At 44.0% G+C, this 1,057,908-nt stretch overlaps 13 protein-coding genes and 2 long non-coding RNA genes across 39 annotated transcripts; 8 read left to right on the top strand and 7 right to left on the bottom strand.

The window, feature by feature from the left end:
- Positions 1–2,960: 2,960 nt before the first annotated feature.
- On the bottom strand, positions 2,961–58,892 carry LIMS2 (LIM zinc finger domain containing 2). Of its 6 annotated transcripts, none has more exons than XM_084638315.1 (10): positions 58,712–58,892; positions 33,796–33,955; positions 31,074–31,140; positions 30,629–30,749; positions 14,408–14,557; positions 13,633–13,783; positions 11,787–11,879; positions 10,541–10,589; positions 10,293–10,368; positions 2,961–7,189 (listed from the first exon to the last, which is right to left on the bottom strand). In XM_084638315.1, exons 1-10 carry the CDS (start codon positions 58,720–58,722, stop codon positions 7,042–7,044), a joined length of 1,026 nt encoding a protein of 341 aa, XP_084494441.1. In that variant the 5' UTR covers positions 58,723–58,892; the 3' UTR covers positions 2,961–7,041. The 6 variants fall into 6 exon arrangements, with proteins under 6 accessions (XP_084494441.1, XP_084494443.1, XP_084494440.1 ...); XM_084638317.1 differs by lacking the exon at positions 58,712–58,892 and adding an exon at positions 48,620–48,680; XM_084638314.1 differs by lacking the exon at positions 58,712–58,892 and adding an exon at positions 47,829–48,508.
- On the top strand, positions 16,585–30,184 carry GPR17 (G protein-coupled receptor 17). 3 transcript variants are annotated; one of them, XM_084639627.1, is made up of 3 exons: positions 16,585–16,903; positions 20,541–20,669; positions 27,262–30,184. In XM_084639627.1, exon 3 carries the CDS (start codon positions 27,296–27,298, stop codon positions 28,310–28,312), a length of 1,017 nt encoding a protein of 338 aa, XP_084495753.1. In that variant the 5' UTR covers positions 16,585–16,903; positions 20,541–20,669; positions 27,262–27,295; the 3' UTR covers positions 28,313–30,184. The 3 variants fall into 3 exon arrangements, with proteins under 3 accessions (XP_084495753.1, XP_084495754.1, XP_084495755.1); XM_084639628.1 differs by lacking the exon at positions 20,541–20,669; XM_084639629.1 differs by lacking the exons at positions 16,585–16,903; positions 20,541–20,669 and adding an exon at positions 23,172–23,400.
- Positions 58,893–67,943: 9,051 nt separating the features above from the next.
- SFT2D3 (SFT2 domain containing 3) lies at positions 67,944–71,392 on the top strand. Its single transcript, XM_084639906.1, has one exon. The coding sequence runs from the start codon at positions 68,649–68,651 to the stop codon at positions 69,291–69,293; it is 645 nt and encodes a 214-aa protein (XP_084496032.1). The 5' UTR covers positions 67,944–68,648; the 3' UTR covers positions 69,294–71,392.
- A 5,738-nt stretch (positions 71,393–77,130) lies between these two features.
- WDR33 (WD repeat domain 33) lies at positions 77,131–181,307 on the bottom strand. Of its 4 annotated transcripts, XM_084639483.1 has the most exons (22): positions 181,171–181,307; positions 149,468–149,692; positions 144,298–144,366; positions 143,708–143,812; positions 142,891–142,986; positions 142,232–142,383; positions 140,312–140,409; positions 97,663–97,789; positions 97,023–97,177; positions 96,814–96,892; positions 96,120–96,230; positions 95,227–95,321; positions 94,295–94,381; positions 93,850–93,989; positions 93,457–93,609; positions 91,735–92,793; positions 88,832–88,934; positions 88,124–88,574; positions 84,040–84,206; positions 83,831–83,923; positions 79,565–79,750; positions 77,134–78,466 (listed from the first exon to the last, which is right to left on the bottom strand). In XM_084639483.1, exons 2-22 carry the CDS (start codon positions 149,669–149,671, stop codon positions 78,237–78,239), a joined length of 3,960 nt encoding a protein of 1,319 aa, XP_084495609.1. In that variant the 5' UTR covers positions 149,672–149,692; positions 181,171–181,307; the 3' UTR covers positions 77,134–78,236. The 4 variants fall into 4 exon arrangements, with proteins under 4 accessions (XP_084495610.1, XP_084495609.1, XP_084495611.1 ...); XM_084639484.1 differs by lacking the exon at positions 88,124–88,574 and having other exon boundaries at positions 77,131–78,466; XM_084639485.1 differs by lacking the exons at positions 77,134–78,466; positions 79,565–79,750; positions 83,831–83,923; positions 84,040–84,206 and adding an exon at positions 85,721–88,029.
- A 1,054-nt stretch (positions 181,308–182,361) lies between these two features.
- Positions 182,362–184,189, top strand: LOC311526444 (uncharacterized protein; the record flags this gene model as incomplete). 2 transcript variants are annotated; one of them, XM_084639488.1, is made up of 2 exons in its annotated part: positions 182,362–182,881; positions 183,540–184,189. In XM_084639488.1, 2 exons carry the CDS (start codon positions 182,362–182,364, stop codon positions 183,602–183,604), a joined length of 585 nt encoding a protein of 194 aa, XP_084495614.1. The 2 variants fall into 2 exon arrangements, with proteins under 2 accessions (XP_084495614.1, XP_084495613.1); XM_084639487.1 differs by lacking the exon at positions 183,540–184,189 and adding an exon at positions 183,003–183,184.
- Positions 183,083–193,111, bottom strand: POLR2D (RNA polymerase II subunit D). 2 transcript variants are annotated; one of them, XM_084639490.1, is made up of 4 exons: positions 192,948–193,111; positions 190,866–191,046; positions 189,315–189,410; positions 183,083–183,249 (listed from the first exon to the last, which is right to left on the bottom strand). In XM_084639490.1, exons 1-4 carry the CDS (start codon positions 193,018–193,020, stop codon positions 183,219–183,221), a joined length of 381 nt encoding a protein of 126 aa, XP_084495616.1. In that variant the 5' UTR covers positions 193,021–193,111; the 3' UTR covers positions 183,083–183,218. The 2 variants fall into 2 exon arrangements, with proteins under 2 accessions (XP_084495616.1, XP_084495615.1); XM_084639489.1 differs by lacking the exon at positions 183,083–183,249 and adding an exon at positions 184,325–188,827 and having other exon boundaries at positions 192,948–193,103.
- An 11,444-nt stretch (positions 193,112–204,555) lies between these two features.
- On the bottom strand, positions 204,556–222,819 carry AMMECR1L (AMMECR1 like). Its single transcript, XM_084639795.1, has 8 exons — positions 222,553–222,819; positions 220,938–221,044; positions 217,493–217,937; positions 212,451–212,561; positions 211,741–211,855; positions 210,902–210,992; positions 209,785–209,881; positions 204,556–208,070 (listed from the first exon to the last, which is right to left on the bottom strand). Exons 3-8 carry the CDS (start codon positions 217,897–217,899, stop codon positions 207,959–207,961), a joined length of 933 nt encoding a protein of 310 aa, XP_084495921.1. The 5' UTR covers positions 217,900–217,937; positions 220,938–221,044; positions 222,553–222,819; the 3' UTR covers positions 204,556–207,958.
- A 397-nt stretch (positions 222,820–223,216) lies between these two features.
- LOC311526442 (uncharacterized protein) lies at positions 223,217–228,446 on the top strand. The gene is made up of 2 exons (XM_084639482.1): positions 223,217–223,977; positions 226,779–228,446. The coding sequence occupies exons 1-2, from the start codon at positions 223,879–223,881 to the stop codon at positions 228,015–228,017; spliced, it is 1,338 nt and encodes a 445-aa protein (XP_084495608.1). The 5' UTR covers positions 223,217–223,878; the 3' UTR covers positions 228,018–228,446.
- Positions 228,447–234,133: 5,687 nt separating this feature from the next.
- Positions 234,134–267,767, bottom strand: SAP130 (Sin3A associated protein 130). 8 transcript variants are annotated; one of them, XM_084638306.1, is made up of 21 exons: positions 267,651–267,767; positions 266,470–266,587; positions 264,711–264,949; positions 263,549–263,707; positions 260,780–260,891; positions 252,519–252,643; positions 251,516–251,640; positions 250,551–250,701; positions 250,038–250,128; positions 249,659–249,763; positions 248,881–249,022; positions 248,488–248,609; positions 246,600–246,902; positions 245,319–245,496; positions 242,440–242,544; positions 240,411–240,772; positions 239,351–239,599; positions 238,861–238,986; positions 236,184–236,287; positions 235,251–235,364; positions 234,134–235,052 (listed from the first exon to the last, which is right to left on the bottom strand). In XM_084638306.1, exons 2-21 carry the CDS (start codon positions 266,579–266,581, stop codon positions 234,894–234,896), a joined length of 3,183 nt encoding a protein of 1,060 aa, XP_084494432.1. In that variant the 5' UTR covers positions 266,582–266,587; positions 267,651–267,767; the 3' UTR covers positions 234,134–234,893. The 8 variants fall into 8 exon arrangements, with proteins under 8 accessions (XP_084494432.1, XP_084494436.1, XP_084494435.1 ...); XM_084638310.1 differs by having other exon boundaries at positions 239,351–239,596; XM_084638309.1 differs by having other exon boundaries at positions 245,319–245,493.
- A 2,404-nt stretch (positions 267,768–270,171) lies between these two features.
- Positions 270,172–365,958, top strand: UGGT1 (UDP-glucose glycoprotein glucosyltransferase 1). 3 transcript variants are annotated; one of them, XM_084638479.1, is made up of 41 exons: positions 270,172–270,247; positions 277,037–277,175; positions 285,269–285,351; positions 285,752–285,882; positions 289,331–289,443; positions 292,998–293,172; positions 294,739–294,835; positions 301,980–302,058; positions 302,316–302,416; positions 304,208–304,307; positions 305,350–305,410; positions 309,023–309,114; positions 310,134–310,284; positions 314,046–314,165; positions 315,023–315,108; positions 315,531–315,666; positions 316,605–316,736; positions 319,302–319,466; positions 319,698–319,818; positions 320,791–320,889; positions 324,188–324,211; positions 324,747–324,841; positions 326,700–326,906; positions 327,929–328,060; positions 329,186–329,316; positions 332,046–332,141; positions 335,275–335,377; positions 337,899–337,978; positions 338,850–339,039; positions 341,691–341,849; positions 347,125–347,210; positions 347,597–347,681; positions 349,524–349,612; positions 350,171–350,275; positions 351,185–351,269; positions 353,410–353,592; positions 354,751–354,911; positions 355,433–355,547; positions 358,207–358,323; positions 360,511–360,679; positions 361,717–365,958. In XM_084638479.1, the coding sequence occupies exons 2-41, from the start codon at positions 277,051–277,053 to the stop codon at positions 361,740–361,742; spliced, it is 4,605 nt and encodes a 1,534-aa protein (XP_084494605.1). In that variant the 5' UTR covers positions 270,172–270,247; positions 277,037–277,050; the 3' UTR covers positions 361,743–365,958. The 3 variants fall into 3 exon arrangements, with proteins under 3 accessions (XP_084494605.1, XP_084494604.1, XP_084494606.1); XM_084638478.1 differs by having other exon boundaries at positions 270,187–270,294; XM_084638480.1 differs by lacking the exon at positions 324,188–324,211 and having other exon boundaries at positions 270,187–270,294.
- A 61,185-nt stretch (positions 365,959–427,143) lies between these two features.
- HS6ST1 (heparan sulfate 6-O-sulfotransferase 1) lies at positions 427,144–699,453 on the bottom strand. Its single transcript, XM_084638304.1, has 2 exons — positions 698,597–699,453; positions 427,144–434,101 (listed from the first exon to the last, which is right to left on the bottom strand). Exons 1-2 carry the CDS (start codon positions 699,112–699,114, stop codon positions 433,393–433,395), a joined length of 1,227 nt encoding a protein of 408 aa, XP_084494430.1. The 5' UTR covers positions 699,115–699,453; the 3' UTR covers positions 427,144–433,392.
- On the top strand, positions 473,623–482,898 carry LOC311525889. Its single transcript, XR_014712886.1, has 2 exons — positions 473,623–474,540; positions 480,407–482,898. It is a non-coding gene; the product is annotated as an uncharacterized lncRNA (long non-coding RNA).
- Positions 621,652–626,671, bottom strand: LOC311525890. The gene is made up of 3 exons (XR_014712887.1): positions 626,585–626,671; positions 623,413–623,462; positions 621,652–621,696 (listed from the first exon to the last, which is right to left on the bottom strand). It is a non-coding gene; the product is annotated as an uncharacterized lncRNA (long non-coding RNA).
- Positions 699,454–699,593: 140 nt separating the features above from the next.
- Positions 699,594–953,227, top strand: LOC311525888 (uncharacterized protein). Of its 4 annotated transcripts, none has more exons than XR_014712883.1 (7): positions 699,594–699,843; positions 714,354–714,438; positions 745,934–745,973; positions 803,584–803,754; positions 816,306–816,389; positions 819,221–819,290; positions 953,131–953,227. XR_014712883.1 is itself a non-coding variant. In XM_084638305.1 (7 exons), the coding sequence occupies exons 4-7, from the start codon at positions 803,620–803,622 to the stop codon at positions 911,693–911,695; spliced, it is 306 nt and encodes a 101-aa protein (XP_084494431.1). In that variant the 5' UTR covers positions 699,599–699,843; positions 714,354–714,438; positions 745,934–745,973; positions 803,584–803,619; the 3' UTR covers positions 911,696–911,930. The 4 variants fall into 4 exon arrangements, 1 of the variants encoding a protein (XP_084494431.1); XR_014712885.1 differs by lacking the exon at positions 953,131–953,227 and adding an exon at positions 830,124–831,705 and having other exon boundaries at positions 699,599–699,843; XM_084638305.1 differs by lacking the exon at positions 953,131–953,227 and adding an exon at positions 911,679–911,930 and having other exon boundaries at positions 699,599–699,843.
- Positions 953,228–984,562: 31,335 nt separating this feature from the next.
- LOC311525754 (uncharacterized protein) lies at positions 984,563–986,535 on the top strand (the record flags this gene model as incomplete). Its single annotated transcript, XM_084638094.1, has 2 exons — positions 984,563–985,427; positions 986,015–986,535. The coding sequence occupies exons 1-2, from the start codon at positions 984,845–984,847 to the stop codon at positions 986,533–986,535; spliced, it is 1,104 nt and encodes a 367-aa protein (XP_084494220.1). The 5' UTR covers positions 984,563–984,844.
- Positions 986,536–1,057,908: the final 71,373 nt, after the last annotated feature.

Below are 1,057,908 nucleotides of genomic sequence, written 5' to 3'. Positions count from 1 at the left end.
TTGGTATTCATGCGCTTCAGGGCAGGGGAAAGCAAGTCACAAAGTTCCATGAAAGTGCCCCTACGCATGCGAAAGTTTCGCAGCCACTGGGAATCGTCCCAGACCTGCAACACTATGCGGTCCCACCAGTCTGTGCTTGTTTCCCAAGCCCAGAATCGGCGTTCCACAGCATGAACCTGCCCCATTAGCACCATGATGCATGCATTGGCAGGGCCCATGCTTTCAGAGAAATCTGTGTCCATGTCCTGATCACTCACGGGACCGCGCTGACGTCGCCTCCTCGCCCGGTATCGCGTTGCCATGTTCTGGTGCTGCATGTACTGCTGGATAATGCATGTGGTGGTTAATGTGCTCCTAATTGCCAAAGTGAGCTGAGCGGCCTCCATGCTTGCCTTGGGATGGCGTCCGCACAGAAAAAAGGCGCGGAACGATTGTCTGCCGTTGCTCTGACGGAGGGAGGGGCGACTGACAACACGGCTTACAGGGTTGGCTTCAGGGAGCTAAAATCAACAAAGGGGGTGTCTTTACATCAAGGAGTATTTCAGGCAGGACTTCACGGAGGGTTCCAATAAGAAATGGTGCACCTAAGTTATTGTTCTTATTGGAACAAGAAGGTTAGCCTGGCCTCTGATTGATACATGGCTAGATTTACCTCGCCGCACCTTCTCTGTGAGTGACTGCAGTGTGATCTAGACAGGGGAGGAGGCAAATGAGTACAAAACAAATCTGGTCTATTTCTTGTTCTGACCCACTCCATCTATCTTTTACATCTTTGGCTGGCAGCAGACGGTGCAGAAGGACTGCATGCCATCCACATCTCATGGCTGCTTGGCAGAAGATGGTACAATACGACTGCTAGCAATCCTCATCTCTTGCCTGCCTGGCAGAAGATGGTACAGTACGACTGCTAGCAGTCCGTATCGCCTACCCGCTCACCATAAGACGGTTCAATAGGACTGACTGCAGGACTATAGAGAATGACCTGGTCAAGTCACTCCAAATTTAGTCCCTGTGCCCATGTCTGCCCAGGCGCTCCCAGCCGACGTGGCTAGGAGCACCTCGGACACGACGAGGACGACTACCAATCGTATTGCACCGTCTGCTGCCAGAAGGCAATGGGTTGCTGCTACTGTGCAGCAAAACCGTACCACGTCTGCCAGCACCCAGGAGACATAGGGTGACGGTTACCTGAGCTGGCTCCATGCTTGCCATGGTATGGCGTCTGCACAGGTAACTCAGGAAAAAAGGTGCGAAATGATTGTCTGCCCTTGCTTTCACGGAGGGAGGGAGGGAACAGGGGCCTGACGACACGTACCCAGAACCACCCGCGACAATGTTTTAGCCCCATCAGAGTGCTCCATTGTGACTGCTCTGGACAGCACTCTCAGATGCCCAATTGTTTGCCATTGCTCTGACGCTGGGAGGGGTGCTTACAGGGTTGGCTTCAGGGAGCTAAAATCAAGAAAGGGGGTGGCTTTACATCAAGGAGTATTTCAGGCAGGACTTCACAGAGGGTTCCAATAAGAAATGGTGCACCTAAGTTATTGTCCTTATTGGAACAAGAAGGTTAGCCTGGCCTCTGATTGATACATGGCTAGATTTACCTCGCTGCACCTTCTCTGTAAGTGACTGCAGTGTGATCTAGAAGAATGAGTCCCCTAGACAGGGGAGGGGGGGAAGCAAATGAGTACAAAACAAATCTGGTCTATTGCTTGTTTTGATCCACTCCATCTATCTTTTACATCTTTGGCTGGCAGCAGACGGTGCAGAAGGACTGCATGCCATCCACATCTCATGGCTGCTCGGCAGAAGATGGTACAGTACGACTGCTAGCAGTCCGTATCGCCTGCCCGCTCACTATAAGACGGTTCAATAGGACTGACTGCAGGACTAAAGAGAATGACCTCTCAAGTCACTCCAAATTTAGTCCCTGCGCCCATGTCTGCCCAGGCGCTCCTGATCGACCTCACAGAGGTGACCAGGAGCACCTCAGACATGACGATGACGGCTACCAGTTGTACCCGTCTGCTGCCACAAGGCAAGGGGTTGCTGCTACTGTGTAGCAATGCCGTACCGCGTCTGCCAGCACCCAGGAGACATAGGGTGACGGTTACCTGAGCGGGCTCCATGCTTGCCGTGGTATGGCGTCTGCACAGGTAACTTAGGAAAAAAGGCGCGAAATGATTGTCTGCCCTTGCTTTCACGGGGGGAGGGAGGGAACGGGGGCCTGACGATATGTACCCAGAACCACCCACGACAATGTTTTAGCCCCATCAGGCATTGGGATCTCAACCCAGAATTCCAATGGGCAGCGGAGACTGCGGGAACTGTGGGATAGCTACCCACAGTGCAACGCTCCAGAAGTCGACGCTTGCCTCGGTACTGTGGAAGCGCTCCACCGAGTTAATGCACTTAATGCACTTAGAGCATTTTCTGTGGGGACACACACACTCGAATATATAAAACCGATTTCTAAAAAACCGACTTCTATAAATTCGACCTAATTTCATAGTGTAGACATACCCTCAGGGCTTTTTCCCTGGAGTCTCTCTCTGCTCCCAGACCTGCTGTAGGAGTCTTCTTCTCTCCAACTGCCCTCTCCCTTCAGGGTCAATCCCAGGCTAGATACCTCCTGGAGGTCCCTCTGTAGTTCCTTTCCCAGAGAGGAAGTTCCAAACTCCTCCCTTCTGGATCTCCTCCCCCTATTGCTCTGCACTCCGTTCTTTATAGGAACCACCCAGCCTGGTTCTCCCCCGCCTGGTCTAATCCTTAATTACCTGTCTCCCCTTCAGGTGCCACAGAACAGGCTAACTGTCCTTGCCAAAGTGGGGTTTATAATATCATCACAATTCTGAAATAGGAATGTGTCCGATCCTTGGAGTTATTGAGTGATTCACCCTGGGTCACATCAGAGGTGTAGATCCAAAGGACTCAGGTTTTACTGTACAGTACGCATATACAACAGTTTTTATATTTTAATCTTTAGTGTGATGATTTAAAATGTATTGCAGTTAACTTTATTACAAGAACATACATAACAGGTGCAGATTATAATATTTTAGTCCAGCAGTCACAGATTTTGGTTAGATATCACAAAGTCAGAAGTACAAAAGTACAAAACAAGAAATCCGCAGTCTGCAGAATACATGCCATGTAATAGGGAGTGGGCTTGTCCCTTTAGTATTAATACATTTCTTCATTCATTCTATAGAATCCTTAGCACTAAGAGTGCTTTACAAACTAAGAACTGAACACCTCTTAGAACAACTGCTTTAGTCACAGATTTATCTGCGAACCAATGCCTCCTCTGATATACGTTTCAAATGGACACTTAACCTCTTCAGTCCCAGCAGTCCGCATCATCCAATACAAAACATTTGGCATTGGAAACTCCGAGCATGGAAGGTTAAACAATTTTTGCTAATGCTGTGTGGATCACTGTGAGGGTAAGCACCAGGACCCAAATCCTAGAGAAAATATATAGCAGTTTGTTTTGTAATAAGGAAAGATATTAGGGAAGTGATTAATATTCCCCTTGAATAGGAGTAAGCTGCACATATCGCAGTTTCTAAAAGCATTTCCGTCTTCAAGTGTAGTCAGTGAGCATTAGTGATTTATTTTAAATATGTATATAAATATAGGTTTAAAACTGTGAAAGTATACAATGGACAGCAGCTTTCGGTAAGTAATACAAGGTTAGTCTTTTGAACCAAATTCATCATTGATATAACTGATATGCATTGAGGATAATGGAGTGACAGCAAGAATGAATTTGACTTTCTGAATTTAGAGCAAAGGAAAACGCACATATCTTAGTCTTAACATAGCTTTCTATGAAGGAGAGTCTCTCCTGACTCCAGCATTATGAAGAACACACAGGTATTAGCAAATCCATCATACCAAAAGACTCTACCCTAAAGAAGTCCACAGATCCTATCACATCTACTTTACATCCTATGCCATTTACTTTTTCAAAGGTGGAATCTGGGGGAAGATGAATGTTTCCAAGCTGTTGTGTAGTTATTTCCCAGAACTCTCTTGATTGCTCAGTCTCTCAAATCTGATATCGTAACTCTGTAGACAACCATGTGCTCTACAAAGCAGAACTCTAGTGAAAGATCTGTCAGATTAACAGTTTGAAAGAGACACTTTAAGACATTTGATTATCCATATATTATAAAGCTCAGGGTCAATGGGTGTCTTTTCCTTTAAGTAAAAGTACGAGCAAGCCCTGGCCTAATCTACTGAATTTCAAATATTAGGAAATAAGAGTCCTCACTGTATCTCTTCTCATAGTACAAAGATATTCACATTCGTCTTTACATGCACATGTTTAACCATGTATTTGCATTTTCCATTGCTAAACTCAAGAGTGGCCTCTGCAGGAAACACAGCTGACAAGATTTGAGCTGGTCTGGAAGACAACTACTGTCCATGAAGGACTCAATTTTTGCATATTAACAAGAACATATAATGCCATCTTCCCCGGAAATTCTTTTGAACTAGGACTGGTGAATCAGCTGAAAATACCCAGCTGCCCAGATTCAGCACTGGGCTCCTTCCTGTGACCAAGGGCATGGTGAAAGGAGCTGCATGCTCCAGGCTAGGAAGAATCAGCATAATGAATTGTGACTGCTCATTGGCCTGAGGTGCCTGTGCTTTAGTTCTTCAACCAAACTCTAGAGAGACTAAGCGACATAGTGGACTGGTCCCAGCAGTGGCCACTTAAGATTGCCTTCAGTTGAGCAGTTCCTTGTGCCCCTCCCTGAAGGATAGGCCAAGGGCTACAGAAGAACAAGAGCTGTCCTCAAGTGCTATTAAACTGTGACAAAAATAATACTGTCTAGGTTATTGTGCAGATTGATAGTCACGGTGGAAGACAGACAAGCTCTCTCATTAGATCAGAGAGTCCATCCCTTCGTAAGTGCTATAGCGGAAGCGGTGCACAGAAGGTGTTAAAATAGTTATGATAGCTTACTACAGCAGAAAGTAAAGCAGCCAAAGGCAGTTGGTATTAGGAAAGCAGCTAACTAACCAGGAGTCTTGCACAGGGAGTCCTTTCTGCACTAGCCTTTTCCCCTAACATTTCTCACCATTGCTATCTCTGGTACAGCTTCACTCGTGGCAGCAACAGCAAGTGCTCTAGTGTAGAGCAGCCACCAGTATTTTAGCCACTAGGTTGTGTGAGTTTGCTCTAAGCAGCATTAGACAACAGGGGATCTGTGTGGTGTTGCTTTACACCCGGGCTCATTGGCCCAGCTGTGGGTATAGCCTAAAGCTTATTGAGCTGGTAACCTATCCACTCTGCAGCAAGGGGACAGGCTAAATCACTCAAGTGTTCACAGTCCTCCAATGCTTTCCCACAATTCCTCTCCTGCACCCAGGACAGACAAGTTCTCCCATTATACACTGGGAAAGAATCAGAGAGTGGTTCAGCTTACTGCAGTGCTAGGAACCATGGGGTATCATGTGCCTCCGGAAATCCTAACATCTCAGACAGATGACTGCAGCACCACTGAGTTAATAGTAACTTGGGTAGGGCTCTGCAGCGTGGCCTCTTACACGTGAGCTAGGCTAAGCTGGGCATCAATCACCCAAGTTAATGCTGCAGTGAAGACATGCCCAAGGAGGTTAAAACACCAGAAGCTGTTTAGTGCCCTGTCTACATAACAGCACCCACTGGTGCTACCACCAAAGAAGTTGCATCAGTAATAGCAAAGGTGCAAAATGGTACCATGGACACAGCTAGCGTCTTACTACAGAATTCCCAGATGTGAGTCTGAAGGCTCCTTTGGTTCACTCGAACGGTCCTAGAGCCCAGGCTCCAGCCGAACCCCAGAAGTCTACACTGTAATTAAACAGCCCCAAAGCCCAGGCCCCATTAACCCAAGTCAGCTGGTACAGGCCAGCCATGGGTTTCTAATTGCAGTGTAGACATACACTGAGAGTCACGGAAACTGAGCTGAGAAGGTAGTCTTTCCATTCAAACAAAGGGAAAAGGCTTGGCTCAGACTGAAGTTTTTAACAGTTACCAGATCTGCCAACTGGGTTTTGTTATGCCAAACAGTAACCACACCTCTAGTCATATTGCAGGTACTGTAGAGGGTAATGGCAGGTGTGTCAGTGGGTAGGGTATAATGTCACACTGGGCAATTTCAAGCCCTGGGAATCAGTGATCTAATGGAGAACTGGCAAGTAAACATTGAATATTAGTTCCTGGCATCCCCTGCCTTCACCCTCACATTACATATCCCCCTTCAATTGTAAGGGAATTGAATACTTTTGAGAAGTATCAAACTGACAGCCTCAGAGAGTGAAACTTCTGTGCACTGCCCAGACACTATACTCCCACTCTGGCATAGAGTGAGGTGAGTAGGTAGCATAGATTCTGTGCCCATTCACTCCTTCCCTTGCCTAGAGAAAATGGCAACAAGGGTGTCAAGAAGGGCGATTGCTGCGGCAGTTTTGTGATGTGGATATTTGTTCACCGGGAATCTAGACACAGACCAGCTCATTTTGGACATACCAAACATTTATCAGATGGTGGTAGTTTTGGGCCACATTCAGAACAATGTCCTATAGGTGAAAAGCTCTGTGTACAAGGCATTTAAGGAATCCTTGATACTTATAACTGGTGTTGAACAATCTGCACGTTTCACCATCTGATATTTAAACTACTGTTCTTTCCAAATTCCTCAGGCTACAGAAGAGAGAACTTCAGCTCCACGTAGAAACGATGAAGGACAGAAAAACAATGGTGTACATCTGATCAATGGCAGAATAATGCCAGTTAACTACCATACCCATTGCTCTGCCCCACCCCCTCAGCAGAGGCCAAACTCCCCATGCAGTCAATGTTAATTTGCAACTGCCTGAGTAAAGCGACATTCAGGGTGAAAGCTGCAGTGACAAAAGCTGGAGGAGGTACTATTTGTCTGTGGTTTGTTTCAGACATTCTTAACAGCTCCCTTTGTGATTAGTAGCTGCTGCAAGTTGCAGTCTGTGAGGATAAGAGTGCAGTCAGCAGAATGACAGACCCGTTTAAGCAGAGTTTAAATCCACAGCTTTGGGATGCGATTTCTTGGAGGCCAGCTCAGACAGCTTTTTCAGACGTTTCTTCAGCTCCAGAGGGAATTTCTCATAGCATTTCTTGCACACAGGCTTCATGTCAAACTCCACAAACTTGTTCCTTTCAAAGAAACACTGAGCTATTAAAAACAGCACTTGCAAAACTACATTCATGGCTTAATGTTCAGTAATCGAGAGAGAGAGAGAGAGAGTGTGTGTGTGTGCGCGCGCGCGCGCTTGCTTTCTACTGAACGTATAAAACCCCTCATTTCAACACACAGGTGCCAATCTTGCCAGTATGTTCACATATCAGAATTTAATGCACACATGTGGCAGTGTTCATACCAAGTTAGGTGCCCAGCTGTGTGAACACAGATACATATGGACTGATGACTGGAGATCAGGTCCACATGTTTACCAATAATGAAATGTCCATGGAACACATTGTGATTGGTTCTTAGCAACACTTCTGCGTGGCTGCTTTCCAAAACTTGGGGGCAGCAGCTTTGCATTGGCAACAGGAAAACATTTTGATTCTTCACACTCCTCCCCTCTGTGCTGCCAAGTGCACCTCAGCCTGCTATGAATGCCCCTTACTAGCTAGTACCAGGGTGGAAGCACAATCCACAGTGCTTTTCTTCTGTTGCAGCTCAATGGCTTTCCTATGCTTGCTACTTCATAGAAATCATAGAATCGTAGAACTAGAAGGGATCTCGAGAGGTCATATAGTCCAGTCCCCTGCACTCAAGGCAGGACTAAGTATTATCTAGACCATCCCTGACAGATATTTGTCCAACCTGCTCTTAAAAATCCCCAATGATGGAGATTCCACAACCTCCCTAGGCAATTTATTCCAGTGCTTAACCACTCTGACAGTTAGGAATTTTTTCCTAATGTCCAACCTAAACCGCCCTTGCTGCAATTTAAGCCCATTGCTTCTTATCCTATCCTCAGAAGTTAAGAACCATTTTTCTCCCTCCTCCTTGTAACAACCTTTTATGTACTTGAAAACTGTCATCATGTTCCCCCTCAGTCTTCTCTTCTTCAGACTAAACAAACCCAATTTTTTCAATCTTCCCTCATAGGTCATGTTTTCTGGACCTTTAATCATTTTTGTTGCTCTTCTCTGGACTTTCTCCAATTTGCCCACATCTTTCCTGAAATGTGGCACCCAGAACTGGGCACAATACTCCAGTTGAGGCCTAATCAGCGCGGAGTAGAGCGGAAGAATTACTTCTTGTGTCTTGCTTCCAATACTCCTGCTAATACATCCCAGAAGGATGTTCACTTTTTTTTGCAACAGTGTTATAATGTTGACTCATATTTAACTTGTGATCCGCTATGACCCCCAGATCCCTTTCCGCAGTACTCCTTCCTAGGCAGTCATTTCCCATTTTGTATGTGTGCAAGTGATTGTCCCTTCCTAAGTGGAGTAGTTTGCATTTGTCCTTATTGAATTTCATCCTATTTACTTCAGACCATTTCTCCAGTTTGTCCAGATCATTTTGAATTTTAATCCTATCCTCCAAAGCACTTGCAACCCCTCCCAGCTTGGTATCGTCCGCAAACTTTATGAGTGTACTCTCTATGCCATTATCTAAATCATTGATGAAGATATTGAACAGAACTGGACCCTGAACCAATCACTGTGGGACCCCACTCATTATGCCCTTCCAGCATGACTGTGAACCACTGATAACCACTCTCTGGGAACGATTTTCCAACCAGTTATGCACCCACCTTATAGTAGCTCCATCTAGGTTGTATTTCCCTAGTTTGTTCATGAGAAGGTCATGAGAGACAGTATCAAAAGCCTTACTAAAGTCAAGATATACCACATCTACTGCTTCCCCCCTATTCATAAGGCTTGTTACACTGTCAAAGAAAGCTATCAGGTTTATTCTTGACAAATCCATGCTGACTGTTATTTATCACCTTATTATCTTTCAAATTCTCAACCAGTTCTTCCCTATTTGTCAAAATCAAATCTAGAACAGCCTCCCCCCAGTAGCTTTCTCTTTCTCCAAAACATTCCAAGAACTTGTTGGATAATCTGTTGGATAATCTGTGCCCTGCTGTGTTATTTGGCTCCTTTACTACCCCACTCAGTTGCACAAGTGTCTCTCACAAGGCAGATAAGGACTCAAGCAGCCATGAACTTCAGTGGGTCACAATCAGACAGCGATCTAGCTATCACAAATGGTGACTGCAGCAGAATCAGGCTACTGCATTCATTTGGTTGGCAAAAATCAAGAAGTGCAATTTCACTAGCAGAGTCAGTGTCCCAGACACTCGAGTCACAATTAGTCTAGAACCAACTCAGTCTGAGACTTGCCATTCCTTATCCCCCAATAGCCTCATATTCCCAGACTTCCTGCCATTCAGCTTCCACCAAGTTTACTGTGGTTAATGTTGCTCCTTTAAGCAGCAGCAAGGGGAGTTCACTGCAAGGTGGCCCACTCCCAGGAATGTGCCCACCCTCCATTAATCCAGGAAAGGGAAAAGAAGGGAAGGCTGTCTCTGAGATAAGCACAGACAAACTAATTTTCTAGATGCTTGAACTAACTTTGCCACTGTGTTTCCTAAGTCCCAGTTCTTACAAGTGACCTATAATATTATCTTAAAGCATGCCCTATATGTAGTATGCTTTTAATGCCTCGAACATTAAACACTATGCTGAGTGGGTACCTCTGGAATCACGCTGGCTGGTGTGACAGCCCTGGGATGTCCAATGCTGCATGTCAGTTACCAAACAGCCCAGTTGGAGCATGGAACTGGGGGCTCAGAGCAGTGTCATTTTATTATGGAGTGAGACTTTGCTAAGCGTTTTTAATCAGTATAAAAGAATAAAGAATTTAAAAACACTTTCCAAAACCCACATTCTATAATGAAAACACCATTTCCTTGAGCCCTAAGGGTCAGTTCCTTGATAACTGAGGCATGTTGGGCCATCAAAGCAGAGCTGGGGTGATATCAGAGGCCCTGAAACTAGGAAAGGGGCATTTAAAGTTAGTTTGTATTCATTGTCCCTGTGCCACTTACTATTTGGGGCATTTAGCACACAACTCTTTGAAAATGGGCTCAGTTACCTTTCAACAGGCTACCTTTCTAGGGGAAAGCTGTACGTACTGCAGGAGAGGATGCTACTCTACAGCTGCAGGGTGCCAGCACCATTCCCCCAGGCTGATGAAAGAGTTATCCTAGGTCTGCAAGTGTCTACTTACTTCAGTGTGAGCTTGATGTTGCAGGTGGAGCAGGAGAAGCAGTTCACACACCAAGCCTTGTTGAGAGCTGATACCACTGCGCAAAATAAGAGAAAACAACCAGATTATCTAGTCTCAGAGTCCTATCCCAATTCAGTGAGCCAAGATGTAAAAAGAAACATTGGAACCTTGCAACTGCAGGACTGCAGCAGCTGCACTGAGAAACAGAATGGGAGAGTGACCCAAAATAAGGAGAGAACAAATCTTACCGTCCCCCTCGATCACGTGGCTGCAGTTGTAGCAGACATCTCCGAAGAGCTGCATGCAGAAGGAATAAAATGGGAACTTATTTTACTGACTATGAAGGAGTCTGCCCATGCTCCCCAAATTAGACAGCTGGTGCAAACATCAAACTCCTGATGGATGCAGCAGCACCCTAAAATTCATTTACATCTCCTGAATAGCTTCTCATACACTTGCCCATTGGTCTATGGTCATTCAGAACTTGTATCCTCAAATCTTAGAAGTTTTTTTGTTGATGCCTCATACTCTTGGTACCATTATAACATGATCTCTGAGCCTGTATGCCTGGGAATTTGGGAGACAATGTCAATAGATCACAACACTGATCAAAGATAAATATCTCCTGATCATAGGCCATAAACATCGAGCAAAGAGTGCTATTTTAAAAGCAATTGATATTTAGCCTTTAACAACTCTACAAGGGAAATGCAGTATTTTGTCTGATGGAAATTGGTGTAGAGTCATGGCTGCTCATTGTATCTTTATGATAATGTTACCTTTGTGTCAGCTTACAGGACAGATCTTTTCTGTGCTTTAGCCAACCAGATGCCATGGCATTTATTTTAAACAATTACAAATAGGCTGGCTTCACATGGGTTATAGAATGTTTTCGATTCTTAACAAAAGGTTAGCCAAGCAGCCATCTGACTGGTTAACACTAATTTTATTTGGTATAATTACAGAAATTTTAATTTGTTTGCTGTGTTGTTATAGCTGTGTTGCTCCCAGGATACAAGACACAAGGTTTGTGAGGTAATACCTTGTATTGGACCAGCTGCTGTCGATGAAAGCTCTGTAGCGCTCGAAAGCTTGTCTCACCAACAGAAGTTGGTCCAATAGAAGATATCACCTCATGCACCTTGTGTCTCAGAAGTTTTAAGGGCAATCCAGGGACAGCAATTTTTTCTTTCAACAGGGAAGATCCCTGTCCCCATTACATTTTCATTCTCTAATCACTGCCACTTTCCTAGAATTATATGTCAACACATCTTCCACAGAAAACATTTTTCCTTTTTCAATTAGATTCCCCACCACCAGAGGTTATTGATATTTCTTAACAACTCACTCCAGATAACAATGCATTTCTGGTTATATGGTGCATGGGGAAAATGCTGTGCTTATTTCCCAAATTTCTCTAGGGGACATTCTTTCTCCTCAGCCCCTCAGCCGAGAGAGGTGCCTGCTGAACGGGTGTAGGACAGCAGTGCTTACCTGGTTGTAGTGAGTCTCGCAGTAAGCCAGTCCTTTTTTCTCATAGTGGCGATGCCCCAGAAATGGCTTCTCACATTTGGCACAAACAAAATGCTGCAAAAGTAAAAAGGCATTCAGTGTCGGTGGAAGGGCCTCCACAGCTAGAAGACATGCCCGGACGCGGCCCCGGAAATAAGCCAGTGGTTTGCACAAGAGTTTCAGATCTTTATACAAACACAGACAAGAAAACCCTGAAAGAACCTTGTGGGATGGTGATAGTGGGATGCTATGACAATGTAAATGACAGTCGAAGGAACAACGACACATCAGGGTTAGAAGACACACCTGCATTCTGGCTACACAACAGATTCTACCACTATCATCATCTGTTGAGCTGCACTGTACAAAAAAAATTGCTTGCAAGATTTGGAAGGTGAGATGTGTGACTCAAGAACCTCTTAATGCCAACTGGCAAAGGGATGCAGAGGAGTTACAGGAATCTCCTGATTTTGGTATGTACATTCTGGTTCAAAGAATGTCTCGTGAGGTCTCAAATGATAGCTGGTGCCCCACTGGTTATCAATATTGTTGTGAAATGTATGTACAGATACTATGTAAGGAGTTAAACACACACACACACAAAATATGTTCTTAAAGTCTCTGTGGGAGAGCTGGACACCATCAAAGGTGAAAAACAAGTTTTCTGTCAGATAAAAGATGTTTATTCATCTCTTTGTTTACATCTAAATTGAATATTGTCTCATTCACTACTGGTCACTTATCGCCAGTCAAAACTAAATGCAATGAAGGATTGTGCAGAATTTGGAGAAAGTCTAACAGGAAGAGAAAAGCAGTGGTGCTTAGGGGAGATGGGGGGAAGGAACCCTATCTAGAGATATACATCAAAGGTTTGCTCTACTATATTTGGGAGGCAAAGACGACATCCTGGCACCCTTCACTAAGGAGTAAAAGGACAGTGCTTCTGCTTCATAAAGAAGAGTTTTGGTTGAATATGCTGAAGAGAATTTTGGGTGAGAGAAGCTTCTTTAGACAAGACAGTAACTTGTTAATTAAGGTTAGTCTCTAGAAAGCAGGTTATGATTTTGTTTTACACATAACCATTTGTTTCCAATATTCTCTATTTCTTTGATAATATATTTATAGTGAAAACAAGAATATGTTTTCTAAGTGCTGTGGTATTAAGCAAAGTGCTGGCTCGGAGTTGAATCTTACATGCTGGTGTGTATTGTTCCTTTGGGAAAAGCAGATCTGCTAATTCTGTGAGTGTCCCATGGATAAGGGACTGGATACTACAGGGACTCAGGAATCGGTGTGTGCCTATGGCTACCTGTACAGTGAGAAGGAGGACTGGAAGGTAGTGCTTGTGCTACCAGAGGCTGGTGGTTTCAGGGAGCTGATCCACCACAGGCAGACTCAAGCATGCTTCATGCTAAGGGCAGGTGGTGGTGAGGTACCTCACAACCTGGGTACCCCGGGAAGTGTCACAGCGATGTTACAGTTTGTTACTTGGAGCTGAAGGTAAGGACATAGAGAGGATGTACAGAACTTCAGTGGTAAATGCTATTTTGCAGACCCCAGAATCTTTGCAATGTAATGCAGAAATTTTAAAATAATTTTCCTGAGAGTAAATTAAACAATGGTATTGTTACTGTGCAAAAGATGAAGTGCAGCATTCACAACTCTAGTGCATGTGACTTAGCCAGATAAAGCTCACCTCAGGTGAATACAGTCTGAATTTGGCCTAAACAGGAATTGTGGGAATTTCTAATGTTCACCATAACAGCCTCCAACTTGCATTAGGCCTCTGGCAGTATGCATTCCACAGGCAGTTTCACACTGATCTCACCTCAACATGCCATTGCTTCCCCAGAGCATTGACCACTCGTCCTTCGATAGGCCTGCGACAGGCTCCACAGATTGGGATACCCATCTTGTCATGGCAGGGCAGGCAATAGAGTTCCCCTTTCAGCTCCCTGGCCTCAGCAGTCAGCTCCTTCCTGAAAACAACACAAACAAGTGTTCTTGAAGCAACACCACTGACCCAAGCCCCAGCCAACAGCTGTTTCACGATTAAACCTGACACTTACATGACCTTCCCTCCAGACGTGAATATCTAAGATGAAGCTGTGGAAGAATGAACTTCAAAGCCAGCTTCCATGCTTTGGCCCCCAGCTACGCTATAAACACAGGCATCCTGAATTATGCTTGTGAAACATGGCTGTGGTCAAACCCTGGTGGTTATCTAATAGGTCTTTCTGTCCACAAATGCAAGGCTAAATCACGTTTGGCCACAATGTTTAAACAAGGTTATTTTTGTAATGTAAACAGGACCTTTGAGAGTGGCTCATTTCCAGGAACTGTTCTCAAGCCCAGTAGACAATGGTGCCCAGTAAGCAATGCATGAAGGAAGGAGAACCCTATATAGCTGAACAGAAGAACTACAATTCTATCATTTTGATTCCAACTCTTTTGATCTTTCACATACAGAACTTCTTGTCTGCCAGATAACTTAAACGCTGCAAAGTGTAGCTGATGATTACAGAGTCCAGAAAGAGACTGCACTGTTGTCCATATAGTACATTCCCTGGTTTGTTGATGGAAGCTGGGAGAGGAGAACATACCCACAGTGGGTGCAGTTGAAGTGATCTGGATGGTAGGAGTCATTCCTGAACATCAGAGGCTGCTCATCGATTATCAGGTGGCACTTCTGACAGATATACTTGCCTAGCCCCTTGGCTTTCTCCCGGTTATGGCAAGGCCTGCACAGGTGCCTGGGTGAGAATTGGAAAGAAAGGGCAGCATCAGTAGAGTCTTTCTCCCAAAGACAGCAGCCACTGTTCTAGAGGATGGGAGTTAAACATCATCTAATGGTGCTAGTGCTAACCAAACCCTGAGGTAGCCTTTCAGAGTAGCAGCCGTGTTAGTCTGTATTTGCAAAAAGAAAAGGAGTACTTGTGGCACCTTAGAGACTAACCAGGTAGCCTTGTAACTCCAACTGCCCCACTCGGATACAGTTAGGTATTTCCTAAGCCTCCTTATGTGGCATTTCTTCTCTTCACTACAGGCGTCAACTGCAGTAAAAACAGTAGACAGTTTAGCTGTCTGTAATTGCAACTCAGCTTACAAACATAATGGGAGACGGCATGTGGGCCCAAATCACTATGCATGAAGCGTCTGCTTTTGTATGTAGCAATAAGACACTCATAGGTGTGCATATCAGAGTAGTTAATAAGTGTCTTATCAGCACAGCAGAGAGCTTGTGTGCACATATGTACGTAAGTATGTCCCTACAAATCTATAAATGTGTTTGTGTTTACATAAATCTATGCACACAATCCTCTGACTGCTCTGTCGAAGGGAGTTCACTCTCAGTGCTCCTCTTGAAGGCATATTGCTAAATTACCTCCACCATGGCTGGATCCATTAGTCCTCACTAACCAGACAAACCAGAAAGCCTTTGAATCGTAGCCCTTCTACCCAAAAGCTCCCTATTAAGTTTAAGAAACAAGGGAGTCTGTACTCTGTGGTGCAAACTCTTAATATTTTTCAAACTGCAACAGAAGCACGAGTCCTGATCGGGCCTGCAGCTGACATTGCTGGGAGTGAAGTCTGTGACAAAAGGGATAAGAGATAAACAGCTGTAAAGGTCAGAGCTCCTGTTTACACAGAGCCAATCAAAAGATGAGGAGCTGAATCAGTCAGTTTTGTGCCCAGTATTTAAAAGCTCTCATGGGGTGGTCTTTAGTTTAGTTCACCCATCAGCTGTCCTCCCAGCATTAGTGTTGTTTGCTGGGTGCGGAGGTTTGGCTAAATTGAACACATAGCAGGCAAATGGGGGAATAATCAATGCCTGTTTTCTCACTATTGTCCAACCTGACGAAAACATGCTTAGTTCCCCCTCACTACAGTCACATGTACATCCCTGGTTAAGATTTAACGGTATTCTCCCAAAGAGCCCATCAACTACAGTGAAAAACAGTAAAGGAAAGGTGGTGTCATGGCTAATGCAACAAACTGACTAGGAGTCAGAAGATCTGGGTTCTATTCCTGGCACTCTCTGGGATTGCCTGTGGGACTTTGTGTAAGTCACTTAACCTCAGGTGTCCCATCTGTAAAATGGGGCTAAGAATACTTCCCTGTAGCACAGGGGTGTTGTGTGGCCTCAAACATCTATGATCCTCAGATGGAAAGCACCTGCATAAGCTGAAAGTATCATTATTATTTTCTCACTTTTTAAGTCCTCTCTTCTGAAATAGTTTCTTTCCAGGGCTGGAACCACTGTCTTCCCAGATGGAGCCACAGTCCCCACCAAAAGCAGACAGCGCCCCATTATAAGAGAGCATGCAGCTGTGCTCATCCCTGGATAAAGGCATCAGTTTTATTCAGCACTGTCAAATGGGGACTAATTATACAGGGCAGGACACTGGGACCCCTGCAGCAAGTGTCCTGAAAAAGACCCCTCTCATTCAGCTGAATAAGGGGCCTTCAACCCTTTGCACTGATAAACCATTATCAGCCCCTCCCCATTCACAAACCCTCTCTGCTGTCCCATAGACCCTCCTCTATTGCAAGCAAAGTGAAGTCTTGGAATCGCAGAGCTGTTGCCATAGCAGCCGCCCCTCTCACCCCAACTCCCACCATTATGGAATTATCCCATTCTCAAGCGTCCTGTTGTGTCTATTAATACCAGACTCCCCCCCTTCACAATACCCCTTTCCACCCCTCCAAAATAATCACAGAACTCCAAAGAGTCAGTGTAAAAGACTAGGGGGTTCAGAGAGACTTTAATAAGCAGAACAAACACTGAAATATTCAAAAATATAACAGCAGCAGCAGCCGTGGTTCCCCCCTTCCAAGGCTTCAGCTGGAATGAAAACTGCCTTTCATTGCAAGTTTGCCATCTCCTCTCCTCTGTTGTGTGAGCTGATAATGCACTATCAGAGCTAGCAGGACTCTATATAGAGGGGCTCTCTCTTCCACCCTCACTAAGTCTGAAACGGTCTGCTCCTTCTGAATCATATGACGCTTCCCCTTGATTCGCTGGCGTCAGAAGGAGCTCCCAGAGATTTACTCTAGAAGGACTTTACCCTCCACCTGCAGGACTGCGCCGTCAAGAGGTAAGAGAACTGGCTTTGGCAAGTAAAATAACGGAGGCACTTTCCTGGTGGCTTTACGCTGTCGTAGCTGAGTCAGTGAGGGTGGTGGGAGATGTACAGAGCGGCTAATACACATAGCGTACGAGCTGTTAAACAAATAGAGTCTACAAAGAATTTCATTATAATCACTCTTGTCCCCTAAATTAGATTAGCTTTCCAAATGTCTCCATTTTCAGCCATTAGTACAGACAGGCATACACCACAAACATCACCCCATTACATTATTAATTTCCCAAGGGCAACAGAGTATTCTCAGATAGAGGGGAGTCAGCTCTGGAGGGAGTTTCATTCAGTGTTAAAAGATTTTCTGGGAAAGATGAAAGACCTTCCTGCTTGACAAAGTATTTCCACCATCATAAGCACTGATCATTTAAAACAAAACAGCTCATTCCCCAGGCAGAACCACCTTTAATCAAAAGAATGAGAGAAGAGCAGAAAACTGAAGTCCACCAGAGACCTCATCATGCACTTCTAGCTGGGAAGCACTTAGATTGTAGCAAAAACCAAGCTAGCTTGATTTCTTATTTAGGATGAGCTAGAAAGTTTTGCTTATTCTTCATCAAGCCTTTTATTAACAAATAGGTAGAGCACCTGTTGAAACAGTAATATGGTTGTATAAACTATTATAACTATCCAAGAGAGTATCAATGTAGTGTGAGTGTGGGAGAGGGGGAGGGCCATAAAATATGGTTATATGCACACATTCTAAATGACTAACTACATCCCTACTTACAAATCAGCTATGGGAAGCTTGGAATAATGGCTAACCCCAGAATAGAGCTCTATTCAGAAATCTGTAAATCACTAAATACTCACACTACCCCAGCAGCGCAAGTCAAATGGAATTCTGGGCTTGGGAACCAAACAATTAAAGAATTATTCTGCCTACAGATTCAGAACCTCTTGCATTGTAGAACAAACCCCGGATACTAAATCATTTTAAAAAGGAGATATGATTTCTAATTAGCTTCAAGCAAAAGCATTTGTACATGCTACAGTGACAAGTTTACTAGAGATTACAGAGTTATTCGACTGTGTACCACAATAGAGCAAAAATAAACAAAAAGCCTAATGCAAAATTTTGCACATTTATTTTGAATCAGTTTTAAAATAATAAAATAAAATAATAATAATAATGTGCTAAACCTTCTTCATGTGTTATTACCAAAGGCACAGAGTAAAGCCATCACTGGGTTTTCCACAGCTCTAGTGTTATTGTTCTATGAACACTTAAAACCACACATTTTTGAAAGTAGCATTTCAATTCTCAAAGCCAGCACAGCAATTAATTCTCCTGAGCTACTCAGATGCCAAGGACACCTTCATTTTCATGTCAACAATCAACACTAATGGCTACAAAAATTAAAGTATGTTAAAATAGCACAAGTTAAAACTCTTGGAGGATCATTTGAGTTTAGAGGCTAACTGAAAGAGTTTTGTAAAAAGAGCCATTTATTTTCTCCACACCTTCTGACAAATTAAAAAAAGAAAGAAAGAGACCCTCACAGGTAACATATGTAACAGCAGCTTCCCCCCACAACGATACTGACTTTTGACAGACAAATACATATGTGAGCTAGATCCATCAACATTTAATCAACTCCTGCAGCCCCAATCCCCAAGATGTTTCTCCTCCCTGTGACAGCCCTACTGGACTTCTTGATATTCCTCACTCAACCCCCTGCAGTCCTGTGGTGCAATCCTGTCCCCACTGAAGTCAAAATAAGTTTTGCCATTGACTTCCACAGGGCTGGGATTTCATCATTGGTATCTTTGCTATTCTGTGTCAGATACTGACAGAAAACTGAAATCAAACCCCAAAGATCATAGCTCAATGCACCACAGGAAGTCAGTTCTAACAGAATCTGATCACCACAGAGAATTTTAAGAACATGATAAAATGCATGTCACTCCAAGCCCCTTAATGTTGGGGCTGCAGATGGGGAGCAAACTGTTGCCCGGAGGAAGATTCCACCAAAGAGCTGGCTTACGGCAAATAAAATCCTTGTCTGGACTGTAGGATGACCCGATGCCAGTCTTTTAGACTCACATCCCCCTGCTGTTTCATTTTTAACAGGGTGTTATAACTGAATATAAAACTAATGGCTAACCACAGTCTAATCTAATTCTTGCTATGAAGGATCATGCCTCCTTACACATTGTTTGTGGATGGAATTATTTAAATAAATGGAGTGGCAGAACAAGAAGTGTAAATTCAAAGAGTCACACAATGAGTATTAATGTGGATGTGCCCTGTCTTTCTATCAGCCATTAAATGGGTAGGTTTCCTCCTCCTTTAGTGTAAAATAGAAAAAATAAGAAAAATTCCTTCCGATAAGGATAACACATCTTTTAGCTTCCAATACCACTTTCATTTAGGGACTAAACTCACAAGGTTTTTTCCAAAGACACTAAGACCCAGAGTTTCAAAGAGACAAGTAACAGCAGCAAAGATGCGCACACTCCACAAACACTGTCTTTGCATGTGCACACCTAGGAAGCATGTACACAAAAAGAGGCAAGTCTCATAAGGATGGTCATACTGGGTCAGACCAAAGCTCCATCTAGCCCAGTATCCGGTCTTCCGACAGTGGCCAATGCCAGGTGCCCCAGAGGGAACAAACAGAACAGGTAACCATCAAGTGATCCATCCCTGTAGCCCATTCCCAGCTTCTGGCAAACAGAGGCTAGGACACCATCCCTGCCCATCCTGGCTAATCGCCATTGATGGACCTGTCCTCCATGAATTTATCTAGTTCTTTTTTGAACTCTGTTATAGTCTTGGCCTTCACAACATCCTCTAGCAAAAAGAGTTCCACAGGTTGACTGTGTGTTGTGTGAAGAAATACTTCCTTTTGTTTTAAACCTGCTGCCTATTAATTTCATTTGGTGACCCCTAGTTCTTGTGTTATGAGAAGGAGTAAATAATGCTTCCTTATTTATTTTCTCTACACCAGTCATGATTTTATAGATCTCAATCATATCCCCCCGCAGTTGTCTCTTTTCCAAGCTGAAAAGTCCCAGTCTTATTAATCTCTCCTCATACGAAAGCTGTTCCATACCCCTGATAATTTTTGTTGCCCTTTTCTGAACCTTTTCCAATTCCAATACATCTTTTTTAAGATGGGGCGACCACATCTGCATGCAGTATTCAAGATATGGGTGTACCATTGATTTATATAGAGGCAATATGATATTTTCTGTCTTATTATCTATCCCTTTCTTAATGATGCCCAACATTCTGTTCCCTTTTTTGACTGCCACTGCACATTGAGTGGATGTTTTCAGAGAACTATCCACAATGACTCCAAGATCCCTTTCTTGAGTGGTAACAGCTAAGACCTCCTGAGATTCCTTCCAACCCTGGTATTCTATGATTCTATGAAGTTTAGATCCCATCATTTTATATGTATAGTTGGGATTATATTTTCCAATGTGCATTACTTTGCATTTATAAAAAGTCTCCATTTTGCACATGTAAATGTGCATGCCTACTGTTACAGAATGTGCTGTGCTTTGAAAAACGTGGCCCATGGAACAGTGTTCTGCTCAAGCACTGATGCAGGCTGCCCTCATACTCTCATTTTTATTCTTTCAGTAATAAACAGGAACAAGCACACAGCTGGTTGGAACACAAAGGACACTGCATTCCTACATCTCCAAGCTTCACAGCTCAGCTACACAGCATTTCAACACAGAGAAAGAGGGACCCACTGTGGCCAGATAGGTGAATTTCTATTTCTTAATTCTATCCCTTCTCACTTCTGTTGATCTTCATCCTTCTTATCTGTCAACCAGCTTGGCAGTGGAAGGTTTCGGAGTGGAAGTCGTGTTAGTCTGTATGAGCAAAAAGAACGAGGAGTACTTGTGGCACCTTAGAGACTAACAAATGTATTTGAGCATAAGCTTTTGTGGGCTAAAGCCCACTTCATCAGATGCATGTAGTGGAAAATACAGTAGGAACACACACACACAGAGAACATGAAAAAATGGGGGTTGCCATACCAACTCTAATGAGATGAATCAATTAAGGTGGGCTATTATCAGCAGGAGAAAAAAAACTTTTGTAGTGATAATCAGGATGGCCCATTTCAAACAGTTGACAAGAAGGTGTGAGTAACAGTAGAGGGAAAATTACCACGGGGAAATAGTTTTTAGTTTCTGTAATGACTCATCCACTCCCAGTCTTTATTCAAGCCTAATTTAATGGTGTCCAGTTTGCAAATTAATTCCAGTTCTGCAGTTTCTCATTGGAGTCTGTTTTTGAACTTTATTTGTTGAATAATTGCGACTTTTAGGTCTCTAATTGAGTGTCCAGGGAGGCTGAAGTGTTCTCCGACAGGTTTTTGAATGTTATAATTCTTGATGTCTGATTTGTGTCCATTTATTCTTTTGCGTAGAGACTGTCTGGTCTGGCCAATGTACATGGCAGAGGGGCATTGCTAGCGCATGATGGCATATATCACATTGGTAGATGTGCAGGTGAATGAGCCCCTGATAGTGTGGCTGATGTGATTAGGTCTGATGATGGTGTCCCTTGAATAGACATGTGGACAGAGTTGGCAACGGGCTTTGTTGCAAGGATAGGTTCCTGGGTTAGTGTTTTTGTTGTGTGGTTGCTGGTGAGTATTTGCTTCAGGTTGGAGGGCTGTTGATTAGTCTCAGAGTTGGTATGGCAACCCCCATTTTTTCATGTTCTCTGTGTAGGTGTGTATATATCTCTTCCTACTGTATTTTCCACTGCATGCATCTGATGAAGCGAGCTTTAACCCACAAAAGCTTATGCTCAAATAAACTTGTTAGTCTCTAAGGTGCCACAAGTACTCCTCGTTCTCTTGGAAGTGGAAGAAGTCTGGTTCAGAGTACACCCACTTCTAGCCACCTATCTGAAAGACAGGTGTTTTCTTGGGATTCTGTTTCCAGTGTCTGTGTTACTGGAATTATTCCTCACCAGAAATTTCATCTCTTAAATGTTTCTGAGCAATAATCATAGTTCTGAGGGAAGATAGGGCATTACCCTCTGCTGCAGTCACTCGACTACTGCTGTATAATTTCAGGATGCAGCGAGGTTTTTGCCAGAGGCATCTTTGATAATATCAGCAACCATCTGAATGGTTTGTTAACTAGGGAAAGGGGGAACTGGCTGATCAGAAAGGAGGAAGCATCTATTTTCATATCTTCATTAACAGCAATGATGTGAAAGTCAAGAGCGTGAAAGTTTCGCACAGATAGGGGTTGGCTGGACAAAAGCCAGACTTCTACACCAAAAAGACATTCTCCTTTACTTGTGTGATCATTACTTAAGGAAAACACTCTTCTTTTCCAGATACTTTTCAGACCCAGTTCCACTTCACACTGCCTCTCTAGTCTCCAATACATCCAAGATCACTCCTGCTCCCCTTGTGGGCTTCCTTCCCTGACTAGTATTTCCTCCATCTATCCCAGCACCCTCTCCCTCCTATTTCTTCAGCTTCCTTTACTGCTTCCCCTTATACAAATATACTGTAGCATCCTGTACTACTCATAGGTGCCGACTTCTGCTCAGGCCGGTGAGTGCTCAATGCCCCTCTGCCCCCAGCCCTGTTCTGACTCCACCCCTGCCCCGCCCCCATTCCAACCCCTTCCCCAAAGTCCCCGCCCCAACTCTGCCTCCTCCCTGCCCCTATTCTGACTCCTTCCCCAAATCCCGGCCCCAGCCCCGCTTCTTCCCCGCCTCTTCCCCTGAGCGCGCCACGTTTCCGCTCCTCCCCCCTCTGTCCTGCAGCTTGCTACGCCACCAAACAGCTGGAGATAGGAGGTAGGCGGAGGAGCGGGGACGCGGTGCGTTCACGCGAGGAGGCAGAGCGGAGGTGAGGTGGAGTGGGGGTGGGGAGGAGAGTTTGGCTGCTGGTGGATGCAGAGCACCCACTAATTTTTCCCCGTGGGTGCTCCAGCCCCGGAGTACCCATGGAGTCAGCTCCTATGGTACTACTGGTCAAATACCACAACAGTATCAATGCAATGGCATTAAACACTCCCAGAATCTGGACAGTTATGACAGAATACTAGAGCCTTTTATTTTTAAATAAAAGGAAGAAAACCAGATACTTGATCCCCATTTTAAGCAAACAAGTAGGAATAATCAAGTTTTGCATAAGTCTTCAACTAGCTAAGTACAAGAGTTTAATGTGGTTTTGGTAAAAATGTGGCAGGTGCAAATAGGTTCCCCTATCAAAGAAAAACCTACAGGGGTTGATGCCATGATCCCTGGGATTGGTGGGGAGGAAGAAAAGTCCCAAAAGTTTTCTCTCAGTTTCCAACAGATCATTTGATTGCGCACGTGGGTTAGCATGCAGGTGGTTTGAACACAGATTTTTGGGATCTTTCAGACTCCAAGGCTGTCTACACAGAGCTGTACTTCCATGGTGCCCCTTAGTCTCAAGTGAATCTCCCCCATAACCCAGTTAATACAGCAGCAGGTGAGTCATGCTGACATTCACTTTGTCCCTTTGCTGGCTGCTGCCCTGTATGTCCCAAATTACATTAGCCTACATTTTCAAGAGTAACTAGTGATCTTTGAGGTGTCAACTTGGGCTCACAAGGAGTTTCGATGTAGGGGATCAGGGCATCAACCCCTGCAGGTTTTCCTTTGGTAGGGGAACCCTTCCACTGCCTTCGCTGTGTCCCAGTGAAGCACACTCAGAGGGCCCCATGGACAAGGGGATGGTGCTGCAGACACATCTGACGACCCAACCCTGCCCACATCCCTCTGACAGTGGGAGATGTACAACAGACTCAACTCCATGCACAGATGTAGTTGAGGGAGGGATCCAGCTCACGGGTTTTGTCATATTTTCATTTTATAGACTGGGGACAGGTGAGGGGAATAATACAAAAGACTCAAAGCCAGAGTAAGAGTTACAGATTTGAATTCAAGATCTGTTGCATATCATAGAAAAGCTCTGGCTAAATGTCCACGAAAGTCTGGTCATTTTGCACTGCTGCTGTGGGCAACAGTGAGAGTGACAAGAATAAGGTCAATTTCACTATGGTGCTGGTTAAGAGAGCTACAGGGTCAGTTGCAGCAGATATAGTTACTGGAGCTTTCAAGGAAGAGGAACATGCAGCGACTGAAAAAGGAGCAGAGTAGCAGAGAAATTCCCCTGGTAATAGCCAGGCAGCTGGGGAAGTCCAGTGCTTCTTCCTAAAGCAACTCAATAGTGTCTCACTGTCTGAATCACTTGAAGCAGAAGCCACTGCACTGTTTGGAAAAACTTTCTTCTGAATCCCAACTCAGTAACAAAACCAACTCTGAATTTTCTGGTTAAAAAAATAACTAAAATAAATAAATAAAATAATTTCTGGCACCTGTTCCCAGACCTAGAGACATTTCTACCAGAGATGGATATATGAACTCTCCTCTCCCCATTCTCTCCAGCAATAAGCCAGATACTCTCAGAGGGGTTTTTTTAAAAACAGAGGATACCTGTGTCTCCAGTGAAGTTTCTGTATAAGGAGCTGTGACTGTGGTCCCAGGGCTGCCATTCTGAGATTGCTCAATTAGGGTAAATTGCAAAGAAGGGCGGACAATCTCCAAAACTGGTGGTCACTCCAATACTTAGATCCACCAAGCCAACAACAAAACAGCTTCTATAATACCTTACTGGTTACCCAGAAGCCAAAAAACACAGTTCCCTTAAAGCAACCCAGCCTTGGGCTCTCTCTCAGACAGCCAAGTCAAATACGATGAGGATTACTGAAAATCTTGTTCATCATATAAAAAGTTCTACAAGTCCCAAAGGATCGGACACATTACCTCCAAGGTCAATGAATATTTCAGATCTTACCCAAATACACGCTTACAGCCAATTATTATTAAGTAAACTAAGATTTATTAAAAAAAAGAAAAGAGAGAGTATTGGTTAAAAGATCATTATTCATACAGGTATGAATAGAGTTCTTAGGTCAGTTTTATAGTACAGATGGTGAGTTTAGAGTTGCAAAGCATCCTTTCCAGAATCACTTCATTAGGTTATAGTCCAATATCCACATCCAATAACAGGGCTATCCAGAATGGCACTGGAGACCACAGTCTTGCGATTCAAACTTCCCAACTAAGCTTAAGCAGATCTGAGGTCCCAAAAGTTTTTATAGAGATTTTTGCAACCTCTTGACAGCACACAGTCCTTGGGTGAACAATAGGCTTTTGAAGTAACTTTCTATTTCCTAAGCAAATAAAATCATCCTACTGTATTTTCCACTGCATGGATCTGATGAAGTGGGCTGTAGCCCATGAACGCTTATGCTCAAATAAATTTGTTAGTCTCTAAGGTGCCACAAGTACTCCTGTTCTTTTTACGGATACAGACTAACACGGCTGCTACTCTGAAACCTAAGCATTACCAGTAATTAATTATTAATTAATCTAATAAGCAGTTCATAGACAATTTACTACAAACTTCAAAGACAAGTATAGGTTTCAGAGTAGCAGCCATGTTAGTCTGTACCCAGAAAAAGAAAAGGAGTAGTTGTGGCACCTTAGAGAGACTAACAAATTTATTTGAGCATAAGCTTTCGTGAGCTACAGTTCACTTCATTGGATGCATGCAGCAGAAAACAGAGTGGGGAGATTCTATATACACAGAGAACATGAAACAATGGGTGTTACCACACACACTGTAAAGAGAGTGATCAGGTAAGGTGAGCTATTACCGAGGGGCGGGGGGGGGGGGGGGGGGGGGGACAAGGGAAGGGAAAAAAACCAAAAAACAAAAACCTTTTGTAGTGATAATCAAGGTGGGCCATTTCCAGCAGTTGACAAGAACGTGTGAGGAACCGTAGTGGGGGGGAATAAACATGGCAAAATAGTTTTACTTTGTGTAATGACACATCCACTCCCAATCTTTATTCAAGCCTAAGTTAATTGTGTCCAGTTTGCAAACTAATTCCAATCAGCAGTCTCTCGTTAGAGTCTGTTTTTGAAGTTTTTTTGTTGAAGAATTGCCACTTTTAGGTCTGGTTTCAGAGTAACAGCCGTGTTAGTCTGTATTTGCAAAAAGAAAAGGAGTACTTGTGGCACCTTAGAGACTAACCAATTTATTAGAGCATAAACCTGGATTTGTGCTGGAAATGGCCCACCTGATGATCACTTTAGATAAGCTATTACCAGCAGGACAGTGGGGTGGGAGGAGGTATTGGTTCATATTCTCTGTGTATATATAAAGCCTGCTGCAGTTTCCACGATATGCATCTGATGAAGTGAGCTGTAGCTCACGAAAGCTTATGCTCTAATAAATTGGTTAGTCTCTAAGGTGCCACAAGTACTCCTTTTCTTTTTGCACTTTTAGGTCTGTAATCGAGTGACCAAAGAGACTGAAGTGTTCTCCGAAAGGTTTTTGAATGTTATAATTCTTGACGTCTGATTTGTGTCCATTTATTCTTGTGTGTAGAGACTGTCCGGTTTGGCCAATGTACATGGCAGAGGGGCATTGCTGGCGCATGATGGCATATATCACATTGGTAGATGTGCAGGTGAACGAGCCTCTGATAGTGTGGCTGATGTGATTAGGCCCTGTGATGGTGTCCCCTGAATAGATATGTGGATAGGGTTGGAAACGGGCTTTGTTGCCAACTGAAGTATAGACAATGAAATTACTACACCCAAGTTTCATTTAAATGTTAATATTCCCTTTTGATCTCTGAATCAAAAGACAGGATTCATCTGTTTACATGGTTAACATCTAACAAGGTATAAGTAAACACATACAACTAGTATACTACCTCTAATTCTCTAACAATACAGATTTGCATTTCAAAGCTCTATGTTAGCTATTGCTAAGGAACAGCCCTAATTACCATTTATATACTTCTCTAATATGTCTTTAAAGGTTCAATTTGGATAATTTAGTCTGCAAGATGCTTAACCCTTTCTGGCCCTATGTCACAGGAGCTCTTTAAAACCTAGGACAAATATTACCAATATTTTGGCACCAGGCCAAAAAATCAGTCACTCTTGAGTGTGTAGTGCCTATTTCCATTTTTCTGTTAACCTGGGATGTGGGTATTTATCACTTACTAAGTCTCAGAACATCTTGGAGATAAATTTACAGCTAGCTGATTGCATTACAATAATTTTCTTCAACAGACAGGAAAGGTCTGGAAAACTCAACTGAGAGGGAGGGGTTTATAATTTTAAAGTAGGTCAGACTCTGAGTTTATAAAAATTGGGCAGTGTCCTTTTAAGTACTTCTCTCGGCAAGCAAGAGACATGTTGACTGATTTCTAGACTGCCTCACCATTACCAAGGTTCTTTGTAAGATCGGTTTTCTTAATTTTTTTAGGTCCCTGGTTGGTGCCCCAGAGCTGTAGTGAGGAATGAATGGTCCAGCAGATCCCTCAAGCCTACTCCTCAACTCCTCCCTGGAAACTTCAGAACAATGTGGCAAAGAGACCCATACAGAGAACATCCTTTTTGCCACATTTTATCTCCTGGATTTCATCCTGGCTTTCGTTGGCAATACCCTGGCTCTTTGGCTCTTCATCCGGGACCAAAAGTCAGGCACTCCAGCCAATATTTTCCTGATGCATCTTGCTGTGGCCGACCTGTTTTTTGTTCTGGTTCTACCCACCCGGCTGGTATATCACTTTTCTGGCAATCACTGGCCATTTGGCGAGATCCCATGCAGACTCATTGGCTTCCTTTTCTATCTCAACATGTATGCCAGTATCTACTTCCTTATGTGCATCAGCGTTGACCGCTTCCTAGCCATCGTGCACCCTGTGAAGTCCATCAAACTCCGCAGGTCACTCTACGCCCACTTGGCATGTGCCTTTCTTTGGGTTATAGTTGCTGTCGCAATGGCACCTCTGTTGGTCAGTGTGCAGACAGCCGAGATGAACAACACGACTGTCTGCCTACAGCTCTACAGAGAGAAGGCATCACGCCATGCTCTCGTGTCGTTGGCAGTGGCATTCACCTTTCCATTTGTTACTACAGTGACCTGCTACTTATTGATTATCCGTAGCCTGAGGAGTGGCAACAGAATTGAGAAGCACCTGAAGGAAAAAGCCATCAAGATGATCATCGTTGTCCTAATGATCTTTCTGGTCTGCTTTGTACCCTATCACATCAATCGCTACATTTACATTCTCCATTATGATGGCACCAAGACTTCCTGTGAAACCCAGCGAGTCCTGGCACTCAGTAACCGCATCACTTCCTGCCTCACCAGCCTGAATGGCGCCCTTGACCCAGTGATGTATTTCTTTGTGGCTGAGAAGTTCCGTGAGGCCTTGTGCAGCTTGTTTTGTGGCAAAAGAGCTGCAATGATGCCTCCAAGTTATGAAGGGAAGACAAATGAGAGCTCACTAAGTGCTAAATCTGAATTGTGAGCAAGTGATCATATTTGCTGTCACTTCTGGGCACTACACAGCCAAGAGACTCTCTAGAGAGTAAAGGCAAGTGACCCCAAAGACAAAGATGTTATTCCCAGAGTCAGTATCATTCTTGCAATATCAAGGAGGAGAGTTCAGTTATTCTATGCAGCTACAACCAGCAAGAGCTCATCTCTGCCAGCAGACAGATTCTAATCTCAGTAAATCACAAGACATCTGAACATGAATGCAACAGCAGCAGTATCTGTTGCCCAATCCTGAAGCTGGGGCCTGAATATTTAGGGATGGAGGAAGGAAACAAGAATTTAATTAAATCATGATTTCTTCTTCTAAGAGTTTTATACTCAAGGCTTGTTCAAGCAAATGTTGGCCACCCTGAGAAACAGAACAAATGGAATTCAAGGACTAAGATTCAATGGGTGATTGCTCCCTGCCCAAAACACACACCGTTCCCTGAAATCCTATGTTGTGCCAGCCCAAGAGATTCAGTCCTGGAGTATCAGAGGAGAATAGTAGTGTCTCTAGATCTATTGTGAATGTTTGTAGAGAGTTGGGGAGATACAGTATGTGTGCTAAAGAGGGGAAAGGGGAAACCTGTGGCTGGAATAAATGGGAGACATCCTGATTCTCCAGAGATGTCAAGTTATTGTTGCCACAGACCTCTTGTCTATGCCCAGGATGTGGGCATGAGCAGTAAACATAATGCTAATATTTCAACCTGTCCTTGGGTTTGTGGGCCAAGGCCCCAGCAGCTGTCTTCAGTTACAGGCAGCATTTTCTGAACTAGCCTTGGGGTGTAGTCCTGTTTGAATGATCAGTCACCTTAATAATCTCAGGCTAAAATAAAAGGGAATGGAAAGAAGTTTCATGAAAATCAGTAAAGGGAATATCTTCCATTGGTTTATAAATGGTGAACCCTAAAACTCTGAATCCCTGTAAATATATTAGCCAAAAAGATGAAAAGTAGATGTGCTGAAAGTGTGAAACCCAGCCTGCTTGGGAAAAGCTCTTTAGAGTGTTTTATAATTATTTACATTCTGTCTCATGTGTTTTATTTGGTCTGAAAAACATTTCATTTGCTACATAGGATCACTAACCTAGTTTAGCTAAACTACCCTCACTGATAAATGCTGCACCCAATGGAACACATCTGGGTATCAAGACAAGAAGGGGAGGTAGGAGAAATCCCATGGTATAAAAGGAGAAGAGCAGAAGATTCCATTATGTCCACTAGGAACCTTGCTAAGCCAATCATATTTGCCTCTGAAGTGCTTAGATACGGCAGTGATGAGCACTATACAAAGCCATATGATAGATCAATCTTATTTACATATTCTACCCATGTCACTGGGAAGGAGCTCTCTATGTCTCCAAGAGTTTAGATCCTAAATTATGAAATCAACAGCTTTTTATCTTGGTTAAGTTCTGGAATCCTGACTGCTTTCCCAGCCGGTACCCAGCACTGCTCAAAGGCACTGGACAATCAGAGACACAAGCCAAGAAGCCAAAAGGAAAATCCATTAACCATAATTTTGGAAGCCTAGAGACTGGTGTTATATGGAGGATTACTTGAAAGGGAACTAATTATGGGAGGTTCCCTGGTGGACAGGGTGAAGCAAATAACCCTCTTTCCTTTTTCCATGTTGATCATGTCAGCGGGTAGGAACATCAACTCAATGACTCTCCCAACCCCTGCTGGACAGAGGTATAACAGTCTGAAGTTAATCCACTATGCTTCAGAATTCAAAACTATCTGCCAAACTGTCTGTCTCTCTTTTTACTGGGATGTGCTTTTGTACAAGTTTCCTGTCCTGTTTGTATTAGTTTTGCCATTCGTTTTTTTAAAACAAAAAACTTTTTGGACTTGTTTATACCTGTTATACATATATAAAATAAATAGTTTCAAAGGACCAGTGAAGAGATGGTCTTTATATTAACAGAGGCTCCCCCTCAGTCTCTCATTATGCCCAGGGTTCTCATTCAATCAGCGAATAGCCTGCGCAGAGAAATCCCCCTTCATCTCTCACACGCAGGCCAGCATCACGACTGGAATCCTTTCCCTCTCCAGCCAGCCTCCTGCCCATTCACCCAACTCTATCCACAGTCTATTGGCATTCTGCCTTCAGGCCCCTCCTCTACCCATATTTTGTTGGATAGTCAGTGTCCTGTCTATTGCCCTTTCTCTACTCATCTCTCACTTTCCAACCACTCAGTCCTACTCCGGCCACTTCGTTTTGTTTTACTGTGCTGAACCTTCTGCTCCCACATCCACAATATACCGGGCAAAGCCCCTGTGGCTCTGCTCTCTCTTACCTGCCAGCATTTTTTACGAAGCCTAGGTCGGCAAGTGCCACATCACAGAGCTCACAACGGAAGCATTCTGGGTGCCAATTATTATTCATTGCCTTGATCACACGTCCAATAATGAACTCACCTTGGAAAGAAAAACACAACTCTTAGATGCAAACAGAACCAAATTTCAGCAAAAATCTCTCCCGCACATCCACCACCATTCCTTTTCAATGCCACAAGGCTCAGTATATTCTGACTTGCTGAAAATACCACTTCCTCCCAGAAGAGTACCAGAAGCACACCTTCATTCCTAACCACTGCCAGAGTAATTCTCTATTCCTGTCCAGAGAGCCTGATGCTTAGAATGACCCCAGGGTTAAAATTTTCATCCCCAGTGATCCTTTGCCCCATGACTTCTACTCAGGGAAGAGAAGAGACTAAATAGTTTTGCACATGGAGATCTTACCACATTGCCCACAGCAGGGTGCAAACAGCATCTGGAAATCATGCTCACAATACTTTCGACCCTCAAACTGTTAACGAAACAAAGGAGAGAAAATCCTTAGTGAATCACAAACTGTTCACTGTAAAAATACAGACTCTATTATTAGAGTTTGCAGTGGCAAACTTGTAAAGGTTGAGCAAGTGTTTCCATTTCCAACCCATTCTTCAGTTGCTTGTCATTGCCTTGAAAAAAAATCTTTCACTTTCCATACTTTTTCTCAACCCTATGGAGAATTTTCTTGGACAATGTAGCCAAATTAATGTGGGCAAAGATGCAGGGGAAAACCAAAACCCACACAAAACTCCACTGTTCCTGTAATTAGCTTTTCTTGTCATTTTCTTCTGGGTTTTCATACCTCAAAAGAGCTCAAATTTTACATGATTGTTTTCCACACAGAAAATGAAAAAGAGCTTAGCATTTTAAAAATTAGATAGTTTACAAATTACATTTGTACATGTGCTGTATAAAATTTTACAGACAAGTTCACTAATTTTGGTTATCCAACTTGAGAAGCTTTGTGCCAAATTTTCCGAAGACCCAAGGACCCACTCATGCCCTTTTCCCATATGCAATGCTGAGCACTTTTTTTTTCTTTTCTCCCCTTCTCCCACCCCCCACTTTTCTTTAAAGAAAGAAAGAAAGAAACCGTGAAATTAAATACAGAAAATTAAGTTAGTGCAGTATTAGGGGTGAGAAACTGAACACACAAAAATCAGGAATTCAGAAGTGAAGATTCTGACAGAAACATTAAGCCCCAGCTTTTATTCTACCATTTAGGTATTTAAGTACCTGTCCTAATTTGTGCTTGCAAGTTAGGTACTTATCCAGCTCTATGCTAGTATTTATGCCTACAACTTTATATGAACAAAACACAGGGACAATTTTAATATGTGTGAAACTGAGATCCATCTGAAAACTGGGCCCTAAAAGGATGCTTTCAGTCAAATGTGGCCAAAAATTTAGACTTTAAAAAACGTGCTTTTTAAATAAACAGGATGTGCATGCAATGTGGTCAAGTTAACATGGATATAGGAATCTTGTGTTATGAATTTCCCAACTTCTGCATGTATGGTTTTTAATTTAGTTTTATTTTCGAAATATGTATTTTTCTGTTCCACTGCATCCTAATTTTGCTTTATTTATGTTTAACCGGGATGAGGGGAAAATGACTTTCTAACACAACTCTGGATTTGTCAGTCAAGTCGATGATAAAGCTTAGGATCAAAAGAAATGAAAAACAACAAGATTAGAGAACTGAAATTCGCATCCCCACAAAGTCTCCCCATTACTGGTCAACTGGCCAGGCAGATATCCCAAGGAAGAAGACAGCAGTACATTTAAATTTAAGGCTAGTTTCGAGTATGATCATTTCAAGGTTAAGAGACACAGAAGCCTACGGGGAGGGAAAAGGCTGAGGGGGCTGCTGACAGCACAGGGCCAATCTGAGCTAATATGGAGACGGTGAAGCAATCTGACTGAGCCCCTCACTGGAAAGATAAGATTCTGCGGACAATCTCCCGCATCATCTGCCCCACCAACTTGGAGGAAAGAGCCAGGGGAAGAAGGTGGAAGAGGAATGAGTAATAAGTGTTTGTGCAGAACTGAAGGAATAATTGACAGTGATTTCCTGACAACATGAGGATGTGCAAACCTGAAATGTATCTTAGCCGTCACATGGCAATGGTAAAGATCACAGCGTCACTTTTCTCTCAACCTGAACAAGCAGCTATATTAAAATAAGGAAAATGGTAATATCCTACAGCTACAATGCTTCTTCCTATCCCAGACCCTCCTGCCTGGCTTCCTGCTATAGTTTTAAAGAAAAAGTTCCTGTATGCTCACATCAGCCAAGGTCACGAAATAGAAGAAGATTGAAGGGGAACGTTGAAAAAGAGAAGATTGAACAAATTGGGTTTGTTTAGTCTGGAGAAGAGAAGACTCAGGGGGGACATAACAGTTTTCAAGTACATAAAAGTTTGTTGCAAGGAGGAGGGAGAAAAACTGTTCTTCTTAACCTCTGAGGATAGGACAAGAAGCAATGGGCTTCAATTGCAGCAAGGGCAGTTTAGGTTGGACATTAGGAAAAACTTCCTGTCAGAGTGGTTAAGCACTGGAATAAATTGCCTAGGGAGGTTGTGGAATCTCCATCATTGGGGATTTTTAAGAGCTGTTTGGACAAACACCTGTCAGGGATGGTCTAGATAATACTTAGTCCTGCCTTGAGTGCAGGGGACTGGACTAGATGACCTCTCAAGGTCCCTTCCAGTTCTATGATCTCATATCTGCAGGGAATTACAGTTATCTCCACTGATCTCCCAGTCCGCACACAGCATCTCACACTCTCATGTCATGTGGCACTGGACCATGAGCATTTCACCTTGACCTGACAAGGTAGCCCCTCAGTCCCCTCACTCCGGTGACAGAGGCCCCTGCTGCTTCAGATTTAGCAGTAATGTCTGACTCAGCCCTCTGAGAGGGCTAGTTACACTGGGAAGGAAAAGGCAGACAGAAACACTGATAGCAGGCAAAGAATGACACGAAGCTTTATCCTGTCAGATGTTGAGTGCTCTCAGTTTTCACAGAGTTCAGTGAGAGCCACAGATACTCAGCATCTCCCAGGATCAGGTTTTTAAAAGGGGAAGTCAAGAAACTTTCTATAGCTTCACATAGGCAGTAATCTCACCTCATAGAAGAGTCCATCTGGGAACTGTCTGAAACACTGAGCACAGACAAAGCAGTTCTCATGATAGAGCTCCCCATTGCTATTCACAATCCTCTCCGAGGGATCAAAGCGAGCCTGGCAGCGCTCACACACTGCATTTGCGAGGGCATCAGACATATTACTGAGAAGGAAATAAAGGTCAGTGTCAGAACATGGGCAATGTCACAGCTATCAAATGAATATGCATAAATCACACAAGTAACATTAGTGTCACCATCAGGGAGTTTCTTCTTGTTTTTCATCCCTTTTTGCACGAATAAGTATGATGAAAATAATGCAGCATGCAGGGGAATGGAATCAACAAGTTATTCAGAATCAACATCCAATATTTGTTTACATCCGACACAGGCGGAGGTGACAGCCACACAGTAATTTGCAGAACTATATGATGGATTCATTTATTTTACACTTTTGACCACCTTGCCTGCCCTTTGTTCACAAATCCCCCTCTTACCTACTTATTCCAGACATCCTCCATTAAAACACAAAATAAATTAAAACCCCTGCAGAGAAATGTTTTCTCCTTTTCTCCTCGTATGCATAACTGCCCCACCCCCTTTCAACAAACACCACACTTGCCTGAGGCCTAGGATGGGAAAGCATGAGGCCAGGTGTTCTATGTATTAAAATGTCATAGCTTTAAAGTCCTATCTCTCATGTCCCTGCAGGGTTAGGAATGGCAACTTCAAAAAATGGGGAAGATTCCCAGTTTCCAAATGGGATCAGTTTTCTTTTAAAATCTCAAGTATCCACAGAGTATCTGAATTTAGAATGGTAACATTTTTAGGTATAGTAAAGCTATTTTATATTTTTTTAGATGTTTTTGTTGTTCCCTCTGAGCTCTGCATGATTGGAGTGATGGTAGCATTACAGGTTGATGCATATGAAAACCAAACCCAATTAATATTTTTAAGACACTCAAATATTTATAAAATAGCCTTCCTGTAGCATATGTGGTATATACAGAATACTTGAGGGGGTGGTATAAAAGGTTTAATCAACACTTGCATATGGCCTGCATACATTTCTTCTTCCTTTTCTTTCACTTTGTTTGTAATGCTAGTTCATCTTTTATTTTATGCATAGCATGAAGTAAAGACCACAGTGGTGGCTGTTCTATCTTTCCCTAAAGCAAGGGGTCAATCTCTGTGCTGCAGTAGACAGCTAGATTTCTTTTGTTAACATTATTCTGGGTCATCTTGTTTTCTGCAAATATTTATTGAAAACAAGAAATCAATACATGTACTCTAGTAGTGGCAGCTTCTCTTTCCTCTGACCAGTCAGAGGTGCCAGCAGAAAAACCAGACATGGAAGACAGAAGCCTGATTCTCCAATGCCTTACGTCTTGTATAGTCATTTACAGTCCTGCAAAGTGAATATAAAATGGTTGTAAAATGTATCAAACTAGAATTCCCCACTCTCATTGGTGGAAACACTTTACATCCATTTTGCACAGGTATAAGCCAAAGGAGAACCAGGCCCAATGATTAGATTAGAATCAATAGTACTAATTTACAGACATTAAAATGGATTTTCTTTCCTCCCTGCAGTACAAATTGGCCTTTACACTTAGAATCTCACCAAAATTATGAATAGACAGGAAATCCTGTAACCTTGTGGCCCACAACTCATGGTTTACAGAAACGCCAGACATTTGCCTGAGCTCTGCTGGGGCAGCACAGGAACAGTCAATGTCAGTGTTTGTAGCAAAACCCAGAGGCCATCCTTGGGATCTGATCAATTCTGTTTCCAATCACAGCTTTGCTTCAGCTAAATCACAGGCCAGGAAGGTTCATAATGGCAGGATTTTATACAATAATTCCACCATCGATCACTCAAATCAACCTGGAAAAAATTTTAAAAAACCACTTGGTCCCTGGGTTCAAAAGCTTAATCTTTCTAGACTACATGGGGAGGGGGGGTGGGAGGGAACAGCAAGGAGGAAGATAAACAATAAAAAAGGCAGAGAGTATTCTAAGTGTGAAGCTGTAATTACCGCTCCTCTCATTCATCTTCTGTATTATGGAAAGAGACTAGAGGGGTTGGGGGAAATGACAGCTTCTATGACTAGAGAGATAAGGTGGCTGAGATAATATCAAATCTCAAGAAGAGGTCTGTGTAGCTCGAAAGTTCTCTCTTTTACCAACAGAAGTTGGCCCAATAAAAGATATTACTTTATCTCACCCACCTTGTCTCTCTAATATCCTGGGACCAACACGGCTAACACTCTAAGCTTTATGACTACAGTGACCAGATAGCAAGTAGGAAAAATCAGGACAGAGTGTGGGGAGTAATAGGTGGCTATATAAGACAAAGCTCCAAATATCGGGACTGTCCCTATAAAATTGGAACATCTGGTCACCCTATTTATGACTGTCAGAGTTCCACGTATGATATGATACTCCCTATGTGCCCAACACTAAGCACAATGAAGCATGTTTCTGTTTTTTCTTGGTTACTAACTTTAAGTTATTAAAAAAATCTGCTACTTACATTTCCGTTTTGAATGTATTCTAGTTGCTCTCTCAGAAAGAGCATGGCTCCCCACCACCTTCCACTGACATTATACTGGGTCCTATTGCCCCAATACTGCAAGAATGGAACTGGCTGGCATTAGACAACTGTGTTCTGAGCCCTCAGCTTGCAATATGCACAGTTGTATTCCTGCGATGAGTAAAATGCAGATGATTTGGTCAGGTCTAGAGGGATAATTCCTACTAAGAACTATTTGTCACGAGAGGTTTTAGGAAAAAAAAGTCACATGGGAGCGTCAGCAAAAAAAAAAAAAAAAGATCATGGAAATTTAGGGTTTAATCTTTGAACCCCGTCATTCATGAAAGCAGGATTGTAAAGGCCCTTATTCAGGCAAGTAGGTTTGAGGACTGTAGAATTACGAACTGCCTTCAGTAAAAAAGCCTTATAACCCTGTAGGACAGTGTTTCCCAAACTTGGGACGCTGCTTGTTCAGGAAAAGCCCATGGCGGGCCGGGCCGGTTTGTTTACCTGCCGCGTCCGCAGGTTCGGCCGACTGTGGCTCCCACTGGCCACAGTTCTCTGTGCCCGGCCAATGGGGGCTGCGGGAAGTGGTGCGGGCCAAGGGACTTACCGGCTGCGGCTTCTCGCAGCTCCCATTGGCCTGGAGCGGCGAACCGCGGCCAGTGGGAGCCGCAATCAGCTGAACCTGCAGATGCAGCGGATAAACAAACCAGCCCGGCGCGCCAGGGGCTTTCCCTGAACAAGCAGTGTCCCAAGTTTGGGAAACACTGCTGTAGGAAATTAGAGCTCCCACTGAGAGTCAAATGATCTGTTCTTTTGTGTGGCCACATTATTGTCCCCAACCTCTTTATACAGCCTGAAATGCAAGCTTGAAATGCAGCTCAGGATTTAACTTACAGCTGTCAAAGAAATTCATTCAGCTCACCCACTCACAAAAATGAGAAAATGTCACAAGTTATGGGATTTATTTTTATACACAACAACACCCATGACGCTTACTGCAAAAGAGAAACTGTAGATACCATCAAACCCCGAACCCTATAAGACCATTCCAATGTCCCAACATCTCTGTTATTGCATTAGATTGTGAGGAGCAGCAAAGAGGGTGATTAGACTATATTACCTAGTTTAGCTGTTAAACACTTCTGGGATTTGGAAGAGAAAAAAAAGTTAACTGATAAAAGTACTTAAGTTTAAAGAAACTGGCAACTGCAAACAAGATTTCCTTGAAAATTATAAGCACGAGGACTGTGCAGATGTCATCATACTGGCCCAAGAGGTGCAAATATACAATTGATCTGTTCCTTAAAGATTAAGCACAATAGAACCTAGTAATCTAGGGGGGGAAAAGTAAGTAAATGTCTGTATACAAAATTACATACTACATACACACCAAAATATATACCACACAAATATACCGTATGTCCAGCCCAGTGGCCTATTGGTAGTGCTCCCATGCAGGGAGTCTATGCTTAGTTGTTAGTCCCAAACTCTTACTCATCGGGTGGGAGTACCATAAAACCAGTGTATTCTACGCACGCGCACACACCCCAGAGGGAAGAAAAGAGAAGAAATATCTTGCAATCTTTCCAATGCAACTCCTCCAGCCATCTAGAACCAATACTAATGGAAGTCTCTCTTCCAGTCCTAGCTGGCTAGGACATTGGCTACGATTAGGTTTGACAGAGTTTGATATTATAATTTCAAAAGATAATGTCAATGTTTATTTTTAAATATTTTTATTGATTTAAATGTTCACCACTGTGCAAAATTATGGGGTTTAAGTCCTTTTTTCAATTTTTATCAATTTAAATTTTCACAGTTATGGGAAATTGTGGGGAGGGGTCAATAGTTATTTAAATTACAGTAGATGCTCAGATTCAAAAAGTTAAAGCTTTGTAACTATTAAAACACAAATTATTAACATCACATGGAAAACTATACACAGTAAATATCCGTGAATCAAATTCTACTAAATTCTCATGTAGCATTTTTACTTTATCTATTGATAAATTTCTATTATTATTGATGGACTTTTTTGTCCATTTGTGTGTACAGTGAAATTTACATTTACTGATATTTACCAATAAAAATCAAATCCTTCCAAGCCTAGATATGATACAGGTCTCAGAACTGGGAGGGAGACAAAGTAGAGAAAATGTAAGGGGTGAAGATGTAAAAATCCTTATAATCCCTGCAGAGAGAGAGAAAAAGGACAATCACTGTGCCAATGAGAGACAAAAACAAAAGTATGTAACCAGGAAAATAAAACTACTACAAAAAGTACAAAGAACTATACATAGTTTTACATAAGGTCAAACAAATATTCCCTACAGATTTCAGAGTAGCAGCCGTGTTAGTCTGTATCCGCAAAAAGAAAAGGAGTACTTGTGGCACCTTAGAGACTAACAAATTTATTTGAGCATAAGCTTTCGTGAGCTACAGCTCACTTCATTGGATGCATTCAGTGGAAAATACAGTGGGGAGATTTATATACACAGAGAACAGGATGTATTCTGTATTTTCCACTGAATGCATCCGATGAAGTGAGCTATAGCTCACGAAAGCTTATGCTCAAATAAATTTGTTAGTCTCTAAGGTGCCACAAGTACTCCTTTTCTTATTCCCTACAGAGATCATCTGAAAATTTATCGGTTTTAAAGAATGCTAAACTATGTTTAAGTTCCACATGTTACAGAAAAACTTTCAGCCGATTCCACATATTACGGACCTCTGTTCCATTTTGGGCAGTCATGCCAGGGAATAAATGAATGAGTAACATGGCAGATGGAAATCCAGAGATCAGTTCCTAGAGCCATCCTGCAGTCCAAGAATAATTTTCCTAATACAGAGAAGAGCTCAGCTGGTCAAGCACATACAGTCTAAAGCCTACTCCTCTTCTCTTCCCTGCCTCACTCCACCCCTCTGGGAGACAATGAATTTGCAGATGCTTGGTGAACTTTCTTAGCCATTGAGGCCCCACCTACACTACATTTACAATGAGGGGTGCCTATGGATAACATGATTGTTCCCTGCCTCAGTTACAACACAGCTGAAATCTGTAGGGAACACATGCTCCTGTGTACATTATACATCACAGCTGTGCTGCAACCAGGTCAGAGGACAATTGTATCATAAATGGGTTCCCTGATTTGTATCTGTAAGATAGAGAGGGCTTAATAACAATGGATCTTGCATAACCATGGGTTGAGTTCTATACTCTCTTTAGTTCTTCACTCCTGACACTTCTTTCAGTTTTACTTAACACATTTATTCCTTTGATCTCAAAAGAAAAAGAAAAAAAAGGATTTAGTCTCACTTTTAACTTTAAAGCAATCTCATAACAGCCACAAGATGCTAAAGTACAACTCTTTTTCACTGAGTATACCCTCAAATAAGAAAAGCTACAATTATTCCAAGCAATTCAGTAATTTACTCTGTTGTACTCAGATATCAAACACAGATGTCCCCACTGTTTAAATAATAAGCTTGTAACACAAAGACAGGAAAGACTATTAAAACAAAATAAATGGCAAAACATCCTGAACTTCCAGCACTGTGACCGAACGTGGCACGACAATGAGAGAGCAGAGCAGCACCTCAGCAGTGAATTATCCAGTCTTTCACCAGTTTGCGTAGTTTTCTCAGATAAATACACTAATACTCAAACTTTCTTAGAAGCATGTCCTACTGGACACTAGCACTGCTCTAAACTCTAGTAAAACCTTCTGAACATATTTTATGTGAAGTGAAAATTACAGGCAGGAGCTCCAGGTGACATACAAGCTAAATCACTATCAGATTTAGCAATATTTTAGAGAGTCAGCAAATTGGGCTTCTCTCCCTCCAGAAGACGTGTCTGGGACTTCACACTATGAGAAGACGGTTAAAAAAAAAAAAACCAACAGTTGCGAGACTTTTCTGCTGCTCCTTCCTCTTTTCAAACATCTCCACCAAAAACCTCAGCAATGATGCAGAGTTGGTGACCCTGAATCGAGAAAGGGAGCAAGGTAAATAGCTGGCACTGCAAAGAAAGTACAAAGGACAACCTCAAATGAATGGATTAGTGGGAGACAGTATGCAGAATATGGATGCAAAAACAAGGAGGATAAGGCTAGTGAAAGATCTGTTGCAACATTTCTGATAAGACTACCAGTTTTATTCCCCTACTTTTGAAAACTCCTGCAATGGAATGAGTGTTATTATAGCATCACTCTCATGGTACTAGGGTACATAAGAGACATGGCTCAGCTGCAAATCCAAGAGGGATTTCTGTCACAAAACAGCACATGGCAGAAACTGAGTTTTGAAATAATGACTAGAGGTTTGGGGGGGGGGCAACAACAGTCCTGATGTATTGTTATGGGCCAAAACATTTTGCTTCACATCAGTCATTTCCCACCACTAGGTGGAGGCATTTGCTTCAGTGGTAAAGAAGGTTAATCTTCACCCTCTCTGCACTTGTCTGAAGAGTTTTAACTTGCTGATGGGCTGAATATTCAACAAGTGTTGAAAAAAGAGTGTGAGAAAGAAATGCTAAGATACCAGAGTGATGGATGCTACAAGAATCTGGAGAGAGAGGCACCACCCATACATTACAGAATTTTACAAAAAAAATTCCCCATAGGTTCTGCTCCACCAGTGGGAGCCGTTGGGTAGACAAGGCTCTGGAAGGTTCCATAGTTACACCACCATGTCAGTTCAAGTTGTAAGGCAATAAAAAGGCAGAAAAATAGGAAGCCATCTTTTCTTCACTAAAATTCCCACTGGCTCATCTGAATCAGTGGTAGAACTGATAGGGAAGATTTTTTTATGGAATTCCTTAGTGTAGACAAGGACACAGAAATTTGTACTGGGATACTCCTAGACTATGACTCACGTTAACAGAACAACACAAAGAAAATAAGAGGAAATATCTCACTACTAAAAATCTCCCAACTCCCCTTAACATTTTTCCCCAAATCCTTATTGTCCAAAGTGATTTTTATCTGAAATGAAGCCAACGTGGTAACCAACAAAAGGTACTCTTTCTTTGAAAGGTACACTACCAGCTTGTGCAATTTTTGTAACAAGTAACTGTGACAGGTTCAATCACAGAGACCCTCTTGGGACTGTCACCTGATGTGCTGAGCCTACCTTGGAGCCCGTTTTCTCTGCCAGTTTGGGCCTCCAGAACCCTGCCTTGTTGAGCCAGACATGCCAGTCTGCTGCAACACAGACCCAGGGTCTGAACCATGCGCCGCAAAGCTGCAGACTTAACTGAAAACAGCTTAAGAAGTGCTCCTGTCTCCAGCACCCAGACCCCCAGCTACCAATGGGATCCAAACCCCAAATGGGATCCAAACCCCAAATGAATCCATTTTACTCTGTATAAAGCTTACCATTTTACTCTGTATAAAGCTTAGCAAACTATCCACCCTTTATAACACTTATAGAGAGTTATGCACAGCTGTTTGCTCCCCCAGGTATTAATTACTTACTCTGGGTTAATTAATAAGCAAAAGTGATTTCATTAAATATAAAAAGTAGGATTTAAGTGGTTCCAAGAAATAACAGACAGAACAAAGTAAGTTACCAAGCAAAATAAAACAAAACACGCAAGTCTAAGCCTAATACAGTAAGAAACTGATTACAGAGGAAGTCTCACCCCCAGAGATGTTCCAGTAAGCTTCTTTCACAGCCTGGACTCCTTCCTAGTCTGGGTCCAGCAATCACTCACATCCCTGTAGTTACTGTCCTTTGTTCCAGTTTTTTTCAGGCATCTCTTGGGGATGAAAAGGCCATCTCTTGAGCCAGCTGAAGACAAAATGGACTAGCTTCCAGGGCCTTTTATATTCTCTCTCTTGTTAGCAGCAATCCCTTTGTTCTTCTGTGCAAAATCACAGCAATAAGATGGAGTTTGTAGCCACCTGGGCAAGTCACATGTTCATGAATGATTCAGCTTTTTGCAGGCCCATGCCACTGTTTACATGTTAGTTTGAACGTTCCCAGGAAAGCTCAGATGTGGATCGGCATCTCCCAAAGTCCATTGTCAGTAAAGTTTTTCTTGATTGGGCACTTACTGAAAATAGTCCTTTCTCAAGAAGCTGACCAAATGCTTCATTGAGGCTACTTAGAATCAAACACATTGAGATACAACTACATAGCCAATATTCATAACTTCAAATAGAAAACTGATAAACACATACAGACTGCATAATCATAACCAGCAAACTACAACCTTTCCATAGAAACCCCACTTGACCTCCTCTGTACAAGATCTGGTGCAACCATAGGACCCTGGTTGCAAAAATGATCTATAACAACACAGTAACATTTAAGATTACTGGAATTGAGAGTAGAGAAAAATATTTCTTTGTTCAACATGTATACTAGACACACATTTGACAGCCCTGTATGTGTAGTTTTATTTTCCCCCAGCATAGTTAGTTTCCTCTTTTGCTTGAGCAGGAGTTTCACACAGCAACTGGAGAGAACAAACAAATTTAAACTCTCTTTTTTTGTATTTTTAAAACACTACTAGGTTTCAAGTTGACTGTGCTTCTTTTAGCATACCTGGCTCTCTCCCCTCCCTTCTGGCCTAACACCCAAATGGAACTGCACACATATTCTTATTCCTTCCCCTTAACCAGTGATCCATGCTCAGTCTGTCACTCCATCACCTCTCATCCACACTCAGATGGATAAAAATGAAGCAAGGTGTTCAGTGCAGTTCACAGCCATAACATGACAAATTAACAAGGGAGTCCAGGGTCTCTGGTTATCCCTTTGTCTGGCTGCTACAGTTATTAGTTATGTGAGGGGGCCAAAGCTTCAATAAAGCAAAAATAAAGGTTCAACTCCTCCTTTACACATTTCAGCAAGCTACAGGGAACACACTATCTGCATGGTTATCCCAAAGGAGAACTGCCACCACACACAGCTGTTTAAGACACATTGCAGCTATGGATGTGTCTTGGATTTCACACAGGAGTATCCTAGGCACATATAGCAGGTACTCCGGTTCCTCTTCCACCCCTTTCTCAACACAGCAATATGCTTGGTGAATTTTCTGAAACGGCTTTAATTTACAGTATTCCCCTTAAACCAAGGAAGTGCCTTTTCAGTCTTCTTAAATAAATTTAATTTAACAGATTATATTTCTCATCTTCACAAAGGTATAACTAAAATACCCTCTTTATATTTAAAATTCTTGTTTTTCCTGTTTCCATTTGGTAAATACTAATTCCTCCAACACACATACATTCCCTCTCCCCACTCAAATCTTTTGAAAGGACCTAAAATGGCCATAGCTATGTTAGTTTAGTAGATTCTATAACATATATTTTAAAAAGTCATGCCCAAATATGCCTGTCATTCACCATCAACTGATATCAGCACAGCCTTGGGATTGTCATCATTTGCCTGAAGGAGCACTAAATATTGGGGCTTTTTATATTTTGGGGAAGGAAACCACACAAAGTATCCTTCAAAAAAGAATTCTCAGCAAGCAAACTGTAGACTTAAAAACAAAGCCATTTACAGCCCAGAAAGCAATTTCCCCCACAGATTATAATTAAGGCTGCATGTCTGTCATGGAATCTGTGACTTTCTGTGACCTCCATGACTTCTGCAGTAGCCACAGCAGCAGTTTGGGTGTGTGGGAGGGAGCTCAGGGCTGGGGCAAGGGGTTGGGGTGCGGGACGGCACTTACCTTTGGGGGGCTCCCCAGAAGTGGCCGGCATGTCCCTGCAGCTCCTAGGCAGAGGGGCCAGGGGGCTCAGCGTGCTGTCTGTGCCCACAGGCGTCGCCCCCGCAGCTCCCATTGGCTGCAGTTCTGCGGAGCCGGCACTTGTGGTGGGAGCAGCGCGTGGAGCACCCCTGGCCACCCTTCCCCTAGGAGCTGCAGGGACATGTTGTTTGGAGCTGGGTAGGGAGCCTGCCAGCCCCGTCAACCCTCCCCCCAACCCCCAGCAGCACCTACCCCCCTCCAGCACCCGTGGTGCCCCCAGGCCGCCCCTCCAGTGCACCCACGCCCCCCCACCCCAAGTTTTAGTTACGAGTCTCTAATAAAAGTCATGGACAGGTCACGGGCTGTGAATTTTTCTTCGCTGCCCGTGACCTGTCCATGACTTTTACTAAAAATACTTGTGACTAAAATGTAGCCTTAACTATAATCTAGAACAGTGGTTCTCAAGCTTTCCAGACTACTGTATCACTTTCAGGAGTCTGATTTGTCTTCCATACCCCAAGTTTCACCTAACTTAAAAACTACTATCTTACAAAATCAGATATAAAAATACAAAACTGTCAGAGCACACTTGTACTGAAAGATTGCTTACTTTCTTGTTTTTACCATATAATTATAAAATAAATGAACTGGAATATAAATGTTGTATTTACATTTCAGTGTATAGTATATAGAGCAGTATAAACAAACCACTGTATGAAATTTTAGTTTAGTTTGTACTGACTTTGCTAGTGCTTTTTATGTAGCCTGCTGTAAAACTAGATAAATATCTAGATTATTTTATGTACTCCTTGGAAGACCTCAGCGTACCCCTGATTGAGAACCACTGCTCTTGAGTACCCCACTGATAAGAGGAAGTAAAGTCCTAAACCATAAATAGCTTTAGAGATCAAAAAGAGCACTGTGAATTGCACTTGGAAGGCAACTGGAAACTAGTACAGACTATATGTCATAGGTATAATATGACCCCTGTGTGAGCTACCACTCAGTCAGCAAACATTCACATTGAAGACTATTCAGGTAGAATAGTGCACAAGGATAATCACATACAGAAAGCACTGCAGTAATCTAGTCTAGCATTGACAAAATTATAGATACTTATAGTGAATTCTGCATTGTAAAGTATATGGGACTCAATCTCATTGTCAAACAAAGTCTTTTGAGGGAGGGAGCACTCTTGGCCACTGCTGCTATCTGGGCATCCAAAACAAGTCAATGAAATCAAAGTTCCTCAATTATAAACCTTACTTACAAATGGTAAACATACTTCACCCCCTTCAACCTAATGAGATATCAGCCCCAACACTTGCCATGTATGGTGTTTTTTCCTATCCACCAACATCACTGCAGTTATGTCTGTACGGAGCTTCAGAGACCAAGCTCCTAGGCCTTATCTACACTAAAGGGAAAAGTCGATCTAAGCTACACAATTTGAGTTACATGAATAGCATAACTCAAATTGACATCGCTTAGATCTACTTACTGTGGGCTCCACACTACGCAATGTCGACAGGAGACACTCTCCCGTCAACTCCCCTTACTCTTCTCGATCAGGTGGAGTACAGGAGTCGATTGGCGGTCGATTTAGCGGGTCTTCACTAGACCTGCTAAATCAACCGCCGATGCATCGATTGCCACAGCATTGATCCTTTGGTAAGTGTAGACAAGCCCTTAGTCAAGCTCCATTCTTGACAGACAATGGGAAAGACAAGTGACGAAAGCATCTGGGTCTAGGTGTTATCAGCATGCCAATGGTACTGCAGCCCAAACCATCTCGCTATCTCCAGTAGTGGCCTCACATATACATTTTACAGGCACAATGACGACAAAACCCAGCAATACTTCAAATGAGAAAGTTCTCATGCAGATAAGCAATATCCAAATACCAACCTCTTAACAAAATTATCAGTTGTATTTTGATTTAATGACATACAAGAATAAAATCTATATTGTTCTCCTATATCTGTATTAGCTTTGTACTGCTGACACTTGTTACAATTTTTGCCTCTTGTGAAAGCTGTATTAATATGGGGAAAGATATAGAGTAAAAATGATACTATTTTAAAGTTTTGGGTTTTTTTAAACCATAAAAGTCAGGGCTTGAAAAATGTATTATTGCACACCTACTTGTTCAAAGACCAAGCCTATTAGCCCCAGTGAAAAATACCTAGGCCTTCATCTAAACCACTCTAGCCATAACCCATGCAATTTACAGGAATAACACTGTGCACACTGTATTTATCTGTAACTTGTTACATTATGAAAATATATTAATTAGCAAAACGACTATCTTCTTACCCTTTCTGGCTTCAATTCACATTCTCTTTTATTTTCTATCATAGACCATGGCGTATTTTTTCTGCATCGTTTCAGTGTCTGTTTCCTTTTCACCTTCTTCCCAACCAACCCCTTACATCCTTTCCCCTCTCCTTTTCTGTACACTGTAATCTCTATCTCCTACATTGTTCCCCCACCATCTCTCTCTTTCAGTACCCTACTTCTCTTTTCTAACTTATCCTATCAGCCTCTCTCTCCGTCTTACTTGCACACTCACCCCATCCACATCCTAATCACAGATACACACACTTACTCACCCCCACCCCTTTGAATATAAAGCTTGAAAAATTTGCCAGATACTTAACAGCCAGAGGGCTAAAAGGGGGCGGGACTAAACCAAGATGAAGGACCCAGCTTTCCAAGATGAGAAGCCAGGCCACTAACGAACAACTGGGAAACAGAAGGTACTAATATTGCTAGCAGGGTGCTGTAACTGGATTCTACTTGCGGCTCCAATTTATTCTTCACCACTTAGTAAGTGTCTGATAAATTTGAAGACTCAAACCACCTCTGGCTGCTGAAGCAGAGCATTCTCTCTCTTGCATACCACTGCCCTCTTCCCCAACCCAATAGCTCCTGTGTCCACCTCTGCTGCTCCTCAGAGCTCTCCCAAGCGGAATCAAAATAAAATTGACCTAATTCTTGTCAGTTTGACTAATACCACAGGGTTCTCATTAACATCTGTGAAAACTGACACAGCTGTCCTCAGTTTTTACTCTGCGGAATAGGAAATCTCTGGGTGGAAGCACAAGTACTGGAGCCATCTGGCTACAGTCCACAGAGCCTTGCATCCGACGAAGTGAGCTGTAGCTCACGAAAGTTTATGCTCAAATAAATTTGTTAGTCTCTAAAAGTGCCACAAGTCCTCCTTTTCTTTTCACAGAGCCTTAGTTTACCCTTCTTCAGTTTTCTTTACAAACAGGCAACCTAGAAGATTAACTCTCTCTTTGAATGAAAGCTTAGATTCAGCAGAAGTCAAAGAGCTCACCCAGGAAAGCTGGAAAACTTCTAAGTTATTTACAATATGTAAAATCAACTGCCTTGTTCTTAACAATATACGTGGAGAAATGTGCCTGAAATCAGACAATGCTAAAACCTTTTCAGCATTTAAAACAACTAGAAAATTTTACACTAGGTCCTTGTTCTAGCACAGTGCCTAAAACCCTCACACTATTAGCAAGACCAGAAGCATTGTTGGGTCTGAAGATCCCTGTATGTTGCTTCAAATGAGAAAGGTTCGCCATTGTTGCTTTCCTGTTATTGTTACAAACTGAAAGCCTCCGTGCTAGGGAAACCTTTTCCTTCATAAACTATCCGGAAATAAAAATACACTAATCTGAGCCTGTCGACAGACACCGCCTGCTTCAAAAGAAATGTATGGAGCCTTAAGAAACATTCCAACAATCCCATTCCCTTTGTCTCAGAGACCTACCCAGGTATCCCAGCTGTTGCCCGTGTCTCGTCTTTCAGCAGTGACCCTGTGCCACTCAGCCGATCCTGCCGGCGTTGATAAAGCTTAGAGGACGCCAGCCCCCGAAGTCTCATGCCAGCCATAGCACCAAATACCACTGTGAAGGGGAGTGCAGAAAGACAACTGGAGAGAACAGAAGCACTGAAATTTCAGTGAGTCACCTTCCTTCTGGGAGTTTTGCTTAGTTCTCAGAAGTGCTAAATCAGGACAGACAGAATCCTGCCCAAGTGCTGCTTCTTACAAATTATCTGCCATTCTGTTACAATTCTAACAAACCAGATTTTTTCTTTCCGGTATGGCCCACTGAAGCCAGTGGGTAGGATCAGCACCAGAGATTAATTCTGTGTCAGATTTGCACACTGAATCTACACATGCTCCATTTTCCAAGAGATGAATTTAAAAATCTCATTCTTCAAGTAACTCATCCACTTAAACCAATAAAGCTCCTCAGTCAAACCAGAACAGAACAACAGTAGAAATGCAAAAGAGGTCAGTGATCTCCGAGCAAAGCACTCAGTCCTTTTCTGCAGACTAATATCAGATCCTGGCTACACTAAGTTTTGTCCCCTGAAAGATGGTGCATCATACAATATGAGATATGTACGATGTCGCAATCAGCAGAACCCTTCACTCCATGTTGATAAAGCATACCCCCAACAGCAAAAGCATGAAGATTCTTGCTCTCCAGATATACTGCAGTCTGCAAGAATTGCATTCCATGCAAGATCAGGAAGCTGAGAAAAAGAACATACTTTACATTCCAGCCTCCAGAGCACTCACTTTGCTGAGAACTGAGCAGGGTTTCAGTCAGGCGCCCACCCTTTACACCACTCCTGCCTCCCACCCTCTAGAGGAAGAGAGGATCACATTACACAAATGGCTCTAAAAAAAAAAAAAACAAGCAAAAAAAAATTCTGAGACTACAAAAGTCGATTCCTTAAAGGAACAAAAAAACAGAGTAGAGGATGACAGGAACATCCAGGCTAGAATATCATCACATCAGAAGAAGCACAGTCCAAGAAAACCAATCCAAGGGCCATTATAATCTATGGTTTATTTATTTTACAACAAATGATGAAGAGAAAAAACAGGGGATTTTCAAGTCAGTAATGAAATATTACATATATCATATCTACAGTCTGAAAAGCTCTTGAAAAAATATGAGAGGATTCAGAGTAGCAGCCGTGTTAGTCTGTATTCGCAAAAAGAAAAGGAGTACTTGTGACACCTTAGAGACTAACAAATTTATCTGAGCATAAGCTTTCGTGAGCTACAGCTCACTTCATCGGATGCATTCAGTGGAAAATACAGTGGAGAGATTTATATACATAGAGAACATGAAACAATGGGTGTTACCATACACACTGTAACCAGAGTGATCACTTAAGGTGAGCTATTACCAGCAGGAGAGTGGGGGTTGGGGTGGGGGGGAACCTTTTGCAGTGATAATCAAGGTGGGCCATTTCCAGCAGTTGACAAGAACTGCTAGAAATGGCCCACCTTGATTATCACTACAAAAGGTCCCCCCACCCCCGCTCTCCTGCTGGTAATAGCTCACCTTAAGTGATCACTCTGGCTACAGTGTGTATGGTAACACCCATTATTTCATGTTCTCTATGTATATAAATCTCCCCACTGTATTTTCCACTGAATGCATCCGATGAAGTGAGCTGTAGCTCACGAAAACTTATGCTCAAATAAATTTGTCAGTCTCTAAGGTGCTACAAGTACTCCTTTTCTTTTTATAACGAGGGGAACGATTTTCATAACTGTTTAACAGGGAGTGACCAACAGTGGTCCCTTCTGACATTAAAATTTATGACAGAAATAGTTTATACTGTAATTGAAAAAAAAACAACAAAAAACAGGCAGAGATGAAGAACATCATTGTTTCAAAGAGAAGAAAGCAGCAGCATCCTCACCTTCAGTTCCTCTTACCTTCCCTCAAGTGTTTCAGTCTGCCTGCAAAGAATTTTTTTTTAAATTGCACTTGTGTTTTTTTTATATTATTTTACTTCTTTATGGTGTATAATGAGGACCTGATTTTTTTAAATTTTCAAAATGGTGTTTCCTGCTTGCTTTTAACTTTAGAAATAGCAGGTATGCCAGCTCTAATCTTCCCTGGTATTGCTGAGGGATCTCCTAGGAATGTCTTGGAGGATCTATGTAGTTACAGCTGTTACCTTTAATTGAGGGTGAAAATGTGAAATAATTAACAAATGTGTTCTTTTTTCAAAATGTTAAAACCCACTTAGATTTAAGACTAATCAACATGTTTTAGAACAGTCTGAGTAAAAATCCCTTTCACACTATCACTATTTCTCTGGCACACCAGTCATCACAGTCTTTCACACTAGACAGGATCTGAACATCTAATGTAAAAAACAAATGTTGGTGGGGGAGAGAAGCTTTCAAAATGAACTAAACTGTTATTTAAATAATGTTTTTTAAAAAAGCTTTTGGGCTCTCTTTATACCTCACAGGCTAAAAAGAGCCCCAGCCCAGTTCTCCACCACCCCACATCTGCAGGTCACCGTCAAGTGACAGGACTGATGTCAAAACCTTATTAACAAATCACTGTCTGAGACTAAACTAAAAAGAAGGCTGCCACACTTCTCTTAGGCATAGATGAGTAGCTCCCAAGAGAAGCAGCTCAATGATGTCTGATAAATCTCTAAGGACTTTCCAGTGAGTTGAAATTTACTCAGCTAGCCTCAGAGGGCATGTTTAGATAGAAAGATAAAAATAAGATTTATTTAAAAATGCATTTTTCAACCCAAAAGACTAAGAGTGGTTGTTCGTAATTCAGACAGACAAGCTCTGCATTAGCGCTCTTGTTTGTGGTCAGAACTCTTCTTGTAATTAATGAGGCTTGCAATACACTACTAATTTATGCCAGTATAACTGTGTCGCTCAGGGGTGTGGAAAATCCATATCCCTGACCAATGTAGTTAAATTGATATAACCCCAGTGTAGACAGTGCTATGTCAAGGTGAGAGCTTCTCCCTTCGACATAGCTTCCACCTCTCAGGTAGGTGGAGTACCTACACCAATGGGAGCAGCTCTTCCATCTGCATAGGTAACATCTTCACTGCTGCTGCAGCTCTATAAGTATAGTCAAGCCCTGACATTTGTACTCCATCTTCCCGATCACACTCCAACTCATTTTACTTGCAATTATATCATAAAGAGAATCACCATGAAGAAAATCACATGCACAGTAATATCTCCCTTTCCTTGTTAATTAAAAAGAGTGTGGACAGATGCTGGCCTACCGAAATACTTTCATAGAAAGTAATATACTCCCTGCTTCTTATCTTAACTGGATTAGGGAGAATCAATGAGCATATCTGTAAATGCAGCTGCTCTTTTTCTTTTTTTTTTTTTTGTTGACTGCAGGAAGTACAGAGGAGTATCCAAATCCCAATGGGGCTCAAGTAAAATGATGACAAAGATAATGTACTAATACTTATTATACTAATAACACACTAAGGACCTTTTCTTAGCACTAAGGACCTTTTCTTAGACCTTTCAGAGTAACAGCCGTGTTAGTCTGTATTCGCAAAAAGAAAAGGAGTACTTGTGGCACCTTAGAGACTAACCAATTTATTTGAGCATGAGCTTTCGTGAGCTACAGCTCACTTCATCGGATGCATCCGATGAAGTGAGCTGTAGCTCACGAAAGCTCATGCTCAAATAAATTGGTTAGTCTCTAAGGTGCCACAAGTACTCCTTTTCTTTCTTAGACCTTGTCTGCAGTTGGAAATATGTGTACATATTTTTCTGTATTGATGTAGTTTCAATAACAAAAGCTATACTATAAAGAGAACACAGAAAACATACAGGTAAAAATGCCTAACGTAAAACCACAGTACTAAAAACAAGAGACAAACCTATTTTCCAGTCTATTTACTTCGTGCATTTGACAGCACTTTGCTTATTGTCAGTTTCACTGTTTCTCCTTTTGTTGGAGTGTTTCATTGTTTCTCTTTCATACAGCATCCAGGGAGGAAAAAAGAATTAATAAAAGAGGGGAAAGTGATTGAGAAACCATAAAAATTATAAGGGAATACAGGGGTAAGAAGAGTACCTGAAACCATTTAACTTTTTTTTTTTTTTTTTTGAAAACTGACCAGATTTCTTGTATATGGTGTCCCTTTAAAGACAACCTTCATCAGGCAAATGGTATTCTTTGCTTTTGCTAGCCCTTTCAGAGGTTGCTTAAAACACACTTCATTATACTTTATACGTACATAGCGTTTTTCACCCGAGATTCTCAAACAACTTTACAAGTTTTAATTATGAGATTTCATGTTGCTTTAAACAAACTAAACTATAAAGAAAACAGGTTTCTCCGGTCTCTCTCTGTTCTAGTATATTAGGATGTTACTTGTAACAGTAGCTTGTATTTTCAGCCAGAAGCGATTTTTAAATTGACCATATCCTTTTAAACTTCACACTGTTCACAGATCGGAATTTGTGAACAAATCTGACTGCCACTGGTTAACTAAATGACTCCACTTCTCAATGCTGTGGTTTAGTAATCTATAAAATGATATAGCAACTAATTAGGATTATATTCATTTTACAGATTAGTAAACCAAGGCAATGAGAAGTGGAGTCATTTAGTTATCAGTGGCAGTCAAGATTATTAGTCACATATTCCAATTTACCCACCCCATTATCTTTTTTCCTCTCATGATCCCAAATCCCAAAAATCTTTTGCATTCTCTGTTTCAGCCCAGACCCTCCCACACTGTAATAAATAATAAGTGTAATACTTAAAAATGCATTGTTCAATATACAACCAAAGCAGTCATTTACATTTGATACTTTCACATTAAAAACCACACTTATTTATATTATTGAAACATGTCGGAGGTCCTATTATAAACCAGGACTCTACTGTGCTAGGCACTGTACAAACAGACTGTCCCTGACCCAAAGAGATTACAGTTTAAAAAGTAAAAGTACCATGTATACGTTCTTATTGTAATTTTAATTAATTGGACATCCCCCCTACTCAAGGGCATGGGGTAATTAAATAAACCTTATTATTGCAGCTAATTACATTCAGAAAGTTATCTTCACCACTAGAAGGGCTAGAACCATTTTTAACATGAAAATTCAGTTACTGGTTTTTTCCCTCTGCAATGCTTTCTTTTCTATCTGTCTTAGGTATTGATATAGCACCGATAATTATAGAACCTAGACAGCAAGTTCTTTTGTACCCTCTTATTTGTGTTCTTTCTCCCTTTCTTTCCACTGTGTCAGCACTATCTCTTTCTCAGTCTGTTTAATTTCCTCTTTCTTCCAGTGCCACAGAACAAAATCATCCAATTTTTAAACCAAAAAGCCATTTATGGTATTTTCTTAGCTCCAGGTGTGTCCACACTGATCAGTACTATGTAGAAACTCAATTTTGGACCAGTTCATCCTGTTCTACAGTACTTGAATCCCAACAGCTCCAGAACTGAAAAAGATTGTAACTTGCCAGTACTGTATATTCCAAAGAGACTAACTACTATTTTGCAAATGTCATACAACACCTTGCCTTCAGCAGTAATGCAGTGTAGAGCAGAGGTTCTCAAACTGGGGGCAGAGCATGGAATGTATTCTGGGGGTGTATGAGAAACTTTGGGATAAAAAACCAAAAAACTTACTGTACACATTCAGAGCTGGGCAGCTGGATCTCTGAAGGCAGCCACCCAGTTCTGAAGGCAGCACCGCCACCAGCAGCAGAGAAATAGCGGGACAATACAATACCATGCCACCCTTAGTTCTGCGCTGCGGCTGGTGGCAGCATTGCCTTCAGAGGTGAGCACCAGGCCAGCTGTTGCCGCTCTGTACTCTGCCTTCAGAGCTGGGCAGCCAGAGAGCAGTAGCTGCTGGCTGGGCACCAGGGGCGGGGGAACTACTACAGACACAAAGAAGTGGAGGCATGATCAAATAAGTTTGAAAACCACTACTCTAGAGCCAGGGCTGTGAAGTTGTTTGCTGGGGGTTGGAAATCTTTCCTGTGTTCACCCAGGACTCAATAATGCAAGGAGATGAGCAGACCTACTGACCTCTCACATGTTTAAAATTAAGCTTATTCACTTTGCTGGACTGGAGCCGGAGTGCTCAGCACATTGAAGGATCAAGTCCCAACTTCATTATTCTTTTACTGAGAAAAAACCCCAGTTAACACTGGACCATAATAAATATTTGTCTTTGAGAAATTGTTCTATGGCAGAGGGAGCAATGGAAGCCATGAAGTTATACATTTTCACAACTGACAAGTTTTCCAGGTTAATTTTTTTTCAAAACATTAAACAATAGGACACCCACATGTCTGCGCGCTTCACTATTTGGAGGTTCCTGCCAAAACCCACTCTATATAAGAAATCCAAGAAATTAGCCATTTGTATGATCTTTGAGAGGGGAAGAAGTTAAAAATCCTACATTATTTTAGGGAACTACACACATTACAGTAGCTTGTGTACTCTGGAATGTTCCACAAAGCCTTATGGTATAGGTCACATCATGGCACTGAAAACAATGTTGATGCCTTAAAAGGCAGGGCTCTGAATATGCACAAGACAATAGCACAAAAGTGTTTAATTAATGTATTACCATGATCACTGGATTTGGCAAACTGGATTGGATGGGCCAGGCCACCCAGAGAACCCTTGCTCTAGACAAATTTTTTGGTGGCCTCAGAGCGTGGCCACCAATTTTTGCTCTCACACTTTTCCCTACAATACTTAATTAGCTTTAGGAAAAACAAATAAATATACATATATACACATGTCCAAATCATAGTAATTTATTTATTGCTAGTTAGTAAGTCTGTTATGAAAAAAGAAAAGGAGTACTTGTGGCACCTTAGAGACTAACCAATTTATTTGAGCATAAGCTTTCGTGAGCTACCGCTCACTTCATCGGATGCATAAAGTGGAAAGTACAGTGAGGAGATTTTATATATACACACAGACCATGATAAAAAAGATTTTTGCTGGAAATGGCCCACCTTGATTATCATACACATTGTAAGGAGAGTGATCACTTAAGATGAGCTATTACCAGCAGGAGAGTGGGGTGGGGGGAGAGAAAACCTTTTGAAGTGATAATCAAGATGGGCCATTTCCAGCACATTTCCAGGAGTTAACAAGAATGTCTGAGGAACAGTGGGGGCGGAGGAATAAACAAGGGGAAATAGTTTTACTTAGTACAATGACTCAACCACTCCCAGTCTCTATTCAAGCCTAAATTAATTGTATCCAATTTGCAAATTAATTCCAATTCAGCAGTCTCTTGTTGGAGTCTGTTTTCGAAGTTTTTTTGTTGAAGGTCTGTGTGTATATATAAAATCTCCTCACTGTACTTTCCACTTTATGCATCCGATGAAGTGAGTGGTAGCTCACGAAAGCTTATGCTCAAATAAATTGGTTAGTCTCTAACGTGCCACAAGTACTCCTTTTCTTTTGGCGAATACAGACTAACCTGGCTGCTACTCTGAAATCTGTTATGAAAAGTGATATTAACAAAGTATCACTTTTCACAGCAGACTTACTCAGCCCCGCCAAGCCTGGGGACAAATTAAGCCCTAGATGTGGGGGGCAGGGTGTCAGGGGAGGCAGTGGGAACATGGGGGTTGGTGGGTGGGGAGCTGGGAGAAGCAGCTGTGGGGGGGCGGGGGGTTGGAACCTGAAACCCCATGGCCAGAGCCTGGAGCCTGCCGCCACACAGCCAGAGTCCAGAGTTGGAGCCTGAAGTCCCTCGGCCAGAACCTGCTTCCCCACCACCCCAGAGCTGAGGTCCAAAGCCTGAGCCCCACTGCCCCGGGAAGGTGGGGAATTTACTGGCTGCCTGCTCCTCCAGCTGCCCCAGAACCTGCTGCCCAGGCATCTCCAGAGGGGGGCAGAGCCCAATCCCTGCCGGCAGTCCCAGCAATCAACATCAAGACAGTGCATTCAGGAGGAATGGGAGGGGAAGGGGCCACTATTTTGCCACCCACCCCATCACAGCCCAGGAGGCTGTGGCTGCAAGAAAAGCCCCTGGTGGCCAATGTTCCCTCTAATTTTTGACAGGCCGTGTGTGCAAAAAATTTCTTCTGTGCAAATTTTTGTGCACGCGGTGTTTCGCCGTGTGCTCAGGATTTAGGATCTGTGTGTGTGCACACACGTGCACAGCTTAGAGGGAACAGTGCTGGTGGCTGCATTTGAGAAACACTGAAGAGTATCAGAGTAACAGCCATGTTAGTCTGTATTCGCAAAAAGAAAAGGAGTACTTGTGGCACCTTAGAGACTAACCAATTTATTTGAGCATAAGCTTTCGTGAGCTACAGCTCACTTCATCGGATGCATCCAGGTTTTCTCCCCCCGACACCCCCAAAAAAACCCACTCTCCTGTTGGTAATAGCTTATCTAAAGTGATCACTCTCCTTACAATGTGTATGATAATCAAGGTGGGCCATTTCCAGCACAAATCCAGGATTTAACAAGAACGTCTGAGGGTGGGGGGGTAGGAAAAAACAAGGGGAAATAGGTTACCTTGCATAATGACTTAGCCACTCCCAGTCTCTATTCAAGCCTAAGTCATTATGCAAGGTAACCTATTTCCCCTTGTTTTTTCCTACCTCCCCCCCCCAGACGTTCTTGTTAAACCCTGGATTTGTGCTGGAAATGGCCCAACTTGATTATCATACACATTGTAAGGAGAGCGATCATTTTAGATAAGCTATTACCAGCAGGAGAGTGGGGTGGGAGGAGATATTTTTTCATGCTTTGTGTGTATATAAAAAGATCTTCTACACTTTCCACAGTATGCATCCGGTGAAGTGAGCTGTAGCTCATGAAAGCTTATGCTCAAATAAATTGGTTAGTCTCTAAGGTGCCACAAGTACTCCTTTTCTTTTTACTGAAGAGTATGGCACTCCCCAGGTAACCCAAAAAAGAAACCCACAGAGTTTTTTCAAATAGCACAAAGTAACTTCCCTTTCCCCTAAACTTGAATGATCCTTGCCTCATGTGGAACATATCATTTTAAACATTATCACACACTGTACCTAAATGACACAATCAGCTTGGCTCATAGTCTAAATTCTTCCCAGATTTACCTCCTCTCTCCCCAATCCCATTCAAGAGCTGGACAGATGCTCACCAACAGTGACAGAATTTCTAACACTTTGAGCTTAATCCTCTCCTAAGGAAGTGGAATATATACACAACATGTCTGTGGTATATTCACATGTTACAAGAGCCAACACTGAGCCCACGAAGTAGCAGCAGCTGAGGTTCTGATAAAAAAAAAAATCCCATTCTGTAACAGACTGGAGCAGCTAATATATATATACACCAAATACACCCACATAGCCACATCAGTCTATCATCATCCATTGGGTAAATGTTCATAGTTTGGATATGAGCATGTGATAATTATTCACGATATTATTCTTTCCAGTATCTCCACAATGGGATAGGTACTCTACAAATCACAGAAGACACAGTCCAAGTTTACACTCATGGCTTTCTCTATTCTTTGTACTTAAAAAATAAATTTATCCAGACTCTCTTAACAGTTCTTAGCTGTGAAAAGAAGTGATGGTTAAAAACCACTGCAATATAGTAGGGCTAAGGACACGAGGATTCAGTAAGAAATAATTCCCACAATGCACCATTTTAGAAGTTCATACTCATATTTAATGCTTTTCACCTTCAAAACACTTTGCGAAATAAGTAAGTTTTTCATTTTACAGAGGAGAAAATGCGGAAGACCGGCTACATAACTTGCCTAAATCCTCCCCAAATGTTAGAGCTAGGATTAGAACTACCAAGGGCTCAGGTTCTCATCTCATTTACACTAGTACAAATTTGCAGTAACTCTACTGACTGGTGACAGTGAGAGGGGTACTGGGCTCAAGATGTTCATCTGTCAGTTCTGTGCTCAGAACACCTACCGCCAAGACTCAGGGCCAACTGGGCAGAGCCAGCTGCCCAGACCCAGAGCAGAAAGGATCGCAGATGACAGCATTTTATTGGAGGAAAGAGAACTGTATGTATAAATAAGTAACAACTGTGAATTACATAACTGCAATTCAGTCTCAAGCTTCATAAACTGTGAGAGTAAAGCTCCAGTCACCGGAACCCCACCCTGGAATTAAAGCTAGCGCCAGTTTAGACACTGGGGCGGTAGTGCACACTTTACAAATATAAACACAAACCTTCAGCTCCCTCTCCTGCCCAGCTCTCCCGAATCCTGCACTTCTGATCCTCGCCTCATTCCTCTCCCCGTACCCTGCCCTCTTTCCCCACCCGCAGGGCATAGTGAAGATCTGTGGTCCCATGAGCACACAGTACAGGGCGCATGTATCGTCTTCTCCCGTTTCTGAAGAAGGCTCTCACCGACTGACACTCGCAATACTCCAAACGGGCCAGCCGTTTGCCAGAGGGCAGAAAGGCACTGGGCTCCTCCACCCCTGAGTTTGGCCCCTCACCACCAAGCGCAGGCTGCGCTGCCTGGGTCCTGCCTGCGGGGCCGCCAGAGCCCCCCAGGAACGCAAGCGACCTCCCCCTGGCCGCCCCCGGGAAACAGCCCAGCTCCCAGCGGGGCCAGGCGTTTACACAGGTGTAGCGCCGCTGACTTCCGCGCAGCTATTTCGGAGTGACCCTGAGGGCAGGCGGGAAATCGGGGCCCGCTGGGCAGCTGGAGGGGGCGGCGAGCCAGGGCGCCCTCTGGCCCCTTCCCAGGCCCGGTCGCAGAGCCCCAGCCAGGCCGAGCCCCGCACACGCTTCCCCTGCCGCCCTCGGGTCCGCCCGGGGCGAGCGACCCCATTCCGGGGGGAGCGTCCCGCTCTCCATTACCTGCCCGTCATGGCGCCTCCTGGCCCGGCCGGGGCTCCCAGGGGCTCTGACGGGACCCAGCGCCTGACACCGGCCGAAGAACGAGAGAGAGCCGGCGGCCAGCCCTGGAGAGAAACCCCGCCCTGGCCGGCAGCGGCCTCCCTCTGCCTCTCCTGTAGTCCCCTGTGGGCGGGAGCCGCCGAGCCGCTGGCTCCGGGGAGCGCCTCCAGCCCCGCACATACATTTCCTATAAAGGGAATGAAACGAGAGATGATGAAACGGCAGGGGCTGGACTCGCCTCCGCCACGGGAGAAACCGTCCAGGAATCAAACCAGGGGTCAACACCCCCCCATGATCACCCCCCTCCAGGAGAAGAGGTGACACCGCCCAGGAACCAACCCACCCCCTAGGCTCCCCTCCGCTCTGGAGAAAAGAGGAGACGCACCCCAGGAACCAGCCCACCTCCCGGGATCAAACCTTCCCCAGGGAGCAGGGGAGACACCCTTTAGGAACCACACCACCCCCAGGGATCAACTCCACCCCCCCCAGGAAACATCCCCAGGAACCAGCCCACCCCCTGGGAACAACACCCCCCCCAGGAGACACCTCCCTTGGAACCAAATGACCCTCCCAGATCAAACCCCTCCCCACCAGGGAGACACCTCCAGGAAACAAACCACCCCCAGGGATCAACTCCACACCCTGCCCCCCAGCCCGGGAGACATCCCCAGGAACCAGCCCACCTGCTGGGAACAACACCTCCTCCCCCCGAGACACCCTCCAGGAACCAAACCACCCTCAGGAACCAGCTTCCCCCCTGCCCCCCAGGGTGGAATCCCCAGGAACCTGCCCACACCCCGGGAACAATACCTCCCTGGGAGACACCTTCCAGGAACCAAACCATCTTCAGGGATCAATGCCCACCCTCAGGGAGATACCCCCAGGAACCAGCTCACCTCCAGACAGAAGGGGACACCCCCCAGGAACCAGGCCCCTCCCAGGATCGACACCCCCCAGGAACCAGCCCACCCCCAGGGATTGATATCCCCAGGAACCAGCCCTCCCTCCAGGGATCAACTGCCCTGGGGAGACACGCCCCAGGAACCAGCCCACCCCAGGGATCAACCCCCACCTAGGGGAGAAGGGGGGGTACACACCAAAGATCAACCCACCCGCAGGGATAAACCCCCTTGGGGGGAGACATTCCTCTAGGGGAGAAGTGAGATAAACCCAGGAATCAAACTCCACTCCTGTGAGAGGAGAAACTGGGAACACAAAAATACAGCCAGCCCCAGGGATCAAACCAGTCCCCTGGCCCCCCTCAGTGAGGGGAGATGTGAGGAGAGTTCTCTCACCAGTCCCTGGGGAAACAGCAGCTCCCAGATCCAATTCCATGCAGCCTGATCAGATCTCTCTGCCCAGGCAAATATAGGCCACATCTCTGGGGGTCTTCCCACATGCACCCCAGGGTGCTAAGCACAGAATCACAGTTCCCAAACTGTGCTTCATGCCCATCATCTCCACTTAGTGGCTGAAGATCTCTTCCTGTGGTCCATGCACAGAAGGGGTTTGAGAACCTAGCAGTAGGAGGTTGACGTGTGAATCTGTGAGGGGATTTTGCCCTTCCAGAACTAAAAAGTTGGAAAACAGGCGGAGTCCATCAGCTGCCATAATCCTGGCTTCTCTCCTCCAAGAAGTAACCTGTTTCCCAAAGTCAACTGATTCTGTACAAAGAGAATTGCTGTGCTGACATGGGTAATGACAGAGGCTCCCCTCCAAAGTTGCAAGTTACTTGCAGGTCTCCTGACTCCATCTCGCAACTTTGAGAATCTGTGTGGAGAATGCTGATTTGATAGCATTTTACATCCACTTTCCATAGATGTAAGTGACTCCACACACTGTTTTCCCCAGGAATTGAAATTAGAGGGGGTGTTCGAATTTACAGGGAGGATTGGAAAATTACGAAACTGTCAACACAGCATGTAACTAGCTGACCACTGAGAGGAGGGATGTGGGAGTTCAGATGGGTGTAAGGAAATCAAGTCCACAGGATAAAGAGGAGACTGAGGGCATGTCTACACTACAAAATTATGTCGACCTAAGTATGTTGGCATACAGCTGATGCAGTAATTAAATCACTTTTACATGTCCACACTACGCTCCTTGTGCCGTCAGTGCACGTCCTCATTAGCAGTGGTTGCATCGATGGAGAGAACAGTGCACCGTAGATACCTATTTCACTGTGCAACTCACCATCATCTATTGCAGGGTGTTTTGGGAAGGTTTTGCAATGCCCCATGGGGCTGAAATGAGTCTCAAAGGGGTGACTAGGAACATGATTTCAACGTCCCATAATGCAGTGTTCTCCATCCATAATTTTATCTGCATTCCATAACATTTTGCACCTCTTTTCCAAATACCTGCAAACCCGTGCGGCCCTCCTCACTGTCCACCATCTGTGTCAGAAGCATGGATCCTGCACAGCTCTGCGCTGTTGTGATGAGCGTTGCGAGAACAGGGCACCTGATCCTGCAGTATTTTTGTGGTGCCCCGGGAACATGACAATTCCTTAGAGACTAGATTGCTGTGGGACATAAAAAGAAACAATTCAGTTTTTGCCATTCATGGAGCAGCTGGAGATGGTGGAGCACTGGTTCTGGACCCAAGAAACAAGCATTGACTGGTGGGATCACACTATTATGCAGGTATGGGATGACGAGCAGTGGCTTTAGAACTTTCGGATGTACAAGGCCACATTCCTGGATGTGTGTGCGGAGCTCACCCAGCCCTCCAGTGCAGTGACACCAAAATGACAGCTGCACTGACAGCGAAGAAGTGAGTGTTAATCGCGCTGTGGAAACTTGCAATGCCAGATTCCCAAGTCATCAGTCAGAAATCAATTTGGAGTTGGGAAATCCACATGGAGGTTGTTGTGATGCAAGTGTGGAGTGCCATTAATCACGACCTGTTATGAAGGACTGTGACTCTGGGCAATGTGCAGGACATAGTGGATGTTTTGCAGCAATGGTGTTCCCAAACTGCAGTGGGGCAATAGCTGGCACGCATATCCCTATTTTAGCACCAAACCACCTTCCCACCGAGTACATCAACAGAAAGGGCTACTTTGCTATGGTCATACAAGCATTGGTGCATCACCGGGGGGACACTTTACTGACATCAATGTGGGCTGGTCAGAAAAGGCACATGACAAGCATATCTTTATATGTTCAGAAAGCTGCAAGCAGGGATTTTCTTTCTAGGCTGGTGGATTACCACTGAGGACATTAAAATGTCAATAGTGATCCTGGGAGACCCAGCCTACCCAGAGGCCAATTTACAGTAAATCACAGGGTGCCCTGGCATGGGGCCCCCCAATGACAGGGGGCCTCAGGGCCAGGCAGCTGCAGGGGCAGAAGCTTGATCCTGCCAGCTGCTGGGGTCCTTCTGCAGGCTCCGCACGCACTGGCAACCAAGCTCCTCCCCACCTCCTCACCCTGAGCGTGCAGTGTTCCCACCACTCCCCCTCCCAGCGCTTCCCCCACCGCCAAACAACTGTTTGTTGGCACTCAGGTAGTTCCAGGAGGGAGGGGAAGGGCGGGGCTGCAGTGCGCTGAGGGAAGAGGCAGAGAAGCAGGGGCAGGGCCTTGGGGAAGTGAGTGGAATTGGGGCAGGGCGGAGCAAAGGTGGGGCCCCCGCATTCCCCCTACACATACCCCCCCAGTTCCCTGCTGTGAGCTACTCAGGGCTGGGAGCAACCCCACAACTGCAGAGCACGGCCCTGACTCCTGCACCCCCCACACACACCCTTAGCCCCCTGCCCTCCCTGACTCCTCCATCCTTCCACATCCCCACCCCCCATGCCCTGACTCCTGCATCCCCCACACATCCCCACCCTCAGCACCAAACGGGAGCTCCTGCACCTCCCCCCACCACATTCCCACCTGCACCCCTTACACCAAATGGGAGCTGCCTCAGATAAGTGCTCCACACCCCAACCCTGAGCCCCCTCCTGCATTCTAACTCCTAGCCAGACCCTGCACCCCAACCCGCTCCTGCACCCTAACTGCCTCCCAGACCCTGCATCCCCAGCTCTGACTCCTGCACCCCCTCACACACACACACAGCTCCCTGCCCTCCCTGACTCCTGCACTCCCTCACACCCCCCCAGCCCTAACTCCTGCACCCCCTCCCCCACACACAGCCCCCTGCCCTCCCTGACTCCTGCAGCCCCCTCACACACCCCCAGCACTGACACCTGCACCCCCTCCCACACACACAGTCCCCTGCCCTCCCTGACTCCTGCACCCTGTCACACACACCCCAGCCCTGACTCCTGCACCCCATCATACACACCCCAGCCCTGACTCCTGTGCCCCTTCACACACACCCAGCCCTAACTCCTGCACCCCCTCCCACACACACAGCCCCCTGCCCTCTCTGCCTCCTGCAGCCCCCTCACACACCCCCAGCCTCCCTGCCTCCTGCAGCCCCCTCACACACCCCCAGCCCTGACTCCTGCACCCCCTCTCACCCCCCCAACCCCTACCCTCCCTGACTCTTGCCCCACCCCCAGTTCCCCACCTGCACTCTTCACACCAAACGGAAGCCGCCCCAGGTGAGCACTCCACACCCCAACCCCCTGCCCCAGCCCTGAGCCCCCTCCCGCACCTTAACACCTGGCCAGACCCTGCACCCCAACCCCCAGCCTGGTCCTGCACCCTAACTTCCTCCCATAGCCTGCACCCTCATCCCTGAGCCCCCTCCCGCACCCTAAGTCCTGGCCAGACCCCGCACCCCAATTTTTTTTACATTTTTTTTTTAATAAAGCGCTCTTATCCAAATCACTTTACAATAGTTAGCTAAAGGTACAAACAATATTTGGAAAGATCATTAAGTGGTCCGCCGAGACCCTCAAGTGATTTTCAAGTGGTCTGTGGAAAAATAAGTTAGACTACAAAAACAACCAACGTACCTCACTTTATTTTCATTTACTTTCTATTACTTATAGGAGGAGGATGAAGAACAAAAGAATGAAAAACGGGTGGGGGAGATAAGAGAAAATGTTCTTTTTCTTGGCTGGGGCCCAAGGAGGGGCCCCAAAAATAAATCTGAGCACAGGGCCCCACTAACTCTAAATCCGCCACTGAGCCTACCCTTTACTCCCTTTATCCACACAAGTTGTAAGCACTACATTCTCACTTCTCCTTGGGATTCATTGAGCATGGTGATAGTGCAGCCATGGTGACCATGGGCCTTGGTGGCTGGGGTGTTGGGGAAATAAGGGGGATACCTCACAGGCATGAGTATATGCAGACAGGGCAACTGAACTGAATACTGGCACCATTTTCTACAGACACTGGTGATTTTAGCTGATATCTCACTCCTAAAGGTAATGGAGGCTGAAAGGAAACAGCTCCAGCTCCCGACTGGGGCCATATGCTGCTAGCCTGTGTGCTGCAATGGTGCGTGTTGAAATAATTTCTGGATGGAGCAGGAAAATATCATACCACAGTGGAAGAAACAAGGCAGCCCTCCACAGAAACCTTCGACAGATGATTGCAGGCTACTTCCATGAAAGTTTCCTCGAGATCTCGATGGAGGATTCATGGGACATCCCAGTGCACATAAACAAACTGTTCCACAGGGCCCCCTCTGCCTAGCTGAACAGGTGAATGAGAAGCAGACAGCAACTCTGCCTCTCTTGGTTATTTCACCTCTTCTAGCATAAGTAAAAAAGAGTAAATCAACAGATGTGTCCTGCTACTTTGGGGGTTCCACCCCTGCAATTTCAAAGCAAACTGCACATTTACTACAGGTTCCTTCCCCTGCATAATGCTCGCCTATGCTGGATTGTCTGGACTGCCCAGAACTCAAAAACAGGTCGTGGCTCACTGAACCCTGGATCCCCCGGTGACCTATTCCCCATACTCCGCCCCCTCTTCCCCCTCCTCACTGTTCACGGCAGAGGCCTGTGACTTGGGCACCTCCAAAGTATCCACAGGACTCTTGGGAGTGGTGGTGGGGTCTCATCCGAGGATGGCATGCAGTTCTCTGTAAAAGCAGCAGGTCTGAGGCTCCACAACAGAGTGATTGTTAGCCTCCCTTGCCTTCTGGTACCTCTGCTGCAGCTCCTTGGCTTTCACACAGCACTGGTGTTGGTCCCTTTTGTAGCCCTTCTCCTCCATTCCCTAAGCGATCTGCTTGTAGATGTCAACGTTTCTACGGCTGGATCAGAGCTGTGCCTGCACAGCCTCTTCTCCACACAAACCCAGAAGATCCAACTCCTCCTGTGTACTCCAGGCAGGAGCGCGTCTACAACATGGAGCCGGCGTGGTCAGCTTGGCAGTTGCTAGGCATGCTCTAGAGTTGTTAGATGAGCTCTCCAAGCCTGGCAAACAGGAAATGCAATTTCAAAATGTTGTGGGGCTTTAAAGGGGAGGCTTGGCTTCCTGGGTACCTGGCCGCTGGGCAGTGGAGATCAAAATGGTGACCAGAGAGGTCAAGATGGGACAGTTTGGGACAATTTCTAGAGGCCACTAACAGATGATGTAAGTAACAGAATGTCTACACTGACACTGCATAGATCTTACTATATCAATCTAAACGCTGTGCTTAAGACCTAAGCTGTCTCGTGTCAACCTAACTACGTGTCTACACTAAAATTTCGCTCCCGCTGATGTAATTGCCTCACTACGTCGACTTAATAACTCCACCTCCACGAGAGGCATAAAGTCAATATCAATGTAGTTAGGTTGATGCAGTGTCAGTATAGACAGTGCATTGCTTACATTGACTGTTACTGGCTCTTAGAAGCCATCCCACAATGCCTCTTACTGGCAGTACAATCGGTACAACTGCTCCTGGTGAGGCTGCACCCCCCCCCCCCCCGATACAAGGAGTGGACACACAAAAGCGATTTAAGTACTGCGGCAGCTGTGTGCCAACCTAATTTAGGTCAACATAATTTTGTAGCAGAAACATGCCCTCAGATTCATAGCATGCTGCTACTGAGGATGGAGGAAAACACTTACAGAAGACTCTTTTGCATGATGATTAGATTGTGTCTCAGTCTGTCAAGCTACCAAATAGGTGTTATCACTTAAGACAGCTCAAACCACCCTTATTCTCTTGTACTAATGTTAGAGCTTTGCTTAGTGAGATAGAAATGTATTGCACCATGTTGTATCACGATGTGGTAATGCAATATCACAATGATCTGGCCAGGGGGAGGAGTTCCTGTCCAAATCCAATTTCTATTTTTTACTAATTCCCTGCAAGCTAATCAGGCAGGATTTGACACAGACATCAAAATAGGATTTTTCTGAAAAATTTCAGGCAGGTGATGGCAACTCTATGCTTGCTGAATTTCATGTTATGTAGACCTGTCTTGTTCCAATCATTTGGCAAAAACCTAGACTTCCACTGGTTAAACTAGGCTTTGATTGTTTCACCTGAATAATTATATGGGTGCAAAATGTGTCAGAACTTCCTTACTTCTGTTTAGCTTTAAGTTGATTCAGAATAGTTTTAAGTAGGTTTCATTATTAACTGCAATATGCCACTCTGACTGAAATAAGAATGTTCAGACTGATTTAATAGAACCAATTTAACTAAACAAGTGTAAGTCTGTGTATAGAAAAGCCCTTACACACTCAACCTATCTATTTTACGTACTTATATGGCCCGTTACCATAGTGTCTGAATATTGTGCAATATTTAATGTTTTAGCCTCACAATTTCCCTGTGAGATATGGATTACCCCATTATACAGATGGGGCCTGTGATGTTGTCTGATTAAAATATAATTATGCCAACCATTGTTGCTACCACTGTAATATAATTGCAACGAATCTGGTACGTAGTGTAATGTATGGCCAGAAAAGGTTAAGAAGTTTGCAGGCTAATTAACCCAGAGCCAACCTGTAGAGTCATGTTAGAAATGGTAATTAGGGTCATTCAATGCTAGATAGACAAGAACTTTGAAATGCAAACCCGGCAGGTAATGTGTCTGATCCTTTGGAACTGGCAGAACTTTTTTACATGATGAATAAGATTTTCATTAATAAAAAGAAAAGGAGTACTTGTGGCACCTTAGAGACTAACCAATTTATTTGAGCATGAGCTTTCGTGAGCTACAGCTCACTTAATCGGATGCATACTGTGGAAACTGCAGAAGACATTATATATACACAGAGACCATGAAACAATACCTCCTCCCACCCCACTTTCCTGCTGGTAATAGCTTATCTAAAGTGATCATCAAGTTGGGCCATTTCCAGCACAAACCCAGGTTTTCTCACCCTCCGCCCCCCACACACGTTTAACATATCTGTCATGTAAATATCTTGCAATACTGGCTACAAAAGTGCCATGTGAACGCCTCTTCTTACTTTCAGGTGACACTGTAAATAAGAAGCAGGCAGTAGTATCTCCCATCAATGTAAACAAACTTGTTTGTCTGAGTGAGTGGATGACGAAGAAGTAGGACTGAGTGGACCTGTAGACTCTAAAGTTTTACATTGTTTTATTTGTAAATGCAGTTTGTTTGTACATAATTCTAAATTTGTAAGTTAAACTTTCACGATAAAGAGATTGCACTACAGTATTTGTATTAGGTGAACTGAAAAATATTTTTTTTTGCTTTTATAATGCAAATATTTGCAATCACCAATAAATATAAAGTAAGCACTGTGCACTTGTATTCTGTGTTGTAATTGAAATCAATATTGAAAATGTAGAAAAACCATCCAAAAATATTTATTAAATTTTGATTAGTATTCTATTGTTATAAGTGCAATTAATCATGATTAATTTTTGAGTTAATCATGTGAGTTAACTGCAATTAATTGACAGCCCTAAAATTAAGATATCGTAACAAGTGACTGAAATTTGATTACTTGAGCAGGGAAGAGATTTTCAGATGGTTTAAGTCTCTTTTTGTCTTCTTTGCTAACACTTCTTTAAGTCCAAGACCTAATGAACATTTGAGGAAAAGGATAACTTCATTAAAGGTTCAGGTTTCAGAGTAACAGCCGTGTTAGTCTGTATTCGCAAAAAGAAAAGGAGGACTTGTGGCACCTTAGAGACTAACCAATTTATTAGAGCATAAGCTTTCGTGAGCTACAGCTCACTTCCTCAGATGCATATCGTGGAAACTGCAGCAGGCTCTGTGTATATATAAAGCCTGCTGCAGTTTCCACGATATGCATCTGAGGAAGTGAGCTGTAGCTCACGAAAGCTTATGCTCTAATAAATTGGTTAGTCTCTAAGGTGCCACAAGTCCTCCTTTTTATTAAAGGTTCAATACATCATCCCTTCAGTTAAGTTGTTAGAGCTCACAATAAACATCCCTGAGATTCCCAAGAAACCTTACAGCAAAATCCCTTAAGAGCAGACATACCAAACACAACACAAGCATAAATAATATTAAAAGAAAACAAAAACTCTTACAGGCCTCCTTGATCAATCCAAAATATATTGAAAAGACGACAAACTTAATATAAAACTTTGCAGGTCATAATTAAAATCCCCCTTCATTCTGCCTTTTTCACGTGGCTAATGGACATCTCAGCTGTCCCAGTGGCAGCCCCTGATCCCTGAGCTGTTGAACCAGCTCAATTTCTACAACCTTCTTAAAGCTTGTAGCAGACACATTGATTCAGGTGTGGGGGAACGGGGCAGGGTGGGGTGGCGGGCGGCTGGGCGCCGACCGCAGGACTCAGCTCTGAGAACTACGGCCCTCCCCTAGTTCTACGCCCTTTCGTGACGCTAGGAAAAGTCACGTGACTGGTCGTCTCATGTGACGACGTAATCTCCCCGCCGGTCGAGCTCTGTGGAGACGCCCAGTAACCCGGATGTGGCTGCGCTTCCTTGAGGGCAGCGAAGAGCGACGGGTCCCATTGGCGCTGCCGTTCAGATCCGGGTCTTTCCCCGCCTGTTGCTACCCTCCCCCTCCGAGATGGCGGAGCTGAACCGGCAGTTGCAGGAGTACCTCGCTCAGTCGAAGGCCGGCCCCGGCCCAGCAGTCCCGAGCGCCTCGCGGCCGACGCCGGACGCAGCTGACGCCGGAGGGGGGACGTGGCTGGGCCGGCTGAGCCCCTTCTTCGCAGGCCGCTCCTCCTCCTCGCCGGCTGCCGGCTCGTGGCCCTGGGCGGCCGAGCCGGACCCCTGGCTGCCGGGGCTGTCGCGCTGGCAGCGGCTGGTGGGGAGCGGCCTGTGCCTGTTGCTGGCCGCGCTCTGCTTCGGCCTGGCCGCGCTCTACGCGCCGCTGCTGCTGCTCCGCGCCCGCAAGTTCGCGCTGCTCTGGTCGCTGGGCTCGGCCTTCGCTCTGGGCGCCGCCGGCTTCCTGCGGGGGCCGAGCCGCCTCCTGAGGGAGCCCAGCCGCGGCTCCGTGCTCTACCTCGGCGCCCTGGCCGGCACCCTCTACGCCGCGCTCGGCTTGCGCAGCACCCTGCTCACCGCGCTCGGGGCCGCCGCCCAACTCGCCGCCATCGCCGGCTGCCTGCTCGCCCTGCTGCCCGGGGGCCCCGCCGGCCTGCGCTACCTCGGCGGCCTCCTGGGCGGCTTCGTGCGCCGCCGCGTCTCCAAAAGCCTGCCCGTGTGAGGGCGCGGGGCGGCGTGCGCCGAGCAGACCCCGATGCGGGGTGAGCGCTGCGGACCCCGCCCCATCCCCGGGCTGGATCTTCGCTGCTGTCCCATGGGGCCGGTCGCCCGTCTCGGCTGCCCAGCGGGGCAGACGCGGCTCTCTGGCTGGGCAACGGCCTTTCTGAATACAGGGCCTTGGGCCAGCAGCAGCGCGGCCCCGGCTCGCACGGCTGCCTCCGAGGGACATGCGGCTCCGAGTCCCTAGCGGGGCGTGGGTGTCCTGTTGCTTGGGGGGGGCAGGGGGTTACTGAGCGACAAAGCCGGGGCGGTTCTCTCCCCCCCCCAGGTCCTGGTCCTATTGAAGGCAAGTTTTTCCTGCACAGCCGGTGCGCTGTGGTGAGGGAGGAGGTACCTGGGAGCTGCGCTCCGTGCATCCGCCTCCTGAGGACGCGGACCTGTGCAAAGACACTTGGCTGTAAGGCGCAGAAGCTACTTGGGAAAGTTCAGGAAAAACGACTCGAACTTGACAGTTAATGTGGACAACAGACAAGAAACGGACCAAAGGAGGGAAGATTTTTGCTTCTCCAAGGACCAGTGTTAATGGAGCTGTGGAACAATTTTTCTCCCTACCTATGAACAGTGCAACTAAAATCCTAAAGCTGCAACTGTGACTATATGTTCTTGTTGTTTTGTTTTGTTCTTTTACTGTATTCACGTGTAACATTTTTTTGTGCCATCATTCCCAGTCCTATCTCAGTATAGGCTTTGCCTTATCAGTGCAAAATGAACTTTGTAGCAGTATCCTGGAGTCTGTGTCCTGTTATGGGTGATAGGATGATCAGATTCCTACATAAAGTGTAGGACCACAGGGCTGATATTCACACTTTGAAGTGGCCTGTAAGAATACAGAGCCAAGCATATTGTCTATACTAAACTCTACCCATAGTATAATGCTTTTGTTATACTCCAGAGCCTTGCAGGATTCACTCCAGCTTGGGATGTACTGATGCCGGGTGCCTCCTAAAAACATCTGTTGTGTATAGATGGGTGTATCTATAGAGCTCCTGTTTTCGGAGCTTATTTACGGATGTTTGTTTTTAGCAATTTGAATTCTATGTAGATGTCGAATAATTTGGGGTGGGAGTTGGACTTTTTTTTAATATATACTGTAATGAGTAATCTCTTTATTTTTCCCTATTGTGTTTTAATGTAATACTACTTCAGATAGCACTACTCAGAGTGCACTAAGGAACCTTTTATGTACCTTAGCAGGGTCTGTGAGACCTGTTTAATACACAGCATATGTACTTTAGAAATCACACACCTGTAGTCCGCATTACTGCTGTGTTGACTAGCCCTTGAACACAAGTTAACCATATCCTGTATTGATTGGATAAATACTGACCTTTTTTTGTAGCAGGGTTTTATTAGTTAAAACCTAAAATCAGAAGCTGTAGGTATATTACCACAAATGTTGTTTTGTGACATCTTTGCAATTGTAATCTGATATAAAGAGTCAAAATGTAGTGATCAGATGTAATTGCAGTAATCTTGGACTGGCTTATGATAGTCCAGTGAATGTTGAGATACCCATTCTATTTAACTGTCTTTTAAAAAAAAAAAAATCAACTGGTAACCTTTAAAATATTGAAAACAACATCCTTTAATAAGTAGCATTCATCGAGGTTGTGGATCACAGTCATATCCTTTGGCAAGCAAGGGTATACCTCTTATGTAGGGAATCATGAAAAGAGTGAAAGCATATCATAAGAAATTTCAGTCAAATCATAGAGATCATTTTAGTTCTTTGCAGAATGGTGCTACACTAGCTTTTGCCTCCAGAGCTACAGGGTCAGTTCCTGAAGTCCTTGCTCAAGCAAACTCCCTAGCCCCTTGGTTCTAGGAGTTGGGCAGTTAGTGCTTATTTAGCAGTGATGTTTGTAGCCTGACCTTGAGAAATAGATTGGCTAGTAGAGGCTGGGCATATTGCAGAAAACATGCTTGAGTATTATTGGATGCTACTTAGGAAGAGATTATCTTAATCTATTTAATATTTGCACAGAACTAAAGTAAATGAATGCTTAATTTAGCAAATTTTGTACAATATTTATAATTTTAATAAAATACATTTTTATACCAAAAGTGTTAATCTAGACATAAGCAGGTCTAGTTTTTTTTTTTTTTTTTTTTTAACAGCAGTGAATCTGTCTTCCTGTTTACTTTCACAGCAATATTTGGATTTAGGTCAGTGTAATATCAGATCGGTGTGAGACTGCTTCTAAACTAAACCTAGGTTAAAGTTCTTGGCTGAGATTAATTTTTTTAAAAAGTAGGCTAAAACATTTAGGGCAAAAGCTTAGTAAATCTCTCATACAGCTCTGTTAAAGGGTCTTATATAGAAGATGACAGAATCCTCCCACTACCAAAGGCTGGCCACAAGAATCTCCAACCACTAATCTTCTGAGGCTACAGGGTCACAGCAGAGCATAGTTCTATAACTAGCTATGGTTGGCCTAGTTCTGCCTCTTGGACATTTTCTTCCCCTCAAAAGCAGCAGAGCTCTTGTGGCTCTTCTGCATTATGGATTAAAGATATTACCCTAAAGTTAACAAGAGTTTGTGTACCAATTGTGATCATATCAACATGGCTTGTCTTAAGGGAGCTCAAAGTTTTACTTTAGAATATAGGTTTTGGTCCTCTTAATTATATAAAGAAGGCTTGAATTTTTTAACATTTCTTATGTGTTTTCCCATTGTTGGGCTCAGATGTATGGAGGGAGCTTTCCAGACCTTAACTAATGAGAGAGGGGCTTCTGAGGGCATGGCTACGCTTGCAGATGTAGAGCGCTTTGAGTTAAACCTGGCTTCGGAGAGCGCAGTAGGGAAAGCGCTTCAGTCTGTCCACACTGACAGCTGCAAGCGCACTGGTGTGGCCACATTTGCAGCGGCATTGGGAGCAGTGCATCATGGGCAGCTATCCCACAGCACACCTCTTCCCATTCTGGCGCTGGGGCTTGTGGGAAGGGGGCAGGGGGTACAGGGCATTGTGGGTCCTCTCCCAACACCCTGTGATGCATCGGTTCGCATCCCAGTAATCCCTGTACTTTTGTCCACATTTGGTGCTCTCTTTCAACATTTTTTGTACTGGGTCCTCTGTCTTCCCTTTCAGTCTGTGGGAATGGAGCCCGAACTGCTGAGGAGTATGCTGATGAGTCTTGCCAGCATGTCACGTTTGGCAGTCAAGTTATTCCGTATGATCTAAAGTGACAGTGAGGGCTCAGATGATACTGACTCAAGTAACACACATGACACTAGTTTCCTTGTGGCATTCACGGACATGCTCACCATCTGTGGAACGCTGCTTTTGGGCTCACAAAACAAGCACGGAGTGGTGGGATCACATCGTCATCCAAGTCTGGGATGACGAGCAGTGGCTGCAGAACTTTTGGATGAGAAAAGCTACTTTCATAGGACTGTGTGATGAACTTGCCCCCACCCTGTGGCACCAGGACACGAGATTGAGAGCTGCCCTGACGGTGGAGAAGTGGGTGGCTATTGCAGTCTGGACGCTGGCAACTCCAGGCAGCTATTGGTCAGTCACTAAGCAGTTTAGAATGGGAAAGTCACCCACTGGAATCATGTTGATGCAAGTTTGTGGGGCCGTTAATTGCATCCTGCTCAGAAAACCCGTGACTCTGGATAGTGTTCATGACATTGTGGCTGGCTTTGCACAAATGGGTTTCCCTAACTGCAGAGGGGCGATAGATGGCACTCATATTCCAATTGCGGCACCAGCACACCTAGCCTCCAAGTACGTTAATCGGAAGGGGTATTTCTCTATGGTTCTTCAGGCGCTTGTGGATCACTGTGGGTGTTTCATTGACATTAATGCAGGCTGGCCCAGAAAGGTGCATGATGCACGCATCTTTCAGAACACTGAGCCGTTCAGGAAGCTGCAAGCCGGGACTTTTTTCCCAGATCAGAAGATCACCATAGGGGATGTCAAAATGCCCATTGTGATCCTTGGAGACACCGTTTACCCTTTAATGCTGGGGATCATGAAACCCTACAGAGGGAGCCTTGACAGCAGCAAGGAGTGGTTCAACAACAGGCTGAGCTGGTGCAGAATGACACTGGAGTGTGCTTTTGGCCATTTAAAGGGTTGCTGGCGCTCTCTGTATGGGAAGCTGGACCTGGCCGATGACAGCATCTCTGCAGTTATATCAGCATCCTGTACCCTCCATAACATCTGTGAAGGGAAGGGTGAACAATTCACGCAGACATGGAACTCTGAGGGTCAACACCACCTGGAGGCTGAATTTGAACAGCCAGAGAGCAGGGCTATTACAGGGGCCCAGCGTGGGGCTGCAAGGAATAGGTATGCCTTGAGGGAGCAATTTGAGGCTGAAAGCAACCAGTAATGGCTGGTGCCCTGAATGGGAGTAAAGTGCAGGGGTTCCAAGGTTAGTAGGAATCTCTGGTTGCTACGCTGACGTGCAGTGCCTGTTTCTTTCCTGGGCTAAAGTATCTTTTACTTTATTATTGCATAAAGAATGTTTTCAAAGCCAAAAAATCCGTTTATTGAAAAGAAACACAACTGCTTGGGAAACAGAAAGGGCAAGGGGATAGGGTGGGGAATGGTACAATCACAGATTTGCCTATGTCCTGTTATCATCCTCGGCCTCCCTGTCTGGAGGGCCGTGCAATGAGTGCTGCGCTTCAGGATGGCTATACTGCATGGTGATGGGGGTTGAGTGCAGTGTGTAAGGGTCGTAGTTTTCAGGGCTGGGTGGTGAAGCTACAGGTGTTGGAGACAGCTGATGGTGATAAGAACCCGGATGTTGGGGAAAGTGGGTTGGAGGTGACATAGGGGCACAAGGGAAAGAGTTTTGGGAAAAGGGCTACAGGGGCAGGGGGGAATGGTAGTGCTCTGCCTGCATGGCTATGAGCGCCTGGATAGAGTCCGCTTGGCGCTCCATTATGCTTATCAGCCGATCTGTGCTTTGCTGCCGGAGCACTGCGTTTTTGTGCGGGCGCTCTTCATTCTGCTGGTGGACCCTTCTTTCGCTGTCCCGCCGCTCCTGCACTGTTTGATTTTCATTATTTGAATGCTGCATTACTTCATGCAATATGTCTTCCTTGCTTCTATGTGGCCTCTTTCTGATTCTTTGGAGTCTTTCGGTCGGTGATAACACAGACGGCTGAGATCTCAAGGTTGCATCTGTAAAGGCAAAATGCAACACTTAACAGAGGCAGCATTGCTCATACCAGGCAGAGCAATGATTCCCCCATATTTAAGGACAAGTACAGTCTACACAATAGCATAATTTGCCCGTCCCAAAGCGAACGCACATAACCCACGGGAGCCCCGAAATGGTGAGTAAGCACAGGGTCAGGCGTGACTGATTGTTTCACGGCTGTACTGTCTTCTGGGTTTCTGTGTCTTAGGGAGAGCCAACAGCAGCAGGGGGCCCCTATACTGAACGCTGTCCCCACATTTTCCACAGGAGTTCGTCCTGGAAGATATCTTGCTGCTGAGGGTGACCTGGGAAGCAAGGGAGGGTCTTCTACTGCAATGCAGCTTCCACCCTGGCCCATATGCAGCTTACCTGTGTCCAGAAATAGTCTCCCTGCCCCTCACGTCACAGTGGCACAGTCAAGTTGTCCCAGTAAGGCTAAGGACCACAGTGGCTCTCCCGAGAAACCAGCGCAAGCGCATTGTCTAAGTTCTGGATGAGACCTTTGAAGAGATCACTGGGGCCGATTACCACAATGTGAGAGCGCACATCAACACCCTATTCTGCATCTAGGCATGCATGCTGCCCTAACCCTCCATGCCCCAAGAGCCCACACCGAATAACTTCTTCCCAAAATAAAAGCTGCTTACCGGGAACCTCCTCTGGTATTTGTCCTTCCCCAAGCACTGGCTGCCGCAACTGGCTACCTTCCTCCTGGCTTGAGAACAGCTACTGGCTGCATGCATCTAGGGATTCCACGGTGTCTTCCTCTGCCTCAGTATCCTTGCTCCCACTTTGCTTCTCCTCCTCCTGCCTGGGCTCTGAAGTGTCCATGGTGGTCCTCGGAATGGAGGTGGGGTCGCCCCCAAGTATCGTGTCCAGCTCTTTGTAGAAACGGCAGGTTGCAGGGGCAGCACAGGAATGGCTGCCTCCTGGGCTTTGTGGTAGGCATTCAGCAGCTCCTTCACTTTAATCCTGCACTGCAGTGCGTCCCGGTCATGGCCCCTTTCCATCATGTCCCTTGATATCTGCCCAAAGGTATCGTAATTCCTACACCTGGTGTGCAGCTGGGACTGGACAGCTTCCTCCCCCCAAACACTGATGAGGTCCAGCACCTTGCCACTGCTTCATACTGGGGATTGCCTGGCATGTGGAGACATGGTCACCTGGAAGATTTGCTGAGAGCACTCCATGCCTGGCTGACCAAACAGGAAGGGGATTTTCAAAATTCCCAGAAAATTTTAAGGGTGGGTCTGATGGTTGGTCACCTGAGGGCAGGGCAGTAGAGTTCAAAGTGATGACCAGAGCAGCTAGAACAGGCACTGTGGGACACTTCTGGAGGCTGATTAGAGCGCACTAACAGACCCAGGGCGTCCACCCTGGCACCACAGCGCTCCAGCGGGGGCACACAAAACTTATTCCACACGCTGAGGTGGAGTACCAGGAGCACTCTAGCCGCGGAGTCGGAGAGCTCTACGTGCCTGGGTAATGTGGACAGGTAGTGAGCTAGTGCACCCAGGGCTCCTTTTATGCGCTCTAACTCGCAAGTGTAGCCACGCCCTGAGTTTCTCTTTTCTTCTAGCTGTTTGAATTCCAATATTTATCTTCCGCATTATTACATCCTAACACAACTAGGATCTGCTTTGAGCTACAGAAATTAATTTACACAGATAAGCTAGAACCTTCATCAGAAGTCCCCATATAAAAATTTAACCTTTTCTTTCAAGCAAGAAGCCACTAGCCTGTATCAAGTGTGTCTCGGAAGAGTCTGCTAAACTGTTCTGTGCATGTCATTTCCTTAGGGCCACTTCTCTCTTCGGCCATAGTATAATAAACTTTATAAGCTTACTACTTTAAACATTCTGGAGCATTTCTTATGTCACTGTATTTGCAATAAAACAATTAGGCAGTGTTCCTATTCACTACCATGTGACTCAGTCCAAACCATTCTGTACAATAGAAGCATATATCTGAAGACTACAGCTGCTGAGAGCAGGAATGTGAAGATCATAGCAATTCTCCATTATCCATGCTTTGGTCTGTTTAAATAGAGTTCCTACAAATATCTCAAACCTTTCTTATACATAACCCAATTAGACCATGGTAGATGGCTTGGCAAAATGAGTGGGTGAAGGAGTGGCTGCCACAGCCCACACTCACATAGCAAGGATCAATTTACTCTTTCCTAAGATTCCTTAAACAAGCTCCCTCCACGCTACACTTGCTTTTCCTTAATGTACTATTTACCCTAGATGGAACTGTTGATGAAGAGGCTTGTAAAAAAAAATTACTAATGGTATTTTGATCATCTTTTTCATATTTGCACTATCAGCCACCTCCCACACTTGATCTTGTTTCTTAATGCTATGGGTGGGAAGCTTGATCCCAGGAAGAGGCTAGCTCTAGGTAATACTAATTTCTTAAATGAGGTTTAGGGTTTACTTAGGTAGCTATCTTAGAAATACTTTAGACAGACATCCTGGTGGATGAAGCCAGATAATCTCATATGTTATGGTGATAACTGAAACACCATAATTTGTAAACAACTTTATTATGAAATGCAAATAATTCAATGGAATAAACAATTAATTGTAATGTTGCAGTGGCACTAAACAAAATCCTGTGGAGAATACTAAAAAAAAAAAAAATTCTCTAAAATCAGGGTGGCTCAATGGTTTGCCCTTTATAAATGTTCAGAATGCACCAGCTTGTAGTTTAGTGGCCATTCCTCATTTCTCTGCAGCATGTTGTGTACTACAGTTCTGTAAAAAATTAAATACATCCCTGTTAATCAAGCTGCTGAATTTCTATCGCTTATGGTATAAAATTAATGCCATGGAGAACAAAGGACAGATCCCTTTGCAAGGCTTGAATCAATGAGGGTTAGCAGGAGCAGATGAAGACTGAATGTGCAAACTGTATTAGGACTCTTGCTCATATGATCTATAGTTCAAAAGAAGCTTTTCACAGCATTCCACATATGTCCTTTAAGGAAGGTAGGAGAGGGAGCATTGGTGTGGTTTGGGGTTTTTTGTGTGTGTATGTATGTAGGCACTGGACTCAACTTCATCACAACAGATAACATTATTTAATAGCACATGAATGTTGCTAAAGGTGTAAAAATAAAAATTCTCAAAACATGATAAACCCCAAACTGATTGTATTAAGGCATTAGGAACTGAACTGTAGAGACTTCTAGAGCTAGTCCTATGGTGCCATGTACTTGACACATGGACATTCTATGGAAGATGGGGGGTTTTGTAGTTTCGTTGAGAGTAAAGATAAAGAATCACACACTGCACTGATTTTTTTTGTTAATTTTTGCGCAAATTACATTCTGTATTCATACAAAAACAACTTTTTTTCTGACAAACTGTACATATAGAAACAAGTTTCCATCTGGATGTGAACTGAAATCTGTGGAGGTGCTCCATGTCTCACAACACTAAAAAAAATTCCAGCTTTTATCTTTACAAAACAATGCAGGTAAAAGGTGAGGAGAAAGAGGTGGAGAGGATGAAATAGAAAGCCAGCTACCATGTTGCTGCTAGCAGCAGTCGCTTGATCTTAGGAGAAGATCCTTGTTAGGAACTAATGCACATTCAGTTATCCCAGTTAAGAGTCCAGATTTGCGGAGTTGCAGCAGTACTTTCTCTTGAGTCCACAATAGGTGTCTATTTAAATACTGTCCAATAAGGAGTGGGAATCATCCAGTCATAGCCTCTTCTATCGGCCCCTTCCACCACCCCTGGATGCTCCTCGCCTTGACTGGCCAGAGTTCATGTTACTTCCTCTTCCCCAATTACTTCCACTCCTCCCTCCTCTGGAAGGGTTACTGCCTCCTGCAGGGCCTCCAAAACCTTCATCTCTGTGGAATCCATCATGATGGTCTCCCTCCAAAGAGCTAGACCTCCCAGACTTTGGCACTCTCTGTGAAGGTCCTGAGTTTCCTCGTCCTAAAATGGGAGAACATTTAGTTTTAGATTTTATCGTTTACCCATCCCTCTCAGGCTTTTGAGGGTTGCCCCAGGCTTAGACAAGTGTTTGGGCTCAATTCCCCTATGATACAATCCCTCAGATTATACAGAATGTGAAATTTGACATACTGGTCTCCAATTTTACATCTCTTCCCTCAGCACATAATTTTTCCTACCACATACAGATTTCATATCAATATGACAGTCCTTGAGAGGGGCAGCTAACAAGGCAATTCCTCTGGAGCTAAAGTACTGCCACACCTCATTGATCAGCAAGGACCTTGTTAAATAAGAGAACACTGGGAAATGGAGTGCACAGGCTCATAAACACTTGAGAGACCCTGAATAAAAGTATTCAAATCCAGATTCTCTCACTTGGCAGCAGTCCTATTTTGATCCGGTTTTGCACACTTCTCATTCTAAATAGGGTGTTGCCTAAACCCAGTAACAGCATCTGTTCAACCATTCGGGGTGGTAATGAAGGGAATTAGAGTAGTGTCCCTGAAAGAGGTTTATCCTTCTTTAGCCAGTTCTGAGAGGGTGCAGTTGAGAGATACTATAGTCTACTGTGGGACGTAAGCATGACCTGCATCTTCTCCTGTTCCCAGGAGAGAGGACTGTCTGTTCCTCACAGCTCACTTTAGATATGACACCAAAGGCAAGAGAAAAACAGGACTCTTTCCCAAAACAGCAGGGGTAGTAATTTGAGGAAAAAATGCTTTGCCCACCTATCCCCCTATGCCACCTAAGGCATAACTAAATATTTTTATTCCACTTTAACAAAAACTTTTGAGAGGCACAGCATGGTTGGTTCTGTACAAAACAGGAAAACATGATTCCTGTCTCAAAGCATTTACAACAGTGTTAGATAAATTCATCTTCAAATGACCTGCCCACCACAAGACTAATGGCAGCAGGGCCTGCATTTGAAAAGGCACTACTCAAATTTTCTTTATCAAACTAAACCTTAGTTCTGCTTTAGCACCTTGGCCTGCATGAGGAATTCTGCAGAAGTGCACTCTGTGAAAATAGTATAAAGCTATGTGAAGTTCTCAGTACCAGTTAGTTACCCCTTACCTTTGCCTCTCTCCTCTGGAGGTGCACCTGGAGCTTCCATTTCTCTGTGATCAGATGTCCCTGGTCCATCGTGCCAGGGACGTTTGCGTGGTGGCAGTGAGGCCATGTCCATACCCTGAAGTGAGGAAGAACGCTCTCGGCTGGCAGGAGACTGTCCATCATGAGGAGGGTGATCCTGACGGGAACCTGACCAGGAGGAGAAAAGACAAAGTCATGAGTAACATGCAGCTGATGGGCACAAGGAATCTAACATTCTTCCTCTGTGTAAAAAGAGACCAAAATAAATGTATATGCTTTCTACATTCTTTAGCAATTTCACACATGGCAAGGACATCTCTCTTACTGCCCTTGTTCAGAAAACACATGAACCAGTTCTTAACTTTTCAGAGTATCTGCTCTTTAAGGTGCACATATATACCTCTGTTCAATATTTCTAAAGATACCCCAAGAAAAAAAAATATAATTAACAGACAAATAACTGCATCTTTATAGATGAATGAATGTATGAGCAGAAGGAAAGATAAACGTGTGCTGTCATAGAACACCAGATTAGTTGCAATTTCATATTTGTGGCAGAAAGACCAGGTGGTAGGAAACATGTGATGTGAAGTGAGCACATAAACTGAATTTAAACAAATGAGGGAATCAGGTTGAAAAGGAAGATTCTAAGGGCATATCTTCGCTCCCAACGTTAAAGCACTGCTGTACAGTTGTGGCACAGTGCTAGGAGAAAGCGCTCCCAGCGCTTTAAAAAAACCCACCTTCACGAGGGAGTTAAGTACCCGTGCTGGGAGCACGGCTCCCAGCGCTGGTGCATTGTCTACACTGGCACCTTACAGCGCTGAAACTTGCAGCGCTGTAAAGTGCCAGTGTAGATAAGGCCTAAGGCAGAAGGGGCAGTGGACAGGCTTAAAAATATTCCTTTCAAAAGAAAACATCCTCAAATTTTAAAGAGGCAAAAATCAAGCACTGCTCAAGTCAGGACAGAATGCTCCAGAATGCCATTCTGGCACTTTTTTAGGGAGCTGGAATGATGTTCTGGTACTTCAGATAGTTGTAAAGTAAACCAATAATTATTCATGCTAAAAATATTGGAAAATGACCGCTAAAGCATGTGATGTTGTGGCTTGTCAAAATCATGTGTTCTGGCACTTCTTTTTTTAGGATTTGAGCACTGAAATCCAGGTGTGCAACTTTTCCTTCACTTGAGATTTGTATCATGATTTTTCCATTAGTTTTCTATGAAGTTCCAGTTACAAGTTTCAACCTCATCATGAATCCCCATTCATATTGTTTTGTTTAATCAACACTACCACCAATTCTGAAGCCAATAAACTGTCTACCATCATTGCAGCTGATAAACATTATCCAGTGGATAGGGAAGGTACCCCCAGTGATCCAGCTTCAGAAAAAGATTATCCTAGTATTAATACATGCCCAAAACATATGATCTGTCAAAAAGACAAATGCACCAGCCATTCTATAACTGAATGAGGTCTAAAAGAATGATTGTGACAGGCAATATGGAATGGGCTCTATTGTAATGACTGGAAGATAGTTAATGTAACACCAATATTTAAGAAGGGCTCTAGAGGTGATTCTGGCAATTACAGACTGGTAAGTCTAACGTCAGTACCGGGCAAATTAGTTGAAACAATTTTATTCTTTACTGTCAGACACAAAGAAGAGCATAAATTGTTGCGCAAAAGTCAACATGGTTTCTGTAAAGGGAGATCATGTCTTACTAATCTAACAGAGTTCTTTGAGGGGGTCAACAAACATGTGGACAAGGGGGATCCAGTGGACACAGTGTACTTGGATTTCCAGAAAGTCTTTGACACCCTCACCAAAGGTTCTTATGTAAATTAAGTTGTCATGGGATAAGAGGGAAGATCCTTTCATGGATTGAGAACTGGTTAAAAGACAGGGAACAAAGGGTAGGAATAAATGGTAAATTTTCGGAATGGAGAGGGGTAACTAGTGGTGTTCCCCAAGGGTCAGTCCTAGGACCAATCCTATTCAACTTATTCATAAATGATCTGGAGAAAGGGGTAAACAGTGAGGTGGCAAAGTTTGCAGACGATACTAAACTGCTCAAAATAGTTAAGACCAAAGCAGACTGTGAAGAACTTCAAAAAGATCTCATAAAACTAAGTGATTGGGCAACAAAATGGCAAATGAAATTTAATGTGGATAAATGTAAAGTAATGCACATTGGGAAAAATAACCCCAACTATATATACAGTATGATGGGAGCTAATTTAGCTACAAGAAAAGGAGTACTTGTGGCACCTTAGAGACTAACCAATTTATTTGAGCATGAGCTTTCGTGAGCTACAGCTCACTTCATCGGATGCATACCGTGGAAACCGCAGTAGACATTATATACACACAGAGACCATGAAACAATACCCCCTCCCACCACACTGTCCTGCTGGTAATAGCTTATCTAAAGTGATCATCAAGTTGGGCCATTTCCAGCACAAATCCAGGTTTTCTCACCCTCCGCCCCCCCCCCCCCCAACTCACTCTCCTGCTGGTAATAGCCCATCCAAAGTGACCACTCTCTTCACAATGTGTATGATAATCAAGGTGGGTCATTTCCAGCACAAATCCAGGTTCTCTCACTCCCTCACCCCCCTCCAAAAACCACACACACAAACTCACTCTCCTGCTGGTAATAGCTTATCAAAAGTGACCACTCTCCCTACAATGTGCATGATAATCAAGGTGGGCCATTTCCAGCACAAATCCAGGTTTTCTCACCCCCCCACCCCCATACACACACAAACTCACTCTCCTGCTGGTAATAGCTTATCTAAAGTGATCATTAAGTTGGGCCATTTCCAGCACAAATCCAGGTTTTCTCACCCTCCGCCCCCCCCACAAACTCACTCTCCTGCTGGTAATAGCCCATGCAAAGTGACCACTCTCTTCACAATGTGTATGATAATCAAGGTGGGCCATTTCCTGCACAGATCCAGGTTCTCTCACCCCCTCACCCCCCTCCAAAAACTACACACACAAACTCATTCTGAAACCTGTCAATTTAGCTACAACTAATCAGGAGAAAGATCTTGGAGTCACCGTGGATAGTTCTGTGAAGATGTCCACGCAGTGTGCAGTGGCAGTCAAAAAAGCAAATGGGATGTTAGGAATCATTAAAAAAGGGAGAGAGAATAAGATGGAGAATATCTTATTGCCCTTATATAAATCCATGGTATGCCCACATCTTGAATACTGCGTACAGATGTGGTCCCCTCATCTCAAAAAAGACATACTGGCATTAGAAAAGGTTCAGAAAAGGGCAACTAAAATGATTAGGGGTTTGGAACGGGTCCCATATGAGGAAAGATTAAAGAGGCTAGGACTTTTCAGCTTGGAAAAGAGGAGACTAAGAGGGGGGATATGATAGAGGTATATAAAATCATGAGTGGTATGAAGAAAGTGAATAAGGAAAAGTTATTTACTTGTTCCCATAATGTAAGAACTAGGGGCCACCAAATGAAATTAATGGGTAGCAGGTTTAAAACAAATAAAAGGAAGTTCTTCTTCACTCAGCGCACAGTCAACCTGTGGAACTCCTTGCCTGAGGAGGTTGTGAAGGCTAGGACTATCATAGGGTTTAAAAGAGAACTGGATAAATTCATGGGGATTAAAAGTCCATTAATGGGTATTAGCCAGGAAGGGTAAGGAATGGTGTCCCTAGCCTCTGTTTGTCAGAGGGTGGAGATGGATGGCAGGGGAGAGATCACTTGATCATTACCTGTTAGGTTCACTCCCTCTGGGGCACCTGGCATTGGCCACTGTCGGTAGACAGGATACGGGGCTGGATGGACCTTTGGTCTGACCCAGTATGGCCATTATGATGTTCTTATGTACTTCAAACTAAACTCAGAACTCAAGGGACAGAGGGAGGCCAAGTTCAGTCTTTGATGGGACAGCTGCATATAGAGTCCATTACATGTTGAATAACTTTGGAAAACAGAAAAAGTAGCATCGTGTTGCTAATGGGGAAGGACTGAAGGAGAATGATCAGCAGAATGAGAGATGATAGAACTGCTCTGTAAATTCCTGCTTTAAGTAACAGCTACATAAGAGTAGTTACCAGCCATTTTCTAAAGACAGTGTCTAAAGATTTCCATCACTGGAAATGATGATTGGATATTTTTCCAGTTCGAACAAATTAATTAAAGATAGTTCTACAGCCTGTGTTATACAGGAGGTCAGACTAGACAATCACAATGGTAATACCCCAGTTTTCACCTGGTTCTCTGTTTCCATCCCAGGATTCTGGTTTCCGCCCTCCTTCAAAGCGGGGAAACTCATCTGGAGTGGGAAGTAGACCCTTTCGGCCTCCTGCAAAGTAAGAAACATAGGACATGAGACACTGTACTCATTAACTATATGAACAACTTCTGCGCTATCATCACTGACTTTCACATGGGTTTCAGTTTGGAAGAATGTTCACTTACCTCTTGGAGTACCTCGACCTCGCCCCCGACCACCATGATCTCTTCCTCTTGAGTTCTCATCTGACGAGTTAAAATTATCTTCTGGCCCAAAGTCTTCCGGACCAGGAAAACTATCCCTTCCCCTGGGTCCCCGCCCCTCATGTCTTGAGGGTGCTCCTCTTCTAAAGCTGCAAGAAAGAACACGGTACAAACGTGGTTTTTATGCAGAATTTAATCACGAATGAACTAAAGGGTCATTTTCAATTTAATAATTAAACTTGTGTCTGAAATGTTTACCTACTATTGTTACAACACCTATAATTATTAACACTGGAAGAGATTAGTTGGGAAAAAAAACTTGTTTACTTTGTGCTTATTCATTTTCATCGTTTCCCCTCTTCAATTTCCTCCTGTTGTTTGTTCAGACTTTCACATAGGAACAAGGGAGAGAAAAACACTGGACTAGACTTCAGGTAGACATTGTCCATTTAATGAAAAATGAAAGGTTAGGGAGGGATGGTGGGTGTGGGTAAGGAGCGTTTCAAGTTCAGGCCCCCCCCCCCTTTTTTTTCCTAACTGGGATAAGTGAAATTCCTAAAAATGTGATGTGCTGGCACTTGTATTTTTTTAAAAAGCCATTTCCTTAGTAATGAAACCACAAGTAAAAATACAAGTAACAAGAGAGAGTCATTCCATGGCTAGACAGAAGAATTTTAATTCCTGAATTTTACTCAATTTGGTTTCTTCGGCTGGCATAAAATTATCTTAAATTTATACAGCACCTTTTATCCCAAAGGGTCTCTGTAAGATTTACAAATTTAGCAACTGATTCTGGAGTGCAGCCATCTCTGTGGTGATGGCAACTGTTTAACAGTGCATAGCAATATACTGCAACATGAAGAACAGTTTATTCAGTTGAAATACTGGGGGATTTAGCCTGGCAGAATATAGTTATCCAAAATCATTTTGGTCAGGGCAGTGAAGTAACACTTCCTTGTAAGACGTACCAGGGGATCTTTAATGACCTGATGTGATCAGGACTTTGGTTTACATCTTATCTTAAAGAAGCACAATCACCATGCTGAGATATTAATTCAGAATTTCTTCAGAGAGAAGAGTGTCTCCTACTGCACCACTTCTTGTGGAATCTAGAGAGTCTTATCTAGACACTAGATAATTTTGCAAAAACAACGAGGAGTCCTTGTGGCACCTTAGAGACTAACAAATTTATTTGAGCATAAGTTTTCGTGGGCTACAGCTCACTTCATCAGACGCATGGAGCGGAAATTTTGGTATTTACAACTCCTGGAATGTATGTAAAACACTGTGTCCTTGCACAAAGGTGTTTGTAATGTTTCGCACGTCTAAGTCCAATTCCAACAGAGTGCACCAGCTCAGTTTGTTGTAACTGTTTCAGTGCACACCAGCTCAGAATAGCTTCTGTACCAGCATAAATGAAAAGTTTAGGTGGTGCAGCTACTCTAGGTTCAATTAGTGCTCACACTGCAGTTCCACAATACTCCTGGCCACCCTACTGTGACTGCTCTGACAACTCAGAGCATTGTCTCTGTCCACTGGTTCACACCCTTCCACCCCATCCCAATTCCATACCAGCCAAACTGCAGCAGAGGTGGTACTCAGACTGTCTTGGCTTTGTGCAACATCCCCTTCCCCCATCTCATTAAAGACACAGTGCATCCTATTACAAGCAAAGCTTTAAATACTTTTATTTAGGATTTTAACAACAGTAACCTTATAATTACAAATTTAAATATTTGTAACAGTAGTCATAACACAATACAATATTTTTGAACTTGGTGATACATTTTTTTTAAATTAACACAATAGATCTCCACCTGCTGGAAAAGACAAACACAATACAGAGATGAGGAAGCTGTGCCTGGATAGGTACAGCAGTGGTTGAAGGGAGTGCTGCGCATGGACAATGAACTATTTTACAGTAATTTAGATTATTAGGGCAGACAAACTGAACAGTTTCAGGAACAAATGGTTCCATAACATTTAGCAATACTATTTAACCTTGGAACAGCACAGTTCTCTAATGTAGACCAATCCTAAGTGTTCTTTAGAGGGTCTCCCATTTAAATACTGACTAGGTTGTCTGAAGCTGTTTAGCTTGTGAGTTCTTGTGATCACAAGACAAGGTCCTATGACAGCCAGGATCAATGCCTTACTTCCTGTTTTTCAAGCAATTTAATGGCCAAAGAATTCAGTTTGGAGTTCTATCATCACTATGCTGGACACAGTCATAGCCCTTAATTTGGGCTCAAACACCCTTTTTCAAATCACAGTCACATATGAAACCCTGACTGGTGTAAGGCTCAGTTTCTGTTTGACAAGTCTCAAATCTTCTTTCATGAGACACAGGAACTTAATTTACAGAACTACACACTGTGCAAAATAACAGGAAAAAAATAGGCAAGTCTCTGCAGCAGAAGCATCATGTTGATGTGCACAAGTGGAGTAGGAACAGGACACGGATGAAAGGACAGAAAATCAGAGAGAGAAAGAAAGAGAGAAACACATACATACCACTCATACATAATCAAACCAATTATGGTGTTTAAACTCAAAACTAAGTGGAATGAGTGGTTTGGAATTCTTGGGATCACCCCATAAAATCTCCAGTATTTAATGTCTATTTCATCCCTTCACTTGCTCAAATAATTTAAGTTTGCTAATCATAATACTTCTTACAGTTCTATGATGATTGTCTCTAACCAATCTACCTGTAAAACTGCTCTCCTATTTTGATCCCTGGTACTGTGACAATAGAACCTTTCCCACTTCAAAGGTCAAACTTACAGGTCTGCAGTTTCCTGGACTCTTCTCTTGAGGCCTTTTTAAAATCAGAATGACACATTAGCTTCTTCCCAGTTCCCCGACCTTACTTCCAACAAAGGGTTAAAAAACCTCAGCTACAACTATAGTTTAATTTAGTCTGCTGTCTCTTTCAGAATTCTGTGATTTAGACCATTCAGCTCTGGAGTTCTCTGTTTTTAGTTACTCTAATTTATCTTTAAAGGTGTTCAGAGGTTACCTTTGTTTAATTATTGTTCATTTCTTTTCATACTCCTCACACAATAGGAAGGTACATCTTACAAGTTAGGTAGCAAGTAGCTAAAGGGAGAGATGTATAGATGTAAAGTAAAAGGAATCTAAGAAAATTATTTAAAAAGCCAACTAAAAGAGAGAATTGTACATTATGTGAAGAAAATAATAAGTTTTTACAAATATATATATGTGTATATATACATACGCAGTAGGTTAATGAGAGGTTTAAATCCTGGAAGCCAAATTCTGCTCTCAATTACACTAATGTAAATGTGGAGTAACTTCAATGTCAGTGAACTTCACAGACGTTTAAGGAGTTACTCCATATTTAGTGATTAACTAGAAGCAAAACTTTTCCCTTTGAGGTTTACTCAGGGCAACTTGGTGAGTGATGAGATGACTATTGCTAGGAAACTGGATTATTTCTGTTTGTGTTTTTCAACTGGTAGTGACAAAGAAATATGTCAGAAAGCGAAATAAGACTTCTAAGAGCAAAAACATGAGAAAATAGTCTTGATAGTCCAACAGAGGGCGTATCCATGCCCCTTGTACTTGATAGTAGGCTCACTGTTCCTGCTCCCTAACTGTATATTACATCTCACTCAGATATACTCTGTACTCATGCTGTAGTTTGTGATTGGAGGCAAAGTATCAGTCTCCGTATCTAGTGTTCAAAAGTTTGTCGCTTTAATATGGAAATCTCTGACTTTCCAGTTTCCTGTTCACTCTTGTCAATATGATCTCAAATCTTCGGCCTGCATCACCCGATCTTCTCTACAGATTTCCTCCCTTCTCTTTACTTACTGTATACAGGCACTGAAGCTGTTGTGTGCAATGACCTTTTTCAAGTTCTCTTCTATTACTGAATGATTTTATGGACTCTATACTCAGGTACATTAGAGTTTTCATTTCCTTATTGGTTTCCAGTTTATAAATCTGAAATAGATAGACTCCTTATGAAAAGGAAACCAGGCAGGAAGATCCCCTCCAGTTACCTTTACCCAAAAGCACCGAATGAACTTGTTCTTACCTTTCATCCCGTCTTCCCCGGAATCTTGCATCCTCAGGTTCTCGTGGATATCTCTCATCAGAGGGTCTCCGTCCTTCCCAAGGCCCAGGAGGGCCACGATTTGGACCCCCTCCCTCAAAGTCCCTGTGATCAGGGGGAAAGGGGGGCCCTGGGCCACCTCGTCTCCATTTCTCATCTTGTAGCAGTGGGCCACCTCGCCCCTCAAATTCACGCAACCGGTGGCCAAATCGCTTGTCTGGATGAAAATCATCTGGTCGATCAAAATCATCATGAAAATCTGGGTGAGGTCCTCGTCTATCAGGCAGGCCCCTGTTGTCCCTACCATCACCCCACTCCTGGCCACCTCGGAATGGCCCTCTCTCAGGACCATGATCTGGACCACCACTGTTTTGGTCATGCCTTCTTTCTGAGAGAGGGCCCATGTGATGGTTTGGTGGGCCACGGTTGTCACCTGAAGTGAAAGACACAGCAGATTTCTGTAATGTTTTCTAAAAACAGTCCAGGGAACTTTCTGGTTTTTACAATTCTATGAAAACATACATTGAAACACTAAGTAATTTGTTGGGAGGTTTTCCACCATATTCTTGCCAGTCCTGAGCATAACCCCCATGTGTATCTATCCCACATGCTGTGTTAGGGCCTCATACATCTAGAGGCACCTCACTAGATGTCACTCTCTTTGGAGGGTTACTTAAGATGTTTAGTTACCTTTATTAGGACCAGGTCCTTGGTTGTGAGGGGCGAGACGGCCTTGTCCTCCCTGCTGCCCCAGTCCTGGTATCAATGGTGGGGGACCTGGGTTCTGTCCTTCCTGTAAAACACAAGAGGCCATGTGGTTTCCATGTATCATACACAATATTAACTCTCAAAATTACAGCAAGAAGGCAGTAACAAATTTGATAAATGTTACATACACAGTGGACATCTTCATATATCTCCAAATGCTAAATACAGAAACATTCATAGATCTTGTAACCATTTGATTCTAATATCCAATATCTTCAAGTAATCAAATGGAGCTACTTGTAAAGTAAAGTGTGCTACTCAATGTGAATACCGGAGGGCGGGGGGGAGGGGGGAGGGATAATGAGTTGGGATACCAACTCAAAGAGGCACCAGACCCCGCCAGAACAGATACAAAACCTATAGATATATTTCTGCTGCTACAGTGATCAATACCCTCCACAACACACCTTTCGAGATCCCTGGGTCCTACACATGCCTATCACAACATGTGATATACCTCATCCAGTACATCAAATGCCTAACACCAAATATGTGGATGAAACCAGACAATCACTATGCTCTCGAATAAACTTACACAGAAAAATGATAAAAGACAAAAACACCAGACAAACACTACCAGAGGGTGAACACTTTTCACAAAGCGATCACCTCATAACTGATGCCTCAGTCTTCATAATTAAAGAAAATCCACACAATACCTTCAAAAGACGAGCCTAGGGACTTAAATTCATAACTCTGCTAGACACTGAAAATCATGCACTGAACAGATACACAGGTTTTATGGCTCATTAAAACAATCTGTAACTGACTAACCCTCCTTTGTCCTATGACTGCAAAGGTATTAATTGCCCACTTTATGTTAACTGGTCCTCTGAAATGTGTTAAGCTTAATTTATCTCACCTCATATTGAGCTGTGATACTCTGGTTACCTTTTCCAGACCTGAAAAAGAGCTCTGGGAAGCTTGAAAGATTCTCTTCCACTCACAGAAGTTGGTTCAATAAAAGCTACTACCTCACCCACACTGTGTCTCTCATATCCTGGGACCAACACGGCTACATCAACAACGCAAACAATGTCTAACATTAACATTTCTGAACTTCTCAGTGCTTAACTATGTAATGTTAACTGTTTTTGGTATTTATTCATACTGAAACACACATGCACACATGACTCCGCTTATTAGCAACCCCTTGGAGGACAGCAAAAGATTGCCATTATTAGACAGTTGCTAATAAGCGAAAGTCAGGTTTGTGAGGTTGCATCCAGAGATGGAAGTGCTGGGACATGCTGATACTGGGCCCCAGGATATTCTACGGGCAGGGCTGCAGTGGGGAGGGGGCTTCTGCCCAGACACTGGAGCTTTCCATGGAGAGTGGGGATGCTGGGGGGTCATGGGGCTGTATAGTACCTCTTCCTATGCTCTCCAGGCTGCATCCTGGTATGACATCTGGGGCATGGGCTTGACTTGCCCCAGCACCCCTGCTCCACATGGAAAGCAGGCAGCTTTGCGGGGCTGCCAGCTAGGGAAGCTGGGACACAGCTACAGCCTGCAACCCCCCATGCCCAAATATATATGACACAGATGTACATACACTTTTTTTTTTTTTTTTTTTTAATTAACACAAATATATTTACACACTCTGGGTTTGATCCAGCACCCACTGAAGTTAGTGGAAAAACTCACATTAGTTTCAATGGGAATTGGATCAGGCCCTCTGCTTGCATTTTTTCTCCTGCAAACCAGCAAAGCTTCAAAGCCCTGGAGGCTCTGGCTCCTTTATTGGTTTTACCTCCACTCCCACATATACATAAAGAAGTACATGTGACCTGTCTGTGGCAATAAAAAAATCACGTCACAGACTGTGAAATCGGGTGAGAGTGGCAGCTGCTGACCAGGTGCCCAGCTCCGAAAGCAGCACCGCCGCCAGCAGCAGCACAGAAGTAAGGGTGGCAATACCATGCAGCCACTGCTCTCCTGTTTCCCAGCTTTAGACAGTGCTGCCCCCAGCAGCAGCGGAGAAGTAAGGGTGGCAATAACGCTACCCCTAATAGGCCTGTGACCGCCTTTTGGGTCAGGGCCCACAGTTTGAGAAACGCTGTGGAGAAAGCACACATTTTTCATGGGTTGATCACAGCATAAATGGCAAATTTCACAGATGTGTTACACATCTGCAAAATTTGCTATATATGATCAACCTGTGAAAAATGTGTGCTTTCTCTGCAATTTAACTAGACCTCCCCCCAACAATAATTCATAGGGGGATTCAGGAACAGGCACAGTGTTTCAGACGAGTTAATTTTTTTTAACTGAGCAGTAAATCCATGCCAGTTTAACATTTAAAAAGAAGCTGTTTACTCATATGAAGACAAATAAAAATCTACAAAAAAGGTTTGTGAAAAATACCACACTCATTTCTCAGAAATGGCTAGATGGAAGTTTACAAAACTTTTCCTCAAAAAATGCACCTGTACATCTGAGAATAAGCATCAGAAATTTGCTTAATTCAACATTTCTGAATTCTTTTCTCGGAGGCTACCTGTTTTCAAGAGTTCAGAAGTTAAGACTCTTCTGTCTTAATTAGATAACGGATTTATTTTGAGATTAAATATTTTCTTGCCAGAAATTTAATTCTACATCAGTATTAGTAATCCTTCCTTCTCTATACATTTATTATTGCTGTTTCAAGCTATGTAACTGGTTTTCATTAACTCATAGGTACTGGTGCTTCATTATTTTTCAACGGCACTTACCCTTTGGAACCCCACCTCTTGCTACTTAGGGTTCATACTGTGTAACTGTAATACTCAGCATATCATTCGTACATTCCTAACACTTTCAGCATTATGCTGCCTCAGACATACCTGACTGAATGGGACACGAGGCCCATCACCAAGCAGAGGGGTTTTCTGCTGCTGGAAAGGTAGAGGGCCTTGGGGAGGATGTGACCCCCTTGAAGGATTCTGCTGTCCCGGAGGTCCCGACGGTCCTTGCATACTTCCTTGAGGCCCAACTAAAGAGTTCTTTGGAGGCCCCTGCTGGCCTTGTGCACCTGGCGGCCCACGTAATTCCTGTGGAGGTCCTAACATTGAACCTTGAGGTGGGGGTCCCTGTAGGCCCCTCATCTCCTGGGGACCATGTCCGAGTAAACCACCCTGCATGTGAGGTCCTCTCATTTCTTGCGGATGACCCATCAGCATCCCTTGTGGAGCAGGTCCCTGATTATCACGGGGCCCTGGTGGACCCTGCATCCCTCTTGGATTAAGTCCCATCAAAGGCCCTTGAGATATAGGGCCCTGCATCCCTTGAGATCCTGGGCCTCCTTGCATTCCATGAGGAAGAGGCGGCCCTTGCATTCCTCTTGGACCAGGTGGCCCCTGCATTCCTTGACCACCAGGGGGACCTTGAGGACCTAAGTGACCTTGCGGCCCTAAATGAGTCTGAGACCCAGGTGGACCTTGTGGTCCTAAGTGACCCTGTGGGCCAGAATTACCCGGTGGACCTGGTGGCCCTTGAGGCCCCATGGGCCCATGAGGTCCAGGATGTCTCTGCATTCCTTGATGCCCATGTAGATCCTGAGGCCTTGGTAGTCCTTGTGGAGGTCCCTGGGGACCCGCAGGTCCTTGTGGTCCCATGAAGCCTTGTGGACCTCCAGATCCTTGATGTAATGGAGGACCTTGGGGTCCCATTTGTCCCTGGGGTCCTCCAGGTCTGAACTGTCCCTGTGGACCAGGGGGTCCCATTTGAGGCATATTCATTGGCATCTGCTGAGGTGGAATGGGCTGCTGAAATCCTTGAGGCATCTGCGACATTGGGCCTTGTCCTGGGAAAGGCTGGGGTCCATGCAGAGGGCCTCCTGGAGGTGGTGCCTGCTGCTGGACTTGCTCAGCTTGCTTTTGTGCAAGTCTCTCAATCTTCAGTTGCTGTCGGAAAACAAATACACATGTAAACAGGCTGCACATGCATGTATGTAGAACTACTGGAAAGCAGACAATCATTTCACTCTTGGGAACAAGGGAACTCTGAAAAAAGCTTTAACACATTTAACCTGACTGATATATAGAGATCCAGTTAAAAAGAATAGGAGTACATGTGGCACCTTAGAGACTAACCAATTTATCTGAGCATGAGCTTTCGTGAGCTACAGCAGCTCACGAAAGCTCATGCTCAAATAAATTGGTTAGTCTCTAAGGTGCCACAAGTACTCCTTTTCTTTTTGCGAATACAGACTAACACGGCTGTTACTCTGAAACCAGTTAAAAAGAATGAGAACTCAACAGGATAAAGTTAACTGAAATGCTGCCAACTCATCATCAGTGTCACAATAAGCCAACCTCATAGTTTGGTGGTCAGGTTCAGTATTTACTTGACCTTATTTAATTTTCAATTTATTCCAGCAATGCTTTTAAGTATACTCACCACTGCTACTTTAACAATTTTTAATGAAGTGCACCATATATTTCACCTAACTTCTGCTTTATTCTCTACAGTGATTAATTCTGCTTTTCACCACTTCCTCTTTTTGTCTTTTACCCAAGCACACTCACTTGGTTGGTACTTGCTACAATTTCACTTTCCTTACATACCTCCAAGAGCTGAGGGTTGGTGTACTGAAGTGCTGCCATTTCCTGCTCGATCTCGGCTTGTGTTTTCTTTTTCTCCTCCAGTTTAATATCCTCCTTTCTGTCATTCATCAGCTCAGGTGGAGCAGGGATAGGGACCTTATTCTGCATCCAAGCCTATAAGGGAAGTGAAGATATAAAATCAAAATACCTACTATCTTAGATAGTAACCTGGGATTGGAGGGATTCAGTCAAATATTTTATTCTCAAGTGTTCATGAACTGGACTGGTGTATTATTCTACACTGGATACTGATCTATAGAAGTTAGAATTTGGAGTGTTGTATCAGGTACAGGCTATTGATTGTTGGGCTAAAATCAATTTAGTCTGATGTATCATTGTGTATCATGTTCTTACCTGTTGAAATTGTGCTGGGATTGGTTTCGCATAGGGCACTTTTTTCTGTGGCACTTTCTTTTGGTCCTTTTGCATCACCTCCTCCATTCCCCAGTCCAGCCCTGGGATTGTCATCTCAATTTCATTTGACTCATCTTTCCCTTGAACGCGAGGAGAAACAGCACAGTCAGCATATAAAGGAGGATGAAGAAATCTTGTTAGTTTTCTGAGTCTCTACTTAAACCAGGGGACCAGGAAACCCTGTTCATTTCCCTCTTAACATTGAAAACATGCTAGTACACAGAATGTCAGAGAAGTTCAGTGTGAAAGAAATACATAGCTGTTTAGTGCATTTCACTTTCTCTCCCCTCAGGCCCCCATGACAGATGAGAAGTATGAAAAATAGCCAACCAGTAGCTGAATAGCTTACGAAAATGAGCCTGCATGCATCATTTCTCCCTCTTACCCATCTGCTCTTGTTCCATGGCTAGTTTCAGTTGCTCAGGTATTCCCATCCCAGGAATCACTGCAAGGCTGTTGGGTTCAAGGTCATCTAGAGGTGGAAAACAAACAGACTGATTTCAGCAAGGATTTTAGATCAGTAATGTCTTTCCTGGAAGTTTGATTCCTACATATTTCACAGATGCTGGGGCACACTTTATCTCACTCATGAACTGCAAGATATTAAAATATGACCTAGAAATTCAGAGATGGAAAACCACCCAAAAGACTACAACAAACATCCGTTCAGCAAAGCTGCATCTGTGAAAGAGACTGGGGAAAGAAACATGTTTTCAAATACAATTCCCTGTTGTACTTTAATAAATATAGATAAAAGGAAAAATTCATGGGAAATTTTGATCTAAAAAAATTCTGGGACACAGTGTAATCAATTATCTGAATGAAAAAGACAAACCCATGGGACAGGAGGGGAGATGGGAACCCTGAAAGACTTGACATTGCCAAGAAAAAGCCTTAAAAGAGGGAAAAGACTTAAGGTAAAGGCATTTTGAGTCCAGTTCAATAATTTAAAAGGTTTTCCTGTGCTCTGTAGCTCAGGATTGTGGGAGATCTTGAAGTCACATGCTGAAGTTTTCAGGAGGCAGAACAAACTGGGGAGTTTCCCAGAGGGGGAGCCAAACCTCCTTCCTGTGATTGACAGAGCTGGTCTTACCTCTTGGAGCTGCAGAACAAAAAAACCTCATTGTTGGAATGGGGACCTAGATATAATGAAGAATGAGAGAGCATCCCACTAAAAAAATCCTCATCTACCCAGTCACCAATGCTATTATATTTCATCATGTCACCCAGAAACTGGATTAGAGCTGTAGCTAAGGGCTCTGGGCTTGCTCCTAACACCAACCCTCCATTCTTCTGAATTCATGGCAATAGCCTTACCATATTCCACGCCATCCTCTGACATTCCTGGCAGCAGGTTCAGGTTGTAACGATCTCTCATTTTATCTCCAGGCCGATTTCGAGTCCAGAATTTGCTGTCAAAATAAAATCAGAGTGTGATATTAACTTGCTGAAAGTGTTGGGAGATTCATTATTTTTAGTTGCCATATTCTCTCTTCCTACTTTTGCATTTTATCACAATATCTTGATTTAGATTTCCAAGGCCTTATTCATCAGGCTCCTATTTGGACCTAAACATCAGGTATGATTAATTCTCACATTCCAATATGTTCAAAAACACTTAACAGATAGTGGCTGTGAGAACTTAAGAACTCTCTGTATTGACAGACTGGACACAAGACTGCCCATTCCTCTTCAATAGCCCTTGCTATTCTTAGCAGGTACTGATGGGCTATCGTTCTTGTGACATGCCCTTCTGTGCAGATTCACTCCGCTTATAAAATATAACTGTTGCACCATTTCCAGTGTTTCCATCCTAGAAGGTGAGCACCCCTGTGGGGTGGAGGGTGACATCTGATTAGCACAAGACAAGTGGATGGGGCAAGTGTTGAGGAAGCCTTAAGAAGAAATATTTTCTGTCAAAGACAACAGAAAAACCTCTCAAAAGTTCCATATGATATTTTTGTGACCATGGAGATCTGGTAGGACCTCAAATTTTAAAGTTTGCTCCAAGAGGAATGAGAGGCTAGACTTTAATTCCACCCTATGCTGTAAAAAATCAGTGCTTTTCCAAACAGAACACCTTAGTTTCTCTGCATCTTTGCTTTCTTAGCTGGTTCAATAGAAAGAACAACCCCAATCTATCTCAGACTTTTCCCCAGTTTTTAAACTATGTGTGCCCCTGAAATCTTTGTTTAAATACTTGAAAATACCTAGTATGATCATTTGAGCCGGAGCAGAGAATGTGTCCAAGAGGATGCCAAGCCAGACTCCAGATCATTCCCTCATGGGCCATTTCCATTCCGCCAACCTCTTTCTCCACCCTGAAACATCACACGGTTATCACACAGAAGAATATCCTACTACAAACCCAGTATGAGGGTTTTTTTTAAAAAAAAAAAAAAAATTATTTTGCTACTCAGTTGCTCATGGCTTTCTATACTATGCTCATTTTAGGCCTCAGTTATTTTTCACTCATTTAGATTTGCTGTTCTGGGACACTCAGTGGAGCAATGTCCAATTCTTAAAAAAAAACAAAAAACAAAACCATAGTTACAGCATCATCAGCAGATGCTTTAGGATAGGCTCGGAATTTCATCCCTTTCATTACCACCTTCATTAGACTGAAATGGAAACTCTTCTATAAGGATTAGAATCCATACAACTAATTACATCTTCACAAACAGATTTTCATATAAATGTATCTCTGAGGAAAAATTAAAAGTAGAAATATATCCCCAAACTACCATGTTCAGGCACTCAAAGATATACACGAGGCAAGGCTGTATTATATATGCACATATAACAACAGAGATTCAAGTGGTGACAATATAAGTTATGTTTACCATAATGATATCTAACACTGCGTGAACTAAATTTCTCCATGTTGATGAAAAAGGTACTTACCCAACATGCCAGAACAACAAAGAACCATCAGACCCTCCACTGGCAAAAAGCCCTTCATGAACAGGGTGCCAGGCCACAGCTGAAATGCAAAAATTCACAATCAGGAATCGCTAGTGAATGTTAAACTGTACCTCAAAGCCTTGAAAATGTGTGCCTTTAATCCCAATTCACTCATAATGACGGTAGTATGAAATGGAGTTCATTCTGACCTGTGGCCTCTTTCTTGTGACCCCTGAAAACTTGGAGCTCTTCTTTCAGGTTTCGGATGTCAAAGAGCTTGCAGAGATGGTCACGAGATGCTGTAAGCAGCCAATTCCCATTCAGGTTCAACTTTACCTCCATCACTGTGTTTTTATGAGCATGTCTGGAAGTAGAGGTAGAACAAGACTAACTGGCTAGAAGTCAGACATCCTCAATAGAATAACTTATGTGCTTCTATACAGAGGGCCTGGGTCTAAGTTTTAAGGTTGGCCTTTTGCTCCCTGTATGTATAGGACCTAGAAGTACACACAGAGACATGTTTCTTATTATGATGATAGTAACTTCTGCTGGTTTATCAGGCATAAGTTTAACTAGGTACCAGCAGTATCTCAAGAGAACTTGGGTGACGTGAGACTTGTGAACAAGTGGAAAGACAACTTACACTAGGAAGGGATAAACAAGGTCTTCAGATCAAATTATGTCTACCCTCTAGATTTCCTGACCCGTCTAGACGGCCTGCCCCTATCGCAACTGTTACGTATGGTTGAAGAGACCTGGTCCTAGAGGGGGGCAACTGAAAACAGAATAAAATAATCAAGAGTCCAAGCAGTTTTGCCCCTTCTGACCTAACCTCAGGTCATAACTTACAGCGTGGCAAGACTCTGGCCAGTTTTTGGATCCCAAAACTTGATAGGCTGTTGGCTGTCTTTGCTTCCTGACACAACCAATCCCTTTGTTGGATGCCAGTCAACACACTTCACATCTGCCCCATGCCCTGTTGGGAATACAAAGTTGCTCATTTAGGGATTTCAGAGAAAACTAAAAATTTCATGAAATCGCTTATGTAATTTGTGAACTAAAATCCTGTCTAGCCCAAAATATATATAATGGGATGAAAAAAACATTACAGAGCATGGCGTGACCTTAAAGTCCATAATGCTATTTAATGACAGTGCTATTTTTAGTTTTCTGTATTGCATTACATTTCTTCTTACAAATCACTTGAAATAGGTTCCTTCTCAGCTTTCACGGTCTTTATTAGAAAACACAAAGCAGATTCCATCTATTTAATAACTGAAGTTTCAACTGGGCATATTTTTAGCCTTTGGTCCTAAACCATTGTGTAATGTTATGTTAAACATCTCAGAAGTGTCTGCCTTGTAGTGGTAACGCAAAGTACATGGTTACATATTACTTTGCTTTTGCAACTTTTTTAGGAATAAAGGCTCTATATGAATGTAAGCTATTAACACCCACTCCTGAAGTAGTGTTCCAGCCCCCACAGGAAATGATAATAGGCAAAAGAAATTAGACCAGACTGACTGACTAGGATTTTTTTTTTTTTAACGTGTTAATTTGGTTTGTCAAAGTCTCTTACACCAGCCCATATAACAACTCCACATTTTCCTAGCACCAAATGAAGATAGGAAAAAAGAAAAACATATGCCATCACTTCCCTATCATTAGATTGGCTGACCTTGCTCATTTAGATAATCTGTATTGCTTAGGAAATATATTAACTCTTAAATCAGACAAGAAAATGTTCTCAACTGTTATTCACAGCAATATGGTGAGGTGTCTGGGTTGGAATATAGGAATTTGGAGGAAAAAATAAAAAGGAAAGAATTATACTTTCTACAATATCTCTCTCTGCCAGCCCACTTAGTGGACATGCCAACAGTAATGTTCAGTACCAGAAGAGAGAGCATCTGGGTAGTTAGGGGAAAAGTGAGCATGTGCTTTCTGAAGGCAGATAGCAACTTACTTTCTAAGCTTTACAATTATTCTAAGATATGTAAACCATTCTCACATCAGATGTATGAACTTTCTGATTTTTGTGGAACTGGACAGAATGAGCAGAGAAAATTTTCTTGACTCAAGAGGAATGGAGAAAGCACCCTGGGGAGGAAATCGGGAACAGCTTTAATCACTATCTTGTCCAGACAAGGAACACTGCAGGAAAGAGCCTGACCCTCCCCCCTCACTCTCCCAGCAGACTGAATTGACCTTACAATTTATAGGGCCACAAGCAAGAGCACTGTCCTCAAGCTGCCAGAGCTGAGAATCTGGTCACAAGTTGCCCCTACTACCAGAGGGGAGTCTTGTGGTGATGGTTTCCTCCCCACCGGATTCTGCTGGGAGAGGCAAATGAGGCAACATCTCTTTGAATATTTTATGTCTAGATCTTAGGTCCCAGGTGAACTGCATTCTAAACAAGGGTTTAACTGGAACAGTCCACTCTGTCAGAACCCAGAAGGCCCATACTATATTGTAGCCAAAAGGGGCCATGCCACCCAGAGATGTGTGCCCTGGGTAATTGAGGCAACTCAGGGTGACCCTTGGTGGATAGTCTCATTCTTTAACCATCAGAATAAAAGAGGACTTCAGCTCCAGAGGCAAGGATAGGCTGGACACAGAGGACTTGGACCGAGGTAATGACTGCTGAATAGTTAATGCTGGGGAGATCATGTATTGTATGAAAACATGCTCACAGCAATGAGTTCAAATACACCATCACAGAACGCAGAAAATGCAGAAACATGCAGGCCAGCTCCAAATTTGCTTAGAGTTGGGTTGGCCTCTCTTGTTCCTAAAATAACCAGACTGAGGGGAGGTCTTCACTACCCACCGGATTGGTGAGTAGTGATCAATCTATCGGGGATCGATTTATCACGTCTCATCTAGACGCGATAAATTGATCCCTGAATGTGCTCCTTGTCGACTCTGGAACTGCGAGAGGCGGAGTTGACAGGGGAGAGGCAGCAGTCGACTCACTGCCCTCCTCATGGCCAGGTAAGTCGACCTAAGATACGCCAACTTCAGCTACGCTATTCGACCCCCACAACCAAGTGTAGACTAGGGCTGAGTGAAGTAGGAATACTAAAATGAGACAAAGGGCTATTTTCTCTTTGGTCAGTAGGGCTTGGGATCCGACTAATAAATTCACGCTTTTCTTTGAAGATTTCATATGCGTTAAGCCATTTTCAAAAAAAAATTTCCCTCAAAAGACACACAGACAAAGGCAGCTTTAGATGCAAGATCATCAGCTCAAGTTCATAGTCACAACCCCTGGAAGGTGATAACATATGGCCATACTGTGGGAAAAAGCTTGGATAATACCACAAATAAGTCTTTAAAAAGAGGCTATATGACAGAAGGAACAAGCCTCAATATCTTCCTTAGATGCCAATTTCTGTAATCATCTTACTAAGGTCCTGGCCATATAAGCCATGTACCACAGAGAACCCAAAACACTAATATGCTACTCTAATATGAGTAGCTTGTCCTGCCAATTCAACAGGCACTGGCCCTCAAGAAGAGATGGTTTTGGAGTATCACAGGAAAGTCAGAATCTTAGGGATGAAGAGAACCACATCAGCCTTATCCCTTGAGAGGGCATAAAGCCACCTGTAGGATCTAAGGGATTGCAGTTTCTTGTTGGAAGCAGTCCAATCCATGCCCAACATGTCCTGGACCAGAGGAATAACTGGGAAAAACTTTTAATGGCTAGTCAAAATAGCCCCAACCTCACTACCTTCAGGAGCATAATCTTTTAGACTCTCAGTGCAGGTTACTTGCTTGGTTAGCAAAGTCAGACTTTTTAGGAAGCTGTTGGAAGGGATCCCCCCATTTGCCCTTAGCTACAACTTTCCCAGGATTGGCACCAATGAATGTGAGGAGAAAAAATAAACTCTTTGCTATGACAGCCATATATTTGCAACTAGCTAATCTTGAGAGATGAGGAGGATTTGGGGAGAGGTGGGGGGAAAGTTTTTAAAAGAAAAATGTAAAAGCTAAAAATCTAGCTTAAATCACTCAGAAGAGTAGCATGCAAACAGTAAAACAACTGATCAGGGTCACTGAGACAGACTCCTTTACAGGGAATAAGGGCATACCTTGCTGTTTTCCTCAGTCTGCTGCTAGGGAGATTTATGTCCTATTGCCTGTGCTAACAGAGGGTTGTGGAACAAAACTGTGTTTTTAATTTAAACACTGAAAGACAGTCCAGTGGTTAGGGTACTGGCCTAGGACTGGGGGAGACCTGGGTTCACGTTCCTGCTCTGCCACAGACTGCCTAGGTGATCTTGGGTAAGTCACTTATCCTCTCTGTGTCTCAGTCCCCCATCTGTAAAAAAAATGTGAAGGAAAGCACTATAATCCCCAACACCTCTGTGAGGCACAGTTTTACATTAGAGTGTGAAGCACAAAGATATTATAGGTACCTAAGATAGACAGACAGACCTTGTGAAGGATTTTAGACTTGGTTAGCCTGTTCAAATCCTTGCATGGTGAGGTTCAATGTGTTAATATATTGTGCTTTTATGGAAAAGATGGATACTTTCAGACTTTAATTGCCCCCCTTCCCCAAAAAATGTTGACACATATAATAGGGAATATTAACAAACATACCCTCCTTCAAAAAGAAAAATACATAATTAATGTGGTAGAAGTGTTATGAAATTTAATATTCATATTCTTACACAAATTTACATAATAAAAGGAGAAAATATATGCCAAAATGATCTGAAAATTGCTAAAGGGAGAATAAAAAAACTTTGTATAATCTAAACACACTTAAAATTACGAATTAGTGTGGGAACATAAAATAGTCTAAAACCTGTTTTTACAAGGGCAAAAATCTGATACAGCTTGTTCAAATTTTATATTTTTTATGTGTGAAAAATATTAAGCATTAGCCAATCCCTAAAGAAGCCTAGATGCAAAGCAGTTATTTCTATAAGAATTCTTTCTACAAGTGGAATAAAGGCCTGATCCATAACTCATAGCTGATTGAAGTAAAGGCCTTAGATGACCAGTTAAAACATTGGATTATTAAATATTCTTCCACCCACTACACTTTCAGGATTGTTTTTAAAAGGTGAAAACTGCAACAAACTATAACTAGATAGGCTTAACTGAAGTAGTGTCTGATTGGTCAAATGCAGCATGTCACCAATGTGATTATTGAAAATTTAATGATTTCTCCTACCCCCTTTTGACTTTTTTTTGCAGATATGACTTATTGGACATTATACCAACATATGGCGTATTACCCATCTTTTATAACTATTTATAATGTGCCTATATATTTTGTATTACTTTATATATCTAAGTTATAAATGTGAAATATATGTATATTGCCTTCAGTTTATTACTGTGACCAATTGTTTGCTATTTCTCCCTCTCCCACACAAATTACAAACTTTAAAAAATGCATTTAAAAATGTTTTACACTTAAGGAGAGCTTTATACATATGACTTTTGCACATATTTCTATTTCTCCCCTCCCCCCCACACTTTAGTTCAATTTTTAAAAAATTATGTATATACGAGTGAATGTTTTCCTGAAGCATCTTATTTTATTGCTTATAACTAATGATCATAATCAAAATACATGCAATAGTGCATATATATTGTAAATACTGAACACTCAATTTCACAACATTTCAGTACTGTCATAACTGAAGAAATTTGTCACAAGGCAGTACAATTTATTTTCCACTTTAAAAGGAAGTTTCGGATTTTGTTTTTTCTTTAAATGGTAACTCTGCAAAAGCTCCATCTTGCAAGGTACCAAGTGTCCTCCATTCCCATTGAAATTAGTGATAGTTGAGGCCTCTCGGTCAGCACCTTGCAGCAGATATCCCCAAAAATACTAATTCCAAGAGAACTAAATCTCTTAGAAGAAAATGAACACACACAGTATGATTTCATTGCCTCACACTTAATTTATGAATAGTCTCCAGAGTGTTAGAAACACCATAATGCTGGAGGAGCTGAATTCTAAGATGATTTACTGTACCAACACCACACTTGTTAGAGGTTTTCGGGATACTATCCTTTGTAACCTGGAGATTACTCCTTAATTTATTAGCTCAGCACTGTCAAGTAAGATTATGGGTTTTGTTACCAAGAGAATGCACCTCATATCTATCAAAAACCCTCTATTCTGAACAGACATCTATTGTTTGGTAACATTGATTGATGGTATCAAATCAGTGAGGGGTGAGAATCTTTTAATTCCAGGAATTAAAAAAAGTCGTGCTCTCGCTCACTCTATTGCACCCATCATGTTCTATGAATGACCCTCCTCTTGGGAAGTGTGTCTGTGCTTCCCTCCAATCAAAGGCTCCAAATTGCAGAAATCTTCCTTCTGCAGCCATTCAGCACAGTTTCTTTTAAAGTCTGGAAGGAGGTGCATAGAGAGCAACAGGAAATACCCCTTTTCCATCTTGAATGGGTAAAAAATATTGCCTCCAAAGCATCTCCAGATCTTGCCGACCTGATAAAGGATTATTTTATTTTATTTTTTTTTTAATTTGTCCATGGCATCCTTCCCTGGATGTGAGCTCTATACACTTGTGCACACAAATCCTGACATCCAGGCAGTTTGCTAGAGGATTTATTTGTCAATGGTAAATGTTTCTGTATCATCGCTATTTTAACATATCAATGTCACTTTCCTGATGCTAGCTTTGGTCTACACTTCTACTACAAATACCATTTTTCAGGTATTTATAATTGTGGTAAGTTTTCTTTCCAGGTTGAAAGCTGTTACACAGGAACGGATTTTTTCCCATAAATTGTGTATTTTTGAGCTATGAAATATTAATAAAAAATGTTAATGAACATTAGTGAAACATGTCTATCTTGATAGAAGGGATGTTGCCCTGACCCCAGACTACTGGAGAGGATGATCTAATCATCACAAAGGTGAGAAATAAAACATCTTAAAAATTCAGTGTTTCTGTAATTCAGTTTAGAATTTGCATATCCTATTCCCAACTGCTGATGCCCTGTACAAAAATCCTAAGCGGCATACAGCATTCTATTGTCATGGAATTTGCACTGGCCTTTTGGTCATCATAAGAAACTCTCTGGTTCTATTACAGGAGCTAAACAGTCCTGCAAATCTTTTTAATATTCTGTACATCTCAGAGATGGCTTCCCCTTCAGCAGCACAGAAATTAAAGTTTATGGCTGTGCAGATGTGAGATTTAAGATTTGTGAAGACTATGATGAGAGTCTTTGTATATCATATATAGTTATTAGCAATGGAACAGTCATTGGGACGCTTTTTTCAAACTGGAATAATAAACCAAATATTTGGCAAAGTTTTCTATAAAACGTTCTATACATATATGACTGGAGTGAAAAAAGAAAATCCAGATATAGTCATGGAACAATGAGTCACTTAGTAACTGGCAGAATTGAGCTCTATGTAGGGTTCAACCCTGCCAATTGCTGTCCAGTCTCTAACAAAACACTTAAACGTGTTCTTAACCATAATGGGACTGCTAACATATTTAATGTTAAGTGAGTACGTAAGTACTTTACAAGATTGTAGCCTCTACAGAGGTACATAATTCAATGCCAGTGCTATCCTGCTTTGAACAGGGACAAAGAAGTTACCAGAGATTTAAAATATCTATCATTTCAGATATGTGCCATCATCCACAGAAACTCAGTTTTCTAAAGTGATGCTCTAGAGCAGTGCTTCAGTGGAGGTGAATACTCTTTTTCCAGTAAGAGGAAAAGTTAACAGAAAGAAATGAATGTGTTAAGCATTGAATATTTTAGAAGCTTGATGAAAATTCTTCTGTTCAACTTTAGCACCTGCCATAGAAGATAAAGGCACACTTATCATTTCACTTTAGACATAGGTACTTTTCCATCTATCCATAGCTTATCCTTGATGCTCATTACTCCCACTGGCCTAATATGGGGGGACAGATCAGAATGTGGTGAGATTCTGATGCTCTAGGATGGCGGTTCTCAGGACAAATTTTTTGGTGGCCTTACAGTGCAGCCACCAATTCTTGCTGGTGGCTGCTCTCACACTTTTCCCTAAAATACTTAATTAGCCTTAGGAAAAACTAATAAATATGCACATAGACACATCCAAATCATTGTAATTTATTTATTCCTAGTTAGTAAGTCTGTTGTGAAAAGTGATATTAACAAACATACAAGTATAACTTTTTACAGCTGACTTACTCAGCCCTGCCAAGCCTGGGGACAAATTAAACCCTGGATGAGGGCGTTAGGGGAGGCAGCAGGGGCCAGGAGCAATGGGGGTTGGTGGGAGGCAGCCGGGGCCTGGCGCCTGAAGCCCCATGGCTAGAGCCTGGGGCCTGCCGTCACACAGCCAGAGTCCAGAGCTAGAGCCCAAAGTCCCTCGGCCAGAACCTGCTGCCCACCACCCCAGAACTGAGGCACAAAGCCTGAGCCCCACTTCCCTGGGAAGGTGGGGAATTCACTGGCTGCTTGCTCCTCTAGTGTTGTGCCCCAGGTGTCTCCAGAGGGGGGCAGAGCCCAACCCTTGCTGGCAGTCCCAGCAATCAACATCAAGGCAGTGCATCCAGGAGCAAGGGGGGGAGGGGGGCACTATTTTGTCACCCACCCCTACCCCATAACAGCCCAGAAGGCTGTGGCTGCAAGAAAAGCCCCCTGGTGGCCACATTTTGAGAAACTCTGAGTCTAGAATATATATTGTAAAACCACATCTGTGAATAAATAGTTAAGCTGGACAACAGACAGTGCAACAGAAGTAGAGAAGTAATGGAAATTTCATTAGTAAGACATGGAATAATTGTTCTCAAAGTAATGAGAATGGTACATCAATAATGTGATATGTATGTTTCAGTATTTCTAATTAAAAAATATAATTAAGTCATACATTCAGAATGATCACCAGTACTCATAACTCAGTGTGTCAGTAGTATCAATTTATGACCATAAATACATTTCCATTTATGTCTATTGTCCTTTTACAGTGTAGAATTTCCTGATATCCTACTGTAATTTAACCACTTCTTAATCAAAATTGATGCACTAATGTCCTACTGCACAATTCAGTTAGATTACCATGTCTTGTAAAGAATAGTATGGTACAGGGTACACAAGATGACACAGCAGAGGCAGTCAATTCCTATAATGGAATTGTGCACAGTATTTCCTATTCATAACCATCAAACAAAAAGGAAGCTCAGCTCCAGTTCCAATGAAATGCCACTGAAGTAGAGCAGCCAGACTGTACAGAGGGAAAAAGATATAGTTTAAAAGTGTTTATGAAAATGGCATCTTCTTATTTAACCTATCTGCTTGTTGGGTGTTTTCCAGAAATGCCTGCTTGCTTTAACGTTAATGCTACAGAGTCAATATATTCATGGAAGAGCAAGATGGATTCTATTCTGCCCTATCGCAATTATCTTCTAAAATTCTGATTGCAGAATCTGTTACTATTTATCAGTACTAATTAGGTCCTGACAAAAAGGAAGTTAACCTCACATTTTGTGGTCCCCAATAGCTGTTTAAGTACTCATGGCTAAGCACACTTCCCTGATACAGGTTACTGTTAGCCAATGTACCTTTAAAGCAGCAACACGCTCACTGTTTATTGAAGAGAAAATGTTTATTTACAACAGTAATTTACATGAAAAGGTAAAATAAGAATTAAACATTATACAAGAAACATATTAAATAAACAACAGATATAAGGTATATAAATCCTCACGCAGCAGGACATAAGCCAGACACCACCTGACAGAAGTTAAGAAGCAGCTTTCCCTATAGGGAAATTATTCCATAATTGTCTATTATGAGTCTGCTTACAGCTTCCTCGGAAACATCTGATACTGGCCACTGTCATAGGACCTAATCTAGCATGCACTGACATCAACTGTTGACATTCATCAACTGTTCTTAGTGGGTGCTGGATCAGGCCTACAGACAGAACATTACACAAGATGGACCACTGGTCTGATCAGGTATACAACTTCTATGTTCTTCCATAACTCATTTCCAAGAAATTATATAACAAAGGATAAGATGTCTTTTTAAGATAGAAGGATATATAATTTGAAAGACATAGAAAGAATAGTAACTTTGTCAATCAACAGTAGGGCCTTATGATGATTTCCACGGTTTTGTGGTTTCATAATAAGGTGCAGAATCAAGCTATGCAGCAGGATTTGGCTAATTTTTAAAAAAGTGAACATTCAAAACCTCTATATTACAAAAAACTGAAGGTTGCCAGTCTTTGTGGTCGCAAAGCAAACCTTCCAAATGTAAATCAAATGTAAAATAAATTAATGCCCATTCTGAGTCTGCACAAAGCCTGAAAAAACAGCTCTCACAGACATTAACTGATTCCACTAATCTCAATGGAATGTCAAAATGAAATCTATATTTTATAACCAATATTTCACTTCTGTTCCCCAACATAGCAGGAGCACCCCTTTTACACATTACAAATCAAAAATCAGTAAATGGCCAAAATGTTAAAAAATGTTTAAAAAGTTAAAAAACCTAAAGTTAAGCTCCTATACCCATATTTAAGCACTTATATGAGTGACTTGATTATAAAAAAGGACTGATTATCCAGCAACTCTCATCAAATAGGTGCCTACATATGAATCTAGGATCTTAAGTTTAGGCACCTATTTTTAAAAATGTTGGTCAATGTCCTCATCTATCACCACTGGTTACCAAAACTTCCTGCTTTCTGATCCAACAGCTTCAGCAAAGCAGTTGTGCATGATTACAAAATTGTGTGGCAATGAAAAACATGCAGAAATTGTGATTTGCATTCAATGTAATACGAAAAATAAATAATGTAATGCATATTGCAAACTGTACTATGTAGGTTTAAAACAAAACAAAACTTTTTGAATTTACTTGAAACTGCCATAGAATTTAGTGTGACTCGACCAGAGAAATGAAGGGGGGAGAAGTGTGAAGAGGAGAGAAATCAGAGGGCTTGCTGTAGAATTTAGGACCAGCTTGCCAGAGAGCACAAGAATTTAGGATGGACTCCTTTAGACCAATGATATTAGCTATGAAGTGGTGATCCTTCCTCGTGGCAGTGGACTAAAGAACACATATCCATCCATGAAAACCACAGAAGTCAGATTCACCAAACATGGTCATTTTCAATAATTCCCTTCCCTTTACCCTCCGCAATAATATTCATTAAAGGTTATGGTGATGGTTGGTGGCAGTTTTGAAGGATCTGTGAACTCTAATTACCTGTATTATTCACTAATCAATGTGCTGAATAAGCAGCTATTATCACTCTGACCAGGCTGAATTTAGCTATCAACCCAGAGAACAGCTTTCTTGAGCCACAGCAGAAGATAACACATAAGAATAGTGTTTGACTCATGGATTGCACAAGATACTCTCTCTCCCAAGTCAACCCAGAATATTAAACAGGACCATCCTCTATGAAGGACTATCCAGACAGCTTGATTTTCTCTCACTAGGGCTAATAAGTTTCAAACAAATTCTCTGATTCAGAATGCACTATAGACCTCTACTTTTCTCACTTATCTTTCACTGGGACAAAAGGAGGCATCATCTTGATCACCCAGTCCACTTACCCAGAAACAAAAGCAAACCTTGTAGATTAGGGAGGACCAATTTGTAAAAAGTATCCCAGAGTGGAGAACCACCACAAGTTAGATCAGATGAGTAGTCAGAATGTGATCCAATGCAATTCACAGTAAATGGAGCCGTTGTGATTGTAAAGATAACTTACAAAATATTAAGCAAATGTAAATAAATGTGCTGACATCTGCCTGAATCTGCAGACAGCATGAAACAACTGTTGTCTTTTATTGTTCTCAATGGGGTATCAACATTGAAGCATAGATAATTTAAACTTTGTTAACTATTTCACTACTGATCAAACCACATTAGAAATAAGAGGTTAATCATATTATGAGGATCTATAGAATCAACCGAGAGTGGTATATGAGCCCCATCAAATGGGAATCAAGCTGAGAGAGCCTAGTGGATCTCTGCTGGGAATATCAACCTTACCTGAGGAACTCAGCAAAGCACAAAAGGACATATTCTGAACATCTGTGCAACCTACTGGAAGAGGCAACTCAAGTGGGCAGCTTGCCTCCCCAAACTCAACCCAGTTGGGGCTAACAAAAATCTAGTGTTCAGCACTCCCAAATATTAGCTATCAGCAGGAGAAGCCATTTAGGGATTGGTAGGATGTTTTCATCTAGAACTAGTTTTATGATTTCCAGATACTGGAACCCCAAAGCCCACATACAGAAAGCTAGTCTGCTCCTCTCACAGATCCTCAAATTTATCTTAAAGACTCTTTACTTCCTCCTGACTGAGACTCCTTTAGACATTCAGTCCTTTAAGATGGCTGGCCTTCCTGGTAGTTACTGCATTTGCTAGGACTGGAGAACTTTGATCCCTGCTTGATAGTCACCTTTCATCATCCAGAAGATCAAGGCACTCCTCTAGACAATTCCCCGATTCTCCCAAAAAGAAATCTTCCACTTCTGTAACATCCAAGGAATTTATCCTCCCTCCATCATCATCCTCAGTTAAGCTTAAGTTAAGCTCTCCACAGGCTAGATGTTCTTAGGTGTTATAGAGAATACAACCTAACAGTGCAGAGGGGCAGGCTTCTAGTTCTCCCATTGCTCAGTGGATCCAGGCTAACCCCTTCAGGTCTGAAGACACATACAGTACCATAGCTACTGGGCCAGACGGGAAATAGCTACTGTAGCAGACATCTGCTACACTGCAACATGGAGGTGATTATATAATTTTCTAAGAACTACAGCTTATACATAACAGCTGCAGCGGCCTTTGGACATTAACTCCTTAGCACAGTTGTCCAGTAGTTCAAGTATTCCCTTTTTTTCGTCCATATTTGTCATGAGTGCTGATCCATGTAGGCCACAGGTCTAGAATGAAGGACCCAAAAAGGGTATGTACCCCTAATCACATAGAGTTTGTGCTCATCACATTGACAATCTGTAGTCCTCCTTGACCTAATATTGCTGGACCCTTCGTCCTTTGGGTTTCACATAGTCAAATGTATATAATTCTTATTCTTTGATTTTTTTTTCTCACTAAATTTTTAGTAAAATAATTCAGATAGATAAGTAAGAATTAGACTGGAACATTCACACTAAAAAGCACGTGGGATCTTCTCTCATCAGGGAAGAAAAGTTTTGAAATGAATGGCCTGTCTACCTGTTCAAAGTGGAAAGAGGAATCAGTCCCATCAGTCTAGTTTGTCATTACTGACTAAGATGAAGCCAATTGTTATTCAGACACAGATTCCCTTCTTCCCGACCAAGAAACTGCAAAAAACATTTTCTTTGACAGCCAATATACATTGTGCTTTCTGTCTAAACAATTCCATTGAAATGGTAAGTTCAAAAAGATGAGTTTAAGGAGGGAAAAATCACAACAGTCGTTTCTTTTAGAATAAACATTGCATGAACATTCATCCTTCACAGTAAGGTAAGGGGAAGAAGCAAAAATCAAAGTAATGCAGTTTGGCTATCACAGACTGCAGAAAAGGACCCATGTCCACTATCAACCTCAGCCATAATGACTCAGACAACAAGTGGCTCATTAAAAAGCACTGGAGATCTGAGCCAAAATATAAAGGAAATTATTGTTGAGATTACCTAATCATGATAGTTTGCCTTCAGTGTTTACCAAATTAAATAAGAAACAGAATCATGGAGATAAGCAGATGGTTGAAAAAGGTGGCACATTATTCTCACTATCCAATGTGGCTAGAATAAGTAGTATTGGCTTAAAATGCCTCAGGGGCAATACTCATTCTCCTAAGAAAAATTAAGCAGTGGAATAAGTTATAAAGAACAGAGTTTGGGGCAACCATTGCAACGGATATTGAAGATTATTATATGTATTTATCTGCCAGAGATGGTGTAAAAATAATTAAATACGTTGTACAACAGCATAATGGGGAGGGATATATTGAATGTTTATAACAAAATTATTCTATGTTTAACAGAAGGTGGTGGTGTGGAGTGTTGGGTGGGTTTGTGTGTGTGTTTGGTTTGGTTTATTGATTTAAAGACATTAAAATGGCAAAATGTAGGACATAAAGGGTATGTCTTCACTACCCATCAGATCAGCGGGTAGTGATCGATCTATCGGGGACTGATTTATCACGTCTCATCTAGACGCGATAAATCAATCCCCAAATCAACGCCTGTACTCCACCTCAGCAGGAGGAGTAAGCGGAGTCGATGGGAGAGCCACCACAGTCAACTCATTGCCATGAGGACAGCCAGGTAAGTCGAACTAAGATACTCCGACTTCAGCTACGCAAATAGCTGAAGTTCAAATCTTAGTTCAAAACCACCACCCCCCGACCCCCCAGCGTAGCCCAGGCCCAAGTATTTTGGAACAGAAATATTGAAATGTATAGTTTCTCTCCATGACTCAGTCTGTACTTGAACACAGACGCTTTTTTGAACGTATATTGGTATAGTTACTGCACGCTATGGTATCACATGATTGTGTAGTATGTAGTGATTTTTGGAGAGCTGATAGCATGGAGGTTTTCATGAAAGTATCCTGAGAGTCCATTCCAGTTCTGGCTCTGCATCTGCTGCTTGTTTGCAGGGATCAGAATTAGAATTTAAATTACAACATGTATGAAAGATTTATGCCTAGAGGTAGAAAATGGGTTTTAATCACATTGTCATATAGGAAATGCCTGGCAAAAATCCTGGATGTCATTACATATGCCTAGATATATCACCAGAATGATACCTTCTAACATTTGAAAGAGAAGTTGCTGCAGTTAAAGTCTGTTGAGAGAGTAAACTTCTGTTGTGGAGTCATAGGAATATGTTCCCACCAAAAACGTTTAGTTATTATACTCAAAAGCAGATTCCTGAATCTAGAAAGCATATTTAAAAAATTTAGAAAAACAAAACAAAAAAACACCTTCAGAGAATCTGGTACTCTTAATGAAGTGCATTAGTACCAGACATACAAAACGGATAGAGCTAAGGTCATGGAGAAGAGGAGACACTCCCCGGTAAGGTACATTGAACTACTCAAAAAATGTGTGAAAAATCAGAAGAGGGCCCTCAGCACGTTGACAATGCTCCTAACACTTGCCAACCAAGGAGCAGAAATCCCCAGGTTGCACTCAAACTCTGATTTTACCCCTGGTACTAAGACACAAGAGCATGTGAACCATTAGGCCAATACAAAAACCCAAACCAACCAAAAAAACTATAGCTATCACAGGAAATTACAGCTTTTTTTGGGGTGGGAATGGGGGGCTGGAGCAGTTTATTATTGTCTTTGATTGTGGTGTTCTGTTACATACCCTGGAGCCTAATCCTTCCCTTGTTAACCAAAAAAGAGTCAACGGCAGCTTTGAGTGTATAATGCTGGCTTAGGCCCCTGAAAGAGAATTCTACCATGCCTGTAACTACTCAGGGTCCTCATTTCTCCTATCAGTTCTTCTTAGAGAACCATTTTCCTCCTATATAACCACTTCTCTGAAGACCACGATTACAAGAACTTTTTCCTGCAAGAGGAACTGATGTTTTATGTCATTTCATTCATAAACCAAACGAACTACCCTACTATGCTAACCCTTTAATGCCCTTTTAAAATATAGATCCTTACAATTTTTTATAATGTAAAAGAACATGATGTGTTCCATGCCACCCACCAACACTATAACTTAACATGTAGTCCTACATCTCTGTTGCCTGTTACCTCCCGCAACATCCCACTGTCATATTTAATCTAGTTTTGAAACAGTGGCCTCATGCACCAGTGCACCACCTTCAAGATCTGAGGATAGTTAGTTTAATTTAAAACAGTAATCCAGGTGAGCCTATCAGGCAAGTTAAGTTCCTTGGACAGTATACCACTTAAGTAGAGCAGCATAGTGTGAACGTATTAGTAACTTCTCCAATGTGTAGATTACTGAACATCTGCTTAAGCTTATCCCACCCTACAGTTGTTACATAATTAATTTCATCACAAATTTTCTCAAGATAAAAGACTGAATAAGGAAAAACTAACGAACTACAAAAATACCTAGCTGACCTGAGGCAGCTTTGTAACAAACTTGCTTGGTATGGCAAACTTGTATTCATTGAATTCTGTATTTTACTTCTTTGTAATCATGAATCGCTATATAAATTAGCATGATCACATAAAAAATATGACAAAGCACTAACATTCACTGTGCTGAGGTGATGCAGCAAGAAGTTACTTGAGGGACATGGGGGAATATTCAATTTTTTCTCCACTGTGAAAAGTATTAGTCGTGCATCAAGAACATAAAAATAGATTTAAAAAGGATTCCCAGCTCAGAAATCCATAGTCATGACAATGTGCTGACAATGAACTGAAACTGTGCTGAAATTTTTTTAAGGGAATTAGATAGAGTAGCTAAAAAAGACAATCCCTAATATTTGAGGGATTGTATATCCACAAATAGGAAAATAAGTAACTAAAATAAGGATGCAGGGGTACATAAATAAAAATTGACTGGGGAAAAAGTCCTGTCTTGAAACTAAAGCTGCAGACCTGAAATCTGCTTCAGATGAAAACACTTTACAGATACAGGTCATCTAAAGATTGCAGAAAAGATGCACTAACTCTAGGCAGAGAAAATTGTTATGTTTTTCTCTTGTAGGAATCTGTCCTTCAGTGTTATTCTGAAAAATCAAAAAGCTAATGTATGATTCTATGAACGGAGGAAAAGGCCACTGAGCATCATTCCCACTTCTGAAGACTAATATAATTATGGATGCTCATTCTAACCCAAATTAAAGTATGACCAGAAAAAGATTGACTCATGGAAGAAAGTAACAGCACCTGTGTTTAGCAAGATGGTAGCAGGAAAATCATAAATATGTGCCTCTGTTCCTCGGGCAAATCACGAGAGGAGCTGAAAAATCATTTGCCACCCAACTCAAAAATATTACAATATTAATATTAATATATAAATATTATAGCTTCAAGTTTACATTTTAATTTTCTAAATATTTTGATTCACAGAGGCTATCCTGTAACTGGGGTATTGTAACCTTTAAAAAAATAAACCCCAAAACCTTGATATTTATAGACCCCTTTCAAAATCTTTTATTTTAAAGTGTCAGTTAAAATAGTTATTGCTTTCATACACAAAATACACCTTCATGAGATTATTCCATGCCCATGGACTACTTATGGAATTCCCATTACATAATAATTATTTATCTGATGTGAGTGGGCTGTGCTACAAATGGCACTGACTTGTGTCATAGAGAATATCAATACACACAAGACCAAGGTTTAAGGTTATATAATAAGGCTGAGAAATATTTAATTTTCAAAGTAACAGTCCCTCTCTATAGGCGACTGGGCAGCATGGTCATGTATATGCTCCATCAATACCCTAGTTTCTCCAGAGATAGTACATCCTAAAGCCTGACTGTGCCTCTACATTAGCAAGACTGTGCAAGAGAACACAACGGATTTTAAGTGTTACTACACAGTTTCTGCAGTATTGTGCATCATGGATAACGGCTATGCACCTTGCAAGCACAGGCAACACACTGGAATTTACTCCTGCTTTATCCCATGCAGAATCAAGGTTATGCAGTGTATGCAAACATTAAAAATGTAGAGAATTTTTTTTTTTTTTAAGATAAAGTGAATTATCTAACATACAGTTTTATTATGGTGAATGGCTCCTGGAAAAGAGATAAGCAAGAAAAAAAATTGCAAGAGGGGTGGTCTGTTTAAGAGACTGGTAATGAGATATACATGGCCTTTCATCACTAGAGGCCACTGGTTCAGATTGGTGGTGACCAGAAGTAGTTACTATCGGATATCTGCTCATTTAAAAATATGTGAATTGGTTGTCCCAGCAGAGTCACTAGCATGTAGTTTGCTGCAAGAACTGGCGCCACTGCTGGGATTATCAACAAAGCACCATGGACTACCTTGGCATGAAGCCTGAACTATCTTTTCATTCCTATGTATGTTCCCTTCCCCTTCTAGGTCAGCACTGAAGAGCATAGTCACGGTGGTGAAAGAAAATTTGTATTGATTATGTTGCTTCTCCCCAATAAAGCATTTCCATTTCTAAGGCTAACAATCTGGCACTATACACATTAAATTCTCTTGATAAAATTTAAAAATCAAGGAAAAATTGCTTATTTTCAAATCAGTTACCTTACCATTTTTGTTTAAAAATATGCAAGAAGTCTCCTCTCTGCAAAGTGTGTATGTAACAAATATTACTGTTAATAGCAATTCTCTGCACCCTGACAGTACAAAAAAAAATCTTACAGCAAGAAGGCATTGTATATATAAGTTATTCATTACAAATACTGCTGTTTGTATTCTATTGGGAGGACAAAATTATTCATTTGGCCAATAAAACTTATTTCAAAACAGGGGTTAAAAAACCCTTATGATTTTATGATGAACAAACAGTTTAGACAACCCTCAGCCCAAAATAATTAAGTGTTATAACTTGTTGGACGTTCCACTGATCTTCAAGTGAGAGGGGACAGAGTTCTGTAGAGACTTTACAGCTAGTGCAAAGCCAGCCTCAAGGGCCACAAAGAAACTCAATTAGTTCTGTCCCAGCCTCCCCATCTAAAGTCATAAGGAATCAACATCTTCAAGATGAAGCTGCATTCTGCACCCTAACTATTGTTGGTAGGCTTTTACTATTCTTTGAAGTAAGGAGCCAGGCCCATTAGGTAAGGAAAATAGAATGAAAGTTGGGAAGGAAGTATATAACAGAAGAAAAAAGGTTTGGTATGTCCCCCACCCTTGCCAAGAAGGCTAATGGCATTTTGGGCTGTATAAGTAGGGGCACTGGCAGCAGATTGAGGGACGTGATCATTCCCCTCTGTTCAGCACTGGTGAGCCCTCATCTAGTGTACTGTGTCCAGTTTGAGGCACCACACTACAAGAAGGATGTGGAAAAATTGGAAAGGGTCCAGCGGAGGGCAACAAAAATTATTAGTGGGCTGGAGCACATGACTTATGAGGAAAGGCTGAGGGAACTGGGATTATTTAGTCTGCAGAAAAGAAGAATGAGGGGGGATTTGATAGCTGTTTTCAACTACCTGAAAGGGGGTTCCAAAGAGAATGGATCTAGGCTGTTCTCAGTGGTAGCAGATGACAGAACAAGGAATAATGGTCTCAAGTTGCAGTGGGTGAGGTTTAGTTTGCATATTAGGAAAACCTTTTTCACTAGGAGGGTGGTGAAGCACTGGAGCGGGTTACCTAGAGAGGTGGTGGAATCTCCTTAAAAACCTCTAAGGAAGGTCAGGCTTGACCAAGCCCTGGCTGGGATGATTCATTTGGGGATTGGTACTGCTTTAGCAGGGGGTTGGACTAGATGACCTCCTGAGGTCCCTTCCAACTCTGATATTCTATGATTCTGTCTAGCCATAAAGAAAGTGAGGGTGTTAGCTCTGGACCTGCTTGTCACACCTCTGGGAGTTGTGTGTCACACAAGTTGAGAACCCATGATCTAGGAGTACATGTTCAATAACAGTATAAACCAGCTGGGCAAAGCCAGACTGGTCCATCTAAACTTAGAAGGAAATAAGGATAGGGAGGAAGGGGACTACCCAGTGTATGGGGAGGATTGTTTGTATGAACACGTAACTATGTCACATTCTATTCAAATTGTGCATGCTCTGGGGCATTGCCACAGCATGCAATTTCAGGATTCTACAATTTGAAAGTAGGTGGGGGGAGAGGGGTCAATAAGATGACCATCAAATCTGCTGGGTGTTTCCAATGCCAATATAAAGGCTCAATGGCTAACACACATCCTTCTATTGTTATGGTGCTCTCAGAGGGAGCTTAGCAGATATGGTAGTCTTTCCACTAGACCTTCCCATCCTGTTTATGTAAAATTTTGCATGTTCTGAGGAGTACAAGAGACTCTTCCACACTTCAGATCAGTGGTTCTCAACTCTGGTCCACCGCTTGTTCAGGGAAAGCCCCTGGTGGGCCGGGCCGGTTTGTTTCCCTGCTGCGTCTGCAGGTTTGGCCGATCATGGCTCCCACTGGCTGCAGTTCGCCACTCCAGGCCAATGGGGGCTGCAGAAAGTGACGCAGGCCGAGAGATGTGCTAGCCGCCCTTCCCGCAGCCCCCAGTGTCCTGGAGCAGCGAACCGCAGCCAGTGGAGCCGCGATCGGCTGAACTTGCAGACGCAGCAGGTAAACAAACCGGCCCAGCGTGCCAGGGGCTTTCCCTGAACAAGCGGTGGACCAGAGTTGAGAACCACTGCTTTAGATGCATGCTTTGATTAGATCATATTCAAATCAAATGATTGTATGTTAAAATAATCCACGAGTGCATTACCCCTCTACCAAGAACTCCATCAAGATCTTCCCAATCTCTTACCCAAGCACCCCCTGATCTCCAGGGTCTGGCGGAAGTGTGTATTTCCTTCAGACATTGATATGGTTAGCATAAAAAGAATCAAAACACAAGTTCCTGCTGTGATCATTTGAATGTTTGCTCCTTAGGTTGCATGTTCAAATGTACCTTTGTAAGTAATTAGAGTAGTTAAATGCACTAGCACATTTCTTTGCTCCTAAAATAAAATGCAAGAACAAAGTTAAAGGAACAGTGATGTTAATTTAAACACAAAGGTCAGAAAATTCAAATGTTAAAGGTTCCCACAACAATATCAACCTTTGGAAATAGACCATTTAAAATCAGGTAAGGGCTTCTACACATTTTAGAGTATCCGTGGTATAATGCATGAGGGGAAGCAAGAATGACAACTCTTTATGGGCTTTTTTTAGTTCCCCAGTATGCATGTTGTTTTGAAGGTATCCAATGACTTAGAAATCTTCTGTTTTCACTAGTCCGGAGGAGAAGACTTGCTCTCTGTCTATCAGGACCCATTACTCCATTTTAATATATGTCTTCATAGGTGAAGACATACCTGGGAACCTTTTAGTCTCCAACTGTGGGGATCTCCTATAAAGACTTACATTTAAACATGAAGTTACTTTGTCATTTACGGAAGGAAAAACAGCTTATAATATGAAAAAAAGTATAGCTAAGTATAGATCAGGACTTTAATTATAAAGTCCTATTTTCAGATGCTTACAAACTCCCTGAGAAATTCACCCATGGACTGAAATTCCTTTGTTTGGCCTCAGCCAAAAGACAGATATTTCCCCTGCAGAAAGTTTGAGGGAAAATCCCTTCAGCTGTTTTCTGGAGTGAAAAAACATCCAGAATGTTGAGGGTTTTTTTACACCAATAATTCAAAGAGCAAGAAAAGCCTTCTAAACTGGGCATAAAAACGATCCTTATTTGGTTTAAAAAAAAGCTATAGAGAATTGAAAAAATTTATGAGCATGCTAAGGTTTTAGCAGATTGTTGTCCTCTTTATATCCTCATGATGTGGTATCCCAGAGAGACGACTACTGCCACTGATGGGAAAACATGAAGGACAAAGATTGTGAACGTCTTGTATATGGGTTCTCAACACAAAAGGTCACAAACAAGCGTAAGGGGGCTATGATCCTTCCATACTCTTAAATGGGAGGTTCTATTACCTCAGCAGAGGGGGTCTTGGTATGAAAACATTTGAAAGCCACCGTCTTAGCCAAACACATAGGACAATCCAAACTGTGCAACATTTTAAACAAATCTGTGAGCCATCTACAGCTCCTTACAATGTATAAAGATAGCTTTAAACTTTTAAAGCATTTTTCACTTTAGCAAAAATCAGGGAACTCAAGACTTAATATTTACAATAACTTTTGGTGGGTTGATCAGAGATAGGAGACAGCAAAAACACTGAACCCTTAGTGCATTTTTCTCACCTTTTCCTCACCTCTCAGTTGAGCTTTGGAAAAGCTGCATTAAGTTATAGCCTATTTGGATGTCATCACCCCACTCCAGTCTTCTAAAGCAATGGGTTTCAAACTTTCCAGACTATTGTACCCCTTGGGGGGGGGGGGAGGAATAGCTCAGTGGTTTGAGCATTGGCCTGCTAAACCCAGAGTTGTGAGTTCAATCCTTGAGGGGGCCATTTAGGGATCTGGGGCAAAAATTGGTCCTGCTTTGAGCAGGGGGTTGGACTAGATGACCTCCTGAGGTCCCTTCCAACCTTGATATTCTATGATTCAGAATTCCGATTTGCCTTGCATACCAAAGTTTCACCTCACTTAAAAACTCTCCAGCTGCCCAGCTCTGAAGGCAACGCTGCTCTCAGCAGCACCACAGAAGAAAGGGTGGCGATACCATAATGTGCCATCCTTACTTCTGTGCTGCCTTCAGAGCTGGAGAGCAGTGGCTTTTGGCGGGGGCATTCATGTTGTTTGTGGCACAGGAAGACTATTTTAAAAATCCTGTTTCCCCGCCCCTCCCCAATATCCACTCTCACCTGCTCTAGCATGGTTTGTTGAATTTTTATCCCTCTCCCGCTGTTGTGGCAGTGGGTCCTGTAGGACCCACAGGATCCCAGTCCTGCTGCAGGGCTCTAGAGCCTGTTGTAAAACTAGGGAAATGGGATGAGTTGACAGACCCCCTAGAAGACCTATGCGTATCCCCAGGGGTACACATACCCCTGGTTGAAAACCACTGTTCAAAACAGATCTAATGTAGAAGACAAAGCTGGTTTTTAAGCTACAGAAATTAAATGTAAAAAAACACAGTTAAATACTTAGCACTCAAAAGACAGGGTTCACAGTGTAAAAGTCATATGTCCATTACACACAAGAGAAAGTTACTTATCTATCATTCTTTTTTGAAACTATTACACAGAAAAGCAATTCTCCTGTCTGAAGCTGACAGAGTAACAGAGGCCAAGAATGCCTCTTGCTTTAAGGTTTATTGGCATTATGAGGCACTGGCAGTCAAGAGGGCTTTGGCACCCTCATACTGACCAATCACCAGTGCCTCAGCTTCTTCTAGAACCTTCCAGTCAGGTCCTGAATTACATCAGGAACAAAAGCTCCATTAAAAGGCAGATTATAAAAACAGGGAAAAAGTTAACATTTTCCAGATATGTAATATACAAGCATCTCAAAATAATAATTAAAAACATACCCCCAAATTGTAAGGGAAATGGGTCGATGAGTATTAATCCTGTATGATTAATTACTGGAAAAAGTGATTCTTCATAGGTATGAAGAATCACAACAAGTAATTTCCTCATCACTGAAGAGAACATATAGGATTCCCAACACCCCTGAAGGCCTTGTCTACACTAGAAAGTTGTACTACTTTAACTACGCAGATGTAGTTAAAGCTGTACAACCCTCTAGAGTTGATGCAGTTATGCAAGCACAGCTATTCCCATATTGGCAGGAGAATAATTATATGGTCGTAAGTCACCTTTACATTGGAATAGCTGTGTCCACACTCGGGCTTTTTAGCGGTATAACTATTTTGGTTTAAAAAAACAACACAAAAACCAAACACCCACCACCGCACCCCTAACTGAAACAGTTATACTAGTAAAACGTTCAAGTGTAGACTAAAGACTTCTGCTGGCACAGCTGTCAGTCAAGGGCATGAAACAGGCATGATCTCTAACCTGCCAGCACAGCTATGTTGAAGTCCCTAGACACAGTTATACCAGCAAAACTGCACTTTTGCCAGTATAAGCTTTAATTGCACAAGGCATGCTTTACCAGTATAGTATACTGGAATAGGTATACCAGCAGAGGAATCCTAGCACAGACCTGGCCTAGGCCTTAGTGTGGATGCAGTTATATCAATATAAAGGTTCTTTATACTTACAAAGCTATTCCCATATAGGAAGGCAGAAGACCTAAGTCACTTTTATATCAGTATAACTGCATCCACACTTGGGGTTGTACAATTATTTTAGATAAAAACAAACACACCCCAACTGAATCAGTTACAATAAAACGTTCAAGCATAGGCCAGGCCTCAAAAGTTGGAGGAACATATCAAAATAAGGTCCTACAGGAGTAGAAACGGTAGGTTTATATACTTGCTAAGGGAGGAATACCCCCCTCTCCAACAGGAATCCAGCACTTTCTTCTAGCTATGGAGAGGATATTACACTTTATATTTGTGACAATTTAATACAGAAAAAAACCCATTACAGTCCATTTTGGAGGTTTTTATGGCTCTCTCTAGAGTCTTGTACAGAAGAACTCATGGTGACTAAGATACCAAGGCTTTACAGGTGGAGACACAAAATAATAGCCCCAATAAACTTTTAAAATCTCTCAAACATTGGTTTAAAAATTTTTTTCCACCTGTAACATATAATATACACAAAATATATTATTTGACAGTAAAGTTTTATCAACACTTATTTTGGATGGTCTTCTTAACTCACTCATAGCTTTACTAACTAGTCATGAGTGAGCCATGCAGCCAACTCAAACTCATGCAAATAAAACCTCAGATATAATTATGTATGTCACATTATATATAATACACATACACAAAATAGATCATGCTTCCAGAAATAAGATACAAGGTTATTCTATCTCGACCTCATAAAGGTGTGTCCTCCAGCAAAAAGCAATTTTTAAAAGAACTGGCAAAATTATATGAGATATTCTAAACAAGAATAAAACTTGATATCTGGAAAAGTTCTGGAACTCCCTACTTTGGAAATGGGTTTCTACTAATAGGCTAAGTAATCATGCTTTGTAAAGATATGCAGTGATAACTATGGGGTTGCCAAGTGTACATCTTGAGCTGAAAAAGACCCAAAGTTGGCTATTAGATCAGAGCAGCCAGAGATGCAATAAGCAACTATTTACTTTAGCAACTCTGGATTTTCTTATTACAAAATGTTCAATTGTTAAAAGGTTTCAGAGTAGCAGCTGTGTTAGTCTGGGTTCTTGGCTTCAGCAATATCTAATGGCAATGACTTCAAGTCTAATTATGTTCTGTGTTGTGGAAAAAGAATTTCTCTTCTTTAGTTTTTATTTTTTCCCTTCAACTGAACCAAGTTTATTCTTGTTTTGTGACACAAAACAAGGAGATAAGAAGCTCTGACTCCAACTTTTCTATACTTTTAACATGGTCCCTCTTATTTGTCTCTTCTCTAAAGAGAACAATTCCAATTTCTCTTCAAATGAGAGCTATTCTATGCCCAATAATTCTTGTTACTTGTTTCAGAACTCCCTCTACCTAATCCTACAACTTCCGTTTGAGATAGAGTGATCCAGTACTGCATTCAGTGTGGGCAAACCATGGATATATATATGGCATTTGCTGAGTTATTCTCCATCCCATTCCTTATGCATTTTGTGTGTATTCGTTTTTTTTTTTTAAATTGCAGCTGTGCATTGAGCAGAGCTCTTCATCAAGCTGGTCACAAAGTGATGCCAAGGTCCTTCTCCCGACCTGATATAGTTAATATAGAAAGATTGTCTTCAGTGTATTGTAGATATACAAGAATTAACCAGATCAGAACAGTGACTGATCTAGTCCAGTATTCTGTTTCTTACAACGGCAAATACCAGATGCTTCAGAGGAAGGTGCACGAAAGCCCCAAAAGGGGACAATTACTGAATAATCTCTACATAGGGAAAGTTTCTTTGTACTCCCTACTGTTAAAGGTTGGGTCATGTACTGAAGCATTAGGGTTTTATTCCCTTCCGAACTTGGTAGATTTTTTTAAAATCCTGCTGAATTCTTAGCCCCAATGACAGACTGTGGAACCCACTGACTCAAATAAATTATGAGTATTCCTGTAAGTTTTAAATTTTCTGTCTTTCAATTTCACTTCATGTCCCCTTGCTCTTGTATTACGGAAAAATTTAATTAGAGGTGCCCAATCTAACTCCTTTACACTATTTGTTACTTTGTTTATTTATCATGCTCCCTTTTTTATCTCCTCTAGTCTACACTAAACACTTGTAATCTTTTCATTCTTTGTACAGAAGTTTTTCCATATCTTTGATCATTACCACCACTTATTTCTGAATTCCATCCTTTTCTGCTTTATTTATTTTTAGATATGGTCACCAGAATTGAACACAGTATTCCAGGTGAGAGCTACCACTGATATATAGTTACAAATTTATGCTGTACTTCCATATGAGCCAAATGCCTACAGCCACCATGTTTACCTCTAGACATCTGTGTCAAGGGCACTGGACTCGCAACTGTGGGTGCCCTCTATTAGAAGCCACCTAGATCAGATGCTGGGCCTGTTCAATGCCTTCATGTATGATCTTTCATATCTCCTGGCATTTTCTGAAGAGTCTTCCATGGTGTTCCTTTTCTCCACAGCTCTACCCCATCTTTACTCATGGAAGCCTGGAAGTTCACAGCTAGAGCTGTTTGGAGGGTTTTTGACTAAAATACTTTTTCCTATTAAAAGCAGTTACCTACCTCTTGTAACTGTTGTTTGAGCTGTGTTGCACACGTTCATTCCAACATAGGTGTGCAACCACCCTGAGCTCAGTCATGGGACATTTTCCCCCTATGGGTATCTGACGGCTCTGGTGTTGCACACTCATAACGCTGGTATAAGGGGCCCTATTGAGTCTCTACTCCTCAGTTTCTCCTTACCAACCACTCAGAGTGAGGCCGGTGGGTGGGTTTTGGAATGGACATGCACAATACATCCCAAAGAACAGTTAAGAGAAGTAAGTAACTGTTTTTCTTCTTCGAGTGCTTGCACATGTCCATTCCAACTCAGGTGACTCGCAAGCAGTAATAACGGAGGTGGGCTCAAAGTTCAAGGACAAGCCGCCTGTAAAACTGCTCAGCCAAAGCAGGCATCATCTCTAGCCTACTGCGTGATAATATAGTGTGTGGACAATGTGTGCACTGATGACCAGGTCACTGCTCCACATATGTCCTGTACTGGAACTTGAGCAACGAAGGCCACTGAAGAGGCTTGGGCACTTGTAGAGTGGACAGTAAGTTTTGTTGGAAGGGGAACGGCCACTATGTCGTAGCATGCTCGTATGCAGGAAGTGATCCAGGACGAAATCTCCTGGGCAGAAATGGGAAGCCCTTTCATTCTGCCTGCTGTTGCTACAAAGAGCTGTGGTGATCTATGGAATGGTCTGGTCCTTTCAATATAAAAGGCCAGAGCCCATTGGATGTTCAAGGAATGTAGGTGCTGCTCCTCCCTAGTTGCATAAGGTTTAGGGTAAAAGACTGGCAGAAAGATTGGTTGATTGCAGTGGAATACAACCTTTGAAGGAATTTAGGGTGTGGATGAAGCTGTACTTTGTCCTTAAAGAAAACTGTATAGGGTGGCTCTGTCATAAGGACTCAGAGTTTAGAAACCCTTCAAGCCAAAGTAATTGCCATCAGAAAGGCTGTTTTCCACGAACGGTGCAGGAATGACCACATTGCCACTGGTTCAAATAGCAGTCCCATCAGTTTTGAGAGGACAAGGTTCAAATTCCATGGGGGAAGCGGTTCCCTCACTTCAGGGAATGTCCTCTCCAGACCTTTGAGGAACAAACTACCATTTCATGTGAGAACACTGACCTATTATCGACCTTATGGTGGAATGCTAAGATGGCTGCCAGGTGGACCTAAATGGTTGAAATGGCTAGGCCCTGTTCTTTCAAAGATAGGAGGTAGTCCAAGAAGAGTTGAATCGAAGACTGCATTGACAGAACCCCACAACCAGATGACCAGAGAGAAAAATGTTTCCACTTTGCACTGACCTCGTGGAAGCCTTCCTGCTGCACAAGAGAATTTTCCGGACCTGCTGTGAACAAAGCATGCTCATCGGGATTCAGCAACGAAGATACCATGCCATCAGATGGAGAGAGCTGAGATTCGGGTGGAGCAACCAACCGTGGTCCTGCGAGATTAGGTCTGGGTACAGCAGAAGCTCAGTTGGGGTCTCACAAGAGAGGCGAACGAGTGAGGTGTACCAATGTTGCCTGGGCCATGCTGGTGCTATCAGGATGACTCAAGCTCGGTTCTGCTTGATCTTTTTGTCAACACCTTGTGCACTAGCAGAATGGGTGGAAAGGTGTAGAGCAGGCGACAACAGCTCAGCAGAAGCGCGTCTGTCATTGAGCCTGGGCTGTGGTCCCTCAGAGAGCAGAACTGCTGGCTCTTTCTGTTGGAACATGTGACAAAGAGATCTATGTGGGGAAAGCCCCACCTGTGGAAGACGCTTATTATGACATCCAGATGCAGGGATCACTCATGATGAGTGCAGAAGGATCTGCTGAGGTGGTCCGCGAGCTGATTCTGCACCCCTAGTAGAAATGAAGCCTTGATTGTAATCAAATTTGTGATGCAGAACTCCCATAGGTGAACCGCTTCCTGACACAGAGGGGAAGAACAGTCTCCACCCTATCTGTTGATACAGTATATGGCTGATGTGTTATCCGTGAGGACTGATGTTGTTGTGTTTGCAATATGGGGCAGAAATGCTTGGCATGCAAGGAATGCTCTGAGCTCTCTGACATTGATGGGAAGAGCTAGTTCCTCCAAGAATCAGGGCCTGTGAGTCTTGAGCGCCCCCAGGTGGGCTTCCCAACCCAGCACTCAAGCATGAGAGACCACGTGGGCAAATGGTTGAGGTTTTGTGAAAGGAATCCCTTCACAGACCACCTAACGGTCTAGGCACCATGATAGGGAGCAGAGGACAATGTAACTACCTGTATAGGAGGTGCCTGGAGGGAGAGTACGTCGTGGCCAACCAGACCTAGAAAGGTCCACATCTCAGCCTCGTGAGACACACTACATATGTGTATGACGCCCTGTGGCTGAAAAGACTCAAGCAGGTCCTGACCGTCGTGATGGAATGAGCCTGCCCTAGCAAAGTAGCTCCTAGATTACTCAGAAGCAATCATCTGGGAGGAGGACTTTTGCCAGCTGGGAATCTAGGACCACCCCGATGAATTCTATCCTCTGATTGGGGACTAATGTTGAGTTCTGCCTGTTGATAAGAAGACCCAATGACTGGAAGGTTGGTTGGATGAGAGCAATGTCCGATCTTACTTGCTCTCGAGACGTGCCCTTGATTAGCCAGTCATTGAGATACAGGAATACATGGACGACTCTTCTTAGAAAGGCCGCTACCACTGACATACATTCGGTAAAGACTCTTGGGGCTGTCAAAAGGCCAAACGGCAGGGCCTTAAATCGACAGTGCCCTTTGTTCACCAAGAATCTCAAACATTTTCTGTTGCCATGGAAAATTGATATATGAAAGTATGCATCCTTTAAATCGAGGGCGGCATACCAATCCCCTGGATCCAGAAACAGGATAATGGACCCCAAGGAGACTATGTGAAACTTAACTTCTTGAGAAATCAGTTGAGGCGGTGCAGGTCTAGGATGGGCCTGAGACTGCCCTTGGCCTTGGATATTAGAAAATAACGGAAGTAGAACCCTCTTCCCTTTAGATATTGTGGAACCTCGTCCACAGCGCCCATACTGAAATGGGACTGAACTTCCTGCTGTAGCAGAAGCTTGTGGGGAGGGTCCCTGAAGAGGAACGGGGAAAGGGGGTGGGAGGGAGGGGTGGAGGTGAACTGAAGAGTGAATCTGACCACTGAGTTTAAGACCCAGTGGTCAGAGGTGACCTGTTCCCAGGTCTCAAGCAAGTGGCAAAGAGAATTAGAAAAAACAGTGGTAAACTGGATCACGTGAGAGTGGAATTGGTATGCTGTCCTCAACAAACCCATCAAAATGAATGCTTTGAGTCACCTGAATGACAAGGGGCCTGTTGAGAGGGCCCCACCGAGGAGGAAGGTGGATGTGGCCTGTGCCCAGAGCCTCTATTCCTTTGTCTCCTCTGGTTGCATCTCTGGTGAGAATAGAAACGGCCAAACTGCTGAGGCCTATATGGTCTCCTGGGCTGAGACTGGGACTGCAACACCAGGAATTTCAGAGTTGCTTTGGTGTCCTTAACACCGAGGAGCCTAGCATCTGTTTGTCCCGAAAAAAAGCCAGGGCCCTTTGAATAGTAGGTCTTGCACTGCTTGCTGGACCTCTTGTGGGAACCCTGACACTTGCAGCCACAAGCTCCTGTGCACAGTGATTGCTGTGGCCATAGACCTGGCTGCTCAGTCCATGGCGTCAAGTGCTGCCTGTAAGGAGGCTCTGGTAATTGTCTTGCCCTCCTCCACCAGGCCTGAGAACTCCTGCTGGTTCTCCTGGGGAAGCCTATCCTTAAACTTGGCCATCTCTTCCCACATGTTATAGTCATAGTGACCCAGCAATGCCTGCTGGCTCGCTATGCACAGTTGGAGTCTTCCTGTAGCATAAGTTTTCCTCCCCATAAGGTCCATCTTTATTGGCTCCTTTAGCTTTGGAGTTGACCCTGTGTTGCTTTGACAGTCCTCCTTGTTAGCAGCCGCTTTGACGACAGACCCAGGCAGGGGATGGAAAAATAAAAACTCTCATCCTTGACCAGCACAAAATACTTTCTCTCTGTTCTCTTAGCCATGGGAGGGATGGATACTGGGTTTTGCCAGAGGATCTTTATTGGGCCCACAATGGAGCTGTGCAGGGGATGGCCACCCTTACTGGAGCTGTGACTGTCAGAATGTCCAGGAAGCCATCAGATGGTTCCCTAACGACCTCTGCCTGGAGACCCAAGTTAGATGCCACCCGCTTAGGTAAGTCCTGATGGGCTCTCAGGTCATCCTGGGGAGAAGATCCTGTAAGCATTACTTTGTCCTCTGGTGAGGTGGAGGAGGCGGCGGTATGAGCTGTTGTCTCAGCATCCAGGGGAATCTCCTCCTGGCTAGCTTGCAACTGCTGACCCCAGTACCCGCTTCAGTCCCGTGACGTGTTGCGGATTCAGTACCAGTACCGGGTCCAGCGTCAACAGCAGGGTTTGGCTCAGGAATCTCTTGGTGCTTCCCTGGCATTGCCCTTGTCTCCAACATTGCCGACTAGGAGCTCCTCGAACTAGTGCCATGGCCCAGGGGAAACCCCCATGGGTTCCAAAAGGGCCATTGGAATGATGCTGGTCCCCCCCAATGTCAGAGATGGGTGCAGGGAGTGATCATGGTGCTAATGCCTTGAGATGTCAGACCCCAAATCTGAACCCAAAGATGAGGAAGAGCTATATGATTAAGGTGACCACGGCCTTGCTGATCCTCCTGGTGCCGGGAAACGGTGCCGCGGGGACATCTCCAGTGAGGTAATAAGTGGAGGCTTTCCCCTAGAAGACAGTCTTGAGAATGGCCTGAAAGTGGTGGGTTTGGACCTGCTCGGTGGCGCAGGCAGTGCCGCTTCAGGTGTCTTAGGGGGCCTCGGTACCAGCAGTCATCAAGTCTTTAACGGCAGCATGTGCCTCTGGGTCGATGATATCAGTCTTCTGTTCGGTGCTGGACAAGGGGGGTAATGCCTCACCCCTGTGTGTTTGCGGTGCTGATGGCCAATGCTGGAGGCTGCTGCGGCGCTGGTGAGGGAGAGCGGCCCTGCATGGGTCTCGCTCTGTTCCTATCTGCCCGCTTGTCCATCCTCGGTGCTGGGGAACTAGTCGTCTTCCAATGTCTTCTCTGCCTCTTCCTGGGCACGAGGGAGGAAGAGCGGTGCTGCAAACTCTTAGGGGCGGGCGGTGCGGTATGTACAGATGCGGATGTACTCAGTGCTGAGTCAGACCTCGGCTCCAAGGCAGGCCTCGGTGCTGCCTCCATGAGGACGACTTTTAGCCTTGCTGCCTGGTAGTTTTGTGACTGTGGCTTGAAATTGCGGCAGAACTGGCAGGAATCTTTCCTGTGCCCCTCACTTAAGGCAACTTAAGTGCGGGTCACTGGTTGGCATAGGCTTTGCACAGGAAGAGCATTGCTTAAACCCCGGCGACCAAGGCATGCCCCAGTACCAAGGAGATATGGACCCCCATTCCTGACACAGAGAGGAGTCCTAGTTACTACTCTAAACTATCTAAACTTAACACACTACGTAAACTCATAAAAACTATTTACAGAATTCTCAATTAGGAAACCACAAACACACTTTGCCAAGACAAAGTGGGGAGGGGTGGGGTGGGAGCTCCAACAGCTGCCACAGGCGGTAAGTAGGAAATGAGGAGCAGAGACTTGGCGGGGGCCCTTTATACCAGCGCTGTGAGCGTGCGACACGAGGGGATGCCAGAGCTGACGGATACCACTAGGGGAAATATCTCCGAATGCTGTGCTCAGCGTGCTCGCACACATAAGTTGGAATGAACATGTGCAAGCACTCGAAGAAGAATATGCTGTTTCATACATACATTTCAGGGAGATTTCAATGTTTTTAACAGGAAGATTTCCGGAATGCAGGGTGGGCTCTCCAGCCATTTAGAGAGAGAGAGAGAAAGATAGAGACCGACCTAAACTGAAAGCATGATCTTTTCAACCCAAAAACCATTTTGCAAAAACATTTGTAAGGTTTTCATTTCATTTCACACTGGAAAGAAAAAAGTCAGAACTTTGAAAGTTGTCGCAAACCAGAATTGTCATCCTTTAGCCAACTCTATTCACAACATAAAATACTGTCTGCATAAATTCTGTCCAAATGAACATTAATAGAGTAGCTCAGAACGGAAAGTGCATATTTCCTCTGGCCACAGCCACCTAAATCAAGACGCTCTTACTGGGCAGCAGAAGATGTAACTAGCTATGTCCTTGAGCAAAGTGCAGTCTTTTTTTTGCTCAAGAAAGAGCAGAGTTGTTAGGCATTTTCCCCACCTTCTATATCAGCCCATCCAGAAAAGGGTTCATGCACACAGTGCCTCTATTCATAGAGAATGAATGATCCAGGTACTTGTCAGCTTTGTCCCTTGAAGATACATGAACAAAATCAAAACCAGTAGTGTTAGCCAAACCTTGGAGAAACTGAAACAAAAGGCTAGAATATCTAAGGCAGGGCCACTTATCTCCTGCAGAAATACACTTGGTCTGATGAGTTTCCACACTCATATGTGGAAACTAATGCACATCAAAATGTCAACCCCCTTGATCCCACACAAGCTTTGAGAGGTGCACTGGTGGGGGAGATCCAGAAGTCAATGCTGTCACAGTAACTGACACTGACTGCATTGAAACCACAGGCATGGGTAGGTTCAATGCCAACATCAAATATCAAGATTGGCACCAAGTACGAAATAGATTAAGACACTCAGATTCTTCCATCAGCACCAAAAGATCTGACCTAAGTGACAAGGACAATACCAGTATCTTTGAACAAAGACAGTTGAACTTGAAATGATTCAAGCACTGATGCAAATATACACTGTTGCCATCTAGGGTCATCCAGATCACTTCCTGTTACTGAGCACAAGTGGACTATGTGAAAGCTTTGATGCAAAGCTGCCTGAAGTGAAGTAGTGCGTCAAAAGATTGCTGGTTTTAACTTATCACCTCCTGCACATGGCACTCTGGTAGCTTCATTCAACAAGAAGTTGGAGACCAGGAACATGACTTAAGATATTTAAACCCTGACACAATGAGGCAAGTTCAAGCTGTTGAATATCACAGCCCACTTCACAGCAGCCAGGTTAGTGGGGCTGATGGATCCGAACAGTCGCTGGGTCTATATAGATGGTAGAGGCCAACACTAAGTACCATTTCTTTCTCACCTTAGGATATCTCCTCAAAGTGAAAGCCTAAGCACTCTGGACCATCTTCAAGGACTGCTCTAGTGGACACTTATAGGAGACACTTTAGATGTTTCTGCCATTGTTTAACAAACAGCTCTAGGTGAGGTGCCCATACAAGCATCTCACTCAGGAAATAATGCTCTTCTAAGAACACAATGCAGCACTTATGCCTGTCCATGATGGACACTTTATGCTACATGCGCATTTCCCAAATTTGCTGAGCTTCCTTCCTTCCTAGAGACAAAGACGGCAACAAACTTGAAAGAGAAAGAGCTATAAAAGTAAAATAAAATGCTGCAGCAATGAAGAAAGCTTTGACCCAAGTAGTCAATGAAGTAATTCATATGTCACGTCACATAATGAGATATGGAATGCTAAAAGTTTGAAAAGCAAGACTCATACTGTTCCAACTGCTAAAGCATTCAAAGCATCTCAGAGAAGTTTAGCGCAAACCTCAAAAGGGGAATGTCCTGCAAAGCTAAAATGAAGGATCAAATGTATGTAAATAAAAACCACTGTGCATAGGCCATTAAAAACTGGTTCAACTGACCACATAAACATATGATTACCAAATTGATAGTCCAAACAAAAGGCAGGAAACAAATACCATGGAACCAGTGTGACAGGGCCAACTAGACCAAACACCACAAACAATTTTTTTTAAATATTAAATTTTATTGGGGCTGAGGATACACTTCTGTTCAAACCAAGCAAAATCTGCAGAGATGGAGCATGAATGGTGATCTGATGCATAGCTCTGACAAAGAGCTCTTTAGCGGACCTACGTCAAGAAAAATCTAATAAGGAAAGTTCTAGAAGGACCTGAGTCAACCCCAATTCTTCAGCAAGTTAGAGGGTGGGGCGGGGGTGAAAATGGATATTTGCTCAGTTATCAGCGACTCAGAAGGATAAAAATCATAGAGCTCAAATTCCCAGCCTGTCTCATGCTGGAAACACAAGAGCCAAAAGTAGAATTCCTTTAAAGTTGGCATTTTTGAAGAAATATATACAAATATTATTTAAACACCTCTGCAGAATACTGTGTGGGTAAATTTTAAATGTTACCATGAGAATCTTAACTTTCCATTTCTAACCCTGTTTAAATATGTAACCTTCATGTGATTTTTATAGTTAATTTATACCAAAAGCTATATTTATTCACCTACTTTTCCCAACAGGATTGGGGATCATGTCATCATCAGTAGTATCTTTATACTACTGGGGGTGGGAGGAAAGGGTGTCCTGGAGGTTTCTTGTACTTCTCAAAAAGGAACGAACTGCTTATGAATATTTTATGCTATAAAGTAGCCTGGATGTATCACACAGAAGCTAAAGATCCAAAAGTGAATATATATTATAAATTCAACAAGAACAATTACAGCATATAGTTTTCATACTGAAAGACTCTGGGAATTTTAGTTCTTAAATTTTAAAATAAAAAAGTACTTTCCCTCCTATGAATTACCAAACTAATGCTGAATAATTAAAACAAAACATTTATTAAAAAGGATAGCCATGTCTTCCAAACAGGGTCAATCATAATACTTAAGTGACATGTGTAATAACTTTTTTGTACACAGATCCAATTAGGGTTGCCAACCCCCCAGGAATTAAAGATTAATCTTTAATTAAAGATGGTCATGTGATGAAACCTCCAGGAATACGTCCAACCAAAACTGGCAATCCTAGATCCAAATGTAAGCCACATTTGGCCTAAAGATCAACACTTTGGCCCAGCACAGGATTGAAAGGATGTTGCCTTTAGGCAAAGAGGGTTGCATGAAGTTCCCTCTCATTTTCAAACACCCCCATATTTAGAAATGCTCTGGGAAAGATATCTGCAGAGCAATGCAGGGACTTTCTCCATCCACAAAGCAAGAGCATGCAGATGCCACAGAATTCCTAGTCCAAGATCGAAGAATCAGGCTCTACTGTAACTATGCTCCAATGAGTTGTGCATTAAACATCTGCTGGAACACTGGGCAAGCCCATCATTATATAGCTTAAATGACAATTGGATAATACTTTTGTGTGGGTTTTTTGTTTGTTTTTAAACTAAGTGTAAATAAACAAAGTAGATACTATTTAAATTTTACATAGTGCAGCATAATAAGGATACATGGAATGATAGAATTGAAGGCTTTTCAGCTATTCAGTTCCTGTACTACATAATCTACCATTGTCAATCCCTGAGCCTGTGAAAATCTATATAGCAGCCATCTGAACAGTGTCTATAGAAACAGAGCAATTCTAGAGAAAATGTTTATAGAATGTTTCCAGAAAAGACTCCCCCGGAACTAGGTCAATCCTCCAAAAAAATTCCAGACACTTTAAAATTGAATTATATAGAAAGTTTCCAAAAGGTGTAAGATTAAAAACAAACTCATTCCTGAAAATCTGTTTGAATGATGAATTTGATCTTCAGCTGGAACAGTAATCTGGAAGCAAAAGCCACATCATTATCACAACAGCTATCAGTATTTGGGAGCAGAATTTACATACAGGATATAGGGTAACATACTTTCCAGTCCCCTCACTGTGTTTCCCTCTTGTGTGTTGCTGAAAGAGGATTAAAGGACTGTTTCAAATAAAAATATTTTTGAAAGGAAAAAAATATAAGACTTTGGGGTAGCTTACACAGTAGTTTCTACAAAAATGAGCAATTAAAAAAACAAAACAAAAGCATTTAAGAACTAAGAGAATCTTGTTCTGTATTGGTAGGTGAACTGGGTGTTGAGAGGAGACACTGTGAGCAAGAGTCGGAATGTATCGTTTTAAAATCAAATCAGTCTCCCTAAAATATAATTTAAGTTTAGAAGCTCCTTCACTGGAGGTTTTCAAAAGGAGGCCATACAGACATCTGTCTTGGATGGTTTAGACAAAACAAATCCTACATCTTGGCAGAGAGGTAGTCTAGATGACCCTTGCAGTCCTCTTCTAACCCTATGGTTCTATGATTCTAAGTTGATCCTTATTTTTGTGATAATTAGCAGAATATTTGTATTGGCTAGCAATTCAACAGGGCTGGACTGATTATTTTATTAAAACTACAGGAGTGTTCTCTGGCTTACCTTCTGAACCAAAATGCTACAAAGATGGGTCACAAGAGCAGTGGAAATATATTTTTATAGAGCAAGCCAGTAAAGCCTCCAGAACTTCAAGATCCTAGCTCAGTACCAAAACCAGCTGAGGCTGTAAACAAACAGCCGCACAAGAACACCTGCACTCTAGAGCAGAGGTCCTCAAACTGTGGGGTGCACCTCAGTAGGGGGGCGCAAAGAACATTCAGGGAGGGCACAGCTGGGGCCTACGCCATCTCCCATGGGAGGTGGAGAGGGAGCATCACCCAGTTCTGCTCCTGGCCCCAGCTGCTGTCCCATGTCTGGGACCCTGGCTACTGCCCCTGCACTTGGCCTCTAGCTATGGCCCCAGTCTCAGCTCCCTTACCCCATCCCCACCTCCCAGAGCCATGGCTCCGCTTCCCAGTTCAAAATTTCCATTTAACTGTAGGAGTTGAACCACCAATTAAATTCAAATTTAATTTCAAATTAGGGCATTCCAAAATTCCAAAAAATTCTAAAATTCCAAAAAAGGGCATACTGTGCGCTTAGTGAAGACACTACCTATGCCAATAGGAGAGTTTCCATCAGCGTAGATATCCCACTGCCCCAAGAGGCATTAGCTATGTTGATGGGAGAAGCCCGCCCGTTGACATAGCACTGTCTACACGGGGGTTAGGTTGATATAACTAGGTCACTCAGGGCTGTGGATTTTCCAACACTCCTAAGATAGATAAGTACTTTTATTATGTAGCAGAATCACAGAGGAGTAAACAAGCACACAGATGTTAGGAGGTTTGTCCAAAGCTATATAGCAAGTCAGTGTAGAACTGGGAACAAAACTCAAGAATCATTGTTCCCAACCCCATCTCAATATCTAGACTGCATTTCCTCCAAAAGCCAATAAGGAATGCTGCTGCCCTGTCGGGGAAATAAACCCAACCACATAAATGAAAGTCTTTCAGAAATTAAACTAAAAAGGATCAAAAACTTAGAATTAAGCTTCAAGAGATTTTACAACCCAAAGCAGATCCAGAAGCAGAATATATTGACTGGAAAAAGCTGAGTTCTTCAGAGTTGTTTCAGTAGGACTACTTATGGAATGAGGTGTTATGCAACAAAAGGGCAGCACACCCAGCCCCTTACTGTTTCCAAACTTGTGAGCATATGAAAACATTACTAAATTTTATCACTATTGCACTAAGTTCCAGTACACACATGTGCCAATGTTTTTTTGGTACGGGATGGGAACTCCCGGATTACTTTCTTATGCTCGACTGGGAAATTCAACTTCTCTCCCAGTCAAAGCAAAGGCATTAAAGATATGAGCAAAAGGCATTTCCTTATAGTAATTTATATAATTGGAAGAAACCATTGGCATGTGTGTGTACTGGAACTCAGTGCAATAGTTTATAAACTCTGAATAATCATACTAGAACAGAGTTTAAAAGAAACTATGGTGGCTTATAATCATTTACTATATGAAAAAGCCTTTGGCTAATACCTTGCCTTGGCAGGGAGAAAAATTGAATTTATCGTTCTATTTCGTAGATGGATATAGGAGAGAAATCCAAGAATACCCTTTTCAACTTTCCCTATCAATCTCTACATAACTGGCCTTCTGCACACTCAGGGGAAATGGGAGACTAAATTTACCCAAAATGATAATCAGAAGCTCTTGCTCTAAGACAATTAGACAGTATTAACACAGAAGGTTAGGTGCACCAGGAGTCTCTGAAAGCAGACGAGGATTTGAGGAATTTGTCACTGCAAGTTTTATGGAGATATGAATACAAGATTCACCAAGACCTGGCATAACAAAACACTATGAAAGCTTTTTTTAAAAAAAAAATTAGGAAAGCACAACATAGTAAGTCTGCATTTCTGCTATGTACACAATGCTCTTGAATCTTTGTAAAGTTCATCTTATTACAGTGCTTTTTCATGACTCTCACTCTCATTTCAGGAAGGGTGCCTGACAGATTTGCAACTTTAGGAGGAGCTGGATATTTCCTACACATTACAGTACTGCATTGCAACTGCTACCAAAAAGTTAAATATGAAAAAGGAGTTAAGTGTAGTGAACATGATTAAAAGTAAATTTAAAAAAACTAAGTTTGAAATGAGAATTGCTGTTTTATTGGATGGTGAATTCTGATGAACCTTGTTACTAAGATAAGCTTTGGAATACATTTGCAGAGTACGTATGAAGTGCATATATACATTTCTCAGGCCAACACTAATGGGACTACTTACATCAAAAGTAGTGAGACCCAAGCAGAACACAACCCAGAATCAAACACAGCAAGGTGGCTCAATTTTTAATATAGTACAAAGGCAAAAGTGCTCAATCTATTGCCTTTCATTCTGGATATGGATTATAGCTCTGAAAGCTTTAGACCAGTGGAAAAGCTTTATTTTTCTTGTCTGCTTATGGCTTTAAGGGTAAAAAGACTAGCGTTCAAAATAAATGACTGCATCCCCCAGTGCACAATTCTGAAGCAGTCTTTAAGCATTCCTGATAGGTTTTAGGTCAATTGCATTTTAGGCATCTTTCTCAAGAGTCCCTGTAACTGTATAATCTTGCTTAAAGAGAACTAGAATAAGAAGTTGACGAAAGTACTCAAAGCTACTGCTTGTATTCATTATTTGCAATACTATGGTATGTTCTGGCAATGTAAGTGCAAAGCCCAGCAATAGCCATCCAGAATATTCCGAGTCTTCTTTGTATCAAAGACCAATAATTTAACTGGCCAACATATTTAGTAACAGAGTTGGACTTAAGCTCTTTCCAATGTTTGCAACTTAATTTCTTCCTGTTATATTACATAACTAATAACTGTATGTATTTTGTCTACTAGATACAATGGGACAAATCTCTCTAAAGTACACAAGCACAATCCCACTGATTTCAATTGGTAGAAAAAGCAAGAAAATTTGGCCCAATATGAAATTTAATATTACTATCAATTGTGTTATATACAATGGCTCTCTATTTCAGGTAGACCATTATATTATAACTAGTATATTTAAGAAAAATGGTGTATCCTAACCTATGATTTCTGTTCATCCTGTTATGTGCAATTTAGAATGGCATGTTTACTACAAATGGGATTTAAAGACCTTCCTTGCCCCATTAGCTTGAGCCCAACATCCTGGGATTCAAGACCTCTCAGTAAAGTCAATGGCTAGCAACCTTAGTCTCCTAGAAAATAAAATGACACCAGAAGTTGATTACATATAATTTTTGCACACCCATTTCAGATGGAACAAGTGTTCCTACAAAAATGTGAACATGTAAGCTGATACAGAGAAAAGAGGTGTTACAAGCACAAATCCTTGATTTGTGAGTCTTATAACAAAACCTTTAAACCAAAGACTTATTTTTGTGTCACCTGCCCTAACAGAAATGCCTTTAGAAAGGCCTAAAAAAAATACTCATGCAAGACTTAATTGACTTTCCATACAATTTTCTTTCCTCACTTGATAATTATCAAAAACTGCATAAAGCTGTTTATGTATAAACAAGGGCTTGACTCCAATCCAGTCTATTTTAACTTCCTACTCGATCCTGTCATGTTTTCGTATTGACAAATTTGTAACAACTATTACTGAGATGAAATGCTGTTTGTACCACTGTTCTTATTTCAAGTTTTCCAATGTGAAAGTCTCCTTCTTATCAGTGACCTACAAAGCAAAAAGCGCTTTTGTCCTTTTTTACTTCTTTATGATGTAGATTAGAATATAAGCTTGAAACTTTTTTTAGAAACCAAATGAGTTTCGAATGTTAAAAAATAAGTTGTCTCGTCTGCCCTGAAAGACTACAATAATTGAAAAAATGGCACGACAATGGCATCAAAAGAATGAAAGCTGAGCAACTGAGAGGCTAAAAGGATTTAAAAGGAGTCAGGCTTTTTTCTTTTAATTCAGTCCTTTTTACAACTTAAAGCAAAATAAGGCACAAACAGGTCACCCTAACTTCTATATCTGTGTTATTCCATTTGGCAAATGCTAATTGCCCCCCATGTTCCTAATAAAACCAAAATAATAATGATTCTTTGACTACCTTCAGTGATGACAACATCTTTCTCTAGAATTCCTCAAACCCCCGTCTCCTCACCTCTTTCTCTCCTCCCCTACCGCAACTGAAGGTCAGTCCACCAGCACCACTCCCAACCTGGCTAGAATTAGTCCCAAAGAGCAACATCAAGCATTTCCTCCCCTAATGGAGATAAACAAACTTGGCCACTTCTACAGTAAGCAAAAGCATTAAGTCAATGGAGTATCAACATCTTATACCAAAGATGAGCCTGATTTTGCTGCACTCTCTGTACCTGCTAATCTAGAAGCAAACTAGAAACGAGCTACAGCATCATGGTAGTGTATTGTGCAAGATCCTCAGGCTGGTTTTGAAATAGTTTGATTAGCTTGCTGCGGCAGAAAAGCAGGAAGAACTTGTTATTGACATTTGAGGTCTCAGAGAATGGATTTTTTATGTACACTCTGACAATGAAGTGTTGGGAGTCTTCTATTTTTTATAAACAGATATTCAAAAGCTGGAGGATAGTGTAAAATATTAAGAATAAATTTTTTGGCCTTAACTACATCAGAGCATTCCCTTAATTGTGCTGAACTTCAGTGGCATGAGTATTAACCAGAGTACTTGAAGAATGGTTTGTGAGAGAACAGGAAGTATATCATTATTCTTGATCAAATAGTATATACACAGACATAACTGGACAGGTCAAAAAGTGTGAGAGGTGTGTTGATATCAGTTAGTCGTAATGAAATCCTTTTAGGATTCTAATTTGCATACAGCCCACTGCAACTTTACTTGCTGAAAACCTTTAAGTAAATACAAATCTTTTAAGACAACCATCATGGTAGGGGGATGTGTATGTTCTAAAATCTGTACTTCATTGACAATTTTCCAGGCAATCATTCTAAATAATATTTTAAAACTTCAATATGTGGGCAGAAGATAAAGGAAAGTTTGGAGCAAGAAAGCCCATATTACATCTCTCTCTACTGAGAACATGTAACAGACTCTCATTGAGTTCCTTTAATCAGTTTTACAGCACAGGGCACCAAAAAATCCAGCTTGCACTCCTGAATGAAGAGATCGTATTTTCCACCACCTTTAGAAAGGTTTTGTTCCGCAAGCGAAAGTAAAGGTTCTCAAAAAAATCCATTTGCTCTATTATGTCAGGTGGTGAAGATCTGGCAATACTGCTGATTTACATAAAGTCAGTAAAAAAGGGGTGTATTGTACATACACTATATGGACAGTGACGGTACAAGCCCTATTCTCTTTATACAACTATTTTGCTATATATAAATATGATGGATTTCACACTGACAATTTTATAGTATATTTAAAAATTAAACTATACATAGAATGTATACACAATCCCAATCTTTGAGAAAATGAAACAGAAGGAAATACAGTACAAGTATCATTATATACTGGCCTGAAATTCTTAAGTAATTTGTTCCCTTGGCCTAAGAGACCTCCATGCAGAAGAACATAGATAAGGAAAGAGTAATGAAGTTAATGCAAGACCTACACAGTGGACTGAACTCTGCACTGATGCAATCACTCCTCTCTTATACAATCCAACTGAATAGTTAATGTGATTGCATGGAATATACATCAGCACAGAATTTGATCCTTTGTACAGCAGACAGCACAATGATCCCCAACATGATTGGTGCCACTAGGGATAACTGTAATACCAACAATATGCCCTAGAAATCCGTTTGTCAACTCCTGAAAGGAACAGAAACTCCTGTAGTGATGTTTCTGATGGAAAAATCATGAAAGCAAGGCTATATCAAAATGCTAGGCTTCAACAGTAGTAAGGTTCAAAGGAAGAATATAACAGTAAAAATCAGAATAGAGAGTCCAAGAGAAGCAGGGAATATTCTCTTTTGTAAAAATGGTGCAAGTCCAAGCGTGATATACCAGGCTTTTAAAACCTCTGCATTGGCAAATGAGTTCAGGCACCTAGGCCAAGAGGTCCAGTGTTTTGTTAAAGTCATCTTCCTTGCAGACTGTCTGCATGCCAACATATCTCGTGACATGACAGCAGTGTTAATACAGCCCTTAATGATAATTCATCCTGTTACATCTACTATATCGTACTGGTCCAATATATGAATATTAGCAGATGAACTCAGAAAATTAAGTGGCATCTTCAGAAAGAAAGGAATAGTTTATATAGGCTATTGCTACTAAACAAGGTTGCAGAAAAAAGGTAGAAAGCTCCTGAACTCTATCTAGTGGAAAAGATTCAGAAGTGTCCTCTCATAGACACTACTACTGAACTGAGAAGCCAAGACATTTAATATGTGCAGTGTGTGGTGTGATCAAAACGTAGCGTTTTTTGTTCACCTAAATGTTATGTTCCACACAGCTAAATAGTAACTGACTTGCCTTAGAATAAATTAGAGTCAAATGAGTGTTTTCAAAGTTACGTCCCTGAAAAACATCACATTCTCCATCACAATGTGTGTACAGTGGAGCAAATGTTGTCACAGTTACTAAGCACTGATGAAAAATTGGGAATATATTTGCCTTCCTAACAGCTGCTTCTGCCAACAGCAGGATTAGGAAAGCATCTTTATATCCAGCTCCAAAATCTAAAGAGTTTAAACAGGCAGTAAACATGGGTAATGTAAATCTGAAAAGCTGTCTGGACACTGGGAGATATCAGAAACAGTGGCCAACTGAAATATCTGTTTTCCTGGAGGTATTATCTGTTTGGAGGATTTAAGGTAGGGATGTCATAGGAAAAATGGAGACAAGCTGTTATTTCTGTATTGTGAACACTTAATTACAAAAAGGTTTTCCCCCTCTTGAAATATCCCAATCAGTACTATTTGCACACATACCTCGAAGAATTCTCTCCTCATGGCAACGTAGAAAGTCCCAGATTCTAACAGTGCCGTCGTCAGAGCATGTAGCAAATTTATTATCCGTGGGTGAGAAACTGTTACATGAAGACACACAGCAGGGGAAAGAAGTCAGCATTTAACAGAATATCTATGCTTCTCAGACAGGGCAAAATTAAACTGTAAGGTGTAATACATTGAAAGAGGCATTTTAACATAAGGGCCACTAATTAAACATAGTGTCTGCCATTTGACACATTTCCATCAGAAGACTTTGAATTTAAGTTTAGGATTTACTTCTGCTTTTCAATCCCCAGTCAAGTGGGAAAATCCAGAATTTATATTTAGCACTATCCTACCTATGACTGTACACAGCAGCACCTTCTCTGGGAGACCAGCAGCAACATGAAACTGACTTAATAGCAGCTGCAGCCCTAGACTTTCACACTGTTGATAGTGGTAAAGCGACACTGCAGAAGTACGGAGGGAGAGCACTAAGAGTAAATTTCCTCTTCAGCCACAGGTGCCTTGCAGCAAGACAAGCAAAATTAAGGAAAGGTGGGGAATAGGAAGAGGCTACTGCTACTAGCAATTGGACTGGTTGCTGAAAAATTCTTATATAAAACACATTCCACACATATGAAAAGGAACAGAGGGAAGTTTTTCCCTTCTGTGAAAAGAAGTTAGAATTCTACAGCCATGGAAGATGCTTCCAAATTTATCAATATTGCTAGATGAAAGCCATTGGGAAAAAGTGTGGGGTTATTTAGCCATGTGATTAAGGTCAGACCATCTCCAGCAACTGACAGGCAGCCACTTCCTTTCTGGTGCAGCAAAAGACCAAGGAAGAGTCTCTGTTCAGTTAATTCAACAGCAATCCCCTTGAAATCCTGGATCTTTATGATCGGGAAGGGGCCTACTGTTGGAGAAATTCAGTGTATGGACATGATACACTAAACCAATAACTGCATCCAATGTACGCATGTCTTGTAAATCAAACTCTGTCAAGAAATCCTGAATCTTATCAGAGGGGAAAGCGGTGACCTCAATAGAAAGTGTTTCTGTGGCAGTGAACCTCTTATCACCAAGGGGCAGCACCCCAATCTGAAAAAACACTGCTTTAGATTTATTTTGGGTCTGCAGCTCCTCTTCAGGTTTACTTTAAACATTTCTTCTCTTTACACACCTTACTAAAAGATTCATTCATATTTACTTTAGAAACATCTTTCATATACAACTTACTGAGAAAATATCACTTAAAACTCCATTTTTATATAAAATATACATTTGCACAACTGAGGCATCAACACTGAATCAGGAAAATGTCCTACAATCTTCTTTTCAATGGTCTGCTTACAGCTTCAAAGCTTAAGAACCCATTCAATGTTAACCTTAGACTTCTGGATGTGGCAATCTGTGTGGGTCTTCAGTATTAGTGGAAACCTTGGCCTCACCAAGCCAAGCAGTTCTTCACTTTATTTAGCTTGTTTTATTATTATTATTATTTTGTGAGAACTATGCAGGTGTTTTGTTTCTGAAGGTTTTATATTTTATTCAGTTAGATTATTAAAGACTGAATTCTTTATTTGGAATGAAATTGTTGTCTTACACAGTCCGTATAAAAAGGAATAACTGATACACATCGTCACCATATATAAATGAAAAGAATACCAGTGCAAAATGCGGCAGAAAAATACATCTCTAACATATTGCAGAGGCAGATACTGGGACAATACTATTTCAGAAAGTAGCCAGCAAAACGGTGAGAATGTGGTAACAAAAGAAAATACTGTGTTTACTTGGTGCATGAAGTTTCCCAGAATCTGACAGAACCCATGCATCTCTGCACCCAGAATACACTCAGAGAACAGTCTAATTATGGAAATAGGTACTACAGAAAATGGTATATTGTGTATAAACCTGGCCTCTCTAATCGCCTCCTTATGTGCCTGGAACATCTTGACGTTGTTCATGTTGGACTGCCAGTATTTCACATATCCCCCGTGGTCTGCTGTCAGCATCCACATATCATTGTGCGACCAAGTCATGGCCCTTACAGGGCTGTCGTGAGCCTGAGGAGTCAAAAATAAAACTTCTAACAAATACGTTCAAATGTTACCTAACCCACATGAATGCAAAAGTCAGTGAGAACATGGACATTTAACATTTATGACAAGGGAATAAAAGAAATGGAGAGTATTTAGATCTGCAAGCTCCTCAGGGAGAGACTATTTTATGTATCTTGCACAGTGCAGTGCAAAATTTACTTGTGCAGAGCTAAATACTTGCACTTTGTCTCCAATACTTAAAACATAATAAATCCTCATCATATTCCCTTGAAAACAAGTCAGAAATATTATCTCTATAATTCAGACAGGGAGATGCAGCTGAAACCATTAAACAAATTGCCCAAGATCACAACAGGAGTCAGGGACTGTGCAGGATAAGTACTCAGGTATTCCCTAGTTCTCAGGGCTGAACTCAGTCCACTAGCCCATGATTAGCATGTGGAGATGCATGACTACAATATTCTTTACAATCTCTGAGAAAGATGCAGACAGCTTGCTGGATGTAGTTACCTGTAATATTGTTTCAAAATTGAAAGTCAATCCATTCCACAAGGTGAACTCTCCACTAGAAGCCCCAGTGACCAAGCGCCTCCCTTCAGGAGTCCACTGCAAGAGAAAAACTGAATTAGACTGTATAGGCAGTGCCCAGCCACCTCTCCTGTATCCTTCAGCATTGTTAAAATAGAAATCCCTGCATGAGATTCTAAAGCATTTGGATTTATAAAGTGACTCTATACTGGAAGGTAGGAAGGAGGGGGTGGAAATCAGATATAGGATAAAGGGCTTTTCATCTCTAGCTCACCAGTTCAAATCCAGCCCAAAACATTAGTGACCAAGAGTTATCAGAAGGTGGCTGTCCAGTCACCTATGTGAAATGAGTTTGATGGCTTCAATTTAATTCTAGTGAACAGGTGTCTTCATCAAACATGCCACTACTACTAGAATCCTGCCACCCTTGCAAGCAGGCTAGTAGATTGCAAGGATTGAACGTGCATGGTGACTGAACTACTCTCTTCGTTTACAAAAAAAATTTTGAGAAAATTAGACTGAAGGTGAAATACATACAAACCAAACAATGAATAAATTGATTAATTGTCCCAGAATCATTCCTAGGATCCTCTGTGAAAAAGGTGAGACATGTCCATCCAGATTTTGAAAAAGCCTTGGGGCACCCAAGACCTGGAATCCTGCATGATGGTTTTACTTAGAAACATTTCTAGTTGTATTATCTTGCCATTCTAATTTTATTAGAGACAAATATTTCTCTGTTAACTAATCAAGCCTGGGAACAAATCTTCTAGCCCATAATAATAGACATAATACTCACCCTGACAACAAACACCGGACATTTTACTTTATTGGTAGATGTCCTAACAAATTTTGTTGTTACAGCATTCATAGGGTTATTCAGCATTCCTATAGGAGGGACCAGCTGTAAGTGAGGAAAGAAAAGAATTTTAGCAACAATGTTTCAAACTGCATCTTGGGAAAGAAACAAAAAAAGTAGAGGCTCAGAAGGTTCATTTCTGGAAAAACAAGCGTTTGATTGTAGGAATGAATCAATTAAATATGTTGACAGTTTGAGATCAGCGGATACTATTTTCACCATCTCAGGAACGAACACACACACATATATCATCTCAAATGCAACTAACCTTTCAACATCTGAACTTTAGCAATTTCACTACACTAGAACAGGACTGAAAGAATCCATTAACATTCAGGCTCTCTTCTTGGGACAAAAAGGGTCCGTTAGTGCAGGGGAACATATCATGAAGATGCCCTCTAAGTCTTAGTCAACTCTCAAGGGCAAATAGAGAACTTTGGTATACAGAGGCAGAGTCTTACTTTCCAGGTAGAAGAGTTTTAGTGTCTACAATAAGAGCTTCAGAAGCATATATAAAGATTTGTACTTACATCATTATAATATCCTGCATCAGGCTGGATTGCCCGCATATCTCGCTGGTCTCTCTGCCATACTCTATTCTGGAAAGAAGAAAATAGCTCCTGGTTATTATTATTGCTGTATTCCAGTGTTATTGAACAAAAAGTAGGAAAAATTATACAGATTGCATGTTTGGAAGTTTCATTATTCACTGCGTAAGTTTCAGAACAAATCCAGTACAAAATTTTGGGCTTCAGGAAACTAGTATATTTTACATTACATAAGATGAAGGAGGATAGAGGTAGATTATAAGAAACATGTAAAGCCAAAAGAATGGATTAATTTATAACACAACAGTGTCCAAAAGTGTGATTGGGGCGGTCATAAAAGTAAAGGGAAGGGTAACCACCTTTCTATATACAGTGCTATAAAATCCCTCCTGGCCAGAGGCAGAACCCTTTCACCTGTAAAGGGTTAAGAAGCTAAGATAACCTTGTTGGCACCTAACCAAAATGACCAATGAAGAGACAAAATGCTTTCAAAGCTGGAGGGGGGGGAACAAAGGGTATCTGTCTGTGTGATGCTTTTGGCGGGAACAGATCAGGAATGCAGTCTCAGAACTTCTATTAGTTCAATCTAGCTAGAAATGAGTTAGATTTCCTTTTGTTTAATGGCTGGTAAAATAGCTGTGCTGGATGGAATGTATATTCCTGTTTTTGTGTCTTTTTGTAACTTAAGGTTTTGCTTAGATACATAGATATTTAGGTCAGAAGGGACCATTATATGATCATCTAGTCCGACCTCCTGCACAACGCAGGCCACAGAATTTCACCCACCACTCCTGCGAAAAACCTCTCACCTATGTCTGAGCTACTGAAGTCCTCAAATCGTGGTTTAAAGACTTCAAGGAGCAGAGAATCCTCCAGCAAGTGACCCATGCCCCATGCTACAGAGGAAGGCGAAAAACCTCCGGGTCTCTTCCAATCTGCCCTGGAGGAAAATTCCTTCCTGACCACAAATATGGCGATCAGCTAAATTCTGAGCATATGGGCAAGATTCATCAGCCAGACACTACAGAAAATTCTTTCCTGGGTAACTCAGATCCCACCCCATCTAATATCCCATCACAGGCCATTGGGCCTATTTACCATGAATATTTAATTACCAAAACCATGTTATCCCATCATACCATCTCCTCCATAAACTTATCGAGTTTAATCTTAAAGCCAGATAGATCTTTTGCCCACTGCTTCCCTTGGAAGGCTATTCCAAAACTTCACTCCTCTGATGGTTAGAAACCTTCGTCTAATTTCAAGTCTAAACTTCCTGGTGGCCAGTTTATATCCATTTGTTCTTGTGTCCACATTGGTACTGAGCTTAAATAATTCCTCTCCCTCTCCGGTATTTATCCCTCTGATATATTTAGAGAGAGCAATCATATTTCCCCTCAACCTTCTTTTAGTTAGGCTAAACAAGCCAAGCTCCTTGAGTCTCCTTTCATAAGGCAAGTTTTCCATTCCTCGGATCATCCTAGTAGCCCTTCTCTGTACCTGTTCCAGTTTGAATTCATCCTTCTTAAACATGGGAGATCAGAACAGTACACAGTATTCCAGGTGAGGTCTCACCAGTGCCTTGTATAACAGTACTAAAACCTCCTTATCCCTACTGGAAATACCTCTCCTGATGCATCCCAAGACCGCATTAGCTTTTTTCACACCCATATCACATTCATCATCACATTCATGACGGCTCACAGTCATCCTATGATCAACCAATACTCCAAGGTCCTTCTCATCCATTACCTAGAGGGATTCTCTATGTTTTGAATCTGATTACCCTGTAAGGTATTTACCATCCTGATTTTACCGAGGTGATTCTTTTACCTTTTCTTTAATTAAAATTCTTCTTTTAAGAACCTGATTGATTTTTCATTGTTCTTAAGATCCAAGGGTTTGTGTTCACCTGTACAAATTGGTGAGGATTGCTATCAAGCCTTCCCCAGGAAAGGGGGTGTAGGGCTTGGGGGGATATTTTGGGGGAAGACGTCTCCAAGTGGGCTCTTTCCCTGTTCTTTGTTTAACATGCTTGCTGGTGGCAGCATAGGGTTCAAAGGACAAGGCAAGGTTTGTACCTTGGGGAAGTTTTTAACTTAAGCTGGTAAGAATAAGCTTGGGGGGGTCTTTCATGCAGGTCCCCACATCTGTACCCTAGAGTTCAGAGTGGGGAAGGAACCTTGACAGGGGCCCATTGAATTTCATGTATTTATTCACTGAAAGTAAATGTTTTACTTAAAAATATTAGGAAGGCAGCGGTCCTGTGTTTAATGATGTTCTGCATTACTACAAGAGACACATAAGCCTGGTCTCTTGGTTTCTAGCCCAGAAAGAAATGTATACTCCTGCTCAGCCTCTTTAAGAGTTTTGGCTCTGCAGTGACCCCTCTACCTAATATGAGAGATGTGTTGATGGTCTCTAAAGTAAAGCGAGTTCCATCCAGTAGTACTTGCATAGAAAGGACATTTCTGTGGTCAGAGCACCAACAGCAGACAGTGTAGTCAAAGGGATGGGGTTTGAAAGGCCAAAAGACAATAAAATTCACTTCCAGTATATATGGTATTCTATATTGCCAATCATAACAGTCTTCAATTATTAGACATGACAGGATTCACAGGTTGGCAAATTTAAGACTAGCACCCTACTTTAACTTGATATGGTGGGATCAATCAAGTTTTGACTGTGAATCAAAGTTTAAGCTAGAATTTTAGATAAATATTTTTGGCATGTAATTTCCTGACTGGGTGACTATGATGTGATAAAAACATGAAAGCCCATGCCACATCAGTTAAAATATCAGATCAGTTAAATATGGAGATCGGTTTTGAATCCCATGCCATCAAAAGTTAAGGTTCCAGGCTCAAACTGGCTCTAAATGTCACTAGGTGGGCACAGGAACCTGTTTTTCAACATATATACTTGTACATTTTAAAACATGTACCAACATTGCTATATAAGCAAGGGGTGTGAAAAACACACAAGCCCTACTTATACAGCTATGCTGACAAAACTCCTAGCATAGACGCAGCTATGCTGACAAATGATGGCTTCTGTCAGCGTAGCTAACATCATTTTGGGAGGTGGTTTCCTATACCAGCAGAAAAATTCCTTATATTGGTGTATGCTGCATCTATATGAAACCATTATGCCAGTATAAGCTCTGTTGTGTATACAGTGCCACAGTTACCTCTAAGACGATTTTAAAAAAATACTTAAATACAAATTTGAACTAAACACAAGTGTGTGCAAAGTTTCAGGTAAAAATCCTTAATTTCCCAGAAGTAAAAAGTGATACTGGACTACCAATGCGATGATTTTCTGTTTACCTCAGAGTCAGTTCTTATTAATTATGTGAGCTTTCAAAAGCAGCCCACTAGAACACGGCTATAAACTCATTTGTTCATTCTTAGATATTTTAAATATTACACCCTTAGCATATCTTGAAATTACTAGCAGCCGCATCTATTTCCTTTTTGTTGTCAAACTATTACAACTGTGGGTTGGCTACAATGGAATGGACGCATACAATTCATTATAATACTGTCTTTACAATTTGGCAGTTGAGGTTCTGCCAGCATTCCCATTATATATTTGGGGATTCACATTTTTCTCATATTTCCTCCGAATTAATACTTGAACATGGCACACAAGGTCTCACCCTGGAAAAAAACACTTATAAAGAAACTTAAGAGACCAAGGGCGTGTCTACACTGGCAAGTTTCTGCGCAATAAAGCAGCTTTTTGCGCTCAAACTGCAGATGTGTACACACTGCCAAGCCACTTTGTGCACAAAAACTCCTCAGTTGCAGCGATGCAAAAAAAAAAAAAAAGAGTCGGAAGGCTATTTGCACAGAGGCTCCAGTGCTCTACTGCCAGTGTAGAAACTTGACTGCTTTCTGCACTGTAAATGGCCTCCAGAGCTGTCCCATAATGCCTTAAGTGACCGCTCTGCTCATTGCTTTGAACTCAGCTTCCCTGGAGACATGCACCCCTCCCCTTTCAAAGCACCGTTTCTGACAGCCGTTGTGTGCTGTGCTGATCTGCTCTGGGTCACAGCTCAGGGAAGGAGCCAGGGGCCGATGTCAGGGTTTTCCCGTCCCCCAGGAATGGTTGCTTCCTGCCACTATCTGAACTTACAAGACAGCATACTGACACACACACTGTACCCCCAAAAAACTGACACACACTGTACCCCAAAAAAACACTGTCTCTTTCTCCTTCCCCTCTCCATACACACACACTCCCTGTTACACACTCTTTCCCACCCCCGACCCTTTTAGTTGAAAAGCAGCTGGCAATGTAGTAGGATGCCCATGGAACAATGGGATTGGGAAACCTGGATCATATGACACTGTGCCTGCCCCATGAGGCATTGTAAACCCTTCCCAAAGCATCCTGTGGCCAGTTGCACAGTGGGATAGCTAACACAATGCACTGCTGTCTTTGCCATTGCAAGAGCTGCTAATGTGGGGGTTTATTTCCAGCATTTTAATAGAAGTGGTATAACTTGTGGTGCAGAAACTTGACAGCATAGACATACCCCAAGTAATTTGGAAAGCCAAGTGGGTATTTTTTCTTGGAAAGATATCTTCCACAGTATTTGGTTCAAAGTAGCCTCAGCAATTAGGACTGCACAAGGTGGTTCACAGACTTGTGGTATGAGTAGCATATATTAGTTTTCTTCATTCAAGGAGGCAGCTGAATAGAAAATGACAACTACTTTTCAGGTGCCCAATATGAACACTCAAGCTTTTTTTATTTATTATTTCTCCCCACAAAGAAAAAGCCACAAATTGACAAAGAATGATCATATGAATCTTAACATAATTAACGTACAATTTAGGTCAGCTTGAATGTCAAAACAAAGTAATAAGATATGCAATTCTTGTCCCAAATCAGAATTCACAGAAAAGCTTTATATAACAGCAAATCTTCCACTTCAAATATGCACTAAAGGTTTATTGTTTTATTCAGAAGGAGCAACATCTATCCACACTTCACTGAATCTGTACATTTCTGAAAGAACACTGTCAATTATACATAATCCCCAATTACCCAAACTACTCTGTGAACATACCTGAAATTTGAATAATCAGAGTTTCAGAAAACACTATTCAGACTTCAAACACAGTAGACTAGCTAGACTTACCTCCAAATATTTAATTACAGAGGGATTATAGTCTATGGTTTTCCGGTTCACAGCTTTTCTCATCCGTTTCCCATCAAAGGTGAGCTGCTGCATTGCCTGCTGCTGTGCAAAATCAGGTCTCTTGTAGAACAGCTGCCGAGGTGCCTGATGCTGGAACCTCGGCATATGGAAAAACCGGGGTGGGGAGCCAATTTCTGTGGCCATGGCGATCTTGTTTCTAAAACACTAAAAGAGGTAAAATATTAGAGAAATGCTGCAATTAAGATATGTTTCTGCTCAAAGTGTTAAAAAAATAAGGAGTCTATCTGGAAATCATTTTACTTGCTCATATAAACATGGTATATGAAAGTTTGCAAATCTATTCTCTGAAAAGAGACAAATAGGCACTTCCTATTCTTGCTTTGTCTCTCAGCAAGTACCTAAGTCAAATCTGTAAATTACAACTTTCAACTTCATTCAGTAAAGTATGGTTTGCATCTAAGGCAGAGAGGAATTTTCTGCCAAGACCAGTCACTGCACCAACCGTTTGTCCATGTAGCAGCTCGAAGCATGTTTCCCAGTGCAGACAGACATACATATGCTAGCTCAAGCAGAGCTAGCACATCTGTCTACCTATGCTCCTAAACAATCAAGACCAGAATAACTTGCTGAGACCAAGTCTTATATTTGCTTTTAAAGAGAAAATACAAGCCAAATTGTTGTACGTTTAGAGTCTTGAAATTGCCTAGCTGGAGAAAGTCAGTTTTAATTTCCTGATATTTCTAAGCAGTCTTAAAAGAAATACACTTTAAAAAAAATTAAACATTACAGAAGTCCTTTGAAACAGGAAGAAAATCTTGTTTTTAAAACACAAGTATTGTGGATCCATTCCACAGTGAACTTTTTTTTTTTAAGTCCTGTAAAGATCGAGATATTTAATGTTTAAGATTTGAGACACAGCTGGGAAGAGACATTTAGATACAGAAATAGGATTATGCCACTATTAAGTCTGCTACAGGCCTAGTAAAAGCACAACAACTCACTTTTGAAAACACACTACAATGCCACCACCTCAAATTCTCAGTTCAGAAGGGAGATTTTTCAATTGCGAGCCCTAACAATTTACCCTGGGTTCTGAAAAACCAATCTAGATTTCATACAAGAGTAGAAAACATGCTACAAGATCAAATTCTGCTTTCAACTACACAAATTATGCAAATACAGTTGCACAATTGAGGGTATAATCTTAAAACAGGATTTTATGCAGATATAACAGACATCAGAGTTTGGCTTACACTATCTTTTATCACCACTGATGATGCCTGTGTAGGAAAAACAGCTTGTCCTCAAGCTGCAAGGAAGACAGATTAACAGTGAAAAATAAATAAGGTTTTTAAAATCCTCAGTTTTAATAATTTGTTTATAAAACAGAAATTTTACAGTATGATTTAAAGTGTTCCCATAAAGTCTAAAGAGAAATCTGCCACAGGAGTACAGAAAGAAATAACATTTCAACTGCCAGATTTAATTTCACATGGTAAGTTTTGAACTCCACTAAATGAAAAAAAAAAAAAATCTTCACATTTTACAAACAAACCTTAAGTTGGATAAGATTTACGCTTAATGTGTATAGGAAGACATCAAGATGTTGACAGTTTAAGTTTTTAAAATTTCTAGTTCTTAACCACTGGGATTCTTGAAACTTAAAACCATTTCTTTATGAAGTCTCCCTGGCACATACATTTTCCATTATGGTATGAACATACTACATTATGATGTTAGGATTGCTCCCAGGTAAAGGATGACCGCTAACACTGATCTTGCATCTTCAAAGAAAACCAAACAAGTTTTGGGGAAAGAAGGACTGTCAAGTAGCCAAATATCCAAGAACTTTATTTTAAAAAGGTAAATTTGGGACCTACCAACCTTTACTGTGTCCAACAAGTTTTAAGATACCTCAGGGACAATGTGTTGAAAACTAAATCCCTGCAAACACATAACTGATTTATAGTTAGACGACAATTCTATTGAGGATATATAAGAATATTTTAAAATATTCATATGGAATAGAATCTAACTTAGTCTTTGCAAATTTAAGTAGCAAAAAGTAGCATATGCTTATTTCTACAATTAGATTAAGCAAACATGACTGAATATATACTGGGACCAAAGGCATTGAATAAGAATGTGCATTTTTAGAATTCATATCAGAAGAAAACTGCATTTTGTGTTACAACTGAAAGCAAAAGAACACCTGCAGCATTGGGTACGTAGGTTCACTTGGGAATCGGTGGGAAATCAAATAAAAGCTTCTGCAGCATAACAAAATAGAGGACTCTTCAAAATCCAGGCATCTTATCTAAGGTAGCTCTAATAGGCAGTCTATGGGATACCACTAACAGCATGGATGTACATGGAAAAGTCCAAATCCTAAGTAATATGCTCAAAACCCACCTTTAACTATTTGGAAAAAAGAGAAAGGAGATGCTAGAACTTCCTCATCCTATCCCCCAAATATTGCCTTAACTTCTCCTGACAACACAGAAGGGAACAGAATAAACTGACTTAAGGTGGATCAGCTCACTCTTTCAGATTTTACATCTCTTAAACTGAGTTAACAGTACAAATTTCAAAGATCAGCTTTTTATTAGTATCTCCAAGTACACCACCACCACACCACAAGTTTAGAAAATTTATGGCAATTCATGTGCATATTTAAAAACAAGTTGTTAATTTTTTAAAAAGCAGGCAGATTTAATAAAAGTTGTCATTTTCTATACAGCTCTGAAGATAGTTGAATAGATGTCGCAGTACAGAAATGGAAAAAGTGAAAGAATTTCAGAGTAATATAAAATATTTTCCAGATCTCTTCTAAAATACTCACCATAATGAACAAAATTCAAATATAAAGAAGTCATATACTTTTACTCCCCAGTAGTCAATGCAAAATCAAACTCCCAAGCTACAATCGCAAGAAAGTGGAAAAGAGGTCCACACACCTTCTGGGACTGCCCAAATATTTTTGTCAGAACTTTGCGGCGGGGCGGGAGGGGGAGACGGGGACACACGACTGCAATGTATACTTTGATAAAACCCAGCTTGTTTTCAGAAACACTCCCAATTTTATTCAGAATAAACAAACAACAGCAATGAGAAAGCAGTTACAAATGTGACTAAACATAAAATATGAGATATGAAATGGATCACAGCTTGCATTAGACATTCCTAAAACCAGCATGAGGAGTGTATGGCTTTTATCTATGTTGCTGTAACACACAAACATCAAGTTAAGACTAAACTGTAGGTACATCTAGAAAGATGTAATTTTGGTATATACCTAATTCCCTCCTTGCCTCCACCATCCTTCTCATATCTTGGGAGCCTAATCTCAGTGTTATCGTCAACTTTTTACTACTACATCTAGTCTTTTACTAATCCTATATCTTCTTCCTTTTTTATATTCCAAAAGCTGTTTCTTCACTCTCCTAATTATTAAAAACATTATCCATATCCTTGTTATCTCTCACCTTAATTACGTGAGCCTTTCCACCTGTATAGCTACACATGCTTTACAGGTTTGCAAAAATATTTCACTACTTATTTTGTATAAAACTAGCTATTCATAAACCTATTCATCTACAATATACCAAATACATTGTTTTTACCCATTTAATACCATATTGAAAGTTTCTCTACATGTATAGGTATTTTACAGATAAATACAAAAACATTTCAGAAAAGGAACGGACAGTTTCTTTTTCTCAGTTCAGCGGTCAGATCATGAAACAATAGTCCCTCAGGAGAATCCAGTTCAAAGTGATCTAGAACATTACCTCTTTTAGGCATAAATACTGGTCACCTAATTTTCAAGCAGTCAGTATTTTACTAATCTTTTGCTAGGAGATGGGAATCCCTTGGCATCAAAGAGTAGTTCAGACAGAATATCCTAAACTTTAATAGTGTTGTTTGCACTTGCTGTAAATGCATAACAAAACTCTCACCTGTTGCCACCAGGACAGCTAGAAAAGAAGTAGAACTTTGTTTTGCCCTTGTTAAAATATTCTGTCAACCTTTTCTTTAATACTTCTAGCAGCCCATGCTTCAGAGCAGGGACATGAAATATGGCAGGGGGTAGCCCTTCCATCAGGATGTGTTTTTTGCTGTCTTTATGAAAAAACATCCTAATTTGAACTTAAGCCTTTGAAAAGCTGTAGTTCACATGCACAGTTGAGATTTTAGCACCTAAAAAATCTTCAAAGATTCTGCCTTCACCAAGCAAGATCAAGCTTTTCACAACTCCTAACGTAGACCACACTACACATGAGCTATCTCCACAAAGCTACTGACTGCGCTCCAGCCAAGGGGAACAGGGTCAAAGCTGGCTTTTCACCCTGTAATGAGTGCTCCAGAACAGGGCAGGAGGCTGGTCTCTCCTGGGCTCTTGATGTCTCTTCACCACCACCACACCCAAAGCAGTGACACCCAGGCAGCAGAAAAGAGGAAGCTGTCAGATTTGAAGGCAGAGGGGAGGAGTAGTAGTATATTGGTACAAGGAGTTTGGTGATGCAGGAATTGGGAGGGGGCAGGAAGAGAAATTTTGGCTAGGAGACTGGGAACTGGGTGGGAGGGTAGGAGTGGATGAGCAAGACGACTGGGAGCCAGTTAGGGAAACATGAGGGGACTGGGAGTCAGTTGGCTGGGGGAAGGAAAAAACACATATCAGACAAGGAGACTGGGACTAGGAGCCAGGGGAAGGAGAACAGACACAGATCAGACAAAGACCTGGAGTGCAGGGGGAGAACTGGGACTGATTGGGCAAAGCAACTAGGACAATCAGCCAAGGAGAGGGTAGTGGGGAAGATGGAAGTTAGAGGAGAAGCCCAAGGAGGGAGCTAGCAGGGAAAGACACACTGGATGAGGAACCCAGAGGGAAAGACTAGGACTGGCTGGGCAAGGAGATTAGGACTGACTAGGTGAGACTGGGACTAGCACAAGAGCCAGGGGTGAGAAGAGACATGTCTGGGACAGGTTGGAAAGGATGGAGTCAAGCTTGGAGGAAAGGGCAGAATAGTCTGTGTCTGCAAGAGAGCACTCCCTGAGAGCCTGAACCCAAGATGCCCAACCATCATCATCCCTCTGCTATCAGCAAATATCTGTGAAGCCCATTTGCAAAATGTGCCTCTCATCCACTCTCTAGCGCTGGCCCAAGGAGGACGACACTACCACCACCACCAGTTACTCCACTGGCTCATCTGGCAGACTTCTGTGCAGGGAATCTAAAAGTTCCAACCCTGCTGTGCTGACCTGTGTAGGTGTCAATATGATGCCACAAAGGAATGCTTGTGTTTGCTTTTTAAAAAAGTTGGAAACTTAATGTAGCTTTCATGTAAGGTAAAGAATATTATCAAAAAACAGCATGCCATTACATAATTGAAGACTGTATCATAATGCACACACACGAAGGGATCAAATTAAGGTTGCACTATTTTGGCCAAAACTACTAATCCTAATTAATTAATAAACTAAACTAAACCAAAATAAACCACTCAAACAGATCTAAGAGTGTTCACACAGCCTCTTTTTGCAACAAATTGGCTAAATTTTTTTAAAATCACACCTTACATTGAATTGTTTGAACTGTCTCATGCAGACAAACCCTAACTCTTGAAAAGGAGACATCCCTGTTTATGCTTGATCTTATTACATTTTTTGAAATGGCTCCTGCAAAATTTAAAAAATCGGTTACCTACCTCTTTAACTGTTGTTCTCCGAGATATGTTGCCCATGTACATTCCAATTAGGTGTGTGCGTGCCACATGCATAGCAGCCGGAAAGATTTTCCCTTAGCAATACCTGTCGGTTCGGTTTGGCACCCCTTGGAGTCGTGCCTCCATGGCGCTGAATAGAGGGCCCTGCTGACTTGCCGGCACTTCAGTTCCTTCTTGATGGTTGCTCTGACAAAGGGATAGGCAGGTGGGTATTGGAATGGACATGAGCAACATCTCGAAGAGGAACCATTATGAGAAGTAGGTAACCGTTTTTTCTTCGAGAGATTGCTCATGTCAATTCCAATTAGGTGATCACCAAGCCTAAATTTTGGAGGCGGGTTCAGAGTTCAAAAGGTTTGATGACTGTAGCACCACTCTGCCAAAGGCTGCATCATCTCTAGCCTGCTGAGTAATGGCATAATGCGAGGTCCAAGTGTAGATTGAGGACCGTGTTGCAGCTCTGCAGATTTCCTGGGTCGGAACCTGGGCCAGGAATGCCACTGACGATGCCTGTGCCCTCGTGGAGTGTTCTGTAAGGGGAGGGGCAGGTATTTTCGCCAGATCGTAGCATGACCGGATACAGGACATAATCCATGATGAAATTCTTTGGGAGGAGACTGGAAGCCCCTTCATTCTGTCTGCTACTGCGACAAACAGCTGAATAGTGGCACCGTCCATTCGGTATAGAAGGCTAACGCCCGGCGAACATACAACAAATGAAGTTTTTGCTCCCTGCTGCTTGCGTGTGGCTTGGGATAGAAAATTGAAAGAAAGACATCCTGGTTAACATGAAACTGAGACAACCATAGGAAGAAAAGCCGGATGCAGTCTAAGCTGAACCTTGTCCTGATAGAACACCGTATAAGGAGGCTCAGATGTTAGAGCCTTGAGCTCAGACACTCTCCTGGCCGAAGTTATCGCTACCAGGAATGCCCCTTTATATGATAGGTAAAGCAGAGAACACGTTCCAAGTGGTTCAAAGGGCGTCCCCATTAGCCTGGAAAGGACCAGGTTAAGGTTCCAGGCTGGGATCAGTTGTCATATGTGAGGGTATAGTCTGTCAAGACCTTTAAGAAAACTACCTACTATCAGGGTGGCAAAGACCGACTAGCCCTCCATGCCTGGATGGAAGACGGAAATGGCAGCCAAGTGGACCTTTACTGAAGACACAGAAAGCCTTTACCACTTTAGGTGGAGGAGGCAGTCCAATATCATGGGTATGGACAAGAGTGTTGGAGACAGGAGATATTGTGAAGACCAAATTGTGAATCTTTTCCATTTGGCTAGGTAGGTAGCCCTAGTGGACGGTTTCCTACTGCCAAGGAGGACTTCCCTGGCTGGACCCTAACAAGCCAGCTCCATGGGTGTAGCCATGGAGCTTCCACGCCATGAGGTGAAGTGAGTCGAGGTTCGGGTGCTGGAGTTGGCCGTAATCCTGAGTTATCAAGTCCAGGAGCAGCAGCAAGGTGACTGGGTTTTCCATGGACATTTGCAGGAGAGACGTGTATCAGTGCTGACGGGGCCAGGCAGGCTGTGGCTCCCAGTATCTCCAGAGCTTCCTCTCTCCGAACTCTGAATAACACCTTGTGGGACAAGTGGTAAGGAACGCGGCCGTGATGGAGCCTGGGCTGTGATTCCAGAAAGAGCAGAACTGCAGGCACTTCCTGTTGTGTCACATGGCAAACAAGTCTATCTAGGGAATTCCCCATGGTTGGAAGATGTTGTTCACCATCCAGGCAGATGGACCACTCCCGGCTGTGAAAAGACCTGCTGAGATGGTCCGACAACTCGTTCTGAACTCCAGGGAGATAAGAAGCCTCCAGGTGTATTGAGTGAGCTATGCAAAAGTCCCACAGTTTGAGGACTTCCTGGCACAGGGAAGAGGAGCACGCTCCCCCGTCTGTTTTATATAAACATTGCTGTTGTATTATCCGACATGACCGAGACACACCTCCTTTCCAAGTGAGCTTGGAATATCTGGCATGCCAGATGGACTGCCCTCAACTCTCCAACGTTGATGTAAAGTGAGAGCTCCGCTTGGGACCTGAGGCCCCAAGTCCTGTGCTCCCAAAGGTATGCAGATCCAAGGAAGGGATAATGAAGGCCAAAGAGACCATGCAGAACTTCAGCTTCTTTATGAACTTGTTGAGGGTCTCGCTGATCTCGGATGGGCCTGAGACCCACCTTTGGCTTTCAGTATTAGGAAATACTGGGAATAGAACCCCTGGCCCTTCAGCTCCTGAGGGACCTCTTCTACTACCCCCACCATTAGAAGTGTGTGCACCTCCTGCATGATCATAGATGTTGTGATCATAGAATATCGGGGTTGGAAGGGACCTCAGGAGATCATCTAGTCCAACCCCCTGCTCAAAGCAGGACCAATCTCCAATTTTTGGCCCAGATCCCTAAATGGCCCCCTCAAGGATTGAACTCACAACCCTGGGTTTAGCAGGCCACTGCTCAAACCACTGAGCTACCCCTTGTGAAAAAGATCCCTGAAGAGGGATACAGAAGGGGGAAGAAGGTGAACTGGAAAGAGTATCTCCTTTCTACCATACGAAGTACCGAGTGATCTGATGTGATTCGGGCCCACACAGGGTAGAAATGGGGTAGTTGGCACGAGAAGGTAAGGAAGGATGGATCCAGAGTCCGGACTGATGCATCGCCCCCAGGCACACCTTCAAAAGTTCTGCTTTTGGCCTGAGGACTGCGTCATCTACCCAGAGCCCTGAGCTGACGAGGGGGGGAGGCCTCCTTCTATTGTTCCTATAACGCCTCCTGGAAAACTCCTGCTTGTTCTGCTGGTGGTAGAAACGAGGCGGGGGTTACAGCTTAAAATGCTTCCACTGCATAACCGGAGTATGCAGGCCAAGGGACTTCTCTGCCTCCCATTTTTTAGGGTATAGGCCCCTGTGTGCTTGGTGCTCCCAGTCATTCGCCGCCACTACAGCTAGGGAGTCTGGTGGGGGTGGGGAGTATAAAAATGTTCAAGCCCCTTAGAGGAAACAAAACATTTTTGTTCAGTCCTCTTCACTGTTGGTGATAAGGAAGCCGGGGTTGGGGGGGGCGGTCTGCCACAGCATCTTGGTGGTCTCCTGAATAGTTTTTATAAGTGGTAGGGCAATGCCAGAGAGACCAGAGTCTCAGTGACTTCTTCAACCTGGATCCTCAGGTTCTGGGCCACTCTGCCCAGTGGCTGCTGGAGTACCCTACTGTCCTCCAGCACAGGGGCTGTCGAAGTTCCTGCTACCGCCTCATCAGGCGAGGATGAGGACGAGACCCTAGCCAGGAGCGGGTCCTGCTCTCTGCCCTTGGGGGTGACGCGGTGCTGGGTCTTCATGTGCTACAAGTGGTGGGGCAGCCAGTGCAACTGGTCCTGCACAGAGGTGCCATACGTACACAGGATGCCAAAGCCACTAACCTCTGTGAATAGGACCCTTGGCTTTGGCCCTGGCTCTGAAGGAATGTCCAGGGAGTGCAGAAAGGCCTGGGCTGGAGCCAGCCACAGCCCAGGCCTTAGAACCAGATGGAACTGCTGTCTGCCTCTATTTGACCAGGACCGTCAACTGTACCTGCTTCACCTCGAATGCCAGTATTCTGCCTCCGACTCTGAGGACTCACTGTAGGATGACCATGGGGGGCAACGCTCACTGGTGCGGCTCCCCTGTCTGTTGGCGGAGGGTACTGGCGACTAGTGCCGAGGGAATGTCCATCAGCGCAGTACCATTGCCAACTTGCCTCTGGATGGCACCAAAGGTCTCGCAGGCGCCACTGAGACAGAGCTCGGTGTCCTGTCACGCCAAGGAGGGAAAGGTGGTGCCATGAAGGCGATGAGCTCTCTGGCTGCCTCAAACATTTCCAGTGAGGAAGGCAACTCCAACTGCTCATGACCTCCCCAGAGAGGAGAGTGTTGGAGGCCCGGACTCAACTGGTCCTGTGGCGGAGCAGGAATTCAGTGGAGCCTTAGCAGGCAGTGCTGTGCTTACATGGCCTGACATGAGTCTCATGGTGCCGGATTCCTTCTGTCCTGGTCTGGGTGTGGAGGAGCACCCCCATGAGGTCTTTTCTTCTTGTGGGCACCAGGGACTGGGAATGGTGCCGCCCATTGCCCAGCACGGAGTCCCTATGTGGGGAACTTCGCCGGTGCCAAGGGTCTCTGTCAGAGTCCTTCCTTGGTGCAAACCCATTCCTGAGAGCTGGAGCACTACGCACCAATGCCGAGGTGCTCAGCATTGGCTCGGCTGACCCCGGGGACAGAGGCTAGCTTCTATGAGAAGGATCTTGAGGCAAGGATCCTTCTCCTTCTGAGTCGTAGGGCGAAATCCTCAGCAGATCTTGTAGGGGTCCTTTCAGTAAGCTTCCCCCAAACAGGATATGGGGAGAGAGGGGGAGGTCACTCCTGCGCACAGACCTGCCACACTTCAATTATAAATACTTGGGATTTAAACCCCGGGGACCAAGGCATGCCCCAGTACCAGGGGAGAAGAGGGGGAGGGGAGTACCCCCAGATTAAATTCTCTATAGATCTAATCAAATTAGATTACTAAACTACTACTACTAACACTATTAACTATTTACAGAAGTTGTCTGCCAAGGGATAGAGAAGGCTTGCCAAAGCAAGCCAAAAACCCAAGATTTCCGGATATCCGTCACAGGCGGTAAGAAGGAACTCAGATGGCGGTGGGTCGGCCCTATATTTAGCGTCATGGAGGCAAGGCTCCAGGGGTGCCTGAACTGACCCAACAGCTACTGCTAAGAGAAAATCTTTCTGGCTGCTGTGCATGCGGTGCTCGCATACCTAATTGGAATTTACATGAGCAATCTCTCAAAGAAGAAATCTTATTCCCCATGAAGTGTCATCACTGACAGATTAAACTGCCTTGTTTGCCTACTAGTCACCCATTTAAATTTCACTTCAGTTATGAATACTTGGGATAGTACTCTGCTTTTGCCAAATAGAAAGTTATGGTAGAGCAAGAGGCTGCACTGCAGGAGCACAACAGCCCAGTTACTCAGCTGAGCCCTAAACTCCCTGCTTTCTTCCACTGCTGCAGCACTTGTAGTGACCTAGACATATGCCCTTTTCAGTTGCTCTTTTATCTGTCATTGGGAGGGAAGGGAGAAGACAGGATTTAAAAAAGATCCCCCACAACCTTGCTGGGCTGTGTACTGTTTCTTTAAATCTGTCGCAGGAAACCAGACAGTAGAGGCTGGAGAAGGTTCTAGGCAGAAGCTCTAAAGCACAGAAAGTGGAATTACTAAACTATCTGTATTGCAGTAACGCCTAAAAGCCTCAAGTCATGGACCAGGACACAACTGTGCTAGGCACTGTTCATACAGAACAAGACAACCATCTCGGCCCCAAAGAGGTTGCACTCAAAGTATAAGAGGACAATACTCGTAAGGATACTATTTTCTTTATGCTAAAAAAAGTTTTTAGAATCCTCAGTTTTAATAATTTGTTTATAAAACAAATTGCACACCTTTTAAAAAAAAACCCTTTCTGTGATTCTTCACATGTCAAGACAGACAGTTGTCCTTGAAACTGAAAACAGTTTACACTTCTACTGTGTAACTACATTCTAGATGGAGGATCTATTTCCAGCTTATAAGGAGGAGTCCCTTTTAAATGTTTCCCTCGCCCCGTCCTTGCTTCTATAGCCAGGTCTACTCTAGAAACTTTTGCTAGTACAATAATGTCTGTTACAAGTGTGATTTTTGTTACACCATTTACATTATTACAAGTGAACACTAGAGTACTTAAGAAACTAGCTGAAACAATCTTGGAACCGCTAACAATTATCTTTGAGAACTCATGGAAGACAGGGGAGATCCCAGAGGGCTGGACAAGGGCGAAGTACATATCTTTAAAAAGGGCACAAAGAGGACCCAAGGAATTATAGCACAGTCAGCCTAATTTCAATATCTGGAAAGATACTGGAACAAATTGTTAAACAATAAAGTTGTAATCACCTAGAAGATTATATGGTTAAAAGTAATAGCCAATATGAATTTGTCAAGAACAAGTCACACTGAACCAGCATAACTTCCTTCATTGACAGGATTAGTGGTCTAGTCAGTGGATAGTAGGGAAGCTGTAGACCTGATATATCTTGATTTTAACAAAACTTCCGACAAAGTCCCACACATTATCATAAGCAAACGAGGGAAATGTAGTTTAGATGAAGTTAGTATATGATGGGTGCACAACTGGTTGAAAAAAAAAAAACACACTCAGAGTAGCTATCAGTGGTTTGCTGTCAAACAAGGAAGATATATTGGGTGGGGAGAGTACATGCTGTTCAATATTTTCATTAATGACAGATAATAGAATGGAGAGTATGCTAATAAAATTTGCAGATGACACTAAATTGGGAGGAGTTACAAGCACTTTGGAGGACAGGATCAAAATTCAAAACAACCTTAAAAAACTTAATCGGTCTGAATTCAACAAGATGAAATTCAATAAACCAACTGCAAAGTACTAAACTTAGGAAGGAAAAAAATCAAAAGGCACAACTGTGTAGGCAGTAATACTGCTGAAAAGAATCTGGATCACAAATTGAATATGAGTTAACAATGTGATGCAGTTGTGAAAAAGGTTAACATTCTGGGATGTATTAACAGGAATATTGTATGTAAGACTCCCAGCACTGGTGAGGCCTCACCTGGGTACTGGTATCCAGTTCTGGATACCACTTTAAGAAAGATGTGGAAAAACTGGAGAGAGAATCAAGAGGAAAGCAACAAAAATGATTAAAAGGTTTAGAAAACCTGATCTATAAGGAAAGGTTAAGAGACTGGGCATGTTTAGTTTTGAGAAAAACAAGTGTGTGTGGGGGGGAACCTTATAACAGTCTTAATGTAAGTTAAGAAGAGTTGTTATAAAGGGGATTGTGATCAATTGTTCTCCATGTTCATGGAAGGTATGACAAAAGACAGTTACCTTTTCCGTAATTGGTGTTCTTTGAGATGTTGCTCATGTCCATTCAACTTAGGTGTATGCGCTCGCCACATGCACCGATGCCAGAAGTTTTTCCCTCAGCAGTATCCGTAGGGGACTGGCTCCAGTGCCCCCTGGAATATTGCGCACATGCCGCAGTATATAGGGTGTCACTGGTTCCCCCTACCCTCAGTTCCTTCTTGCTGGAAACTCCAACAGTGGAGGCCGGAGCTGGACATTGTCCTTATGTACGGCAGTTCTGAGGTCAGGGTTTGCAGTTCGGAGACTTGCCTCGCTGACACAATCGCCACCAAGAAAGCTACCTTCCATGATAGGTGAGCTTGAGGCCAAAGGCTCAAAGGGCGGGCCTGTGAGCCTGGACAGAACTAAGTTGAGATCTCATTGAGGGGCCAGGGTCTGGAATTGATGAAAGTCTCTCTTGAGGCCTCTGAGGAACCTAAATGTCACGGGACAACACTGTCTGCCCCTGGATTGGCAGATGAAAGGTCAAAATGGCCACCAGATGTACCTTGATAGAGGATTGTGCCAGGCCCTGGTTCCTCAAATCAAGCAGGTGGTTTAAGATTGACTGCACCGAACAATACAAAGGGGAGATGCCCTGTTCAGCAGCCCAATGGGAGAACCTCGTCCACTTTGCCAGGTAGGTGTGCCTAGTCAAGGGCTTTCTACTCTCGAGGAGAACCTTCTGGACCCCTTCTGAACAGGCCCATCCACCTGGGTTCAGCCACACAACATCTATGCCATGAGGTGGAGGGACACGAGGTTGGGGTGCAAGTGTCGACCATGATCCTGAGACAGCAAGTCCAGTTGGTTCGGCAGGGGCCAGGAAGGGATCATTGACAAGCTTGATAGCGTCCCGAACCAGTGCTGGCAAGGCCACGCAGGGGCCATCATGATAACCTGCACAATGTCTCTCTTGATTTTTGCTAGGACCTTGATGATGAGTGGAATTGGAGGGAAACGCATACATCATGCTTCCTGCCCACAGCAGGAGGAAGGCGTCTGAGAGGGAGCCCTTGCCCAGGCCCCATCTGACGCAAAACCTGTAGCACCTCCTGTTCTGCCTGGTGGCAAACAAATCCCACTTGGGGAGTTCCCCACCTATGGAAAATTATGCCAGCTACCTTCGGGTGGAGCACCCACTCGTGGTAAGAGGAGAAGTCCCTGCTTAGGTGATCTGATAGCGTGTTCTTGGCACCCGGAAGGTGACACTTCTAAACAGATTGTGCAGTTGATGCAGAAGTCCCAGAGATGGAGTGCCTCTTGGAAGAGGGCCAAGGATCGTGCTCCCCCTTGTCTGTTGATACAGAACATCACGGTTGTGTTATCCGTCAGGACTCGGACCACTCTGCCTGACAGGTGAGGTAGGAGGACCATGAATGCTCTGCACACTGCCCTAAGCTCTTTGACATTTACGTGTAGCGTCAATTTCTCTAGGGACCACATACCTTGGGTCTGGAGGGAGCTGAGGTGCGACCCAAGCCTAGGTCCGAGGCATCCGAAACCAACTCAACTGAGTGAGGAATGCTGATGAAGGGAACTCCTTCCAGGACTTTCCTGGAGTCGGTCCACCATCGCAGCAAGGTAAGCACCATCACAGGGATGGTGAAGACCTTTCAGGATTAAAAAGTAGTGGGAACAGAACCCCTTGCTCCTGTACTCTGGAGGAATGATCTCCACCGCACCTAGCTGCAGTAACCCCTCGAGACTCTTGTGAGAAGGGTCCCTAAAGATGGATGGGACATGGGAGTGGGAATGGGAATGAGGGGCAGAAAGTAACTGGAGGGTGTAACCCCACACCACCATACTGAGGATGTTATAGATGCCCACGCAGAGAGGAAAGGAGAAAGGCGGTTGGCAAAAATGAGGGAGGGAGAATCCTGGGAAGAATCCAGTATGTCACCCTTGGACGTACCCTCAAAACGAGCACTTGCCCGCCAGCTTATCACAGGTCGAGCTCGACTGAGAGGCCTGTGAAGGCTGTTGGCTAGGACGCTGGATTTCTTATGAGGAGGCTCCTGGTAGGGGTAGCTCCCCTGGCCCTGAGGCTGCTGCAGCTTAAACCACTTGCAGGCAGGGCCGGACAGATACAGGCCCAGCGATTTAAGGGTCTATAGTCCATGGAGCTTATTGCATCAACTGATGAGCCTCTGTGGACAAGCCAGAGAGAAGCAGCCAGGATGCCCAGCGCATGGCGACAGCAGAGGCCATGGTTTGGGCGGCAGTGTCCACTGCATCTGACACTGCCTGGAGCATTGCCCAGGCTGCAGTCGTGCCCTCCTCCATAATAGCCTGGAACGCCTTCCTAGAAGCCTCAGGAAGAGAGCCCTCAAACTTGGCCATGGCTTGCCACATGTTAAAATCATAGCATCCTAGGAGGGCCTGATGGTTGGCCACTCATAACCGGAGGCTAGAGGATGAATAAACGTTACGCCCAAACAAGTTTAACTTCTTGGGGTCTTTTTTCTTAGGGGTAGCCCGGGGTTGACCTTGTCGCTCCTTGTGGTTAACCGCTTCTATTAGAAGGGTTGGGAGAACTTTGACCTAGTAGAGCCCCATAACTAATGGGTGACTTTTGAAATTGCACAGAAATTTTTAATGGTGTGGTTTCTTCTGGTTTTGTTTTCTCTGTAATGCTTTTACTTTAGGAATAAATGTTCTTGCTGAGCAAGAGCTATGTGGTAACTTGTGACTGCTGGCAATACACTGTTCATAACCCTCAGGGAGAAACCAACACACAAGAGCTCACCTTTAGGAAGACTGGCTTGCTCGGGTATTATAATGTAAGGCATTGAGCTGTGCAGCCTTAAATCCCCAGTCACTGAATGGAACAAGGGTCCCTGCAGAGACAGGTGACAACTAAAGATCTGAGACCTGGCTGGGAACTCCTGGAAAGGACCACTGAAGGTACTCCTCCTCTGTTAATCTGAAACTGTGACAAGTGAAAAGGAAATGGATAAGCTAAAATGGCAGTAGAACTGGACAGTGCCCAGATGCGAACTGTGCCTAATTAAAAACAAAAACAAAAAAAGCAGAACCACCAGTCTGAGCAGGGCAAATGAATGTTGACTGGGTAGTTCAACAGAGTTTTCTAAATAAAACGACCAACAATTCAAGGGGACAATGAGTACTTTATAGATTCAGAACATGTATGGTTAATGAAGAGTGCAAGGGTCAAAACCACTTTCCATGAGACAAACACAGCCAGAGGCTTCTAAACTCTAAGGGTATGGCTAAGACAGCAAAGAAAAACCCACGGCTGGCCTGTGCCAGCCAACTTGGGCTCATGGGGCTCTGGCTGCGGGGCTGTTTCACTGCTGTGTACACATCCGGGCTCATGCCTGAACTCTGGGACCCTCCAACCCTGCAGGGTCTTAGAGCCTGGGCTCCAATCTGAGCTCAGATGTCTACACAGGAGTGAAACAGCCATGCAGCCTGAGCCACACAGGCCAGCCATGGGTTCTTCTTTGCTGTGTAGACATATCCTAAAAGGCTATAACAAAGTTCCTGCAGTTTTGCGCCTATGAAACTTAGGATAGCTCAACTCTGCCAGAGTTCAGGTGCTCTGCAGGAGCATAGCTTCAGTCCTCCTACAAGGTGGTGAAATTCCTGGCCCTCAATCCAAGCCTCTCTTCTGTACTTCTGCATACCTCCACGAGCAACCCAGCACTTGTTAAATGTTCTGCAGTCATCATTAGCTATTTTTAAACAAAGAAATAGCAAGACAAATAAATAAATTTAGAATTGAGAAACAAACAGTAACAAAATAAAGATTTATGCAGTTTTTAAAACTCAAGTTAGAAAGTTATTATGAAGAACATGGAAGATAGCTATTACTTTTATGAATAATATGATTTGATTAAATTTTTTTTTTACCTGAGGTCCAAGGCTTAACTCCTGCAGGAGCTCATTGCTCCTCTGCAGGAAGGCAGACAACTGTTTTAGATAACTCAAATCACCACTACTTCACTGACAGTACAGATGTCAAAACCTTTAAAGTTTTGCTCTTAACTATGCTGGACCTAATACCCCTACCTTGGGACAGGGAGTGAGTCAACAGGCCTTAAAACCTGCAACAAAGAACTCTAGATGAGATGAAAACTGAGCTTGAGCTCATTAGAGGACATGCGATGTCAGGGAACTGTTAAAGAATGGAAGACTGACAGAGAGAGACAAACCCTGATGGATGGGTCTTAAAACAGCTAAGCCTCCCTAAGGTTTGGGGAAGCCATACGTGTGTAGTTTTGTTGTTTTGACACTTAACTCTGAATGTTACAGTCATATAGACTAATTTTGTTTTGAAAATACTGTTGAGTCATTGCATTTATCTACAGATCATGGCTCTCAAAGGGAAGTCTTTTGCAGGTGCCAAACCCAGGTGGACCAACTGAGGCATCGTGATTTGTAAAGAGGGGTGCTGTAGCCTGGAGTCCTGGTCCTTAAGCAGGAAAATTGGAGGATTCCACCCTGAGGAGTAAAGAATCAGGGCCTTTCACTTCAAAGGGTCCACTCAGGTGAGACAGAAGGCGGGTCAAAAGTGAAGCTAATCCTGTAACCATGAATTATAAATTTAGGCTCCAATTTGTTTTTTTAAAAATCCAGAATACAGAAATCCACAGTTAAGGTGCTTCAAACAAACTTAACTCTACCCCTATGGCCCCATGTAACTCATGCTGTACAGACAAGAGTAGTCACTGGAGATATGTGCAACCCACATCAATATAGACTCAGGTCCAGGGGAACACAGGACCCACCATATGGTCTCACCCTGCCCTGCAGCAGCTGCCGTAGGTCCACCAGGAATAGGCAAATGATACTGCTCCCATAAGCTGACTCCCATCTGGGAGTTTTTGTTGCCTCCCCCAAACCACAGGACCCAGAAGTGGCCCCATTCTGAGCCTCTGGAAGGTAAGGCAGATTTAGAGATGGTTTGCTGGCTTCCCTCCAAAGCAACTAATTGTGATATTAAGATGCTTGCCAGATTCTAGTTACACCTTCCCACAAGATGGCCAGAGCAGTGGACAAATAAGACGTAGAACTAAGGCTGATCTTAATTGTGTTTTCATGCTTTCAAATGTGTTTTTTTAAGTTAGGCAAAGTTAAATTTGTTTAACATTTCAGCTGTTAAAATTACAAAGTTCTTTAAGGTATTCCTCTCCATTACTAATACTTTCCCCTCAATCTTGACTTTTGCTTGGGGTTTGTCAAAGATTGTATTTCACTTGTACCGAAATCCTGTTTTACCTATGAGGGCAGGTTGCAATGCCACGACAATCCAAACTGGAAGAAATAATATCCATGTTTCCATAGCAGGCTGGGTTACTGTGACACCCCACCCTGGGACCATCTCGGTCTTCAAAACAATCTTTAGGGCTGACCTTGGAACCACCTTATTGAGAGTGGAGAATCAAAAGGCAAGGTGCTTGATGGAAGAGGCCACACAAGCTTGCTAACCCTCCAAATAGATATGACCAAAAGTAATAAAGATTTTACAGTTAGAAAATTCAGGAACAATTACTTCTCTTAGTAGTTCAAAAAGGAATTAGTAAGAGTTTGCAATACTAGAGTGAGGTGCCATTCGTCCAATGAATATCAGATTAGGGCCTCTGAAATAACGCTGATTTCAGAAAAAGGGATGTCATAGTTGAAGCAGCAGTCTAGAACCAGAAGGGAAAGGATCCAAGTACTGAAACTTGTACTTTCAAGAAGGACAAGTTTAAACTTATGAAAACCCATCTAGTCGGAAAGTACATAATGTCTTTTGTGCACAGACAGCCATGGTTTTGTCATTATCCTCTCACAGCACAAACATCAAAGTCCACCAAAGCCTCTTTAAACGTTTGACTGGTGGGAAGTTACCTGGATTTGAGAAAAAAAATCAACCAGCACAAAAGTAATCATGATTTAGGGTCCATGAGAAACTAACTTAATGAAATGGATATACTGACAGTTGAAATAATTCCCATTCATCCGAATCCTGACTGTGGAAATAAGAGCCCTTCCATATAAACATATGAGCTCTACTGCAATGCTGAAGTGCTGGGGATCTGCTTAAGCTAGACCAGAGGTGGGCAAATTATGGCCTGCCTGGCCCGGGAGGCTAGCCCCAGCCCCTCCCCTGCAGCCACGTGGGCAGCACTCTGGGTGACGGGGCTGCGTGCTCATGCAGTGCAGCGCAACAGCATGTCTGGCTCCGGCCGGGCAGTGCAGCTCCCAGACATGCTGCTCTGAGCAGCATGGTAAGGGGACCAGGGGTTGGATAAGGGGCAGGGAGTCCTGGGGGGCAGTCAGAAAGCAGGGGGCAGTTGGATAGCAGGTGGGATCCTGGGACGGGGAACAGGGGGCAGTTGGATAGGGCAGAGGTTTGGGGGCGGGCAGTCAGGGGATGGGGAGGGTTAGATAGGGGGTGGAGTCCCGGGGAGGTGGTTAGGGATGGAGGGTCCCGGGGAAGGGGGGCGGATAGGGGGCAGGGAGCCAGGCTGTTTGGGGAGGCACAGCCTTCCCTACCTGGCCCTCCATACAATTTCACACCCCGATGTGGCCCTCGAGCCCAAATAGTTTGCCCACCACTGAGCTAACTGTATCCCCATTCTCCTGCTCTGACAGACACCAAACTGCAGGGAGAGGGTGAAAATGGCCAGAAGAACTTGGAAAAGGAGTCCTCAGAGCAAATTTGATGAAGAAAATCTCTACCTGAGCACAGAGGCAGAAGCCTGGGGAGACACATCAGTGCAGTTCACCAGGCCTGCCTGTGAAAAATGCTGTCAAAGCAGTCTACTCTACAAAGAAAATCCACAAGAGAAACCTGTTGCCTGAAGCAGACCAAATGCAGGAAAAAAAAAATAGTACAGATGATTCACACAATAGAGAAGGAACCAGAATCATGCATTCAAACCTGTTTGGTTGTCCAAGACTTCAGCATGATTCAGACACACTTAGGATCCCACCCACGCTATGAAACAGAATCATGTTTAACTATATCATGGTACAACAGTGTTGAAATAAAGTCCTTCAACAGAGCTATTATGGCAGTGTTGACTGGGAGACATTCAAGACTTAACACAATGTTTTGGGGCTATTCCGGGGGGGGGGGGGGGGGAGACCACATCTACAATTCTAATCATTCATTTTTTACTACTTCAGTTTAAGATGTCTCTTTGGGGGGGGGGGGGGTTGAGGGAGAGGGGAGTATTCCAGACACTCTTCCAAGTTCATCAACCGCCAGATGGTGGGAATTTTACACATTTTGCTTTAGACATAAAAAGGCAAAGTCTGAAGTAAACCTTTGAAATCAAATTGCAGTATGCTACTTTTCACATTTAAAAAAAATGCTACCCTTACAATAATTTATAAAAGGCCATACCATATCCATTTTGCCATACCAGCTTCAGTAATATTTAGCCCCACAGCAATATTTTAAAAGCATGTCGTCTTAAATCTCTGCATTACTAGTTTGCAGCATTGTGGAAAAAAGGTGTTTAAAAATAGAAGTTCAACGACTACATGAAGGTCTCAAAAACACAACCTTTACAAGACTCTTGACTTTGTTAAGCAGTCATTAATGTCTAAAGAGGGTTTTTTCTATAATGCCATCTTTAAGGAAAGTTTAATGCTAATATTACAAACAAAATCCATGATTCTGTAAGTTACTTCATGCAGACAGACCTCTGCCCACATGCAGAGCCCTAATGACTTCAAGGTGGTCTCCTCTATGGAGTTAACTGAAGGCCAAAATCATTTCTACAGTGCATGCATTAAGCACAACACAGGTGCTACACTTCGGTGAAATGCTTGTCAAACACACTGTATCTATTACCTCCCTTCAGGTGTTTCTATAGCAATTTCCAAATATGTTTTTCCTTACAGAAGACTCCAGCAGCAGAAGTCTGCAGAGAAAGACTTCACATTGTAGTGAAAAAAATCCATCCATCAAATTTATAAATTGATTACGATCCAGGGAGTAACGCAGCTACTCAACCTGTATACAGACAGCTGAACTCTTAGTTTTCACATCGCTGTCAAAATTAACAGGCAATTTCCCCCCAAAACAGAAGTCAAGCCTTATGAGTAGTGAAGTTAGCAAGTACGCCCACAGAACAGTTTCACAGTTTCACATTAATATTAGCAGTCTTTATTAAAAAGATAAAACCACCACACAGACCTCCAAAAAGATACCCTCATCCTCCCACAGAACATACGCAGTAACCTGCGGTGCAATCTCAGTAAATACTAAGGAGAAGTAGTCTATTTACATAGGGAGGGCAGCTGATCAGAAGACCAAATTCACTGTACCAACTCAGAAAAATAACCTGTTTCACTTACAAGCAGCATATTTGTCGTCCACCCCACCCCCCCCCGTAAAATACTCTACACTACATTTTAATATTTGTCTGGGATCTTAGGACCCAGTTTTGCTAACCACAATGTGGTGCCATGGCACCAGGTAAAAGTAGCTGAAATTGACACATTTTTCTCCATAAGCTTTGGCAGGAAGTGAATAAACTTAACCAAGAAAAATACTCCCAAACATAAATTCTTGATAGACACAATGGACTAGCTAAAACATATTACAGTTTGAATTCTCTCGAACAGCTCCATATTTGACCAGCAACTGCCTAATGTACAGACATCCATGGATCTCTCTCATCAGCTTTCTCGTGAGTAGTGTTTGGTTGGTTAATCCTAGGGATCTATTTGCTTTATACACCCATAAGATGTCTTAAATAGATTGTGTTTCCATTTTGAAGTGGTACATTGATTGATCCCAAATGTTTGTTTCATTCAAAGCGGGTGGTGTAGACTGCCTAATTTCTTATTTTTATTTAATACTAGAAATCAGGACAAGGATGTAACCTGTAATGGAGAATGTGATATTTCCAACATTGCAGTTTAGACACACTTCATGTTAGGAGCAATGGATGTTACAGTCCTTCTCAAAGGAAAGATTCAACTTCTGGGTTATATCTGGGTAGCAGGTTTTTGGTTTTTTTCTGCTGAGAATAAAAGCAATAGCTTTAATTAAATAGTTCAGAAATCTTCTGAAATCAAAGTTAAATTAAGTAGTTCTATAGCTGTAGCCACAGAAATTCTCAAACTGGCCAAAGCTCCAGGTCATGCCCTCTCTGCCAATGACTAAAAGGTCTGGTTCTGCCTCCTGAGCTGGATACAGGCTGAAAATCCACTTTAAAGAATCTTTATACTTACCTGCTCAGAAACATTTGTCATGTGGTTTTAATGGCCTTGGGAAATCTAGAGTACAATTTACGATGATGTGGTCTCAAGTCTGATTTTCCTAAGAGAAGTAACAACCTTCACGAATCCCAAGATGTTTCTCCATATGCTAAGTATTACTGATCCAAAAATGGACAAACACCCCAGACTTCAAAATCAATACTGAGGCTTGTTTTGTGTGTGTCTGTGGACGCATCTACACTAGTATTTTCTTTGGAAATTTCCCTTGCACTATTACTGGTGCAGCTCATCAAAAGGTAGGAGAACTAGTGTAGGCAGGCTCACATTTTCTACTCCTACGTCATCTAATGCTGTTCTAATAAATTCTAGAAGACAACAGTAAAAAAAACATTTGAGCCCACTTAGTATGCTAGAAGTGCTACCACCATTCCTACTACTGACACAGCTGCAGTACTGGTAGTGCAAAAAAATGTTAGTGTGTGGACCAGGTTTTGTGGGATAATCACTAGTAAGATTAGTGTTTCACACTGTTTTTGATCCTTTGACACTCTCTAGCTCCAATATGCAGGGAATGTTGTAGAGGAGGAAATTAATCACAGCACATTGGTGAACTTATTAAAGCTCTGACATATGTTGGTTAATCATAAAGCAATACTGGTTAACTCCAAGACCAAATACATTGTCTTCATCGTCAAAAGATATTGCAGGAATATGTGGTCAGGGTGCCCATACTGAAGGACCAGAATTAAGATCTTCAATCATCATTCATGTCTAGTGAGTAAGGAGGTAAAAGAGTACACTAATCACCTCATTTTCAAGGCACAAGGTATATTCTAATCATATAATTACAAATTATGGTTTTTAAATTAAAGATACTATACATCTTTGAATGTCATTCAACATGCATTTAGATAGTGAACTAACTATCCCATGTGTCCTAAGCTAGTCAGACTGGACTTCCTAGGGGTAATATATGGTACCTTTTAGAGAAAGCAGCACAAGTTAAGTTATAGACATAGTGAAATAGTGTCAGACATGACTAAGAACTATTTTGAAGATGTAATCTATTCTTAATTTATGAATATTTAGTTAAAGATAAAACTCAGTTTTTTGATTTGTATTCTGGCTCAAGTTATTTCTAGAGTTTAGCCCATAGTTGGGCTAAACTAGATTTCCTTTGGCACAACTTGAGGAGAAAGATGTAGATAATCTTCCTCCACTAGAACTGGGTGCTGCATTAATCCAGGAAAGAATGAACTACTGCTGAGGTCCAAGAAACGTGTGTTGACAAATGAGTTTCCAAGCTCCAAGCAATTACGTTTCTAAACAGCACAGCTTCCGGCAATTCTGGGCCTGAAGTTTGTTCTAATGGCATTGCTGGCACCTTTGGATAAAACATTTGCTTTTTAAACACCCAACCTAGACACTGTCAATGCTTCTCAAAGGAGGAGTATTGTAATGCTTACATAAAATAAGTTCACTGGTCCATACTATGGTTGCCACACTAAATCCTTGTGTACAGCAGTACTGGAATTTAAACACCTTACAAAATTTAGATGGATACATAAAAGGATATTTCTGGGAAAGCATGATTTCTGTGAGCATCTGACAGTACATAAGAATTCTTCAAGATCACTTCTTGTTGTTCAAAGTCACAATTTACTGGTAGGCAAGTAATTATTGGTGTAACGACAAAAAGAAAAAAAAGGGAGACAGACCAAGATAAACTCACAGAAAATGAAAGAAAAGCTTACTTGTCACACCGGAAAACTTGAACAATTATTTTGTGCAATTGTAAGACTGAAGCAAAGGAAATAGAAAGAATGCATTGCTGTTTTATTGAATGCTAAATTCAAAACCCAAAATTTTATTTATAAACATGTTCCATAAATACACTCATGAACAACCACCGTATCTCTGAGGGTTCTAGAATCAAAAGCTGCTTCTTCTAGACTTCCCATAGGGATAAGAAGCTATACTGTTGTTAAATTATAAGTAACATTAATAAGAATACATACATTTTGTATACTCCATACCACTCAGTGACTAGATTTAAACTTTATTAAACGGCATCAAATGATACAAAATGTATGAGGGTAATAAGGTAGGTAGGTAGGTGGCAGAAACACTTAAGTAACACCTTATAGTTCACGGAAATCATATAGTGGAAGCGCAAGTTCACAAATGTCTTGTGTAATCAACCCCCTCCCAAACCTTTGTAAGATCAGGAGTTCAACAGAGGATTTTCCCCAAATAGAGGAAGACAGTTTCCCTAAGGAATGACAGGTTTAGTTGTAGAAGGGAGGTAACCACCAGCAGGGAGCTTCAATCCTGACAACTTCAAGATCTCTCCAGGCCTGAAGTCCTATAACATCTTTCTTTCCTACCTTCAATCAGCCTGCCTTGGAGATGTCAGCAAGCCATGTCTCTGAAAGCTCTGCTTCTGTCAGTAACCCTAAGGGACAGAGTTTGCCACCAGTTAAGTAGGCGTTTCTTATCTGCAAGCTCAGTAAATCAGGGACAGACTGTACTAATATTTCACAACATGCATGCTGTGATGCAGCATATTTACAGGCCTGATTCTTTAAATCAGACCCTTAAAAGAATAATACAGACTCCACACCTATTCAATCTTTGTTCTTACTTTTCAAGCCTCTACGAGGATCTCTTCTTTCTGTATCATTTGTCGTCCTCATTTAAGACATTTTGGGAAACAACTTGCAAGAAAAGTCTCGTACAAATTAGGTGTCCAATCCCAAGGGATTCAGACCACTGAATTTCCCACTATTGGGACTTCCAGGGTATTTCTCAAGATCCGATCACACAGCTCAGTGTTTAGCACGGATGCTTCTTCATTCCTCACCTTTATAACTATGACCACTTCTGTTTAATGAAGTAATAATTTTGAAAGCAAGGCAAGGGCAGTCAATGTTTAGAGAGAACTGGAACCAGACTGGGTCCGTGAAGAGCACAAAAAGCTATTCATAAATATTTAAATAAGATTTAACTTAATCACCTTAAAAAAATTGCAACAATTACTTTTAACTTGGTTAAATATGTACTAAAATAGTGGTTCTCAACCAGGGATTCAGGGCCCCCTGGGCGGCTGTGAGCAGGTTTCGGGGAGGTGGGGTGTCACCAAGCAGGGCCAGCATTACACTTGCTGGGCCCCAGAGTAGAAAGCTGAACCCCACCACCCAGAATGGAAGCCAAAGCCTGAGCAATATACCTTTGCAGGAGCTCAGGCAATTGCCCTTCTTGCTACCTCCTAACACCAGCCCTGGCTTTTATATGCAGAAAACCAGTTATTGTGGCACAAGTAGGCCCTGGAGTTTAACAGTATGTTGGGGAGGGGGCCCTCAGAAAGAAAAAGGTTGAGAATCCCTGTAGTAAAATATACTAAAAGACATGTTATATGTTAACTAAGTCCACAATTAACTGTATCACAGCTATTATACTGATACTTCCCTGCAGATGCTCCAGTCTGATTTGTTTAAGCAAAAATTCTATTGTTTTTTAAATTTAGTTCACAAACATGGGAAAGAAGTGTTTAAAAAGTCAGTAATGTATTCCTTATAGTGAAATGTACTAATGAGAACATTACATTTAGTTTTCCTTTAGAGAACCACCATGAGACCATGACAAAATACTGACAAGCTCTTACAAACACATTATGGGTGAAGTAATACCTTTTATTGGACCAATTTCTGTTGGTGAAAGAGACTTTCTTCAAGTCTGGAAAAGGTACTCCCATTTCACAGCCATGCAAGGTACCACAGATTGTTTAGTATAAGTACTTAGCACATATTACAGGCATGGCGAAACTGTGGCTCCTAAGCTACATGCAGCTCTTTTACTGTTGAAGTGCACCTCCTGGAGCCCCCCACGTACTCTCCCCTCCATTCTCCACCTACAACACTGGGCAGGGGGGGAGCTAGGGGCTTTAGCCCAGCAGGGGGACATCAGAGAAGAAGCCCCTCACCCTGGTAGACGCCACCCCATGGGGTAGGTTGTGCATGTCTTGCGGCTCTTGAACTTCTGAAGATCATTGTATGCGGCTCGGAGGGTCTGTAAATTTGGCCATTCCTGACATATTGTAAGGGACCATTCAAGGTATCCGATGGAGTGAGCTGTAGCTCATGAAAGCTTATGCTCAAACAAATTTGTTAGTCTCTAAGGTGCCACAAGTCCTCCTTTTCTTTTTGTGCATTCAAGGTAAAATGGCCCTTGCACACCTTTGCACACATAGGACAAAAAGGGGGGGTAAGTGGGTTACAGTTCCTTTTTGCATTTTGATGTGACAAAAGTTGGTACAATAAAATTCATCTCACCCACCTTGTCTCTCTAATATCCTGGGACCAACAAGGCTACAACTGCACTGCATACTAATGTATTATTAAATTTTGGAGCACACTTCTCCAAAACAAACTGAATGAAAAAAATATGTTCAGATTTAGTAACAGTACTGTATGGAAGGTTTATATCTGGATTAGAAAATGAAATGGAAGAAGATAAGAAAAGGAAATTCTCCTTCTGTATTGGGAAAAATATAGATAGAGGTGGCTTGTTACAGTATAAACAAAACAGACACGAATGGGAAGATATAATTTTATTTGTGGGTGGAAAAAACAAGAAAACTACTACTATTTTATATATCTGTGAATAAAATATTTTTATAAAATTATTTGACTCAAGTCCTGTGTGTACTACAGTTGAAACCATTTCAGGGATAACATTTCTCTTTGTAGCTAACAGCATAGTTTAGTCACATCTAAAAAACCTCTTGCCCACACGCTATTTAAAGAAACTGTGGTAGAACTACCTGCCCAGCTACAAAACTGCTTAGAACTGCTGAAACATTCCCAAAGTCTCCCCTGTATCTTTCTTTTGCGATCTCAATAAGATTCCATGAGAACATTCAGTCTTCAAATTTGCATTGATAAAGTTTGAGAAGTTCTTTAAACAAAGTATATTTAAGAGGTTTCTCAACATTAACATACTAGAGTTGAGATTTATTTTGTTTTATTTAATGACAGGTTTAGAGTAGCAGCCGTGTTAGTCTGTATCCGCAAAAAGAACAGGAGTACTTGTGGCACCTTAGAGACCAACAAATTTATTAGAGCAGAAGCTTTTGTGGGCTATAGCCACTTCATCGGATGCCTAGAATGGAACATATAGTAAGAAGATTGTGTGTGTATATATACACATACATACACACACACATGGTGGAAGTTGCCATACAAACTGTAAGAGGCTAATTCATTAAGAAAAGGAGTACCTGTGGCACCTTAGAGACTAACTCCTTTTCTTTTTGCGGATACAGACTAACATGGCTGCTACTCTGAAAATAATTCATTAAGATGAGCTATTATCAGCAGGAGAAAAAAAACTTTAGTGACAATCAAGATGGCCCATTTAGACAGTTGACAAGAAGGTGTGAGGATCTTAACATAGGGAAATAGATTCAGTATGTGTAATGACCCAGCCACTCCCAGTCTCTATTCAAACCCAAGTTAATGGTATCTAGTTTGCATATTAATTCAAGCTCAGCAGTCTCTCGTTGGAGTCTGTTTTTGAAGCGTTTCTGTTGCAAAATTGCCTCCCTTAAATCTTTTACAGGGTGGCCAGAGAGGTTGAAGTGTTCTCCTACCAGTTTTTGAATGTTATGATTCCTCATGTCAGATTTGTGTCCATTTCTTCTTTTGTGTAGAGACTGCCCGGTTTGGCCAATGTACATGGCAGAGGGGCATTGCTGGCACATATCACATTGGTAGATGTGCAGGTGAACGAGCCTCTGATAGTGTGACTAATGTGATTAGGTCCTATGATGGTGTCACTTGAATAAATATGTGGACAGAGTTGGCATCAGCCTTTGTTGCAAGGATAGGTTCCTGGGTTAGTGTTCCAAAAACTACCTGGGCAGGTAGTTCTTTCACAGTTTCTTTAAATAGTCTGTGGACAAGAGGTTTTTCCACGATATGCATCTGAGGAAGTGAGCTGTAGCTCACGAAAGCTTATGCTCTAATAAATTGGTTAGTCTCTAAGGTGCCACAAGTCCTCCTTTTCTTTTTAATAAATTTGTTAGTCTCTAAAGTGCCACAAGTATGCCTGTTTTTTGTTTTATTCAAATTATTACTGTATTACCCCCATTTTCCCCACTTGGCAGATTACAAGACATCTTTTAATGGACAAGCGTCTGAAACAGTGAAATTTGGTTTTATTTTTAAGTTACGTGTTTTTTCCAACACCAAGATATACAGCCTTTAATTAAAATACTGGGCTTTTCAAAGGAGCCTAAGAATTAGGAAAAGGTGGGCACCCTGCTCTCTTAGGTTCCTTTGAAAATCCCAGTGTGAGTGTAAGGTCTATATCCAAAACTTAGGTTGATCTAGCTATGTCACTCAGCAATGTGAAAAATTCTCACACCAGAGACACATAATTGAGCTGTCCTGATCTCAGGAATAGACACCACTAGATCGACAGAAGAATTATTATTCTGTTAACCTAGCTACAGCCTCTCAAGGGGGTGGATTAACTACAGCAACAGAAAAACCCCTTCTGTTGCGGTAGCAAGTATCTATGCTATGGTGCTACAGCAGCTCATCTGCAGCGCTGTAGCATCAGTAGTGTAGACATACACAGAGTCACTAGATCTACATCATTTCCTATATAGGGCAGAGTGTATTTGTAGTCAGTTTCCATTGTGGATGTGTAGACTTGCTTCAGATCTGTACTGCTCCTATTTAAGTAGTTGCTACACAGAAACAATATAGGGAAAGCAGGTAAACTGACTGGCTTATAACAGCCAGGATAAAATTCCACCCGGCAAGGGGTGGAGGCAGCGCAGAAGCACACCCCTAATTACATGGGTTCATCCAGTCTGTTCTGATGTTGGACTCTCAGGCTGTCAAACCCTTGCAGCTGCACAGGAACAGACCAAATTGCGAAAGATTGCTATGGCCGACTGTTCGACTAAGCGTTGAAGTAGTAGTTAACTGACCAATTGTTAGTTTTAAAGCATAAAATGAGTCTTTTGTAAGCTGTAGTACCACTTTGCATTTACACAGGGCTTTAAAAATGTTAATCATAACCATCTGAGCTAGATATGGTATTATACCCATCTGAGAAAAGGGACAGTTGCTCAGGGACATACAGTAAGTCAATAGTAGCAAACCCAGGATTGAAACATAGGGATCCCAGATGTGCTTGAAAATGAACAAAGATTTTCAAATCAGTAGGTCACAGGTGGCATTCAAAGAACAAAAATATTAGGCTGGTGACAGGTTTTGCTTCTCATACCTGTATAGACCTGAAATATTTGTCCCATTCCTTGCTTTCCCTCCTTCCCCAAAAGGTGCACGTTTCTGCTATAACATTAGACATTCAGGTTTCATCTCATCCCACCACAACCCTCAATCTACCAATATGCACCTCTGTGCTGTAATTTCATGTCACAAATGCAAAAATGCTGCATACAGCAATTTATGTTAAAGAACGTCTGATATTAGCAATGGTAAAGTTAAACAACAGATGAGAATCTAGTCAGCAGGAAAGGAGCATGTGTGTGCAGCATATCTCCTATGTCCTCATGTAATACACTACACGTTTCACAACTGGACTACAACTGCAAACAGATTAGGATGTGGAATGTAGGTTGAATCAGAATTGGCATTCAAATAAATTTTGAATAGTTTTATAAACCCAGGAGTAAGAAGAGCATAATGTTGGGTTTCACACTACTCTGAATCCTTGTCAACACTAGGTGACTCTTCATATATAATGAATACATATCAAAAATACATAAAGCACACAAAAAGTTTTCAGGATAGTAAAATAAACCAATTTTGTTTGTGATCCAACCCTTAAGCACTCGTTAGGGTAGGGAAGAGAGGAAAAACTAAATCAAGTCATGTTAAAACTTTGCTAAAGTCTTACCTGCTCTACCAATCAGTTTGATTAAAACTGAACATTGTTAAAGTCCAATTTCATTGCTGGTGTTTACTTTTTGCACTAACCTTGGACAATGAAAATAAACTAGCAGGTTTCACTTGCCAGTTTTCATGTACTAGCACAATACTTCAGTATCTGAACTCAAACAACTGCAAGGGAGATTTTAAATCTCAACAAAACCTGATTTTTGTATATTTCATGAACATATTCAATATTTCTAACATTACTTAGCTTTGTAAAAAAACTCTTATAACTTGCAAGTATAAATTTTAAATTCCTGCACTAAAAAGTGACTGACCCACATAATTAAAACTTTAAAGATACACTGTAAGTATTCTATTGTCCAATTTTTTTTTTAGCTTCCAGCATTCAAAAACAGAGTTTGGAAAATTTACCAGCTATACAAAAGACAGCTAAACCAAACCACTGTAAGTGAGTGAACTCAAATTAACACTCAGTATACCATTAGCTTACAGTGGTATTTATTAGAAAATCAACAAAAGTGTATATATTTGAATACAAGATCAATTACTAAAATGCAGGATTAATCTTGCAACTGTTTTTTTTTTAGTAAAAAACGTTGTGAAATGATAAATAGCAAGAATTAACTTTAATTAGTTGTGACTCATTCTCATACAAGCATGTCTTTAATTTGTTTGACAGTATCTAACAAGTTGTTGTTCAGTAAACTCACTTAAAGATGACATGCGGTCCACAGATTAATAAGGCTCAGTGTTCATATGCCAGAGATTCAGAAATTATTTGTCAGAAGGGTTAAAATACTCTTATATTTTTAATATAATCTGTCCAATAAAGAAATACAATCTAGTAGGACTGGAGATGAAACACTGTTCACACTCTTGAATCTCTCCCTTCAAAGAGTTATTTAGTCAGAAAGTATTTTCCAGCATCAAAACTTCAGCTTTAGAAAGCAGGAATGGTAGACAGTGATCTGCTTCAGCTCTCCCCATTGTTAGAAAAATACCCTCCAGGATCATACTTTTGATTAGGAAATTAATTCAGGGTTCGGTTAAATACAAAAAAAGTAGGGTGTAGGACTACTTACCTACATTAGACTTTGTAATACAGTTAATATGGTCAGATAAGACATAGTATACAAATACAGAATAGTATCACTTACAAGGAATGTAGGGCTACTTAATGCTAGCAAAAAGGAGTATATCAAGCCATAAGTTACATATCAAAAGAGAAATACCATCTAATTCCTGAAGAAACAAAAATTTAAGGTTTTCTCTCTGTCTAAAATGTTGAGTTCTGATTTTAGTGGGTTAAGTTTTTTTGCTATGCAAAGAATAAGTTTGCATCTGTAAAACCACAGGGATGGATCATATTGCAATTAAGTCTAATGTACTCTGCAAAATAAACTTATAACAATCGCCAGCCGTACATGGTTCCATTTATGCCATATGGCCGAGGCCAAACAGCACAGACAACACTCAACAGGCATGGGGTCTCCTAACCCACAGGCAGCAGGAGGAAAAGCAAGATGAAGCAGAAACTTCTGTCCAGGGGCGATGGGGCCACCCGCCCTCCTCCCCCCACGAGCTCTCGTGCTACTACCAGGCCCCCATCACAGCCTCCAGCTGGCTCTCCAGGAGCCCGCTCCAGGCCCTGGGGTTCCCGTACCCTACGGGCCTCAAACCCAAGCCCCCACTGACCTCTCAAGGCTCCGCGCTCTCTTTCCCCATCTCCGGAGCTCCTCCCTCCCCTCCCCGACCCAGGCGCTAGGCCCCCTTCTCCCCGGCCTCACGGCCTGAAAATGGCGGAGGAGCCACACCGCCTGGCCACACTGCACCGCCCCAGGCGGCCCATCACTTAGCTGCACTCACCGTCCGACTGTTCTCTTATCCCCGCCACCGGACCCCGCTGCCGCGCCGCTCTCTACACTCCCCCTAGCCCGGAAGCCGCTGCCTCACGAGCCCCCACCGCGACCGCCCGCCATCTTTTCCCCTCCAACGACCGGGGCGGTGCACGCGCTCTACGTCAGTACGCTCCAAGGCGCCGTGGAGGACCTGGCCGAGGATAGGGACGCAGCGGCAGCCAAGACCGCCTCTGCGCAAGCGCAAGGGGAGCCCAGTTGTAAATGGTGCGGGTCCGTGCAGTTGATACAGGGGCGACCCGACATGGACAGAGCTGCAAGTGGGCGCGCATGCGTACAGAGAAGTAACATGGACTACGCTCTACTCCTAGGGTTCTTAAACGCCGGTGCACTGAGATCCCCTTCTGACAACAAAAAGTACTATAGGACCCCAGGAGGCGGGACGAAGCCTGAGCCTGCGCCAACCCCACCACCCCAGGTGGGGTCGGGGGGGACAAAACCAAAGCTTTAGGGCAGGGCTTCAGTCCCAAGCCGGGGGCACGTAACCTGAGGGCCTCAGGTTTCAGCTTCGGCCCCAGGCTGTGAATAAGTCTAAGATAGCCCTGGTGACCTCTTTAAAATAGGGTTGCCACTCACTTTTTTTTTGGGGGGGGGGTGTCACAATCCACAGTTTGAGGACTGCTGAAATCTGTTCCTGCACTTAGGAGTCCTGGCTCAGAAGGAAGGAACTACTCCTCCCACCCCCATACCTGCCAGTGTTCTCTGACTGGTGTGAGGAGGGGGGAATCACCTGAATCTGAGGGCTTGGCTACACTTGCAAGTTAGAGCGCATTAAAGGAGCCCTGGGCGCACTAGCTCACTACCCCTCCATATTACCCAGGCACGTAGAGCGCTCTGACTCCGCAGCTAGAGCACTCCTGGTACTCCACCTCGGCGAGTGGAATAACATTTTGTGCGCCCCTGCTGGAACGCCAAGGTGCCAGTGTGGATGCCCTGGTCTGTTAGTGCGCTCTGATCGGCCTCCAGAAGCGTCCCACAATGCCTGTTCTAGCCACGCTGGTCATCACTTTGAACTCTACTGCCCTGCCCTCAGTGACCAACCATCAGACCCACCCTTAAAATTTTCTGGGAATTTTGAAAATCCCCTTCCTGTTTGCTCAGCCAGGCATGGAGTGCTCTCAGCAAATCTTTCCAGGTGACCATGCCTCCACGCGCCAGGCAATCCCCAGTATGGAGCAATGGCAAGGTGCTGGACCTCATCAGTGTTTGGAGGGAGGAAGCTGTCCAGTCCCAGCTGCGCTCCAGCCGTAGGAATTATGATACCTTCGGGCAGATATCAAGGGACATGATGGAAAGGAGCCATGACTGGGACGCACTGCAGTGCAGGATTAATGTGAAGGAACTGCAGAATGCATACCGCAAAGCCCGCAAGACAAACAGCCGCTCCAGTGCTGCCCCTGCAACCTGCCGTTTCTACAAAGAGCTGAATGCAATACTTGGGGGCGACCCCACCTCTATTCCGAGGATCACCATGGACACTTCAGAGCCCAGTGCAACAAGGCAGGAAGAAGAGCAAAGCAGGAGCAAGGGTGCCGTGGCGGAGAAAGACACCCCGGAATCCCTAGATGCATGCAACCAGGAGCTATTCTTTAGCCAGGAGGAAGGTAGCCAGTCATGGCGGCTGGTGCTTGCGGAAGGACAAACACCAGATCAAGTGCCCGGTAAGCGGCTTTTATTTTGGGAAGGAAGTTATTTGGTGCGGGCTCTTGGGGCAAGGAGGGTTAGGGCTACATGCATGCCTAGATGCAGAATAGGGCGTTGATGTGCTCTCTCACATTGCAGTAATTGGCTCCAGTGATCTCTTCAGAGGTCTCATCCAGAACTTGCCCAGGTTTCTCAGGAGAGCCACTGTGGTCCTTGTCCAAGTAAGGCTAACTTGTCTGTGCCACTGTGCCATGAGGGGCAGGGGGACCATTGCTGCACACAGGCAAGCTGCATATGGGCCAGGATGGAAGTCGCATTGAAGTAGAAGACCCTCCCTTGCTTCCCAGGTCACCATCAGCAGCGAGATATCTTCCAGGATGAACTCCTGTGGAAAGTGTGGGGACAGCATTCAGTATAGTGGCCCCTGCAGCTGTTGGCGTGCCCCAAGTTACAGAAACCCAGAGGACAGTACAGCCATGAAACAATCAGTCACGCTTGACCCTGTGCACCATTTTGGGGCTCCCGTGGGTTGTGCATGCTCGCTTTGGGATGGGCAAATTATGCTATTGTGTAGACTGTGCTTGCCCTTAAGTACAGGGGAATCATTGCTCTGTCTGATGTGAACAATGCTGCCTCTGTTAAGTGTTGCATTTTGCCTTTACGGATGCAACCTAGAGATCTCAGCCGTCCGTGTTATCACTGGCCGAAAGACTCCAAAGAATCAGAAAGAGGCCACGTAGAAGCAAGGAAGACATGTTGCATGAAGTAATGCAGCATTCAAGTAATGAAAATCAAAAAGTGCAGGAGTGCGGGACAGTGAAAGGAGGATCTGCCAGAAGAATGTGAAGCGCGGGCACAAAAGCACGGTGCTCTGGCAGCAAAGCACGGATTGGCTGATAAGCATAATGGAGCGCCAAGTGGACTCTATTCAGGCGCTCGTAGCCATGCAGGCAGAGCACTACTGTGCTCCCCCCCCGCAACCCTTGTCCCAAAACTCTTTCCCTTGTGCCCCCATGTCACCTCCAACCCACTTTCCCCAACATCCGGGTTCTTACCACCACCAGCTGCATCCAACACCTGTAGCTTCACCACCCAGCCCTGAAAACTACGACCCTTACCCACTTCACTCAACCCCCATCACCATGCAGTATAGCCATCCTGAAGTGCAGCACTCATTGCACAGCACTCTAGACAGGAAGGCTGAGTATGATAAGAGGACATACGCAAATCTGTGATTGTACTGTTCCCCACCCTATCCCCTTGCCCTTTCTGTTTCCCAAGCAGTTGTGTTTCTTTTCAATAAATGGATTTTTTGGCTTTGAAAACATTCTTTATTATTGCATAAAGTAAAAGATACCTTAGCCCAGGAAAGAAACAGACACTGCAAGTCAGCGTAGCAACCAGAGATTCCTACTAACATTGGAACCACTGCACTTCACTCTCATGCAGGGCACCAGACATTACTGGTGGCTTTCAGTCTCAAATTGCTCCCTCAAGGCATCTCTAATCCTTGCAGCCCCGCGCTGGGCCCCTCTAATAGCCCTGCTCTCTGGCTGTTCAAATTCAGCCTCCAGGTGTTGAACCTCCGAGTTCCATGTCTGAGTGAATCGTACACCTTTCCCTTCACAAATGTTATGGAGGGGATATAACTGCAGGGATGCTGTCATCGGCCAGGTCCAGCTTCCCATACAAAGAGCGCCAGCGGTCCTTTAAAGGGCCAAAAGCACACTGCACAGTAATTCTGTACCTGCTCAGCTTTTTGTTGAACCACTCCTTGCTGTCAAGGCTCCCTGTGTAGGGTCTCATGAGCCACAGCATTAAAGGATAAGCGGGGTCTCCAAGGATCACAATGGGCATTTCAGCTTCCCCTACTGTGATCTTCTGGTCTGGGAAAAAAGTCCCGGCTTACAGCTTCCTGAACAGGCCAATGTTCTGAAAGATGTGTGCATCATGCACCTTTCTGGGCCAGCCTGCGTTAATGTCAAACGCACAAGGGATCCACAAGTGCCTGGAGAACCATAGAGAAATATCCCTTCTGATTAACATACTCGGAGGCTAGGTGGGCTGGTGCCAGAATTGGAATATGCGTGCCATCTATCGCCCCTCCGCAGTTAGGGAAACCCATTAGTGTAAAGCCAGCCACAATGTCATACACATTACCCAGAGTCACAGTTCTTCTGAGCAGGATGCGATTAATGGCCCTGCAAACTTGCATCAACACGATTCCAACGGTCGACTTTCCCACTCCGAACTGCTTAGCAGATGATCAATAGCTGTCTGGAATTGCCACCTTCCAAATTGCAATAGCCACCTGCTTCTCCACCGTCAGGGCAGCTCTCAATCTTGTGTCCTTGCGCTGCAGGGTGAGGGCGAGCTCATCACACACTCCCATGAAAGTGGCTTTTCTCATCCAAAAGTTCTGCAGCCACTGCTCATCATCCCAGACTTGCAAGACAATGTGATCCCACCACTCAGTGCTTGTTTCCCAAGCCCAAAAGCAGCGTCCCACGGTGGTGAGCATGTCCGTGAATGCCACAAGCAAACTCATGTGCGTACTCAAGTCTATATCATCATCGGAGCCCTCACTGTCAATTTGGATCATTTGGATCATAAGGAATAACTCAACTGCCAAACATGATGTGCTGGTGAGACTCGTCAGCATACTCCTCAACAGTTTGGGCTCCATTCCTGCAGACCGAAAGGGAAGACAGAGTGCGCAGGACAAAAAACGTTGAAAGATGGCGCCAGATGTGGACGGAAGCACAGGGATTGCTAGGATACGAACCGATGCATAACGTGGAGTTGAGACAGGACCCAGAATGCCCTGCCCCCCCACCCCTTTCCCACAAGCCACAGTGCCAGAATGGAACGAGGTGCTCTGTGGGATAGCTGCCCACAATGCACCGCTCCCAATGCCGCTGCAAGTGCTGCAAATGCGGCCACGCCAGTGTGCTTGCAGCTGTCAGTGTAGACAGACTGCAGCGCTTTCCCTACTGTGCTCTTTGAAGGTGAGTTTAACTCAAAGCGCTCTACATCTGCAAGTGTAGCCATGCCCTGAAAATACTACTGAGCAGCTAGGACAGAGCTGACTAAATGGGGAAGGGTAGTAACCAGCAGCTTGAGATCATACCAAGAGAATTCCACAGCCATGGGACATAAATCCTAAATTAACATCCCTCTCCCCCATCTACCAGTGCATGCAACCCAAACATTTCAGCCTTCAGGGAATGAAAATTATCATAATGAACGAACTTGACTTCACATTGATTTCCATTGTCCCAGCCAAGGCAGATGCTAAAAGTAAAAAAGGCCAAAAGATAAAATATAAACTGTAGTTTTAGAATTGCCAGTTTTAATATCTAAGGCATTATTAGTAACAGCTAAGAATGCACTACTTTAAAATAAGGGGATTTTTAAAGTATTCATTTTAAGATGTAAGCAGCTATGGGAAGCAGTAATATATAGCTTTGAGGACCAGCAGAGAGAATCCCCTTCCACATCCTGGGATTTTTGGCATCTTAACCTGTTTTTTGTTTCTATTTTTACTTTCCCTACTGCATGGTTGCTTTGGTTGTTTAAGTTAAACTGTATTGAGCAATTTTTTAAACTCCTGATAAATGCAGAACAACTTATCTGCCAAATAGATTGGCAGGAGCGTAGAATAGCAGCTCAGTGAGCAACCCTGCCCTGGGAGGTAAAAATATTACACAGAAATTAACAAATCAGAAGTCCATCTCTAGTCCAGTATTTGGTGCCTCATACTGTCCAGAAATGCATAAGACTATTCATTATTCATATAGATGTATAATTATTTTAGATATGTTACTAAGCTCCTGACTGGCTACAGGATCTTGTGGAAACAAGCTCTACAGCTTGTATATAAAAAGCTATTCACTTTATCATTTTCTTCTGCATAGTAAAGTTTTAAAACTGTATTAAGTCAATGTTCAGTTGTAAACTTTTGAAAGAACAACCATAACATTTTGTTCAGAGTTACGAACAACTTCCATTCCCAAGGTGTTTGTAACTCTGAGGTTTTACTATACTATATTTTCCCTTCTTGACCATCAACTCCACACTGAACAGACATTTTTAATGAGCTGTCCACATAAGTAGCCCAGTCTTTTTCTCGAGCAGTTACAGATTATTTAGGAACTAGTAATACATTTGAGTAATTCAAATTATTCTTTCCAAGGTGCAATGAATGCATCTTTTCATCTCGCTAATTTAAGGGGTCACAAACCTTCTACAATAAAATAGCCCTGAATAATGTTCATATTTTGAGAACACCCTTACTATACAGTATTAGCAACCCCTTTATTACATGTTTAGTAGTTCAGTTCTATCATACAATAGCAGTTCACGGAGGTTTCTAAGAGGCCTTCTTCCCACCATCTTGTCTGTTTTATTGCTTCCGATCTTCTTTGAAAAGTGGTAGCTGTAATTTATTATGGATTTCAATGTTTGGTAGTTATCTGTCTATTAGCAGAGGACGATGTAAGCCTTGTGGGATCAGATTCAGCTCATTAAAGCGGTTAGATTTATTCTCTAAAGCCTGCCATCTTATTTTTAAATATCAACAAGAGACAACTATCACACCTAATCATACAAATTTAAAAGAAAACAAGTCAAAGAAGCCAAATAATCTAGCTAGGGCTTCCTTACCACCAAAAGTAATGAGGCTAGGAGGTAAGGGTTCTGATATGAAGTTCTTATTAAAACACCTCAATTTGTTTTTTAAAGATCAGTATTTTCATGTAGTTGAGGCAGTCACAGAAATCTCCTGTGAGGCAGAGTATAAAAGACTTGTTTGATGACAGCTGCAGCTAGAGATTGAATCTAAGATTTAAACGAGGTGGATGTAGCTAATAAAATACAGGACCTCACCCCGTGTTACCTTTTCTTATAATTCTGACCCAATTAAAGTTACTGTGGTTAATCAGAAAGGTATGTTTGGTTTATTAGATTCCAGGAGACATAATGATATTAAAAGGAATAAGTTATGTTACTGCTGCTGAGTCAATAGGTGTCACTCAAGGTAACTCAGGCAGCTATTATAAAGCAGCATGATCTTTCAACACTATGGATTTGGATGTCAAGTTTCCAATCATAGCCTAATAAGAGTATCATATTTCTCTCCCTCCCAAAATATGTGTATACAATTCTGCTCATTTATATTCATTTGTATTAATAATCACAACTGATGTTTGGATCAAGAATACTATCTTCCTTCCTCTCTCCCCAGAGACTGTTCCCTCCTTCCAGGTCAAAGTGTTTCTCAATAGGACTTAAATAATTAAAGTTGGAGTGAATCAGATAATATTTACAAAGTATAGGAACATAATAAGAAACATCACATTTTAATTCAAACTGAACAATTATACACTCTTGAAGGAGGAAAAAAATATTTTCTTAAAAAAAAACCATTTCAAAAGACACTCAGAATCTTATTAGCCCTGATTCTACAAACTATTAGGATTTCCAACAACCAGTGGGAACAAAATTTCTCCACCTTAGGTAACTGGAGTTCATAAGAAAGAAGAATCACACCACGCTTATCCTAGACCCTGTAATGTACAACACTTTGAAGATTCCCCTGGCAGGGACAGAGAGTTGGGGGAAACAGGTACCGAAACCACCGAGACAGGAGTTTACAAGATTCCATGGCTCTCACTGCAAATGAGTCTTTGTCAAGTTTACAGTTTCCAACAAGTCAAAGAGTGGTCCCCAGTTTAAACATGTCTGTGCGGGACCCAAGGCTGAAGTACTGTGCATCAAGAACTCTCTTTACTCTGTCCTGGAGCTAGCTAGATTGGACTGGTGTGCACAGAAACATTTGAAATTCTCTGATCTTTCTTTTCATAATAAGGGCTAGTAATTAGCCCTAGTACTGGAAGCTTCGTTTGGTCTGAATGTCATCAAGAATCTGCTGTAGCTCCTCATCTTCAAACCGGCCCTCTAGGCTGCAAGATAAGAACAGTAATGATAGAAACAAGCCTCTTCCCTGTGCTTTCATTTTTAATATCCAGAATTTCCTCATGTTTCTACACCAGTGCCTCAGACATTTTTGGTACCATCTGGCATTGCATGATTTATCCAAAATCTCCACCTCCTCCTGTGTTATAATACACAGACAACTCTGAAGCCCCATGTTATAGCTCTCATGTGCCTCCACACTGAATTATGCAAATCAGGTATCTTTCTCCCTCCACCTTTTCACTGATCAGTTTCAGGACATGACATTAAAAGGGTACAACACTCAGGAATGGGCAGGGCCAGGCATAAACACAGTTATCTGATTGGCATCATGTAGAATTGTACCTTTTAGGCCAGCCCACTGTGGCTGTGAAATACTGGATACAAAGAGGAAACAATAGGTCAGCTCAGTTTTCCCCTTATTCCTGCATCACAGAACCCATAAATCATAAAACACAGGACATAAATTCTCACCTGGGAATCAAAGCCTTGGCCTCCTCAGCTGTCTCAGGACACAAATTAGCCAAACACGCCAATTCAAATTTATGGAGCTTTTTCTGGAGCAACAAACTGCAGAAAGAGAAGATGGTGAGAATATAGGAAAAATGGAATAAAAAAAGCAGAGGAAAGGAAAAGAATGTAAAAGAAACTGAACTGATGACATGGCGCTGACAGATCTGTGAACAAGGAATGAGGATGAGAAAAAGGGCAGCATAAGTTGTATTTATTTTATTATTAATACAACCCCATTACTGCTAGTAAGAACAAAAAAATTACACACAATAACCCCAGAAGCCCCTCCCCCCCCAAAGAAAAAAGGGCTAGAAAAGTCCCTTGCATCTACCACAATCTGCTGTCATATAAATATTTGTACCAAAACAGCTCTGGAGGCCCTACCTCGGGCCTCTTGTTACCCACTCTACTACAGGGGTTCTCAACCTGGGTGTCATGACCCTTCAGGGGGTCACAAGGTTATTACATGGGGGTTCATGAGCTGTCAGCTTCCACCCCCAAACCCTGCTTCGCCTCTGGCATTTAAAATAGTGTTAAATATAAAAAAGTGTTTTTAATTTAGAAGGGGGGCGAGTCGCGCTCAGAGGCTTGCTTTGTGAAAGAGGTCACCAAAGCAAAAAAGTTTGAGAACCACTGCTCTAACAGAATCTCACCAAGTCTCTCACTTCCCCAGAAAAACATGACTGAGATCTCTAGAGCAGCGGTTCTCAACCTGTGGACTGCATGCAGCCCAACTAGGACACAGCTGCAGCCCAGCTGTGTGCTAAAAATAATTTCAAAATTTGCCACACTGGTCAGGCAGGGGGTGGGGTTGGCTGAGGGGGAGAAAGAGTAAGGCAGCCTGCAGGAGCGCTCCTGCCAGCAGGGGCCTGGTGAGTGCTGCAGGGAGGCAGGGGGCAGGAAAATGGATCTGTAGCTAGGTTTGGGGTGGGGGGCCTCTGGGTAGTGTGGGGTGCTCAGATCTAGAGTTTTGCTGGGGTGCTACAGCACCCACAGGCTTTACGTGGGGCTCCGCTGCAAGGGTCAGGTCTGGCTGCCTGGTCCCATGCAGGGGTCCAGGTCCAGCTGTAGGCCAGCTGGCCCCGCACAGAAGGGGTCCCAGGTTCCGGCTGCCTGGTCCCGCACAGCAGGGTCCGGGTCCGGCCGCCTGTCCCCATGCAGTGGGGTTTCAGGGTCAGGCTTCGGCTGCGAAGGGGGGTGTCCCGCGTTCCAATCGCCTGCGTGGGGGTCCGGCATCTGGCCCTGCTGCAGGATCCAGCTGCCCAGTCCCATGCAGGGGTCCGGGCTACCTGGCCCAGCACCCAGGACTCTGCTTCTGGCCCCGCTTTGAGCAGGGGTGCCAGGTATAGGGGATTGTTGGGAGTTCTCAGCCTGTGGTTGAGAACCACTGCTCTACAGCAACCCTGCTCCTGGGAATAACAATAACTACCATGTTTCAACTTCATAATACAGCACACACATTACATACTAAATTTCCCAATAAAATCATCTTTCCTTGACTCTCCCACTCACCTGCGGACGCTGGCAATGGTCTCCCGGTTTTTGAAGCGGCTGAAGCGAGCCGTGTAGTTCAGAGTTTTCATGAAGACTTCCGAAAGCTCCTGCTCATCCTCAGCACTCTCATTCTGTTGTTTACGATGCTCAAGAAGCATGTGCACTTCTGAATTTAGAAGCGTCTCAGCAGTTTCAAATTCTGTATGCGAGTATCAGTGTGAGAGAAAGATAAGTACAACAACAAAGAAGCCAATTTCTATATGCTTTGTTTCGTGCTTGGATATAGCTTTGGGGAGAAGAAAAATGAACCACAGGTTCAGCTTTGACTGTGAAAATCCTGTACTCCATGACCTGGAAGCCATTCCTAATGAGACTGTAACTATAATTCCTCCAAGGCCACACAACTGGATTTACAATAGTGAATAGCACTCCAGTTATTTTTAACTTTCTGATCATACACACTTAAATTACCAGCCCTATCTTTTGAGCTAATCATAGTTTTGTAATTAATATTACTCACTTGACACAAAGGTCCAAAATAAAAGCAAATATTAAAGGGGTAAAACTGAAAAGGCTTTTTAAAAATTGGATTTGTAACTTGCTTTAAAATAAGCTTGTTTTACTACTTGTTTTTTATCTCAGAAAAATCAGGAATGGCAAGTGTGATCTTCTGCGGTTTTGCTGGAGAGCTTCTGGGAGGTCTTAGGGATGTTTACTTCTAGCACCTTAATTAAAGGAGGAGGATGCAGAATCCTCCTTAACAAAGCCTTAACAAAGGCTTCCTTTATTAGAAATGTTATTTAGTCATTGAAATTAAATAGCCATTAATAAAAACAAAGTTTTAAACAGTCTGACTAAAAATTCTTTCCCCTCTCCATAGATCAACTTCTCTCTCTCAGCTCTTGGTCTGTAACCACTTCACCAGTTTGCTTGTCATCAAGAGTGACTACCAGAATAGACAGGACATGAATTTCTAATGCTAAAAAGCAAGTAGATTGCAAATATTTTGGGTCTCCATTTACATCAGAAAAGCAAAAAAGAGAATAAACCCAATTTTTTTCCCTTTTCAGGACACCTTTAAGGAACAAATATAGCTATTCAAATATTAGTATCTTTTTCAGATTCAGAATATTTTCAGCAGAACCCACTGGGCAGTTGTAATCCCTGTTTCAAACCTTAACAGTTGGTTTCCAAAACAAAAAAATAATAATAATTTGAAAATATTCTCACAGGCAGCAATACCTTTGTGTCATGGACCACAGAGAAGAAAAAATAAGAGTTCCTCACATCAAACCCAGGGATCATTTAATTGTGCCAGCTTGATACATATCAGGGTTTTTTACATAAAGCTCTTTGTGGTAGAGACTGCCTCTTTGTCCTGTATTTGCACAGCATGGTACAATCAATACTAATAATACTCCTTTATACACTGAAAAGCGTTATATAATGTCATTTAAAGAACACTTCAAAGATGTACTGGTTCTGCTGGAATCAGATGGCCGGCTACAACAATGATGATTGAGCAATTGTCACAGCTATCAGAGATTCCATAATTTTTTCTTTTTGAAATTACCCTGATTTTTGATATATGGGGATTTATAATGATCAACAGCTCGGGAAATGTGACTGAGCTCCCAAGTTAAACTCTGGGTCAGACAAGGGCCAGGAGGCCAAAACTCTGCAGCCAGATAAAGAATTACACCAGGAGCTTCATGTTTGGAGCTTTAATTCCCCAGAAGGCCAGGCACAGCACAGGTTCAAACCCCAATTTGCAGCCGGATTGTATTGATACGGTTGGGTGCAGTCAAGTGGCCCCCGATTTCCAGACTCTTCTTTCCCCTGGGAACTGTTCCTTTTATTTACAGGGAAACAGATACAGGAATGGGGGGAGGTAACTTGGGGTTCAACAAGTTGGAGAAGGCCATGTTTTCCCCTTGCGCCCCATCCCCCCGCTCGGTGGAGTCTCCCCCTCCTACTCCCCGGACCCCCCCCAGCTCCGGAGGGGCAGAATCTCCCTCTCCTGATCTCCACTCGTCCCCGCCAGCTCCCGGGGGAATCTCCCTCTCCTGCTTCCCGGGCTCCGCCCCCGGCCCCGCGCACCTTTGGGGAAGACGAGCTGCGAGGCGTCCTCCTCCACGTCCGCGACCCGGGCCTCACTGCCTCCGGCCGCCATCGCTTCAGCCGGCACCGGCTTCCCCGCCGGAAGCGAAGGCAGCCGCGAGCCCCCGCCCTCCTCCTGCCTCGCGGCTGCGCGCCCAGAGCCCGGAGTTCCGAGGCTCCCGCCGGGGGGCGGAGCGGGCGCAGCCTGCTGGGAGAGCCGGCGTCTCCCTCCCACCCTTCCCCCAGACCGGGCTGAGCGGGGCCAGGCCGCAGTTTGGGTCCAGGGCAAAAAGGTCCCTCAGCGTGTGTGGTGCGGCCTAGCCCCGGCCGCCATCTGCTGGGTGTTAGGCCCGGGCCCCTCAGGGCTGGGCTGGTCCAGAGGCAGGACAGAACTAACTCATTGCCAGTAGGGATGGCATGGGCAGGCCGAGTAGGGCCAGCTCCCCTGCCGCTGGACACTACAGGGTAAACCCAATTTGGAACCAGGCCTTGGTGCAACCCCATCTGCAAGACATCAAGTTCTCGCCCCCCTCCAGCTCACCGCAGAGAGGACATTTCATGTTATTGGGCTCAAAACTCAGCATGGAGCCTGTGTGATCTTGTGTGGAAACTGCAAAGGAATCTTTCTCCTCCCTCGGCCAGAGCAATGACTAGTAGCTCTCTCAGCCCGTATGACTACTCCATATAAGCAACTAACTAACCCAGACACAGATCCACACAACTGTTGCTTCTTTTGGCAGTCACTTACATCCTACGGGGCAGAAATAACTGAGTGCACCAAAGACAACCTCTCAAAAAAAGCAAATCCCCACTACTTTTCTTGACATAGTTTGGTTCAGTTGCATAGGAAAAGGTCTTGTAATGCATTTGCTGGACCCACCACCCTTCTTGGTTGGTAAAAGCCACCAGTGAATCTATTAATCCACTTTTGACTAAGGTGAGAGGCAATGCTCTCAGTTACCGATATGTGCATTTGTCTGACCCTCTGGCTCAGGATCATGTTGATAATCTAACCACCTCTTGCTTATTTCTAATATCTCCTTCCAGGGCAAGATTATTGAAAAGATGCTAAGGAGCCAGTTGTAGCATCGTTTGGTATCTACCAGTATTTTAGACTATTTCCAGTTATGGCAGAGCTGGATATAGTATGCAGATACTAATGGTTATATTGATGATCTAACATCCATACCCATAGACCACATTGCATGTATCAATAGTCTCTGGCAGTTGGTTGGGAGATGCTGCCTGCGTGTCCTAGGGTTGTCAATCCTCCGGGGTTGTCCTGGAGGCTCCAGGAATTAAAGATTGTCCTGTGATGAAATCTCCAGGAATACATCCAACCAAAACTGGCAACTGTAGCCTGTCCCTCCATTTGATGGTGAAATTCTCAGGGACTAGAAGGCAAGGTATTCTCAATGGTGGGTCTTAGGTTTTGGGACTCTCTAACATCAGAAATCAGGTTGACACAGAGACTGGGTACTAGTAAATTGTATTGCAAGACAGTCTTACCACAAGTCTTCCTCCAATAGCAGAGCTAGAGAGTGGACCAGCTACATTCTACAGGAAAGCAAACATCCTAAGAAAGCCCACTATGAACAGCAGGTTTAATAGGGGAGTAGAAAAGAATTTAAGATTTTTTCATGGATAGAATTTTCATTTACATCGGTAGGGCCTAGACCCTACAGTGATAGGTGTATTAGAGATAGAGCTAGCTATCTTACTGACAAATACTTAATAGTGGTAGAAAGATGGAAAAGGTTAGACAAAGGTGTCAGGGATGGTCTGGACATACTTAATCCTGCCTCTGTGTGGCAGAATGAACAAAATGACCTGTTGAGGTCTCTTCTAGCTCTACATTTCTATGACAGCAAACAGAATGGCTTTTCACCAAGCATAATCCCACCAAGAATGTTTCTAAACTGATTTACACATTATATCAGAGGTGGGCAAGCTACGGCCCGCAGGACTGACCTGCCCAGCCTCTGAGCTCCTGGCCAGGGAGGCTAGCCCCTGGCCCCTTCCCCACTGTCCCCCTTCCTCCGCAGCCTCAGCACGACGCATTGCCAATGCTCTGGCCCACCACTCCTGCAGGGCAGTGTGGCAGTGGCGTGGCTGGGTAGCAGGGCGTTGCTGCTCTGAGCAGTATGGGGGGGGAGGTTGGATAAGGGGCAAGAGTTGTCGGGGGGCAATCAGGGAACAGGGGGTGTTGGATAGGCATGGGAATTCCGACAGGGCTGTCGGGGTGGGGGTGTGGATAAGGGTCAGGGCAGTCGGGGGGGGGGGTTGGATAGTTGTGGAAGTCCCGGGGGTGGGCTGTCTGGGGGCAGGGGGTGTTGGATAGAGGGTGGGGTCCCGGGGGGCAGTTAGGGACGGGAGTGTGGATAGGTGTCGAGGCACTCAGGGGACAGGGAGAAAGGGGGGTTGGATAAGGGGTGGGGGGAGGCGGTTAGGGCACAAGGAGCACTGGATGGGTTGGGGATTCCGAGGGGGGCAGAAAGTGGGAGAGGGTGGATAGGGGGCAGGGGCCAGGCTGTTGGGGAGGCACAGCCTTCCCTACCTGGCCCTCCATACAGTTTCTCAATGCCGATGTGGCTCTCAGGCCAAAAATTTTGCCCACCCCTGCATTATATGCTCTATAAAGGATCTTACTCCTGGGGGAATTCTGCACCACTGCGCATGCTCAGAATTTATGTCCCCCGCCCATTTCTTTGCTTCCCTGCAGAAAAATGACTTTCTGAGAGGGAAGCAAAGGGAAGCCACAAGAGAGGTTATGAGTAGGCGACAGAACATGAGGAATTTCGTATCCAAGTAAAGCTAGAGAAACATTTTACCTTCTTAAAATTCTAAACTACCCAAGTTGGAGTTTAACTAGTTCACTGTGATTAATACCCCAAATTTTGTGGGGGAAATGCCTTGTGATGTTAAATTACCAGTAGTCAGGACCTTGATTTTAAGCTTCCTCAAAAAACGGAATCTCTTTACACAATGTCCCCTATTCCATGCCATGCCAGTTCAATGCCACAATGGTGACAGAAGAGTGCCACCAAAAGATACCTAACAACTTTCTGGCACAGTTTTGTCTTTCCTGGAGCCCTTCCATTTAAATACCTACCCAACCTAATCCTGTTTAGTTTGCAAGATCTGATGAGATTGCTGCCCATGCTGTTATGACTTCATATGATTGAAACACAACCTTTAAAAAAAAAATAAAAGAATGGGTTGCTGTAATTTCTAAAGAATCAGAAGATTTAACTGTTCACCTGTATAAAAATGCGCTGCTTCCTACAGAATAGTAAGAGCAAAGTATTTAAAACTTGAAAAAGGGTAGGCTGTAAAGTTATGAATGGACCAACTCTAAATGTTTAAAGCATTCCATCTGGATAAATGGATGAGGTGGAGAAACTGATTGGAAACTAGTTCAGATTGCTAAACAGTACAGGTAGGAAGACTGAATTAAAACACTGAAGGGAACATCTGGCAAATTAGACAATCTCTATTAAGTTTATAATGAAACAAGAAAAGATTCAATGCCAGTTTGATCAGCGAAGCTTTTAGAACGCACTTGGAATCACGGCGACTTCTCAGATAACCTATCTGCCAAGAGCACCAATCTTCTCAGAATAGTAGGTAGCTCATGTAGTTATGAATTTTGAATGGTTCTTGTCTGTGTGTCCTCTCCACTGAGCTATGTGGAAAAACAATTAACAGAAAGCCAGACACTTGTAAAGGTGTCTAGCTACAGCTGAAGAGGCTATAATGATAGGACCAAAGTGATAAGAATATTCTCAAGAGGAGCTTGCCTTTTTATTCTTGTAGGCTCCAATAAATATATTTCAAAATTAAATCAGTAAGTGTTGTACATCCTGTGAAGCAAATCAAAACTGATTCAACAAAAGAGGGCAGGTGGCTCATCTTTAACATGTGCTATTTAGGGGAAAAAATACCAGTTACTGTAACAGTGGGTCTTAAGAATGGATTTAAAAATATTTGTAGCAAAGAGATGATGGTTAGAAAGAATGTCAGATAAAAGTGAGATTTCATATTCATTTGGAGGTCATATGCTAAAACAGAAACATATTCAAGGAAGTTAAAGAACTTACCAAATATAATTTACCAGTGAACTCACTGTTCCTATTGTTGGGACTTTGAGTGGAAAAAAACCCAGCTGATACGGACTGCTTTCAGAGACAGGATATTGAACTATATGGACCACTGGTCTGATCCAATATGGGCAATTCCTAGCTTCCTAATGTTTGAAACAAATTAGTAACCCACTTAGTAGCAACTAGCTGTGCTACCACATCTCACTGGAAGAAAAAAGGATCATCCAGTAGTATCCTGGCTTAATACAATTTGGGAAGTGTTGGTGACAGGAAAACTCCCTTATCAAAATAAACCAAAATACAGAAATTATTTTGAAAAGTGGTTTCCTTTTGTTGAATTCACAGGTAAAAATCTCACCACTCTAGAAGTCAAGCCCAAAGTTACTTGGTTTTTGTTCAGTAATTAGTGACAAATAGCAATTATTATGATCTTGTTTAATAAATGCCATTTGGTATTGTTATTGTTATGAAAACATTACCTTCTTAAAAGCAAAAACAACAGAGAGGGAAAAATAAGACGATTACAATATCTAATTCTTACAGATCTCTTTTTATCAGGTCAGCAACATATTAGTAAGGCTTTTGATGACAACACATGACAGTCTCATAAGCAAACTAGGGAAAGATGGTCTAGATTAAATTATTATAAAGTAGGTATGCAACTGGTTGAAAACACATACTCAGAATAGTTATCAATGGTTAGCTGTCAAACTGAGAGGACGTATCTAGTGAGGTCCCAAGGGGTCTTTTCTGGGTCTAGTGCGGTTTAATATTTTAATTAATGACTTAAATAATGGAGTGGAGAATGCCTATAAAATTTCTGGATGATGTCAAGCTGGATGGGGTTGCAAGCACTTTGGAGGACAGGATTAGAATTTAAAATCACCTTGATAAATTGGAGAATTGGTCAACAAGATAAAATTCAGTAAAGACAAGTGTAAAGTACTAAACTTGAGAGAAAAATCAAATATTCAGTTACAAATCAGGGAATTACTGGCTAGATGGTAGTATTACTGAAAAGGATCTGGAGGTTATAGTGAATATTGATTACGAGTCAAACATGATACAGTTGCTGAAAAGGCTAATATTCTGGGGTGTATTAACAGAAGTGTTGTATGAAAGACACAGGAGGTAATTGTCCCACTCTACTCAGTACAGGTGAGGCCTCAGCTAGAGTACTATCTCCAGTGCTGGACACCACACTGTAGGAAAGATATAGACCATTTGGAGAGTTTAGAGGAAAGCAACACAAATGATAAAAGATTTAGAAAACCTGAAACTAAAAAAACTGGCATGTTTAGTCTTGGGAAAAGGAGACTGAGGGGGCTTCAATAACTAATAACAGGCTTCAAATATGGTAAGAATTATTTTAAAGAGAATGGTGATCACTTTTTCTCCAGAAAGACCAGAAAATTAGAGAGAAAAAGGGAGCAAGGAAGCACCAGATAGCCACAGAACCACTTATAGCATAGCCCTAAGAAAAAGCTAATAGCTTTGAGTTCACTTACTGACTTGAAAGACGACTTGGAGCTGCAAGCAAAAACTGTTTGATTCCTCCTGCGTTCAAGGAAACAGGACTGTGTACATTCTTTGTAAATAAGGATTGCCTCAAAGAAATACTTGAGTGATAAATTTCTCCTTTTAACAGAAACAACCCACAGGGCCCCACATTTTGGGTAACAGCTCATATATATATATATATAAACAAACAGTTTTTCTGGATACTAACACCTAGCTCATTTTCATTTTCATATTTCACAGCATTTTATAAGAGTTAACTACGACCACTACGCTCTCACTTGACTGGTCTCCACCATTAGGATGGGTGAGCCCTTAACCTGCTGGTAAATTAATGCTGCTAGTTTGAGGGTTCATTACACTTGCCCCAGTTTCTCAGATAGTTGCATAGCTGGGTAGCTTCACAAACTAGACTGTCCAAGCCCTGCCTGGCTGTTCCACTGGAGCCTGTGCCTGGTACTAAGATCAGAGCTGGGAGAGAGCAGGAAAATAGATTCGACTGTAAGGGCTTGCTCGGATTGCATCTGGGGATCAGAGGCTTATTTCACAATATTCAGCAGCACTGAAGGAAAGTGGAGAGAAATGTTCCATGTATGCCACTAGCTTCACACCTTGGGGGAAAAGCTGGAAAAAGTGATTCTTATGTCAACTTGATACTGGATGTGGAACAAAGGATCAGATTGTAGGCTTGGCTGACATGAGTAATTAGACATGGGTGAGGCCTTATTTCTTAGAAGACACGATGAGAGAGGTAACTGGATTAGCAGGCTGGAAACAGAATGTCTGTACTAGCTAAAATTAGGGGGAACACTTAGGGAGCCATTTACAATGGGCAGGATAATGTATATAACAAGTCCAGAACGTAAAGATAAAGAATAAGTCATACATGGACAGTGTGTGGACAGAGTGTGCTGTACAGGGATTGATTCTTACAAAGTAAACAAGCCAATCCCAAAACACATAATGTATAGTAAATGCAATGTAATATGTGAATGTATATAAAAGGAAGCTTGCTATGTAACTTTGGATATGTGGTTTGCCTTATACCACCCTCTACACTTGAGCCTAATCAACTTAAATGTAGGTTAATTGTATTCCAACAAATAAACCGCAGGGACAAGTTTGAAGCTGAGCTGAATTTTTGGGAACCAAGTGAATAAAGTCTGAGGCTACCGAGTGGATAAGGTCTCAAAAGCCACCCAACATACTGGTGCTGTGACTTGCTGCTCATCTGGAGCAGATAAAGGGCACATCCCTTAGTGTGAACACTGCAGCCATTGAGGGAAATGACATTGGATGGGATTATGGGTTTAAATATGAAGAAATTAACACCATGCAGGAGAAGAAGGTTAAATCTAAGAGTGGACTCTGTGGACTCCCCAGAGAAGTATTAGGGGGAGACTGGAATCGGATGAAAAAGGAACTCCAGAGCGTAGAACTAGACAGGCAAAAAAGAATGCTTGGCAGAGCACAGCAGAGGGCTGTTGAATGCCTTTGACATTTAAAAAAAATGTAGGACCCATTGGCAGCCATGAAAAAAAATAGTATCTACGTTTTTTTTACCCTACGCAAAGAAAGCTCAAATCAAGGCACTAGAGTCACAATGATTATTTCAGGTGGCTAAAACTTTACAAACAAAATGTGCCTCCTTAAGAAATAAATGTAAAAAGCATAAAAATCAAATAAAAAAAGCTAAAGAAAACATGTCAAAAGCAACCATCCTTCATGGACTGTATTTAACGTAGGACAGCTTTGCAGGTGAAGTGTACGGAGTTAAAAAATAAGTGCAAAAACCATAAATAAGCTTAATGCCACCAAAAAGATTTGCCTGACAAACGTGTCACTTTAAAACAAAAAGTTAAAAAAAGCATTTGCACAAATGAACATTGCAGCGTTTGGAGGTAAACAGTTGGGGGGGTTGTGGAAATGTTAAAATTAAGGCATTCAAGAAGAGGAATGCTCAGTTTAATAATGGAACTCACTTATGGCAGTATAATAAAACCCTTAATAATAAAACAAATGATGCAAAGGGAAGGTCTGGTGGTGACAACTTCCACCATTATGTGCTTCATCTCCAGAGAAGCCATTAAAGACCTTTTGAGAAAAATGGCCTTTCCCGAGAAATGTGTCTGTAAATAATCAATTGTGCTGGCTGCTGCAGGCAAAATGACAATCTAATTTAAATTACTGGACTATAAACAATTTAATCAAAATCACTAAAAATTACATAGGGATTTCTATATGACTTAATTGCTTCCGAGTATACTAGTAAAAACAACCTGGGTACACTTGTATAAAAAAATAATTAAAAACAACACAATGGGCATTGATCAGCTCAAACAACAAATTGTAAAAAAAGGAAAACACGCCTAGTAAGTTACAAAGGAAATACTGCCTGTCCAAAACAGAAAAAAATTAGTGTAAACAATCAGCTTCCTAAAGCCTGAAATAGCTGAAACACAAAAGGAAAGCAAGGCAGTGAAAACAGCAGTAAAACAAGACGTGGTTAGAACACAGCGCTTATTATAGCCCAAGCCAAAAAAAATTCTCGCCTGTAAAAAAGCTTATTCAAAGTTTAAATATACAAATAAAAATTTGAGTTTAAAATGTAAACAACTTAAGTATCATCTGCTCATAACTTACAATTTACAGAAGGAAAACTTCAGAAATGTAAAATCATTTTAGGAAAGGAAGATTAACAGGCTCAGCTGGCAAGGCTAAGCCAAACAAGTTTAAAATATTTATTTGGTCTCTTAATTAGGATGACAAGATGTCCCATTTTTATAGGGGCAGTCCCTTTTTGGGACTTTCTTATATAGGCACCTATTATCCCCCACCCCATCCTGTTTTTCCACAGTTGCTATCTGGTCACCCTACTCTTAATAAACCGTTTACAACATAGCAAGGGACTGCAGAATGTAAAAAACACACTTATTTTAAAAGAAATGTTTAAAAGGAGGTGCAAAATCAATTAGCTTTTAAAAAAGTCCACTAAAAATCTATCTGAATCTTTCATTCAAAGCTGACAGACACTTTGGGCAGCAGCCAACACCTCCTGACACTCTTAACTTTATTAGTTAACCCTTCAGGTGCTTCAATGCTTTTCAAAATTTAACCATTTTTTGTAAATTAAGTAATAATGTTAAAGTTAAATTAATAAATAAAAATAAGGTGGCCAAAACGAAAATAGTGGAAAAAACCCCCAAATCCCTTTTTTGAATAATAAAACAGCAGCTGAAAAAGCTGAAACCCCCCCAAACAAAAAAAAACCCCACAAAACCAAAACCCACAACAACAGCGCACCTCCAGAGCTACACCAAAAATATGGCCACAAAAAAAGCAATGTTATAAACACTAAGCTTTACGATGGCTCCAGGCAATCATACAGTCACTTTGATGGGGATATATAGAAATTAAGTACAAAACACACAATTCCAATAGCTAATATAACAAATTAAAAGTAAAAGTTAAGTTGTAAAAGAAGTGTGTATTCCTATGGAACGTGCTGTGTGTACAGTTTAAAAATGTAACACAAATGTAAATAAAACATACTACTTAATTAAAATTCTATTAGGACTCCAAAGAAAAGCCACAATAAGTGGTTTTCTTTTTCAAATAGCTGTGTGCTTTAAAAGCAAATGCCAACCCAGCACAAATAAATATATCAGTAAATATTAGAAGTAAAAGCTATTAATCCTATTAAAAATCCTATTAAAAAGTGCCATCCAAACTCTGTTTTAATAAGTTCTTAATTGTGAACAATAAAGCTAATTTAAATGGTCCAATGGCCATTAAAAAAACCTGACAAAACTGTCAGGCATTAAAATCCTATCCAAAAGTTCAGTTTAATTGTAGGTGTAAAATAAATGTTACTAAGAAAACAAAAACTATAGAGTAAAATTTTGTAAATACATTAAAAAAGATTAAAAAGTCCTAAAACTAAAAACAAGTCCAAATAGTTTTGGATTAAAATGTATTTAAAACATTGTAAACAAATATTCAATTGATTGTGCCAGTGTTATGAAGTTTTACCAGTCTGCAGTTACCTAAAAAATTGTGTCCACTAAAATTTGGTAAAGTTATAAACTGTTTTAAAGAAACTTTTAGACAAAAATGCTACTTTAAAATGCACAAAACTGCTAAGATAAGGGGCAACTAAATTGAAAAAAGTGTATAGAATTAGCACAAAAAATGCAACAGTTTAAAATCAGTATGTTACTCTAAAACCAAGCTGATATAAAAATGCTCTTGAAACATACCCAAGCATTTCAGTAAAAAAATAGCAAAAGTACAGCATCCATTAAATAAGTAAAACCAAAACATAATTAATAGAACTTTAACAGTATATAATACACATAGTTGTAATTGCTTTTTAATGTAGTGTATAGCATTAAGTCAGTGCAGTCTAATAATATCATGTATCGTATGTAAATGATACATGCTGTATAATGTAAAAGCAGCCTTAAGAAAACGTGCTCTCTTATCACCAAAGAAAAGATTGCATCTGGAGATGACAGGTTTATTTCACAATATCCAGCAGCTATGAAGGAAAATGGAGAGAAATGCTGCATGCATGCCACTTATCACACTGGGAAGAGCCTTAGGTGAAAAGATGGACAAAGTGATTCTTACATCAACTTCATACTTGACATGGTACAAAGGATCCAATAAGGATGCAGAGCACATAAAATACATGATGAATAAGTCAACCTATTCCAACTCCTTTGTAAACAGGAAGGATATTGAGCTAATCTTAATGTATTCTTAGCTTATTTTTTCTTTATACTATTTAAGTTGGCCTCAGAAGGTGACTTTACCCAAACACACATAATAATATAACCAAGGCCTCATGAATACCATAATTTTATGGCTGCAGAATTTACCCTTAGAGGCAGCTAGAAATTTTGGCCACAGAAATTTCACCCCCTGAAAATTCACCTGCTAGCTTTTCTGTCTTTAGCACCCAGTCGGAACATTTTGCTAAAAAACAATATTTTCCCTGGTTGCATTTCCTCCTCCACAAGGAGGAGTCCAGTTTTCAGTGTACATGCTCCTGGCAAGTGCCAACCCTGAATCTTGAAGAGCAGGAGCTTCTCAGGCAGTTTTCTTTGATTAGGATAAAACAGCTTGGAGGTCCTTCTCCTTCCCTCAAAGAAATAAATCACTAACCATTCAATAACCATTCCCACCTAGACCTCTCTCCTTTCACCTACTCTCACTCTTCTTACACTTCTCCTCACTGCTACCCCCTAGAACAAAGAAAATGGAAATATATAATTAATACTATTATGTAGTCACTGGATCCTGTCTTGAGCAACCACTTGAGTGACTGTTCAACAGAAAAGCTCTAATAAAGGTGGAGAATATTTATTTTCAGTCTCAATGGGGATTTTGAGGGTCATCTGAAGACGGGATGTTGAATAGAAGTAGGTTTCAGAGTAGCAGTTGTGTTAGTCTGTATTCGCAAAAAGAAAAGGAGTACTTGTGGCACCTTAGAGTATTCCATTTTTAAAACACTTGCAGCAGCTTGAGCTGCATACACAAATTCAGAATTTCCAAGATGCCAAAAAATTCAGCATTTGTGTACTGGTGAAGTCATGAAGCCTTTGCACAGAATACACAGGAATTTAAGAATAAGCCTTTGTACTCTCAGAGATATCTACTTAACTATAATTCCATAAATTAGTTCTGCTGCCAACTACAGGAATGTGGCCTTTTCTCTGTAATGTAGTTGTATGTCATTCTTAATGTGATAAACATTCATGTGACTTTTTTTTAAACTTCCTCACACATCTCGAGTTGCTTTCTTCCTTCACAGCTGGCTGTTTGATAATCTATTACCCTCCTCCAAAAACCAGACTGGAAATTCAAGTTCATTAACAGACCTTATATTCATCTTTCAAGGTGAGATAGCATCTTATTCTACCTCAAGATTCAGAGAGCGAAAGAAAGAGAGAGAAAAGATGAGACAGAACAAAAGCATCTTGATCCATTATGATTTATTCTCTACAATACTTCATTAGAGGAAAGAGTTCAATGATTTACACTCAGAAGTTATATAGCTAGGAGGCAACCAAGTGTAATACAAATAATTGGTCTGACATCTCTGCACTGAATGTCAAAAGAAGTCTCCTTGCTTTAAGAAAAGAAAAGAAAATTAAACCAAAAAATGAAACATGTAGGTTCCAGAATACAAACAGAAAACAGCACTAAATCTGTGAAGACTGCAGATGTTAACGTATTATGAAAAACAGGTAATCCTGTGCCAAAGTTAAAATGAACTTTCAGGATTTCTTAGACGTTTTTGTTCTTATAAACTGTAGCTATGTGTGATATTTTGACCATAAAACTTTTCAGACTGAAATGGCCTCTATAGAGATTGGATGTTTAACATTATGAAAAAGAAAAGTTTAAGAACCTCACAGTGAAAACATTCCAACACTGACAACTCCAGTGATCAAAGACATTCTCCGGTGATTACTGTAAAACAAGAAAATGCATAACCGCAGCAAGGTAACTTCCCAGGAATGGTTATCATGAGAATAAACCCTTCTGGACCAAAAGGCACTCAGCTAAGGATGAGCCAAATCCAAACCAGCTGACTATTGCTGGGACCCTCCAAAGAGCAGATTTTACCTGCTATACAGCTGAGGGCTACAGCAACTGAAGGGAACCCTGCAGAGACAATCTTTAATCCTAGTGGTCACCATTTATTTTGGTTGCCCACTTCTTGTCAGGCAACTGAAAAGCCGTATGTTTCATTTCAGACTTGTCTCATCCTTATGCATACCTGCCATCTAATGATTCAGAAATAGGATTATTTCCTGAGAACCACTGTCCCTGCCAGAGATTTTTCTGAGATGATGTGACTACTGGCATGCTTTTCAATTGATTTCTAACTGGACCCCACTTGGAACTGATTCTGAGAGTGCCCAGTTCTCAGACAGCAGACTGGTGTTTCTTGGGTCTGCTTGCTCTTCCACTCACAGCGCCAAGACAAGAACACAGTCCATCTTTAACAGAGACATTTTTATTTATAGACTGGGGGGGGGGGGGGTTGGAAGTGGGAGGGGTAAGGCTTCCCCACTCCAGAGCCATTCAGCCCACTTCCATCTAATGCAACCAGGTCACTCAGTCCTAAAGTTCTGTTCTTAAAATGGCAGCTAACCCACCCCCTCCGCTATTAAAATCCAATCCAATCCAGAGAACACAATACACTTTCAAAGACACAGATCAGAGCAAACATTTGAAAAATAAACTATAGAGTTGTGTAGCCTGGCACTATATGCCTGCATGACCTGTCTCGCTAGTGTGCCCAGGGGTGAACAGCCTGGCACTATATACCTGCATGATCAGTCTCACTGAGCATGCTCAGGGGTGAAGTTTTAGCACCAATTGTTTCGCTTTTTTAAATCTTTAAAAATCAAATTCTAACATAGAACACTTGAACAGTAACGAGTGTAGCCCTATGTATCAGTACTGATTGACGGCGGAGGTGAATGGTATGTCCAGACCGGACCCTGCCCCCTCCCACATCAGTTCACGGCACCTAGGAGAGTAATTACAAATCACTCTAGTTTGTAACAAGACTGATTTATTCTCAGCAGCAGGAAATTGTGAAACAATCCCTTAATCTTCAAACTTGTTTCATCTACATCACAAGGGAAATGTGGTAATTCATAAGAATGACCCAGTACAGAAGCAAGGCTGGGACAATATTGCACAGATATCCAAAATAGGACCCCCTCCTTTTCCTCACATCTACATTCCCCCAAGAGCAGCACAACATGACACTGACAAGCAAAACTGCAAGGTTTTGTTCACTTCTTCAGAAGAATTAGAAGGAACAGCATGCTCAGTTTTGAGGTTTCTTACAGACCCACTTTCCACACAAGGAGAGAACTTGTGTAAATTTCTGGCTGGGAATATCAGACTGTTTAAAAAGCCAGCATTACCACACATATTTTAGAGGATATATGCAATCAAATATCCATTAGACCATTATGCTCTTAATCTGTGTTTTCTTTGACCATCCTTGCCTATTACCAAGATATTTGTAAGAAGCTTGTATAATCATTTTATAGCCCCTGCTGATTAATTTAGAGGTGCCATAATCCAGTATTCAGGACATCATTCAGGGACTAGGGTAGGAGGAGTATGCAGACTGGATAAGAAGATGCTTCCATTTAGTAGCAAAATATCTTGTGTAATCAGCAATGATGGGTGAGGAAATACAAAATGCACAGGAGTTTAATAGGGTTTGGGTAAAACTGATATTTAAAAAAAATTACTTGGTGTGGCAATGACTAAATTGTGTTAGACAGTGATTTACAAGGTAACCTACATAACTTTACTCTGTGGACCTGCCTTGAACTGGAACATCAACAACTCTCATATCAGATCAATAGTCACCCTAGAGAAAGTGGCTGTCCTGTTGAAAGGAATGTCTCGGAGAGTGCTTGCTTGACTTAAACAACTTTCAGGCACTAAATTCATTTGTATGACTGCAATCAATGCCCTGCAAGAGCCCCCTCCCATTCCCCAATCCGTCGTAGGCTCTACCACCAGTGTCTAAAGCAGTAAGGAAGCCTAGTTGTAATTGAGAGGAGATCTTCCAAGCAGACTCAAGTACCTCACCATTTCTGTTCAATAGCAGGCTACATCATAAAACACTGTTTAAACCAGCAAACTGAATATGAACCAGAAGAGGAGGGCTGGAGAATTCAACTGAGAGTGGAATCTGAGAATTAAAGCCTTCTGGGGTTTGTTTAAGCAATGGTTTCATTTGTAATACCATCCAAAGGGTGTTCACATCTTTAAAAGGTTTCCATCCAGCAGGAGGGGGTGCTATCCAGATGTTCAACCCTCCCCTTAACATGATGTCCACCTGTGATGTTTGGGGACTGTAATCAGATCTTGATACACAACAAATACCAGATTAAAAAAAGAATTTAAAATAACCTAAAAATGTTTTGTTGAACTCCGTTGCCCAGACTGCCAGAGGAACGCTCCTACTTGATCTGGGGGGCTTTCAAAATTAACAATTCAAGTTTCCAGAGTGTAGGACATACAAGGATACAGCAATATGAAAGTGGCACTTGCACTCCCAGAGGTCTTCTGCACCTCACTGCAATTCCTAGTTATGGAGCCCCAATCCAACTAAACCCCCATTTTGAGGGAAGGCTGAGATAAGGCTTGGGCCCCTGAAGTTCTGTCACACTCATATCATTCCCCCCAGGTCAGCTGGAAGGCAGACTTGGCAACGGAAGCTAGCATCATAAAATGGTGCAGTAATAGAAGTAACTGGACCAAGAAGAGGAGGCATCTGCCCCAATGATGTCATAGCCGTTGGTGGCAACTGGGGGGCGAGACTGGTCATGCAGCCTTGTGTCAGGAGTAATGATTGTAGAGGGGCGGGGCATGAAGAGTGCCATTCTGGAAACAATGCTGACGGGAAGCCATATATTCTGCATAACTGATTGTCACCTTCTCACTGCGGTACCTGGGAGGAAACAGGAAATAACAGGTTGTAACTACAACACAATATTCATCAGCAAAAATATCAAGTGTGTACTTATTATCTTAATTTATATAGCATCACAACGGTTGAGCAACCTCACAGAGCAAGATGGGCTCTGTGCCTGAAAAAATGTGAATTGTGAGATTGGAGTGAAAGGCTGAAGAAGGGCTTTGTGTCTCTATCCATCCATCCTATAAGCAATGCCCAACATTTTTCAAAGTTGGGTGCCTAAAAGCAGGTACCTAAACAAATATTTAAACACGTGATCAACATGACCAGATTTCCAACATGAGACCTCTCAGATGTCAATGAGTATTCAGCACCTTTGAGAATCAGGCCACTTTGATGCAGTTGCCTAAATATGAATTTAGGTACCTAACTTAAGGCATCCAAGCTTGTAAGATTTGGCCCATGATTCAAGAGAGGACACAAGTGACCTGCGCTAGCTCAGCACGAAAGACTGACAAAGGTATTTGTTGCTATAAACAGAACACTGTTTATGTCAGATCATGCGAGTCCTTCTACATAGCTCACTTTTCCACACACATTAGGTGTGTTTTAGCATCACATATTTCAACATTGGAGCCTGACTTGAGACAATCATAGTTACAGTGTTTCAGGAAGTGGTAATCTGGAACACTGGCAACAAGCTGCCAGTTTACATTCGTTACGCATGTCCACTTTGAGAAAAGGTGTGAGTTGTTTGCCATAAGCAGAGGAGTTAAACTTTTAGGGAAACAGTAGAATATTATTTTCAAGTGTTATTAATCCCTGATGTGAATTTAATTTTTAATATACTTGAAACATTTATGAAATGACTAATGAAGCTTCAAAGTAAAGGAGGGTTTCCTGAAGAGTGTACATAGCTACTCTGTGTTCTACCATCAGAATCCAAAAAATCTGAAGGTCCATTTTTTGGAAACTTGTGAATTTCTACAACAGATCAGGGTTTGCTTCCATGGACAGCATTTTACATATGTACACAACAGCTGAAGGCAAGTCCATATTATCCCTGGTTTTAATGAATCTTCACCCCATCCCTTCCTCTGTTACTATACCACATTTCCACTTCCTTGCTTAGGATGAGAGCTGACATGATAAATGATGCTGTTACAAGACAAGAAGCAGAAGTCCCCATTTTTACCCTACACACCCATATCCTGCAGATACTGCTTCCTCCTAGCAGACACAAAGGGAATAGAACCAACAGTGCAGTTGGGAGCATGGATAGGTGGGCAATTCTGAAAACCAGCCAACTTTAAGGCTGGTTCCACTTTAAAAGAGCTTTACCTTCCCTCACAGATATGCCATCTAACTGAGTAATATATGGACTAGGAGGGATCCATTGAGAAGAAACATCTACCTTATGTTATCTTAGTGAGATCTATTTCTTTTAATCTTTCACCTTGAAAAAAGTCAAGTAAATTTAGAGGTGGTAAAGTTTCGTTTGGAATTTGCTTACTTGGAGGTGCCCAGCTCCATAACTTCTGGATGAAGTGAACATATTACACTGTGTTGCAATATAAGCTCTCTACCTCATGGATAACATTTGCAATGCTGGCCTTCACCCTACACCTCTCATCTGAATATGGCATATCAATACTGGTATCAAAGGCAAGCAGAAGATGGAGTAATTGTTTTTGAAACCAATAATATACTATCCGATTAAGTTACAACTACAAAGCTGTCAGCTTACCTGGTGAGTTTAATTGTTTTCCTAAAGTCATTGGTAATCGGGGCCTTAAATCCACCTTTCCTGAGCAAGGAGTCTATGGTCTGGATCTGATCCCAGTCTGTTGAGAAGTAACAGCAAGGGGGATTATTACTTTAGTATACAGCCACATTGCAAAGAAAAGTGAGAGACAAACAGGGCTGTAGAAAACCAGAAAAACCAGTGCTGACAAAAAACGGAACATACAGCAGGTTACAGACTGAGCCTTATAAACACACTGAGTGAGTTGGACATGCATGGTCTCATACTTGCACACTTATCTACACACACTCCAACCCTTCTAAAATCCTAGGGGAACTGTAACTCTTGAAATATAGCAGCTTAGTGTTCTTCTGGGAAGGTCTCCGCCCTGCTACTGCTGCATGGACCGCTGACCCATTTCTCCATGTACCGCTCAAGTTAGTTGTCTAAATCTTAAAATAATACCTAGCTCTTACAGAGTCGAATTTGGACCAGCCTGATGGTCTGGTGACAGCACAGTGCACTAGTGTGTGAGAGATCAGAATTAAAATTCCTACCTTGGTCTTTTGCCCCAGGGCCAGCAGGATGTGACAACTCAACTCTGCAATGTGGAGGAAAGGAGGCAATATTTTGTGCAGTTACAATAGTGGCCATTGCTAGTTGAGTGGGAATTGTGCTCAAAGGGTGCCTGGCTCCTGCCCTCATCTAGAGGAAGCTACATTAGCAAGAACGAGGAGGAAAGGGTCTCTCCTATTGGAATGCTGGTGCTGTGTGGCCTGCAGATATCCTTGGTGGTGGGAGAAACACCAAAGAGGAAACATGCAACACCGAATAAAGCTGAAAGGTCCAAACTTCAAGATCTTCCACCGTTTAAGTCCAGGATCCTTTCCACCCTAAAGGACTCAATTGTGTGTGTACATGGGAGGGGGAAGAAGGGCCAGATGAAAGCTAGACAGCAGTGGTGTGGAGTGTCTATTAGCCACATAATGTGTGGTGTGTTTGTGGCTCTAATGGAACGCCTTTCACAGCTATTGCAATCTAGACCCACAATCCTTAACTTTAAATATGCCAGTTCTGTGACAAGATAAACTGCCATACATGGCAGCCATCTGAAACCCACCTTGTTCCTTAGCAACCTCAGGTAAGTACGTGGCTGTACGTTTGACACCTTTCTCATTGATGAACTCTATTCTGATCCCATGGATCCCAACCTACAAATGGAAATGAAAAGCCAAGTGAGAAGTATTTGCTGGGATTGAATCCCTGACTGACTTATCTTCATCAAAGCACAATGCATCACTGCGCCAGTCTGGCCACATTCCTGCCACGGTAAAGGACCGTCTCTCTCTCCCAGACCAGCCTAACCAAAGGCTTCCCCAGATGGGCAAATGGCCCCCTGCCTTTTCTTCCAGGCCAGCACAACCAGTCTTCCTGCCTCCTCTCCTGGGCCAAACTAGGCCACAGACTTCTAACAGGGCAAAGAGCTTCCCATCTCCTCTCCTGGGCCAGCCAGGCCATGAGTTCCTGTAGAGGAAGAGTCACACCAGCAGACTACACCCACAAGCCAAAAACTTTGGCAAGTTCCCCTTCTTTATTTATCCTTATAAAATGAATGCCTTTCCATGTACTGTATCCCTAGCGTTCTGGCACCAATTGGCTCCTTAGGACCTAAACTATATCCTCATATTCCACCAAATTGTCTCTAGATTCCCATAAAACCAGCCACATCCTCACTCCTTTAACCCTCCAATCAGATCCCTTCCCAACCACAACAGGACTATTCGTCCATCACTTAACTGGTCTCTTTCCTGTCTCCTCTTGTTTTCCATCCCCAGTTCCTCTGAGCCCAGTTATAACATCCATACACCCTTGTAATGAAGGAGACACATTACCATGTACTAACCCGAACCCGAATGGAACGAGAGAGTGATGCAGAGTTCCAAATGCACCTGTTCTCACCTCCCAGTCCAGGTAGTCACTGGCATCCTCAAAGTTAGTGAGGAGGGAGACAGAGCAGAAAAGTTTAGGTAGCTCCTCACGGGTCAGGGGGGGAAATCGGCTGTCCTTAAGTGCACTACAGAGGGACAGAAACACATGGCCTAAAACCAGACACTGCATCAACATTTCAGACGCACACAGAGTCATTACATTTAAAACCTGCCTGAGATTACAGAAAACAATTTCTCCAGTCACAAAAGGCGAAGGACGTTGTAAGTAATCCTACCCTGTTATCTTCATATTATGTATCCAGAGACCTCAACATGGTTCACTAGAAGATACAACAGAGCTTCTCTGGATTTGTAAAGAAATAATCGCTTTGGCAAGAGAATTGAAACTGAATTAACCACCAAAACGTGCAGGCTGCGGGCACATTCAGCATGTAAATAAGTTTGAAATTACCTTTAAAAAAATTAAGAGGTCAAGCAAAATCCAGATGTCACAGATAACAGAAGACTCAGCTGTTGCAGAGATGGTCCATAAGGTCCCTGGTATGTCACGTTTTTCAACTATCGTGCAGTTCTGAATGTTTCTTTTATTATGAAATGTATAAAATTATACAGATTTATAAATCTAATAAAGTTTCTCTGATGCGTTGAATCCTCTTTAAAAACAGAGGTCTTTAGCAAGTTAGGCTGGTCTCAGAATAACTTCATTTTCAGTGTTATTACCTGGTTAATGTGTATTCCCTGAGTCCTGAATGAAGATTCATGGCTGAGAAGGTTCCAATGCAGCCACGAAGCCGCTTGTCTCGCCCCGTCTTCCACGTCACAAAAAGGGGACTGAAAAGGCAAAACACACACACACTAGCCTCAAAGAATCCCGGCCTTGGGGGAGACCAGCAAAGTGTGAAAAAGCAAGTGTGTGCTAACTCTGATAAGCATCAGTGTGCCATCTGTTACCCAGTAATTTTTTGTTAAAGGCATTCCCCTCCCACCCCCACTTTTCACACTACAGCTCAGTATCTATTACCTTTTCCCATGAGCAGCAGAGTTGCTTAACCCCATAGGTTGCCTCTCTGTGCAAGTCTCTGAATTCTTGGTATTGTCCACTAGTTTATACACAAATCCACAACAAATTAACACAGGTGAAACAAACACCTATATATTTATAGCATGCCTTTAAAACTGAAGGACGCCGAAGTGCTGTACAAAAAGTACACATTTAGGGTTGTGAAAAAAAGCTTTTCTTCAGGAAAAAAACAAACCTAGATTTTTCTGGGTTATGTCCATGTTCTGACATCTGGGTCAATTCTCCAGGGCTAGGAAAGTTTTTTTCCTTACTCCTTTTGCCTACGTTTAATTTGATTAATATTTATGTCTCCTGCTGAACAGACATTCTTGACTGAGCAGGAACAAAATACTACATCATCCCACCCTCTTACACAGTTTTACTGCAATTTTTCACACCCTTCTCTCCCAAGAATTTACATGAACATATTTGCAGGGTTTTTGGTTTTTTTGGGGTGGGGGTGGGTTGGTATGAGAAACCATAGGCTCTAATTTCAATCTGTGAATTGAATTAACTCCTAACTTTTTTAGAACAGGAAAGTGATGAGATTGTCAAGGTTTTCATTAGGCCCAGATGGGAAGCCTGGAGGGGGGAGTGGAACAGGAATGGGTGGAGTCATTGGTGGCTGGAGAGGAGGTTGTGATCAGTGGGTGGAATAGTCTCATTAGCTGCTGGAAAAGGGAAAGAGTTTGTGAAGGGCTGAGAGGAGGTATAAGGTCGTGAACCATTATGGGGTTTGCTAGAATCTATAAACGTCTAGAAAGTTGGGCAGGGCATCTGACAATGTGGAGATGCACATAAAGCTAGGTAGCTAACCTTATTTTTCCAGGCTTCACAGTACTGAATTCAATTGTTGGTCACTTTTAATTCTAACCAGAATAAATGAGAAAGGTGTTAAATTAATGCTTCAAAACAAGTGATTAGTTGATACCAAACATCAGTGTACAAATTTCTCAGATTGAGTATGTCTAAAGATGAAAAGTGGTAGAAGAGAAGCAAGAGTATGGATGGAAGTAATGAAAGCAATTTTTCTAAAGAAAAATCTAAACACTGTCAAGAGTTGTGAATGAATAAAGTTAAAAAGGATTCATTCTCATCTCAAAAAAATGCAGAAAATTGGCTTTTTTTAAATTTTCAAAAGGTGCCATTGGAAGAAACTTTGTCTACTGAAGTGGAAGAGCAGACTCCTGATGAATTTATTGAACCTCTACGTGAGACATTTTCAATTACCAAAACCACTACGATATTTTGCTTGGGGCACAAAAATAAATGAAAATGTGAGCACTTCTCAAGTGCAGTCAGGTAAACTTCTGATGTATGGGTGTTTACAACACTACTTAAAATCCAGTGAGGAAAGCGACACCCAATAACATCCCTGAGCAAAAATGGAATTGCCATATTGGATCAGAGAAGTCACCATTAGTTCAGTTTCCTACCACTGACAGTGGCCAGTACCAGATACAGTCCCAGAAGAAGGAGCAAGAAAGACTCAAGTGGCAATTATGGAATTATCTGCCCAAATAGGAAGTTGAAAAATTCTTCCACAACCATTAGCAATATGATGGTTGTTTGAATGCAAAGAAACACAGGATTAATGGTTTGAGCAATGCTTGGTGGAACTCTCAGGAGAGTGCATCTCTACATTTTCATCCAGCTCCTGCATACTGAAACTGGCAATGGGCATGTGGAAAAACATAATACACATTTCACATAACAGACATAACTAAACTCACAAAAAGAGGTTTTCGAGGAACTTAGACTCCCGAGGAATCTTACTACCATAGAGTCGGTGGAAATTTGGCTTGATCTAGTAAATACTGGAACCACACAAGGACAAATTAAAAAAAATAAATCAGAAACGCTCTGGAACTCTTCCTTTACTTAGGTAACATGACACTGATCCCAAACAGAAAGGTCACAGGCTGAGCCCAGAAAAAGAGGGAGAGCCTGAAACATGGCTGATGGAACATAATCCTGAGTTAGTTCCTTCTTTTCTAGGATTGAAATTGAAGATGCATATTTCTACCCAAAATCTATGTTGTCAATGAACTGCGTTGCCACTTTTTTGCATCAATATGATGGAAATATAATCACAGAGGGCAGGATAGTTGAATTCAGAATGGTGTCAATTTTCAGAAGACCAGCATACCTGATGCTGTACAGCCAGCATCCATTGTGCTGGTTTTTAGCACATTCACATTGTTTTGTTCAAAACTTCTTAAAATAATTGTTGATGTTGAAAAAGGATATAATCTGTAAAAGTATCCTGGTACCAGAGGACAAACAAAATATTGCTAGGTTTCGCTAATTAGCAAACTAGGAACTTGATCATGGTATTTTTGTTGTTTTCCTACTTCTAGGATTATAAGCTTTTTCATTTTATAACAAGTGCATCTACTTTACCATTTGTCTAGCATACCTGTCTGTCCACCTGACCTGGTCACCATTAGTGCATAACTTTGTCTCCCTTGTCTATACCTCTTAATTATAAGTTAACAGAGAGAAAAGGACACCATTGCAAATTACTTCTGTATTTTGGTCTAATTGCTTTGAGCACTTGACACCACTTAGTTTTATATAGTCTATTACACTTCTGTCTCATGCCCCAGCATGACAACATCATATGCCCATGCTCTTCCTAAGGGCCTGAGAGAGAGAGTTTGCTAGTAGCAGCAAAGCTAAAGAAGGAACAGCAAGCACTTGCACTGAGTAAAGGGAAGGAAGAGATAGGCCCACAGATGTGATGTTCTGCTCTCTTAGGACCTTTATAAGTATCACCTTAGGAACAGAAAAATCCTTATTGAAAAAGAGCAATTTTAAAAACTCGAGATGTACTATCAAAATCTTGAATTATTTAAAAGTGTTCTGTGATAGTGTGTGTGAAAGAGGTTACACAAAATAAAGTTGCATTATTGACTTGGGAATAGACAAAACAATACAGCTCATCTTCCTGTTCCAAGCAGCAAGCAACAAACAGTGAGCAGATGAATATATCCTTTTCTAAAAGAAACCCTGTGATCCCAGGGAATGACAAGGACCCATTCAGCTGGAAATATTTAGATTTGGATTTTACTGGCAACTATTTTATAGTCTAGCCTAGACCATTTCTCTGCTCAAATGTATTTATAATACTAGATAACACAGCCTACAGTAGTGTACAGCATGCGGCCAGAATCCTCATGTGATGACAACTGTACAGATACACAACCTATGTCATGTGGATGCCACATATTGATAACTAAATGGGGGTGGAAGCATCCAGTCTATTTAATAAGTCTATAACAAGCTTAGCTATTGACAAAGGTGGATGTACTTTTACCTAAATTTTACATTAATGTAAATTAATTAAAAAATTAAAAATTAAAGCGATTTATTTTTATCCACTTTTGGTGGTGGCTCATCTGTGCCACAACCCCTCTTCAAGGAGTCCCACAGGGTTCAATTCTCAGCCCACTGTTCTTTTCTATCTCCTTCTTTGTCATCTTTGACACCTGTAATGTCTTGTCATCCATGCTCTCTGCTTGTCTTGACTAAGTAAACTTGGGGGTTCCTCTCAACTTCCTCAGCTAAACCTCACTGTTTTTGATACAATATCAGACAGCGCTTCTCCTTAGTTCAACTCTGTGAGGAAATGCTTGAGGAGTATCCTCACAGAACTAATCCATCTCCTTTTTCTCCTAGACACCTTCTTTGTTCATAGCCTTGGCATCATCCTTGAACCAGGACTCTCCATCTCTTCTATAGCTGCATATCTGCCTAACGCCATCTCCACAACACTGCCCATTTACACCATTGCTTTCATTCCTCCAAATCTTCATTATCTCACTTTGACTATTGCAACTCTCTGCATGTGTGAGAGGATTGGCAAAAGAATCAGCATTTGTCTCACCCACATCCTCAACCAACTTCAGCTGGCTCATCCTTTATTTCAGGATGGATCCCTTGTTTTCAATAACCTTACACTGATTTGCTTCAACCTACCGCTGACATAACTGATTGTCCTACCACTCACCAAGCAGTAGCCTCATCCCTTCACAAAATCAGCACGATAGGCATGAAGGTTGGTTTCACTGCAGTACCTGCCACATGATGTTGGCTCCCTATCCCATCCTCAAATTCACCATCTTATTTTAAATGTCTTCTGAAAAGCTCCATATCACTTCTGTTTCTCTTACTCTACTTTAACCCTTTTGCATGAAAGGCATTATACAAGTTAAAGCTGCATTGTGTTATAATGAGGGTGATTACTATATAATTAAGTTATTTCAGCAAGGAATCAAATCACAGTAGAGGGAAGTTAGGGATGCTTTATCATAAACTGGGATTGTACATCTTGGTAAGGGATATATTGCATTACCTAGCCCATTAGATAGGGAGCTGAAGCTTCTGGGTAAGCCTATTGCTCTTCCCACAAAGAGTTTCCAAGCTTAACATTTGCCCTCTATTAGCATGACAAATAGAAATGTTATTCTCTAAATGCCTACTCATGTCCAACAACAAATCAGATGAGAGTTTTACTCCCTGCTTATGGTCAGTCTTTTTGTTTTTGATTTTAGATCATCCTACAAGCCACACAATACCCCCCTTGTGTTCCTGAACACTAGTTTGCCTGTTTTCCAAAAATCCCTTCTCCCGCCCCAACAAGTCAGAGCCCTGGGTGCTGGACTGTCAGGTTTCTTCCTGCACATATGGGTTTACTCACTAGGGATCATTGGTAAATCGAGGAAGTCGTGGCTGAGGGAAACCATAGAGATGACAGTAGAGTACGTCAAAGCAGTAGCAGCACATCTCCGCTGTCACTACAAGGTTCTTGGTACTGTTGGCAGTTCCATTAGGCCGAGAAAGTGGGCTCAGAGCTCCTGAAGTGGGATTCATTCGAGTAATTGGGGAATTTGCAGGGCCCAAAGTTAAGTCAGATATGTTCTCCCGTCCATTGCTCCCATCTGCATGCTGGTGGTTCTGAAGATGACCTGAACTTGAGCCTGGCACAGTTGTAGCCTGATTCCCGTGACTGTGTGTTCCACTCCCAGACAATTTGGGTTTCTTTACCCCACAACAGCCTGCTGCCAACTTGGGCTCAAGTGGAGGAACACAGCGTCTTTTTCCCATCCTGATTCAGCACTTGCTGCCTGGAGCACTGCAGAACCCTGGCAAAAAAAGCAATATAAAAGATTGTTACACTTGGTAAAAAAAGCAAGAGAGTCTTCCTCTCCCCTATTAAGATATCAGACAGGTTCATTTTGGGAGGAGAAATGGCAGAGCAACACACTGACAGATACAAAACAACACCCAATGCACTGTATGGAGAGCGATTGTTTCATTGCAGAGTGAAAATGTATAAGCGCCACTGTCTCCACCTGATCACACTAATAACGTGATTGGTGGGGCTTACTGTATATTTTAGAAATAGAAGTAGGAAAATCAATACAAGAAAAATCATTTGGCCTTCAAGCAGGAAGTGAAATAGAAAAAAAAGTGCTGGGACTCTAGTCACATCCCACTTGGCACTCTTCACTCCCTTGGGGCTCATTCTTTCACCTACTGGCTACTGCCTCTCCCTTAATGGCTGTTAGCCCTTCATGTGGTGGGTTCCCCCTCCCCCACTCTCCTAAAGGATGTGGTCCACAGATCTTTTCTTGCAAGTTTCTTGAGAGCAAGGCTGTTGGCTCTCCTCCCCTTGATTCAACTCAGGCCTGGTCAATATATGTCAAGAAGAAAAGGAAGCTGCCACCATAAACTGCTGTTTTATAAAAAGAAGCCACTACTGCAGACTCCAGCACACCAGGACTAGAACCACCAGCTGAAGGAAGCTGATAGTGTTTGCACACATCAAGTGCCAGCAATACAAACTCAAACCAGAGCTCATGGACAGGAAGGACTGTAGGTGGATATGTACCAGGGTAGGGAGTAGCTTTAAGCACAGCGTATACCCAGCATAAGAGAAGGAAACAGACTACCAGCCATGGGGGAGGGAGTACAATTTACCATGGTCACAAGATGTAGGGAGGAAAAACAGAGTGCAGACTCATGCACCCTGGGAAGGGGCAGACTGAATGTAGGCACAGAGATTTGGGCACCCGTGCAAGAGGGTCAGGAAATGATTGAGGGTCAGCATGCACAATGGGTAAGAATCTATGTAGATAAGTACATGGTCCCAACACCATAATATCCAAGCATATCAAATTTGAATGTGTTTGTCCTCACAACAACCCTGTGAGGTAGGGCAGTATCAGCCCCAGTTTTCATAATGGAGAACTAAGGCATGGAGAGTCTAAGTGATTTACCCAAGGTCACAAAGGAAGCGTAGCAGAGCCAGAATCAAACCCAGGTCTCTATTTGGCAGGCCAATGTTTTGACCACTGGACCATTCTTCCAACTTCCAAATGTTCAAGTGGTCAGTGAAATGAGTGCACACACAGGCTGGGAGGAAAAGAACCAATTTTGTACATAGCTGGTTAGACTGTTTTTGCAAGTAAATTCCCTTTCCTACAACTAAGAGCAATTTGAGCTCTAAGGAGTTACTTTAGCTGCCACAGGACTGTTGTGCAATCCCAAAACGGATCATGATTGGTTCGGGATGTTTGTCAGTTGCTCTCTCTCGCTCTGGACTACTTCCATTTAAAGTGTTTAGGAACATCAGGACATTTAAAACAGAAGGGACATAGAACAGGAAACTATAGCATAAGGAACAATTCTTCAGTGGCTTCAGGGGACAGATAGATGACTTAATTCTTTCCTCTCTTCCTTCATGCCCAAATACAAATGAAAAATATTAGATGGAAATTTGACAAAATGATCTCTGAAACAATTAAGTGTTTAAGTTTCATATACTTAGACTTCAGTGTTAACAGCTGTTGAGATGAACCCCTCTGCAATATTGCTGTATTGCCTTCATGAAAACAGTGCATTTGTTCACTGTTTTTGCAAATAATTTTTTTTTTTAAATAAAAATTTAAGCTCTGAGCATGTATCGTTACACAGAGAGAGAAATAGCATGGAAAGGAGGTCTTCCATGTTCTCATCTCTTCAGAGGCTCTGTATTAGGTAGAACCATCCTGCTAGCAACAGAGAGCTGCACACATCAAATGACTGACTCCTGCATCAGCCAAAGTGCATCACTTATGAGCTACTAATGACTCCTTCCACTCATCCTATACCCCAACCCTCACAACAGCCAACCTTCAGTTCAATCAAGGTGTTACTACCACAAAGATCAAACGTCAGCTCTTCATTTTTGTTACCATAGGACTATAATTCATTATATGGCAATAGAAACAACGGCTCCAATCAGCAAAGATGGTCATTTTTGTAGTAACATTCTTGGGTCTTATGAACAAGCGCTGTGATTTATTTTCCATTTTGATATGGATAGGGCAAGAGATATGGTTCTACATGCTTTAAACAAAGTCAAGTGAATGAGTTTAATGCTCATGAAACTAAGGGACTAAATTGCACAGGTATGTGATGTGCCATCTTTCCCATACAACTATGCCAATACACCTCCATCCTGACCTGCAACAGCCCAATATTGCAGTCCAAGTTTGGTTTTCAGCAGTGACCACTCATCCTCCCCAATTGCTTTGTGAACAAATGACGACTAGAGTGACACCAAGATTATTTTCACTTGTGACCTAATCTAGGATTTGACTGAGTAGAGATGAAAGCACTAGCTTTCTTCAAAGCAAGAGCTGCCTTGTAATGTGTTTGTAAGGCACACGGGAGCCTCAAACTGGACACGAATGTAACACAAATGAACCAAGTCACACCACACAGCTCTCACTTTATCACTCTTAAATTCACCACATACATATCCATTTACATATTAGACTACATCTTTTGAGAGGAGCAGAAAGACTAACAGTGCATGCTCAAGAAACACTTGTTTCAGAGATTGGGCACAAGAATCTTGAGGTTTCCAGCCATTTAAACAACATATCCCTTAAAAGCATGACACTTGGTCATCCTGCCACAATGTTAATTTATGATGGAGAGTTGACAAAACATGAAAACCCTTTCAGTTTATCCAGCAAGGTAACTTTAGCACCCTGGGGGGCTGGCAGATGGTAGCCCAGAGAGAAACAATTATAGTAAAGTGCAAAGAAATAGGAGCTTACTATGTTGTTGTATTAGCATGAGGTCATACTTACCGAAAACAGAAAGCTTGTATTGCCAAGAGAGCAGCAGCCTGTGGGGGAAGCTACTTTATATCAGGAATGAATTCTCTTTTCTCAGGTCCCATTCCTATTCCCCAAATCTGAAAGGGAGGATTTCAGGGATTGTGTTATAGATGAGGCTGAAGTTATAAAATGGTCATTACATGAAGACAAGAATTGTACAAAAAGATTCATGGAAGCTAGTGACTGGAGAGGAGACCACTCCTAACCACCAGGCCTAGGCGACATATGGGAAGAGGTGGATCAAGTGAAGCAGCTAACAAAGGCTGGGTATCTATCAATCATCACATTCCCTGGACCACTTACATATGCTGCTCTCTGGGTATAATATAAACTCATTCAGAAGTCAGCATACAATGACCAGATACTTTAGTGGAGGCACTGTTTTTGATACAATATCAGACAGCGCTTCACCTTAATTAAACTCTGCCCTGGACGAGGAACTGCCTTCCCATCCTTCAGGAAAGGGCAAGACACCCACACAGCAACCAGGTGCTTTCAATAAACTCCAATTACTCTAAATTCCCCACATTTTATGTCTTGGGGTATCTGCAAGGACTGGCAGGGGTGGGGTGGAGATGGGGCAGGTGACTGGGTGCACGTGCAGTGAGACACGCAGGGGAGGGCAGGAGGAACTGGCAGGGGAGAAGCTGGCCTGAGAGGCAATATAGCACATGTGGGGGAGGGAAAGAGACGACTGGACAAGTGAGGAGGAAGCAGGTGGTGTGAGGGGTTTAGGTGGCTAGAGATGACCAGGCAAGCGGGGAGGGAGGTGACCAGGTGGGGGATGATGGGGCAGCAGGTGATCAGTTAGGAGGGCAAGAAGTGGCCACTGGGGCCTAAGGGGATAGGATGACCAGATGTCCCAATTTTATAGGGACAATCCCGATATTTGAGGCTTTTTTTTTATATAGGGGGTATTAACCCACACACCCTGTCCCGATTTTTCACACTTGCTATCTGGTCACCCTATAAGGGGAGGAAGGTGATTGGGCAGGTGATGGGGCAAAAGATGACCAGACGGGGGAAGAGAGCAAGAGGTGAGTGGGCGGGAGCAGGAGATGTAAGGACAGGGGAAAAGAAGGCGACAGGGCAGGAGGTGACCAGGAGGGGGGAAAGGAGGAGCCAGAGCAAGAGGTGACCAGGCAGGGGCAGGAGATGTAAGGGCAGGGGGAAAGGAGAGGATAGGACAAGTGACTAGGAGGATGGTGGAAGGAGGTGATAGGGCAGCAAGTAACGTGGCGGGGGGGGGGAAGGCGGAGGAGACAGGGCAGGGGCTGGTGGGTCAGCAGTAGGAGACCAGCGGGGGTTGGGGGAGAAGGTGACTGGGGAGGTGATGAGGCAGGAGATGAGCGGAGCGGGGCGGGGGCAGCGAGGCTGCTTCTTGCCAACAGGCGGCACCCGAGGCCGCTAAACTTTCCGGGACGGGGGCGAGCGGGGCTGCCCAGTCACCGCCCCCCCGTCTCCGCCGTCCCGGTTCAGGGCGGGGATTTAACCTCCACCGCCCCGCGCGCAAGGAGGGGGCCCGGCTCCCCCGAGCACAGAGACCGCTGTGGGTGGATGGGGGCCTGGCCGGGGACTTGCCCACCTTCTGCTCCAGCGCCGGAGGCTGCTTCTCTGCCGTCTCAGCCCAGCCGCCGCCGCCTCCCCTCCGCCGCCTCCTCCCGCTTCATGGAGCCATGGGCTGGGCAGGGGCTCCCCGGAGAAGCGGGTCCGGCGGGGCGGGGGGGCCGCACAGCGAAGCCGGGACGAGGAATCCCACAAGCCGCCGTGCAGAGGGGCTGGAGGACTGGAAGGGAGCGAGGCAGCACCTAGGTCCTCCCCTATCCCAGAAGCCTCCTCCCTGACAGTGAGGTAATAGGGGAAGAATGTGCACAGTCCGCCAGCCTCCCATCGGCCCCGCGGCCGTGGCCGGACCATAGAGAAGAAGGGATAGTCTTCCACAAAGAAACCATAGATGCCGAATACTTCCGCTTCATATCATGTGACCCCAACCACAGGTCGCGCCTTTCTTATCATGTGAGAAATCGCACGTGACTCTTTCAACACGAATGGGTTAAAATGGCTCTTCCTCTCCCCCTCCCTTCCCGATTGCGTCAGAACCGTTGGCTTGGGCCATTGGCTGATGGAAGGGCCTGACTCACGCGGTGTAAATTCTGCTCTCTCATTGGATAATGGACACGGTCAGAGGGGCGCCCGCGGCTGGGGGCGGAGAAGGGCATGCGCACCAGAACTGTGGGGTGGGCGGAGGTGTCTGCTTCGTGATGTGTAAGCGAGCGGCTCAGAGTCCGCTGTGTGGGAGGGGGCTGGGACAGGCTCCGCGCCACAGTCCCGACTCTCCTGTAGACGAGGCTATTCCGCAAAGCGGCGCCCTCAGCTAAATGGCTCGTGTCTCTGGCGGGGGTCGGGAGCCGGCTCGTGCCGGGGCTCCTCTACACGAACCGCTTCTGACTGGCTGAAGCCAGCGCCAGCCATATGGGGGGGGCCGGTACCCCAGAGCGGGCATCTCGGGGCGAGCTGTGGCCGCGCGTCCTGGGGGGTGGTGGTGGTGCCGGTGCCTTCTCAACGGCGGCTCGCAGAGGCACAGCAGGGACTGGTGACTGTGCAGCCGTCCTGGGACTCCTTTATTCCTGCTGGTCTTAGCACTTGGGCATGGCCATTGGCCACACTATACAATTATGTTGGCCTCGCTTTTGTGGCTGCACCCTGTGTTCTTAAGACTGGCCCTACTAGGTCAGAGCAAAGGTCCATCGAGCCCAGCAGCCTGTCTTCCGACAGCGGCCAATGCCAGGTGCCCCAGAGGGAATGAACAAAACACCTAATCATCAAGTGATCCAGCCTGTTGCCTATTCCTAGCTTCTGGCAAACAGGGGCTAGGGACACCAGCCTTGCCCATCCTGGCTAATAGCCATTGATGGACCTATCCTCCATGAATTTATCTAGTTCTTTTTTGAACCCTGGTATAGTCTTGACCTTGACGACATCCTCAGGCAAGGAGTTCCACTGGTTGACGGTATGTTGTGTGAAAAAATACTTCCTTTTGTTTGTTGTAAACCTGCTGCCTATTAATTTCATTTGGTGACCTCAAGTTCTTGTGTTCTGAAAAGGAGTAAATAACACTTCCTTATTTCCTTTCTCCATCCCGGTCACGATTTTATAGACCTCTATCATATCCCCATTAGTCATTTCTTTTCCAAGCTAAAAAGTCCTACTCTTACTAACCACTCATATGGAAGCTGTGCCATACATCTTATTATTTTTGTTGCCCTTTTCTGAACCTTTTCCAATTCCACTTAAGTGCAATTAATCGACAACCCTAGTTTTGAGTTTTTTTTAATGAAACAGCTAACTCATATGATTAACTGCTAAAAAATCGTGATTAAAAAAATCAATCACGATTAATCGTACTGTTAATAGATTACCAACTGACATTTATTAAATATTTTTGGATGTTTTTCTGCATTTTCAAATATATCAATTTCAATTACAACACAATACAAAGGGTACAGTGCTTACTTTATATTGTTGCAAATATTTGCACTGTAAAAATTATAGCATTTTTCATCTCATACAAGTACTGTAGTGCAATCTCTATTATGAAAGTGCAACTTACAAATTAGGGGTTTTTTTGTTACATAACTGCACTCAAAAACAAAACAATGTAAAACATTAGAGCCTACACCTCTACTCAGTCCTACTTCTTGTTCAGGCAATCGCTAAGGGTATGTCTACACTACGGAATAAGGTCGAATTTATAGAAGTCGGTTTTTTAGAAATCGGTTTTATATATTCGAGTGTGTGTGTCCCCACAGAAAATGCTCGAAGTGCATTAACTCGGCGGAGCGCTTCCACAGTACCGAGGCTAGAGTCGACTTCCGGAGCATTGCACTGTGGGTAGCTATCCCACAATTCCCGCAGTCTCCGCTGCCCATTGGAATTCTGGGTTGAGATCCCAATGCCTGATGGGGCTAAAACATTGTCGCGGGTGGTTCTGGGTACATATCGTCAGGCCCCCATTCCCTCCCTCCCTCCGTGAAAGCAAGGGCAGACAATCGTTTCGCGCCTTTTTTCCTGAGTTACCTGTGCAGACGCCATACCACGGCAAGCATGGAGCCCGCTCAGGTAACCGTCACCCTATGTCTCCTGGGTGCTGGCAGATGCGGTACGGCATTGCTACACAGTAGCAGCAACCCCTTGCCTTGTGGCAGCAGACGGTACAGTACGACTGGTAGCTGTCATCGTCATGTCCGAGGTGTTCCTGGCCACATCGGCTGGGAGCGCCTGGGCAGACATGGGCGCAGGGACTAAATTTGGAGTGACTTGACCAGGTCATTCTCTTTAGTCCTGCAGTCAGTCCTATTGAACCGTCTTATGGTGAGCGGGCAGGCGATACGGACTGCTAGCAGTCGTACTGTACCATCTTCTGCCGAGCAGCCATGAGATGTGGATGGCATGCAGTCCTTCTGCACCGTCTGCTGCCAGCCAAAGATGTAAAAGATAGATGGAGTGGATCAAAACAAGAAATAGACCAGATTTGTTTTGTACTCATTTGCTTTCCCCCATCCCCTGTCTAGGGGACTCATTCTTCTAGGTCACACTGCAGTCACTCACAGAGAAGGTGCAGCGAGGTAAATCTAGCCATGTATCAATCAGAGGCCAGGCTAACCTTCTTGTTCCAATAAGAACGATAACTTAGGTGCACCATTTCTTATTGGAACCCTCCGTGAAGTCCTGCCTGAAATACTCCTAGATGTAAAGCCACCCCCTTTGTTGATTTTAGCTCCCTGAAGCCAACCCTGTAAGCCATGTCCTCAGTCGCCCCTCCCGGTGTCAGAGCAACGGCAAACAATCGGGCATCTGAGAGTGCTGTCCAGAGCAGTCACAATGGAGCACTCTGATGGGGCTAAAACATTGTCGAGGGTGGTTCTGGGTACGTATCGTCAGGCCCCCGTTCCCTCCCTCCCTCCATGAAAGCAAGGGCAGACAATCATTTCGCGCCTTTTTTCCTGAGTTACCTGTGCAGACGCCATACCACGGCAAGCATGGAGCCCGCTCAGGTAACCGTCACCCTATGTCTCCTGGGTGCTGGCAGATGTGGTACGGCTTTGCTGCACAGTAGCAGCAACCCATTGCTTTCTGGCAGCAGACGGTGCAATACGATTGGTAGTCGTCCTCGTCGTGTCTGAGGTGTTCCTGGCCACGTCGGCTGGGAGCGCCTGGGCAGACATGGGCGCAGGGACTAAATTTGGAGTGACTTGACCAGGTCATTGTCTTTAGTCCTGCAGTCAGTCCTATTGAACCGTCTTATGGTGAGCGGGCAGGCGATACAGACTGCTAGCAGTCGTACTGTACCATCTTCTGCCAGGCAGGCAAGAGATGAGGATTGCTAGTAGTCGTATTGTACCATCTTCTGCCAGGCAGGCAAGAGATGAGGATGGCTAGCAGTCGTATTATACCATCTTCTGCCGAGCAGCCATGAGATGTGGATGGCATGCAGTCCTTCTGCACCGTCTGCTGCCAGCCAAAGATGTAAAAGATAGATGGAGTGGGTCAAAACAAGAAATAGACCAGATTTGTTTTGTACTCATTTGCCTCCTCCCCTGTCTAGGGGACTCATTCTTCTAGGTCACACTGCAGTCACTCACAGAGAAGGTGCAGCGAGGTAAATCTAGCCATGTATCAATCAGAGGCCAGGCTAACCTCCTTGTTCCAATAAGAACGATAACTTAGGTGCACCATTTCTTATTGGAACCCTCCGTGAAGTCCTGCCTGAAATACTCCTTGATGTAAAGACACCCACTTTGTTGATTTTAGCTCCCTGAAGCCAACCCTGTAAGCCGTGTCGTCAGTCGCCCCTCCCTCCGTCAGAGCAACGGCAGACAATCGTTCCGCGCCTTTTTTCTGTGCGGACGCCATACCAAGGCAAGCATGGAGGCCGCTCAGCTCACTTTGGCAATTAGGAGCACATTAAACACAACACGCATTATCCAGCAGTATATGCAGCACCGGAACCTGGCAAAGCGATACCGGGCGAGGAGACGACGTCAGCGCGGTCACGTGAGTGATCAGGACATGGACACAGATTTCTCTGAAAGCATGGGCCCTGCCAATGCATGCATCATGGTGCTAATGGGGCAGGTTCATGCTGTGGAACGCCGATTCTGGGCTCGGGAAACAAGCACAGACTGGTGGGACCGCATAGTGTTGCAGGTCTGGGACGATTCCCAGTGGCTGCAAAACTTTCGCATGCGTAAGGGCACTTTCATGGAACTTTGTGACTTGCTTTCCCCTGCCCTGAGGCGCATGAATACCAAGATGAGAGCAGCCCTCACAGTTGAGAAGCGAGTGGCGATAGCCCTGTGGAAGCTTGCAACGCCAGACAGCTACCGGTCAGTTGGGAATCAATTTGGAGTGGGCAAATCTATTGTGGGGGCTGCTGTGATGCAAGTAGCACACGCAATCAAAGATCTGCTGATATCAAGGGTAGTGACCCTGGGAAATGTGCAGGTCATAGTGGATGGCTTTGCTGCAATGGGATTCCCTAACTGTGGTGGGGCTATAGATGGAACCCATATCCCTATCTTGGCACCGGAGCACCAAGGCACCGAGTACATAAACCGCAAGGGGCACTTTTCGATAGTGCTGCAAGCTCTGGTGGATCACAAGGGACGTTTCACCAACATCAACGTGGGATGGCCGGGAAAGGTGCATGACGCTCGCATCTTCAGGAACTCTGGTCTGTTTCAAAAGCTGCAGGAAGGGACTTTATTCCCAGACCAGAAAATAACTGTTGGGGATGTTGAAATGCCTATATGTATCCTTGGGGACCCAGCCTACCCCTTAATGCCATGGCTCATGAAGCCGTACACAGGCAGCCTGGACAGTAGTCAGGAGCTGTTCAACTACAAGGCTGAGCAAGTGCAGAATGGTGGTAGAATGTGCATTTGGACGTTTAAAGGCGCGTTGGCGCAGTTTACTGACTCGCTTAGACCTCAGCGAAACCAATATTCCCACTGTTATTACTGCTTGCTGTGTGCTCCACAATCTCTGTGAGAGTAAGGGGGAGACGTTTATGGCGGGGTGGGAGGTTGAGGCAAATCGCCTGGCTGCTGGTTACGCGCAGCCAGACACCAGGGTGGTTAGAAGAGCACAGGAGGGCGCGGTACGCATCAGAGAAGCTTTGAAAACCGGTTTCATGACTGGCCAGGCTACGGTGTGAAAGTTCTGTTTGTTTCTCCTTGATGAAACCCCCCGCCCCTTGGTTCACTCTACTTCCCTGTAAGCTAACCACCCGCCCCTCCTCCCTTCAATCACCGCTTGCAGAGGCAATAAAGTCATTGTTGCTTCACATTCATGCATTCTTTATTCATTCATCACACAAATAGGGGGATGACTACCAAGGTAGCCTAGGAGGGGTGGTGGAGGAGGGAAGGAAAATGCCACACAACACTTTAAAAGTTTACAACTTTAAAATTTATTGAATGACAGCCTTCTTTTTTTTGGGCAATCCTCTGTGGTGGAGTGGCTGGTTGGCCGGAGGCCCCCCCACCGCATTCTTGGGCGTCTGGGTGTGGAGGCTATGGAACTTGGGGAGGAGGGCGGTTGGTTACAGAGGGGCTGCAGTGGCAGTCTGTGCTCCAGCTGCCTTTGCTGCAGCTCAACCATACACTGGAGCATACTGGTTTGGTCCTGCAGCAGCCTCAGCATTGAATCCTGCCTCCTCTCATCACGCTGCCGCCACATTTGAGCTTCAGCCCTGTCTTCAGCCCGCCACTTACTCTCTTCAGCCCGCCACCTCTCCTCCCGGTCATTTTGTGCTTTCCTGCACTCTGACATTATTTGCCTCCACACATTCATCTGTGCTCTGTCAGTGTGGGAGGACAGCATGAGCTCAGAGAACATTTCATCACGAGTGCGTTTTTTTTTCTTTCTAAGCTTCACTAGCCTCTGGGAAGGAGAAGATCCTGTGATCATTGAAACACATGCAGCTGGTGGAGAAAAAAAAAGGGACAGCGGTATTTAAAAAGACACATTTTATAAAACAGTGGCTACACTCTTTCAGGGTAAACCTTGCTGTTAAGGTTACATACATAGCACATGTGCTTTCGTTACAAGGTCGCATTTTGCCTCCTCCCACTGCATGACTACCCCCTCAACCTTCCCCCCTCCCTGTGGCTAACAGCGGGGAACATTTCTGTTTAGCCACAGGCAAACAGCCCAGCAGGAATGGGCTCCTCTGAGTGTCCCCTGAAGAAAAGCACTCTATTTCAACCAGGTGACCATGAATTATATCTCACTCTTCTGAGGATAACACAGAGAGATAAAGAACAGATGTTGTTTGAATGCCAGCAAACATACACTGCAATGCTTTGTTCTACAATGATTCCCGAGTACGTGTTACTGGCCTGGAGTGGTAGTGTCCTACCATGAAGGACGCAATAAGGCTGCCCTCCCCAGAGACCTTTTGCAAAGGCTTTAGGACTACATCTAGGAGAACCGCAAATGCCAGGGCAAAGTAATCCTTTCACATGCTTGCTTTTAAACCATGTATAGTATTTTAAAAGGTACACTCACCAGAGGTCCCTTCTCCGCCTGCTGGGTCCAGGAGGCAACCTTGGGTGGGTTCGGGGGGTACTGGCTCCAGGTCTAGGGTGAAAAACAGTTCCTGGCTGTCGGGAAAACCGGTTTCTCCGCTTGCTTGCTGTGAGCTATCTACAACCTCCTCCTCTTCCTCATCTTCATCCCCAAAACCTGCTTCCGTATTGCCTCCATCTCCATTGAAGGAGTCAAACAACACGGCTGGGGTAGTGGTGGCTGAACCCCCTAAAATGGCATGCAGCTCATCATAGAAGCGGCATGTTTGGGGCTCTGACCCAGAGCAGCTGTTCGCCTCTCTGGTTTTCTGGTAGGCTTGCCTCAGCTCCTTCAGTTTCACACGGCACTGCTTCGGGTCCCTGTTATGGCCTCTGTCCTTCATGCCCTGGGAGATTTTGACAAAGGTTTTGGCATTTCGAAAACTGGAACGGAGTTCTGATAGCACGGATTCCTCTCCCCAAACAGCGATCAGATCCCATACCTCCCGTTCGGTCCATGCTGGAGCTCTTTTGCGATTCTGGGACTCCATCATGGTCACCTGTGCTGATGAGCTCTGCATGGTCACCTGCAGCTTGCCACGCTGGCCAAACAGGAAATGAGATTCAAAAGTTCGCAGTTCTTTTCCTGTCTACCTGGCCAGTGCATCTGAGTTGAGTGCTGTCCAGAGCGGTCATAATGGAGCACTCTGGGATAGCTCCCGGAGGCCAATACCATCGAATTGTGTCCACAGTACCCCAAATTCGAGCCGGCAACGTCGATTTAAGCGCTAATCCACTTGTCAGGGGTGGAGTAAGGAAATCGATTTTAAGAGCCCTTTAAGTCGAAATAAAGGGCTTCATTGTGTGGACGGGTGCAGGTTTACATCGATTTAACGCTGCTAAATTGGACCTAAAGTCCTAGTGTAGACCAGGGCTAAGAGAAACAAGTTTGTTTACATTTACAGGAGATAATGCTGCCTGCTTCTTGTTTACAATGTCACCAGAAAGTGAGACCAGGCATTTGTATGGTCCTGTTGTAGCTGGCATCGCAAGATATTTACATGCCAGATGTGTTAAAGATTCATATGTCTCTTCATACTTTTGCCATCATTCCAGAGGACATGCTTCCATGCTGATGATGCTAATTAAAAAAATGCATTAATTAAATCTGTGACTGAACTCCTTAGGGGAGAACTGTATTTCTCCTGTTCTGTTTTACGCACATTCTGCCATATATTTCATGTTATAGCAGTCTTGGATGATGACCCAGCACATGGTGTTCATTTTAAGAACACTAACTGCAAATTTGACAAAAATGCAAAAATGGTAGTAATGTGAGATTTCTATTGACAGCTAGAGCACTCGACCCAAGGTTTAAGAATCTGAAGTGCCTTCCAAAATCTGTTAAGATGGGGTGTGGAGCATGCTTTCAGAAGTCTTAAAAGAACAAACACTGATGCAGACACTACAGAATCCAAGCTACCAAAAAAGAAAATCAGCCTTCTGCTGGTGGTATCTGACTCAGGTGATGAAAATGAACATGCATCTGTCTGCTCTGCTTTGGATAGTTATCGAGCAGAACCCATCATCAGCATGGACACACATCCTCTGGAATGGTGGTTGAAGCATTAAGGGACATATGAATCTTTAGCACATCTAGCATCTAAATATCTTGCAACACCAGCTACAACAGTGCCATGCGAATGCCTGTTCTCACTTTCAGGTGACATTGTAAACAAGAAGCAGGAAGCATTATTTTCTGCAAATGTAAACAAACTTGTTTGTCTGAGCAATTGGCTGAACAAGAAGTAGGACTGATTGGACTTGTAAGCTCTGAAGTTTTACACTGTTATTTTTGAATGCAGGTTTTTTGTACATAATTCTACATTTGTAAGTTCAACTTTCATGATAAATTGCACTACATTTATTAGGTGAATTGAAAAATACTGTTTTTTTGTTTTTTACAATGCAAATATTTGTAATAAAAAATAAAGTGAGCACTGTACACTTTGTATTCTGTGTTGTAATTGAAATCAGTGTACTTGAAAATGTAGAAAACATCCAAAAATATTCAAATAAATGGTATTCTATTGATTAACAGCATGATTAATAGAGATTGTTTTTTAATCGCTTGACTGCTCTACTCAAAATATCAATTATTTAGGAAACTGAATAAAAATAGGAGCTTAATAGCACAGATACACTGACTGACCCTCTCACCTCTGAAGATTGGTTAATGTGGGAAGTGTGTGGTTAGATGTTGATAAGTGGGGTGCATCACACTTACAGGTAGAGGCTGTAGGGCATGAAAGCTAGAATACTTTGAATATAAGGGACTTCCTATGATGTATAATGGTGGCAAACACTAGGTATTGCTACCGGAGAGATGGGAGCATAAAATGACAAGTCAAAAACTAAATCCTTGTTCTAGTTAGTGATGTTAGGAAAAATCTGTTAATCTCTGCATTCTTTCACCTCACAGCAGTGTTGTGAAGAATGAGCGTCAGATGTAGAAGATTTGGAACTGTATGGTAGAAATAAAGAATGCATTGGCCTTGCCCTTTCACTGAGAGAGTTTGACAATATGCAATCCAGAAGCATTTTGGAATTAAAAAGTAGTAACACTGAAACACACCCAAAACCAAATTTAATTTAGGAACTCCCAAGCATTTGGAGGAGAAATGGGGCTGTTGGTTTCACAGTAATTTGTTAGCTGCCTCAAGCTACAGGAGCTGCAAGTCAGGCAAGATGAATTGATAAAGCTGTGTAGGGAAATTTTGCACAAGAATTACTGGCTCTGCCAGCATTGTATTACACTTTCCAGCACTTCAGACCTTGCCCAAAATGTTAAATCTACTTACATTTCTTCAGGTTACCAGAAGGGGTAATTTATCCAAAGAGGAGGCAAAATGCTGTGAGGAGGAATGCTTCTGTTTCAAGCAACAACAAAAAAATGGTCTGAGCCCAGGCTTTATCCCCAGTACAACATCCCACATGCCCAAATTCAAAGAGCTGAGTCCAGATGCATCCTCCAAGTGTGCAAATCAGTGGGTGGTACAAATTGGCATAGCTCTTTTGAAGACAATGGAGTGCCATCATTTTGCAGTAGCTGAAGGACTGGGCCAAGATTGATGCAGAGAAAAGTTAGAGATACATTTGTCAAGTTACAGGCAAACAAAATTTCAGAACTCTTTTTAAAAATCATTTGAGCACAAATGACCCTTATCTGCTCTATGTTACTACCTAAAACCAGTCGTTTCCTCAGCACTAAATGGACTCTGAAGTTGCCTGTATTTCATTTCAGCGTTTAAGGAATTTCAGCCTTCCATCCAAAAAATGAAGGTATTGTATATCAATCCCAATTATTACAGAAACCATTTAGGCTTAGATGATGTCCTAGTTGAAAGGATTACATGAAGAATAGCTTTTTGGAATAAAACAGCAAAGCATTTAAGAGCAAGACCTATAAAACCATACATAATGTTCATGTAAAAATCATTTCTGATCATGACAAATGATTTGGTCAGAAAACCATTTACTGCTGCAGGCTGGCAGTTATCAGCCTGAAAGGGGAATTTAAGCTTGCTCTTGTGGGAGATAAAATTGAGTATTTCTAACCTTCTGTAACACCTGTGCTCAGCTGAGCAGATTCATTCTTCATGGAGTCTATATTACTTTATGCCAAACAGTGTTTTGACAACATTATGTGCATTTCCCAGCATTCAAGATAGCCCTTTCCTGAACCACAAGCAATAAAACGGATAAGTGAAAGTGATTTGATCCCACAGCTTGCCTTCCACATTTTGTAGTATGAAAAATTAGTTCCTTTTATTTCTTTGCAGAATTAAATTTTTACAAGCCTTTAAGTACATATTTTAGAAGTTTTTCAATGGCATTTTACTGACATTTCCACTCTCCCCCTGGCAGTCCCCCGAAAGTTAAGTTCCCACACCACAATTTAAGTTGTTCCATATTAGCCAAAATTACTGTAACATTATCGGAAAAACATTATGGAGATGTATATTTATTTTCTAAATAAAACTAGAGTCAGATCAGAATGAGATTGTTGTCTTGGCAGATGGGTCTGAAATATGGTGCATATGAAAGAAGCAGCATGCTCACCTTGTTATAATGAATTTTATTCATATTCAGTGCTTCCAATCTCTTTATGCTACGGAATGAAATATCAGCTTTTTTGGATTAATTTCAGATGGTCAGAAAAGTACATTGAGTTTCCAGTGACCATTAGCCACCTGAAGATTAGAACTCCAAATGAAAACTAAATTACTTCCTAAAGGAAGCTGGTGTCATGAAAGTTTGTGTGTATTGTTCATAGTTACTCAGAATTAATAACTCTTCATTAGTGGACTAGTTTGGCAACCCTTATGGAAACTTAGGATAAAACAGAAAACCACACTTGCACCTATATAGGCTGAAACCCCAATGAACTATCTTTTCTGACAGCAGCAGAAGAGGTAGATTTCTTTTTCCAAAATCCAGGTTCTCCTTCCTGCAACGTCTTTCAGGAGATGAGTTTCTTTTAGGGCTTATGGGTTGTGTATTTTCTATAGCATAAAAATATACAAACAGCTTGGGTACAAAAGTCTCCAAGTCCTTTATTCAGGTTTACAGGATGTATGTGGTACATACAATTAACAGCATCACACCAGCTACAAGAAGTACTGTGTTGGAAGAGAAGTACTTCAAAACAAGTATCTGAGAGCACCAACATGAACACACACAGAACAGATACTACAAAATCACTTTGAAATGGTTCTTTAAAAAAAAAAATTGACAGCTAGGACTTCAGAACCAGGAGATTCTAAATGGGGCAGATCTAGTGCAATGGCACTGGTTTAAGAAGGCTACTACAGACACTGGAAAGTCAGCAAAACTGGAAGGGTGGGGAGGTAACTGGAAATGGTGTCATTTTTAATGGTTTGAAAAGGTCCTGGCAGTCTGAGCCAATACTTTCAGATCAAATTCTTGAGGTCTCCTGCAGGAATCCATGGAGAAACCTGTAAGTTACCTCTAAACTCTAAAATGAAAAGGAGACTGTTCATGACACTCTGCATTATGAGTACCAATTAGTGGGCACTGACATGTCAGGAGGGTTAAACAAATGTGACTTCAAAGAGTTTAAAAGGGATGAGCCTGACAGAAAAATATTTGTTCATTATGACAGATCCAGGCCAATCCCTCCAGGTCACTGGGCTCCACACATCCATCTGTGTTCTCTAGAACTCATCCTTTTTAGTCAGATGCTCTACTTAAAAATAAACCTAAAATAAAAAAAAGACTGAACAACTCCATTCTGTACACATTCTCCATTTCCACAGTCCTTATTCTTCTGGCTCTAGACCTTCTCTTTTCGCTTTAATTTAGACACTTTCTTGACAGTTCCATTCTTGTTTAAGAGCTTCAGAACACGTTCCTTGTGATCCAAGACCTTCAGCATAGAGTCTCGGGCCTCACTGATCTGATCCATCACAAGTTTACACCTCTGCATATTCCCCTGAAATACACACACCACTGTCATTAAGAGCAGAACTCTCAGTCATTTCCAAGTCTGTAAGTCACCTTGGAATAATCACACTTGAAATACACTAACATTTTTTCCCCCTTGGTAGTTCTTACGAACTGCACCATAGGCAGCAATAGAGTGAGTGTGTAATTAAGGGTAAAGTAGATATACTGAGCCATCAACTTTTACCTGTATCAGTTCATTTATTCGATGTAAGTCATCATCAGTTGCTGCCTTTTTCTTGGGGATTATCCCTTCCTGCAGAGAGGTGAGGCGCTCATACACGTCATGCTCCAGGTTAGTCTAGAAGACATGAGACCATAGTGAGAATGCCCATCACTAGAATGCACAACATTCCTCCATATTAAGAAAATTATACACAAACAAGTGAGGCTATTCTGCTCCTCCCTCAGCTACGCATGTTGCTTATTCATGAGATGGAGCCTTTGAAGTAGAGTGGTGTTATTCTTCGTACTAACATCCTATAAAAGAATTGCTCCACTTCTGAAAGAGCATGGATCCTAACCAGTGCTGTCTAGAATGCGGAGATGCACTCTGACCCTTGCCCCTGAAACAGATACTTTGAAGAATTCAGAGAAGTACAAATTGCATCCCCACATCTGAATCCAGAGCAGCCCTGAACCTTCTGAAATGCAGAGCTGCTTCCCTTATTTCCCTCAATACTATTCTGGGAATGCAGAGGTTTGGGGGAGTTTGATGCTAGAATGCAGAGCACCTACCTCACCCCAACCCCAAAAGAGAAACATCCAAGAATGCAGAGCAGTGCTGCCTCGTATCAGCAGCACCATCCTAAACAGACACGTCTTCAGACCTGTGCATCAGAGAGAGGGAGTTGCCAGTTTTGAGCATCTGAACAGAATGCATCAGCTCTTATGTCTGAATCCAAACCTCCACTTCCTTGAAGTTCAGAACCACATGCAACACATTCCTGATAACTGGAGAGCATATGGCCAGCTCCCTACAGACCAAACGGTGAGATACTCCAGTGACTGATGTGTTTTTCTAATTCGTGATGCTTTCAAAAGAGCTAATGTTCATCTAGGAGTACTCCTACTTTCCCCATGTTGTAGGACGCTCAACTGGTAAGCCCCATTCACTTACCAACTGCAGTAACTGTGCTGCGCAGAGATGGACTTTCCAACCTTGCGCACGGCAGGATACTCCTTTCTGATTGGCAATCTCCTGCAGCATAGCCTTCTTCTCTTCTAAAACCAAAGAACACAAACTTGATGTGTCTAACGTAGAAACAAAGGACAGTTATGATACTGTAAGATTTTTTTCCCTTCACATGCTCCAGTAAGAACTGAACACAGGTCAGTTGGTCAGGACAGCAATATTCACTCATGTAGCAGATATCTCAAGATCTCACACATACGTAGAGGTAGGGGCAGCAGAACCGGGTGGGGGGGGGGGTGACAGGACAATAGTAAGGGTTAGTGCTCCCACTATGGACACAGTGTGGAGGCTGGTCTATGTTTCTGCCTCTACAACATTTCCTCTGTACCTGCAGAGGAGAAGACAGAGCAGCCCAGCCCTGCTCCTCCTCTGGTCCAACTCCCTCAGCGCTTGGGAGAGGAGGCAGCTGGAGTGGGGAAGGGGCAGAATCATAATTCTGGGGCTGGGGGAAGACTGCTTTCTCTTCAGGGCAGGAGCCAGTTGTGTAAAAGCAGCAGCCAGGGGAGGGAGCTGGACAGACAACTGCTCTGGGTGCCTGCCCAGACTGTGCTGCTTCCTCAGCCTGCCATCTCCCAGGCCAAGATGAGTGCCTACCCCACCACCTTTCCTCACTCCCGCCGCTCTCTGAGTCCCTCTGTGCCCCAGGCTCCTCAGCACACACCCCGAGGCCCAAACCTCAGTCCACCCATTCAATGCAAACTTCTCCTGCCTCCCTGTGGAGGGGCTGCACGTCTGGACAGACATACAGAGAGAGAGGAAAAAATTCAGTGTTGATTTTTCCTGTCTTGAAACTGCAGACCTCAAAGACCTGTGTGGAGACTGAAGATTTGTCTCACACCTGTCCACAGGTACAAGTCTGCTCCTCTTATGGACGTGCTTATACAGCAGCTACAAACATAATCAGATATACACTGGCCTCAAAATCCCTTGGATAGTCAGTCTCTAGTTCCCTAAGGTTAGAGATAGATGCTAAAAACGGAAACATTGGTCAGTTGACAAATCTAGTTATTCTGAAACCAGGAGTACGGTAGTTTTCCTTTAACTCTGCATGTTTATTTGCTGATCAGCAAAGCATGCATGTCAGAATGCTGCAGTGTACATCTACTTTTAGCAGATTTTCAGTAGTAGGTTTCTCCTGTTGCTGACAGAACATATTGTTCAACAGACACATGCCAAAACAGTTTTTTATCATTTGTAATATTACTCCTAAGGGCATTCTGCGCCAAAAAATATTTTAAGATTCTGCAAATTTTATTTGTCAAATAAATGTGGAGGCTCCAGCATGGCATTGGGGAGCACAGGCCACTGGCTGCACAGAGGTGGGAGATCACTGTGTAGCTCCCCCCAGGACACGGACTCAGTGGTGAGGCTGCATCCAACCCTGACACAGCGCAAGGACCAGGCCTGCCCCAGAAACACCCTAGGGTCCTGCCCCTCTGTGCCAGGTGCACCAGCTGTGGGCAGGCAGGCTCAGCAAGGCAGGATCCAAGCGTGGAAGGGCTTAGTGTGGGGAGATCCAGGTGTGGGTTGAAAGGGTTCTGTGTGGGGCAATCTGGGTGCAGGTGGCTCAATGGGCGATCCAGGCACGGGGGGATCTAAATGCACAGGGGCTTGTTGGGGGGTTCTGGGTGCAATGGTAATAGGACTCTGCAGGGGAAACCAGGTGAAGGTGGTTGGGGCTCAGCAACAGGGGGTGTGGATGTGGGGGGCTCAATGGGGTGGGGATCCAGGTGCAGCAGGTTGGGGATCGGAAGGGTGGGGATCTTGGTGCGGGTGGCTCGTTGGGGTGGTCCAGGTGCAGGGGGAGTGAGGTTTGTCAGGGAGGTTCTGGGTGCAGGGGTGTGGTGAGGCTCAGCAGGAGGGTCTGGATGCATGGGGATTGGGCAGATGGGGGAGCAGCTCCCTGTACAGTGATCCCTCCCCCTTCAGCTGAGGTGCAATGGGTGCAGGAAGTGGGGGGAGGAGAGTTTGAAAAGCTTCCTATAGCCAAGGGAGAACTCTGGAGTGGGTCTGACATGGCCCTAGATGCCATGCAGGGAAAGAGGAAGTCCCATCCTCCCCAGCCCAGCTGGGACTAGGAGCTGAGCCAGGTGCAGGGTAGGAGCCACCAGCTGGGTCTTCCCCAGTCCCTCCCCCTGCCCCACAGTGATTTACCTCTCTGCTAGCTGGGTAGGGTCGTATGACTGCCCTTGTGGATTCCCTTTGCTTCCCTGTCAGAAAGCTATTGCTCTGCAGGGAAGCAAAGAAATCTGTGGGGACATATATTCTGCGCATGCGCAGTGGCACAGAATTTCCCCAGAAGTATAATATGCTGGTTACTCTTGGTGTGTATTACTTCCCTCTGGTGGGTGGAAGGTCAGGCCTGTTTAAGTGTGACTGCCTCCCTCTACTGTCAGGAGGTCTGACAAGAGATAGCATCATTGCTAGCTAGTAGAAGTTTTCCTTTAGTTCACAAGATGAACATATCTGAACAAGAAACAAGTTCTATTTGCCACACTACAGTTACTTAACTCCTTTGTCTATATGACTACAACCACTCAAAAGACAACTGTTCCCAGCATTATGCATGGGCAACAGGAAATTCCATAAAAAGTAAACTGACCTTTCACTCTGACATCACTGTATCTCTGAAAGTGGTGATAGGCAGCTTTCCAGGGGTTGCGATAGTGACGGAGCAGTGTGATAGGGGGTCTTGGACGCACAGGGACGTACCTGACACCTTCTTCATCTAAGAAAGAGCCAAGAGAAACAATCGTGACCTGTTAAAGAATGTCTGCAGTTTCAACTAGAAGAGACTGGCATAATCCAGTGATTTAAGCAGAAGACCAGGAAGCAGCTCAGGTGCCAATTCCCCCTGGGATTGAATGAGTCACTTAACATTTTACAGGTGGTGAAACTGAGATGGAGCCTGTGAGAAACAGACATTTTGAAAACCACAATGGAAGGGCTAACTATTGATTCATAGCTCAGGTTTCTTGTTTAACAGAAGTCTCATTATTGTAGAGGCAGGGAACAAAGGACTCTAATTTGGTGGAAAAGAGAAGAGCAGATATTTGAGCAGAGAAAGCAGTTACCATCAGAGACGCCATTACCTATGTACTCTTTTGGAGGAGACTTGCGCTTCTCTGCTTTCACCAGCAGACTTTTGGCAGTGGATTTCTCATCATCAGTGCTATTAGTCTCCATCATGTCGCCTTCCTCTGTGGAGATTACATGCTGCTGCTTCCGGGGTTTTTTCCTTGGGGAGGCACCAGGTGGCAAGTCGTTCGGGGGCATGGAAAGGTTGTTGGCCAGCAATGCAAGAGATGGAGACATGGTATTTGTAGTCAACGGAGGAACTGCTAAGATAGAAACAGGAAGAGAAATGTTTAAGAGCCTGACAGCCACAAAGAGAGAGCAACTTTATGTCAGCTAGTGTGAAAGTGACAAGCTAATACTATCTAAGTGCCGTCACGGTGATACCTATCCTGAAAACAATTTCATGTCACTGGGGGAAAGAAGAGGTAATAGAACAGAACGTACTAGCTGTCCAAGGAAAAGGAACTTTAATGTTATTTGCATGGTGAAGGAAGAAATCTATGTTTAAGGGTTTTTATATCAGTTTTGTATGATTGAAGTCGGATTTTACTGCTCTGCTGCTACCTCAGTCTCACATCCTCCCCAGACATATGGGGTAGCCAAACAATTGTACAAGAAAATCCAAGGAACTAGGCTCAACTTTTAAATGGAAGGGTTCAGTGGCCGCTCTGCAAACTCTTACATTTAAGATGGACAGTTCATAGTCACTGGCATTACAATGCTCTCCCCTGCTATAACTAAAACTGATCTCAAACCCATTTATCTAGAAAGATTCCTTGCTTAGGGATCAACAGGACTCATTTTCCATTCCAGTTGTCACTGGGACATCAGAACTTCATACCCATTCATGTCACTGAAAATAAGATTCAAACAAGTTTGTAGACTCTGGACTTACACTGAAATAAAAACAGGAACAAGATAATCTTTAGGAATTACTTAAAATTACTCTGACAGCAACCATATGATTGGCATGCTGTACCACTGTCCAAGGGAGTTTCAGGTTGGCTTTGGTGAAGCCCTTACCATCACTCCCCAAAAAAGGAGTGACTGCAGTTACTTTAATCAGAAGCCTACCTGAGACTGGTCGCATTATGTCCATAGGTTCCACTTCCTCTTTGATTTTTATCTCTGGTGCTGGGGGTCCCAATACTGTGGAGAGGGCCCCACTCATAGTGGATGGAGGTGGAGGAGCAGCTATAATTGTGTTCGAAGTGGCTGGAGCAGCTGAAACTGCTCCTGGAATGGTTGACAGAGGTGCTGTCGGCTGAGAAGGTGGACTAGCTGCTGCAATAATTGTTGGAATGGCAGATGGAGGCTGCTGAGAGGTAGGTGGGACTGCAATGGTGGGCTGCTCGCTGGTTTGATTGGACACTGCCTCCACAGACACAGTGACTGGAGTAGCCATAGAGACATGGATTTCTGGTTTAGGCTTGGCACTAAAACATAAAAACTAGTATTAGTTTAATCCACTCAACATCTTAAGTGCTGCTGCCATGACTTTCTACCGCAGACAAGGCCTGTAAAGTTAATGAACTGGGCTTTGGAGCTAGCTCCTTCAGAAAACCCATTTTTTTTCTGCCCCAGTACATGATGTTTACCTCAGTAATGTGGAATACTTTGTGGAATGTTTACCTCACAATGTTCATCCCTAACTCAGTGACAGCCAGATAGTTTACACTGATCTCACAAGTGATCAGAAGATTGATTTCTTGTGCTCTTTCTTAGAAGTAAGATAGGTTTTGGTATCATTCTCCTTCCCATAATATAAGAACATAAGAATGGCTATACTGGGTCAGACCAAAGGTCCATATAGCTCAGTATCCTGTCTTCTGACAGTGGCCAATGCCAGGTGCCCCGGAGGGAATGTACAGAAGAGGTAATCATGAAGTGATCCATCCCCTGTCGCCCATTCCCAGCTTCTGACAAACAGAGGCTAGGGATACCATCCCTGCTAATAGCCATTGATATATATTTAGCAAACTCATGACTAGGTCTAAATTAAAAAAAAAAAAATCTATGGCAGGGGAGGTGATGGAAAGAGGTGATACACGTTCTTCTCTGATCTGGATCATGAAATTGGCAAGGCGGTTCTCTCTGAACCCTCTGCAGCATTCATTTCCAGGCATTGTGAACTACGAGCTCTCAGACCTTTGCTTTACTTTTAGACAGAATGCCAGGAATTTTTTTCGTTGTGCATTATCAGTGGTGATTGCTGAGCCTGTCTTCTATAAGCATAATGATACCAACACTAGTCAGCTCCCTTCAGCAGGGAGCTAACAGATACTTATCTGGCTAGCCAAATGGAAAACACTTTAGTATCTGTGAAGAATGAATTTTCTATTCATCAAACCCAAACAGAAATATTATGAAGCCCTTCCTTTTAAATAAACATTTGATGAAACAATCCATCTTAAAATAATTAACTCGCAGTGCTCTAAAAGGGTAAATGCAATAAGATACTGATCTGATAATGAGATCTTTTAAGGCAGGGGTGGCCAACCTGAGCCTGAGAAGGACCCAGAATTTACCAATGTACACTGCAAAGAGCCACAGTAATATGTCAGCAGCCCCGCCAATCAGCACCTCCCCCTCCCTCCCTGCACCTCCTGATCAGCTGTTTCAGGTGCATGAGGCTCTGGGGGCGGGAGGAGGAGGAGCGAGGGCATGGCAGGCTCAGGGGAGGGGGCAGGAAGGGGTGGAGTGGGGGCAGGGCCTGTGACAGAGCCAGGGGTTGAGCAGTGAGCACCACCTGGCCCATTGGAAAGTTGACGCCTGTGGCTCCAGCCCCAGAGTCGCTGCCTATACAAGGAGCCGCATATTAACTTCTGAAGAGCTGCATGTGGCTCTGGAGCCACAGGTTGGTCACCCCTGTTTTAAGGGATTAGGATCTTGTGCCAATTACAGAACAATTACAGTAGTTAAAAATACAACTCTGGTGTAATACAATCATTCCTTTATGTTTCTATTTTACTTCACATTGAATTTGTGTCATGTTTACATGACATCTTTGACACACCCTTCTCTCCTTAACCTAAATTCAGTTGGCTTTGATCCATTATACAGGACGTGCTGTCATGTAGAATTTGCTGTCTGAAATCCTTACCCAGCAGGTCTGGGTGATCCAGATGTGCTTCGCATAGAGCTCTCCACACGGGTGCTAGCTACTTCAGAAGGCTGAGGGGGGATCAGACTTTTCCGGACTGCCAGTCTGGAAGACACAGATAAGCTTGGAACTGCTGCCGCTCAGGTACGTTGCCCTTAGAAACCTGAACGCCAATGAAGGCAGAAGAAAGACTGTATCTCTTGCTGCCACAAGTGGAATAGGTTTTGTCTTCCTGTGCTAGTTGCATTGCACTCCTAAGGTGGTGATGGATTAATAAACTTGTGAGCAGATAAACAGGATTCGCTTCTAGTATTTCTTCAAACAAGGCTTCATATTTTATTTCCCTGAAAGGGTAAGTCCAAGCTATCAGTCTGCTCTCACCCAATTTGAGGACTTCTCCACAGAGCGCCAAGGATCCTTAACAATTTTACTTTCAGCTTGCCCACCATGACTGTGTTGAGACCACCAGCCTCCAACTATGTAGAATGGGCTATCTACCAGCACTGGGTGGTGCCAGCCATTCTTCCATTACTGTCCCAAGGCTCAGCAACCACCCTGACCTGAGAGGGCTCTCAGCTATGAGCTTACGAAGCAGAATTCTGCAGGCTGAATGTGCATTTATCACAGGGCAGCATAATGCTATATTGGTCAACTAGTGAGTCTGGCAAACACAAGAGTCTATCACTATAAAATACTTGAATATTCCCATAAGGTTTAATTCTGAGACTATCCAACCCCACACAAAAAAAACCCACAGACCATTCTAGGAAACAACAGATCTTTAAATGTGACCTACATAGAAAGAGAAAATTGGGCTACTGACCCCCTTTTTTTTGTTTGATTTATATTTTAAAAAAGCATGACATTTCTCTGTTTTATAAAAACATTAAGAACGGCCATATTGGGTCAGACCAATGGTCCACCTAGCCCCGTATCCTGTCTTCCAACCGTGGCCAATGCCAGGTGCTTCAGAGGGAATGAACAGAACAGGTAATCATCAAGTCGCCCATTCCCAGCTTCTGGCAAAAGTTGAAGGCTAGGGACACTTCAAGAGCATGGTTTTTCATCCCTGCCCATCCTGGCTGATAACAATTGATGGACCTATGCTAAGACTTACGAACTGATGAGTGAATCACACACCTCATTTGGAACCAGAAGTATGCAACCCCCCACCCCCAAAAGGAAAAAAAAAAAAAGGGCAAATATGTTAAACGTAAACTACAACAAAATAAAGAGAGAGCAGCCTTTTTCTTCATAGTAAAGTTTCAAAGCTGTATTAAGTCAATGTTCAGTTGTAAATTTTGGAAAGAACAACCATAATGTTTTGTCCAGAGTTACGAACAACCTCCATTCCCAAGCTGTTTACAACTTTGAGGTTCTACTGTACTTCCTTTTGTTTGTTTTAAACCTGCTGTCTATTAATTTCATTTGGTGACCCTTAGTTTTTGTGTTATGAGGAGTAAATAACACTTCCTTATTTACTTTCTCCACACTAGTATGATTTTATAGACCTCGATCATATCTCCCTTTAGTCATCTCTTTTCCAAGCTGAAAAGTCCCAATATTAATAATCTCTCCTCATGTGGAAGCTGTTCCATAGCCCTAATAAATTTTGTTGTCCTTTTCTGTACCTATTCCAATTCCAATATATTTTTTTGAGATGGGGCGACTAGATCCACACGCAGTATTCAAGATGTGGGTGTACCATGGATTTATATAGAGATAATATGATCTTTTTCTGTCTTATTATCTATCCCTTTCCTAATGATTCTCAACATTCTGGTTTTTTTGACTGCTGCTGCACATTGAGTGGATGGTTTCAGAGAACTATCCACAATGACTCCCAAGATCTCTTTCTTGAATGGTAACAGCTAATCTAAACCCCATCATTTTATATGTATAGTTAGGATTAAGTTTTCCAATGTGCATTACTTTGCATTTGACCTTAAATATCAAGTATGTCAAGTCTAGTGTTGGAGGACTCATTGGAAGTCTCAAAAGTTGAAGGCAAAATGTTCAGCCCTCAATGAGTTATTGAATCTAAGAGTTCTTCCCTTACCTATTTATTCAAGCATTTGAATTAAGCAGGAGTTTTAAACAGTCTAAGTTAAAGCTATGTTCCTCTCTTTGCTAATCAGGTTTCACTTTCATGTCATTTGTGTGTTACAATCTTAGTAACATTCGTCCATAAAGTGTTCCAGTAAGAACAGGGCAGACAAAACCTGAATTTTAAAAAACTTTTTTTTAAAACATGAAGCAGAAAGAAAGTGCTCAAATATTTAGTTTCCCCTTGCAGGTCACATTTCAAGCTGGAGTCAAATTGTCCTATCTATCCCATTAGTGACAACATGTATGACTCAGTCATCTGCTCTAAAACAGGATAGACAAAAATGTAGCCTGGATGAAGTGTGTATTTCAAAGAGATGGGCATCTTACTTGCATCCTGCACTGGTTAAATTTTCCACCCTCACTGAAGCACAGATGTTTCCTCTATTTGGGCTAGATGACTGGTGCCTAACACTATTACACAGGAGGGCCCCATCAACCTAAGCACAACTGTGTGTGGGCCAAACAGATTCTACATATTTTAATAGGATTTAAAGTCACCTGTATTGATTTATATTTTAAGTTCAGCTTGTTTTGTATTTATTTAGATAGGTTGTTTCTATGTACAGTATTGTCTATTTACACGCTGTGTAAACTACAATGATGTGAACATGATGACCAAACGCTAAGGACTTGGTCATTAGCATATTGCACGGGAGCAGGCCGCAGGTCTTACGAAATGCTCTGGTGGGCCGTCTACAGCCTGCAGGTTGGGCACCCCTGGACTAGCCCAAGCAGAAGAGCCATTACATGCCAAATCAAGTCCTACTCACCCATCTGTGGCGGGTTTCTTCCGGAGGATGCTTGGGCGTGGGGATGAGCCCTGGGCTGGTGCACTGGCGCTGGCGCTCTGGCTGTGAGTTTGTACCACTGTGGTTGCTGCTGGAGCTGCACTGAATGTGTTGCTAATAGGATTGGCCACAATGGTGGCTCCGTCTGCCAAGACCACTGCTGGGAAGGACAAAAGGGACACGAAAGTAAAGGAGGAAGAGACAGAACAGAACAAAGAGAAAATGGGAAAAGCAGCAGTTATTAAAAGAAACACTTGATGGGAAAGTAGGTATTCATATACTTGCTCCCCAAGCTCTCTCCTAGTTTTGAAGCGTAGTGCTGTACAAAGCAATTTAATAACATCCTTCTCTAGGGGAGATGGAAGGCATCACCTGCCTAACCACTGTTGATAGGTAAGACTAGCATTCCAAGAGAAATGGAAGGGGCAGAGCTTGCCAGGGAAGAATGTATCACTATATGCATAAGAATTGCATGTCTGTGGCAATGCCTATTATTTGTAAATAAGGCACTGTCTCATAGTGCCGTGTCCTAATTTTCTGCTAGGTGTGTTTGGCCATCTCAGCTCACCATTGATTCATGACATTTAGACAGGTGAGAAGTAGACACTGGACAACATTTGCTTGCCAGCCAGCTCTGGGAGAGGCTAGAGTGATCTCTGAGATGCTAGATGCCTTTTCCTCAGAAAGTCTTCAGGATAGCTGGACTGACGTTTTTCCTCGCATAAGGGATTTTCCTGCGGTAGTCCAGGTGGTGAAAGTATTTTGCAGTCACTTTTCAAAGTGTGACTGTAACGGGTTTCATGTCTTGGGCAATTTATAGGCAACGTATCCTACCTGTGAGAACAGCTAGCCATTCCTGAGAAGAGTCATCCACGTGCAGAGAAGGTCTGTTAAGTTCTTCAGCTGCAGTGGCATTTCCAGCTTTAGTCATAACATCGTCAGACCAATACTAACTTAAAAAAACAAATCACTAAAATCTACTTGCAACCTGATCATGTAGTCTTGGCTCGTAAATAATGGAACAAAAACAAATCTATGGAGAGAGTGCATATTAGTGTATACAATGTCTGCTATTGTATTACCACTGTAGCTTTATAAAGGTTTGTACTATATAAATACTATTTCTCATCAGGGTGTGGCTTTCCAGAGAGTTAGACTAGCTAAAATACTTCAGTTGATCAAGAAGCTGGAGGTGAATTCAAGGCTCAGTTGCTCCCTTGAACTGAGCCCATACACAGCATGGACCTAGTTGGCTGAAGTTACCTGAAGTCTTTGTTTCTGTTTGTGGCTGCTGAGCATTGATTGGTGCAGGCTGGAGTCCCTGTGCGCCGATAGGTGCAGCTGGGTGGATCCCCTGTGCACCGATAGGTGCTGGCTGGATCCCCTGTGCACCGATAGGTGCTGGCTGGATCCCCTGTGCACCGATAGGTGCTGGCTGGATCCCCTGGATGTGACGGGCATGAGATGCATCTACAGTCATCAGCTGCATGGGATTGAGGTGCACAGTGGAGGCCACTCCTACGCCAGTCTGAGCTGTGATGGCAGAGTTGGGGGCCTGAGCTGAAACTGAGAACAGTAACATGAACATTGATTATTTCCACCCCAATAGACTACTTCATTTTCCTATGGTGCATAAAGAGGGGTTCTACACACTATTTGGATTTTTATTTAAGATGAAGCAATTTGCTTAACAGTCTGCAATCCCCTTGCTACTGCTGAAGATAACAGAATTTGAATAAGATTTTTCCTGTCACAAACTAACTCTCCAGACTGCTGAGAGCCATAAATTCAGATGCCTTAATTTTGCATTTACAATGTCTGTCTGTTGCTACAAGATACTATAACTTAATTGCAACACCAATTAGAAGGTGGGATACAACAGGAAGAAGGGAGCAAAGCCTGTGTTTTTGAAAGAATACTGTCAAGTTGTTCTTTAACTCACAAGTTTAAAAATTAGCTGTTGGAATCCTGCAACTGAAATCTGTATACTACCCCTGACAGTTTGGTCTCTACTTTTGCCACTGACATGTCACTGAAGAGTCCTTTGAGTGTCAAGACACAAAATGTTTTCATTTTTTGAAAAAAGAAAAGAATAGCACAGAAGCATTTATTTTAAAAACACAGGCTTGCAAACTGGTAACAGTAGATCAAGTTTTGAGCCTACTAATATAAATTAAAAAAGAAAAATATCTGTGATAGTTTACAAAAGAAGAGAGAGGAATAGAATCCAAGTGTGGAAAGCTTTTAAAATATAGCCTAATTTAAATTTTCTCTAATCCTAAATCCTTTACACTACAACTGGGTGAACTGGTTTGTTCTTAAGCCGAACCCATTATCCAACACCCGCAATGCAGTGGAATTTAACCATTATGCAGAATGGTGCTCCAAAATATAAGCTTTCTTTTTAAAGAGAGATATATTTGTAGCCCTCATGATTGCGATGTTAACCATGATGACAAGAACTGACCTAATGTTGTATTTTTGAGTCTGCACCTGCTTGAATCAATAGTCAGACAGATGTGAACTGCCCCATTCTCCTGAATGAAATGTTAACTCTGAAGCCTGAACCCTAATTTATACAGTTAACTTTCACTACTGATCATTTCATGAAAAAGAGCCCACTAATGTACTTATCTCACCATTCTAAAATGCCTCCTCAAGGTGTCAAACACCCCTGCTGTAAAAGGGCTCCAGATTCTCACATTGCATCTCACCTTCCATGATGCATTTATATATTGTTAACAATACATAAATGTAACAGCACACTGAAAACTGGAAGTGGGGGACAGTGAACAGCATATTGAAGTAATATCACAATAAATAACCCAGGGGCTACTGTACTGAGTTTAGTGACATCTTAGGCCAGAACAACTCCCAGTTATGGGGACCCACAACTTCATCAGCAAAACTGTGTATGTTTGTAAGGTAAAAGCAGTGGGAATATTACAAAATTAAATTGGCTTATCAGAACATGGAGGATGGGAGACCCGTCAAAGAGATTTGGGTCTGCATAAACACCCAAACTCGTTTAGCAGAATCTCTGTGAACCAGTACCCTGAACTGCACTGAACACTTGTACCAGTCAGGCCTAGCATACACTTATTGCTACTCCAAGACTGCTCTAAAAGTCACTTGCATGGCAACTCCTTACCAGGGTATTGGCGGATGGTGGACACAGAGCTGGTGATGGGGGTATAAGTGTGTGCAGCCAAAGGGTAGGCAGAAGGCGGGTACGTTGGTAAGAAGTACTGGAATTGGACTGGCATCGACTGCCTACAGATAAGATACAGCAAGTGTCAGACAAATCATTACAACTTGCATCCACCTCTTCAACCCAAGTGCTCAGACCACTCTCTAATCTTTGCAACCTCCCTCAGCAAGAGTATCAACTAGCCTCGACTATTCTAGAGATCCTTTTCAGCTAGCTAAATTCAGAAACCTCAGACACCCTTAAGTGTTAGCTATCATGTCAATTCATGCATATGATAAACCTCTAGCAGAGAAGCAGCCAGGAGCTCTACTTAAAGAATTCTTTCCCACCTACCGGTTGTCACTTCTTGTTTCCATGGCAACTGGGTTTGGAGATGCTCGGTGTCCAGGTATGGGAATGAGATTACTCCTCTCTGATGTATAATCAGACTGGATTCGAGGAGAAGTATGCGTGATTTGCTGAGGAACCACTTTAGCTGCATAATGAAAAACAAGTAGCCAACTAACAGCCAAAACGAAGAAGAGAGCAGATGCAGAAAAGGAGAGTTTGAAATCCAGATGATTAAACTTTCTTCTCCTCAGTGAAAACGAACAAGTCTTTTTATTTCACTAACAGGGCAGAATCAGAGAAGAAATGGAAACTCTTATTCATTTGTAATGTGTGCCCCTTGGGCTCTAAGTGGACATATAAAATACACAATATCAAATTAAGTGACCTCAATCCCTGAATAATCTTAACTCTCCATGATCAATTTACTCCTTCATTGAGGAAGACACATTTATATTCCTTAGTAGGTATATCCTCAATACATCATACTACATGGTATGGAGTTCCAGGAGGCTCAAGTTTGTTTGGAATAAAGACTCATGTGAGGAGGCCAATAGTTAACTAGACTAACCAAGTGCTTCCAGAACTCTCCCTGCATCATTTAAAAATATATTAGGGCTCATTAAATCTACTTGTTTGTTTCTCCCAACTTGGATTGATTTTTTTGTTATTTCTCTTGTTTAATGTGCTAGTAATATATAGCTGCCCCAGACCATCCTGGATGAATGAGTAAAGAGATGTCAGCTGAATTACACCCATTCCATCAGAAGCTGTAATCACTCACCAACTGGGATGTTTGAGGTGGTCACAGCAGTGGCATGGGAAGAGTGAGAGGGCATTGTCATGGTGACAATTGTACTTGTAGGAGCTTGGGTATGAGACACAGAACCTGAAAGACAGAGAGTGACACTAGAGATTTCTATACAGCTGCATCACCCTAATATCCATATCCTAAACACAGAGAGAGAACTAGAGAACAAGCACCAGGAACTTTCTATCTAAGCATTTCCTCCCCCACGGACTTGCCAACAAAAACGGTTCACATCCTAACTAGGGACAGGATCTCTGATGACTGTTTGCAGATCGAAGATGTTCTGCCACCCCTTGTACCTCTCATCATCGTGGAGAAGGGATGCTCTCACTACTGAGCTGTGAATACTCACCAGCTGTGGTTGCTGAGGCAATAGTATTGGTTGCCAAAATGGGTGCCACGGTTGCTGCCGCCACCGGAGTACCAGTACTAAAAATGGTTTTCTAGAGAAAAGAAAGTTTCACAGCAAGAGAAATGTACAGATACATTTTACATTTTATTTGTTTTAAAATCATATTGTAGCTATTCCTCAGAGAACAGGACACCAGGTTTCTATCCTAACTTTGAACCCTGTTCATCACTTACTCTGGGTCATCAAGATGTGGTTCAAAGAAAGAAAAAAAACATGGGATAAGGCTGTAAAAACCAATTGTGGGCCACGATTTTCTCCCGACACACACCCTTTCCCCCCACAGCTGACTGCCCACACATACACCTGCCCCTTGTCCATACACCACTTGCACTGATCACACCAAAACCAAAGGTGAACAACTGTGGCCATAACTTTTGAACCAAAAAAAATCACAACTTTCTCACACCCTGAACTGTGGAAGAAACTACACTGATCTCATCTCATGGGATTTACCTGAGTCATGGTGTGGAGCTGCTGTTTTGGTGTACCTATGGCTGGGTGAGATGGCAGTGTGATCCGAGTTGCTGTGTCCCGTGGCTGCGCAGGACGCGGAATACTAATAGCTGCAGAAGGTGGGTGCTGCTGGAGAGACAGAGCGTGCCGACTGGGAAAAGAAAGAAAGGATGTTCAGAGAAGCAACCTTTATTTAATATCCAGACAGTTAAACAAGGCATACTGGCTCCCCCCATACTGGCAAGTAGGGACATCAGACTCCACTTGTCTTTTCTTTGAGGGCTACACTACTATCGAATCCACGTTAACACAATTTGCAGAAGTGACTGCTGTATAATTCTTATTCTGCATCTTCCATAGGTGGGAACACACAGATTCCTCAGTATCTAGAGATACCAACATGAGCAAAACAAGCTAATTGCAATTTCTAACCCTCCTCCCCACGAGATATTTTGAATAGTCCAACACTAATATGCCATTTTCTACAGCAACTTCTGCTAGAAGAGGATGGGACTGAATTAGCCAGGTGCTGCCCTGGCAGACCAGTAAACCCAATTCCTTGGGAAACAAATTGGTCAATGAGCTCCTGTTTAGCTGTTTATCTCTCTTGGAACAGAAAACAATATTTAGCATTTACAGTGTTTTTCCTTCACAGAGCTGCAAGCATTTCACAAAGATGGGTAAGCATTATTTTCCTTGTCTTACAGATGAACCCACTCAGACAAAGGTTAAGTGATGTGCCTAAAGTCACACAGCAAGTCACTGGCAGACCAGAGGAAAGAACCCATGTCTCCTGACTCACTCATGTGCTGTATCAATTGGACCTCAGCAGAGAAATCTCTTCAACTCCTATACAGTATTTCTGACATTCACAGGGGTATCAGCCTCCTCTACTCCCCTTCCTGCGGTCTATATGAATGTCAGGAATCTTGGGGTTCCCCAAGACACTTTCCTTATGTGTTTACCTCAGGATTGATTCCGTAGCATGTGCTGCTGTTGTAGTAATAACTGGAGACTGAGCTCTTGTGGTGGAACCTGGTGCTATTACATTAGGAGGGATGGTGCTCGATGTCGTCACAGGAGGACGAGACTGTAAAGACAACAGAATAATAAAAGTAAGTCACAATGGTGCAAATGAGAAAGTATCTGGGAAATATTTTGATAAAGCCAAATTTCCTAGATCTCAGTATAAAATACTGGCACTTGGAGATGTTCCCAGTCTATAAAACTCTTTTGTGAACTCCTAAGAAGCTCTGGGCTGGTTTTCAGAGCAGAAGCATCAGAGGTAGTTGATGATCAAAAGCAGTTAATAGACCAGATATTATGGAAACTGTTCCAATGATTCAGCGCTTCCATATGCTATTAGAAAATATGTTTTTTATTTTGATGCTTTCCATTCATGACTACCAAACGTTATCTATACTATACACAGTTATGCAAATGTGGTTACATTTGAACATAACTATAAAAATATGCACAACATTATATGGAATCAGACATCCACATGAGCACGCACCCCTTCACCATCTCATTTTAAATATATATATTTCCTGGTCCAGTATTTAGCTTCTATCACCCTGATCAAACTGATTTAAAAGTCTGAGCATAAAGTAACAGCACAAACTCAAGCCAGGCCTTTTTGGACTTAAATAAAGTTTTCACGCACATCCAAAATTAGGACTCCTCCAGAATCTAATCAGTTTGTAGACAGTTTAAAGGTCTAATCTCCAGCTCATAGTTAGCCTACAAAAAAAGGCCTGTAAAGCTTTCTGAATGATGCTGCCAATGCCAGCTTCATAAGGCTGGGGTGTCTAAGTAACAAAAACAGAAGGGATGGTTGCCAATGGCAACAGCCCAGTAAATAAAGGCTGCTAATCTTACATTCTGGGTGGATTCCCCCTACAAGTCAGAAAGATCTCTGAATGAACAGTAATAGAGTGTCTGCAATACAGCATGATTGCCGCTTGCCTGGATTGGTTGATGAATGATGTGCTGAACAGCTGGCTGAGCTGTTGCTGCATTTGGCAACTGTGAAGCTGGCCTCAGAACTGTGGTTACTTTAGAGCTGGACATCACAGCAGCTGCTGCCGCACCTGAGGAACAAATCACGTGTGTTATTGCAAAACATATCAAAATGACTGAATTACCAATATACAGAGAGGCATGTAAAATTAAAAAGGTCATAAAGGAGTTTTTAAACTAAGGGCTGGGAGAAAGCCGATGGGTGCAGAGGAGCACGTGGTTCAAGCAGACACATCCCTTAGTGGATTTATTAAAGGGGATTCTCTATATCCTAGTAAAGAGGAGAGGACAGAAGTGGATAAACTACAAATGGGAATTGAAGAGAAACAGTCAAATGAAAAAGAGTCCCATTGATTTACATCACTTGAAGGCAGACAACTAAATACTGACAAATTTTGTAATTGCCTGTATACAGATACTAGAAGTCTAAATACTAAGATGTGTGTACTTGAGTGACTGGTATTAAATGAGGCTATTGATATAACAGGCATCACAGAAACTTGGTGAAATAATGATAATCAATTGGACACAGTAATACCCAGGGTACAAAATATACAGGAAAGACAGAGTAGGTTGTGCTGCTGGGGGAGGGCATTACATGTGAAAGAAAGTATACAGTCAAATATAGTAAAAATGTTAAACGAATCACACTGTAGAAATCTCTATGGACAGAAATTGCATGCTTGAATAGTTAAGAGCATAGCACTAAGAATACACTACTGACCACCTGAACAAGATGACGACAGTGATTGTGAAATGCTCAGGGAGATGAGAGAGGCTACAAAAACAGAAAACTCAAAAATAATGGGGGATTTCAACTATCTCCAAACTGACTGGGTACATGTCTCCTCATGACAAGATACAGAGATACAATTTCTAGACACAATTAATGACTGCTTCTTGGAACAGCTAGTTCTGGAACCCACAAGGGGAGAGGCAATGCTTGATTTTGTCCCAAGTGGCAAGAGGTGATTATAATTGAACCGCTCCGAGCGACCATAATATAAATTTAATTTAATATCCTGGGGCGGGGGGAAGGGGGCACACACACCAAAGAACCCTACCTCAGTAGCATTTAATTTCAAAAAGGGGAACTACACAAAAATGAGAAAGCTAGTTAAACAGAAATAAAAGGAACAGTCACAAACAAACAAACAGTCATGCCTGTAAGCTGCATGGAAACTTAAAAAACACCACACACCACAGAGGCTCAAACTATGTGTATACCCCAAATAAAAAAAAACAGTAAGAGAAGAGGGAAAAAAGTCACCATGGCTAAACAGAGTAAAAGAAGCGGTTAAAGACAAAAAGAGTCCCTTTAAAAATCTGATGTCAAATCCTACTGAAGAAAATAGAAAGCAGCATGAACTCTGGCAAGTAAAATTAAAACGTCTAGTTAGGCAGGCTGAAAAGGAATTTGAAGAGCAACTAGCAGACTAGAAGACACAAAAACTTTATTTCAAGTACACCAGAAGCAGGAAACCTGCCAAACAATCAGTGGGGCCACTGGACAATTGAAGCACTAAAAAAGGACACAAGGAAGACAAGGCCATTGAGGAGAAGCTAAATGAATTCCTTGCATTGGTTTTCACTGCAGATAGGAATAAATGGTCAGTTTTCACAGTGGAGAGAGGTAAACAGCAGAATTCCCCAAGGATTTGTATTGGGACCTGTGCTGTTCAACATATTCATAAATGATCTGGAAAAAGGGGTAAACAGGGAGGTGGCAAAGTTTGTAGACGATATAAAATTACTCAAGATAGTAAAAGTCCACAGCTGATTTCTAAGAGTTACAAAGGGATCTCACAAAACTGGATGACCGGGCAACAAAATGGCAGATGAAATTCACTGCAGATAAATGCACAATAACGCACACTGGAAAACATAATCCCAACTATACACACAAAACGATGGGGTCTAAATTAGCTGTTACAACTCAAGAAAGAGATCATGGACTCATTGTGGATAGTTCTCTGAAAACATTTGCTCAATATACAGCAGCAGTCAAAAAAGCTAACAATGTTAGGAACATTAGGAAACAGAGATGTTGAGACAGAAAATATCATAATACCAATATATAAACCCATAGTACGCTCACACCTTGAATACTGTATGCAGTTCTGGTTGCCCGATCTCAAAAAACGATATATTAGAATTGGAAAAAGTACAGAGAAGGGCAACAAAAATGATCAGAGGCATGGAATAGCTTGCATATGAGGAGAGATTAAAAACTCTAGGACTGTTCAGTTAGAAAAGAGACGACTAGGGAAGGATATGATAGAGGTCAATAAAATCATGAATTGTGTGGAGAAAGTAAAAAAGAAAGTGTTTTTACTTCTTCATATAACATGAGAACCAAGGGTGACACGATTAAATTAATAGGCAGCAGGTTTAAACAAACATAAGGAAGTACTTCTTCACATAATGCACAGTCAATCTGTGCAACTCATTGCTGGGGATGCTGTGAAGGCCCAAACGAAAACTGATTTAAAAAAAGAATTAGGTAAGTTCATGGAGAATAAGTCCACCAATGGCAATTAGCCAAGATGGTCAGGGATGCAACACCATGCTTTGGGTGTGCCCAAGCCTCTGACTGCCAGAAACTGGGTCTAGATGACAGGGAGTGGATCACTTGATAACTGCCCTGTTCTGGAGCATCTGGCACCAGCCACTGTCGGAGAACAGGATACTGGGCTAGACAGACCACTGGTCTGAGCCACTATGGCCATTATGATGTTCTTATTTTATATTTCTCGTTTTCATTCTAGTGATGCAACTTTAAAATTAGGGCTAAAAATGATGATACTCAAGAGATACAGAAAGGATTTTTTGGCCTTTATTGCTAATTCCAAAAAAAACCAATCTGCTTTGTTGGATCTTTTTCTGCGCTGTTACGGAGGATGAAAGGCCCAGAGAAGGAGAGCAGTCAACAGGAACAGAAGGAAACCTTCCCATAGTTGGGACTCTCCTTCCAGATGATATTGGGGTATCCCCTCGAACTGGGGTTACCTCTCAGGGGGAGGGAACTCCAGTCATTAGGAAAAGGCAGGTGTTAGTAATGGGAGATTTGATCATTAGAAACATAGATAGCTGGGTTTGTGATGACCCGGAGAACCGTATGGTGACTTGCCTGCCTGGTGTGAAGGTTGCGGATCTCTCGAGGCATCTAGATAGACTTATGTGTAGTGCTGGGGAGGAGCCGGTGGTCATGGTACATGTAGGTATCAATGACATAGGAAAGGGTAGGAAAGACGTCCTGGAGGCCAAATTTAGGCTGCTAGGAGAGAGACTGAAATCCAGGACCTCTATGGTGGCATTCTTAGAAATGCTTCCAGTGCCATACGCAGGGCCAGGTAGGCAGGCAGAGCTTCAGAGTCTCAATGTGTGGATGAGATGATGGTGTAGAGAGGAGGGGTTTAGATTTATTACGAACTGGGGACACTTTTGCGATAGGGAGAGCCGATACAGGAAGGATGGGCTCCACCTAAACCAAAGTGGATCCAGACTGCTGGCACTTAACATTAAAAAGGTTGCAAAGCAGTTTTTAAACTAAGAGATGGGGGAAAGCCGACTGCTGCAGAGGCGCACGTGGATCGGACAGAGAATTCTTTTAGAGGAGAGTCTATTGCTAGAGATTCTCTAGGTTCTAGTCAGGAGGAGGGGATGGAAGAGGATAAAGTATGGGCCAATCAGAGGAGAAACATTCACATAAAGAATCCGACACATCAGAAAAGTGCAGACAAATAAACAGTGACAAGTTTTTAAAGTGCTTGAACACAAATGCTAGAAGTCTAAATAGTAAGATGGGTGAACTAGAGTGTCTCGTGTTAAAGGAGGATATTGATATAATAGGCACCACAGAAACCTGGCAGAGTGAGAACAATCAGTGGGACACAATCATTCCGGGGTACAAAATATATTGGAAGGACAGAACAGGTCATGCCGGGGGGAGTGGCACTACCTGTGAAAGAAAATGTAGAATCAAATGAAATAAAAATCTTAAATGAATCCACATGTTCCATAGAATCTCTATGGATAGTAATTCCATGCTCTAATAAGAATATAACAGTAGGGATCTATTATCGACCACCTGACCAGGACAGTGATAGTGACGATGAAATGCTAAGGGAGATTAGAGAGGCTATCAAAATAAAAAACTCAATAATAGTGGGGGATTTCAATTATCCCCATATTGACTGGATACAAGTCACCTCAGGACGATATGCAGAGACAAAATTTCTCAATACTTTGAATGACTGCTTGGAGCAGCTGGTACAGGAACCCACAACGGGAGAGGCAACTCTCGATTTAGTCCTGAGTGGAGCGCAGGATCTGGTCCAAGAGGTAACTATAACAGGACCGCTTGGAAACAGTGACCATAATATAATAACATTTAACATTCCTGGGGAATGATGGGAAGAACACCTCAACAGCCCAACACTGTGGCATTTAATTTCAGAAAAATGAGGAGGTTAGTTAAACAGAAATTAAAAGGTACAGTGACTAGAGTCAAATCCCTGCAAGCTGCATGGACACTTTTCAAAGACACCATAATAGAGGCTCAACTTAAATGTATACTCCAAATTAAAAAACACAGTAAAAGAACTAAAAAAGAGCCACCGTGGCTTAACAACCACGTAAAAGAAGCAGTGAGAGATAAAAAGGCATCTTTTAACAAGTGGAAGTCAAATCCTAGTGAGGTAAATAGAAAGGAGCATAAACACTGCCAAATTAAATGTAAAAATGTAATAAGGAAAGCCAAAAAGGAGTTTGAAGAACAGCTAGCCAAAAACTCAAAAGGTAATAACAAAATGTTTTTTAAATACATCACAAGCAGGAAACCTGCCAAACAACCAGTGGGGCCCCTGGACGATCGAGATACAAAAGGAGCACTTAAAGATGATCAAGTCATCACAGAGAAACTAAATGAATTCTTTGCTTCAGTCTTCATGGCTGAGGATGTTAGGGAGATTCCCAAACCTGAGCCGTCTTTTGTAGGTGACAAATCGGAGGAATTGTCACAGATTGAAGTGTCACTAGAGGAGGTTTTGGAATTAATTGAGCAACTTAATAGTAACAAGTCACCGGGACCAGATGGCATTCACCCAAGAGTTCTGAAAGAACTCAAATGTGAAACTGCGGAACTATTAACTATGGTTTGTAACCTGTCCTTTAAATCAGCTACTGTTCCCAGTGACTGGAAGACAGCTAATATAACGCCAATATTTAAGAAGGGCTCTAGAAGTGATCCTGGCAATTACAGACCGGTAAGTCAGTACTGGGCAAATTAGTTAAAACAATAGTAAAGAACATAAATTGTTGTGCAAAAGTCAACATGGTTTCTGTAAAGGGAGATCATGTCTTACTAATCTATTAGAGTTCTTTGAGGGGGTCAACAAACATGTGGACAAGGGGGATCCAGCGGACATAGTGTACTTAGATTTTCAAGAAAGCCTTTGACAAGGTCCCTCCCCAAAGGCTCTTATGTAAATTAAGTTGTCATGGGATAAGAGGGAAGATCCTTTCATGGATTGAGAACTGGTTAAAAGACAGGGAACAAAGGGTAGGAATAAATGGTAAACTTTCAGAATGGAGAGGGGTAACTAGTGGTGTTCCCCAAGGGTCAGTCCTAGGACCAATCCTGTTCAACTTATTCATAAATGATCTGGAGAAAGGGGTAAACAGTGAGGTGGCAAAGTTTGCAGATGATACTAAATTGCTCAAGATAGTTAAGACCAAAGCAGATTGTGAAGAACTTCAAAAAGATCTCTCAAAACTAAGTGATTGGGCAACAAAATGGCAAATTAAATTTAATGTGGATAAATGTAAAGTAATGCACATTGGAAAAAATAACCGCAACTATACATACAATATGACGGGGACTAATTTAGTTACAACTGATCAGGAGAAAGATGTTGGAGTCATCGTGGATAGTTCTCTGAAGACATCCATGCAGTGTGCAGCGGCAGTCAAAAAAGCAAATGGGATGTTAGGAATTGTTAAAAAAAGGGATAGAGAATAAGACAAGAGAATATCTTATTGCCCTTATATAAATCCATGGTACGCCCACATCTTGAATACTGCGTACAGATGTGATTCCCTCATCTCAAAAAAGATATACTGGCATTAGAAAACGTTCAGAAAAGGGCAACTAAAATGATGAGGGGTGTGGAATGGGTCCCATATGAGGAGAGATTAAAGAGGCTAGGACTTTTCAACTTGGAAAAGAGGAGACTAAGGGGGGATATGATAGAGGTATATAAAATCATGAGTTGGTGGAAAAAGTGAATAAGGAAAAGTTATTTACTTGTTCCCATAATATAGAAACTAAAGGCCACCAAATGAAATCAGTGGGTAGCAGGTTTAAAACAAATAACCAGAAGTTCTTCTTCACACAGAGCACAGTCAACCTGTGGAACCCCTTGCCTGAGGAGGTTGTGAAGGCTAGGACTATAACAGGGTTTAAAAGAGAACTGGATAAATTCATGGGGATTAAAAGTTAATGGCTATTAGCCAGAATGGGTAAGGAATGGTGTCCCTAGCCTCTGTTTGTCAGAGGGTGGAGATGGATGGCAGGAGAGGGATCACTCGATCATTACCTGTTAGGTTCACTCCCTCTGGGGCACCTGGCATTGGCCACAGGATACTGGGCTGGATGGACCTTTGGTCTGACCCAGTATGACTATTCTTATGTTCCAATTTCTTACATTTAATAATGTTATTTCATAAATCTGATCTTTTTCAATTCCAAACTATTGAAATAAGTGAGTAGGAGTAACTGAAATACCCTGCATATTAGATGAATGTGTAAAAAGTGGTCTAGCAATTGTAGTAATCTATCTGCATCTGCTGAAGTACAGAGGAAAGATGGATGCACAATAAATGGAATTTATCTTTTAAAACACCACAGCAAAATGCCTGGTATCAGTTCAGTAATCTGTCTACTGTTTGCTGTGCCAAAATGATCAGACATCTACAGTGTGAAAAAATTGCTTTTCCGAATCTAGTTATCACCCAAAACATCAAGCATTTCAACAGCAATTTTAGCTCATCGAAAAATCAACTGTTTGTGTTTACAAGAGGATCACAAACATAATGATTCACTCCAAATATTATGCAGTCAAATAATTTGATGGAAAACATACCATTTCTACAGATTTTGCTCAATATTATCTAGAATGAGTAATTTAACAGGAAGAAAATACGAACAAGTCATTGCAAACAGACAGACTAAAAATAAAATAAGTATTAAATGAAAATACAAAGAGCAATTGATGTTAAAGTGGGTTCCCCACAAGGCACAAATAGACACAAATTAAACGCTCAAAAAACGATGACAAAAATGGGTACATGCAATTTCTTCCATATGGGCTGTAAAAGACTGCAAATACAGCTACACACTCTTTCCCAAATACTTTGGTGAAATACAGTTTTTCTCATGCAAAATATTGCATGCACAAATATAGGATCACTGAAAGTGCAGCATGCCCAGAGTGCATGTTCTTTAGAGCTGTATACCTGTTTGTGAATGAAAATCACTATTAAGAGTATAGAGCAGTATTTTTTAAAAATGAGCTTAAAGTAAGTTTTAGATTTCTTTCTTGAGCAACTGCATAATATTGTGATCTAAACATACCGATGTTCCATGCAAGTACAGAGGACAAGGAGATGGAAAAAAAACTTTGGTAGGTGTTTTTTTGTATCAATCTGATTTTACCTAAGAACAGTTATCTCAGACACAAGTCTGAATGTGGGCCACTCAATACAGTAATACACTTTACTGCAGAATAGGAATGATATTGTGGCGGATGGGTAGGAAAGGAGACAGACTGCAAGGCATAGTAAGCAACCAGGAGCGAGCAGTGAATAAGCCATGACATTTTGCACAATAGACCTACCTAAACTAGGCCATGTTTTCTAAAGTACCCCACTGTTTTTCCAGCAGCGTTCAAACAGAAGAGGTGCTGGTGGCTGCCAGCATATTAAGCACCATCATGTACACCTGCACTAGGCAGTTTTAGAAAATATAACACTTAAAATGCCAGCAGCTATCTGGAATCCTATTTACATTAGCATTCTTACCCCTGGAGTGATACCCGCATTAACAATAGTGGGAAATTTTAAGGGAAAAAAGAAACTAGTGTAGATGCAGCCTTCCTGAGCAGGTGTGAAAAACGAGTCATTTTTACAGGCCATGTTGACTTCACCTCGGGGTAAGTGAGAAGCTCCAATGTGTAAAGGGGGACCAGGAGCACTACTTCGGATGATAGACATCTGAAGATTTGTTGCCATGATATGCTGCACGTTACTGGAATGTCCCTGCAGGGAAAAAAAGAGGATTCCATGAGAAATGTTGCCCAGAGAAAAAGATCACATTTGCAGGTAATTGCCCATGTTAAAAGGTTAAAGGCAGCAACAAACCACATTTAACAGTTTTGTGGAAAAACACCAGTATGCAGAGACATTATAAATGAGGGGGGGGTACAGACAAACATTTCTGCAGGATGAAGCTGCAGCCTCCTTCCATTTTCAATGAAAACTCTCCAACACACATCTACTCAGGCAAGTATGTGTCAGTTACCAATTTCTCTTTCTCTCCAAGTCACTGTCCCATTTCAATTGGGCAGGTGGCATTTCTGCATCTATTGATCTCTTTAGACAGTTCATATCACTCCATTCAGCAGAAATGAATAGAAAGATGGGAGACTGGGAAGAACTGCAACATATTAAATTAACTCCCCATATTTCACTTGTAACTGCCTTTCCAGGCATATTTAGGAACATCACTTAAAAGGCAATACTTGGTGTGAATCCCTAGTAGGTAGAAACACCTACCCTAAAAATTCGTGAACAATACTTGCTAACCAGTTACAAATAAAGTTTAGTAGGTATCACACTTATGTTACATTAAACACTTTATGTTAACCTAATGGTATTTCACTTGCTAGAGCTGAAAACTGGTTTTGGCAAATGAGCTTTGAAACGCAAGTTTCAGGAGCGTGCTTTTGCTAACTCCTTGACAGGTTTCAGAGTAGCAGCCATATTAATCTGTATCCGCAAAAAGGAGTACTTGTGGCACCTTAGAGACTAACAAATTTATTTGCGCATAAGCTTGGGAGACAGGCCAGTCCTTCCTTACAGACAGCCCCCCAACCTGAAATACTCACCAGCAACCACACACCACATGACAAAAACACTAACCCAGGAACCTGTCCTTGCAACAAAGCCCGTTGCCAACTGTGTCCACATATCTATTTAGGGGACAACATCATAGGGTCTAATCACATCAGCCACACTATCAGAGGCTCGTTCACCTGCGCGTCTACCAATGTGATATATGCCAACAATGCCCCTCTGCCATGTACATTGGCCAGACTGGACAGTCTCTACGTAAAAGAATAAATGGACACAAATCAGACGTCACGAATTATAACATTCAAAAACCAGTCGGAGAACACTTCAATCTCTTTGGTCACTCAATTACAGACCTAAAAGTGGCAATTCTTCAACAAAAAAACCTTCAAAAACAGACTCCAACGAGAGACTGCTGAATTGGAGTTAATTTGCAAACTGGATACAATTAACTTAGGCTTGAATAAAGACTGGGAGTGGATGTGTCATTACACAAAGCAAAACTATTTCCCTTTGTTTATTCCCCTCCTACTGTTCTTGTCAACTGCTGGAAATGGCCCACCTTGATTATCACTACAAAAGGTTCCCCCACCCCACACTCTCCTGCTGGTAATAGCTCACCTTTCCTGACCACTCTTGTTACAGTCTGTATGGTAACACCCATTGTTTCGTGTTCTCTGTATATATAAAATCTCCCCACTGTATTTTTCACTGTATGCATCCAATGAAGTGAGCTGTAGCTCATGAAAGCTTATGCTCAAATAAATTTGTTAGTCTCTAAAGTGCCACATCAACTCTTTGACAAGCATTCACACCAAAGCCTCGCCTACGCTCAGAGCTTTCAGAAGTTCTCCTCTACTGGTCTGGTGTGGGACAGCACTGGTGGGGCTACAAAAAGCAGAACTAGTGTAAACCAGTTGCTTACCAATACAACTGGACTTGCTTTGAGTAGAGTTAGACAACAAGGTGATTTAAAATAAAATCAAACAAACAGCATCCATTTATACTAGCATGTCCGTTGGTTGAGCAGCAACAGTGGGAGAGTTTAAGAAAATGCTTATTATTTCAGTCTGCTTGCAGGTCAGTATGCTACCACCTTGTATGTTCTGTCAAATGGAGTCTCAAAACTAAAACTAGTAGCTTTCTAAAAGAGTAAAATGATAGCTTCACCTTTGCAGAAGGGATTGTGCTTTGTTCTGACGAATGAGCCTAAATCAGCAGATTTCTACAGATTTATTTGGCCCCAGCTTATCAGATGGACCAAAGGAGATGCAACTGTCACCTGCCTAGGGCAGTGGTGGGCAATCTGCACGCATCAGGGTAATCTGCTGGCAGGCCGCCAGACAATTTGTTTACATTTGCATGGCTGCCCGCAGCTCCCAGTGGCCACAGTTCACCATTCCCAGTCAATGGGAGCTGTGGGAAGTGGCAAGGGCCACAGGGACGTGCTGGCCGCTGCTTCTCGCAGCTCCCATTGGCCAGAAACAGAGAACCACGGCCACAGGGTGCTGCGTGTGGCCGTGCAAATGTAAACAAACTGGCAGCCCGCCAGCGGATTACCCTGATGGGCCACAGGTTGCCCACCACTGGCCTCGGGTTTTAATGGGGTGGGGCCCTACGGCCTTTGCTTCATCTCCCTACTCAGCTGCATTTTTCTTATACATTGCTGGGGATGTCTGCTCTCAACTCCATACACTCTTGGTGGTTACTAATACTTTGGGGAGCAATGATGGAATAGTTCATCCCCCTCTCAAGGTTTCCCTGCTCTACTGATGGTTTCTGGACAGAGGAACTTCCAGCCAACATCCCATTTTAGTAAATAACAAGGGAGGGAAAAAGGAAACCTGTTGTCCACTGATTGTTGCCACAGGAATAGCTGAGGCTTGTGGGATACTGTTTTCCATGGTAACAGTAACCTGCCCAGGAACCTTGGTGGGAGCTGACATTGTAGAGGGTGGAGCAGGAGCAATGGGCCGGCTGGGCATGGTGGGCTTCACAGGAGGCTGCAAGAAACAAAAAAATAGTGACAATTCAATCCAAGGAAGTAGAGATCTCTCCTAAAAAAATCACAGCCTGGTGAGGTTTGCATCAATAGCGCTAGCAGGATGTGTGTGTTTTGAGGGGAAGGGAAGAAGCATGGGTCCCTTTCAGGTGAGAGAAACTGGAAGGAAGCAACTCTTCATAATGTCTCCTTGTGGACATTACTTAGCACAGCAGAACCCCAATCACACCTAGACACTCTGGGAGATACCACAGAACAAACAAACATCACAAATACAGCCAAAAAGCCAAACAAGACATCAGTATCCTGATTTACTTTTTAAAAAAACCTTTCATCTCCCTTTTCTCTTCCCTTCTTAACCTTTAGATTTTCTGCACGATACTTCTTCTGCCAATTAGATCTTAGATCATGTTTAGTTAAGGCTTAGATGGAAAAAGAGAAAATGGCTGTAATCAACCCTTTGCTCAAGTTACAACCATCCCTTACAAAGGTCCCCTTTTTGTGTCTTCTTAACCCCATCCTCACAAAAAGGATTCTGCCCAGCTATAGGAATTGCCTAGTTTGTGCATGATTCTTCATAACTTCGTTTTAATGCTCTATTTATATGTACAAGTGAGTATCTCACTGACATTCTTTCCTCCCTCTTCCAGGAAGGAATAGGGGGTTGTAAAATTGATTTAGATCATCCTTAATCTAAGAAATAAAGTAAGCGGAAAGGCCACAAAATGCTACCTAGGGGCTGCAAGGTTCCCAATCTGCCATCTGGAGTAGGGGCATCACACCAAAGAGGCACATATTCACAGAAAAAGAGCACAGAAAAAGAGCACAGAAAAAGAGCTGAATAAATAAATTAGGTAATTTATAGAAAAGAACATTTTAAGTCAAGAGAAGGTAAATGAAACACAACTGAAATTAGCCTAGAGCTGTTTGACTGCACTGGGAAAGTATTAACTCCGCTGGTGGCTTATTTTCACTATCAACTCAGTCATGAGCCACCTCTTTACCTTCATAAGTCCCTCTGAAAAGGAAAGTGGCACTGCTGGAGTCAGATGTGCCGGCGGAGCGGTCACTGTAACTGCAGCACCAGATTGGACCGTATGGTGCTGTGCCAACATCTGAACCTGTGGGTATGGCCGAACAACCACTGGTTCCTGTTTCTCTTCACGAGACTGTAGAGAGCCACCAGGGCCCATGTGCTCTCTGGGAGCAACTTCTGACTCTCGATTAGATTCATCACTCACTGCTGAGGAAAGAAAAAAGAAAAGAAGAGGATAAAAATGGGTAAGAAGTATGCACTCTTGCCCACAAGCCTAGAAATGGAGTGCAAAATGCATACATACAAAGGCAGTTTGTTTAAAACCTCCTGAACAAGAGACATTCACTACTCCTGGTATGAAAAACCTGCTCGAAAAACAAAAGTCTCCAGAATGTCATCAATCCTCCTGCAAAGCGTGCTCTGCATTCCTCTTAGAGCCGTAAGGATTATCCCCACACATCCTGGTCTAACCCAAGTCACAATCGTCTTTCTTAAAATAAACCTCTAATTGTAGCCTCTCTTTAAAGTGAATAATTAAATTTAAATGAATAAAATAAGCTGATCAAGACCATCACGCAAATGACTAAGGCCTCATGACATGGATTCAATTTAATTTTTTATTAAAGACTTCACTAAATGCAAGATTGTCCAACCACTTCATCTAATTAAAAATAAGAATAAAGCATCAAAGCAAAAAACTATAACAATCAAAACACAAAGCTGCCACAATGACAATGACAATTAGACTAAAATTGGAATCTCTGTTTTATTTCCATCTCATAAATTCATATGAGCACAAGAAGCTCAGCTGTAAACTGTATTTAAACACTAGTTATTATTAGGCAATCAAAACCTATGTAGAATTTGTTTTATACTTACTGTACAACTCTCAGAATCTCCTACCATAATTATGCATTTGATTACTAAAAACATACTTCCTTCCATCTTACTCTGTAAGATCAGATTGACTTACTGCTGGAGGCATCAGTAATGTGGCAATTCTCACTACTCAGGCCCTGATCCTGCAATGAGCTCCAGGTCGGGGCAGGCATCTGGTAGCACAGACCTCATTGCAGAATTGGGACCTAAGACATCAAACACCAGTCAAGAGTTATGGAGATAATGAAACAGTAACAAGTATTTCTAAAGTGGGTTTGAAAACTATTGGACATATAGTCTTATTTAGCAAATAATTAAAGGAACATTGACAAATCAATTGTTTTTTTAAAATCCACTTTCTGACAGTGTCCCTTTAATACATCAGCTAATCATACAGTTCTATTTATAGGTGATCATGGTCCATGTTTACTTCTGTGTGGTTTGCTCTGAAGCCGCTCCCTATAGTTCCCACCTACCTGTGATTTCTTTGCATTCTCCCCTCCCCAACTAGAATGTCCTACACCAACTATAATTTACTTTTTAGATAATTTCTAAACAGGGGCTTGTGGTCAAAATGTTTTTGCTAACGTTGTTTTCCTAAGGCAACTTGCACATTCCCAGCCCACACTGATCCAGTACGACATGTGGGGAGTGGAAGAAGAGCTTCTTACAATTCTTCAAATTAATATACCTAATTATATCAGAGTTTGAGTCATGTCTGTCCTTGATGTGTTTAAATATCCACAATCATTTCAATAAAATTCTGCAGAGCATGCAGAAAATTGTCTCAAAATTCCTCAGAATGAAGCTGTTTGGCAGGAAGAATGAAACTCCAATAGCTGTCTTACCTGTGGTTGTTGGGTTTATCAGCCCTGTAGATCCACTGGTGGAAATTGGGGGTGGAGCTTGTCCTAGTCCTGCAGGAAGGGCTCCAGAACGGGGAAACTGCTGAGAACTCATTCCCACCTGCACAAGATAAGGAATATTTTAAAGCAACATAATCCTAGCAATATGTTCAACTAACTATGCTAGAGCTGACCCGGATGAGATTTGATCCCTCCCATGTCATCCAGGGTCTGAGGTGACAATTTGTTACACGGGACAATTGGAGAATGACTATGAATTTTAATGGGGAAAAAAAAAATCTGGTTTGAAAGCAGACACGTTCTCGCTTGGGAATGGAAGCCGGAGAGCGGTACACACCGGTGCCCGACGTTTCCACAGTCTGATCCCCCGCAGCGCGGAGTTCAGCTGGCCTTTGGATGAGAGAGACCAGATTTGGGAGGGCGAGGGGATGTTTCTCAGAGGGGCACTACCCGGGAAACGTGAGCAATGCTCTATACACAGCACAGCAAGCGTGACCCCGGGGCTGCGCGGCAGCAGCTCGGAACATCTGCTTTACCCAGCCCCCAGCTCCGAGAGAGGGAGACCCCGGGCACCCCCCGGCCTGCAGTGGGGACCAGCCCTGCGCAACGGGCCAGAGGGGCTGTTACAGCAGGGACCCGCATAAACCGGCTACTCGCGCCTCCGCTGATTGGATGGAGTAGCGCAGACGGCATCACTAGTCCTGCGCCAATCCAGGATCACGCTGGGCCATGAGCCAATTAAACGCAGATTAAGGCTAGTACTCTCAACCAATCGGAAGCCCGTCCTATTGATGACCTCACGAGAGAACTAGCCAATGGGATAAGAACCTACGGGCCAATAGGGAGCAATTCTCCACGGCAGATTCCGCCCCCTATTGCTGTGAGGGACGCGCAGAGCCCGGATGTTCACAAGCAATAAAGCGCAGCGGCCAGCAACAAACCATTTGTACCCGCAGGGCAGCTTGAAACAAACGCGGGTAGCCCCCGCTAACGCCCGCGGGGGAAGCAGCTCTTGGCCCCCGAGAAACCGCAGCCGGGTCCCCTTTCCTCCTTTCAGCCTCCCGCGATCCTCTCCCGCCGGGTCCGCTCCAGTCGCCCGGACTCCGGCTCCGAAACCCCTTTTCGGCCGCACCGCGCGCGGAGGTGTCCCTGAGCTGGCCTACCTGCTGCCCCGCGCGCGATGCGGCCTCGCGCAGCTGCTTGCAGACTTGTTTCACCCGCTGACACCGATGCTCTCTTTCCACCGCCGCAGCCACCCTCCGCCTGATTGGCTCCGGTTGGTCCCGCCCACAGCGGCGTTGTCCCGCCTAGTCTGCGCAGGGATAGGCTAAAACGGCTTCGCGAAGGGCTTTCTGGGAAACGTAGTTCAAACCGAGGGGGCCACAGATACAATCCTGCTAGAATACGGAAGAAGGCGGGGCCTGATTTTGCGCAATGATTGGCCAGGACAGTGGCGACGCTGGGCCCTGACGGAAATATAATTTGCATCCAGGGTAGTAATAAGGTAGTCTCGCGAGATGTGCTTTGCGTGGAGGTGTAGAGAGCCTAGAACTAGGTTCCCTGTATCGCTGAGCCTTCTTGCGGGTTGCAGCCCTGTGCCCGGCGGTGGGGCTTTGGCTTCCGTTCGAGCCTGGGCAGTGGTTCACCCGGGTTCCCATAGCTGCACGAGACCGCCTTGGCAGGCACAGCGGACATAGCTTCATACCTGAAGCGAGCTCTTATTTTGCCCGGCAGATACCAAGCTGTAAGCAGCTGCTCAAACAGTTATTTTTTCATAATCTTATTAACGTTTTTAAAAGTTCATATAAACAAAATAGCATTTCAATAAAACAATCACCTCTGCATAATCCCTAATTTTACCATACAAACCCTTTAGGACTCAACAGAGAAATGTGAACTACTTTGGAATAAGGAGTACAGCCTGTATAGGGGAAGGCTGTGGGAATGGGAGCTTGTTAGGTTGGGTTTGGAGGAGAGAGGAATGTAGATAATAATAGGACCTTAGCTCTTTTCATCAGTAGACTTGAAAGTGATCAGTGTCCTTATGCCCATTTTACAGATGAGGAAATTGAGGTACAGAGATGAAGTGACTTGCCCAAGGTCACTCAGGCTAGGGGTAGAGCTAGAAATGGAACCAAGGTCTCCTAAGTCTCAGCCCTGTAATTTGGGAGTAGTGGTCAGGAGTGTCTGGAAGGTTGGGGGGCACTTTGAAGAGGCTTAAATGGTTTGTTTTTCTCAGAGATTGGGATGGGAACCAGGCAGGGGTTCTGAGGGGCAGAGGTGGTTGCTCCAGTGGTGGGAAGGTTGGCAGCATTTTCTCTGGGGCCCTGCAGTGTGGCGGTTACTTAGAATATATTTTAGTGATAACACAGGCACTTCTACCACCAATTCTGTGGTGCCATTGAGGATGTTGATGGTTGGGTTTGGATTTTTTTCCCTAAGCTGCTAAGCCTCTATCAGGCTGGGTGGATTTTGGGTCCTTGACCACTATTTGCTGGACAGCTACTGAGTCCTCAGCAATAGCAGCCTGGGCAGTAACATAGGCAGCGGGACCCAGTATATCCTGTGCGGTTGCTATTCAGTTCTTCTGTTACTCTGATGTATTTGATCTTAGTGTGGGCAAGTTCAGCTTTAGCCTGTGCAGTTACAAAGACCGCTTGGGTGGCTGTTTAGCCTTGCTGGTATTGGCTTTTACCTGCATACAGTCCTGCTCACTTCCATCTGGGCCTGCATAATATCCCCTCTAGCCTCATGTTTCTACTAATGCATCTGAAAAACACTAAAAGGCTCTTCAATTTCTGGGATCTAGCATCTCCCTCCTCTTTGTCTGAAAATCTCCCCATTTATTATTAATGAATAAACAGGATATACAGGAGTTGCACAGTTCATTTGTATTTGATTTTTAAAGGTGCAGTTCTGATTTCCTTGGCTTGGTGCAAAACATCCTCCACTCCAGATACCAATAAGCTATTTTTTTTCCATTACCTGCAACAGGTAGTTTATAGGAATATATAGTAACACAGATCTTAAGAGCTCTATAATCTCACACCTAGCTCTGCTGTTACACAAACAGCCTGCTGCCGTTAGCCCGCCCCCCGAGCTCTGAGGCTTTGCAGTTATGTGGGTGTCAATTCCCACCTAAGAGCAAACTTTCAGAAAGTATTAACTTCAGTGCCCATCTTTAGACACCTATTGCCTGATATACAGAAATGCTAAGCAACCGGGGCTCCCATACTTCATGCAGTTGTGGGGGGCACACCTCAGCAAAGCAGGCTGTGCTGTACTGTAGGGGTCTAAAACTGGGCACCCAAACTAGACAGGTCCACAGGGCAGATCAGAGGGCAGCAGCACTGAGGGGCTGCGGCTGGCCACACGCTGAGCTGACTTATATGGGGGGGAGGTGGAGGCATTTCCACGCAGAGTGTAACGTGTCTCTCCCCAAGGGAGCAGTTTTCCTGAACATTCCTAGGCTCCTTCCCTCCCTCATGGTCTGGACTCCTGTGCCGTCGCTGGCTGTCAGGCTGGGAGGACCAGCGGTAAAATACCCACCATAAAACAACCGCCTCCCCTGCGCCACGCGCAAGATGGGTGTCGGGCGACGCTCTAGCCACTTCCTGTCGCTGCTTGCTTCCTCTCTATGGGAGTCGGTCCTCCATGTGTCCGGCCTCAGGGCGGAAGCGGAAGCAGGCTGCCCGGAAGGAACCTAGCCGGAGGAGCGGAGGCGGCTGGAGCCGGAAGGGAGCGTGGCGGCCGCTCACAGGTGGAATAACCGCAGGAGCTCGTGGCCTCGGGACGTTCGCACAGCAGGTGTCTTAGGCAGTGCGTGCCCCCTCCTTTGGAGTGCGGGTCACGCGCTGGGTCGAGCGGCCCCTCGGCGCCAACAGAGCCGGCCGGTCCGTGTCCCTCACGCGGGGGCTGGGCTAGGCTGTCCCTGCCCGTATGGGGCAGCTCCTTCTCTGTGGGGGCTGGGGTGAGGAACAGGGGGAGCCTGCCGTTTCCGTGCGGGGTGGAGAGGGGATCCAGCTTTGTCGCGGGGAGGCAGACCCCAGGCAGTGTCTGTGGCCGGGCAGGTCTCTGGCGCAGCGTGATGTTTGGCAGGTCACAGCTCGTGTGTCCCTGCAGCCCTTCTGCATGGACGGAGTTTTGGGGCCGGGCTTCGCCCTGGTTCACACCTCGCGGGTTCCCGCTGACTATCTTCTGTGTCACTTGCCATCTGCTGTGCTTGCCGTTGTTCAGCTTGGCATCCGTGGGGCTGGCCAGCACAGAGTCTGGGACAAGGACTGTGCTGTAATGGGAGAGCGTTACCTGTGCAAGCCGTGTCTGTTTGCACATTCAGGATGTAAAGTGCTACCTGATATTAGCGTGGCTTGGAACTCAGGGGGTTACAGTGAGTCATGCATTGCATCGCAGTTCATTTCTGTTTGAACAAATTACCAATAGTGCAGAAAACACCTTATGGGATGGAGCAACTCTGCACCACAACAGTCCTTGACACTCCTGTTATGATACATGGACTAAAGAGCATGGTTTCCTGTATTGAGCATCTTGTACAGTCTTGTACATTGTGTTAATGTGGTCACAGGCTTTTAGCTTCAGTGGAAATATATTTAGTTTCCAAACCATGCTAATGCTGTCCTGTTTTTTATTCACACATCTGAAACCATTTGGGGGAGATTTTCAAAGGCACACTGGGGAGTTGAGCAATCTAACTCCAACTGAAAGTCAATTGGAGTTAGGCATCTCCCTCCTCTTTCTGTCTGAAAATCTCCCCCTTTATTATTAATGAAGAAATACGATTTACAGGTTCATTTATATTTGATTTTAAAATGCACTATGTGGAAACAAATTTGGATACTAGACTAGGAGTCGGAACATCTGGCCCCAAATTCCAACACTGTCTGTGGCTCATAGTGTGACTTTGCACAAGTACTTAACCTCGGTTTCAATATCTATAAAATGGAGATATTATACTTATTTTTGTAAAGTTCTTTAGGGTCTAGAACTCAAAAGAGCTAGGTTGTTTGTTAGAAGGGATCTCCATCCTGTTAAAGCAAATAATTTGTTTTCAAAGTAGTGGTTCTAGTCAGACACCTTATTTATTAGGTTTGTGGTCTCACCAGTGCCTTTGGAACATACACAAATACAGTCACTGAAGTGAATATCCAGATCTCCATTTCTACTGGACTTAATGAGGGGCTGTGATGGTGGATGTCCAATGCAGAAAAGAAACCTGGGTTTGTCCTGACTTAACTGTGAAGGCTTAGTAGCAGTTATGAGGGAGTCTGATGGTTCCTAGCCTGTTATTCCCATCAGCTGTGCCTCAGGATACATGGAATTTAGCTACAAGTTACAGAGAAAGTATACAGTACCAAATACATGATATCTAATTAAACAGTATTTATTAGTGATTGTGACACACCTGTATGTGGATACCCTTATTTTGCAACTTCTGTTATGTGTCAGTGTCTGTCAATTTCTCCTGGTTCCTTTTTATAGGATGCCTCTTGGCGCTATCTCCCAGCCTTTGCTATTCTTGCAGAGTGTTTAGGAGTAGGTCATAACACGTATGGCATATCTGTTATCACCCCAATGTGTTCTATCTGAGCTCCAGAATGAGGGGTTTGAGAGGAATCTGTTCACCTGCTGACATCCTGCCAGATCCATGCTTAAGAACATGGACTTCACAGGGGCAAACTCTCTTGTGCCAGGTTCTGCTTCAGACACAGTTCATATTTGACCTGTATATATTGCTTTTCATTCCCACAGATTCTAAAACAGGCTACAAATAACAGCCCGTTTTACCAATGTGCTTATTCACATTAATAAATGTTTCCCAAACTGGGTCCTATATAGATGTATAACATCAATGATCCTTGGTCTAAAATAGTTGGAATTTGGAGACCTTCGGGCCATGCTGCACAAGACAGCTGTTTGATGTGTTTTTGGAGAAGATTGAGGTTGTGCTTCCTATGTGAACACGTAGAAAGGAGATTTTCGAAGGGGCAGGTTGAGCTCTTGCTGAATTGATTTAAATGCTGCAGGGACTTAATTTGTATTGTCAATGTTTGAGAGTTCCCAGAGCCTTGAATAGGTCTCTTATTAGTTATTAATTCTAAATAAATATCTGTGTCCCTTCTTTTGGTCTTTGAGTTGCTGCCCAAGGGTGGGGCCTTTCCCTGGAGTGTAATCCTGTGAGTGTCTGATTTCTAGACAGATTCCAGAGTATAGTGTAAAGGTTCACAGACCTCTGTAACTTACCCCATACCCAAGGGTCTTGCCATCTGCTTGCTTCTTTCTCTGAGGAAATTGCATTTCCAGTACAGTTCAGCAGCTTTATTAAAAACAAAGTAAGACTATTTTAAAATGAAACAAACACCTACTTTATAGTGTCTGAGGTCAGCCTATTCTCCTTTCAGTTGTCTCACAGAGACCATGGCAAGTTCTGTGTGTCTCAGTCATTCATGCTATTACCATATTCAGGGAGCTCAACCCCTTCATCATTCTCAGGCCAGCCCCCATGTTTCTGACCAGGTTGGTTGGTTTCCTAGGAGTTCTGCTGTCCACCATTGACCAGAATAGTTCATGCATTGTCTTATTATTATTAACAACCATGTACGGCATCTCCACAGCAGGGGTGGTTTTGTCCATGACAGATTGTCTGCTGCTGTGCCAGCATACTCACTAGACAGGACAGAGTTCATTTTTCTGTTACATATCAAAACTATAATAAGAGATCTGCCCCATCTTTATGAAGGATAGGAAGGTTTATTTCAAGAACATGAGGGCATGCCTTTACCTGACCAAAAAACAAATGGCATGAGATCTTTAATTGTACATGTGCAGTAGATGAAACCTTAAAAGACAAGGTTCTACTCAAAAGATTCCCCCACAATAAACTCCACAGAACTAAAATTGACTTTGGAAGGAGGAGTTGACCTGAGTGAGATTTTAAGTTTTGTTTCCACAGAGTCATCACTGGAATGAGATTTGTTTAACCGTACACTGCAACGATATGCAATAGTTTGGGATAGGAAGGGCCCATCATGTGAGCTTCTGTTAAAGTCCATGGAAGTAGGGGGTTAGACGACAATGTTGACTGTTTACAGTGTGGGAGGAGAAAGCCCAAAGTGAAGTGCTGCAGCAATCTCACATGCTGCCAACTCGGCTACTTCCCAAGGGCAAACATATACCGTGATTATGCAGTTGTGGAGGACACATTTATTCTAAGGGTTTATTTCTTTTAACTTAATCAAAGTCAAGGATCACATAATGAAGTAAGAGCAGAGGGAGGGTTGTTACTGGTGGAATGTTAGCTGAAAAAAAGTGACTTTAAAGGATCAGAGTGAGCTGGTTTGGCATAGTGGAAAAGGAAAGCTGTTACTGGCAGACAGCAGCATGAAAAAGATGCAGAAATCACATTCTAAGAGGTGGGTGGAGTGTAATGTGCCCAGAGTTATGGGTGGATACATTTTAATTAAACCAAAATTAAATTTTGCAAAAGGAGGAGAGGAGTGAGAGCCATGATGTAAGCAGAGTGGGGGTGGCCCCATGTAGCATTTAGTAAATGAGGCTAAGGAGTTTGAACTTTGGAGGAATGAGACAGAAAGCTAATGGAAGAATTTGAGACTTGGGGTGAGGCTCAGTCATCATGGGAAAGTTAACATTAGCTGCAACATGGTGAATGGATGGGGCAGAAGAGAGGATATAATGGCATCATTTCCATGGCACGTGTCTTGTAAACTATAGCGTGGCCTTCCATTAGGGTCCCCAGTTTATTTGTCCGTAGGGCCCTCATCCTTAAGTCAGCCTCCAGAGAGAATTGAGGGCCCTTGACTCCTTGGAAAGAGTATCCCTGAGTGAAGGGACCCACTGAATCTAACTGGGCCTTCTATGTAATCTTATCTGGCTCCCATCACCCTAGAATCTGACTTTGGTCAGGACACTAGCAATAAATCTCTACAGTTATGAAATGGGTGTAGGATTTTTAATAACCATAAAGAGTCAAAAGAAAAGGAGTACTTGTGGCACCTTAGAGACTAACCAATTTATTTGAGCATGAGCTTTCGTGAGCTACAGCTCACTTCATCGGATGCATACCGTGGAAACTGCAGCAGACTTTATATACACGCAGAGAATATGAAACAATACCTCCTCCCACCCCACTGTCCTGCTGGTAATAGCTTCTCTAAAGTGATCATCAGGTTGGGCCATTTCCAGCACAAATCCAGGTTTTCTCACCCTCCACCCCCCCACACAAATTCACTCTCCTGCTGGTGATCCACAAACCTGGATTTGTGCTGGAAATGGCCCAACCTGATGATCACTTTAGAGAAGCTATTACCAGCAGGACAGTGGGGTGGGAGGAGGTATTGTTTCATATTCTCTGCGTGTATATAAAGTCTGCTGCAGTTTCCACGGTATGCATCCGATGAAGTGAGCTGTAGCTCACGAAAGCTCATGCTCAAATAAATTGGTTAGTCTCTAAGGTGCCACAAGTACTCCTTTTCTTTTTGCGAATACAGACTAACACGGCTGTTACTCTGAAACCTGTCATAAAGAGTCAGAAACTTAGTCTTACACCTGATTTAAATTTGACCAGTTTGTAGAATGCCTTTTTAGGGCACACTGTATGTGAGGAGGGGTCTCTGGCAGTAAAAATGTAGAACTGATACAGGACACACAGAATTAGAGGGTGAGTAATATAATTAATGCCAATCAGCATGGGTTTATGGGAGGTAGATCCTGTCAAACTATTTTTTGTGCTTTTGATGAGATTTCAACTGGTTGATAAAGGTAATCTGTTTGTAATATACCTAGACTCCCATAGGGCATTTTAGTTGGCATACAAAACAATATGGTACACAGTAAATGGATTAAAAACTGGCTGATAGGTCTCCAAATGTAATTGTAAATGGGAATCATCATGAAGCAGGTGTGTTTCTAGTGGGGGCCTGCAGGGATCGTTACTTAGCCCTATGCTATTTGACATTTCTTCCAGCTCATGGAGAACAAACATATCACTGCAGTTTAGTAGATTACATAAATGTGGGAATAGCAAATAATGAAGAGGACAGGTCTGAAAGCATTCTGGATCTCTTGGTATTCTGGATGCAAACAATCAATGTATTTTAATATGGCCAAATATAAATGTATACAGCTAGGAACAAAGAATGTAGCTCTTACTTACAGGATGGGGGACTCTATCCTGGGAAGTAGAGACTCTGAAAAAGACTTGGAGTCCATGTCCAGGTGAATATCCACCACGATAACCCAGTGAGACACTATGGCCAGAAGGGCTAATGCAGTACTTGGATGCATAAACGGGAATCTTGAGTAGGGTGGGGAGGGTAACTTGAGTTGGTATTTGGCACTGGTGTGACAACTACTGGAATACTGTGTCCAGTTGTGCTGTCCACAGTTAAAGAAGGATTTTAAATTGGAGAGGGCTCAAAGAAGAGCCACAAGAAAGATTAAAGGATTGGAAAACATATCTTATGGTGACAGTCTCAAGCTAAACAGACTGAGCTTCTTAACAAAGAAGGTTAAAGGGTGAACTGATCAGTGTATAAGTATCTACATGGGGAAAGAAATTTGATAATTGGCTCTTTAATCTAGCAGACAGTAGTCTAACAAAATGCACTGGCTTGAAGTTGGAGTTAGACAAAATTTACATTGGAAATAAAGCATAAGTTTCTAACAGTGAGGATAATTAGCCATTGGATCAATTTACCAAGAGTTGTGGTAGATTTTCCATCACTGACAATTTTTAAATCAAGATTGGAAGTTTTTCTAAAACATATGCTGTAGTTCAGCAGTTCTCAACCAGGGGTCTGAGGCCTCCTGGGGGGCTGTGAGCAGGTTTCAGGGGGTTCACTAAGCAAGGCCAGCAATAGACTCACTGGGGCCCAGGGGCAGAAAGCCAAAGCCCCACTGCCCTGAGCTCTGCCAACCGGGCCTCAAGCTGAAGCCTGAGCAGCTTAGCTTCGAGGGCCCCCCTATGGTGTGGGGCCCTGGGAGTTGCCCTGCTTGCTACCACCTAATGTCAGCCTGGCTTTTCATGCAGATAAACCGTTGTTGTCACATGTGGGCCATGGAGTCTTTATAGCATGTTTGGGGGGCCTCAGAAAGAAAAAGATTGAGAACCCTTGCTGTAATTCAAACAGCAATTATTTTGGTGAAGTTCAGTGGCCTATATTATGTAGGAGGTCAGAGTAGATGATCACAGTGGTCTCTTCTGACCTTCAAATCTAGGAATAAATGTGCAAAAAAGCTGGTTATCATGCCCTTGTGTTCCCATGATTTTAGTCCTGGCTGTAGCTGAGGCGTCTAATCTTATAATCCTTGTCTCCTAATATTCTTAGGTTCTTGGATTTTAAGCCCAGGAAGGACTATTATGATCTAGCCTGACTTCCTGCATAACACAGGCCATTCAATTTCAAATAGAACCTGGACTTACATTTTAGGTGGACTAGGACTCTGTACAACGCCCCCTAGACATTATAAATGGAATGTTTCAGAGACAAACTTTATTTCTTTATTTCCCCTCTAGGCATTTTCTATAAAATGGGAATTTTTATTGCACTTCTTGGAATCTGGTTCAGCTCTTCTCTAGCAAAGGCAGATTCTAAAGCAGTGACAACGTCCCTGACTACAAAGTGGTTGTCAACCCCTTTGTTACTGGAAGCAAGGTAAGCATACAGGCTGTTAGTTTTCATTCACAAATCTGAAATGTAGAAGAATAAAAATGCTAGCTTGTGGGCTAAATCTCACACACACACAGTATAGTAAATCCTAGAAGAGTATTAAATGGTATTTGTCAGCATACCTTAGTAACTAGATGTAAGCACTAATGTGCTGTGTCTAAATCTGTTTACTCAGTCCCCCCCCCCCCCCCAGTATTGTGGACTTGATGAATAGTTCTGCTCTCATGTCCCATTTTTCCTGTGCCTATGTTAACAGGCTGGTATATGGTAGAGGGGAGCAACATTAGTACCCCGACCCCATCACTCCCACTGCTGTTCTTCTAGCTAGATTATCAGTGCACTGTTTCCCGCTTCATCATTAGAGAACTCCAGCCAGTTGAGGCAGCCTGCTTGTCAGCACCTCTGACTTCTGGGCTCTTGCCAACCGTAGCATTCAGCCTCATAAATGTGTCCAGAGAGCACCTGCCTCCCCATCTGAGCAGTGAAGCTATGCCATGTATTCTCATGTAGTTCTGATTTGAAAATATGCTGGTATACCCATACAGTCTTTGCTGAAAATGAATTAAAGGTGTCATACATTATGTGCTGAATGATTGACAACAGGTTGGGTTTAATTCAAATGCATTTTGATATCAAAAAGATGAAGGAAACAGTGCAGGGATGTTAATTTAGAAGAATTTGTGAAGGGAAGAGAGACACCCACCCATTCACTGACCATAAGCACCACAAACAACTAGCACGATCTTGGGTTAAGTTATCAGTGCTGTTTAAGGTCCTTATAACCAAACTTGAACATAAGAATGGCCATATTGGGTCAGACCAAAGGTCCATCCAGCCCAGTATCCTATCTACCGACAGTGGCCAATGCCAGGTGCCCAAGAGGGACTGAACCTAACAGGTAGTGATCAAATTGATCTCTCTGCTGCCATCCATCTCCACCCTCTGACAAAGAGAGGCTAGGGACACAATTCCTTACCCATCCTGGCTAATAGCCATTAATGGACTTAACCTCCATGAATTTATCCAGTTCTCTTTTAAACCCTTTTATAATCCTAGCCTTCACAACCTCCTCAGGCAAGGAGTTCCACAGGTTGACTGTGCGCTGAGTGAAGAAGAACTTCCTTTTATTTGTTTTAAACCTGCTGCCCATTAATTTCATTTGGTGGCCCCTAGATCTTGTATTATGGGAACAAGTAAATAACTTTCCCTTATTCACTTTCTCCACACCACTCGTGACTTTATATACCTCTATCATATCCCCCCTTAGTTCCAAGCTGAAAAGTCCTAGCATCTTCTCATATGGGACCCATTCCAAACCCCTCATCATTTTAGTTGCCCTTTTTTGAACGTTTTCTAACGCCAGTATATCTTTTTTGAGATGAGGGGATCACATCTGTACGCAGTATTCAAGATGTGGGCGTACCATGGATTTATATAAGGGCAATAAGATATTCTCTTGTCTTATTCTCTATCCCTTTTTTAACAATTCCTAACATCCCGTTTGCTTTTTTTGACTGCCGCTGCACCCTGCCTGGACGTTTTCACAGAACTATCCACGATGACGCCAAGATCTTTCTCCTGATTAGTTGTAGCTAAATTAGTCCCCATTGTATTGTATGTATAGTTGGGGTTATTTTTTCCAATGTGCATTACTTTACATTTATCCTCATTAAATTTCATTTGCCATTTTGTTGCCCAATCACTTAGTTTTGAGAGATCTTTTTGAAGTTCTTCACAATCTGCTTTGGTCTTAACTATCTTGAGCAGTTTAGTATCATCTGCAAACTTTGCCACCTCACTGTTTACCCCTTTCTTCAGATCATTTATGAATAAGTTGAAGAGGATTGGTCCTAGGACTGACCCTTGGGGAACACCACTAGTTACCCCTCTCCATTCTGAAAATTTACCATTTATTCCTACCCTTTGTTCCCTGTCTTTTAACCAGTTCTCAATCCATGAAAGGATCTTCCCTCTTATCCCATGACAACTTAATTTACATAAGAGCCTTTGGGGACGGACCTTGTCAAAGGCTTTCTGGAAATCTAAGTACACTATGTCCACTGGATCCCCCTTGTCCACATGTTTGTTGACCCTCTCAAAGAGCTCTAATAGATTAGTAAGACATGATCTCCCTTTACAGAAACCATGTTGACTTTTGCACAACAATTTATGTTCTTTACTATTGTTTTAACTAATTTGCCCAGTACTGACTTACCGGTCTGTAATTGCCAGGATCACCTCTAGAGCCCTTCTTAAATATTGGCGTTACATTAGCTGTCTTCCAGTCATTGGGTACAGAAGCTGATTTAAAGGACAGGTTACAAACCATAGTTAATAGTTCCACAATTTCACATTTGAGTTCTTTCAGAACTCTTGGGTGAATGCCGTCTGGTCCCGGTGACTTGTTACTATTAAGTTGCTCAATTAATTCCAAAACCTCCTCTAGTGACACTTCAATCTGTGACAATTCCTCCGATTTGTCACCTACAAAAGACGGCTCAGGTTTGGGAATCTCCCTAACATCCTCAGCCATGAAGACTGAAGCAAAGAATTCATTTAGTTTCTCTGTGATGACTTGATCATCTTTAAGTGCTCCTTTTGTATCTCGATCGTCCAGGGGCCCCACTGGTTGTTTGGCAGGCTTCCTGCTTGTGATGTATTTAAAAAACATTTTGTTGTTACCTTTTGAGTTTTTGGCTAGCTGTTCTTCAAACTCCTTTTTGGCTTTCCTTATTACATTTTTACATTTAATTTGGCAGTGTTTATGCTCCTTTCTATTTACCTCACTAGGATTTGACTTCCACTTGTTAAAAGATGCCTTTTTATCTCTCACTGCTTCTTTTACGTGGTTGTTAAGCCACGGTGGCTCTTTTTTAGTTCTTTTACTGTGTTTTTTAATTTGGAGTATACATTTAAGTTGAGCCTCTATTATGGTGTCTTTGAAAAGTGTCCATGCAGCTTGCAGGGATTTGACTCTAGTCACTGTACCTTTTAATTTCTGTTTAACTAACCTCCTCATTTTTCTGAAATTAAATGCCACAGTGTTGGGCTGTTGAGGTGTTCTTCCCACCACAGGAATGTTAAATGTTGTTATATTATGGTCACTATTTCCAAGCGGTCCTGTTATAATTACCTCTTGGACCAGATCCTGTGCTGCACTCAGGACTAGATCGAGAATTGCCTCTCCCGTTGTGGGGTTCCTGTACAAGCTGCTCCAAGAAGCAGTCATTTAAAGTATCGAAAAATTTTGTGTTTGCATTTCATCCTGAGGTGATGTATCCAGTCAATATGGGGATAATTGAAATCCCACACTATCATTGTTTTCTTTATTTGGTAGCCTCTCTAATCTCCCTTAGCATTTCATTGCCACTATCACTGTCTTGGTCAGGTGGTCGATAATAGATCCCTGCTGTTATATTCTTATTAGGAGCATGGAATTACTATCCATACTGTGACGGGGCAAGGCCAGATGGCTACAGAAAAAGTAGTGGGAGATAGATATATTAGCTGCAGGCTAAACAAATCCCTGGTGCCAGGATAAGTTAATTGACCTAGAGCAGCTGCCATTTAAGACACCTGGGGCCAATTAAGAACTTTCCAGAATGCAGGGAGAATGGCTTCAGGTGTTCCTATCAACCTGGCAATCAGGGACAGGCTGAAACTAGTTAAAAGCCTCCCAGTCAGTCAGGTGGGTGTGCATGTCAGGAGCTGTGGGAGGAAGTTGCGCTGTTGGAGAGACTGAACAGTACACACCATATCAGGCACAAGAAGGAGGCCCTGAGGCAAGGGTGAAGTGGAGCCTCAGGAAGCGAGGGCTGCTGTGGGGAAGTAGCCCAGGGAATTGCACATGTCAGGTTTCTAAAAGGTCAGCTACCATAGCTGATACTATTAGGGTCCCTGGGCTGGAGCCCGGAGTAGAGGGCGGGCCCGGGCTTCCCCCTTCCCCCCCAATTAATCATAGAGACTGGGAGACAGAGACTGTGCAAGGGAGGATAGCTTCTCCTCACCTCCCTCGCTGGCATATGATAATGGCTCAGTAGACTGTGACCCTTGTCTCTAGAGAGAGACGGGTTACGTGGAGGGTCACAGTGAGCCTCTGAGGCTTGCGAAATCCACCAGGAATCGCGGGACCCACGGAGACAAGGACAGAGCTTTTGTCACAATAGAGATTCTGTGGAACATGTGGATTCCTTTAAGATTTCTATTTCATTTGATTCTACATTTTCTTTCACTTATAGTGCCATCTCCCCCCCCCCCCCAAACACACAACCTGTTCTGTCCTTCCGATATATTTTGTACCCCGGAATGATTGTGTCCCATTGATTGTCCTCACTTCACCAGGTTTCTGTGATGCCTATTATATCAATAGCCTCCTTTAACACGAGGCGCTCTAGTTCAACCATCTTATTATTAGACTTCTAGCATTTGTGTACAAGCACTTTTAAAAAACTTGTCACTGTTTATTTGTCTGCCCTTTTCTGATGTGTCGGATTCTTTATGTGAATGTTTCTTGTCTGATCTGGCCCATACTTAATCCTCTTCTATCCTCTCCTCCTGACTAAAACCTAGAGAATTTCTATCAATAGACTCTCCTCTTAAGAGAAGTTTCTGTCCGATCCACGTGCACCTCTGCAGCAGTCGGCTTTCCCCCATCTCTTAGTTTAAAAACTGCTCTGCAACCTTTTTAATGTTAAGTGCCAGCAGTCTGGATCCACTTTGGTTTAGGTGGAGCCCATCCTTCTTGTATCAGCTCCCCCTACCCCAAAAGTTTCCCCAGTTCGTAATAAATCTAAACCCCTCCTCTCTACACCATCGTCTCATCCACGCATTGAGACTCTGAAGCTCTGCCTGCCTACCTGGACCTGTGTATGGAACTGGAAGCATTTCTGAGAATGCCACCATAGAGGTCCTGGATTTAAGTCTCTTTCCTAACTTTGCAAATTAAACATGATCACTGCGCTTTTTGTAGGTGAGGGGAGGGGGGAAATATTCCCACACACTTGATAGACATTCCTTTGGATAAGTTCTGTGTCATGAATCAACACTTGGTCAGAGTATTACACACCTGTGTTAATATATTTCCTCCCCCCACCCCCAAGGGTTTTATTTATATTTATTTATTTTTTTATTTAAAGAATATTTTGAATAAGAACTTTAAAGAAACATTTACAGGAAAATGATACAGGTCTATAGGCCCAAAATCTAACCACCTTTCTCTTATGTAATGTCAGTTTTTAATACATATTTATCACCAGGGTCTGTGGACATGAAAGTCCTTATAACATTTAGGAATGCCTAACTGTTTAAGAAGAAATATGCCAGGAGTATAGTGCTCCTGAGAAATTCTCCAATAAAAAAATCAATTTGCCCATCAAAACAGGAAAACATTTTTAAGCAAGGAAACAAGTTATTAATTTAAAGCTTTTAAAGAGCTGTTAAAAACACTGGGGGTGGAGAGGGCCTTGAAATTAAGAGAAATACCGTGACAAAGGCATTTTAAGAAACAAGATTAAGTGTAGTTGACACAAAGGATGGTACAGTATGTTCCTACCTCAGTGCATATAAAGCTGAGACTAAGCCCTTCAAAGTCTAAACAAAATGAGGTTATGGAGAAAGTCCCAATGGTAAAGTAGGTATTAAATATTCTTGATAGTAAAAAATCTGAGTTCTATCGGTGGGAGATAGTAAAGTTAGGATCTTCATTACCTCACTTTAAGATTTAATGGAATCATCAGAATTGGAACCTTGATAGATTATTCTACAGCTTAATAGGTCTCTTGTCAGAAAGCTGTTCCTGATTTTCTGGCCAAGATTTTCTTTTAAAAAAGGGACCTGAAGTTAGATTCCTAAATAAGTATTTAAGAGTTTGCTTTAGACACAGTTTGCTATTCGGGTTGCTAAAAATAGGATGGAAAATTATCCCTGCTGGCATTGATTTAGTAAGTTTTGAAGAAGCGGTCTGGTGTCCATGCATTTTTATACTGATCATAGCTCCTGAAGGAAAGTCTTCGGCTGACATCAAAACCAGTTTGGCCTGGTTGGTAAACAGGGTGCCATAACCAGGAGCCCATCTAAAGTAGGGGGGAGGGGAGAAAGGTGAATTGAGATTCCACTCTAAGAGCAGGTGCTGGGCCTGTCACTAGGGCTATGTCTACACTACGCACCTTTTAGCGACACAGCTGTACCGCTACAGTCGTGCCACTAAAAGGCGCGCAGTGTAGCCGCTGTTTGGCCACAGGTGAGAGAGAGAACTCTTCTGCTAACAAAACTTCCATCCTCAACAAGTGGCGGTAGCTTTGTCTGCAGGAGAGAGCTCTGTTCACATTGGCGCTTTTCATTGGCAAAAGTTTTGTCGTTCACAGGTAGGGGTGGGTGGGTGTGTTTTGTTTTTTTTTCTCCACACCCCTGAAGAAGAGTTTCATCATTCAGGTTCCAGTGTAGACAAAGCCTTAGAAAGCATGCCCACGGAGAGAGACAGATATCTCGAAAGGTACAGATGAGCCTGAACCATGTGATGTGTCTGCATAACAACACTTATACAAAAGACCACATTTACACCACATCTACAGTAGGAAATTAAGTCAGTATAACTAGGTTGGAAAAATCCACACCCCTGAGTGACACAGTTAAACTGACCTACCCCTGGGTGTAGACAGTGCTATGTAGACGGGAGGACTTCTCCCGTTGACATAGGTACTCCATCTCTGCAAGAGGCAGGAACAGGAGAAGCCCTCCTTGAGATAGGAGATTAAGTGGGAAACAGACGGAACCAAAAATAAATATTTCAAACACTAATGAACACCTTCAGGATAAGTGATCATTATATTTTAAGTGTTTGATGAGCAGGCTTCTGCACTGAGCTATGGAGTGATGTGAATGTGGGTGAAACTATAGTGCTGAATCCTCCCTCCAGTTTGATTTACTGAAACTGGTATAGTAATTTGCTGCACAATTGTTCTCAAGAAGTTCAAATCAGGATTAGCTCAAAATAGATTGAAACTTAGACACAAATTGCTATCCTGGTTAACTTGCTCTTTATCTTATCCTGTTGCTACTTAATTTCATAGTCAAAATAAATAAACCCCTGGTGTTTGGAGCGCACAAAACTTTTCATATTAGAAAAATCTAGCTACTTTATTGATCATGACTGTTAGGAATGGTTACAGGGCTATTGAAATAGGGGAGATTTAAAAAAAAAAACCCCACGAAACATTCACATAAATATGTCCTGTTATTCACTGTATAAATGGTTTTTCCCACAAATATTGCTAGCTCAGACATAAAAGGGATAGATTGAAACCTCAAGTTATGTACACTTGTGCATTTTAGTACTTGTGATTGTGAGGGAATTATAAGTGCTTTACAAGCATCCTCTCCACCAGTGGTTCTCAACTTTTTCAGACTACTGTTCCCCTTTCAAAAATCTGATTTGTCTTGCATACCCCAAGTTTCACCTCACTTAAAAACTACTTGCTTAGAAAATCAGACATAAAAATATGAAGTGTCACAGGACAGTATTTCTGAAAAATTTCTGACTCTCACTTTCATCATAATTATAAAAAATCAATTGGAATATAAATATTTACATTTCAGTGTGATACTTGAGCCTGTTTTTCACTTGTGAGCCTTGTCTGAAGCCCAAGCCGGCGAGCTGAAGAGTAACTTAGCTTCACGGGGGCCCTGGGCATTTGCCCTGCTTGCCACCTCCTAATGCCGACTCCTAATGCAGTCCCCCTAAACCCCCGCCCCTCCCCCAGGGGCTGCAGCCCTGAGGTTGAGAAACACTGATCTAGATGAGTTGAGTACCTACCCCCTGGAAGACCTCTGCATATCCTCAGAGGTATGCATACCCCTAGTTGAGAACCACTGCTCTACACAATTCTATCAATCAGCCTTACTTGCAGCAATCCTGCTATTTCTAGCTTCCTTCCTAGTAATGATGTTTGTTTTTCTTTTATGGGCAGACATATGCCAGGGATTAAATGTGCTGTAAAAGCTAACAATTTCATAAAGCACTGTAATTTAAGGTAAACTTCATAAAACAAGTTCTACTGAAGATTTTCCCCCTCTCTGTGCAGTGAATTTTTAGCAGAAGAAGGTCAAGAGAAATTCTGGACTTTTGCCGAGGCCAGTCAAGAAATTAGATCATCAGATCATGGTGGTAAGATTCTGTAAACCCTTTTCCTTGCTTGATATTAATCAGCATAGATGATTAATTTTCCTTTTGTGTTTTTTGGAAAAAGTAATTTTGTAATTAGTAAGTAGCTGGCAACTTAACTATATTCCCATACTCCTCATGTTTAGGTTCTGATCCTGCAGTTGCATCTAAAGTTACATGAACTCAGTGCAGATCCAGCTGTAGAACTGGGTTCTAAAAAAGACAGGAGTAATACTTCATATTGTTTAGTGAGATTGGCCCTTATTTCAGGTTTTAACTACATAATGGTCCCATGCACTTTTCACAGTATAGGTTATTGTGAAAACCCATGATTTACAGTTAAATGGCCCTCTTCTGTAGTAGTCTCACATGGAGGTTAATTGCTTGTGCTCTGGCTTTGCAGGTACTAATTATTCCTCTTACCATGCAATGCTGAAAGCAGCTTGCCAGAATCTGTCACCACTGCAGCAGAACTTGTTGAAGTTTTCCCTATCTTTACGTTCCTACTCTGCTACGATTCAAGCCTTTCAGCAGGTTAGTACAAAGCAATGGAAGCCATCCAATGACTGTGTTTCATAGGATCCAGGAAGGAAGTAGCTACTTCAGCTACCTACAGACATTAAGTTTGTGGCTCAGATAATAAAAATGATGAAGTAGTTTGACACTTGTTTTCAAACTAGTAAAGGCCTCCATTCCATGTCATAGTCAAACCCTAGCTTGTTTTGGAAAAACAAAAAGTACTTTTATACTTCAAAAGTAATTAAACCACTTTAAATATTTTGATGTGAAATGAATGGAGATCTGAAGAGGCGAAAAGGGGTTTGTACCTTGTTTAGCTTCTTTCAGATGGCTTAACATTTTTAAAATTTGTTGCTTACTTTTACTTTAGAAATATTAATGTAAATCTTCACTGTTTTGCCAGAAGTCTCCCTGCAAGGCCTCAAAGATACATTTTACAATACTCATATAATTAATATTCTCATGTGTATAGAAATATTTTTATCACAGCACAAACTTAACTGTGACCCAGGGTTTTTTTCCTTTTGATTTTGGCATCTAATTCCTTTTTAAATATTTGGGCTTTGTAAGTAAAGGGGTAGATAAGTGTATAGTTGCCTCTAAGGGTATGTCTACACTATGAAATTAGGTCGATTTTATATAAGTAGATTTTTAGAAACCGATTTTATGCAGTTGATTGCGTATGTCCACGCTAAGCGCATTAAGCTGGCGGAGTGCATCCTCACTACCGTGGCTAGCATCGACTTAGAACGGTGCACTGTGGGTAGCTATCCCGCAGTCTCTGCTGCCCATTGGACTTCTGGGTTAAGCTCCCAATGCCCGATGGGGCAAAAACACTGTCGCGGGTGGTTTTGAGTACATGTCATCAGGCCTCCATCCCTCCGTGAAAGCAACAGCAGACAATTGTTTTCTGCCTTTTTTTCCTGGGTTACCTGTGCAGATGCCATGCCACGGCAAGCATGAAGCCCACTCAGCTCACAATCACCATACGTCTCCTGGGTGCTGCTGGCAGATGCGGTACTGCATTGCTACACAGCAATAGCTCCTTGCCTTCGCAGCAGACGGTGCAGTAGGACTGATGGCCGTCTTACGTCTCCTGGGTGCTCTTGGCAGACCTCGGTGAGGTCGATCAGGGGCGCCTGGACAGACATGGCTATTCTCCTCTTCGAGCACCGAATGGGAGCCAGAGACTCCAGGTCATTCTCTTCTTTAAGTTTCGTCTCATGGAGATTCAGTCCTGCCTGGAATATCATGTGAGCTGGAGGCTTCTGCCTCAGGCTGCTCTCCCAGTCGGCAGCGCCGTGCAGTCGCACCTACCCCAGCCTACCCCTTGCTTCCATGGCTCAAAGCCTGGACAGTAGTAAGGAGCAGTTCAGCTATAGGCTGAGCAAGTGCAGAATGGTGGTAGAATGTGCCTTTGGGCTTTTAAAAGCTTGCTGGCGCTGTTTGCGGACTAGGTCAGACCTCAGCGCAACCAACATTCCCATTGTTATTGCTGCTTGCTGCGTGCTCCATAATATCTGTGAGAGTAAGGGGCAGATGTTTATGGCGGGGTGGGAGGTTGAGGCAAATTGCCTGGCATCCGATTTTGATCAGCCACACACCAGGGCAATTAGAAGAGCACAGCAAGGCACCCTGCGCATCAGAGAGGCTTTGAAAACCAGTTTCATGACTGGCCAGGCTTCCATGTGACAGTTGTGTGTTTCTCCTTGATGCAAACCCACCCCATTCACTGATTAATTCTCTGTAAGCCAACCACCCTCTTCCCTTCGAAATAAAGTAACTATTTGTTTTGAAACCATGCATTCTTTCTTTCTTAATTAAAAACAAAAAAACAAAAAACGGACAAGGTAGCCCGGGTGGGGTGGGGGAAGAGGGAAGGACAAGGCCACATTGCTTATTGTAGCTACACTAAAAATCAAACTGTTTGAATGACAGCCTTCTGTTGCTTGGGCCATCCTCTGGAGTGGAGTGGTTGGTTGTCCGGAGCCTCCCCCACCGCGTTCTTGGGTGCCTGGGTGAGGAGGCTATGAAACATTGGGAGGAGGGGAGGCGGTTATACAGTGGATGCAGCGGGGGTCTGTGCTCTTGTTGGCTTTCCTGCAGCTCCAACAGATGGTTAATCACATCAGTTTGCTCCCGCATTAGCCTCAGCATCGTGTCCTGCTTCCGCTCTTTGAGCTCACTTAATTCTTTTCTGGCCTCTGCCACTGAATGCTTCCATGCATTAAGCTGTGCCCTATCAGTGTGGGAGGACTGCCTGAGCTTGGAAAACGTCATTGCGAGTGTGTTTTTTTTTTTTTCCACCTTCTAATCTGAGATAACCTCAGGGACGGAGATGATAGGAGGAGCGTAGACACATTCTACGCTCTACGATTCTTGGGGGACTGCATGGTCACCTGTGCTGCTGAGCTCGCCACACTGACCAAACGGAATGAAATTCAAAAGTTCCCAGGGCTTTTCGTGTGTACCTGGCTCGTGCATCGGAGTTCAAAGCGCTGTCCAGAGCGGTCACAATGGAGCATTCTGGGATAGCTCCTGGAGGCCAATATGGTCTATTTGCGTCTGCACTACCCCAAATTCGACTCAGCAAGGTCAATTTTTAGCGCTACTCCCCTCGTTGGGGAGGAGTACAGAAGTTGATTTTAAGAGCCCTTTAGGCCGACGGAACGGGGTTGGTTGTGTGGACGCAGTCATTTTTAGATCAGTCTAATGCGGCTAAATTCGACCTAATCCCATAGTTTAGACCAGGCCTTAGCAACCTTAATCAAAGAGTTGTTCTATTTGTATATTTAATTTGGTTTCATTTCCATGGCAACTGTGACATCATAAACTTACTAGTTATTCAGTAGTTCTGTTGTGGGATTCTAAAGATATTAGCCCATGCCCGTGGAACTGGAGTCAACAGAATCCTTAAATGGAAATTGTATTCTTTGACCTTTATTTACAGATCTAGTACATTTTATAGTTTGTTAAATAATATGCACCATTCTGTAAAGTACTTTATTTTAGTAAAGGCAGACTTGTGTTCCTTTCTGAGGAGGTTTTCCTTTTCATCTTGAATGATCTGATCATGTTTAGAGAGATTGACTTTTTGGTGCTTAATTATAAGGAATTTTGTGGTATACATAGAGTGTTCTGTGTAGTTACATAAGTAAAATAAAACAATTTTGAAGTTGGGGGGTGAAAAGCCCTATCATTGTAAATACCCTCTGCAAACCAAATCATTCGTGAAATTTAAGTGTTCAATGTTCTTGCTTTATTTTTTGTTTGTTTGTTTAGCAGGTAACTTTTAATTACATTAGTACTGGGAGTTGTACATCACCTTGCGCTCCTTGATTAGGAGCCCAATATTATTATCGCCTAAAAGTCCTATTTTCAGTTTCATTTTGTAATGTGATTTGTTATCTTTGTTCGAAGAAAATTTTACAAACTATATTGTAACACAGATATTTTAATACAGATAGCAGCAGACGAACCTCCACCAGTGGGTTGTAACTCATTTTTTGCTGTGCATGGGAAGAAGACTTGTGAATTTGACACCCTTGAAATCCTTTTACAAACAGCTTCAGAAAGGTAGTCTTTTTATATAAGATCTAGCCCAAACTGTAACTTTGTTAGACTTAAGTGGGGAAATTTCATTGAATTCCTACTTTCTGCATACTCTGTTTCCAGATTATATTTGACCTTTCTTAGGCAGAGTAGTAAACACATTTGCAATTTATTCTTTGGTGTTAAACCAGTCAGGAATAATTGTCTCTCATCCTTCTCATTCTCAAAAATTGTACCATAAAGTAATGATATTCTAAAAGGAAATGGCAGAAGTGGAAAAGGTCTGTAGAAGAGCAGCAGTAATTCTTAGAAATGTGGAAAAATGTCCATGTAAAGAGTTTAAAAAAGATCAGGGCAACTTAAAGAGATGAGGAAGAGCTGACATAATAACGATATAAAAGTTAATGAAAGGTTAAGAAGAGGTTAGTCAGATGCTCCTGTGTCTCTTTTCTTAAAATAAGAGAGCAAAGGGAAACCCATCAAAAATAAAAGGCCACACTTCTAAAACTGGTAGTTCCTGTCCCCACTCCTCCAAAATGCATTTGTCACTAAGCTATTTCTGGTGGGCCAGGATGATGTGACCGTCACAGAAAAAGGGGAGTAGCGGGAGGAGGTATGTAACGGGGGGGAGGGGATATAGAGCCAGAGAAAGTGTACTAGTAATACACTGTTTTATAAGTATTAGTTTATCCTCATTTACACTGAAAGCTTTTAGTGCTTTCTCCCCATAGTTCTCTTACCTTTGGAGCAAGTCCAAAGCTTTCTAGGGAGGTAGGCCGCAGTTGGTGCCTCGTTCTCCCTAAACATAGAATTGTTATCCCAAGGCGTTTGCCCCTTTTCTGGAGCTGTTTCCCCCATTAGGTATTCTTCCTTTCTCCTCCCCTGCATCTTCTGGAGAGCTGCTTCATTCATCTTTCTCCTTGGAATGAGCTGGGCCTGGTTTATATAGGGCAAGGCCCCTCCCACTCCCAGCAGCCTCTGAAAGGACTGCTTAATTGGAGTCAGCTGCTTGCTCACCCCCATGTGACAGTTCACTGTTTCACAACATTATTAATCTTTGGAATTTGCTGCTGCTGGATATTATTGACGGCAAACATTTTAGGATTAAAAACAGTAATTAGTCATTTAATATGAATAATCAGAAGAGCCACAGTTAAATTAGTGAGAATAAAAGTTGTAGTGTCCCTCATGAGAGAAGGAACAGAATTTGGGTGTAATAAACAGAGAGGATTCTTTATTTGGATTGCTGGACAGAAGTTGTCTTAAGAGGAACATGGTTGGACTGCACAATGTTACTACACAGGATCTGCCTGAATGTTTCTCGAAATTAATCAGTTGTGGAGTAGATTGCTGACAGTACAAAAATGTATGAGATAATGTTTTGGACAAAACCTGCCTGAGGTTAGGCAGAAACTTCCCCCAAGTAATCCCGACTGCATAACTGTCCATTATGAGGGTTTATGTCTTCCTCTGCACTATGGTGCTGACCCCTGTTGGAGGAAGGATAGTGGAGGATAGTGAACTTTTTATATACACCAATGGTCGTATCTGTGTAGTATGAGGACAAACACAGAGCCATGCTTTAAGCAGCAACTAGAGAACTCCCTTAACAAAGTTCTCACGTTTATTAAGCCCTCCACTGCAACCTGTGTCTAACTGTGGAGGACTATGAACTCTCTGACAACTCCAAAATCTGGATGTGGTTCCTGTGTTCCTAGGACATTGATGTGTTTGTATAGTACAGAGGTCTCAAACTCAAATGACCACGAGGGCTACATGAGGACTAGTACGTTGGCCCGAGGTCTGCACCACTGACCAGCCCCCCCCACCCACTGCCCCAGTCCCGCGCTGCCCCCACTCCATCCCTTCCATGAGGCCCCTCCCTGCCCTGCCTCTTCCCACCCCTTCCCTGCCTCCAGGGGGTGCAGGAGGAGTGCAGCGTGCATTAGGGGGCTCAGGGCAGGGGTTGGGGAGCCAGAGGGGTGTGGCAGGGGGCTTAGCGCAGGGGGTCGGGGTGCAGGCTGCAGCAGGGGGCTCAGGGCAGGGGGTTCGGCTGCAGGAAGGGTTCGGGGGGTGGGTCCAGCCCGGCGTGCACCAGGGGCAGGGCAGGCTCTGTGCCTGCCTTCTCTGTCCCCTTGCTGCTCCGGGAAGCGGCTGGGACCTGGGGGGTGTGGGGGGGACAATGGGGTCTGTGTGTTGCCCTGGCCGATCCTCTAGGTACCTCCCCCAAAGCTCCAATTGGCCACGGTTCCCTGTTCCCAGCCAATGGGAGCTTTGGGGGAGGTACCAGGAGGCGCGGCCAGGGCAACATACAGACGCCTGTGCCCCCCACCCCTCTCCCCGCAGGTCCTGGCCGCTTCCTGGAGCGGCGCGGGGGCAGGGCAGGCAGGGAGGGAGCCTGCCCTGCCCCCGGTGTGCGCTGGGCCAGAGCTGCTCTAGGTAAACGCTAGGGGGGCTGCGGGGAGCTGGCGGGCTGCAGAAAATAACCCCATGGGCCACGTGTTTCAGACCTCTGGTATAGTAAGACATTAATCCTTTGAACATGTAAAATACTTTAGTATTTATAGTACAGATATCTAAATTTAGAGTCAGTGGTACCGTATTGTCATTTTCCGTGAACAGTAAAATTCTGGACAGCAGAATGCTTACGAACTATTTCTGAGAGTGGTTCTGCTGTAAGTGTTCCACATTTTTAAGACTAGGACGACAACAAACTCAGAGCTTATGCTGACAAATACATGAGTCTCAGCTTTATTTTATTTTCATTCAGATGTTATTTTAAAATGACACACGATAGTAATCTTAAATTTATTTTCCATCATAACTAACAGGATTATGCGAGGAAATAATTGAGTTGAAATTGGCAGTAAATCTTGGTAACAAAACTAAAAAGTGAGGGACTTTACAAAAAGCAATTATTAACATATTAGAAACTTAAACTACAATCTGTCCTCGTGTTCCTCTTTCTCTGTTTTGCAGCTTGATCTTTTGTAAACATAAAGGTTGGCATATTTTACTTCTGGTTCATGTGTAGGTGCATAGCATCATCTTGCTCATTCGCTGCACTGCCGATGCATTCTGTTGGTAAATCCCATTTGGGAATATTTTGAACTTTATATTGGGGGCAAGATTTGAAAAGGAGAAGAAAATACACACACAAGAATACAGAACAGGAAAACTAAACCTATAGGAGGCTGGAAATGTCTCTTTAATGTCTGTTGTGTTTAGCTTATTTTATTTTTGAGATAGGACTCATGCCCCAATAAATAGTTTATTGAAAACATTGTTGCTCATTTATATAAGGATCATCGTTGGGTGCTTTCCAACCCCCACCATCCAGTTTTACAGTTTAACCTTTGGAGCCCTGTTTTTTTTCATTCTATCCAAGTTTTGCCATCGCACACGAATGACTGACACGCTTAATAATCAATTGAGAATAGTCTGAGACCTTGTCCTTTGTGAAAAGACACCTGATGGTTACACAGGGAGGGAAAAGAGATTTTGATGCGTCTTGCTTAGTTTCCTCTTTCAAGTGCATGTTAAAACCACCACATTTTATTCTTGATGTTTGTTCTTAGGCTGAAGCCTTTTTTGTTCAAAGGAGATCACAGATACCCCCTCTCAAACCCAGAAAGTCCTGTTGTCATACTCTATGCTGAGATTGGCACTGAGGAGTTTTCCAAATTCCACAACCTGCTTGTTTCGAAAGCCAGTGCAGGAGAAATCACTTACATCCTCAGACACTATGTTGCTGTAAGTACTGATACTATTTTGAACCAATTTCTTTGGAATTAGAAAGAACCTCTCTTGCTAAGACTTTAAAAAATGGGTGCCTAAGGTGAGGCTCTGACATTCACGCTCAGATACTTAAATAAGTGGCCTAACTTTTGAGAGTTGTGAATCTGGACATAGGATGCTGATTTTAGGCACTTGTTTTGAAAATCTAGGCCCATATTTCCTGTTACAGGAATATTTTATTTGCATTAAACTGAATATTCAGACTGCATTTCTGGATTCTGATATATCTATTCAATCAAATTATGAAAATTACTTTATCATTTAAATGTCTAAGAAAAAGAGTTCCTTTTATTATCCAATATTTGCATGGGTGTGGTGAAGCACAAAACATTTGTAGCATAAGCTGGGTGGGTAAAGCGTGAGAGGTATTTTCCAAACGGAGGCCATTCCTTTTATTTGGAATAGGATTGAATTTCATTGCTGAACCATTCACCAGTCCTACTGTGATCTGCTCTTGTTTCTCCTGCCATCCCATCAATCCGGAGGGGGGACGACCCCAAATTTACTTTCTATACTGGATCTCAAAAGGAATAATTGTAGAATGGATGTTTAATTGTACATTTTTAGTGGCTTACAAGAGTTTTGATCTGTTTAGTTTCTCTTCCTGATAGTGTGATAGTGTTGATAAAAGCCATAAATGTAGTACTTGGACTGACAACCAAATATGCTATATGTGAAAAGGCATCAACTGGCTCAGCTTTAGTGATATTTGTACTTTCGGTGAGACACAGCAAAAAGAATAAGGCTATATACCACCCTTTTCTTTTTAAAAAAACACGATTCCATGTGACAGAATTCCCATTCTTTGCATAAAATGCTTAATTCTGGGCCTTGGTTATAAAGCCATTGATTATAATATGGTGTTAAGACTTTTTGTGAAGTGCTCAGAGGTGTCATCTTAAAATCATGAAACATAAATATATGATCTCCTGTCCTGAAGTGTTAATAGGTTTGATCATTTCTGTGGTATTCCTTATATACCATTCAGTGAATGCTGGAGGCTGAGGTATTTTCATTCCCTTGCTTCTCAGCAAAAAAGAACCACTTTTTTCTTCCCTGCTGTTCATTTTGATTAAATAAATGTATCCATCTAAAGTTGGCTCAAATATTGGCTTATGCAGCATCATTTTTTTGTTTGGTTCTATTCGGTATTCACAAGCTTTATTTTGGACGCAGCAAGGGATTCTATCACAGGACCATTCACCAGCCCTAGTGTGATCTGCTCTTTCCTATGATTCTTTGTCATCCTCTTCTGCAAAGAGCCTTGTAGGAATATAATAAGACATTAAACGATTGTTGTACTCCTGCAAAATAGCTCATTCTGGGGCTGCTACTTATGTATTTTATACTGTACAAGTTGTGTTTGAATCCTAAAATGACAGACATTCATGTTCTGGCACTCCAATCCCTTTAAATACATGGCAATACGAGCTATTTTGCTATGGTAAACACTAGCTTAGTGTGTTATACATCCATACAAAGACGTGCTATGTGCTGCTGTTTTTTTACCTTTTCTTCTAGAATCCAAGTAAAGAAAAAGTCTACCTGTCTGGCTATGGTGTGGAACTGGCTATTAAAAGCACAGAATATAAGGCCAAGGATGATACCCAGGTGAAAGGTGAATTCCTACTTAAAATAAGAATTTTATATACAAATAATTTGAGTTATAATAAAATGGTTTCATATTTTTTTTTCACATGAATAGTTTTTCTCCCAGAGGGCAGGAGATGGTGCTCTTCTTACCTGTCTGAGCTCTGAAGAGCCACAGTCTCTTCCTTCCTACTCTCCGTGTTGTCGTTGTCGTCCTCCTCTAATTTTGGGAGCAGGTTTACTCTTCAGAGCCATTCTTTGATTAGACAGATTACTGTTGTGCACCACCAAGACATTACTTCTTACTTACCCCTGTCCCGAGCATAGTATGGTTCCTCCTTCAGCTTTCCAAGTCATCAAGGGAGATGGAGACTAAAATATTTGAAATTAGTTTTGCCCCTCCTACCATCTCTGGAGCAAGAATAGGGGCAATCCCCATTTCTGGAAATCTGACACAGATGGGCTAAACTGCATATTAGTTAAGTTCATATGTATATATGTATTTTATAGCATTGCATTTAATAATTTTATTTTTGTGTCCATTTAGCAGACATCCGATACTTCTGGATTTTTAAAAAGAAATAGCTACTATCAAAAGCAAGTCCTACTCTCCTAATCTGTTTTAAAATATTAGCATTGACTCGATCACATATATACTTTGAAATTAATTTTGTTACTGTTTCAGCCTATATGGTAGTAAACTCAGTAGAAAGATAGCAGTAGTCATACTGTATTTAAATAAATTTCCTTTCACCCAGAGTAAATATAGATAATTGTTGAGTAGAACAAAACTTACACTTCATGCAAGATGTTTTAGGGTTTGCAGTGTGACCTTTTTCTAAATACAGTAGAACCCTAAACTTAAACACCTCAGGAATGGAGGTTGTCCTTAACTCTGAAATATTCGTAACCATGAACAAAAAATTATGGTTGTTCTTTCAAACGTTTACAACTGAACATTAACATAATACAACTTTGAAACTTCACCATGCAGAAGAAAAATGCTATTTTTAACCATCTTAATTTAAATGAAACACAGAAACAGTTTCCCTACCTTGTCAAATCTTCTTTTAAGCTTTCCCTTTACTTTTTTAATAATTTACATTTAACACAGTACTTTACTATATTTGCCCTTTTTTGGGGGGGGGGGTGTCTCTGCTGCTTGTGTACTTTGTCAATATTCTCTCTGAAATTCTTAAAATAAAATGCTTTGCAGTGTAAAAAATTATCCCTCAAATTATTCTAGATTGAGCAGATTTAATTCAAATGCCTCTTTTTAGCCTAAATTATTAGTTAATTATCATTTTGAGAATAACTGGCACACTGGAGCATCTGATTAATTTCAATTTAGGAAGCTTTTATTCTTGTTGCATTAGTGTGAGAGCAATTTCATTAATGTATCATTACAACTTCAGCAAGACTTTTGTGTATTGGTTTATGGAACAGAAGCTGTTTTCACAACCCCAAGGGAGGGAACCCCCCCCCTTTTTTTTTTCAGACAGAAAACACGCTCATTCTAGATAAAACTGAATCTGTGGGAAGATGCTTTTGTGTTAGTCAATATATACATTATTTTCATTAATAATAAATAATAGAGTATTTTGTAACACTGAAAAATCCTGCTACCCTAGTGAATTCCACTGCTCCTCTATTTTTCTTTGTCTGATCCAACCCCCTTTTCTTCCTACTATTGCTGAGTCATCTCTACAGTTAACACACAGGCTGTGCTCTCCTTTGGAGCTCTTAACATCCCTTGAGCAGAGGAGCGCAATTTCCAGATTCACTTCTGACCCTCTGTTTCTTGTATTTGGCGGCTAATACAGCATCCTGTTTTTAGCTGGTTTACTTTTTTAATGAACTTTTTGCTAGATACTCATGACAGCTGTGGTCTAGTGGACTGATCACAGGGCTGGATGTCACAAGAACTGGCTTCTATTTCCAGTTTTCACAATGACTTGCCATATGACCATGGACTGTCACTCCTCAGTTCTTCTTCGAGTGCTTGCTCATATCGATTCCAATTAGGTGTGTGTGCGCCAAGTGCACAATCGTCGGAAGATTTTTACCCCAGCAACACTCGGTGGGTCGGCTGAGGCGCCCCCTGGAGTGGTGCCTTCATGGCACTGGATATATGCCCTAGCCGACCCAGCGCCCCCTCAGTTCCTTCTTATCACCCGTGACGGTGGACCCCCTGGGCATACCATCAGGCCCAAGGGGTTCCTTCGGGGGCTTCCCGTTCCGCCCCTTCGGAGCCCCGAGTACCGGAGGCCACTGTGTCTCACCCCCCACCCCCCGGGGGGTTCTGAGGGGACTGCTCCAGTGCCAACACAGGCCCATGCCCCTAGCGTGGTGGACCTTGGGCAACAAGTTCCTCCACGTGAGGACACCACACAGGATCCCTTAGTCCCAGGGGTATCTTCCTCGTCCTCGCCTGATGAGGCAGTGGCAGGGACTACAGTTTCGGGCCCTATGGACCTCCGCACCCACCAGGAGCTGCTCCGCAGGGTGGTGCGCAATATGAATCTCCAGGTAGAGAAGGTGGTGGAGGTAGAGGACCCTGTGGTCGACATTCTGTCTGCGGAGGCACCATCCAGGGTGGCCCTCCCAGTCATATGGACTGTACAGGCCAATGCCAAGACAATCTGACAATCGCCAGCCTCTAGTCCACCTACGGCCAAGGGGGTGGAAAGGAAGTACTTTGTCCCCTCAGAGGAGTACGAGTACCTCTACAAGCACCCCCAACTGTGCTCCCTTGTCGTGGCTTCGGTCAACGAGAAGGAACGGCATGGTCAGCAGGCCCTGGTGCCCAAATCAAAGGACACTAGATGCCAAGACTTTTTTGGGCGCAAGGTGTACTTGGCTGGATGCTTGCAGCTCAGGGTGGCCAACCAGCAGGCACTCCTGAGCAGATACGATAATTCATGGCGCTCTATGGAGAAATTCAAAGAGTTGGTTCCACAGGAGTCCAGAGAGGAATTTGGGGCTCTAGTGGAGGAGGGCAAGAAGGTGGCCAGAACCTCCCTGCAAGCCTCTCTGGACTCGGTGGCTAGGACCCTGGCCTCAGGCATAGCCATGCGCTGCATCTCGCGGCTACAGGTCTCTGGCTTACCACCAGAGTTGCAGCAGACCCTCCAGGACCTACCCTTTGATGGCCAGGACCTATTCTCAGACAAAACAGACTCAAGGCTGCAGAGTCTGAAGGACTCGAACTATTATGTGCTCTCTGGGAATGCATACCCCAGTAACGCAGAGAAGGCCCTTTAGACTGCAGCCTCAGAGGTCCTACCCTCCCCCTCAGCCAAGACAGGACTTCTTTAGAAGATGCGGCCGAGGTGGTAGAAGAAGACAAACTGGCCACCAAGCCAGCCAAGGCCAGGGCCCTCCCAAGCCATCGACTGGGCCTAAGCAGAACATCTGAAGGTGCGCCCGAGGATGGAGAACCAGTCTCCATTCAGGATCCTTCCCCGCCTTTCCAAGATCGTGTCTCCCATTTCCTCCATGCGTGGTCTCACATAAAATCAGACCATTGGGTTCTTCACACGGTGGAAAGGGGTTACTCCCTTCAATTTGCTTTTTTCCCCACCCTCCTACCCTGTCCCTCTTCAGGGACCCTTCTCACGATCACCTCCTTCTACAAGGAGGTCCAATCACTCCTAGCTGTGGGGGCGATAGAGGAGGTTCCAAGAGAGTCACGGGGCAGGGGTTTTTACTCCCTCTACTTCCTAATCTCCCAAGGGCGGGCTTCAGCCCATCCTGGACCTACGTGGATTCAACAAATTCATGGTAAAGTTGAAGTTCCGCATGGTCTCTCTAGGGACCATTTTTCCTTCCTTAGATCCTGGAGACTGGTATGCCGCCCTCGACCTGAAGGACGCGTACTTCCACATTGCGATCTACCCAGTGCACAGACGCTTCCTTCGCTTTGTGGTCAATCAACAGCACTTTCAATTCACCGTCCTTCCTTTTGGCCTATCTACGGCCCCCAGGGTGTTTACCAAGTGCATGGCTGTTGTGGCTGCCTCCCTTCATCGACAACAGATCCAAGTGTTCCCATACCTCGACGACTGGCTTATTTGGGGCCGCTCCAGGGATCAGGTGCAGTCTCATGTCCAGCTTACCATGAACATGTTCAGTCGACTGGGCCTCCTGCTCAATGTCGCAAAATCTACTCTGGTATCAACCCAGAGGACAGAATTCATAGGAGAGTCTTAGACTCAGGTCTAGCCCGAGCACTTCTGCCAGAAGCACGCTTCCAATCCCTGGTGAACATCGTCCACAGCCTGCAAAACTTCCCAATCTCGACCGTGAAAACATGCCTATGCCTCCTGGGACATATGGCCTCTTGCACATACGTGACCACGCACGCCAGGCTGTGGCTATGTCCACTCCAAGCCTGGCTATCAACAGTATACCGCCCAGGTCGGGACAGCTTGAGCATGGTGGTTACTGTCCTGCCAGGAACATTAGCCTCTCTAGACTGGTGGCTGGACCCCAAATCAGTGTGCGAAGGGGTGCCATTTCACGCCCTGCAGCCCTCCGTGTCCCTAGTTACGGATGCGTCATCCCTGGGATGGGGAGCCCACCTCACGGTTCTCCGTACATAGGGGCTATGGTCGGCAGGAGAGTTATCCCTGCAGATCAACGTACGGGAACTCAGAGCTGTGCGCCTGGCATGTCAGGCATTCCAAGAGCGTATTCAAGGCCATTGTGTTGCAGTCCTCACAGACAACACAACGGCCATATTTTACATCAATAAGCAAGGGGGAGCCCAGTCGTCCCCCCTCTGCCAGGAGGCCACTTGTCTGTGGGAATTCTGTATAGCCCACTTGATCCATCTGGTGGCGTCATTTCTCCCAGGAGTCCAGAACATCTTAGCCAACCACCTCAGCAGATGATTTCAGACTCACGAGTGGTTGGTTCACCCGGATGTCATCCACCCTATCTTCCTGAAGTGGGGCTTTCCCTTGATAGACCTATTTGACTCTCGCAAGAATCGCAAATGCCAAGTGTTTTGCTCTCCACAAGGACGCTCTCCGGGTTCCCTGTCAAACGCCTTCCGCGTACAGTGGAAGGATTACCTGTGCTACGCCTTCCCTCCATTCCCACTAGTCCACAGGGTCCAGCTCAAGTTGCGCAGGGACAGAGCCCATCTGATTTTGGTCACCCCAGCATGGCCCAGGCAGCACTGGTATACCACTCTCCTAGAGCTGTCCATGGACGCTCCAATTCCAGTCCCACTGTGGCCAGACCTGATCACTCAGGACCACAGACGACTCTGTCATCCCGACCTGCAATCTCTCCATCTCACAGCATGGATGCTGTATGGCTAACTCCATCTGAGCTGTGCTGCTCTCGCTTGGTACAGCAGGTCCTTTTGGGTAGCAGGAAGCCCTCTACCAGGTCCATGTACTTAGCCAAGTGGAAGCGTTTTTTCCTGCTGCTGCGCTCAGAGTCATGGCCCCGCTACAGGCGTCAGTACCTATCATCTTGGACTACCTCCTGTCCTTAAAACAGCAGGGCTTGGCAATATCATTCATCAGAGTGCACCTGACAGTTATTTCGGCTTTCCACCCAGGCAAAAACAGGCGTTCAGTCTTCTCCAATCCCATGGTCAGCAGATTTCTCAAGGGGTTGGAGCACTTGTTCCCACAAATTCAACAACTGGTCCCTACGTGGGATCTTAACCTGGTCCTCCCCAAACTCATGGCTGCTCCGTTTGAGCCGATGGCCACCTGCTCGCTCCTGTACCTTTCCTGGAAGACAGCCTTCCTCATAGCTATCACTTCTGCGAGGAGTGTGTCTGAGCTCAGGGCACTCACATCGGAACCGCCGTATATGGTGTTCCATAAGGACAAGGTACAGCTGCGACCCCACCCTGCCTTCCTCCCTAAGGTGGTGTCTGCCTTCCATCTCAACCAGGACATCTTCCTCCCCGTCTTCTACCCGAAGCCACACACCTCTCAATGTGAACAACAGCTGCACTCCCTGGACGTTCGCACGGCCCTCACTTTCTACATCGAGCGAATGAAACCTTTTAGGAAAACATTGCAGCTGTTGGTTGCTGTGGCAGACCAGATGAAGGGCCTCCCGGTCTCCTCCCAGCGCATCTCGTCCTGGATCACATCATGCATCCGTGCGTGCTATGATTTGGCTGGTGTCCCAACTACGCACCTTACCGCCCACTCCACACGGGCTCAGGCTTCATCTTCTGTTTTCCTGGCACATGTACCCATACAGGAGATATGTAGGGCAGCGACTTGGTCATGGGTACATACCGTCGCCGCCCACAATGCGATAATTCAGCAGTCCAGGGGTGATGCTGCATTTGGTTCAGCGGTCCTTCACTCCGCGACATCTCACTCCAACCCCACCGCCTAGGTAAGGCTTGGGAGTCACCTAATTGGAATCAATATGAGCAAGCACTCGAAGAAGAAAAGATGGTTACTCACCTTTGTAACTGTTGTTCTTTGAGATGTGTTGCTCATATCCATTCCAATTAGGTGTGTGCGTGCCGCGTGCCCAATCGTCGGAAGATTTTTACCCCAGCAACACTCGGTGGGTTGGCCGAGGCACCCCTTGGAGTGGTGCCTTCATGGCACCGGATATATGCCCCAGCCGACCCAGCGCCCCCTTAGTTCCTTCTTGCCGGCTACTCCGACAGAGGGGAAGGAGGGCGGGTTTGGCATGGATATGAGCAACACTCCTTCAAGGTATCCATGCCAAACCCGCCCTCCTTCCCCTCTGTCGGAGTAGCCGGCAAGAAGGAACTAAGGGGGCGCTGGGTCGGCTGGGGCATATATCCGGTGCCATGAAGGCACCACTCCAAGGGGTGCCTCGGCCAACCCACCGAGTGTTGCTGGGGTAAAAATCTTCCGACGATTGGGCACGCGGCACGCACACACCTAATTGGAATGGATATGAGCAATACATCTCAAAGAACAACAGTTACAAAGGTGAGTAACTGTCTTTTGTCCTCGTTTGCCCCATCTGTAAAATATGGAGACGACGCTGCTTACCCATTTTTTGTAAAGTACACATCACTCATTTGTAGATCTCAAAGTAAGTATTCATCATTACTGCTTACTGCTATTATGTAAAACTAACCAAAGAGTATATGTAAGAAACTACCTTCTGAATAGTGCTGTAATTGTAGTGTTGCCTTGTATTTATAGGTACAGAGGTGAATGCTACAATGATAGGTGAAAATGATCCTATTGATGAAGTGCAAGGATTTCTCTTTGGAAAGCTAAGGTAAGACATTCTTTTGGTAAAAATCTATTTCTTTTTGCAAAAATAACCAAACAAACCCCAAAACAATGTAGGCAGGCAGTTAGAGTTGAAGAGTTTTAGCAATGCACTCAAATAGCCTAAAGGTCATAAGAGAGCAGAAACTATGTGTAATGGCAGATGCAGACATTTTTGGTGTGCTAATTTCTTTGGATTAGCTACAGTTTCACTGATCTGGCTCTAAGGAAGGTCTGTTTTGTTTTGTTTTTTTTTCCTTTCAGGCAGTTGTATCCTGACTTGAAGGAAGAACTGAAGGAGCTTAGAAAGCATCTAATTGAAAGCACCAATGAAATGGCACCTTTAAAAGTATGGCAGTTACAAGGTAATTTGTATGTGGAAAAGCTTCTTCCTAGTTGTACTGAAATTTAATTTATGTAAAAATATGTCTCTTGCATGGTCTCTCCATGCAAGTGATATTTGCTTATAGGAGGGTATTCTCGAGGGAGACCTTAACGAAATTCTTAGAATGTCCAGCAGCTTTCAATCTAAACCTTCTTGGGAAGTAGTAATAGAAGTAGTTTTAGTAAGTTTCCATACCAACTGAGGGATCCATAAAGTTTTCCTTCTACACAATGACTACATTGTTGGTACTCAAACACTCTTGATGTTCAGCACCCTGGCATATCTTCTGGAAGTATAGGGTGCAAGCTTATAGTATCTGCAAAGTATAGAAAAGAGAGTGAGGAAAATTGAATAACATCTTTTGTCATGGCCCCACCCTACCTCAGAAGGTTCTGTTTTCTCCAAGCCAGTGAAGGACTAAACTCAAGATGATGATGATCCTGTGGCAGGGGTGCTGGAACAATTTTTATAGTAGGGGTGCTGAGATCCAAACTGTAAACCCTGTATATGATGGAAACCCCTTCAAGCCGGAGGGCATGGCAGCACCTCTAGTTCCAACACCTATGTTCTGAGGTCAAAGTTTTCTTTGCCCTCACCTTGGACTACTTTACTCTTTAATGCCCTGATGCTGCCACTGCTTAGTGTTCACTTATGTTTGGGCTCATTCCTATGTGATGTGAATGAAGTACCCTCAATTCCCATTATAGACTCTTTTCTAGGGAGGAATATAGATAACTCATAGGAAGGAAGGAATGTAGGATTCCAATCCTGCAAGTTTCTTAGCACTGCTCTCAGTTTTCATTGTGGTCAGCAGAAAAATCCCTGTATATTTATGGTGCTGTCATATTGTACAAAATACCATGTCAATAGTTTTAAGTTTAAAAAAGAGAAAAATAAATAAAAATACCACCAATGCAGCCAAATGCAAACACCTAGTTATTGTAGCATAAATGTTTCCTGGGCTTTTCAACTCAACTTTTTTTTTTTTAATATTCACCATTTTCCCTTCCTTCTGCTGCCGCAAAATGTAAACTAATTTAGAGTTCCTGCAAAAGACATCAAGTGAACTTTTCATTTTCCCTTCCCTGTTTGATCCATATTTCAGAAGCTTTTCCATATTCTGCTCTGTGCTTCAGTCCCAAGAATAGTTGTAGTTTGTTAAACAGGCCTGTGAGAGGGATGCTGAGGGCCCCTGAAAAAGAAATAGCTAAGGCTATTGCATGTACAATATTCTAGTTGCACAGAACGTGCTATACCAATGCTCCTGGAAAAGAACTGAAATCATTAACTGTTTCAGAAAGTTACAGCAAAATGATAATGATAAATATGCAATGAAATATCTACTTAAATCATGTCATTGTAAGGCCCCTTTTGTAGGGTTCCTAGATCCATGAAGCAAGCATCCAGACCCCACCCCAAAGTAGATTTATTCAGCCAGAGCCAGCCAAGGCTCCTCATTTCTGTGGTGAACTAGAATTCTTGGCTCTGTCTGCAGAGACCATAGTGGGTTTCAGTTTCAGGAAGCCATTTACACAAGGTTGGCTACTAAAGGCTATAAATCAGAAAGAAGACTAAAGTGAGCACCTAATAGGGACAGACAGAAAATTAAGCTTTCAGGATTTCCAAATGCAACAGATCATCCTCTGAAATGTTTGTGTCCCAAGCCTTTGTGTGATGTGAAAATGGCAATTGTATCAATTAAGTTGGATTTACACAAAATGCATTGCTATGTTTAGTTTACAATCCTTGACTTAACTGTTCTCATTTTTAGATCTAAGTTTTCAAACTGCTGCTCGGATCCTGGCTGCTCCCACTGTGGATGCTTTGACAGTCATGAAAGACCTCAGTCAGAACTTTCCTACAAAAGCCAGGTAATTCAGTGCAGAACATCAGGGAGTGTTCCCATTTAATAACTTTCCTAACCATATTTTCTCCTCTCTTCAGCATAATTAAAAGCTGAAGTAGGCTTGTTAAATATTTCTTGAGTATCATGTAGCTGAAAGTAAACAAGTACAAGTCTTGCATGTGAGAGCATCTCCCTAGTAAAGATCTTTAGCATGAGGTTAGATGAGTGTATGAAGTTGTCCTTCAGTGGAAGCTGGAGTTGACCACTGGAACGCTAACACTGTTACCTGCATGATTTCACAGGTTCTTGGAGTCTGTTGATGAAATCATTGCTGTTCTGCTGAAAGCAGGGGAGCTGGAACAATTTTTATAGTGGGGTGCTGAGAGCCATTGAACCAAACTATAAACCCTGTGTGTGATGGAAACTATTTCAAGCGAGTGGGTGCTGCAGCACACCCCAGTCCCCCTCCCCGTTCCAGCACCTATGGCTGAAAGCACTGAAATTGGATGTATAGTGGCTTAGAATGCTTAAAATATGGTTCTGGCAGGGATCAGGTGTGCAGTGTTCTGACTCTTAATTACCACACTATGAAGCTTAAAGTTGTTACACTAAAATAGTCCTTAATTGCCCCTTACAAGTTCTTCTTGTGTACAAGAGAAGGTCCCTATTCACCAATTAAAATTTAAAGTGCTGGAGTAGAGAAATGGTGGTAGCATTCACTTTACTATGACTTCTTGTGTTGAATTTAAGGCTTGGTACATTCCAGAGTTGAAGTTTAGTCTTTTAAGTGGTAGTTGCTGCCTGGGGTAGGGGTGTCAGGATAGCAATCTACAGAAGAGTAAGTTTTGAAAGCCGTTACTTGGCGTATCCTCTTATTACTATTTTAATAGTGCCCAAATATGTGTTAAGTGCTTCCTGTTGCAGATAATACCAGATTCCTGCTCTGAGGAGCTTACAGATATATTTCAGACTAAGAATGCAAGGTGGGGTCACAGGACAGCAGATGTAGGGGGATGTGGGAAAGAGGACTGGCAGCGTCCATCACATCTGATGTTTTGCTTCCTTAGAGCAATAACGAAAACAGTTGTTTCCTCGGAACTCAGGACAGAAATTGAAGAGAACCAAAAGGTAATGCTTACAGAAAATTATTCAGTCCATTCGTACACTTCACATAGCTTTAAGCTTTGAAAATAACCTTTAAAAAATGTCAACTCGTTTTTGGGGGGCTGGAAAGTAGACGCCAACATTTTTGCACTTGAGTACATAGGCTCCTAAATCTATATTAGGGTACAGAATAAAAGTGTCTGGCATTTCAAATATGAATGAAGGAGCCTAACTTTGCTCACTCACATATGAAAATGTTGGCCAGGATGCCTTAAAATAAAGACAGAGCGAGAATGTGGGATATCATTGTGGAGTGATGGTATCAGGCTCTTTTCTTCACAGATCCATAACAGGTGTTCCCAATGGTCAAGAGTGTCTACTTGTCATTTAATCCTCACGTACATGAAGGATATTAAATGTGTGATTTAAGAATACAATAATATGAACTTAGGAGATCTTCTAACCGTACTCATTTGTCTTTATAAAATTAATTTAAGTTTGATGGAGATGCTGAATTGACAGCTCTGGAGAAAGAAATGCTCTATTCATTCCTGGATATAGCACAAGCAGCAGCTCAAAGTTTCCTACAGTTCCCCAGTGAAGTGTCTCAATGTTATTCTATAAAGTAGGGATTACATCCATGGGGGTAGTGATAACTTGGTTTTCATGCCAGTTCAGTCCTTAACTTCTCTACTAAGACTGCCAACAAGTGTCAAATTTGGTGGTGACTTTTGAGGTGACTGTTTGTCCACCAGGGACTGGACTGAAACAATTAACTAACTGATGTAGACCCTTGAACACATATACTGCTTTCTGTCACCATTGACCTGAAGTGGATTTGACCAAAGTGAAAGTGGGGTAAAGCTCTGTATCCCCTTGTCAGTGCCCATAGTCAACAAGTCATCCTGGTTAATTGTTAGATTTATTTATTTATTTTTAAGGAAACAGGCGTCATTTGAATGGAAGTTGAGGCTGAGTTTATGGCTTTGTATGTTTTGGTAACCATCTGAGTTTCTCCCAAGATGTAAAGAACAGTTGGAGACAAGCCCTCAGAAGTTTAGACACAAAAATTGCTTAGGCATATTTCTGGATTATATTCAAAAGATGTTTGTGGTGTCGGGGAAGTGTGGCCTTTAGGAAAGATAGGGTTTGGGGAGTAGAAAATAGGGAGCCTGTAACAGAGCTTTGTCGGGAAATGACATAAAAGGCAGCAAGAACTCTGCCTGATTATCAAATCCCCAGGTTGAACTGGCAATTAGGAACATCATTTCTGGATAGGGAAATACCTCCTGATCTCATTTATGCAGAAGCACTTTTTATTTATATATAATATATATATAAAAATTATAATCAGTAAAACTGCACTTTAAACATAGGGCCTGACTCTTCTTTTACACAGCATTTCTATGCCTGTGAAACTCTTGACTTCCGCTTTTGTTACTGAGTGGAGAAGGAGATTGTGGGCCTCAGTGCAGTAAATGATTGCTTGATTATTGATATAATTATTTTGAGAGTGAACAGAAGAAGTTTGCAGTTCTTGTTCCTTTGCCAGTTGTTTAATAGCTATTTATCAAATATATGGTCTTGTGTATGTGTTTTGTCATCTGTAATTCTAAATAGGCTCCAGTGTGCCAGTGTTTGATGTAAGAAAATAATAAAGTGGCTCTGATGTAGTGCATTGGGAATTAGGCAAACCACGCCAATTAACAGTGGCAGGAGTCGTACAATACACTGAAAATGTACCCATTATGACTGTTCAGATAGCAGAGTAGAAAATACAGGTTTGAAACAGTAATCAAATAAAAACAAAGCAATAGTATCTTTCTGTGTAAGATCTGAATTTCACACTAGCTCCATGTTTATAGGAAGAATATAGGCTTGTACATGGCTATTTCTAGCATTAAAATATGAGCAGCAACTGCTCAGATTTATAGACCCATATACTCAGTACATTCCAGCTGCTTTGAGCCACTCTGGCAGTATAGAGCAGCCAGGAAGCTTATTTAAGCTGCCTGCAGATTCCCATTATGCTATGTAACATCACTTAAATCAGCCTTTGTACCAGATGCTGGAGGATAGCTAATGAGATGCCAATTTTAAAAAAAGTCTCCAGAGGTGATTCTGACAATTATAGGCTGGTAAGCCGAACTTCAGTACCAGGCAAATTAGTGGAAACTTTACTAAAAAACAGAATTATCAGATACGTAGATGATGTGATATGTTGGGGAAGAGTCAACACAGCTTTTGTAAAGGGAAATCATGCCTCACCAATCCATTAGAATTTTTTAAGGGGTCAACTAGCATGTGGACAAGTATGAACCAGTGGATAGTGTACGTGAACTTTCAGAAGGCCTTTCACAAGGTTCCTCACCAAAGGCTTTTAAGCAAAGTAAGCAGTCCTGGGATAGGAGGGAAAGTCCTCTCATAGATCAGTAACTGGCTAAAAAATAGGAAACAAAGGGTAGGAATAAATAGTCAGTTTTCACAGTGGAAAGAGGTAAATAGCAGGGTTCCCCAAGGATCTGTACTGGGACCAGTGTTTTTCAACATATTCATAAATGAACTGGAAAAGGAGGTGGCAAAGTTTGCAGATGATACAAACTTACTCAAGATAGTTTTCAGAGTAGCAGCCGTGTTAGTCTGTTTCCCCAACAAGAAAAGGAGTACTTGTGACACCTTAGAGACCAACAAATTTATTTGAGCATAAGCTTTCGTGAGCTACAGCTCACTTCATCGGATGCTTATGCTCAAATAAATTTGTTTCTGAGGTGCCACAAGTACTCCTTTTCTTTTTACTCAAGATAGTAAAGTCCACAACTGGCTGCAAAGAGTTACAAAGGGATCTCACAAAACTGAGTGACTGGGCGGCAACAATGGCAGATGAAATTCAGTGTTGATAAATGCAAAGTAATGCACATTGGAATACATAAGCCCAACTATATTTACAAAGTGATGGGGTCTAAACTAGCTGTTACCGCTCAAGAAAGGTCTTGGCATTATTGTGGATAGCTCTCTGAAAACATCAGCTCAATGTGCAGCACCAGTCAAAAAAGCAAACAATGTTTGGAATCACTTAGGAAAGGGATAGATAAAAAGACAGAAAATATCATAATGCCACTATATAAATCCCTGGTACGCCCACACCTTGAATACTACATGCAGTTCTGGTTGCCCCATCTGAAAAAAAGATCTATTAGAATTGAAAAATGGGCAGAGAAGGGCAACAAAAATGATTAGGGGTATGGAGCAGCTTCCATATGAGGAGAGATTTCTTTCATTTTAGAAGAGACAACTAAGTGGGGATATGATGAAGTGAATGAGGAAGTGTTGTTTACCCCTTTACATAACACATTCCCACCTGTCAAAAATACTTGTAGGTGGCTGCCATGTCCTCCCATAACTATTTCTCTTCCAAGCTATATGTAGTTGATTGTTTTGTTTTAAACCATGTGTGCTATATTCAAAGTCACCCGAAGGTAATATGGTGCATTTAGTGGAGTTAATTTATAAATGCAGGGACATTAATAGATTTGAAACACTACAGAATAAATGCTACGGAAGTTTTTTTACGTTTAACATTGATTTTTTACTTAGTTTGTAGCATTTATCTAATGACTTTGTTACACTTTCCTTTAGTACTTCAAAGGAACATTAGGATTACAATCTGGTGATTCTGCCTTGTTCATCAATGGACTGCACATTGATCTAGACACACAGGACATATTTAGGTATGAACTTGTATACTTTCTTCAAAAAAACTGTTCTGGCTTACAATCTTGAAAGCGTTACTGCATGTGTATATAGATATTAAGCTTGTTTATGGAGAAGTGTGTATTTTTTGTAAATTCAGCAAAGTGAAAGACTAAATGTAAATTAAGTCATACTTATCCCCTCAACAAGTGAAATATGGAGTTAAAGTTGTCGTGGCATCACTGGTGCACCCTGCTGAAAATATGCTGAAGTTTTCCAAGATTTTTCCATTTTCCCAAGATTTCTAGTTGAATCCCATGTATATTGCAATACTTGACACAAGGGGTTGAGCAAAAGACAAATTATTCTCTAAGCACAATTCCTTTTGTATCTAGTTGAGACCTAGTCACGAGTTTTCTAGTTAATTTATTATTTCTTTTATTAGCCATTAGCTAGTATTTTAAAGCTGGTGCAAGTCAGTGGTGACAAAGTATTCCTTTCTGATAGCTGGTTGTTAGTCAATTATGGTCATAGTTCATTTCCTAAAGTCCACATTATAATTGACATCCTTGTTGGTAGTTTCAGCAGAAAGGCTAAGCTATGGAGACAAAATTTATCTTAACCAATGCAAAGGCAACCCTTCCTTGCTGCTGCCCACTGCTTTAGCCTGTTCTGTGAAACAATTTTGAGCTACAGTGCTGTCAGTCAGGCATCTGTCAAACACACACACACGCTCTCATTTTAAGAGAAGAGCAAAATATTAGTTAACCCCCTGAAAAAATGTCCATCTGAAAACTGCCATATTGGGGCAGTCTGGGTTCGTGTGTGTTCCTGGTGCTATTTAACACTGAATTTAAATATTTTTTTCTGGGAGAAAATCCTCTTGAGGCAATTTGAAATTACTGAGATGCTGAAAATGAGACTGTATACTGTAAATATTTATAGACTCTCTTATAATGTTTGCACCTTAATATAATCTGGTAATGTTTAGGCTAGAGCAAATCAGTAGTTGTATCTTAATATGTGTGTGATATTGAATGATTTGTATTCCTTCTAGCGTGTTTGATGTGTTGCGCAATGAAGCTCGTGTTATGGAGGGACTTCACAGTTTAGGAATTGAGGGCCTTTCTTTGCATAATGTTCTAAAGCTAAACATCCAGCCATCAGATTCAGACTATGCTGTGGATATCAGAAGCCCTGCTATTTCAGTGAGTACATTTTCTTCTAAGAGCCAGGCTGTCCAGCAAAAATCTTACTTGAGCCTGGGGCTTTTAGTTGCACTTAAATAGACCTTTTCAGCATATCATACAAGTGCAATGTGTCTTATTTATATGAATAGCTATAACTTCATAGAATGCAGAATAAGAGTCTGCACTGCAAAGAACTCTTTGGGATACAGACTGTAGATGTGCAGCAGGTGCTGCCTCGTAATGGAGTGGAGATAGGTGAGACAGTATAATTGGTAAGGAAGTTAATACGGGAAGGATTCATGTGTTCAAGAATTGGGTTTAAAGGAAGAGAGAATGTGGGCAGACAAGTGGTATGTGGTTCTTTAACTTGTAGAGCCCAAAATGAAGGAAAATATGTTAGTGGGGAGAGGGGAAAATGAGATTAAGGGAGCAATAAAGAGAGGAAGGAGATTAGAGAGGAAGTAATGGGGTGGGTGGAGGCAGAAAGAGGGGGCTAATGTCAGGGTGTCCCCCTGCTCCTGCCCCCCGCTTACCCCATCTCCATAGAACGGGGGACAACGAAGATGACACGACAGGACTCAGGACGTAGGGAGTTCGCTGGCAGCAGCTGCTGTCTCAACTTGCAGATCTACTTAAAAAGGCAATGTACTTCAAGTGGTGTCAGCTGCGCATCTCTCTCTCACACACACAGACACAGACACACACGGTGTGTGTCTCTGTCTGCCATGCTGTCTCCCCTCCCTCCATTTGTGCAGCCTTGTAGAGTGTGAGGCTACATTAACAACCATGTGTTAACCCTTGAGGGCTTAGCCCAGTGCTAGTTCATCATTTAGCAGTAAGGTATTCCCTGGGAAATATCCAACCCTCTGACTTCACCACCTCAACCAAGCTTCACAATCATCATTGCTGTATACGGTATTAAAAACACACACACACACACAGTATAAGTTTAAACAAACAATTTAATACTGTATACAGCAATGGGGTGTGTGTGTGTGTGTGTATATATATATATATGTATATGTCATTCTTGTCTGATGAAAAAAATTTCCCTAGAACATAACCCCCCTATTTACATTAATTCTTATGGGGAAATTGGATTAGCTTAACATCATTTCACTTAGTCGCATTTTTCAGGAACATAACTACAATGTCAAGCGAGGAGTTACTGTACTGGGGATAGGGCAGGACGAGATGATGAAATGGTGCAGGATTAGCTGTAGACAGAGGCTTCAAGATTGTGCCTTGTGAAAGAAATTATAACTACAAAATATAAGGTATCCAGTGGAGCATAGCAAGTGAGGGAAAATAAACCCAAATAATCCAGTGCAATACTTTCATGCCTGAAAAACAGCCAGTTTCTGACCAGACTTGCTTACAGCAGCACAACTGAAAGCAGAACTGTCTTTGACATCTTTGTTGGAGGATATAAATAGAGATTATACGATACCCCTTTTTATGTGCAGTTATATAACTGTTATATAACAACAGTTCTCCAACTTGTTGTTGTTTCTCTGGACAGTAAATTCAACTGAATAAAAATCTAATTCATGAATCCGGACAAACAAACAAGCGCATGAGAAGGTTGGACCAGTCGGACTTGTGCAAAGTTGAAAAAGCAAAATAGAGATTAGATCCACCATGTGGATCCATCTACGACTTTTAATTTAAAATAATTTGCTTTCTAATTAGATGTTCAAATTAGGAACACTGTGTGTACTTGGCCTTCAAGACAAAGGAGCAGAAGAAAATGTTATGACTCTTTTTGGAAAAAATGTTTACCTGTTACATTGCAAAGCATCTACTTTGGAAAGAGCATCTAGATTGCCAGCAAGATACAGTAATACAATTAAATTAAAGTATAAGGACAAAGTTAGAGTCCCAGGCTTACCTCTTCAATCTAAAAGGTGAACTTCAGTATCTTTAAAGACAATATTTGAGAAACATGACAGTGAGATGGTACTTCTCTTGCTCACCAAGTTAGAATCCACAGTGACAAAGAACAGAAGGGTCATGGAGGAGCAGAGTTTTCTTTCTGCTATAAACAACCAGACTGATTTCCCACTGTCTTCAGGGTTAGGACAGACTATATGTATGGCTTCTAGAGGAATCCCCTTGATTGGAAGCTGGCTTCTTTCAGCATGGCTGTGCAGTTCTCCAGCTGCTCCAAACAGGGCCATCCTTCGGGGGTGCAGGGCCTGGGGTGGAAGTGACAGATTAGTCTCTTCCAGGACCGATCGCACCGGCCAGTCGCACTGGCCAAGGAGGCCATCCAACCAGAGTGGTTGCCCCGGTTCGCCCTACCCAAGGGATGGCTCTTGTTCCAAGGAGCCAGTTCCTGATTTCCTCTCCTCTTATGTTCTAGGATGTTTTCCTGGGAGTCTTATAATTCCAGATGGCTCTTATCCCTACCCTTAACTCTTACCTCCTAGCTCAGAACTTTGGGGTTTCCTGACCTCTACCTCAGGGTTGTCCCTGTATAAGTATGTAATTTTAATTTTTTTTGCTGAGTATGTGGATTAGCCTGAAGCAGGCTCTCTGCATTGTTTAAAAAAATACTCTTGGGCAGAAATGAGATGATGAAATAGTAAGCCTGGCTCTTCTTCCTGTTGACAACTGTCTGATGTTAATATTTTTTTTCATTTCTGAGGATTACCTCAGGTTGTAAGAAATTTAGATGAGAATGTTTTTAGACAGCTTCCCTCTCCTTCAGGGTAGATAGTGTCATTGCTGGTTGGATTCATTGTGATTTAACATAAATTTCAGTTTACTGCTCTAAAGATCTGTAACCCTTTCAAGCCCCTGAATAAATTAAGTGTTCTAAACTGCATGTAATTACTCTGATCTGTAACATCTTGAACATGTTCAGCAATAAAAGAGCAAACTTCCTGGAAACAAAAAATGTTTGGAATTCCTTTGAGAGTACTGTGCTTAGCTTCTTCACGTTACTGGATTGTCTAAGAAAATATAAATTTGGTGGAGGTAGACTGGCCAGCTAAGAAATGCTGTATAACTCCTAAGGTGGTGCTCCTGTTACTGTATAGAGACATAAGAAACAAGTGAAGGGAAATATTAGAGGCACTGTATATTTAGTAAGATTTTTGTTGCAGGAACTTAAATGGGAGACTAACCCAAGCTACAAAAACTAGCAAAGAGACAGATTGTGCATCACAAAGTGATGTGATGAAAAATGGATCGTCCAAAAACCCACCTCCCAAAAATCAGAGGGTTGATACAGCCTCATTTTAATACCTGAGAAATGAGTTATACGCCATCATGTAGTAAAGACTTTCCGGCCTTTGATTAGGTAGTCTCTAGAATCAGAAATCATTAATATACTATTCACAGCTTTGTGCAGCACTGTGGAGCAATATTAATTATATTTAACTTTTGTTTTAAAAGATCAAAAACATCAAATACTTCTCTGCTGTTACTTTCCTTCAGGCTGGACCTTTATTGCTTTTTCTTTCACATTTGTGTTCCTCCCATTGTCGTGTCTTTTGGTGAGGCCTTGCAGCACTGTATAGGAAAAAAATGGAAATGCTAAGAGGAGTGAAAATCTGAAATTGTGCATGGTAGAAGACATGGTAACAGTGGGGAAAACAGATTCATAATTTTACTTCTAACAGATCAAATTCAATTGGTGTTTTTCAGGCCTAATCAGATTTTATTAAACTAGAGTGCTTAAATGCAATGTTTGTTTTACGTTATTTCAAATGTCTCACATTAACTAATTGCAGGTTATATTAGTTTACCGAGCAATTATTTATTTTTCTTAGTGGATCAACAACCTTGAAATTGACAGCAGGTACAATTCCTGGCCTTCCAGTGTGCAGGAATTGCTGCGCCCTACCTTTCCTGGAGTAATCCGACAAATCAGAAAAAACTTCCACAACTTTGTAAGTAATAACCTGATTAGAAATAAGGTACACATTTTTAATAGTGAGGGAAATTTAAGCATTGGAACTACTTTCATACAAGTGTGGTGAATTCTCCATCACTTGAACATTTTAAACTGAGGCTGGGTGTTTTTCTAAGAGAAAAGCTCAAACTCAACCAAAAATTATGGGTTAGATGCAAGAATCACTGGGTGAATTCCCTGTGTGTAAATTATGCATGAGGTTAGACTAGATGATCATAATGATCCCTTTGGATCTGAAAATCTATTAATTATTGTAACAATGCTTTTCTATGAATGGGGTGAGTATGCAGTTGTGTGCATGCCCGTTTCATGACCTGATAATATCTGAGGATGGGCTAATGAGGTTTCTTGAACTTATCATTGGAATATCACTTTGCCACATGTAGAAAGTTAAACTCACCTGGAACACCTTGCAGAATGACACTGGGCTGACACTCAGGAAAATCATGTTCAGTTCCCTGTTCTATCATAAACTTCATTTGAGACCCTAGGGAAATGGAGAGGGATAGCTCAGTGGTTTGAGCATTGGCCTGCTAAACCCAGGGTTGTGAGTTCAGTCCTTGAGGGGGCCATTTAGGGATCTGGGGAAAAAAAAAATTGGGGATTGGCCCTCCTTTGAGCAGGGGGTTGGACTAGATGACCTCCTGAGGTCCCTTCCAACCCTGAAATTCTATGAAATCACTTCGTCTGTTTGTGCCACAGTGGGTAAAATGTCAATAATAATACCTCTGCAGTGAAACATGAATAAACCTGTTCTCTTAACCATGACCCACTGTTTTGGCCTTCTAATGTAACAAACTCATGTAAATACTTTTATTTTGTAATTACCCAAAGGTTCTTATAGTGGATCCTTCCCATGAGAGTACAGCAGAATTGCTTAATGTGGCGGAGATGTTCTTCAGCAACCACATCCCATTGAGGTAATGCTACATTTTTATGGGAGGGCATTAGTTTAGCTTTTGTTGCTTTCATGATTATTACAAAGTGTTCATCATTAGCCACCTGGGATGTTGTACAAACTTTCAACAGTTAAAAGTGGCTCAGGAAAGCCAATCCCTCCAACAAAACAAAAGAAAACAGAGAAAGCAAGAAACAGTAGGAAAAAGGAGGGCAAAATGATGAAGACATGAAGGGATTTGAGTGGGTGAACCTTGGGGAATGTTCTGTAGGGTCCCTGAACCAGAGTTATTCAAGTCTGCTTATTAACATACCTAGCAAGAACCCTTGCTTAAGATCTTTATAATCATTGGCTATTCTGCATTATTTGTTATGCAACTAAAATCTTCACTAAGATTTTATTTGCATTACAGGCTCATGTTCTTTGGGCTTGTTTTCTTTACAGAATTGGTCTGGTCTTTGTGGCTAATGACTTAGAAGACGTTGATGGGCTACAAGATGCTGGGGTTGCCCTTCTTAGAGCATTTAATTACGTTGCGCAAGAAGTGGATAATAATTATGCCTTCCAGACTGTTATATCTGTAAGTGTTCATAAATACATGTTTAATATCTGATGTATGAGAGAGACTGTCTATGTTCATGGGATAATAGGTAATAAGAGAAATCTGTGTTGTTTGCAACTCTGAATCTCTAGTATCTGATGAAGTGCACTTCAAACGCTTTTTCTCTTTTAAAATTTTGTGGGTAAAATTTTTGATAATGAAAACAAGGATCAAATAGAATTGACAGCACTGTGCAAGTTTTCTGTGTCACCCTACCTCCCATTCCCTAGTTCTGCCCACGCACCTCAGTTCTAGCCTGCTATGTCACTTAGTATTGTAGTTCTTGGCTTGTCTTTAGTAGAGACTGCCAATCCTGCCAGATAATTTTGTGATGAGTACTAGGATGAGAAAAGCAAACTCATTTTCACTTGCAGCTTACAGTGTTCAATCATGTTATCTTAAAATGGTTACAAGATGCACAATTTTTTAATTCAGTTAAATTGCTAGTGGCTTGAAAACTTTGCTTTGTTCTTCCTCCAATTTGTTTTGATATACTAATGATTAGCTGCAAATCAAAGAAGTAATATCTAGCATGCTAAAAAAGGTAAAACGAAGATGTTTTCTAATTTACAAGGGGAATGTCAACCTCCTAGATCATGGCTGTAAGCAAAAATCCTGGGACTATTCTGCAGAAAAACATGCGGCCCTTTTGATTTGGGCAATATCGAGGTTAGGGAATACAGCAATAGTCTTCTCAGCATAAGAACTCTTATATTGAGGCATGGCATAGGCTAATTTTCAAGACTAGCATGTTTATCATTTGGCTTGTATTTGTATATAGTCTATTATCATACACAATAACTAAGTTGCCATATATGTTCTATATTAGAAGCTGGAATATAGCAGATACGTTATGTTTGGGAAAGAGGGAAAAATCAGTCATGGCTATAAATCTGCATTTGTATCCCCCTCCACAGATATATAACAAAGTAAAAACTGGCGATCAGCTGCAGGTTGAACATGTGGTTAGTGTTCTCGAGAAGCAGTATCCTTATGTAGAAGTGAACAGTATTCTGGGGATTGATTCTGTTTATGATCAAAACAGGAAGGTAAGAATTTTGTGAGATAAAGCATTGTTATCCTGGTAGTTCACTGTTTAATACACCATTTACCGAATATGATTTCAGCCAGTATACTGAGAGGGCAAATCCCACCCCTCCTTGTGCTGAGGCAGAGAGCCCTTCGGCAATCAAACTGGTGCTATTTCACTGTAGAGGGGCAAGATTTGAGGAGGAACCTAGCATGCTGAGGAACCCAGGTCTGGTGGGGCCTCCCTGTGTGCAGTAACTCTAGAAATTGGGGTAAGACTGAGAGGCTCTGCTGATATGTAGATCCTCTAGGCTTCCTTCCTCTACCCGAACAAGGAACACTAGGACCATGGAGGCTGCTTCAACCCATATTCTGGGATGTGGGTAGATTTCTTCCCCTATCCCATCCTGTAACGTGCTCTGATGGCTTATCCCGAGTAATTCATGCTGCATGCTGGGAAGATTGCCCTAAAACTAGTACATGGTATCAGCCAATCTCCATATTTGGGATGCCTCTTTGGGCAGGTTGGAATGGTGCTTTGAAAGTTCTTAGGCTTAAAGTAGAAGCATTGGGGAGGAAGGTGATAAAGGAAAGGAAGCCCATACCCAGTTCCTATCTGAAACTTGAGTGCAGAGATGATGATGATGATGATGATAAATCAGGCTAGGGCATGAAACTGGGCTGCTCTTGTATCCCTATTGAACTTTGTGCTCCTGACCCATTGAACTTTTTCCCCCCTCCCATAAAATACTTAATTACTTGACTTGGATGTTCAAACAAAGCCCTTTTATGTACAAAAGGGTTAATCCCTGAAAGGTTTGGAGAGACAGAGAGAGAAAACCGCTGAAGGGATCATTACGAGTGGTTTTACCTGATACCAGAGACTGTGGCCAAATGTTAAAAGTTGTGAGATCGTCTGCTCAAAGGATACAATGTCCTAACTTTTAACCTTAATAAGCCTGTTATAAAGGGATGAAACACTAAGATGGTTTTGGTAAATATCTGCTCTGTCTGGCAATGCTGAGGGTATTGCATAGAGAAGATCCTATTTTGGGGAGTGACAGTGACATTTCGTGACAGTTCTCAGCGTACCCAGGCTTGAGTGTCACCTTGTTACTCACTTTGCTCCAGTGAGAGAGACGCTTGCTTGTGCCTAACTGGGTGTCCGCTCCCTAACACCACCAGCCTGTTAGCCACCCAAACAATCTCCTTTGGGCCTTACTTTGCCTTACAGGCTAACAAAATAGGTAAATCCCATGCCCCTTAGAGCTATTCCCCTGAAGTGTCTAGCGTCTTCTTCACTGGACACTCACAGTAATATTGGGTCTGCTGTCCTTAAGGGAACAGTGTACACACCAACTTGAATGATTCAGCTCAGCACTGAGATATATTTATAGTGAAAATCACATACATTTATTATCAAAGGTTCAGGATACCAGAGAAAGGATAATGGAAACAAAAGGGTTACATATAAAATAAAACAGTAACATGATTTCTAGAGACTAACTTTAACAGGTTAACTTTCTGTCTAAAGAAGTTTATCTCACCCCAAGTTTCAGCCAGGACAGCTTGTGATCCTGCTTTAATTAATGTAATCACACTTCTGATTACTACTTAGGTGCAGGATAAAGGTGTATCTTCCTTGCCTTCACCTTATACCCTCCAAAGTTTATCTGTAACCCAGTGTCACGGTAACCCCTTCTAGCTTATTGTCCACTGTGCTGCCTCCCTGTTGATTTCACATTCTCCCCCCCGCCCTTGACTTTGTATGTAAATTGGGCTTCTATTGTGTTGTCGTACAATGCTTAGTTTACATGTTGATAGAGACGTGAGTATACTGCCCCCATATTTCTGGCAAAAAACCTGTTTGTCATCTCTGCCTTTATACAGACTTTAGGCACACATTTTCAGTGTATACACACAGCTCCTTACATAGTATCTGTACTTACATTACAATAATATTAATGCCCAGCATGACCCTGGCTTTCATTTAAGACCACACGTGATATTCATTTGTGAACCAGAATGTACATATCAGGATCAGGATATTCTTGGAACCCCCTTGCCAGTTGGTATTGAGGGGTTCTAAGGTCACAGTACTGAATTAGCTTTTAGATTACTGAATATAATAAAAATGAACCATAAGATGGTTACATGCAATGGAGAGACTTGTTGTCTTAACAATAAATACCTGCTAATTTGTTTTCATAGAATTGCGAAGAACTGTGTTTTTAAAAGGCTTTGCTCTGTCACATCTGCCATCACTGTTGAACTGATTTATACATGGACTTCGTAGTGTGCGTCTCTTCTTGTCATTAGTTCTACATGAGATTTTGGCTCAAATGCACATATGTAACCATTTATATGTAGCTTTTAAAATTCTGCCTTTTCTACCCTCATGCACAATAAATAATAAATTCCTGGTACTGGTTTAAGGAACAAGTGGTTGGCAAGTTGTTTTATTATTTGATGATATAAAGAAATAAAGATTTCAGCGGAGTTAGAGTATGTTACAGTGAAGGCCATAATTCTTCTATGCAGTAATGAGATAATGTACTTATGTTTGTTCTTTCCTTTTATATCAGGAAGGCAGAGGGTACTATGAGCAGACAGGAGTGGGCCCTCTACCTATTGTGCTGTTTAATGGAATGCCTTTTCAAAAAGAGCAGCTGGATCCTGATGATCTAGAAACTGTAACAATGCAAAAAATCCTGGAAACCACCAGCCTCTTCCAGAGAGCTGTGTACTTGGTATGTGATGATTCTAAACTGGGATTTCAAGGGGAGACCTAGCTTTCTGAAAGCTGAGCAAGCAAGCGCCTTTAAAAAAAAAAAATAATAATAATAATAAAAAATCAATCTTAAAGCAAGATCACCAGCCATCTTAAGTGACATGATTACTTTGTTTTCAAGCTTTTTAATAAAAATGTGTTTGTAAAAACAGTAGCTTATGCAGCAGCTTTTCTTCCTTCTTTCCTTCAGGGTGAATTGTCCAGTGATCAAGATGTGGTTGAATATACCATGAACCAGCCTAATGTTGTTCCAAGAATCAACTCAAGGATCTTGATGTCTGACAGAGAGTACCTAGATCTAACTGCCATGAGTAAGGGACACTTTCAACTGCAATAAACCCAATCTGTACAAATATTTATTTACAAGAATTGGAATTTCCCAGTGGAATGCACAGTTTCAAAATGTATTATTAATAGTATAAGAGGAGAGATTCCAGCCCACTTGGTGCTAAGGGAGTCAGGCTGTGCCCAGTAACAGCATAAACATTTATATCTATGTCAGATTTTTCATAGTAGTTATGCATTTTCTATTTTTTTCCTTCTACCTTTTTTAGGGGAATTTAGTGACTCATAAAATTGAGACATTAACAACACTAGCAAAAGCCAAGACTGATAGTCCTGTACTATGTGAAACAAATCAGTCAGTTCCGCTCTATCCTAAACCCCACTTGAACAGAAACTGATGAAGTCTCCTTGAAATACTTAGGATTTGCTATAGCACACATTTCGGTGAAACTTCGCATTGTTAAAATATTAAACAGTTATACTCCATGCAGATTTCAGAGTAACAGCCGTGTTAGTCTGTATTCGCAAAAAGAAAAGGAGTACATGTGGCACCTTAGAGACTAACCAATTTATTAGAGCATAAGCTTTCGTGAGCTACAGCTCACTTCCTCAGATGCACTCCATGCAGAAAGATTATGTAGAATAATAATACAGTTACAGATGCACATGTGTGATCTATCTTGAATGGTTTGGAGAGTAGTAACACAATGGATTTTAAATACATATTTCTTTACACAGAGATGCAGTTGAATTGAATGGGACATTGCACTACTGATTTCAGTTGAACTTTGCATCGTGAGAATGATATGTTGGTTTTGGTGTGTCTTGTAACAGTAACATTCATTGATATATTAGCCATAAACAGCAGAAATCAAATGCAAAAACAGCGTCAAGATATTAGGGTAATGTGTGGCTTAAATATCAGTGAATGTTATAGATTTATTTCTTCTAATGGTATTGTCAGTTTCTGCACCTAATATTTTATCTTTTTCCTGCAGATAACTTTTTTGTGGATGATTATGCTAGATTTACTGTCTTGAATTCCAAAGATAAAACAGCTGCTGTAGCCAATAGTATGACCTACTTAACAAAGAAAGGTAATAATCATGATAAATTATAAACTGAAATCTACTTCTGTATTTGTGAAGCTCCTAATACAACTAAGTCTTGATCCTGATTGGGACCTCTGGGGCAGTTCAGCGATGTAAATTTTAATAACACAATCTACTTAGCCAGAGCTTTACAAACAGACTGTAAACACTTAAGGGCAGAAAAGCAATCTTATTTGAAGAGAGGATCTTTTCAGGGAAGGAAGAATAAGGAGAACACTGGTGAGGAGAACATCAAAGGAAAGCCTTTTGTCAGAACTGCTTTGAAGGCAGGAAGAGGTTGAGGCTTGGCAGGAAATGGGACTGTCAGGCATGGGTAACAGCATAGTAGGTGCAAGCCAAGAGACTGTAAAAGATGAAGTGGGAGTAGTAAGGCAGAGAGCAGATTCAGAGACTAGGCAGTGAGTTGGTGGATTCTCTTAGAGGCCATCAGTTTCTCAAGGTTCCTGTATGGCCTTGCCACCATAGTAACGGAGCTCTTTGGTAAAGAGAATCAGTCACTAACATCCTTCTCAGATATATAGAATTACTTGCCCTCCTTTTTCCCTGGGTCTTCCTCTCCTGTCCCTCCTGAACCACCTGTAACCTTCTATGATTAAGGCTGCAAGTTTGTCACGGAAGACAGTGCCTTTCTGTGACCTCCATGACTTCTGCAGTGGCTGGTGCGCCTGGCCTGGGGTCCACTTGAGCAGCTCGAGCAGCCCCTGAGCCAGTCGCACCAGCTGCTGCTGGGGCAGTCTTGGGCCACCGCACCTCCTCCTCCTCCCCACCCCCCCACAGCAGCAGGAGTTTGGGTGTGGGGGTGGGAGGAGGTTGGGGAACGGGACGCGGGGAGGGTTCTGGACAGCGCTTACCTTGAGGGGACTCCCCAGAAGTGGCAACATCCCACTCCCTCAGCTCCTAGGTGGAGGTGTGGCCAGGCAGCTCTGCGTGCTGCCTCTGCCTTGAGTGCCAGCTCCGCAGCTCCCATTGGTTGGCAACCATGGCCAATGGGAGCTACGGGGGCAGTGCCTGCAGGCAGAGACAGTGCGCAGAGCTGCCTGGCCACGCCTTCACCTAGGAGCTGAGGGAGGGGAATGTTGCCGCTTCCGGGGAGACGTGGAGCCAGGTAGGGAGTCTGCCAGTACCACCAACACCCCCTCTACTCCTCCCCTCCCCCTCCCCAGCACCTGCAGGGGTCCCAGGCTGTGTGCTGCCTCCTGCCCCCTCTCCAGCACCCGCAGGGGTTCCGGGCTGCCCCCCAGCACCCGCGGTGCCCCCGGGCCAGCACCTGGGCCACCCCTCCCCCAGCGCCCATGGCACTCGCAGGCTGCCCCCACCCAAGATTTAGTCAGGGGTATATAGTACAAGTCATGGACAGGTCACAGGCCGTGAATTTTTGTTCACTGCCCATGACCTGTCCATGTGTTTTACTAAAAATACCCATGACTAAAATGTAGCCAGCAGCACTGTATTTCTGGTGTACTTATGCTAACATAGGCCCAATCCTGCGAAGTGCTGAGCACTCTCATCTCTACTAAAGTCAGATTTTGAAGATGTGCTGACCAGAACTGAACACAGTATTCCAAGTGAAAACGTGCAACTCATTAGAAGGGCAATTAACCAATGGATCTAACTGCCATGTGAGATTCTTGAGTCAAACAGCCTAGATGTATATAGAACAGGATTAGCTGTCCTTATGAAAAAATATAATCTGCAGTTACATTGCCTAAAATAAAAATGAACAAGGGATCAGGAGCCTCTGCTTTGTGACCTAAACTAAAGGATAGTTGCCTGAGCTTCAGAAGTTTGCGTAATTGTCCAGTAATCAGACTGACCATTTATCTGGTCTGATCTTGCAATTCTTGCGCTTCGTCCATGAACTGCGTCGTCAAATATTGTATTATATTACAGTTGTAGTCAAAAACCCCTGTTAAGATTAGGACCTCATTGTACTACATGATGTACAAACACACACAAACAGATATGGTCCCTGACATGAAAAGTTCATAATCAGCCCTTCGTATGTTCCCATCTTGGTTATTTAAACTTCCTGACTCACCAATACTTGATTTTTTTATTTTATTTCCCCCCCCCCCCCTTCGTATCTTTGGGACTACTCATGTTGTTCTTTAAGTGACTCTTTTTCTAGTTTCTCCTGACATTGTCCCCAGGCATTGCCTCTTTCCTGTAGTGCTGTAAATGTTTCCCTCACTCCCTGTCCTCTGTTCTTTGTTCATGTGCAGCCAATTAGAGCTGTTCCTTATTTTTCTTTGTAGCACTTAAAATAGACAATACATCTCCAAACTCTCATTTGAAAGTACCTTTTCTATTGTAGATCAGCACAGAAGCAGACATTTCTGTGGAAAGTGGATGACAGCATGAATATTTACTAACAAGCTGGAGGACCAGTTGCCCCTTCACAGCTAGAATTTCTTCAGATCTGTTTAGCTTCACATAGTATCCACTTCCTGTTGTCTGCTGATCTCAGCCCCTAACTGAACTCCTTCTTATGGAGGCATGTTTTTTTTGAGCTGCCTCTGCTTAATTTACAGCTTTTGGCTGTAATGTGGCATGTTTCTTTTTCTAAATAGTGGAAAAGCCTAGGTTTTGCTGAATCACCAGTTAGTATTCTTCCCTCTGCAATGGTACTGAACTCATACTAAGGGTATCTACACAGCAGCTACGAAGGTGATTCCCAGCTCAGGTAGACATGAAAGTGCTAGCTCTGCTTGAGTTAGCATGTTAAAAACATCAGCATAGCCGTGGGGGCATGGGTGGCAGCTCAGGCTAGTCACTTGAGTACAATCCCACCTGACCTCCTGGATGCATGCTCAGGCGGTTAGACTGAGCTGCCTCTCATTTTCATACTGCTATTTTTAGCACTCTAACTTGAGCGGAGCTAGAATGTGTATGTCCAGCTGAGCTGGGAATTACCCTCACATCTGCTGTGTAGACGTTCCCTAAGTGAGACATAAAAGCAATAGCTGGCCACATCTAGATCATAATATGCTGCAACTTGCAAAAACAGGAGTTTTGGCTCCAGTGCCTTCCTCAAATTCTGTAGTAAGGTCACTATTGGATATAATATTTTGCACTAATTTAAACAAAACAAAACCCAAGTCTTTATGTAGTGTTGCTGGCAAACAATGCTTGCTCATTTACTCTCAATTTTAGCAGCTGAGTAACATGATCCCTGCGTATACTATGCTATACAGCTAGCTCCTTGATACTCGTGGCGGTTGTTATAGAAATTAGTAATGACATTTACCTTTTATTCCATTCTTTCCTTTTTATTTGTGTCCAGGAATGTCCTCCAAGGAGATCTATGGTAACTCAAACTTTAGCACTTTCTCTTTCTTGGGTTATTACTTCAATATGTTTAGGTTCTTTGGGGACTTTCTGATATTTGTATAATGCTGGCCTAGAACCTGCAGGTAATCGAAAAATTGTCTGATGCATGTGTTTGATTTTTTTATAATATCTCTTAGTACAAAACTGATTCTGTAAGCTACCACTTAAAGAAGGGTGAAAAAAGCATGTTTTTACCCTAGTGAGAAAGTATAGGTTACTTGCAGGTTCTTAGGTTCCTTTATAATTTTTAAATTTACCAAGTAGTCAAATAATAATTCAGTTTAGAAGCATAATGATGCATGTCCCTTCAATCTGTTAAGTAAGAAAATCAATAATAATACCACTTTTCATGATACATATAAGTCTCACTGCTTAACTTATCTGCATCTTTCTTTATGGCCCTTTACTTTTGTCAAACCTCTGCACGTGTGCATTTCGCAGTATAATGCCAATGTGATAATATTCAGAAGCTGCCTTTTTTCCCCAAGTGTTGCATTTTTATTCTTCTACAGATGATTCTTTTGTTAGACCAGTTACTTTTTGGATTGTTGGAGATTTTGATAAACCTTCTGGGAGACAATTGTTATATGATGCTATCAAACATCAGGTAGGTGGTAGCATTTCAACTTAAAAGGTGAGGCAGTGTGGTTCAGTGGCTAGAGCACTGGACTGGGACTCCCTTCTCCTCTCTCTTCCAACATTTCCCCTTCCACCGTCTGTCTGTCTTTTCTGTCTATATTGTGAGCTTTTTGGTGGTAGGGACTCTTTCTTACCATATGTTTTGTATGGGGCCTAGCACAATCGGGCATCCAATCTCAGTTGAGGCCTGTAGGCACTTACCCTAATGCAAATAATAATGGACAGAGTTCAGGCTGACAGACCTAATATTAGAGTGACACTGCTGTGTTTTGACTTGAGCATGCATGTGAGCATTGTACCATAACCTCTGCTTTTTGTCTCTCATTTGCACGGATTGTAACAGAGGAATTTTTCTCTTCCAGTGTTTTGGACAAAATAATTCTTATGTATTTCAATGCAGTACCTGCTCACAAAATAAATTACACATTCAAATAAATATCAGAATTGTATAATTACTTTTTTTTTTCTCTTTTTTTCTTTGTCCCTTTCAATCTCTGGACATTAACCTGTACACTCCACAATAAAACACACTTGAGAAATACGAATTTTGCTCAGAGTGCTACTTTAATGTCTCTCTCCAATTCCCTCCTCAGGCAAAAGCCTGAGTAAACAGATAAGCCTTACACCTTGTCCTGCAAGTGGCTGAATTTTCTTTTTCAAGAGTGAGAAAAAAAATCAGTTCCTGCATTGTGACAATTGAGCGCTTTAACATATTAAGAAACTTACCATTTTAACTAACTCAGACATGTTGCCAATACTCAGTAAGGGTTCTAGTTATGACTACATAATAATTCAATACAAACCGGGAATCAGGGAGGGGAGGTTTGTTATAGTTGTGGTGGGAATCGTGCCTTTGAATTTCTTGACTACTGTTCACTTATTCTCTTGATACCGTTTCTGTATTAACTTAGATTTTGTATTTAATACTACATAGTTGTGGGTCATGTAATAAAACAGCATGACCAATTTTCTTTCTTTAGCCATTTAAATTTTTCTGGCTTCTAAATAAGTTGCAAGTGTCTGGCAAGTACTTTGAATTTCTGCAGCCATGCCACCTAAAGCTGGGATTTTGTCAGGTCTTGTCATGCTCAGGCTGGATCATTACTCTCTAAAAGAAAACAGATGCTGTGGGAAATGATGTTGATGATGTTGTTGTATAGGGGGTGCTGTTCCCTCTCAGTATTTGAACCAGTGCCATACAAGGGTGTCAGGTGGGCAGGCGTGGTGCCACCTGACATGCCAGCTTTAAGGTCTTGACCCCTTGGGCTCATTAATACCCTACAGTGCTTGTTGTAAAAGTAGAGTGTTAACTCCTGTTTGTCCTGGCTAAATTTCAGCTTTAGTAACTACATTCTACCTACCTAAATTATCCTTTAAGAGTGGAAAATATATTTTTCATGTTTTTGTCCAAAATAGTCACGTAGTATTGCCAGGTTTCATTCCTGCCGTGGCTATACTTCAGTATAAAGCAAGGCAATAGTACAAAGCAGACACACAATGTGTGGCAATTGGTTTGCACTGTGCTTTGGGATCTATTTAGTATTTGGATTGTAAGCTCTTTGTGGCAGGAACCTTGGCTTCATACTTCTCTAATATTCTAAGCATGCTGGTGCTATGCAAATAATAAATAAGTTAGCTTAAAGTCGTTCATTATCATTAGTCTTGTTAGCTTTGAGCCGCTGACTTCCTGATTTGGATTCAATATTTCCCATTAGGCAATACAGAACAGTTTTCTTTTGCTTTTTATTATAACGGATTTATCCCACTTATCTAAAAACAGACTAGAATTCTAAATGCGTTCTAACTAGCACTTTATTAAAACACAGAAATCCAGTAATCATGTCCGAATTAGCATGATTAATAACCCTAGTGAAGATCCAACCAACAAGAACACAATCATCACCAGGGCCATATGGGCAGCTTTACAGACACAAACGTCAAACAGTGCCAAGAACTTCATCACTAAAATGGCTAAAGAAGAGACAGCAAAGGCACTGGAAGCAGGAGCTGACATCACAGAATTTGCGGTTGGTGTAAGTACTTGTGATGGCTTTTACCGGTGGTGGGATGCTTTGCTAGCTCTTGTGATGAACTTCTTAGCGTAAATGCAGATTGTAACTCTTGATGCAGTATGCTCACACAAAAATTCAAATTCTTGTCCTTAATGGGTTAATTTCACCAAACTCAGCATGGTTTCACAATTGAGAGAGGATTATTTACTTTATTTTTATGGCTTTGAAACCCAGTGGGGTCTTGATTTTTAAAAAAATACTGTGCAAGTATTTTTCTGTGCAAGTCTAGTAAAAACATTGTTTAGATTTTCTTTTTTAAAAATTGCATCCCAAAAATGCTTTAGATCATTACATACAAGACAGAAAGCAATAGTTAAAATTAAACCCTCCTATTATAAGGTCAGAAAGGACTGAGGAATGACAGTCCCACTGTTTTTCAATTTAATTACTTTGTGCATTTGTTAACCTATTTTGCATATTCAGTTTCCATTTTCAGTGCATATGAATTCTTCAAACAACAGAAGGGAAGAGAAAATATTAGAAGAATAAGAAAATATGATTTTTAGAACTGCAAAAATTAGCAATGGGGCTTCCAGGCAGGGTAGTACCTGAAACTATTGCTGAATCACTTTCTGAAATTAGCTACATTTCAGTTTGATGGTGTCACTTTAATAAGTACAGGAAAAGGAGAAAATGTTTTCAAATTAAACTTGAAAAAGTGATACCAAGTCATTAAGGATAAAGAAATTCATTACGACTATTCCAAGTAGCAGGAATGGCAGACGACAAGGCTTTCACGTCAAAAGTGGTGAGACTGATTGTTTGAAAAGGACATAAAGAGGCCAGGGCTCAAACAGAGAACAGGAGAAAGGGAATAAAGAGAGAAAGGGTTTGTGGGCTAGGTTGTAGCAAACTATGAAGAGGTTTGTAAAAACTTGATAAGACAGTTTAACAAGTAGTGTCTATCTATCACAGGGCATTTATGCAGAGTCTCTATTACGGTTCCCATTTCAGTGAGAATATGTTTTCTTTTTTTCTTTCAGGGCATGGATGTCAATACTTTTAAAGAGGCCTTTGAATCCCCCAAAGTGGATTTTATACTGTCTCATGCCATGTACTGCAGGGATGTTCTTAAGTTGCAGAAAGGACAGAGGGCAGTGATCAGCAATGGAAGGGTGAGCTCACTTCCCAGACTGGGAGACAGACATATTCAATATGTAGCAAATAAGGAAAACTTAAGTGACAATGGGGATCTAGGAATGCGATGTTGACTGTAGCCAAAGGTTGTTACCATCTGATGGCTCTTTACGTGTGAAATTAGTGGCTGCTCTCAATACAGTTTCAACTGGACAAATGTCCAAGTAACAAAAATGTCAGTTTTGACTAGCACAACTTGAAGCACAAAGGCCTCTTACCCCAGAGAGGCTAACTCCAATTCAAGGCTGCGGCAGATGCATTGGGCAGCGTGACAAAGTTGTGTTGCTGCTGTCAGTGCCCAGAGCTCCGCATCCAGCACCTTCCACTATTCAACTTTTTAAATAAATCATTTCACTGTAAAATTCCACTCCAAACAATGAAACCCTTTTGTCCAAAGCAATTAATTTTTTTTTTCTCCTAACTTCAAACAACTATAACAACAAACCAAAACAGGTGCCGCTGAGCATTGGTTTTTTTTCAGTGCTAACTACATTTCCTGTCATGTGGTCATACACTGTAAGTGTTTTATTCCTGTCATTGAGAATTCACTGGGCAACTCTAATAGATCTCAGAGTAGCAGCTGTGTTAGTCTGTATCCGCAAAAAGAAAAGGAGTACTTGTGGCACCTTAGAGACTAAAAAATTTATTAGAGCATAAGCTTTCGCGAGCTACAGCTCACTTGACGAAAGCTTATGCTCAAATAAATTCGTTAGTCTCTAAGGGGCCCCAAGTACACCTTTTCTTTTCTCTAATAGATCTGACGCTTGAGAAATATGATTTGATAGTATTTGCTGAACAGCGGGATTCTGGTCTGGAATTCCATTGCACCCTCGAGTTTGATCTACATAACACAATGCATCTCAGTCTCCAAGTACTCAGAGGATGCTGTGAAAGTATATATTTTACATAATGACAGGTCTGATCTTCACACTGCTGAACACCCTTTGAGAGGTGATAACTACCCTCAACTCCCATTGATATTAATATGACTCGGGCACTTGGCACCTGCAGGATTGGGCCCAGAGTTTGTATCTTTGAAATGTCTTTGAATTTTGTTTCAGTACAGCACTTGCCTAATAAGTCTGACTCCATTTTCTTTATAGATTATTGGCCCATTAGAAGACAATGAGCTGTTCAATCAGGATGATTTCCACCTCCTAGAGAATATTATACTAAAGACATCCGGACAGAAAATCAAATCCCATATTCAGCAGTTGGGAGTAGAGGAAGATCTGTAAGTACATATGAACAGGAACTAAGTGGACTGGTTGAAAGCAGGGCTCAAGTCAGTAACATGGCCTTCTGCAATGGGAAGAGGGAAGAGCAAGTAGACTTGCCACGGTTTGTAGAAAGTGCACACTAGACTATAAATAAATAGTCATGTATTCATCTTGCCAATAATAAAATATTTAGAGGCGATAAGGGGAAAAAGGCATTTTAAGTTGCTGTATTGAGTTGAATCCGCTTTGATGGCCTTCTGCAGCCCACACACTCTCCTTCAGAAATAAATTATTGAAGTGATTGGAAAACCAAGAAACACGCTATCTGTATCCGTGGTTTTCAACTTGTGGTCCGGGGAACCCTGGGGGTCTGCAGACTAGGTCTAAGATTTTCAAAGTGGTACATACCTTCATTTATAACGTTTTTTATAAGCTCTGCAAATGAAAAGGGTTGAAAACCACTGATCTGTATCATTAAAATAAGCCTCTGAACAGCAAGCTTAATGGCACGGATGCAGAACATTGCTCTGTTAGTTATGGGGTTCAGGTTGTGGTCTCTTGGCTGGAGGAAGAGGGCTAGTATGGTAACTGTCATGCAGAATGGGAAGAAATATGAAGAGGAATAAGGGTGGCACCCCAAAAAAGAAAACATGGAGGTGCTCTCTGCACTCACTCTTCTTTCAAGCCAGGTACAGTTAAAACCCAGCTTTAGCTCACTCTGACTACAGAACAGCTCCATGTGCTAAGTGGAGAAAACTTTTTAAATTGGAAGAAAATATGGTTGCTACTCCCTACTGTGGCCTATGATTAGAATGAAATCTCTTACATTTCTACACGCAACTCAACATATTGCTAAGGGCCTGGCAATGCTCTTTTTTTTGGGAGGGGGGGGCATATAAGATTAGATTTGAAAGTGTTTTAACCCATCTGCTCTTGGGTGCTTGGGTTTAACAGTATATGCAGATGTTGGATCACTACAATATTTACTTACAAACAGAGAAGGAGGAAGAAAATGGGAAAGAGAACATGCTATCAGGATGCCACAAAAAATACCTTTTGAGGACATACTGGGGTTCAGCTTATGTTTGCTGATTAGCCTTTAATATTTATTTGAGTATTGTAGATCCAAAATCCATTTCCGTATCAATAACAGTGACTAAGCACATAAGCTTCTTTTAAAACTTCATTCTTAATTTATTAGCATTTCATGGTGAGACACAGGTGGAAAAAATGAATGGAGGAGGAAAAAAAGGGGTGGAGAGACACAGAGATCCTTATTATGGGTTTAACAAAATGTATTTTAAAAATCTAGTCATGTTCAAGTTCAAAGTAACCGATACAAGTTTCCAAAAGACACTGATTCCTGTACACTGCCATCTATTTACAGTTTGAGTTTGTAGGATCTCTTGAGTATCCTGTCCATTTAGCTTATACAGCCTGCAAAACTCCCCCCTGCTTTCCTGTGATGACCTGCTACCTTTTAAAAGCCAGCAGCATGCATTTTTTTAACATAGTCAAACAGATTTTTAAATGTAAAGACATTCGCTATTGTGGTGAGACCTTGCACACCACAATTCTATCAGAGTGAGTATTAACAGTGCCATAGATCCCTTTATACCCATAGCCAGTAGAAGGAAAGGGAGAAGACTTAAGGTCTGCTCCAGGAAAGGGGCTGGGGGAAGGGAAGGAGGATATGGTTTGAATTTGTGCTGAATTTTGGGCACAGCAGAGCCAAGGTCCTAGCAGATGTAGGCCCAGCTTTGGACTGAGCTCTGGATTAGAAAACATGCCAGGATTTAGCAGATTTGATAAGGTATATAGTTTTGTTACAAATGGCTTGCACAATTTGCTATAAACCCATGAGACTAGTAGTTAATTATGGGAAAAGCTGACAGATCCTTAACTACGGCATCAGTAGCTAGCACTGCTATACCATGCAACCCAATTTTTATTGTTCAGTGTTTCATTCTTGAGATTTGTTATGTTGTCAGAGAATTGGATTGTACAAAAGGTGTTTTTCTTTAATCTGGAAAATGTAAATGATATTTAAAATACTAGATTAAATATTCAGGGAATAATAAAAGGGAAGTAATTGTCAACAGTGAATTTATTTGTTTTGAATGCAACATGGTGCCATAATTATTTGCTTGATGCACGGGATTGCTTTCCAGTGCTCTAAAGAGAACTGTAGTTTAAAAAAAAAAAAAAAAACTTCTGGAACTGCCCAGAAGAGTGCTCTGCAAAGTTATGAGAGCTGGGTTCAATTAATCTCTTACTGGTCTGGCAGAGGCAGGAAGAGCTCTGGAGGCAGCATGTTCAGTCACTACAAATGCAATCTGATTTGCATTGCTCAGCAATTAACCCCTTTCGTACATAATGGAGTGATATTTTTTCCAGAGAGAGTCCACTGGTGATCATGCCTTAGATCTTCAGAAAAATCTTCAGAGTTACCTCAGAGAAATTGTGGGACCTCAGGGTGATGGGAAAAAGGAGGATAATAGCTCCTATAATCTGGGTTAGATTTTAATTTCAGAAGTTTGCACCATTTTCATGCTGTTGTCTCAAAAATTGCACTACTGCACGTATACATTAACAATAAAGGGGCTGTTCTTGAGAGGAGTAAAACATATAGTCCATGCATCTGAGATTAGAATCTGGGCCTCTTATTTTGTATATAATCTTCAGTAATAGTGGGGGAAATACATAAATATTTCAGAGTATTTGAAACCCTTCTCTCTTCCAGTGCAAGTGACTTGGTAATGAAGGTGGATGCTCTTCTGTCTGCTCAGCCAAAAGGAGAGGCAAGGATTGAATATCAATTTTTTGAAGACAGATACAGGTATCGGGCTAATGTTAAATTCAGAGTACATTTGTTGACCTATGTATTTCTTCTTCCTTGTCGTTGATGTATATTAGCTCTATATCTTGTTAAACTTTGAATCGTCATTATCAACATCATGGCAAATCGCACATAGCCTCCTTGCAGGTTTATTTTTCTGTTGCTACACAGATGTAGCAATAGAATAGTCTCAAGACACAGTTATGTTTCAGAGAAGTTTTGTGTTTCACAAAACTTAATAAAATAAAACATTTAATGAGAAATTGTTTGAGTGCAAGAGCAAATGGGTAGTGCGCTTATCTACTTTGTCACTATTGTAATAATTGGGCTTACAAATTTTCCCTAATTGTAAGCTCAGTTATACAAAGTGAATAGAAGTTCATAAAATGTCACAATCTGTAACAATAAATGTTGATGAGAAAAGGTGCATGTGGGTGACAGACTGAATTAGTACAAACAAAAGGACTTGTGGATGTAACTCAAGGACTGTTTTAAGATCATGCTTCGTAAACAAGAAAAGAGTGGGACCAGAAATCAATGGACCTAAATTGTTGTGTCAGAAACTAGGTCTAATTGGTGGAAAAATGAGTGTTTGGGCCATTCTGCTCATCACTCCCTTTTGGGGCACTTAAAAGAGAAGATTTAAAAAAAAAAAAAAAAAAAAAAAAGGAGAAGCTTCTCTGACAACTGCTGGCTGGGAGATGGGTGGACTGGGAGGAGCAAGCATTAGCAACATGGCTGCATCCCCATTGTGTCATTGGACCTGGGGTCCACTATAACACCATTGGGCCTTTGTCATCCTGATCCTGAGAGATGTCCTGGCCAGACCAGGCCAAAGAAAGGTACCCAGATGACATTGTCACCTCCACCAGCTCTGAGACTTTGGTTCCTGCTTTCTCCCCTTCACTCCCCCACCCCTCCAAAAAAACCACAAACCCATCCTCGTGTCCTTTTCTTCCTCACAAGACCATATACTTTATAACACTGCCGTAAACCTGTATGGCCAAAAAGGCAGTTTTAAAGCAATGCCCTGAACAGCCCAATACAGGTACAAGTTTGCCCAGTCTCGGAGTGGCTAATAAGACCATATGCTTTTCCAGCAGTGCAGTTGCAAGTGAAAGTCAACACCAGCAATAGAGTCTGCATTTTCTGTCGTTCCCTCTCATGTATGTTTGTTTTGTCATGTAGGAAAAGGGATCAGACTTCTTCATAGATTCTAAGGCCAGAAAGGAGCATTGTGATAACCTAATCTGACCTTCTGTATAACACAGGCCAGAGAGCATCCCCAAAATTATTCTTAGAGCAGATCTTTTTAGAAAAAACATTTAGTCTTTATTTGAAAATTGTCAGTGATGGAGAATCCACCACAACCCTTGGTAGATTGTTCCAGGACTTCAATAGCAATATCAAAAACAACAGCTCTACCCTATTTTAGCTAACTTTTTCCATTTCCCCCCCAAAAGGGACACTTACTACCATCTAAGACAGGGGTCTCCAAACTTTATGAGACCAGGGCCATATTAGATTTTTGAAGGGGCTTTGCGGGCCGAAGCGACTGTGAAAGAAATTATATATGCAAAATCATTAAAAAAACAACACTGCTGTGTCAGTATTGCATTCAATTCTAAATCAGGCTCCCCTTTTTGGGTCTGCTCTGCCCAGTGCCTGCTAGGCATGCCTGCTCTGCTGCAGAAAATGACAAAGGATTGAAAGTTTGGCTGTACTTGGGTAAGAGAAGCTCCAGGTTCCCATTGTTGGTTGGGGCTGTTTGGTTCTATTAGTGCTGAAGTAAAATTTTAACCATTATGAAATTAATTTCCATCTTCTTTACTTCATTTATTGGCGATGTAATTAAGCATCTGGCTTGTATTTTTACTCTAAGGCAGGGGTCCGTGCCTGCTCGGCTGCAGCAGCAACTCTCCCCTAAGTTGGCTCCCCTTTTGAGGGGACACTGGCTCCCGGGGGCACTCACCCCTCCACGCTGCTCAGCTGAGCTATTCCCTTCCCCCCCACAACCCATGTGACCTGCTTCCAGCAGCCCCTCCCCCTGCCTGCTCTGCGTGCCTACTCAGCTGCAGCCTGCCTGTTTGCTTCTCCCGGTACCTGCTCGGCTGCAGCAACGACTCTCCCCTAAGTTGGCTCCCCTTTTGGGGGGGACACTGGCTCCCAAAGGCACTCACCCCTCCACACAACTCAGCTGGGCTGCCACCCCGTGTGAGCTGCTGTCAGCGGCCCTTCCCCCTGCCTGCTCGCTTGCCTACTCAGCTGTTCGCTTCTCCCCTGTTGGTTGGAGGGCCAGAAAAATGGAAGCCCCGGGCCGGATCCGGCCCACGGGCCGTAGTTTGGAGACCCCTGATCTAAGAAATGGTCAAACAAAGGCTTTTCCTTCTGAAGACCCTCTACAACTAGAGGGAAAGGGAAGAAGGGATATTGTTAAGACAAAAGGCTCACTTAAAAGCATTTGAAATGTAGACTATTAACTGTTTTTTCCTTCTCTTCTGTATCTTTAATAAAAGGTTAAACTTTTAAAAAACTTTTAATGGTGTATTTGCCATGGGACTAAGCAGGGTCAGGTCTCTGTATACCAAACCTTATTTAAAATTGTTTAGTGTTGGACCATGACAGTCATGTTAACACCTTTGATTCTTTGGGCCAATTTAGTCCATCAAAGTTAATACATCAGCACCCAACCTACAGATCCTTAGGCTATTTGGCCCCAGTTCAGGAATGTACTTAAGTACATGCATAACTATACTTAAGTATGTGTGAGTAGTCCCATTAAGCACCTTCCTGAATTACAGGTTTCAGAGTAACAGCCATGTTAGTCTGTATTCGCAAAAAGAAAAGGAGTACTTGTGGCACCTTAGAGACTAACCAATTTATTTGAGCATAAGCTTTTGTGAGCTACAGCTCACCTGTAGCTCACAAAAGCTTATGCTCAAATAAGTTGGTTAGTCTCTAAGGTGCCACAAGTACTCCTTTTCTTCTTCCTGAATTAGGAATTTGCTGGGGTTTTCACCCACATTATTTGGGATTCTAAGAGCAAAGGGGTTTGTTGTTTATCCATAAATCTGTTTGTTTAAAATGGCTTTTTTAATTCTTGATTTTTTTGTCTTCTTCTCTTTTAATTTAGTGCAGTTAAACTGAGACCAAAGGAGGGAGAGACCTACTTTGATGTGGTAGCTATTGTTGATCCGGCTACCAGAGATGCTCAAAGACTTGCTCCATTACTTATGGTATATATAAAGCATTGTAATGCATTAATTAGCAGTTAAAAGACTGTAAAATAGTTTAAAACTTTTATAATATAGTTTGTTCTGTAGTTATGGATTGTTTCTCTTTCCCCTTAAATGGATGGTGGATAGGAATCGTATAATGGCCTGTTGAAGCCTACAGCACAGTAAAAAAGCGTTTGAGAAATTTACGGGTATCATGAGAGAGAGACAAGATTAGGTTGTTGGTATGAGAAAAACTTCAATTATGTGAAGTGCAGAGCGTTTGTTAGTCATGTTGGCATGTAATGTTTGATGCTCCTTGACATCTCTTGTTAGTAAAATTATTACTTATTTGAAATCTCATCTTGCGTTTGAAAAAATAGAATAAACAGAGTTGAAAATCATGGTAGTGGGATTATTAATTAAACTGGAGATAAAGTAATGATCAATTTCTCAGAAGGGCTGTGGGCTTTACAAAATTAAAGTGCTTTGAATTCATGGATTGGAAGGCTCTCTAGAAATACAAAGCATTGAATTGTTAAAATAAAATACTTCATCTCTAATAATTAGATCATGAGGCTATTTCTTTAATGTTTTAAAACCAATCTTCATATGAAAGTCTAACATCAAAAATTTAGAGCATGTCCATATTACAGAGCCTATGCTGGCACAGCCCCCTAGTGGCCATGTTGCATAGGAGTTCTTCTAGCAGAGTAAACCACTTGCCCAAACAACTCTAAGCTGATAGAGGCACTCTTCTATTGTCACAGTTTCGTCTACACTGAGGTTTTTGTCAGTATAGCTGTGTCAGCTAGAGGCTGTGACTCTCACGCCTAGCCAACATAGCAATGCTGGCAAAACTTGTAGCGTAGACCAGGCCTTAGGCTATGTCTACACTACTAATATAGCAATACTGGTATACAAAGCGCTCCTAGTGTGGACTGGCAAAGCTGAGCTTTGTATTGGTACAGTAAAACTATTCCCATGAGCAAAACAAACTATACTAGTTAAAGTGAAGCTTTGCCTGAATAGCTGTGTCTACACTACAGTCTTCTGCTGGCACAGCTATGTCACTCAGGGATTACCCGTCTTTACGCCCCTGACTAACATAGCTATGCCAGCGGAAGACTAGTGTAGACGTAGTCCTAGATGACTCCATATTTTACAGTGTTTTTCTGTATTGACATGGATAAAATTAGACTCACATCTCACATATTTGTGAGATTCATTTGGATAAATACATCAGATAACTAACTTCAGCATGTCAGTGAAATGCTAATTACAGTATACTATGTAATAAATAATTAAAAAGGTAAGAACAGGGCCAGATTAACACAGGGGCTTTAGGGGCTGCAGCCCAGGGTCTGGGGCTAAGGGGGGCCCTGCAAAAATAAATCCATAATTATATAGAATTCACCAACCCGTTGATTGCAATCGACTGGTCGATCCTCTGCCAGTCGATTGCGATCTCTGGGTTGCTAAAAGTCCAGTGGCGCAGCATGGCTCAGGCAGGCTGCATGCATGCCATGGCCCCACACCGCTCCCGGAAGCTGCCAGCTGCTGGGCACATCTCTGCGGCACCTGGCGGGGCAGGAGGCAGCTCCACACGCTGCTCCCACCCCCAGCACTGTCCCCGCAGCTGGCCAATGTGAGTTGAGGGGGTGACACTTGCGGGGATGGGTAGCGCATGGAGACACACCATTCCCCTCCCCACAGGGGCATGCAGAGACATGCCAGCAGCCGGCCACTTCCGGGAGCAGTGTGGGGCCACGGCATGCAGGCAGGCAGCCTGCCTGAGCCCGCCGGCCAGGAGCCGCCTGTGATAAGCACCTCCTGGCCGGAGCCTACACCTCACACCCTCTCCTGCACCCCCAACCGCCTCCCCCAGGTCAGAATCCCCTCCTGCACCAAACTCCCTCCCAGAGTCCACACCCCTCATCTGCACCCCAACATGCTGCTCCAGCCTGGAGCCCTCTCCTGCACCCAAACTCCCTCCCAGAAAGAAACTAATATAACAGCTGTTCTAAGGTAAGAAGTAGGCTATTTTGAATTAACTTAACTATATTCTACATGTTTTAAGACTGAAATGTAACCACAGAATGACTTTGTTAATTAAAAGGCAAGTTTAGTATAGTGTTAATAGCCTCAATGCCATAATTGTGATCATTTTGTTTTAAATTAGGAAAAAGACTTGTATACAGGGGCCACACAAAATCTAATAGCCCCAGGCCCACAGGAGAGTTAATCCGGCCCTGGGTAAGGCCACACTCAAATGATTTTTCATTGGATCATTTTATACAAGTTCAGTTCCACAGACAATACTGTTGAGGGAGAATCTGTCTGCATCTTGTCTACTACTTAGAATATCCCCAAAGTCCTATTTAAAATCATGGTACAGCAAGTAACTAATTCACTTCACCAATTCAATCAAATAAAATGTGTGGTAGGCAGATTGTTAATGCTCATTAAGGCCTAATCTGCAAAAACAGTACTCATCTCTCTAGTAGGAATTTTAGGGTATATGTGTCTCTCATATTTTTAGGTTTTGAACCAACTGATAAACATGAATCTAAGAGTTTTTATGAACTGCCAGTCCAAACTTTCTGACATGCCTCTGAAAAGGTAAGGAATACTATGTTGGGGGAAAACACCTTAGTGTAAGCAGCAGTGTTAAAAACATTTGAGGATCATTTACAGGAGATAAACATGCAATTCTGAAGTAAGAAAAGGCCCCTGAGGGCAACAGTTCTGTTCATGGCAACTTTGGAGGTTTCAAAATTCATTTTCGTTCCACAATGGAATAAAAAGTAACTCTTCTGAATGTTTTCGCAAAACCAGAGTTGTGCTTAAATGTTCTCTTTGGGATCGAAACATGAGTTTTTCAGTTCAGGAAGGGGGTGTGTGTCTGTCTGTCTGTGTCTAGAAACTGGTGGGTACGGCACTGGCATGGGATTTGGGAGATCCAGCTTCAGTTCCCTGCTCTGCCTGATTCAGAGCAGAGTTTTGACCGTTCTGAACTGGGAAGAGCAGGGACCTGAACATGGATTTCTCGCATCCCACTGTCCTAACCACTAGCCTATAGAATCAGAGTATCTCTCCTGTCTCATCCCCTCCCCTCCCCCATGAAAACTTTATCAAAATCAGTATGTCTCGGCATATTTGCCCACTTCAGTCTCTGGCATCTCTGTTGTGACTTTAACTACAGCGATTCAAATGCAATATTAAGATATTATAGCTACTCCATAAGACACTTCAGAATTTAATTTGAGTCTAGATCCTTCTGGTAAAGTAAAATATTTAATTAGTCAAGATGAAATTTGATCTGTGTTAAGTGTGATTTCTTAAGCAAAGAGCCTATACATAGAAGGGAACACAAGTCCAGTAATGGGCTTTCAGAGGCTCTGAGACTATCCGTTGGAAAGATGACTGTCAGTGAGAGTTAAAAGGCATGAAACATGGCAGCCAGATATTCTATTTCCTTTTGCAATTTCAGCTTTTATCGCTACGTTTTGGAGCCTGAGATTTCTTTCACAGCAGACGACAACTTTGCTCCTGGTCCAATTGCCAAATTCTTGGATATGCCTCAGACTCCACTGTTCACTCTGAACCTAAACACCCCTGAGAGCTGGATGGTGGAGTCTGTCAGAACTCCATATGACCTTGATAACATTTATTTAGAGGAGGTAAGAGACTTCAGCATTTCCTATTTGTTTAGTGTGCTTGTATATGATTTTTCTGGGGCTCATCTTTGGAATTTGGAAGCTCAAAACAATGCAGTGCTCTAGACAGATAAGGGGAATGCCACATTTACACATTCTAGGCTTACTGCAGGTTCCACAGAAAAAACTGCATCACATTTATACAGCATTTCATAGAAATGGTCCTGAACTAGAAAAGAAGAAAAATTATTATGGGGCTCCAAACTTTTTATTTTTTAATTTTTTAAATAAAGGAGTTTTTCTGATGCTCCATATAGCGTCTTAAATTTTTAAAAAAATCATTTGTTCAAAATTTAAGAGTTTTTCAACTCCGGTTTGTTCAAGGGATGTTTTGTGTAGGCCTGAGAATATCACCTCAAATGTTCAGGCCCACCCACCTCCTCCCTCCCCTTTCTCTCTGAACACACACTTGTCTGCTGTCTGCTCCCTGTTCATTTTCAGTTCTGCTGTTACTGGTAGATACCCACTTTCAGGGGCTGGGGTTGAGCATGCACCACCACTAAATAGATAAACAGACAACATACAAAAGAAACTGGAAAATAAATGTTCTCTTATCTTTCCTTTATCGTAACCTTAGGAGTGAGTTGTCATAATAATAGGTCCACCATTTTCAGATGGAAATGAGATTTTTCAATTTGATGGTGATCCTTTAAAACTTTATATGCTATCAGAGAAATCTGGAAGGGGGGGGCGTTATAAAAAGAAACAAGGAAAGAAGTGAAATCAAAAGAGGACTCCACATTTAATCCAAGAACACTGATAGTAAAATAAAGGAAGTATATCTGTCTGTACAGTCACTGGTTGGCATTTAGAAAAGCTTTATGGCATGGAGGAGTTAAACCAATTACTGTTGGCAGACACGACTTTCCGGCTTGCTAGTCTAAACTGACATTAGCTAATTAGGTCCTAGATACTAGTGCTGGGGTCTCCATTACCTGCATTATAAGGTATACCACATTCACTTACACTAAGCTTAGGAAATTGTGAAGTGATGTAAAGTGAACAACTCTTTCTTGCTTCAGAGAGCAAGCTAATAACCCTAAGTAGGTGTGAAAGTATCATTTTTCCCCCCTTGGATTAAGCCATTGCACTGTTGACGAGAAACAATTAGATTTTATTTTTAAAAAAAAATTGTTTGTGTATCTAGTGTACGTGCAAGATGCCAGATTGAATGCCCTGGAGGCTGAAGTCCTCTATTTATCCACAGAACAGGTTTGGCATGGGCAGTGGCAGTGCAAGCTTCCCCACCAATGTGCCTCAACCCTGACCTGGAGGAACCACCTCTAGAGGTGAGAGGGTAGTTCAGTCTCCAGAACCATTGAGTCCTTGGCTTTGTCTGCTGAGGTTGTCAACAGTAGTGCCAACTTAGAGGGTGGCTCTTGTGATATGGACTTCTGTCCACTGCAAAGTGGAGCAAGACTGCCAAAATCACTTCAGATAGGGACATCAAAAGCCAACAGTTGGTAATAACTTTTGGCCACTGCCAACCTGGATTACATTTAGACTGAAAATCTTTATAACCTATTACCAATTCACCTTTATTTTTGCCTCCCTCTAAAATATCTGGTAACATCCAGTGCCAGATGCAGTACAATGCATTAGATAGACCAATGGTTGGCTCTATCATCAATGATCCTGTACTAATTGTAAAGCAAATTGTATTTGTATCACTGTTAATTTATTGTCTTAAACAATTAAATTATAAATGGGCAACTAAAGGGACAATACTAATAATTTTAGACCTCTAAATTTATTTTACCAATTGTATTTTCCTTTTCTGTGCCTGAACACATGGAAAGATTCTGAACGTATCGGAGACTTTTCTAATCTAATCACCATCCCAAATCACTAAACAATACTGGCAGTGTTTTTGTATGTGAGATCTCCGAGATGCAGATCACTGAAGCTAACAATTAAACTGAGCATTCTGGAGCAGTAGGGAGGTTGGACCATCTCACAAAATATCATAACATTCTTCACAATTGATAGTTTCCTCAGGAGAAGGTCCAAGCCCAAAATAGCAGAGGATTAGGATTGAGGTGCATTGAGAACTCTGGGTGGGTAATTTTGCTCTGCAGATTTGTCCTGAATTATTTGCAGACAATTACATCATTTAGCATGCTGTGGGCATTGTGAAAATCTGTCTATGTATATAAAGATTAAATTATTGTTTGTTTTTAAATTAATTGGTAATGAAGGATGGTCTTGGACTGGACAGAACTCAACAAATCTGGGTTCAGTTTCCAGCTCTGTCACAGACTCTGTGTGTGACATCAGGCAAGTCACTTGAACTCTGCCTAAATTCTACATTTCTATATGCTTCTCTTCTCCCACCCTTTCTCTTGTCTGTAAACTCTTCAGGGCAGGGACTGTCTCATACTATGTATAAATACAGTGCCCAGCTCAGTGGGGTCCTGATCTCCTTTGGGGCCTCTAGGACTACTTTAATACCAATGAATAATAATCCACCTGAACCAAAATACACAAGTGCTTTTATTTAAAAACTAAAATTGAATTTTAGAGCATAATCCAGCCACTAGGCAATGTAGTCAGAATAACTGGTTTGAGTTATTTCTAAATGCAGCAATGGCTCTTCTTTTTTTTGGTGGTGGCAGGTTGATAATAGAGTAGCTGCAGAATATGAATTGGAGTATCTGCTTCTGGAAGGACACTGCTATGACATCAGTACAGGACAGCCACCTCGAGGACTCCAGTTCACGCTGGGAACTTCAGCCAATCCTGTCATTGTTGATACCATTGTGATGGCCAACTTAGTAAGTGACTGGTTTTATACAGGCAACAAACTACATTCCTCAAGGTTCTATCCTCTATGTTGCTCATGATATATGCAAAGTCTATTGGCAAGAACATTAAGAAGTACGGGTTGCCTTTTAATATGTTGAAAATACACATGTGACTATTGCTTGCACCCCAATGGATCTTGCAAGTTTGGTTTCAGTTGTGGAAGAATGGTTGGATTAGGTTGCTGGTGAGATATGTCAGAGCACTTTATTCCAAACACTGTCAAGGCAGAAGTCTTGCTTTTGGAGCGGGCTGTCAGTTGTTGTTACCAAAATACTCTTGGTCCCTCCATATCCCAGCTTACTGAGAGGACTCTTGCAGGTAGTAGTGTGCCCTCTTAAGAATATTGGCATCACATTGAACAAGCTCTTCCCATGGAAAACCAATCAGTTGTGTAATTTGTGTAGGCTGGCCCTTGTCTCCAAAATAACCTTGTAATAGCAATTTGTGTCCTCACACCCACGAGGCTGTCATTTTAATTGTTTCCTAGCATGGCTTCTTCACATCTTGTTCAGAATACAGTAGCACAATTGCTCACTGGTTTTATTATTTCCATTGTCTACCTGGAGAGTGTGAGCTGATCTGAAATTGACCTTGTTGATAGTTAATCATGCTGCCCTGGCTGTGTTCAACACCAACTTGAGCCTTGTCCAAAGAGGTCTTTGAAACCACCCATTTTTCAGGATTCCCTCATAATGTCTTAGGTCAGCAGACCTCCATAGCTTTGCTAAAGTGGGTCCTAGGAGTGGAAGTCATTCCTTCTTGACACTTGTCTCAGTTTATTCTCCCATTTTAAAAACAAGAAATATAGTACACTCCTTTATAGTCTGGGAGTCCAAGGTAGTAAAATCTTATTCTGCAGGCAAGTGAGTGATGGAAAGGGAAGAGATGTCATTTGTTCTGTAAAAATCTATAGAATCATAATTTCAATGGTATCACCCTCTGCAGAGTGGGTGTGTGTGTGTGTGTGTGTGTGTCTCGCGCGCGCTCGTGCTCTCTCTCTCTGCCACCCCACTTCCAGGTCCTCTGGCTGGTGGAAATTTTGGTAATACGATATCACTGGAAATGGGTCAAGCTGGGAGAAAGAACTCCTGCCTGATACCCATGAACACGATGTATCAAAGAGGACAAACCTAGAACAATTATGTAGCTATAATGCCTTGCTTACATTAAAAAAGACATTCTATGGATGTTACCCTTGACATGTAGGACTGAGAACTTATTCATCAAAGTCATCAGTGTCATCTCTGTCTAGGGCAACACTGCTAGACATGTTATCACACTGATTCTCATCTGTGCCGCACTTGCACTTCTCCGTACAAGGCAGGCTGCTGGCCAAACGTTTGCAGGCTGGTGAGCATCTGATCTTTGCATACAAGCATTTGATTAACTGCAGGATTGATTTGGGAGTGTGTGGTATTTCATATATCACTGGTGTGATAAGTCCATCTCCCAAGACCCATCCATGCCCAGTAGGGGAGGGTAGTTTTGGATGTGCTTGATCATTCCAGAGCCATTCCATTGCTTGATGATTTCCTCTGTTGATAGCACGTATAAATGTACCCCTTGTTGGTGGCAGTTTTTCTCCATTTGTCTGCTTCTTGGAAAACATCCATGAACATAGCTCTGTAAGTGTCATAATGTTGGTCTTCAAATGGTAAACTCAACATATGAATGCTTCCAGTGCATTTATGACCTCACCAGAGACTATCTCAGCTGTTCCAAGCACCTTTAGAGCAAGGAGAGTGGTTGTCAGAGACTAAATCCAGTGCCTTCCAGAAAGACAATTTGGTCTTTCCAGCCAATTTTCCAGTAGTGTCAAACCCTGAGAGGGCATGGAAACCTGGAAGTGTGGTGGCTTTTAATGATCCTAGAGGTAGGAACACATCTCTGAAGGATATACAGCAATTCTGTTCCCCAGCAGCAGGCACAAAAACAGAATCTTGCAAAAAAGTCTGGAATAGCATCTCAGAGGGAGCCCTAGAACATTAGTGTCCTGCATAAAAATCAAGACGTTACTAGCACTTATCTCTGGGGTACAGATAGTATGCAAGATAATTTTAGTGTCCGCCTCCTCTTGGGAACTACAAAGAAATTCCATTGAACAGTGCAAGGCAGCAGCTTCATTATGAAGTCTCACGTGTTGAAACTGTTTGATGGATACCTTCGGGCTTACTGCAGAAGGAGCAGGTGTTCTTCCTGAAACGCACACCATGGGACCTAGTGTAAGGTGAGCCTTGCCCACAGTTGTCACTTGTTCCAGCTTCTTCAACTTTTTTTTCCTGATGCTTGAAGTACTTCCTTTCCAACCTTGCCAAATACAGTTTATGGGTGCACTTCCTCTAGTATTTAAGGTGCCATCCACCATTGTGTTTAACCAGGTCTTCCATAGTGACGCTCTCCTAAAATTCAGCTACTAGTCACTAATCTTTGTTTCCCCACTGATGCCTAAAAATGATCAAGACAAAAGTAAACACAAGGATTTTGTAATTAATTACTGCGGGATTGTACTTAATTATGTTATGTAGCTATGTGCATCCCATTTGGACGTGGATTCCAGTACCTTCTGGCTGGATGCTGAAATCCTAACCGGTGTCTCATCACAATTCTTTTGGCATAACAAAGCTGATACTCAATACCACTGAACTGCTTTTTTGCCCCACACCTTCCAATTAATTGGGTAGCATGTTCTGAGCATTAAGTGACAAGACAGTATGGTCAGTTGAGGGCCACAATTTAAATTTGTGAGAGCTGAATGTTTGACATTGCTGTGTTAAAATATAATTTAAAGAAATTGATTAAAAAAAAAACATTTTCTCAAAAACGTATCTACATAATTGTTTCATTTGTCATGTTTGGTACCACTGTGTTTGTGGGAGAAATAAACCCAGCTTGATAGGATACCCAAATGATACTCAACTTGACCCATTTCCGCTGACATTGTATTACCAAAATATTCACCAACTGGAGGACCTGGAGCTGAGGGGGAGTGAGTTTCCCCCGCTACCACGCCGCAGAGGGTGACACCGTTGAAATTAGGATTTATTTATTTAATTTTAAACAAATCAGCTGACATTCCCTTTCAGGGCCCTGGGGAGGAACAGGGGGGGCAAGTGGTGTAATTTGCCCTAGGCCTCAGAGGGGCCCCCATGAGAGTTTTCGGCAGGGGGGTCCTTCAGTGCCATCAAACACACCCAGAGTGAAGGACTCGCTGCTGTTTCTTCCACTCCGGGTCTTCGGCGGCAATTCGGAGTGCCCCGAAGACCCCAGGCGTCCTGAATCCCCTGGGTGGCCCTGCTCCCTTTGCTTCCCATCATTAACTTGCCCATGGCATTACACATGTTCCCAGACTGTAAGTCTTTTCTGTAATTACCTGAGGCTATGGCTACACTCAAGAGCTTACAGTGGTGCAGCTGCAAGCTCTGTAGTTTCAGAGTAACAGCCGTGTTAGTCTGTATTCGCAAAAAGAAAAGGAGGACTTGTGGCACCTTAGAGACTAACCAGTTTATTTGAGCATGAGCTTTCGTGAGCTACAGCTCACTTCATCGGATGCATACCGTGGAAGCTGCAGCAGACTTTATATACACACAGAGAATATGAAACAATACCTCCTCCCACCCCACTGTCCTGCTGGTAATAGCTTATCTAAAGTGATCATCAAGTTGGGCCATTGGGAACTTGATGATCACTTTAGATAAGCTATTACCAGCAGGACAGTGGGGTGGGAGGAGGTATTGTTTCATGATCTCTGTGTGTATATAATGTCTGTTGCAGTTTCCACGGCATGCATCCGATAAAGTGAGCTGTAGCTCACGAAAGCTCATGCTCAAATAAATTGGTTAGTCTCTAAGGTGCCACAAGCTCTGTAGTGTAGCCACTCTAAAGGGACAGGGGGAAAGCTCTCCTGTTGGCTTAATTAATCCATCCCCAACCAGCGGTGGTTGCTGTGTTGTCAGGAGAAGCTCTCCCGCTGACATAGCACTGTCCACACCAGCACTTAGGTTGGTGTAATTTATGTCGCTCACAGGGGTGGCTTATTCATACCCCTGAGCAACATAAATTATATCGACATATGTGGTAGTGTAGAAATAGCCTCAGTGTCTACTAAGGTGAATATAGGCCTAATGGAAGAACAAAAAAGGAGCCAGATTTTCACAGTTGATTTTTCTATATTGCACACTTCCCACCTCTTTAGCTGACAACTTCCATAATTTTGCTGTAAGATGAGCAGTGGGTATTGTGACTGTGCACACCCACAGGTGGGGAGTGGCTCAGATTTTTGTAAAACTGTTTTTAATTAGCCACTTTGTGGGGAAAACTACATGCTGCATTTGTTTGTTTTTTTAATGGGTATATACTTCTCTGTTTAACTTTTCCTTCTTATAAGTTTGGTCTCTGAACAACTGAATCTGAAGAGATTTGGAAATAGCCTACTAAGCATGCACACTGCATCATTTTCCTGAAGTTCAGAAACTTGGACTGTTGTGCTTTTTCTCCAAATGTTTGCACATGCATCTCTGATTGTGCAATCATAATTACACATTTGGTGGCAGAATGAAAGAACATGAGCCTATAGGATGCATTAGCACAAATATTTAGACCCTCATCAGATTTTGTCACCTTAAAAATGAATTTTCTGATTCTTCTGCAATTAAAATCTAAAAATTGATGTTGCAATAACATACTTTTGTGTATGTGTTCTGCATAGTAATTTTTTAAAAGTTGTACCAGCGTGGTGTGGTGCACTAAGTGTAGGATGTTAAATCAAGTTGAAGTCCCAATCAGAATGAACCAAACATTATGTACTGAAGCTGGATCTTTTATGGATCATTACAGTGGTTATCTGGTGGTGACTTGAAATATATATTTTTTTCTGCCATTGAGGGAAGCCCACAAGTTAGACATTCTGGGTCATCTTTGCAGAAAAACAGACTGAAAGTCTGTGTTTGGTTTCTGCTCCGACAGTAACTACTTGAAAAAACTCCATCTGTTTGAAAGATTCTACCCGTTCCATGAGTATTCCTTACTTTGAAATGGGAAATTTCATTGGAACTGGTAGAACCTTTCCTGTTCTTATCTGGGTTTTGAAGTTTAAAGATGTTTTAATCAGTTGATTTATGAGCAAATATATACAAATCTAAAATGGCTGATAAGGAAAAATGTTCAAACTGTATACTGCTAGGAAACCACAGCAAAAGCAGTCTTGATTTTCAGCTAAAACAGTGTGTCGCTTTTTTTCCTTTACAGGGCTACTTCCAATTAAAAGCCAATCCTGGGGCTTGGGTTTTGAGACTCAGAAAGGGGAGGTCTGAGGACATCTATAGAATCTACAGGTGAGACTATATGGTATCTTTTTGTTTTTCTTCTTGTGAACATTTTGAACTGGACACACATAATATTGGTATCTATGGATCTAACAGTTCCTTTACAAATTGCAACTAATTGTTAAATGAAAATTGCATGCCATGCCAGACACACTATTTGTTCCATAAGATTAAATCAAATAAATTCCCTTTGTGATTGTGTATGAGTATGTTCACTTTTGCATTTATTGGATAGGTTTGTATGTTTTATGGTGTTACAGTTTAGTCAGGGAGGGAACTAGGCTGTTATGAAAAAGATCTTTCTGACAAGTGCTCATGAAGAAGAAATAGGAAACAAAATGGCCCCAGTTCTGTGGTGATGGTTACAAAACTAAATATTTTTTTTTTATTTCTAGCCATGATGGTACAGATTCTCCACCTGACGCCAGTGAAGTTATTGTTGTTCTCAACAACTTCAAGAGCAAAATTATTAAAGTGAAGGTGAGTTTGAAAACTGTACTGCAAGAGCTCCTCTTGAAGTAGGATGGTTGGTTTGAGGTCTTGGACAATGGCAGTGGGAACAAGGTTGTTTTTTTTTTTTTATTAAGAACTAATCATCCCTCCTATAAACTTACACCAGAGGCAGTGTGTGCAAAATAAAGCAGAAGCCTCAAGATACTTAGATTATGCATGCACTTTTTGGGAAAAGGGATGGCACTATACTGTTACTAAGCTGTTTATAACAACAGTTAGGTCTTATATGGCCTGATCCAAAAGCCTATTGAAATCAGTGGGAAAAACTCACTGAAGTAAATAGGACTCCCCCCATTGATTTCACTGGGCTGTGGATCAGGTCCCTAACAATGCATTTCATCCATAGACCTTAAAGCACTTTACAAAGAAATATAAATATCATTATCCCAGTTTTACAGAGGGGAAACAGAAGCACAGAGTGGTGAAGTGATTGTGTAAATTGAAGGGCAGGTCAATGGCAGAGTTTAGATTAAAATCCAAGACTCCAGACACCCAGTCTATAGTCTGTCTCTTGGAACATATTACCTATTTGATATTTGCATTGTTGGTATGAAGGTCCATCTCAAGTCCTATGTCAACAGTACATTTAGTGGAGGGTTGGGGGAGGGTGTGTAACCTCATTCGTGGGGTCCATTTATCCTAGCGTTATAAATCCATCCATCCTAGGGTTATAAATAGTAATAATAAATAGTTTAATTATTTATAAAACACTGTTCACTTCTAGCACACAGTGGAATAATATTAATATACAAGAGCACCTTATCAATTATATAAGAAAAGTGAGCTGAATTATAAAACTGAAAAGGAAGCAATCGTGTGAATGTAAATTGGAAGAGAATTTTATCAATGAGGTGCTAAGTTTGGAAGAGTATCTGTGTGGTGCTAGCAGTATTATAGTAGCACTTACACTAAATACATTTAAGCCCTTTTTTATTGTCATGCATATAATTAGTGATTGTATGTGCAGAATGAGGGATTTGACATACGGTTGCTCTAACTTGCATGCAAATTAGCAACACAATTGTGCTCACTTTTTACAGGCTCAACTGAGTGCAAAATCTTAAAAATATATCCCTTAATCATGTTCAATATGCTTCCTCCTAGTAATGATTATATAACAAATAAATAGCCAGCCAGTAGTGTAACTACCATTATGGATATGTTTTTAACAACTGGTTATCATATACATTATTAAAGACCTGTGCTTATCTACCTTCTATCATCAGCTCTGTGGTTATCTGATGCTGTCTCTCCCTCAGAGACCACACAGCAGATGGAAGTGTAGCTACAAAATGAAACCAGATTAATCCATTGGTGGTGATGGTTGCAGCATAGCCTTCTCCTCTCTTCCTCCCAAAATTTCTGTTTTGCATTTCTATTTGGCTCTGGTTTTTGGATGTGGCCTTCTCACCTATTAAATCTACCGTGATTAAGTTGCTTAGCTCTGGTGCTGCACTCCTAATGTCTCAGTGGACTCTTTTAGGCCAATATGGAGAGTAGTGTTAAATTTTTCTCCAGTTTCCATCATCGAAGATGACGACAAAAATGCATTTTGATAAGTTTTAGCCTTCTAAAGTCAAAGGTCTTAAAGCCTCTGGAACTAGTTTGAATTTTGTGTTAAAATTCACTAGTAAAAAACACTAGTGGGTTATTGTCCCTTCTGATAAGTATCTTAATGTGGCCTAAGTTGTGTGCAGATGGACATTATTCAAATAAAAACATGGTGTGGTGATGACTGCTTAGTATTTTATAGCTATTTTCTCAGCTATTAATAAAATTTGTTGGCTAACGCAGTGTTTACATTTCCAGGTTCAGAAGAAACTAGACATGATGAATGAAGATTTACTAAGTGATGGAACCAGTGAGAATGAGTCTGGATTTTGGGAGTCTCTTAAGTGGTAAAAATAGTTGTCTGTTCACTGACATCATGCAGTCTAGAGACTGAAAGATTGTCTGGTATTTTAATGATGGACCTAAAGAACCAATAATCTATAGCAATTCTGTTTATAAATGGTACTGGGTTTGAGGGTGTAATTTTTAAAACTACGCTATCAGTAATTCCTGGGAGTCCATTTTATTCAGCTATGCAGAACAAGATGGGCATTGCTTTGTAACTATGTTTTCCTTCTCCCTTCTGTAAAAGGTTACGGTGTGCCTTTCTTCGTGCCCTGGATCATTGTACATCTTCTAAAGGCCCCACATCACAGGCAGTCCCTTTAGGGCTGAAGAGGTCTCATTAACAGGACTCTTTTCAGAGCCCATCAATAATATAAATCAACTGGCAACACCAAGCATGCCTTCCCTCCCAGGTCTGAGCACATTGTGTCTGCAGCACACTCGACCCCTGCCAGACTGGGAAGTGAGAGATTTGGCCTGGGGGAAAAGCCCAGTTTTCTACATGACATTGTAGACAGGTATAAGTATTCTAATGAGGACTATATTTTTCCTGATTTTAGGGGATTTACAGGTGGGCAGAAGAATGATGAAGTGAAACAAGATAAAGATGACGTGATTAATATATTCTCTGTGGCTTCAGGACACCTGTATGAAAGATTCCTCCGGTTAGTCTAGAGACTGTAATTTTTGTTTCTCAGTTGGTAGATGTATTGCTATTGCTATCTACTTAAAAAAGTAGTTGGAAGCTTCAGATCTCCTTTTAAATAATGATCTGACCATTTCTGTTACATATGAATAGTTTGGGGCAGAGTTGTTAAACACTGGCTATTTCACTTGGCATATGTCTTCTTACTTAATAAGGGTAATATTGAAAAAAATGAAATCCAGTGGTAAAACTCCCATTAGATTCAAAGCAGTTGGAAGCTTTAGTGTATTTTATAAACGTTTCTGTTTATGCAGTTTATAGGAAGTGAACTGTTAAGGCAAGCTTTGTTTAGTAGTTCTCACTGAGCTGCAATATCATTGTAGGTTTTGCTCTGATACACATCAATATTCATAGAACAAACCTTAAGGCAAAGATGAAAAAGTTGATTTTAAAAGCACAAGATATTTATTCTATGACTTTTATTTGTATTCTTATGCTATTTTGCTCTTTACAAATACCTAAATTAGATTTAAGCTGTTTATCTAATAGATAATAGGGCAGCTGATCACTGTCCTATTATTTGATTTACTGTATATTGGATTAGAGAACGACTCACTTTTTATATCCATGCATAAATTATTCAGTATTTTAAAAAATATATTTTGTACTTAGGTGTTTAAGCTGATTTTAATAGGCTGCAGCTGTATATTTTCTTTTTGGTGCATAATGGTCAGTAATCTGGCACAAATTGCATTCACTAGAATAATGTAGGAAAATAGCCATCTGTAATCTAACCATTACACTGAGCTTTCTGCAGAGCTGGGCTGTACGAACTTTGTCTTAGCAATAACGGTAGTGGTCTTTACAATTGGAGTTTTTCCTGTTGATTAAATGTACAAAAACGTTGTTCTTTTTTTGCTTTTGACAGTATAATGATGTTATCTGTGCTGAAACACACTGAGACTCCAGTGAAATTCTGGTTCTTGAAGAACTATTTGTCACCTACGTTCAAGGTCTGTTACTAAATCTTTTACTAGGGGCACAAGTAAAAGTAAAAAACTTTTCTAAGGGTTATTTCATTTGTCATCTTACCTCATTTTTTTAAATATCTGTTCTTTGAACAGGTAGATGAGTCCCATACTAATCAACATGAAAAGCTATGTATAATCTATTGATATCTCTTTATTTTGACAAACAAGAAGCGTAGTTGCAGTCTTATTCTTCTGATTAAGAAGTTTTTGTCAGTGAAGATCAGTTTGACAGTGGGTTAACTTTGTAAAGGGGTATATAAGGAGGGAGTTGCACACAGTAGGAAATTGGAGTAAGAGAATTCTTCATATCTTTGTTTAGATTCCTTTGCTTCTATTGTTTGAACTGCTTTTCCTTGTGGTTTGCATGGCAGTGTTCATGATAAAGGTGTGACTGTTAAATAGAGGCTTCTTTTTAAATTGCATGAGGAAGGTGTGCCTGACCTGTGAGGTTGGGGGAAGGAGAGTGTTAATGACCGAGCAGAAAGAGACAAAGCCCAGAGACAGGCAATGCCAAGGATTAGAGGCATGGAAAAAGTTTCATATGAAGGAACACTAAAAAATATTAGGACCTTTAATTTTTGAGAGGAGAATAATAGGTGGTATGAAAGATATTTATAAAATCAACAGGGCTATAAAGGAGGCCAGTTGTGCACACATACTAAACCAAGAACAAGGGGAATCAGAAGGCAGAAAATAAAAAACTAACGTATGGATATACTTTTTTATGTAACACAATTAACCTGTGGCAACCATTTATAGAGGCAGAGTGCTTAGTAGGATTCAAAAAAGGATTACACATGTATATGAATAAGATGGGGAATACACATATATGACATATCAACCCTGATGCTTCAGGAGATGAGACAACCTTAAATGCCTAGGAAAAAACATTCTCCATGGGCATGTTAATGCATGACTCTATTAAAGTGATTTTACGCTTTCCTCTGATTTATCTGGCATTGGCTACTGTCAGAGATGTAACACTGGCCTTGGTGGGCCACAGGTCTGATCTGGTTTGGTAGTTCATTCTAAATGAAGAGTCTGTTTATACAGAAAGAAATCAACTAAGGGCTAGATTCTGTGACTTTACAGTCTGTGCTGCCTCTCAGCCCTCCTTGTTCCAGTGGGGAAGTAATGTGCTACCTTTGGCCAGCAGTACATTATTTCCCGCTCAGTGCAGACTCCACATCATGGATTTGTTGGACAAGTAACAATCTTGGCTGAACCAGCATCTTTTTCCGAAATTAGGATTGTTTTAGTATCATTAAGACATCTGGTTACTTTTTCTTTTCTAATACACGTTTTCAGAGGGTGCATTGTGACATCTTGGGAGCAATACAAAGTCAGTCAGCAAAATCATTTGTTAGCCTTTAATGGTATTAAAAACTAGGCATGAATGTGTGCCATTATATTGTTTGAGTACTAGGTTTATATTAAAATACAGCAGTCGCCGAAGTATTCAATTGCAATTATCAAATGAGTTAGAGGGGGATAGCAGGAGAAGATTTCTTAGGTTCTCTAGTCCCCATTCTCTGCTGATCCAGGATTATTCTCTAATGTACACTTATTAGAATTTTTTCAGGGCTTATATTCATTGTTCAAGAGTTGGGGCTTCTCCCACTTCACTTGGGGAAACTTGCACAGCCAAGTGGATCTTGTTGTTGGGAATCTTTTCCTGATGTTTATCTTACCTTTTTCCCTTTTAGGTTTATTCCAGTATTTCATATTGAACTCAAGTAATCTCTTCTTGTAAATCAAACCCTTCACCCCTGGATCTGTTATAAAATAGATCAGTGTCATAACTGTGGGGATTGAAGGGATCCTAAGATGTTTAGATGGATTTCAAAGACTACATTCTGACAGTTACACTTCTGATGTGTGACTGTCACACGAAGTTGGGACCGCTTTATTTTTTATTTTTTTATTATTGTTTGCGATTACATTTACATTTGCTTAAAACAAAAAAACCTATTTAGAAAAAAAAATTGTGCTTTACCCAAAGGCTGCAAAGTCTCTTGGGCCTTTTCTTCTTTTTAAAAATTGTCTTTTCTTCTACCTGGTTTTGCTATAATGGGACAAACCCAGAAATGCAGTCGAGATAAAATAATTTTTCCCTCCCCAGGAGTTCATTCCATACATGGCAGAGAAATATAATTTCCAGTATGAGCTTGTCCAATACAAATGGCCCCGATGGCTTCACCAGCAAACAGAGAAACAGCGCATTATCTGGGGTTACAAGATCCTTTTTCTGGATGTGCTGTTCCCACTGGTGGTTGATAAATTCCTTTTTGTGGATGCTGATCAGGTAAGCTATCTGATGGCTTTGGGGTCACTGGCAGGAATTACAAGGTCAGCGTACGTGTAGTAAATGGAGTGAAATACAAAAACACCTATGTTAAAAGAACATTATGAAGGTTGCAAAGTAAAGCACTCAAAAGTTAGAAAATGTGGATATAACAAATAGAAAAGGATAGCACAAATCCTATCAGCAAGATAAGCAGCCATCACAGCACCCCAGGGGCCTACTTTTGTCAAGAGACAAAGTGGGCGAAATAATATCTTTTATTGGACTAACTTCTGTTGGTGGAAGGGACAAGCTTTCAGGCTTCACAGAGCGCTTCCTCATGTCTGGAGAAGGTAACGGGAGTGCCCAAACTAGATACAAGGTGGGACAGATTAAGCATAAGGGGTTCGCATCACTTAAAATGAAGTGGGCAATTAAGAGTTAATAGGCGGCAGGATGTGGTACAAATTGTTGTAATGAGCCACAAACCCAGTGTCTTTGTTAAGTCAATGGTTTTTAGCAAACTTATGATTTTAAATTCCCAGACTCATCTGTTGAAAACGTTGTACAGGTTTCATTTGAGGATGAGGACTGAGAGGTGAGATATAGAGTGATGGCTATGGGTATGTGTACACTGCAATTAGACACCTGCGGCTGGCCTGGGCCAGCTGACTTGGGCTTGGACTTAAGAGGCAGTTTAATCGTGGTGTAGATGTTTGGACTCAGGCTGGCGCTCGCGCGCTCGTACCGTCCCATCTCTCAGGGTCTGACAGCCTAGGCTCCAGCCTGAGCCTGAGCCAGCTGCCATGGGTCAGACACAGGTTTTTAATTGCAGTGTAGACATACCCTCAGTCAAGTTATTTGTAGGTACCATGACCTAGATACCAGATTCTCCTTTTATAGCTTTTATTCTAATTACCGAGTCTATTTTGGATTCTTTATATCTTTGTTACTTGAATGATGATGTGCATTATCCTATTCTGATTTGTGTGGGGCAGGGACTTTATCTTCATCCACTAATACAATGTAGAATGCACCGATAATAAGTAACCTTTCTCTAAATGCTTATTCAGCTTTGACTATAGAGTCTTCACCCACACCTCAAAAATAACTCCCCACGCCAGCTTTCCGAAGTCTGTGTCCATGCTAAACAAAATAATTTCCATTTCCCTTTGCTAGATTGTCCGCACAGACCTCAAAGAGTTAAGAGACTTCAATTTGGATGGTGCACCATATGGCTATACTCCATTCTGTGAAAGCCGTAAAGAGATGGATGGCTACAGGTTCTGGAAGTCAGGATACTGGGCAAGTCACTTGGCTGGAAGAAAATATCACATCAGGTATTGAAGAATTCAGTTTTACCAGATAGACTTTAGGGCTCGTTTGGTTTTTAAAGGAAAAAAAAAAAAAAAAAAGCAACTTGTGAAAAACTTGAAACAATACTTGCCATTGTTGCTAGCAAACTTTGGTTGAAGTGTATGTGTATACAATGAAATCAATGTCTGCTATGTGTTTGGAGGGTTTGCTCAATGCTTTCTTTTTCTGGGCTCCATCATGTAAGCTTGGGCAGCCTCTGAATTTCCACTTGACATATTAGGCTAGAGCATTTGCTGTAGCTTTTACAGATTAACTGAACGGATGTTAGTTGCCAGTAGATATATCTGGGTTAAATTTTGAAGGTAATGGGAAAAAATGGATAATGAGACAGCAATACGAGGATATTGTTTTTGAAGAATCCTTGAATTTATACATCACAACCTAGTTTTGTCTGGGAGGGTCCAAGATTACATTCTTTTTTAATTTTGTAAATGAATACATCAATCAGGCTTCATGTTATTAACAACCTGTTATTTGTGTTTAGTGCTCTATATGTTGTTGATCTGAAAAAGTTTAGGAAGATAGCTGCTGGAGACCGGCTCAGAGGACAATATCAAGGGCTGAGTCAAGATCCTAACAGTCTTTCCAACCTTGATCAGGTGTGTGTACTTTGGTTTTTAGTTTTTGCAGTTAGATGCTAGCTTTCAGATACTTAAGACTCTCTTGTCTTTAAATTCCTATCAAGGTCTATACCTTTTCTTCTTAAGGCAGCTCTGTTTAAAGATTGCACTTTAATCTGATGCTTAATTCAGAGATTTCTTCATTGGCTTAAAACTACCATGTGTTAGGCAATGTTGTTCTGAAGCCTTGAACCAGTCCCATGCCTCTACTTGGCTTCATCAGACACAGTGACAACTTTCTAGAGCAATAATGAGTGTTACCATTAATGCTGCAGCATATACAGTACATTGGATTCTCAGTTCTATAGAAGTTAGATGTGAGGTGAGTTCAAGGCAGAATACTATTTTAGCTTTACATGCGTTTTTCTTCTGGTCCGTTGTGTTTAATCTTTAACATTATTTTCATTGACTATTAGCTTTTCAGTATTTGGTAGAGATTTTAGTAAGGTTTCAAAAAAATGAAACCAAGCCTCATGAAATGGCATTGTGGAAGGTTCCCCAATAGGAACACTGTAGTCATTCTGTATTGAGTGTTTTAGATCTTCAGAGACTGCGTTGATTCTTAAAACTTTGGTTTCCCACTGAAGTCCTACATTACAAAAAAAAACACCAAACAATCACGCAATCATGAAATTCAAGTTTCCTTACTGCCTTGCAGATGGCTCTCAGTACAAGTTTAAGACACATCTCTGGGTGCGACAATTATCTCAGTGTCTGTTCACTCCTTGGCCTCTCAGTTGATACAGTCAACAAAACAATACCAAGTGTTATGGAGGCTTCTTTGGTATGGACGTCTTTCTCTTAGGAAGTGTCCTGAGACCACCATTCAATTCATTTTATATGATAATGAGAAGTTTTTAGATCTTAATGTTTGGTTACTACTAGCATTGACCAGATTGGAATTAGGGTTGTGGAGGTGAAAGTCTCTCTAACCCATTACCAATTTCTTGAGCTTTCCAGTCTGCCCTGGGTTTTCCTAGTTATAGGCCAAAGAAAGCTTTATGTATATTCAAATACTCATCTTTATTTATAATGTGCCATGTGCTAAACTGCATGTATGTTAGTGCATTGACTTTATGTATCTGAACTTTATACAATACAGTAACTCCTCACTTAGTCGTCCGAGTTAAAGTTGTTGCGTTATTATGTTGCTGATCAATTAGGGAACATACTCGTTTAAAGTTGAGCAATGCTCCCTTAAGATTGTTTGGCAGCTGCCTGCTTTATCCACTGCCTGCAGAAAGAGCAGCCCGTTGGAGCTAGCTGGTGGGAGCTTGGAACCAGGGTGGACCAGCAGCCCCCCATCAGCTCCCCGCTCTCCTAAGTTCCCTGTGTGGGCTGTCAATTGCCAGGCAGTTCAGCTGTCCCTCCCCCCCTGCCTTGGAGCTGCTCTGGGGAACCTCCCACTTCCTGTGTGGGTGGGGAGGGAGAATAAGGGTGCTAATGTCAGGGTGCCCCCTTTCCCCCACTCCTGTCCCCCGCTACTTTACCCTATTTCCACAGAGCAGGGGGTGGACGTGAAAGGGCTCATGATGGAGGGAGCTTGCTGGCAGCAGCTGCTGTCTCAACTTGCTGATCTACTTAAAAAGGCAATGTGATTCGAGTGGGGTCACCATACTTAAAAGGGCAATGTTTGTGTCTCTCTCTCTCTCTCTCTCACACATGGTGTGTCTCTGTCTCTCTCTTCCATGCTGTCTCCCCTCCCTCCATTACTGCTGCCTTGTAGAGTGTGAGGCTACATTAACAACAATGTGTTAACTCTTGAGGGCTCAGCTCAGTGCTAATTCATCATTTAGCAGTAAAGCATTCTCTGGGAAATATCTCACCTTCTGACATCACCACCTCAACCAAGCTTCACAATTATCATTGTTGTGTATAGTATTATTATATATAAAATATAGTCTTTTTATCTGGCAAAAAGTTTTCCCCTAGCACCTAATCCCTCCCTATTTACATTAATTCTTATGGGGAAATTAAGCGAAACAATGTTAAGTGAAATTAAGTGAAACAATGAAAAGTAGCATTTTTCAGGAACATAACTACAATGTTAGGCGAGGAGTTACTGTATTAGAATAATCTTGTGTGTAAGTTACCAATGTTTCCATTAGTGTTACTAGTCAGTGGGACTGTTGGACAGAGTATTTGTGCTGTTCTAGTGCCATGGGACCATTGCTCTGTCTTCTAAACAACTGTACAAGCACCAAGAGGCATCTATTGTTAATATCTCTTAAGAAAATAGCCATTTGAGCTAGTCCAGTGCACCAATGAGCATTTAATAGTTGAATTTATATCCCGTTATCAGATGGAGTTAAAACCTCACATATGCTGACTTCACAAAACAATAAGTGAATTGAAATTTAATTTTGAATACTGAACTCTAAAATTGGTAACTGTTTGTTGAAACAGTCTGGGGTTCTGGTGTTCTCCAGAGAATCTAACTTTTTTAGATTTTGTTTAGGCAATGTTATCATTCATCTTTCACTCACTGGAAAACCCCTGTTTTTTTTCTTGGGTGTAAAGTACATTCTGCTCTACAGGTTAGGATTTCTCAGAGGGCATCCCTTGGTAATTCTAAAGGTAAATGATTTTTTCCTCTCGCTGTTGTAGATACCACTAATACATTTTGTCCTTCAAACAGGATTTGCCCAACAACATGATCCATCAGGTACCCATTAAATCACTACCCCAGGAGTGGCTTTGGTGTGAAACATGGTGTGATGATTCTTCAAAGAAGAGAGCAAAAACTATTGATCTGGTAAGCTCATAAGTAGATTTAAATTGGTTTACACATTAGCGTATTGTTGTGTAATAGAGCTATTAGCATTACCCTTTGGTAACTGATCAAAAAGTAGAAATCGCTTGGGCTGATGTATTCACCTTTCACAAAAATGTATTGGTTGCATCCCTGAGTCACACACAGCAGGGAGAGAGGCCTTTCCGCAGTTGAACTGAGTACGTGCCCCCTCTCTTCCCACCTTCTTTCCATAGACCTGTTGGGCCAGGCTAAATTTAACCTGAGGATTGTGGGCGGAGGCGGTGAATCAAAGTTTTCCTTCTCCTAGGTAGGCTTCCCTCCCAGACGGAAGAGTCCCATCTCCCCTGAGCTGTCTGGTTATTTTTAAAGGGTGCCAGATACCCACTTGTCAAGGCTGATTCCCCACTCCGGCACTTCAAGTGCAGAAGGTGGGGGCCCGCAAGGATTTTTAAAAATTAATATTTGCCATTCCAGGCTTGTATTAAACTCCCAAGGTTACAGCTTTTTTCTGACCTTGGCTTGGTAAACGCTGCCACCACCCAAATGCAAAATCCCTTTTTGAAACCAGAAAGGCGCACTTGGGAATTCCTTCCTGTAGGGTACCCACAAGCCCTTTCAACCCCCATCTGGGGAAGAGCTGAGAAAAAAACTCAAAGGAAATCTGCTGTTGCCACCAGCTAATTTAACAACATATGCACGAACCTCTTAGGACACCAAAAATCCAATCCTGTTCTTAAAACAAAAAAGAGAGAAAGAAAATACATCTGGAACTTAGGCTTTTGCTAGATTTTCAAAGAGCAATTCCAAAAATTAAGCACCCAAAATAGCTTTCTTGGGAGTTCAGATTAAAGGTTACAAGCAAACAAAAGCATCTGGTGTTAGTACAGAGGAGTCCACTAGCCATAAGAAATAAACAGAAATAAACCTAATTGCGTCTTTCTAAACATTCCTGATCTACTTACACATTTGGGGGTTCCAAATAAGTAGTTCTAGGTATGATCTGATGATCTATGATCATACCTGGCTTAAAGCTTCTCATAGCATGATTGCTCTCTATTCCCCTCTTTCCCGGAGAGCCACAACACAGAGACAAAGGGAAGTTTTTTCCCAATTTTAAAAAGTTCTAACCCTCCCATTGGTACTTTTGGTCAGGTGCCTACTCCTTTCCTTTTACCTGTGGGCTTGTTAACCCTTTACAGGTAAAGCAAAGTAGAGAACAGCCACCAAGAGGGACTTTGTAGCTGGCTGGGTGTCCATAAAAGGGTGCGATCTCCCCCCCCCTCCCCATTTATCACACCATCTTTTGGTAAAAACACCTCTGCCACGTGAAGGCAAGTGATGGGAAGTTTGACTGCCAGAGGCTATCAGATAGTGGCCATTTCTAGACATTTTATAGGTGTTGGGAGCTCATCCCTGGCCATAACAGCCTTTTAGGGAGGTCCTATGGGTATCTGAGCACTAAAAAGAGTTACACAAAAGAACAGATTTTGAAATGAAACCATTAGGATGGAAGTCAGTTGTGATGTGACTGACAAAATCCAAGAAGCGCTACTTCAGACACAGGTAGAAGATTAATGAAGCTATGGTGGGAGAAGCCAGTAAGAAAGAGACCCCAAGGAAAACCGAGGAAGTGATGGATTGCATTATAGAGGGCAAATAGGTGGATTATAGTGCTGTCTTGAACAGGTGAAGATGAACAGAGAGCTTGCATGACGAACTGACCCCAGAAGATGGAGATGATAGCACTTCCCAACCTCCCAGGGGTGTTGTGTGAGGCTGGCAAATACTATGGCGATGAGGGCCATATATGTACCTTACATAGATTCTCCATGTCTTCCGAACCAGCAGTTTTGTCTTTTTGCATTTTGCAAGCATTCATTTGCTTCTTCCTCCTGTATTGGCTAACCACAGCAGCAATTTTAGCATGAGTTGGGAATAGACTTTAACCTGTACTCCCTCCAGCAACTATGAGAGATGCTGCAGTAAGAAGGGCTTTCCTTTCAGTTGGTCATTGATGATAGTGAAATTAAAACTACTCTAATTCAGTAGAAAGTGTTCCCCATATTCAGTTTTCTTTTAAGGTCAGGCAAATTTGAAGCTTGAAAATACTTACGTGAACACAGACTTATCTTTTCTGCATGTATGCAAAGGTCATCTGTCTCAAAAATGAACTGGTTTCATTTGCAGTGTAATAATCCAATGACCAAAGAGCCCAAGCTTCAAGCAGCTGTGCGCATTGTCCCAGAGTGGCAGGACTATGATCAAGAAATTAAACAGCTACACAGTGGTTTCCAGAAAGAGAAAGAATCAGGAACCCTTACTACAACAGATGGGATGAAACAGCAAAACAGAAAAGGTAAATTATATAGTCTCCCATTTAGAAAAATGGCTTTATTGAAACTAAAAGTTTGCTGCCCTCACAGTGCATATACATAGTGTGTAATGGTATTCTGGTGAATTTCTTTCCAGCTGTTGGAAAATAGTTCATGCTTGACCATTTTAATGCAAGTGTATGTCCTCATACCATGCAAAAGATAACTGTCACTGTATGCTGGCGTGACTGTCTTTTTATTTGGGTTTAGTGGAAGAGTCCACTGTAGATGAGAAGAGTTGTTTATTGGCCCATTCCTTGACAAATGCCTTAACAGAATCCAGGCTAAACAAAGTGCCTCGCAGTTCTGTGAATTGAACAGAATGGGAATTTTTCAGAAGTTGAATATCATCCTTACTACGGGGAAATGTTTGGCTGAACGCAGACTTCAGTGTACCATTGCATAGTCTCAGTTTTCAGCAGTTGGTGCACTTGCACCAGTGTAGACAATGGCTTAAGCGCTCATGTAGGCAGAACTAAACCGTTTTCAACACTGTCAAGAAGGCCTTCATCACTCTCCATTTTAACTAAATTATTTGTGAAGCCTATCTGCAATACATGCCTCTACATGCTTTGGAATGTATTTTGAATAGTGGTAATATATAGTTTATATAGTACATTTCTAGTCATCATTAGCACTTTGCAAATATTAGTTAAGAAATGTACTTGAGAGCAGATTTAAAATTTGGGCATCATTTTGACCACAAAAACAAGAGCATATATGAAGAGAATGGTTTGGTGGGGATTCATGAACAGAAGGACAGATCTTAAGGCTGGGTGAAGGTTCATAAATTTGGGCCTGCCTCTTAATTTTTCAACAATTGAAGAAAAATGTAATTCAAACAAAGGTCAAGAGGATTACTGTGTACAGACTGTCCTTTCAATTCACAAGGGATTCATGTCTGTAATTCTGTTCTGAGAGAACAATCCAGGGGCTTGTAAAGCCAGTTTCACACAAACACACACAGTTCAAACCCAACCTGGAAATGTGATTTTCATCCTATTTTTTTTCTTTTCCACAGATCTAGGTGCACACGTGGAATTATGATCCTTGGGGGAAAATGAAGTTAGACTGATTCCATAGACCATTTTTATATCAAATGCTAGTTTTTTTTCCAGTACGTCTGCAAAACTGCTGAATAATTGAATGGGATGATGATGTATGCGTGTTTTACTTGCCTTTGGGTTGATTTCTGCATATGAAATAGGATCAAGGTTACTGTTTTTGCACCTGTGTGGGGAGATGAAAGTGCTCACTCAGAGTGTAGAATTTCAGTAACAGAAGTTCGAAGTACATTGAAAAGCAGCAGGTCTGTTCATCTAGCTGTTGCCACATACAACCAATGCTGGCCATGATTCTATTAGCCACAGATATCTTACTCAGTGAGCGGTGGGACAGCAATAGCATGAGTCCTTACCTCAAATGAGTGTTTTGAGATGGAGCTAGTTTTTCCAGGCTACGCTATCCTTGGAACCATGCCTTGAACTGGTCTAATGTTGGAACTGCAATTTTCAGATGGTCCATCTTCTACAAGGCTCTGTTCATTATGCCACTGATTCTGTTACAGAACAGCAGTTTCATTATTTAAATTGAGACAGCATCTGTTTCCTCACTTTTGAAGAGTTCGTTCAGTGCAAAGCTACCCACACCACTTAAAAGCAAACATTCACTTGTAGCTGTATATGCTAACAAGGTTAACAATACTTTGCAACTGATAAAAAATCAAGATTTTTTTTTCTGACTTGCCCTTTCCTCCTAAATTTATTTAAAAGTGCCCTGTTTCTCCTTCTACACTCTTCAAAGTTTTTAAACAAATCTGTAGGGCATTAATACTGCTGTGGTTCATTGTTTTATAAATGTTTTTGCTGTTTATGAAAATCTGTGGAAGTTTTTGATCATGTAAATTTCATTTTTCTTCCAACACAAGATGTCACATCAATAAAACCTTAGAGTTCTTAGGGCTTTGTGTTAGTCCTCACATTCAACCCTCTCTTTCCTTTGATCTTCTTGGTCCTCCTTACTGTGGAACACAATAATGGTTTCCTTGTTTGCACACATTTTTTAGTTGCTTTGATGCAATAAGTTTAATTTAAGTGCGCAGAACAGAAAACATTTTTCTCCGAGTAACTGCATCTTTTGAGGATTAGTGTCCTTAGTTTCTTCAGCTGTAAATTTTCTAATATCTCTTTCAGGTATTAATTTTAAAACAAGCCATGGCAGTAGTTCTGCCGCAAGAGCACACTTATAAAGTCAATTACTGTCTACTCAGGTACAGTGTGTGTACATTTTACCACTGCAGGTAATTGTGAAATATATTATCAAAACAGAAGTTCCTTTAAGAGAATGTTGGTAAGATAAGTTGAGCAATTTGGTTTGTAATGAGATAGCACTATACCTTTGTCCAGAACACCGTGGAGATGGAAATCCAAGCCCTTCATCCAAGATGAAGAAAAGTCTCCATATTTTATATTTCAACAGCATTGAAAGAGCTAGGTCTCCCTTTTCAAAAATATGCCTTTTGTGAGCGCCTGTAGATACAGCAATTGTCTATGGTGTGTGTTTTTGGTTTTGTTTTATTTTTTTAAGAAACAGGCCTCTAGCAATTCTGGCCAAGATGATGGGTTTCTGTGTTAGTCTTAGTTTAGCTTTCAGTGTTTTCTTTTTAAAGGTGTATATAATATAAGCCTACTCCAAATGTCAATATTTGAGGTAGGTAATTCTCTGAAATCTGCTTTGAAGTAGAAAGTGGCTCAAATAACCCTAAATTTGTGTATAGAACTCAATGTATCTTGTGACTGAAGGGACAGATTTATTTTTGGAGGGAAGAGGTTTTTAGTTTTGCTTACTTTTAAAAAAAAGTATCCATTTTTCCCCACCACTGATTCATTTTGAACACCACCTCCTGCATCCTATCCAGCTTTAGAACCAGGGAAGTTGTTCATAGCATTCTCCTGAGTGCTGGACAGAAGGGAAAATGGCTCCCTATGTCCCCTTTCCATCTGCACACAGCAGGATTCAGCCCTAAGGGCTGTTGCATTGTACAAGTGGGATTGAGTTTTATATACATTAAATTTAAGGATGTAAAAATTAGTGTAACTCCCTTGAGCCCTTTGTATCCCAGTACTTACACATACCCAGAGTGCCTCAGCCTACTACTAATTGATACAATGTGTGTTGCTTACATGGCAGACAGTTATATTGCACAGGCACTTTTAGGAGATCTCAATCCCCAAAGTGGCAGTTTAGCACTAGTACAATAGAGGCAACGCCTCTCTCGTGATCAAAGCCATGCTCTGCAGGTGAGTGGGAGAGGGTTTCATCAACCAGAGATTCAGTTCAAATTCCATCATGTCTGCATAACACAGCATATGTTCATATTGTCTATCCAGCAGCTCTTAATGCACTACTCAGATACTTAAATTATCATTGTCAGAGCTATAGTAATCAAGGCTGGAAAATGAGATGGTTTTTAAACTCATTCCAGTGTAAATTTAATCTAGTTTTATACATTATGACTTTCTTTCTTCCAATAAAAAGATCAGAAGCCCAAGTACCACAGGTGCTAATAGGACCCTCCAGCAACTTAAAACTAAGATTCTTTCCCAGGATTCTGAACAGAATGCAACCATGTATGCGAACTTCAAATTTTTGCTTGTGAAAGCCTTCAACATTTACTACAAAATCTAATAGCCTGACTCTTACAAGGATTACCCAGTTTCAGCTACTGACACTTCATGACACTAAATATACACAGTGACTGGGACCAAAGAAGAGAGATTTAGTCCACTGTTTTAAAAATATATATATATATCCATCCAAGCTTCCAAGGAGGGAAATAAGAGAGCACACATTCTGTAAATGACTGTTGTCCATGCTGCACAAATTCTATGAATGTAATCAGAGGCTTGAGGGTAAATGATAAAAGAAATGTAGTCCAGTATGTGGGTCTGTTTGTGAACAAGACTTCATTACCAGTACCTGCACACAGTCAAGCTGGGTATTTATTTTTGAACCACTCACTCTTCAGTTACAGACTTGGGCTGTCTGTTATTTTTTGAAGTGAGTGCCCTAGGAGGAGCATGATTTGAAGACAAAAACAGTAAATTCTTGAAATACTTATAGTTAATGAGGTGTGAAGTATAAAATTGCTATATAAATCAACTTGAATTTAGTAACTTGGAAAGCTATTAAATTGGCCAAAGTTATTGAGATAGTTTTACATTCCTTCTGCTTGATAAAGATTATTCTCTTCCATGCAACTAAATCTGGGTCTGATTTAGAGGAAAAACTTTGTCAGTCACCTGGAAGCAAGTCATAATCAGGAATGAGCTGACTGAGAAACTACTCTTACTAAGAGAGTCTGCAATTCTTTTGCAGTACATTTCAAAAGTTCTGTACCTATTCTGATAGTCACAATACATGAAGTATGTGTGCCAGCCACAGTCTGAATATGAAATTCTCCAGCTATATTTAGAATACAACCCTGCCTCTTTCTGTAACTATAGTTGTTGCAGGTGAGACAAAGTAGAGCAAAGTATTCACCTTCTCTCAGAACTACAAGAAGCAGTCCCATCAGAGAATATTGTTATTTTGCAAAAAGTTGGATCCAGGGAACAAGTCTTACCCTCTGAACTCCTACAACAGAATCTTAATTTTACTTAAGTAGAGCTGTTTCTGAGCCAATTGGCTGGGACTGTACTCCAGGGATAATTGTGACATGTTGCTAAAATGTGATTGAAGCTGGTATCAAATTCTGGGTCCCCGTGCTGCGAAGGGCACAAAAAAGCCACTATGCCGTTCCAAATCCTTTAAGTAAAGCAAGCCTCTAAAACACAATTGTGATGTTTATTTCTATGACCATTGCCCTATGGACATCAGTGAGAAATGGGTTACAGTTTTCTTTCAAAGGAAGCTTCGACTACCCTTCTATTCCAAAATAAAAAAATAGAAATGGTGGAGAAGTGTAAAATAAATTCTTGACGAGCTTTGTACTCAGCTACTGGGACTTGGGGGAAGCGTGAGAAAGGACATTGACAAAGGAAAGAATCCATCAAAGATTTTAAGAAACCTAGATACCTTTTCCCATATTCAATTCCCTGTAATCCTGTTCAACACCATGCAGAGTAAAGATGCTGATACTTATTGATGTGAGTGTGGGAGTTTTAAATGTCACCTGAACTGAAATTACAATGACTTTCCCAGTACTGTGATTAAAAAAAAATCTGTTCAACACAATAAATGTTTTTCCTCTCTTCTGTAATAACTGGTCTGTTATGTCAGATCTCCCTGTTTCTTGAGTTCATTAATAGGGCTACTGAAATACATATATGTACTGCTTGTTTAAGTCACTTATTTTGGTTTTCATATTTGTGTTGTGGAAAATATTTGGTAATTTTTAGAGGCTTCTAAACTGTAATGGCTATAACTGCCGGCTCATCCAAGCCTAAGCAGTTGAAGTCAAGGAGCCTGGCTTTACACGTTTTTATATCTATTTAGTTGCTTAAAGTTAGACACCTATATAAGTAGTCTGACGTTATTCCTCCAGAAGATGCTGAGCATCCACAACTGTCATTAACTTCCAAAGGATTGCTCGGTGCTCATCTTTGAAAAATTAGACCATTTATTTAGATGCCTACAAACAGATTTGGAAGACTAACTTTAGGCACCTCAGTTTGAAAATTTTGGCCATATATTATATACACCATGATTGATTGTGTATGCACAACAGAGCTCTGTGCACTACTTTATATTAACACACCAAACATTCAGAATTTATTTTATTGTCTAAGGTAACTGGCAGGCAGATCTTGATTACAAGTGACCTCTCTCTCTATATATATTTTAAAGGTCATATATGTGTGATTTAAACCAGCAGACAGCTGTTTAATAGAACAGTGAGTGCGGCACCTACATGGGTATGAGTAACTGAATGCATTCAGTGCCAGAAAGTGCACAATTGCAAAAGGAATTTCCAGCAAGGCCTCCCGCTCCCATCAATAATCAGAGCCAACCCTTCCATTAGAGGGTTTCTCTGTGTACTTCATATTAATATGGGAGTGTCCACATTAATCATGGGCAGGGAAGCAGTGAAAGGTGTAATGGACCATCACCTGGAGTCATGTTTTGATGTCTCATGGCACGAAATAAATACAACTGCAGCACAAGCCTGTCATAGACTCAAAAGGTCAGTTTGACAATGCAGCTCATACTACATCTTGATACCTCTTGGCTGAAATTCTGGTCAGTTACACTGGTGTAAGCTTGGAGTAACACCAGAGGATTTGGATTACTCACATTTCTCTGTAACATCTCTCACTCTTGAGGTCAGTTGCCATGAATTCAGTCTACAGTCCTGCGGATCTTTCTGGGGTGCTGGAACAATTTGTATAGTTGGGATGCTGAGAGCCATTGAACCAAACTGTAAACCCTGTTATGTAATGGAATCCACTTCCAGCCAAGGGGTGCAGCAGCCTCTGTGGGTTCTTTTGAACTCTGCAATGCTATTAGATGGAAAAATAGATCACCTTCCATCCACACCTGCCTATAACATTGCATCCTTTGCTAGCCACAGTATTCACAACTTGTAAGTTTTGGAATTTATAAACACAGTTATATTTAGGAACAAAGCCACACATTCTGAAAAAGCTACAACTAGTACCGAAATCTGACTAGTTATTCATAACACAGGTTGCCATGAACATATCATTTCTCTGCTCCTCATAATTAGCCCAGGTTAAGCACTTTCTTCGGATATTCCAGGCCCTCCATAGCATTAGGCCTTTGATATGAGAGAAGTTCCATCTATCTCCATGATTATGACTTCCCTTGATAGTTATGTACAATATGAAAGTAACATTAAAACAAAAACAACGAGCTGGCATCTTAAAGACTAACAGATTTGTTTGGGCATAAGCTTTTGTGGGTAAAAAACCCACTTCTTCAGATGCATAGAGTGAAAATTACAGATACAGGCATAAATATACTGACACATGAAGAGAAGGGAGTTACTTTACAAGTGGAGAACAGGGCAAATTCAATGTTAAAAAAAATTCCCACCATTACTAACAGTGCTGAAAAAACTGATGGAACCAGAGAACCCTTTGTTCTAGGAGGCACAAGAGTGGCGATTGTTTTTGTTAAACCCCTTTATGTAGATGTTGCCTTTGTTTCTTGATCCTATCAAGTCTCCCTAGAATGTGCCTTTATCCTATTTACCATTAGTGCATCATTAACAAGACAGAATGAATAATCAGTCAATTAATTAACCATATTATGAGAATCCCTGAAGGGTTAAAATGAACTAATCCCAAATATAGACAAATGACAATACTCAGGGTGCCCTTGAAAGCAGGACTCACCAAACTGGAGATGGAGAGATCCCTTGTGAGTCAATCTTCTCAGACAAATTTTAAGAAATTTCATGACAGTCATCATCTTGGACTGAGTCTCCAGCAGGGATAGACACTGCTGTGAATCCATACCGGCATTTAAGAATCTGGAAACAAAACAGAATATGTATAAATCCTCACTGTGATTTCTGGATGGTGCAAGTTTCCTGTCGTGTTAGCATACAGCTAGCCAGGATAACCTGTCCTAAATCTACCATGATAGAATGCTGCCAGCTGCCAGGCCACATTGATACCATCTGATGGCTGTTTGGTGTCTTATGTTGCAGGAGTTAGTGCTTTCAGTCCTGTTCCTAGCCCACAGGTAGTGTCAACCATTGGCACGAATAATAATCCATAGCACTTCCTACGGGAGAGCTTCACTGGGCTTTGCAAAATGAGGACTGATTCATTCCTCACCACACCTCTGAGAGATAGGTAACTATTTTCCCTGTTTTTCAGGCAGGGAAGCAGAGAGAGAGAATGGGGGACTTGGCAACAGTCAAAAAGGACTCAACACTCCTGACTCCCAGTCCTAGGTCTTCAGCATGAGACCCCCCACAGCTGGCACCTTAGCTTTAGTATCATCAGTTAGATGAAGGGTAGAATGGGAGAGCAGATCCAGCTATGCTCTCACCCCAGAGGTTGTCGCTGCAGCATAGGGTTAGGGCACATTACTTCCCCATCCTCTGAATTAAAGCCCATTGCGACTGCTATGCACTAGCCTTTAAAACAGTGTGACTGTGAACACCTCACATTTTCAAACTCCCATCCTAGGTACAGCATGTTCCATTTGATTCCCCAAACCGGCTTGCCCAGTTTCCCCATACCAAGTTTGTACCTCTGCCCTCCTGCCCCACACTGTAGAAAAGTATGTTTACTGAATTTGGAATTACACACGGGAAAGAAGCAGGTCTCAGAACTGCACCTTCTGGGTTCCAGAGATAGTTCTGCCACTGGCTCATTCACATCCTTAGGCAAGTCTTTTAACCTGTACACCTCAAGTTAACCAGCTGCAAAAATGGCTGCAGTAACAGCTGCCTCAGGGAAGGGTATTGTGAGAAGTTGTGCTTGTAAGAGATTTTCAGATATTAGGGTGAAAGTTGCTATGTAAGTGCACAGTAATAAAAATGTCATCTCAGGTAAAAATTGCTAGTGTCATTTGGCTGAGTTATTTCTCACTCCACAGTAAGGTGAACAAGGATTGATGCCATTGACAGCAGCTGCAGAAGAGCCATGCCTGTACGCCTTAGTGATGGAACAGAAACGAAGATCTAGAAGAAGCAGTAACACTATCTTCTCCCCAACCCTATCATCCAAAAGAACCTTGCAGTTACCCATACATTTGTCACCTCCCACAATTAATACACAGCACCACAGTATCTCTCCTCAGCAACACAGCCTACTGCAAGCACATCATGCCTGCCCTCCACCTTTTACACTGGCTTTCCATAGAATATGAAGCCAAGGTTCTCAGTGGCCTGGGCTCAGGCGCTCTAAAAGTTAGTGGTCAACAACTCTGCTCCGCTGGCACAATGGAACTCTTTACAATAAGGATAAATCTCATCTGTGCAGGAAACGGAGCTCTCAGAAGTTGGTCTGAGGCTGTGGAATTAACTCCCCCAGGAACTAAAGGTACGTCTACACCAATGGTTCTCAGAGATACATGTACCCCTGGGGGTACGCAGAGGTCTTCCAGGGGGTACATCAAGTCATCTAGATATTTGCTTAGTTTTACAACAGACTACATTAAAAAAACTAGCAAAGTCAGTACAAACTAAAATTCCATAGACAATGACTGGTTTATACTGCTCTATATACTATACACTGAAATGTAAGCACAATATTTATATTCCAATTGATTTATTTTATAATTGTATGGTAAAAATGAGAAAGTCAGAAATTTCTCAGTAATAGCGTGGCTGACACTTCTGTATTTTTGTCTGATTTTGTAAGCAAGTAGTTTTGAAATGAAACTTGGGGGTACGTAAGACAAATCAGACTCCTGAAAGGAGTAGAGTAGTCAGGAAAGGTTGAGAGTGACTCGTCCACACTACAAGTGCTAAAGCTGCAGTCTAGACACTTGATACAGCGCCAGAAGGGGTTTTTCTATCACTACAGTAAATCCACACACTCAAGAGGCGGTAGCTAGGTCAATGGAATAATTCTTCTGTCAACCTAGCGCTGTCTACACCTGGGCTTAGGTAAGTTTAACTACATCTCTCCGTTAATTTTGCACACTCCTGAGCAACATAGCTAGGTCGACCTTAGTTTTAGGTGTAGACCAAGCCTACGTACCATCACAAACCTCATCACTTTTTGCTCTAAGCACGAGATGCACTTTTTCAACTTGCCTCCTGCCACGGAGCAGAGTGTACATAATTTAAAAAAACCCCAAAAGCAAAATCTTACCAAAATAAAAAATTATACTTCACACACAACCCTCTGTGGGAAGAGGATGAGGGTGAAAGAACAACCCACACATAACAGATGTTAGTCTTGTTGCTTGATACACTACTAGGAGCCTGTAGAAGAACCTATGCAGAATATATAAGTATATCAAATAGACACAGCAACTGAAATGAGCTGCAGAAGCAGAAATCCTCTTTGCTGGTTAAGAGCATTAGAATTCATCTGAGTGTGTTATTTACCTATTGCATATGCTATAACATCCATTACCACAGCATTTAAGGCTCTAGTCTTGCACCCTGATCTACTGGGAGCAGACCTGTGCTTATGTAAAGCCCCATTATTTCAATGGGACTTCATGTGTGCATACCGATTCATCCCCACCAATCAGTTTGCAAGATTGGGGCTGTAGGCCTGAACAGGTAAATTAGAGCTACATGACCAGATCATAGCCAACTTCACAGCTGATTCCACTCTTCACCCTTTCTAAGTTCTTACTTCTTTTAACATCTCAAAACCAAAACTTATCCATTGCTCAACTTGTTCATTCTGGCCTGAATTCCTGCTCAGATTTCCTTCTTTTGTGGCATTGCCTAACCTCTCTAGAGTGATTTGGATTCATGGTAGTGGGGTTCCAAGTGTAATACAATGCCCTACGATGGGTAGAGGGAATCAAACCCAGGACCTCTAGATCTGAATTAGAGTTAGAAGGCTATACAGACCCAATCCTCTTTGTGATCCAGCCACTAGAGGTGGATAGAGAGCAACACTGTAAATAAGGCAGCGTTACACAAGAACTAGCCCCTCAACCTATAGCTGCTATGGTAGTCTGACAGTTAAGAGACAAAGGGTGACTGATCACTTACTCTAAATTTAATTTTCCCATTTCCATTTTTTAGCTAGCAGCTACAGTATAACTATTCCAGTGTCTACATGGCCAGCCCATAGGAAAATTCCCTCTTCTATTAGCATTTGTTTTGCTCTCGTGTTCTCAGCCACATAGCTGTATTTATCCAATCACAAGTATTACTGGCAGATTATGCACTCAGGGCTGGATTACCCAATAGGCAGACTAAGCACGTGCTTAGGGCACCAGCAAAGCAGGGAGCACCAAAAAAAAGAGATTTTTTTTGAAAAAATTTGATATTTGATATTTCAAAAAAAGCATCGAAGTAGTCATCATGGGAAAAATCAGAACTTTGTTAGACTTCCTTACATTCTACTACACACTCTTTCCCGTTTTTCTGTTCTCTTTTTATTACTTATCCTCACCTAAACCAGGGGGACGCCTACTAACGTAGACCGAAATAATGCGAGGAAATCAGATCCTGTCATGTATTGCAATAAATTTATGTTTTATTATCGATATATTCTTCTGAGTTATACGTACTTGATTTGTTTTTTTTTCCTTTCACACACACACACACACACACACACACATATATGAATGAAAGGAAAAAAACATATATATATACACACACACATATATACACACACCCACATACATAAAATAGTGTACGTTGTATAATTTGTTTGTTTTTTTTAAGTTCAGATAACTGAGATAAGGGGCAGGATGAAACGTAACCAACTGAGTGGAGCACAGAAACGTAAACTGACAGAAGAAAAGAAACAAAACACTAGCGAAATTTTCCTAAATCTTCCAAAGCTGACATCATTTTTCAAAGTGAATCCATCACAAGCAGCATCTTCTCTCAGTAGCACAGACATTGTTCCAAAACCTGTAGGTGTTTCAGAGACTGACCCTTCTTCTATTGGTGAAACAAACACCATTCCAGAACATGTGGATGTGTTAGAGACTGTAACTGATCATCCTACTCCTGGTGGTAAAACGGACATTGTTCTAGAAGGTGTGGATGTGTCAGAGACTGAACCTGCTCATGCTGTAAATAATAGGAGAAAAGATCCTGGTATGTGGGTTGATTTCAGTACTGATGATGTCGCTTACTGGATAGATCGTGGACCAAATGACTGTCAACACCACACTGGGCCATTTGAGAAATCACGTTGGACTTTTACCAATGGCAAACAAACGAGATATTGTCCACAAAAAGCAGCTTTTAGAACAGAACAAATATGCCATATTCATACCATGTGCTGCATTCTCTCTCAGTCTTGTTGGTCGCGGTGCTGTTGATTGTTGTCTGGTGGCAGTAAGTTTTTTCTCAACAGTCCAGTTACTTTATACATTTTTCTCTGCCTCAACACACCGATGGGCAGTTCTTAAAACATATTTGCGCAATGATCGTGTGTCGAAATCTCTTTCTAATACTCGCTGGGAGGTACATGCAGTGGCAAAAAGTGCAATTCTGGAGTCCTATTCAACGTAGAAAGTATAGCTGAAGACCAATCACAAAGGGAGAAACTATACGAGAGGCAGAAAACATTGCAAACAAGATGCAAGGACTAGAGTTTGTATTCATGTTGACCATGTGGAATGAAATTTTACAACACATTTACCACACAAGTCAAGCTCTCCAAGAAAAAAATTGGATTTGAAAACATGTGCAGACCTCTGTCAATCATTAGCAGACCACTTACAGACTTTGAGGAATGATTTTGAAAGATTTTAAGACATATCAAAAGATATCTTGCCTGAAACTAACTACAAAGAAGCCCAGTCCCTCAAGTGAATCAGGAAAAAACAAACAAGTGATAGCAGTGCAATAGAAATAGCATTGAATCCAAGAGACAAATTTCACGTATCTACTTACTACGCTATAATTGATACACTTGAAGCTCATATGAAGAGGAGAGGTGAAGTGTACAAAGAAGTATCAAGTAGATTTTCTTTTCTAAATGATAGGGACTTATCTGACAAACAATATTCACAAGGTTCCCAAAAGCTAGTTGACTCATACCCTGTTGACTGGAACATGAATCTCTGTGGAGAAGTACAGCAGTTCCACTGTTATATGCGCACAAAGTTTAATGAAACAGGAACAATGAAATTCAGACATATTGATCTTCATGACACAACACTGAAAGACGGAATACAATGTGTATTTCCAAATGTAGAGATCACACTAAGTAATCATCAATGTTAGAAAAATACGAACTGCTCCGCAGAACGCTCTTTTTCTCAGCTGAAAAGAATAAAAAGAACAACAATGTGTCAAGACAGACTTGATTCATTTTCCCTGTTGGGTACGGAAGTGGACATGCTTCGTCAAGTCAGCTTCGAAGAACTTATCCAGAATTTTGCAATCAGAAAATCTAGAAAGAAGTTATTTTAATTTCAGCATAAATGTAAGTTTTGTGTAATTTCGAAAAATAAAATTTTATTTTATGGTATAATATTGTTTTTATTTTAAATTACATATGGGGGGGCACCATAATGTTTTCAGTGTTTAGGGCCTCTTAAGGTCTTAATCCGGCCCTGTATGCACTCCATCTGTTTTGATCTTTGAAGATAATTAAAGTCCCCCTCTCCCCCCCACTTCTGTCTGCTACATGTGTGCCAGCTGCTCATTGACAAATTCCTTTGAATTATCCAGATTCCAATCAGGAAACTCAAGCAAAATTGTTTCTGACTACTGGGGTTTATTGTTGACTGGACTTTATTAGGATCATTGCTCAGGCATATTGCTCTGTGCTTTGAACACAGTGAAGTTGTTCCCTATTAACCTAACTTTGGGAGCGTGGGGAAATGAAAAATATTTCCTCTGTGTAAGGGCTAGTAATAAATAATCTCAGGTATATTTTATAAATGGCAGTTAGGGCCAGCCAGCCATCTCACCTGGGGGCAGCCCCAGAGGCAGATGGTAACCAAACAGCCTTCCAAAAAATAAGCACAAGCACAGAGATGTCTGGTATCTTTTGAAACTAGTGCGTGGTCTTCCCATTTCATTATCCAGTGCTCTCATTACAACTCTTTTAAAAACCAAACAATTTTTGACTGAAAATAGTGACCAGTTCAGTGCAATACTCTGTGCTCAGTCAACAAGTGTCCACCATCTAGGAAGCTACCATTAGTTACGACTGGCAATAGGACCCTAATAATGATCCGGGCATAACTAGCTTTAAACTGTTTCGTCTAAACCCCCATCTATCGATTTAAACCCAGGTTTTGAAATATTATGTTCCAGGTTTTCGAAGATTCATAAAGTTTAAGGCCAGACGGAACCATTAGATCATCTAGTGCAGTGGTTCTCAAGCTATTTACCAGTGTGGGCTGCACGCGCAGATCTGTATCTGTTATGTGGGCCGCATCCACACAAGATTATATACTACCTCTACAGCTACCAAAAAAATAAGGTTTAGTATTTGTTATATGGCAGCAATACACTTAAAATCGATGGAGTACGTTTCAGTTCAACACTGGCAAATGTCTACAAGAGCGTTTTAAATTAGCAAAACAACTGTTCAGGCTAATTCATTTATTGTAGGAGTGACATGGCAGGATGTATCGCCACCCTCACTTCCACGCTGCTGCTAGCAACGCGGCTTGACTGAGAACCCGGAGAGCACAGCTGCGGAGTCTGCCTGTAAAGATGGGGAGCCCTGCCCGGTGCGGGGCACCTCCCCAGCCAGGGACTTCCCACAGCGCTCCCATCCAGGGACTGCCCCCCATTACCCAACCCCCCTGGGACTGTCCCCCCCAGCATCTAGACCCTCCCCCACAACACTGGGCTGGCAGAGACAGGGTGCCTTGTCCAGGGCAGAATGGCTGCCCCAGGGACTGTCCCCTCCAGCATCCAGCCGCCCTCCCCCCCGCCCCTCCCAAGAACTGATGCCAGCGCTCAACCCCCCTCATCCTGGGACTGTGCCCCAGTATCTAGACCCCCATCCAGGGATTTCCCCCAACCACCAGTCCCTCCATCTACAATATGTCCCCCATGTACCAGCTGCATCCCCTCCCCATGGCCCTAGCCTCCTGCACCCCTCTCCCCATGCCCACTGGTTTCCTACCTCAGCTGCAGGTAGCTCAGCCGTGCAGCCCACCCTGCCCACCTGCTGCTGCAGTCCTAGTGCCAGGGAGTCTGCTCAAGCCAGGGTCACCAGACCCGTGATCCTGGGGAGTGGGGGGACACAGAGTACCCTGGCCTCCTGCCAATGCTTCTCGGCCCAATCCTACTGTGGGTGGGCTGATGATGAACCTGATCTTGTTCCGCCCCATTTTTGCACACACTCCTCCTGCCAGCTCTGCACCTGGGGCATGTGCCACTCCTACTCTGCCCTGCCCTAGTTATGGCCCTCCCTGTGTGCTGATTGGGCTGCAAGTGGCCCCGGGCTGAGAACCACTGATCTAGTCTGACCTTCTATATGTCACAGGCCATTAAATTTCACCCAGTTACCCCTGTATTGAGCCCAGTAACTTGTTTATCTACTAAAGCATATCTTCCAGAAAGGCATCCAGTCTTGATTTGAAAACATCAACAGATGGAGAATCCACCACTTCCCTTAGTAGTTTGTTCTAATCAATCTGTCTCATTGTTAAAAAAAAATTATGCCTTATTTCCAATTTGAATTTGTCTGCCTTTAGCTTCCAATCACTGGGTCTGGTTCTGCCTTTCTCTGTTCAACTAAAGAGCCTTTTATTTCCTGGTATTTTCTCCCCTTCAAGGTATCAAGTGACTTCTTAATCTTTTGCATAAGCTAGTTCCAGGGGTTCTCAAACATCACTGCACTGAAACCCCCTTCTGACAACAAAAATTACTGTATGACCGCAGGAGAGAGGACTGAAGCCTGAGCCTTCCTGAGCCCCACCACCCCAGGGCTCTTACTATAAGGCATTTTGTCCAGCCCTCTAATCATTTTTGTGGCTTTTTTTCTGCTGTCTTTTCAATTTTTCAACATCGTTTTATAAAATGTGGATATCACAACTTTACCTCCCTGCTCTTACTCATTAATCCCTTTTAGTCAGCAAGGATGCTGTCAGGATTCCCTCCCCACTCTGAACTGTAGGGTACAGATGTGGGGACCCGCATGAAAGACCCCCCTAAGCTTATTTCTACCAGCTTAGGGTAAAACTTCCCCAAGGCACAAACTCTTTGTTCTTGGAGGGTACGCTGCCACCACCAAGTGATTTAACAAAGAATCAGGGAAAGGGCCACTTGGAGTTCCTATTCCCGCAAAATATCCCCCGAAGCCCTTACACCCCCTTTCCTGGGGAGGCTTGAGAATAGTATCCTAACCAATTGGTTACAAAGTGAACACAGACCCAAACCTCTGGGTCTTAGGACAATAGAGAAACCAGTCAGGCTCTTAAAAGAAACAGAACTTTATTAGAAAGAAAAAAAGGTAAAAGAAGCACTTCTGTAAAATTAGAAGGGAAGCTAATCTCACAGGGCAATCAGATTTAAAACACAGAGGATTTCCCTCTGGGCAAAAACTTTAAAGTTACAAAAAGAAAACCAGGAATACACCTTGCTCTCAGCACAGAGAAAATCACAAGCCAAAACAAAAGTAAACTAACACATTTCCTTGCTAGTACTTACTAATTCTAATGGAGTTGGATTGCTTGCTTTCTTGGTCTCTCTCCGGCAAGCACACAGAACAGACAGACCAAAGCCTTCCCCCTTGCAAGATCTGAAAGTATCTTGTCCCCTTATTGGTCCTTTTGGTCAGGTGCCAGCCAGGTTACCTGAGCTTCTTAACCCTTTACAGATAAAAGGATATTGTGCCTCTGGGGGAGGGATAGTTCAGTGGTTTGATCATTGGCCTGTACTCCCACATCTGTGTGTATCCATCTGTTGTCTCTTGCCTTAGACTGTAAGCTCCCTGAGCCACGGACCGTTTTTTGTTCTGTGTTTGTACAGTGCCTAGCACAATGGGGTCCTGGTCTGAGACTGGGTATCGGAGGCACTATGCTAATACAAACAAACAATAAGAATAAGAACAACAAACTCTTCTAGTCTCCTGAGATTTCCCTGGTATTACAAGACTAAATATTAACATCAGCAGGCCAGAGATCTCCCCCTACTAACTCTTTTAGGATTCTTGGGAGCAACTTATCCAGGCCTGCTAATTTAAACATGACTGTCCCTAGCAGATGTTGTTTAACATCCTCCTTAGTTACTAATGGACTGGAAGGTGCTTAGTCATCCCCATGAGATACAAGCACATCATCCTGCTTCTTTCCAACTACATATTTATAATAATACATATTTAGAGAACACTTCTGCCTGTTCTGCATCAGCATTAACAATTTTATCAACTCTAGCTCCTTATTGTTCTTAGCCCTGAATTGCATTTAAAACCAGTTCAAACATTTAATTTTTTCCCCAAGGTAATCAAGGCCTTATTGGCTCCAACCTTGACAGAGGCCTTTTAATAGATGGACAGAGACTGAACTTCTTCCTCATCCCAAAGGGGTCTTTCCAGCTCTGTGCTGAGGCACGTTGGTGGGGTTGCATGGGAAGAATTTGCATTGCTGTTGACTATTTTTTTTATCTGCGGATGAAAACAAAAATATTCTGTTTAAGGGCCTGTCAATCTGGCTCCTTTCACAAGCACTATATTCGCTTCAAAACCAAAATAAGACTGTACACCTTTGTCCTTTTAAGCTTTAGGATACGAGACAGGGCAAGAGTTTGCATCAACAGTTATCTGAGAAGTTGCCTATTTGCCATCTAGCACAGGTCCTGATCCTGAGCTCTGCCAGCTTTCAAAGTTGCATGGGGCTTTTGGAAGCCATGAAATCAAATTAAACATGATTGAATGTGCAAAAATTAAAATCTAACACACAAAGGGAAAGGCCGTGGTTTTCTACCTGAAACAACTTACTTCCATTTAGATCGGCTGAACATTTGAGCTAGCTTAGAACCACAAAAAGAAAAGGAGTACTTGTGATACCCTTAGAGACTAACCAATTTATTTGAGCATAAGCTTTCGTGAGCTACAGCTCAGAAGTGAGCTGTAGCTCACGAAAGCTTATGCTCAAATAAACTGGTTAGTCTGTAAGGTGCCACAAGTACTCCTTTTCTTTTTGCGAATACAGACTAACACAGCTGCTATTTAGAACCACAGCATCTCCTATCAGCATAAGCATTGCTAGGGCATATTTAGTGCATATGGTTGCCAATCCTCCAGGATTGGCCTGGAGTCTCCAGGAATTAAAGATTATGTAATGGGATGAAATCTCCAGGAATACATCCAACCAAAATTGGCAACCCTACAGTGCACACTGACTTGGTTATCCGTGGGCATTGTTTTACTAGGTTTTCTGACCTGTAGATGGAGCAGTTGCACTGTTGAAAGTCACTGTGCGCTTATTCCTAAGCTTCCTTTTGCACTGTAATTCCCAGCAATGTTTAAACGGGGAAACGTATTTGTTCCATGTGGTCTGATGTGATATTCAGCTAAAAACCCCCATTAAAAAACAAACAAACAAAAAAGCAATTGGAACGTAGCAATCTTTTTCCAAATCAGCCTAGAACTGGAAGCACACGTTCTCAGCCCTGTCGCTGTACCACTCCCGTTGCAGCGAAGTATCACCTCCATCAAAGTTCACTGCACCCTATAGATCTGCAGTTAAATATTAAAGGAAGATTAAAGGCCAGCCAATTAGGTTTAAAAGCAGCTGCCCAGAGAGTTCTTATTTCTGCTCTCTGGGAAAGAGAGGGGGCAAATATCAGACCCATGTAAAACCAGCGCAGCATTTTTTTAATCAGTGGTCTTGGACCCCATTCTACTCTTACTCTTGACTCTCCAGAGTTACGTCATTGCCTTCAGTGGGGGAACTGAATACATCCTAGTGTAACAGCAGAATTTGGCCCTTTTTTACCAAAATTGACTGATTTTGTGCAAAGTACTTAACTATTGGACAGGAACTGAGGCATGGGCGGTGGATACAATAGGTTAGGGGAGGCTAAGCCTCCCCTAAACCAAGCCCTGAGCCCACCCATGCTCTGCCCTTTACCCCAAGCTGGCAGGAGCTCCGCCGCAGGATGGAGGTCAGTGGGCCAGTGCTGAGGCTGGGCAGCTGCCTGGCGTTGGGGCCGGGTGGTGGCTAGGGGTGCCAACCCTCCAGGATTGGCCTGGAGTCTCCCAGATTCGGCATCAATCTTCCGGTGACTATTGAAAGCAATCTGGGAGATTTTAATAGGCTATTTTAAGAAAATGACATTATGTCATGTTGGGGGGGAAAAAATCTCCCAGAATAGCTTCAGTCAGAGTTGGGAACCCTAGCAGCAGCCTGGCACTGGGGCCCAGTGCTGAGGCTGTGTGGTGGCCCAGCCAGGGCTCCTCTGGCCACAGGTGCAGGTAGGGCGCTCAGGGCTCCCGCAGATGGGGGTAGGGGTGGGGCCTGGGCAGAAGAGGCACAGCTGCGTGGCTAGCCTCCCTGAAGGGGGGCTCATGTGCCACCCATGAACTCAGGAATTGCTATACCAAAGGCCCCCTTTACTACCCTGTCTCTGACGGTAAGTACGACAAGCTCTTTTGGAGGAAGATGCAAGAAACAAAGTAGAGGACAATTTAGAGGACAATAAGAACCAGCCCAAAGAGGATATTTCTTTCTGACCTCGGCCACTGAGAGACTGAATTATGCCCTTAAGCATGAGCTTTACATCCCTTCCGTTTACAGGATAAAGCTGCCATCTAAAGTAGCATTTCTCATTACCTTCCACTTGGTGAAGCACAATTGTCTGGCTAATATTAACAGAAACAGGCTCCTAAAAAGTGTTTCTTTGAACCACCCACATTTATTTTAAAGACTAATTCCATTCACTGATTTGGAGGAAGCTTTTGCTTTCTTTTTTGTTTGGCTAACACCAAAAGTTTCATGAAGTCCCCACCCCCAGCACAGATTGATTTTGGTTTAATTTTTTTTTTTTTATAAATCTAGTCCTAATTTATATTACTGCAGCATGTCTGGGGAGCTTTCTTGAGCTAAAACTATGCTCCCTGTTTGCCTTCAGAGGCTCTCTTACAGTGTGTCTTTAAGTCTCTTTCTGCTTAGTTCCATCGTTGGATACACTGGGGACAAAAAAGCCTCAGAGAGAAGGGAATTTGGAAAGGGAAAAACATTAAGCAAAGCTAAGATGCTATCTTTCCCTGCCCCTGATCTCTGAAGTTCTTGCCTTGCCTGCTTTCACTCTGTATTTGCTGGAGAACTGATGCATGAGGAGCCCTTTGCCAGCTCATATCTGTGGAATAATAAATGCCCCTGATCACTTTGTGTTGCTGATCAAAGCAAGAACTGTGTTCTAAAAGCGGAAAAGTGATTTCAAAACAGCTTCAGCCCCATCAAGCACGAGCCGAATATTGTAATCTTTGGGGTTTTTTTAAAGCTGTCTCAGCAAACCACATGTATTTTGGGAAGCAGGGGATGGGGAAGGAGATATTAGACAGCTTCACTTCACTTTTTCAAAGTCTCATTGCAGAAGGGCCTGACCTTGCAACAACTTAAAAGCTGTCCAGTGTGTTCATTCACTCGTTCATTTATTTTAAGGTTGTAAAGTTTAATGCCCATGCAGCAAAAAACTAGACAGGGCGGCTCTCTTGCAGACGTTTCAAATCAGAATGGTTGCATGGCACATTAACCAAAATAGTGGCCCTGCACACGTGTTCCCATGTGGCTCAGAGGCATGACTGTAACAGTGGCCCACCTTTTAAAACAGTCAGTTCTGGTGGGTGTCAGATCTGCTTGGGGGGAGGGGAGAAAAGGGGTGATGGCTTTTCATCATGATGTCCTGAGACAGCTACCACCATATTCAGCTAAACTCAATGTAAAAGTCTCTTTTTTCCTTTCTAAGCATCTCAGCCTTGCCTATACAGGAGAAATTTAGCAAAAAATCCCCCTGCTGGTGCTCAGCACCTGGCAGAGACAAGGCTCCTTCAGCTTCTGGTGTTACCATCAGAGCTGGTGTGGTAATGAGCATGCTGGAAGCAGCCAGGAGCAATAGACAAGTGAGGTGCTAAACTGGAGAATGAGAGAACCAGGCAAGGCAGGGTGGAAGGGAGTCTGTCACTCAGGCCCGGCCTAGATTAAGGGAACAAGGCCTACCTGTGTAACCAAACCACATGCCACTGGAGTTAAAAAGAAGCATCTGGAGAAATGTTCCTAGTTTTTAAAGCCTGTGGACTGGACCGGAGATAAAATTCACAGAAGGGAGCCAAGAAGGACGAAGACTTTGAGACGATGCACCCCTTGGAAAGTTTCTTCTGGATTATTCTACTGTCCCACAAAACAATGAGCCATGTGGCCCATCCCAAACCCAGGACATCCTCAGGGTTTTTCACCATGGGTCCAGTGGTTAGGGCACTAATCTGGAAATTGGGAGACCTGGGTTCAGCTCCCTGCTCTGCCACAGACATCCTGTGCAATCTTGGACAAGTCACTTTGCCTCTCTGTGCCTCAGTTTCCCATCTGTACAATAGGGATAACAGCACTGCCTTGCCTCACAGGGGTGTTGTGTCAGAGTAACCACATCAAAGATTGTGAGGCACTTGGACAGTACAGTAATGGCAGCCATGTAAGGACCCAAGACAGATAGGCTGATGTGTGATGCCTTATCTATACACAAACTTACATCTGTTTAGTTAAATTGGTTCAGTTAAACCAATGTAAATACGCTTTTTTCAGTCTGAGTAGCTTATTTCAGTTAACAAAACCTACCTGTTCCTAACTGAATGAAAGCTATACCAGAAATAGGAATATCCACATAATTTTTCACACCAGTTTCACTACACTGGCTTAAACACCAAATCTTAAGTTTAACCAAGTTTAACCAACTCTACATGTAGACAAGCCAAATGGTCTTGTGCCAAATGTTTGAATTGTGACAGGTCTCACACCATGAAATGCAGCGAGCCCAGGAGTTCCACCAGTGGTAATGAGGGTCACAGAAGAAGCTTAGATAGATCCAAGCAGATATCCATCGGCTGCACAGAGGTCCTATGTACACGCACCAGCGTTGTGCCCCTGGCAGCTTGTCTCCAATGGAACTTGGAGGCCAGTGTCTCCCTCTGGTTGCAGTCACCTCCGGCACCCCTTGTGAGAAGCAGCCAATACAGCACCCAGCCTTTTTCACAACCCACTCATACCCAGTACCGGGTTTACCATGGCGCCAGTCAGAAGGGGCCCTGTCCAACCCGATCCCCTGGCCGGCTGAGCCTGCTAGGAAATCTGCCCCTGCCCTGCCTCTTCCCACCCCTGCTCCGCCCCACCTACACCCCCACCCCGCCCCTTCCCCTGAGTTATGCATCCTGGGGGACTGCAGTGGTGGTCGGGCATGCCCTGTACTCATTGGGCGGTGGGAAGTGGAGCGACCCAGCTCCAGCCCACTCTGCTCCGCCAGCTCCCAGCTGTGCTGCCAGTGAATGCTGGGGGGCGGTTCCCCCCTGCCACCCAAGTCCCAAGGCTGGGAGCCAGGGGAGCAGAGCAGAGCGGAGCAGGCTGGGGCTGGGTCACTCCACTTCCCGCTGTCCCGTGAGTGCGGGGCCGGGCCTGCCCTGCAATCACGGGGCGGCAGGAAGTGGAGCAACCTGGCCCCAACCCACTCCACTCTGCCGGCTTGTGCTGGGGGACGGTTTCCCCCGTGCCCCCCAAGCCTGGGGAGGAGATGGAGTGGTGGGGAAGAGGGATGGGGGGGAAGAGAAGGGGGTAGGGAAGGGGATGAGGGAAACGGGGGCAGAGGGGACACTGGAGCCCAGCATGCTGCATCCCCTTGGCAGAAGCTGGGGCTCCCCTGTTAAGCAGGCCCATCGAACCCTCACCCTGACAAGCCCCACCTCCCCTGCATCTGTAACACCCAGATGAGCCCTGCCCCCAGACACCCTCCCCACTGAGCCCCACCCACCTGCACCTGGACCCCCACCCAAATGAACCCCACTCCCCTGCACCTAGACCCCCCTGCTGAGCCCCAAACACCTTCACCTGGATCCCCTGCAGAGTCCCATTGCCCCTGCACCTGGAACCCCACAATGAGCTTCTGTGCATCCAGATCTCCCACTGAGCCACTGCACCCAGACTGCCGCACAGAGAACTCTCTTACCCTCACCTGGATCCCCCCACACTAAGTCCCTCTGTACTTGGATCCTGCTGCCTGGCTGAGCCTGTTCACCCACACCTGGTGCGCCTGGCACAGGGGGGCAGGGCTCCAGGGCGTTTCTGGGGCAGGCCTGGCCCTTGCACCATGTAAGGGCTGGGTGCAGCCTCATTGCCGAGTCCCTGTCCTAGGGTTGGGTGCGGGGAGGCTGCAGGGTAATCTCCCATCTCCATGCAACTAGTGGCCTGTGCTCCCCACTGCCATGTTGGATCCTCCACATTTTTTTTATTGACAAATAAAATTTGCAGAATTTTAAAATATTGTGGGCAGAATTTTTAATTTTTTGGTGCAGAATCCTCTCAGGAATATGGGGTGCTGTGCAGCTGTGATGGTGAGACTGTGAGGAAGGCAGTGGGCGCTGGGCGAGCTGTGTGGTGTGCAGGGTGCTGTGCAGCTGTGGTGGAAAGTCAGCGGGGGCAGTCTCTGGGAGGGGTGGGGGCTGGGCATAGAGATCTGTGGTGGAGGTCTCTGGGTGAGGAGGCACTGGGCATAAGGGTGGGGCACTGGGCAGGGGGGCGGTGTGGTGCGGGCTTGCCTTCCAGGGGAAGGGGCATGCTGGCAGCACAAAGGTGGGCAGGCCAGTGTGCGTCTGGCAGCTGCAGGTTTATAAACAGTGCCCCCCTGCCAGCTGCGCGGAGCGGGGATGCTCCCGCCACACTGTGCCTCATTGCCCGTAGCCTGCCCTTCACTCTGGAGACTGACCATCCCACGCCCCTGCACCTTGCCCCATGGGGGCCCACAAACATGTTTGGTGTGAGGCCCACAAAAAGTTGATCTGGCCCTGATCACACCCAATCCAGTGCTGCCCAGTGCCCACCCTCACTCACATCCTGTCTCCCTGGAGATGCCTTCTGGGGGTCACAGGAAGAAGGGTTGGTGCTGCGTGTGGAGCGAGATCGCTCAGCAGATATCCTCCTCGGTAGGTGGCTTTTGGGGCACCACCTAGCCCATTTCCTCCCCTACTCTTGTTTAACAAAATATGTAACACCTTCTCCACTTCTCCCTGGAAGCATTACAATCTAGAGGATGCAGCTTCCATAAATGAAATGACCACTGTGACTCCCAATGCAGAGGATTATGGGTTTTGTGTCAGAAATCTCATAATCCTATGTGGAAGATGGAAGGGAGGACCCTGCAAAATTACAGTCTTTAGTGCAAACAGTTGCTGCTGGGACCCTATGGGAGTTGCCCAGCATATCCCACAATACGCTCCTAAAGACACAGTTAGACTGGATACTAAGTGAACACATAAAACATGTCTGTGGTGGCAGAAATGCAGCGACACAAACAAAATCATAGGACTTCTAACTGGTTTAACCGACTGAGCCCCTAAGTAGTTACAGACTCGTGGTCCCAGGAGTGTGGCAGGAATGTAAGAGGGGTTGTTGATTTTGATAGTAATTACAAGCACCAATTTTGCTCACAAAAGAACAGGACTCCAGGCACTCACTTTTCCGGCAAAAGTCAGAGCACAGACAGCAAAAGTCACTGTACATGTGGAAGCTGGAAAGAACCAAAGCCAAGTCCTGAAAACACTTCTCGATTCTTTCCTTTCCTTTTTTAATAGCATGATACCGAAAAAACCCAAACTGGAACCTTTTATGGAATCCCAACCTGGACATTAGGGATATGGATATCAGGCAGATGAGATCTGCATCCAAACCCCACTCGCTTGGGTTCATGGTTTTGCAAAACAAAACCCCATTATGCATCAATCACAGAGGGGCCAGAAACAGATCCAAGCTTCCAAATCTTTCCTTCAACACATATTCTGGGGTCTTGGGGAAATATAGTCTGGATCTGGAGCAATTTACAGAAGGTGGTTTTACAAACTGAAACAATCCCACTCCACCGCCTTTTCTCTCCAGTAAAAGTTTGTGTCTAAAGTCATAAATATGAATCCAATCTCCAAAACTAATCTGTTGTATATTCTCAGTCTATACATGACATGAAAACAATAATCAAATAAACAAAGCCTTGTTAAAATCAGTAGCTGTTCCTATCTGATAATATAGATCTATAGCAGAATGGAAAGGACAGGAAAGAATTAATGCACCATCTAATTACAGAACATATTTCAGAACCTGCTGCAACTAATCAAGCGGCAGGATGCAGAGTGACCAATTAAGGGTGGGAATCCCTGAAATAGGAAGGGGGAAGCAAAGAAAAACGCTATAGTTTAAACAAAATAAGCATGGCCTGATGGGGGGATACATTCATTTTGACTCTTTATTTATGTCCTTTCATAATTCACTTGTGGCTCTGATTTGCTGTGTCACTGGTGAATTACAAGGTCATTAATAACTCATGGTAATGAATAATGTATCCACAGTCAGCCCAATGAAATTCTATATCTGTATCCATCTGTCTGCATGCTGTGGTGGGTAATTATAATGAGTAAGGCATTTGTGAATGGTATACAACAGAGCAATGTATACAACATCTAATAATATATTTGGAAATTAATACAATGTTGCAGCTCAGCATTTCTGGAGAAGTACCAAACAAGAAAAGTAGTCAATAGCCAATTTAAATTCTGACTACTCCCATTTAATGTGGAACAAAGGACATAGAATCTCTCTGCTGGAAATTCCATAAAGAATACATTATCTGTAACTATAACAACCAGTCACTGGATGACCAAGTAAGTTCAACTGAAGAACACTTACCTAACGGGTTAAAAAAAAAAAAAGTCAAACAATTTTCCCTACCCCTTATCAATACCTCTCCAAGAAGCAACTTAAAGGCCTGACCATGCAAGCCTTGTTCCGGTGAATAGACGCTACTGATTGACATGAGGATATTCACATATTGACTACTCCTGTCATGAAGAGTTTGCAGCACTAGGCTTTTATATTGTGCAATCTGAAGTAATATAGCATATTTCTATCTGTGAATCTTATTGTTACATTCTTTGAAATGGCATTCCATGGTGTGGATTTACAGCTCAGGGTGCACAGGGATTTGCACAGCTGAGGGCTTACTCTAGTCTGCGGAATAGATTTTATTTAGGGAAGTGTGAGAAGTAAAGAATAACCCCTGCTGGTTGTCCCATCTCAATTAGAGTCTACCAGCCTGGGCAATTAGTTAAAGCCATAATTTTATTTGTAAAACGACCATGTGGTTGTTATTGGGAAAATAACCATACAACCCCAAGATGCCGAAGCCGAATCATGGATCGGAGCTGAACCACACTTTAAGTCATTAGTTCCATTAAAGTCAGGAATAAGTAATTTAAAACAGTTCCCTGCACATTCCTAGCGCTCATTAAAATATATTCTTAACCTGAGTATTTACTGAGCATTCACTGTCTATTATCTAAGCACCTTTAAATACACTACAGTGAAATGTAAGGATATTCCATAACCGCATCATCCTTTTGCAACGTAATGCAAAGACTGGAAGGCTCCTAAGGTACTTGTTGAATTGTGAGCTAATTAATGAAGAGCACAGCAAATGGCAAGATTAAGCAGAGTGTTGTCAGCCAATTTTGAAAGACAAAGGATTACGACAAACCGTTGCATGCGCACATGGCCACTGTTTGAGCTGAGTCCAACTTTCAATATCTACAGTTAAGAATTCAGGTGCAAAGGAGAATCCTAAAGAGGACTTCAGGGTCCTGCCATCTGTCAAAGGTCAACAAAGGAGCAATTTGTGGTTGAGCTAAATGTTTTGCACGAGAACACAGAGGAACTACATGGACAGACATTGCTATTGGCATTAACAGGCATCCGTTTTCAGGCATTATCGAGGAACTGATCCAAAAAAAGATCTTGGTTTGCATGGTTTTCTTCATTAGCAAAATGGCTGTCACAAAGGATGGAGTGTAGTCTCACCAAGAACTGCAAAGTAATGATCCAGATCAACCAACTGAAGCAGCTCTTGATAAATTTATGCAGGGGATGGTATGATGAGACCAGCTACAGTGGTATGTAGCCAATCTGCAACTGCTAGCAGCAAACATCTCCAATGGCCGGTGATGGGACATTAGATGGGGAGGCCTCTGAGTTACTACAGATAATTCTCTCTCAGGTGTCTGGCTGGGGAGTCTTGCCCACATGCTCAGGGTCTAACTGATCGCCATAATTGGGGTTGGGAAGGAATTTCCCCCTGGGTCAGATTGGCAGAAACTCAGGGGTTGTGTTGTTGTTTTTTTGCTTTCCTCTGCAGCATGGGGCACAGATCACTTGCAGGTTTAAACTAGAGTAGATGGTGGATTCTCTGTAACTTGAAGTCTTTAAATCATGGTTTGAGGACTTCAGTAACTCAGCCAGAGATTATGGGTCTATTGCAGGAGTAAGTGGGTGTGGCTCTGTGGCCTGCAATGTGCAGGAGATCAGACTAGATAATCACGGTGGTAGATGATCCTTCTCAATTTAAAAAGTCTATGAGTTAATCAGATAAAGAATGAAAACATGATTTCTTCCCTGAGGGTGAGTTTCTCCCCCACTGTGTAGGATGCTAGCACAGGCCCATACACTACTTTTCAGTCCTATTTTGAGGGCTTGACTGGTGTACAGGTCTTGTGTGGTCTCGCTGCACAGAGGAATTTCACCATAAAACTAAACAACACTGAAGACGAGTCCTTAAGAAGTTTCATTTTCATTAATTGTGGATTATGTGCTAAAAATGTCATCTGATACTGAGATTATATTACCATAATGTAGCAAAATAAATAATATATACTCGCAGTGCCATAGGTGTTCATGGCTCTTCACAGATGAATAAAAATGACAGATTCATGCAACAAGGAGCATACAATCTAAATTAGCCATAACAGAACAAGTGGTGACAACAGACACTGGGTTTATGGGGTCATGAGAAAGAGGTATAATAATATAGGGCCCAGTCCTGCCAGGTGCTGAGTACTCTGGCCCCAACTCAGCAAAGCCTGTAAGCATATACTTGAAGCACATGAATAATCCCAATGATGTCATATCCTCCTCCCCCTCTTACTCATCTTACTTTAAATTCATTGATGTTGTGGTGCTATTAGTACCTCCATGTTCTAGACACTTCCCCAGCACGAGAAGAGACGAGACCTCACCTTGAAGCGCTTACAGTCTGAAAGAACTGGACATTTATTTACTAATCAATACACAGGGAGAGGAAACAAACACCTCAGGTAAACTCCCCTGAATGCAAGAGGTGAACCTCCAGCTTGTCACCTTAATACTGTCCAGGTATTACTATTTAACTGAACCATATGTAATAAATCAGAGGCCATATATATACATGGCTTGAGCCAGCTCCCACTGAGATCAGTGGGAACTGGCTCAAACCCCCAGATACCAACTTTACTGGTGAGGATGGAAGTCAGGATCTTTGGCACCATAAGCAGAATCCCCCGGCACTCAAGGTAAAGGAGCAGCTCCCATTGCTGCTGTGGAATCTTGTTCTCTACATGAACCAGCCACTAAAGACATCTCACACAAGTGCTACGATCTCCATAGCAAGGTGTGGGATTTGCCTTGAGAGGTGGGGAAAGGGAGGTGCTTACAAGAGAATCCTAACTTCAAAAAGTTGTCAACATTATTAAAAAGCTTGAGAACCAGTGATGGGAATTACACCCACTGTTGGGCTGAAGTTGTGCCAGCTGCCTCTTGGAATTCTACAAAGTCTGATGGATTACATTTGTATCTGTTTTATTGCCTCAAGCAATTATGGATGGACATTTTTTAGGCCTCAATCCACAGCTCTTTTGAAGTCAATGAAATGACTCCCATTAACTTAGATGGCCTTTGGTTCGGACCCTTAGGCCATGTCTACACTACCACTTCTGTTGGCAAAATTTGTTGCTCAGGGGTGTGAAAAACATACCCCCCTGAAAGGGGCAGTGGAACCTTCCCAAAAGTGGGGGGGCCAAGGCCCCCTGAACCTGCCCCAAGGCCCCTCCTCTGGCCATGCTGGAAGCTGGAGCAGGACTGGGGAGACCTCCTGGGGCCCCCCAAGAGCAGCCCCCAGCCCATGCACTGCCTCACAGGCCTCTTGCCCAGGGCAGGTGGAGGGTCTGCAGCTCCCCACAGATGCCCCGGCTCCCCAGTTGGGCTTTACCAGCTGCTGGCCTGGCCAGGGGTGGGGCCTTCGGGGGGGAGAGGAGGGGTCCATGGCAAAAAGTGGAAGGGCCATGGCTCCCTGACCCCTCTGTTCCGGCACCCCTGCCCCTGAGCAACATAAATTTCACTGGCATAAGCACTTGTGTGCACAGCGCTATATCAGCAGGAGAGTTTCTCCCGCCAGCATAGCTACCGCTGCTTGTTTAAATGATTTTATTATGTCAACGGGAGAGCTCTCTCCCGTCGGCACAGAGCAGCTACATGAGCGATCCTAGAGTGGTGCATCTGCAGCGGTACAGCTGTGCCGCTGTAAGCTCGGTAGTGTAGACATGGCCTTAGTGTCCAGACCAAATGTATACACACAGCTGATGCTGCCTCTTCAAGAAAATGGCACCCAGTTAAAAGGGGAACCAGATGAGGGATCTAAACTTTCCCAGTGCTCTAGCTCAGTCTAAGAACTTACACAATATATCAAGAACATTTCCAAATGGGTGACAGAGAAAGTGAAAAGATACAACGACCCTAACCTGGCACACACTATGCATTTAAGGCTCTATTCTGCCTTGCTGAGTGGCACCTTATTACGTGGCACATACAATCCCGGGCCTACTTAGGCACTTACTTAGAGTCAGCTTTATAGGCAGGTTGAGGTTCTTAGTTCCTGTATTTGACTCCACTACTCTTTTCCCTTGTTCTTGGGCCAGGTTATAAGGTTGTCTAAGTTAGAGTGAGAAGGGAATCATACCACAGTTATATGGCAGTCTGTGAGTACACAGACAGCCATAAAGTAGTAAGCTATTAAGGTACTGAGGTTGCCTTTCCTCCCACCCCCTTCAACAAACCTGCTTTTTTCCCTTTCAGACTGAAGGGCAAGGGGAATTCATGCATGCAAACATCTAGCAACTAACTGCATCATTACGTGGCAGCTCTGTCAAGGACTGACCATTTTTATGTATGAGATGTCACGCCTGGGAGGATCTGGATACCTATACTGAGTCCCTTTGAAATAGAAAAACAAGGAATATTCATCACCAATTGAAACCCTTTCTTGATTTTTTACCCCTTGCTCCTGCTGTTTTCTGATAACAGGCCAAGATGAAAGCCAGTTCATTTTCCCGGAGATCATATGTAGATTCTCCATCAGACTTTTGAGGAGACATTCTGGATCAAAGCCCGTCATCGGTGACTTACCTAAGGGAGGTCACTGCTTAACAGTGAGCCCTCTCCAGCATCACCTCATCAGCAGTCAACAAATTCACTGCCACTCGATAGAGGTGTTTCTAGCAAAAACATCAAAGTAGCTTTTTCCTGGAGCTCCGAATGAAGAGTCTCCCTTCCTTCCTGCCCCACGAGTTGAATGCACTCAGACATGATCAGTTTGCAAGCTCCAGTTTCCCTTTTTAATTTAGTTATTTATGTCCCAGTTATGCCAGTAGGGCCAAAATGATCAGAAGTGATTTTAGGTGCCCCAATTTTTGCGTCTTGAGTCGCCTGAAAGGGCCCTGGTTCTCAGACAGGCAGGTGCTCAGCACTTGTTGAAAATCAGGTTCCTCTAAGGTCTTCAACTAGACAACCAAAATCACTAGTTACTTTTGAAAATCTTGACCTAAGATCTTGTTTCTGCTGAAGTAAATAGCACAGGTGTCAGAAATGCTTCCCAGCGTTCCCTCGGTGCATCCTTGCTCCTATACCATTTATTTACATAACACCCCTGCACACCAGACACGCTCCATGGGCCAACACAGTGAGGAGGAGTGGAGGGACAAGGCCATGTCTCTGCTAGTTTAGGGGGTGCTGTGCACCCCCAGGGTATACAGATGGAGTGGTCCGTGCACTCCACTGATTACAAGGACTGCAACTGTGCCTGATCCTTACACAGTCTTTCCTCCCTCTTCCCCCGCTGCTCGGGGGCAGGGGAGGTCTGGCCTTTAGGGAGTTTATTGTTCATTAAAGTGAGATTCTAATAGCATCACCTCGAGCTAGTCACATGCAGGTGTTGCTCAAACTTCTCCTGACCCCACAGAGCTGTGTTTATGAACCTCAAATCTGACCAGCAGCACTTTTGGGAGTCTGGAGGAGCCTGCCAGTCATGATAAATGGTGGGATAATTCTGAGACATGCATAGAAACTAGGGCAGTAGACAACCAAACCCAGGATTCTGAAGGTGTAAAGAAATGAGCATTAGAGATACCCCCTCACATGCTATTTGGTGAGAAGGAATTGAAAATTAATGATGTCAGCATGGTACATCAACAAGCTATAGGACTGGCTACCTTTGAAAGGCTCACAGATCTCTCAGAGTCAAGTTAAAAAGGTGCACATACACCACACCTATATTCTCCCTGTTAGGTGTCATCCTTTGCAAACCAAACCTAAAAGCAGAGCTATCCTGAGCCTTTAGCAGTTGTCACTAGTGAACAGTCATGTGTTGAATGCCAATTAGTCTGTGTTTACAAAAGAAATAGAGGGTGACTTAACATATCTTCTCCTTCTACCTCCTTTCCAAGATCCATCCACTCCTCTCTAGCCCCTCAGCTAAAACACTTGATGTTCAGGCCCAAGTCACCTCCCAGCTTGACTAGCAAAATCACCTCTTCCTCCTCTCCAAGGCTGCTGCAAAGATCAACTTTCTCAATCAATCAACCCCCTTCAATCTCCCAGCTCTCTCTCTCCCTTCTCCAATGTACCAAATTCAGGCTACTTCTTGTTCTTGCCTTTAAGGCCAAGCATAATTCTGACTCCTTGCTTAGTGACCTTTGCCTCTTTTCATGTCACACCGTATCCTCTGCTCTGCTAACGATCTGCTCCTTTCACAAGCTTCTCAGTGCCATTGTCCACAATGCTAAAATTATCCACGGCATGCTTCTTCCTGAGCTGGTCCATATTCAAATGTCTCCTGAAGACCTACTACTACCACCAAGATGTCTACGAGGGAGGATCTTATGGATTGTGGCGAAGAATCTAACTACCATGCACTCAAGCAGTATTTACAACCCCCCAAGTGTTCAAACATCATTCAGATTTTTTTTCAATGATAAATTTGGGGCTCTTTTTATTTGCCTTCTAGTCTTCAAGCCTTTAGGGTTCAGATTTCTCTGCAAACTTAGGAGCTAAAAACTGAACTTAAAAAAAAAAAAAAAAGACTTTCATGGAATCACACAACTCCAGGTATTGGGGCTTTAAGAAACAACACCAAATATTGCAGGACTTTTGATAAAATCACAGGAGTTGGCAACACTGCAAACAGACACCACCACCACCCCAACCAGTCATTACATTGTTATAAAACTGTCTACCATGATCAGGCTCCCAACCAGTCCCAGGTCTAGACCTCCTGGAAAAGAGATTTTAAGAGTGCACCATGGGAGGCTGCCAAAGATAATGTTGAGAGGGTCAGTATTATCTATTGGGGGAAATCCCTATGCACTTGGAGGGGGATTATGCTGTGAAAAGCCACCCTCCTCCCCAGCTACACCTCATTAAAATCTACAGAGTGCGAAACACACAAAGGTCCTGAATAGGGACTTCCATTGGATCTGAGGGAAGGAAGGGGGTGGGATTTTGGCTTTGGCTCAACTCTCTCCACAAAACTCTGACATAATCAGGGCCATTTTCCCAGCTTTCCATGCCTAATAGCAGAGAGCATGACTCAGACTCTGAAACTGACATCCAATGATGGCCATTGGACACCCTACAAATACATTCCAGACAGCCAAATTGAGCCCCAAATACCATGCAGCGGCCATACTACATACATAGGCAACAGACATACAGAGAACGTCTGAACACTGATCAGCTGCCTACAAAGAATTTGTCATTTTTAAGTCAGTAATTCTAATATTTAGTCAGGGTTATCTCTGTAATATCCTCTGGCCATATTAATTAATAGCTTCTTGTCAGACTATAAATCACAGCCCATCATTTTCAAATTAGAGAATTTCACCTTTTTTTCTTTTTTAAAAATAAGTGAAATGTAATCCTGGGAAATTTGCTAATCAAAGTAAAGCAGCCAATAGTTTATATACTCACAAAATCCACCTTATAACATGATAAGAAAACTCTGGAGAAAAAACAGACCATCTGGAGATATAATAAATCTGAAAACCGGCAGCAATCTCAGAATCAAAGACAGAACTTCATTACATTAGGAAAAATGACTTTCTAATTAACTCATGAGGAAAACCTTGTGATTCATTCACCCTAATGGAGTTTGAGAGTTCAGTCTTCTTCATCAGTGTCATGAAATCATTGTCCCTCACAAATTATAACTCATTCTCTGCTTTGTAGTTTAGGAGAGCATGATAGATTAATTAGGTATTTATGCAGACTAAAGATCATTTTAATGAAGTCTACATTTGACATTCACAAATGTAACCAGTTTTTAAAAAGTGCCTAAGAAAACTCTTTTGAGGTAATTAACACTAGCTTTTTGGGGATCTGCTTCCTTTAGCCTGGATTTACATTCAACTTCATTTGTAAAGAGGAAAATTTGCCAGTCTTTGAAATGTTATAAGCCAGAAACTCTTAGCTTTACCCTTAATGATAATGGTCTATAATGTAGCCTTGTGGTGGGGCAGAATCAACTCCCACTGCTACATGTGAGGATATGTGTACTGTTTCTTTAAATATGTATCAAGTTGCCAGGCAGCATGGCTCTTGAGAGGTCCTCGGCAGAAACTCTACAGAGCAAAACCACAAGGGACAAAGTAGTTCTAAGGATAACACTGTTTTCCTTATTCAAAGCAAGTTCCTTGTTCAGTGTTAGAAGAAAGCATCTTTCTGTGACTCTTTACCGCTACCACAGGACAACACCTGAGCAGGTTTAAAGTACCATAAGAGGGAAGTAAACAGGAACAAAGGTTTGGCTTACACTCACTCTTTCTCCCACATGCTTTTTAAAATGTCAGTTGTTTGAAATGTCTCAGAAATTCGGAATGTTAGAAATAGTCCCAGGGGACAGAGAGATCAATGGTTAAAGTGCAGGTGAGATGGTGAAAAGCGCATAAAAGTACAATTAATTAAAAAGCTCTCCAATTCATCATAGGGATATCACCTCCACATGTGATACATATAAGAGTCTGCTTCTTAATATCTCCAAATTAGCAACAGATGTGTCCAACTACCCTCCTTTATGGCACTTTATACAACTAGTTTTATAGGCAGCATGGTTTGGATCATAGCAACTATGAATATCATTTGGTTTCAGTCCTCTCCCCAGCAGTGTGTGTTCATAATCCATATTGGGTTATATATAGATGTTAGCATGTTCACACAGCATAATCATATACTAAGGAATCTGCAGAAGAAAATCATAGGAAAAGAAGTAGAGGATTAAGATCATAGAATCTCAGGGTTGGAAGGGACCTCAAGAGGTCATCTAGTCCAACCCCCTGCTCAAAGCAGGACCAATCCCCAATTTTTGCCCCAGATCCCTAAATGGCCCCCTCAAGGATTGATTAAGGTGTATGACAGATCCTCTTATATAACTATGACTGGATAACATGCTATTTTTCTCACATTCTTGTTGTACTCAGTACTAGGATCGTAACGGGAGTATATAATGCAAATATAACTTTCCCTTTCACTTAGATGGAGCAAAGGAAAGTCCATTGAAAGGCATAAGTGGGCACTTGTGATGGTATTCTTTTATCCTGAACTTTCTCTTCACAAGATACTAGTGCAGCCTCTGATGCAGGTACAAGATTCGGAGGTATTAGTGTACTTCTCTGCATGGGCATATGGAAAGAGGAGGTTAAAGACTAGAGCGCCTGTCCTGCTAACTGCTCCATATCAGTCCCATTGACTTCAGGTGGAGTAGCTTGAAGGACTGGGGTGTACGATGGTTCCTGGAGATAGTATTTAGATGAAGGATGGGTAAGGTCAAAGTATTTAGGAGACAGGGATAGCAGATAGGAAGCCACAGTATGGTATAGGGCACCATAGCCAGAACTCATTGGTACACCATAGTTTAAGAGAGTCTTACTCATAGGTAGTATGAGAAGTCTTGGCCACCAGCCATGTGTCTGGGCAAGAGCAGGCAGTTTGCAGTGTAGAAGAGAAACTGGAACTTCTCATACTTAGTATTCAATGTGTCATTCAGGCCACAGATGCCCTTTTCAGAGGCAGTTTTTTCTGCCATTAGGATGTATCAGTCTCTTACTAGTTATGATTTCATGTCACTCACTATCATCAATCACAATAAGTGAAGTGGATTTGGTATGCTTCTAAGTTGGCTCTGATCTTACATTCATTAACTATAAGTTCACTGAATACACACTCCTTGGAGAATGTAAGTCCCCACAAATACTTCTATGAGCAAAATATTAAGGCTCCTACAAAGCATATTCCAGTTCACAGACATCAAAAATATGAGCTAGGATGGTGTGACCAAGGGACCTCTTGGTGCCAAATAACAGAGGGCACAGGAGGTGCATAGGGTTTTACACAGGGGTCAGGTATATAGATAACAGTTCACCAAAGGGGGACACGGGAGGTCTTTACTGAGAGCCAGTAGCCTGCTGGTTGTCATAATCATTGCAAAATGTATGTACAGATACTATTTAAGGACTTGTGTATCTATACTAAAATGTATTGGCTTGGAATTAAGGTGGGTCACCAGGAGGTGACATACATCAGAAATCTTCCTTTCAGGAAGGTGGTAGCAGACACCTATCACCTTGTCTGGTCATCTGTGTATTGTATGCCTCACAGTGTAGGCCTACTATTTGCGCACTGAGCCATAGGAAAAAGAAGAGATTGCAAAATCTACACGAGAGGAAATACAGAAGATGAAACAAACAGCATATTCATCCTGCTTATGAATAAAGACAAAGGATGGGATTGATAGAATTTGGAAGGCAAAGAAACACACAGAATCCCTCACCTGGGAAGCAAGATGACAGAATGTACCTGTCTCATGAAAGGGGGGTCCCAGCCAACCTGGCTGTAAATCGCTACAAGATGTTGGGGGAACAATACTTGGTTAGACATGAGACTATCTTGTTAATTAAGTCGAGGCTCTAAAATGAATGTTATGACTTTAGTACATACTTAACTACTTGTTTCCAATATTTCTACCTGCTATTACTCAAATTGCTCTGCTTTGTTAAATAAAATTACACTTGATTTCACTATGAACACATCTAAGTGCTGTGAGTTAAGCAGAGCCGTGATCCGAGGTGGAACTGGTAAACTGGGCTTTGCTGTTTCTTTGGAAACAGCCACATCTGTGAATACCGTGTGTGTCCAGTGGGCCAGGGGCTGGATGTTCTAGGGAGATGCTCGGAGGGTTCAGGGGCTGGAGGGTGCCTATCACTAACCTGCAAAGCTACAGTGAGGCCTAGCAGGGCGTGCTCGTGTGGCTGGTGGAGTTGCGGAGCTGACCTCTGCCAGACACAGACAAGGCTTCCTCATGCTACAGGTAGAGGGTATGAAGTGCCTCACATCTTTGGATATCCCCAGAAAGTGTCACTGATGGTCCATGGGTAGGGTTGCCAACTTTCTAACTGCACAAAACTGAGCACCCTTGCCCTGCCTCTGCCCCGCCTCCAAAGCCTCACCCCCACTCATTCCACTCCCCCTCCCCCCCACTCACTCACTCATTTTCACTGGGCTGGGGTACAGGTGCGGGAGGAGGTGAGGCTCCAGCTGGGGGTGTGGGCTCCTGGGTGGGGCCAGAAATGAGGGGTTCAGGGTGTGGGAAGGGGTACGGGCTCTGGGCTGGGGTTGCGGGTTCCAGGATGGGGCCAAAAATGAGGGGTTCAGGGTTCACGAGGGGGCTCCGGGCTGGGGCAGGGATGTGGGACGGGGGGAGGGGGAGAGGGTGCAGGCTCCAGGAGGGAGTTTGGGTGTGGGAAGGGGCTCAGGACTGGGGCAGGGGTTGGGATGTGGGAGGGAGTGCGGGGTCCAGGAGGGAGTTTGGGTGTGGGAGCGGGATCAGTTCTGGGGCAGGCATGCAGGACAGGGTGCAGGATGCAGGCTCTGAGAGGGAGTTTGGGTGCGGAAGGGGGCTCAGGGCTGAGGCAGGGGGTTGGGATGTGGGAGGGGGTGCGGGGAGCAGGCTCCGGGCGGCGCTTACCTTGGGGGGCTCCCCGGAAGCGGCAACACGGCCAGGAAGCATAGGGATGGCCAGTGTGGGGCTCAGAATGGACACAATACTTTAGTGCCAAGTAGAGATGGACAATTAACTCTTGCATACAACACTCCTATGTACATCAGAAACCTCAAGATATTAGCCTTTTATGCAAATGCATCACATTATTAACTCATATTCAATTTGTGATCCACTATAAGCCTGTAACGATGCTGGTTCTGGTGGGACTCAACTGAGAGGGCCAATTTAGGACAAATTGCTTAAAGCAGGGCAGTTACAGCCCAAGGCTGGGATTTCTATACACACCAAGGCAAACCAAACCAGCCAGATGGCGAGAACTTTGGTCTCACCCCACTGGCTTACCACAAGTCACACAAGTAATTCCCTTAGACACTCCAGTTTCCCAGTATCACCACCAATGCCACTCGTTGTGGGGACAAATGGTTATGAAAACCAATACCCCAGTAAAAGAAAAAAGGTTCTCTCGATCCCTAAGGACCAAACCCCAGACCCAGGTCAATATACAAATCAGATCTTACCCACAAATCACACTGTTGCCAATCCTTTAGAATCTAAAATCTAAAGGTTTATTCATAAAAGGAAAAGATATAGATGAGAGCTAGAATTGGTTAAATGGAATCAATTACATACAGTAATGGCAACGTTCTTGGTTCAGGCTTGTAGCAGTGATAGAATAAACTGCAGGTTCAAATCAAGTCTCTGGAGTACATCCACAGCTGGGATGGGTCATCAGTCCTCTGTGTAGAGCTTCCATTTGTAGCAAAGTTCCTCCAGAGGTATGAAGCAGGATTGAAGACAAGATGGAGATGAGCCATCAGCCTTTTATAGTCTTTTCCAGGTGTAAGAACACCTCTTTGTTCTTACTGTGGAAAATTACAGCAAAATGGAGTTTGGAGTCACATGGGCAAGTCCCTGCATACTTTGCTGAGTCACAAGGAGTGTCTGCCTTCTCTCAATGGGTCAACTGTATAGCTGATGGTCCTTAATGGGCCATCAAGCAGGCTAGGCAGAGCTGACACCAACTGGTCTGGGGTGTCACCCAGAAGCATAGCACAAGTTTGAAATACAGACAGTATAGAGCCAATATTCATAACTTTAACTACAAAAATGCTACACACATATAGACAGCATAATCATAACCAGCAAACCATAACCTTGTCTTCGACACCTTATTTGACCCCCTTTATACAAGATTTGGTGCCACTACAGGACCTTGGTTGCAACAATGATCTATATGGTCCCAGATTATGTCAATAACGTCACAACGCCTCAGATCCTTTTCAGCAGTACAGCCACCTAGACAGCTATTTTGTAGTGTGCACTGGATTTTTCCTTCTTAGGTGTAGTATTTTGCACTTGTCTTTACTGAATGTCATCTTATTAACTTCAGATCAATTGTCCAATTTGTCAAGGCAAGCTCACAGGATTAGGCCCAGAGATGGATAAAAGGAGGAGTGCCCACTACTTTGAAATATAAAAGGCAGTTACTCTACAATTTACCACGATCACGAGCATGGGATCGTCCTCAAATAGACAGAACATTAGGTGATTGCCTAATGTACCTTTCATGATTTTTCCTGAGCATAAGGCTTAGATTCGTAACAGTTCTTAGGGGTCACCCAGCACTTTTCATCCACAGATCTCAAATACTTTTGGAGAATTCGGTTAAAAACCAGCTTCCGCATTTTACAGAGGGGGAAACCAAGGCCCAGAGAAGCGAAGTGAAGTCACACAAGTTAATGCAGAACAAGGAATAAAAAAAATCTTGACATTTTAAATTTTAAGTGACTAGTTCTTTCAGGTACCTCAGTTTTGGACACCCAACTTGAGAACTCTTCAGGGGATCAATTTTCAGTGCTGAGCACCCACCCTCTGTCAATCAGGCCCCTAAGGAGTCTGAAATTGGACACAAAAATTGAAGCATGAGTCATTTTTTAAAATCTTGGCCCAGCTCCCCTTATTCCCAGTACGCTTCATTCGGCCAGGATACAGACTATTAGAGGCAATAGTAGATATTTTTCTATTCTCCAAATTTTAAAATACATCAGTGAATCCTATTTGTTGAAACTCAAGAGAAATTTAAAAACAAAATCACTGATTTCCTGGGAAACATTTTTTAATTGTTTTCTTACCTCATACCTGGCAGTTATCTATAAATTGAGACATCTGGCAATTTATTTATTGCTACATGCTATTCCTCCTTGTGGTAACACCCCTTCATCTCACAGAGGCATTGTAAAAATAAATTCATTATTGTTCGTGAAGCACTCATACTATACTGATGAGCAGCATAGAACAGCGCATGAGAAAGCAATCATTCTGTACTCAGATTAGGGTTTGAACAGTGTGCAGTAAATAAGGCATGGGGGCCACACATTGAGCATAGTGGCATTTCCTAAAGTTTGAGTGATTGACTTTGCAGCCTTAGCAATCTTGATAGTATTTCCACGGACCACCACTTTGAGTAGCACTGCTCTAGGGCACTGGTTTTCAACCTTTTTTCATTTATGGACCCCTTAAAAATGTCAAATGGAGGTGCAGACCCCTTTAGAAATCTTAGGACACAGTCTGCGGACCTCCAGGGGTCCAAGGACCACAGATTGAAAACAACTACTCTAGGGAGCACAGAATCTTCTGCTCTTGCTCCCTCCCCCATTTTGCCCATCTGCTCCAGTGTGTCCCAGTCTCTTTTCCCTGTAGTCCTGGGTTGGAGCTTTCTCCATACAGAGAGAATCTTCAGAGAATTTAGCTGCCAAATCCTAACAAGCATCTACTGATAATATGCAAACAGATTTTGTTTAAAAGTTTTATAACTTGGCCAAATTAGGGCTAATTTTCACAGGGGTGGCAAAAGGTGCATCTCTGATACAAAGGTTATCCTTCCTCCTCCCCCCGCCAAATTTCAGTGCTATGTTCCAGAGCATGGGGGTTCTACAGCTTTTCAATTAAATGGTTCTAAGAATTTTTTTTTTACATGGACAAAGCAATGCTTTCCCCCCAACCTCATTCTCAGAAGTCCCTGAACCATTTCAGCCGAAACTTTCAAAAAAAATCAGCACGAGGCAGACACAGAATGGGAAATTTTATTCTGAGCAGTTGGAGTTTGGCAAAACTATGAGCAATGTAAAAACAGGGTCTTACACTGAGAAGTTTCAGGCAACCTTAAGCATAGGCAGTGCTAGCAGCTCCTCCTATAATATGTCTACGTTTTTAATAAATAGGAATACTATTGTATGCAGTGTTGTTGTAGCTGTGTATTGGTCCCAGAATATTAGAGAGACAAGGTGAGTGAGGTAATGTCTTTTATTGGACCAACTTCTGTTAGAGAGAGAAACAAGCTTCCGAGTTTACACAGAGCTCTGAAGAAGAGGAGCTTTGTTTAAGCATGAAAGTTTGCCTCTCTCAGCAACAGAAGTTGGTCCAATAAAAGATATTACCTCACCCACCCTGCCTCAGGAATACTACTGGCATTTGAAGAAAGAAAGCCTTTTAAAATATTGTTTCTGGCACAGAGAAGACTGTAATTCACAAAAGTTTTCAAGAGATGCTATAGGGGATGGGGGAAGATGCATTTCCTACCCACTCCCCAACCTGCAGTGAGAACACTGCAAACCATCTCTTTGGACTCATGTTGCAGTAACTAATGTTCAGCTAACTGAGTATGTCTACAGTGCATTGTAAGCCCAGGGCTGATAGAACTTTGCAGACCCTGGGTTTGTTAATCAAGGGTTTGAGCATCTACACCCATTTGCAATTCCAGGTTAGGAATTGTTGAACCCTGGGGCTCCAGCGTCTACACTGCATTATGTGGGCCTGAGCCAACCACTCATATCTCAGACTTCAAAGCACCCTCCCAAAATGTGGTTGCTCTAATCCTTTGTTCATGGTGCAGTATGGGAGAACCTGACGGTCCACCAAAGCTGACTGTCCAGAGGACAAGGAAAGTCAGCCCATAGGATTATGGGATACTTTTGGCAGACTCCCAGAGCACGAGTCCAGTGGGGCTGTGCCTATAGCGCAAAGAAATAGGGCTTGAACCCTGGATCCCAGCTTGATTCAGGTTCAGACCTTCCACTCTCATGGGGTCCAGGGACCCTGCATCTGAGCCCTGGGTTAGCGTGATTTGAGTGTAAACGGAAGAGAGTTAGGCTTGAGCCTGAGTTTGAAACCTGGGCTTACATTATACTGTAGACATACTCTTAGACTCCCTATATAGAGAAGGAGGAAGAATCACATGGAACTAGTAGAGAAACACATAGCCACCAATTAACCTTTATAAAGAAGCCACTGAAAACAACATACCTCAGCTAAGGAGATTCCCAAATGGGGGCTGGGGAAAGGGAAAAAATAACCAGTAAAATATGCTGATTTCGCTTCTAGTTCTGATCCTCCAACAGATGTTACTGACATTATGAATTAAAGTGCTTATATCGAATATAGTTCTTCTCCCACCCTGAGAGAGACTAGAATATCTGCATACACAAAAACAAGTAGGAGCCCAAAGGAGACAGACTCTAACAAGCAACTGTTAACTAGTGAAATAACATTTGATGAGGTGATGGTAAGGGCCACTAGTTGGCATGCATGCAGAGAGCTTTATTTATCAAAATAATTGTTTTTCTCAATAAACTGTCCCGGAAGATTTATGGCTTCTGATTTTCTTGCAGAAGCCCTTAAATGTGCAAATAAAAAGTTAAAGTCTATGCTCTGTGTAAACCATAAAAGAGTAAAAAATCTTTGCATGGGTCTAGTACGTACACCAAGGCTGCAAGATTAACTCTAAAGCATTATTTTCTATTCCACCCATCAGGATGGATGGAATATGAAATACATAGCCACCTTCATACTACAAGTCTCAGACAGGGGAATCCTCTTTGGACTTACTATGGGATCGCATGCGTGACTTCTGCAAAACTGACTGATCACTGTGCCAATCAGCCGAGACCTTTGCTGGGGGCGATCTGTGATGTAGTCAGCAATCCATTCCAGGAGTGCTTAATCTATGCCAGGATTTAGCACTTGTCTGTTAGGGATTTTTGCCCATTGGTACAAGTCCCCAGTCTAGCTGCACTGCACTGCACAAACCCACTGGGCAGATACACTGCACCACCATGATCTATCGCTGTTTAGCCATGTTGTGCAGGTCCTGTTTTTACCATAATGCAGTGCATCTACGTCAGGGGTTTGCACTGATACAGCAGTCTCTAACATAGGCAAGCCTTTAGGCAGAGCCTATGTGGCAATGCGTCAGTACAAATTGTGTTAATCTGCAAAGTAAGGAGCCAAGAAGCTACAAGGCTCTGAGAGTCCCGCATCGTGGGTACTGGCACAATCCTCTTTTTGTTTATTCGCAAAAAGAAAAGGAGGACTTGTGGCACCTTAGAGACTAACCAATTTATTTGAGCATAAGCTTTCGTGAGCTACAGCTCACTTCATCAGACACATACTGTGGAAAGTGTAGAAGATCTTTTTATACACACAAAGCATGAAAAGCATAAAAAGATCTTCTACACTTTCCAGAGTATGTGTCTGATGAAGTGAGCTGTAGCTCACGGAAGCTTATGCTCAAATAAATTGGTTAGTCTCTAAGGTGCCACAAGTACTCCTTTTCTTTTTGCGAATAGAGACTAACACGGCTGTTACTCTGAAACCTGTCTTTTTGTTTATTGTACCCAAATCCCCTGTTCTCTACCATAAGCAACACTACACTAGCAACAAGGCCACATAGATGCAGCAGCAACAAACACAGAAAACAACCTCAGAGCCAGCACAACAGTTGTCAGAGGAAAATAAAAATGGTAAACCAGAATACTGAGACCCAAGAAGCTGTACATAAACACATTCTATAACAGGCCTAGCTGAGAGGGGAAGGGGATTTAAAATCTTCCTATCGCAGTCGTTTGGGTTCAAAGCAGAAATGCTGGTGAAAAACATGCGTACAAACCAGCTCAGCCCGGTGGCATTCCCAGTGCTTCACTTGTCCTGCACAGGCGGGGTGTTTGCTTTTCCCAGGCTAACCACATCTTCTGTGTTTGCTTGCTCTCCACAGATGGAACCTTGAGTCTCACAACAGGAAAAGAGTCATGTCATGAACCTTTTGCAACGAAAGGCAAGGCCATTCTCCCACCCAAGCCACCCTTGGGTAAGTGGCAGGGACCTCTACACCAGCACAGGAAGTCAGCTATCGGCCATCTTGAAACTGTCAGAGCACTGCAAACAAGGCAGGACTCCTCCAGCAGCCCTGCTGAGTGTGGAGTTGGCCTTAAAGGGCTATAGCCCCTTAAATCGAACATTGCCACCATTAAACCCAAACAGAGAGGAAAAGTGTCAGACAGAGAAAGTAGCTCTTTCGTTGTCCGAAGCTGTGAACACTGCCTTTTATAACTATACTGAGCATCACTCACCATAATCATAGACCACAAACTTCTTGGACATCCACTCAACAACTCCCAATGTAAGCTGCCAGCACACATGAAATGGCGGGCACTTCCACTCCACCCATCCAAGTTCCATATGGCCCACAAAGATGATGAAAACAACCCTGCAGACTGTTTTGCCACCCCACTGCAGATACAACCACTCGAGAGTCCTCTCTGATGACATGACACAGATGTGCATTTTGCTGCTATACATCCCTCAGCACGTGGAACGTACCTAGCATGAATTTACAATCAAACAGCATGAGCCCTCCCTGTCCTTCACAGAGGAGGATGAAGTGATCTTTTTCAGCTACCAAAGTAGATAGACAAGCCATAACATTTGCCAAAAACTGACTGCTACACACGAGAACAACAGGTTCCAGCCTCGCCTCTTGCAAAGAGGCAGGATGGTTCAGTGTTTAGGGCACTAGCCTGGGACTTAGGAGACCTGGGTTCCACCACAGACTTCGGCAAGTCACTTAAACGCTCTGTGCCTCGGTTTCCCATTTATACAATGGGGATAATACCACTGCCCTACCTCACTGCAGTGTTTTGATGAAAAATACACTAAAGATTGTGAGAGAATCAAATACTACGGTGACAGCGGCCATACAAGTACCTAAGACAGACAGAGACTTCAGCAAGTGTGATAACGCTGGCCTGGGAATGACTCTAGGCTCCTATTAAGACTACACAATTTCTTCATTGAAATATCAGGTTTTTAGGCACTGACCAACTTGCTGACTCCTTAATTTTCACGACTCCCATAGTCAGAGGCAGTTTCTCAAAGTTAGATATGCCTCAAGGAGCCTACTAGGCAGACAGCTTTGATTTCTGTGGTTTATTTCCCTCTGGTGGCTATTTCCTAGTCATTCTCAATTAAAACTCACTCCCCCACCAGTGGCAGAATTTACTATACGGAAACTTGTTTCTCTCCAAAACACATTCTTTTCTGCAATCACAGAGGGCCAAATTCTGTAATTTTAACTGGAGGTTGGATGATAGAGGTCTATCTTGAAATATTTAATAGCCTGCAAGAAGACATGCCAATTGGAATCAGTTTATAAACAACTCCTATTTAGTGTCAAAATATTTCAGATTAAGAAATCACAAGAACATATGTTCGGTGGTAACATGTATTAATGGGGACTGTTCTGTTATGCAATATGTCTGACCATTCATTAATTTGGCTGCAAGTTGTTGTTTCTGAAAACAATGGCTGGTGGTAATTACGTGCCCCCAACCTTGAGAACTCCAGGGGAAGTCATTCATGCTCTTGCAAAGGGCATAAAATTTACACATGCCAGAAAATTTATGACTGGTTACCATTTACTCATTTCAGGTATCAGGTAGCATGAATTAACTAGCGTAGGCCACATGGAATTTCTTTACTGTTTATGGTACCACTAAGTATACTATTTGGATTAGGTTGCTAGAAAGAGGGATATTTTAATTGGGATCCAGTAATAACTAGGACATTTAAAGCAGCATGAGTTGCATGTCAATTTTTTAACATTAATATTCAGTTGCTAACCAAACATCTGGATTCCATAACCACAGGCTGAGGGAAGAATGCTGTTGGTGAGAAGAACGAAGAGGAAAAATTTTGCTTGTTAAACATTTTGGAAGCATTTGCTATCACTCATCTCTTCTTGGCCGCAGGACGATAGATACTCATCTTTTCTCTATAGTAGCCAGTTGGGTTATTGCTTTAGCAGTTTTTGGTACAGTGCCAAGATAACTTTGTGGGCCATCGAAAGAATACAGTGAGGTCACTTTTGGCAACATGATAGTCCCTCTCAATGATTGGTACTGTGCCTCTGAATAACATGACCAGTAACATGAGCTAGATTCAGGCGCGGGGATATCAGAAGTCATTCTCGACAGAGTATAGAATCACAGGACTGGAAGGGACCTTGAGAGGTCATCTAGTCCAGTCCCGTGAACTCATGGCAAGAGTGCCATGGTATGAAGGCTTTCAAAAACAGCACTCTCAAAAACAGACATTATCAAAAGCACATGCAGAAAAATCACAGACTTAAGCAACAATACTACAGAGCTAAACACTCAAATCTTTACATAGAGAATGGTTTAAATATTATTAGGGACAGTTTATTTCCCCCATTTTCTGTGTAGATAATACATGTACACTAGAAACCCATTTAGTATTTATTGATTAATCCCAAAACTCATTCTTTACAAGATCTGTCACTGAGTGGAAAGTGCTGCCTGAAACTCTGGTTTACCCCAGACACCGGCCAACTTTGCAGAGCCTTTGGCTGCTTTAACCCATGCAAATAATATTCTATTTGATGCAATTCATGATTGTTCTCTCACTGTGTGTGCTCGCCTGTCTATGAAATTTCATGAAATATTAATTACCACAACCCCAAATGACTCTGTGATTAGGGTTGCAATGTATTTCTCACTTCAGTGTATGCATTAATGTGTTTGAGTTTTCCTCTGTTGTAGCTAGAGATGGGCCCGAGCTGTTATGTTTGGATCCGATGTGAATATCCCCAAGGCTCAGTTGCGTTCAGATCCAAAGATTCTGATGTGGGCGCATCTCTAACTAAACCACTGAAGTAAAGAGTGGTGTGGTACAATGAAACAGAATGCCAAGCTCTCTCCTCCAAATGCCTCTTGTTCCTTTTTCAAATTCCATAGGGATAATTCTGTCACCCTGACTCACACTGGTAAGTATCTAACTACACCTGTAGCCTCATTGGAGTCAGTGGGTCTATTAACAGAGCAAGGTGTGATTTAGGTCCATATCTAACTCCCTGACTGGGTACTTGCCTCACTTGTATCTTAGGGGAAGGGGGGACTGCACTGTTCATAGAGAGTCAGTTTATAATAGAGCAACACTGGTGTCAGGGTGTTGGAACAGACTTGCTCAGTCTGATCACAGATACAAAGGGGAAAGGTCTGCTAGAAAGGGACTGGAAAGTAAAGACAGGGTTAAAGCAGCCCATGACAGAGACAGAACCAAACCCTTGACAGCAGCTCATCAGCACCTCTTCTGAGATGGTGTGGTCAGGGTCAGCTTTTCCACACAGGAAGAGCAGTCTGTCACCTGGGACACCACAGTCAGGGATTGTTTATTGTTAGAATAATGGCAGGATGTGGAAAGCGGGGGCGGGGGGCAGGGGAAGGGCACTTTCCAATTAACCTGAGGCAGCAAATTCCCCAGAGCAGGCACTGGATAGCGTAATCGAACAAAGTATTATAGGACCAGGATATCTGCTAACATTCTGGCCTGAAGGATAAGGACACATATGGGTATTGAATAATCTTGAGTGGAACCAAGGGTCCCAAAACAGAAAAACCCCTCAAGAAGCCCATCCCTCTCTTACCTTGGTAACTACTTTCCCTACTTCTTTTATCCTGATCTTATTCTCTAAGCCACCTTTCTGTTCCCTTCCCCAACCCCTTTCTTCCTTAGCTCTGCTTGATTTTTATACCTGTCTTGCTTTCTCCTTCAGAGAGGACTTTCCCTTCCCAGCTCCATGCGTTAAAGCCTGCATTCTGCATGTGAGCCAGAACCACACTGGAGATGGTTACAAGAAGTGAGATTGGACAAATGACCAGGGAGGAGTATAAAAATATTGCTCGGGCATGCAGGAGTGAAATCAGGAAGGCCAAATCACACTTGGAGTTGCAGCTAGCAAGAGATGTTAAGAGTAACAAGAAGGGTTTCTTCAGGTATGTTAGCAACAAGAAGAAAGTCAAGAAAAGTGTGGGCCCCTTACTGAATGAGGGAGGCAACCTAGTGACAGAGGATGTGGAAAAAGCTAATGTACTCAATGCTTTTTTTACCTCTGTCTTCACGAACAAGGTCAGCTCCCAGACTACTGCACTGGGCAGCACAACATGGGGAGGAGGTGGCCAGCCCTCTGTGGAGAAAGAAGTGGTTCGGGACTATTTAGAAAAGCTGGACGAGCACAAGTCCATGGGGCCAGATGCGCTGCAACCGAGAGCGCTAAAGGAATTGGTGGATGCGATTGCAGAGCCATTGGCCATTATCTTTGAAAACTCGAGGCAATCGGGGGAGGTCTCGGACGACTGGAAAAAGGCTAATATAGTGCCCATCTTTAAAAAAGGGAAGAAGGAGGATCCTGGGAACTACAGGCCAGTCAGCCTCACCTCAGTCCCTGGAAAAATCATGGAGCAGGTCCTCAAGGAATCAATTCTGAAGCACTTAGAGGAGAGGAAAGTGATCAGGAACAGTAAGCATGGATTCACAAAGGGCAAGTCATGCCTGACTAATCTAATTGACTTCTATGATGAGATAACTGGCTCTGTGGATGAGGGGAAAGCAGTGGACGTGTTGTTCCTCGACTTTAGGAAAGCTTTTGACACAGTCTCCCACAGTATTCTTGCCAGCAAGTTAAAGTAGTATGGGCTGGATGAATGGACTATAAGGTAGACAGAAAGCTGGCTAGATTGTCAGGCTCAACAGGTAGCCATCAATGGCTCCATGTCTAGCTGGCAGCCGGTATCATGTGGAGTGCCCCAAGGGTTGGTCCTCAGGGCGGTTTTGTTCAATGTCTTCATTAATGATCTGGAGGATGGCGTGGATTGTACCCTCAGCAAGTTTGCAGATGACACTAAACTGGGAGGAGAGGTAAATACGCTGGAAGGTAGGGATAGGATACAGAGGGACCTAGACAAATTAGAGGATTGGGCCAAAAGAAATCTGATGAGGTTCAACAAGGACAAGTGCAGAGTCCTGCACTTAGGACGGAAGAATCCCATGCACCGCTACAGACTAGGGACCGAATGGCTAGGCAGTAGTTCCGCAGAAAAGGACCTAGGGGTTACGGTGGACAAGAAGCTGGATATGAGTCAACAGTGTGCCGTTGTTGCCAAGAAGGCCAATGGCATTTTGGGATGTGTAAGTAGGGGCATTGCCAGCAGATCGAGGGACGTGATCGTTTCCCTCTATTCAACATTGGTGAGGCCTCATCTGGAGTACTGTGTCCAGTTTTGGGCCCCACACTACAAGAAGGATGTGGAAAATTTGGAAAACATCCAGTGGAGGGCAACAAAAATGATTAGGGGACTGGAACACATGACTTATGAGGAGAGGCTGAGGGAACTGGGATTGTTTGGTCTGCGGAAGAGAAGAATGAGGGGGGATTTGATATTACCTGCTATCAACTACCTGAGAGGTGGTTCCAAAGAGGATGGATCTAGACTGTTCTCAGTGGTAGCAGATGACATAATAAGGAGCAATGGTCTCAAGTTGCAGTGGGGGAGGTTTAGTTTGGATATTAGGAAAACCTTTTTCACTAGGAGGGTGGTGAAGCACTGGAGCGGGTTACCTAGGGAGGTGGTGGAATCTCCTTCCTTAGAGGTTTTTAAGGTCAGGCTTGACAAAGCCCTGGCTGGGATGATTCATTTGGGGATTGGTACTACTTTGAGCGGGGGGTTGGACTAGATGACCTCCTGAGGTCCCATCCAACCCTGATATTGTGGTGCAGAAGCACAGTGTGTAAGTAACAGCAGCCTGCAGAGAGGAATGGGAGGGATAGTGCCTCAGGGGTGCAAAGTGGAGCATGTCCACAGGTGGCAGATGTTATGACTAAGGCTAAGATTTTGTCATGGATATTTTTAGTAAAAGTCACGGACAGGTCACTGGCAATAAACAAAAATTCATGGAAGCTGAGAACTGTCTGTGACTTTTGCTGCTGCGGCTTCAGGGTTTCCCCCACCACTGTGGTGGCTGGGAGCTGTGGGGTTCCCTCTCCGCCCAGGGTGACTGGGAGCTGCAGGGTAACCATATTTCCTGAACAGAATACGGGACACTCCCAGCCGCTTGCCTGAGGCATTCCCGCCCCCGCCCCCCGGTGTGAGGCTGTCACCCATCGCTGGAACCCTGAGAAGGGCCCCCTCAGGAGTCTGTCACCTCTCGCTGGAACCTTGCAGGGGACCCCCGTCCCTGGAACCCTGCCAGGGCCCGGCTGGCTGCCAGCTCCAGAGACCCACAGCCCTGGGGCTGAAGCAGAGAATGTCACAGAGGTCTATTCTGTGACTTCCATGACCCCTGTGACATAAACGTAGCCTTAGTTATGACATTAAAAAAGTGAAGCATGTGCACCTTACTGCATCCAAGAGCTGGTGGTTCTACAGCAGACAGGACTGTGGCCATAACCCCAACCTAGTCAGTCATGCCACCTTAGCATTGTGAAGTACCATGCGAGCCATTCCTGCTTGTATACAGGCAGCACAGCTCCTGCATGGGTGGGCAGCCAGAGTATACCCCTTAGGTTTCAAATACCCCTCAGCCCCTCTCTTCCACTAGTTAGTTCCCTAAGGGAAAACGGGATACCCCAGCCACTCACCTGAGCCACCCCTTGCGAGGCTGTTGCTGGAACACTGCTGCCCCCCCATGAGGCTGTTGCTGGTTGCGGGAACTCTGCCGTCTGGCATCTCTGCTCGCTTCCCTGCATGTTCTTCTGCACTGCACCCCACTTTTTTGACAAAACTGGGCATTTGTCCTGTTTGCTCTTGCCAACTTGCCAGGGCAAATGGGACAAATGCCCACTTTTGCAAAAAAAAAAGAAAAGAAAAGAAAAGTTGGGACAGTTGGGTCAGGGCTTAAAAAAGGGACTGTCCCTGCCAAAACGGGATATCTGGTCACCCTAACTACGGGCCTTAGAAGTACTCTGATAAGAGTCTTCTAATAAGGAGGGGAATGCAGTTGTTAAAGAAGTGTGATTTTCCTGCAGCAAATTCCCTAAGCCATATTTTAGAGCAAAGTGGGCAGAGTTGTAAGTTTACTAAGATTTTATTTTAGTTGCTCGAGAAATCAGTGAAACAAAGATGGCGGACACCAGCCTTTGTGGGCTTTGTCTGAAGCTCCCAGATGTAGACCCTATGGATCTATGCAACAGGCTATGGAACTACTTCGAGTCAGCACTGTGGGTCGCTGAGTGATTTACAACTCAGCCATAGCAAAGGCAGCAAACGCAGCAGGAGTGACAATGGATATGCCAAGAATCAGCACAACGGCTGCCTCTCTTATCCTAGCCTCGGCAAGCCTGTCTCTTCTCCGCTAAGTATTCTTCTTACTGAACAAGGAACATTTGTGGAAAAATATTCCTTGCTGAGGGGGCGGGAGGAGAGAAAAGAACCCAGCCTCCATCCCAAACACTTTTGTAACAGCAGGAGACCACAGCTCCGCTGCCTTGTGCCCAATGACACAATCAATACCTCTGAGGAACCGTGTATGCAGAATCCAATATACAACATATATAAAGTAACTTTCAAAGGCATTGGGAAGCCTTTTGTTAAATCAACACCATGTGAAGGGTTCTCGAACCCAAACCTGATGGTCTTACACAAAACAGTGCAGCCAAACATAACCCCTTTCAAATGGGTAGCCCCCATTCTGATTATGCACCAATCTATGAAGGAAATGGCTGATACATTCCTTCACACCAGCTTTCCCCAGCACCACAGAAGAACCCACAAACAATTCAGCCCCCTCCATTGTCCATACAAATGATAAACAGTCCAAGTCTTGTTACCAGATTTGCCTGTTACTTTAGGGAACGCTCATTTATTAGGGTTACTCTTGGGGGGGGAGGGATTCTGTAATTCTATCCATGTACTGCTCATGTCACTTGTGTTCTTATACGGAGCTCTACTTCTCCCTTCTGCAAGTCCCCTCCCAATGAAGCTATCCTGCAGGACCTAGGTTCCCCAGGGCTGGGTTCCTCCAGCCCCAGAATCAGATGAACACACACACACACACACACAATTAACAGAGTGTGTCTGAGGGGACCGGGTAAATCAGCACTCCCAAACTGACCCCTTATAGGTCCCTGAACTCAGCAGGCTGGGTCGAGCAGCACCTCCAAGCTGTCACCCTCCTATGCCATGGGCACCGCACTGGAATAGAGTACACCTGAATAGGCTGGGCCAAGCAGCACTTTCAATCTGCCACCTTATATGCCCCTGGACTCAGCAGACTGGGTCGAGCAGCACTTCCAAACTGCCACCCTCCTATGTCCCACGTTCAGTACGTCCCTATCCCCACTTTCACATTACAATTGTTCTGGTAGTCACCCACTTGATGAGCAAACCCCACAGGATTTTTGGGCGCTGCAGGGATCTTTAGTTTAGGTATGAAAAGCATTGCTACAGAGCGCATGAGGAAGCCAAAAAACACCCACTGGCCGGGGAAGGTGCAAGAGAGAGAAAGAGACGCAACCAGCTTAACGATGAAAGTTATTGCCAGATAATGACACCACTATAATAACCATACAAAGGAAGCCAAACAAACAGAACACTTATAATATTAAATCTATCTTCAATTTGATTACAAAATTCAGATTTAGAAAACTATAACTGATCACACAAGTCAGGGTCAGAAGGCTAGAGAGAGAGAGAGAGCTGGATTCTCACCACTCTGTGAAGCTTGAATCAATCGGGGTTCCCAGGTGGTGGTGGTAGCCGAGGGTCCGGAGTGCTGGAGACAGGCAGAGCCCCCACATGATCAGTCAGGAGAAGATGAAGTCTCAATGGAACAGATGCAGATGTTGGATACAGGCCTCAGAAAAGACAGTTACCTTTTCCCTAACTGGTGTTCTTTGAGATGTGTTGCTCACGTCTATTCCACAATAGATGTGCGTGGTTGCCACATGCACCGGTACGGGAAGATTTTCCCCTAGCAGTACCCATAGGGGAGCGCTCCTAGGAACTGCTGGAGTGGTGCTTCCATGGTGCGGTATAAGGGGCACTGTGCACTCCCCCCACCCTCAGTTCCTTCTTGCCAGACAACTCCGACAGAGCGGAAGGAGGACGGGATGTGGAATAGACATGAGCAACTCATCTCAAAGAACACCAGTTACGGAAAAGGTAACTGTCTTTTCTTCTTGGCGTGATTGCTCACATGTATTCCACAACAGGTGATTCCAAGCTCTATCTGCTGGAGGTGAGTAGGAGCTCACAAACTCTCAGGACGGAGTACCGCCCTGCTGAACCCAGCGTCTTCCCTGGTCTGGGAGACGATCACATAACGAGAGGTGAATGTGTGAACTGAAGACCATGTGGCAGCCCTACAAATGTCCTGAATGGGGACATGGGCCAAAAAGGCAGCCGACGAGGCCTGCGCCCTAGTCAAGTGCACCCTCACAATCGACGGCAGAGGGATTCCCACCAGGTCATAACTGGTACGGACGCACGAGGTGATCCAGTTGGAGAGCCGCTGAGTGGAGATTGGCCGACCTTTCATGCACTCGGCCAAGGCGATGAACAGCTGCGAGGACTTCCTGAATGGCTTAGTCCACTCCAGGTAAAAAGCCAGAGCCATCTCACATCCAGTGTGTGGAGGTGGCGCTCCTCACTGGCCACATGGGACTTGGGGCAGAGGACAGGCAGGAAAATATCCTGACCCATGTGGTAGGCAGAGACCACCTTCGGGATGAACGAAGGGTGTGGGCGGAGGTGGACCTTATCCTTATGGAACACCATGTACGGGGGCTCAGAGGTCAGGGCCTTGAGTTCCAAGACCTGCCTAGCTGACGTGATCGCTACCAGGAAGGCCACCTTCCACAAGAGGTGCAACCAGGAGCACGTAGCTAGCGGCTCAAGCAGGGAGCCCATGAGGAGGGCCAACACCAGGTTCAGGTCCCACTGCGGGACTGGGGTCCTAACATATGGGAAGAGACGATCCAACCCCTTAAGGAATTGGCCAGTCATAGCTTGGGAGAATACCGTGTGGCCCTGCACCGGCACATGCAAGGCTGATATGGCCGGCAGGTGCACCTTGACTGATGAGGGCGCTAGGCCCTGGGCTCTAAGGTGAAGGAGGTAGTCCAGGACGAGCTGGATCGGGGAGGCCACCGGGGAAACTCCCCCCTTGTCCACCCATCTGGAAATCCGAGACCACTTTGCCAAGTAGGCTCAGTGACTGGAGAGCCGCCTGCTTTCCAGGAGGACGCACGGAACCCCTTCCGAGCACATCCTTTCTTCCCTACCTAACCATTGAGCAGCCATGTCGTGAGGTGGAGAGCCACTAGGTTGGGGTGGAGGAGGCGGCCCTGGTCCTGGGAGAGCAGGTCCGGGCAGGACAGCAACAGCCATGGTGGGGCGACCACCAGGCCTGTGAGGGTCCCGTACTAATGCTGCCTGGGCCATGCCGGGACAATCAGAAGGACCTGGGCCTTGTCCGTTGTTATCTTTTCTAGGACCCGGCCGATCAGTGGGAACAGGGGAAAGGCATAGAGAAACTGGCTTGACCAGGACAAGAGGAAGGCATCGGAGATAGTGCCCCGTCCCAGCCCCACCCCCAGAGCAGAACTGGGGACAGTGACGGCTCTGCTGAGTTGCAAACAGGTCCACCTGAGGAATTCCCCACATTTGGAAAAATCTTTGCACCACCTCTAGGTGAAGAGACCACTTGTGCTGAGAGGAGAAGTCCCTGCTAAAGCGATCGGCCCGCGTGTTCCGGGCGCTCAGCAGATAGAAGGCTTGTAAGAAGATATTGTTGGCTATACAAAAGTCCCACAGCCTGAGGCCTTCGTGGCAGAGGGCAGAGGATCGTGCCCTGCCTTGCCTGTTGATGTAGAACATCAAGACCATTTTGTCCATGAGGACTCTGACCACCCAGCCCTCCAAGTGTGAGCGGAAGGCCAGGCATGCCAGCCATACCACCCTGAGCTCCTTCACATTTATGTGTAGGGTCAAATCTCGAGCCAACCACAGACCTTGGATCTGAACGCTTCCCATGTGGGCCCCCACATCCCAGGTCCGACGCGTCAGACACCAGTTCCAGCGACAGGGCTCTGTCCCTGAATGGGACCCCCTGGAGCATATTTCTCGGGGAGAACCACCACCTTAGGGAGGTGATCACTGGCTCGGGCATTGTGAGGACTTGTCCATCCTGTCCCTGGCCTGGGAGAACGCCGAGGCCAACCAGAGCTGGCGAGGCCTCATCCTGAGTCTGGCGTGGCGGACCACATACGTACACGCTGACATGTGACCCAAGAGCTGGAGGCAGGCTCTGGCCATTGTCACTGGAAATCTTGTGACCGTGTCGATGAGCCCCTTCAGGATCTCAAACCTCTCCGGTGGGAGGGAGGCTCTGGCCGACGAGGCATCCAGGACCGCCCTGATAAACTCTATGAGTGGTACCGGGATTAAGGTGGACTTGGTGTTGTTTACCAACAGGCCCAAAGCGGTGCACGTGGACAGAAGGAGCACCACATGATCCCGCACTTGTAACCGGGAGCTGCCCTTGACCAACCAGTTGTCCAGATATGGGAAGATCTGGACGCCCCTAGCGTCTGAGGTAGGCCGCCACCACCAACATACATTTCGAGAATACCCTGGGGGCAGTGGACAGGCCAAATGGGAGGACTGTAAATTGGTACTGTTCCTACCCCACCATGAAACGGAGGAAGCGTCTGTGCCCCTCAAATATACGAATATGGAAGTATGCGTCCCGCAGATCGAGGGCAGCGTATCAGTCCCCGGGATCTAGGGGGGGGATGATGGAGCTAGGGAGACCATGCGGAACTTGAGCTTCACCATGTATTGGTTCAGGCCTCACAGGTCCAAGATGGGTCTGAGCTCCCCTTTGGCCTTAGGGATAAGGAAATAGTGGGAGTAGTACACCTTTCCTTTGAACTCCCCTGGTACCGCTTCCACCGCTCCTAGGCCCAGGAGCCGCCCCACGGCCCAGGAGCCACCCCACCTCCTGCTCAAGCAGAGCTTCATGCGAGGGGTCCCACAGTGTTGTACCAATAAAATAAAAACCAGCAGGATCTTATTAAAGGGAAAAAGGCAAAATACCACATTTATTGTGAATACAGAAAGAATCATAGTAAGCAGTTAGTTATAGTTATAACATTCCATTCAATCTCAAATTTATTCTCACATTCATTCATTCATTCATTCATACACACACACACACACACACAGGTTCTGCAAGGTTGTTATCATAGTTACCAGCCTTAGAGTTGCTCATGCCAAGTCACTGGCCAGGTGGCCTGGACATGAGGAGGGAGCAGGGCCTTGTCAGATGCTCATCTGATGCTCCTGGAAGTTGGTTTGCAGAATCAGACCCCAAAATTCTCACTTTTTAGAGTCTATTTTTATAGGAATTTCTTCCTATGCCAGTCTATGGGAATTGCTTCATCATGCTGTTGCTGAATCAATCAGCAGATAGCACATTCCTGACGGCTCCAAGATGTTATCTTGTTCTTTGGTTCTCCCATTCTTGAGGCTGTTGGGTGGATTCCAGTCTGCCCTCCGGGTGGGGTCCTCTGGTTATTTCCACTTGACGCCTTCTTCAGCCGATGGACACTGGATTCTTAGGCTGGCACCTCCCTGATCATTCAGTTATTATCCACACCAAGCATCCATCCACATACATCCTCTATCTCTATTTTAATCACAATGGTTAATACAACAAAAGGGCGGGGAGTCTCTGGGTGCTGTTTCTGTTGTTAGAGTATTGCTTTGAGTCTCTCTCTCTTGTGAATTGCTTTGAGAACAGACTCTGTCTTAGAATGTACTAACACAATTAGCAGCTTGCAAGTTTCACACATAGAGGGAGAGAAAGTACCAAAAACCAAGAGACCTCTTAATTAGTAATACCCTGGAATTTAAACTATGGGGAATCAAACTCATTTGTGATTTTAATACAGAACTTCTTTAATATGATCCAACAACAGGAGGAACGGGGGTGAGGTGGGGAGGAAGTAAACTGGAGGGTGTAGGCAGCCCCGGGAGATGGTGTTGAGGACCCATCGGTCCGAGGTCAGCCATGACCAAGCTGGGAGGAAAGCACACAACCGATTGGAAAAGGAAAACTTTATTGAGGGTGGATCCCTGATGAGAAATGGCAGGGTGCCCCGACCGTCCCATCAAAACCGCTTTTTCCCCTGCCTATTTGCCCTTGGAGGACCCAGGCTGAGGGGCAGGCTGAGACTGTCTCTGCGGGCGCCTCTTATAGTCCCGCGACTTCTTATAAGCAGTCTTGTATTTGGAATGTGTGGCTGGAGTGGAGTCTGCTGCGGCTTGAACTTAGGTTTGGCCAGAGCTGGAACATAGAGACCCAGAGTTTGGAGGGTCATGCGGGAATCTTTCAGGCCACGCAGCTTTGTATCTGTTTGTCCGCAAACAGAGCTTTGTTGTCAAATGGGAGGTCCTGAAGGAAGGTCTGTGCCTCGCTGGACAGCCCAGAGAGCAGGAGCCATGACGCCCATCTCATGGATACCGCAGAGGCCATATCTGCTGCATTCGAAGCTGCCTGCAGGGTTGCCCTGGCAGCCGCTATGCCCTCCTCCACCAGTGCTTTGAACTCCTTCCTGTTGCGCTCCTGGAGGGAGCCCTCAAACTTGGGCAGGGAGCCCCACAGACTGAACTCATACCGGCCCAGGAGAGCCTGGTGGTTTGCCACCCGTAACTGGAAGCTCAAGGATGAATACATTTTCCTTCCTTCCAGCCTCCTTGAATCTTTATTTTTCAGGGTAGGGGCTGGTTGACCCTGCCGTTCCCTGTGGTTGACCGACTCGACCATCAGGGAGTTAGGAGCAGAGTAGGTGTATAAGTATTCATGCCCCTTGGAGGTTACAAAATACTTGCATTCCACTCTCTTAGAGATGGGGGCTGTCATAAACATACAGCTAAAGGTATCATAAAATCCCTCCTTACGTATAAAGGGTTAAGAAGCTCAGGTAACCTGGCTGGCATCTGACCAAAAGGACCAATAAGGGGAGAAGATACTTTCAAATCTGTGGGGGAAGGTTTTTGCTTTGTTCTCTTTGTTGGTTCTCCCCGGGTCAGCGAGGAATCAGGACAGAGAAAATACATCTCCCAAAGCCCTACTTGAACTAAGCATCTAAATTACAAAAATTGTAAGTAAAGCAAGGAAATGTATTAGTTTATCTTTTGTTTTAGTTTGTGAATTTTCCCTGTGCTAGAGGGAGGTTTATCCCGGGTTTTTTGTAACTTTTAAGTTTTGCCTAAAGGAAAATCCTCTGTGTTTTAAATCTGATTATCCTGTAAAATTATCGTTCATCCTGATTTTACAAAGGTGCTTCTTTTACTTTTTTTTTCCTCTTTATAATAAAGTTCTGTTTTTTAAGAATCTAATTGGGTTTTTAGTGTCCCAGAAACGCAAGGGTCTGGTTTGTGCTCACCTTGTTTATTTTTCAAGCCTCCCCAGGGGGTATAGGTTTGGGGGCATATTTTGTGGGAATAGAAACTCCAAGTGGTCCTTTCCCTAATTGTTTGTCTAAATCACTTGGTGGTGGCAGCATTCCTCAGTCCAAGGACAAATAAAAATTTGTGCCTTGGGGAAGTTTTTAACCTAAGCTGGTAAAAATAAGCTTAGGGGGTCTTTCATGCGGGTCCCCACATCCGTACCCTACAGTTCAGAGTCGGGAGGGAACCTTGACAGGGGCCAATGAGGCTGGGGTTTGCCACAGGGCATTTGAAATTTTTGCTACCCCTTTGTGGAGAGGCAAGACCACTGCCCAGTGCTGAGGATGACAGCACATTAAACAGGGAGTCCGAGGGCTCCTCCATCTCCTCTGCTTGGAAGTGGAAGCTCGATGCCACCCTTTTTAAGAGTTCTTGGTGGGCCCTAAAGTCCTCCTGTGGGATGGAGGGAGGAGGAGCCATCATCGCTTCATCCGGGGAGGGTGAGGAGGCCGGCGCGGTACTTTGCATGTCCACTGGCACCGGAGAGTCCACCACCTGGTCGGTCTCCGGGCTTGGTGCCGAGGATGTATGTCCCACCGACTCCTTCCTCAGGGGTCTGGAGAGGGAGGCCGATGGTCCTTTTGAGGCTCCGGCCACTGAGCGAGCCCCCACGAGGGGCTGCGCTGGGGGCCACGGTGCCCAATAGTACCATTGGGCCAGCCACGGGGCCCAGTGCCACTGCACCCGCTGCAGCACCGGGGGAACTGGCTGTTCGGCCTGGCCCATCGATGGACGACTACGAAGGGAGGCCAGGTTGACACACGACCCACCACTGTCCCTGAACGGGAGGAGCGGTGGTGCCGAAAGTGGTGCCGACTACGGGACTGCGAACCCGATGTGGAGTACCAGTACTGTAGGTAACAGCTGCTCTGCGATCAGCTCCGACGGGCGGACCCGCGCCGGTGATATGCCAGCGATCGACACCTGGTGCTGCGGAGGTGGTGCTGAGGCAGGGTGCTGGAGCGGGCGACAAATGGGAAGGACGTTGACGTCCGTGCCGTGACCGGCTGTGATAGCCCCTCCTAGGCGAGGACCTTTGGCATCGTCTGCCTCGGTCCCACCAGTATTCGCTCCTTGGGGCGGAGCAGTGCTGAGAGTCCTGATCGGACAGAACCCAGCCAGACAGCCTGGTGGGCGTCAAGGGCGATCTGCGTGGACTTTGTCCTGAACGGTTGCTGGGTGGCGAACAACGTCGGGAACGTTCCCTCGACCGAGACCGGTACCGAGCTGGGAGTGACTGCGGAGATCCCAGCGGCGGCTTGCCTCTGGAGCGCAGGGCCGACATCAGCAGTGCTCCTGGTACCGGCATGGACGTGACATCCCAGGCCGCCTGCAGGGCCTCCAGTGTGGAGGGCATCTGGACATCTGGGGAGGCCTGCTCCGAATGGGTTGGACTACTTCGCTCGACTTGAGTCGGAGGCCTAGGGGCCAGTGGGGATCGAGGACTGCCCTACATGGGTCTAGCCTCTGTCCCAGGTTTACTCTGGTGCCGCAGCAAAGAAGGCCCCTTCCTAGACTTCTTGGCACGTCCCGCGGACGGGGAGCGGTGTCAACTAGCTGAAGGCACTGAAGGGTCGCCACGCACTGACACTGTGGTGCCCGGTGCCAACTTGGAGCGATGTGCCGGAGTCAGGGTCAGCACCGACTCCATCAGAATAGCCCGGAGCCTAATGTCCCTTTCTCTCTTGGTCCGATGCTTAAACGACTTGCAAATCTTGCAGCAATCGCTGAGATGGGATTCCCCCAAACAGCGTAAACAGTCCATGTGCGGATCACTCACTGGCATAGATCGCCTACAAATGTTGCACGATTTAAAACCCAGGGCACGGGGCATGTTCCGGCCCTGGTGCTTTAGCTAAACTAAACTAAACAACTAACTAACTACAGATACCAACACTGAACGAACAAGCAGTTCTGGGGACGAGCTACAGCAAAGCTGGAGCAGAGCAGTTCTGACGCACCTTCACTGGTGGCAAGAAGGAACTGGGGGCAGCGCAGCCTTATACCGCACCATGGGGGCGCCACTCCAGGGGTTGCTAGGGGCACTCCCCTACAGGTACTGCTAGGGGGAAAATGTCTGGCACCCGTGCATGTGGCGAGCATGCACGCCTGTTGTGGAATACATGAGCAATCACTTGGAGAAGAACACTTACTTGAGCATGGGTAGGGGTTTTTGTAGGGAAAGAACAATGATTCCAGGGAGAACACTAGATTTGTTTATGGGTAAACTCATGGCCCAAGGGAGTACACCAAAGTTGTTTTGTTCAGGCTAGACAATAGGAACTGATCATTCCTGGCTATGGGCGGTGTTCCTTCAGAGAGCTCAAAATGCAATTAGGCAGCTTCAGTATTTTGGATACCAATAAAGGATTTATTACTAGAATTGGTCTGAAAACAACTGAGCTGGGTATGTGCAGGCATGGGTTCATTAATATCTGGAGTAGAGATTCCCCATAATGCAGTGCTTCCCTGCTTTTCTGGTCCCAGAGTTCCATGCGGTTCTTGGTTGGAATCTCTGTTCTCCATTCTGAATGCTAATGGGGATGCCTCCCTGTCCCATCTCCAATGCAAATGAGGCTAGGGGAGTTTCCTGAATCCGGTCACCCTGGTCCAGAGAGGTTTAGGTGGGTCTGTCCCTGCCTTTTCATTGCTTTTTGTAAGTCTTTCTTCTGATTGGTTTTAGTTCAAGCAGAGGCAGGGGAGAGGTCTTTTGTGAGTCAGACAGTCTGGGTACTGCATCCTGGTTCCCCAAGAACACAGAGCTAATAGGTAACAGTCTCTATAGTAACTATTATGTGTATTACTGTAGTGCCCAGGAGCTTCATTCACAGACCAGGATACCATTCTGCACAAACCCAGAACAAAAACAGCCCCTGCCCCAGATAGCATTCCTGGGTCCCTTCTGATCAGAACCTGTGAAATAGCAGTTCCTATTTTGCCCTTTGGGTTCTGTGGCACCCTGTAAACCAAAGCCCAGCCAAACTCATTTCTTAGGGGCCTGCACCTGGATTTATGCCAGTGAAAGCAACTGGCCTCCTCCCATTTGCTTCCTTTGCACCATTGCTTCCTAGAGGGAAGGCAGGTTTCTTTCCCCTCCTGCCCTTGCACCCTACTCTGGAGTAGCTAAAAAAAGTTGCAGGAAAGAGTGGGTGAACCTGAGATGGAGCAATTGGCCACAGGCAATGCAGACAGCCACAGGGCAGCTTTGGGGAGTCCATCTAACTAGGAATTACTTGCACTAATTGCCCTCTACTGAATTATAGTTTCCAAGGAGGGCAGCCACCAGGGTACACATTGTAAACTGGCTTCTTCCAGCGGGGAGAATAGCCACATGGCCATTCTTATCTGGGGGCAGCTCTATTGCCACCATTTTCTCTGGAACCAGGGAATCCACAATGTTTGCTGCTGAGAGCTGGACTCCATTTTGGATCAAACCAAAGTGAGTGAGAATGGGCTAGCAGCTGTGTGCAGGCTGCTATTTATACCCTCACACAGCACCACCTGCTGTTAGGAATGCAGTACTGAAGGGAGAAAGCACTGCTGCTTCCCAGTGAGTGGAAAGCCTAAGCCAGGGGTGACCAACCTGAGCTTGAGGAGCCAGAATTTACCACTGTACATTGCCAAAGAGCCACAGTAATACATCAGCAGCCCCCCATCAGCTCCCCCACCCCTGCTCCCAGCGCCTCCCACCCACTGGCAGCCCCACCGATCAGCGCCTCCCTCTCCCTCCCCCACCTCTCGATCAGCTGTTCCGTGACATGCAGGAGGCGGGGGTGGGGGGGAGAGCGAGGGCATGGCAGGTTCAGGGGAGGGTGCAGGAAGGGGTGGAGTGGGGGCAAGGCCTGTGGCAGAGCCAGGGGTTGAGCAGTGAGCCTCCCCCCCAGCGCATTGGAAAGTTGGCATCTGTGGCTCCAGTCCCAGAGTCGGTGCCTATACAAGGAGCTGCACAGTAACTTCTGAAAAGCCACATGCAGCTGGCCTGGCCTAAGCCATAGGTTTGGCAATTCTCATAATTTTATTGAGAGTCCTATTTTTTTTATTGTATTCTTGAAGCCCTAGACCCTGGAGGCAGGTGAATACAATAGTATCTCAACTTTCTAGCTATCATGGGTGTGGAGAAATGCTTCAATATGAGACACCCTCCCCTAACCTCTCCAGGTGCAAAAGCCAGAAGGCAAATAAAAAGAAAGGCAAATTGATTGTTTCTAAAATTTCATGATTTTTAAGCCAATCTCATGACTGTGCTGGGCCTAATGCAGGATTTATGATGGCTTGGGGTTGACACCACTATAAAGAAGAGCTTTATCGGTTTTGCTTGGTTTGTTTATAGTGGTGGTTTGTTGTTGGTATCCCTTTTCTGCCCAGAAGGAAGTAGAAAAAGCTGATTTGAAGGTATATATTGTCCCCAAATGTGAAATAGTTATGGGTGAGGACAAAGTCACAAAGTTCAGCCACCAGGTTTGCCGTGACATTATCGGGGATACTGTTCCTGGTGGCTTGTAGTCCATCTTTGTGTGGAACGTTGGTGTAGAGGGCTGCTACATCCATAGTGGCCAGGATGGTGTTTTCAGAAAGATCACCGATGGGTTGTAGTTTCCTCAGGCAGTCAGTGGTGTCTCGAGGATAGCTGGAAGTGCTGGTAGCGTAGGACCTGAGGAGGGAGTCTACATAGCCAGACAATCCTGCTGACAGGGTGCCAATGCCTGAGATGATGGGGCGTCCAGGATTTCCAGGTTTATGGATCAGCGACACTGCTATAGGTACCCGCATGGCCCCACAGTATGCCAATATTTTTATGGCTGACTTAGAACAACGCTTCCTCAGCTCTCGTCCCCTAATGCCCCTACTCTACTTGCGCTATATTGATGACATCTTCATCATCTGGACCCATGGAAAAGAAGCCCTTGAGGAATTCCACCATGATTTCAACAATTTCCATCCCACCATCAACCTCAGCCTGGACCAGTCCATGCAAGAGATCCACTTCCTGGACCCTACGATGCTAATAAGCGATGGTCACATAAACACCACCCTATACCAGAAACCTACTGACTGCTATGCCTACCTATATGCCTCCAGCTTTCATCCAGACCACACCACACGATCCATTGTCTACAGCCAAGCTCTACAATACAACCGCATTTGCTCCAACCCCTCAGAGAGAGACAAACACCTACAAGATCTCTATCAAGCATTCTTACAACTACAATACCCACCTGCGGAAGTGAAGAAACAGACTGACAGAGCCAGAAGAGTACCCAGAAGTTACCTACTACAGGACAGGCCCAACAAAGAAAATAACAGAACGCCAATAGCCATCACCTTCAGCCCCCAACTAAAACCTCTCCAATGCATCATCAAGGATCTACAACCTATCCTGAAGGATGACCCATCACTCTCACAGATCTTGGGAGACAGCCCACCTCGATTATCACTACAAAAGGTCCCCCCCCCGCTCTCCTGCTGGTAATAGCTCACCTTACCTGATCACTCTCGTAACAGTGTGTATGGTAACACCCATTGTTTCATGTTCTCTATGTATATAAATCTCCCCACTGTATTTTCCACTGAATGCATCTGATGAAGTGAGCTGTAGCTCACGAAAACTTATGCTCAAATAAATTTGTTAGTCTCTAAGGTGCCACAAGTCCTCCTTTTCTTTTTATAAAGCTAAGGGGTTCACTCCAGGTCAGGGGCCCAGCAGAGATGGGAATTCAATGTTGGTTAGAGTCAACCTTTTAGGGGGTTTTGCCACATGCCTTTTTGCCCCCAAAGGTAGATTTTATTTCATTTGAAAGCTACTGTTGGAACTCTAAGTCAAAGTGTAATTTTATGGGATTTCAAATCGTCTTTTTTTATATCCTTACACTCTACTCCTGATTACACCTGCCTTCCCTCTCCTCGCTGTATTTGTGAATCCATGACCCATACTAAACTGTAGCATGACAGACCACTTCTCCTCCCCCCCAGTTGTCTCTTTCCAGCATTTCTAAGGGAGGCACTGATATGCCACATACAATTAACACAGATTTGTACTTGTGCCCCAATGGAGCTCTCTCTCGTCATTCCTCCCTTTTCAAACAAAAGCTGTGGAGCAAGAGCAATCCAATCTCTTGGGCTTCTCTTCAGCCTGGTTGAGTGGAAGACAATACCAACATATCCAGAACACTTGGTGCATGGACGCAGCTATTCACTGTTAAGGTTGAAAGCCCAGCCACATCAATACATGACCAGTTCCCTATATGTAGAACCCCAGAGTTACAAACTGACCAGTCAATCAGACTCCTCATTTGGAACTGGAAGTAGACCATCAGGCAGCAGACACAACAGAAAAACAAAACAAAAAACCCAAAACTGTACAGTACTGTGTTAAACAAACCACTCAAAATAAAGGGAATATTAAAAAAAGACTTGACAAGGTAAGGAAAAGGTTTCTGTGCTTGTTTCATTTAAATTAAGAGGGTTAAAAACAGCATTTTTCTTCAGCAGTAAAGTTTCAAAGCTGTAGTACGTCAATTTTCAGTTGTAAACTTTTGAAAGAACAACCATAAAGTTTTGTTCAGAGTTACGAACATTTCAGAGTTATGAACCACCTCTATTCCCAAGGTGTCTGCAACTCTGAGGTTCTACTCTACCTACTTCAAGTTTGCTCGGCCAGTCAACCAACATGATAGCAGCCAGCAAAATCTTCCCATCTATATAAAGCAGCAGAGCTATTCCTCAGGTTGAGTGAGCATTGTATCAGCTGGATTGTACTTTTCCTTTTGGCTCAGTAGAAACAGAATAATGATCTCAGATACCAGGGATACTTCTGCAGCCACTTGCAGTATGTATGTATAGCCCATTCCTCCTGTTACTCGTTATGCTACTTGCATCCCAGTATCAATGAAGGAGCTTCAGGCAAACTTCTGTGCAATGAGCTATGACCATACATTGGGAGTGTGTGTGGGGGGAAGGGGGGGTGCGGACAGAAGCCAATTGGTACTTTCATACTGATGAGGTTTGACTCCTATGGGAGACTAGATCGCAAACTCTGAAATATTGTAGTTACTGCCTTTCAAAACGATTTGATGGTCAAAACACTAAGGACGGTGCTTATTTAACTTTTTCTCTGTACCATAAAAATTTGCTTAGATGATACATCAGTGGATCGTTTTCTTACTGACATGAACAGATAAATAGACTTTATTGCTTAACATCTTTTGGCTACAGATGGCACCTGTAACACTTATAAGACTTGCATCATTCCCACTTGTAATATTGGCTTTAATCTGCAGGAATGGTGTGGACGTTGCTGATTTTTTCAACCATTTATTAACGCAATGGGAAAAAAAGAGGTGAAGGATTAAACCTAATCATCTCCAGTCAGGGAGCAGTATGGGGTTGTGGTTAGAGCATGGGACAGAGTCGGGAGTGCTGGGCTCTAACCCTAGATGTGCAGTAGATTCTCTGCATGACTGTGAGTAAATTATTAATTCTCGGTTTACTTCAGCCTCCCCAGACAGCAGACTGAGGATGGTACTTCTGTATTACCACTTATCTGGTAACTCCATCAGTGTCTGCAGAACATAACTTGAAATCTAGCTTTTTTGGGGGAGGGGTAAATCCTTCTGAACAGGAACTGGTGCAATACTGTTGTCCTGACTCTACAAAAATAAATTAAGGACTGATTTTCCACTCACTCCCATCAGTTTTGAAGTCTTGATTTACCTATGGTGTGAAAGGAAAATCAGACATTATAGTTCTTAAGGTACAAAGCTACAGTGCTTTGTATGTGATGTTAACTCTTAAGTCTAGTGATGCTTGTATAAATGCCAGGATTATTAATTATTGCACCAGTGGCAATTTGAGCAGAAACATCTGACCACTCTCTGATTGTAACTGGAGTTTGGGATTGTGGAAGGAGCTTGTGCAGAATATCATTTCCCCCCTTACTCCTAAACCTTACAACTGGTTTCCCAATAAATAAATATTTTTAAATGGTTGCTGTGCTATTAACACAGTATAGTTTTATTTCCTGCTTGGAAAAGTAACTCTCAGAATAGTTTGTTGGGAATATTTTTTAATATAAGACAATTTCCTGTGAATGTTCAATACTTGCATAACATTCACTGTTTTGCTGAACATTCCTGCCTATAAATTTGTACTCCAGAATGTGTGTGAAAAGCAAACAGGAGGGTAGGAGGGGGGCATGAATTTTCAGAGTTAAAGTAAACTCATTTAGTAAGTTGAATGACCAGTGGTAGGATTTTCTTGCTACATTTTGTGTCACACTAAGAATAAATGGGCTGTATTGCTTCTGTTTCCTTGGTTGGAGTGTAAGTTTTCTGTGCTGAAAATCTGAAACCAAGGCCCCTCTATCAGGCCCACTGGCAGCTTTATCACCATGTAATACAGCGGAGTGAGACACAGGGCCGTCCCTAGCTATTCTGGGGCCCTATGCAGCCCCCCCACATGGGGGGGGGGGAGTGTGGGGCCTTGGGGCAGAGAGGGGAGGTTGACTCCAGGCCTCCGAGAGGGAGGGAGGGGCTGGCTAGGGGGGCATGGGGAAACTGCCCCCAAGCACACAAATTTGGGTGCCCCAAATTTCCTGGTGCCCTACGCAGCTGCGTACTTTGCATATGGGTAGGGGCAGCCCTGGTGAGACATATCACACTGTCAAAATAACAGCCAAATCACTGGAGAATACAGGTTCCAAAAGGCCAATGGCAAGAACACCACACACAACAGAGGCTTGGTTTTAGGGTTTATTTCATCTGCTAACATTCATTCTTGATCTAGACAAAAACAATTAGATTATTATTTTGAATCAATTTTTGTTGTTGTGGAAAGAAAAGAAAACAAACCTTAACACTTCTTTTTGTAGGATGCTATAAATAAATATATAAAGCTTTAAGTAGTACTTGGCTTAAGTTAAACAGTTTTTTTAGTTCCTGAAATAAAAGTGAAAACCATACAGATTCAGCCCAATGGAAACACTTTTTTAAAAGAAGCTGAATCTATTTGATCTACAAATGGGGGGGAGGGGTGAACAGGAGTGAAGAGTTTTATTCTAATTCTAGTTTTTACCCTCAGTCACACAACTCCTAGAGATAAGAACGGAGTTCCTTGGTAGATAAAACACACAAGAAAGGGGAAGGAAATGAATGCTCTGCCTGCATTGTCTATTACCACCTCTGCTGTACTCCTTGTACAGCAGAGTGGAAATTAAAGAGAACACAAGTGAAACCTCAGACAAAAGCAAATGACATCAACACAAAATCAGATCAGTTACCAATAAAACTGGTGGTAAATCCTGTGGCTGCTGTTCATGTGCCTGGCAGACTACACATACATAGAAACTTCACATTTGAGGTGTTTTTTTTAAGCAATTAAAATGAATGAAAAGGGGCAATAAAAATAAGTTAAAAACATATTCCAATATGTACAAAACAAATCATGCTCAGAAACCATTTTAATATAAAATTATTCATTATAGTACAGCTCTCTCACTCCAGTATGTAGAAGGGACACCTGGGAGGGCTGAGAAAGTGGGGACTTGGGGGAAGAAAAAGGCTTGATTGCAAATCATGCTTTTCATCTTGGATGGCTAAGAATTGTACTGAAAACCACCAGCCTTAGGGTGGGCAAAGCAAGCTTTGATACCCACGTGCTTATAAGGACCACATTCCCCTTGCCAGAGTTCCTGTAGATAGGACAAACAGGCAGCCACAGATAACTCTGATTGTGTGTGAAGGACACGCTGATCATGGCTTTAACAGGAACTACTGCTAATTGAGCTGTGCTTTAAAGGCCTGGCTCTCCTAGCATTCAGCCAGCAAATCTCATGTTCATTTCTGCTACTGGAACATGATAGGCTAATATTAACAAAATGAGAACAAAAGCTAACCCAGTAGCACTGTGATTTGAATGAAGCAAATTATGCGGACTGCATGCCGAAACATATCCTTTGAAAGACTACATTTAGTAAGCCTGTGTGCAGATTACTGCAGTGCTACCTATTTGTTACCTTCAAAAAATTCCGGCGGGGGAGGCTGGCTCAAAGAATTGGTAATAAAGGGCAATGGAGCCTTTTAACTCTGTCACAACTAAAAGTCATACCTTGCTCAGTAAGAACACCGTCAATACCATCCGATAGCTGTTCAGTGGTCAAGTGAGCGGGTGGTCGCTATGCCTCAATTTAGTTTCTAATGGGCAAGTGTCTGCATCGCTGTCGACAGCCGGACTTCTTTCTTGCTTGTGACGCCAGCAGAGGAACAAAGCTAAGAAGCGAATGACCATGGAGTCGGAACTGTAAGAAAGGTTCAAAAAGCACACTGGAGGCGTTTGATGCTACTACCTATGCCGTCCTTGTGTGGCTAGACACGGGACCATAGGTGCTGGAACTAGGGGTACCGGAGGTGCGGGCTTGAAGTGGTTTCCATCATATACACGGTTTACAGTTTGGTTCAGTGACTCTCAGCACCCCACTACACAAATTGTTCCAGCACCCCTGCATGGGACTGCAGCTTGCAAGAGTGACACAGTCTGAATCACATTAAATTCACTCCAAAATTTGCTTTCCAAGTGTTCTAACAAAAACTCAGGCAGGGATGCTATGGAAGAGAGACCAGCCTGAGAAGAAAGGAAATAAAAACCAGAAAAATGACCTGTGCTTAATGGTATTTCATTCACAAAGAATCCTCTGTCCTGAGCTGTTTTGCCTGCCTCTGCCGCAATGTAAGATACGACTGACTGGGCAAAAAGTTACAGGACACAGCATCCTTTCCAGTCAATACTGCACATTGTTCAATGGGCATGACAAAAGGTGGCATCTAATTGGCTAGCTAGTGTTTGTGTGGGCAGGTATCTCATTCAGTATAACCATTCAGATTCAGGCTCATCAGCAACAACACATTTCAAGCAGCGACGTTTCTCTTTTCAGGAGTCTAAAAGCACACGGGGGCCTGGTTCTTGCACTTATAGCTGTGCAAAGGGCAAGCAACGTGCTACTGGATCAGAATTCTCTGCACACTAGTGGGAGCATGTCACACCTCTTTTTGCACAGGTGTAATGACGACACAAACTCTAAGAAAGTGGAGAGTCAGGCCATGGTCTTTCACTAGTGCCAACAATGCAGCTCTCCAATGTAACCACTCACACTATACATTACTGCTTGGATAAATTCCCATAAACACTTCATAAAGATCCCAACAGCAGTGAAGACTTTCCCTGGAAGCTCCCTGCAATCATAGCAGGAAAACAATGTAACAGCTAGGGTTATATTGACTTGGGACCCGATTCAACTCCCATTGAATTCAATGGGAGTCTTTGTCAGAATCTCGCAATTGTCTTCACTACACCTACCGCCATTATGAAATATTTCCTCGCTTAATGAAGAAGGATTGTACATAAGCAGCTCTAAATGTATAGAAAGTTCAGGGAGCAGGAGGGGAGATGTATTGGAGGAGAGGGGCACATACTTAACAACAACAAAATATCTGGCCAATAATTCCACTGGAATTTCGTAAAGCAGATGGTGTCTATTAATTTAAAACTACACATACATTTTTCATGTTATTGTAGCATCAAATAATCTGCTCCTAAAAACTGGTACCACTCCAAATTGTAGTACATATAAATCACAATAAACTACATTCACATTATGTCAAAGAAGCTCCTTTAAGCCCACTAAAGCAAGAAAATTCTGTGTCAGACAAGTGATGTATCCTACAGCTTACTGCCTGGCACCCAGCCCTTAAGAGTAAATTAGTGTAAGGTTTGGCCAAACAGCTGGGCATAGCGGGCTGGGTATCCTTTGTTTCCTTTAATCACACTTAGAATTTATCTTTGCACCACTTTGCACTAGTTAACTCCCACAACACCTCTTTGTGGTAAGTATTATTAACAAAGAGCAGATGGGGAAACTGAAGCAGAGCTGAAGGGATGTGGCTGAGCCAGGATTTGAATATGGAAATTTCTGACTCTCTGGACTGAGCTTAGACCACTAGAAATCATCATACCTCTCTCTTCTTCCTTTTGTGGGTTTAAGTGAACTGTTAACAATACTCTGTAGTTTAATTTCATTTGTTGGTTACTGTAATATATTACAAAGCAAATGTTGAAAAAAAGTCTACTACTGACACGCTCTTGAGGTCAGAGGTTCCTTCTAATTTTGAACCATGTAGACAGATCCACTAAAATTCAGCCAGTTATTTAGAGCACATAATGCAGAAATAACCTAGACAGACTGGGCCAAATTCTACTGTCAACCTTGCTCGGGCAGCTTCATTCATTGTCAACCTTTGTGTAAATGAAGGCAGAATTTGGCCCTCAGTATAATAATTGTTCTCAGAACTCAGTACTGTACCAGTTTTTATAGTACTTTATGGGCAAGCACAGTATGCTTTCTTGTGGAGCTGTTTGGATGCGTACTTTGAATATGGATTAGTTTAGTAACCATTTGTGCATTATGGATCCATAACACTGAATGCAGTGAGAAGCCTTTGGGTAAAGTTTGATAGTGTGCACATAAAACAGTTGCTTTTTATAGCTCATGTATAGTTTTGTGGATAAACAGCCTGTAAAATTGCATTTGTAAAAATCAATGTTTTCTTTAGTTACAGCAAAACACACGAGCGCTGGGAACTAGCAAACACTGTTATTCCTAATCCTGGAATTTAGAGGTGAAGGAATGGGTTGTAACACCCTCTGCCCCCAAACCAAATTGCTTTGAGGGGGAAGTTTTTCTTCCACATTTCAGCCTGGAGCAAATATTTATGGCCATGTTATACATCTCTGAAAACCGGGAGTGGCTCTTAATGGAAATACTGACAGACCCTGAAAGAGAACAACACTAGCAGGTGTTGACTGATAAGCCTGATCTAATATAGCACTTTAGCATGTCTCAATATGGTTAAAGTTAAGATGTGCTGGCCCAGGCTGTGAGGGCCTAATCCAAAGCCCACTGAAATCAAACGAAAGACTCTCACTGACTTCAATGGGCTTTGGATCAGAGCCATAATAGGGTTATGTTTTAACCCCAAGTGTTGCTCAGGATTTCTGTCCAGATACTCTGTCATCTTTCCTCTCTTTTAGGGAAGAGCACCTACAAAAGCAAGCTGTGTTGCTCGGAGTTTATGTCATGGAAATCAGGCAGCTCCTGCAACGGGCACTCACCTCCCCTGCAAAACTCAATTTGAATTCTACAGTGTTGGTAGCAGTGTGCAAAGGCAGAGAGAGAATTAAAATACAAAGCGAGCAACACTTCAGTGAATTCCTGTAAAGGGAAAGACAACTCTGTAGAAAGGACATGCTGGAACTGAATATATCATCTCTCTGCCTCTCCTCCTGTGATTTCACTGTCATATTAGATCTGCAGTTAACACAGCCTCTGAAAATCAAGGTGTCTCCCATTTTATTCATACCTCACTCAAAACAGTAGCCAGTTCAGATCCTAGGGGCCAAGTAACAATGGGTGATGCATGGAGCAGACAAAACCTGCATTCTTTTCCATGTCTCAGACCAATGCAGAAGTGCTTAGAATAGCAACAGCAATGACAAAAAATAGACGGATTTAAACAGAGTGTAGGGGAAACGTGACAATCCACTGCTGTTCTCTGAATCAATGTGAGTAGGCAGATGCTGGTTAGACTGCCACCGGACTGCGGAATGAAAGTTACCAGACTCTCTAAAAATGAGAAGGGTGCTGGTCTGATCAGGGCCTGAGACTAAAAACCATAACCATTGATTTCCCTTTCCAGGTTTATGAGTGCACCTTGTTTAAAATATGATCTACAGAAAGGGCCATTCTGCCAAAATACAGCATGCACTGTCACCAGATTAATTCAGACCAATAGCAAGAAATCTTAGTGCCCTGGAGCAAGGTCCCAGACTGCTCCCTTTGGAATCAGTGGAAATTTTGCTATTGACTTTGGTGGGAGCAGGATTGGGAACATAATTTATCTTAAAAAAATAGCATTTTTGAAATTTAGGTATGTGTAAGTACATGTGTTCTCTGTAATTAAGATCTCATTTCACACTCCCCCCCCCCCAGCAAAATAAACACGTCTTCATTGATAACTGAGTACTCATGGGGTATTACTGGAACTCTACCTGATGCATGCGGGTGTGATGCTATTCTCTCTCTCTGCTTGGCTTGTCTCATGTACAGAAAAGGATTTTCATGTGCTGTTTACAGGTGACATTGATTAAAGAATGTACTGCACACGGGAAGGGGTGACAAGATTCCATCTGTGTGTACGTGAGTGATTCTACATGGAATTTGGTTGGCGTTTATTTGGCTTTTGGAACTTCTTTGTGAAGCAGAAGCTGAAGATGTTTGTGCATGAATTCACTAACTATTGTTACTATGGTAAAGTGGTGTAGGTGTGTGACACCAGTGCAATGTATCAAAACCATTGTGCTAAGTATATGTTCTAGGCCACAGTCAATTTGCTTTAATGTTTCTCATCCTCTGCTGTCTTTCTTCTTTTATTTTTATTCTGCTCCATTTTCTCAACAGTGGTTGCCATTTGCGTCTGAGCAGCTGCCCCTGTGGCTAGATCATACCCTAATAGCTGAGCATGCAATCAACCTTGCCACTACTATCCTTAGTTTAGCAAAACAAAAATAACCCCTCATTACCCTTCCCCCACAAAAAAGAAGGGAAACAAAGGGAAACCTTGATTTTAAAAAATTATCTATATACATGTGTGTGTTTGTATATCTGTCTTTATACTCGGGAAAAAAAGATTAATAAAAGATCCTACCTCTGCCGTCTGTTTCTGAATTTGGGAGGATAAGAAACATTACATTGTATTTGGCCTCATAAGTGGGTGGCTGAATTTGTGCATTTTTAAATCTGAGTTATAATGTTGCCCCTTTTTTGTTTTTTAGGTATTTATTTATTTTTTTAAGAATCTCATTGGTCTTGTAAGAAACAGTAAAAAGACCCCATTGTTTAAAGAAGAATTCTACCTTCTGTTTTACAGACTTGCTTTTAAATAAAAGATTTGTTGGTGGTGGTTTTGTATTTTTATTTCCACGATCTTTTAACAGGAAACCCTAGAATCCCATTCAGTATAAAAGTCTGCCTAGGCTACCACTTCTCTATAATATGGCTCATGTAGTCCTCAGTGGGCAAGCGTCCTTGCTCTTCTGTCTCTTCCTTGGGAAGTGCCTCGTTGGACCGGTGAAGAAGCCTCTCTTCCCGATTCTTTATCCTTTGCTCCATCCTCTCCAGCTGCCGCTTGTACTGGTAGCGCTGTTGGAAAAGGTCCTTTGCATAGTCATAGAGTTGCATGTCCAAGTCATTGAGCTCCTCAATCCTCCGTATGGTGTTGTTATCCACCTCCACTCCGCCTGCCCTTGTACTGTTGTACTGCATGAAGGGCCTGATGAATTTCAGATTAAAAGTTCTCTCAAACAGGTATTGAGTCTTCCTCTGGAACTCTGTCAAGCCAAAAAAGGCCATGTCTCTAAGGTTCTTCTTTGCACTCTCTAACAGGATCTGTGCTCGCTTGTTCTCGGGGATAAAAGACATGTTGTAGCAGCCCACCAAGCTCAAGTCAGCCAACATCCTCACTTGGCGGTTGTTTGCCAAGTTATACGGGCAATCCATGAACTCTTGCAGTGTGCATCCTGACCAGTCTGTGCCTTCATAGCATGATGGCAGCTCTTCAGGGGTTGGTGTCCGACCATCACACATATGTAAGGAAGTTTTCCAGGTAGCTCCTCGTTGGACGTGCCTCCATTCACTGAGGTAACGGGACACAGGGTCTCTCAGCAGCGTGATGTAGTAAAATTTTCTACAAGAAGAAGAAAAAAATATTCAGCATGTGACAAACTGTAATGTGGCAAGCTGGGATCTATGGCACAGAACAGCAACAGTCGGTGTCTCAACATTCATTTAATTTACCTCTCACAGATTCTTTTCTTCCTAGAATCTGTACTGCTAAGCAAACTGAGTGACACCAGGACTATGTTCTCCTCATAACTCATCTTTTCCATTTTAGTCACACCAACTCAGAACTCTCTCTCTGGGATATCGCTTTCCAGTAACAGACAGCAATGTCAGAACAAATCATCAGGATTCAACTGATCTACCAGCCTCATAGACCAACTTTGGCTTTAGGGTCTGACTGGCCTTTCACACGAACATGCCTTTCCGGAGTTAGCCAAGACTCACGCGATAGCACTGGCCAATAACTGATTTATTTATAAACTGACCCAATCCTGATCACCGCACCGACCTATTGAGTGGGCCACCTAGCACTTCGGTTATCTCGCTGCCGCACTGAACTCAGAAGTCTGCACTGAGGAACGGAGCAGCAGCAGCAGGATATATTTTTTTTAAATGGGAAATCAGGAAGAAAACACACTCTTTGTGGAAACAGATAAGCCGGGGGGGGGGGGGGGGGGAGTCTACCCCCAGCACCTGCTAGCTCCCATTTCAATTGACCCACAAAGATGCAAACGAAACAGGAGAAAAATTCTGATATCCAAGTGGGATGGGTACAAAGGCAAGGCAGTCAAGAACAACATACATAGTGATAGAATATATTTTCATAGCTCCGAGTATAGTGGAGTGTATTAAAATGCAAATGGCACCTTAAACTGTATGTCTGATACCCTGTGGTGTGCAAAGAGTCACTGCAGCCTCAGTTCATGGTGCGTGTGGCTACCCAAATGTTCTGCGTCTCTCATAATAAGAGTAGCCAATTACCAGTTCTAACTGGAGCCTGACTGCAAGGCCCACTAGAGTTCTTTCATTGAATTCATTGGGCACTCGATCAGATCCTTGGTGTGAAAGGCTTCTAGCTGCTAAAGAAGGCAGGGTATTAGATCCACTGAGGTGCCCCAGGCTTATCTGGCTGTGTGATGTCATCTCCAGGTAGGAGCACAAGGGGCTTTACTGGAGTAACAGGACACATGGGATACTCTGTATCTTGTCCTTCAAGAAGGATGTAGTCTGAGGAGAGGAGCAGAATTCTTTTCTTGCTAAACAAGTGTCTGTGGAATGCTGCTACAGCTTGCTGCATTACTGGGACAGCTAAATAGATATAAACGTGACAGACATTAGCGCAGGTTATATGGGGCACTGCACTGTTTTTAGAGAAAATAAAAATGCAAAGTAAAAATTCTGTCTTGGCTAAAGTTAGTGCATGCTCATATGTTCCCAACACTTTCAGTATTATGCTTCCTAATGGTCATGCACGTTGCTGAATGAGATGGAACAAGTTAATTTAAAGAAAATGCATCACAGACCTTGCCCAGGAAATCTAATTGTAAAGAATGTTTTCTTTCCCACTTTCCTATTAGTTCTCTAAAGCCCACAACAGTGAGTCAGAGTCTATCAACTTCAGTGGCTGTTGGATCACACCCCAATTACTCTTTCACTTTCTGTTTTTGTGACCACAGCTGGTAAGCATGTTGGCTATTCACGGGAGGTTTTCAACCTCACCCCGTGCCAGAAACATTTGTACAATGGGGGTCGGGAGGGAAGGAACCTCCCTTAAGTTTCTTTCTCTTCCTTTTACATTGCAACCCATAATAATGATTCATCTCCCCTGACTGGGATGCAGCTCTGGTTTATATAAGCAGTGCTAAGAAACCTCTAACAGAGGGGGATAAAATATGACAGTGGAAAGACCAAGAAAGCCACAATGGATGCCAGATGTTCAAGTAACAGACCCTGACACTAAACACAGCTCACATTTTTTGACTTGTGAACTATAGTGGACTTTTTATTTATTTTTTTAATTTACTGCCATGGAATCCAAAGGGCATTTTTCATGAAGTAGTTATAAAACTGTATCTTATGCGGATAACGGTAGCACTTGGAAGCTTCAATCAAGTTCTGGTCTCATTGTGCTAGGTACCATACAAAGTCATAGGAAGAGATAGTCTCTGCCCTGAAGAGCTTATAATCTAAGTAAGCAAGGGTGGGGAAAAAGAAAGCATTAGTATGGCCATTTTACATATGGAGAAGCGAGGCCCAGAGAGATTAAGTGACTTGGGCAATGTCACACAGGAAGTCTGTGGCAGAGCTAGGAACTCAATCTGAATATCCTGAGCCACAGTGCTGTGCCTTTACCACAAGACCATCTACTGGTCAACTTCTTAACTGCAGAGATAAAATGTACCTAGTATATGAAGAAAAACTAACATTCCAGATGCTGCCCCATCTAATGCCTTGAAATGCCAACATTCCACTAAAACCGAGAAAACTAGCACTTCAGCATTACTGTGCTACATCCTGGTACCGTGCAAAAGCTGCAGTTGGGCACAGCAGTGAAAGGATTAAAAAGCAATATCCCCTTCTCCCCAGTGTTACTGCAAAAGCTATTTTAATGGAGGAGGAGTACTAGCAAATAATTTACAATGTGTGGTCTCTCGCTAAGATTCCAGCAATGGGTGGCATCGTGGGTATGGTGGGCACAGGAGACCGATGATACTGGAAGACTTGGAGGGCTCACTTTCCAGCACAACGGAAGATTGAAGTAGCAACCACTTCTCCTCAAAAGATGGAAGCTGATCTGCTGGTGAGGAAGGAGGATGCACCTTTGGGGACTGGAATACCAGCAGCAGGACTAGGTAAATGGTGATGCATTCAGAAACTATGCTGAGCTGAGGAAAAAGTCCTAGAAGCAGCAAGGCCACCAAAGGGAGCTCGAAAAAAAGCCACACAAAGGGTACAGAGAGACAAAGAGAATTATAAAGCGGGCCACCGCTTCCTGCAGCTCCCATTGGCTGTGAATGGTGAACCCCGGCCACTGAGAGCTGTGTGCGGCCATACTTGTGGACGCTCAGGTAAACAAAGCGTCTCGTGGCCCGCTAGGGGCTTACCCTGAACAAGCCACGAACCAAGTTTGGGAACCCCTGATCTAGGTGAATAATGATGGATTTAGGAGCCTAACTTTAGGCACCCAAGTATGAACATTTTAACCCAAGATTTTCAAATTCTCCAAACAGACGTTTTAGAGTTACACTTAACTTCAAAGAAAAGTTAGCCATACAGCACGCCCCATCTTTTAGCAACAGTTGGCAGAGGTATTATTATTACCATAGCAACAATGTATAAGAAAGTCTGAAGCCTAGAATTTTTCTTCCGTGTGGTTAAAAACACAGGCATTGCCACTTGTCAGCAGCAGTTTGAAATTTATGAACACTTGATTAGTGAACTTCTCTTTTGTCATCAGAGATAAAATAAACCCATACCATACATGCACCTGTGAGTGCCCCTTCCTTTCTGCTGGGTGCCCTATGCAGCGACTTAATTCAAATATGCCTAAAGACTGCACTGCTCACTTCAGAACTGTGGTCTTCTTCTAACCCAGATAGGCCTTTTCAACACTGCCTCATAAAAAAACCTATCTCATTTTGGTGATGCCATGCCAGGCCTCGCTGACCTTCTTGGAGTTAACAGCTCCAGCAAAAAAATGGAAGCCGTATTTGGTAAGGTACTTTGGGTTTTTTTGCCCATGTCACAGGCAGACAAGGCAAAATCACAGTCCCTATTCTTGGGGGCTCCTCTTCTATGCACCTCCTTGGGAAAGAGGTTTGAAAAAAATGAAAACAATCTGAATTTTCATGGTTTTGGTAAAACAACCAAGTTTTATAACTGCAATTTGAGAAAAAGAACCATTATTACACCAGAGGAAGGATGGTCCTGTGGTAAACTCACTGTACTGAGCTCAGAAAACCTGAGTTCAATTCTTGGCTCTGCTGCAGGCTTCCGAACTGCCCTCAGGCAAGTCAGTCTCTCTGTGCCTCAGTTTGCCATCTGGAAAGGGGGAACAATGCTTCCTTTGTCCATCTTGTCTATTTATCTTGTGGGCTAGGATTGTCTCTGACCACGGGTATGTGCAGCCTCCTAGCACAAAGGGGCCCTGATCTTGGATGGGGCCTCTACGTGCCAATATAGCACAAATAATAGTTAAATAATTCCTTGGGCCAATCTTGTCAAGAAACCCTTTGTGCCATTAATGGGAAGTGAAAACCTTCATCTTATAAACGACACTTTCCTGCCTCGCTCTTGCTATCTAGCAGCCAACATGACTTAGCAACTGAGCAATAGCTTCTATGTATGAACACTTGTTCTCTCCATTTTATTTACATTTATTCCCCACCCACTTTGATACAGACCTCTTGCTTCTCACTGCTGGTCATTAAAATGTGCTGGAAGTTTCTAATCTTATTTCAGTGAAGCATTTATGTTGACCTTCTTCAGTACAATCCCCTCTTTGCTGTTAAGATTAACCATTTCCCCCATCTAGCTGAAAAGGGCACATTATTATTTTTTTCTGCTGGTTCTCACTTAACATTCAAGAGTCCTCACAGGAAAATGGTCTTGTGCTAAACCCACAAAACTACTGCAAGCCCTTCTTGTTTCCTTTGGTGGCTCTCAGCCAGATAAACACCAGGCCTAGCTGCTTCCACTCATAAGTGCTTCATCTTGCCTGCCAGAGAAGGGGGAGGAAAAGGAAGCTGCAGGGGTCTACTTCAGCTGTATAACCTCAATCTGTCAGGGCAACATGCCTTAGGGCTACAATTTCTCCCTTAAAGCAAAACAAAACAGGCTCCAACCCCCCTGTGTTCTTGATGAACTAACTGAACTGAACAGGGAGCCTGCTGGCTTAGAAGACTGAGAATGCTTTGCTTGGTTTAAACGAAATGCTAGTACAGTGTGGGACATGTGGTGGGGGAGAAGGCTTCTACGTAAGTGAAGCCCATGTGTACCCTCACTGTAGTTAAAAGACTTTTGTGGTGGTTCCTCAATCCATAATGTGTGTCAGTTCTTGCTGTAAACGGCCTATGTGAGCCTGCCTCCCATCTGTCAAACGAAAAGGAGACTGGGCTTGGAGTGTACAGAACAAATTCGTTTGTACTGCTGTTTAGCCTGCAAAAAGAAGTAAGTGTTTGTTTATAAAAAAGTAAGAAAAACTCTTGTTCCATACAGCAACCGTTTAAACTCTCACCTCACAGAGGCAATTACGGGAATTACTGTGTAAGTATTACTTTTCGTTTGCCAAGGTTGCCTCCCTTGAAAACAGAATGGCTCCTAATGAGCAGTTCAGGCAATGAGGTTACTGGACTGAATGGTGGTTCCCTGGTGATTCCTGAGCCGTAAATGAGGTAGCAAGCATTTTAAATGAAGTTGAATATCTAAGTGCTTTATACATTTATTATGAAGTGATACCAGAGGTAACTTAAAAAACAATGATTTAAGCTGTATTCTGCTCCTACCCCTAGAGCCATAATGGAACTGTCTCTTGTTGTGGAAAGCATTTAACTGGAGAACGCTCTCTGTTTAGCCAATTAAAGCACTTGATTCAATGAAAGTTCCTAAGTGCTTTACAATTTATTTAATGTCAAGAAATGGAATCTCTACCCATCTCTTTTAGAGTTCTCTCCAGCTCCATATTGTTCAATTTCTATTTTTCTTCTACAATCAGACCTCTTCCATAACAACATGCTCTCTCTGGTAGAAATTGTAATTTAATACATATATAATGATCACTTCCTTTGGTAGCAAATAGGTCTAATTTTCCTCAGTCTATTTCCTCCCATATGGTGTTCATTTAGACTTCCTTCATTTCACACACAATAACCTCCTGGAGCCCTTTTAAAGTCATAGACAAAAAGAAAAACAAACAAACAACCCCTCCTATGTTTAAATAAAAATTGTGACACATCAACCAAAGCCAGGAAATTCAGTATTAAGGTCAATACTCTGTCCTCAACACATGTAAATACATACTTAGAGCTTTATTATTTTTTCAGTAGACCACCACATCTACATATCAAGCCAATGCATGCTTTGATACCTGCATTTATTTTGCAGAGCTGGATTTCTTTTGCCTGATGGCCTGTGCTCTTGAGACCTTTATTTTTTAAAAAGGTAGAATTCTTTATTATGTGACCTACTCAGTACCATCATATACACTCTTCTGAGCTCACAGGTCACTGACTCAATGATGCTTGCAAGCATCCCATTACATACTGGACAATAATCCAGCAGATACACTGGTCCATTGATTTGGTGCTTATAGGTGCACCAGATCTAATGCTCTTAGGAACATTTCAGTCTTGGGGAAGCTGGAATGGGGAAAATAATGCTCTCATAATACAGTAATTAAAAAAAAATTCCTGACAAAATAACAAGAAATTGGACTATTATGGAATAATCACCTGAGTAAAATCAGGTTCACAGGTATGCTTTTCAAAATTAGAGACATTTCATAGTTTTATAAATACAAAATGGTGACATAAAGCAGGTAGAATCCACCCCCCTAGTTTCAAACTAACTTCCCACTCGTAAAGAGTCGAAAAATCACCTCCTTCTGGAGCTGGGTTTTACCATCAAAAGGGGTGACTCAAAAAGAATCACAAACTCCAGCCTTGGCTTGGCTGCTCCAAAAACTCCTTTCCTTAGGACCTGTCAATCCCAGATCATAGCTGCTCCTTCCATAAAACTTCTCTTACCTCTGGTCCATTCAGAGCCATCTAATTAGCCAGACCTGCCCCAATGAGTCAGTAGTAATTAACCTGCTAACAGAGAGGGACAATAGAAGGGTTCTATCACAGTGACTTTTTTCCCCGTATAATGGCTAAAAAGAATTTAAAAACAAACTGATTTTTTTAAAACGTTTTAAAAAGTGAATTTTAGAGTCTGTGAATGGCCCAGATCTGCCAGCCCTGGAGACAGAGGTTCTATTTAGCCACAGAAGAGATTTAGCATAGACAGCTGCATCAGGTCCCTTGTCTGGATTTGTATTAATCTAGAAGGCAACAGGCTGAGCAATGTAGTTCCTCAAAATGGATCGGCTGTACAGTTGGCAGAGTATACATATATCTGGATGCTGGGGTTGTGACCTTGCATAGATGCCACCCCTCAGAGCACATTTTAATTGCTATGGACATGTAAAAACTGAACGAAGGAACAGAGTTAAAAATGGAAGAGCTGACTCAACAGCTGTAGTTGCTTGTTACAGTGAGTATCCATGGTTTGTATTTCCTTATTTTACAACCAATTAAAATCTGTTATCTAAATACCACAGATGTTTCAGTTACCCATGACTCTATAATAACCAGAAATATCTAACATGGGGCTGAATGAGAATTTATCTCTGGCTAACCACAAAAGGAAGGGCATACACCTTCAGCTGTTTTTTTCACAAAATCTGAGGTCTGATCAATGCATTGTGGGCCTTACTGACACAGGCCTTCATTGTAACATGAGAAGTAACTTTGGAATGAGAGAGAGAGAGAGAGAGAGAGAGTGTGCGTGTGCGCGTGTGTGCGTGCGTGTGTGTGTGTGTGTTTTGAACACAAGGCTTCCTCCTCGCAAACATTGCAGAAAGGATAGCAGATGCTGAGACCATGAGGAAAGAGGCAAAAAAGCAGCCACAATTTAGTGTTAAAAAAAAAAAAAGGAAGGAAAGAAGGAAAAAGGAAGGAATAAATTATTTTTTTAAAAGCATTTTTTTCATCCGTCTCAGCCACCAATGAAGCTACACAAAGTGCTCCAAATTGACTCCCCCTGTGATGTCCGCATGAGAAAGAATACATAGGCACCTCGCCACAGTTTAAAATAGGTCAGGCTGGTTCAAAGAAGACTGTAATGGCTATGGTGAGAACTCTACACAAACCAAACCAACAGAAAGAAACCTCCATGTGACTTTGTACAGATCTAGAGAGGGCCAACTGCCATAAGTATTCTGTTCCAACCAAAGTGAGGGAGAGGGTCGCAGTAACTTGGAATACTCAAATGTTGAATTTTGAATCTGACAGTAGGAAAAAACGTGCATCTATGCATGATACATTCCTTGTATCTGCATACACAGTTGTTACATGATAACAACTGCTCAGAGTGAGTGATCCCTATTGCAAGCTGACCTGCAAAGGAAAAAACGTTGGGCTGTGCCTCTTTTTGCTGGTCTAACATGTATAATAAAGAAAGCCTGGAATTTTGCCTTTGCTCATGTGTCTGTCCCCACTTCGCTCTCTGCCTCCTCCTCACTCCTGTCTTTCACATGCTCTCCCCCGATAGGTCCCTATCCAGGGGCATGCACAAGGGGGGGACAAGCAGGGGCACTGTGCCCCCCAGTATTAATCTAAAAATATGTATTTCTGGTCCAGCCCCGGCCCCAGCGGCTGCTCCAGCCCTTGGCAGCTGCTCTAATGTGCCCCCACCCCCAAAACAGTCAAATTTAAATTCCCACGCACGCCCCGGTCCCTACCTCACCCTCTGCAGTATTAAGTGTGTCAGTGTGTGTGTGTGTGTGTGAGAGATGGGGAGGCTGACAGTGCTGCAGGCCAACAGTCTCTACTCCTCTTTCCAATTAAACTGCGAGTGCCCAATTCTACAACACTTCTCCCTTCCTGTTCAGCAGAACTCTTAAGGGCTGAAGAATTGGAGTGCAGGAGCCGGAGTGAGCCCGGAAGAGGTGGCTGGAACATGGGCTTCTACTGGAGGGGAGGGAGAAAATATCTAGCCAGTCTTGACATTCAGGAGGCATTGCACCCTTCAGGGTTGTGGGGCAAAAGTGAGACTCCTTCAAAAGGCAGAACATCTGGCAACACTGGCAGAATGTTACTCTAGTTGGGGCATCCTGAATACAGGAATGGCTGGATATTAATTCCTCCTAAGCTATCAGGAATGGAAGCCTGAAAAGTAATTTCCACCATATATGAAGTAAGGATACAGCTTTACCTAAGATCTCAATGCTATGGAGTATTAATGAGCTCTTGTAGGTAATATACTGTCCTACATACATCTCTAGTTTAGATTTGCTAAGAGTATACTATTATCTATATCTATATCTATCTATCTAGGTATTTGATGTTCTCACTATCCTAGCATTGTATGACTATTTTATAACTCAGTTAGTACAATTCAATTAATTTATCTACACCAAATGGACATGGATAGGTGGTTAAAAACAAAAACAAGGATATTTTGAAAATGTGAATTCAGTTGCTATGAAAGCACAGGAGTTCCTTTTGCATGATCTTTCTAAAAGGAGTTCATTTCAACAACACGAGTTGTTATGAACCTTAGGAGTGAATTGCAAGTTCATTTGTCAAAGTGACAGATGTGAATAGAATTGGCAAAATACAAGTGCGTGCGCACGTGCAAACACACACACACAAAAGAGGGAGGGGGAGAGCATTTCAAAATCCTCTGGAGCTTCAGAACCCACTAAAAGCTAATGTTACCTGTAATGTTTCTGAGCAAGTGCTGTCCTTTATTATCATAACCCCTCACAGCTCACACACTTCGGAAATGGTGTCTTCTACTCAAGCCAGGCACCAAAGATGATGGCAAGTTACAAATCAAATACCCAACTGCATTCTCTTTATTACATTTCTGAGGTCTCAAGAAGCTTGATGTGATCTCTGAATGACTTTCGTAAACTGGCTGATCAATAGCACATCTGAATGCTGACAGATTGCAAGAGAAAGTTTCACCACCAGAAGAGTCTCATCTATTTTGGCACAGGACAGATTGTGGGAATGTGGGAATTCTTTTTCCACTCTTCGCATTTTTCAGCTTTTATTATACCTTCCCTATCATATAATGGGAAATTTCAGGCGGAAAAATGTTTACATTCGCTGTAAAAATATTTTCACTGCCTTCACTTAAGTGGCTGTATAACAGAGGCTTTCATTTCTGTTAATTTTAGCGCTACACAAAGTGACGGTATTAACATTTTTACAAACCAATTACAGCCCTGCTAGTTCTAAACCAGTGTGACCAGCGGTTTACCAGGCTTTTGTATACATATTTTTTCTATATTAGACTTATTTAAAAAATAAATTAATCCCCGAGGAACACTGTATGGCTTGGATGACTGGTAATGAGCCACAGAGCTTTTCAACCTCTGTGACAGCAATTTGAATTCACACTAGATTGGCAGTGGATGGAAGTAGTTACCGTCTGTACAGTGACCTCCTGTATATGGAATGAGTGGAGGATCTCATTTCTAGTGCCTCGGGAGGCAAGTGTCCACATCACAGAACATGCCATCACAAGCTTTAGTCTCTGCAGAAAGGCTGAACTACTCTCTTCTCCTCTCCATCAGGACAGAGCCACACTGGGAGGGTACTGCAGGGAAATCTGCACTGTAAACCATGCTATAGCAGTTTTAAAGAACAACAACTTTAGGGCTCCAGCTTTCTGGGCTATCAAGCCAGATCTAGATACATTTCAACCGATAAATACACATTAGACAAATAAAATTAACCCTCTGTGTGCTGAAACAGTGTTTTGCATTTAATACTGGCACATTTCAGAAAGAAGAGTTGCAAACAGAAGAACAGAAACAAGAGAGTTTTGGAGGACGTGTGAGAGGCTTTCCTTCCAAGTTCAGCTCTACACGTGATTTTAAGATGGCCTGAGATGGAACAGTGCCTACAAAGATGTGCCATGTTTCCTTTCCTGCCTGAGACCAGGTGGGATTTTCTGTGCACGAAGAGCAAGTTGGTGGCTGTGCTGGAGGAAAAGATTCTTGGATTGGAGGGCTAAGTAGAGACATTACTGAGAATCAGAGAATCTCCCAGACTGCCGGATTCAGGAAACACCAATACCCCTGACTCAAGAAAGAAAAGAGCTGGCCACCAAGGAGTCAGAGAGAGAGAGAGAGAGAGAGATCAGAATGGAGGCCTGGCAGTTTGAAACTACCAGAAAGAAGAGGTCACAGTGGCATTCTTCACAGCTGAAGACACATGAGGACGGGCAGGCTGTGACCATCAAAGAGAAGAGGACCAGGATGAATTCTAGACAGCTATAAGTTTCCAAATGATCCCAGGTCCTCAATGTGGAAACTGTGGAATATACCTCTCAAGATCCAGCTAGTTCAAGGGAATGGAGAGATGTACAGGCATGGATGGCAGCTTGGCTAAACTTGTAAGGAAAGCAAGCTTGCCCACAAAGAGTGTTCCTACTGTCCAAGGAGGACAGATGATCCTTACTGGGGATTCAATACTCAGAAGACTAGAAAGAACATTCAGCAAGGAACAAGTGGACAGTAGGATGGTCTGCTGTCTTTCTGGATCCAAGACACAAGATTGGATAGGCTTCTGAAGTCAGTGGGCAGGGATCCATAGGTGATCCTAAGTATCAGCACTGCATTGTGGCGTATCTCACAGATGATGTAGTCTCATCATAGGATAACAACACTCTTTCCATTCCACTAGTATCACAGAAGGATAATAATCAGCAGCTACTAGAGTTAAAAACCTTTAAATCAGCAGGTCCAGATAACTTACATCTAAGAGTTTTAAAAGAGTTGGCTGAGGATCTGGGCAGACCATTAATATTGATTTTCACGAAATCTTGGAACACTGGGATATTCCAAAGATTGACGAAAGCTAATGTTGTGCTGATATTTAAAGAGTGCAAACAGGATGACCCGGGTAATTATAGGCCTATCAGTTTGACATTGATTACTGGCAAGAAAATGGCACAGCTGATACAGGACTCTTTAATAACGAATTAAAGGAGAGTAATGCAATTAATGTCAATCAATATGGGTTTATTGAAAATAAAATTAATAAAGTTCTCAAATTAACTTGAAATATTTTTGATGAGATTACAAGTTTGGGTGATAAAAGTAATATCACTTAAGACTTCTGTATGGCTTTTGATTTGGTACCATACAACATTTTGATTAAAAATCTAGAAAGATATAAAATGAGCATGGGAAACTTTAAATGGATTAAAAGCTGGCTAAATGGTAGGTCTCAAAATGTAACTGTAGATGGGGAATTATCACTGAACAGATATGTTTCATGTGGACTGCCACATGGATCTGTTCTTGGCCCCACACTATTTAACATTATTTTAATGACCTGGAATAAAACAAAATCATCACAGATAAAGTTTGCAGATTACACAAAAATTGGGGGAGTGGCAAATAACGAAGAGGACAGGTCACTGATACAAAGCAATGTAGTTTGCTTGGTGTGCAAGCAAACAATATGTGTTTTAATATGGCTAAATGTAAATGCAAACATCTAGGAACAAAGAACATAGGCCATACTTATACAATGGGGGAATCTATCCTGGGAAGGAGTGACTGAAAAAGATTTGTGGGTCATGGATGACTGCTGGCTGAACATAACTCCCTGTGTGACACAGGAGAATCTCAATTAGGCGTAGAGAGTTTATTTTGTCTCTGTATTTGGCACTGGTGCGACCATTTCTGGAATATTGCATCCAATTCTGATGTCCACAATTCAAAAAGGATTTTGAAAAATTGGAGAGGGTTCAGAGAAGAACCATGAGAATGATTAAAGGGTTAGAAAACTCATCTTATAGTGATAGATTCAAGGAGCTCAGTCTATTTAGTTTAACAAAAATAACGTTAAGGGGTGAGGATTGATCACAGTCTGTAACCATCTATTTGGGGAACAAATATTTAATAATAGGCTATTCAATATAGCAGAGAAAGATTAATACAGTCCAATGGCTGGAACCTGAGGCTAGATAAATTCAGACTGGATATAAGATGTACATTTTTAACAGTGAGAGTAATTAACCATTGGAACAATTTACCAAAGGTTGTGGTTGATTTTCCATCACTGGCAATTTTAAAATAAAGATTGGATGTTTATGTAAAAAATCTGCTCTAGGAATTATTTTGGGCAAGTTCTATGGCCTGTGTTACACAGCAGGTCAGACTAAATGATAGACGATCACAATGGTCCCTTCTGGCCTATGAATCTATGAGAGGGATGCACATTCTAGAGTCTGCCACAGAGAAGGCACATTGGCAGCAAGCTGAAATAATGCAAAAATGAAGAGGAAGCAGAAGTCATGCAATATGCAAAGGTACCTTGTCTAGATCAGTGACAAACAAAGCTGCTACACTGGAAATTCCATTCTCCTTTGAGCTGCAAGTTAGCCTTCTCTCTGAGTGACTCATGGATCACAGGCAGAGACACTCCAGGAACATTTCTAGAGCAACAGTGCAATGGGTAAGAAAAGTTTCTGCATGAAGTGTTATGGATAAACCATGATGAACTATTTGGGAGGGAGGGAGAAAAAGGAAAGGGGGTAGTAAGATAGGCTGGAAGATTAGGCAATGTAAAGCAACCACTTAGATAGGATAATTGTACAGCAGTCTGCCTGTCAGAACCTGAAGGGATTCAGTTTTTGTATCAGGAGGCTTCAATGCAAATGCCTCAAATTTTTGCATTTTCTTAGAGGTGTTTGGGGACTGTTTCAATTCCCCTCAAAGTAAATGGGAGACCGTCTTTTGATTTCAGCGAAAGCTGAATCAAGCTCTTAATCTCAGAGGGAAAGGGACAATCAAGGAAGTTAGTACCATATAAGAAAGAGCTCTAAGTAGGAAGAAAAATGCAAGGTGCTTTAAATCCAAACCCCATTCTCCCAGGTGACAGTGCTGGAGAAGACTCAAGAAACAGACTCAAAATGCTGACACAGCTTTGAAAAATAAGAATGAAAAGCCCCAAGCATCCACCGCCCTCAATGGATTCCAACTCCCAGCCAGCCAGAGTAACACAAAACCAATGTATTCTCAATACAGAGATCACAATGAGCAGTGCAACCCATTCAGAGACCACATACAGTGCAATCTACTAGGAGAACCCAAACCCAAAGAGCTCAGCTGCACGACACCTGCTAGCAGCATTGGGCTGCTAGTGAGACAGAACAACCCCAGATCGGCAATACAATTTACAGTTGAACTAACATCCCAAATGGTGCAAATTAAAGGCACTTATTAACAACAAGCAAGACGCCTGGCCCTTCCTTCCCTCACACAGATCCCTTGTCTAAATCAGCGCAGTTAGAGGTGCCTGCAATGTTGTTCACTTTTCTTGTGCAAAATGATGGTGTGGCCTAGGGAGAGGATCAGAGCACCTTCTTCTCAATTCATTAATGCTTTCCAGCTTGGGAGCAGCTGATGCCGACAAACAGCCACCACATAATCCCAAAGGAAGCAGAGCCACTAATCAATCACTTTTACCGTTAAGATCACTTTGAGCTGCCACTGTCTAATACTGTTCCTCTACTTAATTACACAGGAAAGCACTTAAACACCAGATCAAAATAATCAACTATACAGCTTGAATTATATCCTGTCTGTGCAGCTAAAACCTTTAACTGGATTGCTTGTTAGGTGTGCAAAATCCTGGATATCAGTGGTGGTACTGTGTGGTCCTTTCAATGGAGTGGGTTGCTGAAGTCTCTGGAACGGAATATAGGTAAAAAACCTGTTTACGCAAAGACCTTTCACCTATGAAGACAAGGGAAGCCAGCACCTGGTGCTTTTGTGAAAGGTCCTGACTGAGGGAAAGTCAGCCATGGCTGGGAAGAAAAATGACTGGTGAGAGATAATATCTTGAACAACCTGGATCTTGCGAGATTAAGTTTTAGACTTTTGAGTGTAACCCTTTTTAACTTTGTTCCTTTTCCTTAGCATCACTTAACCTATGTCCTGTTGTTACTACATTTATTTAATTTTTACCACAAACCAACACAGTGCTAAGTTTAAAGGGAAGGTCTGTTTATTCCCAGTTAAGTTAATAAGCTGTGATGTGTTCTGTGTCTTCAGAGGAACAAACTTACCATATTATTTCTCTGAGCTGTCCAGGAGAGGGCAGAACAGCACAGAGTACACCGTTTGGGGGAAATTCGGGAATGGGGGTGTGTGGGAAGCACCCTGCAAGTGGCAGACAGAGTGGGGCTGTGGGCAGGCCGTTGGGGTCAGAGCTGCTGACCCAGGGCTGTCCAGCACATTCAGGGTGTGACCTGCATGCTGGTAGGCCCAGGTTGTGAGCTACAACACCAAAGCTTTGTGAAGCACCCTAGGTTACGAGGCAGGCAGTGACATAACCACTCACTGGTCTGAATTGCACCCCAGAACATCAGTGTCACTATTCACAGCAACAAAAAATGATCTTTACATCAATTTTTTTTAAATTTATTTTTATGTAGGGTTCAAATCTTTTCAAAATAACAATAAAGAAAAATGACTGGGGATAGAGAGGTCACCAGTTGGTTCAGCCAATCACTGTCTGTTTCTGTTTCACCTCTCATGGTTTAGGATATTGTCAGCGTGCAGTTGATTGATTTACAATTTAGTAATCCAGTCGTCATCATCCATAATTCTACAATAAACCACACCACTTAATGTAGCTGTTACAGATGTTCAGAAGTTCCTTCCCTGCTTTTTAGGGAGTGATAGCTAGACAGCAGCTGTAGGCACCAGGATTAGTTGGGGAAAAAAATCTGTCTCCAGCACAATAAAATATCCCTATGTTGCCGTAAGAATACCCTGTCTTCAAGACTGAAAGACATGCTACCAGCTATAATGTGCCCCTGTCCAAGTCTTTAATAGTAAGAAAATAATTTTCCTTGCAGTGGCAGGAGTAAGAAAATGGACAGCTTCTGTCTAAAAGGTACTATTTCCTAGGATGAAGGAACACTCCCCTCTTCCCCACCCCCAGGCCTTATATAAACGATCCACCAGTGGACATGTACTGTACAACATCTGATCCTACATCAGGACAGTACTCTGTATGAGGCACAACATTTACAGAGATGGTGAAAGCGTGGTTAACGATTTGTTCTTAAAACTGTAAATGGGATTGCTAGGCCCACAGGAAGGACTGCAGATTGATTGTGGCCACGCTATTCATTATTCTATTAGAGAAATGAATACCCATTGCTTTCTGAAAACCCGACTGGAGACTTTATGGGCATCGTTACTTATTTTTCACAAATTGCTGATCTGGAAACAGTAGGTCAATTCCTGGTTTCAACTTCTTTTGCTTTAGCCTGAAAACACCAAAGCATGATTTGAGATGGAAATTAACGTTTTAATTATTAAAAAAAAAAAAAAAAGAAGAAGAATATGGAGCATGAGGTATAATTACTTTACAGCAAATAGCATTATTTCTGTCTGCCAACTTGGGTTGCCACAGTCCATTTCAAGCAGGCCAGCAGAAACTATCACAGTAACTAACTAGGTAACAAAAACAATCATTCCAGTGAGTGAATCACCACATTGAGGGAACTGTCTAAACATGACTGCTAAATTCATTAGCTACACAATTCTAGGAAGAACAGAATAACCATCCTAAATCAGACAAGTGATCCATCTATCCCAGCACCTGACAGGGGCCAGAACTCAATGCTTCAAAAGAAGGTGAAAGAAACCCTGCAGTAAGCACTTACAGGATACCAGCCCTTAGGAAGTTTCTTCCTCATCTCACCTGAGGCAATCAACAATCAAATTTGCACTGGATTTGTATTCCTCCACAGGACTTCTTGAAGAAGCTGTGCTGGGTTGGATTCTGATCTTGTTTCATTGTTGAAGAATTCTCTGAACCCATTCAGGATCCCTATATCACTCGCCCATTTATGAACACCCTGCATTTCTGCCACCATTTTTCCATGTGAAGATTGCATGGGATTGTCTTCCAAGATTGTTAATACTGCTCCAGGAGGACTAGATTGAGGCTTAAAGCATTGAGTGTGGGGTGGAGTGTATTTGTGGTGCTCTGTGAGGAAACCCAGGGATGGACTGTGAATGAAGGAGTCACAATTCTTCCCCTGTTCCCCATTGCTCCTGGAGTTGAAGGGGAAAATACTTTGCTACAGGTTTTTCATCATATGTAGACTATTGCCCCCTCATTGTGTCTCAGCTCCGCTGGCCAGCACATTTTGGAGAGGTGGAGCCTTGGCTCTGCCCACTCCTCACCACTACTCTTCCTCCTGCACCTGTGACACGATGTGAGGAGAGGCTGCATGTGTGTGAGTGTGTGTGTGTGGTGGATAAACTGATTCCCCTGTGCAGACACATTAGTGTTAGTCACAATCCAGCCTACAGGATTCCTGTAGAGTAACACAAGCCCGGTTTCCCCTTCCCCCACACATGCCCAAAAGGTATCTGGGAGACGGGAACTTTTACCTGAAAATGAGCCTCCCAGAAAACAATATGAAGCACTAAATGCTAGAACGCACATTTCTGAAGGGGTGGGTGGAAAATAATTTGTTTGCTTCTTTGTGAATTTATATTTGATTCCCAGGCTGGCCAAACTGAACTCTCCTGCTCCACATCTGAAACCTTACAATCTTTCATATTAAGACTATAGGCTTTGCCCAGATCTCACCCATTTCAGCTGCATGAAGAAATGTACAAGACCAGGAAATACTGACTGCTGTTTAATATTACTCCACAATAGAGTTCTACAGAAAATCACCCAGCATCAGGTCTAACAACCTTTCAAATTTCTTCTAAGGCCTTGTATTAAGGTGAAGGCCCCTTTACATAACTCTGCCAGCATAAAGGTTAAAATGGGAGTATGTCACATTTAAATCCATATCAAGGTCCTTTCGCATTGCCAGAGTGGTGCAAAGGGACCTGAATATAAATAAAACTCAGGCCCAATAAAATTTAATAGATGATCATCTCTTTTCTGCTGCAGTTTAGAACCACCTTACAGGATTCCATAGCAGGGATATATTATATGTGTGTGAGTAATGCTGCTTATTTTCAGGGTTGCCCAACACTTTCCATTATAAGACCCTGTTTTCAGTTGTGTATAACTTTGCCAAAACTTAACTCTTTCAGGTTGCAATTTTCCATGCTGGGTTTTTGCTTCAAGCTCATCAACTTCTAACCCCTGACCTGATCTTGGAAGGGGTATATCTCTAATAAGTGTATAAGTGCCACACCCAAAGGGTACGTTTCTGACTAACCTATCATCTCTATGCTACAAATGCTTAAGAATGCTTATAGAAGGTCTAATACAAGTAGAAGAAACTAAAGACTAAGCATATTAGGCTTTGCTATAGGTATTAAGGTTTAAGAATTAGCATAAGGCCGAGCGAGGCCTGGTTGTTAGCTTAAGTTGGCATAAGCGCTTGGCCTAAATTAATGAAATGTAGAAATATGTGCTTTGGAATAAACAAATAAACCACAAAAGAATAAGTACATTGCAGAATTGCATAAGTAAGTTGAAAATAACAGATTTTAGGTATGTTTTGCAGTAAGGTAACCATGGAGCTAACCTTATTGATGTGTCAAAACTACTAGGAAAATGATTGATGCAAAGGATTTGCTTGTATCATCGGTGGGAAATCTAATTATGGTAAACCAAAATACACACATGGGCAAAGGGCTCAAACTTAGTCAGATATGGTCACAGACAAGGGTGGGTGGAATAAGAAAAGGTATATAAAAGATGTGGTTATCTCACCGTTAGTTGGGACATTAGGGTGACAAGAAGGCAGAAGCCTGTATTGTCACATCCCTCTTAAGATGCTCTCCGCTTACTTTCTTTCTATCTTCACTTCTGATAATCTCCGTAAATTAGTCAGCACAAATATATTATGCAATTGTATTTATCTGTATGTTTCTTTTAATTTTAAGTAAGGTTTTAATTTCTTTATATGTGTGTTGCCAATGCCCTTCGTAGCCACCTGGGTAAAGGACCTATGTTGTGTTAGTAATTTTGTGCAATTTGCACTTTAACTGAACAAAATCTAACGGCTGGATTTTTTTTGGGCAAGTTTCAGCAAAAATGGTTCAGCCATTTCTGAGATTGGCTGAAACATTGCTTTGCCCCGGTTAAAAAAAATCTTCCAATTGTTTCATTGAGAAGCTCCATGCTTTGGAGAAGAGACTTGAAATTTGGCAAGGGTATTCCCCTGGTACCAGTGATGTGCTTTTTGCTGTTTCTGTGACAAACTGCCCAAATTTGGCCAAGTTGTAAACCTTTGAGATATCTCAGTTTTTACATGCTGAATAGAGACTTTAGCAGCTAAATTCTTCAGAGACTCCACCTGCATGGAACATGCTCCAAACCTCAGCAGCTGCGACTGACCATGATTTCTTCTGTCTCTCTGTAGCCTGTCTCTCCTGCATGCTCAATGTTCACCTTGCTGACACCCAGGTAGCATTTCCACAAACCTCCCTATGCACTATTACCATCTTCAGGAAGCCCTCTCACTTTCTCCAATGTCCTAGTGGTCTCCTCATCTCTGTCCTATTGGAATGATGCTGGCTAGTGGCTCATCTGATTTATCATAATCATTAGGTAGCTGCCAAACAGGGCCACTGCACCCTATCCAATGCCAGTTTCCTGACAGGTGGGAACTAGGAGGCAGCATACTCCCCACTACCTGCTGCAAGAGTTGCAGGGGCAGGCCAGCACATCATTAGGCCTGGAACTTACTAGATGTTTTAGAGGCTCCCTATGAACTATGTGCTAGGCAGTGAAGCCCCACAATGCCTTGCATATAGGTGGCATGGAAGCTGTGAGGTACCTTAGCTCCCTGTCTAAGATTTCTGGGGAGTTCCCTGATCCTGTGCAGATTACTCAGAACTGTTGTAGGAGAGGAGGGCCACTACCACTGCCCTTTGGTGGGCAGGTCATTCTGCTTTCTGGTACTGTAGTAATTCTTGGGACTGGGAGATAAAGACTCAGGAAGGGACCAAATAGCCTCCATGGAGCTAACCTTATTGATGTGTCGAAACTACTAGGAAAATGATTGATGCAAAGGATTTGCTTGTGTCATCGGTGGGAAATCTAATTATGGTAAACCAAAATACACACATGGGCAAAGGGCTCAAACTTAGTCAGATATGGTCACAGACAAGGGTGGGTGGAATAAGAAAAGGTATATATATATTGGGCCTCAAGAGTGCCAGGGCTCAGGAGCAACGTTGCCATCCCCATGTGTTCAAGTGTCATGAGATTATTGAAAAATTATACTTGGTGGGTGTTTTTTCTTTGCCTTCTGGTTTCGGAGCCATTTCCCAAACTTCTCTCTCCAGCCTCGTGGGCTAGAAACTCACTTAAAAAAAAAAAAAAAAGACAGCTAAGATTCTCATGTTCTCACTTGCCTCCAGGAGCTGAGGCTTTAAGAAAAACACCATCAAACTTGAGACTTGTGATAAAATCATGGGAACTGGCAACACACTGTAGGAGGCTGCAAGAGTGGGGAAGAGTTGTTTGCTGGACAACCACTGATGAGAGGAAAAGAGGCACCAGTCAGCAAGGAGCCCAGAACCGGCTAGTGGTCAGCAATTCGGCAGGGAGAGCAGACTGGCTAGTTGGACAGCAGGGAGGAGATATTCCCATAGAATTTCCCTGCTGAGTGAACGAACACCTCTCTCCAGGTTCAGAACAAACATGGGTCCTGGAAGTCAGACTCAGCTTGATGGAGTTCAAGATTCAGTATTGCTGTGAATGTTTCACTGTGATTACCACAGAAAGCAGCTACATCCTTTAGGATAATGCGTTGGAGGGGTTTTAGTTGGGGGCTGAAGGTGACGGCTAGTGGTGTTCTGTTATTTTCTTTGTTAGGCCTGTCCTGTAGTAGGTAACTTCTGGGAACTCTTCTGGCTCTATCAATCTGTTTCTTTACTTCAGCAGGTGGGTATTATTAAGGATCTACAACCTATCCTAAAGGATGACCCAACACTCTCACAAATCTTGGGAGACAGGCCAGTCCTTGCCTACAGACAGCCCCGCAACCTGAAGCAAATACTCACCAACAACCACATACCACACAACAGAACCACTAACCCAGGAACTTATCCTTGCAACAAAGCCCGTTGCCAATTGTGCCCACATATCTATTCAGGGGACACCATCACAGGGCCTAATAACATCAGCCACACTATCAGAGGCTCGTATACCTGCACATCCACCAATGTGATATATGCCATCATGTGCCAGCAATGCCCCTCTGCCATGTACATTGGTCAAACTGGACAGTCTCTACGTAAAAGAATAAATGGACACAAATCAGATGTCAAGAATTATAACATTCATAAACCAGTCGGAGAACACTTCAATCTCTCTGGTCACGCAATCACAGACATGAAGGTCGCTATCTTAAAACAAAAAAACTTCAAATCCAGACTCCAGCGAGAAACTGCTGAATTGGAATTCATTTGCAAATTGGATACTATTAATTTAGGCTTAAATAGAGACTGGGAGTGGCTAAGTCATTATGCAAGGTAGCCTATTTCCTCTTGTTTTTTCCTACCTCCCCCCCCCCCAGATGTTCTGGTTTAACTTGGATTTAAACTTGGAGAGTGGTCAGTTTGGATGAGCTATTACCAGCAGGAGAGTGAGTTTGTGTGTGTATGGGGGTGGGGGGGATGTGAGAAAACCTGGATTTGTGCTGGAAATGACCCACCTTAATTATGCCCATTGTAGGGAGAATGGTCACTTTGGATGAGCTATTACCAGCAGGATAGTGAGTTTGTGTGTGTGGATTTTGGGAGGGGGGTGAGAGAACCTGGATTTGTGCAGGAAATGGCCCAACTATATTATCATGCACATTGTGTGTCACTTTGGATGGGCTATCACCAGCAGGAGAGTGAATTTGTGTGGGGGGGTGGAGGGTGAGAAAACCTGGATTTGTGCTGGAAATGGCCCACCCGATGATCACTTTAGATAAGCTATTACCAGCAGGACAGTGGGGTGGGAGGAGGTATTTTTTCATATTCTCTGTGTATAAATAAAGTCTGCTGCAGTTTCCACGGCATGCATCCGATGAAGTGAGCTGTAGCTCACGAAAGCTCATGCTCAAATAAATTGGTTAGTCTCTAAGGTGCCACAAGTACTCCTTTTCTTTTTGCGAATACAGACTAACACGGCTGTTACTCTGAAATTTGTAATCAATAAATGTCCTGGAAACAGATTTAATAAAACAAAACACACATTACAGTTTAACCTGCTGTTCAGATGGGAACTGCTTTGATACTCTGACTGAAAGATCATCTAGCTCCCCTGGATCTCCATTAAGTGCCTCTGAATCCTGTGCTTAAAAGTTAATTTTCCAATTCCACAAAGCAATTCCACTCTGTGATTCACCGCAGACAGCGCTCTGCCTCCTCCGGAAAAAGTGCACAAGGAACTATTTTTCCTGCTTCTACAATGGTAGAAGCACACCAGTGTTACAGCGTAAATTGAAAACCTAGCTCTCACAGATACAATGAACAGCGCATGTAAAGTACAGATCTAAAATTCAAGCATTGGTCAGCGACGATATTATTTCACCAGACATCCACTAGAGGGCACTTTGTTTCTTTGAATTCTTGAAGCTGACAACACTGTAGCACTCAATACAGAGCAAGAGAGAGTAGAATCTCTCCTTATTACAATACATTTATTTCACTTCTCATGGGATTTGCTATGTGTCTTACATATTAAGGTCACAAGTGGGATTTAATTTAATTGGATACAGGAAAAAAAAACAATTTTGAATGTCTCCGTTTCCTCTCTTGGTCTCAGCTGCAGGATAGCAATGCCAGAGTGCCATCCGACAGAGATCAGCATGCAGGCTCATCCGAGTCACAGCACAGCTGGGTACCAACAGCACGCTTCGCTGACAAGGCTAGGCACTGCAATCAAGACAAGAGCATCCTCCTAGGGTGATTCTCTGCACAAAGTCTCCTTTCCAGTATAACTACTAGTACATGCCACTGTGATTCAAATTATGTTAACATTTCCGATTTAATAGGACACAGTCGGTGCTTGCTGACACATGACATGCAAAATGCCTATTGTCCTGGAGTAAATATAGTATATAAATAATTAGAACATGCTGATCTGAGAGTTCAGAGAGCTGGGTTCTATTTCTACAGTGTCTTGTACCTTAGTCTTCTGGCTCAACCCTGACCTGGAAAGATCACCTCCAGAAGTGACAGAGTACAGGCTTCATTCTTAGTCTCTCTGCTGAAACCATTAACAAAGGCAACAACTATTCCTCCCTGAATTGGTGTTTTGTGTCCTAATATAATGGTTTACATCCATAGCCCTTTCTGTGATGTGAATACATGCCCACTGGGTCCTAGTGGGCTAAGATCATCAGTCCTTTCACAGATATCACCAAATTGCTGAGACTGTAAAGGATTTCAGTCCCTACCAGCCTGGGCTGGCTATGAGCTGATGATCTTGTTATAAGAAGCTCTACAGGTGCCATGTCACTAATTCCCCAAGTCATCCAATCCCCTAATTGTCTGTTCTGTATAGGAATTTGTCTTTGAGTTTTAGACCAATGGAAGCTGAGGGATAGCAGGATCATTAAGATCCATTTCTCTGAATATTTGTATAGGCTTTTAGACCCCCACATCTAAAATTTTTTAATCTCAAACAAGGAATATGTAATAAAGGAGGGAACCTGGAAAATGTTCACCATCACAGAATATGTAGGCGACACTCCCTTGGTTTGCTTAATTTAGTCTGATGATGTTTCCCCTTTGCAGCAATTAACTCAAGCAGAGAGAAGTGCCATCTGACTAGTCAATTGCAGGATTTGGGAGTGATGGAATTCCCCTTACTAGTGCTTCCTTCTGTCAGTGAAAAGCTGGGTTGGATGCCTCCTGCTATTCCAGTTAGCCTACAGACAAGCACCAGTGCTGGCATGAAATGCATGTGTCTGAGCCGGAGATGAAAACAAAGGTAAATATCTCCCAATCAGTGCTTGGAGCTGGGCGTGCCGGTCACTGCATGTATATTCTCAGCCCAGAGGTAACAAAGAGAGAAGTACAAGCAGAGATTGGGAGAGATGGAAATGGGGCAGTTAATATAGAAATTAGTATTAACAGAATCAGTACAGCAGAGATTCACAATGCACAATTCATGAGAACAAGGTCCTCATGCTAGAGGACTCCCTGCAGGAAGAAGCGGCATCACCACATTACAAAAAAAATCCAATCACAGACTCTATATTTAAAAATTAAAAAGACTACCAGTTGAAATTACATTCATGATTAAAAGATCTAACAGAAGCATACTTAAATTCATTAATTTGGTCCACACTTACTACCTTGGGAGACCAGCTGCTTCTGGAATATGGGGCAGCAAAATACAAACTATATCTTACTCGTATTTGATCAAAACCTTTTGGAAGTTTCAATGATCGGGCTGTTAACGTCTTTTAGGTGATAATTAGACTCTAGGGGCAGCAAACATTGTTTGGGAGAGAAAATGCTCAGTGGAAACAAACATTGGAGCCTTTTGCTTTGGAAACAGTTTGTTATTTCCATATTATGTGAAAGACAGAGGAGTAAGCATGGCTGTTTTCAAACAGAAACACATCTTGCCTGTGCATTTCATAAATTAGCTGAGGCCCATCTGTGTGTAAACGATTCATCTTGGATTTTCCTCACTGGGATAACCTCCTGCAATACACATCTCATCTGGAAGATTCAATCCAGCTCATACTGCTGCTCATTAGTATGATTCTTCTCTGGAAACTGATGCCTACTTGGCTTTCAGCAATGTACAGTAGCTCATTTGTGGAATTAGAGCACCAAGGGTTAGAGAATGAACTGGTGCCTTTCCCATCCCCCTTCCCCTCCAACACCCCACTCCTGAGCAGAGTCCAAACATACACCCCTCCTGCACTCTTCACTTGGCATGGCTTCTCAGCTTTATTTCAGGACCACTCAGGTCCTCTCACTTGCCAGATTCCTTCTTTTTCTTATATCTAGGTGGAGTTAACGAGGCACCTGCAACGGTGAATCAGCAGAACCCAGAATCTCCCAGCAGGCTCAACACCGTCTCACATGGTGGATACACAGGAACAGTGCAGCAGAAGCTGGGACTCCCTGCGTTCACTTCCTTTGCATGAGATCATGGGTCCTATTTTCCTTTGTCAGGGCAGGAAAAGGGTTAATTAACGATAGAGAATAACTGGTTTTTTGCTGGGTCTGACACAGATCTCTCTGGACATATATGCTAGGCCTGTCAGCATAGCATATATGTATCTCTCTCTGGACATATATGCTATGCCTGCCAGTCTCCCCTGTGTTTCACAGGGCAGATTTTCAAAGCCCACCTCCCCTAGGTAGACACCTCTACCTCAAGTAGATCATTAAAATATTTTGGTAGCTGTATGTGTGTGTTTGATGATGGCCCGGGGGAACCCATCTCTTCAGTTGTAAATGCTGCTCAGATATGGAGACGTCTTTCAAGTTCCAAAGCTTCCCAGGAAGTCCATTGGGTATGCTCCCATTAGGGACTGTATCAGAAATTTAGCCGACTGCACATTAAGCCTCTCACTCTGAAGACTTACTTTAATGTTCTCTTTTCTTCAGGGAAAGAGTAGATCTAAAAACTCCTTAAACATTCCCTGTTTCTCTCCTGTGATTCCCCTGTTCAAAAGCATGGAGAGTTGAAGGACCACAGCCCTTGTAGAGTGATGGTTCCAAATGCCCCCGGGTTCCAGAACAGACAGACTGAGAGGTTTACAAGAGACATGTCAGAATTTTTTTTCCCTAGGTGTGGAACCACCCCAATCTCCCAGCATCCATTTGGTATCCTATAACACCATTATGCAGGACTTTAACTTGGCTAGAATAATAAACGAACCATTCCTTCGGATCTGCATGCTGTCTGGCCTGTGTCAAACGGACACTGCATTGCAGTGACATAAAGGTTTTATTTATTCTGCATTAAAGTGTCTAAAAATGGCAACTTCAGCTTCCCACTATCTAGCCCCAAACAAAGTAACGCCGCTTCACTGCTATTTCCTACGTGTCTGTTCCCTCCCATATAAATATGCAACTCCTGCTTGTATTACTAGACTCTGTGCAAACATCAAGAAGAGACCCCTTGATGCCTACGTTTCGTAATCAGGCCTTCATCCAAATGAAGTCAATGGAGATTTGGATCCATCTGTGGTGGAGGAGACCCTTTAAACTCTGATTTTCCTTAGTAACTGAAATACTGGAATGATTTAATATATTTTAGTTTATGTTAAAAGCAACATAAGGCAGCTGGCTCCCTTTCAAAAAACCAAAAGCCAAGAACAATTCACATATCAAAATTATTGCTTCAGAATGTTCTCCACATTTGAGTCCTACCCACTCAGTCCCCACAGCTGGGAGTACTGTGGCAATGGCTCCTGCTGAGACTGGAGGACAGAACTGTTATGAGACTCCTCAGCAATCCCTCTGGCGAATAAAGACATGCTGACAAACTTAGTTAGAAAGGTATTGCAACACTTGGCAGGAAGAAATTAGGAGGGGAAAAGTCGGGGGGGGGGGAGAAAAAATGGGGAATCTTTGAGGTCACTTATGAAACCCTAACCCCAAACACGCAGCTATGAAAATAAAGATTTTCTAGTCATCTACCTGACTTAAAAAAAGTTTTCTCTGTGATCAGAATAAAGGGAAACCGCAGCTTCCCATTCTGGCAGCTACTAACACCACTGTTCGCAGCTGCAGCAGGGAAAGTTCCCTCTTATCCCCAAATCTGTGGGACAGACCAAAAAAATGGTTACTTACTTTCTCGTAACTGTTGTTCTTCGAGATGTGTGATTCTGTGTGTTCACGTCCATTCCACATTAGGCGCGTGCTGTGTGCACGAGAATTGGAAACTTTTTTCCTTAGCGCCTCCCGTCGGGTCAGTGGGGGCCCCCCCGAGTGGCACCACTGCGCCGTGCATATATACCCCTGCCGCCCAACCCCCTCCAGTTCCTTCTTGCCGGCAACTCCGACAGAGGGGTAGGAGGGTGGGTGGTGGAACGGACGTGAACAACACATCTTGAAGAACAACAGTTATGAGAAAGTAAGTAACCATTTTTTCTTCTTCGAGTGCTTGTTCACGTCCATTCCACATTAGGTGAATCACAAGCTTACCTCTGGAGGAGGGTAGGAGTCATGGAACAACTGCTCGGAGGACCGCTCTGCCAACTGCCGCATCCTCTCTGGCCTGCTGGTTGACCACGTAGTGGGTCATGAAGGTGTGCACAGAGGACCAGGTGGCTGCTCTGCAGATCTCCTGGATCGGGACCTTTGCCAGGAACGCTGTGGAAGTCGTTTGCGCCCTGGTTGAGCGGGCCGTGACCGCTGGGGCTGGAACACCTGTGAGCTCATAGCATGCCCAGATGCAGCTTGTAATCCAAGACGAAATCCACTGCGCCCACACTGGGAGGCCTTTCATCCTCTTGGCTATGGCCACGGACAGCTGTGCGGATTTACGAAAGGGCTTGGTGTGCTCCAAATAGAACGCCAGCGCTCGACGCACATCCAGGGTGTGCAAGCTGCAGTGACTCGGGTCCGTATGGGGTTTCAGGAAGAACACTGGCAGACAAATGTCCTGGCCCAAATGGAATTGGAAGACCACCTTAGGGAGGAACTTGGGGTGCAGCCGGAGCTGCACCTTGTCCTTGTGAAATACTGTATACGGTGGCTCAGAGGTAAGGGCCCTCAGTTCGGACACCCTTTTGGCCAAGGTGATGGCAACCAGAAATGCCACCTTCCTGGAAAGGTGGAGGAGAGAACAGGTAGCGAGGGGCTCGAAAGGGGGTCCCATGAGTTTAGAGAGGACCAGGTTAAGGTTCCATGGAGGGACTGGGGGGGCGGGAGTATGGGAACACCCGCTCCAACCCTTCAAGGAACCGTCCCACCATTGGGTGGGAACCCAGGATGGAAGGCGAAGATGGCCACCAGGTACACTCTAAGTGAGGACGGGACTAGCCCTTGCTGCTTGAGGTGCAGGAGGTACTTCAGGATGGCCTGCACTGGGGCCTGGCCCAGCCGCACCTGTCGGGGTTCATACCAACACGAGAACCTTTTTCACTTGGCCATATAGGCCACCCTGGTAAAGGGCATTCTACTGCCAAGCAGAATCTGCTGCACGGGAAGGGAGCAATGGCTCTCTAGGGCATTTAGCCACAGAGCCTCCAAGCCGTCGGGTGCAGTGACTGTAGGTCGGGGTGGAGAAGCCACCCGCTGTCCTGTGTAATGAGATCCTGGTGTAGGGGCAGGACTACTGGGACCTCCACTGACAGCTCTAGGAGCGATGTGTACCAGTGCTGGCGGGCCCAGGCTGGGGCGATGACGATCATCGCCGCCCTGTCCCTGCACACCTTGAGCATGACCTTGTGCACCAAGGGGAGTCGGGGGAAGACATACATCAAGCCCCCTCTCCACAGGATCACAAACGCGTCCGCGAGCGAGCCTGGGCTGCAGCCCTGGAACGAGCAGAACTGCGAGCACTGGGCATTGGCCCTGGTGGCAAACAGGTCTACCTGGGGAAACCCCCACCTGCGGAAGAGCGAAAGAACGACGTCCGCCCTGAGCGTCCACTCATGTATGCTATACGACCTGCTGAGGGAGTCTGCCAACTCGTTCCATACCCCTAGGAGATGGGACGCCTCGAGGTGAATTGCATGGGCTATGCAAAGGTCCCACAGGAGGAGAGCCTCGCGACAGAATGGCGAGGAACGAGCCCCGCCCTGCTTGTTTATATAAAACATGGCAGTAGTGTTGTCTGTCAGAACTGTCACGCTGTGACCACTCAGAGTGGCATGAAAGGTCTGCCAGGTGAGATGAACCGCCCTGAGTTCCTTCACTTTGATATGGAGCAACTGCTCTGCTCCGGACCACAACCCCTGCGTCATGAGGTTCCCCCAGGTGAGCCCCCCATCTGTGGTCTGATACATCCATCACCAGCGTCAGGTCTGGTTGTGGGGCGGCAAAGGGGATGCCTTTGCAAGCCACAGGCTAGGACTGCCACCACAGCAGGGAGTCCAGCACATCCCTTGGGGCTGTCACTACCAAGTCCAAGGGGTCCCTGCCTGGGCGGTACACCCGAGTGAGCCATGCCTGCAGAGTCCTGAGTCTCAGTCTGGCATGCCTGACCACGTGCGTGCATGCTGCTATGTGGCCCAGCAGCCGCAGGCAGCACCTGGCCATTGTAGTTGGAAACTGGCGCAGGGAAGCCACCGCTTGCTGGATAGCTCGGAATCGGGATACTGGAAGGCTTGTCCTGGCCTGCACCGTGTCCACGACCGCCCCCATGAATTCCACTCTCTGCGTGGGTACGAGCGTGGACTTAGGGATGTTGACCAGGAGCCCTAGCTTGCGGAACAATCTCCAGGCCACCTCCACATGGCCCTGCACTTCCGCCTCAGATTGGCCCACGAGGAGCCAGTCATCGAGGTACGGGTACACCCGGAATCTCTGCCTCTGCAAGAAGGCCTCCACCACCGCCATGCACTTCGTAAACACCCTTGGGGCCGAGGCTAGACCGAACAGGAGAACTGCAAACTAGTAATGTTCTTGGCCCATGGTGAAGCATAGGAACCACCGATGTGCTGGGTGGATGGCGATATGAAAGTACGTGTCCTTCATGTCGAGGGCAGCGTACCAGTCCCCCGGATCCAGGGAAGAGATGATGGTGCTCAGAGAGACCATGCGGAACCGGGCCTTGACGAGCCCACGCAGGTCTAGGATGGGGCGAAGGCCCCCTTTGGCCTTGGGGATGAGGAAGTACCGGGAGTAGAACCCTTTTCCCTTTAGGCCGTGAGGCACCGCCTCTACCGCCCCCGCCTCTAGCAGCGAGCGGACTTCCTCCTCTAGGAGATGCTCGTGAGAGGGGTCCCTGAAGAGGGACAGGGAAGGGAGGTGGGGGGGGGGAGGGGAGGGAGGCGAACTGCAACGAGTACCTGTTCCGTACTGTGCGTAAGACCCATCGGTCTGACGTAATGGCAGACCACGCACGGGAGAAACGGGACAGGCGGTTCAGGAAACAAAGGGATGGATCCAGTGACTGCTCTGGTACGGTGTCCTCGAGCGCACCTTCAAAAGTGCTCAGCTGGGGTTTATGCTGGGCTTGGTTCTGGCCCGGCGCGTTATTGTTACTATTGTTGTTGCACCGTCATCTGTTATCCCTGCCTTGCCTTCGGTAAGGCTCATGCCTATGGTGAGGCTGGTACTGGCGCTGAGGGGGAAGCTGCGGCTTAAAGGGCTTCCTCTGGGTCACCGGGGTGTGCATACCCAGTGACTTAAGCGTAGCTCGCGAGTCCTTGAGGCTGTGCAGCCTCGTGTCTGTCTGGTCCGAGAAGAGCCCGGACCCTTTGAAGGGGAGGTCCTGGAGTGTATTCTGGACTTCGGGCGGGAGGCCTGACTCCTGGAGCCACGCCGAGCACCTCATGACCACCCCTGATGCAATTGTTCTAGCCACCATGTCTGCCGAATCCAGGGAGGCCTGGAGAGAGGTCTTGGCGACTGCCTTGCCCTCATCCAAAAAGGTCCAGGCGTTTCGCCTCCCTGGCCTTAGGGGCTGGGGCCTGCTGTCCATGGCGCTCCCTTTCGTTTATCGCTGAGACTACTAGGGAGCACGGACTCGGGTGGCAGAACAGGAACTCATAGCCCTTAGAAAGGGCAAAGTATTTACGCTCCACTCCCTTGGCCATTGGAGCGCTGGAGGAGGGGGTCTGCCATATAGTGTTATAGTTGGACTGAATGGTCTTAATGAGTGCGAGCGCTATTCTGGATGGACCTTTGGGGCTCAAAATGTCCACCATGGGGTCCTCCTGCTCAACTGTCTCCTTGGCCTGCAACCCCAAGTTCTGGGCGACCCTGCGCAGCAATTTCTGGTGGGCTCCATGATCTATCTGTGGAGGGCCGGACACCTCTGTACCCGCCACAGCCTCATCTGGGGAAGACGAGGAGGTTAGCTGCTGCTCGACCCCCTCCGGTTGGTCCTCCTGCTTCCCTTCTCCCGTGGGAGGGGCCTCTGGCTCAGGCCGGGGCGGGAGTCCAGGGGAGAGACCGGCACCGAGTCCGGTGCCATCCCGTTTATCCTGGGGGGATGTTGGAGGCCTGGATACTGTAGCCTCCGGCACCGTCTGGAATCAGTGCAGGGACCAGGACCGCTGCACCGAGTAACTTGCCCTGGACGGAGTCCTTGGTGCTCCTGATAGGCCCAGGGGGTCCAGAAGGGCCAATGGCCTGGCGGCCCCCATTGGGGTTGCCAGCCTACCTGAGGGTCCCTGCTGTCCGGGGCCTGGTGCGGGTAGCTATAGCGGCCGGAGTCAGTGCCAGACTGCAGCATGCTGATTGCGAAGGCCATGGCGGTGCCAATAATCTGCGCTGGCGGAAGAATGAGCGGCTCCTGGCTGAGCAGGAGCGGTATCCCTGGGACTGGGATCTGGACCGGGACCAGTGCTGGCATTCCCTGGACTGGGACTGTCTGCAGGAGTTCTCTGGTGAGGGCCGTCTCAACTCCTCCCAGTGCCAGTCTCTGGATGGTGCCGGAGAGCGGCGTGTCCTTTCCGGTGCTTCCTCGCGCTGACCCACTGCCAGTGCCGCAAACTCCTTCTGGGCTGCTGGCAACTGTGAGTCTGCGGAGTCGGAGCTCGACCAGGACCAACTCTGGGAGCGGTGCCGGGACAGTGTCCTCAAGCAGCACAACATTGCCGGCTTACCCCTCGACAGCACCCGAGGCATGGGTGCCGGAGGGTTCTCCCCATACGGGAGGGGGCTCGCTGCCGACAGGTCGATGAGGTCCTTTGCAGCCTCAAAGGTGCCAGGCGTAGAGGGCTGATCCGTTAGGCCCTCGAGCCCATCGTCCGCACTGAGTCAACTTAGGTCTGGACTCGGTGGGGCTTGTGCTGCTGGGACCGCTGATGTCAGCGCTGGTAGCGCGGCCTTCCCGCTATTATTGGCGCTCGGTGCCTTGGGAGGTGCCGGTCTCCTGTGCAGGGAACGACCGCGCCTTCCTTTTGGCTGCACCAGGGAGGACGAGCAGTGCTGGGGCCTAGTCTGGCGCTCTGGGGCCAACAGTTTGCGGTGCTTAGCCAGTGCCGGGTCTCTCGATAGCTCCGGGGCACTACGCACTGAGGAAGCCTGAGCTGGCGTCAGGCACTCCGGGCCCGGCGGCTGCAATGCGGCCTCCATCAACAGCTGCTTTAGATATAAGTCTCTTTCTTTCCTTGTTCTTGGCTTAAACGCCTTGCAAATCCTACACCGTTCAGTTTGATGTCCACCCCCCCGGCAACGTAGACACGAGCCGCGGGGGTCACTAACTGGCACAGGTTTTCAGCACGTGGCGCAAGCCTTGAAGCCGTGGGCCTGCGGCATGTTCCGTGGCGGGTGCTGGAAGCCTCCAAGAACCTAATGACTGAAGTGTCCACAATAGGTATGTTAGCGAACTGATAAAAGCTACTCTAAAGGCTAAGGGACTGCTCTTCTACGAGAGAGAGAGGTTGTTCCAATGCCACCACGGACGGTAAGAAGGAAGTGGAGGGGGTCGGCCTGGCAGGGGTATATATGCACGGCACAGTGGTGCCACTCGGGAGCCGCTAAGGGAAAACGTTTCCGACGCTTGTGCATGCGGCGTGTGCACCGCTAATGTGGAATGGGCGTGAACAAGCACTCAAAGAAGAATCTTGCCCTCATATGGGAAAGGACTTAAGTATGTTTACATGTTTTTCTGCATAGGGATGCTTTCTTGACAGGGACCTGAACTGGGTCTGTTCCAAACTGATTTACACTATCCCAAATATTTTTACTGCTACACTGAAAGTGATGGATCATGATGGAATGTCACACTGCGATGATATTGTGCACTCCTCTTGCAATGACACTATTTTCCAGTCACTGTGCTGCATCAGTAAGTGGTGGTGGTGGCCTCAAGACACAGTGATGTGAGATCATTATGCACTGGTACAAAAGGACTGTCCAAAGGTGCAGAATGAATGTAAATAGATGGCAGGATCTTCCTTCCTCATTGCTACTGCAGCAGCCATCACTATGTACACATGCGCACACACTGGCTAGGGACAGAAGGTCCAGTGCAACCTCTTCTCACTGCAAATACTGTACTGTACCATCAGTCTCAAAAAACTAGCTATCTACTGGTACCTTTACCAAGCAGATGTCCCCTGCTTGGTAATCAGCCTGCTCTCCTCCATCTGCGGGGAGGGACTGGTAAGTTAAACCCACACATACTTTCTGAAGACTAGACACATCAGTTTGGGGAAAAGGTAGTTATAGGTCCAAGGTCTGTGTTTCTTTTGACATGAAAAACCAAGACTTTTCAAATTACCACGATTCATATGGCTGAATTTTGAACACTCCACTTTATTCTGATCTAAAGACTGAACACGTCACTAGTCATCATCACCTCTAATACACTGCACAAACGTACACCATATGTGGCAATGCAATAATTGTGAATATTTTCCCTAGAAGTGATATTGACCCCCCCCCCCACACTCTTTTCCAGTCTTCATTGCTCAGCCTCTTGCACTGATCTTAGAACTGATCACATGACACATGAGCATTTTCCAGCCCTTTCTGTTTTTCTGCTATAAGCCTGTCTGATTCCCAAGTCACACCCACTATATCACATTGTTTTGCCAATTTTTTTTCTCTTTCTGGGCATGATCCAAAGCTCAATGAAGTCAACAAAAAAGACTCCCACTGACATCAACGGGTTTTGGATCAGGCCCTGTCTCCCCATCTACCAACTGCTTTCCCTGAAGCCAAAGCAAATGCCACATCTAGACTTTCAAGATGCTTATGCATCACACGTTGCAATATCATTTTTTCCACAGTTGGCTATTGCCATCTCAGATCACAGTTTGCCATAAGAAATGGAAAAAGCGTACATCCATGCTACACACCGGGAATTTACTATCTCTTGTTCCTATCTCTCTTTCAGAAAGTGTCCGTAGGCTGGCATGGACCAGACCAAAGAGTGATCCAAATTACTTTCCAAATCTATACACCAGACTAGGTGGAATCAAGTCATAACTGGTATTGAGGGACTTGTGTTTGACTCATTTTTAAACAGGGATTATGCTCAAAGGTATGACTCAGTCAGCAAGATTATCCAGACCTGCCCGCTAGTGTGCCTCAACCCTAACCTGGAGGGACCACAGAATCATAGAATCTCAGGGTTGGAAGGGACCTCAGGAGGTCATCTAGTCCAACCCCCTGCTCAAAGCAGGACCAATCCCCAATTTTTGCCCCAGATCCCTAAATGGCCCCCTCAAGGATTGAACTCACAACCCTGGGTTTAGCAGGCCAATGCTCAAACCACTGAGCTATCCCTCCTCCCCTGGATTTAGACCATCTTTACGGGGGAAGAGTATTAGTCTCCATGATGTTTCAGTGCCAGGCATTTCTGCCAACACTGAGAAGCCCAATTGTGATGGTGCTTTTTTGCGAAGTGCAGGTGTGTTTGCTGAGAACTCACAGCTTCATCTCACCCTCTAAGCCTATGATAGTGACTTTTGAAAATTACCTATCTGAGCTGGATTCGAACAGTAATCTAGTGACAAAATGCTTTTATGGTGCCACCAATTCTCTGAGTGACCCAAATCCCTTGAAAGGACAACTTTTTGGAAAAAAAAAACACCCTCAAAATCTGGTTAGGGAACAAAATACTGTGTCCTCTCTGTAGTAATGTCTTATGTGCCTATGTCAACCTTCTGTAACCAGTTTGCCTACTGGGACTCTGACAGATGATCTCATCCCAAACAGTATATAAATGCAGTTGGGGGCTCCCAGTGACTCAGCAGCCAGGCAAGCGAGTTAAATAATTCTCGCTGGTTATTTACCAAAAAACAAAATGTAGAAAATAAAAATCTTAGTATGCAGCTGAGCTTCCTTATTTCAGTCTCTTCCCTCTCATGACGGCACCAGAGCCTCTTAGTCTGCCCTCCAATATGTGTTACCTTTTGACCTTAATTTCCCTCAATTCCACACACCCTGGTGTTGGTTTCATATCTTTGTGGCTGGAGTTTATGAAAGCCAAATAGCTCTGTAGCATTCAAAACCAACCCTGAGCATTCAAAAACTATGAGTCAGCCCCTTGAAAATCATGAGCACAGCTAAAAAAATCACATCCCATGAAATGGATCTTAGGCCACTCAATTCTCTCTGAGCATACAGGCCTTAGAACTTGGGGTCCTCCTGGCTCCAAGTCACTTTTTCTAACCACTTGCCTACTGCATTTCAAACTGGAAGCTGCTTCCGTCACAGTGGTGAAACGTGTGTCCATTACCAAGCAATCATGTGTCCTGTTGGTTGGATCCCAGTCCAGGACTACTGGAGGGTTTCTAGAGGTATTTTAAAAGTAATTCCAACCCCCTACTTCACCCGAGAATCCCAATCTCTCAGCTCCATGCACAGTTGCATCGTCTCTCTCTTGTCTGACTGTTTCTTTGATGTGATCAATTTTTGGATGACCCAGAGGGTCTGCAAACACACAGGGTGATAGAACCAAACTATTAAATAACTTGGAGGGATTCAAGTAATTGGGACTCCTATAAAGAAGGAGGTTTGCTACTAAAACAGAGTCCTAGGCCTAGGGAGAGGAATCAAACAACAGAGACCTTAAAATGAGGGGACAACCATGCAGCAGCACTCATAGCATTAAAACAAGCTTAGTGTGATCTAGACTCCTTAGACTGCAGTTATTTTCTGTAAAAGCAGCAATTTATTACTCAACAGATTTGCTCTCTGAATGCATTTAGTGTCACGTCTGCTGACTTTAACATAAGCTATTTAAGTACTTTTACTCCTGTTTTAGCACTGGAGAGCCACCACTACTATGAGAACGTGAGCTGGATTCTACCCTGACTTGTGTATCATCAACAGAATTGTTAATTAAGTTCCAAATTAAGAGCCAAATTTTGTCCCTAATTGCATCTGTGTGGCCACAGTAAGGTTGCACAGGTCTAAGTGAGGGCCTTATTTAAAGACAATGGGTTTGAACAGGTGAAACTGGGGCATAATTTGGCCTGCAGAATCTTTATGACCGGCAATGATACACAAGCCGGAAGGAACCTGGCTTGATTTTCAGACCCCAGGCTGTATTTGCAGGACACACAAAAGGTTCTACCCGTAATCTGAGTAGAACCACACTTTACTACTAACCTAACATTATTTTCTAATGTAAGGCCTGGTCTACACTGGGAGGAGGGGGGAAATCGATCTAAGTTACGCAACTTCAGCTACATGAATAACGTAGAGGAAGTCGACGTACTTAGATCTACTCACCACGGTGTCTTCACTGCGGTGAGTTGACGGATGACGCTCCCCCGTCGGTGCCTCTCGCTCCAGTGGAGTACCGGAGTCGATGGGAGAGTCGGCGGTCCATTTATTACATCTCGACTAGACGCAATAAATCAACCACCACTGGATTGATCGCTGCCCATCAATCCTGTGGGTAATGTAGACAAGCCCTAAGTGTGGAACTGAGAATGGGTACTTGGAAAGGGAGGTATCCATGGGGGGACCTCTGTTTTAGGAAGTAAAAACATTTCGGAACCAATGGACTATTATCACATGGCTTATAAAGTCAACCAATGCCACTGACCACCCGCACATGAACAGCTCATACTCCAAAAAATAGACTGTCGTGTGTGTGTCTGATGGGGAGAGTAGAGACTCTTACTGGCATCCAAAGCTCAATATAAGCACTAATGAAGTACAACTAAACCTCTCTCAGACAGTTTACAGGGTTTACATCTTGCAGCTGGTACCAATCTTGACCCATTTATAAACTTCTGGTTCACAAAGTCCAGGAAGGCAATTGCCAATAGGTCTGCAATTTAATGTAATTTGGACAGTGCCTGGCACAATGGGGCACCAGCTTCATTCACCTCTAGGAACCATAGTGAGATAAATGTGTAATAATAGTATCTGCTGCTATGGCCAAAGAGTGCACAGCACAGTTCAGGGTGGGCTGAGGTGCAGACAAAGATGGCCCTTGAGCTCCCCCTATCCCGAGCCTGCTCTAAACCAGTCCGGTTGCCTGGGCAGTATGAAAGCTGAAAGTTACATTCCCTGTCAGTAGCCCCAAGGAGTCAGTACAACAGTCAGCGATCTGTGGGATATGAGGAAACCCAACCGCACTCCACACCCAGGAAGGGGAATGGCACAGGAGCCACTATGTAGATTCTGTGATGCCAGAGGATTCCCCCTACACTACGAAAACAGTCTTGTGGCCAATTATGCCAGCTTTAAGTCCACAATCTGCCATTGGTGCAGTGCAAAGTGATTGCACCACACAAGAGGATCCACGTCGGTGTGCAAACAAGGTAGAAGGTTGGAACAGAATGCACTGCCCATCTGGTGCTGAAATACCATGCAATATCTATCATTCTCATGATAACACTTAACATCCCTGAGCTTCATGTTTACTGCATGCTCTACTGTTTTGCTTTTGAACGGATATTCCCCTTTTTTACAAACACACACACACACACACGACAACAACCGAATTTCCCTGTTTTTCCATCTCCTTACTGAAATCTCTCTCTCAGCTCACTAATCTGTAATACCAGCACTCTCAACAGTAGCTTTCCAAAAGCAAACAAGCAAATTAGTGGAAGCTTAGCAAAAGGAAAATACCCAGAACAGTCCATGGACTTTTCTTTCCACCAAGTTGTTTGTTTACTAAATAATAAGAAAAAGAATATTCGGATCATGGTCAGGATTTATGGTGATTCATGGGGATAAATTTTAAGACAGTCGCTTTCACTTCTTTTTTTGCTTAAAAATGTTGTATGTTGTAAAGAAAAAAGACATACCCACAATGTAATACTGAGGGATAACACTAATAAAAACAGAAAGACGTAATTAATGTCAAGCACAGTCTGTCACTGTTACTCTAAGGTCCTAAAATGAAAATCAGAAATTCTGACTCTGAGGCAGGGAAAAAAAAAAATGTTTCTGATTTGGCAGCTTCATGGGCAGCATGATCTGTTCACCAAATCAAGCCAGTGTGCACAAACTGGTTTCTAGTTTAGGACAGATTATTTTTACTTCATGTTTGAAATGGTTTAGCTGGGTTATCTCATTACAGAAAGAATGAAGTTGGGAGAAAGGTTTAAGAGGGAGGAGCTTCTGAATTGCGGGTTCTTGGCTAAAGTGGAAAGGAAATGATTTCTAGTGAAATGGGCTCTCCCCCACACCCAATTAATAGATAAATCATATAAGAAATATGTCTCTATCCCAAGAGCCAATTATGTTTTGCATTAACTGAAACATATGGGAACACCCCGCTGGGGTGGCCCCGGGGCCAGCCGCACTGGCCGCTGCTCAGGCGGCCCCAGGCAGCTGGTCCTAGGCACTGCCATGGAGCAGCAGCGGTGGGGTCCTGGGCCAATCGGCCCCCTTTTCCCCAGAGCAGCAGTGGTGTCTGCCAGAGGGCCCTCCCCCCAGAGCAGCAGCAGCGTCCGTCAGAGCGCCCAAGTTTTAGTCAGGGGTATTTATATAGTACAAGTCATGGACAGGTCATGGGCCATGACTTTTTGTTTATTGCCTGTGACCTGTCCATGACTTTTACTAAAAATACCCATGACTGAATCATAGCCTTAATCATGAGTCCGGCTCACCAAAAATCATGAGATTGGCTTTAAAATAATGAGATTTTGTAAAAATAATAGATTTGATATTATTTTTATTTGCCATCTGCTTCCGGAGCCTTTAGGGTGCACTGAGGTCACATTTTGAAGCTTTCTCCACAGCCATAAGGGCTAGAAACTTACTTTTTCTTTACAAATGAAGGCTGAAATCATCACATATCCACTTGACTCCAGGAGCTGGGGCTTTAAGGAAAACAATAATTATCAAACTCATGACAAAATCATGAGAGTTGGGAACACCGATACTGGTTTCCGCTCTCTGACACTGGGACCCCACATTATTAGTGTTAAAACTGTCACTTCAGCAAGAAGGCCATCTTTGAAAGAAGCTCTGGAACGTCAAGTCAAAACTTTAAAATCAGACAACCCTGGGGAACAGAATGGCTTACAGGACAGACAATGAGAGACAGCGACTTTCACATTTAGGTCAAGTGTTTAAATTTGTACTGGATGAGTCGTGACTGAAAGCAGTTACTGACTTGTTTAGCAGGCTGTGCAGAAGTAGGTCATTGCCTCAGTCCAGGTTAGGGAAGCTTACACGGCAACTGCCAATGCTGTATCTGCTGTGTGGACAGAGTTCAGTCTCCCTTTGGACTTAGTGAGTCCCTGGACAGGGCCGTACTTAGGCATATGCAGCTGCCTGGGGCATCTGAAAATTTGGGGCACCACCCTCACTGGCTGTGACGTGAACTCCTCTCCGGCCCCTCCGACCCGCCCCCATGGCCCCTCCCCTCCACCCACTCACTCCTCAGCTGGCTGGCTGAGGGCTCTGGCTTGGGTGGGGCCCCATGGCGCCGGGAGCAAAAATTTGCATGTGAGTGAGCAGGCAGAGCCGGGCTAGGCTGGGGGTGTGTGGGTAGGCCAGGCTGGGAACAGAGCGGGGGGGCAGAGGGGGGAATACCCGGAGGCTGGGAGGAGAGGGGGGAGCTGAGCTCGGGGGGGTAGAGACAGGCACAGGACTCCAGGGAGTGGGGGGGGGGGGCGTGGAGGAGGAACCGGGCTGGGGATGGCTTGGGGGAGCCGGGCTGGGAAGGGAAAAGAGCAGGGGGGTTCTTTGTCTTGCTCAGTGAGCGAGCAGCGAACAAGCTAGGGCCTCCTGAGGTGCAGGCTGGTGGCCCCAGGGGAGAGGAGCTGTTCCAAGCAGCCTCACACTGTGCCTGCACCTCTCCCCTCTTCTGCCCACAATCCCTGCCCCACCAGCAACTCCCCGCAATCTCTCTCCTAGTCTCCTTTTCACTCCGCCTCCCTCTTCTCTGAAATTTAAGCCCTGATGGTCCCCTTTGGATCATCACCTTTCCTCTCTTCCCTTCCCCAGCAGGGATCAGCAGCAGACAAGGGCTGGGAGAAGGGAGAGGCGCACACACAACCTAGCTGGGGAGGAGGGAAAGTTGAAGGAAAATAAAAGAAGGTGGCGTTTGCTTTTCCTGCCCATTCACAATATTCCAGTGTCAACAGGAGGAAACCGACACTAAAACAAAAGGAGGAGGGGGATGTACCTGGAGCAGAAAAGCAGCAAACAGCTCTACAGAATGCAAGAGTGGGAGTGACCGCTTAGCTGGGCAGGAAGATGGACTCACACTTAACAAGGCTGGAGTAGCTGAAAACTTTTATTTAAGGAAAAGGGACCTGATTTTTTTTGTGTATCTCCAGGGCTGTCTCTCAAGCTAGTAGCATGTTGAAGGAGGGAGAGTTCTAAACAATGCAGAGTTGAGTGGGATTTTAAAGGTCCCTTCAAGAATGCAGCACCTTCTTCCTCACACATGGGAAAGACCTTTAAAAACCGCCTTAAATAATCCAAAACAAGAGCCACTGTTCAAATGAGACTTGGCTGGTTATGGCTCCAGCCTCACTGTTGAAGCATTGTTGAAACTACGTGCCAAGTTATACCCAGTCAGGGCCACCTCTACCCATACGCAAAGTACACAGCTGCGTACTGCACTGTGCAGCTGCGTGCTGCTCCAGCCCCTGGTCCACCCCAGCCCCCACTTTTCTGAGGACTGCAGCAGGGACAGGCCTGAACTCCTCGGCAGCGGGAAGTGCAGCGACCTGGCCACAGCTGCACCGCTGGTGAGTGCTGCGGGGGCGTTCTCCTCTGCCGCCCCCCCCCCCCCGGTAGAGGCCTGGGGACAGCCCTCCTCACGGTGCTGGGCAGTTGGGGGAGGAGGGGGGCTGTGAGAGGGGCAAGGGGTGCGGGGGGGTCCTGTGGGTGGGAGATCACTGGGCATAGGGATCTGTGGTGGAGATCTCTAGGTGAGGGGCCACCAGGCATGGGGCGGTGTGTTGGGGCATGCTGGCAGTGCAGGGCTGGAGTTGGGGGCACAGGTGGGAGGGAAGTGCAGGGGCTAGGGGTGAAGAGGTTAGGGGTGAAGGTGGCATAATTAAACTGTTTTTAAGAAAGTGCATGTGGCAAGTTTTCCAATACTGTAAGCTTATGTTTGTGTTGCTAAGAGCAAGTTGGGCATAGGGGCACCAGTTTAATAATACTGTGTAGGGCCCCATAAATCCTAAGGATGGCCCTGCTCCTGGAATTCAGAGCTCTGCAAATGTCAACTTTTTTTGGTGTGTGTGTGGGGGGGAGAGGGGCCGACTCTTCTTTTTGCATGGGAGTGGGGAACACGACATGCGGAGTCCCCTCCCTGTACTATTCTTGAGGGGATAATCCCTCTGTGCAATTTTTTTAAAAGGGAGATATAATTTAATAAATTAAAAACATTTTTCAAACCAAAGGGAAGTCTGAGGTAGGAATGAGACTCAATCCCCTCAAAAGCTTGGCTTGCATGTGGTAATGCCCTACATAAGGTGTAAGAGTGTGTACTCTCCCTCTCTATTCAGTTTTTTCACCCAGCGTGTTTGCTCTCCCCACTGCAGTATCTGTTTGCCAGCTAGGTTTTCACCCTACTTTTCACTGGCATTTTCCCACTTTTCTCCTTATTCCTCTCCTAAGTAGAGCACAAGCCCAATAACGTTCAAGTACAAGACAACTCTCAAACCCACAATGTCCAAGCTGGCTAAAAGTTTGATAAAATGATCTTGCTCATCCCTAATCTCTAGTGCTGTCAGATCTGATACTTTTCACAAACTCAAGACTCATTTCGAAAATATGTATCTTGGCTCAGCCAGCCCCTCCCCCCCAGTCTTTGGCCTCTGAAGTACACTTGGTGACCTTGAAATCCACATGCCACAGACCAGATGTGTTCTGGAAGAAATACTGTACTTGGTTTGTGGGAAGAAGGGCAAGTCGCTCCCCCATATTACAAGCTCTGGCATATGATTAATGATGGAAGGGATTGCACATTCCACAGCTGCCTGTTGGCAGCAGTGGTAAACCAGGAGAGTGGGGTCAGGACAATTCTCAGGCAGAAAAGCCCCAGGAAGGAAGCGTGTGGGTGAGATTTGTTTGTGGACAGGAAAGCACTGTGACAGGATGCATGCAATGGAAACTGAAGCCAGGGTACAGAAAAGTCCACAGTCTGCATAATTCTGGTGGGGCACAGGAATTAATTGAAGAAGAAGCAGGCTGTCACATGGCAATAAGTAGGCAGCGTATGCACCCTCTATTGCCCCCATCCTGGCAGAAGGTACAACTTGCAGGGAGCAGTCCTACTTGGTTTAACTTTCACTGATGTCATTCTTCACTCCTCCTGAGTTATAATGCAAGTTACATTGCAGTATGATTCCATGCAGCTCTGAATGAGCCAGGCTGTCTTGCTGCAAGCCATGCTCATTCCCTAGGTAACTGAAGACTTTAAGAAGCTAAATCCCTCAAACTATTGTTGCAAACAGCAGCACTTGACATGGTGACCTGAGATTGGAATAATCCTGACCTCGATCTAGTTAAATATCTCTGACCTGTAACTGCCTCAGCTTTCACACAGACAACAAAAAATGTGAAAATAAAGCAATATTCCAACCAAAAAAAAAAAAAAAAATCATATACATGTGACATTTCTGTGTCGGAATCCTCTCCAGCATGGAGATGATGGGACATATAGATGGGTAGGGAGAGACGTAATGAATGGATAAACCATTCAGACTAAGGGGTAGACTGGATGATACCAAAAGAGAAGAGGCAATTTATGGTCTGTCTACACTGAAAAGTTAGGTCAACCCTGCTACGTCACACTCAGGGATAAAAAATCTACACCTCTGAGGATGCACGTTAGCCAACCTAACCCCCGGAGTAGACAGTGCTAGGTCAATGGAAGAATTCTTCCCTTGACCTAGCTATTGCCTCTTGGGGAGGCGGAACCCCTCCCATCACTGTAGTGGGTGTGAAGTACTGCAGCTGTGCCACTGTTAAAGCGCACTGCTTAAAGTGTAGACATAGCCACAGACAGGAAGGGGACATTGGTAACAGATTTAAGAAATGGGCTTTCAGTCACACAGCTTCCATTTCTTGGTTTCCTTTGTACATGCTGCCCTCCTGACTCCTTGCTCAATTTTACCTCATGAGACTGGGGGAATGCAGTAGAAATGTTTCTTGACATTTTGACAAGTTCTATCCCCAAATTAAAGAGCAAAAGAGGACATATTCCCTCACCACCTTCTTAACAACCTAGGGTTGGATACTCCAGTCAGCAAAGAATACTTAGGACTGCGCCTAATGTCTAATCTGGCCCTAGCTTCACAGCGTACAGTGTCACCTTAGAAAAGCCAGCTGTCAGCCACCGAACAGGGGAATCTCAGACTTTTCTCTGGCCCTGCCTCTTCAAAGGACTTTCTGGGGAATGTGTGGGTGTAATATTGTGCAGCTGCCTCCCGAGCACTCCCTCATGGCCAGAGGTCACTGTGCCATGTCCTGCCTCTGTTTCCCCTCTCTTCAGGGCCTTTTAATAACTCTCTGTTCAAAGATGGCTCACACAATCCCCACAAATCCCATTTATTTACTCCTCTGATACATATTGGACTTCTAGGCCCCAAGCAGTTCAGGGGCTCTCTCCCGCTTAACCCAAAAAAACCCACAAAACACAAACTCAGACAGCCTTTGCCCGGGCTGGTCTTTACAGTCTCTCTCCTCCTTGTATGCTGGGGCGTGTGTTTGCGTGTGTGTGCACGCGCGCTCTTCCAGGACTCCCTCCCTGGAGAGCTTTCTTACACTCTCTCCTGCTTCTCCCCCTCCTCTGACTCAGGGCCCTGCAGGAGCCTTCTTGCTTCCTTCACTGTCTACAGACCGAGCTGCAGTTTCCTGAGCTTTTCCCCCCTTCACTGCAACTTTCTGATCTTTTTAGCCTGGGAGCACCTGATTCACCCTAGGCAATCACGGCTCAGGCTCTCGCGGGGCACGCCACCTTCTCACAGTGGGTGGACCCTGCACAGTCATGTTCAAACAGGGCTAAGGAAAGACAGTTTCTGCAGGCCCCAGACCATATTGCCCTGTTTGGAAGCAGGCTGTTGAGGCATGTTCTAGTACAGAATCACAGCACAAGTGTGAGTCACCAAGAAGAACTAACTATGTTACACGCAAAAGCAATCCCCAGACAACACAAGGAAGTCCTGGCTTAATAGAAGCAGCTCTTGAATGAATAATAATAAAAAAATAATAAATCTGGAATCCATCAGTAAACAAACTAAAGCCATAGACAAAGTAGGAAAAAATAAATGACAGCGGAATGTGTTTCCTTTAAATCAAGGCAGCCTGTCCTGTCTTCCTATTTCCTTCACTGCTGGAACATTTCTCTTTTAAATTCTATTTCAGCTGATTAGCCCATTTGACATTCCCTATCAGTCCTCTGTGCTGCCAGACCTTGTTAACCTCTTCACTGCTATCACAAACATATTTACGGACAACAGTTTTATCCATGCAAACAGAAAGAAACGCTGTGCAGGTATGTCCCAGCCCCCCTCAACTGGGGTGCCATTCATCTTGAGCTGGAGGCACTATTGCTGATTACATTCAAGTGCCATGATGACCACAGGGATACAAGTCTTTCAGGTTCACTTACCACATCACAGATGTAATACTCAGAGCTGTTAGAGACGCTTCTCTTGCTCTTCAACAGAGGCAACAATTAAAAAAGACTCTTAAAAATTCTTTGTGCGTACCGCTATACATCCATTTCTGGATAGGGTCCAGAAGGGTTAAGTCCCTTCCCTTCCCATTGAAAATAATAGTCTAAAGCTCATTGTGAGACTCTTTGTCACACACACTGCACAATGAGGCTGAATGAGACCCCAGGGCATCCCACAGCGATAATCTACCATCATGTAATTTGCCTGAGGGTTTGTAGATTAACATTTTCAGTAACTGGGTAGGTAAACTTTCCCCACAGCCATTTTTGGCACTGTAAAGCACATCAGAGGGTGGCAAATTCCAGTGGTTACTACACACTGTGCAATGTTTATTATAACCTTTTACTCTGTACATGCACTTTGGTACAACTCCAATCTGCCTCCTTGCATGTTTCCTTAGGCTTCTATCAATTAACTTTCTTATATGTACAGTACACATCTTGCTTAAAAGGGCAGTTTTCTATGGGAAAATCAATGTTTGTAACAGGGCTCTACTCTATAATGTGGTGTGAAAAAACCGAATAAATGTAGCGTATTTGGATGAATTTCTTGTAACACACTTACAATTGCTGTAATTCTGCCTATAACACTGGCATCCTGCATGTCAGTGCGTCCCTGACTATTCCATTTCAAGGGTTAAATTTACATGTTTTACATAATGAGTACACACATTTTTCGTTCCTACTAATTATATTCATCACGTCTTCTGTGACTCCACTGTCACTGTGTAAATGCATGAAACAGCCTTCTGTTGTTGACAGAAGCACAAGGCTATAGTACCAATCCATTCAGTCACCCTCTGGAATACACCCAAACTTTAACAGGACTGACGAGGGGGCCCGTGTCCTATCATAAATAGTGTTGCAACCCAAGGTTGGGAGACAAAGTGCAGGAAAATAACAGGATCTTCAGGGCTCTGGCAGGGACCCAAAGGATCTCAGGGAAGGGCAGCGAGAGACAGAACTACACCACATGTATCCCTTATTTGTTCACATAATAGGTGTTTATTTTAATAAAGTCCCATTTTATTTTTTTTTATAATTATTTTCAGCAAAGCTTTGTACATTTCAGACTCTAAAGTAACCCTGGAAATGGTCTGAAATACATGAGGGCTTAGACCCTACCTAAAACATCTCCACCCACCAGTGCTTCTGAATTCTGGCTGGGAAAGATGGGACAGAACTGGCTCCTCTATGAAAACGCCTTGATTTCTGAATAAGAAATCAATGGCAAAAAAGCATTTAAAAGATCCTAGAAAGCATGCGCTCCGGTAAAGAGCATCTGGAACAATTCTGCCTCGGACTTGGGAGTGCCCGGAGAGAGGCAAAGAAGTGCAGTCTATTTGTAGCTGTGTGTTAGAGTGAAAATGTGGTAAGATCTTTAGGGTAGCGATAATGTCTTTGTTTGTTCAGTGCCTAGCAGAATGGGGTCTTGATCTTGACTGGAATCTCTAGGCACTAACGTAATTTAAATCTATAAATAATTATAGCAGCTTAATTCATTGAATCATGTGTAAGCAGAGACAATATACTCCCAGAGCCCTACCACAATCTGAGGTGGGTGGTTACCAAGTTATTTGGGCACCTTCAAACCTTCTAGAGCTTGTTTTGCTTACTGGTCCTGAACTGGCTGCTGGATTGCCCCATCTCAATTCTTGCTTGCCACTCTGTTGTATACAGAGATGGACAGGAGATGGGGAGTGGCAGGAGAGAGACTTGGCACAACCTGGCAAAACTGAGAATGGATTCAAAGGGGGCTGCCCAAGAAAACACTTTCCAAAGGGTGTAAGATTCTTCTCTTTTGGGTGCATCCGCTCACACAGTCAGTGGTTAGTGAAGTCACAGAATATAACTAATATAAAACTGGCTACCTCATCTGAATGCTTACATGTCAACTGGCCACTAATCATTTTGCCTCCCTACAGACCTCTTCTTCAACGTGGCTTTCAGGTGATATTTCCACAACACGAGAAAGACCTGAGACATCGTATCATATTGACTAGGAAAATAACGATCTTACCTTTAATCCAGAGGAGAATAAAGGCATGCACAAGGAGATCAAAGTCATCGGAAAGACAAAAGCAGGTCAGATGAAGGGAGGAAAAAGAAAAAAAATATAATTAGTTTTATATTTCATTATGAGCATGCCAACTAAACAGGAAACAAAGAAGTATAAATCAGATTTATTTTGCTTTCTTCAATCAAATAAAACAGTGAAACAATAGCACAAATGAAAGAGAGTGATATACAGAGCTTTTGTGAGTAGATAAAAATTTCAAAAAATTTCTCTAGGAATTTTTCATTAACATTCTTTTGCAACATTTGCCTGCTGTCATCAAAGGAAAAACAGAAAGAAATGGGAAGAAATGAGTGCAGATACACACAACAGGAATGCCATGTATCAATATATTTCTCTACACACACTTAAACAATATTTCCCTTTGGCAAAACTTCAATGGTGCAAGCCCAGGCCATTGATGAAGTTGGCATGTTTTCTCAGAATCCAAAGTGTCGTTTTAATATTCAGTAACTATTCTTTACCATTACCATTACTTCTTACCCTCAAACCAAAGACAAAGCCTGTTAAAACTAAAACAAACATCTGTTAACACCAAAAGCATCATTGAAATGAATGGGTGAGGATTTAATGATTACTTAAGAGAAAAGAAAGCCAGACTTGATTCGGAAAACTCTTAAGATCTGCCCAGGGAACCCATTAGAGAAACTGAAAGATTTCTATTGCTACTGAAGGTTGGGCAGTGAATTTGATTCCTTTAGGGTTCTTTTCACAGGTGTCATCATACTGTGGTGAAGACTGCTAAAGAAATTATTATAAATAAGAAAAAAAGTAAATAAACTGGAAACTTACATACACACACACAAATAGCTTTCAGGGATTTGCTATTGTTGGAAGAAGGTTAAAATTGTTCTGTGAATTTTACCAGTGTTTCACAATAATTTCCCTTTTTGTTGATGATAAACAGAAAAAAAAAATCACAAAAATATCTCCTCTCCCTTCCCCTAGTCTTTTTTAACAAGAATCATAACTCATCAGTCTGGCATTGTGTGAACCACTGCAATAAATTCGTAAGCAATCAGAACAAGAATATTATATGATTCTTTATTGTTTATACATATTTGTATTGCTATAGTGTCAGTAGGCCCTATTGTGTACCACTACTCAACCCCACCACACACGGAGAGAAATGCTATTTACCCCAGAGAATTTACAATCTAAACAGAAGATGAAAGATGGAAACAACAAATGGAGGGAGCAACTACAAGGTGGCTGAGAATCCTAACAATGAATGACAGTGTGAAACTCTTCTCCTGTCCTAATCTAGTGTGGCTTTAGCGCTGAGAAACTCATATTTAAGACATAAAAAGTTTGCAGACCCTCAACATCACAGATGAAGCATGCCTTGCTTCTTGTTTGGTGTGAGGCAGCGAAGAAACAGGACCTAGACCTTTCCAGTGATGCATTTGTGAAAGCAAACCTCACACTGAGGTTCCTCCATCTACTCTTTCTGCTAATACTACGGCACATGCTGAAACAGGGGAGGGAGAGAAAATCTTGGATAAAGTTGGTCTCAAAGTAGCCAAAAGAGTGGAGTGCACACAGTCATTAAATAAACTCCAGTTACGATCTCATTCTAGCAGAACTATTTAGAAAAACTGATGAGTGAGATATGAGAAAAAGGGGCTGTAATGAAATACACATTTTGTTGGGTTCTCAGGGTCACCAGAGTAAAAAGGACCATAAATTACCCCATGACTCTCCCCAGATAACACATGAACCTGTTAATAGGGTGCCTGCTAACCTCTTGTCTTTGTCTGACATATCAGATTCACTAGTACGGAGTAACTCATGAATTGCCCACTGAGAGGGAAAGAGGGTGAGACTGAAAGAGAAAACAACAACTGTTGTAAATGGAAATAACAGCTTTGTAAGGTGGGAGAACCCAAGAGGATATGGGTATTTGTGCACAGGATTAATTTCCTCAATTCTGTCTGAAGTCAAATCCTGGAAACCAATTTTCTTTGGGATAGAGGAAAGGGGGTTGGGCCATTGGAAACCATAAGGTTTCGCAACAGCTGCTGCAAGATTTCCCTATGTTATTGTCTCCTAAGTAGACATTTGGAGTTGCATTTCAAACTGAGGGCTGATAGGAACTACAAAGCATGCATCTCATTGCTGTTAATGACGGTCAGCACACACAACACCATGTGCAAAAATAAGGAAATCTGTACCCTGTGAGTTTCCAAGATGCTCTGATTGAGACCCAATACTAACGCTGATGTATACAATCAATTGGCAAATAAAGCCCAACACAATGGATAAAAATGAGTACTGTTACCTGGAATGCTTACAAACAATGTTGGTTGTATGGAATTAAACTTCATCGGTTTGATCTGAGATTTTGTCCTTCAATATCAAAGCATATCTCCAGTGACTAACCTGCTGAGCACGTGCTAGATTCCAAAACCAGGTGCAGATTTGAGGAGTTTGTCTGAGATACAAATGTATCAAAAACCAGATTTCCTTTTAGTTTATTTCCTTTTAGTGTGTACATATGTGTGTGCTGAACTCCTGCCAGCACTAATATGAGCTACTCCAGCAAATCCTCTTCCAGTGGGTCAGGATGAGACTACGGTCCAATTGTCTAAGGAGAACAGGATTGCCTGTTAATTCAAAACCACTTATTTCTCATTAGCTGGCAGGAGAAGAGGGAGGGAGGGGAAAATGAATAAAAATAATAACTTTTAATAATAATCACACTGGGAGAAATTGAAACTAAGTAAAATAAATGAAGTTTACTAATTATTTTTAATGGCAAGGGCTTTCATTTCAGTTTTCAAATGCATCTTACAGCTGCCCTCTGAAACCTCCCTGTGTTTATGCAATAATGAATAATTCAACACAGCTGCAGTTAATACTTAATACACCGCTGATGGTAACAGTGCTGTGATCAATCTATGGGCTGCATTGCTTTAAAATTCCTACATCTGGCTGTTAATACAGAGTTCTGGTCCACAACTCCCTTTGCATTTTCTAATCAGGAGGAGTTGTGCATGTGCAACATTAGGCTATTCCCATTCGTCCCTGTCTTTCACGCTAGTGCGCAAAGGGCAGACTGACCCACACAACAGGCCATATTGGGGTGGTGGGGGGGATGGTGAAAGGATGGTCAGGGATGTTTTATCACTAGGATAGCATTCTAGATTCCAGCCTTGGGCACAGAGAGGAGGAGAACGCTAGATGTATGTGCCTGTGGGAAATATGCCCAGATATGCCCCAGAATGCAAGATGAACAAGTGAGGGGTTTGTCTTTCTTAAACACAGCAATTTTTGGAATCCTAACAATGGCAAATTGATCTTTGTACCTGAGAAGGAGGTGAAAAGCAAGAGAGGTTGCCCATTACCCCACCTCCCACTTCCAGTACATCCCTTCACCATTAGTACACTGATGTTTTGTTTGTTTGCATTCAATGAGGAGAAAGCTATGTGGCTCTGAAGAGAGTCTTCATTCAGTCCTTCTGAGCCAAAAACAGTGATGGGCCTTTAAGTTTAGAGGTATCTCTAGGGCAGTGGTTCTCAACCAGAAGTACACGTACCCCTGGGGTTACGCAGAGGTCTTCTAGAGGATATGTCAACTCATCTAGATCAGTGTTTCTCAGCCTGGGTTTAGGGGGGGTCACAAGTGCAGGGCTGGTGTTAGGGGGTGGCAAGCAGGGCAACTGACTGGGGCCCCATGCCACAGGGGGCCCCCACATAAAGCTAAGTTACATGCCTCAGTCCTAGATGGCAGGGCTCGGGCTTCAGACTCCTGTAGTACAGTACTACAGTAGTCTGGAAAGGTTGAGAACCACTGCTCTAGGGAGACATCAGAGACACACAGAGTCCCCAGGTTAAGAGGAAGGAAAGAAAGGATGCCATTAAAATATATATCCAAACTTCTTTAAGGGGACAGTTCTGCTCTATGATAGACCTGTGTTGCTTCCATTGAGTCCAATGGGACAGAATTTGGTGCTGAAGTTTTGACTTAAAGCAGGAAAATGATATCAAGACATTTGCAACTCATCCTTCAATCCTTAGGGTACCACAGTCTGAGGTGTCTTATATTATGCACTATGAGCCAGTTTTTCCAAACACTGGTCTTCAGTTTCTAAAATGTGGTCACAGACTCAACTGAGCGGGCAATTTAGATCACTCAGGTGTCTAAATCCCAGATTTGTAGGCACTGTCAGAGACTCAAATGTACACATGACAAGGAGTCTGGTCCTGCAAACAGTTATGCAGGTGAGTAACTTTATTCACACAAATGTATTCAGTGGGACTATGATTATGAGTAAAATTACTTACTTGCACAAGTGTTTGTAGGCATGGGGCCCTAAACTGTAGTGTAGATGATGATGACAGGCTAAAATTACTGCAATTACTTGTGCTCACAAGACTGCAAACAGCCCATAATGAAATCTAACATTTTCTTATGAGTGAGTGGCATTGTCATATGGCACGTAGGGTTGCAACACTGTTCATATTTGACCCAGCTGTCCCTCCATCATGACCTAGAATGGGTAGAGGCGGACAAGGAGGACGATGGGTCTGGGCTCCTTTGGGGTCTTGTCCCACTCACTGCCCTGGGTCCATGCTGCTACCTGAATTCGGCCTTGCCAGTGCTGGCCTTCATGCCGATGCAGTTTCACCTCCCCTGAGTGATCCGGGCTGGGCCCGCTGAGCAACAGTGATTTCTGCATAGCCCCAGGACTTTACTTTTTACAGCTGCCTGGTTGCGCTGAGGACCGGGTTTGGGGACGCCCCAGTGACTGAGGCCAGGGAGACAGGGGTTGCTGGGGCTTGTCTCCCCTGCAGGGCATGGCGCTGAGATGGGGAACCCTGGCAGTGCCAGCCCCCACAGGGCCTCAAGGGGTCTCTGAGCTGAGGCTGGCTCTAGTATACAGGGGATCAGGCCCCACCCCGCCCCGGGAATTGAAGGAATGTAGTGGGGCGCCATATCCAGCCCCTGTTGGAGGATAAAGGACCCTGCTGCCATCTTGATGTCTAGTCAGTTAAAAAACAAGAGTTGAGTTTATACCCACCCTCAGCCTCCCCACGCACACCTGCCCTCCATGCCAAGAGGGGCCCCCACACTTCTGTCCCGAAGGCCTCCTGCCTGCTACCTCACCACACTTCTGCCTCGAGGGCACTTCTCTCTACATACACCTGCCCATCATGGCGGAGGGGTGGCCGAGCCAAATTTGAGTAGCTTTGCTAACCTGTGTGCCAGGCAGTATCCTTCTTGCTATTGGGGCGGGGGCGAGGGCCTAGTTAAAAAAAAAGAAAAGTTTGAGAACTTCTGGTCTACATGGGATATTTTGGGGACAATGGCCACATCTTCCCGTTTGGACAGTGCATAGCACAACAGGACCTTGATCAGGGTCTTCTAGAGGTACTTTAATACAACTCACAATAGCACATCCCCCAAACTTTTCTGTAGACCTGAAATGTGGCTGGCTTGACTCACTGATAACACATCTGTGATGCAAACAAATGTGCTTGACCCAGTACAATTGCTTGATATAGACTTTGCTGTACAAAAGGATTACTTTTTACAACTGATACGCATTCCTCCCCCTATAAGTACCCAGCTCTAGCATGGAACCCATTCTGGTCTGAAGCCTTTCCTCTTTAACATTCAAGCCTTTTCCAGCTAGAGAGCAGGAGACAAAATATCACATTAGCCTCTTCTCTTAAAGCCCTAATTTATGTCATGGCTGATAACAAGTTTTTGCCATTTCAATCTCATCTAGTGGGGATATCTGCCTGCCACACAATTCACAGAAGCTTAGATTCTGAAGTTCTTGTTGACTTTATTGAGAGTTCCCCAAGTAAGAATGACCCAACCACTGGTAGGATGGGGGGCCCAAGGACTGGAACAACAGGAATGGTGTACTTCAATTGTGCACTGAGACTGACATGTTGGGGCCGAAGGTGGGAACAGCAAGGGGCATAAAGATGAGAATGGAGACGTTCTGACAGAGGAGAGGAAGGAGAGGAGGAATTCTGGATCATTTGTCACGTTCAACATCTGACTCAGGCTAGGTTTATAGATCCCCCACTTTTAGAAGCACTGGGGAAAAAAATCACTCATAAAATTAAAAAATAAATAAATAAAAGGGAAAGGAAAGGAACAGCCCATATAAAAATCACCCCCGCTAAACAAACACACACACACTTTTCATTGTGGCTGCTAACTTAAAACAAAATAAAGAGCTGGACACTTTTTGCTGTAAACCAGATTTCAACCCCAGATGGATGATGGGGGAAAAAAAGCCCAACAATGACAGACTTTTAACCGTGATGGCTCTGACAAGAGCTGCCATTGTAGTAACCTTTGCCTTGCTGAGGAGTGCCAAGAAAAGCTAAATAAAAAAAAGAATAAATAAAAAGGCACCAACAGGAATCTGAAGCTGGACTCAGTGCTATGTGATTTCATTTGGCTTTGTCCACATAGACGGGAGTTAGAGGCAAGAGGATATCATTTAGAAAAAGAAAAATAAAGATTAAGGGACATATTCAGCTCAATCATATGTTAGGCATAACTAGAGTTGCCAAGTCTGATGGAAATTATTCCGGTAAATTTTTTTTTCCCCCCAACATGACCACGTCATTTTCTTAAAATATCCTATCAAAATGTCCTGGATTGCTTTCAATGGTCACCAAGAGATGGATGCCGATTCCGGGAGACTCCAGGCCAATCTTGGAATGTTGGCAACCCTAGGCAAACCACACAGAAAGCAATGGGCTAAATCCTGGAGTCAGGTCAAGCTGCCTTCAGCCCAAGACCTGAGGGTAGGGAGGCAAAAGTGGCTGTGACCCACCTTTATGACCCTCCAATCCTAGGGCTAGTTTGGCCCTGGTGCATGTTAGAGCAATTGGGTTCCTCTAACAACCCCCACCATAAAGGGCAGTTTCTGGCAGCCAGAAATCACTAGTGTGCAGCAGTATTCCAGCTACACATCTTCCCCACCTGGACACCCTATGCTGCGTGCTGGGGCAGCAGCATTGTCCTGGCTCATGCCTCTCTTTAGATGGCAGGCTTTCTGAGGCAGGGACCATGTATTCCACATGCTCTGTTAAGTACTTAGCCCATCTTGGGTGCTATCTAAATAAAAATAACCACGTCTCACATGACTTGGTCCTCCCTTGGGAGGGTGAGGGAGAGAACATGGAAAGGAGAAAAACAGAGAATGTTTATATCCTACTATGTTCAAAGTCCTTGTGCCTACATTTGGTGCCTTCTCTCTGGTTGCCTTCCAACCTTCACTTATACAACAGACTTGCTTCTGGAATCCCAGTCAGATGTGGCAAGTCCCGCAGAAACAAGGAAGTGGTCCATTGCCAAAGGAAGACCAAGAGGGTACTGGTGGATGTTTTGTAGGTTAGGATTCCACCTCCTGCTGAGTTTGTTGTTTCACTGTTCCTTTCACTGCTGTTGATCTCCTCTCAGAAGCCTGTAAGGCTGAGTTTGCAGTAGATAATAGTGCTAACAATAATGCTGCACTAATACATTGTGCGTTAAGGAGCTTTGTCACTTTAACCCTCCAAACCTCTTAATTTTTCAAAGCAGGGGACAAGATACAAATACGATAGGCTGGTTTTGTGCTACTGTACATGATCTGGTACAGTGGCATTATAAGCACTGGGTCAAATTTTGCCTTCAGTTATATCATACATTCCCAATGACTTCAATGAGAATTTAGGCTGATTAGACCCCTATCTCTCACAGACCAACAGTATTACCAACCACAAGTGTTTAAAACTAAACGAGTCACACCCCTTCCTCAAATCACAAGGTTTTAACAATGATAATTGTTGGGTTCTTGTTATATGCCTTCCTTTGTGGGAGCCCTCTCTAGGGGTCACATTTTCAAGCTTTTCTTTGTAACCACGACGGTTAGAAACGTGCTTTTATTTTATTACATGAAAACTGAGATTTACAGGTAATAAAATGATGCTGGCAGCTGGGGCTATAAGAAACAAAACAGCAAATATTGCAACACTCATGATCAAATTACAAGAATAAGCAATGCACTCTGTAGTTCTTGCTTTTTCTATGTTTCAACTACTCTGGCTTAATGTTTACTGAAATCCAGCACCATAAAAATTACTGTGTGTACAAAACTCCAACATACAAAATACAAACACTACCCCTTGAAAATGGGCTATCTATGGTGAACAATTTAACTAATGAATTTCACCTCTTTTTCTGTTTGCAAATTATACATGAACAGAATTGGATGTTTATTAATTTGTTCATTATTTGAAATTATTCAACAGGTGCTTCATGCAAAGACATTTTAAAATAGATTGCTCACATACTGTTTACTGTGCATGTCTGTAATTGCTGATGTAGGATTACTCACCTTAGTCACATGATATTATTTCTCCTCCCTGATTGGATGCTAAACTGTAACAAAGAGGGGGAGGGCATGAGCAAGCCAATATCTAGCTAGGTTCTCACACCATGCCCACCACTGTGGTATCTGAGTCCTCTTCTGGGATCTGAATGCTTTTGATTCTTAGCTTTTGTTTCCCATAGAGAGAGGGTAGGAGCTGTTTTTCCAGCGAGGAGAAGATATACTAGCAGGATTAGGGCATTAAAAGCTGTTCCATACAGAGGAGGTGCAGCTCCGCACTTCTGCACATTTAGGCCCCATTCTTCTCCCCTCTGCAACAGATAGTCATGGAGAGATGGAGGGAGAATGTGGCACTCTGTTGTTTTTTTCTTTCAGGGAGGATTCAGGGGTTAATTAATAATTATATTGCAGAAAATGTGTGAAGAGGATTTATTTATGTGGAAATTGGATTTTTTTAAAGTTATAATAAAATTAATGAGAAATACATGCATGCACATGGATAATATACAGTGGGGCTGGTCTCTGGGTGAAATCATATCCAAATACATTGTGCCAGAAGCTCCCTAGGCTATAGAATTATCTCCCTCTGGAAGTCAATCCTTCAATCCCGGAGGCAATTATGTTTCCCTTTTAAAAATCCAGACAATCGTTCCACATTTTTAAACATGTACTTAAACTTTATTTCATAAAAGAAAAGGAAAAAAAAAAAAAGGAGCCCAGTTTTCTACGTCAATATATTCAAATAACCCCCATAGGGCTGGAAAGGAAAAGAGCAATGCTTCCAGGTATTAGGTGTGCTCCATCATTGTCAAAAGTCGTGCTAGGCCCATTCCATTCTGCTACAATACTTACCCCAAACTGAGTGGACTTCCAATCAGTGAAGGATGCACTCTAACGGAATTCTCCTGGACCCCAGTTCAGCAAAGCATTTAAGCATGTGCTGAAGCTCATCCCTTTCCAGCATGTAAGCATATGCTTAAATTTAGGCACAGGTTTAAGCCATGGCACCAGTGAACAGCTGCTACAGATAGAATGAGAAAGTACTGTCCAGTATAAAGGAGACACTTGCTTGGTAACAATGAAGATGAAGTTAGTAAGAACCAGTCTGCTATTTTGTTGACTGTAGAATGGAAAAGGATGAGGGAAGGAAGGTGGTTCTGAGGATTTACTTTTAGACTGCTGGTAAACTGACTATGAACTGATTTGGGAACAATGGCACAAACTACTTCTGGTCATAGAACCCAAAAAAAAATGAAGTTCAAAGGTTTACTTGCTTATTCTACACATGTATGCATGAATAGGAACACACTTCTGGGTCTGAGAATGACTCATGTTTCCTTATAATGAGAAAGCCATGGAGCAAAGTTGAGCGCATTCAGGCTACCGAGGATGTAAAAACACACCCCGAACACATAAGAATGATTGCTTCTGTGCCAATAAATGTGCATTTGTAATTTCAATTCTGCTTTAAGTTTAGAATTTTGTTAGTCTGTTCTGTGTACAAGGGACTCTTGCCAGGACATGTACAGTGCACAAAAATCAGACATGCAGATTTTACATCTACTTTCTGAAACGTATTCATTTGCTAGACACACATTACAGAGCTAAAATATGTGGTGATTCTAACCCATTTTACTAAGCAACGTGGTGTATAGACTATGTTCAGAGATTGCCAGGGAAGAGGTTAAACTGCCCTTCTAGCAAGAGTGTGGATTATAGAGGTCTGCTCACAGAAGAGGGATGTGCAAGATAGCAGGGTGTACCAGCTGTGAGAAATTACCTCCAACAGACCATGAGAAGGACATGCTGTGGGGAACTGAGGACTAACAGCGAGAGTCAGGATCTGTAGACAGAGAGCTAGAGGTGAGAGGACAAAGGAAGGTCTGCATCTCTTCACTGTGGAAGAACCTGGTCTAAGTAAACCAAACTGGAGACTTTGGCAGAGGGAAATCCTTGAGTGGGATTTTCAGAAGCGATAAGCATCGGCGTAATTCAGCTGTTACTGAAGAGAATGGAAGTTTTACCGCTGAATTCAATGGAAAAAAGAGAGATTCAGGCCAACGCTGAGTGCTTCTGAAAACCATACTGCTAGTATTTGTCATTGTGCCATGGGGACAGGTCATTCTTTACACTTACTTCTCCATATTACATTAAAAAGCGCATCACAAAGGCACTCAATCTTCACCTAGGCCAGCGAAATTCTTTCCTGCTCTGACTGGCCTGTCACAAGCACATTGTATTTGAAACCTAAATGGCAGTGATTCTTCCCAGGAAATATGCGTATATGTCAAAGAGGTGATGTGTTCAGACCCGGCAGATAAGAAAGATGGGGAGCTGCAGCAATCTCGCTTATCTATGACTTACTATGTTCACAGTCCAAGAGAAATGATAACTGTATCACTGAGAAACAGGCTCCACTCCTCTCAGGACTGCAGCAACTATCTTCACATGGAAAATAGCTAACATCCTCCTACATATAAAAGAGCTTGCCACAACTGATCTTCAATTGTTCCACTTGAAGACTATTAATCTAATTTCTTTATGATGATCTCCTTAGAAATTGGATCCAGCTGTTCAACAATCTTCAGGGGGAAGTTAATGAATATTGCTGAGCTTGCAGGACAAAAGGCTGAGCTTCAAACAACTTTTGGAATGATTTTTAATGAGATATTTTAAATTCTTTGCTTTTTTATCTCTTTTGAAAGCTTCAGGGTTAACCATAACGCTCTTTTAAGTTGCTTCCTCAGTTTTATTCATACAGAGAAATTCAAACTCATTAAAATGAATCATATTGTTGCCTCTTTTAGCCTGAACAGTTAGCCAGTATTCAGGGCCTTGCTAGATTGTTTCCGTTAGGAGAAGAAATTGATTATATGAATCACGTAATTCTTCAGTATAATCCTGTTTATTTACAAAAAAATGTACACAAAGTCCTGTTTCCCTGAGCGTAGTGCAAACAAACACTAGGAGGCAGTTTCTTCATTCAGAAATCAAGTCTGTCTTTTCAGCAAGTACTCTGTCCACAAGAAGCTATGTCTCTTGCCTTCCTCCCAGGGCCATATTGCACTGCTTCTCCTGCTGTCTTTCTTGCTTTCTGGTTGTTTTCTCGCACACACAGGCACAAACAGCTTCAACCAAACAATATCTCATCTCCTACATTTGCAATCAGTCTCCAAGGAAACCACATGGCTTAGCTTCTACTCAGGCCTAGTAATCACCTTGGGTGACAGCTTATATTGTTTCAGTCATCACGAAACAAAGGGGAATTTAACTGCTTCCTCATTTAGCCTGAATAAAAGGTGCTTAGTACATCCACTGAGTTTTACCAGGTCTGTGATTGATGGCCACCATTAACCCCTCCTAGCACAATGTATTAGACTGTTACCACAGGGATCGAAGATGATGGTATTAATACTTTTTTCAGCATATGAATCTTTGCTTCCTGTACAATAGTGCATTCTTTTTATTTATATTACAGCAGCACTTAAGCCCTGTACAAACACATAATTAAGACATTCCCTAGCCCAAACAGCTTACCAACTAACACAAGACAGATCATAATAAATTGAGGTAAACAAACAATTGGCAGGAATGAGGGAGGAAGGATGACAGTGTCAGTAATAAGAAACACTTGGTTAGATGGACTAGTTCTGTACACAGTAAGAGGGTTTTTAGTAAATTGAAGTTTATAAAAAATATTTTGTTGGTTTTTGCTCCCACTATTCACCTCCTCATATCATGGTAGTGTAGACATACTCATAGACAAGGTCTCTGAAAGCCCCCAGCAGCTAATGTGGTTTACTTCACTTCTCATTTTATGGGTAGCCTCTAATTCATGTGCCCTGTCCTAAGTACAGTCAAACCAAACCTTTCCTGAAACTGCTAAGTAGTTATCACTGGTGTCCAGTTGCATATATATAGCTGCTGCTATTGTACGCAATTCATTTCTTCTAGGTCAGATAGGATGGGAGAGCTATTGTACATGCCTGACAGAGCTTTGTTTTAATCTCTTCCTCCACTCCCCTTCACCTCCATGCACCACTCAAGAAGGTGAACACTATTGCACCATTCTAAAGATGGAGTTAGAGACTTTCTTTTGCAGTCCAATGTTCCTCTTGGCCCTTGCAGGCCTTAGGGAGCAACTCCAGGAATGACGTTTGGATCACCAATAAGGCAGTGTAGTGTCACAGAGCACCATACTGTCCTTTCCTCCCAGGCAATCTTTTAAAGCAGCTGTTCTGCAAAACTATTTGACAAGAAGTAGTCAAACACAGATGTAAGCTACACTGATGTAAATACTTAATCACTTTTGTACTTCCCAGCATTTAAGTTAGGCAAGTTATGTGTAGACCTCTAGGGCAAGTTCAAGTTTACCCCTTTATACATTTAGTCCCTAACTAAATGTTGACAAGTGATATATATATAATCTGTGCTTAACTATTTCTAGCCAAGCAGTTTTGAGGGTCACAATGCCTGCAGGGCAGTTGCATAAACTTCTATGTCATGCTGACTCCTTCGCATGTTTACCCCTTAACGAAACATTGGCAAGCATAAAAGTGAGAGACCACTTTTTTCTGGGAAGGAATAAACTGACCGCTTGTCTAGCTTTGCCCTTTGTTGTTTAAAATAATAAAACAATAATAAATAAATAATATAAAGTAACTTGCTTGGTATGCAGTTCCAGTAACCAGCCGCAACTGTGCCCATCTGCTGTGGACGAGCAGATACAGTTTATTACAACCCCAGCATTTTACATCAATTTACTATCAACAGGAAGCAAGCTGCTTGAAAAATGCCAGACAAATGGCTTTATGAAATCTTCCAGCCTTGCAAAGTAATGCTTTTAAGCAGATAAACTGGGGAAATCGTTCAAATGAAACTAAGTAGTAGCTTTCCACCAGATACACTGACAGACAGAGCAGTGTTTCAACTGGGAGAAAATCCTCCCCACTGTCAAGTTAAAAGCTGCACTACACTAATTATTAACCTGGGATAATAATCATATGAGAGAGAGAGACTTTGCTCCTTACAAGCTGTGAAACACATTTATTCCATAAAGAAACTCTCCTGCTTCAGCGCTGTCGAGAAACACATGGGGTTTAGAAGCTATAATTAAATGGATTGCCTTAGCAATATATAACATGCATAACAATTAGGCTACCCATTTTATAACGTTGTCTGAAAGGAGTTATATAGCACCATGGAGATATCATATGTGTATATGCTACTTTTACTTCCTTGACTATGGAAATCAGTTTTTCTTAACTTCTTACCCCAATCTAAGAATGAGAAATAAAAAATGTGTAAAAAATGATAACTTTAACATATTTCTTCAATTTACCAGGGGAAGGTTAGGTGCACCCAGTTTACCAAGCGACCCAGTTCATTCTGAATCAGTGACTTGTCCTTGTCCCCTTCATTATTTACCACTCCCCCAATTTTTGTGTAATCTGAAAACTTTATCAGTGATGGTTTTGTTTTCCTCTAGGTAACTGATAAAAATGTTAAATAGTGCAGGGCCAAGAACCAATCCCTGCAGGGCTCAACTGTAAATACACCTACTTGATGATGATTCTCCATTTACAGTTACAATTTAAGACCAATCAGTCAGGTAACTCAATAACTTGTACGTTATTCGGGCAAATGGGAGAAGTCAGTTTAAAAATGTCTGTATTCATATTTCCTCCTCCCTTGTGTCATTTAGAATATGAGTCTCTACAAGTTAATTTGTTAATTGTGGTATAACAAAAGGTATGGTCTGGGAATGGATGATGACTGTATGGTTGGACTCCACTGGTTCCATGTCATTGTTGATATTGTGTTATTTTAAATTCTGGAGGGGACACCATGAGTAGTGGATAGGGGCTCCTAGTATGTAGGTTTTAAAAGTCTAACTATAAAATGACATTTACCGACTTCAGTAATTAAATAATGTTGGTAACGAACCGCATAATGGCAAAGTATTTTAAGGCAAGCTCAAACATAGAATACTGTACACACACATTTAGAGATACAATTATACACGACTTCGAGTGCATATAATGTCTACAGCATAAAAGAACTGAGTCATGTGCTATGTAAATATTTGTGAAGTAACTTCAAAGGCTGACTGGAATCTCTTCTATGGAAAAAATGGGAACTCTAGCATTACACACATGGGGAAGGCTATGTAGCTCAGGGTCTAGGTAATGAGATACAACGTCTTTCACCCCAAGGTCATGGCCTTACATCAAACCCTGAAAGATCTTTCCACCTAACAGCTGTTCAGTGCCCTATATAAAATGAGGCCACCTTAATCCAGGTCCTAGTTAACAGGTGCCCACGTTAAAAAAAAACACAACCGTATACAGTAATTGGCAGAGCCAGCAGAGACGCTAAGAACTGAAGAGGCATGTGACTGAATTACTCTCTTGGCCTGGAGAGGCCCCTTTTTAGGGCATTCGCTCAGCTACCACTTCGGGTGCATACAGTTCAAGGCACAACGGCAGGATTGTATGTGTGCGTGTGCGCACGCGTGTATAAACATTACTCTTCCACTCACAGTGCTGTACCTATTCTTTAGCTAAACAGAGATGTTTAACCTCAAGTGTTCTCAATCCAGGACCTCCCAACAGCGCTATATGATATTTACTTCTCCTCCACCCCCAACAGACCTGCTCTGGTATTTATTTACACAGCAGAAACTGAGAAGATAACTGAAGTGTCAAAGGCACTAAGCAATTCTGTGTCAGAGACAGGATTAGAACTCAGCCCTCCTGAATTCTAGCTGCATGCCTGAGCTGCTAGGATACAACACCTTGCAAGAAAGTCACATGCCCTCTCTTTGCCTGGTTTCCTACCTGTACAACTGGATCAATTATATTTCACATTCATGCAATCTCCAAATAGACAGGGGCAAATTTCACATTCTGGAGCATGGGTGAAACAGAGGGGGGGGGGGGCGCAAGGGAGTTTGACCTTCAGACACCTGATCCCAGCGTAAATTAAAGCTGCTGGGCAACTCTGATTTACACCGCTGACTTATCAGCGGCCAATTGGGCATAGCACAGCTCTGCTCCACTGTGCCCCCTCTCCATACTGCCCATATCGGCCACTCCACAATGCCCTTGAGATGCGCTCTCCTTCCTTTTCTGCCTGGCGTGGGACAGTTGGCACAGGAGCTGCCTCTGTCAGTTTTCTGCCAGCAGAGCATTCTTCTGCACAGGAAAACTCTCCACTGGGCTCTTTAAGCCCACTGTTTGTTGTTTAAATGGAAGCAAGTGGCCTCAGAAGACTGGAGAATCCCACCTACAGTATTTAAAGACATCCCCTGCAGTAGGTAGGTGTGTGTGAATGGGTGGAATTCACAGCTAGCTCCACCAAACTATATGTTGCAAGTGAAAAAAAAATCTTTTCTGGGGTCTGATTTATTAACCACAAGGTCTTCCAAAAGAATACCACATGAAACCTCAGTTTAAAACTTCTCCCTAGGCTGGGCTGCTCCTAGGTTTCCTGCCCCCAGAAACTGTGTGTCCCAAATCCCAGCCCTCTCTTTCAAATGGCTATTCCCACCTCTCTTATACCTGGGTGACCCAATAACTCAGCTGCACAAGTCAGCCAGTAACCCCTCATAACAACACGTGTTCAGCAAGATAAACATCTGCTAAGAGAGTGGGATGTTTCATGCAAACGCTACCAGCTTGTCACAGTATTATGCCCCTTTTCCAGATTCATATACTGAGGCTCAGAAATGTTAAGTGGCTGCCCAGGACGCATTCTGGTCAAGCAGACAAGATACACAAATGGAAGTGTCACAATATATGGTATCACAGTTCCTCTTAGGAGAAGTTTATTAAAGAAAACAGCCACAAACATGGGCACAAACAACAGATTTCCATAGAGTTTGAGTTCCCGCTTTGTCTCTTGGCTCCTAGGGACCTTGTATGGAATTCTATACACAGAAGAGACATGTAGTGACCGAACAATACACTGTGAGTAAACATATCATAGGAGGGTTCTAATCCTGGCTCTGACACTGACTTGTTATTTGTCCCTGAGCAATTTGTTTAGTCTTTCAGACAGCTTTTCTTTCTGTAGCATGGTGATTAAGGTATTTACCTAATTCATAACTATTTGTAAAGAGCCTATATAAATAACAAATTATTCATATTATGTACATAGGTACTCATAGTACATATGTCTATCTACTAGCGTGGTACAAAGCTATGATGAAAAAGTAGATGAAAATAAAAATTTAAAAACTGCATTAAGGCTTAAGCTACAATTTTTTTTGCGAATACAGACTAACATGGCTGTTACTCTGAAATCTGTCATTATGCTTAAGATACAGTAATGATAGCAGCTCCACAGTTGCTAGCCATTGCAAAGCAGGGATAGTGCTGCATATTACTCTAGTCAAAATCTTTCCTATACACAACACAAATGAGTGATTACACCTCATGAAACCAAAACCACATCACGAGAGAGTGTGGTACAGTGTAGCATTCCAAAATAGTATGCTCTTTCCTGGCCATTTTAGGTTATTAATGTACATTCTAAGTGCTTAACTGTTCACAGGTCCCTCTCATAACTAATGTGGTCCATGTAAACTCAAAAATAAATGAATATTACATATATCTTGCCATATCATGAGTGTGTTTGAGAGAGAGATCTATACACCAAAACCTCAATTACCCAGCCACATATGAGATGGAGGAAAAAAAAGGTTGCCTCTTAGAAGATGGTCTTTAACATAAAGACTGAACAGTTTTGTACTGGAAGCCTTGGACACTCTCTGAAGTAGTTGTTTTAAGACAGAAAGATGCTAACTGACACTGTTTCTCCATTCAGGTTTCACTACAGCATGCACCACATTAATACATAACTATATTACACACACACACAGAATCTCAACCTGTAATATATAATAGTATATACACTTCCTGTGTATCTTATAGCTAAAATCTATTTTTAGAAACATGAAATTTACATATGAATATATAAAAATAAATACAGTATGGCTCAAATTTTCAACCAGCCTCAATTAAGACGTCTGCAAAATTCAAGGGAGCAAATCTCACATTTGCTTGTTGAATCAGGCTTGTGGATTTTTGCTCCTGGAAACGGATGTATCCACAAATACAAGAGGACACTCATCAAGGCCAGTTGAAAAGTTTGGTCTCCTGTGTTCATCTACATAAATTATCTGTGACTGTGAAATATCTAAATATGTAACGACATACGTTTTTAAAACTGCAACACCTACCACACATACACACTTTGGACAGCAGCTGGAGAGATTAGGCTTTTGTTCCTCAGAAATGATAGGAAATTATGCGTGGGGGGAGGGGGAATTATGAAAACTGAAGTAATTGCCATGCAAATCACCAAAGTGGGTTTGAGATGCAAAGGGATTTAAGTCATCAATTTGCACAGATTAGGCAAAACTGAAATTCATTGTATTAAGAGCTCCTATTTATTTCTTGAAACCCTTCTTGGCTGGGAGCCATGAGGCACTTGTAAGAGATTAGAATTATTTGTGTTTGATGGCTTCTCGTGAAAGGAATATGAAGGGAAAAGTGGCAAATTTAAGTCATTAGGATCATTTTCTGTTAACTCCTGTATTTTACAAAAATATACTTTTGAAAGCACAAACAGACTACAGATTGCCTAACAAGTCCCTAGAATGATTTCAGGACATTTTCACTTTTACTAAATTTGCTCTCAAGCTGCACCCCTCCAATTTATTGGTGTTCCTTTTAATTACACTAACATACATGCTGAAGGTCTCATTTCATAGACAGTCTTGTTTGTCCTGCCACATGAACAGTCAACATCTAGTTATTGGTGGGAAAACAGCAATTATGTAACACTAGGCAAGCTCCTTCTCCTTTGCAAGTATTGTAATTGGACTGAGGCTAGGTCTACACTATCACTTACTTCCATATAACATACATCACTCAGGGGTGTGAATAAGCCACCCCGCAATTGATGCAAGTTACACCAACCTAAGTGCCGGTGTGAGCGACGCTATGTTGGCGGGAGAGCTTCTCCCACCTCTCGCGGAGGTGAATTTATTATGCTGATGGTAGAGCTCTCTCCACCAGATGGACTACAGCCAATGTAGCTGTGCCAATGTAGCGCTTCTAGTGTAGACTAGCCTTGAGTTTACATGAGGTAAGGACTAAGATCACTGGCTTGAAAACATCACACAGACAATTGGTTTTGAGCAAACTTTCCTCATGCAACACCTGCCAACATACCTCAGTCTCAACCTGCAAGACCCTTTGCTATTCTTACTCTGGGCCCTCATTGAGTTGAGGGTGCCTAATTATGCCAAAATGACTGGAAGGTTGTGCCAGGTGGATAACTATCCAATGGGAACCAAGATCTATCCGGTCAATCTGACTTGTGAGCTACGGATTTTAGCCCCTGTTTTTAGTGGGGAAGAGACTAGTACCTAGGGTGACCAGACAGCAAGTGTGAAAAATCGGGATGGGAATGGGGGATAATAGGAGCCTATATAAGAAAAAGCCCCAAGTTTTTTCAAAAGCGACCACTGCTCCCAAGAGAAGGAGGCGGGTGGTGGTGGCCGGGGACTCCCTCCTCAGCAGGACTGAGTCATCTATCTGCCGCCCTGACCAGGAAAACCAAGAACTCTGCTGCCTGCCAGGAGCTAGGATTCATGATGTGACGGAGAGACTGCCGAGACTCATCAAGCCCTCGGATCGCTACCCCTTCCTGCTTCTCCACATGGGCACCAATAATACTGCCAAGAATGACCTCGGATCACTGCAGACTACGTGGCTCTGGGAAGAAGGATAAAGGAGTTTGAGGCGCAAGGGGTGTTCTCATCCATCCTCCCTGTGGAAGGAAAAGGGCTGGGTAGAGACTGTCGAATCGTGGAAGTCAATGAATGGCTACGCAGGTGGTGTCGGAGAGAAGGCTTTGGATTCTTTGACCATGGGATGGTGTTCGAAGGAGGAGGAGTGCTGGGCAGAGAAGGGCTCCACCTAACGAAGAGAGGAAAGAGCACCTTTGCAAGCAGGCTGGCTAACCTAGTGAGGAGGGCTTTAAACTAGGTTCACCGGGGGAATGAGAGCAAAGTCCTGAGTTAATGGGGAAGTGGGATACCGGGAGGAAGCATGAGCAGGAGAGCACGAGAGGGGAGGGCTCCTGCCTCATACTGAAAAAGAGGGACGATCAGCGAGTTATCTTAAGTGCCTATACACAAATGCAAGAAGCCTGGGAAACAAGCAGGGAGAACTGGAAATCCTGGCAGTGTCAAGGAATTATGATGTGATTGGAATAACAGAGACTTGGTGGGATAACTCACATGACTGGAGTACTGTCATGGATGGATATGAACTGTTCAGGAAGGACAGGCAGGGCAGAAAAGGTGGGGGAGTTGCACTGTATGTAAGAGAGCAGTACGACTGCTCAGAGCTCCAGTATGAAACTGCAGAAAAACCTGAGAATCTCTGGATTAAGTTTTGAAGTGTGAGCAACAAGGGTGATGTCGTAGTGGGAGTCTGCTATAGACCACCGGACCAGGGGGATGAGGTGGATGAGGCTTTCTTCCAGCAACTAACGGAAGTTACTAGATTGCAGGCCCTGGTTCTCATGGGAGACTTCAATCACCCTGATATCCGCTGGGAGAGCAATACAGAGGTGCACAGATAATCCAGGAAGTTTTTGGAAACTGTAGGGGACAATTTCCTGGTGCAAGTGCTGGAGGAACCAACTAGGGGCAGAGCTCTTCTTGACCTGCTGCTCACAAACCAGGAAGAATTAGTAGGGGAAGCAAAAGTGGATGGGAACCTGGGAGGCAGTGACCATGAGATGGTCAAGTTCAGGATCCTGACACAAGGAAGAAACGAGAGCAGCAGAATACAGACCCTGGACTTCAGAAAAGCAGACTTTGACTCCCTCAGGGAACTGACGGACAGGATCCCCTGGGAGAATAACATGAGGGGGAAAGGAGCCCAAGACAGCTGGCTGTATTTTAAAGAATCCTTATTGAGGTTACAAGGACAAACCATCCTGATGTGCAGAAGGAATAGTAAATATGGCAGGCGACCAGCTTGGCTTAACAGTGAAATCCTTGCTGATCTTAAACACAAAAAAGAAGCTTACAAGAAGTGGAAGATTGGACAAATGACCAGGGAGGAGTGGAGGACCAGAGAAGGACCTAGGGGTGACAGTGGACGAGAAGCTGGATATGAGTCAACAGTGTGCCGCTGTTGCCAAGAAGGCCAATGGCATTTTGGGATGTATAAGTAGGGGCATTGCCAGCAGATTGAGGGATGTGATCGTTCCCCTCTATTTGACATTGGTGATGCCTCATCTGGAGTACTGTGTCCAGTTTTGGGCCCCACACTACAGGAAGGATGTGGACAAATTGGAAAGCATCCAGCGGAGGGCAACACAAATGATTAGGGGACTGGAACACATGACTTATGAGGAGAGGCTGAGGGAACTGGGATTGTTTAGTCTGCGGAAGAGAAGAATGAGGGGGGATTTGATAGCTGCTTTCAACTACCTGAAAGGGGATTCCAAAGAGGATGGATCTGGACTGTTCTCAGTTGTAGCAGACAATGGAACAAGGAGTAAGGTCTCAAGTTGCAGTGGGGGAGGTTTAGGTTGGATATTAGGAAAAACTTTTTCACTAGGAGAGTGGTGAAGCAGTGAAATGCGTTACTTAGGGAGGTGGTGGAATCTCCTTCCTTTGAGGTTTTTAAGGTCAGGCTTGACAAAGCCCTGGCTGGGATGATTTATTTGGAAATTGGACCTGCTTTGAGCAGGGGCTTGGACTAGATGACCACCTGAGGTCCCTTTCAACCCTAATATTCTATGATATTCTAAGTGTTTGCAAGATGAGGGCATTTTATAAAGTATTTACATACATTAGGGCATTATTTACGTGATTTTTAAAAAACAATACCTGTGATTCCCTTCACTGTCTCATTTGCGTGTGAATGCAATTCAAGGTGTCGGTGGTGATTTTTAAAAGCCCTGTGTGGCTTCGGACTTAGTAATCCGAGCAAGGCTGTCTCCAGGGCGGTGCAGGGCCCTGGACAAATAAACCTGTATGGGCCCCCCTTAACATTTTTTATACAGGTGAAATCTGGTTGCAGTGAACTTCAAGGGCAGCTGCAGGCTGCAGGTTAAATATCGACAGCGTCCAGTTTTATAATTATAATGTAGTTATATTATGTTGTAGTTCTTATGTATAATTATAATGAAGTTCATATAACTAAAAAAAACCTCACCGTGAGGCAGTTCCATCCCAGAACTGAGCTGAGCATGGACCCTCTAACTGGGGGCCAGTGTCCCAGCTGCTCTGCACCCCTATGGGGAGCTCATGGGCCAGAGCCAGGGCCCGGCACGCCAGCCCAGCCCTCTGCCCCGCACAGAAGAGGTCTCTCACAGGCTCCCAGAGCCAGGGCCTTCCCGCGACTCTACTGCCAGCGAGCTGGGCCAGGGATGCTGGGAGGGCAGCACTGACCGCCGCAAGATGTGGCTGGGAGGTCCCAGCCCATGGGTCGCCCCCGCCTGGCTGTGTTCCCTCCTGCACTCAGCTCCTGCCCTCCTCCGCGCCGCCTCCTGCCTCTGATCTCACCACCGCCGCAGCCCGGCCACGGGGCCCATGCAGGGACAATCGCTGCTGCCTCTGGCACTGCGGGGTAACCTGAGAACCACCTCCAGGATCCCCCCATAGATTGCCAGCAGTCCCCATGTTGTTTAACTCAATATATTAATAAAATGACACTAGTTCAAGAGCTGTTATTTCCTTCTCTGCTCCAGGTTTATTATTAAAAGGGTGACGGTGAGGGAGAAATCCAATTTGTGATATTGGGGGTTTGGGGGAGGTAGTTTTTCTTCACGTAAACTATTTGCATTCTGGGGTTTGCCTCTATAAACTATCAGAGCAGATAACTTAAGAGGATGAGGCGGAAAGACCTAAAGCAGTTTAAAGCCCTTAATTAGTAGATTAAATTGAAGAGGAAGGTACACTGTTTGTTAGTCTCTTAGTCGATCTGTTGTATTAAAATTAATTTCCATCATTAGGTAACAGAAAAAGAGAATAAAAGGGGTTGGTCTAAATTTCCTCTCCTTTTTATTACATGAAGGATTAAGAGACTTCCTTAACCATTTCCATATTTTCCCAGTAACGTATCCGTTCTATCCTGTATTCTGATGTTACAGGCTAAAGTTTCTGCCACTTCACTTTCCTATTTTCTCATCAGCACGCCAGAATGAAATGCTTACCAAGAAGTAATTCCTGAAGCCTACAAGCACTAAACAATCTTTCTGAATGTTCTGTACTCGCAGTCTGATCAGGATACACTGTATAGTAGGTTCCCAAGTAAGTACTATTGCAGTGGGTGTTTAAAAATTGGCACCATAAAGCTTCCCTTCCTCACAGGGTATTTTGTATATAAATGAACTAAGGTAGCCAAAGTGCTTTGAGCTCCTCTGATGAAAGTGTTTTAAGGGCAAAGCATTATAATTACTAAACATAACATCAATGAATGGGAATAAATCAATATATAATTAATTATATATATATTAATATATTATAATTAATTCCCTCTAGTACTGATGCAGGCTTGGCCTGTAACCAAAGCAGCTGTCTTGGGGGATTCTCTGCATGGTATTCCCACTTAACTACACTAGAAGACGACACATATCCACTTTTAGGCCTTTTATAATGTTTGCATGGACAAAAATAGTGGAAGAGGCGAAGACAGGGGAGGAAGATGTGGGGGGGAGAGAAGAATAAAAACCAAAAAAAAGAAAGCAGCCTAGGCAGCCTGGAAGTCAGAAAAAGCGAGCTTCCTGCAGCATAGCTCCGGGGGGTGCTTTCTAAATCTCTCAATAGTGATTCAAAGAGCCAGCGCTCACTGGAGGAAACCAGGCTAAAGAGATTATCTGAGTTTGCAATTGTATATTGGTTTGGTTATTCTACGTGCTGCTTCTGCTGTCCATTTCTATTCTAGAGACGAGCCAAGAAGCTCCACTTTGTTTGCTACAGCTCTGGGAAGGGAAGCGGCTGGCTTTTATCAATACCATAATGCAAAGAAGTCCAAGCTCTCTCCAATTTAAGTTCAGTGCTACATTCCCCCCCACGGCCACTCCTGTGGAAGCATGCATCTTTCAAAACAGTTCCCAATGTTCGGTATAACAGGCATTGCAATGTATTCCGCAGCGACCCACTTGGGACCATACTCCTTGGATTAACAAAGAGACTGGTTCTTTGCTGCTGCCTGCTCACATGTACAGCTCAGTTTTCCACTGATCATTCATTCCAGTGAATGGCCAGAACATTATCAAATATGTCAGACAGCACGACTGGAGCAATGGATTCATGCTACATCTGGCATGTTGTTTGACATAAACAAGTTAAACAAAACATCAGCATTCTGCAAGTCCGACCTTTCTTAGAGCTTGTCTATGTGGTGAGATAGTGCGCAGCAAGCGTAGTGTAAATCTACAATGCTCTAAGGCAAGGGTGGGCAAACTTTTTGGCCCGAGGGCCACATCGGGGTTGCGAAACGGTATGGAGGGCTGGGTAGGGAAGGCTGTACCTCCTCAAACAGCCTGGCCCCTGCCCCCTCCCACTTCCCGCCCCCTGACTGCCCCCCACAGAACCTCCAACCCATCCAACCCCCCCTGCTCCTTGTCCCATGACCGCCCCCTCCCGGAACCCCCGCCCCAAACCTCACCCCCTATTGACCGCCCCCGCTCCTTGTCCCCGACCACCCCCTCCCAGGACCCCCGCCCCCTAACCCACCCCCATCCAACGCCCTCTGCTCCCTGTATCCTGACCCCCCCCAAACTCCGCCCCATCCAACCGCCCCCTGGGCCCTCCTGCCCCTTATCCAACTCCCCTCCCCCCCGCCCCATTACCATGCCACTCAGAGCGGCAGGGCAGGCTTACTGGAAAGCCTGAGAGGTGGGCAGGTGCAAGCCGTGCTCCAGGGGAGAGGGGGCAGCAGGGGAGGGGCCGGGGACTAGCCTCCCCGGCCGGGAGCTCAGGGGCCGGGCAGGATGGTCCCGCAGGCCGGATGTGGCCCGTTGGCCGTAGTTTGCCCACCTCTGGTCTAAGGTGCTGCACACTAACTGGCCATGTGGACCCTGCTGCTGTGCACTAAAAGTTCCCTAGAGCTCTTTGTCCTATTGCTGTGTGCAGCACCCTGGAGCACTGTAGATGTACACCTCAGCTTGCTGTGCACTCTGTCACCACACACGCCATTAATGTGGTATGTGGCCATCTCAGCCCGAAAGACAAGTTAAAGCCTTAACAGAGAGCACCCCGTAAGATTCAGAGAGTTCAATAAAAAGAACAGAAGTACTTGTGGCACCCTAGAGCCTAACAAATTTATTTGAGCATAAGCTTTCATGGGCTACAACCCACTTCACTGGATGCATAGAATGGAACATATAGTAAGAAGATATATATATACACATACAGAGAAGGTGGAAGTTGCCATACAAACCGTAAGAGGCTAATTCATTAAGATGAGCTATTATCAGCAGGAGAAAAAAACGTTTGTAGTAATAATCAAGATGGCCTATTTAGACAGTTGACAAGAAGCTGGGAGGATACTTAACATGGGGAAATAGATTCAATATGTGTAATGACCCAGCCACTCCCAGTCTCTATTCAAACCCAAGATAATGGTATCTAGTTTGCATGTTAATTAAAGCTCAGCAGTTTCTCATTGGAGTCTGTTTTTGAAGCTTTTCTGTTGCAAAATTGCCACCCTTGAGTCTTTTACTCAGTGGCCAGAGAGGTTGGTGTTCTCCTGCCAGCTTTTGAATGTTATGATTCCTCATGTCAGATTTGTGTGCATTTATTCTTTTGCGTAGAGACTGTCTGGTTTGGCCAATGTACATGGCAGAGGGGCATTGCTGGCACAAGATGGCGTATATCACATTGGTAGATGTGCAGGTGAACGAGCCCCTGATGGCATGGCTAATGTAATTAGGTCCTATGATGGTGTCACTTGAATAAATATGTGGACAGAGTTGGCATCGGGCTTTGTTGCAAGGATAAGTTCCTGGGTTAGTGTTTTTGTTGTGTGGTGTGTGGTTGCTGGAGAATATTTGCTTCAAGTTGGGGGGCTGTCTGTAAGAGAGGACTGGTCTATCTTCCAAGATCTGTGAGAGTGAGTGATCATTTTTCAGGACAGGTTGTAGATCTCTGATGATGTGCTGGAGAGGTTTTAGTTGGGGGCTGAAGGTGACAGCTAGTGGCGTTCTGTTATTTTCTTTGTTGGGCCTGTCCTGTAGTAGGTGACTTCTGGGTACTCTTCTGGCTCTGTTAATCTGTTTTTTTCACTTCAGCAGGTGGGTATTGTAGTTGTAAGAAAGCTTAATAGGGATCTTGTAGGTGTTTGTCTCTGTCTGAGGGATTGAAGCAAATGCGGTTGTATCTTAGAGTTTGCTTATAGACAATGGATCATGTGGTGTGTCCTGGTTGGAAGCTGCAGGTATATAGGTAAGTATAGCAGTCAGCAGGTTTCCGGTATAGGGTGGTGTTTATGTGACCATCGCTTATTAGCACAGTAGTGTCCAGATAGTTCAACGTTGCTGAGTGATTGTGATGCATGGCTAGAAAGGGTTAAACATCCTGCAAAATAAATAACCCTCAAAAAACTCCTGGGCAGATTATGTTTGTGTTTTTGTGTATTTACATAGGTATGAGTAGGGTAGACAATGTAATCAACAGTCACTGTCTATGCTGTATTCTGATAATTCAGAGGTCAAAAGATCATTTAAATGAATTGTAAACACAGGATATCTTGGTATTCATCTCTCTTTGAAATGTACTGTGAATGGTGGAGAAACAAGCAAATGGCCTTATGTTAATTTGTATAGTTAAGTACCGGTGATGGACCTCCTTCAAAGTCATCCTAATTACCTTTTGTTCCCCAAGGAAATCCCAACTTGTCAAAGAGGACATGATATTGTATAAAAGATCAGTGAGTCCTGATTCTGTTATCTCAGATTTGCTTAGACTTCATCGGGGAAGTTTGAGTCACAAGACTGAGGTCCCAGTTATGCTGGTATGCCCTGAATATGAGATTTGGACATTGGACTATGACTTATGAACTCAAGTCTAAAGGAACTCTTTGCAACTACAAAGCTTTATGGGGATTGTCTGCCCCATTCTTTGCAGTTGAATGACTACAGCTGGCTCCCCATTGGGACCCCGGTCACAGTGATACAGGCATCTCACTAAACCCTCTCTTGGTCTTAATAACTAAGCCCTGGTCTACACTAGGACTTTAGGTCAAATTTAGCAGCGTTAAATCGATGTAAACCTGCACCCGTCCACACAATGAAGCCCTTTATTTCGACTTAAAGGGCTCTTAAAATCGATTTCCTTACTCCACCCCTGACAAGTGGATTAGCGCTTAAATCGACCTTGCTGGCTCGAATTTGGGGTACTGTGGACACAATTCGATGGTATTGGCCTCCGGGAGCTATCCCAGAGTGCTCCATTGTGACCGCTCTGGACAGCACTCTCAACTCAGATGCACTAGCCAGGTAGACAGGAAAAGAACCGCAAACTTTTGAATCTCATTTCCTGTTTGGCCAGCGTGGCAAGCTGCAGGTGACCATGCAGAGCTCATCAGCACAGGTGACCATGATGGAGTCCCAGAATCGCAAAAGAGCTCCAGCATGGACCGAACGGCAGGTATGGGATCTGATCGCTGTTTGGGGAGAGGAATCCGTGCTATCAGAACTCCGTTCCAGTTTTCGAAATGCCAAAACCTTTCTCAAAATCTCCCAGGGCATGAAGGACAGAGGCCATAACAGAGACCCGAAGCAGTGCCGCGTGAAACTGAAGGAGCTGAGGCAAGCCTACCAGAAAACCAGAGAGGCGAACGGCCGCTCTGGATCAGAGCCCCAAACATGCCGCTTCTATGATGAGCTGCATGCCATTTTAGGGGGTTCAGCCACCACTACCCCAGCCGTGTTGTTTGACTCCTTCAATGGAGATGGAGGCAATACGGAAGCAGGTTTTGGGGACGAAGAAGATGATGATGATGATGATGAGGCTGTAGATAGCTCACAGCAAGCAAGCGGAGAAACCGGTTTTCCCGACAGCCAGGAAATGTTTCACACCCTGGACCTGGAGCTAGTACCCCCCGAACCCACCCAAGGCTGCCTCCTGGACCCAGCAGGCGGAGAAGGGACCTCTGGTGAGTGTACCTTTTAAAATACTATACATGGTTTAAAAGCAAGCATGTGAAAGGATTAATTTGCCCTGGCATTCGCGGTTCTCCTAGATGTACTCCTAAAGCCTTTGCAAAAGGTTTCTGGGGAGGGCAGCCTTATTGTGTCCTTCATGGTAGGACACTTTACCACTCCAGGCCAGTAACACGTACTCGGGAATCATTGTAGAACAAAGCATTGCAGTGTATGTTTGCTGGCATTCAAACAACATCCGTTCTTTATCTCTCTGTGTTATCCTCAGGAGAGTGAGATATAATTCATGGTCACCTGGTTGAAATAGAGTGCTTTTCTTTAGGGGACACTCAGAGGAGCCCATTCCTGCTGGGCTGTTTGCCTGTGGCTAAAAAGAAATGTTCCCCGCTGTTAGCCACAGGGAGGGGGGAAGGTTGAGGGGGTAGCCATGCGGTGGGGGGAGGCAAAATGCGACCTTGTAACGAAAGCACATGTGCTATGTATGTAATGTTAACAGCAAGGATTACCCTGAAAGAGTGTAGCCACTGTTCTATAAAATGTGTCTTTTTAAATACCGCTGTCCCTTTTTTTTTCTCCACCAGCTGCATGTGTTTCAATGATCACAGGATCTTCTCCTTCCCAGAGGCTAGTGAAGCTTAGAAAGAAAAAAAAAAAAACGCACTCGCGATGAAATGTTCTCCGAGCTCATGCTGTCCTCCCACACTGACAGAGCACAGACGAATGCGTGGAGGCAAATAATGTCAGAGTGCAGGAAAGCACAAAATGACCGGGAGGAGAGGTGGCGGGCTGAAGAGAGGGCTGAAGCTCAAATGTGGCGGCAGCGTGACGAGAGGAGGCAGGATTCAATGCTGAGGCTGCTGCAGGACCAAACCAGTATGCTCCAGTGTATGGCTGAGCTGCAGCAAAGGCAGCTGGAGCACAGACTGCCACTGCAGCCCCTCTGTAACCAACCGCCCTCCTCCCCAAGTTCCATAGCCTCCACACCCAGACACCCAAGAACACGGTGGGGGGGCCTCCGGCCAACCAGCCACTCCACCACAGAGGATTGCCCAAAAAAAAGAAGGCTGTCATTCAATAAATTTTAAAGTTGTAAACTTTTAAAGTGCTGTGCTTAAAGTGCTGTGTGGCATTTTCCTTCCCTCCTCCACCACCTCTCCTGGGCTACCTTGGTAGTCATCCCCCTATTTGTGTGATGAATGAATAAAGAATGCATGAATGTGAAGCAACAATGACTTTATTGCCTCTGCAAGCGGTGATCGAGTGGGGAGGGGAGGGTGCTTAGCTTACAGGAAAGTAGAGTGAACCAAGGGCCGGGGGGTTTCATCAAGGAGAAACAAACAGAACTTTCACACCGTAGCCTGGCCAGTCATGAAACTGGTTTTCAAACCTTCTCTGATGCGTACTGCGCCCTCCTGTGCTCTTCTAACCGCCCTGGTGTCTGGCTGCGCGTAACCAGCAGCCAGGCGATTTGCCTCAACCTCCCACCCCGCCATAAACGTCTCCCCCTTACTCTCACAGATATTGTGGAGCACACAGCAAGCAGTAATAACAGTGGGAATATTGGTTTCGCTGAGGTCTAAGCGAGTCAATAAACTGCGCCAGCGCGCCTTTAAACGTCCAAATGCACATTCTACCACCATTCTGCACTTGCTCAGCCTGTAGTTGAACAGCTCCTGACTACTGTCCAGGGTGCCTGTGTACGGCTTCATGAGCCATGGCATTAAGGGGTAGGCTGGGTCCCCAAGGATAACTATAGGCATTTCAACATCCCCAACAGTTATTTTCTGGTCTGGGAATAAAGTCCCTTCCTAGTGCAGCTTTTGAAACAGACCAGAGTTCCTGAAGATGCGAGCGTCATGCACCTTTCCCGGCCATCCCATGTTGATGTTGGTGAAACGTCCCTTGTGATCCACCAGAGCTTGCAGCACTATCGAAAAGTACCCCTTGCGGTTTATGTACTTGGTGGCTTGGTGCTCCGGTGCCAAGATAGGGATATGGGTTCCGTCTATGGCCCCACCACAGTTAGGGAATCCCATTGCAGCAAAGCCATCCACTGTGACCTGCACATTTCCCAGGGTCACTACCCTTGATATCAGCAGATCTTTGATTGCGTGGGCTACTTGCATCACAGCAGCCCCCACAGTAGATTTGCCCACTCCAAATTGATTCGCAACTGACCGGTAGCTGTCTGGCGTTGCAAGCTTCCACAGGGCTATCGCCACTCGCTTCTCAACTGTGACGGCTGCTCTCATCTTGGTATTCATGCGCCTCAGGGCAGGGGAAAGCAAGTCACAAAGTTCCATGAAAGTGCCCTTACGCATGCGAAAGTTTCACAGCCACTGGGAATCGTCCCAGACCTGCAACACTATGTGGTCCCACCAGTCTGTGCTTGTTTCCCGAGCCCAGAATCGGCGTTCCACAGCATGAGCCTGCCCCATTAGCACCATGATGCATGTATTGGCAGGGCCCATGCTTTCAGAGAAATCTGTGTCCATGTCCTGATCACTCACGTGACCGCGCTGACGTCGCCTCCTCGCCCGGTATCGCTTTGCCGGGTTCCGGTGCTGCATATACTGCTGGATAATGCGTGTGGTGTTTAATGTGCTCCTAATTGCCAAAGTGAGCTGAGCGGCCTCCATGCTTACCTTGGTATGGCGTCCGCACAGAAAAAAGGCGCGGAACGATTGTCTACCGTTGCTCTGACGGAGGGAGGGGCGACTGACGACACGGCTTACAGGGTTGGCTTCAGGGAGCTAAAATCAACAAAGGGGGTGTCTTTACATCAAGGAGTATTTCAGGCAGGACTTCACGTAGGGTTCCAATAAGAAATGGTGCACCTAAGTTATCGTTCTTATTGGAACAAGAAGGTTAGCCTGGCCTCTGATTGATACATGGCTAGATTTACCTCGCTGTACCTTCTCTGTGAGTGACTGCAGTGTGACCTAGAGGAATGAGTCCCCTAGACAGGGGAGGGGGGGAAGCAAATGAGTACAAAACAAATCTGGTCTATTGCTTGTTTTGATCCACTCCATCTATCTTTTACATCTTTGGCTGGCAGCAGACGGTGCAGAAGGACTGCATGCCATCCACATCTCATGGCTGCTCGGCAGAAGATGGTACAGTACGACTGCTAGCCATCCTCATCTCTTGCCTGCCTGGCAGAAGACGGTTCAATAGGACTGACTGCAGGACTAAAGAGAATGACCTGGTCAAGTCACTCTAAATTAAGTCCCTGCGCCCATGTCTGTCCAGGCGCTCCCAGCCGACGTGGCCAGGAGCACCTCGGACATGACGATGACGGCTACCAGTCGTACTGTACCATCTGCTGCCAGAAGGCAAGGGGTTGCTGCTACTGTGTAGCAAAGCCGTACCGTGTCTGCCAGCACCCAGGAAACATAGGGTGACGGTTACCTGAGCGGGCTCCATGCTTGCCGTGGTATGGCGTCTGCACAGGTAACTCAGGAAAAAAGGCACGAAACGATTGTCTGCCCTTGCTTTCACGGAGGGAGGGAGGGAACGGGGGCCCGACGATATGTACCCAGAACCATCCGCGACAATGTTTTAGCCCCATCAGGCATTGGGATCTCAACCCAGAATTCCAATGGGCAGCGGAGACTGCGGGAACTGTGGGATAGCTATCCACAGTGCAACGCTCCGGAAGTCGACTCTAGCCTCGGTACTGTGGAAGCACTCCGCCGAGTTAATGCACTTAAAGCATTTTCTGTGGGGACACACACACTCGAATATATAAAACCGATTTCTAAAAAAACGACTTCTATAAATTCGACCTTATTCCGTAGTGTAGACATACCCTAAGCCTGGAGAGATGGGACATCCCAAAGTGACGTAGCAATCCAAAAGCCTCCTTGGTCCACCCTAATCCAGGTACAGACCTAGATATAGTGCAGAGAATGTCCTGGTGATATTAAAGGACAATCTCCTAGCTATAGGTGAAGATCAGATGTCCATACAGATACTGATAGATCTATCAACTGCCTTCATTACCAGTGATCCTGAGGTGTTAATGAAGCTTCTGGAGGGCTGTAGTGGGACATGAGAGGGTCATTCCTGGGTGGCTCTGTTCCTTCCTTGCTGAGCCTTCCCAGGGGTTGGTTTTGGATGGTGCTATAAGGAGCGTTAATGAAGAGGTATGGCCTGCAATATGTTGATGACACAGCTTTCTCTCTCATCTAATCCAGCCAGTGCTGTTGAATGCTTTATCCAGTGGCTGGGTGAAATTGGGGCATGAATGAGAACTAGCTGGTTGAAGCTTAATCCTGGGTAGGACTGAGGTATTAGTAGTAATTTTGGGAAAGCAAATGGAAGATATAGCCAAAATACCACCTCCTCCTCTTCCTGAGGGTGTGTGCCCATCATTGCTTACTAGAACTTTCAATCTGGCATCCTCAGATACTATTGGATAATAGGTAATAGTAGAAGTGACCTGGAAGACGTTTTTTTTTTTTCATCTTCGTCTTGTCCGGAGAGCGTAACCTCCTTCTTTGGATGCAGATCCTCACTACCATTAAATCCAGCCATGCCTTTGTTGTTTTTATAATGAAATGGACACAGATTGCACAGCCTCACTTAGTAAACTGTACATCTCACTAGCAGCGCATAACGCTAGTGCAGCATAGTCAGCACTGGCTGATTATTGGTTTTCAAGTGGAATTGAAGGCCCTGGTTTTGTTCGATAAAACCCCCGAAGACTTGGAACTTTCCAGAGCAGTGGCCAGCACAGGCATTGAAGCTAACGCTCCCTCAGCATAACAGAAAGAGGGCTGCCAGTAGGTCAGCTTCCATGAATGGCCCTCAACTTTGGAGTTTACTCCCCACCTGCATCTGAAATAATCCAGATTTTTGCCTACAGAATATGCCTTGCAGCATAACTATTTACTTGTGGAGGAAGGAGCATAAGGACTGGTGATTGTTAACATGGCTGTAGTATTGCTCAGGTCTGATTTCATCACTGATTTTTTTGTTTGGGACACTAATCTTATCTTTTTTGCTGCTTTATTTTTAATTTATGACAAAAGGATATATCTGTTGGGAATGGACCTTTTTTTATATACAACACAACATCTTCTAATGATGATACCCAGGGATTCTTCTGAATAGAACAATGTTTCAGTGCACCTTTGTGACAAAGAAAGAAAATGAAATGAATGTACCTTTGCTGCAGCATCTACTCCTTGGAGCTGAACTTCACAAAAATGGTGCAACTGCTCTGCCTAACATTGCACTTTAAAAATATAAACTTTAAACTATAACAACATACCGCAATATTTTGTTTTGACACACAGCATAATTCTTTCTGCATCACTGTTCTTTTTTATACCTGCAACACCAAATATCTTTACCAGAGCCTTCCCTTTTCTTTTCCACTTTCAGGAGACCCTACCGTATTTGCTTTGCTTTTGTCAGGAAATTTCCAGTCTTACATCTGCTAAGGTTAATAAATCTCACTGTGTCTCTTCTGCTCTTTATTTCTCTCTCTCTCTCTCTGCTCATGCATGTTCTCAGAGCAGTGTCATTATTATTTATGACATTACTAACACTCTTGCCTGTTCAGACATTTTATGACTTGTGGCCACATTCCAAAGCCCAATGTTAAGGGTTTAATGGCTCTGGCTGAAAACATTAGAGAAATGACCCACGCCTCAGCCTAAAATTTTAATCATTTTCTGCTTTATGTGCGAGGGCTTTCGCCCCAGGGTTTGCCAGGTTACAGTTCACTGCTAAGCGCTGGGATCTTCAGCAACCCTTCGCCCAAGGGAGGCCTCACCAAAATGCCTAGCAGGGCACTCCACGGCCCAAAGGTGCACTCTGAACAATAACAACCTGGATTTCAGCCAATTCTCCCTTATTTTGGCTAGCTCCTTCAGCACCGAAAGAGTTAAAATACCTGACTCATGTCACCAGGAAAAACAAAGACTTGGCAGATAAATCTATTAAGGTAGAAAGGGAGTAGCTGACTGGAGGGTTGCGAACCTGCTTTTCTCATTCCCTGTGCCTCCTTACTGAAGTGAATTTGCTAATCTGCTTGCAACCAGTTTTCCTTAGATGATATAAACACCCCATAAACCTTTGTGTCCATTTCCTTGGGTCCTCTTATGAAGTGCTGGGGGTGGGGTGGGGTGGGGTGGAGGAGATTGGTGTCTTCTTTGAAGTGCCAGAGGAACTGGCACAAAGGATTCTGAGGTGAATCTGCATGTGTGTGTTAGTTACTTACATTTTCAAAACTGGTTACTAGATAATCAAAAATACAAACAGCTTAAATGGGGAACACAAGGAAACTGCAGAAAAGGTCCCCAATTTCACACTTTCAATGCCACATGGCCATTTAAATGTATAGTCTGGAGCCACAGTCAGCATCAGTGTTTTCAACCACAGTTTTTTAAAAAACGGGCACTGAATATCTGCAGACTTCTGTGTTGTGTCCATCCATAGGCGGCACCCCCAACTATCATCCCCAGAAAAATTTCAAGGGACTGCTCAAATTATATTAAGGAGCCTATGGATGCGGGGAACCCAGGCAACCCCAGAACATGTCAATTTAAACAGAGGCCCCTTTTTTTGCCTGTAAATAATTACTTGTACCCCTCTTCAAAAAGGCTGGCCCTGACCGCACAGAAGTGAGGCATGAAAAGGATTACGTCCCCAACTGAAAAAGCTTTGTAGTAGGGCTCATCCAAGGTCACTCAAACACACATCTCTCTTCCCCACAATGCCCAACGGATAAGACCTCCTGAGGTCCTTTCCAACCCTGGTATTCTATGATTCTATAAGACCTAGCTGAGGGTGAACAGAAGCAGCAGATAGAACTGATTAATCAATAAAAGAAATCCCTCAAAACAAAACTTGCATTAAAAATGCATGCAAAACAGATGTACCCCTGGAGCATTGGCAATCTGCTGATCATGTGCTTCAAACATGAAAAGAAAGACCAGGACCATCAAGAAGCTTAATTTACCCTTATTAAAAGAAGACAAACAAGTAGAAACAGGTCCTGCTTGGTGAAGACATTTCTGAAAATAAATGCCTTTGGCTTCATTTTTAAAAAAAATATTTATCTTTAAAACTTAAAAAACCTCTCACACGAATAATTTTTTTTTGCCTGAAGACACAAACACGCCTACGGACAAGCTGCTATGCAGATCTCCCCGGCCTGTCAAGAGGCTCACACCTTCAGCCTGTTTGATCCATCGTGAATTCATATTTTAAAAGATTCTTTTTAAAATATCCCACAGAAGCCAAGAATTCAGCAGGCCACTTGTTTCAAAAATAAAAGTAATAAAAAAATGAATGTGGCCCATTGCAATCACAGTGCAAGTCTAAAAGGGCATTTTTAGAGTATCACAGAAGCAGGAAGGTCTGTTTTAATTTCATTCTGTTCGCAACTCAGGCCCCATATCAGGAGTTAATGCAATTTGTGGCTATCATAATAACCAATATTGTCTCCTTGGGCTCCCCTGTTTGCTGGTAGCAACCTTTTGTCTTATATTTACACTGTAAGCTCTTTAGGGCAGGGAGCATCTTTCTGTTGTGTTTGTACAGCACCTAGCCCAATGGGGTCCTGGTACATGACTGGGGTTCCTAGACACTGTGATAGTACAAATAATAAATAAGGAAAACATCCTTATTCAGCAAAGCACTTAAGTAAATGTTGCTAAATAGGAATGGACTTAAGCACATACTCAAGTGACCCCCTGACTCAGGACCTCAGTTGGTATGCAAACTAACTATGGCAAACATAAAATCAAAGACTCAAGTCCTGGGCCACTTTATAACCTCTGCACTTGCTATGCGGGAGACCCACATTCAGCTCTCAGGCCTGATTCCTCAGTCTCCCTGCCGAAGAGGGGCCGGGAATCAGAATGCTAGTCAGGCTATGCTCATGTCCCTGAGGAAGAAGGGAAGGTATCTTGAATTGCTCAATAGCTGATTGCTAGTACCATTCTGAAATGGGAGACTTAATAGAGAAGGAATGTCAGGGCTCCCAACAGGAATACAGAGGACTCTCCTCCCTCTCCCAGGCTTCAGGAAAAACAAACACAAAAACAAAAGATTCAGGCCTCCAAACATGTCAGACATGATCCATCCAACATAACTCCTTGTTACAAGGGGTATCTGGCAAGGGACTTGCTCAGAGACCTTATGAAGAAGAACAAAGTGAAAACATAACAGGGAAGACTGGATACGATGGCACACTACAGATGCCTTGAGAATGCAGCGTGCCGCACACGTTTGCAAACCTGCTTCCACCACAGTCAGTCCCACTCCCTCTGAGGCCAGGTGCTGCCACAGACACTCGGATTGCCACCGCTTCGATGCAGAGGAACCATCTCTGCCAACAAACTGACAGAGAATTTCAGTCTTAATAATCATCCTGCCCTGCACTTCACCTTGATCCACAGTCCCAGAAGGAAGATTAATCTACTAAGCTGCTCAGCTTCCAGAAATGATACTCAGAAGCAAACGCCCATCCTCAGTCATTCTCCTACTCAAACGATACTTGCAAAAATGCCTGTACCTGGCTCACTCTGACAAGCTGATTTTAAACCTCGGATGGAGCACAAGCTTTGCTGGCTCCATGGATAACTGCTGCCAGCCCCACTGCTTTCAAATGTCATCACTAAGGGAAAAAAAACACGGCAGGGCCTACACAGAGGGGAAAACATACACGGCTCAAAGGAGCAAATCCTGAGCACCTCCCACACAATATTCGGGCTCCACTGGCACCTGCAGACTTCATGAGGGGCCCCTGAGCCAGCCATATAAGGACCTTACATGCTCACTCAGGCCTAGATCCTTAAAGGTATTTTGATGCTTGGGAGTTAGGAACCTAAATACCTTTGAGGGTCTGGCCCTCAGCTCCTTTCCCTCCCTGGGGAATCACATGTGCTGTCCAACACCACTTCAGTATGTCAATTATTAATTTCTTTATTTTATCTGTAAAGCTGCACACAGTTGGCCATCCTATGCTCTGGGTGCCTTGTACCCTCTCCACCGTTAAGTCTGAAGCTAGTTTCCTTATTACACCGGTTGAATGTCATCAATGAAGACTTTTAAATTCCCCTACACCCCCACCATTTTTTAGTGGCTCATCTCTCCAAACTCAGTCTTGGCTTACAAACTTCATTTTTGTATTCATTTTCTTTATTTAGGCTGTAAACTCTTTGGGGCAGAGACTATCTTCTTGTTATGTATCTATACAATGCCTACCACAATGGGACCCTTAGCCACTACACACAATGTCAATCATATTTTGTCATTGCTGAGGAAGAGTGCCTTTCTGTGTGTTTTTACTCCTAATGTCAGAAGGGAAGGGATACAAAGACACAGAATACGAACAGCTTGTAATAAATTGTGACTGTTCCACATTAGGGTAGGCAGGTTAACTAGGGCAACAATATAAAGAGGTGGTGGCAGAAAACAGGGAGAAGCAACCAGGATGGAAAAGGCATAGCTTGTCTAGCCCAGCTATAGAATGCGGGTCAGGAAGCAAGGAGTAACAAGTAAACTGAAGGGCTATATCGCTTATGTCACACTGTCTAGGCTTAAAACTTCCTATTGCTTAGTAAACCCTCCTCTAAATTTGGCTATGAATGCATAAGATGTCAGGACAAAGCAAACACTGTACTTAGCTAGGCGTGTCGGGAAAAGGGGATGCGGCAGCCAACGGGTCCAAAGCTGGTTTAGGTCTCCAGTGAAATTCATTTGGTCTTCCCAGCCTTGGGCCAAATTCAGCCCTGGCCTAAGTCATTCCAGAATTAACAAATCAAATCCCTATTTATCCACCACTGGAGGTCAATAATACAAAGGCAGAAGCTAAAATTTCCCAAAGGTTTTCTAATGCACATATTTACATTTATTTAGCTGGGGAGTTGGAGGCAGACATGAGCCCCTGATGGGATGTAGGGGAAGTCCTAGGGACTGCATGCATATCACTGCAGCAAACTGAAAATGAAATGAAAGAAGGTGGGAGAAAGAAGAGATGTTAAGGGGTGGAAGCAGAATTTGTTGTTGGTTTTTAATTATTTGGAGCTAAGTTAGGTGGGAAAAATGCTCAGAGGTAATTCATCAAAATATTTCTGTAAAATAAACAGATGCAATCAGAAGCTTGTGTAAAGCTCCTCCTCCTGCATTTCTCCTTCCTTCCCTTACTCCGTAGGGCAGAAGGGTTTAAAAATGGTTAAGGATGGAATACTATGTAAAGCCCCTGAAGTGCATAACTCAAGCAGGTCACAGGGGGGGGAAGTGTGAGCTCACCACTTGCTCTAATTAATTCATTTCTCTATAAAACACTCCAAATAGCCTTCATTATTTCAGCACCTTCCTAATACCGCTGGAAGGCAGCTTTCGCAAACTCACACCCACATTTGGTTTTCTGAACAATCATTCATCTCACAGAGAACCAGCTAATCTCCAACACATCCTCCCACTCAAATATGGCTTTAAAAAATATTAAAGGGTTGCACTGTAACGTGTCCATTCACCCTTAAAAAAATCTCAGCAAGTGTCACAAAATTAACAGTAGTAACTGTACGTCTGGAAACAGAGTGAAACAGAAGATTTTAAAACAAACACTAAACTGTCCCATGTTCAAATTTAACATCACTGGAGGGCTCCTTTTCTCCCTCATGTGCCATCCCCCTTTTTCTAGAGACTTTCTTGATACAGTTTTGTCACAGAACAAATTGTGTGTAACCAAAGTGCACTAACTGAAATGTAAGCTGGTCATTCCCTTCCAGGTGATTTCTTCTTAATTTCAGTTCTGAATCAGGGTTTTGGTACTAAGATGTACCCATTGGAGGGGTGGGGGAGAAAAGATTAGTTGGAACAGAGATGATGAAAAGTGAAGAAATAAAAGAGAAGGGAGTAGCAGAGACAGAAGGCTTCCCCTCTTTAGTCAAGGCAATTGTATATTCCACATGACTCTGCAAAGCTGGGCCAGCATAGACAAGTTGGCACTTGGTGCCCTGAAGGAATAGGCTGGCATTTTGGCATGAGGATTTGAAATAGAAACTGAATCTGGATCTGGATCCAATGTGTGCTCTCCAGCTGACACCTGACTTTGGACAGAGCTCAACAGGAAGCAAGACATCTGCAAAAAGCCTGTGACTCCCTATCTGGGGAACAATGAGAAGCTAATACAGCAGCCTAAATGAGACATGACTCAGTTAATGAGAGCTGATGGGGCTAATGACTAAACAGATGGTATTCCTAGAAAAGGAGGGGGGAGGGGGAAATATAGCTGTGGTAATCAACCTGCTGCAGCTTACATGACAACTGTGAGGCTGTCCCCTGGAGCCCCTCCATGCCACTGGTACAAGAGAATTTTGGTGGCTTCAATTATTATAGAGATTGAATTAAAAAAAAAGTTAAGACTATAAACTCAGAGCTAAGGGACCTCCATCCCCTGTCCATGTAGACAGGAAAACTGTTTATTAAAAAAATTCTCATGAATATAACCACCATTCAGTTAAAACAGTGGGAGTCCCATGCAGGCAAAGCTTGCAGGGTCTAGACCAGTTATCGCATCTTCCTAGAATTTCGCCAGGAAACTCTTGCAAAAAAGTGCCACAGAAACATTAATGACCACAAGTGGTCAGGAACTCTATCTCAAGACTGGATCTGAAAAAACAATACCTCGAATAGCTCAGTACCACATTGCACTGTGCTGATGTATTGATTTAATACTTACTCAGAAAGACTGCCCCCTACAGAATCATCAACACCACATTCTTGGAGCAGTCTGGTTTCTTGGCAGATCTGATAATGGGTTGACTTTGCTTAAACTTGTAAAATCTGATGAGACTACAACCCAAAATGGCATGGCCCACTGGACGGTCAAGGCAAGTCAATATTAGGAAGAAGGGAAAGCTCTTTTCTTTACATGATAGGTCAACTATATTCAATTATATTTGTAACGTTTTGTAAATGCATCCAGCAAATAGGATTGGCAAATGTTCTAGAAATCTAAATAAAACAAAATATTTCTAGGTCTTCTTAGGCAGTCTCTCTTTACTGTTACCAGCACATTCATTCATAATTATTCCTCTATTAAGCTGGTGTGATCAATACATACAGTGTTGTTAAAGCTTCCTGTGGATTAAGTACGTCTTTGCAGCATGTCTGTTCTGATAACAGGTTTTGTAACAATGAACCCCACTACGATGTTTGCCAGCAGGAGGAGGGGGGGTTTCATCTTGCTCACTGATGCGTTATGATTGACGGCAGTGTCCGCTCTATGATGAACTTCTGATTTTTTCCCCATATCTACTGGAGTAATACACAGATGTCAACCCCTCCCAATTAGCCCAATGCAGCAAGCCAAAGAGAAGCATTTGCATCTTTCCTGGATGCTGCTGTTGGGAAATACACTAAAAAGAAAAATAAATAGAGCTGTCGATTAATTGCAGTTAACGCATGTGATTAACTAAAAAAAAGTAATTGTGATAAAAAAATTAATCACGGTTAATCTCAGTGTTAAACAATAGAATACCAATTGAAATTTATTAAATATTTTTGGATGTTTTTCTACCTTTTCAAATATATTGACTTCTATTACAACACAGAATACAAAGGGTACAGTGCTCACTTTATAATATTATTTTTGATTACAAATATTTACACTGTAAAAATGATAAAGGAAATAGTATTTTTCAATTCACCTCACACAAGTACTGTAGTACAATCTCTTTATCGTGAAAGTGTGACTTACAAATGTAGATTTTTTTGTTACATAACTGCACTCAAAAATAAAACAATGTAAAACTTTAGAGCCTACAAGTCCACTCTGACCTACTTCTTGTTCAGCCAATCGCTAAGATAAACAAGTTTGTTTACATTCACAGGAGATAATGTTGCCTGCTTCTTATTTACAGTGTCACCTGAAATTGAGAACAGGAGTTTACACGGCACTTTTGTAGCCGGCATTGCAAAGTATTTATATGCCAGATATGCTAAACATTCATATGCCTCTTCATGTTTCAGCCACCATTCTAAAGGACATGCTTCCATGCTGATGATGTGCATTAAAAAAATAATGTGTTAATTAAATTTGTGACTGAACTCCTTGGGGGAAAACGGTATATCTCCTGTTCTGTTTTACCCGAATTCTGCCATATATCTCATGTTATAGCAGTCTTGGATGATGACCTAGCACATGTTCATTTAAGAACACTTTCACCGCAAATTTGTCAAAAAACAAATAAGGTACCAATGTGAGATTTCTAAAGACAGCTACAGCACTTGGTCCAAGGTTTAAGAATCTGAAGTGCCATCCAAAATCTGAGAGGGATGAGGTGTGGAGCATGCTTTCAGAAGTCTTAAAAGAGCAACACTCAGATACGGAAACCACATAATCCACGCTACCAAAAAAGAAAATCAACCTTCTGCTGGTGGTATCTGACTCAGATAATGAAAATGAACATGCGTTGCTCCGCTCTGCTTTGGATCATTATCGAGCAGAACCCATCATCAGCATGGACGCATGTTTTCTGGAATGGTGGTTGAAGCATGAAGGGATATATGAATCTTTAGCGCATCTGGCACGTAAATATCTTGTGACGCCGGCTACAACCGTGCCATGTGAATATCTATTTTTACTTTCAGGTGACATTGTAAACAAGAAGCAGGCAGCAATATCTCCTGCAAATGTAAACAAACTTGTTTGTCTGAGTGACTGGCTGAAGTAGGACTGAGTGGACTTGTAGGCTTTAAAGTTTTACATTGTTTTATTTTTGAATGAAGTTATTCAGTGTACATAATTCTACATTTGTAAGTTCAACTTTCATGATAAAGAGATTGCACTACAGTACTTGTATTAGGTTAACTGAAAAATACTATTTCTTTTGCTTTTTACAGTGCAAATATTTGTAATAAAATAAATATAAAGTGAGCACTGTACACTTTGTATTCTGTTTTGTAATTGAAATCAATATATTCGCAAATGTAGAAAACATCCAAAAATATTTAAACAAACAGCATTCTATTATTGTTTAACAGTGCAATTAATTGCGATTGATCTTTTTAATCGCTTGATAGCCCTAAAAATAAACAAAGGAAAAAAAATTCTCTTCTCCCTCCTCACACCAGTTAAAAGAAATGGAACATGCCTTCCAATATCTGTAATTCATTAGGGTTCCCCCTCTTCTTATTTTCTGGCACCCCTGGCTTTGGTGCCCGCAGTGTCATTTGTCAGATATGGCTGGACCCTAGCAGCAGCAGGCATATTTCTGCTTTCCACTGAGCACCCCTTAACAGCATTTCACACAGAGGGAATGCCAACAACCCCATCCCCCGTCTCCCCACATTCCTGCTGTTGCATTATTGTTGTTTTCTCCCAAAAAACATATTTGAACTGTTTGTCTTTTACATTCAAAACAAGAAGTGCAACTGGTTTCTCTCTGTGTAAGTAGGGCCTTTCAGGATCAGCGTGTTGATGAGATTTACGGCTGCTCTGCACAATAACATTTACTCAAGGGATATTTGAACTGCTGCCATCCATCCTAATTTTTAAATGTAATCACTTTTATGTGCCTCATGGTTAGAGACAGCCTGTGACATGAATCTACTTTGAGTGCGAATAGCTGCGGCATCTGCCAGTAACATTTCTGACACTGTTGTGAGTAATTTTACTCTTAAAAACGGATGTGTGAGGGTCTCAAACTGTCTTTGGGGTTGTGGTTTGTGTACTCGGAGCATGGGATGCTGAGGAGGAAGGGATGTTAACAATGGCTCTTTCAAGACTTTGCCTTTTTAGTACTCTTCACTCTGACCTTCAGGGGTGAGGCTAATGGGAGATTTAGAGTGGGACCTTTGGGATTCTGCCCTATTAGTGTTGTTCAATGCTGACCTTCAGGCTCTTCCTTCTGCTGCAGGGGAAAACAAAAAGGAGCATTAGTAATCAAACCCTGGCTCCTTTCTGACAAAAGGAACGTGAGAAAGGGGCTTCATAAATCCAGAGAGAGAGAGAGAGTTAGGTTTTGGTGAAAAAGCACCTGAAGCAAGAAAAAACAAATAAAAAAGACCTACCTCTGCTCATTTATGTATGTCTGTTACTGTATGTGTGCTACTTATCCTTCCAGGGACTAATCCAAAACCCACTGAAGTTAATGGGAGCCTTTCTACTGACTAGAGTGAGCACTTGATCAGACCCCAAATGACCGCCCCGGAGAAATGGGGGGGTGGGGGGGGAGAGGGAGATGGGGAAGAGAGGATGATCAGACAGATGTACAGTATGACATTCCAGGTTCTATAATTCAGTGATTTGTTACTATTTGCAACAGCTAACCCAGAAACAATTAGATCAAACCTGATTTCTCAAATGATGGAAGTCAGATCTTTTCCTTGTGTTACTTTATCCCGTTCAACCTGTACCATGTTCGTTTCTCTTTACCTCCATTCCCACAAGACCATCTGATGGGCAGTGGGGCAGGGGAGACGGACACACTTAGACTAGGCTTTGGGTTCACACAGAGTTTATGATCAAGAAATAAGTTGACTCACAAGTTGGGTGCACCATTTCCCCAAATCAAGTTGCTGAGCTCCGCTAAGCATTTCTCAAATGCGGCCACCATGGCCACATCCTCCTGGGCTGTTATAGGGGCAAGGAGGGGGAGCAAAGCAGCAGCCCTTTTCCCACCCTGGTGCTTCTGGATACACTGCCTTGGTGTTGGTTGCTGGGGCCACCAATAGGAGGTTGGGCCCGGCCCTGTCCTGCCCCCCCTCCCGAGAGACACCTGGGGCATGACAGTGGAGGAGCAGGCAGCCGGCGAATTCCCCACCTTAGAATCATAGAATCATAGAATATCAGGGTTGGAAGGGACCCCAGAAGGTCATCTAGTCCAACCCCCTGCTCGAAGCAGGACCAATTCCCAGTTAAATCATCCCAGCCAGGGCTTTGTCAAGCCTGACCTTAAAAACCTCTAAGGAAGGAGATTCTACCACCTCCCTAGGTAACGCATTCCAGTGTTTCACCACCCTCTTAGTGAAAAAGTTTTTCCTAATATCCAATCTAAACCTCCCCCACTGCAACTTGAGACCATTACTCCTCGTTCTGTCGTCTGCTACCATTGAGAACAGTCTAGAGCCATCCTCTTTGGAACCCCCTTTCAGGTAGTTGAAAGCAGCTATCAAATCCCCCCTCATTCTTCTCTTCTGCAGGCTAAACAATCCCAGCTCCCTCAGCCTCTCCTCATAACTCATGTGTTCCAGTCCCCTAATCATTTTTGTTGCCCTTCGCTGGACTCTCTCCAATTTATCCACATCCTTCTTGAAGTGTGGGGCCCAAAACTGGACACAGTACTCCAGATGAGGCCTCACCAATGTCGAATAGAGGGGAACGATCATGTCCCTCGATCTGCTCGCTATGCCCCTAATTATACATCCCAAAATGCCATTGGCCTTCTTGGCAACAAGGGCACACTGCTGACTCATATCCAGCTTCTCGTCCACTGTCACCCCTACGTCCTTTTCCGCAGAATTGCTGCCTAGCCATTCGGTCCCTAGTCTGTAGCTGTGCATTGGGTTCTTCCGTCCTAAGTGCAGGACCCTGCACTTATCCTTATTGAACCTCATCAGATTTCTTTTGGCCCAATCCTCCAATTTGTCTAGGTCCTTCTGTATCCTATCCCTCCCCTCCAGCGTATCTACCACTCCTCCCAGTTTAGTATCATCCGCAAATTTGCTGAGAGTGCAATCCACACCATCCTCCAGATCATTTATGAAGATATTGAACAAAACCGGCCCCAGGACCGACCCTTGGGGCACTCCACTTGATACCGGCTGCCAACTAGACATGGAGCCATTGATCACTACCCGTTGAGCCCGACAATCTAGCCAGCTTTCTACCCACCTTATAGTGCATTCATCCAGCCCATACTTCCTTAACTTGCTGACAAGAATACTGTGGGAGACCGTGTCAAAAGCTTTGCTAAAGTCTAGAAACAATACATCCACTGCTTTCCCTTCATCCACAGAACCAGTAATCTCATCATAAAAGGCGATTAGATTAGTCAGGCATGACCTTCCCTTGGTGAATCCATGCTGGCTGTTCCTGATCACTTTCCTCTCATGCAAGTGCTTCAGGATTGATTCTTTGAGGACCTGCTCCATGATTTTTCCAGGGACTGAGGTGAGGCTGACTGGCCTGTAGTTCCCAGAATCCTCCTTCTTCCCTTTTTTAAAGATTGGCACTACATTAGCCTTTTTCCAGTCATCCGGGACTTCCCCGGTTCGCCACGAGTTTTCAAAGATAATGGCCAATGGCTCTGCAATCACAGCCGCCAATTCCTTCAGCACTCTCGGATGCAACTCGTCCGGCCCCATGGACTTGTGCACGTCCAGCTTTTCTAAATAGTCCCTAACCACCTCTATCTCCACAGAGGGCTGGCCATCTCTTCCCCATTTTGTGATGCCCAGCGCAGCAGTCTGGGAGCTGACCTTGTTAGTGAAAACAGAGGCAAAAAAAGCATTGAGTACATTAGCTTTTTCCACATCCTCTGTCACTAGGTTGCCTCCCTCATTCAGTAAGGGGCCCACACATTCCTTGGCTTTCTTCTTGTTGCCAACATACCTGAAGAAACCCTTCTTGTTACTCTTGACATCTCTGGCTAGCTGCAGCTCCAGGTGCGATTTGGCCCTCCCGATATCATTCCTACATGCCCAAGCAATATTTTTATACTCTTCCCTGGTCATATGTCCAACCTTCCACTTCTTGTAAGCTTCTTTTTTATGTTTAAGATCCGCTAGGATTTCACCATTAAGCCAAGCTGGTCGCCTGCCATATTTACTATTCTTTCGACTCATCGGGATGGTTTGTCCCTGTAACCTCAACAGGGATTCCTTGAAATACAGCCAGCTCTCCTGGACTCCTTTCCCCTTCAAGTTAGTCCCGCAGGGGATCCTGGCCATCCGTTCCCTGAGGGAGTCGAAGTCTGCTTTCCTGAAGTCCAGGGTCCGTATCCTGCTGCTTACCTTTCTTCCCTGCGTCAGGATCCTGAACTCAACCAACTCATGGTCACTGCCTCCCAGATTCCCATCCACTTTTGCTTCCCCCACTAATTCTATCCGGTTTGTGAGCAGCAGGTCAAGAAAAGCGCCCCCCCCAGTTGGCTCCTCTAGCACTTGCGCCAGGAAATTGTCCCCTACGCTTTCCAAAAACTTCCTGGATTGTCTATGCACCGCTGTATTGCTCTCCCAGCAGATATCAGGAAAATTAAAGTCACCCATGAGAATCAGGGCATGCGATCTAGTAGCTTCCGTGAGCTGCCGGAAGAAAGCCTCATCCACCTCATCCCCCTGGTCCGGTGGTCTATAGCAGACTCCCACCACTACATCACTCTTGTTGCACACACTTCTAAACTTAATCCAGAGACACTCAGGTTTTTCTGCAGCTTCCCAAGGGCGGTGGGGCTCAGGCTTTGGACTTCAGCCCTAGGGTAGTGAAGTGGCAGGCTCTGGCCACAGGGCTTTGGGCTCTAGATGTGGAGCTTCGGACTCCATCCTCCGTCCATGGAGCTTCAAGCTGCAGCCCCCTGCCACCTCCTTCAGCCCTTCTCTGCCCCCTGCCCCCAATCCAGGTCTTAATTTGTCCCCAGGCTTGCCTGGGTCTGAGTAAGTCTGCTGTGAAGTGATACTTGTATGTTTGTTAATATCATTTTTCACAACAGGCTTATTAGCTAGCAATAAATAAATTACAATGATTTGGATGTGTATATGTGCATATTTATTTTTTCCTAAAGCTAATTAAGTATTTTAGGAAAAAGCGTGAGAGCGGCCACCAGCAAGAGTCGGTGCCCACACTCTGAAGCCACCAAAAAATTTGTCCTGAGAACGCCTGCGCGGCTAGAGAATACCCGGCATTCTCTGTATTGAAACGCAAAGGATGATTTATGAATATAGGAAGCCTTAGGCAAAAAGGACTTGCAGAAGCATGACAGAATTAAACTGAACATATTGGCACAGCCTCAACTCGTCTTTCAGAGAAAGGCCGACAGTCTTGAAAAATAAATCTACTACCTCTTTGTTAGGGGACTCTGCTCAAACACTCTCTGCTAAAAGCATTGCGACAGCTAAGCCCTACTTGTAGCTACTTTCATAATAACTCCCCTACCTTGCCCCCTTTTCAACCAATCAATCTGATTAGCTCCCTTGGATAGCATAACAGTGCTGCTTCAGGGCTTGTCTACACATACAGCGCTGCAGCTGTACCCATGCAGCGGCGCCGTTGCAGCGGATCTAGTGAAGACGCTCTGTGCTGATGGGAGAGAACTTTCTCCTGTTGGCATAATAAAACCACCTCTGTGAGAGGCGGTAGCTATGTAAGCAGGAGAACCTCTCCTGCCAAGACAGCGCTGCCCACATCGGCACTTATGTCGGTGTAACTTATGTTGCTCAGCGGGATGGTTTATTCACAGCCCGGAGTGACATTTATAAGCTGTACTTCAGACATAGCCTGAGTCTGTAAATTATAATACATAGTGTGTACAAGTTAAAATTTAGAAGAGCTTAAAAAAAGTTATCAAAATAATGATGCTTAACTTTCAGTAGTGAGACTTTTTTTTTTTTTTTTTTTTGGTAAACCACACACACTCACTCACTCTCTCACTAACCTTTCTGGAGAAGGTCCAGACATAGGGCTGCTTATCAAACTCCAGGGAGAGCATGAGAGAGGGGAAACCACATCTTGTCTTTTTAAAATTCAGTTTAGTGCTTGTAAAAAATCCCAGACTGATGCATCCGATGAAGTGAGCTGTAGCTCACGAAAGCTTGTGCTCAAATAAATTGGTTAGTCTCTAAGGTGCCACTAGTACTCCTTTTCTTTTTGCGAATACAGACTAACACGGCTGCTACTCTGAAACCTGTCATTAAAGAGCCTGTGTGTTGAAAGGCTGTCAGAGACCTAGTCACCAAAACCAACTCTCTCAGTGCAGGAGCAATACATCTGGCAAGACAAAGTGCATTCGAAAAGGCTTTTGCCTTTGGAAGAGTAGGTAGCAAGGGATGTCAAGGTACCTAAATGACCAGTGAAGGAGAGGATACCTGAGTAGCTACAGGATCATAGAATCATAGAATATCAGGGTTGGAAGGGACCCCAGAAGGTCATCTAGTCCAACCCCCTGCTCAAAGCAGGACCAATTCCCAGTTAAATAATCCCAGCCAGGGCTTTGTCAAGCCTGACCTTAAAAACCTCTAAGGAAGGAGATTCTACCACCTCCCTAGGTAACGCATTCCAGTGTTTCACCACCCTCTTAGTGAAAAAGTTTTTCCTAATATCCAATCTAAACCTCCCCCACTGCAACTTGAGACCATTACTCCTCGTTCTGTCATCTGCTACCATTGAGAACAGTCTAGAGCCATCCTCTTTGGAACCCCCTTTCAGGTAGTTGAAAGCAGCTATCAAATCCCCCCTCATTCTTCTCTTCTGCAGGCTAAACAATCCCAGCTCCCTCAGCCTCTCCTCATAACTCATATGTTCCAGTCCCCTAATCATTTTTGTTGCCCTTCGCTGGACTCTCTCCAATTTATCCACATCCTTCTTGAAGTGTGGGGCCCAAAACTGGACACAGTACTCCAGATGAGGCCTCACCAATGTCGAATAGAGGGGAACGATCACGTCCCTCGATCTGCTCGCTATGCCCCTACTTATACATCCCAAAATGCCATTGGCCTTCTTGGCAACAAGGGCACACTGCTGACTCATATATGCTGACTCAGGGGTTGCTGACTTCTGCTAATCCCATTTCAGCTATTTTATTTCAATCAATTTAGCTTATTTCTTTATCACTTTTGCCATAAAATTAAAATGTAAATACCTCCGTTTACCAAAATAAATAAATAAACCCCACCACAAAACATGTTGCAATAAGTAAGAGAACAGATGGACCCAAAGTAAACAGAAGATTGTAACTTGCTCAGTTGTGTCTGATGATAGCACAAAACAGTTTTTATTTAAATATACACTCTCAAGTATTAATCTTTTCATGTTTTAATTTAAATTGACTAATTTAAAATAGTGAACTATTTAACTTTCATCTCATCACTACTAATAACCTGGTATTCAATTTCTCACTGGGACTGACTAATGAGTATTAGTTTATTCTTAGATGCAGATTACAGAGAAATAAACTGGTAGGCACAGTACATACTAAGTTACAAAAACAGCCCGAGAGAAAGAATTGACTTCTTCACAATACCCCTTTTCATTCATCTTTAACTTTTCTTAACCCTTAATTCCATAAACTTTCCAAAACATTTTGAGGTCTTGTGATTTTTACTGCAATTTAAATCTTCAAAATACACACATGGCAATTCAAAACAATTCCTAATGCCTTCTAGGGTCTGAGGAGTTTGCCTCAGCGGATCACTGGATGTGTTTATGCACACAGTTTATTTTGGTTTACAGAGAAAGTGAATAAAGATGAGTGCTGAGTTTCTTGTTGGTATCACAGTGAGCTTTTACCATCATATGTGATTGTAGCCCAGTATTGATTAGGCACAAAAATCATGATTTTGCAGTTGAACACTGAGGTTTTGAATTTAAATGAGAAATTATTTGAGAGCAGTGATCTTTCTGGCCAGTTCCTTCTATACGCACTTTGAGATCATTGACTCTTCTTAAAGGCCAATCACAATGTTGAATTCCACTTGCCCACTTTGTAAACATTTGGCATACATTATGTTCAGTATACTGGATGCAGATTACAGAATATGAAATACAACTGGTTCCACCTACCTCTGCTCCTGTGGAAAGGTACTTCTTGCTTCTCCATTTCACTAAAACTTGGTATAAATTCACTTGTAACGGATACAAAAGCCTTTATAGCTCAGAATTTTTCTGTTATAAGATTTCACTTAAAGCTCCAAATTTAATCAGCACAGATTTGAAAACAGAATCTCAGCAAATGAAGGTGTGTATCCAGGACAATGCAACACAGGGACTAATGAGCATGAAAAATGTTTCTAGCCAAATGGACCAATTTCTGCTGGGACAGGACAGGTGAAAATAGGAGCCGATTTTAGCCCTATCATTCATTCCAGACCTTTCCTTTTTTATCCAAATTCTCAGAAAGTCTGTGTTTTAAGTCAAAGTAGTATACATTACAGATACACACATCATACATCCCAGGCTGACTGTGCAAGTGACGAAACAGCTGCCAAATTTGGCAACAAGAAACATATATGTAGATGAGTAACCTACCAGCAGGCATCTCCCTTACAATGTCAGGTACCGCAGGGCTCTATGTGCTGGTTCCTATATGAAATGAAATAAACAGAACTGGAGGGAGGGGGGTGAAGCCCGCTGAAACATTTATTAAAAATATATGGATATATTTCGGCCTTTACATTACTTCAAAGCCTGAAAAAAAAAATCTGAAGTCTGAGATAGTAAAACCCTTTAAGATAATGAAGGATTAGGATCAGGAATACATCGTGGCTGCCTGCAGCTACGGACACAGAACCCGATGAGTTGCGTTCAAATGCCCCATCTCAAAGGGGTAGCAGATGTGAAAACTAGCAGCTTTAGTGATGAGACAAAATGCTAACTTGGCTCCCCAGCCCTCCCAAAAATGTAATATTCTAACATGGAAGGCAGACCTTTCATGTTTAATCTCTATTGATTTTATTTCCTGGAAAGCCCCTTTGAGGGAAGCCAATAAGAAAGGTACTATAGAAATAAAGAATACAGTCTATTGCATATGCAAATATATGTGCGAATTTGCTGGGGGGCGGGGAGGATTTGCAGCTGAGCAGGTTAATGATAAAAGCTATTGCATTATTTTTCTCCCAAGCCACGCAGCTGAACATGAATGGATCTAGGGTACGGCTGGTCAGGGGAGGGAGAGATTAAAAAATACAAAGACATTTTGGCTTCTTAAAGTATCTCTGGCTGGCCTGATAGCATTGGTGGCAGCAGAGCTAAGTAATACCATGTGGGAGATTTGCCTTGAGACATGACTCAGACTCTTTCCCCCTCCAAGCCTCCACTCCATGCTGTTTGGAAATTAGACAAAAGGGGTAGGGATGGCAGCGCAGCCACAAAAGGGAGGAGAGGGGTCACTCCACTCACTTGGGTTGTGGCTCCAACTAAAAGGGCTCCCTGAATTGTTTGCAGGAGAGAAAAGAATGAGAGCTGTATAAACAAACAGACAAATAAAAAGATGTAGGAGACTAAACCCCACAGAAACAGTAAGGCCTCCCTTCTTTTATTCCCCCCCCCATGATATCTTTAGAAGCTACTAAAGCACATCAAAAAAGGTTTGTTAGAAACCCTTCTGCTGATGTCTTCTGATCCCATTCAGAGGCATTTCAGTTCCTAATACAGCTGTCACTTGCACTCTGTCGCTCCAACAAAAAGGGGGAAAATATAATACTAATAAATTTTTGCCTAACTGACCGAACTTCCACTGACAGCCACCCACTGGGGACTTTGGCCTGCAAGGGACACCCTGCTGGCTCAGAGAGAGGCCTGGGGCTTTAAACGGCTTTCACGCCACATTAACACCCTGCCTGGCAAAGGCAGAATAGAAGAATGCAGTACAGGCTGATCCCCACAGCTACTGGTCCCGGCTGTTCTCTTATTTCCCCCCCTTCCCCCACCACTTACTTCTCCTGTGGAAGTGGAAATGAACAATAGTTTTCTCTCACTGCAAATGGGGAGGGGGAGGAAAAGCACCTTAAACTCCCCCCTTTGTGATTCCAAGCAGATAATAGTGAAAGCCATGGCCCATCTGTGGCTGCTGAGCAGACTTTGTCCCAGTTACTTAGGCTCATCTTTAAGCCTACTTTAGAATCCCTGCAGTTTAATGCATCTTTAAGGGCTGTCATAACCTCACTTGTGTTCTCACTCCCTTTCTCTCACACCTCCTCACTCTCTGGGCTGCTTCACTCTGGTGTTTTCTGAAAGGCGAGCTGTTCAAGTCCCTCCCCCCACAATTAAAAATTCTTCACATTTGAATGAACGTATTTTCATGACCATTTCACGCTGAAACGGGCCCTTTTTTCTCTGCTCCTGCTGCATAAAAATTGGGTTAAAAAAAACCTTTTTTACATATTTAAAACTCTCCCCTGCATTTCACACAGTGCATTCAATCTGTCATTCTGCCTGACAGGTATATCTTGATGCCCGCTAGCCTGTCTTGTTACAATTCTCAATGTACTTGATCATGTTTAGGGTTTTCAACTCTCTTGACCATGTGCCCTCCCCTTGAGCTGTGCTGAAGGGAGAGGATAAGAAAGCAGGGCCCTTTTTATAAAGAGACCTATAATTTTGAGGACCTAATTTTTTGGCGCCCAACTGGAGACACCTTAGACCTGATTTTCAGGAGTCCTGAGCAGCTGCAACTCCAAATGAAATCACTGGGAGCGGCTGGTAGAATTCAGAGCCCCTCACTACTAAGTTCATGCTGGGCATTCATTTATTATTATTACTTATTTGTAGTATACCAGCACCTCCAAGTCCCACACAAGATCAAGGCCACAATGTTATGGGCACCGTACAGACAGAGTAAAAGACAGTCCCTGCCCTGAAGAACTTCCAGTCTGAAGAGACAAGACAGACAGATTTCAGAGTAACAGCTGTGTTAGTCTGTATTCGCAAAAAGAAAAGGAGTACTTGTGGCACCTTAGAGACTAAACAATTTATTTGAGCATAAGCTTTCATGAGAAAAAGATCTTCTACACTTTCCACAGTATGCATCCAATGAAGTGAGCTGTAGCTCATGAAAGCTTATGCTCAAATAAATTGGTTAGTCTCTAAGACAGACAGAGAATGGGAGGGGAAACATCAGCACAGGGAGGTGGAATGATCTACCCAAGGGTCCCAGCAAGCAAGTCAATGGCAGAGCTGCAAACAGAAGCTGGGTGGCCGGGTCTCTGAGTCTCAGCCTTGCACCCTTATTCCTGGATCACACTGTGTCTATCTACAGCGATCCTGTTAATATCACCGGAACTTGTTATGGAGTATGAATGGTAGTGCTTGCGTCCAAAGGCATTGCCTCCTCAAAGGGCAGTAGCACAGCAGCATGTGGAAGTGCCTCATTTCTTCAAGCACTGTAAGACTACGTAAGACTGTGCAAGGAAAGGACATTCTTTGGTGCTCTGAAAATCTTTTTATCACTGCAAGGAAGGCAGAGTACTTATTCTGGAAGCTGGGGACCACTAACCATTTCTTAACTCCCACCCTCAAATAAAATGAGTCCTTCCCTTTCATGCTCAGGCAAGCAAGAGAGCGACCCCTCAATCACTGAATCTGACTCAGAATTTTAACAGCAGTAGCTGAGTTTTTCTGACTCTGACACAGGAGGTGGCAGAGTCCATTCTGGAGGTGGGTTGCGAGTGGAAGGGAAATGGTGGAGAAAGTGGGACCAGGACAAAAAAAAATCATCTTGGGTTTTACTGCTGAGTTCAAATGTTCGCTAATACGTTAGTCCAAGTGGAAGAGACTTAGGGTATGTCTTCACTAGCAACGTTAAAGCACTGCCGTAGTCGCGGCACCAGCGCTGGGAGAGAGGTCTCCTAGCGCTGTGAAAAAACCACTCCCACGAGGGGAGTAGCTGCTCCCAGCGCTGGTGCACGGTCTACACTGTCACTTTACAGCACTGAGGGGGGTGTTTGTTACACCCCTGAGCGAGAAAGTTGCAGCACTGTAAAGTGGCAGTGTAGACAAGGCCTTAAGTCATCCACCCAGCCCCAGCACCTGTCTGACATTTATGCAAAGTATCATTGTCTCCGTCAAATCCCAGATAAATCCCAGGCTGGATTTCTCTACTTTCTTAAGATTATGATTTTGACAAGTTTCCCATGACAATAGCAAGATGTGACATTTGCAGAGACCTCAGCAGAGCATATTCCTCCACCTAGTCTAAAAATGTAATACACACATCAGAGACAAGGACTCAGCGCTGGCATGGAATAGTACAGCTTTCTGCAGACAGTGTGACAAAGTGTTTGCTATGCACGGAAGAGGTCCTGCTGGAAATGCTCTGATTATATTGGTCGACCTGATGCTAAAGTCTAAGACAAGGTAGAATATCCTCTTTGCATTCAGAACAGATGTCAGCACAAAGATATTATTTTTAAACGAAAGTCCTTTCTAAGATTCTGTGCCCACAGGATGCTGAAAAAAGTGGGAAAAAATACATAACTGATTCGAGTGAGTTGGGCAAATTAATCTTGTGCTGCTATTGAGATGGGAGGGGGATATTTCAAGGCTAGAGTCTGCATCTTCCCTCTCAAAGTAGAAGAGACATCTATTCCTGTGGGTGATTGAAAAGTATGCAAGTCAGTCCCCACTTTCTGTTGTTTGTAATTCAAATGCAGCTATGTCTTCATGTATGCATCTGAATTACAAACAGCACCATGGCACACATCTGTATATATATGTGTGTGCACCATGGTGTTGTTTGTAATACATATTTGTTACATATATAAAGAAACTTGTGCAGAATGAAGGAAGCTTCCTGGGGCTGTCTGTGCTATACATAAAATGGGACATAACCCCACAGGCACAGACCTTCTAAACAGGGTCCTTCTTGATACACAGGGGCATATATATATATAATATATATATATATATATATATATATATATATATATATATATATATATATATATATATATATATAATAAAACCTGGAACTCTCCCCCACCCCAAATTTCCTTATTCATCATTCCACTCCTACAGCGTCAAATCCTCCACTGAAGTCAATGGGGCCATGCTGATTTTCATCAGGTGAGGAGCCGTCCTCACAGTATTTTCAAGGAAAGCAATGAGGATTCTTTATCATTACATACGTATTGCTCAGTTCTACAGGTAAAAGTACTAGACTGTAGAATTTCAAAACAACCACTAGTAGTTACAATGGGTTCGATTTTCAAAAGTGCCCAAGTGAGTTAGGTTCCAAAGTGACTTAGGGACTTTTGAAAATTTTGCCTGCTGAGCTCAACTCCTGCTTTGGCTCTAACATTATGCAACACAAAACAAGGTGGAAAGTGTATTAAAAGGGAGAGTTTAATTGGTTTAAAAAGGATTAATAGACAGGGTGACACAGAGCTTGGGCTTTCCGTGACCAGCTCTGCACTGTACTCACCAGCACAAGAGCTAACAGAGAGGGATGAGTAAACAAGCATAGATAAAATAACTGATCCCAACACTGTCACCCAACATTCAGAGCTAGAATTTTTCTTTAAGGTTTGACTAAGTTTGTTAAACAAAAACAAAACAAACATTTCCCATTTGAGTTGCATTTTAAATCTTTGAAATGCTTTACAAATATTGACTAATTAATCCTCTACTGCCATGTGATGTTTTATTGCCACCATGCTACAGGTGAGAAACTGCAGATGAAAGCAACTTAAATCCAAAATATAAACTTCCTTGCACTTCCTGTTGGATGTGGAAATACCAAGATTCCATGAATGAGGCAGGAAACCACTCAAGATGCATTGGATATCACAAAAGAAAGGCTGCTGTCAAGATTACCAGCTCAATTTGCCGATCAGAGAGATTTGGGTAGGCATCGAACCCAACCAGCAGACCTCTTGTCCACAGCTAATTACAGTCATGTTTCTGTCTTCTTCCCCCCGTCGCCCCCACCCCCCAGCAACTACCTTATTGTTTTTAAAGCCAGGGAATAAATTAAAACCTTTGCTGAAATTTAATACTTTTCCATTTGGACCCCAATCCTCTTGTAAATACAATTACAGGAACTCTGAATAATGTGTTTCAGCTGCTGGGCCTTTGAAATTTGGGTGTGAGCCTCAATCTAGCCTCATGATAGAGCATGAGTGAAAACATTTTCTAAAGGGTATCTAGGTCTACTGAAGCCCACTAACACAGATTCTCTCCCACCCCCGACTCTAGGATGCAACACAAGCAGTAATCAATGAACAGGCAAATTCAATGGAGGTCAGACAGCAGCTCAGTGCTCACTCTCTGAGCTGGGGGTATGATTCCCAGCTCAAGGAGACATCCCCCGCTAGCTCCGATTGAGCTAGTACACTAAAAACAGCGTAGCTGAGGCAGCTTCAGCAGTGGGAGGGGATAGCTGCTCCAATTACACACCTGTCTGAGGCTACAGGAACATACTTGAGGCACACAGCGTATAGCACAGGAGAGGCTCTCTCTACAGCAGGCTAGCTAGATCAAAGTTAGTGCAGGTATGTTTCCTTGAAATGAGAATCACACCCCAACCCCGCAGCACAGACATATCTCCAGTTTTACCCAGCCTCGCTACCTGTGAGCAGAGTGCTTCAGTTTCACAGAAGTTTGTTTTATGTTTGCCAACTTTCAAATACCATGGTCTTTCTTCTATTACATTCCACTGTAAGCAAACAATTGTATAGGCCAGCAATTACATACATTTTCAGTGCTGTAAGAACTTTAGCTGAACACTGAGAATAAGCACACGAAACATTGAGAACAGGCAGAATGGTCTAGTGGTTTGACGACTGACGGGGAGTCAGGAGACCTGGGCTCTATTCCCAACTCTGCTCCTGACTTACTGTATTACCTTGTGGAAATCACTTCACCTCTTTGTTTCCCTTCCAACTTATCTGTCGTCTCTCTATTTACACTGGAAATTGGTTTGGACTTCTAGGCACTACCATAATATAAGCAATTATATGCACCAGTTTTTAATGTTGTTATACACAGAAATCCATGGCAAATGAAATAGTGGCCTAGTAGTTACACAGTTATCTAATAAACAGATATGTAAAAAGTAATTTTTTTTAAAAACAAAACATCCTAAAGCAATATTTGTAAAGGATTTAGAAATGCGTACGTAAAAATACACCTAAAACTGTGATACTGTTAAGGGACCCTCCATACTGCATGTTTTGCTGCCCTCAAAACAGCTGTTCCTGTCTGCTATTGTTAGCATTATTACTACCTTGATCTTGTTCCAGTGCACAGTTTACAGGCAGATCAATACAAATTTTCCCCTCCCACTAGAGTACCGTTCCATTCTCTGTGATGTACCTATCTGGCTGCCTTTGTTATAGGTCAGACAGGAAACAGCACTAGAGTCTGCTGGATGAAAATCACCTGATTATCTGTTACTACAAGTCCAGTACAAATTATTCACTGAGGCAAATAGTGGGTAAAAAGTTGGAATGCCTCATTTAGAAACAGATACTGCATCTGAACTAAGCCATATTGTGTTAACAAATAATCAAAACCACCACCAAACAGGAAAAAAAATCCACTGAGAAAAGGAAAGGGCAAATAACCCATTTGTAGATCTGGTGCTAGCCTCTGCCTACACAAGATCAAGGGACTTGCCTAAATTAACAAGTTAAAGTACCCAATTTGCAGTCTCTTAGGGCCACACCCAAACATTAAACATTGGTGTGGGGCTGCAATTTCTACTCCATTTGACTGAAGTCCGGCACAGCTGTCAGGCTCTTGGAAAGCTACCAGCAGGATTGAACAAAGTTTGAATACCCCTGCTCTAAGCGTTAGCCCATATGGCGTCCAACTCATCAGTATTCCAATTTACACAATGTACCAACCCTTCAGGCTTACAGCTCTCACAGAGTGAAACCCCATTGTGTGCCCCAAAATGTGTCTTCTTTCTTCTTTGTGTATCCAGCACAAAGCTGGTGAAGGTCTAGTTTTAAGCTATGCAGTGAATTCTTCCTATGTCCACTTGTAAAAGGAGTTTGTTCATCTGCAGAACACAGTGGCTTATTTGGAAGATCCTATTAATGTAACATTAATGTAACATTAGTGGACACCATCTTGCAGCCTTAGATTATTGCTTCTTCTTGCTACAAGCTTGATATTTTAGGATCTCCTAACCCCTGGTTGTTTTAAAAACACAGTTTATTTGGTTTTTAAAAAGTCATTTGAAATCCTCACAGAGGGTGACCCAGTTTCTCTCCACTTCTAGCAACAAGAACTCACCCGGCAGAGATTAGCTGTTCTCTTGAAAACTGAGCCTGAAGCAATCCCAGGATGAAATACCTGGTTTGAAGTGCAACCTGAAGTTCTTTGCTGCAGACAAATTCCGCACCTTTGTACAAAGCAGCAGATTTGGAGTGTGATCACGCTGGCAGGGGGATAGGCTTTTCTGTCCGATAAAAGCAGCAGTGCACTTTGGAGGAAAGGAAAGTAGCTCCAACTGACCATACATGACCATACATATGCTGCCTAGAATCCCAAGAGTTAGTAATTACTCTAATAACCGAGGTAAAAAAAAGTTCTTCCACCTTTCCCCTCAGTTTGCAGTCTTACCAAAAACTTTACTCAGCAGCTGTTCTCATGCTCCTCAAAATCTTTTCAGAGTCTGAATATGGGAACAGTGCTGATGCCACAGAATCTTCCATTAATGAATCCTGTAACTAAAAGGTCTACAGCATATTTTGGGTCTATTGCTAGTTCTAACATAGTCTCTTAGCAAATGTGTGTGTTCGCTTTCCCTTCCCTCCACCACAGCACCTGTGGAACCTAAACCTTCTTTAGTATGCCTGATTAAAACTAAATTGGAATAGCTAACAAGCAAAGCCTGTCAGAACACTGCAGTTTCTACCTGAGTATTGAATGACCAGATGTAGCTAACTTACACAGCGTTCCGGAAAGAAAATTTCATGGCAAATTCTCTCACAATGCAGAGCCCAATTCACCACTGGGATAATAACAGTGGAGTTACACCAGGGATATGTGTGTTCTGTAGTTCCAACAAAATACTAAGTCCAGTACCCATCAGGTGGAAAAACAGTACTTTTGAAAGAAAAAATGCTGTATGTTCTTTTAAATAAAATAGATTTTCCTCAGAGTTTATTTTAATCATTGACCTCTGTCCTTGCTCCATTCAGAACATTTTCTCTGGTGGCTTTTCAGAACCAGATGCAAAAAAAAAATACAGACTCTGACAATATTTCCGACACTATTCGAACAACGGTAAGGAAATTACAGAAAATGTGTGTCCCTTGTAAATGTTACCCTATGCTGAACAGAATGGCCCAAAGCCCCATGAGTGAGATTCTCTCTCTCCTTCTCTCTCTCAAGTAGACATTGTGATTTCCATGATAATTGTACTTTATTTCACTGGCAGTTGAATCTAATAGGAAGAGCCAGTTGAAACTGTGTCTTTCACCTTTATCCTCCACCATTCCCCCAACTTAGTCCAATCACCTAGCAATTAAAAGAGAAAATGTGCTATTCTTTAAATACCAATTCAAGAGACATTCAGGAAGAAATATTTTTTCTTATTTGTTACCTTCTAAGTTTCATCTGTAAAGTTGATTAAGTTTGTTTAGGAAATAAAAATGCACGGTGACTTGATTTTTAAAACGGGGATCCTCCCAAACATAAGTTTTGTCTATTTCAGGTTTTCATTCCCTTTAGAATCATAGAATAACAGAGTTGGAAGGGACCTCTGGAGGCCATCTAGTCCAACCCCCTGTCCAGAGCAGGACCAATCCCAACTAAATCATCCCAGCCAGGGCTTTGTCAAGCCTGACCTTAAAAACTTCTAAGGAAGGGGATTCCACCACCTCCCTAGGTAACGCATTCCAGTGTTTCACCACCCTCCTAGTGAAAAAGTTTTTCCTAATATCCAACCTAAACCTCCCCCCCACTGCAACTTGAGACCATTACTCCTTGTCCTGTCATCTGCTATCACTGAGAATAGTCTAGATCCATCCTCTTTGGATCCACCTTTCAGGTAGTTAAAAGCAGCTATGAAATCCCCCCTCATTCTTCTCCTCTGTAGACTAAACAATCCCAGTTCCCTCAGCCTCTCCTCATAAGTCATGTGTTCCAGTCCCCTAATCATTTTTGTTGCCCTTCGCGGGACTCTCTCCAATTTCTCCACATCCTTCTTGTAGTGTGGGGCCCAAAACTGGACACAGTACTCCAGATGAGGCCTTTATTCCTTCCCATGTCACTTCTCAGCCCTTACTGGCTAAAACTATGGGAAGAGACTTGATTTGGAATCCTGAAGGAAGCACTGACCCGATTGTAAGCTTCTGTCACCTAATCGTGACAACCCAAGTCTCACAGTAATGCTGTAGAGCAATCAACATTTGTGATTTTGAAAAGAGATGAGGCAAACTCTGATTGGAGTTATCCTGGTTTTGCTATAGAAAGTACCAGTGCAACAGTTTTGCAACTCAGAGAACAGAAAGCAATTTCAGCACAAAGTGGAGAATCTTTCACCCAATCAGCCATAGGAATTAAGTTTCATAATTCTCTCTTTTTGTCAGATAAGATTTGGTCCTCACTGATTTGTAATTTTTAAAGAGGAAATGCTCATGCTTTCAGTGGGCATGCAGCTATTCTCTTAAGGCCAAAATAGTGACCTGAACAAAATACAGCTCAGCTTTAGACTCATTGTAAATGTAGCGTGATTTAAACTCTCAAGCCAGACCCCTGACAAATATGCTGTGAGCTGACTGTTATTGCCTTCTAGTAAATAAGTGCTGAAATAGGCTTATACCTGGTTAGATCATCTATGAAATATGCTTAAATTAGGAGTTGCCCAGGAGAACAGAACAGATTGGATGCAAGACACTATTTGACCTTATCATAAAAAAAGTCAAGGTTCAATAAAAGGATATAAAAATTGCAGACATAAGTGCTGCAGGCAAGGCAGTTTGCACCCAGATTCAACAGTGTCTTAACTAAGTCATTAAATAGAAATTCTCTGCAAAACAGGAACTGATGGCAACACTGCCAAACTCTACTTCTGCCAAACATGTAGAAAGGTCTTTGTAGTTTTAGCTAACCAGGTTTTCCCTCCTTTAAAACACAACAACAACAAAGCCCACAATTTATTTTAATATCAGTCAATTGTACTAGTCTATGAAGAGTGGTAACAGCTACCAGAACAATTTCAGGCCACATAGTAAATCTCCCTCTGCACTGAATGGACTTCTGTATCTTCCAGATTATCTTTATCCCTGCCCGTTTCACCCAGGGAAGCTTATAATTACCAGCCTCCATTGAACTGCAACACACACAGTAAAATACAATAGAGTAACTCACTGGATGGTTTTACTCATTTTCAAACTTTCAGTCTTTACTGATGGACCTAACCACTGCAGAATACAGCTAAATAGAACCATAAAGACTCACTGTCATGTCAGCCATGTTTGCTTTTAAGGACCCTGGTCAGAGTTGGTAAGTTATAACACTCCTCTTTTCATTAATTCGCATTAGCCCTGGAAGACAAGCCAGAAAACACTTCAGGAAAGAGGATGGAGAGAAGAGAGGAGGTGATCCTGGGTCTCTGGAGCAAGGAGAACCAGGTCAAATTACGATCTTCTTTCCATACGGGGCTATGAAAATTGCAGAAACATGGCTTGGTTTTATTTGCCTGATTATGATGGCCGCAATAGGAAGAGAAAAGGAGGCTTTACAAGAGACTAGAGGATCATATGATTGAAAAAGTGTATGTTGTTAGAATCTGATCAGTGTGAGAACTGTAATAATGCATTGGTGCTCAGAGCAGCGGCGCTCAACATTTCCTAAACAGCTAGGCATCTCCTTTCATTTAGCAGTATGGAAAGGGTAGGGTGAGTGACTTCCGGACATCCGCTTGGAATCCCCTAGGAGTCACAATCCCCAGAGGGAGAATGCATGTGCTAGAAACATAAAATATCAGACCAATATAAGCCTTCCTGAATTAAAAGTAACGGGTGTGATTCTCCACTGCGTTACAACAGCTTTACACCAGCGTAACTCAGTTGAACTCAATGGAGTTAAACTGGTGTAATGAGCAGAGAATCAGGCCCATTGATTTTAATGTGAATGGTTTATATTGATCATAGAATCATAGAATATCAGGGTTGGAAGGAACCTCAGGAGGTCATCTAGTCCAACCCCCTGCTCAAAGCAGGACCAAACCCCAATTTTTGGCCCAGATCCCTAAATGGCCCCCTCAAGGATTGAACTCACAACCCTGGGTTTAGCAAGCCAATGCTCAAACCACTGAGCTATTCCTCCTCCTGTTCTGGACATTTTTTGAGTTGCCAACAAGTCTGGCAGAAACTCCAGACTCTGTGTTATATGTTTTTTGAGCAAGAGAAAGTGACAGGGGAAAGATTGGCCACTACTTGGCTGCGCCGTGGGATCAAACATTTGCAATTTTGGGAGACTGCACATCTGTGTGTAATAATTTTGCTTGTGCTCTTGGTGAGACTGTAGAATCCTAAATCTGAAGAGGATGCTTACCAGTCATTAGCGTGTTAGAAAAATGCTATAAACAGCTGAACGAAGTACTGAATCTGTTGCATGAAAATACACCCATTTGATTGCCCTAATTTAGGCTTGGAACATCAATTTGTGCAAAAAAAATTCCAGAAGTAACAGGAATAGTTTAAATATGACCAGATGCGGATTTTCTCTTCTAGCCACTTCGCCGCCAGGGGCTTCCTGATCTCAGTCACCACCTTCAGGACCACAAAAACATAGAATGGGGATGACGCCAAATTTAAATTGGAAACGAGATTCTGGTTCTGCAAGTTTCTCTCTGGGAAATAAATGTAAGCCAGAGTCATTTCGGCCCATTGCTCTTTCATATGTCGTTAACGACTAGCAAATTCATTGATGGAAGTTTGAAGCGTTTCCATTTTGTATTTTTGACCATGGATACATTTAATTTCTCTGACCTAAGGTGAGCCTCAAGCCTCCTTTTGTTGAGTTTGGGATAGGACGAGAAATGAGGAGGAAGAAAACAGGATGAACTACATCCTTTGCCTTCTTCTTTACCCAGGGCAATGTCTTTAAGTACTGAAAAATAACACAGCATGGTAACCCCAGTGCTGTGTGTTGTCCAATCCTGCATCCACTGAGGCTTAACCTGGCTTGTGGGCAGCACTTTTGGTTCACAAAATAAATATTTCCAAAGACAAAGTTACCTTAGCATTGGGGATATCCTGGGGTTTTGGCTGATGGGCCACTGCTTTATTTTTAAACTGGGCCTTCTGAGACAGTATGAAACCCTGCAGGGGTTGAACTTTCCAGGCTTGGCATGACATTATCTTCACCAAGAAGTGCTCGGGGAGGAAATGCAGAACCACATCATTGATCTATAACTAGGCAGCTTTACTCAGCTTGCACTTTCTCTGGTTTTAAAACTTTCCAAAATGAGGTTTGTGGAAACAGAACAGCTTCATTTTGGAGAAGCAAAAAGATAACCCAGGACACAGAGCACATGGTTCTCCCCTTTTATACTACTGTGTGGGCATGCACTGGTCTCCAGCAAGAGGGACAAAGTGCTACTCTATGCAAGGGTTACAAGCACTGAATTTAAAATTAGGGCAGCCAGGAAAAAAACCCAGAAGCTAGAGTTGTCTAGCAGTAACTACTACACTAGCAGGACACTACTTTGTAGTGTCACAATTTTCATTTGACCTAATAAAGCATTTGTGTTATGTAATTACAAAGCAAAAAACACCATGCTGTTTTTACACGGTATATTTCAAACATATGCCAAAACGTTCAGAGGGGATGCAACACTTCCTACTTCCCTCCCACTACTACATTATTAGGATGAAAGGACCGAAGTCCTCCAGCTAAACACCTTGTCTGCTGGCAAAATTGGAGGGGTGATTTGCCCTATGTCTCTGGAGCCATATTGAGCCACTCAGCTCCTAAGGGAAATAGGCTTATAAAGAAAGCTTATTCTGTTTATTTAAGCATCTGTTCAACAGATTTAATCATCTCCCTCTCCCCCCACTTCTCAAGCAACACAAACTGTGAGGCTGTTTGCTCCTGTGTGTGTTATCTCTGCAGCTTGTAGCCACAGCAAACACTGGAAGAAAGGAGTAAGAAATGGAGAGAGTAAGTTCCCCGTCTCTCTAATGCAGAACAGCCATTCTCCATTCTACGGCCCCAGCATCCCTCACACATTTTCCCCAGTGTTACATTTTATTTCAAAAAGGGCTACAATTTATTTACCATGGATAAAAAAAAAAAACTAAGCTAGGAGGAAGTGTCTCACCTACAGTCATTTGGGGCCTGATCCAAAGCACAAGGAAATCAATGGAAAGACTCCGAGATTTCCCTACGGGGAAGGGGGCAAGGAAGGAGATAATGTGAAAGAGAAATAGAAACCAGTCCTCCAATTCCTTTATCATTTGAATTCATGGAACAGCTGCAGAGAAACTAAAGATATCCTGCCTCAGCTTTCCAGCAAGTACTGTATATGGATCATCATTTTACTGTTTTTTTTTCTCTTTTTATTTCCTGATTGTTCCAATGGGTGCAAGTTGCCTGAAAATAATAGGAACCATTAATTTAAAGGGTTTCCTTTATTTATGGTTAGATAACCTCCCAAATGACGCTGACCCAAATGTATCTTTCAGTCTTAAGCAGGCATGAGGCTTATGACCCATTCATCTTCTTTAAAAACAAAAAGAGGAAGAAAGTTTACTTCTACATAAGTTTGTTTTATAAGGAGCCAAATACTGGCAATTTTATTTTCATTCAAGTGACTAAAAGCAGAACCCTTCAGTTGCTTGTCACAAGAATGCTATATAGAACCAAGACATCAGGAAGAAGCCCATTACTTCTGACATGGAGATGACTGACATCTTCAAGTAAAAATATGCCAGATCAGTTAGCTGGTGCACAAAGCAATATTCTGCTGCACTGAAACTTAGAATGTAACCATTCCAGAAACATATTTCTCTCCTGCAGACCACTCACCACATACATTTCAGCACTCTGAATTTAGTATATATAATCAGCAGATAAGGACACTGGACTAAGCTCAGAAGAAAACCTATTATTAAATGATATATTGTCATCTCAAACTTATAAGGAATTAGACACAAATCCTGAGGCACTGAGACAGAGTATAGTTGAACCCACTTATAGTAAACTCCTCTGATACAGCGACATGTGGTTTCTAGTGAAGCAAAATTAAAACTCCAAATGGTTGTATGCAGAGATTTTCAAAGACTCAAACAGTCAGTTTGCATTAATTTAATGGGAACTGTGTGTTTAAAACCCTTTGGCATTTTTGAAAAGCTCAGCCTTGATTACTGAACATGGAAACTGTAATTCCAATCACAGTGAAAAAAATAAGTTAGAAAGCGTAAAGATAGCATGACTGGTCATCCCCCAAATCAGTATGGAATGTTGTATGCGGAACTTTATATATAGCTTTTGAGTAAAGGGGAGGGGAAGGGGGAAGCAAAAAAAAGAAACCAGGAATTGAAGAGAATCTGATGTTTCTCTTTAATTGTCATACTTTTTCCCCTTACTACCTTACATCTACCCAAAACTTAAACCAGCTATGCTAAAATAACTTGACAACCCACAGAATATTCAGTTTATCTTTCAAGTTTATCATCAACCAGGTTTAACATCAGACATATACAAGGGAATATAAAGAAAACTGTAACTCTTAATAAATTTTCATGTGAAAAGTTATAAACTAATTTTTTTGAGGTACTTAACACACACAGACACACATAGTTTAGCATCTGAGCTGGCAAGTCAAGTATTTCACTTCAAAGAGATGTCAGTACCTTTTGATATGCCTTGAAACCAAGACAGATGATACTGTGCTCCTGTATTACTGTAGCAAATGCACTCTAAATCTCAATAAAGTAAGATGCTAGAGGGGGGAGACTAGAACTGTTTAGAACAAAAGAAGAAAAATGAAAAGTTAAATAAAGCAGGGAGTAAACATCTTTGATCTACTTTATCCCTGTCTTTTATGCTAAATTTAACTCAGAACCACAGGATTCAGAAAGGCCTTGCTCAGCTCATCTTGCTAAATCTGACTTAATTCCTCCCTACCACCCACCTTCCCCACCCCATCCCATCCCAGTGTGTGTCAGCATCTGTGGCTTTTACACATCTGAAGGACCACAGGCCCTCTATTGCATAAGGTACTACCTTACAGAGGCACAGGAAAGTTTGCTTCAATTAAATTTGGCTTCATGTGCATTGGGTGCCAGCTACTGAAGAGGGACAAATGAAGAAGACAGAGAGGGGAGACACCTTTAAAATCCTTAAAAATATGGAGAAGCAAATGGATTTTTGGTGAGGCAGAACGGGGAAAACTGAACATTTTTTGCTAAAAATGTGGACTTTCCATTCCAAAAAGGACAATTATTGTATATGACAGGGGGTGAATACTAAGATCCCAAAGGCACAGTTTGCCAAAAATGGCCCACAGAATTCTGGAAGCCCTGTGAGCGGTACATTAGGCCAGGCTGGACAATAAAGAGTTCATATCTCATTATAGAACTTGACATAATAAATTTGAATTAAAATGTCAACTAGAATTTGGCTTTTCCTTTCTAAAGGATTACCTCCCTGGGTTTCAATGTGTGCATGTTTTTTGAAAGGGGAAGTATGGTACCATCAACATTACGTCACTTCTCCCACACCCAAAGAATTCATTTGAGTTTCTCTCTTCTTCTTCCCAGAGGGAGCCTTCCCAAACTCATAATTAAGTGAACCCTGCCTGTACAAGAGTCTCTAAACGACTCCATTTGAAACAGTCCTTTTCAAGCAGAATTAAATTGAAAGAAAAAATATCTGCTTTTCAGGAAGTGCTATGTAAATCAGCAATCTCCACTGTGACCTGTCAGAGGGAAGACAAAGCCCATGTGAGATAAGACTCCTATAGAGGAGGAGAGGGTGAGATAGATTTCTGACTTTACTTGCCTGATTCTTCCACTCTCTCTGAAGTCCTTATACTAGAATTTCCATGCTACCTTTGAGACTTACTGAACATCTGCCTTTAACCACGTTTTGCAATGCTGCGATTTGTAACAAGAGGGGATGTGGTTCATAAAGTGTCAGGGCAATAGGGTCAGTCTGAAATTAGTTATTTCAAAATTATTACTGTCTTTTTTTTTTAATAAGAAAAAGCAATGGCATGGTTGGCATAGCAGCTAAAGACAGCTGTTTACATGGGCTATGTGTTTGCTAACTACTGGCATGGTATGACCAAACTAGGGCTTACAACACCTCTGCTGCATGGGAAAGGACCTCCGGGGGACATTCCAATGAGATTCACTTTTGATGTCACATGAGTAATTTGTTGCCACCAAGACTTTGATATAGATAGAAAATTAACTGTTCCATATAACCTTGGGGAAAAAAGGATACAGATCTCATTGACCTTCAAAAGGTACTGCAAGAGGTAGGTTAGAAATATCACATTTGACAACCAACAGAAAGGGGAAGCAGCGACCTTACAGCAAGAGCCCTCGGATAGCTCTATGAGGCACAACTCAACCTAAATGAGGAGAAGTCTTCTAAATTTGGTGGGGGCAGAGCTGCTCTGAATTATGCAGCAATGATTACAAATTATTTCGATAACCTTTGGTGTCATGGAAATAATTCTAAATGTACTCCATAAAGTGAACCTATATAACCAATGCATGTTTATTTGCACTCTAGCCCAGGAGTACTGCTGCCAAGAGGCTAGGAAATGTGCAGAAAGGGAGCCTTTATGAACCACATGGCTGGATGAAGCAGCTGGGGAATGAAGCAATTAGAGGTGATCAGTAGAAGGCAGAGCTATGGTTACTTAAGTGCCTTAGCTCTGCATCTTCAGATCATAACATGTCTACATTTCTTTTAAGTTTAACCTTAGCCTGTATAATGCTTTTTTCTGGGAGCGTTACAACATCCCTGTACCTTTATGTTGCTGATATGTACTCAACAGCAACACCAATTTAATGCAGATTTTAATTTAAGACTACGCGCCTCCCCCCTGTGGAGCAGTACAAATCCTGCCATTATAGGATCCCAACACAGTGTATAGGAATACTTCAGGGTTATAGCTGGGATAGTTGGACCTGTAACATGCTTTCTATGATGCATTGATTGTATTTTGTTAACCTTTGTGCTTTTAAAAACGGTAACACGCAAAATGTAACGAGAGTTTACATAAATGCATTTTACACGTGTATTTAACCTTTGCACAGCTCCTCACTTAAGTGGCTAAAGAGCTGTTAAAATCAGAATTTTTCAATGTTCGGGCTACTGTTCGGTTTTACAGCATTTTGTTAACCACATATTTTAACTCAAACAAGATAAAAGGAGACAGAATTCACCTTTTAAGTAATTGTGACTAATAGAAACAGTGATACTGAGAGCAGCGATAACAAAGGCAGCAGTGAGACTGCCTTTGGAGCACCATCCCAGTGGTGGGAGAACAAAATGGATGTTTAAGCTGTTGTGAATGCTGTGTGGAACTGGGATGAAAACAACTTTCAGTGTCGCTAGAGCATCCATCGTCCAAAGGAAAGAACCATGTGTAACACCTGCTGCATTTCCCCAAATGGCACTCATTTTAAACACTGGATAAAACCACTGTAGGGAATATCTGTACTAGAAGCCCCACTTCCCCCATTCCACTTCAACATAACTCCGGAAAAATGTCTACATGATGAAAGCATCCTCCTTAACGGAGCACTGTCTCGCTGAGGCTGAGTTTTAGTCCCCCACATCCTGTAAACAAAAAGAAGCCATTAGAAGCCTGAGGGGTAGGGGAAAAGCAGTGACAGGGTCCTTTTAATTAGGTTGAAAACTAACTTGGTAAGAATAGCTTGTCTGTATCAATAGCCCTAATTGACTGCTCTGAAGACAGACAGAGCGAATAAAGCAGGGGGTAATTATTGTCTGTGACAATGCGACTGACAAGCTTGTCCCCTTGAGGAGAGTGCAGAAAGCCTATTGTCCATCTGAGCCCCAAATAGAAAGAATTCACTTTCTGAGAACTCCATTAAAAAGCCCACTGGAGGGCTAGGGGATTTGGCAGTGGTGGTGATGGGGTTATAGTCATTTCATACAGTGAGTCTGAACAAACAGCTTAGCTGTATTAGCTGGGGAAGGGAGGAGAGAAAGGTCGAGGAACAGAGAGGTGTGGTTTTGCCCTGGGGAAGAGAAGAAAAATGAGAACGGACAACGAAGGGGCTGCCCTGCTCTTGTTGCAACATACCAAATGATTATGGGCTAGCAGATTTTCAATTCAGCATCACGGCCTGTCTTAAAAGAGAGAGTTGCTCTAGGTCAACTAGAAATAAACAGAATGTGACTGAAAGGGACGCTGTTGTGCAATCTAGCTTCTCACATACAGAACGGTTACACCTTGCAATGTTGCTCGCTACAACGCCAATCATAGGCTTGAAAGCATGCCCAATTTTTTATATTATGTTTTACAATTATTGTGATTTCAGTAGAACCTCCAGTTCTTCAGTAGAACCTTCAGTAGAAGCTCCAACTGAAATCAGGGCCCCACTGTGCTAGCCACTGTACAGAGTAAGAGACGGTCCCTCTCCCATAGAGCTTTCATTCTAATTAGACAAGACAGACAAAGGGTGGGAAGGGAAACTGAGGCACAGAGCGGTGAAGTGACTTTCCCAAGGTCACCCAGAAGGTCAGTGGCAGAGCAAGGAATAGGACTCCTATCTCTTGAGTGCCAGTCCTTCGCCCTATCCACAGATCATACCACCTCCCCTGAATTTATCTTTATTTTACAGATAAAGTAGGACTATAAAGAATATGTATACACATAAAGAAGGGCAAATTCTCCATCAGTCAATGCCCATGCTTACTTTTTCCCTCCCTTTAAAGCCTGTCAATAGTTGTGTGTTTAGGGAGGTAATTTAGATAATGCTGAAAATTAAAAGTCAATGTTACCAGAGGCGCTAATTTCATTTTAAATCATTTAATTATTTAATCAATCATTTCCACTCTTTCCAGCTCCCTTCCCTGTGAGCATCCCAGAGTGCTTCCTCCAACAAAAATATCACAGACAGAATCAAATGCAATGCCAAACAAGGCCTTGCTATGCATTACAAACTTACAAGAATGATTCAGCCAGCAGAGTATGGGGTCGTCCAGTTACCAGATGGCTCTATCAGTAGCAGACCAGTGTAGGCTCACCTCAGGTACATAGGGCTGCCCCATACACACCACTGCTGGAAAGCAGTACTAGGTGAGCACTGCCTTGTGCTGCAAATTTCAGGGGGACTGAAAATCTAGATTCATCCTCTACAGGGAGAGGGACATTAACAGCTAGAGGCCTGCGACCTAAAGAAGCATCCTTGAGCAGACCATGGAGGGCAAAGAAGTGCAGTTAAACCTGGAACTGTGACAACTACTTTTCTGACCAACACCAGGGATTAAACCAGGGACCTCGAGAGCAGAAAGCAGGAATCTGTCTCCAGCTTGAGATGAAGAGCTAGGCTCTGGAGGCAGGGGTTGTAAAAGACTCCTATTTTCTGTGGATCAGACACAGGAGGGGATGAACAGAACACACTGCGCAGGGGGTGACACTGGCAGTTGCGCTGAAAGATGGATGGGCTAAAAGAGAACAGAGGGTGTGTACAGTTGCCATGGCTTCTCACTGGGTGCAGAACTAGAAGGCTGGGCCGATGACAAACCTCGTGACTACAAGTATGGGGAAATTCAATGATTTTTTTTCAGCATGAACAAGGCAAAATTTGATGCAGAAAACCTATGGTGTAGGGTTTGTTGGGGTTTTTTTTGCCCAAAGCTTGTGGTTTCTGAGCATTTCAATGCAAAGATTTTTATTATTATTATTTTGAGAAGTATGGATAATTAATGGAACTGGGATTGAAATAACCTGCCCACACCAGAACTTCTGTGCAACCTGGACAGAAAGCATTTCAAATATGAAAGCCAGACTAATTGGACCCATACTGCCATAGGCAAAGCACTCCAGCTCTTCCTCTTGCCCCCAAAGGCACCGGGAACCCCTTCTCCCCCGCCCCGCCCATGACCATTCCTGGAAGGCATGGCTGTTAATCTGGCTCAATAGGCAGCTCCCTAAACTGGGGACATACAGACTCTGCCCGTAATGGGGATCCAATTATTCCTCAAAACTATATGTTGGGATTTTGAGATGTGGCGTGATGACTCTAACCCCATAATGAAGAGTCACCACTGTCTTGCATGTACTTCATGCTTTGAATCTATTTGCGTTTTTTAGCTGCTAGCACCATTAAGAGGGATGCTGTTCTCAATTAAAACCAGCCCACTGCTTCCCTAAGTTTAATTAGGAGCAGGTTTGTTCATTCTGGCACCAGCAGTATTCTGTTTTCAATTAATTGGCTTACCAGACAACAGATGCCAGTGTCTTCTTTTCTCCTCTCCTCATTCTCCTGAGCATCCTATCACCACCTTCAAAACCTCTGACAAGAGAGCACTTTCAGTAGCTGTTAGAACGGTAAACAAAACTGCCCTTTAAGAATCTGTGTTGCAATGCAGACAGAACCCACAGAAAATTTCTGTCCTCTCTATTAAAAGAAAAGGAGTACTTGTGGCACCTTAGAGACTAACAAATTTATTTGAGCATAAGCTTTCGTGAGCTAGGGCAGGATGAAAAGTGAATGAAATAACAGTTTGAAGAAGCATGGGCTGGTATCTCTATTTTAATCTTGCCTTGAAATACAAGAGGAAAGGGTGGGGAGGAATAGGGGGAAAAAAAGAAAGGGCTGCTAGTTACTTTTCTTAATGAAAAATCATGCATCATATTTCAGACCTTCCTACAATCATTCCATGAATCCAAGGTGCTGTCCCCCCAGGTCCCTGATTTCAGATGACCCTGGACGCTGTATGTGTGGGGACTTCTAATAAGGATTTTTGGGGAGAGGGGGGTTGGATGCATGCCTCCTGGTCAGCTGGCAAAACACATAGATCACCCACAGTTGTACTGTTCTATCAGCAGAATTTTGTCAGACTGCTGCCTTTGGATTCACTCTCCCCTTTACAGCTGTCTCCTACTGCTAGTTCAAGCATTCCCAGTCAGACAGCCTCAGCCCCTTCTACATTGCAAAGCCTCCATGATACCCTGCTCACTGACGCAAGTGTCTTCTCCATACTTCAGTGCAGGCTATCCAGAGTGCTCTATTCCTTCTAGGAGCTCTCTTCTCTTTGCAGCAGCTTCCCCTCCTCTTGCCTTCAGGAATCCCACTGCCACTGTGAAGTGAAAGCCTCCCTTGTTTAGCAACTGTGAAGTGTGACATGGCTTCCAGGCTGAATGCAGAGGTGTTAACTGCTGAAGCTTAAAAACAAGAGACTGACACTTATTTTGCCCCATAAAGTAGCACTCAGTCCTAACCCTTACGTGGTATTGGCAGATGAAAACAACCTTGCATGAAATACCCTATTCTATTAGGTTGAGCAAGCAGTCGGTGTGAGGGGGAATGAGATCAGTTTGATTTGTTGAAGTTTAATCCTTTGTTCTGACTACTTTACCAACCGGGATGCTTCCTCTTCTACCTTTCAGTCCTCACACAGCTTACCTTCACTCCCTACTTAGAACACTTGCTCTAGCCAGGAGACCTATACAGACAGATTCCTGACTTCAAAGAAGTGTTAAAAACAGAAGACAAGAAAAATAAGAGGGGGCAGCTGGGAGGAAACATCGTGTACTAATTTCCACTAGTCAAATCCTTGCTTATGGCTGCATCCTACCCCCTTCCCGCTCTGGTCCCTTTGCTTCATGATCTGTTTTCATATACTTGCCCATTGCAAAGGAATCTGAACATTGCCTATATAGAATGACTAGGGCCCTACCAAATTCATAGTCCATTTTGGTCAATTTCACAGTCATAGGCTTTTAAAAATAGTAAATTTCATGGAATCATAGATTAGGGTTGGAAGAGACCTCAGGAGGTCGTCTAGTCCAATCCCCTGCTCAAAGCAGGACCAACACCCACTAAATCATCCCAGCCAGGGCTTTGTTAAGCTGGGCCTTAAAAACCTCTAAGGATGAAGATTCCACCACTTCCCTAGGTAACCCATTCCAGTGCTTCACCACCCTGCTAGTAAATAGTGTTTCCTAATATCCAACCTAGACCTCCCCCACTGCAACTTGAGACCATTGCTTCTTGTTCTGTCATCTGCCACCACTGAGAACAGCTGAGCTCCATCCTCTTTGGAACCCCCCCTTCAGGTAGTCGAAGGCTGCTATCAAATCCCCCCTCACTCTTCTCTTCTGCAGACTAAATAAACCCAGTTCTCTCAGCCTCTCCTCGTAAGTCATGTGCCCCAACCCCCTAACCATTTTCATTGCCCTCTTTTGGACTCTCTCCAATTTGTCCACATCCTTTCTGTAGTGGGGGGGCCCATATTTGGACGCAATACTCCAGGTGTGGCCTCGCCAGTGTCAAGTAGAGGGGAATAATCACTTCCCTTGATCTGCTGGCAATGCTCCCACTAATACAGCCCAATATGCCATTGGCCTTCTTGGCAACGAAGGCACGCTGCTGACTCATATCCAGCTTCTTGTCCCCCAGGTCCTTTTCTGCTGAACTGCTGTTTAGCCAGTCGGTCCCCAGCCTGTAGCAGTGCATGGGATTCTTCCTTCCTAAGTGCACAACTCTGCACTGCTTGTTGATCATCATCAGATTTCTTTTGGCCCAATCCTCCAATTTGTCTAGGTCACTCTGGACCCTCCAGCATATCTACCTCTCCCCACAGCTTAGTGTCATCTGCGAACTTGCTGAGGGTGCAATCCACGCCATCCTCCAGATGATTAAAGAAGATATTGAACGAAACCGACCCTGGGGGCACTCCACTTGATACCGGCTGCCAACTAGATATAGAGCCATTGATCACTACCCATTGAGCCAGACAATCTAGCCAGCTTTCTATGCACCTTATAGTCCATTCATCCTGCCCATACTTCTTTAACTTGCTGGCAAGAATACTGTGGGAGACCGTATCAAAAGCTGTGCTAAAGTCAAGATATATCACATTCACTGCTTTCCCCATATCCACAGAGCCAGTTATCTCATCATAGAAGGCAATCAGATTCGTCAGGCATGGTGAATCCTTGGTGAATCCATGCTGACTGTTCCTGATCACCTTCCTCTCCCCCAACTGCTTCAAAATGGATTCCTTGAGGACCTGCTCTATGATTTTGCCGGGGACTGAAGTGAGGCTGACCTGTCTGTAGTTCCCTGGGTTCTCTTTCATGATTTCAGATATTTAAATTGGAAATTTCATGGTGTTGGTAACTGTAGGGCTCCTGACCCAACTCTGAAGGCAGCAGCACAGAAGTAAGGGTGGCATAGTATGCTACTGCCACCCTTACTTCTACACTTCTGCTGGTGGGGCACTGCCTTCAGAACGGGGTGCACCCACCACTCTCCAACCACCCAGCTCTGAAGGCAGCAGCGCAGAAGTAAGGACGCTGTCAGGGTTCCCTCCCAACCCTGAACTCTAGGGTACAGATGTGGGGACCTGCATGAAAGACCCCCAAAACTTATTCTTACCAGCTTAGGTTAAACTTCCCCAAGGCACAGATTTCTTTCTTGCTTAGGAGGTTAAAACCTGGTACGCTGCCACCACCAAGCGATTTAACAAAGAATCAGGGAAGAGACCACTTGGAGACATCTTCCCCCAAAATATCCCCCCCAAGCCCTTATGCCCCCTTTCCTGGGGAGGCTTGAGAACAAACAAGATGAGCACAAACTCCTTGGATTTTTAAGACCCAAAAACCCCAATCAGATTCTTAAAAATCAGAACTTTATTAGAACAACAAAAAAAAAGATAAGAGAACAACTCTGTAAGATCAGAATGGAAGATAATCTTACATGCAATCAGATTCAAAACATAGAGACTCCCTCTAGGCAAAACCTTAAGTTACAAAAAGACACAAAAACAGGAATACACATTTCCTCCAGTACAGCAAATTTACAAGCCAAAACAAAGAAAACCTAATGCATTTTCTAGCTAGATTATTTACTAACTTTACAGGAGTTGGACGCCTTGCATCCTTGATCTGTTCCCGGCAAAGGTATCACACAGACAGACAAAAGCCTCCCCCCCCCCCCCCCCCGGCTCCAGATTTGAAAGGATCTTGTCCCCTCATTGGCCATTTTGGGTCAGATGCCAGCGAGGTTACCTTAGTTTCTTAACCCTTTACAGGTGAAAGGATGTTGCCTCTGGCCAGGAGGGATTTTATAGCACTGTATACAGAAAGGTGGTTACCCTTCCCTTTATATTTATCCTGTCTACATATTCATCTGTAAAACATCTAGCCGAGTAATATTTTCTTAATACACAACTAGCAGACCATTTATAAAAGACTCCTCCTGCTGCCCCTTAGTGGATCCCTGGTGTGCCCAATGAATTTTAAAGGGATTCTGTCTCTATGTCACACCACGCCCTGTCTCCCACAATCATGGCAGATTATCTCCACAGCACTGACACCCTGACAGCCTCGGGAGAGCTTCCAAAGCCACCATGCTTCAAAGAGATTTCAATAATACTGAGACATACTGATGTACGTGGATCAATTGGTCTGATAAATGCAATAATTCTTACATGGGAGAATAAGCTACTCTTGCAGCACCCAAAGTATAATTTTATTTATGATTTTCTTTTAACAACCTTAACATTTTTATAGGAAGTCACTTTTAAACCTTAAATTCAAGTGGGGTGGTTATGAAAGGTACTCGAATGATAGCTCTGTAGACTGAAGTCCCCTGTTCATCCACAGGACAGATTCAGTAAAGACTACAGCAGCAGCAGACGTCTTCAAAATGCCCCAAAGTGCTTTGATGCCATCTACCAGGGGCCACCATTCAAATGAGATTACCACAGTCACCATGTTCAGTTGAGGCTCAGTTGTTGGCCTCTTTACAGAGATTAAAGCCCTGCTACAGGGGGAGCACCTAAACGCCTCAGAGCCCCTGTCAAGGTTCCTTCCCCACTCTGAACTCTAGGGTACAGATGTGGGGACCTGCATGAAAGACCCCCCTAAGCTTATTCTTACCAGCTTAGGTTAAACGCTGCCACCACCAAAGTGTTACACAAAGAACAGGGGAAGTGCCCACTTGGAAACGTCTCCCCCCCCGCCCCCCAAATATCCTCCCAAGTACTATACCCCCTTTGCTGGGGAAGGCTTGATAAAAAATCCTCACCAATTTGCATAGGTGAACACAGACCCAAACCCTTGGATCTTAAGAACAATGAAAAAGCGATCAGGTTCTTAAACAAAGAATTTTAATAGAAGAAAAAGTAAAAGAATCACCTCTGTAAAATCAGGATGGTAATTACCTTACAGGGTAATCAGATTCAAAACATAGAGAATCCCTCTAGGCAAAACCTTAAGTTACAAAAAGACACAAAAACAGAAACATACATTCCATTCAGCACAGCTTATTTTATCAGCCATTTAAACAAAACAGAATCTAACGCATATCTAGCTAGATTACTTACTAAGTTCTAAGACTACATTCCTTTTCTGTTCCCAGCAAGAACAACACACAGACAGAGAGAACCTTTGTTTCTCCCCCCCTCCAGCTTTTAAAGTATCTTGTCTCCTCATTGATCATTTTGGTCAGGTGCCAGTGAGGTTATCCTAGCTTCTTAACCCTTTACAGGTGAAAGGGTTTTTCCTCTGGCCAGGAGGGATTTAAAGGTGTTTACCCTTCCCTTTTTATTTATGACAGCCCCTCATTGTTAAGCACTGCACAGACGTAACAAAAGACTGCTGCTGCCACACAGAGCTTCAAGTCTCCATAACTGCATTTAAACAGAGTTTGTGAAGCAGGGGACTTAACTACACCTTAAAAAAACCTGTGCTGGGGGAGCTGGTTACCGCACACCTTTCCCCAACATGATTAAAGCAGCGCTGTGTCTTATGAAGTATAGACTAGAACTATTACCACTCTTCAGACCTGCCCCAGAACCATGCTGCAGCCTTGGACAGACCAGAGCTGAAGCATATTTCAGAGACATGATTAAACCCCAGTTAGGGATCCAATTCTAGGCTGTGAGATGTAACTGCATTTTAGCGATCTCAGAGGACAACAGTGACTTGAGAGTCATGAAGTCAAAGGCTGTTTTTACAACATGGACAGACTGACAGTCGGACTAATCAAGTTTTTTTTCCCTTGTCCACGTGTGGGCAGGAAGAAAATACGTTATAACCATATTAAAGAACCATGGGTAAAAATGCAGTGCCCTAAAAAAACCCACTCACCATCACATTTCAAAACTGTGTTTAAACTTCCCCATTTTTTGCAATGCAACTGAGGCCTGAGGAGGTCATTAATCCCAAATATGGTGGTGGACTTTAGGATGCGGACACCTATCTCTTATGAACTGGCTTGAAATCACTCACCAAATTTCAGTCATGCTACGAAACAGCTGTCAGATGATGACTCTCAGTTATTTCCCACTCCAGTCAGCTTTAACTGGTGACAGGGACGAGAATGGCCCCATAGCCTACTACCCATTATCATAGGGTTGCCGGGGTCCAGTTTTCAACTGGAATGTCTGGTCAAAAAGGGATCCTGGTGGCTCCGCAATTAAAAGTCTGGTTGGCAGGGCTGGCAGGCTCCCTACCTGGCTCCGTGCAGCTCCCGGAAGCAACGACATGTCCCTCTGCATCTTAGGCACAGGGGTGGCCAGAGGGGCTCTGTGTGCTGCCCCCACCCCATGTGCCAGCTCCACAGCTCTCATTGGCCAGGAACATGTCGCTGCTTCCAGGGAGCCCCCCCGAGGTAAGCGCTGCCCAAAGCCTGCTCCCTGCACCCCCTCCCGTACTCCAACCCTCTGCCCCAGCCTGGAGACCCATCCTGCACCCAAACTCCCTCCCAGAATCCACCCCCCCCACATACCCTAACCCCCTGCCCCAGCCCAGAGCCCCCTCCCATACACTGAACCCCTCATTTCTGGCCCCACCCCAGAACCTGCAACCCCAGCCCAGAGCCCATACCCCTTCCCACACCCCAACCCCCTGCCTCAGCCTGGAGCCCCCTCCCACACTCCGAAACCCTCGGTCCCAGCCCAGAGCCCTCGCCTGCACCCCAAACTCTTCATCCCCGGCCCCACCCCAGAGTCGGTACCTCAACCCCTACCCCAACCCAGAGCCCCCTCCTACACCCTGAATCCCTCATTTCTGGCTGCACCCTGGAGCCTGCAACCTCACCCCCCCGCCCCGGTACCCCAATCTCCTGCCCCAGCCCAGTGAAAATGAGCGAATGAGGTTGGTGGAGAGTGAGCAATGGGGGGTGGGAAATGGAGTGAGCATGGGGGGGGACGCTCGGGGAAGGGGTGGGGCAGGGTGTTTGGTTGGTTTTGTGTGATTAGAAAGTTGGCAACCTTACATTGCCATCTGGCTGATCCTCTCTGTTCAACTCCCCTCCACAATTTTTACCTTATGGACTTCATTTCTGAACACTATACTACAGAGGGACTTGAACTGCCCCCTCATACCAGCACCACCCAAATCATTAACCTCTGCACTCATTGCTTTTTTGCTTTTTGGTATAACAATAGTAACTTGCCTTTCCATTAAGCAGCTGGATCAGCTCAGGCTTAGGAGAGACTGTCCTTAATTAATCTGATATAATTCAATTTATTTTAGAAAAACATAAGTAGCCCAAGGGAAAATCCCTCTACTGTGCCTATAACTAAAAGTTGTTCCAGTTCAATTTAATCTTTCATGGAAACTGTGAATGTGAAAGAGTCATATAAAGAGCTAGCTGACAACAGTAAACCAAGAATGGGAGTGAAGGGTGGGGAGGAGATGAACAGCGAGACAATTGGCAAGATTCATCCCTCGTTTTAGAGAGAGATGAATTCCCAACATCAAGATCTAGCCTTTGGAAAATAAAGGGAAACTGGGACAGTTAAGCTTGGAAGGTAATGTTAGTATCAGAACTAAGCCCTTTGCCTGTTCAACTGTATTAAAGTACATAAAGAAAAGTACATGGTGGGATACAACAACTAGCCAGGGAGAGAAAAACACCTCTCTGTGCAGAGTGAGACAAGAAAGTGACAGAACCAGAAGCCATGAGAACAGAACCACATTATAATTGGATTCAAAAGCAATTTCCTAGGGCAGTTCTTCAAGATAACTCGGTTCTGCTGCCTATTGTGGGCAGGGAAATTATTATTTTTGAAACAACAAAGCTAGCATACTCTAAATTCCCCTCCTAGCATGTCTACAAGTTTCAGAACATGGCTGTAACTCTGAAATTATGTTAAGTGTGGAACACAAACCATGTTACAACTGTACGTGGTAGTAACTGTATTTGAAAAGTGTTTCAAACATAATTACAAGCAATAGTGCGGAAAGGGCCAAAGAGACCTCAATGCATTCTAAGTAGGCATCTGCTGAGGTTAAAGACAAATTCTCATTGGCTTATAGAGCATTACTTTTGCTTTATGAGACCGAGAAATCATGAAAACTATAGGGGAAAGCTGTTGTTTTGCACCCTCATTAGCACCACAGATTGGGGAAATGCTGGAAATTTTGTCCAACCACCATTTTTCACAGAGGTTGGGCCTGTTGGGCTCTCCGGTTGGTGAGCAATCCTTTCCCTGCCAGTCATATTAGCTAAAATCCAGTGACATGAGAAGGGGACCCCTTCCCTCCCTTTTCTCTATCCCACCATCCACAGATCACATGGATCACGCAAATACAAGAAGTTAATTTATTTTTCAGGATGAAATAGCAGTGCTGGTAGTTTTTAGTTTATTCTCTAGGGGGTAATGGATATCCTAACAACAAAGCAACTCCATGGCAAATTGCATGCAGATTTAAAAAGGACATCAGCTAAAAATACCACAACTTCTTTTCTTATAACCTACAGTTTCAATAAATTGCTTGGAATTGCTGTAAGTGAAAGAGCAGAGGGAAACAAAGATTTTTTCCTGTATTTTCTCTGGTTTGTTTATTTTGGGTGAAATTCACCAGTGTGCTGAGGCCCAGCAGCACAAGGCCAATCCATTAATGAAGTCCCACTTACACCCTAATGAGAGGGTTAGACAAACAAGGTGTGTGAGGTAATATTTTTTATTGGGCCAACTTGGTGAGAGAGACAAGCTTTCAAGCTACACAGAGCTCTTCTTCAGGTCTGGAAAAGGCACTCAGCCCAGGTCTACACTACAGACATATTAGTATAATTACAGTTGCTCAGGCTGTGGATTTCTCACACCCCTGAACAACTTAGTTATACCGACCTAACCCCTGGTGTAGACAGCACTGTGTCAGCGGAAGAGCATCTCCTGTCAACAGAGCTACCACCTCTTGAGGAGGTGAATTAACTACGCCGACAGAAGCAGCTCTCCCTTCACTATGGGAGTGTCTTCACTTAAGCACTGCAGCTGCGCAGATGCAGTGCTTTAAGTATAGACCTGCTCTCAGAGTGTCACAGCTAAGTACAAGACTGAACAGAGAGTTTAGTATAAGTAGTTAGTGCACATTTTAACAGAACTTTCAAGGTGAAGTGGCCGTTAACAATTCTGCAGTCGTAGGACAAAAAGGGGGATCAATGGGTTATAGATTATCATAATAAACCATAAATCCAGGGTCTTTATTAAGACCATGATTTTTACTGTCTAGCAAAGTTATGAATTTAAGCTCCCAGGCTCGTCTTTTGAAAGTGTTATGCAGGTTTCTATTGAGGATGAGGACTGATAGGTTAGACACAAAGTGATCACTTTGTGAAAAGTGTTCACCCACAGGTGATGTGGTGTTTTTGTCTTATTTTCCTGTGTGAGTTCATTCGAAAGTGCAATGATTGTCTGGTTTCACCCACATAGCTGTTACTGGGGCATTCAGTGCACTGGATGAGGTACACCACATGTTGTGATGGGCATGTGGAGAACTCATGGATCTTGAAAGGTGTATTGTGGGGTGGGTTGATCATTGTAGCAGCAGAGATATGTCTGCAGGTTTTGCATCTGTTGTTCTGGCAGGGCCTGGTGCTGCTTTGTGTTGGTGCGTCCTGGTCTGTGGGGAACTTACTTCTGATGAAATTTCTTTCAGGACAGGGTCCCCATTCAGTATGGGTTGTTGTTGTTTGATGATACTCTGTTATAGGCTCCAGTGTGGGGTGGTTGGTGACAAATAGTGGTGTGCAGCCGGAGGAGGCTTTATTTCTGTACTGAAGCAAGTTCTCTCTGGGTATTTGGATGGCCCGCTCCATGATGCCATCTATTTCTCTGGTGGAGTGTCCTTGTTTGGTGAAGGTGGTTTTGAACGTGTTATGGTGTATTTCCCAGACTGCTTGGTGTTTTGGGGGGTGGTTACTGGACCTATGATGGTGATCCAGCTGTGACATTAAGAGTACCTTTCCCAGACCTGAAAAATAGCTCTGTCTGGCTTGAAAACTTGTGTCTCTCACCAGCAGAAGTTGGTCCAATAAAAGATATCACCTCACCCATCTTGTCCCGCTCATACCTTGGGACCAACAAGGCTATACCTACACTGCATAGTACTGAGAGAATGTAAGTGGAAGTTAAGGGGTGCACAGACCTTTTGCTGAACCTCTGCACAGGACTGATTTTCAACCTGTCTCCCCTGGGCAGCTCTTTGTGCACGGTCAGTTTTATTGTTTGCACAGTACACAGTCAGTTTCCTTTGTTTGTGCAGGTCTGTCACACAACAACAGGTAAGAGCAAAAACTTGGTTTAAAATAAGAAATGGACTGCAAACACTGGCAGAGAGAGAAAGGTAGTATTTGAAACCTGTTTTTAAAACACAGGTTTTGAAACTAACTAAATTCCACATTGGTGGTGTCCCTTTAAGATTTTAAGGTGAAGAGTGAGAAGCTTAGGGATTTCGATGAGCTCAAAATGGCCCACTTCAATTTAATAAAAATCACTTTCCCTATTGTCATTCTAATCTTAATGACAACAGGTCAACACAATTTCCAAGTTAAAGGACCTTCTGGGATTGAATACTTATATGTTGCACAAATGTGGAAATCTAAAACAAGGCCCTTGTATTCAGTGAAACATCCTCTCATGATACTGGGCTGTTTATTTAGGGGAAAAAACCCACAAAAAACAAGGTATCTCAAATTTTCTATTTAGGACTAACTACATTTGAGGAGAGGAAAAAGTACCACCTGTATATTCTAAGTTGTTACTAGTCATGCCATTGTTTGTCAGACGCTAAACATTCTTCCCTGAGAGACTTTGCCTCTCTCTTGCCACAGACTCAACAGCAGGAGCCCTTGTAATAACCCAGAAATACAGCCAAGTAAATTCCCTAGCCAGGAGCACACTATGCATCCTGTCATCACATTCGGGAAATGCATTTGGCAGCTGACTCATGCAACATACTGCATGATAGTAAGGGACAGGCCAAACATAGGAGGGCGTTGTGGGGAATCTATGGCTGGGGAGGGCAATTGCTTGCCTATATATAAAATACCATGTTCCTGGTGGGTCTATCCATCAATTTCAAATGTTCACAGCCAGGATTCAAATGTCCAGATCCAGGCTCCAGGAGGATCGGAAAATTCCAAAGAGGTTCTGAACCCCTACTCAGACAACAATGAGCATAATGGTGAGTGATCACAGGAGCAGCCTTTCAAATCCGTCTCCCAGATGCAATGAACAAGTCTAGGATAATGCTCACCAACTTTTCTTGTGGCAAGAGCACTGATGAATCATCACTCTCATTTGCCACTTTAAAAATATTCTAACAGAGGTATTTAAGAGCTCCTGACGCCTCACAGAAAACATGGAAAGATATGATCTATACACTGTATAGATGAAGTAAGTTCTAAAGAGAATGTGCTTCAATGTATTGTTTCAGAGTAACAGCCGTGTTAGTCTGTATTCGCAAAAAGAAAAGGAGTACTTGTGGCACCTTAGAGACTAACCAATTTATTAGAGCATAAGCTTTCGTGAGCTACAGCTCACTTCCTCAGATGCATATCGTGGAAACTGCAGCAGGCTTTATATATACACAGAGAATATGAAACAATACCTCCTCCCACCCCACTGTCCTGCTGGTAATAGCTTATCTAAAGTGATCATCAGGTGGGCCATTTCCAGCACAAATCCAGGTTTTCTCACCCTCCACCCCCCCACACAAATTCACTCTCCTGCTGGTGATAGCCCATCCAAAGTGACAACTCTTTACACAATGTGCATGACAATCAAGTTGGGCTATTTCCTGCACAAATCCAGGTTTTCTCACATCCCCCCCACCCCCATACACACACAAACTCACTCTCCTGCTGGTAATAGCTCATCCAAACTGACCACTCTTCAAGTTTAAATCCAAGTTAAACCAGAACATCTGGGGGGGGGGGTAGGAAAAAACAAGAGGAAACAGGCTACCTTGCATAATGACTTAGCCACTCCCAGTCTCTATTTAAGCCTAAATTAATAGTATCCAATTTGCAAATGAATTCCAATTCAGCAGTTTCTCGCTGGAGTCTGGATTTGAAGTTTTTTTGTTTTAAGATAGCGACCTTCATGTCTGTGATTGCGTGACCAGAGAGATTGAAGTGTTCTCCGACTGGTTTATGAATGTTATAATTCTTGACATCTGATTTGTGTCCATTTATTCTTTTACGCAGAGACTGTCCAGTTTGACCAATGTATATGGCAGAGAGGCATTGCTGGCACATGATGGCATATATCACATTGGTGGATGTGCAGGTGAACGAGCCTCTGATAGTGTGGCTGATGTTGTTAGGCCCTGTGATGGTGTCCCCTGAATAGATATGTGGGCACAATTGGCAACGGGCTTTGTTGCAAGGATAAGTTCCTGGGTTAGTGGTTCTGTTGTGTGGTATGTGGTTGTTGGTGAGTATTTGCTTCAGGTTGCGGGGCTGTCTGTAGGCAAGGACTGGCCTGTCTCCCAAGATTTGTGAGAGTGTTGGGTCATCCTTTAGGATACAAAGGATCCTAAAGTGTGTGGGGGGGTGGAGGGTGAGAAAACCTGGATTTGTGCTGGAAATCACTTTAGATAAGCTATTACCAGCAGGACAGTGGGGTGGGAGGAGGTATTGTTTCCTACTCTCTGTGTATATATAAAGCCTGCTGCAGTTTCCACGATATGCATCTGAGGAAGTGAGCTGTAGCTCACGAAAGCTTATGCTCTAATAAATTGGTTAGTCTCTAAGGTGCCACAAGTACTCCTTTTCTTCAATGTATTGTCTTCCTGTTGTACAATGAATGACTTCAGCATGAACCCACAATAACTGAAAAGCTCATCTGCTTATTCCTCCGCTGCAGTCAGAATTCTCCATGATATCAGAATACTTTTCTGTGTCAGCCAACTGTGATGTCAAACAGATTATGTCATCATGTAGGAAATAAGCATCCAAGGCTAATGAACTTTAGAGAAATTATAAATCTGCTCTTAATGTATGTGCCTATGTAGTACAAAAACTACCACCCAAAAGAGAAATGCATGTGCCCCTACATGATAAAAAACACAGTAAATCTGACATATCATCATGTGAATTAATTTAGAGAGGACCAAATTTACAAAGACAAAACTATGGGAGCTCTTCGGTGCCAAGAGCTTTTGAAAATCTGACCCAGGTTTAAAAATATTACTCCTTCAGAGGTGTGTATGTCTTTAAGGATCATACATTTACACACTTAAATATTGCTCAAACTACTCGTAAAAAAAAATCATACTGCCCAATTAATAATACAGATGTATCCTTCTAACAGTGCACCAGGGGAAGAATGAAATATGGACTCATACTTATCAGAGCCCTTACAGTCACACATTTATGCTGTAACACAGGGGTGGCCAACCTGAGCCTGAGAAGGAGCCAGAAATTACCACTGTACATTGCCAAAGAGCCACAGTAATACGTCAGCAGCCCCCACCTGCTCCCCAGCCGCCCCCCCCCCCGCCGGCAGCCCCCACCAATCAGCACCTACTCCCCCCTCCCCCCGCAATCAGTTGTTTCACATGTGCAGGAGGCTACGTGGGGAGGGCGGAGGAGTGAGGGCATGCAAGGCTCAGGGGAAGGGGCAGGGGCCTTGGGGCAAAGGGCGGAGTGGGGGCAGGGCGTGGGGCAGAGCAGGGGGTTGAGCAGCGAGCACCCCCCAGCACACTGGAAAATTAGCATCTCTAGCTCCAGCCCCGGAGTCAGCGCCTAGGCAAGGAGCCGCATATTAACCTCTGAAGAGCCGCATGTGGCTCCGGCACAGGTTGGGCACCCCAGCTGTAACAGGCTGATGCACACCCCAGGTATATTAGTAATGCCTCTGGCTGCAGTTTGGGAGATTGCAAGGTTTGAACTTGTCAGGTTCTAAGCCAGACCAGGCAGCTGTCAACCTGCGTTTCCTCATGTGAACTTTATAGCGGTTTCCTCTCAGCATTTTGCAAGACTGCTAGTGTGCTCTGTTTATTATAGCAATACCACCTTGGATTAAAAACATAACACTCCCCCCACCCCCCATTTTACACTGCTTTTAAAAGTGGACAGTACTAAGACACACACTCAGCTAATCCAGCAACATAGGAATGCAATAATTCTAGAGAGGTATCTGTGTGAACATCAACCTTACCCCTTCAAGTTACAGATGCTTGATTTGGCAAGATGAAAGCTACAAGTCATAATAATCAGAAGGAAAAGTAGATAACATTCGTTAACTCCATAACTGGACTCTCGCAGCCTTAAAAGATGGCCTGCAAATGTGTTTGGAAAATTAGCCTCTATTTTTCAGTGATTAACTACAGATGAAACAGGCCTGTTAGGTCATTTTGTCCATCTCTCTGCCACTGTAGGACTGTTCTTTACAGTGCACTCACTATGATTTGTACAGTCTTGCCTTAAAGTCCCAATTTAAGTCTCCCACTTCTCTTAGGAGACTGACTGCTCCACAGCTGAAACCATCTCATCACCAGGATATTTTTCCTGATATTCTATCAGAATTTTTCTTTTCTTAGTTTCATTTCATTAGCCCCTGGCTCCACTCTAAATAATTATTCTCCCATTTTACACCCTCACATTTAACTGCATTTTCCTCACCCACTGATTTGTAATTCTAGCAAACAAAGCAATAGGATTGGTCTGGCAAGGTTTATTCTACGTGAACTCCTGCTGTTGGCTGCTCATGGTTCCCGCTGCTCTCTAGGGGTATTGGGAGCCCCACAAGGAGCAGCGGGGGACAGCAGAGCAGCAAACAGCAGGAGTTTGCCTGGGATCTGTGTTGGTGAGTATCTGGGTATCTGAGTGTGTATTTGGTGAGAGGATCGGAGTGTTTGTAGTGAGGGCAGCTTGAAAATTTGAGCAACTGCTTGATTGGTTGGCTGAAAAGGGCGGGAGTTTGGGAGTGTTTTGTTTCAGGTGAGCCTGGCTGTTTAAAAAAGCCGGCGCTCCACGAACCGGCTGAGCGGCGGGGAACTAGCTGAGCAGCGGGGGACAGCAGAGCAGCAAACAGCAGGAGTTTGCCTGGGAGTTCGCCTGGGGTGAGCCCACTGAGGCTTACACCCTAACAACTTCTCTGAGTAATTACTGCATCTCCTGAGGAAGCTCATAGTAGGAAGGTAATATGGATGGGGAGTGTTCAGCTGTTGTGACCTGCACTGGATGTGCTGGAAATGGCCCACCTTGATTATCATACACATTGTAAGGAGAGTGATCACTTTAGATAAGCTATTACCAGCAGGAGAGTGGGGTGGGGGGAGAGAAAACCTTTTGTAGTGGTAAACACCCATTTTTTCATGCTTTGTGTGTGTCAAGGTTCCTCCCCCACTCTGAACTCTAGGGTACAGATGTGGGGACCTGCATGAAAAACCTCCTAAGCTTATCTTTACCAACTTAGGTCAAAACTTCCCCAAGGTACAAAATATTCCACCCGTTGTGCTTGGACTGGCCGCTACCACCACCAAACTAATACTGGTTACTGGGGAAGAGCTGTTTGGACGCGTCCTTCCCCCAAAATACTTCCCAAAACCTTGCACCCCACTTCCTGGACAAGGTTTGGTAAAAAGCCTCACCAATTTGCCTAGGTGACTACAGACCCAGACCCTTGGATCTTAAGAACAATGAACAATCCTCCCAACACTTGCACCCCCCCTTTCCTGGGAAATGTTGGATAAAAAGCCTCACCAATTTGCATAGGTGACCACAGACCCAAACCCTTGGATCTGAGAACAATGAAAAAGCATTCAGTTTCTTACAAGAAGACTTTTAATAAAAATAGAAGTAAATAGAAATGAAGAAATCCCCCCTATAAAATCAGGATGGTAGATATCTTACAGGATAATTAGATTCAAAAACATAGAGAACCTCTAGGCAAAACCTTAAGTTACAAAAAAGATACACAGACAGAAATAGTTATTCTATTCAGCACAATTCTTTTCTCAGCCATTTAAAGAAATCATAATCTAACACATACCTAGCTAGATTACTTACTAAAAGTTCTAAGACTCCATTCCTGGTCTATCCCCGGCAGAAACCAGCATATAGACAGACACAGACCCCTTTGTTTCTCTCCCTCCTCCCAGCTTTTGAAAGTATCTTGTCTCCTCATTGGTCATTTTGGTCAGGTGCCAGCGAGGTTACCTTTAGCTTCTTAACCCTTTACAGGTGAGAGCAGCTTTCCCCTGGCCAGGAGGGATTTCAAAGGGGTTTACCCTTCCCTTTATATTTATGACAGTGTGTATAAAAAGATCTTCCATACTTTCCACAGTATGCATCCGATGAAGTGAGCTGAAGCTCACGAAAGCTTATGCTCAAATAAATTGGTTAGTCTCTAAGGTGCCACAAGTACTCCTTTTCTTTTTTTGAAAAAGTTTTGAGTCATTCTTGAAAATTGGGAAATTTAATTGTAGAAAAAAACCGTATAGTTCAAAAGGTAATTTTCTCCAAAACAGTAGACATTTCTTTTGGTTATCCCTACTTCAACATATGTGCAATCTAACTAAGTTAACACTACATGCAGCAACACAACATACAACATGCTCAAGGAAGCCTGGTAATAGTAAGGGTAATATAGAAACCACCTCTTTAAATATCCTGCCTTTAATGCATTTAAATTCTCCATCATGATATTGTTTTACATTATGTTTTGCAACTGCAGAGTTGCTATGTAGTGTTCTTGAGGGAAATGAATGTTCCACGGATTTTCAAAACTTCTGTATTTAGCCTCAGATTTATAAATTGTTGACAAGACAACAGAATCCAAATGTTTGGTTTAAAGATACCCCAAGAATTTTCCCTTATAATGCAAGTACCCAGGAGGTTTGTGTAAAGACAGTCATAATAGCTAGTGTTGCGCCATGAATCACGCTTTCATCAGGGTAATTCAGTACAAGCTGGCTCACAAGGCGCATTGGTATGCCGCCTTTATGCATTATCTGCATAGATATTGGAGATGTACAGTAGATATGCAATAATCCTGCATAAGATTTAAGACTAGCCTTTTGGAGTGCAAAGGTAAGAAATTGCTTTGCCACTGGAGACCACCAACTTATCTCCATTCTTATCTCTATATTCTCTGAGCCAGTAATAAAAATAATTGATTCTTGATGGTTACAACTGCTGCCAAAAGAATAATCCTGAGGAACTAGAAACATAAATCTATCCCATGTGAGGAAATGTGGATATACGCTTTACCGGACATTGCACAATGTGCGGAAGTTCCCTTTGTACGTTAGGACAAAATTGACAGATCTAATATGGAGGTTAGAAGTGGGTTTTATTCTACTGATCTTGTCACTTCCGTACTTGTGATGGAATTGAAATAGTGTCCAGAGACAAAACTCTTCCTCTGCTTTCCTCTCTATTCACTGATGGTATCAGAGCACCAAATTGGTACCTCTATAAATCACTAATAGCAAGTGAGAGTTCTTGGATAATAATTTGTTATGAACTGTCTCTGTGTAATACTCTGCTTGTATTTTCAGTTGCAATATGTGAGTATTCTCTGTGTATATTTATACTACAGTATTTTTGTATACCCAACAATAGATGAAGAGCCACCAGAGACTATAATTTTATTTGCACTTTCAGAAGTGTCTTCATAAAGTACCATCACAAAAGGCTATAAAGGGAACCAAGAGTAAGAGGTAATGTTTTGTCAAGGATTAAAGAATGGTTAATAAACTGGAAGCCAAGCATTACATGTTAATTTCCCAGTGTCAGAAGAGGTTAATAATGTGATGTCTGAGAGATCAGTACTGTTGAACAGGACTAGTACTGTTGAATATATTTATTGTAGTAGTGCATTCTTTGAAGTAGAAGTCATTGGGAGCTTTGCTATTTATGATATAGCATCAGACCTTTAAGGATTTGAAAGGAAGAGTGAATAGTGAGATAGTTTGCTGATGCTCAAGTTATTTAGGTGGTCTCCCAAACTTTTGAGGAACTCCAGAAGAACCTAACAAAAATAGGTCATTAGACAACACGCTAGTAGATGAAATTCAGCATAGACAAGTACAAGATAATACAAATGGGAAGGAATTGAGATTCTCTTATGATCTGATGGGTTCTTTCTTGTAATCTCTCAGAAAAAAGATCCAGGCATCATTATGGGCAGCTTACTGGCCAGCGTGCAGAGACAGGCAAAATGCAATTAAAGTATCCGCTTGTACTAAGAAGTGGATAAAGAATAATATAGAATGTATTATATTTTTATTGAGTAAATTGATGATATTTCCGCTACATGAATACTGCCATCTAGTTTGGTCTCCTCATCTAAAAAAGCATAGCAGAAAAGATCCAGGAGAAAAGCAAAAAAAAAAAATAAATAAATAAAATTATTAGAGGCATGTGAGTAAGTGTAGTCAAAAATCCATTCCATGGTTACTGGATCCATCCCATGATTTAGGCAGGCCCTGTGGTGACAAGTGTGCAAAAAGGCTGTGCTTCTTAATAGGCAAGCCAGAGATCCAGGGAGAGTTACAAGTCTGAGAGTGCCACGTGTTTCAAGAATGAATATAGTTCACCACCCCTGACTCCTGTCTCTTCTCTAGTGTAAGGGACACTAGAGAGGGGCTTCCATATGAGGAGATATTAATAAAAAGACTAATTAATTTGGAAGAGAAGAGTAAAAGGAGACTCGATAGTTACATAAATTAATGAATGGTGTAGAAAAGACTAACTGGACCCTTTACCATCTCAAAAGAAAAGGACAAAGAGGGCATCTGATTAAATTAAAAGGCAACAAGTTTACAAAAAGGGTAAATATTTTCTTATGCAATATATAATTAACTTGTGGAACTCATTGCCATGGGGATATTATTGAGGGACTTCTCTTAGATGAATTAATATTTGGTGCTGTTCTAGCAAGAATCCAATTATAGGGGCTATCAATCTGCTTGGTTCAGAGCACGCATGACCTGTACCTGCCCACGGGGGCAGGGCAAAGCGAGGGCAGTGGTTTCAGCAGATGTTACTGCGCATGCTCAGTACAAGCCAAGCAGCAAATTGGGGGGAGGGAGGTGACCCCACGTGCCCCCCCTCCCCACGCATCGCCTCTGGTTCAGAGCATGAACTCATGACTGTTGTGGGTCATAAATATCTCCCACTCCAAAGCACTGCACAAGTAAGTGCATAATGTGGGTTTAATCCTTCATCTGAAACATTCAGCATTTTCCACAGTTTGAGACAGGATACATGAGTAAAGGAGCACTGGTCTGTGCCTACATGGCAATACCTATATTCATAGAAACTGCTCCATGAAAGAACATACTGTGACAGGGTCAGGCCAGATGGCTATAGGAGAGTAACAGAAGCCAGATATATTAGCCCCAGGCTAAGTAGGTCCCTTTTCCCTGGGTAAGGTAACAGGTAAGGTTCCAGGACAACCAGGAACCTTCTGGAGACAATTAAGACAGGTTGATTAGAACACCTGCAGCCAATCAAGAAGCTACTAGAATCAATTAAGGCAGGCTAATCAGGGCACCTGGGTTTTAAAAAGGAGCTCACTTCAGTTTGTGGTGTGCATGTGAGGAGCTGGAAGCAAGAGGCACTATGAACTGAGAGTGAGAATGCGGACTGTTGGAGCACTGAGGTGTACAAGCATTATCAGATACAGGAGTCGTCGACCTGGACTGAGAATTCAGAAAAACGGCCAAGCTGAGGGCTGCCGTGAAGCTCCAAGGCGAGCAAATCCGCCAATAAGCGCAAGACCCACCAAGATAGAGCAGGAACTTTTTCACAATAAGAATGGCCATACTGTGTCAGACCAAAGGTCCATCCAGCCCAGTATCCTGTCTGCTGACAGTGGTCAATGCCAGGTGCCCCAGAGGGTGTGAACCTAACAGGTAATGATCTAGTGATCTCTCTCCTGCCATCCAGCTCCACCCTCTGACAGACAGAGGCTAGGGACACCATTCCTTACCCATCCTGGCTAATAGCCATTAATGGACTTAACCTCCATTAATTTATCCAGTTCTCTTTTAAACGCTGTTATAGTCCTAGCCTTCACAACCTCCTCAGGCAAGGAGTTCCACAGGTTGACTGTGCACTGTGTGAAGAAGAGCCTCCTTTTATTTGTTTTAAACCTGCTGTCCATTAATTTCATTTGGTGGCCCTTAGTTCTTATATTATGGGAACAAATAAATAACTTTTCTTTATTCACTTTCTCCACACCACTGATGACTTTATATACCTGTATCATATCCCCCCTTAGTCTCCTCTTTTCCAAGCTGAAAAGTCCTAGCCTCTTTAATCTCTCCTCATATGGGACCAGTTCCAAACCCCTCATCATTTTAGTTGCCCTTCTCTGAATCTTTTCTAATGCCAGTATAAAAGGCAATTGCTAGCCTCAGAGATGAAAGAGGCTCTCCTACATACGATGTGACCACCTTTTATTGTTAAAACATTTACCGTACGCCCTGCTCTGTCAAAAATACATTTTGATATTTATTTCTAGAAAAAATAATGTTGACCCCCTGACAGAAGGGGCTTCTGTTCCCCAATCCCTCTGATTTGTGAGTTTCCAGTCAGTCATGATGCAATAAGACATGGTCACACATTGTGGGCAGCCTGTCCCAGATACAGATTCAATCACCTCCCAAGTACTTATGGAACTGTATCTCCCTTAGAAGTCTACAGACAATATAACTAAAAAGACCAGAGCCCCATGACCTAATGGAACAAAACAATCACTTGCAATCAAGACCCCCTGCAGCTTCTGCATTAATCACACTTGCTCACTGAATTACATCCAATGAACTGTAAAGGTGGCAGAACAGTGAGGGCCTCATCCCCTACAGGAGCAGCACAACAGAGAATACAGAAATAGGCTAGAGCAGTGAAGGAAGCCAAGAGAGCCCTCTGCTCCTCCATTAAGAGCTCTACTAAGTCATGACTAGTTGTACTATCCTGAATAGTCAGCTGATTAACAAACCCAAACTGTATTATCCAAATCTCAGAGACAACCACCATTCATTGCAAAGAACTGATTACTTTGCCAAACACATTAGCCCACTACAAGCAAGTCTCTCAAGGAGAAAGAATTCTAAGCTAGAGGAAAGATCAAGAACAAACTTGCCTTCCCTGACAGAGTTTAGACCAACTACAAAAGCAGAAGGTCTGACGGCCATCTTGGCCAAGATCTACAATTCAGAGTTCTGCCAAATATGCTTGGTGAAAAAACCAGAATCCATAAATATTTCCTTTGAAGAAGGCAACCTACCTATATCTTTAAAGCCTGCAAAAGTCTGAAGATTTCAAGAAACGAACACCAGGTGGCAAGATTTCAAGAAACGAACACCCCATCTCTGATTCCATCATGGTTACAGCATTCATCTCTGCATCTACACCATGATGATGCAACTACACCCATCGCCTGCGAAAGATGGGTACTAATATGAAAAAGTTGGCTGAAGTTCAACCCAGGGAAGACAGAAGTTGTTCTGGCAGGAAGCAGGAAACATTTCAAGAAGTTAACTAAGAGCCTGAAGCTGCACTGAAGGCATTTACTGCTGTTTGTCAAAAGAGTATAGACTGTATAGCCTAGGGATATTAAGGTCACCACTATTCCTTGATAATCAAGCAGTGATCATACGAACACCTTTTTCTACTTCTGGATTGTCTGATGACCAGGTCGGTTTCAGGGAGATGGAATAGATAACTAGGGCTCCGTGTCTGAGGTGGCAGAAGTCACGGAGTCCGTGACTTTCTGTGACCTCCGTGACTTCTGCAGCAGCGGGTGTGGCTGACACCAGGGCCAACCAAGTATTTAGCCCTGGGGGCCAGCTGCTCAGGCAATCCCAGGGCCAGCCACACCTGCCGCTGCTGGAGTGGCTGCACAGCCAGGCGCTTGGCTGGCCCCAAGGACCGCCTGGACAGCGGTGGGTGGGCAGCCCTTGGGCGGCTGGAGCAGCCGCTGGTCTCGGTGGCCCCTGGCAGCTGGTGCCGCTGGCCTCAGTGGCCCGCAGCCACCCGTGTCGCTGGTCCCTGGTCCCCCACACACCCTTAGAGCAGCACCCCCTTCCCCAACCTTTCAGCTAAGATTTAGTCAGGGGTATATGGTACAAGTCACGGGCCGTGAATTTTTGTTTATTGCCCATGACCTGTCCATGACTTTTACTAAAGATATCCATGACAAAAACATAGCCTTATAGATAACCAGTGAAATACTCTCCATCATTAAACTGCTATTACTATAGGTAAACATTCCACTTGCAGCCAAAGAGTGGCTGATGGATATTTTAACAAAGTCCTCTGTAAACCCAGCGTGATATGGTATCAACAACAATGTTAAAGTGAAAAAAAATATAGCCAAGGGTCATTAGACAAAGTCAGTTTCATGGAGGCACAGAACAGAAATCCAAGTCATGGATCATCTCCTTTTTATTTCAAGTAGGCTAAAGGTAGGTCTACACTGCATTACCTGGGTGTTTACACTGCAATACCTGGGTGTTTGCTTGCAGGCACTGTTTCCTAGCCTGCACTTGAGCAGCCACACTGCACTGTAAATCTGGGCTTACAATTGCTGTACTCGGGTCTCACCGCCATTCTAGTGTGTCCATACTGCACTGTAGACCTTCTGACTCAGGTCTGTGGCTTGATCTGCATCTATACTGCAAAATGACGGGGACTGGACTTGAGTTACAGTGGGACTTGGGCTCCTAGCAGGGTCTTAGGAGTACTTGCTGACCAGAGTCAGAGTGATTGTGTGTGGATGGAAGGGGGACTTGGGCTCACACCTAAGTCAGAGCCTGGGCTTCATATGTTGTGTAGAATGTGGATATGTCTACACTGGAAAAAAAACAACCACCACCACCAACAGAGCAAAGAGTCTCCGAGCTTGGGTTAGCTGACTTGGGCACACGTTATGGGACTAAAATAGTAGTGCAGATGTTCTCGCTCAGGCTGGAGGCAGCACTCTGAAACCCAATGCCTGGGGCCAGGATCTCAGAGACCAGGCTCCAGCCCAAGTGGGAACATCTACACTGCTATTTTTAGCCCCGTAGTGCGAGCCCTTGTCAGTCGGTTTTCTTTTAGCACAGATGTACCCACACTCTCTATGTTGCACACTAAGCCCAGACTCTCACTCAGGTTTCAGCCCAAGCCCTCTTTCCATTCACACACAAATCAGCTTGACTTGGGTCAGCTAGGCGCTCAGGATCCTGGTCCTAGAACCCTGTGAGTGGGGTGGGTCAGAGCCTGATCATGGCATGGACCCACAGACGTGGTTTACAATGCAGTGTAGACATACCCTAAGGGGCTGACAAAGCTGTCTGACATTAGTACAGACTTAGTTAGCAAACACTAGTCACTCGTGACCATCACAGGTAAAATCTTGCCTTGGATTTTAATACCCATCTGGCTACATCTATGAGTGTAGTAAATTCACAGGCGTCACCAGTTGACCTCAAGGGGAATATAGTGCATACTTTGTGTGTGTGTTTGCAAGGCTGCAGCCCTAAATTAAAAGGTCCATAAGCAATTATTTTTCCTTACTGCTTGTACAGCAGAAAAACATCCCAGCAGTATGAATGGTAGCCTAGTTCAGCCTTGAACTCAAAAGGACCTTCCTACAGATAAAGGAAGTGATCTGTTTAAGTGGATCAGCCCAGCCACCTTCAACTCTAAGATTTCCTCTCATTAGCAGTTGTGATTTCCTGCTTCCATTAGTTATCTATTTCCCACAGACAACAGAGTGTTTTTGAGATCAGTGTTATTATCAAACATCCTTTGTTTTTTTTATTGTTATTTCTAACAGTAACAAAGCTCATTTCAAAGCATTAGTATATGCTGTCTTTTATAGCACAAAGACAACAGATGTTCACGTTTTAAATATAAACCTTAACTCTATGCTTTCGTATCACACTAGAGCGTGTGGTGGATTTTTTTCTATTTAATTGAGGTTACAGTATTTATGGAAGAAATAAACTAGGATAAGTAGGGTTTTTCATGTGGCCAGGAACAAAGCTGGGTCATTGTGCCGCTTCAGCACACTCAGCAGTTGGAGGAGTTGTCATCACTTCTTTTCATACTCTATATAAATCATGTCTGGATATGCTTTTGAGCTAGGAATGCTTGAGGAGTAATGTATTAGTGACTCACTGAAGAGGGAGCTAGACAAACATCTGCCAAGTGAATTGAAATCTCAGAAATTCAAATGTGAAAGTGAAACGATAGTAAAAGAGTCGCCTGTTCTCAAGAGTGAGTACATCAGCGTGTACAGAAAGCTTGCCTATGTGTTCGGAAAGAGGTGACAAGTAATGCAGTAGGCTCAAAGTGGCAGATAATATGCTGTTTTACCCCTTGTGATATCTGGCGGGGCAGCAGGATATCATACAACACAATGCTGCAGACAACATGAGCCAAGTGCTTCTATCTTTGCTGTTACAAAAACGCCTCCCACCTGGGAGTGCCACCTTTGAAAGAATTGCAAGACATGCCACATACAACAACCTATCAACATACTTCTGGGGCTCAAGATGGTCTAACTTAAGAATATAGGTTCTAATAAGGCCCTTTCAGAGTGTTTTATTGAAGACAATCACTCAGTTAGGTCTGGCAAGGCGGAGGCTGGAATGCTGCTATCTATGGGTTAGATTCTGGCCAGTCCCTGCACTGGTGTGGAAGGGGACAGGGAAAGTGCAAGATTCTCCCTTGCTTCCCTGTAGTCTCTGGCCAAAAACCCAGCAGGGAGCATAGTCTCTGCTCCCTCTTAGTCGTCCCAGTGGTGCTAGGTGCCTGTAAAGGGTTACGCTAAGGGCAGGGTCATGGCTCCTGCCCATTCCACTTTGCCATGAGCAGTCTGGCTGCGGGCACAAGATGGAGTACGCTGTACTTTTTCCAAAAGGCATACGGCAAGTATGGCAGTGTGGACTTCTTGGGAGCTCAGTGAAAGACAGTTGGCTGAGTCAGAGAGAATCCCTCCCAGAATCTAGTCCTAGATGTAGGACATGTCCTCCTCTACCCCAACAATACATGCACATGACCTCAGTTGTGTCAATGGAGATGGACTCAGGAGGCTTCTCTTGTGCATGAAGGGCTAAATGAATGTGTACTGGAAAGATGAAGGCTGACCTGGCATCTGCCATACTGGTCTCATTTGGTAGTTGGCAGGTATGACAGTACATCCTACCCTCAAGCACAGAGAACAGTGGGAGAAAGGCCATTTATCCAGATTCACAGTTCACCTCCGGATAAGTGAATAAAGCAGGGTCAACCCACCCAGTGGTGCTCCGGGGGGACTGCTCTCAGCAAAAATACACACTTTTAAAAGAAGCCCTACAATGAACACACAGACTCCAGCAGCAGCGTCTGCCCTGCGGAGAGAACATTTGAACTTTCCATCCACTCCCTTCACCTGCAGAAGAAAACAGGCAAAGGTGTTACACCTGCCAAGAGTGACGCTGTCCCTCAGACTCCAGCTACCCAACTTGGGCAACACAAGCTATTGAGCTCAAACACCAAACCAGACCCCCTCCCTGCAAACACTGCAACAAAACACCCATCTCCTAATGGCACTGCACCTGCCCCATCAGAAGCAGGATGTATCAATTTTATAAATACATTTACAAAAGGCAAGTATCAGAGGGGTAGCCGTGTTAGTCTGGATCTGTAAAAGTGGCAAAGAGTCCTGTGGCACCTTATAGACTAACAGATGTATTGGAGAATAAGATTTCATGGGTGAATACACACTTGGTCAGATGCATGTAGTGGAAATTTCCAGAGGCAGGTATAAAACAAAAGGCAGTGATTTCCCCCCCCCCCCCCGAAAAGAGTGCCTACTTCTGAGTGCTGTTGCTTTTTTTTTTTTTTTTTTTAAATAAAAAGCAGACTCAAGGTCTATCAAAAAAATCCCCTCTGCAGAATTTTCATCCAGCCTACAGAAGGGCCACGGACAGGTTACATTTTGCAAAGCAACTTCTGATGGGATTGTTCCCTGCCAGGCGTTGAGATTGATGCCCACTGCTCATAGCACTCTGCACCTATAATCTAGATCTGCATTAGTAACCAGAAAATACTACTTCTGCTATTAACAATGACAATAAAAATCTCTCACCCCTCCCAATCAGCCCCTATGAGAAATCGCGATCTGAAAGCATTTAGAATTCTGTCCACCATAAAATCAATCAGCACTGACAACCTCAGCTGAAACAAGTCTCACTGTGGTGGTTTTCAGCATCACTGGAGAGCTGCCAACCTAATCCCCTTGCTGTAAACACAGCCTTGCGAGCACCTCCCGACAAGGCAAAATGAGCAGATTACATGGTGAGGCAACAAACTTGAATTGCACAGAGTAATGAATAGGGAAGGAGTTCCAAGTTATTGGCCAGTGATGAAACTTCTGAATTAACCTTTCCAAGAGAAGCTACCTATATGCAGATACACTACTATTAGTACACTAGGCCAGGGACACTCTTACTTTGCCAAACCAAACACTGCACTGGCAACGTGCCAGGACACAGAGGGGCAATTTGCATAAAATGAAGCAGACAGCTTCTTCCCTCAACTTTAATAGGGAGGCGAGGACACTATAGACCCCGGAATGCAAAGCTTGACCTTGATCTGAAGAATCATTCAGGTCAAGATGGAGTACTGCATGGTGGGACCTGAAGTTTCTGTGGTTCACACCTCTGTGTTCAAGATGAGGGTGATCACTGCAGAACTATCTGGGTCACGCTTCAGCCATCCTGGGAATAGGTATTTTGAGGAATAAGTAATGGGTCATTGAAATGGTCAGATCTGTTACACACACACAAATGTCAACATTTAAAGTACTGTCCACTGGCATTTCTAACACTCACTCAGCCATGTTTTCCCAATACTCCACTTGCTCATTACTTATTTCAGGTGGCTCTCATTTGTTACCCCAAGAAACCACATCCAATTCCAATAATCAAAATTCCAAAGATCCAGTAATATGCTCCACAGCTGCTTAATGTAAAGATTTGCAAATATTTGCTCCAACATCTGTTACCACATCCCATGTGGGCTGCCTAAAGATTTTCTTAAACCAAGGGACATTTGTGAGTACTATTTCTAATGTCTCAACCAGCTGTTACTTTGTCTCACTCATCTACACAGTCTTTGGCCTGTTTTGCAAGCACCTGACAGTCATGTCCTAAGGATAATCTCACTAGCCTACCATGAATAGCTTTAACTACACTGACATTTTATGAAGCCTCCCCTTTTTGTTTTAAGAACTTCACCAAACAGGAATTGTTAAGAGGTCTGTGCTCTACTGAATTAAGCACTACATTGTGCGTGTGTGTTAGAATATAAGCAGTTAAATACGAATGTTTAAATACTTAGCTCCAAACACAGCCTACATTTCCCACCTTATCTCTGTGCCCAAAGCCTTTGTAATTTTTTAATGGATTGTATATTCCCAGTCAGAAGTGTTTCAATGTTCCTTTCTCTTGGGCAAACATCGCAGAATAGCGTCTGCGAACAGTTGCTCACACCAAACAGCTCTTCGATACAACAATGTTCATGGCCTCTTATTATTCATTAACTTTTAAGTGAACAGGTTTTTTTTGTTTGCATAAATGTTTAGGGAATGGCTGCTTTTCCCAGAGTTGATAGGGTATACATGCACAAACAGGACTATTCATTATTGGTTAGTTATTCATTGTTCTCAATTGCTGATTCTCCTCTTTAAAAGATCCTTCTACCTGACTGGATGATTTAAACAATACCATGTGATTTTGAGAGACCAATCACCCATGATGAATACTGAGTAGAAAAGAATCAAAATGAACAATTCACATAAAACCCATAGGATGAAAACTGTCCAAACTACCTTGTGAATAAGGAGTATGTTTGCAGAAGTCAGGATCAGTTAATGACTGATGGATAAACTCTAAAAAGGGTGAAATTTACAATTGGAATTCATATTATTAGCAACAAGTAGCTGGGCAAGGCCTACTCCTGAGCAACCCTACAATAAACTAGCTAGTGTGCATGTGAATCTTGTGAAAAAAGCATTCTAATTTCAGTTTCAAATTGCAAGAAGATTATAAAATAGATTGAGAAATTTGGGAGAAAAAAAAACCCAACAACTTGACAATGTCATCCCTGGAAATGTTTGCTGTTCTGTAGCAGTTTAACGAACAACAGTAACCAATTCAAGGGAATTTTTAAATTAAATTTAGCACAGCACCTTGACATAGGCTGTTCACCAATCCACCTAAATGGTACATGACTGTGAAACAGTGAATGGGGTACAAAAAAACCAACAGGACAAAAAAAGAGTAGGAGATGCACACAGGTATCTTATCCTAACACGTCAGTTTGTTTGAACCCTTAATAACCTGAACAGAATAAAACTAAACAGCAGGCTATTTGAAAACTGAGATTCCTTTAACATCTAGGTCTTGTGTTAGGAACAAAATTAACCCTTACTTTGCCCGCACATCTGAATTCTTAGACCGTTTGTGCTGTCAGCCCCATGTCACTCACCACCTTCCCAAGTACAGGCTATGGATATAGGGGAGAGTCTAACCCCAAGACAGACATAAGAACAGTATTCAAACCAAAAACTTTGTCAACCAGGAGTTCTGGTTGCTTGTGGGTGCCTTGTCTCACCATCCCCCTCCAGAATGTGAACGTGGACAGCCTGAAACCAAAATCTCTAAAAACCAGCAAATGCACAGCTAAGGTAGAGCTTTCAACCACCCCGCCATGCCCTTCAATTACCCCTGCTTTGGGGCAGCAAAGGTGTGTTTTTTTCATTTTTTGCAAAGGAGGAGAAGAAACCACATGGGCCAAATATGCCAGGCCTGGCTCCATACATACTGGCTTGTAAAATAGTTTGTAAAATATAGAACACAGTGAGCACCCCTAGAGGGCTCAGATTATTTAATGGGGTACTACCCTAGGCCTATAGACTACAAAAGGCAAAACTGAAACCTCAGAAAACCAGGAAAGCTTAGTTAAGACAAGGGCCACCCCATACCAATGGGTCTAGTACACATCAGCACAGTACTGTGAATAACAGCTTAGTGACAGCCAAATTGGAGAACAATCATGTTGTGATTTATTTATTTAGCATGTGCACAGTCATCTAGCCAAGCGATGGCATCTTCAGAGGCATGATGCAGTTCTGCTAGGCCACCGCTGAATCTAGTCAGGAGGCATTCATCGACAACGCGCGTCATCATCTGTGTTGCACCGCAGCTGCACAAAGGGCTGTCACAAAGGCCGCAGCGATACCAGTTGGCTGCAGAAAGACCATGCCCAGTCTGGAACCTGTTCAACAGGGACCATTGGTGACGGGGCAGGTCAAAACCAGGCGGGCAAATTCTAGGGTCAGCGATGAGGGTCTGATTGGGGATTATAACAGATATCCATTCCTCTCGCCAGAGGGTTTCCGTCCTAACATCCTGGTGTGGCGGATGAGACTATAATGGGTGACGTGACAGCAAACGTGCAGCTGGTGGTTTAAAAAGATCATTGTGCAGCGCGGCAGGCTTGAGCTGGCGTGTACTTTCTCCAGTAACTTGCCACTGGCAACCTCTCGTCTGATACGAGGAGGAGCAATATTGCTCAGAACTGGGAGCCATGGGAATGGAGTTGGACGCAGGGTTCTGGAGACGATACGCATAGCAGCCTGTAACTGCGTATCCACCAGCTGGGTGTGTGACGATCGACTCTAAACTGCTGCACAGTACTCTGCCACCGAATACGAGGTGGCAAGAGCTGACATCCGCAAAGTTGGAGCATGAGCACCCCATGACGAACCTGCCACTTAAGAAGAAGACTGTTGCGCAACAATCTTCTTATGTTGTGATATGTATATAGGGTAGATATAATATAGAACTCCAATTTGTGATCACCTACATGGAGATATGAGTCATAAATGCTTTGCATTACCCCTTTAATTACAGTGATGTTAGAATGCCCTCCAAGGTTTCAGAGTTTGGCTGAAAGAGGCTTCAGAACTCGATACCATAGGACCAATCTACTGGTATGTCTACAGTTTTTTAGTGAGAGTATTTCAGAGCCCATTCTTTAGCTGTGAATGATAAGGATAAAAAATGAGCCCAGAGCACCAAATCAGTATGCAGTACACTGCCCATGGAAGCCATGCAGGAAAGCGAGCACTACAAAGCTAGAAAAGGACCTGTGTTAATTTTTTTTTTAATAAAATAAAAAATATTGGGAGAACCTGAAGCAAACAAGGCAAGAGACATTTGTGCCTGCTTCCGGTAGACTCACTGAATGACTCAGGGATTTGAACTGCCATTCATACACCAAAGAGATTTCCAAAAACCAATTAAGTCCTACCAGAGGGAAAGGAGAAGAACAGGTTGGAGGAGGAGGGGAAACTGAGACCCTGAAACTCTGCCATCAAGGTGAACAGTGTGACATGATGGATCTGTGGAAACAGCCACTAAAAATAGATAAGGGAGAGTGAGAAGGGACAATGCACTATGCCACTCGTAAGGAAAAGCAAAGGAGCTACGTTTTGACCCAACCGTGCCTCCATAAGGGCTACGGTGATTTTGGCTGAGACTTGAGAGTCAAAGCATAGGATGGACGTTTCAGCCAGATGGGACGCTTCTCCCCATTAATCATCTGGTCAGAATTCGGGTACCGACAACAGCCCTGACAGAGGAGTGGGGCCCTAAAACACTGACAGACTGCAGGCGAGACGCAGCCTTCTTTTTTCACATGGGGCCCGGGGGAGAAAGACACGGATGATTGATATCAGCTTAATATGTTTGTGCAGCTTTATCAGGCCTTTTAAATAATGACTGAGGCAGCTCCACCTCCACCAAATCAATCACCATGTCATAAAAGTCTGAAAAAGCTGCAAAATTAGGGACCTGCTCCAGGGAAATACAGCATGTGTCACATTTAGAGTGAATCTAATTCCACTTGGGAGCTGGGGATGACATTTTTGACTTTAAGCACCTACAGAGATATTCAGAGGTGGAGGTGAGAGAGGAGGTGGCAGGGGAATCCAAAATTAGTGCCTTAATGAAAAGATCACCCCATTCTTATGTTAAAATAAGTCTGGTTGCCTATATGCTCATTTATCCGAGCACAACATTTATAACCCAGAAATGTGTTCTCTAAATACCTTTGTGACAAACAGCCAGTGCAGGATTGTTCCCCCCAGTGTGAGTGAGGTGAACTAGATCAGTGGCTCTCAACCTTTCCAGACTATTGTACCCCTTTCAGGAGTCTGATTTGTCTTGTGTACCCCTAAGTTCACCTCACTTCAAAACTACTTGCTTACAAAATTAGACGTAAAAATACAAAAAATTCACAGCACACTACTACTGAAAAATTGCTTACTTTCTCATTTGTATAATATAATTATAAAATAAATTGACTGGAATATAAACATCGTATTTACATTTCAGTGTATAGTATACAGAGCAGTGTACACAAGTCATCGTCTATGAAATTTTAGTTTGTACTGACTTTGCTAGTGCTCTTTACGTAGCCTGTTGTAAAACTAGGCAAATATCCAGATGAGCTAGAAGACCGCTACTTACCCCAGGGGTACATGTACCCCGGATGAGAACCACTGAAATGGATAGTTTATTCTTTCCCATGATTCTGGGACTATTTTGAGATGGCTCTATTGAAAAAACTGCAATAGACTTTGCTGTTTTCACCCTAAACACCACAATGTTTGCTCATACTGCTTACAAAACTCTGAAAATAACATATTTGGGAAAAGCCAGCTATGATCCACTGATATCCTAATAATCTTTGGGTGTGTACGTACACACACACACACACACCTGTTTCCCTGACATATTCAGGCTAGCTGGGGTGCAGAATGGTGCCATGCACTCATTCAAACACAAACACTGCTATGAAAGCTGCCATCACCAGTATGCCTAACAGTTACACTAACTCTAGAATATTGCTCTACACGGCATGTCACAGTTTCAGGCTAACTGCACCTGTATGTATCCTCCTGCTCCATGGTCCGCTCCAGGAGTTCCCAATAGGACTGCATCCATCACCTGTCTCTGGGTAAGGATCCTGTGCCACTCCCTCTGAATGGGGGCTAAGGCCGTACATCTCCCTGCCTTAGGGCACATCTTCACTGGCCATGTTAAAGTGCTGCCACGGCAACATTTTAACGTGGCTGTCTAGTCGCGGCACAGTGCTGGGAGAGAGCTCCCCCAGCCCTCTAAAAACAAACATCTCCAAGAGGGGCGTAGCTACCAGCACTCCCAACACTGGTGCACTATCTACACTGCCATGTTACAGCGCTGAAACTTTCAGTGCTGAAAATTGCAGCTCTCAGGGGTTGTTTTTTTTTTTCCCACACCTCTGAGCGAGAAAGTTGCATCTCTGTAAAGTGCCAGCATGGACAAGCCCTTACACTGTGATATCCCCAGCAAGCCAGCCTGTGCTTTGCTTTCTTCCTGAGAGCTAGGCACAGTGTAGCGCCAGCCATAGGCGCTGACTCCATGGGTGCTCTGGGGCTGGAGCACCCACCGGGAAAAATTGGTGGGTACTCTGCATCCACCGGCAGCTCCCCGCCCCTCCCTAGCTCACCTCTGCCTCCGCCTCCTCCTCTGAGCACGCCGCGGCTCCACTTCTCCCCCTAGGCTCCCAGTGCTTCCTGCTGCGAAACAGCTGTTTCGCTACGGCAAGCGCTGCAAGGGAGGAGAGGGAACGCGGCATGCTCGGGGAAGAGGCAGGGACAGGGCAGGGATTTGGGGAAGGTGACCAATTAGAGCAGGGAGGGGGCAGAGTTGGGGCAGGGACTTTGGGGAAGGGGTTGAATGGGGGCGGGGGGTTGAGCACCCACTGACACTGCAAAAAGTTGGCATCTATTGTACCAGCAGTCATAACCACCCAGGTCTTTCTAAGCACATTTATCCTTAAGGGAAAAACACTACAGAGAAAACATACAAAACACAAGAAAGATATTTAAACACACACTAAACACACCAGGAGTCTCCCATCAGTCTCATGGGGCCCTAGTGGGCCAACGCCTTTCCAACCCTTCCACAAGGGTCGGGGTCCGGCCCGACAGAAGGTCCTGTCTGTTTTCTGGATCAGTAAGAAGGCCCTGAGTCAATTTAAACCCAGCCTCTTTATACCAAAAGCCCTTCCTTTGTCTGTCGGTCTCTGAATCAGTGTATGCAAACCTTCCTACGGATGGCACCTCTCTGAGAGTAGTTACTACCTCTCTGGGGATAGTCACTTCTCACAGGTTTTGGTTCCTGGAGCTGCGGTAACCATGTCCACTGAAGTTGCACACAATGCCTGGCCCACAGTGACACACAAACTTAATACAATATGATTCCTGAAGTTATTGCATGGGGTTGCAATATGTCACACTAAGGGACCAACCATCACAACAGGGATGCATTTGGCCCGTAGGCCACAGTTGTGAACTCTGTGTTGAAGTTGGGGGGGATGCCTTGCATAATACATGTCAGTGTTCTCCACTGAGACAGTCCCTATTCAGCTCAGGGAGCACTGCAGGCTGGGACCTGTAGTCACTCTGGCCTGCACCTGTCTATTAAATATGGAAGGCAAAGGATTGTCAAGGCTCCAACAGAGATGTAGAAGACACCTCACACCAAAGAGGAAGGGAACCAGATTAGGGTGGCTTTAGGAATGAAAAGCTTCAAGAAGCTTGAATATTTTGATATCTGAAACTCAGCTGGGAACCTTTACTTTCCCTGTGAGGAGGGCTTTATTGGATCAGATTATCAGTACTTTTCAGAGTCCTCTTTAGCATCGCTAGGTCACTCAGGACTGATCTGGTAAAAAGATTTGCTTGCAACAGCCAAAAGTTCCCCGTGAAGGTGAAATGAGGGGTCTAGGGCACTCAGAGTTGGAAGGGACAGAACACTGCATTGAAATTCGATGTATTTTTTTAGGGGGCGGAACAAACAGCAAACAAACAACGAACTACTAGAAGAGCATATCTTAAAAGAAATGATTGGCAGTGGGACAGAAAACCCATTGGGGCCAATGGGACCAATTAAAAAAAATATTTTCCTAGTTTAAGACTCTGTGCAGCTATTTTCCCCACTGGTGCACATGGAAATTATATATCTAAATCTACCTATTTGCCCTGCACTATTAGAGGAAAATAAACCGCTTCCTGACTAGCGTTCCATAAAACCTCTTCCTGCTGGTGTGCCATGGCAGTCACCACTATTGCATTAGAAGCTATTGTAAGTCCTGAGACCAGGGTGGCTAGCTTGTGCAAATGCACCTGTTTTTGCATTACCTTCCCTCCCACGCCCCCACATTTGTGTGTTTATTCTCCTGTTATGGAGCCAAAATCCAGATTGCAAGCTCACTGGGGCAGGGAGCATTCTACCTGTCTGGGAAGGGGAAGATTTCTGAAAAGCAGCTGAGTCACTTAGAAGCCTTCATTCCATCAATCATCTGTTAGACTTAGGCTCCTAAGTGACTTACATGCTTTAGAGCAAATTTACCCAAAAGGCCCAGTATGAGTGTCTCTAATTCCTGACTGCAATCCTTCAGTGCTACTGCAATTGAAACAACTGCCGCTATTAACAGTCATTATCAATCATTATCACAGATTGCTATCTGAGATTACGACAGCTTTTCCTACTCTCAGGATAGGAGATATCTGTGCAAATAGAATAGTAATAGCTGGCCAGTGGTTGACTTTTAAATTTCCACTGTACCTGAATCTTGTCCATAACCATACTAACCTTTTAATAAAAAGTTCCTGCCAAATAAAAATGTCACTGCTAAGCTTCTGTTCTAGTTTCAGTTCATATTTGGTATCCACCTTTTGATTCTTTTACCTTTCATACAGTCGGCTGATGCAGCACCACTCTTTTTACTAAACTCTCCTTTCCATCCATGAAGGAGGCACATTTACTCTGAAGAAAACATTGCTAATATTAGTCTTAGACAAAATATAAACCTGTTATGCCCTGTGTGTTGAATTTTCCTTACTACCTTTGCAAGTGGTCAGAGATGCATGTTTTTATCTAGCACCGAAGTCATAATCTCTAATTTGCAACATCACAGATGCTTCCATGGCAACAGATGGTGACATCAAACACCAGATCATGACTTCACTACAAGTTCAACAAGGATTAGTTTTGGGTTGAGGAAGTTAAGATCTAATGCAAACAGATAGTGCAGAGAATTTGTTGCAAATTAGTTTACTTTTTGTATAAATTATCTTCTTGTTTACCCCAGTTTGAAAATCCCCCTTTAAGCTGCTTGTAAATTATGCACAAATGGATTAGCTTTAAAACAAGTTCATGTATAAGGTTGCAATATGTTTTCTATCTGTACTCCAAGGCTATTGCACTCAGGACCTACCACTGCCACCTAGACTAACGGCCACCTTTCAGCAAAGAGATGTTGGGAGTTATAACTCCTTCACCATAACCTTGAGGACTTTCGCCTTTCTGTAACATGTTACATTATGAGTGAAGCACGGTGGATTATTAATCTTTATTGAAGCTTCCTCTTTTAACTGCTGCTCGTTATCCTTGGAAACCCTGAATGGGACTGTTATTTAATCACATATGACACATTCTGTTTCCTGAGAGAGGATGCTTAAATGGATTAATTCACTGCCTTTTCACCTTTAAGCCAATACAGGACCGACCAGAGGGTCCCCAGCCTCAGGGGTCTCTCTAGAGAAATCAATTTATTATTAACTGCCATAAACAGGAGCCTCCATTTAGTGGGACCCCACATGGAGCCTAAAAACAACTTCCCCTAAGGAGAGCTATGGAGATAGATCTTTAAAGGACACCGCTGAGGCTGCTGGTGAAACATGGAAATTCACGTTTTGCAGCTGTTCCAAGTACCCCTGCAGGTGGAAATATAAGCAAAACCCTACCACAATCACTAGAAGGGCTAAGAAGATCTTCATCTCCATTCAATCTGCTAAGGTACCAGCTAGGGTAAAAAAATCAGTTCCAGTGTTGGATATGGACATATAAATTAAATTACTAGTCCTCAGAAGCTACTTGTTGCTTTAAAGTCTCAGCGAAGAGGGGGGAAAACGTTCAGCTGTTTTCTTAAGACTTAAACATACACGGCATGCGAGATATGTGAAAGAATCCAAGACCTATTTAAAGTCTCACACCTTTTCCATATCTTCTGCAGGACTCTCCACTACTATGATGATAGTTTCCCCAATTTATGGTCTGTCAGCTGCTCACCTAATTAAACATGTTATGTGCATGCAAAATGAGTGCATGTGATCAGCAGAGAAGCAAAGTAGTCCAGCAAGACAGCAGAACAGATGGCAATGTAGATCTCTTTATAATGGGACATTCAAACTAAAGGCCCTTTGCTTCAAAACAATCTAACATTCACACGGTCTAATTAAAGAGAATAAAAATAGAGAAAGAAAATGAAACAATAAATGGTGTTCAAAACAGGTGCTATTATGCCACAGACTTCACATGTGATCCGGGGCAAGTCACTCAATCTCTGTGCCTCAGTTTCCTTCCAGTAAAATGGCAGAAGAAAAGAAGTAGTATCATCCCCCTTAGTCCCTTGAGGCTCTCCCTATGTACACGTTCTTCGTCTAGCACAATGGGGCCCTGATCTAGGTTAGTGCCTGTAGTTGCTTCTATAATGCAGATAATAATGACGTTTCATAAAACACTGAATCTCAGAGAGGCCATCTGCGCAAACACTTCAGGGGGGAGGGAGATTCCAGATATCTTATTCAACAAGCTATCACTTTTAAGATCAAAAGGATCTGAGATTATAATTGGGAGAACACATGACACTTAGAAAGGCAGAAGCTGTTTAGTCCAGAAACTAGAGGTTACTGTCTGACATGCTGCCTGCCAGACTGGTGATCGGAACAAGTAATGGGGGAAAAAAGAAAACTCTCTCTAGGAATGTAAGACTTTGCTTCGGTGCTGCAGCTACGACAAGGTGTGCCGGCCTAGCTTCACTTTTGCCAACTACAAAAACTAGCTGTGTTAATCACACCGTTTCTTGGGTTTCATTTTTCTCTCTCTATTTTGAATCTTTTTAAAGTTAAGGCACAAGCTTCTCCACCTAGGAGACAGAACCATTCACAGGACTGCCCAAGAAGCAGCTCCAACAGCAGCGTAAAGAAAACGTGTATGACTTGTGTGAAGAGAGGATGATGGTGGAGGTGGGAAGGGCTTAGAGGCCTAGATAATACAGTGATGGGGGGCCATAAATAGATTATAGAGTCAGCTAGCTGAAGAGAACTGACAATAGCCACGGGATCTGTCCAACCAGTAGGGGCAGCAGCTCTGGCAATATTAAAAGCCATATGTAAATGCCTCCCAAAAGGTGGGCAGATCTGGGGAAGAGGTTACTTACTGGTCCACGGCTTCTCTTTATGCTTCTTTTTATCTCTTGCTTTGATGAACAGGAGGGGATGGGAAGGGGAACAGCTCTTTCCCCCTCAACAGGTCAGAATGGGGGAAATGGAGGATCTCTAGGATAGAAAGAGTAGAAGGAGAGAAAGAGAGGGAAGCTAACAGGTGGGGAGGGCTTTTAAAAAAAGTCTGATTAAACATAAATGAGACAGTTTAAATAGAAACTGAGACTAAGTCTGAAACTAAGCAGTCAGGAGAACGGTATCAACCACTCACACCACAGAAAGTGAGTAGTGCTTCATTGTCAGAAGTCATAGATGGGTAATTGTGACATTCACTGCTTCCACAATGCTTAAAACATATATCCCTGCAAAGATTATTAGGATGGTCTAGGGCTTTCAGTCTTACAAAAGAGTCATAATTAAACAAACTCCGAACCCTTCCAGTCACCCCAGTATGGCACTGTAAGGCAACCAAGGTACCCTGTATTTGACCTACTTCTTCTTATTGCTCTCAAAATAGCAGCCTTCTCTCTCAGAGTAAGTGGTTCTTGAGCAATAGATGAACTCAGGGCGAAGCTCAATCAAGTTCCCCAAGTACAACCCTACCCATCCGAGCGTGAACTCCAGAAGCCCAGATCCCCATTCATATTTTATACTCCACAGGTTTTTCCACTTCTGCCATTTCCATTATTAATGCACTGCCGGCTCCCTCCCCACCTCATATACACCATTTTTTGGTCGTAGAAAAGCAATGAAGTGAGAACCAGAAGTGAAGCTCGTGACAGCCCCTGCTTCCCACTGACACGCTCCCTTGTTTATGTCAAAAATCATGGGCATTCAATGACAAGAAAGCTGCAGAGAACGGAAGATGCGGGGAACCATTTATAAGGCAGTGGAGACATAACAGACCTTCAAAAAGCCACAGTCAAGGTTTGCTAGGGGGAAGGGGTGGGACTGCATTAACTTGCATTTCATTAAGAAAAAATAATACTGAGGCCCTATTAAGGGGTCCCATGTGGCAGCTACATCACATTTATTTTAATGTCTCTCCCTTCCAGAGACCGATTCACCCCCCAGCTTCTTACAAATGAAGACTTGTGGGTCTTAACCTTACAAGCAAGGATACGTTTGACCCATTAGTTACCCTATTTAAAGCCTTTTGTTAAACTGTCGTTGGAGCTTGGGCCACGATTTTATATTGCGACTCCAGCTCACAGTAGCAGATGGTCTCACAAAAACGCCTCCTCCTCCCTATCCTAGTTATTCAACTTCTGATGCGTAATCAGCATTCCTTTCTTATTTACCATTTTCTGGGCAACACAGAATCCCACAGATCTCAGTCTGGGGCACTGGACATCTGAAATGATGGTCATGGGAAAGGCTTCCTGCAACGGGTGTGTTTGAAAGATGGGTGTATGCGGCATTCTTTTAGGAAAACATCTAAACTAAGCCTTCCAATGAGGAAATCTTCCCTGTTTAAGTCTGACCCTATAAAAAAGTCCACATGCATTTGGGTGAAACTAGAAGCAAAATAAATATAATACTGATTCTACAATGCCAACTCCTGGCCCCCTTTTCAGCTTTTAAAATGTCTGTAAAAGATAGGAAAAAATTTATAAATAAAAAGCAAGATCGTCTACTCTTTTTTTCAGAAAGAATTGAAAGAAAGAGAATGACTCCCAGCCCCCAGATAAACTCAGTCACCTTTTAATGTTTTGGTTTTGCTGGAAGGGGAAAGGGGTTCCCCTGTAAAAGAGTTCAGAGCCCTCAATCCTGATCATTTAAGACTTGTGCCTATGACACAAAGGCCCCTTGGCAAAGGGTCCCCTGTTCTTTGCAAACAACTCATATCAGACCTGACAAACTCATTACACCAAATGAGTCTTGCAGGGTATTTATTTCTAAGGGATAACATGTCAACAGGCAGCCAGTGAGTGCAGCTGGGCAACAGCAGAGCCATCTGACTGGCTACAACAGTCAGTGGCTGGCTCTTAAGCCCAGCAGCTGCAGAGGATCAGTGGCTGCTCAACACACACAGCCACAGATTCTCTACCTCCCTGTGCTCACCCCACTGCTTCTGCCTTACTTCTGCACTGCTCCAGCCGAGACTCTACCCTATACCCAGCCTCGTTTAGTCCTATCCCAGCCTTGTTTCTGCTGTGGAACCAGACTCCACATAATCTCCTGCCTTACCTGACTCCACATAATCTGGGTTCTGACGCTTGGCTCCAATTCCTGACTTTGACTAGACTCTGGCAGTTGGACTCCAACCGCTAGGCATGACCACCTACAACCCAGTCTCCTACTACCAGGGGATAATGTGTCAGGGTAAGGGCCCATTCAAACAGGAAGGAGTTGTCACCCTCCCAGGTTAGCCAGCAATGCAATGCAATGTTGTCTAGCCTTGCTCCATCCCTATATCCAAACTATATCATCTGTTTTCCCCTCCACACACAACAGAAATATTTATTAAACACTTCTGCCTTTTCTGTATTATTCATAATACCATCAAGCAATGGACCAATACCACTGTCAGGATTATGTTTGTCCCTAATATATTTTAAAAACTGCTCCTTATTGTCCTTAACTCTGCTGGCCATAGATTTCTCCTTGTCCCCCTCTTCCTCCCTTATCAATTTTCTACAATTCCTAACTTCTGATTTATATTCATCACTATCAAATTCCCCTTTCTTCCATTAGTTATTTAGGGTTTTTGTTTTTTATTTTTTATGGCTGCCTTCACTTCCCCTCTAAACAAGGTCAATTTTTTAACCAGCACAGCTTTCTTTCTTGACTGTGGCTTTTGGGGCATCTAGTAAGTTGTTTTTAAATGATTCCTAATTATCATTCACATTTTTTGATTAATTGTTTCCTCCCAGCTGATTTGGCTCATAATTGTGTTCAGCTTTGTGAAACAGGCCTATTAAAAGCACCAAGTATATATAATTCTGATATGGGTTTTATTCTGCTTGCACATTGTAAATGTGATCAAGTCAAGATCATTTGTACCTAAACTACCATTAATTTTAGTTGTGTGATCAGTTCCTCTTTATCTGTTCGGACAAGGCCTAATATAGAATTGTCCCATGTTGGCTGTAACACTTTTGAGTTAGCAAATTGTCAAGTAGTATGTTTAGGAATTCCAAGGATGTTTTAGTACTGGTTGCATGAGACCTCCAGCATATGTCACTCAAGCTAAAGTCCCCCGTGATCGTGCAACTTTTTTCCTACAGACTGTAGATAGCTGCATAAGGAGGCAGTCATCCTGGTCCTTAGTGTGATTTGGTGGTCTGTAGCAGATACCAACTAATACCCCATCTTGAGCTTTATCTGTTAGGACACTGATCCACAAGCCTTCAATTTCATTTTCTTCCAAGTTATCAGTGACTTAGAAACGGATATTAGCATGCCATTCCCCCTCCGCTTTTGCCCACTCAATCCTTCCTAAACAGGTTATAACAGTGATTTTAACATTCCAGTTGTGAGAATCATCCCACCAGGTTTCAGTAATACCAACTAGATTGAATTTACGCTCATAAATGAGCAATTCAAACAATTCTTCTTGATTACTACAGAAGATAAGGCAACTATTAATAAGCATAGTTCAGGTTTGCATTTTATGATTTTCTTTTGTATTATAAGTAATTGTTCCTATCGCTCTCATTTCTAGAAGAATTTCTGTTCTTTCTTAAATAAACCTACTTTTGTTTTATTACTAGTGCTGTGCGGTTTACAGGAGTGGTGATTTTAGGTAAAACTAATAAAATGAGGCAAACCCCTCCTTTGGGGTCAGAGGATCTGGGATTCCTCCGAGTAGCCCGTGTCAGCGGCTGGATATCACAGGGGAAAAAATGAAAGGGATTCAGGGTCTGGGGCTAAGGTCCCTCTAAGCTGCGCGGCCACCTATTAAGCCCTGCGCAGGGGCTCCGGGCTGCGGCGGGGAGAGGCACCCCTCCCTGCCGGCCCCAGCATGGGCCTGCCTCAGGCTTGCCGCAGCCAGAGGACAGGGAGAGGAGCCCTTCCCTCAGCCCAGCCCGACCAGAGCTGCTGCAGCCGGGGAGGGGGGGCCTCTCCCCCGGCTCCAAGCTGCTGCAACGAGAGAGGGCTGGGGGAGTCCTCTCTCCCCACCGCAGCCCCAGGGCAGCCTGAACCCCTCATCCCGGATCCCACCCCAGAGCACCCCAGCCCTGAGCCCCTCCCACACTCCATACTCCTCAGCCCCACCCCCACCACATGAATTTTGTCATGTGCACCACAACAAAATTCATTCCATACATGGATGTAAAAAATTAGAGGGAACATTGGTCTGGGGTACACCTATTGTTAACCTGAAAGGCAAAGACATGGCATAGCCCAGAGGCAAGTGCTTGAATGGCTAACAGGCCGGTGGTGTTAGGGTGGTAGGCTAGAGGGTAAAAAGGTGACTCTCAGTCCTGGGTACCTGAAGAACTGTCAGTGTCTCATAACCACTTGACAATATGCAGGATAAAGGGTAGGATACAGAAGACAGAGGAAATGGTCTTCCCTTTACACTATACACATTCAGTGCATTTGATGGGATCACTCATTTATTGCCATTAGGTTGAAGCATGACCAGTGAACTGGAACATTAATGCTGAGATTTCCAAAGCCTGGCTTGCTTGATTTTTAAAGGACAGATCTGCCTATATAACAGTAAGATTAATATTCTATTATGACTCAAAGGGAGCATCTATATATTTTTTAACAATTTTAATTCCATGGCTGCTAACAGAATGCTACTTTTCATTGGGTCTTGAAAATCACATCACTGAAGAGGGTACCTAAATATATAACTACAGCGACCTTTTCCACCAGCATCTCAATGTGATTACATGTACAGCAATGAGCTTTTATCGGTTTTGTATCTGTACTTGTCTCAAACATTCCGGCAGAGACTGTAATAGGAAAGAACACATTATCTGGGAGGCTGGAGAGAGCAGATCCGGCATTACTATAGCAGCATGAGCTGAACAAACAGCCCCTTTGACCTCCTTGTTACAAATACAAGTTTTTCTTAATTGTTCCACTGAGAGACAGGAGAATATAACAAGTATTAAAAACAAAAAACTAGAGCGGGAGATAGAAAAGTTATTCCAAAAAATTATTGGTTCAAAGTCTGTTTTGGACCTGCTCTTGCACATTCATCATTTCCGTGGATACCTCTTTGTAAGTTCTCTCAAGGTGAGTCTATTCTAAAGAACTGCACCCTCTGGACAATAGAAATGTAAATAGCAATGATGCTGTCTGTCCTCACTAGCCAACCAGTTTCTGATGCTGTTCTGCCCTGCCTCCATACACAGCTCTTAACTCATCCACCAAGAGTGACATTGTCCTCTAGGTATATACCCAACAGTTCCCAGCACTGCTCCTCGAAGTTGTGCCTTGTGGAAGACCTTCTAGTAGCACAAGGAGATTTAGCAAGGCCTTCTAGTAGCACAAGGAGATCATGCAAGAAGGGGTCAAACTCCTACAATTGCCTAGCATCTACACACCCACTTGTATGACATTCTTCATTGAAAACGGAGGCCAAGATGAGCAGCTAGAGGGCCTTCACTTCACCCTTCACATTTTCTGCTGAAGCTTCTGAAGTGTAACCACCAAGGATCTCAGATAGCCTAGGAGAACTGATTGAAGGTATGCTGGCAGTACATGCAGACAGAAAGCAACCAATGCCAATACTGTAATCCCATCCAATATCATTGGGGACCACATAACATTAAGTTTATGTACCACTGTAGGCCAGCAATGGAATGCAATGCCAGTCGGGAGGATTCCCACAACTCCTCCAGGAACCAAAAACAGTGGAGGGTGATTAAAGTGAATCACTCAGGTAGTAAACACTGCCACAAAGACACCACCCTGGGGGAGACCTGCATATACTGGTTCAAACTGGGGTTTCCAACGATCAAACAAAGAAAGGACTTTTGATTGAAAAAGGCTGAGTTTAAACTGATGCAGTGGTTTCCTTCTGATGCAACAGACAGGACCATCGGTCAAAGAGGACCCCGACCCTTGTGAAAGTGTTGGAAAGACACTGGCCTACCACGGCCGCATAAGACTGATGGGTGACTCCTGGTGTGTTTAGAACATGTTTAAATCTGTTTATTGTTCGTATTATGTTTTTTCTGTAATGCTTTTCCTTTAAGAAAAATGTGCTTGCTTAGAAAAAGTTGTGCGGTAACTTGAGCCTTCTGGCAGTATACTGTTCAGGGTCCTTGGAGAGAAACCAAAGTACAGGCATTGGCCTTTAGGTAGTCTGGCTTGCTGGGGATACCAAAGTGTAAGGCAGGGAGCTGTGCAGCCTTAAAAAAAACCCCTCAGGAGTGGAGAGATGCAGGTTTCTGCCAAGAGAGGTGACTGCTGGGAGCCAGAAACCCTACATGGGTGCCCTTGAAGGAGCACTGAGGGGTAACACAGGCATTGGAGCTCATGCTTCAGGTCTGCAAGAGGCATTGAAATGCCTCCCCATCCCCCGACTAACCAGCCCCATGTTGTGCTATGAAGATATAGCATCACTTGCTCGACCGCTCAATCCAGGATGAGAATCTGCTCACACTGGGAAAGAGAGTGGTGACTGCCCCCCCAGGAAAAAGACAGCATGAGTCACCCTGTAGAAAAGCTGGTTACTCAGGGTCACTACTGAGCAGCTGGGAACTCCACAGCGGACAGAGGGATCAATAGGCCTCCACACCCTTCAAGATTCTCAGCGATCCAGAACACCTACTATTTTTCCGGGTCACAAAACTATACTCTGATCACACAAACAGCAGCCAGATGGTGACTTGGCAATGGTCTGGTAGGTGCAGGATGGCAGTGAAGTGTGCATTTGGAAGGCTCAAAGCAAGGGGAAGGTACTTAATGACCACTATCAGCCAGGGGTGTGTGTGTGTCATAATCTCCGCCTGTTTTCTGCACAACATTTACGGAAGCAAGGGTGAGGTATTTAATACACTCTGGACTGTGACCATGGGCCTTGTAGCAAGCGAGGCAATGTAGAGCTGGAATGACAAGCAATGCCACCTAAGGCTGTGACCTATGTGAAGGCAGCCTGCATTAGGTGTGTGAGCAAAACTGGCTACACTTAGTGTGCATATTCTGCCAGTGCATGGGTGCTTGGGGGGATGGAAGAAACCGCAGTCTGAAATGGGGAGTATTAAACGTTAGCATTTGCTTCTGTTAAGTGTCGCTGTTTCCTGTGCTGGTGTTGGGTTTCAGCAGGGTATAAACAGGCGTGATTTTCTTGTATGATAATTTATTTCAATGTATACAAGTCTGGCGGGGTGCAGGAGTTTATGAAGTAGTGAAGTGGTGATGTATTGAGAGTACATTAAAGCTGGCAAATGGGCTCTTAAACCCAGAGATAAATGCTGCAAATCAACTTTATTAAACATACAAACATGCCGGCCAGCTGCAAAACAGCAAAACATGAAACAAATTTGGTTTGAAGACTACAGGGATGTGAAATACACATCCTGGGGTTCCAGTTCCCCTGGCTCTGCTCACAGGTGGGGGTGTGGGTGTGGAGCGCCGTGGAAATGCACAGGAGGGAGCAGGTGACTATGAGGAAGTTCAATCGAAACAGCTATAGATCTGTACCATGGAAGTCTATGGAAGAGGTGGTACACCCTGAACAGGTACAGGGGGTTTGTTGATGGTCTAAGAGGGCAAGGTGTCTGCTCCTTCATATGTTCTCTCAGATAGTCCTGCTCAACTCTTCTTCCTGCCCCTGAGATGACATTCGTTATGTTAAACAATGTTTCTTTGCTTCCTTAATTGGTCTTGTCTTTTCAGCAGGGACTGCCAAACGCAGTGGAGCTGGCTTTCCTAGACAGGCAGGGAAGGGTTCTGCTGTGGCTTCTGGGCTGGAGATAGGGGGCGGGTGTGGAATTTGGCAAAGGGTGTGCAGGGAAGAGGCTGTTCCCACATATAAGCAGAACCATCCCACCAGAGCACCACCAACAAAAAGCTATGTCCCTTAGGTAGAGGGCCAGTCACTTGGCAGAAGGCGGATCACTACTACTGACTGCCAAGAATCTTATTGTATTTGTTCTTCTGTCTCCCCCAGCCAAACCCCGTCACGCTTGTTTGTCTCATCTACCTGTTACATATTGTCTTTTAGACGGTAAGCTCCCTGGACCAGGCACGGCTATTTATTATATGTTTGTTAGGCACCTAGCACAATGGGATCCAATCTGGCTGAGCTCTTTAGGTGTTACCACAGCAAAAATAAGTATTAAGAATAAACTTCTCCAAAGACATTCTCTGCCTAGAGTCCCCTGCTTCTGTCTCTAGAGCTTGGAATCCCTGAATGGCGATGTGGGATCCTGGTACAGTGGGTCTTGGACTGGACAGTGTGGGCAGTGTTTTCTTCCTGGTCCCTCACCAGCTGGGTGCTGGGCACCTCAGTACTGCTCAAGAGTACGCTGGGCTCCACAGACCACCAAGTACCAAGAATATGATCCAGTTAACCAATAAAGAGATTCTCCTCCATGCCCCAGAGTGCCTTCTGTTCCCAACACTGTTGTAATGGAGCTTCAGCCCTTTTATTTCCTGCTGGCCCTGCTTCCCTGGGGCGGGTGATAATTAGATGGGCGTTCAGACTTCCTGTTGTAGACCAGGGTTTTGCCAATTACAGAGCTCAGTTGTGACTGAATTGCCTCCTCCTCAGAAGTTATCCACAAGCATTCAGCATAATACCTCAGGCCACCTGGCAGCATGCTTGTAAGATGGCTTCTGAGAAATACACTCCCCAAAATGGGCTCGCTAAAAAGCACGCAGTGATGACTAAAAAGTGCCTGAGGGCACAAAAAGCATGCAATAAGATATTCTGTGTGCGCAATATTGTGTGTCCAGGCAAGGGGCTTCTGGACCAGTAGAGTACAGAATCTAGACAAACCTGGCCATCTACACTGTGACTGGTGAGCCAATGAGACAGCGGACTATCTGAATCATCAGGGTTAGCATAGCAGCCCTAGCTGTGTCTGCATTGGTGGAGTGTGACATGGTGGTGTGTCACAATGGTTAGCCTTATTCAAAGCAAGTGCAACCCCCAAGGAGCTATGACCCATCTGTGTAATTAGGGGAACTTTTATGCATGGATGCGTGATGTATCAGACATGCTAGGGTCCAAACGGGAGCTAGGATGCAAAATTTTTCTAGTGAAGACAAGGCCATTCTCCTTTCCTTGTTTTAATTTGAGCACAGATGCAAAATAAATGTAAGTGTTTAAGTGGCATAGTCTGTGCAAAAATGTTCTGTGTCATTGGAATTAGTCTTGGTTCTTCCCTGAGATACTATGAACACACAGCTGATTAAAGGTTTATCTGTTTGTTTAGAGGCAGCTCGTCTGCTAGTTCATTTTTGGTTTCCTAGCTTAGTCTGTGCAGGGAAGCAGACTACGCCACTTCCTTTCTTCTACATAGTTACTGGCACTCACACATCCTTCTTCTGGAGCTCAGAGGTTTGGTGCTGACCAAGGTGCTAAAATGAAGATTGTGTTCATCGTCGTCTCACCCTTTGTGCATTGCTGGTTGCCTTTGCCAGAACACACACACACACACCCCTCCACATGCTTACATCAGGGGTCAGCACTGATGAGACTGCAGCACTGGAGTGGGAAATGCCTCGAGCTGCAGGTTTGGGCAGCTCTGCCATCTGTTTTTGTGAGCAGCGGCTCTGTTGATAGGCTAAAAGAAGAGGAGTACTTGTGGCACCTTAGAGACAAACCAATTTATTTGAGCATAAGCTTCCGTGAGCTACAGATCACTTCATCAGATGCATACTGTCAGAGTAACAGCCGTGTTAGTCTGTATTCGCAAAAAGAAAAGGAGTACTTGTGGCACCTTAGAGACTAACCAATTTATTTGAGCATAAGCTTTCGTGAGCTACTGAGCTGTAGCTCACGAAAGCTTATGCTCAAATAAATTGGTTAGTCTCTAAGGTGCCACAAGTACTCCTTTTCTTTTTGTGAATACAGACTAACATGGTTGATAGGCTGGGATTTCTCAGGAGTGTATTCCAAACTAGTCTATCCCACAAAGAAAGTATTTGACTGTCTGGGGGCTGGCCCATATGGGAATGCTTTCTTTTCCTACTTGATTTTCACTCTCAGCCTACCAGGAGCGAACTGGATAATTACTGATCTTTGGAGTCTGGAGAAGGTCCCAGCTTTAAATCCACAAATTGTCTCTGTTACCTAAGCAGCAAACTTAACAAGTGAGCCATACTTTATACATTCCTCTTGACAAACATGTGGGATTGTACTTTAAATCCCATAATACGCATGCAATGTCTCTAAAACTCATAAAGTGAGGCGATATCTTTCCAATGTAGATACGCAGGAAGATTCTGTTTCACACACATTAGTGAAGATCTAGAGTAGTGAATTCACTGAGGTTAATTTGGATTTACACTGGAATTGAAGCAAAATTTGGAGCTCAGTGTAATGGAGTAAAATGCTGCCCTTTATATGGATATATTTCTATATCCTGTTTTCTTCTAGGTTAAAAAACACACATCTGTTATTTCGCTGGTGAAAAACTCCCACGTTCTAAACGGTTAGAGTCTCTGAAGGATTCAAGCCCCATATTTTCCAAGAGCCCAGTGTTCCCCAATCATCATAAATACACGAACATATTTACACACAAAGCATATATAAACAAGAAATATACTTGCATCCATAAAGAAAAAGTTTGTGACTGAACACCTAGGGGGAGAATAGTATGTCCCCTGCTCTGTTTTACCCACATTCTGCCATATATTTCATGTTATAGCAGTCTCGAATGATGACCCAGCACATGTTGTTCATTTTAAGAACACTTTCACAGCAAATTTGACAAAATGCAAAGAAGGTACCAATGTGAGATTTCTAAAGATAGCTACAGCACTCAATCCAAGGTTTAAGAATCTGAAGTGCCTTCCAAAATCTGAGAGGGACGAGGTGGGGAGCATGCTTTCAGAAGTCTTAAAAGAGCAACACTCCAATGCAGAAACTACAGAACCCGAACCACCAAAAAAGAAAATCAGCCTTCTGCTGGTGGCATCTTACTCAGATGATAAAAATGAACATGCGTTGGTCTGCACTGCTTTGGATCGTTATCAATCAGAACCCATCATCAGCATGGACGCATGTCCCCTGGAATGGTGGTTGAAGCACCAAGGGACATGTGACTCTTTACCACATCTGGCACATAAATATCTTGCGATGCTGGCTACAACAATGCCATGAGAACACCTGTTCTCACTTTCAGGTGTCATTGTAAACAAGAAGCAGGCAGCATTATCTCCTACAAATGTAAACAAACTTGTTTGCCTGAGTGATTGGCTGAACAAGAAGTAGGACTGAGTGGACATGCAGGCTCTAAAATTTTACACAGTTTTATTTTTGAATGCAGTATTTTTTTTTAATTCTACATTTGTAAGATCAACTTTCATGATAAAGAGATTGCGCTAGAGTACTTGTATCAGGTGAATTGAAAAATACAATTTTTTTAACAGTGTAAACACTTGTAATCAAAAAGAAAGTGAGCACTGTACACTTCGTATTCTGTGTTGTAACTGAAATCAATATCTTTGAAAATGTAGAAAACATCCACAAATATTTAAATAAATGGTATTCTATTATTGTTTAACAGTGCGATTAATATATACACACACACACAATGTTTGATAGACAGTTTCTTAGATAGGGTGATGGTTTTTACCAGCAGCTTAGAATAGTGTAACTCAACCTTCTTGACAGCAGGGACTAGCTTGCTGCCTTCTGAAATTGAGTCAGGGAGATCTCAGGGACTGGCACTGTGGTGTCCACCGACTGGTCATTGAGAAACACTGGCTTAGATCACACAGGCCTTTTCAGAAGTGATTAATGAATTTTGTTGCCCAAATTGAGTCACTATAAAGGGGCCTGATTTTCAGAAAGCGCTGAGAATCCAGCCTCTCAAAAATAAGGATTTTTTTTAACATGTCTTGAATTAGGCACCAAATTGTGGCACTAAAATCACAAGTAATTTCTTACAAATGTAGCACCCATTTAATTGTGCTCCCATTGACATCCATGCTGAGCACTTCTGAAAACCCCACCATAGATTGTGATCCCTGATTTATAGATGCAAAATAAAAACTGAGGCTCAGTTAAGAAAATCTGGACCTTGAAGACTGTCACTTTGGTAACAACCCAAACGGAGTTTCTCTTATATACTGTAAATTTGTCAGCCCCACAGGATATCAGTTTGCAACTATACTGAATGTCGTGAGCCTGGAGAACTGCTGATAACATAGCCGCAGAAGAGTATGAGATCATCTCTGTTTCCAAGCAGGAGCTGAAGGGACCCAGAGGGCTCAGCATCAAAGCCCATGACCACTGCGGTGGCAGATTGTAACAACTGCTTTCTAACCACCCGGGAAAACATCTTGGAAACACCGCGTAATAAACAAATAGGGACAACAACAGAGCATACAGGGCTTACCTAAATGCATCAAATGGTAAGACAGGTTCGGGGGAAGTCATCAAGAAAACATGAAAAGGAAAAGAGGAAATAAATTAGTTCAGAGGTATGTAATTCCAATTAGCTTAAAAAAAACCAACCAAAAAAAAAAAACAACCAAGCTCCCTTAGGGACTGTTGGATACATAGCTGTACTACTTGCTTTTTGTATGGCAAACTGGTCAGCCATGACCTTTACTATATAATGCATATGAGCTGGGTTTCACATAAGGTGGGTGAGGTGATATCTTTTACTGGACCAACCTCTGTTGGTGAGAGAGACAAGCTTTCGAGCTACACAGAGCTCTTCTTGAGGTCTGGGAAAGGTACTCAGCATCACAGCTAAAAACCAAGGAGGAACAGATTGTTTAGCATAAGCAACACACACATATTGTAAGAGACCATGCAAGGTGAAGCTGGCCAATCAGCACCTCTGCAGTTATGGGGCAAAGAAGGGTGATTAGTTCATTACAGACTATTGTGATAAACCACAAATCTAGCATCTTTCTATTCATTCCATGATTTTTAGCATCTAGCAGTTATGAACTTACATTCCCAGGCTCATCTGTTGAAGGTGTTGCAGTTTCCTTGGAGGATGTAGACTGAGAGGTCAGCTATGGAATGATGGGTTTTTTTGAAAAGTGTTCACCCACAGGTTTTATGGTAGGGGTTTTTTGTCTTATTTTTCTGTAAGAGTTCATTCCAGAGTGTAATTGTCTGTGTTTCACCCACATAGTGGTTATTAGAGCATTTAGTACACTGGATGGAGGTACACTACATGTTCTGAGATGCATGTGTAGGACCCAGAGATCTTAAAAGCTGTGTTGTGGATTTAATGTCAATTCCATTCAGTGCTGCCTTTGTCAGTGGTGTTGCTTTCTACCTTTAGCAACATGGTGGGTAGATGAGGAGGAAGGTGGAGAGGGCTTGTCAAAAAGAAGGGAGAATAGCATGTCAAGAAATCAACACACTGCAGGGAAAATATAATCATTCCTGCAGGGTTCAGTGGAGTTGCTTGCCTTAGGTGAGGAGTTTAATATAAAACCTGTGGTGAGACTGCTAAAGGCTTGACAGTGCCAGATACTAAGTGTCCTCAATGCCCATTGATTTCAACTGAGCAGTTTTCACAACTTGATTCCCTGCTGGGCCCCTTGGTTTTGGGATACGCTAAGGCAGAAGCAAATTTCAAAAGGAGACAGTCACAAAAAGGAAAAAAACCCTAGGTATTTAAAAAAGTGGAAATCTTCAAAATACCTTGTTTATTTTGCACTGATTCCTTCCTAGCAAGGCTCCTGCAGCATGCAGTGATTCACTTAACATAATGGAGCCCCATTCATTAATGTTGTTGCATGGCAGCAACTTTAACAAAGCCTTTTAAAGTGAATAATTAGTGGTTGGCAGCACCGGCCATGGTCACTTAGATCCCACCATTTCCATTGCAATCAGTGGTGAATGGAAATGGACATGCTGTGTTTACACCATGCCTCCACTGCATGCCAAATCAGACCATGATTTTATCATCTGTCTCAACAATATATATAATACTATCCCATGATCTCCCTATTCCTGGGAGTGAAATATCCAGTGAAATTTCCCTATTCAAAATGACCCCCAACTCTCACTGTTTTCAGTGTGACTGAAGTCAAGCTGCACTCAGAGAAAATGGCTGCCACTCTATGGTTAGAGGGCAAGACAGGGGACTATAGGTAGCTGAAGAGCTGCAACAGGGATAGGTGGGAAGCAGGAGGCAGACTGAGGAGAGGGGCAGCGGTATGTGGTATAGCAGAGGAGAACATTAGGGGAAGGAGGAAATGTAGGGACAAGTGACCATGGGGGACAGGAAGCTATGAGGGATCATGGAAAGCAATCTCTGCCTCAAGCTGCATACAGAGCTATATTATTTTCTTTACTTTTTCATAATTTTGAAATAATGTAATACTAGATAAAATGAGCGACTCTTGAGCACAGGCCAAAACCCAGCAGTGCAGGCAAGTTACTCACAAACGTCTCCTCACTTGGTTCTGCCAAGGCACCTTAGTTTTGACCAGCAATATCCCTAGCTGTTTCAGTCCTGACACCCTACACAGCTTTGCTACTATACCTCAGTACTGACCTCTGGCAGTGCAGCTACTCCAGACCTGGGTCCCCATAAAGACTGTTGATGCACCTCAATCTTCCTAAGTCAGGACCATGCACCAGTGCAGTGAAGGGTTTTAGGAACGGAACAGCCTGGGATTGTTGATGGCTGGGATTGAGGCGCATTTGACAAAATTATGTAGGATCGCAGCACTGGATAGCAGGGGATACCATTAGGTAAGGTTAGGGTGTCTTGGCGGAGCTAAGGGGCCTGTGTTGGGTCGCTCATTTGGATGGCGATCAGTGGGTAGAATCCTCACCCAGAGCCAAAGAAAACCATACACCTCCAATAAAAAGAAATCATCCCTCCTAGGGCCTAGCTTATTAACAAAAACGTAGTCCCGCAAATAGAACTACTTGAAATGTTAGCCTAAACCACCTCCTCTTATCTGCCACATTCTGCATTCCCTCTGCTTGAGGGCTACCCATGCCTCACATCCAGATGAGCCAACTGTACGCTAACTGTTCTAGTACATAGCAAACACTCCCTCTTAACACCCCGCCATAGGTTCAACACCTGCTAAAAATGTTGGGGTTTCAGGCAACCACCGCCAGCTTAGTACAATGGACATTAACTCCATCCCAAATTAAAGAAAGTAAGACTATGCCACTCATTAGCTCCACTAGTATTTACCCACATTCAGCCTGATTAACTTCATCTTGGATACACTATCCTCATTGGAAGCCAGCCTGAAGAAAGGGGAACTGTGCCTTCAGAACTTTGTAGATACCCATCAGAATCAGCCTCTCTGCAAGCTTGTATGTGACAGAATGGAGAGAGATGGGCAGATAGCTCTTGGGATCTGCCAGGTATTTTCCTGGTCTCACAATTGCTACAATCTCTGCCCTGCACCAGATTTTTGGGATACAGTTGTCCTACAAAAGTCAATTGAGGAACCAAAGCACCCAACTTTTTGCCTTTTAGCCTAGGTGAAGTAGGAAGCTCATACGTGTATAATCCTGGCCTGGAGCCTTTCCTGTTTTCATAAGCTTTATGGCCTGGCCCAGCTCTTTCCCTGAAAAAAGAGCCATCAGGTTTGAATCCACGCTAGGAGCCTGCCACTCCTCTGTAACCTCAGTTTTGACCACAGAGCTGAAAGGCTTATTCAAGTTCTATGTAAGGCCACGTGGGATGTGATAGCATTTGAACTGAGTAGGAAACTCCTTTTTGCTGAACCTGGAATCTCCAAAAAGTCTTTTGAGATCTGGCCAGCTTCTTAGTCTGATTGATTCATTAAGTGTTAGTGTGAATCATCTCACTGGGTATGAATGTGATAGTCCAGGGTTCTTCTTTTGGAATAAGAAAAGGAGTACTTGTGGTACCTTAGAGACTAACCAATTTATTTGAGCATAAGCTTTCGTGAGCTACAGCTCACTTCATCGGATGCAGTGAGCTGTAGCTCACGAAAGCTTATGTTCAAATAAACTGGTTAGTCTCTAAGGTGCCACAAGTACTCCTTTTCTTTTTGCGAATACAGACTAACATGGCTGTTACTGCTGAAACCTGTTCTTTTGGAAGGTAGCAACAGGCAACCTACTATTTTTTGTGTTCAGTGATTAGTTGCGTGTGGCAAGATGACAGTTCACTGTTTTGGCTTTTAAACAACATATTTTTAGTTAGACACCTTGGGGCATTGGTGATGCAGAAATACAACTAGAATAATTATTTTAGTTTAAATTGTTTGGGAAATAATACCACCACTTTGCACTTAGTTAGTGCTTTTTGTCATAACTTAAAGCACTTTGCAGAGGTATTATTCCCATTTTATATATGGCAAAAACTGGTGCAGAATGCGATTAAGGGATTTGTCCAAAGCCCCGCAGAGCACCAAAAGCAAAGCCAGGAATAGAAACCAAAAACCGATCGATCATAGAAGTGCACCTCAGAAGCATTATTTCAAACAATCCATCTTATATTCAGAATAGGAACAAAGAAAGTAGTAACATTCTTACTTTTTGTTCCTAAAAATGACATTTTATAAAAGTGTGGATGACTTTCACAACTTCCAGAAGCAACTAACATTTCAGTGAGACTAATCCATATGGTAGATCTTACATTCTTCTGTATACCCCATAAAAAGGATTGCGCAGAATGAAACAGTACTGATGCTAACTGTCACTAAAGAGTCTTCATTCTCCCTTATTGTACGAAGCTAATTAGGTTCACATTTTCTCTTTATAGGCTGTTGTGAAAATCACAGTTTCCTCTCTCCCACACACTTAAAAGGCGTTTGGTGTTAGGCTTTGAGACTTATCAAAACTTTAGGATATTTAGTAAGCTGCAAAAAAAATCAGATTTTTCCCCAAAATGTCATATTCAGGGCAATAAATTAAGGATATATTGTTTTGTCTTTGTTCAGAGTTTTCTGGATGGAGTAATTCTCTATAGGTGTGCTACTACCAAGCCCCTTTTTTGATCTGTAATCACAGCACATATTTTTGGCTTTAACTAGTTAGCATAGCACCTTCTACACTACTCAAGAATTTTTGTTAGGGTTTTTTCTTTTTTTTTTTGGTTAGTTTATTTATATAGTGGAACACAAAGTTTGTTCTTGAGAACTGGGAGCAGAACTCAGGTCTCCAAAAACGCAGCCCTCTGATATTCCAGCTATTCCATGAGGTCTCTGAAACTAAGGGCTGTGATGGGAACCGTGGCCAATGCAATGGTCTTGAATGAAAACAAAGTGACACGTGTTTAGTGGATAGGACACTAGACTGGGAATCAAGAGACCATGGTTCCGTTGCCAGTTCTGCCATTGTCCTGTTGTGTGACACCGGACATGGAGCACCCACGAAAAAAAATTAGTGGGTGCTTAGCACCCACTGGCAGTCAAGCTCCCCCCATCCTCTCAGCGCTTCTCACCCACCAGCAACCCCACTGATCAACTCCTCCCCCTCCCAGCGCCTCCTGCGATCAGCTGTTCCACAGCATGCAGGAGGCACTGAAAGGGAGGGGGAGGAGCGGGGACAGGGCACACCTGGGGAAGGGGTGGAAAAAGGTGGGGCAAGAAGAGAAGGGTGGGGCCTGGGCGAAAGGAGTGGAGTGGGGATGGGAAGAAGTTGAGCAGGGATGGGGGCTTGTGGGAAAAGGGTGGAGTAGGGGCAGGACCTGGGACAGTGGGGGGGGGGGAAGAGGAGAGGGAGTGTAAAGCACCCCCTGGGCAGAGAGGAAGTCGGCACCTTGACACCAGACACCTCTCTATGCCTCTGTGTCCTCTTGTGCCCTCTGCTTGATTGGAAGGTTTTCAGTGCAGGGACTGTCCCCCAATATATGTTTGTACACTGCTTAGCATAAAAGGACCTTGATCTTGGTTAGGGCCTCTATATGCCACTGTAATACAATTTATGGGATCATCACCATATATTTCTTCCTGGAATCTCTATGATTGAGGTGACAGCCTTGGACTGGCAAAATTAAAATGAGGTAAGACTGTCTTAATGCCCATAGTGCTGCCTTTTCCTGAGAATCAGTCACTGTCCCCCACAAAAGCTGTCAATAGCAGCTCTTATTTCAAACGGAAGTAAATGCTTCTGCCCTACATATACTCCTCTGTGGCTTGAAAAGACCATTGATGTTGATAGAAAGGATGAAGGTGAACTTTCGGGAGGGGGGGGGCGCGGGAGAACTTCTCTGCTGTGGTCCAACTAGAGCGACTTGCTGTCTGCTGTTACAAATTCAAGGTCAACACGGTCAATGTTCAAAGCTGGCAGGCTGCCTTTTCTTTCCCTCAGTTCTCTGTGCTGAATCCAAACTTTGGTGCCAGACTTGCCAACATGCAACAAGACATAAAAACCCCTTAAGGAACAGCAACCACCAAAAAAACACAACAAAAGGGCCATAGAGAGCCCCTGGGAGCACTAACTTGTACATCAAACAGATCTTTCTTAAAATAATGCACAAAGAATACACACATGGATACATTCATTACAACCGCAAGGGCAGGGGAAAAAACACATACTAAAATAAGCCCTCCACTCATGGGCTGAGCACAGAATAACTCTGACTGTTCTTACAGACCTCCCATTCACCCGAGCAGCTCAATTCCTGCTCTGGATTTCCCCACAGAAACTCATGCAATGAAACAACCCTAACCATCTTCTTCCCCCCCCCCCCCCAAAAAAAAAGATTTTTAACTTTAAGAGTATTAAGAAAGAAGACTCTGCCAGATCCCTTTAACAAAGGCTACCTCAGCTCTAATATTTATATATAAATAAAAAAATACAATTCCAAATTCAATCTCTGGATTATGAAGTTACCAAACTCTTGCCACACTTCCTCAAAAACTTTATCCCAGGTTCTCCTCCTCCTCCTCCTGCCTTCACTTCTGAAAACACTTCGGTGATGCAACTAATTGCCAGTCAGACACAGACAACAATTACCTAACCCCCCCATATTTACTAGTATATCAAGAATAAAGTAGTGTGACAGTTTTTAAGGGCAGATGGTACCAGCTATAATAATCTAGCCTGACCACACACTTTCACCCTGTGATTTTTGCACCCAGCTCCATTACTTGTACTTGAACTAGAGCAATGAGCTCAATTATTTCAACACTGGACCCCTTCCTCAAATCTCCTTGGGACCCATTCCTATTTAGCCATATGGGAAAAGCAAGGTAGTTGTGACCCCGACACCTAGTTGATATGATCAGATTGAGACTCCATGAGCTAATACCCATCTTAGATGTGCACCCTCAATTTAAAAATCCCCTATTAATGGAGAATCTACAACAATGCTGAGTAAGCTGCTCCAAAGGCTATTTATTGGGGAAGGAGGAGCTTGTGTTCAATGCACGCTGTCATCATATAACAGTATTAGTCTGCTATGATATTTTTTTTGACTTGGTCATTTGATCATGCAGTGGGAAAGAGTTTGGTGGATACAATCCCTGAATGTTCTCATGGTAATGAGCAGAAAGTCATCCCCAAAGGTGACCTATGGCAGAAGAGCAGTTCACTTCTTCTTGCATCTCAAATGCGATCAAAGATCTTCGTAGTATTATGAGTTTGGCTCACTATATTTACAGGGGGGAAATGGGTATCTTCAGAAAAAAGGAAACTTGAACCACGAGTAGCACAGTAAGCCTGCCTGCTGCTTGAACCACAAGACAGCAGGAGCTCTGAGGATAGGTAATAATCATAATCAACTCAGAGAAGGAGGGAGGCTAGTTCTGTCAAAGTTACTATCTAACTGCCTCTGGTGGCTGGCTTTAAAATACAGAACAGCTTCCTTTAAGGCTATAGTTTTCCCTGTTTGGCTAAAGGGCAGCATGTTAATGCAACTAAGGGCTAATCTACACTAGAATTGCTTCAGCAGCGCAGCTGTACCAATGTAGCTGTGCTGCTGTAGAGCTGATGCTCTATACCCAAGGGAGAGAGCTCTCCCATCGGCATAATTACTCCACCGCCCAGATTGGCAGCAGCTATGTCAGTGGGAGAGCTTCTCCCGGCGACATAGCACTGACGAAGCTGGCACTTAGGTCGAAGTAACTTATGTTGCTCGTGGGGTGGGGGAGGAGCTTTTTCACACCCCTGAGCGACATAAGTTATACAGAAGTAAGCGCTAGTGTGTACAAGACCTTAGTGTGTACAAGACCTTAGTGTGTGCATCTGCTCTATGGAGGGAAAGAGAGACAAAGATAACCAAAGGGTGGACAGAGGTGAAAGCTCTAATGCCTATACTTGGACACGACCAATGTCCTCCTGAGGAAGGTGGAACACACGCACACACCCCTTCGGTGGAGGTGGCAGCTGAATCAAGGGAGAGCCCACAAGAACCAGCAACAGCCTAAAGGAAAGGGAATAAAAACAGACTCATAACAAAACAGACTTGTGGATATACGTAAAACAGGAGCTGAAAAAAGCAGGGGAGGGGAAGAATATACTGCAATCGCTGTTTGTATACTAAACAGTCTAAGCAGTTTGCAGGCTTTCTGCCAAACACATTCCTGATTTTGTGGTGGAACAGTAATTACATAAGATATGCTTTTTTAAAGGACTTGTTACCTGTCAGCTCTGTGTTCTTGGGGAACCAGGGCACAGTATCCAGCCTGTAACTCACGAAGGACACACCCACTCACCTCCCAGCCTCTACTTGAACCAAAACCGATCAAAAGAAAGACTTATGAAAAGGAAGTGGGAGACACACCTAAACCCCTCAGGACAAGGGTAACAGAATTAAGGAAACTCCCCTAGCCTCATTTGCATCAAAGATGGGACAGGGAGGCATCTCCATTAGCATACAGAATGGAGAATAGAGATTCCAAAGCAAGAACTGCACTGAACTCTGGGACCAGAAAAGCAGGGAAGCACTGCATGATGGGGGATCTCTACTCCAGATGTTAATGAACTCATGGCTGCACACACACAGCTATGTAGTTATCAGATCAATTCTAGTAATAAATCCTTTATTGGTATCCAAAATACTGAAGCTGCCTAATTGCATTGAGAGCTCCCTGGAAGGAACACCGCCCATAGCCAGGGATGATCAGTTCCTATTGTCTAGCCTGAACAAAACAACTTTGAGCCAACAAAACTATTCCCTTGAGCCATCAGTTTACTCATAAACAAATCTAGTGTTCTCCCTTGAACCATTGTTGCTTCCATACAAAAAACCCCCCTACCCACGCTCAAGTAAGTGTTCTGATGAGTGGATCCAAAATCTGAATCAGTTCCATTGGGACTTCATCTTCTCCTGACTGATTATGCTGGGGGCTCTGCCTGTCTCCATCACTCCGGACGCTCAGCTACCACCACCACCTGGGAACTCCGACCGGCTCAAGCTTCACGGAGAACCCAACTCTCCTTCCCTCTTTCTCTCTCTCTCTCGTTTTCCCCCTCCCCCTTACTCTAGGTACAGCTTTCTAACCCTGACTTGTGTGATCAGTTATAGTTTTCTAAACTTGACATTTGTAATCAAATTTAAGATAGATTTAATACTGTAACTGTTTTGTTTGCCTCTCCTTGTACGGTTATTACCTGGCAATAAATAACTTCTATCATTAAGCTAGTTGCTTCCCTCCCTCTCTCATGATTTTGGCTTCCCCATTTACTCTGCAACAACCCTCCTCTTACCTCAGCTAAAGATCCCTGTAGCACCCAAAAATCCTGTGGGGTTTGCTCATCAAGTGGGTTACTACCAGAACAATTGTAATGTGAAAGTGGGGATAGGGACATGCTGAACCTCTGGCATAGGAGGGTGGCAGCTTGGAAGTGCTGCTCGACCCAGCTGCTGAGTCCAAGGGCATATAAAGGGTCAGCTTGGGAGTGCTGATTGACCAGGTCCTGCAGGATAGCTCCATTGGGAGGGAACTTGCAGAAGGGAGAAGCAGAGCTCCGTACGGAAACACAAGTGACACAAGCAGTACAGTGATAGAATTACAGACCTCCCCCCAAGAGTAACCCTAATAAATGAGTGTACCCCAAAGTAACAGGCAAATCTGGTAACGGTCCAAATACCATTTTTATGTCAAAGTGATTTATGGTCCAGTCACAGCTAGAAATGAAAATGCTGCTCGTATATAAATACTGCCCTTTGTATCAGGGATGAAAGGAATAATAGGTTCTTACAACTGTTTCCCCAGGGCTGAAATAGTTTTCCAGCCAAGGACCTTTTCATTTTGTTTTAAACTCTTTTTGAACATGCTACACCGATACAATCAAACATCACAGAGTCAAGGAGCACAGACTTTGCTCTGCATTTTCTATCAGTGACAAGCAGGTCTTTTAGGGCCTTATCCCAAACCCATTGAAGTTAATAGAAAGAGACCTATTCATTTCCGTGGCCTTTCAGTCAGGCTTTTACACACACTGTAAAGCCAAAATTTTCAGAAGTTACTTGTGATTTTAGAACCCAACTTCAGAGGTCTAAAAGTGGCTTGATTTTCAGAGGACTGGAGCTCAGCACCTTTTGAAATTCAGGCCCCTTTAAGGTGTCTCAAACTGGTCACTCAAAATCACTAAGCATGTTTGAAATGTCTTGGACTCAGCTCCTCAGTGCACAGACTGGTCATTTATTCATTGGCTGCAGAGCACAGTGTACTCCTCTGCCATTATATATACAAAAAGACCACACTTCTCTAAACGTAAAATGCAACTCAGATAATCTTCCAGCAAAACTCTAAATTGGTAACATTTTGATTTTTGGTTTGGAAAAGATTGTCAAAGGCATCCAACTAGAGGTGCTTTTCATCAGTTAAAGACAAGAGATAGGCGGCCAGGAGCTCCTCTGCTCCTGTGTCTCCAGGGCCATCACTCCTCTTCAGCTGCCATTTGGATAATCCCACTTGCTCTTTTGGGAATACAGTGAGATCTAGATTTGGTACCCCAGCTTCTTACAGAATCTGAGAGTCTGTAGAAACCCCTATACATGAAGGAGGAATCCCCAGAAAACCTGAATCATAAGATACTATGATGGTCATCTGGCCCTATACAGACTTTTTTTTTTGGACCGTACAAACTTCTTAAGTAAAGTGAGCCTGTTTTTTCATTGCGTTCTGATATTTACAAGGGGTTGAAGCAGACTACATTTCTGACCTCTCCCCCCCACCCCACCGCCCTGACACAAACACTTATGTAAGAAAATGTGAAAGGCATACAAACCCTAGACAAACAACACTAAAGCGGAGGGATATTTACCCATTTGAATTTAACTGGGTTTTAGAGGAATTTGGAGACAGGAGATTGTTATGCACGGCCAGTCCACAAAAATCAATGCAGTAATCTACCTAGTATGGCACTCTTGTCTCCTGGATGACGGGCAGCCAGGTCCCCGGCATAAGTGTCAACCTTCACTTCTCCTAGCCTGGACTGCCACAGCCATTCCCTTGAGCCAATCCTTTCCCTCTTTTATATCTGCCACGGCGTGAGATGGTAGAACAGAGTAATGCTCTTTGACAGTCAGCACCAAGCTAGATGGTGAATTCATCAAAAGGGACCTTTTCTTGACTTCATATTATCCGCTAAAGAACCTGTTCCTTAGAGCCAGAAAGGATCAGAGAAGGCAGTAGGAGGTGTAAGCACAAACGTTTAGAAGGCTGGATGGTCACAGGGTATGACCCTGGTCAGGACCACGCTTGGCAACAGCACAGTGAGGCTGTGACCGAGCAGTGTGCAGAATGAGGCTGGAAACTTTAAACAACAGCCTACAGTGGATCACCACGCTGCCAGCAGCAAAGTAAGCAGAGAACAGTGTTTTGTTCCTGTTTCAAGGGGGCTGAAGGAAGAGTGTGTTATTTCACTGTATGTGGATGAGGCTAGCCAGGAGACAGTCTGCAACTCCCCCTCACTGCTTTCTCCCTGGACCAATCAGGAGGAGGACTGGAAGTGGGAGGAAGCCATTTAGTACACTAGCCATGCTGTTTGGCCTCAGTCTACAAACTGCCTAATGAAATGTCAGTAGCAAATGACCAGGTGCCTAACTGCTCTTGGAATGTTCTCCGATGCTAGTGATCCATTGGTGGCAGCAGCAGGCAGCAAAATCATCACAGTCAACTGGCTTAAAAGGTCAATCAGGCAGACCAAGGTCACAGGAGACCTTTGACCTTCAATTTCCATACTCAGTGAGCTATAGTTTTTACGCTCTCTGCTTTCCTAAAACCCAGAACACTTCTTCCCCCAAGTTCTCCTCCACCCCCCCTCCCCTGCTGCCCCTGCCCCTTTCTGGCAATGGAATTTCTCAAGGGTGCTTCTACATTATTCAGAACAAGTGCAAATGTGTGACCTAATCAACACGCTGAGACTTATCAAAAGAGAGTTACAAACATCTAGAGGGCTCCTGCATGGAGAGACAGCTCTCCCTCCCTCCCTCCCCCCTTTTCTCTCCAGCATTCCCAAAAGACCCTGAAACTGTTAATCTGCATCACAAGCCCCAAGCTCACTGAAAGCAGCCTTCTTCACAGTTCACAGCAGTGGGCGTGATATATTATTGCGCTCGGTCCCAGGTTGCAGCCACAGCATTGGTTTTATGCAAGAAAACATTAAACAATAGGAATCCAAGGGAAAACCAGAACAGGAAAGCGAGAGAGCGAAGAAAACATGGAGATTGATGTTGTACAAATTTAATCAAATTCTTTCCGCACTCTGCTTAAAATTAAAGGGGACAGCTCAAAAGCAGGAATTAAATTATGTAGCCCTAGAAGCTGAATGTTCTCTTTGCTGATACCCCAAAGGAAATGGCAGAGAGTATAAAATTCCTAAGACTCACACATCTTTTACCTGGCTTTCCCCTTCCATTAAAGAAAAAAGTTTGGATTTCTGCATCAATAAAACTTGCTTTCTACTATAGACTGTAGAACATAAAAAGCCTGCAGGTATCTGGACAGCTAGAGGCTGCTGTTTAGGATGGGGAAATTTAAAAAAAAAGAAAAAAAAAAGGAAGAAGAAAAGTCTACAAAAGCAATGTTTTCCATAACAAGGACACAGCTTCTGTGTTTTAGAAGTATTAGTTCTGGCTTCAGTCACAAGCATAAAAGAATTTGACAAGTCCCGTTCCCTTCCTAGCTCCTACAAAACCACACCAGTTGGCACAATTGACAATCTCTGCTCAGGGAGGGACCAGGAAGAGTGCAGCAGGTCAGGATGGAGGTGTTCTGCCAGAGCTGAGGGAGAGGGGATTTTATAATCTACATGTGTACACTGTGCTTGGCTCAGAGCAGTGCTATTTATGACCAGTAACATTTAGACTTTTTTAAAGTAGTAGTTGTCATTATTTTATTGTTTATTTTTGTACTGTGCACAATATTACTGTGGTTGCATAGGAGCAAATGTATCAGGTTGCAAACTAGTTCCAGTTATAAATTCCTATTTCTTCTCTCTCATTTCTTAAAATTCTCCATTTGGGCTGAAATTTTCTATACTTGGTCTCAGCTGAAAGGAGGATTTTTGGGGGGCATGTTAAATTTTGAGGACAATCTGTTCAGCCTTTTCTGAGTTATGCAAGGCCGGATACATAACAACTCAGATTGTGCTCCTACTGGAAGATGCCTATGGTCACATTTGAAAGAGCAAAGAGAAAGATACTGGAAAAAATTACATCTGAGCATGCTCCATAGGGTTTTTTTTGTTTTTTAACAGAGCTTTTATTCAGCAGAGGCCTTGTTTGCCTCATTCACTGAGGATCTCAAAACATCCTGCCTCCGTCATCCTGCTCTTTGCAGTATCATAGAACGTATACCTCTTATCAATTGAGAAATAGTAGGTTAGAACGTCAAACAGGATTGTATGCAGAATGAACGTGCACATTACAACTAAACTTTGGTATTTCCCCATTTCCATGCAATCTTTACTTTGTTTTAATGTGAAATTATGTACCTCACTGTACAAAGTGAGCAACTGTACTGCTATATTAGCCACATAGGCATGCACAGAATAGCCCACCTGCACTGTTAAGGCTGAAAAGAAATTATGTAAAAAAAAAAAAAATCATACTGTGGACAGGGGATGTAACTTTCAAATCCTCATAACTCAGCCAACTCATAGCCAATTAGAACCAGAACGCTTAAAAGGTATTAGAATAAGTTGCAATTCTCCCCTCCCCACAGGGAAAAGTTCGTTCCTCACTCAAAAAGGACAACTGTATTTTGCTCAGATTTTCCAAATAAATGTTAGCTACAGATAGGAAACAGCTCTAGAAAACTGCATCCTAGCAGGTAAAACATTCAGAAAGTTACAAGGAACTGAAAACAGGGGGCTATAATGAAAACATTCACACAACCTATGGCTATCACTAGCATTCCAGCTAAGACAGCTTAATTGAATGATTTAGTTACCCAGGACAGCCTGTTGTATCCTGTTCTTGAGACCTAACAGCCCCCATATAAGTGTACATAGCTGCTGGACGTACGAATTCCAAAGCAAATGAGCCTGCTCACAGCTGTATTAAAATCTCCCCTTTAATTCTATTTACAATTCTATTTTAAATGTCACAAACAGTTCCTGAATGTTGCTCAGCTGGCAGATGGAGAGTGCGCAAGCAAATTATTCCCAGCTCAAAATCTGAATTTTCAAATGAGAGTAAATTCCACAACATTCCTGAACGCCACTACAATTTACAGAGGTCTGGGCCATACCAGACAAAGCTGGGAAGAAAGAGGTTTTAACCCCACATTCCTAACAAAGAATACTTTTCTCCTTCCTCTCCCCCTCCCTCATGCTACAGCTCGCCTCTGAAAAAGTTCCCTGTCCCCAGTGTGCAGATGGACAAAATAATTTAAAATTAAAGAGTAAAATGATATGATCTGTAAAAACCCAGTGTCAGACTCTTCTTTCCCATTTTGTGAACAGGCACCTATATTGCAAAATACAATATCGATGAATAATAATACATTGCTTTGCTTTGTTTGTTTTAATTCCAGGTTGTTAAACAGCTGAACAACAAATTTGCCAGACCCTGATGTGGAACGACAAACTCATTTCTAGAATCTTGGGCGCCACTTTTCAGTCACTGCACACAACTCTAAAATGTGAAGAGCTACGGTGTAGAGGATTTGATGTTCTAGACTCAGGAGTAACAGGAAGTGGTTACCTTAAACTCACTTGAAAACAAAGGTTTCAGAGTAACAGCCGTGTTAGTCTGTATTCGCAAAAAGAAAAGGAGTACTTGTGGCACCTTAGAGACTAACCAATTTATTTGAGCATGAGCTTTCGTGAGCTGTAGCTCACGAAAGCTCATGCTCAAATAAATTGGTTAGTCTCTAAGGTGCCACAAGTACTCCTTTTCTTTTTGAAAACAAAGGGGACTTTTGAAAGAGGAAGTGCAAGGCAAAGATTTGGAGTCTCTAAAAGTAAAGACCCATCTCTCTGCACAAGATTCGATTCCTGTCCACCCTCAACAATAATCTTGGGATGGGGACTGTGATCAGAGTTGTTTCTAATACCTAGTTTTTATTTGAGAACTATTAACCATCCATTCAAATACTGCCAGTGTTTAACAGCTGTATTGCAGCCACTTGTGATTTGACAGAGGCAGCAAATGTGCTCTACAGGATAGCACACTGGACTGACAGTCAGGAGACCCTGGTTCTAGTTTCAGCTCTGCTGCTGACCTGCTGTGTGACCTTGAGCAAGCCATTACACTGCTGCATGCCTCAGTTTCCTGTCCTGTCTGGTCTAATTAAATAGGAAGCCCTTCAGGGTAAGGTCTGTCTCTCGCTACGTCTGCATAGTGCCCAGCATGATGGGGCCCCAATCTCTAGGCTGTACAAATGATGATTCAATAGTTGAAGTGCCAAGCTCACTAAAGTACCAGCACATAAATCATTGTTTTATGAATCTTTAATTGTTGAGTCCATTTAGTGAGCAATTGCCCTGGGTTGAACAGGGCACTGTGGAGGTAATGGAATGATGTGCTGGAAGGGTCCCTTGAGGGCTAATCTTAGCCTCTTGTTAAAATTCCACTGCCCAGGTTAAGGGAGGGCTGGGGTGATTTCTGGCCTCTAATGGAGTTCATTCTCTCTCTGTAGAAACTGTTAAATCATTCCTACCATAAAAGACTTTTCCTTGTGGCTTATAAAACTACTCCTGAAGAGCATTTGTCCCTTTTGCAATGCGTCGGATCACACCAAGTGACAGGTTGGGTTTGGGGTTTTTTGTTGTTGCTTTATTTCAAGTGTCTGTAGGGAGTCTATACCCTACCCTCCACCAAACGTTCACACTCACCATTTAAAACTCCAGCTGGACACTGCCCAATCAATATACTCTACATTTTTTGTCAAGTATTCATATTTCCAGCAAATGGAGCTCAATAGAAGTTTGCTTGAAAAAGTGGCATTGCCTCCTTCCCTGTTTTTTGTTTAAATATGAAAAATGAATAGAGTCTGAAGTCCCTCACTCCTCTTCTCTGCAGCAAATATGCTGAAGCGAAATTTTAGTGAGAGCCCCTTGTTAGAAACTTGATTGCACAATGACGTAGCCAACAGCTGCACAAGTTCCCTGCACACTTTCCCACTGAACAACTTTCCAGCAGCCCCATCCCTTTTTTTCCATCCAGTGGCAACTCTTGAGCAGACACCAACATCAGTGTCAAACTGTGCATTGGTTTGGAGACATGGGCTCGTTTTCATTTAGGACTACAGATGGACACCAAAGTAATTTTTCACTTAAGACCTAAGACAGAATCTGAACCTAAGGGTCGAGTAGTGAACACTTGTAATTCAGAGCAGACAACAGTGTAAGATGTATCCCCATATCTGTAGCCTGGTTTACATCTGATATATGGAGGTAATGTTCACTCTGAAGGGTATGGTCATGTGCATCTGCTTTGGCAACTGACATCAACTTAAACTGAAGAGAAAGAAAAGATAGAGTGATGTACTGAAAGAAAACAAGCCATACAGAATTCATCTGCCAGCTAAAGAAGCCAATTATATCAATTTTAGCCAGCAGGTGCTGCTCTGGCAATAGGAACAGAGATTATGAGTTATAAAGGCTGTGAGAAAACAACCGAGCCACTTAAAAATAACAGATCAACCAAATAACATGCGCACATGTAAAAGAACACTTTAAACCACAACCACCAACTAGGGAAGGATACGGCATAAACATTTCACCCCTACTATCGCTGATGCTCTATCGTTGTAAGATCACCTTCTTTGGCTAGGTCTACACTACAAGTTTAGGTCGAATTTAGCAGCATTATCTCGATTTAACCCTGCACCCGTCCACACGACGAAGCCCTTTTTTCAACTTAAACGGTTCTTAAAATCCATTTCTTTACTCCACCCCCAACAAGGGGATTAGTGCTGAAATCGACCTTGCTGGGTTGAATTTGGGGTACTGTGGACGCAATTTGACGGTATTGGCCTCTGGGAGCTATCCCAGAGTGCTCAGTTGTGACTGCTCTGGACAGCACTCTCAACTCAGATGCACTGGCCAGGTAAACAGGAAAAGGCCCACGAACTTTTGAATCTCATTTCCTGTTTGGCCAGAGAGGCAAACTGCAGGTGAGTGCAGAGCTCATCAGCAGAGGTGACCATGCAGAGCTCATCAGCAGAGGTGACCATGATGGAGTCCCAGAATCACAAAAGAGCTCCAGCATGGACCGAACGGGAGGTATGGGATCTGATTGCTGTATGGGGAGATGAATCCGTCCTATCAGAACTCCGTTCAAAAAGACAAAATGCCAAAATATTTGAAAACAATCTCCAAGGGCATGAAGGACAGAGGCTATAACAGGGACCTGCAGCAGTGCCATGTGAAAATTAAGGAGCTCAGGCAAGCCTACCAAAAAACCAGAGGGACAAACGGCTGCTCCAGTTCAGAGCCCCAGACATGCCGCTTCTATGATGAGCTGCATGCCATTCTGGGGGGGGGGGTGCAGCTACCATTACCCCAACCCTGTGCTTTGACTCCGTCCAAGGAGTGGGAGGCAACACGGAAGCGGGTTTTGGGGGTGAAGAAGATGATGATGATGAGGCGGTTGTAGATAGCTCGCAGCAAGGAAGCAGAGAAACCGGTTTCCCCAACAGGCAGGATCTGTTTATCACCCTGGTCCTGGACCCAGTACCCCCCGAACACACCAAAGGCAGGCTCCTGGACCCTGAAGGCGGAGAAGGGACCTCCGGTGAGTGTACCTTTGTAAATATTATACATGGTTTAAAAACGAGCATGTTTAATGATTAATTTGCCTTGGCATTCACAGCCAGTACAGCTACTGGAAAAGTCTGTTAATGTATCTGGGGATGGAGCAGCAATCCTCCAGGGACATCTCCATAAAGCTCTTCTGGATGTACTCCCAAAGCCTTTGCAAAAGGTTTCTGGGGAGGGCAGCCTTATTCTGTCCTCCGTGGTAGGACACTTTACCACGCCAAGCCAGTAGCATGTAGTCGGGAATCACTGCAGAACAAAGCATTGCAGCGTATGGTCCCGGTGTTTGCTGGCATTCAAACAACATCCGTTCTCTCTCTCTCTGTATTACCCTCAGGAGAGTGATATCATTCATGGCCACCTGGTTGAAATAGGGTGGTTTTAGTAAGCGGACATTCAGAGGTGCCCATTCCTGCTGGGCTGTTTGCCTGTGGCCGAACAGAAATCTTCCCCACTGTTAGCCACGCGGTGGGGGGAAGGGTGAAGCCATCATCCCAGAGAATTGTGTGTGTATGGGGGGAGGGGGTGTTAGTTGGGTTTCTCCTGCACGTGAACCCAGAAACCACAGCCCCTCTTTTTAAATTGCCAACCCATTTTTAATGGCCAACCCAACAGCTACTTTGTATAGGAAATGAGGGTGCTGCTGTTTGAAACCTTTCCCACATGTTATGAAGGTTAAAGAAGCTAAAAGACAGTGGTTTACCGTGGCTTCCTGCAAGCCGAATTCTGCTGCCCGGCCCTGCGTGAGTGATCTCTCACACCAAACCAGCATACTCTCAGTAAGAGGCAAAATGAGACCTTGTAATGAAAGCACATGTGCTACGTAATGTTAATAGGAAGGTTTACTGTGAAAGAGTGTACCCATTGTTCTAGAAAATGTGTCTTTTTAACTCTTCCTTTTTTCTTTTCCTCCACCAGCTGCATATGTTTCTCCTTCCAAGAGGCTAGCGAAGATTAGAAGGCGAAAAAAACGCACTCGTGATGAAATGTTCTCTGACCGCATGCTGTCCTCCCACACTGACAGAGCACAGCAAAATATGTGGAGGTAGACAAGCTCAGAGTCCAGAAAAACACAATGTGACCGCGAGGAGAGGTGGCGGGCTGAAGATGGCATGTGGCGTCAGCTTGCTGAAGGATGGCAGGAGTCAATGCTCAGGCTGCTAGAGGATCAAACTCATATGCTCCAGCGTACGGTTGAGCTGCAGGAAAGGCAGCAGAAGCACAGACCACCGCTACAGCCCCTGTGTAACCAACCGCCCTCCTCCCCAAGTTCCATAGTCTCCTCACCCAGACGCCCAAGAACGCGGGACGGGGGGCCTCTGGCCACCCAGCCACATCACCCCAAAGGATTGCCCAAGCAACAGAAGGCTGTCATTCAATAAGTTTTAAAGTGCTGTGTGGCCCGGTCCTTCCCTCCTCCCCCACCCCACCCGGGCTACCTTGGCAGTTATCCCCCTATTTGTGTGATGAATAAATAAAGAATGCATGAATGTGAAGCAACAATGACTTTATTGTTTCTGCAAGCGGTGATCGAGTGGGGAGGGGAGGGTGCTTAGCTTACAGGAAAGTAGAGTGAAATCGAGGGGGGCGCCTCCCATCAAGGAGAAACAAACAGAACTTTCACACCATAGCCGGACCATTCCTGAAACTGGTTTTCAAAGCTTCTCTGATGCGCACTGCGCCCTTCTGTACTCTTCTAACCGCCTCGGTGTCTGGCTACGCGTAATCAGCGGCCAGGCGATTTGCCTCAACCTCCCACCCCACCATAAACGTCTCCCCTTTACCCTCACAGATATTGTGGAGCACACAGCAAGCAGTAATGACAATGGGAATATTGGTTTTGCTGAGGTCTAAGCGAGTCAGTAAACTGCGCCAGCGCGCTTTTAAACGTCAAAATGCATATTCTACCACCGTTCTGCACTTGTTCAGCCTATAGCTGAATAGCTCCTGACTACTGTCCAGGCTGCCTGTGTATGGCTTCATGAGCCATGGCATTAAGGGGTTGGCTGGGTCCCCAAGCATAACTATAGGCACTTCAACATTCCCAAAGGGTTATTTTCTGGTCTGGAAAGTAAGTCCCTTCCTGCAGCTGTTCAAACAGACCAGAGTTCCTGAAGATGCAAGCATCATGTACCTTTCCCGACCATCCCACGTTGATGTTGGTGAAACATCCCTTGTGATTCATCAGTGCTTGCAGCACCATTGAAAAGAACCCCTTTCAGTTTAGGTACTCGCTGCCTTGGTGCTCCTGTGCCAAGATAGGGATATGAGTTCCGTCTATTGCCCCACCACAGTTAGGGAATCCCATTGCAGCAAAGCCATCCACTATGACTTGCACATTTCCCAGAGTCACTACCCTTGATATCAGCAGCTCAGTGATAAAGCTGGCTACTTGGATCACAGCAGCCCCCATAGTAGGTTTGCCCACTCCAAATTGATTCCTGACTAACCGGTAGCTGTCTGGCGTTGCAAGCTTCCACAGTGCTATCACCACTCGCTTCTCAACTGTGAAGGCTGCTCTCATCTTGGTATTCTTGTGCTTCAGGGCAGGGGAAAGCAAGTCACAAAGTTCCATGAAAGTGCCTTTTACACATGCGAAAGTTTCACAGCCACTGGGAATCGTCCCAGACCTGCAACACTATGCGGTCCCACCACTCTGTGCTTGTTTCTGGGTCCAGAATCGGTGTTCCACACCATGAACTTGCCCAGTTGACACCATGGTATGCACAATGCAGGTGCCCGTACTTTGTGAGAAGTCTATGTCCATGTCCTCATCACTCTCCTCACCCTGCTGCAGTTGCCTCCTCCTCGCCTGGTTTCACTTTTCTTGCAGGTTATGGTTCTGCATATCCTGTTGGATAATGCGCGCGGTGTTTATAGTGCTCATAATTGCTGTGATGATGTGAGCAGGCTCCATGTTCCCAGTGTTATGGCATCTGCGCTGAAAAAAGGTGCAAAACAATTGTCTGCCGTTGCTCTGACAGAGGGAGGGGCAACTGATAACATGGCTTGCAGGGTTGGCTTACAGGGAATTAAAATCAACAAAGGGGGTGGCTTTGCAACAAGGAGAAACAGAATGGCCCCCTCAATGATAGAACTCAAAACCCTGGGTTTAGCAGGCCGTTGATTTCACGGAGGGAGGGAGGGAGGATGGGAGGAGAAAATGAATACAAAACAAACCTGGTCTATTTCTTGTTTTGATCCACTTCATCTATCTTTATACATCTAGCTGGCAGCAGACGGTGCAGTATGACTGCTGGCCATCATCATCCCCTGGGTGCTCGGCAGAAGATGGTGCAGTATGACTGCTGGCCATCATCATCTCCTGGCTGCTCCTTAGCAGACGGTGCAGTAGGACTGCTGGCAGGACTGAATCACCATGAGACGAAACTTAAAAGGGAAATGACCTGGTTGAGTCACTCCCATGGTTGCCCAGGTGCCCCAACTGACCTCACCGAGGTTGGCTAAAAGAGCACCCTGAAGTATGGCGATGATGGCTACCAGTCATACTGCACTGTCTGCTGCCAAAAGGCAATGAGCTGCTGGTGTGTAGCAATGCAGTACCGTGTCTGCCAGCACTCAGGAGACATACGGTGATGGTGAACTGAGCAGGTTCCATGCTTGCCGTGGTATGGTGTCTGCACAGGTAACCCAGGAAAAAAGGCACGAAACAATTGTCTGCCGTTGCTTTCACAGAGGGAGGGAGGGAGGGAAGGGGGTGGTGCCTGACAATATGTACCCAGAACCACCCGCGACAATGTTTTTGCCCCATCAGGCATTGGGATTTATACCCAGAATTCAAATGGGCAGTGGAGACTGCGGGAACTGTGGGATAGCTACCCACAGTGCAACGCTCCGGAAGTCGATGGTTGCCTCGGTACTGTGAACAAACTCCGCCAACTAAATGATGACTAAATGCACTGAGAGCATTTGTGTGGGGACACACACAATCGACTGTATGAAAATGCTTTCTACAAAACCGACTTCTATAAATTCGACCTAATTTCATAGTGTAGACGTAGCCTGTGTCATCTCATTAACAAATTTCCATTGGCTAATCACACAAACAATAGTGTTACATTAAAAACAAGATCATACTTCACTCCATGTCCTTGTTCCATTCCACGGCAACTGTCCTCAAAATTGTTCCAAGGAAATCAGAAGCGTAAGCAGCTAGATAACTCCCACTCCATCCCAAAACCTAGTTTGAAAACTGCTCTGGCCATAAAATAAACGAAGCAGGATGGAGGTAGAAAGGATACTAGGATCGGATTGATATTTTATTGATCATTCGTTGAGTGCTTGGCCCATCTCTTTCTTTCTGCCACCTCCCCTCCCCAATCACTTCCATTCCAAGGGGACAGAATCAAGGCCTTTCGATTTATGGAATATTTATGGAGCTGGAGACCCTGAGGCCTTGAAAAGATGGAAGATTCATGCATAATACAGAAAGGGAACTTGCAGTACAAAAGAGGAATTTACTGCACAGGCCAACTGAACTGTGAGGCAGAAAACCCATTAAGAGAAAAGGGATGATTCACAAGTCACGAATGCCGGATGGGAAACAAATGTCAGGGTAGGTAACCTAAGTACATTAAAGTGGGGGTAATGACATTTCCTATTGCCAATTATTAGCTGATTAATTAAATTACCCTTTTCTCACTGGCAGAAACTTGAACTGCGCCATCCTCTCCTCCAGGAACTAACAAAAAATAACAATCAGAAGTTACTTAATAGCAAGCAGCAATTCTTAAATTTTAGCCACTGAACAAAGAAAGATGGACCAGCAGTAATTGTTCAGAGTAAAAGACCACCCAGCAATAGCTCATGCCATATTATCAGAGAGGTTGAAATGATACAGGGACCTGATCCACATCCTACTGATGTCAATGGACAGACTCCCATTAGATTTCAATGAGTTTTGGATTAGGCCCATAGTCTTTACCAAGGCAGTTGAAGAGTTTATTGCACAAAGTTGGTCTGACAATGGAAAGGGTTGCTGGCAATTTTTTTTTACCTCAGTAAATAATCAATTAAAATAAAATGAGAAATTATCAGTGTTCCCAAAACCCAGATTACACAAACATGAGGCTTCTATTATTTAATTCTCCAATCACCATGCTCCCAAAAAAATAAAGAAAGAACCTCCAACACACAGGTCATTTCTACATTTGCTACTTCAGCCAGCAAATGAAAAGAACAAAGCCATATTTAACATTACACAGAACAAGTTTAATACTAAGGCCTGGTCTACACTAGGATATTAGGTCAGTATAACTGTCTCTCAGGGCTGTGAAAAATCCACACCTCTGAGCAATGCAGTTAAACCAGCCTACTCTCTGGTGTAGGCAGTGCTAGGTCAACAGGAAAATTTTCCCATCATCCTAGTTCAGAGGTGGGCAAACTACGGCCCGCAGGCCACATCTGGCCTGTGGGACCCTCCTGCCTGGCCCCTGAGCTCCTGGCCCAGGAGGCTAGCCCCCGGCCCCTCCCCTGCTGTTCCCCCTCCCCCGCAGCCTCAGCTCACTGTGCTGCCGGCGGGGCTGCGAGCTCCTGGGGCAGCACAGCTGCAGAGCCTGGCCTAACCCAGTGCTCTGTGCTGCACAGCGGCACGGCTGTAGCTACGCCCTCTCAGGGAGGTGGATTGCCTTCGCAGACAGGAGAACCCCTCTCTTGGTGTAGGGTCAGGGTTTGGCAACCTTTCAGAAGTGGTGGGCCAAGTCTTCATTTATTCACTTTAATTTAAGGTTTCGCGTGCCAGTAATACATTTTAACGTTTTTAGAAGGTCTCTCTCTATAAGTCTACATATTATATAACTAAACTATTGTCATTTGTAAAGTAAACAAGGTTTTCAAAATGTTTAAGAAGCTTCATTTAAAATTAAATTAAAATGCTGATCTTATTCCGCCGGCCCGCTCAGCCCATTGCCGGCCTGGGGTTCCGTTCACCTAGGCTGGCAGTGGGCTGAGGCCTGCGGCCGGGACCCCGGCTGGCAAGGGGCCAGCAGCCAGAACCCCAGACTGGCAGTGGGCTGAGTGGCTCAGCCCGCTGCCACTCAGCCCACTGCCAGTCTGGGGTTCCATCTGCTGGCTCCTGCCAGCCAGGGTCCCAGCCGTGGCCCCACTCAGCCTGCTGCCGGTCTGGGATCCCAGCTCTGCCCACATAGAGCGGGTACCTACCTTCTCCCTGGTTCTAGCCCATTCTCTTCCTCTCTCTCTCTCTGCACTGAGCTGAGGGTGGGAGTGCACTGAGAACAGGACTGGGGGTGTAGGAGCAGGCTGGGGGTTGGGGTGTCGGGTCTGGCCAGGAGCTAGAATGAGGGAGGGGGCTTAGGGTTGGGGCAGGAGGTTTGGGTGTGGAGTGCTTACCTGGGCAGCTCCCATGTGGGGGTGCAGGAGCTCCCGTTTGGTGTTCAGGGTGTGGGTGGGAATGTGGGGGGTGCAAGAGTCAGGGCACAGAGTGGGAGGGGGGGCTGGGTATGTGTGGTGGTGCAGGAGTCAGGGCAGGGGACAGAGTGTGTGAGGAGGGTGCAGGAGTCAGGGCAGGGGGCGTGGGGGGATGCAGTGATCAGGGCTGAGGGTGTCTGAGGGGGGTGCAGGAGTCAGGGCAGAGGGTGTGTGTGAGGGAGTGCAGGGGTCAGGGCATGGGGTGTGTGAGGAGGGTGCAAGGGTCAGGGTGTGTGAGGGGGCTTTAGGGGTCAGGGCAGAGGGCTTGGAGTATGGGCTGGGGTCGTGGGGGTGAGCCCAGCCCCTTGCGGCTCACGGCAGGGGGCTGGAGGGGATATGCCCTGATCCCACCCCCTTCCCCAAGGCTCCATCCCTACCTCTTCTCCGCCTCCTCCCCCAAGCAGCGAGTGCGCTGTGGCTCCACTTCTCCCTCTCCCTTGCAAGGGCCATCAGCTGATCAGTGGCAGAGAGAGAGGAGGAGGGGCAGGAACCCAGCGTGCTGGGGGAAGAGGGGTGAGAGTAGTTAGCTTGGCTGCCCTGCAGCAGTAGCCGGCAGGACCAAGCTTCTTTACCCTGCCCCGTGCTGAGGGGGGGGTTGGCGGGGGGGAAGAGCCGGTGGGGCAGGCAGGATTTTTAATGGCGCGCTGCTGCCTCAGCAGCTGGGACCCTGGCAGACAGCAGCATGTCGTTAAAAATCCGCACATGTGCCATAGGTTGCCGACCCCTGGCGTAGGTAGTGTCTTCACTGAAGCGTAGGGTAACCAGATGTCCCGATTTTATAGGGACAGTCCCGATATTTGGGGCTTTTTCTTATATAGGTGCCAATTACCCCCCACCCCATCTGGATTTTTCACACTTGCTATCTGGTCACCCTACTGAAGCACTACAGCAGGGCAGCTGCAGCGTACCACTGTAGTGGTTTCTGTGTAGACAAGCCCTTAGGTCAGCTTTGTCAATAGGCAGCTGAGTGTAAGGCAGGGAGAGTAAACATAGAAGCAGCACAATTTCCTTCAGAAGTGACAGGCAGAGAAACGGAGGGGGAAAAAACAAACCAAACCCACAGACCTGTGTTCTTGTTCCTGTCTACACAAAAATAGACTCTGCTACCAAGGACAGCTTATATCACAGCCTCCTCTCTCTCCCGACCCGTTTCCTCTATTAAAAACAAAAATACTGCAGTATGTACAGGGTGACTGGCAAAGCGAGTGGCTGTTCAGGGCTATCTGTATAGGTTAAAGAGAAAGGGTCATAGGACTTCCAACCATTAAAATCCTCCACAGGACCGTAACACTCACAGGCCACTTTACTGCGATTATTTGTAATTCTATTTCCGGCAGTGTTGTTTCAAACAATAAGCTAATACAACAAAGAACATACCCCCTCGGTTTGACCAAGACAACAATTCTGGATTTTATGGTGATCCTTCCTTGAATCCTCCACTGAGTTTTTATGGGGATAGCTATGGGAAGGGAGATCAAATATAAATAAAAGCATTCCCAGCACGTTAAAAGGAAAAAAAGAAAATCATGTTCATGGCAAAGCTTTTCCATGCAGATTCCAGAGGAGGGACAGAATGTATCCCTTTTCTTGCCTGAAGTGGCAGCAGCAAAAGATGTGCGAATGCCCTCATTTATCTCCCCCAAATCACACACCACTAACCTTACAGAGCTGGATAATAAACAAATTCAGCAAACTAAGAGCTATAGCCATGCCCAAATGTCCTTCTCTCATTTGGTTTTCATGGGGTGCTGAAAGAGGTTTATTTATTTAGCATGTGCATAGTTGACTAGCCAAGAGATGGCATCTTCAGTGGCGTGATGCAGTTCTTCTAGGCCACTGCTGAACCTAGTCAGCAGGCATTCATTGAAAGGGGTGTGTGGGAGCGAAGAGATAAGGTTCTACCCTGCACAGCATTATCCAGGCAGGCCCACACTCCTACTCTGTCCCTGTGATGGGATGTAAGAGTTTTTTTTCATGTCCCAAAATTCTGACTGTTTCTCCTGGTCCTGTTATTTGTTGCTTATTTGCAGCCTGTGATTATAAAAGAACAAACAAACAAAGGATAAATGTTAGACTTTTAAAACACAGCTGTATTTTTGTTTTAAATCAGTTTCATTATTCTCAATCCAGTAAATAAATGTGGAGCTTTCAGTCTCTGTTACTCCCTTTCACACTTACACCTTTCACTGGCCCTTTGGCTCCAATTTCTGCATAAGATTTGAGCGGGGAGCAGAATATGTCCTTCCCTTATGCTTTTGAGAAACTGTAGACATATAACAGACTTGTGTGGAATTCCTTGTTACTTTACTAGAGGGTATGGAAGTACAAACACTGCTAATAAAAATACTCTGTCACTTGGTTTTGGGGTTTTTTTTTTGAAACTCCAAGGAGGAAATTGAGATTGTGAAGACACCATCATCATTTCGAATTTCTCCGAGAAATAAAATTAGAGCATGTCCTTCAATTCACTTTGAAAAGCATCTGAGTTCAATAAACTCTTGTATGAGGATTAGAGGTGAGGCTGAAAGCAAATGGTCTCTCCTAGTTGATAAAAAGAAAAATGTATTCCAATTCCCAACCTCCCTGCACCCCCTAGGCTGAGATGTTTTTGTGCATATTTGACATGTTTTTTTATTTCTAGACAGTGATTTCAGGGAGCCTAATCTAATTCTAGCCTCTTTTTTCTTTACAGTAACTCAAATGTTCGGCATTCCTTACAGAGAGCTAATTTCTTTTATTTGTATCTGAGTATTCTTGTATTTGTATCGTGGTTTTACATGTTTCAATTTATAGAAAAGTTTTTACATTAAGAACAAAAGCCACCTCATGGAAAGCCAGTGAACACTTACAGGATTATTATTTATTATTGGTATTACAGTATCCCCTAGAGGCCCCAACACAAGACTGGCACCCCATTGGGCTGGGGCCCGTACACACACATAGTGAGAGACTTCCCTGCCTCCAAAGATCTTACAGTCTAAACAGACAAGACAAAGGGTGCGGGAGGGGGAAAAAAAGGCCTGGGGTTGGAGTAGACTCACCCAAGGTCATAGAGCAAGGTCAGTGACAGAGATAAAAATCAGAGAAAAGCTGGGATAAAATGAGATGTACAACAGAGCAACCGCCTGATGCAATTTCAAATCTTCAGTTTGAAGCTAGGCGCCGTACACAGAACAAAAAGACATTCCCTTCCTCATAGAGCTTACTTAGTTTGCTTCGTAACAGTCCTTAGCCAGAACCGGATAAATCCTAACAAGATGACTCTGGAGCTGGTACACATAGAATGAGCAATACATATGAAGTTCTGAAGCGTAGCCACTTGTTTTTGCTCACTAAAAGGCTATTACAAAGTATCATGTCAGCAGGTAACTTTACTGGTCTCCAAATACGTGAATATAAATGCACAGATTACACAGAATGAATGTAACAGGAGATACAGTCAATTTACAATGTTTGTTAAAACTTGGTCTTCAGTTTGGACCAGTACAGTTTGGACCAGTTTGGACCAGTACTAATTCTGTAAAAATTTAATTGACCAAGTGCCTCCTCTTCCTTTCAAGCAATGCTTTCTATTCTCCAATGCTGGAACATAACAAAACTCCACATATGTTGGGGGCTGGTGCAGGAAAAATCCCCAATGAGTGCTAAATTTCTGTCCAAATCCAATTAAGCCAACTGGAGTTATTAAAAAAAAACCCTCTCTTCTTTGCCACTTCCAAAGTTTTAGAACTCCACGTCGATACTGGAGCTTCTGGTTGTAATTAAAATGACAGACTTGATTCTACAGTAATCTACAATTGGAGGATATATGTAACAATTGCAGTGGAGTCAAAAGGGCTAAAATAAGAGATTAACCAATTAAATCACTTGAAATTATATTCCACAAATCACTGAGGTGCCTCAGATTTTCCTCACCATGCAGCTATGGCCCTGACCGCTGAGTGGTGAGTTTTTAAGACTATCCAACATAAACAGTACTTTTCCAGCAGGTTGCATTTCATCATTTCTTCAGTAGGCAAATTCCCTTAAGTGATCTCTAGCTTAATTACCCACAGGTGAATGTGCAGGAAGTAGAAACCACAAAAGGCTTGGTCTCAAGAGACCATACAAAAATTCAAGGCAGCTCTCTGCCAATACAGGGCTTCTGTGAACCTCGGCTTGGGAGGAAAGTGGTTTGCATGTTACAGTCAGGCAATGCAATGAAAATACATCTGAAGAAGTACAAAAAGCATACAAGGTCCGATATGTTTGTGTCACTTTGGTCAATTACGAGTCCATCTTTCTGTTTTCTGTTTCACTTTATCCCTCAATCCCTTCCTTCTCTAGAAAAGATTCTGGATCATGTGGATAACAGTTATTCAAGGGATCCATAAGGCACATTCATAATAGAATTGGACAGTGGAAGTGGTATATTTTTCTTACAAGCCACAATAGGATGTGTAGTGGTTCTCAAACTTTTGTACTGATGATCCCTTTCACATAGCATGCCTGTGACTGCGACCCCCCCCTTATAAATTAAAAACATGTTTTTATATATTTAACACCATTATAAATGCTGGAGACAAAGTGGGGTTTGGGGTAGAGGCTGACAGCTCGTGACCCCCCATGTAATAACCTCACGACCCCCCGAGGGGTACCCCAGTTTGAGAACCCCTGTTAGTTGGACATGTTGGCTTACGTTTTCAAAAGGGTGTACAAGAGCCAGCCACAAATACACTGGGATCCATTAATGCAGGGGTTCTCAGACATCATTGTACTGTGACCCCCTTCTGACAATAAAAATTACTATACAACTCCAGGAGGGAGGACCAAAGCCTGAGCCCATCCAAGCACTGCTGCCCTGGTGAGGGTGAGCCAAAGCCTGAGCCCCACCGCTTCGGGGGGGGGAAGGGGGGGGACACCGAAGTCAAAGCCCAACCTGTGCTGCGCAGCACAGGTCTGAAGTCCTTGGGCTTTGGCCCTGGGCCCCAGCAAGTCTAAGCCAGCCCTGGCAACCCCATTAAAACCGGATCATGACCTAAATTCCCTCTAAGCTGTGAGGCCACGCGGCTGCGCAGCAGGCTATTAAGGGCCATCCAGGCGCCTCTCCCCCCACCGCAGGCCCAGGGCAGCCTGTATCCAAAACCCCTCATCCCCGGCCCTGCCCCAGAGCCCACATCCCCAGCCAGAGTCCTGCCCCCTCTCCCCCCGCACCCAAACTCTCTGTCCTAGCTCTGAGCCCCCGCCCGCACCCCACATCCCCATCCCAGCCTGCACCCCCAACCAGAGCCCTCACCCCTGCCCCCCACATCCCAACCCTCTGCCCCAGCCCTGACCCCCCTCCCACACTCCAACCCTCGGCCCACCCCCGCCACATATCACCTCCACATTGGTGCACATAACAAAATTCATTCTGCACATGGATGTAAAAAATTAGAGGTAACATTGGGTGGTGACCCACTTTGGGGTTCCAATCCACAGTTTGTGAACCTCTGTATTAATACAATGGCTCATAGCCCCTGCTTTGAAAAAACAAACCTTGTTGTTTTAAGAAACACAGCCCTCTGATTTTCAACAATTAATCGGCATATGAAGGCACGCACCATATTCTGGATCCAAGCATTACTTTCTGTATCTATTTACAGGTTTCAGAGTAACAGCCATGTTAGTCTGTATTCGCAAAAAGAAAAGGAGTACTTGTGGCACCTTAGAGACTAACCAATTTATTTGAGCATATGCATCCAACGAAGTGAACTGTAGCTCATGAAAGCTGATGCTCAAATAAATTGGTTAGTCTCTAAGGTGCCACAAGTACTCCTTTTCTTTTTGTATCTATTTAGTGTTGCTGATTACAACAGTAAGAAAAGACAAACATTGTCTTGTGGTGACAGTGCCTTTTCAGAAAGGCAGACTGGCCCTTCACATAGAAAGTCTTGCTTTTTCACATTTAGTTATCTTGCACTTTGAAGGGCCAGCGTGCTCATAGCTGAGTTCATAGCAATTAGAAATAATTAAGCTAGAGAAGCTAATTTGTTTAAAGAATAAGAGGGCCAGAAATAAAGGGAATTGTCGGACTCCGTGGGGGCTTTGTACCAAGTCTGACCAAATTAACTAAGGTTTAGGTGACAAACGTCTTCTATGCTAGACTTTTCCCACATTCCAGATGAGAAAGAACTAATGAACTGTCTCAAAGTTGCACTGCCTACAACTCCCCTTCCAACAACCCCCTCTCCCTCACACACACACCCCCCAACAGAAGCAGGAGCACTCAGTATTCATTTTTCTTTGTAGAGAAACTCATTAAGGAAAATGAAAGTTTTTTTGTTTGTTTGTTTTTTTAAAATTAAAGGAAATCTACTTTAATGGACACAGGAGTGTTGATTCCCATCCCTTTTTTTGCTATTATCCATTTAATGGGTAATTTCCTTTTATAAACAACAGCATCTATATAATGTGCTGAAGTATCTGGATAGATGATTAATGAAATAATAGCTTCCTTGTTTCCCAGACTAAGGGATGAAATCTAAAACCGTGGTTCCCAGAAGAGCCAACCTTTCTCAACTACCACAAGGAGGAGGACTGGAATATGAGAGCAGTCCACCCTTCCCTGATAAAAATAAAGAACTCCTTAGCCTTCAGAGCAGAGCTATTCTGAGTGTCAGCCAGCAGCCTCTTTGACTGACCCCTGCTCATAAACAAGTATTAGCAGACCAATGACTTCACCAGAAGCTTCTGACATATGGGTCTAGGGACCTTTCTTAACTTTTCCCCAATGGGCTGACCTGGAAAACTCCAAGGAATTTCTGCCATAACACATTTCCCTGTGTCCAGTTTACCCTATCCAACAATTTCCTGGGGCAGTTTTCCCTGTACAGATTTATCGATGAGAGTTCTCTAGAAATCCATCTTCATTTTCTAAACACTGAACCAAAGGAACTTGAAGCCTAGCTTCCAAACTGGCTTAAAATTCTGCCTCTCTTCTGTGAGAAATTTTAGATTTACAATCACCAACTTGGTTATTACATAGGGTGCCATCCTCATGGATGTGGTTTGATGATATACAGAGGGGGCAGGGAAAATGAAAGGCAGATGGGCAGCTTTGCATTTTGGGATGTAATCATGTGACGTTAGCTGCGGAAACCAGTTACTGTGACTGCATAGATATGGAGTAATGCAACCTGGGTAAAGACTGCTGTCAAAAACTAGTTCTTCAGTTCCACCGGTTTAAAATGAAATAAGTGCTCAAATATACTATGTTCCCTTTCTAAGGGTATGTCTACACTATGAAATTACGTCGAATTTATAGAAGTCGATTTTTTAGGAAGCGATTTTATACAGTCGATTGTGTGTCCCCCCATTAAGTGCATTAAGTTGGTGGAGTGTGTACACAGTACCGTGGCTAGAGTCAACTTTCGGAGCATTGCATTGTGGGTAGCTATCCCACAGTTCCCACAGTCTCCGCCACCCACTAGAATTCTGGGTTAAGCTCTCAATGCCTAATGGGCAAAAACATTGCCGTGGGTGATTTTAGGTACATATCGTCAGTCGCCCCTCCCTCTGTGAAAGCAACAGCAGACAATCGTTTCGTGCTTTTTTTTCCATGCGGACGCCATACTGCTTTCAGCAGATGGTGCAGTAGGACTGCTAACCATCACAAGGGACGTTTCACCAACATCAACGTTGGATGGCCGGGAAAGGTACATGATGCTTGCATCTTCAGGAACTCTGGTCTGTTTGAACAGCTGCAGGAAGGGACTTACTTTCCAGACCAGAAAATAACCATTGGGAATGTTGAAATGCCTATAGTTGTGCTTGGGGACCCAGCCAACCCCCTAATGCCATGGCTCATGGAACCATACACAGGCAGCCTGGACAGTAGTCAGGAGCTATTCAACTATAGGCTGAACAAGTGCAGAATGGTGGTAGAATGTGCATTTGGACGTTTAAAGGCACGCTGGCGCAGTTTACTGACTCGCTTAGACCTCAGCAAAACCAATATTCCTATTGTCATTGTGGAGCACACAGCAAGCAGTAATATCTGAGAGAGTAAAGGGGAGACGTTTATGGAAGGGTGGGAGGTTGAGGCAAATCGCCTGGCCGCTGATTAGGCACAGCCAGACACCGAGGCAGTTAGAAGAGAACAGGAGGGCGCAGTGAGCATCAGAGAAGCTTTGAAAACCAGTTGCATGATTAGCCAGACTACAGTGTGACAGTTCTGTTTGTTTCTCCTTGATGAAAACCCAGCCCCTTGGTTCACTCTACTTCCCTGTAAGCTAACCGACCTCCCCGCTTCGATCAATGCTTGCAGAGTCAAAAAATCATTGTTGTTTCAAATTCATGCATTCTTTATTTATTCGTCATACAAATAGGGGGATAACTGCCAAGGTAGCCTGGGAGGGGTGGGGGAGGAGGGGAAGGCTACACTGCACTTCAACACTTATTGAATACCAGCCTCAGAGAACATTTCATTGTGACTGCATTTTTTTTGCCTTCTTATCTGCGCTAGCCTCTGGGATGGAGATGATAGGGGGAGTGTTGAAACATTGGCAGCTGCGGGAGGAAAGAAAGGGAGAGTAGTATTTAAAAAGACATTTTCTACAACAATGGGTAGACTCTTTCACGGTGAACCAAGCTGTTAACATTACATAGCACATGTGCTTTCGGTACAAGATCGCCCCCACCCCCTCCCAATTCTCTGGGATGATCGCTTCACCCCTCCCCACACCGTGTGGCTAACAACAGGGATGATTTCTTTTCAGCCACATGCAAACAGCCCAGCAGGAATGGGCACCTCTGAATGTCCCTTTAATAAAATTCCCCTATTTCAACCAGGTGACCATGAATGATATAACTCTCCTGAGGATAACACAGGAAGATAAAGAATGGATGTTCCTTGAATGCCAGCAAACACCGGGACCATACACTGCAATGCTTTGTTATGCAATGATTCCAGACTACGTGCTACTGGCCTGACATGTAAAGTGTCTTACCATGGAGGACGGAGTAAGGCTGCCCTCCCCAGAAACCTTTTGCAAAGGCTTTGGGAGTACCTCCAGGAGAGCTTCACGGAAATGTCCCTGGAGGATTTCCGCTCCATCCCCAGACCCGTTAACAGACTTTTTCCAGTAGCTGTACTGGCCGTGAATGCATCCTAAGGCTTCAGGGCAAATTAATCATTAAACACACTTGATATTAAACCATTTACAAAGGTACACTCACCAGAGATGCCTTCTCTGCCTTCAAGGTCCGGGAGCCTTCCTTCGGAGGGTATTGGCTCCAGGGTGATAAACAGTTCCTGGTTGTCAGGGAGAATGGTTTCATCCTCCTCCTCATCTTCCTTGTCCCCAAAATCCTAATCCCTGTTGCGTGAGGACTCCCCCCTTGCAGGAGTCCACGTACAGGAGTGGGGTAGTGGTAGGGGCACCACCTAGAATTGCATGCAGCTCATCATGTCTGGGGCTCTGAACAGGAGCAGCCATTTGCCTCTTTGGATTTTTGGTAGGCTTGCCTGAGCTCCTTAAATTTCACGCAGCATTGTTGCGGGTCCCTGATATAGCCTCTGTCCTTCATGCCCTTGGAGATTTTTTCAAATATTTTGGCATTTCATCTTTTGGAATGGAGTTCTGATAGCACGGATTCATCTCCCCATACAGAGATCAGATCCAGTACCTCCCGTTCGGTCCACGCTGGAGATGTTTTGCGATTCTGGGGCTGCCTGGTCACCTGTGCTGATGACCTCGCCACGCTGTTCAAACAGGAAATGGTGCTTTTCCTGTCTACCTGGCCAGTGCATCTGAGTTGAAAGTGCTGTCCAGAGCAGTCACAACTGAGCACTCTGGGATAGCTCCCTGAGGCTAATACCGTCAAATTGCATCCACACTACCCCAAATTTGACCCGGCAATGTCGATTTCAGTGCTAATCCCCTCGTCAGGGAGGAGTACAGCAATCGATTTTAAGAGCCCTTTAAGTCAACAAAAATGGCTGTGTCATGTGTATGGGTGCAGAGTTAAATCAATCTAATGCTGTTAAATTCAACCTAAACTCGTAGTGTAGACCAGGGCTAAGTGTCTCTTATGTGGTTTGAATACTCATAGTTAATAAAAAGGGGCACTGTCCAAGGTTTGAGGAGTCAAATGTTGACCTACTTTAGCTTTAATCTCCCTGCAGAGTCCATATAGTTCTTTTGTTCACACAAAAAAAACCCCCAAAAAAACAAACAAAAAACCAAAACCAAAAGAAAAAAACACACCAAAGGCTTTAATTCAATTTTTCAAAATGAAATAAGAACTAACACATTCCAGTATTCAATGGCATTCAGATACCATGGTGCTGAGTGTGGTATGAGTGCCTCCATAGATTAGATTTAGATTGATAGATCAGCAACCCTACAGTAACAAACCAATGTATGTGCAAAGAAGGGGAGGGAGGGAACTGTAAAGAAAAAAATAAATTTTAAGCTTAAGGGGCTAGGCTGATCAGTGAACACCACAAAAATATCACAAAAGAGTTTCTGTAAATAAACATTTCTCTGCTGCAAACAAGGTCTTGCAATGCATGGGCTTCCTATCCATTTATTTACTGGGTTTCAGCACTGTTTTATTCTCATGCCAGAAAAATAATGTCATTAAGTTGCAGTTAAAGTTGGAAACAGGTATCAGGTCTATTAAAACATAATGAGACCGATTGTGTCTGGATCTTAGGAGGTTGCAAGGAGCCTTTTCTCCCTGGCCTTGTGCAGTCCACATAAGGATCAGACACAATTTCAGTTCCTGTTTCCTTCTCTATATTTTGAGGATGCCGAGTTCCTCCATAAGGACATGGAGGAGGTGGGGTAATGGCTCCCCCCAGCATTGGGCAACAGAGCTAGCTGGCCTCTCAGAGGAAGGGGTAAAGAAGATACATCTCTGAAAGGGGTATTGCACCAGGTGCACTTATCCCATACCTCTGGGAGCTCCAGCAGGCACTCTCCATACCGAGGCAGAATGCCTCTCTAGTGCTTCCCCAGGGCAGAACAGACGTGCAATACTCCCATGCCAGGCTGAGCCTTATGGACAAAATTGAATCCTTCTAAGATATTGTCTTCTTTAAAAGTGTTTTTTCAAATTTAACCCTAAACTTTTAAATATCTGAAAACATGGAAACTCAAAGACAGGAAGTTCACAGCTGAGGTTCCTCAGAAAGCATCAGCATTCAGTCTTTACAACAGCCTACATCCGCTAGCATGACGGGGATACATCTGAGACCATGTTTACACTAGTGAGCTTACAACGGCACAACTGTATCGATGCAGCTGCGCTGCTGTAAGATCACTCATAGAGCTGCTCTATGCCGACCGGAGAGAGCTCTCTCATTGACATAATAAAGTCACCTAAACAAGCAGCGGTATCTCTGATAGGCACTTAAGTCGGTGTAACTTATGCTGCTCAAAGGGATGTTTTTCACACCCCTGAGCAACATAAGTTATACCGACAAAAATGCTAGTGTAGACTGCCTGAATTATGGCCCCAATTGTGGGGGGTGGGGGGGAATTAAAGAATTGGGCATCTAAATCCCAATTGTACCTTTGAAAGTGCCCTCCCCCCCTGTTTCTTTGCATCTTCATTGTAATTAGAGTAAGGTAGTTTAGCACTTTGGGACTTCTGTTGGAACTACAGATGAGGGATAGGAATTTGGCAGTATAGCGATCACTAGAGAAGGGATTGTTAGTGGATGGGCATTAAAAAGGGATCAAAAACGAAGACTGATTATGGAAGAGTATATAATAAGGAAATAAATAATTAAGTCTACTTGTTGAAATGTATCTTAACGTTTTGAGTTTTTTTAGGAGGAATTTTCTTTGTTTTGTTAGAAACAATTTAGAAACACATGTGCATTACATCTTATGGCAAAGTTTCATGAATGTCTTTTCAATAGTACTATTTTTGTTATAATAATGGGGAGTAAAGATATATGCTGTTTAACTGAACAAAAAAGACACAGGAATATTAAAATCAAATAGTCTCACTGCAGAATTTGTATCTTCTACAACTCTAAGGGTTTGGCTGATAGAACTTACTTATGAATGCCACATCTGCAGAAATTTACAAAGCCTACCAGGATCTAACAGATCATTTTGAGATTCAAAAGTCCGTCGGTATAACTATATGATTGTCTTCAACTTCCCCTTTGAAAAACAGCCCTATCCATTAGATAATGTAATAAAACAAGTTTCAAGTTTCTATGACAAACTTTTTGCGATACAACTTTCAAGAGCATAGGACTTCTACAAAAGACAATTACAACTCATTTTTCAAAGTCCAACATCAGTGAAATATCTTGTCTGATCAGTTTTAAAAAACAAAAAGTTAATAAAAACTACTTTTATGTTCTAACAGAGAGGAATAGATTTTTATATAGCTACAGAATGCTAAAATCATTCCTACTTGCATTCAGAGCTAAACATTTCTCACCTTCTCCAAATCACAACTTAAATATTATTAATAATTTTTATTACAGTAATACATAGGGGCCTCAGTCAAGATCAGGACCCCACTGAACTAGAGATGCAGTAAAAGAGAGCCCCTAAAGAGCTTACAGTTAAAATAAATGAGACAGACACAAAATGGTGGGAGGGAAGTCACGTTCAGAGACAGGAAGTGACTTGTCCAGAGTTAGCCAAATTTATTCGTACTGGGTCCTAGTCCAGAACTCAATCCACTACACCACACTGCATCATCTCTTTGCACTGGGATAAAGCAAGCGGTTGATCTCAAACAGACACACAGAAAGTACTCCCTCGTCATTCCATATGAACATCTGACAACTCCGCCGATGTCTAAAGCGGGTAATGATCACAGATAAGCTGTTAAAGGGTTGTGTGTATCTGCTGATCTTCAGCTTATATTTTTATGACAATCAGGATCTCAAAACAGAAAGTTTTCAGTTTATTCTTAGAAGTCTGCTCTCCTACCAGACCAAACCCCTACAAACACCTGTATTCTCTGCATCATACCATTGTAACAATGCATGGTGGGGTGTCATCACAATGCAGCATTGCAAAAAAACAAAGTGAAGCAGTCAAATCTCCCAACTTGGGTCTGAGTATATTATTGTTTCAAGGAAGCATCATGAAGTCTGGATGCCTGTCTGTATCTAAGGAGGGGTCCTGGTAGGCCCTGTGACTCAGACAACTAACCCTGTGTCCAGTGAGCCCTGGCTCCCCCCTGTTTTGTCATCATCTCTTCAGTTGGATTACAGGGAACCAGGTAGATGCTCTGCTCCCACTCTGTCATCTTTCTGAAATTCTTTCCTCTTCCATTTTTAAAGGCCCCTACTTGAGAGTGGTGCATTTTAAAGAGAGTCACTGAAGCAATTTTGGAGAAATGGGCCTGATCCGGTGCTCACTGAAGTCAGCAGGAACCTTTCCACTGACCTTAAAAAGATTTGGATTAGGCCCACAGTGAACCAAAAAAACCCTAGGAAAACGGTTCAGAAATGACAAGTTTCAGAGTAGCAGCCGTGTTAGTCTGTATCCGCAAAAACAAAAGGAGTACTTGTGACACCTTAGAGACTAACCAATTTATTTGAGCATAAGCTTTCGTGAGCTACAGCTCACTTCATCGGATGAACACCCTTATCTTCAAAATGCCTTCACTGATTAGGCCAAATCTTAAGACAGCTGTACCCTGGGATAAAACGTGGCATGTGAAATTTCAGATCAATGGGTTTGAGGCCACCGTTGCGTAATTATTTAATACAAACGTGCTGTGAAGAAGAAAGTAGCAATAATTCTGGTGTTTTCTTATTTTAAAAAACCTGCACTAAATTTTGCCTACTATGAGTCTATTTAGCCTCACTTTTCTTATTCCTTAATGAATTTTAAGACTCCAGCTCATCTTCCCAAAAGCAAGCATGCATTCTGCACTCACACAAACAAGAATTCCCCAGCTTAAACTTCACATTTTCACATTGCCAAAACCCAGACCTACCCAGAACACTTTTTTTTTTTTTTTTTTAAATAAAGCCAGCATTTCCAGATATTGTGGAGGGGGAAGTTTTTCCAAGATAGAAAGGAAATGAGATGTTCAGTCCTGAGGCCTTCCCGTGGATTCTAAATTATTTATAGAAGTTGTGGAGTGGGCGGGGAGGAGATGAACAGTGCTGCAGGGACACTAGCTCCCATCGCTAATGCTTTTGAATTGGGCCAGACATGATGGAAAGAGGGTGGCATTTCTGTTTAAGGGGTAGGTACTGTGTCCTAAAGCCTCTTAGTGGACAAAGTATACTTCCCACCCCATTCCCCCTTCACACAAACCACTCCCTATTTGTACTTAAAATTATCCTTTTTTTACCTTGAATTTTCACATCTCTTTGTTGCATTACCTCTCCTAAGATCAGAACTATATCTAGAAATATAGATGCAGACCTCACTTCTATACATTATGGACCAGATATTTAAAAAGGGCTCAGTACCCAACAGCTTTCATTGTGACACTTAAGCCCACGTTGTGTGTAATCGTCTCAAACTAAATGTATACACACATACACACAAAACAGTAAGAGGACCAAAAAAAAGGCCACCACAGCTAAACCGCAGAGTAAAAAGGCAGTTAAAAGCAAAAAGGCATCCTTTAAAAATTGGAAATCAAATCCTACTGAGAAAAATAGAAAGCAGAATAAACTATGGCACGTCAAGTGTAAAAGTATAAAAAGTCAGGCCAAAAAATGAATTTGAAAAGCAAGTAGCAACACACACAAAAACTAACAGCATATTTTTATTTAAGTACATCAGAAGCAGTAAGCCTGCCAAACAACCAGTGATGCCACTGGACGACTGAGGTGCTAAAGAAGCACTCATGGAACAAGGCTGTTGCGGAGAAGTTAAATGAATTCTTTGCATTGGTCTTAACACTGCGCAGGATAGGAGTTAGATTCCCACACCTTGGCCATTCTTTTTAGGTGACAAATCTGAGGAGCTGTACCAGATGGACGTGTCAATAGAGAAGATTTTGGAACAAATGGATACATCAAACAGTAATACCTCATCATGACCAGATAGTATTTACCAAGAGTTCTGAAGGAAATCGAATATGAAACAACAGAACTATTAATTGTGGTGTGTAACCTATTGCTTAAATCAGCCTCTGTACCAGATGACTGGAGGACAGCTAACGTAATGCTGATTTTTAAAAAAGAATCCAGAGGTGATCCTGGCAATTACAGGCCAATAAGCCCTACCTGCAGTACCAGGCAAACTGGTTGAAACTACAGAACAGAAGTATCAGATACACAAACACAGTATGTTGGGAAAGAGTAAACACAGCTTTTGTAAAGGGAAATCACGCCTCACCAATCTATTAGAATTCTTTGATAGTGTCAACAACCATGGAGATAAGGGTAATTCAGTTGATACAGTGTACCTGGACTTTCAGAAAGCCTTTCATAATGTCCCACACCAAAAGCTCTTAAGCAAAGTAAGCAGTCATACGATAAGAGGGAAGGTCCTCTCATGGATCAGTAACTGGTTAAAAGATAAAAAGCAAAGGGTAGGAACAAATGGTCTGTTTTCACAAAGGAAAGTGACATCCAGCAGGGTCCCCCAAGGATCTGTACTGGGACCAGCACTAGTCAACATATTCATAAATGATTTGGAAAAGAGGGTAAAGTTTGCAGACGATACAAAATTACTCACAATAGTTAAGACCAAAGCTGACTGTGAAAAATTACAAAGGGTCTCACAAAACTGGGGGACAGGGTCACAAAATGACAGATGAAATTCAATGTTGATAAATACAAAGTAATGCACATTGGAAAAATAATCCCAACTATATCTTGGGTCATTGTGGATAGGTCTCTGAAAACATCTTCTCAATGTGTAGTGACAGTCAAAAAAAGCTAACAGAACATTAGGAACCATTAGGAAAGGGATAGATAATAAAACAAAAAAATATAATGTCACTATCTAAATCCATGGTATGCCCACACCTTGAATACTGTGAGCAGTTCTGGTCACCTCATCTCTAAAAAAGAAGTAATAAAATTAGAAAAGGTATGACGCAGGGCAACAAAAATGATTAAGGGTATGGAACAGTTTCCATATGAGGACAGATTAAAAAGACTGGGAATGTTCAACTAGGGAAAGGAGAAGGCTAAGGGAGAATACGCTAGCAGTAAACCAAATCATGAATTGCGTGCACAAAGGGAGTAAGGAAGTATTATTTAACCGTTTCCTGTAACAAGAGGGTCACCCAATGAAATTAATATGCAGCAGGTTTAAAACAAACATAAGGAAATATTTCTTCTCACAATGCACAGTCAACCTGTGGAACTCATTGCCAGGGGATGATGTGAAGGCCAAAAGTATACCTGGATTCAAAAAAGAATTAGGTAAATTTATGGATGATAGGTCATCAATGGCTATTAGCTAAGATGGTCAGGGATGCAAACCCATGCTCTAGCTGTCCTTAAACCTCTGCCATAAACTGGGAATGGACAACAGGGGATGGATCACTCAATAATACCCTGTTCTGTTCATTCCTTCTGAAGCATCTGGCACCGTTCACTGTCAGAAAACAAGCTACTGGGCTAGATGGACCACTTTTTCTGACCCAGTATGGCCATTCTTATGAAAATCTGGCCTATTATTACTACATAAGCAAACATATACATGCTACACAACTACACACCCTACGAGAACTGATACATATCATCATAGGTCAGCTACTATTAAAAATATTTCTGTGCTTCTCATGCAAATAAATAAATACATAAAAATACCCTGCAACAAAATCTCTAAAAATTTAGCTTTAAGGACATTCCAATGTAATTTACCAATGTGCAGCTCATGACGCTGACATTATCTGGAGGTAGACAAACCTGTACACAGATCAATACTATTCTTTCTCCAGATACTCTTTTCAGAATAAAGATATGTGTATGTATACTTTGGTTCAAATTAGTCATTTCCTTGCAAGCCAGTAACCTTGAAAACAGTTTCAATGATTTTCCCATGCTGCTAACTTTCTTATCTTTCCTACCATGACTAAGAATCCTCTGATCAGAATTTTAACAATAAGCTCTCTGTTTTCACTCCCCACCCCTCACTCCAACCAACTGCTGTATACAAAGCCAGAGCAAGAAGGCTGGGGCCATAAAGGTTTAGGTGCCCTCAAGACCACATTCAGTGTTTGATGGGACAGCACCAATCTGAATATTAGCTGTTGCTGGAGCCCTCATGAACTGCTTTGTGCCATAGGCTGGGAGCCCCTTCCTCTTTCATTAATCTGGCCACAGTTGTCTGTTTGGCACAAAACCTGCCTTAGTTATGTTATATCTGTATATTTGTATTTCCTTTTCTGTTCTTGCCCCCAGTGACAACAGTCATAATATAAAGGGCCTGATCCCACCCCCTCTATTTAAGTTCTTATACAAAAGCCATCTCTGTGCTACTGGAGCCTTTCCATTCATTTCAATAGGAGTTCAGTGGGACCAAAAAGTGAAGTTCACAAAGGAAATTCTCAGACTTCAAAAAAAGCTTTCAGGAAAAGGTTATGGCTGACATATAAAATGCAACTGGCTGTTTCCTGGGTGCAGGTATATTTTGTAACATATTTTAACCGGTTTCCCCCCACACACATCAACCATTTTCTTAATATTTTTCATTTGCCCAATCATAAATTAGGTTTGTAGCTCAGACATTCCCTCAGGGGGTTGAAGAAAAAGCTGAGAAAGCAAGCTAGCTTACTACTGAGCCTGAAGGGGCAATGAAGGTTTTCCCTCTGTGTATTCCTGCCTCTTAGTCACTTAGGCTCCAATCCTGCAATTGGATCTACACAGGCAGGCTCCTGAGCCCACAAAGAGTCCCACAGCTCAGCACAGAACTCCATCTGCACCTACCCGGGCTTTGTCCCACCACTTGGATCCACAGTTCACTTTCAACACTTGAGCAGGGCAGGCACTGACCTCCTACTCTGGCTGTAAGAGCCATAAGGATCCCTGCAGCACACTCTACAGAAGAAACGTGAGAAGATACAGTGAATCCTTATTCTCAGATAGGAAAGCAATAATACTTAGCTAAGAAACAACTAAGTCCCGCAAAACTATTTTTGCTGGTGCTTAACCTTAAACACGGAGCAGTCCAACTGAAGAAGTCAAAGGGCTTTATTTTCTATCCAGAGCACATACGGCCAGATTTTCAAGAGAACTCAGCTCCCACTGTGGCATTGTGGTACCAAGTTAAGTGGCTAGATTTTCATAAAAGTGTCACAATGGGAGGTGGTAGGTGCCAAGCTGTTCTGCAAGTCTGACCCATGAAAACAAATGATAAAAATAAAAATAAAAAAAAATCAGAGCCAATCCTTTGGCTCTTTTTGACCCTTGTTTTCTATTCCTATATCTGCACTGCCACCTAACATCTTGGTTTACTTGTTACAGATCTTTGCCTTATAACATATCCAGAGAATATACAGCCAGGGACACACCTATTTTTCCTTCCTGAACTTTTAGAGCCTCTCTGAGACATCTCTTAGCCATAAAACGGTTTCTCTCCAAGATCCCTAGAAGCTTCTGCTTCTTATTTTCCCCTTATCAGCCATCCTTCTGCGAGCAGGCCTATTGGGATCCGTTTATTTTCTCTTCCTTTTGACTCCAGGCCCTGACCATGGAGTGGGTTTTATCTAACTTATGTCAACATCTTGTGGTTGAAGCTGATTTATCATCAGGTGCTGTGGGACTACTTGTCTCTGAAGTGTTTTCTCTTTTCAATAAAGCTAAGCTTGAAATAAACTTTTCTGTTCAAAACTACACTACAAAAATGACCAAACAAATGCCTACGAGCAGTGAAAATGAGCGATCACATTTGATTTGCAGGCAATTGAGAGACTGGGTATTAACTAATCAACACAATGTTTCTTTCTCCTTCATGTATTAAAAGTGCCACGTTATCACTGGGTTAAACAGGAGAAAAGAAAAGCAGTTAAAAAAAAAGTAATGTGCTGGAAGAAAGAAAAGGAAAAGACCCTCCCCACACACACTTAGGGTATGTCTGCACTGAAACTGAAGGTATGATTTCAGCACGTGTAGACAAACCTGAGCTAGCTTTAATCTAGCTACTACATGTACCAAGAGCAGTAGCAGCCCAGATTTCAGCTGTGGGCTAGCTGCCCAACAACCCAGCTCACATGAGCTTGTGTACAACCCACACTTAAACCCACGCTGCTGTGGCTACATTGCTATTGGTTCTTGCACTAACTAGATTTAATGTAACTTGGCTATGTCTACAGATAGTGAAATCACACCTCCAATTGTGGTGTAGCCATACCCTTTGCACCTGATCCAAAGTCCACTGAAGTCAATGGAATGATTCTCTTTGGACTTCAACAGGCTTCGGATTAGGCCCTTAGAGTTCAGACTACCGCATCTACACAGCCAACAGTAAGAGCCTATGTCAGGAGCCAGTAGCACCAATCACACAAGCGGGGGCGTTTGCAAATGCAGGTTTCTGGAAGAACAGCCATCTCTCAGGTCAGAAGTGAACATGTAAATTCTTCTGAGCTCCCATATCTACGGTGCCACAACAAAGAGATTTGTTTAAATACAGCGGAGTTCCCAAACTTTGGGCAAACCCAGCAAATACTCACATACCTAGATAAATGTACACACACCAGTAGTCCCACTGAACCAGGGATGGGCAAACTATGGACCGGGGAACACATCTGGCCCCCCAGACATTTTAATCTGGCCCTCGAGCTCCTGCTGGGAAGCGGGGTCCGGGGCTTGCCCTGCTCAGACACTCCAGCTAGGGAGCGGGATTGATGTCTTGCCCCACTCTGCATGGTTCCCAGAAGCAGCGGCACGTCCCCACTCCAGCTCCTATGTGTAGGGGCAGCCAGGGGGCTCTGCAAACTGTCCCTGCTCCAACCACCGCCCCTGCAGCTCCCACTGGCTGGGAACCATAGCCAATGGGAGCTGCATGGGGCAGCACCTGCAGACAGGGCAGTGTGCAGAGCCGCCTGGCCGTACCTCCGCGTAGAGGGAAACATGACACTGTTTCTGGGAGCTGCTTGAGGTAAGCGCTACCTGGAGCCTGCCACCCTGACCCCCTTCTACACCCCAACTCCTTGCCCCAGCCCTGATCCCCCTCCAATCCTCTGAACCCCTCAGTCCCAGCCCGGAGCACCCTCCTGTACCCCAACCCCTTATCCCCAGCCCCACCCCAGAGCCCACACCCCAAGCTGGAATCCTCACCCCCTCCCTCACACCAACCCCCAGTTTTGGGAACATTCATGGTCCACCATACAATTTCCATATCCAGTTGTGGCCCTCAGGCCAAAATGTTTGCCCACCCCTGCATTGAGCTCAACAGGGAAAAGACTGAGGCCCAGATGTGCAACCTGGATTTTGCTTGGTACAGTCCATCAGTATAGTTTACAACAATTTAGCCTGGCTTAGTAATAGATAAAAAAATACTTTGCACTTAAACATAGTGCTTTCCACCTGGAGATCTCAAAGTGATTTAAAACCATGAATAAAGGAATCCTCACACTCCCCATTAGAACAATATGGATTAAACTGAGGAACAAAGCTTTTTTTGTTTTTCCTTTTTATTTCTAATAAAGGCACCTAAAACAATGTTTAGGCAACTAAATAAGTGGCTGGAGTTTCAAAGGTGCTGAGTACCACAGACAAGAACGAGACATACTAGTGCTCAGAAGTTTTCAAAATCTTTTAAGCATCCGTGTTTTGGAAATCTGGGGCTAAGTGTGGGCACAGCTGGGAATAGAATCCTGATATCTACACAACCAGCCCTGTGCCTGAAGCACAAAACTATCCTAGTCTTCTTAAGTAGAAACATGTACAGATACTCAAAACAACACTCAAACATTAAATGTTTGGGCAGATTGCATTAGGAAGCATGAATTGCATACGCACAGTTTCACACTAAAATTCTCCTCTCCTCACTCGAGGTGTGCTGTGATGATTCTTCAAGGGTCAAACTGGTCAGAACAGTCTGTACACTGTATGCCTATGGCCTCACAAGGCTGTTGATATCTTAAAGAACACTTGGAAAAACATCCTATTTAAAGACAGTTCTTTTGACATCTCCCTGGTTTTCACCTTTGCCAGCTCCCTTTTTTCATTATCAAGAACATTTCCACACAAAAAAAAGGTTGCTCCTTGCAGATTTTTTTCTCCCTACGTAAGATCATACTCTTTTTGACAATAATCATAATCACCAATACACAGCTGTGATGTCAGCAACAGAGGACAACTTTAAAAAAGAAAAAAAAAAGCTATCCAGTAACTTAAAGGGGAGGTGCAGACACACAGAGAGAAGAGAGAAACATGATAAAAGTAACACACAATTATGTCTGACTGGAATGTTTTTCAACATTTTCTCATGAGGTATCAACAAGACTTTAAATACACAAAATGGATTCCAAATAAGTAGGAAAGATGATAGTTGGCTACAAAAGGTTTAGTCTTCCTCAACATTTGGTTAACACAAGAATTCATAAAATGTGGTTAATGAAGGGTCCATAGAGTCCATATCACATGATGACCCCATATCACATGCCCTCTAATATGCAAAACTAAACTGAATGCCTTTAAGAAAAGAACATTTTAAAATATGAAAGGGAAGTGAGCAAAGAAGAGAATTAGGAGTAACTTCATTTTAGCATTAAGAGGTTTCTAATCCTGAGTGACTATCTGCACTCCCCTCACTGCACCATAGCACCTTTCCTTTAGATCAGGTTCCTTTCCCAGTGTCTTTTTTGGTATGTCCCGCTCAGGTAATGCATTCCATCAGCAGTGCTTCAAGAGTGCATGGGAATCCTCTGCTTTTTAACTACAGAAGGATAATGGATTTCTATTAACACCACAGAATCCCGGAGCAGAAGTTTAAACAATATCACAATCCCCAAATTAACAAGATCAATCATGTGCCCTGAACATTGCACACAAATGTCTCCATCAGATTTCAGTGATTTTCCTGCTTTTGAAAGTAACAGCCCTTTGGAAGAAGTCCCCGCCTCCCCCTTACCCTCACCCCCAAATACTTTATTGAGGGAGAATTATGTTCTTATGTATCCATTTCAAGTCATTAACTCAAACAACAGTAGAAAGAGAAAGCCCAGCTGCAGGGCTAGTGGGAGATGCCACTTTCCAAAGAGCTAGCTTCTTAACAAAGCCTACCTGCAAACTTCATTCTTCAGGAGAGTGACATGGTAATAAAAAGAAAAGGAGTACTTGTGGCACCTTAGAGACTAACCAATTTATTTGAGCATAAGCTTCCGATGAAGTGAGCTGTAGCTCACGAAAGCTTATGCTCAAATAAATTGGTTAGTCTCTAAGGTGCCACAAGTACTCCTTTTCTTTTTGCGAATACAGACTAACACAGCTGTTACTCTGAAACATGGTAATAAAAGCCTTCAATGTTCCAGGGTTAGGAATGCTCCAAACTTGATCAATCTCAATTCCCAACAGTACCTCTGTGCAAAGTTGTGGGGTAATATCAGTTTGAAAAAGACCTTGATATGGTATATAAGCTGCTTCCCTCCCCTTCATATATTGGGAGCACCTAGATTATATCTATCTTCTTAAGGAGGGTTTGGTCCCCATTTCGTCTCTGCAGTCCTCACTGTAATGAGACTAGACTCCAGCAGGGGAAGGTTCCTAACCTAGAGCAGTGTTTCTCCAACTCTCTCATGTCAGCTAAGAGAACAATCACCTTAGAGGCCCATGACCCTTCTCAATATCCCTGATCCCACACCATAAATCAATGGTTAAAACCGTGGCCTTCATTGGGAGCTGGATCAGGTCCATAGAGAATAAGTAGTTAGGTTTGGGGTAGTCAGCCTCAGGCTGGGTGAAAACAGGGGGGTTATTGTGGTAGAAATCTACCAAAGAGCAGATGAGGAAGAGTATTATATGTGATCATGTTTAGCAATTAAAGACTGTATCATAATTCATACACACAGCGGGCAGAATTAAGAGTGGGCAGGTAACTTTAACTGCCATTTCCTGCCATTAATGCGTCACTTGACAATCTTCACATTCTTTTAATGCCCTTTATTATTATTTTATTTAAATTTTTATAATTATGAACATTATGAAAAATACCCCTTATGTAGGTAACTGAAAACATTGTTTGGAAAAGTGACATATTTTCTCTCTTATAATATATGCACTGGAAATGAAGGTTAAAAAAAATCAAATCACATTTTGCCACATTTCAGGAGTATGTGAAGCAAGCACCAGTTAGTTACTATGCAAAACCTGCTTTCACAGACACTTGTGAATAGCACCAAAAGATTAAAGGGAATGTAGCATTCAATAACTGCTTTAAAAACTTTCATTCCCCAAAGAGAAAATTGTGGGTTTTGATAGAAAATTGTGTGTAACTCAGAAAAAGTAATTTTTCTCTCAATATTTTAGGAGAAAGAACCCCCCAAAAATACTTATAACTATTACCTTCTTAAACACACACACTTATTTTCAGAGGCCTATTTATTGGGAGGCATTACCAACCACTCCCTTTTTGCTTTGATGCCCTACTAACAGTAACTCATTTGTTAATGGTATCAGAGTGGTAACCGTGTTAATCTGTATCAGCAATAAGAATGAGGAGTATTTGTTAATGGCATCCATCAATGACACACCGTTGTTACGGTCAGATGGTACCTTCCACATTACAGGATCTCAAAATGCTTTACAAACTATAGGCCCAATACTGCAAAAAAGATCTGCCTACATGGACCCTTACTCCTGTTCAGAGTCCTATTGAAGTCAACAGCACCCTGAACAGGAGCAAGCATCCACAAGAGCAAATCTTTTTGTATCTTTGGGTCCTAAAGAGAAAGGAATAGGCATGGATCCTTTCAGCCGCCACTGAAAATGCAGCCATGTCTAGGATGGAGGTTGGCAGAGAAGTGGACTCTCATCCCCATAATGTTCCTCTAAGGTCAGGGCTGAGGCAAACTGGTGTGATGGGATGAGGAAACATGCCCTACTGTTTCCCAACCTCTGTTTTACGGGTAATAAGAGAGGAGTTCAGTCTGCAGCCAGATCAGCACCTTCCATGATCACTATGCTCCCTAAGCACTAGTTTTAAGGCAGGTGGGCAGCAGGTATGTCGGACACAGGAATGAAGTGAACACATCCTGTGAGAAGACAGTAGGATCTTGAGCTGTGAGCCCCCATCTGTCCATGCCTTAGCTCAGCCACTGAAAGATCTTACCTGATCAACCGCAATGAAACAACAATCGAAAAATCTATCAACTAGTGGCTGTGGAACAACACAGGTCTATTAGCAATTGACTGATTAGCCTGTCTGACGAGAGTCAGACTCTCTCAAATCTCTCTCTCAATAAACTGTTAAAAGTCAATACTACACAGAATGAACATTCAATTTAAGGTAACAGGGAAAAGATGACTAATTATTCTTTTACAGCACCATCGATCATTCCAGCTCTCCTTTAACACTGGAATGGGCAGTGCGTACACCACTGAAGGTAGTCTCAACAGAGATGGACACTGAAGATGAAAAGGCACTTTTTAAAAACATGCCAAAATGGATAAAACCTAACACATTAAATTTGAAATAAATAGCTCTCAAATGCCAGGACATCTCAGGGTTACTCAAGGGAAGGTTAGAAAGCATTTACAGGGTCAATAAGAAAAATATCCAGTTTCTAAAAGGACTTCAGCCAATATTTTACATCTTTCATTTACAGAACACAAAGCCATGGAATACAGTGATCTTCCATACTTCAGTGCTTCATATTCATGACTCTTTCTGCTTCCAAAGGAAGAAAGAATACATGCAATGCTACACGAGAGCTCCTTCTAAAGAAAGGACTCTATAGAAACCAACCTACTCATTTTTTGCTTTGAACAGCCTGACTGTTGTAGGCAGATATGCCTTCTACAATAACAACATGCAGATTTAACACAATTCTGGAAGTCAATGTTCCTTCTGGTGCACTGGCAACTTTGGGATGTTGTTCATCAGCCCCTTTAGGTTACCACACTGTGAAAAATCACTATCTAATTTCACCTGCTGTGCTAATGGTTTCTATGCTCAGGGTTTAGCTGATCGCCATATTTGGGGTCGGGAAGGAATTTTCCTCCAAGGCAGATTGGAAGAGGCCCTGGAGGTTTTTCACCTTCCTCTGTAGCATGGGGCACGGGTCACTTGCTGGAGGATTCTCTGCTCCTTGAAGTCTTTAAACCACGATTTGAGTACTTCAATAGCTCAGACATAGGTGAGAGGTTTTTCGCAGGAGTGGGTGGGTGAAATTCTGTGGCCTGTGTTGTGCAGGAGGTCAGACTAGATTATTATAATGGTCCCTTCTGACCTTAGTATCTACGATCACATTGTGTGCAATGACAGATCTACCCTGGGAGGTTATGGATACACACTGCAGGCGCGGGACACACACACACACACACCACATTGGCCAGTGTGAATCTGCACGGGGAGACAGATAAAAGAAAAAGCAGTATTTCCAGGAAGGTTGGAAAGGTAGACAAAATACTCATCTAGGGCACCAACAGCTTGCTAGGCATCACTGAACTCATAGATCTGGTTCTACCATTTTCTAGTGAGGACTGAGAACAACAGGAAAGTGCAAATCCAAGAGCACACAGTGCAAATTCAGTTTTTCTGGGACACGGTAAGGTGCAGCCTTGCAGAATTGTACTCTTTAGTCTTTAACAATTACTCAGTTTGTGGGCTCAGTCTAGTTCTTTGTCTACAACAGCACCCCAATGACTAGAGGCTCCAGGGACTGAATGGGCACATAAAAGGAAATCCTCTCACCTATACAAGAGGTTCCTCCAAAATATTGCTGAGGAAGCTTGTTTTGCGGATGCCCTGGATCTGGATAAAAAAAAGAGACTTTAAATCTTCAGAGCTATCAGTGTAGCACTGGTGATCAGTCTTGAACCCTGAGAATCAATACCCATCATCCAAGTAGTGGGCTTGACCCTCATGATCTCCAAAGGGTACCAGAAATGAGGAATCATTCCCATCGAGCCAACAGAGTAGCTCAGGTGTCACTCAATAAAGTACTATAAAAACCAACAAGGAAAGCTTATGCCCAAATAAATCGGTTAGTCTCTAAGGTGCCACAAGTACTCCTTTTTGCGAATACAGACTAACACGGCTGTTACTCTGAAACCAGTCTTTAAGGTGTCCACGGACTCCTTGTTTTTTTTGTGGATACAGACTAACATGGCTACCCCCGATACTATAATTACTATGGGTGCCTCGAGTCAGCAATAGTTTCCATACAACACGCACCCCTACATCTGCAAAGGGAAACAGACAATAGGCCACTAGCAGCCCTGCTCCCATCCCTTCTCTGAATCTGCTCCCAACCCCAGCTGCACAGGGCCTTCATATGGCTTATGCAACCCCAACATGCTCTCCCAGTGTAGAAGCACACCAGTTGCACAGCAGAGGGGCCCCTCAATGGAGGACTGGATTTGCCCCTTAAAGAAAAATAATATATCAAAACTCCCCAAGACAAAAAAACCCTCACACTCTGTGCATATGATTTCTAATCCTAGGCTTACAGCATCCAGCTCATTGTTAAATAAAAATCATTTTGGGAGGGCGGATTGATTGGAGCTTGCAAAACTTCCTGATCCTTACTGCCTCGTCTTCCACACAGTGCATAATGGCTTATCCTTGGCGTCCTAAGGACTAACTCACCCAGATATTAACTCACCCTCACTCCAAGGGATAACATGTAATTAGACCGAAAGGAAGTGAAGGAAGTAAAGGAAAGACTTCAGCATTGATCACGTCAGTTGTTACAGATTTAATGCAATAATTGGACAATACACATCTTTTAAAAATTACAACTATAATAAAGGGGAAGAGGAGAAAGGTATGGGGGTCTGAAAGTCCCTCACCCTCTAAATTCAATTACAGATGTCAGGGCTGGATGATTTCATTTGAACATTGCAGAAGCACAAATCTAAGAGCTGAAGATCCGTTCTGTTTTTAGAAATGTTCCTGTAAAAGCCAAATTAAAATAAGGCAAATATTTGGTGCCATTCCTCACTTGTCCAAGCCAAGCACAAAGCCTCCAGGTTATTCCCCTCCTCCACCAGCACTTTCAATCAGCAGAAAGACAAAGGAGCTGTAACGCAGAAAAACATTTCAGGGAAACAACCTGCCAAGCAATCCACTTTACTTTCTGAATTCCTTCCAGACCCTGATCAGATCATAACTGAACCAGGTTTGTGGAACAAGACCAGAGGCTCGGTGGGCAGTCAGACACTCAACATGATACTGTGAATGGTCAGGTGAAGATAAAGCTATCTAGGTTGTCAACTGCAATGGGTGTGTTTTTCGCTAAAGAAATTTAACTGGCAATTTGAGGTCTAAGTTCTATGTACCCATGGTGCTCCCATGTCAACGGAGTGACGAGCGGGAGTCCTACTACCGCATGAGATGGGGAGGAAAGAAAGAGAAAGGACATGACTGTGTGCAGTGCAGAAATGATGTTCTTTGTCTCCACCACTGGGAAGAATGCCAATTGCTCTCTTCCCTGGTATCAGGGGTATTTTGGGAAAAGGGGTGTGGAGGGACTTAGGCCCAAATCCTGCAGACACTTGGACACATCTTAACTTTACTCAGGTGAGTAGTACCACTGACATTAATAGGACTATTTGCAGGAGTAAAGTTAAGCATGTACATGTGTGTGTTTGCAGAATCTGGGCCACACACGTGGCCTCCTGTGCCTGCCCGGAGCTGCGTTGGCTTCAGAAACCCACATCGGTCTCACTGCAGGACTGCAGCCACCGAAAGACAGCCAGCTTTTCCCAACTGGTCAGCTACTGAGCTTGACACACAAATGAGCGGAAGGGAAGGGAAAAGAAAGGTCTCCTCCAGGAAAATGCAACTGATCTAGAGACCACACCTCCTCCCATTTACATCATGTTGATGCTGCAGCACTTGTATCCATAGGCACTGACTCTGCGGGTGCTCCAGGGCTGGAGCACTTATGTTAAAAAACAAAAACGAACAACAGTGGGTGCTCAGCACCCATCGGCGGGCCCCGCCAATCAGCTCCTCCCTCTCCCCTCCAGCGCCTCCTGCACACTGGCAGCCCCACTGATCAGCTCCTCCCCCTCCTTCCCAGCGCCTCCCACCCGGCGCTGGGAGGAGGGAGCAGAGCAGGCGGTGCAAGGGCAGGGCGTGCTCAGGGAGGGGGCGGAGCGGGGGTTAAGCACCCCCCGGGAAATGAGAAAGCCAGAACCCGTGCTTGTATAATTTCTCAGATCACACTAGAAGGTTTCAAGATGCTCGCCCAATTTGGGGGTGGGGGAGTGGGGCTGTTATTATTTTAAAGGAAGTTGTTTCTTCCACAGTGAGGGATATTTTCATGGCCTTTGGTATTTTTCACTGATTTCTACATGTTTTGAAAGTCAACTACTATTGTTACTTCCCCCTAAAATTATTTCCAGATAGCACTGCTCTAATATTAGGGTGCTTTTGTAATCGGCTTTTCCATACTTCTGTGGGTTGTTTTTACTTCCTTGGCTGTGTGCATTCTTTTCACTGTTACAGACCAGTCTGATTACAGGAGCTTCTGTTCACAGCTAGCTAACAGCCCTGTTCCCATTGAAAACAGCGAGAGCTTTGTCACTCACTTCAGCAGGAACAGGATGAGGCACAGGCCCTTATGACAAAAGTAAACAAACATCTTTATTTACATACATGAAATCAGTAACATCGAAATGGGGGGATATGCTTCCCCCCAACGAAAAAAGTAAAAGTAATTGCCGTTCAACTGCTGCCCAGAGGAAGAAAATCAACCAGTGACGCTTTTTATTGCATTTATTATTTGGAGAAGAGATAAAAAGGTTCTCCCATGAGCAGTGGCAGTTGGTCTATCCATGTTTCTCTGCCCTGCCAAGGGAAGGTGCCCAATTTGGAGGGGTCACTGCAACAATGCAATAATGGTAGAGTCCTGTTTCTCTGAAGCCTGCCCAACTTGGCATGTGGATTCAGAACCACGAAATACAGACATCGCGCTGAGAATTTTGGTTCCAATTGCTCCAGTAGGGTTCTGGGTAGAACAGGTATCTTGGTCAGCAACCAAATGCCTGTAAGCAGTTTCAGAGAGAAAGGATATTGCTCAGTATCATAAACCTGACCAAGCCTGTCTCTTTATCATTATCCCCTGCAACTGTTGCTTACACTAGGTTTGATACCTTTGCAGGTGTTGAAGGGTAACAGTTATTGAAACTAGGGTGACTAGATGTCCCGATTTTATAGGGACAGTCCTGATTTTGGGGTCTTTCTTATATAGGCTCCTATTACCCCCCACCCCGTCCCGATTTTTCACATTTGCTGTCTGGTCACCGTAATTGAAACGGAAGAAGGAGGTGGGGATTTTGTGAAATTTGATTTTAGCTCCAAGTCACTACAACCCTAGCACCAAAGCAGCTTCACTGAACCATAATTGACATTTCCTTAAAACGGCAGCAGCTACTGAAATTGCAAGACACGCAAGTGCTATTTCCCACAATTTTATTTACATTAGAATAAGTAGGAAGAATAAGTCAAGGCTACATTGCGTCCCGCTAAGTAGTGTTGAAAGCATTATTTACAGGGGACAGACTGTAACCCCCTGTACTTCTAATATGAACCTGCCACTTTCTGTTCCTATTTGAGTTGCAACAATAAATTTGTGCTAAAGCAAAAATTACTGGACTACTCTCATGCTAATAACCACATCCATACAAATGACCCATGCTAGTCTACATTCATGCAATATGCCGCCCAAAGTAGCCACTGAATGGTCAACCTTTGCAGTACTGAGGGTTGCTTTTGGAACATTGTCTCTTGCCAAGAGTAGCACCTAATTTGATTATAAAATGTACGGGCTTGATCCTGAGCAGGTGTAAACTGGCATAGCTGTTGATGGCAATGGAACTACTCCAGCTGACAACGGATGAGGAACTAGCCCTTTCTCTCTGAAGCAGCCAAAGCAAAACACATGCATCCTTCTACCTGCCTTTACCAATGATCATGTTGTTCAGCAACAATACTAATCTGCAGCTGATCAGTTTAAACCTCTTCTACTGACACATGCAGAGGAAGGCTGAATTTTATGTTTCAGTAGATTGTATCCAGCTCTTGTGCCAAACATTGTTCCCCTCTGAGATGCTGCACATTGGATTTCCTATGACGTCAAAGCAACAGAACCAGCTCCTATTCAGCTGCCATCACACGTACCCAGCTCAAAAAGCATGGTGACTATGTGCAAAGAGAAAACCAATAGACCTTTGAAATGGCCCCACTTCAACTTAGCTTCCAATGACATTCAGCCACTTCAGAGAAGTGTGATGCTTCTCTCTCCTCTGACACAACAGCTGACTCAAGACCATCTGTGACCATTCAACGGACCAAACGTGGCTAAAGGAAATCAGCTTTTCTGTGCACTCAATTCAATGTAGTACCTGACAGGTCTGAAAGCGAATCTTCCCAATACCACATGATCATTCCATGGATTTTCCCAACATCAGCTAAAACTTACCCCCGAGAAAGTGCCACCATCCCTCTGACTGGAGATTTTTGTTTTGTTTTATTTTATGAGAATTCATAAATGGCAAACACTCATCTCCAGATTTTTCCACTGCTTGCAGAAAGACTGAACAGGAACACTATAAACAATGGGATTTTACAGCTGTCAATATTTCAAAGACCACCAGCATGAAAGATTTCCTCTACATGACAGCCTCTTCTCAGTGGCCTTAGCAAGATACCTTATCAACAGAGTTAATCACAAAACACAAAATCAACCAGACACACAGGATAAAATACAGCCCTGTCCACTAATAACTCATCACAGACTGACTGTGCACAAGTCAGAACCATTATTGATCCTTCGCAAGCCACTTTAAGGGTGTTTGAGGTCCGTTCACACCACATAATCACCCAACACATGGGCTGGCTACTTTATATCTAAAGAATGCGCTTGTTGAATTATTTCTTATACTTTAATTTAAGAGGCAAGGGGCAAACGGATTTTTTTGAATCAATACAGGTTTCTTTTATAGCTTAAATTCTTTGTGACATGCCAATAAGCAGGAAGCCCAACTCAGTAACTTTTCTATTACAGCTTACTATTGTTTACCCATGTGTCCCCCCTCCCCCGAGGGTGGGTCCAAATGTAACAAATCCCAACCCACTGAAAAAAGCCTCATTGTAAAGTCCTATTAGCAAGCCTATCAACAAAGCATGTTAGGTTATTGTTTTATGGTTAGATGCCCCATCTACATGGCAGACGGAGTGAATAAACTAGAAGTTAAGACAAGGCAACAATACTGTACAATAAATATCTAGTATAAGCCATAAGAGCCAGGGCATTTCAGGATACATGGTATAGCTCCATTCCTGATCATCCCTTTTGTCAATGTATCATTGGTCTCTTTACAGTGGGGCTAATCTTAGAGTGTGTCCACACATGCAAAATATCAGTGTATCCCACTCTTTGAAGACCTGCAATATCCACACAAGTCAAGTATGGAGATTTACTCCGTAGCTGCGATTTTCATGGCCTTTGTTATGTGTATGCACCTCTTTCTCTCACAAAGTGAGATTATAATATATAGTTTAGATACTGTACTATCTGAGGCAAAGGGATAAGCTGAGACTCCACCTTTAACTCTGAATTTCCTGCTTTTGTGAGTTTACATCAAGCTTTTGATGTCACTTCTATCATATTGTGTGAGATTTAAGTTTCAAAATGCATGTATTCCCAGAACATGGGTTGCAAGACTGTCGCCCACAAAAAATATGAAGACATGTATAAACACAGTCAGTCATCAGCTGAATGAGCTGCTGTCTGGGAGGATTTCTGTCCTGTCATTTTGATCACAGTCTCAAAATCAGGTGCATGTTGCTCACTTACCTCTGACAGAGTTACTCAAGGCAGGGCATTGACCATGTGATTAAGATGCTTAGAGGAAAATTGCCTTATCTGTCTATCACAGGACAAAGGAATACATCATTTTAATCTTGCTGGATGGAATAGTCTTTCACTGGCAGCTCTAGTCCCCAACAGAACAGGATTTAGAAAGGAGAGATCTGTAGTTGCTTGACAGTGCACAATAAGTATTATGATGTGACTGTGCTGAATCATAATTTTAAGGTGGTGACATTTAACAGGTGTTTAATAGCCACCCTGCACAGGAAGGCAGAACTTTTAAAAAATATCTGTATTTTTTCCTGTCCTAGTCAATATCTAGTGACTCTGGTAATAATGTCTTAAAAACTCAGGACAAAAAGCAGGTGTGCTAAGTTTGTTTGATGGCTGTCTTTGGGTTACAAGCTGATCCGTCATACTCAATCTAGCAAACTGGTCTCTTCGGTCAGATGGACACACTCATCAATAGGAAAGGTGATTTGTAAAATGACTGCACAATTTAATTTCACTGCGTCTTAAATGACTGCTTTATCGAGCTCCTGGTTTTAAAGCAAGATGTTTGGACTCTAAACATCTATACTGAGGAGAGTGGCTACCCATCAATAAGAAAAAAAACAAAGCACTGGTGGGAAATCACATAGCATACATTTGGTGGTGTCATTCATTGCAAATATTTACTAAATACACAACCCTTAAAGGGCACATGGGTTTTTTGTTTATCTGTTTGCTTGTTTCTATGCCACTGCAAATAGACAGTCTCACCACACCCCTACAGAAGATAACGATCAATAAAAGGCCATGACAGAAAGTTGTTCCTGGGTTTCTAAATCGTGGCTCCACTGACCTCAATTGAAATTTTGCCACTGTCTTCAACAGGGTCAGGATTTCACCACAAGTCTCCCGGTGAAGGCCAGCTGTTGAAAAGAGTGCCACATAAAATAATGATGTCACCTGCACATATAGCACTTCTCAAGTTCAAATCACCAACTACTTTACAAAGGAAATAGGTATCATCATCATCATCCCCACCATTTTAAAAACTGAGTTACAGGAGGGAAACAATTTGCCCAAAGCCACCCAAAATAGAACCCTGCTCTTCTGAGTGCCAGTCAGGTGCCCTATCCCCTGAAGCAGAGAGCCCTTCATGGTAACTTTCCCATTTTATTGTAAATATTTATCTAACATGATGACCCTCACATTAAAATAGGAGATGGCTAGGAGAACAAGCAGTACCAGATTGCAAGATTGTCAGAATGATGCTAAGAGCAAGATTAGAAAGCAAACAGATTTTAGACACGACATAATACCCGATCAGAGATACCAACTCTATTAGTCCAATATACACACTTAATCAAAAATGATGCAGCCATCTGTTCAAAAGTGTGCAACTTTAATTGATCATCTCAGTTTTTCTGCTTGGTAAGCAAACAGGGCTAGAGCAATCTTTTCCTGTACAGCGTGAGGAATTAAGGGACTCATAATGAGAGACTTTTCTGAGAGAAATAGTTTGGCAACTTGTCAAGTGTTGCATCTATGGTACACTCAGAGCTAATTATATTAAATTAGTATTACTTAGCCATTCCTATTCCCCTCTCTCCTATACTCAGCTAGTTATCAGCATTACCTAGGTCCCATTAAAAACTAGCAGGCTGGTTATTAGAATAAAATTAAACCAAAAAACAGAACTCTATAAGAACACAAAAGCTGCCATACTGATTCACACCATGGTTCATCTTGCCCAACATCCTGTCTCCAACAGTGGCCCATACCAGCACTTCAGGGGGAAGTGTACAGAACAGGGCAATTCCAGTGTGATCCACCCATCTTCCCCTCCTGGCATCTGAAAGTCAGAGGTTTAGGGTCACTCTGGGGCATAGGATTACACCCGACCATTTTGGCGAATAGCCATTCAGGACTTAGCCTCCATTAACTTACCCTGTTCTTTTTTTAAACCCAGTTATACTTTTGGCCATCACAACATCCTCTGACAAAGAGTTCCACAGGTAACTTGTGTGCTGTAAGAAAAAGTAATTTCATTTGTTTGTATTAAACTTTCTACTTACTAATGTCATTGGGTGACCCTGTTTTCAGGATTTCACAGACCGCTATCATTTCCCCCCTTAGTTATCACTTATCTAAGCTAAACTCCAAAAATCATTTAAAAAACATAATAAATAACGATTTATACATTTGGGGTGGGATTCCCAAAACTCAGCAACTTCAATGAGAGCAGGGCCAGGCCAAGCTAAGTGCTTCTGAAGATTCCACCTGCTAAATTTTTCCCCTAAATAATTCAGTCAAATTTGATGACACAGTAAAAAAATAAATAAAATAAAATTGTGCATGGCCAGTGTCAGGCCAACATAAATCTATATGGTCCACCTTTAAATTCCTGAAAACAGAGGTTTGCAGTCGAGTTGCATGAAAACTAAATTATAGCAGCTGTAGGTCCATTGAAGTCAGTGGAACACTGCATGGGAATTAAGAATCTATGTTGAGCGATCTTTTTTGCAGGATAGGAGTCTGGGGTCTGTTGAGGGGGAAGTGGGAAAATTTGTTTGCTTTTCTCACCTTGGCACCCTCATGCTGCTCACTACCCTATTCTCATTGCCGTTAAACAGTGGAATTTGAATACCAAATATCATATCTGGTGTATCTATCTATTGGCAAGGAGGTATTCTGCCAGTGTAGAATAATAGTAATGCAGTGGTATTTTTCCGGGAGGGAGGGAAAGTCTCAACATGGATCACATTTTCACAGGTGAGGCACTGAACACTGCTATTCATAGCGAAGGAATATTAGACCTTGATCTGTAGTAATATTGCAGTGAAGGATGTAAGCCCTTCAGGCACCAAAGGCACCTGAACCTGCCATGACTTAAGCATATTCTTCACTTTAAGTCGTGGCTTAAAGCTAGGCACATGCAAATATGTTTACAGAATCGGGGCCTTAATTTGTATCTTTATTTATGTATTATATAAAATATCACTGCTCACGAGTTTTCAATCTGAAAAGCTGATTTCCATTAGCTCCATGTTTGAACAAGGCACCCCACAGAAATATTCCAATTGTTTGTACCTGATAAGTTTATCTCAGCCAGCAAGCTAAACGTGTTTGCTGCTCACTCCATGCCAGCATAGGATGTCTTGCCATGTCAATCCACAGGGCCTTTATAGTGGGGAACAGTGTGTCAGTGACTATTTGCTTCAGCAAGGAGTTGGCAATGATGGGAAATGCAGCCAATTTAATTTAATAGAAGGGATTCGCATCATGACACGCAGTTGTCCATTAACAGAACAAACCCCCTCCCCCTTTTCCCATTTGGCAATTGCAGCAAATCTTCCATGAAAATACATTTCCTATAATGTTCTGGTCATGGTTGGCAAGAGCTGCAGCCCATTTCCATAAAGCCACCATGTGGAAAATTGCCTTGGCTGTTAAAATGGACTAATGTGAAGGAATTTTTAAAAAATGTTGAAAGCATCAATCCTTTTTTTTTTTTTAAATCCAGTTTTCAGAATATTGTCAGGTCACCTGCCAGCATTAAGGCAGAATCTCTGAACAGAAGACAGGAAATCAAATGGCTTTAAAGGAAAAAATACAACCTTCACTCAAGCAGAACTTATATAATGTTTACAGAGGAAATGTACTGAGAAGAAAAGACTGGAGAAACCTCATGATTGCAACCCCGTACTCACCAGATTCCAAACCTCTTGCTGGAGCTACTGATGGACAAAGGGTTGGTTCTGGACTCTGGGCTCCCCCAAAGGTTGGACCCCAATTCTGAAAACCAGTGCATCGGCTTTAATGAGGCTACTTGTATGCTTAAAAATAAGTAAATGCATAAGTGTTGGCAGGGTTGAAGCCTGAATTTCTGCTCTATCAGTTTCACCTGGTATAACTAATTCCCATGGATTTCAGTGAAGTTACACTGATTTCATGCCTGTGTCTCTGTGGAAGTTCAGATCCTTAGTGTTTATTTGAACTTATTGAAATTTTCCCATACACATGCGTGTGCACACATTGGACTATTTCCTTCCCCACTCCATTTCCTCCATCTCCCAGCACAGGATGAGATTTCACTGGAATAGGAAGGCACTGCCTAGATTTGGCACACTCCTACCAGGATGGCCTGCTGCTCTATTCAGAATTTCACATGTTCCAGGACTTCTTTGGGGTCAGAGCACCTCTAAAATGCATTCCTCCCTACTCCTGGGGAAGCAATGGAACTAAGGAGATTTGAAGACGAGAGCCAAAAGGATTATCAGATCTGCTGAGATCCACAGCTGGATTTCATAAAAGCTTAAGGGTACGTCTACACTGCAATAAAACTCATGAAGCTGGCCCGTGTCAGCTAACTCAGGCTCATGGGGCCAGGCTGTGGGACTATAAAATTGCAGTGTAGAGGTTTGGTCTCGGGCTGGAGCTTGGGCTGAGAGACCCTGTGAAGTGGAAGGGTCCAAGAGCTTGGGCTCCAGCCCGATACCGAATGTCTACACTGCAATTAAACAGCCCTCTTCACCCAATCCCCACAAGGCCAAGTCTGCTAGCAAGGGCCAGCCGCAGATGTCTGTCTGCAGTGTAAACGTACTTACAGAGAGCACATTCTCTAAGGCCTTGTCACATCACCCTTGATGCTTCAACACTTTTCCAAAAAGAAAGGGCCAAAACACACACACAGCAGCCCAGCACCCACAGCTCACCCACAATTATATGCATGTAATGGTCAAGCTTGGAGGAGGTGGGGGCCCGGTAATCAACCCATTGGTGACGAGAGATTTGAATTTTTAAAAATTAATTATTATGTTGCCCCTTTATAGCACTTACCCTCCAAAGACATTACAAGTCTCTCATCAACAACTCAGTACCAATGTGGACACAAGAACAAATGGATATAAACTGGCCATTGGGAAGTTTAGACTTGAAATTAGATGAAGGTTTCTAACCATCAGAGGAGTGAAGTTTTGGAATAGCCTTCCAAGGGAAGCAGTGGGGGCAAGAGACCTATCTGGCTTTAAGATTAAACTCGATAAGTTTATGGAGGAGATGGTATGATGGGATAACATGATTTTGGCAATTAATTAATCTTTAAATATTCATGGTAAATAGGCCCAATGGCCTGTGATGGGATGTTAGATGGGGTGGGATCTGAGTTACTACAGAGAATTCTTTCCTGGATATCTGGCTGGTGAATCTTGCCCATATGCTCAGGGTTTAGCTGATTGCCATATTTGGGGTCAGGAAGGAGTTTTCCTCCAGGGCAGATTGGAAGAGGCCCTGGAGGTTTTTCGCCTTCCTCTGTAGCATGGAGCACGGGTCACTTGCTGGAGGATTCTCTGCTCCTTGAAATCTTTAAACCAAGATTTGAGGACTTCAATAGCTCAGACATAGGTGAGAGGTTTTTCGCAGGAGTGGGTGGGTGAGATTATGTGGCCTGCGTTGTACAGGAGGTCAGACTAGATGATCATAATGGTCTCTTCTGACCTTAATATCTATAAATCTATGAATCTAACTCTGGAAATTGGGAACAACAGTATTATTGTCCACACTCTACAGACTGGGGAACTGAGGCAGACAGAAATTAAGGCCAACATTTAGGATGTTCCCTTTCTGGATGCTCAAAGGAGACACGCCTCGGTTCTGAAAGCGCTGAGCAGACACTGCTCCCAGTGATCTTGGAGAACTCCGGGTACTTAATATCTCTGCAAACAAGGTCCTAGGTGTCCCAAGCAGAGCAGTCAAAAATGGACATGCCCAAAATGAGGACACACTTGAAAATACAAGATCACACACAGACAGATGTGACAGAGCAGAGAATAGAACCTAGGAATCATCAACTCCCAGCTGCCTACTGTAATAATCCCAGATCACATTCCTCTCTCTTCTAACAATAAAAAAAAAAAAAAGTGATAAAAAAAAACATTGAGATTGTCCTTCCTACATTTAAAAACATTTTTGTGGTTCAGTCCTCTTCCACCAGTTATCTCTTGGATGCGGCTGCTGAGCTTAAATCTGTGTCTAAAGAAAAGTATCTGGGAATGCAACAATGAGGTTTCTGATTTTTTCTTTCTTCTTGCTTGCCCAAGAAAGAAATGAAAAGGTACCTACACTCTATCTACTATGAACATAAAAGCCACTTATCTCTGTCTCTCTCCAAACTCCATTGACATCTCCTATGGAACAAGAACTCTGCTCCATTAACACTTCAGACAGTCTGTTTTCAATTCCTGAGAGGTAGCAAGGGGAGGGCACGCATGTAGAAGAAGGAAGCAGCTGAGACAGAGTGTCCTGCACACAGTTAGAAGAATCAATGTATGTGGTTTTATACGATAGTGATTTCCTTTTTGGGTAATCTTTTCAATTTTTATCCCTCCTGTGTGAAAGTTTAGCACATTCAGGGTCACTGAGCAGCTAAAATATCATTAAAGAAAAATCTAACCTTTTCCACTCATCTGTGTTTCCTATAGCCGCTCTGTTACCTATCTCCCTGACTTATGGCTCCTGCACTGCCACCGTGATTAAAGAAATAACGGTTTGTTTTCATTTAGACTTAGGTTGATTAGAATAAAGTTGGAGGAAAGGCAGAAAATAAACTCAACAGATGAAGAGGCTGCTTAAGTGTCCACTAATCATTTCATCAAAATGTGGTGTGGTGTGCTGTAAACAGGAAGCTGCCTTACAACGAAAGGTCGCCTGTTCTTCTACTCTTAGATTTCACAACAGGAATGCAGTGCAGTCACAGTACTGCAAACAAAAGTGGTGAGAGCCAGAGATTTCAACTGGCGGACAAGAGTCACAGCACAGATAATTGCTTCACCTTAGCCACTCTCAGTTTCCTTGCTACCTGAATGTATAAATCACACGTCTCTAGGGACACAAGTTAATTAAAATCAGGAAATTTCATTGTCTTTAGTCCTGTTCAATGTGCCCCCAATGGCTAAAAGCAGGAGTGAGTTCTCCTTGTCTAAGAGACAAATAGCCACCAAGTTTTAAAGAGGCTGTAGAACTCCAAAGAGCGAAGTCATGTTGGCAAAGAACTCCCAGCCTGGAGCTCAACTCAAGAGAAGCGAAGTAGCCCACTGGCCAATGCTTCACCAGCACACCAACAGTGATGGAGGGGGAAAGAATGAAGTCTAACAGAAATGGGGTCCCATTATATTTGGGAAAGGGGGCACCCCACCTGCTCCCCTCACAGAGAAGAGTGGGAATCTCCATCCCCAGAAGTGATCAATATGGATTTATGGAAGTTAGATCCAGGATCTATGCATCTCCCCACAACTATACTGCATATTGTGATTAGTTGCGTTGCAAAGCATGGGAAGCTGGAAGTTCGTTTTCATGAGCTCCGCTCTTCAATTCTCTGCTGTAAATATTCCTCCCCCTCACCTTTTTTTGGCCCTGTGCAGTGCCCTGACCTTTCCTCTAGATAGATTAGCACACTTGTTACTCAACATCTGTTCCTTTTGGGGGTAGGACAGTTTAGCAGGCTGTGGGTATTTTTGGCTGGAAAGGGCACTTGGCTGGAAAACATATAATTTTCACCACACTGTAAACAAAGCCTCAGCTACCAACAAATCTATAGATTCTACCATGCTATCTGATGCATAGTTCTGCAAATCTGTAGCTTGTGTGTGTGTGTGTGTATATGTGTTAAGTAATATTCACAGCCCACACACAGAGCCAGATCCTCACCTGGTGTAAGTCAGCACAGCTGACTTGGAGCTATGCCAATTTACACCTACCAAGAATTTGGCCCTATGATTTTTTGCCAGTAGTTTTGCATGCATGCACCGTAAGTGAAAGCCAGTTTTCACCAAGCCAACCTGCTTCTCCTCTCTCCAAAAATCAAGCATTCCATAAGAGAAGCTGGAAAACAAAGCATCATCTTGTTAATGAAACTGTTTTTTAGAAAACACTGGGAAAATATGGAGAAGTTTGTTTCATGCTGCTCTAACAGAGAGACACACGGCAATGGAGCAAAAGAGCAGATGGGATAGTGCAGATTACAGTGCATCAGAACCTTTTCAAAGTTTTCATTACACTTTGAAAATATGTACCGTGCAGAAAAAACTACTAAGCCAAAGGGGTGTTTCCTTTCTTGTTTATATTTTTTAATTATTCGCAGTCATGCGGTTATAGAAGATAAACCACACTTCCTGAGAGGTTGCAAGCACACTGTAAACTTGCTATATACTTGTGGTTATTTTGTTGTAATAATTGCCTCCTCCAATTTAGTGAATGTGGGTCTGATGCTGTCCCTTTGCAATTCCCTAACCAGCTGCTTTGTGCGTGCGGAGCAGATATATTAGCTACCTTGAGTGCCAATGAATGTTACTTTCCCTAACTTTGTGCCAATCTCCAACAAAGACCATTCAACCAGTGGTTTTGACTTCAGCTGAACTTAAGGAACAATTTTAAGTCTCCTTAAAACATATTTGAAAATATTAAGAAATACTTTGAGCAATCCAGTGCATGCACGTCTATACACGCAGGCATAGCACTGGAGTTGTGATTAATGCCAGAAAACGTTCTAGATGACCAAAACAAATACATAATGACGATTATATGGCACGTTACATTCTATATGCAAACAACAACATCATGAGAACAATGAGGTTACAGTGAAACATGTAAAAGTTAGGAAATGCAAACACAGCTGTTGCACTTTCCCCATATTACCCCTGCATAGGGGTTGTGTTGAGGAAAAGTGAGATGTGGACAGAGCACTACTGCACTCCATTTGTGCTCTGCTGGTGTACTAGCCTCTAGTCTAGTGGAGGAGAACTGCCCCCAAAATCAGGGAATCACCAGCGGTGCCTTTGTATTTTCCCTTCTCAGCCGCACCCAGCTGACACCAGACACAGCTGAGAGTCTGGCCCACAGAGTAGGCAACTTTTAACTCAAAATAGGGTCTTAGAGATCAAATTTTCAAAGCAACATAAAAATTGCCTGTGAAATGGGCCCACGCCCCTATTTTGGAATATATAATAGGACACCAGCATAGCCGGGCCTGTTCTCATGTCCACAAAGCCAATGCGTGCACACATTTTGTGGGCACAGTTTAGAAAGCAGCTTCACCAGTCTGGCCTGTGGAATCCACAACAACTGTAAAGGATTTAGTACAGAATTCTGAATCACGTAATTATGTATTTGGTAATAAACGTACTGCTCTTATAAGTCTTTAATTAGAACAAACGTGAATTACCATGGATTTATTTTTGTAGTGTAACTGTATATCCATACTTGTGTATATTTTATAGTCAGTTGCAACAGAATTGCTCTAATGTGCTTCCTTTTTCGCACATAACTACAATAGATGCAGTGTTTTGATGGTGTTTACATGAACTTTATCCATTGCTTTAAAATGTTGTGATTAAAAGTTCTTGGAACTTCTTTTCAGTATGCAGACTTCCCTGGTAACAGACACAGGTTGCTGCCATGCGGGATGAAGGTCTGAGAACATTTGGTATGTGAGATATGAGACACCCACATTTAATGATTCAGTCCTTTCTCCCCCCTCCTCTTGCTTTACTTTTCAACTCCATGAATTTCCCTCCTCCCACCCCTTGCCACCCCACTGGCAAAACTCCCTTACTGCAACTCTAATCTTATTTTAAAAGGACACATTCAGAAATATTAACATTCTATACACAACTCCCATAAATAACCAGAGGCAATTTCTCAGCATCTTTCCTCATAGCAGGGCTTGAATACTACATTTACCAGGAGCAAGTAGAAAGCTTTCCTCAGTGAGTTTAAGAACTCAAGCCATGAGTTTCTGCAGAAGTGAAACTTTAATTTACAAAGTTTCAGTTTCTAGCCCTTATAATTCCCAGAGTAACTGTCTAAATGTGAACCCAATGCAAATCAATGCAGTGTTGCCTTTCTGAGTCTGCAGCTCCTCCAGTGACCTTGCCCCTGCTCACAGATTTCCCAAAAAGATACAGAATGAAATTAACAAGATTCTGGCCAGTTTTAATCCCTACTGTTCAGAACCAAGTTACTAGGAGCTTCTCTACATGAGGAAATTGACCAGCATAACTACTGTAGACTAAGGCTTTGTCTATACTACGCAGCTTTTAGTGACACGGCTGCGCTGCTATAGCCATGCTGCTAAAAGGTGCGCAGTGTAGCTGCTATTTGTCGGCAGGAGAGCCTGTCTGCCGACAAAGTGCTGTTCACACCGGTGCTTTTTGTCAGTAAAACTTGTGTCGTTCGGGAGGGGCGGGGGGAAGAGAGGGGTTCAACCCCCCCTTGAATGACAAAAGCGTTGCTGACGAAATTCCAGTGTAGACAAAGCCTAAGCTAGACTTGGTAAGCTAATCAATTGACAAATCAAATAATGCCAACTGACCACTCAAATGACAGCCTATTTGACCATGGTCAAACACTGTGAAATATTCCAGCAAGAATGTCCTAATATAAGCAGCAGCCTACCATTTTGATTGCATCATGCTGCTATTCTTTCATTTTTTAGAACGTAAGAAAAAATGCAAAAATCACAATTAACTTATTTTTTTTAATTAGGCATAAGTATCTCAGACTAAACCTACTGAAATCATAAAGACTTACTCTTTGTTTCTCTTTACTTTTCTAATAAGTTACTGCTTTGAACTATTGGACCACTTTTGACAATATTTAACCCGTCAATTGACTAATTATTTTTGAACTGGTGAAATGCCCAATCCTACACAAAACTATTCCATGATAGCTATTCTAGAATAGCTCCCCTTATTGATACTATTCCAAGAAGAGTGACTTTATTACAGAATAATTACTCCACTCACAAAGCAGACTAGTTATTCCAGAATAAAATCACTGTTATTCCAGAATAGAGTGTCCATGTGATGGAGTTATTACAGAATAGCTAAATTATTACTGGAATAGCTATGCCAATCAACCTCTCCTCACCCCTAATCATGTAGACAATGCCTAAGAACTACTGATTCATGCAGCTGCTTTGAGGAAACTATGAGTAGGAGCACAGGTAAGCATTGCAGTTGGGCACAAAAAAGATAAACCAAAAAACAGAGGCTTGGGAAAGAGCACAAGTTTGTCCCCACCTCCATCACAGAAGCCAGGAGCTTCAGAAGTAAAAGGTAGGGCTAGAAAGATTCCCTCTTCAAGAGACTGAGGGATAAATGTGAGCAGATTCCTACTAACACAGAGGCCTATAGGTAGGATATCGTGCTCAAGTAGGGATCAGGCATAAGCTGCCTGTCAGAGCAGGGAGCATGGTACTAGGTTTCTAGCACTGCTCCTTCACCTTAATAACCTTTTGTATTAACCATTTGTGATGGGTTCAGTCACAAAGAACCCCTTGGGACTTTCACCTGATGTGCTGGAATTACCTCTGAGCCCGTTTTCCCTGCCAGCTTGGGATTCCAGAACCCTGCCTTGTTGAGCCAGACACGCTAGCCTGCTGTAACACAGACCCAGGTCTGGTCCATGCCCCCAAAGCTGCAGACTTTAACCAAAAACTGCTCAGCAGGTCACCTATCTCCAGCACCCAGACACCCAGCTCCCAATGGGATCCAGACCCCAAATAAATCCATTTTACTCTGTATAAAGCTTACGCAGGGTAAACTCATAAATTGTCCACCATCTATAACACTGATAGAGAGATATGCACAGCTGTTTGCTCCCCCAGATATTAATCACTTACTCTGGGTTAATTAATAAACAAAAGTGACTTTATTAACTATAAAAAATAGGATTTAAGTGGTTTCAAGTAATGAAAGACAGAACAAAGTAAGTCACCAAGCAAAATAAAGCAAAAACACGCAAGTCTAAGCCAAGTACATTAAGAAACTGATACAGGTAATAGTTCACCCTCAGAGATGCTCCAAAATACACTCCAGCAACCACACAACAAAAACACTAACCCAGGAACCTATCCTTGAAACAAAGCCCAATGCCAACTCTGTTCACATATTTATTCAAGTGACACCAGCATAGGACCTAATCACATCAGCCACGTCATCAGGGGCTCGTTCACCTGCACATCTACCAATGTGATATATGCCATCATGTGCCAGCAATGCCCCTCTGCCATGTACATTGGCCAAACCAGGCAGTCTCTACGCAAAAGAAGAAATGGACACAAATCTGACATCAGGAATCATAACATTCAAAAACTGGTATGAGAACACTTCAACCTCTCTGGCCACTCAGTAACAGACTTAACGGTGGCAATTTTGCAACAGAAAAGCTTCAAAAACAGACTCCAATGAGAAACTGCTGAGCTTGAATTAATATGCAAACTAGATACCATTATCTTGGGTTTGAATAGAGACTGGGAGTGGCTGGGTCATTACACATATTGAATCTATTTCCCGTGTTAAGTATCCTCACACCTTCTTGTCAACTGTCTAAATGAGCCAACTACAAAAGTTTTTTTTCCTCCTGCTGATAATAGCTCATCTTAATTAATTAGCCTGTTACTCCACTTTTTCATGCTCTCTGTATGCATATATCTATATATCTTCTTACTATATGTTCCATTCTATGCATCCAATGAAGTAGGCTGTAGCCCACGAAAGCTTATGCTCAAATAAATGTGTTAGTCTCTAAGGTGCCACAAGTACTCCTTGTTCTTTTCACAGACTAGACTTCTTCCTAGTCGGGGCCCAATCCTTTCCCCTGGTACAGTCCTTGTTAGTTCCAGCTCAGGTGGTAACTAGGGGTTCTCTCATGACTGGCAGCCCCCTTTGTTCTGTTCCATCCCCTTTTATAGCTTTGGCAGAAGGCGGGAATCTTTTGTGTCTCCGAGTCCCCACCCCTCCTTCTAAATGGAAAAGGACCAGGTTTAAGATGGATTCCAGTATCAGGTGACATGGTCACATATCCTGCAAGTCCCAGGGCTCCATTCTTCCAGGGCTGGCCCACATGCACCCAGGAAGGTTTGCAAGTAAACAGAGCCATTTACATCCAGTTGACGTAGTGAATGGGAGCCATCAAGCTTCCAAACCACCATTAATGGCCCACAATTTGCATAATTACAATAGGACCTCAGAGTTATACTTCATATTTCTAGCATCAGATACAAGAATGATACATACATACAAATAGGAGGAATATATTCAGTAGATTATAAGCTTTGTAAATGATACCTTACAAAAGACCTTTTGCATAAAGCATATTCCAGTCACATCATATTCACACTTATAAGCATATTTCCATAAAACATATGGAGTGCAACGTTACACCATTGACTAATACATTCAGGCTAGCAGGCATCCAGTAAAGCATTCAACGCCTGCTACAAAGTTTTGTTTGGGGTAAGAAGGTTATTTGTCAGCTAACCCTACTGCTCCTGATTCTTCTGCCTCTAGGGGTCAGTTTCTCTCCGATTTTGGATGGGAAATTGATAAGTGAAAGAGGCGAAGAAATCAGAAATAGCAACAACCTCACACTGCAAGTTCTCATGGGGAAGAAAAGAAAATGAAAGCGAAGAAGAAAAAAGTTCACCAATGTATGCAGCTTTTTCGGTTACTAAGCAGAGAGATGCCATCAACTCCCAGTGACTTCAATGGAACAAGACAGGGCCTACCATCAACAACAGTTCTGTTAACAACAAACAAACAAACAAACCCAAGATTACCACTGGTTTTTTAATGGGCTTTGGATCAGGTCTCTAGTTTTCAATATCTCATGATAGAGTGTATGTTTTTCCACCCATTACATAGTTTGCATATCTCCACTCATTTGGATACTGAACGAAAATTCTAACCTTTTGAATATGAACCAAGGATGATACAATAATTTTGTTCCAGCTCCAACAAATGGATTTAATTTAAAATAAGAAGACATGGCTGCAGGCACCAAAAGCTGCTGCTGCTTCTGTTAGCTTGGACTGTGTCCTCCCACCCTCTTCCATTACAAGACTGTCATCTTTCTGCCAGCAAGGAGCAAACTGATCATAAAATAATGCTGGGGAGGAGGGGAAGGAAGGAGCAGCTGCTGTTCCATTTAAATACAAGACATACAGCAGGAATCATAAAAAGAAAAATAGGTATATCATCTGTGTTTATATGTGTTATATATATATATATATATATATATATATATATATAAACCACCTGTAACATACACTCAGAAATAAAAACAAATTTAGTGCACTTTTACTATGTACTTATACTGATAACTGAATATCAAATAGCTTTGTTGGACACAGTGACCAAAAATGCTAAATAAACGAGTGGCAGCTGTTTGACTGTTTCGAGATGGGCAGTCAAGCTCCTTATTGCCTTTTAAACTACATGCGCAGAAAGGGAATGAAACAGGACTAAATGCCATGAAATTTAAATAGGGCAAAGAAGGTTAGCATGATTAAATGTCTGAGAAAGATGAACTCCACTCACACTGGGCTTGATTTTCCTCACTTACAGAGATGTTACTCCATTCGCTTCAATAGATCCATGCCTCATTTGCGCTGCTGTACGCTAGATGAGAATCAGACCCATCAACCTATCATCAAGTAAAAGCAGGATGGCCTGAGGAAATCAAACCAGGCACCAGATCGAAGCCAAATGCCACCTGATCTACACAGATGTGCCATGCCATATGTCACTACGGCACTGACAAGAGAGTTTGCAGATTGAGTATAAATGTGCCAGTGCTGACTGAGGACAATTATTTTTGAATACAAAGTACTGGTGATTGTTTGCAAACAGACGTTACAAGTCTACAGAAAGGCAGAGGTAACATTAACGGTTTGTTCCAGTTCTGGAGTGTCCTAGCACATCAGCTTTGCCTTGAACTTCTCTGGGTCCCAGGTATACATTCTTGTCTGTTAGGGACTTGCCCTGCGCTTGTAAAGTGCCCAGTACAACGGGAACCTGATCTCAGCTGAAGGCTCTACAAGCTACCATAATAGAGAAACAAGGAACATAGTGGCTATCAGGTCCTCTTTGCAGTGACTAGAAAGCCAGAGAACTTAGCATTCTTGGCTGTCGCAAACAGACCCATTGACAATTTACCCCCAGGTTTGTAGACTTGATGTAACTTCTCCATTCACCTCCCACTCCTCTGGGAGCGCCTTTTGACTCAGGCTGTCTGTTTGAGGATTGAGCATGCCAGCCAGGGGAGTCCCGAGGGATAGTAAGTAGTCTTCTGGCCAGTTCATCATCATCATGGCTTCTCATGCTAGCTTCCTGCTCCTGGCATCATCCTGTTTGTGTGTTTATGACACCACTGTATTGCCTGAATGACCCAACACTGCTGGAGGACCATGACACCTTCCACTGCTTGCACACTTGGATGTGCAAGTCCACCAGGGAATCAGCCTAGGAGACCAAACGAGTTCCCAACCACCATAGACTTGCAGAGGAGGGAGTGCTGGACTGTAAGAGTAAGCATGATCTCAGACCTCAGACCCGTATGCCTCTTTTGTGTCTTCTCTGGCTAAAGGTAGTACTTTCCCTCAGTTTTCTAGAGCTCTCTAGCTCATTCATGAGATGGAAGAGGCACTCTCCCTTTCAAAGAGTAATGACGGAATGCCAAAGCCATAGCAAAACAGGGGGCTTTCAGACCTTTACCCCCAACAGTGCCTTGCTTCAAATTTTGACCTGGATGGATGCTTCCCATGCTGGCCAGTCTATCTACCTGGGCCCTAGCCAGATGTGGTGAAGCCAACTGGTGAACTAGAGCATGGGTCACCTCCCATCTAGACTCCTTAAACATGCATTTGAGAAGGTCCACCAAGGGCACTATAGCTTGGAGAAAAGCAGGGATACTTGATCTCCTTACCTGCCTTCAGTGTAGGTGTCTAAGGGTTTGCTTTGAGGACCTCTCTCCCTCTCAGGTCCCATGGGATTAGCTAACCAGGAGGGGACAGTCACAGAATGAATCAGGCCTGATCTTTTGTGACATATGCTCCTCTCTAACCCCACTGCCTTTGCCGTCACCACAGGTGTGCTTCAGCAGAGCTTCTGTCGCAGTATGAGGTAACAATCAACAAGAGCAAGAGAAATGACTGCAGGTAGAAGGGCAATGACGACTGACAAAATCCTAGAAACCAGGCAAGAAGGGGAGAAACCTTTAACAAGGCAACAGGGAGCAGAGGCCCAGATTCCAGACCGATGAGCTCCCCGCAGAAAGAAGAATGTGGTGCATTCATGCACAAGTGGAGTGACACCTGTGTGGGGAATACACATCTTTGGACCTTTGCTTATCCCCAGGGACGCCCTGGCACAGTAGGCTTCATACGTAGGGCTTGTATGCAGTGTAGAAAGAGGGCTGCTGGTCGAAATTAGGAGCCAAATTTGGGTTTACTAAAATCTAACACCCATAGAAATAAAAAAGTCTTTATATTCTGGTAGCAGTCAGCATTGAGCCCCCAAATCTACCAGGCCCATGCTTCAAAGAAACCTCAGCTGAGATTGGCAGTTTATCCCATCAAGCTTTCAAAAGAGCAGATGATACAGGGAGTCACTAAACAGAAGAATGTGTCCTCTAACCCTGCGTGGACAGCTGCTCTATGTAGACAATTGCCCATTTGAATTGTTCGTAGGCAGCAGAACACAGACCACATTTAAACCCATCTCAGTCATTACACATGCGCACACACACACACTTTTTAACAATACTGCTGTATCTGCTTAGTTTCCGTCATTTATGAGATACCCTCTCACATTATGCCATAAGCAAATCCCTACGGAAAAGGTGGCATGCTACATCCTGAAATAGACTCTGATGGTGTCTATAAACTGCTGTTCACTTCATTTCCACCCACTTGCCCCCATCTCACATACACTGTATTTTCCCAAAATGTCAGTTTGCACAGGAGAGCAACTATGTTCACATTTGACAATCCAACAGATCTGCTGTCTGTGTTTGACCAAACCTTCAGAAACCTTTTGGAGCATTCTACCAGCATAATTAAATGCTGCCATTACAGATACTTTGGACAACAATACATTTCATGCCTCATCTGCCACAAAAATTTAGAAATTCAAGTCAGCATTCTCCAGTAATTAATACACTTTTTTAAATGGGATACAGCCCTTTTTTGCATAATTCTATTGCTTAAATCAAGCTTCTAGCTATTTGAATCACATAAACATGACTCCAGCTTACATGTTTTGAAGCAAAAACCCCACAAACTTTTGCTCCTCCCCAATTTCCATTTTAAAAAGAAAACAAAAATCTCTTATTTATGAATGTGTCATCACTACCTGCTTGTCATGCACCTGCCTCATTCGCTATTCAAAAGCTACGCTGACCCTTAAAACACTGGAGAGTACCTTTGCTGCTTCTTGCTAGCAATTACATAGTTAATTGTCTATCACAAGGGCCTTGGGGGCTAGATTCTGCATGATGTTGAGCCGCCCCCCTCCATACCAAGTGATGGGAGCTCAGTGCCTTGTAAGGTCTTTCCCAGCTGCCTCTCAGAACAGAAAGATTCTAGCTCTGCTGCAACCAAGAGGGTTTTGCTCAAAATGATGTTCACAATTCAGATTTTTATTTTCCCCAAACTTTTGGCACGTGAACAGCATCCATCAGAGTTTCACAAATACCAAACTTCTGGCACCTCTTTATTTAAATAAATAGCGTGAAAGTTGGACGCAGACCAGCAAAATCCAGGAAACAACATGTCTGAGGTTGCATCACAAAAATGTAATTGAAAAACACTGCAACCTTATTGGAAACATGCAACACTAATCCACAGCAAGTCCAAGGACAATGGAGACTCTCAACCAAGGCACTGAGCTACGTGCCGCACGGCTGGTGCCCTCTCAGTGGTTCTTTATTATTAGGATGCAACCTGATGCATGACATAAACCTGACATACTCACACAAGGTCAGACAAATATTGCACGGGAACATCCATCCTTTACCAGTGGAGCCAGCTGTTCCATATTGTGGGTTGCCATGAACAACCCAACCCTCTTTTCCATTGCGGAGATGGGAGTGCTTCTGGCCACCCGGAATCAGATCAATGTTATAATAGCCATGTTCAGTTTGACATCTGATCTCTTGAACAGCTGGCTGAGAGAGAGACAGTGAACTGCCTTGGCTCTGAGCAGTTCTCTCTTCACAGCTCTTGAAGTGGTAGGACTAGAAAATGAAATCCTATAGTTGGCCTCTCCTGAGAGCACATGCTGCAACTGTTATCCATGCTTGGATTACATTAATAAAACACTGAAACTAAACCAGACTTTCCTCCTATGTGGCTGAGACTCCTATGATAGGTTCACTTAGCGTCCGTGGCTTTAAGCCAAGTAAACCAATTCTCTCTCTCTCAGGTTGTGAGTCAGGCAAAGTTTACAAGATTGCATCTATGTTAGCAATTCTTATTATTATTATTATTGGTGTGAAGAACTGGGGAGGGGAAAAAGGGAAGAGTTCTCTGCCCTAGGAGAAAGGAAACCAAGTTGATGAATATTGGTTTAGGCTCCATACAAAGTTTGCACCTGCTCTTACTCTGTTGCTCTGACAGCACATCTCCTGCCACGGATGTAGAGTTCTGGTTTTAACTTGAAAGACTCCCAGAGCCTCTGAACTCTTCCCCACTAGGAATAGGAAGATGGTAGCCAGATGACTCGGAAATAAAAGAATTTCACAGGTTTCGAGGGCTGCTCTAGCTGCCTGGACTGGTTTACAAAAACAACTGTCTTCGTAAACTCTCTTCAGAGATGCTACTAGCCCTGCTATGCTGCTTCTGGGAGCGGTCTAGGAAGGCCAGGTAACACACAGCTGTCCCCCTACTAACTGTGTCCTGAATTTTCACTTTGAAAGTCAGGTCACACTACTGCCACTCTGTCTGACTGAGACACCAATTATAAGTGACAAGAAGCTGAGCAGCAGCATTTTACATCTCTTCTGTTATAGAGCCAGAGGGATTTGATTAGTGGAAGCCAGAATTGCAGATCATTATTTTCCCACACTGCTATCTAAAACAGGAAGCATCACAATGGAGATTATGCATCCTGTACATGTCCTCCCACCACCTCCACTGCTTTACCCATAAAAGGCAAGAGAGTATGTTGGACACAGATACAGTGGCTGGCTGATCAAATCAGAACTCAGTCAAGGGATCTGTATTACATCACAAAGCAACACACCATCAGGTGGCTCATTCTCCAGGTCTATTCAACCTTTGGGCACTTTGCTGAGAATTTAAAAATAAAAATAAAATAAAATAAATAGGGATGCCAGAAGTGCCATATTGGATGGTTACACTTGTGGAGTGGACATCCGTCCTCCGAGAATGGGACTGATATTACCCACCAGATGGTTAACAGCTTTCAGTCACTACTAACTTGGTCTGCATTGATCCAGTGACCTGGGGGTAAAAGGCTCCATATCCACGAGGCACCAGTCCTGGATTTGTGTAGCACTCATCTTCAGCTGCCCTAGCTTTTCCCCCCCCTACCTATGTGTAGCATTCATGTTCATCTACCACTCCTTTGTTCCCACCCCCCTCCATTGAGTCTCACCAGCCACATGCTGAGAAGAATTAGAGAACAAACTTTTCAAAACTTGCCCATAACTTCCCCACACACACACCTCTCTCCAGACTCAGAGGTGTGATTTAAAAGGATGGCTTCGAAGCAAGCGAGCTTTTATGGCATTCAAGTGGAGCGAAAACAACTAAGCCTTTGTTTTGACTTGCATCATCCGCCAGGGTGTAAAATACTGTACTTCCTTGCACTGTAGTTTCAGCTTTTGCTGTTAGTCATACATTTAAGAGGGTTATAAATGGGAAGGGGTGGGGGAAGGCCAATAACCAGAGTTAACTAGAGTAACCAGCTCCTGTTCTGAACTGACTTCTTTTAAACACTTGCTGAAATGCAGAGCATCTCCTTGAGCAGCAAGTCTGTATCTTTATCTGCAGAAATCCACCGGGATTTGAACTTGGAGACACTGCTGAAACCCAGCTGCTGGGTTTGTTTCAAAGTAGGGTTGTTTGCACTCCAAAGCATGGGAAATTAATGCTCTCTCCTTCCCCCTCCCACCCATATCACCTGCCCAGTGGCATCACAGAGACCATATCACTTAGAGAAGTTTCCCTTTCCTCTAGGAATTGAAGAGGTGTTTGTTTATACAAACGCTTCTCTGCAGAATCTATGCAACAGATCCTGATGCTCATGAAGATTTAACAGAAGATATCTTTGGAATCCCTTAGTTGTCATGAAACATGTAACTTTTATGTGAGGGTACTTGTGCTTTAAAGGGACCACGTAAAGTCAATTTCAAAATAATCCAGGTGCTATTACTAACAATGGTATGGAAATCTGTTTGGATGTAATGCATCAAACCGTGTCCTTAAACAGTTTAAATATTAGCACAAAACACCTACAGGACCTTCATGAAAATGAGGCAATGCTTATGAGGCTAGCCCAGTGAGCAACATTTTAAATATAGCGAAAAGGTCAAATGTCCTCAGATACTTGAATAGCTCAGTACCTGAGTAGCTCCACTGACTTCCACAGAAAAGAGGCTCTCTCGGGTCCTGTTACTGTCAGCACTGGGTAGGCAATAGTCCACCAAATCCCAAAATCAATACGCACAGCCCAGTAGTCCCTTTTCCCCCTGCTTCCATCAGCACTCACTTGCAGATTTAGGACTACCCAGACACTCAGCCAAAAGAGAGACCTCTCACGACAATCCCTAATAGTCTACAGAGCCAGGAAACACCCCACGAGGGTGAGGAGATCCAAGCTGCCTGAAATGTTTGGAGGAGCAAGCGTCTCACTTACAACTCCGTAATGTTTAAGGATTCCATCCTTCAAAGTCTATAAAGGTTTCTATTGAAGTGTTACACTGACAACAGACACTCTTTCTTCACAGCCAACTACTATCCAAAACACAGCATTCTGCAGTAGAAGGGAGGAACTATTCATCATTCAGAAAGGTGCTAGAGTTTTATAAATTACAGCTGTATTCTTTTCTATTGTGATTTATGATGTCATTACTGCCCAACTACACCTCAAGTGTCAACCCCTCCTGTACCAGCAGCAAGAGGACAATAAGGAGAATGACTCCTATCAGGAAACACTCACACTGGAAAGCCAGGGTGGGGGGAGTGTGGGGAGATCATTTCCAAATAGAAATGGTGTCACAGTGGACAGCAGCTTGCAGCAAGGGATTTACTTCCACATTTGTTAGAGAATACTTGGAAAACTGATTTGGGAAAAGTATTTATAGTATCAGATTGATTCTTCTCCCAGTCCCCTCACTATGGGGCCCATTCAACGCTCACCCACATGACAGAGCCAGAGGCAATACAGGACACCTTGTTGCTCCCTAAGGTACTGTCCTGCCCTCCCCCTCACCACCCAAATTAGTTTGGGGATGAAGCATAATCTAGCAGATGGGGCACTGGACTGGGAGCCAAGCAGACCTGATTTCTAATCACACATCGCCCCCTCTGTGACCTCATGCAAATTGTTGAACCTCTGCCTTGGTTTCCTTATCTATAAAAAGAATACTTACCATCCTACATCAACAGAACAGGAGTACTTGTGACACCTTAGAGACTAACAAATTTATTTGAGCATAAGCTTTCGTGAGCTACAGGTCACTTCATTGGAGAATGACTCCTATCAGGAAACACTCACACTGGAAAGCTGGGGCAGGGGGAGTGTGGGGAGATCATTTCCAAATAGAAATGGTGTCACGGTGGACAGCAGCTTGCAGCAAGGGATTTAATTCCACATTTGTTTGAGGATACTTGGAAAACTGATTTGGGAAAACTATTTATAGTATCAGATTGATTCTTCTCCCAGTCCCCTCACTATGGGGCCCATTCAACACTCACCCACATGACAGAGCCAGAGGCAATACAGGACAGCTTGTTGCTCCCTAAGGTACAGTCCTGCCCTCCCCCTCACCACCCAAATTAGTTTGGGGATAAAGCATGATCTAACAGATGGAGCACTGGATTGGGAGCTGTAGCTCACAAAAGCTTATGCTCAAATAAATTTGTTAGTCTCTAAGGTGCCACAAGTACTCCTGTTCTGTTTGTGAATACAGACTAACACGGCTGCTACTCTGAAACCTATCCTACATCACAGTGGCATGAGGATTATTATATGAAAAATATATAGCAAACTGTATACACACATGACATACAGCGCACACACATGTGCACTAAGTATCTGCTTTGAAATCTGTGGCTCACACACTGTCAATAGAGTCAGAAAAGTTTTGTCCCAACTGTGCAGGCAACACATCTGCAGGAGCTCTGAGACAATACATCTTACAGATGATGCAATCAAAGAGAATTCTACTCATATTATTTAAGGTTAGACTGCAAGAAGCCCTCAGGTGGGATGCACACAAGAGCTCTGCACAGCTGACGCACAGGCGTGTCACATCTGTACTGCCTGCACTCTTGGGGTGCATGACACCTTCCCTTGGTGCATTGAAAAGGGGGGCGGGGAATGAAACAGGGCTGTAGCTCTGCCCCTCTCCACACCTTCCAGTCACACAAGAGAAGGGCTGTGCCATTCAAAGTCCATGCTGCCTGGTACATAGGAGACTGAGGCCCCTACTGCTCCCTCTCTTTGGGGTGTGCTGTGCCCCCGAGGCCCAAAGCAGTCCCTGCACTCCACAGAACGGCAGTTCAGACAGCTTATAAAATTTGCACTAAACAAGCACCCACTCACATATTACCTGGCATTGTTTTAAGAACACAAGAGCTGGCTGTGCACATAACCTGAACCCTGCCTCACCACACTCAAATACAGCACCCTAGGAACCTGCATGAGCAAGTCAGAACAGACCACTGGTTAACAGGATTTTGTGTTCACCTCTCTCATGTAGCCAATGAGGGCAGCAATAGAACTTCTGCAACCCCAGAAATCCATAGATATTCTACGCACCTGCTGGTTGGGCTCTATAGAAGGTCATGGGATAGAAACAGGGAGAGGTGCACTGAACCATGTACTCTTGGTCAGAGAGAGAGGTGGAATATTTATGCTGAGCTGTGAGACCTGCCAGGCATAGACAGGGTTGCTTTACACACCAGACCTCAGAGACTCATGCAGGACAGCTGCTCTTCCTCCCCAGAGGCCCTTATCCTGCCAGCAGCTGCCATTTAACATCCAGCTATTTAGCACAGGTTTGACAGTCCCTCTGACTCCAGGTCAGTGGCATGGGTAGGAACTGGGCTTCCATGGACAAAGTCCAGAGGGTCAGCACTCTATGAGAGAGCTGTCCAGAAGGGAGCTGTAGAAGCTGACCCTGCCACAATACTCAAAGCCAGCATCACCAGGACGGGCCTGTGCTGAAAATTTTCATCAGCTTAACTACACTGACCTCATCCCCAATGCAGACAGCACCAGGCTGCCAGAAGAATTCTTCAGTCGACTTAGCTACTTCTTCTCAGGGATATATATTAACTACAGCAAGGGCAGTGTCTACGCTATTACAGTGGTGCAACTGTGCCGCTGTAGCATTTCAAGTGTAGATATAGGACATGTCTTCACTAGCAATGTTAAAGCATTTGTGGTTTACACCTTCGGCTCATTCTGCGTAAACTCGGATTCAGAAGTATGTTGTTCGCATGTTAGCTAACACGTTTTAGAAGTCAAATGCAGATAAGACACCCTGCCTTTGACACATGTTAAGCTGGTCAAGTTAAAGTCTAAACATTAAACTACCTAGTCCATACTAAAGACTTTTCAAACATGTGAGTTCCAATGTGTTACACTGTAACACAGGGATGGGCAAAGTATGGCCCGCGGGCCCCATCCGGCCCTTGAGTTCCTGCTGGGGAGTGGAGCCTGGAGCTTGCTGCCCCCTCCCGCGCTCCAGTCGGGGAGCAGGATCGACGGCTGCTCCACACAGCTCCTGGAAGCAGCAGCATGTCCCCGCTCTGGCTCTTACGTTTAGGAGCAGCCAGGGGGCTCCGCACTCTGCCCCCGCCCCAAGTGCCGCCCTCGCAGCTCCCATTGGCTAGGAACCGTGGGCAACGGGAGCTGTAGGGGCAGCACCTGTGGACGGGGCAGGACGGAGAGACACCAGGCCGTGCCTCTGCATAGGACCTGGAGGGGGGACATGCTGCTGCTTCCAGGAGCTGCTTGAGGTAAGCGCCGCCCGCAGCCAGCACCCCTGAGCCCCAACCCTCTGCCCCAGCCCTCATTCCACTCCCACCCTCCAAATCCCTCAATCCCAGAACCCTCAACTCCTCATTATTGGCCCCACCCCAGAGCCTGCACCCCCAGCCAGAGCCCTCGCCTCCCCCCCCCATGCCCCAACCACCCTGACCCAGCCCTGATCCCCCTCCTGCCCGCCAAACCCCTAGGTCCCAGCCTGGAGCACCCTCCTACACCCCAAATCCCTCAACCCCAGAGTCCGCATCTCCAGCTAGAGCCCTCAAGCCACCATCATCCCACACCCCAACCCTCTGCCCCAGCCTGGAGCCCCCTACTGCACCCTGAACTCCTAATTTCTAGCCCCATCCCAGAGCCCACACCCCCAGACAGAGTCTTCACCCCTACCCCAATTTCGTGAGCCTTCATGGCCCACCATACAGTTTCCATACCCAGATGTGGCCCTTGGCCCAAAAAGTTTGCCCACCCCTTCTATAATACCAACCTTTAAATAGTAAATAGGCAAGGCCTCAAAGGCAAATCCTGAGCTACAGAACTCCCAAGGAAAGGAAACTGTGAAAAGCTCAAGTTTTGCTATGTTCAGGGTAAGAAACTCAGGCCATGTCTACATTAGGAAAAAAGGTGTAGACTAACATGTTAAAATACACGTGAGCAGGTGTCAAAAGCCTAGTGTATGGTTTTAACACGGGTTAGCGGGTCAAGGGAGCCAACGTGTTAAAGCCATAACTTGCCTTATGAACAGGATAACAACACGTATTAGCTAACACATTCAAAATACTCCTTTTTCCCCTAATAAGACGACAGAAACTTACACTTATGCAAGCCTTCATTATTAGCTTAAGTGATTGTTAAGGAGATGGGTAGAGAAGCAGGCTCCCCGGGAAGTTGGTACTCACATTCTCTTTCAGCAACTTGGCAAAAAGCTAACGATAGTGTTTATAACCCAATCCGAGATGCATGTACGTGCGCACATATGCGCTGTCCTCCAAACAACAGACAGATCAAATCACTCCTTTCCTGTCCCCATTTTCAAAAGCTCCACTTGTAACAAACAGCAGTTAAGCTCTGTCCCGGCTTCATATTAAAATTCCTCCTGCCTTTCCCTTTATGATGAAGGCCACACCACATGTTATGACACAGGATCACAAGCTAGGTTTAGCCCATGACTAGAAATCCATTGTAGATTTTGTTTTTAAAAGCCCAGCAGTTATTAGTTTGACTGTCTCAGGTGAAGAGCTACCTACCACACACAAAACTCCATCCCCACAGCCAGCACCAAGTGGATTACAACACATGGTTTTATTTTTTTTAAAAATCACAAGTCCCACCATGTTTGGTGGGCTTCTTAAAACCCCAGCTCCTGGGTTGGGAGATTACATGAGAAAAATCAGCTTTCGTTTAAAAGGGGAAAAAAGATTCTAGCCCTCATGATAGTGGAGCAAATCTTGAAAACATGCACCTCAAAAGCTTAAAACACAGATGACAACTAAATAGATCTGGGGTTGTTTTTATTTTTTAAATGCCATGGGTTCTGACCTCATGACTTTTGATCACTTTGGGTTGACAATACTGGGATAAGGTGACCCCTTCCAAGACCAACCCAACACGGAGTCAGGATGGGGAAAGTTAGCACTGCTGTCTTCCCATCATACCCCTTGTTTAGTCACCTATAGCATGTCAGGACCCCCCCCCCCCCCCGCCCCGGCTGCTTGTCTGGCAGTTTTTAGAAACGATTCACATGAAAACTGAATGGGCAAAAGAGGTGGGGGAGAGAGGTAATCACCTGGGTCGCCTCTCACTCGGCTAAGAGGACAAATCACAAATTGCTTCTGGCTGTTTGTTACCCAGATTAACCCAAATTAACAAGGCACCTGATTTCCTTGAGAAGGGATAAAGGATTTACAGTCCAACACGGCTCATTGCAGAATCTTGTGGCACAATATTTCCCAAGAACTCTCTCAAACATGCATTTGTTGCGCAAGCCCCTAGAGGGGGGCTGAACAGTTCAGGTGCTTAGTACCCATAATGAGTTGTAGAAATTGTCACCTCTAGGTGACTAGTTTGAATCTGGCCCAGACCATTGCAATGAGAAGCTGGAGGCAGGCAGCTCAGCAAACAGAAGAGGTAGCCTACTCTAGTGGACTAAGCATTGGGCAGAGAGCAGGATTTCTGTATTCCAATCCCAGCTCTGACACCGACTCTTTCTGAAGGCTGAGTCAAGTTACTTATTTTACCTATATTAAGCTTTTTTGCCAAACATTTCCACCATTACTATCAATCATTTTTATTACATAAGAGCCCTAGTCATGGAGCAGGATAAAAAGAGGATCCCTGCCCTAAGGCACTTACAAGCTAAGTACAGGACAAGAGACCTAGATGGATACAGATGGGAGAGGATAAGGAAACAACGAGACACTACTGGTCAACATGATAGGCAGAGATCTCAGTGCACCAGCAGCCTAACCGTCATCAGATAGTTTTTTAGGCATCACAGCAAAAGACAAGTTTTAAGGAGGGTGATGAAGGACAATGAAGTAGCTTTGCAGATGTTTAAGGGAAGCTTCTCCCATACATAAGTAGAAGCCTGGGACAAAGTATGTTGGTGCTTGTTAAATTTTGAAATCAGTGGGTGATGGAAGTTGGCCTTGTTGGCAGACCAGAGGTGGAAGTCGATACCTTAATAATTTATGAGCGACAGGCAGGGTTAGGTTTGGTCATGAAGGACCTTGAAATTGAAGACTAGTTGCTTATTGTTTAATGCAACAGAGAATGGGAGCCAGTGGAAGAATGCAAAGAGAGGGTGATGGGGTCAAAACAACAAGCTAAGAAAAACTATCTTTGCAGCAGCATTCTGCACGGACATGAGGAGAGCAAGACTGCATTTGTCAAGGCCAGAGAAGAGGATGTTGCAGTAACTGAGACACAAGAGAACGAAAGCCTGGACAAGAGTTTTAGCTCTGTGGATGGAAAGGAAAGACAAGGTCTCAGGAAGCTCATAGTGATGTTATGCAGAAAGAACTGGCAAGACTTAGACGCAGCCTGCATGTAAGACCCTAGAAAGAACTCAGCATTGAAGGAAGGTAATGTCTAGGTTATGGACCTGAGTGACAGGCAGGATGCTGGTGTCGTCCACAGTGATTGAGGAGGAGGTGGGGAAGAGGTTTGAGGGGAAACATTAGGAGCTCTGTTTTGGCCATGTTGAGCTACAACTGATGGCTGGACAACCATGAGGAGATGTCAGAGTGATAGGCTGAGAATTTAGTTTGGACTGAAGGAGACAGATCTGAAGAAGAGAGGTAGATCTGTGATTTGCCAGCATAGGTATGGTTGTTGAATTTATATTTAGAGAGATGATTACCCAGAGACAAAGTGCAGAGGGAGAAGAAAAGGGAACGACAGACAGAGCCCTGAGGGGAACCCTGCCCCCCCAGAAAGCTGGGGGTGGGGGGATGAACATGCTGAAGGAGCAGTTGGAAAGGCAGGAAGAAAACCAGAAGAGGGCTGAGTCACAAAAGCCAAGGATGGACAAGGTAAGAAGAAGGAAAGCATGGTCCCCAGTGTCAAATGCAGCTGACAGATTGGAGAATGATGAGGATGGAGGACTGATTCAGAGGTATGGCCAGAAATGAATCTTTAGATGCTTTGGTGAGAACGGTCTCCACAGAGTGCCAGGGGTGAAATCTGGATCAGAGAGGGTATTACCATCCCTACCACTGATTCAACAACGCTAGTCCAGCAAGAGCCCTGTTATAGCCACGGGGCTGCTGGCATTGTAATTGCCCCACCAGATACATCGACTCTGAGCCAGTCAGACAACATGACTGTTTAACTTCCAGCAGCTCCTCGCCCCACCTCCGTTGCAAACACCACTTGAACTCGTGCTCCACCATTGCTGCCACTGGCGGGGTTGAACTGGTGGCAGCAAGAGTTTGGATTTTGTGGCAAAAAAAACTTAGTGCAGAAACTGCCTTAGGCCATGTCTACAGTAAGAAAATAAGTATATTTTTAAACCTATACTAGTAGCTGGTCGTAACTGGCTGAAATCGGTACAAACTCCGATGAAATTGGGGCAAATCTTCAGTGTAGACAAGCCTGAGGTAGCTCATTTTGGGGATACTGCAAAGAACTAGCTGACACCACCCTAAATATCCTAAAGTCAACCACATGCCCAGTGATGTGCGCTCAGTGTAGTAGAGTCATTACTGTTTGGATGGAGTGAGAAAGGAGAGGTTTCAAAGACCTACACAAAGGCCATCTGCTCTGAAAGGGCTTCTCTGCATTTGTGTATGTGCTTTGGTATGGGGCCTTGAGTGTGGAGTAGTTTCCTTTACATAGATTTTCATTTAAGTAGACTCTACTGTACTTGATTAAGCCAAAGTAGACAGCATAAATCTATTCATTTTTTGCCTCTTGTGCAACAACATGAGTTACATCTGTCTCTTTGCTTTGGAGAGACCTAGTTAAGGGAGATGAAAAAAAAGTAGCAGAAGAGTAATCCCATCTTTTCCAGTTTAAAGCATGTTAACAGGAGAGATGGTTTACCCATTATGATTACAGTTTATGATCCTTGTGCTCCTAATTCTTCCAGCGTCTCCACAAGTAAAGCAAAGGATCTCAGTGAACTGATGAGTCAGCAAGCTACTGCTGTCGTCTGTCCTAGGAAGCACTGATTTTTTTTCGAATATTTGCAGTACAGGGTTGTTGTTACCCTAACTGAAATCTTTACTGAAGGTGAGAGGGTCACACAGCAAGAGCTTCTAGTTTAAACATAAAAAAAGTCAATCCAACTTTTATAGTATTTGTTTGGGTCCACCTACCCCCACCTCCCAAGAGGCCTGAGGAGAAAAACACAAAAATGACTCTTGAGAGAGAGAGAACGAATGAGAGAGAGAGAGAACGAGAACAGACACAATGGAACACAGACATAAAAAAAGAATCTTGCAGGTTTTACAAGGAAACTTGCAACAAATCTTTTTGAGGATTTTACTGGAGTCACCTGTCTTATACCTGTTTACTCCTAATAATGTTAGAGCTATAAGCCTTAAATTAACAAGAGTAATTAATGATTTTGAGTGCCTAACTTGAGATAAAGTCAATTTCCAAAAGGGAGGGTGTTCAGCACTTTCTGAAAGTCAGGCCCTCAAAAGGGGTCTCAAGTTAGGCATCCAAAGAGCACTAGTCACTTTTGAAAACGGAGACCATACTGTATTTTATTGGCAGAAGAGTTTAGAAGTTTTAGTTAATACTTCAAGATTAGCATTACTAATTTTCCTGAAAAGACTATAAAAACAAAAAGACAAACAAGGCCCAAAAAGTTTTAGTAAAATGTAACCCAAAATATGACAGGGTTTTTTAATAAGTCACAGTGCAGCAAAAGAAATGCTAACGCCGTACTCTGTGATGAAGTGTAATCAAAGACTTTCCAGTTAATAAGCTGGAGAAGAGTTATGCAACAAAACGAAGCATCAGACCACAAAAAAGTTAATTGCAAATCACCAAGTTCTTGTTTAAAATGGCAGGAAATTGCCAAATATTTCCTCTATAAAAAGGTAGACGAGTATTATGACAGGTTTATCATTAACCAAGGGTAGAGGACAAAGCAGCAGGAAAAATATGTTCAGATGCATTTAAGAAATCATCTGTATAAAGGCACATCAGCCGATTCTGGAGGCAACAGAATGGGTGTGCAGGTAGGGAATATATATGAAAAATATAATCTTGAGATTTAGGTTAGAGGTGCGAGACAGTTCCCACTCAAGACTTATTTCAGATTAACACCAGCAGCTGTCTGACCCTCTGTAGGATAATGCTCACCAACCTTTGTGGTGCCTTGTGTATAGTGAAAGCACTACACAATTGCTATGATCAATGACTTCACCTTAGGGCTAGAGGTGTGAGACAGAAGCCCTCTAACCTCTTTTTAGGGCAAGGGCTAGAAAGGCTGCCTGTCTCATACCTCTAATCAGAAGTTCCCAGCAGCAGGACAGCATACAGAACACAACCTCAGGCCCTACCCCTTAAATTATACCCTTATGTGCAGCATATAACACAAATAATCACAACCAAACCCCATTAAGGGTAGATTTTTTAAAATTCATGTTTAGTGTGCACCACCATTTCTTAACATAGGTTGTTTATTTTTCAGCAGAGACTAGATTGTTAGGAGACAAACGACAAGGACTAGGAGCTGCTGAGTGCTCCCTCTTTTGGCGATATCATAACCAGACCAAGTGCAGCATCAATTCACACCCGAAACCTGAAGTGCTGCAGAATAGACTGATTAAGGTCCTGGTCTCTTGATGACAATAATTCCCTAAGGATTATGCACAGGGATAGAGAGCACTCTGTATAGAATCCAATTTCTGTACTGAGGGGATAGCAGGAGGGTAGAAATGCACAAAAAGCAATGAAAATGCAATTACAGGGTCTGCGTCACCTTAGAATTGCACTAATCAGAAAAGCAGCCGTGTTAGTCTGTATTCGCAAAAAGAAAAGGAGGACTTGTGGCACCTTAGAGACTAACCAATTTATTAGAGCATAAGCGAAAGCTTATGCTCTAATAAATTGGTTAGTCTCTAAGGTGCCACAAGTCCTCCTTTTCTTTTTACTAATCAGAAAGTCCACTGATCAATCAATAGTTCTAAGTCCATTAGGAATGAAGGAAAACAAAACAAAAAAGCCGTTACAGACAGCCATGGTCTCAGAGCTAACAGAATCTGCAATGGATTCCTTCACTTCTGTATCCTCCTTCCCCCTCCCCTCACTTTTCTATGGAATCAGAAACATCAGTATCATTTCCTTCCATCCCAACCCCAAGCAAACTTCCACTAAAGAATCCTGACTCAACAGCTATACCCACTGCGACTATTAACAGTGGAGAACATGACAAGTAGCCTTGCTCCATGAAGAACAATTCTAAATTAGGAAAACAAGGAAAGTCCCCCTGCCCCAATCCTAATATTTCTAAGGAACTTAAATGCAACCAGGGCTCAACTTTATGGAAACGTAAAGTTTGGGGCAAGAGGAATATGCCATTTGGCTTTTTGAAGTAACCACACACACCCTATAGAGGTTCTGTTTACTCCTAGAACATTCAACTACAATTTTTGCCATGCATATGATAATATTATTAGTACTTTGAAACAAGTAACCGCCCATGGGAAAACGGAAGAAGAGACAAACAACAGCCCTGATTCTGCAAGCGACTGAAGCCAACGGCCTTATGATGCCACTCCACAAGCACCAGAGTCCCCATTAAAGGTAATCCAATAGCAAAATGGGTAGCAGGCAGGCAAACACACCAAACACAATGGATAGGACACAGTAAACCAGTGGTTTTCAAACTGCAGGTTGCAACCCAGTACCAGGTCGCAGAACGTAAGGCACTGGGTCGTGGCAGCTCTGGTCAGCACTGCCAGCTGGGCTGTTAAAAGTCCTTTGGGCGGTGATGCCTGGCTAAGGCAGACTAGTCCCTACCTGCTCTGACACGGCATTGTGCCCTGGAAGCGGCCAGCAGCAGGTCCAGCTCCTCGGCGTGGAGTCACGGGGCTCCGCACACTGCCCCCGCCCCGAGCACCGGCTCCGCACTCCCACTGGCCAGAAACCCACTCCTAAACCCATCCCCAGCTCCACCCCAGAGCCTGCACCCCCAGTCCAGAGCCCTGACTGCCTCCCACAACCCGACTTGCTGCCCCAGCACTGAGCCCTCCCCAACCCAGAGCCCCCTCCTGCACCCCGAATCCCTCATCACCGGCCCCACCCCAACCCTCTGTCCCAGCCCTGAGCCCCTCCCACACGCCAAAACCCTCATCCCCAGCTCCCGTTGGGTCATGGGCATCAACAATTTTCTTCAACTGGGTCTCCAGAAAAGAAGTTTGAAAACCACTGCACTAAACCAATCATATAAGCCTACCTGAACTTGAACCAGCTATTTCTTGTTTATTCATCAAACCACAGCTGTACAGTCGAACTGCTTCCAGGCCAAAACAGCTGTCATACCACAACCACACAACTATCGACTAACATCTATCTCAAACCTCTGTGTAAGCTCAAAAGGTTGTCTCTCTCACCAACAGAAGCTGGTCCAATAAAAGACATTACCTCCCCCACCTTGTCTCTCTAATATCACAAACCTAGTCACAGTTGTGAACAAATGTATTAGAAACAGATTAACAAGCAATCATCCATGACCATGTGCGGCAGCAGCCATAAACAAGGTTCAGATAGGGCAAGTGGTCAGCAGATGGGGATATCACAGAAAGCAAAGTGATCAAAGCGATAAGTCACACTCGCAGACACAACACAAAACTATGTTCTTTTAGAAGACTGGGTCTCCACTCAGCTTTGTTCGGCTACAAACATCCTTCCAGAGCAAATCGCAGAAATCCTGCATTACGATGTATGTGTGCCAGCAAAGGCTTTAAGCTGTCTCCAGTGCACTTGTACAGAGCCTGCAAGAGCCCACTCCTGCAAGTCAGTGGAAGTTTCACAGGAAAAGGTGTCCAGTCTCTCCTTAGTTTGGGGTGGGGGTGATTGGATTGCTCAAAAAAGAGAGTCACAGGAACCTCTAGGTTACAAGGGGAGATTCCTCCCGCAGTGCTTTCCTAAAGAGAAGAACGAAGGTAATTACCAATGAAACAAAAATCCTTCATTCCTCCCCTTCAGGGAGAGACTCCTCGGGATACACAGCAAACATGCCCTGCTCGGTCATGCCAGGTAAGCGCACAGCTGCTTTATCAGGCCTTAGTCACTTTGGGCGCATGCACTTTGTTTAATAAAGGTTAACATAAAGCCACTGCAAAGCTTCTTAGTCACAGATCCCCCCCCACAAGCGTGCATAGACAGATCCGAAGCTAGTATTGATCAGGGCCGCGCTAGCTTGCAATAGGTATGCGCGCATCATTTTCGGTGGTAGTATATATTGCAGGATTTGTCACTCCACTTTCCTTAGGTCTACCCACTCCCAGTCAGGGACATTCCAATATGACATTACACGCTGTAGACCAGGATGTCCTACCTAGGGCTCTCTGTGGAATGAAAGTGATTAGTTTTGGAAATTTTGCATGCACTTGTGGTGTGACAATTATAAGTAACATAGGGTCCGCTATACAGGAACAATTACATTTTTAAAGGAGTCTGTCTCTTTACATTTGCATTACTTTTCAACATGTAATACACACCACTGAGCAGTCAACAAGATTCAAATTTTAAAATCTTTTAGCAAAAAGTCTTTAGCTCTGAAATGTCCTCTTTTTCATGTTAAAAGATTTGTGATTGCCTGATATATGACATTAGAAGGGCCCTAGGTGACTCAGGTGAACAGAACACCTTAATTCTCGGACAGCAGTTTTGTTTTTGTTTTTTTAATTAGCCAAAACCTTGACCTCAATGACTAACCTAATTCAATGATTTACAATCCGCCAAACTAAAAGTCTCAGCTGTGGAGAACGGACCATTTAAGATCCATCTGTCTTGGCTAGGGTGACCATATTTCCCAAAGGGAAAATGGGACACCCCCAGTCACTTGCCCAAGCTCCACCACCACACGCAAGACCGTTGCCCGGTTGCTGGAACCCTGTACCATCCCCCCACAGGCTGGAACGCTGCCTCCCCCACCAACCCTATTTCCCCCCCTGTGCAGGGCTACCATCTCCGCTCACCCCCCCTGCGCATTCCTCCACACCCCACTTTTCTGACAAAAGTGAGCATTTGTCCCATTTGCTCTTGCCAACTGATCAAGTCGGCAAGAGCAAACGGGACAAATGCCCAGTTTTGCCAAAAAGTCAGGATGGCTGGGACAGGGCTTAAAAAGGGGACTGTCGCTGCCAAAACAAGACATGTGGTCACCCTACTCTTGGCTGTAGAAATCAGGGCAACTGGATGCAACACGTAGGGGTTCCATATCTGGCCAACTGGCTGTAACACACCTGGGCGGCAAAGGAATTCAGTTTCCCACATTCCAAAGGCCTTTCTCTCCTCTCACTTTCAATAGTTTTACCCTGTTACCATCCAACTGCTTTCAGCAGAATTATTCCAGAGCCACACTGGTGTAGCTGACTTGTGAACAATGGCCCTAGCTCTCTGCATACACACATCCAATATGAAACTGCGAAAGTTCACACTTCAGAAAAATCAAACTGGCAAAACCCCTCCATATGGCTGGGCTCTGTGAATTGTTTCTTTTAATAAAATAAAATAAAAACCTGCACAAAAACAAACACTGTAAACAGCTTGCCCGAGAGACTCCAGAATCCAGGCAAACGGATTTGCTTAACTATGGGTGTTACCGAAAACCTACAACAGACATCTGGGATTTTGCATTTTAATGTTCGTATATGGTATTTTATTGTTTGTAAAGAATTCAAATCCAGATGAGGGTGGGGAAGGGTTTTCCTTTTTTGTATTTGTGATCACAAAAAAAAGTTCCTGTCAATTTCTTGAGAATAGTGTGAAATGTAGATTAAAAGCTCAGCAGGTGAACTTCTGTGACAGACTCGCATATAAACGCATACACAAAGCCAAGATTAAGTTAGCCTCTTGAGGAGGCTCATTAAAAAAAAAAGAAAATAAAAGAAGCAATCTACACAGTGCTTGAAACAGAAATTAAATGGGGGTGGAGAGCAACACAGTTCCAGTGTTCTGCCAAATATGCAGCCTATCCTAAAGCAACTAGAAGTTTGAGCCGAACGGATATTTAAAGCTGTTACATGCCTTATAAACCATCTCCATGTGAACAATGAATCTTCAGGAAAATAACCAGTTTACATGCTCTTGTTTTGAAACAAAGAAGAATGAACCAGTAGGGATAGCTATAAAGATTGTTTCCAGTGAGGAGATGTGGGGAGAATAAGGGAATGGATCTCCCTTAGCTTAAATTTATTTATGTCCTTATTGTTCCCACAGAACACAATTAAAAAGGGGAGGCAACAGGCTCATATGTGAAGTGCCCTACAAGAAGGTCTTGAGAACTTCTAACTCTTCACAGTCCTTGGCACAGAGGGTGATAGGTGCAGCAGGCAGAGTGAAACACCACAGTGCCATTAGGGCAGTGGTCCCCAAAACTGTGGGATACGCCTCCCAAGGGGGGCACAGAGGAACATCTGGCGGGGCACATGGGGGCAGGAGGGCAGGTCAGCCCCCAAAAGGAGTGGGGACAGAATGTCACCCAGCTCCACTCTACCCCAACACAGCTCCATCCCCTGCTCTGCCCCTAGCCCAGCTCTGCCATCATTCCCTCTCCACCCCCAGGCCAGCTCCGCCTTTGCCCCCCAGCTCCTCTGCTGAGCCAACTGTGCAGTGATGGAGGGGGGGAGGGGAAGACACAGACAGATTCCATTACTGGTAAGGGGGGTGTGACAGAAGAAGTTTGGGCACCACTGCATTAGGGGCTCATCCAAGAATCTTTACATTCACTTCAAGGGCTTTAGATCAGTGGTATTCAACCTTTTTTTCCCCCATTTGCAGACCCTAAAATAATTTCAAATGGAGGTGCGAACCCCTTTGGAAATCTTCCACATAGTCTGTAGACCCCCAGCGGTCCGCAGACCACAGGTTGAAAACTACTGATTTAGATCAAGTCCTGAGTGGAGAAAGCCAAAGTAAGACTGGCTTACTTTGCACATTCTATTAATAGTGACAATTAGGCTAAAGAACTGAGTTGATGCAAAATATAATGGTGTGAAGATTTTAAAAAGCAACTCAAGGTTTTGGGCATCTCAATTTTAGATGCTTAACTTGAGACAAATGGAAGATTGCAGATAATGTACACTTTTGGTTCACAATGGAGCTCACTTTAGTTCCAAATGTTACAAGCACAGAAGTCGTCAATCTATTCCTTTTATTGCATGTGAACAAAACATTTACTTCAAGAAATGCTTGCCCAAAAATCATTTACAAGTGTCTTTTATATACAAAGCATGGCAAACAATCACTCAAAGACAACAAAACAGCATAAACTTTAAGTGCGCTGACCCACTGGAGCTAAAAATGTCTGTCTCTTATTTACCATATCAATGCAAAAAAAAAAAAAACCAAACCAAACAAAACAAAAACCCAGGAATTTGCAGTCTTTGGACATTCTAGCACTCCCCATCGTTAAGGCCAGCTCAGAGCAGCAGAACAATAAAAAGAGCCAAGTGCATTGTAAATTTATGTACCATGCCTAGGTTATGGAATGTAGTGCAATAGGGCACTACGCAGTGATAAAGCTGCATTCCTTTCAAAGTTAACAGCTTTTAGCTCATGATTTGTACATGTGGGCATTTCTGAATGACCTTCAAGCTTTCCAGGACTACTGGAAGGCACAATGTTAGACAGATTTTTAATCAGATGGTAGCTGTTGTGTTTTGCGCAACAAACATCGCTTTTGCAGTCTTCTAACACTGATGCAATAGCTGGAAAGAGCAACGTTGTCAAACTTCACTGTACAGGCCCAGATTAACTCTCCAGTGGGCCTGGGGGCTCCTAGATTTTGTGGGTCCCCTGGGGGTTTCGAGTAGGCTTAGGACTGGGGTGTAGGAGAGGGTGCAGCTCCAGCTGGAGAGGTGGGCTCTGGGGTGGAGACAGGGATGGGACAGGGGGTTGGGATGCTCGGGGACCGGTGTCTGGCCCGCAGCATGGAGATTTGCCGCGGGCCGGATGGAAAGAAGCAGTGGGCCGCATCCAGCCTGCAGGGCCCCCTCTTAGCTTGAGGCCCCGGGCTGCAGCCCCTCTCACAAGGAAGGAACTGAATGTTCTGAAAGGTGAATTTCATGTCTGCACTGCAGAAGAGCTATAAAAGTAACTTTAGAATTCTGAAGTCTTACTGTGTTCAAGCAGACCCAGATGGTTCTGTCTTGAGCTTGTTCAAGTGAGAATTTCGTAGTCAAATCCTATTTCAACACTAGCCTCTCTCGAAAGCACAGGTCACATAAAAAACAAGCTACTGTTCTGATGGCCAAGATACATTATTCAGAGCAGAGAAATGAAGTGATATGATTGCTAGTGTACTGGAAATAATGCAAGAAGGTATACTATTTCATCTGAACAAATGAAATTCACTACATCACGGATTTTAAACAAACATCTCTCATTTATGAATCCTGATTTCATTACAACCCAGAGAAATGTTATCTTTTTGTAAAGATGCCTTACGAACACAATGAACTGTACTTCATTACAATAGAGCACTGTGCTAGGACAATATTACAAAGTCAACTGGTAGCTGTTTATTGTACCAAAATCATCCGCGGTTCAAAATTAATGAAAGACCAAGCACAGTGTGTGTAAACAAACCAAGATTACTATAATCAGATTACCTAAACCTCCACATCATAGCCCCAACATTTCTGAAAATCAAGTCCTAATCCAACCTAATCTGTGGGGTAACAGAAACAAAGAGACCACAGCACTGAGCAAAACTAGTATTAGGATACACTCAATGGTGGATTTAGAGTTAGTGGGGCCCTGTGCACAGCTTCATTTTCGGGAGGGGGGGTTGCAGTGGGGGGCCCTCAGGACCCAGCCAAGAAAAAGAACATTTTTTTTTCTTCATCTTCCTCCTATAAGTAATGGGAAGTAAATGAAAATAAAGTAAGGTACCTTGATTGGGGCAGTGGGATGGGGTGTGGGAGTGGGTGCAGGGGTCGGGGCTCTGAGAGGGAGTTTGGGTGCTGGGTATGGGCTCTGGGTTGGAGCAGGGGGCTGTGTGTGAGAGGGAAGCAGCATTTACCTTGGGTGGCGTGGCTCCCAAAGCGACCAGCACATCCCCCCCTCTGGCAGCGGCTCCTACGCAGGGGGCGCAAGGGGTCTCCATGCACCGCTGACTGCAGGCACTGTCCCCAGAGCTCCCATTGTCCACAGTTCCCAGCCAATGGGAGCTGTGCAGTCGGCACTCATGGCGAGGGCAGCTCATGGAGAAACACCCCCTCCCCAGGGGCCGCAGGGACACGCCGGCTGCTTCCAGGAACGGCGTGGAGGGAGGGAGGAAGGGAGGCATAGCAGGCAAGGAGCCACCTTAGCCTTGCTGCAGGCACATCTCTGCACACCCCTTGGGGGGAGAGGGGCATCAGGTCTCCATGCATTTCCCGGGGCAGGAGCAGCGCACAGAGTCGTCTCCCCCCACCCCGCCAGGGGTGCACAGAAACATGCCAGCACCCGGCCACTTCCAGGAGCAGCGTGGGGCCACCAGCCACAGCATGCAGGCAGCCTGCCTGAGCTCTGCTTCGCGCAGGCCAGGGACTCAGGGGCAGGTTGTCAGGTGAGATTTGTCCTGCATTTTGGCGGGCCCCCTGTCATTGGGGGTCCCATGACACTACACGGTTTGTTTCATGATAAATCCACTCCTGGATACACTGGGGGACGAGATCATTTTTTCGATATATTTTGAATAAGGATAGTTTAAAAAGCGTCAAATGCCCTAAATCTTAAAAAACAAATACTAGAGAGAAAACAACCTCATTCAAAAATTATTGAAAAGGTGCAATACTTAGTAGCTGCTTCTGAAGTGCCTACAAAATACACTGAGGATTCTTCCACAGAATCCATTCTCCAAAGTGGAACATCTTCAGTAAGAACTAATTATTAAGCCTTTAAGGTTAAAGGTAACTGAGCAACCACGTAATAGGACCCTTACTATATGTTCACAATCTGGAGCTTCATTACAACAGCATTATGCTGTTCTGTATTAACTGTATGAAAAAGCAAGGAGAGTAGGATTAAATACTGAAGGTAGAGTAGGTTTAAGTACAACAGAGGCTCCTGAGCAGATGGGTGTCTGGATCAATCCATAAATCTGTCTTTATGGCAAGTTACCAGTTTGCTAACTGGGTGCCAGGGTTCACAGACCAGGTTTTTACCAGATTTGAACTTTGAGCAGTTTTCATTTCAGCACTTCACTAAACCACATCAGCAACAGGACAGGTGAAGGGTATTTTGTTTATAAACGTTTACAAGTGCCTTAAAAATAAAAGATCACAAGGAAAACCTGAGAGGACTCTATCCCTCTGCCTACATGCCCTGGTTTGCCGTTCCCAGGTCAGCCAGCATGACAGTGACTCAAGTATAGTATTAGGATGACTAACACTGAAACTGACTGAGATCCGTTGAAAGGAGCAGTAATCATAACAGAGGCAATAAAGAATACACTAATAACTGCATACTCCTCCGAGGACAAGACCGACTAAAATGGTTTAAAATGCAGAAGAAAGAAGAACAGCGATGCTAAAACATAGACTTGCTCTAAGGCTGCCGTTCACTAAAAGGATTATTACGTATGCTATTAAAGACATATATACAGCACATGGCATTAACAAATGATTGCATAAAATGTTGCATAGCTCTGAGAATTAAACTTACGGAAAAAATTATACAAGCGATAGTAATAACAACAACAGTGATTTACATTCACTAAAGAGATTGTGCATGGTATTTCCAATGATAGGGATCAGCTAAAAAAAACTACCAGACCTCTCAGACTCAAAGACATAAAAATACGTTAAATTAGGGAAGCAGGAATAAGAACAATTGGAGATGCCTTTAAACAAGTCAATTTAAATTTACATAGATTATTATAAATTATTATCTTGAGAGCAAGTTAAGACTGGGGCAGTGGAATGAAGGATACAAGAGGACAGGAATGCAATAGGATTTGGTGTCCGTGTGAGAGGGGCTGGGGGTCAGATTGGGCGTGTGTAAGAATGAAATTTTGAGCGAGTTGTCTTGCCTGGGATTTTGGGGTGATGCTCTCTCTCCTGTCCAAGTGGAAGACAGAGAGATAAAGGGGATGTAAGTTGAGGTTTGCAGGAGAAATGTACTGTTTTCAGCTAAGGCTTTTGAAGCACCACTCACTGTGCAAGGAAAAGGACAGGAACTGAAGGGGGGATATAGAGTGGGTGTAGGGGTATGCAAAGTGGAATATGGGGGTGATTGTGCGCATACATGCAGGAAGGGGGGTTAAGCGTGCAGGGGACTGGGGGTCTTGTGTCTCTCTTGCCTGCGATTGAGGGTGTACGGGTTTAGCTGGGGTATAGGAGGATTAGGGATACACAGAGTAGGGTAGCTATATAGGCTACAAGGGCAAGGATAAGGCTGGGCTGAGGAGTGGAGGGTGCACAAGATGGGATGTGGGGGTGCAGAGAGGAGGTTCAATGAATGCAATGGGGTGAGCTAGAGTGCAAAGAAGAGGTGCAGTACCTGTAATAATGTGGGCAGAGGGGGTGCCTGGGCTAGGGGTGCAGAGGGCAGGTGCAGTTTATGTCATGGTGAGGGCTGTGGGTGCAGATGGATGCATGCTGTGGGGGTACAGAGGGCAGGTGGTCTGAGCTGGAGGTGCAGAGAGCTGATGCAGTGCATGCCATGGATGTGGAAGAGGGGGCGTCTGGGTTGAGGGTGCAGAGGAGAGTGCATGCTTGCGGTGGGGTGCAGAGGTGGGTAGCCAGGCTGGGGTGCAGAGGACAGGGGCATGTACGCAGTAGGGTGAGCAGAGGATGCAGACAGGAGTAGCATATGCCGTGGGGTAGGCTGGAGATATGCCTAGGGAAGTGCAGTGAATGCCATGGGCTGGGCTGGGGGTGCCAAGGAAGGTGAAGTGTATGCTCTGGGGGTACAAAAGACAGTGCCTGGTCTGGGGGTAGAGAGAGGGGTGCAGCACATCAAGAAGGGGAGCCTGGGCTGGGGGTGAAACGCACACTGTGGAGGTGCAGAGGAGGTAGCTGGTGCTGCAGAGTACAGTGCCCCTGAGTGAGCATGCAGAGCGGGGTGCAGTGAGGGGTGCCCAGGTTGGGGGTAGAGAGGAGTCCAGCGCATGCATGGGAATACCTGGGCAGGAGGTGCAGTGCACACTGTGGGGGTGCAGAGGAGGTGCCCAGGCTCAGGGTGCAGAGAAGTGCAGTGGAAATGAAGAGAGAGGTGCCAAGGGGGGTGCAGTAAATGCTGTGGAGGTGAAGAGGGGGTGCTGGGGGTGCAAAGCAGTGCAGTGCATGCTGTGGGCTGGGATGCAGAGAGGAGTACAGTGCAAGTCAAGGGTGTGCTGAGGAGGTTCCCAGGCTGGGGGTGCAGAGAGAGATACCAAGGGGGATGCAGTGCATGCCATGAGTGTGTGTGTGTGTGGGGGCATTCCCATGCTGGGGGTGCAGTACATGCTGCAGGCTGGGCATGCAGAGAGGGATTCAGATGGAAATAAGCTGCACGCTGTGAAGGTGCAGAGGGGAGTTCCCGGGCTGGGGGTCTAGGCGAGTGTAGTGCATGTCCACAGGCAGGACTGGGGTGCAGAGAGTACAGCGAGGGGTTCCCGTGGTGGGGGTTCGCCGTGAGTGTGCAGAGGAGAGTTGCCGGGCTGGGGGTGCAGTGCTCACCGTGAGGCGTGCGGGGGTGGGGGCGGTTTCCCGTGCTCGGGATGCAAGGCATGCCCTCGGGCTGGGCTAGGGGTGCCGCTCACCTGGGGGCTTTAAGCGCGGCGCTCTCCCTCTTGTCCAGCACGCCGGGCACGCAACTGGTGAGCTCGGTCCAGTCGGCGTGCAGCCCGCAGCTCCAGCCGGTGGAGAAGCGCGAGAAGAGCCAGGTCTCCCGGCGGTTGGGCCGGTAGCAGGTGCACTTCTTCTGCCCGGGCCGGCAGTCGCAGGGCACCTCGAGCCGCACGTTCTGCACCAGGTGGCGGCCGAAGGTGGTGCCGCCCGTCTTCTGGATGTGCAGGAAGACGATCACGTCCTCGCCCTTCATGTCGAAGGCGAGCGCCCGCTCCAGCGCCCGCACGGGGAAGTAGTACTTCTTGACATAGTGCGGGTCCGGCGTGGGGAAGAGGTCCAGCTCCTCGGCCGGGGCGCGGCCGCTGGGCGCCCCCAGGCTCAGCCCCGGCCCCACGTACTGGTACAGGATGAGCATGAAGCACACCGAGCCGGCCACGATCAGCAAGAACTTGCTGGTCCTTTCAACCATGCTCCTGCCAGCGCGCCTCATGTGTCACCATCTCCCGGGGGTGGGCACGATCCGGGCCCGTCCCCCCACAGCGGCTGGCACCTGGGGCAAGCCCCCCCTTCCTCCTTCTCCTCCTCCGGCGAGCGGTCCCGGGGCGCTGCGGCGCGGGGCAGAGCGAGCGCCCGGCGGGTAGCAGCCCCCTCCCCGGTCGGTGTCTTCTCTCCCCAGGGCGCGCGGCTGCCGCGAGGCGCGCGGCTGCCGGGGACGGGGGGACTGGCTCGAGCCCTTCCTGCCTCTAGCGCGAGCCCACCATGATCGGAGCCCAGCATGCACAGCGCCGGCGCCGCTCGCTCCGCTCCGCTCTCCGCGGCAGGCTCGCGCCGACAGCGGCAGCGCGAGGCAGAGAGAGACAGCAAAGCCCCGCAGCCCTTTCAGCTCTCAGGTTGCAAGCACCCGCCCGCAGCCTTTTTTCCTCCCTCCCCCTTCCCACTTCCCACACACCCGCTGGCTCCGCTTGTGGAGCTCTCCAGGCGCCCAGACTTTTACAGTTCTCCTCAGGGAGCAGCAGGACGGACCCCTTTGCCCCCGCCCCACCGGGTTGCCAAGGTGTAGAGCTGCTAAGCTGTGGCCATTTAAATAAGGGAGATTTCAAAGGCAGGAGGGGAAATTTGTGGGAGGCCGTAAAGGTCTCGTGGAAACACTCTGCAATGCAACCATCCCTCCGAGGAGAGCCTTTGCATGCAGCCTTGAATATCACCTGCAACGAGAGAGGTTTGGCACAGCTGAGTTTCTATATTTCTCCTCCCTTTTTGAAACAAAATTACACAGGTGCTGCTGGAAGGGGTTGCCCTGGCTTAAAGTGGATCCATTATATACAGGGATTACAGTTCGATTGAATGGCTCCCAGCACCTCTGCAAAATTATTAGCACCGAAGGGCATTTGCATGAAAACAGAATAGATCTGCTCCTTCCCCAGGGGACGCTGTACGCCTCTTGTTCTGATGTCACACAACTGGGTGCCGCAGACTTTATTCTGATGTCTCAGTGAGGCTTATGTCTGTGGGTGGGAAAGAAAGAGCAAGCATGTGTGATAAACTTTATTGGGGGGGAGGGGAGATGTTTTCATTTGTGAGCCCTGTAATTTTTTAAAAAAGGGAAGAAGTGGTTGGCCTAAAAGCAAAGTCAGTGGATGTGGTATCGACAGAAAAGCATTTATAATTACAATGCTTTTGCAAAGTTATCAGCAAAGACTCCTGCTCAAAATTAACCCTGGCAGGGAATCCAGTTACAACATAATAGTTCCCAGCATGGTTAAAAGATGGTCAGGGAACATAGGAATTGCTATGCTGGATCAATCACAGCCCACCTAGTGCATTATTCTGTATATGACAGTGATCAACACTGCATGCTCAAGAGGAAGATGCAGGAAACTCCTCAATAAGCAAATAATCTTCAGTGACTAAAGTAGGATTGTGTTTATAGCTAGGCAAATGCTTAAACACCTTAAACAGGGTCTAAGTGAATAAAATAAACACTGCTTGAAAATCTTGAGGAGTTCCTTCCCATACCAGAGGATGGAGGGTCTAGTGGTTAGGGTGTTCACTTGGGAGACCCAGGTTTAATTACCTCCTGTGCCACAGACTTCCTAGATGACCCCAGGCAGGTCAGTTAGTATCTGTGCCTCAGTTTCCCATCTGTAAAATGAGGATGAAAGCATTTCTTTACCTCACAGGGGTGTTGTGTGGATAAATACATTGAAGATTGTAAGACACTTAGATACTAATGTGATGGGAATCATGTAAGTACCCAACCTAGGAATAGGTTATTCTCGATGCAGAGTCCCGGATACCAGAAAATGCCTCATATTTTATTTTCTGTAATTATTTCTATGCTCTATGTTTTCATGCATTTCCACTGATCATTTAATTTAACTATGTTATGGCTAAATTTCAAAGAGTCACTAGTTCTTTTCCTCCACCAAGAATAGGCACCAAGTTTATATAAAGTGTAAATAAATAAAATGTAGGTCACATCTTGCAAAGAGCTGGGTCCTATTTATAAGGAGTAAGGAGAAAATGAGAGACAAGAGCTTAGCCTGAACAGTATTACCAATAAATCTGCTGGATTTTGAGATGACTGCATTACTCACTAGTTGCAGAGCCACAGTGAGTTATGTAGCTCTTCCCAAACAAGTAACAATAAAATCTTTATAGCACCCCAATGCTTCATATATTGTGTTTATGCCATTTATTTTGTTTGATAAATTCCTTTTAAAAGTCTGCTTCTGATTTTTCCCTTTTCATGTATGTTAGAAACTCCAGAAACAATGATGTCATTGTTATATGCAGTGTTTAGCAGCATCTGCAAATGTAGCATAAACTCAGTTTAAGGTCTGAAATTTATATTTTGATTTGGAAATATGGGCATTTATGTGATGGTTTATATAAGTGGTTGGAATATATGCTGTATCATAAAAACTACAAAGTAGTTCTTGGTATTGATGTTTGTCTCTGGTTGTAAAAGATTATAACCAGTAGAAATAGCCCGTTGTGTTAATTCCAGTTACAGGGGTTATTTATTGTTAATGACTTGATGGTAACTCCAAGATAGAGAATATTTTAAAATTTTTGTTTAGCTATGATAGATTCATGAAAAGTTGTAAAGGTGGAGATGTTCCATTAGATTCTATTACTGGTTTTTATTTGTGGTGAGCATACCATATGTTATTTTGTGATAGAATACACTAAAATATAATTTACAGAACATAAACCCAGCCACAGAAGAAAATTCAGAGATATAGTTGAAAATCTTGTGTTTTCTGTACTATAGCACCTTTCATCCAGAAGGGTTGCAGAATGGTTAACATACTGGAAGTATAAGGAATTATTGTACACTTCTGAAATGCATCAGAACATAAGACTAGCCATGATGGATCAGACCAATGGTCTATCTAGCCCAGTGTCCTGCCTTCTGACAGTGGACTGGGCCAGATGCTTCAGAGGGAATGAATAGAACAAGGCCATTAACAAGTGATTTACTCCTGTCATCCAGTCCCAGCTTCTGGCAGTCAGAGGTTTAAGGACACCCAGAGCATGAGGTTGTGCCCCTGACCATCTTGGCTAATAGCCATTGATGGATCTATCTTCCATTAACTTATCTGATTCTTGTTTGAACCCAATCATACTTTTGGCCTTCACAACATCCTCATGAACAAGTTCCAGAGGTTGACTGTATGTTGTATAAAGAAGTACTTCCTTATGTTTGTTCTAAACCTGCTGCCTATTATTCATTGGGTGACCTCTGGTGCTTGTGTTATGTGTAGCAATAAATAATACATCCTTATTCACTTTCTCCACTCCATTCATGATTTTATAGACCTCTATCATAAGCCCCTGAGTTGTCTCTTTTCTAAGCTGAACATTCACACTTTTTTAAATCTCTCCTCCTATGGAAGCTGTTCTGTTCCCCTAATAATTTTTGTTGCCCTTCTCTGTACTTTTTCCAATTCTAATACATCTTTTTTGAGTCAGGGCAACCAGAACGGCATGCAGTATTTAAGGTGTGGGTGTACTATGAATTTATATAGTGGCATTATGCTATTTTCTGTCTTATTATCTATTCCTTTCCTAATAGTTCCTAACATTCTGTTCACTTTTTTGACTGCCGCAGTGCCGCTGCACATTGAGTGGATGTTTTCAGAGAACTATTCATGCTGACTTCAAGATCTCTTTCTTGAGAGGTAGCAGCTAATTTAGACCCCATCATTTTGTATGTATAATTGGGATTATATTTTCCATCAATGGGACAAGGTAGGTGAGGTAAAAATCTTTTCCTGGACCAACTTCTGTTGGCAAGAAGAATACCTGAAGAGCAGCTCTGCATGGCTCGAAAGCTTGTCTCTCTCACCAACAGAAGTTGGTCCAAAAGATATTATCTCACCCACCTTGTCCCTCTAATATCCTGGGACCCACACTCAACTACACTTCATTGAAATCAATGTGAGTTAGGCACTTAAATATCTTTGAGGGCCTGGGCCAAAACCCCCAACATCAATGGGAGTTTCCCCAAGCAAGGATCATATACTGGGTTAAATCTGCAGCACATTTGGCCAGCATTATAGATTGGCTGGAGGGGAAAAAACAACACATAAAACCCACCACATCCTTGGATTCTGGGAGGTTAGATCTTGCACATGGGACCAATGTATATTTTTTGTTTAAAAAAAATACAAAAACTCATAACTAGGACAGCATGAACAGGCTAAGCAGTGGGCCAAACTGCTATCAGTTACAGGATAAATCTGGAATATTTAATTTTTTTGTCACTCCTGATTTATGCCAGTGTAACAGAAGAATTTGGCCCAATCCATGCAATCACAGAGATTGTGGCCAGGATTTTCAAAAGAACCCTGTTGATTTAGGAACAAAAATTCCATTGATTTTTCAATGAGACTTGAGTTCCTGAATCACAGTTGAAAGTCTATCCTTTTTTGTAACTTTCCTCATATAAACCCATATTTGTGATAACTGATATACTTAATCTGTTTTGGTAATTGTAATTACAATGTTATCATTTGCCACAAACACATTTAAGCCAGCAGCACGTATGTGATGGAGTATAAATCAAATTGTAACAGGTACCAAAACTTCATGGTCTCAAGGCGCACAGCACGAGAGAGCATTGTCTAAGCTGATAAAGCACAGGACTGAAATTAGGTGATCTGGATCACATGCATGGGGAGCTTGCACAGTGCTTTGAATGAGTAAGGATTAAGCATTTTATTGAGTGTTATTTCCAGCTCTGTCCCCTAGGCACATCACCTCACCAAAATTAAGCCTCACAACATCCAAGTAGTATGCCATTTCACAGAAGGGAAACTGAGACACAGAGGTGACCTTTTCAGAGCCTTTAACGGAGCATGTGGGACAGCAATTATTAGTATATGTTGCTGCCAAGGAAAATGCTGATAAACTCTTCTGGCAAGATGTATTTATTCCTTGTTTAAATCAAAAGTGATCAAAATAAAAATAACTGACAAATACAGGAAAAACTCAAAATTGGATATTGTATCCTGGATCTTGCTACATTTGGTGTATTTATGCAAATTTCATGTTTTGAATGCTGCAGGTTAGCAATATGGACATTAGTCAATTTTACAAAATGCATTTTTTGCCCATTTTTCTGGGTTTAGTGGTTTTGCAAAATTTTTCCCATTTAAAAAAAGTTTCCTCCCTATTGCTGCAAACGAGACACGCAAACTGGGGGAAAAGTGGCTGACTGGACATGTAGTTTTACTGTAAAATCAAAGTGCTTTCATATGCACAAAGTGAACTGCAAGAGAAAAATGTTTTTTTCCCCCAGTGTCTTTGTTTGAGATTTTAGGTGTTACTTCTTATGACGAGCTATATTATACCATCAAATTCGACACAAGTAAGAGATCAGTGGTCCTAAAATGGACAAGATTTTCAAACAGATGTAGGGTCTTAAAATTGATCCCTTTAAGTATGATATGCTGTTGGTTTTCATCAGTAAGGAGATTGGGGTCTTCTCTTGATGAGGAAGAATGGTTGAGTTTAGATCAAGTGTTACCCAAGTTTGACTTAAACTCAACCATTTTAATTCCTCAGGATACATCAAGGAGGGTAAGCCTCATGAGTTATTCAGGATAAAAGACAGTAGTGGGGTCAAACAAGGAAGAGGAGAGATCTTTTTGCAGCTGACAGCAAGGAGTAATAAAATGTTCTCAAATGCAGTGGGAAAGCACTTGATCATTTCTTGCTGCTGTCTGCAAATTCTCAGTTATTTTTAAAAAAGCAATTGCATGTTTTGCTTTTCTCACCAGAGAGGGTAAGGCTTTGCTGCAGAGTTAACTCAGGTGATGGGCCTGTGACCTCAAGCATCCAGGTTGGCCTAGCGTGGGTGTGAGCGGCCATACTACAGAGTTATACTCAAGTGCTGCCATATTGGTAGCACACTCATCCATCTGAAGTGTTAGGACTTCTGGGGCCATATCCCATGGTTCTTAGCATTGCAGTAAGATGAGCCACTCTATGATTCTTTCCCAGTGAATTGTGGGAAAGTTTAGTCCTTCGGGGGTACACAGAGGGTGTTGTGGGAAGGCATTGGAGGACTGTTAGCCTGCATCCTCACTGCAAAATGGGTGGGTTACTGGCCTGACTGCAAAAAGCCCTCAGACTTTAGCCTATGGCCCAGGACAGGCCAGCTAGCTTGGATGTAAAGCCCCCCCATGCTCAAGTGAGAGGTTTTTGTGATGGAAGCTCAAGTGAACTCTGCAGTGAAGAAAAAGCTAAAGGTACCAGCTGTAGTTCACGAAAGCTTAAAAGCTCATGCTCAAATAAATTGGTTAGTCTCTAAGGTGCCACAAGTCCTCCTTTTCTTTTTGTGAATACAGACTAACATGGCTGTTACTCTGAAACCTAGCAGAATACAATGTACATCATTACAATCCTACTAATCTGTCCTTGAGAAAACAGCAGTCAGATAGCAGCAGGAAATGTGTGAACTATACACATCACCCCCTGAAACGCACATTCCTCAGTGAGGAGTTAATTTCAGAGCTTAATTGGGATCATTTAAATATTAGCTTTATTAAGCAGGGTATTCTAAAGATTTGTCTGCCACACAAGTTGCACCAAAGTCAGTTAACTATTCAGCTGAGCCAGCGCAAAGTCATCTGTGAACATACATTTTGGTTTAAGACTGGCTTGTTTCTGTTTAAGACTTTAGCCAGAGCAGTTGAAGAGCATCCACAGCCTTTTGCACCAGTTAATAATATTGATTAAGTAATTTTAGTTAAACTGCTGCAACTTTGTATTTTGACAAGTCCTAAAATATCAGGATCAGGAAAAGCACTTTTAAAAAAGTTCTACCCCCCCCATTTTGGGAAGGAGCTGTTTACCTGTTCTTCAGAGCAGAATTTTCTGCTTATGCTGACAGGAGACTCTGCTTATTCATATTTGGAATTTTGTTTGTCCCTTCACTGAGTCAAGGAGGATGGGCTTATGGCTCCTTTAATTGCTGCTACTATCTATGTAACTGTATTAACACCTGGCAAGGGAGTGGTACTGAGGCACAAGGCCTGGCATTCAGCAGCTAGCTTTGGAATGGCCCATGTCTAAGGTCCAGTTGACACAATTAACCCTGTTCCCTGACCTTGTTACAGCATGGTTCCATTTGTAGTACAGACAACACTTGAGCCATGCCTGGAACTATGCTAAAGCCTACAAGGTTAGGCCAGCCCCATGGATAGGATACAGCTATATTTTTAGGTTCTTGCCCTGAAGAAGTTTCACAGGGCCACTAGGAAGTGCTGGGTGTGTCCTTGGTATCTTTTAAGCACTGCAAGTCTAGGCAGGATTCAAACAGAGGAAAACCACCTTAGTTAATCCCCCGGGGCATCCTGCAGATACACATAAATCTATATACTTGCACAAAGTTCAGCTCACCAAAGCAGCATTTATGGACTTTGGTGTAATGACATCAGGCTGCAAAGCAGGAAAACCAAGATTATGGTAAGGACTGAGTCCTTTATTTCCCAGTTTTATAAGGGCCAGTCTACACTACAGTTATAATCAAGTCAGGGAACCCATATTTTATCTGTATCTCCCAAACCAGTTATAACACTGATTTATTTTGTAGTATGATAACTGAGCTCTTGAAGCATGCAAAAGACTACAGGTTTTAACATGGTTTGGATTGTGGTTGAAACATGTGGTAATCCTGAGGCAGTGCCCCTTCTAGAGGAGGGGTTTGTTAGCCTACAAAGAGGGCAGGGCCAGCTGTTCTTCATCCAAGCTCATGCATTGGAACAGCTGTGAGTCCATGCTGTCTGGGCTTGATGAAAAAGGACAGATCTGTGTGTCATCAGCATATTGCTGGCATTATCACCCATTTGTACATGGAGATTAAGTAAGAGCAGAGAGAATTGTGCTGTGCAGAACTCCTCCCCAAGTCTTCTTGGGCACAGAAGCAGCTGCCTAATATGACAGAGCCATTAGAAAGGAACAAGTGTTATCATTTCCTCATAGTTCTGCAGCATCTAGTTAGGACATAAAGGAGGGATCATAGGTGGGTGAAGACTACAAACATCAGTATAGTAATTTCACTTCTGTCCAGCCTCTGGAGGGAATCACTGCAGCTAGCATCATTTCCGTGGCTTGATCTGGTCTGCAGCCATTTAGTAGGTTCTAGAATGTCAAGAAATGTTGCTGGTGACAATTCACTACAAACTGCTTGGTAACCTTGCCTGGGAAGCAAGATTAGAGGTGGGCGGTAGTCAAAGTTGCTGATATCAAGTGCTGTCTATGGCAGAGAGGAATCATTCCAAGTTTTGTAGGTGACTTGCAACTGAGGAAGTTCCTTTGTGTTTGGAAGATGCCATAATTTTAGAAGGATTGTCCTCTTTACTTCTGAAGCATAGGTTCATACAGAGTCCTTTTGCCAGCCGGTCAGATTCAGAAAGGGTCTTTTTCCCCTGGTGATTCCAGTCTGCTACCTTCCCTTTCAGCTGTGTTTACAAAAGCCTGGTGACCCATGCAGGTGGTGAGGCTATAATGGCTATTTGGGACCAGGGGTGCTAATTGCTGTGGACAGTAGGTCTTAGTGTTTTACCCAATCAACTCCTTGGTCCTGACAGAAGAACTGGCTCAGGGCTTGCATACTAAGGTAGATGCATTCACAGGATTTTGACTTGTACATCTGACTCTGAAATAAAAAGAGCTAGAAAAGCACTCACCCTTGTTTGTGGCTTTTAATGGTAAGCTGAAAAAAGTGAACCGAGTGAGCAGAGGACCACTGGAGTCACAGGTTAAAGAGCTACTCAGGAGGTCTTCTCTTTATTTACCAAAAGATAGGAAAATATGTAATGAAATTAACCTGAAAGCAGAATAAGCTTTGGCTATATAAACAATTGCACATTACTAGGTGTGCAGCTAAACTGGATATCAGTACAGCTCAGATGCAATAAGTCATGAAAATGCAGTAAGTCGCCTGAACTGTGCTAATATAGAGTTTAGCTGCAGTAACAATTGGCTAGTGCATCCCAATTTAGGAAACCAGCAGCCTGCTGTAACATCTCTGCCTTTGTGTTCTGATCAGAGTCCCACTCTGAAACCTTTCAACAATGCTCATTCTATAAGCATTTTAGTAGAGAGGCTGCAGCCTTGATATTTACGAGCAGTTTAGAAACTTGAGTTATTTCAAGAATATACCCTGCTAACTTGGATTTAATATAGATGTTCCTATAAATGATAGATGCCTCAAATAAAATCTGAGTTTTGTATTTTTAGTATGACCCCTAAAAGTACCTCATGGAAAAAGACTGAAAAAAATCTGCTTGCCGGCTTCCTTTTTGTAATAAAAACTGCTTGTCTGAGAAACAGAAGATCAATCTCAGAAGCTTCCTCAAACTTCAAAACGTGTGTAATGTTAGTTTAGGGAGTGTGGGGGCAGCACTGTCAATAGTAGCATAGATACGTTTACAACCCAGTTGACATTACGAAATTGTGGGATTTTCCACACTGTTTTCTCATGGTGATTGTCAGCATCTTATCACAACAACATTCTTTATAAAAGATGTAAAATCAAAGCGTGAGAATTATGAAAGTGACACAAGGGAAAAGGAATTTTAAGAGGATTGCAAGATCAAAATTAAAATCCTGATAAATAATTAACCCAAGAAATCTACCTTAAAGGAGCCTTAAGAGTCTAGTTTAAAGCCACATGAGCACAGAAATTAAGAGGGAAGGCAGGAAAGGCAGGCTGACTAACTTTGATTGGAATTCAAAAGGGGATGGGGGAAAGATAGTCCAGTGAAGCGAGTTAAGTTTGTACCATTAGATTGCTTTTCACAGTGCACTCCAAATTTGTTTGCTTTTGTGGGTTGTTTGAACCTTGCTATTATTTCAGTCTTGCTTTTTGAACTTTGCAACATAGTAACTGCCTAACCAGATGAGTCCAGTGGCCTATCTAAATCGCCTGAGACAGAGGTTGAAGACTCATGAGAACAGTGAGGAAAGGAGAGTCAGAAAGAAGTCTTGAGTGCACTGTAAATATGAGAAAGTGGGCTTTACTTTAAAACACCATAAAATACATTCATTTGACCTATGAACTTCCACTAACAAGTGAAAAATCACCCCCTTGTAAGCCTTAGTTTGACATGTGTGAAAGCATCTGCCTAGAAAACCAAAGCTGCTGTCAAAGCTGCACTGAATCCTGACCTGGACTGAGTTCCTATGGGCTGGGACACACTTTAACCCTTTGGTTCCACCATCCTTTTGGCTTCATCTAGGCAACTGCATTTACTTTTCCCCTTCTTTGAGGTTTGTTATAGTAAGATACTTTCCCATCTTACTCTGCTAGCGCATTAAACTAAGAAGCTACTATTATAGATCACATAATACAGAGTCATTTCCCATTCCTTCCCCATTGGGAAACTGCTGTGCAACCGTTCCTGCATAACGGTATTCCTAGCACTAGATGGTGCTGCATAAAAATGTAAACAGTAGCCCCCAAATTTCCAAAAATGCAGCCTGTCGTGTGGTGCAAAATGGAGCCCAACAATCACCAGTGAAAAGCACTGACTTCTCCCGTTTTTAAAGGAAAAAAATAGTACCCTGAAGTAAAAGGACCCAGGTTTATTTCCTCCAACGTGGACAGCGAGGGAAAAATAAACTAGCTCTAGAGTTTTCACTTTGCGACTGAGGTAATTCAGTCTCCACTATCCCCTTTCAGTTTTTCCACTGAATGCATCCGATGAAGTGAGCTGTAGCTCACGAAAGCTTATGCTCAAATAAATTGGTTAGTCTCTAAGGTGCCACAAGTACTCCTTTTCTTTTTGTGAATACAGACTAACACGGCTGCTACTCTGAAACCTATCCCCTTTGAGACTTTGATTGTACAATAAAGGGCTTTAATACAACTAAAATCCTTTTTTACATTAACTCTTTAACAGGTCTGTCCCTTGAGTTTCCTTGTTATTGGTAGGAATTTACTCCATTACAAATAAACTTCCTTACTTAGCTTGTAAACTCTTTAGGGAAAGGACAGCCTCTTTGTTCTTGCTTTGGTCAGTGTCCAGTGCAGTGGGGTCCTCAATGACTGGGGGAGAGGGGGACCTTCTAGATCCTGCCGCAATACAAGATATTAATAGTCATTCATTTTCATATCAGTCAGATCTATTATTGAGGAACAGAACAAACAAGGGCCAGTAATGCCATTGCTTACTGAGTGTCTGCTCCAGGATCTTTCCTCATTCCTGTTATGGAGTATGCAGTTCTGGTCTGTACGCTAGAGACTTTTAAATTTGTTGTCTGTGGAGACAGTTTGTGAGGGGGAGTCGATGCATATGCAGTGCTCTATCCCACAGATAGAATTCGGTTTAATTTTAGATGAAGAAAAACAAACAACTTTCAACTAAAAGGATGTGGTTGCCCTTGTATATGGGAAAGGGTTACAGGAGTTCTGGTGACATGGATGTTTTTACAAACACAAAAGTGGAAAAGGCAGTAAAGAAATTTCCTGCTTAAAATAAGAGAAAAGGTTAAATAGCCACTTATGGAATGTGCCCATTTGAATGGAAAATGATAAATTTCAACTTAGGTTCATAGACTTGATCAGAGTTTTCATACAAATATGATTGAAGCCAGTGGTAAGAGATCAGTTTTCCTACCTGCTTGAAATGGATATTTGCAGACCTGTGTTTTCCATAGGAGCTAGTCAAGTGGGAAAGCTAGGACTTGAGGTGCATAAGATTCTATTATGCGCCAAACACAAACTTAGTTGAAAGGTACACTAAGGAACTGAGAGGAGATAGAAACAGAGATTTTTCTACCCAGATGACTAATACTTTCCAAAAAGAAAAGGAGGACTTGTGGCACCTTAGAGACTAACCAATTTGGGCATAAGCTTTTGTGAGCTACAGCTCACTTCATTGGATGCATACTGTGGAAACCGCAGAAGACATTATATACACAGAGACCATGAAACAATACCTCCTCCCACCCCACTCTGCGGCTGGTAATAGCTTATCTAAGGTGACCACTCTTTACAATGTGTATGATAATCAAGGTGGGCCATTTCCAGCACAAATCCAAGTTTAACCAGAACATCGGGGGGGGGGTAGGAAAAAACACGGGGAAATTGGATACTATTAATTTAGGCTTAAATAGAGACTGGGAGTGGCAAAGTCATTAGGCAAGGTAGCCTATTTCCCCTTGTTTTTTCCCTACCCCTGCCCCCCACCCCAAGATGTCTGGTTAAACTTGGATTTGTGCTGGAAATGGCCCACCTCAATTATCATACACATTGTAAGGAGAGTGATCACTTTAGATAAGCTATTACCAGCAGGAGAGTGGGCTGGGAGGAGGTATTGTTTCATGGTCTCTGTGTATATAATGTCTTCTGCAGTTTCCATAGTATGCAGCCAATGAAGTGAGCTGTAGCTCACGAAAGCTTATGCTCAAATAAATTGGTTAGTCTCTAAGGTGCCACAAGTCCTCCTTTTCTTTTTGCGAATACAGACTAACACGGCTGTTACTCTGAAACCTGTAATACTTTCCAGTTACCTGTTATTTTGGTAACTGGTTTCAAGATGACTTTGGAGATGTCTAGGACAAGAATCCCTGAATTGAGAGACTGGTTAGTGCTGTTCTTATAGCTGAAATGACCCCAGAAGCTACTTGTGTTCAGGGCTACAAAAACTGCAGAAATATGGGATGTGGTTTTAAACAGAAGCATTCTTCCTTCCAGGTGGAATTAGGGCTCATTTAAATGGGGTATTGATTGGAATAGCCATTGCAGAATTAGGTATGGTGGAATAGCTATTGTGGAATCCCTTAATCCATAATAGCTGTCAGAATAGCCCCCAGATGGATGCTATTCCATAATAATTAGTGCACTTCCAAAGCAGAATAGTTATTCTGGAATAAAATCAGTTTTATTCTGGAAACAGCTAATCAAGGCTAATTCCCAGACAGAATATCCATACAGGGCACTATTCAGAAATACCTCTTGCTATTCAGCTAAATTTCCCCGTGTAGACAAGCCCTTAGTTTATCTGGGGAATAGCAGAGATGTAGAGGGGGAGCCACATTTGGGAGAGAACCACATCCTTGATAGTGCCTGTTTTCAAGCATGTGTCCAAGTTAGGGCTTTTTGCTAATGTCAAACTATTACAGAAGTTAAATGCCAACAGATGGACAATCAGCTAGATGCTAGCATTATTAAACATTGAAATTCAAACCAGGCAAAATTAGGGCTTTTGTGGAAGCAAAAGCAAAGCTTGGAAATTTGTGTTGGTGGTGCAGTTTAATCCATAGCTTTCTCTTCCCCTGCTGTTGATTTTTGTAATGCCTCATTGCTAGAGGTGAGAGTCATCATTTATCATGTATGTAAAGACTGATAAGTGAAAACATACTGATTTCTTGCAGATCATTATGAAAAGTTCCTCTCAACTAGAGAGTGAGGCATCAGTCTAAATAAGTGTCATAAAAACTGGTTACTGTGAGAGTAAGAGGTTTTTTTTTAAAAATTAAAGAGGTGGGGCCAGATCTGGAGCTGTGCCAGTTTACACCAGCAGAGGATCTGACTTTTTGTCCTTAGTTCTCTAAGGACTGAAAATGGAATTTCCAGCAGTACAGGATTACTTACTATGGTGTAGAAGAGGAATAATACTAAAACTTACATGCAAAGGTGCTAGTTGAATTCCAAGCCATAGTGAAAGTTATTTTTGGACAAATTGGGTTCAGTGGCTAGACAGCCCATGATATAGAAAGCGAAGTTAGAAAAGGTGAAATATGCTATAAAATGCTCCACATCATTAATGGAAATGAGCCACTAAATCTTGGCAAAGAGCGTGAGCAAGTTGTGGCCGATGCTTATTCTTTGTGCCTAAAGTAGCACAAACTTCTGCAGACAAAATGATCAAGGATTAGCAAAAAATTGTTTTAGATAATGATTCTAAATTTGTTTGAGGAATGTCAAGTATTGCATAGGAAAAATTCAACAAAGCATTCTAGAAGCGCTTATCACCCAGCAGGGCCATCCCTAGGAGGATGTAGGGCCCGGGACAACCCCCACTGCTTCTGCCCAGGGCCCACCCCCACTCCACCCCTTCCCTCTGTGAGAAGGGTAGTGCTTAAGTCAATGTAGATAGGTTGACACCGTGTTGGTGTAGACACCGCATTGCTACATCACCTGCCGCTGCCTGGGGCTGACAACTGGAGCCTTGTTGAGTGAGAGATTTGGTGGGGGAGGGGGAGAAAAGAGCCCGGGATGCTTCATAGTGAGGGATTGAGAGCCCAAACCCAGGCATCGGGGCTCTGGCTGTCAGCCCCCACAGTGCCCCATGCTGTCAGTTAAATTAGTGCAAGCACTCCTGCTGTGGATGCACACTGTTGCCAGAAGGAGCATAGTGTGAACATTAAAAATGGAATTAATTACTGCAGGGGCTGTATGTTGGCTTAATTTAACTAGATACCATTAACTTGGGTTTGAATAGAGACTGGGAGTGGCTGGGTCATTACACATATCAAATTATTTCCCTAAGTTAAGTATCCTAACACCTTCTTGTCAAGGGTCTAAATGGGCCATCCTGATCATCACTACGAAAGTTTTTCTTCTGCTGATAATACCTCATCTTAATTAGCCTCTTACAATTTCTATGGCAACTTCCACCTTTTGTGTGTGTGTGTATAAAATCTTCTTACTATATGTTCCATTCTATGCATCCAATGAAGTGGGCTGTAACCCATGAAAGCTTATGCTCAAATAAATTGGTTAGTCTCTAAGGTGCCACAAGTACTCCTTTTCTTTTTGCGGATACAGACTAACACTGCTGCTACTCTGAAACCTAACTTCAGTTTAGAATCTACTGAAATATCCTGAAGGCGACAGTCCATACTTGCCAGCTAACTTGAAAATGATACATAGGGGCATTTGTGGAGAAAAGTATGGCCACAGTTCTTAATGCCATTAAGATTAGAGATGAGCCCGAGCCAAATTTGATCCAAACATTCCTGAAATGTGGGATGCTCAGGCCAGATGAGAGTTTTGTAAATAGTTTTTATCTGTGTGGTGTGCTGAACCAAAGCCTTGGAGCCAAACAGCTCCAGACCTTGCATGTTTGAAACCAAATGTGGGCTTTGAACTTTGTGGCATGGAGGAATTGAAATGGATTAAGCCTTAAATTCTGGAGGAGAGGACTAGGGGGGAATTGTTACTTTAAGAAATAAGGTAAATTGTTATCCTTACTCATCCTATAGGCTTCATTACCCCTGAAGATGGTACAACTCTACTCACTTGTCAGTTATCACTAGATGTGCTCCTTCCATCTGCCTGTCTACAAAGGTCAGTATTTCCCTCTATTAATAAATGTAGGACCCCAATAACTGACTGTGGGAAGCCCCTGGTAAACAGGCTAACTGATATTCTAGTATCCTCTGTTTAATTCTTGTAATATAACAGAAATTGTCTAAGGCATTTGTGTTTTGGTAAAGCCTCAATCATGGTTTTCCCTTTCCAAAAAGAAAATCCATGGCAATTATGATTAAGAGATCTTTAGTGATTATGGCCACTGAAATAAGGAAAGAATGTACATTTCAGTACTAGATTGCTTGACTGTTACATTTTAGGTGTTTCTGTAACATGGATTGGTAGAAGCGGCAGAGTGTCCTTATAGACTAACAGACGTATTGGAGCATAAGCTTTTGTAGGGGAATACCCACTTCGTCAGGTGCATGTAGTGGAAATTCCCAGAGGCAGGTATAAATATGCAAGCAAGAATCAGCCTAGGGATAACGAGGTTAGTTCAATCAGGGAGGATGGAGGCCCTCTTCTAGCAGTTGAGGTGTGAACACCACAGAAGGAGAAACTGCTTTTGTAGTTGGCTAGCCATTCAGTCTGTTTAATACTGAGCTGATGGTGTCAAATTTGCAAATGAACTGAAGCTCAGAAGTTTGTTGAAGTCTGGTCCTAATGTTTTTGAGGCTGCAGGATGGCTACCTTTAAATCTACTATTGTGTGTCCAGAGAGGTTGAAGTGTTCTCCTACAGGTTTTTGTATATTACCATTCCTAATATCTGATTTGTGTCCATTTATCCTTTTATGGAGGGACTGTCCAGTTTGGCTAATGTACATAGCGTAGGGGCATTGCTGGCTCATGGTGGCGTACATTACATTGGTGGATGTACAGGTGAATGAGCCAGTGATGGTGTGGCTGATCTGGTTAGGTCCTGTGATGGTGTCACTGGTGTAGATGTGTGAGCAGAGTTGGCATTGAGGTTTGTTGCATGGATTGGTTCCTGAGATAGCGTTACTATGGTGTGATGTGTAGTTGCTGGTGAGAATGCGCTTTAGGTTGGCAGGTTGTCTGTGGGTGAGGACTGGCCTGCCTCCCAAGGCCTGTGAAAGTGAGGGATTGTTGTCCAGGATGGGTTGTAGAGGTTTTAGCTGAGGACTGTATGTGATGGCCAGTGGAGTTCTGTCCAGTGGATTGGTAGCAAGTTCATTTTGTATTATACCTCTTTTAAAGTATAAAAATTCTGTTCCTTAAGATCTCTTCATGTTTTGAAATTGTTCTGTTTTATCTTTCAACCGTATCCCCTTATGAAAAGGATTCTCTTGATTTTATCATAATTCACTTTTGAAGATACATACTGTTTGTAGATTAAATTCAGCTCATGACAGTCAGTTAATTTTCCATCTAATGTCTTTATCAACTTGGCTGATGAGTCTGAGGATACCTCAAAAGTCACTGGTCCTACGATCAGCTTCTCCTTGAATACTTTTTTTAAAATCATGTTTTGTCTGAAGTTAACAAACTTACTACTACAATTCTCAGTAAGGAATGAAATTCTCATAGTGGAAGTGAGTGTGAAACTGTTTTAATTCCCACATAAAGATAAGATTTAAAGCTAAATTCTCAACTGGTGGAAACAGCTATTTAAAAAATAATGAATAGGTAGATTGACATCATTTGACCCTTAGTTTCTCAATGGAATATGCTCCTAGTTTGTGATTTGGCTGAATAATATTCTACAGCAGTGTCTGTGTTTCCATTACATACTGTTCAATGTAATGCTGAAAATCTAGCCTGTGATGGGCTATTTACACATCCAAGAAAATTGTTATTATACCAGAAGATGTGGGTCCTCTTCCCCACCCAGATGATCAGTAAACCCTTTTTAAAAAGGAGCATTTTTTGTAATTAGATATTCAGACCATTTAACTAATATATAGGGAAAGATAGTAACTGGGCCTCAAATGAGTTCATTATGGGACTGCCCTTCAGCCACTGAAATGAAAGGGGAAAAAAAGTTTCTAGTACACACACCACTAAGTCAAAGAATTTGTGCCACTTACAGCCTGATCCTGCAACCCCAGCCAGTAGTCTCTACTCACAAGAGTCAGGGTTTGGGGAGGGGAACTGTGAGGGGGTTATAGTGGAGAGGTGTTAACTGGCCACTTCCCCATGAATGGTCCCTTGGAATGTGTGTTCACTTATGCTAAACAGTCTGTTCCACCTTGTATTTAGCTGTGGGGTGGTCTATACTGACTTCTACATGAAGATAGCTAGGTCTTAAGGGGTGGGGGAGAAGATAAATCTACACCCCTGCAAGATGTAGCTATGCTGACCTAATCCCTAGTGTAGACAGCACTAGGTTGACACAAGAATTCTCTGTAGGTATCAGCATAGGTAGCATCTTCACTGAAGTACCACCACTGTGCTGCTGCAGCATTTTAAGTGTAGACAAGCCCTAGGTTTAGTTAACCTAGGTGTGAGACAAATAAGTTTAGTTACAACCTGGTTGCTTGTGGGTGTCACTCTTGCTTTCTCTTTAGCTGGTTTCTCTTCTAGAGACTTTGAGGATGTTAGGAGCTACATGAGAAATGAGTTGAGAAAGTCAGACCACCATTCCCAAAATAGATATCTCCTGTCAACTCAGCAGTGTTTTAGCATAAACAAGATGCCAGTATATTTTGATTAACATTTTCAAAGGGCCTGACAAAGCCCATGACTGTCAAAAATGATAATACACATTCATATACTGAGAAAACTACTATTACATATGGCACCAAATCCTGCTGGAATTAGAGAAAGGATCGCCTGCTGGGGTAGTTTGCCTCTGCACTGCTCTTTGCCATGGATGGTAGAGTTTAATGTCAAATTTGTAGAGCTATGTAATTGCTGAGCTGGGTGGATATGTTAGCTATCCAACAAGCATCTGAAGGGTGTAAACAGAGTGATGAATGTATCAGGGTAACCCAAGTTTAAACTAGGTGTACAGGATGGAATTAAGCAAGAGAAAATTTGAGGTTGACCACCACAAAAAGTGAACTAGCACTATTGTTGAATTGTCATGCAAGGGAGAACTTCATTATTTTCAGTAGAGCTGGATGGGGAAAGAATGCCTTTTCACATTAGGAATGAAAACAAAAAGTTCTGAAATTATCTGTGAAATCAAACAGAGCTCCAAGGTAGCCTGCCTAGTGGGTTAGGCAGATCCTAGAAACCCTGGGGATCCTGGCCCTGGGGCAGCCTGGCTGCTATGGACCCTAGAAGCCCTGGGGACCCCTGCAGCTGACCAGAAGGGCTTCTGAGGAGTCAAGCAGGTGAGCTGGCAGAATACCAGCCAGGGTTCCAAACCCTGCCTAGGTTCCATTGGCATTTCAGTGAACATTGGAAAGTCTCCAAAAACATTGATTTCACTGAATCAGCAAGTTCTGATGATACTTTGTTTCTTTGGAACTTTTCTGACCAGCTCTAATTTTAAGCTTATGTTTTAGTGGTGGATTGGCCAGGTTGTCAGTGGCGTGTGACTTGAATTCCACAGTGGAGATAATTTAGGAGGTAGCAGTTTGGGATATTGGCTAACATGGCAATAAGATGCCAATTGGCAGTGGCTGAGTGGTTCAAGTAGAGTGTTTGAAATACTCAATATTCTTCCCTGAATGACATATTATTCCTAGTTAAAACTTTTGGAGAAAAAGGTCAATCCAGTCCTCTCCCTGAACATTCACACTGTTCAAATACTGTAGAGAGGCCCCCCTCTCCCTAGACATTCCTCAGCATGCATTGCTCTGCTCAGTATGCATTTGGAGACATCTGCTATTTTCACTGCCTCCTCTCAAGATTGAGACCTTTTTCTTCAGTGGTTGGCACTAATGGCCATTACCTCAGAATGTACATGACCCTCAGTTTAGCTTCTCTGGATAGGTAAATTCTGGTGCTGTGAATTGGGTTGTGAGCATCAACCAGGTACATCCCATTAGTGTAAAGGGGTCACAGCTACAGGATTTACAAACTGGCTGTCTTCATCTACTCATAGAAGAGGACGATCATTCCCCTCACTTTCAAAAAGCCTTAGTTACTTGTATTCTAGAAGTACCTAGAGGCCCTGAGATTGGGGCTCAGTTGTACAAACTCCTGGTGAGTGAGTCCCTGTCCTGTAGAGCTCACTATCTAAATAGAAAAAAGAAAGGGAGCATTCCCCATCTTACAGATGGTGCAGAGACAATGCATTGAGTCTTTGGCAAAATGATAAATTGAATGCAGCTTTTTAGACTCTAAGTCCAGCACCTTATCCATAAGACCAACCTTCATCAGCATTTCACTAAAACCATGTAGTTAAGTTTATGTTAAACTTGTATTTAAGAGCTGGCCAATAATAACTCCTTCCTTAAATGAACACACATGTTGTGTCTTGCCCTTTATATAAAAAATAGGGGCACAAAGAACCTACACAGGCATGGTGGGCTCCAAACAGTATTTTACTAAATACACGCAACATGCAAGGCCTCCTTTTACATCTACACTGCTGCTCTGGCAGCTCCTGAGGGCTTGCCTACACAAAAAAGTTTGACCAGATCATGGGTATAATTAAAAAGTGATATTGTCATACTGGTATAAATGCCCATCCGGAGTGGCGGATTAATGCTTTTGCCACCCCTAGGCCCTGAAATAATTGCCACCCCCCCAGCTCCCCACCCCAGCTCACCTCTGCTCTGCCTCCTCCCCTGAGTGTGCCACCAGGTCCTGCTTCTCCCCAGTCCCTGCCGGTGCTTGTCCGTGAAACAGGTTCGTGAAGAGGGGAAAAGGGGTGGGAATGCAGTGTGCTCAGGAGAGGCGGCTGGGCTGGGGTGGGGATTTGGGGCCAGGGTGGAGGCTGCGAACCAGCACCAGGGGGAAGCAGCCGCTCTGGCTGCTATTATAAATTTGCCGCGCCAGGGCTAAGCCTTGTTGTTAATATGCCACTGCCCATCTGGATACTTACTCCCATGTAAGATTATTTTTTCCAGTTTAGTTTAAAATCTCAAGTGATAAACTAAATTGAAAAAACTGTTCTTATACTGCAATAAGAATATCCACATGGGGGTTATAACAGTATCAGTTTAAATTCACACTTTACCTTACATTGGTATACCTTTCCCATGTAGGCAACCCTTAATATGTAAAATGGTGAGTGCACTAGAGGACTCAAGCTGTTTAAAGGGATACTACAAAATTCCTAAACACTACAATAATCAGAAAATCCAGTGTCCTTTAATTGCATTTTGTCACTTAAAACAATTTACATGATGCTACAGTCTTTGGTTACACTGTCCCACCACTTCTCTGGGTTCCCTTGCCCTGCCTCCATCCTGGAGAAGTAGTTTACACAAAGGTAAGATACAATGGTTCAGATTAGTCCCCTGCTTCCAGATGTAATACTTTTCATTTAGTTTCTCTCAGTTCCTTGAGTGGTCTACTCCTCTTTAACTCACTTTCCCTTGTACTCTTGCATATTTCCATCATTCACTTTTCCTCATGTATAGTAGGATGACAGTATCATTTTGAGGCCTTAGTTTAGCTCAAGGGCTCTATTGTTCCAGGCCACAAAGCCCTTTACACACTCACAAAGTGAGTGCAATTCCAATTTTACAAATAGGGGACCAAGGCACAGAGACTTTCAATGCCATTGATCACTGTTTTTCTCCATTCAAGGAAGCCCTATTACTATCACTCCATCTTTTGTCTCTCTCCAGGGACTCTCTCCCAGTTATCATGCCCAACTTGCAGGGAACCTTCTAGCACCAGCTATTCTCTCGTTGGTAAATGGCTTTTAACCCTTTTCATGCCAGTGTCTAACTGGAGAGCTTAATTAAGGCACTTGGAGGGTGGGCCAGGCCTAAATAAAGATGAATCCCAGCTGGGGTAGAAGCTGGGTGGTGATTATAAAAAAGGGAAGCAAAGTAGAAGATAGCTGTAGGGTGAGAGGAAAAGAATTCAGCTGCCCCTCACTCAGTAGTGAACCTGGAGAACTACTTGATGGGGGTTGAGCATGCTCTGGCTATAAGCCATGACAAAAGGGCAGGACCTGGGCCTCCAGGGAGGAAGCCCATGGAAGTGTTCTAAAGAGGTGCTTCAGCAGGTAGTTTGCTCTCAGGCTTGATGGGAAAAGGCAGCAGGGGTGAGAGAAGAGCAACCTACAGGCAGGTGGCCTCTGGGGTACACTGGAATGGAGCAGGTGGAGTAGAGGCAAGACTCCAAGGAGGTAACTCATGAGAGCCAGTGTTTTGCAGAAGACAAGAAAGCTGGTGGGGAACCCTCAGGATTGCTTCAAAGTTTCTGCCACAGGGAAGGGGAAGAAATTGCATTTGCTGTAATTTGTGTTCTGCTTTGAGTTTGGTTTAAAGGCTTCAGGGAGAAGCGCTGGGGCTGCTACTCATAGGGAAGTGGAGGGGAAGATGTCATTGATGACCGGGGTGCATAGGAAGCTGTCTGTGGTACACACCGATTCCCTGGAAGGGGAGAAACTTTAAAGTTAACTGGTCATGGGAAAAAGACAGTTTGTAAGGCTGGAAAGATGATTGGCAGGGGCCACTCGATGAGGAAAGAGCGGACACACCAAGTCATGGGAGGGTGCATCAGCTCTGAGTCAACCCTTCCACTTCCCTAACATTAGATACCGTTACTGCAAGAAAGGTAATGAAGTCCCCATCAGAGAGAGTGCTCTGAACTTAGTGGCAATTTTAAGAGCCAAGGGTTTCCTTGGGCTCAAGCCAGCATCTGCATGCAAGTCTTTTCCCTCATCAGCCTTCCCTTCCAAGCTTATTTCTGGTTTAAATGAAAGCCTTTTTGTACATAAGTCAGTTTTGGGAGGTGTTTTACATTGGCATAAGTATTTAATTGGGCTCCAATGCCAAGCTAACTGTTCAGCAACAGCTGTTGAGTTTGCATAATTTGAGCCAGCTCACAGCACAGTGGTTTGTAACACTGCATTTTAGCACTAGGGATTTGGAGTTATATCAAGTACTAATAATGGAGACAGTCTAAAAGCTGCAGCTGGAAGGTTGCTAGAAGAAAAGACAGATGACCAATGTACAACACTTTACAAGCATAAATTGCTGCCAGTGTGGCAGGAGAAACCTCACCACTTTTCACCATCCCTATTTAAGGCCCTCTTTGAATAAGGATGCCCAGGGTGAAACCATTTTGGGAGGTGTTTTTCCTAGTAAAGTTCTTTTAATACTGAACTTCCTTAAGTTATATTAGGAATTGGAAGTTAGCCTTGAAATGAAGGTATTGTTTGCAATGGGAGGTATGGCTCATGGGTTAGTTTGATCTCCTTATTTGTACAATGGATTATATTACTATGTGAATTACCCAGAGAAAGATCTTCTGGTGGGGAAGAACTGTCATTCCTGAAACAGTGCCCCCATACTTACAGATTAATGGTGCTGACTGTGTAACATGGGTAAAATGTCCTTATTTAATGGTACCACAGAGTTATCCTGTCTGACTGTTTAGTCATGGCTGTTATATAGTTGTTTACTCTTTCATAGGTCTACTTACTGAAGGCTGAATGATGATTTCTGTGCAGGAGTGTGCTAGAGAGAACTGGAACCCCTTTTCTTTAGTTTGCCTGGGCAGGATATCTGCAGTATGGCTACCCCTGCACTCTCCAGGTCCCCAAAGGGATGGGTTTAGCTAGCACAGGGGTGTCTGTGGTTCTGTCAGTTCCCATGTGACACCGAGAAGCAGAAAAAGGTAACTAACAACTAGACCCATCAAACACTCCCCTTCTTACTTTAAGTACAAAGAAATGTTCTTGTTCTTTTGGCAAACAATGACAGTAGCCTTTCTACTTCAGAACTGTGTTCTTGCAGCTTGACTTCTGAAATATCAATCTAGATGGAGAAAAGTTACATAACATCTGAGTTCTAAAAAAAGTAGCTTTTCTTGACGCCTTATAGTAAGTTTCATTCTCTTCACAGCTGGAGTGAAGAAGCAGGCTGCACCTGTAGGACAGATAGCATTGCTTTCTCTCCCAAATGGATTTGCCCCAACACCCCTGTTTACACATCCCCTATACAGGCATAATGCCACTGCCACTAGGGGCCTGTGCTGGGCTTTGTACCTCATCAACCACATAAGTCAGGGGGGTGGGAGGTAACCCTGCCTCTCTAAGCCTAGATCCATTTTTTAACCCCCCCAAGCCAGTAGTCAGCACAGTGTGGCCCAATGGCCAGGGTCCATCTACTGGCTCTTCCCCAGTGGGGTAATGCAGCCTAGCAGCCAGAGTCCATTCAGTGTGCCCCTAGGACAGTGCAGCCCAATGACCAGAGTCCACCTAGTTCTCCCTCTCCTAGTGGGGTAGCACAGCCTAGCAGCCAGAGTCAATAGTACCACCTTTGGAGGCAAAAACAGGGGGTCTAGTGGCTGGGGTGGCAGCCCCCCATAGGGAGGCCCAGGCCCACCCAACTCCACCAGGCCCCAACCCAGGGCCCTGCCAGCAGCAGCAGGGTCCACCATAGCAGCAGCAAGGAATCCTACCAAAAGACACTGACCTCATAAGGGTGGGAGGTACCACTCCCTTACCCTCCCTGGGTCGCTTCCTACCAGCTCTCCTGCAGCAACGGTCCATAGAGTATCTGGATCTCCAGACTCCTCAGCACCAGACACTCCCTAGGGTTCCAATAGCAGCAGGCCTCTGGCTCTTCAGCTCATATAGGTAAGGGTTGTAACAGCTCCTGGGCTGGCACCCCTGCCAAGGGTTGTTCTTCCTCCTCAGCTGTCAGCCCTGACTGAGCAGCTCTGCAGGCTTTTATACTTGATTTCCAGGTGGAGCATGCCCAGCAGAGCCTTAGGGGTGGGGCTTCCTCTGCTAGGAGGGAAGGATTAACCCCCTCTGTACCAGTGCGGGGCTGATCCACCCCATCACAGGGCCCCTGCTTAGATAGTGTTTCTCCAGAAAAACTGTCCTGTATGTTAAGAGCTGGAAGGGAGCACTGAGATCAGATGAGCTGGAAGGAAAAGGTTGACTGGGACTGGATGGACAAGCAGACTGGGACTAGGAACCAGTTGTGGGGAATGAAAGACAGAGCTGGCAATGAGCTGGTGTGCCAGGGGAGAAATAGACTGGAAACAAGGAGCTTGGAAGTGGGAGTTTGGAGTGGAAACCAGTGGGTAAAGAGGGCAGAGACATATTAGATGAGGAGCTGGGGGCAGAATTGAGGCTGGCTGGGCAAAGACTGGGGACAAGGAGTTCAGGGGGAGAGGGGTGTGTGTTTGGGGAACAGGGACTCGCTGGGCAAGGAGGCTGGCGCTGGGGTAAGCCTGAGGAGTGGAGACTGGGACAGTGTAAACCAGGAGACTGGGATAAGGAACCGAGGGTGGGGAAGAGACAGGACAGGTTGGAGGGGATGAGGCAGAAGAGGTCAAAGTTGATGAGGGGGAATGGGCAGAAGAATTTATGATCACTAGAGAATACTCCCCTCCAGAGCCTGGAATGGAAGCCAAGGTCTCTGAGGCCTGGCCTCCACTTAAAAGTTAGGTTGATGTAGCTATAGCACAAATTTTACACGCCTCTGAGAGCTGTAGCTATACTAACCTAACCCATTCTGGGTACATGGCTCGGTCAATGGAAGAATCCTGCTGTCGACCTAGCTGCTGCTGCTCAGAGAGGTGGATTGCCTACAGCAACGGAGAAACCCCTTCTGCCGCTGTAGCAAACATCTACACTATGGCGCTACAGTAGCACCCCGTCAGCACCAGAGCTGTGCTGCTGTCGCACCTATAGGGTGCTGTCAGCAAATGTCTGTGCAAGCCTCTGTTCAGGTGTGTATCCCACTCTCCTCTAGCACAGATTAACAAAGAGGATAACCACCTCCTATTGTTGTCAGATACTCCGGTACCTCAAGTGGCTGAGGTCTCTGCACTGGGCCTAAAGGTTCCAACCCTTCTGAGGACCCATGTGTCAATGCCACATGATGGAATTTCTGTGTTTTCATTTTGCTTTTTTTAAACCTAGGAAATTACACACCCAAGATAACATTAAAAGAACACCAAGGTGGCAAAGTCAAGCACTCACAAGTTAGGAAATTCCAGAATTCAGGTTGCCTATACAACCTTCATTTGGCCCCCTTGTGCATATGCATTGTGATACAGTAATTACATCACAGTCTTTCCACAGGACTTCTGCACAGAATGGATGGTGCTCACTGAGTAAGCAGCTATTCAATATCTTGTTTTAACCTCATTGCTCAGTGTGTGAAGCTGTGCCGTATGTAGTGCACACTATTCAGAACTGTGGAGCTGGCAAGATGAACAGACTCACCCAAAGCTCCTAAGTGAACTCAGCTGTTAGTCCATTTTTCATTATGAAATAGGCCAGTTTACTGTTCCTGGAAGACTGCAGTAGCTGTGAAGGTACATAGGTGACTTTGACAGTGTCCTAAGTCCTCATGCAAGGACTCTTTACAATGTTATTTGACAAGGAACTAAAGCCAAATCCTCCTGCACACAGGGATGCTATTGATCTTTGTGACTTGCTCATCCTCTCCTTTGAAAATCTTTCAGGGTTTCATGGGTCAGAGCCTCAGCTGATGCAAGTCATTAGAGCACCAACAAAAGCAGTGTCACAGTGTCAAATTACAGTAGCTAAGGCTCTAGCCCTCTAGTAGTTCTTTCCTTCTGGGGAAACTTTATAAGAAAAAGTCAGCTCCTTAAGGAGTCACTCATGGGTGAATGAGAAATCTAGACTGACTGCCACCTTGCATACGTGTCTTGAAAGGCAAAAATTAATGCTTCTGAGCAGGGTGCTGCTCAAGTGGGAACAGATTGCAACTGTCCATGAAAACACACTGGGATAGCTGGCTTCACTATCCCTACAGTTACCAAGGTTAATGGATCAGCCGCCAAGCAGTGTACAAGGAATGCATCAAAATCAGGTACACAGCTACAGTGCTCAGCTTTTAGGAATGCAGGAGGTCAGATCTGACTGCATTCTTGGGTAACATATGCTTCCAGTGCTAGAGATAGATGCTGCCAGTGACCCTCATGAGAACATAGGATCATGCTAACAAACACACTGTATCCTTTTCAGGCTGCAAACTCAGATGGCAACATTCACCTTCTTCCAAAGTCTTTGATCTGTACAAAAAAAAAAAAGGTAGTATCCTTAATGCTGCAAGGAAATAAAAGGGAATCTATAAAATAACAGGATTGCCTTCTTGGCAGATACTGACCCATGTCAAGTTTTCATCCACGTCAAGTTTTCATCCACCTGACAGAAGTTTATGGATTTACAAATGAAAGTACAGATTCTGTATTATGCTCAACAAATATGTCAGGAAAGAATACCTATTGTGGGAAGCCCTGGGCTGAACACAAACACCCCACCACTCTAGTTTGTCAAAAATCCAGATCAAGATCAGAATTCTGCAGCTGGAGCCCATCTCCAATTCTGGGCTACAAGACAGATTCTAGTTCTGCTGGCAAGCACAGGAAAATAGCAAAGGATTTGGAAGCTTGAATATATTCCGAAGCCTGAGGAACTGCTACTTTAGTATGACTGCTTTGAGTGTAATTTCTCTGTTTTTTGGCAGAAGATCTGCCATTTTAAATATTACCAAGGACTAACAGTTCAACATGGACAGAGTTATTTTCCAAAATTCATTTTCAGATCTACTCTACAGTACACACACATAGAAGATGTCTGTTTGGAAACTGCAATAGAAATATTTCCACTGCCATTGAAAGATATGCACTTTTGCCATTAATTCTTCAACATAACAAAAAGAGAGGGGAATGCTTGTGGTCTGAGCACAGAACTAGGAGCAAAGACTCCTTGATTCTTCTACCCAACTCCTGTTGTCTTGGGCAAGTCACATGACCTCTCATTTTCCCATCCATAAAATGGTAATAACTTACCTCACAAGGATGTTACAAATATTAATCCTTCCTATGAACATTGGAGATGTGAAGTACAATGAAAAAAAAAAGGCTAGCAGTTTATTGAGCTAACTAAGATACCAGTCTTTGCATGTTTGTCAGAACATTCACACAGCAGGGGACTGAAATAACATCCTGACAGTCATGAATCAAAGCTTCAATGTTGTTTATACAGAGAGCTTTGTATATGGGAGAGGTCATAACACTTTAAACTTCTGATATTTTTCACATTCAGAATTAGGGAGGGAAGGATTAACTGGCTTGGAAAAAACCATTTCAACACTACTCTCATCTCCATAGCATGTATTAATAGCTACCTGTCAAATATCTTTATGGTTGTTTGGTAGAATAGTTTAATGTTGCTTTGGCTTCTCTGGATGTAGCCCAAGGTGAAGAAGACACTTATGGCAAACTTATATGGTAACAATTTGTTTTTTTACTTTTGCCAGTTAAAACTCAATCCTGCATGAATGAAGTTGATTGTAGCTCTGCCACTGACTTTCAGGATCAGTCCGCTTTTATATAGTTTTATTGATGGCTGAACACTTTTAGAAAAGATTTTCTTTCACAAGCATGAAAATCTCCACCACCTTGTTACCTTACACAGGCATCACATCAAAATAGCAAACATAGACGAGAATTCTCATGAGAGAGCTCCTGTTTTGGAGCTGTTCTGACCTTTGGACATGCTCTTGCAGAAGCTGCAGAACTTAATGAATTCTCTAGTTGTCTCTTTAATCACTTGCTTATATACTAATGTACCAGTTAATCTAACAAGACGGCCAAAGATGTTGAGATGGAGTGTGTAGTTGCCCTGGATTTTGACTTCTTGGAGGACCGGAGAGAGATTTTAATAACGACGAGGACTACATTTTAGCATCGGGTACCAACGCTCAATTATCATGCCACTCAGAGTTAGCACATACTATATGAAAAAATCTCACAGTTACACAGGTCAAATTAGAAGGAAAATATAATTATCATTCAGACATTAAAACATAGCACTAGACACACCTGTCGGAGTCTGCCACGTTGTGTGGCTCTTGTAACACAACAGCCATAAAACCAGCATAAATGGCCAGTTAAAAGCTGGGTTTACAGCTACATTGGCAGGAAGTGGTTAGAGTGTACTGGTGAATCTGCCCAGTAGGGCCAAACTCAAGTATCAGCAGGTGCAATGCCACTGAAGTAGGTGGCACTTTAGAGCAGAGTCCAAAGTTATCTACATGCATACTTTGACTGATCAATACAAAATATTTTCACAGGTCCTCTGATAGCATTATTGGCCACAGCAATAAGTCAGGATGCCCTGGCCGCCACAGAAATAGAGTGATACAAGTTGGATAAAGAAGGAAAGAGAGAGCAGTATCTTAAAAACAAGGGTTTCTATTGCATCAACAGACACAGTAATACAGATTTAAGTCCTATTTTCAATGTACACAGAAGGCCCTTAGCCACATACTCCTCTCTTAGGGCCCTATTTAGCTCCTACTGAAATCACTCTGTTGTCTTCAATGAGTGCTATACCTGGCCCTTACCCCTGCCTTGAAACTTGCCAAGCCACACAGCAATGCAGGAGTGCATTTGCATATAGGGAAACTGCAGCACCGCTATGCAATGGGACAAGATTAGTAAACCCTGTTATAAGTATCAAGCTCTGTGTCTGCAGCTACAAAGTTGTATTTGTTGGTACAAATTTATTTTGTGTGTTTGATCTAACTTCTTCATGCTCCTGTGGCATGAATTCCAGTCATGGGACATGAGCTGTGTGATTTCGGAGCATCTGACTGGCATCTTTAGAAACACAAGGCCAAGTTTAGAGGGACCCAGTGGCTTAATGGAAATGAAGTCTTGTGGTTAAGACTGGGACATGGCATATTGGAATCTCACTCTTGTCTGGCTCTGCCACATACTTCCTGGGACCTTGAGGAAATCACTTAACCTGTGTTTCAGTTAGGGTTATCCTATGACTGGGTTTTCCCAGACATGACCTCTTTTTTTGGTTCTCTGATCTCCATCTGGGTGGATTTTTGAAATGTGAAGACATGTCTGGGATTTTTCCTTGCTTGTTGCAAATCAGAAAGAGCCATCTACGCGGAGGTGTAACTAGGCTCTTCAGCACCTGGGTCGAGCAAGCATACTTGTGCCCCCTGCCCTTGAGTCCCCGTCATTTCTCCACCCCTGTGGCTTTGTGCCCTAGACGGCTGTCTCACTCGCCCCATCCTGATTATGGCTATGCATTTCCATGCCCCGATCAATCCCTCCCCTGCATCCACAACTGCCAGATCCCCCCAGCCTGGCCTGCCAGGTAAGTGGACTCGCCAAGCACCTCTTGGCTGAGCCACCTGCCCTGCCGTGGAGCCTCAGAACCTGTTTGGGAGGGATCACAGGGCCAGGTCCCAACTCCCGGCCCTGGGGAGGGGGAAAGGCCTACAGGGAGACAGTGACTGATGGGATAGCTGCCCTACCACTGTGGCAGAGAGTGCATCACTGCCCCCCCACTTTGAGTGTGAGGCTGCAGGTGCCCCCTCCAACACTCCCCCAAATGGCCCCATCCCATCTCAGTACACCCCCCTCTATTTGGGAACTTAAAATACGGTAACCATAGTTCCACATCTGTGAAATGGGAATCAGAATACTTCCTTTCTCTCACTCTTGTCTGTCTTGTCCACTTAGACTCACACACACTTTTGGGGGGGGGAGCAGGGACTGTCTTTAATGTGTTTATACAATGCCTAGCACAATGGAGGCCCTGAGCTCCATGGGGACCTCTAGATGCTACAGTTTACTACGACTACTAATGCAAACTTCTGTGGCTAGACTTTGTTCAAGAGTTCTAAAAGACAGTTTTAACGACTTGTAAAATGCTAACAGTATGGCTTATTGAAAATGACTTCTGAAGAAGGGCCTAAGTTGTACTTTCCAACTGAAATACTACACAGCTGTCAGGGGGTGGGAGAGAGAAGCTTAATCAGACATTGACTTACAGAACAAAGTTCAGTCCCTCTTGAAGTAAGAGTGAGCCAATTTTCCTGTAACACTACTCTTCCTTAGTAAGGGAGAAGTGAACAGAGAGCCAATACTGAATGGAAAAAGTACTGGAAGCTTGCTTAGTGAACAGGGGGCCAACATGTTTTGAATTCACAGTATTTGAAGCCACCATCTGCTAATTTCCCCAAACCTGCGCTTCAGTTCTTGCAGGGCATGCAGCTCAAAAAAGAAAGCCGAGTGCAGCCAAGAAAATAGCATTCCTGTTTGCTGTGAGCATCTTGTGACTGCAGCTCATGCAAAAGGGAAATACTGAAAAAATGTTCATGAGTTAGGTGTGTTGAGCCATTCCCTTGCAGACTACCAGAAGGCCCCTGGATTGTGGGAAAAATGCTGGCTGCCCTGGCTGAAACAATACAAACTACACACGCTTGATGAATAAAAAAGCTAATGTGAGCATGGCACGTTTAGTTTGTCTCCCATGACTAAAGGATTTCGTACAGTTTAAATAGACAAATATAAATCTATGCAGTAAAACCACCTTTTCTCTGTCTTCTGCTCCCACGCACAGAGCAGGGAGCAGATAAGAGAACACAGAAGCCTGTCCTAACAGATAAAATACAAACAAACACAACAAAATCAAATGATAAGTTTCACTTTGAGAATTGTCCCCTGTATCTAAATGTGTCATAACCAACTGCTTGTCTGACTCAATCCAAACCCGGCTGAAAAATTCTACCCCTGCCACAGACTTCTCTGATTCTCAATGGAAGATACTCTGTTGGGGATTTGAGGTGCACTAGTGGAAGAGCGAGAATAGGTGCAAGAATGGGAATTCGTCTATCCCAGTTGTAACTTTCCTAAAGTGTTCAGGCAGGAAGAGTATTTTTCAAATATAACTCTGATAATTGTGGTGAAGCAATGGCTTCACCATAGTTAGGGTTTTTAGAGTTCAACTTTAACAGGCACTTTTTATTTTGTAAAAAGCTCATTGAAATGGCAAAAGTTGAAACATAGAAAGCAAATGTTAAGCACTGATTGAGTTTTTTGTGGTGGCTTGATGAAATATGCACTTATTGATTCTCTGTAAGTTCCAAAAATAAAAATAAAAAAATCACTCCTTTTGGTGTTTGTTTTTTGTTTTTCTCCTCTGTGTGATCTACTTTTCTTTGAACTGCATTTGCCAGACTTAAATGTTTGGCACTTATCTTTTGGCCACATTGTTGCTCCTCACATGCCAGTGCCTAGAATGTTATAGGTGGTGGTCATCTATAGAACTATCGTCTCAGCCATTCTGAAGTGTGCCACAGCAAACCCACCCTAAATAAACATTAATCTGATGAATAATCTGCTGTTGTGTGAATGCCATCATGCACTTCTGAGAGGCTTAACCTTAACTGTGACCTCTGTGGTACAGAACTTCACAAATATCTGGAATTTGTGACAGTCATTTGTGCTGATCTGTTGATATAACTGATATAAAAGCATACAAGGTCACTGTCAAGGTTTCATGTTCGAGTACAAGTCTGAAGTTGGGATATGTACTGCTCTGATAGGTAGGAGATGGAAGAGAGAGCGTTATGGAGCACTGGAGTGATACTGACGTGGTTGCAGGCAATCTAAAGGTGGAAAGGAATGCACAGGTCTTTCCCCTACCTTATTTCCATGCTTTCAAGGTTTGGGGTGGATGGGGTGTGCCCTGCTGCAAACTTAACGTTGGTTGTTTGACAACTGATCTGTACTACCAGTTCCTAATGGAGTTGTTAGAATAATGTGAACTGCTTGCACAACATTTGGAACTGGTTTTGAGTTGGCTTGTTTGTATCTTTTTATTTGCTGTTTGTAAACATTCATAAAACTGATATTTTCGCTCACATGTACTGGGTGTTCAGACTTCACGCCTGTAACCGAGATCAGTTTAATTAAGAAGTTCAAATAATTTCATGGTGAAACTAAACTACCTTCAGGTGGAAGTAGAAGTAGCTTTATGAAATTAGTCATCCAATCAGGCAGCTGAAACAAGACCATGCAAAACCTGAATACCAAATTTCAAACCTCTAATATTGGCTGAATATTCATTATGCACAATTTACACAGATCATCTGTAACTCAAATACACTTGTAAAAGCTAACTGAATAATTTTGACACACTTGCAAATAATATGAACAACTAATGGAAAAATGAGGGAAAATCATCTGACCAACTGTTTGCAGGGAATAAGTCTGACAAGCGCTAAGGCTGCCAGCACCCATGACTTCCTTGTTGATGAGGACACTGATTTTGCTTGTACTACTGAGACCAGCTCTGTGTGTGTGTGTGTTTTACTAGTGCCACTTTCTCCAGGTGAGTGCATTGAGTAGGAGCCAAAGTAGGCTGGCAGTAGTATAGCTATTCTGGTCACATCTGACTTCAGATGCCAGAGGTGCTCCACCAAACAAACCTGGGCTTCTTTGAGTGCAAGTCCCACAACAGGGCTACCTTGGGAATAACGGTGTATAGCTCAGGCGTGCTGTCCGAGCTAACTATGCCTGCAACCCTAACCATTCTTCCCTATCCAGTCTCCATTACCTCCCTCTTATCACGTCCCCTGTGCTGCCTCCCCTGAAAGTGATGCCCAGGATCTCCGACAGGGTCCCCCAAATGCCTCCTGTCATTCTATTCCTGCTTGCAGAGTAGAACAGGACACTTCTGACCCTGGAAGAGGAGGCTCTTGGGTCTAGGAGGGTGAGCTTTCTCTCAGAGAGTGTCTCTAGTTTGCCAGAGGGTTGGGCCCTACTTGAGGTGTAGCCCCCAGCAGGGCTTCCACCAGGTAGGTTTGCCTCATCTTTGGGCTCTGAGGTTTTTTGGATCTGTTGGATCCCTCGTTACAGGTGGTATATTCTCCAGACATACTCCCAGCGTTTGCACAGGAATATCTTCAGTCACTCAATACGGCTTGTACCCAGGTGCTTGGTCCTGCTCAGGATGCAGAGTGGGTGCCCTTGAGCCCAGACACAATCCCTCTCTCCTCCAAACACACCCATTCCCATGCTGCAGCTGTTACTGCTGGCTTAGGCTGTGCCTGGGTCTGGCAATGGGTGCACAGGCTGTTATGGAACTGGAGTTTGCTCATGGGAGTACATAGGTTCTTTGCTGGAAGTGCCGTATCTGCCTTATCCCCACAGAGATACAGAAGGAATGTTTAGCCCTACAAAACAAATAGCTTTGTGTGGGCAGTGCAGTGAAAATTGGCAGCAGACAGTTCCTGATGACCTGAGACTCTAAGTGCTACACAACTTTCCAAAACTATTTTTTTCTCCTCCTCTTAAAGCTTCTCAGGGCCTTTGTGAACTCTACAGTGTAAGTGATTAGCTGGAAATCCCCAATCCTTGGGCTGAGGGGTAAAATATTCAACAAACTGCTTATGTGCTCTTCCCTGTCCAAAGAAGTCTTCCAGTGTCCACTGTGTGTTTAAAAAACCAAAACCAAAACTGTAGGGGTGTTCAGATTATTGTACTACTTGATTAGCTGATCATACTTGACATGCATATGAAACACACCCTGTGGCTTACGTAGTTTCATTAAGGCAACCCATGCAACAGTCCACAAGCATCTAAGCAGAGATGGAAGTCCATAGGCTGCTCTAATTATAGCCTTTCAAAGTCGTAGTACAGATAAGTAACATTAAATACATCTTACTACTGCATAGCTATATGTTGCCTGGAAATTGGCTATTTTGTGCATCCAATAGATTTTTGCAAGGTAAGTAGCCTTGGGCTTCTAGGTACTTGGGGGAGGAACCTGTTAAGTGATGCAGAAAGTGGTGTTGGCAGTACAGTACGTGGCATTCCTCCTTTTTGTTCAGTAGTGAACCCATGCCCCAGCATGTTATTGAGGGCCTCTGCTGTCATGAGAGGTAGGAACTTAGGTTCTGACCACCTGAGGTTACAGAAGTGCCATGGTACCTTTAGTAACAGTATGATGCCATGGTGTCGTGGTTCACTTCTAGCTTAGGAAATCTTTTTGCCTACTAAATCTCCCTTGCAATTCAGATGGCTACAGTATCCTTCATATCCTACAATGAACAGCGCACAGCAATACTATGCAACAATTAGACAGCTGCTGTGCTGCATTCCACAGGTGGCTTATATAAACTTTGCCTGCTTCACAGCACTTTGAGCTTCTCAGATGAAAATTGCTATGTATGTGCATAATATATCTTGCACAAAAGTCATGTCTGCTTGCCTGCAAAGAGGGAAGCTGGGAGGGGAGGGACATCTAGAGTGGCATTAAACTGTCAACAAGTCCCTTCATTCTTGACCTTCAGAGGGAGTGGTCATGATCAGACCTCCTCCCTCTTCACCAGCGCCATCCTCAGTTTATCTGTTCTTGGAGTAACCATTTGTTACCTAGCTCTCCAATGACAGAATGTAGTATTTGGGATGGGGTGTGACAAACTTCAAAATGTTTCTCCCATCTGCCACAGAATACCCTTTGGTGTGGGTATGTAGTGTGAGTGATGGGGGCTGTTAGCTGAAGCAGGGAGATTGGGATGAGCATCTGCACAGCTTGGAGGCCTGTGCATGCATTTCACTCTTGGCTGGAGCCCGAGTTCTGTTTTTGGATGGGTTTGACATGTCTCTGATATTTATAAATCACTCCATATAGATTGGATTCTGGCTAGTCTACTGCATCCCGCCCAGTACAGTATGTGACCTTGAGCTTAAAAAGTCAGTCTGACTCTTCTGCTTTCCTTACACTAAAGTACTGAGAAGGCAGCATGCATAGGGGGTTGCACACAGAAAATTGCCTCTTAGCCTGAGTATATGAAAACAGACTGGCATGTCCAAGGGTACCACTGCCCCAGGCTGGCCTAAGAAAAAGCCAAGGGTGCAATGACTTGGGGTTCTTAGGGTTCCCATTCTGTCTGCTGTTCCCTGGGGTTAAATTGAACTGTCTCTTTGAGAGAAGTATGCTAGCTACTGATCCACCAACACCACCTCGTCAAGCTTTCCTTGGTAGTCTGTCATCCGAGTAGTGACCTGGGCCCCAAACAAACAACCTAGAGCTGCCCAGGTAAAAAATCTTCCCACTTCATTGCTGCCATGTTTTGCAGGTTAGGGAAGTCCAAAGTGAACACCACAGGCCCTGCAGTTTCCTGTGCACGGTATCCTTCCTCTCATTATAAAAATGAGAAAATGGATTTTTCTTCTTCACTGTTGCAGATGCTAAAGTGAAAATTCTTATGAATGGCAGAGGTAAATGTTTCCTGAGAGTGTTTGTGAAGGAACAGTAATCCAATTACAAACACCAGGGATGGATGTGTGGTTAAAGGCATTGCCAAATTCAGTGTGCTTAGGGTTCACTTGGCTACCACATTTGGCAGCACAACAACACAAACACAGCCTGTATCCCAGATGATGGCTTTAGTGGTCACAAGTTAAAGGGTAGCCAGAGACTATAATAACTCAAAGTATAAATCATGAAGGAGCATTCAGCCAGTTGACTCTCCTGTTGGGCTTGATGCCCTCAGATGTCAGAGGGGGCCTTGCACAGTGGAATGTTGTTATTCACCATGAAAAACTTCTTCAAAAGTTGGTTCTTCTTGGTGAACTTCATAATAAGTTTATAAACTGTTCTGCTATTCAGCTCCATCTGGGTCACTGGCAGCCTCACTGACCGTTCAAACAACAGGAGAATGGCATTCACTCTTGCTTTGCGGCCTGTCTATATCCCAACATCTGAACTGCTTATGAGGTGACATCATATAATTCCGCTGGAGATGACCTCTGAGGGGGGTTATAAACTTAGAAGAGAGGAAATTTTTCTCTTTACAGTGTTTTGAAAAGCTTCCCATTAACTCAACCTGTCATTCTAGCAAATCTATTATCTCAGTGCCAGAGAGAGAAGGGGGAAGAAGATCAAAAGAAATAAGCTGATATGGAGCAATAGTAAATGGATAGTAAGAGTCAGCCCACACTTTTAAAATACTGTCCAAGTAATTGGGTAACCCAAACTACTTCCCATTGTCTGGGTGAAATATATAAGGACTTACTGGGCCAAACTATCTGAAACCAAGGGAGTAGGCTTACACTAGCAAATGTAGCCCTTTAATAGAAGATGACTTTCACAGGTGGTAGTTAAGGTTTTATGGCCAAATTCATCCTTGGTACGGCTCCATGGGTGTCAATAGATGGATGATGCATAATTAAAATGCTGGGGCAGAGATAAGGAGAGCAATGAGGAGTTGGAAGTGCTTTACTTGATGGGGAATTTTCTTGTTATAAAAAATCCTCCTCTGAAGCCCTCCCATGGCAGTCAACAGGCATATGACATGCCGTGCAAAGTGGCTCTCCATGCCTGGCAGAGGAGCCTAAACTTGTTGGCTAATAAATTTTGGGCAGCAGTTTCATGCAAGTCCCTTCAGGTAGCAAAAGGGAGACTGGCTACATAGCTGTGGGTGGCACAGAGTATTTGAACTATCTCAGTTATTTAGAAAAAAGCTTCTACATTTACTCCCTGCATCCAGCATGTGAAAGCCACTGTTACATTCTTTAGTCTTATCCATAGCTAGTGCTGAAAGTATTTGAACTGGAGTTAGGTGTGAAACCAAGTGCCATCTGCCAAGCTCTTGCTGTCTGAGGCATTACCACAGCTGTCTTCATCTTGGTTATGTGCATTATGTGCACTTCAGCAGTTTTTTCAATGGATGAAGAGCAGGCTGTCTGCATTACTACTGGGGCACTGCATTTCCATAGGGATGCCAAAAATACCCTCTTCTGAAGAGTTGGAAAGGATTCTGGTAAGTGCTCAACTCCCTTTACCGTACTAGATCTTCCCTCTCAGCAGGTCTGGGGATCTCTTCTAGACCAGCTGCTTCCCTCAGATGTGGTGAATTTCATCTCTTGTGGGGTCAGGGCAATGGATTCTGGGGAAACCTTAAGGGCATATAAGACTGGAAGAGCAGCCAGAGCACAGCAAAGTGAGTACTTGAATCAAAACAAACCTCCATGGACTCTTTGCAGGGTTCAGAGCTGCATGTGGCAGGGGGAATGGATGAGCTGGCTAGACTGGAAAAGGTGATGGAGAAGGGCTTCTTCTCCAACTCTCCTATTACTATCTCGATATCTCTTCCCTATCGTCATGCTTTATATAGCCAGGGTTCATAGTGCCGCACGGCATCTCTGGGCTTATTGAGGTTGAGATCAAGTTTACTGAATACACCAGTGAATTCCACAGCAATGAAGGGAGTGAATGGGTTGCATGTTGCTATAAAGCCACCCCTTTGCAAAAAAGTGGTGTTCAGGAAGGAGGTCAGGATGCAGCTGCTGTCAGCCAGACCCCTCTCAATGATCTTGCTAATGCCGAGAGAGGATGCTGCCATAGCCCTACCACCTTTTGAACAGCAAGAAAAGAGGCTTGTCCCTTCTTAAAGACCTTACTGCTCTGGAGGAGGGAAGGGGTTGAGGTTGCCCATCGGCCAGTCACCGCCTTCTCTAGCAGTGGGATCCTCAGGAAGCGAGAGAAGACTGACAGCCTCTCCTTCCCTTATCTCCTTCTCTGGAGAGTACTGAGGGAATAGGCTTTGCCCAAACATCCATGTGCTCTACAGATGGGGTGAAGAAGCAGCCCAGCATCTCCCGCTACCTGCAAACATGCTGCCACTTGAGTGAGAGGGAGGGAGCAGTCTCCCATAGACCCCTCCCCAGCACCAGAGAAAGGAGGCAGCAAGCCACGATCAGCTCCCCCTGGAGATGGTATTAAACTGACTGGAGAGAAGGCCGTGGTATACAACTAGCTTTCCTAGCCCTAACATTGTGCTGCTTCCAAGGAAGAGCAAGGAGCTGGCTGCCCTAAGCTTCCTGGTGACCTTGCTTCTCTCAGTGGAGGAGCTGGCCCCATTGATGCATTGTGTTGTGGGACTATATTCTGTGGCAGACAATGAAGCAAGATTACCTGCAAGTGCATAAGCACAGAGCACTGTGGGCCCTGATTACTGGGGTGGTAAACTTGGGAGGGGTGGTTGGACTAGATGACCTCCTGAGGTCCCTTCCAACCTTGATATTCTATTCTATGAAAACCATTCTGTAAAAGGATGGCTATCAGAAGGCCTTAAGAGGAGAGAGAGAGAGAGAGAGAGAGAGAGTTATGTGACTTGAGAGGGCCCACCACCCTTCAGCTGGGGCAGGCAGGACCAGGAGCCTAGCTCAGGTTCCTTTCTTGCTGGTGCCAGACAAATTACCCAGAAACATTCCTTTAGTGGTCAGATAGAAAAGCAAGTCTGTGGCTTACCTGAGACTTTCACACAGATGACTATTAATAAGCTAAGTTCCTGACTTCGGATTTGTGCCCAACTTTAAATGGATTTCTCATGCAGAGAGAGAAAGCAGAGTGAGGTGACTGTGATGAAGACTGCAGTAATTGGCTTAAAATCAAGTGGCATTGCTGCATGGTAAATTTATCCTTTAATTACTCCCTGTAAAAAGTGACTGAACACATGTTTAGAGAGACAGTTTGCAAGTCGGCAGAATGAAAATGTGCCTCTAAATGCGTCTTGTGCTTGACTATTTCCTCGGGCTTTTGCCAACATTCCTTTTACTTCTCTTTTTCTTTTTTAACCCATAAATCAACATGAGTCTCATCTACATTTGCAAGCCATTACTGCAGCCACTTATTCATTCTGCCCTGAATTGAAGGTCTCTGAGATTTTAATGCTTACTGGCTCCTGCAAACACTGAAATGATAGGGCCTCCCCTTTACACATAAACCTTTGCTTGCTTTTGAAAATATCTGATTGAATCTTAAAATACTTCAACTCAGGTGAGCTGTACTCCCCAAGTAAAAATAGTATCCATTAATTCCATTAAATTATTGGATGAGGATTATTTGCCACCCATAAAAAGGCAGAGGCAATATTAATAAGAGTGGTTTACAAAAAATGACATTTCCAGATGTTGGGGGGCGGGGAGAAACTTCTGCCTTTTCTACTTCTTCTTTGCATATGCACAACGTGCCCCAGGTGGCATGTGACCAGCATCTTCCCCCCCCTTCTCTACTCTTGCGATATATTTAAAATAGCAAAATCTGGTTTATATAAAAGGAAAGGACCTTGCCTTCCCAGGAAAACTTTGAACTTTAATTTCAGTGCTGATACAACCAAGTGACAAGGACTGTAGGTCGCCTGTGACGGGAGGAAAGAAGGGAATGAAAATAGCTATCATGCCTTTAGCGTAGAGCACTCATGAACTACTATCATGTCAAAAGATGCGGATATAGACTAACACGGCTGCTACTCTGAAACCTGTTATCATGTCAAACTAACTATACACTCAGCTAAGAGTCTCCAAGTGAATATGGCCCTCATTGAAATGCTACACCCTACTGGCTTTTAGCTGCTTTTGCGGTCATTGAATGAATGATAAGGGACAAAACTTCTTCAGCGTTGAATAAGTTAATGTCCAGAGCATCTTATGAGCTGTGGTGGTCATGAACTACCACCCTAATGGGATGGTGTTTCAATTCAACAAGATCAGTGCTATGTTAACACTTAAAGCATTTCAGGGCAGGAAATCTCTCTTACGTAGTGTCTGTACAGTTTACAGCACAAGGGGGGCCCTGATCTCAGAGTTGGTCTCGAAGTAATACCAGTTGAGTGCCCTGTGCAGTTTGCTAATAACCCAGCTTTAATTCCTAACTGCAACTGCACAAACTCTGCCTGGGATCTAAAAATGAATCGGGGCGGTTTTTGTATGTGATCGGAGAGCCTGGAGACTGCAGTATGTCCTCAATTACACTTTAATGTCTATAAATTATGCCCTAGGGTATAAACTATGGCACAGCTGAAATTGAGGACATAGCTTCGATAGTGGGAGTAGCACAAGTTCTACTTGGGCAGTCCAATCTTCCTTACTGGGGATGATGCATAAGGAGGAAAGGCCCTATCTTGACTTTCAGATCCCAGCTTGAGTCTGTGGATCTGGCTGTTAGAGCCACTTTTCCTATAATCAGGGCAAATGTGATAAGGGATCCCTGGCATAACATGAGCAGAACCCTGATGCTATGTTTATATAATCCTGCTCCTGACAGCTGCTCTCGGAGTTCTTTGTTCCAGTCATGTTAGTGGTGGTGCGGAACTCTTTTCAGAGGCTGCTCCATATTGGACCAACTTCCTCTTGGCCAAGGAGCACTGGAAACCATTACCTCTGGTGTGCCTGAGTGACAAATTAGCCAGAGGGGTGACCTGAGAACATGGCCTTGGCACGCTGCAGTCACAGCTCTCCTGAAACTCCTTATATTAGGTGGAGCAAATACTGCTGCCATAGGGTCATTCCTCTGGCACTGTTTGCTCTTTTGAGCCAACAAATTCCTGCTTTAGACCTAAGAAGTCTATGTCTGGATAAAAGAATGGTAGCTTCTTTTAACTACCCACTTGGAAGCAATTGTTACCATTCCCTGAGCCATCCAGTCCCATTAGAAGTGAGCTAGGAGACAAGAAGGGGCTTTTCATTTCTTTTTGAGCGGCAAAGAAACATAATTGGGCCTTAGGAACTTTTAGGATTACCAAAGGTCAAATACGATGAATTTTAAGCTGAAAAGCTGGACAAAAGTGTCAGGCCCACAAATTTGCCACCATTTGAATCTCTATTGCTCTCCTCCATACCTTTCCAGTTTTGGGTATTGTAGGCTGCACACAAACAAATCCTGCACTTATTAGTCCTTAACTCTGGGTCTGGAAAGATAAGGCAAACTTTACTTTGTTTACCGCTGCATGAAATAAGTGTATAGTGTCTCTGCACAACTGTACCATCAAGGGAGAATGGAACATGAAAAATAGCTTTGGGACCCTGTTTCCAGACCATTTGGCACACTTTTCATTTTGGTTCCGTTTTATGAGCTCACACACATGATTCTTAATCCAACAATCACACTCCAGTGTTGCAAGACATTGACCTTTCATCATATCCAAGGTCTGCTCTTGCAAGCTTAGTGTCAAGTTGTATTGCTGTCCTAGCCAATATATCAAACATGCGTCAAACACACAGTCTACTGAGGACCATTGTGACAGCCAGAATAGCCACGGTTGATGGCATCACACCAGGCATTGTGTTGTGAAGTTCCCAGATCTGGCTCAATCCTGTGAATCCACAAATCTCTAGGGTGCTCCTGCATGCAGCCCCAGGTAGGGTTAGGTTGTGAACCCCTTAAGCGTCAATGGAGAGCTTGCGAGCGCAGTATGCTGGGGTGTTTTTGTCTATCCTGGTGACATGGCCAAGAAGCATGCAATGCTACTTTTGAATATAATGAGTGATTGGAGGAAGGCCAAATCTAAGAGACTATGACATTTTGCATAAAGTCAAACCACTATATGATCAGGATTTGGTGCTGATGGTGCATATAGAATGCTACTAGCAACTCCAAATCTGCCTGTGAGAGGGTCCAGGTTTCTGACCCATATAGCAATAGAGGTAGTACACAGGTTTGATAGCTCCTGAACTTTGTCTCAGCTCGAAGATGTTTTTGTGTCCATAAGTGAGAGATGGACTTCATGCATGAGATGGCAAAACCTTTTTGTTGAAGAACATCTGATTTCCTGTGACTGTTTGAACTCCGCTTGCAGCCGAGGTAGATGAACTTGTCAGTACTCTCCACGATACTCAAGTCCACTTGCAGTGGGGGTTCTTGTGGCCCAACTCCGAGGTTCTGGACCTTGGTCTTCTGCCATGAGAGATTCAACTCCATTGAGTGGGCAGCACGTTGGAGGGTTGGGCTGAAAGTCTCTGATTTCTCTGCAAGCAAGGCAGTATTGTTGGCATCGTCTTGGTCGGTGAACACTTCTTGGCCAACCTGGATTCTGATGTGTGGAGAGGCAAGTCCTAATATCCAGTCAGTAGCTTAACAGAAAAATGCTGGAGCAAGAATGCATCCCTGCTGCGGACCTGAGGTTGTGTAGAAATGCAGCAAAAGCTTTGAACCAGTATGCACACTTGCATCGGTACCAGTGTGAAGATTGTGCACCAGATTTAGCAGAACATCGGGACCACAGGATCCCACCATCAACCTCAGCCTGGTCCAGTCCACACAAGAGATCCACTTCCTGGACACTACAGTGCTAATAAACGATGGTCACATAAACACCACCCTATACCGGAAACCTACTGACTGCTATTCCTACCTACATGCCTCCAGCTTTCACCCTGACCACACCACACGATCCATAGTCTACAGCCAAGCTCTGCGATACAACCGCATTTGCTCCAACCCCTCAGACAGAGACAGACACCTACAAGATCTCTATCAAGCATTCTTACAACTACAATACCCACCTGCTGAAGTGAAGAAACAGATTGATAGAGCCAGAAGAGTTTGCAGAAGTCACCTACTACAGGACAGGCCTAACAAAGAAAATAACAGAACGCCACTAGCCGTCATCTTCAGCCCCCAACTAAAACCCCTCCAATGCATTATTAAGGATCTACAACCTATCCTGAAGGATGACCCAACACTCTCACAAATCTTGGGAGACAGGCCAGTCCTTGCCTACAGACAGCCCCCGAACCTGAAGCAAATACTCACCAGCAACCACATACCACACAACAGAACCACTAATCCAGGAACCTATCCTTGCAACAAAGCCCGTTGCCAATTGTGCCCACATATCTATTCAGGGGACACCATCACAGGGCCTAATAACGTCAGCCACGCTATCAGAGGCTCATTCACCTGCACATCCACCAATGTGATATATGCCATCATGTGCCAGCAATGCTCCTCTGCCATGTACATTGGTCAAACTGGACAGTCTCTACGTAAAAGAGTAAATGGACACAAATCAGATGTCAAGAATTATAACATTCATAAACCAGTCAGAGAACACTTCAATCTCTCTGGTCACGCGATTACAGACATGAAAGTCGCTATTTTACAACAAAAAAACTTCAAATCCAGACTCCAGCGAGAAACTGCTGAATTGGAATTCATTTGCAAATTGGATACAATTAACTTAGGCTTGAATAGAGACTGGGAGTGGCTTAGTCATTATGCAAGGTAGCCTATTTCCCCTTGTTTTTTCCTACCCCTCCCCCCCAGACGTTCTTGTTAAACCCTGGATTTGTGCTGGAAATGGCCCACCTTGATTATCATGCACATTGTAAGGAGAGTGATCACTTTAGATAAGCTATTACCAGCAGGAGAGTGGGGTGGGAGGAGGTATTTTTTTCATGCTTTGTGTGTATATAATAAGATCTTCTAAACTTTCCACAGTATGCATCCGATGAAGTGAGCTGTAGCTCACGAAAGCTTATGCTCAAATAAATTGGTTAGTCTCTAAGGTGCCACAAGTCCTCCTTTTCTTTTTGTGAATACAGACTAACACGGCTGTTACTCTAGAACCAGGATTAAAGCTCCTGCTATTACTGACTCCAGGAAGGGGGTGAGTGTGGCAACTACAGGATGATCTCATTATCATCAGTCCCTAGAAAGGTCTTTGCTCATGTTCCATTTGGTAGGATACTCCTTAATGGACATAATTATACTCAGCAATCAGGTTTCACTGATGCGTGGTCAACAATGGACAGTGTCCTTACCCTCCAGCTTCTGACTGAGCTGCACCAAGAATTTAACCACCCACTTCATGTGGCATATATTGACAGCTTTTGATTTGGTCAGCAGGTCAGGCCTTTAGCTCACACTACCCAATATAGATCTTCCTGAAAAAGGAATTTATTGCTCAATAGTTAATTCCTTCACTCGCCATGCCAGTGAATTGGTTAAAGTGAGACACAGGCTTGACACTCCTACATGTTTATACGGATGAAGTGAAACATTCTGGTTAAGACAGTACCATGTGGAGTCTGTTAGAATAAGCCTCCCATTGGGAATTGCATCCCCATTTAGATTCACAGAGGCTGGTTATCAGGTACAAGACTTTGAAGTCTTGTCGAAAAATTACCCTCAAATAAATTCTTCTAAGTAGTAGCTGCGAAAGTAATGTAAAATTAAGAGATGCAAAGCTTGTAGAAACTAAGCTATTATAATGCCAGGATAATTATCAATCCTTTCTGAACGTCTTTAAATGGATTATCTAGCACAGTACGTACTTTCTTTTTTTTTAAACAGTTATCTTCTGTGATGCTTTAATATCTTTGACTTGCCCTTAAATACTGTAGAAAGTCAAATTCTATTTCTAATTTGTAAGGATCTAAAACCCCCCTTTAATAATGGTATTGTAGAGGCTTTTGCATTGGCTATAACAGCATGTTGTCCAGGAATTAAAACGAAGCCCAATTCACATAGAGTAAAACCATCCCCAAGTGAGAACTCAGGCGGCATACCATATAGCTTTTTTTTCTTCAGATTGGGCAAAGAGATGAACTCCCTTAATTAACAGGTGAATCAGAGGTCAAACCAATTAAAAGATAAGCTGCTGTTTAAAAGGGTGGTTTAAAGGCCCTGGAAAAGGATAGGTAAAGTTTTTCCTGTCAAATGTTGCAGTTCCTTTGGGCATGGCTACACTTGCAGATGTAGAGTGCCGGGAGTTAAACCAGTCCTCGGAGACCGCGGCAGGGAAAACGCTGCCGTGTGTTTACACTGTCAGCTGCAAGCGCACTGGTGTGGCCACATTAGTAGTTCTTGCAATGCCACAGAGAGCAGTGCATTGTGGTAGCTATCCCAGCATGCAAGTGGCTGCAGCGTGCTTTTCAAATCGGGGAGTGGGATGGAGTGTGACAGGGAGTGTGTTGTGTGTATGTGGGGGGAGAGACTGTGTTTTGGGGGCAGAGATGTGTCAGCATGCTGTCTTATAATTTCAGACAGCAGCAGGGGGAAACCCCGACATCAGCGCTCCCTCCTCCCACACATGCCTGTCTCGGCAGCAGCAGCATTCCACAGTAATGGTTGCTTTGTCCTGGAGCAGATAAGCCTGACGGCTGTCAGAAACGGAGCTTTGAAAGGGGATATCCGCATGCCTGCAGCCGAGTTCAAAACAATGACCAGAGTGACCACTTGACTTCAAGGGATTATGGGACATTTCCGGAGGCCAATCACAGCGCAGTAATGCAACACATCATTCACACTGACACGCGGGCATTTCAGCCAGGGCGCAGCAAGCTTTATGCTTCTCATGGAGGTGGATTACCAGGAGCGCTCCAGCTGCAGAGTCCAGGGGATATAAGTGCCTTGCCAGCATGGACACCTCAGGAGTTAGGGCGCCCGGGGCTGATTTAATGCGCTCTAACTCGCAAGCGTAGCCTAGGCCTTTGATAGAGCTTTCGCCAGTCAGCCCACACCACTGCCGTTGTGTTCTGTTTGTCGGCAGCAGTAGAAACTGACTGTATGTGAAGGATTTGTTTACCCTAGTATAAGAAAGCTTTGTGTGTGTGTGTGTGTTGTTAGGCTAGCAACCACATAGATTAAAAGACACTGAACATTACTGTAATTTTGATACTCTGTCAAGGAGCATAAATAAATATGCTCTAAATAAAACCGAATACTGTAGTGAGTGGAAACACACACAGCAAAAATAATGTTGATAGGTAGGGACACAAAATCATTTTCTAGAGAAGTGTGCAAAAACTATGGTATGGTGCTGGGTTTAATTTTGCCTTGAGGTCCAAAAAATGCAGAGAAGCATTCCCCCCCTGGCCCCTCCAATGAAAATGTTGTTAGGTTAGAGGGAGGGAAGGAGCCCCAAAACATCTTGGGAGAGAAGGCAGAGCACTAAATGAATTGACATATGTAGTCTCAAAGTGAGTGAGGCAATATCTTTTATTGGACCAACTTCTGGTGAGAGAGACCACAGAAGTTCGCCCAGTAAAAAATATTACCACACCCACCTTGTCATCTAGTATTCTGGGACCAACACGGCTACAGCGGCACTGCATACAACATATGTAATCGAAGGCTCTCTGCTTTTCTTCACCATAATGAAATTTGCAGATGATACATGTGATGCTGGCAGAGCAGGTGCCAGCTCATGCCAAGGACCCCAGGCCTCAGTAGAAGACTGACAAATACACAGGTGGAACCAGTCTGGCTCACCTAGGCGTTAGCATGGTTAAAATAGCTATTAGAATGATAAAGTGTGCGTAGTGTTCAGACTTCGTTGAATGCTTGCAAACTGAGCTTTAATCTCATTTCTAACACCTGTATCCCATATTGAAAGGTAATATTTAAGTGTTTGGATTATACACCTTGGTGACCGTGGAAATCACCAGACAGGAGAGAGACATTAATTAGTGTAAAGTGCTGATCTCCAACAGAAGGCGTCACGTCCTGCCCCACAGGGAAGGCCCATCGGCACCAGATGAACTACTGTGGAACATCAAAGAGGACAAAAGACTTTGCTGATTGTTCTCTCCCTCCCCTCCATGAAGAGCAGTTGTGCAAGTGAATTCCTTCCATGAGCTGAGTTTGCAGCTCAGAGTACAAGGGGAGAAGGGAATAAAAAGTCCTATCAAGGAGGAACTGTATCTTTTTACTGCTTAGACTCCATAGATTCCCAGTACTTAGCCTGGGTTAGGCTTAAAGGATTTATAGAGCTCGCATATTACAGAAGCTTCGAGTACTTTTTGCAATTTGAGACTAGAACTCATTTTTGTGTTTCTGTGTTTACCTGCTTTAACCTAGTAAATAACTCTATCTCTCTCTCTCTTTTTTTTTTATAGGACAAGTATTGTCTTTGGTGTGAGATCTGAATGACTTGGAGTAAGTGACTGGTCCCTTGGGACTGGGAGAAATGTGAATATTGCTGTGATCTTTGGTGTAAGGGGCCATCTGTCACAAAGTCAGGCTTGCCTAGGTGACAAGAGAGATCGGAGTACCCAAGGGGACTGTCTGTGACCCTGTGGCTAGGCTGTTACAGTGCCTGAGAAGTTTACACTTGATAATCAGTCGGTGAAATCTAAGTATAGAACTCACAGTCAATTTGGGGTTTGTGCCCTGGTTCCTAACAGTGTTCCCTGAGCTTGGTACCCTCACTCTTGAGCCACTGCAGGACACCTTGACAAGGCAAAAGTCGGATTTGTTTTAACCTCCAATGAGAGGGAAATATGAAGGGTCTAGAAAGGTTGGAAATACAACCAGAAAACAGGCAAATGGTATTCAGCTTGAGGAAGATGCAAATTAATATATGTGAGGAAAATAATCTGAAACAATAATCAGATCAATAGGAGGGAGATACCAGGAAAGCAGTAAATAGGAAATGGATGTGGAAGTCACTGGGCACAGCATATTGGGAGAAGGGGGGAACTGTTGCTCACCCCTGTGCAGGTGCCTGGGACCTCCCCATCCAAGCACAGCAATGATCCTTGTGCCAACCTGAGAGCTCTCCCAAAATCTTAGCATTAATCTTGTGTCTAATGCTTTATACAATGCTTTATACAATGTAAACTGAAGCTTTCACATAGTTCACAGCACTGAATCTAACAATTGTAGCACTGGCAGCACTAAAATAAGTGAGGGAAAGGCAAGATGCTAATCAGAATGGTGTGATGATAAGATCTTTCTGTCACAGTTACATGGTTAGCTGCAGTTTTGACCTTCCCCCTTTCCTCCCACATTTCCCCACTTGGTCTTCTTTGAGGGCATTCACTTAAGGTTTCAGGCTTCCAGCCACCACCTCTCTTGTGTGGAGACCTGCACCTGATTTCTACAACAGGTCTGTTGGGGTCCAGCACCCCAGGGTTGCTCTTTCTCCAGGGGCTACAACAGTGTACACCAGTTTCCAAACAACCTTCATGAAGCAAAGTTAGTTTATTCTTAGGGCAAAAGCATCCCAGAGAAAACCTATAAAAACAATAATCATTTGTATATGCATACAGCAGTCTCCCGTGGGAGTCTGGTAAGCAAGCTTCCCTTCCAACCCTTCAGCAAGAGATGGAGTCTCTTTAGAACCAATGCCCTGTACATTTCCTGATCTGAAGGAAGAACCCTAGGTCTGTTTAAACTGAGCCTTTTCTATCAAAAGTTCTTTTTCTCCCAGCCTCAGCCTCCTGAAAACAAGTAAAACCAGTCCCTCCTCCTATTCCCCAGGAGATCAAGCTGGGAATTTACATAGCAGCCCCTGGGATTTTGCATTAATCACCTCCTAAGGATTCCAGATTCTGCCAGATCACCCACCCAGCCACCCCCATCCAGGAACAGACAAATACACATCACCTGTATTGATACAAAGGGCTGTGACTATGCTACAGCTCATACAATCTGTCCCATCTCAATATAATGGCTTTTTGAGGTATTCATGCTTTAAACATCAAATACAATATAGTTCCCAAAGTTGCTGCACATGGTTGCAATATCTGTCATTTTGGCATCTCAGGCAAACATATGTACAATTTGTATCTGGCTTATTCCTCCTCGGAGAGTCCTGGTCTCCTACTTCACAACTAGTCAAAAACACTGCATGTGCATCATTCCCTTGATAAGGTTTTAGCAGCCTTCTGTATAGGAGCCTTTGTGTATGATCTCTCTGTTTGTGATCTAGTCTGTCAAGACTTCATATTCACAGTGTCTTGTTTGCTTTAACAACTTCCAGGCACTGAGATGAAGCATAGTTTCTTTTTCGGCTTCTCCAACCCGATTAATATCTGATTAATATCCTATCTGAGATATTGTTGGCTATGACTTTGGTTATACATTTTTTCCCCTGAAGGTTTACTCTGGATTTATTGTGGAAACACGTCTATAGAAATGTTAGAAATATATGTGTGAGTTAGATATCAAGTGGGCTTTGCTTGGAATACATGTAACACCATATCTGATAATAGAAAAACCAATATCCAATCAAAGGAAAAATAATAATACTAACAAATACAATATAGTTTGCTTTCCTTCCATGCTGTGGAAACCCAGTCCAGACTATAGACTACTACGCAAATAGGCCTGAGTTTAGCATGTATGTAGGTCCTGATCCTGTGACTGGCTGCACCCAACACAGGAACCCAACTGCACAGATCCAGTTGTAGGACTGGGGCTCACAGCACATGTGTAGTTACATAAGCAGTTGCACTGAGTCACATTTAATGGGTCTGTTCAGATGAGTAAAGTGCTTAAGCGTCTGCAGGGTTGGAGCTACAGGTCTTTTTCCAGGATGTTTGTGTCTCTGCACAGAACTTAGAGGTGTATTTTTGCTGACTGTAGATCTAGATCCGAGTTGTAGATTTCAGAAGCTTTTCTTAAGTCTGCTTACAAATTCCTAGTTAGATTGCTCTTGTCCCTGAGATACCAAATACTTTGCTTGATCCTATAGAGTAACATATGGCCTTTGAGTGGAGAGTACAATGTCTACTGCACATGCTCTAAGACCTTTTTACATAGTGCTAATATCTCTTTCCAGTTCACAGGATTCTAACCTCCTCATTGTTTGAGCCTATAATGCACACAGGCTCCAGCAAACATTAGGTAAACTCTTCCTCCTGTTAAATTAGCCAGTTAGGCCTGGTCTACGCTCACGCTGTAAATTGATCATAGTTAAGTTATGCTAGTTAAGTTTAGTAAGTAACGTAACTTAAATCGATGTACCATCGATCGACTTACAGCGGTGTCCACACTACGCTATGTCGACAGGAGATGTGCTGCTGGCAAGATAGCTTCTGCCTCTCATTGATGTGGATTACAGACGTTGATGGGAGAGCGCTCTCCCATCAACTTAGCATGTCTTCACGAGACCCGCTAAATCAACACCGCTCTATCAATTGCAGCACTTTAGTAACAGAGCAATAGATTAGCACTCATCCTGGATCTAGTGAGCACCTTGCATGCCTTTACTTCAAATCTTTTATTAAATCTTTTTTTTATTTCAAAGTTATTTTGGTTTATTTAATCTTTATCTTCTTAACCTATTATGGCAAAGAGAGGCAAGGTTGGCTAAAATAATCCCGACTGGCAACACACTATTGCTAGCCCCAGGTGTTGAAAAAATCATGAGACTGCCCCCCTAAAGTCATGAGACTAGCTCAAAAATGATGAGAATTTAAATAATATTGGGTACTTATTTGCCTTCTGCTTTTTGAGTCCTTAGGAGGGTTCACGGCTTCAAGCTTTTCTCTGAAGCCACAAAGATTAGAAACTCATTTAATGAAATGTAATCACATGACTCCAGGAGCTGGGCCTTTAAGACAAACTCCATGTGTTGCAATACTCATGATAAAATCGTGAGTTGGCAACATTGCAACACAGGACCGAGTTCTTCTCCCCACCTCTGAAGCTGCACAAGGCCTGAGATGCAGTGGACATGCCACACATCTGTTGAATGTAGGGAGCAGGACATGGAAAGACTGTGTAGGTAGATTGCACTCTCCGGACATATACAACTGACCTCCACAGTGTTGGGGCATCAACGGATGGGGTCTGAATTAACTATGCAGATTCACTGGAAAATCCTATTTATGGAAAGTAGCAGGAACAACTGTATTCTATAGGCTGCACCAGAGTCTGCAGGGGAGCTGCATGTGTTTTAAGTGCCCTGCTGGTTTAGAGTGAGGATTCTGTCCCTCCGTCCGTGTCTAGGGTTGCCAACTGTCGAATCGCACAAACGCAAACATCCTTGCCCCGCCCCTTCCTGACACCCTGCCATGCCCCTTCTCCAAGGCCCCGCCCTCCGCTCACTCTATTCCCCCTCCCTCTGTCGCTCGCTCTCCCCCACCCTCACTCACTTTCACCAGGCTGGGTCAGGCGGTTGGAGTGTGGGAGGGGGTGTGGTCTCTGGGCTGGGGCGTGGGGCTGAGGGGTTCGGAATGTGGGAGGGACTCCGGGTTGAGCCTGGGGCAGGGGGTTGGGGTGCAGGAGGGGGTTCAGGGTGTTGGCTCTGGGATGAAGTTTGGGCGCAGGACGGGGCTCAGGGCTGGGACGGGGGGGTTGGGGTGCAGGATCCGGCCAGGTGGTGCTTACCTTGGGCAGCTCCCGGATGCGGCTGACATGTCAAGCTCCTAGACTCACGGGCAGCCAGGCGACTCTGCACTCTGCCTGCAGGCACCGCCTATGCTGCTCCCATTGGCCACAGTTCCTACCAATGGCAGCTCTGGAGTCGGCGCTGGGCCAGCGTGCAGAGACCCCCTGGCCACCCATGTGCCTAGGAGCTGGACATGCCAGCTGCTTCCGGGAGCTGCACGGAGCCGGGGCAGGTCTGGAACCTGCCTTAGCCCTGGTGTGCTGCCGGCTCAACTTTTAGCTGCCTATTAAAATCTCCTGGATCGCTTTCAATAGCAGGAGATTGATTCCGAATCCTGGAGACTCTTGGCCACTGTGGGAGGATTGGCAACCCTGACTGTGTCCCTGCATAGCTGTCCGCTGAAAGTCTGGGATACTCAGCCTTAGATGAGGGACCAAGATTTGGCCCTGAATAGATTTCACAAATAGAGCTGAAAGCTTCATTGGGTACTACAAAGCACTGTGACCTTTGTGAAGTGCACAAATGCATTTCTAATGACTATTTTTGTTACTGTGGGGATTTCTGCCATTGTTCTAAGCTGTGCACCACCAGATTCTGTGTCAGAGCTGAGCTCTGCACTTTTCAAAGTCTTGTGAGACAGGGTGTTGCGATAGGCTTCCAGTCTGTTGCTATGGGACTGATCCAAAGCCCACTGAAGTTAATGGGAATCTTTCTGTCGACTTCAGTGGACTTTGGATCAGCCCCGGTGAGGCAGAGTGCTTGGCCAGTTCCTCCTGTTCCTAGATCCAATAGTGAGATTTCCACAATTCCATTGACTTTCCATGGATTTAATCTCCTAAATCCTTTAGTTGTTTCTGGAAACCTCACGATTAGATCCTTAATTTCTATACAAGAATTAAGACATAAAACAGACTGAGTTAAATGTGGAAGACTGAGTGTTCCAGCTCCCACACATTATTAGCAAAAATGATTATACTTAATTGTTTCAATTTTTCTAATGTGTTACGAATCTTCATTCAGTATGAGTTCAAACACTATCCTCACAATTGATCTACTGCACACCTGCTCTCACAGTAAGAGCTATCTATGCCGTACACCTGGTATCTCTAATTTTACAGTCTATTCTACTTTTTATCCGATCGGCAGTTTTTGTTACACTAATTCAAAATAAATCTGCATATTTCAAGCCATTTGCATTATTCTTGATACAGCAGTAATTCTGCCCGCTGTGTCAGTTAAAAATCTTGACTGTCTGTGATGCATTTTTCATGGTTTTCATGAAATGTCTGGTCACTTGTAGCCTTAAAATGGGATCTTGTTATGATTCTCATCAGATCCTATAATTCATGTCCTAAGGAATATGTTCATAGCAGAGATATGAAAAGCTTCAATATTGTGTTAATTTTTTTTTGTTCCTTATCTTGCTTAATTTAAATATTGTGGCCAACTTAAAGGCCACAGCCATGAAATTATGACTCAATTAGTGATGGAGAAGGAGGAATAGAAATTAAGGAAAAACCTTTCATTTCAGCCAGAGAATTTAGTCGAGGAACAAGAGAATGTTTAACCTTTTCTGAGCCCTATGATTTGTACAGCGTCCAACAAAATGCCACTGTGGAAAGCCTGGGCCTGAGTTCTCTTGATGTGAAGTGCATGGTGTTAAAGAGGCTTGGGCCTCACACTGTGCTACCTATGGGTGAAAATTGCCCGTCTGCAGCAGAGGGGTCAGCCCAAGGACTATTTTGAGGGCTTAAGTGGTGCAGAGCTGTCTGCACAGGGCGGAACGTTATACAGGGTGAAATTCACTCCCTTGTAGAATCGTGCAGTGGAATCCCTGCAGTAACCCCACTTGTATGGGGATGGGTTGGGGTGGCAGTGCAGGGAGCCTCTGCACTTAAGCAGATCTAGACTGTGAGGGGACACTTGCAAAGTGGCTGTGGAAGGACAGCAGCTCCTCCTCCAGTTTAGAGGCTGGAGTAGACTGTAGTTTGTCCTGCAAATATATGGTATGCACGGGGATGGGAAAGTGGATTTTGTCTCCCTGAGGCCCTCTGCAGAACATCTGTAAAAAGCCCATTTACTCTGGCTGGTTTGGGGGCTGGCCATATTTCACCATATATCCCAGCATGCATTGAAGCTGATTTTACTCATAAGAAGTATACAGCAGTGCAGTGCAAACTCTTTGACACAGTACAAATGGCTTTCTACATCTGCACAAAGTGCATCCAGAGTGTACTGTAAACTATTTGATCTGAAATAAATGGCATAGCCCTGGGGGGAGGTGCCACAGTGGAAAGCTGATACTGTATTTCACTAGATTTGTTTTGAAACTAGTGTTGGTACAAACTCTTCTGTGGGTTCCAAGGTTGTCATTATTTGGAACTTATGATGAAAACACTCCTTCCCTAAGAGAGGCAAAGTATAATATTTAAGTATAATTTCATACTTAGGCAAGGAAAGGGTCTGCTAAAGAATGATCTGTGCACCAAACTGCTCATGTACTGAATTGTATTGCTGATTTCATCTCAACACTTTTCCAGTCGTGCGAAGGAAAGTGTTAACATTTGAAAAAAGTATTATACCAATTTGCAAGAGCATTGTGTGCGAAGAGTCTTATGTAACTAGAACCAATTTGAACCCACACACTGTATTGGCCATCAAAACCACTACAAACCCCTATAGGAACAACGAATAAGAGAAAGAATATCACTGCGTTAAGATGTTGAGATCCAGTGCTAGCCTACGTAAATGTTAAAAATGAGCAGAACTAATATCAAGCCACAGAATTGTGATAACATCTCAGGTGAACAGTGAGACGCCATAGCAGATGTGCCTTATGTATCTATAGAAAGCCAGTTGAAGGAATACACAATTTAACCTTTTCTCTCAAAGGCTTTTTACCACTAAGTGTATTTGCCAGAAGTTTGTGCAAAATTATGCAACACAGCAAAAGTTACTTTTCTCCATGTAACTGCTAAATTAACTGGTCAAGTAAACATGGGCATGTTCTTCAAACCCTTTTTAGAATCCAGATTATTGCAATGCCAAACACTTTTGATGCATTCAATATTTTATTCCATCGCAACACTTTCTTAACCATTATTCTGCCTAAATCAAGATCAAAAAGACCAACCCCCTTCTTTAATACATAGTTTATTGTGATGGGGGTGTTCACCTCGCACCAGCGTAGAAGGGGTTAATGAGGCTGAGGAGAGGCCAATTAACAGGATAGGCTGCAGTTAAGGGGAATTAGTCTAAGAAATGTTGGATAATGATAGAACCCAGCTGAGAAGGAATAGGCGGAGCTAGGCTCAAGCTAGGAAGCTGGCAGAAGAATGGGACTGGAGCAAGGGAGCCTGTAACTCTGGACAGTAGAGAGGGAAATAAGGGTAACGAGGTAGAGAGGGTGTGGGAAAAGGTGGCAAGGTTTAACGTGCTACAAGCCTTGGCTGCTTATTAGAGGGCTCTTGAGCTGGAACCCAGAGTAGAGGGTGGGCTTGGGTTTGTTCCCCTACCAGTTGCTGGGGAAGTGTTATGGTTTGGGCAGCATGCCCTCTTGGAGAAAGGGACTGTGATATGCCAGATGGGGGGGGGAAGACACAGTGACCTGGCTTGTGGATCAAGCCATGAAGACAGAGCAAGCAGCCTGAGTCTGAGAGAGAGAACGGTGGCAGACCATGCAGTAGTAGGGTGTGTTGGACCAGAGTGGAGCTAATCCCCAGATGCTGCCAGAAGTAGGCACCCTAGTGGTGAGTGGAGGTGTGAAACTTACACACTGTGTATTATGGAAATGAGGTATGTTTAACTTCATACAGGAATGTAGGTCTTCAGTGGGGAAGGGAAGCAGTCTCTTCAGTTAAACACTGTTCAGCACACCTGAAACCCTTAACTAAGCAGGAGGAGTGTGAGATTCCATACTGTCTTTCTGCATTAGAATTTACATTTGGGGTGGGAGGCAATGTAGGGATGCAGCTGTGAGTGCTTTCCATTATAAATGCCTGATGCCTACCTTACTTTGGCTAGAGGAGAGCCAAAAGCATGCAGATAAAGTTTAAAGCATGAAAAAGTGGGAGGAGGCCACAACCTCCCCTCTCTCCACGGTAGCTCCATGCAATTGATCCTACTTAGGCGATCAGAGTGTTCTGATGGTTTGGCTGGGGAACAACTGCTCTTCATGAGGCCAGGTGGATACTTACAAAAAGGCTAATGATTCTTTTAGCAGCAGTAATGCCTGATCTGTGTCTGCATCTACTGTGAGGTGTGGAGTATTGCCCAGGTGTTGAGCACAAGTGTCAAAGGATTTGAATTACTTTCCAGACTTGAGTGCTCTGTTATATAGGTGCAATTCCTTTGGACTGTGGGGGGATTTGCATGCATTACAGAGAGCAGGACTTAGCCCTTGGTTCCTTTCTGAACTATCACAACATGCTGGGAACTAGGTTATTTATAAAACATGGGGCAAACTTGCCAATGCTTGCAGTAAAATACTACATCCCTGTGTACTCTGTTTGATACTTATGCTTAGACTCTGGAACATTTTCCTTAAAAAGATATGAAAAGCAGATGGCAAAGAGGGAACACATTTTGCAGAGACTATTTATGGCTGGCTTACACCTGGTACATCTCTCACTGGTTGGCCTGAGTCCTTGGCATGTTTTGTGGGCAGAGTTCCTTGCACAACTTTTTCTAGATGGGAGTGTATCCCATCAGGAATGAAATATCAGGATCCAGATCTCTCATGCCCTCCCTCTTGTCATCTTTCTCCATACTGAGTTATATTTAAATACTTCTACAGCTTGATCCAAAAATCATTGGCTGGTGGAAAGACTCCCATTAACTTCCACAGGCTTTTGCTCAGGCCCCTAGCATCTAACAATAATGCTACTAGCATATGAAAGATTTTGTCCTTGGCATACTATTTAACAAGTAGTTCTGAATGGGAGTTAAAAACTGCAGTGTTGGGCTAGTCTATCCACAGTCTATAGCATAACACAATCCTGCAGGTTGCATGGAAATATACTCTTCCCATCAGGGCCCCAATCCCAAACCCATTCACTTTAATGGAAAGTGTCCCAGTGTCTTCAATGGGGTTTGGATGGGGGCCTAATAGCATGAGGGACTCTGTTACAAAATTGTGTTGGCTTGGATTATCTGCTGGCATAAGTCAAATGCGAGATCAGTGAGTTTGCGCCGTTAGAGAGACTGACCTCGCTCATTGGCAGACCCTGAGAAGTGTCGTAAGGACAGAATTGCAGGAGTCCTTCATGTCTCTATCCTCGCTCCTTACAGGAGCAGAGAGGATGGGCGGAAATAGCACCAGTCTCATAGTCTGGACAATATTCAATTAATTCTCTTCAATGTTATTTCCTTTGTAGCACTCATCAGGAAATGCCAAGGTGTTATTTACCTGTGCTTTTAAGGAGTGAAGATCTGCTGAGGAGATCAAAGGGGACAGCGTGCGTGCGTGTTTGCAGCAACGCAGTTTGGTGTGCTCTAAAAGGACTAAGTGGCAATGGGGCTTGTAAAAGAGTTTTGTTTTGGGTTTTTTTTGGATATTAAGTTAATAAGACTCTCAGACCAGGGATAGTTTTGCAACTGGAGTTTAACACCTTTCACCTGCACTTTCAGAGCTATTTCCCCATTTTTACTTTATTTTTATTTTTTTTAGTTCAATAGGACACTTCTAATATGCTCTAGAATCAAAATTATTCCTATTCTGCGTCTGATACTGACTAACATGCAAAATGGCATGAACAATTCATTTTTGGGGGGAAGTGGAATTGGGTTAGGTGCAACTGAAAATCTAGAGCCAAAGTTCCTTGTGTTTATATTAGAATCTGATATTCCACTGATAAGTGTTAAAATGTTCCCAATGATGTCTTTCCAGAAGTAGTAATAAAACCCAGTGGCTTGTAGCCACTGTTAGTCTCCACTTGCATGAACAATAAATTGAACTAAAACCAAAAAGAAAGACAGTCCAGTGTTGCTGTTTTAAAGAAGCGGGTGGATGGCTTGTAACACACAATCTGTATTACAGTAGTTCTCGGAAACCCCAACTAAAGACTGGGTCCCCAGTGTGCGAGGCAATGTAAAGCACAGAAAGAGGAAGTGCCTCCTCAAAGTGTTCACAATCCAAATACTGAAAGCAAAGTGGGTGAGAGAAGCAGTGATCACCATTTTGCAGATGAGGAACAGGGATTTGCCTAAATTTGCCCTGGAAGAGTGTGGCAGAGGTGGGAATTGATTCCAGTTCACTTGAATCTCTATCCAGTGCATTAAACACAAGACCACTTCATCAGATCGGGCTGGACTGATGCTGGACAAACCTTAACTATTGAAATGCAAAATATGGAGGCAGACATTGGCTGATGTGTTATGAATAGAATGTAATTATCACAAATACAGACTGTTTTCTTGGTGCTTCAGTGATTGGAAAGAGCTCTGACAATGACACTGAGGGGTTTGTTGTCACGTGAGAGCTTAATGCCTGAACATTTGCTGCCAAAACTTTCTGCACCCAGGATTCCTGGTGGCAGTTATAGTCACATTGAGATGCCCCTAGAGTCACAAGTCTCTAGTTGAAAGGCTGGATGTGTGACAAGCAAACGACTTCATTGTTGTGAAAAAAGTTTCACACCAATCATTTTGAATACAATAGGAAACAAGTTACATTTGGCATGCAAGGACCTCATCAGAAAAAAAAAAAATCTGTTCAGCTCACGAGTACAGCTTTGTTCTGTAGATAATGGAGAACTAAACACATCTGAGTTATCCCTTCCTTCCCCCAAATGTACTAGGTATGCAATAAGAATTATTTCTAGCTGAGTTACTCTGCTGATGTTGGGATTTCTCAGCTCTGCTTTCAGAGTAGCAGCCGTGTTAGTCTGTATTCGCAAAAAGAAAAGGAGGACTTGTGGCACCTTAGAGACTAACAAATTGATTTGAGCATAAGCTTTCACGAGCTACAGCTCACTTCATCAGATAAAGCTTATGCTCAAATAAATTTGTTAGTCTCTAAGGTGCCACAAGTACTCCGTTTCTTTCAGCTTGCTTATCACTGTGTTCTGCAGCAGTACTGCAGACATTGACTAGTTCAATTAGTTAAAATGGCCACTGAGGTAGCTAAATGGGTCTCTTCAATCAATTCCTTCCCCTCTTCCAAAATAAAAAAGGGGGTGGAGGGGACGGACAGAGGGAGAAGTCACCATATAGTGGTAGCACATTTGTTCTTATGGCTAGCTGATGCAGTAGGTTTCATGGAATTTGTTGGCTAGCATTGCAGAGTGGTGGAATACACTGTTTTTTACTCTGTGGTTGCCAGTTAGGATATAGCTAGAGTCAGCAGATTTTTAGAAGCAAGCATCTAATCAGTAGAAAAATGGGTGAAATGTATCCCTGTTGTAATGCCACTGAGGTCAAGGAGTTATGCCAAGGATGAACTTAGCCCAGTGTGTGTTTAAAAATCACTTTTTAAAAATTGTGCTTGCTGATGGGTCTGCCTGGACCCTGGAGGGTAGAGAAATAGGTTGTCCTACCCTCCTGGGGATGGATGGATTTTTTTTTTTTTTCCAGTTTAATGTCCCTTCTCATGTTTTCCCTGCCTGCAATTACTTTGACCAGTTACAAATCTGTGCAGCTCTTGTATTCACAGCTGATCCTGGAAATCCAAGTAGTAACAGTGGCTACAAGTTTTCTGTTATCTGTGCGTGGCTAAGAGGTTATGACCTAATACCTCAGACACACATCTTGCTTCCAACCATGTTTTCTATGCCTATTTCACCTTAAGACTAGATTATTGCAGTCTGCTATGTGTGGGGCTAAACCTTACAACCACCTGGAAACTGCAGCCCTTTGACATGCGGTGCTTCTCTTAGGAAGCCTGCCTCACCAGAGTTCCATGACCTACCCTGGCTTCCAGGTGCAATGTAAGCTGTTAGTTTTAATGTCTTGTACATGCATTTCTGGAGGCTGGTTGAAAACTTGTCTCTTCATAGAACACATAAAAAGATGGTGTTGATTAATGGTTAGATGGGGAGCCAGGAATCCCGAGTGTTGTTCTCAGCTCTGCCACTGACTTACTGTGTGTTCTTAGTTCACTCTTGCCTAAAATGATTATAAAATACCTACCTACCTACCTCAGGGAAGTTGTAAGGCGTAATTAACGTTGGTCAGGTTATTTGGAAGGTTTGGGCGAAATGCAGGATATAAATGAAGCACTGCCACTGAATATGGCTTAGGGTATGTCTACACTGGCAGAGTTACAGAGCCAGCAGTTACAGCACCGCTCAGAGAGCGCTGAAGGGAAACGGCTATTGTGTGTTCACACTGTCAGCTGCTTGCGCAATAGCGTGTTCACACTTGCGATACTTGCAGCGGTATTTGGAGCGGTGCACTCTAGGCAGCTATCCCATCGATCATCTCTTCCTCTTCTGCCACTAAGAGTTGTGGGAAAGCATAGGGCATCCTGGGTCTTGTCCCAATGCCCCGTGATGCATTGCTTTGCATCCCAGCAATCCCTGTGCTTCCGTCCACATTTGGCGCCATCTTTCAACTGTTTGTATACTGCATGCCCTGCCTCTTTGGTCTGCAGGAATGGATAGTGCACTGTTGACCAATATGCTGCTTGCTCTCCTTGAGACATCACGAGTGGCAGTGGAGTTATTCCTTAAACTACAAAGGCAACAGGAGTTTGATATTGATCTCGCCACGTGTACCAGCTATGACACAAGATTGCTTGTGCCATTCACGGAGGTGCTGACCACAGTAGAATGCTGCTATTGGACTTGGGGAAACAAACACTGAGTGGTGGGATCACATGATCATGCACGTCTGGGATGATGAGCGGTGGCTGCAGGACTTCCGGTTGCAGAAAGCCACATTTCATCACTGTGTGATGAGCTCGCCCCAGCCCTGCTGCACAAGGACACGAGAATGAGAGCTGCCCTGTCATTGAAGAAGTGCGTGGCCATTGCACTGTAGAATCTGGCTACTCTAGACTGCTACCGATTGGTCGCTAACCAGTTTGGAGTGGGAAAGTCGACCATTGGACTCATATTGACAGAAGTGTGCAGGGCCATAATCGCATCCTTCTCCAAAAGACTGTGACTCTGGGCAGCGTGCATGACATTGTGGATGGCTTTCACAAATGGGCTTCCCTAACTGCAAAGGGGTGATAGATGGCATGCGTATTCCTATTCTGGCACCAGACCACCTAGCCACCAAAGTACATTTATCTGAAGGGGTATTTCTCAATGGTTCTCCAGGCGCTTGTGGATCACCATGGGTATTTCATGGATGTTAAAACAGGCTGGTCTGGGAAGGTGCATGATGAGCACATCTTTTGGAACACCTGCCTGTTCAGGATGCTGCACGCAGGGACTTTCTTCCCATCCCAGAAGATCACCGTAGGGGAAGTCAAAATGCCCATTGTGATCCTGGGAGACCCTGCCTATCCCTTGATACCATGGCTTATGAAGCCATACATGGGCACCTTGACAGCAGCAAGGAACGGTTCAACAACAGGCTGGCAAGTGAAGAATGACTGAGTGTGCATTTGGCCGTTTAAAAGCCTGCTAGCGATGCCTGTATGGGAAGCTGGACATGGCCGATGACAATATTGCTATGCTTATAGCCATGTGCTGTACAATCCATAATATTTGTGAAGGAAAGGGTGAAAGCTTCACTCCGGGCTGGACCATTGAAGCTCAGCGCCTGGACCCTGAATTTGAACAGTCAGAGACCAGGGCTATTAGAGGGGTGCAGCGCAGGGCCATAAGGCTCAGGGATCCTTTGAGGTAGCAATTTGAAGCTGAAAGACACTAATATTTGTTGCTTTGCTTGGGAGTGCAATGCTTGTAATGCTAGGAGGTGATTGTGATTGGTGCAGACGATGCATTATGAAGGTGTAAGAAAATTGCATGTTGCTTTGCAGGGCTCTGATTCCTTTCAATTAATGGAATAAAGATTGTTTTTTTTAATAAAATTGTTTTGGTTTGAAATCAGAGGGGAGAGACCAACAAAAAAACAAATCAGCACTGAGGGGGATGGGGGAGGTGGGGTCCTGGGATGGTTAAAGATTTGTGTTCATCCAGGTATCCTATCCAACCTTCTCCTTTTGGAGTATGCTGCAGTGGGTACTGTACTTCAGAAGGGCTAAACTGCGGAGGGACTAGTGTGGGGTGCAGTGGGTACTAGGAGTCCGCAGGGCTGGACTGTGATGGGGCAGGAGTGGAATGCAGTGGGTACAGACTGGAGCCAGGAGGTTGATAAGAGTGTATTGGCAGTGTCTGGGGGGCACATGGGAAAGAGTTTTGCAACAGTGACTGCAGGGGAGGGCGGGCTTGGAGATGCTCGGTTTGCAGTGCTAGGAGCACCTGGAGCATGTCTGTTTGGTGCTTCATAACATTTAAGAGCCCCTTTGTTCTGGTGCAACGCATTCTCCTTTCGGTCCCTCTTTTTGCTGTCTCGCCACTCCTTCAATTCCTGTTTCTTGACAGTGGAGTACATCATAACCTCATGCAGGAAGTCCTTTTCAGTTCTTTGTGGCCGCTTTCTAATTCTGCACAGCCATTCAACTGGTGATAACAGAGAGGGAGGCTGGGCTCCCAAAGTCATATCTGTGAAGCCAAAACACAACATTTTACAGTTTGCAACACACAGACCACTGATTCAGTGATTTAAAACACAGCCACTATTCACATACTTCTCACGAACTGGCTGACCCCAGGCAAGCACACATGAGCCACAAGACCCCCAAAATGGTGAGTAGCCACAGGGGCAGGGGAAATCAGTGTTCCTGGACCCTACTGTACACTGAGCACATGGTTCTTGGGGAGAGCCAGCACTGCAGAGTGGGCCTTATAATCATTCCCGTCCCCACATTTTCCACAGGCTATGTTCATTATGGAAGATACCTCTCTGCTGAGGGTGAGCAGGGAATCAAGAGAGGGTCTTCTCCAAGACTGTGGTTTCCGCCCTGGCCTTTATGTGGCTCGTCTGTGTGTAGCAATGGTCTGTCCCCCGCCCCAGTGATGGCAGAGTGGTGTGGGAAAGTTATCCTTAATGGGGCAAGAAACAAAGCAGCTCTGCCAAAGAACCTGTGATAGTGGATTGCCCAGTGTCTCCATGAGAGTTTCCTGGAGATCTGAGGCAGATTCCTGTGAAGTGAGGGAGTCAATCAACACACTGTTCCACCACTCAGACTAGGCAAGTGGTGGTAAGCGCATCATACTAGAAGCCTGCTTTCTGCAATGCTCATGTCCCAACAACTCGCTTCAGCAATTCCCAAAATCAAAGCCATTTACCAGGGGCCTCCTGTCCTGTTTGCACTTTGCCAAGCTCTGACAGCTGTGACTGGCTAGCCTCCTCCAGGATAGAGAAGAGCTCTTGGCTGCATGCAACTCTGACCTCAGAGTCATTATCTGCCTCTGGGTCTTCCTCCTCTTCCCCATCCTTGTCCAAGTTTTCCTCTCCCTGGCTTGGTCCACTCTTGACTGGCATGCGAGCAACCGAAGTATCCACAGTGGCCTTCGCAGTGGAGGTGGGGTCACTGCCAAGTATCGCATCCAGCTCTTTGCAGAATTGGCAGCTCGTGGGCGCAGCACCGGAGTGGTGGTTTGCCTCTCATGCCCGTGGTAGGCATTCCGCAGCTCCTTCACTTTGACCCTGCACTGCAATGTGTCCTGGTCATGGCCCCTTTCTGTCATGCATTGTGAAATCTGTCTGTAGGTACCATAATTCCTATGGCTGGAGTGCAGCTGGGACTGGGCAGCCTCCTCTCCCCAAATGCTGATGGGGTCCAGCAGCTTGGCATTGCTCTGAGCAGGGGATCGCCTGGTGCGTGGAGCAGGCATGGTCACCTGGACCACTGCATGCATCACCGAGCAAACAGGAAGGGGACTTTCAAAATTCACAAGGAATTTAAGGGGTGGGGCTGACAGTTGGTCATCTGGGGGCAGGGCAGTAGAGTTCAAACCGATGACCAGAGAGGCGAGAACAGGCATTGTGGGACACCTCCTGGAGGCCAATGACCGCACTGTAATCAACCAGGGTGTCTACACTGGCACCGTGGTGCTGTAGCCCTGGCACAGAAAGCTGCACACCTCTCGTCGGGGTGGTTTTTTTACAGCACTGCAACTGAGCAGTTTCTGTGCACTAAGTGGCTTGGCAGTGTGTGTTACGACGCAGAAAGCCGCTTCACTGTGCAGAAACTTGCCAGTGTAGACAAGGCCTTAGTCAAGCCTGTGTTGTCCCCGCCGCGCCCCCCCCCCCGCCGCCCAAGCATTGTGCTTGGCTTGTCCTGAGCATGCTCACATGGACGGAACATGCTCAGTAACATCCGCTGAAGCAATTGTCCTCACTGTGCCCACCCCTGCCGACTATCGGCAGCTACGGGTCATCTCTGCCTCAATGCAACTTTAGTGATTGGTTATCCTTTATGATACAGTACCTGTGGCAGCTAGATTTATTTCTTTAAGTTGAGTGAGATAGGACCCAATGTTTTGTTCTGCTCTGCACCATAGAAGGGAGAAGGAAGTCCCTAAAACTCATGATGGGAGAGACCAATGGCCTCATGGTGTGCTCTTCTGCCCATAGGGTGACCAGATAGCAAGTGTGAAAAATCGGGACGGGGGTGGGGGCGTAATAGATGCCTATATAAGACACAGCCTTGAATATCAGGACTGTCCCTATAAAATCAGGACATCTGGTCACCCTACCTGCCAATCCCAGGTGTCTGCAGAAGCCATCTCGTGGATCTGGAATACAGTCTGGTTCTGTAGTGGGCTCGCCCTGGAGCACAGCTGCTTTGTGGCCTTCTCCCCTTAGCCATGGAGATTTCTGCTAGGAAAATGCATTAGTGGTAATTTCATGCTGGTCTCTCTCCCCTTTGTGCTTCTACCCAGGAAGTAATCCCTGTGGCAGTTAAAACTGCCTAAGGGAATTGGACACCCACTTTTTACTAATTTGAATAGGAATTAGACATCCAAGGTGGCTTTGAAAAATCTCACTCAAAGACGCTTACAAAACTTAATATAAAATAATAGAATTTTTCTCTTAATATTTAAAATTTTTAGGAAAAGAGGGCTTGTTTGACTTAATTAGTCCTCTTTAGTGCTGGAAACCAGAACACAAGAGCATCCCAATAACATTACAACTAGGACCCAATGAAAAGGCAACAAACTATAGAAATGTAATACTTTTAAAACTGTTAAAAGTTAACTATGAACTTGTAAGTGCAAGTAGATGAGCCAGAAACTTAGTTCTAGGAGAGATGCTGCTTCAGTCAGGGACCAGAAACCACCCCCATCTCTCCTAGGCATTTGTGGCTAAATTACTGATGCCAAGAGCTTAGCAGGATTCAAAAATAAATAGTTTATGAGAAATCAGGACATCCAGTTAGATTAGACAGGATAAAACATTATGAGAGATCTAAATCCTTCTGCTCGAGGACATAAGCCAACCACTAACTGCCTAAGGGTTTAGAAAAAGCTTTCCTTGTGGGCAAATTGTTCAATAATTGTCCATGATGTGGCTTCTTGCACTTTCCTTTAAAGCAACTGATTCCGGCTACTGCCAAACAGATACTGGATTTAGATAAGAATTGATATACCAGAGTGGACCAATGGACTATGTTTCTTGGCTAGCTTTGTTGTCTAAGCTAAGTGAAAACATAAACAGCATAAATATCTTTTCAAATTTCACTTTTAACGTTCCAAGGTGGTGTCAGTAACAGGTCTCGTTACTGCTTGCAACACTGACTAGTCATTTAATACACTGCCTACTACACAATATTAGTTGTCTTGCTCTTACCCTGGTCCCCGTTTGTGTGGTGTTTCTCTTTTGTAAGGTTTGTCTTTACAGTGCCTGTCATCATGGGACCCTGATCCCTCACCGATACTCCTATGTGTTACTGCAATAAACATCACATACACAACACTCTTTTAAACCCCTTGAACAGACTAGCAGGATAAGGATTTTCTTTTCTAATACAATGTTTGTTTTTACAGTGTTCCTTTAATATTCTGCCTATTGTTTCTACTAACTGGGGGTCCAACTCTAGGGCAGGCTTAACCAGCTGCTAGGAGCTGGAATCCTAAAAGGAGCCTTCCTTTGGCCAAGCCAGTGAGAACCATGCTAAGTTTATAACAGCTAGAAGGCTGTTTGCATATCTAAAACGGAACAAAGGAATGTGCCAGGGTGATAAGTGAGAGAAACAATCTAAACGAAAATCTTTCGGTCAAATTATCAGCTGTTTACAGTGGCAATGCTAAAGTAATGTTTCACATGGGACCTTCTGTACTTGGGTGGTCAAGGCTTTTTATAAAGCAAAGAATTTAAATACTGGCAGAGCAGTAACACTAGGGACAAGTCATGTATGCAGCTATTGTGCACGTAGGAATAGCTTACACACAGTCTTGGACGCTAGCTCTTGTTTTAGTGAGAGAGGCAAAGCTGACCAGCTCACTAGTTATTCTTTACATCTTTCAAAATGGTCAAAGAGGATTTATTTGTTGATGTCTATTCTGACATCTGGGGTGGCTGTCCAGACAGATACTGGCTTAGAATCTCTCCCAGACAGTGTCTAACTGTGCAGCCCACACCTGCCTCCAGTAATGCACTGGGACACTGGCATTCAGTATGAGCTGAGGTCTTCCCGTCAGTCTTCTGTTCTTCTGGTTAAGAAGTAAGAGTGCTGCCAACTGGATGATATTGACACTTGGGGCTTGGTTCTGTTCAGTTATGCAGGTTTATACTATCAATAGAATTAATCTCGGTGTTTGCCGGTGTAAGTGAAGTTGGATTCAATCTTTGTTTTCCTGGACTAGAGCAGTATGTGAGGTTGTAGAGTAACTTGATAGCTGCCCCTGGAATATGACTTGGAGTTTTTGGTGGGAGGAGAAATGAATCCACATGTCCCTTATTTTATTCTTTTTATTTTAAAAGGGTTTTTTCTCCATAACTGATGACACACAAATATTTCTAAAAAACACTGATATACAGTGAAGAGCCCAAACTCACTGTCCCAGTAACTAGGTTATTGTAATGGAAATCTTGAAAAAAAAGTTAATTTTTTTTTTTCAGTCGGAAAAGCAATGAGTTCATGTCTCAATACTTGGCATTCCTGTCCTGTCACAGGTGTCGGTGGTAGCCATAGAAGTCTACTTAGCCACTGGGGCTATAGTCTTACTGTCCACCTCCAAGACTAACTAGTGGGATAGGAATTATTCTAGTTCTGACCCCTTCTAGTCCAAGAAGGCTGCAAATATGTCCCTCAATAAGAGTTATGAGGGCCTTCTCACTCTCATGAGAGAAAAATTCCAATACCGTGCACGACATACTAATAATCTAACAATTGGAGTCTTGTCACTGAGGCCATGGCTGCAGGTTTTACTGCATGACTTTCTTGCCATAGAATTATGCTCCAGAATTGAAGATTCCATTTTTGTAGCTCTTCTTGTGAGGAAGAAACCCTTTCACACACAGGAACATAGTACATCCCTGCATCCATTTGTAACAAGCTGTCTGCAGACTCAGGCAGACAATAGCTAAGGCAAGTGTCACAGCAGCACCAGTAGCCTTGGGCAGGCTTGTGCTGTGGAGGGTGCGAGGGGTGGTTCCTTGAGACCTCTCCTCCTTTGTGCACCCACCCAGTGCTAGGCACAACTTGTTCCTGGATAATAATTCTACTGATTCACAATGTCCTGTAAGGCACTTGCTAAAGGCTGAGAGAGAATAGTTGATATAATCTATGGGCAATTGAGAGCAGCTAGACTGTGAGAAGACAGTTACCTAGAAGACAATATTTCTAAAGGAATAATCCAGCATTGATAATGAATGGCCTAGATTGAGAATCATACCAAAAGCACAGCAATGGAAAGGCCAAGTATTGTGATCACCTCCGCCCCCAACACTGTAAATCCCCACCTCCCCCCCAAGAATAAATCCGACTTTCCATTGGGATGATTTATGGGGAACACTTGAGAACATGCTGCTCAGATCCATCTTTGTCATAAAACACACTTGATTTAGGCCTTCTAACCTGCCTGATTAAGTCTTCTGAAATGTCTGTTTAGAAAAGACTTCACTTTGCAAAAAGCTTTCAGGGAGTTCAAATGTAATGCAATTGGATAGCTGCATGGGAGTTTTGGGACAGCAAACGGTTTTAGTTAATGATGTACAGTGATCAAAAATAAAGGCCTGGCCAGGTTTACTGTACTCCAGATTGTTTCTGAGTCTTTGGGATTTTCTGTGTTAGATTATTTTAATGACACCTGGATTTTTCCAGTCTGTCAGAATGGGAGCCTTAGCCTGCATAAAAATAAGTCAACTGAAGGCTTAACTCAGGGTGTATCCTCAACGTGGAGTATCCAGGGGTCTCTGAGGACTCTTGGGATTCATTGTTCCACCTCTTGTGCTACCAAGGCACACATTCTTCAATCTAATGCTATTAATGATTAATACACAGTGGCTGCTGCTTCCTACCTCAGTCATGCCTGTCTGTTTTGTGCTCCCCCATCTCCGTATCCTCCTATTGTCTTGTATTATCGGACTTGGGGCAGGGAGCATCTTATCCTTGTGTTTTTACAGTACCTAGTGCAATGTGTCCCCGATCCTTCATAGGGTCCTCCAGGTGTAACCACAGTACTACTAGTTCAGAAGGTGGTCTGCAGGCAGGGTGGCTGGCTTCCAACTGTTTGTGGGAGAGAGGCTGGTTTTCAGCTTGCCTTTTCCTACCCCTGAACGAAAGGTGGTAGAGCTCTGGGCTGCCCTGAACTCCCCTGTTCCCAGAAGTGGGCACAACTTGGGCCCAACCTATGCCGGCTCACAGCTCAGAGCTAGCAGCTGGATTTAGAGGCCTGGGCTCGGTTTGTGCGCTATGCGAAAGGAGGCGGTAGAACTGTGTGTGACAACACGAGAGGCAGTAGAATTGGAGGTGGGCTTGAGGGAAGAAGAGGTGAGGGCAGAATGGTGCTGGGCAGCAAGAAGGCAGCCCAGCTGGGCTGTGGAGAGGATCATGCAGCGGGCATTGTGTCTCAAGACATCCCTCTCATGCACAGTTCTTCTCATGTTGGCTCCTTGCTGCCAGGTAGTATTTGGGGGTGGGAGGTATAAATTACTACTTATCTGTGCTCAGCTGTTTGTGTGTGGGCACCTCCCCACTAAAGTCACTGGGGTTCCAGGAATGGCAGAGAGATCCACCCATCTGGAGTCATTTGCAAGATCAGGGACTATCTGTCCCCAGTGTACCGAAAACCTCACGTAGCCTGGTAAATCTCCTACAAGTTGAGCATGAGTTTTGAAGGCAACCAGCAACCAGTCTGCAGTGCCACCATTGCTCCACCCTAAAATTGCCCCAAACTGTCACTTTTTATCACCACAAAATCTTGGTAGGAAACAGATTTCTCAAGCGAGATTAATGTATGCAATTGCCTGCTGATTTCACTGTTCAGCAGCGTTAACGGCAAATTCATCTCTTGCCAGGAGTCCTTTTCCCACAATTATGTCTTCTTTTTTTTTTAATAACAGTGCGAACTTCTAAAGGAGTGTTTATTATGAGATCATAGCTTTTATAGCTCAAGAGCACATGCCTAACTTTGCTGTACCTTTTTATTCAATTATAAAATGCCATTAGCAAAGCTGAGCAATATGCATGGCTGATGGTAAGTAATAGCTGTGCAATTATGGTACAGCAATCCTACTATGTCCTGTCATAATAGGCCAACTTCCAAATTTAGTACCATAAATTAAAAAATCTTTGGGGCAGCTATAAGTGAGATGCTGCCAACAGCAACCTTGATACTAGGGAGAGAGGTTCTGAAAGCATAAACTACTTTAGATTCCAGCATTGTGCTGAAGCCCATGGAATACTAGTGGCACAGAACAACAGATATGTATGTTTACATTGCAAACAAGCTCTCTGCCAGCCACCACCACTCAAATCCTAGCTGGAGTTGGGCACAGCTTTGGAACATCAGGCTCGCCTCCCTCCCCCAGGTGAAGGAGGTGTCATCTGATAACGGTAGACTCAGCCCTGGCCTACACTAGGAGCGGGGGATCGATCTAAGTTACGCAACTTCAGCTATGTGAATAACGTACCTGAAGTTGACGTACTTAGATCGACTTACTGTGGTGTCTCCAGCGCAGTGAGATGACTGCTGATGCTCCCCCGTCGACTCTGCCTGTGCCTCTCGTGGCACTGGAGTACAGGAGTCGACAGGAGAGCGCTCGGGGGTCGATTTATCATGTTTAGACTAGATGCAATAAATGGATTGCTGCCCGCTGATCCGGTGGGTAGAGAAGACAGAAGAAATTGACATTGAGGGTATAACACAAGGAACTTTGTTGGACTAGGGAAACTGTATCAACCCTAAAACTGTCTGATTCTCACTCTGCTTCACTGCAGAGCATTAGCCTAGAATCTTCCCAGACTTCCTGCTACAGATTTAAATAGTACACACAACCTCGGGAGAGTTGCCCAACGTATCTCCTTGGGTCAACCCTGCAGTGACTCTGCCTCCACCTTTGTTCTCTGTCTGCTTCCTCTACCAACCCCTTTGGCCTTCCTAGGATTCTCCCTACCATTACTCCCTCTAGGTCTTCTTCCTCTGGAGCTTCTCCTGAAGTAAAGTCTGTCATTATGGGTTCTTATCTCTGTAATGTATTTATTTATTAAGTGTTAATTAATGCACTATGGGAGTCTCTCTTCAGCCCTCTGTATAAATTGATCCCCTTATTTCCATATGTTTTTGCCCATAGGGTTTTCTGCAGCCCTAGGGAAGCCAGCAATAACCCATACACCTTTGCAATGGAGTGAGGGAAGGGGACCAGGGGTTCCCTATATATGTGATTTGCAAGAAGTGTTATTACTCAGGGTACCAAATGTGTTTAATGCCTTGTAAAATCCCAAAGCAAGCTCCTTTTCATTTCTCATGTAATAATCTCATATACAGTATACACACATTTTTCATTAATTATGAGTTGGATTTATTATTTATTGCTAGCTAGCATACTTTTTTTTCCTTCCAGTGTGGAAAATTGTGTGCTGAATGACTTAATGACATAATCTCCCCTCCACCCCCCAGCGTGTGTCACTAAGTCCGGTAATTTTGTCAAGTGTCCGTTGCGCAATATGGTGGTGCCTACTCCTGCCCCACGCTTCAGGGGGATGTGGGGTCTGGGGTTAGTGGGGGGCCTGGCACTGGCAGCAGCAAGCGACCTGGCCCCAGCCCACTCCATCCTGCTGGCTCCCAGTGTTGCTTGGGGGTGGGGACTCGAGGGAAGGGGTGGAGTGGGGGAAGGGCGGGAAGAGGTAGGGTGGAGTGGGCCGGTCTGGGTCACTCACTGCTGCCACTGCCAGGCCCCCTGCTAGCCCCCCAGGCCGCCCTGGACCGTGCTTCCTCCTGAAGCATGGGGCCCAGAGCGGTTGCCCTAGTCCCATCCTATGGATGGGGCAGCTCTGCTTGGGCACCACCAAAAATAATACAAACCCAGCGCCCATGAGCCTTTCCCCATGCTGGCACTGTGTGGGGTAGGAGCCACACTAGCCTTCCCCTTTGGGTGAATGCTGTCATGTGGGAGACGGACTCCCTGGGGGTCAGTAGGAGCAGCAGTTTGCCTCCACAGCCCACTGCTGTTAGCTCGTCTCCACAGGGAAAGGGGATCAGTAGAGAAGGAAAGATAGAAGCTGACTTCGAGGGTTTCCCCTGGAGAAAGGGAAGAGCCAAGGGCTATGGGGTCGCTCTGTGAAAGGCCTGGGGGAAGGTGAATGCTTCAGGAGGGGAACAAGAAAGTGGAAAATAGAAAGTTAAATCATGAAGTGATACTGACAATGTAAAACGAACAGAAAGTGGGGACAGAAGTTGGCAGGTGCAAAGTAGGAGATGATACGTGATCAGGCCCTGATCCTACAAACGCATCTAATATTATGCATGCAGGAAGACCTATTTAACCCAATGGGCCTTGGGGCCCTATCCTGCAATACAGTTTGCATGGAGCCCCACAGAGGTCAATGAAACTGTGTGGATGCAGGGATCTGCCCACATGAGTGTCCTTGGGGGATCAGGGCCGCCAAGCCTACCTACTAGGGAAATGTGCACAAGTGTAGCTATTCTGGTATAGCCACACTGGTACAAAAACCCCACATACAGGCTATGTTCTTTGGGTCTTTATGATGAAATGTTTGTCAAATGCCTAGCGCATTTTTACACGCATAATTCTTTTATCCTGATATTGGGGTTAATGTAAATGTCTTACACAGTATTTTTTTGGTTTTTCAATTGAATAAATCATTTTTTAAAAAGGTATACATGTCAGAGATGAGTAAAACATTTCTACTTTTCTTCTTCTCTCTCCCAAGGCCTTTCTTAAGGCTGGCTTCACATAAGGCTGTATTTGATGATATTTGTGCCTAATTGTTCCCTGAGCAATGTTTTCAGTAAAGTAACATAGTGTATCTCAAAATGAAAACAATCCCAACAAAAACCCACATTACAATTGCAGCAATGTCCTTCAGGGCATGCTTTATTGTACCATTAATGTGCTGCTTGAGTGGTTGAAAGCACAAGGCCATCATAACACCCCTGAGGTAGCCTATTATGATGGAATAATGCAAGCCCTATTGTCTTAGTGCTCAGATGAATCACACAATTATCAAAGTAACACTTCAGTCACTCTTTGTTTTATTGAGCCTATTCCACACGGTATTTCATAGTTCTACAGCGGCTTGAACCATTGTGGCTTAATCATAAATTACAACCATGAAGTAGTTTAATGAAAATTTATGAACTTCTTTTTTGGCTAAAAAATATCCTTTTTTTGCTAGCTGCAACTCTTGCAGGTTAAACAGAGCCACATTCATTCTGAAGATGATGTCAGCAGGGCCTGTTGAGATAATTTAAGGACCCAACGTGTAGATAACAAATCTAGAAAATTGCTAATAGAGCAATGAGTCTGCACTTAAATGCCTTTCCTTCACAGTGTACATGAATCCACTGGACCCTTACTAGCTAGCTGTTAATGGTATGTCTACGCTTGGAGGTGGGGGTTTGATTCCCAGTTCGGGAAGACTCACTTCCGTTAGCTAATCATAGTAGCATGACTGCGGTGGCACAGTCAGCGGCTAGCCCAAGCCACTCACAAGAACATACCCTTGGGGTGTGGACAGGTCTGTACTTGGCCAGCCCCTCCCACAGCGCGCCGTTGCCCAGGCTACTACCTCTACGCTACTATTTTTAGCATGTTAGCTCAATGAGAGGTAACATGAGTGTCTTCTGGGAATCACAACCCCAGCTCCAACTGCAGACAAACCTTAAGTATGTAAGCTTTCTAAAGAACAAATATACAAAAAAGCAGCTTCAAAATACATACACTTCCAATGGGAAATTGATAACAGGACTTGCAATCAAAGGGGTTGGCAATAATTGATATCTGAGCCCAATTAAAAAACCATAATCTGGCACACTGCCTTTACTATCCAAATTTTACATGGGTTCAGCAAAAGTGTTTGTGGGTGAACTAGTTCCAACAAAACAAGAACTACCCTGAGTCTTTTCCCAAATTCAAACAAAACTTTTCTCTTTTTTTTGGGGGGGGGGGGAGGGGAGGGGAGGGAAGGTTGTTTCAGTACATTTTGGTTAAGTCTCTTGTCCACACCCTTAGATTTCATTATCATGTATTTATGTGCCTTGTTTCGAGTCTGGACCAGAAACTGAAATACCACAAAGACATGTCTTATCCGGTGGTGCCATAAGAACAGCAGCATTTGGGATGTACCAGAGTGAGTGGAAGCTACAAATCCCAGAAATCTCTCGGGGAACCCTATTCCCATAAGGTTTATGGCCCAATTTTGCAGACCTAAGAGCTTCAGAAAAGTATCTTTTTTTTCCTTTGGATGCTCATCCAAATCATACTGAATCTTTGAGTTTTACCAATAGTGACTAGCAGGTTTTAGATTCTTCACCGGGATATTTTATTAGCACAAGGTTAGATACTTATATCTTGCTGCATCTGCTGTGTTTGCAATCGTTAAGAATAATGGCATATCTGCTTCTGCAGACAATGGCATGTTGTGGGCAAAGAGCCATGTATTGAGCAATACCGTATGATGCTTGCATCCAAGTAAAATGATTGTTACTGCATGTGAATCCACAGAAAGACAGCTGCTGCTTGGTGTAGGTACACCTACCTCAAACATACCCAGACAGCCTAGGGCTGCTGAAAGGGCGAATGGCACAGGCAAGGAATCCCAGAACAGAGTGTTTTGTGGGTGTAGGCTGTCTGGGTATGTTTGAGGTAGGTGTACCTACACCAAGCAGCAGCTGTCTTTCTGTGGATTCACGTGCAGTAACAGTCATTTTACTTGGATGCAAGCATCATACAAGTAGATATTTAGCTGGTGTAAATTGGTGTAGCTTCACTGGCATCAGTTGATAAAGTGACCTACACCTGCTGAGGATCTGGTACTAAATGTATAGTTGAGCAATTGCAGGGAAGTGTTAGGCATTCAGGAGCATGTTCCATATTTCAAATGTATATGATTCGTAAAATCTCTAATTGTAAGAAATACAAAAAATATTAAAATAGTAGATATTTAATTTTGATGCACTGACAGCAAGCTCTACGAGCCAGATGTTGGGGGCCATTATTAGTTGATTGTCAGTGCCTCCTTTTGAGAGGGCAGGATGCCATGCTTCTACTGCCTGGGTGACTAGTGATGTAGTCCCTACTAAAATAAATAAATCTCTTGACACTGGCATTCTCACTAACTATTGCCCCTTGTCAATAAAGCTTATTGAAAAGGCCATGCTGGATGTGAGGAGTTGTGACCATTTGGTGTTCCATGGAGTGTGTTCTGAAGCTCTGGTCCATTACTCCCTGCCAATGACTTACATTTTGGGGGGTTAAATCCCAGCAAGAGTTCTCGAAATTGTGGTTGGGAGTGCCTCTATCAGCCGAGACAAGGTGATGCAACAAAGTCTAATTGGGCGGGAGGGATAAAGCATGTATTGCTTTGTGGCTTGTTCCAGGGCTTTACACTAGCACTTCAAATGGGGGTACTTTTAATTCAGCGATGCAAAGAGAGTACAGTCCCCAAAGTGTGGACTGTCCCTGTAAGTACTTCCAGTAATTGAGTGGAGCTCTACTTGTGTTAATGCTCTGGGGTAACTTAAAAAAAATCCATTTCTTTTGTTTGCCTTTTCGCTTTCTTCTCATGCTCTACAAGAGAGACTTTATGGTCTGCAGGCTGGGAAGAAGAGGATCAAGATTTTAGCTATTAATTTAAAAAAGTTAACAAACAAAGATGTTGACTTAGTGGAAATTTTATCATTTTTGCCTTAATTGCTGGAAGAGAAACTGGTGATAAAACCTGGCCTTTTATTAATATATAAATAAATTATGATAGTGGCCATCCTGTCTCCAGGAGGTAGGCTGAAAAACAGATTGCCATGGCTGGGTGACATTTACTTTTCTATCTGTCAATATTTGAATGGTTTTATTACTTTGCAATGCCAAGTTTAAAATGAATTAAGTGGCTAATGGAAGTATTAAAATGGAATTAATCTAACTAAATAAAATTGGTTGTCGGTATGGTATTCTCTTGGAAGTGACTTAATGTGCGTTCTGAAACAAAGCCATTGAATTAAACTGGGTTATATTCAGAGTTTAGATGCAGTTAATTTTACTTATTCATTCTCCTTTAGAAACTCTTTTTGTCAAGAACTATAGTTAGGTCTTGGGTAAAGCTTTCAGTTAACATTGTGAGCTGTAGTCGGGTCTCAGTCTCCTATGTACCAAACAAGGGATATCTGTATGCAGAAGACACAAGGTTAGAAATAGATAGAGGATTCTAAATGCCAGCTTCCATTATAAAAATATTCTGTAATGGGAACATAGTGATATTGCAGTGGCAATTAATGGCTTACACTTGTGGTAACATACCACCAAAGTAGTTCTAGTATGAGGCATTTGTGACACATGAGCCATTTCCCCTGCCTTTGCAGACCATTGATAAGAGTGATGGAATAACCTTAGTTACCCACTGCATCACTTCTGAACTCTTTATTACCTTGTATAGTTTCTACAAGCATTTCGGAGTTTGGGTGACTACTATTTGCACTAAACGGACCTTGGTAGAAGATAGCTTTATCTCCTCGCTTCCACTTTTGGAAAGAAAAAATACAAAATCTTAATTACAGATAGAGATGGGATCTGGAGACGGAGGCCTTTGCTCTTTCTGGTCTGCTTCTACATTGGTTGCAAATAGCCCCTCCCATGAAGATGAGAAGAGGCCAGAGGTCGAGAAATCTCAGAAGTTGAGAAGCTGGCACTTCCATGAAGTATCCCCTCAAGGGGGAAAGATTTAGGGATCTGCAGAATATACTGGGGGGGGTTCCTCCCCCCCCATGCTCCAGATCTGAAAAAATCACCTGTGCTCCAGCAGATGCCATGTTGCTATTTGCTAGGTTCTCCTGAACCTGGGCAGTACCAGCCATGGAAGGTTCCCAGAGAGAGTTTATATGGAAATAAGACTATTTAAAGATGAGACATTTGATTATTACAACTACGTCTAAAAATCACCTTGTCAAAGACTAATGTCTCTAGGTTGCCCCTTTAAGGTCAGTGAGATGCCTATTCTTAGCCCATGTCATTCTCTGGGCAGCTGCAACCTTGTGATCTGGTTCTGGGGCCTGGGATAGAGTCCTCTGGCTGTGCTTCTTTGTGAGGCCACACCCTGTATGTAAAGCTGTCCAACCAAAGGAAAATACTTTCCTGAGCCCCTTCCCTGTGCGAGGGAGAGAGAGCAGTCTCTCTCCGGCCCCACAGGCAGCCTCCGTTCCTGCTCCTCCGTGTGAATACAGCTTGGGGCTTAATTAGGGGGGTATTTCAACAAAGGAAACCAGCCTGTCCCATGCTCCTACTCAGAGGGCTTGAGCAGCCACAGGTCAGTTAGTGCCATAGGGGCCCCAGTTTGGGAGCTCTGAGCCCAGGTTGGCTTGCTTCTGAGTGCCACCCCAACAACACTGATTTCCTTTTTTTTTTTTTTTTTTTTTTTTTTTTTAAGGGCTCCCTTACAAGCCTCACTAGTACCTAGGCTGGGGCTGATTGCAATCCCAGGAGTTATTTATCCTGGGTCTGGCTGCTGCGCAGTGGGGGGAGGGGGAATTGTCTGCCTCACTGCAGGCCTAAAAATATGGTGGTCATTGGCAGGCAGAGAGTGAGAGACCGGGGAGGGGAGGATGCTTTCCCTCCCTAGTCCATTTGCTTTTGTAATATTCCTGCCAGCTCTCAACCATGGCCTAATCCTCACTGATCCTAACTCCCAGTCCCCTGCCATTTACCTATTACTCAAAAGCCCTGTTTTCAGTCTGCAACTGCTCTTTATTAAACGCTTCTTTTCACCCCAAAATTCTGCCCCTGTATTCCCCTCATTGCTCACCCCACTGGTGACTAAGGAGGTTCAACCTCTTGAAGTTCTTGGGGAGAGCCTCGAGAATGGCTCTGGGACATAAGTGTATTAGTGTCTTTGAGGAAGGTGGGTAGGATGAGTGTAGGCCCAGCCTGGGCTAATCCCCCCCACCATGCTGGCTTCCCCCACTGTTGTCTCCTTTCTCCAAGGGCCCTCTACATATAGGAGGTGACTAGGGAGTTAGAGCCTCACAGGGCTGAGAGGAGGAGGGATTCATTGTGGCTTAATCTCCCAGAGAAACTCCCCAAGTATGGTCCTGGGAATGGACAGATACTTACCAGTATATAGAGTTTTATGCATGATACTACTCAACTGCCTATGGAATAATGTGTATTATTTCCATTTTAAAGATGGGAAAACAGACTGGGTAAGTGATTTTCTTCAAGGCCCTCAGTGAGCTGTTAGAAGGCCTGGGATTAGAACTCAGAAATTCCCTGACTCCAAATCCTGCACCAAGTCTGTTAGGCCATGGGCTTGTGTTCTCCAGTTAGTTGATCGCTTTTTGCTCTTTTGCTGAAGTTTCTGAGAAGTAGACCTGCTGATTGACAGATGTACTGGAAGGGCATCCATCAAAGCGGAGACTCATTCCAAAAGAGATCATAGAACCTTAGGGTTAGAAGACACCACAAAGGTCTTCTAGTCTAACCCCCTTCCAAGACGCAGGATTTGTTGTGGCTAAACATCTAGGAACAATGGCTATCCAGCCTCCTTTTGAAAACCTCCAGTGAAGGATCTTCCACAGCCTCTTGGCAGTCAGTTCCATTGTCCTTCTGTTCTTACAGTTAGGAAGTTTTTCCTGAGATTTAATCTAAATCTGCTCTGCTGTAGTTGGAACCCACTGCTTCTTGTCCTGCTGTCTGTGGCAAGAGAGAACAACTTTTCCCCAAGTTTTTTACGGCGGCCTTTCACGTATTTGAAGATCATTATCATGTACCCCCCCTTAATGTCGTCTTTTCAAAACTAAACATACCCAGTTCCTTCAGTCATTGCTCATGTGGCTTGGATTTCATCCTTTTGATCATCTCTCACTTGCCTCTGGATCCTTTCCAATTTCTCTATTCTTTCTATACATTGGTGACCAAAACTGGACACAGTACTCCAGCTGAGGCCTACCCAGCGCTGAGTAGAGCAGTACTATTACCTCCTGTGACTTGCATGCTATGCCTCTGTTAATGCAACCTAAAATTGCCCCCCCCCCCCAAAAAAAAAAAAAAAAAAGCAAATGCAACATTGCCAAGCCGGTTATCCTCCATTTTGTATTTTGGTTTTTCTTCCCCAAGTGTAGCACCTTACATTTGTCTTTGTTGAAATTCATTTTTTTGTCTATAGCCCAGTTCTCCAATTTATCAAGATCCCTTTGAATTTTAGTTCTATCCTCCAAAGTATTGGCAGTCCCCCACCCCCAGCTTTGTGACATCTGCAGATCTGATGAGTAGGCTCTTTATTTCTACATTCAGGTCATTAATAAAGATGTTAAAAAACACCAGATCCAGAACAGATCACTGTGAAGCCCCACTTGAGACCTCCCTTCAATCTGACATCATTCCATTAATAGTTAATGGAATTAACAAATTCATACCTGCTACTGAGTGATAAATATTCCTTTGAACTGCAGAAACCCTCTGAACTGGCAACGCTGAGCTACTATCCACAATTGGAGCTACTATGAAAACGCAAATAGCTGTTGTGACATTGGCGTATTTTAATGCCATGTTAGGGTGGTGAGTAATCAACACAGAATTTAGTCAGTAAGTGTTTTTCCACCATGGAAAGCGCTGTAGAAATTGGAAGCTAGAAGGAAAATGTTATTTTAGATTAAAAATTCAAAATGTGGTTCATGACCACTAAGGAATCCATGGAAACTTTCTTCTGGGGAATGTACTGTGCTGGATTTTCACTGTCAAACTTGTGTATTTACACAAACTTTGGATCACTTACACTATCCAAGGGTTTGTGACTTGTACCCAAAAAAAAAAAAAAAAAAGGCTTCAGAGAATTTGAGAGCTACCTTCCTCAGTGTCATCTGGGCTAAACTTCTTTTCATTAAAATTCACTGCCCATCTGCAAGAGAGGTTCTTCCCCAGTCCGTATACACACCTGTCTCCTATGAACAGTAATGGCTACTACATATATACATTAGAGAGTAGAGCCCCTGCCCCCAAGACCTTGCTTTTGCAACTTCTTGTGTTGTGCACAGTAGGGAGTGAAAGTTGGCTGTTGCCTGAGGCAAAATTAAGGGTATGCAGTCAGCTTCAATGCACAGGGTAGGAAGCCTCTAGCACCTTACACGAGCAGACTGCATTTAAAAAAGAAAAAGATAAGGTGTGGGTGAAGAAAAAGTATCTAAGGAGCCATAGGCTATCATGTTCCTCAGTAATCCCTGCAAGGAGGAGCTATGCCTCTTCTTGAATGACTGGAGAGCACTATGCACATTGTGGGTGTTTCTGTTAACCTGTAACTAATAACGTAGATGAGGTGCTTCGTGACAGGTACTCCTTTGGCCAAGTCTTCCTACTATGTAGCTGTAACTGAGCAGCCGCCTAGCAATAAGCTAATTAATGCTGGATCAGTTTCCCCCTTCACTCCCTGTCTGCTCTTTGCTTTTAATCTTGTGCTTATACGCGCACAACGCTCCACATCTGTGCTGGGCAGCCTCAAACCCAACAATGTAGAACTATATCCTGCACCACTGTTGCTGGCAGAGTGCCCGAGGCAAGCAACAGCAAGGTTCGTTGCCTGGTATGCGTAACCCAATAATCACAACGGGGTGGAGAAGCAGAAAAGTTTATTTGAAGCTTCAGTGTGGTACAGGGAGAGAGATTCACCTCAAATCCTGTACACAGAGCAGGAAGTTGCACAGACTTTTATACATCCTTTCTTCAACATACTTATCCAATAGCAAGCTGCCCTAAGTATCCATATAGCCAGCCAATCCAGACACCAGCTAGTTCCCTTTTGCTTTGTACCATCTGTTAAACCATACATAAAGCTGCTTTGTTCAGCATTGTTTTGCCATATCTGTCCTGTCTGGCCTTGTTTAGTTTCTGACAGTCTGACTTTGCAACATATTGTTGCAGATCCTCAGCATAACTGCTGCGAGTGCCTCCAGGCGACGGGGCCAAGGTCACTTGGGCCTAGTGCGAGGGGGCTTCATCGACACTCGTGGTCTTCCATCCCCTCGAGTTACCCAGTGACCATGCCCAGTGACCCCAGCAACTGCTTCAAAGCTACACACGTGCACTTGCTGCATCTCATTCTGAGGCCAAGTGGCTTTAATCCTTGTCAACATTTCATTTTCCTTATATACTGCTTATCAGCTCTTCCTGCCACTCACTCACCTTTCACTGACACTTGGTTGTCAGTCTAATAGCAGAGACTCATGTCATGAGATTTAGTTGTGACAAAAGGTCAACTGCAGCAGTATATGTGAGACTTGAAGTTAGAATTCATGAATCAAGGTCCTTGCAGATAAACAACTGGAGAAAATGTTGACAGCATAACTACCTGTACCTAGATTTTTGTCATTAGATGGACCCTGCAGAATGTGTAAGAAATGATGTTTTGCAGTAAGATGATGAACTGTTTCTTTATTCTTATAGTTTGCAATTGGTAGATGGAGAATAATATATTGTTAATCCACTGGAGTACAGCTGCTTGAAGGTTTAGTAGAGAGAGAGCCTGGAGCGCTGGGCTGGTGCAAGATTTGAGGCTTGAACAAGAGGCTGTGAACCAAAGTCAGGCCATGTAGTAAAGCAGATGATTACAAATTCACTATCTGGTATATGAACTTGGTATATGAATTGCTAGTGTATTAAAATATATTTATGTAAATATCTATCTAGTACAAGATAGGGTGGTTTGACAAAGTAATGCGTAGGGATGTTTTGTCCCAGATATCCGGAACAAGGGGAGGTAACAAATAGATGCTTAAAATACGTAAGGTGGTGTGTAAGTTGTTTGCCTCAGCCGATAGATGTCAGGGTACTTCGTCTTAGTCCTTTGTCCAGCCTGGGGGGAAGCGGAAAGTCCCACCACTGCGTGAGCTGTGTCCGTTGTAATGAGCCAACATATGTTAATGTAACTGTAGACATTGATCCAGGGAGCTAGCACCATGCTTCGTTGACAATAAATCTGGCCGAGCACCTTCACCACCGAACCATGCCTGTGGGTTTAGTCTGAGTAACACCGAGGTTGGCTGAACTAACACGCTGCACTGTCTACTAAGAACATTGAAGCTTCAAGGACAGAAGCAGTGAGCAGCCTAAACAGTGCTACCCAAGGCATTGATACTTCAGCCTCCAGCACTTAACCACGCTGTGTAGCATTATCAAGGTCTGCTGAACCAGCTATCTGCACAGAGCTGGGACAGCACGTGGAAAGAACGCACGCACGCAAGACAACAGAAGGATTTATTCTAGGGCTGTCAAGTGATTCAAAAAAATAATCACAATTAATCGTGCAATTAATCACACAGTTAAACAATAACAAAATACCATTTATTGAAATATTTTTAGATGTTTTCTACATTTTGAAATATATTGATTTCAATTACAACACAGAATACAAAGTGTACAGTGCACACTTTTATTTTTTATTACAGTTAGAGGGTTTATTCCTTCACCCGCTTACTTCCCTGGCCCTTCTCGCATGAACAGAGAGCAACAATACCCGAAGTCCGAAGGTGCAAACAATTCAATGTTTATTGGGGTGAACTTCCAGCAAGCAATGATTCCCATTTCCTTCCTTAGTGTCCCCCTTCCCAGCTCTGACAGCACAGAGCCTTGCCTGTGTCCCTGTTCCCATTTCGCCCTGCCCCCTTACTTCCTGACTGACTGCAGACTATATAGTAAAACTTGAGTTCTGTTTAGCTATACCTTAACCAATCATTTTAATGAAATTTAACTAACCAATCCTAACAAATTGTAACATGATTATCTAACCAATTATATCCCACCACCTTAATTAACTTACACCTAGTGAAATTAATTATACAGCAGACAGAAACAATTAGAGAACCAGACAGAAAAGTGGGGGCCATAAAGATAAAACATAACATCCTGTCTGGCTGTATCAGACTGTTTTCTTTTACATATTCTAGGTTCCTCCCTTTATCTGGAGGTGATGGGCATTATCAGGACAGGATTGTATTTAACACCCTAATAGCACCTTATTTCAATGTGACTAGTTTGGAATGTAAGGCTGTGACCACATGCTTCTCAATTTATGGCTGCTTCTGCTGCTTAGCCAAAGGTATTGACCTAAGGACAGGGCCTCAGACTGTCACGGTAGGAAAAGGTCCTTCCACAGATTCTTTCTTTTATACCTCTATAACTAGCTAAATGATAAACATATACCTAAATTCTTAAAGTATAGACCTTTACAGACAGGCCTGAATATCTATATTGTAACAATTACAAATATTTGTATTGTAAAAAACCAAGAGTATTTTTCAATTCACCTAATACAAGTATTGTAGTGCAATCTCTTTATCATGAAAGTTGAACTTACAGATGTAGAATTACATACCAAAAGTAACCGATTTCAAAAATAAAACAATATAAAACTTTAGAGCCTACAAGTCCACTCAGTCCTACTTTGTGTTCAACCAATCATTCAGACAAACAAGTTTGGTTACAGTTAGGGCGATAATGCTGCTCGCTTCTTATTTACAATGTCACCTGAAAGTAAGAACAGGCGTTCGCATGGCACTGAAGCTGGCATCACAAAATATTTGTGTCAGATGCACTAAAGATTAATTTATCCTTTCATGCTTCAACCACCATTCTAGAGGACATGTGTCTATGCTGATGATGGGTTCTGCTCGATAATGATCCAAAGCTGTGCGGACCGATGCATGTTCACTTTAATTATCTGAATCAAGTGCCACCAGCAGAAAGTTGATTTTTCTTTTTTGGTGGTTCAGGTTCTGTAGTTTCCGCATTTGAATGTTTCTCGTTTAAGACTTTGAAAGCATGCTCCACACCTCATCCCTCTCAGATTTTGGAAGGCACTTCAGATTCTTAAACCTTGGACCAAGTGCTGTAGCTATCTTTAGAAATTTCACATTGGTACCTTCTTTGCATTTTGTCAGATCTGCAGTGAAAGTGTTCTTAAAATGAACAACATGTGCTGGGTCATCATCTAAGACTGTTATAACATGAAATATATGGCAGAATGCTGGTAAAACAGAGCAGGAGACATGCAATTTTCTCTGCTAAGGAGTTCAGTCACAAATTTAATTAATGAATGATTTTTTTTTTTTTTTAATGAGCATCATCAGTATGGAAGCATGTTCTCTGAAATGGTGGCTGAAGCATGAAGGGGCATACAAATGTTAGTATATCTGGCACATAAATACCTTTCAACGCCAGCTACAAAAGTGCCATGAGAATGCTTGTTCTCACTTTCAGGGGGCATTGTAAATCATAAGCAGGCAGCATTATCTCCCGTAAATGTAAACAAACTTGTTTGTCTTAGCGATTGGCTGAACAAGAAGTAAGATTGAGTGGACTTGGAGGTGCTAAAGTTTTACATTGTTTTTGAGTGCAGTTATGCAACAACAAAAAAAATCTACATTTGTAAGTTGCACTTCTTTGATAAAGAGATTGCACTACAGTATTTGTATGAGGTGAATTGAAAAATACTATTTCTTTTGTATATCATTTTTACAGTGCAAGTATTTGTAATAAAAATAATATGAAGTGAGCACTGTATACTTTGTATTCTGTGTTTGTAATTGAAGTCAATATATTTGAAAATGTAGAAAAACATCCAAAAATAGTTAATAAATTTCAGTTGGTGTTCTACTGTTTAACAGTGTGGTTAAAATGGCAATTTTTAAAATCACAATGTTTTTGAGTTAATCCTGTGAGTTAACTGCAATTAATCGACAGCCCTAATTTATTATTTGGATATGGCTCTTATTCTGCCTGTGAATTTTCTTCAAACTATACTTACAGAAGTCCAATATTTTTATATCTTCAGTTAATACCTTTACAAACAATACTTGGCCGTCTCACTTATCACTTTCCTGAACTGTTAACAACAGTGACTATCTGGAATTTTTGATATGGGGTCTCTAGTTACCTATGACATAAGGTATGTTTTTCCCCACCTCTTATTTGATGATTTACTGTTCATAAACAGGAAGAATGCCTACAGAAATCATGGGGCTACTGAATATCTAAGGGAGAAGAAGGGGGAGATCTCTGAAATTTTAGGACACTTAAAAACTCTTCCTGTCCTTTACTGCATGAGAGAATGCTTTGGCTATTTATATATATGGACCCCAGACTTAAAAATCTGCAGTCCTCCTTTCTGACTAAGGGAGTAGAGAAAAATGGAGGTCTTGCTTCTGTGACCTCTTGTCATGTCTGTCTAGTAGCAAAGGGGGTTGTTGCTGTGCTATCTCCTCTCCTTCCTCACTATCGCTACTACTTGATGTCATCCCACTTCTCGTTGCTCCTTTCTCTCCTATCAGCCCTCGAATGCTGTGCTGAGTGGCCAAAGAACCATCAGAGTCCTATGCCACGTATAAAGGATGTTGCATGGGGCATTTGCCTCCTAGCATTGTTCTGCCCTGACTTGGTATCTGGCCACACGTTTTGCCATGTTCTGGGGCTAAACGTGTTCAGTCTCCAGGAAAAAATCACTTACTGATCCAGCATCTCTGCCCTTCCTTGCTCCCTCACTGCTACTCATGCTGAGCTGTGTGTAGCTTGTCACTGTCTTGTTCTCCTGTCATCTTCCTGCCTGTAAGGCCTTGTTTTCACTGAATGCTAACTGCAGGGTAAGTAATTGCTGCTTGTCGGCGCGTGGTATTGTGGTAACTGCGCGACTGCATTGTCAGTGTTAGCACGTTGCTGTCCTGCTCTGTGTCTGCACTGGTATGGTTTGTAGCCATGACAAGCTATCTGGGCTCATAGTGCCACAACTCACTGTGTCACTCTAAGCTCACATGTGCAGGGTGTTGTGGGGCAATTTGTCTGTTTTGCTCTTGAGGTGGAGGGCGGGGCTTGTGGTGATCCAGCCAGCAAAATTCACTTCCTGGCAGTAACCATGCTGTTGGTGTATGGTGGTGTGCTGTTACCTGCCAAAGATCCTGCACTCCGTAACTACCAGGACTGCATGCTGCTGCTTTTTATGGTGGCACGGTTTCTTTTTCAGGCCTTGGCAAGAAGTTGCTGCCTGTGACATTGGCAGTGGTTTCAAAATCTGTTTGGGGGCTAGTGGCCTGTAGTTAGGAGTAGCACAACAACAGCAGTGGAAGGGGATCATGTGGACGTGGAGGGAAGGACTCAGATGATGCTGTTTCTAATGGCAAATGACCCCTACACAGAGCACTGCTTCTGAACCAGGAACACACCCACACACTGGTGGGACCATGCTGCGGGACCCAGAACTTTCACATGAAGAGACAGACATTCCTGGAGCTGTGCGTGGAGCTTGCCGTGGCACTTGAGTAGCAGAGCACCTGGATGAGCGACCCAATAGCAGACCAGAAATGTATTGCTATCGCCTTGTGGAAACCGGTAACCCCAGACTGCTGCTGATCTGCTGGCAGTCACTTTGGGCTTGAGAAATGGTTGGTGCAGTGGTCACTGAGGTTTGCAAGGTAACTAATGCAGTGCCATTCCTGAGACTTGTCAAAGTGGGAAATTTTCCTGAAATTATTGGGTGTGGCTGCTCAGAACATGGCCCATTTAATCATAAAACAGGTTGTTCTGATACCACTGGATTTCTTATTCTTATCTCTGCCCTACTGGTAGCTTGCCTTGATTGCCTTTGTCTTCTCACTGCACTGCTGTCCAGTCCACTGGACCAAGCGACCAGCCAGCAGCTGCTCAGATATATCTTCATATAGTTGAACATTCCTCTTTTTGTACTCTTCCAGTCATGGGGTGAGCCCAAAGCTGCACCAAGATTCTGGTGTCTTCATTCAGCCAGGTGGTTATAACTGATATATGGATTTATTAAGGGATCTTCTGCTATCTTGAATACCAGAGGTGGGTGAAGTTGGAAAACCTGCAAGTATGATGACCAGACAGATATGAAGGTAGACCATTTCTGGTCAGGTGCTAGAACACAGAGGGCAAGATCATAGACACGAATGGGTGCCGAGGGTTTTTCTGGGAAGGGATTGTGGGACCGTGATATCTTGATTGTTGTGGGTGCCCATAACTGCATTAACCTCATGGTAACAACATTAATTTAAAAATTATCTCATGGTCTGCCCTATGACTCGGAACGTGGTGGCTGCCTCGCAAGGCAGCACTGATAGCGGTGTGTGGATATGTGACTGTGTACCATGTTGAGCGGGAAAACTGGAGTTGAGCTCAAGGTTAGCATGGAGTGAAGACAGAGACAAGATCTCACTCCTGATCAGATCTAGCTAGTGTACAGAGGTGACTAGATGAGCACTTCAGCTTGAATAATACACTGTTCACATATGAAAACACCTGTATTTGTGCAAACACAAGCTCTTGGCCAAACAGTTATAGAAAAGCAAATAGAAGCAGTATCTGGTCAGATTACAAATTCGATTCCTGAACATGCTCACTAAATCCATCTTTCCCCCTCTTCTCTGAGCTTTCTATCAGTATCTTACTAAAATGCTTTGCCATATTTATGCTAGTAAATAAGTTTTTATGCACTTAAACCATTGGAAGTCATTAATCCATTTGCGATAGTCTCTTCCAAGGCAAGAATTAAGAAAATAAATGTGGAAACTTATCTTACTATTTCTATATCTAATCACTTCAATACTATCCTTCAAGGTCTAGTGCAAAGGTGACATACGCTGATACCACAAATGTCATACATTATCACTTGGATTTCATGTGCCATGGGCATAAATGCTAACTAGGAACATACCATCAAAGGTGCATTCTACCACATTAGACAGATCTCTAATATTTTTTTAATGCCAGCATGTGTATTAAATCCATTCTGCACTTCATTTGTGAAACGATTAAGTTGAACTGAGACATCTCTGGTATTTCAACTATTTTTAACTTTTCATTGTAGTACCAGTTTAAATGTCGAGTGGGCAACTGACTTATTAGCATGAGAATTAACACTCTGAGGCATTCTGTGCAGCCAATCTATCAACAGACTCTTTGCAAGGGACAGTCTGAGCTCTTGGAGAATCACATATGCCCTTGCAGCATGCTTAGTTATCTTGCTTTGTTTCTGTATGTCAATCTTGCTCTTGAACTCTTGGCATCTTGCAATCCCACCAAAAGCAAAACTAAAATTTGTCTGCAGTTTGCAAAATGATTAAATTACAGTACAGCCACTTGGCAAGAGCGATGCTGAAAGCCGGGCGACTCCAAGTTATAACCAGGGGTCTGAACGAATGCAAGATCACATTGCAGTGAACAGTAAAATACTGCTGATGCAAATGAAAACATTCAAAAAATATGCCTAGACCACTGAAAACTGGGGCCTGAATTTTTGAAGCTTTTCAGGCACCCAAGTGACCCTTTAGGTTGATGATCAAGTCTCTAACTTCCCCAGAGTCCTAACTGACTTTGAAATGCAAGGAATATAGTACTAGGGTTGGCAACTTCCTACTCACACAAAACTGAACACCCTTGCCCCACTCTCTGCCCTGGCCCTCCTTCGAGGCCCTGCCCCCCCCGACTCACTCCATCCCCCCTCCCTCTGTGGCTCACTTTCCCCACCCTTACTTACTTGCTCATTTTCACCGCAGTTGGGATGTGGGAGGGGGTGAGGGCTCCAAGTGGGGGTGCAGGCTCTGGGGTGGGGCCAGAAATGAGGATTTCAGGGTTCAGAAGGGGCTCCAGGCTGAGGCAGTGAGTTGGGATGCAGGAGGAGGTGAGGGCTCAGCATATGGGAGGGGGCTCCAGGCTGAGGTTGGGGGGGTGTGTGTGTGGGGGGGGGGGGGGGAGAGGGGTATGGGCTCTGGGCTGGGGATGCGGGCTCTGGGGTGGGGCTATAGATGACGGGTTTGGGCTGTAGGAGGGGGCTCCAGGCTGGGGCTGAGGGGTTCAGAATGGGGAGTGCAGGAGGGGGCTCCAAGCTGAGACAGTTGATGTGTGGGAGGGGGGTGTGGGTTCTGGGGTAGGGCTGGGGCTGAGGGGTTTGGGGTGCAGGAGGGTGCTTCGGGTTGGGATCAAGGGGTTCAGAGGGTGGGAGGGGGATCAGGGGCTTGGGGTGTGGGAGGGAGTCAGGGATACAGGCTTCAGGTGGCACTTACCTCAGACAGTTCTTAGAAGCAGTGGCATGTCTCCCCTCCAGTTCTTATGTGGCAGTACAGCCAGGCAGCTCTGCGTGCTGCCCCGTATGCAGGCTCTACGCCCACAGCTCCCACTGGCCATGGTTCCCAGCCAATGGGAGCTGCAGAACTGGCGTTTGGGGCAGGGGCAGCATGTGGTGCCCCCTGGCTGCCCCTACGCTTAGGAGCTGGAGGGGGGACATGCTGCTGCTTCCAGGAACTGCACAGAGCCACAGCAGGCAAAGAGCCTGCCTTAGCCCCGCTGTGCCACCCACCAGACTCTTAACGGTCCAGTCAGCAGAGCCACCAGGGTCCCTTTTTGACTGGGCATTCTGGTTGAAAACCGGATACCTGCCACCCTAATTTATAGTACTTTTAAAGGGTGATAGGGTCCAGTAGCGTTTACTGTATTGATTGGTTATAGCTAGTTCTCTTACATTAGAAATGAACTGGTTTGCCCATTTGCAGTAGGACTTTTGTTTTTGTGTTGTGCAGTAAGCAGTGGGAGGCTCTTTGTGGTTGCCACAAGATGGTATGGCAGTTATTTGGGAGGCCATTTGCTCATCTCCTGAGCCATTTTCATCCTGATTCTAATTAAATCAATGGCTTATTGGAAAACTGGGGGAGAAATCTTCAAGGCTGACCCAGGGATGCTGGAGAAAGTTTGTGGAAAAACCAAAGATCTTGATGATTAACAATTCTTAAAAACAAGTAATATGTCAGTAAATTTTAATTTTTAAACACAAGTATCGTATTAAGATAGTGTCCTATGGACTATGGTAGAGCTATCTGGTTTTTACTAGGTACTACATTAATGGTATTACAATAAGGAACTCTTCAGTACCTACGTTTAGCATGTGGTTGGTTTACTCTTTGGAGAAGCTTATTCCTTAAAATGATTTGTTTGCTTAGTAGATTTTCCTTGTATGGAGCATTCATGTGACATTCAGTCATGGTACAACAGCCCATGCAACTATTGCATGAGGGTTCAGATGTCCGTGATCTGTCACAATGCAGGATTTAAATGTAATGTGTGCTAAGTTGAATTTTAGAAAGTCTGCTCTAACTGAGTTTCCACTTGTAAAAGTCAAATTCTAGAAAATGTACCAAAGAAGTTGCAGAATTGTTTGGCTATCGCAAGGGACTCTGACACCACTGTGAGGTGTGGTATAAGAACCTGAATAAAAGTGGAAATCTCAGCACTACCTTAATTATAGAGTTAGTGCCATCACATCCACTAATGTGTGTACCATGGCAAAGTGGACCTAATTCTGTGGCAGCTTCAGATAAAGTTAAACAATGTGGGTTATTGGATGCATATGTAGAAACTAATACATTTGCTGCAGTAGCCCTTGTATATTTTAATTCAATTTAATTTGATACACTCTCCACATTTTCAGTTTCCATTGTGCTCTGACTGATTTCTAGGCTTCAGAGTTTAGGATCCAGTAAGGTGAATGGAGTGCTTCACAGCTATTGTCAGGTTGTCTGCAGGTTCTCAAAGCCATTGCTGTGTTGGTTACTTGGTCTACATCTTCGAGCGCCCCCCTGCCCAACTATGAGGAGGAATAGAAATGTAATTTAAAGAGAAAATTAAAGCTGAGATCCTGCAGCACAGTTGTCAAAGGGCAAGTTCCTGCCATGGAATCATGAAGTACACAGTGACTAGGTTATCAGTTATATTTAAGGAGATCAATAATATCTCTTGAGTGGTGAAAAACATAGTGCAAACTTGAGGGAAAGTGAATTTTAAATGATGGGTTGCGATTAAACTCCTTATAATCCAGTAGGTGTCTACACTTTGATCTATACAGAAATTCTGAATCCTCTTACCCTGCCATTATGCTTTTCTTCCCAAAGTAATTGATACCAACTGGACATTCAGTAAGTGCTTCACCAGCCATTGAAGTGTCTCTGTATGTGGAGTTGAACAATGCCACAGCATTATTAGAGTTTAGGTCAGGGACTGAAGCACCCAATGGCAATTGCAGGAGGACTTAGGTAAGCAGGATGCAATGACTCGTATTAGACACTGGCCAGGACTTGCCTACCCTTGTGAAACATGCAATAGTATTTTATGAGCACGCTGGTGAGGACCACAGTTTCTGATATTATTATTATTTATTATTTTTTTGGAAACAGCACTTGCTGCAGCACTGTGTTCCCTAGCACTAATAAAAATGTCCCAGAGTTGCAAACGGTGGTACAGTTTTGAAATGCCAGCTGCGATGTCTAAACTGTGCCTTTACTATTGCTAGTAATGTGTCTCAGAGCTGGTCTAAATGACACTGTGTTGGCAGCGATGGGAACTTTGTCTGTTCCTGGGCTCTCCCCACTACTAATCCTGGTGGACCTGAACTGGTGTTTAACAATGACTGGAAAGGACCTAGTAGAGACAGGACCTGCTTCATGTTTTTTCAGCTGTAAACAAGGCAAAATTTTAGCGTTAGCAGTGAAGTGAAACTTAAGAGGTGCTGCTAACTCTCCAAAAGGAATAATTGCTGCACAGTTGTAGGGATTTAGCATTTTGCTCTGATTTCTTTCCCAGCGTATTTATGTACATGGCAGCACTCCAGTTTTTATTAAATCAAGAAGTTGAAAGTGATTTAACAGCAGCTAAATAAAATCTAATTTGCCATTTGGTAAGAATGCAAAGATAATTTTGGAGTGCTTTTAATGGGCTTAAAGTTTGACAAGAGAGCCTCTGGTAGTAAACCCCATACTACTTAAACTCTCCTAATCAAATCATAAGCACATGGAGTCTGCCTGTAATTGATCACACTGCCAGTAATTCAGCAGCACATTTCAGAAGAAGGTCCAACTCAAGCAGTTGGACAAAGTGATAAGTTAAAACATGGGCAGGTTGGGATTTTTACTCCAACACAGTCTTCAGCAGGACAGACCTTGCAGTATGTGTGTCCCTCGATTTAAGGAGTTTATTTAATCAGACCAGATCCTGTTGGTATTAAAATGGAGGTAAAATATGGCAATCTCTGTACATTAAAATGACAGCACCCTTCCTTTCAACATACTGAACTCTAGAATTAATAGCCATGTGGGTATGACTATATGCTTGTGGCTCTTCAACCTGCCTTCCCGTTAAGCCCTTTGACCCCAGTTCTACAAACACTATACTCATGTGAGTAAAGTGACTTGTGCTTTGATGTTTAAAGGATCAGGGCCCTATGAGGCACAGTATGCTCACAATTCCTGCCGATGTCAACAGACCTGTAACTGATAGACAGGTACTGGATTTCCTGTCATTGATCATGTGCCCATGTCAAGCCCAACAAATGTACGATGCTGCTTTTTATTTAAGTACCTTTTAAGTCAATTACAACAAGATTCTCCAGGCATTGGATCTTTAGGAGACTACTGACCCCCTGTGATATCTGAAGTGAGTTCCCCTTTCCTATGTTCCCAGGCCAGATAGTTCGGATGTGCACTGCCTATGGTTTCTTAGGCCTAGATAGTGCAGTGTTGACTCAATCTGGTAGAGCATGTGACCACGAGAGTAAACCCATAGCAGGACTACTCATGTGTTCAAGTGCTCACCAACATTCAAGGACTGCACAGTCTATCCCTTACGCTGTATGTAAACAGCTATGGCTTTGCCACAAGCGTTGTGCATGAGAGACTGTGTTGGTGCATGTCAAGGTTCCTTCCCCACTCTGAACTCTAGGGTACAGATGTGGGGACCTGCATGAAAGACCCCCTAAGCTTATTCTTACCAGCTTAGGTTAAAAACTTCCCCAAGGTACAAACTTTGCTGCCACCACCAAGCGTTTTAAACGAAGAACAGGGGAAGAGACCTTTGGAGACCTCTTTCCCCCAAAATATCCCCCCCCAAGCCCTATACCTCTTTTCCTGGGGAAGGCTTGATGATAATCCTCACCAATTGGTACAGGTGAACACAAACCCAAACCCTTGGATCTTAGAACAACAAAAAATCAATCAGGTTCTTAAAAGAAGAATTTTAATTAAAGAAAAAGTAAAAGAATCACCTCTGTAAAATCAGGATGGTAAATACCTTACAGGGTAATCGGATTCAAAACATAGACAATCCCTCTAGGCAAAACCTTGAGTTTAAAAAAAGACACACAAACAGGAATACACATTCCCTCCAGCACAGCTTATTTCACAAGCCATTAAACAAAAGAAAATCAAACTCATTTTTCTAGCTAGATTACTTACTAACTTTACAGGAGTTGGAAGGCTTGCATTCCTGATCTGTTCCCGCCAAAAGTATCACACAGACAGACAAAACGATTTGTGCCCCCCCCTCCAGATTTGAAAGTATCTTGTCCCCTCATTGGTCATTTTGCCACGAGGTTATCTTAGTTTCTTATCCCTTTACAGGTGAAAGGGTTTTGCCTCTCGCCAGGAGGGATTTTATAGCACTGTATACAGAAAGGTGGTTACCCTTCCCTTTATATTTGACAGTGCAGCACAGGGAGGGAATTGTTCTTCGGACAAAAATCCCTCCCTGATCATCCCCCCCTCACTTTGCTCTAGGGGAAGGGAACTAACTTGCTGCTGTTCTAGACCATTAGCAAATTAACTTCCCCTCTGCACAGGCTTAGCTCTGCCTTGCCCACTGCCCACCCACTGACTATAGAGTACAAGGGGGAATAGTATGTGTATGGGCCTTTGCGCTCCTGAAGGCCCAACGCTGAGGTCCAACGAGACTGCCATGAGGCTTCAGGCGTGTTCTGACACCTCCCTCCCCAGCTGTGCAGTCCAGGACATAGTCTAGCCCTCAGTAAACCACAGGGACCTAGAACTATACTTTTACATCACAATACTAATATACGCTCTACAAAGCAAAGCTGTACCCTCTAGATCAAATTCACTTCTCATTCCACAGTGCCCCTGAGCACAGGGGTGGCAGGTTTGTATAATTTTTGGTGGTGCCCAAACAGGTCCAAGTCTAACCCCCCGTCTCCCTGCACACCTGCCTTGTAAGCCGATATAGATTTTTTTTTAAATAATGTAAAAATGTGAGGGCTTGGGTGGGGCTGGTGATGAGTGGTTTGGGGTGTGGGAGGGGCTCAGGCAGAGGGTTGGGGTGCAGGGCTGTGGGGTGGCCCAGGGATGGGGGTTCATGATGCAGGAGGGGGGCAGGGCTGGGGCAGAGGGTTAGGGTGCAGGAGGATGAGGGCGAGGGGTTGGGGTGTGGGAGAGGCTCAGGGCTGGGGGTGAGGGCTCTGGCTGGGGTGCGGGCTCTGGGGTGTGGCGGGGCTGGGGATGAGGGGTTTGGGATGCAGGCCGGCTGCCCCAGGGCTGGGTCCTGAGAGCAGGACTCCCTCAGCCCTCTCCCCGCTGGCAGCAGCAAGCTCCAGGGGAGGGACTTCCCTCTCCCCCCTCCCCAGCAGCACACTCCCCTCGCACCACTGTCACTGCACGTGCTCCTAGGGCCCCTCTTGGGTCCAGGAAGCCCCCTCACCTCTCCCCTGCGGTGGGTGCCTCCTCCCCTGCTGCTGCTCCTCCTCACTGTACCCTCACTGCGGGTTGGGGATGGGGCTGCCCTTGCCCAGCTTGGGGCAGGAGCGGTGACTGCGGGCAGGGGTGTCCCCTGCCTGAAAAGGGAAGGGTCTGAAGCAGAAGGGCAGGGCAGGGTCAGCCTGCCCTGGCACTAGTGGTTGGAGGGCGCTAGGCTCCTGTGGCGGCAGTTGACACAGGGAGCTGGCAGAGCGGAGCGCAGTGTGGAGCGGGAGGCAGGCGCTGACGCTGTGGGTGCTCTGGGGCTGGGAAAAATTAGCAGGTGCTCTGCACCGACCAGCAGCCAAGCTCCCACCTCCTTGCCGCCTCCTCCCCACTCCCCGCAGTGCTTCTGCCCCCCCGCTGCCTAACCGCTGTTTGGCGGTGCTTAGGACTTTCTGGGAGGAGCGGGGATGTGGCACGCTCAGGGGAGGAGGCGGAGAAGAGGCAGGGCATAGGGGGGGATTTTGGGGGAAGGGGTTGGAATGGGGGGAGGGCTTTGCAGGGGCCGGAAGAGCAAGGGGGGTGGGCAAGAACCCACTGGGCAAAGGGGAAGTCGGCGCCATAGTAGGCGAGTTGCAGGTGAAGAGGTGAGCGCGGGTGAAAAGGTGAGTGGCGGGCCAGTGGCGGGCAGGGGGGTGAAGAGGCAAGCGGTGGGGTGAAAAGGCGAGCAGCGGGCGGGGGCGGGGAGGGTGAAAAGGCGAGCAGCTGGCCCACGATGGGCAGGGGGTGTGAGGAGGTGAGCAATGGGTGGGGGACTGAGGAGGGACGCACCAAGCCAGCGGCAGGCCAGGGGATGAGGATGGGTGCAGTGGCGGGGCCCAAAGGGGGGGGGCGGCACCTGGGGCAGAATGGGGGTGGAGCCTGGGAGGAGCGGGGGTGGACTGTGGGCAGGACTGACGGCACCTCAACGTGTCCTAATACCAATATTTTACTGTTGTGATCTGGTCACCCTAGCCGGTGGACGCTCGGGGGAGGTGCATGGGGGCGGCAGGCGGGGCAGGGGGAGAGACCCAGCCCCAAACATTGGTGGAGCCTGGGCACCACGGACCCTGAATATTGCCGGAGCCTGGGAACCACGGGCCCAGATAGCTCGCTGCCCCTGCCCAGGCAGAGACTCCGACAGGAGGCAATACAGTTGCTGGCTTCTTCTCTGGACTTCTTCCACTAGTGGAGGTTGGTAGGTAGGTACTGAATGGGCATCACCCCCAACGGCTCCATTCCATTCCTTTGCTGCTCACCAGCACTACCTGTTTCTCGGGACAGCGGGCCCCCAGCATTTAGCAGGCTGAGATTGCCTTGTGTTGCTACAACCGCTCATTAAGTACTTCTAAAATTGGCTTTGACAATGACTGGCTTATAAGGCTTTCTCCATGCCAGTGCAGTCCAGAGGATTGGTGTTTTCCAGCCTTTTCACATAGTTTGTCAGTGTTGGTTTTGCTGATCGGTCTGGCAAACTAAGCTCCTCCACTTTTACTATATAAATCCAAGGTATGCTCACATCTTGAATACTGCATACAGTTCTGGTCACCCTATCTCAAAAAAGATATATAGGAGTTGGAAAAGGTGTTGAGAAGGGCAGCTAAAATGATTAGGGGTATGGAGCAGCTTCCATATGAGGAGAGATTAAAAAGACTGAGACTTCTCAGCTTGGAAAAGAGAAGACTAAGAGGGGATATGATAGAGGTCTATTAAAATCTGGACTGGTGTGGAGAAAGTGAATAAGCTCCTTTACATAACATAAGAACTAGGGCTCAGCCAATAAAATTACTAGGCAGCAGGTTTAAAGCAAACTAAAGGAAGTATTTCTTCACACAATACACAGTCAACCTATGAAACTTTTTGCCAGGGGATGTTGTGAAGGCCAAAACTATAACAGGGTTCAAAAAGAACTAGATAAATTCTCGTAGGATAGGTCCATCAATGGCTATTAGCTAGGATGGGCAGGGATGTAAAACTATGGTCTGAGAGCCTCCTGCTCACAGACCTTTGACAGTACCAGTTGTTCGCTACCTGTCTGTCCTTGCAGCAGGGATATATCGACTCCCTCGAAAATAATCTGATGCACCTACTTCTTGTGCGTAGCAACTTTCTGAAGACTATCTTGCCCTTTCTAATGGGGTCCTGACACCAAGAAGGAGTTAATGCTACACAGCAAAAGTTTGATTGAAGTTTCATTCAACGTTTCTCAGCAAACTATGCTTGTCGGTATATTCATTTCAGAAATGTCTCCAGTTCGCAGCAACATCTATAATTCCACACTGTAATAAAGCAGTGAAATTTCATTCCTCATGGTTTTTAAGAGAATTTGGAATTCAGGAGAAGATAGTGAAGTTTACTCCCTCCATGAAACCTTTTCCAGGGTACATCACCAGCTCTTTAGCATTATCCTCCCTCTTCTCTAATGTCCCCGATTTTTCATGGCTATTTTTGATATCGAGTCACATTTTTTGAGTCAATTTTTATTAACATCTGAGATTGAAAGATAAGAAAATGATGGATTTTCATAATGTTGCTCTGTGTGTTTTCTCTCAGGTATGATTTAACCTGTTTTGGACACTGCTGTTGAATGGAATTCTTAACCCTTTGGTCTCTGTGGGCATATGCTTCCATCCCCGCTCAGGGCGGGGCAGGGACAGATAGCTCAGTGTTTTGAGCATTGGCCTGCTAAACCCAGGGTTGCGAGTTCAGCCCTTGAGGGGGCCATTTGGGATCTGCGGCAAATATTGGGGATTGGTCCTGCTTTGAGCAGGAGGTTGGACTAGATGACCTCCTGAGGTCCCTTCCAACCCTGATATTCTATGATTCTTTGAGGTGCAGTAGTACCTTGCTTAACTAGCACTCCCATTGAAATCTGTGGGACTACTCAATGTGTGCAAGGGTGGCTAACTCTGGCCAGTGTGTCAAGCCACAATCCTGCACATACTGACCCATGTGCTCATCTTTACTCCCATGAACAATCCCATTTGAACTAAAGGGAGAAGTAGTCCCTAGGACTCTAATCTGTACTAGGTGGGAGCAGTCCCCTATTTCCATGGGACTGCTTGTGGGAGTAAAGCTGAGCACATGGGTCTGTTTGTGCAGGACTGAGGCCTCTGAGGGTTTGAGGCCTACGCAGTAAATTCAGATTGCACAGTTGCTTTCAGATGTGGCTGAGCAATGACACGTTAGTCAGATTTTGGCTTCACTGTCCACTTGTAACTGCAGTGAAATTTTGAAATATTTTGCAGGAGTGCTATAGCCTTGGCTAAAAGCTTTCTAATGTTCCCCTAGAACACCGGATGAGCTGGACTGAAAGACAATGATGAATTCAACTGAAACTCTAGTGCTTTTCAAAGGTCTCCTCTCAGATCAGATTGTGGATGTTGTTCCAGCTGTTTGCAAGGTCCAGTGAAATATGTACACTGTCCATGTGGAGATAACCCTGCCACTTACAGCTTTCTTTAAAAGTTTTCAGGTACTGGATGTTGAGGGAAATTCAGGGGCATCATTCTGGGACAGGGCCCCACGCTCTGTTTCCAAGTGGGCTTCCTCAACCTCATGCCTGCAAATTCCCACCTCACACCAACTCTTGTTCATTCCACTTCTGAACTCCTGCCTCATTAGCCTTTCAGATGATCCCTTTCCTGTAAGTTTTGGGTGAGGATGTTCCAGTATTAACTTACTGCCTGCTCTTCTCTCGCTGTAGAAAACTGCAGCCACCTCCTGCATCTCTCTCTCTCTCCCACCCATCACTCTGTCTTCTCCCTCCTCTCTCCCCGAGTGTCTCTCTCTGTCCCCAGGTAGTCCTGGAATTTCTGTACATCTGCAACCCAACTTTCAGAAGGGGTAGAAAAGCAGACCTTACTGGAAGGAGGCCAGAGCGCTGCAGATGCTCTCGGGTGGTGTCGGGCTCCATGTTTTTTGGAGGAGGCATTTATGTCCCAAAGGAAAATGCTTTCTGGAAGGACATACACTTTAAAAATTCTGGATTGTCCTGGGGTGGTTTGCGGTGTGTTGCTTGGCACTGAGGGTGGTGTGACAGTGGCAGCCCAAATGCCAGCCCTCGCCAGGCTGCAGGCGTTAGCTAAGAATTGACAGTCTCGTAGGTGGAGACCAGCCCAGGTCACCCTGTATGTTAGTTTTTCCTCAAAATATTTATTAATCTTATAAAAATGTAGTCAATGTTTAGACCAGGGATTGGCTATCTTTGGCACGTGGCCAGCCAGGATAAGCCCCCTGGTGGGCTGGGATGGTTTGTTTACCTGCCACGTCTGCAGGTTCAGCCGATCACAGCTCCCACTGGCCGCAGTCCCCCATCCCGGGCCAATGGGGGCTGTAGAAAGCGGCGGCCAGCACATCCCTCTGCCCATGCCACTTCCCGCAGCCCCCATTGGCCTGGAGCGGTGAACTGAAGGACACTGAGTAGACAGATCACTCTTAGGATTTAGATAGTAACTCATTGGTGTGTATATGTTTGCTTGCTTTAACATGTAAATAACTCTTATTCCTTTTTCCTAATTAATAAACCTTTTAGATAGTTTAATATATTATAGTGTTGGCTACAGGGATGGTCTTTGGTGTAGGATCTAGAATATCAGTTGATCTGCAGTAGGTGATTGGTCTCTTGGGGCTGGAAGCAACCTGAATGAGGTGTGATTTTTTTTATTTTTTGGTGTAAGAGACCATTTATCACTAAGTCCAGTTTGGGTGGCAAGATAGACTGGACAGTTTAAGGGGACTGTCTGTGACTCCATGGTAAGACTGTTATAATGATCCAGAAGTTCATATTTATTACTGACTTGGTGAAATCTAATTCTAGAACATCACATCAGATTGTGGTGTCCACCTTGTTTTTGACAGTCTTCCCTGAGAGTTTGAGTAGCAGCCGTGTTAGTCTATATTCGCAAAAAGAAAAGGAGTACTTGTGGCACCTTAGAGACTAACAAATTTATTTGAGCATGAGCTTTCGTGAGCTACAGCTCACTCCACTGAATGCATCCGATGAAGTGAGCTGTAGCTCACGAAAGCTCATGCTCAAATAAATTGGTTAGTCTCTAAGGTGCCACAAGTACTCCTTTTCTTTTTCCCTGAGGTAGACACTCTTGGTTGTGAGCCACTCCATTCAGTGTGACAGAAATCTTGTGTGGTTTTTACAGAACTAGATTTTGTTGAGCCCTGTGGTATGAATTCCCTTAATTTGCTTGAACCCATCCCCTTTCCCCCCCAGTAGATGGTATGGCAAGGCTTGGCAAAAGTCTGATGAGTCTGTTGGCTTTTTGTTCAATGGAGCTGAGCAAACAGAATTAGAGGCTCTAATTTTATCGGTTAACTAGATGATCATAAAATGAGATCTGTAACCTATAAGGAATAAGAATATGAATGGATGAAGATCAGGGAATAATGGAGCACGAAGAATATGGATGAAAAGCCCAGCCCTGAACCATGTGAAAGTGGATTAAAGATCCCCTCCACTCCCCCCAAAGCTAGGTCCATCGTAACTGGACATATCCAGAGCTTCAGAACAAATCCTGGGAAAATGGTATTTTAATAACCTTTTTCTGATGGCTGGTATTTCATCCTGTATTTGACCTGCACTTCTGAATGTTTGTCAAAAATAGTTGCTCTACTAAAATCCTATATTACTCACCAGTTGGCTATGGAAGATTGGAATAACCTGTTCAGCAAATTAAAGCTTGGAAGCTCAGGTTTTTAAAACACTGTGTGATGGTAAGTGGTGATATTTGCAGTGTTTTTTTTATCAGTATATATTAAAGAAACCTTTGTAGCATAGATTAATCCTTTTTTCTATTAACTATGTGCCTTCAAAGTTCACTCTGGCATTTTTCATACAGTTAATGATACAGGGTCAGACAGGAAGGAACAAACGTTTATAAAGGCATTTATTAAAACTGGAAGTGTTCACATTGGAAAGAGTAAGAGTAGCAATGTTTAAATCCATGTATTTGTTAAAATGGGCACAGCTAACTGTTTAAAGGAATAGACTCTGGGTGCAGCACAGGTAGGTAGGTTCTAAACAACAGTCCTTGTATTTGCTCCCTACAAATAGGGTTGCCAACTTTCTAATCACACAAAACAGAACACCCCTGCCCCTCCCTTTCTCAGAGGCCCCGCCCCCACTCTATCCCCCCTCCTGCCATTGCTCGCTCTCCCCTACCCTCACTGGGCTGGCGCAGGGGGTTGGGGTGTGGGAGAGGGTGAGGGCTCTGGCTGGGGGCGCGGGCTCTGGGGTGGGGCCAGGGATGAGGTGCCGGAGGGGGCTCAGGGCTGAGGCAGGGGGTTGGAGTGCGGGGGGTGGGGTGGGGTGTGGTGCAGGCTTAAGGAAGGTGCTGGGACAGGGGTACGCGCTCTGGAAGGGAGTTAGGATGCAGGAGGGAGTGCAGGGCAGGGGGTTGGGGTTCAGGCTCTGGGAGGGAGTTAGGGTGCAGGAGGGGGTTCCGACCTGGGGCAAGGGTTGGGGTGTGAGAGGGGGGATCAAGGCATGGGATCCAGTTGGGCGGCGCTTATCTCAGGTAGCTACCGGTCAGTGGTGCAGCGGGGCTAAGGCAGGCTCCCTGGCTCCATGCAGGTCCTGGAAGTGGCCAGCATATCCCTGTGGCCCCTAGGTGGAGGGGCCAGGAGGCTCTGCGCACCACCCGTGCCCTCAAGTGCTGCCCCTGCAGCTTCCATTGGCTGTGGTTCCTGGCCAATGGGAGTTGGCGCTGGGGGTGGTTGCAGCGTGCAGAGCTTCACTGATCACCGCTCTGCGTACGGGCCACAGGGACATGCTGGCCGCTTCCAGGAGCTGAGCTGAGCAGAGCCAGGGCAGGCAGGGAGCCTGCCTTAGTTCCGCTGCCCCACTGACCGGACTTTTTAACAGCCTGGTCAGCACCAACCGGTGGCAGCCCTACGTACAAGTTTGCTTGTGTAGATGAGGAAGTGTGATTTAGGATTTATAGGACTGGGGGCCAGGAATCCTGAGTTCTATTCCCAGCTGAGCCATTGATACACTATGCAGTCTTTGGCAAAATCCTTTACCCCTCTGCCTCAGTTTACCTATCTAAAGTAGCTAAAATAAAACTTATAACTTAATGGATGTTGAGACTGTATAGAATTATAATTAGTAAAGCAATTTCTGTTTCTTGGCTGAAAGGTATACTTATAGCTGCAAAGTATTAAAGATAATAACTGCATCATTTTTAATTACAGGTCAGGAAAACTGGATTTTTCAGTTGTATCAAGCCTGTAGTTAAGCTTGCATAACCCTTTCCATTGTAAGACTGGCTCCTTTTCCTCATACTTTAACTGTATGGGCTGACATTTTCAAGGCTGGATTTTTTTTTATTTTTATTTTTTTTATGTATTTATTTTTTGGGGTAAAGCTTCAGCACAATTGGTTCAGCTGTTTGCAAAAATGCAGGTAGGGAAAATGTTCTCTGTATTAAATTCTTAAAGATGTTTTGACAAGCAGCTCTAGTGTTTCAAGACATTAAATTTGTCAAGGGTGAGGCAAGTCCTCTATGGTCAATCCTGGGCGCCCCATCATCTCAGGCATTGGCACCCTGACAGCAGGATTGTCTGGCTATGTAAACTCCCTCCTCAGGCCCTACGCTACCAGCACTCCCAGCTATCTTCGAGACACCACTGACTTCCTGAGGAAACTACAATCCATCGGTGATCTTCCTGATAACACCATCCTGGCCACTATGGATGTAGAAGCCCTCTACACCAACATTCCACACAAAGATGGACTACAAGCCATCAAGAACACTATCCCCGATAATGTCACGGCTAACCTGGTGGCTGAACTTTGTGACTTTGTCCTTACCCATAACTATTTTACATTTGGGGACAATGTATACCTTCAAATCAGCGGCACTGCTATGGGTACCCGCATGGCCCCCACAGTATGCCAACATTTTTATGGCTGACTTAGAACAACGCTTCCTCAGCTTTCGTCCCCTAACGCCCCTACTCTACTTGCGGTATATTGAAGACATCTTCATCATCTGGACCCATGGAAAAGAAGCCCTTGAGGAATTCCACCATGATTTCAACAATTTCCATCCCACCATCAACCTCCGCCTGGTCCAGTCCACACAAGAGATCCACTTCCTGGACACTACAGTGCTAATAAACGATGGTCACATAAACACCACCCTATACTGGAAACCTACTGACCGCTATTCCTACCTACATGCCTCCAGCTTTCACCCTGACCACACCACATGATCCATTGTCTACAGCCAAGCTCTGCGATACAACTGCATTTGCTCCACCCCTCAGACAGAGACAAACACCTACAAGATCTCTATCAAGCATTCTTACAACTACAATACCCACCTGCTGAAGTGAAGAAACAGATTGATAGAGCCAGAAGAGTTCGCAGAAGTCTCCTACTACAGGACAGGCCTAACAAAGAAAATAACAGAATGCCACTATCCATCACCTTCAGCCCCCAACTAAAACCCTTCCAACACATTATTAAGGATCTACAACCTATCCTGAAGGATGACCCAACACTCTCACAAATCTTGGGAGACAGGTCAGTCCTTGCCTACAGACAGCCCCCGAACCTGAAGCAAATACTCGCCAGCAACCACATACCACACAACAGAACCACTAACCCAGGAACCTATCCTTGCAACAAAGCCCGTTGCCAACTGTGCCCACATATCTATTCAGGGGACACCATCACAGGGCCTAATAACGTCAGCCACGCTATCAGAGGCTCGTTCACCTGCACATCCATCAATGTGATATATGCCATCATGTGCCAGCAACGCCCCTCTGCCATGTACATTGGTCAGACTGGACAGTCTCTACGTAAAAGAATAAATGGTCACAAATCAGATGTCAAGAACTATAACATTCATAAACCAGTCAGAGAACACTTCAATCTCTCTGGTCACTCGATTTCTGATCTCAAAGTGACTATCCTTCAACAAAAAAACTTCGAAAACAGACTCCAGAGAGAGACTACTGAATTGGAATTCATTTGCAAATTGGATACAATTAACTTAGACTTGAATAGAGACTGGGAGTGGCTAAGTCATTATGCAAGGTAACCTATTTCCCCTTGTTTTTTCCTACCCCCCTCCCTTCCTCAGACGTTCTTGTTAAACCCTGAATTTGTGCTGGAAATGGCCCAACTTGATTATCATACACATTTGTAAGGAGAGTGATCACTTTAGATAAGCTATTACCAGCAGGAGAGTGGGGTGGGGAGAGGTATTTTTTAATGCTTTGTGTGTATAAAAAGATCTTCTACGCTTTCCACAGTATGCATCTGATGAAGTAAGCTTTCGTGAGCTACAGCTCATGCTCAAATAAATTGGTTAGTCTCTAAGGTGCCATTAGTACTCCTTTTCTTTTTATGGTCAAGGAGGGACCTTGTGCTGTCCCTGTGAAAATCCACGCAAATCTGGTTGAGTTATGAGCTCCGCCCACTGCTGTTTGTATCTGCTCAGTAGAGGTTTGGTAGCTAAGTTCTCTGAAGATTCATCTTCACTTTGCTTTAATGGTCTTGACTATTGTATGGAACTTGTTATACTAGCAATTAGCAAACCCAGGCAGGGCAAAACCATGAATGTAGTCCCTGCCTCAGCAAGCATGGGATTTCCCACCCCCCAACACAAGGCCCTCTGCTTGGATGTGGGGGTGGGGAGGCTCTGTGCATCATAAATGGACTTCAACCTGCTCAAAGGCAATAAGCTGGGGAAGAGGGACACTGAAGCCCACCCAGCAGAAAGGCAGTGGAAGACGAGTCCTGCTGTTCTTTCTCTGGTTGAAGGCTGGCAATGGGTGAAGGAGGAGGGAGTTTCTGTCCCATCTGAAAACTAGTGGTGGGCTGTTGCTGCCATAGCAGTGGTCTCTTGTGTGGGTGGTCACTGCTTCCAGCATCCCAAATGAGGTTTGTGGTCACAGCAAGGGACTGGCGCCAAGAAGCAGTGCCAGGGTGAGGCGACAGAAGTTTCCTGTGGGGTTGTATCTAGGGCGTCAGATGGTGCCTCTGTGGTTACCACCAGATTTCTTCAGTGCCAATGGGTATCACTTACCCAATCTACACAAACATTTTAACCTCTGTTATTTCAGGAATTTCATCATCCCATCCGGCATTATCACTCCTACACTGAAGGCCACTGTGCCCTACTGGAACACAAGCTGACCTAGCATGCAGCTGACAGCAGCAGCAGTCCTTAAATAGCTCTTGCCTTGGTAATAAACAAAGTTTTCAGACGAGTCTAAAATCTGCATGTGGATTTTTTTTTAAAACCCAGTTTAATGTCCAGTATTTTGTAACCAGCAGGGCTAAAAACATTGTTATTGGAAAAGGGTGATTCACGGCTTCTGAGCAGAGGATGCAGCACTTGGTCCCAGCCATGGAAGAGCCGGAGTGACTGGGGTTTAAATTACTTAAATTAGTTCTTCTGTGGGAGCAAGTGTCAATATTTTTAGAGACTTCAGATTACCCCCCCTCCCCATCTCTCCCTCCTCCCTCCCTCCCTCAAGCCTTGTACAGTTGGAGAGATGGGGCTGGATACTTATCTTGTGTAAACTGGCATAGCTTTATTGACGTCAACAAACTATGTTGAGGATCTGACCTCTGGTCACTGTAGTACCTGACTTTAGAAGAGGGCTGCAAAAGCTATAAGAAGTGTAGAAACTCCCCAACCTAACCTGAAAACACATTTTATATACAGAACGCAAGAGTGCAACACATTTTATTGACTCTAGTTGGAATTTGCAGCTTGTTCATGAGGGGGATTCGCTGGTCATCCCAAACTGCTGCTGATTTAAAACCTTTACAGCATACACCCCATCTATATTTATTCTACCTAACTCTTACATGGAGGATTAACAATAGTAAGACATGATTCCTTTTGGGGCCCTGAAAGGCCAAGGTCACTTAGCCTGTGCTAAACACCTTTTCCTAGTATTGATACACCCTTACAGTCCAATGCATGGTGGTCAAAACACCATTTTTCCTAGTGAAGACAAGGCCTAAGAGAACTTCTTCTCATCTGCAAATTGCAAGGCCAGTATTGTAGAGAGAGACTTTAAGATGACAAGTGTCACCTTTCTCAATCGCCTTGTCTTGAACTTTATGGGAGGGGGGGGAAATCAAATCCTAGCTCAGACTTCTCTACACTCGGAAGGTAAAATGGCTTTCTAATGGGCGGGGGTGGGGGGCTTTGTACTAAATCTCCATGGGCTGCAGGTGTAAAACAGTGTTGAAAAACTATACTTTTATCTATTTCAGCATTTCTTGTTTTGCTGAGGTTTCTTTAAGCCTGAGATGAAATACGGCAGTCATTTCCTTCCAAATGGGGAGAAGGCAGAAAAATGGAGACATTACAGAAGGCTATGGCAGGAAATGGATAGATTCTATTCACTCTCAGATCCCATTCCCAAGAGCAGGTGTATCACTTGGGTAAGTAAAGTATAGCTATTTCAATGTATGTTGCTGCCTGGGACAGTTTTTTACCTGGATTTTTCTGCTTGGTAATTAACCAGTGCTGGCACCTGTCTTTCATTGGTATTTGGATCCTATTATCATAGTATCAGAGTGCCTCAAGCTATCATGTGTGTATCCTCTTCTCTCCCCTGCGGGTCAGAGTGGTGCTATTATCCTCATTTTAAATATAGGGAAACCGAGGCACAGACTAAATGGCACAGTGGAAGTCTGATAATCTATGTTAAATTCCCTAGTCTACCAGAGTTCTGGACTAGCACCCTGACCACTGGACAATCCATCCTTCCTGTCCAAGAGCTCATCTCTTGGTATTGTTTCATCTTAAAATGTTTTCCTTCAGGTGAAGCTGCATTGCCTACTGGCATCTTACTGTGTAGTGAAGGGGCAGTTAGCAACTGCATATGACAGATTCATCCCCTCCCACCAAAAAGTTTACATCCCTCCCCTACATCCTATTTTAAGTTTTAGAACAGCACATTTTGTACAGTAAAAATATCAGTCGTCAAACCTGGCACTGTACTTAAAAGCCCAGCTTTCTGGAGTGGGGGAAAGCTAGTAAACAGAGCACAAGCAATTTTTTAGAGTCCTGGTTGGCTGCTTATTTTTAGCTCCAAATAAGGCAGCCATGACTACAGTGACTGTTTTCTTCTCCTTTCTCCTTTCTTTCTTTTTTTTTTTTTTTTTTATAAAATCCTGTCAGTCATAAGAGTTCTTTGCCAAACTTCTCTGCTCTTGCTCTGTGTAAGTGGCTGCCCACCCTGAAGTCTCCCAGGCCATGAGTTCATGATAAATATTTTATTTAGCTGTTTGTAGCTGTTCTGCAAACATTCAGGGTCCATATTAACCCTATAATCTCTTTAATTTAGAAATGTTATCGAGCAGTGTTTTCTAATACTACAGCAATAGATTTGCATATTATATGGCAACAGGGCCTCTTCCAAAGCTACCTGACCATCTCTGGCCCTAGTATCCCCTTATGGGAGTATGTGTGGAGGTGGCTGCCCACCCACCCATCATGGGACTATGTAGTACTACCTGCATTCCTGGTTGCCATGAGCCACCAGGTAGCCAACGAAACATTTCACTGCACCTCCAACCTTTTCCGTTTGTGGCCCTACTGCCTTCTGTCCTTCACACTCGGAAGACTACGTTGAGCAACATCTAAGCTGCTCTTAATGGAATCCCATCCATGTTTGTGTTTTGCCCTGCTACACGGGTCAGCTTGGAATAGAAGTGCTGAAAGAAAAGAGTATTTCGGCGTTCGTCCCATGCGGGCAATGTAATCATGTCTGCAGAGGAGTCCGTCACAACTTCAAGCTCCCTTCCATATAAATAAGGCTAGAGTTTCTGCACTTGCCACACCAGGCAGACTCATTAGTGGGCCACAGGCTGGCGCTGTGGGAAGTAGTGTCCAAACACAAATTCAGTTCAGTTTACACCACAAACTTTCTGTCATCTGGGTTTGTAAGCCGTGATCTACCAAGATCTTTCGATATGGACAGAAAATCTAGCGGCTTTTTATGCCATTTTCCTGGGTTTTCTCATCTCTAAAGTCCATGAGAGGCTGAGGGCTTTTCTAGGGAGAATGGGATATTGCAGCAGATGTATAAAATTACAATTCTGCTGTAGTTCCACTTGCTTCCATTTTGGCTGCCTCCATTTTAATTTAACCACTCCCCATTGTGTCCCAGATATGACACCGGGTTATACCAAAATGGTATTTCTTAGCTTTGACATTTGCCTTGGATAAGCCTTCTAAAGAGTCTCATGCTGTCAGGCGATGGCTGTATGGCTGATAGCCTGACAGCTACAACAAATGCATCCATCTTTTTCACTAGCCTCTGGGAGGCCAGGGTCCATTGCTCATTCCATAAGAGAGGAGCAGAAACCTCCTACAGTTAAAAAGATTGACGTCACAGAATCCCCAGCCAAAACTATCTCTGTGCTCCTTGGTGATATCAATAGTGCCTGTACATGGCCAAATCTTTCAATACACTGAATACTGCCTGAGCGTTGAATGCCTTCAACTCCTAGTACATTTAATGGGAGATGAGGGCAGTTGGCAGGAAGTACCAGGATTGGGCCCATACTTTGCTGACCACAACATGCCATTAAGTCATCTGTGGTGGATATTGGGTAGATGTTAGCCAGTATCAGTTTTGGTTTATGATAATCCACCCAGGTCTGTCTCTTGTCGAAGACCTCTTTGGGCTAAAATCTTGTTTGCACTTGCGTCTGTGTGCACGCACCTTTTCGTGTGCATACAAGTGAAGAGGGTGGGAGAGATGGGAAATCAGGCCATTAAAATGGTCACTGTTGAGTATAATGAGAACTGGTCACTGCTGGAAGAATATTGGACTGAAGGGCTTGGTCAGTCCTGTATTCCTGCTTTGGCACTCTCTCCTGCTATCCTGAAGCTAAACGCAAGACTCCCGTTAACTGCCCTGGCAGCAGAACCTAGCCCTCCATGAGGAATAAATATTAGCTGCCTTACAAACCCTGAAGGTGACATCTTAAAAATGGACTCTTCCTTGTAAGTATGAATAGGAGGATTCCCTTGACCTTGTTCCTGTCAGCATGGTATTTAAAAATAAGAACCTGATTTATTGATAAGTTACCAGCTATAAACACAGCTGTGCATATGTGCTTGCTTGATTGCAGTATGCATGCACAGCTTTGGTTATGTGGGGCATGTCAGAATGAAATTGTACTTGTTTTAAGTGTCTTATCAAGTTAGTGGAGGCTTCTCAGGGCATGTTTTGGTAGTACCTCACAAAGTGCTTCCCGTCAATACAGAGCAAAATTGACACATTTCCCTTTATTTTAGTATACTATGAGACCCATACCTCTTTTATTTTTTGGATGGGCATTATCCAAGAGATTCCAATTATCAGCAGAGAAGATGGGTCAGTGACCAAAGAATGTGAGCTGAGAGCAAGGAAGAATAATTCTGATTAAGGCACTGGACTTGGCCTCATATCTGGGTTCAATTTTTGGTTCTGCAACAGACTAACTTGGCAAGTCACTTAATCTCTGGCTCAGTTACCCATCTGTAAAGTAGGAATTATACCACCCTCCCTTCTTCCCACCTTTTGTCTTGTCCAGTGCCTCCCCGCCCACCTCCTCATTATGAAGCCCTCTGGCAACTCTAAAAGATGTAGCTTAGGTAAACTTGGGCCCTCTGTTGCAGACTGCTCTTCTGTACCTACTGGACTCCAAGCAGCCAGCTGGGAACAACATCACTGTCTCTGTAACATGCTCATAATTAAACTGACAGACGCAGGGATGGGCAGGAGCACCGATATTTTTTCTAATTTTTTGATAAGTTGCAATGGGAACTTCAGAAGTTTTAAAATTGTCCCTTTCAGTCATGCCTTCAAACTAATACTAACCAGTAGGGGGATGATGTGTGTAGAAAATCCAATACTTTAATTGAAGTGATTTCTCTGCCACATGGGGAGTGTAATTTGACTGTAGGGGAATTTTGAGAATCAGCTCAACTGAGAAGCCAACAGTTGAAAAAGCATGTTCTTTATAAAAGTGTAACCAGAGGACAGTACACTTGTGTGGGGGAACTGCAAGAGCTCACCTCCCCAGGTGTGGGTGTGCAGTAGAGAGATCCAGGAGCAAACCTGCTTGATCTCACTGCTCAGAGTGCTTGTGACCTCTTGGGTTTATGCTTCCCTCAAGAGACTGACACTCTAAAGTAGCCCTGTGGGGTCTTTGATGAGTCACAAATTTAAAGTACTTTCAAAGATCTGTTTAATTCTGTTTTAATCAGAGGTGACAGAGCAATTGAGTAATCTAGATAGGCTCTTCCATTCCTAGGAGGGAGACTATACCAATGCCCCCAAACCAGACACAAATACTAGTCAACGGGAGTGATGGGATATGCAAAGAGATTTTGTTTTACAGATCTGTAACTGGGCCTAATAGCTTCAGCTTAGTATCCATTTCTTCTCTGTGCCCATGATACCTCACACCAGTCACTTAGCAGTAGAGTTTGGTGACAGAGATATTGGTCTCCATCGTTGCCAAGATTACCAAGCCCTTACCTGCTGCTTGCACCAAACCATTGCCTACTTCCCCAGAGTGCCTTTTCACTCTGAGCAATGTATTGATTGTTCAGTGAATGCTTTCCAGACCCCAGCCGTGCTGCATTAAATGAAAACAGACTGTGCAGGCAATTTACAGAGTGACAATATTAACAGATAAAAAATAAACCTGCCCAGTCAGCTACTAAGGACAGCTTTGCTAGCTGGGCCATAAGGCTATGGCTAGGATTTGCCATAGGGCCTAAGGGGTTCGATGCCCTGTTTCCAGGCCATTTGACAATCCCAACCTAAATGATCAAATACTGTTTAAAAGGGACCTGAAACTTTTACATGGTAGAACACAGGCTTTCCCAGTCTAACCGCTGTCCCCGTCTGTCAGCTTGGAGTTCAAGCCCCATGTCCAGCAAAGTCTGCGTGGAAGCAGAGCTGCTTCTTCCCCATAGAGGAAAAGTGTGACCATGGTCTGGATCTGAATAGCTGAATCCTAATTGTGTGTCATTTCTGCACTGTATATAGTTTCTGTAAGGCTATAGCCTTGAGTTAACAGTTCCCAGGAGAACTGAGGAACAAGCCCAGAAAAAGATTTTGTTTTACATAAAGAATTTCCAAAGCTAACTCCCCTGTGGCCAAAGATCAGTTGCTTAAAAATTAAAAAAAGATGTTTTGGGAAAACGTTCAAGGATCCCAGGAGTGGGTCATCTGAAGATAGGCAGATCCCCTGTTTTCTGGTAAAACGGGATTTTCCTAGGATGCTGGCCAGTAAGTTTCTATTCCACAGACAAAGCTCACTAGAAAGAGAATTCAAGGGAAAATCCAAATACACTGAGGTGCAATGACTTTTGAGGGCCAGATCTTCAAAAGAGCTCAGCACCTACAAGTAGGGGGAAATTTTCAAAAAAGTTTAGTTCTCATTAAGGCATCAAAGTGGGGAGACTTTCAAAAGAGCTCCGTATGCTGGATGTTGAAGTCTTGTAAGTTTGCCCCCAAAATCTTTGCAGTAGGGGCCAGATTTTCCATACTAATTTCAGTGTGATTTAGCTGGCACTTCACAATTCTGTCATTTCTAGAACTGAAGGCTATAGACTTAGTCCTTCAAACAGGTACCGGGGTTCCTATCCTGTGGAAAAAAAATGTGTATAAGACATTAGTAGAAATAGTACTGAGAGACACAGTACAAAATAGAACTGAATCTTCACTGATCTGATGAAAGCAAAGCTACTGTCCACTCATGGTAATAAAAGGATCATGATGATGGTTTGCAAATGCTTTTGTATTTGCTGAGATGTGCGTGCACACACACACTCTGATAGAAAGGAGCCAATTCATAATTCATGTTTCTGTAAATGGTTGGAATCTGTGAAAAACACTCTGTGGAATACTAGTGCAGCGTTCCACAGAATGTCTGGCCTATGGCCCTGAAAACAAATAGAGGACTTCAGTTTCCCTGCGTTCCGTTTCTCATTCTGTGTATACACCCTGGCTCAACTCAGGCACAGAAATAGTTTTATTTTGATTCCAGTTTCTACATTTGTTTTGGTAGGATTCTCTGCTTTGATTGCTTCATTTGTGCGATTGAACAGATTTGTAGTTCTAGGAACAAAAGTTGAGATTTTCAGAGCCAATGGGGGCTTAACCATGCAACTCCCATTAAAATTAATCTCCCAGTGAGTTATTGGTTTCAGGCCTAGACTTTTTTCTAGCAGGCACTGGGGAGGGGAACAGTTCAAGATTTTAACTTACACTGGAAACTGAGGATTTTGGTCTATGTATCTCCCTTGTTCCCTCCAACTGGCTACCTTAAGCCATTCCTACTTTGGCTACTGTACATCTAAGACCATATGACTGCAGAAAAGATGGATCCTCTTGGCCTGATCAAGGCCCATTGAAGTCAGGGGACAAACTCTGGATCAGGCCCTCTCAGGACATATGGAGAAAGTTTGGTGCAGGCTTTCCTATACCTTTTTAGCAGAGGGTGTGATTTCCCAGGGGCTGCTGGACCCCTGCTCTGCCCCAGACCCTTCCCTCAAGCCTCCTCTTCCACCCTGCCTCTTTCTGCCTCTGCTCCGCCCCTTCCCACTCATGCTCTCCCTCCTGCCCTGCCTCTTTCTGCCCCAATGCCTCTTGCATGCTGTTGAACAGTTGAGTGTGGGAGGCACTGGGAGGGAGGGGAAGGAGCTGAATGATGGGGCCCACCTGCAGGTGCTGTGGGGAAGGGGAGGAACTGATCCGTGGGGCTGCCGGTGAGTGCTGAGCACCCACTATTTTTTTTTCCTAAGAGGATCAGCTCAGTATAGGGCTGTTATGACGACTTCTACATCCAGTGCTGCAGTTGTTATAGGGGGTCAGGTTGGAGCTCTGTGCCTCAGATGGCCAGAGCTACTGTAATGGCTGGCCCCTTTAGGCTGTTGGCACCTGACATAACTTTGGCATCATTCAGAGCAGTTTGTGGATTGCTCTAAAGTAAGGCTGTGGACCAATGTCGTTAACCTGGCCCTGGATTAGAGGAATGCAAAAGAATCCTTAAGGCCACAGTTGCACTTTCTACCCTTTTGAGCTGCGTGCTCATTGACTGCAGTTGGGGACTGGGGCTAACTTTTAAAATAAGAACCAACTACATCTTAGGAATATGGCACTGCAGGCTGATGAACAGCTCCAGTCTAAGGCTATGTCTACACTGGCCATTGAATGACACAACTTTTGTCTTTCAGAGGTGTTAACCGCTCCCCCCGAAAGACAAGTTTTGCTGCAAGAAGTGCCAGACTGAGCAGCGCATTGTCAGCAGGAGCCCTCTCTTGCCTACAATGCAAACACTGCTCGTTGGAGGTAGAAGTTTTCTGTCGGCAGGAGACCCGACAAACAGCAGCTACACTGTGTGACTTAGTGGCACGGCTGTGGTGACACAGCCACGTTGCTAAAAGCTGTGTAGTGTAGACATAGCCTAATGCTAAAGCACAGATACAGCTTGCCAGAGCTAAAATGAGAGGTGCCTCTAATCTTGGGGGACAGATTCGTTTCCATGCAGTGTTTTTTCTGAAGCTGTGCGGCATGCTGAGGCCTATTCTTCCTAATGGGAGATCCAGAAACCTGGAAAAAAGCCTGTGGTGTTCATCCAGTTAACTTCAAACCCTTCATTTCCCTGTGGGTCTCCTTTTCTTTTTTTTTTAAAGGGACAGTGTCAAACATTTATTTTTAAATAAAGGGTTTTACCAAAAGTGATTTTGGTTTTGTTTGAAATGTTCCGTGCAACATTTGCACCCAAACATTGCGGCATTGGGTTAGGGCATAGGAATCAGACCCAGAAATTGAATCTACACCACAAGGAAACTGCAAACATCCTGTTCTAAGGCTCTGATTCTGCAAATGGATTTGCCTGGGTAGCTCCCCACATCTCTACAGAGTCCCATCAGAGTTAGTAGGTCTGCCCTTGTGTAGCTGAAGGAAAGATTGGAGCCAAAAGTGTTGTTTCTGATGTTGTTGTTTTTAGCTTTATTGCTTGACAATGTTCCTTTATTTAAAGGTTTAACACATGGGATCTTTTTAAGTGACAGTTGGAGCGAGCACCAATGTCTAAAAAGCTAATGCCTCGATTTTTGGCTGTCTGTCCTCCAAGAAAAAACAACAGTATGTGATAATGAACGTACTTTCTAAAAACCTGAATTATTGTCTGAGTCCTACACAACCAAAAGTTGTCTCCTGCTAGCCCACCCATTCTATCATCCTCCCTTCCGTGTTTTGCAGGCTGGAATATTTATTGCAGCAGTTGTCTGAGCATTATGTATATAGCTGATATTATAAAATGTCTGTGCTGGGTGGGAAAACAGAAACACATGGTCATGCATACTTATCTCTGCATCTTAAACACTTCAAACTTAATGACATTTGGCAAGTGAATATGTTGTTGTTTGCTTAACAAATAGTCATGGGGGGGAATACTGCGCTGCATGTGGAAACCAAGGAACAATCTGCTGCAGAGCAGAGCCAGCAGCTCTGAAACACAGTTTTTATAACCAGGCTTATTTGCACTAGAATTCATATCCCATCCCTTCACCATTCACCTCACGCTTATTTAATAAAAATGTTAAAAAGCATTAGCTAATTTGAGACTAAGGGTTTTATCGGTATTTATTACCCTCTGACACACAGCGCTGCCCCTTATTGTTCATGCAAAAGAAAGACAGATATATAGTAAGAGCAGAAATGAATTTTCCGTAATGTGATTACAGTAATAAAATGGACTATTAGGTTCTCTTCATTTTTCTTATTTTCAAAAGATGTGAGCCGCGGTGGTCCCATAAGGTCATATGTGTGTGCGCCAGGAACTCTTTAGCCAGTCTCATAAAAACTACTGAACAAAAATCTGTCAGGTGGAAGGAAACTATGTCCTTTCCTAGAGAGCTTTTGCTTCATATTTATAAAAAATGTATTTGCTGTACCAAAAGCTTTAAGATTGAATTCAGAAGAATGACCCAAGGAGGTGGCAGGGAAAGTTATATCGAAGATACAGCTACGTACAGTAGACATACTGTAGGCACAGAATGAATCTCCATTACAATCAAATCAATAAGCAGAAATATTGAAACTTGAAACATTTTTCTTCAACTGTGCTAACAGAATGTATTTCTAGGGCTTAAATACATTTGGTTGGCACAGTTGAAGAAAAATGTTTCAAGTTTGATTGCAAGCCAGCAAACATATGACTAGTTACTGTTCCTGCTGAAGTCAATGGCTATGTTCCTACTAACTTAAAAAGGGAGCAAGGCTGAAGTGATTATCCATTGCAAAACCGAATTGGAATCCATTTTCAAAAGATGCTGGCTTGTACTAGAAGTCCCTCAGAGGAGAGAGATGGTTCTGGCAGATTACATTCTACCCATTAGGAAGATGAATATTTTTCATAAAGAAATATAGGGTTAGATTCACCAACACACTGACTTTTATGCATTGCTACAAAGGAGTTGTAAACCCCACATAACTGACTGGTTAAGCCACCAAGCCAATGTAAAACAACTGGCCTATACCTGTGAATCTAGCCCATAGAGTTTAATAGTTACCAAGCCTTTTGCATGAGGGTTCTAATTAGACTGTTAACCTTTGGCCCAGGAAATAAATCATTCTGGTGGCAGAGCCCATAATAACAAACCTGCTGTGCTTACCCATTTATCAAAAGTATTATTCCTCTTTTATTAAGAATCTGATTGGCAGGATGTCTTTTTTTTTTTTTTAAAAGCAATTCAATGCCCCAGCCCTCTGACTGGTTTATAGAGTGATGGTCCAGCTGCTCAGCAAGGAGCTGATAGCAGGAAGCGATGAGAGTTCTTGACTTCCCCATGACTTCAGTGGAAGCTGCTACCTCTCTGCCGTTGCTCGGGTACTCCCAGGATTTGTCCCCAAAGAAACTCGCTGTGAAAGATAAGACTGTGTCCAAAAGCACTGAGTTATGCTGACATCACAGCAGGGATAGTACCTTTTTCCCAATGGAACAGAGGGAATTTGGCTTCTAAAGCCCCAGTTCGGAAGGTATTTAAGCACATACCCAATTTTAAGCATGTGAGGAGGCCCCTTGATTAATGGTGCTGCTTGCATGCTTAAAGTTAGCATGTGCTTAAGTACCTTTCTGAATTGGGGACTAATTGCAGTGCTGCATTGGGACAGCTGAAGGGAACACCTCCAGGGACTACTCCGTACTGGGGGCAGGTCTAGAGAGGTGCTGTGATGTTGGTATCAATGCTGCTGCTGCTTCATTTCCAACACAAACAGGTCACCAAGCTCAAAGGATGTCCTGCAAGGAGAAGTTTGGTTTTCTATCAAACCATTTTCATTAGTGTTTTTTAGGACATAGATCTCTGCTTTGTTCCCTCCTGAATCAGCTTTTCTCCTGCTGTGGCTAAATAACATCTTATTAAAATAATCAGACTTCCCAAGGGAAGTAGGAGAAACTGAAACTTCCACTAGTTACTTAAACCAAGCCTGGACAGAACAGTGGAAGTTTAGTGTTCACAGGGAGAGGTTGACCCCCACTCTGTTATAGTGGCACTCAGAGGCTGCTACCAAAATTGGGGACCATTGTCAGGCACTGTACATTCATAATGCAAGATTGTCACTATCCCAGAGCTTACAATTTAAAGGGACAAAACTAGTCCCAATCTGTAAAAAGAGGATCCTATTTATTTCCCACCCCTTCACAGAATCATAGAAATGTGGGACTGGAAGGGACCCTGAGTAGTCATTTAGTCCAGCCCCCTGCACTGAGCCAGGACTGAGTAAACCTAGACCATACCTGACAGGTGTTTGTCCAACCTGCTCTTAAAAACCTCCGATGACGAGGATCCCACACTTTCCTTTGGTATCCTATTCTAGTACTTTTCTATCCTTATAGTTAGGAAGTTTCCCCCAATATCTAAGTTAAATCTCCCTTGCTGCAAAATTAACCCCATTACTTCTTTTCCTACTTTCACTGGGCATGGATAACAATTGATCACCATCCTCTTTACAGCACTCCTTTGTCTGAGGCAGACAGATTAAGAGACTTGCCAAGGGTCACACAGGGAGTCTGTGGCAGAGATAAGAAGTGAATGTAGATCTCCCAAGTCCCAGTTTGTGCTTTGACCATAAGGCTATAACACCTGTGTTTTGGTACATAATGAAAAGCTTCGAAGAATATATATGCTGCCTAGAGTACTGGCAGAGAATATAGTCAAAAAACAAAACTTGTTCTGGCCAGTGCATTTTTTTAATCATAGTGTATCTAATGAGCTACAAATACAGCAGAATAAAAAAAATGAAACTTGTCTTAAAAAATCATTGACAAACTCCTTTCTTCCTGCTAACTGCTAGATGTTAACCCAGCTGTGTTTGGCACAAGACCTATGCAATCTGTGGGGTAGGGGGCAGGTAAAGGGGTCTTTACCCCTCTGTGATCCTGGGCAGATGTGTGTAGTCCTCAATGCATGTTAGAATATCCTCAGGGCTGCTCTCCTTCGCAACACTTGGCAACTTTTGCCAGAGTGAAGCAGTGCTGTGGCCATGCCTTTTCCCCATGCCCCTGACGCTCCCCTGTGCTGTGGTGGTGGGAGGGTGTTTTTCCGTGCTGTGGAACCTACTGATGCCCATTTAGGACACTTTTGTGGCTGTTTTGTGACACCACAGCAACATAATGGAGACCTGTGATGGCTGGTGATTTAGCCTTAGGTGAGTCTGAAAGGAACCTAAACTCATCATTCATATCTTCTTCTGTCCTCCTCAGCATATAAATTACACTAATTTAGACTCATCTCTGAATTTGATCCCCCCCCCCCCATCAAACAAGCAACTTCCTTCCGTCTGAACTGGGAAAAGGAAGAAGAAACTGTGTCTTGTTCATGCAGGTCCCTTCCTTTAAAGTTCAGGTCTTCTCTCATCCTCAAGTCTTTATTTCAGTAACTGCAATTAAAAAGCAGAGCATAAAGGATTAAAAAATTAGTGCAAGATCAGCTTTCCTTTGTACTACCTGAATATTTGGAATATTGCGTCTCTCTCAGCAGAACAAAAAAAAATCATTAAACAAAAAAGGAGATTATCTTGCAGGTTGAAAAAAAAGATAGAATGCAAAACTCTGTCAGCAGGTGAAGGAGATGGGTAGATGAATGTGGACTAAATTATTTCTCCCCTTTGTTAAAATGAATAAAAGTTCACAGTGAACTTTGCTGTTAGATGACCCTGATCTAGAGCTAATGTACTCTGCCTCCATTCCAAACTCCATTGAACTCCACGCTAAGCTGAAAGAAAAAGGAATTTCAGTATGTAGCTAAGAGCATGGATATTTTAGTCTATTATAATATTTCATATTGAATTCCCCTTTCATGGCAAGTACTTGTTTAGCAGGCAGTATCTTTAGCTCTCTAACAAATGCTACAATGGGCTAGTGATGTGTTGCACAGGTATATTCTGATCCTGCCTATTTCCAAGTGTAACAAGTACTGTCTACAAAAATCGGTAGGATAAGGCTGTGGGTGTGATTCTCGTTTTGCTTACACCAGCATAACTACATAGACTTCACTGGTTGCTTCTGTATTACACTAGTGTAAGTGAGCAAAGAATCGGATCCACTGGGCTTGATTCTCTACTGCCTGGCACCTCATGCAGTCATTTATTCCTGTACCAAGTGGGTATAAAACAACCAAATCAGAATTTTCATTTATTCCAGTCGTAGTCTTTTACCAATTTATGCCCAGATGACTATGCCAGGTGTAAGCTGGTGGAGAATCAAGCCATCGTTCTTGTAGATCTGTGCACATAATATGTTGGCATTGCAGTAGATCCTCTGTATAGCTCACTGCTGTGGCTGGTGTTCTATCCTCCCACTGATTCAAATGTACAGTTGCATGCCAGATTTAATGCATGTATCATTTAATACAAAATTGGAATAAGAAAGTGGTCATGGGGAACGCCCACGACATGTATATGCTCACTTTGCAGCTCAGAGTGGATTCAGCACAAGTCTTTCTGCAGCACTTGAGGAAGATGCAAAAGGAGTCTCAGCACATCAGAGCCATTGTCTGGGTAATGCCGAAATACCTTAACCTACAGCACTAGCGCCTTATTGGAACCTCTGGGTGTGTTGACTATACAATAATTACAGAGTGCAAGATGGCAGTGCCAAAAGATTGAGCTTTATTTTTAGCCCCCTTGCCCCCAAGAGTATGGATTGACTTGGATATTTCCTTTTAATCCTAGAGAGGAAGATAAAGTTTCTGCACTATCTCCTTTCATTTCACTCCCTGTGTGAAAGTACTAGACCTAAACTAATGTTCCTAGGATCAGATCCTCAGCTGCAGCAGAGGGTATGTCTACACTGTGTTAAAAAGACCACAGCACCAAGTCTCAGAGCCCAAGTCAATTGACTCGGGGTCGCAGGGCATGGGCTGTGTGGCTAAAATTGCAGTGTAGATGTTCAAGGTTGGGCTGGAGCCTGGGCTCTGAGACCCACCTCCTTCGTGGAGTTTCAGAGCCTGAGCTCTAGTCTGAGCCTGAAGGTCTACACTGTAATTTTTAGCCCTGCAACCTGAGCCCGAGTCACCTGGCCCAGGCCAGACACAGCCATGCTGTGGGTCTTTGAGGCGTAGACATACGTAGAGAGGCTTATTTATACCAGCTGAGGATCTGTCCAATAGCTTTATTTATTGTGTCCTTTATAATGAAATTGTATTAGATATAGATAGCTTACTCCCAATAAATATTACTATGGAACCAGATCCAAGTTGCATAGCGCTTACTCACATTAGCTTCAATCTAAGTAAGGGTTGAAGAATTGGGCTATTTATTTATAGCAGCAGCTGTATGCTAGGCCGTTGTCTGATTCTTATTGGCTGTGCTAGTGTCGCCAACTTGGGCCAAATTCATGCCTGGGTTTGATTTTTGGCTACGATCTTCAGGAGGGACTACGTATTTTTGGGTGCCCAACCGAAGATATCTTAAAAAGGCCTGATTTTTTTCAGAATTGCCAGTTGGGAACCCAAAAATGGAGACACCTAAGATCACTAGTCATCATTTTAAAAAATCTTGGCCATTGATTTAAGTGGAGATACACCAGAGATTAATTTGGTTCACTCATGTCTGTGCTGGAGGACTATGGATATTTTGGGAGTGGAAGAAAGACAAAGCAGCATCCACCCATTCAAATTGCTAGCTATATCCCAATACCCTTCACTTATGTATTTTTATTTTACATAGAATGATAGAAATGTAGGACTGGATTCTTAATAGGTCATCTAGTCTAGTCCCCAGCACTGAGGCAGGATTATGTATTATCTAGAAGACCATCCCAGGCAGGTGTTTGTTTAACCTGTTCTTAGATTATTTTGAATTCTAATCCCCTAAAGCACTTGCAACCCCTTAGAGCTTGGTATTGTCTGCAAATTTTATAAGTGTAGTCTGAGTCTATGCCATTATCCAAATCATTGATGAAGATATTTAACAGAATCAGACCCAGGACAGATCCTTGCAGGACCCCACTCATTATGCCCTTCCAGCTTGACCGTGAACCATTGATAACTACTCCTCTGAGTGTGGTTTTCCATCCAATTGTGCACTTACTTTATAGTAGGTTTGTCTAGGCAACATTTCCCTAGTTTGCTTATAAGAAGGTCATGTGAGACAGTATCTGAAGCCTTACATAATTCATCTGACACTTAGGTTTCTCTTCTATAGCCATTGGAGCACATCCTCAGCTGGAGTCAGGTGATGTAGCTCCACTGACCTCAGAATTGCAAAGCCAACTTACACCAGCGTAAGATCTGGCCCATTGTGCTCTACATTAGCAGTTAATGTGTGGCTAATGTGCATGTTTTCCCACTCTTTGTGACCATACTCATTTATGCATCATTTACATTTGAAAAACACAACATTAGGACTCCAGAGTTACAACAGAAGGAGGGGAAAGCTATAGGCCCAATCCTCAGATCCAGCTGAGCTATGCTGAGTGCAGGACTCATAGTAGGGATTGGCAATGCATGGTCCTCTAGTCCTTAGAGCTGCTCTGATTGACAGCAGCTGGTGAGGACTCTCATGGGGATTGCTGGAGTACAGCAGCACTCCAGCCACATCCTGCTAGTACACCCCTAAACAGACAGGGAACCCTGGCAGGACTCCTGTAGCCAGCCATATACCACCTGGGATTCTCCCCATTGGAGGAAATCTTCAGTGTAGGATGGCTTACGGACCCTTTGTGCAGGTAGACAGTCTATGAGAGGGAGGTAAGTGAGTTGCAGAGATCAGAGCTGATTTCTTTTTGTTTACATTTTGGATCTGAACATGAATTTCTTCCTAGTCTGGGAATAGTTAGATTCATTGAGCTAGTCCAGGCACCTCTGTTATTATGCACTGTACACACAAGCACACCAACCAGCTACGATAAGAGAACGTTAAGGTTGCAGCATCAAGCACTTAAGTTAGGGAATGCCAGAATTAATGTTATTTTTGGTCAGCCCCCTCACGCAGACGCTCTATGATAAAGTTTTTAATTACATGATCACATATTGTTTTGCCAGAAGAACCCTGCCTCACTTGGGGCACAAAATGGACCTGCTCTGGGGATGAATCGGGGTTGTGTAGGCCATCGTGGGTTCTGAATGAAGCTGAGGGCCTGTGGAAAAATAGTATGTATCAAGGCAATTAAAGACTGTATCATGACGAACATGCATGAGGGCGTTGAATTAAGGACCCCCACCTCATTTATTGCAGAAGTTGGAAGGTGTGTGCTGAGATTTGCGGGAAGGGAAAAGATGGTTTCATTGTTAAGGCAGTTGAATGCTGCCTTTGAGAATTGGACTGGGCAAGTCACTTAAACTAAACTTTTCACAGGTGCTCATTAGGTTTATGTTCCTCTTTTTCAGGCATCTGACCTGAGACCCTACAATCTGATTTGCAGAAGTGCTGAGCACTCACAGCTGTGGCTGAATACAGGTGGGTGACGCTTTTCAGACAAATAGTTTATTTCCCGAAAAATGCAATTTTGGTCAACCTGAAACTATTGGTGAATTTGACCTGCTAGTTGTTCAGGGCCAACAGAGGGTGTGTGTGTCTTTAAAACGTTTAGCCCAGTGGTAAGATCACTGTGCTGGGATGTGAGAGACCCTCCACTTGAGAGTAGGGACTTGTACTCAGATTACCTGCTTCCCAGATGAGCATCCTACTTACCAGGCTATAGACTATTCTTGGGTTGCTTTTAATCTCTCCTTTGGAAGCTGTTCCACTTTGTATAAATATTTAAATATTCGTTGCGCCAAAGAGAGCAACCAAGAATGACTCTTTAGCCTAATGATCAAGGCACTCACTCAAGAGGTAGGAGATGTGGATTAAAATCATCTTTCTGCCTGATTCAGAGAGGGGTTACAAAGACGCACACAATTTGCTGACAAGTTCAAAAAATGTTTTGAACTGAGTATTTTCCCTGATTTTTCATATTTCTGCCCAAATAGGGCAAATAATTTGGTTTTTTTTTTAACTGAAGTCAGTGGGCGCTGTGCTTTGAACATTAACTGCTGCATAATGCTAAGTACTCTGAAAAATCAAGCGTTTCAGATTCCATGAGCAACCTTAATTCTGATATCTCCTAACTTGTGTGCTTGACTTTACAACTTTAATAATGTTCTTTTAACTGTATTACTGCATGTGTAATTTCCTAGCTTTTCAATAAAGCAAGCTGAAAACAAACTCCATCATGTGGCATCATATTGACACCAACATAGGTCATGAGCAGGGTTGGAACCTTTTTATCCACCAAATAGACCTCTGCCACTTGAGCTAATGGCAGCAATAGTAGGTTGTCATCCTCTGTGGACCAGCACTAGAGGAGAGATGGGGTACTTTGCCTGTGAGTTTCAGAGAGATATGCTGACAGCAGAGGAATGGTGAAACTCAGGCATCCTGGGTTCCATTCCAGGGTCTGCAGAGTAGTGTGCTCTAGTGAGCATAGACTTCTCTGTCTATTCCCCCCAAGTGTGACACAATCTGCACGGTGCCTCCTTGGGGCCTGAACTGGTCTCTGTCTTGTCTCTTTCCACCCTGGCTTCATCCCAGTCTCTGTCTCCTTGCCCAGCTAGTCACAGTTCCTCCCCTTCCGACTTCCCATCAGATTTGTCTCACCTCCACCTCGGCTTTGTTCCCCAGCTACACTGGCTTCTAGTCCCAATCTCCCTTCCCAGGCTCCTTATCCAGTCTCAATGTACTGTCCCACACTAGCTCCTTGCCCATGTCTTTGCCCAGCCAACCCCATCAGATCTGTCTCCGCTCCCCTCCCTCTTTACCTCCTTGCCTGCCCTACTGGTTCTCAGTCCGTCTCCCTCCCACCCCAAGTCCCAGATTCCTCCTCCCCTTCTATCCAAACCAGTTTCTATTCCCCATCTCTCCCTCCACCAGGTCCTTGTCCCAGTCTACTCTCCCCTGCAGATTCAGCTCTTGTCCCCTCTGCATTCATATCAGGCAGCTTCCTCCTACATGCTGCTGGGGAGGAGGATTCATTGAGAGCAGGGCTGGATTAACCTTTTGTGGGCCCAGTGCCAAACATATTTGTGGGCCCCCATGGGGGCAAAGGAGCATGGCGCAGGCAGATCGGTCCCCAGAGCAAGGGGCAAGCCAGGGGCAGTAGGGCATGGCATGGCAGGGGCGGCCCCGCTCCGCCCAGCCCAGCCCAGCACAAGGGCACTGTTTACAAACTGGCAGTTGCCAAATGCAACTCCTCCCAGCATAATGCTAGGGGACAGGACTGCTGAAGCTCAGGAGCACAGAATGGCTGTGGCCCCATTTCCCTGGGCCGCACCCAGCCCTGCCTGCCTGGCGCTGGTGGTACCCACATTGGAGATGAGGCATCCCCTTGAAGGGGCAGGAGGAGCCGCTGACTTCCCCAGCCTGTCGCTTCTGCAGAGTGGCAGGCAGAGGCGGGCCCCGCCCCTGGGGAGCCTGAAGCAGATTGTCACTGGCCCGGAGGCTCAGAGCGGAAGAGGCTGAGGCCTCCTCTCTGCCTGTGTCACTGGCAGGCAGTGAGAGGAGCCCTGAGCTGGCCGGCTGCTGGCCCAGAGGAGTGAACAGTTGGTGAGGGGCAGGGACCAGGGACAGAGAGGAGCTGGCAGGCAAGAGCCGGTGAGTGGGGCCGGGGGGTGGAGAGACGCCCTGGAGAGAAGCGAGCAGTGGAGGGGGATGGACCAGGGGGTAGAGAGGAACCAGCAGCTTGGGGTGCAGCGCAGGAGTATCAGGGTGGGTGGGGACCCTTTTGAGCATGGGCCCAGTGCCACTGGCACCATTGTAAACCTGGTGCTGATTGAGAGAACAGGAAAGACAAGCTCCTGGCTCTTTTTTTTTTAGTGTCCAGACTTGGCATAGTCTGCAGCAACCCAGAGCTGCAATTGTAAGGAAAATCCCACTCAGCCCCTAGCTGGAGCACACCCCATTCAGATGGAATCTTCAGAGAATTTAGCTGCTAAAATCTAAGAAGCCTGTACTGAGCATGTGCAAAATGCAATTTTTCAGAGGCTTATCACTTGTCCACATTTGGGTGCATTTTCATGGGGAGGATGAAAGACATACCTGTGACACAAATGCTTAACAAAGTACCTGATCTAAAGCTTGGGGGAGCAAGAGCTTTTCAAAGAAAAGATTGTCAAAAATTTTTACAATGGGCAAAATGTATTTTTCCCTATCCTCATTCCTGGATGTGACTCAACCATTTTGACTGAAAATTTTCCTCAATATTCAGCTTCTGGAAGACACCCAGCATGGAGAATTTCAGCTCAGGTAGTTAGTTTGGCAAAGTTATAAGCAACTTAAAATAGGGTTCTATAATAGGGTGTCAAAGTTTGACTCAGACTCACAATTTATCAGACCACTCTGTTTTATTAGCAAAGCTGATCATAGAATCATAGAATATCAGGGTTGGAAGGGACCCCAGAAGGTCATCTGGTCCAACCCCCTCCTCAAAGCAGGACCAATTCCCAGTTAAATCATCCCAGCCAGGGCTTTGTCAAGCCTGACCTTAAAAACCTCTAAGGAAGGAGATTCTACCACCTCCCTAGGTAACGCATTCCAGTGTTTCACCACCCTCTTAGTGAAAAAGTTTTTCCTAATATCCAATCTAAACCTCCCCCACTGCAACTTGAGACCATTACTCCTCGTTCTGTCATCTGCTACCATTGAGAACAGTCTAGAGCCGTCCTCTTTGGAACCCCCTTTCAGGTAGTTGAAAGCAGCTATCAAATCCCCCCTCATTCTTCTCTTCTGCAGGCTAAACAATCCCAGCTCCCTCAGCCTCTCCTCATAACTCATGTGTTCCAGTCCCCTAATCATTTTTGTTGCCCTTCGCTGGACTCTCTCCAATTTATCCACATCCTTCTTGAAGTGTGGGGCCCAAAACTGGACACAGTACTCCAGATGAGGCCTCACCAATGTCAAATAGAGGGGAACGATCACGTCCCTCGATCTGCTCACTATGCCCCTACTTATACATCCCAAAATGCCATTGGCATTCTTGGCAACAAGGGCACTCTGCTGACTCATATCCAGCTTTTCGTCCACTGTCACCCCTAGGTCCTTTTCCGCAGAACTGCTGCCTAGCCATTCGGTCCCTAGTCTGTAGCTGTGCATTGGGTTCTTCCGTCCCAAGTGCAGGACCCTGCACTTATCCTTATTGAACCTCATCAGATTTCTTTTGGCCCAATCCTCCAATTTGTCTAGGTCTTTCTGTATCCTATCCCTCCCCTCCAGCGTATCTATCACTCCTCCCAGTTTAGTATCATCTGCAAATTTGCTGAGAGTGCAATCCACACCATCCTCCAGATCATTTATGAAGATATTGAACAAAACTGGCCCCAGGACCGACCCTTGGGGTACTCCACTTGATACCGGCTGCCAACTAGATATGGAGCCATTGATCACTACCCGTTGAGCCCGACAATCTAGCCAGCTTTCTACCCACCTTTTAGTGCATTCATCCAGCCCATACTTCCCATACTGATCTGCTAATACATTTAGAAGTGAGCCCCCCGAGTGGGGCTTGTCTTTTAATTTATACAGTTTTTTGGAGAACAAGTTACAGAGAAGTTACAGACAAAAGAAGAAAAAGATTTTAGTCACCACCCTTTGAGATCTCTGAGACCAGTCACATATCTTCAATTACCTGCCACCCTTAACAATCTCCTTTAACAGCTTCCAGTTAACTTAACTAATTGCCCTTCACACCTTCCATTCTGATGCCTGCTTCTTAGACGTGCTGGCTCTATCTTAATTGGTTCTCCATTCAAAAGCTAACTGTCCCTACGTGTGCTCCCTCAGATACTTTGTAACATGTTTTGGCATGCCCTCTCATATACAATGTATCCAGCATGTCCCCTTATACAACGTTATACTTATACAGTGTTATACTTCCACAATCCCCACTTTTGGTCAAGGCTACACCCATGACCAATGACTTACTGGATTCCATACATCAATCGTTCTTTTTCATTACTTTCACTGGTGACATTTAACAACATTAGATTAGCACTCTGGTTAGGGGTAACCTGATGGATGGTGTGTCTTGTGCAGTTTTGGATACAACAAGAAATCAATTGAAAACACACAAAGATTATTAGAATTCCAAATAGGATAGTCAGGATTCCTTGAAACAACCAGTTTCCCAGACTAGAGAAATTGAATAAGTTACTTATCCATTTCCACAAGGAACTTGGTTCTTCGTGGGGATGGTATGCAATTTGCTCCAGATGGCTAGTATGATTTATTACCTCATTAGTATTGTCAGGTATGTATACACAGCATTCTGTTCCAATTAGAGCACAGGTCCCTCCTTTGGCTGCCAGTGTTATATCTAATGCCTGTCGGTTTTGGAGGGCCACTTGTCGGACCGCTCCTGCTTCTTTGGCTAGAGCTTTTAAGCTCTCTCCTGTTTCATTGGCCATGATCTCAACCACCGCTTGTAACCTTAAAAGCCTTTTTGCATGGTGGATTACCCCCCCTACTGGGACTAAAGAAATGCCAACAGCTTCTTCCCAAGTTAGGGGGCTTATGTTATCTACATACCATTTAGCATCTGGCAAGTCCCTCCTTTTTCACCTGAAATTACGGAGGCGATTTCGTGGGAGGGATTGAAGCACCCGGAATTGTGGGAAAAGCTGAGCAGGATAAACAGATACCTGACCAATTTGCTGGTAACACAGTGTAAGCATTTTCCCCACAAACCCAATGATGTCCCATTAAAGCTGGGAAGGGTTGACTGCAACCCTTTGACATGTAAGACTTTACGAAGGAGGAATAGTATCCCCCAAAGGGCACAGAATGATTTTCACTGGGAGAAGAGGTAGCATTCACATGACATTTGTAGATGGTGCTGTTTTTCTCAGGGAGGCTGTAGGGGGAGCAAGAGATTGAATCTTTGGTTTGATCCCAGGTTGAGAGGAAGTTTATCTTTCCATACCCGGTTCGCCATTCTCCAACCTTGTTTGAATAGTCCCATACACCATGGGACACGATGTATTGGAGACAGCTGCTCCTCCCTAGATTCAGCCCTGTCCCATTACACACCCAGCACCAGTGGCCCTTTCCTTTCACCACACTTATAAGTTTAGGAACATATGTTTTTTCCCCGCCCCCAAGTGTCATTTTCCTTCCATGTCCTTTTAAGTGGATAGGGTTCTCCAGCAAGCTCTGAGGAATTCAAAGGGATTGCCATGGTGGGGATACTAGCTTGTGAGTGAGCTGGGATGTGGCTGCAGACCCAGCAATTAGCCCAGATCCTGAATATTTCTATCTGCACCTGTTGTTGGATGAAAGAATTGTCACTGTCACTCTGGATTCCCCAGACCCTCAGGACACAGTAGCTGAGGATTAAGCTTCTCAAAGGACACATTTTGGAAGCAGGACCCTTTCTGGTTCCGACAAGCCCTTTCGAGGGAACCGCAGTCACGGTTTTACGTCCACCAGGCAGCAGGCGCTAGGCTCACTACTGCTTCTTGTTTGTTGGGTCCTGCTGTCTGCTTACCCTCTGCTTCTGGCAACCCTTACGAGAGCGCAGATTGTAAGGTATTGCAGGCTGTTCCTCTTTGTCTTCTGGGGTTGAAGCTGGTTCTGCGTGGTCTTGCAGAGGTGCTTGGTCCCCTTGAGGTGGCGCTGGCTTACACTGTGAGGCGTGGATCCATGCAGCAATGCCGGATAATTTCACTGCTGTCTGGGTGGTGAGCAGTACCTGGTATGGACCCTTCCACCGGGGTTCCAAGGCGTGCTTCTGAAGGTGGTGCCACAGGTAGACCCAATCACCAGGCTCAAGAGTGTGACAGGCAGCAGAGGTGGGTTCCGTCGGCCAAGCTGCTTGCACCTGCGAATGGAAGGAGCTCACAGCTTGCATTAACCCTTTGCAGTACTGGAGGAGTGTGCTGTGAGTTAGGTTTAGGTCTGGGGCTGGGGTAATAGTAGCCATTGTTCACATAGGGCGTCCCATGATGATTTCAAATGGACTTAATTTGTGTCTCTGGGATGGGGATGACCGAATTTCCATAAGGGCCAGTGGTAAAGCAGCTGGCCAGTTTAACCCTGTGGAACTACAGATTTTTGCCAGCTTATTTTTAAGCACACCATTTCGCCTTTCAACTGCCCCTGCACTCTGTGGATGGTAAGGGCAGTGCAACAGGTGGGTGACATGTAATACCTGGTTTAGATGTTGAACAATTTTTCCAGTAAAATGTGTTCCCCGGTCACTAGGCAAAGTGGCAGGAATTCCCTTGGTAGGGATAATGTGGTTTAACAGACATTTTGCAACGGACAATGAATCAGCTTTGCGACAGGGAAAGGCTTCAATCCAACCCGAAAACAGACATATTATAACTAGAATGAATTCATATTTCTGACACTTTGGCATTTGTACAAAATCAAGTTGCCAGTGTAGGAAAGGTGCTTGAGGCAAACCGCGGAACCCTTGTGTTACTTTTACAGATTTGCCTACATTGTGGCTTTGACAAGTAAGACAAGCGGCACAGTGGCGGGTTGCAAAGGAGCTGAAATGGGGAGCCCACCACCCCGCCTTACTCATAGCAGAGACCATCCCCTCCTTGCCAACATGCGAAACACCATGTATCAGGGCGGCTAGAGACGGGTAGAGTGAGAGGGGGGCTACAAAGGTACCGGTGGGCGATCGCCAAAGGGAATCAGAATGCAAAGAGCAACCCAAAGCACTCCAGGAGTCTTTCTCTGTTTCTGGGGCAGAATCCTGGAGCTGAGTGAGATGAGACAGGGATGGTGGCATTACAGAGACAGAAAGGGGACCAAGAAACGCTTCTGCTGAAGGTTTTATAGTGGCGGAATGTTTTGCATCAGCATCAGCAAGTGCATTACCTTTTTCCACCTCGGTGTCTGCCGCTGAGTGGCCAGTACACTTAACAATTGCCAAGGCAGACGGTAGTAAAACTGCATACAGGAGGGTGGCAATGTAGGGGCCATTGGGGTACCAGTAGAGGTAAGAAAACCTCGAGCCTGCCAGAGGGTGCCAAAGTCATGCACAACCCCAAAGGCATACCGAGAATCAGTAAAAATAGTGGCAGAGAGCCCCTCGGCTAGAAAGCAGGCACGGGTTAGAGCAATCAGTTCAGCCACCTGGGCAGAGGTCACAGAGGGTAAGGGCGCAGCTTCTATGGTCTCAGAGAGAGAGAGACCACAGCGTACCCTGCAAGAAGGTGGCCTTGGTCATTTCTATAACAGGACCCATCAGTGAATAATACCAGGTCAGAGTTAGGGAGAGGTACATCTGAAAGGTCGGGGCACGGGACAGTGATAGCGGAGACAGTTGCAAGGCAGTCATGGGGTTCACCATCACTAGGTAAAGGAAGGAGGGTAGCGGGGTTTAACCGGGAGCAGCGCTTAATAGTGATATGTGAGGCTGAAAGCAGCAAAAGTTCATACCTAGTGAGGCGAGCAGAGGAGAGGTGAGCAGTGTTGCGTTGCAGAAGGAGAGTTTCGACAGAATGAGGAACCATGAGAGTGAGAGGAAAGCGGAGGACAAGGGACTCGGACATCTCGACCAGGCGCGCTGCAGCAGCTACAGTGCGTAGGCAAGGGGGTAAACCCTGGGCTACAGGGTCCAAGGTTGCAGAAAAATAAGCCACCGGGCGATTTCTATCACCGTGCTCCTGAGTAAGAACCCCGAGGGCACAAGCAGATTGTTCGTGACAGAAAAGGGTAAAAGGCTTGTCATAGTTAGGTAACCCTAAGGCAGGGGCAGAGGCTAAATTCTGCTTAAGGGAGATGAAAGCAGCATTTGCTTCAAGTGGCCATGGCATGGGGTTAGGTACAAAGGATCGAGTGAGTTCTTGGAGTGGTTTAGCCAGAGAAGCATATTGGGGAATGCATTGCCTACAGAACCCTGTTATGCCTAAGAATTTTCTGACCTGGCGTGGAGAGCAAGGCTGGGGAAAGCTAAGGATGGCTTGTACCCGGGCTGGATAGAGTGTACGGGAGCCCTGGGAGAGAAGGAAACCTAGGTATGTGACAGAGGTTTGGCAGAGCTGCAATTTTGTGCGAGAAGCCTTATGACCCTTGTTTGCTAAAGCTGTGAGAAGTGTTAGTGAATCAGTTTCTGAGGCAGACAGAGAGTGGGAGCACAGGAGTAAGTCGTCCACATATTGGATCAGTGTGGATCCTGATGGGAAAACCAGATCAGCGAGATCCCTGGCTAGGGCTTGACAAAAATAGGATGGACTCTCTGTATACCCCTGGGGAAGGGTAGTCCATGTATATTGCTGACCCTTGTAGGAGAAGGCAAAGAGATACTGGGATTCAGAGTGAACTGGGACAGAGAAGAAAGCGGAGCACAAATCTACAACAGTAAAGTGGGTTGCATTTGGAGGAATAGACGCTAGTATTGTAGCAGGGTTAGGAACCACTGGAAAAGAAGGTATGACAATACGGTTAATAGCTCGAAGGTCTTGAACAAATCGCCACGATTTGCCATCAGCCTTTTGAACTGGGAGGATAGGGGTGTTACAGGGGCTGGAACAAGGGACAATATTTCCTTGTTCTTTTAATGCAGATATAACTGGAGCAATCCCAGCCTCTGCCTCAGGCTTCAAAGGATACTGAGACAGGCGAGGCAGAGGTTTGGAATTGTCTACAGTAATCCGAACTGGGTCAGTATTTAATCGGCCCACTTCAGATGGGTGAGATGGCCATAGGGAGGAAGGAACCTGAGAGATTAGATGCTCTAGGGACGGAGTTAAGGGACAGCAAGGGACCGGAGTGAAGAGGGAAGTTTCAGACAGCAGGGAGGCTACAGAATCACATAAGGGAGACTGAGGGATTTGCAGATAGACACCATCTGGGGAGCAGTAAATAGAACAGCCAAGTTTGCATAGCAAGTCCCGTCCCAGAAGGTTTGCAGGGGTGGAATCAGAGAGGAGGAATGCATGCTCCTCAGAGAGGGGACCGACCTGAACAGACAAAGGTTTTGAGAGGGGAAAAGAGGTAGGGATCCCTGTAATGCCAACAGCAGACACAGATTTTCCAGATCAGGGAACCTCAGGCAAGTCAGTGGTGCGGATTGTAGAAAGAGAAGCTCCAGTATCAACAAGGAAAGGGAGAGAGAGATCATTTACAGTCAGGACACATTCTCCAGTAGGGGACAGAGGTAATAAGGGAGCTAAAACTTTGTGAGGTTCCCCAGCATCCCGTCATTGTTGGGGTGAAAAATAGGGTTGGGGATCAGCTGGAGGAACCAGCGGGGGGTTCACTTGATTTCCCATACAATTATTAGGTCGTCTTGGACACTCTTTTTTCCAGTGTCCAGGCTGTTTACAGTAGTTACAAACCCCAGTTAATCCAGCCCCCCGCCCGCTTCCACAACCCCGTCCCTGTCCCCGGTGTGGTCTGCTTAGTCCTGAATAATGCTGTATCTGCAGAGCCATTAACTTTTGGGAGGACTGTTCCTCCTTTCCTTTTAAAGTGCGGTGGCAATGCTCTGCTACTGCCAGCAATTTGTCCATGGTTTCAGTCTCCCATCCCACACTTATTCGTTTTAACATGCTGCCTGTGGCAGGGAGAAGACCATCAACAAATGCATGTGCCAAGGCCCCCTGCCCATTTACATCGGGCTCTTGTATTCCTGAATGTTGTAGGAAAATATCAGTTAGCCGGGACCTATAGTCACCTGGGCTTTCTCCTTGTCCTTGCTTACAGCAACGTGTTGCTGTCCAGTTTGTTTTAGGAGACCACACTTTGGGAATGGCTTGATGCAGGCGCTTCCAAAGAGCCATACACTGGTCTCTGTATACCGAATCTGGGCCAGTACTTTTTATGGTTGAGTGGCGTGCCTCAGCTGGCCAGTCTGTGGCAGCCAACCATTTTTCATAATAACTGGTAGGAGCTAACAATTTACACAGTTGGAGGAGATCTGTCTCAGAGGGTTCATAGGTTTCACAGATTAACAGAAACTCCTCAGCAAATTTGACAGAGTTTTCCTGTGGTTTGGGAAAACTTTTAACTATAGATAAAAGTTCCGTACAAGTCCAGGGCTTATAATCCCATATGGAGTCACTTTCTCCCATCTTAAGGACTCGTAAAGGTTCCACAACAGTTTGATCAGAGTCTCTCATTAACCTCCCATCAGGTTCTCTTTTCCAAGAAGAGATGTCAAGAGAATCTTTGCAGTCTGCTTTGGATTTCTTCTTCATAATATTTTGCAGAGCTGCGAGGTCAATGAGGGTATCTTCTTCACTTTCATTATCTGTAGTCACTGAAGATTTTTCCTTTTCTGATTTCTTATTTGTGCAGGAGTATTGTGGGGGTCGGGTTTGATCCGGATCATTGCACAGGACTGGACAAAGGGGAGCGCTCGGACTACTGGTGGGAGAGACTGCATCCAATTGAACTGTTAGGTTTTTTTGATAGAATTTTTAAGAGAGGTGAGTTTTGACTCAGTCCATCTACGATTTGCCTCTTCCCACCACTGCATGAAGCAGTCTACTTCTCCTCTCTCCAATTTGGTTTTTGGGAGGACGAGTTTGCTTTTTAAAGCGTCCACTCGATCCTTGTCCCAAGAACCTAACAGTGGCCACTGTAATTTGGGGTTCTCTAGAACTAATTTGGACCATTTTTCAAGAAACCTACAAGAGTCCAGACCCCTCCTAAAATACATAAAATAAGCTGGAGTTCCCTTAGGGAACTGTTCTACCTTAGACTTCTGATTACCCGTCCAGGAGGACTTCACACAGCACTCACACAAGAAGGAAATTCGGGCTCAGCAGAGCGGTACCCGGTGCAACACACAGAAAGGAGCCCACAGGCTACTGCCTCAACTGCCCTTGCTTTCACACCAGGGGTTATACCCAAGGCGTGGTGCGGCTGCAGCTGTGCAGAGTCCACTTATTCAGACCGTCGGGACGGGGACCCCTTGGTCAGCCAGTCTCCGGACAGAGATGGCTCCCAGATTCACACACACACCACGGGGAAGATGGATAGACACAAAGGCAAGACAGTCCTCAAACCGGTTAAAGCACAAAAATAATAATTACCTGAGACGTCTGATTCCAGAAGCTGGATCCAAAGACCCCTACCCGAACAGAGTGGGAACCAACAAGTTCAGTGGCGTAGACTGCTGCTGCTGCTGTGTACCTTTCTGTCTTGTGGAGGATCGCTTGGACTAAGCGTCCAGGCACCGGCTGCCACGATCGTCCTGCAAGGCAGTCAGGGATCACACAGCCTCAGTGAAGCCGCTTGCCATCTCGGTGGGACCTCCAAATTGTCAAAGTTTGACTCAGACTCACAATTTATTAGACCACTCTGTTTTATTAGCAAAGCTGCTCTGCTAATACATTTAGAAGTGAGCCCCCTGAGTGGGGCTTGTGTCTTTTAATTTATACAGTTTTTTGGAGAACAAGTTACAGAGAAGTTACAGACAAAAGAAGAAAAAGGTTTTAGTCACCACCCTTCGAGATCCCTGAGACCAGTCACGTATCTTCAATTACCTGCCACCCTTAATAATCTCCTTTAACAGCTTCCAGTTAACTTAACTAATTGCCCTTCACACCTTCCATTCTGATGCCTGCTTCTTAGACGTGCTGGCTCTATCTTAATTGGTTCTCCGTTCAAAAGCTAACTGTCCCTACGTGCTCCCTCAGATACTTTGTAACATGTTTTGGCATGCCCTCTCATATACAATGTATCCAGCATGTCCCCTTATACAACGTTATACTTATACAATGTTAGACTTCCACAAGGGAATGTCAAGCACCTTAATAAAAGGCAGTGCTCTCAGCCTCACCAATAATAAGTAATATACACACATATATATCTTTTTTCATACCATGCACTATTTCCCTGTGTATTAGACAGATTAATCTCAGTTTTCACATGCTTCGCAGCTTTGTTTTTGATCAGTTTTAGAAAAGTAAATAAAAAAAGTCAACGTGTTGAGTATTTGTCAGCTAAACTCTTTCATTTCAGTTGTTGAAGGGAATAATGCATGAATTCCTACACAATACTTTCACCAAATTGCTTTTGAATTGCTGTGATGTCATCCAGAGTTAATGTGTCCATGATAAATAATGCATTAAGAAATGCTGATTTTCCATAGATACAGTAAGAAAACAATTTTCAGTTGATATCAGCACCCTCGTTTTAGTCTTTGCGGTATCTGTATATGTTCCTTTTGGTTATTATAGTTTAGACAAGCTGAAACAAAAATCTTTGTTGCAAGACATCAAGACATTGATCTTAATTTAATCATCAAGTCTGGAAGTATGTGGTTCTGAAACTGGACACATGTTATGGTAAGCTACTAAGGATAGAAAAGGCTCCTTTTAGTCATGGAACTCGGTGCATGAAATCTCTTCACTCAGAAAACCACACCATTAATGCAAATTGCGTCTGTGCTTCCTCATTGATGGGAAACCAGTCTACAGATTTGGCCTTTGTGATTCTTCTGTGCTGTGAAACTAGATGCTTTGCTAGTGAATTAATTCATAAGTTGGCTCCAGGAACCTTTGTGTTATAATCATTGTTACAGACAGTCTACCTGGACACAATACAGAAGTTTGATCTTTCGCTGGCACTTTGGAAAATGGATTAGTAGCAAAATACCTCAATTTTTATATGTTTAACATTTGAATTCCTCTAATTTTTTGGCGCTTGTAATGGATCTGCTTATAAATGTGAGAAAAGGTGTAGCTTTCAGGTTCCATCGGCTTTGTCATATTTGCAGATGGCTGCCACATCTGTAAAAAGCATTCAGACTGCAACCTTTTTCAGGTAGAGAACGTGCAGAAGATACTGTCTTGTCTCAGCAAATAAATGTTATGGTAGCAGGTGTCACCAGCTGGTAGGACTACATAGTCTTTAAGTACTAAGTGTGCAAGCAAGTGTTTAGTCTTGGAATAAATGCTTGTGGTGGTGTTAGTTTTTGTTATGAAAGGTTCTGGGCAGAGGAAACTGTGAGAATGGCAGGAGAGTTGACAAAAATAATTAACTCTAATAGAGACCAGAGAGCAGAGTTGTGTCCTGGGAACTGGGTATTGGTGTTAGGTTGAGATTCCTAGAAGCAGAGAGTACCTGCGTCTCTGTTCCAGGACTGGAGTGTCTGTGCAAGTAAAGTTATGCTTAGAATAGACTCAGATTCTTTGACATTGATTTCTCTTCCATTGGGCTCTGTAGAGGGGTGCTGGTGCTGGAAGAAGGGGCAATAGTATTATGGAAATAAAGATCCAGACCAAAAGAAAAGTCCATTGCTATCGCACTTCCTGCCTAGAAGACACTTTAGACTTAGGGAAAAAACAAATAAAACCTTCATTGGAGATAAAAAATATTTGTCCCTCGTCCTGTAAGGAGCACCACTGGGGAACTCCTACAGCCCTGTGCCCTGGCTGGCAGGCAAACTGAGCTGCTAAAGCACCAAATAGAGTCATAGCTATGTACACAACAGCTTCCTGCCTTTTCTGCTCCATGGTCCGCAGTCCTGGACGCCATCCCTTTTCTTGTTATGGCTTTGCAGCCTACAAGAGTTTCTACAGCTCTAGGGATGCAGGAACCTCCCTGTGTAGCACCTAGATTAGAGAGAAACTGGGGTGTGAGACTTGGGACAGTTTGTTGAAAATCACACTAAAACCACAGAATTTGGAGAGTGGGACTCCAAAAAGGGGTGGGGAAGAGGAGGAGCCGTGGCCCTGTGCTGGCCAGCAGAACACAGCCAGTGCTTCAGGGACAGCACTCTGATATTCTCTGGCGTATGTTCTCCAGGTACTTTTCCTGGAGCACAACAACCCCGCACTGCCCTCAATATGGGGATGTGGCTTAAAAGCTACAACCTAACCTTAATCTTGCATATGCCAAGATCTGCAGAGACCATGCTTATTCCCCCCCCTACTGTTACTCTCACCTTATCAACTGTTTGAAATGTGCTATCCTGATTATCACTACAAAAGGTCTTTTTCTCCTGCTGATAATAGCTCACCTTAGAGTGATCACTCTCATTATAGTGTGGAGGGCAACACCCATTTTTTCATGTTCTCTGTGTGTGTGTGTGTGTGTGTGTGTGTATCTATCTATCTATCTCTTCCTACTGTATTTTCCACTGCATGCATCCAATGAAGTGGGTTTTAGCCCACGAAAGCTTATGCTCAAATAAATTTGTTGGTCTCTAAGGTGCCACAAGTACTCCTCATTCTTTTTGTTCCTGAGGAAGATTTAAATCCATTCTCTGCATGCATGGGGAGGGAATGACCCAGATTCACTGGAGAGTTACAGCAATACTTTTGGTAAACTTGGATTAAGTTTAGAACAGGGGAAAACTGCATCTTCCTGGTTCCAGGGTCTTGTTCTGAAAGGTCTACACAACTTGACTCAGGGCTTGCTGTGCAGGAAATGAGTCTTTCCTCCTCTTCCTCTCCTTTGTCTTGTTCTCCTGCCTTCCATCTTGGCTATGAACAAGGAATGATAGTTTGACTGGTTTTACAGTAGTGACAAGAGTCTCCTTGAATTGCAGACCGGAGCCTACGTAGCCAGGACAGGGACTAGGTGCTGGGTGACAGACAGAATATACAGGGCCATGGAACAAGTTGAAGTGCCCTGTGATGGGATCCCTGGGGTGCAGCCTGGGGCTGTGGGACCACTGTGTCTCCTTAACTCTCCAGCCTGGGTTGTCTCTCACAATGCTTTGCTCGTGACAAACCGCAAACCCCTCCAGGTGCTGTTATCACTCAGCACAACCGCATGTGGAGCTCCACACCCAGCTAGCTTGCATGAATGCTCACGGAGCCACTCATAAATCACACAGAGAAAGGCTACAGCCAAATCCCCCCAGCTCCCAGCCTTGTACCTCAGGAATATACTGTCTTGCACTACTCAAGACGATCAGTGCAAATGTATTAATTGGTTCACCACTTCATGGATGGAAAGTGAATATACACCAGCCTTGGTAAACTTGAGCAGATTTACCAAACACTTCAGGCAAACTTACTGGTAAAGATAAACAGTAAAACAAGTTTATTGGCTATAAAAGATAGATTTTAAGTGATTATAAGTCACAGGCAAAAAGTCAGAATGGTTACCAAATAATCCTGTCTATCTCTATATCTATCAGCATGCAGTCTAAACTCTCAACCCTATTAGACTGGGCAGCATCTAGATTAACCAGTTTTTCTCACTCCACTGGATATTACAGTTCATAGTACACAGGTTTCACCCTTGTCTATGGGGATCTAATAACTGGGCAATTCCCCAACTCACAGGATGTTTTAGTGACAACCATACAACACAATTTTCAAAACAATAAGTGCATATGCACTAATGATGCACATATTTAGATAGAACCATGGCTTTCAGCGGAACATAACCTTTCCCCAATACCTCACACGGCCTGCTTTATTTGAAATATCACAATTTTATATATAAATGATGAATATGGGGGTTACAGGGCGCTCCCCCTGAGGTATAGAGTGTCACATGCTCTTTCTCCTCCTTCAATCCCACCCCTAATTTTTTCAGTCTGTGCCCATGCTGGGATTTTGGTTAGTTTGTCCTCTTTCTCTAGCTGGTGCGTTCTCTCCTTTTCTAAAGGATCCTCCCCCTCCCCATTCTTTTCAGTAGGTCTTGCCCTTTTTCTCCAGCTTGCTCCTCCCATGTTTCATTTCTTCCTCTTTCCATGAAGTTCAAAAGCTGGTGAAGGGTTTTCCTCAGACTCTGCTGGTTCCCCTGAGCATGGCAGCAAGCTTGCTGCGACCTGCGCGCTGATTGTGCTGTCCGCAATTGCACAGTGCTGCTCAAGGTGGCAAGGTGATTCTGAACTCCATCTTTTTCCTGGGCACAAGGTGACGGCAACTCCCACCTACCACCAGGATTGCCCTAGTCACATGTCTGCTACGAACAAGGAAGCATGGAATAGGATAGAAAGGTGGAAAATATTTCTCCAGAGCATCACTGTCTCTCCTTTTTGCACTTGCTGCTTGTGTCCTCTCACAGCTGTGCTGATTTGGGGGGGAACAGGTGGGTCAATCCCTGGAATTTGAAAAAGCTCTTTGTGACCAGGTAAAGTTTGCTAATGGGGAATCAGTAAAGTGAGTGAGGATGAGAGCTCTGACATTGAGCAGAGCTAACTGCCTTCTGCCTCATGATTGTGTCTCCCTTTACAAGAGAGAAGCCTTGGCTTTTAAGTCAGTCATCCTTCATACCATGACACTTTTCCCCTCACTCAGAGCGGCCATTTTGAGAAATTCTCTGACTTCATTACTTCAAACCCTTTTCTCTTTGTGATCAAGTGTCAAGCATCATCCAGCCAGCCAACACCTGTCTGTGACAGGCATTCTTAGCATTTCCCTCTCTAGGTTTGGTAATTCTCAGACTTGCTCCATGCTCTCTGTATCCCTTATTGCATCATGGCCACCAGATTAATTTTCAGTGGTTTGCTGACATTTACATAAATCACCCAAGTAGAGCAGAAATCCTCCCTCCCTCCTTTCTTGGAACAGTGTAAACCTCTAAGCCGAGTGACAGATAATTTCCTCTCTGCTAGCTCATCTCTCTGGGAATTTCAGCTTCTTGCAGTCATTCAACGTACCACATCTCAGTTGATTCAAAGGCAGGCTTGGTGCAGGCCTGCCAGCTGACAGAGGGAAATTAGGCCAAGCGTTTCTACACAAGGGGCTCATTAGAAAGGAGAGCTCACAGACAGTTTCATTCCAAACAGAGGAACCCAAAGCTCTCCTGAAAAGAATCCCCACTCATTGAAGCAAGTGAGACACATACAGGCTTTAAGCTTTGCTGTATTCAGCTTTAGGGACATTGCATATTGTTCACTTGTGTTGGTTGTTTGTCCATCTGATGACTTACGGCTTATATATATTGACAGCCTCAATGTCAGAGCAAAGGAATGGAGATTTATTTGTATCTTGCCCAGATACCTCTGACCAGGGCAGCACAAATACCTGAATACACTAGATAGGCAGAGCAGTGGCCTGTAACAGCGTACTGCATGGCCAGGAAGAACCATGGGGACACTTCCATAAATAAAGAATTCAAAGGATGTTCCTCCATTTGTTTACAGCCACACAGACTACCTTTAAAGAGCTGTAGATAGGCAGGAACCCGTTCCCACCAGGCAGAGGTTCGTCTGATATTTACTTGTCTTTGGCCTGGATCATTCTGCCAAGATCCATGCGTTGGGGGCCCAAGCTAGAGAGCAGCTCATTGATCATCTTATTATCTCCTTGGGCTCCATGGAGGGCATTTTACAGGTCTGGTGTCTGTGGTGGGGGTAACTGGGTAGGCGATGCACATTTATATTAAAATGGTACCTAGAGCAGGGGTGGGCAAACTATGGCCCGCGGGCCAGATCTGGCCCACAAGCCACTTTAAGCCGGCCCGCAAGCCGCACCACGCGGCTCGTCCCCGCTTCAGCCAGGGCGCTGTGTTGGGGACTGCACCACGCAGCTCTCAAAAGCTGAGACATGGCCCTGCTCCAGCTCCTACGTGCTCCAGTGGGAGCTGCAGGGGCGGTGCCTGCGGATGGGGCAGCATGCAGAACTGCCTGGCCACGCCTTTGCATAGGAGCTGGAGAAGGGATGTACCACTGCTTCTAGGAGCTGCTTGAGGTAAGCGCCGCTTGGAGCCTGCACCCCCTTAGCCTCTCCCCATGCCGCAACCCCCTGCCCCAGTCCTGATCCCCTCCTACTCTCCAGACCCCTCGATCCCAGCCTGGAGCACCTTTCTGCACCCCAAACCTCTCATCCCCAGCCTCATCCCAGAGCCTGCACCCCCAGCCGGAACCCTGCACCACTGCCCCAGCCCTGATCCCCCTCCCGCCCTCCAGATCCCTTGGTCCCAGCCCAGAGCACCCTTCTACACCCCAAACTCCTCATCCCAAACCCCACCCCAGAGCCCGCACCCCCTTCTGCATCCCAACCCCAATTTTGTGAGCATTCATGGCCCACCATACAATTTCTATTCCCTGATGTGGCCCTTGGGCCAAAAAGTTTGCCCACCCCTGACTTAGAGACACCATCTGATTGGGTCTTGTTGTGCTAGGCACTGAGGTAAGGACTGTCTCCTACTAGGTGCTAGAGACAGTCCGTGCCCCATCATCTTACAACCTAAGTGCACAAGGCAGGGGATATATGGTTATCCCTGTTTTACAGATGAGGAATTGAGGTCCAGAGATTGTAACTTGCCCAAGGTCATAGAGGAAGTCTGTAGGAGAGCTGGAAATTGAATCCAGGTCTGCTCAGTCCCAGTTCAGAGCCTTAAGCACAAGGCCATCATCCTTCTTCAGGTCATGTACCCTTAGACAAAGTTTACAAAAGAAAAATGTTCACTTAGATTACTTTTAAAGATCTCCTCTTAGATCACAGGCTAAAGTAGCGGGATTAATCCATTTAACTCCCTCTCATAACTCCCTCTGGGCCACCAGGATGGAAAGTTGGTGTCAATTCTCCGCTATGCCACAGACTTCCTGGTAACCTTACACCTGCTTATTCTCTCTATGCCTCAGTTCTCCCTCTGTAAAATGGGGATAATAGTTCTACCTTACCTTATAGAGCTGTTCCAAGGGTAAATGCATTAAAAGTTGCAATACTCAGATACCGCAATAATGGCTAAGGACAAAAGGTAGTTGCATTTTAACAATATTATTTATCCACCAGTATGACTCTTAAATATACAAAATATCCCCTAGTATCTTTCATATTTTGATGTAAAGGTGTTAAAGCACAAACTTCATTTCTGGAAGTGCTTAATCATGTCTGTGAGATCATCATAATTAATGTGTGTTTAGGGGCTTATGAAAATATAAACCCATGTTTGCTTTCCAGTCAGGTTTTCCTCAAATTCCCCTAGCACTAATAAGCTGAATAGGTACAGTATAAGATCACAGATGGAGAAAGGAACTGTTTCTAAGTTGACAGCTCATGACAGTGAATATAAGAATAGGGAAAGCTGCTCTGAATGACTAAAAACACCTGCTTTGAGTGCCTGATTCAGCAAGGTATGTATTTAATCCTGTTGACTTCAATGGGACTTGGGCCTTGATTCAGCAGAGCACTTAAGTGACCATATCCAGTCACTCATGTAGTTCAGAAATAACTCCATGTGTATTGCAAGACCTTGATGTTCACAGGTAATACGTATCCTCCAAGCGTGGACTCTTTAGCAGGTAGAACTGTGCATAAATAGGTCCCTGTAGACATATTATTGGATTTAAGGCGGAAAGCAAAGCTAGTATTATTTTAATATTAATATGATCAATCCATTCGAGCTGGCAGCACTATCTTGCCACCAGAGGAATAAATTGCATACAGGAACAGACTACAGCATCAGGCACATAATCCAAAAGATCCTAATTTATATGCTAATTAGCACAGATGTAAGAATTACAGGGTTAATTAAGCATCATATCCTTCCCACAATTTTATCTGCCATAGACACAGAGAGGAAAAAAATCACGCCATTTCATCAAATTAACCACCATTTGTGCTGCTTCTACAGCCCCTTTTTCTAAACAACCCCAGGAAATTAATCATGTTCAGTCCAAAGGAACATCAGGGGTGTGGGAAGTTCTGATAAAAAAAAAACCATTTTCGGGAAGCACGTTAGATTATGTGTTCTAAATAGACTGAACTCTGCATTTAATTTAGATTAAGTCAGTTTTAGTTATTGAACATGAAATAACTACCAGTTGATTAAGAACTTAGTCACTGAGGTTCAAAAGCTATGTCAGTGCATCTCTTTTTATAAGTGCATCTCTTCTGGCATCGTTGCTAAACTTCAATATATTTTTAATCATCAATTTGTATTTAATTAGTGTACAAAATCCTGTCTCATTACATTTAAATTAAATCCTTATTTCAGGCTCATGGAGTGTGACCACATTTTGGCAAATTGGGCTTGTTTAAATGGCAACTGCCAAATATTTTTATTTTTTAACCATGGCTTTTAGGGGTCATGTCCATTGTTTGTAAGACCTTCTTGGAAACTTCAAACTACTTCTCTGTTTAAAAATGAGTTGGGAAGCTAATTTGACAGTGTTTTGAAGGAAAACTTAAAATGTGAGCCAGATTCTTAGCTTCACAGAGTTTATGCTCCAGGAATCAGGAAGCCCCTGTTAGAGAGCCAGCTATTCCTTCTCAGTTACCTACCTGGCCACTGGCTCAGTAAGAGCAGCCTGTGGGCTGCTCTAACTTGCACCAGCTAGCAAAGGTCTCCAACAGACCACTGCCATCTATGACAGGCAGAGCACCACCCCCTCCCCACCTCTGAACATCCCCACTACATGCCAGCTGGAGATTCCATTTTTGGAGAATTCCCCTCCCCCACCCCACAATGGAGAGAAGCCCAATGTCCACTCCATGTGCAGCAACTGAGCTGTGCTAAGCCAGTGGAGCTGGGCAGAGAGTCTTTCCCCAGGACTATTATAATCTTCTGTGATAGAGGACAACATTTATGGCGTGGAATAAAGGAAAACAATAACTAGAATGAATAGTTGTATACTCCCAAATTTTCTTTTCTTTCTAAGGTTATATTCTTGAGGTACAGTTGTGGCAAAAAAAGGTGGGGTAGTTGCCAAAGAGGGACAAGAATACAAAATTTAGCGTTGGTAAGCAATGAAGTTCGTTAGTGTTTTGGGTCCACCAGAGAACAAACCCCATGTACTGTTACACCCAAGTGAGACTGTCCCAAGTGCAGGCTAGATCATGGATAAAACCAGGGGTCAGCAACCTTTCAGAAGTGGTGTGCCAAGTCTTCATTTATTCACTTTAATTTAAGATTTCGCATGCCAGTAATACATTTTAACGTTTTTTAGAAGGTCTCTCTCTATAAGTCTACATATTATATAACTAAACTATTGTCGTATGTAAACAAGATTTTCAACATGTTTAAGAAGCTTCATTTAAAATTAAATTTAAATGCTGATCTTATGCCGCCGGCCCACTCGGCCTGCTGCCAGCCTTGGTTCCATTCACCTAGGTCGGCAGTGGGCTGAGCAGGGCCTGCGGCCGGGACCCCAGACTGGCAGTGGGCTGAGCGGGGCCGGTGGCCGGGACCCCAGACTGGCAGTGGGCTGAGCGGCTCAGCCCGCTGCCACTCAGCCCGCTGTCAGTCTGGGGTTCCGTCCGCTGGCTCCTGCCAGCCAGGGTCCTGGCTGCCGGCCCCGCTCAGCCCACTGCCGGTCTGGAGTCCTGTCCCTGTCCACATAGAGTAGGTACCTACCTTCTCCCTGGTTCGAGCCCATTCTCTTCCTCTCTCTGCACTGAGATGAGGGTGGGAGTGTGCTGAGAACAGGGCCATAGGTTGCCGATTCCTGGTTTAAACAGTTGGAAAGAGGGAATAAGTATTTGACGCATTATGCAGTTTGTCACAGGTATCTGAAAAATCATAAGGCACCAGACCCATACAACTATGTCGGCACAGGAGTGATCCTCAATAGCAAAGCGGTCAGGGAGCTGCTAAAAGGAGATACTCAGAAGAGATAACACTTAAGTGTGTGAAGTGTCTCCCGCAAAAAGCGAAGAATTAGGTCCTCAATTCTGTTTAATATGAGAACCAGGGAAGGATATTTCTGGCCTCCTCCACCTCAGCATTACTGCCCTGCAGGGTTACCAAACATCTGGGTTTTCCTGGACATGACCTCTTTTTTTGGTCCTCTGATTGCCATCCAGGCAGATTTTTGAAATATGAATAAATGTCTGTGATTTTTCTTTACTTGTCCTTTTTCCAACATCAGTTCTGGTAGAACTACAATTCTCAGCATGCCCTACTAGGAGTGTGCCAGTTTAGTGGTTTGCCACCCTTACTTCTGCGCTGCTGCTGGCAGCGGCACTGCCTTTAGAGCTGGGTGCTCTGTCAGCAGCTGCTGCTTTCTGGCCACTCCGCTCTGAAAGTAGCATCGCTGTCAGCAGTAGCACAGAGGTAAGGGTGGCATGGTATTGACTGTTGAGTCACTGAAAGGGATCAGGCTTGTACAGTACAACTTCAGGCACACATCTTGCAAAGACTTTCATACTTAATTGGTGAGCATTCAACCACTGCTGAGAAAGATACACTCTACAGAGAAATATGCACGGGTACAACAGGAAGAAGTGCAGCAGGAAAAGACTGACTGCATGCAAAAAGGTACATTTAAATTTGATTTACATTTATTTTTGAGGCCACTACACTTGCTATTTATAAATGTTAAATATTCAAAGTAGAAAGAAACAGTACAATAGAAACTGCCCCTTCTCCCCCTACAGGTCCCCTTCCCTCCAGCAGTGTCCTTTATTTGGGCACTTGAAATATGATAACCCTAGGTATGTGGGAACTGAAAGCCTCTGGCTGAGATGGGAAAGATAGAAGTTAGCACTCCTGAGACACTGTGGTGGGGAACTTACATTTCAGAATTCCCTTCTGCCCTAGGAACCACTTTTTCACATTAGTTTGTTTAAAATAAAAACATTCCCTTTTCATCTCTGTTAGTTTGATGCATGATTAAGGCTAAGATTTTGTCAAGGATATGTTTACTAAAAGTCACAGACAGGTCACAGGCAAAAAAGAAAAATTCAGGGAAGGCGTGACCTGTCCGTGACTTTTACTGAAAATACCTGTGACAAAACGGGGTTCTGCAGATCCCCACGCTGCCTGAAGCAGGGCAGCTGCACAGGAGCTAGGAGCTACCTGCAGCAGCTGGGGGCTGCATGGTACCCCTGCTGCCTACAGCTCCGCTGTCCCCTGCTGCCTGTGGGGGCTGGGAGCTGTGGGGTGCCCCCGCCCCCCATGTCATTTGGGAGCTGAGGCGTACCCCTGCTGCCCACAGCTCCAGGGGCCCCCAGTGTCTGGGAGCTGGGGGGGTTCCCCCAACACCACCACCCATGAGCTTGGGGGTTTGCCCATGAGCTTAGAGGTTCCCGCCACCCGGGGCAGCTGGGAGCTCGGGGGTTCCCCTGCCACCCATGAGGTTGGGAGCTCCCCCGCCACCACTACTCACAAGCTATGGGGTTGCTTGCTGCCCGTGAGCTTGGGGTTCCCTGGTGGCCCTGGCAGCACAAGCTTGGGAGTTCCCCCGCTGCCCATGGTGGCCTGTGAGCTTGGAGTTCCCGTGCCATCCATGAGCTCGGGGACCCCCACTGCTTGGGAGCTTGGGGGTTTCCCGGCGGCCGGAAGATTGGGAGTCCCCCCCCACCTGCAAGGTTGGGGTTCCTCATCTCCCACAGCAGATGGGAACTTGGGGGTTCTCCCGCTGCACCTGGCTGTCGGAAGCTCTGGGGGTTCGCCCGCGGCAGCTGTGTTGTACCCCTTGGCGCCAGGAGCTGCACAGGAGCTGCCAGCACAGGGGGCAGGGGACCCTGCAGCTCCCAACCACCACAGGCTGATGTCATGGAGGTTGCTGGAAGTCACAGATTCTGTGACTTCCGCGACCTCCATGACTACGCATGATCAATCACACATGCATGTGGACACATACAAGAAAGATTAGGGATGGGAGGGGTGAGGATGGGCAAATGCACCCACATCTGGTGGCATTTTCTTCTCCTATTTGAATGGGCTGCTGCTGTGTGGCAAAAGGCATCACATTTCTTTTGAATTCCCAGAGCCTAATGCAAAGCCAAGTTAAGTCAACGGTCATCTGTCCACTGACTTCAATGAGCTTTTGATCAAGCTTTTAGGAAGAGAGTAGAGGACTGGAGTTCTTAGGTGTGCCCAGTGTAGGAAGACAGCATATTTACTGCTCCATAATTGCCTGTGGTGGTGACTTATGGGTCAGGGGATTTTCCCCTTCTACAGTAAGCCTCATGAGATGGCTGTTAGTAATTTGAATTCTTCTCACACTTGAGCCCCAGTTTATTAGAAACAAAGTCAAGGGGGGAATTTGTTTTAAATGGAGTGTATTTAAGAAATTTCAGCTTTTAAAAAGTTTGTACAAAATTACATGTTAATTGACAGTATTTTGGAAAAGTCTAGTTCTGTAAGTTCTAAATAATTCACAGCACTTACTTTCAATAGCAGAACTAGGATTTCTTCTGCACAACTGCATTGGCAAGCGCTCTATAGTGTTCACACAGACAGCCACATTTTTAAAAGAACTCAGCACCCAACAGCCCCCTTTAGGCGTCTAAATGAAGTGGGTACACTTTCAAAAGCATTCAGCGGCCTCTGTTATTCTCAACGAGATGCTGAAGAGTGTTGAGTGTTTCTGAAGGTCTGGCCACTCCATTTAGCTGCCTAAACGTGAGCTCTGCTCTTTAAAGAAGCTCCAGTTGTTGGATGCTCACACTCTCAAAAAGCAGGTCTGCATCAGTGTCTCCAGCTGTAGAACAGGTGGAACTGAGTTTATATTTTTTTGAGAGAGGAGCTTGAAATTCAGAGGGCAAACAGCAAGGGGAATGAAGGCTGGTGACATTTGAGAATGAGTGGGCTAACTTGACACAATGGAATGAACGTTCAAGATCCAATTATAGCAGGGGTCAGTTAAGTCAAGGTGGCTATGGAGAATGTGCCATAGAATAATATTTGTAGCCTTGCTGAAATAGGGTTGTGGGCCTCATATTTAACCAAAATTGAAACACAAATACATTTTTTTTAAAAAAAAATTGATAATGATTGAATGTATTAAAACAATAAGATATGCCAGCATATGATGATGCTATTGTCATGACCTGGCTTGTCTGTCCAAATACCAGTACCTACGGCAGAAAGGAGTCAGAACTGCTCAGCTGTGTGTCATAGGCCCCATAAAGCTGAAGGTGAATCTCCATTAGCAGAAATAGAGGTCTATACTTTCAGAGCATGCTGAATTAGATTCTGTACATAATTAATAGATTCATAGATATTTAGGTCAGAAGGGACCATTATGATCATCTAGTCTGACCTCCTGCACAACGCAGGCCACAGAATTTCACCCACCACTCCTGCAAAAAACCTCTCACCTATGTCTGTGCTATTGAAGTCCTCAAATCGTGGTTTAAAGACTTCAAGGAGCAGAGAATCCTCCAGCAAGTGACCCGTGCCCCATTCTACAGAGCAAGGCGAAAAACCTCCAGGGCCTCTTCCAATCTGCCCTGGAGGAAAACTCCTTCCCGACCCCAAATATGGCGATCAGCTAAACGCTGAGCATATGGGCAAGATTCATCAGCCAGATACTACAGAAAATTCTTTCCTGGGTAGCTCAGATCCCACCCCATCTAATATCCCATCACAGGCCATTAGGCGTATTTACCATGAATATTTAATTACCAAAACCATGTTATCCCATCATACCATCTCCTCCTAAGGTTCTTAGGTGGCTACAGAATAATTACACTAATAGATTGATCAAGTCACCTCTTAACCTTCTTTTGAATAAACTAAATAGATTCTGTTTCATTAGCCTCTCACTGTAAAGCTGACTTTCTAATCCTCTAATCTAAGGCTGAAATAAGAGTGTAATTTGATTGGCTAGCAAAAGTTTCTGATCTTGATAAAAATGGCACAAGAATTTTATAGTTTGGAACTTAACAAGCACCTTTCCAATTTATAGAGCCCAGCAGGGGTTAAAAGGAGGTTCAAACAAGGAGTTCTGACTGCACTGAGCAGGAAGCAGGGCCACTGTGGAGGGAACGTTACTTACCTAAACCAGAGAGCGGAGGTGGAAACTCCCCTCTGCTTTTAACACAGGAAGGGGAGCTGTGCTCCCTGCCCACCTTTAGCTCTTGCAAATCGGAAAAAATGTAGGGAATAAACATGAAATGGGCATAGCATACAGGTAACTCTGGGGCTCCTACAGAGCTGATAAGTACAGGGATGTTCTACAGAGCAATATAGGTCACATGATAAGCTGCCTCGCTTGTACATGTGTGTTTTAGTATACCTAAAAGCAAGGTCATGTCTAGGAAGCAAGAACAGAGGGCACCCTTACAGGATTGCAGCATGTATTCTGGAAAGCAGTGAATCAGAAATTAACCTGGGGTCACTGTGCATAATGAACTAATGTGCATCCCCAGAGCCATGTGGTGGCTAAGAGAAAATATGGTCCTTGGATGTGTAAGCAGGGGAATATTAAGTAGAAGCGAGGTGTTATTACCACTGTATATGGCACTAATGAGACCACTATCAATATACTGTGTCCAGTTCTGGTGTTTATACTTTAAAAAGGATGCTGACAAAATGGAAAGGTTTCAGAAAGAAACTACAAGAAAGATTAGAGAGCTGGAAAACCAGCCCTACAGTGAGACTAATGGAACTGAATCTATTTAGTTTATTGAAGAGAAGGTTAAGAGGTGACTCGGTCAGTCTGTAGTACTATAAAAATCCCACCCGGATGTTATGGGCACAATGCAGAAATTACTGGCTGAAGTTCTAACCTGGGTCATGTGGCAGGTCAGACTATATGACCATCATGATCCCTTCTGACCTTAAAAATCTATGATCTATGCTATCCTTTTCACTCCCGCAACACCTCTAAGTCAGAAATATTGAGGGAGTGGCCATGCTGGCCCCGTGCTACTGAATACCCCTCTACGTGGGGACTAAGCCTTCCGTGGGGTGTTAGGGCTGCTTTGCGATGGTGGTGTGATACTAAATGGCTGCAGTACAGGACCTGGCCCCTTGTGCTTACGGGTCCTGTTCACAACGAACAAAGAGAAAAGCTGTGGTCAAGGTTCTGATGTTCAGAACTCTGTCTCAGTACATTTTCCTAGCAGCAGCAGCTGTGTTTCCCAAAGCAGACCCTGGGCTTGAAGAGGCTATCTGGCAATGATTAGCCCTTTTAAGGAGAGTGTCATATCAGGAATTAATTTTAATAAGCTATTTCTTCATCAACTTTGACACCTAGCTAGTGTGTGGAACCACTGTATTGATAATAACAGCTTTACAATAACCAGCTTGTGTAAAATCACCCACACAACATAACCAAAACCACCCTAACCAGATAACAGGTACAGCAGCCTGTGTTTACCATGACCACACAGAGCAGTTTTTCAGTCTTAGGCTTGACTGCACAGTGCATCTCCTGAGAGATCTTGCATGGAAGCCTCACCCCGAGGACAAACGTTGGCTTGAAGTTACAGCAACTTTGCCTAGGCTACTTAAAGGGGCAAAGTCTCTGCAGCATTAAGCACTATTGGCCACTCCATATGCCATGGTTCCTTTGCCCTTACTTTGGGCTTGAGGGATGCAGCTTCGGGTACTGAAATTGACCCTATGCTGCTCCTGCACTAAGGAATGCTCTCCTGGCCCTTAGTGGCTCCTTTTGCACACTGCAGAATCTGAGCCCTTATATTAGAACTGCTAGCAGACCTAGACATCCTGAGGCAAATCTTGGCCCTCCATGCCTGCAAGGGAACCTATCTGCAGAGTAACTAATGATGTCACCTGGAACAGTGGAATGGATGTCTTGACAGCTTACAAGGGATGTGGTGTGGTGTGGGCCCAGAGTGACCAGATGTCCCAATTTTATAGGGACAGTCCCAATTTTTGGGTATTTTTCTTATATAGGCTCCTATTACCCCTCACCCCCAGTCCCAATTTTTCACATTTGCTGTCTGGGGCCCTATGTGGGGCCAATATCTATGGGGTTCTGCATCACCACCGGAGGGAGCAGGGCAGGGGAGGAATGTGCGGTGGGCCTGGTGAATCTGCTGTTACATGAATTCAACCACTATTTTCCTTGTGGGGACAGGGAATGGGAGCTGAGGGTGTTACTGTAGTCTTGAGGCCGCACAACCGGTTGCTCTGTGGACCACTGTAACTCCCTGGCCTGTGAGGTGGGTCTGGGGATGGAGGTGGGTGAGCAGAATTCCTTTCCATCTCCTCCCAGAAGAGCTCCCAACACACAGTGTGGCTACTTGCACACAATTCTTTGTCTCTGCTTGCCCCTTAACTCCTTCCAGGGCTCTAAACCTTACAGCTTCCACTGGCCTGGGCAGGGACACACAGTTCTTCAATCCATCATGTCTCCCCGTTGTTCTCAGCCAGCATAGCTGACTGACACGAGATTGGGAGTTTTATCCTGAGCTGCCAAAAGGCCCAGAGAAGCAATGCTGTGCGAGAAACAATCAGCATTACACATGCTGCTGTATGCTGGGACATGATAACCTTGAAAATTTAGCTGGTGGTGAAATCCTAGATCAGTGCTGCCCCTGGAGAATCGTCCTAGGGTCTGTCTTTAATTACAATGCTACAGCAGTACAGCTGTGCCGCTGTAGCACTTCAGTGTAGACAGTCTCTACAGCAGTGGGGAGGGGTTCTCCCAGTCCCACTGATAGAGTTAATCCATCTTGTCAAGAGGCGGTAGCTAGGTTGATGGAAGAATTCTTCTATCGACCTAGCACTGTCTATGCCTGGGGTTAGGTCAAAATAGCTACATCTCTTCCCGTGAGAGATGTGGCTATGCCAATGAAAGTTTTCCGTGCACACCAGCCCATATTTGAGAGAGAGAGTTCATTCTACAGCCATTGGCTTCCAAAATGACCTGTAGATTACCAAAATATCTTCAGAATCTACTGCTCAAACTCCCATAACTGTCACATGTGACAAATTCACTTTCTTCAAAAGGGTTAATGGCAGGGAGAAAAATACGGAATTGAAAATCCTTAGCCACTGGACAGAAAGGCAGGGTGGAGTAGAGAGATAAGAGAATCACACCCTAGAGCAATAGGAGATTCAAGACACAGCAGATTAAATCTCACAGTCTTTTCCACCAGCACTTTAGAGCTCACAAACATTTATCTACTCATTTTATAGTGTTCACAGTCACTTCTCATCAGAGCCCTCCCTTAATCCAGCCACTTTAATGTTAATCAAATATTGATCTCTGTTGAAGTCAATAAATACATTTATTGACTAAATTTTTAGTCTACGAATAAACACAAATTAGAGGAGTCTTTCGTTATAAAAAAGTGGCAGAGTGGAAAGAGACTGGCAGGTAATTGATTCATTTGGAATTAACTTTAATAATAATCACATGTCCTCTGGCGTTACTGTAAATAGCACACTTACTTCCCAGAACAGCCTTCAAAATAGGTGGCCAGTATATAATTTTATATTCAATGAAATGAAGCCACTCAGATATTAAAATGGATATAGAGCAATAAATAGTTACAAAGAGGCACCAGGTTTTCCTCTCTGTAAATTGTAGAGAACGGATTTTACCCTTTCACTGGCTCCTGCGAAACAGCTTGCCATAATCTCTGGTTGTTTATTATTTATACTGCAGTCATGCTAAGGGGTCCCAGGAGCAATTAGGACTCCAGCGTGCTAGGTGCTGCATGTACACATAGTGAGAGCTGACCCCTGCCTGAAGAAGACAGAGTGTTACCCCACTGTTTTAGTTAAGAAACTGAGGCACTAAGATTACATGACTTCTCCAAAGTCAGACAGGAAGTCTGTGGCAGAACAAGGAAATAAACCCAGCACTGCCTTAGTCACAGTGCAGCATCCTTTTTCCAGTGCAGCTTTCCCATCATTAGACAAACACCTGTGAGGAATAGTCTAGATAATACTTAGTCCTGCCATGAGCAGGGGACTGGACTCGATGACCTCTCAAGATCCCTTCCAGTCCTATGATTCTATGATCATCAGGGCTCTTAGGCTTCAAATCATTGCCTCTTGGAAAGGGACATAGCCCTAAAGTCCTCACTCCACAAGGAATGAGGACAAGGGAGGGCTAGCCTCGTCTCTTTCCCTTGCTCCCTCACTTTTCTCCCAGACTGACTGTGAGCACAGAGGGAAAGGGGAACGAGTGGCCCCACAAATTTTCCATTCACGTAGGCACCGTTGCTCTGGATCTGTTTATTGCTTTTGACTATTAAAGCAAGAGTTTCCTCTTTTGAAAGGCTCTACATGAATATATAGAGGGAATAAGGGTTTAAATAAAGACTTGTGATTTGTTTTTTAAGTTTTAAAAGGTTTTCCTTTTGTGTGAATTTTAATAAATGTAAGGAGTGATTTCTTGTTTGGTGGTTACAACAACTAAGCCATTAAATCCTGAATCTTACCTACTGGTTGTGTGGCACTCAAGGAAATTAGTAGAGTAACAACATCTTTAAGATCCCCTTTGATCCTCACAAGGACCCTCCTCCTAGGGTAGAGACCTACCTATATTTGGGCTTTGTCTTTACTTGGTTTAATTTAGGGGATTTCTCTCTCTCCTTCCTCTCCCCCAGCAATAACAGTTTTAGGACAGATAATTTTAGGCTAAATACATCTGGCAAGTAAATAATGCTGTTGTAAGAAAGCACATGAACAAGTAGTAAGAAAGGGGTACTATTCATTGATTTTGTGGGGGGCTACAAGACAGACACCCCTGTCAGGGTAAAACCAAATCACAGGAGATCTCTAAAATACAAAATTGAATTCACCTTTCTAGGTACAGCATAATAATTCACCCATGGCATCATTTGCAATGTAAATTTCCATAGCCTACACAGAAGTTTGATAATTTTGATATTCAAACCCTAGAATTAATGAAGTGTTTTGTAATGCACTGGGAGTGAATCTCTTGCTTTCATTGCAAGCATAATTTATCAGGGTTCTGACAGCTTCTCAAGCCACATGTAACTGATTCTGTTAAAGAGATTCTTGGTCGTCCCCATCCACCCCCCACCCCACAAAAGAACTTAAAGAAACCTCAGCACTCCAAAACCCAAACAGAATTGCCAAAGATAGTGATAATTCTCTTATAGCCTTTGAACGTTTTAGTCTAATCAGTACCATGTTGTCTAGAACTCATTGATAATCAAACATGCAGGCCATGTACACTTCTACAGGAGTTCCATCTCCTCCTTCTACATTTATAGTATCAACTACACAAAGGGCTTGACTGCTCCCATTGAAGTCAGTGGGAGTTTTGCCATTCAGTTGACTGGCGGCAGGATCAGGCCCTTAGTGTAAATTTAGGTACAGTAATAGAACAGTTAAAGCATACAGCAGTATTTTAGCTAAAGTTTTCTGAGCAATGATTCCCTGTACAGTTTAAAGAAAAAAGATTATGAAATTTAAGGTGCTGATGGGGTCAGTTATGCTTTGAAGGTATGAAAGTAAGTGAAATATTTAATTCCATTAGGTACCAACAATACTGAGACAATGGAGGCACCATTAGGCTGATCCAGAGTACAATTATATGTTAAATTTTTACTTGTACTTTTACAGTTAAATTAAGGCCAGTTTTGCATTTCTTTCACACCTAAAACTCTGCATTGGCATTTATGGACGTTTGAGGTACACAGAGAATTCAGGATCATTTGAGTATAGAGCATTTGAGCATAGCATAATCATTTAAACCTATTTCTTAGCTTATTTGAACCCAGGTTTTTCATAGCTGCTAGCAGCTATCTAATTAATTGATAAGCTTTCATAGCTACAAGAATCAGGCTTCAAATTTCCCTGTAATCTACTAAAATACCCTTTATTGCTACTTAGTTACATATTCACTCAACCCACCCTTACAGATAGTGGAAACCAAACTTCACTCATTATTATCCGTCATTTCGTCAAGATCTTCTACAGCTAAGCATGAAGCCTCAAGGCATGGTGTTGTGTTCCATCTGCTGGCACTGAGACCACTTAGAGAGTGTTAAATGAGTCTGCTCGACCGCCTTAGCTAATAGCCAGTTGGCTTTTGGCTCATGCACTAAACTCCAGGGGTCCCCAGTTCAATCCCGCCAGCCGACGCCTGGGGTTTGTTGGCGTTACGAGTGGGGGTCGTCCCGGATTTCAACTGGGAAGACTCTGAAGCTCGGGACTCACTTCCTCAGCTAGGGGAACTAGGTAACCCACACACCTTCCGGGTGTGGTGTTGTGTCACGTCTAGTGGCACCGAGACTACTTAGAGAGAGTTAAATGAGTCTGCTCTACAACCTTAGCTAACAGCCAGTTAGCTTTCAGCTCATGCGGTAGAGGGTCATGCACTAAGCTGCAGAGGTCCCCGGTTCAATCCCACCCACCGAGGACCAGGGTCTGTCGGCGTTACACTTGCCTACACTCACATTTTGTGAAGCATAACATTTATTTTTTCTAGTAATGATCAGAAGCTATAACTGTTACTCAGTTACAGGTGTCTACAGATATGGATTTGCACTGGGTGTAAGTCAAGGCAGAATTTGGCCTGTAGTTTCTGTCCGACTCGTGTTGAGGTCAATGGGAATCTAGCCACCGATTTCTGTGGGAGTAGGATCAGGCTCAGGAAACAAGACAAGGTTATCAGTGGTAATATGGTTCCAAAAGACATTATGCTAGGCTGGATTTTACCTGTTTGAACACTTTGCTGAGGAGTCAGGAGACATGGGTTTGATTCCTGGCTCTGCACAGGGTGGGCAAGTCATTTGGTTTTCCCAGTTCTTTGCTCAGAGAGAGTGGATGGAGAAAGTGCAGGGATCCGACACTCCTCAATCCCAACCCAGGCTTTAGCGCAAGAGAAGAAGCGGTTTGTTCTCTTCCGAGGCTGAATAAATAATTTGGTGGCGAGAAGGGGCAAAAGATAGGGTGGAGGGATCAATCACTTCTAGGTTGCAGACCCTCTGCGGACACTATTCCAGCATAAGGACTGGAATAGTATCCTTTGTTCTAGTGCTCTTTCTGGTCTCTATCTCTCCAAACCCACTGAGCCCAATCCCCATGCAGCGTCATCAGGAGGGCCTACCATCACAAGAAGAAAGGGAATGACCCTGCTGAGCCAGCACTCATCCCCTTCTGTGCCTCAGGTCAGATCCATGAGATCTGGGTCTCCTCCACTAACCCATATTATTTTATAACAGAGAAGAGAGAAATCTTAAAAGATCTTCAGAATACCCTGCCGATAACCTGAAGCTATATTACAGTAAGTCTGAAAAATCCACACCCCTGAGCAACGTACAAAGCCGACCTAACCCTGGGTGTAGACAGTGCTAGGTTGATGGAAGAATTCTTCTGTTGACCTGGCACCAACCTCTTGGGAAAGTGGATTACCTACAGTGACGGAAGAACGTCTCCTGTTAGCATAGATAGTGTCTACAGTGAAGCATTACAGCAGTTCAGCTGCAGCATATCTAGTGTAGACAAGCCCTTATAGTCTTTAAGAGCTGACATGCACACAAGCTGGTGTATATGCACATATGTACCATAGCTATGTACACCTACAAACCTCAGCTTATGAATATGTGTGGGCTATTTAGGCTGGGTGACATAAGTGTGTGCTCCGAGGACAGGATGTCTTCCCAAAAGAGGTGCTCTAGTTCAATCACATTAAGCTATTGGGCTTCATGCATGAATCACTAGGTGAGACACTACGGTTTTTGCTATGCAGGAGGCCAGACTACGTGAACACAATGGTTTCTTCTGACTTTAACATCTATGTATTTCTGGCAGTTTGGCCCTGTATTTCCTGAAACAGTAACAGACTTCTTCATCTGGAATGTTATAATACAAATTGTATTTCACGAAAGCGTTCATTTAACAGGACTCACTTAAGTTTATATTTTATTTCATGACAGAACAATGACATATAGAAGAATGACATCAGTAGCTTTGTTTTATTGATGCTTTAATTTAAAAAAGTGATCTTTAGAAATTGCATCAGAATACCACTCTGTCAGAAACCAAGGCACTAGAAATTTTTAATCATTATTATCAAAACCCTCTTTTCCTTGAAGAAAGAAGAGTCTACTTTCCACATCGCAAGTTGCTCTGATAGGGTTTCACATTCATTTTCTCCAGACAGTGATTAGAAAAAGCATTGTCAGTGGTTAGAGAGAGAACACATTAAGAATGGTTTTACTTGGTTAAGACAAAAAATACAAAATCAATATGCCATTCCTGGCATTTAGAACTCTTCTCAGCTGACCTTTGACTGGCCTCACCTGCCTCTTCTTTCCTCCCAGAAGAAGGCACTTCTCAGAAACATCTGTCTCAGCCCTAAGGCTATTTCCTTATGCTCTTAGACTAAAAAGGCAGCAATATTAATTTTCTGATGCAATATGCTACTGAGAGCTCCATCAGAATTTGCTCCCTTTGGAATAGTCAAGAACACTCAAGAGTGTTGCAAACAAGCCCCCTGCCCACTCACTTCTTAAACAGCATTTCCTTGCTTTTAATGAGTGCATGAAAACACGCAAGGAGCTCTGTTTAAGATAAACTGCAAGGCTATTTAGTATGCTGCAGACCCTGAAAAATGTACGGAAAGGTTACAATAAGTAAAATGGATTGGAGTTCACAGTCTTGAACTTTTGCCACATACTTTCTTCTGAAATTTGAAGGAGTTCAGCTAATCCCATCCCTGTGATTCTTTTTTGCCCATTTTTGCCTGGGTCTATATTGCCTGGTTCCACCTTGAGCCAGAGGTGTAAGTACTAAATATGGTGAAGAGGGGTGTGCTCCTGGTATTTGTGGCTTAAAGGAAGCAGGATGTACAGGCTATTCCAAGAAAGAACCTGTGAACCTTTTTTGTTATTGATATTACACTGGTGCCTAAGGACCCAGCTGAATCGTGGCCCCGTTGTGCTGGGCACAGTACAAACATAGAATATGAGTTCTCGTGGAAGGACTTTATAGTGTTGCTCCTTTTTGACCGAACTAGCTAGTCATAGTTCGGGGCCCCGGGGTTCCAGTTGAAAGTAAAAATTGATGGAGTCTGGTATTTTCTTTGATGCAATCTTGTTTATTTACCAGGAATGTACAAAGTTCTGCGACTCTGAATGCAGGAGGAGCCAAGAACAAAAGGAACAGTTTTGTAGCTTACAGTCCCTGACCCTGTTTCGCCAACACCAGACCCAAAAGCTTTCTCTAGCTTTTTCCAGGGTCACGGTGCGCTCACAGGCTGCTCCACGGCCTTCTTGCTTTTTGCCTTTGCCTCTCTCTCTGTTCTGTCTCGCTCAGTTTCTGTGTGTTCTGCCTTCCCTCTCCTCCTCCACCGCCTCCCAAACACTAACAATAGTCAGCCAGACCCTTCCGCCCACTCAGTCCAAAGTCCTGGGCAGCTTCACAATCCCCTTTGGTCTTTAGTAGGGGCTTGTGATTAATTCATCTTTACAGTTATGTTAGCTGAACGGAGAATTCACACCCAGGAATCTCAGTGAAGTTTTAATTTGGTCCATAGCAAGATTTTACCCAGCTAATAACGATAATCTACCTAGACAAGAGGTGGGAAAAAGGGAGTAGTATCCCCATTTTGCAGAGTTAGAAGTTGAACCTAGATCTCCTGCATCACCATCCATGCCTTAATCATAAAACAGTCCTTTCTCATATGGCCAAATCTGCACACTCCAGTGGGTCAGACAGTCCCAAGCTTCTGGGTTCTTCTTCCAAACAAGTGTCAGATCCGTTTGTGGTTCAGCCACAGTTGCAATGAATAAAAAGAATCAAGTTGCTAGAACAGGATTCACTATGCTAATAAGATGTGTATGTTTATGGTAATGCAGATGAGCATGCACAGCATAGATTAGAAGCTTCCAGGAGCCTTCATGGAGTCAGACTGAGCTGAGTGCTCATGCAGATAAGGAAAATGCGGTGCCTTCTATTCAAACAACCTGACTCTCAGTGCTTATTAAACGTTTCCGAGTGTACAGGGATTGTTAGATTCCTAAAATGGCCTGGGCGAGTCTCAGAAGTGCCCGCCTGTAGCAGGCCATACCTCAGTCGGGGATTTCAGGGGGAGCTGCACATGTTCAGCACCTCTTAAATTCAGGCCTAAATATGACTTTAGGTTCCTTGCATCGGGGGGACTGAAGATTTAAAATGTTGGTCAACGTTTCCAGGAGCGAAGCTGAAGCATGGCAGATGATTTGGGCATATCTATAGTAAGTTGCCTGCGCATCTCTTTGCTTGCTGTGTTTTGGCTTCAGATACCCATTTGTGATTGAAAAACTAATGTGATTTTGCTAAGAGTGCAGAGAATGATTTGCCCTGAATTCTGATCAGTGCCAAGTATTGGCTACTTTGTTGGCTTTTAAAGCAAGTTTACCCCGATTTAAATGCTCCATCTACCTAAATCTCCAGGCTTGCTGAAAATAGAATTAACCCTCCTTCCTGCCTCTAATCACTTCTGAAAAATGATTATTAAACCCTATTAGAGTTGTACTTCCTAATCGTCTTCGGCTGGCACCGGTTCATGTCAATATGTAATAAGTCATCAGTATGGGGGTTGTAGGAATGGGACCAGTCCCCAAGATTGAATTACAGACTACATATTTCATCAGGAAACTGCTTCTCGCTATTTATAAAATCAACACAATTGATGGAAAGATGTTTTCGTTTGAAGTATTTGCTATGTGGTCTTGTTGGAGAGACTATTTACTAGTGCTGGGTGAACCTCAAATGGTTCAGCGCTTGAGTTTAGTTCTGATAAGAACCCAAGAGGCACAGTTGCCAACTTTCATGCAGTAAATAAGCACGCCGACTTTCACAATAAGCCAAAAATCAAGCTAATCCCATTTCAAAACAAGGCCAAAACAAACCAATCCCTAAGACCCCAAACACTCTGTGTGACTAGATCCCCCCCGGCGTGCAGTCTGAGACTGTGGTGGGCCTGCTGTGCACCCCTGACTCTCTCCCACTCTTGCCTCTGCTTGCCCCCTCTTGCCCCTGCTTGCCGGGAGCCGATCAAATAAAAAGCAACAAGCTACAACAAGCCAAACAAACAACAAGCTACAAGCCAAAAACTAGCCAACAAGCAACTCATAAGCCAATTAAGCCAAAAACAAGCTCAATTTCTGCATTTTTTTCATGGGTTTGGCATGTCTGCCAGTGGTTGGATGCTTAGCAGAAGTGTATCCATTATCCAAACCTTGTCTACCTAGGTACCCTCCCTTTAGTTGTGTGATAACTGAGAGCCTGACAAGAATAAAGGGAGGGATTGGGATTTCACAATACTGTGGTGTACTAGAGTGATGTACCAGAGTGCATTTTAATATTTAAAGTGGCAGATGAATGGGAGGCACAGAATGTGTTACTTGGCTTTAGTGCATTGGTGCAGTGAAATAGTCCACATGTATGCTGAGAGGATAAGATCTGTGTTGTGTGACCAGGATGTCATGAGATTCTCTGAAGAAAACTGATATTAAAGCAGAGTGCAATAGGAGGCCACTGGCTTACATCCTCAAAACAATCCCAAACTCAGCCTGACGAGCAAAGCTACAGCTAGGCAAGGGTAACGGTACAAGCCAACCCACAGGATTACAGTAGGGCTGGCTGATGTAAGTGGGAGGTAGTGGTAAAGCATATAGGCCATATTTTCCTCTCTGGGAGGGAAGTGAAGGGCTGGCATTTCTAAATGTCAGAAAGAATTTGGTGCAGTTTGAAGAATGGATGAAGGTTTGGGATCTTACTTTGATTTAATTGATTCCTACTCTTTGCAGGGCAAGTGATGTGATAAGACTAGAAGAGAAATGCCAAGAGCTACAGGTTGCCAAACAAGACTATGCTAGGAAAGTGTCAAACTGTTTTTAAAACTACATCAGCTGCCGGTACCATGGCTTTGTCTCAACTCAGACAGGGCATAGGACTAGACTACAGTTATTGGACAGTTTAGAAAGTGACAGTTAAATAACTGTTTATACCAGCTGATTGTGCAGTGGGGCTACTGTTACCCGACAGCCATTCTCAAGACTTTGGTCACTATTTAGTCATGAGAATGGTTTTTGCTACTTTAACCACATTGTGTGAGTCACTTGTGCCAAGAAGAAAGTCATAATAACTGAAACTGCTTTAATGTACATTTTCAAAAATAGTTTCCTAGAATGATCTGTTCTGTACGGGCCTAAAAGGAAAGTGAACCCCACTACAATTATCTGTGAAAATAGGGTATTTTAAAGATGCATCACATTTATGCAGCGGCTAGTGCCTGGATAGCAGATGCTTTAGAAGATTCCCTTCTGTAGGAGGGAAACACATAAGATGCTGCAAAAACCATCATACAGACCCTCATATCACATCTTGCCTGTTGCAATTTCCTCCTTACTGGCCTTGGCTCCTGCACCCTTGCTCCTCTCAAGTCTATTCAGAATATTGCTGCTAAGATCTTACTTGCACATTGCTCTGACCACAACCCCTTCTTTCAGCCCCTCCACTGACTCCCCCTTTGCCTCAACACAGACAAAAGCTTGTTTTTAACCTTTCAGGCCTTTCACAATTTAGCCCTACCCTACCTTGCTGCTTCAATAACTTCAACAGCAACATCAACCCCCCCTGCTTTGCCAACACTCTCCACTCTTCCACCCACCAGTCAGCTTCACCTTTAAACACCTCCAGACTTTCTTCCTAAGCATGTAGGGAAGCCTGGGAAAGTCACACTCCAATCCAATATTCGTATAGCACCCAGCCCAATAGGGGCCACAGCCTATTGTGGGCTATCAGAATGCAAATATTTAGTTGAATGTATACTAACCATTCTCCCTACTGAGCCAATGGAAGTATGCAACTGGATGCAGTAAGACTAGAAGGAGATTAGAAAGGCGTTTTAAGATCTCTCTTTATTCCACAGAATTTCAGGAATTGAGTCTTGGAAGTACAAAAAGAGAGACGCTTCCCACTGCTGCATGCACCTTAGCTCTCTGATTTGGAGAGAGAAAAGGAATCCTCCAGGATTATTACATTGTTATAAGAAACTGACATAATTTTCTCCTAATGTTTGTGCAGTTTGGGCCCATGCACTTTTTGCAGCCTCATGTCCCCATTAACTGTAACACATAGTTACAAACTGCAGGACAGAGTCGAGAAGTAATTTGAGACAGAGTTTACATCACTCTTGTAGACAGTTAATTCATGACCTATTTGTTTATAACTAGCCAATGTTGTGCAATGTGCTTCGTACTGTGTGTTAATCCCAGGGTGGATAAAAATCAATGATTTACAACAAAAAAAATAAAAAATAATTGATTTGATACAGGTTTATATAAAAAAACCTATTTAAAATTAAATGTGAAATTATTACAACCTATGTTAAAACCTAAATTGGCTGCAATCTATTAAAATAATTTAATTTAAATAAAAATAATATTAAGCAGGACATGTTTGCTGCCAAGTTTTAAGGAGAGTCAAACCACTGAAGTAGTTTAAATCATTAGCTAAGCCACTGGAACCAGAGTTTGTCGAAGCACTAAACCAGCTTTTGACAGCAGTAGCCTCTTCTGCAGGTGCAGAGAGAATATTTCTTCATTTCAGCTTATTCAACTAGTTCAGTTGAATGTCTGGTTCATTCAAAGTTAGGAAACACATGGGGAGTTGTAAAAGCAGGAAACCTTGTTTTCTTCTTCCAATCTATGAATTAAAACTTAGTGTGAGAAGATGACATCTACTAGTTCTAAAATCTTGAAGGACATGGAGACCAGAAACAATCAGTTCAATTCACTAACTACAGATCTTCCTTTGTTTAATAAATCCATTCGTTTTAAATGCAAAACATGGTTTGATAACTTTTTTCTTATGTATCCAGCACAGTTAAGGTAGTTGTATTGAATTAATACAAAAACAATTTAAAAATGATTGGTTTGTGTATTTTTAATTGAATTTGAATTTCCATCCAAATAGAGCTTGATACAAATCACAAGTAAAAAATTAATCACCTAATAAATAAGAAATCCATCATTCCACATCTTCTAACAGAAGAAAAATGTAAGAACTAAGAATTTGAATAAATGTAAGTTAAGCTATATGATTGTTTAAATAAATGTGTATAGATAAGTATATCCTCCTGGTTAGCAAAAAGAAGCACCTGATTTAGTGTAAAGGCTATATTTAGCTGCAAATCAACATGTTTTAATGGTTACCAACCATGAGAATCAACCATTATTGAGGTTTATATTTAGGAAAATAACTAAAGTACAAATGTCACACAAGATTAAAAATCAGTGATTTAAATCAAGGTTTCCTGCTTGCTGATTTACATAATGATTAAAATCAGTAACTTAAATCAATCCACTCTGGTTAATCCAGTAAATGAAGGGATTTCTTTTTTGAAATTTTTTATAGGGTACATACATGTGCAAAGAGGTAATCTATGTAAAATACGTGCAAACACCCAGTCAGTGATGTCCAGTGAGCATATGTTTTTACATCAAGGAACTGTTTGATTTGATTTCAAGTTGAAAAGAATGGTTTACAAGCAGTTTCAGCCCCATGTTTCCTTTCTAATCTGCCCCAACGTCCCATTGCAATTTTTGTGGGTTTACCATCATATTCTCCCATTCTTAAAATGTTCTCTCATGCTGCTCTGTGAAAGCACTATATAAACAGAGACAATCTGACAAAATTAGAGCCCTGGTCCTGCAAACACTTAATCATTTGCATAACTGTGCATATGAGTTGCTCCACCATGGGACCACTCATATCAGTATAGGTATGCGCATGCTTTTTCAGGATCAGAGCTTAAATACATACAAAAGAAACAATGAAACCGACTATACATAAAGCCATATCTAAACGCATAAAATAATCACATAGTAAAGCAATATTTTTCTCTCCAGCCTTGGGTGTTACTTGTCACAGTAGATAAACAATGTAGACAGAAACATGATTTTGTAGCTGGTGTCACCAGTTAGTCCAGAGGTTGCACTATGCTTGAAAACTTTTGGGAGTTAAGAGCATGGATTTTTTGGAAGTTGGTTAGAGGCCCTTCATTTCTTTCCCACTCCTTGGCATTCCTTTTTGTTAGGGAAATATGATTTAGTCTTAAGGAAATCCAAATGGGGTATATTCTTCACAACAAAAGACAAATGCCTCCTGAAAGCAAAGAAGTCTTTTCCAGTGAACTTTTGTCAAGAAATCTTGGGCTTTCCCCCTACCTCTCTCCATTTCACTTCTGTCAGAACCTCTCAAAAGATGGCAAGCACCACAAAGATGTGCTTCTCTCTTTCTCAACGTCCATCCATTTCTGAAAACCAAATGGAGGCATAACCGTGAGATATGTCTGTAGAATTCGAATATTTCAGTTATGATCTTAGTATTTATCTGTTTTCTAATTTTAAACAAATAGCCCAAGTGATCCCTTTTGATTAATCATAACTATATGGAAGTGCACATGTAGATCATACCATGACACGTATGAACTACGACTGCTTCAGTTATGGAATTTTCCAGTTGATGGGCACAAACCAGTTCCCAGTGGACAGGACTTTATAATCTATTATATTATAACTGACCCCTTTTTTGGCACTCCCAGCTAACAGGCCAATGAGTGAACAGACACTGAGACCTATTTTCTTAGCCCTAGACATTAGGACTGAGGGACACACTCAGGGTCCTGCATTGTCAGACCTGTGAGTTTGTTACCTATTTCGGGTTAAGGACGTCAATCTGCTGGAATCTTTCACCAGTATGAAATCAACTTAGAAAAAAGAGAGAGGGGTTCTGAAGAGCAGGTAGAGATGAAGTCAGAAAAGTAATCAAGATATTAAAAGAGCACTGGTATTCAGACTGCTCCTTAGGTAGAGATAGGTCGCTTAGGGACTTTAATCCCTAAAGACCAAATAAATCCCTAAAGATTTTTTAAGAGTTCTATATCAACTCATTTTCCCAGTAGGAGTCTTCGCTCTCTTGGCCTTAACCATGATGTCATTTTCAGTTGCACCTTTAATATTAAATGATAAAAGCCAGTGCGTTAGGGCCCAGTTATGAGCCTGTGAGCAGAGAAGGACGGATTTGTAAAAGTTTGCATCCAATCTTTTTTACATCTTGCTAGTTCTTTACTTTCTTCCCATTTTTTAGTCTTAATTTGCTAAAGTGGATGCATTGTTCTTGTTTCTTTAACTAGTTTCCTCAATTGTTAGTATAATTTAAGATTTTACATAGAAATTCTTTCTCCTTAGAAGTTTCACGCCTAAAATGATAGTGAGATCTTGGACTTCTCCTTTTCTGTGACTATCACAAACCCAAAACACATATGTAAAGAAAATAGTGTGTGTTATATCTGCAATCACCATCACTTTGATACACCGAGCTTCCACAAGTTCAGGAAGCTTAAATGTTGCAGCCAGATTATACTTCACCAGAGTTTGCAGTCTGAAATCAATGGGATCTGTGATGCTAAATTGTTTAGGATCCTAACTTTAGATTCTTATTTTTGAAAATTCCGGCCTCTGTGTATAGCAGTTTATAACAACTTTGTTAATGTACTGAAATTCTAAAGAACTTTTCTTTAACACTGAAGCAATTTTGTTTTAAAGTAATAGATTTTATGCCACTAAACACAATTTTAGCCTCTGGTAATACAGACACTTATGCACATGCTTAATTCTAAACAGAATAGTCCCACAATGGGACTGTTAATGTGATGAAATTTATGTGTCTGTTTTCAAGATCAGGGCCTTAATTTTTGATATTTTTTTTTCTATCTGAAATTTACAAAACTGCTATAAAATACTTGATCAGTACTGGCATATAAACCCCCCAACAGCATTTATGATTTAGATTACAATTTATAATGAACTAAAGTTTCAATAGCCCAAGTGTTTCTATAGCAAAACTTTTCAAGTTTACAGAACCTGAATGTAAATTAATGGTTTTGTAAAAAAATAATCAAATGATATCACTCTACCCTGGAGCAAAGCCAGAATAAAAAGAGTTTTTCTCTTGGAAACTATGAGGAACTTAGTGTTGGGACTTATGAAGTCAGGTTGCATCCAGCTACTGCTGTGTGTTGGCGGGAGTACTGCACAAAGCCTGCTGCTTTCCTCTTTGTACAGTAGTTTGGTGATCTTGTTATATGCTGTGTTTGGACGAACTGGTCATGCATGACTAGGGCCAGATTAACACACAGGCAAACTAGGCTCGTGCCAGGGGCCCAAATTTGCCCAAACTTTTTATACCGATGCGGATTTATGCACAGACTGAAAGAACTTCACTCCCGTAAGTGAGTGATTGGCATTGTGACCTAGCAAATGGGGTCACAACGCTACTCAGATCTGGCCTACTTGCTCCTCCATCATGGGGCAGCCAGGCCAAATTTGAATGAGTGTCTTTTTGACCTGTTACACAGGGTCATTCAGTGGCATAGTGACCCAGTGCACCAGCTCACACCACTCACTCAAGTGAGTGAAGTTTTTTCAGTTCACCCATAAATTCGCACAGGGTGGACGGAGATAGTCCTCGCACACAGCTGAGACTTACTTTGCTCTGTGGTCTGATCCAGAGGAGGTTGTGAACAAGACCCAGGCCCAAAATAATGATATGAATTGTGACCTGTAAATGAAGATCAGCAAGTGGAAGTCTCAAAATATCAGGTAGGAGCTGCAGCAACAAAGTTGGCCTTTGCGATACTAGGGCACCACAGTGTTTCAGAGAGTAAAGCAGGTTTTAAATGCGGGCTATAGACCTGCTTTGCAATAATTCATGTGGCGCTCATTGCAGGATCAAAGCCCACGTTCCCACCATTAAGAAATCAGCATTTTCCTAACCATTACCACACAGTGGTATCCAAATACACTATAATTCCTCCCCCATCCCTCCACACCCATGTGTAGAATAGGAGTGTGAAGGGTTCGGTCACAGAGACCCCCTTGGGACTGTCACCTGACATGCTGGAATTACCTCTGAGGCCTTTTTCCCTGCCAGCTTGGGATTCCAGAACCCTGCCTTGTTGAGCCAGACACGCTAGCCTGCTGCAACACAGACCCAGGTCTGGTCCACACCCCCAAAGCTGCAGATTTAACCAAAAACTGCTCAGCAGGTCACCTATCTCCAGCACCCAGACACCCAGCTCCCAATGGGATCCAAACCCCAAATAAATCCGTTTTACTCTGTATAAAGCTTAGACAGGGTAAACTCATAAATTGTCCACCCTCTATAACACTGATAGAGAGATAAGCACAGCTGTTTGCTCCCCCAGGTATTAATCACTTACTCTGGGTTAATTAATAAACAAAAGTGATTTTATTAAGTGTAAAAAGTAGGATTTAAGTGGTTTCAGGTAATAACAGACAGAACAAAGTAAGTTACCAAGCAAAATAAAACAAAACACGGAAGTCTAAGCCTAATACATTAAGAAACTGAATACCAGGTAAATCTCACCCTCAGTGATGTTCCAATAAGTTTCTTTCACAGACTAGACTTCTTAGTCTGGGCCCAATTCTTTCCCCTGGTACAGTTCTTGTTAGTTCCAGCTCAGGTGGTATCTAGGGGATTTCTCATGACTGGCAACCCCCTTTGTTTTGTTCCACCTCTCTTTCTAAATGGAAAAGCACCAGGTTAAAATGGATTCCAGTACCAGGTGACATGGTCACATGTCCTGTGAGACCCCAAACCTCCATTCTTTCCGGCCTGACTCAGAGGAACATAGGAAGGCTAACAAGTAAACAGAGCCATTTACAACCAATTGTTCTTGTTAATGGGAGCCATTAAGATCCTAAGCCACCATTAATGGCCAACACTTTGCATAATTACAACAGGACTTCAGAGTAATACTTCATATTTCTAGCTTCAGATATGAGGATGATACATTCATACAAATAGGATGAACACAATCAGTAGATTATAAGCTTTGTAATTAAACCTTACAAGAGACCTTTTTCATAAAGCATATTCCAGTTACATTATATTTACACTCATAAGCATATTTCCATAAACATATGGAGTGCAACATCACAAGGAGATCTATGGTAACATTTGGCAACTGGTAACTTTTAATAGGACCTACTGTATATTAATAAAGTATGAAAATCAGTTCTCGTGTACAGCTACAGAAAAGCCAGTTATGAGGAGAGGAAAGCTGGTTTATTCCTGCAGGAGTAAAGGATACTTCACATGGTGTTTCTCCTGCTCATTTCTGACTCCTAATCAGAAATAATGCTCTTCAGTCAATGACAGAACTCAGTGGGAGCCGAGTCTGGCCCATAATATACTGGCTGAGCCGTGTGAGTGAGTTGGCATTGCCAGAGCAACTTTAACTTCTGGAATTTCCTGAATCACAGTACTTGATCTTTCAAGTCAAATCATAAGTATATTTAACTTTTTTTTATGGATTAGTTTTTTTACAGGTTGGCAGTATAGCATCAATATAAAAGCAGTGCTTAATTTCATAGAATATAAATACAGTAGCTCTATGTAGGGTGACCAGATGTCCCAGTTTTATGGGGACAGTCACGATCTTCAGGGCTTTGTCTTATATAGGTGCCTACTACTCCCCACTGCTGTCCCAATTTTTCACACTTGCTATCTGGTCACCCTAGCTCTATCAAAGTATAATAGTTTTGCCTTTGCTGTCAAAATGAAGCCAGTACAGCTGGCTAAGTTTTGGGCAGTACAGAAAAGATCTGGTACTGGTGGATTACTCTCTTGGGACCATATTGTCCCATATGCCCGTCGGATAGGGGGCAAGAAGGTAAGATTTCTCTAAAGGTGTTTCCCTTTATATTCTGCAAGGGGTGAGAGGAGGATTTTACCCAGCCAGAAACAGTGTTCTGCCTCTAAAATCAATAGGTCCACTATGGTCTATATAGAGGATTCAGTCCCAGCCACATGAATGGAAGGATGGTCCAGTGGTTAGGGCTTTAGCTTGGGGTTTCAGAGGCTCAGATTCAGTTCCCGATTCCACCCTGTGCTTCCTATGTGACGTTGGGCTGTCTGTGTATGGATCTCATCTGTAAAATGCAGATAAGCATACTTCCTATCTCACTGGGGTGTTGTGAGGATGTATAGATTAGCGAATATGAGGAACTCAGATATTGTGGTAATGTGAGCCATATCGTAGGATGTACTGTCAGCACCTCCTAAAGTTAAGGTTGTTAACACTCCCCATTATGAGACCTCGTTTACAGATCTCATCACTTTGCCAAACTTACACCGTTTGGACTGGCATTTTCTGGACTGTCTCTGCCTCCAGGTGAAATGTTTTTGAAGTTTCAACAAAAATGTTCAGCCACTGCTGAGAAAAAGATTAAGGAAACAGTGTTTTTCCCAAGTAAAATTTTTTTTTATAATATTCTATTAAGCCTATTTACTTGATACCACCTAATGAGCAACCCACTAGCAATATGTGGACCTTCCTTAGCTAGCAGTAGAGTGGATGGTGCTCAGGGAATGAGGTGAATGAGTCTGTTGCCTGCAAGACCGCTTGCCTCATTTGCTGCAGAATTTGGAGGGTGTGTAGTGAACAGGTCAGGGAACTGCGGGAAGACAATGTGGTCTCATGGTTAAGGCAGTGGAATGCTATCTTGGAGAACTGGATTTTAGTTCTGCCACAGAATTCTTGTGTAATGCTGATGGCCTAGATGGCCACAAATTGTGTGTTCCTCATATTATAGGTGCCCACCTTGAGACAACTGGGCCTGATCTGCAGAAGTGCTGAGCCCCCAATTACTGGAGAATAGGAGCTGTGTTTTGAACATATTAAGGGCTATAAAAAGGCTAAGTATTCTGAACAGTTAGGCCCTTGGCAGCTCAAGTTGGACACCTGAAGTTACTGGGGAATTTTGACCTTAATCTGTGCCTAAGTTCCCCATCTCTAAAATGGAAATAATATCTTGCATCACAGGGGTGTTGTAAATATAACAATTAATGTGTGTTTGGAACTCAGATACTACACTGATGAGCACCATAGAATAGCCAATAAGAAAATTCTATATTCACAGCAGGCTCTGAATGATGTGTGCTAAATCAGGCATGGTGTTACACATTGAACTATGAGGATGAAGCAAAATATTGAATAGAATGCACAAGGGGGCATCTTTAATACTGACATTTCCTAGCTTGAGCCCTTAACTTTGCAACCGTAGCGTTTAAATTGCTTTAGTGTAACAAGTACCATGCAGAGGCATCATGTCTTCATACCAGATCCTGACCTGCTCTCTCCAGCCAAATCCTTGAAGGACATCTAGGAAGCCCATCATGATGACAAGTGTTCCCCCAATGGCTGCTGGACCTACAGCCCCCCCAAAAGGCCTTTCCCATTGCAGGATAAAGACTCATGGCTTTGCTAGTGTAATATACACACACATTTTCAGCTTCCATTTCCTGCTCTCGGCCGTGCTGATCGAATCTTATGAAAAACAAGCTGTCATGTTTTTGTTTTTATACACCATCCCCAACAGCAGCTACGTTGCCACATGTTCATTACTGCTGTGTTCGGCATGGTTGTTAAATGATTTCGAAGCAGACAGAATATAAATAGATTTTCAAAAGTTATGGAGATTGTTTGAGCCTGTAACCGCTTCATGCTAAGCATGTATGCAGCACGTATGGGGCTTTAATTAGAGAGTCCTAGGGCAGAGTGATATCCCATGTGCCCTCTGTGTAGCACTGCCCATGAAAGAGGTGAGCGAAGGATGAAAGGTCCTGGAGGAACTTTAATTCAGAATGTTCTTGGAAGTAGGAGCCACCTTGAGCCGGATTGTGTGCCATGCCTCTTCGGAGGAGCAGCCGACGGGAGGAAAGAGAGTCCCCACTTCAGCCCGTGATTCTGGACCTGAGAGCTGGTGTGGCCCCCTGCATCAGTTTGAACAATCTCAGGCTGCTCTAGCTTATCTATATCTCTCATGAAACATCTCTCGCTAGTAGTATTCACCCAATGAACATCTCTCACACAGCAGTGTGCATTCAGCTATAGAAGAGTCTGGTGAGGGGGGTGTTTTATGATGTTAGATGGATTTTGCTTCTGTAATTTCTTTAAGTGCTTCCCTCACTGTAGGAGTAAATATATTTTTTTCATGGAATTGCAGTTCTACATAATACCTTTCATCTTGAAGCATTTTTACAATCAAGTAAGCCTTCCCACCCTATATTTGATATAGGTTTATTTATTCCCATTTTATGCATGATGAGTAAGTTGAGGCTTAGCGACGTGTGTGTTTTCTGATAACATTTTTGTTCTTATCTCTGCCACTGATTCTTTGTGTGCCCTTTGGCAAGCCACTGTGTTTCAGTGTACTCTTCTAAAATGGAAGACAGAACAATAACGGGTGTGATACGTGGCTAGTTTCTCTCATAGGAATAACAGATTCTGACGAACAATCCATGGGTTAGGGGCCCTGCCTACAATTTAGGGAGACCTGAGCTCACTTCCCTTCTCCTCCACAGACTTCCTGGGCAACTTAGTCTGTGGCTTACGGAAATGGGAGTAATAGTTCTTCCCTATCTTGTGGAGTGTTTTGAAAATATATTAATCATTGCGAAGTGCTCAGATACTCTGGTTATGGGGACATAATTATCTAAGATATAAATAATGTGATAGGGTCGGGCCAGATGGCTACAGGAGAGTGATAGAAGGCAGATATATTAGCCCCAGGTTGAGTGGGTCCCTTTTCCCTCGGTAAGGTAACAGGGAAGGTTTTTTTTTTTTTTTTTTTTTTTTTTTTTTTTTTTAACAGTATAAATTGATTTAATATCTGATACGTTCCCTAGACAGTGATGTGTTCTGCCTTGGTAGTGGGGAGGTGGACTTAATGATCTAATACTGTTAAATCTTTTCTTCCTTTAACTTCTATGACCTTACACCAAGATTTGGCCTGAGAAGTAGGACTAACACCTCTGCTCTTGTGGTTTTTTAATGATTAACTGATCAGGGCATATATTTGGTATTTAATATGAAAGACCGTGCTGTGATCTTAACACCTTGCTTGGGACATGGAGTGTAGATTCAGAGGGAAGAGCACCACTTACTGAAACATCAATACTTCTTCCTACCGCACCCTGGATTTTTTATGGAGGTTGTGACAGGGTCGGGCCAGATGGCTATAGGAGAGTAATAGAAGGCAGATATATTAGCCCCAGGCTAAGTAGGTCCCCTTTCCCTGGGTAAGGTAACAGGGAAGGTTTTTTTTTTTTTTTTTTTTTTTTTTTTTTTTGAAACAGAAAGGAAATTTATTTGTAACAGTTACAAAGAATACAAAAGGATTAAAAAAAAACTTAGCAACAAAACAACGCAATCAAAAGGTATAACACAACAGCTTTCAGGAGGGAGAGGTGTTCAGGTTAGCCCAGGCCCAGAGCGGGGGGGCTTCCTCGACACTCGTGGTCTTCCACCCTCCTGAGTTACCTGGTGGCCTAGAGCGGGGGGGCTTCCTCGACACTCGTGGTCTTCCACCCTCTCGAGTTACCTAGTGCCGCGCCCAGGGTCACCGATCCTCCCTCTCCTGAGAGTGCCCGACAAGATGGGCACGGCTGCGGGGTGGGTGGTTGGGAGGGAGGGGGGTACACCCATGTATTATAGGACCCCTCCTAGAAGACAGTAATGATGGTATTCACAGCAACTAACGGCTGTGACTGGCGGCTCTCGCTCTTTCCCTCAATCAGAGGGTCAGACGGAGGGAACCGGACGGGGTCACCGAGCAGAGAACCCCGGACAGCGCCCACCGCTCCTCGAAGGTGTCAAGGGAGTCGGTGGACGCTGCCCAGAGGAACTCCGCCCGGATACGTGAATGTACTGAGAGTCGGAAAACGGCCTCACAATCGCAGGACGCCTCATGAGCCAACCTCCGCTCTCTGGTCTTATAAATGGCTGTTTTAGCCAAGGCTAGGAGGAGGCTAACCAGGAGATCCCGCGACTTGGTGGGGCCACGGATGGGGAGTGTATAGATAAAGAGGTGGGGAGAAAAATGAAGCCAAAAGCGCAAAAGAATATTTGTGAGGAGCCGAAAAAGAGGCTGCAATCTGGCACACTCTAAATAGACGTGCGCCAGGGTTTCCCTCACGTTGCAAAAAGGGCAAGTCTCCGGAAGAGAGGTAAAACGTGTCAAAAACACGCCCGTGCTCACAGCCCCGTGAAGGAGCCGCCAACTGATGTCCCCGACGGGCCTCGGGACCAAGGTGGAGTACAGGCTGGCCCACCGAGGTTGCTCACCCTCCAAAGGTGGTAAGAGATCTCGCCACTTTGTATCGGGGCGGGACACCAGGGTGCGGGCATGAAGGGTATGGAGCGTGAGTGTATATAGATATTTCCGTGATGCAACTTGAAAACCGACCGGTTGCAGTTCATGCAGCCGGCTCGCAGTGAAAGGATGAGGGGTGTGTTGGGATCGACAGAGTAGGGGCCCGATGGAAAGGTCCGGCGGGCCTGGGGTAAGGGATGGGCGGGGCGCGCCCTCGCACAAGGCTCGGCTAACATAAGCCCGAGCGGCGGGGGTCAAAGCGGCCTCCACCTCCTGAAGCACGCGCCGGGGGGTGCGAAGGCTGGAGAGCCCCATGCGTCGAGCGAGCGTCAGGGGATCCAGCCAGTCCCCCCGGTCGTAGTCCAGGAGGTCCCCGACCCTCGTAACTCCCGCCAGGACCAACCTCTGGCGCACCGTGCGGGACTCCGCCGCCTGCACACAAAGTTGGGGGTTGTGTAGCAGGGGCTCCGTGAGGAGATCTGCCCCCACGATGGCCGCCACGGACCTGGTCGTTGAAAACAGTTTCCAGGCCCGGAGGAGGTCCTGGTAGAAATCCGGCAGCCCGGAGAGGTCTCGCGGAAAACCTCTCGGACAAAGATAAAAGAGCTGTCGGTCATAGCGGAGCCCATGGAAGCGGCGTAAAAAGGCATGCGCCAATATGCTCCACGGCGAACTACCTACACTATAAAGGAGCCTCTGCAGGGCCTGGAGGCGGAAAACGCGGACCTGAGTGTACAGACACTTCAGGCCCTGCCCTCCTTCCTTCAGGGGCAAGTGGAGAACTCCAACAGGGGCCCAGTGCAATCCTGACCAAAAGAACTCCAGAATCAATCTCCGGAGGTGGGACAGGAAACCCGGGGCCGGGGCTAGGGTGTTGAGCCGGTACCAGAGCGTGGACAGGACTAGTTGGTTAAGCACCAGTGCTCTCCCCCGAAGGGAGAGACATCGGAGTAGCCTCGTCCATTTCCTGATCCGCTCAATCACGCCGCCTTCCAAATTTTGCCAGTTCTCCGGCGGAGAAGGGTGCGTGGCAGAAAGGTAAACGCCGAGATAGAGCAAAGGGCCGGCACTCCACCGGATGGTCTGAAGCGCGGGTGGGAGGGGGCTTACCTGCCGCCAGCCCCCCACCGCCAAGCCAGAGCTCTTGACCCAGTTGACTCGGGCGGAGGAGGCTGCCGAAAAGATGGCTTGGCATGCCTCCACTCGCGCCAAGTCGCCCGGGTCCTGGACCACGAGGAGGACGTCATCGGCGTACGCCGACAGGACCAGCCGCAGTTCCGGCTCCCGCAGCACCAACCCCGTCAACCTCCTGCGGAGGAGACAGAGGAAAGGCTCGATCGCCAGAGCGTACAGCTGGCCTGAGAGGGGACACCCCTGCCGCACCCCTCGCCCGAAGCTGACCGGTTCGGTCAGGGTCCAGTTGAGCCTAACCAGACACTCTGCGGAGGCGTACAGCACCCGGAGAAAACTCACAAACTGAGGTCCGAATCCAAACGCTCGCAGGGTACTCAGGAGGTACCCATGATCTACCCTATCGAACGCCTTCTCTTGATCGAGAGACAGGAGGGCGAACGACAGACCGTCTCTCCGCCCGAGTTCCAAAAGGTCTCGGACTAAAAAGAGGTTGTCAAAAATGCTGCGACCCGGGACAGTATAGGTCTGGTCTGGGTGAATCACGTCCGCCATCACGGACCCTAGCCGCAGCGAGATTGCTTTCGCTACAATTTTATAATCTGTGCTAAGGAGTGAGAGGGGACGCCAGTTTCGTAAGTCGCGGAGGTCCCCCTTCTTCGGCAGCAAGGCGAGCACCGCTCGTCTGCACGAGAGAGGGAGGACCCCGCCCTGCAAGGACTCAGCCCAGACAGTGACTAGGTCTGGGCCAAGGATGTCCCAAAACGCGCGGTAAAACTCCACGGTCAGCCCGTCCATGCCCGGAGATTTATTGGTGGGCATGCGACGGAGGGCTTCCGAGAACTCGGCCAGGGTGAGAGGCAGCTCTAGCCGGTCTCGGTCGCCCACGCTGACCGTGGGGAGTTCCTCCCAGAGCACCCCGCAAGCGCCAGGATCGGTTGGATCCGGGGAGAAAAGGTTTGCGTAGAAGTCACGGGCCCTCCCACACATCTCCTCCGGATCCGTGAGGGGGGTGCCGTCTTCCGCTAGAAGGCAGGTGACGTGTTTTTTGGCCCCCCTCGTTTTCTCCAGGGCGTAGAAGAAGCGGGAGCCGCGATCCATCTCCTGAAGGAGGCGGATGCGGGACCGGACAAAGGCACCTCGGGCCCGGTGGTCCTCGAGGGCTCGAAGTTCCTCCCGCTTCTCCCGGCACGCTCCGCAGAGGGACGGGTCCCCGGGGCTGGCGGCCAGGCGCCTCTCCAGCTCTAAGACCTCCCGTTCCAACTGCTCTATCGCCGCATTTCTCCGTCGGCTGGTGCCCCGAGTGTAGTTGCGGCAGAAGAGCTTGGCGCGCACCTTCCCTAAATCCCACCAGCGCCGCACCGAGGGAAAGGCACGCCACTGCTCCCGCCAGGCCAGCCAAAACTCCCGGAAGGACATCACAAAGCTCTCGTCCTCCAACAGGCTGTTGTTAAAATGCCAGTAAGCCGGCCCCGGTCCCTCTGCACGGAGGGAGACCGTGACGGCAACCAAATGATGGTCGGAAAAAGGGGCCGGCCGAATGGTGGAGGAGTGGGCCTGTGAAAGATGGAGACGGGATAGATAAATACGGTCTAACCGAGAGCGGTGCGACCGACGGGCCTCCACCCGAACGAAGGTAAACGTGGAAGTATCATCTGGGTGATGGTCACGCCAGACGTCCACTAGGGAGTGATAGTCGACTATGTCTCGAAGAATGGTCGCGGCGGCCGGGCTCGGCTCGGCCCCCGAGCGGTCCCGTTCCTCGAGGGTGGTGTTAAAGTCCCCTCCCAGGATCAGGCACTCGTGTGAATCCAGGGTGTCGAGAAATTCGGACACCTGCTGGTAAAATTGCGGCCGCTGTGAGCTCACTTGCGGGGCATAGATATTAACAAAATTGACCACGAGCCCCTCCAAACGAACTCGGAGGTGCAACAAGTGGCCCGGCACGGCCTCAGTGACTCCGAGCACCTCGGGCCGCAGGGTGGGGGAGAACAGGGTCGCCACCCCAGCTTGCCAAGCCGTGCAGTGGCTAAAGTATACCCCGTCCCCCCATTCCAGCCGCCACCTATCCTCGGCGGTTGGGTCCGTGTGGGTCTCCTGCAGGAAAACCACAGAGTACCTCCCCTCCCGAAGGTAGGAGAGCACCTGGGACCTGCGGAGAGCCATCCTACAGCCCCTGGTGTTCAGGGTTACAATGATGAGAGGTGTCATGCGGAGGGCTGGGGGGGTGGGGAGTTCTCAGGGGTGGGGGTACTCATGGCCCCCGGCGGGTCGCGTAGCAACCCGTGTCCCATCCCGTGAGTAAGTAACTCTTTCCGGAAGCTGCGGGCCCGCTCGTAGGCCGCGGCACCGCCCTTCCCTTGCCCTCTACCCTCCCTCATAAGGGCTCTCGCGGCCCGAAGGAGTCGATCAAAGTCCCCCCATTGCTGGAGAGCCAGCTGTGCCCTATCGCGGGCACCACGGCATTGTTTCAAGAACTCCCGTAATGCATGCTGCAGCTCATGGGGGGGTAGGGTTACAACTCCCAGAGCAGTCCCTGGTGGGGCTTTTGATGCAGCTTCGTGGTCCGCTAAGGCGGGTAGGCAGGGTGCGGACCGCCGACGGGGTGTCTGACAGGCTGGGGTTATTAACTCCATCTCGTGCCTTGGGGCGGACGGGGATGGCAGGGGGAAAGGTGCAACTCCTGGGGAGTCGCAACTAGAAAACATAAAGACTGCTCCCTGGGGGGAATCTGCAAAAGGCGGAAAAGAAATAACCCCAGGGGCGGCGGTAGCCTTGCAGGAGGAGGGAAACTGAACCGGAATAGGGGTGGGGGCAGGGGCAGAGGTAAGGCCCTGGGCTTCAGGAGGCGCACAGCGAAAAGAAGGCGCCTCCCGAGCAGGGTCGGGGGTGAAGGGGCAAGGGAGGGGGCTCCGAGGAATGCTAGGTACTGGCTCCGGGGTGGTCGTGGCAGCCATGGCCCCAGGCGGTAAACCACTTTCCGTGGGGTGCTCACCCGGAAAGGCAGTCAGGGGGAAAGGGCATGGGGAGAGGGGGCCTGGGGTGAGATTGCCCAAATCGAGGCCGGCCGGCAGTAAATCATCCCCTCCCTGGGTGACCGGGGTCAAATCCAGGGCTTCAATCTCCGCGTACACAGAGGAGAGGCCAACTCCCACCACCCCAGGGGCCTCTCCGCTAGGGCCCGCCTCGGCGGTCACATCGGGGTTCGTTGGGAGTTCAGGTGGTATCTGGTTAGAAGGGGCTTCCCCCGGGGCTTCGGAGGGGAGGGTCCCCCGCGGAGGGGGGATTCCACCCTCCAATGCTGGTCTATCTTCACCTCCCGACACCAGCGAATGGATCTCACTCGTGGCCGAGACGGGAGGCTCAGGGTCGGTACCTCCCTTCCTGGTCTTCCGGGGGGCTTCCGCGTCAGATGAATGCAGCGGAGCTCGAGCCCTCCGCTTGCCTCGCTTCCCCTGGACTACAGTCCAGCCCTCCATGGCGTCGTCCGGGGGTTGAGTAGCAGGGGACGGAGCGGGGCGCGGAGGCAGAGGTTCAGGGGTTTGGGGGGGTAGCGGTAAGGCAGCATTAGGGGCGGGGGGTTCTCCTTGGGGCGAGCCCTCTCCTGCACCCGGTAAAAGCTTTGCCACACCCCCCTCCATAGGCTCTGCCGAGGTGGTTACGGCAAGAGTGGGACTCCCGTGGTCGCCCGGGCATTGTTGGAGGGGTGCCTCTTGGGCCCGGACGGGGGCAGCGGTGGATCGGGTGGGAGGGGGGGTGGTGTCGGGTGCCGGGTGGCCAGGGGTGTCGGCAACAACAGGGCCGATATCCCGCCGGGTCTCGGGGGTCTCAGGTGCCCCTCTCCCCCGGGCCAAAGGGCAGTCCCTGCGGACATGCCCTGCCGAGCGGCAGAGGTAGCACCGGGCCTCTCCGGTGGAATAAAAGACCCTATAGCGGGCTCCCTGGTAGGGAACTAGGAAGGACCCCTCGAGCGCCTCTCCGTCACGCACCCCCGCCGGCAGTAAAATCTGCACTTGCCGGCGGAACGATAGGACGTGACGGAGGGCGGGGTCCTTGCAGCCTAACGGGAGAGGGCTAATAACAGAAACAAGCTTCCCCAGGGCAGAAAGAGCAGGTAACAGGGCAACATTAGGTAAAAAGGGAGGAACGGAGGTGAGGACGAAGCGAACGCCCAGATCTTCTAGCGGTTCTAGGGGGAGAAACACCCCCCCCACCACTAGGCCCTTCTCCACCGCCTCCTGGGCGGCAGTCTCCGAGGCCAGAAAAAGAACGACCTTCCCATACATCTTGGAGGCCGCCACAATGGCCATGGGTCCTACCACTTTCGCCAACGCCTGCACGTATGCCTCCACGTGGGGCGAGGCGGGTACTAGGAGGCAACGGACACCGTGCTTCCTGGTCAGGGCGGGAAGAGGGCCCCGACTACTAGTAATGGCAGCGGAGGCAGCGGGAGGGCGAGATGAGGAGGCGGCAGGTGAGGGGGGGCCTGTCGCCACCCGGGCATACGTCCTGGGGGCCGGGGGAGGGATGGTCGCAGAGCTGGTGGAGGGAACAGCCGGGAGGGGTGCCGCGATCGATGACGAGGCCACTGTGGTGGGGGCGGCCTCTGCCACGGAGGGTCCCGCGGCATTAGCGGGGCCCTTCCCTTTTGGCCCGCTTCGATTTTTCCGTCTAACTGGGGGGGGGTTCCTAGAATCTAGTGGGGCAGGAACCAGAGCAGCAGTAGTAATCGCCCCGGTGCCTCCCACTGCCGATGCCCCAGCGGGGGCGGTGGCAGGGGTTCTAACAATGGAGGCGGTGGGGAAATCTCGAGGGGTGGGCAGGAGGGTAGATGGGGAAGGGGCAACCAATTTCGGTGGAGGGGCCTTGCGTCCCTCCTTCTCTGCCATTGTGAGCAGGGAGAGACAGGGAGACACTGGGGGGGGGGGGGCAAAAATCGGGGTCCGGTAGTAGGGGTAGGCTATGGGGTAAACAATCCGGGGGGGGGGTGGGGGGAGGACAACCCACCACAAGTGTCCAAAGAGTCTCGCTTGGTTGGTTATTATGCCTGGGCCAAAAGGCAAAGTCCAAAGCAAACAGCTGGATCCGAAGGCAGATGGCAGATTGCCAGCAGGGACGAAGCAGCGGGGGCCGTGATAGTTGTAATAGTGGTGGGGGGGGGTTGGGGGCACCGATGGATCTGGGGGTAGCTCCCTGCTACACCCCTGTGCCGCCGCAGGCGCAGCTGAAATGCAGTCAACTCCCCCCCCCGAGGGTAGAAGTTCAAAAGAAATCCCTCAGTCTTACGGCCTCTCTCCACGATGATTCATAGCTGCCCGGGAGTTCTCCGGCCTCTGGCGTCTGCTACAGCTGTTGGCTCTGTCCCAAGGCTCTCGGAAAAGGTCCAGGCAAAAAACAAAACAGCTGGGTCTGGGGGGGTCCACTCCCCTCTCCGGACAGCAGGTTGGCAGTCCTCCCCCCCTCCTCCGGGGGTTTCAAGTAAGCAAGGAGCAAAGTCCAAAAGCAGGCATCGGCGGGGGGGGGGGTGCTGGCGACCGGCCAGCACACTGACGCAGCTCAAAAAAACGGGAAAAAACGAAACCAAAAGAACAAAGCGTCCGGCCCAAACGCGGGGGGGGAAACTAAGCAAAAGGAAAAGTGTGAAAAATCCGGGCCGGGGGGCTTTAGGAAAGAAAGGAAAGCAAATAGCTCAGGAGCGAGTGAAGAACGATTCCGGCTCCTTAACAGGGAAGGGTCCAGAACAATCAGGAACTTTCTGGAAACAATTAAGACAGACAGGCAGATTAGAACACCTGCAGCCAATCAAGAAGCTGCTAGAATCAATTAAGGCAGGCTAATCAGGGCACCTGGGTTTAAAAAGGAGCTCACTTCAGTTTGTGGTGAGTGTGAGGAGCTGGGAGCAAGAGGCACTAGGAACTGAGAGTGAGAAGCATACAGTTGGAGGACTGAGGAGTACAAGCATTATCAGACACCAGGAGGAAGGTTCTATGGTGAGGATAAAGAAGGTGTTGGGAGGAGGCCATGGGGAAGTAGCCCAGGGAGTTGTAGCTGTCGCACAGCTCTTCCAGGAGGTACTCTAGACAGCTGCATTCCACAGGGCCCTGGGCTGGAACCTGGAGTAGAGGGCAGGCCTGGAGTTCCTCCCAAACCTCTCAACTCCTGGTCAGACACAGGAGGAGTTGACCTGGACTGTGGGTTCATGAAAACGGCGAAACTGAGGGCTGCTGTGAATCTCCGAGGCGAGCAAATCCACCAATAAGCGCAAGACCCACCAAGGTAGAGGAAGAACTTTGTCACAATAGACAGATAACCATGTTTCATGATTAAAACAGGTGTTGGTTTGCCATCTGTTTTGGAACACAATGTAGGTCAGACTGAAATGCAACCCCTTCCCATAATGTTAAGTTTCTCTGGCTTATTCTGATTTCTGTTTTAAAGACTAGAATTTTGAAGCAAAAATGTAGTCTATAATTTTCAGTAATTTTGTCACTAGCCTATGATCATGTAGCCATTTGATATTCATTGGGATGACTGTGAATTTAGGAACTTTTTATGCAAATATTATAGAATCTCCTTACACTGTGCCCTTTGCCATTACAAATCTAGAAGGAATAGTTAGAGCCACCTCAGGAGCATTCCATAGACCAGTATCTGAAAGGTCCCCTGCTACTTTTCATCCATCAGCACTACACACAGAGATTGAAGCCAATAACCAGACACCAGTCTGAATACTTGGTCACCCTCTTGCCCTCAAACCCAACTATTATCCAAATATATCCAGTACAATGGGTTTCAGCCTCCACTGCTGCACAGCTTTACTACCAACTAAACTAATGGAGCAGTTACATAGAGAGCTGAGAGTGAGAATGAATGGGAATGCAGTTTCCCTTGTTTAAATGGGAGAACTCTTGCTATAAGGCCAGACTGAGTTACCCTTACGTATATGGAATAAGACCCGACTCAGAAGTAGCCTCGTTGACTTAAGTAGGAATGCTCATGGTGTAGAGGTATATGTAAGGGTATCTCAGTCTGGCCCATAATTTCAGTCCAAGAGCATACCCAGAACATGCTAGTTGCCGTCAATAGCATTGTTCTATTTGTATGACTTTGGAGCAACAATGCTGCATGAGTGGGGTGTGTGAAGGAGGGTATCTTCCCTCCATAGTTCACGTTGTAACCAAGGTTCATTCATCAGCTCAGTTCTCACACATACCCATTCATTTTAGAACAGAAAAGATTCAGTTTTGTGGTTACTCATAGGGTGGAAAAGAATTATTCTCCTTGATTTACAAATAATTTAATTGCAATGACCCTCGTCAAGTATTCTGCCTTTCTGACGTTGGGATGCAGCTGTGCTTCAGTCGTCCTACCTTGGTCTTGAGGAATTTGATGTAGCTTAGCTCTCCACCCTAAGCATAGTGTCCTCCCCTTCCAGGGGGTGATGAACAATGAAACAGAACAGTCCTTTGCTCTCCTTGGGCCACCAGCCTCTCTGGGGATGCCTGGACCTCAGACTCCTACAGAAGGGGGTAAGCACATGCCTGGACCTCAGGCTCACAGCACTTCTCTCATCTCAAGCCAGACTGTCTCTCTCTTGCTTTCACTACAGCTTTTGCATCTTCATCCCTCAATGTGGAGCTCACAATATTAACTTACTACAACATAGTCCGGCCAGGGTCCCCTCCTCTTCCTTAGCCCTTTATAGTCCTCTTCCTGAGCCACTCCAGATCTAGTCCCTCCTTCCTCTGCAGAGGGACCCACAGCAAGCCCCATTTCTCCCTGTTGAGATAAGACTGAGGCGTACATTTCTGGCACTCCTCAGCATGCCATGCAGCAGCCTGTAATTTCTAGGGTCCCTCTGGGAATGACACCTCCCAGAATTCCCTTGTTTCAAAGTGAACGCAGAATGGGGCAACGGAGCCTGGAATCGTCTCTTTAAAGGGCCAGCCGCCAATATACTTCCAAAGTTGCAACTAGTTGAAATTCGACCCTTTGTAGTTTTGAGGAAATATTTTCCTATTCCCCCCCCCCCCTCCGCACCCCTGCAATGCAGCAAGCCATGGAGTCAAGGGATTCCAGAGGTGATTTCCAGCTCGTATCTCAGGACTTTATATTGGTTAGGCTGGGAAGTAGAAACTTTCATGTTACTTGTTCTTTGTAATGCAATATTTACTTACAGGCCCATGTATTTTCTATTTAAAATTGATCCATTTTTTCTGCCTTTCCTTTACCCAGTCTGTGTCTGTAACCCAATCTCTCATGACACTATTGCAGTGTTTGAAAATGACAGTGTATACCCTTAGGTCTTGGTCCTGCAAGGTGCTGACCATACTAGTGCTAACCAAGTAAAGTCCTCCTGCAGGTGAATAATCCCAGTGATTTCAGTTGGGACTCCTTGTCTGCTTAACGTTAAGCATGCAGTTGAGCACTTGGCTGAATTGGGGCCCACGTACAAGTGTTCAACTTTTAAAAATGAACGTTACTGACTATTCACCACCATTATCGTCTCTGCTTGACACAGAAACAGACACTGACGTTTTTCAATATCAGGGCTGTGATTTTGACTTCAGTTTAGGGCGTTGATGTTAAAAGTTCAAAGCTTTGCCACTTGTCAGTAATGTGATCATCCTAAACTCGTGCTAAGAAAACCTTTGCACCACAGCACCATGTATTATAAGCACAAACAAAATTCGGTATCTGGTAAATATTCATCTACACTTTGTATGAAAGTACTAGCTGATAGCACTCTGCCTGTAAATGTGGCTGTGAGCACTTACTCATCTCTGGCAAGTTCTGATGTTTATGTGGTAACATTTTTATGACTTAATTAAAGGCAGTAGCATGTGCTCAGTAAAGCAGCAGTATGAACCCCAACTGTTCAAAAATAAAGAGATTAAAAATATGTTGGGTTTGATTTGCCTTCCAGTTTGAAGCTTTACAGTCTATATCCCCCAAGCTTTTCTCTAAAACCAGGAGGCTAGAAGCTTCCAGCCTCTCTTTTTTTCTAAAAAAAGATTCCCATGTGTTCACCTGACTCCAGAAGCTGTGGCTTTAAGAAAAACAAATGAGACTCACAATAAAATGGGGAGATTTTGCAACACTGATAAATGTTTTCATCTTAATTTTTGATCCCTTATTCACAAATAGGCAGCTTTTCAGTTCCCTGAAGTTATAGCAATGCTTACAGGTTTTTGATGTATGTCAAATACTATAACTGGTAATTAGGATACATTCCTATCAAAACCATATTGTTTATGCCCATTTAAAGATTGCAGACACTGTACTGATAGTGTGTGGGATGAGGTCAGTTTGCCTTTTTGCTTTTCATAAGGCCCTAACCTGCAATGACTTGCACAAGCTTAACTTCATGTCTGATCTGCCCCATTGATTTCAATGGGACTTCTTGTGTCTGAAGTTAAGTTGTTTTTAGAACGGGGGCCTCAGAACACCACCCTTGACCATACGTGTGTCTCTTCTGGCATTATGTAATGAATTCCCTTTTTTGTAATCAATCTTCCAGTCGAGTATAGTTGTGATAAGAGCAGTAAATTCAGTTTTACACTTAATAAGGGAAAGAAAATTCTGCAGTAAGCAAGATGTTTATTAGTAGGAATTTGGGTGTATGCCTTTGGTATGAGCTAAGGAATTAGGGTAATACAGGCGAGGCGGTTCCTTGTTCTTTTCTATTGTCACTGTATGATCTGCCTCATTCAAATGTGAGAATTAATGGCAACCCAGCTACATAGATATAATGGCCTAATCATTAATTTCTTTGGTAGTTACTCTAATATTAATATTAATTATAATGCACTCATTTGTTATTAATGTGAGAGTTTCTATAAAAATTCCACTTAATTCATGTTAATTGGCTCATTATTTAAAGAGTTACTTACAATATTAGTGACTGCTGCTGTCACCACTCGAATTCTGGGATGGTGTTTCATAGCATCAGGCACCACCCAGGCTCTCTGCAAGCTATAGCCTCATAACCTGCAAGCTATAGCCTCGTAACCTGCAAGCTATAGCCTCCTACAGTAAATCAGTCTAAGGTGGTTACCAGAGTCTGAGAGTAGTGGCTTGTGTTCCTTTCAGGGAAGATAACCACTCTCAGTCCTTCCCCACCTTGCTTTAGTTTTTAATTGTGTTTGTGAGCTCCTGATGGCTCATTTCAAGTGAGGTCCATGTCAGTTTTCCACAAGCTTTTGCTGTCTGTGGCATATCCCAAGTTTGTGTCTGGTTTCTTGAGAGAAGCCATGCAAACAGAGTTATGCTGGGCTCAATCCTGCAAGGTGCTTTGCACTCTGGTCCTGAACTAGCATATGCTCTAAAACTCCTAAAGCATATGCTTAACTCTAAGCATGCAAGTGGTCCCATTGAAGTCAGTAGATGGATATATGCTTTAGTCCCTTGCTGGATTGAGGCTGCAGTACTCAGCATCTTGTAGCACTTTCTGGGGCCAGTTTTTCAAGTGGTCAGCATCCACAACTGCGCAAAGTTTTCCAGAGTGCTCAGAACCCAGCAGCTCCTCTTGTCACACTTATGCCTAGATTTTCAAGAGAACTCAGCACCCGATGTAATGACCCCTTTTGAAAATCTGGCCACTTATTGTGGTGCTTGACTGGGAGCTGAGCTCACCTGAAAATCCAGTTACTGCAGATTGAGCAATAGCAGCCACACTGTGAAATAACATTTGAGCTGCTGTGTCCACACTGCTGCTGCACTCCATCATGCATGGCACTAAGACTTCTGGGGCCATATCTCATGGTTCTTTGCATGAATTCTTTCCCAGTCAATTGTGGGAGAACTTGTCAGTCCTTTTTGAGCACAGGGGGAATTGTGGCAAGGTGTTGGAGGACTTGAGTGGAGCTAGGCTGCGTCTACACTATTGGGGTTACATTAGCAACTGACTAATTGCACTAACTCAAGGATTCATCTATACTCCCTTGATGGGCCAGCCAGCTAGATTTAAAAGCATCACCACACTCAAGTTAAGGGGTTTGTGTGTGGACAGGATTTTATTTAGGGGAGACACTAGAGTAGGGTTGCCAACCTTCTGATTGCAGAAAACCGAACACCCTTGTCCCACCCTCCCCTTCTCCTAGGCCCCGCACTCGGTGCACTCCATCCATCCACCCTCCCTCCATTGCTCGCTCTCCCCCATCCTCGCTCGCTCACTCACTCATTTTCACCGGGCTGGGGCAGGGGGTTGGGGTGAGGGCTCCAGCTGGGGGTGTGAGATCTGGAATGGGCTGGAGATGAGGGGTTTGGGGTACAGGAGGGGGCTCTGGGCTGTGGGGTGAGGTCGAGAGGTTTGGTGTATGGGAGGGGGTGAGGGCTGCAGGTCATCTTCCAGAACAGAACCATTGTCATTTAGGGCTTGATCTAAAAAACAGTGAAGTCAACGGATGTCTCTTAATTGACTTCCGGGGCTGTGGGTCAGGCCCTAGTCTTCTGTTTCAAACATCTGGATGGTGCAAATAAGGTTGCTAGATTTGTTTGCTAGAAACAGGGGTAGGGTGTGGGGTTAAGAGCTGTCAAAATGTGGAATTTGTCAATCTGGGAAGGCGGCGAGGCACTGACGGAAGAAATGGTCAGGGTATGTGTGCCTGTCAAGCTGGGCATGTCATTCCCAGTTTGAGGAGACAGTGCGCCTGTGTGATTAGAGCCCATGCCACTACAACAGTAGAGTGTAGCTGTGGGGTGCTGAGTGTGTCCTTGTCAGGGGCCCGGTAAATACTTGGGGTGGCCAGCCCCTCCTGCCACTAGTGTGGGTTTGGCTCCATGAGCTGGGAATCCCACCCCAGCTTGAAGTGTAGATGCACCCAGTGACAACAGCGCTAAACAGGTACTTCCATTGCAAACAGGAGAGTTAAGTGACAAATGACTGGCAACAGGCATCGGTCAAAGGTCAGAACCACTCCTGTTGGACGAGCCATCCAAAATGCTACTGACTGTTGCAGTGACAGAAGCAACGCAAGCCCACCTAGCCTCTTGCAGTGAAACAACCGGAGCTGCAGAGACAGGGAGCAGGTGACAAATCTACTTTTGTGACCTTTATTGAAGGACATGTTTTGAAAACCAGATGCAGTGTTGCCAGTCCCAGGCATTCAGAAATCATGAGTCAGTCTCTCCAAAGCAAGAGACTTATGAAAAGTTATCCAATTTTTGGATTCTTTGCCTTCTGGTTTGAGGCTTTAGGCTATGCTCCTGTCACATTTTCTAGCTGTTCTCCATAGCCACAAGGATTAGAAACTTAAAAATGAAAATAGCAATTCTCACCTGGTCACTTGACTCTAGGTGCTAAAGCTTTATGAGACAACTATCACTGATTATGTTGCAAGATTTGGCAACACTGAAAGTTCTGAGGCGTTGAATATCTTGACCTCCATCATAGATGATGCTATTCATGTTTCATTAATTGGTTGTACTAGTTTGGGGGGAGGGTTATTTGCATTTAATTTTCAAACAAGGGAAAAGAGATTTAACAGTAGGTGCTGATGTGAGTGGGCATTGACCCCTCTCATATGACAGGGCATAACCTTTTGTAACCCTGATCTATGCTATGTGACTGGGTGGGGGGCACAGAAACAGAAATCAACCTCTAAACAGCACTCATGTCACACCGTTGCTGCAATGATTCCTGCGGGCACCTTAGAGGAAAAGGATTCCTAGTTAGGGATGTTAGTATTTTCTGTGAAAAGTTCTTTCACAAAGATTTCCAATTGCATGGACACACCTTCCTGGAGTTTTAGTGATCTGCTTGTTGCGGATTTCACATTTCTTCCACTGTGAGAGTTGTGCCCTGAAAACAGAATTAATAAAGGTATAACTCTAATATCCTCTGACTGCATCATATGTAAACGATAGTCTCACAGAATGTCTCCAGTGTTATAAATGGACCAGCCAGTACTGACCCTCAGCAGCTATGAACTGGCATAGCCCTAATGACTGCAACGTACTGACATGGCTGAGGATCTGGCCCACATCTTGTTCTGAAGCGAGTACTGGAGTGATACAGAGTTAGGTTAAATAATATGAACCTGTGCTGACTGTACACACTATTGAGCTGCCTGTGACAGATTTCAAAAGCCAAAAACATCAGTCCAGCTCCCTCAGTTGGTTTGTGCTGATGGCAGCAAAGCGTTATAGCTTGGAACAGCCTTGCTTGGTAGAGCTGAGTTACAACCTAGTTGCATATATGTCACCCTCCGGCCTATTGCAGAGAAGTTGCAAGACTCCAACAGTGCTTTCAGAACCTCCTTAACCCTTTGGGCCTGGCCTCTGCCTTCCTAACTCGTGCTGAATGGCCTTTCTACAAGAGCATGGGGCAGAGGTGGCAAAATCAAGCCATGGGTCTTTGGCATCTGTCAGGGCTGGATTGTCACTGGTACGCTCTAAAGAGTAAGGAGCGATGTGGAACTGCACCTGGGGACACTAGAGGCATTCAGGATGTCTCTCCTGGTGCACACACACAGCGCACCTGCACCTACCCCCCTTTCCAGGGGGCACCTTACTCACTATGCCTGAGTCAGCTGTGGTGTGAGGAGGTGGGGCTATGACCTGTCTTCTCCCAGCTCTGTTTGCAGGGCTGTGCACTTGCAGGGGAAGAGAAATGGACCAACCTCTGTGCTGTTTTGAGTGGCGGTGGGACTGCTGTTGTGCCGGCTGCTGCTTACCCTGGCTCTGCACTGGGAGAAAGGTCCTTGTGCTTTCCCTGCACACCTGTTTAAGGGCCAAGCAGAATCTTGCCCTAAGTGGTGAGTGAAAGAGGAGGATTTTAAGGCAGGGCTGGATGAACCTTTTGTGGGCCTGGCCCCAAACATATTTTTGGGCCCCCATGGAGGCAGTGGAGCATGGCGTGGGGAGGTCAGTCCCCAGAGCGAGGAGCCAGCCAGAGGCAATGGGGCATGGTGTGGCAGGGGAAGCCCCGCTCCGCCCAATGCGAGGGCACTATTGGCAGTTGCCAGATGCACAGTGGCCTGCCTGGCCCTGTGCTGCCAGCATGCCCGTTCCCCTTGGGGATGGGTCCATGCAATGCCACACAGCCCCCCTCCCACCCAACACCTCCCAACTCCCTGTGGTGAGAGGACCCCCAGACCCACTATTCCCAGTGCCGCCTGCAGACCCACCCACAAATGCACAGCGCCCTGCATAACACCACCCCTGCCCACAGCCCCAGCACAACTGCCCAGCACCCCCCCACAGAATCCCCACTCCCTAATGGCCCAACACACACAGCTCTTCCCCGTCCCTTCACAGCCCAGCACCCCCCCAGACTCCTCACAGATCCACTCCCCCAAGCCCTGCCTCCTGGCCGTGCTCACCGGCCTTGCAGCGCAGCCAGGGCCGGTCCCAGGGCTGGGAATCGCTCCGGCCTCTTGGGAGTGGCGCGATCAGCCAGGCCAGGGCCTACCCCGGCCGGGCTCCCTCAAGACGTACGTGCCTGGAGGGGCCCAGCCAAGCCTTCCATGCTGTTCCCGCCCCCGCACACACCTGGCTGAGACTGGCCAGGCTTCTGCACCAGTCCCAGGTGGCTCAGCTCTGGGGAGACAGGAGGGGCCCCACAGGTGGTGGGAAGCAGAGACTGCCCAGAGCCAGAGGTGCACTGCGGTCCAGCCAGGGGGCAGAGAAGAGTCCTCAGCCAGCCGGCGGGCAGGCCGAGAGGAGCAAGTGGTGGGCGGGGGGAGCCAGCGGGGTCTTGGGGCGCAGTGCAAGTAGAGCGGGCTGGGGCCCCTTCTGAGCATGGGCCCGGCTCCATGGAGCCACTGTAAACCTGGCACTGTTTCAAGGTAGGGGATAGGGCTGCAGAAAAAGTTAGTCAAAAATAAGGCCACTAAGATCAGGCAACAAGTTCCAGAAGCTTAAGGTTGTTTTCTTCAGAGACTGGAGCTGCTTTAATTTTCCATCTGTGAGTGAATGGGGTTCAAAATGTTAGTGGAATATTTACGAATAATCAGAAATAATTAACAGAGTAACATGTGTGTGGCAAGGCCATTTTTAATAAGGAATCCATCTAAGTTAATGTTGTCCATGGCACGCTCAATCCCCACTTGAGTTTTTGCTGTTTGTTTCAGATGTTTCTAGTATCTGTGAGTCAAGCTATTGCCCCGAAGAAGGGATAGTGTATTAAGAAGGCAACATTAATTAAGTGAAGGCAACTAGATACATGGAAAAATGGAGGGAAAATGAGAGAAACCAATGAATTGATAAAGCAAACCTGGGAGGCTTTAGGATCCCAACTCTCAGCTGGTGAGATCAGTGTCTGATTTCAGTGTTGATTTACATCAGCTGGGGATCTAAAAAGGACTTGTCAGAGCACCTCCCCTTTCCCCCCAAAAGGGAATTCCAGTTTTCCTCAAAAAGAAAAGTCCCAGAAATGATACATTTACAGGTGCTTAATAACAGCATATCACCATATCCAGGAAGGTACGCAGCCTTCTCCACATGGGAACGCTCTGCACTGGCAAGGGGGCAGAGGAGATAGTTTGCACTGAGGGGCAGGAGCAGTAAAGGCAATGCCAGTCACACTTATTTTGGGCATCGGCTTCAAACAGATGCAATTATTGATGATGGCTTGAATACATGCATGGATGCAGTGCACGGTGGCCTAGCAACAATGGAAGAATTCTATCCCTCTGCCTCGTGTACGGGGCAGATTCCAGGAAGTTTGAAGAGGGCTCCCTGTTGCTGGGTTCCCATCCTCTACCAGTTGGACAGTAGCACAGTTAACAATGCAGCTTGATATCATTATGTTCTAAGTAGATCTAAACCAGAATACCCACATTACTTTGCATAATGCTGTATTTTGGTATAATACCTAAAAGGGATCAGTATCTCCAGGTTTTGCACATGGGCTGTGTCAGGGTACCCCGCCCCCCAACTCTGAACTCTGGGGTACAGATGTGGGGACCTGCATGAAAGACCCCCCAAGCTTATGTTCTACCAGCTTAGGTTAAAACTTCTCCAAGGTACAAATTCCTTCCCTTGTCCTTGGATGGTATATTGCTGCCACCACCAAAGTGCTTTACACAAAAATTCAGGGAAGGGTCACTTGGAATCCCTATCTCCCCAATATATCCCCCCAAGCCCCTTCACCCCCTTTCCTGGGGAGGCTTGAGAATAAAATACTAACCAGTTGCCTTAGCAATGTGAGTACAGACCAGACCCTTTGTCTTCAGGACACTGAAATCAATCAGGTTCTTAAAAGAAGAACTTTTATTATATAAAAAAAAGTAAAAGCATCACACCTTAAAAATCAGGGTGGAAGGTAACTTTTACAGGGTAATAAAAAGACTTAAAACACAGAGGATTCCCCTCTGGGCTCAGCTTCACAGTTACAAAAGCAGGAATGAAACTACCACTTTAGCGTAGGGAAATTCACAAGCTAAAACAAGAGATAACCTAACACATTTCGTTGCCCTACTCATGGTTTCTGTGGGTTTAGATGGATTATTCCAGGTATATTTTTCAGGAGATATTGTACCTGCTTGGCTTCTCCCTCCATCCGGAGAGGGAACAACACACAGAACAACCAAACAAATCCTTCCCCCCCAGATTTGAAAGTATCTTCTTTCCTCATTGGTCCTTCTGGTCAGGTGCCTACGAGGTTATTTGAACTGCTTAACCCTTTACAGGTAAGGCCATCCAGTACAGCTGTCAAGGAGGGATTTTATGCTGCTGAATGGGCTGGCATACATAAAGGTTGCTACCCTTTCCCCTATATTCATGGCAGGCTGTCTTTCCTTGCTGAGCACCTAAGAAAAGGCAAGGTTGTTGCAACTAATGATAAACCCTGCACCTGTGTTTAAGGGCCAAGTCAAATTTAGTTTGAAATTTAGATAGCTTTTGCAAAATCCTTCTAGTCTTAAAGAAAACAAAGCCCAATAGTTTCCCCACACTAATTTAAAATTCAAACAAACAATTCTATTTTAATGAACATTCCTTTACAGTGTTTGCAAGGCAAACATTAGTAGCATCCCATTAACCTAGGAGAAACAAAGTGACACTGACTAGTCTGTTTATATTGTGTATTTCACAAAGATTGGAAAATGAACACTTGGCTTGTGAGCAGTTTGGGGCAGGGTTGTCACTTACTATGTTTGCACAGTGACTAGCTAATTAGTGACTCTATATGGCATGTGTTTCTGAAACATGCACTAAGAAGTGCCTTTGTTATGCAAGGGGTCAGACTATATGATAACAATGGTCCTCCCCTGCTTTAAAATCTATGTAAAAAAAACTAGTCCAAACCTTTGTCCAAAACCTAAACTGATCCTAGACTTTACATCTAAAAACGTTTGCCTAGTCTATGCATTCTGCCCTTTATAGCTTGCAGCTTTTGGTTCTCCTGCTAGTACCTTTCCATTATGAATCTGCAGATAGCAGTGATGTCTTGTAATGACTTTCCATCTGTGGCTGTCTGCGGAAGATGTTGAGACCTTTTCTTATGCGGACCTGGCCACTGTTCTCCATGCCCTTGTATTTATCTCTAGCTACCAATTCTGTCTAATGGGACAGCTCTAGAGAGCTTCTGGAAGCATCAGCCGTTGTGCAGAAAACAGGCTTGCCTTCACGATGGTGCGTGTGTACTCCGGCTACAATTCAAGGCATTAGTGACATTTAATTTGGGTGACTTTGCTGGCAGAGCTTGGGACTCCACTGAGGTTATCAGCTGGGTGTTCAGTTCAGGACCCCCATCTTTGTAACTTTGCATCTTACGCAGTCTCAGATCCTGAATTTGGTGGGCACAAGATCACGTTGCAAATATTATTTTTGTTTGATTTTAGATCTATTATCAGTCTATCCAGACATCTGGGTGCATGACCAGAAAAAGTCTGGTAAACCATATAGTTTTGCTAATTTGGAAGTGATAATGAGCACGTCCATCACTACATAAATTTCATATTCTTCAGCATTATTTTCTGCTAGTGCTGATCTTCTACTGGCCTGCTAAAATATATATGTTTTGTGTAGTTCCTTATCAAATTTATAATGTCTGTATCTTTGGCACTGTACGTTGGATTCTGGGCGATGCATTCATTGGTGATTACTTTTTTAAAGGTAAATTGCCAATTGACGTCTGTCTTCCCAATGCCAGCTAGCTTTCCAGCAATGCTTTCAGAGCCTGATTGACTAGATTTGGAATGCGTTTTGCCTCAGTTCATCAGCCTCATATGTCTCTGTAGATTGGTTTTACAATGTGGAATGAGCATGGACTTTTCAGAGTTACTCCCATGGTAGCATTACATCATCTCCTTTACCTAGCTATTCCCTATGGTGATCCTTATAATCTAGGGGCCAGCTCAGGCAGCACAGTGCCTTCCAGTTGGTTTCAAAGTGAAGACTTTACATGAAACACAACTACTTAGAGTCCAAATTGGTTTGGGACCTGGCTACTTTAGAGACAGATTCTCTTCCCTTCAGATGCTCCAGCAGTTGCAATCAGTTTGGGTGTTTGAGCTGTTAACCACTTGTGTTAATTGGGAGGGAGTTGGTGACAGAGTTGGTGGAGGGTCATCAACTCTCAAACTCTCTCCACCTTTAGTCCATCCGGATTTACGAGTCTTCAGGACACACCCAGCAAAGCCTGTTTTTTCTCTCCGATTGTTTCTGATGGTAGTAGGTTTTGTAGTTATTTGTGTTATGATGCTGACTCAGCCAAAATTGTGGCCCAATGTACTGATCCTTTTACAACACAGAGGCTGTCCTGTCCCAAAGAGCTTACAATCTAAATAATACTCTGGGGGGAATTCTGCATCAAAAAATTAAATATTCTGCGCACAATATTTTAAATTCTGCATGTTTTATTTGTCAAAATAACACAGTATAACCACATAATATTAAATTATTTGCTGACAAGTATTTTGAAATAAATTACCAAAATAATTAAATGCTGTGATTATATTGTTATTGTGTTTCTGGGTTGTTTTGACAATTAAAAGATGCAGAACTTTGCAAAATTTTAATTTTTTGGTGCAAAATTCCTTCAAGAGTACCAGGGTTCTGTGTGTGGGTATGGGCAGCTTGGTGTGGGGTCTGGGTGCAGTGGGAATGGGACTCTGCAGGGGACTTCAGGTGAAGGTGGTTAGGGCTCAGGGGGTGAGGGAAGCTGGGGGAATGGGGCTTGTTGGAGTGGGGGTCAGGATGCAGCTGTTTGGGGCTGAGTGAGGTAGAGGTCTGGGTGTGGGGGGCTCCTGATTCAGGGGGTAAGGCTCAGAGGGGTAGAGGTTTCGGGGCTTGATGGAGGGGGTTCTTGGTGCAGGGGGCTCCTGATGCAGAGGGGGCTTGGTGGGGGTGGAGTTCTGAGTGCATGGGTGGGGGGAGGGGTCACTGTACAGGGAGCTGCTCCCCGTGTCTGCCCAACCTCTGTGCATCCAGACCCTCCCCGCACCCAACCCCCCTCGTGATCCTAACCCCCCCACCCCCTACAGTGCAGAGCTTCCTGCAGCCAGGGGAAGTTTCTGGGACTTGATCTGACCCAGCCCTGTCTGCTCCATGCAGGGGAGGGAGAGGGGGAATTCCATCTCCATCGTTCTTCTCTCCCCCTCCACCCCACGACCCAGCTGAGACTAACGTACCTGGGTGGCCAGGGTATTTGGACAGTTTGAAAGAACCAGAACTCAAGGTTTTAGGACAAAATAGGTTCAGGTAAATTTGGACAAACTTCAAATCTGAACCAAACCTCTGAGTTTGTCCATCCCCAGGGATGTTTTTTCCGTTTCTTTTAGGCATATGTTCATTTGAAGGAGTTCAATGTACTTCCATATGCCAGGTCTGACCCAGTTCCTACAAATATTAAGAGGGCATGACTGGAACTACTGTACCTGTTCACTCAGCTACAAGAAGAGCTTGAGTATTTTACTTGTGCCAGCTGCAAAATTGCATCGTCCGTCTCAAGTCACAGAAGCAGTGGCTTTTACCAAGGGCAAAAAAGCTGGTTAGGACACTAATTAAAAACAATTGTTGGAGTTGCAGGAAAAGAAACAGGAGCTGTGCAGAAATGTGGAAGTTTGGCCACTGTCAAGAAAGGAAGAGCAATATTGCTATACATAGCTAGATCTTGAGAGTTGTGAACCAAGTCAAATGATAACAAAAATATTCCCCCCAAAATATGTGATCCCTGATGTGGCTATCGATATTGGCAGCATCTGATTTGGCATAGTCTGTATCTGATGGAGAATTGTTGAAACTTTGGGACAGAGCACAGGGAGTGAGTAGGTGAGTCTGTAGGTAATGATCTAATCAGGCTGGTGGGCTGGGCGAAGTAAACGTTCAGTTGGCCCCATCAGCCCACGGCTGATAAAAAGAGGCACAGGAAGGAATTGTAGGGAGAGGGGAACAGAGCTAGCTGGGGCTAGTCACACAGAGGGCTTAGAGTAGGGAGACCTCTGCTGCCCTCAGGTCCTGGTGAGAGGGCCAAAAGCTCAGTTAACCTTGTAAATAGACTGTTTTATGGGGACTGTGAAGATATTGGTGGAGGGGACTAGAAATAAAAGGTCACTGAGTGCACACCTGGTGGAGCTTGTGTAATTTCTGCAGGAAAAAAGACGGGGGGTGGAGCGGGCCCTTGTTACAATCTTGCACAAGAAAAACTGATTTACCAGCATGTTCATCTGCCCTTGGAGGCAAAATAAGGCTCCAACTCCTTTGGTAGAGAGCTATTTTCATCTTGCTCCGAATTGTTCTTATTGTGCGCTATGCATGTTGAAAAAAAATGCTTTCAGCAGACCCAGCCAGCCACTAACCTTAGCACTTCCTATTTAAATGTAGCACATACAGTCACTTCATCCACTTGTGTAAGTTAGAGGCCTTAGGTCACCTGCTGATGATGGCAAAGAGATCTGACACTGAAATGGCATGTTACCTGTACACCCCCAGCTCTCTTAGGAAAAAGTACACCCGCCTATTTGTGGAGTCTAACTACTTTGGTCAGTAACTAACTACTTGTTCTTGGAGTTGAAGTGTTAGTTTCTATGATAGCAGCTTTCTTGCACAATGCAGAGAGGAAGAATGGTCTTGTGGGTAAGGCGCTGCAGTAGAATGGTGGTTATGGATTAGACTTCTGGCCGTGTCACAGATTTTCTGTCCTTCCTTGGGCAAACTCTCTACCTCAGTTACCCAGCTGTAAAATGGGGACAATACTTTTATTCTCCACTCACCACATTCCTCTTTTTTTCTTGCCTGTTTAGAATGTAAGTGCTTTGGGACAGGGATTGTCTGAATGATTGTGCAGTGTTTAGCACCATGGGCCCCTGATATCAGCGCTCCCTAGCTGCTACTGAAATAAAAATTGTAACAGGACAAATAGATTGACATGTACTGTACCTCTCCAGATAGCATTTACATAGCCAAGTTAAATATGATGTTTGTGGGTGTCACTAGAAATACTGCTGTTTAAGGCATTGGAAGTAGAAGGATTGGTGGATGCTCTGTCTTATGGTATCGTTTTCGGAGAGGGTACTACTGGGAAAGCATAAAAACCATGTCAGCACCTATGGCTTTAAATACATTAAGGTAGATCAGATATTTATAAGTACTGCTTGTCAGCTGGAGGCAACTCTGGTCCATCTCTGAACATTCCTTTGAGCTTCCACCCTCCCCCACAGGGATCTATATGTCAGTGGTGGATTTAAGTAATTCCCTGTACTGGAAGTTTCACCTTGGAATTTGAGCCAGGTCAGAAGGGATCAGGAGTTTTCATCCAACTGGTGACTGGTATTGTCTTTAAATTGCAAACACTATTAGTTCCCATGTGGTCATTAAGTATTTGTCCCATAGTGACCCACAGTGAAACTGAGCCTTTAAGATACCAAGCTGAAACTTGAATAGTGCACTTTGACTACATTTGTGTTTGACAGAGTTACTCATTACCAGCAAAGTAACCATGTGTTTTGCTTTTGGTGCTGGCTTGACATCCTCCCTGGAAGAAATATGAGATCAAGGGCCCAGTTTTACAAACCCTTGGATTGGCCCAATCTTGTTCTCCTGAGTAGCACCACTGAAATCCCTAAATCACCTCCCTCATCTAATTAAAATTTTTCTGAAAAATTCACTTGTGTCATCTTGCCTATAAGTGGAGAGAGAGAAAAGCCAATAAAAAGTGACAAAATCTATTCTTTTCAGTTCATATGGAGCACCCAAGGGTGCCTAGAGCTCAGCTTAATACAACCATGTTAATACCCTAATGTAACTGAAGTGCAGCAATTCAGTATAACCCACAACTAGCAAGCCAGGCAACTCAAAAGCTCAGAAATTCCTTCCCTCCCTAGCAACTCATTACTTCATAATTACCCCAGCTCCCAATCCCCCTTTACAAGTACCTAGGAAAACAGATGAGTTTGCAGCTTGTGACTTATTATATCATGTCAACTTCCCGTGCTGGGGCAGGAACTGTATTTTCCCTATGTTTGACAGGTAATCTGTGTGCTCTGAAAATAATACTAACTATTTTACAAGGGTTTGCAGGCTTTACCCTGGTCTTTGGGATCTGGGGCATTAAGTCAAAAAGATGGAATGATACTCCAAGCAACCACACAAGTGCTCTGTTACCAGGCGTCATCACCTCATGCTAATGGCCAGTGTCAAACTGTGGTTTGGAGGGGAGTCTGTGCTGTCTTGGGTAAGATTTTTCAGAAGCACCCAAGTGACTTAGGCACTTTTGAAAGTTCCACCCCTTGAGTTGCTGTTAATCCCCCCTCCTCTTTGACAGTACTGTGCCAGAGAGGAACGGAAGCCTGAAACCGAGAGGAGGTGAATTGCTCAAGCCTCCATTCAGAGTTGCCATGATCCTAAAACCTTGAAAATGGGAGAAGCCTCTCCGGCTCGTCCTCTGGGCCTGGTTGTAATTGGTGAAGGCATTGGTCAAGCAGTGCTGGAGTGTTCCAGAACACTGTCCCCTCTCTTTTTCTAGGAGCCCAAACAGGTGGCTCTTTTCCCTCCCCAACTGCAGATTGTCCCACGAGCTGGCAGATGCTGGTGCCAGGCCCTGATGGGGGCTGCTCAGCAGTGGAAGCATGGAAGGAGCAAGGGATGCTGCAGCCAGGACCAGGCAGGGGAGCATGGGGGCTGGAGCTGTGAAGAGCCCAGGGCAGAGCTGGAGCCAGGCAATGTCAGGAGCTGGGTTGCACCCCCAGGGAGCAGGAGCCAAGCACAGGTGGAGGGAGGTGGGGATGGGCTCTGCAGGGAATCACACCCTGGGTCTTCCCTAGCTCCCCCACTGCCTCCATTTCCTCTCAGCCCGACCAAGACTCCTAGCACGCTCCCACAGCCTTCCACTTCCCTGTGTTCCATCACTTCTCTTTTAGGACTCCAGCAGTGGTGAGGGAGAGCCCAGATCGACTTCTGGACACTCTCGATCTTCTCCTGTGGGAATCCCCAGCAGATGGGAGTCTGGAAGGTGAAGAACTGTCTGGCTCCCCATGGGGAAATTTCTCCTCTGTCAGGAAGGACTGGGGTATAGAATGGCCAACAGTTCCCCTCAAACCGACTGCTCCCTTAAGGAGCCATGTAGATCCCAGGGGAACTGCAGGATGCCAGAGCCATCCCCGTGGATTGCTTGTGTCTCCATGAAGGTGCTCATACCTCCTGCTCCCACTTCTGGGCCCCTGAAAGCTCAGTTCTTTCGGCTCCGTGGTGCCAGGGTTTCCCCTAGCTGCTGCTGCTTCAGTACGACCCCCAAAAGGGGGCATGGTGGTGTAACAGCTAATAAAGTCTTTGTAGGTTTCCCTTAGGCCCACGCATTTATTAACCCACAATGCTGTGGAGGGCTAACCAGGGAGTCCTATGCAGGATAACAGGTTTCAGAATAGCAGCCGTGTTAGTCTGTATTCACAAAAAGAAAAGGAGTACTTGTGGCACCTTAGAGACTAACCAATTTATTTGAGCATAAGCTTTCATGAGCTACAGCTCACTTCATCGGATGCATAAAGTGGAAAGTACAGTGAGGAGATTTTATATACACACAGACCATGAAAAAGTACACATTGTAAGGAGAGTGATCGCTTAAGATGAGCTATTACCAACAGGAGAGTGGGGTGGGGGGAGAGAAAACCTTTTGAAGTGATAATCAAGTTGGGCCATTTCCAGCACATTTCCAGGAGTTAACAAGAACAGCTGAGGAACAAGGGGGGGAGGGGGGATGAATAAACAAGGGGAAATAGTTTTACTTAATATAATGACTCAACCACTCCCAGTCTCTATTCAAGTCTATTCAAGTCTCTATTCAAGCCTGTGATTAGGCAAAGCCCGTTGCCAACTGTGCCCACATATCTATTCAGGGGACACCATCACAGGGCTTAATCACATCAGCCACACTATCAGAGGCTCGTTCACCTGCACATCCACCAACGTGATATATGCCATCACATGCCAGCAATGCCCCTCTGCCATGTACATTGGGCAAACTAGACAGTCTCTACGTAAAAGAATAAATGGACACAAATCAGATGTCAAGAATTATAACATTCATAAACCAGTCGGAGAACACTTCAGCCTCTCTGATCACTTGATTTCTGATCTCAAAGTGACTATCCTTCAACAAAAAACTTCGAAAGCAGACTCCAACGAGAGACTGCTGAATTGGAATTAATTTGCAAATTGGATACAATTAACTTAGGCTTGAATAGAGACTGGGAGTGGTTGAGTCATTATATTAAGTAAAACTATTTCCCCTTGTTTATTCATCCCCCCCCCACTATTCCTCAGCCGTTCTTGTTAACTCTTGGAAATGTGCTGGAAATGGCTCACCTTGATTATCACTTCAAAAGGTTTTCTCTCCCCCTATCCCACTCTCCTGCTGGTAATAGCTCATCTTAAGCGATCACTCTCCTTACAATGTGTATTTTTGCATGGTCTGTGTGTATATAAAATCTCCTCACTGTACTTTCCACTTTATGCATCCGATGAAGTGAGCTGTAGCTCACGAAAGCTTATGCTCAAATAAATTGGTTAGTCTCTAAGGTGCCACAAGTACTCCTTTTCTCTAAGCAGGATAGGTGACACCTTTGGCAGGGCCTATGCAGGACAGGTGACACCTTTGCCCTTCTAATGCTGGTGACATCACTGGGAGTCATGAGTGCTCAGCACCACAGACATCAGGCCACTTAATATATGTGTCTAAACGTGGATTTAACTGCCCAACACTAAAATTGTTGGTGGTTCCAATGAAATCCTGATGTGTATACTTGCTTGTCTCTGTCGTTCCACTCAGAATCTCTTACATTAACTTCACTCGTTGTGTGGACTCTGACCAGATGTTTAGAAGTCCTGGCAGAATTGTTATTGACTGATGTAAACACTTCCTGCCAGAAAATGTCGAAGGGTTTACCTTTGTCAAAGTCAATCCACCCTGCTGTCTTTTCCTGGCTGGATCAGTGCCAGAGCAGTGTTTGCACTAGCAGGAATGAACAGACAGTTTTTGGGAACTTGTAATATATTGGTTACACTCAAATATGTTCATTTCTTCCTTTGCTGAAAATGGGCTCCTGTGAGTTATTTACACACACCACTTCTGTTGGTACCTAGAGGGGTTCAATCTATTCCTGCAATTTCCTTTTGGTGTTACAGGCAAGATCCTCAGCTGGTGTGGACTGGCATACATGGACCTCAGCGGAGCTCTGCTGATTTACATTAGCTGAGGATCTGCCCTAGAACAGTCTATACATGCACATCAGTTTGTGGGGGAAAAAAAAGATAAGGTGTCATGAGGTAGCTGCTCACATTACGCAAATTAGAATTGTATTGTATTCTAGAAAACAAGCTTGTGACCAGGAAGAGAACAGTTTAAAAGGAAAATGCTTGTTAATATCAAAGAAAAGGGGTAAAAAGAGGTTGCCAACACGGAAATCATGTATGTGAAATTCCAAGGAATGTTTGAAAAAGAAACCTACCAATGAAACTGACTCTAAACTTGCCGGAGAACATGCATACAGGCAATTTAATTGCAACGGATCTGATTTGCAACTGATCAATGAGGACCCATTATTTTCATACCTCTAGCAATGTGCCTGTTAGTGTACCATTGGCATTTAGCAAATAATCACATGCTGGAGCAGGTCTGATTCTATTTTGCCTTCTAGTGGTTGCTCCACAAAGATCTACATCTTGGTCTTGCAGGGTCCACTCACATGACTTGGCAGCAAAATGACTGCAGGTTTCATTAAAGGTTTTTCTTCTAAACACTAAACCTTCATTCTCTCCATTTTCTCCACTTCAGCATCTGCTTTGCCTTTTGAAGTCTTCACTGGAAGATATTTCTGGTGTCCTCTTTCCCCTTGCAATGGGAATTCAATCAGCCTCTCTTTAATTGGTAGTGAGACAGCTAGTTTTCATGATCCAATTTATAGTTCAGTAATTTGACACCAGAATCTCCAGTTAATCTGTCATGAAAGCTACAGAAGTCGTAAGTGACCATCTAATGTACCACAGCCTTAGAGTCACATGCAAATAGCGGAAGACCCCTTGCCACTGTGTCTTTAAGGGTAGAGTCTCTCCTTAGGTACTTATTAGAATGTGAAAAGCACCTGGATAGAGAATTCTAGCAATGCATGCCTGTGTTAGTGCCTGACCCACCCCAGTTCCACTCTCAATAACACGGGTGCAGCTCCAGTGGCTTTAGTAGGGTTTCTTTTATTTTACAGAGTTTTCTGTGATGCTCACCATAGTATCGGAGCCACTCACAAAAAGCAGACAATGCCCCGTGAGGCAGAGAAGTGTCCCCATTCTCCATGTGGGGAGCCAAGGCACACCTGCCCAGTCGCACAGGAAGTCTGTGCCAAAGTTGGGCATTGAACACAGATCTTTTGAGTCCCAGTTCAGAGAATTAGCCACAAGACTCTCTGCCTTCTCTTACTTGAGTAAGTGAGAGCAGAATTTGACCTCCTAGGACAGGATTTTCAAAGTCGCACAGCCCGTTGGGCGCTGAGTTTTCTTGAGAGTTTCACCCTTTGTGTGTGCAGAGGCTGACTGGAAACCTGAGGAAAGTTATATTTACTCTGGTTCTATTACTTAGCACAGGCTTGGGAAATAGTCACATTTATTTAGCTCTTCCTGTGCTTTTGTGGAAAAAAACGGTTATTGGCTGTGATAAGTTACTATGTTACATGAATAAAATAAGCTTTTCCTTTGGTGCTAATGTCAACTGTTTTCGAGAGAACGCATCTAGACCATGAGTAGAAATTAGAGAAATGCCATTAGCAGCCTCTATCTTCTCTGGCATCTACCACTACCTTCTTTTCAGAAAGAACAGCATTTATCATCTTCCCACCAGGGGCGGCACAATGCAGCTCATGCATCGTGCCAAGTCACTTAGTGTAACTTCCTGTTCCACAGTGCAAAGAATGCTACTGCCATAGACTGCTTCTAGTTTAAGAATATTGAGATTGTCACTAGGCATTGCTATATTGTGGGTAGCAAAATACAAATATCTGGCCTGCATAAAATCAGTGTATCTGGGAGGAGTATAGGTTGGTAACTCTGTAGTCAGTAAAAGAATAAAGTGATCCTGAATAATTGATACTGAAAAATCTGGGCAGTGTAATAGCCAATATGTATATATCCCCAAAGGGTCGCAAACATATTTCACTTGACCTTTGAAGTGCAGCAGTCTGTTGGATGAGCGCAGTAGCTGCTTAGCTTTGCACAGTAACACAGAACAGTTTCGCATAGGCTGTAGTTAAGGCATAGTCCTGGGCTTTGCAAATTAATCCTAAATTATTTGTCTTTGTCAGTGTCCAGGACTTTGGACAGCAGGAGGTGGCTGTCACCCTGCTGTGCCCAGAGCATAGCAATGCACCTGCTGGATACTGTAAAGAAACAACTCTAGTTCCCAGCCACCTGTCCCCATGCACCTGCCCATGACTGCTAGAGAGAACTGACAGCACCATTCTGTTTCTCCTGCATCCTTTCTAGAAGGGAGGAAGCCAGCGACAGGGTCTCTCTCTGTACCTTTCTGCGTCTGTGGAGGGAAGAGATCTTGTACAAGGGAGGCTGGCTTGAGCAATACTTCTCTCATCAGATACCAGTGTTGCTCCACAGAGACCTGTGAAATCCCCATACAAGCAGCAGCTGTTCCTGCTGCTCCCGCTTCAGAATCATGGGGTGCTGAGACCTCATCAGCCTGCATAGAGGGAGGGTGCAGGCTCACCCAAGGCTGAGGAGGGGAAGTTCTTCCCTTATTTTAATCCCTGGTTGTCTTTTTAATCTCTTTTCCAGCTCTCGAGGCCAGCAGTATAAACCTCCTGGTATATGTATACTTGTACAGTGGGGATTGTATCGCTGCAGTCCTCTCCATGCAGAACTTCTCATTAGACTCCATAGAATCATTCAGGTGTGCTGCTACTCCCCTTCCTATGCAGCTCCAACTATCCCATTGATTTGTCATTCTACCTTATTTCCAAAATGCCTCTTCTACGTCTAGATCCTCTTCCATTGCTAGCAGTTTAAATTCACCTGCATTTGCCTTTAAGCTTTACACATTGTGATTCACAATGCAACTCCTTTATCCTGTCAATGCTATTTTTCTGGAATATACTTCTGATCTCATCCTGTCATTCTATTTCAGCAGTGATTGCTATCCTATCCTTCAATACTTGATTCAGACTAACTATGACATCTGCTAATGAAGTTAGCAATGCAATGTTTGACTTGGGCACTCCTCCGAACCAGTTGTTTTCCTCCAGCTTCTAGTTTAAATAATCTCCTAAACCATATTAATTTTCTGTGCCAGCAGTCTGGTTTCATCCCTTCCTCCAAAAGTTTTACAGTTATACCATACGTTGGGACTCCCATCATGAGAATAGGGTCCCAACTGGTTGCTCAGTTGATCCTACTCTGAAGTAGACCTGCTCCTCATTGCCTCTATATACGGTTTCCATAATGCCATCTCTGGTCTTCCAGTTCAGCAACTGTGGGCTCAAGATGCTGTATTTGGCGCCGAAAGCCATGGGTTGCTTGTACCTGATGCATACAGGCACCACTTTGCCTGAAGGCAATTATTAATTCCTTGTTATTAGCCTTGTGTTCAAATGCCCCAATCAGGACCAAAACCACATTGTGCTTTGCAGAATGACACAGAAGTCAATCCATGAAGTAGGTTTAAATTCTGTGCTTTGTGTAGTATATTGGGTAGCCCTCATGCTGTCTCCTAGCTCTTGCTGTTCATCTATTCCTTCATTGATTGCATTCGGGATTTTACTGTGACTGGATAATACATTGACCTACATTTACATAGTCTACCAAGTCTTAAGGACAAGACCCAAAGCTCATTGAAGTTGGTGGAAAGACTCCAACTGTCTTGAGATCAGGCCCTTTATCGTACAGCCTTTATCACTTGGTGCCAAACTTCTTTGTGATTCAGAACTATCCTGCCTTCCTCATAACTTAGGGGGTCCCTGTGCGCTCTTGCTTGCATGTTTGGTTTTCTAACTTTATGGCTAGGGCCCTACCAAATTCACGGCTGTGAAAAATGAGTCATAGACTGTGAAATCTGATCTTCCCTGTGAAATCTGGCTTATGTAGGGGAGGGGGCTCCTATGTACCCAAGGCTCCAGCTGCTAGTCCTGGCTGGGCTGGGGAGGGACAGGACGGGACTTCCTCTTCCTTGGAGGTGGGTCTGACCTGGTCCTGGGAGTGGGGAAAAGGAAGTCCTGTAACTCCCCAGCCCTGCTGGGACCAGCAGCTGGATCCTGGCACATGGTAGGAGCCCTCGGCGGGGGCACCCCAGCCCTGCCCCTCCCTGCACTGGGTCCAGTGCTCGAGGGTTAAAGGGGTCTTGGTCTGGCTGGAAATAGGGAGACCCTGGCACTGCCTGACCATGGGGCCCTGGGCGGCCGCCCACCCGTAAGGCCGGCCCTGCTGCCGCCAAAAATTGGCGACCCCTGCGTACCCTACAATCCTCGCTTCTGTGCTGCTACTGGCGGTGGTGCTGGCTTTAGAGCTGGGTGTCCGGCCAGCAGCTGCTGCTCTGTGGCCACCCAGAGCTTTAGGCAGCGCCCCCGTCAGCAGCAGTGCAGAAGTGAGGGTGGCAGTCCCACAACCTCCCACCACCCCCTTTTGGGTCTGGACCCCAATGGTTACAACACTGTGATATTTCAGCTGTAAACATGGGAAACTAAGACACTGACTATTTAAAAATCCTATGACTGGTTAATTTGGTAGGACCCTATTTATGCCAATTTTATAGTTGTAAACAATATTAAGAAAATAGTTTTTTCAACTCGTTCAACGTAAGTCCTCTTTGCAAGTTAGTACCTCCTTTGAGGTTTCCCCCTCGAAGGCTATTTATTCCAGCTAGAGCAACAAAGACACAAATTACATTTACACCTGTGGTGTACTTGGCAGCTGGAGGAGCAAATCTTGAATTATGTTTTAATAAGTATGTCTATGGTTCAGTATTAGATTATAGCTTTAGCTGACAAAGTACTGTAAGCCTGAGTGTGACAAATTGGGAAGCAGTGTTTTTTAAGATGTGATTTTTTTATTAGCCAAAATTAAAATGAGCTACTCAGGACAAGTACTGGTGTTTTTCTGATTGGAAAGCAGCCATCACCTTGGGGCTACTACCGGATGTAAATAGCATAGTAATAATAACATAAAGAAATAACATACTTCCCTTGCAAAGGAGCCAGCAGATTAACTGTACACCAATGCAGAAATGATTACAGAAAAATCTGTGCATGCCAATTTTGCTAGATTCCATGTATGTAGAATGTAAGAGCACTGTATCAAAGAGTTATGGTAAGGGTACAATTATACAGCACAATGGAAGTGACAGCTGAGAAGGAAAGTTTAACCTTCTGTTCATGTTCAGGACCCTGCTCTGGCATGTTTATATGGCAGTGACTGGTAATCTGAAGGCCACCAGTGACATACTGACTTTCAGAAGAATAGCAAAGAATGTAATTATGATAAGATAGAGCACTAAGGGTTTCTGATGGAAAAACAAGGATCAGTTGTCCAGGTTCCTAACCGAGACCAGCTCTAGTTGAAGGAGACCTAGACCAACTGGTTTGAGCAGGCCATGCCCTGGTATTGGTGACAATCGGATTAAACAGGTGGGGAATGCAAAAGAGGTGGAAAATAAATACTGGCCTTATGAAAGATGAAATTTATCTTCAACTCCTTTGAAGAAGATGATTAAGAAATGTTTTGAGAACAATAAAGATGGGGAAGCCACAAATATATAGGAAGCTTATAAAGCAATAATGAGGATGATTATTAAAATGACCTCAGGGATTAAAAAACAAAGATGCCAAGAGAGAGACTCCAGGCATGCATTCAGAAATTTCTAAAACAACATTAATAACAATCTTCATCCTACCTCCTTTTGCCCCAAACAACTTGCTACTCCCTGAGGCCAATTAAATGTGATTTTTATCATGAAAATGGAAAAAATCTTCCACTGGCTTAAACTACAATTTCACAAGAGAAGAAATGAGGTCCTTGAATTATTGACAGACTCAGAATAAAAGACAGAGAAGCCGCTCTGGCAAGCAAGGAGAGAAGAGGCATGGTTTAATTTCAAACAAAACAAGTTACAAAATAGATGAAGACTTTTATGCCCATCTTTACAGTACCTTCTTCTCCTTCTACACCTTATCTCTGGGTAAGCTCAGCCACGAACACATTTGTCATAAATATAAAGGGAAGGATAAACACCTTTAAATTCCTCCTGGCCAGAGGAAAAACCCTTTCACCTGTAAAGGATTAAGAAGCTAAGATAACCTCGCTGGCACTTGACCAAAATGACCAATGAGGAGACAAGATACTTTCAAAGCTGGGGGAGGGGGAAGAAACAAAGGTTCTCTCTGTCTGTGTGATGCTTTTGCCGGGACCAGAGCAGGAATGCAGGTCAGAACTCCTGTAAAGATTTGGTTAGCAATCTAGTTAGATATGTGTTAGATTCTGTTTTGTTTAAATGGCTGATAAAATAAGTTGTGCTGGATGGAAGGTATATTCCTGTTTTTGTGTCTTTTTGTTACTTAAGGTTTTGCCTAGAGGGATTGTCTATGTTTTGAATCTGATTACCCTGTATAGTATTTACCATCCTGATTTTAAAGAGGTGATTCTTTTACTTTTTCTTTAATTAAAATTCTTCTTTTAAGAATCGGATTGATTTTTCATTGTTCTTAAGATCCAAGGGTTTGGGTCTGTGTTCACCTATGCAAACTGGTGAGGATTTGTATCAAGCCTTCCCCAGGAAAGGGGGTGTAAGGCTTGGGGGGATATTTCGGGGGGGAGATGTTTCCAAGTGGGCACTTCCCCTGTTCTTTGTGTAACACTTTGGTGGTGGCAGCGTTTAACCTAAGCTGGTAAGAATAAGCTTAGGGGGTCTTTCATGCAGGTCCCCACATCTGTACCCTAGAGTTCAGAGTGGGGAAGGAACCTTGAAAACATTCAACTACCATCCCTTTGGAGCAATGTAGATCTGCCACTCTACTCCAGACCTTTTGTGCAAACTAAAGTCTCAGCCTGTCTCTGACAGCTCCTTGTGGATGTCTAGCCACCAGTTCCAGCTGAACATGGCTAAAACAGAGCTCCTAATCTTCCCCATCAAGCCCTCTCCTCTGTCTCCCTTCTTGATTGCTGTGGACAATACCACCATCCTGTCTGTCACTCAGCCCCATAACCTGGGCATCATCTTCAATTTGGACCGCTCTCAGTCCTCACATCCAGGCTATGTCTAAATCTTGCCAATTCATTCTGCATATTATCCCTTAGATATGGCCTTTCCTCTTCATCTGCACAACTAAAACTCTTCTCCAGGCTCATCATCTTGCATCTTCATTATCGCATCTAGGGTGACCAGACACCAAATGTGAAAAATCAGAACGGGGGTGGGAGGTAATAGGAGCCAATATAAGAGAGAGAACCAAAAATTGGGACTGTCCCTATAAAATTGGGACATCTGGTCACCTTAACCGCATCCTTCTGTCTGGCCTCAACCAATGCAATCTTGCCCCACACATATCGATTCTGAATGCAGCTGCAAAGATCATTTTATAACCAGTCGCTCTGGCCATGTCACCCTCTCTTTTTATCCCACCGTTGGCTCCCTCTTTATTGTATCAAACATAAGCTACTTGTCTTCACTTTCAAGCCTCATCACAGCCTATCCCCATTCTACCTATCATCGCTCCCTATATTGAGAGACCTACTCCACCTCTGATCCGCCCATGAAGCCAGCTTCCATCTCCATCTTGTTAAATTTTCAAACAAGCGCCTTTGTGCTTTCTCCTGTGCTGCGCCTCATGCTTGGGAGGAGCTCTGTAAACATTCACAAAGTGTTCTCATTGGCCTCCTTCAGATCCGTACTTAAAATTCTCCTTTTCCTTGTTGCCTTAAAAAAACTTAATGGTTGGGCTGCTGGTGTGCTGAGACCACAGCCTGTCATGCTGACCAATAGCGTCTCATTGTTTCCTTGCACTTCCCTGTCTGTATTGTAAGCTCTTTGGGGTAGGGATGCTTTTTTGTCTTTGTACAGTGCCTAGCACAATGGGCTCTTGAATATTACAATAATATAAATAATAATAGTGCAGCAATTCTTAAATTTTAAGACCCAGCATACCCCATCTAAGTTTAAAAGCACTTTGAATACTGTCTTCATAATTGTAATCAGAGTAACTATAGTAGATTCTTAGCCAGATGATGTACATTGAATCCCCTCCCCATCAGTGGTACACATACGAATGAAAACCATTACACTAGTGAAAACTTGCTGCTTAGGTACAAAATGAAGGACAGCAATAAAGACACCAGCCAGGTTAATAGATGCGCAACAGGCAAAACAAGATGTTCTGACCCGGGGGGCTTGTCTACACAAGCATTTAAATGGTTGTTGTTGTTTTTTCCGTGTAAACTTACTGTTAGTGACCCTTCTCAAGGTCAAACAGGGCGTCTGTGGGAGAGCCAGGAATTTGGACCCAGGTCTCCTGACTGTAAATTGAGTGCCTCCTTGTAAATGATACCTACCTATTGGAGGAGCATTGTTAGCTATTCTTGCATGTATTGGTTGCTGCTGGGTGAGCAGTGGCTCTGCCCTGGGAAATAAAGCAGATTCTTACCTCCCTCCTCAGTTATTATAATTGCTGGGTGTTAGTTCCAGGGTAACTGTGTGGTTAGTGGTTTCAGAGTGGTAGCTGTGTCAGTCTGTAACAGCAAAAACAACGAGGAGTCCTTGTGGCACCTTAGAGACTAACACATTTATTTGAGCATAAGCTTTCGTGGGCTAAAACCCACTTCATCAGATGCATGGAGTGGAAAATACAGTAGGCAGATATATATACACAGTACATGAAAAGATGGGAATTGCCTTACAAAGTGGGGGGGTCAGTTCTAACAAGACAATTCAGTTAAAGTGGAAGTGGGCTATTATCAACAGGAGGAAAAATCACTTTTGTAGTGGTAATCAGGGTGGCCCATTTCAAACAGTTGACAAGAAGGTGTGAGTAACAGTAGGGGGAAATTAGCATGGGGAAATTAGTTTTTGTAGTGACCCATCCACTCCCAGTCTTTATTCAGGCCTAATTTGATGGTGTCCAGTTTGAAAATTAATTCCAGTTCTGCAGTTTCTTGTTAGAGTCTGCTTTTGAAGTTTTTTTGTTGAAGAATTGCCACTTTTCATTGGTAAGGCAACTCCCATCTTTTCATGTACTGTATATATATATATCTGCCTACTGTATTTTCCACTCCATGCATCTGATGAAGTGGGTTTTAGCTCACGAAAGCTTATGCCCAAATAAATTTGTTAGTCTCTAAGGTGCCACAAGTATTCCTTTTTCTTTTTGTGTGGTGAGTGACACACTAATGAAAAAAAACAACTGATATAAAAATGGGAATAAATTAATTGTATACATTTGGTTCCTGTTTCTGAAATATGAACAGAATGACACAACAGCAACATCCAAGAGGCTTAAGAAGTATACGTTTTTATTTTAGCACTGTATTCATTAGGAAATGCGGGGGGTGAGGGGGACTGGGGGAGGACATGTGGAGTATGAGGTTTTGTGATCTTCCCAAACTATTGGTGTAGGGGATGCTAAACTAGTTTAAATGTGCAAAACTTTTGTCCTATAATTTAAACCAGGTTGGATGTTGTTTAGATCCCTGTGCTTTAAATCACTGAATTTAATTTTGTTTTGCATTTGTACTTTTTAGTTATTTTTCTAAAGAGAAATTGATTCTCATTGAATGGTAACCATTTAAACATGTTGCTTTTGCAACTAAATAGAGTCTTTACACTAAATGTGGTGGTACTTTTGTTAATCAGGACAATATGCTATATTTTTCACATTTATTTAAGCAGTTCCATATCTTAACATACACTTATTCAGAGGCTTAATTTTTGCATTTTTGTAGGAAATGATGAATGAGATACTTATTTGATTAATTGTTTACAAGTTATATTTGGATGGAAAATGGAATTCAAATAAAAATGCTCAAAACCAGCATTTTAAAACTTGTTTTTATTAGTTAAATATGCAGCACATTTTAAGGTAGTTTTTTTCTTATGTACATTTAGTAAAACATGTTTTGCATTTAAAATTAACGGATTTATTAAAGGAAGAATTATCTGTAGTCAGTGAATTGAACTGATTGTTTCTGGTCACCATCCTTCAAAATTTCAGAAGTAGTAGAGCTCATCCTATCAGGCCTAATTTTTTATTCATAGATTAGAAGAGGAGAACAAGCTTTCCTGCTTTTTCAACTCCCAGTCAGTATTTCAGCTTCAAATGAACTTAGTCATTGAACTGAACTTGTTGAAGAAACTGAAATGAAGAAAATATTCTCTCTGCACCTGCAGAAAAGGCTGCTGCTCTCAAAATCTGGTTTAGAACTTCAACAAACTCTGGTTCCAGGTGCTTAGCTAGTGATTTCCATCACTTGAGTGACTTGAATTCCTCTAAAAGCTCAGCAGCAAACATGTACTGCTTGAATATTTTTCTTTATTTAATTTTAATAGATTATAATAAGTTTAGGGCTTAATATTAGGTTGTTGTCATTTCAGATTTTAGACTTAAGTTGGCTTGTTTTTTAAAAAAGAACAAAGTATTAACATTTTAATAACAAATCCAATATAAATAAAAACAATTGATTTTAAATAAAAAAATCCATTTTTTAACAATCATTTTTTTATCCACCCTGCCCACAGCTTTTTTGAAGTTGATCTAGCATTTACCATGATGTTGACTCAAGGTGCTATCTTAATACAAATGATATTTAGACCAGCTTCACTCATCTATCATCTTCCGCTGCCAAAGTAACTGACATCAACAGATATCTGAGGTCAGTGGCTCATCTGGATCTCCTCATTTTGTAGTTACTTCCTTTCTCCACACTGATCTCAACCCCTACATCAGCCATCCTAGAGGAAAAGGGCCCATATTCTTCACCAAGGTATGGCTTCAGCAGTGGTAAATCAGCTGTTTTATTCAAAATAAGAGTAGAATAGGGTTGACTGAATGTTTGAAGTTTGAACCTCAACTCAATCCAGAAAGGGTTAAATGGAAATCACTGTTAGGAGGTATACATTTTGCAAGGACAACATACTGGTGAAGGGCATAATGGTGTAATGAACTCTGTGCTGTGCTCAAAGGTCCACCTGCATGGAGCTCATTGAAGGACTGGGTCTGAAAATAACAGGAAGGATGATGCAGTAGTTTGGGCAGTACCATGGGAATTTGAGACCATGTTCATCTCCCCACTCCATCAGACTTTCTGTGCGATCTTGGGCAAATCCCTCAGTCTCTCCAAACCTTGGCTCTGCATCTGTGAAATGGGATAATAACACTGCCCTACCTCACAAGAGGGTTGTGAGGATAAATATGGCAGACTGTGAAGAGCTCAGATAGTGCAATGATGGGCGCTATAGAAATACATGTGGCAGAGAGATGAAATAATTAAACCACCAGGTATCAAAACATTACAGATATGATGTAAATGAATTACAAGGAAAACAACCTCTCCCATCCTCCAGAATATATTACTTAATTTATGTGAAATTAATTTTTGCAACAAGAGTGTTTACATTGGATTAATGAACCACAGACATACAGCAACTATAGAAGAGTCCAACAGATCAATAAAAATTACTTGTTTTTTTATGAAACGGACACAGTTTAAACCCCAGGAGTTAACAGATAACACAGTTAAACTTATGTACAAAGAAAAGAGGCATTTAATCTCACAACCCATTGTAACAAAGGGATTTGTCGCTAGCTCAGCTTGTTTTAAATAAATCTCACTTTGCTGCCTTTTCTCAAATAAGCAAGCTTGTGGTCTTTGGACTAAATCAAAGCTATCATAAGCAGCTGCAATTCCAGTAGCTTTAATGGAGATATGCCTCCTTATACCAGAAATGAATTTATTATTTATTTGTATTATAGCAGGTTAAAGCCTCCAACCAAAATTAGGACCCTGTTTTGTTAGGCACTGTACATACACACTGTATGTAAGAGAGGAAGTTCCTGCTTAAATAGACAAGACAGACAAAAGGTGAGAGGGGAAACTGAGGCACATGTCAGAACCAGGACTAGAGTGCTCAGGGCTCCTGAGTCCCAGTCCAGTGCCTGATCCACTAGACTACATTGTCTCTTTGGAATTTGGCCCATTAAGTTTCAAAGGACGTTCTACCCATTTTCATATGTTAATACTCCATTATTTTCAGAACAGGGACAGGCCCATATACATAAAGAAAATGTCTGTTGTGTGGACCTTCCTGCCATTATCTCTGCAGTCACCTCCATCAGCCTGTGTTCCTGCAATCTGCCCTTCCGGGGGTTTACACTTTATCTGCTTGGAAGTTTCAGTGGCACAGCATGTGTCTGCTGGCTCGGTAAGTGATTATTCCCACCGGGCACAAGCTATAGCTGTCGTCTTTGATCCTTACTGACTTCCAGGGCATTTCTAGATGTGAGTTTTTAAGTCTACCCAGTCTTAAATGGCTTTGGACTTTGGTACTGGAGCAAGACTGCTTGTGTGATACTGTGGTGGTGAAGCAAGCAGCTCTCCAGTTTAAATAATAGAATGCTAGAGGTAGGGCTCTTTCAATTAGCAGAACTTGACTCTGAAACACCTTTCTCCAGTATGGCCACCAATAAGGGTAGCAGAACTTGCTGAGCTTCAGATCAAATTACCAGGCTTATATATTTGTCCAGGCTTTGTCTGGGGACAGAGGTGGGGTACTGAGCAGATGGAAATGGGTGATGTGGAGAGTCTTTGACCCTATCCTGGAAACAGTGAAGTATATGTTTAATTTTATTCATACAAACCGTCCCACTGTCTGTGTTAAATGGGACTGCTCCCACCAGCAAAGTTATGCATGGTTTCCAGGATCAGGGACTTAGTCTGGGTGGTGTTCAGGGAGACTTTTAGTTCTGGACACTGGTCCAATGTGTATGTTGTATGGATTTTATTTATACATGTGCCCAGAGGTACATACATGTTAGGTAACTCTGAGTAAATATATAATAGTTTATACTGGTGAGCATGATAGAAACTCCGTTCAGAACTTAAAACTATAACCTTGAAGAAGCCATGATTTTAGACACATGATGCATTTTGATTAGCTGAGACTTACATTTCTTTAATCAGCAGATGTTACTTGCTATAGAAAACTGTGCTTAATTATGTACATTGTGTGATGGGAGATAACTGCTATCTACATGGGGCTGATGTGGCAGCATTTAGTTCCCTTCTCAAAGGAGCTTGAAAGTATGGTTCCAAAGCAGAGTGTCCAAGGAGTGGCTAATTTGCTAAATTGGTTTCTTTTATCAGTGCTCCTTTTCTGATATTCCACCAGGATCCAATATCAACAAGAGAAATCCACAGTTCACCAATGGGGGGTGTTGCAGATTTAGGGAGTCTTTTGACTTTAATGTCTGGTGGAACCCAAGATTTTGGTTAAGATTCTTTCCTCATTCTTCTGGCTGGGAAGAGACTCTTCACTTTGTAATTGAAGTGCATTGCTGACCTATTCATCCACAGAGATGGTAACCCATGCTCCTGAAAAGATATATGAAGTACAATGAGTTGTGATTCTACTCACATTACATACCCATATAGGAATTTGGCTTTTAATTATTAGAATCCATACCTAGAAATCCCACTTAAGATGGGGATCCCATTGTGATAAGCAACTGTACAGATGCAAGAGATAATTCCTGCCTCAAAGAGCTTATACTTTAAATAGACCAGAAAAAGTATAGAAGAAATGCAGTTTTATTATCCCCATTTTGCAGATGGAGAACTGACTAATTTTAAAAAGAAACACGAGAGAAGAGATTTTAGTTTGCTTTTTCTTTTTGAATTTAAATATGGCTCCGCAGGACTGAAAGTCAAACCACAAGATCATTGTAGCGGTGCATGAGAGATGAAAATGAAACAGAATATGAAGCTGACCAATCTATTATTGACAGGTTTCAGAGTAACAGCCGAAGGTGCCACAAGTATTCCTTTTCTTTTTGCAATCTATTATTATTACTATTACAGTAATGTGACAGTCACACTTAAACATGAAAGCTAGACTACAGGGCTAAGGGATTAGCTGAGAATAACGGCACAGAGTGGGCCAGATCCTTGTCTCCCACGCTATGCACACACCCCACTCCTGCAGCACGAGTGGACAAAGCAACCGGGGATTCCTTCAGCATGTGGGAAACCCCAGCACATGCAGAGTGGGGTGTGCTGGCTATATGCGATCCCCTCCAGGCACAGGAGGTGCTGTGGGAAGGGGCATGGCTGGTATGTTCTGGGCTCTGGAGATCCTTAGTTGCCTGGTCAGCGCCTTGCGAGCAGTTGAACATATGCTGGGGAGTGAACTGACCCTGGCTATTCTTACAGGATGTCTGTGAGAAACCTTTGCTCACAAACTTTGGGTCCTGCACTACGCATACACACAGAACAACTGGACCTGATCTCTGCCGTCTCACATCCTTTTCCTTATCTGATGCAATTCCCCATGCCAGCCATTAGGTGTCACCAGCAGTCACAGTAACACTACATGCCACGAACATCTGTATTTTAGAGGCTTACATGGACAAAACTTGATGTTCATCCATCACTTGTTTGTTTGCCACTGCCTTCTTAACTGCAGGGCGGCAGCGTCTGTGAACCTGCTTATTTTCTATCTGCTGCAAGCCCCGCAATAAATGTGCTGTTACTCCCTAGAAGGGTTTGCACCTGTTAATCTCAGAAAGAGCAGTTCTCACAGCCTTCTTCACATGGACAGGCAGCAGAAAATAGGCTCGGGGTTCTGCTGACATGGGTAGGAAATGCAGATGTGGAGGGAGCTGGTGACAGCAGAAATCCTACTTGGTAGGAAGTAGCAGAGAAGAGCTAATGCTAACCAAAGGCTGTAATTATAATGTGGCTGGGATGCTAGCAAAGTAGCCGTATCTTCGGAGAGGGTGAATTATTGTATGTGCTGATTTATCCTCAAGGACTGCATCATCCGTGTGTTGCTATACAAGATGCACCCTTAAAAAAGTTTCAGGGGTGATAACCCTGCAAACTTTGTTTAACCTGTTCACTCACCACAGCAAAGAATTTTGGTTTGCTTCTTTCTGTACCACCAGCACCACTATCTCTTAATTCTTAAGCAGTGGAAACCCTTCACATAAGAGGCAATCCTGGTGCAATTAAAGTCAATGGCAAAACTTCCATTAACTACAATAAGGTCACATCTGATGTCTTTGTAGGTATGTCTTTCTCCTTCTCTGTTTCATCCTGCTTTTGAGTCATCACTACTGCATTGCATATCTCTTGGGTATCCTTGTCCATCAGAGGCAATTTTGAGGCTCACAGCCTTGTACTAGGTAAGCCATTTGTTCTGATGTACAATCTCAGACAATACTTAACAATACCACTTGTGATGTGTGAAAATGGATTTTCACTTAAGTTACAAAGATATAATTACACTGCTGCTGTATAAATGCTAATTGGTTAGTGAAATATCCCACGTTCCCTGGAGCTGAAAATACTGACATGTTAATTTCACATTTGTTTCCAGAGATGTTCGGCAGGTGAATAACGTACAGCTAACCCCCTCCAACATACAATGCAGAAATGCAGCAACTGGAATTCCTGATCTTTTACTCCCCAATAAAAATAGGTACAATTACATCAATTACCATTTTAAAATGGTGCCAAGCTGCCAGACCTGCCGACTGAAACAAACATGAGTTGGCAGGAGACGATTAAAGAAAATTGTGTAATTAGAAATGCATCTGTTATTGCTGTCAGTAATTGTATGCTCGGAACTGTATGTGTTGATGTGAGTTCATGTAAATTTATTGAAATAATAATTCTGATTATATCATTTATTTAGCCTTGTGGAATTTGCTTGCATTTTCAAGGCCCTGCTATTCTAACTATAAACAATTAAACATTAAATAGAAACTGGTGAAATTGGTAGGCTAAAGAACTCACTGCCAGTGTGTGTTTGGGTTGCAGGTGATACATGAGCATGCTGACTTTCCCATCTTGTTTTGTTGGGCTGCTCCTCTCTTGTTAGCAGGCAATACGTAGACATGTATCAAAATGATACACTGAGAATTCTGAGAATTTAAAATTGTATGTTGTACTACTAATTATGTAGTATGGTACCAAGAGCCTTGTATGTAGAGTCTTTTTATTATTTAAAGTTAAATAACCCCTGTTCCCAACTCCCATTCCAGTCAATGGAAAGACTTCCTTTGACTTCAGTTGAAGTGAAAGTGACCCTGAAATTCTGGTCACAAGAATGCCACAGAAATGCATAGTGCAGGAGGAAGATGGCCTTGTGCTTAAGGAACTGGTCTGGGATTCAGGAAATCTGTCTGTCATCTCTTTACGTTCCAGTAAGTTAGGTTCCTCCATCTCCTGGGCGCTAGCAGCCAGAGGTTTGTGAGCACGGAACAGACAGTCTCTCTGCATTCACTTTATGTACCCAGGACTGTAGCAGCAATTGCAGGGAAAGGGCTGCTTAGCTCTTGCAGAACTTGGGCTGGAGCATGCTTAATGCAGGTGTGCTCTTCTGGTAATCTAGCTGCCAAACCCAAACAAGTTTCTACTGAGCATGTGCAAACTGCAGTTTCACAGAAGTTTATAACTGCATATTTGGACAGATTTTCAGGGGCACAAAAAAGCATAGCCCCGACACTAGGGCAACCTACTGCCAAATTTCAAGTCCCAGCTCCAAAACATGGGGGTACTAGAGCTTCTCAATGAAGCAGTTGTAAGAATTTTTTAACGCGGGCAAAATAATGTATTTTTCTCTGACCTCATTCTAAGAAACAGCTGGTCTGTTTTAGTGAAATGTTTGAAAAAATACAGCCTAAGGCAGACACACAGCATGGGAAATTTCAGTCCAAATGGTTGAAATTTGGCAAAGTTATAAGCAACTGAAAACAGGGTTGTATAATGGAAAGTGTTAAATAACCTTTATAGGTGGCACGACCTTCTATATTGTATTATTTGGGGAGGGGGGAGACTTTCAATGGCACAAAGGGGATTTAGGTGTCAAACTGCTTTGGATGTGAAATGAAACTCTACCAAGCTACCTCCCAGACTTTTTTTAATACGAGTTGGATGTCAAGCTCTCTGCTGTGCCTTTGAACATAGCTCGCAATGTATGGCTAGTATCCATGGAGATCAAGAGTCAGGCTGATGTGATTAGGCCCTATGATGGTGTCCCTTGAATAAATATGGGGACAGAGTTGGCAATGGGCTTTGTTGCAAGGATAGGTTCCTGGGTTAGTGTTTTTGTTGTGTGGATTGTGGTTGCTGGCGAGTATTTGCTTCAGGTTTGGGGGCTGTCTGTAAGAGAGGACTGGCCTGTTTCCCAAGATCTGTGCGAGTGAGGGATCATCCTTCAGGATAGGTTGTAGATCCTTGATGATGCGCTGGAGAGGTTTTAGTTGGGGCTGAAGGTGATGGCTAGTGGCGTTCTGTTACTTTCTTTGTTGGGCCTGTCCTGTGGTGTTGCCCTCCTGCCTGAACCACAGGGGCTGTGCGTTGCCGTACAGCTGAAGCAGTAGATGCTCATGGTTTTGACTCTGAGGTCCTTGGTTAATTCCCTGGTGTATTGACCAAGACTGCAGTGATCACATATACAATTCTTTGTTTGAATCCACGTGCATATTTTGCATGAGGTACTGAGGAGCCTTTCTTAGAAAATGTGGTCTTATGTCTGCTTGGTTAAGAGACTCATGAAAAGACTAACAAAAAAGCCTACATCTGAAAACTGCTGTTGCGTACAAATCAATATGAAGAAAATAGTCCAGTTCAGTAATCCCTGACTGTTCAAGGAGTTTTGTGGCATGTTAGTAGCGTAGCTCCCATCTGTCAGTGGAAGTAGCTCAGCTAAATCCCTACTTGCAAGTTTGAATATGGTCCCGAGGGCTTAAATGATGATGACCTACCAACTGCCAGAGTATAAGCAAATCTGGGCCCTGCCACCATATTTTCCACAATCAAGTGGATTTTGGGGGCTGAGAGAGGACAGGTTGGATGAATCCTGTCACCTATTTGAAGTGTAGGGTGGGGAGCATTGCTGCCATGTTCTGTGAGGCTTCTCATAGATGAGTGTCACTGATTTTCCCCAAGCGTCCTGCCCTGGACAGTGGAGGCTCTAGCTCTTGGATCTGCACAGGACTTGGCAGCTGTGGCAGGTGGGTTCTGGAGGGTGGCTGGGGGAGGGGTGTGACTGCTGTTGGAGGGACAGTTGGTGGGGAGTATGTGGGGAATTTCTGTGTAGCTAGGTGACAGGTGGCTGAGGGGTGTCTAGGTGAGGGGTACTGTGGATGACTAGAGGCTGTCTGGGGAGTTAGTTGATTGCTGGGCAGAAGCTGATGGGACAGTAATGGGTGTCTGGGCGATGGGTGAGGTTCCTGTGTGGTGTGTAGGAGCTGGATGAGATCTAGCTTGGTAGTTGAAGATTGTTTAGGGAGGTAACTGATTGGGCGCTGCTCCAGGAGAGCTGAGGTCAGGGTGCTGGGTGGTAGGCAGCTGGTTGCTGCTGGGGGACAGACCCTGAGGCCAGAGTTGGACTCCTCACCTATCTCCGGGTTCTGCTTGCTGCTGCTGCTGCTTCCTCTTCTGGATCCACCGGGGGAACGGCAAGTAGGGAGGCATGGGGTCTGCCTGACTGTTCTGTGTAGGATCAGAGGAGATGGGTGTGGGGTACAAATTTATGCCACTTTTACACCCCCTGACCAGGAGCGGTGGAAGTGCCCTAAAAGTGGAGGGGCAACGAGTGCCCAAACCGTGGCCCTGCCCCCCCCACTGCCCACCCCAGCCCTCGCACTACCTCTTCTCCCCGAGTCTCCACCCTTGCACCGCCCCTTCTCCCTGAGCCCTTGCTCACACGCTGCACCTTCCCCCGAGATCCTCCCCCTGTGCCTCTTTTTCCAAAACCCCACCTCCTCTCTGCCCCCTCCTCTGTTGGTTGCCCTATGGCCTTAAAAGTGAGGGGGCCATGGCCCCTGGTAGTGTTCCAGGTATTCAGTTTTCGATCAGAAAATCTGGTCAAAAGGGGACCTGTGCACTGTCCAGTCAGTACTGCTGACTGGACACCAAAAGTCCAGTTACCGCAGTAACCACAATTGGCCATTTCTGCTGGGAGGGCAGGAAGAGCAGCTGCTGTTGAAGGAGCTCAGCTGATGGAGAGAAGCTTAGTCTGAGGAACTGGCTCTGGCAGGAAGTAGGTACCGGCATCGCCCAGGGGCGGGATCCTGACAATGTGTAGCATTTGAGGAGTGGGGCTGGTGGCTGGGCTCACTGCCTGTGCTGGCCCATCCTGCCTTCTCTGATTCCCAGGGCCCCAGCTCTCTCTGGCCCATCACTCTGAGGACCAACTCCTGCCGCCGCCCTACTGTGCCATGATTGGGCAGGCGGGCAGGCAGGCAGGTTCCATGTCAGCTCGTCCTAGCCCAGCTCTGGAAGTGGCAGGTGAGCCCTGGGGGAGAGGGAAGTGAATGATCAGGGCAGCAGGGAGGGAGTGGGAAGAGACCCACTGGGAGACCTGTATTGTTGGGTTTTGAAAAATTGGAAAGTTGGCAACCCTACCCCTTGGTCCCTCTGTTCCGGTGCCCCTGTTGCAGCCCGTAGGGTCAGGTAGGGGCTGGTTTGCTCCTGGCACACTTTAGAGTTGCTTCAGGGCTGTTCTGACTCGCAGCAACTGGTAACAGCCTTAAGGGGCCAATACAGCAGCAAGGGCTAGTTAGAGCACAAACCTGTGTGCATACCCTCCTGGGGCATGCCCGCTATATCTGCCTTGGAATCAATTGCATGGGTAGGGCAGATTTACAGCCTTTTTGCACTGCTGGAGTTGTACAAATGGGCTATAGCCAGGGCCGGGATCTGACTCATTGCATGCAATCATGTGCATAAACATCCTTTACAAAAGTCAGCCTGTTCCCCGCCCTTTGAATCTCAGAATTCTTGGCCAAGCAGGGGCCCTCTGAGTATTCCATGGGATCTTTGATCTGTAAATTTTGGCCGTGGGTAGGCTTTCAGATGTTTCAGTGTGTGGTCAGTTTATACTGTAAAAGTGAAGATAAGCCATAGGGAAAAACAGTTTCCTGCTATTAAATCAGACATTAGCATACTTTATTTCTGATACTCCATTTTCATTTATCTTCAGTTTTCAATTTATTCTGTTAATGCATTTGTTCATTGTCATGGCAGTCATGCAGTGAGACCTATGTGCAAAGCAGAGTGTAAATGATTTGCTTACCAACGTCAAAGTGCAAAAAAATGTATTCTTGATATTATATTTCTTGCTATTGAGTTCCATGTCTGCACATTCCTCTCCTGCAAAACCATGCACATTGCTGCACTTATGGGAGGTAAGTCATTTCTGCATTAAAACCTGTGTGCAAAATACAGTTGATGGTAGATTTTCCTTCCAAAAGCCAGTGAAATTCAGGATTTGGTAATACTGAAATAAAGGTCAGCAAACATCAGCTCTTTTGGTAGCTTTTCTACAAACGGGTTTCAAGGCACAAGAAAACTTTTTGGCATTCACACACTCTCCTATAGTAATGGTGGGCCAAAATAGTCCCTATTGGTTCCCATGGCATTGACTCTGGGATGGATCTGGCCCAGTCTGCACAATGATAAATAGTGGGCCTCAATGCCTTTTTTGAGCTATAATAATCTCTTAAAAAAAACGTGCTGTAGAAAAGTGGTGACTCTTCACATCAAATTACATCTATGCATGCCAACACCATAGTATCTGAACTCCTGAGTCACTTTCCCTTGTGTATCTCAATGTTGATAACCATAGTGAAGGGTTTGATTTTTGCCTGCCCCTGTGTGGATGTTCTGGAGCAGTCAGAGGAAACAAAAGGAGACACAATACTAGGATGGCACAACAAACTTCCCCACTTTCAACCCCTGTGCTGCAGACAGCCACAATCGTCTTAGGGAAGGGAGACGTTAGTTACGCCAAAAGGGGTGGAGTGTGTCAGTGAGGGTGGGGGCAAGAATCAGTGGCCAGCAGAAGTAACCTAACACTGGAGGAGGGATTGCAGAGTGGGAATCTAGTGCAGTCTAATGACCAGGGCACCAGACTCGAAGGGTATGTTTACCCTGCAGTCAGAGGTGTGACTGCAGTCGTAGATGTACCGAGTTAGCTTTGATCTCGCTAGCTGGAATAACAGTAGCGGTGAAGATGCAGCAGTACGGGCTAGCCACTCAAGTACATACAGAAGGTCCCAGGTAGGGTTGTACAGCCTGTGCGGCTGTGACTTCACTGCTATTGTTATTTGAGTTAGCTAGATTCAGTCTCCCTTGGGTAGGTCTATGCCTGCTGCAGCCACACCTCTGCTTGCACTGTGGACATACCTTGGGTCAGAAGACACTGATTCTCTTCCTGGCTCTGTCACTGACCTGCTGTATGACTCTGGGCAAGTCAGCTACCTCTCTGTGCTTGTTTCCCCTCCCGCCCTTTTCTGTCTTGTCTATTAATTTATATTGCAAGCTCTTTAGGGCAGGGACTCTCTTGCGCACGCATCAGTGTCTAACAGTGAGGCTCTGATCTCAGCTTGCACCTTTAGTTGCTATTATAATACAGCTATGGGTTTGTCGACACTCACACTTTGTTCGTGGCAGGCTGGGGTGTATCTCTACCCCACACTAACCTGTCATACACTTGGTGTCTGTGTGGACCCTGCTGCCGCACACTAAAAGTTCAGTAGTGCGCTTTAATCTATGCCAGTTTCAGGGCAAGGTAGATAAAAGTGCATTATGGAACTTTTAGGGCACGGCAGGCTAGTATATATTTATAGCCCAGCTTGCTGCAAACTAAGTGTATAGACAAGCCCTGAGAGCTGCTGCTATAGCATGTGCTCCTTAGAAAGAATTTTCTCTGCAAATGCAGCCCCTTTGTGGTCTCTTCAGTATGGACCATGGCTTAAAATGCACAATCTGTCTCTTCCGTTGCATCAGTGTTTCCATTGAAAACTCCCATTCTGGGTGGTTGTTATGATCATAACGAGTTACATCTGTATAGTGGCTTTCATCCAGCAAGAGGCCAGCAGAGAAACAAAGAGACGACTATGTATGATCTTTGAGTTTTCTTTTTGGTCTTTGAAAAAAATGTATTTAGAACTAACATAAAATTGTCAGTCTCTCATTTCACAGGGCTGAAGATATATTTTCCCTTTAAATAGCATGAACCATATAGGAGCAGAGTTTGTATCATAGGTTTACCATTTTGGAGATTGTCTTTAATCTCGGGATCATCCAAAAGATAGACAAGGTTGTTAGGTGCCTCGGTTTGCATTCAGCTGCTTATAGGTGGCACTGGTAACTGGCTAATTTAGCCTAACAATTTCCGTGGTAAGGCCCTGTTTCAGTTGTTTATAATTTTGCCATACTTTGACTCTTCAAGCTGGAATTTTCTGTGCAGGGTGTCTGCCTTTTTTTGGAAAGTTTCAGCTAAAACTGTTCAGCTGCTCCCTAGAATAGAATGATAAACCTCTGAAAAAATGCAGATCACATTTGCTTAGGTGAGATTTGTTAGAGGCTGCATTATTTTCAATGATTGCATCTGCAGTGAACATACTCCATCACCACACAGCTCTCACATGCTGACCAGAAGGCACACGTTGTCATCTCCACAGAGCAATTGAGCATGCTTCTTTCAGGGGCTGAGCAGGACATCTCCTGCAAATATGCTGTTGCCAGTGCCAGGGGATTGTGTGGTGCCAGGCATCAGAACTGAGAGCAGGGTTTCCCTTTGTTAGTGCCCAGGCATCATGGAGAAGGAGGAAGCAGCCTGATTTGAATGCAAAGGAGTGAAGAGAGGGCAAGGGGGAGACTGGGAACTGTAAGGGATAAGGAGCAGAGGGGAGAGGGAATGGCTGGGGATAGAGGGACAGAAGGGTCTCTAACCACTAGAGAGATCACTCCTTTCCAGAACTTGGAATTGAACTCAGGATTCCAGAATCTCAGGATTCCTCTGAGGTCAGCAAATTGCCAGTGAGTTTTACAGCTAAGTGTCATTTCCCTCTAATGGTTAGTCCTCATAGAGGATATTGGCCTACTACTGTTATCAGTTATTCTGTTAACTCAAGGGTCTGTGCTGGGAAACTGAGGGTACCAACTCTGCTAATAAACCATGTGAGGATTACCATGTGTGGTAATAAACCACATGATGGATTTAAAAAAAAGCTTCAAAAGATATTTAGGCCATTACATTCAAACCACAGAAGGGCACTGAGTGATTTATCCACTTAAAAAGTGAATTAACTCACACGCTTACGACGTGCTTCACTTCAGCTGTTGGGATGGCAAGTCTTGTTTTTCTTGAGCTTTGTGTGGAATGCAATCTCCTTTTGCAGCTGCACTATCTGAAGTATGGAAGGTGTGCAGCCGGACTAAAGCACCTGCAAGGTTGGCACAGAATCCTCACCGATACTGCACATGTGCATCAGCCCCAAACTGTCACAACATAAATCCCTTTCAGAGACAAGCAGCTGTTTCTTTCTCTGGACAACGTCTGCCAAGTGTTTCCATTACTAAGGCTCTCTTCCGTTTTCTCAGAATTTTCTCAAACTTTCAGCTTTTGGGCTGAAATTTTCCCAGCCAAATCTCTGTCCGAAGGTGAATTAAAAACCTGGGTGAAAAGATTAATCCTGTAACTTTTTGCACTGATTTTTTTTTTTTGAAAAACATATATGAATAAAGTACCTCAGAGGAACATTTAGTGATCTGTACAATCAAGGTTGCATAAGCACTTTCATTTTAAGGGGTCACTTTTCAGCTGCTTAGTTGTTTCAATTACTTGTAAGGCTGCAATTTGGCAGGCTCAATCTCAGTCCAGGAGCGACATTGCTGGGAAAGCTTGAGCAAAACTGCTTCAGCCATTTTTGAAAACAGTGCAAAAATACTCTTTTCCTGCTGTAGAAAAAAAAATCAACTTCTGTTTAATAGCTATCATACCTCAGCAGTCTGAGGTAGAAACTTGGAGTTTGTCAGAGAGATACGTCTTTGACGAAAGAACCACCTTTCAGAGGCCTGGAGAAAATAGATTGTGATTTGTTAAAGATGCAAGAGTTCAAAAAGAAGCCTGAGAGGCTCACTGAGGTTTGTAATGTGATCTCTTAATGGTCTGCCAATTACTCAATTCTATTTCCTTCGCTTGGGTTATTGTGGGTGTGTTTGTTTCTATAGCTAGAGGGACACCAGTAACTTGAAAATCTCACTTCTGTTGTAAATATTTTGCCTATTACAAGAAACAATGAGGATTATCACTGAAAGGCTAGACATAATTTTTTTTCCAGTTTTTACTTTTCGCATTTGACAACACTTGTTGTTGTGCTCAGTTCATTGTTGCCTTGTCTAGTCAGTCAGTCCCCCCTGGTTGGTGGGGGTTGTTCTCACAGCAGTTGATTTTAAAAAGAGGAATATTGATTATAAAACCACACAATTTGTTGGGGGCAGGGGACTTAGTGACAGGTATGACACCTGAAATTCCTCTTAGCATATTTTGAAAATGTCTAGATTTTGAGTTGATATAAGACATGGCCGCAGGCTAAGCCACTAGCAACACATAGGTCAAAACTGCCTGCTTGAGTTCAGTGACTATGGTACTCGCTAGGCAGCATATATGTATTGTAATGAACCTGCTGTCTCCTTCCTGGGCACTGTTAACCCCGAGTTCAACAGCCAGGCAGTGGCAGGCTCCAGAACATCTGGAGTACAGGGAAGGGAATAACCTTGAGAGGGAGATGGAGGCTGTGTGAGAGGAGGAGGAGCGGCAGAGCAGAGGAGGCAGGAGATGGGAGCTTACCGTGGAGAAAGCTGGGTGTAGGACAGCCTAGGAAGTGGGGCTGAAAGGCCTGAGAGCTGGATGGAGATGCATGCTGTTTATGGCCAGGGGCCAGCAGTAGCTATAGCTACAGGACACGGGTCTGCAGACAGGCGGACAGTGCAGATGAATTACACTGGGACTGTTACTTTAATACCCCAGGACTGTACTACCCCTATGGGCTGGATTACACACTCCTTTGTCATAACTAGTAAAGTACCTGTACCTGAGGTATTTGCAGCTTTTATTTCTGGCAGCCCCAGTGAAGGAATCCTCAGTTCTGCAAAATGTGCAAATATTTTTGGGAACCCAGAGAGGGTTAGAGCCCAGGGCTTGCCTCCGAACAACACATCACCAAACCCTAGACAACTAGAGTACCCGAGCCCTCCCGGTGACTGCCTGCAGGGGGGTTGGAGGATACCGTTGCTGGGAGTGCTCTCATAGTGGCATGCTTAGCTCACAGAGAGGATATGTCTCCTGTCACTTCAACAGCAACACTTCCTGCTAGCCCAAGAGCAGATTAAATGAGCATCAAATACAGCTCCAGGCTGAAGCATTATGGAAGTGAAACTCCTGTGAGTTAAGAGGTTTCAGATGGGCTATTTGTGAAGAGATGCAGATGCTATTTTGCTGCACCCCAGGTTACCACCTGCCCTGTACTAGTCACTGAGATCTTGCTCTCCTTTTGTAGAGTGGGACAAAGCAAACTGCTCGTGGTGTGGGAGCACTGCGCATGCTGCTGGGCCCCCCTCCTGCAGCACTTTTTGTCAATGTTACTCGGCTCTTTTCTCGTGCGTATCATGCAGAGATAGAGTACAAAAATGTACTTCTGTTTTCTGTGGGCCCGTGTGGCTTTACTTACAGCTTGTGGATTCTTGGTACTTGTGCCCATTTGCAAGATGTCCTCTCTGAGCATGTGTTAAATTTGCCCAAGAACTGAATAGACACTTGGCACTTAAGTTGTGGGTATGAAACAATAGTTCCCTAATGTACAAAGTTGAGAACCCCAGCAATAAAGGCACTGTCAGTGATATTTATCTAAAGGCATTTAGGCTGGAATACATTGCTCTGCAGGGACCTAAAGAATGAATGATTCTGAATATTTTCTGTTGGAATGGAATCCATGTGCATATGGAGGACAAAGGGAAAAGGATATTTTTCATACTGAAAGCTTGTGCAGTGGACATTTTTTACAAAAGACACAACTTCTATTAAAATTTATCCTGTCCTCACTTTTACCTAAATGCACTCTTTGCTGAATTGTGCTTCTATTGTTGTGAGCGCTGACAAGAGGAAGAGTCAAGTTATAAGTCATTTAAGTATGAAAACTATCTTGCAAGAAATAATGGGATCTACGTACAGTGCTACCCCATGGTGATGGGCTGGGATTCATTCAAGGCGTATTATGGAACGTAGGCTGCAATTGCTTTGCAAAGACTTTGAAGGGAAAGTGATCAGATGGCTGTAATCTACAAAGTGCCTTTGTAATGAAAGCACCAAGCAACAAATGGTGAATCAGAAAGATCACCAAATGTACAGTTTGGGGCTGTTAAGCGATTAAAAAAATTAATCGTGAGATTAAAAAAAATAATCGTGTCCTGTAAATTCCTGTTCTCCCTTTCAGGTGACATTGTAAATGAGAAGTGGGCAGCGTTATCTCCCATAAATGTAAACAAACTTATTTGTCTTAGCGATTGAACAAGTAGTAGAACTGAGTGGACTTGTCAGCTCTAACGTATGTAACAACCCCCCCACGTCTGTAAGTTGCACTTTGACAATAAAGACTTGCATTACAGTACTTGTATGAGGTGAATTAAAAATACTATTTCTTTTGTTTACAAATATTTGCATTGTAAAAAAGATAATCAGAAATAATACTATAAAGTGAGCACTATACACTTTGTATTCTGTGTTGTATTTGAAACCAACATATTTGAAAATGTAGAAAAACATCCAAAATATTTATAATAAATTTAAATTGGTATTCTGTTATTGTTTAACAGTGTGATTAAACCTGCAATTAATCACCTTTAATTTAATTGAGTTAATTTTTTTTAAGTTAATCACTTGAATTAACTGTGATTAATTGACAGTCCTTTTCGAGTTATACAGAAACAAGATATGGCCTGGTGGGTAAGGCATTGGACTGGGACTCAGGAGATCTGGGGTTGCTTCCCAGCTCTGCCAGAGACAAACTGTATGATCTTGGGCAAGTCACTTAACTTCTCTGCCTTGGTATAATATCAGGATAATACTGCCTTTCTCCCATCCCTAGTCTGCCATGTCTTTTAGATTGAGCTCTTTAGGCGTGAACAGGAGCTAGCTCTGCTGCGGCCTTGATCTCATTTGAGGCTGCTAGTTGGTACCGGGACACAAAAATAAAAAGTAAAGGTAAGTAAAGTTGGAACTTTACTTCCCTCTTTTGTAGCTCACATGTACATATTGCTTTATGCCCTCTTTCAGTGCAAAGGAAAGCCTGTCAAAAAGCAAATGTGGACTTTTTCCATTGAGGTGGTTGTTTATTTTCCTCTAAGCTTTTCCCTTCCCCCCTGCTTCCATTGTTTGCATTTGGCTGCCCTTAATTGGGGTATAGAGCTGCATATGTAATGTTTGAGCTAAAGGTTGTTTTGGCATTTCAGGGTGTTATAATCACTTTACTGTAAAAAGTCCCTGCAGTCTGATACTCATCCTGGAAGGAAATTTTATTATTAAACTGAAAGATGAAGAAAAAAATCAGATTTTTTTTTTAAATCAGCCAAGAGGAACAAATAGTGTTCCTTATTTGGCTCCAGATATTTTTTGCTTGTGTCTGGAGGAAAAAGGACTAATTTCTACAAGCTGGCTTTTTCCAGGCACTAACTCTTTAGCCCGCTTAGCACTACACCTATTGCGCAGTCTTGGGGTTACATTTCCCACTCACATGGCAAGAAACTAAAGTGGAACAATCCATATGTGGTGTCTGTTCACATGCCATATGGATGCTGCTATTCTAGGCAAATGCGCTTCATTAGCTATGAAAGGGATTATTTTGACTGCTGGCTTCTAGTATCAAACAAGTTTTCTTGACAGGAAAAGAGAAGTGAATATTGTAAATAAAACTGGTTGAAAATTTTAATTTGAAAAATATGATTTTGGTGAAAACAAGTTTTTGTAGAAAAATGTAGTTTTTTATTATTGGAAGGTAGATTTTAAACCAAAATTAAAATATTCATTTGTTTCATTTTGAATTGAAATTGTCACTTTTTTTAAACTATTATGTTCAAAATTTCAAATTTTAATTTCTCACATTCCTCTCCCTTTTTGGCACTGAATAATGTCCAGGGATTTTTCACTTTTTCCACTGAAATATTTCATAAATTGGAGAAGTTCTGAAAAATTAGAGTGGCAAAAAGGAAAATGAAAGTGTAAAATTTTACCATTCTCTAAGGCTATGTCTACACTACAGCCTAGGAAGGAGTACTGTGGAAAGTCATCTGGGGGTCATTGTGGATCACAAAGTAAATATGAATCAATAGCATTACACTGTTGCAAAAAAAGCAAACACCATTCTGGAATGTATTAGTAGGAGTGATGTAAGTAAGACGCAAGAAGTAATTCTGCTCTACTCCGAGTTGATTAGGCCTCAACTTGAGTGTTGTGTCCAGTTCTGGGTGCCACATTTCAGGAAAGATGTGGACAAATTGGAGAAAGGCCAGAGAAGAGCAACAAAATGATTAAAGGTCTAGAAAACAGGACCTATGAGACAAGATTGAAAAAATGGGGTTTATTTAGTCTGGAGAAGATAAGACTGAGAGGGGACATGATAACTGTTTTCAAGTACACAAAAAGGTTGTTACACGGAGGAGGGAGAAAAAATTGTTCTTCTTAACCTCTGAGGACAGGACAAGAAGCAACGGGATTAAATTGCCGGAAGGGAAGTTTAGGGTGGACATTGGGAAAAACCTCCTGTCAGGGTGGTTAAGCACTGGAATAAATTGCTTAGGGAGGTTGTGGAATCTCCATCATTGAAGATTTTTAAGAGCAGGTTAGACAAACACCTGTCAGGGATGGTCTAGATCAGAGGTGGAGAACCTTTTTTCTATTTGGGGCCACTGACACACAGAAAAAATCAGTCATGGGCCACACACAGCACTGTGGGGTTGCAAAGGCTCAGGGCTTCCGTTCACAGTGGGGCGAGCCAGTGCTAGCAGCTTCAGTCCTGGGGGTGGGGGGGTGCGCAGAGGCTCGGGGCTTCCCCTAGGCTCTGGGGTGGGGCCAGGAATGAGGGGTTCAGGGTGTGGGAAGGGGATCTAGGCTAGGGCAGTGACAGTGGGTCAGGGTGCACGGGGGCTGAGGGCTCCATCTGGGGGTGCGGGCTCTGGGGTGGGGCTGGAGATGAGGGGTTTGGAGTCCAGGAGGGGGCTCTGGGCTGGGACCAAGGGGTTTGGAGTGCGGGAGTGGGCTCAGGCCTGGGGCGGGGGTTGGGGTGTGGGTAGGGGTGCGGGCTCTGGGAGGGAGTTAGGGTGAGGGAGGAGGTTCCGACGTGGGGCAAGGTGTACAGGGTGCAGGCTCTGGCCAGGCAGCACTTATCTCAGGCAGCTCCCAGTCGGTGGCAAAGCGGGGCTACGGCAGGCTCCCTGTCTGCCTGCTCTGCGCTGCTCCCAGAAGTGGCCACCATGTCCAGCTCCTAGGCGGAGGAGCCAGGGGGCTCTGTGTGGTGCACGCTGCCTGCAGACCCCACCCCTGCAGCTCCCATTGGCCATGGTTCCCCAGCTTCCCTGATCACCCCTGTACCTACGGCCCACCAGGGATATGCCGGTCGCTTCCAGTTGCTGCATGGAGCCGACCAGACTTTTAATGGCCTGGCAATCCTCCCCCCGTAGCAGGGCAAGCCAGTGCTCGCGGCTCCAGCGCCATGGGGGGTGCTGAGGCTCGGGGCTTCTGGTCTGAAGCATGGAGACTTGCCGCTGGCCAAATGAAATAAAGCAGGGGGTCGAATCTGGCCCATGGGCCAGAGGTTCCCCCCCCGGGTCTAGATAATACTTAGTCCTGCTATGAGTACAGGGGACTGGACTAGATGACCTCTCAAGGTCCCTTCCAGTCCTATGATTCTATGATAACTTAGGTTGCTCAGGGGTGTGAATAAATCACCCTTCTGAGTTACATAAGTTACACCGACGTAAGCACTCGTGTGCACGGTGCTATGTCAGCAGGAGAGAACCGACGTATGTGGCTGAAGAATGAGGCCCATTGAACTTAATGATTTTAAAGGATCAAAATGATTAACAGCTTTTCTGTCTGCTGCTAGGCACTTCTATCTGGAACCAGGGACCACAGAAGCCTATGACGGGAAAATAGCGAAGCAATGAAAGTTGGCTAAACTTTCTTGTTCCTCAGGAAAAGGGTAGAATTTGTTGTGGTTCAAGGAATGGGTGAAGGTTTAGGCTGACATATATTTTATCTGAATTAGGTCACTCAACCCTACTCTAAAGCCAGGCTTGAACCCTGTACCTGGTAGTGTAAAACACTCGAGGATGAGTCAAGGCTGGAACATGCTGTCTGTATGAAATACATGGTGAGATAAATGGCAATGCTAGAACACTGGCCGGTGGAATATCAACCACTTGGGTTGTACATCTCACATCTATATTAATGTATGAACACATATATATATTATAGTCGCCAACTCTGCCTGAACTATTCCAAGTCTCAGGTCTGCCTTCCGAGACGGTAAGCACACCAGGACTGATCATTTTCTGTCTCCAATCTGTGCTCTGTATGGAACGATGGCACTGATCCTTTGGTGTAGAGAACGGTTCCTATAATTTTGAAGAAGAAATACAGAGTGCATGGATCCATCTTGCTTTGTTTAAACATAGACCACATACAGTGACAACTATTGGTTTTAATCTGGTTATGAAATGTTATGTTCTCAGAGGGCAACTACATTGACCTGAGCTTTATGCCTGGTCTGTTTCAAGGAGAGGTTGTGGTGGCCTGTGACTTATTGTCTGAACAATTTACCTTGGCTAATAGTCATTTCAACTCCTTTTTTTTCAGGAGAGGCATTATTTGCCTGCTCTGTTCAGGAATACTGATCAAGAATTATCTCTTTGGGTCTTCCTTACACATACAGGGCAAGTCAAATGCCTGGAAAGGTCCCATGTCAAATCAACATAGCATTCAAACAGAATTTGACTGGTACTTGGGAGAAAACATGGGCACGGTGCAAATGTAAATATGCTTTTATTGCTCTGTTAAATCTGATTTTTGGCTTTCACGAGTTGGGCATCATTACAGTTGTCAGTCTCTTTGGATATTCAGGAACCTCAGTCTAAGGTGCATTTTAAATTCATCAGTCTTCACAAATAAATGTTAAGTGCATTATTGATGTGCCCAGCTGTAAATATCCCCCTGGTTCTCTAGTCAAGGTTCTTTTTGTGACTCCTTGACTTGTTTAAAATATTATGGAAAAGACCATCGTTACATGCACGACAGCCACTGTTTGTTACGTATTAAACTATTTTCCCTTCTAACTATCAAAAGGTATAATAAATTAAGGCTTGAAGTCTGCCAGTGTGCCCCTTCAAAGTTAGCAGCATTGTCAAAGCCACAGAAATTTTTCATCTTTCCCAGTGCAAATAGGGAGTGGAATGCATATAATGTGATAGCAGTTGTAAAAGGTAGCAGAGATACTGTAATTTGTATTTCAGTAACACCTATTCATCACATTTATTATGGCAGTGCCTAAGGGCAAACCAAGAATGTGGCCCCATCATGCTAGGCACTGCACAGACCGTAATAGATGGCTCCTGCCCCCAGGGGCTGATAATCTAAATAGATCAGATACATAGAGAGCAGGGAAAATGATAGAATCTACAAGCAGAGTGAAAAATGGGATGGTAGAAAATGTTGTGTTAGTTCCATGATTTTTTGATGGGTTTACTTTGGAGAGTAAGAGGGGTAGATACAGAGTGAAGCTGAGGTGAAGAGATGGTCAGGGAAGGGGAAGGTTTTAACAATCGATTAGCACAGGCTGGAGAAAATCAAGTCAAAATGGTAGAAAGTTGTCTGAATGAATGTCCAGAAGTCCCTGCTTTGGCTGCTTCTGCTCATATGGGCTTGAGTCAGTGGCTAGCTGCTCCCTGCAGTTTCCCCCCAGGGCTTTATGGTGGTGATGGTAGTGGGGGATGAGTCACCAACCCAAGGGAAGGGTGGCAGCTAACCCCAGCTCAGTCCATTGACTTACCATAAGATGATCGATCTTCATGATTGCTGTACAGAATTAGTACAGCAAACAAAGACAAAAGACCCACAGAGGTGGTAGCCGATTAATCTGACCACAACTAGAAACAACTTAACAAAGAGCTAAGTGGAAGTTATTAGACTCCCAAATTTCTCTAACTTTCTCATCCTTCACTTGATTCTTTAATACCCTTCTTACTTCAGAACTAGGGGCAAAATTAATCTCTTCTGTCCTCACTGCTGATTTCTTATTTGCCATGTGGATATCTATTGCCTAGTCTGCTCTTGTTCCACCTCTCATAGTCCCTCTAACACACTGGAAGTTCCTCTCCATGGAATGAGTACAAAATAGTTAGAATTTTGCCATAAACTATCTTTGCTTACATTAAAAAACAAAAACAACAGACTAACCATTTCCTGCCTCCTTCTCTACTTTTAAATAATAAAACAATTCCTTCCAAGGCTGAGTAGTAACTCCTATTGAATACTCAGGGATTTCTCGCTTGCACAGTATGCTCTATGACAGTGGGTCTCAACTTTTTCCACACCATGACTCCATGTAACAGGAGAGGGTTTGGGGATCCCTCTTTCCTCATTTACCCATAAGAAAATCAAGGATGTTCATGACTCCACGTTTCAGGGGGCAGAGCAAATCCAGGAGGATCACAACCTGAGTCCTTTCTTTATAACTAGATGGGAGCAGGGAGATTAGAGAAACTAACATCCGATGAAGTGAGCTGTAGCTCACGAAAGCTTATGCTCAAATAAATTTGTTAGTCTCTAAGGTGCCACAAGTCCTCCTTTCCTTTTTGCAAACGCAGACTAACACGGCTGCTACTCTGAAACCTTTTTATCTAACAGAAGATGATGATATGGAAAAGGTTGAGAACCACTACTCTAATGCACCTCCATCCTGGAATACTTTTAAAGGGCCATTCAGTGGTAGTGGGACCAGAAGACCTTGTGTAGCTCCACTGATACAGAAGATGGCACACTGCAGTGGCCCACTACTCCTGCATCTCTGGAGCCTTTTTGGTACAGCTTTTGTCCAAGTTTACAAACAGAAATGAGTTGGGTTTCCTCCTAGTCTCTAGTGGCCATCTGTCTAATTAACCACAGTCTTTTTGATTCTGGGTGATGCTGATAACCAGGCTAACACTGAGCTGTGGAAAACTAATTGCATTGATCTTGAGTTCCCTTCTCCATCATCCTGTATAACATGCTAGATACGTCATGTCTCTGGACTAACCATTAGAGGGGAAATAAAAATCCACTAACTGACTGATTTACTCCCTTAGCTCAAGTAGTGGAGGTCTGTGCTTTGTTGCTGGAATTCCCAGGTTCAAACCCTGCAGACACATTGTAGGTTGACTCGGGGTTGTTATCCTTACATACAACTTGTGTCATTAACTATCTTTTATGCAAGATAGCACTGGGGAAAAGCCCAGAGTGTCTGGATTTGTTTTATACAGCAAACTTTCTCCACAGTTCTACAGAAAAGCAAAGTTTCTTGAGGACTAGTATTTTCCCACTTCCAAAAGACAGTTCAGTGGATATAGAAGAGCATCTTTGAAAACTAAAGGCATTTACTCCATTGTTCTTCAACTCATGTTGTGAGATGGTATATGTATACATACACATTGAAATAGTGTTAAAATCACAAAGTCAAGCACCCAAATGAGGAAGTGCCAGAACTAAGGTTGCCCATGCAACCTTAATTCAGCACCCTTGTGCTTATGCCTGTTATTAATTGCATGATCATATATTTATTCCATTATTTTTTGCAACCTTAGTGGTCTCTTAATGTAGGTTTTATATATTTTATATATATTGTGTGTGTGTGTATATCTTGCATGTTTCTTCCACTTTTAAGACTTTCATGGTCTTATCCAAATGCTCCCTTAGTTTAATTTTTCACCATTTCCTCATTGTTGCTCCTTTCATTGCCTCCTAATCTCATTGATGACCTCATATTGTGCAAGTAAATGTCAAAACATAATCAGTTTCCTACTTTGTATCATGAACGTGATCAAGTTCCTTCTTTAGAAAATCTCATTAGTAAGAGAACATTTCTTTTTAATTGCTACACTGAACCCCTTATGCACAGTAGGTATAACTTCATACCCTTCGGTGACAGCATTGTCTTGTTGCATATTTCTAATTTAAAGCTGCCCTAAACTACTCTCTTTGCATAACTCCTTGAGCTGAATTGAAAACAGCAGAAAATATGCTGGTGCCCAGATTCTCCCCTGCACTGTGGCCTTTTGGCACACTGTCATGAGTGCAAAGCAGTCCTAATGCTCAGGGATCTGGCCATAGGGGGATCTTCTCATGTCATAGAACACACGTAACAGCCATTCCCCTCCCTTAATGCAAGAAGAGAACTCATTTTCCAGTTTTTCAGAGTATAGTGAATATTGTGCAGCTATGTATGCCTTGAATATTTATGCTGGGAGTGTTTTTGTGATCACTTTAAAAGTTCTGTCAGATTGAGATTCATCCAATCAGGGAGCCATGATAGTATCACGTAATGTACACGACCTGTTGGAAATAGTGACTTGTGAAAAGTGAAGGCTCAAAGCAGCAGTTGCAGTTGCAGTACATCGGGAGGAGTCAGTAGGCTGAACTGTTTGTACAACGCAGTTGTTTGGTAACTTCAAATAAACATTCATAAATGATTTGTCGATTTGTGGATAACAGAAAATGGGGTTGAAGGCAGTCTAACTGTTCACTTGAATGTCTTTCTCTGCTCTATCAATACCATCTTGTATCTATGCCTTAGTGACAGGCTCTTGTCTATTAAACATTTCAATTCCCAGTTGGTCATATGATGCATGTCCAACTAAGTAGGTTTGTAGGTCAGCAGATGTCAATTGTATGTCCAAGCATCCCTTTGAAATCAATGGAGCACAACAGATTGTTGCTTTGTAGTAGGCTTTCAGGAGTTAACCATGCTTTAAGTTTACAGATACTTTTTAAAAAATGACTACCCAAACTGCAGGTTTTAGAACTCAGAGCTCTAGGTCAGCACAGAGAAAAGACAACACAACTTAACCATTGATAAGAATTTGTTTACCTGGCAAGCAAATACTTGAGTAGTCATAATTGCAATTGTCACATAAATATGTGGGGATGGTGATGGGAAGGTGGAAGTTTACCTGGCCAATACAACTCATTCTTCAAGGGCCCATGGATCAATATGGAAATCTTCTGGAGATCCCTCCACCACTTATCTGTTCTTTACCATTGCATAATCACTGTACAGCAGCAAACAGTTGCTTTCTTGCTAAGAGGGGCATGATCTTGTGGTTGAAACACAGGGCACTGGTATTTGTGAAAGAGTGCAGGTTGGCTTACTAATAGCAGACAGACGAAATTAATATATTTGCTTTGTTTCCCCACAGAACAAATATAGCATAAGGAGCAGCAATGCAAGATTCCCCCATGCAGCTCCACCAGTATGTCTCATTTTTCAGAGTAGCAGCCGTGTTAGTCTGTATTCGCAAAACGAAAAGGAGTACTTGTGGCACCTTAGAGACTAACAAATTTATTTGAGCATAAGCTTTCGTGAGCTACAGCTCACTTCATCAGATGCATTCAGTAGAAAATACAGTGGGGAGATTTATATACATAGAGAACATGAAACAATGGGTGTTACCATACAGACTGTAACCAGAGTGATCACTTAAGGTGAGCTATTACCAGCAGCAGAGCGGGGGGGGGGGGCAAGAGGAGGGGGGAACCTTATGTCTCAGACTCCAGAGGAATTTGAGGATTTCACCCATTAGCTTCTGGGGCCTTGCAAGAAAAGTTGCAATTTAGATAGAGCTTTTAGAGATGTGGCCATTTGTCTACCAGGAATTAGAATGAGCCCCCTTCCCTGACTGTTTCACATAGAGCACCAGACAGTAGTAGATCACAACTGAGACACTTCATATCCATTTGGACTGCACTGAAGGTAAGCAGATTCTGTCACATTTTACTTTCCAATAAGTTTAGTGCCATGTGCATTTTCACTTCATCTGCCCGCTTAGTATGGTAATTAGTTATATACCATCCTTGTGCTTGGATTTGGTTCCTCCCAGCAGGGTTCAATCACTCACCTGGGATTTCTCCCAGAAGAATACTCACAAACTGCTACTAACTGTGACTTTTTCAATGTGTAACCCTTCTGCCCGTCAGAGTTGGCAGCAACAAGGGCCGGGTTCAATATCTAGGGGTTCCATTCCAATAACACAATGCAAACCGGCTCGAGCCCCCACCCAGTGACCTGGGACCAATATATACCACCCCCGCTGGGCGCCTCCAAGAGGCAATACTTCCCCTCTCGCAAGCACATAGTCTGAGTGTAGCAAAAGTCTTTTAATAACAGAGAGAAACAATGTGGCATTATGTTGGGGAAACACCACCAACAGGATTCATAACACAACCCATGAGCAAAAACAACCCCACCCCAGGCAAATTGGGGCATGCCCTTTTCCCTTTGGTTCTTGAGTCCAGCAACCCCAAATCACCCAAAGTCCCAAAAGTCCAATGCCCCAAAAGTCTCTGTCCCTGGTCAGGGCAGCCCCAGAGTTCGAAAGTTTATCGGCGGAGCTTTACCTCCCAATCTGGGTGGAAATGGGACAGGGGTAAGAGGCACCTTACGTGATCTGAAGCTGACCGCCCCATAGCTCCATAGCGGCGCTCCGCTCCGCCAGCCGCCCCACGAACTCCTTCGCTCAGCTGCGCTCCGCTCCGCCAGCCGCCCCACGAACTCCTTCACTCAGCTGCGCTCCGCTCCGCCAGCCGCCCCACGAACTCCTTCACTCAGCTCCACGGCCCACAAGCAGCTCCTGCCATCCACACACTGCTCCGCGTCGAACTGCTTCACCAGCCGTCCCGCAAATTGCTCCACAATATATCTTCAGGCTCCCCCACTACTTAACACAACACTCAGTGATTTCAGCTCTTAGGTGAATTCAGCTTATAGTAGGGGAGCCCCAGTGCTGGTGCACTGTCAGCCCAAAGTGAGCTCAGCAGCCTATAACTAGACTTCTAATGAAATCAAAATTAGCTCTGATATTCCACAGTGGAGAGAGGAGGAAGTGCAATCAGCATGTAAGGCCCTCACCAAGGGGCCCATGCCACCAAGTATTAATACTTGTCCCCAGCCTCTCTCCATTCACACAGTTTTGGAACCCATGACCCTTGCCTAGCGAGTGCTACTTAGTTGATGGTGAATCCCTCCATCATAACAAAAGGCCACGTACAGTTCCAAGCACAGTTCCCATAATCAGGGTAATAGCAATTTATTCTTCCTGCCCCAATAACAGACACACTGGGGATCCCACAGCAGCCAAAGTGACCATTTGGGCAGCTATGGTCTCATTCTAGGCGTGGTGGGTGTGCCTATGCAAATGAGATCGGCCCCTGAAGTTCTTTTCCACAACTTGCCACACCTCACCACCAGATGTCAGGGTGGAGCTCATCCTGACACTGCTTACATCCTCCCCCCAGCCGAGACTTTGTCGTCCCGACAAATCACACTCCCTTTATACCAACTCATTGGTTTCCTCCAAAGGGCCTCAGGAAGCCCACTTTAGCTTCCACAAGCCTGTGTGCTAAATGTATTGGCTCCTCACTAGTCACCCCAGGTGCATCATAAGTTAACCGTTTCACTGGTCTTATCACCCTGTCTCGTCTATTGAGAATCTCTGTTGCCGAAGTAAGGGGAACATCCTCTTGAGTGACGGATGGAGAGGCTTCCCTGGAGGGTCCCTCGGCTACTGGCGTAGGCCCCTGCACTCCTAGTTCTAACGCTGGAGGGTCCAAGGTGCCCAGGACATCCTCTACCTGTCTGTCCCCATTGTCCAATAACCTGTGTTTGTCATCACAGGGGGGTCTCATCAGCAGCCCCGGGGTATCAGAAAGGGGCCTAAATAGTTCCGCCAATGGGTTTAGGGCGGAAAAGGGAGAACTCTCGTTTGGTTCAGCTGATCGAGACTGAAATCTTGTCTCCATCCCAGGATACACCAGGGTTGTGTCTTCCTCCTCAGACTCACTCTCAGATGTGCAGAATAGGGGTAAGTTAGCTGCAGGGGGCCCACTGTCTGTGTTGGATGGCGGCTTTGGTCTAGCACCTCTGTTCTGCCCGGCGGCCCTGCCGTGGCCCATCTCACAAGGGGTGCTTACCAATTCCCCCACAGGGAGCAAAAGGTTTCTATGCACCGTCTTTATTTGCCCTGGACCGTCTTCAGGTTTGATCTTGTAGACCGGCAGATCTCCCAGCTTTTCCATCACCAGGTAAGGTATTGCCTTCCATCTGTCAGCTATCTTGTGTTTGCCAGCAATACCCAAATTTCGCAGCAGGACTCTGTCCCCCGGCTGGAGCTCCTGCGAACGCACTCTAGCATCATATCGATGTTTGTTGCGGTCTGCGTTCTTCCGAGCCGCAGCGGTAGCTAAGCGATAAGCATCCCGCAGCTTTTCTCTTAGTCGGGATACATATTGCTGATGAGTTTCATAGCTATCTCCATCCTCTGATACACCAAAGCACAAGTCTATGGGTAATCTTGGTTCTCGCCCAAACATCAAGAGATATGGGGTGACTCCCGTAGCATCGTTCTTTGTGGCATTGTAGGCATGCACCAGAAATGCGACATGCTGGCTCCAGGTTGCCTTCTGCTCTGGTCGCAAAGTTCCCAACATATCTAATAGGGTTCGATTGAACCTCTCTGGCTGAGGATCACCTTGGGGGTGATAAGGCGTTGTCCTAGACTTTTTAATTCCTGCTATCTTCAGCACCTCCTTCAGAAGGTGACTCTCAAAATCCCGCCCCTGATCAGAGTGTATCCGAGCCGGGAATCCATAGACTGAGAAATATTTGTCCCACAATACTCGAGCAACGGTGGTGGCCCTCTGATCACGTGTGGGATATGCTTGTGCATACCGTGTAAAATGGTCAGTCACTACTAGAATGTTTCCAACATTCCTCTTGTCTACCTCTACAGACAAGAAATCAATGCATACCAACTCCAAAGGTTTGTTGCTGGTGATGTTCTTGAGATATGCAGCCCTCGTGGGCAGAGTTTTCCTTTGAACACATCGAGCGCAAGTCTCACATTTCCTGCGAACATCTTCAGCCATTCGGGGCCAATAGAACCTACTACGAATAAGTTCCAGGGTCCTCTCCATCCCTAAATGCCCAAAGTCATCATGCAGGGCCCTCATGGCCAGGGCTCTGTACTTTTTTGGCAGTACTAGTTGTGCTCGTTGTTTTTGTAAAGGGTCAGTGGTCATTCGGTGTAGCACTCCCTGAATCAGTTTTAGTTTGGTCCATTCTCTCAATAGTAGTTTACCCTCCGGGTTAGGTGGGACAACCGCAGTTGGGCTTCGCCCCTCCCTTTTGGCAAGTAGTGTATCACGAATGTCAATATCTTGCCGCTGGGCTTCTTGCCAGTCAGCCGCATTGAGCATGGGCAAAGGAGATTGGTCTAATGCAATATAGTTCACCGAAGCAGAAGGCATGCATTCAGGGGGCAGGCCCAAAGCTTCTGCAACACATCCCTGAAAGTCTTCACGGGCCTCTGGCTCTCGGCGACTCACACTGCAAATAGCTCTCACTCCATCTGTGGGTATCACAGCAACTTCTGGAGCCTGCGGACGCCTGGACAATGCATCTGCATCTACATTGCTTCTCCCTGATCGGTACTGAATGCTGAACTCATAGCTAGCCAAGGCGGCCACCCATCTCTGCCCTGTAGCATCCAGCTTAGCACTTGTTAACACATAAGTCAGTGGATTGTTATCTGTCCACACCTGGAACTGAGCACCATACAAGTAGTCTCGAAATTTCTCAGTGATGGCCCATTTCAAGGCCAAAAACTCCAGCTTGTGGGTGGGATAGCGAGTTTCACTATCAGACAATCCTCGGCTGGCAAAGGCTACAGGTTTACATTTGCCTTCCACTTCCTGGTACAGGACTGCTCCCAGACCCTCCAAACTGGCATCAGTATGCAGGATAAATGGTTTGCTTGGGTCAGCAAAAACTAGGACTGGAGCATGAGTTAGGCAAGTAATGATTTCTTGAAAAGCCCTTTCACATCTCTCATCCCACCGTGGCCCAAATGGTGCAAAGGGGCCATTGTGTCTCTGCACAGGAGGCTTTGGGGACCTCCCCTTATTCTTGGACTTAGATTTGTTCTTGCTGAACTGATGTCCCCTGGTAAGATCATTCAGAGGCTTTACAATCGTAGCATAGTTTTTCACAAATCTGCGGTAGTAGCCACTAAATCCAAGGAAGGTCTTGAGTTCTCTGTAGTTACTTGGACGTGGCCATGTAGTGAGTGCTTCTATTTTATCAGGATCAGTACTCACACCTTCTTGGGACACAATGTGACCCACATACTTCACTGAGGTTCTGCAGAACTGGCATTTGTCAATTGAAAGCTTCAGACCATAATCCTCCAACCTATCAAGCACTTTAAGAAGTCTTTCTTCATGCTCCTCTAAGGTTCTTCCAAACACAATCAGGTCATCCAAATAAACTAACACTTGCAGTAAATTCATGTCTCCCACAACTTTCTCCATGAGACGTTGAAAGGTGGCAGGTGCTCCAGAAATCCCTTGGGGCATGCGTTCAAACTCATAAAACCCTAATGGGCAGATGAAGGCTGTCTTCTCCTTATCTTCTTCTCCCAGAGGGATCTGGTAGTATCCACTTCGAAGATCCAACACAGAGAACCACTGGCTTCCCAGCAAACAGTCTAAGGCGTCTTGCACTCGAGGCATAGTGTACTGGTCGACCACAGTACGGCTGTTTAGGGTGCGGTAGTCAATACACATCCGGATTTTCCCATTCTTTTTGCGGACTACCACAATGGGTGAGGCGTATGGGCTGCGGGACTCTGTAATGATGCCATTCGCAGCCAGCTCCTGAAGATGATGTCGCACATCTTCCATCTCAGAGAGAGCAATCTTCCTAGATCTCTCCCTGAAAGGTCGAGAGTCATGTAGTCTGATATTGTGCTCTACTCCTTTTGCACATCCCACATCCCACTCATGCAGTGAGAACACCTTGGATCTTTCACAAAGTTTCTTCCTCAGGCGATCTTTCCAGTCCTCGGACACTGGTGAATCTCCAAAGTCAAACTTTGCTGGGTCTATTGCCGAAACTGGAGTTTCATACTGGGGTTTTACAATCGACTCAGGCTCAAAGAGGTCTGCTATCTTTTGTCCTTGCTTCACAAAAATATCACGACTCGTTTCATTAGCAATCAATATAGTCACCCTTTCCTGGGCTTCAGCAGGTAGGGTTATGACTCCACTGGGGACCAGCACTCCTTCAGGGAGCTCTCCTCCCATCGGCTGCTCTATCATTGCTAACGTCCCTTTACTGCCTTTCAGACAGGTACTCATGACAAGCACTTCTTGCTCCGTCCTTGCAGGCACTACTAAGGGGGTTGTGCCCGCGTACTTCAGTGCCCCAAGTGGTAGCTCAGATGTGTCCCTTTTAGCGCTCTCAATTTTCCTATAGGCTTCAGCACAAAGCGTATGGATCATCAGGGTATTCAGGTACTGGTCCCCAGCCCGCCTTCTGCAGTAATCCGCGAGTACCTTGAAGAGACTGGAGTTGGTCCCTATCAGCACAGACACATCAGAAGTCCCTTTAGGGTCAGGGCATATTAAGGCAGCTGTGTCTACCTCTTCTCTTACCCCAGCAACCTCCTCTGGGAATTCCAGGTGCACTATGACATACCCTTGATAGGGGTATTCATCCATGCTGAGGCCACATAGGCCAAGGCCAGTCAGTGGCTGTATAGGCAGGTGCCTAAGCATCTGTTGGTAGAATGACTGAAATATAATAGTCACTTGAGATCCAGTGTCAAGCACTGCTTTACACTCCACCCCTTCGATCCTCACCATGACCTCTGCTCGAGGCCCTATCAGTCCTGCAGGGATCCCAGCTGGACAGTCTTTTCTGGGGGAATCTTCAAATCCTGCAGACCTGGGGGGTCCCCGTCCCCAGACCCTCTGGCAGCTACCGGATCTCTCCCAACTGATCCTCAGCTTTCCATACACTAAGGAGGGGTTTTCTTCATTACGGCACTTGGCAGCACTGTGTCCATCCTGACCACATCGGTAGCAGAAGAATTGACCTTTCCCCCTTCGCCTGGGGGGGATGGTGGCTCTAAGTGCGGGCTTCTCAATCGCCACAGTTTGAGGCTTCTTATTCCTAGAAGTCTTAACTCGGTCAACGGTACTTTGCAGCTCAGCTATCCGTTCCGTCAGGACCTGCATTTGTTGGGCAAGTTCCTCTCTGGTGCTCACCATCAGTACACTGGCCATTTGCAGTGGTGTTGTGCTGGCTGGCTCCGATGTTTGGGCTTCCCAAAACTCACTGGCAGCCTGCCTTTCTTCCTCCTCTCGGACCTCTTTTATCAGCTGGGAGTAACTTGGGGGATGTTCCCGTCGTTCTCTTAGCCGGAGATGAAGTAGAATCGGGTTCTGATACTGAGTTCCTCTTACAATTTGAGCCAGTCTGGTCTGATCCATCTGCTCAGCAGTCACTGCTCCCCTCATGACAGCTCTCTGAAGCAGTCTCTCCAGTCTCTGTATGTAGGCTGAAGCCTTCTCGCCCTTTTGTTGTCGGGAATTAAGGAACTTACAGTAGCTGTCTTCAGGGCCCTCTACGCTCCCAAAGTTGTGTTCAAGGGCCTCTAGGCAGTCCTTCACACTGACTCCAGGGTCAATGAGCTTCAGGGTGCGAATCACATCTAATGCTGGGCCGCCAAGGCTCTCTATAAGGCATCTTCGCTTTTCTGCATCTGGTACAGCCCACTCTTGCAGCATTTCAGTGGTATGCTCTAACCAGGGTTCAAACTCCTCCTCCCCAGCAAATAATCTTAACTTACGACAAGAGTCTGACTCAGCATGGGGAAGCACAACCTTTTCCAATATTTGCCCCAGAGCTTTTGTCCAATCATCAGCCGAGGCTGCAGCCTCTGAGCTAGAAGCTGCTGAGCCAGGGCCCAACAAACCTGACATATTAGCCATTATACAAACAGTAATTTCCTCAAAATATAAGCACAAACAAAAAAAAATATAAATTGTTTCCCAATGTAGTGGATCACTCAACAGGTGCTTGCGAGGGGTACTGACCCAGGCGATCCCGGACGAGCCCCCAAAAATGTAACCCTTCTGCCCGTCAGAGTTGGCAGCAACAAGGGCCGGGTTCAATATCTAGGGGTTCCATTCCAATAACACAATGCAAACCGGCTCGAGCCCCCACCCAGTGACCTGGGACCAATATATACCACCCCCGCTGGGCGCCTCCAAGAGGCAATACTTCCCCTCTCGCAAGCACATAGTCTGAGTGTAGCAAAAGTCTTTTAATAACAGAGAGAAACAATGTGGCATTATGTTGGGGAAACACCACCAACAGGATTCATAACACAACCCATGAGCAAAAACAACCCCACCCCAGGCAAATTGGGGCATGCCCTTTTCCCTTTGGTTCTTGAGTCCAGCAACCCCAAATCACCCAAAGTCCCAAAAGTCCAATGCCCCAAAAGTCTCTGTCCCTGGTCAGGGCAGCCCCAGAGTTCGAAAGTTTATCGGCGGAGCTTTACCTCCCAATCTGGGTGGAAATGGGACAGGGGTAAGAGGCACCTTACGTGATCTGAAGCTGACCGCCCCATAGCTCCATAGCGGCGCTCCGCTCCGCCAGCCGCCCCACGAACTCCTTCGCTCAGCTGCGCTCCGCTCCGCCAGCCGCCCCACGAACTCCTTCACTCAGCTGCGCTCCGCTCCGCCAGCCGCCCCACGAACTCCTTCACTCAGCTCCACGGCCCACAAGCAGCTCCTGCCATCCACACACTGCTCCGCGTCGAACTGCTTCACCAGCCGTCCCGCAAATTGCTCCACAATATATCTTCAGGCTCCCCCACTACTTAACACAACACTCAGTGATTTCAGCTCTTAGGTGAATTCAGCTTATAGTAGGGGAGCCCCAGTGCTGGTGCACTGTCAGCCCAAAGTGAGCTCAGCAGCCTATAACTAGACTTCTAATGAAATCAAAATTAGCTCTGATATTCCACAGTGGAGAGAGGAGGAAGTGCAATCAGCATGTAAGGCCCTCACCAAGGGGCCCATGCCACCAAGTATTAATACTTGTCCCCAGCCTCTCTCCATTCACACAGTTTTGGAACCCATGACCCTTGCCTAGCGAGTGCTACTTAGTTGATGGTGAATCCCTCCATCATAACAAAAGGCCACGTACAGTTCCAAGCACAGTTCCCATAATCAGGGTAATAGCAATTTATTCTTCCTGCCCCAATAACAGACACACTGGGGATCCCACAGCAGCCAAAGTGACCATTTGGGCAGCTATGGTCTCATTCTAGGCGTGGTGGGTGTGCCTATGCAAATGAGATCGGCCCCTGAAGTTCTTTTCCACAACTTGCCACACCTCACCACCAGATGTCAGGGTGGAGCTCATCCTGACACTGCTTACAAATGTAATCCTTACTACTTATAATGTCAAGAAAGGGCAAAAATCCTTCTGCAGTTGGGAGTTTTACCACGAAAAGTCTTAGACTACAATTATAAAACGTTGCCTTTAAATCCAAGTGCAGCTGGAGTGTACTTTTTCCTGTTTGATCAATTTTTGAATTAACTTTCTTTCCTTCCCTCCCCCTTTCTGTACAAAGATGACAGAATATAAAGTTAATTCTAGCTCGGTGGGAATCTGCTTAATGCCATCCTGTATTCATGGATTCAAGTGTATTCCCACTGTATAGGTTAATTCAGATTAGCTCAACAGTTCCAGACACTGATGTTCACAAGTAGGCAAATCTAATTCAGATAGCATGGTGCAGTTCTATTAGTGCAACTAGTCAAGCATTCAATAACCCCCAGTTTAAAAAAAAAAAGGCAAAAAAAGCCTGTGGTTAAAAAATGCCTAGAAACCAAGCATTGTTTTTTCAGTGTAGATTCAAAATGTACAAAACCCATATTCGCTTTCTCACCTATTTCTCCCTCTTCTGGTACATGCACCTGCAAGTTACATGGGAAAATGAAACACACCTGGAACTCTTGTTATATAACAATAGGATCTGGGGGAGGTGAATGAAATTGTGGGTATTTTTTACTTTACAGCCAGTATGGGGAAGATTTTGGAATACAAGCCCCCATTGAAAGTCACTAGGACTGTGCCTCTAAATCACAGATGGTCCTCTTAAAATTAAGATGGAGAATTAAAATACTGCAGATTTGTTCATATTAGTCTCTGATGCAGTCTCTGATGCAGTTTGATGCTTTGTGCATGCTTGTAGGGCAATTAGGCTTGAATAGATATCATGGCAAAGTAATTTTTATATTAACTCTTGACTGCCCGCATCGAGGGCACACAGCACAGATTTCTATCCCAGACTTCCTTCAGATTATGGTTTGGGCCCTGCATGATGGTTAGTGGGCTACATCCTGAACAGCTAGTGGACAAGATCATACTGCAGTGTGAAAGTACTGGCTAGAACCAGGAAAGAAGAGGTTAAATACTTTTCTTCATTTGTTACATTAACTTTTAAAAATGTTTTTTAAAGCTTCCTGGCACTTAGTGACCCTAGTTGCACTCTGGAGTTCGCTGGGGCGGGCTGGCACATGTGGGGCAGGGTGGGTAATCAGGAGTTCCTGCTAGCCTGCAAACACAAATCAGTGCAGGCTGAAGCTGTTCTAACTTGTGCTGTGTGCCCTCTTTGTGTGGAATCCCCCTGCCTTTGTAGGGAAAATGGATGGAAGCAAAGTTTCCTGAAGAAGATGTGCTCTCAAAGTCTGCCCTCTGCCTCCTCCATAGGAGAGCACCTTGACCTCTTACCTGATAGGAGACTTCAGAGTTGAAACCCATAGTTTCCTCTCCTTTGAGTGGCTTATTTCCACCTGGGGGAGTCCCTGTGATAATTGGGCCTACAAATTTACCCTCATGATATAACTCAAGGAGTGTGTTAAAATCATGCCTGGTAAACAAGAAAATGTGAGTCCAGAAATTAATGAGCCAAAAGGGACGTGTCGGATATTAGGGCCAGTTGGTGAATCAGATAGTGAGGGGATGGGGTATTCCACCCATCGCTCCCTTTTTGGGTCCTTAAAGAAAGAGACTTTACTGGAGGTGGTGGGGAATACTGAAACAGATGGAGTATGCTGGAGTGAGCTTCACTATCATGGCTGCCACCCTCACCTTTCCTGGGATGCCGGGCCTGCCGCCTCCTGATTGTGAGGGGTGTCATGACCAGAGTGGGCTGGTTAGAGTGACCCAGATGACATCACCACCCCTAGTGGCTCCAGCTGAATCCCAGACACTGCCTGAGCTGAAATGGGATTGGACTTTAGCAACAGCTCAAGCCCATCTCAACTAACTTCTCTCTTCCCCAAAAGGACGGTTATTGCTATCTTTGATGCCATCTAAGAGATGTTAGACAAGGGGGCTTTTCCTTCTAAAACTCTCTCCAGCTAAAGGGAAAGGGAACAAGGGAAGCTGTTAAAATGAAAGCCTTATTTAATACTTTATATTTCAAATGCTTTAACTCATTTCCCTCCTTTCCTGTATCTTTACTGAAAGGTTAAAAGGATTTTTAATGGTGTGTTTGTCATGGTACTAAGTAGGCAGAGGTCTTTCTATACCAAACCCCAAAACTTGCTTGTTGGACAGTAACTGGATTATGTGAATATCTTTGATCCATTTATTCCATTTAAATGAATACAACAGCCAATAGGGCCTACAGCTGTTTGAGTCCAGTGTAGGTTAACCCCTGCATGAAGCTTCAATGACTTCCACAGAACTTTGTGGAGGAGCAAGATTTGTTAGCAAGGATATTCTTCAAGGATTGGGGCCTATGCTTCTCTGGCTACATATGGAGATATGAGTTATCGGAGCATACTGCAGTTTTTCCTTTGAACTCTTCTGCAAATGTTAGTTGGGTTAAAAACAAAGTGAATGCAACTTCATATGCTGCTTTTGTTACTCTTCCACTAAAAAAGGACTAATTGACTTGACTTATAAACAAAATTTGGCCGACACTGCAAAACAAATTCTGCCTGCGGATGCATGCACATATCTTCGAATCAAGTCAGCCACATGCATGCATCTGAGGGCAAAATTTTCCCTTCAGGGACCTTGGCGCTATATAACTTGGAAAATCAACCCTTGTGCAGGCACACAAAGGAATTACAGGGGATTTTTCCAAGAGAACAGAGATGCATCCTCCTGTTGTCAGTAGAGGAGGGTGGAAAGAGGTGGAAAGGCGCAAAATCCAGAGGTGGAATGTCAGCTACAGCATTTTATTCTAGCAGCGAGTGTAAATGGTTGTAATTTCCTCTAACTAGGAGCTGTGACTTGTACAGAGCTGGAGCCAAGTAGGATTTGGCCCTTGGAGATTTACATTTTGATGCTTCTATTAATACAATTTGACCTGGAATGATGAGAAATATGAAATAGTATCTGTCCAGTTTAAATATATTATTCAAAATCTCATGGAGTTCATTATGAATTTGCATAGTAATATTTCTATGGCATGTTTTCCCAACTTAGGCTAAAGCTTGTCTGTGCAGAACTTTCTTGGGAGGTAGTTCAAGACCATGGAACAAACTCCTACAAGATCTAAGAGCTCCCACAAATCTTATCACCTTCCTCTCCAAGTGCAGGGTCCACTTCTTCAACTAACGGTTGCTAATATACATAGTATAGGTAATATAGGACACTACAGTCTCCAAATGATTTCCCCTGATGTGATGAAGAGAAGCACCCTTGATAGGTACTAGTCACATGACTTAGTGCACTTCTGCGGTGCTCTAAAACCACAGTGCTGGAGGCTGTACAAGAACCTGAATAGAACAGGGTTAAATTCCGCTCTGACTCAAATTCTGTACTACCCAAATGAAAATCTGCACAAGGTTTGGTCATCAATTGCTTCTAATAAAGGAAACTAATATAAAAATGCCGACTCTGATAATGTGATGGGGTCCTGGTCCATGAATAGGACTCTGAGGCACTATAGTAATACAAATATTATATATTAATGATAATGACTCATTGGAGAATAAGCCTGACTCATACCACTGTAAACGTCACTTCTTTGTGTGCAGATATCTTAGAATTTGTCCAAACTATGCCCCTCTGACCTCTAACATCAAAGTGGTTGCGTAGGGATTTAAGCCAATGCAGAACTTGTACCAACATATATAAGATCTGCTCTCCTCATGTGCCAAGCCAAAGGCATAGAAGGGGGGTGTTTGCTGCCCCCTTTCAATTCCTTCTCACCACCTGTGGTGAGAGCTGGAGTACTTGCTGCTCTTTAGCTTCAGTTCGCCCGCTTTTTAAACATTTGTATGGTGTGTACTTGTAAATACAGTAGTTAGTTTAGTTTCTCTAATTTCAAGAGACTAGGGGATTTAGGAAGAAAAAAAATCACCAGGGTTTTAGCAGGGTGCCATGAGCAGCACCGTTATCCCAGTCACAGCTAGACACAAAAGCTGCTTAATTTGTCTTTGGGAAGGGCATGTGAGGGACAAGTGTTCTATTTGTACCTCCTTCCCTACCATAACTAAGAAATTGAAGGATTTCCACCTCAAAGTCCTCCTTATGGAGGAGACGATGCATCCCTCTTTTGAATTGGATTCCAATAATGAGAGGACTGATTCTGTGTCAACAAGGAGTGTCTCTCTGACTGCTCCAGCTTCTAAGCACAAATCCGGGGGAAACACCATTCTTCATCCTCCCCAGCAGCCTCCTCAAAGTGCTCATCCAACTCTGACAGGCAATGGAAATCCTGATCTTTGCTTTGATAAGAAAGCTTCCAGAAAGTCCTCCCGTGCTGAGTCAAGGTCTAGTCCCAGACATAGGTGCTCAAGTGTCTCCTGCCACTATCCCCTCCCTAGAAACTGGAGATTGATGTGCTGTCCTTGATTTGCACAGTGCTTATTTTTATGTGGCAATACATCCTGACTACAGGGAGTGTCTTCGGTTCATAGCTGGCAACAACTACTACCAGTACATGATGCTTCCCTTTGGGTTACTGTCGGCTCCAAGGGTATTCACCAAATGCATGGTGGTATTAGCATGGTGGTGCTGTCTTGAATCCAAATATTTTCTTACCTGGATGATTGGCTAGTTCATGGAAGATCAAGCACTCAATTCCAAAACAGCAATCTTGTTGCCAGACAGCTGTTCTCTCATCTGGGCCTGAAACGAAATGTAGACAAATTAAAGTTACAATCAGTGCAAAAGATGCAGATGTCAGTGCCACAACCACCCTGGTGGACTGAAACCTGTGGATAGGGAGGTACATGATCTCTCTATCTGAAAGCCTCAAGTCCAATCCATGGACAACAACTCATTCCTGTCTACAACTACTGGTTACATGGCCCCATGCATGTACATGACTACATGCCAGACTTCACCTCCTCTGTCTGTGGGCCTGGCCCTAGATGGAAGATGAAATTGACTGAACAGGCATTCACTCGACATGCTGATTTGCATATCTGGCCATGACAATATTGGTTCATGGAACCTAAATTGGCTCTCCATCTGGTCACCTATAATTTTACCCCTAGTTGAGACTCTCCTGTCTCAAAACCACAGCAAGTCTCTGCATCCCAACCTCCAAACTCTCCACCTCGCTGCACGGAAGATCTCTGGTTGCATACTCACAATGATTATGCTCCCGTGATGGTCAAGCCATCATGGTAAACAGCAGAACGGATCCATCAGACCAACGTATGCAGCGAAATGGAAGAAGTTTTTGGTCTGGGTGGAATCTCACCAGTTATCCCCAAATCACACCGAAGTTTGACACATACTGGACTACCTATTGCATCTGAAATCCTCCGTCTTTCATTTAGTTCTTTGAGAGTCCACTTGGCTTCCATCTCTGCAGTACATCCACCAGTGGATGGTTTTTCTATCTTTTTTCACCTCTGATCTCCAAATTGCTAAACGGCTTCACTGATGTCTACCCTCCTCTGTCTGATCTGGTACCTTCATGGATCTAAGTTTTACCCTATCCTGGTTAATGGGTTCCCCCTTAGAATCTCTGGCAACAACTTCTCTGCCACTACTAACTAAGAAGACTGCACTCTTAGTCACAATCACTTCTGCAAGTAGAGTTTCATGACTTCAGGCTCTTCTAATGGACCCTTCTTTTACAGTCTCCATAAAGACATTTCTTTCAGATGGTACCCTAAGTTTATGCCAAAGTTAGTGTCAGCTTTCCACCTGAATCAAACCATCCACCTTCCTGTAGTTTTCCCAAAGCCCCACTCTTCCAAAGCTGAAAATAACTCCACACCTTAGATGTTCACAGAGCTTTCCCTGGGCTGCACAAAGTCCTTCAGAGCCTCTCCCAGACTATGCTGAGAGAATCAAAGGTCAACCACGAACAGCTCAGTACATTTCATATTGGATTTCTGACTGCATTAAGCTGTGCTATGACCTTGCTAAAGTCTCTCCTTCCCCAAGGATAACAGCTCACTCCATCAGGGCTCAGTCCACTTCATCCGTTTTCCTGAGCACTAGCCCTGTAGTGGTTATCTGCAAAGCATCAACGTAGTCGTCTGAACACACCTTTTGCAGATATTACTCCATTACTCAAGCCTCCCGCGATGGTGCCAACTTTGGCAAGTCCATGTTAGTCTTGTCTCAACCTGAAGTCCTATCATCTGTAAGGAAACTGCTGGTGAGGCACCTTCTGTGGAATGTATATGTGCACAATCACTTGAAGGAGAAAAAATGGTTACTTACCTGTACAGTAACTGTTGTTCTTTGTGATGTGTGATGCACGCATACATTCCATGACCCTTCCTTCTTCCCCGCTATTTTGGACGTTAGCTAGACATTGGTGCGAAGGAACGAAGAGGGAGGCAGCGGCCTCATTGCTTTTATGCCTCTGGATCAGTGCATGAGGCATCCTGGGCCGCATGTGCTGCCTAGTGGTATTTCTGGCAAAAGTCTCTGACTTGAGTGCCGTGGGACTGCATATGCCTACAGTAGCATGTATATGTGCCAGCATGAGGCACCTGGAATGCCTATGCACAAAAGGTGATTGAAGAGCAGAGTGGCAACCTCACTTCTGATTCTCCTTGATTTTTGTTAGCATTAGGATCTTGACTCAAACCGTCTTAAGGAAGGCTTTTTTTTGGCTTTTAATAATTCTCCACCTTCGTGTCTTGGAGTCAAGAGCGCTCTTGTAATAAAGTAAATTGAGAGAGAGAATGAGAAAAAATCAAATTGATTTCTCAGATGTAGGGCTAAATCCCTCCCGTGTTTAATTATTCCTCTGATAATAAAACTGCCACTGTGTTTTTCTTCGAATTTTCTTTGAATGAAGATGGCTTTATTGAGATGGTTCATACAAAATCATGCCCCCAGTTCTCAGTTTACCTTGGAGACTTGGTTAATCACTGGAGCATTCTAGCTGCCTGTGCAGCAAAGCTATAAGCTGATTAGAGAGAGTGCAGAAAATTAATGTTCTTTTAAAGTTCTGAATTGAGATAAGGGCATCCTGAAGATATACTATGATGTGATGTTCTTTTCTGGCCCTATCAAGTCGATGCTGTATCTGCGTCTTCTATACTCAGCCCTGATGTAATCATGCCCTGCTTGGAATGAAATTTGAGCTGTTGACTCAGTTTTACACAAAATTATTTAGTATTTATTTCCTAGAAACAACCATCATTTCAAGCAAAAAAAAAAAAAAAAAGAAGAGGTGGTTGATTTGATCAGATTTTAGCAGAGTACCTTTTGTTATTCCCAGGCAAAAGTCTTCATAAAATTGAAGTTAAGCATGTTAATATAAAGAAAAGGAGTACTAGTGGCACCTTAGAGACTAACCAATTTATTTGAGCACAAGCTTTCGTGAGCTACAGCTCACTTCATCGGATGCATCTGATGAAGTGAGCTGTAGCTCACGGAAGCTTATGCTCAAATAAATTGGTTAGTCTCTAAGGTGCCACTAGTACTCCTTTCCTTTTTCTTTCTGCGAATACAGACTAACATGGCTGCTACTCTGAAGCATGTTAATATGTATCAATAAGTTAAGGGCTTTTAAAGTCTGGCTGCTTAGACTTTAGAAAGTGATGGAATTCATGAGCCAGTCCCCTTAGTATAATTTTCTGTTTGTATTACAGTAGTACTAAGCTGTTCTGCAGTGCAGACTACAGGGATGTGAATTGCAGGCTAGACTGCAGAGCTACATTAACACAGACTAGGTATCTTTTAGTTTGCGCCAGCAGTGTCCACGTGGGGCAGTTAGAGCACAACAGATGTGTTCTCCATTCACACCCTCTATAGTCCGCACTGCAGCACCGTGTAGACAAGCCCAGAGAGACCCTAGCTGAGCTGGGTAGGCCCCACTGTGCTAGGTGATGTACAAAGAGTTAGACAGGTCCTGACAAGAGAGTGTGCAATCTAAATGGACAAAATAAAGCTTGAAAGGGAAACGGAGGCAAAGTGACACACAAGGTCTCACAGTGTCACAGTGGCAAAGTCTCACAGTGGCAAACTGGAAATAGAAGCCAGGCCTCCTGAACTGTAGTCCAATCCCATCCCCTAGACCATGCTCTATATTTTCCTGCCTGTTTCATGTTATCTCCAAAGGGATCTTAATAAAGGGGACTGGAAGAATGCAGCATTCTGTCCTAAAACAAGATACTGCAGGACTCTCAAAAGGTGACAGAATAACAAAAGGTGTCAATGTGAATCATGTGATATTAAGAGAGAATTGATATGGTTGAGGGGCAGTCTTTTATTCCTTGCACTGTGCTATAGGGTGATTGCTCAGGCCATAAAGGAGATACAGGATTACGTTGGGGTGTCCACCCCACACAAAGCAGAGTAGATTAAATTAGATCCATTAACCGTATAGGCTGCACCTGCAGGAGAGCCAGGGCTCAGTGAAGCCTAATGGAAGATGAAATTCAGCTGAGAGAGGAGCAGGTTGGGCCTGTATAAAGGGATGAAGCTGCTAGCAGATAGGGGTTATAGGGGAAGTAGTCTTTCCCTGAGAGAAGGATTGCTTGTTTGAGGCTGTAGAGTGTGGTGAGAAGTAGTCTCTTCCTGGGAGGAGAGAGTTGGGGCTGGTAAACCTTGGTGGGCAGAAGCTAGAAAAGGGGAGTAGGAAGAGTCCAGGGAAATAGCAATAGCATCTGGGAGCATGCAGACCATAGTTGCTGGGCATAGGGTCCCTGGGCTGGAAACTAGAGCAGTGGGCGGGCCTGGGTTTGCCTGCCAGCCACTGTGCAAGTAGCACAGGCCTGGGCTGGGTGCAGAAGACTGTCTGGAACAGCATGAGGACAGCTGATCCAGTGGGACTTTGATACCCTGGAAGGGGAGGACTGCACAGTGACTTGGATGGAGGGCTGAGACATGAAAAAGAAGCACTGTGGGTCCTGGAGAGTGAGATGGGGCTGTAGTGTGAGCAATTGGTGGAAGGGGGGCATCAGACCTGAAAGGATCTAATCCTCAGACACCACCACGAGGAGGTGCCCCAATAGTGCGTGAACCCTGCTCCAAGGATTAATACTAAAGTAAGAATTTTCCAGAACAGCCTGATATAGTGTAAGGGGTTGCTGATAACAATTCCAGTGAGGGTCCTTCCATTGTGTCCTGCTTAAAAAAAAAAAAACAAGGTCAGCCTAATTAAACATCAGAAGCAACAGTGGGTCCCAGGAAGTATTTGAACTAGTATTTGGCATCAGAAGAGTTTTATATATTTTTCAGCTATAAGAAACACAAATAAGCCGTTAGGGATACCTAGTCTGAATGAAGTTTTTTAATAGTGGCTACAATTATGATCAGCAATGTATGAGCCTCTAAAATTGAGGTGAGGTTTGGTTTAGAGCAGGGATCTCAAACTCAAATTACCACAAGGGCTACCTGAGGACCTGTACATTGACCCAAGGACTGCATCACTGAAACCTTTTCATACGGCGATACAAAAGTATAGTCAAAAATGAAGAAAATAAAGAGTAATATAGTATGCTATTAAAAGTCAATGTATTAACTTTTTAAAAACTGTAATGCGAAGAGGGGTTTTAATAAAATATAAACACTCGGTAATGCACCTCACTCAAATGACAAAACACGTATTTACTTTTAGAATTACTTTGGTTAAAGCCTCCCCCTCTGCCTCCGCCTCCACTCCACCCCTTCCACGAGGCCCTGCCCCTGCCCTGACTCGCCCCAGCCCCACCTCTTCTCCACCTCCTTCCCTGAGTGTGCCATGTCCCCACTCCTCCCCCCTCCCTCCTGGAAAGTCCTAAGTGCCACCAAACAGCTGTTTGGTGTCGGGAAGCGCTGGAGGCTGGGGGAAGAGTGGGGATATGGTGCGCTTGGGAGGGGGAGGAGAGGGGGCGGGGGGTGAAGGGAGCTTGGCTGCCAGTTGAATTGGCGCCTACGGTGGGCTGCAGGAAATAACTCCGTGGGCTGCATGTTTGAGACCCCTGGTTTAGAGGAACTAGGAGAACTTGACTGGAGAGCACCTAAGCTTTTCATTCAAGGTGGAAACGGTTCTGTGCTTTCATACCCTCTCCCTCAGTCCTTTCCTGCAAACTCCAGCCAGTCTGTGACCCTCTTAGCATGATGTCCTTTATTACTTATTTCCATGATGCCTACTGCTGTAGTGATTCCTCATGGTCCTCTCTTCCTCTGGCTGTCCCTGATAAGCCATCCTGCCTTTTCTCCATTCTCCTTGAAAAGTTTGATATTCATAGGCTGGGACAGCCTGATACCATACAACCTCTCACCCATCCTTTTCTTCCCCAATACTATTTATTAGTGTTGCCCCTTGTCCTGACAGGAGTCCAGTTTTGAAAGTCCAGCACTGTTACTCTGCTGAGCAGTAGCAGAATTCTGAAACGTTGCAGGCTGGCTTCTGAGCAGAGGAGACAGCAGTGATGTGGGGGTGTGGGTATGTTGTTAGTGTAGCTCATTCTTTCACACACATGCCTCGGTCTTGGAACAGGGGTGGTCAAACAACATGGAGACAAATCCTTTTTTCAGGAACTTCAGCCCAACACTAATGCCCAGTTCCCAGGAAGCTGCCCGCCTCAAAAATGGGCTCCACCCTGGTTTCTGATGAGAGAACAAACTCATGCTGCTTGTACAGCTGTCTCTCTAGGGACCACTACTAGAACACAACATCATGCATATCAAAAGCCAGCACAGCATGTCTTCTCAAGACTGACCATTTGTTCACACGCTAAGGATTATGGAAGACTATAACAATGCCACCTGGTGATACCTGCCATAACAGCTCAGGTAAACTACTAAGTTGTAGGACGTACCACTACTATGGTGGCTTACGTTCTTGCACATTACCTTAGTACCTGCACCAAAGCCACTGCAATGGAGATCGCTTTGCTGCAGCTATGTTGGCAAAGCAACTTTTCAAAGCAGGATTAGTGGTAACAACTGTTTACAGCACCAAGGAAGAAGGGGATTGTTTAGGAGAGTAGAAGAGATATAAAGGGGATAATAGGAAAAGGAAAATAGTTCTTCTTGACATAAATGCCTGCTGGAATTTCTCCAGGAGTCATGCAGCCTTAATTCATGTGATCTGAGTGTGTCAGGCTGCCGCACTCTTCTGGACCAGGGTGATGGAAAGCATTCACTTTGCATTCAATTCACATTTAATACCTAGTGTATCAAATGGAAATCTGGGAAACTCATCACACCCGTTCATGCTCTTGACACACACAAAAAATGACTTGTTAGAGCTACTTTGTCAGCCACATAGCTAATATTAACAACACACAAAAAGCCAATGAGACACCTTATAACTAAATACATCTGAGTGATTATGGTAGCCCTCTAAGCTTGAAGAGCCTGAACTCCCACTAAACTTAGCACAACTTACAGTATGGGCCCCCAGGTATGTATAGTGTGTTGCTGGTGGTTTTACCATCCCCTAGAGGATATGGCAGCGGTAATTTAGTGATACGGCATATGATCTTATTTTGAATGTGGGTTGGCAGGCTAAAGAACCACCTAATCACATGCATGGTCACTGAATTTGACTACTTGTGTGATTGGGCCCACACATTGTATTAGCCTATTGCTTCTCTTTCATGTCCCTGCCTACATGATTGGTTTTCACCTCTCCATCTCTTTAGCAGTGCAGTATGCAGGATATGCTCTTGCGTATATAATCCTTTATTGCCTCATCGATTATTTGCAGTGTGGGTGAAGTGGTATAACAAGCTGCATCTCTGTTCTCAGCAGCCCTGAGAGTATAGCATAGTGCTTGCCCGATACATAATGTCCCGAAAGCTACTCTTGGGGTGATCCACCTCTGCACTATTCCTGTGTGAGGCTTTGCCTTAAGGGTGGAGTCAAGCAATTTGAAGCTGAACTGGGCTCCAAAAGTCCATCACTTGCCAGAACAGGTGAGATTGCTGGTAAGTGGTACAAGGAGTCCCAGCAGAGATGCAGTTATAATTACTGGCCCCCACATTCTAATAAATATATTGAGTGAATTCATTTGATAACTTATCGGCAACAAATTTGATCAACTCTATACTTGACTCAGGATTACTATTTGGTTTAACACACCTGCTTAATAATAAACTGATGTGGAATACCCCTCTCTAAGGCCAGCAATATACCATGAAACAATCAGACAGCAGGGATAGCTCTAGGGATCTAACACATTGTGATATCCCCTCCACGAGTGGTTTCCTTTTAAAATCACCGTTTAGTATTTACTAGTCCAGGGACAATTGAACTGGAAGCAATCCTACAAAGTACTGATTTTTGTCTTCCTTATTCTTTAGGGGACAGTAATAGCTCTGCAGCTGGGGTGCTTAGGGTACTGTTTACTCGACGGGGATTGGGGGAGTGTTTTTTTCTCCAGTTCAGTTTACTTTCATTCCAGTTCAGAGCTGTTTATTTATTACAGATTACTTTGTGCAGTTACAGGATCCATGTGCAGCATCTTTTGGGTCATGCTGTGTAGCACACTTCCAATAGGAGGCATTAGTGGGACTTCATGGAACAGCCACAGCAGAGGAATGAGGGGTAATTTCACCACTGCCTTGAATGAATGAACTGGAGAAGACGCACTACTAGTTTCCCATCTTTCACCCAGATGAAGAAAAGAGCCCATCATATCTAGCCCTGGTACTTAGTAGCATATGTCTTTGTTAATTACAATTGCCTACCTCACGGAGCTGTGATGAGGATTTGCTAATCTTTCTGTGAAGTGCTGTGCAAACGTAAAGTGCTGTAGCATGGATAGGTAATATAAATACTTTAAGAATACTTACGATTTAATTATGTGGAACAGATTTTATCTTTGAGACTAATGTCTGATCTGAATCTGCTGTTGGCTACAGGGCTTACTTCTGAATTTCTCTAGTGTTAGAAACTTGGGGCTAAATTCATCCCTAGTGGAACTCCATTGAATCAAGAATTAGCAAAAGGGACTAGTGGCCTTGAGTCCAAGACATATTATGGACAAGCCCTTGCTCTGGTTTAGAAAATAATTCTGGCTTAAATAGTGAGATGGATTGTTGCTGCAAAATTTGAAGTTCATTCTTCTTTGTCTTCTCAGGCAGTGAGTTACAGGTCACTCCAAGAAAATTACCCTAATTTGAATTGCCTTTTGTCTATTATTTGTCATCCTCTAACTCAACATCAGCCATAGGCTAATACACCTATGGGCCCAATCACACAAGTAGTCAAATTCAGTGACCATGCATGTGAATAGGCGGTTCTTTAGCCTGCTATGCCAACTACATTCAAAATATGATCATATGCCATATCACTAAGTTCTGGCTGCCCTATCTTTTCACTGCCGACAGTATGGAACCCTAAAGATATTTTTAGAGATGTAAAGTTGTGCACCAGCTATGTTGGAAGATGGATTATAACTAAAGTTAAAAAATTCTTAGTGTTGGTTTTGAGGCCCTGACCTGGTCTTATTGGTGCCCGTTGTGCACATGCTCAGTGAGAACAGGACTTGGATCTGCTAGTGAATAGGATTCCCCATGGGCCTGCACTAACCAATCCTGGTGGAGAACGGGGGACTCTGAGTAAGCAAAGTAGGCCACTATATGCTGACTGCATCTTAAAGAACATAAGACTATTTATATAGGGAACACAGATCTTCCCTTGGCTCAAGTGATAGAGGCTTGTCTCTTTGGAGCTAGAGGACAAAGGTGCTGGCAAAACAAAGCAGCCGTAGATCCAGCTGAACTGGTCAGTCGTAGTGCTGCGTATGTGGCTGCTTTGTTTAATCAGAGCAGTAAAATGCAGCCAGAGCATACCAGCAAATCTGGCCCCAAGTTTCAAAAACGGGTTAAGGTGCTAACTGAGGAAATTAAGTTTTATCCAGAGAAGATAATCATCATGCCCTGGGGGAGAGGATTGAGATTTGATTTAGTTTGTCATTAATCCAGTTTTTTGAATGTTTGAGCCAGGGACCCTGATCCTGCAACTGACTATGCAGCGGTGGACTGCTGTGCCTATGTGGAGCCCCCCTGTCTCTTCTGTGCCGTCATGGAGCTCTGAGAGTCCCATGCTTTTGCCCAGCTGTGCTCTGTCAATGGCAGGGTCAGGACCCAAATCCTTCCATTAGCTAAAACCCTGGACTGCTTTAAAGATTCAAACAAAATCACCTCTTATGAATGAGATCCTCTACAGGACACCGTACCATTTATAAAAAACAACCGAACCCAAACACTGCAAACAATCACTCTGCAGTACACTCTCCTACCCCCTAAGAAACGTTTCTTTAAAGGAGTAAACCATTGAACATAGTTACCATAATAAAGCATCAATTGCTAGAATAATGAAGCTTGAAGCGTTATTATTTTGCTAGTTATGAGCTTTCTGTTTCTGAAAAGATAAAAGCTTTTTTTCTTTTTGCTGAGCAAAATTAACTGAATGTTAATTTTAGAGTAACAGCCGTGTTAGTCTGTATTAGCAAAAAGAAAAGGAGTACTTGTGGCACCTTAGAGACTAACCAATTTATTTGAGCATGAGCTTTCGTGAGCTACAGCTCACTTCATCAGATGCATGCCGTGGAAACTGCAGCAGACTTTATATATACACAGAGAATATGAAAAAATACCTCCTCCCACCCCATTGTCCAGCTGGTAATAGCTTATCTAAAGTGATCATCAGGTGGGCCATTTCCAGCACAAATCCAGGTTTTCTCACCCTCCACCCCCCCACACAAATTCACTCGAGAATGGAGGGTGAGAAAACCTGGATTTGTGCTGGAAATGGCCCACCTGATGATCACTTTAGATAAGCTATTACCAGCTGGACAATGGGGTGGGAGGAGGTATTTTTTCATATTCTCTGTGTATATATAAAGTCTGCTGCAGTTTCCACGGCATGCATCTGATGAAGTGAGCTGTAGCTCACGAAAGCTCATGCTCAAATAAATTGGTTAGTCTCTAAGGTGCCACAAGTACTCCTTTTCTTTTTGCTGAATGTTAATGTTTGCATTTCTGGTATGAGTGGATCATTATGACAGGCAGCAATAGACTAAACAGGGCACTCAAAATCATTGTCATAAATAAAATGTGCCTTTTATTTACACATTTGACAAACAGAGTAGATAAAACAGCATCAAGCTACAATCCCCATTTTTTTCCGCCAGCATCAGTGATTTTGCTTTTATTTTTTGACTTCAGAACTATTTTGAAATGTCAGATGACTCACTTTTGCAAGATTAAAGCAAACTTTGTAATGATAAAATTGGACGCCTATTGGCACTTTGCTTGCACTATACTTTTCTCCACAAGCTTTCCACTCACAGCTCTGCTGGTTTGGGTGCATATCACCCCTTTGCTATTCCAGTCTGGGACTTTTCTGTGCAAAACTAATCCTGCAGATGTCACAAACTCAGTGATTCGCTTTTACTTGTGGTTAGAGCCAGAATTTGAACCCCAGTCTGCACAGGCAAAGCATTTGTGCTCTTTAGGGCAGGAGCTGTCCTTTTTGTTCTATGTTAGTGCAGCACCTAGCACAATGGAGTCCTGGGCCATGACTTAGGGCTCCTAGGTGCTACAACTAATCGATCATATTATTTGCCTGCTGCCCCAGAAAGATCTTTCAGAGATGTATTTGAGGTTACAGGATCGGTGATTGTATAACTCTGGCCCACATCGTCTAGCCTAGTAGTTCAAACCCAGGCCTGATGGGCCCTGTCATGAAGTGACTAAAACATGCTGCTCTAGGTGAAATTGGTGATCTTAGTTCCATTCAGTGGGACCTGTTCTGTGACTGTAATTGACAGTCACAGTAGCAAGGTCAAGGATTCAGTATAGTTGGTGGTGGTTCTTTTCTGGGTTTCTAGATCTCAGTTTGGACCCTTAACACCAATTAATGTATGAATTAATACAGTTTTTGTCCTTAGAAGCATTCTCAATGGCTCTCCGTCTCAGTGAAGACTTGGGATGTTGATTCTTAGGTTGAATACTAGTTATACTGCATAACATCACACTAAAATTTATAACAATCTGTTTTACCTGCATCTCCCTAAAGGTCAATCAGTTAAAATTGTATTTTGTTGGCAAAATAAAATAGCAACTGGGGCTAAGAACCATTCCCCCCACATTCTTCCCCTCCAAATTATGTTTAAAATGTGTAAATAAAGAAGAATGCTGTTTTAATTGGTCTTCTGATGTCTTCATGCTGCCAGAATCTATTGCATACTCTTCTGAGAATGTAGGTGAGAGGGAAATGGGAATTGAAAACAAATGGAGAGGAACTTTATTGCAATAAAACAAATACTTGCCCACATCATGGAGACCTTTGGTAATCTGCATATATGCCAGTCATCTAAGTAACAGCTGTATGGGGGCATCTGAGATTCTTGAATAATTTTTCAGTGTTCAGTTTCTAAGTATTCATGCAGCTTGTACAAACTGGGCAGGTCAGCATGGTCTGATTCTCTGTGGATACTTCACCGTTGGCCATACGAGTTACACTAACTTGTCTACACGAGAAAGTTGCATTGGTATGACTTAAATCTGCTTTTAAAGTGATACGAAGCAAGCATAGGTGCCGGAACAAGGGGTGCTGGAATTGGCTTGAAGTGCTTTCCATCATATACAGAATTTTCAGTTTGGTTCAATGGCTCTCAGTACCCTCACTATACAAATAGGTCCAGCCCCCCCGGTAGCAAGACATGTTCAAACAACCTTTTTGCTCCAGTGTCACTAGAAGAATGCTTATTTTACTTCATCGGAACTGTTCTTAATAGACTTAAGCTAAACTGCAGTAAGCTACCCTTAAAAAAATGTTCACTCAGCCTTTTTACTCTAGTTTATATCAGTTGAAGTTCTCACCTTAAATTTATACCAGTGAAGCTCTCCTTTATACAAGCCCTTTTGCAACTTCATTCTGAAAACTGAGGGTCTGATCCTACTCACTTCAGCAGAAGTCAGCAGTAACTCAGAAATCCAGTGTGAAAGAAAAGAATCCAATCTTAATTCTGTAGCAATCCATTAGAAGGTACTGTCTTCCTGATCACATCTGATCAGTTTAAAAGTACAGATTTCCCCCAAATGCCTGCTCTGCAACCAATCAGTCATATTGGGCTCATTTGTTCTTATGCAGTTGGAGGCAAATTCTGCTCTCAGTCACAGTGATACCCACTGTTGTCAGTATGCCTACTAGGTAAGTGTCACTGAGGGCAGAACTAGCTTTGCAAATTCTTTTACTCATGATGATTATGCATGGGAAATTAATAACCCTTCTCAACTGGGAACCGAGCAGGCTAGGATGACTGGGAAGTGCCTGAGATGCTGCTGGGATCCGAGGATGTCTTTTCAGGGATGCTCCAGATCCAGACAAGGTAGCAGAGATGGCCGAGAGGGTGATTAATCAAGAAAGTTATGGGGAGAGGGGCCTCTACACTGTATTTGCAGCTTACTATGAAATGCACCATTGGGGGCTGACTTTTCTGGGCTGGAGGCTTGGCGAACAGTTGTTTTTAGTGCTTATGAATATAATCGTTACTGCTCATAAGAGGAAAGACATAACCTCACCTGAAGGAAGAGTTACTCTCCACCCCCATGCACCACCACCTTCTACACAACAATTGGGAGTGCTCAGCCCAGTCCCCCGTAAATCGTCTCTCCATTACACTTTCTCATCCTTCACTGTTTCACTGAGTCTCCAAGGAGAAGAAAGGAGACCTCTGGTGCTCCTGCGGGGAGGAGGAAAGCCCTGCTGCTGCTGGTGAGACAGACTTAGACTAGAAATAAGGTGCAGGTTTTGCAGTGAGGGTAATTAGCCATTAGGAATTTGGTGAATTCTCCACCACTCAGCGTCTTCAAGTCAAGATAGGATGTGTTTCTGAAAGACGTAAGTAAAAGTTACAGACCTGATGCAGGAATCACTGGCTGTGTTATTCAGGGGGTCAGATTAGATGATCATAATCTTCCTTTCTAGCCCTAAAATCCATTAGCCTATGAACTAGGGTAAGCTTCTGAAGCTTGAACAAGCACCTGAGCTAGCCTAAACCAGAGCAAACTTCTGAGCTATAACAGCCTACAAAGCTGAAGACGGCTTCTGAGCTGTGCCATGTTGTTAGGCTCAAGAAAGACCTTGAGCTCTACTGAAAACCTGGATTGGCATGCGCTTCTCTGAACTCTGGTTAGAACCTACTGATTTATGACTATCTGCTCTCTCCACCTGCTTGAAAACAGACATGTCCTACAAATGCTGTGGGCTCTCCCAGCTACCAAAAAAACGTTCTGATACCCCAAGATAATTTTACCCAGATCCCTATTTGTTCAAGGTAAGGGTAATTAGAACCCACCTGCAGGGTTGGCTTCCCCTCTTTCTTTTTCCTGTGGAATTATTGGGACTTCCTGTGGAATTATAATACAGAACATGTCCCTCTAACCATTTCACAAGCCTACCCTTGGGCCTTTTCACATGCTGATGGACTGCTCTATCACGTATGGTGATGCACCAGGTACAAAGTTGTCCCTAGAGGGCAGTGCTGGTCATCTGCTTAACAATACTCTCCTTGTTTTATCTCAGGTACAATACTCCTTATTGGTATCGTGTCTCTCCAGGCTCTTGTGAGGGTTAGTGGCAGTGAAGTGATGTTTAGAATGGCACGTGGGAGGTGCTTTGTAAGTGCAGAATGCTGCTGTGACTAGAAAGGATCACTTGCGGTTTTGTGGTGCATTAGTTTGATACAGCACCGGACATGAAATAGGGCAAAAAGAGCAGATGGTCAATAGTTTGAACAGTAATAGCTGGGGAGTGGGGAGTCTGCATGGCAGTGTAATTGTGGCACATTGAAGGGGACTGCAGGTTTGTTTCTGGCTTCTGCCAAACAGCTGGCTATGCTAGGTTTCTGGTACCATCCTGAATTTCCAAGCATGATGAAATAATTTTGAAGTATGTCAAAGTTGTCACTAAGCCCTCTGCTTGCACACTTAATACTTGGCTGATGTCAAAACATTGCTATCTGTTTCCATTAGTGAGTGCACAGAACTGTTTGGATAAAAATGTCATGCTCTGCTTCTGTTCAGCTTATCCAATCACCTTGATATAGAACAGCTGAGAAGTTGCACCTCACTAATCATCCTAATCCCACTCCAGAAGCTAGGGAGGTTTATGCCTGGGAATGTCTGTGTAGACCCCCTCTCTAGGATGTTTTATATATTTGCCATAGGAGTAGAAATGCTAGGTTGGTAAGACATGAGTATCAGCTTCACACTGTTCAATGGCAGGAGCCCACAAGCCACGAGCATCCCTTCCAGAGCAAACCACTTTGCACATGTACATTGGCGACACAGTGGCAGAAAAATGGAGGACTTCAAAAGATGTCCGGGGTGATAAGAATGAGAGGATTAGGAAAACTGGTGTGCTTTCATCAATGTGATCAAACACAAAGAGCAAGCGGAGGAACACAGAATGCTGTTTATCTGCATTTTATTTTTATTTAACATTTGGGTATGTGCCTGTATCGTGCCTAGCACCGTAGAGTTCTGATCCTTGATTAGTGTTCCTAAAGCCCACCAGAAATTAAATACATGCTGCAAGGAAATATGTCCTTTCTGGTCTCAAACTCCCTTGGCGTCACCTGCTCCGCAAAGTCTCATAAGAAGTGATTTACTAGTTAGTCGTATTTTTCTATGGTTTTTCTTCCACAAGATCCAAGAGCACTCTGCAAAGGACTTTCAATAAAGTGATCTCTCTCTCTCTCTCTCTCTCTCTCTCTCTCATTGAGCACAAGAGCAGCGTGGCCTCTGCACTGCTCTGTTGGTGCAAAGCTGCTATACAATCTGGTTTAACTGGCTACTTCAGGATTTCCCCAATGCATAAGGGCTCCTCAAGTGCAAAAGAGCAACTGTAGAGGCTGCTATTTTGCTCCCTCTCCCACCTTGCCACTGCAGGTCATGTGGCCAAGGAAAAGATTTTGCTTGGGTGTTCCTATACCTAGCTACCCTACACTGCTAGAATGTCCCTGTGGAGGTGGTCAATGGATTGGTGTTCTTATGCTGGGAGTTGGGCCAGTGTCTGGAGGGTCCCAGGATTGGGGAAAGTAACACTGCCTTAAAGCCATCTTCACTGTCTCCTTGCACGGAGCACAATGTGGCTGAGCAGAGAATCCAACCCATCCTGCCCTGAAGTTTGAGATCAAAGGGGTTTTATGGAGGGTAAGTTTGAGAAGAGCCTTCTGCTAGGCCGTTATTTTATCTAGTGGGCTTTGGCTATGCATGCTAAAGAGTGGCATGCTGAGAAGGTATGTGCTCCTAACTAGGTGCACACTTTCCTAGTACCGTCTTATGATCAAGTTTTTAAGGGATTAAAGTGAACTCCACTCATGTCAAAATTAGCTAATTCCATATGTAACATGTATGGGTGTCAGCTGACATCAAATTGATGAAAAATGCCTTCATTCAATTCATGTTCAGTGCTTGCTAGGAAGCAGGTCAGTGTGAAGACTAGAAACTAGTTCCTGGTTTAGTAAACAAAGTGTGTGTGTGCAGGGCAAGAGAAATGGTGGAAGCAAAAATAAGAGTTGAAATTTAAATTCATTGGTTTTGGGGAATAGTGTTTGGCTTCAGTGGGCAGCAATTGGAGTTTGTGGAAACATGCTGCCTTGAAAGGAACTCTCCCCCTCATTTCCACATAAATATATTGGTTTGAATGCGCATATGTTGGCTGCAGTTGTAATGCAGTTCATGCAGTGACGCTGTTTTTCTTGCATAGGTGTCCCGCTCTAATACCAAAGTGCATTGTGTTGGGGAAATGGAGTAGGCATGAGTCAGGTGATGTCTTAGATTTCAGATCTCACATTAATAATGTAAATACAGAATAAAGAGGATCTGATTATTTTACTTTTTATTTATGGCAAAAGATTTTTCTGGAAATAGACTGACACTGCCAGTTCAGTACCCATGTGTCTGTCTTGCACTGGGAGCTCTCTGGGGCATGGATTTCTTATGTGTTTGGGGGGCCCCTCTACTGCAATACTGAGAATAATGTGTGGCCTTTGCAATTGGTCAATAGTAGACAAATTGGGGTCTGGTTTTTCACTGCATACGTTTGGCAGTGTAACTATTATTTCAGGGGAGTTGCATGTAAAACTGCAGCCTGACAGTTGTGAAGCAGGCCCTGGGTGTAGTGTACAGATTGTTTTAATGTACTGCACCTTTAAAATAGACCTGTAGGCCAGAGGGTAGGTCTATCAGAGGATACTGAAAATTTAAATACCATGGAAAATGTAATTTTTGCGGGGTGCTCCTTTAAAATAAAAAATAAATGTAATCTAGGTAAGGGTGACATTGAGAACAGTACTGTGTTTATTTGAGGATTGTTGGCTTTCAAAGGCACAGAACAGAAGTGTTTTCACTGTAGCAATAAATTAATATTTTGCTCTTCTACCATTTAAAATTCTCAGTTCGCCTTGGAAACTGATTAACTGAAGAGATGCTGTCAGGTTAATTTGGGCTCAAAATTAAATAGATACATCAAGGACAAGAATGACTCCTGATGCAAGTTATTTTGGTTGAAAAGATGATTTCTCTGGGTGGCAAATCCTCATACATAAGAGAGGGAATAAAATTAGCAATAAACACAATCAGCTGGTGGTAAACAGCATGATGTTGATCGCTGGAATCCAAACATATTTCCAAAGCTCTAGAACTTTGCAGCACTTAGCTCTGTCTTATGATTGATTTGTGAACAGTCAAAGGATTGACATAGACCTGGGACTCGTACCTTTAAACAATAGTGTCGGTCTGGAACAGGCATATATAGCAACTCCTAAACTGGATAAGGGTCCTAGTGTTGCTTATGAGTCCAGAATCCCAGAACACTGGAGATACGTATTTTTTATCAGAACATTCCCACAGTTAGACATCTTCCAGACAGACCAGAGACGTATAGCCCCTGCACTAAGCCTAGTCTGCAGTTAGATAATCCTGGGTGGCGAGTGAAGCCTTCCTTCGGGGAGGTGAGTCTCTTTTCCCCTCTGACCTCCTCCTGCCGGAGGAGCCCTGGGCTGCCCAGAGCCCCTGCAGCTGTGCTGCGCTGCACTTTCCTTCAGGAGAGCCCAAGCCAGCCCATGGGAAACGCTCGTTTCTTCCCAAAAAACCTGAGCTTTTGATATGCCCCATGCAGGTTCTGGGGTGGCTGAGGAGGCAGGATGTGCTACTCAGCTTCCTGGGTTCATCAGTAATCTCCCTGGTGTCCTGCTGACAAAGCTATTGCCCCTCATTGGGGGTGGTTTTATTTTGTCTGCAGGAGAGCTTTTTCCTGCTGACAAATTGCAGCTACACTGCGTGCCTTACAGTGGCAAAGCTTTAGTGGCACAGCTGTGCCATTGTATGCTGCGCAGTGTAGACATAGCCTTTGATTCCCTGTTCTTAGACGACTAGGTGAGAATTTTTGCTTTCATCTACAAAAATTGCTGGCCCTTACACTTGCAGAGAAGAGCTTGACAAGGTGACCTGAGAGAACCCTAAAGGCTCAAACCCAGGAGGCCAGTGAAAAAAACCATATGATTTTTTAATACGTGATTTTAAACCAATCCCATAAGTTTTTGACTCATGGCTTTGGAATGCTTGAGGTTGGCAGTACTGGAACAGATCGCAAGCTAAGGCTTCGGTCCCACAGTCAGATCAGTGTAGGTGCCACTTGTACCCAAAGATCAAGTTTCAGGATAGATGCCTTAGTTTACGAAGAATAATTTGCTTTGTGATTCTGCTCTCACTCCCTTGCCAGCTCTGCTGTCTGTGCTTTGTGTTACTGCAGGATGGGAAATAGGATTGCTGTGCTTAAAATGGGGGGAGGGCACATAAGAACATAAGAGTGGCCATACTGGGTCAGACCAAAGGTCCATCTAGCCCAGTATCCTCTCTTCTGACAGCGGCCAATGCCAGGTGCCCCAGAGGGAATGAACATAACAGGTAATCATCAAAAGATCCATCTTCTGTTGACCATTCCCAGCTCTGGCAAACAGAGGCTAGGGACAACATCCCTGCCCATCCTGGCTAATAGCCATTGATGGACCTATCCTCCATGAATTTATCTAGTTCTTTTTTGAAGTGATAGTCTTGGCCTTCCCAACATCCTCTAGCAAAGAGTTCCACAGGTTGACTCTGCGTTGTGTGAAGAAATACTTCCTTTTGTTTGTTTTAAACCTGCTGCCGATTAATTTCATTTGGTGACCCCTAGTTCTTGTTATTAGAAGGAGTAAATAATATTTCCTTATTTACTTTCTCCATGCCAGTCATGATTTTATAGACCTCTATCATTTCCCCCCTTAGTTGTCTCTTTTCCAAACTGAAAAGTCCCAGTCTTATTAATCTCTTCTCATACGGCAGCTGTTCCATACCCCTAATCATTTTTGTTGCCCTTTTCTGAATCTTTTCCAATTCCAATACATCTTTTTTGAGATGGGGCAATCATATCTGCATGCAGTATTCAAGATGTGGGTGTACTATGGTTTTATATAGGGGCAATATGATATTTTCTGTCTTATTAGCTCTACCTTTCTTAATTCCCAACATTCTGTCTGCTTTTTTGACTACCGCTGCACATTGAGTGGATGTTTTCAAAGAACTATCCACAGTGACTCTGTGATGGGGTGGTGCCCCACCCCCAGGAAAGATTGGGCTATAACAGCCAGAGCAGCTGTGCAGAATGGCAGCCAATCAGAGAGGGCTTGTGGGGAGCCAATCAGTGCTGAGCCGAGGTCAGCCAATCAGGGCCAGGCTAGGCCCTATATAAAGGTTGCCCAGGAGAGGCGCAGGGAGTCTCTCTCAGACCTTCAGAGGGGGAAGACCTGTCTTCTGAGCTAAGGAGACCAGTACCTTGGACAGTGCAGTACTGGGCAGGCTTGGGGGAGCAGAGGAGAGCTCCAGCCCAATACCTGTCAGACTGCAGGCCCTGACCAGATGGGTCTAGAGGGTGCAAGGGGTCACAGGGGAAGTGACCCAGGGAGGATGGATAGATGAGGGGAGAGAAGTGGGTGGGCCTGGGTCCCCTCCTTCCTTGTATAGCACCTGGCTGTGGAACAGTGGCTGAGATAGACCGCAGCTGGCCCTTGAGCAGAGGGGCTAGACCTTTGGGGGTTATGGTTGGCCACTGCGGCAGGAGCGAACTGGAAAGACTGCTGTTAACCACACCCCCAACCCTCCTGGATGGGGGTGAGGATGGACTAAGGGGCACTGTCGGAGGACAGTGACCAGAAGCGGACGTCGCTGAGCAGGGAGCAACGCGGGTCTGGATACCAACGGGGGAGCAGATGATGAACGGGATACCACCTGCAGAGGACAGAGCTAATTCCCAGACATGCCAGTGGGAGGCACTGTGGTTGTGAGTCCTGACCCTGTCACAGACTCCAAGATCTTTCTTGAGTAGTAACAGCTAATTTAGACCCCATCATTTTATATGTATAGTTGGAATTATGTTTTCCAATGTGCATTACTTTGCATTTATTAACATTGAATTTCATCTGCCATTTTGTTGCTCAGTCACCCAGTTTTGAGAGTTCTTCGCAGTCTGCCTGGGGCTTAACGATCTTGAGTAGTTTTGTATCGTCTGCAAATTTTACCACCTCACTGTTTACCCGTTTTTCCAGATCATTTATGAATATATTGAATAGGACTGGTCTCAGTACAGACCCCTGGGGGACACCACTAGTTACTTCTCTCCAATCTGAAAACAGACCATTTATTCTTACCCTTTGTTTCCTATCTTTTAACCAGTCACCAATCCACGAGAGGACCTGCCCTCTTATCCCATGACAGCTTACTTTGCTTAAGAACCTTTGATGACGGTCCTTGTCAAAAGCTTTCTGAAAATCTAAGTACTCTGGATCCCCCTTGTCCACATTCTTGTTGACCCCCTCAAAGAATTCTAGTAGATTGGTGAGGCATGATTTTCCTTTACAAAAAACATGTTGACACTTCCCCAACAAATTATGTTCATTTATGTGTCTGACAATTTTGTTCTTTACTATAGTTTCAACCAGTTTGCCTGGTACTGAAGTCAGGCTTTCCGGCCTGTAATTGCCGGGATCACTTCTGGAGTCCTTTTTAAAGATTGGTGTCACATTAGCTATCCTCCAGTCATTTGGTACAGAAGCTGATTTAAATGATAGGTTACAGACTACAGTTAGTGGTTCTTTAATTTCACATTTGAGTTCCTTCAGAACTCTTCAGTGAATGCTATCTGGTCCTGGTGACTTATTACTGTTTAGTTTATCAATTTGTTCCAGGGTAGCCAGGAGCCCAATTATTTTAAACCTCTGCACAACTTGTGTTATGAAGTGACTTGTTACTGTTAATAAGGTAACCTTTTTAGAACACGTAAACAGGATTATTTCTTAAAACTGTTCTGTTTCCCTGTTGATCTTATGCCTCAGACTCCGTGCCATAGATTTGAAGAAACAGCATGTCCTTCACCACAGGCAAGCACTTAATTTTAATGAGGAAAAGACAAGGATCTACACTCACTCATAGCTGCTGTGCATTGCTATGAATTGCTGCTGTGTAGCTGCCTAGCTCAATGTCCTTTTACATCACATTTGTGTTTTTTCTTCTCTATATACAGCAGAGGGAACATGCAGCCCAGAGAAAATGAAAAATAGCTCCTGTTTTTGCATCCTCAATTTTTGGGTGCTCACTCTGAGACACTTTGTTCCTGATATTAAGAGGTGCTGAGCACCTACATTTTGCAATGCATGCAGGGTTAGCCTAAGAGATTCACCCCAGGTCACTACCAAGGCAGTGATAGGACTTCTGGATTCTGTTCCTGGCCCTATCTTCCAATCCTCTGTTGTAACCAATTAGAACCCATTGATTCTCATTGGCCACCAGTAACGTTGCTGCATTAGCAGTAAAGAAGCTTCTCCAGAAGCTTCATTACTAAGCATGGAGAGGCTCACTTGTTAACTGTGAGGCAGGAGCTTTCTTTGTGTTTGTACAGAGCCCAGAACAATGGGATCCTGAGCTGTGACTTGGGCTCCTACATGCTACTGAAATACCAAGACATGATTTAAGTCTGGCAAATCTTATGCTACAATAAGCACCATTCACTTTTAAATAAAATTTTACTGTATTAATATTCCACTAATTTCCTATGAGCTGAGTAAACAAGGAGATTTGTTTTGAAGACATTTGACTTCCCTGTGACAAATTCATTAAATATGTAGGGCCCAATCCTGTGTTCAGATGGATGGTCATAACCCCTTTTGCTTCAATAGGAGTATTTCCTGTTGGACTGTAGAGTTGAGACTACAGGGTAAACTTGGCATGTGTGTCAGGGTGGCATTGACCCATGTTCTACACTTGACATTTTGGACACTTGATTACATCAAGCATACTAATACAGCACTGGTTATCTTAAAGGGCTAAAGTATGTAGAGTAGCGCAAAAAAAAAAAAGGCAAGTCAGAGCCACAGGGATCAGTGCTGGGTCTGGTGTTATTTAGCATCTTTATTAATGACCTGGATGTAGGAATAGAGAACATACTGATCAAATTTACAGGTGACACAAAGCTAGGGGGAGTTGCCAACACTTTGGAGGATAGAACTAAAATCCAAAGGGATTTTGATAAGTTGGAGAACTGGGCTGTAGTCAAAATAAAATTCAAAGACAAATGTAAGGTGCAATACTTAAGGAAGAAAAAACAAATACAGAATGGGGGATAACTGGTTTGGCAGCAGCATTGCTGAGAAGGATCTGGGAGTTGTGGTGGATCACAACCTCAACATGAGGCAACAATGTGATGCTGTTGCAAAAAAAAGCAAATGCAATTTTAGGTTGTATTAACAGAGGCATAGCATGCAAGTCATAGTAGGTGATAGTACTGCTCTACTCAGTGCTGAAGCACTGTGTCCAATTTTGGTAACCAGTGTATAGAAAGGAAGTGGAGAAACTGGAAAGAATCTAGAGGCAAGTGACAAAGATGATCAACGGAGTGGAACACAAGCTATATGAGAAGGAATTGGGTATGTTTAGTTTGGAAAAAAAGAGATTAAGGGGGGACATAATAGTCTTCAAATACTTGAAAGGCTGCCATAAAAATGGAGAAAAGTTGTTCTCTCATCACAGAGGCAGTGGGCTCAAACTACAGCAGAGCAGATTTAGATTAAATCTCAGGATAAACTTCCTAACTGTAAGAGCAGTAGGACAATGGAACAAACTTCCTAGGTAGGCTGTGGAAGCTGCTTCACTGGAGGTTTTCAAAAGGAAGCTGGATAGCCATCTGTCTTGGATAGTTTAAACACAACAAATCCTGTATCTCGGCAGGGGGCTAGGCTAAATGACACTTGTGGTCTGTTTTAACCCTATGATTCTGTGGTACCAATTCTTCCCTATAGCCTCTTCTGGGGTACTAGACTGTGTGGTACATTGGCATTGGTGGGTCAAGAAAAGTGACTCTGTGCTCCAGACATTCAACTCAGCTTGCATGTGCACGTGTTGAGGCTGCCAGGCTGCAACAGTGTTGCTGGGCTGGCTTCTAGGTGTAGCCAGTGTGTGGGTAGGGCACCTTTCTGTTACCTTAAGGGGGCAGACACCTTCCTTTCCCAAAGCTGTGCAGAGCCCTGGGTGCTGGCAGAGCAGTGAGTGCAGAGCCCTGGGTGCTGGTCGTGTGGGTAGGGGCATCTTTAATGAGAGACCCCATGCACCCAAAAGAACTGCTATCAAGCAGTTGGGTTGGAGCTACCATGGTGCATCAGCCCTGGCAGCTGCTATTGGAGGCGATGTGGGTGCATATAAAGGAAGCAGTTCCTGTGTTTCCCAGAGTGCAAGGCTGACGTGCACCCTACTCTAGAGCCAGTTGCAAAGTTGAAGAGGCAGGCAGCATCCCATGCAGGCTGGTCACAATCTGGCACAGAAGGGAATATCCTGTTCCATTTCCATCTCTCCTTTCTGTATGGCACCCAGTGTGTATTGAGCTAAGGGTTGTTTTGATAAGGGGAATTGCATTCAGCCTAGCTCCTTGCCTCAGCACAGTCTCTGACTTAACCATCTTTAAAAGTTTACTTAAAGTACCTAACAAGTTTATCTGGCAGCCAGAGCATATCAAGCAAAGCTCAATACCTTTCTGAAATCAGTTAGGATGGAAGTAAAACAAAATTGAATTCCAATCCACACATTTTTCTTCAGACCAATGATTTAACAAAATCCATGCATATAAAAAAACAGCCGATATTTTATTTTCACATATAAAACTTTATTTAGGAAAGATTGGTTTCTGCAAGTTTACATCACTAGTCTACTGTATTTCATCAAAAGCTGATGTTATCTTTAAACCTGATACATACTACTACACTAGCAAAATCCAGTATTTAAACTTTTTTCATTGTTTCTTCTGCATACATACCTACAGCATATCAGCAGATATATATTTATCTATGCTACTCTCATCTAGTTTGAACTCAAATTGAATACATAGTGTGTGACTTTTTAAATTGAAATAGTGCTTTAAATGTTTTTGCCTTTGTTAAAACATGACAACTTTAGGAGGTAACTAGCCTTCAGCCAATTTAAAGTTTGATACAGAAAGGTTCATGTCAGCATGGTAAATTGAGCAATATAATCAAATCAATTCACTCTAACTTCCATCAGGGCTCACAATGCAACGGCAGGTAACTGATATGTTCTATCTAGAGCAGGGGGTTCTCAAACTTGTTTGACCTGTGACCCCCTTCTGACAACAAAAATTATTACACAACCCCTGAAGGGGGGGGACTGAACCCTGAGCCTGCCAGAGTCTCATTGCCCCAGCAGAGGGGCCAAAGCTCCAGGGACCCCAGCCGTGGGTGGGTGGCCTGTAACCTGAGACCCACCAACCAGGGATGAAGCTGAAACCCGAGTTCTGTCCCCTATGGCTGAAGCCTTTTGGGCTTTGACCCTGGCCGCTGCGGTTTGGGTTTCAGCCCCAGGACCCAGCAGTCTAACACCAGCCCCGGTAACCCCATTAAAATGGGGTCATGACCCACTTTGGGGTCCCAACCCACAGTTTGAAAACCGCTGATCTAGAGGAAAGGGTGAGTCTCCTCTAGAAAGGAGAGGCAGTGACAGTATTCCCAACCAAGAGGCCAAGAATGATGGGACAGGCCCTCAAAAAGCATGATTTTTTTTTAAAGTGTTACTTTCAGGTGGTTGTTATTTTGCATTTTAAGGTTTGAATAATAGAAATGTAGGACTGGAAGGGACCTTAAGAGGTCATCTAGTCCAGTCCCCTGCAGTGAGACAGGACTACGTATTATCTAGACTATCCCTGACAGGTGTCTGTCTAACCTGCTCTTAAAAAGCTCCAATGACAGCGATTCCACAACCTCCCTAGGTAACTTGTTCCAGTGCTTAACCACCCTGACAGTTAGGAAGTTTTTCTTCCTAATGTCTAACCTAAATCTCCCTTGCTGCAATTTAAGCCTATTACTCCTTGTCCTATCCTCAGTGGATAAGGAGAACAATTTATCACCTTTCTCTTTATAACAACCTTTTACATACTTGAGGACAGTTATGTTTCCCCCCTCAATTGTCTTCTCTCCACACTAAATAAACCCAATTTTTTCCACTCTTTCCTGGTAGGTCATGTTTTCTAGACCTTTCATCGTTTTTGTTGCTGTCCTCTAGGCTTTCCTCAATTTGTCTCCATCTTTCCCAAAGTGTGGTGCCAGAACTGAACACAGTACTGCATTGAGTGGAAGAATTACTTCTCATGTCTTGCTCACAACACTCCTGTAATACATCCCAGAATGATGTTTGCTCTGTGTGTGTGTATATAAATTTTTGCAACATTTCATTGACTCATTTAGTTTGTGATCCACTATAACTCCCAGATCCACTTCTGCAGTACTCCTTCCTAGGCAGTCATTTCCCATTTTATATTTGTGCAAAGGATTATTCCTTACTAAGTGGAGTACTTTGCATTTGTCCTTATTGAATTTCATGCTGTTTATCTCAGATCATGTCTCTAGTTTTTGTCAAGATAACTTTGAATTTTAATCTTGTCCTCCAAAGCACTTGCAACCCCTTCTAGCTTAGAATTATCCACAAACTTTGTGTACTCTTTATGCCATTATCCAAATAATTTATGAAGATATTGAATAGAACTAGACTGAGGTCCTGCAGGCATCTGTCCTTACTTGATATGCTCTTCCAGCTTGACTGTGAACCATTGATAACTACCTTCTGAATATGAGTTTCCAATCAACTGTGCACCCACTTTATAGTAAGTTTGTCTAGGTTATATTTCCTAGTTTGCTTATGAGAAGATCTTGCGAGACAGTATCTAAAGCCTTACTAAAGTTGGGATATCTCAAGTCTTGTTACCCTGTTAAAGAAGGCTAAGTTGGATTGACATGATTTGTTCTTGACAAATCCATGTTGACTGTTACTTGTCACTTATCTTCTAGGGGCTTACAAATTATGGACCAAATAAACCATCAATCTGTCTGAGTACAAAGTTAAGATGACTGGGCTATAACTTCCTGAGTTCTTATTCCACTTTATAGATAAAGTACTATATTTGCCCTTTTCCAGTCCTCTGGGATCTGTCTTCCATGGGTTCTCAAAGTTATTTGCTAATGGCACAGATCTCTTCAGCCAGTTCTGTAAGTATTCTTGGATGTATTTCATCAGGCCCTGCCAATCTGAAGAAACCTAACTTGTCTAATGGCAGGACTATGCTTAAAATACTGCATTGGTGCAGCTGCAGCACCGAAGATGTACCTATACCAACAGGAGAGCTTCTCCCAGTGGCCTAGTTAATCCACCTCTGCGAGCGGCAGTAGCTGTGTCAGTGAGAAGCTGTTAATAGGTCCTGCTGTTAATTGATTTATCTTGTTAGACTGACCTCACACTTGATAAAGCAACCCCCATCCTTTCATGTATGTATACCTGCTGCTGTATTTTCACTCCATGCATCTGATGAAGTGGGTTCTAACCCATGAAAGTTTTTATGCCCAAATAAATGTATTAGTAAAATGTGTTCTTGTTAATCTTGTTTTGTGCCTTGGTCTTCCTAATTTCCTGGTCAGATGATCTATAGCAGACCCTACCATATCACCCTTGGGTTTTTTTATCCTTACCTAGAGACTTCAGCAGGTCTGTCTCCCACTTTAATCTCAATGCAAATGTCTGCATCTGTGAGATACAAGGCAACACCTCCTCCCTCTTTTCCCTGCCTGTCATTCTTGACTAAGCTGTACTCTTATATACCAATAGTCCAGTCATGTGAATTATCCCACCAAGTCTGTGATGCTAATTATGCTGTAATTGTGATTATTCAATAGTATTTCTAGTTCTTCCTATTTATTCCCCATACTCCTTGCATCCACATATGGACATCTAAGGTGTTTGTTAGATTTCCCTTCTAAATTCTGTGACATTTTGGGGACCAGTTAGGGGTTTGGTCACCATCTGTTTAACTCTGGGTGCTTCATGCTATTCTGTTATGGCTCAGGGCTCTGACACCAATAGCCAGAGTGAGACCTGTAGGCTGGCTTCCAGCAGCTTAGTTGCTCCTTGCAGGGTGACCCCCCACTTGCCCTTCTGGTCCAGAGATCTCCCCCAAGTTCTTAACTACCAGACACTTGGACTTCCCCTCTAGTTCATCACCCCTGAAAGAGTGAAACATGCCCCCAGTTATCAGTTCACTTTGGTGTACACACTCTACACAGTTTCCACAATAGAGACCTGCTTGGGTTTAAAATAAACAGTTTAATAGAAAAATCACATGTTCAAAGATTAAATAGTAAGGAAAAGCAAATAAGTTGTACAGAAAATAAACCTAAAGATACAATCTCAAGCATTGCACTTCTAGGTTAGTGAAATTCCCTTTAATACAAGCTACCTGTTGCCTCTGGACAGTTTCCCAGCACACTCTTGGTCCTACAGTGGTCCATGGAAGCATCCTGCTTAGATGCTGGTCCTCAGTTTCTGGAGAGCCTTCACTTCAAACCCTCTTCCCTTTAACACAGTTTGCAGCTCCCTCCCCCCTCAGTCTTTTGGACCTTGGTAATTCATGGTTACACAGAGTGGGGGAAATTCCCTTAGGCCTCGTCTACACTACGGAGTTAGGTTGACATAAGGCAGTTTACTTCAACCTAACTGTGTAAGTGTCTACACTACAATGTTCTTCCTGCCAATTTAACTTACTCACGAAGTTGACTTAACTCCACCTCTGTGAGAGGCATAGAGCTTAAGTTGATGTGGTTAGGTCAGTGCAGTGTCCATGTAGACAATGAGTCACTTACATTGCTTCTTACTGCCACTGACTGCTGGAGTCTTGTGTTCCCCACCTTCCCAGCCCCCAGCCCTGGGGCTGACAGCTGAAGCTTTGACTGTCAGTGCCCCAGTGTGAACAGGGGCCTCTAACAGGGAGTTTTGAGAGGGAAGGAGGAGCAAATACAGAACCCTTGGGGTAAGTGGCAGTCTGTAGTGTGTGTGTGTGTGTGTGTTTGGGGGTTACTTGCTATGTGCTGAGCTTGTTTGTCTGTCTGAAGGACCATGTGCTGTGGCTGGCAGTTGGAAGCTGTGAGCTTCTAAACAAGGTTTGAAATCTAGAAGCCTTTTTCATTGGCTGAGCCTTAGCCCTGCCCCCTGACTATCAAAGAAGGCTAGGGCTTTATAAAGCAGTGAGCAAGCAATCAGGGGCCACTAACGGGGAGTTTTGAGGAGGAGTTTGGAAGGGGAGTGGGAAGGTGGCAAGGTACACTTGCCATTCTTTAAAACCTTTAAACTAAGCTAATTAAAACTTCTTGATTTAAACAAAAACCCTATCATTAACCTAGGTAGCTGTAGGAGAGAATGCAGGCAGAAGCCCAGCAGCAGAGTGGGGGCTATCCTGTTTGTTGTGCTCAGTGTAGCATGTATGATTACTTGCCCTGTGGGCGGGTGGCATATGTCCTCATGAGGGCCAGGAGCTCCTGGCCCTCAGAGACCGCATACAGGCTTTGGAGGCCAGGGTGGCAGAACTGGAGGAGCTAAGGGAGCCAGAGAGGTATGTTGATGAGGCTTTCCGGGGCACTGTAGATTTGTCCCACCTCTGGTCAGACAGACCCTGGGCTGTTAAGAAGGATGAAAGGCCTAGGGAAGAAGAGCAGTCAACGGGAACAGAGGGAAATCTTCCCACAATTGGGACCCTCCTTCCAGCTGATGTTGGGGTATCCCTTTGCACTGAGATTACCTCTCCAGGGGAGTGACCTCCAGTCCTTAGGAAAAGACAGGTGTTAGTAATGGGAGATTCAATCATTAGAAACAGATAGCTGGGTTTGTGATGACCGGGAGAACTGTATGGTGATTTGCCTGCCTGGTGTGAAGGTTGTGGATCTTTCAAGGAGTCTAGATAGACTTATATGTAGTGCTGGGGAGGAGCCGGTGGTCGTGGTACATGTAGGTACCAATGACATAGGGAAGGGTAGGAGAGATGTCCTGGAGGCCAAATTTAGGCTTCTAGGAAAGAGACTGAAATCCAGGACCTCTATGGTGGCATTCTCAGAAATGCTTCCAGTGCCACACGCACAGGGCCAGGTAGGCAGGCAGAGCTTCAGAGTCTCACTGCGTGCATGAGACGATGGTGTAGAAAGGAGGGGTTTAGATTTATTAGGAACTGGGGAAACTTTTGGGATAGAGGGAGCCTAATACAGGAAGGATGGGCTCCACCTAAACCAAAGTGGATCCAGACTGCTGGCACTTAACATTAAAAGGTTGCAGAGCAGTTTTTAAACTAAGCCCTGGTCTACACTACGAGTTTAGGTCAAATTTAGCAGCATTAGATGGATTTAACCCTGCACCCGTCCACATGACAAAGCCATTTTTGTCAACTTAAAGGGCTCTTAAAATAGATTTCTGTACTCCTCCCTGACGAGGGGATTAGCGCTAAAATCTACATCGCCGGGTCAAATTTGGGGGTAGCGTGGACACAATTTGACGGTATTGGCCTCAGGGAGCTATCCCAGAGTGCTCAGTTGTGACCGCTCTAGACAGCTAACAACTCAGATGCACTGGCCAGGTAGACAGGAAAAGCCCTGCGAACTTTTGAATTTCATTTCCTGTTTGGCCAGCGTGGCAAACTGATCAGCACAGGTAACCATGGAGTCCCAGAACCGCAAAAGAGCTCCAGCATGGACCAAACAGGAGGTACTGGATCCGATCACTATATGGGGAGACGAGTCCATGCTATCGGAACACAGTTCCAAAAGACGAAGTGCCAAAATATTTGAAAAAAAAAATCTCCCAGGGCATGAAGGACAGAGGCTATAACAGGGACCTGCAGAAGTGCCGCGTGAAACTTAAGGAGCTCAGGCAAGCCTACCAAAAAACCAGAGGCAAACGGCCACTCTGGGTCAGACCCCCAGACATGCCGCTTCTATGATGAGCTGCATACAATTCTAGGGGGTGCCCCTACAACTACCCCACACCTGTATGTGGACTCCTGCAAGGGGGGAGTCTCGCGCAACAGGGATGAGGATTTTGGGGACAAGGAAGATGATAGCGCACAGGAGGCAAGCGGAGAAACAGTTCTCCCCAACAGCCAGGAACTGTTTATCACCCTGGAGATAATACCCTCCCAACCCAGGCTCCTGGACTTCAAAGGCGGAGAAGGGACCTCTGGTGAGTGTACCTTTGTAAATATAATACATGGTTTAAAAGCAAGTGCGTTTAATTTGCCGCGAAGACTTGATGTATTCGTGGCCAGTTCAGCTACTGGAAAAGTCTCTTAACGTGTCTGGGGATGGAGTGAAAATCCTCCAGGGATATCTCCATGAAGCTGTCCTAGAGGTACTCCCAAAGCCTTTGCAAAAGGTTTCGGGGGAGGGCAGCCTTATTGCCTCCTCCATGGTAGGACACTTTACCACGCCAGGCCAGTAGCACTTAGTCTGAAATCATTGCATAAGAAAGCATGGCAGCATATGGCCCTGGTGTTTGCTGGCATTCAAGCAACATCCATTCTTTATCTCTGTTACCCTCAGGAGAGTGATATTCATGGTCACCTGGTTGTAATAGGGGAATTTTATTAAGAGGACATTCAGAGGTGGCTGTTCCTGGTGGGCTGTTTTGCCTGTGGCTGAAAAGAAATCGTCCCTGCTGTTAGCCACATGGTGGGGGGTGGGGTGAAGTGATCATCCCAGAGAATTGGGGGTGTGTGTGAGAGAGGGGGGTTTAGTTGGGTTTTTGTATGCAGGTGCTTGGTGTGGGAAATGGGGGTGCTGCTGTTTGAAACCATTCCCACTACTCTCCCTTCCCCCCTCCCACAGCTGCAAATGTTTCAATGCTCCCCCTATCATCTCCGTCCCGAGGCTAGTGCAGATAACCGTACTCATGATGAAGTGTTCTCTGAGCTCATGCAGTCCTCCCACACTGAAAGAGCCCAGCAGAATGCGAGGGAGGCAGTCAATGTCAGAGTCCAGGAAAGCACAAAATGAATGTGAGGACAGGAGGGCTGCATGAGAGGCTAGATGGCTGGAGCAAGAGGAGCGGTGATGGCAGCATGATGAGGAGGCAGGAAGCAATGCTGAGTCTACTGGAGGATCAAACTGATATGCTCTGGCATATGGTTGAGGTGCAGAAAAGGCAGCAGGAGCACAGACCATCTGTGTAACCAACAGCCCCTGTGTAACCAACAGCCCCTGTGTAACCAACAGCTGCACAGGCCACAGCTGTAATCAACAGCTGTGCAGCCCCTGTGTAACCAACCACCTTTATCAGAGGAGTTTAAAGATGGCAGAAGTAAAAAAAATTGCAGAAAAAAGTTGTTTTAAATTAGCTCAAAGTTTTGGTTCAACTCCAAACCAACTCTTCAGTTCAGTGGCATGAACCTGCCCCGTTACCACCATGATGTCCAAATTGCCAGAGCCCATGCTTTGAAAGAAGTCTGTGTCCATGTCCTCACTCTTGTCACCGCACTACTGTCACCTCCTCACCTGCTTTTGCAGGTCCTGGTGCTGCATATAATGCAGGATAATGCACAAGGTGTTGACAGTGCTTTTAACTGCTGTGGTGATCTAAGCAGGCTCCATGCTTGCTGTGGTATGGTGTGAGCAGGAGAGCAGAGTGGCAGCTGAAGCAATTGTTCAGTGATTATGGTTTGCAGCCCTACTGCATCGTCTGCTGCCAGAGCAGGAGAGCAGAGTGGCAGTGGAAGAGGTCATTCGAAGACTATGGTTTGCAGCCCTACTGCACTGTCTTCTGCCAGCAGCACCCAGGACACAACAGTGGCAGCTAAGCTGAGCGGGCTGCATGCGTGCCGTGGTATGGCGTCTGCATGGGAAAAAAGGTGCAAAACAATTGTCTGCCATTGCTCTCATGGAGGGAGAAGCGACTGATGACATGTACCCAAAACCACTCGTGACAATGTTTTTGCCCCATCAGGTATTGGGAGCTCAACCCAGAATTCCAATGGGTGGTGGAGACTGCAGGAACTGTGGGATAGCTACCCACAGTGCAACACTCAGTCTACGCTAGCCTCGGTACTGTGGATGCACTCCGCTGACTTAATACACTTAGTGGGGACAACACCCAATTGACTGTATAAAATCGCTTCCTAAAAAAATCAAACTTCTATAAATTCAACATAATTACGTAGTGTAGACATACCCTAAAGAGATAGGGGAAAGCAGATTGCTACAGACGAGCACGTGGATCAGACCGACTTCTCAGAGGAGAGTCTCTTGTTAGAGATTCTCTAGGTTCTAGTCAGGAGGAGAGGATGGAAGAAGGTAAAGTATGGGCCAAATCAGATGAGAAACATTCATATAAAGAATCTGACACATCAGAAAAGGGCAGACAAACAGTGACAAGGTTTTAAAGTGCTTGTACACAAATGCTAGAAGTCTAAATAATAAGATGGGTGAACTAGAGTGCCTCATGTTAAAGGAGGATATTGATATAATAGGCATCACAGAAACTTGGTGGAGTGAGGACAATCAATGGGACACAAATCATTCCAGGGTACAAAATATATCAGAAGGACAGAACAGGTTGTGCGGCGGGTGTGTGTGTGTGTGGGGGGTGTGGCACTATGTGAAAGAAAATGTGGATTCATTTAAGATTTTTACTTCATTTGATTCTACATGTTCCATAGAATTTCTATGGATAGTAATTCCATGCTCTAATAAGAACAACATTAGGAATCTATTGACCACCTGACCAGTATGGTGATAGTGACGATGAAATGCTAAGGGAGATTAGAGAGGCTATCAAAATAAAGAACTCAATAATAGTGGGGGATTTCAATTATCCCTATCTTGACTGGGTACATGTCACCTCAGGACGATATGCAGAGACAAAATTTCTCGATACTTTAAATGACTGCTTCTTGGAGCAGCTGGTACAGGAACCTGACAACGGGAGAGGCAACTCTCGATTTAGTCCTGAGTGGAGCGCAGGATCTGGTCCAAGAGGTAACTATAACAGGACTGCTTGGAAATATTGACTAGTATAATTTAACATTCCTGTGGTGGGAAGAACACCTCAACAGTCCAACACTGTGTCATTTAATTTCAGAAAGGGGAACTATGCAAAAATGAGAGATAGTTAAACAGAAATTAAAAGGTACAGTGACTAGAGTGAAATCCCTGCAAGCTGCATGGACACTTTTCAAAGACACCATAGTAGAGGCTCAACTTAAATGTATACCCCAAGTTTAAAAACACAGTAAAAACTAAAAAAGAGCCACCATGACTTAATAACCATGTAAAAGAAGCAGTGAGAGATAAAAAGGCATCTTTTAAAAAGTGGAAGTCAAATCCTAGTGAGGTAAATAGAAAGGAGCATAAACACTGCCAAATTAAATGTAATAAGAAAAGCCAAAAAGGAGTTTGAAGAACATCTAGCCAAAAACTCAAAAGGTAATAAAATGTTTAAGTACATTAGAAGCAGGAAGCCTGCTAAACAACCAGTGGGGCCCTTGGACGATCGAGATACAAAAGGAGCACTTAAAGACGATAGTCATTGCAGGGTGTTGCGGTTCAAATACGAGACAGAACAAGGCTTTAATCAAGCAAGCAGACTGGTCTGCCGATGGGCTGGTCCCTGTCAGCTTTCCACCCTCTTTTATTTCTCTCCCCCCTGTGCATTACATACTTCAACCGCAAAAGGAAACAAAGGAAATAATATGACTTTGATTAATATTCTTATTTACCAGCTTCTATCTACTACAGTCCTTGCTCTCAGGCCTTGAGCCCAGTCCAAGGAAGCTTCCCATGGTTCATGTCCTCTGGGCGACTTCCCATGGTCCATGTCCTTGGAAGGAGTAGTGTGTGCACTGCTCCTACACAACACTCAGGGTGCCCTGAATGTTTTCAGGTGCATGAACCCTACATGAACCCTTCAGCGGGGAAACTAAATGAATTCTTTGCTTCAGTCTTCATGGCTGAGGATGTTAGGGAGATTCCCAAACCTGAGCTGTCTTTTGTAGGTGACAAATCTGAGGAATTGTCACAGATTGAAGTGTCACTAGAGGAGGTTTTGGAATTAATTGAACAACTTAACAGTAACAAGTCACTGGGACCAGATGGCATTCACCCAAGAGTTCTGAAAGAACTCAAATGTGAAATTGCGGAACTATTAACTACGGTTTGTAACTTGTCCTTTAAATCAGCTTCTGTACCCAATAACTGGAAGATAGCTAATGTAATGCCAATATTTAAAGAGGGCTTTAGAGGTGATCCCAGCAATTACAGACTAGTAAGTCTAAAGTCCGTATTGGGCAAAATTAGTTGAAACAATAGTAACAAATAAAGTTGTCAGACACATAGAACATAAATTGTTGGGCAAAAGTCAGCATGGTTTTGTAAAGGGAGATCATGTCGTACTAATCTATTAGAGTTCTTTGAAGGGATCAACATACATGTGAACAAGGTGGGGGGTCTAGTGGACATAGTGTACTTAGATTTCCAGAAAGCCTTTGACAAGGTCCCTACCAAAGGCTCTCATGTAAATTAAATTGTCATGGGATAAGAGGGAAGATCCTTTCATGGATTGAGAACTGGTTAAAAGACAGGGAACAAAGGGTAGGGGATAAATGGTAAATTTTCAGAATGGAGAGGGGTAACTAGTGGTGTTCCTCAAGGGTCAGTCCTAGGACCAATCTTATGAATAAGTTGAATAGATGATCTGGAGAAAGGGGTAAACAGTGAGGTGGCAAACTTTGCAGATGATACTAAACTGCTCAAGATAGTTAAGACCAAAGCAGACTGAAGAACTTCAAAAAGATCTCACAAAACTAAGTGATTGGGCAACAAAATGGCAAATGAAATTTAATGTGGATAAATGTAAAGTAATGCACATTGGAAAAAATAACCAACTATACATACAGTATGATGAGGACTAATTTAGCTACAGCTAATCAGGAGAAAGATCTTGGAGTCATCGTGGATAGTTCTCTGAAGAAGTCCACGCAGTGTGCAGCGGCAGTCAAAAAAGCAAATGGGATGTGAGGAATCATTAAAAAAGGGATAGAGAATAAGACTGAGAATATCTTATTGCCCTTATAAGAATCCATGGTATGCCCACATCTTGAATACTGAATTCATCTTGAGATGAATACCTCATCTCAAAAAAGATATACTGGCATTAGAAAAGGTTCAGAGAAGGGTAACTAAAATGATGAGCGCTGTGGAACAGATCCCATATGAGGAGAGATTAAAGAGGCTAGGACTTTTCAGCTTGGAAAAGAGGAGACTAAGGAGGGATATGATAGAGGTATACAAAATCATGAGTGGTGTGGAGAAAGTGAACAAGGAAAAGTTATTTACTTGTTCCCATAATATAAGAACTAGGGGCCACCAAATAAAATTAATGGGCAGCAGGTTTATAACAAAGGAAATTCTTCACACAGTGCACAGTCAACCTGTGGAACTCCTTGCCTGAGGAGGTTGTGAAGGCTAGAACTATAACAGGGTTTAAAAGAGAACTGGATAAATTCATGGGGATTAAAAGTCCATTAATGGCTTTTACCCAGGATGGGTAAGGAATGGTGTCCCTAGCCTCTGTTTGTCAGAGGGTGGAGATGGATGGCAGGAGAGAGATCACTTGATCATTACTTGTTAGGTTCACTTCCTCTGGGACACCTGGCATTGGCCATTGTCGGTAGACAGAATACTGGGCTGGATGGACCTTTGGTCTGACACAGTATGGCCATTCTTATGTCCTTTGGTGCCCCACTTAAGTCAGTGCAAGCGCTCCTGTTGAGGACATGCACTGCTGACAGAAGGAGCAGTGTGGACACAAAGAACTGATGTAATTACTGTGACAGCCGTAGGTCAACCTAACTTCAGGTGACTTAATTTTGTAGTCTAGACATGCCCTAGTTTTCCAAGGTTGAGGGTTTTCTTTTCAATTTCAATGGCTTTCCAATAACTTTAATGGTCCACTGCTATCTTTCTCTAAGTTGTATAATGCTAGGTGTGTGGAGTTAGAATCATGTAAATAACTATGTTGGGGAGTGACCCTCCCTTCCTGATTATTTACCCCCTTTTGGGAGGTAATGCTGTAGTTGTTGCATCCTAATTCAATAACAATGTTCTACACACATGCAGACATTCATAGCCATAACCTGTATACTGACCTCAGCAAGTCCAGAACATTACCAGCTTTCATAAAAGACCTTACTTGACATATTTATGCACAGTAACATTGCATACAACCAGTTGATTTAATTGCTCATTCTTTGAGGTTCAGACCCCTTGTTCTCCCTTTGGGATGTCTGGACCCTGATTGTGTCAATTTCCTCTTGTTGCTGCTATGACTTCCCAAGTTTTTTCCCCCCACCCCCATTTCAACCCTTCACCCAGGTCTCCATGTTCTGGACTTACCTGTGGCTTCTCTGCTAACAGAAGAGCTAGAAAGTTATTTTGAAAGGTGAGATTCTCATAATTTCAGGAGGTGGGGCATTAGGAGAAACTCCAAACATCACAAGAATTGCAATATAGAGTATGTCTACACTGCAGCTGGAGATATAACTTCCAGCTTGGGTAGTGTGACGGGGTTGGGACTCACCACTGCAGCACCTCCTGCTGTTGACTCTGGGAATTAGCTCAGTTCACACAGAGTGCCCTCTGTCAGTGGTGTCCTGTCCGTCTCTCACAATCAACTGGTGTCTCGACCCGCATTGCTCCCAGCTCACTGCATCCTCTTCAGGACACTGCCCACTGCTCCAGTCTCAGCCCCTTCTGGGGGTTTGGTGTTATCAGCAGTCCTTCTCTTCACCCCAGCCACAATGGCCAACCACACCCCAAAATCTAATCCCTTTTGGCAGGGGTCTGGTGCAGTCCATGATGGCCACTCCTAATGGCCAGGTGGAAGTGCAAGTGGGGGACCCGGGCCTGCCCTCTACTCTGGGTCCCAACCCAGGGACCTTTGGCGTCTACCTTCCTGCCTGCCCTCCTTCTCTCCCTTTTCCATCTCTCTCCCTGGGCCGTTTCCCCTTCGGCCCCTTTGCACCAGCTATTCCCTTTTTCTCAGGGCCTGCAGCCCGGCAGGAGTTCCCTTCTACTCCCCCCACCTGCCCAGTATTGCACTGTCCCTGGTGCTAGTCTCCTCACACAGGAGACAGACCTTCACCCTCTGAACACCTAAGAGAGACTGCCTGCTCCCTGCCTGGGCAGCCTTTATATAGGGCTGAGCCTAGCCCTGATTGGCGCTGTAATACTGGCCCTGATTGGCTTTCTAACAGGCCCTCCCTGATTGGCTGCCGCCTTGTGCAGCTGCTCTGGCCTGTTGTAGCTCAATCTGGCATGGGGTTGGGGCACCGCTCCACCACAGGTAGATATATGTGCACTAGCTTTGTTTGAGCAAGCACACTAAAAATAGCAGCGAGGATGTGGCTGCCTGGGCATACAGTCTCGTCCGAGACCCAAGGTATGTAATCAGGTAGCTTGCCTGTGTTGACACCTCTACTGCCATGTTTACACTATCTTTAGCATGCTAGCACAATCAAGCTAGGGTGTATGTGTCTACCTGAGCTGGAAATTACACCTCCAGGTGCAGCGTAGATCTACCCAGAGCCTGGTTCCTATCATCTCCTGGTTCCCATCAGAGGCCCTATCTAACTTAGCTGGAGCCAAGAGGTGGAATCTTCATGGCTAATAACTCAGGCATTATCTCTTACCTGAGAAGTGTTTACCATGGAGTGCTCTATCTTGAGCCACTTCCCCTTCCTGCTTGTTTTCCCAACCGCTATGTTGATTTAACTCACTATAGTCCTACAGTGAATATTCCCAAAACCAGGTCAACATTTAGCATTAATAAATTACACAGCAGGGTGCTCACATTTTCTGGAGGCATTCAACACCTTAGAGCAGTGGTGCCCAAACGTTTCCTTTTGTGGCCCCTCTTTACCAGTAATGGAATCTGTCCCATGCCCCTTCTCCATTACTGCACAGTTGGCATAGCAGAGGAGCTTGGGCTGAACTGGGGATTGGGAAAGGAGCTGGGGCTAGAGGAAGAATTGACCTGGGGGAGGAAAGGGAATGAGAGTGGAGCTGTGGCTGGGGGCAGGGTGAAGGTGTGTCTGGGTGTAGCTCCATCCCCACCCCCTGTGGGTGCTGGCCCAGACCCTGCCATGTGCCCCCCAAATTTTCCTGTTTGGAGCAGCAACTTTGAGTTGTTGTGTTAATTGTGATTGAATAAATTGGGCCTAAAGAGTCAAAGGTGTTAATGTGACCCAGTCATTGTACAACACTAACCAGTCAATATGGTTTGGGATTTTGAGGCAAAAACCTTGGCCTGCCTAGTCCCATGGCAAACACCTTTGGAATCTTTTAAATTTTTCTTCCTATTAACACTTTCATTATTTTTAAACATTATACAGACACACAAAGAGAAAAAACTATACAAAAACATCTCATAATGAATAAACATCTCAACTATTTGCTAGCTAACCTTAGCTATACTAGAAATATTTAATTGTATATATGAATTGTTAAAAATATAAATAAAATTTTAATACACAATTTACAAACAAAAATTGGTGTATAAAATCCAACTAGTTAAAGAAAAGATAAAAAAGAATAGAAGCAAAATTCAGAGGAGGGGAATAGAGACTGGGAGGGAAGGAAGTGGGTAGAGAGGTGGGGGAGGTGAATAAAGGTACAGAAAAAAAGGAAACAGTTAAAGTATTTGAAATGTAAAGTATTAAGGCTTTTATTTTAACCACATCCATTATTCTTTCCATTTAACTTCAGAGAATTTTTATATGTGGGGGGAAGCTACACCCTGTTTATTAGGTTTTTTTAGATGGCATTAAAGATGGTGATAACTGTCCTTTTTGGGGAAAAGAGAAGTTTTTGCTGTTAAAGTCTGATCCCATTGCCTAGAAGACAAAACAAGACACACATACAAAAGGGGAAAGAAAAGACCGGCTGTGATGGGTTCAGTCACAGAGACCCCCTTGGGACTCTCACTTGATGTGCTGAAATTACCTCTGAGCCCATTTTCCCTGCCAGCTTGGGACTCCAGAACCCTGCCTCGTTGAGCCAGACCTGCTATGCCTGCTGTAACACAGACCGAGGTCTGAACCATGCCACCAAAGCTGCAGGCTTTAACTGAAAACAACTCTGCAGGTTACCTATCTCCAGCACCCAGACACCCAGATGCAAACCCCAAATAAATCCGTTTTACTCTGTATAAAGCTTATACAGGGTAAACTCATAAATTGTCTGCCCTCTGTAACACTGATAGAGAGATATGCACAGCTGTTTGATCCCCCAGGTATTAGTCACTTACTTTGGGTTTACTAATAAACAAAAGTGATTTTATTAAGTATAAAAAGTAGGATTTAAATGGTTTTAAGTAGTAACAGACAGAACAAAGTAAGCCCTGGTCTACAGTAGGACTTTAGGTCGAATTTAGCAACGTTAAATCGATTTAAACCTGCACCCGTCCACACAGTGAAGCCCTTTATTTTGACTTAAAGGGCTCTTAAAATCGATTTCCTTACTCCACCCCTGACAAGTGGATTAGCGCTTAAATCGACGTTCCCAGCTCGAATTTGGGGTACTGTGGACACAATTCGATGGTATTGGCCTCTGGGAGCTATCCCAGAGTGCTCCATTCTGACCGCTCTGGACAGCACTCTCAACTCAGATGCACTGGCCAGGTAGACAGGAAAAGAACCGCAAACTTTTGAATCTCATTTCCTGTTTGGCCAGCGTGGCAAGCTGCAGGTGACCATGCAGAGCTCATCAGCACAGGTGACCATGATGGAGTCCCAGAATCGCAAAAGAGCTCCAGCATGGACCGAACGGGAGGTACGGGATCTGATCGCTGTTTGGGGAGAGGAATCCGTGCTATCAGAACTCCGTTCCAGTTTTCGAAATGCCAAAACCTTTGTGAAAATCTCCCAGGGCATGAAGGACAGAGGCCATAACAGGGACCCGAAGCAGTGCCGCGTGAAACTGAAGGAGCTGAGGCAAGCCTACCAGAAAACCAGAGAGGCGAACAGCCGCTCTGGGTCAGAGCCCCAAACATGCCGCTTCTATGATGAGCTGCATGCCATTTTAGGGGGTTCAGCCACCACTACCCCAGCCGTGTTGTTTGACTCCTTCAATGGAGATGGAGGCAATACGGAAGCAGGTTTTGGGGACAAAGAAGATGATGATGAGGAGGAGGTTGTAGATAGCTCACAGCAAGCAAGCGGAGAAACCGGTTTTCCCGACAGCCAGGAACTGTTTCTCACCCTAGACCTGGAGCCAGTACCCCCCGAACCCACCCAAGGCTGCCTCCTGGACCCAGCAGGCGGAGAAGGGACCTCTGGTGAGTGTACCTTTTAAAATGCTATACATGGTTTAAAAGCAAGCATGTGAAAGGATTACTTTGCCCTGGCATTTGCGGTTCTCCTAGATGTAGTCCTAAAGCCTTTGCAAAAGGTTTCTGGGGAGGGCAGCCTTATTTCGTCCTTCATGGTAGGACACTTTATCACTCCAGGCCAGTAACACATACTCGGGAATCACTGTAGAACAAAGCATTGCAGTGTATGTTTGCTGGCATTCAACCAAAATCCGTTCTTTATCTCTCTGTGTTATCCTCAGGAGAGTGAGATATAATTCATGGTCACCTGGTTGAAATAGAGTGCTTTTCTTCAGGGACACTCAGTATAGCCCATTCCTGCTGGGCTGTTTGCCTGTGGCTGAACAGAAATGTTCGCCGCTGTTAGCCACAGGGAGGGGGGAAGGTTGAGGGGGTAGTCACGCGGTGGGAGGAGGCAAAATGCGACCTTGTAACGAAAGCACATGTGCTATGTATGTAATGTTAACAGCAAGGTTTACCCTGAAAGAGTGTAGCGACTGTTTTATAAAATGTGTCTTTTTAAATACCGCTGTCCCTTTTTTTTTCTCCACCAGCTGCATGTGTTTCAATGATCACAGGATCTTCTCCTTCCCAGAGGCTAGTGAAGCTTAGAAAGAAAAAAAAACGCACTCGCGATGAAATGTTCTCCGAGCTCATGCTGTCCTCCCACACTGACAGAGCACAGACGAATGCGTGCAGGCAAATAATGTCAGAGTGCAGGAAAGCACAAAATGACCGGGAGGAGAGGTGGAGGGCTGAAGAGAGTAAGTGGCGGGCTGAAGACAGGGCTGAAGCTCAAATGTGGCGGCAGCGTGATGAGAGGAGGCAGGATTCAATGCTGAGGCTGCTGCAGGACCAAACCAGAATGCTCCAGTATATGGTTGAGCTGCAGCAAAGGCAGCTGGAGCACAGACTGCCACTGCTGCCCCTCTGTAACCAACCGCCCTCCTCCCCAAGTTCCATAGCCTCCACACCCAGACGCCCAAGAACGCGGTGGGGGGGCCTCCGGCCAACCAGCCACTCCACCACAGAGGATTGCCCAAAAAAAAGAAGGCTGTCATTCAATAAATTTTAAAGTTGTAAACTTTTAAAGTGCTGTGCTTAAAGTGCTGTGTGGCATTTTCCTTCCCTCCTCCACCACCCCTCCTGGGATACCTTGGTAGTCATCTCCCTATTTGTGTGATGAATGAATAACGAATGCATGACTGTGAAGCAGCAATGACTTTATTGCCTCTGCAAGCGGTGATTAAAGGGAGGAGGGGAGGGTGGTTAGCTTACAGGGAAGTAGAGTGAACCAAGGGGCGGGGGGTTTCATCAAGGAGAAACAAACAGAACTTTCACACCGTAGCCTGGCCAGTCATGAAACTGGTTTTCAAAGCTTCTCTGATGCGTACCGCGCCCTCCTGTGCTCTTCTAACCGCCCTGGTGTCTGGCTGCGCGTAACCAGCAGCTAGGCGATTTGCCTCAGCCTCCCACCCCGCCATAAACGTCTCCCCCTTACTCTCACAGATATTGTGGAGCACACAGCAAGCAGTAATAACAGTGGGAATATTGGTTTCGCTGAGGTCTAAGCGAGTCAGTAAACTGCGCCAGCGCGCCTTTAAACGTCCAAATGCACATTCTACCACCATTCTGCACTTGCTCAGCCTGTAGTTGAACAGCTCCTGACTACTGTCCAGGCTGCCTGTGTACGGCTTCATGAGCCATGGCATTAAGGGGTAGGCTGGGTCCCCAAGGATACATATAGGCATTTCAACATCCCCAACAGTTATTTTCTGGTCTGGGAATAAAGTCCCTTCCTGCAGCTTTTGAAACAGACCAGAGTTCCTGAAGATGCGAGCGTCATGCACCTTTCCCGGCCATCCCACGTTGATGTTGGTGAAACGTCCCTTGTGATCCACCAGAGCTTGCAGCACTATCGAAAAGTACCCCTTGCGGTTTATGTACTCGCCGGCTTGGTGCTCTGGTGCCAAGATAGGGATATGGGTTCCATCTATAGCCCCACCACAGTTAGGGAATCCCATTGCAGCAAAGCCATCCACTATGACCTGCACATTTCCCAGGGTCACTACCCTTGATATCAGCAGATCTTTGATTGCGTGAGCTACTTGCATCACAGCAGCCCCCACAGTAGATTTGCCCACTCCAAATTGATTCCCAACTGACCGGTAGCTGTCTGGCGTTGCAAGCTTCCACAGGGCTATCGCCACTCGCTTCTCAACTGTGAGGGCTGCTCTCATCCTGGTATTCATGCGCTTCAGGGCAGGGGAAAGCAAGTCACAAAGTTCCATGAAAGTGCCCTTACGCATGCGAAAGTTTCGCAGCCACTGGGAATCGTCCCAGACCTGCAACACTATGCGGTCCCACCAGTCTGTGCTTGTTTCCTGAGCCCAGAATCGGCGTTCCACAGCATGAACCTGCCCCATTAGCACCATGATGCATGCATTGGCAGGGCCCATGCTTTCAGAGAAATCTGTGTCCATGTCCTGATCACTCACGGGACCGCGCTGACGTCGCCTCCTCGCCCGGTATCGCGTTGCCATGTTCTGGTGCTGCATATACTGCTGGATAATGCGTGTGGTGGTTGATGTGCTCCTAATTGCCAAAATGAGCTCAGCGGCCTCCATGCTTGCCTTGGTATGGCGTCCGCACAGAAAAAAGGCGCGGAACGATTGTCTGCCGTTGCTCTGACGGAGGGAGGGGCGACTGACGACACGGCTTACAGGGTTGGCTTCAGGGAGCTAAAATCAACAAAGGGTGTGCCTGTACATCAAGGAGTATTTCAGGCAGGACTGCACGGAGGGTTCCAATAAGAAATGGTGCACCAAAGTTATCGTTGTTATTGGAACAAGGAGGTTAGCCTGGCCTCTGATTGATACATGGCTAGATTAACCTTGCTGCGCCTTCTCTGTGACTGACTGCAGTGTGATCTAGACAGGGGAGGAGGAAAATGAGTACAAAACAAATCTGGTCTATTTCTTGTTCTGACCCACTCCATCTATCCTTTACATCTTTGGCTGGCAGCAGACGGTGCAGAAGGACTGCATGCCATCCACATCTCATGGCTGCTTGGCAGAAGATGGTACAATACGACTGCTAGCAATCCTCATCTCTTGCCTGCCTGGCAGAAGATGGTACAGTACGACTGCTAGCAGTCCGTATCGCCTGCCCGCTCACCATAAGACGGTTCAATAGGACTGCAGGACTAAAGAGAATGACCTGGTCAAGTCACTCCAAATTTAGTCCCTGCGCCCATGTCTGCCCAGGCGCTCCCAGCCGACGTGGCCAGGAGCACCTCGGACACGACGAGGACGACTACCAGTCGTATTGCACCGTCTGCTGCCAGAAGGCAATGGGTTGCTGCTACTGTGCAGCAAAGCCGTACCGCGTCTGCCAGCACCCAGGAGACATAGGGTGACGGTTACCTGAGCGGGCTCCATGCTTGCCGTGGTATGGCGTCTGCACAGGTAACTCAGGAAAAAAGGCGCGAAATGATTGTCTGCCCTTGCTTTCACGCGGGGAGGGAGGGTGGGAACGGGGTCCTGACGATATGTACCCAGAACCACCCGCGACAATGTTTTAGCCCCATCAGGCATTGGGATATCAACCCAGAATTCCAATGGGCAGCGGAGACTGCGGGAACTGTGGGATAGCTACCCACAGTGCAACGCTCCGGAAGTCGACGCTTGCCTCGGTACTGTGGAAGCGCTCCGCCGAGTTAATGCACTTAATGCACTTAGAGCATTTTTTGTGGGGACACACACACTCGAATATATAAAACCGATTTCAAAAAAACCGACTTCTATAAATTCGACCTAATTTCGTAGTGTAGACATACCCTAAGTTAGCAGTAAAACAAAACACACAAGTCTAAGCCTAATACATTAAGAAACTGAATACAGGTAAATCTCACCCTCAAAGATGTTCCAATAAGCTTCTTTCACAGACTAGACTCCTTCTTAGTCTGAGCCCAATCCTAGATCCATCCTCTTTGGAACCCCCTTTCAGGTAGTTGAAAGCAGCTATCAAATCCCCCCTCATTCTTCTCTTCCACAGACTAAACAATCCCAGTTCCCTCAGCCTCTCCTCATAAGTCATGTGTTCAAGTCCCCTAAGCATTTTTCTTGCCCTCCGCTGGACGCTTTCCAATTTGTCCACATCCTTCTTGTATTGTGGGGCCCAAAACTGAACACAGTACTCCAGATGAGGCCTCACCAATGTCGAATAGAGGGGAACGATCACGTCCCTCGATGTGTTTGCAATGCCCTTACTTATACATCCCAAAATGCCATTGACTGTTAGAGAGCTTATTCCTTCACTCTCCCACTTCCCTGGTCCTTCTCACATGAACAGAGAGCAACAATACCCGAAGTCCGAAGGTGCAAACAATTCGATGTTTATTGGGGTGAACTTCCAGCAAGCTTAAATACACGTTCCTTTTCCTTATTTCCGAATCCCAACTTACTTCCTGTTTGCCCCTAATTTATATAGTAATATTCTTAGCTATACCTTAACCAATCATTCTACTAAAATTTAACTAACCAATCCTAACATATTGTAACATGATTATGTAACCAATTATATCCCACCACCTTAATTAGTTTACTCCCAGCAAAATTAATTATACAGCAGACAGGAACAATCACAGAACCAGACAGAGATTATACAGACAAACAATAGCAAAGTGGGAACTATAATGGCAAGACAATACAGAAGTGAGGATTTCACATCCCAGTATTGATAAGTGAGTTCTTGCCAGACAGGATGCTATCAAACTAAGTTTTCTTTTACATTTTCTAGGCACTTTCCTTTCTCTGGAGCTGACAGGCACTATCAGGACAGGATTGTATTCCTAACAGCCCAATAGCACCTTCTTTCCATGTGACTACTTTGGAATGTGAGGATGTGACCGGTCGCTTCCCAGCTTATGGCTGCCTCTGTCGCTTAGCCAAAGGCCTTAGCCTAAGAACAGGGCCCCAGACTGTCACAGTAAGAGAAGGACCTTACATTGGCAGACAGTGATTTTGATTCTTTCTTTTATACCTCTAACTAGCCAAGTGATAAGAATACACCTAAATTCTTAAAGTACAGACCTTTACAGACAGGCCTGAATATCTATATCCTAACACTCCACCCCTTTTTTTTCTTTTTCTTTTGGGATCCTCCTGCCCAGGTATCCCTGGAAAAGCATAGGACATATGGCGACACATTTCCTGATAGGGCCAGGCATCAAGGTGGAAGGTGTCGATGCTCCATCTGTCCCACTGCCCCTTGTGTAGTACCATGCCCTGCACCTTCTCTCGTACGGGCATACTACACCTATTCCAATTAGTGTTCCAGACTTCCCAGTATAGTGGGCCCGAGAAGGTTGGGTCCGGGTTGTCTAGTACACATAGGTGGGAGGGGAGGGGCTTACTACATTACTTATAGGTTATAATTAGTGGCTGTTCTCTAGGGGGTTGTGCCCCCCTTGATCGTTTCCATATGCAATGTAACACACATATAGTTAACAATACACTAGCTGCTATGATAATCCACAGCAACACTGAGAGTCCTGACCACTGCAGTATGGTCCAACATCCTGGCCACCACCAAAAACACTGCTTCTCCTCCTTTGATAAGGTTAAAATTTTGTCAGCGCCATCCTGTAGTGTGTATTGTAAGTGTGTCCAACTGTTGGCGCTTGCAGCAAGTTGCTCTTGTAATCTTTGTGTACTTTTGTCCATATTGTGTGTCCATTGAATATCCACAGTGAAATTTGGTATTGTCCAAACCAATTCAACTACTTGGTACGGCATGGGGTAGTAGGTGCCGGTTCGATTGTTTACAACGATGAAGTCCACTGATCCATTGGTGCACCATAGTCCAGGTGGCAGTGTATAGAAGTTTATAATTTGGTCATACACTGGAAGGATTTTGCCTCCTAGTGTTATGTTGCAGGATTGCATACATTCCCAACAGAATACACCGTACCCCATATACATTACCCCTAAATGCCCCCCCCGTGCAATAGGCCATTGATCCTGCTCCTCCATAGTCATAGGAGAGGGGCACATCCATATTCCTCCTCTGGATATACAACTGCTTACTGTGATGACAGTCCAATTTACACCATTCCAGCCCCCCCACCTATTCCCTAGTGGCTCCAAACGTGCTCCCCCTTCCCTACTAACTCCCATAGGGTTCAAGGGAACCACCTTATTTGCATTTCCTTCCCATGGTATCATAGTAACAATTACACAAGAACTGTCCCCACAGGTCGGGGATGTTATTTTCCAGGTAGATGGGTATGTTTTTGCAATTGTGGATAGATATGGGCTAGCCTCCCGATTTAATACTGAAGGCCATTGTTCTGACCAAGCATCTCTCATAATATCCATTAACATTATTAACTGAGCATTTTGAATACCTACGCACACTTCTCCCCATGTTAGTCTTCTGAAGCCATCCTCTACCCATGTCAACAGGTCCCCTGCCCAATGAGTTAACTGCAAGTTTACCTCTACTGCTGTCCTCCACCCTGTGGCAACTGCTGATAGTTGCTGTGCCATTAATTCATTAATTTGTTTTTGAAATTTCACATTTTGGCTTACTAATTGTTTGGTTACCCACTCATCCCCCAGATTCCATGTACCCAGCATAGTGTTCCCCGCTGCCCACAATCCCCTTTTCCGACGACGATTCCAGGTGTGTCCCCTCACTCATGCATTGAATTGTTGTTTCAATCCTTTTATGTACATACTACAATTAGGATGGATTTGGTCCACCCACCATTCCTTGGGGAGTACCACCCATGTAATAGAGTGAAAGGACACGTTAAAAAGTGCTGGCTGCACCTGCTCCCACCATGGCTCCCAGACATTTGCTCGTCGGGGAGTATTCTTGGCTCCAGGCTGTGGCCACTTTAAATTTGGATTCTTCCAACTTGGCATCCATATCACCTGAATCCACCCCCTCCAGAGCCTGTCTCATGTATCTGTGAAAAATTGCAGGGGGGTCCCTATATCCCTGGGGTAGGACTGTCCAGCAGAACTGTCTGCCCTCCCATGTGAATGCAGTTTTATACTGACATGAGGTAGCTAGTGGCAGAGACCAAAACCCATTAGCTATGTCCAAAACAGTGAAAATTCGGAATTGGGGTCCAATACAGGCCAACAATTCAGGGTACGCTGCCACCACTGAGGCTGGTGAATTGGCCAGAGCATTTAGTGCCCTGTAATCCACAGTGAGACGCCAGGTACCGTTTGGCTTCCTCACGGGCCACACAGCAGCATTACAAGGGGATGCAACTGCCCGAATCAGCCCCCTCTGTTCCAACTCCCCAATAGTTGCCCCCACCTCTGCCAACGCCTCCCGAGGAATGGGGTACTGTTTCTGTGGGGGAGGGTCCCCTCCCTCCATCAGTACCTCCATGCTGCCCCTCCCACAATCCAGGTTATCCTTCGCCCACACAGGGATGTGTTCCCACCCAGCCAGGGGTGGTGGAGGGCATGTGCCGCCTTAATGGTCATAGTGGCTATCCCCATGGGAATGGTATAGCCCTGACCGTCCTGCGTTTGCCCCAGTAAACACACCCAATTGGCTAGATCCAGTACGAGTCCCAGTTTGTGTAAATCTCCTGCCCCCAACAGATTAAGCATATCATTACAACCCCACATAATCTCCCCTTCCCCCCAGATTCCTTTGATTTGTCCCCGCCTCAGGGTTAACTGTGTCTCCCCTCCCGTTGCCCCTACAATTGTCACAGTCCCTTCTGAGGGTCTCCCCTGCCCCCATGTGGTTAAACTGATGGCTGCTCCAGTGTCTATCAAAAAATCCCCCATGGGACTCCCTTCGATTGCCCCCTGGAGCGTAGGGCAACCAGACACATCCTGTCCTAAACTGAGAACATGGACAGGACGCCTCCCAGGGCACCCCTAAGCTGCAGCACCCACCTCTGTCCCTCCCACTGGTTCATGAGGGGACCGGGGGTCCTGGCACCGAACGCATTCCTGTCTCCATGCAAAATTGTGTGTCTGGCATTTCAGGCAGTCCCAGTCCCTTGGACTCCGGGACCACTTTCCCCCTGATCTGGTAAGATCGTGGGTAGTCAGTTTAGCCTGCAGTCTCTGGATCTGTTGCTCTATAGCTGCCCGCTCGTCCCTGACTAGCCACCCAAAGCCACGAACTCTCCCTCTACCTCCTCCTCTCCAGGCTGACCCACTCCTTTTCACCTTGTACTGATCCCCCGCAGTAATAGCATGGACTGGCTCTTCCCCCTGATGCATCTGCCTCCACACATCTGCCTGTTCCAGAAACTGGGGTAGCTGATTGGGAGCAAGTTCAGGGTGCTGCAACCTTACATGCCCCATGAACTGCGGATTGCTCAGCTCCAACCATTTCTCCAGCAATTCCACACCCCTACCCTGCTCCATACCCCCACCAGGTCCCGGTGCCCCTGCCTGGGGCATCACCCATGGACCATCCAGGGGATCCACCCAGCACCGTGCCCAGGCCTGTATGCGATTAAGTGTATCCTGCCCTGTTTCCCCAGGGATTCGCTTCATCTTATTCATCCCTGCAGTACGAGAGTACACCCCAAACAAGTGTTTTGCCACCTGTCCGGGAATTAGAAATGGATGTGCCACTCCTGCCACATCGATTCCCAAGGTACCTCGTCCCAAAAGACTACGCCATAAGATCACCTGGTCCTCACGAGTTAGACCCTCCATCTCTCTGCCCACCTCCACTAGCCACAGCACAAACTGATCCCAATCATTCCGGGGTACCTTTCCCAAGCGGCCCAGTACTGCCTCCCGGTCCTTCAGGGACAAGGGGCGGATTTCTGCCTGTTCTACTACTTGTGGGGCATGGTCCCCCCACCCCGCAACTGGGGCCACTATTCCTGCCTCCTGCAGTTCCTCCCGGGTAGCCTCTCTCGCAGGGGCTGTAACTGTGGATCGCCGGCTTACAACATCCACTGGCAGTGGTGGGTACAGTGTTTTTTCAGGGTAGGGTGGTGGAGGTGTCTCCTTCAGTTCCATTAGTGGGGCGGATGGTTTGGGGTCCCTAAGTCCATTGCCCCCATGTTTACAATGATACAATTCCTCCTCTAAGTCTCCTACTCTCCCCAGCAGTTCATCCCTCTCTCTCCGGATTGCCTCACAGGACTCCTCTGTCCGTGCAGCATCCCTTGCCTTCAAATCCGCTACCTCTACTGCTAACACAGATTTTTCTGTTAAAATCCGTTGCTGATCCACAATCCCCTCCAAATCCTTAATGTGTTGGAGGAGATCAGCTTCCCTTTTTACCCAGTATGCCATCCCAGCACACAAACCTTGTAATACCATTCCCTTTTTCCTACACTCCTTTCCCTTGGGGTCTCCCAAAACCTCTCCCATCTCCTTCTCAATCTCATCCCAGGTGAGCCCCTGCACCTGGTATGGGCCCTGATTCTTCCTTATCCATTTGTTCAAAAAATCCGTTACCCCAGCTTGCCAGAACCCGCAACTACCATCATGAGAGTTCGCCATACCCCCTCCAAGTAGCTGCGCGGACTGTTGGGGAGGGGGACTTACAGGCTGCCACTCACCTATCCAATGTGATGTATCCAAGTCCCGGCACCAAGATGTTAGAGAGCTTATTCCTTCACTCTCCCACTTCCCTGGTCCTTCTCACATGAACAGAGAGCAACAATACCCGAAGTCCGAAGGTGCAAACAATTCGATGTTTATTGGGGTGAACTTCCAGCAAGCTTAAATACAAGTTCCTTTTCCTTATTTCCGAATCCCAACTTACTTCCTGTTTGCCCCTAATTTATATAGTAATATTCTTAGCTATACCTTAACCAATCATTCTACTAAAATTTAACTAACCAATCCTAACATATTGTAACATGATTATGTAACCAATTATATCCCACCACCTTAATTAGTTTACACCCAGCAAAATTAATTATACAGCAGACAGGAACAATCACAGAACCAGACAGAGATTATACAGACAAACAATAGCAAAGTGGGAACTATAATAGCAAGACAATACAGAAGTGAGGATTTCACATCCCAGTATTGATAAGTGAGTTCTTGCCAGACAGGATGCTATCAAACTAAGTTTTCTTTTACATTTTCTAGGCACTTTCCTTTCTCTGGAGCTGACAGGCACTATCAGGACAGGATTGTATTCCTAACAGCCCAATAGCACCTTCTTTCCATGTGACTACTTTGGAATGTGAGGATGTGACCGGTCGCTTCCCAGCTTATGGCTGCCTCTGTCGCTTAGCCAAAGGCCTTAGCCTAAGAACAGGGCCCCAGACTGTCACAGTAAGAGAAGGACCTTACATTGGCAGACAGTGATTTTGATTCTTTCTTTTATACCTCTAACTAGCCAAGTGATAAGAATACACCTAAATTCTTAAAGTACAGGCCTTTACAGACAGGCCTGAATATCTATATCCTAACATTGACCTTCTTGGCAACAGTGGCACACTGTTGACTCATATCCAGCTTCTCATCCACTTCACCCCTAGGTCCTTTTCTGCAGAACTGCTGCCTAGCCATTCGGTCCCCAGTCTGTAGCGGTGCAATGGGGTTCTTCCGTCCTAAGTGCAGGACTCTGCACTTGTCCTTGTTGAACCTCATCAGATTTCTTTTGGCCCAATCCTCTAATTTGTCTAGGTCCCTCTATATCCTATCCCTCTCCTCCAGTGTATCTACCTCTCCTCCCAGTTTAGTGTCATCTGCAAACTTGCTGAGGGTGCAATCCACGCCATCCTCCAGATCATTAATGAAGATATTGAACAAAACTGGCCCCAGGACCGACCCTTGGGGCACTCCACTTGATACTGGCTGCCAACTAGACATGGAGCCAGCTCATGTGGTAACTAGGGGTTTCTCGTGATTGGCAGCCCCTTTTGTTCTGTTCCACCCCCTTTTATATCTTTGGCATAAGGTGGGAATCTTTTGTCTCTCTGGGTCCCCACCCCTCCTTCTAAATGGAAAAGCACCAGGTTTAAGATGGATTCCAGTATCATGTGACCTGGTTACATGTCCGGTGAGACCTCATTCTTCATTACCCACTTCACATACACAGGAAGGCTTGCAGATAAACAGAGCCATTTACATACAATTGTCCTACTCAATGGGTGCCATCAAGACTCTAAACCACCATTAATGGCCCACCCTTTGCATAATTACAATAGGATCTCAGAATTAATTTCATATTTATAATTTTAAATACAAGAATGATACATACATACAAATACGATGAACACACTCAGTCCATTATAAGCTTTGTAGTGTTACCTTACAAGAAACCTTTACATAAAGCATATTTCAGTTACATCATATTCACATTCCAAGCATATTTTCATAAAGCATATGGAGTGCAATGTCACACCGGCAAAGAAGAAATGCAGCTTCTGTCTCTGACTCTTAGGGCACTGGTTTTCAAACTTTTTTTTTCTTGTAACCTGCAACTTCTGATCAGAGTTTTCATAAAATCACAACGAAGGGCAATACATGCTAGCTTTAACCACTTCAAGTGAAGTTATAACTAAAATTGTACATTGATGCTACTTGTAAAACATTTTTAAACACAAGATAAATACAGTAAAAAAGACTATCAGGTTACGTTTCACTTACTTAATATGAAGGCTGGGCTTGCCTGTTGTTCATGATCTCGTTCCAATCTGGATCACAAGATGAAAGCTCTGCCTGCATATCAGGTGCTCTGAATCTGTTTCTTTCTTTTTGTTTTTAGCCTTGTCACAGTCGAAAATCCCAGTTTGTACATGTAGGTTGTTCTGAACCATAGCAACAATGGAATGCTAATTTTACCTAACAGTGGGCATTCTTTGAAAACACTTATCCAAAATGATGACAAACTTAATGACTTGTGGTGTGTTTTGAGTGTGCTATCACAGGGGAGTTGCGGCAGCTCTTTTCTTGCTCAGGCATCAAGTTTAGCTCCATTATTGATTCATAATTTCCAAAAGCAAAAGGATCTTTCACCCACTGCTTTTCCTTCAAATTTTCAAATCCCTTTGCAGGGAAGTAGCGACTAAAATTGCCAGACAGAGCAGCAAGCTGTAAATGTATGACACTTTTCATTTCGGTCGCTTTTTCTGTTCTCCTCAGTGTGTGGTAACGGTGTTGGGAACATGTAGTAGCTTGAACGATCACTTTTCAGTCATGCTTGCCAGGGTGCGAAACTTTTGGAATACTTGTGTCTGTTTAGTGTTGAAACAAATCCTTGCCTCTTCCTTGTAACTTCAAGTTCAGTTAGTTTAAAACTGAGAAGATGTCAGCCAGATATGACAACTTTATTAACCACCTGTCATCGTCAAACAAATTTGCCAAGTTAGACTTTCTCTACCAGAAAAATGTGAATCTCCTTCCTGAGTTCGTACGCTCTTGTAAGCACCCTGCCCCTGCGACAGCCACCGTACTTCACTCATTTACAGTTTCACACTGTGCTCCGCTCCCATTTCTGGGCATAACACTTCAAAAAGTCTGCTGTTCAGTGAGCGTCCTTTAATGAAATTAACAGGTTTCCCTACTTCCTTCAGTGTAGCCATAAGATCAGGGGAAATGCCTTTGGATGCCAGAACTTCACAGTGAATGAAACAGTAATTCCAAATAACATTACCAGCTGCCTCAGATATTTTTTTCACAATTTGCTATTTCTACCTGTCATATTTGCTGCACCATGACTTGTAGTTCCTTTGCAATTAGCCCAGTCCAACTTGTATTTTCCAACTATGCAATCATGAAGTGCTTCAAATATCTGTGCTCCTGTTGTATTTGTTGGTAAAATCAGACAATGCAGCAAATCTTCCATAAAGTTAATCTTGCCATACATACCTCACATAAACTAACAGTGTTGCATAATTTGAAATATCAGTACTTTTGTCAAATTGGATAGCAAAATCCCCGGTTGACAGTAACCAGGTAATAAGCTGAGCTTCCAAATGTTCTGTAATATCACATATTTGCCGAGACATTGTGTTATCATTGAGAAGAATACTTCTCAATTTTTCAGCAGTTTTCTCATTGTAAATTATACGCACAATAGCCAGAGATGCTGGAAGAATAAGTTTTTCAGCAACTGTATGGGCCATTTTCTCTTTTGTTATCCATTATGCAACCAGACATGATGCTAGTTGTGCCTTATCGTTCAAAGTAGTTGACCAACTAAGAACTTACACTGATAACTTTAATTCCCATTTGCTTCCTTTGAAAATATTCAAGAGGCTTATCAATAAATTCCCCACGTTTTATTTCTAAATGTCTCTTTAACTTTGTTTTTAAACTCTCTCATTTGGAAGCACCTCGCTGCAAATAATATACTGAGGCTTTGGATCTTGGTTTGGATTAGCACCAATGAAACCATATTTCAAAAAAGCATCCATGATTTGGTGTTCTTTTTAGTAGGTTGTTCAGATGAGGTCAACATGGCAGAAGTCTGTCTGTTACTAAGACTTTCTGTTGCAGACGATGTACTGACACTTGATTTTCAGATGTAGATGGATTTGATGACTGTTTCCAAACTTCTTCTTCTTATGCCAAAAGAATCCATTTTTCAGGATGAAGGTTTGTTGATTAAGCCTCACAACTCGAGTCTCCACAGCAGTAACAAAACTGACTGGGCAGAAAGCACTCTCATTAGGTGATTACATTCAAAACGGCTATGTTGCATACATGTGTCGTGCATAACAAACTCTCAGCAAATGAATGTCTTACTAGAAATAAGTAAAATGTCCAACATTTAAATGCTTGTAGTGTGTTAAAACTAATGAAAGACATTTTTAAAATTTGCAAGCGACCCAGTGCCTAATATTCTATGACCCAGTAGTAGATTGCGACCTGTACTTTGAAAACCACCGTCTTAGTGTATGTCCACCCTGCAACGTAAGCCTGTGCTAGAGCCCAGGCTCAAGCCTAACCTCCCTTGCATCTACACAGCAATTGCGCTAACCCGGGGTGCCAGGACCCTGTAGGGCTGGAAGGTCTGAGCTCGGGTTAAGCTGGGATCCAGGGTCCACGCCCTATTGGCAGCTCTGCTTGACTCAGGTCCTGGGAGTGAGCCAGAAGTATCCCACAATTCCATGGGACAAATTCCTTAGTCCTCTCTATCTCAACAACCTGCAATCTACTCTTTTGAAAAGGGAAGCCACCCCCCACTTTGTGAATGGTAGCTACTCAGGTCAAAGTTAACCCATTCTCTTCTGATCACTGATTTGCAAACACACTGTCATAGGGAGCCTCCTGGGTTTGCAATGGAGAACGAACTGATCAAGCCTTTTCACAAAGCAAGCTGCTTCAAACTTCCTGTAACATGCAGGGTGGGCAGTAAAATTTTCCGCCAGTGCACAATGGATCTAGGACTAGAGTGGCCACTTCTTTTGGGGGAGATGGGGAAACGCTAGGGACTTTGGGATATAGTTACTCGGACTCAGGTCTGTACGCTCCAGTGAAGATGCCAGAAGTCTAGGATTGAGCATGGCTTAGAAAAACCTTAACGTAGGATTAAACTACCGTGTACATGCTCAAGCCCAGACTTCCCTAACATGGTTCAGCTGACTTGAGTCCTGCTAACTATGGGCTTACACTGCAGTGAAGACATACCCTTACTTGCATCCTCACTGCTAGAGATACACAGGGACAACACATGGTCTGATCAGCCACTCTGAAACCTGGCAAACTGGTACCTGTACTGGGCTGTGTAAGACATTGCTTTTAGCTACCTCTTTGGTCATGGGCTTGCAGCAATGTTATGAAAGATGCAGTCTTGGCTGGCTAAACCAGACTCTTATTAAACAGAAGGCAAAAAGAGAGGTAGGAAAGAAAAGAAATAAGTTGGGGGAAGGATAAGGGGATGCAAAGGAGGGAGACAACAACAGGAACTAAAATCTTATATCCTAGGTAGTTTGGAACTACACTACCCAGAGCTGGTGGAAGTGGCAATCTCATCTGTGCCCCTCTCTGGCCTGGTCTGATCAGGACATTGCTTAGAATCAGAATGATAAAGGCCCACTGGTATCATCGTGAATCCTGGGATCCCAGGAATGGTGGGGGTGGCAGCCATGATGGTAAAGCTCACTCCTTTCAGTCCACCCATCTGCCAAAGGGAGTGATGGGTGGAATAGCCCATCCCAGTGGCGAGCTGGAGCTGGTTTGCACCGGTTCGCACGAACTGGTCGTTAAATTTTTAAGCAGTTTTAGACCCGCTTGTTAACCCGTTTCCCTGCAGGGGGCGCTGAGGCTTTGATGGGCTCCGGCCGAGAAGTGATGTAATTCCTCCTCTGGCCACCGTGGGCACTGGCTGCGGGAGCCATGTGGGCTGCCGCCTGGCCCTGGACACAAGCTCTGTTGCTGCTGCTCCCCCGACCCCTGGCCCTGGGTCCTGGGTCCTCCTGCTCTGGGCCTGGGCTGGGCCTGGGCTGGGCCAGGGCTGCGTCCTGCTGCTCGGACTGCTCTGAGCTGCTCTCCCTGTGAGCACCCACCACCCTGCCCGCAGGCAGCCCCTGTCTCCAGCCACCCCGCACCCTCTGCCCACATCCAGCCCCTGCTGCACACAACCCCTGCCCTGCCCGCACCAGCCCCTGCCGCACCCCCTGCCTGCAGTCAGCCTGTCTCCAGCCAGCCTGTCTCCACCCTCTGCACCCCTTACCTGCAGCCAGCCCCTGCCACACCCTCTGCCCTGTTTCCAGCCAGCCCCTGCCACATTCCCTGCCCTGCCCGCAGCCAGCCCCTGGCGCACCCCTTGCTCTGCCTGCAGCCAGCCCCTGCTGCACGCCCCTGCCCGAAGCTAGCCAGCCCCGCACCCCCCGTCTCCAGCCAACCCCTGCCGCACCCCCCTGCAGCCCTGTCCGAAGCCAGCCAGCCCCACACCCCCTGTCTCCAGCCAGCCCCCTACCCCCCGCCCAGCCTTCAGCCAGCCCCTACCTCCAGTCAGCCCCTGCCCTGTCTCCAGCCAGCTCCGCACCCCCTGCCCTGCCCGCAGCCAGCCCTGCACCCCCTGCCTCCAGCTAGCCCTGTCCCACGCCCCTGTCTGCAGCTGGCCCCACGTCCACTGGTGCCCTGCAGTTCCCAGGGCAGTAACCCTGCACACCTGCTTCAATGAGGGGGGCAGCTGGGACCCACACATGTGCACACCCTAGGGTGATCAGACAGCAAGTGTGAAAAATCAGGATGGGGGTGGGGGGTAATAGGAGCCTATATAAGAAAAAGACCCCAAAAACGGGACTGTTCCTATAAAATCGGGACATCTGGTCATCCTAGCACACCCCCAGGGAGTGGCAGGGACGCATACATGTGAAACGGAGCTCATTTCTAGTTCAGGCCCATCTTTTTAAAAAAGAACTTTAGGCAGGGTTAACATGCATCTATATTTTCCTGGACAGGTCAGGCTTTTTGGTTCTTAAAGGGCCGTTTGGGAGGAATTTTTAAAAATTCCTCCCAGGAAAATACGGACGTATGGTAACCCTACTGGTACAAAAAATACATACTGGGACACATCCCTTAAACCAGAACTTTTTATAGGGAACCGGTTGTTAAGATTTTGGCAGCTCATCACTGGCACATCCCCTCATCATGTTGTCAACCAACTAAGCCTAATTTCCAAAGCACCAGTTTTGATTCATTGACTTCTGGTCCCACATTCCTTGTTTACCAGCCATGATCTCAGTGCAAGCCTTGAGTTATGTCAGTAGACCTTTTTTTGTTTGGACTAACCCAATCTGTCTCCCTTATGTACCTTTCCAATTAACATTTTTTGTTATAGGTGATTGCAACACTTCCGAAACTATTATCCACTTGCTCACACTTGAGATCGCTACTGGAATAGGTCTGTCAGGCCCCAGTTATTACAACAGATGGCACCACCCATCTTCACTAATATCTAGAGGGGTCTTCCCATTTCCACCATTGCACAAGATCCGCAGTCACAGCAGATCCTGTTTAGTTTGGAGAATTATCACTGATATTCTGATTAGTGACCAATTTGTTTAGGGAGAACATTCCCTTATTCCCACAGCTGAAGGAAAAATGTTGTCCCTCTTCAGTGTTATTTTTTTCTTTTTGGCCAAATGGTATTGTGTCTCTGAATGAAGCTGTTTGGCTGGTCAGTGCCTGGGAAATCTGACAGTCTCTTCTGTCTTCAGTTCAGCATGTGGTAAGCCCAGTCTGCATATAATAATTCCCCTAATGAGTCCCATTTCAAGAGCTTAGGCAGTCATTTCTCAAAAAACAGAGCAGGGTCATTGCTTTGACCACCGATAAAGCCATGATTCTCTCATACTTTAACAGCTTGGCTAGAAAATCACTGAAAATTACTTCTGTTTCCTATCATTGTTTCCCCAAAGTACATTGGTTTGCTGCTTTCCACTTTTTGACCTGCTTTGGAGGCATACGATTTTATGCAAGATGGTATTGCAGTTTTTGTATCCTTGTACATTGTTTAGGTAATCAAGAGAAGCCCTCATTAAAGGGTGCTGCAATAATGATCCCACATTAGACAAACAGTAGATACAACCCAGTTCCTCACCATGAAAAGTATTATTGGGCCTGCCAACTGCCAGATTAGAATGTCAGGGTTAGATTTTACTTGTAGAATGAAGTAGCATTTTTAATGTAAATCCTAATGTTCTGAAATGTTACATGGCTTGCCGCTGTTTGAACCATTCTGACCTAATAAGATCTCTTAATATCTGAATCTACCAAATTGCAAAAATCCCCAGAGACCAGCTGTTATGAATTGGACTGGATCAGTTACCAGGCTCCGTCTGCAGCCATTATAATTTTGATGCTGTGCCATGCACCAGACTAAATTCACTGTTCAGATTTGGGTACTATTTAATACCTACCAATTTGTTTCTATTATCTGAAAAAATAGGAGCTGGGTAGTTCTGTGGTTCATGCTGGTAGCAGAACTAAGTTCCTGCATACTTCTATGTACAGTAGTTATCAAAATAGCAATGAAGTTGCCACAGCAGTGCAAACTGATGGTTATTTAGCTAACAGTCTATACTCTAGCCACCAAGAACGAGAGTATTAAATCCGCTATAAAAGCATATTAGGAATGGGGGCCCTTAAACAAATACACTGACTCCCTGTGATGTGTTTAACCATTTTCAGGAAAGTGTGGGGTGATGAAGACTAAGAAGGGGGCTAATTAACACAACAAACCACAGCTGGGGGGGATCAGGTGGCCAAGTAATCATCTGAGTGGGGGAACCCAACTACAGAGGGGGTGAGCTGGGCTGGGACTATAAAGACAGGAAATTAGAAGCAGAAGGTGGTTGCTGGGGAAGTCTGCAGTCAGTCCTTGGGAGACAAGGGGTATGTTTGGAGGCTAGAGGGACAGGTAGCCCACAATTACTCCCTGGAAGGGGGGAGTTAAGAGGCTGGCAAACCCAGAAAGGGCAGAGTGCTAGATGGCAGGAGAGGGCTCAAGGAAAGGCAATAAGGTCTAAAAGGAAACAGACCTTCTCTGCTGGCTAGAGGGTCCCTGAGCTGAAACCTGGACTAGAGGGCAGGCGTTGGTTTCCCTGCTGTCATTGAGGGAGTGGTACTGTGAGCAGGAAGGCTACCCATAATTGTTGAAGGAGACTTTAATACCCTGGAAGGGGGGAACATGGATAGTGACTTGGCTGGAGGGCTGAGTCATGAAGAGGCAGCAGCAGCTTATAGAGGTGAGAGAATGCTTATGTGGCTTTCTTTTAACATCCCTAATGTAAACTTTTAAGATAGGTTTCTTTCCAGTGTAACTGTCATGGATCTGGTCTGGCTCCCACTTCTGGCAGCTGACCAGACTGCTGCAAGAGGGAGCAGTCATCAAATTGTCTGTGTTCTCTAAGTTTTCCTGGGTCTCAGTTGGCTGCAGCCCTTCTTCCTCCTTTGGCCTTGCTAGCTCAGTTCCTGGGCACTGACTGTGTCCCCTTCTCAGAAATGGGGCCCTGCACTCCTTGTGCACTAGGCCCCCAGGACCCATGCTAACCACAAGATACCTCAGTAACTCAAGCACATCCTCTCCTAGAGCTCCACCCAAAGGTGTCAGCCTTCTGGGTGGAGGGCCATGTGGTAGGTGTAGCACATTACAAAGGCAGTTGGTACAGAAGCGTAACATGCTACTGCCATTTATGTAAATACACAGAAGTATAGATAACAAACTCCACACGTGTTTCCCTACCTCCGTTTCCTCACCACTCCAGGGCATCCTTTGGGCTGGCCAGTGTCGGCTTGCTCCAGTGCATCGCTTGTGTTCTGGAACATGCCAGCTGATCTAGGGAGAAGATGGCTTCCTATGACTTTGGCTGGTCTGTGCCCTTCCTCCCTCTTGCCCAAATGTCCTGTGCATCTCACCTAGAATCCGTTTATATAGCCCCCCATAAACCAACACCCTGGCTGCTTTCTTCTGTATTTTGTGGTAACTTTCCATTCTCTCAATGCCAGCTTCCTGCAAAGGGAAGAGAACAGGTTTCCCCTAGAATGCAGTTACTTTTTTCTTCTCCCCACGTAAGACCTGCTGATATAGTGATAGTCCTTTAATGATTGGCTAGTGGCAGAGATATGGCACAACCCTGCCAGCTCATGGTGGATAAACACAGTGGCATTCAAGATACAATAATTTTCATAGTAACAACTTCATCATGCCAACCAGGATTCATAACTTATACACCCAGAGCTCCAATGTAGTAGAGAAAACCAGCACTCTGAGAGCTAGCGGGGAGAGAAGGTCTTGTGGTTAAGGTGACTCAGTGGGACTCAGGCATCTGAGTTCAGTTCTTAACTCTGCCACAGATTTCCTGTGAGACACTTAATTTGTACCTCATTTGTTTTCCCCATCTAAAAGTTAAAAACAATTCTTTGGCCTCTCTCCTCCCCCCCATTGTCTTTGTTTAGACAGGTAGTTCTCACCGCAGACAGTTTGGTGTAAGTATCTCTAGCCCTGAGGTCATCTGGGGCCTCTTGGTGCTACCCCAATACGAACAACCCACAAAGGAGGCTATAGCAGCATCCCTGGTTCTTCTCCGAGAAGGCTCATCTGTAGCTTTGACTTTTTAAAGCTGTGATGTTAATTGAGCTAGTATATAAAATTCTACACAAGCCTACCGTACACGTCCTTCTGGTTGGCGGTCCTGGCTATTTATCAGACTGCAGTTCAAGGCAATGCAATTATACCTCCACAGCAAAACAGAAGGTGGTGAAAGACATTCCCTTATATCAGTTGCCAACATATGTTGGCAGGTGTATGGTGCTTTCACCCGCTAAGAGCACTTCTGTCTGGTCTGGGTGACCTCTGGTGTAAGGGAAAAAATGACATTGATTCGGCACAGTTGGTTGCACAGGTACACGATCAAATTCCAGGATCGCTACTAAATGGTTCCCTTAGCAACCAGCACCTTATCAGCATTCTTTCCTCAATATGAGGGAGGGCTCTATTTTCTATAGAGAAGTAAAATTCCCCCCGCTTAATGGGAGCAGTCTGAGGACTTGGCTTTTAGATTCAGGTGCTGCATTGTGTGTGGGTTTTTTCATTTTGGTCCAACTGGGGTATATTGTATAAGAGACTAGATCAATTGTAGGTAGCCAGGGAATCCCCCAAGCTCGGGAAAAGTCTGGGGTGCACATTTAGTGCACATTAAAGTGTAAAAGCCTGGCCCTTAACAGTGAAGAGAGAAACCTGGCGGCTTCCAGACAAAGAGGTGAGAGTACAAACCCATTTATGCAACTTGATGAATTTGGCACATACTTAACATGTTCAGGGATTTGACTGAGTCACTCCCATTAACTCTGAGGACTACAGCAGTCAATCGCTGTGGTTTAGGATTATATTTTTGCTTTTATTTCATGGCCTTGATTGTAATTGAAGTTCTTTGCTTTTCTTAATGCATTATCAAGCCAATATACGGACCAGTCCTTCAAGCACGACTGTCCTTTTTTTTTATCCCATTCTGCTGAAGTGTCTGTATTCTCCTCCTCTGTTTCCTACAGAAATGTTCAGCATAGTGTCTTGGTGCAACAGACCCTTCTCCAAGTTTTCCTAATTATCTTGCCGTGTTTCATAGGAATTGTTTGTTTATTAAATAACAAAAAAGTCTCTTAACCACTTTCAAATGCAATATGTGCCTGAACCCTATGAAACTTGAAAGCATTCAGTACATCTGTCAGTACAGATTGGTTTGGCACAGTTTTCTTTTAGAGTGTTGAACTTTTGCTATTTTAGATGTGAGTTGCAAGCACAACTCATAGACTAATTCTGGGTGGATTGCGGCTGCATCCATGGATTGTCACTCATGATGCTCGGTGAAAGGAAATGGAAATTGCTATTTTACAGCTTCAAATCATCAGGAAGAGGAGATAGAACTGTGAAAGGTTCCTACATTTTCTCTTTGTGGAAACCGTTCTCCAAATAAAGTATACAAATAAGACTGAATCAAATGATTATCATGTATCTAGATAGTCTTCTGGGTGGGGAACTTCTAGAGTGACTGTTATAGCAACTAGTTAATAGGCACTTACATTTTGATAGAATAAAAATTCAACCTTGGCAATTTTATCTATTAGGTTTCACTTCCCCGATCTCTCAAAATTGGCATTCCCCCAAACAAAGCACAAAGGAGAACACTGAAATAAGGGGTTTCCTTAGATGTGAGCACAGTGAGACTGGCAGAGTCTAGGAATAGCATCCTTGCATCTAGACAGTCCAGTATATTGAAAATATACAAGAATCCTGCTCTCTGAATCATTTGAAAAGTATGTGTATATAGCTTTGCTGCTCCTGAGAACAGGGCATGCAGGCAGAGGGTGGAGAAGGGACTACATCAGCTCATGCAATGGCCCATAAACCAAAACACAGCTGGTAGGTCTAATTTTAGTGTGACCATCCTTAACAGTGGCCTGTTAAACTGTCTGTCTTTTGTGCCAATGCAAACAATGAGACTGAGGCAGCTTCTTGCTGGAAAATGATATACAAGCTTAGCTCTGGAATTCTGCTCTTGAATATTTTCAAGCCTTATCCTTATGGTTCCTCTTCTCACCAGCAGACGATTTAAAATGATAAAAGGCTGATTAAGCAGCTGGGTCTGCTCTTCATTGTACTTAGTATTTGTAACAAATGAACCAATGAGTGTGTGGAAGCTTCTGAGCCAGACTTCAGCCATGAAGGTAGTGGCAGATTCCTCTCTTCTGCTGTGGAAAGCTTGAAATGAGAAGTTGGCCAGGTCTTGTCCTTTTAGGTTTCTCAGACAAATCTTTAGATACAGTTGTGGCATATCAGGTGCTTCAAAGGAAGCCTTTCTAGAGTATTGCAGCTATGGAGGAAAGCAGGCTTGAAAAGTAGGAAGGGATGAGTTAAGGGTAAAGTTTTAAAGGAACTATGGGAGTAGTTCTCACGCTAGCTTGTATTACCCAAGGTAATTCCATTGACTTGAGCTGTTCCTTATTTACACTCGTATAGCCAAAGTCAGGCCTAGTTTGTTCAAAGTCTATAACTTCAGAGTTATTTTGGTTCTCCAGGTCCTAAAATGTACCTCTCCTATCTGAAATACAGCTTAGGGGTTAGCTCTGCAGGTAGAGTTACTTAAAAAGTTTAGAAAAACATCGGAATGAACAGTAATGTTAGACACTTTCATTCAATATCTTCCCTATTTTTTCCTTGCAAACTGTACTGTGGTTTATTATGCTCTTGGCATAGTTAAGGCTGAAATCACTGTTCCAGTGTAAGGCTGACTTTTCTTATTCCATTTCTGTTTTAAAAAATCCACATCATTTCCAAGTTTTAGGGATAGGTGTCATTGACTAAAACGTTGTAAATTCTCAGGAGTGTAAGATCTAAATTGCTCCTTTCAAATTTTTGCAGTGTCTAATGTTTGAGGCAAATTGACAAATAAAACATTACTCCACTTCTTGAGACGTGATAAAATTGGCTCAAGCAAGAGTCCTTTCAATGTCAAAGCAGGAAAATGAAGTGTTTAAGCAAGTGTGACAATCCACTTCTGTCAATGAAACAAACAGATCAACACAGCAATGGAGAATATGTATCTTTTACCTTCATAGAATATCAGGGTTGGAAGGGACCTCAGGAGGTCATCCAGTCCAACCCCCTGCTCAAAGCAGGACCAATCCCCAGTTTTTGCCCCAGATCCCAAAGTGGCCCCCTCAAGGATTGAGCTCACAACCCTGGGTTTAGCAGGCCAATGCTCAAACCACTGAGCTGTCCCTCCCTCTGAACAACTATCCTTCAAACAGCCCTAAGCTACTCTGCAAAAGTGCATCTGAACGCCAAAATTTGCACCCCCAAAACGTCCCCCCTCGGCACCCACCTGAGAAAAATATGCATAACTTCATCTTTCTGATGGATAATGGGGAAACAGTTAGAACTGACTTGCTGAAAATTATATAGGATGTTTGTGGAAGCTCTGCCAACACACTCCGATCTGATAGTCAGTCTTGTAATAGACCATAGTGTTTCATACACATTTTCAGAATGTTGTACTTAGTAAGGGCAACTGTAAAGTCAGCTTGATAATATTTGTGCCTTTGCAGAATTCTTTGAAATCTGCAGATGAACGGAGGCAGAGTGGAAATGATTAGCTATTTCTCTCAGCTGAAAATTAGAAGGTAAAGAGAAAGCCAGGGGCTCTGCTAGCATGCACTGTGGCATTGTGTGTTGGGCAATGATTGTATGAACAAGAGGCCTTAATAAGCTGTCATTTTTCACAACTCTTGCCATCCTTTGGAGTAAAGGTAGGGTGGTGCTGAAAGAGCCTGATTTTAATTAAGACCAGGTGTTGTTCCTGATCCTGCCTACCGCCACCTGCAAAAAGCAAGGCCATCAGTACTTTGATTTTGGGAAGATCAGTTTGTATCTGGCAATGCTGCCACAAGGTCTCTCTCAGCTGGTTTGTCTGCTTTAGGGTCCTAAAGAGAGACTTTCCATTGACTTCAGTAGGCTTTGCACCAGATCCTTACTCAACAGCCCATAACCTGGGGGAAGGGGTGTGGTGCTTGCTACCACCTGCCCTTAGGGTGACACTGCCTTGTATGTGCCTGCCAGAGGTCAGCTCCCTGACTCTCCCAGTCACAGGCAACACAAGCACTCCCATCTGAGGCCCCCTGGGCTTTGCTGTCCCTCCTACAGTCTAGTGATAGGTGCACTCTACTCCCACCCCGTCCCGAGTCCTCTGAGCATCCCTCATCCATGTCCAGCCCTTGATCCACTGGATGCTCACAGGATTACTGGAGCAACAGTTCCCAAAGGAACAGTACACCACAGTTGACAAGCTAAGCTGTGTCTTAAGGTGTAACTAAAAACCAACACTTATACTTGCAAGTTGGCCACACTTCTTTAACAAAGAATTTTGATACAATTGGAGACAAAGGGTTTCATGTCAAATCCTATCACAGATGCTAGAGCCTACACTCCACTTACAAGCTGCCTCTTGTCTGCTTTCCCCAAAGTCCTTCTCAGTGTCTTCCAACTGGGATGGTTGACCCTGACAGTGTCAGGGTCTTTCTGGACCTCCAAATATACCAGCTCAGACCTTTTGATCTTCATGTGAAAATAGGGCCCTCTCTCTCCACCCCACACTATTTCCTGTTAATTTTCCTCCTGAAGTCCATGAAAACTCTTCATTAGCAGTTGACTCACTATACTAATAGACTTTGATTGTAAGACACCATACACAACAGTCAGTGAGGGAGATAAGTGTCTCCTGCCTCCTGTCTGGAGGAGTCTGTCTCAAGGCACACTACCTCTGAGTGACCTGCCTTTAACGGCAAGGCCTTAAGAACATACTATCCGATATACACATATTTTTCCTTCCATATTGTTTGCATGTCCATTTTGCAGTGATGATGATGACCAGTGTGCCACAGGCTTTCAGTAGAAACCTTCCATGAAACTCCTTAGTGAACTAGAATGTAAATACCAGGCTGTGGGGCTCCCTGTACTCCATATCCTCCCCCAGTGCCCTCTGCCAGTTGGCATTAAGAGGTCATTGGGTCACAGTGGACTTTAATTGCCAGAGTCAATGCATAGGTGCTAAGCCTCCCCACAGGCCTTCAGAGATCCACAGTTTCCGGGGTCACCCCCTTGTTCTTTCCACAGGAGTCAAACCTGACAGACCATCCTGGTAGAAAATCCTAGTGATGAATCATACTTTTCCTCTTGAGATTTTCTGAGGCGGGGAGCAGTTCCCCACTGTGATGTTCTCGGGGGTACCCAGAGTTGTGAGGGATCTTATTACCAGCTGCCCTTAGTGTGAGAGCCTTGTGTGTGCCTGCCGTGGGGCAGCCCCTCAATTCTGCCAGTTATGGGTAACACCAGCACTCCCCGCTAGGCCTCACTGTCACTCTGCAGTTTAGTGATAGGCCCTATCCAACTCCTAAGCCCTCAGAGCATCTTCCTGGAGCATTCAGTCCTTGGTCCATTGGACATTTGAAAATGTGGCTGCTTCTAGAGAAACAGCACAGTCCAGCTTACCGGTTCCACCTTACTGCTCTGTTTAACTCATAGCACTTAGATATATTTATAGTAAAATCAAGTACAAGTTTATGTAACAAAGCAAAGAGATTAAAGTAGTAGCAAGAAGTAGTGTTGGCAACAAATGGTTACATGTAAAATCATAAGATGCATTTTAGAGCCTAGATTTAATGAATAAGATACTCTCAGGTTTTGTAGAGTATTGCTCGCCCTAGATCCTTGCACTTCGCACTGCTTTACAGTCAGGCTGGCTGTGAGCCTCCTTTCACAAGACGAGCATGCTGTCAGATAGGTGAAGGATTCAGTGCATCCCTTCGCTTTCCCAATATACTAGACCAAGCCTTATCTTTATTCATAAACGGGACACCACCTGCTGTTTCCAAAATCTACAAGAGGAAATCTACTAGAAGAAACAATCTCTTAACTAACATCTGGTTCAGTATGCAAATAGGCATACAGTCTGAGGTGTACGATACCCAAATGACCAGACAGGGAGATAAGTGTCAGTTACCTCCTGCCTGAAAGGAACACTGTGGAGGTATGTCACCTCCTGAGAACCTTCCTCAACTCCCAGACTTTAAGAACAGTATAGATACATAACTCTCTACATATTATCTGTACAGACATTTTTCAATGATTAAGAGCACTGGGCTACTGGATTTTTGGTAGAGACCTCCCATGCCCCCTTTGGTGAACTCTTATGCAGATATCCAACCCAGGGGATCCCTGTAAAAACCCCATGCATTCCCATGTCCTCTACTAGTTGGCAACAACATGCCTGGGTAACTCAACACTTTACACAAATTGGTTCTGCCAAGATATTTATGCCTTCAAAATAGTAAAACAATGGTTTTTAAAAGGCACAAACTTCAGGGAAAGTTACATAACTTCTTGTTGGGTTTAGAAAAATGCTAGAGGGAACGATTAAGTGAAAGGGGGAAAATGAACTGGAGTCAGTGTCTCCCTGACTTATAGCAGTTAGCTGTGCAGAAACTATAAAAGCTGGGGATATAAATGGTGGTTTCTGAAAAGCCTATTCAGAGCAGACCTAGGGAAGTACTGTGTAACAGGGAATGTAACATATGTTGGCAGTGCTGTAGCACACTGTCAAGCAAAGTGGCTGCAGCAAAGACTGAATCAATGCAAGACACAATTAGTTGCCAACCTTTGGAGTGATGTGTAATAAAGGGAGGTGGGAGAGGCTTGATCATTCAGATTGGTTTATCACTCACTGCTTCTGTCGTCTGTTTCTCTTTATAAAGGCATTTTCCAGCTCTTCATTTGGATCCCTTATCCAGCCCTCTGTTGTTCATCTGTTGGAAAAATGTTAAAACCCAGACATGCCAAAAGGTGTCACTTACGAGTGCTCCTTTCAAATGTTTGCATCAACGTTTGTTTCTCCTCCCCTTGTAGCTTTTCCCTTCCCTGTCTGCTTGGGATTATTATCTGATGCTCATTTTACTAGTTATGCTCCAGTTCTGATTACATGTTCTCGCACAAGATAGCGAAGCATCTGAGTAAAAATATTCATGCTCAGGACAGGGACTGGAGGAACAATAGATGCTGGAATCTTATTCCTGGAGAGAAAAAGGTTGCAATAGAAGTGGCAAACCAGATTAATACAATATTAAATTTAATAGGGGTATTAGTGCAAATGCTAGGTTTACACTCCAACACCCTTAACGGGTCATAAAATTAAATTTTCCATAGCAACTGTATCCTTACTGCCTCATTGGTGTGTGCACACAGGGCCGAATCCCATGCTTGCTTGCTCACCTATTCTATAGGTAGCCCCTTTGAAGGCAACTGGCTTGTTTGTGAAGCAAGGTTCTACTCGGAGCACGAAGGGCTTCACAACCTAGCCCGTACTCTTGCTATATAAGCAGTAGGCAGCGTGCAGTACTAGATGGCTGACATCAACACTGATCCTGGGATCAGATACACACAGATGAACCACTGAGTTGTGTGGAGCCCCAGTGAGTGGACAGTCTTGAGCTTAAGGTCTTGGACTGGTCAAGAGATCTGGGTTCATGCCCCACCTCTGCCAGGCTTCCATGCACCTGATAAGGAAATCATTGTGCTTGAGCTCCTACTCTGGAAAACGTAGGCTTCTTTGTCATCCTCCTTCCCCTTATGTTCTCTGGAGCCAGCCACCATTTTCTCTGCCTGCTCTGGTACATGACTACTGGCATCAAGATCGAATGTACACAGTGATGGGTTAAGGCACAGGGCAAGCAGAGGGATCATGGACCATAGCATCTGATCTCACGTAGCTTGCCTGTGGGGATGCTATAGTCCTTACGTGTAAAGGAAGAGCCACCATGGCCACAGCTGTAGCACTACAGGACGATTGGTGGTGGTCATTCCACAGTGGATCCTGTTTATGTGGGGTGAATGGTAGTGTTAAGGTTAGTCAGAGCTATACTTAAAAGGAAGTAAGGACACTCAGAAATATGAGAGCTAATGTGATTACACACAGGGGTTGATCCGCTACGTAGCACATGTACTAGTGGTTTGAGACTTACATCTTTGCAGGGGATGAGACTTATATCTTTGCAGTTGGAGTAATTAATCAGACAGTTCGTGGTGATTTATAGTAAATTAGCCAGTCACAAGCCTGAAGAGCTATCCGACAAGGCAGTGTCGCTTGCTTTAGACTATATCTGGGAAGCACAGATGCTATGTGGAGTGCAGTAAGAACTGAAGAATCCTAGTCTCCAAAGAATCAGTAGCAAGGTGCCCGATACGACAGGGGTGGGGAGGCATATATGTAGTGAAAGCATATACAGGGAACACGGATACCTTAAGGTGGTACATAATGTATTTGCCACCAGTGTGCCCCCTTATGGCAGGGTGCAATATTAGAGGTTTTCATCTCCAGCCCCCCTGCAGGCTGTCTTTGCACACCACTCAGCTCTCCAGCTAAGAAGCAGCTAGATCAAACCCCTCCCAAGATCATAAGTGTCCGAGAAAAATCCAGTTTCAGAGTAGCAGCCGTGTTAGTCTATATCCGCTCAAATAAATTTGTTAGTCTCTAAAGTGCCACAAGTACTCCTGCTTTTTTTTTCAAGAAAAATCAGTCTCTTTTGAGTCCTATGCTCACCCCTTTCATGGGATTTCAGTACCTTTCCCTAGCTCTGTTGTCAAGTACTGTCCTACCCAGCCAAAGCCAAAGTCTTCATTTCTTAAGCCCATCACCACCACAGCAGCAAGCAAGCAGCCAGTCTAGGAACTCACTCTGGCTTCTTTCTTCAGACTGAACTCTCTCCCTTTAATGGGGCCCAGTTGTCAATTAAGTTCTCACCTGATTCTTCCTTAGTCCCAGTGGCTAATTAGGTACATCTATTGCACCTGTGCCATAATAAATTATTAACCCCTTTCCAGCCCAGGATGGGTTTCACCTCATCACAGAACCCCATTATCATCACCATTAGTTCTAGTGGCAAGATTTTCAGAGGTCTGAGCTGTATTCCCATAAGACCGATGACTCCTTGCACTCAGATTCCCCGTCTGAGCATCCTTGCAAGTGTCCCTCCCCGCTCTTGCATACTCCATGTGGGGCATAGGGACAGTCCATCCTTTTTTCTCAGGGTGGGCGTGTGCAGGGACTGCTCCCTCTGTGCATCCGCTGGGCATGAGCTGTCCCAAATGGAATAGGAAAAAGACATCCCTTCCCTCACATTTCTCATAGCCAGAGTCCTGGGTTGGAGGCCAAATGCCATGGCCTACCCCACAGGCACTAGTAAAAGACCATTGCTTGGTCAATGATTCAAGAACCCTTTTGCTGCAGGTGTCATTGTATTGAACAGCACTTCCTCTGCACCATTCCCACAGAGTTAAAAGAAGTCTCAGGTTACATAAGGCACTAGTAAGATCTGGTCCTTTGCAGCAGTATCCCACAACAAAAGTGAGATGTGGTGATGCATAAAGCCACAGTGAAAGGACTTAACACACTTACATTTATTTAAGCTTTACTGGCAAAACTCCCTTTGCTTCACTCCATACGCATGTCTGAAGATAGTACTGAATGACACAGGCCATGTTGCCTATGGTAGATGTTTGACAAGCACACGAGTGGGAATTTTAGAGTTCCTATGGGCTGCTAGGAGCTGTTGGGCAGTGGTAGCATTTCAGGAACGTTTTTGTTTTTGTTTCTAGGCAAAACCTCAGTGAAGGCAGAGGTGGATCCTTGAAAGATGATAAATATTTAGTGAGCTTGGACATAAGTATTTTCTACTTCATCTGAAGCAGCAAACCGCATACTTCCCATTGCCCCAGCTTACTAGTTTGCTAGCTAGTTTGTGCCTGACCAGCAACACAAAGCAGCTGTAAATCTGATTTTTAACTGGTTGGTTAAGTCACTTTATTGCTCTTTTGCATCATGAGAGTAGTGCAAAATGCACCACCAGTGGGCACCAGCACATCTGCCCCCTATCTTTGTAGTCTTTTGTGCTAAAGAGGATCTCCAGTCTAGAGCCAAATTCTGCTCAGTTACTTCAGTAGAGGATTTAAGCCTGCTGAGAGCAGAACGTGTTGCCTGTCTGTGATGGGATATGCAAACCCCACACTGCAGAAGAAGGGGTTAAGGAACTGCTCTGGGCCGAGGCAGCTGTGCCCCACTGCACCTGCACAAACTGGAGGACGAACTTAAAGAGGGAAGCAGAGTACCTGACTGGCAAGCAGCCAGGGGACCTGACTTCTGAACTCCTGGGAAGGAGTAGCACAGGAGCTTTTGCTGACCTGAACTAGCCTGGTGACCTGTGAACCTTGGAAACTTTATTTTTGTGTTCAGTTCTTTACTTTACCCTGGGAGAAGAGAGGGCATTGGTAGGAAGTGATCCTGGGAGGCAGCTGTACAGCATCCCAAAGCTTAGCTCCCTACCATGGGGCCCTGGATTGGGTTCCCTACCAACTGTAAAGAGATGACAATGATAGACTTCTATCTCTTGGTGGGGAACTTAGCTAGGGAAGACCCTGAAGATACAAGAGTCTAGACCTTGACCCAAAAGAAGTCCTGAAGCCCTTGCTGACTTCTGAAGACTTCCACATGACATATACTGACATAAATGACATATACTTGCCTTTACTTTTGAAAGCTTATTTTTATACATCTATATGTACTTGAACAGAATAAAGACTTCATTTCCTGATAATTCTGGAAGTTTTTAAATAGCCTGGGCTACACACTCAGCTGACTGACTTCAGTGGAGTTATGTTAATTTATGAACAACACTGTTTTACATCAGTCAAGGGTCTGGCGCCATAATTGGCAGCCTTTAGTGCGCTTATGTTGAAGAATTAGCAATTGCACAGTGGAAATCTACTGCAGTCGCGTTTCATTTCTTAGAGGATGAATACTGGTTTTAACTTCTGTGTGGGCAAGATTTTTGCCCTTAGTACAATTAATTGAATATATTACAAAATTAGATTTTGCATCCCCCACAGAAGCTCTGAGCAAAGTCAGTGGTGTGGTGGCTTAGATTCAAATTATAATTAAGTTCCCAATTATTAAAATGTTAGTGACTGACTTTGGGATGTTGCTGACTGAAGAGAGTGTGATAATTAGAGGAAATGAAAAGAGGAAGAAATATGAGCAGATTACACCAGAGACTTCAGCCATTAGGAGCACTGGCAGAAGCAGCCAAAGCAGGGACCTCTGGCCATTCAGAGAATTTTCTACAGTTTTGACTGGATTTACCCTGCACTGATGGGGTGTTTGCTCCAACCCTTCCTCATTCTCCCCTTCCCTTCCCTTCCCTCACAGGGTATGTCTACGCAGCCAAGAAAAAGCAACGTCTGGCATGAGTCAGCCAACTTAGGCTTGTGGGGCTTGGGCTGCGGGGCTGTTTCATCACTCAGTAGACTTCTGGGGTCAGGCTGGAGCCTGGGCTCTGGGATGCTCCCATCCAACAGGGCCCCAGACCCTGGTCTCCAGCCCATGCCCGGAAGTCTATTTGGCAATGAAACAGCCCCGTGAGCCCAAGTTGTCTAGCCTGGGTGAGCTGCAGGTGTCTAGTAGCTGGGTAGACATACCCACAGTGTCTTCAACTTCACTTCAGTCCACCCTTGTCCCTTACTTCCCTTCCCTCTTCTTTCCATTTAGCTGATCACCTCTGAACTAACCTCCTCCCAAAATTTAGTGGCACTAACATGGCATTTGCTGCCACTGCATGAGCATTCTACTGGTCTGTTCTACCCCTTCCCCTCCACATTGATCTAAGTAGACAAGATCTAGACCGGAGGTGGGCAAACTATGGTCTGTGGGCCACATCCAGCCCTTGGGACCATCCTACCCAGCCCTTGAGCTCCAGCCGGGGAGGCTATCCCCCCCAGCCCCTCCCCTGCAGTCCCCTCTCCCCTGCAGCCTCAGCTCACTGCGCCACCTTCGCTCTAGTGCACCGCTCCTGCCGGGCAGTGTGGCTGGCTCTGCCTGGGCAGCAGGGCTGCGAGCTCCTGCTGCTCTGAACAGCATGGAAGGCTGCAGGGAGCGGGAGTCCCGGGGGGGGTGTCTGTCGTGGGTGGGGCAGGGATGTGGATAGGGGTTGGGGCAGTCAGGGGACAGGGAGTGGGGGTCCAGGGGGCCATTAGGGGCAGGGGGTGTTGGGACGGGATGGTCAGGGGACAAGGAGCAGGGGGTTGGATGGGTCGGGCGTTTTGGGGGGCCGGTCAGGGGATGGGGAACAGGGGCTTGGATAGGCTAAGCCTGATCTTCTTCTGGGAGCTTGACTGTCCCTAAAGTTTGCCTTCAGGACTGTCTGACTTTCTTTTATAGAGAATGATCCACTGCTCCTCATCGAGGATGGAGTTAATGAACCATGCCTGCCATGAGTGAGAACTTCCGCATCATAATGCAGGGTTCTGACACCTGCTAACAAGGTGGGTTGAGGAAAACTCTGCTACCTCTTTATGTGAGACATGCAGAAGAGTAGCACAACAAAATCTATCCCTATGACTTAATCAAACTGGCATATACTCCAGCTGAAGGAGTACCTCCCACCAGTTGATGCTTGCAGATATGGGCATCATTTTGTCAAGGAGGTCACTTAGACTACTCTGTCTAGGCCAGGGGAGGGCAAACTTTGGACCACTGGCCGAATCCGGCCCATCAGGGCTTTCAATTCAGCCCACAGGATTGCCAGCCCCATGGCGCAGCAGGGCCAAGGCAGGATCCCTGCCTGCCCTGTCCCCACACTGCCTCCAGAAGCAGCTGGCACCACATCCCTTTGTCTCCTGGGGCATGGTAGAGGGCTCCCTGCGCTGCCCTCGCCTGCAGGCACCACCCTCTGCAGCTCCCATTGGCTGGGAACGGGGAACCACGGCCAATGGAAGCTTCAAGGGTGGTCCCACAGGCGAGGGCAGCGCAGGGAGTAACTGCCTGCCGCAATCCACCCCCAGGAGCTGCTGCCGGACATGCTGGCCACTTCCAGGGATGGCGCAGGACCAGGGCAGGCTAGGGTGATCAGATAGGAAGTGTGAAAAATAGGGACGGGGGTGGGGGATGATAAGAAAAAGCCCCCAAAATCAGGACTGTCCCTATAAAATTGGGACATCTGGTCATCCTAGGGCAGGCAGGGAGCCTGTCTTAGCCCCACTGCGCGCCGCTGCCACCCCGGAGCCACTTGAGGTAAATAGCGCTGGGCCGGAGCCTGTACCCCAACCCCTTGCCCTGAGCCCCTTCCTGCACCCCCTCCCACACCCCAACCCCCTGCCCCAGCCCTACGTTCATGGCCCTGCATACAATTTCCCCACCCAGATGTGGCCCTCATGCCAAAAAGTTTGCCCACCCCTGGTCTAGGCAAATGGGTCAGAGCCTGAGCTGGAGCCATCTGTAAGAAAATTCAAGAAAAATACAAGTCCCTGGATTGAAGGGTGGGGGATTCTCCAGGATTCTTTAGTGCCCTCAGGTTGCTGAGAGCACTCTCCGTAGCCTGCAGTCATCTTTTTTTTTTTTTTTTTTTTTAAAGAGGAATGGGTGAACGAGTACAGTATATGCATGTTTAGTGTTTTAATGATAAGGATAGAAGTTATCCTTCTAGTAACTACATATTCCAGGGTGACTCTTTGGGAAATTGTTTTATTCTGTCCCTGAGTAAGGGTGGAATGACTTTCAGAAGTGCTCAGCACTGATTTCATATTTCTCCCACTGAAGTCAATGGTAACACAGCAAAGCCGGACTATCACTGAGCAATTTTTAAAAGCCCATCCTTATTCATTTCCTAGCCCTCTCCCTGCTTCTCCAAAGAGAATCTGAATATGGCAGTTTACAATTTGTAAACCAGCATTACATTTGTTCTTAAGTTTAACTGCCTAAATATATAGATCGTTACAGTAAGGCATGCTAGCATATGGATCTAATGTGCCCAGAGAAGGATATTATAAGTAGTTGAACCAACATGCAGCTTAAGATGGCTTTATGCAGAAACACTGCAAGCAGGATGAAAATTTTTACTAGCACCATCCAATCCTAACTTCCCAGATTTGACATTAGGTTATATATCAGATCCATGCCAAAAGAGACTGATGCTATTAATCTCTACTGAGAATACACATCTGAGAATTTTTAACTCTTAATAGCCACAGATGCTGACCAAATGTCCTGCTTTTTTGATGTTCATTAGAGACGGCTGCGTGCATAAACCTATCCATTGACTTTGTGCCTCCACATCTGAGACGATTGCTGCATATAAATTAATCCTCCTGAAAGCAAGAATAATTTACCTGCATTGGAGTGTCACCTTCATTTAAACCAGACCTTAAACAAAATCGAAATCTGTGGTGCATGTGTGCTAAAAGTGCCCCACTTTTAATACTACCCCTTTCATGGATGTTGCATGTGGATGTAAAACTGAAGTATAGCAAAGTTTTGAGGATCCCCATTTACGTGACAGGTTGCACCCAAGATACTTCGTTTAAGCTTCTAGTTAGAGATTGCCTTATCAGATCTCATTGAGAAGATTGCTCAAAGCTGGGTTCTGATCAATGTTCTATTTGCAGCATTAGTGTAGAGATCTACAAAGCATATACTAGGCTTTACCTTTTGCAAGAAATAAAATATATCTGACATTAGATGAGGATTAAATAGACAAACCAACTCATAGCAAAGAGTTTTCCAAGGATCAACAGTTTTATGGATCATATTTGCTTATCTGTATTAACCCAAGTAATTGAGCTTTATAGAGGTGAAGTCTTCAGTTGGCCTATCCTAGGGGCAGTCTTCCAGACTAATGTATCCCTTCCAGTCACTAAATAGCCAGTACCCCGCTATGCCACTTGTGTAGGGAGTTAAGCCCGCTGGATTCAATGCGCCTCCCCTTGCTAATCTCCAGTCCCTACCCTCCATGCTGGTCTCTGCTCAGGCCCAATATAACCCAAGCCTGTACCACAGAATGCAGGGTGCAGAGATGTACACCCCCTGAAACTATCCTACCCATTCTCCCATTGATTGCCAATTTAGAGCTCAAGTGGCACTGAGGGTTTTTGGGTTGGCCCTCCACTTGAGTAATTTCACCCATAAAATGCCAGTGTTAGTATATTGGGCAGAATTCTCTGCTAGTGTAGACAGAACTGTGCTATTTTAAACTAGCAGAGAATTTGGCCCATTAAGTTTGCCCTGCATTTCCGTACGAACAGTTGGCAAAGCATCTATTGTTTTAACACTCAGACATGGCTGTTTGCTCTCTGATACTCTTGGCTCTATTACTATTGTAGCTTGATCTGGTTTCCACTTAGTTCCAAAGTGGTGCCATGGAGAAGTGCAGGTTGGATTAGCTATGGATCCTGGGCATCTGGAAAGCACTGGGGAATCCCAGAACAAGCTGCCCAGATTCAGCTTACATTACAAAGTCTGCTTCTGTAGCTGTTGTATCTTTGTCCGAGAGCTCCAGCATAGCTGAATCTGTACCATGTTCAATCTTAATCCAGCCCAGGGGACCATGCAGTAAGAGTATGAAGAGTAAGTTTATAAGGTTCAAAACCAGGGGTGTTGTTAGTTTTGTGTCGGGAGTTTCAAACCATTTCCAGGCTACACAAGCCTGGTCCTGTCAGAACAGTATTTCTCCTGATTTTACCCATTCCTCTTTCCTTTTTCCCTGCTCTCAATATCTTTTTAGGTACTGTATTTTGGAGAATCCATCTGTAGGATTTATGATTTTAATTTTGGGGGAGAGGAAAGGAAGGAGGGACCACAGGAGAGAGCAGGCAAATGGCAAACCCAAAACATTCATCTGTCATAAAGGTACCAATGTTTACATTTATTTTAACCATATGTTTTTGACCTTCCTTGTCCATTTCACATGCTAGCACCTGTGAAAATATTTAATTGGTGTTTCACACTTTATTGGTAGCAGTTCAAATAAGTTTAAACACTCAGGACCCAGTGTTCAGAACTGGGTGTACACAAATGCATGCCTAACTTGCACACAATCCTGCAACTGCATGTATAGTCATGGTTAACTGCACACACCTAGGTATTCACTGGATCTTGCAGCTACCAGGCTTGATGGGCAATTACCGTGATTATATGTGCAATGGCAGGAATTATCCACACAAAACATACATTTGTATTTTTGCCTGATCATTTCTAGAAAACTGGGCTCCAGGAATCTGAAATCTAGGCCTTAAGTGGAATTACAGTGGTGTCTATATAAACTACAAGTGTGTGGCTGCTGTTGCTGTATGATTTCTTAAGTGTGCAATGCACTAGCCTGAAAGTTATTTGCAGAAAAGATCTGTACGCACAGCTTCACGTATTTGCAAGTTGACTCCAACAATGCACACCATTTGAATCACTTGATCCACAGCTATAGTTGGGCAATCCATTTGCTTAGGTATTTTATGCCATCTGTGAATGTTTATCTGCAACTTATTTGCCAGATGTGTATTCACAGAGCTTATTCTACAATAAATTTTGCAAGCCGGTAGTAAACCACAGTTTTTTGTATATACGTATCAAACTTCTCTTCCATTAGTGTGCTAGAACACCTGACTTAAGAAGCCTTGCTTATAATGGGAAAATATATATTCCTCTCACTGTCCCTTCAGTGTATGTCTCAGGAAGACCATTATTACAGGATAATGGTCACCTGTTGCTACATCAATGCCATGGCAAATGAGAGAGAGTTATAGTTGGTTGATCTAGCCAAGCAACATTAATTTCAAGTCCTTTTTATCATTACTGGTGTTCCAGTAGGACAACAGTTCTCACTAATATTAATGTGCAGTATTCCAATAGCCTCAGAGCAGGATTAGTGTGTGTTAGGCAGAGACATGGGTTGTGGGTATGCGGATCTACTCCATCCCTAGGGGACCTCAGGCTGTCAAGTCTGCTCAGAATGGCCTGGCACTACCGATGCACCAATCCCATTCCTTGTAGATGGGAGACAGTAGGGCCCTGGATCTATTTATGGCCTGGTGTATCCCTGTGAGAGTAGGGAGAGGGCTGGCCCTGCCTTCCCACGGGCCTGCAATTGAGCCTAGAACTTTCAGGGCTGCATTGTGGCTGGGGAGGCTCCTTTTGCACCTGTCATAAATATAAAGGGAAGGGTAAACCCCTTTGAAATCCCTCCTGGCCAGGGGAAAGCTCCTCTCACCTGTAAAGGGTTAAGAAGCTAAAGGTAACCTCGCTGGCACCTGACCAAAATGACCAATGAGGAGACAAGATACTTTCAAAAGCTGGGAGGAGGGAGAGAAACAAAGGGTCTGTGTGTCTGTCTATAGTCTGTCTTTGTCGGGGATAGACCAGGAATGGAGTCTTAGAACTTTTAGTTAGTAATCTAGCTAGGTATGTGTTAGATTATGATTTCTTTAAATGGCTGAGAAAAGAACTGTGCTGAATAGAATAACTATTTCTGTCTGTGTATCTTTTTTGTAACTTAAGGTTTTGCCTAGAGGGGTTCTCTGTTTTTGAATCTAATTACCCTGTAAGATATCTACCATCCTGATTTTACAGGGGGGATTTCTTTATTTCTATTTACTTCTATTTTTATTAAAAGTCGTCTTGTTCTCAGATCCAAGGGTTTGGGTCTGTGGTCACCTATTCAAATTGGTGAGGCTTTTTATCCAACATTTCCCAGGAAAGGGGCGGGGGTGCAAGTGTTGGGAGGATTGTTCATTGTTCTTAAGATCCAAGGGTCTGGGTCTGTAGTCACCTAGGCAAATTGGTGAGGCTTTTTACCAAACCTTGTCCAGGAAGTGGGGTGCAGGGTTTTGGGAAGTATTTTTGGGGGGAAAGACGCGTCCAAACAGCTCTTCCCCAGTAACCAGTATTAGTTTGGTGGTAGCGGCCAGTCCAAGGACAACGGGGGGAATATTTTGTACCTTGGGGAAGTTTTGACCTAAGCTGGTAAAGATAAGCTTAGGAGGTTTTTCATGCAGGTCCCCACATCTGTACCCTAGAGTTCAGAGTGGGGGAGGAAACTTGACGGCACCTTCCTCACTCTCCCACATATCACCACTGTGGTCCCTGGTAAGGACCTACAATAGTCTCAAGGATCATCTTGTTGGATCATATTAAAGAAGTTCTATATTAAAATCACAAATCAGTTTGATTCCCCATAGTTTAAATTCCAGGGTATTACTAATTAAGAGATCTCTTGGTTTTTGGTACTGTTTCTTTCCCTCTATGTGTGAAACTTGCAAGCTGCTAATTGCGTTAGTACATTCTAAGACAGTCTGTTCTCAAAGCAATTCACACAGAGAGAGACTCAAAGCAATACTCTGTAACAACAGAAACAGCACCCAGAGACTCCCCGCCCTTTTGTTGTATTAACAATTGTGATTAAAATAGAGCTAGAGGATGTGTGTGGATAACTGAATGATCAGGGAGGTGCCAGCCTAATAATCCAGTGTCCATTGGCTGAAGAAGGCGTCAAGTGGAAATAACCAGAGGACCCCCCGGAGGGCAGACTGGAATCCACCCAACAGCCTCAAGAATGGGAGAACCAAAGAACAAGATAACATCTAGCAGCACGGAGCTGTCAGGAATGTGCTATCTGCTGATTGATTCAGCAACAGCATGATGAAGCAATTCCCATAGACTGGCATAGGAAGAAATTCCTATAAAAATAGACTCTAAAAAGTGAGAACTTTGGGGCGTCTGATTCTGCAAACCAACTTCCAGGAGCATCAGATGAGCATCTGACAAGGCCCTGCTCCCTCCTCATGTCCAGGCCACCTGGCCAGTGGCTTGGCATGAGCAACTCTAAGGCTGGTAACTATGATAACAACCTTTCAGATCCTGTGTGTGTGTTTGTATGAATGAATGTGTGAATAAATATGAGATTGAATGGAATGTTATAACTATAACTGCTTACTATGATTCTTTCTGTATTCACAATAAATGTGGTAGTTTGCCTTTTTCCCTTTAAGATCCTGCTGGTTTTTATTTTATTGCTATAACAATCTTCCCCACAGCACAATGAAATAGTGTATTGTACTTTTACGAATAGAGTGATTTGACAGGCTGAAGTTTTTTAATCCTAGAAGATTCAAGTTGGAAGGGACCTCAAGAGGTCCTCTAGTCCAGCCCCCTACTCAAAGCAGGACCAACCCCAACTAAATCATCCCAGCCAGGGCTTTGTCAAGCTAGGCCTTAATCTCTAAGAATGGAGATTCCACCACCTCCCTAGGTAACCCATTCCAGCGCTTCACCACCCTGCTAGTAAATAGTGTTTCCTAGTAGCCAACCTAGACCTCCCCCACCACAACTTGAGACCATTGCTCCTTGTTCTGTCATCTGTCACCACCAATAACGGCCTAGCTCCATCCTTTTTGGAACCCCCCCCTTCAGATAGTTGAAGGCTGCGATCAATCCCCCCTCACTCTTCTCTTCTTCAGACTAAATAAGCCCAGGTCCCTCTCCGCATAAGTCATGTGCCCCAGGATCCTAATAATTTTTGTTGCCCTCCACTGGACTCTCTCCAATTTGTCCACATCCTTTCTGTAGCGGGGGGGCCCAAACTGGATGCAATACTCCAGATGTGTCCTCACCAGTGCTGAACAGAGGGGAATAATCGCTTCCCTCGATCTGCTGGCAATGCTCCTACTAATGCAGCCCAATATGCCATTAGCCTTCTTGGCAACAAGAGCACACTGTGGACTCATATCCAGCTTCTCATCCACTGTAATCCCCAGGTCCTTTTCTGCAAAACTGCTGCTTAGCCAGTCAGTCCCCAACCTGTAGCAGTGCATGGGATTCTTCCTTCCTAAGTACAGAACTCTGCACTTGTCCTTGTTGAACCTCATCAGATTTCTTTTGGCCCAATCCTCCAATTTGTCTACATCACTCTGGACCCTATCCCTACCTTCCAGCATATCTACCTCTCCCCCGCAATTTAGTGTAATCCGTGAACTTGCTGAGGGTGCAATCTATCCTGTCATCCGGATCATTAATGAAGACGTTGGTGGGGGAACCGGCCCCAGGACAGACCCGCGGGGCACTCCACTTGATACCGGCTGCCAACTAGACATTGAGCCATTGATCACTACCTGTTGAGTCCAACAATCTGGACAGAATACTGTGGAAGACCATATCAAAAGCTTTGCTAAAGTCAAGATATATCGCATTCACCGCTTTCCCCGCATCCAAGGAACCAGTTATCTTATCATACAAGGCAATCAGGTTGATAAGGCATGACTTGCCCTTGGTGAATCCATGTTGACTGTTCACCACCTTCTCCAAGTGCTTCACAATGGATTCCTGGAGAACGTGCTCCATGATTTTTTTCCAGGGACTGAGGTGAGGCTGTAGTTCCCCAGATTCTCCTTCTCTTTTATTAAAGATGGGCACTATTTGCCTTTTTCCAATCATAAAATCCTAGAATATCAGTGTTGGAAGGGACCTCAGGAGGTCATCTAGTCCAACCCCCTGCTCAAAGCAGGACCAATCCCCAACTAAATCATCTGGGACCTCCCCCAATCACCACGAGTTTTCAAAGATAATGGCCAATGGCTCTGCAATCACATCAACCAACTCCCTCAGCACCCTCGGATACATTAGATCCAGCCCCATGGGCTCGTGCATGTCCAGCTTTTCTAAAAATTAATTGAGCTCTAATCAATTAATAATGTTGATCCAGCCAGCAGCAACCCATTTGGCTGGCCTGGCACATTTCATTTAGCATAGCCCTGGAGCCAGGCAAGCTTTGTATGTACCTAATGGACTTGGGAATGTTAATTGAATTAGCACAGTGAGGTGTACAAAGCAGTGGGAGAGCGGGATAGGGTGAGCATTTAGCAGTAAGACTTCCAAACTATGTGGGAGGTGTAAACACAAATCCAGTTAACAAATGATTGAACTAAGTGTATCCTTCCCACACAGTGGCTTGGAAAAGTACTTCCATAAGTCCAAACCCCCCTCCCCCCCCAAAACGTAAATTTACTAATAAAAGCTAAACCAGATGGGCCTGCAGGTTTAGTAATCGCCTTCTATGCTGCCATATGACACCGAGGCTGATACAGATTCTAGTGTTTTGCTCACTGTTGGCTCAGTTGTGTCTTTTCCCCAAGCCCTGAGTTAAATGCACCAAAAACCACTTTGACTCAGTCACAGCCTGGGCTCTGGTTTCCCCGGGGGTGGAGTGAAGCATATGCACTGTAGGCTAATGACGAGGGCTCCAGTGCCTGGAGTTGTGTGATTCCATGAGAATCTCGGCTCATTTAACAACATAAGCACATTTGTAGCTCTCATGGTTGTAAAGAACAGTCTGAAAATGTGAACTATGTGACTGAAACAGTGACATCTGCCTGAGTCTGCAGGTGTGAACTACCTCTGAATCTCAATGGGGTGTGAACTACCAACAATCTGTCAACAACACCCGGCAGCAGCCTGTGTGGGGCCAGCCCACCTACCCATTCAGATGCATGCCAGCTGCTGAGATAGCTACTGGGGTTCCTTGCTGCTTTCAAGGGGAGACGGGGTTCCTGCTGACACTCTGGGGCCAAGAAAGGAGGCCCATGGCACTGTCTCTTGTGGGGTAGGGTGGGGTGGGGGCTGCTACCACCATTCCAACTGAAGGACACAGTCCTGCAGAGACAGTCCGTGTTGCGGTGTACATAAGGCTCTTGGTTTGCCCCTTGCTGCAAGCACAGGGAGTAATTTTCACTAGCCCCTTTCTGGTCCAGGTTATTTCTGCTGCTGTAGTGGCCAGCATGTTGAGGAGCAGAGCCCCTCACCTGTGGTGGAGGGGGTAATGGCCTGCAGAGGCTGCTTCCCCCCCATTGCTGCCTGCTATATGGTAGCTTAGGGCTGGGTGGGGGGTGCTTGTGCCCCCTTGCTCTGCATACTGGAAAGATCACAATCTGACCCTATTCTAGCAGGGACTTTGTGCTGTGCAGGTAGCCTAGGCTGAGGGCAGATGCAAGTTAAGACAGTGAGGCAGATCTCCAACTTAAATTTTGAAAACAAGACCTTACATGTGGGATGGGAAGTGTGTAAAACCAAAAGAGCCCTTTTAGGGCTCACATACTCCCCTGGCAAAAGAGAGAACAGAACTGGCCATATGGTAACACTCATGAAGTGCCTGGAGATATTCTGCTATGAGGGAATCCTTTCAAAGAGCAATCTGACAAAGCTAGCCTTGCTCCCCTCAGGGAGTGGCCATGGCTTTACTCCAGTATTTTAGCAGTTTTCCCATTATATATTTTAATTGCAAATGGTGCACTCTTGAGTATCTGATACTTACTTTTCGAGAGTGGAGCTGAGTTGCTTGGCTGGGATAGGTCACAAGTCCTGTGCTATTTTTCCTGTGCTTCATGGCATGAACACAATTCTTCTATGCAGAAGGGTTTGTAGATGCCATTGGTATGCAAATCCAGGGTAGCACATGAGCAGAATCAGGGAACTTTAGAAATGGTTAAGCCTTTACACCACCCTGGGTTTGCTGAGGTCTCATTCCCTGGGGAATTAGTCTGTGAGATTGATTGGCTGGCTGCAGAGTTCACATTCAACTTCTCACCACAGGCACAAAGAGTAACTGTGTTGGTGCAGTTTTCAGTGAGGGATGCATTCAGATCGTGGTCAGCCTTGTTTCAGTGGCACGGTGCCAGAGCTCTGGCAGGAGGTTTTGGAAGTGTCTTCTTGACCGTGTAAAGTAGTTCCTCTATAGAGGATAGGACACCCTGCAAGAAGTAAGTCAAGGATGTATACAATCATAAACAAACCTAACTGCATCACACCACTCTCAAAAGCAAGGACATAAAAAGCTAAGCCAATTTACAGTATGTACCTTCTCTCCCCCAGACATGCAATATACCATCTTCACAGCTACCATTCACTACAGATCAGCCTTAACTCTGCCCCCTCAACTGCTTCACAACAACATTGTGTATTCATTTCCTAGGTTTTTTTTTTAAAAAAGCTGGTCGGGGAGTACAAGTGCAGCTGCTGATGCTATTTTGTCAGTAGCTGTACATGACCCCCTTCTGCATTGGAAGATAAGACCAACTTCAAAGTTGCTTTCGAAGAAGGTTGCACACGCCTGCTGTCTGTACATAAAATTTTAGTGATGACAAATAGTTGATAAAGGTGACCTGAAAATTAGAGTTTATCCATGAAGAGCATGTTGCACCAGATCTACTCAGAGTACAGCTCTTACATGAGTTTGTCTAGGCAGGATTTTTTTGTAATATATCCCTCTGGAAGGCCAGACCATCACTGACAAACTTCAGCAGTTTCCCACTAAACTGTATGAAAATAAACCGAGTAGACTACACAGCAAATTCAAAGGCCACCTTCTTCTAGAGATAAACAGGACTTTTTGCCCAGTTTAGTACTCAACAGTTAGTAGATGCTTCCATGATACCAAGTGCTTTGCATTTACTGATCCATAAGAGGTCCTCACCACATAATTCATACAGCATAATTGTGTGTGCATGGTCCATGCACACAAGAGTATGTGCACATCCTTTGCAGTCTCATTTAATTGCCAGGGCTCTGGCAGGAGGCTTTGGGAAGCTTGTGCCCAGGAAGTATCAAGCAGCGTCCTAGCCTATAGGAAGTTCACCCCTTGCAGGTGAGTGCACAACTTAATATTCCCTTTGTGAGCATTGCATGAAGTTGATTACTCAGCTGCCTGGAGCGGGGATACAAAAGGAACACAAGCGTGACTGAAGCAAAGGCAAGTTTGATCCTGCTTTTGCATTATAAAGGGGATGGATCAGACAAAGCCATTCCTGCATTCCCTTCATATGTCATTCCAAGAATTACTTAGAATTAAGCAGCTATGGCTCTTTTCCTGACAGCTTCCTTTCTCATATACCCCAGTTCCAGAGTTTTTGTGGGATGCTCATACCAGCTCCATGCTGCCCCTCTGCTAGGGATATTTTCCACCTCCACTTGCTTCATCATGAGCAGTGGAGGGCGTTCAGCTTGCTTCCAGCATATTGCAAGATCAGCCCTGTAATCAATGACATTATGATGAGTCACTTAAATAGAACCTAGCTCTATAAAATGTTTCAGTGATTCTTAAATCAATACTTCATAAGTGTTACCTTTTGCAGTTCAGTGGATTTATATATTTCAAACAGAAATAAAATGAATTCAGGTTGCCAGATACAGGAACGCTGAATTGCTTTGTTTCATTTTAATGGTTGCATCGCTGTGCACGCATTTGAATATTGCATTTTTCAGCTTCAGCCTGAGACTTAAGATCAAAGTAGGTTTGAATATGAATTCCCATGTGAATTTTCCTGTATAATTCAGTAGGTGCTAGGACTTGTGTACATTGTGTACAAGAGAATGAACATGTGGGTGAAATGTTATCAAGAATCAGAATTATTTAGACTGGAAGGAACTTCTTGCAAGTCATAGAATCATAGAATATCAGGGTTGGAAGGGACCTCAGGAGGTCATCTAGTCCAATCCTTGCTCAAAAGCAGGACCAAGCCCCAATTAAATCATCCCAGCCAGGGCTTTGTCAAGCCTGACCTTAAAAACTTCTAAGGAAGGAGATTCCACCACCTCCCTAGGCAACGCATTCCAGTGTTTCACCACCCTCCTAGTGAAAAAGTTTTTCCTAATATCCAACCTAAACCTCCCCCACTGCAACTTGAGACCATTACTCCTTGTCCTGTCCTCTTCTACCACTGAGACTAGTCTAGAACCATCCTCTCTGGAACCACCTCTCAGGTAGTTGAAAGTAGCTATCAAATCCCCCCTCATTCTTCTCTTCTGCAGACTAAACAATCCCAGTTCCCTCAGCTTCTCCTCATAAGTCATATGTTCCAGACCCCTAATCATTTTTGTTGCCCTTCGCTGGACTCTTTCCAATTTATCCACATCCTTCTTGTAGTGTGGGGCCCAAAACTGGACACAGTACTCCAGATGAGGTCTCACCAATGTCGAATAGAGGGGGACGATCACGTCCCTCGATCTGCTCGCTATGCCCCTACTTATACATCCCAAAATGCCATTGGCCTTCTTGCAACAAGGGCACACTGCTGACCATATCCAGCTTCTCGTCCACTGTCACCCCTAGGTCCTTTTCCGCAGAACTGCTGCCTAGCCGTTCGGTCCCTAGTCTGTAGCTGTGCATTGGGTTCTTCCGTCCTAAGTGCAGAACCCTGCACTTATCCTTATTGAACCACATCAGATTTCTTTTGGCCCAATCCTCCAATTTGTCTAGGTCCCTCTGTATCCTATCCCTGCCCTCCAGCGTATCTACCACTCCTCCCAGTTTAGGAGAGTCTGCAAATTTGCTGAGAGTGCAATCCACACCATCCTCCAGATCATTTATGAAGATATTGAACAAAACCGGCCCCAGGACCGATCCCTGGGGCACTCCACTTGACACCGGCTGCCAACTAGACATGGAGCCATTGATCACTACCCATTGAGCCCGACAATCTAGCCAACTTTCTACCCACCTTATAGTGCATTCATCCAGTCCGTACTTCTTTAACTTGCTGACAAGAATACTGTGGGAGACAGTGTCAAAAGCTTTGCTAAAGTCAAGAAACAATACATCCACTGCTTTCCCTTCATCCACAGAACCAGTAATCTCATCATAGAAGGCGATTAGATTAGTCAGGCATGACCTTCCCTTGGTGAATCCATGCTGACTGTTCCTGACCACTTTCCTCTCATGTAAGTGCTTCAGGATTGATTCTTTGAGGACCTGCTCCATGATTTTTCCAGGGACTGAAGTGAGGCTGACTGGCCTGTAGTTCCCAGGATCCTCCTTCTTCCCTTTTTTAAAGATTGGCACTACATTAGCCTTTTTCCAGTCATCCAGGACTTCCCCCGTTCGCCACGAGTTTTCAAAGATAATGGCCAACGGCTCTGCAATCACAGCCGCCAGTTCCTTCAGCACTCTCGGATGCAACTTGTCCGGCCCCATGGACTTGTGCACGTCTAGCTTTTCTAAATAGTCCCTAACCACCTCTTTCTCCACAGAGGGCTGGCCATCTATTCCCCATGTTGTGATGCCCAGCGCAGCAGTCTGGGAGCTGACCTTGTTAGTGAAGACAGAGGCAAAAACAGCATTGAGTACATTAGCTTTTTCCACATCCTCTGTCACTAGGTTGCCTCCCTCATTCATTAAGGGGCCCACACTTTCCTTGGCTTTCTTCTTGTTGCCAACATACCTGAAGAAACCTTTCTTGTTACTCTTAACATCTCTTGCTAGCTGCAGCTGCAGGTGCGATTTGGCCCTCCTGATTTCATTCCTACATGCCCGAGCAATATTTTTATACTGTTCCCTGGTCATATGTCCAACCTTCCACTTCTTGTAAGCTTCTTTTTTATGTTTAAGATCCGCTAGGATTTCACCGTTAAGCCAAGCTGGTCGCCTGCCATATTTACTATTCTTTCGACACATCGGGATGGTTTGTCCCTGTAACCTCAACAGGGATTCCTTGAAATACAGCCAGCTCTCCTGGACTCCTTTCCCCTTCATGTTAGTCCCCCAGGGGATCCTACCCATCTGTTCCCTGAGGGAGTCGAAGTCTGCTTTCCTGAAGTCCAGGGTCCGTATCCTGCTGCTTACCTTTCTTCCCTGTGTCAGGATCCTGAACTCAACCAACTCATGGTCACTGCCTCCCAGATTCCCATCCACTTTTGCTTCCCCTACTAATTCTTCCTGGTTTGTGAGCAGCAGGTCAAGAAAAGCTCCCCCCTAGTTGACTCCTCTAGCACTTGCACCAGGAAATTGTCCCCTACGCTTTCCAAAAACTTCCTGGATTGTCTATGCACTGCTGTATTGCTCTCCCAGCAGATATCAGGAAAATTAAAGTCACCCATGAGAACCAGGGCGTGTGATCTAGTAGCTTCTGCGAGCTGCCGGAAGAAAGCCTCATCCACCTCATCCCCCTGGTCCGGTGGTCTATAGCAGACTCCCACTACTACATCACTCTTGTTGCTCACACTTCTAAACTTAATCCAGAGACACTCAGGTTTTTCTGCAGTTTCGTACCGGAGCTCTGAGCAGTCATACTGCTCCCTTACATACAGTCAGCTGTAGTCTCATCCATTAGAAAGGATTGAGTTGATTATTCCATAAACCAGCTCAGATATCTCCACTGAAGTGGAGTAACTGTTATAAGAAATTATAAACCTGAATTTTACCACCTGCAGTTTAAAGGAGGAAGGATAGTCTTGTGGTTAAAGCATTGGACTGGATTTAGGAGGTCTGGATTCAGTTCTTGGCTCCAATGTAGACTTCCCGTATTATCTTGGGCAAGACCATATAGAACCACATTTTCAAGAGTCCATAGCATCTTGGGGATCAAGTACTTTTAAGAATCTCCTGCTTAATATTTAGGTGCAGAGCTCTTCAAATACTCAGTTGGAACCAGTCTTTCAAAGTCTGGTTCAAAAGTCTTTGTTTGCTACCTAAAGTGATGATACTTCCTTTCTCCTGTTCAGACTACAAACTTTTTGGGGCAGAGTCTTGCTTTGGTGTTTGTACAATGCCTAGCACAATGGGGTCCTGATTTTGGGTGGAGCTGCTGGTAATTAATACAAAGTTATTGCTTATTCTGACCTGTGACTAGCAATTGATCCCCATCTTTAACATCCCATAATTCCCTTGGGATGTTTACTTGGATATCATTTTCCAAATTATCATTTTTGTTGCTCTTTTCTGGACTCTAAATTTAGGGTTTTTAAAATAAAAAGGCAGCGGAACAGTGGCCTCTCAATATTGAGTAAACTGGACTACTTGCAGTACCTTTCCTAGTTTAACACACAGTACTCCTGTTACTGCCCAATATAGCACTTTGTTTATACAGTGCTTCATTGACTCAGAGGGAGCACAGCAAAGGAACAAATTTCAGGGAGCCTATGTGTTTTGCCACTCTGAATTAGCAGGTGACATTAAGGTAGGTGATCACATTAGAATGTGCAGCACTAAGGGTATGTCTTCACTGAACAGTTATCCCAGGTGTTGCCCCTAACCTGCCTCCTGTTCACACAAAAACCTCACCCAAGTGTAATGGTGCTCTTAACCCAGGTTTGCTAGCCTGACCAGAGGTATAGGCTAGAACCCAGGAGCTGCTTTCACTTGCTCTGATAACCTGCCCATTTTGCAGTAAGGATGTAGGCTAAATCATTTGCCCTCCATGTGCCCAGAAGGGCAGAGCAGCTCAGCTTACAGGATCACAAAGAACCACGGGAGATGCCGCCACGAAATCCTAACATCTCACGCAGGCATGTACAGCGCCACTGAGGACCCAGTAACTCAGGGAAGGCTTTGCAGTGTGTCTGCTCAGACTCAGGCGAGGCTAACCCAGGTGCTAGTCACTAAAGTTAACTGCAGTGAAGACATGCCCTAAGATTTTTGATCACTTTATGTTAAGTTCCTAATTAGACTTTGAGTTAATAAATAATTAATACATGTATTGATAGATGGCTCATTATCATAAATGGATAAATAGAATTTAATAAGTCAAATAAGCATGGCCCATAGCCACTTAGCACTTTTTCTGTGCATATAACCTTTAACACATACAACTGTACTTGTATTTGGAATATGCTTATAAACTAATTTATTGTATTAAACTTTTATAAGCCACTTAGAAATGTAACTTTAATATAAGCTGTAACCAGATTCTTTGAGAAGTCAACTTATACAGTATTCTAAATTTCACTTCTAGACAGAGGTGAAAGTAAGCCGGTACGGTCCAGTACGGCGTACTGGTAAGAGCCAGTACACAGCTGACCATACCAGCAGGGTTGCTGATGAGGAGGGAGTGAGGAAGGGGCAAAAGGGGCAGCTTCCCTGGGGCCTGGCAATTTACAAGGACCCAGGGCTCCCGGCAGTGGCCAGAGCCCCGGCCCTTTAAATTGCTGCCAGAGCCCCAGGGCTTCCAGCCGCCGCTACCGTGCCAGTGGCTGGAGCCCCAGGCTCTTTAAGTCACTGCTGAAGCCCTGGGGTAGCGGTAGCAGTGGCCAGGAGCCCCGGGCCCTTTAAGTCACTGCTGGAGCCCTGGGCGGCACAGGCCAGGCAGTGCTGAAGGACTGGCTGGGGGAGTCTGGCCACAGCCCCGCCCCTTCCACCTGAGGCCCCACCCCTTCTGGGACCCCAGAGCTGTGCCCCCCCATTCCCCCACAACTTGCTCAGGACCCCGGCCTCCCTACCTACTGGTTAGTCCCTTCAGTTACTTTCACCCTTGCTTCTAGAACAAGTGAGATTAGTATGTTCTTAAGAATCTGTTTTCAATGGAATTGTCATGCTCTTAGGGTGCTGGACTTTTGAAACGTATGTGCTAGTTGTCAGATGCCCATCATTCCTTCTCCCCTGAGTTTAGCAGCCATATTGTGAACCTTTGTGATGTGCTCTGTGCAAATACCTGATATCACTTTGACCACCTAGCAGGCTGAGAATAATGAATCTCAGACATGGAGTTACATTGATGCAAAACTGAAAAAAAGGAATTTACCGTAAAGCAAGGCTCTGGCTGCATGCATTTCATATTCAGCATTGCAACAGCATGGTTATGCTGTGATTTACATGCAAAAGGTATTCATATCTTACTTTATAAAAGGCAGGCAGGCTCTAATAGTTGTGAACATCAGTAAGGTGTAGTATGTATTAGGTTAGCCATAAAATAAAAAACTCAATGATAATAAGGGGGATTTCAATTATCCACATATTGACTGGGTACATGTCACCTCAGAACGGGATGCAGAGATAAAGTTTCTTGACATCTTAAATGACTGCTTCTTGGAGCAGCTGGTCCTAGAACCCACCAGAGGAGAGGCAATTCTTGATTTAGTCCTAAGGACAGGATCTGGTCCAAGAGGTGAATATAGCTGGACTGCTTGGTAATAGTGACCATAATATAATTAAATTTAATATCTCCATGGCAGGAAAAACACCACAGCAGCCCAAAACTGTAGCATTTCATTTCAGAAAGGGGAACTACACAAAAATGAGGAGGTTAGTTAAGCAGAAATTAAAGGGTACAGTGCCAAAAGTGAAATCTCTGCAAGCTGCGTGGAAACTTTTTAAAGACACCATAATAGAGTCTCAACTTAAATGTATACCCCAAATTAAAAAACATAGTAAGAGAACCAAAAAAGAGCCACCGAGGCTAAATAACAAAGTAAAAAAAGCAGTGAGAGGCAAAAAGGGATCCTTTAAAAAGTGGAAGTTAAATCCTTGTGAGGAAAATAGAAAGGAGCATAAACACTAGCAAATTAAATGTGAAAATACAATTAGGAAGGCCAAAAAAGAATTTGAGGAACAGGTAGCCAAAGACTCAAAAAGTAATAGCAATTTTTTTTTAAGTACATCAGAAGCAGGAAGCCTGCTTAAGAAACAGTGGGGCCACTGGACGATCAAGGTGCTAAAGGACACTCAAGGACGATAAGGCCATTGTGAAGAAACTAATTGAATTCTTTGCATTGGTCTTCACAGCTGAGGATGTGAGAGAGATTCCCAAACCTGAGCCATTCTTTTTAGGTGACAGATCTGAGGAACTGTCCCAGATTGAGGTGTCATTAGAGGAGGTTTTGGAACAAATTGATAAATTAAACATCAATAAGTCACCAGGACCAGATGGTATTCACTCAAGAATTCTGAAGGAACTCAAATGTGAAATTGCAGAACTACTAACTGTAGTCTGTAACCTATCATTTAAATCAGCTTCTGTACCAGATGACTGGAGGATAGCTAATGTGACGCCAATTTTTAAAAAGGGCTCCAGAAGTGATCCCGGCAATTATAGGCCTGTAAGCCTGACTTCAATACTGAGCAAATTGGTTGAAACTATAAGAACAATATTGTCAGACATATAGATGAACATAATTGGTTGAGGAAGAGTCAACATGGTTTTAGAAAAGGGAAATCATGCCTCACCAATCTACTATAATTCTTTGAGGGGGTCAACAAGCATGTGGACCAAGGGGATCCAGTGGATATAGTATACTTAGATTTTCAGAAAGCCTTTGACAAGGTCTCTCACCAAAGGCTCTTACACAAAGTAAGCAATCATGGGATAAGAGGGAAGGTGCTCTTATGGATTGGTAACTGGTTAAAAGATAGGAAACAAAGGGTAGGTATAAATAATCAGTTTTCAGAATGGAGACAAGTAAATAGTGGTGTCCCCCAGGGGTCTGTTCTGGGACCAGTCCTATTCAACATATTCATAAATGATCTAGAAAAAGGGGTAAACAGTAAGGTGGCAAAATTTGCAGATGTTACAAAATTACTAAAGATAGTTAAGACCCAGGCAGACTGCGAAGAGCTACAAAAGGATCTCTCAAAACTGGGTGACTGGGCAACAAAATGGCAGATGAAATTTAATGTTGATAAATGCAAAGTAATGCACACTGGAAAGCATAATCCCAACTACACACATAAAATGATGGGGTCTAAATTAGCTGTTACCACTCAAGAAAGAAATCATGGAGTCATTGTGGATAGTTCTCTGAAAACATCCACTCAATGTTCAGCGACAGTCAAAAAAGCGAACAGAATGCTGGGAATAATTAAGAAAGGGATAGATAATAGGACAGAAAATATCATGTTGCCTTTATATAAATCCATGGTACACCCACAACTTGAATACTGTGTGCAGATGTGGTCACCCCATCTCAAAAAAGATATATTGGAATTGGAAAAGGTTCAGAAAAGGGTAACAAAAATGATTAGGGGTATGGAACGGCTTTCGTATGAGGAGAGATTAATAAGACTGGGACTTTTCAGCTTGGAAAAGACACGGCTAAGGGGAGACATGATTGAGGTCTATAAAATCATGACTGGTCTAGAGAAAGTAGAAAAGGAAGTGTTATTTACTTCTTCTCATAACACAAAAACTAGGGGTCACCAAATGAAATTAATAGGCAGCAGGTTTAAAACAAACAAAAGGAAGTCTTTTTTCACACAATGCATAGTCAACCTGTGGAACTCTTTGCCAGAGGATGTTGTGAAGGTCAAGATCATAACAGAGTTAAAAAAAAGAACTAGATAAATTCATGGAGGATAGGTCCATCAATGGCTATTAGCCAAGATGGGCTGGAATGGTGTCCCTAGCCTCTGTTTGCCAGAAGCTGGGAATGAGGGACAGAGGATGGATCACTTGATGGTTACCTGTTCTGTTCATTCCCTCTGGGGCACCTGGCACTGGCCACTGTCAGAAGACAGGATACTGGGCTAGATGGATCTTTGGTGTGACCCAGTAGGGCCATTCTTATGTTCTTAATGTCATTAAATATTAAATAGTCTGTTTTTCAGTAGATTACACAGGTATTGCTACGGAACCTTAAGTTTTAGAATGTTTAAGACATTTATAGATTCTTCGATCTGGTAGCATTCCATGGGTCATAACATTTTCAAACCATTTAAAATTTAAAGATCAGAATCCTAATTTGTGGCTCCTTTATAATGGACTAGTTTGTACTGGCATATACCCATGCAGCTCCACTCCGATAGTGGGGTTGCCAAGGTGTTAATGAGAGCAGAAAATGGCCCAATATTCTATTAATCACTTACAAATATAGGGCTAATTAAGTCTTTAGACTCAACCCCATGTAAAGTTCAGTTTATTATTGTGCTGCCCCAGTAAAGAAGTTGTGATTCAGTCAATTCCATTCTCTCTCTCCCCCTTTGTTCTTGCGGGGTGGAGACTATAATTTACATCTCTTTACAGGATGCAGATTACCGTAGAATCACAGAAGATTAGGGTTGGAAGAGAACTCAGGAAGTCATCTAGTCCAACCCCCTGCTCAAAACAGGACCAACCCCAACTAAAAGCCAAGGCTTTGTCAAGTCGGGCCTTAAAAACCTCTAAGGATGGAGATTCCACCACCTCCCTCGGTAACCCATTCCAGTGCTTCACCACCCTCCTAGTGAAATAGTGTTTCCTAGTAGCCAAACTAGACCTCCCCTACAGCAACTTGAGAACATAGCTCCTTGTTCTGTCATCTGCCACCACTGACAACAGCCTAGCTCCATCCTCTTTGGAACCCCCCCCCTTCAGATAGTTGAAGGCTGCTATCAAATCCCCCCTAACTCTTCTCTTCTGCAGACTAAATAAACCCAGGTCCATCAGCCTCTCCTCATAAGTCATGTGCCCCAGGCCCCGAGTCATTTTCATTGCCCTCCACTGGACTTTCTCTAATTTGTCTACATCCTTTCTGTAGCGGGGGGCCCAAAACTGGACGCAATACTCCAGATGTGTCCTCACCAGTGCCAAATAGAAGGGAATAATCACTTCCCTCTATCTGCTGGCAATGCTCCTACTAATGCAGCCCAATATGCCGTTAGCCTTCTTGGCAACAAGGGCGCACTGTTGACTCATATCCAGCTTCTCATCCACTGTAATCCCCAGGTCCTTTTCTGCAGAACTGCTGCTTAGCCAGTCGGTCCCCAGCCTGTAGCAGTGCATGGGATTCTTCCTTCCTAAGTACAGAACTCTGCACTTGTCCTTGTTGAACCTCATCAGATTTCTTTTGGCCCAATCCTCCAATTTGTCTAGGTCACTCTGGACCCTATACCTATGCTCCAGTGTATCTACCTCTCCCTGCGGCTTAATGTCATCTGCAAATTTGCTGAAGGTGCAATCCGTCCCATCATCTAGATAATTAATGAAGATATGGAACAAACCCAGCCCCAGGACCGACTCATGGGGAACTCCGCTTGATACCAGCTGCCAACGAGCCATTGAGCCATTGATCACTACCTATTGAGCCTGATGATCTAGCCAGCTTTCTATCCACCTTATAGTCCATTCATCCATCCACACTTTTTTACTTGCTGGCAAGAATAATGTGGGAGACCATATCAAAAGCTTTGCTAAAGTACAGGTATGTCATGTCCACTGCTTTCCCCATATCCACAGAGCCAGTTATCTCACCATAAAGGCAATCAAGTTAGTCAGGCATGACTTTCCATTGGTGAATCCATGCTGACTGTTCCTGATCACCTTCCTCTCCTCCAAGTGTTTCAAAATGGATTCCTTGAGAACCTGCTCCGTGACTTGTCGGAGGACTGAGGTGAGGCTGACTGGTCTGTAGTTCCCTGGATTCTCCTTGTTCCCTTTTTTAAAGATGGACACTATATTTACCTTTTCCCAGTCATCTGCGACCTCCTCCTGTAGCCATGAGTTTTCAAAGATAATGTCCAATAGCTCTACAATTACATCAGCCAACTCCCTTAGCACCCTCAGATGCCTTGCGTCCGGCCCCATGGGCTTGTGCATGTCCAGCTTTTATAAATAGTCCTTAACCTGTTTTTTCACCACTGAGGGCTCCTCACCTCCTCCCCATACTGTGCTGCCCAGTGCAGCAGTCTGGGAGCTGACCTTGTCTGTGAAGACCGAGGCAAAAAAAGCATCGAGTACTTCAGCTTTTTCCACATCATGTGTCACTAGGTTGCCTTCCCCATTCAGTAAGAGTCCCACACTTTCCCTGACCTTCTTGTTGCTAACATACTTGAAGAAACCCTTTTTGTTACCCTTCACATCCCTTGCTAGCTGCAACTCCAATTGTGCTTTGGCCTTCCTGATTATACCCCTGCATGCTCGAGCAATATTTTTATACTCATCTCTAGTCATCTGTCCAAGTTTCCACTTCTTGTAAGCTTCCTTTTTGTGTTTAAGCTCACTGAAGATTTCTCTGTTAAGCCAGGCTGGTCGCCTGCCATATTTGTTATTCTTTCTGCACATCAAGATGGTTTGTTCCTGTGCCCTCAATAAGGCTTCTTTAAAATACAGCCAGTTCTCCTGGACTCCTTTTCCCCCTCATATTAGCCTCCCAGGGGATCCACCCATCAGTTCCCTGGAGGAGTCAAAAGTCTGCTTTTCTGAAGTCCAGAGTCCATATTCTGCTGCTCTCCTTTCTTCCTTTTGTCAGGATTCTGAAATTGAGCATCTCGTGGTCACTGCTGCTCAGGTTGCCACACACTTCTACTTCCCCTACTAATTCTTCCATGTTTGTGAGCAGCAGGTCAAGAGGAGCACGTCCCCTAGTTGGTTCCTCCAGCACTTGTACCAGGAAGTTGTCCCCAACACTCTCCACAAACTTCCAGGATTGACTGTGCATTGCTGTATTGCTCTCTCAGCAGATGACAGGGTGATTGAAGTCCCCCATGAGAACCGGAGCCTGTGATCTGGAAACTTCTGTTAGTTGTCTGAAGAGAGCCTCATCTGCCTGATTCTCCTGGTCTGGTGGTCTATAGTAGACACCCACCACGACATTACCTTTTTTGCTCTCACCTCTAAACTTAACCCAAAGACTCTCAACAGGCTTTTCTCTAGTTTCATGCGGGAGCTCTGAGCAATCATACTTCTCTCTTACACACAATGCAACTCCCCCACATTTTCTCCCCTGCCTGTCCTTCCTGAATAGTTTATACCCATCCATGATAACGCTCCAGTCATGTGAGTTACCCCACTTTCTAGAAACAAAATGGCCTGCATTTTTAAGGCCCCATACTATAGGAAAAATAGCTTGGCTGTCTGCTGATACTGTGACTGCATTTTTGGCCAGCCTCCTGCTAAGAGTGAAGAAAAACAGAGATTCTGTGAGTTAAAAAACAAGGTAAATAGAATTTGGAATTTTAAACTGTTGCTGATATGAGAAGAGGTAAATGAAAAGGACAGCTACACAGTTAGCTACTGACAAAGCAAAAAGGGATTAGAGCTTGTCTCTTCTGACAAGAAACAAGCAAGTGAAAGGAATGAATAAAGGAGAAGACAGTTCAAAACCAGCAAGGATCAGTGTTCAAAGTTAAAAATAGGAGGCATCCAAGGTAACATAAAATTAGACAACTGCCAGGGACATCACATGAACAAGTGTCATGTTAGCTGCTCTTGGCTTTATGGTACTTTTTTAACCTGAGGAACTGGGATTAAGCATTTCACTTGTCAGTCACTGGTTTGACTCAAGTGAGGTGAATGATGACTAGTGTATGTGATGGCTGTTTGGTGACCTTTCTGAGACTGGCGATATTCCAGCTCCTAGATGGCAGGTCCACATTAACCACCGGCCTAATGAGCAAGATATAGAAGATGGAGGGGCAGATTGTGTGCTGTATCTATTAAAAGATGCAACCCAGAATGATGTGGGGGCAAAGGCAACTTTATATTGCCTGGACTGTGCGTGAGCACGGGGTCAATGCAAGACCTAGCCCACGTTAAAGTAGATCCCAGCAGCTTTAGCTTGGCTGCATTGCAACCCTGACTCGTTCTTAGTGCCAAGTGCTATGTGCATGCTTCATCCCCTCCATGCTTGAAATGCAAGGGAGCCAGCACAGGGTCACTTACAGCTCTACAGAGGTTCTGTGGCAGGTGAACTCCCTTCCTCCCCCTGCATGCTGGTGGAGCAGCATCAGCCTCTGAATCTCAGTCCTAGGGGAGCTTCCTCACTTCATGACAGGCCCATGGGTAGAATGTGATGGTGAAGCTTTCTCTGCTCTCCCCTATTCTGTGGTGAGAAAGAGGACTTCATTTTCCGGGACTGTCTATGCAGCCATCCTCCAGAAGCATCAGAATCGCTTTGAGGGAGGATGAGCACACAGGTAACTTGTCATGTTTGTAAGGGGGCTAGCATGATGGGCCTGGTCTGGCTGGTGGGATGGATGGTGGCCAGAAGGCTTCTCACTCACCTGCATAGAGGTCACTCATTTCTTGCTCTTGGGTAGACAGGGTCTGCTCCCACCCCAGGTACAAGTGCCTTGAAGGAGGAACCAATGGAGACTGGAGCATCCATGCCTCTGAATCCCAGGGGTTGGCCCCTCAGGAAGAATCTTCCCCACCCCTGGGTAATATGGCTGCTAGTGTTCCCTCAACATTTTCTTCTCTCTGAGTGGGCTACAAAGTCCATGGAGTACTACATTTTTGTCCTTGGCAAGCTCACATACTTGCTTTTTTCCTATTTCTCTCTCTCTCTTTCTCTTACACTTTTCAGTAATATCTATGTGGCCTGTGCACATATGGGTCACATAGGCATGCATACATACATAGCAGGGGTTTGAGCACCTATTAACTTTCAAGAGTTTTAGCGTTAAAAAGCACACAGAAACCTAGGAAAGCAGGAGCGTCTGTCTCCCCCACCCTGCTCCTTACCCCTCCCTGCTGGCTCAAGGTTTCCTTGAGGAAAGGGATTTTAGGGTCTACCCCACAGCCAGCCCTGCTCCACCCTGCTGTGTATGGACCAGGAATTGCTGTTCCAGCAGTGGCTGTGGGACAGACTCCCCCCATCCTTTCCCCTTTGCTACAGCTCCCTGCTGGGGGCTCATTTCAGCACCACCAGTCCTTGGACCAGGAACCTGCCTCTGCAGCTTGCTCTGTGCCCCCCGTCCGCCCCATTCCTGCCCCTCGGCTTGAAACTTCCTGCAGCACCGAGGAGCCATCATGGGTTCCAGCAGGAGGGCCCAGCAGGCAGAGTGGGACCCAGTCATACTCTCTCCAGGGTCTCTGCCTCCCCCACCCCCTTCTTATCCCTCCTTCCAGCTGGTCCCTGGTGCTGACAGGAGTTTCCATGGGTTCTAGCAGGTTGAGGCCTGAGTGACACGCATGCTCCCAGGCACATGAGATGCATGGTAGGTACCAGATTTCTGCATCTTAAAGGGAACATTTGTGGCTGCACCATTCTCAAATCTTACCTGCAGTTAGCCCAGGCTCTGGCCTGCATGTTGCTCCAAACCCTCTTCTGTCCACACCCCAAAACCTCTAACCCAGGTGTGCGGGTGCATTAAGCCCAAGCTAACAAGCACAGCTAAGGGCATTAGGTTGAGGATTGTGTTTTCTTCAACCTGGGCTGACAACAACCTACTTGTAGTAGGCTAAACAAGCCTGGCACTGTTAGTCCTCCAATGCTGCTGCACTTCCACCACCTCAGAACAGAGATGCCATCTAAGAAATCCTCTGTCATGGTGCCAGTTGGCTAGAAGCCCTTGGACCACTGTGGTATGATATCAGCAAGACTCATAACTTGGGGAAATGCACCCGAAAGGACAGGAAGGAGAGAGGTAGAAGTCAGTTGGGCACACTGTGGATCATGTTGTGGTTTGCAGACTGAATTCTTTTAATGACATTCTCATTGCAAGTTTTTGCTGCTAAATGCTGTTTGCTTTCTCCTTCAGAATGACCTGCATTAATAATGAGAAGTTATTTACCTAAAGGATTGTTCTCCTGTCACTGCCCCAGACAGGAGCTCCATGTTAGCTCAGAGAGTGAGAGCACCCTGCGAATGAATTCACAGAGCAGCCCAGTTTAACACACCACTAAGAACAGTGGGCTATCTCACCAGACAGCCATCCCAGCACACGGGCTAGTACAGCACGGTTGCAGATGCACAGGTAGCTCTTTGTAGTGGGGACATTCCACCTGAGGTGGGTGAGCCCAGCCTAACTCTGCAGTGAAGACATCCTGAAAGTAAGTTAGTGCTTAAATGGGGTAGCCTGGTTTGTAGAAACAGTAGGTCAGAAAGCTCCAGGGTGGAGTGTGAAGTGACTATGCATAGAATCACTACGGCTGCCTGGTATTCAGATAGACCAAGAACATAACATTGGGGAGGCACCAGTACCTTTCTACATGGCACTGGTAGACCCACAGCTACCGCCGGTCCCAGCATTAGAGAAGGCATATTTATTTTACTTGTCCTTTACACTTTTTATACTCTAATCTGACTGGAGGAGATGATGTACAGAAGCAGACCAATCTCCATGTAGTTTGGAAACAAGAAGACAATGGGGATGATGAAAGGGTTGTAAAAGAGGATGTTCTTCCCATTATCTGCAAGTGGTAAAACAGGTAGTAAGGAACTTAGCTAAAAACATCAAATAGAGGCTAGACCTCAGGAAAGGTATCTTAACAGTCATTGTATGAGGCATTAGAGTGAGCTAAGAGAGGAAGTTGAGACGCCATTGCTACAGCTGTTCAGCTAGATTAGATAAGATGCTAATAAAAATAATGTGGGAAAGTGATTTGGAAAAAATGCAAGGTCAGGCGAGATGTTCTGGGGCCTATTACATACTGCTGTAAGATCTAAATGGTGTTTCAAGACAAATTAGAGCCTATATCAGGAAACAGATTAATAGTCTTGGGAAAACTGGAATGACCTAAATCCTCCAATTGGAAGAAATCTGTGTAGCTTCACTGGAATCAATTGAGTAACACAAGTTCTGGGGCTGGCCCATTTGATAAGGACTTAATTCTGTCAAGTTCGAGCTGTTCTTTTTGACTTTAGTGTCATCGAGTGGGCTTAGTACCTCTAAGGAAGACGTTTGCATCACTTCAGATGGGGCCCTCACAGCAATATTTAATATTAAAAGGACTGAGTAAACTTGTTAAGAGTCCAGAGAAGTGGAAGATTAAAACTCAAAGTACGTTATGTTAAATTAATTTCCTACAAAACAATATCCTGGCATTCTTTTGCAATAAACCCTCCTTTATTTTAGCCTGTTATACAAACAAATGTGTGACATTTACATTCTACCTCACTTTATTGTCTTCATTGATCTGACTTTGAACCTATTAATCTCTTGTAAGAGGTCACTTGGCTTTATTTGAACTGTTTACTCTTTATATCAATCTTGTGTTTCAATGGCTGAATCTGTTTTTCCCACCTAATTGTTCAACACCCAAACACAGGATTCAGATCCTGGCTGAAGAACCCCTTTTGTGCTAACCAGGAAAGATATCTTGTGGTTATGGCACTCATTGGGGAGTCAGTTCTAGATTCTATTCCTGGCTGTGCCACAGACATCCTGTGAGACCTTGGGCAAGTCCCTTAATCTGTACCTCAGTTTCCCCATCTCTGAATGGGAATGATGATGCTTCCTTTTCCCCACTTTGTGTCAGTCATCTATCGAGATTATAAACTCTTCAGGAAAGTGACTGTCTGATGGCTGTGACTCTTCAGGGAAATGAGTGTCTAGCTCAATGTTGTCTTGATCTCAAGTGGGGCTTTTGGTGCTGTTGTAATACAAATACAGTGTTGTTGCATGTCCCCACAGCATTGTGTAGGGGATGATGGAGTGCAGAGCAGCACTACTTCAAGGGGAGCTGCATGAAGTGTATTTCCTCCTCTAGGGGCAGTGCACATGGTGTGGTTAGAGGAGATTGAGGGAGGATGGGAGCTATAAGGAAGCACTGTGTACCTAAGCCTGGGAGGGGAGGGGAGTGGGAGCTCCCTTTTGCTTTTAACACAGTAGGAACAGCAATCTCTGTTTTCCCCTCTATCCTTCGGCTGGTTGCACTACCCCTCCACAAGTAGCCAGTTCCAAATGCTGTTACAGATGAGGGTGGACCATAACCTTGTCTCTTTCCAGCCTCTTTGGGGTATGCCTGTGAGTGCGTGGAGGAAGCACTCCCAGACATTGTGCAGTGTACACAGAGGGACAAGGGAAAGCTGTGTGAATGCACAAAAAAACCATGGGCAATCTAGCCCTTAGTATTAGATATAGGAAGGTGCATATATCTAGAACGGAAAGTGGAACAAAGCAGACTGATTGGAATGAGGTAGGCTACATGCATATAGGGCAGCTCTGAAAAGTTAGGCCAGTAAATATGAGCTTTTCCCAGTTCTTCTGTTAAAGCTGTAACATGCTGGGGGTCTCTGGAACTTAGAATTCAGTGCTGGAGATCAATATTCTCTTATAGAACAAGGTCTGTAGGGTACGTCTACATGGCAGCTAATGTAGCTGGCCCGGGTCAGCTGACTCAGGATCATGGGGCAATAAAATTGCTATGTAGATGTTCAGGCTCAGGCTGCAGCCTCGGCTCTGGAGGGGGGATAATCATTCCAGCCTGAGCCCGAAGGCCTACACAGCAACTTTTAGCCCCACAACCAAACCCAGTGAACCCAAGTCAGCAGCCACAGCTGTGCCATGTTTCTTTTATTCCAGTACCCTAAGTTACTACTCTGCTGATCATGGTGCTCATCTCTTCAGGACCCCTCCTTCTTGTTCAGGCAAGAGGCTACTCCTTCACACCTCTGTCGACAATCCCAAGTACATGACATTTTGTAAGACCTACCAGACCTATGAAATTATTTTAACCTCTAAAAATCTTTTTGCTTCAAACAAAAGATTGACACTGCAGAAGTCCTAAAAATAGGTCTTCAAACATGTGCCTTTCAGAAGCTTAATCAATATCAAATGCCCAGAGAGATTTTTAAACACAAGAACTTTGAATTGGAGCAGTTCCATAGGCAAAGGGACTTATTACACTTGGGAACAATGGTAGATGCTGGTTGTTTTTTGCATACCTGAAGAGGAAATGCTACGTAATGCTGTCATATCAGATTACCCAAAATCAGTGCTCTGATGTGATTGTTTTGATTTGAACTGCACATCCAATCCTAAAATGTACCAGGAACAACATGGATGTTAAAGATAGAAGATTGTTTTGAACTAATTTAAGTATGGCCTGTACAATTATATAGTTGGGGTGAAATCCAAGCTTTTGTTCAGAATTGCTGAACTGACAGTTCTAATGGTTGCATTCAGGAAGGTTGTATCTCAAGGCCTAAAACATGATGTATGTCCTAAGATTGTTAACTTCCCATTACAGGTTATTGCAAAAGCACATGCAAACTGCCAGATGTGATGCTATGGACACACATATTCAAAAACTACTGTATAACTTTATAAATGTTATATGAATCTTTATGGGCTGGCTAGTAGTTGTACTGCTGGCTCAGTAGATGAGCTAAAGGGTTCCCTGTAGGAGCTAAAGGCAGTGAGGGGTAATTTATGCAAATTCCCAGTACTGAATACAAGGCAGGGAACAAGTCCGTGGAAGGTTCACCACCTGGGGAAATAGCATAAACTGGTTTCATGTGGATCAAGAGGTTTGGCTGACAAAACTTGATATACAACTTGTATAAAGTGACTGCCCTGACCTAGAGAGCAGGATCACTCACACTTGATCCAAAGACTGGCATGGAACTGTGACTGAGAGACAGGCCCTCTGGAAAGAGCCTGAAGGACTTTAGAATTTTCAGGATCTTCATGTGGAAGATGAGTCCCACCTGAAAGGCTAGACCAGCCACTGAGCTAAGTATTGTTTTAAGATTGTACTTTGCTTTAGGAAGGCTGACTGGTAATAGGATAACCCTGTCATTGCTCCTGAAAGGATCCTGCCCCAAGGAAGGTGATGGTTAGAGTCCTGAGACCTACATGGGGTGCCCTCAAGAAGGCTATGATGGGGTCAGAGGTGCAGTTAACTCTGTAACTGTGACACACAAGCTTTGTGGCACCTTGCAGTGTTAGTGCTCTTTCCTCAATGACGTGGCAATATCTTGCTTTTAAGACCAGGGGCTGGTGCTGTTGGGTTTGTTCTTGGAAGTCTGCCATGGCTCCTCTCACCATGATACGTGGTGTGTAGTACTGATCAGCAACAGAGCATAACTGTAGGGCCAGGTAGCATGCTGCTACACCAGCGTGAAGAGAGACCCTAGAACCATTTCTCTTGGTTTGTTTGGTGATAGGAGGGAGCGTTAGAGAGGAGGCAAGGAGATGACATGAAGCATTGGCTGGGGAAGCTGGGTGGGGCTATATACGGGAAGCAGCCCTGGTTAGGGGAGGAAAGGAATTGGTAGAAGAGGTGACTGGGGTGGGGTGGGGCGGGGCCTCAACTTTAAGGTGTTACCCTCCACGCCCACATGTAAGTAGGGGAACAACTTTGGAGAACAAGTCCTGGGAGTTAGGGAAGATTTCAAGATGGATGCTTGTTGTCTACCCTTCCCTGCTAAGCCTTGGGAAATGCATTTGTACCCCTCTCCCTTCCTCTTTGCGGGAGACCATGTAGGGCATCCCCATGTGTTCAACTTTCCAGCTAGCTAATTCAGGACACTTTTCTGTGAGAAAGCTTTCACGGCTCCCACTTCCTTCTCTGAACTCAGGGGAAAGGCTTGAATAGGGTACTGGACAAGATGACTTTTTGAGGTCCCTTCCAGTCCTACTGTTCTATGATTTGTTCTTTTTTCATCTAATGGATAAATCTGAATGGCACACGTATGAGGTGATTCTGTTTGATTGCACCCTTTCTGAACAGTTTAATTCTTCTGCAGTGGGGCTAAGAGTTGCAAGGAACCAGTTCTGAGGGAGCAAACACAAAGGAGATTAGGGAGTTTGGCAGGAGGTGTGGGAGACCAGGTTTATCTATTTACCATCCCACTGAAGCAGTCTATAAAGATAGAGTGGCTCTCTGTCATGCATTATTTATTGGGTCCTCTGTGGGGGTTTATTGCCAAGTGGAGTTGCAATGTAGAACAGCAGTGCAGCTGAGGGTGACATGGGCAGAAACTAATTTTTTGTTTCACTAGGAAATTACTTGTTCCAATAAAAGCTTCATTTTCAAGGGCTCCTGGCACAAGTAAAGTGGCAGCGTCAGCCGTCAGAACAAAATGCATAGACGTTATAATCCTCCTAGGTATTAAAGATAAGATATTATTGTTCCTATTGCTCATGCAATTAAAACAGTCTAACCTTGTTCCAAGAGAACTGAGTAATTCTGAGTAGAGTAACAAAATGACCCATGTCTGTTATTGCCACAAATGTGAACAGCAGAATGCCCAGGTCAGCACCGACAAACACAGGGGCCCCTGTTGTGGTAGGCTATGTCTGTGAATAAGGTGAGGGCACAGTGAAACACTGACTTTCTATCCTGGAGGTAGCTAGTCAGAAGACATGACTCCAAAGATAGGCCATTACAGCACTAATCAGCTTAAACTACAGTCAGTGAACCAGTTCATTCAAACAAAAACCAGCTCTCAGTGTGAGCCTGAAATAAACCTTTTTGAGGATTATAGAGAGAGTGGTTAAGGGCAAGTGTAAGAGGGCAGACTGTCCCTTTAAGGAGCAAGAGGCTTTTGGCCAGCTGGCCCTATTCAATTAGCCTGCCTGGTACATCTGTGTCCACTTAAGTGTTTCCCAGTTGGGTGGGGTCAAAAGCACTTGGGCCTTATGGAAACCAGTATGGTGAGTGAGAGAGGGGAGTACTGAATGCAGTCCTAGAGTCAGGAAAGAGAGAGGCAGTTCTCTTTGGGGGAAGGAAATAACTGCATGATTCTTCTGGGAGCAGTTGCTCAAAGCCCAGAGAAGGCAAAGGCAATAGGAGCCTGTAAGGGAAGGAGCTTTGAGAGGGCCTCTGGGGGCTACTGTGAGAGAGAGGAGTTAGCTGTGGTGGGTGGAGGAGAAGACCATTATCAGATACTCTGAGGAAACCTGCCTCCCCTGGAGACATGGCTCTGGCTGAACAGTGAGCAGGAAGGAAGAAAAATGCAGCCCAGGGAGGGTCAGAGCAGTAGTGGAAGGTAAAGCCCTGTGGGGGGACTCCCTGCATGCTTGTTACCTGCGTGGAACTTGGCTACAGGAGAGTGGGGAGAGCCCTGTTGAGGCTGGGGATTCTATGAACAGGATTTTTGGTTGTAGATTATACTTGGTACAGACTTTACAACTGTATTTGCGTTTGGAGAACTTTCCTTTTCATGTTAATGAAGCCTGCCCTGAGTTGGGGGTGTTCTGAGGCATTTAAAGGTTTACTGTCCTCTTGAAAGCTCTGGAAGGAGGAGCAAACAGGAATAGGATTGCTGGTATGCCCTGGATTTTTGCCATCAGGTGCTCCTTGGAGGCATAGTCTTATCTGCAGTGACAACATTCTGGGTGGGTAACAGGCTGGTCTGCTTTCTTGGCATTATAAAGGCACATCATCTTCAGGGGTGGCCAGTAGTCTGCTGCATATATTCAGTCTACTTTCCCATGCCTGGCAAAACCAGCTTCTAAAGCAGTAGGATGCATTACACTATTCTTGTGACCTACTGATCTGACTGAAAAAAGGAGGGTATTCTGGGACTTCCTCACATCTTCTCCTAGAGACATCTGTATGTGGGGTGGTAAAAGCTAGAAGCATGTGAGATAAGCAAGTTGTGTGTGTAACCCTAAGTATACATAGTACTTCACAGGAATGGAGTAGGACATTCCCTGAGGCAAGGAGTTCTCCCTCTGTCCCTGACTTCATAGAGATCACCACTTCGCAGGGTCCTAGAGCCTGGACAACCGTCCGAGCCCAGCAGTCTAACCAGCCCCGCAGCCTGAGTAAGCTGGCACAGGCCAGCTGCAGGTTTTTCCTTTGCTGTGTAGGCATACCTTTGAAGCGTGTCTCTCTCACCAACAGAAATTGGTCCAATAAAATATCCTCTCACCCACCTCGTCTCTCTAATAGCAAGAAATAGTCATCTTTCTGAGGCTTTACCGTCGGGCAATCAGAGTGACCCAAGATTGGCCATTGCTGGTGGTCTAGCAGGAGCTTCTCCTAGTACTGTGAAGCAAAAGCAAGCTTGTGTTCCTTGCCTAGGGAAACATAGGGTATTGCTAAAGGAATTGCAGCAAAGAAAATACTTGGGGGTGGAGTTTCTGGTATGATTTTAAAGGAAAATCTCAAGCTTTTCTGAGAACCAAATGAACTGCATTCCTGGTGTTGAAACGGGGGAAAAAATGGAGATCGGGGCTGCCCCACCCAAATCTTTCCCCCAGTGCAAGAGCAGCCTAGAGCCCTCAGCATAGGGGAGTGGTGGGAGTGGGAGAGAAAGTGGAGGGACCATAAAATGCTCCAGGTGTGTTGGGCTGTGGAGTACTCAATTACTGTGCTTTCTACAGGAGCCACTGGTAGTGCAAAGCCACCTTTGCTCCCTGCACTCCTCCTAGGCTGCAGCCCAGGTGCTATATCTCCGGAGAGCACAGAAGTTAGCATCAGGTCTAGTTGCATCCCAAAGCTAGGTGGAACAGGGCTTGTGTACCTATCACTAAGTTACAGTTTCTAGAAGCTCATAAATTACTGAGACTTCCCCACCCACAAATCTCCAGAAGAAAGTACGCAACAGCATAATAATCTCTGATGCTCACTCAACATCTCCAAGAGGAAGTTGCTTTGCTATCTAATATGCTGATATTCTGTAGGGTTTTTTTTTGTTGTTTTTGCTAAGGGACTCTGGAGTGTGTTTAGTTTAAAAAAAATCATGGGACTAACAGGAGTATTTTATATCAGATGCAGCAGGTAATTGTCTCACTCTGTTTGTCACTGATGAGGCCTCAGCTGTGGTATGGTGTCTAGTTCTGGGCACCACACTTTAGGAAAGACGTGGGCAAATTGAGAGAGTGCAGAGGAGAGCAACAAAAATAAAATGTTTAGAAAACCTCACCTGTGAGGAAAAGTTACAAAAGCTGGGCATGTTTAGTCTTGAGAAAAGAAGACTGAGGAGAACCTGATGATGATCTTCCAGTATATTAAGGGCTGTTATAAAAAGAGTTGATAGGGTCATAGTGGGATAAGATGGTGAGGAGGAGAGGGCCAAGGACAGAACCCCCAGAGATACCAATGGTAAGCAGGAGGGTTGGTGGGGAGGGAGGGAGTGTAGAATCATTGAGGAGATGTTTGAGAAGCCATTAGTAAAATAGGTGAAGAGCCAATTAGGTAAAAATTGAGAGGAGTTGTGTTGCTGGCTTACCAGCCCACCAGTAATCTGAAGTTTAGAAAAGCAGCCTTCTGAGAACATAAATTTTCATAGTATGTAAACGCTGTGTGGCTTTATTGGAGAGGGAGAAGAGGAAACAAATGGATGGGGTTAGTGGGTACTAAACCTTTGAATTTCCTCTCAGCCCAGAAATTCTTGAGTGCCCAGGCAACTCTGCTGCAGAAAGAGATTTTTATTTTTAGATGTATTTGTAATGAGCCTAATGTCAAACTTCTGGGTGCAACCAACAATAAACTTCTTCAGTTATGATGACATCAAACAGCTGTACAGCAGATAAATGTTGTACGGTGGGTTAAGAGGGGAACCCACTAGAGAGAGAGTTCGCAACATTACATAATGTTTTTACAGAAATATAATCCACAGAGTAAAGGACAGAGACATGTATGCCTCTCAGCTAGCCAAGGCCCAACTGTGGAATGAAATGTGACAGACCCATAATTAATAGTGCAAAGAAGAATATTCATGTGGGAAATTTAAAATGTTGTGGGATTAATTCTTTTAGTATAATGAGCGCCTGCTTCATGACTTTGTCTGATATAAAGAATTTTCGGCAATAGAAGTGAGAGGACATCAAATAGTGAATGTCGGTATTTGATTATAAAGTGAGTGTCTCCCTCAAAAGAAGGGACATTTGAGAAGTATGTAGCAACTAGTTATATGCATGGATACCTTTTTTTTTTTCTCTCTGTCTACACTTACGTGCCAATACCCACTCACTTCTTGACTCATCTGTGTGTGTTTTCACTACATCTGGATAAACAAAACCATGCATACTAATAGGTCAATTTGAAAATAAGACTACACAACTTGAATCACCCTGATTAGTTAGCCAAAATAGGGATTAACTATTTTGAAGGGACCTATATTTCAGGAATGCAATTTCCATGCAAACAGCTACATGTGAGATCCTTCGGTGCCAGATCCACTGGCTTTTGCAGGTAACAAATGGTAATTCTGCTCCAGCAATACATAATCCATTTGGTAGATGCTGAACCTGGGGGAAAAACCATAGCAGTAAATGTCAATTAAAATGACATTAGTAGTTCTGTTTGAGAAAGTGGCTGTTCATACTAATAAGGAACCATGATAACACTTTTATTGTATTTTTTTAAATGTTTATCTTTTGTGGCTGGCCAGCCATAAATCTAATATTTTCCCTTTGCCAAAGAGAAACCTTCTAGGCATCTGCTGTCTTCCCAACTGCTATAGTCGCCAATGAACTGTTTAAATTCCAGCAAATGATCAAGACAGATCAGCTCCTGGGAGACCAGTATAGATTAGGGGCCAGGTCTTCAGCCCTTGCAAATGATAGTTCTACTGAAATTGACACTCCATACCTCTGCCTTGCAGATAAGCTTAATATGATGTAGCACCTAGTGTAGCATACAGCAATTAGTCTTTTATAATTTACAAACATTAAACCTCTGAGCCAGACTTAGCTACATGTGGGACCTAACCCAGCACTTTAGTGGGGGAAGGGATGCCCCTTTCCTTTCCATCCAAAGTACTCAGCATGCTGCTGTGGTGCTTTGAGAAATCTCTCTGTGTACAGCTTATGAATTCTGATTGGTTTTGTGAACTCTTACAACTCTCACCCTCAGTGTGTATTAAATCAGCCACATGCTAACAGGGACCATGTCACATATCGCACGCAGTGTGGAAGTAGCTATGGGACAATCAAACAAATCATTAGTGGGGAATGACTGCACTGGTAGAACAATGAATATGCTAAAAAGATTGGCCAAGTTAAAGGAAACTGGTTATCCCAGGTAGTCTTTAGGGAGGTGCACTGGAGCAATGGCAATTCCCCAGTGGAAAAGGAGAATAAAGGAGTAGCAGTTAGAATCTGCTGCTTTATAGACATGTGGTCTTGAAGCTAGCAGACCCCTCTGACCTGAACAAGTTAGAGTGGTTGTTGCAGCAGCCGAGAAAGAACCTGAAGGCTGAGCAGGAGAAGAGAAAGGTCTTTGGGTCTAAAAGGCTCTTGGAACAGTGAGAACACTGAAAGGAAGCTTTTCTTGTTTTTGCATGGCTCTAGGAATAAAGTGTATGTTTAAGAAGTTACTTTGCAGAGCCTCTGAGTTCTCTGCTGTAAATGTAACCTGTCCCCAAAGGGTTAAACTGTAAACTTGCAGGAGGGTGGAGCTCTGGGACGGGGAGTGCTTGGAGAAATTTTTAGGTGTCCTGGAGGTTAAAACACTGGTCTGGGGGCTTAGAGCAACTGGTTGCAGTTGCACTTTCAAGGAGGGGTACTAGACAGGGAGTGACCATGGGAGGCTCAAGTCAGAGACAGCTCCAGGATGTGGCTAAGATTTAGTGGGCTTAGAAGCATGCAGGACAAGAACATAAGAACAGCCATACTGGGTCAGATCAATGGTCCACCTAGCCCAGCGTTCTGTCTTCCGACAGTGCCCAATGCCAGATGCTTCAGAGCGAATGAACAAAACCGGTAATCATCAAGTGATCCATCTTCTGTCGCTCATTCCCAGCTTCTGGCAGTCAGAGGTTTACAGATACCCAGAGCATGGGGTTGTGTCCCTGACCATCTTGACTAAGAGCCATTGATGGGTCTATCCTCCATAAACTTATCTAATTCTTTTTTGAATCCAGTTATACTTTTGGCTTTCACAATATTCCCTACCAACGAGTTCTACAGCTTGACTGTTTGTTGTGTGAAGAAATACTTCTTTATGTTTGGTTTATACCTGATACCTAGTAATTTCACTGATGACCCGTGGTTCTTGTGTTACATGAAGGAGTAAATAGCACTTCCCTATTCAGTTTCTCCACACCATTCATGATTTTCTAGACCACTACCATATCCCCCACTTAGTCACCTCTTTCTTGAGATGAACAGTCCCAGTCTTTTTAATCTCTCCTCGTATGGAAGCTGTTCCATATCCCAATCCTTTCTGTTGCCCTTCTGCGTAATTTGTCTATTTCTAATGTATCTTTTTTTGAGGTGTGTGGTGACCAGAACTTCATGCAGTATTCAAGGTGTGAATGTGCCATGAATTTATATAGTGGTATTATGATATTTTGTTTTATAATCAATCCCTTTCCCATTGTTAGCTTTTTTTGACTGCCACTGTGCATTGAGCAGATGTTTTCAGAGAACTCTCCAAGATGACTCCAAGATCTGTCTTGAGTGGTAACAGCTAATTTAGATTCCATCATCTTGTATGTATAGTTGGGATTATGTTTTTCAGTGGGCATTACTTTGCATTTATCACCATTCAATTTCATCTGTCATTTTGTTGCCCAGTCACCCAGTTTTGAGAGATCCCTGTAACTCTTGGTAGTGAGGTTTGGACTTCACTATCTTGAGTAATTTTGTATCGTCTACAAATGTTGTCACCTCACTGTTCACCCCACTTTTCCTGATCATTTATGAATATGTTGAACAGCACTGATCCCAGTAAAGATCCTCGGGGACTCTGCTATTCACCTCTTTCCACTGTGAAAACTGACTGTTCCTACCCTTTGTTTTCTTTAACCGGTTATTGATCTGTTCCTCCTTATCCCATTACCGCTTATTTTAAGAGCCTTTGGTGAGGGACCTTGTCAAAGGCTTTCTGAAAGTCCAAGTACACTATGTCATCTGGATCATCCGTGTCCACATGCTTGTTGACCCCCTCAAAGAAATCTAACAGGTCAGTAAGGCAGGATTTTCCTTTACACAAGCTGTTTTGAATCTACTCCAACATATTGTGTCACTTGTGTCTGATAATTCTGTTCTCTATTATAGTTCCAACCGGTTTGCCTGGTACTGAAGTTAGGCTTGCTGGCCTTTAATTGCTACGATCGCTTCTGGAGCCTTTAAAAAAAAAATCAGCATCACATTAGCCATCCTCTAGTCAGCAGGTACAGAGGCTGATTTAAGTATCCAGTACTTGGGTCTAAACACGGTAGCCTAGTGAGAGTTCTGCAAGGGGAGCTCAATGGGATCGGTGACAGCGGCTCTCTTGTGTGCACAAGTGCAGGGTCCAGCCTAAACACACACTGAAAATGTAAGAAATGCAAGATCATCTCCTTTCTCTTAATGAAATGGAGGAAACTATTTCACAATGAGGCAAGAAACTCCAGTCCTGAATTTCCTAGGTGAAAAATATTGCCTACTCAGGAATGGGCATATGCGTTACCCAACTAATACCATTGTGTGGGTAAAACCCAGCATGGAATTCCAGGCAGTGTCTTCCTGATTTTCAGATACTTCCCTGGAGAGTTGGTGGCACCCTACAATTTTATGATGGTAGGACAGATATCTTTTTATTTTCCTTAAAAAAGGCAGATATAGCTTTCAAAACCTAAACAGCTCCCCGCCCTCTGGCAATGAGGCCCTCTGCCACCTTGGCAAGTTTTTTGAAAGCTGCCATCCAGCACTAAACATACAGCTCTTTGATTGCAGTATGCTGGTGACTAAACACTGTTTAATGAAAAGTTACATTTCCTAACCTAGGCCTGATCCAAAACCCATTGAAATCAAAGGAGAGGTTTGCTTTGACTTCACTGGGCTTTGGATCAGACTCCTAGTCCATCATGTTTTTGAGCTCTGTTGTGCCATGGGACTGCAGCAGAACCCTTCTGAACAGCTTTTCAAGCTTCTTGAGTAAAGAAGCTTGGAAGTAATTACAGTGTAAACCAGTTCCCTCATCTGTTTGATGTGGATTTAAAAAGAGCTTTTTATTAATGCACCCAGAGTTTAACAGGTAGTGCAAAACTCCTTTTTTATTCCAAAGATCTGCATTGCCAAGAGGTCTGTCTGCATACTTCAACTCCTGGTGACAAGAACTGTGGAGCAAAGAGGAAACTCTCTTGATATCAACATACCCCAGTGGATTACATTCTGCTTTCAAATGTATCAGCCAATGTGATATTTTACCAACTTTATAAGCCTAATCTGCTATACCTTGAAATAAAATGGGCTACTTTAAAGTAATAGCAATAACTGAACGTTAGTCAATATATGTAAAAATCTGTTTGTGAGATGGAGTTATTTTATCTATAAATCACTAACTATTTGGGAGGTACTCTATTACCATGGTGAAAGCCATACAAATACCTAGACAGTGTATCCCTTCCTAGTGTGGGTATTATGTTGACATGTTGGATCTTAAAGGCCAGAAAGTTGAAACTGAACTTTTGAAACAAGTTTTAGAGCTTATGAAATAAGCTATATTTGACAGCAACAATAAGTGTACTTACTGTATAGCACGTCAGTCAGAAGAGTCCCAGGGTATTTTATAATTCAGAAGCAGCTAAAAGCATAATCAAAAATAGCTCCTTTTAATGCTGATTTTAAAGCTAACAGAATCCACTTTTCATATTTCAAATGGGTAAATTCTGTAACTTTGGAGCATAATTGCTGAAAACTCATGCAAAAATCTATTTGAATTTAATACAAATATGCTTCACTTGCATACTTGTTAGTCTTCTGTATTCATTTGTGTGCTAGTAACTAACATGAATGCTATTAGAAAGTTCATTACAAGAATGGGCTATTAGATACAAATAAGAACTTTGTTTGTTTTCCAAGGGTATGTGCACCAGAAATCGGACCGTTAAGCTAACGGCATCGTGGCTTGTGGCCAACTGTAGTTTAAAACCAGTTTTGAATATCGAATAGTCAACCAGAAAGGAACGTTTTTGTTGAATAACTTTGAAAGATAAATAAACCACAACCCAATTGTGAATATTTTGATGAACTTTCTCTGTTCACAGTTAAATTACGTCTCAACTCTATCTGCCTTCCATTGTGGAGCCCTTTATGCCATGATTTCAGTTCGGTTACTCACAGAGTAAGGTGATACTCAGCACAAGTCAAGGTGGCAGAATGGGACCCTTAATTGCTGTGCATTACCTGCTCAGCTCTAGTAAATTTTATGGCATACGGTAACCAAAAAAATCAAGGGTCTTGTATCTCAGCAAGTGGCTTTATTGTAGTGGAAGCAAATCACAAAATATGCTATGGGCCAATAATGTAAATCAGCATTTTTAATTTTAAAGGCATTTATTTAGCCATTGAGAGACAGATCATTCCATTCAGGTACAGCCCTGGGTCGA

Source organism: Lepidochelys olivacea (assembly GCF_965140295.1).
Source record: "Lepidochelys olivacea isolate rLepOli2 genome assembly, chromosome: 9".
Classification (NCBI taxonomy): Eukaryota; Metazoa; Chordata; order Testudines; family Cheloniidae; genus Lepidochelys; species Lepidochelys olivacea.
This window is presented reverse-complemented; position numbering and strand designations above follow the sequence as displayed.

What these genes read in the sequence shown, in the direction of transcription:
- HS6ST1 (XM_084638304.1), bottom strand. Translation starts at nt 699,114, where the DNA reads ATGAGGCGCGCTGGCAGGAGCATGGTTGAAAGGACCAGCAAGTTCTTG. An exon ending in GCCGCGCTTAAAGCCCCCAG is followed by an intron (nt 434,102 to 698,596) that starts GTGAGCGGCACC and finishes TTCTTCTTGTAG; the next exon opens with AAAATTTTACTACATCACGC.
- POLR2D (XM_084639489.1), bottom strand. Translation starts at nt 193,020, where the DNA reads ATGGCGGCCGGAGGCAGTGAGGCCCGGGTCGCGGACGTGGAGGAGGAC. An exon ending in GCAGCTCGTCTTCCCCAAAG is followed by an intron (nt 191,047 to 192,947) that starts GTGCGCGGGGCC and finishes ACTCGCATACAG; the next exon opens with AATTTGAAACTGCTGAGACG. An exon ending in ACCATTGCCAGCGTCCGCAG is followed by an intron (nt 189,411 to 190,865) that starts GTGAGTGGGAGA and finishes CTCTTTCTGCAG; the next exon opens with TTTGTTGCTCCAGAAAAAGC.
- LOC311526442 (XM_084639482.1), top strand. Translation starts at nt 223,879, where the DNA reads ATGGACCTATCCTCCATGAATTTATCTAGTTCTTTTTTGAACCCTGGT. An exon ending in AGGAGTTCCACTGGTTGACG is followed by an intron (nt 223,978 to 226,778) that starts GTATGTTGTGTG and finishes TGTTGATTTTAG; the next exon opens with CTCCCTGAAGCCAACCCTGT.
- SFT2D3 (XM_084639906.1), top strand. Translation starts at nt 68,649, where the DNA reads ATGGCGGAGCTGAACCGGCAGTTGCAGGAGTACCTCGCTCAGTCGAAG.
- WDR33 (XM_084639483.1), bottom strand. Translation starts at nt 149,671, where the DNA reads ATGGCCACAGAAATTGGCTCCCCACCCCGGTTTTTCCATATGCCGAGG. An exon ending in TCCCAGCACAATTTCAACAG is followed by an intron (nt 93,610 to 93,849) that starts GTAAGAACATGA and finishes CTTCCCTTATAG; the next exon opens with GCTTGGATGCAGAATAAGGT. An exon ending in CTCGTGTCCCATTCAGTCAG is followed by an intron (nt 88,935 to 91,734) that starts GTATGTCTGAGG and finishes TGTGTTTTACAG; the next exon opens with GAAGGACAGAACCCAGGTCC.
- SAP130 (XM_084638306.1), bottom strand. Translation starts at nt 266,581, where the DNA reads ATGAGTTCTCAGCAGTTTCCCCGTTCTGGAGCCCTTCCTGCAGGACTA. An exon ending in CACCTCAAACATCCCAGTTG is followed by an intron (nt 249,023 to 249,658) that starts GTGAGTGATTAC and finishes TTCATTATGCAG; the next exon opens with CTAAAGTGGTTCCTCAGCAA. An exon ending in GAATAAATGAACTGATACAG is followed by an intron (nt 235,053 to 235,250) that starts GTAAAAGTTGAT and finishes TGTGTATTTCAG; the next exon opens with GGGAATATGCAGAGGTGTAA.
- UGGT1 (XM_084638479.1), top strand. Translation starts at nt 277,051, where the DNA reads ATGGGAATTTTTATTGCACTTCTTGGAATCTGGTTCAGCTCTTCTCTA. An exon ending in AACTTTCCTACAAAAGCCAG is followed by an intron (nt 304,308 to 305,349) that starts GTAATTCAGTGC and finishes TTGCTTCCTTAG; the next exon opens with AGCAATAACGAAAACAGTTG. An exon ending in ATAACATTTATTTAGAGGAG is followed by an intron (nt 339,040 to 341,690) that starts GTAAGAGACTTC and finishes TGGTGGTGGCAG; the next exon opens with GTTGATAATAGAGTAGCTGC.
- LIMS2 (XM_084638314.1), bottom strand. Translation starts at nt 47,950, where the DNA reads ATGGCTGGCATGAGACTTCGGGGGCTGGCGTCCTCTAAGCTTTATCAA. An exon ending in CAGATGGACTCTTCTATGAG is followed by an intron (nt 31,141 to 33,795) that starts GTGAGATTACTG and finishes TTTCGTTAACAG; the next exon opens with TTTGAGGGTCGAAAGTATTG. An exon ending in TTCAACTGCACCCACTGTGG is followed by an intron (nt 13,784 to 14,407) that starts GTATGTTCTCCT and finishes TGTTGTTTTCAG; the next exon opens with GAAGGAGCTGACTGCTGAGG.
- LOC311525888 (XM_084638305.1), top strand. Translation starts at nt 803,620, where the DNA reads ATGAAATACGGCAGTCATTTCCTTCCAAATGGGGAGAAGGCAGAAAAA. An exon ending in AGAGCAGGTGTATCACTTGG is followed by an intron (nt 803,755 to 816,305) that starts GTAAGTAAAGTA and finishes CTCACTTTGCAG; the next exon opens with CTCAGAGTGGATTCAGCACA. An exon ending in ACATCAGAGCCATTGTCTGG is followed by an intron (nt 816,390 to 819,220) that starts GTAATGCCGAAA and finishes CCTCTTTTTCAG; the next exon opens with GCATCTGACCTGAGACCCTA.
- AMMECR1L (XM_084639795.1), bottom strand. Translation starts at nt 217,899, where the DNA reads ATGGGAAAAAGACGCTGTGTTCCTCCACTTGAGCCCAAGTTGGCAGCA. An exon ending in GTGACTACCTGGACTGGGAG is followed by an intron (nt 210,993 to 211,740) that starts GTGAGAACAGGT and finishes TTCCATTTGTAG; the next exon opens with GTTGGGATCCATGGGATCAG. An exon ending in AAAACAATTAAACTCACCAG is followed by an intron (nt 208,071 to 209,784) that starts GTAAGCTGACAG and finishes GTTTCCTCCCAG; the next exon opens with GTACCGCAGTGAGAAGGTGA.
- GPR17 (XM_084639628.1), top strand. Translation starts at nt 27,296, where the DNA reads ATGAATGGTCCAGCAGATCCCTCAAGCCTACTCCTCAACTCCTCCCTG.